Consider the following 981,829-nt stretch of genomic DNA (forward strand, 5'->3'; position numbering starts at 1 on the left):
TTCACTGTATTACATGCCCATTTGCTCCTATTCATTGCTGAAGAGATTTGTTATTTTATTTGACAGAAAAAAATATTAGCGTGGGCCCCAATCCTGCAAACAATTACTAACAGGAACTACTCAAGGTAGTAAAGTTAAGCATGTGTCCAAGAGTTTGCAGAATCAATGTTCTAATGAACAGTGTAACTTAATTTCCTGAGATTTTTGCTGAAATATATTAATGGTAACAGACTAAGCCAGGGAGTGGAAGTTCACTCTCATATTCCATAAATGGAGATGTTTTGAAATTTATGAAGAGCTTTTCTGATTTTCAACTATTGTATTTTTAGAGAACAACAACATCAACAACAAAAAATAGCCTGTTGTGTTTAGTTCTTAAGAGAGGATATTTTGACCAGAGAACATGAGCAATGAAGTTTTTCTGTGAATGATGGTGGAGTGAAATCAGAGATCCAAATGTCCATCTACCTGACTGATAAGACAAGAAGTACTGTGAGCCTCTCACACAAATCATGGATAGATCTACTAAGCAACAGATAGTCAACTTAGATCATCAGGTAGGAAAATGTTCTTCTGTCTTAAAGGTGTTGCTAAGGCAAATGGCTTTAAGAAACAACTGCTTCTGAAGATGTACAATAGATCCCCTATTTTACAAACAAATTGGGGACTGAAGAGTTCATAAAATCAAAAGGTTTATAAAACTGAACATCTCAAGATTACAAAAAGTATGGTGCATAAGCTGCAGTGTGGTGCATGCCTTGCTTTCTTCTTGTCCTTCAAACCATGGCAAAATGATGTTTAATGCATTGAGGGCATGGGAACGTGAAGGGATGTTGTCTTATTCTTCATCAACATAATTTTTGTTTTGCAAAATTTTTTTCCTGTCTGGAAAATTGTTTATATAACTGTCCGTTCAAATGATTGGTATTCATAAAATTGAGGTTCTTCTGTATTTGTTGAAGAAAACCTATTATCTCAAAAAAGAAATATTCCCTATTCTCAATAAGATACCTCTAGGATCAGACACCATTTCTGCACCCTTTCAAAGATTCTTTCAGAGTAGGGACCAAATGTGCAATGACCCTGGGACAAGATGTAAACTATCAGTCTTGTTCTGCCCTGTGTCTAGAAACAATCTTCCCAAAAGGCCTCCTATAGAAAGTACATTAAACAACGTGAAAAATAGGGCTGATTCTTGGGGAATGCCATATTTCTAATCTATCAGTGGTGATATGGAAGAATTTGGTCTATGGGATTTGATGTACAGCTTGGGAATTGTGTCACATAATGATTTAGTGACTAGAGAATATAGATGGAGGGCAGTTCTAGACATACCAACAATATCCCCTACTGACCAACTCAATATATGCTGCAATCCCTAAGCAACAGGCCAAATTCTGCCCTGCAACACATGTGCCGCTCCCATCTACATCAGTGAGACTCCTGCATGCACATTCAAGGGCATAATTTGACTTTATGGGATACATGAGATGAGAGTCAGCCTTAGATTTGAATTTCGTATGATTATAGTTGCAATCATTTTCTGCCCTTTCTCATTTTGTATCACTACATCTGCCATAATTTAACCACTGCTAGTGGAATTATGTTCTGTTGATATGTCTTCTTGAAGTGTCTTTTGCATAAGCAATTTTTTTTTTAAATTAGTCCTTCAACCGGCCCAGGGTGCTATGATCTGATCAACCAACTAGTCAACTGACTTTCGTAACAGGCATTGGAACCTAGAACCCCAAAAATGAATAGGATTAATCAGGAGCAGCGCCAGGCTTTTTGGTGCCCTAGGCGGGGCTTCTTCTGCGCTCCCGGTCATTGGCTGCAATTCTGCGGCGGGGGGGGTCCTTCCGTGGCTCCCAGTCTTTGGGGCACTTTGGCGGCGGGTCCCGGAGTGAGTGAAGGACCCGCTGCAGAATTGCTGCCAAAGACCCGGAGCGCGGAAGGACCACCTGCCGCCGAATTGCCGCTGAGGATGGCAAAATGCCACCCTCCCAAATCCTGGCACCCAGTTGCCTAAATGGAAGCGCCGGCCCTGGGATTAATACAATGAGATTAAAAAGAATAGTGCAGGGGAAGTTTAGAGGAAAGGGGAAGATTACAGCATCACTACTCCAGCTTTCATTGTAATATCTGTCAATCCAGAGTCTCTCAGTGGCACTGTAATTGATTTTTAACTTCACGCCAGTGTGTCACTTAATTCTCTTGCTATGGATTAAAGAGTTTCCTCTATTGCAGAACCATATAATCCAGCCATTTAACAAAAACGAGTGAAATTCACCACAAAATTATTTTTTGCAGCAAATGTGATTTTTATTTACAGTTGTTTGTACAATTGTAAAAACAAATATTTTTTCACTCTGTTCCCACAAACATTGACATGTTGCAGTGACATGCGCAGGCAGAATGTTAGTTGATTTTCATTTAAGTCATTTTTGATCTTTAAAGTTGATTTCTAACATTAAAAAAAGCTATACTTGTTATAACTACCTTGTACCCTGTGATCTAAGGAATGACAATCCTTTTTTGTTTTCTCTTCTCTAAGTGAAATGGAGCTTTGTAATGAGTTCTCTATGGAGTCCTTCTGAGCTCTCTTTTCATCCTGGTTGATGAATGTCTAAAATAGATTTTGACATGAGCACATGGATGCGACAAGTTGGGCAGGTTGGTTTCTTTAGCAGCCACTTTTCGATACACTGTTGGAGGAAAAGAATATGGGAAAAAGAAAGTTAGCAATCCATACTTGCTGCACTGACAGTCAACTACCAGGATTTTTGAGAGGGATGATTGGTAAATTCCCATATATGACCAAAGCTTTGATCTAACCTTTTTAAAAATGCATCATAAAACCCCCATGTATTCAGTGAATCATAGAATGTAGGGCTGGATGGGACCTCAAGAGTTTATCAAGTCCAGCCTCTGCAATAAGGCAGGACCAACTAAACCTAGACCATCCCTGACAGGTGTTTGTCCAACCTGTTCTTAAAAACCTCCAGTGATGGGGATTCCACAGTCTCTTTCGGAAACCTTTTCCAGAGCTTAACTATCCATATAGTTAGAAAGATTTCCTAATATCTATCTCTTTTGCTGCAGATTAAGTCCTACCTTTAGTGGACCTGGAGAACAATTTAGCACTGTCCTCTTTACAACAGCATTTACATATTTGAAGACTGCTATCAGGATCCCCTCTTAGTTTTCTTTTCTCAAAACTAAACATGCCCAGTTTTTTTAACCTTCCCTCAGAAGTGAGGTTTTTTAAATCTTTTAACATTTTTCTTGCTCTCCACTGGATTCTCTTCAATTTATGCACATCTTTTCTGAAGTGTGACAGACAGACTTGGACACAATACTCCAGCTGAGAGCCCACCAGTGCCTAGTAGAATGAGACAATGATTTTCTATATCTTACATATGACACTCCTCTCAGTACACCCCAGAATGATATTAGCCTTTTTTGCAACTGCATCACATTGTTGACCCATGTTCAGTTTGACATCTGCTATAACCCCCAACAGCACTATCATCTATCCAGTTATTCCACATTTTGTAGTTGTGCATTTGATTTTTCCTTCCTAAGTGCAGTACTTTACACTTAACTTTGTTGAATTTTGTCTATGTGATTTGAGACCAATTCTCCAATTTCTCAAGATCATTTTGAATTCTAATCTTGCCCTCCAAAGTGCATGCAACTCCTCCTAACTTGATGTCATCTCTCACATTTTATAAGCATATTATCCACTCCATTATCCAAGTCATTCACAAAAATACTGAATAGCATTGGACCCAGGACTCACCCCTGCAGGACCCTACTAGATACATCCTCCCTGCTTGACCGTGAACCATCAATAACTACTTTTTGAGTATGGTCTTTCAACCAGTTGTTCACCCACCTTATAGTAATTTCATCTAGCTCACATTTCCATAGTTTACTTACGAGAATGTCAGGTGGGATTATATCAAAAGCATTACGAAAATCAAGATATATTCTGGCTACTGCTTCCCCCCATCCACTAGGCCAGTAACCCTATCAAAGAAGGAAATTAGGTTTGTTTGGCATGATTTATTCTTGACAAATCCATGTTGGCTATCCCTTGCAACCATATTATCCTCTAGGTGTTTACAAATGGTTTGTTTAATAATTTTTTCCAGTATCTTTCCACGTATCGAAGTTATACTGACTGGTCTATAATTCCCCGGCTCCCCTTCTCTGGTCCTCCACGATTTCACCCATTCTCCGTGAGTTCCTCCATGAATGCTGTCATTGGACTCAATTCTGCTTTCATTGAAATGACTTCAATAGGATCAGGATCAGACCCAATTTTAATTTTTCAGGAGTCTAAGATATCTCTCTCTCTCTCTCTCTTTAGTTAGTTAGTTAGTTAATTTAGTGCTAGATGGACAGTTCTTGAGACTAAGGTCCTGTGTTTATCCACAGAAGAGGTATAATATAAGCAGCAGTATCAAGCATCCCAACCATTATGCCTAAAGCATCACCTTGGGAGATCATTTCTAGGGACATGATACATTTTCTATGGCTAATTTGATCCTTGGTCACTTTACTGAGTGTACCAATAAGGGTGCCATTTATGCTACTGGTTGTTGCCATGTGATCAGCTGTCCACTGAAGATTGTACCAAACCCACTAACCTCATTCACACCAAGCATCCAACATTTATAGCAATGCTTGGCCACTTCTGTCCTGGGTCAGATTTGAACTAGAGCGAGAAGTTAAACCGTCTTATCCCTATTCCGGTATCAATTCTGCAGAGACATCCAGATTCCATTATTTTGCTATAATTATTTTTCAGCCAATTGATATCAGGAACAAATACACACTGGATACAGAGGTTCTGATCCGGCCCCGCATTAGAGCAGTTTTTGTTATTCTCCTCTAGTACAAAGCTGTCATGGAGGCAGCTTAGCTGGGCACTGAGGAATTCATCCCATGTAAGAGGAGCATCAAGAAGTGCAGCAGCTTCTATACCCCCGCCCCCCATCTCAACCACCAGCATAATGAGCTCAGTCAAAGTCTAGCTGGAGTCATGGAAGGTCATATATGGAATCCTTCCTCTTCCAAGTAAACTGTAAGTGATGTGAAATAGGGCCCCTTGAGTTTCTTGCAGTACCTCTTTGTGAAAGCTGTGCATGCAGTGAAGTTCTATTATACTGCCAGTCTCAAGATCATCATGACAAATAACACATGGATCCGAATCTTCATCCTTCAAAGGAACATAAATCACTGTCAGTCATAGGATGACTCCAACCCAGAACTACTTGTGGTTGAGTAACCAGATTGTATTGGATAAGTTAGCAGACCAAAAAGTGGCTTTACATCTGATGGTTACTTGACAACATAGCTTAGTGTGGACCCTGCGGTAAGTAAATCTAAGTACGTTGACTTCAGCTACTTTATTCATGTAACTGAAGCTGTGTAACTTAGATCGATCTCCCCCCGTAGTGTAGACAAGACCACAGTGTTACAGAAAGGGAACTGATTCTCTGTGAAGGTTCCTTGACTCTGGAATTCATTTCTCAGCTTAGTCCACCCAACTCGGGATGTATATTCTTCTGGACATGCTACAAGGCCTATCTGTTTTCCAGGGCTTTGGTGGATGATGAGATCATTGCATATCCTGTGATTATGACTGGTTTTCTTAGTGGATAATTTTAGGCAGTCTATATGAATATATCTAGAGACTGTATGCAATATGTGTGCATTGAGAGCACCCAAAGCCTGACATGGGCGTCCATCAGTATTATTTCATACATCTGAGAACAAATGCAAAATGTATTCATTTGTATGTTTGCATATTTACTATTAGCTTTTTCTTTTGCTGTGTTTATTTCATATTCTATTTTTATGTATATAGTGGCTCGGAGTTGTTTGGTTTTGAATTTCTATTACAGATTTCCCCCTTTTTCTTAGAATGTTTTACTAGTATATAAATAAATGTATCAATGGTTTCATGCTGTCCTTGTCAACTGTTACATATATATATGTAGCTGAACTTTGATCCATCCTCAAAATCATGCTTTGATTAAACAATACATCAGAAGCGTCACAGTATTTTTACTCTGCTGTGACGCTGAACATTCACAAACCTAAAAGCGTGGGTAGTGACACTGTAAGCTGTTTTGATAGTCCTCTTAGAAATCATCTTATTATGGATGGACCCTGCTATTGAGATGCCTATTCCAGAAGAATTTCTCTGTGTATCCCTGGATTCACTTCCCAGAGGAGAGTATACCAGTCAGTCTCAGGTGTCAGGAAACACAGCAGAGGAGATTATTTTAACAGAGCATTACCAATCCCCAGTCAGTCGGGGAGGTGTCAGGCTTTAAAATGTGCACAGACACGTGTGATGTCACCCTTCAGTGACTGCCCCAAAGAGAAGCTAAAACACCTACTCCTGCAGCTAGCTAGTTCTCCTTTAACTGAAGTGATAGAGACCTTTGCTTTAAAACTAGCTCAGTTCATCACTATCAGTTGTTTATGGGCATTTTGAGGGAACATATGACCTGTTTTTTTCCAGATCAGCTTCCCACATCTACTTCAATTTGCAATTCATAATTAAGCTTTGGGGCCTGACATATAGGCCTTTAACCTTTTTTCTGATTGCCATTTGCCTTTGGCCAAATAAACAATACATTGGTTTGGAAGAAGAAGCTGTTTTGAATAATTTCAATCAGTCACTGGTCTCATGCTCCTGGAGGGAATTTTCTTGCAAGCCCAACTAGAGCTGGCCTTGTCACATTAACATGGTTGGGAAACACGGGGGACTGCAACCCAGAGAACCAGTCTAAGAATGGCTGAATTGCAGATTTCCACCCTTGAGAGAGGTGAAGCCTGCCACCTGAGGGGTACACTCAAGAGCAGGGGTTCTCAAACTGGGGGTCAGGACCCCTCAGGGGGTTGCAAGGTTATTACAGGGGGAGTCATGACATGTCAGCCTCCACCCCAAACCCCACTTTGCCTCCAGCATTTATAATGATGTTAAGTATATAAAAAGTGTTTTAAATGTATAAGGGGGGGTCGCACTCAGAGGCTTGCTATGTGAGAAGCATCACCGGTACAAAAGTTTGAGAACCACTTCTCAAGAGGGACTGCAAAGGGGTCCAAAGCGTAGCTCATCCAGTAGCTGTTACAGCTTCTAGCCTAAATTGTTGTGTAATGTAATTTTTAAATTTAGTTAAAGAAAATTGCATCAGCATGGCAGTTTTGTATGAAAGAAGGACTGTGTGAAATTCCAGTTTGAACCTGAAATGAACCAACTAATGACAACTGTAAATGAGCACATCTTTAGTTTTTTCATTTGTGTTTATTAATTTTATAACATTTGATACAAAGGAAAAACATTTAACAGACACTAACCACAGGTCAATCACCTTTTTTATACTCAGAAACAAACACGAAATTAAGATGGAGCTAAGTTTTTGAAAAGTTTTACAGACAACCTAAACTTTTAAAAGGTTGGAAATTCAAAATTAAGGCTCTACTTTGGTTTAAAGTGACAAGATTTTTGCTAATCATGGAAAATCACAGGACAACCAAAAAAAATTTGAGTCTTGCCGGTAGTGTTATTAGCCTTCCATCTTCCCTAATAGTGTTATACTGTCCCTATTTTCTATAGGCAAAGCCTAGGAAAGCCCTTCCCACAAAAGGGAGGGTTACATAAGAACAGCCATACTGGATCAGACCAAAGGTCCATCTAGCCTTGTATCCTGTCTTCCGACAGTGGCCAATGCCAGGTGCCCCAGAAGAAATGAACAGAACACGTAACCATCAAGTGATTCATCCCTTGTTGCCCATTCCCAGCTTCTGGCAAACAGAGGCTAAGGACTCCAATCCCTGGCCATCCTGGCTAATAGCCATTGGTCGACCTATCCTTCAAGAACTTATCTAGTTCTTTTTTTCCTCTGCTGAGGTAAGTCCCATCACCTGGGCAGATTTTTCCTGTGCTGTCATAAACAGATAGCTAAGGGTTAACGTCTCTTTCACCTGGAGCACCTGACCTGAGGACCAATCAGGAAACCGGATTTTTTCAACTTTGGGTGGAGGGCATTGTGTGTCTGAGGTCTTTGTTTTCTGGCTGCCTGCTTTCTCTGAGCTTTGGAGAAGTAGTTCTGCTTTCTAATCTTTTGTTTCTAAGTGTAAGGACAAAGAGATCAGATAGTAAGTTATATGGTTTCTTTTCTTTGGTATTTGCATGAATATAAGTGCTGGAGTGCTTTGATTTGTATTCTTTTTGAATAAGGCTGTTTATTCAATATTCTTTTAAGAAATTGCCCTGTATTGTGTCATCTTAATACAGAGAGACCATTTGTATTTTTTCTTTCTTTTTATATAAAGCTTTCTTTTAAGACCTGTTGGAGTTTTTTTTTTACTTCAGGGAAATTGAGTATGTACTCACCAGGGAATTGGTGGGAGGAAGAAATCAGGGGAGATCTGTGTGCGTTGAAGTGGCTAGCCTGATTTTGCATTCCCTCTGGGTGAAGAGGAAAGTACTTTTTGTTCCAGGACTGGGAACAGAGAGGGGGAGTCACTCTGTTGGGATTCACAGAGCTTGTGTCTGTGTATCTCTCCAGGAGCACCTGGAGGGGGGAAGGGAAAAAGGATTATTTCCCTTTGTTGTGAGACTCAAGGGATTTGGGTCTTGGGGTCCCCAGGGAAGGTTTTTCGGGGGGACCAGAGTGCCCCAAAACACTCTAATTTTTTGGGTGGTGGCAGCAAGTACCAGGTCCAAGCTGGTGACTAAGCTTGGAGGTTTTCATGCTAACCCCCATATTTTGGACGCTAAGGTCCAAATCTGGGACTAAGGTTATGATATGGTGTAGCAGTGGTGGGATATAGACAGAATCCAGAAGCCAGTAGGAATATTATATTTTTCTTTTCTCTGCTAAGGGCTTTTTAGCAGAGAGAAGCAGTTTGGTTTTAAAAGGGAACCAGAGAGAATTTTTTTTCTGCTCTCTCTGGCAGTTTGTGGCTTGCATGTTAAGCAAGAAGTCGTTAAGGGCTATCACGAGTCTTTTGTCACACAATAGCACTCCCATTGAGAGTCATACCAGCACTATATAAATGCAAATAAAGTGGTTTTTCAGGTTTACTTAACATTGAAGATTAGCTAAAGGCACTGTTGCTAGGCAGACTTCAGGAGGCAACAGAGAGCCTGCAGTTCAGAAGAGAAACACCGGAGGGCACCCCAACACAAGAAAACAGGAACCATGTCTACCAAGGCAAAAATTGAGGCCGAAGACCAATTCAGAGAAGCTGAACACAGGCGACAACTGGAAATAAAAGAAAAGGAAGAAAGCATCAAACTGGCAGCCTTCCAAAGAGAACAGGCAGCCCAAGAGGCAGCACACAAAAGAAAACTAGAAGAAGAAGAGGTGGCCTACCGAAGGAAACAAGCAGAAGAAGAGTTGGCCCACCGCCGAGACATGGAAAAACACCAAAAAGAAATGGAAAAACACCAAAAAGAAATGGAAAAACAACAAAAAGAGTATGAAGAGAGGGAAAAACAGAGAAAACATGAACTGGAGTTGGCAAAAGCTGGGCTGCATGTGCCAGCCAACCCTAACAACCCGGCGCCAATTATTGCTCCACAGCACAGGAAATTTCCCACCTACAAGGCAGGTGATGACACCGAGGCCTTCTTGGAAAATTTTGAAAGAGCCTGTCTTGGGTACAGCATCCCCGAAGACCAGTACATGGTAGAATTAAGGCCACAACTCAGTGGACCTTTAGCAGAGGTGGCAGCTGAAATGCCTAAGCAGCAAATGAATGACTATAAACTTTTTCAAACCAAGGCCAGATACAGGATTGGGATAACCCCAGATCATGCCCGTCGGCGCTTCAGAACCCAAAAGTGGAAACCAGAGGTGTCATTTCCCAAACACGCCTACTACATTGCAAAAAACTATGAGGCCTGGATAACAGGAAACAACATTCAAACCTTGGAAGAACTGAATCTCCTCATACAAATGGAGCAGTTCTTGGATGGTGTTCCTGAAGACATCACACGGTACATACAAGATGGAAAACCCAAAGATATCGCTGAGGCGGGGGAGATTGGAGCCAAATGGATGGAACTGGCAGAAAGCAAGAAAGCTACTGTCAAGGGGAACGATTACCCCAGGGGGCACACAGACCATAAACCCTACAACCGAGGACAGCCAAAGACCCCACATACCACCCAAGTAAAGCCACAGACACCCTACCCTTCCACCTCACCAGTCTCCAGTAACTCACCTCGGCCCAGTGACCCATCAGATGGAAGATGCTTTAAGTGTAATGAACTGGGACATATCAAGGCCAACTGTCCCAAGAACACCATGCGAGTGCAATTCATTACACCACCATCACACCAAAGATCCCCAGGCCCAGATGCCTCTCAAATACCCTTGGAGCGAAGGGAAAATTTGAGAGTGGGCGGAAAGAAGGTTACTGCGTGGAAAGACACGGGGGCACAAGTGTCAGCTATCCACCAATCCTTCGTTGACCCCAAATTCATCAACCCAAAGGCCAAAGTTACAATTTACCCCTTCATGTCACAAGCTGTAGACTTGCCTACAGCTGAACTGCCTGTCCAGTACAAAGGCTGGTCAGGAATGTGGACTTTTGCAGTCTATGACAATTATCCTATCCCCATGCTACTGGGGGAAGACTTGGCCAACCAGGTGAGGCGGGCCAAGAGAGTGGTAATGGTTACCCGTAGCCAAACCAGGCAAGCTTCCAGACCCATTCCTGTTCCTGAACCGTCCACAGACGCCCCGTCTGTGTTACCAGAGACCCAGACAGAGGTAGTGGACCCGGATTCCATGCCTACAACTGAAACAGCCACAGCATCTCCAGCCCCAGGCCCGGAACTGGAACAGCAACCAGCACCAGCAAGTGCAACCACATCTTCAAACTCAACGCCAGAGGGCGCCAGCGAGCCCAAACTGGCAGAAGCAACAGACAGCCATACCCAAAAGGCTCAGCCAGAGCCTGAAATACCCTCAGGTGCACCAGCGGAGAGCGGTTCACCAGCAACGGAAACAACCCCATCACCTACATCGCTTCCAGAGGGACCAAGCCCAAGTCCACAGTCTGAGGAAGAACTGGTGACCCCAGCCTCAAGGGAACCGTTCCAGGCTGAGCAGGAAGCGGATGACAGCCTTCAGAAAGCTTGGGCGGCGGCACGGAGCACCCCACCGCCTCTCAGCTCTTCTAATCGATCCCGGTTTGTTATAGACCAAGGACTTTTATACAAGGAAATTCTTTCTGGTGGACACCGGGAAGAATGGCAGCCGCAAAAACAGTTGGTGGTTCCAACTAAGTACCATGGGAAACTCTTAAGCTTAGCCCATGATCATCCCAGTGGCCATGCTGGGGTGAACAGAACCAAGGACCGGTTGGGGAAGTCCTTCCACTGGGAGGGGATGGGCAAGGATGTTGCCAAGTATGTCCGGTCTAAGGTTATGATATGTGTCCAGAAGAAAATCTGGCCCATATTTCTTGGGACTTTCCCCTGAGTACAGGGAAACTTCATTCTTTGGGAGATGGGGCTTCTCTAAGACCTACTTACAAAAGGCAGACCAGGAGCCCAGCTCCCTTCATTTGGCAAAGACCCTAATCATGGAAGTGGAACAAGTGGAAAAGCTAAAGGGCTGGCACACTTCCACTGAACATTCCTGCTTTGTTGGATTGTGGGAGCAATGTTCTCTCTTTGCAATCTCCCTGAAGCACACAGTTAGTCTGGTTTCATTGGGGAAGTCTTTGGATTACAGAGGCATAAGAGAGATAAGGTCAGAAATGAGACAATGAGGGTTTACAGGAACTGTGGAGTGGATAAGTGAGACAATAAATGGAGTGGGGAGGACCAGCACAAGCGAGATTGAAGTAGATGGTGAGTGAGGCATGGGGGTAGAAGTGTGAGGGTGCATTAGTTCACGGGTGGGGAAATTGACATTGGGGGCATGGTGGGGAGAGATGAGGTGAAGGGTAACATGGAGGGATAGCAAAGGGCAAGGAAACGTGGTGGGATGAAGCAATGAGGTATAGCAGGGACGGGTGGGGCAGCAACAAGATCTTGGATTTAAACAGAGCCAATGATATGTTCAGTGAAAACTGTGTATTCCCTTTTGTTTTATTGCTTCAATAAATGTTTGGAGGGTGGTTAAAATAAGAAAATTTTAATTTACAGACAAACCAAACCAACTGCCAGAGCTGTGCAGCACTTGGCAGTTTGTGTGACGTTTTTCTTTCTCAAACCTCTTGATAAGTCTGGGCTGTATTTCCAGTTTTTAACAAAAATTTAAATGAAGTGGGTTACATGTGATTTTGCAAGGGTCTTCAACCTGTGTGCATTCTTCTCTTAAGTGAGCATGTCCACTGCTGTGCGAAATCTAAATCTGACTGAAATCCAGATTAAAATGATGCAGGGCTCACTTAAACCTTGATCCAACTAGGCACACACTCTCCTTAGAGCAAGTGTCATGCTTCTAATGGAGAAAGTAAAAAGAGGACAATAGAAACACAGCCTCAAAGGTATCACTGCAATAATTTTATTTTAAAAATTAGGGTTTACTTTACTTTAGCTAACTGGCCTCTTCCATCTAATCAAAACAAAACTCACTTTACTCTTTCAGTAAATGGCTCCAATACACTGTAACCTTTAATATATAAATCTCTCTTTTTAATGCCTACTTAGGATGGAAGCTATTAGCTTTGTTTTCCAGCAGAAATCTCTGGTCTTTCTTCTTCCTTCTGCTCTGTCTTGGGCTCCCTCTTCCCTCCCTCTTTCTTGTGAGATCTGCTCTTGGACATGCACATTCTTGCTCGCTCTCTCCTCTCCTTCATCCCCTCAGGTTGCTGAAAAGAAAATAGAATGGAGAAAATTAGAAATAAATCCCCAAAAGAGTGACAAAAAGTCATAATTTATTTCATCAAAAAGATATTATAAAAATGCTGGTCACCTACCTGTGCCAAATCAGCATTAACATGACTGTCTCAAACTCATGGCCCCAGAGTAGACACCCTAAAACCCAGCAGGATGCAACATGTGTTCCCCTATAACCTTGATATGCTGCACACCTACAGGTGGGATCACCCACCTGAAAAGCCCTGAGGGAGGAGGAACCCTGGGATTTCAGACCAGCCTCTGTCTTGCTACTCTCTCACTTGATCCAGATTGTAATGAAGCCACCACGTGCCTTGATAATGTTCTCTGTTGGTTCTGAAGACCTCCCCAAACACAGGTGCTGAAGGTTATTAGCTGTCATCAATGCAACTTTCAAGAGGAAAGCGATACACTAAGAATGAAGTTGAATAGGATTGCCTCTTCCCCATGTATCTTTCCTGTGTTGCAGTGTAAGGGATGCATTGAATGCCACCTCAAGGACTTTTATAGTGTTCAAAGAAATAGGAATTCTCATGGCTAAATTTGAAATCCAAGTTCAAGTGCACTCTCAAATTCTCTCTCATATTTTTGACAGCTAACGTCCAATACTGGAAGGTGCTGAACTCCTTCAACTTGCACTGGCTTCAAGGGGCTTTGAACGTACACAGCACCTTGAAGGATCAGGCTGCTTGAAAGCTGAACCAAAGTATACTCCAGTTATACTCCATGGAAACACTACTGTTATGTACACACATTCTGGTTTCCTTCCAAAGTACAGTCAGAAGTGAGAACTTTGTGTATTATATAAAGTACATTTATCCAAACCGTATTGTGCACTTACAGACTATCTAGCCATAGACAACTCTTACAAACAATAAATAAACCAGAATAGTTATGTGGAGAAAAGCAAAAGGGACAGTGCAAGGTCCTAAATGAAATAAATTCTGAGCTCAGCAGTCCCTAAAGAGGAAAAAGAGGTTAGAAAGGTGTGCATAAAGTTATAACAATAGTCTTATACGCTGTAATTATCATCCTCATGATAATTGTCATCTTTGTGAGCCTGGAGCAGTCCTTGTGTTCAGGGAGCTGAAGGACTGTGATTTTGTGGCTGGTTTCTGCCCGGGAGCACAAGCAAAGTGAAGGACATTTATGACATATCTCTCCTCTCTGTCCCACCACTCAAAGCCAGTCAAAATCTGTTCCCAACTGCCAGCCCTTTCTTCTCCATGTACCATACTCCACTTTATATTAAATCATCAAATTAAAGGATATTTTACAAATTTTTAAAACTACAGAGTAGCTGATATAAACCAGCGTGGCCAAATTTACTTTAAATTTATGCCAGATGAGGATCTGACCCTAAGAGTTCACAACTTGAAAATGTAATCAGTGCTTTTAAAATAGCTTTTGTCTACTAAAGAGATGGGGTAGCCAGTCTCGTCTCTTTGGGGCTGAATTCAGCAACTTATATAAGGTGCCTAACTCTGAAGTATGTGAGTGGGCCCACTGAATGTAATGGATGAGAGTAGTCCTATTGAAGTCTCATGCTTGAGACACCTGCTTAAATGCTGGACCAGAATCAACTTGAAATCTAGCAAAACAAAAAATAACAAGAGTTAAAAGTCATTTCAGGTTTTGGATCTGCTCCAGAGTCCATCTACTGATTTTTTTGTGGTTTTACAATCACATCTCCTTTTTGTAAAGAAGATTTTCTCTCCCATGCTGCTATATGAAAGACTCGCACAGACAGCTGAAAATGACTACACACAAAGTATTGTTAAATGCAAAGAAAACAAATTGGAAAATGAGGGAGAAATATTTCTCCCTCTGTTTATTCAGTTCTAGTAATCTTAAGTGTCACTTGCAACAATAAGTAAAACTTTTCAGGCAGCATGATTCGAGTTGACTGTGTTCCTGTTATGAAAGGCTTTGAAATAAAAATATGCTAAAATGTATTATTCTCTCTCCATTTTTATGAATAGTTAAGGCGGGAGAATATGTATTAAATCCTAGGAAACTGAACTACAAAAGATGGAAACTATTGTAACTGGCTGTGTCATCAAGGCAAATAGAAAATATAGTAAAATGCCTATGCTTCAGGGGCCATCTTACGAGCAACACTTTATATGATTAAACAGGTCAGCAGCAATGGAAAAGAGGGCAGAGTTTCATAGCTAAGGTGAGCAGCTACCTGTCCAGCTATAAAAAGCAGCAGGATTTAAATATTGTAACACTTCATTGGCACAGCTGGAGAATCCATTTAAAACATCTTACCACCATGGTCAGTCCAGGCCAGCTAGTTGCCTTATTTTGGAATCCCACCAGCAACTGGTATAGAGAATTGCACTACATTAAGGGTGTTCAGGCTAATAATATATTATCAAACTAAATCTGTGTGTGCTACTGTACAAACTGCCTCATTTAAGAGACTAATCCAAATGCATCCTTGGTATATCCCCATTGAAGTCAATGGGATGAATTTGGCTCATTGTTTCTTATGTGGAATAAGCACCCATAATGGTGGTTACCTACCAAAGAAACTGAGCGCTTGATTTTGAAATGCAGTTGCTTCTCAAAGGATTCTGAAAATTCCTGGATCGCGTTTGATCTACTTGTTGATCCCGAGCCATCTGGTGAGGATATTTTGCATGCCTTTGTGTGACAATGGCATTTAACATCTTGGCCCTCTTGAAATTCCTTGCAGCCCCTCAAGTGGCCTGAAGATGGGGTTTTAGTAGATGCATGAAGTCTTGTCATATGGATGGACGAAAGCTTGGCCTGCAATAGAAGAGGTCAATGTTCAATACTACATATAAAAGCAGAGCAGCCTTTATGTACATTAAGCAGTGCTACAGAATGAATGAAAGACGCTGTATTGCCTCTTGTAGCCTGCCCGTCCTGTGCCATGAACCACCCTGCCAAGAGACCCTCCACAGAGACCAAAGCAGAATTTGCCCCTTAGTCCAATTTTTCAATTGTGGATACCTAACCTTAAGCATTCAAATAAGTAGCCTAATTATTAGAGGTGCTGAGCACTCTCCGCTTCCATGGATTCCAGCTGCAATTGTGGCTGCTCAGCACCTCTAAAAATTAGGGCACTGTGGCTACATTTATCCGCGAGCTAGGGAAGTGATTCCCAGCTCGTGCAGGCAACTCATGCTAGCTCTCATTGTGCTAGCACGCTAAAAACAATAGTATAGCCATGGTAGCACGGGCAGTGAGGGTGGCATAGGCTGGCTGCCATGTGCACAAACCTGCCTGAACCTGTGCTACCGCGGCTACACTAGTATTTTTAGTTCGCCAACTTGATGGGAGCTTGCACGAGCATGTCTGTGTGAACTGGGAATCAAACTGCTAGCTTGTAGTCTTAGTTCAGATGCCTTACCTTTAGGCACCCAAGTTTGAAAAATTTGGACTCTCTGTAGCTGTTTCCTCAGCTGTCCAAAGAAGATAACATTTACTGATCTGCCTCATAAGGATGTTGTGAAGATTAATTCAATGTTTGTAAAGGAGATTGAAGTGATACATAAGTACTAAGTATTATATAGCCTTCGAAATAGTCAACAGTGTCTTTCTGAAGTTGGAGCCAGATCCTCAACTGCTGTAAATCAGAGTAGCTCCATTGATTTCAAGGAAGCTACACCTGACAGCAACAAAAACAATTAAAGGTCTTGCAAACATGACCTACAAGGAAAAAATTGAGTTTGTTTACTCTGGAAAAGACTGAAGGGAGACATAAGAGTCTTCAAATATGTAAAATGTTACAAATTGGAGGAAGATAAATTGTTTTCCTTACTCACTAAGGACAGGACAAGAAGTAACAGGCTTAAATTGGAGCAAGGGAAATTTAGGTTAAAACTTCGTAAGTGTAAGGGTAGTTGAGCACTGGAACAAATTACCTAGGGAGGGTGTGGAATCTCTGTCATGGGAGGTTTTTAAGAAAGTCCTGCCTCACTGCAGGGAACTGGACTAGATGACTAGACTAGATGATCTATCGAGGTCCCTTCCAGTCCTACATTTCTATAATTCTATACCAGCTGAGGATCTGTCCCACAGTCTAGAAATATATTCTAAGAAAAGATGGGAAAGAGCATTAAATATGAGGTATATTTTCTGAATGGGGCTTATGCATTAGCCACAGGCTTAATGCACAGTCTTCCTTTCCCACACAGTGATCCCATGCAGCACCCAGCAGAAGGGGACACCAGTGAGGCTGGAAGCACTGTCTGCCCCAGAGGAGGCATGACTGAGGCTTTGGCCATAGCCTGATTTTCCCACTCCTCTGTGTACTCGTAAGCAGCTGCAGAGCTATGGTCTAGCAAGGACCACTGTGGAGCTCACTCTCCCCTATTCCCCATATACACAAAGGCATTCGGAGCCTGATTTTCTTATACGCTGAGCACCTGCAGCTCCCATTGACTACATCTGGTGTTCTGAGTGTTCTGCACCTCTTAAAATTAGGCCCTACATCTGATGTCTGCTGCCTCTGGCTAATACTACTCCAGTGATTTATCTCCTTCTACTGTCCATAACATGACTCTAGCTCTTGGAGTCATGATGGAACCTATGAGCCTCACTTCTCTGATTTCTTACACCCACCCAGTTTTTGAATTGTGCATTCTGGGTCTGATGCACTAATAATGGTACTGTTATTTGCAAAGGACTTCAGGTCTCTCTTATTAGCAGTAGTAGCACGAAGCTAAACCTACTGGGAGCAGCCACACTGACATCCAATACAAAAATGGTCCCAAATATGAGACCCTGAAAATATCCATAAAACCCACAAATGTTGGTGTGGTCTATCAGAACACAGGAAGAGTCTGTGAAAAGCCAAACTATAATGCCCTGTATCCTAGACAAATAGCACACCTTACTACAGAAAGCCCATTGCACATTATGGCTGTTCTTGGGAGCAGTAACTGTCTGCCTGCAGAAATCAGTGTATCAGCATGACATGAAACAGTTTCAGTGGATTTTTAACAATACAGAGAGTGGGTGGACTTGGCTCAGACTCCAAGGGACTAAAAATAAATAAATAAATAAATAAATAATCTCACTGACATTCACATTTGTGCAGGCCCAGATACTGCCATATTTGCAGCAAGACAGAGCTATGCATTTTTCATCAAGATATGACAGTCCCATATACGTGGATTTTGACTTTTTAATTGGCTGTTTTGATTTACATGCACTGGCAGTAATTATAATCCCATGCTGCAGCCCAGGTGTAATTAGTAAAGTCAGTGTATCAAACTCAAAAGGGCTGAGACCTTAAAAATTGGAGAGTAACAGACCGTGAATCCCAGTGATGATAGAACCTGGTGATATTCTCAACCATGTGTAGTTCTTTCCATAGTTTCACACTGACAAAACACATTTTAGGCTTCAGAGTGATGTTTGGGGTTATTGTGTGTGCTGATCGTGTTGCTGTGCAGGGAAAGTTGTGTAGATTTGTGCAGGTGGCAAATGAGGTATATATGCTGCAGTGAGGGGCTATGTGTGTTTGGGGTTATTGTGTATGCTGGTTGTGTTGTGTGAGTGATTGCATTGATTTGTGTCTGGCAGAAGGTTGTGTGGGGAGATTTGTGTTGGATTGTGCGCATGGCAGTTGGATACAGAGGTGTGGCTTTCAGACCATGTAATCCACCATCTGTGCAGTCTCCCTCATACAACCAATGAAACTGTTGCATGCAAATAAACTGTAGAGGAAGGATGGTGATTGGTTGAGTTACCTCTGATATCACAATGGTCTAAGACTCTTGGCATGTCATAGATTCATGCCTACCTGGAGCTGTACACCACAAGGGTGTAATTTGTTAAGTCAAAATGGCTGAGAACTTGAAAATTTGATGCTAACAGACCATGAATCCTGGTGATGATTGAACCTGGTGATATTGTGAACAAAAATGCTGGTAGCTGCTTCCATCATTTCACACTGACTTGATAGACATAACAGGTTTCAGAGCGACACACAGAGTGACATTCTTGGAATCTTGTTATGTAGATTTTTCTTGTCACTTTATGTCCTGATAATTGTTAACTTGTACATCCCACTTTTGCAGTAGAATTCTGCAAATCTTTACCTTTTCCACACATTTTTACTACAGATGGAACCATCTTGCTCCCAGGGCTGTTCATCTTGTACTGTATTCTCTCAGTTCTCATTTCCAAACATAACTTCCTTCAGTAAGCGCCAGTACAATCACTTTTGAGAAAAGCTGTAATGATTCTGGTCAAACTGTTTTTACTTTGAAGCATAACTGTTTCAAACTGGTCAATACGGCTGTATTTACTGTTAAGTCATATTGTATTATGGTTTAAAAGTACATCAAAGCTATCAATTATGTTTTGGGGGAAAGTAACCATACTATGTTAAACTGAACAAAACTATAGCTTTCAAGTCTATTTCCTGGGTCGATATGTGCATCAATTACTGGAAAAATCTCTTAGAGTCTATTCTTCGGAGATTTGGGCAAAAACAGGAGAACTTTTGAGATCCAGGATTATATTCTATCATTCTTTCTGTGTAGTATTTGAAAATATTCTATTCTAACACATTTTTTAAATTCGCATTCACAGTGTGGAATTATAGAACAAGGTCTGAAGTAAAAGCCAGACTGAAAAGCACATTCTAGACATGACAATTGCTCCAGCTAAGGAACAGGTCTTCCTCAAAAATCCTGAGAGCAAATCACTGAATAAGCCACATTAAAGATCACTGAGTAGGCCTAGGTGCAGATCACTGAGACAAGGCCATATTAAATACCAATCTGTATAATCATATTGCTGTGACTCCAGGGTCAATTGCATCCCAAACAAAGAGAAGACAGATTGACACCAGGCATGGAGGTGGTATGGGGGAAAGAGTACAGATGTAGCAACTAAAGGTCTGACCGCCTATCCATTAGGTGATGCCTCCAGTGAGCTCCAGCCATCACAAGCAGGATTTATGCTGACTGCATAGCTCAGAATATAAAATGTTTTCCCTTTTATAAGCCACAGATTTTTGTTGAAGAAAACTATTCATGCTCTGAAGCATTAAGCTCCCTCAGCTCCCATAGACAGAGTTGCTCTTTCACTGTACCAACGTTACTGTTGATTGTTGGGGCCTACTCAAGAATCACAGTAGATTTGGAGCATGTAGGCCCCAGCACATCAGACATTCAGAATCCAAAACTATCTGTCCATTCCTTTCTTTCCCTTGAAGAACCTCATAACCAAGGATTCTGTGCCTGAAAATGGTTTGAACCTAGAATCAGGTTTGTCTTCTTTAATAGAGTAATGATAGGCAAACCTTCATTCTAACTTGGTTTTGCTTCTCCATAGATCAGTGGTTCTCAGCCTATTTTCCATTATGGGCTGCATATGTAGCTCTCCATGTGTTATGTGGGCCGCATCCACACACTATTTATACTACCTGTGTGGCCCTGAGGATGTCATATGGGCCACAACTATGTGGTGACTGGAGTGCAAGTGGCCCACAGCCTGCAGGCTGAGAACCACTGCCATAGATAGTGTCAGTCTACCCAGCAAACCTGACCTGTAAGAAAATGTTAAATAAACTGGACATGTTTAGTCTTGAGAAAACAAGAACCACCTGATAACATTTTCAAATATGTTAAGGGCTGTTATAAAAAAGATGATGATCCATTGTTCTCTGTGTCCACTGAAGATAGGACAAGAAATAATTGGCTTAATCTGCACCAAGGCAATTTTTGTTAAATACTAGGAAAAAATGTCTAGCTATAATAATAGTTAAGTACTGGAATAATCTTCTAAGGGAGGTTGTGGGTGTCCACCATTGGAGGATTTTAAGAATAGGGTATGATCAGGGATGGTCTAGAATTACTTGGTCCTGCCTTGGTGCAGGGATGTGGAGTTGTCATAAATATAACAGGAGGGGTAACGACCTTTCTGTATACAGTACTATAAAATCCCTCCTGGCCAGAGGCACAAAATCCTTTTACCTGTAAAGGGGTAAGATGCTCAGGTGACCTAGTTGGCACCTGACCAAAAGGACCAATAAGGGAACAAGATACTTTCAAATCTGGGGAGGGGGAAAAGGCTTTGTTTTGTCTGTTCTTGGTCTGTCTGTTCTGTGTGCTTGCCGGAGACAGCTCAAGAAAGCAAGCAATCCAACTCAATTAGAATTAGTAAGTAATAATAAGTGAATGTGTTAGCTTACTTTTATTTTGGCTTGTGACTTTCCTTGTCTAAAGGGAAGTTTATCCCTGGATTTGTAACTTTAAGGTTTTGCCTAGAGGGGAGATCCTCTGTGTTCTTGAGTCTTTTGTTATTCTGTAAAGTACTTACCATCTCGATTTTACAGAGGTGATTCTTTTACCCTTTCTTTAATTAAAATTCTTCTTTTAAGAACCTGATTGTTTTTTCATCATTTTAAGATCCAAGGGTTTGGGTCTGTGTTCACCTGTACCAATTTGTGAGGATATTATTCTCAAGCCTCCCCAGGAAAGGGGATGTAGGAGCTTGGGGGGATATTTGGGGAAGGAAGGGCTCCAAATGGCTCTCCCTAAATGTTTGTTTAAATCATTTGGTGGTGGCAGTGTTACCTAATCCAAGGTACAAGGAAGGATTTGTGCCTTGGGGAGTTTTTAACCTAAGCTGGCAGAAAAAAGCTTAAGGGGTCTTTCATGCAGGTCCCCACATCTGTATCCTAGAGTTCAGAGTGGGGAGGGAACCCTGACAGGAGTGGATGACCTCTTGAAGTCCTTTTCAGCCCTACATTTCTGTGATTTCTACCGTTACATTTATGTTGCTTGCTTATCAAATTCATCACTGAGAGTAACAATGTCTATTGGAAAGTGGAGATGTTTAGATAGAAATAAACTCTCTTTCCTATTCTGCCTTCCACCTAACTCAGTTTTCCACTCAGAGAACCTGAGGAGATAAAGTTTTATAATTTTCAAATGCTCAGAACAGGGAACATGTTTCATTTGTGTTTGGCACTGAGGGGACTAATTCTCTTTGCATATGTGACACACATGCATAAAATGCTTTGGCAAAAAGAATTTGGCCTGAGCTGGATTATATTTAATGATGGATGATAAATGATGGCAAAATGTATAAAAAAAGATCGCAGCTGTTGATTTCAGGAACTTCAGCAAGGCATTATAAGTCACAGTATGTAAAGTTTGCAGTGGTCACTGAGTTAAGCAAAGGATTTGAAACAGATCTCTAGAATTTCCAATGTCAGTTCTCATGTATACCACTGTCTCATGTGTACAGGCAAGAGTATGCCATGGTATCCAACTAAGATTTTTTGAGAAGGAGTGGCAGCATAGATTTTAGTCAGATAGTAATGTCTAATAGTTAGAGCAGGGCGTGGGAGCCAGGATTCCTGAGTTCTGTTCCCAGATCTGCTAATAATCCACTGAGTGACACCGAATACTTAAGCCCTATGTGCTCATAAGAACATAAGAATGGCCATACTGGGTCAGACCAAAGGTCCATCTAGCCTTGTATCCTGTCTTCCAACAGTGGCCAATGCCAGGTGCCCCAGAGGGAATGAACAGAACAGGTAATCATCAAGTGATCCATCCCCTGTTGCCCATTCCCAGCTTCTGGCATACAGAGGCTAGGGACACCATCCTGACCATCCTGGCTAATAGCCATTGATGGAGCTATCTGTCATGAATTTATCTAGATCTTTTTTGAACCCTATTATAGTCTTGGCCTTCACAGCATCCTCTGGCAAGGAGTTCCGCAGTTTAACTGTGTGCTGTGTGAAAAAATACTTCTTTTTGCTTGTTTTAAATCTGCTGCCTATTAATTTCATTTGGTGACCCCTAGTTCTTGTGCCATGAGGTGTAAATAACACTTCCTATTACTTTCTCCACACCAGTCATTTTATAGATCTCTATCATATCCCTGCTTAGTCGTCTCTTATCCAAGCTGAAAAGTCCCAGTCTTATTAATCTCTCCTCATACAGAAACTGTTCCATACTCCTAATAATTTTTGTTGCCTTTTTCTGGAACTTTTCCAATTCCAATATATCTTTTTTGAGATGTGGCAGTCACATCTGCAGTGCAATATTCAAGACCCCATCATTTTATAAGTATAGTTGGGATTATGTTTTCCAATGTGCATTACTTTGCATTTATCAACATTGAATTTCATCTGCCATTTTGTTGCCCAGTAACCCAGTTTTGAGAGATCTTTTTGTAGCTCTTTGCAGTCTGCCTGGGACTTAACTATCTTGAGTAGTTTTGTATCATCCGCAAATTTTGCCACCGCACTGTTTAGCCCTTTTTCCAGATCATTTATGAATATATTGAATAGACTGGTCTCAGTACAGACCCCTGGGGGACATCACTATTTATCTCTCTCCATTCTGAAAACTGACCATTTATTCCTACCCTTTGTTTCCTATCTTTTAACCAGTTACCAATCCATGAGAGGAACTTCCCTCTTATCCCATGCCTCAACTTCCTCACTGCAAAATGGGAATGATAATACATCAGAGACATGTTGTGAGGTTCATCTCATTAATGTCTATAAATTATACTAGGATCCTGAAATTAAAAGTGAAAATTATTATTAATTTTCTTATAGCAGTTAGCAAGGGAGTTGTTTTACAAATCTCTGTCCATACATGGCTAGACCTAGATATATTGTATTGCCAATTGCATAAGTGACCATGCGCACGTAACAGCAGGTCTGCCATGGGAGATTATGGCACACGGTGAATGCATGAAATGACTAACGGAGAGGATTCTAAGAAACCACAAGTGCCACTGTTTGGATCATTTTTAGAAACAGCTCAGAGGCTTCATTTTTCAACCCAGTTCATTGCAAATTGGTCAGGTTTCTAGGTCAGAAATTTCTGGTCTCAAATTATGTGTGTGTATATATATATACATTGTCCTGAGACTGAGAAACAAAACAGGTGAAATGTATCCCTGGTGTAACTCCACAGAAGTAAAATGAATTTGTCCAAGGACACTAATAAAAGTGGCTACTCCTAGTCCCATTGAAGTTAACAGCAAAACTCTCATTGATTAGTTACAGTGGCCTCTGGGGAAAACCCCAGTCTTCCCTCTCTTTACTGCAAAAGCACAGAGATTTAGAAAATACTCCAGGCACCTCTGATTCAGGAAACCATCTCTATTCAGCAAAGTACTTAAGGACATGTTTAACTCTAAGTATGATGTGTGACTCCTATGCCCAAATAAATTTGTTAGTCTCTAAGGTGCCGTAAGGACTCCTCATTGTTTTTGCTGATACAGACCAACATAGCTAGCACTCTGAAACCTGTTCTGAGAAAGACATTACCCATAGTCAGCAAAACTGATTAACTTTTTTTATGTACTAGGAAAGGGTGTGTTAAACCTATGGCTCTATAAATACATTCTGGGTCACACCCTAAGGTGAAGAAGTCACTCAGCATAGATCCATCCCAGGATCTGGCCCAAGAATGAACTTAACTGGACAGTTCAAAACCAGTGAATCTGGGTTGCAGCTTCAACCTGTCTCCTGAACTTGACTAAAGTACCAAGGTAGAATGTTTTTAAAAAAGAAACCTATTCTAACAATGAAAAAACCCACAGCATAATATATGTCAGAGAAAAGGAACCAAGGGTTCAGCATGGGTAGATTAAATATGGTCTCCACAAGGAGTAAATGCAGAAAATTTCTTGCAAAAATAGCTGGATCTCCACAATACAATAGCAAGCTTAGTTATATATAGCATCTATCATTACAATGATTCATAGATTTTAAGACCAGAAGGTACTATTATGATCATCTAGTCTGACCTCAAGGAGAAGTTATGCATGTGGTGCCAAGGACAGCCTGCTCAGATTTGTCTGATTCAGAATAGTTACAGAATTAGACCCTGATCCTGCAAAGACATAGGCACCTATATCACTTTACATATGAGAGTAGTCTCTTTGAATTCAATGAGACTGTTAATATGTGCAAAGTTACTCCGGTGCTTAAGGCTTTGCAGGATCAGGGCCTTAAATTGAGAACACATTTTACATAATTATACTACAGATTTGTGTACCACATAATTATGCTGACTCACCCTTATAAAAAGGTGCGTCAGCCTCCACTAGCGATACTACAGTGGTTTAGGAGATTACTGTCTTCTTTTTTTTTTTTTTTTTCTAAACACAATTCTGCAAGACTCCCATTGAAGTCAGTAGGAGTTTTGCCCAAGCAAGGAGCGCAGGTTTGGTCCCTACAAGAAAAAGAACGTGAGATGGCTAAGCAAAAGCAGTGAAGTAGGGAGTCCGGAACAGAAATGTTTCTGGAATACTCCTTCCACGTGGGCTTAATCCTTGGCTGCGTTCCTGTCATGCATTTTCTAACAATTAGTCATTTTATTTCTACATAAAAAGTTACATTAAAAATAACTCTTCAACAACAAAGGATCTATACAATAGCTCACTCACCGAAGCTGGAGCAGAATCTGAGATAACCTAAAAACAACAAGGAATCCTTGTGGCACCTTAGAGACTTCAACAAGAAACTGCAGAACTGGAATTAATTTGAAAACTTGACACTATCAAATTAGGCCTGAATAAAGACTGGGAGTGGCTGGGTCATTACAAAAAGTAATTTTCCCTCTGCTGATACTCACCCCTTCTTGTCAACTGTTGGGAATGGGCGACATCCAATCTGATTGAATTGGGTGCGTTAGCACTACACAAAGTAATTTTTCCTCTGCTGATATTCACCCCTTTTTGTCAACTGTTGGGAACAGGCCACTTCCACGTTGATTGAATTGGCCTCGTTAGCACTGACCCCCCACTTGGTAAGGCAACTCCCATCTTTTCATGTGCTGTAATATATATACCTCCATGCATCTGATGAAGTGGGTTTTAGCCCATGAAAATTTAAGTCCAAATAAATTTGTTAGTCTCTGAGGTGTCACAAGGACTCCTCGTTGTTTTTGCTGATACAGACTAACACCGCTACTCCTCTGAAACCTGAGATAACCAAATCCTTCCTTCCAGAACCAAACCTGTCAGGGAATAACCCTAAACCCCTCTCACTCTCCCTTCATCATCTTTTACAGAACTCATCCTCATTCAATAAATAATTAAAGCACATCCATTCCCTTACGCTGTGAGCACAGCCCATATACACCTCCTGACTTCCCGTATGGCTTAAACTCTTAAGGAGAGAAAACATTTTGCTCATCCAGTTGAGATACCTTAATTATTTTTCTGGCATGGAACTAACTTTCTTTTTTTCATTATAAAAGTTCCAGGAGCCTGATGCTGAGAGATATTGACCACTCACACCTCCCAATGTAGCCAACAGGAATTGCATTTACTCAGTAATGTGTATCACACTCATCACCACAGTATCTCAAGATCAGACCCTTGATGAAGCAATTATCCCCACCCTCCCCCCAACACACACACACACACTTCTTACTGGAAGGGAGGCTCTCCTTTCACTCAAGGCTTGTGTCTGGCGTTTCCTGTAGCTTCTACCCTCTTTCTCATTCTCATCAATCAAGCTGTGACCCCAGAAACTGCTCATCCATTTTGCAAAGGAAATGTCATCATCCTCTTCATATTCCATGTACAGACACTCCAAACTGGGGGGAGCACCCAACAAGACAGGACAGATGTACGTTAAAGCAGACTGTCAAGCAGATAGTCCTACAGTGATCTGTCAACAAGAGGCAAAAGGGGCTGTAGTTTCAAACATTCCCTGCCAAATTAACCAAAAAAAAACAAAAAACAATCCAACCCAATGCAGCCCTAGGCACTGCTTATATATAAGCCAATCCTTAGTAATCTATTTTAAATGAGGTTTCTTTTAATCTTTCCATTACAGAGATGCCCAATGTCACACAGCCTGGAAGGAGGCAAGGAAAATGTGTGTCCTAATTCATATTCATTGCTGCTGAGTGCATCAACTGTCAATAACAATGGAGAGTTGCCCACAAAAACATGCCTGGAAGGTGCACACTCTGATATGAAACAGGCTTGTAATTTAGAGAAGGAGAATGGATATATTGACAGTGGTCAGAAACTGGCACAGCTGTTTACTGAGGCTTAACTGACTTTATGAAATAACTTTTGGCTCTGTTCTTCCAGCTGGTATTAAAAAATATGCCCTGCCTGGCAGGAAGCAGGGCTCTCCTGAGAAATCTTTTTATCATCTCTTGTGGGTGAGCAACGTCAGACAACATGGAGTGACATTGGTTCACAGAATCTTAGCATCTAAGGCCAGATCACTTGTCTTTCACCAAGGTCACTTCATCTCCCACAATCAGGGCTAGACTGGGCCTAGCACAGCTCCAGTGCACAAAGAAATGAAGGGCAAGGGCACAAAAAGCATAAAGCTGAGGAGAAGGATAGCTCAGTGGTTTGAGCATTAGCCTGCTAAACCCAGGGTTGTGAGTTCTCCCCTTGAGGGAGTCACTTAGGGATCTGGGGCAAAATCAGCACTCAGTGCTGTTAGTGAAGGCAGGGGGCTGGACTTGATGACCTTTCAGGGTCCCTTCCAGTTCTATGGTACATCTCCATATATATATATTATATTATAACCTGCCCACTTGAGCCCGGGGCCAAGCACAGTCCTGATGTTCATTGCACACCTAGCAAGCAGGGACTAAGCCTACTGAGCACAAACAGTAGCCCTGCATCTTCCATTCTAAATGGCTCCTGCTCAAGTGGTGCAAGGACCATGTGTGGTCCTTCTGCTCTGGGGTGAGTTTCTCCTTCTATGAAGAGATCAGCCCAAAACCAGAGTCTCACTCTACCTTGGAGTGTAGCAAGCTGTCTTCAACTACTGACTACCAGTCACTGGCGGACATGTTTGCTGTAGGCAAATCTGCCATGGGATGCTGTTGTCCTAGAGGAATAAAGGAATTGCAAGGAGCTCTGAGGCAACAGCACTGTCTGAAGGCCAAAACTGCCTCCCCACATAGGGCAGAACAATTGCTGGGCCCTGTGGGCAGGATTCTGTGTTGGCCTGGGCCTTGTGTAGTCATTTACAGCAGTTCAAACTGAGCACAAGGTGGGTTTAAAACACAAGCTACCATTCTGATTTGGTAGCATTTTATACTCCCTTTGCACTGTGTAAAAGGCTGCACAAGATGCAGGACAATGGAGAATCAGGCCCTAGAGACTCCCTGTGGAATTGTCCAATGGGAATTAGGGGCAGAGACTGCTGTGGGACTCTGAGTCAGAGTGGCTAGATGGTCCACTGCTTAGGGCATTAGCCTAGGACTTGGGAGACCTAGATTTGATTCACTGTTCCATCACAGACATCTGGTGTGACCTTGCACAAGTTACTCATCCTGTCTGTGTCTCATTTCCCTGTATGTACAAGGGGGATAATTGCACTTCCCTACCTCACGGGAGTGTTGTGAGGATGAATACATTAAAGAGGTGCTCAGATACTTTGGTGATGGGGGCCTTAAATAGAAAGACAAGGCACTGTATTTTGAGATACAATTTGAAGGAACAGAGGAGTTAATGTATATGCAACATCTGTGCCTTTCCACCTACATGTGGGTTATAGATTACACTGGTTCATTGCGTGGATGCAAAGCCTTCCAAAGGCATCACAAGTGTGAGTGATGGCAACCAAGAGCTGGCTGCGGTGCCTTTTGGCCTATTATTGATGGGGCCTATGGGTTACTGGAAAATAAATATCAAACTACCTCAAACCTCCTGAATTGGACTTTTAGTGTGAGTCGTTCAAACTCAAGAGCTATATACCATTAGAGTATTTATTCGCCTACTTGGATCTCCCAGCAGACATGTCAAGTCTCATTCATTAGCATGCTATCTCAATCTCACATCCATCCCTAAGCTTATCTCACTCATTTTGAGTAAATATATAAAGATTTAAAATATTTTTACTCAGGCACTGAAAGAGACAACAATACATCCGGGGCCTCAGGCACAGAGTTTAGTGCTTGGAAAGCCGCTTTCCAAGCTTGTGTACTGTGGTAACCATGGAGACTACTGGCCTTTGTTCTACCGGAGAGGAGGCTATACAGAGAGGTGGCAGGGTTGTGTGTGTGAATACTTGACAGTCAAAAAAATATGAGTTCACTCAAAAAACAAGCAGAACTTAATCGAAAGTTTTCAGGTTCTCAAAATACAGTTCAAAATTTAAACCACACTGGACGAATTCATGGCCCTTCATTGTCCTAGTTCTTTTTAAATGTGCGCTGTGTCACCCCAGAGCTGTCCTGTGGCCATCAAGGAGAAAAAGATGTAACTCATCAGCTGGAAAATGAAATACGCAAATAGCAGAGCAATGTCTCCACAACCACAAATTCCTTTTGTACCTGTGGCGAATCCCCTCATTGTAAAAGTAAGTCAAATATGTTGAATAATTATGGTTTGCTGTTATTAATTATTTCAATTTATTATTAATTATTGTTCTTGTTATTATTAATCATAATAATCCTCTTCAGGGCACTTGGGTTCCCCAGAAGTAATTTGCTTGCTGATGGGGCGGGGGCTGGTGGTAGTACAGTAGTTTATTCCTAGTACTTTGTCAGAAACTCTGTTTGCAATGTTCTTTCAGAAAGATTTGATTGTTTTTATGAATTAATTTTTATTGAGTCCAAGATTTTTGGTTTTCTGTACAGTTTTCAATGTGTTCTGATGAGGGTTAAATATTCATTAATTCATTGAGCCACTGCCTTGATCCAAGGCAACAGGATTATTAAAATACTGTATGTTACACAGACACAAACTTGCAATCTTTATATCACATAAAAAGTCCACTCACTATGTGTATCATATTATTAACATATATGCTTGTGAAAATCTGGTTATACTGTTTAGATGTATTTTGTCTATTAATTTCCCATTTTTTTAATTTAACTTTGGTAAAATATTCAATTATTTTTTTATTACACCTTGTTTATGTACGAAATAGAAATGTTTTTTCCCGAGGTGATGTGCAAAAATGAAAGTTACAACTCTGTTTGCGCAGCACAATATTCCTTTCGCAACTGCAGCCAACCTGAGCCCCCTGTTTAAAGATATCTTCTCTGACAGTCAGATTGCCCAATATTATGCATCTGTAAGACCAGAGTCAACATGTATGTTGAATGGTGCCATTACTCCCTATTTCCAAGTGTCTTGTGAGGCAAATAAAGACTGAAGCCTTTTCTCTTTCTGTTGATGGCTCTAATATGACACAAGCTTAGAAAAAATGAATCCACTGACAGAGATCCAGAAATACCTTGTGACAACACAGTTACTTGACTTACACGTCACTACTGGCCTTCATACAGTCACTGCAAAAGAAATCTTTTCCAAAATTGATGGGAGAATGACATTGCATGAGATACCATGGGATAACTGTGTTGAGTTTTCTGTAGGCAATGCCAGTGTAAACCTGGGTATGAATAATTCAGTTAAGACACTGCTTCAAAGTAAGAACGCATGTGTGTATTTCATGGGATGTCCATGCCACATCATACACCATAACGCTGTGCTGGTGCTACACAGTTTTCTAAAGTGTTAGAATTTGATGTTAAAGATGTATGTATTGATTGCTACTATTCCTTTGACAAAAGAACAAAATGAAAGTCATTCTTGGAGGAGTTCTGTCACTTCTGTGATGTTGAAAACAGTGTCTGAAGCATGTTCAGAGTCAATGGCTTAACCTGGACTTAGCTAGTAACGGATGGTTACAGCAGTATGCAGCTCTTAAAAGCTACTTTTTGTCTGTTGATGATAGCTGTGCAAGGTTCAAGAGATTTAAGTTTTGCTTTCAGGCAGGGGCAGCGAGTTATATGGGCTCGTAATGCCTGGGCTCCAGCAAATTCAGGGCCTGGGGGGCCTGGCTCCACCAATGTTCAGGGCCAGGTCTCTCCCGCGAGCCTCCCCCAGAGCGCCCCCATCCCCACATGCCATACCCGCGCACCTCCCCTGAGTGTCCATGCCTGCCCTGGGCAGCAAGCGGCTGCACCCTGCAGCTCTGCGCTGTGCTCCCTCACCAGCTGCTGCTGGCTACAAGGGAGCGGTGCTAGGGACAGACTGAGACAGCTGCTGCGCCTGTGGAGGGAGGAAGGGAGTAGGCGCATGGCAGCCACCCTCCTGGCAGGCAACTCCGAGTCAACTCTGAGGTGCAGGGAGGGGAGGGCCTTTTCCTGGCTAGACCTCCTGAGCAACAGCCTGGGCATGGCGGGGGGGCAGGGAGCTTGGGTGAGTGTCGTGCCAGGAGGGCCGGGGGAGCTCACTGCTGACAGTGGGGAGAGGGCTGGGGGGAGTCTTCCTCTCTGGCCCCAGCCCCGGGCAGCCTGTCTACTGCATCCGAAACTCCTCATCCCCAGCCCAGCCCCAGGCCCCACACTCCCTCCCACACTGCAACCCCATGTCCCAACCCAGAGCCCACACCCAGCACCCAATCCCCTTCCCAGAGCCCGCACCTATCCCGCATCCAAACTCCCTCCCAAAACCCACACCCCCATTCCCTCCCGCACCCAAACTCCCTGACCCAGCCCAGAGCCTGCATCTAGCACCCAAACTCCCTCCCAGAGCCCGCATCCAGCACCCCAAACCGCCTCTTGCACCCCAACCCCCTGCTCCAGCCCAGAGCCTGCACCCAGCACCCAAACTCTGTCCCAGAGCCTGCATTCCTCCTGCACCCAAACTTCCTCCCAGAGCCTGCACCCCCTCCCACACCAAAACTCGCTCCCAGAGCCTTAGGCAGGTGTGTGTGTGGAAGCAGGACTTGGACCCATTCTGGGCACTGTGACGGGTTCGGTCACAGAGACCCCCTTGGGACTGTCACCTGACATGGAATTACCTTTGAGCCCGTTTTCCTTGCTAGCTTGGGACTCCATAACCCTGCCTTGTTGAGCCAGACATGCTAGCCTGCTGCAACGCAGACCCAGGTCTGGTCCACGCCCCCAAAGCTGCAGACTTTAACCAAAAAACTGCTCAACCTGTCACCTATCTGCAGCACTCAGACACCCAGCTCCAAATGGGGTCCAAACTCCAAATAAATCCGTTTTACTCTGTATAAAGCTTATACAGAGTAAACTCATAAATTGTCCACCCTCTATAACACTGATAGAAAGATATGCACAGCTGTTTGCTCCCCAGGTATTAATCACTTACTCTGGGTTTAATAATAAACAAAAGTGATTTTATTAAGTATAAAAAGTAGGATTTAAGTGATTTCAAGTAAGACAGAAAAAAGTAATTCACCAAGCAAAATAAAGGAAAAACACGCAAGACTAAGCCCAATACATTAAGAAACTGTTTACAGGTAAAATCTCCCCCTCAGAGATATTCCAATAAGCTTCTTTCACAGACTAGACTCCTTCCTAGTCTGAAACCAATTCTTTCCCCTGGTACAGTCATTGTTAGTTCCAGCTCAGGTGATAACTAGGGGATTTCTCATGACTGGCAGCCTCCTTTGTTCTTTTCCACACCTTTTTATATCTTTGGCACAAGGCAGGAATCTTTTGTCTCTCTCTGGGTCCCCACCCCTCTTTCTAAATGGAAAAGCACCTGTTTTAAGATGGATTCCAGTATAATGTGGCATGGTTACGTGTCCTATGAGACCCCAGCCTCCATTCTTCCAGGGCTGGCCTACACGTCCCCAGGAAGGTTTGTAAGTAAACAGAGCCATTCACAACCAATTGTCCTAGTCAATAGGAGCCATCAAGATTCCAAGCCACCATTAATGGTCCACACTTCGCATAATTACAATAGGACTTCAGAGTAGTACTTCATATTTCTAGCTTCAAATACAAGAATGATACATTCATACAAATAGGTTGAACACACTCAGTAGATTATAAGCTTTGTAATGATACCTTACAAAGACCTTTTGCATAAAGCATATTCCAATTACATTATATTCACAGTCATAAGAATATTTCCATAAACATATGGAGTGCAACATCACAGGCACCACCAAAAATTATACAAACCTGCCATCCCTGCTTTCAGGTATCCTATGACAGAGATTTATTTGTTGTTTTCCCAGGGTTCTACCGTCCTCCAAGTGTTTAGCACCACTAACAAGTTTCTGCAGAGGGAAAATCCTTGTATATACATGGTAGATGGGGTGCTTTCTACTTCTGTGAGAAAACTTCTAAGAAAGCTTATTCAGGCACAAGTAGTCAAAAATTCTGCCTCATTTATAGATGCAGGCTTTGCTAATTCTGACAATCAGCTTCCAGACACATGTCTGTTTGTAGATTTGGTCACAAAACAGAAGTCGGAAGATAGTAGTCCTCTTGCAAACAGGGGTGCCGTTTGCGGGGCAGGAGAGGCTCTAGCCCCCCACCTGGGTTTGTACTTGAGTTCTGCTCACAGCGCATACCCTAGCCCCAGACGGCACTCGTAACTGCAACACAGCTTGAGTGTGATAAGTGATGAGTTCTGTGCTGCTCCCAGCTTCCACCTTTGGGGCAGGGAGTTTGTTTACAAACAGAGGCCAGGTGATTAAGATAACAAAAGGCTTGTCATTAAATTAAATTAAGGATCCTTAGATGATCCTGAAAACATTGCCAGGCACTCCAGTTAAAAGATAAGAAATGAAGGGTAGGAATAAATTATGAGAATGGAGAGATGTAAGTAGTGGTATCCATCTGGAGTCTGTACTGGGAACAGTGCTGTCCAACATATTCATAAATGATCTGAGAAAAGCGGTAAAAAGTGAGGTGGCAAAATTTGAAGATGATACAAAATTACTCAAGACAGTTAAGTCCAAAGCAGACTGTGAAAAGTTACAACGGTATCTCACGAAACTGCGAGACTAGCCAAAAAATGGCAGATGAAATTCAATGCTGATAAATACAAAATAATGCACATGGCAAAACATAATTCCAACTACACAAACAAAATGATGGGGTCTAAATTAGCTGTTACACGTCAAGAAAGAGATCTTGGAATCACTGTGGATAGTTCTCTGAAAACATCTGCTCAATGTGCAGCAGCAGTCAAAAAGCTAACAGACTGTTGGGAATCATTAAGAAAGGTTAGATAATAAGACAGAAAATATCATATAGCCTCTATATAAATCCATGGTACACCCACATCCTGAATACTGCATGCAGATCTGGTAGCCCCTGCTCAAAAAAGATATATTGGACTTGGAAAAGGTACAGAGGAGGCCACAGAAATGATTAAGGGTATGGAACACCTTCTGTATGAGGAGAGATTAGAAAGACTGGGACTTTGGAAAAAAGACAACTAAGGGGTGATATGGTTGAGGTCTATAAAATCATGATTGGTGTGGAGAAAGTAAATAAAAAAGTGTTATTTACTTCTCCACATAACACAAGAGTTAGAGGCCACCCAATGAAATTAATAGGCAGCAGATTTAAAACAAATAAAAGAAAGTATTTCTTCACAGTCAACCTGTGAGACTCTTTGCCAGGGGATGTTGTGAACGCCAAAAATATAACAGGGTTCCAATAAGAACTAGATAAGTTCACTGAGGATAGGTCTATCAATGACTATTAACTAGGGTGAGCAGGGATCCAACAACATGTCCCTAGCCTCTGTTTGCCAGAAGCTGGGAATGAGCAACAGGGGATGAATCACTTGATGATTACCTGTTCTGTTCATTCCCTGTGAAGCACCTGGTATTGGCCACTGTTGGAAGAAAGAATACTGGGCCAGTATGGACATTCTGATGTTCTTATATAGAACCTAGCTGTATCTTCCCCCCTACTGTACCCCACTAGACCCCACTCCCCTCCCAAAGCTGGGATAGAACCCAGGAGTCCTGACGGGATCTCTCTCTCTGCAGAATTAGTAACAAAGTAAGAAAATACATTAAAATTTTAAACCTAACCAGTGTCCCTTAAGTGACTTACCACAAGATGTCAGAACATGTTAGTATTAGAGCTGAGTGGGTCTAATATTTATTTAATTTTCTTTCTTGTATATAGGAATTAGATACAATGTTCCTGTCAGCTAATTGCTAAGTTATATGCCAAAAATATAGAGTTTTCAAGTGTCTAAGTAGCCTCACGAATCACAAAGTTGTGCCCCCCCCAATCTGAAATGGCACCCCTGATTGCAAAACAGAAGTTCTTTTGTGCAGCCAGAGCATTCTGAGCCTATGCCAAGTATGCACGGGAGAAGCTATTTTGAATGATGAAATGTTAAACATGGTAGCATTTCTGAACTTTGGTATGAAAGAAAACTGCACTTCTAAATACGTTGAGCACTTTGTTGGTAGATATCAGCACATGTTCAATCTCTCTCCGCCTGAGATAGAGAAGTTATAACAGGAGTTTATTGATTACCAGTTACTGCAGAAATCAGATATCCCTTAGCTTGTATGGCAGTGACCATCAGCTGGTAGACTGCGATCAACTGGTTCATCCTGGAGCCTCTTCCAGTTGATCCTAATCTCTGGCTGCTAAAAGTCCAGTGGCGCAGTGGGGCTATGGCAGGCACCCTGCCTGCCCTGGCCCCATGCCACTCTCAGAAGTGGCTGGCATGTCTTTGTGGCCTGGGGGGGAGGGGGAGGTGGCTGCACACGCTGCTGCTGCCCCTCTTTCCCCCGACTTCGAAACTCCCTTTGTTCCAGGAACTGTGGCCAATGCGGGGGCAGCACTTGTGGTCCCCAGGGGGAGGTCTCCGTGTTTGCAGCCCTGGGGAAAGGTCTCCGCGCGCTGCCCATGCCCACAAGTGCTGCCCCCTCACCTCCCATTGGCCACAGTTCCCAGCCAATGGGAGCTGCAGAGTAGGTGCTGGTGGGAGAGGCAAGGGGCCAGGGCAGGCAGGGCGCCTGCCATAGTCCCGCTGCACCACCACCCAGGAGTTCCCTGTGGTAAGTGCCTCCCAGCCAGAGCCTACACCTCACATCCCCTCCTGCACCCCAGTCCAGAGCCCCTCCTGCACCCAAACTCCCTCCCAGAGCCCACACCCCAATCCCCTGCCCCAGCCTGGAGCCCCCTCCTGCACCCAAACTCCCTCCCAGAGCCCACACCCTCACCTCCTCCCACACCCCAATCCCTTGTCCCAGCTCGGAGCCCCTTCCTGCACCCAAACTCCTTCCCAGAGCCTGCACCCTTCCTGCACCCCTGCCCCAGGCTCAGCCCGGACCCCCTTTCCATACTCTGAACCCTTTGGCCTCAGCCCAGAGCCTGCACTCCTCCCACACCCCAACTCCCTGCCCTAGCCCGGTGAAAGTGTGTGAGGGTGGGGGAAAGTGAGCAACAGAGGGAGTAGGGAATGGAGTTAGCGGGGCAGGTCCTTGGGGAAGGGACAGGATAGATCCTGGGTTGATCTTAAATTCAAAAAGTGATCTTATGCATAAGATCATAAGATGGGATGAGGCAGAACTCCAGACTGACCCAGATAACACTAATGTGCAATACAGGATGGACACTGTATGGGCCTATCTTAGAAATGTCAAAAACACTAGTGATCTTCTCAATTTCCCAATATTGTCCAGGGTTGCTAGACATCTTAATTTTACCCCACTCAAATGCGGGAGTGGGGAATGTGTTCAGTGTTGTTCAAAAGAATAAGTTTCAGAGTAGTGGCCGTGTTATCCGCAAAAAGAACAGGAGTACTTGTGGCACCACGAAAGCTTATGCTCAAATAAATGTGTTAGTTTCTAAGGTGCAAATCCTGAGCCATGTTTCAAGTTTGAGCTACCAAAAGAAGTTATGAAAATAGCAAAGGAGGCCACATGCAATATAACAAAGCACATGAATAAAACGCAAAACCAAATTAGATATTAAAAGAAATGTGGAATTTTTTGATGGTTTGTTAGCTTCAAATTAATTAAATTCAATTTAATTGTTTTATTTATTTTTACATTAATTTAATGTATTGTTTGGTCATGTTTCATTTTCATTAATTTATTTTGGAATCTAATTATTTGAGTTTCCTATGGTTATAATATGAGCAATAGTATATAAACCAAATAATATTTATACTGTAAAGTGTTTTCCAAATGGATGATCACTAAGACAAGATGATATGCAAAATAATGTTTGCTTTTTTGTTAGGTTTATATAAAAACAGTTAATTTTTTAATATCTCTCTTGTTCTGTCCACTGACTTTGTGCCTAAACCAGAGCTTATTAATTCTGGTCCGCAGGGATCTCCAACCATCCAGGTTTTTGCTCCAACCAGCAAATAATTGTTTTTACTAAAATCCACTGGTTTGCATTGAATTCTCATGTGCTCTAGACTAATATGAACTAGGATATTTAAGTGTTTTATATGCAATATTAAGCAGTGTACATTTTAAAACAAACTATTAAGTGCTGGTTGGATTAAAAACCTGGACTATTGGATGTCACCAAGGACCAAAGATGAGAGTCCCTGTCTTAAGCAATGACCTAACACACCACTTGGAAAGTCCCAGTCTTTGGCCTTGAATCTCACTCTTTGGGGCTGTAAACCTCTCTCATAAGGACAGCCAACCCTTGGCATCTCTGTCTCAGGCATAAGCTTTTCTCATTATGAGGAGGGAGAAATCAGTCTAAATTCTTCTCTGCCTACCACAGGGATGTCTCTGCATGTACTGGGAAGCGGGGAGGTAAGGGGCAAATTCTGTGCTGCTCAAGCACGCCATGAGTTGGCAACTAGTATTGTTTTTATGTCTATATGCCAGTGCATACTTGGTTCAAGGTGTTTAGTGCCAGCTTCTAATGAGGAACCTACTCCTTTTCAGTGAGAGTCCAGCCAGTTTTCTTGTCTATAGAATCACGAAGGGAAAGACAAAGCATGAGTATGTTGGCCAATGTTTTAGTAGGAAAGAAAAGAATGGAGAAGAAAAGAAACAGTGGTTAATGCCTGGTCAGGGAAAAATGGAGAGGGGTAATACCCTATCATGGTGATCCTGTCAATAAGTGTCATAAAGCATCAGCACATGGGGGAAGAATAACGGTTGCATGTGCAACCTTCATTTTGGTATCACCAGACTTTCAAGTGTTTCACTTTGCAACCTTAACATTCTTTGATCTTTGTAATCGTTGGCACTTTTATTTGGAATAATGATCAAAGTTCTGTAAATATCTCATTTCTTTCCCACCTATAAAGAAAGCCAACAAGTTACTGCGGGGTGCAAAATGCTTAGTACAGCTGAGCAAAAAATAATAACAGACCAAACTTTCCTATTTGCCCTTAGGTGAGTGCTCCAGGTGAGCAAACAGAGGCAGCAATGGCAAACTCTCCACTCCCACCAGTCAGACCTCCAAGCAGGCAAGTACCATCATCATCCATGACTAATGGTCATCTCTCACCCCTGAGAGAGTCAAGCAAGCAATCACCAGTTTCATTATCATCTATGGCATCTGCTCCCCTCCCACCATTAAGAACTCCAGACAAGGAAACTTCTTCCTCCTTTTCCTCGTCCTCCTCGACCACAAAGGTTTTTCTTCCTCCACTGAATGTTTTAGACAAGAAAGAAGCAGTAACAATCAAACCCCCTTTTCTCCCTCGACTGAGTTCTTTCATCAAACATGCAGAATCAACAGCATCAGCAGCAAACTTTTCTTTTCAGGTGAGTGCTCCTTTCAAGTCAGTGACCGCACCAATGGCACCTTTCTCAGGGGAAGGTGTGACATGCCCCGGAGTACAATTCAGACTGTAGAACCCGTGTCCCCTTTAACTCTCCTGCCCACACTGCCTCTTACACTGCTATGCCAGTGAACTGCAAACCCCTCCAGGCTCTGTTCACTCAGCCATCAGCGTGCAGAGGCACACCCAGCTAAGTTGCATGAAGGCTCTCCCAAGCCACATAAACTGTATATAGGGAGACACCGGCAAATTTCCCAACCCCACCCAGCCTTACACCCCAGAAATGTGCATCTTGATCAATGTAAGCCCATTTATTAGTTTGCCACTCCTTCAAGGGTACTGGACATGCCCTAGCCTCTGTAATCTGGGCAGAGCCCCCAAGCTCTTTAAACCACTGATTCTCAAACTTCTGTACTGGTGACCCCTTTCACATAGCAAGCCTTTTAGTGCGACCCCCTCCCCTTATAAATTAAAACACCTTTTTATATATTTAACACCATTATAAATACTGGAGGCAAAGCAGGCTTTGGGGTGGAGGCTGACAGCTCGCAAACCCCCACATGATAACCTCATGACCCCCTCAGGAGTCCTGACCCCCAGTTTGAGAACCCCTGCTTTAAACCAACTCGTTAGTTTAGATTAAACCTCAAAATAAGTTTATTAACTAAATAAAGATAGATGTTAAGCGATTATAAGTGGTAGGCATAAAGGTCAGACTTGGTTACATAAGAAATAAAAAATGAACATGCATTCTAAATCCTAAACTTTATCAGGCTAAGCAAGATTTCAATCAAACAATTTTTCTCTGGATGTTGCAGGCAGTTTTCAGTTCACCGTTCATATTAACTAGAGACAGCTTTCTAGTTAGGTTTATCCCTTCCCCCCAGTTCAAGGAGACTTCTCTTTGTCTTCCAAACAATCTTACTTCCAGGTGTAGAGATGGGGGACGAGAAAGCAGCTCTGTGGTGATATCACTGTGCCTCATTTATACTTTTCTCCAGGTGCTAGAAAAATCTATTCTGTGTCATGGGATTAGGCCACCCTGATAGTGTACATGCTCGAGCAACTGTCTTGTTTAAACTCCCCTGCTCAAAAATAGCTGGTGATGGTCACTTAACACCTAGTTGCGTGCTGGTCACTCTTTTGTTATCTCTGAGTTGCTAATCTGTGGGCATTTCCCAGACTCTCAACCTATTTCAGTAACCAAAATATATAGCAAAATCTCATAACTTCATATATGAAGAGGATACATGCATTTCAACAGGATAGTAATGCTCAACAGATTATAACTTTCCAAATGATACCTCACAAGGCATATTTTGTACAAAATGTATCATAATCATATAACAGTGTTGAATAGGTGGGTACGGGGGGTAACATGGCGTACAGTATGTTACAGAAGGTGCCATGCAAAAAAATAGCTGCAGCTATCTCTTTCTGTTGTTTGAAGATAGGAAATAGTTGAGGGAGAGGCTGCTGAAAAGCTAGGAACAATTTTTGTAAGCGATTTCTCTGAGCACTGGCCATCTTCTCCAGTTTGCTAAAACGTCTTAGTGCTAAGTAAGCAGTGCAAAGTTGCCATAAAATGGCTGGCAAAGCCAGTGGAGAATTCCCTTATGAACTAGGGAACTCTCTGCTATTGTAAAGCTGGTGGAGATGCCAAAACTGTCTCCTATGTCAGCCATGGCCCAGCCATAAGAAGAAGGAGGGGTGTGACAGGGCTGGTTGTAATTGGGGCTGGGGAGAGGGCATGGCAGAGTAGAGCTCTCAGACATCTGATCCTTCAGTGGTGTCTGGCCCCTGATGGACCTCACACCAGTGACGTAAATTAGGGATGAACCTCTGAGTTATATAATATTATATAAATACAGGAGAATCACAGCTTTTATTTAAGGAAAAGCTCAGTTTCCATGCTCCACAGTTGTAGAGAATAGTTTGAAAATGCGATCAGAGTGTACTTAAAGGCTCAAAAGCCAGAAGGCAAATAACATCCTCCCCCCACACACACCCCAATTTATTGTTGTTTAAGACAATTCTATAATTTTGATGACTGAAGCATTATTTTTTAAATATTTGGGGTTACCTCATACTCTTAACTTTTATCATTTAAACAGCCCCATTGATCTCATATGAATTAAAATTAAAGATGTGAAAAATGCCCCCTTTGACTTCAATAGGAGTGGGAATCGCTCAGCACCTTTCAGGATCTATCTCAATACAACTGAAGTCTCATTGCACAAGGTTGCCAATTTTTGTGATTTTATCACACATCTTGTGCTATTTGGGATTTGCCTGAAAGCCCCAGCTCCTGGTGTCATGTGATTTAAAGAGACCCTCTGCTTTCATTTATAAACAACAACAATGCAGTACATTTCTAGTGTTCAGGGCTGCGCAGAGTAGCTTGAAAAGGCTCACAAGACAGAAGGCAAATAAACAGGACCCAGCACCCTTTGTTTTTAAGGAAACCTCCTGAGCTTGGAGGCCAGATTCCGATGTTGAACGCTTGGGGCTGGCACACTGCGTTAGCATCCACGCCCTGCAGGACGCACTCATGCTAGTAGCAGCCGGGTGCTCCCTGCTCTCCCTGCTTAGCTCCTAGGAAGGAACCACTGCACTTACCTCTCTCCGCCGGCAGGTGGCGCCGCCGCTTCTGTGGCTGAGCCCCGGGGGAGGGGCTGGCACTGCACTTACCCAGCTCCGCCGGCAGTTGGCGCTGCCGCTCCTTGTCTGCGACGAGCCCGGCCGCGCGGCGCATGGAAGTGCTTCCCCTTGACCCCTTCCCGGCATGCGGCGGGTTTCCGGTGACCCCTCTCTCGCTCCCTCCGCCCTGCCCCCGGCTGGCGCTGCGAGCGGAGCGGGGATCATGGCCGCCTCGAAGCCCGTGGAGGCCGCTGCTGCGGTGGGGGGAGGCGGCGGCGGCTCCGGCTCGGGGCTGCCGCGCTGGCAGGTGGCCCTGGCGCTGGGGGCGCCGCTGCTGCTCGGGGCCGGCGCGCTCTACCTGTGGGCCCGGCGGCGGCGCCCGGCGCGCGGGAAGGGGCCGAGCGAGAGGAAGACGCCGGAGGGAAGGGCTAGCCCGGGCCCCGCCGCCCCCGGGGGCACCCAGCCCGACAGGCCCGGGCACGAGGAGATGGTGAGGGGGCGGGGCGTGTCTCGGGTCATCGGGGCCGGGACGGGGTCGCAGCCCCGGTTCCCCCTCCCCCAGCCCCGTGCTGAGTCCCGCTCTCCGCCGGGCAGCCCGGGCGGGGCGAGGAGCCGCCCTGGGAGTTGGCCACACTCCCGGGACCGGTTTTTGCGCTCGTGGTTTTTGGCAGGGCAAAGCGCGTGGCCCGAGGGGGCGAATGGACGAGTCCGCGTGTCTGTCGGTAGCTGCCCAGCCTGACACCTGCCCCGGGGTGGGGGAGCGACTTTGCTCTGCAGCAGCGCTTAAGGTGAAGGCCTCTGAGCTCAGGAGCCTTGCCATCGGTTTAGACCTTGTCTTCAGCAAAGGTTACTTCGGTATAATTTACATGGCTCAGGGGTGTGAATAATCCACACCCTTGAGTGATGTAAGGCCTTGTCCTCTCTTACCGATGCTTCGGTGGGCAATTTAGCGGGTCTAAGGAAGACCCACTAAATCGACCGCTGATTGTTCTCCCCTCGACTCCTGTCTTCCGCCTGAAGTGCAAGGGGAGTCAAGAGGAGAGCATCCCCAGTCAACATCACATAATGTGGACCCCATGGTAAGTAGATATAAGTATGTTGACTTCAGCTACGTTATTCATATAGCTGAAATTGTGTAACTTAGATCAATCTCCTCTTCTCCCCTGTAGCATAGACAAGGCCTAAGTTACATGACCTAAGTGATGGTGTAGATAGACAGCACTATAGCTATCGCAGAGGCAGGCATTATTAAGCCCTCTCCCATCGGCCCTTAAAGCATCTCCACAAGTGTTACAGTGTCACAGCTGAATCAGGCAGCTGTGCTGGTATAAGTGCTGCAGTGTACATGTAGCCACAGTAATTCCCGCCTCTGTGAGAGGCGGTAGTTTTGTCGGTGGGAGAAGCTCTCTCACTGACATAGCACTGTCCACACTGGCTCTTAGGGCAGTATAATTTACATTGCTCGGGGCTGTGGATTATTCACAATCTTTAGTGACGTAATTAATACTGAAGTAATTTGTAGTGTGGACTTAGTCTCGCTCCTGCTGATGTCAGTGTGGAGTAGCACGCTGAAAGCGGTGGGTTTACACTGGTATGAGAAGAGAATCGGCACCTTATTATGGGGATTTGGCAGTCTTTATGTTCTTGGTGGGGGCGGCTGGGGGGGGAGAGTGTGAATGTCTGCATCATCCTGCCTTAACTTGGTAGTGTTACCTAGTATTAGTGTACAGCTAGCTTTCATGTTTAGATTATTAACTTAAATGGTCAACTTTTAGTTTTCAGGACCCCTTTGCTTGTTTAGTTCATGTTTCCTTTATTTATTTTGTCTTTTCAGTGGCTTGTTATGAAACACTAATTTGGCTGCCTCCCAGTGCTAATAAATCAGTTTTGAGAAGGAATATGAGTGTGATTGAGAGAATCCCATCATGCAGTATGAATTATCTACAAGTATTTGGATCTGGAAATACATTATTGCTCCATAAATGTATCTTGTTTCTAAAACAATAAATATGTACGTGCAAATTGCTTCTGAGACTAAAATGCAAAGGGAAATTGTAGCTGTTGGCTCTGGTTTGGGGACACATCTTATTCTGAAGTACTGGGTAGAATAGAATAGAAATGAGCATAGGATCAGGAGCAAAATCTTAGTTTCTTTAAATATGAAGCCAGCATATCTGATCCATAGTCAGTTATTGAGATTTGCATTCAAAGCAAAGATTAAATCTATATGTATGAGTAGGTAGGATCTCCAAACTTACACTGACTGTATGCAGAATAAACATTGAGAATTTTCAAGTAAATCAGTGAGTTGGTTGGTTGTGATCTTTTTTTCTCTAGCAAATTCCTGAATTTTGACATTTGAAAATTGACTTCTAAATTATAGCAAAATGTAAGATGTGGACTACTTTGTAAGTTTCTTAGTGTTAAATTTTGATTTATTTACATTAACCATAACTGTTTTTGTTTACTTTGAGATAGTTGTAGAATATTTTCATCATCGAAAGGACTCTCCAGCATCTGAAAATAGATCTGCACTAGAAAGCTTTGCCATGATAGCTATGTTGGGTGATAATGTGGGGTTTTCTCCAACATAGTTATGCTGGTAAAAGCACTAGTGTAGATGCAGTTATATCGGTATAAAAGTTCCCCTAGTGTAGATCTTAAGCCTGCATTTAAAAATAAACTCTTTCTAGCTTGTTGTTATGAAAAAAATATATAGATGTTCAAACCGACACTATTGCTCTCCCAAGTGTGCAGACAGTGGAAAAACATTTTTGAGTTGTCCCATTATCTCAATGGGTGGTTTAAACCCATTCTTAGATTTTAGTTAAATGACAACTATTTCACTGATGACCACTTTAGGAGAAATGTCAATCTAATTGACAAATGCATTTGGTGCAGTGTTTGTCATAGATCCTTTTGATTACTGATCTAATGATATAATTGACAAATATATTTAGTCATTTAAAGTCTTAGATGTCAAAACTTTAAGTGGCAAACCCACTTGTTGATGAATGCAGATAACATGAATCCAGGGATTAAACAAAGACTGTGAATGGCTAGCCAACTACAAAAGCAGTTTCTCCTCCCTTGGTGTTCACACCTCTACTGCTAGAAAAGTGCCTCACCCTCCCTGATTGAACTAACCTAGTTATCTCTAGCCTGATTCTTGCCTGCATATTTATAGCTGGCTCTGGAAATTTCCACTGCATGCATCCGACGAAGTGGGTATTCACCCATGAAAGCTCCTGCTCCTGCTCCAATACGTCTGTTAGTCTGTAACGTGCCACAGGACTCTTTGGTGCTTTTACAGATCCAGACTAACACGGCTACCCCTCTGATACATGAATCTAAGTGTTGATGTCTAAAACTGTTTTCAAATCCACTTGTTATCTTAATATAGAGGGCCTACAATGGCTCTGCTGCTATTGTTGTGTTGACTCTTTTACTTGAAGTAGGAGTTAAATCTTTTATATATGGAAAACGTGGGGATTATGGGTGTTAGACTAGATGACCCTTGTGGTGTCTTCTAACCCTATGATGATTCTATGAAAATACTGAGCACCTCCCAATTTGCAACTGTTAGATTCTCTTTAGAATCTCAAACTTTTTTTCAGATACCTCTGCTAAAGAAATTTCTTACTGCTAGAGCTGTACACGTTTTTTTATGTATGTTTTGATCATCTACATGATCCATAGTTCCTTGAAGGGTGTCCTTGCAAAGTAATTGGAAAAGATTCTGAAACTGAAACCATTTGGTAAATTTGCAGAAGAGGTAGAGCAAAGGTAATCAGATTTGCCGTACCCAGGTACGTACATAGTCCATCAACACACAACATGGTGCCAGCAGTAGACTGGCCGTACTGCTGCTTTTCTGGAATTTCTTCTGAGATCCTGGTGGAAAAATAGCTTATGAAGCATAAGATTTTGCTACATTTAACCTGACAGCTATACATATTTTTGTCATAAAATTAACAATATCACTTTTACCTGCAGCCACCACAGTATTTTACGAACTAGCTTCTTGCAGCATTGAATTGTACAGGTTGACTATCACCCATGTGAAGCAGCATAACCTTTTACAAAGCTTTAAATGTACAAGCCTTTAATTTGACTGAAAAATTAGTGATTATTGGAATTACTGTAATGCAGGGGTTCTCAAACGGGGAGTTGGGACCCCTCAGAGGGTCATGAGGTTATTACGTGGGGGGTCATGAGCTGTCAACCGCCACCCCAAACCCCGCTTTGCCTCCAGCATTTATGATGGAGTTAAATATATTAAAAAGTGTTTTTAATTTATTAGAGGGGGTCACACTCAGAGGCTTGCTATGTGAAAGGGATCACAAAAGTTTGAGAACCACTGCTGTAATGCCTTGTTCTTGTATCATAGATTTGTCTTTGAAATCAGTCCAGATTTAATCCCAAATGTACAAATTAGAATCTGTAGTATATTTATACAGTCGAAATGGGCAATGTATGTTTATGGGTGGCAGAAGCTTGTTGTGTAACTTTGTGTAATCTAGATCAGTGGTTCTCAACCAGTCCAGACTACTGTACCCCATTCAAGAGTCTGATTCGTCTTGCATACCCTAAATTTCACCTTTCTTAAAAACTACTTGCTTACAAAATCAGACATAAAAATAGAAGTGTGTCACAGCACACTATTACTGAGAAATTGCTTATTTTATAATTATATGGTAAAAATATAATCATAAAATAAATCAATTGGAATAAAAAATTGTACTCTCATTTCAGTGTATAGTATATAGAGCAGTATAAACAAGTCATTGTCTGTATGAAATTTTAGTTGGTACTGACTTCGCTAGTGCTTTTTATGCAGCCTGTTGTAAAACTAGGCAAATCATAGAATATCAGGGTTGGAAGGGACCTCAGGAGGTCATCTAGTCCAACCCCCTGCTCAAAATAGGACAAATTCCCAACTAAATCATCCCAACCAGGGCTTTCTCAAGCCTGACCGTAAACCTCTAAGGAAGGGGATTCCACCACCTCCCTAGGTAACACATTCCAGTGCTTCACCACTCTCTGAGTGAAAAAGCTTTTCCTAATATCCAACCTAAACCTTCCCCACTGCAACTTGAGACCATTACTCCTTGCCCTGTCATCTGGTACCACTGAGAACAGTCTAGATCCATTCTCTTTGGAACCCCCTTTCAGGTAGTTGAAAGCAGCTATCAAATCCCCCCATCCCCTTTCTTCTCTTCTTCAGACTAAATAATCCCAGTTCCCTCAGCCTCTCCTCATAAATCATGTGCTCCAGCCCCCTAATCATTTTTTTTGCCCTCCTAGATGAGTTCATGTACCACCTCTGCATCTTGAGAACCACTGATCTAGATCTCATACATTCTTGCATGTTGCATTCTTCTATATTGCTTTTTTGTTCATTTGAAAACCCAGTTATTTTCTGAAGTGCCATCTCATTTTCTTGTAAACCCCTTTACAAGGGCCTGGTGTCTGCCCTGTTTTAGGGGAGGTCTACCCTGGGACTTAAATTGGCGTAGGTACAGTTCTCAGGAGTGTGAAAAGTCCACCCCCGAGAGACATAGCTTTGGTGACCTCTGGCATAGACAGTGCTAGGTCGATGGAAGAATTCTTCAGTCAACCTAGCTACCGCCTCCCAGCGAGGTGGAGTACCTGTGCCGAGAGAATCCCTCTTGTCAGAATAGGTAGAGTCTACACTAAAGTGCTACAGCAGTGCAGCTGCAGTGGTTGATGTATCCTTATTTAAGCTTAATACTCTTTTGACTTCAGGACAAGCCTTTTTAGGGCTTGTCTACACTTAAAACTGCAGCTGCACCATAGTAGTGCTTCAGTGAAGATGCTGCCTACACAGACAGGAGGGTTCTCCTGCTGGTGTACGTAAATCCACCTTCCTGAGAAGCAGTAGCTAGGTTGGCAGGAGGATTTTTCACACCCCTGAGCAACATAGTTATACCAGCTTAATTTCCTAGCATAGACCAGGCTTAGTCTGCCCTGCTGCTTGGCAGTTCCCATTTTTCCTCGGACACGTTACTTTGAAGATCAGCTAGTTAAGGCTCATACATGAGGAGTTCCGTGTACTAATGCAGTTGTCATTATTTCTCTTTTAGAATCTGTGGTAAATTGGGATGCAGATTAATCAGTAACATAATTGGTCACAGAGTTCAAGATTGCTTTGATTTGGTGCATATTTGGACCATAACGTTGAAATAGTTAAATTATTTTGTTGCATCAGAACAGCTTAATTCTAGATTCAGTTCTTCTGTTGAACCAATAGTAACTCCAGTCCATCTGGCCCACCACAGCTGGGGTCCCTCTGACTGGCCGACCCAACATGGCTGGGGCTGTTCCAGCCGGCTAGCCGCTGGGGTTAACAGTTAAGGTCCGGTTAACAGTAAGCCTAATGCTAACCGATTAACCGTTTACATCCCTAGTCTGCACTCTGTCAGTGTGTTGAAAATAATCCTATAGTTCAAACAACCCTCCTGAATATTTTTGTTGTGAAGGTGGTGCTATGCTGTGATTCCAGTGCTTGGCTCAAGAATCTTCCTTTTTTATTACTGTTAATACCCAGTAAGTATTTTACCTATGTACTGCCTTTTCATATTCAGGCAGTATAACTATTTTTTGCTTTAGGTTTGTAGAGACCTCTAGAAAAGCTGATCATAATGCTAATTGGGTTGGGGAAAGGGAGAGGAAGGCTTAGTAGTAAGAAGCAACTGTAAAGCTAATCTTTCTAGTGGGACAGCAGGTAAAACTAATTTCTGTTTAAACGTAGCGTAAATTATTGTGTTCCACAAAGTTATTCATCAGTGGGAGTGTAATAGCACAGATCACTCGTGGTTCTCTTGCAGCGTTTATGTGCTCTGCTAAACCTATCCATGGACAAGTAAACCAAATGAAAACTAAAAATAAAAAGACTTAGATAAACTGTTTAAATAATAACAACAAAACCCTAAATTACACTCTGCAAAAATCAGATCTTTGAAATATCTAGTTCTTCATGCAAGGAAAGCGGTTATTTGCCAAAATGAAAGAACACCCTTTAAAGATGTTTAAAGAAGCTGTGATGCACTTTAAGTTTTGAATTTTGGGATTTTGCATCTGTTTCCCTTCCTTCACCTGCAAATTACTGCATAAAAGTTTATGGCATAGTACAGACACTGGATCTTTCTATAACATATATTGGTAGTACATGGATTATGAACTTCATTTAGTCTTGTTAGAACGGCAGCCTAACTGCTCCATAGTTAAGGTTGTGTTAAGATTTGCACATAGAGCAGAGAATAAAAATCTTTGCCATATGTAAATAACAATGTACCCTTCAACTTACTGCACTTAGTTTATGAGTAAAGAATTAATTTTCAAGTAAATCTGTGTCACAATTTGAGTTGCTAACATTTTAAAACAAGTCCTCAGAGCAATTTTTCATTTAATAGACCCTGTCTTGGCTTCCTATATGGAATACATGCATCATAGATTTTATCCTGGCTTTAAGTGCATATGTTCTTGTTTGTTGTCATGTCTGTTTATTACATTTGCTGGATGTACTTATATGTCATTATGAACTATTTCACCAGTCATTTCAATTGACTTCTTTAAGTTTCAGAGTTAATACCCATGTGGGCCAGTTCACATTTCTGAGAAGAAAAATTGTCTCTTCTGGCACTATTGATTTTAATTCTGAATTCCTAGTTATATTCTTCTTGCCTACCCAGTCCCAGCCTCCTCTCCTCAGGTTTCCCATCTCAGTCTCCTTGTACAGCCAGTCCAAGTCTCTCTCCTTCCCACAGTTCAACATTCTAGTCTCCTTGTTCAACCAATTTCAGCCTCCCCGTCTCCCTTTAGTTCTCTATCTCCCTCCCCTCTGAAGTCCCAGGCTCACCATATGCCACGTCCCAATCTATTCCTTTCTCTTCCCCATGGTCTGCCTCGAGTCCCCTCTACATTCAAATCAGGTGGCTGAACTGTTTTGGCTGAAATTTCAAAATTTAATCCTGAAGCAGACACCTGAAATGTAAAATAGATAGTTATAAGCAACTGAAAACAGGGTTTTTATAAGAGGAGATGGGCAACCTGAATAGGAAGGCAGTGTATCCTAGTAGCTAGAGCACCAGACTGGGACTTGGGAGACCTGGTTTCTGTTTCCAGCTCAGCCACTGGCCTGTTGGATAACCTTGAGCAAGTCATTTCACCTCCCAGTACCTCAGTTTCTCTATCTGTAAAATGAGAGTAATAATACTGACTTCATTTGTTAAAGCACTTTAAGATTTACTGATCAAAAGCACTGTATGAGTTAGGTAGGATTATTATAGGCAATACTACCAGCCATGCACGTAGCATAGGACGGATTTGGAGATGAAATACTATTAATGTGTAAGCTATCCTTCCGGTAGTATATGCACATAATTCATTAAAATATGCACTTCTTGGCAAATGTTTCAAATGTTAAGTTGTAACAATCTAGCTTCTGTTTATTTTGTTATAAATTTGTAAACTCAGTAGACAAATGTAAAGGTGCTCTTAAAGTAGGTTTTTGTCCTAGTAGTTCTGTTGACCCATTTTTATCGACTTAATCTCTATAACTTTTTGAGTTTTGCAGTGTGTGTGTGTCAGGGAGGACTGCATGCAGAATAAAGTGCAATTTTTAATATTTCTCTTTAGTTTCCCAAAAGTATACAATAGATTTTATGGTTAAAATTTACAAAACAATTCCTATCACAATTTGTAATAGTAGTACAAAGAGGTATTTTGGACCCTTTACTATTTGTATTGTAGAAGAAATTGTCCACATGCCAGAGTTTGGCTCAGAGTCAATTTTTATGGGAGTTATAAACCCTATGGAAATAAAAGTTTGTAACAGGTGCTGTCACAAGTCCATATTACCTCAAATGTTACTTCTATAATTATGAAGAAAATGGAGTTCTGCTTTTTCAAACAGTTATTTAGGAATCCCAGCCAACGTAAAACATCAGACAAGTCATTATTTGGGATCCAGAGATATAACACTGGCATTTTACAGAATGCAGGCTAAATGACTGTTTAGTCCAATGTATTGTATGTCTACTATCACCAAAGAGTTTGAACAGTGTCTACTCTTTTTATTTTCAAGTTTAAAATAGATTGGTATTTTCTTTTGAATGTAATTTTAATAAAATATAAGCTGTGCAGAATGGGAATGCTGTCAAGGTGATTGAATAATGCTGCCTGTTTTACTGGAAATAACTCATTGGGGAGAAAAAAAATCTTCTGTAGAACTGCAGACTTTTTCTTTATATACTATCAAATATATCATGGCAATTGGAGAGACTTAATCAGAAATCAATACAGAAATGTCCTGCACATTGTTAATGGATTTAAGAGAGAAATAATGATCTCTACAGAGACTAAGTGAATTACATTGTTCTGTTTTTGTTACTTTCTTAAGTTTTCTGTGTACTTACAGTAATATTTTTCTATGCCTTGTCAGTATGAACCATGGTAAAACCTAAAAACAGTTAGTGGGAGTTGCATCTGAAAGGAAATTCACACTTATATATCAATAAAAGATTAGTCTGAGGTTCAGTTTAACTTTCAAACTAATCAAACGTGATCATTTTGATATGATGAGATAGAACTAGTTTTTTTTACTCTAGCAGAAGCATGCTTTCATGTATCCATGTGCCTATAATTAAATATTTACAAAGGTACATCAAAACAGGATTATGCTGAGACATAAATCTTACTTTCAAAAACAAAATCAGGAAATTCAAAGTGCTCTTCTTGCAGTATGAAGGTAAATGAAGGTGACTTGTCAAAGGATCTCAAACCTCATATATCTAGCCAAAAGGATAGGTTTTAAATAAATTGTGATAGTCTTTGTGTCTTAACTTGTGTTTTTGATTTCACTTATTAATCATTGTGCTCTATCAGTTTGAGATCTAGTCAATTTTAAAAAAAGTTTATAGCAGCATCAGGTGCTACAGTTACCCCAAGGCCTCTGTGCCAATTTTTGCAGTTTTACAAATATTTTTTTCCATTACTGAAAATATTTTCATATTGTTGTGAAAGATGCACACAAACAACAAGGGGAACTGACTAGCTTAGACTGTTGCCGTGCATTAAAATGGAAGACGTTTTTCATTTTAGCCTATTAAAGTTGTCTAAGGCCATGTCTACACTGTGGGTGCTATAGCGGCATAGCGAAGCTGTTGTAACCCTATATGGTTGACACAGACTGTAGCAACCGAAGAGTTTTTTCTGCTGTTGTAGGAACTCCACCGCCACATGCAACAGTAGTTAGGTTGAGAGAAGCATTCTTCCATCAACCTAGCTGTGTCTACTCCAGGGGTTAGGTTGGCCTAGCTAGGTGCTCAGGGTTTTTCACACCCTTTAATGCTGTAACTGTCAACTTATATTTAAGTGTAGACCAGATCTAAGTATTAATTGTAACAACAGTAGTAGGACGGGAAAGTCAGCAGTATGAGTTGTTGACTCTGTCCTTCTAACTGTTTCTGTCTGGCATATGGGATCTGAGACTGAAAACAGACTGGCCTCCAACTCAGGCTCCTTATGAACACAGAATGGCAGGGACACCTTATTCTGTATTTTGGAGAGATCACATACCTAACTGGCCATGTGGCGTTCTCTCAAAATATGTGTGATTCAACTGGCAGAGCAGAGCCAGAGGGGGAATATAATGAGGAAGCAGGCCATCTTGGGAAGGCCGTATCTCTTTCTTCTGCCATAAACAACAGAGGGTGGTAGGCCAGTTCTCATTTTCAGCCTGAGGTTAGATGAACAGGTCACTTAAAGCTCTCAAGAGTTAACAGCTTGCCCGGTGTATAAAGCGATTAAACTTTGCTTTCCTAAACAGGTTTTGCTTCTCCTGATTAATAGGACTTTTCACAGCATATTCTTTGTCAACGTGTGTTTCACATAGCACTGATTCAGCACAGGTGAATGAAATGTATGCACTTTAGTAAGGGACAGATTTCCTTCTTCAGCTGTTCTGTTTTTTACACATTGATGCTATCATTTAAACTACAGAAATAGCTTTTACAAACCAGTCTCCTTGTTTTTCTGTTGCTCATAAGTCATGTGACCTAAACCCCTTCTCCCTCCCCCCCACCCAAAAAACAAACTCACTCACCAACTGTCTAGCTTTATAAAGAAGAAACATGCTGTTTGTTGATGGTTTGTCAGGAAGTCCATTTAGAAGCTGTTCTGCCATGTTATATACTTGCAAAAAGTGGCTGCATTGCGTCTTGCCTGAAAACCACGAAGAAGGATGTTCAGAGACACAACTGGGAGTCAGCTCCCCACATTTATTTATTACTCACTCTGTAGCTCTTCTTCTTTGTACTTTGCAGGCTAAGTGTGGCTGACCAGTCACTTGTTTTTTTTCTTTTTCAGAGCCCTCTTGACAGAGCCCAAGCAGCAAAGAACAAAGGCAACAAGTATTTTAAAGCAGGAAAATATGAGCAAGCCATTCAGTGCTACACAGAGGCCATCAGTTTATGCCCCCCCGAGAAAAACATTGACCTTTCTACTTTCTACCAGAACAGAGCTGCTGCACATGAACAACTGGTATGACGCTTGAACTTTAAAATGTGTTTGTACTCCGAAAAGTGCTATGTCTTCTTCCTCTAGCCTCACCAACTCCAGCACATGCCTGCTGCCTTCCTTCTTGCATGTAGAAAGCAGAATCCCATCACCTGTACCTTCAATATTCACTAGCCCCCGACTCATAGACTCTAAGGTCAGAAGGGACCACTGTGATCAACTAGTCTGACCTCCTGCACATTGCAGGCCACAGAACCTCACCCACCCCCTCCTGTAATAGACTCATAGCCTCTAGCTGAGATAGTGAAGTTCTCAAATCATGATTTAAAGACTTCAAGTTAAAGAGAATCCACCATTTACTTTAGTTTAAACCAGCAAGTGACCCGTGCCGCATGCTGCAGAGGAAAAGACACAAAAAACTCAACCTAAAAACAACAAATCTGGGGTCTTAGGCAATCTGACCTGAGGGGAAATTCCTTCCCGACTCCAAATATTCAAGATCTGATTAAAAGTTAATTTCTATTGACTTGCTTTAGTCTGTCTTGTAGGCCTTGGGAGAGGAAGACAAACACTAGTCTTGCTGCTTAAACACTGGCTTTCTGTATGTGGAGGTCAGCTTTGTGTTTTAAAGTACCAGGTAGAGACTTGGGCTCTGGCAGTTACAAAAATCTCGTGTTGAAAACTGAGTGAGTTTGGTGTGAAAGCTAGCAAAGGAATAAATATGGATTTTTTTCTTAACACCACTTGTTTGACTCTGTAATTATAAAGCAGTTTCATTTGAGAAACATTTTTATTAACCGTTCTACCCCAGTGACTGGTTATGGTTGAGTTTCCCTTTTCTGATTATTTTAAAGCACCAGTCTTGGTTTAATACTGATTTTACAGGTGGCAAAGAATGAGATCTCATTTGGGGGTTCTAATTTTTTATAGTGTAGACTATACCTTAATAGAGATTCTTGAGGACCACCTCTACTCCTGTGCGCTATTGCATAACATCCCTGTGAAGCAACTCCTTCAAAAAATTAATCTCATGGTTTGCTTTTGCTCGTGATTTCATCTTTCCGTCTCATCTGTTGTGTCCCTGTGTTCTAGTCCTCTGCTCCATTGCACATGCTTTCCTGCCATTTCATTGTCTTCTCCTACATGTGCTGCCTAACTGCCTGGTTCCCTGGAAATTCCTTTCCTATCCCAGAGCTTCTGATCCTACATGACTAACTGAAAAACATGCAGGAGGAGGAACCAGTGTCATAAGAATTACAGCTATAATCACTTGGCTGGGGCTCTGAAATTCAGATAAATTAGCTATTATTATAATGTCCTTTGAATGAGTAGTACCTTTTTAACTAGGCTGTTCTTATACTTGCAGCAAAAATGGAAAGAAGTGGCACAAGATTGCACAAAGGCAGTTGAGCTTAATCCTAAATATGTGAAAGCTCTCTTCAGACGTGCAAAGGCGTATGAGAAACTAGATAATAAGAAGGAATGTTTAGAAGGTGGGTACTTTTCTGTGTATGTACTTGAAATTAAGTTAAGTTAATATTTAAGGGAGTGAAACTTTGGAGCACATGATAGAACTCTTTGTTCTATTTCTGCAAATGTGGTAGAATACACAGTAACGCTTTTAAAACTATTAAATCAAAGCTACTATATGTAATTTTTTTTCTTCAGTTAAATTTCTCTAACCATAGGTGCATCTTTCAATCTGTGAGCAATTAATTGGTTTAGATCTGAGAAATTAGTTGCTCTTACTGTAGCTGTTTGTTATGCTCATATTTCAGTAAACACCCTATGCTTTAAAGAAAGATCCAGCTAAATAAGGGAATATGCACTGTTAATTAAGATGTTAGTCATTCTAATTTCATGCCCTAACAAAAAAATGTTCCTTCCTGTCCATTCTGGAGGAGCAGAATTAGTCTAGAAACCTATATTCTTTTTGCGGGGTGGGAGACAAGTGCATTATAATGGTAGGGAAAACATCCCCAAAATAGCTATTAAATTCCCTTAAATCTTGTGGTCTATTGTTCAAAGGGACACCAACTTAAGAAACCAGAACTCTTACAAAACTTTGTCTACCATTACCTATAACAACTAAGATGACAAGAAAAGGAAGATAGGAAAGTTTGTTTTTCATTCAAGGTCTCTGCCTCAAAACCCTATTGAGAACCCCAACCCTTCCTATTGGGGGTATGTTTAAGACATTGGAAGAGGAGAAGGTTAACTATACACATTCACCCTGAATCTATCAGACATTGTATTACATACTTGCGTTGATTTTGTATATTTGCTTATCCCTGCATCCCTCTGAAACGGCTATATTTGCACCCGCCTCTTTGGTACACTCCTGAAAATATGCTTGCATATATAAAATTGTATAAGTAATTGCAGCAAGTGCCCTTTGTACAAGTTTATTTGGCAAGTGGAGTCACCCTTCCAAACTGGATGGTGTTATGAGCATTTTCCAGAACTCCCACCTTACTCTAAGCAGAGATTCAAATTGTCTTCAGTTTCAAATAAGGGGCAAGTCCACTATCATCTTTTAATGAGAATACAGTGTTAATTGTCTTCCTCCATGCCATTTAATCAAACCACAATATAAGTTTGCAAGTCTGTTGAAATGTATTTCCTGAAACTATCTTTTCACTAATTGATAATATTTCAAGTTGTCCCTTTAACACCATTGCTTAGGTCATATCTGCACTTCATTCCTACTGATGTGTGTTCATGAAAAATGAAATTGTTCTCAATCTTACTGATGTTCATCCCCAAAGAGGGGATGAAAAACAATGCTATAAATTACTTGGTGGGTGTAGTAAGGAAATCATCATTTGGTTTCATTAGAGGGTCCTTAAACTGAGGAAAAAAGGACCGTTAGTTGTTTGTTGCTTTCTTTACTGAGTGAGATGCCTTTCTATTACTTGGGGATAACTATACAAATAATGGGTTAGTGGAGGACACTTTCCTTGTAACCATGCAGGATTACAGAAAGTGCAGTAGACTGGTGCTGTGACAATCGATGCAGCAGGTGTCGATTAAGTGGGTCTTCTCTGCTAAATCGATCGCAGAGTTAATGGGTATCACTACGAGAATAGTAATGGAAGTCGACAGGAGAGCGCAGCATGGTGTAGACATGTAACTGGAGTAGCGTAACTTAGGTTGACTTACACAATAGTATAGACAAGCCCTGAGAAAGGCAAGGATGGAAAGCTTGGTTTTTACTAGGAGTCAAATTGACCCCTACTTTTGAAATAGAAGTCCCATTCATTTCAAATTTAGTAATCTTGCATGCTGAGTCAATGGGAATTATATTCCAGACTTGTGCTGGTTTGTGGTAGGCATCTTTCCAATATTTCACCGTCTCCCTTCCTCCTCATCTGCCCCCCCTCCCCCAAATATATCTATTTGCATGAGGGAGCACTTGAGTAGAAGTATATGGGAAAACCTGTGTCACTATTGCATGCATATATTGAGGTGTGTGTGTGTTTGTTTTTTTTAATTGTCCCCTCAATTTGTCTCCCATTTCTTGAGGAACTGTGGGAAAAGATTCTTTTACATCCAGTTAGTCCTTGTGACTGTATGGGTCCATGCAGGTGTATTAACCTGTCTGCAGAGCAGCATTAGAACAACTGTTCTCTTGTCACACAGCTCGTAGTGTTGTGGAAGCATCATGCATGGGTGGAAATGGATACAACCTGGACTTAACGCTGGCGAGGAGGTAGCACAGTGTTGGGATTTCCTTTTAAACTTGTCCTCTTCCCCAGGCATAGATGAAGGCTGTGCAGTTTGAGTTGGAGCTTGTAAAGAACACTGATGAGATGAAAAGATGCAGGATACAGGGCAAGAAAGGATAGGAACTTGAAGAGGTAGAAAATTAGAGATCTTAGAGAGCAATAAGAGACCTAGTAACCAAACAGGAGTTCCACATTAGCACACTTGTTTCCATGAACATAGCGGATTACTCTCCCAGGTTAGTTTCAAAGTGTTCATACAAACAATGAAAGTTCAGACCTCTAGATACATTGGTTTGAGCCTGTTTGACTGTAGATACCACAAAATTATTTACATCCATCTTCTTCATTAAAGTTCTTTGCAACAAGGAGACATAGCCTCATGTCTTTTAAAAACAACTTGATATTCTGGAGAACGTAGCAAACTTCATGTGAAGACTTTCAGCCTGTGAATGGGTGATTTTGTTTCCTCGGTAATGATTCATTACGTTAGCTGTTTGTGTAGTACTTTAAAGACCACTGCTTTGGTAATTACTAACAATCCTGCCTTTGTGTTGTTTTTCCCAGATGTCACTGCGGTCTGTATTTTAGAAGGTTTCCAAAACCAGCAAAGCATGTTGTTAGCTGATAAAGTTCTTAAACTTCTTGGAAAAGAAAAGGCCAAAGAGAAATATAAGGTATGACTGTAATACAAATTTAAAGATTCTGCTTCCATCTGATACGTTGCTTGGATTACAAAAGCACTGATGATGGTTCAGATTCTTTGTCAATGATTATTAATTAGCTACTGTTTTAACCAGCTAAAATTGAGATAAGCACTCTGTCATCCTGAGCTGCGGTTTTACTGATGCTGTTCTCCACTGAGCTCTGTTACGGCCTTTTATTAAAAAAACAAAACAACAACCTGTAAGAAATGGGGATGGATGCTTTTTAACTTTGTGGATTTGAGCAAAACAGTTTGGTGGTTTCATCTCAGACAGTAACCCATACAATTCAGCCTAATTTATTATTATGCACAGGCGACACCTCTGACTAAGCTGGTGTGCAGTCTTAATCAGGGCTTTACTAGAATTAAGGTATAATGGGAACTACTTTAGGGGCTGTCAGTAAGTGTCACCAGAGGCTATTTCTCTGCTGCTGTTCTGTCAACCAAATGTGCAGTTAAATGGCAGGCTATCGGTTTAATTATGGTGCTTGTCAAGTTAGGCGAGGCAGACAACGGTAATTGGAAAGATGAAGAGTGGTTGTGATCAATTGTTCTGTTCTTGATGTAATAATGGACTTAAAATGTAAAAGGGCATTGGCAAGGTGTTTTGTGTGTTCTTGGGTTTTTTTTTGTTTTTTAAACAAACATAGAAAGGTAGAAACTGAAATCTTTCCATACTGCTAGGGCAAAATAAGCAGAAGGAGATGGATCAAGGAAGAGTTTTTGGTTTTAAGGTATAAAGAAATGATAGTTTGTTTAAAAACTGAGGAGCAGCAGCATGAGGAAAAGGGATGCAGCAGGAAGTATGGCTTTATTATTAAGGTTCTGGACTCTGTGTCAGGAGATCTGGGATTGGTTCTCAGCTCTATCACAGATTACCTGCATCACTTTGGGCTAGTCTGTCACTTATGCTTGGCTTCTCTTCCCCATCTGTAAATGGGGGGTGGTAATATCTCAGAAGGGGATTGTGAGTATCACTGTATTCATTATTATAGTAATGATTGTGAGATGTTTAGATACAAACTGTGATTGTGGAACCATGCCTGTAACCCAGAGCAAGGGAGTCTGGGAGATGGGGTAGAGGCCCTAGGTAGAGGAGCGAAGACACATCTAAGTCAGATTGCATATTTTGTGGTGTGTTTCAGTGTTGAACACTGGATGAAAGACATATGTCTACAATTTATTTTGGTTAAAGGTTCAGATTTTCCATGAGTTTCTGTGACTGGGAAGCCAGTAAGTGAATAATCTTGAACAGGGTTATCAGTCTTAGTTCAGAGCTGTTTGAAATGGACAAAACTATCTTGGAAGCTAATTAGGACTTGGGAAATTAAGACGAGTGCATTGGAATTGTTATATCAGGAATGAGTAAATTATAACCCTTATGTATTACCCTCACTTTGAACAAGATACTATATATTGACATACAAAGGAGCTCACCCCTGGTAATTGTCAGATCAAAGGTGAAATGAGCCATGTCTGGGCAGAGTGAATATGTTCTCTAGCAAGAGAGAGCCTCCATAGGGATCAACAAATTTCTCTTGTGGGAGGGACAAGGAGGAGATGTATGTCTACCCAAATGTGTTAAGAGCAAGCAGGATTAAAGGGATTCCCCATTTCCTACCTTATGTTTCTTCCTTCATTTAATTTTGCTTTCATTTTCCTTTTTGATGGGGAAATGCATCTGCCTTTTTAAGGCAGAGTGTTCTAGTATGTGAGTACTGATCCAGGCTTACAGGAAATACTCAGTGCAAAATATATATTCTTTCACCCTTAAAAGGAATGGAATAGTCAAGAAAGGATTTTTTTCACTAGTAACTGATCCACGTCTTCATTTACCAGCTGCTCTCAGTATTTAATACATGAACATTACATTTTCTGTCCCTTTTCAGAACCGTGAACCTTTGATGCCCTCTCCACAGTTCATCAAATCTTACTTCAGCTCTTTCACAGATGACATCATCTCTCAACCTCTGCTTAAGGGTGAGAAATCTGATGAAGATAAGGACAAGGAGGGGGAGGCTTCAGAAGTTAAAGAAAAGTGAGTATGGGGTTTGTTGGTAAAACTTGTCGCAGCCTCAGATACTGTACATTGTTTTATTTTATATGTATATTATATACGTTATATAATACAGTGTCAGAGTAGGGAATTTTAGAATAATAAATGTACCTACTAAATAGGAACTTTTAAAAATAAAAATAAAATTTTAATTAGATCTGACATATTAGTTCCAGACTTAGAGTAGCTTTGACTCCGTCCTAAATACTAGCGCTCTTAGCATTGTATTTCCATAGGGAACAGCAGTAATGGTGTGGGTAGCTGGCTCAGTGAGAAGGGACACTGAACATCGGCAGTGCTGCAGTAAGGTTTGGTGGATGAGAGGAAGTGGATAGCTGTTGGAGAAAGGGAGACTGGATTGGAGAAGTGTTTTCCTTCCTTCTTTTGGTGCTGTCTGTAATAATGGTGGGGGGAGATGGGGAAGAGTGTGCTGTACAAACTAGCACCTTTCATAGCAGCAGCTTTGAACTAAAGGAGTGGAGGCCGAAAACCCTAAAGTTTTTAACAAGATAATAAACACCATCTGATATTGTACAGAATGGTAATATCTAAAATGTATCTAAATGAAATGCTTGTTTACCAAGAAAGACAAATGCTGGGCACTCCTATTTTTGCATATTGAATGTAATGAGGGGTGCTTGCTTACTTTACTGTTTTGCATTAGAGTTATTGTTGGATCACATCTTCACCCTCAGTAAGGAAACTATTGCAAGTAGCTTCCTAGAGCAAGCTGGGGGAAACTGGTTAATGGTTTTTTTTAGTTCTGTGAAAATGTTTTGATTCAGAGGCACACAGTTGAGCAGACACCACTGCTTAAAGTATGATTTTTTTTTCCCACCAAATCCTCTTCAAAATATAAAAATTGATATGTTAATTTAGCTGAGGTTATAAAAATGTTAGTTAAAAAGTACTACTGTTAATATTTTATTTTCTGATCTATATCCCCTGCCTACTCTCCCAGGTTTCAAGCAGAGGTTATGATTGCCTGATGATGCAAGCAGAAGACTTCATAATAGCACTAGGGCCAAACAGTGTCCTGGTGTAAGGACAGTTGTTCCTTGACCAAAGATCATTCCCTGCCAAACTTACATTTCTAAAGAAGTGGATTTTGAGGGCTGGAGTGAATTATCTTTCCCCCACAGATGTAACTTGTGCATTTTCCTCCAAACTAATTTGTTTACAATGGCCCTCCTCCAGGAAACCTTTTAAGCATGTTTGTAACTTTACTCACGGTGCCAATATCTCTAATTGTTAGAAGTGATAGTGTAGCAAACTTGCTATCTGTTGTGATCAAGAAATCTGAATTCCTAGTGAAATATTCACATTGATTTTTTTTTAATGTATTTTAACTATTCTACACTTCATTTGCAGATCTGGCTATTTAAAGGCAAAGCAGTATATGGAAGAAGAAAACTATGATAAAATCATCAGCGAGAGCACAAAAGAAATTGATGTTAAAGGCAAATATATGGCAGAAGCTTTGCTGCTGCGAGCCACTTTCTATCTGCTTATTGGCAATGCAAATGCTGCCAAACCTGATCTAGATCAGGTCATCAGTATGGAAGATGCTAATGTAAAGGTAACAAATCTTAACAGTCAGATTTTACTTTGCATAGATTCTACTGAAAAAGTGTGAATGCTTGCAAAACAGTTCAGTATTTTCAAATTCTTGGCAATGTGTAATGGAAGATGTTTTAGCTTTTTTCTAGGGCTGTCGATTAATCGCAGTTAACTCATGCAATTAACTCAAAAAATTAATCACGATTTAAAAAAAATCGTGATTAATCGCAGTTTTAATTGCATTGTTAAACAATAGAATACCAGTTGAAATTTATTAAATATTTTTGGCTGTTTTCCTACATTTTAAAATATATTGATTTCAATTACAACAGAATATAAAGAGTACAGTGTTCACTGTATATTATTTTTATTACAAATATTTGCACTGTAAAAATAATAAACAAAAGAAATAGTACTTTTCAATTCACCTCATAGAAAGAAATACTATAGTGCAACCTCTTTTTTGTGAAAGTGCAATTTATAAATGTAGATTTTTTTTTTTGGCTGTATAACTGCATTCAGAAACAAAATGGTTTAAAACTTGCGAGCCTACAAGTTGACTCAGTTCTACTTCTTTTTCAGCCAATTGCTAAGACAAACAAGTTTGTTTACATTTATGGGAGATAATGGTACATGCTTCTTATTTACAGTGTCACCTGAAAGTGAGAACAGGCATTTGCATGGCACTTTTGTAGCCGGCATTGCAAGGTAATTACATGCCCGATATGCTAAACATTCGTATGCCCCTTTATACTTCAGCCACTGTTCTAGAGGACATGCTTTCATGCTGATGAAACTCGTTAAAAAAAGTGTTAATTACATTTGTGACTGGACTCCTTGGGGGAGAGTTGTATGTCTCCTGCTCTGTGTTTTACCCACATTCTGCCATATATTTCATGTTATAGCAGTCTCCGATGATGACCCATCAAATGTTGTTCGTTTTAAGAACACTTTCACTGAAGATTTGACAAAACACAAAGAAAGTACCAGTGTGAGATTTCTAAAGATAGCTGCAGTACTCGACCCAAGGTTTAAGAATCTGAGGTTCCTTCCAGAATCTGAGAGGGACGAGGTGTGGAGCATGCTTTAAGAATTCTTAAAAGAACAACACTCCCATGCGGAAACAACAGAATCCAAACCACTAAAAAAAGGAAAATCAGCCTTCTGCATTTTTGTCATCTGAGTCAGATGCCACAGCAGAAGGCTGATATTCTTTTTTTAGTGGTTTGGATTCTGTTGTTTCTGCATGGGAGTGTTGTTGGTCTGTACTGCTTTGGATAGTTATTGAGTAGAACCCATCATCGCTATGGATGCATGTCTCCTGGAATGGTGGTTGAAGCATGAAGGGACATATGAATCTTTAGCTCATGTGACACACAAATACCTTGCAGCACCGGCTACAACAGTGTCATGCAAACACTTGTTCTCACTTTCATTGTAAACAAGAAGCAGGCAGATTATCTCCTCCACATGTAAACAAACTTATTTGTCTGAGCAATTGGCTGAACAAATAGTAGGACTGATTGGACTTGTAGGCTCTAAAATATTACATTGTTTTGTTTTTGAATACAGTTATTTTTTGTGAATAATTATACACTTGTTAAGTTCAACTTTCATGATAAAGAGATTGTACTACAGTACTTTTGAGGTGAATTTGAAAAATTGTTTTTTGTTTTTTACAGTGCAAATATTCGTAAAAAAAATACAAAATGAGCACTGTGCACTTTGTATTCTGTGTTGTAACTGAAATCAATACATGTGAAAATGTGGAAAACATCCAGAAATATTTAAAATATATTATTGTTTAACAGCACGATTCATTGCTATTAATATTTTAAATCGTGCAATGAATTGCTTTTTTTTTTAAATCGCTTGACAGCCCTACTTTTTTCACCACTTTGCGTAATTATTTGTAGTGTGCTTATTATCAATGGTTGGATATTTTCCTTGCAATGTGATTGGTATGCTTAAGGGTATGTCCACACTGCACACTTTTTTCGGCAGCTTGTAGATTAATATTCGGGTAGCCTCCCAAGCACAGGTATAAACAGCAGTGTTCAAAGTGAGGCCTGGCTTAGGCAAGTAGAGTAAAGACATGGCTGAAGGGTGTGGGGCTATACCAGACTACATACTCTTACACAGCTCTCTACTCACCCAAGCTGGGCCTCCCTGTCTGCCCTATTTTTAGCAGTGTATCGTCCCGGTGCTGAATCCCTTCCCCACTGCAGGTAAAGACTCTGGCAGCGGAGAAAGGCGCTGCATGCTCCCCGTTGCTGGAGCCCTTCTCTATCGCAGTGAAAGGCTCTAGCAGTGGAGAGCTGCTGACGCCTTTTGCCATTGCCTCCCCTCTGCCAGAACTTTTCAGTGACGTGTAGCTACACACCACCATATGGATGCAGCTTGCTTTTCACTGCAGCATGTAGCTTCAGATACACTACTTGCCACTGCCAGTGATATGGAGTGAAGACGTTACCCGAGAAAGCTAAGTATCAGCTAGCTTTACAGCAGTTTGGAAAGGTCTTTTTCGTCACATGTGTACCATGTATTAATACCACAGGTGGAATAACTTATGAAATAGTCATGCTGGGCTCTCTAACTAAAAGCAGATCATGGGATCATGTTCACTGCCACATCTTATTTGTATTTGTGGTTATCTTAGTTTCTTTGTAAACTGTAGGAAACATTAAAATATAAATACAGAAAAATAATTGACACGATTATTAAATCACCTCCTAATTGTCGACCTGTTTACATATGAGAAGGAAAAAAAAGTGACCTTAGAATAAGAAGCTGAGATTGGTAAATTCCTAATACCCTATGCAGAATGACTAAGGGACAGAATCTCCATTTAGAAAATAAAGAAGAAACAAGAAGGGTTTGCCTGGGCTGAATGATGAAAATTAGAGAACAGATAGGATTTGAAGTAAGTGAGGTAAGGTACTTGTTAGGTGTGACCAACTTAATTCATAAGTAAGACAGTAGCTTAGCTGGTTTTTGCACACTAAACTGCTGTGAAAATGGCTGCTGATTTTGGTAGATATGTCCCTTACAGTTTCAAGACATATATCAAGTAAATTAAGTCAAGGAGGAAGCATAGGTTGACTTGGTATGAAATGACCCTTGCACGTAATTGTATTAATGCTTTTAAACTTTATGTAGCACAATTTACTACTGCTTAGAATGAATGAGAAACCAATTTCTGTTATGTCATGGGAGTGACCGATTAAATGAAAAGTTGTCCATTAACATCATTGTAACTAAAAATCTTAAGACCAGCATCTGATATTTAAAAATAAAAATGTTTGACCTTTTTTATAGCTCCGTGCTAATGCCCTGATCAAACGAGGTAGTATGTATATGCAGCAGCAACAGCCTATGCTGTCCACTCAAGATTTTAATATGGCTGCTGATATTGATCCTCAGAATGCAGATGTTTACCACCACAGAGGACAGGTAAGAGCTGTATTGCAGAGTTCTATCTAATTTTTTAAGTTTAAATATCTGATTAGCTTGAACTAAAGGAAAAATACAGAACAAAGATTAATAAATTGTTATACACACCTGATATAGTGCATGGCAAAAACTGTGAATTCTGACAATAATAAGCTTATATCATAACATTAAATCCACTAGAATAGAAGGGAGTAAGTGCATACGTATATGGTAATAGTTAAATACATAGGCAAAACTCCTTCCAGCTATCTTCGAGACACCACTAACTTCCTGAGGAAACTACAATCCATCAGTGATTTTCCAGAAAACACCATCCTGGCCACTATGGATGTAGAAGCCCTCTGCACCTACATTCCACACAAAGATGGACTACAAGTCGTCAGGAACAGTATTCCCGATAATATCACAGCTAACCTGGTGGCTGATCTTTGTGACTTTGTCCTCACCCACAACTATTTCACATTTGTGGACAATATATACCTTCAAGTCAGCGGCACTGCTATGGGTACCCACATGGCCCCACAGTATGCCAACATCTTTATGGACTGACTTAGAACAGCGCTTCCTTAGATCTTGTCCCCCAACGCCCCTACTCTACTTGTGCTACATTGATGACATCTTCATCATCTGGACCCATGGAAAAGAAGCCCTCGAGGAATTCCACTATGATTTTAACAGTTCCCATCCCTCAACCTCAGCCTAGACCAATCCACACAAGCAGTCCATTTCGTTGACACTACTGTGCTAATAAGCGATGGTCACATAAACACCACCCTGTATCGGAAACCCACTGACCGCTATACTTACCTACATGCCTCTAGCTTCCATCCAGGACACACCACACAATCCATTGTCTACAGCCAAGCTCTAAGATACAACTGCATTTGCTCCAATCCCTCAGACAGAGATAAACACCTACAAGATCTTTATCAAGCATTCTTAAAACTACAGTACCCACCGGCTGAAGTGAAAAAACTGATTGACAGAGCCAGAAGAGTACCCAGAAGCCACCTACTACAGGACAGGCCCAACAAAGAAAATAACAGAACGCCACTAGCCATCACCTACAGCCCCCAACTAAAACCTCTCCAGCGCATCATCTACGATCTGCAACCTATCCTGAAAGATGATCCCTCACTCTCACAGAGATCTTGGGAGACAGGCCAGTCCTCGCTTACAGATAGCCTCCCAACCTGAAACAAATACTGCCCAGCAACCGCACACCATACAACATAAACACTAACCCAGGAACTTATCCTTGCAACAAAGCCCGATGCCCGCTCTGTCCACATATCTATTCAAGTGACACCATCATAGGACCTAATCACATCAGCCACGCCATCAGGGGCTTGTTCACCTGCACATCTACCAACGTGATATATGCCATCATGTGCCAGCAATGCCCCTCTGCCATGTACATTGGCAAAACCGGACAGTTTCTACGCAAAAGAATAAATGGACACACATCTGACATCAGGAATCATAACATTCACAAACCAGTGGGAGAACACTTCAACCTCTCTAACCACTCAGTGACAGGCTTGAAGGTGGCAATTTTGCAACAAAAAAACTTCAGAAACAGACTCCAAAGAGAAACTGCTGAACTCAAATTAATATGCAAATTAGATACAATTAACTTAGGTTTAAACAGAGAGTGGGAATGGTTGGGTCATTACACTGATTGAATCTGTTTCCCCATGTTAAGTTCTCACACCTTCTATGGGTCATCTCGATTATCACTTCAAAGGTTTTTTTTTCCTGCTGATGATAGCTCATCTCAATTGATTGGCCTCTGACAGTTGGTATGGGTACTTCCACCTTTTCATGTTTTCTGTATAAATATCTTCTGTCTGTGTGTTCCATTCTATGCATCTGAAGAAGTGAGCTGTAGCTCACGAAAGCTCATGCTGAAATAAATTTGTTAATCTCTAAGGTGCCACAAGTACTCCTGTTCTTTTTGTGGATACAGACTAACACAGCTGCTACTCTGAAACCTGAAATAAGACTAAATGATTCTGTTCACGAGTCAGATCTCATTTTGTTTGTTTAATACAGAATGTGGATCTGAACTGTTGAAATAATTTAGCACTGCTTACCTTGATCATGCTAAACAAGAAACCCAGCTCTTTATTATTTATGAGAGGAATGAAACTTCTGCGCAACTTAACTTAGGAAATATAAAATAAATGCCTGGAGTGAATGAAAAGGAAGAATTTGAACTTGGTTAATTTTGTGTTAGAAGATACTTTAAAACACAAGTTTTAGAGAACTAAGATTATATTGTTAACCTCCAGATAATCCATTAGTATCAAATGAAGTGAAGTCAAGTGGTTTTGGAAAACAAAGCAGAGAGCATGTGCAACATGAAAACCCATAAAATCTGTGCTAAAGGATTAATGCAGATAACCAGCATCAGAGATAAGAAAAAGGAGGTGCAGACCTATAGGTTATATGCTTATATTTGAACAGTTATGAATGAAGCCAAAGTTCAATTCTTTGACAGCTGTTTGTTACATTCAGTGCCAGGGACTTTCCTGAAGATCATGTAGGGTTTACGCTACAATTGTAAGACTGAACAAACAACCTCCTCATATCACTAACTAGTACAACATAGAAATCCTGTTTAAGCATATAAAACACAGATTAAACGCAGAATCAAGATTTATTTTCTCTCTTTAGCTGAAAATCCTTCTTGATCAAGTTGAAGAGGCTGTGGAAGACTTTGATGAATGTATTCGATTACGACCAGATTCTGCCTTGGCACAAGCACAGAAATGTTTTGCACTGGTAAGTGTGGTCCTATAATTTTTGTCTGTGTTTTTGCTGTTTTCACTGAACTTATCCAGGTTTATTTTGATGTTTCGGTTTCCTGTTTTCATTGTACATTAATTGAAAAAACATGCATCAATATATCTTGCAATCCTTTGACATCAAATTCAAGAACTAATACAGAAAACGTTTTAGTCAGCCTGGGAGTATTTGTTTGGCCAGTTTTTATCAATTTTTCTGTATTTGGGCAAGTACTTCATATCATATCACTATTTTTAAAAGTATCCATTTATTAACATTCTGTAATAAAGCAATACAATTGTTTTTTCATTAATCACATCAAATACAGCTGTTCTTTACTAATGCAATTGGAAAAAACAAGACAGTCTTCTAGAAGGGGAAAGTATCTATTTCAAGCAAGTGGATATTCCACCCATATTTGAGAATTTGCAGGGGAGAGCTGGCATAATGGGAGTAGGAAGGGATCCAAACCTTCTGGAGAGAGAGAGGCTGCTGGTGACTACCATGCCTCCCCATCTTACGCAAGGTCCTTGCCACTGGATGGTTGGAAGTGTGGCCAACTCCTACAGACACTGAGTTAGCCGAATGCAGGCATGCATACCACTTTGTGTAATTTGTTTGTAATGGTATTAGATTTAATTTAACACACACTCTCTGTCTCTCTCAGGAGGCTGATTTCCTGTCCTGGCTATTTATTTTGTTTTCTTATGTTTTTACTGTTCTTTAATAGTATCGCCAAGCCTATACCGGAAATAATCCTTTACAAGTTCAGGCAGCCATGAAAGGCTTTGAGGATGTCATTAAAATATTTCCAAGGTGTGCTGAAGGTTATGCACTCTATGCTCAGGTCTGTTATAAACTAATTCTGTTTTACTCATATAAAAATAACGTGCACTAAGCAAATAGAATTTGGCACAGTTGTGTTAAGTACACTTGTTTATGTGGTTTCCACTGTAAGAAAGTATGACTAGAATGAATAGTCAGTTGGCTTTAAGTTATCTGAATGCATTCACTGGTACTCTGACTCCAGATGGGTAATGCAGGTAGGGACCAGAATAGAGTTCCTATTATGTTTGTGTGTTTTCAGCAGCAGAAGTTACTGAGGACAAGAATTCTTAAGGATGGGGTATAGCTCACCACCTGAGACTTGTGCTCCCTGGTTTATTGTTCCTCACTCGCAGTATAATTAGAACAGGTCATTGTGGACCTGCCATTATGCACATTCTGATCACTAATCTGTGCAGTTAAAGCTCTATGGCATGTTTCTGAAAGAGCTGATGAACACTAAGACCAAAAATAATGATTTTTTGGAAATTAACAATCGTGATTAACTTGTGCATGTGCCTGCCCATACCCGTAATGAGACATCCAAGTTGGGAGGGAATGGCACAGACACAGTTTTCAATAGTTCTAGATTCGCTCAGTGTGTTGGTTGTTCGTTTTTTTAAAAGTATCTCTTCTCATGCAGGCATTAACAGATCAGCAGCAATTTGGTAAGGCTGATGAAATGTACGATAAATGTATTGACCTTGAGCCAGACAATGCTACTACCTATGTTCATAAAGGGTATGTATTATTGAGTCACTGTTCTCTGTTACAGTTAAGGGACTATCTGCATTTCTGAATAAGTCACTGTTTTCAGGCCTCATCACCTGATTACGTATATTTGCCTTAAAAGTTCAACCCGAGACTAGTAGCTCTTCCCCTGAAAATACTTGAGTAATTTCAAAGTTGGAAAAATAGTATTATAATTTGCTTTTTTTCAACTAAAATGTAAATTGAACAGAAATTTTAGTATGTTTTCCATTAACATGCATTCCGAAAGGCACATCTACTTGATATCAGTGTAAGAATGTTAGTTTACAGATCTTAAAACTTCTATACGCTGTCAATAACCATTCTAAATTGGAGCTTTATGCTCCAAATTTTCATATCGACAAAAACAATTTGTGGTTGATCCTCCTAATGGAAAGAGTTATGTACACATGAAGAGATAATTTCTCTTTGTTGTCCTTAAACTGCTGATAGTCTGTTATTTAAATGACTTTTGAAAGTGTCTTCATTTCGTATATGAAGTGAAAATTATTGCCCACTCTGCATAAGGAATTTAACTATGTTTTTTATATGGCATATTCACTTTCCCTAAGATAGGCAAGACTATGTATGGAATATATAGAAATAAGTCTGGTCTGTAATTGTTGTCTTTTTGCAGTTTACTTCAGCTTCAGTGGAAGCAGGATCTAGACAAAGGCTTGGAGCTCATAAGCAAGGCCATCGAAATTGATAACAAATGTGATTTTGCATATGAAACTATGGGAACGATTGAAGTGCAACGGTAACTTTTTAAAATATAACACTTTCATTTGAAGACACTAAAGCTGTCAAGTTACCTTTGGAATTATAGAAAACCAGTAGGTTTCCCTACCACTCTTGAAAATTTCTTTGTATTGGAGAGTAGCTCTGAATAATGGGAAGCCATGGGGCAGGACCCAGGAGTCCTGACTTGCCTAGTGTAACGTTTGGGGAAAATCTGCCTTTCTCCCTGGCATTTCACCATCCAGTGGCCCCATAAACTCCCCCAGTTCACAAGGAGTTTGTGCTAATGAGATAAGAATAGTGTCTGGAGTAACCCCTTTTCTGTAATTGGCATAGTGCAGGTTTCATGCACTGCATTCAAGGAATTGCTTTCCAGTCACAATTGAGCCATTAACACTTACATACCGAGTGTGGGAGGAGTTAAATACAAGGGTCATCTTTTATATAATTTTTGGTGGGCAGCTAGATCAGCCGAAGTTCAAGTGATAGGATTGTGTCAATTAGGATGTAGTAATGTGGTGATGAAAGTTGTTTCTTAAAAATAACCTCTCCACACCCAAGCCTATGAAAAGTAAAAAAGACTGCTCTGATTAGTGAACTAAATACCCATCTGCATGTCCCTTCTTGCTTTTTAAAACTCATTTCACATCCATGACTAATAGGCATTCCCTGTATTTCTGTTAAACCATAGTTCTGCAAGTAGTATCTCTTGATGGGAGAGGACTCCTTAATCCATGCCCTTTTCCGTGAGAAGTTTGAGCACACTAGGCTCCAGACACTCTGGCCCCAACTAACTCTTCTTAGAGGTTGAGGTTTGTTTCACCTCTGTGGGACTATTTGCATGAAATTCCAAAATAGTCTGTCTAAAAACTGAGCACACAGATTGAAACCACTTGCAGAATATCTAGTCATAAACTTGGCAGCTAAGCTAGATACTCATGGCTTTGGCTGAGTTTCAGTAAAGAGTCCTTGTCTCCCCTCTGACCAAGCCTATCAGTCTCATCCTCTGCCGTTTTTTTTCTGTCTTCCCTTTTAAGCCTTGTCTAAGAAACAGTGTGTCTTAGTGGTAAGGGCACTTTACTGAGAGTCAGGAGATCCATGTTCTAGTCTCAGCTGATCTATTGGCCTGCTGGGTGACACTGGCAAGTCACACTGGCTGACCGTGCTTCCGTTTCCCCCATCTGTAAAATGGGGATAATGATACTGACCTCCTCTGTAGTACTTTGAGATGTACTGATAGAAAGTGCTCTATAACAACTAGTATTACAACTGTGGAAATTCATTATGCTGGAAAAATGTGAAAGTTTTGCTCATAGTATGGACAAGGACAGTTAGCTGGCAACTGGCTAGGACCTCTTACTGTATTTTACCTGTTATCCCTTCCTCCAGCTATTTGAGTCTGTATCCCCTTTGCAGTTCTTCCAAGTTCACAAACTGACTTGGTAAAGACAAAATAATAGCATGTTGGAGTTAGTGTTTTGAGCAGTGTACGTTCTGACAAAGTCCCTGATATACCTGGCATCAAAAAAGCAGACAGTTGTATTTTTTTGCAGGGAATAATTTGCGAGCAATTTTGTTCAGAATAATTAATCTGCATTACTTGAGCTGCTATCTTGACTAGAAGGCCACTACTAGGCTACTTCATTACAACATCAATACATTTGCTTTTATGGGCAACAGAGCCCATTTCTTCAAGAACATGTATTGAAAATTTCTCCCTGGCATCCCCCTGTTGCCTGTGTAATCTCTGAACATCCCCCTTTTTGGCATGTCATAGAGTCCACTGAAAGCTGTTCCTCCAGATGATGTTGTTGAGTGATAACAAAGCTAGTTAAATCTGTGCTCTCTTGCATCAGTCATGGAAAGTTCTTATCTGAAAACTTCAAACTGTGACCTGTAAGACAAGTGTTTCCCTCCCCTGTGTTGCCTTTGGTTACCAAACTTGCTGCTGTGTTTCACTGGTGCAATACCTATGGGTTGGTAAACTCTCTGGGAATAAAGGTTCTATAGAAATGTAAAATGTTACTTAGTGTCTTAATTTGATGATCTGGTTTATTTCAGAGGCAATCTGGATAAAGCCATTGAAATGTTCAACAAAGCTATTAACCTGGCCAAATCTGAAATGGAGATGGCCCACCTCTACTCACTCTGTGATGCTGCTTATGCCCAGACAGAAGTTGCAAAGAAATATGGACTGAAACCGCCAACATTGTAAAGAAACAATGAGGGGGAGGGAGAGAATGACCTTTTAAAAGTAAAGTTGCCCACGTCAACCTAGCCTTGAAGACACTGTTGCAAACGATGTTGAATGGTGGAACTTAGTTTTTTCCCGTTTGTGGTGGTGTCATTTGTTACATCTGTTAAATGTTTAGGTGTTGTGGGAGTGGCTGTTGAAGGAAGTATGCTGTGCTGCGACTTGTTCCCTATGCAGGAAACCTTACCAGCTGTTAAGGAAAATAAAACAAAGTTGCAAGGGAACAAAGGATATTTTGGCCATGCAAATAAAAACTTTAATTTTTGGGTGATGATGATGTGGATGATTTTTGCTTTATCAAAATAGAATTTTACAGCATGTTTTCCTGTTGATTTTATAGTTGTTAATGCTGTAAAATAGGTTTCTTTCATATGCAGTTAATTTCTATGGGTTGACTTTAGTTTTGCAAAAACAAAACTTAATTTACTAAACTATTTAATTGTAGGGATTTTTTAAAAGCCAATAGATGTGAAGACAAACCCTGTAAATACATCCAAGCATGCACAATCTTCCCTTACCTCTTCCACCCTCTGCATAACTACTTAAAATGGTCCTGTGGCAGCTATTAAGAGGTTCCTTTGGTAGTCATTTTTCTTCTCCCCAAAAAGCACTTGTGTACTATATTTGAGAGCTATTTAAAAAAGCTTTCGTTATGCTAAAAAGGAAAATGCCCTTTCCTTCTACAGTTGTCCTCACTCTAACGCCAGCAGAAATTCTTAAAGCTTCCCAGTGCTTCTGAGAATTTTTTAAGAAACTGAATGTTGTGCTGAGACGAACTGCCAAGGTATGGTCGTGCCTGAGTTCAAACTTGGGACAGTTCAGAGTTTTGGCCTAGATGTAACAGATAATATGATGTTTACATTTAAACTCAAGAAATGCATAGATCCTTGTTCTAGCCAAGTGTTTGTAAATTCCCACGAGAGGATTGGATGAGAAAATGAACAAAGCTGTCTGAACTGCCCAGGAATGGATTTGGAATCTTAATTTTGTTACTTAGAGCCCATATTTGCTAAAATTACAAATGTTCAGTAGAAATAACACAGTTGTTCAGTGAACAGCATGTTCCTTCTGATTGACTTTTTCTTAGAACACTAGTATAAAGTCTTCCTAGGGCTAGGAACTGTAAAGGGCACTGTAGATGCTGCTCATTACTCTTTGGAACCAAAGTCAGTCCATGCTTGCCTCCCACTAGCTTCATGGGAGGTAGGGAGCTCTTCTTACCTTGCATCTCATCAAATTGCATACCCTTAATTTTGGGTCTTATCTCCACCCCCAAACTATATGCAAATCTATGGTGACTTTCTAATCTATGTCACTTAAAGGAATGAGCTAAGCAAGTGCAAAACGATCTGCTAGCTCTGGCATTAATGGGGCAAGCTGTTTTTTTTTTGTTTTTACCTTAGCCTCCCTTCTTTCCCCTTCCCTCCCAGCAATTGCTCTGAATAATGGGGTGGAGGAGGACCTGGAGACATATTGGCTTAATCCTTCCATTTACACGATTCAGGAACCAGTGGTATTGGTATGGAATGAAAAATGATTGAACAAGCAGGCTCAAAGGACACTTCATTAAAGAAGAGCATGGGGCTGCTTATGAAATTTTCAACGTGTGTTTCTATTAATTGAAAACAGAAACATGCCAAATCCTCAGAAACTACGTATAAGCTTCACTGTATCCTGTTCTTCAGCAGGGTTTTTATTTGCATGGCCTTATCTACAACAGACAGTTATTTTTCCTCCTCCTCCTCCAAAAGATTAAGGGGAAAAAAGCATGTGCTGCCTAATACTAGCATTCCACATCACGGACTGTTGCCTGCTCTTCAGATAGTTGAAACTGCACTGAAAGATGCATTTGTCTGTAATTTTTTTTTGTAAATGACTTATCACCTGTAAAGTCACCAAATAAATATTACATTTAGATTTCTCTCTTTTATATAAGGCCAGGTTTTGGTGGGAAATTACTTACCTGCTAAGTGGAAGTTGTACCAATCTAGAATTGTGTTTTATGTAAACAAGGTTTCTGTGAATCTAGGAGGAACTGATTCTAACTAATGAATATTCAAAACTGCCTTTCGTTTTCTCCCTCAAAAAAGAGTGGGATGAATAAAAAACAAGTGGGAGAACACTTCAACCTCTCTAACCACTCAGTGACAGACTTGAAGGTGGCAATTTTGCAACAAAAAATCTTCAAAAACAGACTTGAAGAGAGACTGCAGAACTCGAAGTAATATGCAAATTAGATACAATTAACTCAGGCCTAAACAGAGACCGGGAATGGTTGGGTCATTACACTAATTGAATCTATTTCCCTATGTTAAGTTCTCACACCTTCCATGGGTCATCTCGATTATCACTTCAAAAGTTTTTTTCCTTCCTGCTGCTGATAGCTCATCTCAATTGATTAGACTCTTCCTGTTGGTATGCATACTTCCACCTTTTCATGTTCTCTGTATGTATAAATAGCTCCTGTCTGTGTTCCATTCTATGCATCCGAAGAAGTGAGCTGTAGCTCATGAAAGCTCATGCTGAAATAAATTTGTTAGTCTCTAAGGTGCCACAAGTACTCCTGTTCTTTTAACCCAAGCTGTGACTCCTGCCCTTTGCTAAGGCACAGTGTTAAGAAATTAACATGAGGAAAGGCTATCCAATCTGTAGTGAGGAAACAGCAGTCTGCATTCCACTTACATGTATGCAGTCACATCCTTCACTGTGCAGTTTCTGCTCAGAGTCCCAGTAATAGCATGCTGTAGGGATGGCCATTAAGGATTGCCTTCAAGCCAGGAATGTAAACCAGCTTTTAAAAATTCCTGTGTTTTCCATGGTTTATTTAAAAACAATCTAGGGAAAGTGAGCCATGGATACAGCAGACTTGGTGCACCAGGCACTGTGAGAAGCAGCTTCCCCACACTTCTGCCACCTAGCTTAATCCTAATCTTGTAAAATCCCTGGTATTCTAGTTCTTGCATGAAGAGTTTTAGAGAGGCATGCCAGATAGTTCACAAGGTGCATAAATGGAGATTAGGAAGAGATCATGCTTCATTTGGGATTTAAATCATCAGGATTTGAACCCAGATTCCAAAGATGAAAAACTAAGGCAGGCTTCCAAAACTAAATTGTAACGATCAACAACTGGTCTATATAGTCTATTAGACTGGGGAGTGAGAGCAGCTGAATCAGTAAGGATAGCTCAGCCCAGACCTCCCAACAGCGCTCATACCAGCTTTCCTGCCTTCTATCTAAATGCAAGCTATTGCCCTCTTTTCTGTCATTCCTAAAACTACTTTTTCCTGGCAGCTGAACTTTGGGGAATATGCTGATACTGGTGCAGTGCTGGTGATATTCTATATTTATAGAATTCTGATGCATATGTATATAATACAGTGCCTTAATAAAGTATCTGTCTTTCATCAGCACAAAAAACATTAGTGACTGTTTTAACTATTAAATAGTGTAAGAATGGTTTGGGAAGTTTTGTTGTTTTTTTTTGATTGTATGAAAAAACAAAAATCCCCACACCTGGCAATGCACCCATTTCAAAAGGATATCAATGAGCCACATCAAGAGCTGATGTAAGGTTGCCACCTGCTCATAACAGTGCTATATATGTGAGCCTCAGCTGTGATCATTTTCTGACCTCTTCTCAAACTGAGAAATGTTATTCCAGTTTGGCTCTCTAGGAAAATTGTCCCTGTCTAGATGTGAATTTTCTCTTTATCCTACCACCAGATGTAGACTGCAGTTTACATTTGCAAAATTAAGAATCAGGCGATGTAGAATCTTGCTTTTTTTTAAATCCTCCAAACATGAAAAATAAACTTTAATTTATATTCTGCTGCACAGGAAACAAAAACAAGAAAACCCAAACCGTATCCTTCTATCAGACACTGTAGTTTAAAAATGAAACAAATAGCTGATGTTTTTATAAGTCATATATGCTGACCTGGGTTATCGTGCTGAGGGTGGCAGACAGGAGGGGCTCAGAGGATGGCTCCTTGCAGAAATTTATATTAAACTAGACTCAAAATGGTACATTGTTTGCTAAATCTTTTATATTTTTCAACTAATAAATCTTCATTTTATAGTCTGGTTTGGGAAATTCTTATGCAGTGTGTCTACTTAATGAAAACAAGGTGCTGAAACTATTTTTGTATTTGAGAAGCAAGCTGCTGAGATTAGAAGGGCCTTTTACAGTGCAGCTACTGTTTGGTGCTTTTTTTGAGAGGCTACTGTAAACCCTGGAAATTGGAAAACAATGTCTCTTAGGCTCAGAGTTGGAGGCAGAAAAGACATTGTTTTATTGCAAAGGTATTTTAGCCACTTAAATTGCCAGTTTGTCATGATGAAGCATGTTACCAAAATTTGTCCCTCATTTCAGTGAGAGGAACAGTGAAGAAATGAAGGATCCTCTACAGCTGATAGGCCTCATCTCTACCCAGATGGCTAGTACAGCAAACACCTGTGCAGTAATCGTCAGTGGGAGCTACAGGTGCTCAGTATGTCTCAGATGTAGGCCCACATTGCTCAAGAGTAGTAATTCCCCTCTCCCCCCGACTCCTTCTTTAGAAAACAAATTCCAGCAATAGGCCTGTTTCCAAAAGCTCCTCAGCAAAAGGTACCTTTCTAACCACCTCTTCTGCTTGCAAATTATTCAGTTCAAAATAGCAGGAGGCATAATTAACAATTAGAAAAAGCCACTTTAGGTAGTACTGTACCTCAAAGTCTGTGTACATAGAGTCCTGACACACAAAGAAAAGGAATTCCACATCACTAAAGTTGCAGCACCAGCTGCCAAAGCCAGGAATTGCACCATAATTAGCTTAGACTCTACATGCAAGACATAATGGTCTAAAACCTTTCTAGCACTACTCTCCATCTGGAATTATTCCATTGCAGATAGTCTAGCTGTTCCAGGGCAGAATTTGGCCCCTCACTTTTAATATGTTTACACAGGCTGGAGTCTGGCTTGAATCAGAAATTAAACGGAATGACTGGTGTAAATGCTAAGAGTGAGTTAAATGTTTACAGCAGTGAGAGGAAGAGTCGCTTGTTAGATGAGCTAATGGTGACAAACTATTGATCTACATTTTAAAAAACTTTTACATAAAAGAGTTTGGGCATTTGCTTACAAACTTGAGAATTAGCCATTAAAGTGACAAGGGAATGAGTCTAGATTGTCCAGAGAACTCCAGAAGTCAGGGAGATACAAGGGGGAATGTGTGTGATGGCCTCCTCTCTCGGCCTTGGTATCCCACATTCTTGAGAGGAGTTATTACAGATTTTCCACTAACTAGCTTTACCAGAATTGCTACCATGACACTTGTTTACACAGTAGTTTTGCTTTAAGGATCTGCAATTTAAAATAAGCCCAATCATCCCCTCCATGAGAGGGGGAATTCCACACCCAGATGGGTGGCAGGATCACAGCCTTTATTAGGGCCAGTGATTGGTGCTTTATTTGTACATTGCAAGGTGGCAAAATATTCCAGGAGCTATCTCAAGCCACAGTCTTGTTTAACTGGATTTTCTTATAGCCTGTCAAAAGGATGCTGTACCACCACCACTAGGTTAGAGCTTGCAGAAGAATCCATGCCAGCTCCTCTTGTTGCATTAAACATAAGCACCAAACTAAGAATAATAGTGTGTTTAATATAAAGAACAGTGTAAAAATTAACTTGGTAGATACTGATGCTGAACACAGTTGCAAGGATCTTGCATAAAATGGCAGCCTTAGCCCAGTTTCCCCTCCTCCGCAGCCAGTTAAGGGTTGACAGCAATAGGCTCCAGAGGGAACCTGAGGCAGGAAGACAGGCAAGTGCTAGAGAACTGCGAGCAGCAGCAAATGGGAGTAGGAATTCATCCTCTATGCCCGGGCTGGGATGCATAGGGCAGAAAGGCAGGAGAAGAAAAGTCATCATTAATTTGATGCCTAGATATGACAGTGACAGCCACAGTAGAAAGACCTTTGATTTTACATCACTGCATACAGAAAATATAACTTCGGTGTATGTCAGTGGGGTGGTGTCAGCTGTACCTCTGGACCCACAGCAGTGGGTTCAAGTCTCACGGCAGGACTCACTCTATCCAATACAGTTGAGATACTAGACCTTCAATAATTGTTTGGGTAGAAACTACAAAGTCTCATGGCACTTTTCAGAAAGTGCAGGGTCCTGGCCAGCATTCCTCCTCAGCTAGACAAGGTTCAGTGTTCAAAAGCTGCAGGCAAAACTCTATCCCAGCACTTAAGTCATGGCTTTGTAAAGTACCATGAAATAGCTAAAGTATGAAAGGAGATAAAAGCCAGCTCACAAGCCACCTCCATTCAGCTTCACTTATGCTGGTATAATTCTGAAATGAACCCTGTGCTCTTGTGCTTAACTGTATGGTTATCGGATGCAAGGTCAGCAATAGCTTGTGAAAATGATTATTTTACTGTCTTTTTCTGTCTGATGATACAAGCAAATGTCAAAAGAGCGGCTCTTGATCTGAGTTTTGAAGAGCATGGAGCTGTACGCATGAAGCCTCACTCTCTCTTTGCCTCTACGCTGTACAGATCTGAGCGCTTTTGAGTAAGAATGGGGATTTGTTGGCGGATGTCTTCAAGCTTCTTCAGGTCTGTAAAAAGTGAAAAGTTAAATAGTTAGACAAACTCCAGCTGATGCTTGGAAAAAAGCATGTGCACCACTTTGTATGCAAAGATCCATGAGAAAGACACTGTACAGAGCTGGAGAAACTGAAAAAGGATTAGTGAGATTTGCAAACCTGCACACATTTGTGTGTACCTGACTTGCGTGCATGAACACAGAGCCTGATGCTTATGCAAGGCAGGAGATACGTACGTGATCTGACTTGTACAAGTCATGTGAAGAGGAACTTGTCTTGAATGGGTTTGACCAATCTGGGCCTATGCATTTCTGTGGCTGGTCAATGGCTAGATCACAAAAACTATTGCCACAAGTGACGCTGTGACCCAAAATATCTCTTGGTGCCAACTGGCGGATGGCACAGGATACAGAGAGTTTCACAGTGGTCCCCCGATCAGATATATGCAGCATAATTCACTAAGGTTTTCACTCAGAGCCAGTAGCCATCATAATCATTGCAAAAGGCATGGACAGATGATAATTTTTAATATAGACACAACTCCTTAAGTATGTTCGGAAGGCAGGTAACCAGGTGGTGGGTAACGGATGATTGTTCCTCTTGCTGGTGAAGTATGTATTGAGCAACATATGTCTCTCACTGGATGCCTGTTTGCATACTGAGCCAAATGCTAATCGCGAGACTGAAATCTTCAAGGGAGGAAATTTACAAAAATCGGTCAGGGGGAAGGGGGAGGGAATCCAATTTACCAGTAAGGGCAATGATACGTCTGGGGTGCAAACAGACATGCTGGATCCTTCTCCGAGGCGGCAAATGGACAGCGTGATTTCTATCACGAATGGAAGATCACAACCAACCCAGGCTGTAAAATGCTGGAAGGACTTTGGGTGAGCTTTGCTCTCTCAAAGACAGGAAAGTCTCCAGTTAAGTAAGTCTAGGTTCTAGAATCTGTGTTATTTTTTATGCAGCCATTTGTTTCCAATACTTTTAACTTGCCACTTGAACCGCAGTGCTCCACACTATACTTCATTAAATAAACTTTTACTTGTTTTCACTATAAACACAAGTGCTGTGTGTTCAGCAGAGCGGTGAGCAGAGGCGTAACTGATAAGTTGGGGTGCACTGCTTCTTTGGAAGTAGCAAAGCTGAACACTGCGAGTGTCCAGTGGAATAGGGCTGGACACTCCAGGGAGACAGTCAGATGGCCTGAGGGTGCCTATCCCCAACTTGCAGAAAAATAGCAGGGCCTACTTAGGTCTAGTGGGGAATGCTTGTATTGCCTGTCGAGTTGCGGAGCAGGCACAGAGAAGGCTAGGCACCATAGGTGGCAGTGTTGGCAGAGAGGCTAAGGACTGAATAGTTCACGGAGACTGAACTCCCTATGCCCATAGAGGCGAGCCTTCCAGGTCGGTGTGGCAGATCCGCAGGGTCTGGCATTGCTGCTACCCGTGTTATATTGGTTTCTGTGAATGACTAGAAGCCTTCAGTTTCTGAAGCTGAGGGCTGGCCATGAGGCTCTCACCTTTCACTAGAATGTCTTTAAAAACAGGAAAATAAAACTTGCCCAGCTTATAGAGGGTTTTGGTCTGCTTAGCCCAATGGTCCCCAGATTTTTTACCTCATGTCTCCCATGTCCACACACACTCCTGCATTCTGTGGGGCCACTGCTCGGGGGGGGGGGGAGATGCAGACAGGAGTAAGAGGGCTGAGGCTGGGATCCTGGGTGCAGGGTCAGCAGCAGAGGTCAGGAGCTGAGCAGGGTGGCACTCCCTGCCCCCCATGGCAGCTGGCCCGGGCCCCCTCACTGCCCCCCAGGGGGCACACCCCACCGTTTGGGGACCTGGGGTTTAGCCTCATTGACTCCAGTTTCTCTTTTTTTGGTGGGAAAGAAAGAACAAAACAAAGAAACAAAAAACTACTAGCTTACCTATATCTGTGTAGATAATGGTTTCCTCAGTGCCAGCTTTGGCTATGACTTCCCCCCTGCAAAACGAAACGATATTTGTTTAGTATTTGTACTGCAGGAGCACCTAGGAGCCTGCCGGGGACTCAGACCCCATTGTGCTGGGTGTTGTACAAACACAGAACAAAAAGATGGTCGCTGCCCCCACTAATATACAATCTAACACTTAATCTAAGCGCAAGGTCATGGTCACACCCACAAGTTCTCTTGGGACTTAGGGAGCCTGAAAAGTAGAACGTTTCCCATAGCGTACGCAGTTTCAGATTCGAGCATACCACGGGCACTTGGTTTTAACAGAGAAACGTGTAAAATGAATCTAAGTAATAAGATTGAGAAATTGAATCAGAAGATTTGTTTAAAAATCAGCAAGCATAATACACACATTGGAAGTCATTCTGGAATTGCACTGCTTTATGAAGATTACACCTCATTAGAGTCCCCTCCATAATTGTATCAGCATTTTGGTGATTAACACTTGCCCTGAGTAGGTCTCAGCACTTCTGCATTCATCACTATGTCATTCACCATTACAGTGCCAGAGCAGACAGCAGGTTTTTTATCTCTCTCTCCCAGAAGCCTCCTGGACATGGCACAATACCCTAAGCAATCTTCCACAATCAGGGGCGGCTCTAGGCATTTTGCCGCCCCAAGCACAGCAGGCAGGATGCCTTCAGCCGCTTGCCTGCGGAGGGTCCGCTGGTCCCGCGGCTTCGGCAGACCTCCCGCAGGCGTATAGTTCTTGTTAAGAAGTGATCCTCTGTAGACAAACCAGCATTGAATCTATAAATCTAAAAGTACTTTATATGGAGAAAAATTGTCTTTGTGGCACAGGCAAAGTTTATCTGTAGGATCAGTTTAGCATCAGATACTCTCCAGCATACGGCCCATCCTGGGGGTTGACTAGCTAGTAAGTCCTTCCCATCTCAGATTCTACTCGTGTGTTATTTCAAGGAATCAGGCAGGCATAGAGGGGTGTATTTTAAAGTCAGAATTAACAAACAAACATTATTGAGCCTGCACACTTCTTTTTCACCATCTCTGTTGTTCGCTGCAACGGCATTACTATTTGCTAAGTGAAAGGGCTAAGGCACCAACAATCAAATAAACAGGTTTGAGCTTTACATGAGAACTTCGAACGCAGTTTTCTAGCTGATGAGTAACATGAATGGAGTTAATTATTTGGAAGAAAAAAGGTAATTATTGCCTAGAAAGGATCTTGGTTACATATTTTTCCTGATTTATCCAAAGCTACTCAGGCTCATCGATGAAAATTACTGCTGCTCATGGAATACACTGACCTATTTGGTCTATGCCCCGCTAATTCTGTCTCAAAGATCAAGTTAATTTTATTCTTCGATTATGATGCCAAAGCCTGTAAAGCTCTAGTTAACGAGTTTCTAGCAGACAGCTCCCAAGGTGATTCAGCTTTGCAATTAACCACATAATACACTGACTTTTCTGAATGGTGGTTTGGTTTTTAATACTCTCTCTCATGCAGATAATTCTGGTAAGTGTCATGTAAATGACTAGATATCTTGCGGAATGTGATGAGATACTCAGCATGAATATATTGTTTTATCCATCCCAAGACTATAGTGTATACTCAACTGTTTTTTAACTGGATCTTTATCTCTGATCTTTAAACAAAATGAAAAATATCAAGCTAAAGAGTGGACAATGCAGAGTTCAATACACTGGGATTAGTTTTTAATCCAGGTAAAAAGCTTTCAAAGTGTCAACTTGAACTCCAATTATATTCAGAGAAAAACTTTAAACCGATTTGTTATTTGGACATTGGTCATTCACCCAAACCCAGTTAGTTTGGTCCAAGCATCCCTGACCACATTGCAGTAAAGGTTTGCTTCTCTTTAGCTTTAAATATTTCTACCAAGCAGTAATTTTTTTTTTAGTCTTTTTGTTGAACTTTAACTGACAGCCAAGTAATATTTGCCCTTTGTTAGAAAGGGGATGCACAAGCCCACAGGAAGCTAAATATTCTTATGTTCCTCCTTTAATGGCTATTTCACAATTCTGCTGGGTATTAGCTTAAGGAACTAAGCTAATGAAAGGAGATTTTCTTAGATGGACACTATAACAACTTGAAATCCAGCCTTTTTTTTTTTTAAGTAGTGAAGTAATCCCAGTTGCTACACTTACCTCTGAATTCTTCAGACAATTTCTGTGTCTTTAGAACCACATTTTATCTAAGGTTTTCTGTTTCTTTTTGCTATGTGAAAAACCCACAAAAAGAACAAAGTGGCTATACATAAGGTGCTGTCAGATGCATAAAGTTAATTGTAAAAATCGAGTAGAGAACTGTATGTCATTTTCAGTTAAAGGAATCTTAGGTGATACTTTTAAGAGTAGGTAGAAACGTTTTCAGACAGAAGTGTGATAGTGTCCCTTGAAGTTTGGTTAGCAGAAAAATTCAGTTATTCTTCTCCATTTACCATGGGTTTACTACAGTGCTGTGTGCCCAGGCAACATAAGATGCTTTCTCGTCCCTAGCAGGAGATGCAGTAGCCACATAGACTTGGTTATCAACCGCTCTGTATTCAAAGAAGGACAAGAAAAAAATTATCTTCCAAATCTTTGTACACCACAGATTAGTTGCATTTGAGAAAAACAACAAACAGAAGGGAAGGAAAAATTATGTCAAAGAGGTGATCTGGATTTTCCATCTTGCTGCATTTTAGGAGATTCAAAATAGCCAAAACCATAAATAATGTGAAGGTCAGCAAGGCAAAAATCCAGAGACTCAGGAAAGGAGAAATCTCTATATGCCAAGTGGACCAGATTTAATGGTCCAAAGCATTTAAGCTCCCATTAATGCCAAGTTAAGTCCTTTGCTCAATAGGGATGACTGGTTGAATCACTCTCAGTCTGACTCCCAACCACTGCCTACATTTCAGGATCTAGACAGTAACACAGGAGCCAACATGCCAACTAAGTGACTAAGCAGTGCTGGGATTCAGGAGATCTGGGTTCTGTTCTTGACTTTCACTGACTCAGCTTGATCTTGGGAAAAATCACAGCGAGGAACTCTTAGAATTAACCCCCTTCTCCCTCTCAGTGCCTCAAGCTTCCCCATCTGTGTTACCTCTCTGCGTAAAGCACCCGAAGGTGTACAGATGAAAAGTGCTTTCTCGGAGCTTGGGATCAGAGAGATTGGCACAAAGGTGTTTATATCACGACTGAAGTATTAGAGTTTTCCTAATGATGGCGGGAATTATTTGGTGTTGTGTATGGCCTATAACATATAAGGGAGTTACATGATTCTTTCTATCCTGACACCAAAGCCCAGTTGTTTATTAAATAATATAGTTTAAAAACAAAATTCTGAGTCAGTTCAACAAGCTAAAATCCCTATCAGGGGGAGGAGGGAAAGGCTGTTGCTTAGTTCTTACCGTCCCCTTTGCAGCAGTTCCCAGTGGGCTGGTCCAGTTGTCATATTAAAAGCCCCTGGATACACTAGCAGCTGGCAACCTTGGTTAAAAAAGAAATGCCTCGGTATTATAAGATAACAGAAGAAGTTGTCATGGGGGAAGCATGGTTATTGCAGTTCAGAGCTGCAGTATCCCTGTACTGCTGAATACACCCAGTCAATCAGGTAGGTTGTGTCAAAGAGCGTGGTGGCTTTAGGAGACAGCCAGCACAGGCTACCTGAACACTTTGATCACCACGAAGCTGACTTGTACTTAGCTGCTAAAACTTGGCCCACCCTCCAATAAAAGAGGGCAGCTGGTGTTTAGACACTCAAAACCAATGCTGCTCAGTGCCTGGGAATCAATCCTGGCACAGAGCCGGGGAGGAAAACTGTGTGGCTGGGATTAAGGGAAGGGGGGAGAGGAAGTTCCTTTGAATGTATTTACTTAAAGACATCAGTATCCGTAACTGGTTAGAATATGCAGAATGTCCACAAAGGGTATGTATACACACTTCTGCCAAGTAAACCACAGGGAATACTTTTGTGCACTGGCTCACAGGAACAGGTGCATGCATCAGTCTTTGATATTCTGATGTAGTCATGTAGGACCAGCACCTCAATGAGAGGTGCTGCTTCTTTGACTAGCCAAGCAGATAGCTGTATTTTTGGACCAGAAGCTCATGAGCTCTATTCTTGATGCTATTTATGCAGTTTGTGGATAATCATGGGGTCTGACCACATGTATGCAGCCGTGGATTGAAAAGCAAGAAACCCTTTTTCTGAAGCAGTTCCGTATGGATGGGTCACCTCTCAATTAATGTCTGCACAAGTTTACTTAGCAACACATCCTCACCTTTCTGTGTGTAGATTTGAGCAAGCTCAGCAAATCGGATGTCATAGCAGATCCCCAGTCCCACTTTACAGTATGCTGTTCCCAAAACAGAAGAGACACAAAGCAGAAGTCACTGTCATGCTGAATGCAGGAAGGGAATCTCAAGTCTCCATCCACCAATCGAGAAAGCTCTTGTACAATACTTTCCACCACAAGAAACAAGCACTGATTTTAGACATGTGCTTTCTTATCTGCAACCACTGTGCCTTCAGTGAATTTCAGCAAGCATTACCAAGAAAGTGCACCAGTCTGAGAATTTTCTTTTTTTAAATGTGGATATTGTTAGTTATTTTATGGAGTAGAAAGAGGTCCCTGTCACAACTGCCTTATCAAGCAGCTATATCCTCTAAAAGCTTGTCATGTTATGTCTTTGGTTTTATAGGTATCTTCTCAAAAATTATTGATCAACTTCTCAATGAAGCACACAGATGGGAAAGAAAAACCACAAACTACATGCACTGAAATAATAGTGGTTGCTAAGAGATTTCTCCCATACACAACCATAGTGTTGCAAGAAGGAGATGACCACAGCCCAACGGATATTTGATAATTTGGAGACAGCTCAGTTCATGGGACATGGAAATTTTGGTGGGGATTATAGCAAGTGCAAGCGTCACTTAAGGGAGCAAGTCGTCTAGGGTGTGGATATAAAACAAATCACATAGGACATTCTCCTATGTTAGCTGAAAATCTGAAATCTCCTCTACTATACCATCCTAATAGGATATAATTTCTCAGGTTTAGTTCAACACTTTGTTCATTCTTTTCCAAGCCAACTTTCAGGTGTAAGGAGGCCCACATAAATGACCTAAATAAAATGATTCCATTGTTCAAATGAATTTTGTAAACTGCCAGTATGTGCTATGGGAATACTGAACCCTCACAAAAAAGCTGCTTCAATAATTGCTTTCCCCATTCTTTCCATTCTAGTTTGAGAGGAAACTCAAACTAGGCACAATCTGAACAGGCAACTGGGAATTCTGGAACCAGAACTCCAAACCACAAGACCAAAGCCAGGGCTCCACAAAATCAACAGCACTCCTGCGAGATAACACTGCTATTTATAAATACAGATCATGGAATGTGTAACACTCCAAACCAGGCCCTATAAAAATAGAATTCACCCTTTTATTCGACTAAAGTATAAGACTCCTAGTTATACAAACTTACAACCATCATCTTAATGAATGGAACCAACATGATACATGTCTATCGCTGCCCAGACCATTTTGTTTGGACGTTGCATCTCTTTCCACCACCCTCTGTCTTTGTCTTTTCAAATCACAGATTTGACTATGGGTAAACTTTTCAAGAAGCATATGGGAGATTTAGGAGCCATTGACTCCCAATGAGATAGGCTCCTTCACTTGATAAAAGGACTTTGGTGCTTTTGAAAAATGCACTAACTTCCTCCGTTTGTCAAATGCATAGCACACTTTGACATAAATACTACTACTATCGTGGAAAAAACAATGTCAAGATGGTGGTTGCTGTCATTTTATTAGAGCTCATTAGAAATGTAACTGATTCTCTTATACTCACGAGTATCAAAGATGGAGAAACTGTCCCCTGGGCTCAGAGTTTCTGACTCCTGGAACCGGATTTTCCCAGGAACATTAATGTCAAATAAATGAATCTGTTTAAAAAATAACCCAAGACATTCCTTACAAATTATTCAGCACAATGATATTAACAAAGATTTCTCCCTACTGTGTATGAGCCTATGTTAAACTTATGGATCCTCTAGCCCAGTAGCTCTTAAACTTTCCAGACGACTGTACCTCTTTCAGGATTCTGATTTCTCTTGTGTACCCCCATGCTTCACCTCCCTTAAAATCTACTTGCTTACAAAAGTGTCATAGCACTCTGTTACTGAAAAATGCTTATTTTCTCATGTTTACCATATAATTATAAAATAAATCAATTGGAATATAAATATTATACTTACATTTCAGCATATAGTGTAAACAAGTCATTGTGTGAAATTGTAGTTTGTATTGACTTTGCTAGTGCTTTTTATGTAGCCTGTTGTAAAAATAGGCAAATATCTAGAGGAGTTGAAGTATTCCCTGGAAGACCTCTGTGTACTTCTAGGGGTACACGTACCCCTGGTTGAGAACCACTGCTCTGGCCTATTTTATTATCCTAAACCAGTGCCTTATCAGAATCACAATCAAATATTCTTTTAGATGTAATTAGTATTTGGGAACTGTGACAAGATTTTTTAGCTCAAAAGCCTGTCTTGGATTTGTGTATAAGTTTCCTAAACTATTTGAAAAAATGTCTGTGCCTTTTAAATAATGTGCACCAGTTAATCAATATGCCCATTTTTTATACTGCTTACTAGATAAAATGAAAAGTCTTTGGTGTGATGCAGTAAAAGAAACTATGTAAAACTAGCTAAAGACGTAACGAATAATAAAGAACTCTCTAACTTGTTCATGAAAAGAGTCAGTCAGAAATAGCATGAGGATTTTAAATACTCTGTTCATCCTAGAAATGCAGGGCTAAAAGGGACATCAACAGGCCATTCAGTCTATTCCTCCATGCTGAAGCAGGATTAATTATACTTAGGCCAGAGGTTCTCAAACTTCATTGCACCATGACCTCCTTCTCACAACAAAAATTACTACACGAACCCAGGAGCCCCATTGCCACGGGTGCGGAATGGGGAGGGAAGCCTGAGCCCCACCGCTCCAGAAACGGGGGCCAAAGCTGAAACTCAAGGGCTTCAGCCCCAAGCCGAGGGCCTGCAACCTGAGCCCCACCACCCAGGGCTTTGGCTTTGGCCCCGGGCAGTGGGGCTCGGGCTTCAGCCCTGGACCCCAGCAAGTCTAAGCCAGTCCTGGTGATCTCATTCAAAGGTGGTCGGGACCCACTTTGGGGTCCCGACCCACAGTTTGAGAACCGCTGACCTAGGCCATCCCTGACAAGTGTATGTCTAACTTATTCTTAAAAATCTTCAAAGATGGGGATTCCATCACCTCCCTAGGCAACTTGTTCCTCTGTTTAACTATCCTTACTAGTTTCTGTCCTCACTCATTTTTACTAGATTAGATTAGATGAGCTACCTTCCAGAGGAATATGTACATATTAAGAGACACTTAAATTACCCTGACATTAAAGTTGTAAGTAAAATCGGAGACTTTAGTTCAATGAGAAGGATAATTATCTTTCTGATAACATGGTGTTAACTCCAATCATGCAAAACTTACCCAGGCAAGTAACTTTCCACAGTCAAGAAGTTTCACCAAATACTCATTCTGACTAGTCACATGCACAAGTGATTGCAGGACTGGGGATTCTGCCCCAAAAAACTTAGATTAGCTCTGCCTCTACCTAGCAAAAGTAGGGGTGGCGGGCTTCTTGGTGCTATGCTACACAAGTATTAAAAAAAAAAAAAAAAATGGCCCAGTACAAGCTTCAACTCCCAGGACAAATCCAACTGTACAAACATTCCCAACACCTGCAAAAAATAATGACGATAAGAAAATAACTTTAAAGTGACTTCATCTAACAGGGTAGCCCAAGTGCAGCAGTTATGTTGTACTGGGTTACAAAACAGGTGAGCAGCTGAACACTAGACCTAGCTGAATAGTGCCTAATTCAATCATGTTCTGAATTACTGTTCAGTGTGACAACGTTTGTGTGCCTCGTTATTCACTATTCACAAGAAAATAATATTCTTCACACAAGTGTTTGGTCATTGGGTGTTTTTCAGACAAACACGTGTATTCTCACGGGAGCTGGGGTGTCTGTGTGCAAGCAAGGGGATCTATTATTTGCTATTGTCCTGTATAGAAAGTTTCTACCATCCAGTCAGGGAGCAGACAATACACAAGTATGACTTGGATAACCCATCGCTCACCACAGACAGCAGAGAGCGGAAACAAATAGCTTGCGAACAACCCAGCAGATCAAATTTGTTGATTTGTAATTGTTCACCAAATAGTGAATAAGAACATAAAAATCCAAACATCTATGAACACAAAAAAGCAAAATTAATCAAAAAATGTATTTATAACAAATTGTTATAATAACAGCAAAAATAGTAACAACATGGGTTTGTAGACAGAGCAATGGAATGAGAGGCAGGAGACATAGGGTAAAATCCTGACTCAGTTGAAATCAATGGAAATTTTGCCACTGACTTCAGTGTGAACCCCAGTTCTAACACTGATTTGCCATGGCACACTGGGCAAGCTAATTAACCTTTCCGCCCCTCACTTACCTCATCTTTAAAACAAATATATTACATCCCTCCTTTAAAGTTCTTTTAGGTCCTACATTATATATAATAGCGAAACTATAGCACAAGATAGTCTCATAACTACCATCTCTTTTGTTCCTCATATTCAATGTTGAAGTCTGTGGATGTTGGGTTCCTATTAGAAACCTAGATGTAGACTTAAAAAGAAAGCAGCTATCACTTCTGCACAACACAGCCAAATATCAGTCACAGCCACATCAAGAGAAACCCATGGATAACAAAATGCCTCTATCTTTTCTCACCTTTCTGTGCTTAGCCAACGTAGCACCATCAGGTCCAAAAACAGTACACGTGTTATACAACTTCCCAGCATCCTCTTCTGGAATGGATCCTTTATCAGGAAGAGAAGACAGATTTCCAACAATTACATACAGTGATGATCCAGCTACATAAATAAGGAAACAATGCTTGTGCTGCTCTCAAACTAAGACCTGAATTTAAATTCAGAAGACAAACACTAACAAAAAAAAGCTACCTCCAATGAGATAGATGCCACACTCTTTTGCAACTTCTGAGAGCTTCTGTGTGGATTCTCCAGGGATTTTCTCTGCATATTCACGAAAATATTTAGTACCATAGGGAGAGTTAAAGCATTCCTAGAAGTGGAAAACAAAGAAACAAAATTAAAATCTGAAAGCACCACTGGAAGGTGTGGTCTTTGAAACCTCTCTATCTAGGTACTTAAATGGCCCTCACCAACATAATATCAGAGAATCTACGAGGTTACTCATAAGCTAATAGAAAGGCCAGAGGAAGACTAATAATTGGCACCAACTCTGATAGTCGTTTAATGTGAAGAATTTTGCACTGGAAACTGAGGAGATACCACCTGCTCATTTAACAAAGGCCAAACAGATGGTAACAATTTCTGCTTATTTATCAATCTGGTAACAATTTGAATCAGCAACCTTGAGTTGAAATATCCATCTCCTGTTACTGTTACTCTGAGTTATCTGGTCCCCCCAAAAGCTGGTTTGAAAAGTTATGGTTGAAGACTCCATCAGCATTGTGGAATTTGTGGCTATGCATTACCCATGATCGAAAGACTGCTTTTTCAAACACAAGTTATTTTCTAAGGTGTTTTTCCTTCCTCTAGGCCTTCCAAAGCAATCTGTTAAATATTATTTGCTCAGCAGGCTGTGTCTTCTATCCCTAGTCCATCGCTAAGATTTACTGTCAACCAGAGGGAGAGAGGTATGTACCCTTTGGTTAGTTGGATCAAGTTTCTGCTCTCCTTTGACCTCCAATGACTGGAAATTGAAATTAGAAAAATTCAAATTGGAAACAAGTACAAATTCTTAACACTTAGGGTAAATTAATCACTGGCAAAGCTTCCCAAGGATTGTGCTAGATTCTCCAGCACTTGAGTTCTTCAAGTCAAGACTGGAATGTCCTTCTAAAATTTTGTCACTTATATGAATGCTGAAGTCACCAACCTAGAAAATCCACACATTACGTAGCTTGAGGCAGGAATCACTGTGTGAAGTTTTATGTCTATGTCGGTGGTCAGACTAGATGAAGATAATGGTCTCTTCTGGCCTTAACAATCTGTGACTCTAGTGATTAACTTTTTTTTAAAAAAGCTGAGACTGTGGAGAACAATTCAAATGTTTGTTCATGCTCCACTCCTGATCGGAGTTTCCCAAATTGGGTGACTAGATCATCACAGTGGTCACTTCCAGCCATATAACCCATGAGTCAACACTGGACTAATTGTTGTACAACCTAACTCCTTTTTTCCTCATTGCGGACTCCTCTTTGGATAGCAGGTCTTTTCTATTATATTAATATCATCAACCCAACTAGCGTTGCTAGGGCAACAAGAATCAAAGCACCAGCATGAGGAGCTGAATTAACAGGAACGACATACCACTGAGAATGGGAAAAATTATACCAAGTACTATGGCATAGGTTTATGGAGTTAAACAATAAATCAATGCTGTAACAAAACTGCAACAGCTGCAGCTGTATTTAATTTTTTAATATTTATTTACAAATATTACTTGATTTTGGCCTTGACATTTCTCTGTTCAGGACTGAAAGGGAAAAAAGTTAACAAGTAGTAAATGTGTAATGAGAACAGTGTCCCTCTCCCCTCAAAGTCAAACATTGTATGCCATGGCAAACACCCCAATGCAGCACTAAAGTCCACTAGAAGGGGTGTGGGACTGATGAAAGTGGTCTGTGTGTGCAAGCACGAGCCTAGGAGACAGCAATCAGTTCCCTGCCCAGCTCTGCACAGAATTACTATGTGAACCTGAGACAGTCCCTTCAGCTCTCTGTGTACCATTTTCCCCACTTGTTTAAAAAAAAATGGTGAGGGAGTAATACATCTTGCCTACTTCCCAGTGGTACTGTGAGGCTTAATTCAATTACATTAGTACAGTGCTTTGAGGTGTCAGACACAACCAATGAGCAATTAAGACCAGGTCTACACTACAGATCTATAATCGGTATTACTATGTTGCTCAGGAGTGTAAAAAATCCACACTCTTGAGCGACAGAGGGTACGTCTACACAACAGGATTATTCCGATTTTACATAAACTGGTTTTGTAAAACAGATTGTATAAAGTCGAGTGCACGCAGCCACACAAAGCACAATAATTCGGTGGTGTGCATCCATGTACCGAGGCTAGCGTCGATTTCTGGAGCGTTGCACTGTGGGTAGCTATCCCGTAGCTATCCCATAGTTCCCGCAGTTGCCCCCACCCATTGGAATTCTGGGTTGAGATCCCAATGCCTGATGGTGCAAAAACAGTGTCGCGGGTGATACTGGGTAAATGTCATCACGCATTCCTTCCTCCGTGAAAGCAAAGGCAATCATTTCGCGCCCTTTTTCCCTGGATTGCACTGGCAGACGCCATAGCATGGCAACCATGAAGCCCGTTTTGCCTTTTGTCACTATCACCGTATGTGCACTGGATGCTGCTGACAGAGGCGGTACTGCAGCGCTACACAGCAGCATTCATTTGCCTTTGCAAGGTAGCAGAGACGGTTACCAGTCGTTCAGTACCGTCTACTATGCCATTGTAAATTGACGATGAGATGACGGTTATCAGTCATTCTGTACCGTCTGCTGCTGTCATGGGTGCTCCTGGCTGACCTTCACTCTTCAGGTCATTCCCTCCTTTATGTTGTATCTAAAAATAGAGTCAGTCCTGTCTAGAATATGGGGCAAGTGTACTAGAGAGCCAGTGTATCAGAGAACCAGAGAGCACAGCTGTTCCGTGTCAGATCCCACAGAAATGATGAGCTGCATGCCATTCTAGGGGGTGTCCCTGAAACAACCCCACCCATTGCTTCCCTCCTCCCCCAACCCTTCTGGGCTACCGTTGCAGGGTCCCCCCATTTGTGTGATGAAGTAATAAAGAATGCATGAATAAGAAACACTGACTTTTTAGTGAGATAAAATGAGGAGGAGGCAGCCTCCAGCTGCTATGATAGTCCAGGCAGTACAGAATCTTTTCTTTAGACATGAAAGTGCGGGGGAGCTGATGGAGTTCAGCCCCCAGTTGCTATGATGAGGATGGTTACCAGCCGTTCTGTACCATCTGCCGGGAATAACTGGGAGTCATTCCTATTTTTACTGAGGCCAGCCAGGAGCACTCACGGGATGACAACAAGGACAGCTACCAGTCCTACTGCACTGTACCGTCTGCCACTGAGGAAGGGAGAGGAGAGGATGCTGCTGTTCATTGCCCCAGCACCGTGTCTACCAGCACTATGCAGTAGACATACAGTGACACTGAAAAAAGTCAAGAAACGATTTTTTTCCCTTTTCTTTCACGGGGGGTGGAGGGGGAGTAAATTGACGAGATATACCCTGAACCACCCCAGACAATGTGTTTGACTCTACAGGAATAGGGAGTTCAGCCACAGATTCAAATGCTTTTCGGAGCCTGCGGAGACTGTGGGATAGCTGAAGTCCTCAGTCCCCTCCATGAGTGTCCATTTGATTCTTTGGCTTTCCGTTACGCTTGTCATACAGCACTGTGCTGTGGACTTTGTATCATAGCCTGGAGATTTTTTTTCAAATGCTTTGGCATTTCGTCTTCTGTAACGGAACTCTGGTAGAACAGATTTGTCTCCCCATATAGCGATCAGAGCCAGTATCTCCCATACAATCCATGCTGGAGCTCTTTTTGGATTTGGGACTGCATCGGCACCCGTGCTGATCAGAGCTCCACGCTGGGCAAACAGGAAATGAAATTAAAATGTTCGTGGGGCTTTTCCTGTTTACCTGGCCAGTGCATCCGAGTTCAGATTGCTTTCCAGAGCGGTCACAATGGTGCACTGTGGGATACCGCCTGGAGGCCAATACTGTCAATTTGTGGCCACACTAACTCTAATCCGATATGGTAATACAGATTTCAGCGCTACTCCTCTCGTCGGGGAGTAATATAGAAACCGGTTTAAAGAGCCCTTTATATCGATATAAAGGGCCTCGTTGTGTGGACGGGTGCAGCGTTAAATCAGTTTAACGCTGCTAAAATCGGTATAAACGTGTAGTGTAGACCAGGCCATAGTGATATTGACCTAACCCCCGCTCAGAGACTGTGGTATGTGGACAGGAGAGCTTCTCCCATCGACACAGCTACTGCCTTTCGGGGACGTGGATTAACTATGTTGTTAGAAGATGCTCTCCCGTCGACATAGTAGCATTTTCACATACAGTGCTATAGCAGTTCAGCTGTACCAATGCAGCTACACTGCTATAGCGCTGTACGGGAAGACAAACCCACAGAGAGCTATGGTCTCTTACATATTCATTTTAAAGAAGTTCGTCCGGTGGTCCTGGCATTTGCACATATGTAGGAGGCCAAACACAGCAAAATCAAAGGTCATATTTGTTATGAGACAGCTGCTTTGGTACAACAGAGCAGGGAAGTTTGCCTGTAACACTTACTCTCCCAATAATTAAAAAGTTAGATTTAGAGTCCACTCTGCCAAGAACTTGGTACTGTTGACTCATGCATTGCACAGCAGAGGATTACCAAATAGGCCTTGTAAGAGAAAAAAAGCTCGTAGGTGCATTAGAAAAGCCACCTCTGCAAGTGCAGTCACTTAGGCTATATCCATACTACAGCCTACGTGGGCATAACTTATGTCGATCAGGGGTGGGAATAAACCCCCCCCCCCGAGCAACGTAAGTTACACTGATGTAAACATTTGTGCAAACAGCGCTATGTCAACGGGAGAGCTTCTCCTACTGACATAGCTTCCGCCGCTCAAAGAGACAGGTTTTTTTATGCCGACAGAAGAGCTCTCCCCCATCGGCACCGAGCATCTTCACCAGGCGTGCTGCAGCGGCGCAGCTGTACACATACAGTGCTGAACATATAGACATGACCTTAGGAGGAGAACAAAAGAACAGGTAAGAAGATACAAATTAGAAAGATCAGAAGCCATTAGATCAATAAGAAAAAAAAAAGTTCAAGCATAGGAAGGTGAAATATCTGGATCAGAACAAATTTCACTAGCTAGATGCAAGTCTCAAAACCTATTTTCAACTGTATATTCTTCCTGGGAGCAAACACAGCTTTCATGTTTTAAAAGGCATTTTTTGTACAAATGTTAGGGCCAGGAAATTCTGCAAGCAAGGAGCCACAGGAAAGATCTGAATCCATTTGGTTTCAGTTCTTCATTCTGAGCGTGCACCAGGAGAAGTAACAGAGTGACAAAAAGAAAAACAGAAGAGAAAAAGGACAATAAGGCCCAGGTTCTCATCTTGACTACACCATTATTCATCCATAGAAAACTGATTTAAGGGTTTGGCTACACTTGCAACTGTACAGCGCTGGGAGTTAAAGTTGTCTTAGTACAGCTGTGTAGGGAAAGCGCTGCAGTGTGGCCACACTGACAGCTACCAGCGCTGCAGAGTGGCCACATTTGCAGCAGTGTTGGGAGTGGTGCATTATGGGTAGCTATCCCAGCGTTCAAGTGGCTGTAACGTGCTTTTCAAAAGAGGGGGATGGGGTGGAGTGTGACAGGGAGTGTGGAGGAGAGAGAGAGTGTAGATTTTTGGAGCTGACACTGTGTCAGTTCCTTGCCTTGCAAATTCCGACCACTTCCCCCACCCCTCTCTCATTCACTCTTAAATGCAAATAGCCTTCAGACCAGATAAGCAGCTGCTCCGACTGACTCCATCCCCACCCAAGCCGTGCTGTTTCTCTCCTCAAGCAAACACTAGCTGTGGACATTCCCTGCCTGCCTCTGCTCGAGCAAACAATTGCTGTGTTTGTTTTTCAGATAAGCCGCTCCGGGAGCCCCAAGTTCACAACAAAACAAAGAGAGTTCTTTAGTTAAAAGCATTATGGGAAAATTCCGGAGGTCAGTTACAGCGTACTAAGATTGATCACTGTTACACTGGCACTCCAGCGCTGCAGCACCAGCGCTGTTCTCTTTATTCCTCTCGTCCATGTGGAGTATAACCAGCGCTGTAGCCAGGGAGATACAGCGCTGTATGTGCCTTGCCAGTATGGACGGGGAGTAAGTTACAGCACTGTAAAGCCACCACCAGTGCTGTAACTCTCAAGTGTAGCCAAGCCCTAAGTTAATGGAGTCACTCTGGATTTAAATCAGTTTAAGAGAGATCAGAATCTGGCCCCATGTAAAGAAGACCTGCTAGTTCCAGCCAACTCTCGTTGTACACTTTAGGGTACGGCTACACTGGAGAGTTGCAGCGCTGGTGGTGGGTTTACAGCGCTGCAACTTACCGTCCACACTTGCAAGGCACATACAGCGCTGCAGCTCCCTGGCTACAGCGCTGGCTGTACTCTTGCTCTGCCTGGGGAGTAACGATTGCAGCGCTGGTGATGCAGCGCTGCTCCGCCAGTGTGGCCACCAAAAGTGCTGTAATTGGCCTCCAGAGTATTTGGAGGTATCCCAGAATGCCTGTTCAGCCACACTGCTCATCAGTTCGCACTCTACTGCCCTGGCCTCAGGTGACCCGCCCTTTAAATGCCCCGGGAATTTTAAAATTCAGCCAGGTGTGGAGCACAATCAGAATCTTTGCAGGTGACCATGCCTCCACGCGCCAAACGAGCCCCAGCATGGAGCAATGGTGAGTTGCTGGACCTCATCAGTGTTTGGGGGGAGGAAGCTGTGCAGCCCCAGCTGCACTCCAGCCATAGGAATTACGATACCTTTGGGCAGATCTCAAGGGCCATGCTGGAAAGGGGCCATGACCGGGACGCGCTGCAGTGCAGGGTTAAAGTGAAGGAGCTGTGGAGTGCCTATTGCAAAGCCCGTGAGGGAAACTGCCGCTCCGGTGCTGTCCCCACGACCTGCCATTTTTACAAGGAGCTGGACGCGATACTTGGGGGTGACCCACTGCCAATCCGACGACCACAATAGACACCTCAGAGCGGGGAGGGGTGGAGGAGGAGGAGGGAGAGGAAACCGAGAGTTAGGGTACTGGGGTGGAGGGAGACACCTCGGAGTCCCACGAGGCATGCAGCCAGGAGCTCTTCTCAAGCCAGGAGGAAGGTAGCCAGTCGCAGCAGCTGGTACTTGGTGAAGGACAAGCAGAGGAGCGGGTTCCCGGCAAGCGGCTTTTATTTTCAGCATGGAAATGTTTCGGGAGAGGAGGAGGGGGTTAGGGCTGCATGCATGCATGCCTGCCTAGATGTGGACTGCCCATTGATGTGGTCTATCACATCGTGGTAATCAGCCTCGGTAATCTCTTCAAAAGTTTCAGCCAGAGCGTGGGCAATGCGCTTGCGCAAGTTTATAGGGAGAGCCACTGTGGTCCTTGTCCCAATCAGGCTAATGCGTCAGTGCCACTGTGCTGCAAGGGGGGGAGGGGCCATTGCTGCACACAGGCAAGCTGCATGGGGGCCAGGGCGGAATCCGCATTGCTGTAGAAGACCCTCCTGCTCTTCCCAGGTGACCCACAGCAGCGAGATATCTTTCAGGATTAACTCCTGAGGAAAATGTTGGGAGACTGTTTAGTGTAGATGCCCCCTGAAACAGTTTGCTTTCCCCAACGCACAGAAACCCCTGCACATCCCTGAAGCAATCAGTCCCCCTTACTCACCATTTTGTGGCTCCTGTGGGTTACGTGCGCTCTGTTTGGTATGGGAAAAGTATGCTAAAGTGAAGACTGTAAACTCCTTCACTGTGTGGGAATAACTGTCTGGGGGAGATTATAAACAATACAGCCTCTGTTAACGGTGGCCATTTTTGCCTTTCGAAAAGCGTCCTTGACTACTCAACTGCCCGTATCATCCACTGCTCAGAGGCTACAAAACCTCAGGAAGAAGCCGCGAAAAAGCAAAGAGGACATGCTGAAAGCAGTTATGGATCACTCTGCCAGAGAGAATAAAAAACTGCAGGACTGGAGGGAAAGGGAAAGCAGGATCTGCCAGAGAAACGCAGCGGCAAAGCAGAAAAGCACAAAACAGCTGATAAGCATCCTGGCACGCCAAGCGGACTCTATCCAGTCACTCGTAGTCATGCAGGCAGAGCACTACCGTGCCGGCCCCCGCCATCTCAAAGCTCTTTCTCCTGTGCCCCAATGTCAGCTCCAAACCCCCTTCCCCAGCATCCAGGTTCTTATCACCACCAGCTGCCCCCAACACCTGTACCTTCACCAACCAGCCCTGAGAACTACGACCCTTACCCTCTGCACTCAATCCCCAACATCATGCAGTATTTTCATCCTGAAGTGCAGCAGTCATTGCACAGCACTCCAGACAGGACATATTCAAACCTGTGACTGCACAGTTCGCCATCCCACCCCCCTGCACTTTTAGGTTCCCAAAATGTTGTGTGTCTGTCAAGAACATTATTTTCTTTTCAATAAATGAATTCTTGGCTTTGAAAACAGTCTTTATTTTTGCAGAAAGTGAAAGATACCATAGCCCAGGAAAGAAACATGCACTGCAAATCATTTCAGGAAAAACAGATTCCTACTAACATTGTAACCACTGCACTTCACTCCCGTGCAAAGCACCAAACATTACTGTTGGTCTTCAGCCTCAAATTCCTCCCTCAAGGCATCCCTAATCCTTGTAGCCCTGTGCTGGGCCTTTCTAGTAGCTCTGCTCTCTGGCTGTGCAAATTCAGCCTCCAGACATTGAACCTCGGAGGTCCATTCCTGACTGAATGTTTCACCCTTCCCTTTACAAATATTATGGAGGGTACAGCATGCGGATATAACCACAGGGATGCTGCTTTCCCCCAAGTCTAGCTTCCCATACAGAGATCTCCAGCGCCCTTTTAAACGGCCAAAAGCACACTCCACAGTCATTCAGCACCGGCTCAGCCTGTAGTTGAACTGGTCCTTGCTCCTGTCAAGCTCCCCTGTATACGGTTTCATGAGCCATGGCATTAACGGGTAAGTGGGGTCTCCAAGGATCACAATGGGCATTTCGACGTCCCCTACTGTGATCTTCTGATCTGGGAAAAAAGTTCCGGCCTACATGTTCCTGAACAGGCCACTGTTCTGAAAGATGCATGCATCATGCACCTTTCCAGGCCAGCCTGTGTTAGTGTCGATGAAACGCCCACGGTGATCCACAAGCACCTGGAGAACCATAGAGTAATATGCCTTCCGATTAATGTACTCGGATGCTAGGTGGGGTGGTGCCAGAATAGGAATATGCGTCCCATCTATCGCCCCTCCACAGTTAGGGAAACCCATTTGTGCAAAGCCATCCAGAATGTCCTGCATGTTACTCAGAGTCACGATTCTTCTTAGCAGGATGCGATTAATGGCCCTGCAAACTTGCATTAACACGATTCCAACGGTCGACTTTCCCACTCCAAACTGGTTCGCGACCGATCGGTGGCTGTCTGGAGTTGCCAGCTTGCAGATTGCAATAGCCAACCGCTTCTCCACTGGCAGGGCAGCTCTCAATCTCGTGTCCTTGCGCTGCAGGGTGGGGGCGACCTCAGCACATTGCCCCATGAAAGTGGCTTTTCTCATCCGAAAGTTCTGCAGCCACTGCTCGTCATCCCAGACTTCCATGACAGTGTGATCCCACCTCTCAGTGCTTGTTTCCCGAGCCCAAAAGAGGCGTTCCACGGTGCTGAGCATTTCCGTGAATGTCACAAGCAATTTAGTGTCTACGCGTCAGGTGACTCGATATCATCGTCGGACTCCTCACTGTCACTTTGGAGCTGAAGGAATAGCTCAACTGCCAAACGTGATGTGCTGGCGACACTCATCAGCGAAGTCCTCAGCAGCTCGGGCTCCATTTCCCACAGAAATGACGCTGCACAGAAAGCGTTGGGAGACTCACAATGGCGCCAAACATGGACGGAAAAACAGTGACTGCTGGGATGTGAAGCGATGCATCACGAGGCGTTGAGACAGGAAGAGGAATGACCTGCACCCTTCCGTCCCCTTCCCACAACCCACGGCGCCAAAATGGGATGAGGTGCTCTGTGGGATAGCTGCCCACAATGCACCACTCCCAACAGCACTGCAAATGCGGCCACACTGCAGCACTGGTAGCTGTCAGTGTGGCCACACTGCAGCGCTTTCCCTACACAGCTGTAGGAAGACAGCTGTAACTCCCAGCGCTGCACAGCTGTAAGTGTAGCCATACCCTAAGTTTCTTACAAGTGACATTAACCCCTAACAAGGCTCATTATTATTTAACTCTATTATGTCAGAGAACCTTAGCATACCAGAAATGAGACAGAAATTAGTACTCGACCAATACAAGGCTATGTTTACACTTAAACCACTGCAGCTGCACCACTACAGTGCTTAAGCGTGGACACTACAGTGACAGGTGGGGTTCTCCTATTGCTGAAGTTAATCCATCTCCCCGACAGGCTGCAGCTACAACGATGGGAAAATTCTTCTGTCTACACTGGGGATTAGGTCACTTTAATTACGTTGCTCAAGGGGACAGATTTTTCACATCCCATAGCAATATAGGTGGGTGCAGGGTTGGCCCAAGAAAAACAGATTTTTGTAGGTGTGTGCCGCATAGTAGTTTGAGGAGATTTGGTCAATACTCACAGGCAGAGCCACAACATTTGCTCCTTGTGCTGTTGCTTTTCTTATCAATCCACAAGCTTTGTTCAGATTATCTGACTTCACAGCAGATACATGAAGCTGGATTAGTGCTAGACGGAAGTCTAAAGACAGAGAAGACAAATAATTAGTCAATGCAGCTTTGCTAAAAAACTTCTAAATTAGAGCTTTTTAAAAGTTGAACAAATAATAAAATTTGCACCTATGCTGATGTACTTAATTACTACACAGACCACTACCAAATAAGTGCAGGGAGGATCCTGCATCTGCCTCTGGAGAACCACTGTACCAAGAGGAGTACATGCATGTGAGTGATAGCCAATTCTTCCAATAGGTAGGAGCTGCACAGCACCAAGACTTCTGTCAGTTTAACAACCATAAACTAAAATGCTAATTCAAAGTGGACAGACCTGTAGGAAAGAAACCCACTCAACACTGTATCACTCTGTCCAAGTTCTCCAGCAAAATCCTGTATAAGGAATGGGGAGCTTTTAACTGCATGAGTCCAAAAATGACAGTTTAATAGTATTTGCGGTGTTGCTATAGCTGGGTCAGTCCCAGGATGAGAGAGACAAGGGAGTGAGGAAATATCTTTTATTGGACCAACTTCTGCTGGTGAAAGAGACAAGCTTTCAAGCTCCACAGAGCTCTTCTTCAGGTACAGCAAAGTTACACATATCGCAATAAATCATTCAGAATGAAATGGGCAATTGTTTCTTGCAACATGTGTTAACTCCTCATGCGTAACAATCTGTTCCTACCTTGTATTTAGCTCTGACACACAGAGTATCTTTCCCAGACCTGAAGAAAAGCTCAGTGGAGTCTGAAACCTTGTCTCTCTCACCAATAGAAGTTGGTCCAATAAAAGATATTACCTCATCTGCTTTGTCTATTTCAATTTAACAGTGGCCAGACACCAGTCCTAATGGTGTTTTTCCTGTCTTTTCTATCCATTTCACAATCATTGGTCTCTTCTGAGTTTGCTTCTTCCCCCTCAACCTACCTCCTACCTTCTCTGCTTAAGAATTACCTTTTGGGAACACATCAGCTAAAGTGGCATTGCATACCACAGGACAGTGATAGTGAACCACTGTTTTGGGTTAAACACCAAGTCTTACACAAAATTAATAGCTCTCTTTCCCCCTCTCATCTCTGGCAAAATTAATGCAAACATATCTAACAGTAAAGATAACACATTTACAATTCAGTTATACCCCTATCAAGCCAGAAGATTGATCCAGGAGTTACATAGACTCATAGACTCATAGGTCAGAAGGGACCAATCTGATCATCTAGTCTGACCTCCTGCACAAGGCAGGCCACAGAACCCCACCCATCCAATTTTATAACAACCCCTATCCCAGGATTGAGTTATTGAAATCTTCAAAATTGGTTTGAAGACCTCAAGCTGCAGAGAAACCACCAGCAAGCGACCCGTGCCCCACGCTGCAGGGGAAGGCGAAAAACCTCCAGGGCCCCTGCCAATCCGCCCTGGAGGAAAATTCCTTCCCGACCCCAAATATGGCGATCAGCTAAACCCTGAGAATGTGGGCAAGACTCACCAGCCAGCACCCAAGAAGGAATTCTCTGCAGTAACTCAGTTCCCATGCCATCCAACATCTCCCCGCAGATCACTGAGCAGACCTATCTGGTGGTAATCCAAGATCAATTGTCCAAATTAACAATCCTATCATAACATCCCCTCCATATACTTATCAAGCTTTGTCTTAAAGCCAGGAAAGTCTTGTGCCCCCACTACTTCCCTCGGAAGGCTGTTCCAGAACTTCACTCCCCTAATGGTTAGAAACCTTCGTCTAATTTCAAGTCTAAACTTCCTAATATCCAGTTTATACCCATTCGTCCTCGTGCTTACATTAGTACTAAACTTAAATAATTCCTCTCCCTCCCTAACGTTAACCCCCCTGATATATTTATATAGAACAAGCATATCCCCCCGCAGCCTTCTTTTGGCCAGGCTAAACAAGCCAAGCTCTTTGAGTCTCCTTTCATAAGGCAGTTTTTCCATTCCTCGGATCATCCTTGTAGCCCGTCTCTGAACCTGTTCCAGTTTGAATTCATCCTTCTTGAACATGGGACACCAGAACTGCACACAGTATTCCAGATGGGGTCTCACCAACGCCTTGTATAACGGTACTAACACCTCCTTATCCTTGCAGGAAATACCCCGCCTGATCCATCCCAAAATCGCATTTGCTTTTTTAACAGCCGTATCACATTGGCGACTCATAGTCATCCTGCTATCAACCAGCACCCCAAGGTTGAAAGCAATGTGTAGCGAGCAAGCAGTACTGTGCTTGTTTGAACTCCTATAGATGATTCAGAGGACTCTGCCAAGGTATTATGTGAGCTAATACACTTTACTGTGCTTTTTTCTGGTCCAGCAGACACTCTGCAAAGCCAGTCTGTAATCACGTGTTATGCAGAGTTCATTAGATTCCTTTAGAACTCCTTCCACCATTAGCTTGAGTGTCAGAACAACCCAGGCTTCAGAAAAATGTTTGTCCAGACTACCAACAATAAAAATGCCCAAAAACATTGCAAGGAAACAGACCTGAACCAAGAGAAGAAAAATACTCCCTCCATAGTGGAAGAATGTCCCCAACCTTCTCCATAGTGGGAGATAAGTACAGGGTCAGGAAAGAGCAATGATAAACCTCACTTCACAAAGGTGAGAGAGAGAGAGAGCGCGCAAAAACTGGTCCCAGAGAAGAGAAGACTGGGCCAAGAAGAGTCAGGCCTGGCCTACACCTAAAACTTAGGTCACCCTAGCTACGTTGCTCAGAAGTGCGAAAAATTCACACCCCGGAAAGACACAGTTAAGCTGATCTGAGCCCTGGTATAAATACTGGCCTGGTCTACAGCTAAAACTTTAGGCTGACCTAGCTAAAACACTCTGGTCCCTGTACCACATAGGCCATGTCTACACAAGCGCTTATGTCAGCAAAACTTTTGTCGCCCAGGGCTGAAAAACACTCCCATAAGTGACATAAGTTTTGCAAGAATAAGCATGTGTGCACAGTGCTATGTTGGCGGGAGACACTCTCGTTGAGCTGGTGTTATGTCATGTCAATGGGAGAGCTCTCTCTCATCAGCCTAACATGGCTACTTAAGTGCTCTTACCACAGCACAGCTATAACGGTACCGCTGTAAGTGTAGACATGGCCTTACTTAGAATCACAGAATATCTGGGTTGGAAGGGACCTCAGGAGGTCATCTAGTCCAACCCCCTGCTCAAAGCAGGACCAATCCCCAACTAAATCTTAGGTCAAACAAGTCACCACTGTAGATGCAGCAAGGCTGACCAAAGAACTCTTCCATTGACCTAATTGCTGTCTCTTGGAGAGCGGGATTTGTTACAGAAATGGAAAAGCCTCTTTTGTTGCTATACTAAGTGTCTATGCTACCGTGGCAGAGCTCAGGCAGTGCTGCTGCTGAAGCGCTTGTAGTATAGACATACCCACTCACTGACCTCACTACCAGTTCTTCAGGGGGTGGATTTACTACAGCAACAGAAAAAACACATCATTGCAGAAAGTGTCTATGCTACCATGGCAGAGCTGCAGCTGTGCTGCTTGGAATTTAACATACTTTCAATCAAAGACCTTCTTCCACCTTTAGTCACCCATTAGTAGACAAGCTCATGAGTACTAAAGGTCAAGCAAATGATAAAATCCTCACAATGCCACAGTCACTCTGGAGACTGTTTTAATATTTGGTTTACTGAGTAAATAAAACTTCACTGAAATTTTAAACAGACATGAAAGCATCCGATCTCAGAGTCTGTTTAACAATGGCAAGAACTTGTGGTGTTCTAAACTCTCCCTTCCTCTGAAAATTCAGAGAACAATTTTAGAAAATGTGCTCACTGAAATAAAAACAGACTTTATACCTGAACATAATCTCAATTATTCAGACAGAATAACAGAGAGAGCAAGAGCATGCGTGCACAGTGCAGAATTGAGTAGCCTGGCATGGTGTTTAAATGCCAAACTGTGAAATGGGGATAATAAAGCTTACCCACATCACTAAGAGTTATGAGACTTAATAAATTAATGTTCTTAAACATACTAAGCTCTTTAGATGGTAAACTAATAGAAGGACAGAGAATTATATTAATTTTCTAGGTCTGCTTTTAGTATGTCCTGGCATTTACAGAAAATACACTGCAAGATGGATTCAGGTCTCCTGGCATGCAGACTGCTCAGCTGATGGCAAAAGCCAACACTGCTTCATCTTTGCATCACTACAAAGCATCCTTGAGCTTTATGAAAGATCAGAAGCTAAACAAATTTGAGATCATGTTCAGAACTACCAATATATAGCCCAATAACCTTCTACCGCTGTGGCTAAGAGCAGAATGCACAAGCCTGCTTAATCCTGTGTGCCTTTAATATTTCACAAACCTTAGTTTAACAGTCTGTGAAATGGTTTGAAGGCTTAAAATTATCAACATCTAACACACCTGATCAGATTATCAGACGATTTAGGTCGGGATCCTGCCTTTTGCAGCATCCAACATCCCATACAACTGAAAGTAAAGTATAAGAACTTGGTGTGAAAAGAAGAGAACACAATAAGCCTCAGGTAGACTATAGACTCACAGACCCATTTTCCCCTTCTCACCACATAGCTGACTGTGGTCTACCAGGGGAGAGGAGAGGAAAAAGTACCAAAGATGGCAAGCTGGAGACAGAGGGGGCAGCTGCTGGAGTAGGAAAACAGGAGCCCCATGGCCGCGGGGGGGGGGAAGAAGGGAGAGAAATTAGGTTGGGGGCAGTAGGCTAGGGGTGGGGAGTGCTGTGGGGGAGCAGGAAGCCAGGAGCCCCCCAGGGAAAGGAGGTTGGGTGGCAGCAGGCAGAGGTGCTGTGGCGGGAGCAGGAAGCCAGGAGCCCCATGGGGGGAAGGTGGTTGGGGGGCAGCAGGCTGTGGGGGAGGTACTGTGGCGGGAGCAGGAAGCCAGGAGCCCCATGGGGGGAAGGTGGTTGGGGGGCAGCAGGCTGGGGGAGGAGGTGCTGTAGGGGGAGCAGGCAGCCAGGAGCCCCATGGGGGGAAGGAGGTTGGGGGGCAGCAGGCTGTGGGGGAGGTACTGTGGCGGGAGCAGGAAGCCAGGAGCCCCATGGGGGGAAGGTGGTTGGGGGGCAGCAGGCTGGGGGAGGAGGTGCTGTAGGGGGAGCAGGCAGCCAGGAGCCCCATGGGGGGAAGGAGGTTGGGGGGCAGCAGGCAGATTTACATGCATCCCCCTCCAGAGGCAACCCAGCCCCTGGGGCGTGGGGGGAGGGCAGTGGATATTACAGGCACACGCTGGAAGCCCCCAGACACCTCCGGGATACGAGCTGCTCTGGAAGACCCCCTCTCCCCGCCCACGCGCACTCAGATGCGGCGCAGCCCGCCCCCCAGGCCGCACGAGGCAGAGTCACTCACTGGCCATGGCTCCTCGCGCGGGCAGCATCTCAGTCCTAGGCCAACGCGGCATCAGCTGATAGACGCACGGGGGGACGCATGCGCAATGGAAGCGATCGCACATGGGACTGCTGGGAGTTGTAGTTCTGTTGAGCGCAGCCACACGCTCGGCTCTGGAAACGAGGAGTTGCGGGCGAAGAAGTGGGGTATGAGGCTGCCCTGTTATGTGCGCCTAGGGCCGTCCTTAGGATTTATGGGGCCCTGGGCAATATTATTAAACTGGTGCCCCTATGCTGGATGGCAGCCCAAGCTCACAGCCTGGTGGGGGAGGGGGAGAAGGGACTTGACGGCAAAGGATAATGAGATGCCCAGCCTGCCTCATGGTGGCGGAGAGTCACAGTTCCCCGCAGAGACTTCCATGCACTCTCCCTCATGCAGAATGGACATGAAGAAAGTACCTAATTAAAAGCACTAAAATTTGAGAATAAAAAATGTCAGTCACAGGTTTTTTGATATGCCCTGAACTTTGTCAGAGATTTATTTGCAAAAACTTCATAGTAAGGGTGAGTCAGCTGTCCTGCTGAATAAAACATTACATATAATGATGCAGCTCTTCTCTGTTTTACATTTTCTTCATCAGTATTTCTAAGTTGAATTTATATTTTAAATGTACTCAAATCTGAAGCCAGCATTCCAGATTACTACATATTTAACTCACTGAAACAAAGACATTCTTTTAAATTAATCAGAGATTTAGTGTGTTCATAACAATGTTCATTGCTTTTAGAAAAAGGGAACAGTAATTTACTTTGTGTGATCTCCATAACAAGAGACATGGTTATGAAATTTCACCAACTTTAAAAAAATGTTTCCAAAGATTTTAGGTATAACAAGGATTTTGTCTTACTAAGGCCTGGTCCACACTACAGCGTTAAATCGATTTAAATAGCGTTAAATTGATTTAACACTGTACCCGTCTACACTACAAGGCACTTTAAATCAATTTTAAGGGCTCTTAAAATCGATTTCTGTACTCCTCCCCAACGAGAGGAGTAACCCTAAAATCGATATTACTATATCGATTTAGGGTTAGTGTGGACGGAAATTGAAGTTATTGGTCTCATTCTTTTACTGAGCTACCCAGAGTGCACTGCTCTGGAAATCGATGGTAGCCTAGGACCATGGACGCACACCACTGAATTAATGTGCCCTAGTGTGGACGCGTAAAATTGATTTTATAAAACCAGTTTTATAAAACCGGTTTTAATAATTTCAATTTTATGCTGTAGTGTAGACGTGGCCTAAGGCACTGATTTTGCTGGAGGGTTCTTTTAAAACTAGTTTGTCGGATAGTCAGAAGTAAAGAAAGGGAACTCTTTGTCCAGCTATCTGGAAGGGAAGGACTGTTGTCCCTTTAAGGGCTCTCTTCAGTGGGGAGTGGGGGGAGAGATGGTGAAGGGATGGACAGAAAGGACAGGAAGACTTGGAAGCACTTTTTTTTAACTATAGTAATTAAAATGTGTATTTTAAATAAGGAAGGTCTTTTGAAGGATTTATTTACAAAACTATGTGTGAAGATCCACACATTTAAGGCTAAAGATGATTGTGCATCTAAAACTCTATGCAAGCATTTTTTAGAAATGTGATTTTATAATCTTCACCAGCTCACTAATGAAATATTTTTAAAGCAAATTTTAAACTAAGGTCCTGTAGACTGACACGTTCTGTGTAAATATTACATTAATGCACAACTGTTTTTGTCAGTAAAGTCAGAAACTGACAGTATAAAAATTTATTTGGGCATAAGCTTTCGTGGACATCTGATGAAATGGGTTCTAGTCCACAAAAGCTTACGCCCAAATAATTTGTTAGTCTTTGAGGTGACACAAGGACTCGTCCTTGTTTTTGCTGATACAGACTAACAGGACTACCACTCTGAAACCTGTCAGTATATACCTTGGGGTTGGCAAATGCCTGTTAAATGGCTTTATTACCCCTTGAATGTCTCTTTAACCGTTTCAATGTTGTGCTAATAGGTCTGGCAGGCTGGAGGTTTTTTCACTTTTAACTACTAGATTCCCTCCCAAGGAAGACTCACCAGGCTAGAGTAGCCATCTGTGGGAGCCTGCAGGAAGGGTCAGAACAGGGATAGGAAAACAAGAGGGTGGACACTAAGACCCAGTGGTGCCCCAAATTTTCAGGTGCCCTATGCAGCTGCCTATGTTGCCTATGCCTAAGGACGGCCCTGTGTGCGCCTCATAGGGATGGGGAGTTGGTGCAGGGCAGGACACCTGTGAGCGCAGGCACATCCTTTCGTGAGGGCAAGGACAACAGCAACATGCTCTCCCACAACCCGCCGACCTCCTGGAAGCTACCTCACTTCACTCCCCTAGCCTGCAACCAGCCTGGACTGCTGCCCACTCCCACCTTCAAATATGAAATCGACCACATGGGAAGTAGCCATAGAAGAAGCACTGTAGAGTAACAAGCACTTTGAAACGTTCCAGACAAGAGTATAGAGAACTGTCCCAGCCCACTTGGGACTAAGGCAGAGAGAGATTAGTTCAGACCCTCAGAGCACTGCTATGATAGAGCCAAGCACGGGAAAACCGGGGTAGGGTGACCAGACGTCCTGATAAAATCAGGACTGTCCCGATATTAAGCAGTTTGTCTTGTGTCCCGATCGAAGCACGATCAGGATGCCATTTGTCCTGATATTTTGTTTCAGGCACAGCGGCCTGTTTTTATTTTTTCTGCTTAGGCAGCGGAGAGAGGCAGGGGAGCGCCTTTTCAATTGTTACACTCACGTGGCACATCCATGCCTTCGGCAGGCGGGTCCTTCAGTCACTGACGGTCTTCAGCTGCATTTTGGCAGTGGGTACTTCTTTCTTTGGCAGCAAGATTTATTATCCACTGCCAAAATGCTGCCGAAGACCCAGACGCAGTGAGTATAACAATTGAAAAGGCGCTCCCCTGCAGCGTTCCCGCTATTTTGAAGTTATCATCTTGTCACTCTAAAACTGAGAAAACAGCACTGGCCACCACCAGGGTGTCTACGTGACCATCTTTGATATTTTAAGCTTTCCATTCTCTTAAATACTATTTTCTTATATAATGCAGTTTGGCTTTCAGTTTATTTTAATATAATTTAACAAATGTGCACCTAAACGATTGAACTCCTTGATTTACTTGTTCTTCGTATTTAAAATACATCAATGAGGCAGATGAGGATCTGAGAAAACAACTCAGGCCAAAGTCACCTCACACATGGTAGCTGTGAATCTGGGCCCTTAGCTCTCTGCTGTGATAGTCTGTGTATTGTGACTTTACATTTGCAGCTCCAGGTACCCACCATGGAATGCTTAAGGCCCAAGGCTTATTCACTGGAGATCAGGTTTTATATAGCCAGGTTCTCGTGAACAGTGATGGCTAGTGATGTCCATAAACATCACCATATCCCATTCTTCCTTTACAAAGGAGGACTTCCCCTAAATATAGTTTTCGAATGATCTGGTTCTACAGACTGCCAACTAGATTACTTTTGGTTGACCTTCACACTCAGAGTTCTACTTTGCATGTCTAATGCCCCTTCACCTTCATTTCCTATTCTTAATATTTTTTGGAAGTTTTTCTTCCATCTGGATAATTTCAGTCAAGGTTCCAATTATAGCGAACAGTTAAAAGGATGGTGTCTGTTACCTACCATTTCTTTAACGAACAAACTATTAGGGACACATGGAGCACTGTTCTGTGCAATAAGCTTGGCCTACACCAACTAAGAAGTATGCAACACCCTTGTTTAGATATTTAGACGCACTACAGTTATTTTGCATAAATAATGAATTACTTAACTCTCATACTTATCACTTTTTCTAAAAATTACAAACCTACTAAAGATGCATTTGAACAGGGGGCATTTATGGTGCAGTATGTTAAAGTACAAATATGCCTTTAACTCCTGCTAACCTAGACATGGTGTAAATGGAAAAGATGTTTGATTTTCATCCTAATGACATTTATTCAGCTCACAAAAGCACCTCATAATTCAGCACAGTTGACAACCTGATATGAAACAGAGATGGTGCCACAGCTCAGACTTGAAGTAGAAATATTGGAGAGACAGCCTTAGCAAAGAGAATTGGGAGGCTCGGTGGCATGGGAAACATACCTGTTAGGAAGACTCCTAGGAAAAACACTAAAAATAGTCAAATCTATAGATCAAAAATTCAGTAAGTTTTGGACGTTATAGTTTTGTAATACTGCAATGCCAGAAAAACTGAAAATAGTCTCTTAAAAGTTGAACTCACAAGGCTTGAAGGCTGTTTTTTGGGTACTGTTTTCCACAACAGCACAAGTTAGTCGTACACAGAAGGTATATTTTTAAAGGGCAAATTCTCTATGCAATTTAATAGAATCTCTACACTAAAACAGGTAAGTTACATGTGTGTCTCAGTACTTCGGAAAATAAATTTTAAAATCATATTTGGTAAAAATCAATACTGTTGAGGAGCAGGTTACAGTAGTGGAATGGTATTTGCTTATAACAGAAGCTAAACTGAAAGAGCAGGAAATAACTTATTAAATCTAAAGAGGACAATGCAATTAAGAAGGTATTATCTCCACAGATATTAGAAATAAGAATGAGCAATAAAGGCCCTCTGCAAATCCTTATGAACATGCTTCAATTTACATATAATTAGTCGCATTGGTTTATTAATTAAGAAATGGAAACATGTGCTTACAACGTCTACTCTACAACTGAAATCCCACAGCTGGCCCATGTCAGTTGACTCTGGCTCATGGGGCTTGGGATAAGAGGCTATTTAACTGCAGTGTAGACATTCAGGATTGGGCTGGAGACCTTAGACCATTATCCAAAGAGAGTTAAATGAAAAAGAATTCCTCAAAAATGGCAGTAGCAGCTTCCATTTTACATCCAGAAACGCTGAGGACAACACACAAACATTTTTCCAGTAATTCAGGATCCTGCAACCTTCTAGTGAATAATAAAAAGAAATAAGAGGAAGACAGAGAGGGAAGATAAAATGGGTAACATGCTGAATCTTCTAATATATCCTTCCTATTTATATTACACTCTACACTGTAATTGGATTAGTTGTTTAGCAAAAAACTGCTGTGTAGCTACTTTATATTAAAAAAATGCAGGCTAGTAATATGAATTACAAAGTCTCCTCCTCCAATTGTGGATAATTACTTTGTGAGATACAAAAAAAAAAAAAAAAAAAAAAAAAAAAGATACTGAAAATCTTTTTCATAGATTGTCTTATATAATTCTGTAGGATAAGAGGCCTGCAAGCAATCTATGAATTATCTCAGAAATGGTTAGTTTTTTTATCATCCCTTTTGGTGGCATGAATTATGAATTCCATAATATTGGTGATGTTTGACCTACAGAGATAAACGTAAGTTTTAATGCAGAGTTACTGTACTAGTTAGCTAAAAGAATGTACATTGCTGCTAATTAAGCAGTGTATATTACCTTCCTCCTATGTTTGAGATAAGCATGGCTAAGTGTTATTTTAAAATAGAATGTGATTTTCACTATGAATAGCTGGATTCTTCAAGATATTAGAAATACTTCAGCTGCTTGTGAAACAATTATACCCTGACTTCCCAAGTCAGTAATATAATGCAAAATTATTTTTTCTCTCCTCCCACTAATAGTGAGCAAAAATTGTCATATATTAATATGCTGTCAATATTTTTCATAACAAAAATATGATAGAATTAGGAATGCTTTGTAATCAGCTTTTGAATTATTCTACCATTTGTTCATTTATAAAACAGCAAAGTTCAAAATATAAGCTCTGATCCCTGCAGTGTTGACCACGGTCAGCCAATAAAATTAACAGAATGGATTTTAATGATAGGTGAACCATATATTTGTACATATATTACTGACAAAATGTAGCTTTGTCTATTTTCTACTGTTATATTTCATTTGACCTATGAAAGTGTTTCAAAAGCAAACATAAGTACCTAAAAAAAAAATTCATACCAGCTGCCTGTGAACTGTAGCCAACTACTTTTCTCACTTTAAATATCTATTTCACACCCCTCCCCTCCCCCCACACACACACACTAAAACATGTTACTTTTAGAAAAACTATAGTTAGGCCAACAGAAATCAAACAGTGCAAAATTAAATGCCTTCTGTTAGAACAAGTTATGTTCAAATTGTACTGGTTTATTTACAACTGTAGTTATAAACAGTAACACAAACATCTTTACATTAACATTATGAAAAAAAATCTCATTGCTGAAGTAGACACAGAGTCAGAGGCTCTTCAGAGAATAGGAAGGGGGGACTGTAATACAACAGCTGCAGGGCAGAACTATAAATACAGGAGCATTGGGCCAGGTGCAATTTCATGCAAATACTTTCAATAGTTCAAGTTCTATTGGTGTTTATTCAGATATTTTAAAAAAGGGAATTTGTTCCAGAATTAAGGTGCCTTAGCTTGATTCCTACTAAAATAACTTAAAATAGCTGGTTTTTATAAAGGTCGGTTTCATTTATTTCTTTATGATACATCCATTTTACTTTTTATTAACTGTAAATACTAAGCGGTTTCCACACAGTACAGCTGATTCCCATAATCATCATTCCAAAGTTTTTGTTAATTTCAGCATCAGCATGCACAGAAACTACTCCATGGCCATAAATGCATTCCAGGATTGGCTTGCTAACTTGAGAACCAAATTTAGATCAAATCCGAAAGCTACAGATTAGCGAAAGCTATTTCAGATCAAATCTGAAAGCTGCCAGAATAGTTGTCTGTTCTCTGGCATTAAAGAATTTAAAATGTTATTCAAAGGAAAAATCCATATGGCCTTGAAAGTACCAAATAGTTATCATAGATATTCAGTGCTTTGACCACTTTGCTTTATTTGCGTGCGTTAGTCTTGAGGCAGAACACACCTTCAAGTTAGTACAAATCCATCTGTGCTGAACTGAAGGGCTTTGAAATGACAGACCAAATAACATATTTTATTAGATATTTCACTTTTGATGGAGGCAGACAAATCACTTTCACCTGGTAATATGTCACGTGAAGCATGAATTCCAATTTCAGTTGCTCAAAAGCACTCATGCATTTGTACTACAATAGTAACACTGCCTCAACCCAGGAAACATTTAATTTGCATAATTACAAACTGGTAATTTTTTTCTTATTGTATACAGTTCAGTCTAGTATTTAAAAACAGTCATTTAACCATTCAAATTATTTTACCTGATAGTGTATACTAGGTTTTAAAAAAAACAAACAAAAAACAATAACTTTTTTTCCCTCCTCCACAGTATGGTTTGCATTTTTCAATCCCCTGGAGTTGAAGATTGATTGAATTGGGTTCCAATCATTTTGAGAGGAGTAAGTTGTATTACTGAGCTTTTGTCTCTTCTGTTTTCAAACCTAAGGATTGATAACAATACTTGATACTACCAGTAGGCAAAATCAAATTTACAGGCATTAGGCTTTAGACATTTTTTAATTCTAATTCTCAAGTTTACTTACGACACTTCAACTATTTTTCCATACCTGAAAGAGCTGCATTCCCTTCATATAGTTCTACACAACTGAACTGCTACATTAAAGCTGCTTTTAAAAAAACCTGACCTTTATAATAAACAACCTTTGCAAAAAACAAAATTATTAAACAAAAAAAAATTCAAATCCTGCTGAGAAATTAATAATTTACCCTATTTTAAGCCTGCTACTCAGGCATTCCCATCAGCAAACGGAGATGTTCTCTTAGGTTAGTATTCAGTTGGAAAGCAGTCATTTTGTGTCCACATACAGTATCTTGGCTGCCTCTTTTTTTTTTTAAATCATTATCTTAAAAGTTTTTTGTTATTAGTTCTCCAACGCGTCCAGAACTTTCATGATCTGTTGTTTTATGGCTTTGGTAGCATCACCTGCATTTGGAATCAAATACCTTTAAAAGAAAAAGGACCATCATTAATACATTGTGCCAACTTTCCATGCCACTCATAAAAACTGATGTCTGAATTCATCCTCTAGCTTTGTCTCAGTAACATTTGGGAAAAATCCCCTTTTAAAATGTAAAACTATTGGGTAAACAGTAATATCCTTCATAGTTGGAATAAAGGAAAATTTTCTTCATGTGAATTCAATGCTGATGAAAAGTATTTGGTTGAGAACCCTGGAGACCTTGATTTATTCATAGAAAGGTACAGAATGGGCAACAGCAGGGCAAGATTTCTCCATACATTACTCCATCAATGCATATCAATCCTAATCTGGAGAGACTTTTATGGACAAGAGAATAGTTCATTTTCCATGCTTACCATTCAGTTCTTGCTCACTGTACGGAAGCTGCCAATGAACTAGTGAATTAGTGCCATGTGTGGTGGCGTTTTTTGTGGTATGGACAACTTACTGCTGGGAACTTGACCAATACCACCAAACGCATTTCACACAGGATACCCAAACAGGCATCAGATGATAGTAACTTTTAGACACTACTGATCTGGGTATAAAACCCTTCCAAAACAAGATGCTTCACTGTACATGCTTCTCTCCCAGGGAGAGGATGAGAGAACAACTAACCTGTGACATATGTTAGTCAAGTTACTTAATGCACTATTGGAAGATGCTTTGTATTTAAGTGATGAGTCCACTATAAAAATTGATATAGAACAGATTTTCACCAGCAATCTTCAGGTTAAAGGCTCTATATCATATTACTTAATTCTCAGCTGTCCAATCCCCTAGGGACCAGTTTTTTAAATATATTTATAACTCTCAAGTGAATGTCTTGTAGAACACAGACTTTACAGATATCCTTAGGTTAATTTTATTCTGAAGACAATTATTTTGGGTCTGATCCCAAGTCCACTGAAGTCAACAGACTTTGGATCGGACTCTTTATGGTTGGGAAAATCAGACTTTCAAGAATCTGGAATCCATTATTTACAATCACCAGGTAACATCTGTTTGTTAATCATGAGCCTTCTTTATTAAAACAAAAAAAAAATCCTTCACTTTAATGCTTTTAAATACTAGCACTTCACACACATACACACGCACAGAAATCTAAGAGAAACTATACATTGTAGTGAAAAAAAGAAGCAAGCCCAAAGCCCAAAATACTTCTCTTGCTTTGGAGGCTATGTATGCCCTCCCTGCCCTCTCTCAAAATGATAAACCAACATCAACATCTTAGTGATGAAGAATGTCTGGTGCTTTTCCAGATGATAGATTTGGGGCTCTTGTAGCAGGATAGAAACTTGAATATAACCTCTTACATAGACCCATTATTAAGAGGACACTTTCCAGTAAAATGGTTACCAAAAGGAGTACTCAAAAATAAAAAGCTAACTTAAAAACTATTTCAGAGGCATTTACACAGAGGTACGGGTGGAGGAGACATTTCTCTACATGAATGATCTTACAAATTATTAGACCAATCAGGGTACAATAAGTACTTTTTTTCCCTCTAAAATCCACAAACTCAGTATTCCTTGAGAGACACTGCAGATCTGCTGCGTATCCTGATTCATGTCAGGACATTACAGCTATTAAAAACAAAGTGTTAGCATTGGGCCTGTTTCTGGAAGTGCTAAGTGCCTCTGATATCAACTGATATCAAAGGAAGTAATATCTCACACTACTTTGCAGGATGAGGTCCTTTGTTTTGTGATCAGTTCGTATTTGAGAAACATTCTTACCTTTCAACTGCCAAAATTTCTATGCCCGAAGTACTGCTGTTTCCATATTTAAAAGTGATTAGTTCTGGGTGTTTCTTCTTGGATGTAATTTTAACTACAGAGTTTAGGGCCTGACGAGACTGTATGTAAGCCAATCCCCTTCGTGATGGAATCTCCCTCAAACAGTACATGTGTGTTGCAGTTACTAAGAGATGACTTTAAAAAAAGAAAATTTAGCAACAAATGAAGTAAGGGTCAAATATATAGAAAGTTCAATATTAAAGATAACTCTCACTCTGAGCTAGCTAACACACAGTTTTAAATTCCAACAGTTTTATATTTATGTAGCATATTTAATTCAGAACTCCTAAACACTTTACAAACTTCTCTCAGAACTGAAATGCAAGCACTTCCAAAGTCAAACACGGCAGCTGTTTAATAGCACATAGCAAAACCATATAGCTTGTCAAGAACACTGACACTGCACAGGAACTAATAGCTAACATGTATATCTCACAGGGAGCCAACCCAAAGGTCCTGATCCAGCATCCTACGTACATGCACAAGTATTTGCAGCTTTTGGGCTTTATCATCCTAGGTAAAATTTTTAGAAAAGCGTGTTTTTTTTTTTTTCCTGGATGAGCTTTTCCAGTGATGTAAATGTTTAGTTCTTTGGAACTATGATAAAATGCAACAGTGAAACACTGATTGCAGTCTCTGGTCAAATTCTAAAGTTTTATCTTCCACCAGATTCTTTTTAATAAAAATATAAAATAGTTTTCTGTCTCTCTAAATAAGAGCAAAACACAACTTTAAGCAACTTAGTGTTTTGAGCAAAGGACACCATGCTTTACACTACAGCCCAAGTTTGTTAGGTCTCTACAGTCACACGCTTCGGGTCAACTACGGGAAGATGCACTATGCATCATGCTCCAGTACCTCCTACCGATCAGATAAAAAGGTCACTGAAATTGTGTCCTGATTTAGAGGTAGAAGTACCTCTGCAATACATTCTTGCGCAGATATTGACAAGGAAAGAGTGGAGCCACACTTTGGACATTTGGGGCCCTGATGCTGAAAATAAACCCAAACTTATTGAGAGTAGTTTCTGAAACAACTTGTTTTGCCAAGGAGTTAGTACTATTCTTTTAGCAGTAAAATTCTGTACACATGCTGTAGAAATAGTCAAGGAGCATATTTGTACAGCACCTAGCACAATGACAAGGGCTCCTAGGCACTGTGACAATACAAATAATAAATACTACAGCTCTTAGTTACTTAGTGGCTCAGACGCTTATTGTTCATTATAGACATTATCCAGACACAATATAACACCACCACTAGCTTTTTCATATAGCTTTTCATACTCAAGAACAAACAATTCTTTAGTACCTAGGAAACATGTGTCCATTTTCTTTCACTTCATTACAGGGGAAATGATGCTTCACATCTGGTTTATTTATCCATGTGTGAATGTTGACTACCTCTTTTCGATCATCATCTGACATCGAGGAACTATCAATTTCATCTATATAGAAGAGGAAAAAATAACTTTTACACAGACAGAACATCTGTCAACTCTTTAATGTTTACGTTACTGCTTATTAAAAATAAAAATAATTAAGTTTCATATCCCAATTAGAACACTGAAGAATTCCAAACAATACATTTGATGTAAACCACAAAAGTGTCAGGAACCCATTATCTACTAAATCCAACCATCTTGCATCCACATTTGAGTTCTCACCTCCATTTTTTTAATTACTCCCTTTTCAAAGCTATTTTTGCACGCCCTAGTTTAAATTGCTTTGAAATAAACATTCTGAGTTGTAGCTATGCACATCCACATCTAAAAAGGCAGTATTTTAAGAAGGGGCATTGAAGTTAGAAGCCATGGGACAAATTCTGCTCTCAATTACACCGTTGTAAATCCAGTGTAACTGCACTGAAAATAGTTTCACTTTTCTTGTTCTTCTGCACTAGCACAATATATTTGTGCAATGTTGGTTTTGCTCATACTGCAGTATTTGTTTTAAAAAAAGAATGTTAAATTTTAAAAAATCCAAAAAGCTAATTGTTACTTTTTATTAAAAATATATATAAGTACTATAGACAAAGCCTTATTGTGGACCTAAATTACCTGATCATATCCATTGTATACACTCTAGTCGGTAACATCGCATCCTCAAATGGAAATGGCAGAAATATTTGCAAACAACTTGTGAAAGTTAAGTGTGGAAAGAGGTTTTTCTGGGGGACAAGAACACACTGACAGAATTTACTGAACTGACAGTGGAAAAGCTTGTGCCCGTCCTGGTGGCAGGTATGTGATTACAGCACTCAATGATAATCAATCAGTGATACAGTCGGTATGCATCTAAGGAACATGTAGTTCTGTTGAATATCCATTAATGTGAACTATAAACCTTTTAGTTTGTGACTGCAGTGTCCACGCAGAGGAGTTACAGCACAGCACTCCGGTGTGCACTGCTATTCACACCCTCCTTGTCCAAACTGCAGAGCAGTATACACACAGCCTAACTGCCAGCCAAATAGACAACCTAGGATCTGACAATCAAATTGGATTTTTTTCTTCTTGCTCATTATCACCAGTAATACAAGGTACTGCAGGCCAAAGTGTTTAACCTCAGTGGAGGTTAACAGTGTTGCATGGGTGTAAGTGATGACAGATGTTGGCTTGCAAGACCTTTAGAACAATGAGTGAAAAAGAGAATGCAGTTTGACTGTCAGATCCCCTAGGTGAATTTGCAGAGTTGGCAGTTAAAGGGGGATGGGGGAAACCACTCTTCAGGGTAGAGATTGTCTACTATTCTGTGTTTGTACAATGCCCAGCACAATAGGGCCCTGTTCCTGCTTGATCATTAAGCCCCTCTAATCTGATCAATAGTAAGAATAATTATTTTAAAATATTTTTGTAAATAGAAAATATTTAATTTGTAGTTCATGATAGACAACAATGGTACCCTGTGACAGTCAAATAGAAAAGAGGTCATGGCATGTGTCTAAATTAAGGGGACTTCAAATAAGAATAGAGAGTTTCCTACTGTACCAGTATCATATTCTTCTTCGTCTCCAATGCTGAATACCGGTTTTACACCACGGTAGGGTTTTCCCAATCGGTCACTGCTGCTAACATGTCTGTTGGCATGGGAAGAGGGCGGGAGGGGGAAAAATATTTTCAGAGCTAATGGTACAACATTTCCGATAGCAGCATGCAATAGCGAAATGTGACCATATCTGTGCAATCAGAGAGGAATCCACAGGCTCAAAGTCTACTACAAGAAAGCTGGGAGTGGCCCAGAAAGCACCAGATTAGTAAAAGCAGATCATGGGGTTATTTGCCAGATTGAACACTTTTAAGCACTGTAACTGAAAACCAGGTAGTCCTGCATCTTTCTTACAACTTCTAACCATTCTCTCGAACAGCAAATACATACTAAAATTCCAAAACATTTAAGGAGGTGCTTTGAAATACCCAGCAGAGCACTCTAGTGTTTGTCTGAATTACATTATAACATTATGTGTGGCTCTGAAAGGACTGTAAATTGGGGTGGAGGGAAAAGATGGAGAATATAAATAAGTACATTTGACAGTTCGCTGGACTGGCAACAGGGTCACTCTGGGAGAGATTTTCCCAAAAGGATAACACTGCGTAGACACAAAAAGGAAACAAATCTGCTTCATCTATAAAGCTCTGTTCCTGTTTTGAGCCAATATATTGAGGCACACTAATTTATGCACATCTATTGAACTGGGTCCAAGACGGTACCTGTGCCTTTAGCAGGGCCGGCTCTAGCCATTTCGCCGCCTCAAGCACGGCAGCACCTTGTGGGAACACTCTGCTGCTCGCCGGTCCCGTGGCTCCGGTGGACCTCCTGCAGGCGTCTCTGCGGACGGTCTGCTGGTCCCGCGGCTCCGGTGGACCTCCTGCAGGCGTGCCTGTGGATGCTCCACCGAAGCCGCGGGACCAGCAGACCCTCCGCAGGCACGCCTGCAGGAGGTCCACCGGAGCCACTTGCCGCCCTCACGGCAACCAGCAGAGCGCCCCCTGTGGCATGCTGCCCCAAGCATGCGCTTGGCATGCTGGGGCCTGGAGTCGGCCCTGGCCTTTAGGACTATCTTGAAGAAAGACGATATTTATCTATCTGTGAAAGTCTAACAAGTTGCTACATCTTCTAGGACTATTTGATTAGAAGTTACCGAATGAGAAAGAACATGGAAAAACGAATTGTTAATTGAGAAAAAACAAATATGCTATACAAAAAAAGCAATATAAAAATGTGCTCATTAGTGACTTAAGACAATAAGCATCAATGACACTGACAATCCAAGAGGGCAGTGATTCTATTTTATTATTTAGCTAGACTTTTGTGCATATAGAATTTTAAGAAACAAGAATGAGGAAGAATAGTATAGATTACTGATTTGGTAAGAGGAGGCTATGTTTAATAAGATTATATATTTATAGTGTTAATTGAAATTCACAGCTAGGGTTTAAAAGAGGCCATATTTGCATTAACAGAGTAAGATTAGCCAAAGCAAAAAAGAAAGGCCTACTATATAAAATTTTGCACCTTATTAAACTAGAAATGGAGAATTCTACAGGAATTACTGTTAAACAGTGCCAAATGAGACCAGTTTGTGGTACAGGTATCTCATTTAATCTAATTCCATTCAGTTGGTAACTTGCAAAATCAGACTGTTTTTGCTAGTAAAGATACAATTGTCACGACTGAATCAATGAGACAAAAAGGTTTCTTTCCACTTTACCAGCTGGAATTTTAAGAAAAGCTTAGTCTTAGTACATTAATTTATCCTGGGTTCTAACTAGTTAATATTGTCTGTACAACTTTCCAGTGGAAAAAAAGATGATTCGACTGTAGGGGAGTAGTATTCCTTTAAGGGACATGTGCAAACTCAATGCAGCTATATTTCTTCATAACAAACAAAAGGTAAGATGGTCTGTCAGATATAAATCACCTTAAGTACAACATTAAAAAGCTCCAAAGAAACAATTTTATAGTTTAATGTTAATGTTTCCTAAGGGGTTTTTATTTTTTTTTTTTTAAAGTAGCTTTATAAATCCTGAAATAACCATATGTCTCAGTTTTACTGGGACATTTCTGTTTCTTTCCAAGGACTACAAGGGCAACCTTAACATTAACTATTATTTTTGCTCACCCTATACTATCTCCCTTCTCTAGTAACGTTGGATGACCTAGCATAGCCAGCATGATGTTCCTGCATTCTCAAAGAATGGGCAAATCTATTAGAAAAAAGTAATCGAAAATCCTGAAAAACAGAACTGATTTTTTTTTTTAAATCTATGACTTTTTCAGCACCCACTTCCATACAGCACAACCTGCCAAGACTCAAATATGGGATGCACTGTGTGACAAAGACCCAAAAATTAGGGAGACCAAAGTATTTTTTGGGCAGGAAATACTGTGGATTCCTTCGTTTCACATAAGTAACTTTTTATAACCGCAGTTTCATGATTATTTCTGATGTAAATAATTTAAACATTAAAAGTGAAAGGATATTAAATTTGTGTGGAACACAGTTAACTCTAGGAATGAAACAAGGGACAGTTGAGAGGTATGCCCGTTTTTCTGGCTCTGTTTGCTGGTCCCCCCAGAGTGAGCATCTCCATTCTGATTAGCATATTCCATCACCACATGCTAAGAATGTGCTTGGAGTATGCAGTATTGTTGTAGACATGTCAGTCCCCAGACATTAGAGAGAGAAGGTGGGGTGAGGTAATATTTTTTATTGGACCAATTTCTGTTGGTGAGAGAGATAAGATTTCCAGCTAACCTGAAGTTCTGTGAAAGCTCAAAAGCTCGTCTCGCTGACCAACAGAAGTTGGTGCAATAAGATATTACCTCACCCACCATGCAGTACTTTTAAATTTGCTCACAAAATTCCAAGAGAACTTTAAACAGTCTTAGACCATCCTGAGCTCTAAAGACACTTTTTGAACAGCTTGTAATAGGCCTCCTTTGAAGTTGAAGTCTCTCCTTCTGAAACTCAAAATTGAAGCCTGCTAAATAAAGGCTTCTGCCACTTTTCCCTACAACAAATAATTAATAAAAACTGAAGTGACTTGATCTTAAAAAAAAAAAGGTTTAAAATAAAAAGGAAGGAAACTTAAAGACTGAATAAAAGCCAAGAGAATAAGCAAGCACTGCAAATATCGCCCGTTTCTTCCCCTACCTGCAGAATAGCACTTGAAAAAGTTAACACTTTGATGCGAAGCATAGCTTTTTAAAGTTGATATATAGAATTTCAGAGATGTCAGTGTGACCAATGCTTACATTGTGAAGTCATGCCAAAAAGGACAAAAAAGTGTTTTTAGTCAGATTGGTCAACTCTTTGGCTTACCGCTCCATGCTTGTTCTGTCTGGCCAGGGAAGATTGAAAGACATTCTATAGCAAATTGGGGCAGAGGACAGAACAAAATAATTACAAAAAATAAAAAACCTAGTATAAAAAAATGAGTGCTCTGTATCAGCAATTTTCCCCTATATATCCTCAAACCCAACAATATTTCAGCAGACCTAGCCAGGGACCACAGGAAGCTTAGAAGAAATTCTTTTGAAGAGGCATTTCTACATTAGATGTGATTTACATATGAACCTTATTTGAATGCTTGGTGCAACAGAAACAAAAGGGTATTTTTATTACAAGATACAGCATAGTTTAGGGCAGAAGTAAGTGGTAATTGCATCATTGCAACAGAGAAACCAAGCTGTAAACAACCCTTTTAGTTGAACTAAAAATTAAATAGGTAAGGATTTGAGAACCATTGTTCACTATAACAGCCATCCTGAGCCCCACTAACAAGTAAATATATCTCAGTGCTGTAAAGGGTACTCAGTAGCATCCATCTTTCACAACCTTGCAACTATTAAGACTTCTAGTAATTTTTAAGAAGAGTTGTAAAATAGGCTACCAAATTTAGACTTAGTTACAATAAATATTTACAAAACAGATCTTCTACTTTAAAACTAAAACTGTCACAGGAATATTGATTTCACAACAGGTTCTGTTTTATTGTTGGGAAAACAAGACTCTTAAAATGTCTCTAGCTGAAAGGGGAAGTCTATGTCAGAACTGTGCTTAGAATCCAGGAGTTCATGGATCTCAGTTCTGAGTTCAAGCCACGAAGTCAGGACAAGCACTTTTTATATTTCTCTTTGTTTCAGCTCCTCCCCTTTAAGCAAATGCATGTGAAATGAGCAAAACTCTTTAAGATAGAGATTTAGGGTGGGATTTTCAAGAGTATTCAGTGTTGATTTAACTCTGCTCATACTGAAGTCAATGGGAGTCTAACAAACACCTTTGAAAAACCCATTCTAAATGCCTTTAATAAGTTTACAACAAAGAAACCTGTCTAGTAATATAGTGGCAGTTTGCTGAAATATCATCCAGAGATGAGGGTGCAGATACTGGCCTTGGAATTATGAGCAAGCAACCTAGTCAAGTTTTAAGACAATGATATATTGCAAATGCTGGTGAAGGAAATTCCAAAAAAAAGGGGGGTGGGGGGGGGGGGAGAGAAGACAAAACACACTCAAAGGGTGATAAACTGAAAGCTATCATCTCTTGATGCTTATTATTTAGTCTAATCTTCATACTTGCAAAAACATCCAGTTGAAATGGGGAGGCATTCATCACTGACAATCACAATCACATATAAATAACCCACCTGTCCACAGGAGTTGATGTATTTTCAATAAAACTAATAACTTTTTCTTTCACATTCACAGATTTAGTCTTCAAAGCAACAGTCATTTTATTTACCAAGGACTTGACTCCTTTTCCATCACTTGAACCATTAGGAGAATCACCCTGTAAAAGTAAGTGCTCTAAGAATTAATTGTAACACAACACTTTTACTATCAGTAATTTGTTAAGAATGGAAAGCTACCACATACTGAGCACGATCACATGCTACTGTTTACAGGAAAGTTCTATAGACAATTAATATTGTTTATCGTGGAAATAGGATTTTAAAAGAACGGCAGACATACAGGACTAAAGTAAAGACCGTTTAAAAAATAAGCTATCGAGCCCCATTACTTAGAACCATGCTCTGAAAATCTACTGAGAGGAAACAGTTCTAACCATGTAAAAATGTAAATATATATAAAAATTAAAAGCCATATTCTACCTACCACTAGAAGGGGCACAGAAGATTCAGGGAAGTTTCTTGGAATATTCCAAGGAAGGAAGGAATTAGAGGTGCCATGAAAGTAGCTTCCATACCCTATGGATCCCTCAGATGCATATATAAAGGGGAATTTACCCTCCCAGTGCACCATTTCTTGGAGATGGCTGGTTAACCTCATGCTGAAGTCATGTTGCTACTGGCTTTCACTAACTCATTAGACCTGAACAACTTCTCTTTCTGAAAGAAGTGGCATTAGATATGTAATAGACCTGATGTAGGATTATGAAACAGTTTTGGAAGGACCAGCCACTGACTTGGTAAATAACTGGTTGAGTTCTTCTACATCTTTGGGAAGATTTCTTGAAATTCCAAAAGGATCTCTTATCATCCCATGTTCAGCCTTATGTATTGTATATACCCCAAAATGAGGAAGATCTAAGAATGGTATCTATTCCATATATTTTATTGAAATGCAAACAATGTGAGATTTCCTGTCAAGATTCTCTCTTCTAAGACAAGATGACTTCTGGCTACTTCCAGCAGGATATAAGAGAGTTATCTGCAATTAAATATACAGCTAAGAACAATTATAATCTGTAGCAATACATTCTGCAGGGTAGACTTGAGGTAAGAGAAGGGTAGATTTAGGCCATCTAGGACCCATCTTATCTACATCTATTGGACAGAGCAATAAATTATGGCTCGGATCCTTCTATCAGATATATACAGGTGCCACACAAGTGCAACAATCTCCACACAGATCCAATTGTAAGACTGGGGCCTAAATTAATAAAAACATGCACTTTGAGTTGATAGAATAGAAAGGCACTACGGAATACGCACACACACAAAAAACACTACTTCTTGTCATTTTCAAATGTACAGCCTGATCTATAAATACACTTACATCAACAGAGGAGTTTATGCTACTTCTCGAGCCTGAGGTACTAGCAATCCAGTGGCCATATCCATTTTCAGGTCCTTCCACATTGATGTCTGCTAAGTGCTGCTGGAGTGCTGTTAGAAAGGGCATTTTTAAAAGAAGTTCGGAGCCACATTTGAATGAGTCATTTGATCATGTCTCACTTCAGACTGCTGATGTCAACATTTACTCTAGATGATTTACAAAAACGCAGATAAGTTCAAATGCTACTCCTGCTACTGCTTTCTCCTTTCAATACTACAGAGCCTCTACACAAGCTTATTGTAATGAAATAAAAGACAGAAAAAAACATTATGTAAAACATAGAAGCACCAGGAAATAATTGGCAGCTTCGTTTTTGAACAGATGGAGAGCGTGTCAAAATAGTGCTATTAGTCAAAGTAGAAGCTATTAGTTTCTGATCCTATAATTTAGCACGAGTGGATCCCTACACTCACGCAGAGCCTCACTGACTTCAATTGTGGTCTGCCCATGCACTGTAAATTGCTGCATTGGGAACCTAGTTACTGATGTTTAAGAAAACAAAGTAGTGAAAAACTACAGCACTGTTAACAAGTATTAGGAAACATTGTAGTTGTTTTAACATACATAGAAACAACACTAGGGAGGATAAAGGTATTGGGAGGGAAGCTTCCCAGCCATTCATGAATAATTCAGAATTCAGGATACACTGACAATCGTAAAGCTAATTAAGAATGAGCATGCAATTGCACAGTGTTCAAACAGCACATGACAAAAAGCTAGTGAATAAACTGTTTGCCATCCATTTAACTGATTGCCAAACAACTACCAACAGTAATCCTAACAGCATTAAAAAACACATTCAAAGCTTTGTCAGGCCAAGAGTGAATGTGAAAAGGCATTATTAAATCAAAAGCTTACCCATGAATCCGCCTTTGGCAATGCTTACATATTCCTTGTTTTTCTGCAACAAAAAAAACACTGGAAATCATATTTGTGACACTCATGGATTTTCAGACTTAAGGCAGAAAAACAGGTCCCTACTCTAAGGGTGTGACATATGCGTAGCATACTTAACTTGATAAATTTGGAGTTTCTTTGAACCAAGGAAGTCTTATTTTTAAAAATGAGAGTGATAAAGTTATGGTCTAATGCCTTATTCCCGCACAAGCTTGTACATGGGCTTACCTTTAATCACTGGAATACTCTTACTGAAACCAATGGGACTACTCATGGAGTAAAGTTAAGCATGTGTGGGTGTTTACTATTTGGGATACTCAGGCCCTGATTCTGCAGAGAAGCATGCTGCAAGTACCAGATTATACATATTTTTGTTGCTTGTCTTTTGACTTTCCTCCACATCACAAAGTTGCAGTCAGCTCCCTGTTTTTCATTGTAATGCCCCAGTATGTACCATATATGGTTTTCACAGCTATTACAATGCATAACTGACTCCATGAAGGCCAATCATTATTTTATTTTTAGCTAATGGCATGGTTCTGAAAAGCTTTTTAAAAATATATTTATTACATCTCAGCTTGTGTAAATTCCATCTTCAAGAATCTAAGTCATTCTACAAATTAAAACAATACCTACATTAAAAAAAGGGATGGCCTAGAAAAGTCAGACACACTCACCAACAACGGGGGATGAGGTGGAGGAAAAATCCAAAAAGAAAAGCTGGTATAAAGAGAAGTAAAAATTGGTAAAGTGAACTGATGAGTGGAAAAACCTTCCATTTGGCACTCCTCTAAGACACCAAAAGAAATTAAGATCAGTATGTATTCAGTTGTGATAGTTTTGGAGAGATGTAGGAGAGAGAAGTCATTTCCCTTGGAATTTGATTTCTGAAGATGCCATCAGCTACACTTTGAATTGAATTCATGGCAGACTGCAAAAGGCTAGCATTACAAACGTTCTTTACAGGAGCAAAATTTTGTAATTGTGGCAGCTTCTGAATCAATTAAAAAGAAAATTAAGTATGAGTTAATTACAATAATTCTAGCCAGGATGTAATGAAAGTATGAATGACCATAGTGGGGCCCATGATGCACAGCTTTTACAGAGGACTGGAGATGGTACAGTTACAGCCATTCTGAAGCAATATTGCAACACGAATTTATAATCCCTAAATGCTATTCCAAACCATATCATTATATAAAAAACCCCAATCGCGTATCTGAATCTCTACAGATTGGCTCCATGGTAGCTGTGAAATCACAGAACTGGTGGCAATAGCTCTGGAGGATTTCTATGGGGAATGCTCGGGTAAGATACTTCAACTTCAGACTGCATTAAACTTTCCTCCAGAGCTTCTTGAGATATGAGACTAATCCTTATAAGAGACTAGAAGCAGACGGTAGAGAAGGGACTCTGAGCCTACGTCCACACTACAGCTTTAAATCGATATTAGTAAAATCGATTTTATAAAACAGGTTTTATAAAATTGATTTTACGCGTCCACACTAGGGCACATTACTTCGGTGGTGTGCGTCCATGGTCCCAGGGTACCATCGATTTCCGGAGCAGTGCACTCTGGGTAGCTCAGTAAAAGAATAGAACCAATAACTTCGATATCCGTCCACACTAACCCTAAATCGATTTAGTAATATCGATTTTAGGGTTACTCCTTTCATTTAGCTGGAGTACAGAAATCGATTTTAAGACCCCTTAAAATCGATTTTAAGTGCCTTGTAGTGTGGACGGTTACAGCGTTAAATCGATTTAACGCTGTAGTGTGGACCTGGCCTGACAGTGTGGTTCCAGTTAAGCCAGGGATCCTGGAGGGATAAGTCAAACCAGGTGAAGGCATAACACCTCCATATCTATGTCCCTAGCTCTCTGATGGATCCCAGGTATCTGGAGGCCTGATCCCTGCATCTTCTCAGGGGAGGAGGAGAAACAGCAGGAGGGAAGTGCAAGAATGAATCTTACCGTGCCATAGAATAATATGGAGAGAACTATGCAAGTGCACCCCTGCAGAATTTTCCTGATGCCAAGATCCTCTACTGTGTATTTGTTTAAAGGAAGGCAAGATCTGGGTTGAAGTGAACAACTAATTCTGGTTGTCATTAAATAACTGCTCAAAACATGTGTAGTTATAAGAACAGTTAATGTGTAAAGAAAGTCTATTTTGTCACTTTTTACTGATGTGTGAAAGAACGTAATTCTTCAGTTGTTCAAACAATAATTCCAATATCCCAGTTGTACCTGTAAAAAGTGTGCCAACACCATGTTCATATACATGTCCTCCTCTTCCCTGCCACTTCCCATGAAACAGAGGTGCTCCCCACTAGCTATAGAGCCAGACTCAATCGATTGCTTCTGTGCTTCTAACAAGGATTTTACAGACTGTGCAAACTCTGATGGGTTCTGAAGCATCTACAGAATAAAATAAACAATGTTAACTATTTACTTTGCATACAACTTGTAAGCACACACACACAAAAAGACATCAGGGCTCTCATTTATTTGTTATTCGCTAAGCACTGTGTGCTCAGCACTTTACAAAGGAAATTAAAGACAGTGTGTCCCAGAGGTCATATTAGCTAACAAAGACACACACAGAAGACTTTTTGAGAAAAAAACCTCAGAATACTCTTGACTTTTAACAACTCAATTCTTATTGACACAGTAGAAAAAATGAGTCTTCGGCCTGGTCTATCCTGGGAGGGGGAAATTGATCTAAGATATGCAACTTCAGCTACGAGAATAGCATTGCTAAAGTTGACGTATCTTAGATCGACTTAGATTGACTTACTTTGCGTCCTTGCAGCAAGGGATCGACAGCCGCAGCTCCCCCATTGACTCCACTTCCACCTCTCACGCTGGTGGAGTACCGGAGTTGACGGGGAGCGCGTTCGGGGATCGATTTATCACGTCTAGACGAGACGCGATACATTGATCCCAGATAGATCAATCACTACCCGCCAATCTGGCGGGTAATGTAGACATACTCTTCTTTTTTAAAGGAGGACTTGAATGAAAAGGTGGTAAGGTAGCAAGCTGGAATCAGGAGGATTTTCCATGCCTGTGGGATGATGTACAAAAAGACACAAAAAATAGGAGTTTGAGAAGGACACAAATTGGACAGCGAGGCTGAGCTCTATTTTAGGCATTTCTGAGTTGCTTTTACATTGGTACCTGAAGAGCAGAGAGGGGCGAGGGAGATGTGACAAGAGGAGATGAGAGATGTAGGGAAGGACTACTTGTGTAACACCTCATAACTGTCTGAGCTCCTGAAACAAACTGGCAGGTTTAAGATATCCAGATGGATGAAAGGGTTCTCAGTACACTTGAAAAGCTAAAAAACTGTGTTAGCCTCTAGACAACAGACCAGAATACCTTACAGGCCAGATTTATCATACCAACAACAACATGAGCAGCCTGTCAAAAAGGGAAAGAAAAGTGGACTTCCCAAACCCAATGACACTTTTCTCCCCCGCTCAAGGGGCAGGGGCTTAAGAAGGGAAACTTAATTAAGACCATTAGAAAAATTCAGCCTACACAACAGATTTTAAGATATTTTATTTTTTTTAAAGTCCAGTTTTCTAGTTGGACTGAATAATGAAGCACAAAGATCTAACTTCTTGCCCAAGGTGACACAGCAAGTCAATAGTTCAACCCAAATTAGAACCAGGATCCTCTTACTGCCAAATGCTGTAATTATTAATTACTGGTTAAACCCCACTACTTCCTGCCATTGAAGCCATTACATAGAGTCAAATGCTTACTCCCTTGGTGCAAGTACTGTACTTGGTACATGTCAATAAAATGCATTAAGGTTACCTGAATAGCTTTTTTTTTCAATCTGCAATTGTTTGAACATACTGCTTCTTATATTAAATCCTCCACAATGTACCCCCCACACACAAATAAAACTGCAACAGGTTATTTTTATTAATTGAACGTGTTTTCATCAGTTATATGACAGTTTGTCTTATTTATTCAAGTAAGGGCAATTATAGCCAGTCAACTGTCAAACTGCAGCAATTAATCCCAGTTTATATCTAATTTAAATGCCTGACAATTTTAATATGTCCAGTACATTGAAAAGGGAGGACAGCAGTTTGAAGAACATAATTTTGATTAATAAAACATATTATTCTATAACATTAAGCAATTAAAGGGGCCTATTTCTACCTCAATGAACAGAAACATTCCATTGAGGCTAATGGAGTTATTATCCACAAGCATCAAGAGGAAAATATGTAAATTTCTTTCCTACATTAATATTGGTTTACTTGCAAAAATAACTTAACTATACAGACAATAATTGTATTTAAATATTCAGTATTAACTGTCTTCTGATTATTAAAACAATATTACAGAAACATGAAAACTAGTGATATAAATGAAAGACATTAAAACTTTCACTCATAACAACATAAGAACAGCCATACAGGGGTCAGACCAGTGGGCCATCTAGTATCCTGTCTTCCTAAAGTGGCCAGTGCCAGAAGCTTTAAAGAGAATGAACAGAACAGAACAGAACAGAATTATTGAATGATGCATCTTCTGTCATTCAGTCCCAGCTTCTGGCAGTCAGAGGTTTAGGGACATTCAGAGCATGGGGTTGTGTCCCTGACCCTCTTGGCTAATAGCCCCTGATAGACCTATCTTCCATGAATTTATCTAATTCTTTTTTGAACCCATTCATAATTTTGGCCTTCACAACATCCCAAAAGTTCCACAGATTGACTGTGCACTGAATGAAGAAGTATTTCCTTATGTTTGTTTTAAACCTGCGGCCTATAAATATAATTGGGTGAGTCCTGATTCTTGTGCTATGCAAAAGGGTAAACACCTCCCTATGCGCTTTCTCCACAGCCTTCACGATTTTAGAGGCCACTATCATATGCCCACTGAGTCGTCTCTTTTCTAAGCTAAACAGTATCAGTCTTTTTAATCTCTCCTTGTTTGGATGCTGTTCCATACCCCTAATCATTTTTGCTGCTCTTCCCTGTACTTTTTCCAATGCTAACATATCTTTTTTGAGATGGGGTGACCAGAACTGCACACAGTATTCAAGGTGTGGGCATATCATGGATTTATATAGTGGCATTATGATATTTTCTGTTTCATTATCTATCGTTTTCCTAATGGTTCCTAACATTGTTAGCTTTTTTGACTCTTGCTGCATATTGAGCAAATGTTTTTGAAGAACTATCCGTGATCACTCTAAGATCTCTTTCTTGAGTGGTAACACTAGTTCAGATCCTATCATTTTGTATGTATAGTTGGGATAGTTTGCCAATGTACGTTACTTTGCACATAGCAACATTACATTTCATCTACCATTTCGTTGCCTAGTCACCCACTTCTGTGATCAGAATGAACAATGATCAAAAAGCACTTTTTGAGCTACATTTATGGTATTCACTTCACTGAGCAACAAAAAACAGCCATCGCTGAGGTGAAAAAGCTGCACTTCAAGACAGTTTAAGACAATAAGCGAATAATGTTATGGCACCCAACTGAAATGGCAGACACAATTTCAAGAAGGCAAAAATGTGTTAAGAGAGTTCACATCCATACTTGAACAGTAATTCCAGTGGGATCTGTAATGAAGTTAACAGGATCTCAGTTTAACATTTCAGCTTCCCTCATAGCGCCACGAGAGCCAGCAGCACAGTGCCCCATAAAGCCACAATGTGGTCTTGCTTTTGTACTGACAAAGAAGAGTGACATCTACTCAATTATTTTGAGTTCTCATCCAAGCATGATGAAATTTTGTGACACCAGGATTTTACTTATGTTGGCTTTCTCCTGGTGTCACAAAAGATTAAATTTGTCAGCAAGATGGCTGACACCAGCAGTAAACTCAACAATGCAAATACACATTTAATTTTAAATAAAATATATAGTAAGTTTTAAAGAATACTATTTGCCAACATAACATTTCAGGGGAAAATATCTGGGGCAAAATGGGTGGAAACTTAAAAAACAAAACAAAACAAAAAACAAAAACAAAAAAACTCTAGGACTTTTAGAAAAAGCTCACTTCTGAAACATGAGAGTATAAACTGAAGACCACCACCAAGTGCTCCACTGACAAGAATTTGAGAACCAGTGGTTTGTGAAACTAGACACATCTCTCTCAGTTTTGGTTTAACTAAGGAAGTTAAAGAATAGCTTTTGTTGAAAACATAAAGCATACTAACCAAGTCTGAGTCAAGGTGAAATGCTGTTGATAAATGCCCAGCATTGTATTGTTCCGCAGGACGACAATCCACTACAAAGAACCTTACTCCTTCCTGAAAGAAAAACATTTTACTTGTTGCGATTTACTAATTTAAAGTTTAAAATATTTAAATGTGAAAGTCATACCATTCAAATGGACTTGTTATGCAAACACGTTTTAGTAACAACGCCTATGCTATAAGGATGGGTCTCCTTATGTGACTTACTAGTTATCAAAAAAACTATGTTCAGTGTGGGAGCGCCCAGCTAGAGCAGTATAGCAATAACACCAAGAATGCCCCAACAGTGATCTTACATTAATATAGCAGTTTTCATTTCCAACAGACTCCAAGTGCTATATGCACAATGAAATCATTTTACCTATCACTGGGAAGAAATGCAGCCCCTACTTAATAGCACACAACAATGCACAGTGAGAACCAACATTAAATTAAAGCTAAGCATGTGATTAAGTGCTTAGTTCAAAAGGGATAAATGTAAGCATATGTTCAATGCTTTACTGAATTGAGGCCAGAAAGCTTTTATTAAAAAGATAGGTACCTTTTAAAAGACAAAACACTGGGCTTACATCAAGCTACAACATTATCCATGTATTATACTAAAATATTGAGAATAAAGTCTCTGCATGCTAGTATATTTGTCTTACAAACTATTACACAAATACTTAGATCCTTAGCACAAATTAACACTTCACAACCCAAAGGCAGGATTCTCTTTTAGCAGTATTTTAGTCACAGTTGATCTTCCACAGGAATATCATGTATGCACACAAGTGTGTGTTTTGTTTGGTTGTTTTTAAGTCTGCATCCCTATTTCAGGAAATCAAATTAAGGGAATGTCACACTAGGCTCCTCACTTCCCATGAAAGGCTTGCTATTTTTGGGAGGGGAAAATATCATTGCCTCTCATTGCAAGGCTGCACTGTGACCAGGAAAGCCTTTACAAAGAAGCTAGAATCTCAAGGCCTGAAATTATTTCTAAATTAGCAAACAGTAACTTGTATTTTCAGCTCCTGGAAAAGATTTCACCTAGATGGGGAAATAAAAGATTTTGCCTCTCCTTTTGGAAAACGGTAACATAGTACATCTAGTTACTGACCCCTTGTTGCTGATTTGCTTGAAGAATCTCAGATACTGAAACTGCTAGACAGAGAGCTTGGCTCAAGTCTGTGTCATCATCCTTGAGTCCCAACAAGCTGCTGCCAAAGAGACTGTGGTTGTTCTATTATGGTAAGACACAAAATACCTTGAACATTAATTGCAGTTATTTTTACTTTAAAAAAAATATCAGACTCCAATCTAAGATTGTTACTTCTACAATGTTACAGGTGTACGTTGGACTCTATAGACAAGTTAAAAGTAAGAGTCAACCATATCTTGATCACATAAGTTTTTCTATCAGAGAATATCTGAAAACCAATAAAACAGCCAGACTTCCCTTTCATTCAAGTTTGTCAAAATAATAGTTTGACAGACCAATATCTCTACGGTTCTGTCAACATGGTTTAAAAACAAATTTTTTTTCCATCTCAGCAAACAGAAGTTGGTGTTGGGGATAATCAAAGGGGCAGGATTTCCTCATTACTTGTCTACCACAAAACATCTGTACACCATGCTCAGAAGAAAGCACAAGTAAGCCACAAGTCATGAATACTAGTTACAAGTTATTAGTTGCACTAGAGTCAGTGGGACTACTTGTGACAGTAGGAAGTGCAGGACTATTCACTATACTAAGAGTCCTATTTATCCTTCATCTCAATAGCTTTTTCTGCTCACTTTCTCAAAATCCCATCCAAGATTGCGATCTGATCCCTGCCAGAGAACCACTGTCTCAGTTTGGCCTGTCTGAATTGCTCAGTGTTCAAAAAAATCACCAAGTTATAAAGTAATTTCCTCAACTGCTTGGCTATTACCTTTCTGAAAGAAGCTGGAGTTTTACTATAATAATATTGTGCCAAAGAGAAAAGGTCTTCTATATCTTCTATATCCAAACTGGCTGGGGAAGTTTCTAGGAATCCTGTAACATGCAACATATGGAAATTAATACTTAAAACATGTAAATAAAACATTGCATGTGGCCTTTTCAAACAGTAAAATATACTTTCTTTAATAGAGCACAACACAATTTTTTCAACTAACTTGCATATTAATTTACCCTCTCATTCAAGAACATAGTTGTTTTGGAAGTTACATATTCAAAATATGTGGTATTTTCCAGTAGATTTGTGAATATAGCGCTGGCTTCTTAAGCTGCCTCTATTGTTGAGTGATGGAATGGGACTTCTAGTCAAATCTCATTAGTTACAGACTGGTGGAGCCAGAAAATGCAGGAAATATTTGTTACCCCCTTAAATGTTTCTGAATCTCAGAAACACACCACACACATGCATGTTATTTGTTAGGTGTTTGAGTTTCAACTCAGAATTGCTCATGTTGAGTGCATTTCTATCTAAATTTAGAGTTTAACCCTCATTCAATACTTCATCTAGTAAAAAGAGAGCTCAGGAAGATCCAGGGAAAGCACCAAAAACTCTGAGTGACTATTGGACACTTATCCATCCATCATGATGAAAGGGTGCAACTCACACAGTGTACGCCAATATGGCAAAAAACCCAAAACAACTTTATTGTGTATTACTGCATTTATTAAACAAACAGTGTTGTTTTTTTTTTAAGATTGAATAGTTTATGGACCAGCATTTTCATTGATGTGAACCCAACTTCAGAAATATAATAGATGAGATCCCTACACAAGGAGCCTACAGTCTAATTCATATACATGAAGACAAGAGGGAAAGAACAAACACAAAAATGGGTACATACAGCATCTGAGAGAAAAAGTTAGTGAGGGGACTGGATCATGTATAGAGAGAGGTTGTTTCAAGCACATGAAAAAGGCACGCTGCCAAGTGTGGGAGAAGGAAAGGGTAATGCAAGAAAAGAATGGGTAGGATGCAAACGGTGATGGGGGAGCGAAGGAAGAAATGAAAGCACAATACGGGCAGAAGCAGTGTTGCAATGCAGAGATTTGAAGGTGACAATCAGGAATGTTATGAAAAGAAACAGCTAGTGAGGGGATTTGCTGAGAGAGTGGTGGAATCAGACTGGCACATGGGGAAGATTATTTTCGCAGCAGCATTACAAGAGCAGTACGTACTTATCATTTCTTCTCTGCTGTCTGATTCTTGTTGTAAAATAACATCTCTGAAAATAGTAGAAACACAAGCATGGATTAAGTCAGTAAAAAATAAACACCAAATATGGACAAAGCTGTGAGACCAACAAATTCATATTAACAACTATGTACTCACTTTGCATTGACAAGGATGATTAACATTAAGAAATAAATAAAAAATGGATCTGCTTGTTGTAGGTATCCATCCCATATTGCCTGAGTGACTTCAGCTGAGCAGTAATATGAAAAGAGGCTTCCAAGCTGAAAAGTTGGGGAATAGCGTGAAAGAAAGCAAAGAGTCAGAAACAACTTTAGCAGGACTACAATACTGCAAACAGATAGACAAGCTAGCTAAAAGAAAAACACTGAAGTCACTTGAAATTGTACATTTGCACTGAAGGGTAATTCTACCCTTAAAAAATTACTTTAGAAAAAGTTGCATAGTGGGGATCCAGATGGTTTCTCTATTTTTACATATGCTCACTTCACAGCTGAAGGGTTTTTGTTTGTTTGTTTGCTTTTTTTACTGCCAGCCCTGCAAACTTAACTTGTGATCTGAAAGTTTGGCTGGGCTTATTTCTGGCTCATCTGCCTCAGCAATACAGGTTTTGAAATTTAACTTAGTTAATAATTCAGATGAAGCGTAAGCCATAACAGAATTAATTCCCTACTATTTTGTTGGCTCTGCAGGGCTAATCTTAACAAAAAGTAGTGATAGAACTTATTCTAGTCAGTAATGCAAGCAGACGTGACTTTGAATACACACTGTGAAACAGTGAATACTTACTAAGGTGGTGCCATTTTTTCATGGCCACTTTTCCACAGTTGAACCAGACTTCAACTTAAAGAGGGTCACACATTAGTTTGGCAGTGAGACACACCTCCTAAGTTTTAAATCATTAGGCTGACAACTGAGTCTGCCAGGAATGGAGTGTTTTATCACCATTATAAAAAAAGCCATGCGACAACATTTGTAATGATACTTAACTGAACGGCATAGTACATGGCTGATTTAGGGGCTTGCTGAGCCTTCTGTTGTGCCCCAGATGGGATGGCTGTCATGGCTTTCAATAGCACTTCACCTACTTTTAAAAGCTATCTTGAGAGCATTTAACACCTCCCAATTTGCTATTGTAATAAGGGCCAGAAGGTTTGAACAATTTTCAGTCAGCTCTGCTGAAAACGGTCTTTCTTTGAAGGACAATGGTGCACTGACAGAGATAAATGGTATTTCTTACAAACTTTTGTGTGTTTGAATCCTGACTCCTAATCCCTCAAAATATAGTAACCTTAGAAAGAGAAGTCATCCTAGTTTAGCCTCTAAAATAAAGTGAAAATCTAAGAGTAGCCTCTTAGCTAGTACAGCTACAAGTAGGATATTGAGTGCAACAACAATTCTGAAGGAGTCAAGGAAAAAACACTGAGCTAAAATATGTTTTCCCCCTAACATTTGATTTTGACAGCTTTTATATAATAGTTATTGAAACATACTTTCACTAGGGAGTAATATACAGATATACTAGACAGACTACAGCCAAACATGACTGCTGCTTTAGATGTTGACTGGCCAAAGCTAAATTTTATTTATTTGTGTGTATATGAATATCAGATTTTACCTGCTGCAGTTTAGTATTAAATTGGTAGCAGCACAGAAAGCTCTAATTAAAAGAGGAGCTATTTTATACCCAGTTTTATGGCTTTTTATTCCTCTAGCTTGAAGTGACTAACCTTTGAAAAACTTGGTAGAGCCCAAGAATGCGAAAATAAATCCTAGCAGTCAGGGTGTATGTTTCATGGTTTACCACCAGTGTCTTTACTATACATACATTTTACAGACTTCTCTTGCAAAATATAATTTAAGAAAATTTTCCCAGAAACAAAGTTTTGGATTTCCTACACTACTCTCGAGTTTGATCTTGCAGTCTTTTGATGCACATTCACGTTGACTTCAATATGATGTGTGACTACAAAACAAGTGCCAGGTCATATTAATTAACAAATTAAAGGTGGAGGGGAAAAGCCAATTCTTTAAGAGACAGTAATACACAGTCTTGGGCTGCAATCCTGTAAAGAATTATTTTAGTATTAGTTCTGTCAATTCAAATATTTTAGTTACGTGAGGGAGGAATTTAAAAAAAACAGACAACAATAACTTGAATTTATAAACGGAGTTAGCCCTATTGTAATCCATAATCTCTGAACTGATGCGCATACGCAAAACAACTGAATATGTGGGGCAGGGTCGGACGAACATTTTGTGGGCCCGGCACCAAACATATTTGTGGGCCCCCCTAAGGAATGATTGTAAAAGGGGCCAGGGGTAAAAGCACAGTGGGGCAGAAGCTAGGGTTGATCTCTAGACCAAGGGAGGGGTCAGGGTAAACTGCAAGCACAGCAGCGCAGGGGAGCGGGTAAACAGGATCCCCCCGCCCCTGTCCACACAGAGCAGGTACCTACCAGGTTCTAGTCCATTCTCTTTGTCTCTCTCTGCACTGAGCTGCCGCTCCTCCCACAGCAGCAGGACAGGTTCTCTTCCAGCCCTCTGGTATGGGTGTTGGGAGTGGAAGGAGCGGAAACTAATGTGGTTACTCCTATAACTGGACATTTAGTTTCCAGTCAGCACTGCTAACCGGACACTCAGGTCCCGTTTTCTACTGGAGTTTCCAGTCTAAAACTGGATACCTGGCAACAGGGCTGCCAGGAAAACCTGAGGGAGGGAGAGGGGCAAGCAATCATTTTTAAAAATAAGGGCTAAGCCTTAAGGGTGTGGGGGGGGGGGAAGGCAAGTGGTGAGTGGGCTAGGGAGTGGAGAGGAGCTAGTGGGCAGGGCCATGTCTCCTGTACTGCCCAGGTAGGGTGAAGACTGTGGGGATCAGCTGACACAGTATCCAGGGCCAATGCAAGGATATTTTGCACTCTAGATGAAACTTCCGCCTTGTGCCACCCCCCGCCCGAGCATCGCTTATTATAAATTTTCAAAAATGAATACAGTGGAGTCACATCTTACGCAGGGGTTAGGTTCTAAGGTCAACGCATAAGAGGAAAATTGCGTATTTGGAAAATTACCATAAACTACAGTATACACTAGAACAGGGGTCCTCAACCTACGGCACACGTGCCAAAGGTGGCACACGAGCTGAGCCTGCTGCTGGCCTGGGATTCCTGCCAGCTGGGGTCTCAGCCGGCGACTCCGCTCAGCCTCCTTCCATTCACCCAGGCCGGCAGGAGGCTGAGCGGGGCCGGCAGTTGGAACCCCAGATCATCAGTGGGCTGAACAGGGATGGGGGCCGGGATCCTGACCAGAAGGAGCTGGCCCACTGCTGGCCTTGCTCAGCCCGCTGCCGGCTGAGTGAACAGAATCCCAAGTCGGCAGCAGGCTCATCAGCAACCGGGACCTGCAGCCTGCCATTTAAAAAAAAAAAAAAAATTGGGAACATAGCATGCGGGAGAGGAGCCAGGCTGCTGCCAACAGAGGCTGCCATAGAGCGGCAGCAGCCGGCAGCATAAAGCTTCTGATCCCACAGGAGAGATTGGGGAGAGGAGTGGGGGGTGGAAAGAGCGGGCCGAGGCACCTTTCGACCGTGGGCCTGGCGCCAGTGGTGCCATTGTAAATCCGGTATTGATGTGGGGAAGTGGTATGCAGTACTATTTAATCACCTCTTGGAAGTAGCAGTCAATTCAGACATTACCACTCATTCTTAATATGAACCACTTCCAATCCCTAGTATCCATAGCTTAGATTTTATTTCTACAGTAAGGATCTAATGTTTACAAGATCTCACCTTCTATTTGGAATGGAAAGGCTAGAGACTATAAAAGTGACATACTAAAAAACATAGCATGTGTCCTTCCTCTATTTCAGAACACTTTGGAAGTGATTTTAAAAACCTCCAAATTCCTTTTACACAACTATTCCATAGCTCAGCAGTCTGTACTTAAAAGTTTCTACAGAAATTTATTTTTCATTATGTTTCCCTACTTTCACTTTATTACCCAGTTGAGTGCATACGAGTCCGGTGTCATCTTCTTAGTATCAAGAAAGGAGCAGAGTTCAGGCTCATGATACTGGAGGAGAAGTCTAAATAGATGAAATGGTCTCCCCTTCTGGAAACAATCCCTAAAAAGCAAGTAGCAAGACAATGTTTATGAAAACACCCTAATACTCCAGTCATTAGGCTTATATTGGCAATTTTTAGCTAAGAAGAAAATATAACTTCATGTGTATTAAGAGGAAACATGTAATCCCTTCACTCATACAAGTGGCCACATCAAAGCTGATCAGACGGTGTGGAGAATTAACAAATACTTTAACATTTTTAAATAATTTAAGCCACTACATTTAAATATCAAAATAAAGTTTAAACATTCTTTTGTGAAAGGCACTTTGGGCAGGAGTGTGCCTTAATCTAAACAGAGAAAATTGTTAACTATTCTAATAGAACTGACCAAAGTGATTTTAAAACATCTCCATGTACACCTGAATAAAAATTTCACATTAAGCAACTAGTGGGAAGGGAAGAGAGGCAAATTATGGTATGGAGTAGGACAAAATAAATTTGGAAGACAGTGAAGGCAGATCTTTCTTGTAAGTTAAATCCCAATCAATGTAGTTCACTTGAGTGTGTCTTATGTGGGCAATTCTATTACTGTATGTTGAAGTTTCAAGTGAAACATTCCACCAATTTAACGTGTTATTTTAGTTATTAAAATATTTCTGCTTTCCCATTCAATTAACAGGGTAACGGTAACAAACTGAAGACAGACATTCCATTGTCTTATTTTTTGCAAAACAATTTAGTCTCAAAAATTAATTTCAATCTGAATGGTTAATAGAAGAGTTCAGGTCACTCACACTTTACCAACTACCAATATTCAAAATGGACTCAAAACTTTCAGAATTTAGAGAACTAGTTTGTCTGAGTTTCAGCTTATGATTGTAATAAAACCTCCATTTCAGACATAGTAGGATTTTTCTTAAATTGCTCTGCTGAATAAATTACTCCCTACTACTTACCAGCTCAATCAATCCTGTAGTGGCCTGTCCAGATGTCTAGTTCAAGGGTTTTCAAACTGGGGGTGGCCCCTCCACAGGAGGTCACAAGGTTATTACATGGTGGGGGTTGTGAGCTGTCAACTTCCACCCCAAACCCCGCTTTGCCTCCAGCATTTATAATATAGTGTTAAATATATTAAAAAGTATTTTTAATTTATAAGGGGGGGATCGCACTCAGAGGTTTGCTATATGAAAGGGGTCACTAGCACAAAAGTTTGAGAACCACTGCTCTAATTGAAATGCAACTCACTGCCTCTCAAGAGCAGTGAGTTCAAATACCTACCTCCTCACTCATTGGAGGGGTGAAAAGGCAGAATGATACAAAAAGAAAAAAAAGTGTTCGAGATGCTGATTTAAGTATCACTCTCTAGCCAAAGAAAGAAGAGAGCTGACCACCTGAAGAGGAAACTGGTTTTCACCCCTCACAAGAGGGAATGTTAGCATGGGAAAACAGAATTCTCAACCTAACACCTGCCAGCATTATCAAATGAAGATGGGAAATCTGTAGACTCTACTATCAACCATTCACCAACTTTCTAGGTTGTTTATCACTATTTCAGATCATATACTAACACACATTTTGTGCTAATTCCTATCTTTGCATGATGTGATAAATGTGTGCTCATCTGTTTTCATTTTCTCCTGGTGAGGGGTAAAGAAATAACCCTTTATTAAAAACAGATGTGTCAATATTAATTGCTTGAAATTTTCATGCAAGCAGTTAATTTACTCTGTCCAGCTACTCAAATCATTATTACTCTACAGGATAAGGAGGGAAATATAGCTTGCTGCGGGGAGAAGAGAACTTCCTTACGGGAATCACATGTAACAAAGGTTTGAAAATCATTCTCTCTTTAAGAACTATTCTATTAATTTTATACATTGTGTCTTTCTTCCCTTGCTTTGTTAAATAAGCTCTTTTCAAGAGAAACTTGCTATGGTTTAAGAGTTCATCTGCTCTTTCTGCACATATCCCCACCTGATGTCAATGTTCTCTTAAAACAACCTGCCTACAATTAGGATTTCAGGTAAGTATCAGCAACAGGTAAATTATTAACAAGAAATCCTATTGTCTTGGAGAGGAGAGAAGAGTGAGGCCTGGTCTACACTACGCATTTAAACCAATTTTAGCAGCGTTAAACTGATTTAACGGCGCACCCGTCCACACTACGAGGCCCTTTATATCGATATAGAGGGCTCTTTACATCGGTTTCTGTACTCCTCCCCAATGAGAGGAGTAGCACTAAAATTGGTATTACCATATCGGATTAGGGTTAGTGTGGCCGCAAATCGACGGTATTGGCCTCCGGGCGGTATCCACAGTGCACCACTGTGACCGCTCTGGACATCGATCTGAACTCGGATGCAGTGGCCAGGTAAAAAGGAAAAGCCCCGCGAACTTTTGAATTACATTTCCTGTTTGCCCAGTGTGGAGCTCTGATCAGCACGGGTGGTGATGCAGTCCCAAATCCAAAAAGAGCTCCAGCATGGACCGTACGGTAGATACTGGATCTGACTGCTGTATGGGGAGACAAATCTGTTCTATCAGAGATCCGTTACAGAAGACAAAATGCCAAAGCGTTTGAAAAAAATCTCCAGGCTACACAGTGCTGCGTGACAAGTGTAACGGGAAGCCAGAGACTCAAATGGATGTTCATGGAGGGAGGGAGGGGGTACTGAGGACTCCAGCTATCCCACAGTCCACAGCAGTCTCCGAAAAGTATTTGCATTCTTGGCTGAGCTCCCAGTGCCTGTAGGTTCAAACACATTGTCCAGCGTGGTTCAGGGAATAGCTCGTCAATTTACTCCCTCCCCCCATCACGTGAAAGAAAAGGGAAAGAAATCGTTTCTTGACTTTTTTCAATGTCACCCTATGTCTACTGAATGCTGGTGGTAGATGCGATGCTGCAGCAATGAACAGCAGTATCCACTCTTCTCCCCTCCCCGATGGCAGATGGTACAATATGACTGATATCTGTCGTCACCATCAGCCCGTGAGTGCTCCTAGCTGGCCTCAGGTGAAGCTGGCCGGGGGCGCCTGGGTAAAAATAGGAATGATTCCCGGTCACTCCCAGTAGATGGTACAGAACGGTGGGTAACCATTCTCATCATAGCAACTGGTGGCTGAGCTCCGTCAGCCCCCTCCCTTTCCTGTGTAAAGAAACGATTCTGTACTGCCTGGACTATCATAGCAGCGGGATGATAAAGGAGGGATTGACTCAGGGAGTCATTCCCATTTTTGCCTTTACGCCCCTAGCCGACCTCAGCCAGGGGCACCCATGACAGCAGCAAACAGCACAGAACGACAGATAACCGTCATCTTACTGCCAATTTACAATGGCAGTAGACGGTACAGAACGACTGACAACCGTCTCTGCTATCATGCAAAAGCAAATGAATGCTGCTGTGTAGCGCTGCAGTAACACCTCTGTTAACGGCATCCAGTACACATATGGTGACAATAAAAAAAAGCTGAACGGGCTCCATGGTTGCCATGCTATGACGTCTGCCAGGGCAATCCAGGGAAAAAGGGCGCGAAATGATTGTCCGCTGTTGCTTTCCCGGAGGAAGGAATGAGTGACGACATTTACCCAGAACCACCCGCAACAATGATTTTTGCCCCATCAGGCACTGGGATCTCAACCCAGAATTCCAAGGGGCGGGGGAGACTGCGGGAACTATGGGATAGCTAGAGATTATCTACCCACAGTGCAATGCTTCGGAAATCGACGCTAGCCTCGGACCATGGACGCACACCACTGAATTAATGTGCTTAGCGTGGCCGTGTGCACTCGACTTTATACAATCTGTTTTACAAAACCGGTTTATGTAAAATCGGACTAATCCCGTAGTGTAGACGGGAGAGAGAGAGAGAGAGTGTAAAAAGTATAAGGATAGTCCTATGGTTAAGACACTGGACTTGAACACAAAAGATCTGGGTTCCGCTCCCAACTGCTACAGACTGCCTGTGAAATTGTGGCCAAATTATTTAAATCTCTTCATTTCTCATTTGTAAAATGGAGACAATACTTCTTCTCACACCCTTTGTCTCATCTAGACTAAGATCTTTGAACCGAGACTGTCCATTAGTATGTGTATGTACAGCACTTTGCACATTTGGAGTCTACAGGCACTACTGTAGTACAAATAATAATAATATTAATATGAGGGAGTAAATGTAGTGGTTAAAGCAGCAGGTGCTGCTTCAGGATTCCTGAGTTTTATTTCCAAATTGCTGATTACCTACTGTGTAGCTTGGGAAATCAGACCTTTCTATGCCTCAGTTTACCCACCCATAACATGGGGACAATAGTATTTACCTCCTTTATGGGGATGTTGAGAAACTTAGTGTTTGTGAAGTGCTTTGACGTCACTGGAAGGTAGGCATCATAGATATGCAAAATGCTAATAAGGGAAGAGAAAGTTCAGCTTACAGAACATATAGGCAGAACAGTTTCTAAACAAGTACTTCTGATATTGCATGAGGTGATGTGTTTTTTAAAAGGTTTAGGGAATGTGTGCCAGTTACATGTGAATTAGTTAAATCATGAAAACTTTGGCAGTCATTTTCTGGAATCATATCTAACGTCTGTAGCATTTAGATTAGTTACATTTTCATGAACACCTCCAATTTTATAATAATCTGAGGGAATGTGGTAATTTTGCTATAAATAATGTTACTCCTTTATTACTGCAGAAATCTCTATACCAATTGCCAAAAACACCATAATGTGTCTGTTGAGAAACTAGTTCTGAAAAATGTACACATTCGATGCCAGCAACAGTAGTTCGTTTTCTCTCTCTCTCTCACATACACGTGCGCACACACATTTTACCTAGGAATGTACTTGTTCATGATAGCATAAAAGCAGTTATATAAATCACTGCGTGGAATTCGAAGATGCACCAGTGGCTTCAGTAGATGTATCCAACTGAGGCAGGAACTGTATTTAACATTACGCGATTTACAGTAAAAGGTAGTAACGGATTCAATATCCAAAAGTAATACTGACTTCTCTTCTTCTGGCACTGACAGCTGTTCTGGAAATAGAAAAGTATAACAAATACTTCAGAGGCAGTTACGGAATAGTTTCCTATGGCAGTTACACTCACATACAGAACTGTAACTGACTGCAGATACATTAGTTTGAATCAGGTTTTTAAGTGATGGTTTGAAAACAGGTTTTAAGTAGGGTTGTCAAGCGATTAAAAAAAATTAATTGCAATTAATCATGCTGTTACACAATAATAGAATACCATTTATTCAAATATTTTTGGATGTTTTCTACATTTTCAAATATACTGATTTCAATTACAACACAGAATACAAAGTGTACAGTGCTTACTTTGTTTTTTATTACAAATATTTGCACTGTAAAATACAAAAGAAATAGGTGAATTGAAAAATACTAACACAAGTACTGTAGTGCAATTTCTTTATTATGAAAGTTTAACTTACAAAATGTATAATTATGTATAAAAAATAACTGCATTCGAACATAAAACAATGTAAAACTTTAGAGCCTACAAGTCCAATAAGTCCTACTTCTTGTTCACCCAACTGCTCAGACAAACAAGTTTGTTTACATTTGCAGAAGATAATGCTGCCTGCTTCTTTTTTACAATGTCACCTGAAAGTGAGAACAGGCATTTGCATGGCACTGTTGTAGCCAGTGTCGCAAGATATTTACATGCCAGATGCACTAAAGATTCATATGGCCCTTCATGCTTCAACCACCATTCCAGAGGACATGCGCCCATGCTGATGATGGGTTCTGCTTGATAACCATCCAATGCAGTGTAGACCAATGCATGTTCATTTTCATCATAACGAGTTGTCAGATGCCATCAGCAGGAGGTTGATTTTCTTTTTTGGTGGTTCGGGTTCTGTAGTTTCCGCATCAGAGCGTTGCTCTTGTAAGACTTCTGGAAGCATGTTCCACACCTCATTCCTTGTAGATTTTGGAAGAAACTTCAGATTCTTAAATCATGGGTTGAGAGCAGTAGCTATCTTTAAAAATTTCACATTGGTATCTTTGCATTTTGTCAAATTTGCAACAAAAGTGTTCTTAAAAGTAATAAGATGTGCTGGGTCATTGTCTGAGACTACTATAACATGAAATATATGGCATAATGTGGGTAAAACAGAGCAGGAGACATACAATTCTCTCCTAAGGAATTCAGTCACAAATTTAATTAATGCCTTATTTTTTTAACAAGAGTCATAAGCATGGAACATGTCCTCTAGAATGATGGCCGAAGCACGAACAGGCACATGAATCTTCAGCGCATCTGCACATAAATAAATATCTTGTGTCGCCAGTTACAACAGTGCCATGCGAATGCCTGTTCTCACTTTCAGGTGACATTGTAATTAAGAAGCAGGTAGCATTATCTCCCGTAAAGTAAACAAACTTATTTCTTTAATGATTAGCTGAACAAGACTACAGTGGACTACAATTGTAGACTCTAAAGTTTTATGCTGTTTCGTTTTTTTCAGTGCAGTTATGTAACAAAAAACCCTACACTTGTAAGTGGCACTTTCATGATAAAGAGATTGCACTTCAGCACTTGTATGAGGTGAATTGAAAAATACTATTTCTTTTGTTTATCATTTTACAGTGCAAATATTTGTAATAAAAATAATATAAAATGAGCACTGTATACTTTGAATTCTGTGTTGTAATTGAAATAGCTATATGTGAAAATGTAAAAAAAACATTCAAAATATTTAATAAATTTCAGTTGGTATTCTATTGCCTAACAGTGCGATCAATATTTTTGAGTTAATTGGGTGAGTTACCTGTGATTAATCGACAGCCCTAGTTTTAAGAAAAAGGCATTGGCCTAAATGTTCAAAGCAAGCTGGGATGTCACAATGAAGTGGGAACAGATGAGACTGGATTTTCTAGCCTACATGAAACACAGAGGTAGATTTAAAATGTGCTAAATGCCTCTCTTTTATTCCAATTTGGCCAGTATATCCCTCGGCCTGCGCCGCTTTCAGCAGTTCCTATTGGCCCAGAGCAGTGATCTGCGGCCAGTGGACGCTGCGATCGGCCAGACCTGCGGACGGGGCAGGTAAACACACCGGGGCCTGGCCCACCAGGGGCTTTCCCTACAGAAGCAGCAACCCCTGTTTGAGAAACCCTGGTATAACCATTAAAACATATTGATTTGATTATTTACAACTAAATAAAGCTTTTAAACTAGATGTGGTAATTTTTGCTAACCAGGAGGGATATATTACAACTATACCCATTTATTTCAGCAAATATGTAGCTTAGCATATTTATTGAGATTTTCACGTTTTCTTTGTTAGAAAATGTATTTCTTATTTACAAGGTAATTAAATTTTTATTCATGATTTGTGTTAAGATGCATTTGAATGGAAATTCAAATCAGGGCTTTGGAGTGGAGCCCGGAGCTGTAGCGCGGAGCCGCTCTGGAGCAGTGGAGTTGCAGATTTTTGCCTGGAACTGGAGCAGAGTCAGAGCACAGCTCCAAAGCCTGATTCAAATTCAATTAAAAATGTGAAAAAACAGCATTTTAAAATAATTTTTTATTGAACATTACCTGAAATGAGTTTCATACATAAAGTGAAAAAGTATTTCTGCAAAGCTCTCCTGCAGAGACTGAAAGTACTGACATTTGGAAAAAAATACCAGCATTCACTCCACTGTGAAGAGTGAAAATGATACTTAAAGAACTTGACATCACAACCTATTTGTAAAGCATGACCTCTAAATGTTTTTACATTTATTCTGTGTAAAAAAGCAGCCTTTAACTCAACATTTACAATTTATAAGGACAGCTCATTGATTCAGTATATTTTTAATTTTAAATATTTTACTTGCTTATAGTAAGTCTAGATCTTAACATAGGTTGTCACAAATAAAAGTTAAATTTTGAACAGGCTTATTTTATAAAAAAAGTGAATAAAAATCCATTTTAAATAAAAATCTTATTTTTACTTAAAAAAGATTTTTCACATTCCTCTTCTCCTCAACACCACCCCAGTTCAGTCATCTCTCTTTATGTAGCTGAAATGGGTAATGACAAAAAAGGGGGAATGACTGACTGTGTTTAATTTAAAAAAATTGAAAGGCAACCTATACTTAAGATGTTATATTATAAGTGTGTCCAGATGAAGTTTGTAGTGACAACTTATTGTGCCACAGGGACCCCAACACCCATAACCGATGGTAAAAATTATCTACAAACGAAGCATTTAAAAAAGGGTTCCTTCGTCAAAGTTGATAAATATTTTTATAATATATAAAAGAAAATGCAAGTGTCATCTGAAGTGTTGTATAAATTTGCAGATGCAATACCTTCACTAAAGTGTGAAACAGAGGATTTTTAATCCTGCTTTAAAAGCAAGTCTTAGATAGAACCTTAACACTGTTACATTAATTAGATTACCTTGGCACAGTCACAAAACTAGTTGTATAAAAGTTTTATTTTGGCCTGACTGAGAAAAAGGGGGGGGGGGGAATCACAAGGAGTAGTGACTTTACAGATATAACGTGCCACAGTCCAATACAACATTAAAATTGATTGTGCCATTTACTGTACTCCTGAAAAGCAAGGTAACTTAATATTATTAATAGTGGGGTTTTAGATTTTTTTTTCTATTTACTTAAGTGATTTTTTTTTCAGAAGTGAAACAGGGAAGAGGAATTCACATAGGGAACAGCTTTTTCTTCTCAATAGCTACTATATAAATACAAAAACAGTTTAAAAACTATTATTGGATAGTAGGAAGTGGTATTGATGATTAAATGAACCTCAGAGTCAGCAGTGAATCAATGTTTTATCATGGTGTTAGGAGGTACTGTGTCGCTCTTTGGCATAAACTGGCAACTCATCCAAAAGTTCAAAACATGAAGGGCATTATATAATAAACAGCAAATGCAATAGACCAACTTTTCTGAAAGTGGTCATTTATATTTTTCAACAGTCTCAATCACAGCCCTTTTTCCTTTGGATTATGCTGTTTATTACATAATAGATATACTTTGCACTTCCTTCGTGTCTTCCTTTCAAAGATTAAGTTCTGCTTGCACATCGGAGATATTCAGTTATTATTCTGTGCTAAGCTTTTACCTTCCCCACCTAAAATCCCCTTCACAGTTTAAATACTAGTGAAGGTAATTATGTTAAACAACATGACGCTAAGAGAGCAGGCATTACAGAAATGTAGTTATCAAACTTACCAATTAGCTCTTGGCAATCCTTGTGAATTATGCTTTGTTCTGGTAGATCTAAACAACCATCCCAGGATGCCAGACTGTCCCCTTTTCCTACAACATTCAGTGCAATCTGAAAACAAACAGTTCTTCAACGCATTACTAGCTGTACTTCTGCAGAGATCTAGTTACTGCACTCAATGAACTCTACAGATTTAAGCTCAAAGGAGAGTAAACATTTCAAAACTGAATTAACACACATTTCAGAGTTCTGCATGGCACACATGCCCCCACAAATGGGGGGAGGGTAATCATTTTATAATTATTCATGATACTGAAGCCATTAGCTTCAAATAAAAATATGTCTGCAAGTATATATTTCTTTCTTTAAAGTCATAGTTACCTTCCAGACTTTGGCTCTCAAATCAGCAGGCAGTGGTCTCCCTTGAATGATGTTTCTTACTGTTTCAAGGTCACAACCTCCTTCTTCTAGAGCTTCTTCAAGGTCTTTTTCCCTACAGAATTTTTTAAAAAAATACATTAAAAAGTACTTTAAACAGAAAAAATGTTTTGATTATTCAGCATGTGATATCTGCTAAAGATCCCTCCAAGCTGGAGGAGCCATCAACCTCCTGCCTCCCCCCCAAAAAATTAAAAATAAAAGTTTCCTGACCTATTTTTATAAATAAACTTAGATTACTTGAAACCAAATACTGTAAAACCTAATTTATTTTTCACAGTGTGTGTGGTCTGCTTGACTTCAAATTCCACTCAGTTTAAATAATGAAAATGAATTATTTAATTTTCTGATTCTCATGAAGTGGCACATTTACTACAAAATTGGTCTAACATTGTAGAAGAATGTTTAAACCTAAGGAGCTGCACTATTTTCATTGATATGTTAGAGAGTCTAAGGAAGCATTTTTTTCACCCACACATTACACATTCAAATGCAAATTCGGGACCTAAATTAGGTGGCAATGTCTCATTAAATAAATCATTAGACGACCTAGATACTGGAAAATATTTTTTCAGCGGTTTATCAATAGTTATCTCTTCACCCATATTTCCTTTTTCAGATGCATTCATGTCATGGGATGCTAGCCAAGTAATTAACCGAGTCTTCAGTTTTATCTGGCATAATTAATGTGATAAACGTAAAAGAAAACAAAAAGAAAAAACCCAACAAAATCAATGGATTGAAAAGATATCAAAAAGCTTTTAACACTAATCCCGCAATCTAACAAGTTAGCATATAACGGAATACTCAAGACATTCTAGTTGTAAGAATTTTTTTTAATGTCTCATCAAAAATGTTTAAATGTAGACATAACGCGATTATTCAGAAAGTGAAAACTTTGCACGTATTTTCAACAGATAAAAATCTTCTTGATGGCTGCAGTTGAATATTTCACACACTTGCAGACTGAATGCACCTGCTGAGCTACCTCCTACAATTTCATGTTGTCATAAACAGATAGCTAAGGGTTAATGTTATTTTACCTGTAAAGGGTTAACAAAGGGAACCAAACCCCTGACCAGAGGACCAATCAGGAAACAAGATTTTTTCAAATCTGGGTGGAGGGAAGTTTTGGGTGTGAGTTTTTTGTTCTTTGTCTTGGTTCAGTGACCCTCTCGGCTCTGAGAGTGATCTTTCTATCTCCAGGCTTTCTAATCTTCTGTTTCCAAGTTGTAAGTACAAGGATAGTAAGACAATAGGTTTATATTGGTTTTTTTTGTATTTACATGGGTGTAGTTGCTGGAATGTGTTAAATTGTATTCTTTTTGGATACGGCTGTTTATTCATTTTTTCCTTTAAGCAATTGACCCTGTATATTGTCACCTTGATACAGAGACCATTTTATGTCCTTTTTCTTTCTTTTTATATAAAGCTTTCTTTTTAAGACCGGTTTGAGTGTTTTTCACTGGTTAAGGCTAAGAAACGAAGGGAGGGGGAAAATCTCTTTGTGTTAGATTTACTAAGCCTGACTTTGCATACCCTCTGGGTGAGGGGGGGAGAGAGATTAGATCTCTCGGTACTTGTGTTTCAAGGACTTGAAGCAGGGAATCTCCCAGAGTACCCAGGGCGGGGAAATCTGGGAGGAGGTAAAGAGGGTGGAATCCCTTTGTTTAGATTCACGGAGCTTGAATCTGTATCTCTCTCCAGGAACCCAGGGAGGAAACACCTGGAGGGGAAGAGGGAGAAGGGAAGTGGGTTATTTCCCTTTGTGGTGAGACTCAGGGCATCTGAGTCTTGGGGGTTCCCCAGGGAAGGTTTTGGGGAGACCAGAGTGAGCCAGACACTGGAATTCTGGCTGGTGTCAGCGATATCAGATCCAAGCTGGTAATTAAGTTTGGAGGTTTCATGCTAGCTTCTCATCTTCTGAACTCTAAGTTTCAGATCTGGGTAAGAGAGTTATGACACATGTAAAGTTACAGTGATGGCAAAACAGCAGGTGCAAGAGGGTAGCAGAAATAACAGTTAAACAGTTTGTCTACAGAGTGAGTGGAGCATGACACACTTGCCATACATTAAGTACAGAATGATTTTACCCCAAAATACAGAGAAGTATATCTTGTGAATCAATGTATATACTTGCACATGTGGGTACTAAAGGGTTATCAGTTAAAGACCTCTGTTAGTAACTACTGATGCCACACCATGTTCTACTTAATGAACTTCACTGTCCTTTAAAAAGGTATGTTTCATAAGGAAGAATTGTGATACTGGCTGACATTAAATTAGAACATTCTATAGCAGACCTAATAAAATGCCTCATATTTGGGCACTTTTTTTATGGTACGTATCTGCCCATGGTCTTCAGTAGCTACAGTTCATATTCCTGTAATGGATATAGCAAGTCAGATGCTGAGTTTAGTATGCTAATTTTAATGTTCAACTACCCACTCCCAATGGAATTCCTTGATCAAGACATATGAACTCTAGTCTCTTAAAAGACACACACACACACACACCTGTTTTCTAAAGATTAATCTCTATATTTCAAAAAAAGGCAAAGACCCAAATCTGTAAACATTTATGCACACGTTTAACTTTAAGCATCCATGTGTTCCACTGAAAACTACACAGGATGTTAGATGTTAAAGTTAAATACCTGCACAATTGTTTGTGTCTTTTTCCAATAGGCTTATAAGCATAAGTGCTTCAAATCAGATTTTATATGTAGATTGTGTGAAAGCCAACATATTCACATCCAGTTTGGATGAAAATGTAGTAAGACTTTGTAAGAAGAGATTTACTTTTCTAGTTTTTTTTTTTTATTAATCTATTATTTGTATAGCGGAAGTGCTTAGAATCGCCCCAACCTAGATCAGGACCTCATTGTTCCAGGCACTGTACACATACAAAGAGTTTACACTCTAAGGCTTTGTCAGGCAAGATACCTGCCTTTACATGTTACTCTGTAATTAAAAGTTATTAGAGTTTAATAAGCAGCTCTCCAGAACCCTTGAAATTGATTACAGGTACATATCTGTTGGAGAGGAACACCTCCCACACCTTCCCAAAGCTATTATGCATGTTCCTGTTAGAGCAGTTGCTGATTTTAGATGAGAGACAGCAAAGTTGTCTTCACAGCTGTGCAACAAATGGCCATCCTAGCAGTACAGTTCTGTCAAGATGGTTATGATTCTAAATTGGGGAGTCTAAAGGACCAGCACTAGTTGTAAAGCTTAATGTTTTATCTATTGTAGTATAATGCTTCCTACCTACACCCTTAATAAATAGCTCATAACAACATAATTCATTAGAGCAATTCAGTTATAACTTTTCACTCCCATCTAACAGAGACATGAGGAAAGCCAAGCTGCTCACTTGAATAATCTCCCAAATAGAAGAGATCTTCACTGATGAATACAAACCAAATGAGAAAATAGAACAGCCAAAATATTTGCAAACCTGAATTCATTTGAGTGGTGAACAAATCCTTTCTGTGTCTTAAGACTTTAGAAAGCCAGATCCATATAGAACTAGAGATAAAATAAAAATACAACTAAAAAATTTAGTGAGGGCTGTGTTTTGCGGTTCTCATGTATTTATAAAATGGCCACACTAGCCACTTGATTTCTTTTTCATATGCTTCCTCTTGTGCAATCTGTTATTAGCACAGTAATGTAACCTGTACCTAGCTGAAATTAATGTTCTGTTCAGAAATCAAGTCTGACAGGTGGCAAACACCGGGTCAAACTTCATTTGACAAACACCAGACATTACATACAGCAGCACTACCCAGTGTTTATCATCAGCATAATATGCGCTACAGTTTTAATGCCTGCAATTTAGGCATATAACCCAGCAAGGCAAAATAAATTAGCATTCCTTAACACATAGGACAAACATGGTTGAGTGGTGTCCACATACTGACACACAGTTGGGCAAAAATATGCAACTCTGTTTGTTCAGACACCCCTAAACTGTCTAACTATATTTGTACCAGTGCATTCTGGAAAATGTGGGCAGTGAACCCATTCTTCCATATTAGAAGATAAAGCACCTGGAGGACATACACACAGATCAGAACCAGCAGCATGTGGGCAATCCACTCTGGGCACAGAGGAGCAAGATGAAGGAGAAGCCACCAATCCTGTTAAGCAGGCACAATTAGGAGGTCCCATGGTATTGTAAAGCTTTGAACTCAGTTTGTCCAACTGATTAGAGAGAGAATCCAGTGCCAGATTAGACCTATAGCATGGGTAAAATATGGTTAGCAGCTACAGTTTACTATCCAAGTATTACCACCAGCTGCATAATTAACTGGTTAAAAGTCATAGTCTAGCTAGAGCCTCAGGCTGTAATATATAAACCATGTTTCAACATGTATTGGAGAGAATGTAATTAAAGACAAACATACCTATGGAACAACTATTCTGGAAATAATTACAAACGCATCTGGAAGAGAATTTCTAATGGACCTGACAGTTTTAAATCTGCAGCTACCAATACCTGGTATTTACAGATTAAAGAGCTGTGTATTTGTACTTGTATCAAAATTAGCTTTTGCCATAATGTAAATGGAAACAATCACACAAGGGGAAAATACCCAACAGTATGATACCAGCTTAAAACAGTCATTCCCCAGAAATTCCATCATCAGTACTTGGTACCCTGCAGACCAAAAAGAGGGATGGCACTGGTCTACTGCCTGACCTTGAAGAGTACTGAACTGATAGCATGGTTTGTCACTACAGAGGTGTTATCACCTTACATTAGATGGACTGCAACACAGAAGTTGTTTATATTACTCTGCTGTGGCTATGACAATCAGACATTCTTTTCTTCCATCACACCTACAAAAACTGTTCAGAATGGTGCGTGATGTAATCAACTGAGTTTATCATGGCTTGCTAAGAGAGCAGAGTCTCAATTGCTAATAGGAGCTTTCAGTTTGGTTTTTTTATTTGGAGGAAAATCAAAACAAATCAGATTCAGACTGATTTTAATGTTACTTAAGAAAGTGATATTACAGCAGGAAACTACAGGAGCAAACTTCAGACGAGCTGGGCTCTTGTCCTTCATATGACTGGTGAAGACCTGCACAAAAGTCAGTCCATTACTAACTACATTTATTATTCCTCCTACAGCATCTCATCTCTTGAACAAGGCAAGCTAAGAGCCCTTAACAGCTTTGGTTTACATTCTGTGCTGGCTTCTCTGTTTTCATCTGGGTACAATTCAAAGTTCTGGTTACAGTTTACAAAGTCCTGATTGGTGGCTGGACCATTTATCTGAAAAACCAATTCTCTTACACAAGGCATACCATTGTTGATGCCTGGAATTAGCCTCTTTACACCTAACAGCAGGTCTCTCTCAGTAGAGGGCCCTTGCCTCTGAAATACACTTCCCCATCAATCTATTAGAATCCAAGGCCACGTCCAGACTAGGAATTAAAATCGATTTTAGATACGCAACTTCAGCTACGAGAATAACGTAGCTGAAGTCGAATTTCTAAAATCGAGGTACTCACCAGTCTGGACGGCGCCGCATCGATGTCCGCGGCTCTCCGTGTCGATTCCGGAACTCCGTTCGGATTGATGGAGTTCCGGAATCAATGTAAGCGCGCTCGGGGATCGATACACCGCGTCCAGACTAGACGCGATATATCGATCCCCGAGCAATCGATTTTAACCCGCCGATGCCGCGGGTTAGTCTGGACGAGGGCCAAGTTAAGCAAACTTCAGGATATATAGCAAGACTTGCTTGACTAAGGCTTTTAAAACTTGGGGAGGAGGTTGGGATCAAGAGAAGTTGGTCTCTTGTTGGTCCTTTTATGTTTAAAGACTTGTACTTTTTATGTAATGTTTATTTTATATATGTAAGGCACCCAGGTGCTTGGTAATGACAAACAATAAATATTACTAAATGAATAATCACAAAAGCAGAACTTTCCTACCTACCAGTACTACCTTCGATGGAATTGGGAAGCAATTACAGAACACTGCTTTTCATGAGATACATAAGTCATTACTTTGCAGTAGTTTCTTTTCCTGAACTTTTCCAATTAGAATAAACAAACGAAGCTGAGGTTTTATCTTCAATCTCTAAAAACCACCAGAAACTAGTCTGAAACATTCTCAAAATTTCTAGTCCAATTTGAATTCAATGTTCACAAACACTCACTTTTATTAAGGACTTATTTTAGCAACTACCATGGGTGGCTAATTGGTTACGTAAGGCAGGTTTCACTGTAGTGACATTTCATCAAGTCTGTGGTTGAAAATTATTTTCTTAGCAAATTAGTTATGCAAATTTTGCATGTCTAAGTTTGTAAATATTATAACAATACATTGAAAGTATCTGGTAATCATGTGGTTTACTGAATTAGTTTGTAATGCTGAATATAAACCATTCAGGAAACTTTGACCAAACAACACATTACTTCTGATAAATAAGCTGGGTTTTTTTGGTCATCGTAAATAAAACTAAGCTAAAAGTCTAAACAAAAGGAATCCACATGCTTCTCGCAATACATATGAGTCTATATACCTAGAGAGAGAAAGAGAGCACGCGAGAGCGCACTTTTTCCTAGCCTTTTATACAAGATCAAGCATAACATCAATATGATCTCTAACTAAGTGCATCTGGGACTATATCTTGCTCTTGTAGTGGGATAAATTCAAGCATCTAGTAGGCATTTCCCATTTCTAACTACCTCTAATCCTGACTCCTGTTAGTCTTTATGGAATTTCACATAAATTACTGAGTGTGTTGAGTTCCTGGAAAGTTCTTACTAAGAAGACAGTCACCAAATTAGGCTACAATTAAAATGTAAAAGCCAAATTAAGGTATTTCATTCTTAACCCTTCAATTTCAATGGGGTGCATAGAGTTAAAATGAGCACTTTCAAATAATGTTGATAGGACCTGCATGGTAAAACCAGACTTAATATTTCTGTATAGGATTGCAGTCAGCTCCTTCCACACCTGTGAAGCAGCTCCATAACCTTGTCATACACATAACAAGGCTGCCAAATCAGACTGGAAGCTGTTGTGAGGTAAACAAGCAGGAAAGAGAGACAGCAGAAAAATATTTCTGGAACCAGATCACAGACAGAGGAGAGGCTGAACGAGAGACAAAACTACTGATGAACTATTACTTTCATACATTTGGCAGTACAGCAACCCTTTATGCAGCTGCACAGCTAGCGTAGATCAAAGACCATCACTTGGACGATGCTTTGAAAACGTACCCCTTACATTTTTTGTTCTGAGAAAGACACTTGAATATCTTGCAATAAGAAATTATACCTCTACCCTGATTTAACGCTGCCCTTGGGAGCCAAAAAATCTTACCGTGTTATAGGTGAAACAGCATTATATTGAACTTGCTTTGATCTGCCAGAGTGCGCAGCCCCACCTCCCACCCTGAAGCACTGCTTTACTGCGTTATATCCGAATGTGTGTTATATCGGGGGTAGATCTGTACTATGTTACTTTTCTCCCCTATTTAGCTTAAATCCATGTGGCATCCACAGGCTAACCCAAAATTAGATTCTTTCATCTATTCTTGTTTATAGTCAATCAGCAATACATATCCTTCTGGTAAATGATCACACTCATTCATTAGTTTGTACAAACCTTAAAAACAATTATCTCAACTCAGATTGCTACACTGATTAGCCATATGCTGTTCGTAGATCCGTTTGTGCTACTATACTTGAAAAGATGCTCTCATTACTTGTATCCACTCTCCTTAGACGACAGCCTAGTATCATACCACTCATTATTTGCTTTAATATACTGCCCATCTTCACGGTAGCAAGCAGTACTGTAAGCATGTATTTGTTAGGTATTGATCTACATACATGTTCCCTGTAGTTCCAGGGACAGAAACAAGGCTGCCATCAGTACACTCTGTCACATTCCCATCCTATCCATGCACACACCTAGCTCCCACTACCTTATTGGTCACTTTTAATTTAACCTTGAAGCAGTTAATAAAAAAAAAAACCAAGTTGATAAATGTAACAAGTCTAAACAGGACCTGAATTCTGAGTCCCTACCAATGTTTCATCTGCTGGCACCATGGCATTGGAGCCTGCCCCTTTAAATGCCTTACATCTTGGCATTATCAGGAACATGGGCAGAGAAAGGAGAAAGCAGGAGCATATATGGCATTGCTGTTGTCACAGGAGTTATGGGGAATATGCATGGAGATCCATGCTAGCACAAGCAGGGCTGCTAGCAGAGATCTATTAGGAAAATAGTACTCTCTCATTCAGAACAGAAAACAGATACAGTTCAAATTTACTTTCACCAAAGAAGTTCTTCTGTGGAGTCCTATGAAGACATGTACAGAACCAGATAACCACCTTGTGCGTCTCTGGCTCTTTTATTTCAGTCTCATCACACTACTTCAAATTAAGGAGGAAAAGTTAAATCAGCAATGCTGGATTTATGAAATGTTTCTTGCAGAAACCACTTCTAGCTATAGCAATTGGCTGAAAAGAGTACACACTTAAGGTCATGTTTTGTATCAGTTATAAAAATATTTGATAAAATACACATCATAAACTAACATATAGTAAATAAAAAACAAAACAAAACCTGCTGGCTGAGTGATCAACAGTAGAACAAACTATCAGAGGCAATAGGGTTCAGATCATTATATCTTGCAAATATTTTTTAAATAAAAGCTTTCCACTATAAAAACTTCAATCTACATATATTTTTCTACTCCCCAGAAATCTCTCTCCTCCCCACCACCTCCAAATGTTTTGTAACCTCAGTTACCCTCTGGTTCCTATTTTTAATTAACGATCCTCTTACTGGAATGCAAAAGTTCCAGCAACAGCTATTTTGTATTGATGTAAATAAAAAAAAGTTCTTCAACTTAAAAAAAAAAAAAAAAAAAAAGGTGCAGTGAAACAGGCCCCAAATGTGGCACCCCCTTGAGGTTTCTCAGATTTAGGAAGTAGTGTCATGAGCATCAAAAACTATTTACCATTGCAACACTATTTTATGTCACATTACACTGTCCCAAACAGTTTAATTATGGTTCAGGAACCCAATGGTGAAATTTGGAAGCATAAGTAGTGATTACATCCACAATGAAAGCACCAGTTTTCCAGTTAAAGTAGGTCTTGAGACAGTTGAACTGCTGACGTTGTTTTAAAAAAAATGCTGTTGCATCCACTTGTGTGAGACTTGAAAACTAAATAAGTGGGTAAATATATTAAGCACCTGCCAATAGATTTTCTCAACTTTTATAGATTCATAACCATGTTTTCATCATATCACTATCGTTTTAAATGTAATCCTGATGTAAGGGAAACTAAACAGGATGTATTTTATCTCCTTCTCAACTGATGTTTCAAACTTTTAAATTACACTTAATTTCAATGAGAAAATGTGTGTATGCACAAGTAGAGACATACCAAAAATATGCTAAAAAAAAGGAACACAAACTATTTGTTTCATTTAAGTGTTTCCACCAATTGTCTATTTCACAATGCATTTAGGGTTAGATGTTGATAACATTTCTTGCCTCAAACAAAAGTAATGATATTGCTGAATTCGCACATTATGTTTACCCAAAAGTGGCAAATTGGCTAAAATGACTTATTTTGCAACCATGTATTAAATAAATACTTCCTACTAAAAAAAAAAAAAAGGTCAAAACAAATAAAACTCCCATGAAGTGGATCATAGCAATGTAGCACATTGTTTCAAAGTATATCCCCATATCAAACCAAAAACTTCTGGTTATCATCTGTTGACTATATACCCGAAACATCAAAATTTACGATTTGTTTCTTTTAAAGTCAGAAAACAATTTTATTGTTTTCCTCAATTTATGAGCTAAAATAAAGTTCTCTTACCCAACATGCCTCAAATTTTCATAAATCTGCTCTTCAAGAAATAAGGAAGAACTGTGGATTCCAACAGGTATTTACAATTAACCACTAAAGAAAAAATAAACTGACTATTACACCACAGAAGACTGTAGGTTTCCTACAGAATTTCTTCAGTAAATAGGTTTAAGGTACTTTTTCTACTATGTTCTCCTCTGACAAAAGTGTAATTTTCCTTGTGCTTGGATCCAAATGACACTGAGTTTCTCTGTATTTGTAGAAATCAAGTATTTTGTCCTTAAGCTTTGCTGGACCTAGTTAGACACAATGACCCGCCTCTCCCCCAGTGTCTCTCCACAACATGTTGATATTTTTAAAGCATACTCTGGTGACAGGTGATTTTCTTCATTTTTATTTTAAAAAAAGCATATCAAGCATTCAGTCTGGGATCTTTGGGATCTACAACTTTTTGCTGGCTTTAAACTGATCCAGGTCATTTGTCCAAAGAGCCATGCCTCATCACTGATCTATATTCACAAACCTATATGTTTTGTGAAAGGATTAAGGGTAGTATTGATATAACCTTATTCCCAGATTCTGGACCTTAGCGTCCAAAATTTGGGGGTTAGCATGAAAACCTCCAAGCTTAGTTACCAGCTTGGACCTGGTACTGCTGCCACCACCCAAAAAATTAGAGTGTTTTGGGGCACTCTGGTCCCCCTGAAAAACCTTCCCTGGGGACCACAAGACCCAAATCCCTTGAGTCTCACAACAAAGGGAAATAATCCTGATTCCCTTCCCCCCTCCAGGTGCTCCTGGAGAGATACACAGACACAAGCTCTGTGAAACTACGCAGAGTGAGTCCCCCTCTCCGTTCCCAATCCTGGAACAAAAGCACTTTCCTCTTCACCCAGAGGAAATGCAAAATCAGGCTAGCAATCCAACCCACAGCTCTCCCCTTGATTTCTTCCTCCCACCAATTCCCTGGTGAGTACAGACTTAATTTCCCTGAAGTAAAGAAAAACTCCAACAGGTCTTAAAAGAAAACTTTATATAAAAAAGAAAGAAAAAATACAAATGTTCTCTCTGTATTAAGATGATACAACACAGGGTCAATTGCTTAAAAGAATATTGAATAAACAGCCTTATTCAAAAAGAATACAAATCAAAGCACCCAGCACTCATATTCATGCAAATACCAAAGAAAAGAAACCATAGAACTTACTATCTGATCTCTTTGTCCTTACACTTAGAAACAGAAGACTAGAAAGTAGAAAGTACTTCTCCAAAGCTCAGAGACAGCAGGCAGACAGACAAAAGACTCAGACACCCACTTCCCTCCACCCAAAGTTGAAAAAATCCGGTTTCCTGATTGGTTCTCTGGTCAGGTGTTTCAGGTGAAAGAGACATTAACCCTTAGCTATCTGTTTATGACACGCCCCCCAAATTGCAGACAGTGGGGAAGCTCACTGGCGGCAATTTCCTTCTAGAACTTGAAAATAAACAGATTAATACAACACATGCACCTTTACATATACTACTAAGTATATAACTAACAGACTTTTACATTTTAAGAACACTTTTTAACTACTGGACTCTGGGAAACTCTCACGGGAGAGTGCATCAGCAACTTTGTTAGAAGCTCCTGTGATGTGTTGAATTTCAAAATCAAAATCTTGGAGAGCTAAACTCCACCGAAGAAGTTTCTTGTTGTTACCCTTGGCAGTATGAAGCCACTTTAGTGCAGCATGGTCAGTTTGTAGTTGGAACCGCCGTCCCCAAACATATGGGCGTAGCTTTTCCAGGGCGTACACAATGGCATAGCATTCCTTTTCACTGACTGACCAGTGACTTTCCCTCTCAGACAGTTTCTTGCTGAGAAACACGACAGGATGGAAGTTGTGATCTGTTGCTTCCTGCATGAGCACTGCTCCTATACCACGCTCAGATGCATCTGTGGTTACTAGGAATGGCTTGTCAAAATCCGGGGCCCTGAGCACAGGGTCCGACATGAGCGTTGCCTTAAGCTGGGTAAAGGCTTTTTGACACTCATCAGTCCACTTAACGGCATTTGGCTGGGTCTTTTTGGTTAGGTCGGTCAATGGGGCAGCGATTTGGCTGTAGTGTGGTACAAATCGCCTGTAGTATCCGGCCAAGCCTAAGAAGGATTGGACCTGTTTTTTTGACCTTGGGACAGGCCACTTTTGGATAGCATCCACCTTGGCCTGTAGGGGGTTTATGGTTCCTCGACCCACCTGGTGCCCCAGGTAAGTCACTCTGTTTTGGCCTATTTGACACTTTTTGGCCTTAACAGTTAGTCCTGCCTGCCTGATGCGCTCAAAGACCTTTTCCAGGTGTAGTAGGTGTTCTGGCCAGGAGTCTGAAAAAATGGCCACATCATCGAGGTAGGCAACTGCGAATTCTCCCAGTCCAGCTAGTAGACCATCTACCAGCCTCTGGAAGGTGGCGGGCGCATTTCGAAGGCCAAAAGGAAGGACATTGAATTCATACACCCCCGCATGGGTGACGAATGCTGACCTCTCCTTGGCGGGTTCATCTAGCGGTACTTGCCAGTACCCCTTGGTTAAGTCTATTGTAGAGATGAACTGGGCACGTCCCAACTTTTCCAATAGCTCATCAGTGCGTGGCATTGGATAGTTGTCCGGACGAGTTACCGCATTTAGCTTACGGTAGTCCACGCAAAAGCGTATTTCCCCATCTGGTTTGGGTACCAGAACCACTGGAGATGCCCATGCACTGGTAGATGAGCGGATTATACCCATCTGTAGCATGTTCTGGATCTCCCGTTCTATAGCAGCTTGGGCATGAGGAGACACCCGGTAGGGTGGGGTTCTGATTGGGTGAGCATTACCTGTATCAATGGAGTGGTATGCCCGTTCAGTCCGTCCTGGGGTGGCTGAGAACAATGGGGCGAAGCTAGTGCACAGCTCCTTGATTTGTTGCCGCTGTAGACGTTTCAGGGTGGTTGAGAGGTTCACCTCTTCCACGCCACCGTCTTTTTTTCCGTCGTAGTAGACACCGTCAGGCCACTCAGCATCATCTCCCTGGACTGTAAACTGACAAACCTGTAAGTCTCTGGAATAGAAAGGCTTGAGAGAATTAACATGGTACACTTTAGGCTTTAGGGAGGAATTGGGAAATGCTATGAGGTAGTTTACAGCTCCCAGGCGCTCTTGGACCGTGAATGGCCCTTCCCATGATGCTTCCATCTTATGGGCCTGTTGCGCCTTCAAGACCATAACCTGGTCTCCTACCTTGAAGGAACGTTCTCTGGCATGTCTGTCATACCAGGCCTTTTGCTCTTCTTGAGCATCCTTTAGGTTCTCTTTAGCAAGGGCTAAAGAGTGTCGGAGGGTGCTTTGTAGGTTGCTTACAAAGTCCAGAATGTTAGTTCCTGGAGAAGGCGTAAACCCCTCCCATTGCTGCTTCACCAACTGTAATGGCCCCTTAACCTCGTGACCATACACAAGTTCAAATGGTGAAAACCCTAAACTGGGATGTGGTACAGCCCTGTAGGCAAACAGCAACTGCTGCAACACTAGGTCCCAATTATTGGCGAATTCGTTGATGAATTTTCTTATCATGGCCCCCAAAGTTCCATTGAACCTTTCCACCAGGCCATTGGTTTGATGGTGGTACGGGGTGGCAACCAAGTGATTCACCCCATGCGTTTCCCACAGTTTTTCCATGGTCCCTGCCAGGAAATTAGACCCTGAATCTGTAAGGATGTCAGAGGGCCAACCTACCCTGGCAAAGATGTCTGTTAGGGCCAGGCACACAGTGTTAGCCCTGGTGTTGCCTAGAGCTACTGCTTCTGGCCATCGGGTAGCAAAGTCCACTAAAGTCAGTACGTACTGCTTTCCTCTGGGCGTCTTTTTTGGGAAAGGGCCCAGAATATCCACAGCTACTCGCTGAAATGGGACCTCAATTATGGGGAGTGGCTGGAGAGGGGCCTTGACCTGGTCTTGAGGCTTACCCACTCTTTGGCATACCTCACAAGACCGGACATACTTGGCAACATCCTTGCCCATCCCCTCCCAGTGGAAGGACTTCCCCAACCGGTCCTTGGTTCGGTTCACCCCAGCATGGCCACTGGGATGATCATGGGCTAAGCTTAAGAGCTTCTCCCGGTACTTAGTTGGGACCACCAACTGTTTTTGCGGCTGCCATTCTTCCCGGTGTCCACCAGAAAGAATTTCCTTGTATAAAAGTCCTTGGTCTATAACAAACCGGGATCGATTTGAAGAGCTGAGAGGCGGTGGGGTGCTCCGTGCCGCCGCCCACGCTTTCTGAAGGCTGTCATCTGCTTCCTGCTCAGCCTGGAACTGTTCCCTTGAGGCTGGGGTCACCAGTTTTTCCTCAGACTGTGGACTTGGGCTTGGTCCCTCTGGAAGCGATGTAGGTGATGGGGTTGTTTCCGTTGCTGGTGAACCGCTCTCCGCTGGTGCACCTGAGGGTATTTCAGGCTCTGGCTGAGCCTTTTGGGTATGGCTGTCTTTTGCTTCTGCCAGTTCTGGCTTGCTGGCGCCCTCTGGCGTTGAGTTTGAAGATGTGGTTGCACTTGCTGGTGCTGGTTGCTGTTCCAGTTCCGGGCCTGGGACTGGAGATGCTGTGGCTGTTTCAGTGGTAGGCATGGAATCCGGGTCCACTGCCTCTGTCTGGGTCTCTGGTAACACAGACGGGGCTTCTGTGGACGGCTCAGGAACAGGAATGGGTCTGGAAGCTTGCCTGGTTTGGCTACGGGTAACCATTCCCACTCTCTTGGCCCGCCTCACCTGGTTGGCCAAGTCTTCCCCCAGTAGCATGGGGATAGGATAATTGTCATAGACTGCAAAAGTCCACATTCCTGACCAGCCTTTGTACTGGACAGGCAGTTGAGCTGTAAGCAAGTCTACAGCTTGTGACATGAAGGGGTAAATTGTAACTTTGGCCTTTGGGTTGATGAATTTGGGGTCAACGAAGGATTGGTGGATAGCTGACACTTGTGCCCCCGTGTCTCTCCACGCAGTAACCTTCTTTCCGCCCACTCTCAAATTTTCCCTTCGCTTCAAGGGTATTTGAGAGGCATCCGGGCCTGGGGATCTTTGGTGTGATGGTGGTGTAATGAATTGCACTCGCATGGTGTTCTTGGGACAGTTGGCCTTGATATGTCCCGGTTCATTACACTTAAAGCATCTTCCATCTGATGGGTCACTGGGCCGAGGTGAGTTACTGGAGACTGGTGAGGTTGAAGAGTAGGGTATCTGTGGCTTTACTTGGGTGGTATGTAGGGTCTTTGGCTGTCCTCGGTTGTAGGGTTTATGGTCTGTGTGCCCCCTGGGGTAATCGTTCCCCTTGACAGTAGCTTTTTTGCTTTCTGCCAGTTCCATCCATTTGGCTCCAATCTCCCCCGCCTCAGCGATAGTTTTGGGATTTCTATCTTGTATGTACCGTGTGATGTCTTCAGGAACACCATCCAAGAACTGCTCCATTTGTATGAGGAGGTTCACTTCTTCCAAGGTTTGAATGTTGTTTCCTGTTAACCAGGCCTCATAGTTTTTTGCAATGTAGTAGGCGTGTTTGGGAAATGACACCTCTGGTTTCCATTTTTGGGTTCTGAAGCGCCGACGGGCATGATCTGGGGTTATCCCCATCCTGTATCTGGCCTTGGTTTGAAAAAGTTTATAGTCATTCATTTGCGGCTTGGGCATTTCAGCTGCCACCTCTGCTAAAGGTCCACTGAGGTATGGCCTTAATTCTACCATGTACTGGTCTTCGGGGATGCTGTACCCAAGACAGGCTCTTTCAAAATTTTCCAAGAAGGCCTCGGTGTCATCACCTGCCTTGTAGGTGGGAAATTTCCTGTGCTGGGGAGCAATAATTGGCGCCGGGTTGTTAGGGTTGGCTGGCACATGCAGCCCAGCTTTTGCCATCTCCAGTTCATGTTTTCTCTGTTTTTCCTTCTCTTCATTCTCTTTTTGGTGCTTTTCCATTTCTTTTTGGTGCTTTTCCATTTCTTTTTGGTGCTTTTCCATTTCTTTTTGGTGCTTTTCCATTTCTTTTTGGTGCTTTTCCATTTCTCGGCGGTGGGCTGCCTCATCTTCTGCTTGTTTCCTTCGGTAGGCCACCTCTTCTTCTTCTAGTTTTCTTTTGTGTGCTGCCTCTTGGGCTGCCTGTTCTCTTTGGAAGGCTGCCAGTTTGAGGCTTTCTTCCTTTTCTTTCATCTCCATCTGTCGCCTGTGTTCAGCGTCTTTGATTTGTTCTTCGGCGTCAATCCTTGCCTTAGAAGTCATGGTTCCTGTTTTCTTGTGTTGGAGTGCCCTCCGATGTTTATCTTCTGAACTGCAGGCTCTCTGTTGCCTCCTGAAGTCTGCCTAGCAACAGTGCTTTTTTCCTTTTCTCTCTCTAGCTAATGTTCAATGAAGGGAAACCAGAAAAACCACTTTATTTGCATGCATATAGAGTGCTGGTATGACTCTCAATGGGAGTGCTATTGTGTGACAATAGACTGTCAATAGTCTGCTAATGGCTTCTCGCTTAACATGCAAACCACAAACTGCTAGAGAGAGCAGAAAAAAAAAAATTCTCTCTGGTTCCCTTTTAAAACCAAACTGTTTCTCTCTGCTAAAAAACCCTTAGCAGAGAAAAGAAAAATATAATATTCCTACTGGCTTCTGGATTCTGTCTATCTCCCACCGCTGCCACCATGATATAACCTTATTCCCAGATTCTGGACCTTAGCGTCCAAAATTTGGGGGTTAGCATGAAAACCTCCAAGCTTAGTTACCAGCTTGGACCTGGTACTGCTGCCACCACCCAAAAAATTAGAGTGTTTTGGGGCACTCTGGTCCCCCTGAAAAACCTTCCCTGGGGACCACAAGACCCAAATCCCTTGAGTCTCACAACAAAGGGAAATAATCCTGATTCCCTTCCCCCCTCCAGGTGCTCCTGGAGAGATACACAGACACAAGCTCTGTGAAACTACGCAGAGTGAGTCCCCCTCTCCGTTCCCAATCCTGGAACAAAAGCACTTTCCTCTTCACCCAGAGGAAATGCAAAATCAGGCTAGCAATCCAACCCACAGCTCTCCCCTTGATTTCTTCCTCCCACCAATTCCCTGGTGAGTACAGACTTAATTTCCCTGAAGTAAAGAAAAACTCCAACAGGTCTTAAAAGAAAACTTTATATAAAAAAGAAAGAAAAAATACAAATGTTCTCTCTGTATTAAGATGATACAACACAGGGTCAATTGCTTAAAAGAATATTGAATAAACAGCCTTATTCAAAAAGAATACAAATCAAAGCACCCAGCACTCATATTCATGCAAATACCAAAGAAAAGAAACCATAGAACTTACTATCTGATCTCTTTGTCCTTACACTTAGAAACAGAAGACTAGAAAGTAGAAAGTACTTCTCCAAAGCTCAGAGACAGCAGGCAGACAGACAAAAGACTCAGACACCCACTTCCCTCCACCCAAAGTTGAAAAAATCCGGTTTCCTGATTGGTTCTCTGGTCAGGTGTTTCAGGTGAAAGAGACATTAACCCTTAGCTATCTGTTTATGACAAGTATGTGTCATTAAATGTTGCTAGAGCCTACAAATTAAGGATATTATCACAAGCTCTGATCCTGTAATCAGATCTGTATAGGTGAATCCTTGCATCAACATGGAGCCTCTGACTCCAGTGGAGTTCTACCCATGAGATCTGAATCCAGGACCAGCTGGGATGAAGAGGAAAACAAAACGGTGTCTAGACCTTGATATGAATGTTTCAACCAGCAATGCCAAATACAGTGTTATGCTCTCAAATCTTACATTTACATGGAGTTTTACATCAAGAAATATACCGAATTTCTTTGCATACTATCCAGAGATAACACTTCATTCACCCCTTAAATTACAACTACCTCTTGAGCAAAGCAGGTACTTAACAGCACATTGAAACATTATATACAAAACACAATAAATTAAATTAAAAAGCAGATGGAATGTAGTGGGGACATGCAAAAGGGTAATTACAAAGATTGAAATTTGGGCCAGATCATTAATTCTTGAAAGAGAAAAAAACAACAACATGACATCTGTAGTCAGACAATCAGGATCTCAGTTTTACATCTCACCCAAAAGATACACTGCTAGCAACACGGTGACACTTGACATCATAATGTAGTTAGTTTTTGATTCTGAAAGAAAAATCATTCCCACAACTTCCTACAATGGTAAAGTTTTCACTCGGAAGCTCTCCCATTCAAATAATACCATCCCTGTTTAGTTTATTCCAATTACAACTGAACATTACTATTCAGCATGGTATAAATACAGGCCACACATGGTAAAATCTTCACATTTTTGCAGTGAATTTGTATGGAACCAACATTGCTCATGCAGAACTCACTATTTAGTTTTTTCAAAAGCGTTTTAGCAGTGTTTTGAGATCTTGAAGGTTGCATGTACTCTCAGCAATTAATATTGGAACTGGTAGGACTGGAGTATTTTTTCGAAGATTCTTTAACATGATTCAGATTTCATCTCAAGGATTATGCTGCAATGTTCCAAGACCCAACAGTTTTACAAGTGGGTGCTCTAGTGCACGGGTCCTCAACCTTTTTCTTTCTAAGCCTCTCCCCCCAACATGCTATAAAAACTCCACAGCCCACCTGTGCCACAACAACTGTTTTTCTGCATATAAAAGCCAGGACCAGTCTTAGGGGATAGCAAGCAGGGCAACTGCCCGGGTCCCCATGCCACAGGGGGCCCTGTGAAGCTAAATTGCTACGGCTTTGGCTTCATAGAACAGCCATACTGGGTCAGACCAAAGGTCCACCTAGCCCAGTATCCTGTCTTCTGACAGTAGCCAATGCTTGGTGCCCTAGGTCAAATGAATAGAACAGGTAATCACAAAGTGATCCATCCCTTGTCACCCATGCCCAGCTTCTGACAAACAGAGGCTAGGGACAGCATCCCCATCCATCTTGGCTGAAAGCCATTGATGGACCTTCTTCAACTGCAGGTGACAGGACTTGGGGCCATGGGCTTCAGTCCCAAGCTGTGGCGGTTTGGCTTTCTACCTGGGCCCCAGCAAGTCTAATCTCAGCCCTGCTTGGCAGACCCCTGAAACAGCTGAGAACTACTGCTCTACAGCATAATTATATATCCATATGAGTAGATCTTTATTTAGAATTGACAACACTTATCATTTATACAGAGCTTTTCCTGTAAAATGTGCTTCATAAATCTTAATTAATGAACACTGTACTTTATTAACTTTTCTGTAATCAGAAGAATGCAGTCAGTTTACAATTGCAAATTAACAAAACTGAGTAGTTAGATGTCTATACTACAGATGGCACAGCTGCAGTAGCACAGACACTTCCTATAGCTATGGCAGGGTTTCTTTTGTCAGTATAGTAAATCCACCCCCAGGGGAAGTGGAGCTTCCCTTCACTTGAGGTGGGCAGGAGTGGGCAAACTACAGCCCGTGGGCCACATCCAGACTGCCACCCCTGTGGCGCCGTGGGGCTAAGGCAGGCTCCCTGCCTGCCCTGGCCCCGTGCTGCTCCCAGAAGTAACTAGCATCACGTCCCTGTGGCCTCTGGGGGAAAAGGGGGAGGCAAAGGAATCTGTGCACTGCCCTCGCCTGCTGGTACTTCCCCTGAAGCTCCCATTGGCTGCGGTTCCCCGCTGTGCACTCCTGCCACCCTGGAGCCGCTTCAGGTAAGCGGCGCTGGGCTGGAGCCCACACCCCAAACTCCTCCTGCATCCTGCACCCCAACCCCCGCCACACTCCTCCTGCATCCCAACCCCCTGCCCTGAGCCCCCTGCCACACCCCAGCCCTGAGCCCCCTTCCAGCACCTCAACCCCCTGCCCTGAGTCCCATGCCACACTCCGCACCCCTCCCTGCACCCCAACCCCCTGCCCTGAGCCCCCTCATACACCACACTCCCCTCCTGCACCCCAACCCTTTCCCCTGAGTTCCTTCCTGCACACCACACCCACTCCCACATCCTGCACTCCCTCCCACACCCCAACCCCATGCCCCAGCCCTACATTCATGGCTCTGCATGCAATTTTCCCACCCAGATGTGGTCCTCAGGCCAAAAAGTTTGTCCACACCGACCTAGCTGCATCTACAGTGGGAGTCAGGTTGACCTTACTACGTTGTTCATGTTTTAGATCATGTAGACCAGTTACACCAACATTCACATCAAATAGAGTTCCTTTACGTTAGAGCTAGGCTGATCACTAGAAAGCACACCTAGTACTGTACTAAATGTAGACTCTAAATACACAGATGGTAAGACAAGTGGGCCAAAACAGGTGATTGGGAATTGGAAGATCATAATGAGTGAGGCAACTGCATAGGTGGCTGCACACAAGGAAACCAAAGGAAGTTTGTAGGTGTGTACGTGGAAGGGACAAAGAGCAAGGAGCCAGCAGAGGAGAGGGGTCACATACAGGAGAGAGATACAAGGAGAGAAATACAAAGGAAGGGAAATAGTTTAAATGTTTAACCTTGGTATTCAACACCGCATGGAGCAAGATTTAGTCTCAAATGACCGTAAGAAGCCAGGTAGGCAGCAAAAATGGCATGTAGAGTAGCTACGGGGCGCACACAGACCAAAATCCCATCACTAAGGCCATTGAAGGAGACAGTCTCTCAAGGCACGGCGGGGCTTTCCCTCTCTCTGTGCTTCTCCAGGGGCACGGCCCTGTCTAGGGGTGTACGGTAAAGCCCGTTAGATGGGACCCAGCTCAGAGGAGGAGACGGAACTAAACCAAAGGAAGCGCCGGAGGCAGCTGGCGGCTCTCGGCGGGCAAAGCCTTTTCACCGGGCAACACCAGCTCCCGGGAGCCGGCCAGACCCGCTGCCGCTGCCCCGGGCCGGCCCAGACAAGAGCCCCTCCCCCGAGGCTGCCCCGGGCCGGCTCCCCCCGTCCCTCCCCAGAGAGGCGCAGCCGGGGGGGTTCCCCTGGCCCACCCGAGGGCAAGTCCCCCCGGGCCGGCCGCGAGCGGGGAAGGGGATCGGGGCCCAGGCTTGCGAGAGGGGGTGACGGGCGCTCGCTCACCAGCTACTGGGCAGCGCCCCTTCCCCTTCCGCCATAGCTGTTGACGTGCCCTCGCTGTGCCGTAAATCGCGGTCTATTTCCGACAGCCGGAGAAAACATCCCCCTCCCGGCCCGCGGCGCTGTCGTAAAGACCAGGCTGGCCGTAAAGCGCAGATACGGCGGCCGGTGACGTCGGGCACTTGGGAGTCGTCGGGCTGCTGCTGTTGCTATGGGTTCTGGGGGATGTGACGTATGCGAGGTTCGTTCAGCCCCGCCCCTTTGGAACGTTGTGGAGGGCGCCGCGCGGTTCGGGTTACGGTCTCTCCCGGGCGCCCAGGAGGCATCTGCTGGCGGCCAGGCGCCGCCTCAGCTTTAGTGCTGTGTGCGGGCAGCGTCTGCTCCGGGACTGGGGCAGCTCGGGGCAACCACCATAAACATAACTAATAGTAATGGAGCTGGGGAGGGGCCCAGTGTGGGATCTGTTGCGGGGGCGGGGGGCTGAACCGAAGAGCTGACTGAGACTGTGTGTTGATTACCTTGTTTTCTTCGGAAAGGCGAAGTGTTGCTCTAAACGCACTTACAAACATATTTTCGGGAGTCAATGATGTAGCTGTCACGGGGCTCTGTTATACGAGTGGGAGAGAGGGGGAGTTGATTCACAAGAATAATCTGCTAAATTTTCCACGTTATGGAAAGATGTGAGAATCCCTGAGTAGTGTTATCAAGAGGATTCAGAGAGGTGGAAGCAGCAAAAGTTACTTGAAGTCAACACAGGACTGCATCTACCGCATGTGCATAGCAGAGATCAGCAACTGCTACAGCTGGTAATTTGGCAGCTTGGAGGCTTTGAAAAACCGGTCCCAAGAACAACAGGTGTGCATGTGTGATATGGAAGTGTGAAATAAAAGCACAGTAACTGAATGGGCCACTTTGCTTTACTTAAAACACACAACAGCTTACAAAGGAGCACCAGCAAAAAAACCAACAACTCTTGTTCAGGTGTTACAGAGAAACTTCAGGTTCCCCATAACGTCTTGTAAAGTTGCCACGTACAAACAAGGAGGCCAGATAAAACCTTTCCCCGAGAAAGAATCTGGAAACCTGGGTAGGGGCTGGAAAGGAGTATTCCTCCTCTAGTGAGTGAGGTGGAGGCTGTGTAGAGGAAAATGCTACAAGAAACCACTGCACTGAGCTACCCATGATCCCATCATAATTTTATTCAAAATGACCGATTGCCATTTGATCTGCTGCCAGGTTCAGAACTTTTTCTCCACTATTTAAGGGTAAGAGGTATAGGTCACCCATGCTGAGAGTAGAGGGGCTACAGAGACCACTCTGATCTCTCTTCTTCCTCTTGGTTGTATATCTAAAAGTGTCATAAGCAGATAGTTAAGGGTTAATAGAACAGGAGTACTTCATGTCTCATTTGCCTGTAAAGGGTTAACAAGTTCAGTGAGCCTGTCTGTTACCTGACCGGAGGACCAATCAGGGGACAGGATACTTTCAAATCGAGGGAGGGAAGTTTTTGTGTGTGCTTTTAGTTTTTGGTGGTTGTTCACTTTGGGGGCTCAGAGGGACCAGACGTGCAACCAGGTTTCTCTCCAATCTCTCAGATACAGGCTCTTATAAGTTCAGAATAGTGAGTACTAGGTAGATAAAGCGAGTTAGGCTTATGTTTGTTTTCTTTAGTTGCAAATGTGTATTTGGCTGGAAGGAGTTCAAATTTGTATTTTGCTGAAAGGATTTTAATTTGTACTTGAATACTTAGGCTGGGAGGGTATTCCCAGTGTCTATAGCAGAAAGACCCTGTACCTATTCCATTTTAAATTTACAAAGATATTTTTTACTGTTTTTCTCTCTTTAATTAAAAGTTTCTTGTTTAAGAACCTGATTGTTTTTTTATTCTGGTGAGAACCCAGGGGACTGGGTCTGGTTCCACCAGGGAATTGGTGGGGAGAAAGGAGGGAAGGGGGAGAGAGAGGTTAATTTTCACTTTCTGTGTTAGGATTACTTTCTCTCTCAGGGAGAGTCTTGGAGGGGGAGAGAGAAGGAGGGGGGGAAGGTGAATTTTCCTCTCTGTTTTAAGATTCGAGGAGTTTGAATCACAGTGATCTTCCAGGGTAACCCAGGGAGGGGAAGCCTGGGAGAGGCAACGGTGAGGGAAAGGGTTTACTTTCCTTGTGTTAAGATCCAGAGAGACTGGGTTTTGGGGGTCCCTGGACAAGGTTTTGAGGGGACCAGAGTGTACCAGGCCCTGGAATTCCTGGTTGGTGGCAGCGCTACAAGTACTAAGCTGGTAATTGAGCTTAGAGGAATTCATGCTGGTACCCCATCTTTTGGATGCTAAGGTTCAGAGTGGGGGTTTATACCGTAACAAAAGGCCACTCAGCTGTAGGACAGCAACCAGAGGGAGTGGTGAGGAGCAGTGGAGCATTGCCCCCACCCCCTTTTTTTTTTTTTTTTTTTTTTTTTTTGAAGGAGGGAAGGAATCATGTTACTTCCCAATACATACAACACCCCTCCCTCCAGGCTGCCAGGTGCTTTCTGCAAGGGAGGGCATAAATCCTCCTCCAGTCTCCCCCTACAGCATGGACATCTGTCTCTCTTAAGGAAGTAGTTTCCTCCTGGTTCTCCAGGCTGTCAGGTTTTGAGAGCGTCAAAGATGCTCTTGACCCCCACCTGTATGATTTAGTTGGGGATTGGCCCTGCTTTGAGCAGGGGCTTGGACTGCATGACCTCCCAAGGTCCCTTCCAACCTTGATGTTCTATGATTCTGTACATTTAAGCAGTTGTCTTATCAAGTAGCCTTGACCCCTGAGCTGCTCCTTGGAAGGTATCCATGCTTGCTAGTAGCATGGACCAATTTTTAAGCTAGAGGACCTAGTGTGGACACTGTCTCTTCCAATCCTGATCTTCTATCTTCCCTGCCTCAACCACAGGGCTTCATTGCATGAAAATGATGGAATAAATTAACTTTAATATTATATTATTGTGCAGCTGTTTGGTGTTAAAATCTTTTTGTATCTGTGCTATTTATTTCTTCTTCTTGTGTAGACTTTACATTTATTTGAATCAAATAGCCACTTGTTCCCCGCCACCCCTGCTATTTAATCTCTCTAGGTTACATGTTCTTCTGCTTTGTGGTTTGCTTCTGTGTCATCTGCTTATTTAATTATTTGAACATATACCAAAGAAATACATTAAGTAGTCACACTGATTGAAAGAGTTGTGTAGTTTGTTTATCTAGTTAGGTTTTGTTAGATCAGTTAATTGCCTTGCTAAACAAAAAAAAAAAAAAAAGGAGGGGGGCCTGTTCCAAATGTAAGGGAGAAGAAATATAGTAAGAGCCACAAAGCCAAGAGTGTCAAAGGAGCAGTAAAGCAGAAGAATTAGAAAAAGCATGGAAGAATAGAGGGATATGAGAGTAGAGATGCAAGCGGGGCCAAGAATATGTGGTGCCTCAAAAGGTAAAGACTCAGAGCTCAGATTTGATGTGATTACTTGCAAAAAGTAATTTACAGAACTCAGAGGTCAGTGGTAGTGATGGAAAGAACAGAATGGCAGGAGAGAAATAAAAGTAAAAGAACAAAGGAGGAAAAAACACTCTATAAATAACATGTAAACAAATAGTTCCAAAGAAATTCCCCTCCAAAAGATGTAGGAAGACAAAATGGGTCTGAATTTAGGAAGATATAGTTTCCCAGGTAACTTTTACTTAAGTGAAAGATGACTTTATTTGTATCTTCTAATCTAATGGACTGATTTATTATTTATATTTACTTCTATTAAGTGCCTATCTTCATCTATAGTCATTTTTACATAACTCCAATACACAGTGCAGAGGTTAAAATTGCAACTTACATAATGAGCTACTTATATTATATCATAATACTTGTCCTCCATAATAATAATTATTAAGCCTACATGTAATTCCCCTGTAGCCTTGAAATGCAAACACTCTCCTCTCCCCAAAAATAGTTTGGTAACAGGCCCCGAGTGTTAACAAACAGGATTAGATTAATTTCTTTGGAGCAATTGTGCCATCCCATGATTATTTAAGGTAAGTACACATGTATAATCTTTCACACTATTGCCTTGGGCCAGTGGTTCTCAACCACAGGCCCAAGGCCCCCTGAGGGGCATGAGCAGGTTTCAGGGGATTCGCCAAGCTGGCATTAGATTTGCTGGGGCTGAGGCAGAAAGCTGAAGCCCTATCACCTGGGGCTGAACCCTGAGTAACAGCTTCACTGGGGCCCCAGGCAATTCCCCTGCTTGCTACCTCCTAACACCGGCCCTGTCTTTTATATGCAGAAAAACAATTTTTGTGGCACAGGTGGGCCATGGAGTTTTTACAGCATGTGCGTGGGGGGTGGGAGGGAGGGAATCTCAGAAAGAAAAAGGTTGAGAACCCCTGCCTTAGGCTATATTTCATGTATTCCATGTATATAAATGTATTATAGATCTGATGATAAGTGTGTGGCTTCTTTTTACAGCATATTCATTTGTTGCATCTGATCATTGTATTTATCTGCTCTGTTGTTATTTGTGTACTTTAATTGCTTTTGCAAACAATAGATTATACATATATTATTTAAAATGAAGGGTCTGCTTATAAACACTGTGCTTCACTTAGACTAAGTGAACAATGTTTCCTTGAGTTTTAGCGTGATCTTTGGTCACAGACTTGAAAACCCACATGTACTTAACTTTACTACTGTGAATAGTTCCACTGATATCAACAAGACTACTTGCAGTAGTAAAGTTAAGCCCATACATAAGTGTTTGCTGGACCAGGCCTTTAATTCTCATTAATATGTTAATTAATACCTGTTACTAATATTTCACTGCCTTAAAGTAGAATTCTTAAATCTTAAGACTGAGGCCACTTTTCCTTTACTAACAATGAGGCTTTGAATTGATTCCAGAGATCGTAAATACATTGCAAGATTATGCTGTTCTGTATACTTCCAAGGATATTTGAAGATTTACACTCAAATAAAGGACCAAATAGTATTACATATCATGAGAGAAGAAAATAGTTTCAAAGCAATTGCTACTGAATTATTGCATAACTATGATTTTTATCTTTATAAAGTATTTATTACAGGCAATACATATATTTGTAACATTTTGTGTAAATGTACATGTCTCAAAATACTTTTCATAGCCAGTTACATTGTATAGCCTTGATACTGTACATTTTTAGGAAACTGCATAATTTCATTTAGTTGGTTGAGTAGTCCCATTGACTTCAGTGGAACTACAGTTGTGACTAAAATTACACAATTCCTTAACTGTTTGCAGGATCCATGTTATATATGTGAAGGGGTGAAAAAGTTACAGGGTTACAATATATTTTCACATATGTATAGTCCTCTCTCAGGCAAGAGGTTACGAAGCATCACAATAAAGAAAGTAGATACACCGCTACCCCGAAATAACGTGGTCGAGGGGAGCCAAAAATCCCTACTGTGTTATAAGTGAAACATCCTTATATCGGGGTAGCGGTGGCAGGGCTGCAGTGGAGATTTAAAGAGGTTGGGGCTCCAGCTGCGAGGAGCCCCAGAGCCTTTAAGTTGCCAGCAGAGCCCCGCTGCCACAGCCCCAGGGAAGTGGTGGCAGGGCTCCGGCTGCTGCGGGGAGCCCGGGCCCTTTAAATTGCCAGCCCAGACCTGCTGCCACAAGTCCGGGGTAGCGGCAGCAGGGCTCCAGTGGTGACATAAAGGGCCTGGGGCTCCCTGCAGCAGCTGGGGCCCTGGACCCTTTAAAATGCTCCCTGAGCCCTGCTGCTGGAGCCCCTGATTAGTGGTGGCAGGGCTCCAGCGGTGATTTAAAAGGCCCTGGGCTCCCTGCAGCAGCTGGAGCCCTGGACCCTTTAAGTCACCACTGAAGCCCCGCTGCTGCATGCGAACCTGTGTTATATCAGGTCATTTTATAGCAGGGTAGCGGTGTATCTCCACTCCCAGGGCCAAACAAGACAGATGCAGTCTGACTTAAATAAACATGAATGGTTGAGTTCTGTCTGCAGCTCCTTTTTCCCCATTGCAATCTTTAATTAACTTGATTGCAGCACTTGGAACACCTATTTTTTCTTACTACTTACTAATAAAAGAGTTGTAAAATATGCGTGGTGAACTAAGGATAATAAATAATTTCAATATTACATGATGTAAAGCATCCTTAAACCTGCCAGACACATGCATATGTGCACAGATATGTAAGTACACTACAGCCACCTCACCTACCCATACTACACATGCTATTTGTACCCTGCCCTCTCCCCTTTTTTAAATGCGGGTCTTTTTCCCAAGCTGTCCATCCGAAAAGTTCTGCTTCACTGCTAGGTTTCAAAGAGAGTTAAAATACATTTCCTTGTTTTTCTCCCCACCAAACGGTCTTACGTCTGCATGCACATGTGCATATGCACACATCACATTCCCCTGTGTACACACGTGCGGACACACTAGGTGCACGGGCTTAGACCCACCACGCGGACTCCACACATGTGGGCGCCTACACCACGTGTGCACAGGACTCCCGTGCACGCCGCGCGCAGACAACCCGAGTGCTGAGCCCTAGGCCACACGGCCGCTCCGCTGGGCCAGGCTCCGTAGCGAGGGGGGCGGGGGCGTGTCTCTAGCGGAGGGGGCGGTGTCAGCAGGCGGCAGCCGCGTCCCCTGGAACTGGTCCTGGCTTCCTCGTGGACGGTGTAGGGTAGCGGCGGCGTGGCCTGCGGTGCGGCTGGTGGGACACATGGGGGACGCGCTGGACGAGCCTTGGTGGGAGCCCCAGCCCGGAACACAGCGTAGCAGCGACAGCAATAACCCAGGTACCGGCTCGCCACGTGGGGCGCTTGCTCCTCCCTTTGCTGGGCTCACAGCAGCAGCCCCTTCACTGGACTCCCCTTCCCCCTTTCATTTCTTCCCTCTCCTCGTCTCCCTCACCGCCCTTCCTCTGTCACATAGACCCACTCCTCATTTCCTCTCAGCGTGCTCCCTGGCTCCTTCCTTCTCTCCAGCGGCCCTTCCTTCCTTCCTCCCATCTCCCCTCCCCTCTTCTCCAGAGTTGGGTGCAAACATTTCAAGTTTGCCTGTAAACAAAATGTCCAGTCTACATTCCTCTTCCGTAGGAGGCGTTATAAACATGAAACAGAAATTGTCACCGAAATAGACAATTTATATTTAAATAAAGATGAGGGAGAGCAACGGGATGCTTTGAGGTTAGAGCTTAACTGGTCCCTGGCTTTATTAAGCTTATAAAGTGTATTCTCTACTGATTTGGGACTTCTGGTCTTCAGGGTATTGGCTGGGCTGTGTACTGTACGTTGATGATACTTAGGTTTCTAAAAAGGCTTTGGAGGTAAACAAGTGCAGCAGCTGGTGGGACTGGTCACAGTTTATCACTAGTGTCATCACTAGATCTCACAAGGATAGGAACTGTTTATCACTAGTTTATCACTAGATCTCACAAGGATAGGAACTGAATTCTCAACTCTTCCGTCAACCACGTTATTTGGCTGAGGCTCTGCAACTGCTTTGCCTGATGATGATAATTATTATTAATATATAGCTCTAATAGTGCTTTTTCATCAGTAGATCTCAAAGCACTTTAGAAAGGATATCTATTAAGGTATTAGGCTGCTGCCAAACTGTTACAGTTAACATTGGTGAATTTAAAAAAAAAAGGTCTACACTGCATAGTAAATCTGGGTCTGATAAACGAGTGGGCTTGGACCTGTCCCATAGTGGGACTCAGACCCATGCATCTTGATAGGTTTGCAGGCCTGAGTCCTAAGAGGTTTCTGGCATGAGCCAGAAGGATTTGTGTGTGAAGAGTGTGGGGTTTGGTCCTAAACCTGAGTATGAGCCTGGTCTAGTTATGGTACAAATAGAAGTGAATTGGAGGACCTACCTAAAATATGGTTAAATTCTGTCTACGACTGGTTCTCAACCAGAGGTATGAGTACCCTTGCGGGTACGCAGAGGTCTTCCAGGGAGAACATCAGCTCATCTCGATATGTCTAGGTTTACAACAGGCTGCATAAAAAGCACTAGCAAAGTCAGTACAAACTAAAATTTCATACAACGACTTGTTTATACTGCTCTATATACTGCATGCTGAAATGCAAGTACAACATTTATGTTCCAATTGATTTATTTTATTATTATAAGGTAAAAATGAGAAAGTAAGCAATTTTTTCACTGATGGTGTGCTGTAACACTTTTGTATTTTTATATCTGATTTTGTGAGCAAGTAATTTTTCAATGAGATGTAATTTGGGGGTATGCAAGAGAAATCAGACTCCTGAAAGGGGTACAGTAGTTTGGAAAGGTTGAGAGCCACTGGTCTATGCTACAAACTTTAACTGTGTTGCAACTGTTTTAGGTGACAACTATGTCATAGCAGGGTCCTCTGAGTTGGTTGTACTGAGGGAACATTAGGAGTTCATAGGTAGGGCTTAGAAATTGAGAGTGTTAAGTGAAATCCTGTGATATGATATCTATATGGTTGGATGGAGTGCTTTGTTTTTGTGAGAGCATCTTGTAATTATTTTATTGTGACATTTTAGATTTTACAATGATTTATTTTTAAACTTTGAGGGCATACCTGTGGTTCGAGGCACCAGAGAAATACTTTGTGAAATCCTCTAGGGACTTCAGTTTCGCTATCTATTTTATGTGGAAGGTGCTCGATACTATGGTGATGGGCAGAAGTATAAAACCCTAAAATAAATAAAAAATAGAATACATTTATGTCACGGCCCTGTCCCCATGTTGGATGCACAGTAGTGTTTGGACCCACATGCTGGGTTCATGTGCATTAAGTTCTCCTGGGCATTAGGAGGCTCTTTCTTTGGCCCCTAGGCTCACTGCTAGGGCATTGATTCTCTGTCTGGTACCCTCTTCTTAAATTGGACTGTGCAGCCTAGCTGCCTTAGCCCTGGGACCAGTGCTTCTCTCCCCTGTAGATAAAGCACATCCTTTTCAGAGCTCCACTCTAGTGTGTGTCATGGTATCATAACCTTAGTCCCAGATTTGGACCTTAGCGTCCAAAATATGGGGGTTAGCATGAAAACCTCCAAGCTTAGTCACCAGCTTGGACCTGGTACCTGCTGCCACCACCCAAAAAATTAGTGTGTTTTGGGGCACTCTGGTCCCACTGAAAAACCTTCCCTGGGGACCCCAAGACCCAAATCCCTTGAGTCTCACAACAAAGGGAAATAATCCTTTTTCCCTTCCCCCCTCCAGGTGCTCCTGGAGAGATACACAGACACAAGCTCTGTGAATCCAAACAGAGTGACTCTTCCTCTCCGTTTCCAGTCCTGGAAACAAAAGCACTTTCCTCTTCACCCAGAGGGAATGCAAAATCAGGCTAGCCACTTCAACACACACAGATCTCCCCTGATTTCTTCCTCCCCACCAATTCCCTGGTGAGTACAGACTCAATTTCCCTGAAGTAAAGAAAAACTCCAACAGGTCTTAAAAGAAAGCTTTATATAAAAAGAAAGAAAAAATACAAATGGTCTCTCTGTATTAAGATGACACAATACAGGGCAATTTCTTAAAAGAATATTGAATAAACAGCCTTATTCAAAAAGAATACAAATCAAAGCACTCCAGCACTTATATTCATGCAAATACCAAAGAAAAGAAACCATATAACTTACTATCTGATCTCTTTGTCCTTACACTTAGAAACAGAAGATTAGAAAACAGAACTACTTCTCCAAAGCTCAGAGAAAGCAGGCAGCCAGAAAACAAAGACCTCAGACACACAATTCCCTCCACCCAAAGTTGAAAAAATCCGGTTTCCTGATTGGTCCTCTGGTCAGGTGCTCCAGGTGAAAGAGACATTAACCCTTAGCTATCTGGTCATGACATGCCCCCCAAATTGCAGACAGTGGGGAAGCTCACTGGCGGCGATTTCCTTCTAGAACTTGAAAATAAACAGATTAATACAACACATGCACCTTTACATATACCCATAAGTATATAACTAACAGACTGTTACATTTTAAGAACACTTTTTAACTACTGGATTCTGGGAAACTCTCACGGGAGAGTGCAACAGCAACTTTGTTAGAAGCTCCTGTGATGTGTTGAATTTCAAAATCAAAATTTTGGAGAGCTAAACTCCAACGAAGAAGTTTCTTGTTGTTCCCCTTGGCAGTATGAAGCCACTTTAGTGCAGCATGGTCAGTTTGTAGTTTGAACCGCCGTCCCCAAACATATGGGCGTAGCTTTTCCAGGGCGTACACAATGGCATAGCATTCCTTTTCACTGACTGACCAGTGACTTTCCCTCTCGGACAGTTTCTTGCTGAGAAACACGACAGGATGGAAGTTGTGATCTGTTGCTTCCTGCATGAGCACTGCTCCTATACCACGCTTAGATGCATCCGTGGTTACTAGGAATGGCTTGTCAAAGTCCGGGGCCCTGAGCACAGGGTCATACATGAGCATCGCCTTAAACTGGGTAAAGGCCTTTTGACACTCATCAGTCCACTTAACGGCATTTGGCTGGGTCTTTTTGGTCAGGTCGGTCAATGGGGCAGCGATTTGGCTGTAGTGTGGTACAAATCGCCTGTAGTATCCGGCCAAGCCTAAGAAGGATTGGACCTGTTTCTTTGACCTTGGGACAGGCCACTTTTGGATAGCATCCACCTTGGCCTGTAGGGGGTTTATGGTTCCTCGACCCACCTGGTGCCCCAGGTAAGTCACTCTGTTTTGGCCTATTTGACACTTTTTGGCCTTAACAGTTAGTCGTGCCTGCCTGATGTGCTGAAAGACCTTTTCCAGGTGTAGTAGGTGTTCGGGCCAGGAGTCTGAAAAAATGGCCACATCATCGAGGTAGGCAACTGCAAATTCTCCCAGTCCAGCTAGTAGACCATCTACCAGCCTCTGGAAGGTGGCGGGTGCATTTTGAAGGCCGAAAGGAAGGACATTGAATTCATACACCCCCGCATGGGTGACGAATGCGGACCTCTCCTTGGCAGGTTCATCTAGCGGTACTTGCCAGTACCCCTTGGTTAAGTGTATTGTAGAGATGAACTGGGCACGTCCCAACTTCTCCAATAGTTCATCAGTGCGTGGCATTGGATAGTTGTCCGGACGAGTTACCGCATTTAGCTTACGGTAGTCCACGCAAAAGCGTATTTCCCCATCTGGTTTGGGTACCAGAACCACTGGAGATGCCCATGCACTGGTAGATGAGCGGATTATACCCATCTGTAGCATGTTCTGGATCTCCCGTTCTATAGCAGCTTGGGCATGAGGAGACACCCGGTAGGGTGGGGTTGTGATTGGGTGAGCATTACCTATATCAATGGAGTGGTATGCCCGTTCAGTCCGTCCTGGGGTGGCTGAGAACAATGGGGCGAAGCTAGTGCACAGCTCCTTAATTTGTTGCCGCTGCAGACGTTCCAGGGTGGTTGAGAGGTTCACCTCTTCCACGCCACCGTCTTTTTTCCCGTCGTAGTAGACACCGTCAGGCCACTCAGCATCATCTCCCTGGACTGTAAACTGACAAACCTGTAAATCTCTGGAATAGAAAGGCTTGAGAGAATTAACATGGTACACTTTAGGCTTTAGTGAGGAATTGGGAAATGCTATGAGGTAGTTTACAGTTCCCAGGCGCTCTTGGACCGTGAATGGCCCTTCCCATGATGCTTCCATCTTATGGGCCTGTTGCGCCTTCAAGACCATAACCTGGTCTCCTACCCTGAAAGAACGTTCTCTGGCATGTCTGTCATACCAGGCCTTTTGCTCTTCCTGAGCATCCTTTAGGTTCTCTCTAGCAAGGGCTAAAGAGTGTTGGAGGGTGCTTTGTAGGTTGCTTACAAAGTCCAGAATGTTAGTTCCTGGAGAAGGCGTAAACCCCTCCCATTGCTGCTTCACCAACTGTAATGGCCCCTTAACCTCGTGACCATACACAAGTTCAAATGGTGAAAACCCTAAACTGGGATGTGGTACAGCCCTGTAGGCAAACAGCAACTGCTGCAACACTAGGTCCCAATTATTGGAGAATTCGTTGATGAATTTTCGTATCATGGCCCCCAAAGTTCCATTGAACCTTTCCACCAGGCCATTGGTTTGATGGTGGTACGGGGTGGCAACCAAGTGATTCACCCCATGAGTTTCCCACAGTTTTCCATGGTCCCTGCCAGGAAATTAGACCCTGAATCTGTAAGGATGTCAGAGGGCCAACCTACCCTGGCAAAGATGTCTGTTAGGGCCAGGCACACAGTGTTAGCCCTGGTGTTGCCTAGAGCTATTGCTTCTGGCCATCGGGTAGCAAGGTCCACTAAAGTCAGTACGTACTGCTTTCCTCTGGGCGTCTTTTTTGGGAAAGGGCCCAGAATATCCACAGCTACTCGCTGAAATGGGACCTCAATTATGGGGAGTGGCTGGAGAGGGGCCTTGACCTGGTCTTGAGGTTTTCCCACTCTTTGGCATACCTCACAAGACCGGACATACTTGGCAACATCCTTGCCCATCCCCTCCCAGTGGAAGGACTTCCCCAACCGGTCCTTGGTTCTGTTCACCCCAGCATGGCCACTGGGATGATCATGGGCTAAGCTTAAGAGCTTTTCCCGGTACTTAGTTGAAACCACCAACTGTTTTTGCGGCTGCCATTCTTCCCGGTGTCCACCAGAAAGAATTTCCTTGTATAAAAGTCCTTGGTCTATAACAAACCGGGATCGATTAGAAGAGCTGAGAGGCGGTGGGGTGCTCCGTGCCGCCGCCCAAGCTTTCTGAAGGCTGTCATCCGCTTCCTGCTCAGCCTGGAACTGTTCCCTTGAGGCTGGGGTCACCAGTTCTTTCTCAGACTGTGGACTTGGGCTTGGTCCCTCTGGAAGCGATGTAGGTGATGGGGTTGTTTCCGTTGCTGGTGAACCGCTCTCTGCTGGTGCACCTGAGGTTATTTCAGGCTCTGGCTGAGCCTTTTGGGTATGGCTGTCTGTTGCTTCTGCCAGTTCTGGCTCTCTGTCGCCCTCTGGCGTTGAGTTTGAAGATGTGGTTGCACTTGCTGGTGCTGGTTGCTGTTCCAGTTCCGGGCCTGGGACTGGAGATGCTGTGGCTGTTTCAGTGATAGGCATGGAATCCGAGTCCACTACCTCTGTCTGGGTCTCTGGTAACACAGACGGGGCCTCTGTGGACGGCTCAGGAACAGGAATGGGTCTGGAAGCTTGCCTGGTTTGGCTACGGGTAACCATTCCCACTCTCTTGGCCCGCCTCACCTGGTTGGCCAAGTCTTCCCCCAGTAGCATGGGGATAGGATAATTGTCATAGACTGCAAAAGTCCCCATTCCTGACCAGCCTTTGTACTGGACAGGCAGTTGAGCTGTAGGCAAGTCTACAGCTTGTGACATGAAGGGGTAAATTGTAACTTTGGCCTTTGGGTTGATGAATTTGGGGTCTACGAAGGATTGGTGGATAGCTGACACTTGTGCCCCCGTGTCTCTCCACGCAGTAACCTTCTTTCCGCCCACTCTCAACTTTTCCCTTCGCTCCAAGGGTATTTGAGAGGCATCTGGGCCTGGGGATCTTTGGGGTGATGGTGGTGTAATGAATTGCACTCGCATGGTGTTCTTGGGACAGTTGGCCTTGATATGTCCCAGTTCATTACACTTAAAGCATCTTCCATCTGATGGGTCACTGGGCCGAGGTGAGTTACTGGAGACTGGTGAGGTTGAAGGGTAGGGTATCTGTGGCTTTACTTGGGTGGTATGTGGGGTCTTTGGCTGTCCTCGGTTGTAGGGTTTATGGTCTGTGTGCCCCCTGGGGTAATCGTTCACCTTGACAGTAGCTTTCTTGCTTTGTGCCAGTTCCATCCATTTGGCTCCAATCTCCCCCGCCTCAGCGATATCTTTGGGATTTCCATCTTGTATGTACCGTGTGATGTCTTCAGGAACACCATCCAAGAACTGCTCCATTTGTATGAGGAGGTTCAGTTCTTCCAAGGTTTGAATGTTGTTTCCTGTTATCCAGGCCTCATAGTTTTTTGCAATGTAGTAGGCGTGTTTGGGAAATGACACCTCTGGTTTCCACTTTTGGGTTCTGAAACGCCGACGGGCATGATCTGGGGTTATCCCCATTCTGTATCTGGCCTTGGTTTGAAAAAGTTTATAGTCATTCATTTGCTGCTTAGGCATTTCAGCTGCCACCTCTGCTAAAGGTCCACTGAGTTGTGGCCTTAATTCTACCATGTACTGGTCTTCGGGGATGCTGTACCCAAGACAGGCTCTTTCAAAATTTTCCAAGAAGGCCTCGGTGTCATCACCTGCCTTGTAGGTGGGAAATTTCCTGTGCTGTGGAGCAATAATGGGCGATGGGTTGTTAGGATTGGCTGGAGTCTGTTGCTTAGCCTTTTCTAATTCCATGGCCTGTTGGTGGGCTTCCCTCTGGAGTTCTATCTGTCTTCTGTGGGCTGCCTCTTCTTCTTCGTGCTTCCTTCTGTGGGCCAACTCTTCTTCTGCTTGTTTCCTTCGGTGGGCCACCTCTTCTTCTTCTAGTTTTCTTTTGTGTGCTGCCTCTTTGATTTGTTCTTCTCTTTCTTTCATCTCCGTCTCTTTTTGTTTTATTTCTAGTTCCTGTTTGTGTTTTTCCATCTCTCGCCTGTGTTCAGCTTCTTTGAAGTGCTCTTCAGCCTCCATTTTTGTCTTGGTAGACATGGTTCCTGTTTTCTTGTGTTGGGGTGCCCTCCGGTGTTTCTCTTCTGAACTGCAGGCTCTGTTGCCTCCTGAAGTCTGCCTAGCAACAGTGCCTTTAGCTAATCTTCAATGTTAAGTAAACCTGAAAAACCACTTTATTTGCATTTATATAGTGCTGGTATGACTCTCAATGGGAGTGCTATTGTGTGACAAAAGACTCGTGATAGCCCTTAACGACGTCTTGCTTAACATGCAAGCCACAAACTGCCAGAGAGAGCAGAAAAAAAAATTCTCTCTGGTTCCCTTTTAAAACCAAACTGTTTCTCTCTGCTAAAAAGCCCTTAGCAGAGAAAAGAAAAATATAATCTTCCTACTGGCTTCTGGATTCTGTCTAGATCCCACCCGCTGCTACACCATATCATAACCTTAGTCCCAGATTTGGACCTTAGCGTCCAAAATATGGGGGTTAGCATGAAAACCTCCAAGCTTAGTCACCAGCTTGGACCTGGTACCTGCTGCCACCACCCAAAAAATTAGAGTGTTTTGGGGCACTCTGGTCCCACTGAAAAACCTTCCCTGGGGACCCCAAGACCCAAATCCCTTGAGTCTCACAACAAAGGGAAATAATCCTTTTTCCCTTCCCCCCTCCAGGTGCTCCTGGAGAGATACACAGACACAAGCTCTGTGAATCCAAACAGAGGGCTTGTCTACATCAGAAAGTTGCAGCGCCGGTGAGGGAGTTACAGCGCTGCAACTTTGAAGGTGTACACATCTGCAGGGCATCACCAGCGCTGCAACTCCCTGTTTGCAGCGCTGGCCGTACTCCCGTTTTGTCTCGGGTGTAGAGGATCCAGCGCTGGTGATCCAGCGCTGGTAATCCAATGTAAACACTTACCAGCGCTTTTCTTGACCTCCGTGGAAGGAGGAAGCCTCTGGTAATCAAGCTGGTCTCCTTCCCCAGCTTGCTCTCGCGTTCCCGGAACCCCGAGCAAGCAGGTCTCCTTCCCTGCGGTTTGCAGGGGGGTTCGGGAACGCGAGAGCAAACCGGGAAAGGAGACCAGCTTCCCCGCGGTTTGCTCTCGCGTTCCCCGAGCAAGCAGGTCTCCTTCCCTGCGGTTTGCAGGGGGGTTCGGGAACGCGAGAGCAAACCGCAGCGAAGCTGGTCTCCTTTCCCGGTTTGCTCTCGCGTTCCCCGAACCCCGAGCAAGCAGGTCTCCTTCCCTGCGGTTTGCAGAGGGGTTCGGGAACGCGAGAGCAAACCGCGGCGAAGCTGGTCTCCTTCCCCGGTTTGCTCTCGCGTTCCCCGAACCCCGAGCAAGCAGGTCTCCTTCCCTGCGGTTTGCAGGGGGGTTCGGGAACGCGAGAGCAAACCGCGGCGAAGCTGGTCTCCTTTCCCGGTTTGCTCTCACGTTCCCCGAACCCCGAGCAAGCAGGTCTCCTTCCCTGCGGTTTGCAGAGGGATTCGGGGAACGCGAGAGCAAACCGCGGCGAAGCTGGTCTCCTTCCCCGGTTTGCTCTCGCGTTCCCCGAACCCCGAGCAAGCAGGTCTCCTTCCCTGCGGTTTGCAGGGGGGTTCGGGAACGCGAGAGCAAACCGCGGCGAAGCTGGTCTCCTTTCCCGGTTTGCTCTCGCGTTCCCCGAACCTCGAGCAAGCAGGTCTCCTTCCCTGCGGTTTGCAGAGGGGTTCGGGGAACGCGAGAGCAAACCGCGGCGAAGCTGGTCTCCTTCCCCGGTTTGCTCTCGCGTTCCCCGAACCCCGAGCAAGCAGGTCTCCTTCCCTGCGGTTTGCAGAGGGGTTCAGGGAACGCGAGAGCAAACCGCGGCGAAGCTGGTCTCCTTCCCCGGTTTGCTCTCGCGTTCCCCGAACCCCGAGCAAGCAGGTCTCCTTCCCTGCGGTTTGCAGAGGGGTTCGGGGAACGCGAGAGCAAACCGTGGCGAAGCTGGTCTCCTTTCCCGGTTTGCTCTCGCGTTCCCCGAACCCCGAGCAAGCAGGTCTCCTTCCCTGCGGTTTGCAGAGGGGTTCGGGGAACGCGAGAGCAAACCGCGGCGAAGCTGGTCTCCTTCCCCGGTTTGCTCTCGCGTTCCCCGAACCCCGAGCAAGCAGGTCTCCTTCCCTGCGGTTTGCAGAGGGGTTCGGGGAACGCGAGAGCAAACCGCGGCGAAGCTGGTCTCCTTTCCCGGTTTGCTCTCGCATTCCCCGAACCCCCCCTTGAAGCCGCCCAACAGCGCTGCAGTGTGGCCACATCTAACACCACTTGCAGCGCTGGTTGATGTAAGTGTGGCCACTCTGCAGCGCTGGCCCTATACAGCTGTACTAATACAGCTGTAACAACCAGCGCTGCAAAATTTTAGATGTAGACATGGCCAGAGTGACTCTTCCTCTCCGTTTCCAGTCCTGGAAACAAAAGCACTTTCCTCTTCACCCAGAGGGAATGCAAAATCAGGCTAGCCACTTCAGCACACACAGATCTCCCCTGATTTCTTCCTCCCCACCAATTCCCTGGTGAGTACAGACTCAATTTCCCTGAAGTAAAGAAAAACTCCAACAGGTCTTAAAAGAAAGCTTTATATAAAAAGAAAGAAAAAATACAAATGGTCTCTCTGTATTAAGATGACACAATACAGGGCAATTTCTTAAAAGAATATTGAATAAACAGCCTTATTCAAAAAGAATACAAATCAAAGCACTCCAGCACTTATATTCATGCAAATACCAAAGAAAAGAAACCATATAACTTACTATCTGATCTCTTTGTCCTTACACTTAGAAACAGAAGATTAGAAAACAGAACTACTTCTCCAAAGCTCAGAGAAAGCAGGCAGCCAGAAAACAAAGACCTCAGACACACAATTCCCTCCACCCAAAGTTGAAAAAATCCGGTTTCCTGATTGGTCCTCTGGTCAGGTGCTCCAGGTGAAAGAGACATTAACCCTTAGCTATCTGTTTATGACACATGGTTACTGGGTTAGCTGCACTACTGTCCCTTCTTGGGGGTCTCTCTGAGTGCATCCCACAGATATCAGGCTGGAGTGGAATTCCACAACTCATCCACTCTCAGACCCCAGGACCTGGGTTACACCCCCCTGGTAACTAACCCTGACCAAGTGAGCAGATCCAACTGCTGATGGACCCTGCCAGAGTTTCCCTTTGGGAGCTGCTGACAGCAGTTGACGAAGTGACTCAAAACTGCCGCTTCAAAACAAAGTTTTGTTCATTCATTTCTCAAAAGCACAAAGTATTTAGACCAAAGTGTAACAACAGTAAAAGTGCTACCTGCAAAGGTGGTGTTTATACTTTTATAAGTTCCCCTCAGCTCAGTTAACTTCATCTCTTGCCATGAGTATCAGCTTGTCTTGCTCACAGCATCTGTATCTCTGGGTATGTCTACACTACGGGATTATTCCGACTTTACCGGTTTTGTAAAACAGATTGTATAAAGTCGAGTGCACACAGCCACACTAAGCACATTAATTTGGCGGTGTGCGTCCATGTACCGAGGCTAGCGTCGATTTCCGGAGCGTTGCACTGTGGGTAGCTATCCCATAGTTCCCGCAGTCTCCCCTGCCCATTGGAATTCTGGGTTGAGATCCCAATGCAGAAACAGTGTCGCAGGTGATTCTGGGTAAATGTCATCACTCAGTCCTTCCTCCGTGAAAGCAATGGCAGACAATCATTTTGCGCCCTTTTTCCCTGGATTGCCCTGGCAGATGCCATAGCATGGCAACCATGGAGCCCGTTTTGCCTTGTCACTGTCACCATGTGTGTACTGGATGCTGCTGACAGACGCGGTACTGCAGTGCTACACAGCAGCATTCATTTGCCTTTGTAAGGTAGCAGAGACGGTTACCATCCCTATTGCATCATCTGCCATTGTAAATCGGTGATGAGATGACGGTTATCAGTCGTTTTGTACTGTTTGCTGCTGTCATGGGTGCTCGTGGCTGGCCTCGCTGAGGTCGGCCGGGGGCTCATTGACAAAAATGGGAATGACTCTCCGGGTCATTCCCTTCTTTATGTTTTGTCTAAAATAGAGTCAGTCCTGCCTAGAGTATGGGGCAAGTGTACTAGAGAACCAGAGAGCACAGCCGCTCCGTGTCAGAGCCCCACAGATCCCACAGAAATGATGAGCTGCATGCCATTCTAGGGGGTGCCACTGCAACAACCCCACCCGTTGCTTCCCTCCTCCCCCAACCCTCCTAGGCTACCGTGGCAGTGTCCCCCCATTTGTCTGGTAAAGTAATAAAGAATGCAGGAAGAAGAAACACTGACTTTTTAGTGAGATAAAATGAGGGGGAGGCAGCCTCCAGCTGCTATGATAGTCCAGGCAGGACATTAAAGGGTGGTAGGGGGGAAAGGAGCGCAGCCTCCCGCTGCTATGATAGTCCAGGCAGTACGGAATCTTTTCTTTAGACATGAAAGAGGGGGGCTGATAGAGCTCAGCCTCCAGTTGCTATGATGAGGACGGTTACCAGCCGTTCTGTACCATCTGCTGGGAATGACCGGGAGTCATTCCCATCTTTACCCAGGCGCCCCCAGCCGACCTCACCGAGGCCAGCCAGGAGCACTCATGGGCTGATGATGATGATGGCTAGCAGTCATATTGTACCGTCTGCCACTGGGAAGGGGATGCTGGTGTTCAGCATTGCAGAACCCCGTCTATTAGCAGCATGCAGTAAACCTAGGGTGACATTGAAAAAAGGCGAGAAACGTTTTTTCCCCCTTTTCTTTTGGGGTGGGGGAAGGGTGTAAATTGACGACATATACCCTGAAACACCCGGGAAAATGTTTTTGACCCTTCAGGCATTGGGAGCTCAGCCAAGAATGCAAATGCTTTTTGGAGACTGCGGGGACTGTGGGATAGCTGGAGTCCTCAGTACCCCCTCCCTTCCTCCATGAGCGTCCATTTGATTCTTTGGCTTTCCGTTACGCTTGTCACACAGCACTGTGCTGTGAACTCTTATCATAGCCTGGAGATTTTTTCAAATGCTTTGTCATTTTGTCTTCTGTAACGGAACTCTGGTAGAACAGATTTGTCTCCTCATACAGCGATCAGATCCAGTATCTCCCGTACGGTCCATGCTGGAGCTCTTTTTGGATTTGGGACTGCATCGCCACCCATGCTGATCAGAGCTCCAAGCTGGGCAAACAGGAAATGAAATTCAAAAGTTCACGGGGCTTTTCCTGTCTACCTGGCCAGTGCATCCGAGTTCAGATTGCTTTCCAGAGCGGTCACAATGGTGCACTGTGGGATACTGCCCGGAGGCCAATACCGTTGATTTGCGGCCACACTAACCCTAATCCGACATGGCAATACCGATTTCAGCGCTACTCCCCTCATCAGGGAGGAGTACAGAAATCGGTTTAAAGAGCCCTTTATATCGATATAAAGGGCTTCGTTGTGTGGATAGGTGCAGGGTTAAATCAGTTTAAGGCTGCTAAATTCAGTTTAAATGCATAGTGTAGACCAAGCCTCAGTGTGTCTCAGTCACACTGTCAGTCTTTTCACTGAGGCCATGTCTACATCTAAAATTTTGCAGCGCTGGTTGTTACAGCTGTATTAGTACAGCTGTATAGGGCCAGCGCTGCAGAGTGGCCACACTTACAGCAACCAGCGCTGCAAGTGGTGTTAGATGTGGCCACACTGCAGCGCTGTTGGGCGGCTTCAAGGGGGGTTCCGGGACGAGAGAGCAAACCGGGAAAGGAAACCAGCTTCCCCGCGGTTTGCTCTCTCGGTCCCGGAGCCACCCAGCAAACCGCAGGGAAGGAGACCTGCTTGCTCGGGGTTCCGGGACCGAGAGAGCAAACCGGGAACGCCGCGGTTTGCTCTCTCGGTCCCGGAGCCAGCCAGCAAACCGCAGGGAAGGAGACCTGCTTGCTCGGGGTTCCGGGACCGAGAGAGCAAACCGGGAACGCCGCGGTTTGCTCTCTCGGTCCCGGAGCCACCCAGCAAACCGCAGGGAAGGAGACCTGCTTGCTCGGGGTTCCGGGACCGAGAGAGCAAACCAGCTTCCCCGCGGTTTGCTCTCTTGGTCCCGGAGCCACCCAGCAAACCGCAGGGAAGGAGACCTGCTTGCTCGGGGTTCCGGGACTGAGAGAGCAAACCGGGAACGCCGCGGTTTGCTCTCTCGGTCCCGGAGCCACCCAGCAAACCGCAGGGAAGGAGACCTGCTTGCTCGGGGTTCCGGGACTGAGAGAGCAAACCGGGAACGCCGCGGTTTGCTCTCGCGTTCCCGGAGCCACCCAGCAAACCGCAGGGAAGGAGACCTGCTTGCTCGGGGTTCCGGGACCGAGAGAGCAAACCGCGGCGAAGCTGGTTTCCTTTCCCGGTTTGCTCTCTCGGTCCCGGAACCCCGAGCAAGCAGGTCTCCTTCCCTGCGGTTTGCTGGGTGGCTCCGGGACCGAGAGAGCAAACCGTGGCGTTCCCGGTTTGCTCTCTCGGTCCCGGAACCCCGAGCAAGCAGGTCTCCTTCCCTGCGGTTTGCTGGGTGGCTCCGGGACCGAGAGAGCAAACCGGGAAAGGAAACCAGCTTGATTACCAGAGGCTTCCTCCTTCCACGGAGGTCAAGAAAAGCGCTGCTAACTGTCTACATTGGATTACCAGCGCTGGATCACCAGCGCTGGATCCTCTACACCCGAGACAAAACGGGAGTACGGCCAGCGCTGCAAACAGGGAGTTGCAGCGCTGGTGGTGCCCTGCAGATGTGTACACCTTCAAAGTTGCAGCGCTGTAACTCCCTCACCAGCGCTGCAACTTTCTGATGTAGACAAGCCCTGACTCATCCTGGCCAGCCTCTCAGCTTACCCTCTAAGCTGCCTCCCTTTTCTAGAGTCTTCAGTTTTTTTGCCTCCTTTTAGCCTGGATGGAGGCAACCATTGTTATCTTACCTCCTTTGAAGTTGGGTACATCAGAGTTATCTTGTCTGTGTCATTGTTTTACCTTTCCTGGATTTCTTAACAATCCTCCTTTTCCAGCCTCCTTTGATTCAACTGTGTGCATCCAGGAAGTGTTAATAATGCTAAACTGAACAGGGAAACAGAGTCACGTTTAATATTTATAAAAATATAATACAGACATTTTCTCATTTTGTCACAGTGAGTACTGTTTATAGTTTAATTGTTCAGGGACACGTGGTTGAAGCCAGTAGGACACAGACTTTGCAGAGGGATTTCTTAAATTAGTCACTCTTTATTTGAGACAGTACAAGAGATATACAGATCCATGTAAAATAAGAAACGCCTCTATGCCATTCCCTGCCTAAGTTTACTCACTACTGTTTAACATTCTTTGGGATTTGGTCATTGCTCTTTCAGGCTTCCAAATCCCCTCTCCTGGGCTTCTCTCCTCCTGTACACATTTCTCTTGGTGAGAGAGAGAGCTGGTCCTTTTATAACTTCTTGTCTTCTTTCCATGAGAACCTCCTGGTCAGCCTCCAGGTCCCCCTCATGTGATCTGATGCTTGGTTACCACCCCCAACTGGAGTCCAGATTTGAAAAACTAGTTTATTGCAGCTTTGGCCACATTCTGTGGCATAACCATTGCTCAGCTAGGATAGGGGCAGGACCTATTCAGTTGTTTGTGGTTCTTAAAGACCATATCTATCAGAGGCAGGCACTCAGGCGCTGCTCCCTCTCTCCTTAACATAAGAAGTGTGATGTACGAGTATGTACAAAAGGCAGTCAGCCTAAATATACAGAGCGTTCATAACATGAAATTGGAATTCATAAGCTATACATAGATAAGTCCCCCAAATTGTCTTCTAAAAATGATAGGCCATAAATCTTATTGGAATAAGTCATAAAATCTTTTCTTGCAAGAGTGAGGTGTGGTATAAACTGATGTCAAGTGGATGATGTTTCAAAAATTGCCAATTTGGTTCCACTGTGTGGATGGTAATATCCTGAATTATTGGTGCAGGGCCACATATACTTGTAATGGATTGCATTACTGGAGTAAAAGAGTGTTCCACTCTAATAACACTCTCAGTGCTCTTATCCTGTAAGGCTTTGAATTCCAAGTGCTGAATTTCAGACTGTTTTTCACTTCTGTGTATCTTTCAGTAATAAAATGTTCTGTTAACATTAAAGCTGCCTTGTATCCAGCTCTCTGTGACTTGCTGAATACAAATTATAGTTTTTTTTAATACTTCTACGTGTTCATGTTTGGCAAAGTAAAGTGAGGTGGATTCTCGTTGACTTGATATTTGATGTTGGAAGCGAGCAGCAAAAATGAAACAGAACATGGTGAATGCACAGGCTTGTGAAAAGGGCTGTAAGCACTGACCCACAGTGCATGCTCTTCCCCTTACCCACTCCATAGCAATACATTAAGCTTGTGCCTATTGTTTTTAGCCCTGAGACTAATTGCTCCATGCTGTGCCAGTAGGTACTGCAGAATATTCATCCAAAAATAAAATGTGTTTGGTCCAACTGGAAGTGTAAGTGTAATGACATACAATGTGGAGCTCAAGAAGCAGTCTTCTTTTTTTGCTGAGAACATTACATAAAAGAGCACTGAAGGGTCTGAGTACCTAAGCATCTTTTTCCATCATTTAATCCACATAATATGAAAGTGGCATACAGACAGTTACAGTAATTTATTTTACAGTCCATTAAATAATTACATTTTCAGATAGCATGTTTGAGTATTACATGGCAAGATGCTATTGGGCACAGAATATAAGCCGCTTTCTGGGTTGTGCAAGTCCTGGAAGATGGTGGATCTGGGCTCCATGGCAGTCTGACCTAATTAGAGCCCAGTAATGTTACGTGGTAACAAAAACTTGCAGTGAACAAATTGGCATGTGGTATATAGTTGCATCATCATTCTTAGCTCCATATATGTTGAATTCGACATCAGTTTTCCTGTGGATAGGACTCTGAAGTAAGAATTTTTTGAAACCTGCCAACCATAAACACATAAGTACTTGGTTTGTAGAACACACAGGATAATAATCTATCATGATGGTTACTGAAGTAAAGTCCCAAAATGTGCTCTAGCAAATGGAATTTAAAGCATGAGTATGGAGGAAATTATATGGCAGATACATATGAGCCCCTTTCCTCTCAAAATCTGTGATATTATTGTGGTATTGTACTTTATTCCCTCTTTATTTGGAGATCTCTTTATAATTTTGATCTCTGGGGTGTGCGTTAGTAGCAGTGGGAACAGGTGATTACTGTACAGATCACATAATCTGCAGTCTACATCCTGTATCTGTGCTCCTGTCGTCAGGGTCCCTCTATGGAGCCAGTTGCTGCCACATGCAAGTACTTAGTTTGATACAAGTGACCATTAAGTTAAGAAGCTGTTACAGAATTTTCCCTTAGTTTAATTCACTTCTTTATTCTCTGCATAGGATGGATGAAAAGTCTAGCGTTCAGTTTAGACTGCATAAGATGGACAATATAGAATGCTTTTACATTGTTTGACATGTAGGAGGAAATCAGTCAGAATTTACAGTGTGAGATGCATACATTTAAAACAGGGGTCGGCAACCTATGGCACGCGTGCCAAACACGGCACGCGAGCCAATTTTTAATGGCACACTGGAGCCTGCCAGGACTCCAACATGCCACTAAAAATCATGCCCCCCTCAAGCAGAGTGCGCTCTCCTCTGCCGGCTCCCCCCCCGCCTCTCCCCTCCCCTGGAGCCCTGCCACCGCGTGCAGCGCTCTGGGGGTCGGGGCTGTGCGCTTCCGCGGGGAGACAGACATGCTCCCCGCTCAGCTGGAGGGGCAGGGCTGTTTGCTCCCGTGGAGCAGCATCTCTAGCTCTGTGTGGAGCCTCATGGTAAGGGGCCCAGGGCTGGGGGGGTTGGATAAGGAGTGGGGGCAGTTAGGGGACAGGGAGCAGGGTGGGTTAGAGGTGGGGGGTTGGAAGGGGCATGGGAGTCCCGGGATTTGTGAGGGGGCAAGGGGTGAATAGGGGTCAGGGCAGTCAGGGGACCGGGAGCAAGGAGTGTCCTGGGGTGGAAGTTGGGGAGGGGCTCTGAAGGGGGTGGTCAGGGGACAAGGAGCTGGGGAAGTGTATGAGTTGGGATTTCTGGGGGTCCTGTCAGGAGGCAGGGGTGTGGAAAGGGGTTGGGGCAGCCAGGGAGTTGGGGGGCAGGGTGTGGTTGGATAGGCATGGGAGTCCTGGGCGTCTGGCTGGGGACAGGGGTGTAGATAAGGGTCAGGGCAGTCAGGGGACAGGTAGGAGGTAGAGTCCAATCTGGGGACAAGGAACAGGGAGGCTTAGATAGGGGGTGGGGTCCCAGGAAGGGGTAGTCAGGGGAGAAGGAGCAGCTGTGTTGAGAGTTATTAGGGGGCCAGTCACCTAGCACTCTCCCCTGAGCCCTGACCCCTCCCCCCCACACTACTCCCTCTGCCCTGAGCCCCACACTCCCCCCCAGGCCCCTGCCCTGAGCCCTATGCCTTCCTCATACATACCCAGCCCTCTGCTTGACTCCTTCATCCCCCCCCCCGCCCGCAACCCTAGCCCTAACTCTGGCATCCCCACCCATACCCAGCGCCCACTCTGCCCTGACACCTACACCCGCTCACATACCCAGCCCCCAGCCCTGACTCCAGCCCTCTGCCCCCAGCCCTCTGGGTCCTGGCCGCCAGCCCCGCACAGCCCGCTGCTGGTCTGGGTTCTGGCTAACGGACCCTTGCCAGCCGGGGTCCTGGCCACAGGCCCCGCTCAGCCCGCTGCCGGCCTAGGTGAACAGAACCTCAGACCAGCAGCGGGCTGAGCGGGCCAGCAGCTTAAGATCAACATTTTAATTTCATTTTAAATGAAGCTTCTTAGACATTTTGAAAACCCTGTTTATTTTACAATACAACACTAGTTTTGTTATATAATATATCGACTTACAGAGAGAGACCTTCTAAAAAATATTAAAATGTATTACCGGCACGCGAAACCTTAAATTAGAGTGAATAAATGAAGACTTGGCACACTGCTTCTGAAAGGTTGCCGACCCCTGATTTAAAATATCCTGCCAACTTTGGGATTAAAAAAATAAAATGCTATTTTCTTGTCTAACTTTTTATTTATTTGTTCAGATTTTTTAAAAAGCACTTTTCCTAAAGCTGAAGGTGCTTATCAGAATAATATTTAAGATTCTCAACTAAAGGACCAGTATACATTGACAAGCACATCTAAACCAACTCCAGTGCAAAAAATATAAACTAACCAATGGGATAAGCTTCTTTTTCCAACCAATGCATTCCCTGACAACCTCCCCCCTGCGGCGTGTTCTGTACCTTAGCAAAATTTAAAGTTGGAAGAAAACACCCATTAAAACAAAGTGTTTGTTTGAAACAGATTTTCAAATTCACCTAAGAGGGATAAAAATCACAGAATATATATCCAAGCAGGTAATATGGGAGTGGTCATTTGTGTATTTTTGGCCACACCATTAGAATGATTTATTATGTCAGCTTCTCTTTCATGATTATATCCTCACAACTGTTGAAGAAAAAACACAAATTTATTATTTTGGTAATAGTTCTCACTTTTTTTGCGGTGTGAATGTATATACTGTTTGTAAGTGATTAATTATGCAATGATTTTTAAGTCTGGAAGGGACCATTATAATAAACTAACCTGAAGAACCACACCCAATAGTTTCTGCATCAAGCCCATAACTTCTGTAATCGGAAATAGGGGTTCTAACTTAAAGCAGTGAGTTGGTGTGCTTGCTTCACAGTCAATTACTACATTGTGGAATATCAAAAAGAGTGTTCAGTGTAATATCTCCTCTCCCACATCATCATGATGTAAATTTAAAACATCATGTTACTAACACTTTAAAAAATGTGATAGTGATATTGCATGGAGTTGATAAGGGACATTCAACAGGCTTTTGAGGTTAAATTAGTGCAAGTGAGAGATGCTGGCTTGACAGCTATGGAGATTGAAGTCCTTTTTCTGTACAGCAGGAGGAGCACCGGCAGCAATGATACAAACTTCATTGCCTACAACCAATGTGCCACAACCCTCTGACTTGAAGGGACCACCTCCAGGAGCAGTGGTGGTCCTATGTTGTTCAGAGATTGTTTCTGTCCCCTTCCTGTCTGTGACCAGGTCTCTCCATATTTATTCTTCATACTTTCCTTGTCCCCCTCAACTCCATCAGGTTGCGGTGACTGACTCTACCAGTTGCTTGTTTGCTTCCTTTGGTCAATGCTACATGGACCAGGATGCCGGGGGTGGAGATTAATTGCAGTATTCCAAGAAGGGAGCAAGACCAGGAAGTTTAATTTCTGTAGTGGCTCACCAGCACTAGAATTGTGTGGAGAGCTGGAAGTGGTACTGTAGCTGGTGGGTTTGGGGCCTATTTTCATAACGTAAGGTACAGACTAGCATTGTCAGATTAGAAGTTAGTTCAATTGGAATTTTCATTTGCCAAGCCTGTTCAGTCTTTGGCCTCTCAATGGAGACTGGCAATGATGGTGCTAAATAGCGTCAGTCATAAGAATGGCCATACTGGGTCAGACCAATGGTCCATCTAGCCCAGTATCCTGTCTTCTGACAGCAGCCAGTACCAGATGCTTCAAAGGGAATGAACAGAACAGGGCAACACCAAGTGATCACTCCTCTGGTCATTCAGTCTCAGCATCTGAGAGTCAGAAGCTTAGGGACAGCTAGTGCATGAGGTTGCATCCTGGGCCATCTTGGCTAATAGCCATTAATGGACGTATCCTTCATGAATTTATCTAATTCTTTTCGATCCATTTATAGTTTTTACTTTCACAACATCCCCTTCAACAAGTGCTGCAGCCAGTCAGCACTCACTGGGAGTGGAATCTAGCTGATGACCTAGATGTGAAAGACAGGCTGATCTTATGACTTACCAGTCTCCTTCTGATAGGTTTCTAATGAGTTAGGAGGTCTACTGAAAATGAAGCCTGACTGGAGACATTTCTCCAGAATTGCTCTGATGAAATTTATAACATAATATGGAATCAAATTGATAACTTTTTTTATAAGTTGTCTCTAATGTGTTTCTTGGTGTTGTAATTATTTTGAAACCATTATTTATAATGCACACTAAGGCCCAGTTCTGCAAGGTGCTGAGTGTCTCGTGGGGGATGATGAGCAGCCTTTTCTCCCAAAGACTTCTTTGGGATGTGAGAGTTCAACATCTTGCAGACTCTGGCCCTAATAGCCTACACTTTATCTTTCAGATAGATGTAAGTTTGGTAAATGAAATAATTAGAAGAAAGCCTACAGGTTTCTTCTTACATCTGAGGAAACTAGTTCTTGACTACTTCCTGTAAGTTTATCACAAAATACACCTTGTAGGGAGAATTCTGAAAACATTTCTCATTAGATTGACTCTTTAATGTTTAAGTACTGAGGGGGAATTTCTTATCAGTTGTTTAGAGCCATACGTATTGCAGTCATACCTTTGCAGAGATTGCCGCAACTGTGCTTGTATGATGTGTTGCCATAATGTCTTTGATTAAAGCAATTTAAAGTTCTAGCTGTGAAGTTAAAAAATAGTGTTGGTTGGGTGCCAGGATATTGGTTTGCCTGGAGCAGAACAATCCTGAGTCTGGTTGCCGTGGTCACCACTGACTCACTTTATTTGGGAATTAGAAATTCACTCTCGCTGCAAAAAGATCCATGTTAGCCTAATTTCAAAACTGCAGCTGCCCCACAAATCACATTTAGTGAGACCATTGGAATAAGTTATCTGGAGGGGAAAAGGATGGGGGAGATAATGACAAGAGGAAGTCAAAGCCATCTTGTAACACAATACCCCATGAATTAGTCAGTGTTACAGGTACACAACATACTCTGCAATAGCAGCGTTTTGTTTTTCACTTTAGACAAATAGCATCAATATTTTCAATGAACTCTTCTATAGAATTTGTTCACCTTTTCATAAAGACAGTTTTGACAATTCATAATGACAATTATCCTTCAAGAAATAAAAAAGTGGTGTTGTATTCTTACACAACTTGTTTATGTGTAATAGTTTTCAGTATCCTTATAGTAACATTCCCTTTGTTGGAGAACACAAAGCTTTTTTTTTTTTTAATTTATACAAAAGCTGAGCAGAGATTCAAGTAGAAATGATTCTTTTAGCTAAAGGCATAAATTCAATAAGAACAGGCAGTTGCTATGTGTTGCATGGACTAAAAGTGCCCTTGCAAAAGATCTGTAATAGGTATCAAGTAGACTGATCAAAAACTTCACAAAGATGGAGTTACAGTTGCAGGTACATATTTATGTGTGAATGTTTGAGTTTGGTGTGGGGGGGGAAATCCCCCAGGATATTAAGAACTAAGATTGCACTTCTCAAAGTAATACATGTTAATCTTAATAAAATAACCACAACTTTAACCCTGCTCCATGAGAGACAGCATGCACAAATGAGATCTAAATACCATAATTCCAGTAAAACTGCAAAGGTTAATACAGCTAATAAAAAAAAATAAAGTAAGGTCTCAGTTCTTGCATACACTTTCATAATGCAGTGTTTGCTCACAAACAAGTGTAGTGACATCACATTAGTTTAATATGTTAGGGGATTGACCCTTTTCAAATTCCATTTTAAAAATTAATGGTGTGCACATCCAAAGGCTCTGCATTTATTTAAGCTCTAGAAATCACATAATCAATGGCAGGTTTCATTCATTCCTCCATTCATAGAATCATAGACATACAAGGCTGGAAAGAACCTGGAGAGGTTATCTAGTTCTAGTCCATCCTCCCCTGTGCTGAATCAGGACAAGTATACCTAGACCATCTGACAGAGAGGTTTGTCTCACCTGTTCTTAAAAACCTCCAATGACAAGGATTCCACAACCTCCCTGCATAACCTCTTCTGGTACTTGCTTATCCTTATAGTTAGAAAATGTTTCCTAATATCTAACCTAAATCTCCCTTGCTGCAGATTTTCAATTGCTTCTTGTCCTATGGTCAGTGGACATGAAGATCAGTTGATCATTGTCCTCTCAGTCTTCAAATATGTTAAGGGTTGTTACAATCAGTTCACCTCTTAGGCTTCTTTTCTCAAGACTAAACATGCCCAGTTTTTTAACTCTTTCCTCATAGGTCATGTTTTCTAAACACTTTATAATTTTTGTTGCTCTCCTGTGGACTCTCTCCAATTTGTCCACGTGGAAGTGGGGCATCCAAAACAGGACACAGTACTCCAGCTGAGAACTCACTAATGCTGAGCAGAGTGGAACATTACTTCCAGTGTCTTAAATCTGACACTTCTCTTGTTATACCCCAGAATACTAGCATTTTTTGCAGTTGGATCTGGGGGTTATACTGGATCACAAATTGAAGGAGTAAACAAGGTGATACTTTTCAGCAGTACTACCACCTAGCCAGTTATTCCCCATTTTGTAGTTGTGAGTTTGATTTTTCCTTCTGGAGTGTAGTACTTTGCACTAGTCTTTGTTTTATTTCATCTTGTTGATTTCAGACCAATTCTCCAATTTGTCAATTTTGAATTCTAATCATGTCCTCCAAAATGCCTGCAACCCCTCCCAGCTTGGTGTCACCTGCAGGGATTTTATAAGTATATTCATTCCGTTATGCGACTCATTAATAAAAATATTGAATAGTACTGGACCCAGGACAGATCCCTGTGGCACCCCTCTAGATACACACTCCCAGTTTGAAAGCAAACTGTTGAGAACTACTCTTTGAGTAGTCTTTCAAGCAGTTGTGCACCCATCTTATAGTAACTTCATCTAGACTACATTTCTTTTTTTTGGCTTATGACAGTGTCATGTAGGACTGTGTGAAAAGTCTTACTAAAATCAAGATATATAATGTCAACTGCTCCCCCCACCCCCACACAGTAGGCTAGCAGCCCTCTCAAAGAATGAAATTGGATTGGTTTGGCATGATTTCTTCTTGACAGATCCACATGGCTTATCATTTATCACCCTGTTATCCTCTAGGTACAAATAGATTATTCAGTAAATTGTTCCAGTATCTTTCCAGGAATCAACAGCACGCTGACAAGTCTAAAATTCCCTGTGTCCTCTTTGTTCCCCTTTTTAAAATATATAGATACATTTGTCCTTGTCGAGCCCTCTGAGCGTCACCCGACCTCCAAGGATTCTCAAAGATAATTGCTAGTAGTTCTGAGATTGTTTCAGATAGTTCTTTAAGTATCATAGGGTACGTCTGCACTACCAGCCGATTGGCAGGTAGCAATCGATTCACCAAGGATCTATCGTGATCACTCTCCCTTTGACTGCTGAACTCCAGCAGTGCGAGAAGGGGAAGCAAAGTCGACAGGGGAGCCGTGGCCGTTGATCCAGTGCTGCGAGGACGCGAAGTAAGGAATTTTAATTTAATCTAAAATATGTTGACTTCAGCTACAATTCCCGCCCTCCAGTGTAGACCAGGCCCTAGAGTGAAACTCTTCAGGCCCTGCAAACTTAAATGCATCTCACTTAACTAAGTTTTTTGTAACTTGTTCTGTCTTCCTTCCTCCGTGTTGTTAATATTCATTGTGTTAAGCATCTGATCACAATTTAATCTTTTTAATGAGGACTGAAGCGAAATAGGTATTAAACAGCTCAGTCTTCAGGGTGTTGTTGGTTATTAGTTTTCTCTTCTCCCACGCCCCCCTCAAGCAGAATGTGGCGGGGCGATACTCACTGGTGCAGCTCCTCCTGCTGGTCGTCCTGGGAATTACTCTGTAGCTCCAGAGTGCACTCTGCTGGCTGATGTCCTGCTTGCCTCAGGCTCCAGTGTCCCACCCCTTTATCTTGGGTGCTGCCCCCTGGCAGTACCCCCACTCTCCAGGTTTCCCTTGCCCAGGAAACCCTCAACCCTCTATCCCCATCTCACTTCAGTGGCTACTGCCAGTCACCATCCAGCTCCCACTCACGGGGGCAGACTGCAGTCTATGAACCACTCATCATCAGCAAGGGGGGTTTGGACCTGCTGCCTTTACCTACTCCTGGGCTCCCCCTCTGCAACCCCAGTACCTACTTTAGGCCTTCAGCAAGGCCTGCAGGCTGTGGGGGTTTCCAGCCTGGAGTTCTCCAGCTCCTCTGGCCATTCCCCCAGCCCTGCTCCACTCCAGGTACCCTTCTTAGCTCATAGGCACCCCAGTCTTTCTCTCTCTAGCCAGAGAGAGACTACCTGAACTACTGCCTCACAGCCCTTTTATAGGGCCAGTGGTGGCTTGAATGGGGCGTGGCCCAAGCTGTGGCTGCTTCTTCCTTTCTTTCATTTGTATCAGGATAGTTTGCCAAGTATTATATTCTCTCACTTAAATTTTAACCTAAAAATATCCACATTAAAACACAATTTCATAAGACCAACTGAAATGAAAATCCTTGTGTGTTAACTTGTCATGACTGTAATCATTGTAAATCTACTAGGGTGGAATTAAGGTTGTGGTTATTAGTTGCAGAGGTGTGTGTGCCAAATTTTGGTTTATAATAGAAACTCATTTAGCAATTTAATTTGTCACTTCATGGTAAGGGCCAAATTCTGTTGTCATTTAACTTGCAGTAAATCAGGATTTACACTGGAGCACTGAGAGCACAGTTTGGTCCAGAGAGTGTTACTGATGTGTTGTGGTTCTAGCCTGAGTGTTGCAGTCTTTTTTTACAGATCTGTGAATAGTTTTATCTCACTATTTGTGGAAACATTACCTTTTTCTGAAACAGCCCTTTGAAGTAATTGCTACGATGATTCACATTACTCAACAAATATATTTTACTCCTGGACATTGCAGAGAGTTGTTTACCTTTTCCCTCCATTTTGAAGGTAAGTGTTAGATACAGTTCTCATGATGTGTCGTTTTCCAGCATTGCTTTCTTGGAGTGGTTTGTTGAAATGCCCAGTAGGTATTTTCACAGGTAATTTAGTTGCGCTCATGGACTTTGGTTTGGGAATCCGAGTGGGAATTGTACGATGGAAAACATCAGCAATCTTGAAATAAACCAAGAAAAAATGTAAGCAGTTAGGGTGGGTGGTTTGTATAGTTCTTTAGTGCTCTTTCTCAGAAAAGAACATATAAATTGATCTAATTAAGAACTGTTGTCGTAGTTTTCCTTGATTTTCTGTTTTGTTTTATTTTTAATGATACACTGAGGCACATGAAACTATAGTTTTTGAATACAAAAATGTTGGGGGAAGAATGAGTGCCTTGTTACTCTTTGGAGACTGTTGGAGGTTTCTTGTCTCTACGTGGGTAGCAAAGTCTGTGTAATTCAAGAAAAGTCTCAGAAGAGTTTATGGGGTTTTGCAGCAACACAAGTATTTTATTCTTGACTGAGCGATAACAGTCTACAACAAAATGCACCTTTTGGCTAAATCAACTGAATACTGAGTGGAAAAAAATGTATTTTAGAGATGGTCATGTTAGATGGGGTGGGATCTGAGTTACTACAGAGAATTCTTTCCTAGGTGTCTAGCTGGTGAGTCTTGCCCACATGCTCAGGGTTTAGCTGATTGCCATATTTGGGGTCAGGAGGGAAATTTCCTCCAGGGCAGATTGGCAGAGACCCTGGAGATTTTTCACCTTCCTCTGCAGCATGGGGCATGGGTCACTTGCTGGAGGATTCTCTGCACCTTGAGGTCTTTAAACCATGATTTGAGGACTTCAGTAACTCAGATATAGGTTAGGGGTTTTTTACAGGAACGGGCGGGTGAGATTCTGTGGCCTGCATTGTGCAGGAGGTCAGACTAGATGATCATAATGGTCCCTTCTGACCTTAAAGTGCATGAGTCTATTTCTATGCCATGTGATTAGGGAAAAAATGCCAATGTACATCAAGATGTGTAACCTAAGGCACCATATCATGAAGGACGGATGTGATATTGATAGCACTTCCCTGTACAGCTTCTGTGAGACCTGCCTCAAGTATTGATTTCGGTGCACCCTCCCTTCCAGGGATGCATCATGACACAGCACAGGACTGAGAGTGAAGATACCTGGGATCTTTTCCCAGCTCTGCTATGGGCTTGTTGTGTGATTTTGGACAAATCATTTAATGTCTCTGTGCTCTAGTTTCCCCACTTGTAAAATGGGGATGATATTAATCTTCCTTCATAATTTCAAAGTATGTTGATGTCTATTGATGTAAGTGACTGTATGAGTACTTACTGTTGTTCTGGGCACCTCCTTAGTGTTAATCTCGTGTGTGTGTGTGTGTAAAACTCTAGACCAGGGGTCAGCAACCTTTCAGAAGTGGTGTGCCAAGTCTTCATTTATTCTAATTTAAGGTTTTGCCTGTCAGTAATACATTTTAATGTTTTTAGAAGGTCTCTTTCTATAAGTCTATAATGTATAACAAAACTATTGTTGTATGTTGAGTAAATAAGGTTTTAAAAATGTTTAAGAAGTGTCATTTAAAATTAAATTAAAATGCAGAGCCCCCCCAGACTGGTGTCCAGGACCCGGGCAGTGTGAGTGCCACTGAAAATCGGGTCGCCTGCTGCCTTCGGCCTCCTTGCCCTTTGGAAAAAAAAAAAAAAGGAGATATACCAATCTCCTAGAACTGGAAGAGACCTTGAAAGGTCATCAAGTCCAGTCCCCTGCCTTCACTAGCAGGACCAATTTTTGCCCTGATCACTAAGTGGCCCCCTCAAGAATTGAACTCACAACCCTGGGTTTAGCAGGTCAATGCTCAAACCACTGAGCTATCCCTCCCACTTAAACAAACTGGAGAGCACCAAAAAGAACTGGAGCTGCCTTATTAGCAAAGATTTAAAGAAATACTTAGGCATAGCTTGGCCAGATGGCCATTCCATGGGGATGCATAGGTTTAATTGTTTGAAGAATGTGAACAGTAAAGAGAGAGTAGAACTGTTCTTTTTAGGGGCGCCATTGTACTGGGCTTTGTACAAACCAATAAAACAAAGGTTCCAGAGAGCTCACAGTCCAGGATTCAGTCTATATGCAGCTGGTGACTGAACTAACAAATGAAGGGGTGACAAGGTAACAGTACAATTGTTTAGGATGTTCAAGGAGTTGAGTGTATCATAATGAAATTAAGAAAAAGAAAAATTTAAACTGACTTTCCAGGATTAGAGTGTCTCAGTACTGTCATTTAACTTCCTTCAGCAATAGAGTAATATATTTATTTTTGTACTGGAGGCAGAACTTGCTTTGAATACAATGTTTATTGTATTCATCTTCACTGTATTAAGAAATCAGAGAAAGAATTAAGGAAGAAAAGTAACTTTTTTTTTCTTTATTACGTGTGGATATATGTGGGTGGATGGGTGAGATGTTGCTTTATAAGCATAAGGCAAAACAACATTTGATTTAAACAGAAATATTTTGAGAAAAAATGGTAAACATTCCATTAATGCTGGTGAGGTTGCTGAGGATTAGTAGTTTCGAGGTTAATTATAAGAACAATTGTGATAAGTGGATAAATAGTTAAGTAATGTTTTTCCTCTTTCCTTGAATTGTTGCTGGAGGTTTAACGGCATTTTACAATACAGTGTTTTCCTTTGGGGAGATATTCCAGTGTAGGTAAACAGTTTAAAATAAATCTGTTGAAGTGCTCGTGCAATAAGTGGCTGATCACCTTTGTTAGCCTTCTTAAAACAATAATTTATTTGTTAACAATTTCCAGCTGATGTTAATTTTTTGTTTGTGTATTTTGCAGGAATCAGATTTCCCATTGCAGAAAAAGGTTTATTTGGTGTTTTTAAATTATGATTTAATGTGGCTTTGCAGTTTCTCACTGATGTTTCAGGTTCATTTGATATTGTTACTGATATGTGTATTAGAGAAATGGTTCATTTGATAAGGCCTGGTCTACATAGTTTTTGTATCTGTAAAACTGTTTTGGTTAAGGTGTGATTTTTTTTTTGTTTAATTTTTTCAAATTTTAATTGTGTGAACGAAAATAGTTATGCCATTACAATCCCGAGTGTGGATGCAGTTACACTGGCTGTAAAGGTTCTCTATACTGGTATAAGACTTATCCATGTGTGAGTAAGCGGTCCATGTGTTTCGAAGCCAGTATAACTGCATCCACACCTAGGGTAGTAGTAGCACTTTGACTATACCAGCATTGTTTAAGGGGTGAAACTTTTATGTGTAGACAAGGCCTTAAACCGGTAAACTGTTTTTATAGTTCTTTTCCTCCTCTTTCAACACCTGAAAGTAGTTTTCTTTTTCACCAGCCCTGTCTCACAGTTGTTCAAGAATGGATGCTCAAAGAGAGAGAGAGGAATGAATATAGTAAAAAACACGAACGTTCAGTTTTCAGAACTAAAGGCTGAATCCAGTTTAAGCATGTGCTTAGGTGCTTTACTTTGTCTGACAGTCTCCTATTGACACACGTAAAGTTAAGCACCTACTTAAGTGTTTGCAGTGTTAGGGACTAAAAGATTGATTGAAAAATGTGAATCTCGGATATGAGGGTTGAAAACAACATTTTTGGGTTACCTTACCTAGATTGTCCCCTTGCGTCATGGTGAGAATTATTGTCTGTAACGCATGTTTAGATTCTTGAGTGTGAAGTACCACAGTTGTTATGGTTATATGGTGAGAGTTCTATAGAATGAATCCTCAATTAGTTCCTTGTCTAGTCTTGAATGTACAGCATGGCAATGGTTATGTTCTAGTTATTACCTTTACTGCATCTGATGAAGTGGGTTCTAGCCCATGAAAGCTTATGCCCAAATAAATTTGTTAGTCTCTAAGGTGCTGCAAGGACTCTTCGTTGTTATTACTTTATAGTTATTACCGCTGCATTACTTGGAAGGTGTCAACCATTAGAATATTGTGTGTGCTGGTTTTTGTTTCTTCAGTGTGATATTAGTTCTGGGTCAGTGAAGGAAAGTAAGTATTCCCATCGAGAATAATGTCTGCAAATACACACCACCCTGTTGCATACTGATTCCCTCTTCTCTGTGCCCCTTCCCTGGGAAGATGAAAGGTTCTGTCAGCTTTCCAGTCTTCTTTCTGACAACCAGAAGAAGCATTCCCTGAGCTGATACACCTGCCTGCTCCCTCTGTCCCTCAATACTGCTATTGGTCTCCCTGACCTCCCCTATGTAAATGCCCTCCCCTCTCTGCTCCCTGTTCAGAGAGTTGGGAGGGGGTGTGGAATTCAATTAAATCATCCTTTAAGTAGCAACTGATGCTTCCCAGCACCCAGCGTCCCTTTTTCATCACAGTTCCCACTTCTGCTCTCCAAACAACCCTAGAAACTAGCCCATTCCAAGATACTATCTATCTGGGACATAGCCATTTCCAAAGTTTTCCATTGTGTAATAATACATACAGGTCTACTAACTAAGGGGAAGTATAAAAAAAGACATTCTTGCTGTTTAGACTTTAAAAGTAGGCCTTGTTTGAGATGTGCAAAGCAAGCAATGGGTCTCAGTCTATAAGCACGATAGTAAAACATTAGATTCAGATATTAATTTTGCAGAATTAGATTAGCTTGTAAAATATGTTAAGGTTTGTTGGCAGTAATGTCAGCAGTCATTAAAATGATATGGAATTGTAATGATGGCCCTTTTTTAAATGAAACACTGTCAGATATTTTAACAAATTAGAATTTTTCTCCTTTTTTGTTTTCCGAGTCATCTGTGTAAATTAACCCTTTTTTGGGGTACAGAAGAGTGAGTGTGTGTGTGTGTGTGTGTGTGTGTGTGTGTGTGTGTGTGTGTGTGTGTGTGTGTGTGTGTGTAAAGCAGGAGGGGTGTGGGGGGGACAAGATGGGCATGTTGAAAGGTACCAGTTCTAGCTATCTGATGGCTGTCTCCATCTGCTTGAACCCTAACTCTCCATTCTGTGGTACACCTAGCATGACATGTGGCTGCATGTTTTCCTGTTTTAGGGATTTATGCCTTTCATTAACGGACAAAGGGGAGGGTGCAGTGCTCATGGCTAGCTTTCCTCATATATCTTTCTGCCTGAATTATAGAAATGCATCAAGGAAAGATAACATTAAATTCGGTTCTTTTTCAGCACTTTGGTTTGAAAGGTTTGAACAGCAGAGGGAGTCCTCTCTTAATTTTTGTTTTGCTCAAACTCTGTGTTGGCTGTGGGACAGCTCTGAACAGACCTGTTATGCAAACAACCATATGCATATCTTGACATATCTTAGTTTGTCCTTAGATTGCTGAGGGAAGTTGAAGTCTGAGCCTGATCTAGAAAGGGCATATGAATGAGGCTGCCAAAAAGAAATGTGGTGATTGCTTACCCCTTGTTTTAAAACATTTCTCTGTGTGCTTCCTGAAGTCATTAACAGCTCAGTCCTGCTGTCCTTTTCAAGAGTGAGTTAGGTCTAAGTAAGGAGGGCAGGATTGGGCCCAAAGTAGCATTCTCTTTTAAGTTGCCAAATGATAAATTGTTGATTTGTATAGTTCTCTCCAGCCTCCCCCACCCCAACGCCCTTCCAGTTAGTCCAGGGGGTCTCAAACTGGGGGTCGGGACAACTGAGGGGGTTACAAGGTTATTACATGGGGGGTCGTCAGCTGTCAGCCTCCACCCCAAACCCTGCTTTGCCTCCAGCATTTATAATGGTGTTAAATATATTAGAAAGTGCTCTTCATTTATCGGGGGGTGTCACACTCGGAGGCTTGCTATGTGAAAGGGGTCACCAGTACAAAAGTTTGAGAATCACCGAGTTAGTCCTGTTTTATTGAGGTATACTATTCTGCAACAAAGGTCCCAAATGCTGCATCTTGTTGCTGTAGGGGTTTACGTAACTGCTGTACTATTTTGTTTTTTACAATTGCTAATGTACTCTCTTCTGTCTTTGCCTTATGGAACCCTGGTCAACACTCTGAGGCCAAGAATTCCCAACTTGATGCTTAACTTCAGACAGCCTACGTACCCTCCGAAGATACCAAAATAAGTAGTCTGACTTTTAAGAGGGACCTTAGCTGAGGGACAAAAAGACATTTTGGAGCTGAAATTTGAATAAAAAGAAGCAAGTTGATAGGGTAGAGATGCTTGCAGGAGCTGCAGAGGAGAAGGCCTTTGTGCAGACACTTGGAAGATAGTGGGATGTACGTAGAACACAGTAGGTGTGACCAGAGGGAAGCTGGTCCATGGAGGATTTTCAGGTCTGAAATGAACAGGAATCCAGTAATGCTGAATAGCTTCACTTAAATCGTGCTGTAGTAGTTCATATACCAAACTGGCACTAGATTGGTTATTCTTCTTCAGAGGTATTAATGTTAAACAAAACCAGTTTAGTTACAGAAGCGCAAACAAAGCATCTGCAACCACGTTTCTCTGTAGTTTCTATCTTCTGATTTAAAGGGATGCTGTCATGGCTGGCTGACTTTTTCAAAATATGGCCTGTCTTTTTCATATATCTGTAAGTAGTCAGTTTACACAGTGCCTTTCCTCTCAAAAATTTCTTCTTCTATGCTTTTTTATTTTCTTTATTCAAACTGCAGAGGCAGGGCCCATGAACAAACCCTACAGTAACTGACTGTAGTGCATGGTTAGGGTGCAGAATGGAGAATCTAGACACCTGTGTTTTAATCCTGGCTATGCCACTGACTCACTTTTTGACTGTGGGCAAGTCACTTCACATTTCTGAACCTGTTTCCTCATTTGTGAAGTGGGGTTAATGATTCTTGTCCTCCTTTGTAAAATGCTTTGTGTCCGATTGTGATACCCATTTCAATGTGACTATTTGTGGTACAAGGTACCATCGAACATGTATAACACAGGCTGGCCTTTTGTGATCTGTGCCTGAGACATATCATTATTACTTTATTATTAAAATTTATTCATTTGTTGTTACAATTAGTAACGGGGGGGGAAGATATCAATAAAACTGTTTCAGCTGTACGATGGTGGCTATTGCACCTAAAGTGCACACTGCCATTTCAAAACCTTTAGGAGAAATTTAAAAAATTCTGGCACTGCGTTTAATTAAAAAAAAAAGGCTAGTTGACGTTGAATTGCATATAGAACTTAAAAAAAAAAAGGGGGAGGGCGGGCCAGGGCGGGGAAATGCTCCTGGGTATTCAAGCCTGAATGCCAAGCGTTAAACTGGATCGTATTTTTATGGTTGAATTGTAAACGCCTTAAGAACTGGTGTCTCTGTAAAAATACTGACAGGTCCTTAACTGTAGCAGTGTGAATGGCTCACTATTACCATATTGTAAAGTACCAAGGGTGTTGAGCCAGTTGGCTCACTGGATAATCCTAACCCTATAATTTTGCATATAATGGACAGCTCATGCTGTGGAACGAAGGACTCTTGGATTTTGCCATTTTTAACTGTTAGTCTCTTTAAAATGGAAGTTAGAGGAAGAAAGTATTTAAAAAAGGTTAATTATAATAACTTGTGGTGTTGATTTTTGCGTTACAATGCATATGATGCCCCAAGGGTATCTTGATTTTTATTGTAGAGTCTTTTATTTGCAGCGAGAGCAGAATAGAGCTGCTTAGTTTCACAAACTTGAACTATTCAGAAGGAAAATTCATATTAGAAGTAGATGCAATTTCTGCACCTGTGACATGATTGTTGTCAAAAGCTCAACCACACAGGGGAGGTCTGGTGCATAAAGATATTATTTTTTAGACTTTTCTGTGGATCTCATCTCCACAATATCTGAGCACCGTATAAAAACGGCAAGTCTTAATATCCCCATTTTGATGGTGGGGAACTGAGGCACAGATAGGTCGCACAGGGAATCAGGCAGAGTTGGGAATAGAAGCCAAAATATCCAGAGTCCCTTTCAAAAAACCTTAACTACCAAAATTTTATCATATACCCTTCTTCTCTTCAGGATTGTCTTAACTAGGAGATTTTATCATCTTTAAACTTGGCTTTTAATAATTGAGATAGCTGACACAGTGCTGAATGGTCAGCATAAACAAAGACATTTTGTGCCCATCATCAGGTCATCATCAGTGAGCTGTGGGTAATGTCTATCAGGGCCCGGGTTGACCAAGGAGTAGCTGATGTGATGATGAACGCAATTTGTTCTTGTCTGCAGTGACTAGTCATCCATGGTCAGTGTTGTGTCACCTAACTCAGTAGTTAAAAATTGTGTTTAAATGCAATTAAATTGTCTAGTGAAGACAAGCCTGTGCTCCAAAAGCAAGGTACTGCTTGAGTTTAAAGGGAAATCTCCATTTTCTGTTAGTAGTTTAATTAGAGGATTTATTCACTCTGTAGGCTGGCCCCTAGAAGTGCCAGTACTTGAGTAGGATTGATTCTATCCAGTAGAGGGCAGTGTTTACACTTGTATGTTAGCCCATTACCTCCATGTACATTGGTAATGTTTTCAATAAACTCATTTCCTCTTGGTTTAAATCTGTTTATCTATTCCTTGCATAAGATTGTTGGCAGCAGAGATTCTTTTGTACAGATTCTGGGCAACTAAGGATTGCTGTGATAACTTTTTTTATAGTGTTTTGTTTTCAAAATGATTAGGGTGACCAGATGTCCCGATATTAGGAGCTTTGTCTTATTTAGCCAACTCTACCTTCCTACCCCTCAAAAAAAGTCCAGATTTTTCACACTTGCTCTCTGGTCACCCAAAAAAAGATGCATTTGAAGCTGTAGGACTAGACGTAAATGCATTTTAAAACAGAAATTTCTTCAATACTGGGATTGATTGTGCAAAAATGTAAATACATATCCTCCCCCATCCTTTATTATTTAACATACTTTGCGGGAGCACACAAAGGTCAACCATTTTGGGGCCCCATTGTGTTGGTTAGTGCACAAACATTTGGAAAAGAATAGTCTCTGCCCCAAAGGGCTCACGAATGGGGTCCACATTTGGATTCTTGGGAACTGCTGTAGATTTCAGGGTAAGTTTTTTCTTCTGTGAAATCCACATTTTAAAAGAGTTTTAACCAGGCTCACCTTCTAGTCTGTGGTGGGATGTTTCGGTTTTTTGTGGTGTTCACTTCTAAAAGAGAAACACGGTCTGTGATAACCTGAGTATGAGTTTAAGAACTTATAAGTTTTAATCTTGTCCAGGACTCACTCACTCTGTGGCTTTGAAGAAGTCACTTAACCCCTCTATCTCAATTTATCCAGCTATAAAATGAAGACATTGTTTCTTTCCTTCTTCACAGGGGTTCTGTGAACATTAATTAAAGTTAGTATTGTACTTTGAAGATGAGAGTGTTACGTACTGTATGGGCTAAGTATTTTTGAGGGTAGTGCCAATATCTAAGTGAACACACACTTTTTCCCTTTTCAGAGAAACCATCAACAAAGTGAAAGCCTTTTCTCGTATATTTAAAACCTCTTTATATGTGAATCCCACTCTGTGCCCTGTTATGAATCATGTTTGGTCATAACAGTTGACTAAACTGATGATTTCGAGTATGTGTCTCTATGTTTGAGTCCCCTCAGCATGTTGGACAGGAGGTTATGTTCTCGTGCAGAGAATGCAATAATACTCTGTGGCTGATTGATTGTAGGATTTGTCCTTGTAATAACATTTCACAGTCAGATTATATTTGTCAAAACCTTCCTGTTACTGGGATGGTTTTAGCATTTGATTTTAGCATTAAAATGTCTCTCTCACACCCACCTGTGAACTCTTAAGATCTTCTTTTCTTGTTACATTGGTAACGTAATGTTTGTTCTACCCATTGCTTAAGTCTGGAGATTTGGGAGTTGAGTCAGCTTTTGTTTAGCCTATCTCAATATCTAATATTTCCTAGTCACCAGGCACATGGTTCTTCCATCTGCATGCCCCAGCCCAGCAGCATCAGAATCATTTTAATTCTTCTGCCATACAATTATTTCCCAATTTTTTTCTATGTGAGGAAGGATGCATTTTAAAACCTTGTAAAAGATTTAAGGAGTCCAAGGTTTTGTTTTTTTCCCCCCCAGCTTTACTTGTCTATTCTCCTTCTGGATAAGGAGGATTTAGCTGGCTGTATCTTCAATTTTCATCAATTCATCTCCTTAACTAGCTATCAGGGATTGCTATTGAACAAAGTCAGGCGCTGTCTCTCATTAATCTGATGAGCACGTTACTTCTGTAGTATTTTAACCTGTGAATTTTCCAAACAGCAGAAGACTAGGACCAAAAGTCAAAAGTATGTCTCTTGCAAGAAGGTAGAGAGCAGTGCCGTGCTACTAGGCTGGCCCTCCTCCCAGTGGGCAAGATTTTCAAACCTGTGTGCCTAAAATTAATCTCCTTTTTCCATATTTAGACACCTAAATAAATGGCCTGACTTCCAAATGTGGTGAGCACCCAGCAGCTCCCATCGAGCTTATCTTAAAAGTGAAAATCCAGTACATCTGTCATGGGAGGATGCGGTTGAGGACACACAGGGAACAGTCATGTTGAGCATCAAAGAAGTGTGCCGAAAAGGGTGCTAGCTCCCTCCTTTCCATAACCAGTTAACCCCCGTTCTCTTTCCCTGAGGATTTGACTCCATATCCAGGGGAAGGGTTTGTTCAAAGGCTTGTTAGGAGAAGGGCTCACTGATGGGTCTGGGAAGGGGTTGGTGTCAATGCATGATGAGACTTGCAAGAGTGGCCTTTGAAATGCTGGCAGCTTCTCAAGTTGATCATTCTGCAGGGGTTTACAAAGAACAGGGCAAAATATTGGTTTTGGACATTCTTGTTTTTCAAGGGCATATAGTGACCCTTACTGTTTGTCTTATGAGAATGACGGAAGAGAGGCCTTAGTTGAACTTGCTTTCTAGGGAAATCTTGTGTACACCTGATCTAGAAATGTTTAATTTAATAATCAAGTATCTTTTTTCTATCCTTTTTTCGCCATCGTGTGCTAATTTCTTAAAGTCAAAAGGGGAGAAAATATTTTTTCCCTGTAGAAGTGAACCGTGAAGCAGGACAGAGCAACTTGTCTTGTTTTTTTTGTCCTTTACTGCTTCCGTGTGACATATAAGAATAGCTTCAAGCTTGCTTCCGCCTTCTGGCACGCGCACACGCTCATGCAGTTTGTTTTTAACATTAGAAATGGCAGAGTCTCTTTTTTGGTAGAGAATGCTAGCAAGATCTTCTGAAAGTCTGAATTGTGAGATGCTGTTTGAGGCTGTAAACCTGAGTTGTAGTTTTCTCTCTTTCTCCAACTGAGACAATAAGAACGGCCGTATTGGATCAGACCAAAGGTCCATCTAGCCCAGTATTCTATCTTCCGATAGTGGCCAATGCAAGGTACCCCAGAGGGAGTGAACAGAACAGGTAATCGTCAAGTGATCCATCCTGTCACCCATTCACAGCTTCTGACAAACAGAGGCTTGGGACATCATCCCTGCCCATCCTGGCTAATAGCCATTGATGGAACTATTCTCCATGAACTTGTCTAGTTCTTTTCTGAACCCTGTTATAGTCTTGGCCTTTACAACATCCTCTGGCAAGGAGTTCCACAGGTAGACTGAGAGTTGTATGGAAAAAAAACCTTCCTTTTGTTTGTTTTAAATCTGCCTATTAACAATCTAACAACAGTTTACCTGTGGCAAGGTGGATGGCGGTATGGGCTAGCTGCCCGAGTGCAGTCCTGTCTGTGACCCTCAGTAAGTACTCGAGCGGTTAATCTGTGTCAGTGCCTGCACCACTGCAGCTACACTGTGGTTTTTAGCACACTAGCTTCATCAAAGGTTGCGTGTGTACACCTACGCAACCTGGAAGTATACCTCCCAGCTACAGTGTAGATGTACCCTAAGACTAGGCAACCCCTATACTCTTCGCCTTTCAAGACCAAAAATATTCCCCTCCCCTCAGCTGTGTAGAGGGAGAGCTGCACTTCAGGTTACAACCTTATGAGATATCGTACTTCCAGAAATCTTGCTGAAATCTTCCAACAAAAAGATCTGCACTTTCTATTGTAATTATGTAGAACAAAATATTTAAAAAGCTCTTTGATACTCTTCATACACAATAATGAAGCACAGTAAGAGACTTAAACTTTTTTTGCACTTTTCTGGTAATCTTTAAATACAAGAACCCCAAGATTCAGATATGTCCTACTCTTATTTTTGTTCTGACTTCTCACAACAAAGGTACAGTTAAAAATGGAAAGAGAAGTAAGAATAGAATGGAAGAGAGTCAGTGACAATCTCAAGGAATCTGTACATGGTACAAGGAAGAAGATCACCAAATCTACCCACGTCTTCTTTCACTCTAGAGATTATTCCATTTCTTGTGATGCTAGTATGGTTTAATATTATGCTAACAATATACCCAAAGCAATGTCCATTTTTAACATCTGCACCCAATTTAATTATTTTTACTTACTTTATAAATAAAAGAACAGAAAATTTTCTTCAAAACCTTGGGTCAGTGGCTGTTACGCAAAATCTGAAGTCTTTCATTTTCTCTTTCTCTGTCTAACACACATGCAGGACATGCAAGTCTGTGTTTTGATTAGCAAAATATTCAGTTGATGTGATCTACTTGTTTTTTTTTTTTTTCCCCTTCAAAACAGTCTGTATTTTGAGCATGGCATGGTGTTCTGTTCCAGAGATTCAATTCATCTGATCCAGCCTGATTAAGATTCTCTGTATCCGTACTTCCACTATTATTATTATTAATTTGCATTATTACAGTAGTGCTTAAAGGCCCTTCTCAGGTTTGGGGCTTAGTTGTGCTAGCTGCTGGAAAAACACAAAAGGTAGTTTCCCTTGCAAAATGAAATAGCTATACTGACCCTATTTTTATAAAGTATTTTGAGATCTTCTCATGAAAAATGCTTTATATTTGCTAAATTGTTGTTCATTATTATATTTTAATATTATAATACTTTGACCTTTTAATATAGCACCTTTCATCAAGGGCTCATAAAGCAATTTATAGATAAATTAACTGAGCTTCATCCTCCACCCCACAGAGGTAAATATTATCATGCCTGTTTTAGAGATGGGAAAATTGAGAGCTGGAGAGGTGAAGTGACTTGCCCAAGATGACATAGGGAAGTAGTAGCCGTGCCTTCAACCACTAGACAATGATTCCTTTCTTTTTGACAACCTTAAAGCTACCTTCTTTTATTTAAGGATGTTATGTAAAATTAATTATGCTACAGTCTGTAAATATATCCAGAAATGCATTTGCTCCCTTGCACACTGCTGATCAGCTCTTTGGAATAAGAGAAAAGTGAACAGTTTGTCTTCTGAAAGCCTGACTTGTAATTAAAGTTGTTGCTCCATCTTGCTCCCGTGGAAGTCAATGGCAAAAATAAATACATCACGGAGTCCATGACCCTGCAAGTATGATATGTTTAGTCTCTTTGGCAGAGGGCATATCTGTTGATCTTAATCAAAAGATATACTGTTATGGGAAGTGTGACAAAGAGGCTCACAGGCAAGTTTGATACAACTTTTCTGTGAATAGTAATATCCTATGGCTGTTTCCTTTGCCTTTTGTTAATTAAAAATTATTTTCCTGTAGTGAAAATGGTCTGTTAGTAAAAAATAAATAAGGAAGAATAAGCACTATCCGGCTGAATAATTAAACTTTTTAATGGTGTGATTTCTGGTCTAGGTCTTTTAATTCACTTAACATAGAACTCTTGTTCAGAAGAACAGGGCAACTGTCCAAAGGTCAGGAAATGACTAAATCTAATTCTTGCTGTATAGTTAATTTTTTGAAAGACATTGTAACAGATTACTGCCTAGTTGTTAATCAACTAATTTCTGTGCATCTGGTTAGCCTGCAAATACATACCAGAATATTTTGTTTTCTACAAAATTTTAAAATAAAAACAAAATGTAACGCTAAATGTATGAGGACAGTAATAGGATTTTTTTTTTAAAGGACTCTGGCATTTTCAGTATTTTCAAATGTCTGCTAACAGAATATTGGTGATTACTGCAGAGTTATGCACTGTTGAAAAATGTGCACACCTACAGGATCTTACCAGTGTATGTTGAAAATTAGTTATGTAGAGATCTATTGTCCATTTTGGATTGGCACTGCAGAAAAGAATGCTAAAGCCAAATGTAATAGAGTGTATGTTATTACCATCATGTAAGATTATGCTGCTTTCGGTTTTGATTCTACAAGATGCTGAACACGTAGTGATAAGTAACTCCCATTAAAGTCGGTGGATGCTGAAGTCAATAAGCCCATTGCAGGATAAGAGCCTTAAGGAACATCACATGCTGAGCCTGATTCTGGTTCCACTCAGTTCAGCTTTTGAAGTAGTTGGAGTTAAATGGATGTAAAACAGGAGCAAAGGGCTTGATGCAAAGCCCACTTTGGATCAGGCTGTAAGTGAGACTGGGTTGGGCTCACCCTATCTTGTGTAGTTTAAATCTTTTAAAAAATGCTGTTGCAATACTCTGGTGAACTTCTTAAAAAATTTATTTAATTGAAACTCCTGTGGACCTTACTTTTATTTCTTTTTCCATCATTGCTGATTATTAAGATTCATTTTTGTGTTTTCTAAATAGAAACTTTTCCTTATACATAGAATTGTAGAATATCAGGGTTGGAAGGGACCTCAGGAGGTCATCTAGTCCAACCTGCAGCTCAAGGTAGGACCAATCCCCAGATTTTTACCCCAGTTCCCCAAATGGCCCCCTCATGGATTGAATTCACAACCCTGGGTTTAGCAGGCCAATGCTCAAACCACTCAGCTGTCCCTCCCCCCTCCGTTGTCATTCTTTGTCTTCTGTCATAATCATTAAGCACATGCTAAAGCTGAATGGGGAGCTAAAGTCCTTTGCTGAATCAGTGTTGAAGGACAATTAATATCACAGTTCATAATCATGGAAAAGATTATCTTTATTCTGATCAGTTCATCTTGAGCTGTGATATATGAAATAGAGAGCTTCTATTTCTGCACAAATGTCTTTATGATGATTAGCAAAGTGGTGAAAAGATTTGTTTTCTAAATGCATAATTAAAATTGATGTTTAACTTTTTAAAAAGCTGTTTTTAAAAGAGTGAATTTCAGTAGTAGCTCTTTATTCAGAGAAAGAGAGGTGTTGGGGAAGTGAATTCAGGACCTTCCGGCCTTATAAATAATTCAAAATGAAGCTCTGGTGTCACTGTCTGTAATGTTCTCCAAGAGGTTAGCACTGATTGCTTCTTACTCTTGGTATACAGACAAATTGAGGCCTGCATTGCTTATACTATTGTCATTATTTATTATTATATGCACTAATATAGTGTCCATCACTGTGGTGCGTAACGCAGTTTTGTCTAAATAGCGGCATTGTATTATTAGTGTCTGTACTATGTCTGGAGGGATGTATAAATTCAAATAGCTGGACTATAGTATTCTCTTTTTTTGTAACCAACTCATTTTATCATTTCAGAAACTATAATGGGTCCTATCATTCATTTTGCTTTCTCTTCTTCACTGTGCCTAACTAATATGTAGAATGTTGGACTGTAATCTAGGTTCCAACCCTGTTGCATCCTTCCCTTCTACTTTGAATAATAAAATCATGTTGTGGAGCCATTCTTCTGGTTAGTCTTTTTAAAATGTAAATGTTGCTGTTAACATTCTTAAAAGGTCTTCAAACGTTAGTATTTTTAATGTAGGCTAAGAGCTTACCGTATGGAAAAAGAAAATATTTCTGTGATATAAACTTCTCAGCTTAACCCAATTACAAAGGAAAGATTTGAAGGAGCAAACAGACTGAGTTTTAACAGAATGACAAAGTGTTTTAAAAAATCCACATTCTCAAAATCCCCAGTGATTGACATGCCCCAAAACATGTGATTTCTGCATCATGCACTTAAAATTGGTACTGTACATGTGATTTTGTGTGTATTTGATCTAAAAATAACAATTTGAGTAATAAGGCTAGGAAAAATTGGGGAATAGAAGGAAGATAATGAAACCGTTCTTATCGGTATTTAGCAGGCATTTCAGGGATTAAAATAAAAGTCTGTCATACATGCAAAAATACAAAAGGCGCGCGCACACGCACACACCAGAAGAACAAATAATTCTGCAAGCAGTGGTAAAAACAACCAATTATTTACTGTTTTGAAATGTTAAAATATTTCACCAATATACCTTGCAGTCAAAAGTAATGTAAGTTATGGAAAATGAAAATACATAAAGATGCATTTATACAAGTGGAAGACTAATTATTTTACATAAAGATATTTCAGTGAAAAGATATACAGTAAGTGCACACTTGATACGACTAAGCAGGCAAAACTTAACGTTAGTTCCAAGTAGCATTGTACAGTTCATGCACAGATCTCTCCCAAAATAAAGAGGGTGTTCCAAATTATTCTTGCTGGGATGAAAAATAAGATGGGTTGCTGGTAAGGGAGTCAGCATGGATGGGGATCAGTTATAGACATTACTTACTGTAATTTGTGATTGCCGTGGGAGAGGAGTGGCTGTTGGTGTGATTGTGATACTGCTTGTGATTTTACTAGTAGGCTTACTGGGTGTTCCATTAGTTAGTGCTGGAGTTCTGTTATCCTGAATTGGAGTACAAGGTTTTGATGAATTAGCAAGAGCCTGAACATAAGGACTTCCTAAATGAATATGGATTTTATTATCCTCAGTAGTTATTACACTTGAACCAGTGCTGTTAGATCTTTGAAAGTGCCATGATGATTGCCTGTCTGGGGATACTCTAAAAAGAGTATGCTTGGCACCAATTTCCAAAGGCTCTGGAGAAAGCATTTGTTCTGGAGAACTTGAAGAACCTATCAGAGCCAATGGAGACATTGTCCTTTCTGGAGTTATTGAGCCACATGATTCAGGAGTTTGAGATCTTGCAAAAGTAGCCAATGTGATAGGTGGCACGGCTTGCTCTGGACTCATGTAACCATCAGCTATTTTTGATTTTAAAGGCATTAAAGAGGTATTTTGAATAATGGTTATTCTTTGCTTTGGTGTGCCACAGTTGGGTATAACTGCTGTACTAGTGTAAGAGTGAGGACTGTCTGTAGTAGGGCTTGTTATTTCAAGGGTAGCTGTGTTTTGTCCATGGTCTGGTGTAACCTTTATATGAAGAGGTTGACCAGGTGTATGACTTAGAACTAAGTCTCGTGGCTGTGCACAATTTCCATTCTGTTTGTCATGAATTTTTCCATTTTGAGAATGGCTTTCTTTGGACTTCATCCATGGGATCCATAATTTTTTGTTTACTGCATTTGCAATGGATGAATTGCATTTGAAAGACACTGTTTGCTCCTCATCGTTTTCATCTTCATTATCACTCTCTTCGTACAATTGCCCATTTATGACTGCTCGTTCTAAAGGAACAAGGCTCTTGTAATCAGGTGGTTCATTGTCTGCTGGATCTGTCTGGACTTCTTTAGAGAAAACCTGCAGGTCAGAAATTCTCCTTCCATTAAGACTCGGTCTAAGGCTCTTGCTGAAACGTCTGTATCTCTCTAATTCTTTGGTAAGGCTATCAATTTCTCTTGCTAACTCCCTGTTTTTCTTTTCTTGCTGGTTGAGTTTCTTCTGTAGGACCATATGATCACCCCGTAGATGACATATTAGGTCTTCTGTTGCCATGTACTCATGAATTTTCTCTTTCAGTGCATCTACCTCTCTAGACAGGTGCTCTGACTTTGCTTCTTCTTCTTTAAGTTTTTTGAAAAGCCACTGTTCTTGGTTGGACTCGGTCTTTTCTACTAATTTATACCTAGCCAGTTCCATTTTCACAACCTCCAGTTCTTCTGATAGAAATTTAGTTTTGTCTTGTTCATTGATGTATCTTCGCTCTAGAGACTCAAACTCATCTTCAGTTTTCATGAGATCATCCTCTATGGCCTTCATTTCTTTCAGCTTATTTTTCAGCCTCTCAACTTCTTGAGCAAGTTCTTTAATCTTGTTGTTCTCCTGCTGTAAGGATGTGCTTGATTTAGTTGTCTCTTTGAGTTTAATTTTAAGAAACTCTTTTTCAGTGGCTTCTAGTGACTGAAGCCTTTTCCTTAGAATATTTACCTTGGAAAAGAGATCATTTCCTTTCTCTTCCTCTGCTTTAAGTTTGTTTTTCAGTTCATCTCGTTCCTTTGTTACACTGGACATTTTTTCCTCTGCATCAGATTTTGATTTCAGTGCCTTTTTACTTTCCTCAATTAGTTTTTCTGTAACTGACATCACTTTCTTTTGCTCCACCTGAAGCTGGGAAGTTGCAGATTGTAACTTTTCTTCTGTTTGCTTTATTTTTTCACTCATTGTCTTTCTTTCATCCACAAGCATGACCGTTAATGTTTTCAGTTTAGTTAAATCTTCCTTGAGTGTGAATTCTGTTTTTTCTAACTTGGTTTCAGTGGCTTCAAGCTCTCCAATTCTAGCTTTTAAGCCCTCCAACTCCTGAGACAATTGCTTTATTAACATTTTTTCTTTTTCTAGATTGCATTTCAGAGTGTAACATTCTTGTTTGCTCTTATTGAAAGCATCTTCTAATTTCTCCAGCTCCATAATTCTTTTGTTGAGTTTGTCAGCTTCTGCTTTAAAGTTCTTGTTTTGTGCTGCTTCTTTTTCTAATTTTTTATTAAGCTCTCTACACTGATCTTCCATTTTTATGAGCTCTTCATCTTTACCTTCCATTTCCAGGACACGTTTCCGTAATTCTTCTACTTCAGACATAAGGGTGGAATTTCCACATTCTCCTTTATTTATTTTTTCCCTTATGTCTTGAAGTTCTTCCTCTGCTTTTCGTAAAGACTTATTAGTCTCCTCTAATTCATCAATTTGTCGCGTGAGTGCTGTTAATTTTATCCGGAGCTGGCGATTCTGGCTGTCTTCATTGGTTAGTTTGGCCATCATTGTTTCTTGTTCTTGGGAAATGTTATTGGTTTGCGCTTGCAATTCTGCTTCCAGCCTGATGGCTTTCTGCTTCTCTTCTTCTGCTTTTGCTTCCGCAATGGTGAGTTTCTCCTGTACTTGCTCTGCAATAGTGATGAGCTCTTGGATTTTTTGACTTTGTTGGTTCAACTGTTCTGTAAGTCTTTGCTGTTCATCTACCACCATTAAAGCAAATGATTTCAGTTTTGTCAGTTCTTCTTTCAATTTCGTTATTTTCTTGTTGTTTTCCTTCTCTTTTTTTGCCTGATAGGCTGTTTCTTGGTCAATCAGCTTTTTCAATCTGAAAAAACACAAAGTATGTTTGTTTTATTTTGTAGTAGGTTTTGTAGTGGAGTTTTTCAAAATACATGTGTTTAGAATTATGATACCATTTAGAGTAGAGGTGAACAAAGTGCAATCTATGATGTAACCTGAGGCTGCCTGACTTTGTTGTGCAGCGGAAAAGGCCACAGAGACTAGAAGTCCTCACATTAAGTGCTTCGTTTTAACCGAAGGTGCCAGTCCATGTTGCTTATTCAGATCTGTGGGCTCTACAACTGTTTCTGCAATAAAGGTACACTGCAGCCTTCAGGCTTCTGCATTTGCCAATGCAATTCCATCAGTTGGGCAAGCTTCAGACACCCACTGTAGAAAAAACAGATTGTCTGGTTCCTAAGGTCTGGTCTGCACACACTGTTTTTATAGCTATTTAGCTGTATTGGTTATTTAGAAATTGATGTAGGTAAATCAATACTACAGTCTAGTGTGGATGTCCATAGTAAGGGGTTGCATTGATTTAAGTATGTCACTGTAACAATTGATACGGCTAAATTAATACAGAAACAGTGTGTCAGCCACTTCTAAATGAAAAGGGATCCTTACCATCTTGTAGCAGTCTAATTCTGCTGTAAACAGGTAAATGCATAGGTTGGTAGTTGTTGTTTTGCACCTTAAAAATCCCAAATTCCTTGTTGTCCAAAACTCAGGTCTGATGGTGTATTTGAAAATCATAGTTTGAAACCTTGCCTTTTCGTGAAGGCTTGAGGTGTTCCTTGAGATTTTCCTAAAATCAGGTTTTACCTGTAACTGTTGTAGCTGAAGTACATCGCTACCTTAATGTAACGCCACCCGATATAACACAAATTTGGATATAACGCGGTAAAGCAGTGCTCCGAGGGGGCGGGGCTGTGCACTCTGGTGGATCAAAGCAAGTTCGATATCACACGGTTTCATCTATAATGCGGTAAGATTTTTTGTCTCCCAAGGACAGCGTTATATCGAGGTAGAGATGTATAGTTTCATAATCTTTCCTTGTTTATGAGATGCAGGATATTTCAGTGGTAAAAGGTGTATGTTAAGACTGTGCATTTGTGTCCTGCAGGACCTGGAATAAACCCAAATATCTTAGTATTTGGATCTTTTCATGGACCTTTCTTTTTTGTCTCTGAGACATTGATGGGGCTGAAATAAAATGTAACCTGACTTTTTCACTATTTCTGCCTCCTTTCCATCAGCTCTTTTTACTTCTTTCTGACCAACAAAGTAAGCTCCTTGAAGTGTTAAAAAAGCATGTGAAAAATATAAGTAGAAACAAAAAACATAATAGAAACACAAATAGTAGAACCTCTGCACACCAAGTGTCTGTGCGTGTAATATCTATATTAAATAACATTCATTAGGAAAAAAGAGATTATGCGGCAGGACTCTTTCTAAAAGCTCATGTTACCACCATCATCATCTTGTTCAGGAAGAACTAGGTGGTACTCCCATCCATGCTGCTCCTTAATAAGCTGTTCAGTGACTTGAGGGACATAGTCCTGAGGGCTTAGCATGCAGTCTCAGCAACACCTACCCATTTGGCAGTAACAGAGCCTGGATTCTTACATGGTAGTAGAAAGCTGCTGACACTATTTAGGTTGATCTGGTACTTGTCCCTTTCTAATGGTGGCAGTGAGCAGAGGTTTCCGACATTGGCTATACAAAATCTCTCACAGCACATTCACTGTACCCAAGGTATTTACTCTGTTAAAGCAAATTCACCCACGAAAGCTCATGCTCCAAAACGTCTGTTAGTCTATAAGGTGCCACAGGATTCTTTGCTGCTTTTACAGATCCAGACTAACATGGCTACCCCTCTGATACTTGCTCCTGCAGTGAAGTTCTTTTTGTGCAAAATTGACAGCATGAACAATAATAATCAAATATAGTAAGCTTAACTTATATGGAATCATTCTTACAAACATTGTTAAATTATTTATAGAGCTTTCAATAATATAATTGGGAAATGGACATGAAAAGATGTAAGCAAGGGGAGAATTTTTTTAAATGAACTTTGAGAAATGACAGTGGGTTGATAAGGCAGATGAATACAGGAAGCTGATGATTTGGTGTTGCCATAGACACAAAACCATAACAGAAGCATAACTAGCAGTTTCACTTGGACTTGTTCAGCTTTTGTGTGTGCCTGAGGTCAGCCATCTTATTATAATGCTGATTGAATTTATTCCAACTTGTTAGTCTTGGTTTTACTTTATCAAATTATTTCCTTATCTTGATCATTCTTTTTAAAAGGGATACTATCTGGACAAGGACCAAATGAGTAATGCCTAAATTAGCTGTTGAATATATTACTGATTATCTTTTAATTAGGTGATATCTACTTTGTCCAAAAACAAAAATGTGTGAATTCTTGCTATGCCTTAAAGTTTCATTTCTAGAGGATGTGGTTGTCCACAAAACCTTAAACAGTTCTAACTTTTCCATGGTTGTTTTATAGTGATTTTATAATGCAATTTAGTTAACAGATTTTTCTTTAATTTAAATGTTTCAGTTGACTGATGTCTGAGTAAGTAGTCACAGAAATCTTTTAATATATGTACTGTATATGCATTCCAGTTTGTATCTTCATTCTCTTCTATAGCATTATCTCACTAGTTACTGGGACTGCTTGTTAAAGTAAGGGACTACCTGAGTCTTACTAAAGTCTTTGCTGAATTAGGGCCTGAGACTCAAGTGAGGTACACAAATTGAACTTTGATCAAGTCTGTTCTGCGTCTGTAAGCTAATTATATTACTAGAACCTGTCCTGGCTCAATGTCTAATCTGGGTGAATTCTCTGGGGCCCAGTCTGTTTGGTCTTTCTGAAGTCCTAGTCAGGCATCTGGAAGGGATGTCTGCAGTATATTGAAAACATCATCCTTCACTTAACCTTTTTTTTAATGGAATTTTGAAAACCTATTGGGAATAAAAAGCAAGTGTTTCTGTACTCTGTACCCTCAAATTCATCTCTTCCCCAGCCTGCAAAAAACAAACAAAAAAAAAACAACCGCCCAGCCCAAGTAAACAATAGCTATCATCACTTTGCTTCTATGTTGTATCCTATTCCCATTCCCACTCCCTTTCCCACATCTGTCTTTGTAAAATGTATGCTTTTGGGGGCATGGATTATATCCTCCCTGGGTTTAGAAAACACCAAATGCATAGAGGACATCAAAATACTCTAAATAATGTATCTACCTTACCTTAAAATCCTGTTGCATATACATATAATGTTTGTCAAAAAATGGAAATGCATATAAACAGTGCAAAAATAAAAATATAAAACACATTGGTTTCATGTTTGTTTTCCTAAAATTTCTTACCAAAATTAGAGGAAAACAAAAAACCACCAACAGCAACAAAACACATACCTCTTACATTTAGGACAGTGTAGAAATTACAATAAAATTTCCAAAATATTTCAACTGTATTTGTATTTTTATCTAGGTTTCTTAAAAATACTGTTAGCTAGAGAAAATCAAATACAAAATTGATTATTTTGATAATGCTCATAATTTCTTCACATCCATAATTGTAAGATAGTTGTCTGGTTTTTGGAAAAGAATTTTAGGAAGATGACGACTGTGAAACTAATATGTATGTTAAACTTTAGTTTTTGTTTCTGTATTTTAGACATACAATATGCGATGACAAAAATAAAATAAATTGCCTTAATATCATAAATATTTTCATTGTCTTTTTTTGATTGGATGTGAACATTTCTCTGTAGTGTTTGCAATTCAGGCATCACACTACAGTACTAGCCAACCAGAAAGTGAAATTGATAAGAAAAACATGAAATTGACTAGTTAGTTTTCATTGACCAGATTGAGAATCCCTTCCTGCAAATACTTAAGACCTTGATCCTGCAATGTGCTCAGTGTGGGTGGACCTTGAGGAACTCTCTCTAGGAGTCTTTCTGTGTGGAGCTCATTGCAGGATCAGGACTTGACTACCTAGAGGGTGTTGTGGGACTTTTCACAGTAGCAGGCAATACACCTGGTGGGAAATGTGCACTTACTTTTTGTGCTTCACTGAGTCAGTGCTGAAACAGCATAAAAGATTACAAGAAAATTTGATTTTGTTTTGAGGTTTAATACTTTAAGTTGTATCTATAATATAGCTAATTCCCCCCCTCCCCTGTTTTTTTGTAATGTGAGTTTTAATCTGCCAAATCTCCTCTAAAGGACACTAATACATTTTACTGGAGAGTGATCAGGAAGGACAGGAAATCATCAATAAATCATCAGGCTGTCCAATTAGGTTAAATATTTGAATTATTTTCATTTTGAGTTGTATTTCATAAGAATGTAGTTACATTTTAGACAAAGATATATACATCATTTAGACAAAGCATTCATAGACAATTCCAAGTACTTGATCCCATGGGACCACAGGAGCACTTACAGAATCCAGTCCAGCAAAAACAGGTCTTGGAAGCTGTTTTTATAGACATGAATGTTAGGTAGTTAAACAGAGTCAAAGCAGTGTCTTATTACTGCTTATCTTCAGAGCTTCTGTTATAGTTATATAAGTTATTAACCTTATTCTGGTTTATTATGACACATATATGAAATGCCAATTGCCTGTTCTTTAAAAAAAATCATATTTATCATCCTTGAAACTCTCATTTTTCATCATAATTAACTTTTTTCAATGCACATATTATAGCCTGTTAAAGTCGCCATATGTATTAAACTCTTCTCCATACCTAACTGCTGGGTTAGATTGCACAGGGTTAGATTGCACTGATTATATTTAGTATCATATGACTCTCTGCCTCTTACAAAACATATCTAACAGCACCTTGTTTTACGGTGTCATGTGATATGTTTTATAAGTGGGGTTTTCTAGTATCTTCGTGTATTATATTACGTTAGTGTAGTTTAACTTGAATTTTTGTGGGACAGTAGGGGAAGTGCTCTCTTAAAGTTCGTGTTGTGAGCAAACTAAAGAGATTGCGGCAGGAATGAGATCATAAGATCCTTGTTTTTGTAATCTTTTGCGTCTCACTCTGTTTCTCATAGTTAGTCTGTTCAAGAATGAAATATATATTTTTAAGTACCAAGAGTAAAACAGACCAACATTTCTGCACAGTGAACCCTTGAAAAGGACAAATTCTGAAGGATTTAACAGAAAGGGACCTCGGCCTATAAAATTTGGACCTTGACAAGTCTCCCTTCAAATAGTGAAGAAGCTGCTGTAGCTAGAGTTTGGGTTCAGGGCATGGAAATGACGGATATTTTAAGTGCCTGAGACACACAGAGACTTTTATAAAGCTTCAGATTCATATTTTTGAAGAGAATTCTAGTGTCTATCTTGGAAGCTGTGTGTAAACCTAAAATATTTTCTGTGTTTGTAAAGCTTACGGATGTGTTTATAGTTAATTTTAAGATGTCATTCAGCAAATATTCTACACATGTCAATTTGAGGAGACTTGCTAACATGTTTTTGGACATGTATTTGAAATTCCTTTGTATAATGTAAACAAAAATTTTAAGCTGAAAGTTTGAAATGTAAATGATATCATGATTATTACTCTATCTGAGGCATTCTTCCCAGTAACTAGAAAAGCCAAAGCCTGGCCATTAACAAGAAAAGAAACATGCTTTATCACTTCTGGTAAGTCCTACAAATTGGTGTGAGTTTTGACACCAGTAGAGTTAAGTATTTCTTTCCGGAAGAAAGTCAGTCTTGCATTCCCTTATAGTTTATGGCAGTAAAGCTTGGCTTTACTAATTATTTTCCAATCTTGGGATGTGTATGCATATATTTTTCCTCCCGTACAATCCTACTTATTGATGTATAATGTTTATGAGTACCTATGTTATGGCTATTTTTATGTCCTATGTATTTTCTTTATTGGTGCTTACTTTTGTTCCTTTTATAAAGAAAATCAAAGGCTTCTAAAATCATAGCAGCAACAGCATTCCACAGGTATTATATAATGTATTGGCTTTATCTGGATCTATTAGCACTGCCCAACAGAATGGCAACACTTTATTTTAAAATTGTGCATCTCAGTATTTGACATTATTTTTAAATGATTTTTTAAGAATTAAGTCCAAGTTTGAACTAAAGGAAAATTAAACGCACATCAGATACAAGATCCAAAAGCATTTTCAGACAAATGTCTTGATATGAAAGTTGAATTTACAATGGGAACTCTTACATTAAGGTATGTTTTCCACTGGGCAGTTAATCACATCTTGATATCATCCTTATAATCCCAAATTGTTTTATAAACTTAACATTCCTAGACAAATAACTATACAGGGACCTGTGCTGCCACCTCTGGGATGGAACTCAACAGAACCAGTTTAGGAAAGAAGTGAGGCATACCTTCTCCATTTGTGATTGCAGAGAATAGGTAACCAGAATATATTTACCTGAGTTGGAAGTTAGTCATGATGCTGGATGTGTACACAGACACACACAGATGAATTCAGGAGGGGAAGAAAAAGTAATAGGGTCTCTATAACAACCAATAGTGATTGGGGCCTTGGTTTTAGTCTTACTCTAAAATGCAGTGCTCCTTTAATATCCTCCCAAAGGCACCAGTTCAGTATTGACTGCTAAGAAAGTGTATTAGCTCTTGAGTTATCCACCACAGTTCTTTTTTATCTAAATGTACCTTGGTGATTATCAACCCTAATCAGATGGAGATCTGTTGGGATCGTAAACAGAAGGCATTGTGGTCTGGATGCACGAGTAACTTCATTTATGGAAATTAAAATGAAACACGCACAGAGAAAATAATATACCCCACTAAGTATATCAAGATATAATTTATCTGCCAGGCTGCCATGTATGTCTTTAAAGGGGACATGTAACTTGACTCTTTTGATTGACTAATTTTAGAAAATTTTAATATTTTGTTAGAACACATACTTTGACAGTACCGCAGAATCATTAAAAAGAGAGAGAGAGAGAGAGAGAGTAGTATGCACAGCCTCTCAACATTCCTTGAAAAACACTTATAACAGTTTGCTCTCCTTTTGATGTTTATTAAGTCTTTTGGGCAGTCCTGAGAATAGCAGCAAAAAACATACTAGAATTTATTGTCTTCCCACATTATCCTTCTTATATATGACTGCCTCCTTGATTTCAGTTCAAACTTAGCTATTATTGCTAACTGTTCTCATGCAGGGCTTTGGGAAGTGTGTTCCCAGAAACTCTTCCCCATCAGAAGTGCACAGTATCACACTAGTGCATAAGACAGAAGTTGAACTGACCAATAAAAAAAAATCTCTGAAAATGACTATACACAACAACTGCTGTCAATGCCAAAAATCAAAGGTGAATATAGCTCAACTACTTGATAATAGTTGAATGTAACATAATAAAATTTAACATCCCGGGGGTGGGATGGGGTGGAGTGGAAGGGGAGGAGAGAAATACCAAAGCACAGCCCTCCACAGTAGCATTTAAGTTCAGAGAGGAACTAGACAAAAATCAGGAAGCTAGTTAAAAAGAAATTAAAAGGTACAGTGCCAAAAGTGAAATTCCTGCAGGCTGCATGGAAACTTTTTTATAGACACCATACTAGAGGCTCATTTTAAATGTATACCCCAAATTTAAAAACGTAGTAGGAGAACCAAAGAAGTGTCACCGTGGCTAAACAACAAAGTAAAAGACGCAGTTAGAGGCAGCAAGGCATCCTTTACAAAGTGGAAGTTAAATCCTAGTGAGGAAAATAGAAAGGAGCATAAACTTGCAAATGAAGTGTATAAGCATAATTAGGAAGGCCAAAAAAGAATTTAAGAACAGCTAGCCAAAGAGTCATAAAGTAACAGCAAAAATTTTTAAAGTACATCAGAAGCAGGAAGTCTGCTAAACAGCCCATGGGATCAATGGACGATCAAGATGGTAAAGGAGCCCTGAAGGACAATAAGACCGTTGCGGAGAAACTAAATGAATTCTTTGCATTGGTCTTCACGGCTGAGGATGTGAGGGAGATTCCCCAACCTGAGCCGTTCTTTTTAAGTGACAAATCTGAGGAGCAGGAGGTTTTGGAACAAATTGATAAATTAAACAGTAATAAGTCACCAGAACCGGATTGTATTCATCCAAGAGTTCTGAAGGAACCCAAATGTGAAATTGCAGAACTGCTAACTGTGGTATGTAGCCTATCATTTAAATCAGCTTCTGTACCAGATGACTGGAGGATGGCTAATGTAATGCCAATTTTTTTAAAAGGCTCCAGAGGTGATCCCAGCAATAACAGGCTGGTAAGTCTAAATGCAGTACCAGACAAACTGTTTGAAACTATAGGAAAACACAGAATTATCAGACACATAGATTAACACGATTTGTTGGGGAAGAGTCAACATAATTTTCGTAAAAGGAAATTGTGCCTCACCAATCTACTAGAATTCTCTGAGGGGGTCAACAAGCATGTGGACAAGGGGGATCTGGATATACTGTACTTAGATGTTCAGAAAGCCTTTGACAAGGTCCCTCACCAAAGGCTCTTCAGCAAAGTAAGCTGTCATGGGATAAGAGAGAAGGTTCTCTAATGGATCAGTAACTGGTTAAAAGATAGGAAACAAAGAGTAGGAATAAATGGTCAGTTTTCAGAATGGAGAGAGGTAAATAGTGGTGTCCCCAGGGGTATGTACTGGGGCCAGTGCTGTTCAACATATTCATAGTGAGGTAAGCAATATTTGCTGATGATAAACTACTCAAGATAGGTAAATCCAAAGCAGACTGCAAAGAGTTACAAAGTGATGTCACAGAACTGGGGGAGTGGGCAACAAAATGGCAAAAGAAATTCAAAATTGATAAATGCAAAGTACAGCACATTGGAAAACATAATCCAAGCTATACATAAAAAATGATGGAGTCTAAATTAGCTGTTACCACTCAAGAAAGAGACCTTGGAGTCATTGTGGATAATTCTCTGCAAACATTAATTCAGTGTGCAGCGGCAATCAAAAAAGCCAACAGTGTTGGGAATCATAGGACAGAAAATATCATATTGCCTCTATATAAATCCATGGTACACCCACATCGTGAATATTGCATTCAGATCTAGTTGCCCCATCTCAAAAAAGATATATTAGAATTAGAAAAGGTAAAGAAAAGGATGATAAAAATTATTAGGGGTATGGAACAGCTTCCATAGAGGAGAGATTAAGAAGACAGGGACTTTTCAGCTCTGAAAAGAGACGACTAAGAGGAGATATGATAGAAGTCTATAAAATCATGACTAGTGTGGAGAAAGTAAATAAGGAGGTGTTATTTACTTCTCATAATACAAGAACCAGGAGTCACCAAATGAAATCAATAGGCAGCAGGTTTAAAACAAACAAAAGGAAGTATTTCTTCACACAACGCACAGTCATCTGTGGAAGCCTTTGCCAGAGGATGTTGTGAAGGCCAAGTCTATAACAGGGTTTAAAAAAAAACACCAGATAAGTTCATGGAGGATTGGTCCATCAATGGCTATTAGCCAGGATTTGCAGGGTTGCAAAACCATGCTCTGAAGTGTCCCTGGCCTTTGTTTGCCAGAAGATGGAAACGGGCAGCAGGGGATGGATTATTTGATGATTACCCGTTCTTTCTTTCCCTCTGAAGCACCTGGCATTGGCCACTGTTGGAAGACAGGATACTGGGCTGGGCAGATGGTTGGTTTGACCCTGTATGGTCGTTCTTATGTTCTAAATGGTTTTGGCTTACTCCCAGCAGTTCGTATGCTGAAAATTTTTTTTGTCTAATTTCTTATAGTTCTCATAATCTCTGGTGTTACAAGTAACAGTAGGTAAAATTTTTCCCATGGAAATCTGGTTTTCAAGTTATTGATGTGTCTCTGTAATTATTATTATTATTATTATTATTTTTTTTTTTTTGGTCTCAAAAATTTGAGTGCGAGTTCTTTTGAAAATACATAGTTACAAGTGAACTCTGTACTGACCAGACTACGGTAATGAGCTTTACTTGGGGTTATCCTTGAAAAACTCCCACAGAAGAGGGACAGCTTTTGGAGGACATGGAAGTATGAGTGCTGAGCTGTACTGTTCTGATGTTACATTTTGAGATACAGCTTTCTACTCCACCCCCCCTGGATTTAACTGCTATTTGAATAATTTCTGTTTGATGTTAGAATTGACATCTATTATTGTTAGTATGACAATTGCATGTAATTGTGCATGCAAGATCAACGTTAATCTTTTTCTGTCCTGAAGACATGGTTCTTGTTTGACTGTCAATTTTAAATGAAACTATGAACTATTAATGTGTGGTCACACCTACATGATGCTTTTATTTTCTTGGCTAATGGTTTGTTGTTGTTTTTAATATTACCATAGTGCATCCTTTTTCCATCTTCTTTTCTGCAAAGCAAATTGCCTGTGAAACCAGAAATAAAAAAAATAACTTCAGATGCAACACCAGAATTTGGAACTCCTTGAATTTACGTCAGCCAGGAAATTATAGTTTTGCAGATGGAAAGCTTACAGGAGGAAATGGAAAGATTAGTCTTGAGAGATGTGGTATAGTGGTCAGAGAAACAGGACTATGAGGCAATAAATCCTGAGGTTTAATCCAGACAGTGCCTCTACCTTCCTCTTTGGCTTGAAAAAGTTAAATTCTATACCTCAACTTCTGCATCTATAAAATGGGGATAATAAGGTTGACCTATCTGACAGTATATTTTCAGAATCAAATGGTTAACGTTGAAAATGCTTTAAAAGGGCTAAGTATTGCCATTTCTCACAAATCAAGACAGATCCAATGAAATCCATTACTAATTTTTGTATTCACAGATTACAAATCCATTACATTTTTAATAAATTGAATTTATGGGGGAAATCTGTGTTCTACAGCCTCCATTTTTTAAAAAGTGCATACTGTACAATTTATTGCTGGAAAACTCTACCCTGATATTAAATCAGCCTGATATTAAATCCTTTCAAATAGCTCCTGTTATAAAATACGGAAAGCCTTGAAGATAGCAACTACTGTGTTTGCCTTGGAATTCTTGTTGTTAAATTTTCTCTATGGCCAAGTATATATGGAGGTGCGTTTTGTTATTTCTGCAGAATATAAGTATCAGCCAGCATGCTGCTGCTGTAACACAGCAAGTGAAAACTATGTGCAAGAATTTAACTGTGGTTACAATAGAAAATCTTTTTATAATTCTTCCATAGCATCTTGAGCATCTCAAAACGCTACCAAAATTAATGCTTTAATCTTCCCCACTCCACTGTGCGGTAGGAAAGTATTCTTCCTCTCTCTTCACAGGTGGGGAAATTAAGGCAAAGACAGATTAAGTGACTTGCCCAATATAAAACAGGAAGTCTTTGGCAGGGCTGGAAATAAAATTAATATTTCCCAGTCTGTGACTAAGCATTGCATTACTGCAGTAAATGCTACCTACTGTGAAATGTGAAATTTCTAAGTAAATTTGATCTATTATGCATAGAATTGCAGCAGTGCTTGTGCAATAACATTTTCTGCCCCAGTTCTGAAGTCCCAAGGGGAAAATAAATTGGCTTGGATTTCAGATCTTAGAGCTAAGCATGCGTAATTACTTCTAAGTAACATACATACTACAATATTCTTAAATTTTAAGGAGTGACAATAAAAATACTATGTAGGGGAGCCTGTCTACATTCTGTTTCAATGTAGTCCATACACCAGGATTAAAACTGTGTTTTTTGGCCCTTCTATATTGAGTGGGTAAATGGAAGACCTGGTCTTACACAACCAAAGGCTGTGAGTGGTGCTGCTGACTTCAATGACTACAGGACAGAGCCCTCTATTTTAAAGCTGTTTAGCTGGAACTATGTTTGAACACTTTTTAAAACATGATGGAAAATGCCAGAGCAGAAGAAGAATGAAGTTGGTCTTTGGTTTCCAGTCAGAATTATTTAAAAAAAATGAGTGAAATGATTGAATTGCCTAGGCCCTATTCAGCTGAATGTAAGTCCTGTTGATGAAGCCTGTCATAAAACTTGCAACTTCAAGTCCCTATCAGAAGCGCAACCCCTTTAAGTGACCCATGCCCCACGCTGCAGAGGAAGGCAGAAAAGGCAAAAAACCTCCAGGGCCTCTGCCAATCTGCCCCGGAGGAAAATTCCTTCCCGACCCCAAATATGGCGATCAGCTAAACCCTGAGCATATGGGCAAGACTTACCAGCCAGCACCCAGGAAAGAATTCTCTGCAGTAACTCAGATCCCATCCCATATAACATCCCATCACAGACCAGTGGGCATACTTACCTGCTGATAATCAAAGAACAATTGCCAAAATTAATTGCCAAAATTAGGCTATCCCATCATACCATCCCTTTCATAAGCTTATCAAGCTTAGTCTTAAAGCCAGATGTATCTTTTGCCCCCATTACTCCCCTTGGAAGGCTGTTCCAGAACTTCACTCCTCTATGGTTAGAAACCTTTGTCTAATTTCGAGTCTAAACTTCCTATTGTCCAGTTTATACCCATTTGTTCTTGTTTCCACATTGGAACTAAGCTTAAATAATTCCTCTTCCTCTCTAATATTAATCCCTCTGATATATTTATAAAGAGCAAGCATATCCCCCCTCAACCTTCTTTTGGTTAGGCTAAACAAGCCAAGCTCTTTGAGTCTCCTTTCATAGGACAGGTTTTCCATTCCTCGGATCATTCTCATAGCCCGTCTCTGAACCTGTTCCAGTTTGAATTCATCCTTCTTAAACATGGGAGACCAGAACTGCACACAGTATTCCAGGTGGGGTCTCACCAGTGCCTTATATAACGGTACTAACACCTCCTTATCTTTGCTGGAAATACCTTGCCTGATGCATCCTAAAACTGCATTAGCTTTTTTAATGGCCATATCACATTGGTGGCTCATAGTCATCCTGTGATCAACCAATACTCCAAGGTCCTTCTCCTCCTCTGTTACTTCCACACGTCCCCAATTTATAACTAAAATTCTTATTATTAATCCCTAAATGCATGACCTTGCACTTTTCATTATTAAATTTCATGCTATTACTATTACTCCAGTTTACAAGGTCATCCAGATCTTCCTGTATGATATCCTGGTCCTTCTCTGTGTTAGCAATACCTCCCAGCTTTGTGTCATCCACAAACTTTATGACATGTAGATCCATAGTTGTGTATTACATGATGCTTTTGTTACTCTTTTGTCTTTATGGTACGTGATCCACCAGGAACTGTGCCGATATCTTAACCAGCACTGAGTATAGTTAAACGAGTACCCTGATACAAAAAAAATTGTACTTAAATTTAGCTAATATTTTTAGGATGACTTTGAGAATGGCTGTTTTCCAACAATAACTCATCACGTTACTCAGAGGAGACTGGCCATAAATGTCATTTTCCCACAGCATTTCCAGGAACTAGATGTTCTCTGAAATAATTTTAACATGTATTATATAGAAATAAATATCTGAGCCAAATTCTCAGCCAGGGTCAGAATGGGTGGCATGACTGCATATTTATTGTATACTGCTGGATTATGAACTATGACCCTATTCATATACACTTTCAGCAGGCCTGGAAGTACTATGAAGCTAAAGCAGAAAGCCTTTAGTTAATAGCAGCCTGCTATAGTTGCCAGAGTCAGCCTCTAGATCACATGGTGGTCACTTGCATTATACAGTCATGCTAATCTGGTTATAATTTCATTGTGTGCAATTACTTTATTTGATGTAGTTTTGTGGGGAAATCCATTGTATTTGTAGCAGAAAAAGTGAACCTTAATTGATACCATAAATTTTTGTTGTTGCTAAATTTTCTGAAGTGTTACAGTCAAGCCTTTATAAACAAAGACCCTAGTAAATTTGGTTTACATAAATGGCCTTTATTTGTTTAAGAACAAAATCAAAAATAAATGGAAACTATATTGCAGTGAAAAAACACTTATACATAACTTTCATTTATGATCTAAATATGAATCTTTTCATCTACACCTGGTAAGGTGAATCCATCCATTTCTTGCTAATGTGGCAATCTGAATTGATGGCAGTGTGCTGTACCTGAGGTTATTAGTCAAGACCACTTTAAAGCTATCACTGGTGCAGACTGCCACCACTTAGGCCTTCTGTAGAGTGTTAATTTCAGAAAATATGTTATCAATTCTCCAAAGATTGCTTTTTTGCTTCCAAGTACAATTCAAAGTGTGATGGGATCTTTGGATATCTGGGGGACAGCCTGTCTGTCTATGATCTTCACCAGCCTTTTGAGGTCAGCTGAATCATTCCTGCTAAACATCTTTAGATCTGAACAAGTTGAGGTTGGAAGTGCGGAAATTGCATCATATTCTGGTTCACTAGAATCTGAGTCTGTTGACCATAAGCCTTGAACATGTCAATAAGAATATTTCCTATCCCAGGCTCTTGCCTGAGGGGCTGATTGTAAGGTAGTTGCAGGTTGGTTGTTTTAAGAGTAGATTGTAGGATGGGAGTCTACAGTCAAAAACTAATGTTGATATTACTCAGTGAATCATGTGTGTTCTTTTAAGGACCATATTGTAAATGTGACTAAGGGCTATTTGATAGATACATTTGATAAATTTAAATAAGTCCTTTAATACATGATGGGACAAAAATAGCCCCATTGAAGCAACTGTTCTTAATCTTTTAATTAAAGCAGGGGTTAGGGGTTCTCAAATGGGAGGTCATGACCTCTTGGGGGTTGCGAGGTTATTATGTGGGGGTCGTGAGCTGTCAGCCTCTATCCCCAACCCCCGTTTTCTCCTCTAGCATTTATACTAGTGTTAAATTAAAAAACTATTTTTTAATATTTTTAAGCAAGGGCCGCACTCAGAGACTTGCGATGTAAAAGTGGTCACCAGTACAGAAGTTTGAGAACCACTGATCTACTGTTGACTATCAAGACCAAAGATCAGTTGTTTCTTGTGTATCAAAATAGGGTTTTCTGTTTTCCTGTTATTTGATGTTTTACTGCATTCACGTTCAAATTCTCTGCTTTAACATGAAGGCCACAGTTGGAGATCCTTTTAGTCATATACCCACTTCAAATGTGAACAGTAGTTTGTTTCCAGAATCTGCTTCTGTTGTCGAACTGTTTAAACACAGGCAGTAGCTAACATGCTTGCTTTGGAAACCAAATGTTGCTTTCTTTCATGGTGGGGAAATTAAAATTGGTAGGGGGGAAAAAAGTAGATTTACTGGGTGTAGCGACGCTCACTGTGGCCAAAAGTTTCTTAATGTAGTTTATAACTGGTCTATCCCTTTAAAGCCAAGAGAGAGACTTATTTTTCCATAACTGCGCCATAGGAATGTGGTTTTTAAAGTGCACTAACATGTTGTGAATTAATGAGTCCATGTAGACTTTGCTGGTGCACCCTAAAGGTTCCCTAATGCATTTCAACGTACATCTCTGTTAAAGTGCATGAGGGCGTCTACATGGACCCATTAATGCACAGCATGTTAGTGCGTTTTAGAAATCACACCCAAGCCCAAAGATAGAATCATAGAATGTCAGGGTTGGAAAGGACCTCAGGAGGTCATCTAGTCCAACTCCCTGCTCAGACAGGACCAGTTCCCAACTAAAATCATCCCAGCCAGGGCTTTGTCAAGCCTGACCTTAAAAACCTCTAAGATAGGCTCTTGGGAAAGCAAGTGGTTGTTTTCCTTGTAAAAATCTATATACTGCATACAGTTTTCATGGAACATAGGAACTGCAAAATTATTCTGGATGTTCTGTCTGATTTTTTCCTATCCCAATATCATTCCTGCCTTTGCTGATGATCTGTAGTGTTTAGGATATATTTCCGTATTTTCAGCTGTCACTTTTATTCATTATATAATAAAACTTTTTTTCATTAATTTAAAAGTGAGTTCAAATGCAGAATGTGAAAAGAAAACCTTATCTCTAGAAGTTCTTGCAGTTGATTTGTTACCAAACCTTGTTAGCCTGAGTATATCTAAGGGTCAATGACAGGACCTAAATTGGACCCTCCCTAAAACCTGCAATTTTTTAACGACTCCTCGTCAAAGTAGAAAAAATCTGTCTTCAAAAGGATGGTGGAAACAGTTTAAACCTCTAGGCTGAGGAGACCAGTCAAAGCAAGAGCAAACCCAGCCTGTCTGGGCCAGAAATTTCCAAAGTGGCCACTGATTTTAGGGTGCCCACCTCAAGGAATATTGAATCTTATTTTTCAGAGATGCTGAGCACACACAATTCCAATTAAAGTGAATAGGCATTCAGCATCTCTGAAAATCAAGCTTGAAGGTGTCTCAGTTTGGACACCAAGAAATGGAGGTATCTAAAATCAGTGGCCACTTTGGATAATGTTGCCCTTAGTGTATTAACATGGATGTAGTTGTGTAATGTATACTGTGTTGCCTTTTGTTCTCCTGCTATCTCCCTTTTATGAGTGAGCAAGGGATTTAAATTGGAGAGCTTTGTCACTTTTAGTCTACGGCCAACCCAGAGAGGAGCAGAAGGACAGTGAGTGCATGTGCATATTTATTCTCCAGTCACAAGAACATCTGCCTCTGATCCCCAACAAATTAAGTCTCCCTGGTTTTCTTTGTTTGTATTTTACTGTTTACTAGATGCAATATTAAGATTGTTGCAGAGCTTGTTTTGGAGGGTTGATAATTTTCTTCCTTGTGTCAAGGAGACCTGTTTAGAAAAAAATTTGAAATTTAGGAGAAAAATAGTTTGGGCCTCTCAATATTAGCGATTTCACTGTCCAGGATGCAAGTCATTGTAGTTGGGAATTTAATTTTTGTTGCTGGTGACAGGCTTTATCTCATTATGTAAAAGAGTGCATGGTGCTACTTTGCAAATCAAGAATATTTTTGTAATATGGAGAGATCTTTTCACACAGATTAACTGAACACTTGTTTTGTTCACATGCAAAATCATTAGCAGCACTTGGAGATCCTAAATTTTCAAAACTGTGCACCCAAGTGAGGGTGCTCAGTGGTGGATTTCAGGTGTTCCGCTGTGGAGTTGGATGTCCTATTTAGGCGACCATCCTTACAAATTAGGCCTACTTTATTCATGCAGCGGTTTCACAGAGATCTGAAACAAAAATGTTCTACCTGAAAGTTCTGCTAAACCTGAAAAAACGTATTACACTGAGAGGAATATTTTAAAGTTGAAAACTAAGCTCTTAAGGGGGTTACTAGGCATCCCCTCATGTAGTCTATGTGTAGCTAATTATAATACACATAAGGTTCAGGAGTTTGTTTTCCCTGATATGATGGATGACATCAGGTATATAGTTCCAGGTGATTTATAGGCAAGTCTGATATTGTTAAAATCTCCTTATTTCTTATAGTTTGGATATGATGACTGCATCTCATGTAAGTTTTATACCAGAAAATGGATAGAGACAACTATTTTAAAGAAACACCTAGGTTAAAAATAATTTGAACATAACACGAGAGATTGTTAAAAAGAAAAGAATTTTAAAGGTATAATCTACTTTTTTTCTGTTTATGCAGTTTACCTTTTCTCAGGGCAGCAACAATATGCTACTGAGGGCTTTATGTGGCCCTGAGTTTGGACTATGGGGGGTGTGAATTGTAGCGCACAATAACATGCTGCGGTCTAACTGTCTTGTGTGGACGCTGCTTGCGTGAGCTAAAGGGTACCTAATTTGCATTAACATTGTCCTTACTAAGTTAATGCGAACTATGTATCTTTTAGTTTTCACCAACACAATATACTCCAGGCAGTTGGAGCATAACAATTCAGTGTGGGCTGCAATTCGCACCACGGTAGACCACACTGTGGCACAGTGTAGACCCTAGTCTTAGTTTCAGTTGTGTTTCTAGTTTTCTCTTTTAGTTTGTCATGCACAAGCTGCAATATTTGCTTTGCAAACACTGAAGGAGAAATTAATTAATTAACAAAAAATCCAGCTGTTTACACTGCATTCTAAAGACAATTCATTGAAATGCTAGGCTTAAGACATATCTTTATAACATGTAAATTGTTGCCAAATTTGCCTTGACATTAGAGGATTATGTCTATGGCCTTGGCTACACTGGCACTTTACAGCGCTGCAACTTTCTCGCTCAGGGGTGTGAAAAAGCACACCCCTGAGCGCAGCAAATTACAGCTCTGCAAAGCGCCAGTGTAAACACTGCCCCAGCGCTGAGAGCGCAACTCCCAGCGCTGTAAGCTAATCCCCTCGGGGAGATGGAGTAGCAGCACTGCGAGAGCTCTCTCCCAGCGCTGGTGCTGTGACTACACTCGCACTTCAAAGCGCTGCCGCGGGAGCGCTACCGTGGCAGTGCTGTACGGCTGTAAGCGTAGCCATACACTATGCTGCTGTTTTTTGGCAGCTCTGTGGGAGCCTGCAAAGGAAAATGCAATTGGACTTGTGTTGTCTTTGTAGAATTTTGAAATATTAAAAAAAGCTCTGAACATTTTTTGTCCAAAAACATTTTTTTTCTTTAAGTTTTTAAAAGTTGAAGTAGCACTTAAATATCCCAATTTGGATTGAGACCCATTGTTCTGGGTGCTGCGCAAACATAGAAATGGACATTCAGTTCTGGTCTATTCTGGCAGAGATGAACGATGTCCTTGTAGGATCAATGAGGGTGTGCTTTATTTTTTGTTTTTAATGAAAACCCACCTAACTGTTCACAAAGGCTTCTAAAGGTCCAGAAAACCCTGATTCTGATGGTGGTAAATCAAGTTTTACTTTTCAGGACAGAAAGTACTGCCCTCTTAAAACCAAAATTTCCAAAGTAGTCATGTATTTTGGGTGCCCAACCTGATATACATAGCATCTAGTTTTCTGAATGGTTGAGCACCCACAATTCTAATTCATGCCATTAGGGACTGCCATTGCTCAGCAACCCTGAACATTAATCTGTAAGGTGACTGTGTTCTGCTCAGATGGCTCAGTATCTGTATACTCTGTTCTGGGGAAGTCAACTGGCTGTGGGCTCTGCCTGAAGCTGAACTAAAAAGTGGCTACACATGTTGCCAGCATGTGCATGATGGGACGTGCACAGAGGGTGGCCTTTGCGGCAGTAAAGGGCATGGTGCATTGTATACCTGAATGAGCAGGATAAAAGGAATTTTTTTTATATGTTTGTTTCTGAAATGCCCTGTAGTCAAATTGGTTTGAACATTCAGCAGTTTTTAATGAGATTCATCCACTTCATTTACTTTTTAAAAAAAAGAATAATATTATGACATTATTTTGTCATGTATGCCTTAATTTTGCATTCACAGAATTTGATCTATTTCTACCTGTTGCTTAAAGTTTTCTCTTCCCTTATCATTTCCCTCTTCCTCCTCCTCCTCCTTTTCCTCTCCTACTTAAGCTGCCCTAATGTGGAGACAGCACTGAGAATGAGTTTGACTTTGGATTGTTTGCAAATTCGAGGTTACTCATCGCTATTAATAACACTTTAAAGACTTTTTCTCCTGAGTCTATGAACGCTTGAGAGAGACAGCTCTAAAGGCCTGATCCTGCACCATTGGTCAGTCAATGAGAGTTTTATTATTGACTTCAATAGGAGCAATCTGGACCCTGAAAACTCAAACAACACTGGCTCTTGTCTCAGGCCTGGTCTACACTGTGGGTGGGGGGAATCGATCTAAGTTACACAACTTCAGCTATCTGAATAATGTAACTGAAGTCAATGTACTTAGATCTACTTGTCAGGTGTCTTCACTGTGCTAAGTCGACTGCTGCTGCTCTCCTGTCAACTCCGCCTGCATCTCTTGCTTCAGTGGAGTACCGAAGTCGACGGGAGAGTGCTCGGTGTTCGATTTATCACATCTTCAGTAGACATGATAAATCAACCCCTGTTGGATCGATCACTCTGGAGGTAAGTGTAGACATGCCCTCATTAAGAGAAAACAGTGTTAGGCTTCAAACTAAGGGCCTAATCCTGAAAGGTTCTGAGTGCCTCAGCTCCCATTGACCTAATTTACCTGAAAGGGCGTTAAGTTTATAATTTTTTGGCAGTACCTTATCCCCACCTGGAGATGAATACTAAATGGTTTTTGAAGAGTCAGTGGTTGAACTGACCAGCCTATCAGCCGCGTCAAACTAGCTCAGAGTTGTTTCAGGAGTTCCACTCAATAAGAGACATACAGACATAAACAATTCAAAATATTTCACATTAGCAGTAATGTATAGTTATGTTCTTAACAGTGAGATGAAAGGTGAAAAGCATTAGACTGAACTCGTAGTCAGAACTTAAAAACTTACTTAATGGTCTTAAAGATTTTAACTACTTCTACAGTATAAAATATTTAGGATACTATCTTGCAGATACCAGTTTTTAATTGTAAATGCATCAGTATTATTTAGTTACGACCACACCAAGGAGTTGACAAAGTTGCTTGCAGAACAGTTCCAACAGAATGTACACCATTAGTAATCTTTCACTTTCCCATCTCTAAGTACGTTTGGCACAGATCTTTTTTAAAAAAGGCATGAACCTTTTGAGAATTTGTACATAATAGGAATTTCGGTTGGGAGTGAAATTAAGAAGGGCTTTTTGGATCTTTTTGAAGAATCCGTCCCAGCATTATATAAATCATATGAAAGTGCCTGTAATTAGCAGATTCATGCAGTGACCTGATTTATCTAGAATTGATTGAGAAGGCAGGAGATTTAAAGTACTGTTATTTAGAGATGGAAAGCTAGTTAGATATTATTTATTTTGTTGCGGGAGAGGAAATAGGGTCATCATGCAGTTTTTCTTAGAAATTATATTTCACACAACTAATGGACTAGTCTTAGTTATCATGGACTATTACCTTTTCACCCTGAGTGTTGTAATGTTTTCTACCATAATACTACGTTTAAATAAAGAGCTATACCTTTGAAGACTGTTAATCAAATGTCCTCAATACATTCCTCAGGCAATTAATCAAAATAACCAATATTGATTTTGGAAAGTGGGAAAAAAAGATAAAGACGACACTTCTGACTTCATCATAATGAGATCTTTCCCTAAAATAGGCTGTACTCAATTTAAATACATTTGTATTAAATTAAAAGTCAGTACAGGTAGGGAGAAATAATTCACACTAGCAATAAATGATAAAATGGGGGAAGGAGCAGAGCAAAGAGCTGTAGATGTATACATTCAGTGGGCCAACTTCTTCAGTCTAAATTCAGTGAAGTTTTTCCAGTTTTATGCTAGTGTAAATGAGAACAGAATTGGCTTAAGAAAGTGCAAAATAAAGTGTTTCCCCTTAAAATTAAAAAAAGACTGACTACAGGGAACACAGGTGTTAAGGCATTGATTGATGCTATGATTTGAATCAGGCTTACTGCAGTTTATAGTACAGATGGTACTATGGGTATTGCTGAAACAGTAATTCATGGTTTCTGTTTCCCTCCTTCTCTATTAGATTCAAAAGATCTGAATAATCTAAGGGTGGAATTTTTCCATTTCCAATTACAGCCTTTATCAAATAAACAGTTTTCCATTGCATATGAAATATTTCCATATAACTGAGTTATCTGTGGTTGTTTCCTTGTCAAATTGTTGTGAACTCTCTTGTTCTTCGACTAAATGAGCAGTTTCTGAGACTCTGTTACTAGACTCTGCATTAAGCAGTCTGGTCTATTTTTTTACTTCAGTGAATATTTCTGCTTTGTACATTTGGTAATTACATTGTTTAACTTACTAAATCATGCATTAATTAAATCTGTTGGACATAATGATTAGGGAACACCGTTACCTCTGTGTTTTCTTAAATGATCATTTGGCGAAGGGATGGGGGGCAGAGGATAGAAGGCCACAGGTATGGCGAAAAAGTCGTAGGGATTACGGCAGTGGAATCCAAAGTTTTATTTAAAAAAATTAAACTTCCAATTATTTTGGTTGCTAGGATTCTTTTCACTCTGCAAATCAATATTGCATTTTCTTGTCAGCTGTGCAGCCAGCCAGACTGAACGCATCAACCGAGGTGTGAATGCTGCCTGTTGATGATAATAGGGATTATCTTGGAAGCAAGGATGAGAGAGGTTATTACTTAAATGCCAATGCTAATAATACAGGAGTACCCAATTTACCATTGAAATTAAATTCCAATTTATAAATTAAGTTGTTGGAGCTATCTGGAAAATGCCTACTGAGCCATTTTTTGGCCAAAAAGCAGAACATTTTATAATGAAAATATTAAGACAATGTTTTACTTTCCCAGTCAGCCCTAGTTCTTAGTCTATTGTGGGAAAAAGATCTTCTTAAAAAAAATTCATAACAGTAAATTTTGTAGTTTGTCTTTAAAGCCACATATAGGTGACAGTGTATTAGTGGTCAAGAATGCAATAGTTTTCATTCTTCCATGTATACTGCCAAACTAGAATATTGCAGGTTCTTTAACATTTCATAAAATAAAAACAAACCTTCGCCAACTGTTTGTGCAGACTCCTTTTGATCTTGTGGACAGTAAATAATAGTGCTTTTTTGTTTTGTTTTTTGTTTACTTGGTGGGTTAATGTATAGGATGTGTTAGTCTAACTTTATGTGTTTTAGAACTTAATTTGCGTATTTAATTTATTGACTGTGGAATAACAAAAATGTGATGTACACTTGGGACTTGATCCTGCAAATCTTTGTGCTTGAGTCTGTGCTTGCCTGCATAGTTCAGTTGCCTGCACTTGGATTATGCCTATGAGTAAGGATTACTCCTGTGAGTAACAGTTTACAGGTTTGGGTCTATAGTCATATAAGAGAATGGAGTGTTTCTGCAGGATGCAGACATAAAACACAATATCATATTAGAGTCTGATTTTGCAACATTCAGAGCATCTCCTAAAAAGTGCTGAGTACTCTCAACTACTGGGAGTTTAGGACCTTGCAGAATCAGCCCTAGAAGGTAATGAATTACCTCTAATTTTTAAAGCATTGTCACTTGCTAATGGCCAATAATTAACAGTCTTGAAACTAAGATCTGACAGTTCTTTCCTTTTTATTTGACATTTGCACACAAGACGCAGGAGTGCCTAGGACTTGAATAGTTTGTATAAGTTAAATTAGTTTTATGGTTTTAAACAATGTGTAACCTTATTAAAATGTGCTCCCAGCAATATTTCAACACTCTGAGTACAATTTAAATGCCTCTTTGTAAACTACAATAAAAGATGTTCAAAAGTACAAATAAATTCTAGCATGCACGTGTGTACACATTTTCTAATATATCACATACACATATAAACACACCATATAAAGAGAAATGCAGTAGCTCTATTTCATGTATTACAATACAGCTGGATTCTTTCCACAGTTTTAAATGCAGTCATTATTCTATCCAGCCCATTTGGAAAGTGTGTGTAATTCATAGCTCTCCCACTACCCCTTTAACATTAAAGAAATGCCTCATCTGCAGGATTTTTTATTTTTATTTTTTTAAAAAGAAAAGTTTAGAAATTGTTTCGATAGTTATGCTAGCTTTGAGCAACAAGACACATCTTCTGAATCCAGTGTTTTTGGAAATAATTATTGATGCTGATGATTTTTTAACCAGAAATAGCCATTGGTTGCTAAAAGAAGCTTTCCTCCCACTTCTCTCTTACCTTATATGCATGGACTGTAGAATTCCCTGGTTTAGCTATTGCTCTATGGTGTTGGGATTTCAGTTCTCCTAAGCATCAGAGATGTGAGCATTCCGGCAGTTACACCAAACAATGAGAGAGAGACTCCTTGCATGCCCCAAGCCTATGGAGCATTACGTCATTGCGTTGCCATATAAGGAACTCCGTGTTGTGCAGACTCGTCGTGTCTGACTAGTGTACTTTAGTGATAGCCAGAACTTAGAAAGCTTATTAATGTGTTCTGGCTCCAGCTGACGCTCAGGACTGTGAGAAATATTTCATTTGTCTACTCAGTTCATGGCCAAAAAGAATGTGCGGAAGGCATGGGTAACAGCAGTTCCTCTTTATTATTGATAATAAAGTCATGGAAAGTCGTTAGCTGATTATTTTATAATGCTTTCCTCTTCGTTTCTTAGCCCAGCATTAGAAAAAACATGGGCATCTGACTTAATAAAGTTGCCTGGAAGGGGTTTGTAATTTTTTTGTTTTTAAGATGACTAAAAATGTGAGGTTAGCTGAACCCCTCTGAGAGTGATATGAGCTTCAAGCCTTTTTTTTTTTTTTTACTTTCTGTAAAAAGTCAGGGTCCACAAAGGATAGTATTTTATTTCCTGATGATGTAACTACAAAACAATTCTTCAAGTGATGATGGGAATGCCAGATGAAATCCTATTTTATTTTCTTCAATGTTTTTCCTACAAAATCCTTTTTTTCTTTTCACATGTTTGTGTTTCAGCTAAGGCAATTAGGAGTTTGACCAACTATTTTTAGTGAGAAGGTTTTAAAAGAAACAAATCATTTGGTTAAGGGACTGAGGAGACAAACAGGAAGATATAACCGTAGGACTTAAAATATCTCCCTGATTTCCTCTCCTCCAGCCCCACCACCACCCCCTAAAAACATTGAGGGACTATCTGCAATATGTAGGGGATTTGCTTGTTGAAGCCCCATTTAGGGTTAATGAGAGTTAACTGAATAAACCTCTACATATTGATATGAGAATTAGTCCATTAAGTACTTTCTAAACTTATGTTCTGCTCTGCTAAATGGATTATGGATGCATCTGCTTCATTTGCACCCCCTGAAATTTTAGTCTTCAGATGAGTTGGTGTGTGTGTTTACTTGAATCTGTTAAAAAGCTCATAATAGAACATTTTTATTTAAATGCAAATAAGAAGGCCAATGTGATGGACAGTACTTGTGTTTAGATAGGGATATCGTTTCCAGGTGCTAGAACAAATAAATACCAAAAATACATGTTTTATGGAAAAGACAGTGTAAGCATAATAAACACATGGGGTGAAACTTCTGTCCATTAAAAGATGTTCAGGCTTTACTCAGAAATTTCAGTGGATCTCTTTGTACCACTACTGCAGCGGAACATATTCCAAATTCTGTTGTGTGTGTGTTTGTGTGTGTGGATGTGGGTATGTATGAGTGTGATGGGTGTATACATACGTGTGTGTGTGTGTATTGCTTGAGAAGGGATCAGACCTGTACATCTTTCAAACCTAGTTGGCATTATAATTGTCCATATATAAATCCCTCCCAAACTATATCTGGGAGACTGATATGCCTTATTATGAGAGAGACAAAGTGAGTGAGGTAATATCTTGTATTTTGTTGGTGAGAGAGACAAGTGTTTGAGCCTTGTTATGGTTTGCTAGTCCTAAAGACAGAACAACATAATTTATTTAGCACTATGTGTAGATAACTGTCCATTGGCTGAAATTGGTGTTCAGATCCCTTAGCTAACATATGTTTGACCAGGAAATAATATTTTACACTTGTATAAGTACCTTTCATCGGAGTGCTTTACAAATGTTAATTATCCGTCACAATACCACATTGAGGTGCTGTAGCTCACTTCACTTTCCACTGAAAAGTCACCTCCTTAATGTGTGTCTTGGCATCTGTTTAACAGAGCATAGCAGCACTACATAACATTTTAAGATAGGAAATGTAAGCATTTCTTTCCCTCGTCCTTCCCCATTCTGTTTTCTTCCATGTCGCAGTCTCCACACTTCATGCCTGCTCTCCATTGATTGATCCTATCTCCATGTTAAGTTTACCTAAGTTCCAAGTGCCCTTCTACATCATATGGTCTGTTAGAATTGTGTGTACAAAACTTTGAGGAGCAGAACGGTCCCAGCATTCCTATAAAACAAAAGGACCATCCTTCCCAATCTGGCTCTGTTTTGATGCTGCTACAGGAACACCCTGTTGTTAAGGAACAAAGCCCAGATAGTGCTTATTGTAAGCTTGTGACATTCTCCTGCCTGTGTGGGGGTATGGAGGGAAATGCAAATCCCCCTGTTTATAAATCCGTGTTTACAGCAGGGATGGTCAAAGTGTGACCTAGTAGTGTTCCTGATTAATCCTGCTCTGCAATAAAAATGTTCGCCTCTGTAGCCTGTTGCAAAGCAGCTTTGCCACAGTGCATCTGCCAAGCATGTAATTACCTGTTTCCACTTGCTTCTTCTATAATGTCACAGTTTAATAATGGCGGGGATAGACGACTATTCCAAGTACTAGGTTGAAATACACCTCTACTCCGATAGAACGCGACCTGATATAACATGAATTCGGATATAACGCGGTAAAGCGGCGGGGAGCCCCTGGCCCTTTAGAGTGCCACCCAAGCCCTGCTGCTTTACCATTATGTCCGAATTCGTGTGGAGCCCCGGGCCCTTTAAATCACTGCCTGAGCCTGGCTTGGGCAGTGATTTAAAGGTCCAGAGGCTCTGGCTGCTGCGGGGAGTCCAGGCCCTTTAAATACCCACCCGAGCCCCACTGTTGGAGCTCTGGCGGTGATTTAAAGGGACCGGGGTTCCCTGCAGCGGCTGGAGCACCAGGCCCTTTAAATCACCGCTGGGGAAGCCTGTCCAGTCCGGTGCGGCATACCGGCCCGAACCTGATATAATGCGGTCTCACCTATAAGGCAGTGAGATTTTTTGGCTCCCAAGGACCGTGTTATATCGGGGTAGAGGTGTGGTGAAGAATTTTGTGTCAGGAAATATGTTATGAGAATTTCAACCCACTGATTAAAAAAATTAGTCTCAGTGTAATAGGTTGCCCAAGAGCCTTCCTTGTTGCTTGTTATACCTCTAGCCCAGAGTCTTTGGATGAAATCCTGCTCTTACTGAATTCAGTGGCAAAATTCCCTTTGACTTCAATAGAGCCAGGAATTCACCCTCAGTCGGGATATGTTTACACTGCAGCATGGGTTGACTGACCTCACATGCTAAAAACAGTAGCATGGACATTGCAGCATGAGTGGGAACACAGGCTACCCACCCTCGTACTGACCCTGGGGGTGAAGTGGGTTTGTACTTGTTGGCTAGCCCATGCTGTAATAGTAACACTGCTATTTTTAGTGCAATAGCGTGAGCAGAGCTAGCACTTCTCTGCCTACCTGGGCTGGGAGTCACAGTCTCAGCTACAATGTAGCCCTACCCTCAATGACAACCGTGCACCTTGTACAGGTCAGTACTCATTTGTTTACCCCAATCAATCAATGAATCCGTTTTGTCGTTATACTGATTTGCAGTGTTTCTTTCATAACGAATGCACATACCTAACATTGTACGCTGCCCATGAGCCTTCAGTTTTGTAGCTCAGAGTTGCCTAAACCCAAACTGTGGCCACTTCAAAGACTCCATAGACCCCACTGCTGAAGCTGAGGTTTTCTGGTTTCAGTGAAGATGCTGAAGTTGTCAGGATGCTGGAGTGTCCTGTTCTTTTAAATTAATTTTATATACAAACCAATGGAAACACTTTAAAAAAATTATATTTTAAAACTCTTATGTGCATCCTCCAGAAATGATTGATTATGCTCACATGTTTCTGTGGTATCAGGGCACAATCCTGCAAGATGCTGTCTATCATATATGTATCAAGTATCAGGGTGTAGCCAAATTAGTCTGTATCCACAAAAACAACAAGGAGTCTGGTGGCACCTTAAAGACTAACAGATTTATTTGGGCATAAGCTTTCGTGGGTAAAAAACCTTATGCCCAAATAAATCTGTTAGTCTTTAAGGTGCCACGGGACTCCTTGTAATCATATATGTATGTTAGTACTGAATACAGAGATAGTTCTCTTAGCGTTAATGAGTATTTTAGTCATGCATCAGCTTCCAGGAGCTTCTTATAGGTTTGTGTCCTTACAGAGGCCATGTCTACATCTAAAATTTTGCAGCGCTGGTTGTTACAGCTGTATTAGTACAGCTGTATAGGGCCAGCGCTGCAGAGTGGCCACACTTACAGCAACCAGCGCTGCAAGTGGTGTTAGATGTGGCCACACTGCAGCGCTGTTGGGCGGCTTCAAGGGGGGTTCCGGGAACGGGAGAGCAAACCGGGGAAGGAGACCAGCTTCGCCGCGGTTTGCTCTCTCGTTCCCGGAACCCCGAGCAAGCAGGTCTCCTTCCCTGCGGTTTGCAGGGTGGCTCCGGGAACGCGAGAGCAAACCGCGGCGAAGCTGGTCTCCTTCCCCGGTTTGCTCTCTAGTTCCCGGAACCCCGAGCAAGCAGGTAAGGAGAACCGCTTGCTCGGCGGTTCGGGGAACGAGAGAGCAAACCGGGAAAGGAGACCAGCTTTGCCGCGGTTTGCTCTCTCGTTCCCGGAGCCACCCTGCAAACCGCAGGGAAGGAGAACCGCTTGCTCGGCGGTTCGGGGAACGAGAGAGCAAACCGGGAAAGGAGACCAGCTTTGCCGCGGTTTGCTCTCTCGTTCCCGGAGCCACCCTGCAAACCGCAGGGAAGGAGAACCGCTTGCTCGGCGGTTCGGGGAACGAGAGAGCAAACCGGGAAAGGAGACCAGCTTCGCCGCGGTTTGCTCTCGCGTTCCCGGAGCCACCCTGCAAACCGCAGGGAAGGAGACCTGCTTGCTCGGGGTTCCGGGAACGAGAGAGCAAACCGCGGCGAAGCTGGTCTCCTTTCCCGGTTTGCTCTCTCGTTCCCCAAACCGCCGAGCAAGCGGTTCTCCTTCCCTGCGGTTTGCAGGGTGGCTCCGGGAACGAGAGAGCAAACCGCGGCAAAGCTGGTCTCCTTTCCCGGTTTGCTCTCTCGTTCCCCGAACCGCCGAGCAAGCGGTTCTCCTTACCTGCTTGCTCGGGGTTCCGGGAACGAGAGAGCAAACCGGGAAAGGAGATCAGCTTGATTACCAGAGGCTTCCTCCTTCCACGGAGGTCAAGAAAAGCGCTGGTAAGTGTTTACATTGGATTACCAGCGCTGGATCACCAGCGCTGGATCCTCTACACCCGAGACAAAACGGGAGTACGGCCAGCGCTGCAAACAGGGAGTTGCAGCGCTGGTGATGCCCTGCAGATGTGTACACCTTCAAAGTTGCAGCGCTGTAACTCCCTCACCAGCGCTGCAACTTTCTGATGTAGACAAGCCCAGAGTTTACTGATATTTCAGTACCCAACACCTTGTTTTATGCTAATCATTTGCTATTTTAAGGTTGCTAAGTGACTTTAGTGTTACTGTTATTTATTACTTGTACTCCAGTAGCACGTAGGAGCCCCAATCATGAGCAGGACCCTATTGTGCTAGGCAGTGTATCAACAGAGCAAAAAGATAGTAGTCCCTGCCCCAAAGAATGTACAATCTACATAAATTCCTACATTGCTGCCAGTTCAGATTTTAACAGGAGGAGTGAAGCGATCTTCATTCTACAAGGTGATTGATCCAACTTTGTACTCGCAGTGTGTAAAAAGATGCAGTCCTTGTGAGTGAAACTCACTGCATCATTGGGAGAACTGCAGAACATTAAGGTCTGACCACCATTCTCTACCATAAAAGAATTAGATAAGAGGGGAAAGCCTATTATTTAGGTCATGTTGCTTCTCTGTCTCCCTGAAAACAAGCTGTGTTTCCTTAGTGACTAATCATAGTTTTCAAAATTGTTGTTGCACTCGCAAGTATTACGGCAGGATAGAAAAACCAAAGAATCACAGAAATTAGAGACAAAAAGAAAACCCTATTAAGTCATCTAGCCTGTCTTATGCCAGAGCAGGACTGCTCCCTGTAGTGTGTTATCGAATGCATTTTGTTTTTGGCTGATTACTGTTTACATTAATGTTACTATTTAAACTGTGATAGTGTCCACTCTGTGGAAGAGCTTACTTGAAGAGAAGGTCCCTACTTTAAAGAGCTAAAAAGGCACAAGCACATGAAGGATAGGTGAAGAAATATATAATGTGCAAGGAAATTGATTGGGGTGATGACGGGTATGTGTGTTAGTTACATGTTTTAACTTTAAAATTAAGTTAATTAAATTCTTCCCCTTCTGTCCATAATTAAATCTCTTGTCCCCCCTCCCTCATCACCCAGCCTTTCCTAGCTACAGTTTCATAATCCTAACCATTCTAGCATTTGATTCTGTTTCCTTTGCGATTCACATCAAAGATAAAAAAAAGGACCTCAGTTCAGCAAATTATTTAAACATATGCTTTGTGTTTTGCTGAATAGGATGGACTTAAGCATCTACTTAAGTTTTATCATGTGTTTTAATGCTTGGCCAAAATAGGTCCTCAGTCAGCTAGTTCATGTTGATGTTGCCTGAATAATTCTTTTTTTACTTTTGAAAGGATACTACCAAGTAGTTTAGGTCCAAAATTTGGATTATACCAAATAGCCACAGAAATTGAAAAATTGTCAATTTTTCAATTAAAATTGTAAATACTTTTGAGACCATTTGTTCTTCTGGAGAACAGTGGTTGTGTAATTGGATATAAACATTTGCACACAGTGCTGGAAAATCAGAGGTAACAGAAAGCAGTGTTGATTTCAGGAATGAGAACCAAAGTGAAGTTGACCAGTCTAGTTTCATTGCCTAACATACATGATGAACAGGTGAACTGATGTCCAAATATTTGTTCTAATAACCTTGTATTTTTTTTCTGAATACATGTCTAACCTTGTTCTGTTGAAGTCTGTGGGAATTTTGCCATTAATTTAAATGGGAGCAAGATCAGGCTATCCATTTATTTTATAATTTGATAGTATCCCTTTTAAATGATTAAAGCAGTTTAATTTGATTTTCCCCTGCCCTTAACATCTTATTTCATAGACTACTAGATCTCACCATTAATTTTTTTTCTGGTTTTCAGACTAACTTTTTCTTCACTTTAGTTTCTGCACTGTAGTGAGATAAATGTTGAGGCTTTTATGGCTAAATAAGAGTCTGAACCCCACTGATGTCCAATAGATTGTATATGTGGGGGGAAGCAGTGGAAAGTTCTTAAAGGTAACATTCTCTTGTATCATCTGGCTTTCACTGTGGGCCATGGACAGAAGCAGATTCAGATCTTCATTCCTTTGGCAGAGGGAGAGAACTGGGTATCCAAACTCTTGTATTACCTAGTGCAGGGGTTCTCAAACTTTCGTATGGTGAACCCTTTCACATAGCAAGCCTCTGAGTGCGACCCCCCCCCCATAAATTAAAAACACTTTTAAATATATTTAACACCATTATAAATGCTGGATGCAAAGCAGGGTTTGGGGTGGAGGCTGACAGCTTGTGACCCCCATTAATAACCGCACGACCCTCTGGTCCTGACCTCCAGTTTGAGAACCCCTGATGTAGTGTTCCTTGTCTCCTGTTTGGTAGATGCTACCAACTTCTAAGCCAGTTCTTATGAGAACTAGTTAGGTCCTTTTTCCTCAAGGCACAGCCTCAAGACATATAGTGACTGCATCTCTTCACTTAACCACTGATTCCTTTTCTCTTGACAGAGTCAGAAGACATTCCCTACCGGGTAGTGCATTTAGTTTCTTATTGTGTATATGTGTCCTTGAGAAAATTTTAGAGAAATGCACTGTAGGACAAATAAGTACAAAGTTTTCCCAAAAGCAATATAAAAACATTTAATATACATTCTTCTTCCTAACCTAAACTAATGCTCATTTAAAAGGGGTGTTAGAAGACATGATACATAAAGAAGAAAATTTGGGATAGCTGAGATTTTGTCTTTAGGTGGTGAGTTGACCAGTCAACTGAATGTTATTTGGCTAGTGAATTGGCAGGTTTTCTAAGCATATAAACAGGGCATTAAAGAATCTCTCTCTTTGTTTAGTCGTGCTCCAGCAGAAAAGGCTGATGATCTAACACAGACAAGGGCAAACTACAGCCTGCGGGCCGACCGTCTTGCCCTGCCCCTGAGCTCCCGGCTGGGGAGCCTAGCCCCCGGCCCCTCCTCTGCTGTTCCCCTTCCCCCATCGCTCCCACTGGGCAGTGTGTGGAGCGCAGCTGGCTCTGGCCGGGTGTCGCGGCTGCGAGCTCCTGCTGCTGGTAAGGGGGCAGGGAATGGGGGGGTTGGGTAAGGGAGCAGAGGATCCCAGGGGGCCTGTCAGGGGGTGTGGATGTGGATACGGCTCGAGAGGACAGTCAGGGGACAGGGAGCGGGGGGTGGATAAGGGGGTGGGATCCCGGGGGGCAGTTAGGGGCGGGGGGGGTCCCTGGAGGTGGGGGTATGGACAGGGGACAGGGCAGTTGGGGGACAGGGAGCAGGGGGTTTGGATAGGGCGTGAGGGTCCTGAGAGGGGATGGTCAAGCGACATGGAGCAGGGGGTTGATGGTTCTGAGGGGGGCAGTCAGGGGGCAATAAGTAGGAGGGGGCGGATGGGGGCGGGGGCCAGGCAGTTTAGGGAGGCACAGCCTTCCCTACCCGGCCCTCCATACACTTGCACAACCCCGATGTGGCTCTTGAGCCAAAAAGTTTGCCCACCCCTGATCGAACATCTATGTTTAATCAGGACAAGATTAACCCTAACCTAACAGGTCAGGTTTAGAGTTTTCCCTACTGCTCTTCAACTTCAGATCTGCCTCACCGTGAATCCTGGTCCCTCTTACGATTTGTCTTTGTGAGACAGTAGCACTGGCTTAACCTAAGAAGTGAAGCAATTAGTTATACCTGTATAAACTCTTCTATGAACATTCTTGCATTGGTTTAACTGAAACAACTTTAAAACACAATATAAGTTAAACCAGTACAACTTTTCCATGTAGACAAGGCTTCAGGTAGTGTCAGCAGAGGGTTTCGCCTATCAAGGCCTTGAAACAGATAGGCCAGGGTAGTATTTCATGGTGTCTTAATTCCCTTCAGCGTCTTAGCACAGTTTTATCTCCTCCCATCTGACTTTTCACATGCATGACTGAGACCTCCAGTCACCCTTCTTGTTATTCAGTACACCTGTTCTAGAGATACCTATGTGAAGCCCACCATGCAGGCTGAAGTGATCTGTCATTAAGTGTGTTGCTTCTGGTATCCCAAATGCTACAAGATTCATTAAGGGCCATGGCCTATCAAAAGTTTTACTGATCACTGATTAGGGCCAGTCCAGGACTAAAATATACTCAAATCTTTTGTTTTGTTATTATAGGTTGTTTTTTCTTTTTCTTCTCAATTGTGGCTTCCCATCTCCCCCTGCCTGCAGCTTTAGCCAGTGAAAGTGTAACCATTACAGAAAGTTTCTGCTGAAGGTAGTTGGGTTATGTTAGTTGTGATTCTGAGCACTGCTGCTTACTGTATATGCATATAAATGTATATAAAAATATATTCCTCAAATGATATTTTTTGTTAGGATTCACTGTCACCAAAAAAATCTTTTTTTATCTCCTAAGTAAACTCAGCTCTGCTTCTTACTATCCAAATGGCCAGACACTAATCACTGTATAACAATACAATGGCTGTTAACGGTATTTAAGGATACTGATTATTTTGGTATCTGCTTAAGAAATCTGTGCTGAACTAACACAGTGGTTAATACATCCCAGATGAGCTGTTTTGAATTGTGGATTTCTAGGGATGTAACACAACTTGAAAAAATTTGGTCCATTTGGGATTCAGAAATGCTGTGCTATTTGATGAGTTAATGATTTAGGAATTTGTCTTGGTTGTGTGGTTCAGTTCTCTAGTCTGGAAAAGTATTTAGGGAATTTCTTGATCTCCTAGTGTGTAGTACATACTTAGTTTTTTTGTATGAGCGTTGCCCGTAGCTCGTACTGTTCAAGGGAGTCTCTTGGATTTTGGGGATGTTTTTTTGCGGGCTTCAGATACTAGTTGGCTCCTGAGGTCTGCAACAAAAATTCCCCAATATCCTTGAGGTAGGAGGAGAGCGACTATATTCAAAAGGATATTGGTCAGGGGCTACTCTGTGGTTTTTGCAGCCCCAAGCACAGCAGTCAGGTGGCTTTCGGCGGGCTGTCCGCTGGTCACATAGATTAATCGGCGTGCCTGCGGGAGGTCTGATGGTGCTGCACATTCAGCATCCCCGCCGCCAAATTACGGCTGAAGCCGCAGGACTGGTGGACCTCCCGCAGGCATGCTGCCTAATCTCCGTGACCTGCCCGCAGGCGAGCCGCCCTCACAGCAACCGGCAGGCTGCTCCCCCTCCCCCCCGGCTTGCCGCCCTAGGCACACACTTGCTGCACTGGTGCCTGGAGCCACCCCTGGTATTAGTTAATCTCTCATTATGTGGAAGCTTCTGAAGGACAAGTCAGCAGAGATGTTTTCATCTTAAATTCAGCAATAATGAGGATACACTGGTATTTGGGAATGCTTTCATTAATCTGATAGTTTCAGGTACACTGCGTGCAGACTGGACTGTTGCTACGAAAACCATACAGAGGATGATCTGAATGCTTGAATAAATTGTAAAGTGTTTCATACTAGAAAACTTTTCAGGGGCTCAAAGGAGTGACTTTAAAGCAATTCATATTCAGAGCTTAAAAAAAAACAAACCACCAAATCTTCTGTTCCCTGAAATTTCACTTTTCTCATACACTCTTTTCAAAATGGTTTGCCATATTGTTGAGTGTTTGTTTGTTTGTTTCTTTTTTTTTCTTTTTTGATACCTCAGTTAGTTCCAGTTAACTTTATTCAGCTCTATTATCCATTTTTTAATTAAATGGATGAATAAAATTTCTGTTCTATTCCTTGTAATGTTATTTCCCACAATAACGTCTTCCAAACTAAAGGAATTCCAGTAGAACCTCACTTTTGGTTTACATTGGCTCCAGCCTTCAAGCTCATATGTTCATTTTTCTAGTCTGCTGCTTTGATCACGTCACCCTTTGTCTTTGCATCTTTCCACTGACTCCGCATCTTTATCGCATCAAACATAAGCTTCGCAGCAAATTCTCCAGCCTACCTAACACTTCTAATTCCATATTGAGCTGTCAGTGCTCCAGTCAGCTCAGATGCCAGCTTGTTAAATTGCTTAACAGGCACCTTTGTGTTTTCTTCTATGCTTCCCCTCACACTTGGAAGGTGTTTCTTGTAAACATCTACTAAGCTACATCATTCATTGTCCGCCTTCAGATCCCTCCTTAAAGCTCTCCTTTGTCATGACGCCTACAAAAAACTTGACAACATTAGGCTGTTGGTGTGCTGAGACCACTGCCGATCATGCTGACCAATATTGCCCCATTGTTTCCTTGTACTCCCTCATCTGTCTGTATCCATCTCTAGTTTCATGTCTTATAATTGGATTGTAAGCTCCTTAGGGTAGGAACCATCTTTTTGTTCTATGTTTGTACAGTGCCTAGCACAAAGGGGTCCTGGTTCATGGCTGGCCTTCCTCGTACTACAATAATATAAATAAATAATGTAAAGTTTAATGCTCTTTAGATGAAGGATAATTTCAGTCCATAAACAAAGTTGGTTTGTAATCATAGCGCATATGTTTGTGTTTGATTTGTTTTTGTGTAGGACCAAGTGTATGCTAAGAGATGCATTGGTTTGTTTAATATAGTGGTAGAACTTTAGATTTTTAAAAAAAATCTAATGTGGAATAAAGTTTTAAATGTAGGGTCTTAATGACTTACTCTCTGAGAGATATTATGTTGTTACTTAACAGAAAAGATAAACAGAGTCGATCAGCTCCCTGAACTGGCATAGCATAAGTCATATTCCATATAATATTATTCTGTTTCTCTTATGTGACTGTTTTTCCTAACAGTGACATTGCAACAGAAGAATCACAAGAATGTAAAACTTCTCTGCTCTTGGGTGATCCCGTAGGTAAAAAGATTTGGGCACTGTTTCTTTTTCCCATAGAAAATGCAAATATTTGTTCATAGTAGCTCAGTGGTTTGAGCACTGGCCTGCTAAACCCAGGGTTGTGAATTCAATCCTTGAGGGGGCGATTTGGGGATTGGTTCTGCTTTGAGCAGGGGGTTGGATTAGATGATTTCCTGAGGTCCCTTCCAACCCTAATAATCTATGATTCTATATCAGAGGGGTAGCCGTGTTAGTCTGGATCTGTAAAAGCAGCAAAGAGTCATGTGGCACCTTATAGACTAACAGACGTATTGGAGCATGAGCTTTCTTGGGTGAATACCCACTTCGTCGGATCCATGTGCATGCATCCGCCGAAGTGGGTATTCACCCATGAAAGCTCATGCTCCAATATGTCTGTTAGTCTATAAGATGCCACAGGACTCTTTGCTGCTTTTATGATTCTATAGTTTTCCTCCTTCTGCCCCCTTCTGCCTACTCCTGGCTGTACCTATCTTAGTTACTCTTCTGCAATACAGTCAACAGCACTTATAGAATCTTTCCTATACAGTGATAAATTTATTTTTTTTGCTAATTGAAATATATATATATATTAAAGAGTTGTTTAAGATCAACGTATGATAAAGAACTACAGGCACAGATTACACTAGATATCCATTCTCAATCCCTAAACCTTTTTGTGCTGGTCAGTAAGACCCAATCATGACTTATTGGACCAAGATTAGTATTTGCATGCCACAGATGGTTTACAAGTTTTTGAATACTTTAAATTTTTTATGAAGCCTGATATATCCTCATTATGCCTTTTTTGTTTGTTTATTTCATGGTATTCTTAGTAGATATACAGAGAGCGGGTAGCACATATGACGGGTTAGTACTTTATATACCTGGTGTGAAAAGGAAGAAGGGGAAGTGGACACAATTATACTAAATTAGCAGACAATATCCTGGTACAGGAAAGCCTTATTGTATATGTGAAATGACTGAGATTTATAGCAAATGTAATAGGAATCAACATTTTATTTATTTATTGAAAATTGAACTTGGCACCTTTAACTTGTAATATTAATTCTGAGTCTAAACCAGTTTCAGTAGTGTCTGAAAGTTATTGCTGCATATTGTTTGTTACATGGTCATTGTGGGGTGAATTAGAATTTTCTATACAGTTCATAGTGGACAGATATCCACATTATACCGCCACCACTGCAAGTAGGACCAACGGACATCCTAGTTGTTAGTTTTGGCTGAGAGGCCAAGATTTAAATGGGCAAGTAGGCAAAACTCATTTCTAACCCTTAGAATAAGAGAGCAGGGGACACACACACAACATATATATACACGTATATGTATATAAATATTATAGGATCTAATGAATACTTTGGAATTGGACATGAAAAATCAAGTGACATGCGGTATTTTGTCACACATTAAAATCTTTTGTAGCTGTTTCTGTTAGGAGACTTTTATATCTGAAAGTGTATCCAAGAAGTTTATGCTTCAGGACATGATAGCATTTCCTTTATCGGCTAGTTTAAACATTGTTTGACTCAGGGTGAAGTAATGGGGTCTGTTTAAGCTCTTATGGTTGATAGCCCTGAGGTTCCTGATTTCTTCAGTTCCTGTGGCTTTTGAGATGTCTTGGTTATACTTTGGAAGGAGTGATTTATCAGCAGTGTTTCTCAAGACCTTGCTTTAAATACAGCACTGAAATTTGTTTTGGTCACAACACATACTTGTAATAGTGCTATCAACACAGGTGCTGTACACATATTGATGTCAGAGTCTGGGTTGCTTAAACATACTTTTGACTCATTGTTATTGCTCCATTGTTACCAGAAATGAATTCTTGTCGGCATCTTTTAAGGATATATTGTAAGCAATAGAGCTGGCCCTCTAGGAAATGAATTCCCAGATGTTTCAGAGGATGGTTTGGGCTTTTTATGCTTAAGGTGTTTAGAAAGGAGCTTGGTATCATGTCTGAACATCTTTTTCTAATAAGGATTAATTATGTCTTTTTGGAAGATGCAAGGATGTCAAAATGGAGGTGGCTGAGTTTCTGAAATCCAATTTCAGTTAGAACAAGATGGTAGCTCCATCTACTCTATACTGAAGCATTAAGGCAAGAGAAATCTAATTTTCTCTCTCTCTCTCAGCTGTTAACTCAGAGGCCTTGTGTGCACTACTGGGGTGAGTTAACATAAGTTATGCTGCTCCAGCTTCTTACTCTTACCCTTCTTGGGGAGCTGGAGTACCAGAGTCGACCGGAGAGTGCCCTGCTGTTGATTGCAGCAGCATTGATCTCCTCGGTAGTGAAGACAAGCCCAGACTCTAGAAGTAGTCTGAATTGAGGAATGAAGCTGGTCTTTGTCCTATGCATGGGACTGGCTTCCATGCACCTTGAGAGGCCCTTCCATCAGATGAGGCTGAGTTCTGCTGTGGTCTGCATGCTGTCAGGGCTAATGAAAGTGATCCACTGTTTTGGCATGTTTTGGTGGTTTCTGTGACATTGGAGAAGAATGATCTCTTAGCTGCCAGGCTTCTAAACATTTTTCATTTCAAACAATCTTCATTTGCTGCCACTGTCACTCAAGTTTCTGTCTCTTTCCACCTGTTTATCTTTCTTTGCCACTCTTTGCTACTAATCCTCTTCATGGAAGAATGAAAATTGAGATAATAATGGCAAGGACAGTCTGTTTTTAAAGTTCTTTAGTCCTTTTGGAGATTATCTTCTAAGATTCTAAAGAAGTAAAAAGGTTTGCCTTGTGTCTTCATGAATAAATCCTAGTTTGTAGTCCTGATGTTATGGAACTGACATAGGCCACATGAGAGGACCACTTATTTATTGAGAATGTATCTACAAATGTTGCAAGACACTTCCTGCATAAATGGAAGGAGTTTTTCCGTCACGATAGTAAATTCATCCACTTGAAAGATGGTAGTTTGGCCGAAAGAAGGATCCTTCTGTTGACCTAGCTGTGTCCACTGTGGGGGTTAGGTCGATCTAATTACATTGTGCAAGATGCAAAAAAATGTTTACAGCCCTGAGCGGTGCAGCTACGTTAACCTAAGTTTTAGGTGTAGACCAGGCTTAAGTCAGGTGTGTATGAAAAATTTAAACAGTCGCTGGACATTCAAATATTACTGTTTCCACTTTATATAACAGTGAGGTTTGTAGAAATGTGTTCCTTGTTGTAAAGATTATGTCTAAATCTGAAGGAGATTCTGATTAGTAAAAATCCTTCACATCTTTGAGTTACAGATTACATTTATGAAATATTTTCCAATGTATCTGGTATCTATTAAGAAATGCACAATTCATACATATATTCCTTTGACATGATGCTGCTGGGAGAAAAAAAGTTCTCCTTTGCCTGAATGCATTTCTCATGATTAGCATGGTCTTAATACACTGCCAGAAAACTCATTTTTCATATTACTGGCATTCCTAGGCATAATCACAAATGCAGGTTTTTGAGACTGATTCCATTTGGACTAAGATTTAGTGTAAATCTGACCACATAATCTGCCATCTCCCAGCAAGCTACCAGCTAGTGCTCCATAAACCACGTGTGATTCATTGATCACAGTTTGAGAACTGCTAGGTTAAACTGAAACCATTTTTTATGGGTGACTTCTTTGGAAAATGCAGTGAATTTTTAAGTAATTGTTCTTTCTTTGATTTGAGATAACATTATGTGTTAGAAATTTAGTGAGAACTCATAAGAGAGGTTGATCAGGAGAGTAGGTGCAGCACTTTAACAGTTCCATTAGAAATCAGCTCAAACTGAAAATGCTCAGACTTCTGGTTCACATCAGGTATGCTCAGAAGCTTGAAACCTATACAGCCAGGTCACTTCCATGGTGACACTACATTATCACAATTGGAGAATCACTTCAGTATTTGTCTTTGCATGCACAAAAGCTTCCGGGTGGGATATAAAATTTAAAAACATTACACCATCAGAGCAAAAGCTTATTTGGTTGATAAATGATACTGTAGCTGCTTGTGGAAGAAGTAACCTTATGAAATCAGTCTTTTCAGAGGCATAGCATTGTAGGTTGTAAGTATACCAGTGTATTGGTCCAAGCAGGCAGAATTACGTGGAAAAAGTATACCTCAAACAGATGATGATTATTTTATTATTTTATTTTGGTACCAGTTCATTTTCATTTCCTTTTTTTTGTGGTTAAGTTTTTTTTTCTTTGTTTGTTTTTTCCGTTCAAACTTTTACAGCTAGGTTTACAGACCATTTTGTTAAAATTTCAAATGTCGTAATTGCTGCTGTAATGAATTCAAACAGGGCAGAGCAATTTCCACAGTCATTGGTTTAATTTATTGGAGAGTGATCCACTTACAAACATTGTAAAGAAATCTCTTCAGTCATGGAATATTAAACTTGTCTTATTATGCTAATTTAAGCCCCGTTTAGTGTTGATCACTTGTTAAATACCATATGTGTAAAATTGTTTGCCAGGCCACTTCAAGTATCCAAACTCAAAACTGATCTAATGTTGAGCAAGAATTTTATAGAAGATATGGTATTGGGTTTATACTCCTCAGTTTGTGTTGAAGTTATATAAAAATTTCATTGTTATTGAGTGTTCTGATATTTTTCCTTATATTCTAATCTTAATGAAGTATATTGTTTTACAAACTGATCTTCTAAAAATAATAAGTCTCTCGTGTTTGAAATGAAATCTCTTTAAAAAAAAATCACAATTAAAAACACAACCAACCTCCTGAGTTTAAGGATATGATAATCATATTGTTGACTTTTTAATTTTTCTGTGGATTGAGTTTTCATTTTGAGGATCATAGTTAAATCTTACTCATAGACTCATAGACTCTAGGACTGGAAGGGACCTCGAGAGGTCATAGAGTCCAGTCCCCTGCCCTCATGACAGGACCAAATACTGTCTAGACCATCCCTAATAGACATTTATCTAACCTACTCTTAAATATCTCTAGAGATGGAGATTCCACAACTTCCCTAGGCAATCTGTTCCAGTGTTTAACTACCCTGACAGTTAGGAACTTTTTCCTAATGTCCAACCTAAATCTCCCTTGCTGCAGTTTAAGCGCATTGCTTCTTGTTCTATCATTGGAGGCTAAAGTGAACAAGTTTTCTCCCTCCTCCTGATGACACCCTTTTAGATACCTGAAAACTGCTATCATGTCCCCTCTCAGTCTTCTCTTTTCCAAACTAAACAAACCCAATTCCTTCAGCCTTCCTTCATAGGTCATGTTCTCAAGACCTTTAATCATTCTTGTTGCTCTTCTCTGGATCCTCTCCAGTTTCTCCACATCTTTCTTGAAATGCGGTGCCCAGAACTGGACACAATACTCCAGTTGAGGCCTGAATAACTTTAGAATTAGGTCTGTGTTAGTAGCTCCCTAAGGCTGTCTTTTTATTTTGAGATTTGCATGTCAAGAGGTGGGAATTTAAGTACCATAACAAAATACTACTGCCTTCATGTTTGTGTTAGAATCCCACATTTGGGTTAGTCCTTCCACAGAGCACCCAAATTTCAACTGAAGTCTTTTTTGGGCACCCAAAATCAGAGACTGCTTCTGAAAATGTTGGCCTTAACTTCTAGGCCTCAGTTTTCTCTTCTATAAATTGTGGACAATATCTCAAAGATAGTTGGATTATAAATGTTTGTAACATTTGAGATCCTTTGATGAAAGGGGCCAAAGAAGTGTGAAGTCTTTTTATTTCAGATGCTACTAGTTGTACCAGTCCACAACTGGCAGCAGAGTATTTGTACTTTTACTTATTTAATACTTCTGCCCTTATGCCCTCACAGGGAGAACAAGGCCAGCACTATTTACACTGATAATTAGTTAGTAAATAATGTCCATAAGGCGTTTTGAAGATATAAAGTGCTATACAAGTTGCAATTACTATCAGCCAGAGGGGGATAGGTACCCTGCCATTTGTTTTTTTGCTTGTTTCCTCTCACTAACCATCCAGCTTAGCAAACAGTCTGTTCCTCTCTGTGTGGCATTCCCTCCCTTGGGAGGGTCTTCTTGTTGCTCATTAAGGTGGGGCAGACATCCTTATTTTCCAAATTTCCCAATAATCTTTGCACCAACTGTAGCAGTATTCCAAAGCAGATGCTAGCACAAAGTATTATGGTTATGTTTTGAGCACTAAATGTGCCTTTTGTTCATCTGTGTTTACAAACAAGGATTCCATTTTGGATGGCTGTCCAGACTGTTACAACCCCCTGAGGGATTTGGGACTTACCTGTTTGTAACAGATCATATAGTACAGTTTTAGTTCCCCTTTCCTCATTATAATAATATATAATTAATGGAGATATCCTATTTCCTAGAACTGGAAGGGACCTTGAAAGGTCATTGAGTCCCGCCCCCTGCTTCACTAACAAGACCAAGTACTGAATTTGCCCTAAATCTCTAAGTGGCCCCCTCAAGGATTGAACTCACAACCCTGGGTTTAGCAGGCCAATGCTCACACTACTGAGCTATCCCTCTCCTCATTGCCTGCTTAGCTAATACCAAAAGCCCTTCCTGGGGGATTGTTCAAAGCACAGAGCTTTCTTGTCTATTGTATTCCGTCAGTGAAGGCAGGTGACTCAAGGCACACAATATCTGCTGATAGGTCCCATTAACAAATTCTTTTCTCATTACTACTGTCTGAAGATCATTTTGGTAAAAACTACTTCAAGTACAGTTCTCTAAAAAGTTGTGTGAAAATAGCACCACCTTACATAAGAGAATGCTTGGGTCACATTAAATGACAAAAGTCAGTTACTGCTGCATTTTACTTCTGTTATCGTTGCACAGTTAGCCCCATGAGGAGATTGTGAACTGGATTTTTTTCCCTTCTTTCTTGCATGCCAAGAGTTTTGCTTACTAAATTCCATCACTGAGATGGCACAAGTGTCAATGACAGCAGCAACTTTAGTATTGATGATGATGAGCAAGAAGAAAGAACACTCATCTTGACACTCAGATTACAGGCTCAGTTTGCAGGACTGGCACTTTAGTAAAAACATAATTTCCCTTGTAAATGGAGCATGTTTAATTTGAAGTTGTTTAGAGGTAATCAGTATGGACCACTTTGATGTAATTTTTACAGTCACTTTTTCAGAGTAGAACTACACTTTCAACCATTTAACTATCTTCTTATAAAATTAATAGCTTATACCCTGACTTTCATCTCACGCAGCGTAGAGCAAAACATATTCCGTTGGCAATACTTAGCCTCTCTAGTCCTCTGTACCTAATTGCCTGTTATTTAAAAGCAATAATTTTTAAGAACACAGGTTATGTGTAGTTTCAGTTTGTCCACTGAACGATTTAATGTATGTTAAATCAAATAAAATTTATAATTGCATACTGAATAGTAAAAGAATATAAGAGTTCCAGAGAAGTGAGTAGCTGTTAGGATACGCATTATCTTTAGTAATTTCATTTTCGCTTATTTTTAACAAACTTTTTTTGAATTATTTTATAATCTATAAAAAGGGAAATAAGGACAACCTGGGGAATTACAGACCGGTCAGCTTAACTTCTGTACCCGAAAAGATAATGGAGCAAATAATTAAGCAATCAAAAAGATAATAAGGTAATAAGTAACAGTCAGCATAGATTTGTCAAAAACAAATCGTGTCAAACTAACCCGATAGCTTTTTTTGACAGGGTAACAAGCCTTGTGAATAGGGGGGAAACGGTAGATGTGGTATGTCTTGATTTTAGTAGAGCTTTTGATACTGTCCCACATTAACTTTTCATAAAGCGACTAGGTTAAATGCAACCTAGATGGAGCTACTAAAAGGTGGGTGCAAAACTGGTTGGAAAACCATTCCAAGAGAGTAGTTATCAGTGGATCACAGTCATACTGGAAGGCCATAATGAGTGGGGTCCCGCAGGGATCAGTTCTGGGTCTGATTCTGTTCAATATCTTCATCAATGATTTAGATAATGGCATACAGAGTACACGTCTAAAGTTTGTGGACGGTACCAAAGTGGGAGGGGTTGCAAGTACTTTGAAGGATAGGATTATTATTCAAAATGATCTGGACAAACTGGAGAAATGATCTGAAGTAAATAGGATGAAATTCAACAAGGACAAATGCCAAGTACTCCACTTAGGAAGGAACAATCAGTTGCACACATACAAAATGGGAAATGACTGCCTAGGAAGGAGTGCTGCGGAAAGGGATCTAGAGGTCATAGTGTACCACAAGCTAAAGTTGAGTCAACAATGTAACGCTGTTGCAAAAGACCTAAACATCATTCTGGGATGTATTAGCAGGAGTTGTTGTAAGCAAGACATGACAAGTAATTCTTCCGCTCTGCTACGGGCTGAATAAGCCTCAACTGGAGTACTGTGTCCAGTTCTGGACGCCACATTTCAGGAAGGATGTGGACAAACTGGAGAGTCCAAAGAAGAGCAACAAAAATTATTAAAGGTCTAGAAAACATGTCCTCTGAGGGAACATTTTAAAAATTGGGTTTGTTTAGTCTGAAAAAGAGAAGAGTGAGAGGGGACATGATAGCAGTTTTCGAGTATGTAAAAGGTTGTTACAAGGAGAAGGAGAAAAATTGTTTTTCTTAACCTCTGATGATAGGAAAAGAGGCAATGGACTTAAATTGCAGCAAGAGAGGTTCAGGTTGTACATTAAGAAAAACTTCTTACCTGTCAGCGTGGTTAAGCACTGGAATAATTTGCCTAGGGAGGCTGGGGAATCTCCATCACTGGAGATTTTTAAGAGCAGGTTGGACAAACACCTGTCAGGGATAGTCTAGATAATTAGTCCTGCCACGAGTGCAGGGGACTGGACTAGATAAACTCTCGAGGTCCCTTCCACTTCTCTGATTCTATAAATATGAACATAATAGTAAAACAGTTTTGATTTTATGCAATTATTTTTTAAACAATTAAATTGGTCACATTAGTTTTACCTTACCAGGAATGTGTGCGTAGAAACCACCATTCAATTCTGCACACGATTAATGCTGGATAAGTACCTGCCACCTACAGTTGGTATAGTCTTGATGCGGTCCCATAAAGTCAAACATTTTGTGCAGATAATTAATATATAGCTATATATGGTTGTAAAACCACACACCTCCTGTTGCATTTATATTTGAGTTGAAATCTACTTAACTCTTACGATTTTAAGATTCAGTTGTACTTTAACTAGTGTTTTTTTCCAATATCTTTTAGTTTTGAAAGATTTATTATGACTATTACTGAATGTTATTTTATCTCTCTAAAGCTATTCAACACATTTTGTTTTTACACTAGATTTTGTCCTTATGCTGTCTGACTAGAATGACTCAGTCTGGGAATGTTTGGTTATTTTTGTCCCGTATTTTAACATATGTTCTGATGGGTTAACTTCCTGTTACCACTCTCCACTGCTAGGATGCCTAATATGTAACAGCTATCATCCATTTCAGTGTATGACTCATAATTCAACAACTGACTTTGCTCTACGAGCTAGCACAGAACTTAGATAACCTGCTCTACTGGGCTCTCGCTCAGCTGGATTTCCAACTTTTGCCCATGTAGCAATAGTAGTAATCCTCAGGAGACCTGATGGAGTTATAGGCCATCACAGTGGCTCAAAATTTTTTTTTTTTTAATGTTAGTTTCTTACTGAAAGTTTCTTTCTGTGTTCTGTGAAGAAATGTGTACATGGGTTTCCCCCTTCACCATTTTGTTTGGGAGAAAAATGCTGCTTTTCATTGTTTTGTGCTGTCCACTGCTTTTGAAAAACCGAAAAATGCTAGTCTGCTGCTGAAAGAAGCGATCCATAAAAAGATAGGGTTCTAAACACTGGTAAACTGTAGCAATGAGTTTACAAGAAAAGAATGTTGGATTACCAGTGTTTGATGCTTGGGTAAGCGATTCACAAAAGAATCCGCCATCTGGAAACCTAAAGGAGAAAAAGTTTATTTAAGGTGGCCTTTTTAAAAAAAAAAAGCTTGGTTTTGCAATACATGGCTAAAGTTATATATTTTGCAGCATGAGTCATTGATGTCTTTAGAGTTACACATCCTTGCATAGAAGGAATAAACTTTAAAGAAAAGGAAGTTAAGAGAAAACAGAAGTGTGAATAACTGCTAATGGTGCTCTCTCTCTGGCTCCATTCAGTCTGCCATTTCATCATACATAAAGGGGGTAGTTCAGAGATTCCTTTCTTGGCACATAAGTGGCAACACATGTTTGAAACAGTGAATGGAAACTGTAGGAAAAAAATGACAGGCATATGGCAATAGGAAGGCAAGGGAAAATTTGTTGCCCTAATGTTAGCCACATAATTGGTACACTTAACTACTGAAGGATGATTTATTTAAAGAAAAAACTGTATGCCCCACTTAGGCAGGTTTTCTGTATATAGTCTGTATCTTTCCAGTTCCTTAATAACTTGCCTTGCATACAAGTTAAACCCAGGGGCATGCGGCTTCCAGAGTGGATGGCAGACAAGGGGGTGGCAGACAAGGGGTCTGCATATGTGAGATGTAGGTGATCTTTGTTGAGGAGTAGAAGGAGGGAAACCTGGATATAAAAACAGTCCCTTCCTCATACACAAAAAATTAGTATATTTTAAGGGGGTGGGGAGGCAAGTAAAGTTGAAAATTGGTTTTTAATTCATGTTATATTCACAATGTTTATGGCTTTACACAACTTAATGTATTCACTCATTGTAGGAATGTAGGGCTGGCCAGAAATAAGTAATTAAATATGAGGGAGGCCTCATTTCTTGGAAGACAGAAGTAGGGAACTAAACTAATTAGCAGGCTGAAAACAGAATATTTGTGTAACTTAAATAGCAAATGAGTCAGTAAGTGAGAAAGACTGGATGTTTGAGCCAGCTAAGATAAGAGGGAGAACACCCAGGGAGCCATTTACTCCAAACAATATAACAATGGACCAAAAGTAAGTTAGGAATGTAAATATGGGGTAAAAAGTAGGTTGAACATGGATAATATGTGGACACAGTATGCTGCAAAGGGATTGGTTCCTGCCAGGTAACCCAGCCAATCCAGAAATGTGTAATGCAACATATAGTAAATGCAGTGAGATATGTAAATTTATATGAGGGAAAAGGTTTGCTTCATAACCTTTTGATCAACTCAGCCCAGCTTTCCTATAAGCCAAATAAAGAAACCTTAGTGACAAAACTGGAATTGAACTAAGTTCTTGGGAAGCCAAATAGAAAAGATCTCAGGGGAACCAGAACACTCAGTGTTTGACCAATATTTTCAAGGCTAAATACACACAGATTTAGTACTTTAATATGAGGGTGTTGTATTTTTAGGGTGTTGGAACAATTACTACCACCATCTCTCTCTAATATCCTGGGACCGGCATGCCTACAACTATGCTGCATAATTAGTACCCTAACATTTGGGTCTAATTCATGTCTCTCCATTCATGGGTGTGCTACTGGGAGACAGGTCAGGAGAAACTCTGATTCCCAACACTCTATCCAGGAAGAAGGCATAATCTGTCTCCAGGAGAGCCGGTGCTTGAGTGAGAGAATCAGAATTAAAACTGGTTGAAAATGGCTTTTTTGCTGCTAAAAATATTTACTTCTTGTTTAAAAAAAAAAATGAAAAAGGTTTGGCCAGAACCATGACATTTTCAGCCAAATGTAGACCTCAAAAAAAAGAAGAAGAAGAAGAAGAAGAAAAGTGTTCAGATGAAAACTCAATATTCCATTGAAAAAACAGTTTTGACAGAATTTTCAATCAGTCCTCATTAGAGTGTCTCCAGCTATTTGTTCTCCTCTTGCTTGGCGGAGTGATAGAGTCCCTGGAGAGTTACAGTTGGGTGGTCAGAGTGTAAGCTGATCCCATAGGAGCTTACATGCTGAGGAATTCTTTGCCCATCTATAGCATGGCACAATTGAACAGGTGCATCATCTTCCTCTGAAGCCTCAGGTATTTGCCACCTCTGGCTGCAGGACTTGATGGGCCAGTAATGTGGCAAGCGCCATATTGCTGCTACAAGAAATGATAGACAGTGCACCCAGCATTACAAAGAAATATCTGTTTATAAGTTGGGTGCGTTATACCTTCCAACAGCACTTATCTTAAAGGTAACAAGTACCAAGACTTTGCCAACTTTATTTTAAAGAGGAGAGGAGTTTAAGGTTCCAAAAAAGGCAAAATGTCTCTGGTTCTTTTTAAAAAATGCAATGAGTGCTGTATTTGGACAAAACTAACTCCCTAAAATCTTGAGAAATCTGAGCTACATATTCCCTGATTTCTTGATCAGAGTGAATGGCGTCACAAATACTGTAGACAAAAGGAATGAAAACAAGAGTTTCAAATGGAAACCTGTTTATGGTATTTGAGGTGTCACTCATTCTAGCAAGAAGCCAGGAAATATTCAGTTCAGAATCAGCAGGCTTGTAAAAGAGATGGTGACTGTCTGAAATTTTGTTAAAATACAGAATTATATATTTTTAAATAATGACCCTATTACTATCTCTCTCAAAATCAAACAAGAATCTTGGGAATTATAAACAAAATATCACCTTTCCAATTATTTTAATATTTATTAACCTACTAAAGTGTGTCTGCTCAGTTGTCCTACAGAGTTCTCTGAAGTAACTAATCGACTTCAGTTGGATCACTTGAGGTTGCAGGACTGAGGAGGGAGACTGATGGCAGTGCTTTAACGTGGCTTTACTATCACAGCACAGCGCTGGGAGAGCTCTCCCAGTGCTGTAAAAAACCCACCCCCACGAGGGGAGTAGCTCCCAGTGCTGGGAACGTGGCTACCAGCACTGGTGCATTGTTTACACTGCCACTTTACAGTGCTGAAACTTGCAGCGCTCAGGGTTTTTTTTTTTCAAACCCTTGAGCGAGGAAGTTACAGCGCTGTAAAGTGGCAGTATAGACAAGAGAGCATGCATGTGTATGCATGCTCCTGGACCCTGAGAACACCTAGTCTCAATAAACAACAGGTTTAGGGCTTGATAATGCCATCTTTACTCACATGAGTAACTCGCATCAGTTTCAACTACCCCCATACTTCCTCACCAGTATTCCTCCACCCACGGGAACAACTGTAGGGGGAAGAGGCTAGTTTTGTCTCCATGGAACATTCAGTCTTTGCCATCTCTTCTGAGACTGAGAACAAGAGAGGAGCCAAATAGCAACAATTGTGTAGGCGAAATATGAATCGAGGTATGCATATATATTATAAGAGGACTAGCACACTGACATAATAGGCTGCCAAGTAGTCATTAGTTGGAAACAAATGTCAGTTACTGTCAACCTGTACTGCATTTGAAATAGTGATCTAGAAATGGTATTTATATCCTATTACCAGTCATCTGAGTCAACTCAGTCCCTTCTTGTTAGATAGATTTCATTTTGACTGATATGGATTTAAGAGGAGAATATGATTCTTATTAACCAACAAGTGCTTAGAAATTATCAAGGGGTGTAATACATTTATGGAGCAGATACTGAGTAAACAACTTTTCTTTTTTTTTTAAAGCCTGGAATGCGTTTTGATTTTCTTTATATATAAATCTAAACTGTTTGCATGTTTTTAAATTATGTAAACACTGAGAATACTGGCTAGTTGAGGCGGTTAAAAATAAAATACATTTAAAATAGCTTACTTGCAGACAAATAAATGAAATGTTAGAACATATACACAGAAAGGATATTACACAGGTTACTGTGAGTTGTACGCTGTACGCATACACGTTGAAATATTATGGTCACCATGTTAGGATTTTCCCAAGTACTTAAATTTTTTTGATTTAAGACATTAATAAGTGTTTCTTGTCTTTCACAGAATAAACATCACAAAAATATATTTTAACCTTGAATTTTAAGACCCTTTTTGTGTGTGTATGTATGTTTGGGTTACCAACTAGTACAGTCAACTTCATTTATAACAGCATGGTTATAGGGAATAAAAATACTTCCCAAACCAAACAAATTCACTACATTTTTTCTTGTCATTTCTGGTAATTATGGATATTTTCCAGCCTTTTTATAGGCATTACTAAAGCAACAAATGAAAATGGATTTGGCAAATATAAAACAAAATCAGAGCAGATACATAGGTTTTTGCTAATAACTAATTGTACATAGACCTTACACTTATTTGACAAATACTTTTGGAGGCAAAAGTTTTTTTTTTTGATAAGGGTATTTGTCACAGTATTCTGCACTAGCTGAATTCTTGGTGATCTTCAAAAGGAGCCACAATTACAGCAGATTGAACTAGTCCTGTAATCTCAAACTGTGGTCTTCCTGGTGGTCCGAAGAATAATGTACTTGGAGAACCACGAGTGAGGTTTCGTGAAAGGAGGTAGATCCATGACAGGACCATACTGTCATACTCTACCTAATGGAAAGGTTAGAGAACCACTGTAGTTTTCTAGTCTTGAGGATAACCGAGGTGAAGTCTGCAACTGAGGTGAACATCTGCAACTTCTTAACCAGATATAAATGGAGTAAAGCACTCAAAGCTACTGCTGTTGTCAGATAATTCAGGTGCAAACAAGTACCAAAGAACACACGCACAACCCCACTCCATGATGGCCAAACCACAATAACAATAGACAAATTCCCTCAACAGAGTAAGCAAATATTATTCTTGTCAGAGTCTCCAAATGGGTCCCCAGCTCACCTGGATCACCTCAGTCTATTCTAGCGGGAGCCTCAGACAGCTTGTTCTCCTTCAAGTTCCTGTCTTACTCACACAGTAGGGAAAATAAGGTCACTGTGCTGTTTGGGTCCAGCTGCAGATACAAGTACATTATGAACCTCTAGGAGCAAAATTGCCGCAAAGACTACAATGTGTTTGCGATTTGTGGTATGTCTCTTCTGTGGAAAACCTCATCTGAATTTGATCTTGTCCGCTAAGCCGGTGGAAATCTGGAATGTTATTAGCACCCTGAGAAGTGTGCATACCCTTTTTCATAATTTTTATGTCTTGTGTTTTTTATAGAGCTGATGGATCACAAAAGATTAACTATTTAAAGATACTAACCCTTTAACAGTTTGTGTAATAGGTGGTTCCTACAGGCTGAGATGACTCTGGACAAGTTGTTTTACTGGAAAAAGGAGGACTTTTGATTGCATGGAAACAATGCTGAGTCTCTTGTCTTCACTGAGGACCTACTGGCTCTTCCCTTTTTCTCAGAATGTATTCCTCCTTGTCTCCTGCCTGCACTCCCAGTTCCTGAGGTGGTCCTTTTAAGAACCAGAAGGAGGTGGCAGTGCAGTGAGCAGCAGGCAGTTATTCCAGCATCAAGGGAGAGAGAGGCAGTAGCTCAGGTAAAGTGAGATGGATGCATGAAATTCTCCACTTTTGGGAAATGGATGTGAGGAATCTCCTCCAGCATTCATGCTGTGGGAGCTGAAGGAACAGAGGGAGGCGGAGTTGCAACTGAGTACAGGGGATGGGAAGAGAGAAAGGGGAAGGGGCTGAATTCACTTGTCCTGGAAAGGTTGTAGGAGTTAAACAAGTTAACTTTAAGAAATAAAAATCAGACACTCTGTGTATCCGTGGCATGCAGGTATGCGTCTGTTTGAAATTTGCCATTGGAAAGGTTAGCAACCCTGTTGATTAAAGAAGGCTGTGCAAATTGTTTGGAGTTTCTCACATGATTAAAATATCATATTTTGTGACCACAGTTTCAAAGCTGTGAAATATACCACTGCTTCCTGAAATTAGACTGATATATTTAACCAGTATACTGAAGCAAAATTCTTAACAAGAGCCAAGGCAAGTCCCCAAAGCATTTAAAAGGCAATTTTAAGCCTATATGATAGCACTATGCAGATCAGCTAAAGTCAGCTGACAAACTACTTCTTATGTAATAATGCTACCACCACCTAATCATTGTTGGTTCATAAAATAAAATTTAAAACAAAACACTACAAGAACAACTTTTCTTAAACATGCTACTTGTAACACTAAATATTACAAGGGAGACGAGGGAACCACAATGAGGGCTTAACATGTCTCTCAACCAATTCATGTCCTTTTCATGTCAACTAATTGCTGGAGTATGGGGAATTTACTTACTGAGACAATGGATAACAAAGCACGTGGCTGCCACATCTGTCACCATCTCCAGCCCACTTCCCTCTTACAAGAGCTCCTCTTCCCACATTTCTAGTCTGTGGGGTTTACATACAAATTTCATTCTCCTCTTGGTTTGTATTTAGCACTGGTCTTTCTTGGAAGACAGAACAGGAGGCACTGCAGAGACACATGATCAGTACAGCTGCCAGCAAGGGAGCAAAAAATGTTTGGAGCCTTGCAGAAACAGAATTTACTTACATGAGAAAGAAGGTGTAGAAGACAGTGAACACATACGCTGTGTCAGTAGAACTATGAGGCTGATACAGAATCTTTGGTGTCAAAGATGGAAAAAAATCTGCTAGATCCTCTACTCCATCTCTCCCTGTTAAGGAAGCATTGTTCCCTACAATATAACCTCCAGTGATTTTGTTAAGTCTAATTTAAAGAGCCTCAAGTAAAGGAGTTTTCACTGCAAGTGGGTGAAGATTACACATCCTACAGGCCTGATCCTGAAAATTCTTACTCATGTAGGAAGTCCCATAGACTTGAATGGGTCATAGGTTGCAGGATTGTCCTTTGTTTGTTTATTTTATGGTGGATAAAAAAGGCACGAGAGAATTTTTTTCCCCAATTTTTTCTCTTAATTTTTTAATCTAAGAATTATTAGGAATGCCATATGTAGTCTTCCCTCTTCTCTTGCTGGACTTCTACCTTGGCAGATCCAGAGATGTAACTCCTTAGGGGAATTGATACTTTAACAAAAGAGCTTTTCCTCCCAGTTTGTAAAATGAGAAATAGGAGCTAACAAAGTCAAATCCGACACTCCTCCCTGTTGCCACCACCATGACCTACACAGAAACCTTTCAAATGTTGTGTATAAAGTACACTATCCTTTTCAATGAAGCAGGTTTTATTTTTTGGTTACACACATCTTTGATACCCAGTGCCTTGGTATCTGGTGTCATAGACCAACTAATCATCCAAAGGGGATCTGAATTTCTAAAGCAAAAACATGTAGAAATAAAAAGAACCACCGATAAGCCTTACAGTCCTTCCTCCTGAAGAATCATCTTTCTTTATACATCACAAATAAATAAATTAAAATTTTAAAACAGCGCCCTCCCCCCCATTTTTCACCTTCTTGGCCCAATTTAATATAATAGTTTGAAAAGGAAGGAGGCATAATCATTCATTAATCAGTTTAAATTAGAACAATTCTGCTGCCCTCATGGCAGTGATACTTCTCCCTGCGTTCTTATATGAAGGGTTTTTCCAGTATTTATCATCAAAGTCCAAGAAAATCCATTGCACCTCATTCCTTTCTTGCCCTCTACCTGGTCTATTACCTTATCTGGAAGGGCTTCCTGTTTCTACTGAACCACATGCAGCATTTTCAGATCCCAGATGTAATCTGGAATTTTTTGTACCCATATTCAGATGGTTTAAAATGAGGTAACTTGTCAGCCAGCACAAAGAATTTCAGTATAGATTTACAATTGGAAAACATTGAACTGGACACAGCACAACTAGTTTTGGAAGCCCTGTCTTCTGGACTGGTGCAGATAGGAAATTGCATTATTGCTCTCCCTTTGGATTGTCACCCTAACCCTAATGGCAAAAAACAGTGATGCCAGCTGCTGACTGTAACAGAGGACTAGCCATATTGGATGAGTCCTAAGGTTCATCTAATCCAGTATGTTGTCTCCAATACTGGTCTGCACTAGCTGCTTCAGAGGGATGTGTAACAACCTCACAGAGGGAGGTAATCTGTCCCCCACATTAGGTCTCATTCTGATCTCTAATAGATATTGGCCAAAGCCATGAAGAATCAATTTTTTCCCAAACTTTTCAAATTTTTTTGTTAACTGCTGTAACTGTGGGTATTCTTGTTATCCTATAGCTGTCAGGTCCATTTTTTTTAATCTTACTAAATTCTTGGCCTCAACAATCTTCTGTGACTATGAGTTTCACAGTCGAAATATGCATGAAATTGTGTGAAAATATTTTTTGTTTTGAATTTGCCACCTTTTAATTTAATTTAATGTCTTGTGTTATGAGACAGGAAGAACAGAAGCTACTTATCTACCTTCTGTATATATTCATTATTTATATGCTTTTATCATGTCCCCTCTTATAAAACTGTATAAAGTATCAAGATGGTATAGAGAAGGTAGATAAAATGTCTATATAAAGCCTCCTACCGAGATTCTAGTTTAAAGCTGCAATGAAATAAAGAACATTTTCTCTGCAAAATATTTAGCAAAATGCATTTTGTGTGTAACGTGTGTATGTGTGTATATATAAATGTGCATGAATATAAAATATTTTACTATAATATAATTTTAAGTTCATCTCAAAATTAATATTAAATCCTCAAAAATGTAGTGACGAGCGATGACTCATTTTAGCTCATGTCAGAACAATGGACTTTAATAATTTCCCTGTCCCTTGAGAAGCTATTAAACACTAACCAATGCCTCAAAATGGAAGTGATGGAGTGTTTTAAATTATGCACTTTTGTTTGGCTTTTTGCCAGCATCTCATTGAATAGGATTAAGGCAATGCGAGACCTGTAATTTACACTGACAAAGATAATACACAGTTTACTAGCATCTTGGCCATAGGTATTTTTAAACTAAACATTCAAACAAAACTCAGGTTCTTAATGTAAACAATTTTTGTAACTCTATACTTAGCCAAGTGATTGAAAAAATACAGCCACCTTGAGACTGGATATGTTTCAATATTTTCCCTTGTTGATAAATAAAAATATTGACCTTGAATACGGAGAACAGCAAGTAGTCATTTTGAGAAGATATTTTTCTTTTACTCTTAATTTAAATAGTTTTGGCTTTAACCCCAATTTCCTAACTGTTTTCAATCTTTTACTGCCAAGTGGAACCTTGTGAGAAATAATTCAACCTCCCTTCACAGAGTGTTGGCCAACCCAGCTCCATTTAAAAAGAACAGGAGTACTTGTGGCACTGACAACAGAATAGTGAATGAAAGTTAGTAGGCGTGCATAAACTGTGTAGGTTCAAGTTACTTTTAGGGTTTTGCTTTTTCAAATGTGTGACCTTTCCAAAAGGTATATTTATTCCATGTGAAAAGAACTAACATGAGAGCTATCTGCTACATGGGCACAATGATCTGCTGTGCAGTAATAATACTTTAGAGATGGAGTGAGGGAGAGCACCTTTCATCTGAAGATATCATAGCTCTTCAAAAAGTATTAAAATCCAAACATTATTTAGGTTGTAATCTTATGTCAGGGACCTTATTATAAATGTTATTAAGTAAGTGCCAGTAACATGCACTTGGGGCTGCATAAGAGACACGAAAGACAAAGCTTACATTTTAAAAGAGACACACAGAAAATGAGGTGCACTGGGAGACCTAGAGGATGGTGATAACCTCTGTTCCACATCCTCCTTGATACTTTTGCAGCATCCAGTCCTCCCTGTTATTTCTCTCTCAAGGCCCTTTTGCTTTCCCTCTACATCTTATCCCTGGACAACCTAATCCACTTGCACAAATTCAACTAACTTCTCCACGCTGATGATTCACAAGTCTCTCTCCAAACAGGATCACTCCATCCTGTTCCATATGGAACTCTCTCTCCGATCTGTTTACCTGTGTGGCCCTTATCACCAACTCAGGCTCAATATGAACAACAACTCAATCTTTTTATTTTTCCTGCCATGGTTCTCTCTGTCCTTTCCCCCTACCTTATTATGGACATCACCACCATTATCCCCAACACCTCTGTTCTCAGACTCAGAGTCATCTTTTGATTTTCCTCCCTTTTATTTTTTCCACAGACATCCAGGCTGTTAATGTGTCGTCTTGGTGCTTCCTTTGCAATATATTTATTGGAAAAGGGCTGTGTGGGCAGGTAGGACTTGAGAAGGGAGTCGGAGAATCCAGTGGGCACCAGGGTCTTAGGTGTAGACCTCAGTGGGGGAAGAAAGGCAGAAGTGTTTTATAAGATGATAGCACTGACGTTGAGGAAGACCATGAGACCCCTGAAATGAGAGAAGGAAGCAAAGATGGGATGTCATCCAAGGCTGGATGGGGTGGGGTGGGTGTCAGAGGGATGAGCAGTGTGTTGTGAGCATGTGTATTGAAGGCAGAGGTGTTGGAGAGAGTGGAGTTGAGGATTTGACTGTGGAATCAACTATAGTGAAGGAAAAGACAGGAACCTCAGGGTGTAGAGGTGCAGGGAGGATGGGGATGTTATAGAGTGGAACATTATAATTGCCATAATGGATCAGACAGGTAGTCCCACCTAGTTTAGTATCTTGTCACCGGGTTTGGTCACTACCAGATGCTTCAGAGAAAGGTGCAAGAAATCCCATAACAGAAAAATGTGTAATAACCAGACCATAGAGGAAGTTTCTTCCTCATCCCCTAGGCAGTTAGAAGTCATGTTTGTCTATTCTGTAAAGTACCTCACAGACTTCTGTGTGTAAATAATAATGAGGCTCAAATTCTGCTCTTGAATGGGATGTGTAACTCCCACTGAAGCCAAAGGGAGGTGCACATATGCCACAGCACAATTTGCTCCTAATTAGTTAAGCATAATATCACCTTTGAGGTAAGTATTATACCTATCATAAAGATGGAGAAACTGAGACAGAGAGAGGTTAAATAAGTTGCTGCCAAGGTCACTGACAAAGCATGAAATAGAGCCCGGGACTCATGAGGCCCAGTTGTGCCTCTACCCATTAGACCAGAAACATCCAAGTAAGCACATCTGAGAAGATTTTTAGGATTAAAATCATGGACCTTTTATGAGAAAGCGTCCATTTTGTTTCTGATTAGTTGTGATGTGCATGAATCCCTGCTGTGCCGTTTCCTGTTAGCTTTGAGGTTTTTGTCACATAAATCCTATTAACAACCTGTTACCACAAGACCTAGGGAGAAGATTCTGGGATTTTCCTAGATTGAAAGGCCTATGATAGAAAATTGATTCAGGAGTCATTTCAGTTAATTTACTCCCCCCAATCCCTGTTGTTGTGGTGTCAGAGAAGTGGCCTGATTTACTTAAATGCAGCAGAGATAAGTGTTTAGAATTATTGTGACAGTAGGCAATAAATGTATTTCATCAGTTACAAAACATGTATAGAACATGTATAGAAATGATGACAAGAATAAAAGAATTAAGAGAACTAGAATGATTAATGTATTATTTAACAGCTGAAGTATATGAGGAAAGATAGACCAAGAGGAATAAACTGGTTAAAATATAATTTTTTTAACAGTATTGTGTATGCTAATTGTACCTCATACTCTGTACTGCCTATACTTCTGTGTACACCTTTATCTTGTGTGTTTGTCATATTAAAATCCTGGTGCATTTTGTGAATGGTAATAGAATATTCCAATGCTGATATTTTAGTTATTTATCATTATCCCCATTTAATATGTGGAGAAACTGAGGCATAAAGACGAGTGATGACTTGCAGCCACGCAGCAAGTTATTTCCTGATCCCTGTTTCCATGGCCTAATTAAAGAAGATTTTCTTACTGAATAGGAAAGTGGTGCGGCTTTCCACATTGGCATAAATTTACTTTGCAAAAGCAATTTTAGGGTCTGTGTACCCTGCAATTGGAGTTGTAATTTCTGGTTTGGGTAGATGTATGCACACTCGCATTCAGTGAGTGTGCTAAAGATATCAGTGTAGCTTTGGCACCACTGGCTAGCTGCCTGAGTACAGTCCCGTTTGAGATTATAGGTAAGCACTTCTGTGGCTTGTCTGCCACCCATGCCATTGTAGCTACACTGCTATTTTTAGCATGCTTACTTAATCAAAGTTAATGTGTTTGTCTACTTGGGCTGGAAATTAAACCTCCTGCTGCAAGGTAGACTGCCCCGTGTGTTCACCAGTATTCTGGCTCTGAGCATCCCCACCCACATTATCTATATTGCTATTAAGCATAGGAGTGATCTGCATGGAAAGGATGTACACAGCAGCCCTTATTGCAGGTTTTGGGAGTTTATACATGTCAACATATGTCTCTTGCCTGGTTACACACATTGATGATTCTTGTTGCAGAGGGCCTGTGAAGCAATCTCTTCCACTTTCAGATGACTCTGCCACAATTATGACGACTACCTTTTTTTTTTTTTTTTTTTTTTTAAACCACCTCTCCTATATTGTGGCTTTACCAGAAATAATCTTTAATGGCCCAATTTTCAAAAGAGCGCAGCACCCATTTAGGCACCTAAAATGTGGAGCCAGATTTTCCAGTGAGCTTTGCACTCAGCAGCTCCTATTGCTCCTAATAGGACCTGCTGGTGCTGAGCCCTTTTGTAAGTCTGGCCCCACTTCATTTAGTTCGTAGATGGGAGATGAGCTTTAAAATACAACCCTGGTTGTAGATGCTGAATGCTTAAAAATCTGGTGTTAAATATTTTTTTAAAGTATAGATTTTTTTAAAGGCACACCTACCCTTAGTTCTCTCACTGCACTTTTCTATTTATTGATTTAAAAAAAAAAAGTAAAACAGTTCATTATGTAGATGTTGCCACAACTTTCCACATCTCAATCCCTCAGAAGCAGGGAGGTTGGTATATTTGATGCTATCTCTTTTACTCTATGTGGTCAGGCAGGCTCTTGAATGTTAACCTCTGTGAAAATAGCATTACTTAATGCAGAACTGCAGCTTACAACAAGAAGTAGGTTTTCTGACTTTTTGGTTTCATTTGGATGGGCTCATATTACTTACGGGTGGGATATTCAAAAGTGCCTAAGCGATTCAACAGTACAAGCTCCATTGAAAACAGTGTGACTTGTGCCAAGTCACATAGGTGTTTTTGAAAATCCCATCCTACTTTTCTGTGCAGTTAGATACTGTGGCAGAGTTCTGATCTTGCTCCCGTGGGTCCTGCGCTTCTAGGCGGTTTATGCTAGCCTCAGTGGCTCACTGTGACCCTCCACATAGCCCTTCTCTCTCTAGGGCCAGGGTTACAGTCTACTGAGCCCTTTTCATCATAGGCCTGCAAGGAGGTTGGTGAGAGAACTCCCACAGTCTCTGTTCAGCCTCCTGTCCTGACAGGGGCCTTACTTCCCCTCCCAGGAGATGTTCCTATAGCGGTGGGTTGGGGGGAACCCAGGCCCGCCCTCTGCTCCGAGTTCCGGCCCAGGGACCCTAATGGTAGCAGTTGTTGGCAGCCAACCTTTCACTGCCAGAGTTGCTAAATTTCACTGGGCCACTTCCTCACAGCTCTCCTGCTTCTCCCTTCTTCACCCTTACCTTAGGGCTCCTTTAACGATAGTCTGAGAGTGTCTTCAGTAACCAGCTCTTCAGCCGCACTTCCTCACCTCTGGCTCCCTTGCTCTTCCCTATCTGACTGGAGTGAGCCCTTTTTATAGTATCAGTAGGGTCTTAATTAGAGTCAGGTGGTCACATTAACTGAATGGCCTCACCTGACTTTTTGCAGGTCAGTTAGAGTCAGATGTTCTCATTAGCCTGGAGCAGCCACTGCTCTGGTCAGTCAGGGAACAGAAAACTGTTAATCCAGTGGTCAGTATATCTGCCTTCTGCTATTCTGCTGTACCCAACTGGCCTGGGTCTATCAAAATACATTATATGCCTTCAAATAGTTTGTGTAGTTCTCCTTGAAAACCAATTCTTATGTGAAAGGAAATTCCATCCATACTGCCCCTGAATGATTTTCATCGAGTCACTATTGATGGGTTATTTGCTAACTTCAAGACTGTAAAAAGTCTGCCTGGGATCTGAGAGTTAAGGTGGGTCTCTCCTTGTTCATCATCATAAAAATAAAAGAGTCTGCTCTATTACACTTGTACAGCCTCATTGAGTTTGCACAGGTGTAGCTGACTGGAACTGAGTAAACAATTTTGTTGGTGCTCAAATCCAGCTGTGTTTCTTTTTTAGCTGTACTAATTCTGCATTAAGGCTTACAGAAATTAAAAGCACTAAAAACTTATTTTTTGTCTCTGTGTCGGCAGATATAGATGAATGCACACAATGATCAGAGTAAGGAGATGCCACAGTAAGTAGTGTTGAGTTAGGAGATGCCATTTTTATGTAGTAACCTTTCAGAGTAGAACTGCACTATCTTAGAACTAAATATTTAAAATAGGCAAGGTTTTTTCCCCTTTGTTAGAAAAATAACTATTATGATATACATCTTATTCTTTTTTAGAGTAACTATCTTTCTCTGGGTGATGCTGCAATGCAGATAACATAGCTAGTCTAAATACAAGTACTAATTTATAATGCTGATATATGTTGAGGTAGACTGTAGCTCTGTTCTGAAATCTCTGCTACAGGATTGCGTGCTTCATTTAAGAAAACCAAGATCTCTAAGGGCTTGTCTAAACTTACCGAGAGATCGAAGAGCGGCAATTGATGCATCGGTGGTCGATTTAGCAGGTCTAGTGAGGGCCTGCTAAATCAACCGCAGATCACTCTCCCATCTACTCCTGTACTCCACTGGATCAAGATGAGTAGGGAGACATTGCATAGTGTGGATCCTGCAGTAAATAGATCTAAGCTACATTGATTTGAGTTACAAACATGAAATTCAGACCAGGTTGATTCTAATGATTTGTTAAGTTTGAGAGCCTATCTGGCAGACCTGGGATGATTTGTGATTTCAAACTGAATTCATGTAAAATTTATAGGGTCACATGGTTTAGACATAAAAACTGATGAAACATGACTGTTTGGAGTTTTGTTTTCAGTTTCTTCATACCTGAAATTAAAGCAAAACTTGGAGTGGGAACCCGTGCAAATGATTACTAGAACTCTGCAAAATATTCTCCTCAACAAGTGGGACAGTGAGTGTATGATGTTTGATGCCAACAATGGCAAAGAGTGATGAAGATCCTGTTTTTCACTCTCTTTTGGAGCAAGGTCTTTCAAATGAGTCACTCTTTCTTGGGCCACATTCTTGAGGATATAAATTAGCGCAGTGTTTGCCCTTGTATGTGGAGCTGAAATAGGATATTTCAACCATCACTTGTTCCCAGGCCAGGCTGTCACATTAAAAAAAGTTCTTGAAGTATGTACAGGTGACTGTATCCAGTCTCCTTTCATTGGGGGTGAACCTTCAAAACTCTGTCAGAGTTACAGTGTTGTGTGTTAATGTGTATTCATAGATCAGGAGAAAATTTAGTTCTAATATGAAGATGATCTACACAGGCATGATGCTTCAGTAAGAAGTGTGATTGACTAGTCATTAACTCAGATTTTATGTCTGTAGCACTGTATTCCAATAGTGAGCCTTTGACAAGCATGTTTACAAGGTCCTTTTGAGTTTTCATTAAGTTTATTTAGCTTGTATTGGCTAAAGTTAGCTTACATCCCGTCTATAAGGATTTCAGAGGTTTATGGAAAACTGAAGAGAGAAAGAAGCTAAACTAACTTTATTCAGTGAGCATGTTTATCCAAATATGCCATCAAACTTCAGTTTTCTTGGTAGAACGCCAGTTAGAGATGAACTGGCTCACTCTTCCATCTGATAGAATGCAAATAAATTCAGAATTCTGCTGACAAGACTATTGAAACAAACAAAAAAGGCTTTTCAGGATTTCAGTTGTGGAGAGTTCTTCTCTGATAGTCCCCTAAATTAAATATAGGCTCAATTTTCACATGAGCGCCTCATTCTCTATCTGAGCATCTAAATAAATGACTTGTTTTTTCAGAACTACTGAGCACTCACTGACTAGAAAGGGAGTTGCAGGTGCTGTGCATTTCTGAAAATCAGGCCATTTGACTTCAAAACAAATTCACTAGTCATGAGTTTAGATTTCAGATTACTGTACATTGCTAACAGTTTTCCAGTCTCATGACATCCTAAGTATTTGTTGTATGCAAATTGAAATGGGGCAGCGGGGGCATTTGTAAGATAAGTTGGAAGAATTTTCCTATTCGTAGTGGATTTTATTCCACTATCTGGATGCTGGAATGTCTGTTTTTCCAGCCTTTAAAGAAAGGAGCAGTTAGATTTGGATGTAATGGGATTTCAGTAGGGTCGTATTCATCATTTTCGACAGCTTGAAGGGAGAGGAGACCTGGTAACTTATCACTTGTCTCTTAAGTTTTGTTGTTGTCTTTAGTGCACCTACACTAAGAACATCAGATGGGTGCACCTTTCCCAAAACCAAATAAATATTTGTGTTGCAGTAGTGCTCAGAGGCCTCCAGCTGAATCAGCACCCTGTTGTGATAGGTTCTGGGAAAACACAGAGGAAGACAGAAATAAAATATTCCTCCCTACCACATCATGCTTTTAGCCATGCTTCATAAAGGTGACTGAAGAACAAATATTTGTATCCATTGAATGTGCTAGCTTGCACCAAATTATCAAAAACTTCTTTCTAGAGGTGGCTACTCTGCAGAACATCCCTTGCAGGGCTTACATCTCTGCAAATGACTCAATTAAAGCAATGTTCTTTAGAATGCCAGCCTTAGGTCCTCATTCACAGTTCACTCATCTTTGCATAGGCAAGGTCTCATTGACTTCAGGTGGCATTTTGACTGTGTAGATATTTGGTAAGTACTTCAGGATTTGGCCCAGGAAGATGTGAATTGATACACCAAGACGAGTGTGGTATCCTGCTGGTGATCAATGCTGGGTGCGTCAGAGGAAAGTGTAAAAGCTCCATAATGCCTCTCATTGCTATTTCATGTGCAAAGATGGCTTGGCTAATGGTAGCTTAACATGTATTAAAAAGTCTTTCTGTTAATACCATTATATTTTTCTTGGAAATAAATAATTGTTTTGTTTTTCCATTAGCTTTAATTGAAGCTGCTTCTGATGTGTTCCATTAGCTCACATCTGACCTTTAAAGAAGCTGTGAACAGAAAGCAACCTGGTGCTCTGTTTTCCTGAGTGCCAATGGGAAGGTGATGTTAGAAATGCCAAACTGAACTGCCCCAGTTCTATTGAAGAATCTTGTTTTTTACTTAAAGATCCAATTCCTTATTGCTGAGCATTTGTAGGAAACTTGTTAACCAAACTGCTACAGAGCAAAGAAAGTGCTGATTCACAGTGCTCTCCATGGGACAAATCATGAAGTCCTGTCTTAGTTCTTACTAATGTAAAAGTCCTGTTTACCTCAGTGGGAGTTGGTTAAGAGTGAGGGACTGATCCTGAGAGGTGCCAAGCACCTCCTGCAAGGTGCTGGATGACCTCAACTGTTGGTTTTAGTGGTGTTTGAGCATACTCAGCACCTTACAGGGTAAGGCCTTGTGTAAAGATTTCATGATTCGGCCCAATGTGTTGCTGAATCAAAATACTGTAGCTGAGTAATTTTATCATGTTAGGTAATGGACCAAACACTGAGAGATGTTGAATAACAGCAACTCCTGTTGACTTCAGTATGAGTACAGGCGTTCTGCAGCTTTCAGGATTTGGCCCAAGATATGTATGTTCAGAGCCATCCCCATGACAGAAACAAAGTGTTACTGTTCTGAAGAGCAGTCTCACTGATGGCCTTTTATAATAACTTAACTCAACTAGACAGTCTCGAAGCTGACGCTATCAATACTCTTCTGTGTTGCACAGAATATCCTGGATACAAGAATGCAAGTACAAGCTGTCAAAGGCAATCCTGTGATCAAAGCTCATGGTGATATGCCATCTAGTCCATTACTTTTCTGGAGTCCATGAGTTCGCCCTTTTGCCAAACATAGAAGGGGAGAAGGGTGGACTGACAATAGTACTGTGTGACTGATATGAGCCTGGAAGTTAGATATGGTGTGTAATGGTACAATCAGTCTATACAAAAAATGATTTTTTTTTTTGCCTGTAACAAAGAAGGGCATTTTGAGAACCTGTTGTTTGCACTCTCCCAGTTTCTGCTGTTTGCTATTTTTATTTTCAGTCCAGCTGACTGGGTAGTTATTTGGACATTTTCAACATAGCTGTATTTCCAGCTAATTTTTTGAAAGTTTCCCTTGTGGGAATAAAAATGTGCTTTCCTTATGGAGAAATATTTTTATTTCTTTTCTATATTTGTCAGCCTATCGCACTCAAACTAGCACAGCAATTTTTCTTCTACACTTTAAAGTGAATTTTATTGTTACTGAAAGATGCTGGATAGACAACTGTGAACACTAAAGCCTTCTGTCCACAGAACTGTCACATGAGGATCAGCAGTTCAAGCTTTGACATGCCTCTCCCTCTCTCTATCTGCCCATGTCCCTCAACATGTGTTCAGGGTGAAAGGAATGGTACAGTCTCCCTGTCTTTTCATTCCTGGGCTTTGATTTTCTTAGACTGCCAACAAAGGTGTGTCAGTTTTAAACCTTGATTCTGCAAGGTACTGAGAGCCTGAGTTCCCAAGTGAGGTGGACTTTTGGAACTGTACTGAGACAGCAAACTCATTGCATGCAGGTTATTGCCTTTTATTCCCTACTGATTTCAGCTGATGACCAAAACATATAAATTAGCTTAGTAATGACTAAATTGGAGACATTACTGGCCACAAATATTTGGAGAGTACAAAGGCTCTAACTAGGATTAATGGGATGAAAGAGAGGAAAAGGAAAATTTAGGATGAATAATAGAGGAGAAAAACCTTCTACATAACTTACATGGTGAGAAACACTTGTCCAGGGGAATGAGTGAAAGAGCTTAGGACATTTGAAACAAGACTGGGCAAAGCTAGAAACTAGACAGTCTATTGTGGAGACCAATCCTGCATTGTCAGGGATGAGACCAAGTGATGTAATAGGTATTCCAGTACCAGTTCCTATTCCGTGAGCCATCCATTCCCCTAATATAGTATTTTGAAATGGAACATCCTGACCTTTTTACCTACCTACCTATTTATTTATTTTTGTAACTCCCAAGAGGCTATTTCTTCATGTACACATGTACTAAGTCTTTATGCCTTTACTTTGAAAAGATGGGACAGGCTATGGTTCAAGTATAATGCACTGCTATTTCAGCTTAGTCGCTCTGCTTGGTCTTCACACTTTCCAGTACGTTCATGTATTACCTTGTCTGAGTGTGCATCATTCTTTTGGATGTCATCCACAGTATACGTTACAGACTCAAGGAACAAAATGTTTGTGGACACATGAAAAGTTGCATTTTCATGTAAGGGGATTTTGGGGTTATTTTAAAAAGACTTGACTGTAATCTTTGTTCTTAGCAGATTTGGAGCTAATAATTCACTTTACCTTTTCCTGTTTGTGTTTATTATTTCTGTGTTTCAAACTGCTGTTTTAAGCACAGGTTACAAACATTGTGGCATTCATTTTCCTACAGAGCTTCAATCATAATCCATTAGAACATTTGTGTGTGTGGGTATATAATATACACTTCTACCCCGATGTAACGCTGTCCTCGGGAGCCAAAAAATCTTACCGCGTTATCGGTGAAACTGCATTATATCAGACTTGCTTTGATCCACCGGAGTGCGCAGCCCTGCCCCCCTGGAGCACTGCTTTACCGCATTATATCCGAATTCATGTTATATCGGGTTGCATTATATCGGGGTAGAGGTATATGTAAAAATCTCCAGTGATTTTGTAGCCAAGACATAAATAAAGTTCATATTATGTCATGGGAAACTTAATTATGAGTTTAGACTGAATGCCTGGATGACTGATGATTGGCCTGTGCTATCTATTCTCATGTCATTTTTCTCTTGTCTGCTTGTTCAGTTATAAGACTAATTATAGCACTGTGAAGTAGTTCAACATTTCTGTTACAAGGAAGAGATCTTAACTGCATTAATTTTTGTCCTTCTCAGACAGGCATATAACCTTTCCCTGGACAACATCTTATTCTGGAAAATCATGGTAATGCTTTCTCACCCTCTTCTTCTATCTCAGGAAATGAACTAGAGATTTTCTGTACATCAAACATTTTTTCAAATGCCTATTTGGAAATTTTAGTGCCACATTTTGTCACTTAGCCAGAAATGCATGGCATCGTCTTTCAGTCGCAGACCTTATTGCAGCCATCCATGCCTTAGTCACTTCAAGATTAGAATGTACTGTACATGGAACAATGCTCCCAGTTTTATTCAACGACAAAACAGAGATATTGCAGAGCTGAAGATTGTTTGGTGGTATGTTGTCCCCATGCAGAGATTTGAGTTGAAGAAAACTCAAAATTCTGAAAACCTGGAAGTGCACAAATAAGGTTGCCCTTGCAAACCTAACTCTGCTCTCTTTCAACAGTTCCTCTATATGCCCCAGTAACACGCATACCTTTACTCTGCAAGCACCAGAATTTCTGAAATGTACAAATTCTTCACTTCCTTTCACACCCCATTCACTCTCACCCACAGGATTCCATCTAACACTATTAAAGAACAAAAAAAATCCCAACCCAACCTATCCACGCTATCTGTTTCAAACATCCTCTACAATGTATCTTTGTAAGCACCACATTAATCTGCCCTTAGATCAGGAATTAGCCATTTGCACACCCTCCCCCTCCCCGATCATCCAGGAACTAGTAAAATACACGTTTTCTCAAACAACCAGTCCCAAGGCTTGCCTACCACCCATCCTCATTGCCCAACACCTCGGCAGCTGCATCACCCTGTCTCGCTCCTCCCCCTCCCCACTCAGTATAACAAAAATTGTTTTTAGGCCGGCTGCTGACTATTCTGCTGTGTTCATAGTAAACCACTCCAGAAAATAAAAATGTTGTAACAGAGACAACTTGCAGCAAGCCACGTGAGTTATTATATCTGTACTGCACAAATATGCAAAGGTTCAGACTTGAAATGTCAGTGGTGGGTTGTTCACTAGGGCAGTGGCATCAGCCCGTTCCCTCAAACCAGCAGGGGCAAATACCAGGGGGGGTAAAGATCTATTTAAGCTAAAGGACAATGTTGGCATGAGAACAAATGGCTGTAAACTAGGCATGAAGAAATTCAGCCTGAAAATTAGAAGATTTATAACCAACCGAATGGTGAGGTTCTGGAGCAGCTTCCTGATAGGAGTTGTGGGGCTTAATCAGTTTTAAAAGAGAGATTAACAAATTTAGGAGTGCAATTGTATGATGGGGTTGCTTGTGATGCTGGAGTGAGGGGGCAGGCATCAATGCCGTGGGGCTCACTTCCCATTTGTCTTGTTCCTAAAAGCTAATGCTTCAAGGTTTCAGCCAGCCACCTGCAGAGGTTAGGAAGGGATTCCCCCCTCAGCCTCTCCCTCAGAAAAAGTATTCTGTGTTTTTAAAGTATTCTGTGTTTTTAATTTTTAAACTCCCTCCTCTGAAGCATCAGGGATGGCTATGGTTGAAGATGGGACATTCAGTGGGATGGACCCAGGCTCTGTGGTGGTACCCAGCATTCTCTCTTTTAGGTGCTTGGTTGGCTAGTTCTTGCCCACATGCTCTGGGTCTGATGGCCATATTCGGGGTCGGGAAGGAATTTTCCTCCAGGTTGGCAATGATACTGGGAGGGCTTTTTTTGCCTTCCTTGGAGGTGTGGGTCACTTGCCAGGATCATCTGGGTGTACATCACTTAGTCATTTCCCTGCCTTTGCAGGAACCTCAGTCACTGCTGCACTTTAGTCCCTTCCATGCCTGTGGCACATAATAGTAAAAGTTCATGTGGGCTGTAATACTTTGGTCTAATTTTGGTTGGGGCGGGGGGGGGGCCTGGGTGGTGGTGGCGGCGTTGGCTTGTGATGGGGTAAGACTAGATGATCTGGTGGTCCATTTTGGCCTCAAACTCTGTCACTCTACACTGGCAACCTTAAAGTGACTTCACAGAAACCCTCTTGTGTTTGTTTTTTTTCTTTATTGGTGTGCCGTAATCCTTCCAGCCTGTACATCTATGTGAGCGAAGAAGTGACCATTTTCTTTGAAGCTATTCACAATTTGGGCCCCCCAAAGACTTAGTGGCATGCAGGGCCGGTGCAACCATTTAGGTGACCTAGGCAGTTGCCTGGGGCACTAGGATTTGGGAAGCGGCATTTTCTTCAACAGCGACCGCGGGGGTCAGATCTTTGGTCGCCCTGGTTGCCGCCGGCATTCAGGTGGAGAGAGCTATGGCAGGGGAGTGCAGGGAGGGCCGCCTGCAGCAAGTGCGGGGGGGGGCAGCATGCAAGGGAACTCTCCGCCCCAGCTCACCCCTGCCACGCCGCCTCCTTGAACATGCTGTCGCTGCTTCACTTCTCCCACCTCCCAGGCTTGTGGCACCTAAGCTGATTGGCGCCGTAAGCCTGGGAGGTGGGAGAAGTAAAGCAGCAACGGCGTGCTCAGGGAGGAGGTGGAGCAGGAGTGAGCTGGGGTGAGGGGGTGCCTCAGGGCAGAGGGTAGGGGGTGTGGAGCTGCCGCGGGGGGGGCACCTCAGGGCAGGGGCTCAGGGATGGGGGAGGATGCAAGGTGGAAGTTTCACTTCAGGCGCAAAACATCCTTGCGTCGGCCCTGGTGGCATGCACTACCTTACCTGACTGAGTGAGACCAATTTGGCCCTCATCACAGTGAGAGTTGGTTCTCTAGCTCTTAGCAAAACAAAAAAACAAAACCCTGCCTAGAAACTTTTTGAAAAATGGCTGTTGGGGAGCGGTGGGGGATGTTTATATCTCCACAACCAATAGCTCAAATAGACCCATATTTGGTTCATTAACCCTACCCTGCACCCTCCTGAGGTGCACACCAAATTTCAAAGGAAACCAGTTAAACGTCAATTTTAGAGGACTCAGGGTATGTCTACACTACGAAATTGGGTCGATTTTATAGAATTCAATTTTTAGAAATCGATTTTATAGAGTCGATTGTGTATCCACACTAAGCGCATTAAGTTGGCGGAGTGCATCCTCACTACTGTGGCTAGCATCGACTTATGGAGTGGTGCACTGTGGGTAGCTATCCCACAGTTCCCACAGTCTCCGTCACCCATTGGAATTCTGGGTTAAGCTCCCAGTGCCTGGTGAGACAAGCACTTTTTCACAGGTGGTTTTGGGTACATGTCGTCAGTTGCCCCTCCTTGAAAGCAATGGCAGACAATGGTTTCTCGCCTTTTTTCCTGGGTTACCCATGGAGACGCCCACTCAGCTCACCGTCACCGCTGCTGTTGTGGGCAAGTCTACTGTGGGGGCTGCTGTGATCCAAGTAGCCAATGCAATCATTGATGTTCTGTTATCAAGGGTAGTGACTCTGGGAAATGTGTGGGCCTTTTTAGATTTTAGGTGCATCATATTCCTATCCTTTGTCGCTATTGAAGAAGTCTTGCAGCCATACATTCCAGTCCGGTCGGCGCTGTAACACCCAATAGTACTTCTGTGGTTGATACACGTAACAGCCCCAGGGCTTTTGCTCTTTTGCCTTGGCCGAGGTATCTTGCCCTACCCAGACCTCCAAGCATTCAACGAAGAAGCACCTTCAGCAGCTAGCATTGCTACACAGCAGCAAACCTCAGTGCAACCAACATTCCCATTGTTATTGCTGCTTGCCATGTGCTCCATAACATCTGTGAGAGTAAGGGGGAGATGTTTATGGAAGGGTGGGAGGTTGAGGCAAATCGCCTGGCGTCTGATTTTGAGCAGCCAGACACCAGGGCAATTAGAAGAGCACAGCAAGGCGTGCTGTGCATCAGAGAGGCTTTGAAAACCAGTTTCATGACTGGCCAGGCTATGGTGTGACAGTTGTGTGTGTTTCTCCTTGATGCAAACCTGCCCCCTTTGGTGATTTTAATTTCCTGTAAGCCAACTACCTTCCCCCCTTCGAATAAAGTAACTATTGTTTTGAAACCATGCACTTTCTTTATTCATTAAAAAAAAATGAGATAACGGTCAAGGTAGCCTGGGTGGGGTGGGGGAGGAGGAAAGGACAAGGCCACATTGCTTATTGTAGCCACACTAAAAATCAAACTGTTTGAATGGCAGCCTTCTGTTGCTTGAGCCATCCTCTGGAGTGGAGTGGTTGGGTGCCCAGAGCCTCCCTTGGGCGTCCGGGTGAGGAGGCTTTGGAACATGGGGAGGAGGGTAGGCAGTTATACAGTGGATGCAGCAGGGGTCTATGCTCTTGTTGGCTTTCCTGCAGCTCCATCAGACACTTCATCATGTCTGTTTGCACTCCCAACAGATGCTTCATCATGTCCGTTTGCTTCCCCATTAGCTTCAGCATCATGTCCTGCCTCCGCTCTTTGCGTTCACTTAATTCATTCCTGGTCTCTGCCACTGAATGCCTCCATGCATTAAGCTGTGCCCTATCAGTGCGGGAGGACTGAATGAGCTTGGAAAACATGTCATCGTGAGTGTGGTTTTTTTGCCTTCTAATCTGCAAAAACCTCAGGGATGGAGATGATATGGGGAGCATAGAAACATTCTACGCTCTACGATTCTGGGGGACTGCCTGGTCACCTGTGCTGCTGAATGTTGCTGAGTTCGCCACACTGACCAAACAGGAAATGAAATTCAAAAGTTTCCAGGACTTTTCCTGTGTAGCTGGCTAGTGCATCGGAGCTCAAAGTGCTGTCCAGAGCGGTCACAATGGAGCACTCTGGGATAGCTCCAAGAGGCCAAAACTATCGATTTGCATCCGCACTATCCCAAATTTGACCCAGCAAAGTCAATTTTACTCCTCGTCAGGGAGGAGTATAGGAGTTGATTTTAAGAGCCCTTTAGGTTGATGGAACAGGGTTGGTTGTGTGGACGCAGTCATTTTTAAATCGACCTAACGCGGCTGAATTCGACCTAACCCCGTAGTACGGACCAGGCCTCAGAAATGTTGACCTTTAAGAAGCAGTATTGAGGCAACCTTAACTGTAGTGACAGCATTGCACCTCTGTAATTTAGCAGCTTAAAGTGATGTAGAATGTGAATACCTGATTGGTGAAGATAGCATCTTGCGAGAAATGCATTATACCAGTGCTCAGTGATCTGCGCTGGTTGCTGGTTCAGTTCCAGGTAGAGTGTGTGTAGTTGTTGGTGTTTTATGAAGCCCTAAACATTCTGGTGCCTGCCAACTACAAAGACCGTCTTTCTCCTTGGACAGTTACTGCTATGGTTGCAATCATTGGTTGGAGCTATCAGCAAGGCATTCTTTGTGAGGGCCACATGACTTACAAATTCACTCCCCTTCCTTGGTCTGAAACAGTCTAAACCGATTGACCTTTAGGGCGTGCAACAAGGCTTGTCTGTTTTCCCAGCCATGTAGGGAGGGTAGACTTTGGGTCTGAGGTGAAATGAGGTTTTGGTTTGTTTATTTTGTTAAGATTTTAAGTGGATGGAGGTAGTTCCTTGTATTGTGCAATGTTGTCTATGATTTTAATTGATTTCAGGATGTCTAGGACTGTAGACAAGCATCTTTTTAATTATTCAAAAATCTACATAAATAAATAGTAATATCAGTCTAATTCCTGTCTCTAACTTCATTGGCGTCAGCGAGGTACTCCAGAAATGAGCTTGGCTTACAGTCCTTGGACCTGTCTCCAAATTTGTAATAGGTAGAACATTTTAAAATAACATTGAATTAATAAATGCTTTTCTGTTGCTTTAATACTGATTATGTGTGTTTGTGTTTTGAAGAAATTGGTTTAATTATTTTAATCTAACATACAGAAAAATGAGTTCTTAATGCATATCAAAAAGCTCTTCTGCCTCTGCTTTTTTTACTTTCTTTGTTTTACTTTCACTTAAAAAAAGATAAAGTATTTATATCGTTATTTTAACCCTGCATTATGCTCAAGGAACTTTGTGAAAACCTTTGAATCATGTGGATTTTGACAAGGCTTTAGCTTCACAACATCTGTTGAAAGTTATGCTATGTAATGGTACACAGTTTTTCATATACTAGCATGAGGTAATTAATCTGGGTGCATCACTTCCCGGAACTGGTCTTTATGCCTCAATGGTATTAGTAGTAGGCCTATCCCATGGGGGTGTTGTATAGAATTACAGTGCTAAAGTTGTATTTGTGGTGGGTCTCAATCATTCACCTACAAACACTAGATACCCATGAAAAAGGTCAAATGAATAGAGATCTGGCATCCATTTCACAACTTGCAAGACATAGTCTCAGGCATATGTAATATATAACCCATTGCCAGAAAACCGAAAGGAAATGATTGCATTTGAGTACAATTCAATCTACAACAATAGTTTAGTGTGCATGAAATTAAAAACTGCTGGTTACACATGTAGAATAAATAAGTCAAAAGTGTTTACTTTAGCTGTAACATTTTATATAGACAGTGTCATGCTTCTTAGAATACTTAAGAAGATTAATTTGTTTAAAATGAAAATATGAATTGTGGCAACTGTTGTAGGATAGTGGATTCCCCACTGTAAGAGATACAGTGTGGTATTTTTATACCATATAAAGTGTCTCTTGAATATGTCAAAATTAAAGACAATAAACCTGATCTTACATTTACATATATAGTACCTTTTTGTCTAAATGGATTCCGAATGGCTTTGCAAGCTGTATTGAATAACTGTGTCAGTATAGTCTGATAGTCAATCACTTCACCTGTTACTTAAATACAGATACTAACTAATAGTGCACAATTATATAAAACATTTCTATAACTTTGCTGGAATTGAATATTGTTTCATACTGTAATGTGTGTGATACTTTGTAAAGTAATTGCCTTTATCATTTTTTAATTTAATTATAAATATGCCGTGTGTAGTTAAATGTATTTAGACAACTGGATATTTCTTCTTGGACTTCTATAGCTTATATTATCTGCTACTTAATCTAAATGTTATAAAGCATTGTGCTTTGCTGATTTTATTGCAACTCTCGTCTTCTACTATATTTGCTGACACAAGTGGTATGTTTCCACCTACAAGGAAGCAAAGGAGGTATAAGGACTGTCAGTCAGAGTGGATGTCTGTCGCATTCCTTGCTGTTTTTTCCCTTCCCTCTTTCAATATGGAAGTATGGAATGCACATCTGTGCCTTCCTGCTCTTTCCTCCCCACTACCCTCACCTTCGCAAAAGATCCACTTCATATGAGAGGAAAATGAAGAAGAAGGCTTTTTTTTAAGACTATAAGCTTTTCTAGACTAGAACGTCTTTTTCAGCCTTGTACATCCCTGAGCACATTGTAGATGTGAAGTAAAATATTGTAGCAATTGGGAATGGGAAAAAGGAGAAATGAAATATGAAGATAAGACGTAAAATGGGGAGGGAGGACGGTCAGGAGAAAAAGACGCCTATGCTGCCAAACCGTCAGTCTAATCCCAGACACTTAGGTTTTAGAGGCGCAAAGTAGCAATCCTTCTTAATGCTTAATCTTATGTTTTGCCTGCAGTGGCCTGTAAACAAGCCCCATAGCTCTTGTGCTGCGGTTGTGCAGGTGCTGCCCTTCTAAATAGTAATAACTGCAGCTGCATGTCTCATTACTGCCTTCAACATTGGGCCTGCTTCCAATCTCCATACAGACAACTTTCAGCAGAGATCTTGTGGTGGCAGAATGGACTCTACCCGGGGTGGATAAAAATCAATTATTTAAAAAAAAATTTTTTTTATTTAAATCAGATTTTTTGATAAAATGCTTTTTGAGGGGAAAAACCTATCTAAAGATAGCTTTAATTAAGATACATTATAGCTCAAAGAGATCTCATCATGGAATAGGGATTATAAATTCTAATTCTAGAGTATGAGAAGATGTATTCATGTAATGGTTAAGAAAAGTTTTGTAAATGAGTTCCAATTGTTCATGGATTAGGGACCCAATCTTATGGGGTTCCAGGGGCTTCTGTATAGATTATTTTGGTTAATCTTTCTATCTACCCAATGGGACTCAGTGCTCAGTCTACAACAGGGTTCTCAAACTCAAATCACCACGAGGGCCGCAGGAGAACTAGTACATTGGCCCAAGGGTGGCATCACTGAAACCTCGATGAGGCCCCGCCCCTTCTTTGCCTCATCCCACCCCTTTCCCACCCCCATTCCAACCCCTTCCCCAAAGTTCCCACCCCAACTGCACCCCCTCTCTTCCCCTATTCCAACCCCTTCTCCAAATCCTGGCCCTGGCCCCACCTCTTCTCCACCTCTTTCCCCCTCCCTCCTGGAAAGTCCTAAGCCTGCCAAACAGCTGTTTGGTGGTGGGAAAGCGCTGGGAGATAGGCAAAGGAGTGGGGATGCAGCGCACTGCGTGGGAGAGGAGGGGAGCTTGGGGGGTCGCAGGAAATAACTCCGGAGTAAGGGGAACTTGGCAGGCCGCAGGAAGGAACTCCAGGGGGTGGGGTAGGAGGTGGGGCATGGGAGCTTGGCAGGCCGCAGGATGTGTCCTGCGGGCTGCGTGTTTGAGACCCCTGGTCTAGAAGATACCGTCAGAGATGCTTAGTTTTGCAGTTCTCAAACTGTAGATTTGTGTCTCCAGAGATAACATGCTTGTTAACAGCAAACATGTTTTAATATAAATAAATAATATTCAGAGGTGAGAAATAACAGACCTATTGTCCCTCTGCAAATTTGGGTACACAGAGTCAATCCCTTACCTCTCTCTAAAAGTGCAAAGTTTCAAAAAGTTCAATTAATAGAATGTTGGGGGTGGAATAGATCTGGACAAGGAGAAGTCTGGAGATAAATGTGAGAAGGGAGGGACAGGCAGTAGAAACAAAAGTGAAACTGTTTGAGCAGCATATTCCAGAAGTCTTGATGTCTTTCTGAGTGTAGCCTTCATTGATTTGAGATCTACCATACCAGTCTCTCACTAGAAGGGAAAACCTATAATGGCAGCAGGCCCTAAAAGAGACCCAGTTTGGGAATAAGAACCATTGAAGAAATATATGTTTGCTGATGATGTTTTAAAGAAAGTCACACCAGTGAGTTGGTGGAAGTCACTTAAGGACTTGGATTCAGAGACTGTTGAAGTTAAGGTGACCAGATGTCCCGATTTTATAGGGACAGTCCTGATATTTGGGGCTTTTTCTTATATAGCTTCCTATTACCCCCACCCCCGTCCCGATTGACCACTTGCTGTGGTCACCCTGGTTGAAGTGATAATCTCACTTTTAACAGCAGTAGCTTCTTCTGACGGTGTGGAAAGAACATTTTCTTCCTTTGGACTAATTCATTCCAAATTGAGAAATCATTTGGGACCTGAAAAAGCAGGAAAGTTTGTTTTTCTTTTCCAGATTCTTAACAAACAGGAAAATGAAGGTGAAGACGACTGAGTTAGCTGCAGAAGCCAGTATTATAAGTTTCTCATGTTGACCTGGCTGACATAGTCAATTTAATGTTTTTTAAATATTTCATTTAACTATTTTAGTTAAAAACAATTTTAACAAAAACAAACCTGACTTTTAAAAACTTGAATCTTTAACTGAATTAAAAAAATCAATTTGCTTGTTTTATTAAAACATTATATGTTTACTGTTGAAGAAAAAAATCCAGAATACATAATGTTGTTGTTTTAGTTAAATAAAACAATTTAAATGTCTGTCTGGTGAAGTTCTCCTAATTCAGCATGGCAAGAAAATCCTCCAAATATTAGTGATTGACCTGTTGAATTGGAGATAGTTCACCTCCCAGTGACTTCATAAATATCTACTTCGATTACCTTTGGTAAATGAAATAACCAATCATTCATTTTCTGATATAGCTGTAGAACTAATCTGAAGTTTTCAAAATAAATCACTTTAAAATGTATAGTTTGTACTTTCTAAAAATGAAACCTACATCTATCTATGAGTTGTGAAGTATATGTATTAAGGTTATAACAACCAACAAGAAGGCACTTTTATGTAGAAATGCATGAATAAATCGAGTCTTCCTGACTAGTGATTTAGATCATGATTTAAATCAATTTGATTTAAACCAAATCCACCCTAACTCTACATATTCTGAAGGCGCCTGTAGAAAAAAACAGCACCCTTCCTCTGCAGGCATAAGACAATGACTTACTGTAGGATTCATGCCAATCCGTGCTTAATTCGTGCCAGGGCTTGCCGGGGCTGAGCCCCGGCATCTTTAGGCTTGGCAGTTCATAGCCCCAGTGCCTCTGGGCTTACCGCATCAGTTATGAAAGTAAAAAACGCTTGAGCCCGGGCACCGAATTGCTTTAGTGCCGGTACCTCTTTCATGACAAATGCCAATTCATTCCTATTTGGCCAGGGCACATACAGGTTATATTTTGTGCTTATATGTGGGAAAGACATTTTCAGTTATTATCCATTGTCCCCACCCTGTTGCCCAGTGGCCCCTATAGTCGTCACAAAACTCTGCTTGTGTTTTTGGCTGGTAAGAATTGCAAAGAGCAATGTGTTATACAGTGGGCTCTGTTTTAAAAAATAAGGAAACAAAGAACAGCATTTACTCCAGGGTCTACAACCTTTCAGAAGTGGTGTGCCAAGTCTTCATTTATTCACTCTAATTTAAGGTTTTGCATGCCAGTAATACATTTTAACATTTTAGACGGTCTCTTTCTATAAGTCTATAATATATAACTAAACTATTGTTGTATGTAAAGTAAATAAGGTTTTAAAAATGTTTAATATGATTCATTTAAAATTAAATTAAAATGCAGAGCCCCCCCGCAGACCAGTGGCCAGGACGCAGGCAGTGTGAGTGCCACTGAAAATCAGCTCGCGTGCCACCTTTGGCACACGAGCCATAGGTTGCCTAACCCTGATTTACTCATTGCAATAGTTAAATTTATTGCAGCATTTGCAATAATTCCTGTTCCTTTATTAATTTTATTATGTTTTTGATAAGTAAAATAAGTTTAATATAAAATTGGCACATGTGACTGTGAATGAATAAAGGCAATGAAAGTATTAATTTTTCCTCCTGCCACTAACAAACTAGCAGCAGTTAAAAAAAAAACAAAAAGCAAAACAATCCTGGAAAAATAAATTCATTGTGTGTCTACAGATACTTACAGTTAATCCCAGAAAGGGGATGTTAACCATCAAGATGCAATTTGGAAACCATTTTGTATTTCTTAATGAGAGAAGGCCATGGAGTGGCTGTCATAGGATGGCAACAAGAAAGGAGATTTTAAAAATAACAGCAAAAAATTAAAGATTTTAGCAGCCAATCTCTCGTTGAAAGTCCATCCAACATGGGTTTCCACATCTAGAGAGCTAGCGTTAGTCTTCTTGCAAGCCTAAACTTCTGATGGTGGCAATTTACAAATAGTCTTGTTGCCATCCCATGAAATCAGTCAAACTACTCCTATGATGATTAAAGTTAAACATATGCTTAAGTGCTTTGTTGGCTCAGGGCCAGCGTGCTCAGCATTTTGCAAGATCAAACCATAAGCTCTGTTTGCTTGCAAAAGAAAAGCAATGTCTGAGGAAACTACCTCAGTGGAAAGATGGAGCCTGTTTTTGTTTTTTTTAATAATTTTTTGATAAATAAGTGTTTCATCACCAAGAATGTCACTGAAAACTCATCATTTCAGCTCTTGGCTCTTGTGCACCTTGAAATAGGAGACAGTTGCTTTCTGTTGAGATTGGAAGATGATAAAAGGCACACAGTGATAAATCAGAGCTGCAGCTGACTGATAGTTCCTCTAGTCTCACAACCATTTCAGTGACAATTTCTAGTGCTCCAGCATAATTGGAGTCTGTTCTAAAAGATCCAAGTATTATTTTGGATGTATAATCCCGTATTATTCATAATCCCATTTGGCTTTCATGCACGCTACCCTTCCAAAATTAAACCTTCTTCCTGTAGTTTAATTATTTCATGAGACAAAGTTAGTGAAACAAAAGTTCTGGATTTTTCTTTGAAATGGAAATAATAATATTAGAAATGTTACATAACTTTCCACGTTTAAAGGCGAAGGCTGCCTCTTACCTATGTGGAAAATTTGTTAAACTGCATTGATGAATAACTGGCTGCTTTTTGAAAAACAGAATAAAAAATAAAGCCCAAAATCACTGGCATTGCTTTTCATGTGAAGCTTTTCACATAACTCTGCTTGTTCATAAGCCAAATGCAAAATTCGGGAAATCAGAATATTGGTAATTGGTAATGTTTTGAAGTGGAGTTTTGAAAAAATGTTGTGTGTGTGTGTGCGTGTGTGTGTTTCAAACATCAAGCTGTAGAACATAACATTAAGGGAGCTTCGCCTTAATTTATTTGAGATTTCCCCCCCTACTATGGCAAGCAATTGCTTAGAGATCTTGATGGCAACATCACTTGGCAAACATTTTGGACTGTGCTCAACATTTGACATCACACTCCTTTAGAGTTTTCCACATAAAATGAGTTCTCCAAAGAAAACAAAGAAATAGGGATTTAATCTGAAATCTAGTAATATATCCTCTAATGTGTTATTAGTCACCTCAATAATTCCCTCCTCCTCCCTTGACAGATATTACTAAATGCTACAGATAATAGTAGTAAACCTTTTACAGTCTTTTTATTATTATTATTATTTATTATTCCTAAAGGTTCTTAATCCTACATTTATTCCCCCCCCCTTTTTTTTTAACAAGGATTGTGTAGTTTAGCTTGCTGTCTGTGCACACTTCCACTGATTTGGGTATAGCTGATGACAGTTTGTTTCATTTAGTATCTTGGGTTATTGTGCCCAGGCCCTTGGAAGTGAATTTCTCTTGATTTTTGAGAGAGGTGTGCGTGTTTGGGAAGAAGGGTGTAGACCAAAACATTGTACGTTTTGTGTGTTGGCTCTTGATATATCAACATTTTACAATATGTTGGTTGGAGAGAAAGCCCACTGTGTGTCTCTTGGGGACCTTGTTCTTTCTTCTTTGCCTCCTGTGTCCATGTCCCTCTACATCTGTTTATATTTATCTATGAATAATATAATTTTTCTTCTATTATGTGTATAGCATTTATTTGTAACCGCAGTTCCATACATATGGCTTTGTCCTTGGTAAAAAGCCTGGATGCTGTCTGTGATAGACCTGAACGAGAGAGGTGCAGCAGCAGGAAGGGTGAAAGTAGTGAACGGTGCCAAAATACATGCAACATGATGTTATACAGGCGAAGCAGAGGAAGAATTATCTATGCATCATGTGAGTTTAGAATAGGCTTGACGTTCTCACACCCAAACATTTCCATCTGGAAGCTGTTCCTAAGCAAAAGGAAATAGAGACGATATTCTCATATATTCTGGAGTAGCTGTCCAGGGAATAGGATACGTTACACAATTATTTTTTCATGTATCTTTTGGGGATATGTTCGGGTTAATTTCTGTTTCAAAGAGGCGAGACATTTTAAAAGTTATTTTTTAAAGACAGTAAATGACATCAAACTCTTTTAATCCTTCCTTTGTGAGAGTCAAGGCAAAATCTTCATACTGTGCTTATGCAGGATGTTTGTGGCAATTCAGGGTTGCATTTTAGAAAGAAAGTTTTGTTTTGATACCATTGCAGGTCTGAAAGTGTTTAAGGGCTTTCTCCTAATTTTCAAAGCTCTTAATAATTTCCTCTCTGCCTTTTTCAACCTGTCTCTGTTCCTTTCAGTCTGTCCATATCTCTTCTGGATACTTCCTTTGTCTCCTTCCCCTACTCCAGACTGCATGCCTGCTTTCAAATTCATACTATTCCTGACACTGAACTCCTTCAAAAAACTTTGAAAGATGCACCAGTTCTATGCTGCATATAGCTTATAATGTGCTCACGCTTTTCTGTGATTTGTAGTATAATGGCCTTGTTATAATATTAAACTGTAAGTTGCTTGGGATGAGAATCTGTTAACTTATTGGCACACTTCACCTGCTGTACAGAGTTGTGTACACTGGTGGTTTGTATATACATTATTTTCAAAGCATTTTGGTTTGGAGATATTTTCTGATCTAGACTTAATGCAGAACAAGAAAGTAGAAAGCTACTTAGAAGTAATTTTCGAATTAAGTAACATTTTGTTATCAAATGTAAAGCAACCTTACCTTTCTCGTTCTTGTTCCAGTAAATTTGTAAATTCATCACTTTTTTCCATATACTCTATATGCTTCCTTTTCTCATCCTCTAGCTCATACAGAGTCTGTCTGTGTGATTTTTCTGCTATTAAAAGCTGCTCCAGCATACGTTTGTGAGTTTCTTTCTGTTTCTTAACAAGTTTGTCAATCTGCAAAAGAAACAAAAACTCTTGCAGTGCTGTAAAATTTTTACTTGCTTTATTTGTTCACCCCAAATTATGCTAAATTCTTGCTTAGTCATCAATATTATCTTTAGAGAGACATTTTAAAGTACTACAGGCCCAAAGTTTAACCTAATAGAAAATAGAATTCATAACCTGATGGCCAAAATCTTTGGAATCTACTTGGAAAGCATTATTTAACTCCCCTTCATTGTTGAGAAATTTTAAAATAAATTAAGGTTTTATTCTGTGAGACTCTCAACTATGTTGTGTTCAACAACTAGCTCCTTAGCAGCTATTAACATTTACTGTTCCCAGAGCTGTGCTCATATTGTCGATAATTCGGCGGAGAAACAGATGTCTTGGCATAAGGTGCTCTCTGCTTTAGGTAGGAGCTGGGTTTTTTTTGTTAAGTAAAAATAGCCATCTTAATTTCAGCTCCAATTTAAATATTACTAAGCACCAATACAGTGTTTTCCATTGGACCCTTTACAAACAATAACTAATTATTTTTCACAACATCCTTGTGAGGTAGGTGCCTATATCAAAAAGTGACTTCTGTCATGGTCCTCTAGCAAATGTATGGTAAAGCCAGGATTGGAACTCCATTTCTGGCTCTGTCCTACATTCATTCCACTTAGCTGCACTTCCTCCTGGGTGTGGAATTTACAAAATTTGTTGTTTATCTAACAAAAAAACCTGATGGACGAATGCTACTTTTAAACAACGAGGAGTTATTTTCATTATGTGACAGGATTGTTTGAAAGTAAAGTGTATGCTTTTTAGAAACATAAGCCTACATTTTCACAAGTTATTAGTGATTTGGCTTGCATCAATCTGTAAGTGCCCAACTTGAGACACCTTAAATGGGTATGACTTCCAGAGGGTAGGCATGCAGCACTTTCTGTAAATCAGGCCCCTTTTAAAGGTGTCTTATTCTTAAACCTCAATAGTCATTTTTTAAAAATGTAGGCCACATATTTTAATTTTCCTAAACAGCTTAAAAATTTATTTTGCCACTGGCATAACTAGAGTGTTATTTTATTAAGTGATACTTTATTAAGCTGAATGTTGTTTCTCAAAAATACCTGCGAATGCTTGATAGCTTTTAAAATTCAGTTCCCTTAAAAATGTGCACGAATATGTGTGCAAAACTGGGAATAAAGGGTTGGATTTTGCACTTATGAGCCATTGATCTCATTAGTGACGGTATGAGGAGGGATTGTTCAGCAGCCAGAGAAACTAGGAGGAATTATGAATCTTTGTCCCATTGTCTTTCTTCTCAGAAGGTTGTCATTGTTCTTGTGTTGACTCAGTCATGTTAATTTCCTTTTTTTGGACAGGTAAGTCTGCGGTATAAGGCTAGGGTCTTCTTTTAACCACATTCAGTTTTAGTAGGTCATGACTGTTTTGTAGTATTTTACTCTGTTAACAGGAAAAAAATTCAGAAATCGTCAATGTCGGTAAAGCAAGCCCAGTTCTAGCTTTCAGTTGCTTCATCTTTCTGCATCTTTTCCCCATAAGGCACTTCATTGGCCCATAGAAATGCTGGAGGCCTCAGATTCTCCTTGCTGCCACTCATTACAAAGAATTTAATACCAAAGAGCATTATGGGTCATTGTCAGTTAATGCTCATTCAAGGTTCTCCCAAGATGAGAGATGATGGAAAATGGAAGGACTATACCTCTACACTTCTGTTTAGAGTATAACATGAGTTCCTTGGATAAGCAAATGTTCTTTGTTCTTCCCCTTTGGTCCCAGTATCTTCCCTAGTACCTGATCCAGATTCTTTGTAAGCTTTCTGCAGGCTGTCTTTCCTCCTCTTTAATCGTTGTTGACTTATTTGGTGATGCTGACAGTGACAAACTCAGAAGCATTTATTTATTAATATTGCCGACCCAAGCAATAGCGTTATTAGTGGCCAAGTGGAGCTTCCGGCTTTTGGTTAGTGGACACTCCTTGACAATGTGTATCATTGTTTGATCTGCATGGCAGCTGCAGCTTGTTTTGAAGACCCCAGTGGTGCTGATTGGCTGCACAGAGGCCTTACTCCGTCCGGAATCAGTTCAGAAAGAGCCCCTGATGACACGGCAGGTCGAAGCCAGGCGGGCGAGCAGTAGAGTCTGTGATGAGGAACTGATTGGTGGTTGGTGTTAAAGCACCAGTCTTCCTGCCACAGGAACTCCGCTGTCATGTCCTGGCTTGGCAGCCTCAGTCACAGTGGGTGTCATGATGAAAGATGTGTGGCTTCTGGGCTAAAAGGGTCATTGAACAAGGGCAAGTGTGGGTTGGCATGTACCTTCTGAAGCAGCTTGCCAGCTGCAATCTCCCCCCGATGTAAGGGGGAGCAACGTGGCTCAGAACTGGAAGCCATGGCAGATGAGTCAGTCAGAGAGTTCCTGTGATGATACACATTGTTGAGCTGAGTTGCATATCAAGTTTGGTGTGTGCTGACCAACTCCTTACTGATGCACAGTACTCTGCTATTGAGTATGAGATGGCAAGGACTGAGGTCCTTAGGATTGAAGCATCTGTTCCCCAAAAAGAGCCTGCTAATTTGCTGAGAAGGTTGTTGCATGTCTTGACCTTTGTTCAGGTGGCTATTGTATGTCAGTGTTTGGTCGAGGGTCACACCCTCGATATGCGGGGTATGCTTCATGCTTCAACCTCTGGCCATTCATTATGATGTTTAGTTCTCTTTTAGCATTGGCATGGTGGAAGTGGAATGTGCTAGGGATTGTCTTGCTGGTGCTAGGCTGAAGGCACCAAGTCTTGCAGTAGTCGAACAGCTTTGTAGCATCGTCACTCAGGGTCTTCTCGAGCTCGGAGAAAGTCTGAGCCTGTAGCCTGCAGCAAATGTTGTCGGCATAAATGAACTTCCATGACTGGGTGGATGATAGATCATTGATGTATAGCTAGAACATGATTGGAGCTGAAACAGACCCCTGGGATAACCCATTCATCTGTTTTTTCCAAGCACTTGTTTTCTCACCTGCATGCACTCTGGACCATCTGTCTCGGAGTAGCAGTTCAATGGCATCAGTAACCCATGGAGGGAGGACTCTTGATCTTTTAACAAGTAAACCCGTGTGCCACACCATGTGGTATGTTGCAGTGAGGTCAAGGAAAATAGTGCCTGTTTTCAAGGTTTCTTTGAAAACTGTTTTGAATGAATGTGGTTAGGGAAGTACTTACTCACATGTGCTTCGACCTTATCGAAAGCCTGCTTGCTTGAGATTCAAGGTGTTTTGTACCTCTGGTGGTGGTTGCTGTAAAATTAGATGCTCTAGAACCTTGAGCCACATAGAAAGCAGCGCGTAGAGTGATGTCTGGGTTTTACTAGGTGGTGGTTTTGGGAGGCCAATTACTTTTAACATGCGCCAGGTTTTTGTCCATCTTTCTTCATTGGTGACCCTTGTGAAGAATTGAGCCAGATAACAGCAGGCACGTGGGCCAAGATTTTTTAGGAACTCTGGAAGGACATTGTCATCGCCAGCAGCAATGCCAGACTTGAAGTTATCTAGAATTCTGTCCAGCTCTGGAACTGTGAATGGTTCAGGGTAAGCTCTGGATTTGTGTTGCCTTGGGAATACTCTCCACTTGCTCTGGACTCAAATCCTCACTTCTTTTTCCAAGGGTTTCTTTCCCATGTAAAGCAGGTTCCTGGCTACTTGGTTAGCACTCACAGATGATCAGCTTGGTGTTGGTGGTTGCTGGGCAACTCCAAGGTAACAAAATAAACTCCAGTATTGCTGGCTGGAATGAATAAAGTCCAGGTTCTTCGTTTTTTTTCTCTCATCTGGCTTGGTGAGCATAGCTCAAAACTTTGATTAAGTGGTTGGCCATGTCCGGGTGACCAGGTGACTCACACTGCTTGAGTAGAGCAGCACATGCCTCTTCAAGGCAGGGGATGTACACAGGGCAATATCCGTGTGGAATAGCTCTGGTGGCTGCTTTGTAGATGGCTCTACAGAAATGCCCATAAAACTGCTCTGTTGGGATATGGAGGAGTGGTATTGTTACAGTATCTGTCCCAGTGCCCGGCTGTATGTCTCTCAGCTGGCTTTGTGCAGGTTCCATTGGTGAGGCTTTGTGCTTGTGATGATTGGTAGCAGTATGATGGCTACTGAAGTCTCCAACATAAACAGCTGTAAGCTTGGAAGGATCTGTTGACCCCAACTAATGCTAGGAGGCTCATAGATGTTTGCTGCCTGAAATGTGCTGATCTTGATGCCATCGCAGTATTCGGAGGATGACACATGGACCATATCTGCAATGGTAGCCCAAACGTATGTGGCAATCTGAAGCATTGGCAGGACTGTGAACTTCAAGTTGATGACATTCCAAACAGAAAAGATTATTTTTCATATGGGTTTTTTCATATGTGTCGTCTTCCTTCTTATTTTGGAAATATCCCTTCCTGTCTTTTCTTGACACGCTTTATTGGTTGAGGGAAAGTTCTCTGTGTAGTCACGATGCAAATAAATTCAAGTTCCATTTCAATCAAAACTAAGAATGAGAAGAACTCATCCAGTTCCATAAATGTCAGTTTCAGCTCTTCTCTGAAGTGGCAAAAGACCTTTTATTATTACAGTGGCTTGGATTTGTGTCTGATTAAGGGAAACATAAAATGGAACAGCTCCTCCCTGGCCTGCATCATTCAGTCAGGATTGGAAGTCCTTTGACCAAGAAAGTCTTGACTTGCTGGGCTGAAAGAGAGTCTCTCCGAGCTGGGGAAAATGTTTTCTTATTTGAAACCTAGATATGGTGGTTCTCCCAATAACCAAGACTTCATCTTTTGCAGCACGTTTGGCTGGATTCTGCCATGAGTTCCAGGGACTGAAGTGAGTTGGATTGAAAGATCAGCCTACAGCCCTTATTTTGTCCTCTTTCCGATTTACTGTGGTGCTTTTTCTGATCTGAGTGACACTCTTCTTTGTATGTAGCTTATTATCTATGATTTGTATGGTACTTTGGAGCTAGATGACAAGCATGGTAACTTTTTTTTTAACTTGGGGTTGATGGTTCCAAGCAGGCCATTAGGATGTTCTTGAGATCTCCCTCTTACTTACACAAAAATGTATCGGAGGAGTATAAAGTAGAGGACTCTCTTATCCAAGTATTTACTTTCTAAAGAATTTAGTTAGAGAAGACTTGTAAATAAAAAGAATTCTCAGTCCCTTTATATGTGGGGAGGGTTCTGAGTTATTACAGAGAGTTCTTTCCCATGTGTCTGGCGGGTGGGTCTTGCCGACATGCTCAGTGTCTAACTGTTCTGCATATTTGAGGTTGGGAAGGACATTTCCCCCAGGTCTGATTGGCAGAAGCCCTGGTGGTTTTATGTCTTCCTCTGTAGCATAGGGCACAGGTCACTTGCTGGTTTGAACTAGAGTAAAATGTTAGAATCTCTGTAACTTGAAGTCTTTAAATCAAGATTGGAGGGCTTTTGTAACTCAGCCAGAAGTTAGGAGTCTATTGAAGGAATGGAAGATGAGTTTTGTGGCCTGCAATGTGCAGGAGATCAGAGTAGACGATCATGATGTTCCTTTTGGGCCTTCAGGTCTATATATGTCAGAGAGAGCATGGAGACAGTCTGCTATGGCCCTCTTGTTTATTAGTCAGGATATAAGAATGTTTTAGTGCTAAACTTTATCCAAAACCCATAAAAATACTCTCTTCCTGGATTAGTTTGCCCAGCCATAGTGGATGGGTGGTAGATTGCCCCAGTCAGCATGGTCTCTTCTTTGTTGAATAATTCAACTTAATCAGAAAACTCCCCAACCTCTGGGGTCCAACCCATTCCTGTTTATCTATTGTGCACAGTCCAGCCTTCTCAGTGCTCTCTTCTGCTTTGCAAACAGCTACAGTTATAGCCCTTCCCCAAAACCCATGTGCAAAATTATAGCAAGACTGAGCTGAAGTTAACCCCTTGTTCACTGGGGAGCAAGCAGAACTGGTGGGGGAAAAGAAGAAAGTTCAATTATTTTTAAACCTCCCCCTTTTAAGTAAAAAGATAGGAATTCCAAAAACGGAAATATTTTGACCAGCTCTCTTGTTGTTCAAAAAACAGAGGAAAATTTTTCTGAACATTGATTTGAAATATTTCACAATTTTTTTAGATATTTTAATATTTCAAAATTTGTAAAAAATAAAATAAAAATCTAACCAGCTCTAGAAGCAAGTGTTCTATGTCCCATTACACAGTGTCTGCATCAAACTGCTATAACTTTGCTCCACATATTGTTAAAGTTCATGCAGTCGCCTGCTCTCAGATGAGATGGCTCTGAGGTGGCTTTCAGGCAGATAATATAAAAGTTGGCTATAAATAAGCATGGACGAGACCCGCACTTTGGCTCAGCTGACAATTTAGTGGACTTGCTGAGTTTCTCCTGATGACATTAGTGGAGTCACTGACAGTGATATAAGGGAATGCACGAAAATAGGCCATGATAGGAAGTGTGAGGCTTGAGATGTGTTGGGGGTGTGTATCTGTGGGGACAGGGAGGAAGGAAGCCAGAAGCTAAGAGATCCATATGGCCATTGCTTCAAAAATGTGTATATGATTCCAATAGGGTGGAAATTGCTATCTTAGAAAACTTAATGAAACTTCTTGGCTTACATTTCATTAAAACCAAACATAAAGGAATGGCTGGTTTCCCAGCATATAAATAACTGTTGGAGGTGCATGCCCAGGGTAGTCACTCTGATATAAATAAATGGTATTAACAAGCAGAAAATATTCCTGTTTGTGATTCTTGGTGTGACGGACCTGGGAGCTCCCTATAGTATTTTATCAATATTATATGTTCTATCTGTTTGGAATTCCATTGTGGTGTTTGCTGTAATTACAGGAAGTTTATTAAAACAGTGATTACTTGTATGTATGCAGGGAAGTGGACAAAAATTTCGCATTGTTCCATTCACTGATACTTAATGGACAATGCAGATGTCATTCACTTGGAAGTTTTGCCTCTGGCCTTACTGAGATCAACAGCCTGGCTGTAACCTGGCGGGAGAGGGGGCAGCAGCACGCAGGAAACTGGAACAAAGAATTTGGTGTGGATAAAAGGACAATTCCTGTAGAAGAGGGGAGAGTGAGGCAGGGACTCTGGGGAGCAGACTGAACCTCAGTCCCCAGAAGGTAAAGGTGATAACTAGCCTTGCCTAAGCCTCTAGATAGGACAGATAGATGTACAGACTGTTTAGGAGTTTTTTTTTAACAAAATACTCTCTTGTTATGCTTTGATTGTACTGTTGAGAGCAAACAGTACTCTGTTCTGAAAAGGCCTTTAGGGTCACTGTGTTCACAGCTTGTAACAGCTTCTGAAAGGAAGTTTTGTAGGTAGCTGAGCCCAGAGTGACTGGGCAATCATGGTTAGTACATGGAGTGCTGTAGCCAGAGGACAAGGTCTCAGAGTGGGAGAATTGTGGAATTCTGTTCAATGGAGCAGCCAGGAGTGGAAATTTGGGTGGGTCTGACTTTCAGGTGGATGAGCAATGACAGATTGTACTAGCTCAGCTATTCCCTCGATGTCATGCCCTCTCCCTATCCCTGGTGCCGCAGATACAAGGCTTCACCTGCCAAGTGGGGCACATGCATGGGGCGGCTCAGAAGATGGCCAGGCAGAGCTGCTGGAGCATAACTTTCTGAAGGGCAGGTGCAAAGCTCCACCCTGGATCTCAGGTGCCTCAGTGACGCTCTGGGCTGCTGTGGCAGTATCACACCCTGCTAAGATCAGGGTGAGCCTGGAAGCTAAGTGGGTGAGCCGTGGCCATGCCTCTGATTCCGCTTTGAAAGAGGTATAGGCACAGGGCTTGTCACCTGATGGGGTGCACTCTAAGACACTAAGGGAGGAAGAGTGAAAGGTAAAGATATCCCTAAACTATCATACTTGGAAGCTACAACTCTAGGATTGGACGGATGTGAACTGCAATCCCAGTAAAAACACTGGATGTGAGAATTCTAAATAGGCATGCTTGCTCCCCAAACTCTCTGGCCAAATGTTGCATCTGCAAAAAATAGGCTTTATATACAGTCTCTAACTAAAGACCCAGAGAGTGCTAACAAGCAGCCCTGTAATGTCCACTAAAAATATAATTACAAAGTCTTAATTAAATGATCTGTTGTTCTCTAATTTGTTCTTGCTAGCTGTGTTTTTTTGCTAGATCTAACACTTGGACATACTGTACAATACAATGGAAAATGTGAGAGGCTAGTTCTTGCATAACAATGAATAGTTTCACAAGCTAGAAGGTCACAAGAATTTAATCATTTAGAAATATTTTACCACCCACTGGTATCTAAAATCAAAACAGAATAGCATGCCTCATATCTGTTGTGCTGGAGCTGGATTCCTAAACTTTTTCTCTAGGCTGTTTTGTGTGTAGTGGCACTATGCCAGTATAAAATCTGAGAGAGTTGCTTTTCTTTATATAAATCCAATGTTCAGAGAATGAATGAATTAATTAATAATGCCACTATTAGAGTATGTGTGTGTGAATAATCTTTGGTTTAAAATTCTATATGATGAAGCACTGTGCAGAGAGAGATTTGGGTCTTTCTGAATACATATTGGCATTTTCCCCCTCCTTTTCAACAGTTTGAGCCAAATATTTATTTAGACAAAATATACTTGTCCCAGCTGCCAAGTTTCCAGCACTGATGTTACTTTTTGCCCCCATGACTGTAATCCATCGGCACTGCCTGCCTTCTCCTATGGGCATTTGAAATTTGTAGCCAAAATGTGCAACGTGATAGAGATGCCATTGAATGTGCTCTGTTTAATAGGTGATAAGAGTGCATTCTTCTCTCAGCTGATTGGCATTGGACTTGAACAGATGGATTAAAACTTGATTGGGGCTAGATTTATGCAAGACATTAGCCGCTCCCCCACCCCACCTCACTCCACCCCACCCCACCCCACCCCACCCCACCCAGCGTGATGGACAAATCTCAGTTTAGGACCCTTTGGAGTCTGACCAGAAAGGAAGGTGATGGCAAATATCTGAGCTTCAGAGAATGAGGTCCAAAACAGCTGATCTATAGGTAATTTACCAGTGGCCATTGGGAGTTCTAAGTCTGAAGTGGCTTGTTAATGATAGGGATATTAAAATAGAAAAAGAGAGGAGATCGTTAATCCTCCTATCCCTGTCTTTAAAAAAATAAATTCAAAGTTAGGAAAAGGGATTCCATCTGGCAGTTGCCTCCAGTATGTTTGGTGCATTTCCTCTCATCTGTCAGACATGTGGCAACCAATCTGAAGTCAGGTTTATCCGTGGCCCTATAGCAGGCAAAGTAGACAGACATGGCAGGCAAATGAATCACATGTGACAGGTGTTATTCACATTTCTTAAAGCACTACTGGAAGACACTCCGATACTACGGTGATAAGGGAAGTACAAAAAACGAATATAGAGTAGAATAGAGTTATCCCCAAATTGTTCTCTTGCCTCTCAGAGGCAGCTGCAGTTGGTACAGTCTCTTCAAGGTGTCACCCCCTCCCTCAAGCCTTTAAGGCTCCAGAGCCCTAATGGAGCAGAAGAAAGAAGAGGCTCTCTGAGGGAAGGAGGACAGAAAATACCACTCCTCATAGACTCATAGGTCAGAGGGAACCAATATGATCATCTAGTCTGACCTCCTGCACAAGGCAGGCCACAGAACCCTACCCATCCACTTTTATAACAACCCCTAACCCAGGATTGAGTTATTGAAATCCTCAAAATTGGTTTGAAGACCTCAAGCTGCAGAGAATCCACCAGCAAGCGACCCATGCCCCACGCTGCAGGGGAAGGCGAAAAACCTCCAGGGCCCCTGCCAATCCGCCCTGGAGGAAAATTCCTTCCCGACCCCAAATATGACGATCAGCTAAACCCTGAGCATGTGGGCAAGACTCACCAGCCAGCACCCAAGAAGGAATTCTCTGCAGTAACTCAGTTCCCATCCCATCCAACATCTCCCCACAGACCATTGAGCAGACTTATCTGGTGATAATCATAACATCCCCTCCATATACTTATCAAGCTTAGTCTTAAAGCCAGAAAAGTCTTTTGCCCCCACTACTTCCCTCGGAAGGCTGTTCCAGAACTTCACTCCCCTAATGGTTAGAAACCTTCGTCTAATTTCAAGTCTAAACTTCCTAATATCCAGTTTGTACCCATTCGTCCTCGTGCCTACATTAGTACTAAACTTAAATAATTCCCCTCCCTCCCTAACGTTAACCCCCCTGATATATTTATATAGAGCAAGCATATCCCCCCGCAGCCTTCTTTTGGCCAGGCTAAACAAGCCAAGCTCTTTGAGTCTCCTTTCATAAGGCAGGTTTTCCATTCCTCGGATCATCCTAGTAGCCCGTCTCTGGACCTGTTCCAGTTTGAATTCATCCTTCTTGAACATTGGACACCAGAACCTGTATGAGCATGTTCTGTGTAGTGTCCCCCGCCTCTCCCTGCCGTCCTGTTGCAGTAATAGCAAGTTCAGATGGGATCAGGCTTGCTCCTGGCTCCTAATGTATGCAGCTCCTTGCCACTACCAGAGATAGAAGGAGAATGTACCATCCAGTAAAACCTAGCAAATTCAGACTCACAGGGGGAGTCCTGGGATAGGCAACACTCAGCTACTCCCTGTCCTAATTTGATTTATCTGGAGAGGGCTTCCACCCAAGGTCAGAGACTGGATCAGCCAATTGTTCATGGCTTCCCTACTGTCCCCAGTAGGGTATTTCTTCTCTCTCCCTAACCCGAGACTCTCCCAAAGGAGACCCTCTTTCTGCATATTCTTAAGCCACCACCTCAGTAATTGCGCAGGACTTCTTTTCTGGCTGTGAGCCAAAATAGCCACCTGCTCACTTTTTATCTCATATTGGGAGTCTCTGGAGGAAGAAGAGTTGGACCTGTACTCTGAGCCTTCAGCTCTCTTCTGAGAATCCTGGAGTCTCTGTGGAGGAATGGGTTTAGTTATTCTCCCATCCCACTAAAAACCTGAAGATTTCTGCAATAGAGTCTAATGACCAAGAGGATGAGGCTTCTTTGCCCATCTTTTCTGTAGGGGTAATCATCGGACCAGGCTCTTCCTTGTTCATGGTAGGTTGCTAGGCCCCTGGTTCCCTTACTTCTTGCCCCAAGAACCTGCAAAGAATCTTGTGACTGAATCATGCCTTTCATGATCTGTGACTGGCCCACACAAATGTGGGCTCAGCAGTAGCATTTCATTCCAAACCCTCAGACCAGTTCCTGGAGTCTATCATTTCCTTCTGTGATCATCTTGATCATAAAGTGGATAATATAGTCAGGAAAACCTGCCAGCTAGCAGACTGTGACCACTTCCATCTGCAGCTTATACACCTCCAGGGTAGCTATTTCATATGTAAGACAACATTCCTTGATCAATAGAAATCTTCCATGTGCCTTGCTGAGGTTTTTCAGCCTCGTCAGCATTGATCTGAGGTCCATCCATCTTGGAACTTACATCCTCAGTTCATGGGCTGTGTTTCACAGTTTTTCTAGATTCACCCTCTGGGGAACAGTCTCATCATAGCTTAATTTCTTCGCTTTCCTCTAACATCCTGGACTTCATTCTGAAAGAGGTCTCCAAGAAGAGAATCTCTCTGCCTGACATGAGAGAGTTGTTTGAGAAGTGCAGCTCCAGCCAGGGCAAGTAACATTCCTTTTGTGAGCTGGAACTGAAGTCCGAAATCTTTTCTGGCCAGTTCAAGACCAATCCTTTCTGATTACTCCTATCCTGCCTCTTCCACCTTTGTCTCTCCCTCCTCACCCGTGCAAAAACCATCTCCCTGTTCTTTCCTCCAATGTTTACCTCAGCCTACCCTCACCAGAAAGTACATAGGAGTCTCTCACACCTATCCTTTGTCCCTCCTAAACATCACCCCTCTCTCCTTTCATCCCAATGAAAATAAGCTACAACCTGTATATAAACTACATCCTGTGTAAAAATTACAACATGTTCTTGATCATGGATCAGTGTTGTAGCATGTCTGGTGAAGACGTGCTATGGCGACAGGAAAGCACTCTCTCATCAGCATAATTACTCCACCTCAATGAGAGGCAGAAACTATGTCAGTGAGAGAGCTTCTTCTGCTGACTTAGCATGGTATAGACACAACATTAAGTCAATGTAACTTACATTGCTCAGGTGGGTTGCTTTTTAACACCCCTGAGCAATATAAGTTACATCAACTTGAGCGGTAGTCTAGACAAGCCCTAAGATGCTCTGAGATCAATCAGATTGCATGAGAATCCTCAAACTCTTCCTGGTTAAAAGGCCAAGTTCCCTGCCCCTACAGTCTCTCTTGAAATCTGTTCAAGGAGGGAGAAAGCAGTGTATTTTTCTTGCCCTTAGGTGTACTCTTAATTGGACTTAACATTTGAGTCAGGTCACAGTTTAACCTGAATTTGGGCATTCTGCACTTGGCCCCTTGAAGGTGTTGATCCACATCATAAAACTGTGTCATAGTTGTCAAGATTGGGAGAAAATGCTCAAGAGAAGCCAGAACAGCAGGCATTTTGCAGGTCAGGGCTGAGGTACATTGCTACATGAGGAAGTTCATAGAGCCCTTTTCCCCACAGTGTGGTTGTTCCTCACTTCTCATACATATGTACAAAAAGCAAGCAAAAATACTATATTTATCCCTAAAACATAAAATGAACACCGTTTGTCAGTCCTTTGGTTTATTGAAATGTATGGTGTACCAGGGATCTGTATCATTTTTGCCATGCTCAGAATGTTTACCTCTGTCTTTGTAATTGCTAAGTCCAGTGATGTTAAAAGATCTTTTTAGTGCCATTAAGTGTTAGAAGGAAAAAACTGTGCCTAACTGCACTTAGTTTTTAAACTTCTTTTGACTGTTTTTCAAATAATTTCTATGCATACTCAAAGTATCTATGACATAATACCACGGTGTTCTAAAATAAATTAACCTCTGCAAATTAACTTTCTGTTTTAAATTATAGCTAGAGATTTTAACCTTTGAGCTCCTGAAATGAGTCCTGACCTTTTGGCTGACACTATTTTCTGTGAAACGAACTTTGTATCCTGGGGTATGTTCCTGTTACAGAGCCTGGAAAACATTTGTTGGAAGAAGTCTTGTTCATTACTTTTTTTTAAAAAATAACAGTAATCTATAATAAGCACTAAAATCATCTTTATCGGAATGAAAGGGGAGACATTCAAGAATTTATTTGGATTAACTGATATAAAGAGATTTTTATGTAAGTGATATACACTGGGGGTCACAATTTAAAATCAGAGAAATGTAGTTCAGAAAGGACAACTTCTGTTGCTTAATTATCAGTTTTGCATTTCTGCCTTGATGAAGTCTGTAACCTTCAGTAATTTTAATAAACAGTAAAAAGCCAGATCCTACAGTTCTTGTGCACCCATAACTTCCATTGGGAGCATAGAACATGCAAGGACTCAGGGTTGAGCCCTTAGAACCAAAATCACACCTAGCACAAGCAGAGAAATTCCCATGAAGCTAATGGAGATGTCTGCTTGCACCAGATGTTAATTTGGTCCTCCACAAAGCAAACTGATGCATTAAACAACATATCAGAGGGGTAGCCGTGTTAGTCTGGATCTGTAAAAGCAGCAAAGAATCCTGTGGCACCTTATAGACTAACAGACGTTTTGGAGCATGAGCTTTCGTGGGTGAATACATGCATCTGAGGAAGTGGGTATTCACCCACGAAAGCTCATGCTCCAAAACGTCTGTTAGTCTATAAGGTGCCACAGGATTCTTTGCTGCTTAAACAACATAGTTATTAGGCTAATTTTTAAAGGTAGACATTAACAATACTTACTACAACTTCCCTCCTCTCTCCCGGTGAAGTAAATAAGTATAGAATCATAGGACTGGAAAGGACCTTGGGAGGTCATCTGGTCAGTCCCCTGCAGTCATGGCAGGACTAAGTAATATCTAGACCATTCCTGACAGGTGTTTGTCTAACCTGCTCTTAAAAATCTCCAATGATGGAGATTCCACAACCTTCCCCTACAGAATTTATTCCAGTGCTTAGCCACCGAGACAGTTAGGCAGTTTTTCCTAATGTCCAATTTAACCCTCCCTTGCTGCATTTTAAGGTCGTTGCTTCTTGTCCTCTCCTCAGAGGTTAAGAAGAAAAATTCTTCTCCCTCCTCCTGGTAACAACCCTTTATGTACTGTGACAAAGTTCCTCCTCTACCTTAGTTGGTCCTGCACTTATTGGCAGATTTGCTCACCTCAGTGATCTCCCCCACAGTCTGGATCAGCTCCTCCTGTGTCTGATCAGGAGTTGGGAGGTTTGGGGGGGAACCTGGGCCTGCCCTCTACTCCGGGTTCCAGCCCAGGGCACTATGGATTTGCAGCTGTCTGTAGTGCCTCTTAGAACAGCTGTGTGACAGCTACACCTCCCTGGGCTACTTCCCCAAGGCCTTCTCCAAACACCTTCTTTATCCTCACCACAGGACCTTCCTCCTGGTGTCTGATAACGCTTGTACTCCTTAGTCCTCTAGCAGCACACTCTCTCAGGCCTGGTCCACACTACACAGTTAAATCGATTTAAACAGCGTTAAATCGATTTAACTCTGTACCCGTCCACACTACAAGGCACTTTAAATCGATTTTAATGGCTCTTAAAATCGATTTCTGTACTCCTCCCCAACGAGAGGAGTAACCCTAAAATTGATATTACTATATCGATTTAGGGTTAGTGTGGACGGAAATCGAAGTTATTGGTCTCATTCCTTTAATGTAGCTACCCAGAGTGCACCGCTCCGGAAATCGATGGCAGCCTAGGACCATGGACGCACACCACCGAATTAATGTGCCCTAGTGTGGACGCATAAAATCGATTTTATAATATCGGTTTTATAAAACCGGTTTTAGTAATTTCGATTTTATGCACACGCACTTCCTCTCCTCTGGGTCCTCCCCATCTGACTGGAGAGAGCTCCTTTTAAAACCCAGGAGCCCTGATTAGCCTGCCTTGAGTGGCTGCAGGTGTTCTAATCAGCCTGTCTGCCTTAATTGGTTCTAGCAAGTTCCTGACTACTCTAGTGCAGACCCTGCTCTGGTCACTCAGGGAACAGAAAACTACTCACCCAGTGACCAGTATATTTGCCCTCTACCAGACTTCTGCACCCCAGTGGCCTGGGTCTGTCACAGTATTTGAAAACTGTTATCATGTCCCCTCTCAGTCTTCTCTTTTCTAGACTAAACAAACCCAATTTTTTCCATCTTCCCTTGTAGGTCATGTTTTCTTGACCTTTAATCATTTTTGTTGCTCTTCTCTGGACTCTCGCCAGTTTGTCCACATCCTTCCTGAAACATGGCTCCCAGAACTGAACACAATACTCCAGTTGAGGCCTAATCAGCTCACAGTAGAGCAGAAGAAAAGCTTCTCGTGTCTTGCTTACAACAGTCCTGCTAATACATCCCAGAATGATGTTTGGTTTTTTTGCAACAGCGTTACACTGTTGACTTGTATTTAGCTTGTGGTCCACTATGACCCCCAGGTACCTTTCCGCAGTACTCCTTCCTAGGCAGTCATTTCTCATTTTGTATGTGTGCGACTGATTGTTCCTTCCGAAATGAAATACTTTGCATTTGTCTGTATTGAATTTCATCCTATTTACTGCCTAACATTTCTCCAGTTTGTCCAGATCATTTTGAATTTTAATCCTATCCTCCAAAGCACTTGCAACCCCTCCCACTTTGGTATCATCTGCAAGCTTTATAAGTGTATGCTATTATCTAAATCATTGATGAAGATATTGAATAGAAGCAGACCTAGAACTGATCCCTGTGAGACCCCACTCGTATGCCCTTCCAGCAGGAGGAGTATGAGGAAAACAAACTTTGTGGGCTAAATGTATTGACTGCAATGGAGTTTCACCTGTTAAATTTTGCCCAGAGAGATTGAATTACTTCTCCAGGGTCATGTACTGAATTGGTGTGGGAGCCAGGATTAGAATGTCTTGGGTCTTTGCTGCTTGCTAAATCAATTAGATCATGATGCCTTGTAATTTACAGCAAAGTGTATTCTGTACTTTGGTCTACTACCTGGTAGTCCATATGGAATGTGCAGTCTGAGAGCAATATCCTTCTCCCACTGAAGTCAATGGGATTTCTGCTATTCAATTTGAATGCAATATGGTTTGTCCCTGTGTGTGTATTGAATAATACTATGCATACCTCTCCCATAGGCTTTTCATATATATCCTCTTGCCATTGTGCAGCCTTGGTTTGTATAGCATCTCGCTGGAGCGCCTCTAATACCTTTTTTGGAGTAACAAAGCCATATTGTGCTTCAAGCAAAGCCAGGTCAATTTTTTCAGCCTTAAGAACTCCTATGACTTCATCTTGAGCCTGCAGAAACACACAGAATTCCAGTGAACTAGTTTTATGTATTGGTACACTCAGTGAGTAGCTTCTACATTAACATTTGGCTATAGTTGTTAAAGTGCTTTAAATTATATGTTAAGTACCCTTGAGATAATTGGTAAAGTGAACACTTTAAAATTGTAAGAGAAATATTGGTCTTTGTATTTTCAAAATCCTATGCTATATATATATATATACATATGTGAGCTTTTTAGGTACACTTTCTCTGATACTCAATATTTTGTTAAAAGTAGATTATGTAACTCAATTTTTGTATGAACACATACTTTTCATTGTACAAGAATTTAGAACAAAATGTCATTTCAGGTATTGGCATCTATTTTTAGATTTTCATGTAATTTTTAATGTATTTTGGGAAGCCAAGAAGCTTAGCATTCTCTGTTCACACAGGGTACAAAGGCAGCTTTTGTTGTTTAAACTGACTTAGAGGTAGTCAGCTTCTATTGTTACATGTACATGTTTGTGCATTGAAGCTAGTGAGGTACATGGTGCAGAGGATGTGACCTTTTACAACATGCATTCCAAAAGCGTGCAATAATGGCAGCTCTTTAAAACAAGATTAATTGTCCTTAAAGCTGGCAGAAGTGTGTGTGTGTGTATGTGTGTGAGAGAGAGAGAGAAATATTATGTATAGGGGAGTGTTTGTGTGTGAAATATATCAGGCCAAGATTTTCAAAAGCAACTTATAATATTAGGGTCCTCAATCCTGGGTGCCCCCTCAAGGCACTTTAAAGGATGTTGAGTTACAGAAAGTGCAGAGCCCGGCTTTGTGAAAACCAGGCCTCTTTAAGATCCCTCAGGTTGCCCACCCAAAAATCTACTCATTTTTTAAAATCTTGGCTACATATATGTACATTATACACTTTGTATATGTAATTGTATGTATTTTTCTTTATATATAGCATAATTGCCAACATTATCTTTAAGAGTAGAGTGTTAATTTGCTTACGTAGTAGTGTGTTTGCATATGTTCTGGGACAAAACAGCAGGCACATGTGCCTTTTATAAAGTTACTGTGTAACAAAGTCTATTGTGGAAACACATTGCTTTTATTTCTGGGGAGCCTACAGTATTTGATAGGTACCAAGATATAGGTATCTAAAACAAATAAAAGCAAATACCATGTAATTTTTAAAAATAAGTTCCTACTCCTTCGTGGTGACAAATGTTAAGAAGCTGGAGGGGAGTGAATGCCTGTTAATACTAACTCTGAAAATGTCAAAAGGAAACGAAGATAGTCAAGTCACTTAAAATAATTCTATACTAGGATTTATAGAAAAAATTGGCAATGACCTTTTCAGGCTGTACCCTCAATATTGCTAACTCTCATGACTTTATCATGAGTGTCATACTATTTGCTTTTATTAAAGCTCCAGCCCCTGGAGTCATGAGAGTCTAAAGAAGTAACAGTTTAAAAAAAAAGTGTCTAACTCTTTTGGAGGTGGAGAAAAGCTGAAAAAGTGACTCAAGTAATCTCTTCTTGGAAAACAGAAGGTAAATAAAAGACACAAGATTTATCATTTTTAAAAATCTAATTTTTAAGATAATCTCATGATTTTGGGGGATTGAATCATAATTTTGGAAGGCTTGGAATTGGTAGTACCATGTATTGGCAAATCAGGAATCTAAAAAATTGCATTCCTACTTTTTTTCAGCAAAAATATTTTCTCTGATCTACAGGAACAACATACAAATTATGCAGTGGCCCCAGTATGTTCATATTTTTAATAGCAGCAAAGAGTCCTGTGACACATTATAGACTAACAGACATATTGGAGCATGAGCTTTCGTGGGTGAATACCCACTTAGTCGGATGCATGCACGAAGTGGGTATTCACCCACAAAAGCTCATGCTCCAATACTGTAACAGTCTGTTAGTCTGTAAGTGCCACAGGACTCTTTGCTGCTTTTACAGATCCAGACTAACACGGCTCCCCCTCTGATACATATTTTTAATGTAAACCATTTCAATTTTAAATATACTGAGAAAGTTGGACTCTTTTTTTAACTAGACAGAGATGTATTTGCTTAGAACTGTGTTTTCAGAGAGAGTGTTTGGGAAATTTGGGTCTTGATCTAAATCTAGAGAGAAGGCAGGGAAACAGGTGATGACTTTGAAAAAGTTTAACACCACAGCGTTTTTCTTAACACACACATCACTCTTGTGTTTTGGGCCTAGTATTGGCAGAGGGGGGGAAGGGTTGCTAGGAATTTCCCTGTGGAAAGGGCCAAAATAACATATTCTACAATTAACAGTAGATTTGGGAGCGTGCGCATGTGTGTCTATGTTCAACTGGTCACTTATGTGTGTGAATGACCAGTTGAATAAACACACATGCAGAATATATATAATATTAATGTGTGTCTACATATACATATATTAATAATAAAAGTACTCACACAGGTAATGTCCAGATGTTAAACTGTGAAGCCATGTGATAAATCCATTTATCATGAACCTTTGACCAGTTCACCTGACCTCTGCTCACAAACATTCCAAACTCATGAGCAGTTTCAAACAACTCTCATTACTTTTATTAAATCACCTTGCTCGCCTCCATTTTTCTGCAAATACAGACTTCCATTCTCACTCCCAAATTATATTTGCCTAGAGTGGGCAGCATTCAGCCTTGGGCCACTGAGAGCTTTTACATATAGAAAAAGTCACGATTTTGAAATCCAATATCTCATGGCCATGGTGGGAGCCAGCACTCATTCCTAGCCCTGTAAGGCTTGATATAATAGACCTTTTGAGCTATTGTAAACCTATGTTAAAGGTGGGGGTTTGCTCCCTCTGAATCCTGTTGGACTCCAAGTAAATAATGCAGCTGGCTTTACAGGAGGTCACAAGAAATGGCCCCAATAAAAGTTTTTTTCTAATTTCTAAAACATTCCTAAAATAGTTATGTAACAAATATATTATATTCTGAATGCATGATGGGATTGTGTGATATTAAAGTTTTACCAGTTGTGCGTAGGGATGAATTCACATGTAGTTGCACACTTTGAGAGTAATGGACCATTGAGCCAGTAAGACGTTTCCATGATGACACCTACGTATTTCAAATATGTTATATACTGGGATGAGTAGGGAAAGTCTGGTGTTTGTTTTGGGTTGGGATTTCTTGTCTGTGATGTATGGATGAAAATTTTATGTACTCTTACATTTTGCATTTGTACACCTGCACCAATTATAATAGGTGTACTATCTAAAATGGGGTGGCGGGGGGGAGAGCATATATTTAGAGTAGATTAAGCAATGAGCCTACAATCTGGAACATAAAACAAAAGAAGACTGCACCTGTAATTCACCCTCAAGCACACTGAGAAGAAATAGCAGGTCATCTCGAGAGAGGTCCTCTCCTTTCTTGGAATATCTTTTTTGTTTTTTCTCATGTTCAGAACTTCTTTGGATGGTGCAGGTTTCTTTCTCCTTTTGTCCCCTTTTCATGTTTACTCTCCCAGCATAAGGAGTATCTTCCTTATGGTGGCCTCTTATCTTTTGCTGGCACTGTTTGGATTTGGTTGGACTTTCTGTGCTGTTACTTCTGGAGCGCATGTGTATGTCCCTGGAGCTGGAAGGAGTGGGAAAAAAGTGAAATATTTTAACCATCATTGAACATAGAGAATTACCAGTGGTGGCATTTACCTCAGAACAAAGGGTCCACAAAAGTCTGCATATGCCACTTAAGTGGAACAGAATATTAATGGTATAAATGGTTCATAAGCAGACTGACCAAGTCTCCTGGTGTGTCAGGAAGATTCTCATTTACAAGCAAAAAGCTTCCAACTCCTGATTTTTTAATGTTATATCCTGCAACAGCAATGCTCCTTCTCCTGCTTGGTCCCAGCCATTCCAATCCCTTTCTCAGGTGTCTTACAGTGGGCCCTGAGGGAGAATTGGAGGGTTCAGTGCACTTCTTGCTCTCTGTGTTGGTGTGCATGCAGCTAGTCCCGCCGCCGGCAATAGGAAGCAGGCGCTCACATGCGCTCACACACACTGGCCATTCGGTCTATCCTGCTTGCGCTTTGCAGCAGACAGGTGTGGTGGGGGGGATGTTCACTGGTTGCAATGTAGTGCTGGGTATCTCTGTGTCCATACTGCTCTTGCCAGAACTGTGACCACTGTGCACATTCAGCAGAGATGCATCAAGGAGGCATGTGTCATGTGCCCCTGGCCTGCCGCTGATCTCTGAAACTAGTTTGAAAATGTTGGTCAGTATGTCCCTAGGAGTTTGTGTGAACCCACTGCATTGGGATGAACTTTGCCCTAAGGATCTAAATGGATCTTAACTAGGGCATTGTGCCTTGCTGAAATACTGTCTGTCTGCATCACAGGAAACCCAAATTCCAGTGTGAAATATAGACTATGGGAATTTCACTTGATTAAGAGTGTTTTCACTGAGAATAAATTTATAATGTACCATTCTCTGTCTGCTGTTATTGGATATCTTTATGGAGTAAAGCTCTCTTCCTTTTTGGTAGTAAGCTTTTAGATTTGCCAGTCCTCCAGGATTTTCCTGGAGTCTCCAGGAATTAAAGATTAATCTTTAATTAAAGATTATGTCATGTGATGAAACCTCCAGGAAAACATCCAGCCAAAATTGGCAATCCTGTTTTGAGATAAGGCGCAAATGACAGTGCTTAGCCTAACGGAGCCCCAATCCTGACTAGGCCTTCTGAGTGCTATTATTTATATAACTATTACATCCTAAACATTGTTGTCAATAAATTAATACTCTTACAAACATTAAATAACTCAAGAAGCTCAATCTACTCAGCTTCTCAAAAAGAAGGTGATTGGATGACTGTATCACAGTCTATAAATGCCTGTAGGAGGATCAGAAACATGATAATAGAGGTCCTTTCAATCTAGCAAGCAAAGGTATAATTGGGTCCAGTGGCCAGAAATTGAAGCTAGATAAATTCAGACTTGAAAAAAGGTGAAAATATTTATAGTGAAGGTAATTAGCCACTGGAATAATTTACCAAGGCTTGGATTGGAATCTCCACCACTGGAAAATTTTAAATCAAGACTGGACATTTTTCTAAAAGATCTGCTCGAGTTCAATCACATCTATCAGATTTGAAATAGTAATTCAGGGAAGTTCTATGGCCTGTATTATGCAGGAGGTCTGACTAGATGGTCACAGTGGTCCCTTCTGGTCAGAATCTGTGAATAAGAATACTCCAGCAGAGTTTTTCCTTTTGTCTGATCCTGAATGAAAATCCTAATCCTAGGTTTATATCTTTAAATAAAGTTGGCTCCTATGATCATAACATAACAAATATAGTAGCATTTTTGGTTTCACTGCAGGAGGAGGATTCAAAGAGTAGAAAAGGGGAGAGAGCTTTTATTTCAACATAAATATGGGATGATTAGTTAAAAGTGACTAAGAACATTTTGGAAAGGTAGGTGGAGTTATGTATCGCTGGAAATTTTCTATGGTGGTAAAGTCCCATTTTAATAGACACATAATAATTTTAAAGTATCCTTAAAGTCATCCACCACAGGAGGAAATTTATGGTATTCCTTCTGGTCTCCCAGAGCCAGAATATAGCAGTTTTGAGGCAAAGTGCTTGGGATACCTATTTGATCAGGTTTTGCATTTGTTAGTATAAAGTTGGGTTAGGAGCTCATTGTAAGGCCAGCATCACCTACAGCATCAAGTCTCTCCTCAAAACTTATCTTTTCTGTAATATATTCAGAAGACTGCAACCTAATAAGGGGTAGACAGGTGGCATGTTGTGATTACTGCTTCATTGGTTAAGAATTGTGCTTATCCTAATATTTCTGTTACCCTGTTTCTTATCCCACTACCCCACCCCACCCCACCCAACATGCTTGTTTGTATTATCTGCCTGTTATGTCTTGTCTTTTTTAGATTGTAACCTCTTTAGTACCGGGATTGTTGTTTACTATATGTGTACAATGCCTATCACAATAGGGCCCTGGCCTGGCCCTCTACAGTCTAGGCATTACCACAGTAAAAGTGGTCAATAAGAATCATATCAACAAATACAGAGGTGATGTAGTAAATCCATTATCTGATCACCTATACACCATTATTCTGCAAGTGTAGAATGCCATGAAATGCATAAATGATGCACAAAGCCCTTCTTTATTTTTCTTGTAGTGGATTCTGCATGTTCTTTATGCAGCACCCTGAACTGCAGCTCCTGCTATATTTAAGCTGATCATTCCAGGACTCAAGAAGGCATTTCCTCCCCCAGGTATAGAATTGTCCTGTAGGCCAGGTACATTACAGGGAGTTTTCACCTTCTTCTGAAACATTAGGTTTTGCTACAACCAGAAGCAGGATTCTGGACTTGATAGAGCAATGGTCTGACCAGGAATGGCAAGTTCTGTGCTTCCCCTCCCTTTCCCCCTGCTTTTACACACAAATGCTCATATCCTTGAGGACCCATGCCATGCACCTTCTTCACAACCAAAGAGGGCTGGCTGAGACCCACTTTGGAGTCTGTTAAGGCAACTCCTTAATCACCAAGACATGTCATTAGTTTACTAATACAAGGTGCTTTTAGGGTGCCTAGATAGCAAGTATGTAAAATAGGGACAGAGTGTGTGTGTGGGGGTTAATACGCACCTATATAAGAAAAAGTCTGAATATCAGAACTGTCTCTATAAAATCGGGACATCTGGTCACCCTACTGCCAAGTTGCAAACACACCATCAGAGAGCCTTATGTGTTTGCAGTGGAGACTGACCAGAAGAAACCTTTGCAAAGTGTGCTGTTTCATGGTCATGGGAGCACAGCCAGATTTTTTGTAATTCTCTGCTGCAAGGCCAGCAAAACAGTGGATTTCAGTAAGAGTACAGGAAGACCATGCCTACCAGCAAACAATGAAGACTGGCAGCACTGGAAATTTACCAGACTGGTGACCAGCTCAGGGAGCGGATTAGGAAAACCAGGGAGCAGAATCGCAACTCACTGACATCATGTCTGTTTTAGGAGGAGTTTGACTGGATGCTGGGCATTGTGCTGAGCCTGGAGCCAGTGGTGGTGCATGATGACCTTGTCAGCCAGGATGGTGCCCTCCTGGCCCCAGAACCCAGCATGGGAACTAATGGGAGCCAGCAGCCACTGCCAAGTGAGGGCAGTTAAGTGACTTTGTTGCCGAAACTGGTCCCCCAGGTGGCTGTGTTACAGAAGCAGCAGCAGCACATCTTGGGACCATACTTTGAGGAGCTGATTGTTGGCCCCCGGAGGACAAGCCTGCTTTGGAGCCTGCAGCAGACAAAGGAAGCAAGGGAAGCTGCTGTAGAGCCTGCTAAGTTCCATTTTAATGTTTATTAATATAGGAATGGGAGGGATTTCTGCTCTATGAACCAGTCAAAAGTTATGAGAAGCCCCAGCGAGCTGCATGTATCCATTGATGGTGGATTGTATCCCAACGCCTTCACTTCACACACCCCGGCCCACCCCACCATGTGGAGTTCAAAATGACAACAGGGAAATGCAAGCAGTAAAAACGCCTTGAAAGTGAATTTTTACTGGAAAGGTGCAGAGTTTTGCTAGGGCTGTTCCTGTTTCCTAAAATTAATAACCTCACATTGCCACACTTGTAAGTACACCATTCTCAAACATTTAACAGTGGAATGAGCCACTTGGAAACAGTGAACTCTTGACACTGTGTGTGTGTGTGTGTGTGTGTGTGTGTGTGTGTGTGTGTGTGTGTTCCATTCACAAATCTAGTCCATTTTAGTTAAAGGCAGTCCATAGGTGACAAAATAATTTCTCCCAAATTTGACTGGGGTTTGAAATTTTAGTTCAGAAATACGCCTGGTGGGGTGGGGGGCTAGGAGGGAGGCTGCGGAGGTGTATATGTTTCCATGCAACCATAACTGGCTAAGCTATTTGGAAGCTAATGGAGCAAGCATGCTGTTGATTCCCTTATGAATTCTGACCCAATCCCTGGTGCTGATAGATGCAGGCTTTTCCTGAAGCAGGAACTCCAGACAGATAGTCACATTTTGGGAAAGGATGTATTTTCCAGGGACACCTCAGCAGCTGACCAGCCTACTCCACTCATAGATGTGCTGTTCAGTCACTATCCATTTGAATACTTCTGTTGCATACACTTCAGGTGTCCCACTGGTAGCTTGGAATAGCATCTCCCCATGCCATTTGGGCACCACCAAAATATGTCCTCTAAAATAATGAAGGCCTGAAATGATCGGGGAAAAAAAGCTTTTTTAGCATGGTCATTGATGTCCCCGCACCCAAAATCCAAGTAGTTCTGCAATTTTTAGAAAACCATAAACAGCTTTGAATTTTTAACTTACCTTTGTCTCTGCTCTTCTTTCATTGTGATTAACCAGGCAGTATCCAGGGAGCTTCTGTGATCTGAAGCATCCTTCTCACAATATACAGTAACTCCTCACTTAAAGTTGTCCCGGTTAATGTTGTTTCGTTGTTATGTTGCTGATCAATTAGGGAACATGGTCATTTAAAGTTGTGCGGTGCTCCACTATTACATTGTTTGGCTGCCTGTTCCCCCTGCCACCAGTGCCTGCCGGCAGCCCCCACAGATCAGCGCCTTTCCCCTCCTCCCCCTGCCCACAGCAATCAGCTGGCTTGCGGTGTTTAGGAGGCAGGAGGGAGGGGGGGGAGCGAGGACTCGGCACACAGGCTCCCCCTCCCTCCCCTGTCTCCTGAACACTGTAAACCAGTTGATTGCTCTGGGTGGGAGGGGGAGCCTGCGTGCCAAGTCCTCGTGCCTCCCTACTCCCTTCCGTGCCTCCTGCCTGCAGCAATCAGCTGTCTTGCAGCTTTCAGAAGGGAGGGGAGGGAGGAGCGAGGATGCAGCGTGCAAAGTAAAGAGTGAAGAAGAGGAGGGGATAGAAGAGACAGGTCAAGGGTGGGAGCTTGGAAGGGGTGGAGTGGATGGGCTGAGGGTTGAACCCCCTACCCCTGGCAAAGCCAGTGCCTGTGCTTGCAAGAACAGCAAAAGGAGCAGCCGGACAATCCATCCTCTTCCACTCTGTGACTCCACCACCTCAACCAAGCTTCATACTTGGCAGTGATGACTGTAGTATTAAATTGTTTCCTTAAAATGGTTTAAAACTTATACCTGTTTAAAATGTATATAATGCCTTTTGTCTGGCAAAAAAAATATTTCCCTGGAACCTACCCCCCGCCCCTTTACATTAATTCTTATGGGGAAATTGGATTTGCTTAACATCCTTTCACTTAAAGTCGCATTTTCAGGAACATAACTACAACATTAAGTGAGGAGTTACTGTACTGAAGTTTAGTTTGGAAAAGTAACATTTTATGTCCTTGGAATTCCACAAGGAGTTTTCTTGTTCTCCTTCACTGAGCTATTTGAGATAATAACCCTCTGCCTTGTCCTAGTCCAGCCCCTCGACGTCTACAGGCTACGGAACCTCCACAGCTCTCCTACACTGTTGTAGAAGCCTGGGCCAATGTACTTTCATGGACCATTCCAAGAGGAAGCATTTCCATGATAAACTTATGGTTTAAGTTCTGGACAGGGCCAACAAGCAGGTCCAGCACCAAAGACAAGAGGACTTGTGGCTAGAGAAAAGGCATGAGGAGAGGCAAGAGGAAAGGGAGAGGCTGGCTGCACAGCTTGAATATAGGGTTTCAGCACAGGAGCAGGTATTTCCTTCACAGTTCCTGAAACAGAAATGGTGGCAAAGGGAGAAGAACAGAGCTCAGCAGAAAGAGATCTGTTTGAGCAGCTGGTATCACTAATGATCACAAGGGTACCAGCTCCTGCTGCATCACCCACACCATGGCCTTAGTCCCATGTGATGCTGTCCCGAAACAACTTGGAAATGTCTATGACTGGGTGGCCCATGCAAGCAGGCCCCATGAGCAGCTGGGCAGAGCAACTTTGCCCCATGCAGTCCTCTGTATTGCTCCCTCCCCTGTGGATGCCTCCACCCCCTCCCTGGCACCAAGTGCATAGCAATTGGGAAGGGAAAACAGGGAACATGCCATAGCAAGGAGTTTCTGTCTTGCACATGGTTTACTTGGCTGCACTTGTTCATGTACCTTTTTCTTTTTTTTTAAAGTTCTGTTGTTACTGTTGTTTTGATGTGGTAATGGCAGCTGGCCTGCCTGGCAGTGGGTAAATGTTGTACTTTCCCAATATATGTTTATAAATTAAGCTTTTTATTTATCAAGCAAGTTCATTGTTATCAATGCATCACATCATACAATGTATATTTCAAATAATAAAGTTAAACACAGGATCAGGGACAATTAGGAATTAGTATGCAAAGACTATTCCAGTTAGTTACATCAATCTGTACTGTGACTCGCCCTCCCTCCCACATTGTTTGTGAAGATAAGGTTAAAAAAAACACACCTTATTGTGCTGGCTTACTGTTCAGTCTGTAGTGGATGTTCTGGGCTACTTTGGGTCCCTGTCCATGTTACAGCTGTATGAGATGTCAGATGAATAATTGTACACACAAATTATTAGGTTGCACATTGAGTGAGTGATTTCTTTCTACTTTCAGATTTGGTGATCATGCTGTCAGTTGATTTGATATTTTGGGAAACCTCCAACAGTGACTGAAGAACCACTAATGAAAATCTTCCTGTTTTCAGCAGACACTGTCCCTTTTTGTGCAGCAAACAAAGAACTACTGCAGGAGTGAAAAACATAGACTTCATCCACACATCTTGAAATTCTTCCCTTTCTCTTCCAAAGTGTCAGATCCCTCCATCCCATCTCAATTCCAGTTGCAACATGGCGTATTGGTTGACCTTCTCAGTGCTCTTGTTAGTTTAGACAGACCAGTGACTGCATTGTACTATACTGTGGCCACTGCGGAGAGATAATCCATTGGGTGGGATAATCCATTGTAGTGCAGATTAGGCTGGTTTTCTGCAAGGTTAGTCAGCTTTTGAATGGTTCCAGTGTAACTTACAAACTGGAACAAAGTCATTTTTAACTTTCCATGACCCCTCTAAGAACTCCTCCCACCACCCCTCTACCAATCAGGAGGGGTTTCCTCCCGAAAGGACCACCCCAAGAGGAGATTTGACCAATCAGGGCAACTTGTGTTTTTACCTTTTTACATTGAGCAACATTTTCCACCCAGTTTTTTTTTTAAATAGGACCTGAAGTACCATGAAAATCTTCCTCTCTGTGTGCCTGTCTCTTAGTGTACGCTATAATAACCACATCAAGAGGACCTACTTATACCAGAGATGTCTTGCAACGTGGTTAAAACACTCTTCCCTCTTGTAGCAGAGATGGTAGTTCACCACTGAGGCAATGTTAACTTCCCCTATAATCCCCATTGGAGGACAGAGCTCTCAGCTGTACCGTGTTTCATGGTATTTTCTTTCTTTGAGCTAAATCAGGATCCTCATTACTCTGTACCAACAACTAGGGTGGTACTAGAGCACAGAATGACAGCTGGTAGCAGCTGGCTAAGGAGAGGAGGAGGAGACCTGACTCAAAGCACACCATCTTGCATCTCTGTGTGTTAATATTTATCTTTTGTAAAACAGTCTCTAGAGAGCAATGGTACTTGTACATTCTAGCTACAACATTATAAGGAGATCAGGTGCTTGCTACCTATTAAGCTTGTCATTATTCCCATGTGGAACTCTTGCTAGCCAGCTAGGTGACCTTTGCCCGTTTACTTGCTTTTGGATGATGCATTGTCTGCCTCCTTGGTAGTGTTTGCAGAGGCATCTTGGTGTACATGGCAGGGTGATAATATCCCTGCTTACCAGTGCAGTGCAGCTCTCTAGACCCTGTCACAGTCACATTGTCAGACCTGAATTGAGTGGGTGTTAAATTGCAGCATTTCCCTCTTTCTCTCTAGTTGGAAAACCAGTTGAGGGAAGTAATTTCTTCAAATAGGTTTGAGACCTTAGGATCTGCTCTCATTGTGTGGGTCTTTAAAATTGTTTTTTTAATCTCCTAACATGAATGTTCTTTTACATTTAAGAAAGAAATCTTAGTGATGGGCTAATCTATAGGATCAGAATATGCTGTCCTTAAGAGCCACAATAACAAATGATTGAATGTTTCTATGACATTAATTTGGTCTCCACCCTCTCAATCATATTGTGAGAGAGATGAAATTGCATTTGTCTCTTTGGCAGCAGTGAACAAGCAGGTGGCTTAGAAATCCCCACTGTTTTTGTGGGAAAGACAGAAATATCCTGTAGAGATGACTTCACCACAGATACCGGAGGGTTTTAAGAAACATCCATCTTTTTTTTTTCCTTTTCCCATCAGTATTTTCTCTCTTTAGCCAGTGATTGACTTATGAGCTAACAAAATCGCTTACAGGAGCAAGTATTCTATTAATCCCATGGTAAGGATCCTGGATTGTTGAGAACTTGATATTCCTTCCAAGAGTCCATGACTAAGCAAGGAATTATGTGTTTCTTTTTCTAAACCTCTCTTATTTAAAGGGATATAGTTAAAATAAGGGAGCTCTTTTCTTCAACAGCTAACTCACCTAGGAGCTCTCAAGGATTCAGCGAGCACTTCTGTTCCTCCACAGGGTCTGTAAGATGGAACTAAGTATCCAGGAGATCCAAGGGTAGGACAGGTCCCCTGCTTGCTCCCCAGTGAGTCTCTTGGCATGGTATCACAGGAGAGTCAAACTGCTGTCACAGGGAGAATAAACAAGCAGCCTGCGTTTCTCTCTGTAATAGGTTCTTGTTAAAACTTGGGACCCCTGGTCTTAGCTTCTCAAGGATCCTGCAGCAGCAGTTTTACATAATTCAGGAGAGTAGTTATTCAAACTGGGCAAGAATCTGGCTCCAAAAGATCACGTCAAATGTTTCCAAAATAAGAAAGAGAGCACCTTGAAAGCCATTTCTGTGGTGGAGCCTGGTAAGTTCTTTCAACTGACCCATGTTCAGTTTACCATATTTTTGGCTGAGGGAGTCCTTTTGGGTCAAAGGATGACACTGGGTCTTTGAAATACATCAGAGAGAATTCTTCCGTAGCAACGTGCTCAGGCTAAAAGTGGTGTGATATACCCTGCTTCCATATAAACTAGGTTCCTTCGTCACTATGCCTTGCTGAGATCTGGCCCTGGAAGCCAATGTAAGCCAGCAGAAGAGCACTTAAAGCACGTCTCCAAAAAACCTCTCCTAGGCTGATGGGCAGACTTGAGTCTTTGCATCATTCATGCCGTTCATGTCCCAAAGAACCAGGCAGTGAGCTGTCAGTGCCACCGAAGTTCAGTCTAGCTTGTGCCTTTCTTCCCTTGTTTAAAGCTATGGAGAGCCTGGGAAAGGTCTGGAAGGATCACTTGAAGGTCAAACTGATTGATTGTGCTGAATTGGCCTAGGAAGTCTTTTCTTGTTTTAACCAGAATTCTGCAGATATTGTACATACCCTGTAACTACTTGGCAATAAGATGTCTCGCTGTCAGTTTTAAATTTTTGAGCCTTAATCTTCAGATCAGGGATCTCCAAATCTTTCATAGTGTGGATTACATCTTAATAGAAAGATCATCTTGTGGATTATGATTACACCAGCTGCCTTTCTTTGTATTGACATAAATCTGAGCCCATATGACCATGACTGGGAGGGGAAATCTCTTTTATTCTCATTGGCAGAATTGATATTAGGAGATAATTGTGATGTATTTTTAGCTTTATATAATTAAAATTAACAGTTGGAAACAGGGAGAAAGAGCAAATACCATGCGTCCAGTCAGCCCTAATCATATGAATAGTGAGTACTCTGTGGCTCGCCAGTGGCTTACAGACACAGTTTCAGAGTCACTGATTTAGAAGCAATTTTATGTTAATATTGTCATTTGAGAACTCGAGAACTGGTATTCACGGTATACAGCACTTAGAATGCATGCTACAGTTACCCAAAACACGCGTTAAAGTTTATTCACATTATCAGAAATGTTAAGTGCTATTAAGCATTCATGTTTAATTGTTTCTGATCTTTTTAAAGAGGCATGTTTCCATTCAGAGACTACAAACCTCTTGATGCATTAGATCAAAGTTCACTATCAAAAATGTTCACCCATTCCCAATCTAGAGAACCCATATAGGGCCCAATCTTTGTCCTCTTGAAGTCAATGGCCAAATTCAGAGATGAGTCTAAGGGTACGTCTACAGTACGAAATTAATATGAAGTTATTTTATACGAATTTTCTCTATCGAGTTCATACATTCGATGTTATTTGTCCCCACTAAAGCGCATGAATTTGGCAGAGTGCGTCCACAGTACTGAGGCTAGCATCAAATGGCAGAGCATTGCACTGTGGTAGCTATCCCACAGTTCCTGCAGTCTCTGCTGCCCATTAGAATTGTGCGTTAAGCTCCCAGTGCATGATGGGGCAGAAACATTCTAGCGGGTTTTTCTGGGTGTGTGCCATCACTTGCACCTCCCTCCGTGAAAGCTACGGCAGACACCATGCTACCAGCAGACGGTGCAGCACGGGGCACTGCCTGTTTCCTGGTATGTTGAATCCACTTCGAATGTCCTCTCGTCTTTCTATGTACTCTTTCATCTAACCATTTCCCGCCGTTTCCCAACCATCGTGAACAGAGCCGCACAGCTTCTGCCGCTTTTTCCATGTTGTCTGTCCTGGGCTCCCATGGAAGCTACAGAAGGCAACAATTCCCCGCCATTTCTTGGTCACCGTGAACAGAGCCACACAGCTTCCGCCGCAAACTCTTCTTACGTTTCTACCGCAAACTCTGCTCTCACCACTTTTTCCATGTTGTTGGTCCTGGACTCCTGTGGAAGCTACAGAAGGCAACAATTCCCTAATGTTTCTCGGCCATCGTGAACAGAGCCACCCAGACAATCTGGAGAAAGCGGCAGAAGCTGTCCTGGGCTCCTGTGGAAGCTACAGAAGACAACCATTTACTGCCTTTTATTGGCCACCTTGAACCAAACAACTCATTTCGTGCCCTTTTTAAAGGATTACCCGTGCAGGCACAATTGTGTGCCAAACATGCTGCAGTTTTGACCTTTGTAAATACCTCGTGCATTATCCAGCAGTATGTTCAGTACTTGCAAAACCGGGAGAGGAAGCGACAACAGTGTGATTACTATACTGATGAGGACATGGACACAGACATTCCTAGATGCACGGCATGTGGCGATTGGGAGATCATGGTGGCATTGAGACAGGTTCATGCCGTGGAATGCCAATTCTGGGCCCGAGAAACAAGCACAGAGTGATGGGACCGCATAGTGTTGCAGGACTGGGATGATTCCCAGTGGCTGCGAAACTTTCGTATGTGTAGGGCCACTTTCATGGAACTTTGTGACTTGCTGTCCCCTGCCCTGAAGTGCAAAGACACCAGAATGAGAGCAGCCCTGGCCGTTGAGAAGTGAGTGGCTATAGCACTGTGGAAGCTTAAAATGCCCAACTGCTATCGGTCAGTCGGGAATTAGTTTGGAGTGGGCAAATCTACTGTAGGGGCTGCTGTGCTGCAAGTAGTTAATGCAATCACTGAGCAGCTGCTATCAAGGGTAGTGACTTTGGGAAATGTACAGACCACTGTGGATGACTTTAATGTGCTGCGGTTCCCTAATTGCGGTCGGGCGATAGACAGAACACATATCCCTACCTTGGCCCCAGCACACCGGGGCGGCCAGTACATAAACCGCAAGGGGTACTTTTCCATGGTGCTGCAAGCACTGGTGGATCACAAGGAACATTTCACCGACATCAACATGGGATGGTTGAGAAAGGTGCATCTTCAGGAACTCTGGTCTTTTTGAACAGCTACAGGAAGGGACTTGCGTCCCAGACCAGAAAATTACTGTTGGGGATGTTGAAATGCCTATAGTTATCCTTGGGGACCCAGCCTACCCCTTAATGCCGTGGCTCATGAAGCCGTACACAGGCACCCTGGACGGTAGTAAGGAGCAGTTCAACTATAGGCTGAGCAAGTGCAGAATGGTGGTGGAGTGTGCTTTTGGATGTTTGAAAGGCGCTGGCACAGTTTACTGACTTGGTTAGTTCTCAGCACAACCAGTATTCCAATTGTAATTGCTGCTTGTTGTGTGCTCCACAATATCTGTGAGACTTTTATGGCAGGGTGGGAGGTTGAGGCAACTCGCCTGGCTGCCAATTTCGCACAGCCAGACAACAGGTCGATTAGAAGAACGCAGCAGGGGGCTCCGCGCATCAGAGAAGCTTTGAAAGCCAGTTTCATGACTGGCCAGTCTACGATATGACAGTTGTGTTTGTTTCTCTTGAAGTTATGCACATCCTATATATATCTGAAAGGAAATAAAGTCAAAATCATTATAAAACTGTTCTTTATTATTTTATGCACAACACATTGAGAGCAATTATAAGGTAGACTGGGGGAGGGGGGAGTTAGGGGAGTGGTGGAGGAGGGAAGGACAAGTCCAAAAACCAAATCAAAAGTTCACATATCCCAGCTTTCCGGTGCTTGGGCGATCCTCTGTGGTTGAGTGTGTGGGTCCCTGTAGCCTCCCCCTTCATGTTCTTGGGCATCTGGTTGAGGAGGCTGTGGAACTGCGGGAGGAAGGAGTTTGATTATACAGGGGCTGCAGTGGAAGTCTGTGGTCTTGCTGCCTTTCCTGCATTAGATCCACCATACAGCAGAGCATGTCAGTTTGCTCCCTCATGAGCTTGACTATAGTGTCCTGCCCCTTTCCCATAGCAAGCAATCCCTGGTGGGTTTGCCATATAAAAGGAGGGCCTGCGGGCTCTCTGGGATGATCACTGCACACAACAACAACACCCCCCACCCCCCACCAAGCGCATGTCTCTGGTCAGGCTCAGAGCAGGGATGAGCCATTTACTCTAAACGTGAACAACCCAGCGCGGCTGGGTTCCCACCCCCAACACGTGGCTCTGATCAGGCTCTCACTCACGAGAAATACCTTCTCCAGGGTCATGGAACCCGCCTTGGGAGTGAGGGGAGGGTATTGGATTCAGCATTAAGATTAGTTCCTGGCTAGGGGGGAAAATGGGTTCCCCACTTGCCGCCTGTATACCGTCGTCGTCCTCCTCCTCCTCCTCCTCCTCCTCCTCACTCTGTGCAACTCCCCCCTTGCAGGTGTCCATGGACAGTGGTGAGGTAGTGGTGGCATCACCCCCTCCCTAATTGAATGGAGCTCGCGGTAAAAGCAGAGTGTATGGGGCTGTGACCCAGAGCGCCTTTTTGCCTCCCTGGCTTTTTAGTATGCTTGTCTGAGCTCCTTGATTTTTGTACGACACTGCTCTGTGTCCCTGGAGTAGCCTCTTTCCGTCATGGCCCTGGAGACTTTAGCATAGATATTTGCATTCCTTTTTTGGGAACGTAGTTCTGCCATAACAGACTCATCTCCCCAGCATGCGATGAGATCCAGTACCTCCCGTTTGGATCATGCTGGGGCTCGTCTGTGAATCCGGGACTGCGTGATTTCCTGTGATAGTGGACTCTGCATGGTCGCCTGTGATGGTGGACTGTGCTGATGGTCACCTGTGCTGCTGGTGACCAAACAGGAAATGAAATTCAAAGGTTCCCGGGGCTTTTCCTGCCCAGCTGGCTAGTGCATTGGAGTTGAGAGTGTTGACCAGAGCAGTCACAAGGGAGCATCCTGGAATAGCTCCCGAAGGCCAATAATGTCGATTTGCATCCACAATACCTTTAACCCAAGATTGTGATCTCGATTTAAGCGCTACTCCACTTGCCTAGGTGAAGTACAGAAATCGAATTAAAGAGCCCTTTAAATTGAAAAAAAAGTTTGGTCATGTGGATGGAATCATTTTTCTTTGAAATAACTCGGCTAATTTCGAAATAACAGGCTAGTGTAGACCAGGCCTACGATTGTGTAATTTAGACCTTCTAGCCCCCCTTACACAATTCCCAACTGCTGTATAGATATACCCTAAGAGTTGGACCATCACCCAAACACATTATGTTGCACCTTCCTGTTAGTTGCTTTTCTTGCTAAACCAGTCTTTTTCGCACACCTATTTGTTACACCAGCTGTACCTCCTCTTGATTAAGTAAAGGCGTTTCAGCTTTTGTATGTGGGTGGTAGTCTGAGGGATGAGAATGTACACCAGTATAATTTACATGCTGAAGATGCTGGAAGGAAGTAGACTTACTTAGATTCCCCTCTGAATTTGGCCCATTTGAGGATTTTGCCATTGATTTCAGTGCAAGGAAGATTAGAATCAGTGCTTCTGAAGTTAAAACATTTGATACCTGTGTATTATAGCTTGGCTGTGAAGTAGTGATGAGTGACAAGGCTCTGTCATTATATGGCTCTGTTTTCAGGAGTTTATAACTTTTGGGGAGAGAGAGATAGGTTGCTCTTAGCTGAAATTTCTATTGCTTATTCTCCCAAAAGTGGGTTGAAGGGAGGGTTGTTTAACTACATTCAATTGCTTATGAGATCTCAATGTGTGAAGGGAATATTTTTTCACTATTTAAATGATTCATATGCTTATTTTATATTCAAACACTTTTAAAATAGGTTCTTTCTAATACTTTGAACTTACCCTGGAACTTGGTCCTCAGTGAGGACAAGTGATTTTGATGTGATTTGAAGAAATTTGGTTAGAAAATACAGTTCTAAGCATTTAAAATGATGGGCTGCATTATCTTTTACTCCCTTTTTAACAGAGATGAGATGCTCACCTGGCATCTTCAATACCACCCATTGAAATAAAATGCAGCTTTCTTATATTTCAGTTATTATGCCAGGTTGCATTCCAAGTATATGTATTTTTGCCTTTTTTATGAGCTTAAGACATAGTTCACATTATTTAATATAGATTTTGTGGTTTAATATTTATTCTGCAGCTGCTGTAATTTAGCGTTCAGTATATAATTATTCTGTAATTATAGGACTATTCAAAGCAAAAGCTGGAAATCATAGAATATCAAGGTTGGAAGGGACCTCAGGAGGTCATGTAGTCCAACCCCCTGCTCAAAGCAGGACCAATCCGTAGACAGATTTTCACCCCAGATCCCTAAATGGTCCCCTGAAGGACTGAATTCACAACCCTGGATTTAGCAATCTAGTACTCAAACCACTGAGCTATCCCTCCGCCTACTGCTACATGAAAAGAAAATGTTGTTACTTTACGAATTGTGTACCTAAATGCAGCCTTTATCATTGTACCCTAAAATTAACTGGACAACAGACAACTGTGTAGCAGATAGACTCAGATCTTATATTTTTACAATACTTGAAGATAAATATGACCCATGTATGGTTGGGGTGTTTTGTTTTGTTTTGTTTTTTAAAGGAGAAAAGAGAATGGTGTAGAGAAGGTAGACTGGAAACTTGTGTTTTCTCTTTTTCAGAATACGAGATCAAATATTCAGCAGAATTGGAAGATGGCAAATTCAAAGCTGATTAAACAAATACTTTTTTCAAATGGGTCTCATTAATCTGTGGTGCTTTCATTACCACAGGATATCACTGAGGCAGAGAGTTTAGCAGAATTCAAGAAGGAATTAGACATTAAGGGGCAGGTGGCAAACGTCCCCAGCTAAGTATAAAAAAAAGGTGACTTTGCCAGAGGGCTGGAAGTTGTGGAGGAATGGAAAATTATATTAGGGACATAGGAGCAACGAGAGGGAAAGCAATGAGCAGACTCCCCCAACATCTTAGATATCTATACAAGAGGAATGACATAATTGGCATCACAGAGACTTGACGGGATAAATTTCATGATTGGCATACTGGAATAAAGGGTGATAGTTTGTTCAGGAAGGACAGGCAGGGAAAAATGGGAGGAGATGCATTGCAAATCAAGAATGTATACACTTGTCCTGAGGTCCAGAAGGAGGTGAGGAGCAAACCAGTTGGAAGTTTCACGGTGAAGATGAAAGGGGGAAAAACAGGGGTGATGTTATGGTAGAGGTCTACTGCAGACCACCAAATCAGGAAGAGGAGGTGGATGAGGCATTTCTAGAACAAATATCAGAAATATTCAGAACACAAGACCTGGACCTGGTAGTGATGGGGGACTATACCTACCCAGACATATTTTAGAAAAGTAATGGCAAAATACAAAATGTTCACTAAGTTCTTGGAATATGTTGAGGATAACTTCTTGCTTCAGAACATGGAGGAAGTAACTGGCAGGGGGGAGCTATTTTAGATTTTATTTTGACTAAGGGAGGAATTGCTTGTGAAACTTAGGGCTTGTCTGCACTACTGGCCATATCGAAGGGCAATGATCAATCTGGCAGGGGTTGATTTATCATGTCTAGTATAGATGTGATTTATTGACCGCCGATCCCTCTAGCGTTGACTTCGGTACTCCACCTCAATGAAAAGCGCAAGGGGAATCGACAGGAGAGCGTTTCTTGTTGACACACCACAGTGAAGACACCACGGTAAGTAGATCTAAGTATGTCGACTTCGGCTACATTATTCACATAGCTGAAATTGCCTAACTTAGATCGATTCCTCCCTACCCATCTCCGGAGTGTAGACCAGCCCTGAAGGTGGAATGTAACTTAGGTGAATGTGATCATAAGTTCATAGGCTTCATGATTCTAATGAAAGGAAGGACTGAGAGCAGCTGAATAAAGACAAAGGTAAAAAAAAAATAGCAGACTTTAACAAATTCAGAGAACTAGTAGATAATGTCCCCTGGGGAAGAAAATCTAAGGGAATAAGGAGTTCAGGAGAACTGGCATTTCACAGAGACAATATGAAGGGCACAACAGCAAACTATCCCAATGCAAAGGAAAATTAGGAAGAATACTAAGAGACTGATATGGCTCCATCAGGAATTCTTTAATGATCTGCAAATCAAAAAGGACTCCTACCAAAAGTGGAAAAGTGGACAGATTTAAGAATGAATGCAAAAGAATAGCACAAGCATATAGGGTCAAAATGAGAGGCTAAGGCACAAAATGAGTTTCACCGAGCAAGAGACATAAAAGGCATTAAGTAGAGGTTCTAGAGATACATTAGGAGCAAGAGAAAGGTGAAAGAAGGTGTAGGACCATTACTTAATGAGGAAGCAGAGCTAATAACACAGGGGTAGGCAACCTATGGCACGTTTGCCGAAGGCAGCACGTGAGCTGATTTTCAGTGGCACTCACACTGCCCAGGTCCTGACCACCAGTCGGGGGGGCTTTGCATTTTAGTTTAATTTTAAATGAAGCTTCTTAAACATTTTAAAAGCCTTATTTACTTTACATACAACAATAGTTTAGTTACATATTATAGACTTGTAGAAAGAGACCTTCTAAAAATGTTAAAATATATTATTGGCACATGAAACCTTAAATTAAAGTAAATAAATGAAGATTCGGCACACCAGTTCTGAAAGGTTGCTGACCCCGTAATAACACATGACACTCACCAAGACTGAGGTGTTTAATGCCTATTTTGCATCAGTTTTCTCTAAGAAATTTAATTGTGAATGTATGCTTAACACAATATTAACAACAAGAGGGAAGAACTCAAGCCAGAATAGGAAAGGACTGATTAAAAAGTATCTAGATAATTTGGATGTATTTAAGTTGACAGGGCCTGATAAAAATTTATCCCAGGAAAAAGGAACTAACTGAGACAATCTCAGAACTATTAGCAGTTATCTTTGAGAACTCATGGAGGCTGGGGGAGATCCCAGAGGGCTGGAAAAGAGAAAATGGAATACCTGTCTTTAAAAGGGGGAGTGAAGGGGATGCAGGAAATTACAGCTTAACTTTGATACCTGGAAAGATACTGGAACAAATTATTAAACAATCAGTTTGTAAGCACCAGAGGATATTAGGTTGATAAATAACAACTAACATGGATTTGTCAAGAACAAATCATGCCAAATCAACCTAATTTCCTTCTTAGTGGTGTAGTGGATGCAGGGAAGCAGTAGACATAAGCTTGTTTGCATAAGACTTTGGACACAGTCCCACATTTACATTCACATAAGTAAACTAGGGAAATGTGGTCTAGATGAAGTTATTATAAAGTGGGTGCATATAACTGGTTGAAAAACCATGCCCTGAGTAATTATCAAAGGTTTTCTGTCAAATTGGGAGGACGTCTCTAGTGGGGTCCCACAGGAGTCAGTCCAGGGTTTGGTACTATTCAATATTTTCATTAACGACTTTGATAAAGAAGTGAAGAGTGTGCTTTTAAAGTTTGTGAATGACACCAACATGGGAGAAGTCACAAGAACTTCAGAGGACTGATTTAGAATTTAAAATGACCTTGAAAAATTGGAGAATTGATCTGAAGTCAACTAGATGAAATTCAATAAAGACAAGTGCAAAGTCCATCACTTAGGAAGGAAAAATCAAATATACAACTATAAAATGAGGAATAACTGGGTGGGGGGTAGTACTGCTCAGGGGTTATAGTGGATCACAAATTGAATATGAGCCAAAAATATGAAGGAATTGTGGGAAAATAAAAGCTAATATCGTTCTGGGGTGTATTAACAGTAGTGTCATAAGTAAGACCTGAGAGGTAATTGTTCCACTCAACGTGATGCTAGTGAAGCTCATCTAGAATATTGTGTGCAGGTTTGGGTGCTAATCTTTAAGACAGATGTGGACAAATTGGAGAGCATCTAGGGGAGAGCAACAAAAAATGATAAAGGGCTTAGAAACATGAGTAGGCCCTACAAAATTCGCAGTCCATTTTGGTCAATTTCATGGACATAGGATTTTTAAAATTGTAAATTTCATGATTTCAGCTGTTTAAATCTGAAATTTCATGGTGTTGTAATTGTTGGGATCCTGGCCCAAAAAAGAATTGCAAAGTTATTGTAAGCATGGGGTTGGGCTACTGCTACCCTTACTTCTGCTCTGCTGCTGATGGCGGTGCTGCCTTCAGAGCTGGGCAGCTGAAGAATGATGGCTCCTGACTGGGAGCCCAGTGCTGAAGGCAGAGCCGCTGCCAGCAGCGGCACAGAAGTAAGGATGGCCTGATATAGTATTGCCACCCTTACTTCTGTGCTGCTGCTGGCGGGGTGGGGCCTTCAGAGCTGGGCGCCTGGCCAGCAGCTGCCGCTGTCCAGCCACCCAGTTCTGAAGGCAGCACAGAAGTAAGTGTGGCAATACCACAACCCTTCTAAAATAACCCTGTGACCGCCCTGCAACTCCCTTTTGAGTTAGGACTCCCAATTTGAGAAACACAGGTCTCCCCTGTGAAATCAGTATAGTATAATGTAAAAGCACACAAATATCAGATTTCATGGGAGGAGACCAGATTTCACGGTCCGTGACGTATTTTTCATGGCCGTGAATTTGGTAGAGCCCTACCTATGAGGAAAGACCTATTTGGCATATTTCGTTTTGAGAAAGGAAGAGTGATGAGGGATCTGATAATGTCTTCAAATACATTCAGGGCTGTTATAAAGAGGACAGTGATCAATTGTTCTCCATGTCCACTGAATGTACGAGAAGTAGTAATGGGCTTAATCTTCTGCAACAGAGATTTAGCTTAGATATTAGGAAAAACTTTATAACTACAAGGCAATTTAAATGCTGGCATAGACTTCCAAGGGCGGTTATGGAATGTCCACCTTTCGCAGTTTTTAAGGACAGGATAGACAAACACCTGTCAGGGATGGTCTAGGTCAGGGTAGGCAACCTATGGCACAGGTGCCAAAGGAGACACGCGAGCTGATTTTCAGTGGCACTCACACTGCCTGGGTCCTGGCCACCAGTCCAGGGAGCTCTGCATTTTAATTTAATTTTAAATGAAGCTTCTTAAACATTCTGAAACCTTATTTACTTTACATGCAACCATAGTTTAGTTATATATTATAGACTTATAGCAAGAGACCTTCTAAAAAGGTTAAAATGTATTATTGGCATGTGAAATCTTAAGTTAGAGTGAATAAATGAAGACTTGGCACACTACTTCTGAAAGGTTGCTGACCCCTGTTCTAGGTTTATGGCCAGAACAGGTAGATGGACTTGATGACCTCTGTTTCTTCTTCCAACCCTATATTTCTATAATTTGTATGGATAACAAGAATGTCCAGGATAGTATATTAAATATTTTTTAAAAAGTTTTGGAAGGGATATACGCTTCCTTGCTTCAGGGCATAAACCAGACTCTTACTTGTCAGGGTTAGGCTTAAGCAGAATCTTTCCCTGTGGACAGGTCATTCCATAACTGCCTAATGAAGGGTTTCTTATGCTTTCTTCTGAAACAGCTGGTACAGGCTACTGTCTTTGACAGGCTATTGGTGTTAGTGCTACATTATAATTATTTATACAAAATTATATCCACTGGATAGTTTCTTGCAGTGCTACTTAACTGGGCAAAATGTATTCATGTTTAAAACATCTTTTCAAAGCTGCCATATACAAAACGCTGTAATAGAGTATAGAGAACAATTCTGTAGAGAGAGGTGGACAAAAATGAGCTGATACGCTCTAATGTGACTTTTCCATCTCTGACTTCTGTGATTAAATCTACCTCCCCAATCTCCTTTTTACCTGCCAGCGTGCTACTCACAATATGCGGATTATCCCCATGTAATGGTAGGTGGAATTGCTCTATTAAAGCAGAGTTTGTGATAAATTATGTGGTGATATCTTTGTGCTCTCCAGTAATGTGGCCTAAAGTATTCTGAGAACTTCTTGCTAATCTGATCTCTCCCACGATAATCCAATTTAAGAAACAGATGGTTTTATAATGTCAGATTTATAGTTCTAGATGAAATAAGAGGAAGGAACAACCAGGTTTTTGGATTTTACTGTTTTTATTTTTAAAAAATATTTTTTTTTCTTAAAGAAAAAAGTCATTGTGACCTCTAAAGTGCCCATTAGCTTCCTAACTACTTTTGTCCATCTCTGGTCCCAGCTTCATTCACTTTTGCTGTGGAGTTGGAGATAAGGCTGTGGTCAAAACACCAAAACAGCCTTCCAAGAGGAGTAGTGGGGGCAAAAGACATATCTGGCTTTAAGATTAAGCTTGATACATTTATGGAAGGGATGGTATGATGGGAGAGCCAAATCTTGGCAGTTGATCTCTGATTATCGCCAGATAAGTATGCCCAGTGGTTTGTGATGGGATGTTGGATGGGATGGGATCTGAGTTATGCAGAGAATTCTTTTCTGAGTGCTGACTGATGAGTCTTGCCCACATGCTCAGGGTTTAGCTGATCGCCATATTTGGGGTCGGGAAGGAATTTTCCTCTAGGGCAGATTGACAGAGGCCCTGGAGGTTTTTCGCCTTCCCCTGCAGCGTGGGGCATGGGTCACTTGCTGGTGGATTCTCTGCAGCCTGAGGTCTTCAAACCACAATTTGAAGACTTCAATAACTCAGGCATAGGTTAGGGGTTTGTTATAGAACTGGATGGGTAGGGTTCTGTGGCCTGCTTTGTGCAGGGGGTCGGACTAATGATCACACTGGTCCTTCTGACCCTAGAATCTATGAATCTATGAAAAAGACTGCAATGAGAGCTCTACGCATGTAGAAGAAATGTAGAATGGGCAACTGAGATTGCAGTGTGGATTGAAGAATAAAACTGTACCCTTAGTACAGCTCAGTAAGTGTTTCCTAATTTGCTGCTCTTTTTCTTCAGGGATAGTTTAACGAGCATAGCTTCGCTGAGTGTGGGAGTGTTCTCTTCAGTATTGCTCTCCTGCACACATGAAAATAAACCACAGGCTTCTGAATATCCTGAGAATAGTTTCTTCAAAGGAAGATCAAAAGTGTTTACTAATGTCTGATGAGGCCGCATGCCTGTCTCGCTCATGAACTCATGTCTATGGTGAGCGTGTTAAAGGACAATCAGGATCATTATTCCACTTGTTTGATCATTAGCTATTTAGTTTGAGGGTAAATGACTCTTATTTGGAGGGGGGGAAGAGAAAAAAAGCTGCACAGATGTCCCATAATTTTATCAAGACATGAATAATACAGCTATGCACAAGCCCAAACCTCTGTTGTGCTTCCCTTGCATTGTGTGGGATGATCTACTTGAACTTCAAACAAAAATACTTGGAGTTTTTCATGTTCAAAAGTTCTGTAGAGACATTTTAAAAATTCAGTTGTATCCATTTTTATGGATTTTACAAATGATGTAAAATATTCAATTTTAGTTTGCAAGAGTTCATCAAAACTGATTTTGGCTTGCATGGGTGTCTGGATTCACCTGTTTTTTCACGTAAACCATAGAAAACTAAGGATCACCGAAGTTTGCTCTAAAAGTTTTATCAACTTCACTCAAATCCAGAATTCTCAAACTTTTGAAAGCTTGTGCTCTACTTTCAGAAAGTGGATCAATCTGTATTCTTCCCCCCATCCATTCTGCAACTTTGCCCTGGTTTTTAAAGGCCTACCCATCGTAATTTATGCATCTTTTGTGCCCTTTCGTCTCTCCTTTGTACTTCCTAGGAGAATGCACCTCACTTTTAAGACAGCTTAGAGCAGCATTTCTCATTCCAGACATTTTAAAGCATACTCATCACCATGGTATCTAAACATCTGGATTTCAACAAAACTAGGTTGAGATTCAAGTTTGTAATTAATCCTAGGGTGTTGGATTTCATAACTGATTTCACACAGCCCTCATAAATGACCTTATTCTGCAGCCACTCAGAAATCTGAAAGTAAGCCTCAAAGTTCATTCAATCAGAAATTAAACCATGTACATTTTCTTTTGTACTGTCACTTTAGAGCATTCTCTAATTCATAATCTGGATTTTCCTTTTTCATTGTGAAGCTCCAATTCAGATGTAGTTTGTTCAGTGAACCACTACATTGTGCTGCAGTAATTAGAGGAATATTGTATTATCACAATTATTCCCTTCTGTATATACCGTAATACAGAAGGTGTGATCTCACATGTTATTGTTCTCTGGTTTGTTTATTAAACATTAGTAATAATGAGTTTATAATTGTAAGTTAACACCTAGTCATGATTATGCCAGACACAAATAACCTGCCTGAACTGGAAAACAGAGGTCTTTTGTATTGTATAAGAAATATGCTGAAAAGCTGCTTTCTTGGATCTGTAAACTAACACAAAATAGAAATGTTAAAAGCATTGCAGGGTTTTTCCCACCCTTTCACCTGCCCTCATGGAAGGTCATCCAGTATTTTCCATTTTTTTTCCAGATTTAGGGCCCAGTATGCTTAAAGGTGCTGATCACCAACAACACCTTTTGAACTGAGACTAATGGGAATTGAATCTGTCAAGATCAGATCTTCAGTCCTCTTGATGACCTCCCTCCCAGAGAGTGCCAGATCAGTGACTCTCAAACTTTTTTACTGGTGACCCCTTTCATATAGCAAGCCTCTGAATGCACCCCCCCCCAAATATATATAAAAAAGGTGTTTTTAATTTATAACACCATTATAAATGCTGGAGGCAAAGCGGGGTTTGGGAAGGAGGTTGACAGCTCACGACCCCCCATGTAATAACCTCATGACCCCCTGAGGGGTCCCGACCCCCAGTTTGAGAACCCGTGTGCTAGATCCTGCTTCCTGTGGCACTGCCTAGGTTAGTCAGAGGAAGGAAATGTTGGAGAGTGACAAGAGCTTATTCCCTATCCTCTGAGGAAAGAATGCTGCTCCATTGTGCACCCAGTTCTTGCCAGTTTGTGACACAAACACTGATCCTCTGCCAAAGATCCACTCGGACCAGGTCATCCTTTGACTTGCCAGCACTCACAGTGATAATACACTGCACTGTATCTGTTTTTACTAGGAGTCCCCAGACATGCAAGGTACAAACATCATCTATGAAGTTGTGAACGTTCTAATTTTTCTAATTCAATTAGAGTTAAAGTGCTCTCTACTTCTGCATAATTGGGACTTCAGATTGTAATCTCTTTGAGGGCATGGACTCGTTTTGTTTTGTTTTCTTTTCTTTTGTTTTAAAACCTTATTGTGCAAACTGTCTGTTGATTTCATTGACTGCAGGACTATGCCCTTTGTTTGCTACTTTCTACCTGTTGTAAAGTGCGCGAGGCCCTTGGCAAATAAATAATAATGTGAAGAATATAGACATCTCCGTGTAGCTTATCACTTCAGCGCCATGGTTGCTTGCTACTTTTTTTGCAAGAGATATTTTCATGGAGATTAATTTTCTCTTATTGCCTGAAATGAGCCTAAAATGCCTTTGGCTCTGAGTGATGGTTTATATATTTTATATGGTTAATATTATTAATTGGTAGCCGTAGCTCTACATATTTGGCAGGCAAATGAAGGGGAGAATGACAAGTACAGATTTTGAAAGGTAACAATATAAGGTGAAAATTCTTTTTTGTCTGTGTTCAGATTACAGGTTTTATAAGCCACGATATTCATTATTATTTATTGTAGTAGTTTACAGTTTTAGACCCTTCAGCTCTCTTGGGAATATACCCAGCTCCAATGATGTAATTTTGGAAAATGCAATAAAAATCCATTGGAAACGACAGCTTTCTAATAGGAAGTTTCTTGAAAGCAGAAAAATTAAATTGCCTCCACACTGAAAAAGGAAGTGGAATGGATGGCTGTACGCTGGGTAGAACTGATTCTCTTGTATGTCCCCAATTTTCGTGGTTGAAATTTTGTGTATCTAGGTTGTCATGTGTGGTTGGCGGGGCAAGGGGTGGAACTTGTAAATTTCTTCTGTCACTAGATAGCAGACTTCACAATTCCACTACATAGGCTTCGTACTTAAGGAAGTATGTTCCTGATTTGCAGCCACAGCTGTGATTTCATCCTGTTTTTGATTATGTTTTAATTCAGTCTTCTGAGGGTAACATGTATTTCAGAGGCGGTTTTGAACACATTGTCATTTGTTCCTTTCTTTGGTTTTCTACTTGTTCAGATAAAGATGGTTGTGGACAATTCCTATGGCTGCTGGCTGCTGGGAGTCAAGGATAGGGGGAAAACACAGAAAGACACATGGCTATGTAGTGATACTGAGCTACAGGAGTGGCATGGTGTGGGGAGATCTCTGATTTCTCAGGGGATGTCCACACTACCTGCTGGATCAGCAGGTAGCAATGATCTATCGGGGATTGATTTATCGTGTCTCATCTAGATGTGATAAATCGATCCCCAAACGCGCTCCTTGTCGACTCCAGAACTCCACCAGGGCGAGAGGCAGAAGCGGAGTCCCACACTTTGAGGACGGGAGGTAAGTAGATCTAAGATACGTTGACTTCAGCTACGCTATTCTCGTAGCTGAAGTTGCATATCATATCAATTTCCTTCCCCCCCTCCTCACCCAGTGTAAACCAGGAAATACATGGTATAAGAAGATTCTATGGGAGTTTATGGACTGATCTTCAACAAGAAGTCAAAGATGGTTTTGCCACTGACTTCAGTGGGAACAAGATTGGGCCTTTATTGGCTGTGGTGAGTGGCATTTTGATGGTGGTGGGACAGACTTGGGCTTTGTGCAGTTGTTTGACTGGAGGTGAGACAATGGAGACAGAAACATCACATGTGGTTAATACTTGCATTCATGCACAAATCTTCGACCCTCCAAAAAGTTAAACAGACACTGAACCCCACCCTAAAAGCTAGTGGGAACTGTTGAGCACCCTCATCACATATATTACTTTAGTAGGAGTTGAGGTTGCTTAGCGCTTCACAGGGGCACTCTAGCATTTTGTAGGATTGGGCCCTTTATCTTCCATGCATAGTCCTTGGTGTTGCCCTTTATATATTCAGAAGTGGCTCAGCTCAGGTGCTAATACGCCCACTTCCTTATGAATCTCGTCCATCACATCCCCCATGTTTGATGGCATAGTGCACTTTTCCCATTCGGTCTAGATACATAGGCTCAACCCTCCAGTGTGAGACAATATTCATATCAGAAGAAAAAATTCACTTCCAACATCTAGGAGATTAATTTGTGAACATTTGCTTAATTTTTTTTAGAGGTGTTTTTGTTGATGTTTTATTCCTGAATGGTTAGAAATGAGTAATCTAACAGGCAAAAGGTGCATATTTAGTATTAAGACACACTAGCAGATTAAAAGTATATATTCTTTCTGTAAGAGAATACATTTTCTTAACACTCTGTTCTGATCAATTCACTTTTTGTTGCATGAATAAGTATTTAAAACATGTTGATAGTGGAATGGTTTTACCTTGATTAAGAGAATATCCAGACCTGAACAACCTCTGGTTTCAGTACATGCCATTTAGAATGGAAGGCATGGTCACAGGTAATAAATTGGAATATTTCTCTGACAAGAGAACATTACTTTTTTTCTGCACTCTGATTATGTGTAGTTAGAAAAAACAGAATTACTCTTATTTAAAAAAAAAAAGGTTCCTTCCTCCACTCTTGCTACTTAGCAAAGCACTGTAAAAATCAGGGTATACCTGGTAGAATCCTTTGACCTTTACTCACACAAGTAATCCTATTGAAGTCTGTGGGACTATTCACATGAACTAGGATTACTTATGCAAATAGGGCTTGTCTATCTGGTGATACCCAGATCTAATAAATAGTGGGTTATTTGATAATTCCAAAGACTGTTGTACATTTAGGGACCAATCCTGCAAACCCTATTAGGTATTAGTGCTCTCTCTTGGGAATGCTCCTATCGATGACAACTGACAGCAGTGAGCACTACACGTAATAATAAGTTGTGTTGAAGTCATTAGGACTACTTACAGTAGTAAGTAGAAAGAACAGGAGTACTTGTGGCACCTTAGAGACTAACAAATTTATTTGAGCATAAGCTTGAACCCCCAGTGCATTTTTGTAGGATTAGACCCTTTGTTTGCATAATTTTATTTGCATGCAGATAAAATGTTCTTTTAACGTAGGCCTCAGTTTATAAAGGTACTTCAGCACTTGCCTAAAATTACAGTATGTGAGGCATTCCACTAACAAACTAACTGTTCATATGCTTAAGTTAGGCACATGATTAAATAGTTTGAATCAGGGTCACAATGAGGCACCTTGTGGAGTGCTCTCTATATACAGCAAAGAGTGTAGCAGGAAAGTTCATTGTTTGAGTAGACTTTCTTTTTTTAAAAAGTTAATCATCTCCCACAAGGGCAGCCATGTAAAGCTTCTGGTCTGTTTTGGCTAGGATGGAATGTTGTTCTTTTCTCTTCCTGCAGTCTGGGTATATGTTCTTATTTAAATGGCATGCTATATGGTTATTGGCTCACCTGCATTTGAAAGGTGACATGGAAACCTTTCCATGGTTCTATATATACCACCTTGGGTGCTGTAGATCATCCTTGTTTTCACTTCAAAAAGTTGAAAAGGATGCTTGTGCTATCACTGAAAAATGTAAGCATTTGTGCCGGGATTTAAAGTGCAAATTGTGAATAAAAAGGACATCCAAACAGATTTGCTTCCCATTAGGGCATGATTAATAAATGTTTAATATAGACAAATCCTTATCTTGATGGCATTGTCCCTACATTTATTAAACCAGCAATGTCCCATTCAGTACCAGGCCCGTGTTCTCCCTGATAATTGGGACTTGGTGGGATGAAAGGGCCAAGGTTTTGTACTGGATATAATTCAATTTAACAAGTTTAACTTGACCCTAAATTATTATTGTTCAGGGCCTCATAAAAATAGTTTGAAGGCTTAGGCAAGACTATAGTAATAAATGTAGTGTGCAGACTTTGAAAAATATTAACAGAATCCTTGTAAAGTTATACAGACCACCTGGGCAATACGTAACTGCTGAGAATTAGACCCCCTTATGGACATGTACTGTACTTGTAAGAAATAGCTTTGTCAAATTTGCAGTTGCCTGGTTAAGCATTGAGTCTGGGTTCTCTGCTCCCTCGGCTTGTAGACATGACAATGGAATTATGGGCATTTTCTAGATGCATGAGTGCCAGTTGTACCTAGGACTGCTGTTGTGAGTGGGGAAGCACTTAGGAACTTTGTCCCCATCCTGGCCCCTGCTCCTGACTATCTCAGAGCTTTGATTAGCAGCTACAGACTGAGTCAGATCATCAGCTCCTTCCCTCTGCTAATAAACTCTCCTGTGGGAGTAGAATTCAGTTTGCCTCCTAGCTGCACAGCAGAGGGGCAAAGGGATAGGAGAATCTGCAAGTGGAAATGGGAAGGAAACAAGCTCTACCAAAACATATCTCTACGCATGCACTTTATCGTGAGGGAAAAGACGAAGGAGAAAATAAACCACACGGAATGTGTTAGTTGCTTAATGCACTTCTGGCAGGTGTGCAGATACTTCTGTCATAAGTGTAGTATAAGAAGCTGTGTACAACAGAGCATAACAGAGAGACTGCGAGTGCAGCTGCCACATGGGCCCAGGCAACAATCACTCCCTTGGGCTTTTGCGGATGAGGACTGAAAGGTGCATCCCTCTGTCATGCATTAGAGGCCCGAAAGTGAGAAAGCCTAGGGTGAGGGGAGGGCAGGCCAGGGAAAGGAGAAGGGAGACCACTTGCGGGCCTGCTCCCATAGCTCATACTGGTGCTGAACCTTAGACTAAGGGTATGTCTACAGCGGCAGAGTTACAGCGCCAGCAGTTACAGTGCCATTCAGAGAACGCTGATGGGAAACCGCTGTTGTGTGTTCACACTGTCAGCTGCCTGCACAACAGCGTGTTCACACTTGCGGCAGTATTTGGAGCGGTGCACTCTGGGCAGCTACCCCACAGAGCATCTCTTCCTCTTCTGCCGCTAAGAGTTGTGGGAAGGCAGAGGGGGGTCACACGGCATCCTGGGTCCTGTCCCAGTGCCCTGTGATGCATTGCTTCGCATCCCAGCAATCCCTGTACTTCTGTCCGCATTTGGTGCCATCTTTCAACGGTTTGTGTACCTGGCTCTTGGGGCTGCAGGAATGAATCCCACCCTGTTGACCAGAGTGCTGCTCACTCTGACCAACATGTCATGACTGGCAGCGGAGTTATTCCTTAAACTACAAAGGCAAGAGGAGTGCAACATTGATTTTGCCACGCGTAGTAACTGTGATACGAGACTTCTTGTGGCATTCATGGAGGTGCTGACCACAGTGGAACATCGCTTTTGGGTTCAGGAAACAAGCACTGAGTGATGGGATCACATTGTGATTCACGTTTGGAATGACAAGCAGTGGCTGCAGAACTTTGGCATGAAGAAAGCCACATTAATGGGACTGTGTGAGGAGCTCTCTCCAGCCCTGTAGTGCAAGGACATGAGAATGAGAGCTGCCCTGTCATTGGAGAAATGTGTGGCAATTGCACTGTGGAACCTGGCTACTCCAGACTGCTACCGATGGGTCGCTAACCAGTTCAGAGTGGGAAAGGCGACCGTTGGACTCGTGTTGACGGAAGTGTGCAGGGCTGTTAATCGCATCCTGCTCCAAAAGACCATGACTCTGGGCAGGGTGCATGACATTGTGGATTGCTCTGCACAAATGAGCTTCTCTAACTAGGAGGGGTGATAGGTGGCACGGACCTTCCAATTCTGGCGCCAGACCACCTAGCCACTGAGTACATTAATCTGAAGGGGTATTTCTCTGTGGTTCTCCAGGTGCTTGTGGATCACCGTGGGCATTTCATGGACATTAACGCAGGCTGGTGTGGAAAAGTGCACGACACATGCATCTTTCGGAACACTGGCCTGTTGAGGAAGCCGCAAGCAGGGACTTTCTTCCCGGACCAGAAGATCATCGCAGGGGAAGTCGAAATGCCCATTGTGATCCTGGGAGACCCCGCCTACGCCTTAATGCTGTGGCTTATGAAGCTGTACATGGGGCACCTTGACAGCAGCAAGAAGCAGTTCAACAACAGGGTGTCTACACTGGCACCGCGGCACTGTACCCCTGGTGCAGAAAGCTGTATGCTTCTCGTTGGGATGGTATTTACAGTCCTGCAACTGCACTGTTTCTACGCACTAAGTGGCTTGACAGCGTGTACACCTCGGGAGTTACACCGCAGAAAGCTGCTCTGCTGCACAGAAACTTGCCAGTGTAGACAAGGCCTAAGTAGTTTTTCCTCTTCCCCCATGTTTGGCAGGGCTCAGGATAGGACAAGACATAGGAGCCTAGTCCCAGGTGGAAGGGAGACTGCAGAGGTAGAATAAACAGACATACAGATAAAGTTCTAATTCCTCGTCATTGTCGAGGAAATGAGACCAGGAAAGTTTGGGTTTAAGGGTGAATGTCAGGCAATATTGTACTTTCAGCTTTGTTGAACAACACAGTTAATCTTATGCATACTTTGGAATCTCTTCTGAGGAGCACCTCCGGGGTGGGGAGGTGGGGGGGGGAAAGGTCCAATGAGCAGGACAGAGAGGCAGAAACTTCCTTCATTGACACAGACATTGTGCGTGGCATTAAGCAAGCTGCTTCTCCATACCTTGCTTTTTTCTGAAAGATGAGGATAATATTTAATGACTTATTTCACAGGGCTGTTGTGAGGACTGAGTGGTTTTGACAGCTCTTTGAAGAAGGAAAGTATGATGTAAAGTGCTATGTCCAAAATTGGATGTCTAAAGTTAAACATCTACATACCAGATATAATCTCCCCAAATAAATGAATGGTTTCATTTTTTTTCAGAGGTGCTAAACACCATCGACACCCAGTAGGTAGTTCTGAAGATTTTTACTTTAGTTGGGGGTTGCAGCTGTCAAACACATCTGAAAATCAGGCCATTTTCATTTAGGGCTTGGCTACACTGGAGAGTTGCAGCGCTGGTGAGGGGGTTACAGCGCTGCAACTCAGGATGTGGCCACACTTGCAAAGCACAGCCAGCGCTGCAACTCCCTGGTTGCAGCGCTGGCTGTACACCTGGTCTGCCTCGGGTGTAGCGATTCCAGCGCTGGTGATGCAGCGCTGGTCAGCAAGTGTGGACTCCACCAGTGCTTTTATTGGCCTCTGGGGTATAAGGAGGTATCCCAGAATTCCTGTCCACAACAAACCAGAAGAATGGCTGAAATCCGATCTCCCTGTAGCTACTTGCTAAAAAACAAACACAGCTGCTCTGTGCTCCAGCGAGCGAGCCAGCGAAGGCAGGACAATTGCTTTGGAATGTTCAAAGCTGTTTGCTTGAGGAGAGAGGGGGGAGGGGTAATGTTGAGCAACTGTTTATGTGGTCTGACGGCTATTTAGGAGTGCATAATTAGCATTTAGTGAATAAGAGACAGGTGGGGGAAAGGTCAAAACTTTTAAAATGATTGAAGGTAGGCACTGTGTATCTTCCAGTCCTTAGAACTTGCAAGGCAAGGAACTGAGAACAGTGTCAGCTCCAAAAATCCACTCTCTCTGTCTCCCCCACGCTCCCTGTCACATTCCACCCCACCCCCTTCTTTTGAAAAGCACGTTGCAGCCACTTGAATGCTGGGATAGCTGCCCACAATGCACCACTCCCAACAGCGCTGCAAATGCTGCAAATGTGGCCACACTGCAGCGCTGGTAGCTGTCAGTGTGGCCACACTGCAGCACTGGCCCTACACAGCTGTACGAACACAGCTGTAACTACCAGCGCTGCAAAACTGTAAGTGTAGCCATGGCCTGAGATGCCTAAATGTGGATTCAGGAGCCTGACTTTAGGCATCCAAAATTAATGATTTTGGCCTGTATATCATGTATTTTATTTTACTTTGTTATTTAGTTATCCATGATTTTGAAGTTTGATGTTCATTCTCATGGAAGTTTGGAGAGTGAAAAATAATTTGCTTAGTATAAGAAGATGCTCTATACAAAGCAAATTTAGGCACTGGAAGGAAACAGCTTATAATAAAGCACTGTGCTTTGAGAGAAACCAATCTTGCCAAGGTAAAATGACATTTTAAAAACAAAATCTAGCCCTTGCTGGTATAATAAAAATGAATTTGAGTCCAGTGTGATGCACTGAAATTCAGTTGCTGAAGCATTAGAGAATGAATTGGGTTTCAGATATAATAAATGCTCTAGATGGAGTACTAGCCCATAAATTCGTCAGGGGCTTCTGATGATATCCTAAATGTAAAGGTGTATGATGTAGGATTTCAGTATCAACTTACAGTTCTTGAAAGTTGATGCTGTAACACATTTTTTTCCATCCATCAATTAACACAGTGGCAAGGCAGAATAACTTCATGTCTGATGCTTTACATTGCTAATTGCAGCTGCTATGAGTAATTATTTCCATTGAAAACTATTCATGTTTCTGTATATAGTAACAAGTTCTTATAACAGATATGAAATTAAATTGCTACCCTTCTCTAAGAGGAATATTGAAGTTATGTATGGAGCTGAGACATTTCATTTGAATACACATTTTTCAGTAGATTTGTTGGAGACTTTAAGATCTTCTGTTTGCCTCTGAAGCTTTCCATGTGAAATTAGTACTGTTGAAAGGTGCTGGATTGTAGTCCTGAAGAATGAAAGTCTCTCGTTAAAGATCAGATAATTCGTGGGCAGTGGCAATGGGTGAGCTTGGCAGACAGCATGGCAGACATGACTCAACCCTGATCTAGAGAAACCATCTTCAGGAGTGAGAGGCAGATCATTTTTCAGGTCTATTCAATCCTTACCCTGTCTGCTGAGAGTGCCAATATTTATGGTGCTTTTCAGGATGTTATTACAACCAAAGTTGTAACTGATGTATTTATTTTTGATGTTTTTAATATTATAGTAATATTAAGATTTGTCTCGCTATAACTGAGCGCTCTCAGACTCCGTGCAATAGAAGTACTGTAAAACTGAATGACCAATGGGAGATGTTACTTAACTTAGAAAGGCATTTTGGGCCAGAACTGACCGGGCCAGAACTGACCAAACAGTCCTACATCATGGGCTATCTTAACTTCCCTCCCAACGCTCCAAATGGAGTTAATAGTCCTTGAGATGAGGATTTTAGGAACTAATCTATATTAAACCCTGAGCCATTGCCAGTTGCTTCAGACTGGAATTTTAAATACTGTGGTTTTCTTTTCTGTACTCATTATACAAATTCTGTAGGGGAGAGAGAATGGAGTTTGGAAATGTCCGATGTCCAACGTCCTTGTTTAAAAAAAGACTTATGTTAATGAACAGCATCTGTATAAGTTTGGGATAGCCTCCTGCATATTCCTAAGGATTTGGCTTTATTGTGAAGGGATGTGTCTTACGAGAATGACAATTATCAGAGGGGTAGCCTTGTTAGTCTGGATCTGTAAAAGCAGCAAAGAGTCCTGTGGCTGTATGTTAAATCATAGGATCTCTTTATGTATTACTATATTTTGAGGGCAGCATAGAACATGTTTATCAAGCTGTGGCTCAGGACTTCTATTGGATAAGAAACAGATACCTCCATTAGAGCACCAGTTGTGAGTTAGTATTTTTTCCATGGTTCCTAGCCTCAAAAAACAAATATCTTCATTACAAGGTATTCTATTAAAAAAAAGATGACAGTGTAATCCCCATTGTAGAAGAACATCTTTTGAGATTTTAATGCCATTGACATTGTGAAACAACTGCAAGCTGATTATTGCGTTTAACAAAAAAGCAGTATGGGAACTGCTTCAGGCTCCTTTATCTTTCAGCACCTCCCACAGCCCAAGGAGGTTTACACAAGGGCTGCTGGGGAGAGAGTTGATTAAATTGATGCATGAAGCCAACCTGATCTGACAAGGTAAAAAAGAAAAAAAGAAGAAAAAAAAAGGTTATCAAAACTTAAATTTGTATTGGCTGAAATAATCTGGGCTTCTGTTGAGGTAGTTTATAATAGAGTGGGAGTGACTCAGTGTCAGAAATCTGCATGTATTTTGAGCATATTAACTGACATTTTAACGTGGAACTGTAACTGCTTCAGGCTTGCATTTATGCAGCACCAAACTGAAGTGTCTACCTTTCTTTCTCAAGATCCTAGAGAATTTTAATAGCAATTAGAGATGCAAAGAAAAAAAACCATTTGTCCTAGAATTGATCGACTCACTGATGCAGGACTGTTCTCTTTAGTTATTTTCTGCTGCTTTTCCAGTCTAGTTTTAGGTATTTCTAGGGATGAGCCTTTCACCATTTTTCCTTGGGAAATTATTTTATAGTCTTCTTAAGGCTTAGGGAAGCTCTCCTGATATTTAGTCTAAATCATGTTGGTCTTTATAGACTTCCGTCACTGAACTTGCACCCGAACATGCAGGGATTGGCTTGCTGATAACCAGGGCCGGCTCCAGGCACCAGCTTATCAAGCAGATGCTTGGGGCGCCCACTCCGAAGCGGGGCAGCACTTTCAAGGATTCGGCGACAATTCAGCGGAGGGTCCCTCACTCCTGCTCAGAGCGAAGGACCTCCCGCTGAATTGCTGCAGATCGCAATCGCGGCTTTATTTATTTATTTTTGGCTGCTTGGGGCGGCAAAACCCCTGGAGCCGACCCTGCTGATAACCCCAGCAAATTGATTCCTGTTTTGTTTCTGATGCTGCCTTTTTCCTTTATAGATAGATATAATGATACCCATTTCTCAAGGGTGTTGTGAAGTTTGTAAAACTCCTTGAGTTCCTCAGATGAAAGGCAGGTGGGTGATATATTCATGTTCTTTCAAAACAGATGTAGTTGCTAGACTCTCTTAGGCTATTTTTTCCTTTCCTCAGAAAGGGTTTCAAAATAAAGCTGGTCACTTTGAAATCTTGATATTTAAATTTTCATCTAAATCTTGTATATGCCCCAGATAAGCAGGATAGTTCAGCAGGTGCCTAACATTAAGTACATGAATAGTTCCATTAATGTCAATAGTACTACTCACATTCTTAAAATTAGGCTCATATTGCTGAATCAAGGCCTTAATTCAAAAATTAAACTTTATCCCTTAAACTTTTCTTATTGAACAACTTTTCTATTCCAACAAAGGTAATTTATCCCTAAAGAATTTGCTGCTTTTATATCAACAGAATTAGGTGCCAATTTATACATACCACACATTCAAGACAAGATTAATATGTTTTGTTTTTGAATCCTGAAGGAATGATGGAATTTTAAAATTGTTTTCACAAACTGGAATATTTCTGGGAAGTTGTTGTTCAGACTCTCATATATCTTGTTAGTGAGGATGTACTGTTTGGTCACTAGGCAGTATGTAACAACTGCCACAAGTCTTAAAGTTTGTTTCTTCCTTTTTTTGCATTGACACTAACTTGGATCCTGGTGTCTTGCAAGGCCATTGTTCTCCCACATCAAATCCAATGTGGTCTTAACAGATGAGGCAGTAAGAGAGTTTTAATGCCATGCTGCAAAAGGAAGCATCAACATTCCTCTGAGAAAATGAATCAAAATGGCTTCTGCTAATCCTCCTGATCTCATGGAGATTCGGTCAGATAACCAGTGATCCAGCCTGAAAACTCAAGCAAAGTTTGTGGTAATAGTAGGAGAGGGAAATACTGGTGCCATCTTATGGTAGAGTCTATACAAATTCCATTTAGTTTCTGCTGCTTGCTCAGCCTTAGGCTTTGTCTACACTGGAACTTTGTTGGCAAAACTTTTGTTGTTCGGTGTGTTAAAAAACCACACCCCTGAATGGCAAAAGTTTTACTGATGAAAAGCACCGGTGTGAACAGTGCTTTGTCGGCAAGAGCGCTCTCCTGCCAACAAAGCTGCTGCCTCTCATTGGGGGTAGAAGATTTTGTCAGAAGGAGAACTTTCTCCTGCCGACAAACAGCAGCTACACTGCATGCCTTTTAGCCAAGTCGCTAAAAGGTGCATAGTGTAGTCAAAGCCTTAGGCATGCTTCTTTGGTTCCATTTAGTAAATATTTTTTGTTTTACGGTCAATGAAACAGCCAAGTGGGACTTGGCAGAACAACGCTGATAAGCCTTATAATGTGCTTTAAAACCTGGCTATTGTTCAGCAAGCATGCTGGAAAAGTTTTTATAGTGGGGCTGCTGAGAGCCATAGAACCAAACGATAAACCCTCTATAAGATGGGAACCACTCCTAGTTCCAGCACAGATGTTGTTCAGTGCTCTGCCCCACGCGTTCTCTCGCCTTCCTGCACACAGATGATGTAAAGCTGGGCTGCCTGGATTGCAACTGGTGGACTCTGTATCATCAGCCTTAACTATACAGGCACTCAGAAGATTGGCCTATTGGTTAGAGTGCAAGCCTGGAACTCTGAGGACCTGGGTTCAATTTCCTGCTCTGCCACAGACATTCTTTGTGACTTCAGGCAAGTCACTTAGGGCCAGGATTTTTAAACATAGGCCTAATTCCCTTGATTTCAGTAGGAGTTAAGCCCCTAAATTTTAAAAACTGATCCTTAGTCTCTCAGTGCCTCAGGCTTCCTTCTGTAAAATGGGAATGATAGTACTTCCATAGCTCCTGGGGGATAAATATATTGATGATTGTGAGGTGCTCATCATATGATGGTAATGGAGCCATATAAGTATCTTAGATAGGAGGATGAGCCATGTGAGTGAAAGCATCCGTCTACTTTGTGATTTAAGTAATCAGCTATCCAAATTAGTTCATTTTCTGAATCAGGCTCAGTGGTCTTCAGGATCATCCCAATTTATAAAATAATTCTGCAGCCCACTGGCTATATCAGCTAGATAGTTAAGATGGCACTGTGATTATTTGTACGTATATTAGACATTATGTTACTCAAACACAATCTTGTAAAACTGCTTGTCATCAACACCCAAGGGATTGCTCATAACATATTTAGAAAGTTCCCTACTGTGAAAGAGTCCTGTATGATGACTTTATTTTATAGTGAAGTCAATGGGAGTTATGCCCAAATAAGGATGGAACATTGAATAATGACCTGAATTTAGGATTTGCTTGTTATTTGTATTGTAGTAGTGCCCAGTAGGGTGCCAGGATTAGGATGCCACTGTGCTGGATGCTGCACTAATACATAGTAAGAGAATCCCTGCCTTAGCACTTACAATCTAATAAAACAAAAACAGATGAAGAGTGGGGGAGTGGAACACAAGCCAGTCTGTCTGGGTGGTGATAGTTACGTATCATCTTAATTAGTTTTGTCATTCTTTCTGTCACATGAAGATGGAGGCAGGACAGCCACTGAAATATGTCCCATATTTATACTAATTATATATATTACTTCAGTGATACCCAGCCGCTCCTCAGCCTTGCCAATATTAGTTGGCTAGCTTATTGTAGTCCTTACAGGAGAAATGGATATCGGAGGAATATATTAGTGGCCTTAAGGATCAATTGAAGGAGGATGTTTCATGCTGAAATCGCAGTGTGGAAGAGAGCTAGAGACATTCTTGAGGGGAGGAGCAGTTTGATAACTGTTGTTATGTATATTTAACCTGAATTTTAACAAATCCTGGGATGCCACAATGAAAGCTTTCAGAGACCAAATTCCCAAGGTGTAATTAAGGCCTGGTCCACACTACAGCATTAAATCTATTTAAACAGCGTTAAATCGATTTAACACTGTACCCGTCCACACTACAAGGCACTTTAAATCGATTTTAAGGGCTCTTAAAATCGATTTCTGTACTCCTCCCCAACGAGAGGCGTAACCCTAAAATCGATATTACTATATCGATTTAGGGTTAGTGTGGACGGAAATCGAAGTTATTGCTCTCATTCTTTTAATGAGCTACCCAGAGTGCACTGCTCCGGAAATCGATGGTAGTCTAGGACCATGGACGCACACCACCGAATTAATGTGCCCTAGTGTGGACGTGTAAAATCGATTTTATGAAACCAATTTTATAAAACCGGTTTTAATAATTTCGATTTTATGCTGTAGTGTAGACGTGGCCTGAGAAGGAGACCTGAATAACTTCTGTGTAAGAGCAGTTTTAAATGACACAGAACTAGTTGAGGAACCTGGACAGAAAGAGAATAGTGATGGCTTGGGGGAAGAAATTGTACAGATTAGGCAGCCTACAATGTTTCAGAGGTTTCCTTCCCTCTTCCTCTGTGTACTACAGAAAATCATGCAATTTGGGATATCAGATCAGCCCTGGAAGAGTAGAACTGAACTGGGAGTATGTTCTCTTATGAGAGCAAGGAACTAATAGAGACAAGGCCTTGATAGGCCTGACTATACTACAGTTCCTTCTCACAGGCAGTTTCTTCTGGCTTTTGTATTACATTAGGGCTTGTCTACATAACTCACAAGTGCAGACCACACGGGTGTGAATTGCAGTGTGCACTAAAGCATTGGGCTGTAACTGCCCCAATGTAGACATTGCTAGCGCAAATTAAAAGATACCTAGTTAGCATTAACGTAGCTCTGTTTCAATCAGGGATATGTTAATGCAAACAAGGCACCTTTTGGCAAAGGCCAGTTACAGCCCAATTCTTCAGTGCATATAAGTGGTGCAGTTCACACCCCCCTGTATTCCACACTGTGGGTCTGGGTAGAAAAGTCCCCAGTCAAAACTGCTGAGAAGTCTTGTCTTCACTAGTTTGCCTGCATTTACTTACATCAGTTCATCTGAACAAATGATAGGGAATTAGGTGACTAGCAAGTTAGCCAAACACTTGAGACTATGGGTACGTCCAGATTACCTGCCGAGTCGGCGGATAGCGATCGATCTATCAGGGATCGATATATCGCATCTCGTCTAGACACGATATATCGATCCCGAAATGCTCTCTTCTCGACTCCGGAACTCCACCAAGGCGAGCAGCGGTAGCGGAGTTGACGGGGGAGCCACAGCCATCGATCCCACGCCGTGAGGATGGGAGGTAAGTCAAAATAAGATACTTCGACTTCAGCTATGCTATTCCCATAGCTGAAGTTGCGTCTCTTACATCGAATCCCCCACCCCCCAGTGTAGACCAGGCCTCTGTTTACAATTAAACTCATGCTTAAGTCCATCTCTCTTCAACAAAGCACTTAAGCACGTGCTTAAACCTCACTTGAGTCTATGGGACTTTCACTTAAAAATATGTATTTAGGTGCTTTTTTTTTGCACAGGGATAGACTTAAGCAGATGTTTAAATGTTTTCCTAAACTGGGGCCTTATTTCTTAAAATGACCTATGTCAATAAGTTTCACTTCCCGTCAGTGCTGCTGATTACAATCTCTGTGACCTTGGGCAAGTCACTTAAACTCTCTCTGCCTTCCTTTACCTAAGCATAAAGTTTAATCCATTCTTTTAAAACAAACATTTGAAATCATTAAATGGAAGTGCCATTATTTCTGTGGTGTTCACGTCAGGCTGAAAAAATTTATTTTTGTGAGGCAAATAAGGAGTTAAAGGCTCTTGTAGTTTCAAAGAAATGTCTAACAGCTGCTATAAACTATCTGTAGAATCCTAGATGACCTCATTCTTGTTATACAATAGTGATAATAGCCAAAACAGGTTTAAAAAAAGAAAAAAAAAAAGGATATGTTTTAGAAATGTACACATGGTATGCAAAATGATCAGAAATATGTTCTCTCAAAGGGCTACATACTACAAGAATACAGTTAATTTAAATTAGATGGTGAAATTAAATTTATACAAAAATGTATTTACAGCAACAGTATTTCTGTCCAAAAGACTGTTCTTAGTTACTTAGTGTACAAATGGTAAATAAAAACTCATTTTGATACATGCTGTAAGCTAATAGCCACCATTCAGATGTAATTTAATTACAGATTGCTATCTCCATGAAGCTGCTTTTTAGTGGCAATAATATATAGGAATCTATATAGGAATCAGATGTGGTTTTGACAATTTTTGTATGAGTTTGGAGAGATTATTAAGCTCGCAAAAGAGTGGAGTTGAGTATTGGATTTTTGTTGCTTAAATAAATTTTTCATCCTTTAGGTATGAAGCTGAATTAGAGATAAGTTAACATGTTAACTTATTAGCTAAATATGAGCTACATTTCTGAACTGAGTGGAAATGGAACTTTTTCGCTTTACATTCTGTACTGAATGCTTTAAAATAAAAAGGATTCTCAGAATGGTGCCAGTTCAGTTCAGGAGATATAAGGACCTCTTCCAAATCTTCTGTCCAAGAAACCACGGACCCTAATAAACTAAGAGTGTTTGAAAAACGTTGACATGTTTGATTAACAGTCACTCCACAAGACACTTTTATATAGATAATTTGAAAATGTGACAGGTTCGGATGATTTTTTTGGTTTTGTTTAACACATATCTTTTAAAATAAAAACGAAGTGCTATTTCTTTTGTATTATTGGTTGTTTACTAAATTCTTAAAACATGAAAATAAAATCTTTCCTACCAGTTTTGTACTTTTCTGTTTGCAAACAGTGAGTTTTCCTCTTGGTCACATACCGTAATAGTGTTCAGAATTGTCTCTTGTAGTATGAATCTGGAATAAAAAAGAGAAGTTCATAACATAGTTTTATAACAAGCATAGGCAGGCATTTCTTAAAGGTGTGATCCAAAGCCTTTTGAAGTCAATGCAAAGATGTCCGTTGATTTAAATAGGCTTTAGTAAATTTGGTATATTTCTGCAAAACAGTTTATTTAGCGGAAGCCTGTGGTTCTGTTTAGGATTTCTACCCTCTGAATTGTGAAGCATACAGACCATACTCATCATTTGTAATTGGTCAGATTGGTCTGTGTCCATGAAAGAGGTACATAAATTGTATGTATTTGTTCCATTTCTTCTACCTGTAACACAGTAAAAATGTCATTTTCCTTCTTAATGAAAAATAGAAAAATGCAGCAAACTTTATGCTGGGATTTTTTATACTAAAAATCCATGTTTACGAGTTAATAGGTGCAAGCTATGTCAAGCATGCCCCTTGGTCTGTTTCATGGTGCAGTGCCTATTGCATGGCAGATTTGGGAGTATGACTGGGAAATGGCATTGCACTGATATTGACTATTATAAGGCGAGGAACTGTTTGTCTTTTTAATCTGAGTTACAGTGCTTGAGCTGACATTGAGTTGATGTTTTAGAGAGACTAAGGCTGGTCACTAAAATAAAGTGCTAGGCAAAAATCAAAAGCCTACTGTATGCTGAGGCATAAAATAAGTGGTCTGTATGTTTAAAAAATCCAAAAATGTAACAAAGAACAAAAAGGGACAGCTGAATGTGACTCTTTGGAATCACAAAAACAATTTTTATTCTGACCTTACTGGGCAACTCATTTATTGAATACACACAGAGAGCCTTTTCAAACTAAATTACATTTCATATTTGCCCACTCCATCTGGAATCTAGTGCCAAAGTGAAAACCACATAGTATATTTTTAGGATTAAACCAGCTATTACTGATAGATAATGACAGTGCAGGAGGAGAAGGCACCAGTTAGTCTGCGTTAGCTCATGAATTCTGGATAACTCTTCAGTGAACTCTTAAGATTTGTGAAATTCTACCAGTCTATGCTGATGTCTCACTGCATTTTTGACATGATGAATTATCTCTTTTCCCAGGTCACTGACAGGTCACTTCATATACCACCAAAATAGTACTCCCTCTGCGTTTTGAGGTACTGTACCATGTAGTCCTTATTATTAAATTGAATAAAACAGATGATTTAACGTCGTCTTAGCTAGAATAATATCTCCCCTTACAATAAAACACACTTTGGGGTTTACAAACCTAGTGACCCCATTCATCTCAATTATGTAGTCTGATTTTAAGTTTTATTTATTCCAATATTTTGAACAGGTAGATGCTAGACTTTGGATCTGTAGTGACTTTCGGTGAGGTTGTTGTTCCTAAATGCCTAAGTCACTTTTGCAAATACTTATATGTGTGTTTGAAAATGTTAAATCTAATCTTTAATTACAAAGAGATCTCACTTAACTGTGAGACTGGGCAACAAAATGGCAGGTGAAATTCAATGCTGATAAGTGCAAAGTAATGCACATGGAAAACATATTCCCAACTGTACATACAAAATAATGAGGTCTAAATTAGCTGTTACCACTAGGGTTGCCAACTTTCTAACCACAGAAAACTGTATGCCCTTAACCCAAGGCCCTGCCCCTGCCCTACCCCTTTTCCGAGGCCCCACTCTCCACTCACCCCATTCTCTCTCCCTCCGTCACTCACTCTCCCCCACACTCTCTCATTTTCACCAGTCTGGCACAGGGAGTTGGGGTACGGGAGTGAGTGAGTGCTCCGTCAGGGGGTGCAGGCTCTGGGGTGGGGCCAGGGATGTGGGCCTTGGAGTGCAGAAGCGGGCTTTGGGTTGGGGGAGGGGGTTAGGGTGTGGGAGAGGGTGAGGGCTCCAGTTGGGGGTGCAGGTTCTGGGGTGGGGCTGGGGATGAGGGGTTTACGGTGCAGGAGAGGACTCTGGGCTTGGGCCGAGGAGGCTGAGGTTCAGGGGGAGTGAGGGTTCCAGCTGAGTGTGTTGGAGGGGGCTCAGGGCTGGGGCAGGGGGGTGGGGTGCAGGAGGGGGCTCGGGAGGTGGGCTTCAGCTGGGTGGTGCTTACTTCAGGAGCTCCCAGAAGCGGCTGGCATGTCCAGCTCCTAGGCAAAGGAGCAGCCCTGGAGACTCCACATGCTGCCCCTGCCCCAAGCGCTGGATCCACAGCTTCCATTGGCTGTGGTTCACGGCCAATGAGAGCTGCATAGGTGGCACCTGTGGGTGGGAGAAGCATGCAGCAGAGCCCCGCAGCCACTCCTTTGCCTAGGAGCTTGACATGCTGGCTGCTTCCAGGAGCTATGCGGAACCTGCCAGCCCCATTGAGCCAGCAGTGCCACCAACTAGACTTTTAATGGAATTGCCAGGGTCCCTTTTTGCCCAGGTGTTCCAGTCGAAAACTGGACACCTGGCAACCCTAGTTACCACTCAAGAAAGGGATCTTGAAGTCATCATGGTTACTTCTATGAAAACATCTGCTCAATGTGCAGTAGCAGTTAAAAAAGCAAAGAGAAGGTTAGAAACCTTTAGGAAAGAGGTAGATAATAAGAAAGAAAATATCCTAATGCCACTATACAACTCCATGGTATGCCCACACCTTGAGTACTACATGCAGTTCTGATTGCCCCATCTCAAAAAAGATATATTAGAAATGGAAAAGGTTATAGAAAAGGGCAACAAAAATGATTGAGGGTATAGAACAGTTTCCGTAGGAGGAGAGAGAAAAAAGACTGAGACTGTTCGTCTTAGAAAAGAGATGACTGAGGAGAATTATAATAGAGGTCTATAAAATCATGAATTGTGTGTGGAGAAAGTAAATAAGGAAGTGTTATTTACCACTTCACATAAAACATGAACCAGGATCACCCAATGAAATTAATGAACAACAGGTTTAAAAGCAACAGAAGGATTTACTTCCTCTCACAACACATAGTCAGCCTGTGGAACTCATTGCCAGAGGATGTTGTGAAGGCCAAAACTATAGCAGGATTCAAAAAAGTACTCGATAAGGTCATGGCTATTAGCCAAGATGTTGAGATAACAGCCAGAAGCTGGAGTTGGATGGCAGGGGATAGATCACTCAATAAATTGCCCTGTTCTGTTTATTTCCTCTGAAGCATCTAGCACTGGGCTAGATGGACCATTGGTCTGATCCAGTCTGACTGTTTTTCTGTTCTTATGTAGATCTTATAGAGGGCATATTCCTGATGAAATAGTGTGAAATATAAAAATCACTCTAGAATCCAGTTGACTATCATGTTTATTTTTTACAGGAAAAAGGAATTTGCAAGAATATTCCACTCACAGATGAATTAAGTTAATATGCAAAGTGCCACCTTTCCAGCAAAAAGAAAATAACAAATTGTAAATGTTAGAGATGAGCAAAGATATGTAAAACCAATCACCCTGTCTTCCTTCCTTTGCAGGACTGAATTGTAGATCTACTTTGTCACACCTGCATATAGTTAGCCTGTTGAATTTTTGGCTGCAAGAAAGCCATTGAGTTTTTACAGTCGGGATTGAAAACAAAAAACACCAGATATCTTTATGACCAATGATGATCTAATGTAAGGAGAATTGAAACTTATGCTTCAGGGTTAGGGAAGAACTTTTTGCCTAATGTGCAATATTACATAATCAGCTATGTTTTGGTTATGTATTCTCACCTTTCTCAGAAGCATCAATTATTGGACAGTCTTTGAAGCAGATTAGACTTGGATTGGATAGACCAGTGGGCTGACTATGTGGCAAATCCCATCTCATTGCAGTACTTAATAGAACAACCATCCAAAGGGAAAAAGTAAATTCACACAAATTTCACAGCTGGTTATGTCACCTTATGACAATATCTCTCAATATTAATATCTCTTAACTCATTGTAACAGAACTATTTTTTTAAGAACCAAACAGCTGTTTTCTTTCTTTAATCCCTCTTTGAGTCATAGATTGCAGCAAACTTTGTGTTGGTTTAGTTTTTGTTTTTCTAATAACCCTGGAGAGTTCTATTATTTTCCTTGTCATACTTCTGTCCTTAGTGCTCTGCTCTTGTTAATATAAGCTATTCATATGGTCATTCAGCATTCCAACTAAATCAACAAAGGGCAGTTGGGTACCCAACTTCTTTTGAAAGTCGCGTGTTTTGAAAATCTTTCCATTGTCAAAATGCCATAAATACTTTTATCTAATTTATTCTGTATTTCAGGCAAGTTCTAGTTACATTTTTTAATTTCTCAAGATTATGCCATGTTTGCCAGTATAACCTTCCATTCTTCCATCATCGTCAGAAAGGTGTTACATCAGCCGTGTGTCAGGACATATTAGAAAAGTGCTTCTTCATGTTATACATCTGTGATCTAAACTATACTATTCACATTTAAAGTTATGTTCACAGTCTGAAGAAAACTTCAAATGCTGTTCTTCAAAATTCTACATTTTTTCCCTTTAAGTAATATATATGCAAGACATATGCTTTTAAAATATTAAAATATAACTTCTAAATAAACTAATCCTCCACTCTGCTCCACCAAACTGTTATATTGCATGTTTCTACTTACATGGATTATATGTATGTTTCTATGACCTACCTCTCATAATATTGTTTATTAATATTTTTAAAGCCAAAGGATATATTGAAGGAATTTGGAATGAAAATACTATTTTAATCTCTGAAATCATTATAATTAGGGCTGTCAATTAATCGCAGTTAACTCATGCAATTAACTCAAAAAAGTTATTGTGATTTATTTTTGTTTTAATCGCACTATTAAAATAATAGAATACCAACTGAACTTTATTAAATATTTTGGATGTTTTTCTACATTTCAAATATATTAATTTCAATTACAACACAGAATATAAAGTGTACAGTGCTTACTTTATATTATTATTTCTGTTACAAATATCTGCACTGTAAAAATGATACACAAAAGAAATAGTATTTTTCAATTCACCTCATACAAGTACTATAGTGCAATCTCTTTGTCGTGAAAGTGCAATTTATAAATTTAGATTTTTTGTTGTTGGTTACATAACTGCATTCAGAAACAAAACAGTGTAAAACTTTAGACCCAAAAGTCAACTCAGGCCTAATTCTTGCTCAGCCAATCACTAAGACAAACAACTTTATTTACATTTAGGGGAGATAATGCTACCAGCTTCTTATTTACAATGTCACCTGAAAGTGAGAACAGGTGTCCCCATGGCACTTTTGTAGCTGGCATTGCAAGGTATTTATATACCAGATATGTTTAACATTCGTATGCCCGTTCATGCTTTGTTCCAGAGGACATGCTTCCATGCTAATGACACTCGTTAAAAAATAATGTGTTACTTAAATTCATGACTGAACACCTTGGGGGAGAACTGTATGTCTCCTGCTCTGTGTTTTACCTGCATTCTGCTATATCCGAGACTGCTATCACATGAAATATGATGACCGAGCATGTTGTTGGTTTTAAGAACACATTCCCTGCAGATCTGACAAAACTCAAAGAAGGTACCAATGTGAGATTTCTAAAGATAGCTACAGCACTGGACTCAAGGTTTAAGAATCTGAAGTGCCTTCCAAAACCTGAAAGGGACGAGGTGTGAAGCATGCTTAAAAGAGCAACACCCAATGCAGAAATTACAGAACCCAAACCACCAAAAAAGAAAATCAACCATCTTCTGGTGGCATTTGACTCAGACGATGAAAATGAACATGCGTCGGTCTGCATTGCTTTGGATTGTTATCGAGCAGAACCCATCATCAGCATGGATGCATGTTCTATGGAATGGTGATTGAAGCATGAAGGGACATATGAATCTGTAGCGCATCTGACAAATATCTTGCAATCGTGGCTACAACAGTGCCACGAGAATGCCTATTCTTACTTTCAGGAGACATTGTAAACAGGAAGCGGGCAGCATTATATCTTGCACATGTAAACAAACTTGTTTGTCTGAGCAATTGGCTGAACAAGAAGTAGGACTGTGTGGCCTCGTAGGCTCTAAAGTTTGACATTGTTTTATTTTTTAATGCAATTATTTTTTGTGCATAATTCTACATTTGCAAGTTCAACTTTCATGATAAAGAGATTGCATTACAGTACTTGTATAAGGTGAATTGAAATACTATAATTTAATTTAGGTGCAAATATTTATAATAAATATAAAGTGAGCACTGTGTACTTTATATTCTGTGTTGAAATTTCAATCAATATATTTGAAAATGTGGAAGACATCCAAAATATTTAAACAAGTGGTATTTTATAGTTTAGCAGCGCAATTAATCACACAATCATGATTAATTTTTTTAATTGCGTGATTAATCATGATTAATTTTTCAATCGCTTGACAGCCTTAATTATAATAAAATGACTTTCATGTGTTTTACAGAGTTGACAAACCAATCAGATACCATTCCACATTGACCATTTTTAGCAAGGGACTATCTAAAAACATTGTTGGAAAGCTCCCAGGCAAACATCCTTGAGTTTTTTTATTAAAAAGAATTAGGCAAAAATCAAGTGTCTCAAGAATTATACATGTACAAAGCAGCAACAAATTCTGATATTTCCTACAATGTGATATATTTCTTTCCAAATGTCATCTGCATATGGACTCCTTGACATTCTATATGGAATTTAGGGCCCTTGTTTCATGACGTTAACTGACTAATGCAGTTCCTTGAAAGAGTGAAATTGAATTTCCTCTTAGGACATGTTCCGGACACCCTTGAATTGTTCTGACAGAATGCTTAAGTCCTTCCCCTCGTGGCCCCTTCCTCCATACACTGTATATTTGGACTGTACTGCAAATCAATTACAACCAGTAAAAAACGTTACATAAAGTATACTATAAGCCATTAGCCGCTCACCATTTTAGCTTCATAATCACTGTAAAACATTCTGGTAAGTTTCATGAGTGTCAGCTTGGTGAGAGTCAGTAGACTTGGGTTCTGTGCTGTGCCACTGACCCACTGTGTGTGTTTGTCCTTGAGCAAGTCAGTTCACAATCTGTGCTTCAGTTTTCCAATCTGCAAAATGGGGATAATGACACTTACCCCTCCCACATTGTAAACTACTTTTGAAATCTGTAGATGGGAAAGCAGACGGAACCTTGTTTTTAAAGATCTCCTCCTCCAGAAGTATCATACGCATCAAACTAAATTAAATTCAGTTTATCTACCGCAAAAGAATGAAGGGTTAAGTTGGCCCTACTGGGATTTGAGTTTGTTGCTCTTGAGCAGGGGTGGTCTTATGAGCCACATGCAGCTCATTTACCATTAAAGAGTAGCTCGCAGAACCCCCTCCCCGCCCACCTCCCCATTCTCCACCTACCAAACTGGAGGGGCAGGCTCGGGATCTCTGTCTTGCAGCGTTGTGGTGGGGTAGGGACTACTGCCTAGCAGGAAGGGGGTGTCTCGGGGCTTCAGCCCTGTGGGGGCGCACCTGCCAGGTTTCAGGGCTTAAGCAAGAGTGGGCTTGAATCCCCGAGCCCCATCAGGTGCCTCCTGAGGGGCTGACACCTCCAGCCCCAGCCCCTAGTAGGTGTGCCTGAGCTCTCAAACTTCTGAACATTGTTGGCCATGGCTTTTATATGCAGAAAACCAGCTATTGTAGCACAGGTGGGCCGCAGAGTTTTTATAGCATGTTGGGGGTCTGGAGGGACTCAGAAATATAAAGGTGGAGAACCCCTGTGTTGGAGAACACCCACATATGTAGGAAAAATATATATTGCCCCTTGGGAGGATGCAGCATGTGTTCCCATTCACAAATAACCAGCTATGTTGGTCTGTCTGTCTGTCTGTGTGTGTGTGTATATATATATATTTGTAAGTGGGGCATGGCAATGCATCCTTTTGCCCTTCCTGGGCCTCCTTTGGGGTGGCTAAACTCTCCAGGGGTGTGAGAAGTCAGTGGCCTCTTCAGTCAGGAGAGGGGAGAGTCTGCAACTGTGAATAGTCCTTGCATAGGGGCATACAGGGTGGAGAAGCCTCCTTTTACCCTTGTGTATCTGGGTATCAGTCTGGCCCTTAATGTGTATAAGGTAGATAACAAATATGTTCTAAATAAATTCTGGTAGCACAGGCCTCATTGGTGGAGACAGGACAGAGTTCATCTAAACTTCTTTTGTATGTGACATAGTGCTAAGTGGGTACGTCTAGACAGCCTGTGGCAGCAAGCCTCCCATCCCAAGTTGACAGACTCAGACTTGCAGAGCTTGCACTAGTGGGCTAAAAATAGTGGGTAGGCAGTGTTTTGAAGTTGTATCTAGGCTTCAGAGTCCAATCTCCAGCCCAAGTCACGACTTCAAAGTGATGTCTACAAAGCTATGTTTAGAGCACTAGCATGAGCCCTGCAAGCTCGTCTTGTCAACCGGGGCTGGGAGGCTCACCTGGCAGGGGCTGCGTAGACATAGCCATTATGGGCAAACTGCTGAGATATCCCCTAATCAATGTTTTAAAGACATAACTCACTTTATACAGATCAAGGCTATGGATGCACAGAATAAATTGTGGTATTTGATAGATATTCTTTGAAGTCTGAATGTAATTGTTCTAAGAGCATACTCAAGGTAGGCTTCATACATTTTGTTCATGGTTTCTAACGCTGGAATAATTTTGAAAGTGAAATCTGTTTTCTCACAGAATTCCTTCCTTTGCCTGCACTCTCTGGACACTGAACATTCTTTTTCAGTTTTGTTTTTTCGTTTACAATTTTTTCAAGTGTTTAAAAAAAACATCTAAGTGAACTTAATGCTTTGAAAAGGGTTGGATTGAGAGATCTGGGCACTGAAAAGTGTGAAATACATTCCCAGGGCATGGACATGGACGGGCAAGCTTCCCTGACACTGGCCTGACAGTTTGCCTCAACTCTGTTTTCAGAAGGGCCATTTCTGGAGGCTAGTTCAGTCTCTGTGGCCCATTCAGCCCTCAACCAGTCTGCTGAGACTTCCAGCTTGGATGCATTTGCAGATGAGGCAGATGCATGCTTGTTACAAATTTAGACCAACAAATTATTTTACATAGGTCACTGAACCTCTGCCAGGAGAAAATGGCTTTCAGTTACGGATCTGGCTAGGTTTTAAATTGGTGAACTGGAGGTGGAAAGTGCTCATTTACGTAAGCCTCTGAATCATCTCAACTCTCTAGTTTCAGTTTTAATAAAATAGCTTTAATCATTTAAAAAAAACAGATACATATAACACACTAGGGAAACTATCCAAACTGATGTAAAAAAAGTTATATTTTCTTTATGGTTAATTTTTATTCTGTGTATTATTCTGTTTAAAACTGACACATCACATATATGAGTGAGGTAATATTCCACCTGTAGGTAAACACTTTTCACAAAGTGATCACTCTATATGTGACCTATCGGTCTACATCTTCAAAGGAAACCTGTGCAACACTTCCAAAAGACGAGCTTGGGAGCTTAAGTTCATAACTTTGCTAGACACTGAAAATCATGGTTTTAATAAAGACACTGGATTTAAGGTTTATTACAACAACTGTAATCCATTAACTCCGCTTTTTGTCCAGTAACTACACGGCTGTTAATGGGCCACTTCACCTTGAATGGTCCCTTAGAATATGTGCTAACTATTTATGTTAAACTATCTGTTCAATCTTGTATATAGCTGTGACCCTGTGGGTATGTCTACACTACAATTAGACACCCACAGCTGGCCCATGCCAACTGACCTGGGCTCACAAGGCTTGGGCTAAGGGCTGTTTAATTGCGGTGTAGATGTTCGGGCTTAGGCTGTGGCCCGAGTTTTGGAACCCTCCCACCTCGCAGGCTCCTAAAGTCCAGGCTGCAGCTCCAACTCGAATGTCAACACTGCAGTTAAACAGCCCATTAGCCTGAGACCTCTGAACTTGAGTCAGCTGGCCCCGGCTAGCCACAGGTTTTTAATTGCAATTTTGACATACCTTCTGAGTACCTTTTCCAGACCTGTAGAAGAGCTCTGTGTAGCTTGAGAACTTGTCTTGCTCACCAACAGAAGTTGGTCCAATAAAAGATATTACCTCACCCACCTTGTCTCTCTAATATCTTGGGATCAACACAGCTACAACAACACTGCATATATCACCTATGTGACAGATTATGTTACGTTACACTAGCATGAATACTGGGAAGACCAAGATTATGATAGCTGAGGGAGGAGGACTCACTGTAAAAGATATCAGTCAGATAAGTTAGACGAGTGAAAGAATTTCAATACTTAGGATAAATGGTTGCTGATGATAGTGCTCTCCTGAATGATACTCAGATCATACTGAAGCTACGTGATGCGAATGGCAGGAGCTCACCCCAGTTCTTTATGACAAAAATGCCCATAGGGTAAAAAGTATAAAACTATAATTTGACTTGGCCAGTCACAAGAAGGGAAATCAGTACGCTTGCCGCCACGGAAATGAAGATGTTGAGCTGGTCAGATGTTTAAACTCTCTGTGATAGGAAATAAAACAAGTTTGTAAGGGGCCTAATGCCATTTGCTCCAGTTGAAGACAAGCTGAAGGAGGCTAGGCCATGTTGGTGTGGGCATATCCAGCAGAGACTGGAGAGCTCTATTGATTGGTAGGATGGCTCTTGCAGTGACTGTGGACAGAAGACAACCAAGAGGGAGTCCAAAGACACAGTCCGTGGACCAGATATCAGTGGACCTCAGATAGACCAATCTGCGTTATAGCTTGGATGGTTGTGAGTTTTGGAAGAATGCTGCAGAAGTTGCCAACCTAGAATAGGGAAGTGGCAGCGAAGAAGAAATAATATATATTGCAATACATTTAAGTTACAAATGTATTTATTTTGTATAATACTTAAATGCTGAGTAAGTATTTAATCAAAGGAAACAGAAGCAGCAACAAAATGAATACAAATAATCAACAGGAACAGTAAAGCCGACAGCTGACAATGTAGATGTGACAGTGGGCTATGGAAGTGGGAAAGATGAGGAGATTGAAGGGCTAGAGTAGGGAGTGTTTGGAGGGGAGATAACCTGGTTTTGAGATGGAAAATTAAGCCACAGTCCTATGATTTGAAGTCATGAAGTTGAGACTGCTCAGCAGTTCACAGGGTTGATCCCTAAGATGACAAAATGAGAGAAGAAGAGTTCCAGAAAACTGGAGCTAAGAAAGAAACACGCAGTGTGTTTAGCATCACAACTTGCTTATCCATTACACTTGTTAAAGTTGCAAGAACCTGAATGAAGGGTACAGGCACTGGGATATTGAATAATGCTATGAGGATATTTACATACACATATGGAGACTCCAGTAAGCTCTTGTATAGTGGACACTCCAATAATACTGCAAGTATGAACCCGCTCCTGCTGAAATCAATGACACAGCTCCCCCAGATAAGGCCCTGCCTGGTTTGCAGTGCATCTAATAAACAATACTCCTACCTTCCTATGAAAGTTTTCTTGAAATGTACTGAAGTGCAGTAGTTGAAGGATAATTTCCCTCTGCTTTAAAGTAAAATGTATAACCTTTAATTACCTGTAGGATGCATGCAAATTATTGGCAATTCTTCCAAATAACTATTCCATCCTTCTATGAAAGGGTACAGTAGCCCTGCATTCTAATTTAAACAACCTTTGTATATCCCACAAAACATTTTTACTTAACCAAGTTATATTGCAATCTTTAACACAAAATATTCTAAACACACTTTACATTTAGATTTGTTTTCATAATTGTTCCCTTAATGAATTAATTAAAATCTGTCTTGGATACTAAGTGATGTGTCCTATATAACCTTATGTACATACTGCAATTCTGTGTTAATCATATACGGTATTTAAGGATCTAGCTGAAGCAATCTTGGAACTGTTAGCAATTATCTTGGAGAACTTGGAGGATGGGTTTGGTCCCAGAGGACTGGAGAAGGAAAACATAGTGTCTGTCTTTTAAAAGGGAAACAACAAGGACCAGGGGAATTATAGACCAGTCAGCCTAACTTTAATACCAGGAAAGATACTGGAACAAATTATTGAACAATCCATTTGTTAGAGGATAATAAGGTTATAAGGAATAGCCAGCATGGATTTGTCAAGAACAAATCATGCCAAACCAAACTGATTTCCTTTGTTGACAAGGTTACTGGCCTAGTGGATGGGGGGAAGCAGTAAATATGATAAATCTTGATTTCTGTATGGCTTTTGACACAGTCCCACTTCACAGTCTCAAAAGCAATCTAGGGAAATGTAGTGCACATTAAATTACCATTAGGTGGGTGTACAACTTACTGAAAGACCGTACTCAAAGAATAATTATCAGTGGTTTGCTGTCAGACTGACAAGATATATCTAGTTGAGTCCTGTAGGGGTCTGCCCTTGATCTGGTACTAGTCAATGTTTCATTAATGACTTGGATAATAGAGTAGATAATATGCTTATCAAATGTATGGATGACACCAAGCTGGGAGGGGTTGTAGGCATTTTGGAGGACAGGATTAGAATTCAAAACAGCCCTTGACAAATTGGAGAATTGGTCTGAAATCAGAAATTCAGAAAAGACAAAAGCAAAATACTACACTTAGGAAGGAAAAATCAAAGGCGCAGCTACAAAATGGGGACTAACTGGCTAGTTGGTAGGACTGCTGAAAGGGATCTGGGGGTTATAGTGGATCACAAATTAAATGAGAGATAGCAATGTGATGCAGTTGTGAAAAAGGCTATTGTTATTCTGGGGTGTGTTAAAAGAAGCATCACGGAAGGTAATTGTCCCTCTCTATTCGGCACTAGTAAGGCCTCCGTTGGACTACTGTGTCCATTTGTGGGTGCTACAGTTTAGGAAAGATGTGGACACTTTGGAGAAAGTCCAGAGGAGAGCAACAAAAAAGGTAAAAGGTTTAGAAAACCTGATATGAGGAAAGGTTAAAAAATTTGGGCGTGCTTAATCTTGAGAAAAGAAGACTTAGGCCACGTCCAGACTAGGTATTAAAATCGATTTTAAATACGCAACTTCAGCTACGGGAATAACGTAGCTGAAGTCAAATTTCTAAAATCGAGGTACTCAGCAGTCTGGACGGCGCGGCATCGATGTCCGCGGCTCTCCGTGTCGATTCCGGAACTCCGTTCGGGTTGATGGAGTTCCGGAATCGATGTAAGCGCGCTCGGGGATCGATACATCGCGTCCAGACTAGACGCGATATATCGATCCCCGAGCAATCGATTTTAACCCGCCGATGCCGCGGGTTAGTCTGGACGTGGGCTTAGGGGGGAATAGTTTTCAAATCAGGGCTGTTATAAAGATAGGGATCTGTTGTTCTCCATGTCCACTGAAGGCAGGACAAGAAGTAATGGACTTAATTGCAGCACGGGAGACTTAGGTTAGGTATTAGGAAAAACTTTCTATCTATAAGGGTAATTAAGCGCTGGAATATACTTCAGTGGGAGGTTGTGGAATCCCAGTCATTGGAGATTTGTAAGAACAAGATGGACAAACACCTGTTAGGAGTGGTCTGGGTTTCTGCCTCAGTGCTGAGGGCTGGAGTTGATGAGCTCTCAAGGTCCATTTGCACAATCAGAGACATCACTTAGGGACTGAACAGGGCTCTGACATCCCTGTTCACCCTGGACCACACTTTTGTATGTCCTCTGTGTGAAGTCCCAGAAGTTTTCTCTCTCTGAGTAGTGTTCAACAGAGGGATTATTTTGTTTGGCTCATTTGTGTGTTCCTTCAGCTGTTCAGTGGCCTGCCTGCCATGAAAGACACTTTGTCCTCTTTCTTAACAAGCTGCAAAACAAAGTTTTGGTTTGAGTTTTTGAGTTACAGGTTTGGGCAGGCTTTTATTTTTTACTCAGCCCTGTGTGCACATCTTTATTTATTGTATTCTGAATAACTGATTAATCAGTAATCCATGAACTAGCAATTTTCCTTTGGAATGGAAAGGGTTTATTTTCTTGTGGGGTGTGTTAAGGAGTTGAAATGAAATTCAGGTTTGTCTTGAGTTTCTTGACATGCCAAAGTGTTTGTTCTGTTAGCATTGCCTTTCTCCCTGTAAATCAGACATTCTTCTTGGCTTGCATAAGGTTACTCGTGACATGATTAATGCAGGAAGGTTAGAGAGGAATGACGTAGTGGCTCATGCAAAGTTTACCTGAGAATTATCTCTAGCTCTTTACTGTTTAGTGTCTGTGTGAGTCATGTGCTGACGCCTTGCCATCTCCTGTTCTTCAGCTGGGTCAGATCACACTTACCTCACTTTATGCATTTCTTCTTTTCATGCCAGATCTGATTAGAAGCACTTTTGTTTTAAGCCCTATATTTATGAAACATTAAATTTAATTTTTACAGATAAGTGACCTCTCTTTTAAGCAAAAAGAGCCATTTGATATTTGTGGTTCAAGCAACTGTGGAAACTTGGTGGGGATATGGCCGTCCTTAGATGGATTCTGTTTCTATCAACTTTAGCTCCTTTAAAATGCCTGATGATTTAATGATGATAGCTTGACAGCAGGAATGAGCTTCGCAGTAGGACCATAAGTCCTCAGATGTTGGCGCTCACAAGCCATCCTGATATGGGTGTGTGTGCACATGTGCAAACTTTATGCTGTAAAAATATAGGCAAGTTTGTAGCAAAGCCACTGGTGTTTAAACCCTGCTGTTGCTTTACAGCTATCTCAGCTGAGACCCTGCCTGTAACTATAACTGTTTTAGGGAAGCTCATTATAAAAGTCGATTCCTTAACAGGGTTACAGCAAGGTTCCAGTTATTGGTGAAGATGGAACATGAATTTTGTCCCTGATGCATGTTAAAGCCTTAGACCTTGTCCAGTAGTCTGGGGTCAGGCTTCTGATTAGTTTGTAGCTCTCTGGCACATGGGGTGGGGTTCAAGATATAACTGAGTGGTGTCTCACAGTTTCCCAAGTCTGGCCTACTTCAATCTCCTTTTTCTATTATTCTATTATTTTTCTTTAAGACATAGATTTCTTACAGGCTCTTTGAAGTGCCTACCGTGGAGTTAGCCACCAGGCTTGTTAGAACTAGGGCATAATTCTAAGAGATGCCAAGTGGTCTCAAGTCCCGTTTAAAGAGATCACTGTGGGCATGAGGACAATGAACACCATGCAGAAGGCTCTCAGACTTTTGCAAGCTTAGCGCGTTTCCTTTGTCAGACTATCATGAAGTCTTTGGCACACTCATACACCCGAGTTTAGCATATGGTAGCACTGTGTCTGCTACTATGTGTATAAACTATATAAACAGTAAGCATTTTTTACAGAACATAATACAAACAGCAATAGAGGCTAATAATGAAAATTTGTTGTCATTTTTCAGCCAGCTCCTATTGTTCAACATGTCGAAGCCCTAATGTGGGACACAATGTGTGGAAAAAGATCTAAACTGGTTGACATAGAAAAAGAATATATGGAAATTTAAAATGCCCTGGGATTCATTCTTTTAGTGAAAAACTCTTTCTATAACCTCAGTTTCATAATTCTTAATTTGTGGTATTTTAACAATAAAAGAAAGGGAACACAAAGTTTGTTCGGAGCACAGATAATATTGGGACCGAAATGAATGACATCCCTCTAAATGATATTCACTTGAAAAGTATGGGTAAGGGGAAGTATGCTTTGTAGTAAACTGGGTAATTCCCTGAATAGTACCTGACACAAACTGTACTGATGGTTGAAAATAAATGGTATAATACATAGTTGCTGATTGCATTATTGAAATGCATATTTTAACGAGATGAGAATTTATCTAGTTACACATTTAAGGTAAAGTTATACTGGACAATTCATTTTAATGAAAATAATGTAAATCTATAAGAGTATGGTTTTTAAATTTAAGATATTCTAAAGTCATGGAACAACTTCTGCCGTATTATTTGTGAAATATGTGATCATGAAGTTAAAGATTGTCATAATGCATATACACAAAGGAACAGTGTTAAAATTGCACTTGCAACCTTAACATTGTTTGCACTTTTTTCCTATTAAAAAATCGTATGAAATCTGCATTGGTTTCACTGATTTACAAATAAAACTGTGAATGGATTAATGTTGAAAGAATTTGAAAATCTAACTTACTCTTCACCACTTAATTGTGTGTGAGTTTTTTAAATAATTTACAGCTTGAGCAGTGAAAAAGGTCTGCTGTGTTTAACTTTCTTGTTCTTATGCTAACAATACGTGGGTTGCAAAAGTTTCAGAAATGTATAAGTAGCTTTTCATTGAAATATTTTAAACTTGTTCAAAAAATTCTAAGATTTTGCTTTTTTGTTAACCAAAACCAAATGTGTAGTACAAACTCTTTAATAAAGTAAAAATCAAAAATAAATTTTAGATATTTTCTCTATGCTATGTAAAAACCCTTCCCCTAAAATCTTGAGGAAGGACTTCATCTGCAGTCCAGTTAATGCTGAACTGAAATTTCGCTTAGCTACTTAAGTTAAGTAGCAAACCTTATGCAAATAACCCCATTCAGTGTTCCTTGCGCAGTGAAAACTCCTGAGTTTGATGGGAGTTCTGAGTAAGGAAGGGCCCAAAAGCAGGAAAAAGATTTACTAAAGACTGTCCTGGCTCAGGTAACCTAGTAACAAGTGTAACAAGCCAAACCAACCAAGTTACTTTCTTGGTCAGAACTATAGTGCATTGTCTGCAATTATTTGATTACCTAATTCTTGCTTTCTGTAAGGGATTTATTTACTGTTTACACATGACATGCCCCACTCAGAACAAAAATAACTTGCTTTGTTCAGTGTTTTCATAGTGTCTTGCCTTCACATGTAGTTTGTCTACGAGTCAATGCTGTTCACCATCGCTATTTTTACCTTAATCACCAGGTTTGTTAATGTGTGTAGTTAGACAGTTTTTTTCCAGTGAGGCTTGCACCATCTTTTAGTGTTTCATTTTCCCCAGAGCTTTTCATTTTACAGATTTTCTTGTGTTATCTTTGGCAAGTGTTTAAAATGCAACAGCAGCCAACAACATTACAGTATCCCTTTCTTTGTCTCTAATGGAAACCCTGTGATGTCTCTTCAAAAAAAGTAGAAAAAAAATCCATCTTTTATTAATAAGTGCAAGTATTATTGTATTTCTATTGCCAATTGCAATGTATAAATCACAGTGATATAATAATAAGACCAAAGGAAGCATGCAGATGACATACGTAGCTTTACATTAGATGGTGCTACTTTATGTTCTGTAGAGAATCCGTGAAACCTCTGGCTCCCACTCTTCTGATTGTTAGCCTAGAGTCTGCACACTCAGTATGTAAATTAATCATATGATCAAAAAAACAACAAAAATGAAACCAACACAAGTACAGAATAGCTGTTATACATCAAAATGACCAGGGGAAACTCAAAAGTAAAAAAAGAAAGGACAGTCTCAAGCAGATAGAAACAGAGCAACCAAAACCAGGAAACAGATGGTGTTGGCAGTCATGTGCATGCCAGTCAATGGAAGTGCCATGTGTAAGCACAGGTGTAATGTAGTTGAAAGATACAAAGAGAAGCAGTGCGGTAACCTAGAGTCAGGATCCAACATTCAAAGCTCAGTATTTTACTGAGGAGAGTTGTGTCTTGGGTCAGATTGCTCCCTTCTGAACTGTGCAATTAAGGTCTTGACTCAAAGTCCCAATAGAAAATGCTGTATTAACTACAGTAACTTTATTTGACTATTGTTTGTATGGGGGAAGCCAGATGATACCTCCTTATTTGCTTTCTTTTTAAGACTGTTTTGGCTTCCCCTTCTTGTGAAAGGGAGCATTAACCATGTCCGAACAGCATGGCTGTTGAGAAAGATATCGTCTAGTGACCTGAGCATGGGACTAAGAGCCAGGAATTACTTGCAACAATGACATTTTAAAAGTCTTTGGACTGTCTGGTTTAGTGGCGATAAGATAGATTGCACATTTTTGTTATGTTCGAGGATTCTGTATTTTTTCATAACAAGCATGTCCCATATTTAATTGAACCAACATCCCTGTGTGAATATATATGATGTTTGCTAACCTGGAACCTGTTGTTTTTTCTTCTACGAGACTTTTATCCTGGGATAGCCCCTTTCTGTATGTGTGAAGCCTCAGTAGAGGTCTGTGTCTATTTATGGTTACTGCTTGAAGAAACTGCTTCAGAGAACAGGAAAACCCCTTTCATAACTTAGGAAAACCCCTTTCATAACTTAAATACTACTTGATTTGTAAAACAATGAAACTAAATTAGAAAACAAAAATACCTCACCAGCAGAACTGGATGAATTTGGGTATATAGAATAGCATGTTCATGACTGATACTACAATTTTAAGGATGCCTCACAGCAGGGAGGGACTCCTCCCAAGCCAGTTGTTTACGTGAAGCTAACTATAAGCACCAATCCATTGGCCAGCCAGGAAAAGACAATGGCGGACCGTTAGAGTTAATGGGAAAACATTGGAACAATATGAAACTGAAAAGAAAACCCCAGTCTTGGGCCATGTCTGCACTACCACTTATGCTGGGAAAACTTATGTTGCTCAGGGGTGTGAAAAAACACCCCAAGCGACGTATGTTTGGCTGGCATAAGCGCTCATGTGGGCAATGCTATGTCAGTGGGAGAGTTTCTCCCACCGACATAGCTACTGCCGCTCATGGAGGTGGTTTTATTATGTCAACAGGAGAGCTTTTTCCCATTGGCATAGAGCGGTTGCATGAGCAATCTTACAGGGATGCAGCTGCATCGATACAGCTGTGCCCTGCAAGTTTGCTTGTGCAGACATGGCCTTAGGCTATCGCTACACTACAGAGCTTACGCTGATAGTGCTAACATAGCTACCGCCCCTTGCAGAGGTGGAATTATTAAGCCGACAGGAGAGCTCTCTCCTGTTGGCTTAGAGCATCTTCACCAGATGTGCTATAGCAGTGCAGCTGTGCCAGTGTTAATTTGTAGTGTAGACCTGCCCTAAGAGGGGAGGGAATTTTTCATACTATGAATCACCATAGTCTGAGAGAGAGAAAAAAAATAACTGCAAACCTTTAAAAGAAATGGAATTTGAAATGAAGGCTATCCAGAAACTGAGGGCGATCGTCAAGGTGGGTGTTGTCTGTGAAATGCTCGATCCCCTTTGTGATGGAAGTACCCTGGAAAACTGTTTAGAGGAAATAGGGAATCTAGTTACTAGAGAAGTGTAAAACGTGAGGTTCTGTCTTTGTTTATTTTTTGTGTAACTTGTCAGTATTTGCTTTTCCCTGACTATTTCATCTTTGATTTTTCTATCAAATAAAGCTTTTATTTATTTTTATCCCAAGCAGGTCACTGTTGTGCAGAGTGTGTGTGTCAAAGTGAACTGATAATTGGGGTCAGGTGTCACTCTTTTGGGGGGTTATGAACCAGAGGGGGAAAGTCTGAGTGTCTGGTAATTAAGAACGGGGGATAAATAGATTTGGGGAAACCCAGAACTGGAAGGTCTGTTGGGGTCACTCTACAAAGAGTAACTAGGGTGATGGAAACTGGGGTGAGACTTTTATGCTTATAGGTTAGCTATGGTGTCAAGGCTTAGGTTTGTAGCAGCATAGCATTAAGGCATCTTAAGTAACAAGGCAGATGGGGACAGAGAACCCCTTATTGGTCTGGATGATCCCCACAATGTCATAGCGAAGCTTGTCAATTGTGCTGGTAAGGGACCTGCTCCAATCCATATGTTATTTCCCATTTTGGGAAAGGAGTGAACAGCAAAGACCAAAACACCTGTATCAAGTGATCTAGTTACTATGGGTCCTTTGTCACCAAGAGATCCAAAAACCATCCTTGTGTCCACTTCTTGAGTTCTGAGCAAGGCTTGGGCTTTTTCAACACATCTAATGATGATGGGCTTTGCTACTTCACCACTGGAAAAGCCTCCAGTAAGGAGGAGGGTTTGTGTTGTGTATGCTTCTGCACTCTAAGGTGTGTTATGAACCATATCCAAAGAGGAATTTTACAAGAGTCTTCCTATTGGATGCCTTGTTTAGAAATGGATTCTTTCAGTTTGAGCTTCCATTTGATGCCTTAATTCAACTTTGTCTGTTTGTTTCGTTGTTCCATCAGCATGGAAGAGGGATAGAGATACAGGTTGTGTTGCATGATTAAGAATAGTTGCAACTGAAACATCATCTTGGTAAGGACAGGACTTAGCAGAAAACAATTTCTGAACTGATAGCTGCTGTGATTGTCTCCCTTGCTAGGCTTACATTTGGTCATTTTAGCCATGTCAGCAAATGTTTGAATGCCAGAATTGGTGACTGGGCTGAAGAATCTGTAATGTCCCCTCTGGATCAAATACACCTCTCACAAATCTCTCCATTTGTTCTTCACCAACATCTGCTATTTTCAGTAGAGACCCTTGTATATATGATGTTACTCGCAGTCCAGTAGACATGTCGATAATTACCTCTGGAAGTGATTCAAGGTCAAATGGGTTTGTCATATTGTTGATGACATGGTTGGTAAGAGCTGTAAAATGCTTTTCATCCCTCTTCAGTGCAGAGACAAGGGCCTGTTTGTGGACTTTGTCCTCACAACTACTTTTTAGGCCACTTCTTTCTCTCATAACTTTTTCTCGTTCATAATATGAAATGGTTCAGTGTCATTTCTAACACTGATACTGATCTGTGCATGAGTATCACTGAATTAAAAAGCTAGTTTCTAGAATATTTCAAAGGATAGTGCTACATGCATAGGCAGTTACAAACTGGAATCTTCTATCAGGCAGACTAGATGCTACATCGTATGTACAAAAGCTTACAAAAGGAATAGCATTGCATTAGGAATTCACATACATCTATAGCTACCCACTAAGCAATACAAACTGAGGGTATGCAATCTACCACTACTAACGAACAGCCTTCGGTGTGAGACTGATCTGGTCATCAAAGTTTAGTTGAAAATATAGAAAACTTGTGAGATACTCTAAGAATTAAGAATATGTGAAAAATTTTCATGTTAATATATTGCAAAATATTGGTATTCACCATTTTTGCCACGTGCTAAACAGCATCATTATTTTTGGGGAAAAAAAAAACCTTGCCCATGCAAAACCAATAAAAGTCTTTTAATATATTGTCTTTTGGTAGCTTTGACCAATAAATATCACATTAAGGTATTGAAATTAACTTAAATAGTAAAAACTGTAGTCAGTCATGTTGCAGTATTTCTTGCAATAACTAAAAAAGGACACTTCCTTATTTTGGGTACCATAGTTTCACCTCTCCTACAGGCTTATGGCATCACTTGATAGCTCTGCATCATATCTCTTCAAAAAGGATGTAAAAATAAGCTTTCAAATAATATACGATGTGGGTGTGAGTAGTGTGAGTACATTAAACTCCAAAAAAAATATGGCCCTTTTTGGAGACTTGCCGCACGCCTACTATATCAATGAGGAACAAATAAACAAAGCTTCCAAAACGTCCTTGTTTATGGAGACTTTAATTTCAAATCACGTATAGGAACAATCCTGTTCAGATTTTACTGTGGATTTAGCCGTAAACAGGGCCAGCTCCAGGCACCAGCCGACCAAGCGCATGCTTGGGGCGGCATCTTGTAAGGGGCGGCCAATCTTCGGGTGTTGTGGCGGTACTCGGGTTTTTTTTTTGGTTTGGCGGGGCGGCGCTCGAGGGGGGTGTTTCGGTGGGGCAGGGCAGTGCTCCGGGAGGTGTTTCAGTGGAGCAGGGCGGTGCTCGGGTGTGTGTGTTTCGACAGGGCAGGGCGGCGCTCCGGGGGGTTGTTTCGGCAGGGCAGAGCGGCGCTCGGCGGGGGTTGTTACAGCAGGGCAGCACTTGGGGGTGTGTGTTGTGGGGCAGTTTTTTTTTTGCTTGGGGAGACAAACAAGTTAGAGCCAGCCTTGTTCATAAAACATTTTCCTTTCACTAGAGACCACTTGTTGCAGGATAACTAATGCCCACTATACGTATTTAGGAACTGCAAAGAGTTTTCAAAAGTAAAAAGAAGCAAAGATTAATAAACACAATTAAAAAAATTATTTTTAAAGAAAAAAACTGATTTTTCTTAACTTGTAATAACTAGAGCTGGTTGACATTTTTCATTTTGAAACTTTTTAAAGAAATATTTTTGGAAAAAGAACACTTTTGTGAAAAAAATCAGTTTTTAAAAAATTGATTTTTTTTCAACAAAATATGAAAGCTACTTGTTTATGTGTGGTTTTTGGTCCCCAGGCCATTTTCACACTTTGCCACTGTAAATGGAAAAGAAGGGAATGGTGCAGTGAAAATTTAATTAGCTACACAATAAATTCCTTTGATCACAGTTGTTTACAAAAGTTAACAATTATTTGGAATCAAACTTCAAAATTCAGCATGACAAGGACAAGCAAAGACCCATCCCTAATGATTGTGCATAAGAGCCCATGCACACACATCTGAATTTGAATAAATATATAATATTGCTCATTTTTTAAACACCGTGAAATGTGAATGAAAGACCTTCGTCTCCAGCAAGCAAGCTTCTCTCTCAAGTGACCACCTTGCAGTCTCCACATGTGGTTCTCAGTAGTTTTGTTTGAATTTTAGATGAAATCTCACCTTTATTAAGTAACCCTGTTTTTTTAACTGGTCTCTTGGGTTTCACTGTACTAATACAAAATTTCCTTTATTGCTTCTTTGTATATATTAGCAGTCTGTTAATGTTAATTACTGGGTCAAAGAAATGGCAATTTCCTGTTCTGATGTTAGCGTCTTGTTTTCTTTGGGTTGTTCCATGGTTGTCATGATATCCACAATTCATTATTTTGGAATTACTGGTGTTTTTAAAGTGTGATATACTTAGTGATGATTTTTACTTTTCTTAATTGTAGGTAAGAACATTTCTTGCAGTGCTTTTGCCCTTGGTGGAATTTCATGTTTGGTAAAGTATTAAGCTATCTTTATTAAAAGCTTTGAAATTTTACCCTTCTGCTTTTCAAAGTGGGACTTGCCTTAGTAACGGTGCATGGTTCTCTGAATCATAGCAAAAACCATGAAGGCAAGATGATTACCAAGTAATTATGCGTGTTCTTAAATGCTTGTTATAAGAGCGCTTGAAGTTTCATATAAATGCTTTGTTGGTTTTCATCCCCATTTTCTATGTTAAAAATGTAGGCATATTAAAGGAGTTTGTAATTAGCAGGTACAGATGAGGCTGTAACTTGTTTAGGCCCTAATTAAATGCTATTTTTAAGCACATGGGTAGTATGGGATTACTCTTCCGTTTAAAGTTAAGCATGTGCTTAAGTACCTCACTGAATCATGGTTTTAATGATGAGACAAGGGTTGCAAAAGCAGGATTTCAAACTCTTGCTCTTTTGAGTAGAGAAGTCTGATAGGTCTTTATTTTACAGATTGTTTAGCAATGGAAGGGACCTCTCTGCTATATTTCGCCTCCCCACCCCTCAAGTATTGACTCTAGAATTAGCTATTGTATGTTGTGATGATAGAATTCTAGGGACAAGACCATTCATTTAGAAGTTGCCATTGGTTCTCCTAGTGAGAGGAGAATTGGTACATTGTGGAGAGTATAACTATAAATATGATTTCCTGTGTATTGGACACAGTTTGCCAGTTGCTGGAAACTTTTTAGAAAAGAGATCTTGTCTGGTTACAATTCACAATTAACTTATGGAAATTGACTTTTGGTTGAGAACAGCAGGCCATTTCTTTTTGCCAAGGATACTGTACATTGATACATAGTATTGCAGCGCTGATGTTTGCTTTTTCTATATCTATATAGTTTTAATTAGCGAGAGGCCCATGCATGAGGTAATGCTGGAAAGAGACATTTAAAATCCTGTAATTCTTTATAAAGAATTATTAAAACACTGATACTGCTATCTCCTTGGTCAAAACTATGTGTCACTTGGACAGTATGTAGCTGTTTGCATCTGAGGCAAGTGAGAGCATATTTTCTGCGCTTCCGTATACTGTGTATTCCTCTGAGTTTTGTATGTTTATAGAGGACTAAAAATAAAATAAAGAAGTAATGTAATACATGCTGGAAAATGAGATCTCCTTGTCTTTAAACTATATCATCTGAATTTTCACAGATTTTAGAGCTAGAAGAGACCATTATGATTATATAGTTTGGCCTCCTGCATAGTGCAGGCTAAAGAACTTCATCCAACAATCAAATGGTTATTGGAAAAGACTTACGGGTACTTGGAATTTAGCCATAGCACTCCATTAAAATCAATGCAAGTTGTGTGGCTAAGTCCTCTAATGCACTGAAGATATAGGTGTGCTTCTTTGCTATCCCTCCATCTGTTAGATGATTTGAAGGTTTTCTCAGGTTAACACTGTGGAGGCTATGAGACAAATTCTGGGAGCACATTGTTCATCGTTGCACACAGAAGCACATGCACAGCAGGAAGAGGAGCAAAGAGCAGGAGATTTTTATGCTGATCTTTGCTGGTGCCAAAATCCTCAAGCCCCACCTCACCTAAGGAACATAGTCTTTCCATTTGGCTTTTGTACATACATACATCCTTGATTCTCAGCTTCCCTCCTCTGCAGATTATTACTGCTTCTATCAAAACTATCTGGATGAGTTTGTGGTAGGGATGGTGGAATGTTCCTCCTATGACAGGGCCCCCATAACCCTGTAATATTGGTAAGCGTCTGTTCTGGGTTGTGTAAGTGTAGAGGCAGCATTTGGCCGCAGATGCACATATAGTTTGTATACATATGCTGTGTACAGAATACAGATATATATGGTAGGCATGTGTGTAATTTTCTCTAACCTATATTCCAAGGCTGGCCAAACTGCGGCTTGCGAGCCAAATGCGGCTCTTTTACAATTAAAGTGTGGCTCGCGGAGCCTCCCCACCTCTACTCTCCACCTAACAGACTGGGGGAGAAACTCAGGGCTTCTTCTCTGTGGTGGGATGATGGGGGTAGGGGCTTTTGCCAGAGACCACTGGTGCATGCTCTGGTGGGGCATAATTTAAAGGTTCAGGCCCCCCCAACAGCTTGACTCATTCCCCCAAGCACACCCTCCCTTTTACCCTTAGCAGCCCCTCCCTGCAGCTCCCAGGTGTTAGCCGCTGCCTCTCCCTAGGGCCGCAGCTCCCAGCTTGCCGGCTCCAGCAGCTGCCAAACAGGGAGGGGGCCAGGTAGCACCATGTGACCGAGTGGGGTGAGCAAACCCTGGCAAAAATCGGGTGGGAGGTGGGGGGGAGGTGACCTCACATGCCCCCCATGTGTCACCTCTGGTTTCAGCCCAGTAGGGAAGGGGTGTCTCTGCTCTTCAGCCACACAAGAGATAGCTGCCAGGGCACAGAGCTTAAACCCCAAGCCCCAGCACGTGCGCCCTGGCTCTCAAACTTCTGAAGATTGTCCTGTGTGGATTGGAGGGTCAACTGGAAATCCAGCAGCCTGAATACAGCGGCCTGATTAAGCTGTAATCCTTCTCTCTCAGTGATACCCTAGACTGAAGCAACCATTTTCCCTTTAAAAAAAAGCCTTAGTAGGAGCGTATTATGTAGCTCATAACCTTAAAAAAAAAAAATTAATGAGTATAATCCAAATCCTTCACATTAAAATGTGATCTTTTAAATGTAACTTTTAAATATTTTGGTTCCTTGTTTTCAGTATGCATGTGTTTTTGGTTGAGAACAGCAGGCCATTTCTTTTTGTTTTTGGATATCCTTATTTTGTACAGACAGTATCTCTTGCTGAGTTGTAAGAGTTAAATACAAACTTAAATTACTAATACATTACATCACTTGTTCTCTAGCACTTATATTTTCTAGTAGGATACCCATTTACTGCCAGAAACATGACTCAGAAGATCAATAGCAAGCAATCCGTACAAGTTTACACAAGAGAATGAAAATATTTCATTTTTATAAGCATCGAGCTTCAAAAGCATGGGGTTTGCTCTAGGGAGGTCACCTCTTTTAATTTTTACTATTGCTTACAGAAGTAATGTTGGGAAATCCTGGGGTTTTGTTAGAAGATCACTGGTCACTTACTGGTGATGAGAGGAATTTTTTGTGGTCTTGATCCAAATGCTATCCTTTAACAACGATTATTCATTATGTTTCTGTCCAGACAGGTAGTCATTTCAAAGCAAATTTACTTTACAAACTAGTTTATGGCACACAGTAACATAACTGAGGCTTTAGGTTTGTGTCCTTGATTCTTTTGATTACAAATCACACTAACAGGAGCAATAGTTCCCAGATTAGATGTTGGTCATGGTTTAAAAACTGGTTTATATCAGGAAGCCAGGTGTTTGAGGGATAGCTCAGTGGTTTGAGCATTGGCCTGTGAAACCCAGGGTTGTGAGTTCAGTCCTTGAGGGGGCCACCCAGGGATCTGGGGCAAAATCAGTACTTGGTCCTGCTAGTGAAGGCAGGGGCTGGACTCGATGACCCTTGGGGGTTCCTTCCAGTTCTATGAGAGAGGCATATATCCTAATATAAAAAATGGTGGAAGAGCTTGAGAGAAGATCTTGATTCAATAATTATAGGCCAAAACATATCCCTGGTTGTGTTATTCCCACATAGGGGCAGAGAAACTTAATGAGATCGTACATGCAATGGAAATCATCTCTAGAAGTGTGTGGGGTTTGCTCCCCTCATGGAACTAGCCTGGAATTCCACTCTCATAAACCAGCAAAAACCTATAGATCCACAAGTCGTTTGCCTTCAAACTGGCTCCCAGCTTCCCTGAGGCGCTCAGACTGTATGAATCCCTGACCATCCTAAAACTTGCCCGTAAGAAAGAAAGGTGTTCCTAGCTGCAGAAAGGAAATCCTGCAAAGCTAATGCTCACAGGGTCAACTTGAGTTTGCTCTCTTTTTTCTCTTGAAGGGGAAGGGGAATGCAATGTAATGGAGAACAGCCGTTCCAGCCTCTCCCGTACATGGATCCCAAGACCTGCACCATTTCTCCAAAAAGGGTTTTGTGGGATTGTGGAATTAGATTAATGTTGTAATGGAAGTCTCTTCATCCCACCCTTATGCCACCTGCTCATATAAGGAGTTCTACAGTGCATCCCTGCAGTATGGTTTTTAACAGGAACTCTGACCCACATTGTTTTCTGAAAACTCTTATAACGTTGTTTATTTGCTGTTTGAATAAGGCTAAGTGGAAAAGGATAAGGAAAGTGCGAATATTGGGTTTGGAGATCCGTTTTTCTTCAGCAGATCTTGATAGAATGAGTTGCAGTTCTGTGTTTGCTGCCTGTTGAAACTAATCATGTAAATTCCAATTGATGGGGATTCAGGGCGTGATTGTGTACAGTGCAGGTGTGGTGCACAAAATAAAAAACAATGAGCAGAACCCAATCCTGCATTAAAGAGTGCTCGTGTGAAGCCACCAAACTACTTGTGATTGGTAGGAAGAATAAGGCCTCAGAGTGAAGCACATAGCTAACCACCTCATTAGCTATTGAGGACTATACGTAACTCCATGTCTCCTCGGATGCTGTCAAGGGGCTTGAGACTTACTGCTGCTTAAATTGTAGGACTATGCCTAACACTTGCCATTAATTGTTCTAGTACGTAGCCTGCATAAACACCTGAGCTGAAGTGCAATAGATTTGTGCTTCCTGCTGTGCCCCATCAGGGATGTGTGGGAGCAAGGCTTGCGAAGGAGAACAAAAAGGAAGAAAATTGAGTAATGTTGTGCTTTTCAAGTAGCTCGTAGCCCTGTTAATTTAGCTGTTGGTTTGTAGGCACTGTAATACCTGTGCACCTGACTCTAGATGAGAACTAGTAAGAAAATATGACTTGGATTATTTCTAGAGTCAGATCCTTTAGAACATTCTGTGCAGGTGACTCCAGATGCCTTAGATGCCTATATACAAATGCAAGAAGTATGGGTAATAAGCAGAAAGAACTGGAATTGCTAATAAATAAATACAACTATGACATTGTTGGCAGTACTGAAACTTGGTGGGATAATGCACACGACTGGAATGTTGGTGTGGATGGGTATAGTTTGCTCAGGAAGGATAGACAGGGGAAAAAGGGAGGAGGTATTGCCTTATATATTAAAAATGTACACACTTGGACTGAGGTGGAGATGGACATAGGAGATGGAAGTGTTGAGAGTCTCTGGGTTAGGCTAAAAGGGGTAAAAAACACGGGTGATGTCGTGCTGGGAGTCTACTACAGGCCACCTAATCAGGTGGAAGAGGTGGATGAGGCTTTTTTCAAACAACTAACAAAATCATCCAAAGCCCAAGATTTGGTGGTGATGGGGGACTTCAACTATCCAGATATATGTTGGGAAAATAACACCGCGGGGCACAGACTATCCAATAAGTTCCTGGACTGCATTGCAGACAACTTTTTATTTCAGAAAGTTGAAAAAGCTGTTAGAGGGGGAGCTGTTCTAGACTTGATTTTAACAAATAGGGAGGAACTTGTTGAGAATTTGAAGGTAGAAGGAAGCTTGGGTGAAAGTGATCATGAAATCATAGAGTTTGCAATTCTAAGGAAGGGCAGAAGGGAGTACAGCAAAATAGAGACAATGAATTTCAGGAAGGCGGATTTTGGTAAGCTCAGAGAGCTGATAGGTAAGGTCCCATGGGAATCAAGACTGAGGGGAAAAACAACTGAGGAGAGTTGGCAGTTTTTCAAAGGGACGCTATTAAGGGCCCAAAAGCAAGCTATTCCGATGGTTAGGAAAGATAGAAAATGTGGCAAAAGACCATCATGGCTTAACCACGAGATCTTGCAGGACCTACAAAATACAAAGGCGTCATATAAAAAATGGAAACTAGGTCAGATTACAAAGGACGAGTATAGGCAAATAACACAGGAATGCAGAGGCAAAATTAGAAAGGCAAAGGCACAAAATGAGCTCAAACTAGCTATGGGAATAAAGGGAAACAAGAAGACTTTTTATCAATACATTAGAAGCAAGAGGAAGACCAAGGACAGGGTAGGCCCACTGCTCAGTGAGGAGGGGGAAACAGTAACGGGAGACTTGGAAATGGCAGAGATGCTTAATGATTTCTTTGTTTCGGTCTTTACTAAGAAGTCTGAAGGAATGTCTAATATAGTGAATGCCTACGGGAAGAGGGTAGGTTTAGAAGACAAAATAAAAAAAGAGCAAGTAAAAAATCACTTAGAAAAGTTAGATGCCTGCAAGTCACCAGGGCCTGATGAAATGCATCCTAGAATACTCAAGGAGTTAATAGAGGAGGTGTCTGAGCCTCTAGCTATTATCTTTGGGAAAACATGGGAGACGAGGGAGATTCCAGAAGACTGGAAAAGGGCAAATATAGTGCCCATCTATAAAAAGGGAAATAAAAACAACCCAGGAAACTACAGACCAATTAGTTTAACTTCTGTGCCAGGGAAGATAATGGAGCAAGTAATTAAAGAAATCATCTGCAAACACTTGGAAGGTGGTAAGGTGATAGGGAATAGCCAGCATGGATTTGTAAAGAACAAATCGTGTCAAACTAATCTGATAGCATTCTTTGATAGGATAACGAGCCTTGTGGATAAGGGAGAAGCGGTGGATGTGATATACCTAGACTTTAGTAAGGCATTTGATACGGTCTCGCATGATATTCTTATAGATAAACTAGGAAAGTACAATTTAGATGGGGCTACTATAAGGTGTGTGCATAACTGGCTGGATAACCGTACTCAGAGAGTAGTTATTAATGGCTCCCAATCCTGCTGGAAAGGTATAACAAGTGGGGTTCCGCAGTGGTCTGTTTTGGGACCAGCTCTGTTCAATATCTTCATCAACGATTTAGATGTTGGCATAGAAAGTACGCTTATTAAGTTTGCAGACGATACCAAACTGGGAGGGATTGCAACTGCTTTGGAGGATAGGGTCAAAATTCAAAATGATCTGGACAAATTGGAGAAATGGTCTGAGGTAAACAGGATGAAGTTCAATAAAGATAAATGCAAAGTGCTCCACTTAGGAAGGAACAATCAGTTTCACACATACAGAATGGGAAGAGACTGTCTAGGAAGCAGTATGGCACAAAGAGATCTAGGGGTCATAGTGGACCACAAGCTTAATATGAGTCAACAGTGTGATACTGTTGCAAAAAAAGCAAACGTGATTCTGGGATGCATTAACAGGTGTGTTGTAAACAAGACACGAGAAGTCATTCTTCCGCTTTACTCTGCGCTGGTTAGGCCTCAACTGGAGTATTGTGTCCAGTTCTGGGCACCGCATTTCAAGAAAGATGTGGAGAAATTGGAGAGGGTCCAGAGAAGAGCAACAAGAATGATTAAAGGTCTTGAGAACATGACCTATGAAGGAAGGCTGAAACAATTGGGTTTGTTTAGTTTGGAAAAGGAGAAGACTGAGAGGGGACATGATAGCAGTTTTCAGGTATCTAAAAGGATGTCATCAGGAGGAGGGAGAAAACTTGTTCACCTTAGCCTCCAATGATAGAACAAGAAGCAATGGGCTTAAACTGCAGCAAGGGAGATTTAGGTTGGGCATTAGGAAAAAGTTCTTAACTGTCAGGGTAGTTAAACACTGGAATAGATTGCCTAGGGAAGTTGTGGAATCTCCATCTCTGGAGATATTTAAAAGTAGGTTAGATAAATGTCTATTAGGGATGGTCTAGACAGTATTTGGTCCTGCCGTGAGGGCAGGGGACTGGATTCGATGACCTCTCGAGGTCCTTTCCAGTCCTAGAGTCTATGAGTCTATGAGATTCACTATTGGCCTTAACACTGTACCTTGCCAATATTCCTCCAATTCTGTTTGTCATGACTAGTGCATGTGGCTGTAATGTTATCTTGAACTAAAATATGTCCAGCAACAGTTTGGAAGGATTATTTTGTCCACCTGCTTACTCTGCATGTGCTTGCAGGAAGTCCATTTGCCATATCATTGTAAACATATTTATGCACTACATTAGTTAGTCTTGGAGTGTGGTTTGGTTAATTTTGACACCTAATAAATTACAATATTACAGTAAATTAAAACTCGTCCATGAGTTTCACTGGTTAACATTTGTCACAAAAGATGTCAGAATTGAACTGAACTAATATAGATATGTGCCTCCTTTTCTGTGTATTCCCATTTCTTCTTGGTTGCTGTATTATGCTTTTTATAGAAAGCTAGCTCTTGGATTAATGGCTTAATATTTCAAACACTGCATTTGTTGGTGCAATTGATGAGTAAAATATGTGTGTGTGTATATATATGTGTATGTGTGTGTGTGTGTGTGTATTTTAAAAAACAGTTAGTAAAAATAATGAACAAAACTCAACGTTTAAGGGGAAAGCCTTTATTGCTTAGCAAAGAAACCTATCTCTAAACTCATGCTTTTTATGAAATTATTATTGGCTTTTGATTCGACATCTTGTACTTAGTCAATGATTGTTGCATGAGCAGCAGGATATCTAGCCATTCAAAAAGCTTCTTGCATTTCCACTGATGGTGCCCTTAGCTGGATAGCATCCTTCTGTTGGACTTAAAATGTTTTGACATTTCATAAACTTCTGCTTTCAAACAAAACCCGCAATTAAAAAATAAAAGAGAGTGGGTCACAGATGATCAGTAAATGCAGAGAAGATTTGGTAACAACCTAACTAATAAGGGCTTTTCACTTTGAGTTGATTGCTCTGGTTTGACCAAGTTTTTGCTATAATCTGTTCAAAAAGTGACAGTAAACCTAATTATTCCTACTAATTTACCCATCACAAAGTATTGTTCCTTTTTAAAATTTTTAATTTTTTTTAAAATATTGCTTGTCAAAATGCTGTGACAACTAGTTGGTTTTAAGCAAACAGAGCCTGGCTCTGAAAAGACAGTATATCTGAAAGTTGAACATGGATGGCAGCCATTGGCGTTGGAAGGAGTTAGAAACCACAGATTGTTTTCTCATTGGACGAAGAGCTTAAAGCAGCGTAAAGTTAATTGAAGAATTCCTTGAAAGTGAAGTCAGACTAAAATAAAAGCTTCAGGTCTATAATTTAGTAAATGTGAAAGCTCTGTAAGCAGCAGTGAAGCTAAAAAAGATTGAAAAGAACATATTTTAGTAAACATATCTGGCTTGTGTTATGGGTTGTCCTGTTCTTATTATTTGTCTGAATAATGTAGATATGCAGTAGGATCTCTAATTAGGTGAAGTTTGATTTATTGAGCTGGCCCTATATAAACGATGATGTCATGCTGAACTGCACAAAATTACAGCTCGGCTCTTGCAGTTTAAAATCATTATTTTTAAACTTTGGAATGCTTCAGTTTTGTGCAGCTTGGTTTTTAGCTTCATAAACTTAAGACATTTTTTCCCTGACCAAAATGTTTTGTAGCAGTTTAATTAGCATGAAAGAACTATTGCAGTGGACTTTGGTGCACTTCTTTACAATAAATATTGTTGGTAATTAAGGAGGAAGGAGCAGGAAGGTGCATGTTAGCTGTCTGAGTGATTAAGGAATAGGAACAATAGGTACTGACTCAAATTTTGCCAAGTATCTAGATGCTGATTGTATCTGTAAGTATAGGAAGGAAATCCAGGATCTACAAAGCATGAAGTAATGCACAGATTTGCCATGGGAATTTAAATGTGTACTCAGGATTGTCCAAGGTGTTGATAACCTTATGACAGTTGCTAAGCACTCTCAGCTTTTACGTCGGAGATGAGGCGGTTAGTATGTTGCAGTACTGGGAACCAAGTTATGAATTTTCATTCTGAACATTAAACTTATGGTAAACCAGAAATTCCTTGTGCTGCTGCTTAAAACTTACACTCTCTGTTTCTATCTTTAAGAGTCTTAGGATACTTTTGTGCTATCCATGAAAATAAAAATATTCAAGATTTGGATGCCTTGTCATCTCATGTAATACTGCTGAGTATACGTAGAAACTTTTATGCAGTGGGGGCTAATCCTGAAGCCCCCTTACTCAGATGTTATTTGGTGCCTTCTTATTTCCCATTGGGCTCCATGGTAGCTTAGCCTTTGTAACCACTGAGTCAGAACTAGATTACCCCACCCACATCAATATCCAGGAAGAGAGGAGAGGGCCTTCCACACTTGGATCTTCCCACTTTTTTATGGAAAGGGGGAATCAGTCATGTCTATGATATTGTTCTTTCCCCTCTCTGGGTCTTGCAGGGGTCTCTCTGGAGGTGTGGGGTTGGGGCTGGATAGATGAGTGAAGATGGGGCCAAAGGGTACACACAATGTTTCCCTTCCAGCCCCATGAAACTTAGTCAGCAAAGACATTGCAGCCTAGGACTTGCTAATCTTTTCTTTGGAGATGCTAGGGGCAGCTGTGGCCAAGGAGAGAACTTGGTAGCATGAGTGTAATGGAGATGCAATGCCAAGAAGACAGGAATAAGATCCAGAGCTGATAATGGAAATGTGGCTCCATATGCCCCAGGATATGCCATGTTACGGGGCAGGCCCTGCAGTCTTTCTTCAGAGTGGGGGAGGCAAACTCTACTTCTCCAGTGAGATGTGAGGGGGATTTCCAAGAGAGGAACCTCACTGAAATTTCTTCCCATGGGTTTTACTTGTGGGAGGTGGTAATCTGACCCTGAAAAATCACTTCAGGACAGGACCTTGCTTAAGTGAATGCAAAACTGTAATGTGATGAGGATACTTAATTATACAACAGCTTACTCTATTTATGTCATATAAATTATATATAAGCTGTATATCAAAAAGGTTCATAAACAGCCATAGGACTTCTTGGTGCAGTTTTTAAAAGGTCTTTTACAATCAATGTCACTGTTTACAGTTGGTTATAGACCAACATATTGTTTTTAAATGTATGACCACTTGTTAGCCCTTCCACTACTTTGTTTCAGTTTAGCTAATAAGGTTTAGAGGAGATGCTGTGTAGGAGAAGAAAGGAGCATGTAGTATAGATGGTGCCAGTGAACATAAATAGATGGAAAATATGCACCAGTTTACTAACAAATGGTATGTACAGACAGTGGAAAGAAAGTGTGTTCGTCTCTGAGTTCAGTTTAGGAAAACATATATGCCATGTTTGTTTTGACTTCCAGAAGTTGCCAGGCAAACAACAAACTGAACCATTTAGAATAGGATTACTATTTAATCCTTTGAGTGCCTTCAGATATCCAATGTACAGTCAGCAATATGGCAGCTGTAATTCCTTTATGTCGTTCTACCATAATATTGACAGAAATTGGAGAATTGTAACATCATGCTGAAGAGTTTCTATTTCTTTTATTGCAATTCCAAAATAGATTTGCACAGAGGCTGAAATATTCCCAAAGAATGACCAGCTTTCTACCAAACAGCTTCTGGTTTAGAGACAATCGGGTTAAAGATCAGTGATAGATTTCAAATAATTCCATTATTAGATGCATGTGCTCTGTTGTGAGGAACACAAAAAACTAGTTAAATGTGAACCATTATCTAATTAAGAGATTGTGTGACTGGAACCTTGTCCTAGGGTAGTGGAGTCCAGCGACTGGACATCGATCATGTGGTGCTGCTCAATTACCGTGACTTTATCATTCGTGTGTTTGTTTGGATTTTTTATAATACTGACATTGGGCTTGGACCCAGAGTTTGCTGTTGATCCTGTACCACAGCCTGCTCTGGACCTGGTTTCAGAAACAGAGTCATTTCATGCTCCTCACTTGGAGCCTGTTACTGGCTCCCAGCAGTCCCCATGTTGGATTCAGGAGACAGCAGGGCACCGTTCCGGCTGGCCGGGTTGTCATGATTGGCTCCGTGCTGAGCTCAGTGCCCAGCCCCCTGTCAAAATCATAAAATGTGCATGAGATTGGTGAGTTGCCAGAGGTGCAGTTCTGGTCCCTGGTCTTCTGGTACTCGCTCTTGAGCTACTTAATCCACTGCCAGCACTAGTCAATGTTTAGGTAAATTTGCAAAGCTGTCAGCTTTTTAGCTATCTGCTGATACTTATGGTCATCCCTGGTACCCTGGGTTAGCATGATTTGTGTATAGACGAAAGGCAGGTTAGGCTTGAGCTTGAGTCTGAGCCTGGGCTTACACTGCAGTGTAGACATACCCCAAGAGAGGTAGAAGAGAAGGCTGGTCCGTGCCTTGAGGAGTTTTCAGTCTAAATCAATGTAGTTCTTTATTATAGACCAAATGACTGATATAGATGTACTCATTTTGTCTGACATTTGACTGCTGTGTTGTTGTTGTGTATTTGTTCATTTTGTATTACCATAGCATCTAGGAGCCCTAGTTGTGAACCAGGACCTCATTGTACCAAATGCTGTGAAAACATTGACTAAAGCACTTACTCTAAGATGGTCAGTTTATTGTATATTGGAACAAGTTACCTAGGAACATGGTGGATTCTCCATCAGTCAAAGTATTAAGGCTGGATATCTTTCTAAAAGGTATGTTATAGCCCATCAGGCATTATGGGCTTGATGCGGAAATTACTGGGTGAGGTTCTGTGCCCTGTGTTTATACAGAAAATCATATTAGCTGGTCGTAGTTCCTCCTGGCCTTAAAATTTTGGAATCTGGTTGCTGGATCAGACATGTTCTTCTAAAACCATCGCGTATGTGAAATAAGACCACACAGCAGTATCACACCTGTGAAATTCTGCTTCCTGCTATAAAACCAGTGGAGATGGCATGGTGATGACTGACAGCGTAAGAGCCTACATTGGTAGGAATTAAACACACTGTTAGATAGCTTGGAAATTTTTGAAAGATCGTCAGCTGTATGCACTTAAATTACAGTGTTTTCAGTAGTTTCCCATTCATTACATTTCACAATTTAAGGCAGTCTAGTAGCACATGGGGGGAAAAAAAGACTCTCTTCTAATGTGCGAATGAAGCTATTTGGTTAGCATATAGGCAAACAAACAACACTGATGGTAGTGCATGAGGCCGCTCCAAGGAAGTTGAGAGAAAAACTTTAGCTAAGGGAGCTCTTTGAATGTGAAATCACCATGGGTATGTCTACACTGCAATTAAAAACCTGCAGCTGGCCTGTGCCAGCTGACTCAAGCTCACTGGGCTCAGGCTTAGGGGCTGTTTATTTGTGATGTAGACATTTGGGCTCAGGCTGCAGCCCAAACTCTGGCACCCTCCCACAGCATGGGGTCCTAGAGCCCAGGCTCCAGCTGCAGTGTAGACATACCCTAAAGCAGCAATCAGTGAAGTGCAGGGGAAGGAGTGGGTCTAACAGCAACATAACATCAGTGGGCCTCTTGATGTTCATAACTCTCGTCATTGTCCAGTGGAGGAGATGAAGACATACTTTGCCTCTGCTGGTATCCCCTCAAACTCTGCTAGCTCTGCAGCTTAAAGTTGAGGTTCTGTACTTCACCTAGGGATCCTCTGTCTTCAACTAGCGTTTTGCCTGAGGAAGGACTGCAGGATTTGGGCCAGTCATAATATCTGAGTTTAGATGGCAATATTAAATGCTTCACATGCATTCATTTAACCAAACAATACCTCCTGTAAGAGAGAGGTTTTACAGGTGCAGAAACGGACAGAGAGATGTTGTGACTTGCTCAGAGCGACAAAGGGAGCATATTTCAGGATAAACTCCTGTGGCCCTGGCTCCAGACACCATGCCACTAGAAATTCATAAAGTACTCAAACTTCATGTTGACTTTGCCCAGTTAGAACAGTGTAATTTAGAATAGTTTCTAAGCAGAGCAGACATTTCTAGGTATCTTTGCATAATCCACATCTGTTAAATATAAAAGAACTACAGTTAAGCAGTCATGGAAATAAAGGATATAATGCCCTTCTGAGGTTCGGTAACTTCATGACCCATGTGAGAGCTGCTATAGGTCATTTATTGCCAATCTCCCAAAATGCAATTTCTTGTTGCATTTTTTCCTATTTCAAGTACCAGAAAAGTTGTGTATCAATGTGACACATATTGACAGTAATCTGTGTCCTCACATGAATAGTGCGACTTTAAGTGCACTCAACTGCTTTGCTTGACTTTTTTTAGTCATTATCCCTTTATTGTAGTTGTATAACATGCTGCGGTATGCAATTATATCACATATTTATTACACAAAAAGATAAGGATTTCAGTCAACTGCCACTCAGGAAATTCAGCACAATGATATCCTTACGAACCCTACATGAGCATAATTACATCACTTCTTTTCTGCTCCACAGAACAATTAGTCATTTTTGTCCCACACCCTTAAATAGTTACCACGCTTAAACTCTCCTTCAGGCAGTTGTTACCCTGTGCCCCATCCTCAGAGATTTGACAGAATGTTCAGGGAGGCAGGAGTGGAGAATTCCCAGCCCTTATGATGTGTGAGAGATGTTGAATGTTTACATGCAGTGTTGTGTAGGAGCTTCTGTTGCCTTGCCCTGGTTTAGGCCTATATTTACGTTCACAGAATGGTATGCTCACAGTAAACAGCCTATGCACTGATCAAAGGCTTCGGATTCACTTCAGTTAATCACCCACAAAAGCAAACCATTAATGGTCCTTGTCTGCTGTGAACATTATCCTCTAAGAAAGAGAGCATTCTAAAATGGGTTTATTGAAAATGACAAAAATGGATAATTTAATTGAACACATTTATTTTTATGAGATTTTAAAAGGATGCTTTTATTTTTAGTAAATAGGTTTTAGTGTCTCTGCTTTAAGTTTTAAATGTTGATGGAAAGGTGTGCGTGGGTGGGGGTGGGTGGAGGAGAAATCAGTAAAACACGTCCTCCTGATTTTAATTTTGGGGCACACAGATTAAACACCTAATATTTTGCTCTCAAAGGAGAAATCTTGTTATGGGCATATGATGTACATGCAGAGCAAATGCTGGCTGTTTTACGACTGAACGGTACTAAAATTCTGTTTGTCAGCCTTTTCACTTATGAATCATGTTATTTAATCCAGATTTCTTTGAAACCACAGCCAGACGTGCAGTACGGATGAACACTCAGAGAAACCGATTGGTGTTATGCACTCTGTCGTTTTTAATTTTGTTTAGCTTAATCATGAATTGACGCACAGAGGGAGAAATGTTTATTTCCATTATCCATATATTAAGAGTTACAAGTTGAGGTAATGCTGATTAAAGGGTCACAGTCAACTCAGAAATCATACGTCTGTCAGAAAAATATTTCCGTTGTATTGTTACAAGAAACAGCTAAGTTTATTGTAACCAAAATATATTGAAGCAGGGACTTTGTGTGTTCATACAGCACCTAGCACAATGGGGCTCCTAGGTACTGCAGTAATACTACTACTAATTACAGAAACATGTCTTTTTGTTTTTTTTAGTCCATGATGTGTGCTTGGCAGTTGTTGGTGGGGGGAAGGTCCTATTTCACTGTTTCCCTTGTGTAGTCAGGAAGGATGAGTAAGTTTCTCCCTTTTTTTTATATGGGTCTTTCACACAGTGATAGAGGAGAAGAAAAAGATCAACAAAAATTAGGAATATTGTGAAACCATAGAAATTGGCATGGAGATACCTGAAAACTCATTTAATTTCCTACTTTAAGTGAACTAGATTTGAAGTAGATGGCATCCCTTTAAAAATACAAATATCTTTGATCTTTTCTGTTGGCGGAAGCCTTTTAAACCAAGTTCCTGTCTGCTCTGTGTGGATGTTAAGGACTAGATTGTGACTAAACCTGGACAGAGGGTGGAGAGAGAGGATACTGAACACCTTCCCTATCCATTCACCTCTTTCTTACCCTGCAAAGGACCAGTCATACTCTCAGATCTTTTTCACCCTGCCTCAGCAAGCTTCATAGTCAAAATTTATCATGGGTGCATCTCCTCTAGTGGTAGCAACACTGGAAACTGTAGTGTAGAGCAAAATTGGGTGTTTTAATCATTGACTTGTCAAACCCTAAATACATCTGCATTACAGCTTCCATTGTCGTTACCAGAGCAGAACTGTTCTTATACACTCAGCTCCTGAACACAAGGTTTTCTCTGGGTTGCTGCAAAGTGTGGTGCTGGCCTCTGTAGAGGAAGCAGCAAGGTAAGTGTGACAATAGGCTTGCTCTCTCCCCCTCCTCAGTAGCCAGCTGACCTGGGCTAGCAAGGAGATGCGCACCTGCTGTGTTCTTTCCAAGGGAGGATCACTTTTTCCTGCTGACGTCTGATAGTCCTTGAGGCATTATCCCTGATTCACACACAATGCCTCCACTCCCCTTCTGCAAGATTTTGGGCATACATGCGCACTCTAGCTCTAACAAACTCTTATAAGCAGTGCCATGGGATTTTCTCAGTATCCTGGAAAAGAATGTCCCTTCCCCACACTATTGTGCAGAGGATGCCACCCTATACTGAAGAGTTGGCTGTTTTTCACTGTTGCAGTATGAAGCCCTTGGTCAGCTTTCAGCCTGAAAGGAGCTAAATGTAAACCACACCTAGGTATGAACATCTAACTTACTGTATTTTCTTTTTTCTTTACCCATTCTCTAACCATCCTACACAAGTCATGAAAATCAGAGTACCGTAGATAGGAAATAAGTATTCCGATGCATTTATTCTTGTTGGGAATGTATGTTCATGGTAATGCTTGTGAAGTTGTCGTCTTATGCTCAGACCGTACTGCATACACGGTAATGCTTTCCACTTCAGTAACACCTACAGTCTGATGGTCCCAAACTGCTTTTCAATCATTAATTAAGACTGCTATTGCTTCTGTGGTTATTAAGTATATATTCCCATTTTTTCTGACACAGAAATGACAGCACAGTGACGCTAAGTGACTTTTTCAGTCTTACTGAGCAAGTGAGCAGCAGCGCCACTAGAATGCACAATTCTTGTCTGTCAGTCATCTGCTGAACCTCTAGACTGTGCTTTCTCCTGATTATATAGTTAGTATGCTACATATAGTAAATAACTAGAAATGTTTCTTCGGAGCTGATTGCTACAGCATGACAGTTTACTAACATATTTGGAACAGTCAGTAAACTGAGAGAGGTCAGTTGGGAGTAATCAATTAGAACTTTGTTAATAAACCTAATAATGTCATCTAAGTGGGACTGAATCCTTAAAGGTAATATGCTGGTGCACTGTGTCATAGTCTTATGAGCAGATTTCCTTGTCAGTCAAAACTTAAGCAGAAACATTTTTTTAAAATTGTTGATAGAAAATGTCTTCTATTTAAGTGCAGCCAATGAGCTCTGGGTTAAGGACAGGTAAGTTCTAATATTCCACAGTATATAATGTTGAGGGGAAGAGGTTGATAAGGAAATGTAGGTTTTAGGGTCTCAGTTTTGTGTGCAAATGCGAAAATTTCCACTAATGTACAAAGGAGTCAAATCTTGTTTACAGCAGTAGGGTGCTGTTCAAATAAATAAGACTTAGTTATGTGAGTAAAACAAGCAGGATACAGTAGTAAGTTTATAGTGAAGACCAATATGCGGGAATGTTACGTTCTTAAGTCTTGTAGTAAACGAGCTATAATTAACTGCTAGTATTCTTGTTTTTCTTCTTTTTTATGTCTGATTGTTCATTAATTCTGGTATTTTTCTTATATCATATGTGGCTAGAAGAAAAATTGTGCTCATCAAATAGGAAATCAAAAATATTTCCCTCATTTGTTTTTGCAGTAATGATTTTGGATGGATGCTACCTATTTCTTTATATTTTTAAATTGTAAATGATTTTCAGATAGTCCTATCACATAATCACACTTTTTTAAAATTTCTTTTTGCCGCTAATTTAATTGTCCTTTTTTGTATCTTGAGAATGCTGTAGAACAGGCCTGCTGAACTTCTAAAGCAACGTGGGCCATATTACTTCAAAGAAAACAGCTGAGGGCCGAACCGCCCCCCCCCCCCGGCCCTGCCGAACCACCCGCCCCGCAGCGCCGCCAGAACGCCACCCCTCAGTGCCACCCAACCCTCCTGAAACACAACTCCCCCAGCGCTACCCGACCCATGGAAACACCTCCCCCAGCGCCGCCCAGCCCCCCTGAAACACCGCCCCCGGTGCCACCCGCCCTGTGGAAACAAACCCTCCTTCCCCAGCGCTGCCCCACCGAAACAGCGGTATTGAACCTTGGTAATATGTTATAGCGGGCCCCTAAGGTAGTATAATTAAGGTAAAAGAAAACTGTCTTTTTGCTAGAAGTAGAATAACATCTTCTCCCCACTTTGTAATCAATTGCCCTGTTGAATGAATGAGGTGTGACTGAGGAAAAGGCATGGAAGGCAGGCACCTCCAGACAGCTGCAACCCTTGGAGAGGGGCTGGGAGCCAGACCAGATCAATAGAACAGGTCAGCCACTGACTCCTCGCTCGCCTCATCAGCCCCCCTCCGCTGCCACTGGCTCACCTGCCCCCCCCCAACACCACTGCCTACCCGCTCGCCTCCTCAGCTCCCCCTCCAGCTCACCTCCTCAGCCGCCTCCTCCCCCGCCGCCATCTCACCTACCCCCTGCCACTGCCTGCCCGCTCACCTCCTCAGCCGCCGGCTCACCGGCCCCCCTGCCACTGCCTGCCTGCTCACGTCCTCAGCCGCCGGCTCACCGGCCTCCCTGCCACTGTCTGCCCACTCACCTCCTCAGCCCGCCCCCACTTGCCTACTCACCCCCAGCCACTGCCCTCCTGCTCGCCTCCTCAGCCCCTCTCCCTCACCAGCCGCTGCTTGCCTACTCACCCCCCGCGGGCCGCACAGTGAGCCCAAGCTGGCTGCATGCGGCCCCCGGGCTGCATGTTGTGCAGGCCTGCTTTAGAAAAATAATTACCTGTAGCAGGAGTTCAAAAGTTATTTCTTATTTGGGGAGTGAAGAACAGTTTTCAAACAGCAAATGTCAAATTTAGCATTGCTCAGACAGATCTGTGCATTTTAAATTTAATTTTTAAATAATCTAAAACTTAAATCTGGAATAATCATAATAGTAAAATAATCTGTGGCTCAGTCGTGTAGTATGCTGGGTACCCACATGACTTCAGTGGGAGTTGAGAGCACTAGCTGCTGGACACAGTTGAGCCCAAGATGAAAAGAGAGGCAACTTTCCCTTCTCTGTCTTTTTCCTGACAATATTGATTAACAACTTTTGTAAATGTTTACTCTTGGTTTTGTTTTAGGGATTTAGATGGGTTGCAGAAGAAGATGTTGATTTAAATTGTTAGTGCTTTCCTCCTTATTCATCATCAGTCAATTTAATGTATAAAACCTATTATGCTATCTCTTTCCCTTCTGAAATAAGGGAATGTTTTACATTCACATTCTCAATATGATGTTGCTACAGAACAGTCCTGATAATGTTTCCTTGCTCAATCAAAACAGAAGAGACTTTGCTAAGCTTGTTTTTTGTTTGCTTAAAAATGAAAAAAAAAAAAAGATTTCATCAAAAATTTTCAAGTAGGTAGGGCTCAGATATTTGCCAATAGTGTAGGGTCATAAATGGTTGTGAAGTGTTTTTTTTTTTTAAGTCCGTTAAGAAATCTGAACTGCATTTCAAGTAAGTTGTTTTGCCCAATGTTTTAAGGATTTATTTCCAGGAATTTTATACAGTGTCTTTGTCTGTTGGTGCAACAAATCCTGACATGTTTTCGATACTGTATGCGTGGGACGTTTGGTGGTAAAGCTGGTTTGTTGTGTTATGATTCTCTGTTCCAAATGTTAGCTGATGTTGAAACTGAAGAGCAAAAGATTTATCTGGGAAACAGCAGAAAAAAGGGACTTGAAAATACAAAATAATTATGAATGGATTAAATGAAATATGTGATGCTTCTCTTTGAAATTAGTAGCTTGTTGAAGGGGTAATACCTCTTGTGTGAGTTATTTCCATATAGCGCATTAGGAACCATGTCAGATTAGATTCACTGACATTCTGTCCGTTTACCTTGGAGGTGGATTTTGCCCTCTTCCTTCAGCATTCACTTTATTAACAACTACAAAAACTAGAATACCATGCTGTTAATTATATTATGTTTGTTACTGCCTTTTATGTGGGTCATACATAGTATGCAGAAAGAAAGAAATTTACAGAGTCCTGATTAGTCAAATAACATACTGAAGGTAATCATCCGCCACTCTTCATTAAGGCTGTGATTCAGGAAGGTACATATGCAGGTGCCTGACCTTAAGCAAATGAATAGTCTCACTGACTTCTGTTTGATGTGTTTAAGTACCCTGCTGATCAGGGGCCTACAGGCCATTTAGCACCTCTCAGGTTTAGACCTCTAATTCAGTGTAGCAGCCAATTATCTAAAGGCTTGGTCGACACAAAATACTTACTTCAGTATAACACGCTGAGCAATATACTTATACAGACCTTAACATCGCCCCTCCCTGTAGACAGTGCTATGCCTGCAGGAGAGCGTCTCCCGCTGACATAGCTACCACCTCTTACAGAGGTGGAGTTATTAAGCTGACGGGAAAGCTCTCTCCCACCAGCTTAGAGCGTCTTCACCAGACATGCTCAAGCAGCACAGCTATACATATACTGCGCTGGTGTAAATTTGTAGTGTAGACCTGCCTTAAATGTATTGTATTAAGGTAAAATATACTGATCAGCTCGGCTGTATATCTCTAATTGTTGTTAAACTACTGTAATGCTTCAATGCTCTGGTTCATGCTTTTTTTCTTTACCAGTGATTGGTTACTTTCCTTCAGCTTCAGACTATGCTACTGTGGTTCCAGGTTGACCTATCTTAAAAGATCACTGCTTTGGTAGAAATTTCCCCACTAAATTAAGGCAACAAGCCAAAGGGACTAGAAATAGGCTTGTTCACCATGGAAAGTTCTTTTCATTATGTTTCTAATCTAGGCTCCTTCTGTATCCACAGTTTCTTTAACCTGCGTCACTGAGTTTGTTTCAGTTCCTTTCTACCCACTCTCACTCCATGTGTGTATCTTTTTTTGCTATCCTTTTAATCATGCTGAAAAGAAGAACATGACTAGCGTGATAACCAGACAATCTCCACACCATTCACAAGAGAGGAATTTATGCTGAGAAAGGCAGATTCCTAGTGGTGGAACAATTTGTATAGTGGGAATGCTGAGAACCATTGAACCAAACTGTAAACTCTGTATATAATAGAAATCACTTCAAGCCAGGGGGTACAGCAGCACCCGCAGTTCCAGCACCTATGGCAGACTCATGGGCCTACAAATGCCACGGGGGTGGCATTTATGTCTGTGATTAGTTAGCTGATACTACAACAGTTTCTGTGTATCCCGTGAACATAGCAGTTACTCATTTTCACCTGTGTATCTTAGGTTCTCCTATGGTCTCAACTATGGTAGTATCTGAACATCTCCTACTTTTTAATATATTTATCCTTACAGCACCATCGGATGAGGAAGTGGTATTACCCCAGTTTTACAGATGAAATAGATAGGTGCACAGTGAATTGCTTGAAGTCTCACAGTAAGTCTGTGGCAAAACAGGGAATTGAACCTGGGTCTTCCCAATCTCAGGCTAGTATAGCACTTGACATTGTTTCTTTAAATCTGATATGAAATGGCTGGCAAAGCTGTAATTTTTATGTTGTGTTTGTTGTAATTCACTTTTAATACATCCCCTCTCGTGGTTCTTTGGTGTTGTGGTAATGACTGTGGTACATTTGCCCAGACTTGCAAATGTAATTCGTAGTGGGGGAAGAATCTAAAATGTAGCTTTTCTTATTAACAATTAACAGGAAAGTTCTGCCTGTGTGCAAAAATGACCCTGCATATGTTACATGTATTTTCCAGCATGGGGGAAATATTTATTTGCTTTTTCATTTGCATATTATATATTATTAAATATAGTAATTGCTACTGAGTTTTGACATGTTACACTTTTTGTGCTTTTTAGTTTCTAATAAAGATATGGTTCTCAGCAAGCCTATAAATGATATATTAAAGGTTTTCCCAGGAGAAACGTATTCATGGTTTCAATTAATAACATTGGTGTTTTAATAAGGAAGAGCACAGACGTGATAGTGGTTTGGGAGGCAGCTGAGGTAACATCTAACAACATCTGGTGCAAGTTTCTTCAGGAGCTCAAATAACTGCATAGATGTTAACTTGGGTAATCTTTTTTTCCCTATATTCTATCCAATTTAATTATTTCAATTATGGACATTTGCATGTTCATCATTACAATGGCTGGGCCCCCTCAACTCTACTTACGTGTCCTGAGCTTGAAACAATGAGTATTTATAGGGTTGTAAAGAATGATTTGTAAAAATGACTGCTTTACTTTCAAAGGAAACACAGTAAATGCATCATTTGATTTTTCGTGTAAATTAATAAGTTTTTTGACATTTCCATTCCTATGTTCAGTGATTGTTTGCGCATGGGGGACTCTTTGGGATGTGTTGTACTAAAGGTGTCTATATATCATCTTAGATCACAGGTGGACTGAGTTTTATTTCTACCCCGTCACCCTCCATTTGCATGTGTATATAAACAGGTTCAACCTGGTTCTCCCTTTCTGTCGTGTTTTCCAATTACAGATGAAGAAATTTTTCCTCATAGACCTTCTTGGCCTAAGAATATTTCAGGGACACTTACACAGGAGATTTGATATTTCTACTTGCTGGTTTGGTATCTCTGGTTACACTGCTGGGTAGTCGTCAAGAATAAAATGAAAAATATTCCAGATTCTCTGATAAACTGTCTTTTCTGTGAATTCTGATAAGTTATTTCTTGGGAAGTTCGCTGAGAAGCTTGTTGTAGGCCAACTTCAGCAATATCTTACCATCTCAAATGTTTTAGATCCTTGTCAATCAGGCTTCACACCAATAGTAACTGATTTCCTCATGGCAATGGACACAGGACAAGCATCTTAGTTAATACCATTAGACCTGTCACCAGCCCTTGACGTGTTTGATTGTGAGGTGCTCTCAACGCAATTGCAGGTCCCGGCATGTGTGGATAGAGTTGCTTTAACAGTGGGGATATGCTTATTGCTTTCAGAGGGCAATTGCTCCTCTTCAAGGCCTCTTACTTGTGGAATTCTAGAGGGCTCGGTTTTGGGGTCTTACTTGTCCAGCATCTAAATGAAGTCTTGGGGGAAGACTGAGGCACTGTGGGCTGCAGCATCATCAGTCTAGTGAGGTGGTGTGGCCTCCTCCAACACAGAGGGGGAGGAACCACCCTTTGTGCCTGCAGGGGTGGAGTCAGACCTGTCTTGCCCCTCCCACCGGAAGTGGGTTCCAGGAACAGGAAGTATAAAAGGCAGAGCCTCTGGCTCCGTTGCACCCAGGATGCCGAGGGAGACAGACATGTCCTGCTTGCTCCAGCCTGCTGACTCTGCTGCTGAACCCAGTAACACCCTGCCTGCTTGGGAACCTATTTCTACCTTGGACCCACCAGAGCTGCTGCTTGCCACCTACCCGGAGGAGATGGAAGATGCCCTGTGGTTCCAGGTACATCCTGAGGGGAGCGGAGGAAGTGGCCCAGGGACAGCTGACTTCATTCTGCCTGTAGAGTTGTCTGAAGCACGGTCTGCATGTTGTGGCTGGAATCCTCACTGACCCAGTAGAGGACCATTCTACCACTGTTAGGGCCCGGGGTTGGGGCCTGGTGGAGTAGGGTTGGTCTGGGCCCCCCCTGCCATCCCACTCATGGGGTGGCAGCCTCCTCTCACCAGGTCAAGAGACCTGCATTTGTCAGTTGTCAGCCATAGCTAGGGCACCTGACTTCTGGGTTTTTGCTCTGTCCCTGACTAACAGGCTCAGAGCTTAATTGACTCCAGGACTTTTGCTCTGTCCCTGCATTCAGGGCTCAGAGCTTAATTGACTGCTGTGTTTGCCCTATCCCTGGCTAGAGGGCTCAGAAGTGACAGATTATTGTGTTGGCCCTTCCTCTGCTTGAAGGGGCCCAGCGTTTGTAGACTCTGGCTGCTGCTTAAAGGGCCCAGGGACTATAGCTGCCCAACCCCAGCCTAAGGGTCACAACCTGTTGCCCATTCGGGAGCTCAGTCCTGTTAAACTGGTCAGGACGCCAGCGCCTGGTATACCAATTCCCCTCTAATACTAGCTGGCAATCTCGACAACGTAGTGAGGTGGTGTGGCCACGCGATGAAGGGAGGGATGACTGCCACACCACTCCACTAGTATGTTGATGGAACACAGTTCTCTGTCTCCTTCTCACTAAGCATGGGCACAGCAGTCCTACGGCGTAATGAGGGTGTAGTGGACCTGAATGTCAACTGGTTAGCTTAACCTAAACCTGGACAGGATCAGGGGATGCTGGCTGTTGGAGGCATCACTTTGAAGAAGTGCCAGGGACCATGATGTTAAGGGTCCACAATTTCAATCATACTATAATGTCTCTTTAGATGAAGTGCCTAGATAGCAGAGGGAGCTGGGAAAGAAGCCCTCATTCATTGTCCTAACCACAGAGAATCATGCATTTGTCACCTCCTAAATATAATTAGAGTAACATGATCTATCTAGTGCTGACCATGGGAACTACTCAGAGGCTTCATCTGATGCAGATGTATCTCCCTGTCTTCTAAGTGGGACAGGTTCTACTTGTTGCATATGGATGATATGTCTTGAGAAGTTACTTCTTTAATTAGAAACTGACCTATTCCAATTTCTTATGTAAAACAAGCAGTTTTATATATATTCACTATATGATCATCCAGAAAATCCATTGTAATCTCTCACTTGATGTTATTGCAGTATTATTGTTACAAAGTAGATTATTGCAGTACCAGATTTTGATATCTGGGCCACATGTTCTCAGATTGCAGGTCTGATCCCTTTGGGAGAAGGGGGCTTAACCAACCAACCAACCAATGTCAAATGGGAGGGAGAGGTTGAGACCCATTAATCTTAAAGATGATTAAAATAACAAAAACATTCATAATACCCAAAGGGATAACACCATATTGTAGATGACTTGCTTATTATGTTAGATGTCTTCCTAGTTATATGAATGCATAACTCTAGTCTTATATCGCTAATCTTTCTTTTTGTCCACTAATTACATTTTTAGAATCTATAATCTGTCCTGTTTTAAAAGAACATATTGCTTCCAGGCTGAGTCCTTGTATGCCAAGTTTAATTTGAGAATGACTTTTTATAGGCAAATGATAAACTCCTGAAAAAACAAACATATCCTTAATTGTAACAAATGAGTTGCCATATTATTATGAATGCAACCTAATGTCAATAGAGCTAAATATTTATTTTCTAGCTTATTTAGTTCAGCATTGTTCCTTTCTAAACTACACATTTCTCCGCTGCATCCCTTCATCAACTGGCTAGTCTTCCCAAACTCATAATCTCGGTATCTGTGATGTTAAAGAAACCAGAGTGTGAGGTCAAAATTTCCATTACATAGCTGGATAGGAATTTCAAGGAACAATGCCAAAATCATTGAAAAAATAAATTTACAGGAAAGATGACTCATCAATCAACAATTGCAGTGCTAGAAAATAGAATTAGTTGTATACAGTCTGGTAATAAAAAGAGGCATGACAGGCAGGGGTGAAACAGGGTGAATGTTTTGTGCTTCCACAGTTTTTTTTTTTTTTTACCTTGACCCTCATTTCCTGCCCTTCTCAGACAAGAGGAGATTTTGCAACTCTCAGTTCAGTGCAAGGATTAGCCATTGCAAATCTTAACTTTTCTCATGCCTCCCCCACGTTAAAGCTACCTAGTAAGAAAAGTTAGCTGGCTTGTAGTGGCTTGCACTACCATAGAATAAACACATGTACTATAGCATAGCAGGGATTCGAGAGGGCAGGGTAAGGGGCAATGTCCCTTTTTCCAAAATACTGAAATAATATAGTAAGAGAAATTTTCTGACTGTGAGATACATTGGGCTGTAGAATAGTCTCTCAGGGAAGTGGTGGAAGCTCCATAAATGTAACATTTAAAACTATATTGGACAAAGCACTACAAAGTGTACGGTATCCAGGTAATATCCTGCATTGGCTCTTCACCACCTCTCCCTTTAATTCCACCCCCCCCACACACACACTCCAGCAGGTTGGACTGGATGATCTGATAGGTCACGTCTGTTATTTTTTTTAACCCAGCTGTGTCTCAGAATGTTGAACTTGTTAGCCAGGCCAGCCTTAAGCATGAGCAAAATAAATGGCTGCTTGGAGCTTCACACACTGGGGCCCCCACCTCTCCTGCAAGCTTTGCTTTTCACAACCCAGCCCCGCTTCTTTGTCTGTTAGGGGGATTGGAGTGGGTAAGAAATAACACATCATCTTGCTGTCTCCTGCAAGCTGGAACAGAATGGAGGCCATTCATAACCTGAAACTTATTTAAGGCAACCCCGATCATTAGATGCTTCTGTAGAATAACTGCTGCTAATGGTAATAACTGTATCCTGGGCATCTAACAGTTTTGCTTTTTAGCCTCAGAGTTCATTAGCCCAGGATACAATTATTAGTTTATAAATAGGAAGCACCCTCATGCAGCTGCCAAACTATATGCTGTTGTTCTGTATTTCCTTTTATTGCCAGGCTCTCTTCCCTGGAACAACAGTATGGAAATAATGGGACATGGGCAACTGGTTTAAAGGATGTGTAGGTTACAGGCAATTTGCCTGCAAATTTTCCTGTAATGAAGCTTGATGCTTCAACACCTTTCTGCCCAGACCATGCTATAACATTTTGATCTTGCTTGTGTACACTAGACCAGACCACTTTACAAGCATGTGTAATGAGCCATGTTACCTAGCTGTTGGCAAAGACTAGGATGGATTCTTCCCTCTGTGCATTGATATGGAGGAAGTTTTCCCTTTGCATACATGGAATGACCAAGAGGGCTGGCCCCTGAAGCTCAAGGATGTTGAAAGAGCTGCCAGAGGCCAGAGCCATCTGCAGGAGGAGGCCTGGCTTTGCACTAGCTCCGGGCTTTCCCAACTTCATCTGTCTCCTGGGTAGCATGGCTTCTCTGGGAGTCAGTCAGCCAGAGGATTGCCTGCCCTCTGCTGACCCTAGAAACTGCCCCCTCTCCAACATGGGGAGAAGTTCAATTTGTGTAGATGGAGCCCACCACCCAAGTTCATACTGACTGGGTCACTACTGAACTTGAATGAGGAGTCTCTTAGGCTTCAGAGGTAAGTATGCCAAGAAAGCAGCACATCTCACCATCGGCTTCCCCTTCACCTGAGTTCTTGTCCCCTCAGTTCTTTTTTTCATATGCTCTTATGAAGAGATTCCCTCCCCGCCCACCCCCTGCTGGGCTTGAATGAAAGGCTGGAGGGATAGACACAAAACTCTCACCACCCGTTTCTGTGCCTTAGTGTTCCCTCAGTAATAATTAATGAAATAAGATCAAACCTCTACTCCCTTCTCACTCAACCAATGTAAAATACCCCCTCTGTCTTTAAGAGTGGAAAGGACTTAGCATGTATCTATTTTCTTTTCTTTTAAGGCATTATGATACCATGGTGATAAACGAGGAGTCAATAAAACCCTTGATACAGAGAGAGAGACTTTACTGAGAAAGTTCTTGGTTTTTTTCCCATCTATCCAACCATAACCTTATATGAACACATTTTTCTTTTTGTTTGTTTTATGGGAGGGATTATACTTTGTAACTCTTTACATAACTAGTCAGTACAACAAATTAAAAATACAATTTAATCACCAAATGAATCAGAATAGCTTTATTGCATAAATGTTGTACAGGAATTAATTAGTATAAACCACTTCTAACATGCATTACTGTGAGTGTAAATACATACTGAATCATCACCTTGTTTTGGGTGTTTTTCTATTATACTTTTGATAGCATTGTCAACTCTTGTTTTAGCAGTGGAGGAGAGTTTTCTGTACTGCATGCTGTTCCATTTCAGTTGCAGTGTCTCTGTTATCATTTTTATTACGTATAGAATCACTCGAAGTCCCATGATCCTTTAGCCTAATGTGCCATAATCTCTCTGTAAGCTTGACGGTATCTCCTAATAGGGAGCTTGAAATTAAAAACCTAAGAAACATCAGTATACGCTCAAAAGCAGCTTTTCAGAGTCAATAGCTGGCAGCACCTCTCGTTTTTCCATCATTAAAAACTGAGTTTTTTATTGTTGACTCATTAGTAAATGAAACAAAGGTGGGTCAAATTTTAGTAAAAGCGGAAAAACATAAATTTTTTAGACGTATGAATCAAGTTAATTGACATGGAGAACTGTGTATAGTACCATTGCCTTTTAGTGTCTTTAATATTTAAATACCAATCTGATGTGTGTGGATAGTTGGGCTGGTGCAGAGATACCCACAATTTAGGAAAATCAAAGGTCAGATCTCCAGTGGTGTAAAATTGTTGTTGCACTGTGCTCATCACTGTATGTATCCGCCTTCTTGTCCCATCAGCATACAGGGCTCAGTAACAGTCTGTTTATTATGTGATATTTTAGCTACAGTAAAATGACTGGTATTTAGGCACCTCGGTCACGTAAACGCTGCTGAAAGTGTTACCCAATAGCAATAATGTTATTTCCTCTTTATTTTCCTGGGTGATAATCCCTTTCCTTTAGTGTTGTAAAGTAGGAAACTGAAATCTAATGCACTCAATAACCAGGTTATGAAATTTAGGAAGCAGACTAAAAATCATAGGAGGAATGATAGTCCCATTTAAGTAAAATGTTACCTACATTGTGTGAGTTCTAAGTATAACATTTAAATATATATAGGTTAACTATCAAGAACTGCTGTGATATTTCAATCCAAATGGTATGCAAGTGGTTTTATAAAGCATTCCAACAGAGTGAAACAATTGGTGATGGTCCTGCTATAGGCTTTTTTTTTTCCTGACAAGAGAGCTTCTCCCATATGGAACTTTTTTTCCTGTGTTGTTTTTGGTTTATTAAACAGAAAAAAAAAACAAAAAAACAAAGAAAAAAAGCAAAACAAGATGTTATATTGGGAAAGTGTATTATTTTTATAAGAAGCATGTAAAAAAGAATGATGTTGAAAAGGGATATCCTTGATTAACCAAGCAGTGCTGGAATAGGCTGTCTTTACTTAAAAAATATTTTCCTTCCTTCAGAACAATATTTCTCCTTGGCCTTTAGTGAGGCTTTACCAGAACACACTGGAAAATTTTCAAAAGTCCGTAAGTAAGCCCAAGGCCCCTATTCAAAAGTGACATGGATGTTTAAGTCTCATGTGACATAGGGCTTTATGTGCCGAAGTCACTTTTGAAAATGGAAATTGGGCTCCCAAACCACTGAGGTGCTTTGGGTAAATTTTTCAAAAGTCACTCTCTTTCCAAACTTCAGTCTTCATTGGCCATCCGAAAGCACAGGCCTCTAGTTTTAAAATAAAGTTAGTTTGACTTTTTTTAGCCTATGTGAGTTCTTGCTCTATCCATTACTGCAGTTATAGCTATTTAGAGCTCCCACGTTCTCTTTGTCCTAGTGTCATCCCAGCCATGATCTTACTTCTTCTGGATTCAATAGTGGTCTGATAACGAAACGGGCTAGGGGAGCATGCAGTTGGCTTGCCTATATTTCGTATAGACTCCCTGATAACTCTATATTGGATATAAGACTCCCTCATAATTCATAAGCTGGGCTCCACTCCCTGCGGAGAGCCCCCTGCAGAAGTATATTCTCTGTATTTCCTTCATACAGTGTATTTAATTTTAAAATAAACAGTGCCCCAGACTAGAAGAAGAGCTCTGTGGAGCTCGAAAGGTTATCTCTTTCACCAACAGAAGTTGGTCCAATAAAAGATACTACTTCACTCACCTTGCCTCACTCATATTCTGGGACCAACATGGCTACAGCAACACAGCAAAGAACCCTGCAAACACCAGGCAGTTTTATACAAAGAGGAAAACAGGCCATCTCAACAGCCAGACACATTTGCCTGAGGTTCTCAGCTTGGGTTCTCAGAGCTGCACAAGATGAATCTGTTAGCAAAGTAAGTCTGTGGGCTGGTCTACACTGGGGAGAGGGGATCGATCTAAGATACGCAACTTCAGCTACGTGAATAGCGTAGCTGAAGTTGAAGTATCTTAGATCAATTTGCTTCAGGTCCTCACGGTGCAGGATCAATGGCTGCGTCTCTCCCGTCAACTCCGCTACCGCCCTTCGTTCTGGTGCAGTTCCGGAGTCGATAGGGCACGTGTTCGGTGATCGATTTATCACGTCTAGATGAGACACGATAAATCAATCCCCGATAGATCAATTACTACCCGCTGATCCAGTGGGTAGTGAAGACGTACTCTGTGATAGGATTGAGGGGCACTACCTGGTTCCTTATGAACTCAAGCTTCCTTTTCCCCTTTCCCTTGAAAAAGTGGTTATGGAAGGAGCTATAAGAGTGGTTGCATGGCAAGCGGAGTTGTAGAGACTGCCTGTGGGAAGGTTGAGCATCACATCCACAAGTCAGAGGACAGAGCTGAACCTCATGCTGGGGAGTTTTTCTGTTTACTTTTTAGTTAGGTAAACTTAAATGCATTGGTAAAAACAGTCACCCTTTAGGAGAAGACTTTGCTGCCTGTGACTAGGGTTTTTTCCTGTGCAGTGTCGTTCTACCAGCTTACAAAGTGCTTCAGCATATCTGGGATCCTGGATATTGATTGCTTGGTGAGGGAGAAGAGGACACTGTTTATAACTTCATGAGTTGGGTTAATTAAACATCTATGATTTTTATCTTTACTTTTATAAGAAGGAGCTTAAGTCTGAATATAATGTACAGTGGAAACCTGAGAGATGCAATGTACAAGCGTCCTTGACATACAGTTTTTTGAACTAACTGTGTTAAAATACCACCCACGCAACTAGCAATAATCGGTTGTCTAGTAAAGGGGGTCTCTCTTAATTAAAGCATGAACAGGATTATACTGGAAAGCAAGAGAACTTAGCAGGGCATTACCTATTTGAAGTGACCATTAATTCAGGTGTCAGGGTGTTTATGAAAATACACAGTGGAACTATGAAAATACATAGAGAAACTGTTTAAGAGGAGGAGCATGATACTCACTACGTTGAGGGGTACTTTAGGGCAATTTTTTTAGATAGATATTTACACCATATTGCCATCCCGTGGATCCCAAATTCAAAACCCTTACATTTCTCAAACATGACATGAATGGATGTTGCACTTAAACGGATGAGTCATTACATATGTCTCATGGTACAAAGAAAATTGCTGTAACAGAATTGCCTTGGTCATAAATTTCTATGAATTGTAGCCTTGTGTCTTTAAATTCCTCCTGTTTCACATTCAAATTAAATGTTACTCTATCAATACTTACCACATCTCTCTCACTTTCATGTCTCTGTTATATTTTAGCCCCTTTGATGCTCTGCCATTTTTGAAGTAGCAGTATCAGTTTTAACAGTTTAAATTAGCTAATAATATTTTTATTTATCTAATCCATGCACACAGCGTACCCCTTGTCACCATTATACCTAAGCATATAATAAAACAAATAGATTTAAATTGTGTATTTGAGCATAATAAAAATAATTAGCATCTTTACAAGTTCTATTGAAAAACTGAAACTTCCTAATTGACTGGGATTTTACAGAAGTGGCTGAAAGGGGATAAGCAAGAACCTCTTGAACAACTCAGAAAACTAGGAGCTGAAGCTTTTTACCAGTGAGTCACTAGTTCAAATCTATTACCAGCTGATGACTGTTCAGTACCTCACATGAAATGAGGTGATTCTAGGTTAGTTCCCAAGGGACAGATTCCAATCACAGAAGCCACCACCGCAGTGGCCACTTATTGTCAACTTTGCTAACAGTCTCTGTGGAGAGGCCATAAACTACTCCCTCAACCCTAGGGCTGGTCTTCCCAAGAAACAGGGTTGAGTTAGTGGTGGGGAGAAGGTTGAGCTGGAAAAGAACAATAGATTGCATCCTCCTCCCTTCAGGTGCAAGTTATAGGGTCAGGTTAACTATTGTCAGTGCAGTGACAGGTAAATTATGTTTCTCTCAACCCACAAAGCCCATCTGCACCTTGGTGAGGGCTTCATCCTGAGCAAGGGGGAAGTGGTGTTTCTCTCATCACCTTGACCTGAGATTTCTGCTGTGGTGGGAGCAAATTTCACTTGCTGCCAAGGCTCCTGTCAGAAGCTGCTAAGGGACACAGTGAATCAGTGCATCTCCCAGCTGACCTGGCAATAGCCTTTACCAGCCATCAGTGCCTGGTTACTTGTCTCTCCCCTCCATCCCCAAAACAACAAAAACAAAAAACTCAGAACCACCTCTTGTATATTTTCTACCTCAGAGACCCTCCATTAGCTTTTACGCCAAGCAGCGGGTGAATCAGACCAGTTTTTGTCTCCAGACAAGACATGTATTAGTAGTTAGTAAACTGATAATGGATTTTATCTTGTTTCTCTTTATTTCACAGTGAACAACCCTCTCTAAAACAAAGCCTGTCTGTGCACTCCACATTCACGAGTAAGAAAAAAAATCTATTAAAAGCCCCAGACATTTTTCTTTTAATTCTTGCTGGAGTCATGTAATCTTTTGAAATGGTCTTGAAACTATTCTGATGTTGGCAGCTAGCATGAAAACATTGACCGATTCTCATCTCCGATACGCAGCATGCATCTCTGTGTAGCTATTTTTGAGTCACATTCCAATGTGCAGACAAAGGAAGGTCTGCTTTGCTTTTGTGGCCATAAGGTTTTTTATTTCTGAGCTGAACGCTATTGTTGCAATGTTTTTTTCCCCTCAAATTTTAGAATTAGGTCTGGCATCTCTGTGGTTCAGCATATTTGCTGGCCTTTTGACATTTGCAGTAGTCATCATAATGGGAGAACATGTATTTATCATTTTACGCAAAAGCTATTTCATTCCTGTCTACCCTGATACAGCATGCAGAGTTGAATGTTCATCTATATAAGTGGTTGATTTTTCATAACATGTTTTTAAAAAAGAAAAGGAGGTAATTCTGATAGCATCCATAGGATCTTACACTATCCCAGTTCAAAGCCTGTACAGTTTGTAGATTGATGCTGCTAGAAATAGCCATGCAGCCATTAAATATTAAATCCAGTTTGTTAGATAAAACACATTTTTACACAGATTATTAAAAACCACTGCCTTATTTTTCCTCTTTTTCTCTCCACTTTTACTTTTATATTTCAGTGTGGTTTTTGCGGGGGAGGAGGAGGAGGATCAGAGTTGGTTAACTTTTTGACTCCTCTCCATGTTGCCATTTCTCTATCTGCCTTTTTTCTGCTCGCAGATTTCAGATTTGGCCGGTCAGCCTTTCCTCTGTTTTTTTCTTCAGAGTTTTCTCTTTCTCCTCCTAACTTCCCTTCTCCATTATTCCTTTCCCCCCTTCCCTGCCCTGGTGAGTTTGTGATGGGAGCCAGAGCTTGGGTCCTGCTTACCCTCCAAGTGCTGGTGAATAGACAGTCAGTTTCATATTTCTTTCTTAAGAAAAGAATCTCAGATTCCTGAATGGAAGCCCAAACTATCCCTTTTGCTCCAGAGGTTCTCCCAGTTTTTCTCCACTGGACCAGTCTTCCTGTGACTCCAAGCCCGAAGGACTGTTTCAAGTCTTTTTTCTCTACAGTTTTGTCATTATAATGTGTTGTGTCATGCACACTCTCCCCTCCATCTCTGAAGCAGGTGATACACGGAGTCATAGATTTTTTTCAAGACCAGATGGGTCCATTATCATTTGTTCTGACCTAGTAAATAGGACTTGGAGGCACAGTAGGTTAGAAGCTCCTACTCTTCTCCCCCTTCAGAAGCTCCATTTTTAGGGATCTGTAAACAAAAAAACCCCACAACAACGTGGTGGGTTGTTATTCTGCTACTATAACTATACTTGGGATTTTTTTTTAAATTGTCAGTGAACTGTGTGAGAATCAACTTAATATACTGGTCTAATGATTTAAATATGTATGTATGTAGACAATTGTTCAAATGCATGTTATTTGTGCTGTGCAATAAAATTTACTGCAAATGCACAAAAATCAATTTTCTAACTTAAATAACAAGCTATTTTTACAAAAAGACAAAAGGTCCAGTTTTGTGGAATTGACTAAAAACTGGCACAAATTTATTCAAAAATGTCATTTCTGGGTCGTATTATAGGAGTTCAAAAATTGTCCGTCCGTGCATCTTCTGCCCTTTAAAATTGTTTATAATGTCTGAAAAGATTTTGTCATGGGGTGTCTCTTAAGCCAACTTCATCCATGAATGAATCCTCATGTGCCACCCATAAACCGAGATGCCACTCTCCTAGCATGAATGTAATCATAGAATTGTAGGACTGGAAGGGACCTCAGGAGGTCATCTAGTCCAGTCCCCTGCACTCAAGGCAGGACTAAGCATTATCTAATGCAGAATCACCAAAAAGCGAAATACTGCAGAAGTGTTCTGATGCTTCCTGAGTCTCCTTAAATTGAAGAGTATAAAATGTCTCTTTTATGAATGATAGGTTTCTCTCTCTGACGTATTTAGGCATGGCTTCAGCCTTGTGCAGTCTAGGATTTTCTATTCCATCAATGCACTTCATGTTCTAACAGTTACCTATCAGACACAGTGTATGTTAGTTTGGGTTAAGTTTAATGCAATATTAGAGTTGTATATTAAAAAACAAAGAGCCAGAGGGGCCAATTTCCCCAAGGTGAGACACCAGTGACTTCCTTTTTAGTCAATGGAAGTTAATTGTGTCCTGCAGTGGGAGAATCAGGAGCAGGAAATGCAAAAGTTAAGCTTCCCATAGTAATATTGTCTCACCTACATTACACTATACATTTAATACAGTCGAACCTGAGAGTTACAGACACTTCGGGAAGGGAGGTTGTTTGTAACTCTGAAGTGTTTGTAACTCTGAACAAAATGTTATGGCTGTTCTTTCAAAAGTTTACAACTGAACATTGAATTAATACAGCTTTGAAACTTTACTATGCTGAAGAAAAATGCTGCTTTCCCTTTATTGTGTGTGTGTGTGTACTTCCAGTTCCAAGTGAGATGTATGGTTGACTGTTCAGTTTGGAACTTCGGTGTTCGTAACTCTGAGGTTCTCCTTTAGTCTAAATAGCGGATGCTAAGGCGGGATGGGGGTTAACTGATTGAAACCTTCTTGTACTGCCTGCTTTTGAGTAGGAACATGCAGCATTGCTTTCAGATGAAACCCTCAATCCTTCTCCAAAAACTATGGAGAAGAAGGGTGTTCATTCTAAACTTGGGCCCAGATTTTTGGTTTTGAAACAGATTGCAAAACCAGGCAAGTTTCTTATGCTTTCAGGTGTCATGGCAAAAGGGTTTTCATAGTGGTAGGTTTCAGTATCTTGTAACATACAATGGAGGAGAATATCTTCTGCTTACTTAGCGGATTGCGGAAGATTGTCGTTTTCTGTTTGCGCAGAGTTCAGGTAAATTGTCCATCCTTCTATTTTCTTATGCAAACTGTCATAGGGAGCCCTGCTCCTGACCTTTGTGCTGCTCTTGCGCCTTTGGCTGCCCCTTCCTCATAATGAGAGATGTAGAAGCCGACTGCCTCCTTCCTTTCCTCACTCTCTGTCTTGCAGATTGCACAAGCTTTGGAAAATTTAATACAGCATTTGTCATAGCATGCCTTGCATTCTGGCATGGTTTTAAATAAATGTGTGTTGGAGGGGAATCATGTTACGCTGCTCGTTTTGAGGGGAATTTGGGGTCATGGTTTAGCATTCTATTGGTCTTGTCATCCAAAAGCGGTGGGGATGTCTCTGTAATCACTTAGGGCATGGACATAGTTTTTATTGAAATATATTCCATGCCATGGAAGCCTGTGCAAAACCACAGAAAGCCTGACTAATCAATTCTTTCTGGGTTGCAATGGTGTACATTGTGTCCATATCTCTTGCTCTATCTAACCTGTTAGCTCCCCAGTCTAGGTTTTACATACTTGTCTCCAAACCTTTCAACGGTATTTGATCTTTTTTCTATTATAATGTGGATGAGTTGACAGTACTACAAACACAGCGGAATCAGAGGACCTGGTTACAGCACAATCCCAGTTTCTAGCATGGATGGGATATTAACTGCATTTTGCCAACAGATGCATCTTGTCTGGTTACAGGAGGTTAACAAATTGTCATTTGCATCATAGCAATATGAAACAACAAGGATGGGAATTAGTAAAGTAGTGGTGAATATATATGCCATTTACTTCCAGATTGCCAGTTCAAATACACCCTAGGCCAGTAGTAACCGAAAGAAGGTACAATTGGATAACTGTTCAGTGGCTTGTGTGAAATGAATTTGGTAGTTTCAGTTCGATTTCCACTGGACAACTGTCTATGTTACAACCCCCCCCCCATATTTGGCATTACTCAGATTGCAAGCTCCTTGGGGCAGAGACCATCTTTTTTCTGTGTCTGTGCAGCACTTAGCACAATGGACTCCTGCTCTGTAATTAGGGCTCCTAGGTGCAACAGTAATACATAGAATTAATAATAATTGGGGTCTTGGTTTACGATTGAATGGGCATAGAAAGTGATCTACCTTCTTGCTAGCATGTTTGAATTCTCCACATTAGAACTGAGGCAGATTAATCTAACGCTAAGATGTGAGTCTCAGTTTTAGTTTATTGGTGATGGCAGGGTGAGTGCCCTTTCTGTTCTGGAAAAAAACGATGGCCAAAAGTAAAAGTTGAGATTAGAGGATGTACATGTGTACCTCAGGTCAGACTGGCTCCAAAATGAAGGATGTTCCTTTGTTATTAAGGCCAGCTCCAGTGATATGAGAGATTAATGGAATATTCTTTGTGGGTCCAGTTTTAAAATTTGGTTGCCACAGTTTTGCATTTGGCTGCTCAGATCACTTAGGACCAGAATTTCCCATCTTCATGTGCCTAAAAGTTAGATACCTAAATTCATATCTAGTTGCATATATCTGAAATATGGCTCTTGTCTACACTGCCACTTTAGAACCCTAAAACTTTCTCATACTGCCATGAGTAATGCAAATTCCAGTGCTGTGAAGTGGCAGTGTAGACAGTGCACCAGCACTGGTAGCTATTCCCTCACGTGGGGGTGGTTTTTTTACAGCCGTGACCACCACTTGTGCTGCGACCACCCAGCCACATTAAAGCGCTGCTGCAGCAACGCTTTAACCTTGGTAGTGAAGACATACCCATGGTGTTTAACTTCAGTTGGAAAATTTAGTCCTTAGTGTCTGATCTTATAAGGTACTGGGCATCCTGGTCTCTCACTGAAAGTCAGTACAAGTTGAAGGCACTCCACAGGATTAGCTTTCTTATACTTTTAGAGAGTCATGGTAGGTGCCTATGTGCAAACTGATCTCCATGTTCTTATCACCTAAACCCACAACCTCAAGGTCATCTTCAGCTCCCTTCTCCTTTCTCCCTCTACATACAGACCATAACAAAGTCTTATCACTTCTCTGACTACCTTCTTTAATATTTGACCCCTCCTTCCTGCCCTGCTGGATCCTGCTCCTCTGAGATCTTTGTTGTGATAATCTTCCTCCTCTAGCATGTTCAAACTGCTGCTTGCCAAAATTGTCTTTCCTATTCATTCCTTCATGTCACTTAGCCCTGTTCCTTCTGACTCACTGGTTCTCCATTGCACAGCACAGCAAATGTCAACTTTCTGTCATTTCTTTCAAGGCTCAACACAGTGCTGATCTGCATACATCTATATTTTATCCTCAAGTTTTGATTCCCCTCCCTTCTCACTCTACTCTGATAGTGACTCCAGGCTCTTCCTCTTCCATTTCTCCTGCTCGTAGTTGTGGCTGTGTCTTCTCCCCTGCTGCCTTTGGAAAGACCTCATTGAAATCTTTTCTTAAAATCTCATCTTTCCACATAGGCCTGCAAAATGTAAAAAATCCCCAAACAAACAAAAGAAGCATCTGGAACTAATGAACTTACATACCTGCCATTGCCCTGATCACTTTGCTTGTATGTTGTATTCCTTTATCACTCCCTCTCCATCTACTTTTGCATATTTGGAAATTGGGAGTTCCTTGAAGTGGGGATTGTATTTTTCTAAGAGTTTAGTGCCTAGCACATTTTGAGTCCTGCTGGAGTACAAATAACTATTAATAACTGGGTACCATCAGTTAAAAGTTTGAAAACTGATCCTTGCTGTTGAATGTTTCTTCTGGTATTCAGACCCCCTTAATCAAACAACCAAATGATTATTTAGTTTTATCAGGTATGTGATGACAATCCTTCAAAAAACAAATTCCTCATCCTTTCCAACCCTCCTTCCTTCTATAAGGTACAAACATTTTGCTTCCAAAATACAAGATACACCTCTACCCTGATAGAACGCGACCTGATATAACACGAATTCAGATATAATATGGTAAAGCAGTGGGGAGTCCCGGGCCCTTTAAAGCACCACCCGAACCCTGCTGCTTTACCGCATTATATCCGAATTCATTTGAAGCCCTGGGCCCTTTTAAATCCCCACCCGAGCCCCGCTGCCAGAGCTCCAGCGGTGATTTAAAGGGCCCGGGGCTCCCCATAGCAGCTGGAGCACCAGGCCCTTTAAATCCCCGCCACGGCTCTGGTAGCCTGGCTCGGGTGGTGATTTAAAGGGCGCAGGGTTCTGGCCACTGCGGGGAGCCCAGGGCCCTTTAAATCCAGGCCCAAGCCTCGCTGCCAGAGCTCCGGTGGTGATTTAAAGGGCCCAGGGCTCCCCACAGTAGCTGGAGCTCCGGGCCCTTTAAATCACCGCCAGGGAAGCCGGTCCAGTCTGGCACGGCGTACTGGACCAAACCTGATATAACGCGGTCTCACCTATAAGACGATGAGATTTTTTTGCTCTTGAGGACCGCGTTATATCAGGGTAGAGGTGTATCAAAAATAATTTCAGAAGAGTTGTAGAGATTTAATTTCAAAATTTTTTAGCTTTCAAAATTACATTTCACCTAACTACATTCTTCCGCCAACATAGCTACCACCACTCATTGCAGGTGGTTTAATGATGTTGACAGAAGAGCTCTCTCCCGTCAACATAGAGCAGCTACATGGGAGATCTTACAATGGTGCAGCTGCATCTGTACAGCTGTGCCACTGTAAGGTCTCTAGTGTAGACATGGCCTAAGTTAAAAGGAGGATCTGCTCCTTGTAGTAGCTGGAAGAAGTGGTAGGCAGGTTTTTATTGCAGCTCAGCAGCAGTTCATAATAACATTGTATGGACCTCAGACTATTTGGAAAGGGGAACAGGCATGTGAACAAACTGTTAAATATCCTCTTTCTTTGAAGTGGTTTCCCATTTATTTAATTTTACTTTAATTTTTAATAATAAACTAAACATGTTTAGTCTCAAAATTTCACTTTGAGCAGTTTCTTAAACCTTTGTGTGACATTAAAATAGTTTATTTTATGGGGTCTCATTTGCACTACTCCGCTCTTTTAATAATTAAATGATAATTTAATTAAAAAATTAAAATAGCCTTTAAAATATCTCTGAGATTGAGTCTGGGAATATTTCATTTTCATCTGTTTCTCATAGTCAGCACAGTAATGTAACATTTAAGCACACAGAAGTTTCTCAAAAGAAAAGAAACAAGATCTAAATAGCCTGAACTCTCCACATTCATGAGTTTTTCTCAGTGACAAATAGCCACCTGGAAAGTATCAGTTAATTCATTCTTACTCATTCTTGAGTCTTTTAAGAGGTAGCTTTGGCAAGATTTTGTAAATGTAGAAATCTAAACAGAGAAACTAGAGAAAGATAGCTAATGCAAGCAGCCCAACCGTTGTTGGTGGCCTGTGGTGTGGTGTGAGGCGTGGATTGGCAGGCACAGAGTTGGAGCGCTACGATGGAGGCGGAGGTAGCAGGTGCAGACACACGAGGATGACCGGATGCGGTAGCTGCGGCATGTACATGGTCCTAGAGGGAGCACCTGAAAGGAGTTTCATCTGCATGAAGTGCCGCCTGATAGAGCTGCTGGAGGAAAAGGTAAGGGGACTGGAGATGCAAGTGGAAACTCTGGCTGAGTTTAGAAAGGGATTTGAGCAGTTGATGGAACACAGACATGATGAGGCGCAGGGGACAAGCTCAGACGAGCGGATAGAAGCAGGACCAAAGGACTCTGAGGAGGGGCTGCTGGGTGAGGAAAGTGGACGGTGGAAGCATGTGACTAGGAGAACCAGGCAGAGGAAAAGACGGGCCAGCGATGGAGAAATAGAACTCAGGAACAGGTTTGCTGAGTTGGGAAATGAAGATGGAGCACAGCAGGCTGCTGAAGGACAAAGGGCGAGGAAGAAGAGGCGAGCAGCTAGTCCTGCAGGAGGGGAGGAGTCGATGGAGGCGACACCAAGTATGAGCCCTAGGAGGACTGTAAGGGCGAATACAAATCGAAAGGAATTGCGACCACCTGCTGTGGGGGATAGACCGCAGAATCGCACTGCCGCCAGGAAAAGGCAAGTCTACGTGATTGGAGACTCTTTACCGAGAAGAGTAGATAGGCCTGTAACTAGACCTGATCGGGAGAACAGAAAGGTGTGCTGTCTGCCAGGGGCTAAGATACAGCATGTGGACCTGAGGCTGAATACGATCTTAGCGGGAGCGGGAAAGAATCCGTTGATTATCCTTCATGTGGGAACGAATGATACGGCTAGTTACTCGCTGGACTGTATCAAGGAGGACTATGCCAGACTGGGGAAGAGGCTCAAAGACATCGAGGCTCAGGTGATCTTCAGTGGGATTCTGCCGGTTCCTAGAGCGGGGCGACGAAGGAGTGACAAGATTATGGCGATAAACAGATGGCTTAGGGAGTGGTGTTATAAGGAGGGCTTTGGGATGTACGGTCACTGGGAAGCGTTTACGGATAGACGACTGTTCGCTCAGGATGGACTTCATCTAAGCAAGGAGGGAAATAGAATTCTAGGATGGAGGCTCGCCGACCTCATCAAGAGAGCTTTAAACTAGGAAGTTGGGGGAGATGGTTGGGAGATGTTCGGGAGATCTCCACGCCGGAATGTAACCTGGAGAGGAAAGTAAACAAAGTGAGAGGGGATACCCTTGTGGTCCCAAGATTTGATCCAAGGAGGAATAGTGGAGAAACCAGAGTAACGGGTGATGCTGGTGGTAAAAGGTCTCTGCACGACGGGGGAAAGAATGTCACTGACGCCAAACACCGAAAATTAAAAGGTCTGTACACTAATGCGAGGAGTCTAGGTAACAAGATGGAGGAACTGGAGTTACTGGTGCAGGAAGTGAAACCGGATATTATAGGGATAACTGAAACCTGGTGGAATAGTACTCATGACTGGAGCACGGTTATTGAAGGCTATGTGCTGTTTAGAAAAGACAGGAAGAAAGGCAAAGGTGGTGGAGTAGCCTTGTACATCAATGATGACATTAACTGTAGCGAAATAAGAAGCGATGGAATGGATAAGACAAAGTCTGTCTGGGCAAAAATCACACTGGGTAAAAAAGCAACTAGAGCTTCCCCTGAGATAGTGCTTGGAGTGTGCTGCAGACCGCCAGGATCTGATTGGGATATGGATAGAGACCTGTTTAATGTCTTTAATGAAGTAAACACAAAGGGGAAATGTGTGATCATGGGGGACTTTGACTTCCCGGATATAGACTGGAGGACGAGTACTTGCAAGAATAATAGGGGTCAGATTTTTCTGGATGTGATAGCGGATGGATTTCTTCATCAAGTAGTTGAAGTACCTACGAGAGGAGATGCCATTTTAGATTTGGTGTTGGTGAGCAGTGAGGACCTCGTAGAAGAAATGGTGGTAGGGGACAACCTTGGTTCGAGTGATCATGAGCTGATTCAGTTCAAACTAGATGGAAGGATAAACAAATGTAGATCTGGGATTAGGGTTTTTGACTTCTCGAGGGCTAATTTTAAAGAGTTAAGGAAATTAGTTAGGGAAGTGGATTGGACGGAGGAATTAGTGGATTTGAATGCGGAGGAGGCCTGGAATTACTTTAAGTCGCAGCTGCGGAGACTGTCGGAAGCCTGCATCCCGAGAAAGGGGAAAAAAAAACATGGGCAGGAGTTGTAGGCCAAACTGGATGAGCAAACAACTCAGAGAGGGGATTAGACAAAAGCAGAAAGCTTACAGGGAGTGGAAGAAAGGCAGGATCAATAAGGAAAGCTGCCTTGGTGATGTCAGAACGTGTAGGGATAAAGTGAGGAAGGCTAAAAGCCGCATTGAACAGGACCTTGCAAAGGGAATCAAAACCAATAGTAAAAGGTTCTACAGCCACATAAATAAGAAGAAAACAAAGAAAGAAGAAGTGGGGCCGCTATACACTGACGATGGAATGGAGATTAAGGATAACCTAGGCATGGCCCAACATCTAAACAAGTACTTTGCTTCAGTTTTTAATAAGACTAGTGAGGAACCTTGCGATGATGGAGGGATGATAAACGGGAATGTGGATATGGAGGTGGATATTACCGCAACTGAGGTAGAGGCCGTACTTGAACAGCTCGATGGGACGAAGTCGGAGGGCCCGGACAATCTCCATCCGAGGATATTAAAGGAACTGGCGCGTGAAATTGCGAGCCCGTTAGCGAAAATTTTTAAGCAATCGGTAAACTCGGGGGTTGTGCCATATGATTGGAGGATTGCTAATGTAGTTCCTATTTTTAAGAAAGGGAATAAAAGTGATCCGGGTAATTATAGGCCTGTTAGCTTGACGTCTGTAGTATGCAAGGTCTTGGAAAAAATTTTAAGGGAGAAAGTAGTTAAGGACATAGAGGTCAACGGTAATTGGGACGAATTGCAACACGGATTTACTAAAGGTAGATCGTGTCAAACCAATCTGATCTCCTTCTTTGAGAAGAGGACGGATTACTTAGATAAAGGAAATGCGGTAGATATAATTTACCTAGATTTCAGTAAGGCGTTCGACACGGTTCCGCACGGGGAACTGTTAGTCAAATTGGAAAAGATGGGAATGAATATGAAAGTTGTAAGTTGGATAAGGAACTGGTTAAAGGGGAGACTCCAGAGGGTCGTATTGAAAGGTGAATTGTCAGGCTGGAAGGAGGTCACTAGTGGAGTCCCTCAAGGATCGGTTTTGGGACCGATCTTATTTAACCTTTTTATTACTGACCTTGGCACAAAGAGCGGGAATGTGCTAATAAAGTTTGCGGATGACACGAAGCTGGGGGGTATTGCTAACACGGAGAAGGACAGGGATACTATTCAGGAAGATCTGAACCACCTTGTAAACTGGAGTAATAGAAATAGGATGAAATACAATAGTGAAAAGTGCAAGGTTATGCATTTAGGAATTAATAATAAGAATTTTGGATATACGTTGGGGGCGCATCAGTTGGAAGCGACGGAGGAGGAGAAGGACCTTGGGGTACTGGTTGATAGCAGGATGACTATGAGTCGCCAATGTGATACGGCTGTTAAAAAAGCAAATGCGATTTTGGGATGCATCAGGCGGGGTATTTCCTGCAAGGATAAGGAGGTGTTAGTACCGTTATACAAGGCGTTGGTGAGACCCCATCTGGAATACTGTGTGCAGTTCTGGTGTCCCATGTTCAAGAAGGATGAATTCAAACTGGAACAGGTTCAGAGACGGGCTACAAGGATGATCCGAGGAATGGAAAAACTGCCTTATGAAAGGAGACTCAAAGAGCTTGGCTTGTTTAGCCTGGCCAAAAGAAGGCTGCGGGGGGATATGCTTGCTCTATATAAATATATCAGGGGGGTTAACGTTAGGGAGGGAGAGGAATTATTTAAGTTTAGTACTAATGTAGGCACAAGGACGAATGGGTATAAACTGGATATTAGGAAGTTTAGACTTGAAATTAGACAAAGGTTTCTAACCATTAGGGGAGTGAAGTTCTGGAACAGCCTTCCGTGGGAAGTAGTGGGGGCAAAAGACTTTCCTGGCTTTAAGACAAAGCTTGATAAGTATATGGAGGGGATGTTATGATAGGATTGTTAATTTGGGCAATTGATCTTGGATTACCACCAGATAGGTCTGCTCAATGGTCTGCGGGGAGATGTTGGATGGCATGGGAACTGAGTTACTGCAGAGAATTCCTTCTTGGGTGCTGGCTGGTGACTCTTGCCCACATGCTCAGGGTTTAGCTGATCGCCATATTTGGGGTCGGGAAGGAATTTTCCTCCAGGGCGGATTGGCAGGGGCCCTGGAGGTTTTTTGCCTTTCGCTGCAGCGTGGGGCACGGGTCGCTTGCTGGTGGTTTCTCTGCAGCTTGAGGTCTTCAAACCAATTTTGAAGATTTCAATAACTCGATCCTGGGATAGGGGGTGTTATAAAATTGGATGGGTGGGGTTCTGTGGCCTGCCTTGTGCAGGAGGTCAGACTAGATGATCAGATTGGTCCCTTCTGACCTATGAGTCTATGAAAGACTTGGCTTTGGTGATGAAAATGCCTTACAAGTTCTATTAAAAGCTTGGTTGCACCTGGATTCATGAGGATTTCCACAGATCTGCCCTGATGACATCTACAGTTAAATTAGGACTGTTCTATGAAAGACAACCTAATATGGTCTTAGATTTCATTGGTCTTCCCACCGCCCTATTCTCCCCTCGTCAGTTCCTCTGGAATCAGCATATGCGGGAAAGAAACCATTTTATAAAAGAGGGCACTTGGTGTGTATGGTGTGGAATGATATTGTAAAATCAGCCAAGACTTGAGGCGGTGGGGTCTGTCTTTGTGTAGTGACCCTCAGTCACTTCTATAGCAAACCCAACTCTTCTCTTCACAGGAACCGAAATCAAAATCAAAATCTGAGCTGACAAATGGCTTCATAAAGACAGTGGGAGAGGTTAGACCAGTGGTTCTCAACCAGGGTACTTCTACCCCTGAGGGTACGCAGAGGTCTTCCAGGGGGTATATGGATGTATCTAGATATTTGCCTAGTTTTACAACAGGCTACATAAAAAGCACTAGCGAAGTCAGTGCAGACTAAAATTTCATACAGAAAATGACTTGTATACTATACTGCTCTATGTACAATACACTGAAATGTAAGCACAATATATATATTCCAGTTGATTTATTTTAGAATTATATGGTAAAAATGAGCAACTTTTCAGTATTAGTTTTGCTTTTGTATTTTTATGTCTGATTTTGTAAGCAAGTAGTTTTTAAGTGAAGTGAAACTTGGGGAGAAATCAGACTCCTGAAAGGGGTACAGTAATTTGGAAAGGTTGAGAGCCGCTGGGTTAGAAGATCTGATCAGAAGATTTTGATTTAAGAACCATCAAAGATTACAAAAGGGGAAAGGAAAAACAATCAGAAATGCTGTCTTTTTATCGGTGTATCAATTTCCCCTCATGACTACTTGTGAAAGCTTTATTGATAGCTTTCAGCTATGTATCATTATAATACATACAATAAGTATTACGTAATACGAAAAATATGCCGTGGTGAGCTAGAAAACAAGTGTTAGATAGTCCTATGGACAATATCAAAATGCTCTCCCTGTTATTAAATGTAGCAACACTTCATCAGATATAATAAAGGCACATCATCAACTTAACATTCATACACCAGCCATAGCATTTTTCAAGTAATACCTAAAGTTGCTGTAACTGAAATTGATTAGAGCAAAAAATGTTTCTCTCAGTTGTTTTCAATTGTACATTTGGCACCCTTTAATTATATTTAGTTTCACTGTTCCGCTTGTTTAGCCAGCTAGCCAAGTGAGTTTCCCCCCATTATTTGTGGGGGTTTCTGACAGCAAGGAAGGAGAGAAAAGCATTTCCCAAAAGCTATGAAAATGTGATTGGAAAACCATAAGAATCAACAGGACAACTTGGGGAGGTGTAATCTCTTTTAATTATTTTTAAATGATTAGATTTAAAGTTGACTGTTTCCTTTTATTCAATGACTATTTTCTGTGACAAAAGCGACTTGCAAAAAGCACCTGTGGCCTGCAGCACCATCTTTCAAAGATTTATAATCCCCACCGCAAACGAAATAAGGAGGTGGGGAGCCTAAGTGCAGATTCTTTCCTTTCATGTGGAAATACAGCTCCTATTGAAGTCAGTGAGAGCCACATGTGTGCAGCTGAGATCAGACTTTAAGCCCCAGTTCAGTCCTACTGAAGTCAATGGAGTTACCTTGCTGAATCAGGGCATTAGCCCTTAAATTTTCTCTCATTCCAAGATTCCAGAGAGTAAAATATAGTTTTCTTTAAAGTGATAACAGAAGAGGATGCCCTCCTGTGAGGAACCACTTCCTCTAAACCAGGAGTTACCTACCACATTAGGGCATAAAGCTGTTTCTGTGAGGAATGGGGGAATGACATTTTCTGCAGAATATAAATTTTCGTTGGGAAAAAATTCTATTTTTCTTGTCATTAGTAGGATCAGAAGAAACCCATTCCAAATGTAAACAGATGCAGTAATTAGGTTTATAGCAGCTTTGGGAATGAGCTGTTTATGCCATTTTCAATGGCAAGTATTCATTTTTACAGTTTTTTTAATGTGAAGTTATCAAAAGTACATGCCTTTAAATGTAAAGAGGAGCTGTGGCCAAACCTGGCACAATGAACTTAAAAAGTATCAAATTGTTATTATTTGCAGAATGTGGGTTTGTTTGGTTGGTTTTGGCTGAAATAATCCACTGGATTCTGGGATATGAGGGCTATTGGGGAAAAAATAGGTGGTTTGGTGTTGTGGAATGGGAAAGTGGATAATGTTAGGTATGTGGTGAGGGAGAGGGAGAGGAAATTGAGAACCCTTGCTTGAAACTAAATAATCTGGCCAATAATTTCCAAATATCTCCCTTTCAAGTCATTGGTTGTTTCATTTCAACAGACAGAGCTCCTATCTGAGGGTATGTCTACATCTACAATTTTGCAGCGCTGGTTGTTACAGCTGTATTAGTACAGCTGTATAGGGCCAGCGCTGCAGAGTGGCCACACTTACAGCAACCAGCGCTGCAAGTGGTGTTAGATGTGGCCACGCTGCAGCGCTGTTGCACACCGCGGGGAAGGAGACCTGCTTGGAGGGGGGGTCGGGGAACGCCAGAGCACACCGCGGGGAAGGAGACCTGCTTGGAGTGGGGGTCGGGGAACACCAGAGCACACCGCAGGGAAGGAGACTTGCTTGGAGAGGGGGTCGGGGAACGCCAGAGCACACCGCAGGGAAGGAGACCTGCTTGGAGGGGGGGTCGGGGAACGCCAGAGCACACCGCGGGGAAGGAGACCTGCTTGGAGCGGGGGTCGGGGAACGCCAGAGCACACCGCGGGGAAGGAGACCTGCTTGGAGGGCAGTGGAGTTTGCTTAATTACCAGAGAGGCTTCCTCAGGTATTCTGGGATACCTGCTTATTCCACGGAGGTCAACAAAAACGCTGGTGAGTGTCTATACCTGATGACCAGCGCTGGTGATCCAGCGCTGGATCCTCTACACCCGAGGCACGACCGGGTGTACGGCCAGTGCTGCAAACAGGGAGTTGCAGCGCTGGTAATGCCCTGCAGGTGTGTACACATCCTAAGTTGCAGCACTGTAACCCCCTCACCAGCGCTGCAACTTTGTAGTGTAGACAAGGCCTGAGAAACTATTGTAGGCCATAAAGGATTCAAAGAAGCTAAGGGCAACACCTTAATCAAAATAGGGTATGTCTAAGGTATATATTAATACCAGAAGAATACAAAGAAAAGATGTAGCTATACACAGTGCCTCATATATAGTGGGTTACCCCTTTTCAACCACAGCGGTTAGTCAAAATTCGAGGCCTTGTATGTTGTTTCTGTTGAAAATATTAATTGTCAATGGAGGTATTTTCTTTTATGCAGTCTTATTTATTTACAAGTAATGTACAAAGTTCTGCTCCTTGGAACTCGGGGGGTACCAAATGCATGGGATAGCCTCTTTGTTTATAGCCCCAAGCCTTTTTAGCCAGCACCAGACCAAGAACCTGCCTCTGTTTTTCTTGTCTGCACTCTAGCTTGTCTTTTCCACATACCTGATCAGAACCATGTGCAATAGAACCCTTCACACACATAGTCCTAGTTTTTGGGAAGACTCTATTATGCCTTGTTTTAGGTGAGGTCTCCCCAACCCATCCCACACATTTACTGAAAGAAAAAAATATATTTTATTTCAGAAATGGCGTAGCTAGACCGTATCATTTTACAGCTTTACTTTTTTGTCCTTTTTCGTTGCAGAATCACAAAGGACCTCACTAAAGTAATTTTTCTTATGAGTTCACACCCATTAGACAAAACAGGAAGATGACTTAAGCGTTCTTGTACCATAGCAGATTGTCTGCAGGTTTTGATATGGGCGCCAGCTTGCTGAAACTTGTTTCTACTTCTGCTATAGTTACTGGCAATGTGCAAAAAGTGGGTAGGGCTGTGCACACTTCACTGAAAACTAGTTGTAGTTTTTTGTTTTAAATCTCACTAAGTAAGATAAGTGGTGGAAGTTCAAGTCGTTTTCCAAAAGTAGACCTGAAGAGTTTTTTGTTTTTTTTCCTCAGATGCAACATTTCATGTGGAAAGTTCTCCAAAAGATCCATAGGATATTTGAGAACTAGGCATGTGGATGTTTGTTCCAGTTCCTCAAACTGGAGTGTGACATATTTTAGAACTGAACGTAAAACAAATGTAATTGGTTACTTCAAATCATTGCTCCAACTCACAGATAACATTGTTCAAAGCTGCATAGAACATGTTCCTTCTGAATAAAGACTTTGGGTATGTATGTTCGATATATTGGGGATCGATTTATCAGGTCTCGTCTAGACGCGATAAATCGATCCTCAAATCAACGCCCGTACTCCACCTCAGCAGGAGGAGTAAGCAGAGTTGATGGGGGAGCCGCGGCGGTCGACTTGCCACCGTGAGGACGGCCAGGTAAATCGAACTAAGATACTTTAACTTCAGCTAAGCTATTCTGGGCCTGGGTTTTAAGCCCACCCCTCAGGAAGAACTTTCCAGAATGCTCTGCCTCAGGTGGCACATATGGCAGACTCCAGGTTTCCCTCCGGAGCAAAGGTTTCAAAGGATTTGTATAGGATTTTTAACTAAATATCTGTTTCTTCTATGGCTCCTTAGAGCTGCTAAAAACTGCTAGATCTCGGCGCTCTCATAAAGTCCATAAAGAGATCAATACACCCAAGTGGAAATGTTGAAATATATTGTTCTAGCACTAGCTTTCCAAAACTTCAGATAATATGAAAATAAGCTTCCTGGGGAGCTACTGTGGAAGAGTCACTCAGAAATGCTTTAGCTTCTGCTACAGCAAGAAGTATTATCAATACAAAATACTCCCTTTTTGGACGTGTAACCTCTACACTGGTATTCACAAAAGCCATATTGTCCTTCCTCTTCAAGTGAAAGGGGTACATGTCTAGATGGTACAAAGGGGTACATGCTGCACAAGGCCCAGCAGTCATCTTTGAAAGCCTTCAGAAACATGGCATTTTAGTGAACAAGTGAAAGGGTCAATTACAGCCCTCACAAAACTCCAGAATCAAAATTATCATCCAAGACCATCTTTATATCAAAAGAGAGATGGAAAAAGATAGTGTCTGATTTGCCAAACATTAGCACACCTCTTCTAAGAGAAAATCTCTGACTCCGCTCCTGGGTTAGTTTGGTCTTGTGTGGAAACCTGCCTGGCAAATTCTTTGTTTGCTTCTACAGCAATTGCAGCAAATCAGTTCTATAAGGATCTTAATCCAAATTTGGTAGAAACATCTCTTGATAAATTCATTCTTTATATTTGATATTGTGTCCAGAGTAGCTGGTCATGAGCACAGACACCAGTTCCTATGTAAGGGAAACATATCAGTACTCCTGTATGACTTGGGGGAGGTAGGGAAAGGAGTGTGTGCGGATGTGGCCCAGGCAGAATATAACTTGTCTCATGCTATGGGCCATCTAGCTCACTTCTGCTGAAAATGGAGAAAATTCTTCAGAAACATGGTGTGTATATCCTATCTAAGATGGCGAAAATCTTTCATTGCTGATTGCAAAAGTAGCTTCGTTTATGTCATGGGGTGAGGGAAGCTCTTGCTCTGTTCCTCAGGGTTCTACAACAAGAAGGAAAGTAAGGGTCAGCTGGCTCAGCAAGACTTACCTAGAACCAAGGGAACACAGTCTAGATATGCTAGTCTTTTGGTGCTTCACCAGCCAGGTTGGAAGCTTATTGATGAATTTGTGTGCATGCAAATCCAGTTGGAAAACCAAGAGGTTACATGAGGAAGAGACACCAGAAAGCAGAGGCGGTGGTCCCCTTGTCTCAGAAGTAGGCTAAAAGACTTTCTTTATGCCTTTCCTCCCTCTTCCACTGACAGTAAAGATGGTAAAGAAGATTGTGAAGGATCAGGCAACAAAGGTTATAATCACTTTCTCATTATCCTTCAGGTCTTGGTTCTCAGACCTGATTTAGATGTAACTGGAATCTCCTCTCAAACTTCTACAACAAACACATATACCTTCAGTATGGACCTACCTGAACTCTCTTGACCCCTCAGATGGGAATCTTAGAGGAAGGAACTACAGTCATTATGAAGATGATAAACAGCCTCTGACTATCGCAGAGGAAATTGACAAATGATGTATTACTGGAAGTTTAGATGTTACTGTTACAGGGGACACACATCAGAGCAACAGATGAAACAAAAGCAGCAAAGAGTCCTGTGGCACCTTATAGACTAACAGATGTATTGGAGCATGAGCTTTCATGAGTGAATACCCACTTCATCGGATGCATGTAGTGGAAATTTCCAGGGGTACGTGTATATATATGCAAGCAAGAAGCAGGCTAGAGATAACGAAGTTAGTTCAATCAGGGAGGATAAGGCCCTCTTCTAGTAGCTGAGGTGTGAAAAACAAGGGAGGAGAAACTGCTTTTGTAGTTGGCAAGCCATTCACAGTCTTTGTTTAATCCTGAGCTGATGGTGTCAAATTTGCAGATGAACTGAAGCTCAGCAATTTCTCTTTGAAGTCTGGTCCTGAAGTATTTTTGCTGCAGGATGGCCACCTTTAGATCTGCTATTGTATGTCCAGGGAGATTGAAGTGTTCTTCTACAGATTTTTGTATATTGCCATTCCTAATATCTGGTTTGTGTCCGTTTATCCTTTTCCATAGGGACTGTCCAGTTTGGCCGATGTACATAGCAGAGGGGCGTTGCTGGCATATGATGGCGTATATTACATTGGTGGACGTGCAGGTGAATGAACCAGTGATGGTGTGGCTGATCTGGTTAGGTCCTGTGATGGTGTCACTGGTGTAGATATGTGGGCAGAGTTGGCATCGAGGTTTGTTGCATGGATTGGTTCCTGAGTTAGAGTTAGATGTTAGATGAAGGAAAAGACATTATAGTACTTTTACAAGATGGGCTGACCATGGAGCTTAAACCCAAGACCCTTTGGAAAGACAAGTCAGCAACTGCAGGCATACTGCATTGTAAGAAACCCATGAAAGTCTCTCATCACTGTCACACAACAGATCCCTGGGACTGTCACACTTATCAGTACTTTGGCAATATGCAGATTCCTGTCGTGGTCTTGCTGCGTGGGTTAAATAACCTAATAAAACCACAGTTGGTAGGTCTCTTCCTCTTTTCATTGAAGGTATCTTGCTTGTATACTCACCACTTCCTTGTCCAGGGATTTTCCTGGATATGCTGTACTCTCAGAGAAATCTATCTTATGTGTTCTATCAAACAGGGTAGTTCTGTGAACTAACCAGCTGTCCATCCTCAAGATCGCCACAATCTTCATCACAGAATAAGAAGTGATAGTGTTGCCCTTCTGGTTGAATCCAGATATCCTCAAGGAGTAGAAATGTATAAGTTAGATGTGAACAGAGCCTACAGAGGAATAAAGGTGTATACAGCAGAGGTAGTCAAAGTCTTAGGTACAACTCTTCTCATGGCTATGCACTCTGTGAAAACAGCAGCGATTTTGTGGGATGAAGAGATTACATAAATGTTATGAGGAGGTTTGTAAGGCTATTACATGATCGTCCATCCACACTTTCTCCAACATAATAAAGTTGACATACTCACCTCTGCTGAAGCAGCATTTGATAGAAGGGTATTACGGAACATGGTGTCCCAGTAACCCTTATGTTCCTTTTCAGTTCTACATGGATCAATTGAATTTTCCCTCCTTTTGGATAATTTACTGCTTTTACACCCCATAGTGAAGACTGTGTAATATGGAGGGGACCAAGAAAGGGAAAATTCTTTCTCATTTGTGAATTTTCATTCTGGGATCATCCATGTCAGATAGTCTGACCCTCCCTTGGGAGGACTGCACTATGTCAAAGGTTGTTTTTCCTGGCTATTGGTCTCCTGGTAAGAGTTTGAAAGGTAAGAGGGAATTCCTCCAGGAAATCCCTAAATTTCATGTCAGTGTTGTTCTGTGAATAGTTTGAGTTGAATAGCACATTTACACTTTTATATAGCTAGTATTTTTCAGCTTTGGAATCTTTCAATGATCTGGTTTGCCTCCAGTTGCCACAGAAATGGGGAATACCCACTGCGAAGACTGACTGAGATGGAGGGTCCTAAAAAGAAAAGTAGTGGGAAAATTCTTTCTTACCCTTTTTGTCTCACAGAGCAGCAGCATGAAGATCCATGTTAAGGTCCACATCTCCAGTCATGTATTACAACAAATCTGTGAGCTAAATAGGACTTTATAGTTGAGTGCTGGTTGATGCTGCAAACCAAGGCCATTTGGCACTTTACAATTGCAGCAGAGCTATATCTCAGATCCTCCTGGCTCCAGCCACTCAAGCTAAAGAAGAATCCCCTCTGGCTGTTACCCGTACAGAGCATTCTTCTGAGCAGTTCTAATTCCATCCTGTAGAAGCCCATGGTACACAGCCAGTTTAATGCAATATATGGTAATCAGCTGAATGTAATTCTATCTTTGCTCCTGCCCGCTGGATTTAATGGGGTTGCACAACATGCTTGAGGGCAGAAACTTTTATTTTCAAATTTATTTGACATTTTAGGGCCTGTTGCTTTTGGCAAAGGACTTCAGAGAAATTGCTTTTGGCATTATGGGAGGCCAATCCCCCAAAGTCTAAATCGGTTTCCACTCCATTTTTGACATGTGATTGGTTGCTAGTTAAAGAGGTATGTTTATCCCCACAGCTAGGCAAACAAAAGAAGCTGTTCTGTTCACTCCATGCATGTTTCTGTTCTCCGTATTCTGTCCTCCTGCTCCTAGCTGCTCCTCATATCCCATACCATCTTTTCAAGTGTCCCTAGTCTGTCTTTCTATTGCTCTTGCTGGGGTTCCTCTCTCTGGACTTTTCACTCTATTTTCTTAATTAGTCTGTGCTCTGCTACTCTTCTGCTTCATTAATCTATCTTTTGTCCTTAATCAACTAATTTTCTGCACCAAACAATCCGTGAACATTTGATTCTCTGTTTCTTTCCTCTTGCTCCCCAATCAAGTCTTCTAGCCATCTTCTGCTCCCCAGGAGTATCAGTCAATTAGACAGTCTGTCCCTCATCTGTTCTGCTATCTTCATGTTCTTCCAGCTCACCTGCAAGGTTTCTTTGTTCCTCCTCCTGCCCCACGGGAGATCCTGAGGTAGAGGGAGAGCATGTGGTCCCATCAGGTCCTTTCCTCCTCTTCCCAAACCAATGTGATCGTTTTGAATGGAGAAGGAAACGCTCTGCTCAGAGACAGCACAGCACCAATGCTACATGCCCACCCACATTTCTACCTGTGCTTTCCTCACCCCTGCAGATTCACTGGCAAAGAGGGAAAGTCAATAAAGTTGCTTTTATTCCTATTCCTCTCCCTGCTCATTTGCACTGTGACCTGGTAGCCACTGGAGTATGATGCAGCTGCAGAGTGAGGTTTGGGACCTTGGGGAGGGAGCGGAGAGGGCCAGGGTATATAAAAAAAATAAAATTGGAGATATACCAATCTCCTAGAACTAGAAGGGACCTTGAAAGGTCATCGAGTCCAGCCCCCTGCCTTCACTAGCAGGACCAAGTACTGATTTTTGCCTCAGATCCCCCACTCAGGGTTTGAGCCCACAACCCTTGGTCTAGCAGGCCAATGCTCAAACCACTGAGCTATCCCTCCCCAATGGTATGGCTGGCTCTCTTGCTTCCTGGTCTGATGCCACCAGAGGTAAAGCACTCTAGGGAGTGACTGAAAAGTAATCTCTGTGCCTGATCTCAGATGTGTACTGAGTAGCTCCAAAGGACCCATTCCTCTTCAGCTTATAGGACAGTGGTCTTAATTGTTGAGGATGGCATATGATCCTACACTGTAAACCACAGCAGAAGGTTCTCCAGTAACTGATGTGAAGCTTATGGTCTGCAGTGCTGAGTGAAACATACATCTCTTTAAAACACGTGGCTTGAGTTTAAGGAGAAAGATGAAATGTTGGAAGCTGAGCAGACAACGCGTTTGGCTTTAAATAAGTTTAAAGAAGACTTGTTATTGAAATGGCTCATGTGAATTAGTTAACATGCAAGAATTTATTGTGCTTTCACTTCCTGTGCTCCTATTTCCTGTCTGGGTGTTAAAAGGAAACCCTAATCAGTACATTGTGATTAACCACCAATACAGTAGTAAATTCAGTGTTTTAGGTTTACTTGCCTGTGAACATTGTTGTTGTCAAGAGCAGAATTGCTCAGTCCACAATTCACAATGGGAATCATGAACACTGAACTCTGCGTTCACTGAGTTCATTGCTTGTGTATTGAAAACAGAGTAACTTTTGACCTGACAGCTACAAAGTACACTTTGAAGCTGAGGAGCTGACATGGGTTTATTTCAATCTTTCCTCACCCAGCAGATGGCACTATGCAATAATGGGATTTTTACCTAGCATTCATGTGATGTAATTGGATCATAATTGTTTAAAATGTAAAAGACTTCTTAGATTGTTGAGTCCATCTCACTGCTAGCACACAATATAGTCCCTGGAGAGAGGGGTTAGATACTTATTTTCTTTTAGACTATTGTAGTATTCTCTTGTCACATTGGGTCTGATTCTGTTTAGGACACTTTTACAACTATTTAGCACTGTTGATTTTGAGTGAGTTGCCCTGAACCATTTTAATCAAGATCAAAATCAGGCTCACAATATTTTGCATATGAAATGAGTCCTATTGTTATTTAAAAATCTCAGGTGCCTTTTAAACATGTTTAATTTGATGTAACATACAAAAGATAGATTTCCTATATAATCAGATGACCCCTATTCTTGCTTAACCCTTTTGGATCTGTACTATTCTCTTATTGACAAGGTTTTGTAGAACGTGGTGTAGTACAGTGGTTCTCAAACTAGGGCCGCCGCTTGATCAAGGAAAGCCCCTGGTGGGCCGGGCCGGTTGGTTCAGCCTATCGCGGATCCCACTGGCCGCAGTTCGCCGCTCCAGGCCAATGGGGGCTGCAGGAAGGGCAGCCAGCATGTCCCTCGCCCGCAGTGCTTCCTGCAGCCCCCATTGGCCTGGAGCGGCGAACCGTGGCCAGCGGGAACTGTGATTGGCTGAACCTGCGGACACGGCAGGTAAACAAACTGGCCCGGCCCACAAGGGGCTTTCACTGAAGAAGTGGCGGCCCTAGTTTGAGAACCACTGCTGTAGTGTTCTGATGTGTTATCTTCTGGATCTTGTGTAGGATCTTTTCACCTGCTCTCCATTCAGTAATGCACTATCACTGAAAAGCTCAACTGTTTGATCAATGCATAACATTTCAACTGACTTTCATCAGGAATCTTTAGCTTCACCTGTCACTTGGTCTTGCAGACATCTGAAGCATGTGTGCCTCTTGCCAGTTCTGTGAGCTTTTCTTTTCAAAGACCTGGTTGGCAAATGCCGCAAACTCCAGGCAACAAAGCTGAAGTAAATTTAGATGATGATCCTTCTAGTTTTTTAGACTGATAGCTTCAGACCATTTTCTTCTCTGCTGCTGAAAGCAGCACAATCAAGATTTGAAAAGCCATTATTTACTACTGGGGCAAAAGAAGACCTGGGTTCTAATTCTGGCTCCAGCATGGATCTCTGTATGGCATCTAGGTCAAGCCACTTAACCTGTCTAAGTGGTTTCTAATATCTAAAATGGGGATAATACTTCCTTACCACACAGGTGTTATGAAGCAAACTTGTAAAGTACTTTGAAGCTGGAAAGTGCTAGGTAATGTTAAATATTATTGTTATTTTTAATTGAATCATAAGTAGCCTGTACAGCTACAAGGAAGCCTTCTGAGCCACCGTATACTGAATGGGCCCTTCAAAGTAGCCTGATCCTTTTCAATTTTTCAGAGACATTAATAGTTTCCTGGCTCAGTGTTTTAGGAAATATCATCATAGTCTGGAGGAACCAGTAAAAACATAAGTCACCTATTTTGTTTGATCGTTTTATGCCAGGATATTTGATTCTGGGAGCAGGAGAAGGGGAAAAACTATTCCATTTATATGGGTGTAAGATGTAAAGTTTTAAGTCTACTTCCATGAAGTATGCAAAATTCAGAAACTAGAATCTGAACTCCATGTGAAAAACAGAATGTTTCTGAGTTGTTAGGCAGAGGCTCAAGATCGTTTTAGCAAACAGTTTCACAATAGAAGCAACCAAACTGGATAGACTAAATCAATAATCCTCTTAATTACCTAAGTGCAGTGTTATTTTTCTTCCTGAAATGGTCACTGCTTCTGCACTAGCTAGGAGGGAAATAATTTTTGGAGAGGAGCATTTGGCTTTAATCATACTTTGTCCTCCTAAAATGGCAAGGGCTTAAAACAAGTTAAGGTATGAAACTTTATAAAAATGTAGGAAATATTGTATAAGAGCAGCAGCATTTTACTGGGTGTGGCCGGTTTGTTTACCTGCCGCGTCCGCAGATTTGGCCAATCGCAGATCCCATTGGCCATGGTTCACCACTGCAGGCCAGTGGGGGCTTCAGGAAGCAGCGCGGGCTGAGGGACTTGCTGGCCACCCTTCCAGCAGCCCTGTAATGATGCTGGACTCACCCCTGTGGTGCCTCCTGCTGGTTGTCTACGGAATTAGCGCTTCCAGCCTATGGGGCGCCCTCTGCAAGCCGGTGTCCCACTGCCGCTGGCCTCTGTGTCCCTCCCAGGACCCAGTGCCTCTTGTGTTTGGAGTGCTGCCCCCTGGCAGTACCCCCACAGTCTCAGGGTCTCCCCACCTAGGGGAACCCCCATCCCCCAATCTCTACCTCACCACAGTTGTAGGCTACTGCCAGTCACCAACTCGCCCCCACGCCCTGGGGCAAAGTGCAGTGTCAGCCACTCATCATGGGCAAGGCTGAGTCTGGACCTGCTGCCTCTCTCTGCAACCCAGTACCTCTGTGGGGCCTTGGACAAGGCCCTGCAGCCTGGGGAGTTGCCAGCCTGGAGCTCCCCAGCCCCTCTGGCCTTTCCCTAGCCCTGCCTCACTATAGACACTCTGAACTTCCCAGCAGCCAGGCCCCCTCTCTCTGAAGGCAGAGAGAGACTCCTTCTGGGCCTCTGGCTCACAGCCTTTTTATACAGGCCAGTTGTGGCCTGATTGGGGCGTGGCCCAGCTGCGGCAGCTGTGCCAATCAGCCCAGCTTCTCCGCTGCCCCAGCCCTCTGCCAGGGCTGCTTTAAGCCCTTCCGGGCAGGAGCGGGGGATCACCCTGCTACAAGCCCCCATTGGCCTGGAGCGGCGAACTGCAGCCAGTAGGAGCCGCAATCGGCTGAACCTGAGGACATCGCAGGTAAAGAAACCAGCTCGGCCCACCACAAGGCTTTTCCTGAACAAGTGGCGGCCCTAGTTTGAGAACCACTGCTCTAAAATACAGCCTTTCCCACCCGTCCACACAGGTAAAACTCTCCTCCAGGCACTCTTCATCTCCCATCTTGATTATTCTCTTGGCCTTGAAAAATGTCATCTTGCCCTGCTCATATCCATTCACAATGATGCTTCAAAGATCATTTTCCTAGCCAGTCACTCTGACCATGTCATCCTTTTCTCTGCATCCCTTCTTCTCTGTTGTGTCAAATGTCAACAGCTTGTATTCACTTTCAAGGCCTTCAGTCCCTTCCCAACCTATCATCTCTCAGTTGCTACTGAGCTGTTGATGCTTGCCTTCAATCAGCCCATGATGCCAGCCTCTATGTGACACTTGTTAAATTTTCAGTCATCTTTGTGTCTTCTCTTTTGCCAATGCTAATGCTTGGGAGGCGTTCCTTGTAAATATCTGCAGAGATACCTCATTATCCACCTTCCAATCCCTCCTTAAAACTCTCTTCTCTTGTGATGACTACAAAAAACTTGACAACAGTTGAATTGTTGGTGTGCAGAGACAGCTGCCTATCATGATGAACAATAGAGAGACGAGGTAGGTGATAATCTAATTGTTCACTTGTACTCCCTCGTAAGTACTTCCCTGTCAGTATCCATCTGCATAGATTGTAAGCTCCTTGGGGCTATCTCTTTGTTCTGTGTTTGTACAGCACCTAGCACAATGGGGTCCTGGTTTGTGACTAGGGCAGATACTACGATAATACAAATAATAATAATCATCATCATCAATGAAAATATTTGATTTGAAATAATGGAAAGCAAACCGTAAAATGTCTTTAATAGACATCAGGCCACGTTCTGATCTCAGTTACACCAGTGTAAATCCAGAATACTGAATACTGAAAAATGCTACATGACACAAAGCTGACCTAAGATATCTGGAAGACTTACGAGTGTATTTTGTTTTAGGGCTGAGGAATAACCTACCTAAAATTTTGGTCATAGCTAAATTCCAGGTTATTGAGTGTGCTGAATGGGATTCTTCATACTGTCTTGTTTTTAGAACCATATATTTTAATAATATTAATTTACCTGATGGTTCCTTAACCTGAAAGTGCCTTTCCTACAGTATGTTTTAATATTTTATTTCCATGATGTTCCAGCATCCGAAGATTGCCTGCCTGCACCACAGTGACCCAACAGCATATCTATATTATAGAAGAGAATAAGAATGGCCATACTAGGCTAGGTGGAGCATTGGTCTGACTTAGTATGGCTATTCTTATGTTCTAAAGAAAAAGCCAAGCCAGTTATTAAAATATGTATCTTTTACCTTTGTATACGGTTATAGAAATAACCTAATATTTTTAATGTCTTTAGAAGCATTTATTTATATATTTTGGTGAATGCTTTATTTTTTATCTGAAATGTTCTGTATTTTCCTTAAGAAAAGCAAAGGACCATATTTAGGATGGGTCATATCTCAAAGACCTTACCTGATATTAATTGTATTCTTACTGAGGCAGAGTTCCCAGTAAGCATGTGGATGAAGTCCTGGTCACAACCTCCCCAGTCTGCTGTGCCTGTAGAGTGCAGCCAGTCATATTAACTAACCCAGCTCTGCCACCCCAACTCCTCAGTAGCATTCAAGAGATCGTTAGGTCTACCTTGTGACTAACTTCTGCCTGGGTGAGTTATGTGCAGCAGGAAGTCTCCAGTGCACTTTCCCCATCTCCCCCTAGCACATGCTCCGGGGCGAGGAAGGATGGTACCTCCCTCTAGCGCACCCTGCAGGGAGCAGTCGGAATTTGTCCCAATGCTTGGAAGGTCGTGCACTGTGTTCTCTCATTTAATCTTCTGTCTTCCTGCAGTATTAGAGACCAAGTGTAATATTTGTCAGTAATCTGGAGAAACTGAAGTGTAACACTTACTTCATCCTACACAGCTATGTTTTGGAAATGAAGTGTAGCACTGACAGAGAACGCCACCACCGTAGCACATTGCACCATACCACGTTACACAAACTTTTTTCCACAACGGGGAAAAAGTAAACACAGATCCTTTCAACATTCACTGTAACCTCAGAAGGAGCTGATATGCTGTTGTCATTCACTAAGAATCCAAAATTTGTTTAGACAGCAGTTCATGTGCCACAGATTCACATCAAAAAGCTGTTGAGGATTTCAGAAAGAGGGTACAATTCCTCAGTTGCCTCGTGAAAACACAGTCTGGACTGCAGGAAGTATAGCTACTGAATATAGCTGCTGTTGCATTTTATGAATCAAACAAATTGTTAATGTTATGACTGCACAAGTAGGCAACATCCCTTGAGAGCATTTAACATTAACTCCTGCCAGAAATCTGTCCCTTATGTTTTTCAGAGAATTTCCTCTCTGCCTCTTTACAGCTAATGAGCCCAATTCTGGTTCTTTGTACTTTTTTCCACTCATACAGGTTTAAATTAATCAGCCCCTCAGACTGCACTCCACTGCTTGTTACTGGAGTAGACAATTTGGAGATCTTATTAGCTCACCAGATGTTGTCAGGTGATTATCCAGCTAGCTGCAGTTACCCGAATTGTCTTTTGTTTTTCCTGCCTGTGTCTGGCTAGAAAGTTGGCAAACCTTTTGTTTTTGATATGGACCATTGTCCCCTTGAGATGAGGTGGCTACACTGTACTCTGCCTGGGGCTACACCTTCAATCTGCTAATAAACTGAAGCTGGTCCTGAATGTGTTTGCCACTTGGCAGTATCTTTCTGGGAGTTCATGACTCCAGTTGCTGCATAGTAGTTCCAGAGTGGAGTTGAAAGGTGTTGGTTTCCATCTGTAAAGCTTTTAAATTGGCTTGGAAACTGTCTCCCTAAGAAACCATTTCTTTCTTTGTGTGATATTGCTGCTGTTCTAGCAAGCAAGGTGCTCAGAGTAGATGCCTACCTGCCAAGGCCTACCTGGGGTGGCACATTTGGCCCTGCTGTCACTTTCCCTCAAACTTTCCCTCAAACTTGCTGAAATGACCCTCATAATCATAGCTGCAGAGAATGAGCAGTGTTCCCCCAGCAGTCCTACCTTCCAGGAAATACGAGTTGCTTTCAGGACTGATGAGATCCCAAAACTCCCTTGGCCTGTTGTGCCTCTTCGGTGCAGTAGAGTCAGACATCAGGGAGTAGGAGGAGGAAGTCAATGCTGGCTGCTTCATACCTGCCTGCCTCCTGCACTAATGGGATATTTGGGAAGGATGCACTTTTCTCAGATTTCTGGCTAATTGACTAGTGCTTTCAAGTTGCTCAGCTGATAGTACTGGACTTGTTATGTAGTTGAGCTTTGAAATATGTGAGCATTGTCTGTGTGTGTGTATGTATATATACATACACCTACGTGTGTGTGGGGACATGCCTTCAAAATAAATAAATAATATACATATTATATATTTGACACTGACATGTCAACCAGCAATTAAGACATATGTCCTAAACAACTAGAACCAGATTCAATAATAAAAATTCCACCATCTTTCACACCAGACAAGTCCAGTCCTTGCTGCAAAAGGGTTCTTCAAGCACTGAAGCTAAATTTAAAAAACCTCAACAAGTTATATCCCACTGTAAGCTAGCATACCAAAACAGAAGAGAAAAAAAGAGAGTCCAAATATTGCTTACATTGTATTTGTGTTCTTGTGTCATAACGTGTGTCTTGGCTATAGTTATTTTGTGAAAATAAATCTGATGTATTCAGTTAGGTTGACTATCTTATGGACACTGTGTATAGAGCAGATACAAGGCAGAAACATTATCTTCAGACTTGTCTGTAAAGGGCCTAGCACACTTTTGGCTCTGTATTAGTAATAATAATAAGGCCAAAACCTCACTGCTAGCTAGTGAACAAAAAAAACCCTATACTTTGAAGCTGTGTCATCTGAGAGTTATATTTCATTAGAGCTAATATTAAAAACTCCAATGTCAGGCAAGAAATATAGCTGAGTTCAAGTGTACAAAACATACAGGAAATTTTTTCCTAATATGTTGTCACTTTAGAAGTCTGGCAGTCATTTAGCTTCACTCATAGAACTCCTAGCATCCATCTTCGTTTTTAAGTCCTCAAAAGGGGAAGTCCTCATGGCCATTTTCTCTAAACGTTAAAAGCTTTGTTTCCAGTGGTAAATACCATTTCTATTAAAGCACACGACAGCATGCTGAGTGCTCTGAAAGCTTCAAAAACCAGTTATGAGGACACTCTGAGAACTACAGACCAGATGGCCACCAGGATCGCCATGAATTGGCCTGAGGAGAATGCCAAATATTTGAAGTGACAGTGTTTTAAACATCGATTCAGAGAAAAGCAAACGGCACTTAAAGGAGTCGTGGATATTACAGGCTTAAAAACAAAAATTGTCAAATCCTCTTTTCCCACTAGGGGGCTTATAGGCAGTCTTGCTTTAGTGCAGACTTTTTTCATTTGTGGATCCCTAAACATTTTGAATGGAGGTGTGGACCCCTTTGGAAATCTTACATGTGGTCTGCAGCCCCTCAGTGGTCATCAGACCACAGGTTGAAAACCACTGTTCTATGGTAGCGACCAACCTTTCACAGACCCCTTACGCATAGTCTGTGGACCCCCTGTTGAAAACCACTGCTTTAGTGGAAATGCAAATGTGCACAATAAGCTGGTTGCCATCACTATAATTAAAAGCTGCAAAAGAGTTTATACTCAAATCCCCTGTTTTCACAACCTTCTGAAACATTTACTGATCAGGCTGATATTTTCCATGCAGGGACACAGTAAAAATGTGAAGGCTTTTTTTTTTTAATGCTTTGAGAAGTTTAGCAATTAAAAGAGGGTTAAAAAATATGTAAAAATGAAATCCTGACCACCTTTATTTCTGTGGGATGAACTTCAATACATTTGAACTTTGAAATGTCAAATGTGGTATGTAAGTGTGCTTAACTAGCTAAATGTGAGGATTACTGTGGTGGCAGGAGAGAATACTTCATAAAAGGTAATGGTACATGTTGGAGTTGGAGAGTTTATGCAAAGAAATACGTAGTCATCATTTTTTTTTTCCCACTGTCTGAAAAGTTTGACTGGGTTTTCAAAGTGGAAAAACTGGGACACCTGTATTCCTGTAGAATTTAATAGAAACTTATAATCTTGCCTAGACTTTTTGACCAGCCAGATGGAATTTAATAGAAAAATTATACAATTGTTCAGCAAAACTTACAGAAGCAGTCTTGTGGTCTATTATTTTCTGTAGTACCCTATTTATGTGATGCCTGTCAGGGGCTGCTCTAGACATTTCGCTGCCCCAAGCATGGCGTCATGCCACGGGGGGCGCTCTGCTGGTCGCCAGTCCCACGGCTCCGGTGGGCCTCCTGCAGGCGTGCCTGCGGAGGGTCCGCTGGTCCCGTGGCTCCGGTGGACCTCCTGCAGGTGCCTGTGGGAGGTCCACTGGAGCCGCGAAACCAGCGGACCCTCCACAGTCATGCTGCTGAAGGCACCCTGCCTGCCGCCCTCCCAGCGACCAGCAGAGCGCCCCCTGCGGCTTGCCGCCCCAAGCACACTCTTGGCGTGCTGGGTCCTGGAGCCGCCCCTGATGCCTGTTAAACTCTAGAGTTCTCCTTATGGAAAAGTCCTATAGAGATGTGGAGGAAGCACAGGGTATAATAGTGGTGGGGTGTTGGTGAGTCTGAACAGGTGGTTTTGGCCCTTTGGCCTTGATCTTGCACACTGATCCCTGTGAACAGATCCCTGCATTTCCATGGAGCCTCATTGACTTCTCTGTGGCTCCGTGCAAGAACGGGTGTCCAGCAGTGTGGATCAGTTTGTGGTATCAGGGCCTGCATATGAGTGATTTCATATTAGGGTTATCAGAGGGTTCACTGAGAGGCCACAAGGGGAGGGCAGTGTGGAAACATGCAACAGGCCTGGTTAGGAGAGATCCTTGAAGTGTACCTCTGTTAAGCCAACCTATCAGTTTCATTTGCTCAGGAGGACAGTTTGCAGGAATTGTAAAAACTGGATAAACCAACCTTATTTTGCTCAAAACAGTAGTAACACAGACAGACCCTGAAAACAGGAACATTCCCAGCTTTCAGGACACATGATTATCCTGTACTTGGCTATTCCCATAATAAGTGATGTGATTGCTACTATTTCAGGGTGATGTGTGTTTTCTCTTCATGGTTACCATGGTACCAGTGAAACAGATACATACAGTATGTATAGATGAACTATAAAAAGATATAAGTCCATAACACAGATTTGCTTTCAGCACTATATTTATGGCATAATGGTGTTAACTACAATAACCTTTTACCTCTCACTAAAGCTGTATGCACTTAGTGCTCTCTGTTTTAGGTCACATGTATATTTGTTGTAAGTACTCAATCATGCTCTGTTCCTATTGAGGTCAATAGGCCTACTAACCTTAATTTGCAATTATGAAATTGCAGAACTACTGATTTTAATATGTAGCCTCTCACTGAAATCAGCCTGTGTGCCGGATGTCTGGCAGGTAGCTAATGTAACAGTGACTTATAAGAGGGCTTCAGATGACATCCTTGCAATTACAGGGAAACTGGTAGAAACTCTAGTGAAAGAACAGAATTACCGGACACATATATAATTCAGATTTGGTAGGGAAGAGTCAACATGACTTTTGTAAAGGGAGTCACGCCTCACCAACCTGTTAGAATTTTTTGAAGGAGTCAACAAGCACATGGATAAGGGTGATCCAGTGGATATTTGAATTTTCAGAAAGCTTTTGACAATGTCTCTCACCAAAGGTTCATAAGCAAACTAAACAGTCATGAGATAAGTGGGAAGGTCCTCTCATGGATCAGTAACTGGCTGAAAGATAGGAAATAAAGAGTAGGAAAATATGTTCCTAATGGAGAGAGGCAAATAGCGGAGCCACCAATGAATCTGTACTGGGACATGTGGTGTTCAACATATTAATTAATGATCTGGAAAAGGTGGCAAACAGTGAAGTGACAAAGTTTGCAGATAATACAAAGTTATTCGAGATAGTTAAGTCCAAAGCATACCGTGAGAAGTTACAAAGGGATCTCACAAAACTGGGTGACTGGATGACAAAATGACAGATGAAATTCTACATTGCTGAGTGAAAAGTAATGGAAAAAAATAATCCCAACTTTACATACGCAATGATATGTTTTAAAAGAGCTGTTACCACCCAAGAAAGATTTTGGACACTGTGGATAGTTCTCTGAAAACTTCCTCTCCATGCACAGCAGCTGTCAAAAAGGCTGTATCCAGTTTAGGTGGTGGTGTTTTATTAAAGTGTGGATCTGGTCACCACCTCTCATCTGTTGTGGTTGAGAGCAGTGGAAAGGAGTAGATAATTGGTATAGTAACTATTAGTGTCTGCAGTAATGGATTTCAGCTGTCCCCATTTGTGAGAAATGCAGTGACTGAATGGCAGAGAGAAGCAAATGGAAGCTAGCTAGCTACTTGAACAGAGCCGCTGTACTGGAAATGTGGAGATATGAATCAGCTTTGAAGGAGATAATGATGTGTTTGAGCTGCTGGTGAGAATAGAGTCCCTGAAAAGCTAAAAAAAGATTGACTGTGGTTGAGTGTGTCAGCAAAGAACCATAGAGACATCATCTACTTGTGGTGATAGCTATTATAAGAATGCATTGAAAGAAGGAGTATCGATAGCTCATGAACAGTGACTGCTGGTGCAGAATGTCACAGGAGTTCAAATTTTCTCATTGTCCTGAAGTGTTTCAGGAGCTGAACTCTTCTAACCTCACGTCGTCCCTCAGTAATCTTGTGTTCTATATGATTTCTGCAGTACCTCTTGGGCCAGTAGCGTTGTGTGCTAACTGTGTGCAGGCTCATGTTGTCAAATATTATTTCTGTTTTCCATATTAGAATGTGAGCGGAATCCATCGGAGGATAGTGAATTAGTGTGCTTCCCTCATTTCTGTTCACAGCAGGATATATTTCTGTTTTGCCTTAGTGTAGGGAACTAGAAGGGCTCTTGTATGTATGTTAATTATACACTGTGTTTCTAAGCTGATTTCTATTCTTCAGCCTAAGAGCATATGGCCTTGGCATCTCAAGTCTTTCAGTATTGTTGGTTTATTGCTGATGGAAAGGATTTCAGCACAGCCTTCCCTGAGTTGGATTTTTACATTTGTTTTATGTTTGTTTAGTGATATTTGCAGTATTACCATCCCCAAGCATTCAAAAATCATCAGGTCCCCAAAATCATGACACTGGCTTAAAAATAATTAGATTCAAAACCGAAGCTGGGTTCTTTCAATTTGCTTTCTGGGATTTGAGCCTTTAGGGGGTCAACTTTTTCAAACTTTCATCTAGATAACTAGGAAGGCTAGAAACTTTTTTGTTTAAATTAAAGCTGAGTGTTTCACAAAATCATTGACTCCAGGAGCTGGGGATAAAGGAAAACACCAAACAGTACGAGACTTGTAATAAAATCATGAGAGTTGGAAATGCTGGGTGCCAGTCATAAGTACATTTGAAACTTCAATTAGGCGCCACATGGGCACCAGAGTTTGTCTTAGTGAATTCAGTTGCTAGATTAGAGGCATAATTACTTGGGCTTGGGAGTTCTTTTTAGTGGTCTTTTGATATGTTAATTTAATTTTGTATGTATTTTTTTTAACATCTAGTAGTATTTGCGTATTGAGTGTATTCATGGTTGACGTCCCATAGCCAGAAAATCCCAGTGATTGCAGGATTGGGGCCTTATATTGTAATTTAAATAATAAAAAATAGACAACTCTTTTTAGAACCATGTAGAAGTTCACATGCCTAAACTCAGTAAACACATCAGCTTGCTGCTGTAAACCTCTTTCCTTGCCGCATCTCCCCATTACTGTTTGTTACCATCATCCCCACCACAACACACATTTCATCATGTCCAAATTAGAGAGTAATCCCTGTGCACCCACTGCATCTCATTCTTCTGTTTGTACTGTAAAGCAGCCAGCATATTTTTGGGTGCTGTGAAAATAACTTTACATCAGTGAAGAAGAAAACAAAGAACCTCCTAGCTGGGTTTACCTCTTTGAAGAAAGCTTGAGTGAACAGGCTTTGCAGCATGGCCAGAAAGTCAACAAGCTGTCTGCAAAGTTGGGAAACAAATTCTCTAAGGTCAGATGTGAAATGGAGGACTGAGAATCCACTGCTTCCATCCCCACAGATACAAATGTAGGGGCTGTCATCTTAAGTGCCCCATCTGATCTCAGCTATAAGGGTAAACCACAAATAGATATGAGATCTTGGAGATATACAGGACCCGAACCCTGAAGGGCTTAATGCAGAATGCTGCTATTTGCTTACTGGCGACGTTACTGTATGGAGTATATTATACCTGTGCTCCGGAAACCTGGCTTCCAGATTGTTTATGGGTGCAATTCCAGGTTCTATTTTTGATCTCTAAAGTGGCCCTGATCATGTAGTTCAAATGCTGGTTAGAATTCAGAGGTTATTATTCTCAGAGTCTGTGGTGTACACTGGAAGAATTTGTATTGTAAACTCTGAAATATTTTAACTATAATAAACTATATTAATTTTGATACTTGTTGCGTAAAGAGACAATATCAGCTGAATTTTTGACCTCATATTCACATTTTGAAAAACAGAAATGCCTTCGTGACATTTTAAAAAAATCTGCTGAAACAATGTTTTTGTTTGGCTTTAAAATTCCTCTGCACTGTAACAGGATGCTCATTACTGATTTGAGAATTAGAAACTAAAACTAGCTATGAACAGAAGTGAATCTGATCAGCCTAGTTTTCATTATTCAAGCTGTGTGAAATCTGTATAAAGTAATCGCACAACATTAAAATGGGCAATAGGAAATTAGAGTTTTGAAATTTGTTCAGTGCTAATAATACAAAATGTTATTAGTGACATAGGTACAGAATTACCCGCTTAAGCACCGTCTACCAACAGTGGGGAATTAGACTCCCTAATAAGTCAACTTTCCTTTGCATTTAGCCAAAGTTTATTTTCAAGCTTGTCTGTTGATTATTTGGTCTGTTCGTGCGCCGTCAATGTGTGTTTCTAGTATACAGTAAATGCCTTTCTTTCCCTAAATTGTACCAAATGCTCAGGGGTGAGTGAAGGTACCCACAAATTATAAAAGAAATGGAGGACATTTAGGTTGGCGTTCCATATCAAATATGGATAGTACAACTGAAATCATATAAATTTATAAACATTCTGCATGTTAGATTCTTGAGATATGAATCATCTATATTTTGTGTCATGTACAACGTCAAGTCCACTGTCGGAGCTTAACAAATTAATAATAATGCCGTGAAAAAGGCCATGTCTAGTAATGCTTCTCTCTATTGATCATTAGTAAATAAGTATCGTCACTTTATGCTTCCTTAAGGCATTGGCAGCTTTCTCATCCCCTCTATGTTTCCACATTTTGATTGTGATAGTTCTACACAGAGCTGCAATCAGTTTCTGTGAGTGACAAGATTAGTAACATTAGAACATAACTTCCATCTTTTGATGGATATGATTGTGAGAATTCACTCCTGCAGAAAATGTGAATAACATCTGTCCATGTGCTCCTAAGATTGCTAAGGAAGTTCTGTCAGTTATTCTGCAGCTGCGTGCAAGTATCTCTTCCATTGATCCTTGGCCAACTTAGCTTGTTAAAACTTTCCTAGCGGCTCTGTTTTCATTCATCACTGCAGTTGTAAACGCATCTGTTAATAGCAGTTACTTTCCTTGAAATGTTACTAGCTTCCTTGACCTATATACTGCTCATTTAAAAAAAAAAATCAATGTCTGTTTTTTTCAAAAGGAAAAGCTTTCAAGATATCAACAAGTCTTGAACTTGACTTTTCCTCCATATCTACTGAAAAAATGCACTGGCAGCTCAGCCCTAGGAACATTCAACAAACAGAGACATATAGAGGAAATGCAGCCATCTCTGGGATGAAACATGGCTGTAACAGTGCACTACTGTAGCAGTTTTGGACAGGAATTGAAGGATCTTTTATCCAACTAAAACTGTAAGGAAAATCTTGGGAGATGGAATTAAATCATTCAGGTTGGAATTTGGCCAGAGCATGGGAGAGTGGGGATGGAGATTAACATCTTTAATGAGCACAAGTGGCCAAGACTTCCGTTTTAGATAGACTCCCCAGAATAGTAACCTGAACAGAATGCTGTAGTAGGGTTTTCATACTGACTGGGGAGGAAATAAAGTCCATAGTGAAGTACTGACTCTACAAAGTGATTTCTGGAACACCTTATCCCCCTCTCAAAGTACTGGCTGCATCCATCGCAGCTTAGCTTATGAGATCAGGCAAAGTGATAGAATGAGGTTGAGTGGCTAATACTGTCATTTTGCGTTTTTCCCCAGATTGTAAAGTACATTGAGTAAGACACTGCCAGGTTTACAGCATTATTCTTCTGAATAGAACCTCACTTCAAGGAGCGTCAGTTTTTAAGGTCTAAACACTTTGGTTTTGGGAAAAATTTCAATCATTACACTCAGCCCAGCGGTGTAAAAAATCAAACTATAGGTAACTTGTTCATGTTTTTCTACTTTTTGCTCCTGTCAGTCCTGAGGGGCTTTAGTGGGATGGGTCAGATTTTGATGTCATTTACTTCTTCATGCTTGCGAAATTGCTTTAAGACAATGTAGGACTGCACAAGTAAGTCTACAGAATCTTTATTACTGGTAATGATGCACAGACTGAAAAGGCCATGGGTGGGGGACCCCATCTTGACTCTCAAATTCCAGATTGAATTAGGAGAGCTACAGTTGGAAAAGATCCTCATATTACATGCAAGCTGTGCATCTTTCATGTGGAATCGCTGGGACCCGATGAATATTGACTTCATCACTTTTTGTGGAATAACTACATTATGGGGGAGAGGCAGAGTAGGCTGTGATACAGCAAAGCACCACCTTGCTGAAGCCATTACTTATTCTCCAACATTTCTGCTTTAGCTTTAAGAAAGAAAGTTTCTAGGCATTATGGTTGAGAGAAAACTCTTTACACGCCATGGGCAGTTTGACCAGTGCAGTAATGACTACCTGAGTCTGTAGACAGCCTGAAACTAAAGCTCTGACAGATGTGAACTGCCAGTGAGTATTAACTCAGATGTCTGGGACTTAAAAATATCAGTGTTTAAATCATGGACATTAAACTTTTATTGCTCATGAAAACATGGAAGAAAGGAAAGGGATGTCATATTTTGAAGAGCTGCACAATCTCCTGTGATTAACATTGTATTTCGGTGACAGGAGAGTGGGTGCCATTCGCGAGATACTAGCCCGTTAAAGAAGTAGCCAAGACCAGTGAGCCTAGCAGAATGCACATAATCATGTTTTGAACATTCTGCAGTCTATTGTAAGCAGTATCTCAGGTAGATGGAGGTGATTGTGTGGATTGGACCTAGGAAGAGGACCATTACCTTCGTTCCTCTCCACCCCCACCAGTTCAAACCCTGTTTATAGATCTTTAACTTCAAGCTTGCCTCAGCATGAAACTCCTTAGAAGCAGTCTGTTCAGCAACTGTAAGAAGCCACATTGTACCTGGATTTACCAAGACTGACAATGTGCTGGAGGCAGATTTTTATTTCAAAATTTGTGGGTTTGTTTCCAAAGGAGGACTTCAAAGAAGAAATGTGTGGTGGGAATCCCAAGACCTACCATATACAATAAGAGCTCCTTGCAAGGTAGATCATATTTTGTTGTTACCATATCCTTATATTGTCTTAAGGATATCCTGCAGTTTGTTGGTCGTACTGACTTGGCTACAGTGTGGACACAGAACTTCTGGACATGTCCACGAGTCAGTGCATTCTAGGTTGGACTGGTTGCTGGTCTTTCCTTTAGATCTTTGCCTCCAGTTTCTCCAGTATCTTACAGATGGAGTCGTTTCTATACTGGTCTAGTAAATCTCTTCTGTTGTGTTTCCCTCTCTCTCCTTTTTCAGGATCCACCGCTTTCATGTTCATTAAAAAAGCTCACAAGGCATATTTCTTTGTTCATCTCCATTCCATTTAGTAAGTGTTTTGGGAAATCTGCATTCATGGAGTGATGGAGAGGAACCAAGTTACTTGCAGAATATCCATTTCCATTATCTGACATACTGAACTCCTCACTGTACACTCTCCTTTAACTAGGCTACCTACAGTACTTTATTTTGTACAGTGCTGTCTCTTTTACAGTCAGGCTCAGGTGCATTCTAAGTATCTTACATTTATTAGCTGGAATGCGATGACATGAGTATGGGTATGGCTAGTTACATTCTTCTTGACCTGGGGAGCGTGAATATCCTGCTGTGCTGAGGAAGAGCTGTGTGTGCTCGGAAAGAAAAACAGGAACTCCTCCAAGAAGTGAGTAATTCTGTTTTTATTATGCCCATCATAAGTGAGTGCAGATAGACAAGATACCAGTTATACCAATATGCAATGCTTCTCCCGTTTTGCTTACTCTGAAAACCTCAGTTCCCTGCTTCTCGTCCTCTCTCACCGAGTTACGTAAAACCTGCCCTACCCCAAGTGCATGCAAAGAGTACACTTTGTGTCAGGCTCAAAGAAGAAGGCTTTTGTGCTGCTTTTCCGGGATGGAAAAGCATAATAAGCTTTTAAACAGAGTATTGTGTGTAATATACCATTTAACAGTGAAATGGTCCTTTGTTAATGCTTCAGCAAGTCAACCATTTTCTTAGTCAATAAGTTACTGTATGTGCCTAAAACTAACTGTTCATGAGATTAAGCAAAACTTTCATGTCTGTCAATGACATGCCAATGGATATGGCTTGTTCATAGTTTTTCATTTTTTATTTCTTCAGCTGTCCTCCGAGACTTTGAAAACCTTTCTAACAATTCTTATTGACTGCAATGACACACGTTAATGGAAATACGGCAAATAACTGCAGGCTATAAAATTCAGTGAGTAAGATGCTCATGACTGTAGCAGATGTGTAAGTGTTTAATTTTTACATCAGCAGAAGCTTTTCATGGAGAAATCCTCTTTTCTTCTAAAAACAAATGCCAGCAAGTTTTTCTCTTAAAAGGTTGTTCAGCATTACTGTTTGCTTTGCCAGGACTTGATGCTACTTATTTTTGTGACGCTCAGTAAATAATATTCTAATTTGTTGCACAATATCTTTCCTCTCTTAGTGGAAAAAGTTGACACAGCTATTGGATTTGTAAAAAAAGACTCATATTTAAAAAAATACTCAAGTGTCAATAGCCTTTGTGTCTTTTTCCTATTCATGAAGGAGTACATGAAGTCTGTTATGTTTGATTTATTGTTTTGTAGAGTTAAAATGCATTATTTGATTTTATTTATATAGCACTGCAAGGGAGTATGGTGGTTTACAGGAGAACATAAACCTGATGGGATTTTAATTTGGTATGGGTATTTGTGAGATGTAGCAAAGTACTTTGCCTCCATGTATATGTTGAGTGAGTGAGTGAGTAAGTTTTGGCTCCCTAAGTGCTTTTTATAAATGTTAAATTAGAAACATTGAAACTAAATGCTATTCCACTAAAATCAATGGGACCAGGGTTTGGCTTATGGCAATTAAATATAGACTAGATTCTGCTCTGTTAGACTGAATAATTCACTTATTCTGTCCCAGTGTACCTGCTAGGTGAATACTCTAGAGTAGGTGGGTAATGTAAATAAATGTTCTACAAAGATGCTTAGTTTTCAACTAGGATGTCTTTAGATGGATTATCTCAGTTGATTGCAACTCCCACAGTATCCTATGAGGAGAGGGGCATTTTCTAAGGTAGCTAGGACTTGAAACAAAAGAGCTTTATAGATCGAAGCCAAAACCTTAATCTTTACCCAGGAATCATCTGGCAGCAAGTACAAAATATATCACCTTTCTCTCATTTTCCCTTTTGTGTGAACTAGCACAGAAATGCTAGCTAAGATCCTTCTTGTAAGACAAACTTTGTCCTCAGCTACACCCCTGCAACCCAACTGCCCATTTAACTCCAGTCTTACGGGTGGAACTGAAGGCAGAATCTGGCTTCTAATTATGTTGAAATGTTAGGAATCAATTTCCCATCCTATAAATGTGACAGCCAAAGCAAACAAGATGTTAATAACTCAGCCCTGCTGGCTATTTTGTCATTAATTAACATACACATACATAACAAAGAAGCAAAAGCATAATTGATGGTCATTTTATTGACTCCATGTCAGTGCTTTTAAAAGCAAATGCCTATCTGTGGGGGGAATGCATGACATACCACCAGCATAAAAAAAATATCCATAATAGGAATTTTGTTTTGTAGTCCTTTGAATATGAAGCCAGCAGACCTTACAATCCTCTTACAAAACATACTAAGTTTTGATAACTAGACACCCTGCGGAATTAAAAAAAAACCAACCTGATCTTGAGCGCCTTCCAAACTACCAACAGCTCTCTTGACATTTTATGGTTTAGGGAGCAAAATATAAAAACTGTCTGTAAGGGCACAGGATGCCAACTATTCTGAAAAGATAAAAAATTTTGATTATTTTACAGGTCATGAACTGCCTGACTATAAATCAGTGTTAGGGGCTGTAAAATTTGCGCTTCAGCATTTTGGAACAGATTTTCAGACAGTGTTCAGTGGAATACTTTTTAAAGTATTCTTTACCTAGAGTCATAAGTAAATCTCACCAGGCTTTAAATAACCTGTACTGTAATGTCACTGTGGTTACACATGAGAACAATTAGTAGGGCCTGCCTTGTTTTATCTACTACATTACTGGCAGTATGTCAGAAATGCCATACTTCGGAAATGTCATGTTAAGAAGTGTTTTCCATCGTCCACTTGAGTGTGGGCCTTGTTATGAATTTGACTTCAAAAAATTACACTGGCTGTGAAAATGTGAAAGATGGTGTTTTATTTCTGTATTGCATCAGTTTTTAAACTAATTTCATTTACTAATAAAACATGTATCTGGGTCCTATTTGGAGACTCAGTTACATTTTCTTTGCACTTGCACACAAAAAAAATGTGTAATTAAAAAAAATCAGTTAAAGGTGAAAAACATCTTAAAGTAATATACCTGAAATTAAGGACAGTTGAGTGGATTTCATCTTTAGTTCCACTAGTCATTCTCAGTGTGTTGATTTTTTAAAAATTATTTTGGTATATTGCTTTGGAAGAATAGTACATCTGTTTTGTCTCTTTCTTTCCTCTTAACAAATTGCTTTGTCGTCTATACTCTCTGAAGGTATAGTTTAAAATATATATAATGTGTGGGTACTTGTGTGCATGTGCCCATGCGATATCCTAGTTACTGACAAGTCCAGCATAAGCTGTCTTCATCTAAACTTCTGGAACATCTTCTGAACAGCCTTCAGAGCTCAACTTCTAACCTACTAACATCTTGGACTGAACAACCGTTGTGTGGATCAAAATTCTTTGACCACTCTCTCTCTCCCCCTGGCCCCCATAGAGAGCTCCATTACAATTCACCCCTCTCTGTTCACATCCCCCTGTGAAGACCACCTCTGAACAAGGACCTCAAGATGGTAGCCTCAAAACCCACAGCTTCAGGCTTTCCCCCATCCTGTGGTGGACTTCTGCTTAAAGACAGGAACAGGAAGTGCCTCTTCTGCTTGGATTAATCCCACATCCCAAGTAAATGCTTGGTTTACTTTTTGTTCTCTACTCAAACCTGAAAATCATGGGATGCGAGATCCTAACTCCAATTCTTAGAATAATCCGAGAGATGTGTTGGACCCAGAAGTTCCAGGCTCTAAGACCCCTCTACCTGGCAAACCTGTATCTTCCATCAAGCAAACAGGTGATACCCAAGGCTCTCAGCAAAGACGTGGCACCAAGTAAAGAAACAGCACGAATGGTGGCATTGACACCAGCCCAGAACAATGTGAATTTGGTTGGAGCCCTAATTTGAAAGATTTGGGACTATATACTGCTCCTGAAACTGTTACGGCTGGCATTTAGCAATCTGAGTCCATCTGGGAGCAATATCAGCCCATCATGCTTAAATTCAGTCACATTCAGTTTTCTGACACCCTGTGGCATCAAGAGTCATCAGGGGCCTTCTTCACGCCTGCCCTCCAGTTAAAGATCTAGCTCACACCTGAACCTTAATGTGGTTCTCCTGAAGCTCATGGACCCTCCCTTCAAACCTCTGTCAGGATGTTTGCTTGTTATGCCACCTTACCTTCGAGATGGTCATCTTAGTTGCCATCATGTCGGCATGGCAAGTCAGTGAAATCCAAGCCTAATGGCTGAACTACCATATATGTTATTTCACAGGGACAAAGTGTTAATGAGACCACATACCAAATTCATTCCCAAGGTGATCTCAGAATTTCATTTGAATCAGTCTCATTGCTGGTCTTCTTTCTAAAACCTCACTCTTCTCCTACAGAAAGAAACTCTGCACTCTGGACATCTCAGAAGCTCAGACAAGACTAAGTCCTTCCAGCCTTCTCGCCATCTCTTTGTGGCCTTTTTAGATGTATCAAAGGGCCAGACAGTCTTCCCAGAGACTCACCAAGTGGATTACACTGAACATTTCCACTGGTTGCCTGCTGGCTGGTGAGCTTCTCCCTCCTAACGTCAAGATGCATTCCCCCAGAGCATAGCCTGCTTCAGAAATGCGTCAGCCTCAGAGATTTGCAAGGCAACTACTTGGAGTAAGCTGCTGACGAGGGACGGCTCCAGGCACCAACGAAGGAAGCAGGTGCCTGGGTCGGCCAATAGAAAGGAGTGGCAGTCCATCCTTTTTTGAGGCAGCATGTCCGAGTCTGCAGCGGCAATTCGGCAGCGGGTCCTTCAGTGCCTTGCTTCCTCTTCGGCAGCACTTCGGCAGCAGCTTAATCGCCCCGCTTCAGTCTTCGGCGGCGGGTTCTTCAATCGGATTTTTCTTTTCTTCTTCTTTTTTTTTTCACCGCTTGGGGTGACAAAAAAGCTGGAGCCAGCCCTGCTGCTGACCTTCAATGAATGTTACACCATTGACATGGCAGCCAGGGCAGAAGCCAAGTTTGAAATGGCAATACTGCAAAATTTGTTTGATGAGTTGCGACTCCTCAGTCCTACCATCCAAGGAGGTTACTGCTTGCTCATCACCTACAGTGGGATCCACCCTGACACATACTCTAAGAAAAGTTAATTACCATGCAGTAATTGTGGTTCTTCAAGATATTGTAGTCAGTGTGGATCCTATGACCTGCCCTCTGTCCTGCTTTCAGAATTCTCACGAAAACACAGGCTTTCAGTTACAAGGAAACTGAGGGAGTGGTGTGGCTGCTCCACCCTTTATGCCCTTTTATGGGACCATGAGGAGGCTCAGGGTGCATGAATGGCTTCAAGTGATAGTGTTGGCTAAAAGAATCCAGTGTTGTGTACATGGGGCATATGGGAACTTTCAGTAGGTTCTGCACTGACTGCAACATTTTGAAAAACCACAGACACCATAATGTAAATAACTGTTCTTTTCCCCACCTCACAGAGGTGCTGCAAGGAGAACAGTAAAAAGTTTGTGAGGTGATCAGATACTGTGATAATGGAGGCTATTTAAGCACCTTAGACACAAGTCTCACATGTCCTAGTTAATTCTTAAGTATCGGGCAAAACAAGTTTTGCTCATAAAGCTTAGGGGCAAATTCTGGCTTTAATGGAAAAATGGTGCATTTCAACTGGTTAAGCTGTCACATAGTTAAAGTGTTTTTGAAATATCACATTTTTTGTGTGAATGAAGCACAAACAAGATGTGTTTTACCCAGTTCTATTCCAGTTCTTTTACTTTCAAGACATAAAACTCCTGGCATGCTGATAAAAGATGTTGCCAACATACCAGCTCTTTTCTTTTTGTGGTTGCAGCATTCTCAAGTATGCAACACACTACACTTAGTTTTGTTTTGGTTACTTTGTTGTAGTTATGCCAATATAACATAACACGCAAATTCTAAACACATCAAAGCAACTTTGTCAGAGATGTTATCTTTCATGTGATGATTTATGTGTCCTTGTCATCTTTGAATTCAACACAGGTTACTTACATATTGATTCTACATGCTTTCCTTCCCCAAATTGCTAAGTCTGGGATGCACATGGCTTATATCCATGTGATATGTCTCTAGGGCTGTCATTCAGGAGCCAGCTATAAGTGTTAACGTAACCAAACTTCTAGAGAGTTTTAATTTACAGTTCTGTGGGAAATGTATCCAAGACTGTTCAATTCCAGTTCAGTTCATGGGCTGCTCCATTGTTTTTAGTGTTTGTTAGGTTTTCAAATACTATGGTGATGGGGCCAGGTATTATTTATATTATCGGTAGCACCTAGGATCTTCAGTCATGGATCAGGACCTGATTGCACTAAGCACTGTACAAACACAAAACAAAAAGACAGCCCATCCCCCCACGAATTTACAATCCAAGTAAGTTAGGTAGATGGGTCATAGAGCATGCCCTGAAAGTTCACAGATATGGGCAGTTCTGCATCAGGAGGGAAGAAAATTCCAAATGTGAGGTCTTTGCATAACTTGCAATTTATTTTTAGTTCTCAGCATGAAAGACAGGTTTGGCTGGCTGGGGTGGTAAATATGCTAACTGACACTTCATTACAAAATGAAATGTTGTGTTACACATTATTTGTGCAGCTGGCATAGTGAAAAACTGCCACTTCGTGTGCTTGGCTGCAACTATGACTTTGCTCAAATGCAGTGGTTGTCTATCAATAGCGACACGGTACTTTGGAAAAGTTGGTGAGATGATGAAAATGATGAAAAAATATGTTCTTCTCTATGTGTGGATACATTAGTGCAGATGTTTGCTATTGTTCCATAAAGAATTAAATTTAATTGGTCTGTCCTACTATGACTTTAAGATAGTCAAGAGAACATTATCTCACAATTTAAAAAATAACTGAAATCTCCTTTTAGGCTAGTGCATATGTGGCTAATATGGACATTGGCCACAGATGCTGTAACTATGGTTTTAAGATTTGAGATAATTCTGAAGGGAACCTGATTCTGATCTCATATACATTAGTGTAACTGCATAGACTTCAGTTGAGTTGTTCCTCATTCACACTGGTGTGAGATCAGAATCAGACCCTAAATCTTTATTACTGATACATTTGCGTGCATGATGTGTCTCCCACAGTATATCAGAGGACTCCACCTTTTTTAAACTGCATTTTCAGTAGCATATTTAAAGATGGATTTACCCAGGTTCTGTGTTAAATTACAAAGCAGGGAGGACAGAACAAACCTTTTGGTTTACAGCAACTTTCCGTGATTTGTGCTTCCTTTGTGTGCTATGACAGAAGTGAATGCACAGGCACTTGAGTTTTGTAAGCATTTGACCTTCAGCCTTGAGCTTCATAACATGCTTGAGATATATTTGCATATGCTATTTAAAATCTGTACAGTTGTTCATTGGACCTTATATAGAAATTCATATTATCCTGTTTCACTGTATCTGGGCGATGGAATTATGTACAAACCTGGGCTTTCTAAATGTTCCTAATGTTCCACCACTTCCCTCCCCCAGAAAACATTGACTTTTTGTCAGAAAACTCAAAATCACCCAAGTTTTCACTCACAAATAGAAATTTATTTTGGCCAAAAGTGGACACTTTCTGCAGAAAATGTGTAGTTGAAAATCCAATTTTCCATTGAAAAACAGCCCTTTTGATGGAAAATTTTCAACCAACACTAGCAAGAGAATGTGAACGTTTGAGGTCACAGATGGACATTAACGAGCAGTTGGAGGAACTATTCTTTCCCCAAAACTCGATGTTTTGCACTCAGCAGAGCACTTCCCCAGAGTTAACCTTTTGCAAAATAGCTTTGATTTATGTAGTCATGTGACATGAGAAGACCTAGTTTTTGCTAACGCATGTTGGCTTTGATGAGTTTGGGGCTGAACTAAAATAGAATTGAGGCTGGGATTTTCAAAGTCTCTAGGGCCTCTGTTGTCCAAATCTTATTGAGAATCAATAGGATTTTGCCACCAAATTCCCTTAAACTGCAGGCAATTCAGCACCTGTGAAAAATTTGACCATGGGTTTCTAGGGTGCAACATCATTTTAATTAATAGGACATTGAATATTTTTTGTACAGACAATCAGTTTACAATAGGAATTTTCTTCACTGGTTTATCAAGACCTTAGAATGGATTTCCATAAGTGTTTCATATAGGTTGCTTTCGAGGGTAAGCATGTCTGCTACAGAGTAATTTTTTTTCTTTCTTCCAAAACATTTTAGTGATGATTGAGTTGGGAAAAAATGTGAGCTGTTATCAGTAAATATTTGAGGGGAAGCAAAAATCTGAAAGATTGTTCATCCTAGTAGATGTGATTATCTCTCAAAGCAGAAAATAAGAATATACCCCAGCTGTGTGCTGCTGGACAGTTTTGAATGGTTTGTCATTTAAAGAAAAGAGGATTTTTTGGGGGAAGGGTGTCAATCTTAATTCTTTGCTTATTCCAAGAGAATAAAAAAGCACTAAAAATTCCCCCAAGTGTTTACCCTGCAACATTCTAGCTACTGATTCAGTGTCATTAATCTGGTTCTCATGAGATTCCATTATTATGGCAGTTAAAAATCAATTGACAGAGTCCATTCTTATCACCAAGAAACTTTATATGCATCTGTATGAGTGACAGATTGCCAGAGTCAAGTACTCAGAAATGCTTAGACTGATAAAGGACTCATTTAGAATCAGGCATCATCAATTTTGCAGCTGCAATGAATTGTTAGTGTAACCCACCTTAACCCTTTTAGGTCTTTGTCCCCTACTACTGACTGGATCGCATGGGAGATTTGAGTCTGCCCATTGTCGCCTGCCACAGGACCTAGTCCTTTAACTCAGTCAGCAGAGGCTCATGCTTTTAGATCCAGAGATCTCATGTTAATTCCCCACAAACCACCCATCCAGGAGGTTATCACAGTAGGAAAAAGCATGAATGAACTGCGGGCACAAGACTGTGATTTATTTCACTGTGGGCACAAAATTGTTTAAAAATCAGGGCTGCAATATTTACCTTTTCCCTTTCTTTAAAAATACTAATATTTCTCGAGTGCCCTTGTAATGGTGCGGTTCATATGAATTTTTCAACATATCACACTGGAAGAATAATCTTCAGCATTAAGGAAAACTTGGAACAACTCATCGAATACAGGTTAGGTTTTCTTAACATACGCAGGAAGAAATCCAGGCCCTCGATGCTTTAATGCCTTCTTAAATAAAAACACATAACGATTTACATGGACTGTGCACCTTGTCCTCACCCAAGCACAAAGGACATTTAGGTTGGGATATTCAAAATGTTCAGCATTGGCTTAATTCTCTTCCCACTGACATGAACTGGAGCTTTTACTACTGACTTCAATGGGATCAGAGCTGAGCGAACTCTGAGTGCTTTTGAAGATTTCACCCATGGAGTGTACAAGCCACAGGATTTAGGGGATGTTCGAAAACTTGTGGTCTGCAGTTCTTTCTGTATAGATGTGCACATATGCAGGGCTAGCTCTAGGTTTTTTGCTGCCCCAAGCAAAAAAAATTTTGGCTGCCCCCCGTCCCAGCTCTGGGCCCCCTCCCCACACCCTTGTGCTGCCCCAGCCCTGGGCTCTTTCCTCCCCCCCACCCATACCCCCTGCTGCCCCAGCCCTGGGCTCTGCCCTTACCCCTCACCATTGCCCCCCCCCACACCTCTTGCTGCCCCATCCCTGAGCTCTTCCCTCCCCGTCCACCTGCACCCTCCTTCCGCCGCAGCCCTGGGTCACTGGGTAACTTCCTCTCAGGGTGGGTCATTCAGCAGAAATTTTGGATGTGCACAAAACACAGACAGGATTGGTTCCCATATGGTTACAGAGCTGCAGTAAAGTGGAACAAATTTTCAGCTTGTGTGATTGTAGGATATCTGGATGCATCTAGTAAGACTGTCCTCCATAAATGAGGAAAAGTTGAGGTGCCTTTATTATTCTTTTGTTCCACTCTTTCTATGGGGAATTTGCCAATGCAATATCACTCTCTTCCCTTTAAACAAACAAACAAACAAAAAAAGGCAATGGCTGTTGAAAATAGCAATTCCAGTTCTAATAACCACTGGGAAGCATTTCTTGCTCAGTTTTATCCTACTTTTTCTATAGCAAGTTACAGTGGATCAGTATATTTGATTTGGGAGAAATGAAGTAACAGCTGCCCAAACTGAGCTTGAGCACTCCTGAATTTTGAGGTGTTCAAATCTGGAACGCAGGTGCTGGGTGTGGGGGGTGCGCTGCGGGCTCCGCGGGGGAGCACGGCAGCATGTATGCAGCAGCGTGTCTGGCGCTGCGTGGAGCCAGACAAGCTGGTCTGAGTGGCACAGTAAGGGGGTTGGGGGGTTGGAGAAGGGGTAGAGGGTTCCGGGGGGGCAGTCAAGGGACAGGGAGCAGGGGGGGTTGGATGGGGTGGAGGTTGGGGGGGCAGTCAGGGCAGGGAAGGGGGGTTAGATGGGTCAGGGGTTCAAGGAGGCAATCAGGGGACAGGCAGCGGTTGGATAGGCATGGGAGTCCCAGAGGTTTGTCAGGGGACAGGTAGGGGGTTAGGTCCTGGGGGGCAGTTAGGGGCAGGGGTCCCAGGAGGGGGCAATCAGGGGACAAAGAGCAGTGGCACTTAAGACAGGGGGTGGGGTTCCGGGAGGGGGTGATCAGGCGACAGGGAGCAGGGGGGATTGGATGGGTTGGGGTTTCTGTGGGGGGCAGTTAGAGGGAGTGGATGGTAGCAGGGTGGGACTTCCCTCCCTCCCCGTGGAGTGTCCTGTTTTTTTAATGTTAAAATATGGTTCCCTACCATTCACAGCACTCACAGCACGCTGCCACATGAAGTCCCCCTCCTTCCTTTCCAGTTGGTAGTGGCCAAGGGAATGCTGGGAAATGTAGTTCTTTTCCTGCTCCAGGGCTGGCTCTATAGGCAGGGAGCTAACCAAGGAACTATAGCTCCCAGGGCCTCTGTTGGTTCTGCCGCCCCTGCAAATGGGCTGCCCCAAGCAGGTGCTTGCTTTGCTGATGCCTAGAGCCACCCCTGCACAATCTGCAGGTTTAAATTTTGCCACTCCTTGGTACCATAGCTACATATCCTTATTATATGTTAGTACCTTTGTAACCCAGGCACACTCTTCACTAATTTTTGTGTTTTAAATTTCTTTGACTAACGTGTATTTAATTACCACCAAACACTGTTTACTTCTTGCTGACGGATGGTAAAACCTTAAAGCCAGTTTTTCATAAACATTTCCAGGAACCTGGTGCAATCTTGACGGTATGAGAACAGCTAATGAGGTCAGCCCTAATTCTTACTTATCTTGAGATTCAACCCTTCCGCAGTTGTTCTTCAATAGTGAAATTCTTGGTTCAGAGCCAGTATTGAGAGATGGAACCAGCAGGGAGAAATTGTGTAGTTCGCCGGTAGCTGATGGCAGTGTAATTTGGGAAAGTCAAAATTCTGAAAGCTTCACAAAGCAGTAATCTGGGATGCAGCCATTTTATCAAGAGGTAGTTGTGAAGCTTTTGACACTATATGATGTCAAGACATAACGGAGGAGTAAGTCACAGACAAGTTTTGAAGACCTGCAAACATTCTGATAGTGGTGCTGGAACAATTTGTATAGTGGGGATGCTGGAACCATTGAAGCAAACTGTAAACCCTGTATACAATGGAAACAACTTCAAAGCTAGGGGGTGCAGCAGCATCACCAGCACTCCTCGTTCCAGCACCCGTGAGAGTGTGAAAGGACTTGTCTAAACTGGCAATTTACAGTGCTGAAACTTTCTAACTTGGGTGTGAAAAAACATCCGCCTGAGCTCAGGAAGTTTCAGTGCTGTAAAGCACCAGTGTAGACAGTGCACCAGCACTGGTAGCTACGCTCCTCGTGGAGGTGGGTTTTTTTAGAGCGCTGGTGGAGCTCTCTCCCAGCGCTGCGCTGTGACCACCCAAACCATGTTAAAGCGCTGCTGCAGTAGCATTTTAGCATTGCCAGTTTAGACTAGCCCAAAGAAAATGCATAGTGAGCAATTCGTGGATGAATTAGATGTTTAGTCACTCATCTTTTAGAATCCTTACAAATTTGCTAATGCTTTCATAAAGGGTCTGCCTAGTCCTGTTTGTTAGATACCTTCTTTAGTTTTCTTCAGTTTGCTTTCCTGGTTGTTCCATATTATTGCATATTTTAAAGTAGATTTTAAGAGAACTTGAACCAGTGCCCAGAGCTACATGTTTGCAAAGCAGCTTTGAAGTACAGGTAACTTTAAACTTGAGGTCGTTTGAAAAATGTTGCTCCAGGGACTCAACCATTAAATATTATCCCAGCATTTCCTTAGATATTTTACGTGAACTGTGCAGTTCCCTATAGTGAAGTGCCAAAGCATTTGTATTGTCTATTTAATAAACTGCAGGATTATATGTAGAGGTTTTTTGGAAAGACCTAGTGTTTTACAGGAGGAGGAAAGTCCAAATTTGAAGCTAATGTTTAGCAGAACATTGATTCCTACTATATGATCAAGTAATAGGCTTCATAAATTATATTGTCACTGAGAATAAACATGTTCTGGCTACAATTTAAAAAAATTACTGGCTATCTTATTCTTCAGTTAATCCCTCCATTTGAACTCTTTGATGTTTCTTGAGTACATTTTTTGTCATAGCTGAAAGAGATGAGTTGGAAGGGAATAACTGACTTTTCTACAAGCAGCATGGGACAGTTTCTTAACTTCATTTAGCTAGGTCCTTAAATGTTGATGAGGCATCTAGTTCACAAGCCTTTCAGACCAAGAACAATTATCCCTCTAACTCAACCTCCTCTTTTCTTAATCCAGGGCTGCTGGAACAATTTGTATAGTGGGGATGCTGAAAGCTATTGAACCAAACTGTAAACTCTGTATATCAGCGGTGGGCAACCTGCAGCCCGTCAGGGTAATCCACTGGCGGGCCACGAGTCAGTTTGTTTACATTGTCCGTCGGCAGGCATGGCCGCCTGCAGCTCCAGTGGCCGGGAATGGCAAAATGTAGCCACTGGAAGCTGTGGGTGGCCGTGTCTGTGGACGGTTAGTGTAAACAAACTGTCTCTCAGATCGCCAGCAGATTACCCTGACGGGCTGCAGGTTGCCCACCACTGCTGTACATAATGGAAACCACTTCAATCCAGGGGATGCGGCAGCACCCCTAGTTCCAGCACCTATGATCCCCTTACCCTTATCTACCCAGGAAAGCCTGTTTGAGTATGGAAAACTGGACATAGTATTTTTTTTAACACCACAAATGTGCTAGGTGCATTGTTTTTTTTCATTTTTGTTCCACTCTAGACTTGAATTAGTGTTGCTTAATCTACAGTATCACTATGCAGTGCTGAGAGAAATGTTCGTTGTAAATATAATTGTTGCAGTTCTGATTTGTCAATAGGGCTGTTTCTTTTATTGTGCTTTAGACTGAGGAGACAAGATGCTGGCCAGAAATACATCAAGGATAATACTTACCTTTTCCCTGAATACATAAGGAACATTTATCTCAGTGGGGTACTGGGACAATTTGAATGGATTTTGGAAAGTTTCTTTATTTTAATGGCTCAGGTAACTCTCAATAATATTCCACCTCATTGCAAGAAAGCTCCTGAAAGCCTGAGCACCAGTAGAAACTACTGGAAAGGTGCGGTTTTTTTTGGTGGTCTGGACTTAGTGCTTCAGGATGGGGGCATCTCTTCCAGCAACAACCAGTTGCATGTACAGTATATTCCCCATCAGATGTGTTGCTAACACACCACTTATACTTGTTACTGTGCATGCTGAACATTATGAAAATGCATAGGGGGTTGTGTTGGATTAACCGTGCTAATGAATAATGTACTGAAATGATTCTTTATTTAGAGTACTGTTATGTTCTCTTTCTATAACTGTCAAGGTCACTCTTCAGAGTTGGCTAATGTACATTACATCAATTTCTTAACTGTTTTTCCTCATGGAACTTCAAATGTTTAAAGTATTTTTAGTGGAGACAATCTTGACCTCTCTTTAGCTGTTGTAAAGCACAATCTGACCGATGGTGACATACTACCGGGGAAAGTTGTCATGCCATTTAGATATAGCCAATAAACATCTCCTTACTCCAAAAGCACTAGAAAAGCCAAATTGTTAAACTGAAGTGAATTGCTCTCTGTGCTACTTTACAATAGGAGCTGACATGAAATGTCAGTGGGGGATTAGTACATGCAGCCTGCTGCTATCAAGGATTGCGGTTAAGTACTCGTGCCACTTGGTCAAACCACGATGTCAAGCTGCGGTGAGTGCTGAATTGCTAAAGTCGCATCAGGTTACTTGACTTGGGTTTGTACGCAAGCGGGGGAAGGTGATTGACTGGCAGAGTTACTCAATCAACACTGATCTTAGAACAAAGTCAAAGAACAGGCTCATTTGAAATAATATTTCTTCTTCCCAATGGTTCTTCAATGGCAACAGCATCGCGGGGGGTGGGGAAGGTGTTACAGTGAAAAGTAATTCCCACAGCATTGCCCCAAGGAGGAATAAATCTGTTAAACTGCCATATTTAAATTATGTTAATTCTTCTTGCCACCTGATTTGGATAGATCCATGGTTTCTCAGCCATACTCAGAGTTGATAGAAGTGCTTCTCTAGACATCCATCAGTGGTTCCCTTACTGTCATCCAGGAACATGTGAACAGATTTTTACTATTGCAAGAATCTGTTTGTACCACACTTCTTCCCCTGAACCAAACCTGAACCTATTAAAGGACCTGGATCTGTACAGCAAAGGAGCTCCCTCCCACTGACCTCAAACAGGTCCCCAGCTCTCTGATGGCCACTCTTCCCAGCCCTGTTCCTCCCTCATGGCCCTGTCTGCTTGCTCTCTCTCCTCAACAGCCTCCCCATGCTGCTGCATTACCTACCCAGGCACAACTTTTTCCAGTGAAGGATCCTTCTACCTCTCTTTTAAGGGAAGAGTAAGCAACTTGTGTCTTGGGCTCTGTGGCATTAGTAATAATAATGCAGTGAATATTGGTTAAGCAGCATTGCTGCTACTAAGTTTGGACAAAGGTGCAAGACTAGCCAGGGATCCTCTTAAACCAACCACACCTTATCCTTTTATTTCTCAAGTGCAACAATAAGGCTTAGTTCTGTAGTGGCAGCACAGTTACAGGAGTGAGGTGGAGAAAGACCCATATCCTTGTTTACAACAGGGCTGAGCTCCCATTGAAGTGAAAGTCAGTACACAGCTGGCTGGCCTTTTTCTCATTTGACAGTCTTCCTCTCCCTAACGTAATGATCAATACGGGGTTCAATCTTTGTCCTGTGCCTTGGCTGCATCTCCAGGACATATCTGTAATTCATTTTCATGATGTTCATTTAACTTGTTCTCTGACTCGGGGGGTACACAAGACATCTGTATGGAGCAGCTAAAACTCCACAGCAAATTAACACATGCATAACTGAACAGAAGGTGTGCACTAAGTATTGAAAAATAAGGATACTAATCCCAAACTGGTCATTAAGGTAAGGCGGGGAAGTGGTTGCTGGCCATTGGTGGAAGTCAGATGGTTTGAGTGAAAACGGGAAGGATGCTGAAGTGAGGTAAGCTGCTACAGAGTCCCCAAAATTGTAGGAACGATTGTATTGGGTCACCTAGTCCATACCCTTGTGCTGCCATGTAAGGATTCCAGGCATCAGCTCTGTTATCCTGATCATGGGCTTTTGGGGAAGGAAGGTGAGCACTCAATGAAATTTTCTAGCAACCACTTGAAACAGTTGGGAAAGTTACAGGTAAGGAGCAGCTTCCAAACCCTCCTCATACTCAGGAGGCTGTTGTGACACTAGAGCCTTTGAGGAGGAAAAAACACATTAATGATAACAATCTATCAGCAGGTCTCTGAGTATCCCCTCCCCTCAGCTGGCTCTAAGGCAGTTTGTTTTTGCCAAGTCAGTGACCTCTCCTACACTGGTTACAGAGGAGCAAGCTGGAGGTCTGTCATGTCATGAGAGAATAAATAAGAGAACAAATAAATGAGAGAATAAACTGAGTGGATCAATTAAAAAGATAGATTGATTCATGGTGGGTTGGAATGTTTAGGGATATTTTTAATGATATCCTTATATTGAAACTGTCAGTTTATCCCTTTGCACCTGTGGCATATTTCACTGCTGGCATTAGGCCACAAGGGTTATTCATTCAAAGAAAGTATGCTTAAAAAAAGAAAAGAAAAAAGTAAATAGAATGTTCTTAATGTGATAATCACTAGTTATGAAAAATGGCATTCCTGAGTTTAAAAGAGAGAGGATGTCTTCTGGAAGGAAAAGTCCTGCATTTCAAGAGTTAGGGTCAGATAGATTTTCTGCCAACCCTTCTTCCTACCCCCAACTGTGTGCTCATGCTCAGATTTGGCTTCTTTCAGATGATATAAAAGAAAAAGAAGTTTTTACCCTACATTCTTTGAATTCTTGAATTCAACATTGGGTCAGTTATGTGCATCCCAAGTTGCTGTCTGTGTTTGTTCATCAGATTATATTTATATTTAAATATATAAATATGTTTGTTTATATTTAAATTCTGTGAGTTTATCTATGAGCTGGAGTTCTATGAATTAGCTAATCTGAGAAGGCAAGCTTTTTTAAAAAAGACATAATGTGTGTAACTCCACTTATGTTTATATTTGTAGATGCACAGACACTGAAGCAGTGTCTTAAGTGCTGTTGAACTGCTGTTGAACATAAAAAAAATATTTTTCTGTCCTTAATAAGCTTTGTTATATTTTCCTTATATTTGTTATGAGTGAGGAGGCACTTCTCATATAAGCTTGTATCTCCAGGTGCTCCTGCTACACTGAAAAAAAATTACCCTTTGCGTTGGTATTTTTCTTGTTCTGAGCTAACAGATGTTTATTAAAATTTATTTAAATGTTATTTACTCGCTCTGTGGTTAATGCATAAAGGCAAGGGAATAAAGCAAACTGTTCATGCCCTTTGAAATGTAAGGCTAGATCTGATTACATTTACACCAGCATAGATTAAATTGGAATTTGGCCGGTTGCCTAATGGTGGAAGTGGCTGTATGCAGCTTGGTGTATGAAAGGCAGGCGAAGAGTGAGGATGGGGAACGGGACTTGTAAGATCGGCAGTACACTCTTGCTATTCTTTCTGTGTATTTTTTAGCCTTTCTAAATAATTATGGGTGATAGTCAGTGTTGGCATAATTCTGCTCCAATTGATGTTCACTGACTTCAGTGAAAAGTGTTAGGCCAATGCTGGCTGCTTTTGAAAATCTCACCCTATAACTACAACACTCTCCCTATTCAGAGTGTGGTACAGACTTTAAGGGCCTGATTTTGCATCTCTTGCTTCTGTTGGCGAGCCCTTATCAATGTGAGCAGTGCTACTGAAGTCAAGGGGATACTGCTTTTCTGAATAAATGCTTACGAACTTGATATGGATTGCACAACTAGGCCCTAATACTTTGAATAAACGTGCTAATGGCTGAGCACAGTGTGCCCCTGCAGTTGGTAGCGCCACAAACGTACTATAAAAAAACAAAACCAAACCAACAACCAGGGAAATTAAATGCAGAACTACATATTCTAATTGCATCATTAATGGTGGGATTTTAATTGCATTAAAGTCATCTTATTTGAATGTATTGTTCCCTCTGCAGCAATAGTGACATTACACATATGTAATAAACATTAGGGATCATTAGTACTTGTATATAGCATGCTACATTTTTAAATTACTGGACAAAAATTAATCCTCACATCTCCTATATGAGATAATTAATAAAATTCGTGTGATTTAGTGAATGGGGAGCTGAAACTGGGAAATGGAAGATCTGGGTTCTTTTCCTAGCATTGCCACTTACCAGATATGTGACTTTAGGCAAGTCACTTCACCATTCTGCACTTCATCCTCTATTATGGGGATAACTTACTCTCCTTTGTAAAGCATTTTGCACGTCTGTAACCACTTTCATTTGTAGATTTCAAAGTATTGTTATTTATCACATTTACCTAAGTTCAAGAATGCACAATTGGACTTGCTGTTTGAACCATAAGTTTGAATGCCCTGATTTTTGCAGGATTAGAATTTCAGTCTTAACATTGCACAGTATTGTCGCTTGTTTTAACATTGCTTTTGCATTTAGTGCAAACTGCGGTTGAGTTGGAATGGCAAACTAACATTACAGCTAAAGATAATTCTGAGAAGGGGGGAAAGAGCCAAGCTTACAGATGTGGAACTTGGAATGGTACTTGCTCATAAATAGGTGTCACTCCATGAAGAAACAGGATACAAGTTCTAAAACAGTTATAATGTCTACAGTCAGGGGTTTATATTACACTCACCTTCAGCATGGGTTCTGTTTTCACTGCTGATATCCAGATATATGACTATTCTAAGAAAAGTGGCTCATGGTTTTTCAAGATTTGTCACCAACCTGTTTATTGACAGATCAATCCCTTCCCATGCAAGCCAGCTTTAAAGGCAGATATATTATAGTAATAATGGCAGCAACTGCTTTAATTAAGGTTGCATAATAGTTTCATATCTGACTGCTGTGTTTTCAGTTGCTCATAATTTTTTGGCTGAAATTTTCCTGGCCTTGTCTGTGGCTGAAGATGTGTGTTTTTTTTTGTTTTGTTTTTTTTTTTTTTAAGTTTGAGCAAAAATGGTTCAGCCATGTTTTGAGTACTAACAGACTATAAAAATATACTTTTTGTATTATCAATAATCACTGATTTTTTAAACAAACACCCTCTTTCAGCTGAAGCATCTTGGGTTTGAAAATTTGGATGTGACAGAAATAGCCAGACTGATAAACCGAATGCTCCAGCGGCCATTGTTTTTGACTTAATCACTTGATGTGATTTTTCAAGGCTGAAATTGAGCATGGGAAGTAGACAGTTCCAAGTCCATTCATAAAGAGAACTAAGGAATTAATGCATGTTCATCTCCAGCTAATTTAGCTGAGTAGTACATTGAAGTATATTGCTGAATATTGGTAGGGAGACCTGGACTGGGGAAAGTCTCCTGAATGCTTTGCAATGTTCAGAGGCTTGGTGGGACGTCTCCTGCATAACCTGGTAAAGTGTGAATGTTTGATGGCAGAATGTGTACAGAAAAATAACGGGGACGATTGCATCTTTCCAGTCCACACAATGCCTGGCCCTTAGACATGGTTTTAGTTTCGTACTTCCATAATCTGTAACTCTTTATTTTTGAAACAGGCTTATAACATAGCTTTGCTTGATTAAAATGTTCCTGGAAAATGTGGATTGCACCAGTAATGTGATCACATTTTTTTAAATATTTGATAAACCTGTTTTATTTTAAATTAATTGTTAGTAACTCTCAACTTTTATGAAAATATCTATAATAAATTAGAAGTTGTTTTGTCCTTTAACTATTGTGACTGACACCTTAACAGCCTGTAATCCAGGCTGACAATAACCTTGACAGTAACTAAGAACTCTTCTGTCAATAGACACAACCATAATTTTCTTCAGCATGCCAAAGCTCCTTTGCTCTCCCAATATTTTTGCTTGAAGAAATACATTTACTGTGGCCAATGTAAACAAAATTCCATTCTCCGCTCAGTGTCCATTTGAGCTGCTCTGCATTCTGCATCGTTGCGCAGATCTTGGCTCTAAACCTATGTCCATTAGCTAACAGCCTGTCAAAATGATTGTTTAGTGGGCAAACAGATAATAGGGAAATAAAGTGTTGATGTCATGTGGTGGATATGGCTTCAAAGAAAATGGTAGTTTATTCTGTGACCCAGATTCAGAGGAGTCTGAGTGATTCTATAGAGAATCTTAATTTGGTGCAACATACATATTTATCTGGCCTTCCTTCAATGTGATGACGACTTAGATTCCCTCAGACCTGGGTAGGCTCCCTTAAACTTGCATAACAGTGAGTGTAATTAGGTCCAATGGAGTTTGGGTATGAAGATTCTAACATCTTCCACCATGTACATGTGACACCCGATGATCAGGATTGAACCTGGGACCTCAAGATATAAAACATGAAACTACAGCTAGAGCTAAAAGACCCCAGAGGTGGTAGGGGACTGATAAACCTCTTTGTATGGTACAGCTACTGCAGGAGGCAAAGACCCACTTGGCTAGTATAGGACCTACATCACCTCTGAATTTGGCCCTCACTTTAGGAATCTCCTTTGAACTATTTTAGTAAACAGACTAATCTAGCTAGATAGCAAAATGATTGCATATAACTCCTTGTTCTCCCCAAATCGCATAAAGAACTGATTCCTTGGAAGTGCAAACTGATTTTCAAAGGTTCGAATACCCAGAGCTCCAGCTTAAGTGAGTGGGAGCCACAGAAGCTCAGCACCTCTGAAAATCAGGGCTAAGGTGTTGCAAGTTGAGAACACAAAAGTGGAGAAATTTAAAAGTAGTGACCTCTTTTGATGTTTTTAGCTTTAGCATTTGAGAGTTGTTATGCATGGCAACAAATACCTGTATGTGCATGTACTCTCATACACAGGGGAATGTTGGCTGCCGACCACAGTCTTGTGCAAGGTATAAATACATGGATAGACTTTAGGTGGATGAGTGTCTACAAAACTTCGGAGCGTTTAGTTTACTGTGGATGACACAAGCTTGAAGCCATGTGATAATACGATAATGAGTGTGGTATAAATGCTTAGGTAGGCAGGTATATAAATCCAATCATTTTGATGTGGGCAGAATACCTCAGAAAATAGGTAATTCATCTTGTCAAAATATGTTTTTAAAAGGTAATATTAACTATGACATCTTTATCAACTTGTTCTGATGATGAAATGTGGGTGGAGTGACACTATTCATCTATACTGTTTCTGTATAATTACCCATTAAAAACCTTCCTTTGACTCTAAGATTATCATGCTAACATGTTCTAAATCCAATCTTTACTGAAGAAAATAACTGTAAAATTAACTGACTTCTGCTCACTGGTAGCAACTTATGTAAGCTCCTCCTCCTTGGGAGATGATGGGAAAAAAGCAGAAGAGAAGGAAGGATCTCGGGGATCATTAGAGAAAACAGCCTCCAGAGAAGCCTATGAAAGCTTGGGGGACGGGCTGTGTACAATGGCTAGGCTGGAGGTAGCTGTGGAGAGACAGATTAGGGGAGACAGTCAGAATTAATGGTGATAGGTGGCAGTATAAAACCCACAGATAAATGAAGTAGAGCTGGGTGAAATTTTTCACCTGAAACTCGTTAGTTGGAAAAATGCAGATTCAATGACATTGAAACATTTTGCAAATATGTTTCCATTTCATTAAATTGTTCAGTTTGAAATACAATTATGAACAATTCAAAAAGTTTCAATCACCTTTTCATAACGAAACAGTTAGAATTTTCTGTTCAAAGCAAATTTTCAGTTTATAAAGTTCCCTCAATTTTATTTAATAAAAAAATCAAAAACTTTTGAAAATGGTCAAAATGGAAAGGAAACAAAATAATGTTTTTTCAACTTTTTCAATTTGCCAGAAATCCCAAAATTTCATTTTTGGGGTTGACCCAAACCAAAATATTTTAAAAAAATTTTTTGAATTGCCAGTGAACCAAAAAATCCATTATTCCACAGCTCTAAGATGAAGGGAAATACAGGTCTGTCGCATCTTCCGTGCATTTAACATGAGTGATTCCAGCTTTGCACAGTCGGGAGAAAGGAAAAACAAACAAATGGGCAATTCCACCAGCGTGAGACGCGAATCTGCTGTTCCCAATAAAATATTTGGGGGGGGGGACTTGACAGCAACAGCATGTCTTTAGGCCTGTGATAAGGGTCTCCCACTACAGTACTCAGTCCCCCTGTGCCTCTCATACTGTGTGCATCTCACTGCACTGAGTGAGATTCTGTGCCTGTACTGTTTAAAGAGACAGTACGTATTTTTCGTACTGTATAATATGGCCCCTAAACGCAAGGCACCTACTTCATCTGATGCTCAACCGAAGAAACAGTGATGTTTTCCAACTATGGAGGAAAAACTGGCCATTTGGACTTATTGAGAGACGGTATGTCCATCGCCAATGTGACGCGTAAATAGATTCGAGAGACAGAAATTCATCAAGCCGTGGCATCAAGTGCTCCAGTAATTGCTAAGATGACGAGTCAAGTGCATGATAAGACTTTAGCGAAGAGTGAAAAGACATTAAACTTATGGCTGGAAAACATGAACCGTAAACATGTGACTATCAATGGCAACACATTGCGAGAAAAGGCTCTTAGCATTTATGCGCTGTTCAAACCTCCCGCCAAAGAGGGACAGCCTTCTGATAAGAAGGAATTCAAACCCAGTCAAGGTTGGCTTAACAGTTTTAGGAACCGCTTCAACCTCAAAAATGTGCAGACTACTGGTGAAGCTGCATCTGCCAATGAGGACGCAGCAAAAGCCTACCCCGAACAATTAAAGAAAATCATAGAGGAACAAGTTATTAATGCTAAGGAGACTGGGCTCTTCTGGAAAGAAAAAACAATCTCCAGCAGCAGAGCCTACACAATCAACTTCTTGAGCTGAACCAGAGCCAACCACTTCGTCTACGACTCGCTGTCCGTCACCCAAGCCTGGCCCATCGTCTCCTGGATCGACATCAAGCCCTGACGACTCAATAATAGTGTTGTCAGGGGAAGAGGAAGACTAATCATTGGAGTGCGTACAGTACAAGACTAGCAAGAATATCCAGGATGACTGGTGACTGTTCAGGTTTGCAGTACTGCACTGTACTGTACTGTTTTCATTTTTTATTCTTTTATTCTTTTGTCCCTCTGTTATGTTATTAAAATACTGTAAAATTATATTTTGCATATGTAGTCTTTATTATATACTGTACTGTACGTTGCTATATATAATACATAGTACTGTACAGGGTTGTATACCCAAAATTGTACTTTATGGGTGATTTAAGAGATTTTCAAGGGTCATTTTGACTATATGCGGTTTTTGCTTTACGCGCTGACCACAGAACATAACCCCAGCATAAGATGTGACAGACCTGAAATATCAAACCCTTAGCATTTTTGTTTGCAAATCCATGACAAAGAAATAAGTAAAGTCACATTTGCAAATGTGGACCATTTTCTGTGGTCTAGACGTACAAATATATGCATGTATAGCCCCTCCCCATATCCCCCAGCAAAAAAATAAAAATAAAAATAAATCAATGCTATGAACTGGAGATCTCCACTGTATACTTGGTGTTTAAGAGACAGAGAGGTCTTCAGTCTATTGTGGGGGAGAAGGAGGGCTCTTTTGTGCATTTAAGGCACTGGGCTGCATCACGGTTGGTGTGGAACCTAAGTAGCTCCAAGGTGCATGAAGCTCAGAGCTCCTCTGCATGTTCAAGGAAGGTGATTGGTTGCCAATACACCTCTTAAAGGAGTACAACATGCATGCTTCTCCATGTTCTCTGTTGCCTGCTTCCTTTGAGGAGGGACAAGTTCTAGCGCAAGAGACGGTATATGTGGGGGGCAGATCTCCTTCCGTCCACCCTTCCCTTTGTGCATCTGCATGACTGGTACACATAAAAAAAAAATAAAAGAAAATGTGAGATGAATATTCGAGGATGAAACGTACTTTAGGCAAAAAAGGCTGGGACATTTCAGTTTAAAAGCAATAAAGCACACGCATAACTGACGGTGATGATAATGGATTTCCTTTACCAGAGGAAGCGATAAAGACTGTCTGGGAAAAATTATCCCTTGCCAAGCACCTATTTCTGTAATCCTTTAAATTTTTTTTAACTTGACAGTACTTACAGACATGCTATTTTATAGTGGGTTTTTCAGCAGATATCACAGTAGTAATTTATAGCAGAAAACAACCACAATTACAATTACGTTCTTAGGCCCATGTAGATTATTTCCAGACTGGAAAACAAAGATTTGTGTCTAGCAATAATTGCTTGTGGAACCAAGGCTTAGGGAGAGTTTAGACTGAAAAGCCAAAAGGGTAAAGCATCAAATTACTGCATTAGAATAAGGCCCAAGCCCAGCTTTTCTAGTTGGAGAGGCAGTTTCTGTACAGACTTGCAAGTTCCAAGCACTGAGATATTTTGCATACTGTGCTACCAGCCGAGTGCTTAGCTCAGGTTTCAAAAGAGCTTAGGTGATGCATTTAACACCTGCTCTGTATGCTGAAGGTTAAAACTATGTTCAAATGAGAACAACATGAACAGAAACTACTGATCTAACTGCCCCGGCAAGCAACGGGAATGGGAAATCCCCGACCAGGAAAGGTTGAAAGCAGCAACACACACACAGCGCTGCCTTAAATTATCTAGAATTTCCCTAATTTTCCATTTTTCCTCCCTGCTCCAACAGTAAGCAAATGCAACATGCTTCACTTGGGGCTCACCCCCTAAAACGCATAGCTGGGGCATAACATAGCAGTGTATCACCCCCGTGCTCTGAGTTCTACATTGGCTAATATCAAAGTCCTCATTCCCCACCTTCCAATTCCTAAATAGGCTCAGCACATAGATGTCTCAGTGCTCACTCCTCTCTGCTCCCCATACACTTAGCAGGGATGTATCAGCTGACGGAGCTCTGTTTGAACCCATGATGTCAGAAATAAGGCATTCTCCACCAAGAGTTTGCAGTTGTAGACTTGCATCTGTCATGGATCCAGCATCTCCAGCTCTTGAAATTTTATCTTACATCTCATGATATTTTGTGGTTTTCTTAAAGCCACAACTCCTGGAATCATGGTCACTGGAGAATCTAAGCTTTTATTTAAAATTAAAAGAAAAAAAAAGAGCTTTCTAGCCTTTATGTTTGCAAAGAAAACCTTGAAAACATGAACCCTAAAGGTTCGGAAACCAGAAAGCAAATTAAAAAAACCTCATTTTTTAAAAAATCATGTGATTTTAAGCCAGTCTCATTATTTTTACGGGGCCTGACTCATGATTTGTGAACAATTGAGGTTGGCAATACTATATCAGGATTTATCATCTTTACATCATTTTGCTAAGTGCATGTATACAAGCAAGAGTTTCTTCCTAACAATCGTGTTGTGAGATACTCGACAGCTATCTCCTAAATCATCCACCAATGTCTGAGCAACAGAGCAACTTCTCAGGAGAAAGGAGGAGGACTCTTCCAACTAGAACTAATCTGTCTTTAATTTTGCAAAATACTCGCATGCTATAGTGATGAGTGCTTTAGAAACACAAATAACAACAACCCAGTGATGGCTTCCCTGCAGAATTCATTAGATCTAATATAGGAGCTCTCAACATACACAGCTCAAAAAGAGTCAATATCACCTTGGCATAACGAGTTTCTTTACGGGGGAATTTGTATGTCTCCCTTCTGTAAAACTCATCCCTCTATATTGTGAAGAAATTAGTTTTGCTCCAGAAATGTGTGAAATGCAGTAATGTCTGCCAAATAAACTTTCGGGAAAGAGCTTGAAGAGTGATTGTTACATATTCAAAGTATTCAAGCTGTTTAAATGGAATAACTATCTAGAACGCCATCCTGCAGTATCTGAGGGATAATCTCCACCATTTATAGTGCCCACCTTTTCATGAGACATTTTCCTATTGAGGAATTATGATACTTTTTAGGCACAACAAAATATGTGAATTTCTGCCCTTTTAAAAGAACCAACATGCCAAAAGAAAAAAACTCCAGACAAGGATGAAGCAGATCGTTCTTGGCAATGCTTAAGCAGTTCTTGCCTATTTTACAGTTTGGTGAGATCAGTAACTGCTACCCTCTTATAAATGAGAACCTTATTTTTATCTCAGCCATTTTAGGGTACTGAATATCATGACTTCATTCTTTTTGATTCAGCTGCACCAAGCCACCATTAATTGGAGGAAAGAGAGCAACACACTTCAAACCCCATTAGATGGGGAAAGTAGTCGGTAGTCCCACTGATTTTCTTGTTTAACTCTGATTCTGACTGATACTAGAGATAATTTAAAAGAACAAGAGTACTTGTGGCACCTTAGAGACTAACAAATTTATTTCAGAATGAGCTTTCGTGAGCTACAGCTCACTTCTTCAGATTCAGTATTCTCACTCAAGAACAGCTCATATACCAGCTCCTTACTCAAATCTTTCTTTAGGGTCTGTTTCCAAGCATCTCATACTCAAGGCTGCTCTGGAGTCAGTCAAGCAGGGTGGTTGCTTTGGGCACCAGCTTTTTGAATTCCGTCTGCTGATTGGCTGGCTGTGTGTTGTGGTGTGTTTTGCTCAAGTGCTCAGAGTTGAGCACTGAAAACGTTTTCTACCCTGGCTGGCAAGCATATAGAAATTCTATACAGACCTATGCACAAGTTACAAATAGAGTTATACTCCCATCCTTAACAACAGTGTTAGGGTCTAATGGGTCTCTCATGGCTTGATCATCAGTTTTCCCATTCTGGGCATATCCTTTTTATAATGTAATTCTGTCTATACTTACATTCTGCGCATGTTCATAAAAGTGTCAATCCTCTTTTCTCTTATTGGTCTGTATCCCCTGGAAACTTTAGGGACCCCAATTTTCTATAGGCTATGTGAGTTCCCTTTGTTCTCATTAATATTGATGCACAACCTGTATCCTGTGGGTAAGACACATATTGGAGACAGATGCACCTTTACAGTATTTTTATGATTTAATATTAATCTTCTGGATAATTTTGAACAGTATTGCCATGTAGCACCTCTTTTCCCATAATCTTGGGACATCAGGTCATTTTCCAGTCATTGGCTTATGTCATCATTTCTTGTTTCCAAGGCCTAAAATAGCTAAACTAAACTCTTTCAGGCTTCATCCTACAGGTTATTGCATTTCAGCTTGTCTTACTCCTGGCTAATACTTGATTCTATGAAATACTGATCGGTGTTATACTTTTATAATTCTATAATTCATTCTCATTAACATACAATGAATATATATGATATAACATATTGATTAATCATAGCATCACACAATAAATTGTTAATAAACTAAAATCATTGGCTACATTTCGGCTACACAAGTAAAATCAGGAAGTTCTTCTTGCTCTGGCCTTGAATAATGGGGGTAGTTTCTCAAAGAACTGGAAAGTGCACACGGCTGACAAATGAAGTCTCCAGGGATTCCGGACTTATCTGCTGCTTTCAACACAGGCATCTGCAACAGACTGCTAACTTGCCTGCTGAACAAAACATGAGTCAGTGGAAACGGTCTCAGATGGTTAATCTCGTTCCTATCAGAGGGCTGAAATGGGCAGCTGCTCCTCCTCACCATGAGTGCTCTCCATGGCTTTCCGAAAGGCTAGAAACCTTCCCCTCTGAAGCTCTACATTATTCTTCTTGTCTGAGGCAGAGTGCTGTAATCCAGCTTCTTTGTTGTGCAGAAGAACACCAGCTGTCTCAAACTGAGCCCAAGTAAAATGGATGTGATGCTTGTATCAAGGAGAAGCATTTCTTAAGATCTTGTAGGAGTCATCTTTTCTATTGATTATCAAAGAGGTGCATGGTCTCGGAATTCTACTGCACTTTGGGCTATGCCTGTTTACTCACAGTTGTTGGAAGTGCCTTTTTCTACCATCTAGTTGTAAAATAGTCACACCTCCTCCTCTCTCAGATAAAGACCCAGACACAATGGCTCTCGCCTTTGTTAGTTTAGATGGGCTACTGCTACTTTCTCTACATGGGGCTAACAAAGAAAGGTGCACAGAATACAACAGCATATCCCCTGAGCAAAGCAGATATTCCCCACCTCCCCCGCAAAAAAATCACAGGAGTGCGTCACATTCTTCACTGCTGTCCCAGTCATGGTCCTCACCCTGAAAGTCTTCAGTAGGCTAGGATCCATCTGTCTAAAAGAGCTCCTTCTCCCTGTTCACCACTCTGAGGTCTTGTGAGCAGTAGTTGCAACGTAGCTGTTGTTACTGAGGTCAACACTCATTCTTAGTAAAAAACATCCAGCCAAGAAACCCTTCTATCATAAGAGATCAGGATAAACTTATGAACTGTGCTCTAAAGCAGGAAGAAAAGACTTATTTGTTCACTAGCCCTTCTTATAAGTGGTCACACTGACAAATTAAACAAACAGTAGCCACTTAGGGTAGGTCTATACTGCAATTCAACACACAAAGCTGCCCCCTACCAGCTGACTCAAGTTTGCAAGGCTCGGGCTACGGGGCTGTTTAACTGCAGATGCCTGCTGGGGCACCAGCCCAAGCCTGAATGTCTACACCACAAATAAACAGTCCCATAGCTTCAGCCTTACGAGCTCAAGTCAGTTGGCTCGGGCCAGCCATGGATGTTTAATTGCAGTGTAGACCTACTCTTAGCAACTTCTAGTGTAAAATTCCTGTACTTAGCACGTCGACACTACAATGACTGGCACAATGTAAGTATATGGATGGACGGACGGATGGATAGATAGAATACATGGATAGAGATCAAAGAGCACTGGGGACGATATCTATCTTTGAACCAGAATCCTGTATCTTGGACCCATACAAAGCTACAGGATCAAGCACAGCTGTGCTTTTGAGAAATGTTCACACCATCATGTTACAGTTATTTTCACATGCACTGTCCTTCAAGGAGAGTGAAGTCCTTGAAATTCTGTGAGTGAAGTTCAATTCTTTAAAAGCATAGTAAAGAAACAAGTTGTAAATGCAGTTTCGCTCCAAGGTAAGATGAATTCCAGACTGATTTCAAGCGTAAGAAATCAAGGGCCTGGAACAGGTGATCAGAAAAGTATATTACAGTTTGATATGTTATAAATCAAATTGACTCTTAAGATATCATTCAAGCAATCTGCGTGGCTATTGTACAGTGCATTCATATTGTATATATGTAAATACCCAATGCAGACCAACTGAAACTGCACTTCCCACTATAAAAGAAAATAAGATTAATTCCTCCCCTCCTCCCCCCGTTTACAACAGTAATAAATGTAGGTTCAGGGCATTTCCTGGGGATTAGCAACTGGACAATATTAACTATGATTAATCCTCAGGAAATGTCCCATGTCTTGGTCATTATTGCCTGTGTGGGGAAGTACTGTGTTGTAGGCAAATGTTAACCGAGAAGATATAGTTTTAATCACCACAGATACGGAGCAGAAATGTAATCAGGTTTCCCATGTAATGAAAAGTACTTGAGAGGCCTGATTGTAGGCATTCAGTATGTAAGAACTTGAAAATGTTGAAAGGAAACACTATTAGGTTAAAATAAATCCATGTATTTAAAGACAAGCTGCCTCCCTCCCTCCATTACTGCTAAAAACTAGACTTTCTAGAAAGTTTCAATTTCTGATTCTGGTTCTCATAAGTTTGGGCTGCAAATGAGAAAATAAAACAAACTTGTGTTTATTGTAAATTTTAAAATGTGCATGAGGTCATTTTTATTGGGTTTCATAATGATTTTACACAAAACCTAAATGTTGGGCCCAAACTACTTGATGGTTTGTCATTCACCATGTATGGATATATAAGAAGGATATATAATTGGTTAAGCTTAAATAGATACATCATAACTTTGGGGGTTATTCTGGAAACTGTGCTAGATTTCAGCTTGCATAACTTGTTACTTATCTGTAGTCACTATTGATTTTGAATGTATGTTATCTAATGAATGGTTATAAAATGGTAAGTAATACTGTTTTTCTAACTTCCGACTAAGTGTTTTAACTACATATAATGGTGGAATGTCTTTGTAGTACTAATACTTTGATATCCAGGCCTCATGACATCAGAGTTAATAATATTCCAGATAATGGCGCTCTAAGTATTTTTAAAATGTTCAGCAGTTATGAAAAATCATTTTTAACTGGGAAATTAACGAGCCTAAAGATTAAGAAATGTATTGAAAAAGGATTTGGCACTGGAATTTATACGCAGTATATAGCAACTATGTCACCATACAGCTTTATAGGACGAGAGAGTATTTAAAGTCTCCATCACAGGAATGAGAAAACATCAACAATAAATTGTTACCTCTGAGGCTTGCAAGAAAGAGTAAAGAGTTTATTAAAACAAAGTTAAAAGATATTCTAAAACCAGTATTTCAGTCTGCAGACTGAGATGAGGTAAATGGGAATTAAGAATCCAGCCCTGATTGATTAAACCTTACTCAACTGAAACTTCCATTCAACCGGTGTTTGTTTATGTCCTCCAAGGCTTTATGTTCAACACAGCCTGATGACACCTCTCTGCTGACCTCCATTCCACCCCTCCTCTCCCCCGCCTACCCACTCCAGCAGAGCTAGCTGGCCCAATATATAGGACTAATTCTTCTCTCACTACTTTGGTCTGGCTGTTTGATGAAGTAACTTATGGCTAGATGTTCCTTCCCAGCAACACGCAACCAATAAAACATCACATTGATCCTGACTTGAACTCATTTATTACTTCTGTAGTTTAACCCTTTGATTCTTTTGAATGTTGCTAGTTCTGGTAACTGGCGAACAACTCTGAAAGCTATTACATCTATATGTTGCTGTCCTCTTCACTAATAGTGATGCCTATCCAGACTCCTTTGTATCAATGATAAAGTTCCACCTTCGTGTGTTGTCCTGGCATTGATTTTGCTATAAAGGAAACAAGAGAAGGAAACCACAGTTCCTCACGGGGCCTAGAGTGAGAAATTCATAGTGTGTGAAATTGTGCAGGGAATCGGAGGATATCTGCATTATGAGGCATTCTCTCCTGCACTGAGGGCAGGGCCTAGAGAAAATACCGCTTCTGTGTCCTTTGTACAATGTATTCCGACCCTAGCTTTACAAAATCTTTCTCCAGTAATTCCTTGGGTTGTGTGCAACAGTCAAACCCTATGGATAGGTCTGATCCATCTCCATCTTTTGTTCGATGCCAACACATTCTCCAAGGCAGTTTTGGTCTAATAGAGCTATGAGAAAGTGACACTTTAAATATTTCTTATTACTATGCAGAATTTTCAGAACTGTAATTTCAGGGTTAAATTCTGTCTCATTCAGCCAGAGCTGTGGCTTTGATAGAGCCAGCCTCAGGTTAGTTTTTCATCTTGACATTTTGAAGACAGGTACATGGAGCTCATTACAAAGCACTACTTCTTTTTCAGTGAATCACGCAGAGACTCTGTGTTCCTTCTGTCCTTATTGTACAAGGGAAAAATGAAGGTAGTAAATTAACTAATTATTCTTTATGCTTCTACAGCACTTTCCTCCAAGGATCCCATAGCCCTTTACAAATATTAATTAAGCTTCAGACCACCTCAGTAAGGTAGGTGTCAGGAGCCCAAGTGCCGGCAGACCTGTTCAGTGGTTAGAACCATACTGGGGGTGGCCAGGAACCAGAGCTGGAGCCAGAGGCCAGTGGTCAGAGCCAGGAACCAGAGCCAAGGGTCAGAGCAGGAGTCAGGAAAGGGACACAGGGCTGAGGTAGGGCAGGAACAAGTCAGGAGCAAGGCTGGAGCATGAGCAATCACAGCAGCAGGCAAAGCATTGAGCAAGCAGCAACCTGCTACTGCTGCTGGCTCCCTTCAGCCAATCAGGCGAGTTGCCAGTCAGGCAGTCCTACCACAACCCATCCATAGGTACTGGAGTAGGGATGCCTGATGTGTGGCTGCACCCCCTGGCTTGAAGTGGTTTCCATCAAATACATTATATCCATTCCAGGCTATACGGTTTGGTTCAATGTCTCTCAGCACCCACACCATACAAATTGTTCCAGTTCCCCTGAACCCAGCTGAGCTCATTTATCTGCCTGGAGGCAGGGCTGACTAGTCCCCAGGTTCAGCTGACGATGCTCTGTCCTGACAATAGAAAGTGTTACTGGGTCCTTTTTTCAAACAGGCAAACTGAGGCAGAAAGAGGTTTAGTGACTTGCCAAAAATCCCAGCATGTCAATATTAGAGCTAGGAGTAAAATCTAGGAATCTTTACCCCCGACACGGAACTAGACAGCCCTTCCCACAGATCTGCATATAGCTGCACTACAAGTGTACTGTCTGGAGCCACCTCCTCTGAATGTATGTAAGAGGTATTTATGCAGAATGCAAAGAATATGTGCAACATAAATTAATGCCTTTAATATACCTTCAACAATTGTAAAATCTGATACTGCCAAGCAGTTAGTATTTTACCTTCTCTAAAATAATGTAAATCTTATAGATAGATAGATTGTCTTCGATTATGAAGGCACACTTTAGAAGATGACAGAGAAGGAGCCAGCCCTGATTGCTCCAATGGCCTGATAATAATGCTCTGCATTACTTAGTGAGACCTGCTGTTGATTTCTTGTGTCGTGTTCCACTGCCTGGAGGGGGTATCTCTTACAACTTAACAGGAGCAAACTGGGTGGGATTTATAAAATGGGAGAGAATTGGGATTCATGAGGTTAACCCCCGGGAAAATTTTTAAAGACTGTTCCCTCTATAATTAGGCTACGTGTCCTTCTACATAGACTGACTAGCGATCAGGTGAAAGTAGTTATAATGGGAGATTAATGCTCTAGTTTAAGCCTAGAGATGTAGGCTCAACTTCTGTGTTACAAACTGACAGAGTTGAGTCATCTCAGTCTGAACTTGAAATATCTGCTTGTCCACATCAAAAAAACTATTAAATAATTTTGCTGACTCTGCTCCTGAGCTGTCAAACAGCTTGGAGTGTTGCTGCTGAGGCTTGATGTGCACTAGCACAGCTATGTAGGAAGACCTGCAGAGCAACTGACTGCGCTACTTTTGTGTCCATCCAATTGGTTTTAATCTGTCACTTTTCACGAATACAAATAAATTACATATTCACTCCCATTTCCCCTCCTAATTATTGATATAGTTAATGGGAGAGTTTAATTTTGAAAACTAAAGACATATTGCGTTTTGTTTATTTTTGGGATAGCAGTAGGGTGACTTTTGCAGTAACTGACTGAAACTGAAGTGGTAGCTAGTTCTGTTCCATTCAGAGTCTAATTCCACTCTCATCAGCAGGATATCTGAGCCCCACTTTACTTGCATAAGCAGTACAGCACATGTTTATGTTCCAAACTGGGAATTCAAACAGCTGATCTTGGCATCGCACTCCTGCAGACCCAACAAAAGGTACCAAACCTTAAAATGATTTCACAAGGTGACACCAACACCAGTGGAGTCCCCTGTGTAGTGAGTGACTCTGATTAACAATTTACAAGCCAAATGCTTGTTCCTCTTTCATTTGGGGATCACCACTCATAATGGCTCTCTGCAAAAGAGCAAGCACTGCCCTTTTCATCCCTTAATTCAACTCCACCAAACAAGGGATGTGAAAATAAGGGTACGTCCAGACTATGCGCCGTATCAGCGGGTAGCGATCGATTTTTCGGGGATCGATATATCGCGTCTCATCTAGATGCGATATATCAATCCCCGAATGCGCTCCTGTCGACTCTGGAACTTCACCGGAGTGAGCGGCGGTAGCAGAGTCAACACGGGGAGCCGCGGACGTCGATCCCGCGCTGTGAGGTCTCATGGTAAATCAATCTAAAATACTTCTTCTTCAGCTACACTATTCACATAGCTGAAGTTGCATATCTTAGATCGATACCTTCCCCCCAGTGTAGACGAGCCCTAAGTAACATTTTCTGCCTGTTTTACTTTCATAAGTTATCTTATTGAATGGGACTACTCTCATAACTAAGACAAACACATGTGGCCAAACATTTCCAGTTTTCATTGTACTATGCACATTATTTTTCAAGCTGTTGAACTTCCTAGAGAGATCTTCCCAAATATTTATCATCCAAAGGTCTATTGTTGGGAGTGTCCTGCATTTTTTCCTCTCTTGGTTATGCATTCTCTCTCATGCAGCATTGTTTGTGGTATAGGAAATTCCACAAATACTGCGGTAAAGTAAAATGTAATGGCACACTAAATATTGATTTTTTTTGAATAGTGTTCATTGTGTGCATAAGAGAGTTTTCACACTGTTCTTACTTTCCATGTAAATGACCAGCCATAGGGCCAGCAATAAACAACTCTTAGAAAAGGTGTCTTTGAATAAAAGTTGGAGAAAATGAATTAGAAAGGTTACTTTAAAATATTTGCTTAAAGCAGGGGACTGTCTGTTGGACTTGGTCTTCAATCCATATTTCTCTGTATATATAAAGTGCATAGGTATGCACAAATACATCTTTTCTTTGCAGTAGGACAGAGAGTGAAATTCAGTACAGTCATTACACTTAGATTTAATTTGTTAGTCCTGGTGCAGGTGACGGAAGCCAGTGACATTTAGTATATATAACTGAAGATGAAATATTTTCCTGAGGAATGAATGAAAAAAATATATAATATAAAATGAATTTTATCTGCCTTTTCCTGTATAATTATGGCCATATCATGCAAATGGGAATGTTATTGAAAAATATTTTTAATAAAACAATGTAATCTTAGAATGAAATGTACTGTTAAATCAGCACTGCATGTACAGTATTACACTCCCTCGGCAACTGGCATTGAAGTCTGCAGCTACACTGTTCTTAGAAAGTTACACTGTTCAGCGAAGTTTTGGCATTTCTGCCAATGCTTTTGTAGGCTTTTGAGCTCCTCTATTTAACTTGTGGACTTTACTTAGCGTACTGAGAGATTAAATGTACATTCTGAACGCATGTCAGATAGGGCTTCAGAGCACAAACCCAAGTTTCAGGCCACGGTGGAGATGTTATAGTAATTTCCCCTTACTGTCTTCCTTCTGGACTTTTCTGAGCTAATCCCTTGTAGGAGCAAGGATCTATCTGTGAACCTGCTATAGAACATCTGTTGTCATGGAAAGAAATAGATCTCCAACCTTAATGCTCATTTTCAGTTTACTCATCTAATTTGTCAGTAGCCTGGAAGCTGTAAACAGCTATGTTTCATTTTGAATATAATACAAGACTCAGTCCAGTAAAAGTCATCACTTTTCATATACAACTGAAAGTGGATATGTAAGGTAGAGATAATCATCTTTATCCTGAAAATGTATAAACTAATGCACACAAAACTGGGATGTTTCTTTGCATGGCAAATCAAATGGTTCAAATACTGTGATTTGTTCATTTTAATTCTCTTGTCATCTTTTTTTTCTTTTCTTAAATAAAGATTTCATTGTTATTCTCCCTCCTCACCCAACAAAGCATAAGGGCCATTTTAAAAAATACTCTCCTCTAAGAGAATCAAAGGGGAAAATCATGACATGCCTTCCCTGCAGCCGGTCCCAAACATCACCTTTGTGTTGTGTGAGTGGCTGGACAATGGGCATCCATGTAGTAGAACTCCCTAATTTGCCTGTAGGTGAGGGTTAGGGGTAGGATGGGAGCATGGCCAGAGTATCTGCATATGGGGCAACAGTGGGGCTGCATCTGAGGTACCATGTGGTACCTGAAAAGCTCAGGTGGGCACTGGCTACTACATGTGGTGGTTACGGATTACAGTTTCATTCTTGTGCTTTTTGCATGCTGTAGTCTGAGCACAAGGTCCATTTACTCATGTTGTGCCATTTTCCCCAGGAGTTGGCTCTAAGGGCAAAATTCATCCCGCACGGGAGACTCTCTGTTCTCTTTCTGCCACAGCAGTAGGTTCTTCGCCAATTCTGAATAGTCTGGTTACAGAAGTGAGTATTGGGGCATATGTTGATGGAGGGACCACTAGACCCAGGTCTAAGTGGATACAGTGTCCAGGAATCTGTGCTTGGAGGACAGAGGAATAGCCCATAAACTGTAATAGCAGTCACAAAGAGGCTGTGTTAGCCCCTGTAGCCTGCCCATGAATGCAGGTGGCTGTCCCCAGGCTCCCCTTGGATAGAAACACAAAGCCAGGTGCTTTGGGGAGAGTAAGAGTGAATTACCCCATATGGGGATGATAATTTCAGTTGAAATGCAGAGTCGGAGATGTTTGTGTTCACTCCAGCAATGTCCCAGACTGAGAAAAAGCACACAGGCTGTGGACTCCATTGTTTTTCTCAGAGCAAAATATCTGTTGTTCTACAGTGAGATGTCACTAAGATGTTATTTGTCTGGTGCACAGAGGGAGAAATCCAGCGGGCAACCCCATAGACAAGTTTTTTCTTTTTTTTCTGTCGCATTGTGAGAGATGGATTTGTAAAAATAGGTCAGACGCAGCTTGGGGCTGTGTGGCTTGTTGGATCAACTCTGATTTTTCTTCTTCCCTGTCACTAGTAAAATGAGCTGGGAAAATAGATTCTTCAGCAGAAAATGAAATGATGTGGTGAATTCTTTGCTTAACTCCAGTTTTGAAATTTTTTGTTGTCCGTGTTGGCTATCTAATAGCCAACCCATCATCCTTCTTTTGCATATGTGAGAGCACCATCTCCATTGTCATTCCCCATAATAGTGCATGCTGAGAGTCACGATAATCAGCATGAAACAGTGTTGAAATGAGTTAATTTGCAAGCACAGCATGCCTGCATAAAACATGAAATGCAGCATGATTATTCCATGGGAAATCTGTGTTCAGCTCTTGGGATGACCTAATGAAGAATCCTAGGCCTGGTCTACACTGGGGGGTGGGGTCGATGTAAGACACGCAACTTCAGCTACGGGAATAGTGTAGCTGAAGTTGAAGTATCTTATTTCGACTTACCTCTTGTCCTCACAGCGCGAATCGACGGCCACGGCTCCCCCTGTCGACTCCACTACTGCCACTCGCCTTGGCGGAGTTCAGGAATCGACAGGAGCGCGTTTGGGGATCGATATATCGCATCTAGATGAGAAGCAATATATCGATCCCTGATAAACCGATCGCTACCTGCCGATCCGGCGGGTAGTGTAGGCATACCCATAGACTGTAAGCTGGATGAGGGCAAGGACTGCCATTTTCTATATACTGAGGCTAGCACAATGGGGCTCCAACCTGGTTCCCCTCAAGTTGCTGCCACAGAATAAATGCTTATTCATGAGAGCAACTGAATTGCAGCTAATTAGACAGCGATTTAGTTTTGAATATATTTGGCCACTTTCTCCCTTTCTTCCCTCTTCCATTGCAGCCCTCTCCTCTCCCATCACATTACTTTTCCTTTGACTGAGGGATGCTGGGCACAGTGCCCTCTTCATCCTGATCAACAGCCAAAGGGAGTCACTTGGGAAAATTGTCACTTATTCTGGCCCCACCTTAGAGCCTGAGTAGTGATTCCATTCCCTTTTGGCTCAGGGACAGCAGGAGTGAGCAGAATACCCCAGTTCCAGTTGTTGTTTGGTTGCATTGGGAGGTGCTCGGTGTAGGGGAGCATATTAGCATCAGTACTGGCTATCTGAATATGGTTGAATAATTCCAGCTGATATGTGTGGTGTTTGGATTTGGTCACCCATGTGTTTACTCTGTTGACACCGGAATTATTATTTTACCTCAGTTTTTAGCACTGGTGTGATGGCCACTGAATACTGTGTCCGGTTCTGCTGCTCACAATTCAAGAAGGATGTTGATAAATTGGAGAGTATTCATAGAAGAGCCGCAAGAATGACTAAAGGATTAGAAAACAAGTTGTATAGGGATAGACTCAAGGAGCTTGATCTAGTTAGTTTTATACAGTGGTTCTCAACCTTTCCAGACTACTGCATCCCTTTCAGGAATCGGATTTGTCTTGTGTACCCACAAGATTCACCTCACTTAAAAACTACTTGCTTACAAAATCAGACATAAAAATACAAAAGTTTCACAGCGCACTGTTACTGACAAATTGCTTATGTTCTCATTTTGTCTGTGTGAAATTTTAGTTTGTATTGCTTTTGCTAGTGCTTTTTAAGTAGCCTGTTGTAAAACTAGGCAAATCTGTAAATGAGTTGATGTATCCTCTGGAAGACCTCTGCATACCTCCACAGGTATATGTACCCCTGGTTTAGAACCACTGGCTTAATAAAGAGAAGGTTAAGTGGTGACTTGATTACTGTTTATATGTACCTACATGGGGAACAAATATTTAAATCAGGCTCTTCAATCTAGCAGAGAAAGGTATAATATGATCCAATGGCTGGAAGTTGAAGCTAGACAAATTAAAACTGAAAATGAGACATAAATTTCTAATGTTGAGAGTATTTAGCCATTGGAATGATTTACCAGGGGTTGTGGTGGATTCTCCATTACTGGCAGTTTTAAAATCAAGATTGGATGTTTTTCTAAAAGATCTGCACTACAAATTATTTTGGGGAAGTTGTCTGGCCTGCGTTATACAGAAGATCAGACTAAATGGTCACATTGGTTCACAATGGTTCCTTCTGGCCTTGGAATCTATGACTTGATGAATGTGCCCTTGGAGCTCTGCCTGGACAGCTGGCAGCATATGAGTAATCAACAGACAGGCACTCCTCATATATTTCTCTCATCTCTCATCCAGGTAAAAACAATTCTGTCTACAAAGACTTGTTACTATTTTTAGTTTATGTTGGTAACTGCTGAATACTATTAAGTCCTTACCTGGTAATGAACTTTAGAAACACATTAGCATTTCTACAGCCCAACATACAGTATGTTGTCCTTCAGTTTCCTCACATTAAAAAATCCTCCAGAAAATCTCTGAATGATCACTTCCTACTTAGCCCAAATCTACACAATGACAGATTCCTTTAACAGTTATTCGTTAAGATCCATGAACTCTTAGGAAACACTTTTTTGGAAATAGATGTCAGCCATTATATCTTTCGTTGTGCCAAAAATCAGTCAAATACTCAGGTCTTGCAAGTACGTTGCTAAATGAAATTGGAAAGAAGGAAACATCAGAGGGTGATTTTATATAAGCTAAGAGAAGTGATCAAGATAAATGATCAAGATAAATTCCTTCAGCATGTGAGACTCTGACAGAATGTAAGCATTATACTTTTATAGCCTAATGTAATATACTATACAAAAAAGTTTAATAGCAGATATATTAGAAAAAAGAGACAGGAATTAATTACAGAAATTGAATTGGACAGCATTGCATAGATGAACTAATTCCATATGAGTGGTAGTGCTCTCCTGTTGCCTTATTATTCTTCCTAAAAGAAAGGCTACTAGCTTTCAATTGCATCAACTGAGGTATAGGCTTTTGCAACAAGTTTGCACTGGGGACAGAAAGGAGAACTTCTAGTGGTACAACATCAAAAATGTCTGGAGCTTTTGTTCACAATGAAACTTATTGGCTGAGTGTTTTCTAGAATTGACGCCTATTTGCATTTGCTTTTCAGAAAGCCATTGTGGTGTTGCATTGGTGTATACGTCCATCTTCCATTAACACATTGTGACATATCCTCATCACATAGCATCACAACCTCCTCATGTTGACTCATGACATTGGATGGTGATGTCATGTGATCTGAAATGTGTTAGGGGCTCATTTATTTGTTCTGCCATCCAGCAGAACAAGGGATGGACCCAGACCATGTCACACATTTGGGGGCTAGTAACAGCCTTATCAGTCATCCGTATAACATTCATTAGCACCAATGGGTGATACATGAGCAAATCAAAAGCAAAAATAAACTCTAAAGTTTTACATTTGAGAATCCTAGCACATTAGCATTGAATGAGTGAGACTTGTAGAGGTGTTTATTAAGGCTAAGGACATAAATAACCATGCACGAGGCTATTGCATTAAATTGCTCTTACACCTTAGTTCTATTGGTGTATCTCCACTAAGATGACTCCATAAGGCCATCAGGACCAACGAAAGGTCTGGCAGTAACAACATATTGATTTTATTATGTGTACTGTACTTATAAGGTTTGTAATACTTCAGGTGTGCTAATATTATTGTTTGAGTATCATTTCACAGTTTCCATTAAAACGAGAACTTAATGTGACTGGAGAATACTCAGGAAAGCCATTTTTTCACCCTACAGAAGTGTTTAACTCTAATTAGAAATTCATTGTAATGCTAAGAATTGCAAGGTGCATGCCTTGATGCACTGAAACAATTCAGGATTCTTTACTTCATTATGAACAGAGATTCATTTATATCAGACATCACTATAAACAGGTTCCTTTGTTCCTCACATTCCTGTGGAAAGGAAATTAGCATTGCATGATTCCGTAAAGTTTAAGTAATAAACATGTCACCCCTCTAGTTGGATAGATTTCTTCCTAACCCTTACTACATATGGCATGTGGTATTCTGTCCATGTTTTTCTTGTGAACATCATAACAGATTAAAGTAGATAAGGAAAACAATTAAACTACTTTTGCTTCTAAGTTTTATAAGGAAACAATGTGCTACCAGTCTGAAGCATTCTGTTGTAAAGAAAACACCTCTATCATATGACCCCTGTATCCTGCCTATAGCTGCCCTGAAGCTGTGCAACTTCTTTGGAAATGTGAGAGAGCTGAGCACCTTTTTGAGTGACCTTTGTTTAAAATGATCCTTGCTGCTTGCAGTGAACCCTATTTTACATGCTTACTGTCAATGGAATGCATATTTTCGGAACCTGCATATACTTAATGCATGTAAATATAATATAATCAGTAACTACGCACACATGCATACATTCACATATATTCTCACATACACACGCTTTTTGCTTACTTTCAGAATGTAACAGTTTCTTTTCTTGGAGTGCACTTTCTAATACTAAATCTGTAATATTTACTGTGATGTTCATAAATCTGATTTAATCAGACATGGATACTGTATTGCACATGCTGATGTATTCTTAATTATTTTCCTGATTTCTTCCCATATTAATAATGCGAATTGATATTTTATACATCATCAGTCAAATAGCTGAGAATTTCTCCAGACCCATATTCAGGTCATTAACCCAAAAAACATTCATGTTAAGGGTAAATAGAGTACAAGTCTAGCAGAAGAATCATGTCTGGTGCATTAAACAAACGAGTCAATTTCTCAATGATGATGATATTATCAAGGAAAAAAAAACTTACGTTAGTGCAGGAAATCTTCCTCTGCTGTATTCTGGAGAATTTCCTTCCTCTCATTCACTCCAAAGGGGCAAATTCACTTTCATAAAGAAAATTGTCTATTTAAAGATACAGAATGAGGGAAGTTGATGATTCCTCCTCTGAGCTCCCAATTCACTTGTTTTAGCAAGTTGAGAAACCTAGTCACAACAGTAATTCAGAATGATTTTTCTGTTTGTATACTGTAGGCTGAGTAGCAGCAGCAGAGAGTTATACCCAGAGACATGAGACAGTGCTGCAAGGGAGAGACAGTAGGGAACCATGGCACTGACTTGGACCAAACTCTAAATATAACCCAACCCACTTTCTGTGCCGTTCTCTTCATACTCTGAAGGCAGATGACCTTGTCAGAAAACTGACCTCACAGGCTGTCACTCTCCACGAAGAGGATCTAATGGGAGAGAGCTGCAGTGTAATGGGACAAAAAAGCAAGCAGCCATTTGTTTGTAGCAAACAAGTGTAGGTATGAACTCTATTTTTATGGTAATTACGGTCTAGATCAAGAGATACAGCTCTTTATTTGGACATTTCAGACACACTCTGCATATAAGTTTAGAACAGGGATAACAAATGGGATATTGCTTTTGAATCATTTTGTACCTTCCAGCCTTAAACATTACAGAGCCTTGAAGGAAGATGAGTAGGAAGGGCATGACATTTCCCCTTCTAAAAGCTTCCCTTTATAACATTTTAACATTAAGATCTATATATCTAGTCTCTCTCTCTCCCTACTTTTGTTGCTGGTTTTCCTGAGATTTTGGGAAAGGTTTGGGGTAAACCATGAAATTTATGTATGAAAGGGTTACAAATTAGCGTATGTAGGGTGAGGAATGTAACTTGCTTTGAGACCAATTTACAGGGAAGAGTGAGTATATGCAGAAGGGAGAAGTTTTACAGAAGGAAATATGTGAGTTATAGGAATAAAACCTTTAGCCCTTTAGCCTTTGATGGGGAACTGTGCTTTTAAACAGATATTGATATTTATAATCCCGTTAGTTTTCCACCAGCCCTAAGTGGTAATATATCACGATATTTCTTCTTAAGCTGACGGAGAATTAACTTGATATATACTATAAAACTATGTTACAGTGTCACTCAGTGACTCGTGTGAAAAACAACTTTTATACCCACATTTGCTATTCTATGGAGGAAGTCAGGACATAGGCTTGTTTGCAATAGTATTCTCTATTTCAACGTGATTGTTGTTGGCAATATCCTACTGGCTCCTATGTATTGAATGCCACTCACAGAATCATAGAAATGTAAGGCTGGAAGGGACCTCTAGAGGTCATCACACCCAGCCTCCTGCGCTAACGCAGGACCGTGTAAACCTGAACTATCCCTGACATCCCTGTTCTTAAAAAGCTCCATCAATGGGGATTCCATAACCTCCCTTGGAAGCCAATTCCAGAGTTTAACTATCCTTATTGTTAGAAAGTTTTCCCTAATATCTAACCTAAATTTCATTTGCTGCAGATTAAGTTCATTACTCCTTGTCCTACCTTCAGTGGACATGGAGAACAATTGATCTCCTTCCTCTTTATAACAGCTCTTAACGTATTTGAAGACTGTTATCCAGGGCAGCCCAGAGAATTCAAGGGGCCTGGGGTCTTCAGGAGTGGGAGTCCTTCTGCTTCGGGTCTTTGGGCACTTCGGCAGCGGGTCCCAGAGCAAGTGAAGGATCCACCTCCGAAGACTCGGAGTGGAAGGAGCCCCTGCCACCGAAGACCTGGAGCAGAAGGAGCCACTGCCACCGAAGAAGAAGCAGCTCTGGGTCTTCGGCAGCGGGTCCTTCACTCGATCCGAGTGTGTTTGGCGGCACTGAAGGACCTGCTGTCGAAGACTCACCGAAAACTCTCATGGGGGCCCCTGAAAACTCTTGTGGGGGCCCCTGTGGGGCCCGGGGCCAGGGACAAAATGCCTCACTTGCCACCCCCTCCCGGGCAGCCCTGCTGTTGTCAACACAGTCCCTCCCCCTAGGTCTTTCTTTCTCCAGATTAAACATGCCCATTTTTTTTAAACTTTTCCTCATAGGTCAGGTTTTCTAAACCTTTTATCATTTTTGTTGCTGCCCTCTGTACTCTCTCTAATTCATCCACATCTTTCCTAAAATGTGGCTCCCAGTACTGGACATAGTTCTCCAACTAAGACCTCACCAATGCCAAGTATAGCAGGACAGTTACCTCCTATATCTTACATACGACAGTCCTGTAAATATGCCCCAGAATTATATTAGCCTTTTTTTTAACTTCATCACATTATTAACATATATCACATCTACTGCTTCCTCCTTATCCACTAAGTCAGTAAACTTGTCAAAGGAGGAAATGAAGTTGGTTTGGCATGATTTGTTCTTGACAAATCCTTGCTGTCTATTTCTTATAACTCTGCTATACTCTAGGCGCTTACAAATGGATTGTGTAATAATTTGTTCCTGTATCAAAGTTAGGCTGACTGGTATATAATCCCTCTGGTCCTCTTTGTTCCCCTTTTTAAAGATAGGTATTATTTTTGCCCTTCTTCAGTTTGAGATTGCTTCAGATAGTTCATATGCATGCCACACTATTCTTAATGGTAAAACAAGCCTCAGAAAGGAAACCGGGGCAGTATAGCCATGAATGATACTATATGCCTACAAATAAAATAAAATAAAATCAAAGAGATTGAATAGCAGTAGAGGCAAGCAAAACAGCAATATTCTAACTTTGAACAGCAATGCTAGAGTCAAAGATATCATAAAAAACGAAACCTGTTATTAATTAAATGGAATATGTATTAGTACCGTATGTCATAACATCTTTATGGATGGCTCCTGTAGGCCGAAAAGCTAGCTGTAATAAAGGAAGTTGGTGTTTGACTTTGAGAAAATATGAAAAATGAATTAGACTGCCTCCAGACAACTTCTGTTTTCTTCATATACATTCTCAGGGCTGTAGGCTGACTCTCTGATACCTTTATGATGTTATGGTAGCATGTTTCCTTATTCTGATGCCAGATGATATCAGGACTAGCATAGAAAATAATCTATAATCTAGTTTATGGAATGGATTAGCAGGGTTTCTGATTTCTGGTACTGCATTCCTGTGGCATCTTGAGCATGTTTTTAATAAAGAGGCCTGTGCTTGTGGTATATCTCTGCCAGTTGCTTTACCTAGCCTAGTGCAGGCTGTTATATATTAGAACTGAATGGGCTGTTAAGACCAACTCCTCTGTTGAATTGTTGGGAGGAGCTCCTCTAGGTCAGATTTGAGGTGCATTGGTGGGGCTATGTGAGGGACGCTTGCACTACCACTGCCTATGTATCATGACTTCTGTGTATGTAGAACTTTAGGTTCTAGAGCTGTCAATCCACTACATTTCACCAGCATTACTATCAGACTTCTCTCCCCTTGCCATCCCTCGCATCATCATAAAATATTGGAAGGATCATGATTTCAGAAAGTCAGTCATTTCTTCGTTCCCAAACAAACCGAGTAAGAAAAAATCCATTCTAAAGTGAATATCGTTAATTCTTTTGGCATTTATTACCAATGCCCTTTTCTGCAGATAAATTCTGGGGTAGATGCAAGGTGACTGTGTAAGTTCTGGAGGTTCCTAAACTTCATAGTCTGAGGCAACCCCTTTAACTATAGAGTTAAATATTAATTCATGCCTATTCAAAGTTCTCTATGGATATTTTGCATTGGTTGTCCACATATTAATCTTTCTAAAAGACCCATTTCTGCCTTGCTCCTTATAGTGAATTAAATTGACTTGTATATAAATTGACTGTAGCTGTTTCCTTTCACCTAACTTTTTCTCGTTGTCTGTCTGTAACTGGGGCTCCTTGAAATGTTTGGAAAGTACTTATAATGTAGTATATTCACTGTTAAGGGAAATGCCCCATACGGAGGTTATTTAAAAGTACTAAGGGCTTGGTTACACTCGAAACTTCAAAGCGCTACCGCGGGAGTTCTGCCGCAGCAGCGCTTTGAAGTGTGAGTGTGGTTGCAGCGCCAGCGCTGGGAGAGAGCTCTCCCAGCGCTGCACATACGCCATCTCCTCATGGGGATTAGCTTGCAGTGCTGGGAGCCACGCTCCCAGCGCTGCGGCACTGTTTACACTGGTGCTTTACAGCACTGTATCTTGCAGCTCTCAGGGGGGTGTTTTTTTCACACCCCTGAGCGAGAAAGTTGCAGCGCTGTAAAGCACCAGTGTAGCCAAGGCCTAAGTAAATAGAGTATGTGAGTGTGGTTTAATATTTCCACAAAGAGGCATTTTTGAAGCAGAGCGCTGTTGTTCAGTTAGATGATTCTTTTCAATTGATTCATTTTCTGAGTAAAATCATAGTCCCTGGACAGTTGTTGTCACTAAAATTCCATGGCACTTTTTACAAGACTAGAGGTATTAACCACTGTGCCCTGTCCAAATTTTAAGATGATTATTACATTTGGACTCTCAATTCCCTTGTAATTTCAGTTGGATACAGAGTTCCCTTGCTGTTTTAAATGGTGGGTAGTGTTGCGTGCAGTGTTAAATCCAACATTGGCAGCATTTGAGTTGTTTGTGAAGTGGTTCTTGTATATGCAAGAATTGAAGCATCTTGTAATCCATCAGAAAGAAAGGCCCTAAATAAGTGTGAAATATTTATTTTATTATTGTTTTAATAAGCATCCGAAACACTTTTAAACAGCTGAGATCCTCATTTTCCATGTTACCTCAATAAAGCCAAAGTGACTTTCTGGAAATATTTTTTTTAATTACTTATGAGCTGAAAGAACATGCAAAATTTCAGCATAAAAGATAATTTTTGAGAAATTTAAGCAGCTGGGAGATTTGTAAGAGACGAAAGTGTATCTGAACTTTCACTATAATATTATACATCATGTTAAAATATAAAGGCATCTTGAAGCACCAGTTGTTCCAGTGAGGTGCTAGTTATGAGGAAGTTAGCTAGAATGGGAAACAGTAAAATGGCCTGTCAGATCCTTAACAGTATATTTGTTGGTTTGTACTTTCAAAACCAGGTAAATAGATACCTTTTCTAAAATCATTTGCCTTCTGTTCTAGTAAAAGAGCATTGCGGTCCCACTTGCCTCATTATCTCAGAAAGCAAAAGTGAACAACATCAGACCCCTCAGTTATAGGGGAACACAATCATTCTGATTAGCATTAGAAGGTACTGTTAGTTAAAAAGAGAGAACCAGCTATTTTTATCAGTAGCCGCTCTTCTTCTGTCATGTTTGTACATTTCCTCCTTCTTGTAGTAATATCTTTTGATGCAATATTTCTTTTAAATGTTAAGTAATCCGGACACTGAATTGTAGTCATTCTGCAACCTGAGCCTAATTTAGAGCGTTGTAGAGCTAATCTCATATGACATAGTTCCATATAAGTTATTTTAATGTGCTAGGTTAGACAGGTCTACCTGTCTGTCACTTGCAGACATATTCCTTTTTCTGTTCTGGTTCACTTCCAGTTAGTGAATCAAGGTGAACTCAGGACTGGTTTGGAAGCATCAGCTCTGGTTGGGGGTGGAGGGTGTTGAAAGAAGAAGCTGGAAAGGGGAGTTGCAGGGGAGGTAATTCTTAGAAATGCTCCACGAAGAATTTTTTTTTCAGATACAGAGTATGACAGATATTAATGTCTGCATACTAAGCGTGTTGGACCATGGCCGAGCAAATCTAAAAATAACATGAAACTTCACCATCAAGGACTGTTCTCGTCAGCTGAAATGGTAGGGTTTTTAGTTCAACTTGCCCCTAAACAAAGGAAGAAGGAAACTATGTTGAGTACTGTACCAGTAGACGTGTCCGGCAATTCAGCATCAGTAATTTTTTTGTATGAATTGACCAAGAATATTTACATTCTGTGAGAAATTTTTCTTTATGGAGCAAAGTCGTGCCTTTATTTGGAACCAATAAGTATAAATCTTTACAGATTGTTTGTACAGCCACAGTTTAGGGATAGGTTAAATAAAATATCCTGGGAAGGCATTAGGATCATCTTCATCATTCCTGAACAGGACAGGCTTTCTGCCAGTTTGGTTGGTCAGTCCCCTAATAAGATTGTGCCTATTTCTGCTCAGTCACATATGGCAGGTGCCCATGAGTCTCAGATATGCACTACAATGCTTTCTTTGGCTACAGACGCACCCTTTCAGAAGCCTCATTGCAGTTAAAGTAAGGGATTCTGGAGTCCATTTGGTATCTCAGGAGGCACACTGCCCTGAATAAATGGAGAAGCCTGTTCTGGAAAAGGAAGGCCCAGGGCATATGACTGAGGGAAAGAAGAGATGACTGAATGGATTGCTGTGGTTGGTGAGAGGAGTGGAGTGTGAAACATAGGCAAGAATCAAAAGTAATCACCTGATGTAACCATTGGGCCAGGTTGCCACCTCTGCCGCCAAGGACAGACTAAGCAAAGGTTGACATAGGAGCTAGAGCTAAGTGTGACACAGTTATTGTAAGGCAAAGCTTCATGTGCCACTGTGAACTGTGCCTACTAGTAATTATTCTGGTAGTTCCCAGCTACTTGCTTTGTTGCTTTTAGAACCCAAGTGCTAAGATATCTGAGTATCTGAATGTATTCTATGTGAGGGGCCTGTCCTGGACCCATGACCAGAAAGGCCCTGAAGAAGTAACTTCCACAAGTTTTACTAAGTTTGAAAATCTTTCTCAGTGCAATAAATTGGAAAGGAAAGATCTGTATTAATTTTTAAAGAAGAGAGGCACTTTGCTGAGTCAGTCAGTCTTTCCATGTAGTATCAAAGATTTCCAGTGAGCTATAATTATTCTGCCCTTTTATGTGATTGAATATTAATTTTTCATTTCCTGTCATTACACTTGCTATCTTAAGGCTTTCTAATATTTAATCTTGTTTTATTGTCTGAACTTCAACATGTTTTGCTAATCTGTAGCCAAGCGGGACACATTTTGGGTTTTTTTCAGTCTTCTTGATTTTTCAGTAGTGCTTCAGTACGCTGCTTACTGGGAGGAGGAAGGGCGGGGGAGAAGGAATACAGTCAATGGTGTTGGAACAGTTTGTATAGTGTGGGGTGCTGAGAGCCATTGAACCAAACTGTAAACCCTGGATACAATGGAAACCACTGCAAGCCAGGTGGTGCTGTCACACCCCAGCACCTCTGGTTCCAGCACCTATGATTATAGTCTTTTTGGGAGGGAGGGCAGAAAGGAGGCAGAAATATTTTGCCATTTGAATCTTTTCTCTGTCCAATTTACCAGAGATGCTTTGGAAGTGAGGGGAGGAACCACTTTTCTTGTAGCTGATTTTGATGATGTGTTGATCTCTCCTATGATTATTATTATTATTACTACTACTACTGTAGAAGACCTAGTCAGAGACCAGGACCCCATTGTGCCTAGGGCTGTACACACACAGAACAAAAGGATGGTAAAGTGTAGTTTTTGTTTTGTAATAAATCTGCTTGGCAACCATTTGACCATCTGCTAGGATATCACACCATGGAAATTAAGGACTTCATGTTAGATGAAGGGAAGAACTCAGATATTCCATCACCAAAAGCCAAGGACTCTACTATGTGAACTGAAGGATAACCTGCTTTAGATATTAGCAGTATAGGCCTTTAGCACATATCTGAGTAATTCTGATTCCATCCAGTAGGTAGTTCCAACTGCTGCTTCCCCCTTCCTTCAGTGCTTCCTCTCTCTCTACTAGACCAGATATTTTTCTACATCCAAGATTCCTCTTTCGTTAATCTGCCCGTGACAGCTGCTATTCAGCTCCCAGTTCAGCCTAGTTCAGTTAAAAACAGCTTATCTGTTCCCCAGACATTAATGAGCATCATAGCTAGGCTGGGAAGGAAAGTGGGAGTTTATCTCTCTCATGCTGCCTTGGGGAATAGTAGTGGGATAGTACTTCAGAGGGGAAATGCAGCTTTCTCTTCTCCTAAGCCCACTTTAAGACCAACCATGCTGGTCAGCACCACTGTGGAGGTAGTGGGGCAACTTCTAACTGAGCTAGGATGAGCTGAAAGGTGGTTTTGTTCCGCAGCAGTTTAATTTAAAGGAGGACTTGACTGAAGCAGTCTACAATGTATGCTTGAAGTAATTTATGGAGAACGGGAAAAGACAGAATATCAAAGAACTGCATTAAGATTAATTATCCAGTTCACTGAAGAATTAGGTAATTTTAAATGACAGAGGTAAGAAAAAGATGTGAAATTGTTTGCCTGATTTTTATTTTTTTATTTTTTTCTCCCCAAGTAATCTGAGATTTCAAGCCAGAGCATATAATTTGGGAGTTTCCCCCAGCTGAAACTTTACACAGAGCTAAATATTTCTCTTTGTGCTTGCAGCTCTGGGAAATAGAATTCTTCCTAAGTTAGTGGGTAGGTTGCAGATCAAGAGTGTTGTGGGTTTTGTTTGTTTGTTGGTTTAAACAACAAAATCCTACTATTTCTCTGACTGATGTTAGCTAGTGTTGTTTGAGTGCCCTATGGAGGGAGTGATTTGAATGATGGAAAAAGAAAGGAACTGGTTGCAAGTGTGTTCCATGCAGAGAGAGCTACATGATAGATGGCACAAATGTGGGAGTGGGAGGAGAATATAGGAATACTAGGGTGGTTGTTATCCATGGTTCATCTAGTCCAGTATCATATCTCTGACAGTGGCAAGAACTGGATGCTTCAGAGATAGGTGAAAGAAACCCCAGAGTGCACAATTATGAACTAGTCTGCCCACAGGAGAAGTTTTTTCATAAATCCATGACAACAGCTGCCTTATATCATAAAACAGGAGCGTTACATCCGTTCTAAAAATGGTTTTGTCGTAATGCACCTGTGAATAGTTTTAGTTATCCAGATAAAAATCTGATTGTTTTCTTAATCCAGCTGAGATCTTGGCCTCAGTAATGTCTACAGAAGTGACTCACACAGGCCAAGAACATGTTGTGTATCCAAAACCAAACAAATTTCATCTTTTAGAAAGTTGTTGCTTTTCTTTTTAATTGAATGTTCCCCTGTTCCTATGTTATGAAAGAAGGTAAATAGATGTGTCTGATTTACCTCATCTGTGCCATCCATTATTTTGTATTCCTCTCATTTTTCTGTTTATCTCCTCTGTAAAGTAAACAGTTAACGATCCCTTCAGTCTCTCTTCCTGCCTGTTACCATTTTGTCATCCAGCTCTGAGCCTGCTTTATTTTATTCTAACCTTTTTTGTGATGAGTGAGATCAGAACTGAACCCAATATTTTAGGTGAGAGGATACTACTGACTTACATAATGGCATTATAACATATTCAGAATTATTCCCTTTCTTTGAATCCTAACATTTTCTTTGCATTTTTGACTGTTGTGGCACATTATGCATTGGATCACAGGACTAAGTTGTCCTGGGAGAGTTTACATTTTATTTCATTAATTGTTCTTAGTCATTAAAACAGTTAAATATTTATGTTAAAGTTATTTTGACTCCTTTACCAGACACATTAGCGCAAAGGAGTGGCATGAAGAGAACAAAGGGCTTAATAATGAGAAATTATGCCAGCAAACACAAATCCACACCTATTAACTAATACGAACAAACTTGCGTCCTACTTCAAGACATGTTATTTAATTTTCACAACCAGGAGTCATTAAATAGTACAATCTGGAGAAAGTTACCTGGCAAATGTCCCTGCTAAGCAGATGTAATGTTTAATAAGAGAAACAATAAAGGGGAATCTGCTATGTGCGGATTGAAAAAAAAAAGTTTGAAATTATAGCACTGGATGTGTTTGAAGAAATGTGATAAATTTGTGATAAATATATATGAAAGTTTACATGTGCATGGTAAAGCTTTCATGGTTACCATACTTAGAGAGTGAGAGAGTGTGTGTGTGTATTTCTATATTTAGCTGTCTAGTGCCTGGGGGAGTATAATATACTGCTGGGAATACAGAGAGCTGTGAGACACTGTACTATCCCTCTGCCTCAGCAATAGTGGGTTTTGCTGGTAATTAGACTGTATGTCAGCTCCCTGCTGCACCAGCCAGTCTTCCTCACCAACAAACTGCTCAAGGCTCTCCTGGCCCAAACTTCACCTGGCAAGGAACAGTCAGTGAAGTTCAGCCCCACATTCTTATTTGTTTCTTTGCAATGCACAGCTCCTACCACTGTGTATTCACTGAAAATACTAAGTATCAGAGGGTAAGCCGTGTTAGTCTGGGTCTGTAAAAGCAGCAAAGAATCCTGTGGCACCTTATAGACTAACAGACGTTTTGGAGCATGAGCTTTCGTGGGTGAATACCCACTTCCTCAGATGCATGTAATGGAAATATCCAGGGGCAGGTATATATATGTGTGCTAGCAAGCAAGCTAGAGATAACGAGGTCAGTTCAATCAGGGAGGATGAGGCCCTGTTCTAGCAGTTGAGGTGTGAAAACCAAGAGAGGAGAAACTGGTTCTGTAACTGGCAAGCCATTCACAGTCTTTGTTCAATCCTGAGCTGATGGTGTCAAATTTGCAGATGAACTGAAGCTCAGCAGTTTCTCTTTGAAGTCTGGTCCTGAAGTTTTTTTGCTGCAGGATGGCCACCTTAAGGTCTGCTATAGTGTGGCCAGGGAGGTTGAAGTGCTCTCCTACAGGTTTTTGTATATTGCCATTCCTAATGTCTGATTTGTGTCCATTTATCCTTTTCCGTAGAGACTGTCCAGTTTGGCCGATGTACATAGCAGAGGGGCATTGCTGGCATATGATGGCGTATATTACATTGGTGGATGTGCAGGTGAATGAACCAGTGATGGTGTGGCTGATCTGGTTAGGTCCTGTGATGGTGTCGCTGGTGTAGATATGTGGGCAGAGTTGGCATCGAGGTTTGTTGCATGGATTGGTTCCTGAGCTAGAGTTATTATGGTGTGGTGTGCAGTTACTGGTGAGAATATGTTTCAGGTTGGCAGGTTGTCTGTGGGCAAGGATTGGCCTGCCACCCAAGGCCTGTGAAAGTGTGGGATCATTGTCCAGGATGGGTTGTAGATCCTTGATGATGCGTTGGAGGGGTTTTAGCTGGGGGTTGTATGTGATGGCCAGTGGAGTCCTGTTGGTTTCTTTCTTGGGTTTGTCTTGCAGTAGGAGGCTTCTGGGTACACGTCTGGCTCTGTTGATCTGTTTCCTTATTTCCTCATGCGGGTATTGTAGTTTTGAGAATGCTTGGTGGAGATTTTGTAGGTGTTGGTCTCTGTCTGAGGGGTTAGAGCAGATGCGGTTGTACCTCAGTGCTTGGCTGTAGACAATGGATCGTGTGATGTGCCCGGGATGGAAGCTGGAGGCATGAAGGTAGGCATAGCGGTCGGTGGGTTTTCGATATAGGGTGGTGTTAATGTGACCATCACTTATTTGCACCGTGGTGTCAAGAAAGTGGACCTCCCGTGTAGATTGGTCCAGGCTGAGGTTGATGGTGGGGTGGAAGCTGTTGAAATCATGGTGGAATTTTTCCAGAGTCTCCTTCCCATGGGTCCAGATGATGAAGATGTCATCAATGTAGCGTAGATAGAGAAGGGGTGTGAGTGGACGAGAGCTGAGGAAGCGTTGTTCCAGGTCGGCCATGAAGATATTGGCATATTGTGGGGCCATGCGGGTGCCCATAGCAGTGCCACTGATCTGGAGATATATATTGTCATCAAATTTGAAATAGTTGTGTGTAAGTATAAAGGCACAGAGCTCAGCAGCCAGTTGTGCTGTGGCATCATCAGGGATGGTGTTCCTGACAGCTTGTATTCCATCTGTGTGTGGGATGTTTGTGTAGAGAGCCTCTACATCCATGGTGGCTAGGATGGTGTTTTCTGGGAGGTCACCAATGCATTGTAGTTTCCTCAGTTTAACTAAGTTTGCTACTTTGTTAAAGAGTCAATACATCATAACTTATTAATTTAATTGGGGTAAATATACCCTTCCCTTCAAACACAGCACTGAAATGGTTTATAGTAAAAGTAAAACAAATTTATTAACAAAAAGACCATGGATTAAATGATATCAAATGAAGGAGAGAAAGGTAGAGCAAGTAAAAGGGAAAACGTGTATCTAAAAAGTCTAAATCTTTATCTTTAGTTACCAGTCTTTGTTCAAGATGGTTTTTTTAATCCACAGTCTCCTTTCCAGCTGTTTCCTGGCCAGGAGCCATCACTGAGATCAAATTGCTTAAGATCGTCTTATCAGATGCAGAGCTTGCCAAGCCAATGTGCAGCAGCCTTATCAGCAAAATGCAGAGCCCTCAGACTACCATTAAATCTGGTCAGAAGTCAGTCAGCCAGTGATGTGTAACATTATCTGTCTCTGGTCACAGCTGCATGTGGGAACCTCTTGTTGGCTCCAGGTGTGAAGGCTGGCCAGGGCCGGTGCAAGGATGTTTCATGCCCTAGGCGAAACTTCCATCTTGCTCCCTCTCCCGTCCCCGAGCCCCCGTCCTGAGCCCTTCCCCGACGGCAGCTCCCCCCCTCCACACTGAGGCACCCCCCCCAGCTCACCCCTGCTCTGCCTCCTCCCCGAGCATGCCGTCACCTCTTCACTTCTCCCACCTCCCAGGCTTGCGGCGCCAATCAGCTTAGGTGCCGCAAGCCTGGGAGGCGGGAGAAGTGAAGCGGCCACGGTGTGCTCAGGGAGGAGGCGGGGCAGGGGTGAGCTGGGGTGGGGAGTTCCCCTGCATCCCATCCCCCCTTACTTGCTGCAGGTGGCCCTCCCCGTGCTCTCCTGCCCCAGCTCCCTCCGTCTAAATGCTGGCAGTGACCAGGGTGGCCAAAGAGCCAGCCGCCGCGGTCACTGCCGAAGAAAATGCGGCCCCCCAAATCCTAGCGCCCTAGGTGACCGCCTAGGTCACCTAAATGGTTGCACCAGCCCTGAGGCTGGTTATACATTGACTCTGGACCATTCACAATTGGGTCAGGAAGGCCCATGAACAGCATGGGAAGTCAAAACTGGATACACCGAGTCATTTATAAGAGACTTGTATCTAATGTCAGCTGCAGACCATTCTTCAAGCCAAGTAGTCATCATAGAGAAATCTGGGCAGGCAAGAGGGCCCACAGTGGATGCTTCGACAGCAAGCGTACTTACCCTTGGATGATCAAAAAGGTGTGTGTATTTGATCTTCTTAACCATTCTGGCTGTAGCATCCTCACAATGGATATGCTTAATGGATGTGTGCTTATGGTACTGATGTGAGTTGAATCATACCAGCTGCGATGCACATGGTTGAGTATAGTTGTGTGTCAGTCAACTTGATGTGAAATGAATGGAGTCAGTATTCCGCTGCGGAGTAGCACAGGGTTAACTCAGATAATAGGAGTTTGCTCCCCTAGAAGTGCCAACCAATTTGCTTAGATGGTTGTTCTGCCTCCTTACCTTAGCTGCAGTGTCCTCAGGTGATTAAGATATGGGGAAGACCTCTCTAAAGTGACTCTGAGGTAGACTGTGTGGGATTTATGTTTCAAGCAATGAAATTAGGATAAATCACTGTTAATGCTTCAGTCAGCTGCTGGCAATCCCTCGGCATTGAGCTGCAGTATTCTCAGGACTAGTCTGATGGCTTGAACGTTGTGGGAGGGGAGTGGAATTGCATCAGGAATGTTGGCTGACAAGTGACTGAGATTTAGCCCTAGAAAGGACTTTGAATGCAGTCTGCTGGTTGGATAATCACCTTCTCCAGTATGAACTGGGTTACATGATGAGAACACTGATCCATTGCTCCCGTCTCTTAAGATGGATTCTCTCTCTGTATGTGTATCGTTGTGATGGGGTGGTCATCCCACACTAGCCCTGAAGGGGTTAAGGTGGCTCAGAAGGAGCCAATTAACCATATTGGCCACGTGAGGGAGAGAGCTAGGGACTGAAAAAAGCTAATTAATGATGAAGCGGGCAGGAACCATCTGAGCTTATATAAAGCCAGGAAGTTTGCAGCAGAAGGGGGATGCAGGGAGAGAGTCTGAGGTCACACTCTGGACATAGAGATGTGGAGCAGGAAAAAACCCAAGGGGAGCAAAAGCCCCACGATCCTTGCCATATGAGAAGGGCTTACCCAGAGGCATTTTGGGGAAGAAAGTCTGGGGAAGGTAGAATAGGAAGAAGCCCAGGGAAAGAGCCATGAGAATTGAGGCTGTTTAGACTTTGGCTGCTGATGATAGGGTCCCTTGAGCTGGATCCTGGAGTCGTGAGCAGGTCTGGGTTCCCCTAGCAGCCACTCGGAAGTAGCTCAGGACTGGTGAAGGCTGCACCTGGACAGTTGATCCAATGTGATGTCAGTGCCCCAGAAGGGGAGGACTGAATAGTGACCTGGTCAGAGGGCTGAGTCATGAAGAGGGACCGAAGACCCAGAGAGAGGCCAGAGTGCAAGAACCAATGGAAGGAGGTGCCAGATCAGGTGTGAGCTATCTCCAGATCCAGCCACAAGAAGGTGCTCCAGGAGTGAGGTTATCCCATTACAATCCCACAAGGATTTCATCATCTTACAAGTCAGAAGGGCTTCCTGGGGATTCAGTCTCCTGTGTTTCTCTGGAGTGCAAGAACCATTGTTAATTCTCTGTCTCTTGAGTTCAGGAAAAAGATACCTTCTACTGGTTTAGCTTGATAGCTTTATTTACTGCTCATATGTAAATTGAGGTAAACCTACATTCCACTGTCTAAGACAGATGTGTTTATCACCTGGGCTAGGCTGTCTTGTCTGACTTAAACATCATGCTGAGGGAAGTCATAACGTCACATAAAAGTTAACACATGCATTTTACAACAATATTAGTAACCAGTGTGTTATGGGCTTTCATATGATACCGAACAAGGCATATTTTGTATATTATTATTGAAGTGGTGCGTACAGTGAGAATATAGGGGTGCTTCAGGTCACGAGTCTGTCACTTCTGGCAGATATGAGATACAGCTGATGGTGGTGTGGTACTGAAGGAAAAAGTGAAACAGCACCAAAGCCCTTACCAGCACTTCTATTTAGTTATCCACATCAAAAGCATTAAGTGAAAATGCAATAACCTTATATGGGAATAAACACCAGTATAGGTGTTATCCTGTATCAATAGGAAAATTGATACAGACAACTGTTCCTTTAAATAACAGCATCCGTGCAGTAAACTATTCCATCGGTGCATGGACATCAAGTCACTATGTCAATAAAGGTATGAGTCAACAGTTTATTAATAAACCAGATTCTGGAACATTGAAAGGGACACTTAGGAAACACAACAGATAATATGAAGGAGGAACTTGTTTTGTCTTTAATTCTGTGGGAGAGGTGCTGCCACATTTACTCACATTGAGCAGTACTTTACTCCATGAGCAAACCATTCACTTTAAGGTAACTATCCACAGAGCAAGGTACTGCTTAATCTGAGTAAGAGTGGCAGAACCTAGCCTTGTGGCATTTGAGCACACACAACAAAACATTTCTAGTATTCCTAGAACTGGAGTTGACGTGGTGTCACAAACAATGATAGTTTGAAGCCATCTGCTGTATTGCTGGGATATGAATGACTGTTCAGAATAGGTGCCAAGTCCAGATGTCATGTAGAATAAGAAATAGTTCATTAAAACGTACTCAAACTGGAGACATGTGCATATAGGACCTTTGTTATTGTCTTCAGAGCCTGCTCTTATTTTCATTCCAAGCTGAAAGAGGACAAGGATCTTGCATCGTAGTGTGGTCCAAAACTCAGACAGGCAGTGAACAGCTGGTGCATTGTTTGTGAGGTTATATCATGGACACCATTTGTCCGCTCTTAGATTTATGTAACCAGCAGAGTACCCGGCTAGATACAAGAGAAGGGGTATTTATGACTTACTGTTTAAGACTCTCATACTTCCCTTTCTGGATATGCGAGATTAGGATTCATAAAGAAATATTTAAAGATAGCTGTCAGGTTTCCTTGTTCCCCGTGCAGTGCCTGTTAGTTACAGTATGCAACAAGTATCCTGAGAAGCAACTGATGCATCATTTGCACAGATACACAAATATATTCCAGTACGGACTTGGATGGATTGGGTTGTGGGGTTGAACCGTTGGATGGACTGCATTAAGGGTGACCAGAGTCCTGATTTTATAGGGACAGCCCTGATTTTGGGGTCTTTTTCTTATATAGGTTCCTATTACCTCCCACTCCCTGTGCCAATTTTTCACACTTGCTGACTGGTCACCCTAACTGCATTCAAATAACCAGGCCATAGATGACGCTGCAGGGTTACAGCAGGTTGTGTAGAAGTTGGTAACCCTGTTGGGTGGTGGAACAGAGAGTGAACCTATCCCTTGCAAAAGCAGGATGCCTTATGTGGCTTGTCACTAATGCCTTCTCACTACAGCCAGGGAAGTTGCTTTCTCAGGCCTCCATCCAGGCACCCATGTCAAATATGATGAAAAGTTCTGTAAATCTTATTTCATCATATAAAAGAAAAGATTCTGCCAATCCCAAAGGGTCAGACACGTTCTCTCCCAGGATAATGAATGTTTCAGATCTTACTCAAATATGCGCTACAGCCAATTCTTATTAAGTAAATTAAAATTTATTAAAAAACAATAGAGAGAGAGAGTATGTTAGCAGATCAATATACATACAGGCATGACTTCAATTTGTTTAGGTGCAGATTCATAACAGAGATAGTGAGCTTTGTAGTTGCAAAGGGTTCTTTCAGAAATAGTTAATAGTTTGTAGTCCAATGTCCAAATATCATATTCAGGGCGTACCAGCATAACTGGGACCTCAGTCTTGCAACTCAAAATATCCTCTGATGAAACCTAAGCACATCTGAGAGGACAGAATCAGGACCCAAGGATCTTTTATACAATTTCATGTCTTTTGACAAGTTGTTGTACCTCAGAGAAGAAAAGGTAATTAGAATGACTTCGAAGGAAGTGCGGCACTGGTACTTAGCTATATGAATTAACATAAGGCTATTTGCTTGTTCCTCCATCATTCACAGAGAGATGAATACCGAGATATCTCGTGTTTACAATTCATTTAAATGATATCAGAATACAGCATAGACAGGGACTGTTGATTTCATTGTCAACTCTACTCATACATATGTAAATACACAAAAACACAAACATTATCTCCCCACATGTCTTTTTGGGGTTATTTATTTTGCAGGATGTTTAACCCTCTTTAGCCACGTGTCACAGTGCTAATGATCCATACCTATGTGACTGAAGACCATAATCCACAGGCACTTTGGAAGGAATTGAGGTTGATGGCACAGAGAAGGAAACACTCGCTCCCAGGTGGGGCTCTAAGAGGATATTATATTAGCAGGAGAACAAAGAGAGTGAGAAGTTGATGGACCGACACAGACACCTGAACTGTAAGATCTAAATGAACTTGCTTAACCTGATGAATCTACAAAATTGTACATTATCAGACTTGGCTGTTGTCCAGGGCTAGATTATATAGGACTTTATACCCTTCATTGAATTGAAATGTCTATTTTTGAGCAAACGTGTTCTATTTAAGAGTTTTTAAAATGTATCCTGTGGCTCCTTATTCTGGTCACTCCTCGTGGCCACTAAGGTTTCTCTGAGTTGTGCTATAGGAGAATAAGTCCTCCAACAAGTGTAGAGATGCCACACTTCCTGTAGACTCTAGATGCAGGCATAGGTGATGGAATTAGGGGGTGTGGCGTCACCCACTGGCTTGAAGTGGTTTCCATCATATACATTTGATTCAATGGCTCTCATCACCCCCACTATATAAATTGTTCCAGCACCAAGGGATGCAGGCTGTGGTTTCCTAGGACACTTCATACTGAGACAGAAACCCTCACTTCAGAGCACAAGGAAGCATAGGGCACAGACACAGACCAGTGGACACTGCTACTGAAAATCTGATGGTCTCAGATGCATGGAGCGCATGCACACCCCAGTGGATAGCCCAAAGGGACGATGCATCTTGAGGAACTACAATTTCTAGAAGGTAAGTAACATTAATTACATATTGCATGAAAAGTTCCACAAGCCTTAAGAAAAAGGTTAAAAGAACAGCTCTGAAACATGACAGTAAATGGTATCATTTGGAGAATAGAACCACCAACCAATTGGGTTCACTCCTTAATGAAAAAGTAGGGGGACAATGGCTGTGTATGGACCCTAAGGAGTGAACAAAAACATAAAAAGAGAACTTCCACTTGGCTTCAAAAAAGTGAACCGTTGTCTGAGATAGCAGGAGCCAAATTATTCAGCAAATTAGTTGCTTCATTTGGATTTTGGCATATCCCCTCAGATACTCAAAGCTCCAAGATCTGCACTTTCAACCCACCATTTGGCACAAACTACTTCCCAAGACACTATATTCGGCTCCAGAAGTATTTCCCCATACAGTGAGCCAGATGTGAGAGGAATTAGCAAGTGTGAAAGTGTACATTAATGATGTAATCATTTTGGGGCAGCACTGCCATTGAACATCAGGAACAACTGAAGAAAGTATTTGGAAATTGTGAGAGCTAATAACCTTAAGGTGAATAAGGCCAATTTCAAGCAATAGAAATAACATACTTGGGAGAGAGACTGACCTCCAAGGGAATCTTGCCCCGTGAATCAAAGATTGAAGCAATACTGAACATACTGAGACCTGAAGATAGAAAGATAATTCAAAGGCTGCTAGGTGTGTTGAATTATGTCAGCAAATACATGCCTACCTGTACTGCACACACAGTTCATCTAAGACATCTCATAAGGTCACCAAATGAGTGTAGATGCCTAATGTGATTTAAAGCACATTCTGATACCAGCTCCAGTGCTGCAATTTTATGACTGATTGAAAGACATTAAACTCTCCACAGACACCTTAAAAGGAGAGCTGGGAATAGTAATATTTCACTATCATGGAACTGATTGGTTGCCAGCCTCAAATGCATCTAGGGCTGTGACAGCTGCAGAGAATATATAGGTACAAATTGAAAGAGAGACATTAGATCTGGTGTATGGATGTACAAATTTTCATTACTTTCTCTGTGGTCTTATCTTCAAAGCAGAAATTGGTCACAATCCATTGATTGCAGTACACAAAAAGGGACTTGGAGAAGCATAACCAAGAATACAGTGACTTTTTGAAATTACAAAAGCATGATGTGATCCTGGAGTTCTAATCTGGATGCCACTTAGTAAGGGTAGATACATTATCAAGATCATATGTTCCATCTGACAATATACAGCCTGATGATCTGGAACAAGCAGTTAACATACATGTGAATATGATAAGTGTCACATCGTGTATTTTTAGATTAAAGATAAAATGATATAAGCAGAGATACAAGTGATAAGTAAAGGATGGAAAAAAGATTTCCCACCTGCCTATTCTCTATCAGTGATCTCAGAAGTGCTCTTGAAGGGAACACAGATCGTGGTTCCCACAGAGGTGAGAAGGGAAATATTGGAACAGATACATGAAGGGCACCTGAGAATGACCAAATCAAAAAGGGAGAAGGTTTATTGTTGCCAGAGATGAACAATGACGTTGAAGAAATGGTAAGCAGGAGTAGAACATGTCAGAAGTATAAAGATTCCCAGCTGAAAAAAACAATGGTACCGTATGAACAACTTGAGATTCTATGAGACAAAGTTGGAATTCACATGTTCATCTTGAGAAGACATGATCACATATTTATAATGGAGTACTTACCCAATTTCCCAGAAGTAAACACACTTGAAGATACCACAGCAGCACCAATAGTCAGGCATCGTAAAAATGATTTGCACATCATGGAATTTCAAGAACAATAACTGGCAATGGACCACAGTTCAAGAATAGGGATTTCCTGGACTTTGGTAAAAAGTATGGCTTTCATCATGAGACATCTAGTCCGACATATTGTAAGATCAATGGATTATCTGAATATGGACTATGTATACTGAAGAAGTTGCTCAAAAAAGCAGTGGATGCAAGAGAAGATCCATACTTAGCACTGCTCAGCTATAGCACTACATTGCTGCAACGTGGAAAGTCATCCACTGAACTCTTCTGCAACAGACATATAAATACTTGGTTATCAGGTATGGGACAATGAAAAGGATTATTAGGAAGTATTTGATAGTGAGGGGGAAAACTGGGAAAGTGCAACCAGATGAATACAATAAAGGAGCAAGACCCCCACTCCACAGTTAAAAAACAAAGTGAGAATTTGGCAAGATGGCCAGTCCAAGCTCCAGTGATCAAAGAGGAGTCACCCAACTTGTACTCAGTGATCACAGAGGAAAGCAAAATCTTACAAAGGAATTGTATGCATCTGCTCAAGATACCTGAAAACTTGGCCGAGACAAATGAAGTGAGAGAAGACATACTGGCTGGAAACAATTCACAAACTGTGATCCTGTTGTTGAGCATGAGACTGAATAGCTTGTTACAGGCAAGAACTTGCCTAAAGAGAGTTTGCAATATGGCAGATTGAGATGTGTTAGGGTTGTGTTTAAGCAACCTTAAGATTTAAGTCAGTTCAGGGGGCAGGAGCGGGCATTGGGTGCTGGCTCTGGGAAAGGGCTCAGGGCTGGGGATTGGGGTGCGGGCTTCAGCCAGGTGGCACTTACCTCGGGCGGCTCCCGGTCGTCAGCGCAGTGGGGCTAAGGCAGGCTCCCTGCCTGCTCTGGCCCCGCGCTGCTCTCAGAAGGGGCCAACACACCCCTGTGGCCCCTGGGGGGTGGCACGTGGCTCCACGCGCTGCCCCTCTCTGCAGGCACTGCCCCCGTAGCTCCCATTGGCCTCAGTTCCCCATTCCAGGCCAAAAGGAGCTGCAGGAGTGGTGCTTGCAGGCAGGAGCATCATGCAGAGTGAGACCCCTGCTATCCCCTTCCCCGAGGTGTAAGTGGCAAGCTGGCCAGTTCCGGGAGCTGTATGGGGCCGGGAAGGCAGGGTGCAAACCTGCTTTAGCAGCAGCCCCACTACACCATTGGACTTTTAGCAGCCAGAGATCATGATTGACTGGGAGTGTCTCCAGGATCAAGCAGTCAATCGCGATGGACCGGTTGGTGACCGCTGTTTTATAGTGTGTTTTTTTTAGTTCAGTCAGGAAATTTAAAACAGGGAAGATGTGCTGTAGACTAAGTCCTCCAGGGAATGGAGAGATGCCAGACTTCCTGCAGACTGTAGATACTACCTTCAATTTCCTGTGACACGCTTTTTGTTGGGGCAGAAACAGAGAAACCCAGAACAGGGCAGTTGCAGGCTGCAGCTACACAGAATAGTAGAAACTTTTCTTACTTCATTTTTGGTACATAGTTCTGCTCATAATAAAGTGTTTATCTTAACACCACTTTGGGACAAGCAGATCATTCCCGTAGGCCTTTGACTCAGTGCTCCGGGCAAGAGATGTTTTTCACCATCACTCTAGATCTGCAATATTAGGGTTTGGTTTTGTTCACTTTCCTCTTGGGATTTCAAAATCTCTTGTGATCCTTCATAGGTGGCAAATGAATGCCTGTTTTTTCTTGGCCCACATTTCTGATCTGAATAAAGTTCATTAGCATGTTGATAGGTCTCTCTCAGTGAGGGGGCCGTTGCATGTGTGGGAGAGAAAACAAATTTCCTTTTCAGTCCCCATCCTGCTTCTAGAGTGATTACAGTTTTCCATAATCAAATCTGTGTCCAATATGATTTCATGACAAATGATATCCAGTCTATTACAGTGTTTACTGATTTTTTTTCTTCCATTACTAGCTATCAAGCTCACAAACTTTAAACTCAGCAGCTTGCAAAGGATACTTACTGTAATTCAAATTCTCCAAAATGTGAGAAAGCATGGAACTTAGACTGTAATAATCTCCAGGGATAAATATGTAAAATCATTGATAACCATTATGTTATGTTAGGATTTTCCCATGTAATTCCAAATTATTGTGTTGATGTGTAGAAATCTGTTTATAAAAATCTCCAACTTCCATTGCAAAACTTTAATGTGCATTGTTGCATCTCTGGAGGAGTGAGGACTATATAGACTTTTTCATTCCAATGCTTCATTTTTCAATAAATAAATCACAGTGTGTTAGTAAGTGCCAGATACAGTTCATTGTCTCTCTCTTTTGTCTCACTTTATTAATCTCTTGAGCCTGTAAGTACTTACTGCTGGTGGTCACGCAGATTTTACATAATAGTGAATGGGCATGTCTTCTGTAGTTTAATGCTTAAAATAGCATATTGTTCACATTTTTCAAATAAAGAGAAAAATCTTTAGATGAGCTACTGCTAAGCTCAAAATGCAGGAGAGTTCAACTACTGTCAATACATATTAGGAACAGAAAAAATAAGATCCCCCAAATTATTGGATACAGAAATTGAATTTAGTCAGTTTTAATAATTAAAATTGATAGGATGAAGATTCTGATGATTAGCAGTGGAGTAACTATCGATAGTAATTTAGTCTATATCAGAAATTTTTTTGCAGTTGAATAAAAGCCCCTAAACTGCTTTCCTAGGTTAACTTGACATCTGCTTGAAATGGGAGGCTAATGTTACCTCTTTGAATGGTCTTTCTTCCCAATGCTTCCCTTAAAAAAATTTCAGAATGTTCCTTGATCCATATTGTTTTTCTCAAAACATCAGCGTTTTTTAGCTTTCTGGTCACTCTGTTTTAAGTGTGGGAATGATGACATTCCCTAACCATCACTACTAAGAATCCCATGGCCTAAAATTCTACACACAGAATTGAATATGTATATCTTTATGGAATAGAACATGTCACCAAGTTTCACATTCTTGCTTTTATAAGTAATTAATACTAACAAAGCAGTCTGGACTTTCAGCCTGAGCTGTTTTTTTCTCAAAGTGCAAATCTTGTGTCTTGGGGGAGAGGGAGGGAGTAGCTGACTTCTTCCAAGAGAAATGCCAACAAATCTACCAAGAAAGGGATGTTTTCCCAGCAGTCCTGTGGTCTAAAAATTATTATTTTCTAGCAGTAGTATTGTTGCTGGTTTGTTGATCTAGCTGTGATTTATTAGGATTGGTCCACAACTGAACGTAGGGAATCTTGGGCCATGGATCAGGGTCATGCATTTACTTGTCTTGAAATAAATCTGAGCAATGTAACTAAACTTATAGAACTGTAGTTAATAAACAGTGAATGAATATGTTTTTGGCATTTTGCTGAATGAGACTGAGATTTCTTGGAGAGATTGTAAATTACTATTAATAATACTGCAGGTAGCAGGTTATTCACTGAATTCCACAAAGACAGGAAAACAGATTGTTTTATAGAGCAGAGGATTGAAAATATTAAGAGTGACTATGGAAGTAATCCTCAGTCACTTGTATTTTGGAACTATGTTACTTGCTGGTGAAGTTGTTTCTTGTAAATAAACTGGGCATGATGTTACAATGACCCCCTCCCCAATAGAAGTTATTATCACTATTGTTGTACATTTTTCTAACGGAAAGTTTAGAGGTGTGTTTAAAAAAAAACTGCATTTTTTTTCTCAGATCCTTCTGATGATGAAGAAATGGAAAAATCAACCAACACAAGTAAACCAGTACAGCCTGACTCAGACTCCGGGTCCAAACCTGCTACAGCAAAGAAAAGAAAACAGGTTGGTAAGATTTGTGACTGTATTGATCCTAGAGATAATAATACATAATGAAATCAGGCTTTTCACCCTAAATAAATGGTGCATTTCTCCACTTACTGTCCTGATCTCTTGCTTAGTACTGCTGTGTTGCCTGCATTATTTGGAAACGATTAGGTTCCAGTCTTAAGAGATTTCAGTCATAACTTTAGTCTCATTTTATATAGGTACAATAGGGCGCAGAGCCCATCTCTTTCTCCAGGCTTGAGTAAGGTGACTGTGCAGTGGTGAAGGGCTAAGTGATGTGCCAGTCTTTTAATGTTGACATTGCCTGAAGATTCTTATATTTTATTATTTAAATACTGTACAGCACCGAGAGAGACAACCAGAACCTTCCCTCATTGAAATGGCCCTTAGACTGGAGTGAGGAATGATTGGGTTCCAGATGATGGACATTGTTAGAGCCTAGTTTTGCAAAATGTAAAGCACCTTCAACTCCCACCGAAACCAGTAGGAACTGAGGACGCTCAGCACCTCACCAGATGTGCGTAATAATAAACAATGCAGCAAGCTCACTGACTAAACTGGCAAGTAGGCAGCAAGAAGATTCATCCATAACACACTATGGAGTTTAAAAGGTTTCTTAGTATTGTTGCCTTCAAGGTATCATACACTGGAGTGACCTGGATGGATATAAGGGATTAGGAATGAGATAAGAATCTTTCTGCTTTAGGTCATCGATTTTCAATGTGGCCCAGGTCAGTAGTAGCTAGAAGTTCTAGCTGTATGATGGCTACCAGTAAAATAGGTGAAATAAGCTTGTAGTATCATTCCAGCTTGTGATGGACAAGTGTCAGAAACACCATTGGCATTTATTGCCACCATTTTTTATGGTCTCTGCAGAGTCACCAAGGACTGAATGGGCCATGGACAGTGAACTTCTGTCCACCTCCTGGTCATGATGGGGGCTCTGTGGCTGAGTAATGTGTGGGAGGCTTATGCTACCAGTGCCCATCCAGTGCCCATAAACAGAGGAGTTCAAGGCTGTTAGTACAGCAAATTTTGCCACCACCAACTACAGTTCAACATTTAAAATGAAAGAACAGTCATTGCAAAGAATAAGCTTCTGTACATGTAACACTGCCTCCTAGTGGAGGGAATTAGACTGCTTAACTGTAGCTTAGGACAAGGGTTCGTAACGGGGCCTGTGAACCCTTTTGGGGGGCCAGGGGCCCCTGAGGCTAAAACCCAGAGCCCAAGCCCTATCCCGCAGGACTGAAGCGAGGACCACAGTTGAAGCCTTGATCCCTGGCGCCCCCCTCACCCCCCCGGGGCTGAAGCCAGGAGCAGCAGGGCTGAATCCCTGAGTCCTGGTGTTCCCCACGGGGCAGCAGCCCTGAGCAAATGGGCAGAGTTGGGAGGCACAGGGTTGTTGCCCTCCCCCTCAACTACGCTGCAAGAGCAGGGCAGTCCCAGGGCAGCTCCACTCACCCCTCTCCACCTCCTAAGGAGCGCTTAAAGACGATAAATTAATTGCGGAGAAACTAAATAGATTCTTTGCTTCAGTCTTCACGGCTGAGGATGTTAGGGAAATTGGCAAACCTGAGCCGGCTTTTGTAGCTGACAAATCTGAGGAACTGTCATAGACTGAAGTGTCACTAGAGGAGGTTTTGGAATTAATTGATAAACTCAACATTAACAAGTCACCGGGACCAGATGGCATTCACCCAAGAGTTCTGAAAGAACTCAAATGTGAAGTTGCGGAACTATTAACTAAGGTTTGTAACCTGTCCTTTAAATTGGATTCGGTACCCAGTGACTGGAAGTTAGTTAATGTAACGCCAATATTTAAAAAGGGCTCTAAAGGTGATCCTGGCAATTACAGAGCGGTAAGTCTAACGTCGGTACCAGGCAAATTAGTCGAAACAATAGTTAAGAATAAAATTGTCAGACACGTAGAAAAACATAAACTGTTGAGCGATAGTCAACATGGTTTCTGTAAAGGAAAATCGTGTCTTACTAATCTATTAGAGTTCTTTGAAGGGGTCAACAAACATGTGGACAAGGGGGATCCAGTGGACATAGTGTACTTAGATTTCCAGAAAGCCTTTGACAAGGTCCCTCACCAAAGGGTCCTACGTAAATTAAGCTGTCATGGGATAAAAGGGAAGGTCCTTTCATGGATTGAGAACTGGTTAAAAGATAGGGAACAAAGGGTAGGAATTAATGGTAAATTCTCAGAATGGAGAGGGGTAACTAGTGATGTTCCCCAATGGTCATCCTAGGACCAATTCTATTCAATTTATTCATAAATGACCTGGAGAAAGGGGTAAAAAGTGAGTTGGCAAAGTTTGCAGATGATACTAAACTACTCAAGATAGTTAAGACCAAGGCAGATTGTGAAGAACTTCAAAAAGATCTCACAAAACTAAGTGATTGGGCAACAAAATGGCAAATGAAATTGAATGCGGATAAATGTAAAGTAATGCACATTGGAAAAAATAACCCCAACTATACATACAATATGATGGGGGCTAATTTAGCTACAACGAGTCAGGAAAAAGATCTTGACGTCATCGTGGATAGTTCTCTGAAGATGTCCACGCAGCCTGCAGAGGCAGTCAAAACAGCAAACAGGATGTTAGGAATCATTAAAAAGGGGATAGAGAATAAGACTGAGAATATATTATTGCCCTTATATAAATCCATGGTATGCCCATATCTCAAATACTATGTACAGATGTGATCTCCTCACCTCAAAAAAGATATTCTAGCACTAGAAAAGGTTCAGAAAAGGGCAACTAAAATGATTAGGGTTTTGGAGAGGGTCCCATATGAGAAAAGATTAAAGAGGCTAGGCCTCTTCAGCTTGGAAAAGAGGAGACTAAGAGGGGATATGATAGAAGTATATAAAATCATGAGTGATGTGGAGAAAGTGGATAAGGAAAAGTTATTTACTTATTCCCATAATACAAGAACTAGGGGTCACCAAATGAAATTAATAGGTAGCAGGTTTAAAACAAATAAAACGAAGTTCTTCACACAGTGCACAGTCAGCTTGTGTATCTCCTTACCTGAGGAGGTTGTGAAGGCTGGGACTATAACAATGTTTAAAAGGGAACTGGATAAATTCATGGTGGCCAAGTCCATTAATGGCTGTTAGCCAGGAAGGGTAAAGAATGGTGTCCCTAGCCTCTGTTCATCAGAGGATGGAGATGGATGGCAGGAGAGAGATCACTTGATCATTGCCTATTAGGTTCACTCCCTCTGGGGCACCTGGCATTGGCCACTATCGGTAGACAGATACTGGGCTAGATGGACCTTTGGTCTGACCCAGTACGGCCATTCTTATGTTCTTATGTTCCTCTCCCTGCCCCCTGGCCAGTCGGAGGCGGGAAGCCGGAACCGGGCATGGGCAGTGCAAGGCAGCTCTTGCTCTCACTGGTGCCATGGAGCAGGCAGCTACAGCATTCCCTCGTCTCCTGCTGCTGCAGGGGGTTGAAGCTCGCAGCTCCCTTTGTTCACGCAGCCGGTAGGAGCCGCCTAGGCAGGAGGACCCGGTTCCGCGACTAGCAGAGCCCTTGAGGAACAGGAACCGCAGGGGAGTTTTCTCAGCACATAGCCCCTAGCTACCTCCTCCCCGCACCCTGAGCTACCCCCCCACCTGCACACAGCCCCAAGCTACACCCCCCATCTGCACATAGCCCCAAGCTACACCCTCCCATCTGCACACAGCCGCTAGCTACCTCCTCCCTGCACCCTGAGCTACCCCCAACCTGCACACAGCCCCTAGCTACCCCCTCTCTGCACCCCGAGCTACCCCCCTGGCTGCACACAGCCCCTAGCTAACCTTCTCCCTCACCCCCCCGACCTGCACACAGTCCCTAGCTACCTCCCGTCTGCACCCCGAGCTAATCTCCGGGCCTGCACACAGCCTCTAGTTACCCCCCTCTCTGCACCCCGAGCTACCCCCCCCCCACCCACACACAGCCCCTAGCTACCCCTCTTCCGGCCCCTTGAACTGTTTTCAAACTTTTTGAGCAGAGCCCCCCTACTTTTGAGTTATAATTTTTGGTTGCCCCCTCCCCCAACCCAGTTGCCCCCCTTCCCCAACTAATAGGTGGCCTGCTGAGGTGAGTCGAGGTGGAGGTGGCACTCCCTCCAGGGACCCTGCCGTGCAGAGTTGGCTTGAGCCCCGATGGCCCCTGTCCATCCAAAACAGAAGTCAAATTACACTCGTGCCTGAGCTCCCGCCCCCTGTCCCCCCCATCCCCTGCTGCACCCTGGAGTTTTTATAGCATGTTGTAGGGGGCCTCGGAAAGAAAAAGATTGAGAACCCCTGGCCCAGGACATGTGCTGCTAACAGAGATCTTTGTTTAGTTTAAGGAGTAGAAGCCTGGATTTTGGAGCAGGAGGGCTCTGAGTTTTAGCCCCACAACAGCTGTGACGCTCCATGTGGCAATGGTGTGCGGCATCATGAGGCCACAAATTCATTACAGTATCACACAGCTCTTTTCTTGCAAAAAGGTTTGCTAATCAATATTTTTACAGAGGTGCCTATAATTTTAATGTTTGTATTTCACTTGAATCTGGCATTTCTGGTGCATATTAAATTGCAGATTTAATCCACTTCACTCCTGTCTAATCCACAGTCCAGAAGCTATTTTGTTGTGGCCTTGGTGTATGGAAACCAGTCAGGAGAGAAATGAATGGAATTAACAACATATATATTTTCAGTCCACAGACGATTTTGATAGTTTAATTAATTCTTAGACTGCAGACCCACAATGAAAAGAACAATTTGTCTCCATTTTAAAGCAGTTGGTTGAAATGTTTATTTTGTCAGTAACTCCCAAATTCAGTGGATGGCCTAATTGGAATGTAAACTTTCACTCTCTCTCTCTCTCAGACACAAGAATGTTTTCACTTTACATTTTGGTTTTTCAGTAACTTGGCGACATGCGAAGAGCTGTTGCATTAGAAACATAACACAGGAAACATTTTATGTTCTGTCTGTGATTAACAAACATGGAATTCATGGCAATTTATTTCATAAATCAAAGGTCTCAGCACAAATTTCCTGTTTTTCTGCATTTTTTAAACTTCTGTGTAAAAATAGCACAAAAATATGCAGAGTACATGGAGCTAGGTCAAAATCAGTGGGTAGTCTGCACAGTACAATTCAGAAGAAAAAATGCAAATAATTTTTTTTAAAGGCGATTTGCAAAAAGCTGCTGAATGAGCAAGAGTAGGAGAAAACTTGCAGAAGGATCTGAAGCTCGGTCTAGATAAGATGCTTAAACTACTGAAGTTTCCAAACCATCAACAAAGGACACACACAAACTTACAACCATTCACTGTACAGTAATTAGATTTATCCAAACATCTCAGTTATTTGTGGTGTGGAGTTGTTGTGTTGGAATAAATTATACTTGTATTCCTGGGCTCATCAGCTCACCAAGCCTACACTGCTCCTCTAGCAAAGGAGTCTTGTGCATCTAAGTGGAACAAAATAGTCAATGAGTCTAGGCTATTTTCAGTGGAAAATCATTAAAAATAGTGGTTCTGTGCACATGTTACAGGGAAGACTAGCAATGGAGAGAGAAGCTATTGTCCATACTGTGACAGATATGGCCATTTCCTGCAATATCCTGGACAAACCTTACTGAATTAAGTTTACGTATCTTGGGAGTCGTATTAAAAATGCAAATGTTTATGTATCACTGTGGGATTGTATATACCGTATATACTCATTCATAAGCCGAATTTTTTTTAGTAAAAAAGGGAAGCACCAGAGAAGGGGGTCGGCTTATGAACAAGTATAGAGAGGGAGAGGTGGGACGCAGCCCCTCCCCCCAACAGAGGGAGCAAGGAGAGGCAGCGCAGCCAGAAGGGAAGAGGCAGGGCCAGAGTCTCTCTGCTTCTAGCCACGCTGCTCTCTCCCAGCCTCTGAAGCAGCTGCAGCTCTGAGACTGGCAGGCTTCAGCTGTGCTGCTCGGCCCCGTCCCCCAGAGCAGGCTGTGGCCACGCTGCCCAGCCCATCGGAGCAGCTCCAGCCAGGCCAGAGACATCCTCCTCTGGCCCTCCCCAGATAAGGTGGGAAGGAGTGGGATGGGGAGAGTGTGGGGGTCCTGGGCTAGGGGTGGGGTCATGTGGGGAGGTGGTCAGGGGTTACTCCCCTGACTTCCAGCTTCTCCCCCCCAAAAAAATTTCCCCACCAGTTGCTGTCCCGGCCCATCAGGGTAAGCAGCTGATGCCCTGAGACACTTTGTTTACTTAGGTTTACCTCCGTGCCTGCGGACACTCAAGGTAAACAAACCATCTTGGCTCACCAGTGGCTTATCCTCATGGTCCGGTAGCCAAAGTTTGTTGACCCTGAATTATAGTGTCGGCTTATGAACGGGTTATAAAATTTTTCCATTTTTACTTATCCATCTTGGGGGGATCGGCTTATAAACGAACCGGCTTATGATCGAGTCTATACGGCACATCTCTAAAGAGGAGGCGTGACTTAATGTCAATGCTGGGAAATTGTTATGAGAGCTTCAAAGGGCTCTGAACAATGGGCCAAAAAGAATGAATTTTTAGTTGAGTGGGTTTTGTAGGAAATACTGCGGAGAAGGGAAATGCAAATTCCCACCTTCGGATACAACCTTTTGAAGCTACGACCCTAGGAGAAACTCCTCGTCTGCTGATTAACTGTTCCCATGGTCCCAATATGAAAGACCCAAAGTGTATAATGGAGTGACTCACAGATTCATGGGTGTTCTTGTTCTGAGCAAAAGGTGTTATGAACCTGTTACTACAGGAAAACTTGTGTGTTTTTGAAGGACTGACTCCTACCAGAACCCTTCTGGAGTTAGGGCAATCCATAGGCACCAACTTCCCCACTGCCTAGTGGGTGCTCGCTCCTCCTCTCCCCGGCTCTGCTCCATCCCAACTCTTCCCGCCCCTGCACCACCCTTGCCCCACTCCCATTTCACCCCTTCCCCAAAGTCCCCACCCCATCCCGCTTTTCCCCACCACACCATGCCTCTTTCCTGTCCCCATTCCACCCTCTTCCCCCAAGTCCCTGCCCCTGTCCTTCCTCTTCTCATCCTCCTCCCCTGAGCACACCGTATCTCCGCTCCTCCCGCTCCTTCCCGGAAAGTCCTAAGTGCTGCCAAACAGCGGTTAGGTGACAGGGGGGTGGAAAGCACTGGGAGGGAGGAGTAAGAGTGGGGACACGGCGCGCTCGGGGGGGAGAAGGAGGCGAGGAGGGGGGAGCTTGGCTGCCGATGGGTGCGGAGCACCTGCTTATTTTTCCCCAAGGGTGCTCTAGCCCCGGAGCACCCATGGAGTCGGCACCTATGGAGTGATCTCTGGTAAGCTTATTAGCATGTGTGTAGGTTCTTTTATTGTTTTAATATGTTTTTTCTCTAATGTTTTCAATAAGACTAGCTTAAGAATAAATGTGCTTGCTCATGAAGAGCTTTGTGGTATCTTCTACCTGTGGACAATTACATTCCTCTAAGGAGAAGGCAAAGCAGGCTGCTTAGTCAGTCTGACTTGCTGGAGAATTCACAGTGTGGGCAAGGAACTGTGCAGCCTGGAAAACCCCCAGTCAGAAGGGAAAGAGACTGGAACTGAGAAGCTGGGAGCCTAAAATTGGTGCTCTTGCTTCATCACAAGGGGAAATACAGGTGCACTTACCCTGAGCTATGACACATACATCTTGAGGGAGGAGAGAAAAACAAGAAACTTATCACACTGGTTTGGGCCAGCAAGGTAGAATCAGTCTTGTGGGTGGGGTGTATATGGGAGTCTGGACAAGAAGAGAAAAACTTACACAGGGAGGTGAGTTGCCTGGGCATTATATTTGTACAGAATCTAGCACAATGGTCCCCTGATCCTGGAGGTGCTACCACAATAGAAGTAACTTATAGCAATAACTGTTTGCAATGTTGTTGTAGCGCAGTTGGTCCCAGGATATGAGAGAGATGAAGTAGGTGATGTAATAGCTGTTATTGGACCAACTTCTGTTGGTGGAAGTTACAAGCTTTTGAGATACACAGAGCTTCCACCAACAGAACTTGTTCCAATAAAAGATATTATCTCACCTACCTTGTCTCTCTTACAACAGTGATAACAGCACAGACAATGGATCCAAAACTTTGTGACCTGCTGGATTGAGATGAAAGAGGTGGGGAATGGACGAGACAGAGATTTCCATTTGCTGGCTCCATTTATAATCTCAGTCAGAGTTAGGAAAATGGTTTGACTTTAATTTAGTAGTTTAAAACATGCTGCCCATGCAGGGAGGGATAGCTCAGTGCTTTGAGCATTAGCCTGCTAAACCCAGGGTTGAGTTCAATCCTTGAGGATGCCATTTAGGGATCTGGGGATTAGCCCTGCTTTGAGCAGGGGGTTGGACTAGATGACCTCCTGAGGTCCCTTCCAACCCTGATATTCTATGAAATGAGAGTCATACTCATGGTGGCAGGTTTTAGGGGCTGTTAGAACTAAGCCCCATTAATAATACCCAGCTAGCAGGTACACCTGCAGTTCTCAAACTGTTGTATATGTACCACTAATGGTACATGAGCTGTCCCTATATTTAATTTTCCTGTGACCTCTGGACATGATCTCTCTAGTTTGCCACCTTTACAAACTGAATGCTCATATACTGATCATCCTAAATACATACAAGTGGGGAGAAATGAACCAAAGAGACATTTCATGGACTAAAAAGCCAATCTTCATGGTATTAAATGAAGAACAGCATAGAACAAAATTTGAAAACATCTCTTGAAAGATGTTACATTATAAACATAAAAGAAAGGAAATCAGACATATAGAAGAATCATTATTTCCAGTTATTTTCTCCTATCTGTATGATATAGGTCACCAGCTGGTTGGTTAGGTTGTACCCAATTATTACAAAGTCCTGTTTGGCAAAGTTAGAATGAGTTCTTTTTGCGGATACAGACTAACACGGCTGCTACTCTGAAACCTGTTAGAATGATTATCTCACACAATAATAGAGATTCGCTTTTTCCTTCTGATTTTTTGTTGTTGTATTAAACATGCTGTATATTGGATGATAAAGATGTGCCTATGACTCGTATATTTCAGGTTTCTGTACTTTTTTTCTGTTCTCTGTTACACCAGTGTGAATATGAAGTAGTTCCAGAAGTTACTTCAGATTTACACAGCTGTAACAGAGTAGAGTTTTACCCCAGACCTGTACATATTATTTTTTTCCTCTATCAGTATCTGAATCTTTGTACCTAACTTCTTCCCCCATACCATCATGTTCTGTGGTGTTTTGGGGTAATAATATCTCTCATGATGAATCTCTTCTTACATCATCTGCTTTGCAGCCTGCAGAATGTTTTCTAACGCGTCCTGAGGAAAAAGAAGAACACACTGTGAAGGTGAAAAGGAGAAGGAAGGTATTGGAAACTCCCCCTCCACCCTCTGCCCAACTAAAAGTTCAACACAAATGGTTTTTGGGGCTGGATGGGTGCAGTTGCTTTTATAAGACATGTCAGCTTCAGGATAGCACAATGCCAGTGGTGTCCTTTAAAGGGTTTTAGAAGCTTGTTTCCCTTGGTGTAGTGTATTGGGACCATAACATTGCAGCCAGTTTTATGAAAAAGAGTAAATCAACTCTGTCTTAGAAGAGAAACCTTTCTCAACTCCAGTCAAGTACCTGCTTCATACCTATGTACCCAACTGCAACCTGGTGTCCAGAGCTGATTAGAAGAGCTTAATGCAGGGATTGAAAGAGTATTAGGGGGAGATAGAATCACCCCATCCCATCCTTTCAGCCAGGCCACAACAGTTACTGCATTTCATGGGCAGTAGTGATTTGGTCTCTTTTCTACCCACAGTTTAGCTACTGGGGTCCTTGTTCTGTATTGATCTTCTGACCATGACTATGCCTGCCCCCAGAGGCACCCTTCACAGTCCTGGTGGAGATTATATTGCACAAAGTGTGTTGTCTTTCTGAACAGACAAAAATGCTTAGCTTTCTCACAGAGCAGGTACGCAGGGTTTTAATTTCATGTTAGATCTTGTACACACCCCAGTGGATGGGAGGATTTTGCCTTAGATGCAGGTCTGGCGTTAATAACCATCTCACTTTCTTTGCAGCCAAAACAGATGCATCCCATGATGAAAATGGGTGACTAGACCTAAAATAAACCTCCAGTTTTCATGCAAACAGTAGAGGCTTAGTTAGATCTTTTTTTTCCAGTGGTAATATGCCATTAAGTCTGTGCACATAACCTGTCAAGTAATTATCATGAAGAATTTATTATACTGTACTACCATATAGGTCCCAAACTAATTACTCTCTTTTATAAATAAATAAATAAAATAAAACCCTTTGCTCCTTAAGCATCTGGAATGAATTGGAAGAAAAATAATAAAACTTCCTATGTGAAGAACATTTTCCCATAGGTCTCCTCGAAGAAAAAGAGTATGATCAGGTGTCCTTGCACTGACTGTTATGGAATTTCTCATTAACATCAGCATCTTCCTCAAGAGAACCATAATTTTCCAGAAGGAATTGAGTGAGTCAGTGAATGATGCAATGAGCCAGTGAAACGGCAATTATCTTGTGATACTAAGCAGAATGAGTCTTGTTGATCTTGGGTTATTATCTGTTCGATAATTACTCTCTATAAAACATCTCCAGAAAGTGGCCCAGCTTGCAGTCATTACACAGCAGGAAAATTTGACTGAATCAGGATGGAACTTGGTACTGCTGTTCACTGAGTGAAATAGACACTGTAAGGGCGTGCGCCAAAGTCCGCTGCAAATGCTCCCAGTGCTTTCTAAAGGTTCTGGTTCAGGGCCTAAATGTTTTGGGACTGGGCAAAAAATTTTCAAGACCTTTCATAGGGCCAGGTTATGATCTCTGTAGTCCCATTGGGGAGCAGTTAGCTGGGCTCGCTTAAGCAAGTAACATGTTACTAACAGGAAAAAGGAGTTCACAGTCTGGCTTTTAGAGTTGTCCATATTTTAATACCCTCTGTCATGCCAAGCTGCCTTCTCCGCTTGAAAAGCTCTTGTTTTTAAAAGAAGTAAGGTCATTTAAATAAAGAGGGACCCATGTTCTCTTCCCTTGTCATTCATTTAATTAATCAATTTAGAAAGTCCAATTATGACTTAAAAGCATGGCAAAACTCTGACTCATTTCAGTGGGATTAAGATCAAGCCCTAAATGAGGGCTTCATTTATAAAATATCATTTCCATGATTGCTGGTTAAAAGTAGGCTGCTCAGAATTTTTTTTAAAAAGTTTGTCACTCTCCTTTATGATGTATGAAAATGGTCTCAAAGTGACTATGTATAATATTGCTTTTGAAATGTCAGCTGCTGATATTCCTTGTGCTGTACAATCCAGCATCCCTGCTCCTGTCTCCCAGTTGGAGACTGAAAACTATACCTCAGGTTTCAGTCTCCTGAGATATCACCATCCAAGTCCTAGAAAGATCTTGCCAAAATCCTCCAACAAACAGATGGAAATGAGGACCTGGTATTCTTGATGTGGTGGCCAACCCTCCAGGATTGGCCCAGAGTCTCCAGGAATTAAAGATTAATTTTTAATTACAGATTATGTCATGTGATGAAATTCCAGAAATACACCCAACCAAAACTGGCAACCTTAATTCTTGATATTTTTACAGCAGTATTGTCAACCCCAATCATTCAAAAATCATGAACTAGCCCCCCCAGAATCATGATCAGTTTAAAAGCAGGAACATTTCAAATAAATCTTGGGGTTTTTTTTCTTTGCCTGTTGATTTTTAGCTGCTAGGGTGTTCTCTAGTCATGTTTCCAAACTGTTCTATGCAATCAAGAAGGCTGCAAGCTTACCTTTTAAAATTTAAACAAGAGCTGAGATTCTTCAGTAATATCTTGACTCCTGTAGCTAGAACTTTAAGAAAAACACACATTATTGTAATATTTGTAATAGATTTGAGAGACTTGGCAACACTGCTAAAGTTATAATTTAAAAAACCTATCACCCAACTCCTCCTCCAATACAACCTTTGAGAAAATGCCAGTATTGCCGAGTGCATAACAGAGGTACACAGTAAAGATGTTTTGGTTTTTACTTCACAGTGCATTTTCACAGGCTGCGGACCCAGTTCTGAAATTTTCACTCCCAATGAAGCAACTGGAGTTTTGCCCACTTATATGGACTTTAGGACTGAGTTTCAGCTGTATAAGATTATGAAGCAACATACTCTTACAGATTGTCATTGGATTGTCAAATAGCAAACACCATACTGAAAATGCCTTACATCTCCTTTTTTTACTTTTGTTTGTAGAAGAAAATGTCTGATATTCTTGCAAAATCATCTCCAAAACCAGGTGTCCCTGAAGACCTACAAAAGCTACTTAATCAACACTTCAGTACTAACCGTTCAGTGATTGAACTAGAAGAGTTAAAACTGCCAGGTAAAATGTGCTGTATCAGAGAGATGTCTTGTGCATTTCCTTCTGCATGGGGGATGGGGATTCATCTGTTTTAGGAACTAAAAGATTTCTTAATCCAGATCTCCTGAGTTTTGTGGGGTTTTATGAGAATTTTTTCTTGTAGTGTATTGCTGTGCTGTTTGAGTTGTGAATTCTTTTGAAATAAGTAAGTGGGTTTGTTTTCTGAATGGTGCAGTTAAGGAAACGAAAGGAAGCATTGTTTCAACGTATCCAGTCATTGCAGAACATTAATTTCAGGAAGTTTTTTTTTTTGATAGAAGTGTGGGGATTTCTAAGTAATGGTTTCCAAGTTACTGAGAGCCAGGAAAATTGGTCTTATTCCTGTGGTTAGTGTAGCTGTACTCAGACATTTAAGATAAGGCTTCACCTGAGCTGAAATGAATTCTAAAGACGGAAGAATAGTCAGACACCATTCTGAATTAGTTACAGAATGCTGTCTACACTGCTCTTATCACCTGTTGGCTTTTTGGTGAGCTGTATGAAATGAGCTGTCAGCTTTAGTCCAGACCTAGTGGACAGATTTTGTACCAAAACTGGCTGCTTGTTGGCAGTCTGACTGTAGAGAGACTGGTGAGCCCAGTGATAAAATGAGCAGGGCATGGAGACTGAACTCCCATCTCACCCCATTAAAGGTTTGAGGGGAAGAGGAAACTGCACTGCTGTGCATTCTGTTCTATGAATAAAGTGGAATTAGTTTTCCAGTGCTGTCAATGTGAAGGGGAAAAGGGGGGGTTGTAATAAAAATCCACTTTTCCATGCTGTCAAAGTGGAGGGAGAGGGGGCTTATAATAAAAATCATTACAATTTTATTTTTGGTTTAGACAGAGAGGCCTTTCCCCCCCTGTAGCTTACCTTAACCCCTAAAAACTTTATCCTAAAAAATTTAATGATTCCTTATTTTGAGCTCAAGTTGTAGCATTAATTCTTCTTGTTGGGTTATATAAGAAGATACTCTGAGCTCCTATTTATTGATATTGGATACTTAGAGTCAAAAGGGCCGCAACAAGTCTGTTGGCTCTTGTTTTACTCATTGATACTCACTGAACTCTTTGTGCCCTGAGCCCCCACTACGATCCTTTCAGCCAAGCTGCACTCTGTTTTTGACTGTTCAAAGCTTGTCTTTCTAGATAACTGCACTCTCTTCCCAGCTTCATGCAGACATGTGATCCTAGACTGACCCTCCTTTCTTTCTCTAGGGTTTGCTTAGCTTTCTTCTTGAATCAAGGGAGAGTTTTGCCATCCTGCCGCGTTGCATCCTAAAAACCAGAGAAGTCTCTTCCATTCTCTGTATTGCTATGAAGCACTTAAATTTTATACTTCTGAACCCATAAGGTTTTGTGCAAATAACAATAGTCTGTTGCTTTCCTATTAAGAAAGGCCTTTAGGCTAGTGAAGCGACCCATTTCCATATGGATTGGGTCTTGGGTTGTTTTTTTCTTTCTTTTCTTGAAGGGGGAATTGGAAGCCTACAAATCCAAAGGGATTGGTAGCTTCTGTAGCTGTCAAGTCATTCATATCAACTTACTGGGCAGAATAGAGGGCAACGACTTGAAGTTGTTTAGTCGTGTTAGCAAAATACTAAACATAGATGTTCGGGTTTGAGCCAACTTGGTTTCTGGCTGCTGCAAGCTGTAGTTACATGGTTTTAATCCTTTCTGGGTTTTTTGAGGTTTTGTTAATGTCCCAGTTCTGCAGGTTTGGTGAAAATAGTCATTGACCCACGACATGTATTTAGTTTCCGTTTGAAATTGGAAAATTAAGAACTCTGTCCTTCAACATCTTGCTCTGAATTATTTAACATTATTTAATCATTAATATGAGTTACTGTATTCAGGCTGGCTAGGCCCTCATTAGCACAAATAATGGCAAAGATTGATTACACAACTACCCTGAAGGACTGAAAATGGGCAGCACCAAAAATAGACATTTAGAGCTGTGAAATTACTCCTTCTAAAGTCTTTTCTACGCTGCCCTTTGGACTCATTTAGTATTGATAGCTTCACCTTTGGAATTAAAACCGCAGTTGAAACCTTAGTGTTTTATCCTACAGTGCGGAGGAGGTGCATCTTGTAAATAAAAAAACCAAATGTATAAATCAAAGACTGATCCTGCAAGGTATTGAGTACCCTCACCTCCTCTTAGACACAGCCCCTAAGTAAACAATTAGGAAGTGATTTTAATACCAGGGGTCAGATTCTGAATTCTGGTGGTATAATCCTAAAACTGCAGCAATAGAAAATCCACCACATGGAGGGTGCAATGATGGAAAGCAGCTTCCTTCAGTAATTTTAGCTGGCAGGGCTTCCGCTGTGCTCCAGCAATAAATTAAGTCTGCCTTCACATCCACCCTGTCAGAAATGGTGAAGTGAGGTTGGCAGCAATAACATAGCCTCTGCTTTGTTTGAATCTGAGTGCTTCCCCCCTCGGGTGCCTGGTGATCAGTTGACAAGAGATAGCTTCTGGGGTTAATTTGGTCCAAAACACGCTAGTGGATAGACTGAGGTGTTAAGTCGTGGGAGCCCTGGGTGCGTGGGACCCTCAGAATGTGCCGGTACTGAGAGCATGTGGAGTTGGTCGACGCTACGCCCGGCTCATGCGACAGGTCATGGTGTCCGACACCATCAGGTGATCCGGAGACATCTATATGGAACACATCACAGGACACCGTCAATACCAGGTTGAGTAATTGAGACCGCTGACCAGGGAAATAACCCACTTCCTTCCCTGATGAACCAAGGAACTCACCCCACCCATGGACTTATTCACTACACTGATACTGACTTGGACTTTTAATACATTCCATGGGTAGCGTACCAGAGCCCACTTATCCACTGACGCTTTAAAAACTCCCGCACCCCAATCTGGGTCTGTGCTGGTTATGCGATATGTATGTATATTGTGATCCTTGTAACCAATAAACTCCACCAGAGAGGTCCTTTGGGGCCACCTGCCTGTCCCAAGTCAGGATAAAGGAGGAGGGTTGGGCGTGGGGCTAGCACTCCACCTCGTAAAAAAAATCAACCAGCTACAGAAACGCCAACAATAGAGACAACAGAGACTTTTACCCTGGAAAAAGAACGGTCTTCAACTCGAAGATGCATGATGCTGGGTGGTAAAAGCCATGAGGAAGCCACTAAGCCGATTACCCTTCTTGCAGCCAGGAGGATTACCATAGGCACATGGAACGTGAGGACCATGTACGAGTCAGGAAAGACGGCGCAGGTTGCAGCTGAGATGAGGAGCAACAACCTGACCCTATTAGGCATTAGCGAGACAAGATGGACGCAAGTGGGACAGAGACGACTGTTGACAGGAGAGCTGTTGCTGTATTCAGGACATGAAGAGAGTGACACATCCCACACACAGGGAGTAGGCTTCATGTTGTCCAAGCAGGCAGAGAGAGCACTGATTGGTTGGGAGGCACATGGTCCCAGGATCATCACAGAACTAAAATGAAGAGGATTAATATGAATGTTGTTCAGTGCTACGCTCCAACGAATGACAGCGAAGAGGAGGACAAAGATTATTTTTACAACAGACTTCAGAAAATATTAGAGATTCTCTCAGACAAAGACATCATCATCCTTATGGGAGACTTTAATGCCAAAATTGGACCTGACAACACAGGATACGAACAAGTCATGGGAACCCATGCTCTGGGAGAGATGAGTGAGAATGGAGAGAGATTTGTGGATCTGTGTGCACTTAACAACCTGGTCATAGGAGGTAGCATCTTTCCTCACAAGCGAAACCACAAGAGTACCTGGGTATCACCAGCAAGCATGACAGAAAATCAGATCGATCATATCTGCATTAGCAAGAAGTTCAGAAGATCCTTGCAGGACGTTAGAGTTAGAAGAGGAGAAGATGCGGCGTCCGACCATCACTTAGTGGTGGCCAGATTGAAGCTGAAGCTGAAAAAGAACTGGATAGATGCGTCAGACAGAAGAGTGAAGTACAATGTCAGCCTTCTGAAGGACCATAAGACCAAGGAAAATTTTGGACTGATGCTGAAGAATAAGTTTTCAGTATTACAGGATCAGTCTGAGGAAGAGGAAGACAGTGTACTAAACAGATGGCAGAAAGTGAGAGAGACACTTAGGTCAGTATGCCAGGAAGTGCTTGGAATTAAGAAACACCAGCAGAAAGAGTGGATCACAGCAGAGACCTTGATCAAGATAGAAGACAGAAAGAAGAAGAAGGCATCAGTCAATAACAGCAGGACTAGAGCAGCAAAGGCCAAAGCTCAAGAAGAGTATGCTGAAGCCCATAGAGCAGTAAAGAGGAATATCAGGAAGGACAAGAGAGAGTATGTGGATGAACTGGCAGCAGAAGCGGAGCAGGCAGCATACAGCGGTAATATGAAACAGCTGTATGATACTACCAAGCGACTGTCTGGAAAGTTCAGCAAGCCAGAACTTTAAGCCGTTAAAGACAAGCAGGGAAAGTCTATAACAGGAATAGAACAACAGATGAACAGATGGGCGGAGCACTTTGAGGAACTTCTGAACAGACCAGCACCACCAAATCCACCAGATATCAACCCAGCCAACGAGGACCTCCCAATTAATTGCGATAAACCAACCAGAGATGAGATCAGAAAAGCCATCACCATGGTGAAGAATAGGAAGGCGGCTGGACCTGATGACATCCCAGCAGAGGCCCTGAAAGCAGACCTGGATGCTTCAGTGGAAATGCTGTATCCCCTCTTTGAGAAGATATGGGAAGAAGAAGTGATTCCAGTAGACTGGAAAGAGGGATATCTCATCAAAATCCCCAAGAAAGGAGATCTTACCAACTGTGCCAGTTATAGAGGAATCAGACTACTGTCGGTGCCAGGGAAGGTCTTCAACCTTGTCCTCTTAGAGGGAATGAAGGATGCCGTCGATCCACAGCTACAAGATGAACAGGCAGGTTTCCGGCAGAATAGATCATGCACGGACCAGATGGCAACGCTTCGCATCATAGTCGAGCAGTCTGTGGAGTGGAACTCCTCGTTGTACATCAACTTTGTTGATTATGAGAAAGCGTTCGATAGCGTGGATCGAGAGACCCTCTGGAAGCTCCTTCGGCACTACGGCATCCCAGCAAAGGTGGTCAACCTGATCAAGAACTCATATGACGGTATACACTGTAGAGTGATCCATGGAGGGCAGCTTAGTAACAGCTTCCAGGTTCAAACTGGAGTCAGGCAAGGATGCTTATTGTCACCACTTCTCTTTCTCCTCGTCATCGATTGGATTATGAAGACATCCACCTACGAGCGTAGGAACAGAATCCAGTGGACATTGTGGACCCAGCTTGATGACCTGGACTTTGCTGACGACCTGGCACTCCTTTCGCACAGTAAACAGCAGATGCAAGAGAAGATCGACGTAGTGGCAGCCACGTCATCACAGGTTGGCCTCAACATCCACAAGGACAAGACCAAGATCCTTAGGATTAACTCCATCAGCAATGACCCAGTCACACTGAATGGAAGCCCCCTGGAAGAAGTGCAGTCCTTCACCTACCTAGGTAGCATCATTGACCAGCAGGGTGGCACAGACGCAGACATCAAAGTAAGGATTGGTAAGGCAAGAGCAGCCTTTTTACAGCTCAAGAACATCTGGAGCTCCAGAGAGCTGTCTTTGGCAATAAAAATTCGACTGTTCAACTCCAATGTGAAATCAGTCCTACTGTATGAAGCTGAAACCTGGAGGACAACCAAAACAACCATAAGGAAGATCCAGACCTTCATTAATAGCTGCCTCAGAAGGATTCTCCAGATCTGCTGGCCAGACACCATCAGTAACATCCACCTCTTGGAGAGGACCTGTCAACTCCCAGCAGAGGAAGAAATCAGAAGGAGAAAGTGGGGTTGGATAGGACATACACTACGTAAGCAGCCAACTAACATCACCAAACAGGCACTGCGGTGGAACCCCCAAGGCAAGCGGAAAAGAGGCCGTCCAAGAAACACCTGGTGACGCGACCTTCAGTCTGATAGCAAAAAAATGGGCTATACCTGGAACCAGCTAGAGCGAATGGCCCAGATAGAGGACTCTGGAGATCTGTGGTTGGCAGCCCATACCCCGATTGGGGTGATGGGCATGAGTGAGTGAGTGTAACCAATACCTGTAATCCCTCATAACTCAAGCCTGGTCCCAGATGTATAGTACCTTCCCTCTTAACTTGTCTATGTTTAATCTTAAACATTAACTTTAATAAAAATTTTAAATCTGTTCTGTTCAATGTTTAAACAAGAAACATGCTGATAATTACATGTACATCCACAATCAAAATGCTTTCTCATGATCACATAATACTAATTATTTAAAACTAGGGGAGAGAAACAGAAGGATAGCTGTTAAACTGGCAAGTGAAGCTCTGGTCTGTGATTCAGCGCAAGTTGTTCTGTATTTGCCACTTTGGAATACCTCGGGCTAGAATTTTATGCCATCCTACTTTAAACCAAATTCTTAGAGGGGCACCACAGTTACAGTATCAGAAACAAACTGCCCATCCTTGATATTTTGCACAAATCATGTGCAGCCATGTACCTTTTGTGTCCTCTCATTGAGGTTTTCAGATTGACACCAAATTGCCTTTAACTAACACGTAAGGTATTTTACAACAAGTGATCAGAGAGATTTTTTAATCCAATAGTTTTATCATTGTCAGAATAAAAAAATATTTAATCTACATGATTACGGACACATTACCAAACATACCCCTCCTAAAGATATGCTTCCTAGAGCGCCAGGTTTCATGCAGCATAATGATGGTGCAGTAGGGTGTATCTGGAAGTCTGTGTTAAAACTCAGAGTTTGTGCGTTCTCGCAAAAAGGAGGAGACCAATGGTCATTGACATCTATTAGTTTAACTGAATGAGGATTAGCGGCTGGGTAAAATTTGGCAGATTTATATCTGAGATGGAGAGAGTGTCATCGAGAGAGTCTCCTAGTGAGGATGGGGAATTAAAGTGCATGTCAATACCGTAACTCCTCACTTAACGTTGTAGTTATGTTCCTGAAAAATGCAACTTTACGTGAAACGATGTTAAGTGAATCCAATTTCCCCATAAGAATTAATATAAATGGGGGGGTTAGGTTCCAGGGAAATTTTTTTCACCAGACAAAAAACTGTATATTATATAGATATACACACAGTATACATTTTAAACAAACAATTTAATACTGTTCACAGCTATGATTATTGTGAAGCTTGGTTGAGGTGGTGAAGTTAGAGGGTGGAAGAGAGAGAGATATTTCCCAGGGAATGCCTTGCTGCTAAATGATGAACTAGCACTCGGCTGATCCCTCAAGGGTTAACACGTTGTTAATGTAGCCTCTCACACAAGGCAGCATGAATACGAGGGAAGGGAGACAGCATAGCAGACAGAGACAGACACACACCTTGTGTGTGGGAGAAAGAGAGAGAGATGCACACTGCCCCTTTAAGTAAGCTGCTGCCCCAAGCTCTCTCTGTCTCTCTCCGTCAGTGTCCCCTCCCTGCTCTATATGGAGAAAGGGTAAGTGGGGTGCAGGAGCAGGAGGGAGGGAAACACCTTGACATTAGCCCCCTCCTTCCTTCCCTGCACAGCAAGCAGGAGTCTCTGGAAGTAGCTCCAAGGTAGAGAGCAGGAGCAGCACATGGCAGTGGGGGGAGGGACAGCTGAACTGCTGATTGCTAGCCTCCTGGGCGGCTACACACAGGGAATTTAGGGAACCGGGGAGCTGATGGGCGGGTGCCAGTCCACCCCGGTTACAAGCCCCCACCGGCTAGCTGCAACAGGCTGCTGTTTCTGCAAGCAATGGACAAAGCAGGCGGCTGCCAAACAACATTGGAAGGGAGCATTGCGCAACTTTAAACGAGCATGTTCCCTAATTGATTAGCAACGAAACAATGTTAACCGGAACGACTTTAAGTGAGGAGTTACTGTATTTATATAACTGTGATTGAGCATAATTTACAGAGTTGTGCAACGTGAAAGTCCAGAGAGAAAAGTAACTCCACTGATAAGAGGATGACCCACATCTTACTTTTATTCTATCCCATCCTGATTGTTTTAGTGACTCCTGAATGTAGGATTTGCTGTGTTAGATTGGACCACTGGTCCAGCCAGTCATAATGGTTCTGGCTGTGGCTTCTGATTGATGCCACAAAGGCATGTGAAAACCCTCCATTATCTATGTGGTCAGTTGTGTAATGCTATATTTACCGGGGGTGAGGAGAGAAAAACATTCAGATAATTGAGGAGGGAATTAAAATTGTGTTGATAGATTTTACCATGATTCGGTTAACCAGTTCACAAACTCATTGCTGTTGCGTAGTGGGGACCACGAAACTCTGCCTTTCCAAAGGGCAATCCACATAGTTTTCAAAAAATAAGCATTACTTGTAGATTTAATCCAAGAAGGATTTAATAGATATACCTAGTGCTGTACTGTAAACTTATGAATATACTCAATTGTTCTGTTGCAAATCTGTCAACAAAAACATTTTGTCTCTTATGGTTTCAGATTCCTGTTTCCTGCCATCCAATGACCTCACCCACAGTTTTTCTTCATACCTGAAGGAAAGTGAGTAAAATATTGGTCGCAAAGAGAGTGAAGTTTGTTTATAAACAAATTTTTAGTGCAGTATTCAAGAGAAAATAGAATCCTCATGCTACACACAAGATAGTATGCATATCTGCCCATTTAAGAACATAAGAACGGCCATACTGGGACAGACCAAAGGTCCATCTAGCCTAGTATCTTGTCTTCCAACAGTGGACAATACCAGGTGCTCTGGAGGGAATGAACAGAACAGATAATCATCAAGTGATCCATCCTCTGTCGCCCATTCCCAGCTTCTGGCAAACAGAGGCTAGGGAAACCATCCCTGCCCATCCTGGCTAATAGCCATTGATGTACCTATCCTCTGTGAATTTATCTAGTTCTTTTTTTGAACCCTGTTATAGTCTTGGCCTTCACAACATCCTCTGGCCTGGAGTTCCAGAGCTTGACTGCATTGTGTGAAAAAATACTTCCTTTTGTTTGTTTTAAACCTGCTGCCTATTAATTTCATTGGGCAAGACCAGTGATGAGCTGCCAAAATATTAACAACTGGTTCCCTCCTGCTCACCCCATAAGGGGGTTATGCCCCCCCCAGAACTCCTGCCCCATCCAACCCCCCACGTTCCTTGACAGCCCCCCCCGGACCACTGCCCCATCCACCCCCCTTCCCTGTCCCCTGACTGCCCCCTGCCACCCCATCCAACCCCTGCACCTTCCTGACTGTCCCCCCCCGGGACCCTTGCCCCCATTCAATCCTCCTGTTCCCTGCCTTCTGACCACCCCGACACTAATCCACCTCCCCAACTCCCCTGCCCTCTATCCAACACCCCCTCCATGGTCCCTGACCCCTTACCGCACTGCCTAGAGATGGGGGCCAGGCCGGGCCACTCAGCTGGGGTTGGGACTGGAGCCGGGATGCTCCACCAGGGCCGGAGTCGGGGCACTCAGCTGGCCAGAGCTGAGTTGGAGCCGCGACGCCCGGGGATGGGGTCGGGGGCCAGGCTGGAGTCGTGCGGCGCCTGGAGCCCTCCTTGCACCCCCACCTCCCCTGCCCCAGCTCACCTGCGGGAAGCCGCTGCTTCCTCCTCAGCTCTCCCAGGCTTCCTGCGTGAACAGCTGATTCGTGGGAAACTGGGGAGGGGGAGGAGAAGCCTCGGGAGCGTTCAGGGGAGGAGGCAGAGGCGGAGTGAGGTGAGCTGGGGCTGCGGGAAGGGCAGGGAGCTGCTGGGGCTTTTGTTAAATTTAAAAGCCCTTTTCGAACCACTTGTCCCTCGTGGGACAACCGGTTCTAAAAGGGCTTCTAAATTTAACAACCGGTTCCTGCAAACAGGTGGGAACCAGCTCCAGCTTACCACTGGGTGAGACCCCTAGTTCTTGTATAATTAGAAGGAGTAAATAACACTTTCTTATTTACTTTCTCCACACCAATCATGATTTTATAGATCTCAATCATATCCCCCCTTAGTTGTCTCTTTTCCAAGCTGAAAAGTCCCAGTCTTATTAATCTCTTCACATACGGCAGCCTTTCCATACCCCTAATAATTTTTGTTGCCCTTTTTTAAACGTTTTTCCAAGTCCAATATATATTTTTTGAGATAGGGTGACCACATCTGCATGCAGTATTCAAGATGTAGGCGTACCATGTATTTATATAGAGGCAATATGATATTTTCTGTCCTATTTTCTGTCCCTTTCTTAATGATTCCCAACATTCTGTTCACTTTTTTGACTGCTGCTGCACATTTGAGTGGATGTTTTCAGAGAACTATCCGTCATTTTATACATATAGTTGGGATTATGCTTTCCAATGTGCATTACATTGCATTTATCAACACTGAATTTCATCTGCCATTTTGTTGTCCAGTCACTCAGTTTTCAGAGATCCTTTTGTAGTCTTCCACAGTCTGCCTGGGACTTAACTATCTTGAGTTTTGTATCATCTGCAAATTTGCCACCTCACTGTTTATCCTTTTCTAGATCATTTATGAATATATTGAATAGACTGGGCCCAGTACAGACCGCTCTATTTACCTCTCTCCATTCTGAAAACTGACCATTTATTCCTACTCTGTTTCCTATATTTTAACCAGTTACTAATCCATGAGAGAACCTTCCCTCATATCCCATGACTGCTTACTTTGGTGAGGGACCTTGTCAAAGGCTTTCTGAAAATCTAAATACACTATATCCACTGGATCTCCCTTGTCCACATGCTTGTTGACCCCCTCCAAGAATTCTAGTATATTGGTGAGGCATGATTTCCCATTACAAAAATCATGTTGACTCTTCCCCAACAAATTATGTTCATCTATATGTCTGACAATTTTGTTCTTTACTATAGTTTCAACCAGTTTGCCCAGTACTGAAGTCAGGCTTACTGGCCTTTAATTGTGAGGATCACCTCTGGAGCCCTTTTTTAAAAATTGGCGTCACATTAGCTATCCTCCAGTCATTTGGGACAGAAGCTGATTTAAATGATAGGTTACGGATGACAGTTTGTAGTTCTGTAATTTCACATTTGGGTGCTTTCAGAACTCTTGGGTGAATACCATCCTGGTCTTGGTGATTTATTACTGTAGTTTGTTCCAAAACCTCCTCTAATGGTGCCTCAATCTGGGTCAGTTCCTCAGATTTGTCACCTAAAAAGAATGGCTCAGGTTGGGGAATCTCCCTCACATCCTCAGCCGTGAAGACCTATGAAAAGAATTCATTTAGTTTCTCCGCAATGGCCTTATCGTCCTTGACTGCTCCTTTAGCATCTTGAGTGTCCAGTGACCCCACTGGTTGGTTAGCAGGCTTCCTGCTTCTGATGTACTTAAAAACATTTTGCTATCGCTTTTTGAGTCTTTGGCTAGCTGTTCTTCAAATTCTTTTATGGCCTTCCTAATTATGTTTTTGCACTTCATTAGCCAGATTTTGTGCTCCTTTCTATTTTCATCATTAGGATTTAACTTCTACTTTTTAAAGGATTAAAATTAATCTTGACCTTGAAATATTCATAAATTCAGTTATATTACATCTTTTATGTTTCTGCATGTGTGTATTCTGCAAGATTATTATTTTGCATCAACATATTTTAGTTTTTCTTTTAAATAATATTTGGGAAAATATTTCTTAATATTTGACCACACTTGGTTAAATATGTAAGGCTATGTCTATGCTTACGGTAGTGTGTAGAGTACATACAATGCACGCCCCCCTTAGCATGGGTATAAATAGCAGTGTAGATGGTGAGGTTTACGTTAATAAAGACATGCCAGAACCTTATGGCATATGCCCTACATGGATCTCTACATGCCCAAGCAGTGCCTCCCTATCTACACTGCTGTCTTTAGCAGTGCAGTGTTCCGCTGCCTCCTTGCTGATGGAGACTTTCCCCACCATAAGGAAAGACTCTGGCAGTGGTGAAAGGCTGGGAGAGAAGGGGGCAAGGGAGCAGAGAGAGGCTCTGGCAGCTCCCCGCTGCTGGGGCCTTTCCCTGCAGCAGTGAAAGACTCCTGGCAGCGTGGGAAGGCTCTGGCAGTAGGGAGGCAGCAGGAAAAGGCTCTGGAAACTTTGTGTAGCTGGAGTCTTTCCCCACTCCCTCCCCCCTATCAGAACCTTTTGCTGCTTTGTATAGCTACACATCTCAGTGTGGACTCAGTTGCGTTTTTCACTGTGTGGTGTAGCTATGCATACCCTATATATCGCCACCTGTGTAGACAAGGCCTAATTATGTTGTCTTAATTTTATTGTACCATTTCTACCTGTCCCTGTCTACTAGTAATGGGAATTTTTATTCTCTCCTGTCCTGGTTAAGCAGATCTACTTTCACATCCTTGTGGTACAGTTGCAATAAATGTATTCCATTTAACAATTGTTCTATTAAAGCACTACTATAAATCAAATTGCACGGCAAATTTCAGGTCAAATGAAGTCGATGGATTTGTGCGTGTTTATACAATGGCTGCATTTTGAGCCTTTTGTAACCTGTTTTCTAATGTAACCTATTTGATAATCATATTTCATTCTTTGGTACATGAGACATTTTGTTTGTTAATTTTTTGGAAATATCTTAATTTACATATTTTACAAACTGAGATTGTGAAGTAGTGTGTTGTAAGTATATGCTTTCGGCAGGCAGCTATTCATCATGTACTTGTGTAATTTAACATTGCAATATGTATTTAAGTCATAGCTTTCTCTGTGTATTTTGTATTTCTTGTTGCAGTCTGTCCCAAATGGGCTAAACTTCGAAAAAACCACAAGGAGAAGTCGTCTGTGCTGATGCTGATTATCTGCAGTTCTGCTCTCCGTTGTTTGGAGCTCATTAAGTATGTTGAAAGCAAATGTTATGTTGAGACTGGCACCCGGTCAGAGGTTTTGCCTGGAACCCTAGACATAAAGGCAAAACTGAGACAATATCCTTTGCTAGCCAACAAAATTACTGACTCAACTGATGCAATATCCTTCACTCCTCCAAAGTGTGGTACTGTGGTATTTGGTTTAGACTAAAGTAGAACTTAATAACTCAGCTGCATAGATCTACTGTTTTTGTTACAAACCAAAAGTAAAGTATAGTTGCTCTTAGAAAGACATTCAGCCTATTACACTTAAGAACAGATTAAGTGCATAAAAATGCATAGCTCAACACTATCATTTTGAGTACGCTGTCAGGACATTTCTATGACAAACTTCAGTAGAAACACAGGGCTCTGGGACCTCTATGGAGATCAGTGTGTCTGGCCTGTATTATTGTTTCTCGTTCTTTTCAGGTTGGCAACCCCTTCTTCACTATAAAAGTAAGAGTAAAGAAAATGTATCGGTGATAATAGATGGTAATAAAATTTTCAGTGCCTCACATCCCCCACCCTGCTTGGATTTTGTGACTCTGCTTCCCAGGGTCACTTTTCACTGGTTGAGAAACACTGGTCTGTGTAATGGCCTGTTTTCGCCTGCTTGGAATACTAGGCCTGCTCTGGAGGGTGTGATTCTGTCACTCGTTTTACACCGATTTACAGAGAATAAGCTTTATTTTGAATTCTGTCTTCTGTGTTTTTGAGTCTTTAGGCTGCACTATGGTTACATGTACAATCTTTTCTCTGCAACCATGAGGGCTAGAATCCTTTTTTTTTTTTTTTTTTTTCCTGTTGAAAGCTGAGAGTTTCCTAACTTCATTAGCTTGGCCTTAAAGAAAAATACTAACTACTGTGACACTGGTGATAAAATATTGGCTGCTCCATGAAGCCAGGGTCTTCACAAATCCAGCTCTGTTTGCAAGACTGGCACAAGGAACATTTTTTCCCCTCCCATAGCTTAGACACTCTGGATGTACTTGCAGTTTTTCTAGGTGACCGCGCCCTAATGCCTGTTTCCCTAGCTCCTGAAGCCATAGGGTGGAAATCTGGACGGGAGCAAGGAGCTATTTCAGTCCCCCCAGAGTTGCTGATGTCTGTGCACTGTGTTGTTGGTAGGCTAAAGGGCAGGTTGCGGGAGGGAAGTGTGTGACATGCACTGACTGGAGTGTGTATCTTCTGCCCCGTATTCTCTCTGTTAGTTGTAATTTGCATCATATTTGTGAGGGCCAGGGGGAAATGTTTGCTGGTGACTGAGAGGGAGATGTGTGGAGGTTTCTGCCAGCTTTGAGCTGCCTGATTACTGGCAATGTTGCCAATATCAGAGATGCCAACGTCACGAATGTATGTATTTGAGAACAAATTGTACCTTTTTGCTTTTTAGCGGGATAAGTGCTGTTTAACAAATCAATGTTGTTCTTCGAGTGCTTGCTCATGTTGATTCTATTTTAGGTGTGCACGCACCAACGTGTGCTCCCATTGGAGATTTTTGCCTTAGCTGTATCCATAGGGTTGGCAGTGGTGCCCTCTTAGTGCCATGTTCATGCATCGATATATTAGGCGTCGCTAGCCCTACACCCTCTCAGTTCCTTCTTACTGCCTGTGGTGGTTAGTTGGAGCACCTTTCCTTCGCCTGATAGGGGTTAGCAGTTCTTCTACTTCAGTTTTCGAGCCTTAAGGCCTTGTAAATAGTTTGTTTACCATAGTTAGTAAGTCGTTAGTTAGAGATAGCGTCCCAGCGGGGACTTTGCCCCAGGTGGGGCATGCCTCAGTCTCTGGGTTTTAAGCCCTGCTCTGACTGTAGCAGGCCTATGCCTGTTAGTGACCTCCATAGCGGCTGCCTCAAGTGCTTGGGGGAATTGCCTGGGAAGAATCAAGTGTCGCATCTGTGAGAACTTTTGTCCCAGGACTCAGAAAGAGCGAGACATCCATTTGAGAGCTCTTCTCATGGAGGCTGCTCTCTGCCCAGCATCTGAGCCTTCCCAGCCAGACTCTGCCCCGATCACCTTGGCGTCAGTGTGCAGCACACCCCTGGCACCAGGCTCTGCCCGGCACCGCTCCCCGTTGCCGATACCTAAGAAATGGTCGAAGAAGAGCGACTCCCTGTCACCAAGCAAGAAGGGCAAAGGACCCAGTTCAGACCGTCAGCCCACACCAGAGCCACCTGGGGACACTTGCCCGATTGGGGCCCTGTAGCCCTCCTAGGGATCTGCCACTGACTCCAGGGAGCGGTAGGGGACCCAGACTAGTGGCAGGGCTGACACCTTCCCAGGCTCTCCTGGGAGAGCAGAGGCCTCTACCAGTGCTGCCAGCACCACACGTGTCATGGGACATGGCAAAGGCTCTCGGTGAGTGCAAGCCAGCTGTATAGACCCCCCCAAAGGGCAGGCGAACGATGCCAGTCTCTAGAGACAAGACAGCGCTCTCAGTTTCCACGCCCCAGGTCACTGTCTTCTGCGGGACATACTACATCGCCAGCACCATGCTCACAGTCTCCACCCTCTTGATGCAGGTCGCCTAGGACATAGATTCTCAAACTAGGGGTCGGGATCCCTTAAGGGGGTTGCGAGGTTGTTACATGGTGGGTCACGAGCTGTCAGCCTCCACCCCAAACCCCACTTTGCCTCTAGCATTTATAATGGTGTTAAATATATAAAAAAGTGTTTTTAATTTATAAGGGGAGGTCGCACTCAGAGGTTTGCTATGTGAAAGAGGTCACCAGTACAAAAGTTTGAGAACCACTGGCCTAGAGGAATGCACTGGTCACTGTATCGCTGGCACCAATCATCCTGCTGCCAGCTGTCTCCTCAGCGCAGATCCACATCTCCCAGAGAGTCGGAGTGGTCTCTGTTACGGTACTAATCCCCCAGGTCCCGGCACTGATCCTTCTACTTGAGGCACCGGTCTCCTGCGGCGATGGTTAGCCACCAGACACTAGCTTTGACAGCACCTCCGTGTTCACCTGAAGGTGATTCCTCGGGTACAGAAAGAGAATTCAGCCCCTCACTGCGACAGCACCGGCGCGATTGTGCACTTGAGGCTGTGTCGACCCCCATGATGCCATGGTGGCAGCAAGGCCAATGGCCCTACTGGAGCATGTTGGGCATACCTGTGATGCTGATGCCTCCATCTCTCCATCCCTCAGCCGCCACCTCGGAGCAGCAACCAACAGCACCAGCGACGCAAGGCCGCTGGTCGTGGGACGATCTGTCCCTCCACATAAATGTCAGGGAGCTCAAAGCAGTTCACTTGGCCTGCCAGCTTCCCTGTCCCACATGAAGGGCAAGGTGGTGCATGTCCTGACAGACAATACTGCTGCTATGTATTACATCAACAGGTAGTGCAGAGCCAGGTCATTGGCCCTTTGCCAAGAAGCTCTCCGCCTTTGGGACTTCTCTGTACAGCATGTCATTCATCTGGTAGCTGTGCATCTACCTGGGGCAGGAACGAGTTATCAGATCACCTCAGCAGGACTTTCTCATCTCAGCACGAGTGATCGTTCCATCTGGAGGCGCTCAATGGGATCTTCCGGAGGTGGGCGACTCCCCAAGTGGACCTGTTCGTGTCCTGTCAGAATCGGAAATGCCACGTGTTCTGCTCGTTCCGGAGATTGGAAAGGGGCCCCCTGTCCAGACACCTTTCTGCTCCCATGGTCAGGGGTTCTGATGTCCGCCTTCCCACCGGTGCCACTAATTTACAAGGTCCTTATGAAGATTAAACAGGATACAGCAAAGGTGATCCAGATAGCCTCTATGTGGCCTTGGCAGCACTGGTTCGGCACGCTGCTGGACCTTCTGGTAGCTGCCCCGATGCAACTTCCTCTCTGGCCAGACCTGCTGTCCCAGAACCAGGTCTTCTGCATCAGAACCTGGCGTTGCTGCACTTGACAGTGTGGCTTCTGTATGGCTAAATGCAGAGGAACAGGAATGCTCAGCCCATGTCCAACAGGTCTTGTTGGGTAGCAGAAATCCCTCCACCAGAGCGACCTGCCTGGCTAAGTGGAAGCGGTTCAAATGCTGGACCTCAGCCTGGGATATCCGTGCTGAGCAGGCTTTGCTGCAGGTAATCCTGGACTATCTTCTGCACCTCAGGCTCCAAGGGCTGGCCTTGTCATCAATGGAAGTCCACTTGGCCACTATTTTGGCCTTCCACCCTCTGCCCCAGGCAGGTTGGTCTTTGCTCATGACATGACAGTTTGGTTTTTGAAAGGTCTGGAGAGTCTCTACCCTCATTTCAGGGATCCTGTCCCTTCCTGGGACCTCTACCTTATGCTGTCATGGCTCAGGGGTCCTTCCTTCGAGCCTCTGGCTCTCTGCTCCCTTCTCCTCCTCTCTTGGAAAGTTTCTTTCCTGGTCACAATAACGTCTGCCTGTAGGGTGTCTGAGATCAGGGTGTTTACTTCAGAGCTGACCTATATGATGTTTTACAAGGACAAGGTCCACATCTTCATAGCCTCACTGCTGTAGGATTTTCTCTGAACTTTCCTCCTGTTTGCACACAGATCCCTGTCAGCACACACACTCATTCTTCATACACAGAACTTATTTGTTCATAAGGACTTCTCTGAGCCACCAGGTGGTGCATCCAGTCACTCTGCTCCTGCTGTGCTGAAGTCTCTAGTCCCTTCTGGGAAGGGAGCCCAAGCTTCGTCTTTCACTCAGGTTCTGTGCTAAGCTCACTGCTGACTTCACAAGGCTGGACTTTGTGCTGGTAGGGTGACATCACAGTGCAGAACTGAGATGTTGTCTCTGCTATCTCTTTCCATTGTCCCCGATGTGCACAGGAGTGTTACTCCCTTACTTCGGCATGGAAAGTCTTTCAGTAACTCACAATGCACGGAAGTCTCATTCCACACTCCCTGTTGTTGAGAGAGTGGAGCAGAAAAAGTCTGAGTTTCCCTCTCTCTTCTGTCATATTAGCTGCACAGTTATTTATCTCTGGTTCCTCATGTGCTTTTCTTTCTCCTGCTTTCTTTCCCTTTGCCATCACTGATTCTAGATTTTGTGGGCTCTGTTTTTGTTTTCCATGTTTTGCTGGCATATAGGTTGTGTCCCAGCTTCTATTCCATCCCATCCTGCTGTCTGTCCCAGTAACCATTCCTGTGTCTGATCCACCCCGTTGTATGGTCACTTTCCTTTCTCATTTCTCTGAGAGTGATGTGGTGTCTGCAGGACCCTTCTCCGTATTTGGTTCCTGTCCAGCAATTGTTGTCAATTTTATGCTGAGGTGCTGCTTCTACCCCTGATGCTCCCTGGGCCTTGTAACTTGTGAAAAACAGGGTGAGGATACTGTGGGAACAGGCTCTGGTGTATCCACATAAAGGGGGGAGGAATAGCTTAGTGGTTTGAGCATTGGTCTGCTAAACCTAGGGTTGTGAGTTCAATCCTTGAGGGGGCCATTTAGGGATCTGGTGCAAAAATCTGTCTGGGGATTGGTCTTGCTTTGAGCAGGGGGTTGGACTAGATGACCTCCTGAGGTTCCTTCCAACCCTGATATTCTATGAATTGATGGAGTATAAAAAAAGCACATTAGCTCCATTTGATTCCACAGGTATAGGGTTGATGAGATTTGTATATTGATTCAGGAGATTTGAAAGGCTTCCTGCCCAAACCTGACTTCCCCAACAGAAGGTATGGAAATCAGGATTTGTTTCTCTTTCTCCAGTCTCTTGATAAGAAGTGTGGTAGTTTCTGCAACACATATTGCTAGATAAGTGGTTTGCATTCTCCACTCTATACTCTTGATCCAAATATCCAGGCTCCTCTGCTCCCAGCTTTCCCAATAGCAGGTTCAGATCTTGCTATCCCACAACACATCATGGAATGAAGAGCAGAGAAGTGCAAGGCTGGGTTGAAGGCATGAAAACTGTGGCCATGTCTCCTCTCTTAGGTCCAGAACTCACATGATGACAGTTGAATCTCAGTATTGTTTAAAAAAAAAGTTTCTAGACTTCATGGTTGTAAAGGAAGGCTTTAACATGTGACTCGCATGTCAATGGTGCATTAATTTCTTCCTGAGTGCAGGAAAAAGCCTATTTCAACTGGAGTTTTGTAAACTCCATACTCATTTTCTCCTGCTGAGTTCATTATATAGATCATGACATTTTCTATATATAGAACTATGTCCCAAATCAAAGGCTTAGGATGCAATTCTGGTCTTCTGATAAAAAGAGTTGAGGTCTGCACAGGTGTGGATATCAAGGTTCCTTTCTGTAGTAAGGGTTATGACAGCCCAGAAGGGATAATTTTCCTAATAATTGCATAAACAAATTGTAATAACTTAAATTTCCGGTTCAGAATGCTTTCTGGTGTGCCTATAATTCAATAGTGAAATCATTCTTTTATTTAAATTTGGCAATTGATTAGTCAATAGTCTTGAAATAAGTCAATTGTAAAAGTACATGTTCTTTAAATATTACATAAATATCTGTCAAAAAGATATACGTAAATTACTCCTAAATTGTGCCTTCTAGTGTGCAAGTCTGGTTGTAGATCATTACAAGTATCGAATATAGATTTAAATAATAATTTATTGGGATGTTTTCAAAGCACAAATAGGAGTCAATGGGAATTGGGCACCTAACTCATTCAGACAGCCCATTCTAAAGCACTAGTTTTAACTATTTTTGGTTTCCTCTTATGCCTGTTATACGCTCAGAATCCGAGTTCTGATGTTTGAGTTTATTTTTAATTTATCCTCTACTAGGTCATTGACGGCATTCAAAGGAGACTGCAGAGTTATTAAATTGTTTGCAAAGCACATAAAGGTAAGCAAGTTCAGCACTAGTTTTGGTGAAATAGCTAACCAATCACATGCCATTGTCTTTGTTGTGATATTGTAATGATACTTTTCATGGTCATAGCACCTTCCTTTAGATAAGGGCTTCCTTTCTGTACCCCAACAGCACAGTTCTGGGCATTCAACCAAGCACTTCCTCTGATCGCTCCTCAAACTCTCCTCATGCCCCTGTGGTTTTTGGGGCAGCATGGGCACTTATGTTAAGATCAGAACATCCATCAGTAACCTGTGTGGTATCCAGTCAAACATTCCGTGCCTCAAACCAGCCTCTGATTTTGTGCCTGCTTAAAAACCAAAACCAAAAAGCATGTACATGTGTTCCCATCCACAAGACTCCCCCTTCAACCACATTGATGGGTGCAAATCAGGTAGTCAGATCCTCAGCTACCCAATGCAAATGCCTGTTTGTGTGTACAAATGGTAGGAAAGGAAGCAGAGACAGTGGGTGAAAATTTGGCCTTCTATATAAATACTGTCAAACAGGCAAATGTCACACACAGTTTATTTCATCCTTCTCCAGTCTTGGGCAGATTAGTGTGAATCCAGTTTTGCATTAACTTTCCCCAGGTTGTTTGCTCTCCATTTATTCAGACCTCAGAAAAAGTATTCAGGGTCAGATTTTGAAAAGCACAATCGAGTGAATTTCAGTTATTGACTTTCAGAGGGAGTTGGACACCTCAGTGCCCTTTGTGCCTTTCCTCCATATGTATCAGTTTTACAGTCTGAGAGATGAACAGTGTGTCTCTTGCTGTCTGAATGTACCGTGCTTTAGCTTCCACACGCTAACTGCCCATGTGGACCCCAGTACCACATACTAAAAGTTCCTTAATGTGCTTATGGAACTCTTAATGCATGGTAGCAGGGCTCACTGGGACAGTTACGCGCAGCAGGCCAGAATACTGTAGATTATACCCCATCTTGCTGTGCACTACTTCTCCATATGGGCCTGGCTTTAGATGGTGTTTTAAGAGGAGTTATTGTGCTACTTGGAATTTACCTCCAATGTGGAATAAAATGTTCTTTAAGAGGGAATCCTAAACACTTGTGGGTTTACTGATGCAACATCTTCTCTTTCTGTCCTTGAATTAGATAAAAGAACAGTTGAACATGCTGGAGAATAGGGTCATCCACCTGGGTGTAGGAACACCTGGAAGAATAAAAGCGCTAGTAAAACAAGGTAGGAGAGAGGCTGGAATGGGCTCTGGTAATGGACATGTTGCACATGGCAGAATAAGTGAAACTTCAATAGAGTTTGAAGGTTCTGGACTAACCTGAGTCAGTGAATTTGGCGATCTACTCTCAAATGCAGGTCAAGAATATAAAGTTAAAAATCCAGGAAGCTGAACACAGTGGCTTAGACAAAAGGAACTATGCTATGCACAATTCTGAGTTCAATTTCAGCTTTTATTGAAAAACCCTCCCAAAAAATCTGGATTTGCTTGGTCTTTCAATTTATTATTCACAATCTCCTGCCAGGCATGTAGTTCTTGAACAGGAAGTTAGTTTATCTGTTTAACCCTCCTTCTCCTTCTCAAATCTAAGTTTTTTTCCTGCCATATATTTTGCTTCCTAAATAGATATTTGCAATAAAAACAAAATGTAGTGTAGATATCACAGGATACTAACCATGGTCCTGTCATAGTTAGTTCCTTCTTCAGATCATTTGGCCAAGCTATACTCTGCTCAAGGGTAGTAGCTAGCTCTGGCATGGGACTCCACTGTTTCTCCCTCCAGGAAGCACAGGAACAGTGAGATGTTTCATTGTTGCTGTCCTTTACAACAGTGTTAAGATATCCCAATTCAACAGCACGTCATAGAGCTGATGTTGCTGCATCAGCCCAAAGATATATCAAGAGGAGAGACAGTGGGCTAGGACCAGAAGCTGACTATGTGTTCTTCATGTTTAGAGCTGTTTGACAGTTCAGTGCTGCCACAAGAGGTTACTGAGAAAAAGCTAGCAGAAAAAATTGTGGACATCACCCACTAGATATGGAAGAGTTAGCAGGGCTGGCAGAAGGTCATTTCCCAAAGAACCATCTGCCTCCTTGTTTCCTTCCATTCAAATGGAAGATGACCAAAGCCCTTCGCAGTGCTGCTGATCTGAAGCTTATTTAGGGCCTGATTGTGCAAGTTTCTGACCATCCTCAATTCCCACTGATAGGCTCTTGTTGGCTCAAGTCCTTATAATTTACCAAGTCGTCGTCAGCCATGGAAACTCAGCTCCTGTGGTTTCATGAAGAGGAAGTCTGGGGAATTCTTTGCAGGCAGGATATTGGCTCTTGACAAGCCTGGCAACAGCAGTTGCTCTGCTTTTGTGTTTATCTTCTTGAAAAGGCATGGGATTATGTGGTAAAGACGTTTACAGTGTCATTGCGTTAGTTTTCCAACCAGCAAATGTAGTGCTTAATGTTTAATGCCCTGGGAACAGACTGCAAAGGATGCAAAAGTCAAAAATCATTTTGATAAGCACATGTCATTTTACCTTTTTTATAGTAAGACTTGCACTGTCTTTTCAGATGGCCTTAGCTTGAACTCCTTGAAGTATCTGATTTTGGATTGGAACTGGAGAGATCAGAAGTTAAGGAGAATGATTGATATCCCTGAGGTACAGTACAGTATGGTCACCTTTTTAAACAATGATGTAATTATATGAACCTTTCTGTCTAGACGTAGTTAACACTTGAAATGCTGGGAAGTCAGGATTTTCTTCTATGAGACTGACTTTTGGTATCAGTACTCAAGGAACACAAAGGAATTAGCATTTTACCTATAATTCTGCACGCTGGGTTCTCCAACTCTGAACTAAGACACTTCTTCATCTCTCATCTCATGAGCTGCAGCAAACAGTACCAATGTGTTCCAGCGCCCTCTACCAATTTTTCCTGCTCAGATGTCTGTGAGCTAGTAGTTCTGCCCCTCCCAGAGACTCTCAGCAACCAGCTCCTCGGAGGAAAGTTTTCCTCAGAAATTGAAGAAAAGGAAATAAGATTCAGCAGCTTTTGAGGACACATTTACTGACTCCGAGATGGAAGGAGCACATTGGCCTGTTGAGTCGCACTACAGCCTTGTTTAGAACAATATGACACCACAGAACAGCAAATCTCATGGGTCTGTAAGCCACTGGTAGAGCCTTCTCATCCTGACAATTCCATGTGGTTTTCAGTGGCATGTTGCAGCACTCGCATTGTTAGGTGTGCAGCGTTGTGCTGTGGTATTGTGCTATTTGATATGTAGTAGGCTATATAGATAACCAGTGTTCAGCCCAGAGAGATAACTGACCACAAGTCTCTCCAATCAGTATGAAAAGGCTACCTCTCTCCCGTGCATGCATGGGTAACGTCTAAACGGTCAGTGTCTGGAGCCTCCAGAGGACAATCCCTTTCACAGGCAGCACAGACCTCTTTCACAAGGAAGAAAATTGTCATCCACCTTGCTATGTATTTTAACATATTTTTGAGTGTGTTGTATCACACTCCACCACGTGCACAAGGTTGTATTTCTCATGCTCCAGGATGAACTACAGTGTTTGCTAAAATACCTTGAAGAAATCAAGCAGCAAAAAGAGCAGCTTCACTTAATGAAGCAAAGAGGCTCCCCCTTGTGGTAAATCATCAATAGACATCTCAAGGTGTGAGTTTGATAGGGTACTTGCATTAAAACGGATATGTCAGCCGTGTGGACACTGATGAACGGACCACAGAAATATGAGCAAAGGACACTGGCACAAAGCTTTACTATTACGAAAAGTGCTCTGGGCTCATGTGGAGTACAGACGGACCTGGGTTTCTGTGAGTCAGCCAGAGGCAGCAAACTGCAGCCTCTGGCTGATCTACCTGGATTTGAACCTGTGCTATTGCAAAGCTGAGACTGAGGCCTCCTAGCCATTTCTTACTGCTTAATAAAACATTTGTTCTGCAGGGAACATGCCAAACTTCTTGAATAGAATCTAGCCATGGGGAGTAGTCCTACAACTGGGATGTTGCCTGGATAATAAATTTGTGACTCAAACTGTATTTAACTAGAAAAAAATAATGTAACATTACAAATACAAAATTAAAAGCCTAGGAATTGTGCAAGTTAAGGATGAATGTGTAACACCAGCTTTGCCCTTTTGTGCATCTTCTGCATTATGGAACAGCCTTCAATCATATGCTGTGTCTCTGATAACACAACATACGGGGTTTTCCCCCAACAATCTTTAATACATATGTGAAGCATCTTGTAGTACAATACTTTGTACTACTTCATATGCCAGAAAGAGTTCAGGAAAATCATTTATATGAAAGGTATATACTAAACTATACTCAGATAGCATATTACAAATAAAATGTCATAACAGGGCAATAGTGAATCCCAACAGGTACTGGCAAAGGCAAGATTTTACATTTGAAGTCAAATCTCATTGAGCCAGCACCTTGTTCTCCTACTTGGGTGTAAAATGCCAAGAACACTATAAATAGTAATAAATAATAACATGATAGTGCCAGATTTTCAGAAATGACTTCCAGTTTGTGGACCTGCAAAAATCACACAACTAATTGGTATCCACAGTTAAGTGAAGGTGGGAGTGATGATAGGGTGTAACTGCTAGCAACTCAATTAGCAGACTCAGTCAGATGATGTACTCATTCTTTTGTATCTATAATTATTCATGGATGCAAAATTGCACCAGTAGGGGACCAGGTGGAGTCACTTTTACAAGATGGCCCTGATTTCTTCAATAACTTCTATCTGCAGAATAACTTTTGGTCATGTAGAATTAACAGGATTCATTACTGCATCTTACTGTAAATATGGCAGTATTATTTGTTTAAATACATGGAAGCCAAGGAGCACTGGAAACACAAGCATATTTTTATATTAGCATATGGAAAAACTCATAGCCTGATTTTTTGGAGGTGTGAAGTGCCCACAGCTCCCTCTAAATGCACACTTACCTCATTTTCGGGGGGAGGGGGCCTGGAGAAGGCAGCAGAGAGGACTGAGGTTGTGGGCTAAGAACAACGCAGAGAGCAGCCCTTCTTGGACACGTTGGTGTGCAGAGTTAATTTTTTACCTGGTGGAGTTCTAATAAACACACAAGTTTAAAAACAAAAACCAAAGCCCTCCCATGCCTTGGTTCTAGACTCCACCACATCTGGAGAGAACAGGGACATCCTGATGCCAGGCTGTTGCAGTGTCACAGGCAGAGTTATGTATTCTTCCATATTTCCTAACTTAACACTAGGCAGATGGTGTAACCCTAACATCACATTAGGGAAAGTTGTTGTATGTTCATGTCCCTGTTTGCCCCTCCCTGCACCCTAAATAGAAGAGAGAGAAAAGGAGACATTCAGAATAATCAGGCTAGAGGAGCTTCCAAGGCTCTCTCCTGAAGAACTTCTAAACTCTGCCAAAGCATAACGAGCCCAATATAGGCTGGCTTCACAGTTTAAACTGCCTATAGACAAAGTTTTCTCACTAGAACGTACTACATAGATATTGGCTGCAATACAAAGTACTAGCCTAGCTCCCAAGGTTGACAAAAGTCCCTAATATGCAAGCATCCCACTGAGCTTTTCAAACCCTTTTGTGACCCCATTACGCTTGTTCTTTTTGTAAACAGTATAGGGGCTGAGCCTTCAGGTAGTCTGAAAATATCAGCTTGTGAAGTTCAGTTAGTCAAATTGCGTGAGCGAAAAAGCTTTTCAAATGTACTTCAAATGGAGAGATTATTATCCCCCCACCACCACCCTTTATATAACTCAAAAAGGGCAGAACAGAAATTTGCCAGGCTTTTCCCACAGCCTTCATGTCTGGGCTGAGCTGAAGCCTGGAAACATTCAGCCCAAAAGGTGAACTTCTCTGTAAGGTAGTCAGAACTGACAATGGGGTTATAATGAAAGCCCTGGTGTAACCATAACTGCAGTGGAGCTCCTGGCCTTGCTATGCTGTTAGTCTGGGGGTCTTAAAAGTAGATAAGCTAAGAGACATTCATCTAAATAGGTAGTTTCTAGAGTTTATTATATTTCTTTTGTAAAACTTGCATTTGTGTGTGAGGGTCTCTCCTTTACTCAGCCTCTAATAAAACTCGTGTAGCTAAGCAGAATAACGGGGTGTGTGCAGAACATTTTCAGTAATATTCCTACTTCATGTCTTGTTTAATTTTTGTTTCCTTCAGATAAGGAGAGAAGCAATTGACCTTCTGGAAATGGGAATTATAAAGCTGTGCAGAGAGGATTCTGTGAAGCTGGGACTCTTTTAATGGTGTAACAAACATGGATGCAATTTACAGCTGTATTTCACTTATCATTGTCTGTAGTAGGCAACTGTTCAGTGGCTGACTGGATTCAGTTCTTCCGTTTCTGAGATGCTTAGCAGAAATGCGTATTACAATGTTTGTCAGCTTCTGGCCGTCTTATAATAAAGCAAAATTTTGTATGTAGATTCCGTACCAGGGATTGTTACTGCCTGAACAGTATGATACTGAAATTAGATGTATGTTGCATGTAAAACAGTAGGTGTGGGTTCTCTATTACCCTTAGGACACTGAGGATGAGTGCACTTGTCCTGAGTGAATCCCACAGCCACTCTTCTTCTGTCCCCTCCTTCCACTCTTCCAAAAGGACCACCTTCACTCCCCCTCTAGGAGTGATAGAAGACAGCCCGTGCCAGTTCTGGGCCCAGAAATTCCCAGCCCTCACTGTTGCTGCTTCCTAGCATGCAGAAGGCATCTGGCCATTACAGAGACCGGTCCAGAGTTGGCCGAGATGTTTTAGCCATATCGCTCCTTTACTACCTCATGTAGCTACCCCCACAGCGTGTTGATGAGTTAGACCTCTCTTGTCCTCCACAAACCCTGTCACTACATTATATCATAAAGATGCATGCTGGAAAATAACAGTGGCTCTTGCACCCTCACCACTGTTCATGCTAGGGCAGGAAACTTTGAAGGCTAAGTGCTTCTTAAGATAGAAAATTATCATGATACCTACAGCATAAAAACAGTCTAATCTTGCAACTCTTATTCATGTGAGTGATCCCACCAACCAGTGTTGCTATTGTCATGAGATAGAAACTGTAGAATCATGACCATATCTGCCGCTGGCAAATCATGTGATATGTAATGACGACTGGCAACCTTTGCTGAATACTATTCAACCACGCTGCATATCAAAGTTAGTGCCTGTTAGTGGGTACTGTGTTGCTGTAGGGACCATCTTTCAAATAGACACAAAACTGAAGCCCTGACCACTTGTGGTGAGTAAAAATCCTATAGCCCTTTTCATGAGATTTGTCTGGTTTCCATATTATCAGCAAATAAAGAATTTGTTACTAGAATTTTAGTTAATTTTGATTACTATGATGTCAGAATACAATTTGCTGTTCCTTGGCTGTGTTGGCTCTATAGAGCATATAGAGTAAAACATATTCATTGGACTAGTTAGCAAAATATGGATATCTGTAGTAGGGAACACTCAAATTGATTGAAAAAATGACACAAAGTTTTTAGTAAACATTTCTGGGTGCTTTTGGCTAAAAGTCAAAACTGCCTGTACGTGGATGATTTAATAGGAATTTATTTAATCAAACATTGGTGTGATCTGTCAACAAATTCCATTTATAATGCATGTCAGCCAGTGAGTACGAGGGAATATACCTTGGGATGCAGTCTGAACTATTTAGCTCTTGTTCTGTCAAGCCACTTACTACATTGTTAGATCTCTCCCTTGACCTGCAGCTTCTGTGTTGGTTACATTGTTGACTAGATTGTGGTCGGGCCTAAAGTGAGGTGATGAGAAGAGGATACAATGATCGTTCCTTTTGGGATCTTGTGCTCCCAGTGCAAAAGGGGGAAGGGTGCACAGTACCAAAACTAGCACTTGAGAACTCAAAGGGGGCCATACCAAGTCTCCAAACGCTGTGCCCTTACAAAGGGCATTGCAGTTCCTACCTTGGTAAGTTCTCCAGCAGGGCCACTCACTGGGTAGGAGCCTTTTGCATTGTTATCCAACACAGCATTCTCTTGTAAAAGCCATTTTTGCTTTTGATAGCACTGCTCTGTTTAGGGTGACTATGGAAATAAAGGGAAGAGAGGGAGTAAGGGATCAGACTGTGTACAGACCTTTCAAGTAGCAGGCCGTGCCCCTGCAAGTGATCAATAGCTCAGAACGTAGTGAAACCTAATAAACTCTTTACAGAAGAACCTCAGAGTTATGAACCCCAGAGTTACGAACTGACCGGTCAATCAAATTCCTCACTTGGAACTGAAAGTACGCAATCAGACAGCAGCAGAGACCAAAAAAAAGAAAACAGTACAGTACAGTCAATGCTCTGCTGTAAACTTCTGAAAGAACCATATCATTTTGTTCAGTTACAAACAGTCTCCATTCCCGAGGTGTTCGTCACTCTGAGGTTCTACTGTACTAAGTGGTGCAGCAGAAAAAGACTCTCAGTGACTTTCCCAGAGTGTCCGGAGTGTCTAGGATGCAGTTCCTGTGACTCTGACTAAAGTACACCGTGGCCGATAGCACCAACTGATTAAGGTGATTGAGGTCACCAACGGACAAGATGAGCCTGTACTGAGGAAGAGAAGTCTAGTTAATGAGTAATTACAGGAAGTAACAAAGGTTTATAGAAACAACACAGCCTCCAACATCAGAGAGAGTTTTTAAGTTGAGACCAAGTCTAACGCAGACATCCTTACCCCATCCCCACCCCCCAAAACACACACCCTTCTCCAACGGCAACAGCATGAAAAATAAGAACAGCCAAGGAGCACAAGAATGTCCCTCCAGATGTCCAGATAACAGCGCATTTAAACAACAGAAACTGCCAGCCTGGAAGCCCAAGCTCGCAGCTCCGACTGTCCTCTCCAGCTTCTTTACCATTGGACTCTTCTGCCTCCTCATGGGAATCTGCCTAATATTGTATGCAAGAAGTGTCAAAGAAATCCAGGTTTGTTTGAGGTGGTTTTCTTGATGAGTGTTATTAGAGAGTGGCTCAAAGAGGGGTAGTAATTCTATCATGGAAGTACTCCCTTTACCCAATACCCCAGGTGAAAGTGGTCACCATTAAAAAGTCAGCATTTGCTAATTTACCAGCTGGCAATATCTGGGACGTTGTCATTTGTCCCTGTGCTTAGGGGAGGAAATAAACTGTGGTAACTTTGGTATTTTTAGGCACTAAAAAATGTCAATAAATATTTCCAGCCAGAATCCTAAAACACAAAGAGATTCCTCATGTGTTACTGATGGCTGCTGCAGGTAGAGCACGTTGAATATTAAGGTCAATTTCAAAATCAGAGTATTAAATTCAATCCACTGACTTGTTACCTCCTGTTATTTTGTTCTTTATGAGGGTTTAGACAGCTAGTATTTGTGTAAATGATCATGAATCTTGAAAGTTTCACAATTCTGGTAAAAATTATTACTAGGCTGATAAATTGTTTTTGAAGTGCGTTATGTGGTTTTCTCTAGTTTTGGAAATTTGTCATCCAGTTGGGAAGCAGTACAATACTATGTGTACCAATCACACACCCTGGATAATGAATAGACCACCAAAAAAAACCCCAAACAAACCAGGATTGGTTTGTGTCTGACTTGTGAGCAGAAAAGAGGAATAAATCTCCAACTCATAGTATTCACAATGAATAATTCAACCTGTTTTAGCTGTAATTAGGTAATTTAATATCAGTTTTACAGTAGGGGGGCGGGGAATGTTAAAACACAGAATGATTTACACTAGGTCTCATAGCAAGTCAGTTGGCTAGCACACTAGGCTCCCAGTTCTCTCTTCAAACCGCTAAACCACATTGCCATCTGTGATGTACATACTGTATACAGCACCCACTAGAATTGATAAGGACAGCAAGATTATTTCTTTGTTTGGCTTGTGGGGTGAAAAAACCAAACAAAATAGTACATGGTGATTTGCGTGGGCCGGTTACCTTACAGGAAAAAAAATTGGCTTGTTTATCCATTAAGATGGTCTCACAACCCAAACTTTGCCTCTTATATTTTGTAGTCTGAGAGTACACTGTAATGGATAAAAATATAAAAAGACAAAGAAATTGTCAGTCCTTATTATAAATTTTTGCTAAATGTGATAGTAGGATGGTATTATTTTTCACATATTAAGTGCACTTGTTTTGGATGAAAGGTGCTAAATAAATGCAAAATATTAAATAGAGTGAGAAAATAATGCTATTTTCAATATAGTGTTTGCCACAGTTACTGTGGACCTGACTCTCACCCCTACTCTGCTCTCTTTGTGCTGCTCAGGTGGCACAAAAAGAGCAGAAACTGGTTTCATCCCCCACACTCCAACTGGGGAGTCCCTTGTTTGTTGTTCGTTTATTTGCCAAGGGTGCCTGGTGGTGAGTGCAGCGCCAGCATAACTGGCTCCTATAGCAATCCCCCTGCAATTCGGGATTAGAGGGTAGAATCCAGAGCACTCCAGGTATTGTCATCTGGCAGACAGCCCCTAGGGATTGTTACCAGCTGATGGAATTCGGGTCAGTCCTCAGGGCAACTGAAACTCCTCCCATGCTGGCAGAGAGCCAGCTGGAGAATTGGGGTGCCCTAAGAATGGCACCCCAAGGGGAATATTAAGCATAGCAGAGAATCTGGATCTGTATGCTTACCCCCTGAGGTGGTAGTGGTTGAATCCCTGTTGCAGCCGTCACTGTGAGACCACCATGTTTCTGGCTGAGAAGGGCAGGCCACAAGTTACTTGAGAGTCTGTTGGATTTATCGCTTCATCAGCCAGTTGGAGAGCTGTTGAGCAGTGCAAGACACTTACTTTGTGTGTGGGGGGGCACTGGCTCCTCAGCAAGAACAGGATTTAAGTTAGGGATCGAGTTTTCAAAAGTGTCTTTGGGACTTAGAAGCCTAAATCTTACTGACATCCAATGAGATTAAGGCTTCTAAGTGTTGAAGTCACTTTGGAAAATAGGACTTAGGTTCCTGAGTCTCTTAGATGCTTTTGAAAATTTTATCTCCTGTCGTGCGCATGCCCACATTGAGCAAACCTGAAGAGAGAGGGTCATTCGTAGACCCTGGCAGCTGAGAGTCTAGTTTTTCCCAGAGGGGGTTTTACAGCATATAATCTGAGGTGGACAAAACTTTTTAGCCTGAGGGCCACATCTGAGTGGGGAAATTGCATGCAGAACCATGAATATAGGGTTTTGGGAGGGAGTGCAGGGTGTGGGAGGCGGTGTGATGTGCAGGAAGGGGCTCAGGGAAAGGGGTTGGGGGCACAGGAGGGATGTGGGGTGTACAAGGAGACTCAGGGCAGGAGGTTGGGGTGCAGGAGGGGGTGTGGAGTGTGGGAGGGGGCTCAAAAAGGGGGTTAGGGTGCAAGGTATGGCAGGGGGCTCAGGGCAGGGGATTTGGGTGCAGGAGGGATGCATCAGGGGGTTAGGGTGCAGGAGTGGTGCTGCAGGGGGTTGGGATGTGGAATGTAGGAGGGGCTTGGGGTGTGGGCTCCGGCCCAGCGCCACTTACCTGGAGCAGCTCCGAGGTGGCAGCAGTGCGCAGTGGGGCTAAGACAGGCTCCACACCTGCCCTGGCCCCACGCTGCTCCTGGAAGCGGCTGGCACTATGGCCCCTGGGGGAGGGGAGGCAGAGGGCTTCGTGCACTGCCCTTGCCTACAGGTAACCTCCCCCAAAGCTCCCATTGACCTTGGTTCCCCATTCCTGGCAAATGGGAGCTGCAGGGGACAGTGCCTGTAGGCGAGAGCAGCACACTGAGCCCTCTGCCCCCCGACCTCCCTCAGGGGCCGCAGGGACATGGTGCCAGCCGCTTCCAAGAGCAGTGCAGAGCCCGTGGCGCCACCGGGGTGGCAATTCCACGGGCCAGATCCAAAGCCCTGACAGGGCTTCTGCCGTACTTTGCATACCCCAATATAATCTTTGCTTGCTTATTTCTTTGACAGATTAACTATTCAGACATATGTTTGAATTGTTCAAAACTGCGTGAAAACTCCTCTAACTGGGATAAAGAATGTAACTGTACTGTGCACTTCACACTGCAGGAAAATATGCTGGTAGGTAAATGTGTGAAACCAACCATGGACTAGAGTTCCTATATTTCTGTATGTGTAAGAAGTAGAAAGTTTATCCTATAAATGACACTAAGCCAGTTTCTGAAGGGCTTTATATCAATACCTGTCACAAACCTAAAGCCCCTTACATCCAAAATATGTGCCTTTACCATTGTTGTTATTCATTTTGGCAAATCCCATAAATTAAGCAAGATCAGGCTGCATAATATTTAAATTGGAGACCTCCCAGGTGAAAACAGATGCTGCAAGAAGTGCTGTAGATTCAAGAGGTGACTTCTCTTTCTTCTGAATCAGTAGTGAGTCAATGCCCTAGTAGAGACCCAGTGCCACACCCTGGTGTTAGTTGGTACTGTGCAGCTGGGGTAGGATCTTTTTTCGGATGAGACATAAAATTGAAGCCCTGGCCACTTTTGGTAAGTAAAACTCCTGTAGCTCTTTCCACAACTTTAGGGTTCTTCAGAGTGAAAGGAGCTGTAAAAGCAGTAGACATGAAAATCCTCCAGCCAGAAGAATGTGTCAAAGTTTGAAGAACATTTAAAATTAAAAGTAAAAATGTCAGTTTTCCATATTACATGTACAAACTGGTACTTCTGCTGCTTGTATTAGATCTGGTCTGTAGATTCAAGACTCAAAATTTTCAAAAGGGCTAATGGGCTTGTCTACACTGCACTAAAGACAGGCCTATGGGGGTGTGAACTGCAGAATACTCTAGCATGTTGCTCTCTGCCTGGCCTATGTAGATGCTGGTGGTGCAAACTAAATGGTACCTAGCGTGCATTAACATAATCCTGTAGACTACATCAGTGCAAGGTGTACAGTACTGAAGGGTGTTCCTGGGGCCCTTACATCACTCTGCAGTTCACACCCCCATTAACGGGTCTGTGGCACCATGCAGACAAGCCCCAAGTCTCTTTTCAAAAGGGATTTAGGAGCCAAAAGTGCCTAAATCTCTTGAAAATAGGACTTAAGCTCCTAAGTATTTTTGAAAATTTTACCCTTAATCTACAGCACTCTCCGTGCAGCACCTTTCGCAAGTGCTAAATTCACTTTACATTTCTTTTTTTAAAAAAGCTGATAATTGAATTTAATAATCTTAACATATTTAGAAAACTGTGGGTCCAATCCTGCAACCTTTCCAGATAAAAAGACTGTGACCTCAGTGGAACGATTCATGTTGTTTCATAGCACCTTCCATTCAGCGATGCCAAAGCAATGGGTGGGGGAAATGATGGTATGCTGTCCATGCTCCACCCACAAGCCCAAGATAAGTGAATGTTTCTGCTAAAATAATCAGCTGAAATGTAGTTAACACCACATCCATTAGGCTGTCCGCCCCCATGTTCCCCCAGTATTTTTTTTCAACAGTTTGTAACAATGACCTCTTTTGTTTATGCTCTCCTCATCCTGTGTTATTCTCTTTTGAATTCTAGGGTAATGTTTTTATGTACTATCGGCTGCAAAACTTTTATCAGAACCACCGTCGGTATGTCCTCTCCAGAAGTGATGCACAATTGCTGGGTCAAGATGTAAACGTAAGTGTATTTCTTATTGTTACATCATCAATATTTTCATCAGGTGAGGAGGCTCTTAGTGTGTGATTCTCTAGTTAAAAAGTAGTTTCTAGTACTACACTTGCCTCTGGGTCCTTCTGCCAGTTTTTGTGGTTTTACAACATGTACCTTTTTTATTTTTTTACTGTTTCTCCTCTGTTGCTGTGTAACCTTAGATCACCAGAGCTCCTCCTGGGGTCTCCTGTTGCAACATGGCCCCTCTATTTCCCCTCCAGGGTAGGCTGTGATTATAAACCATAGCTGGGCACAAAAGTGCATAAAAAAAGCCAGAGCTCAATATTTTTATTCCTCTGTTCCTTTGAATTCAGAGCACTAGACCTGGCCATCTCATTTGTGGGGAATAGAAAATGTGGTCAGCTGCAAGGGGTTGAGCTCCCTTTCTTAACTCCTTGAGGTTAGAAGGCACTGTAAACTTTTCTACTAGCATTTCCCACTTGTAACAGTTCAGAGGTGTTGCAAAGCTTCAGTATTAAACACAGAAGCAACAGTCACAAATTGTAACTCTGATAAACAATTTGGTTGTCTTAGAAGCTGTAGCCTGCGTGTGCAAACTGACTTCAATGCCTGGAAAAGGAGTGTTTATAAGAATGTGCTGTGAGGTCTACAGATCACAAGTGCTGAGAATTATCAGCAATATCATCAGTAATTGGATTTTACTGAAGGTTTGCTAGCAGTTTTAGACCCAATCTACACGAATTGGGGACACTGCTACAAGACGGCTCTCCCAGGGAACAGATGGCACCTAGCCATTTTTTTACACGTCTTCAAGCCATGGTAAAAGCTTAAATAAGTCCAACGTTTTAGTAGAGTTTAGGGATGCAGTTAAATGTCCTGTCTGTACTGAAAAATGGAACCATATTGTAACTAGGTCGGGGAATATGTTGTTGTAACTGGTTGTAATTATTAGTTGTTATTTTAGTCTAGGTGGGCCCTAAGATCCTCTTTGTGTGACCGCCTTTATTTTAAAAAGTGACGAAGTGCTGAGTACTCACCCTTCGAATGCCAGGCCCCTTTAAGAGGACTCAAATGGAGTACCAACAGACTGAGGCAACCAAAACCATTTGTTTGAACAGATCAGCCTGCAGTTACAGCAGTGTTAAGGCACACGGTTATAACATCATTGCAGCCCGGCTGTGTTATAGCATGGACTCGCATTCCAGTGCAGATGGGACAAAACTCTGTTATAACCCTGTTAACAGACCTAAGCTGGTCTTTCAGTGTTGCAACCACTCTCTTATATGTAAACTATGACTATAACAGAAAGAAAGAGATTAGAGAAAACAGATCTCTGTTGTTTTCAGTATGTTTAGTTTCCGCATAAACAGTTTCACAGTTTTCCCTGTATAGTTAGTTGGTTTTCCCTGCTTGTGTGGATCTGTCACACAGCAACAGTCTGTCTGTGCTGGGAAGTGTGCTACCAGCAGCTGTGTAGACATTAGACCTCGGCAGATATGCCTCACCCCAGTCTCATTCTATTTGAGCCCATCTCTAATGTGACAGGAGAGCATTGGCAACTCCTAGCACTCTTAGGTTGTTTGGTGGTTTTCTTTTTGGGGTTTTGTTTTTTTTCCAGTTTTTTTTTTAAAGAGGGAAATAAGAGTAAAAGATTGACCAAACAAATGTTGATCAGGAAAAGACATTTCTAATTGTCCTTTGACCTTGGGTTCAGATTCAGAACAGCAGTTGTGAGCCTTTCACAACCTATCCAAACGGAACTCCAGTGGCTCCATGCGGCGCCATCGCCAACAGTATGTTCAATGGTAAGTACCCTCCTCATCTGATTTATTCACCTGCACAGATGTAAGCAATTTAAAAATCTCTGTGCCCCTGAGACCTCACAGAGCCTCATCTAAGTGCTGATCCTTGCATGTTCTCTGCATGTCTGATTCTTGCATCTCTATCTGTCTGTCTCTCTCATATATGGATGTTAAACCATTTGACAGTGTGGCCAAAGTGGATATGGCTCCCTACAAGCTGCACTGCAATGACTCTACTTACATTACTAAACTCAGTGAGACTCCATGTGAGTGCAGGGGTCCACCCCCATGATCCAGTTACAGGATTGGGGAACTGAGTATCCTAGAAAAAGAGGAAGACTGTAATCTACAGACTTGATCGTAGCTTTACAACAGGCTATTGGGTGGGCCTGGAAAACTCAGCTTCCGCTGTCTTAGGGAGACTGGCTTAAAAGTGTGTGGCACATTCTTGAAATGGAAAATCTGATCTAGGCTTGGTCTACACATACAGTTGCACTGTCTTAACTAAAGTTGTGTTTCTAAACTGATGCAAACCCCTCTATGGATGTACTTATATTGGCTTAATAATCCTGACTTATAGTGATTTAACTTGTCAGTCAATTTACATGTGCAAGCTAAACTGCTATAACCAGTTTTAAACCAACATAAGGCCAGGTCTGCACATCAATGGCTTTGGTACAAGCACAACTACATTGATTAGAGAATCTAATCTTTTTTTAACCATATAGTTATACTGATACAGCAACTCTAGCATGGATGCAGCTATGCCAATATAGCTTCTCCGCTTCTCACAACTTCAGTGTGTAGACACAGCCTCACTCTCATGAAGACAAATCAAAATGTTTCTTCAAGACATTGACTCCCTGGGTTATAACTTTACTGCAAAAAAAAGGGGGGGGAGGCATTTATACAGCAAGATAACTTTCTCCCTGTAAAATCCGGGTGGAGACAAGGCAGAGGTAGTTTTTAGCTCGATGTTGCTACCTGAGGTCAACACTAAACCCCACACCGGGAGTTTTCCTCAAAAAATACAGTGAGGTAAAAACTACCTGTCCCTTGTCTCCCCCAGGGTTTTACAGGGAGAAAGCTATCCTGACATTGTTCTCAGAAGCTGACAAGCTAATTAATAAAGAACAGTTTTCAGGTTTAAAAAAAAGAAACCAGTTTAAGGTTGTAGCTACTTGTCACATTATTTCTTTCCATATTTTCTCAGTGTAGACAAAGATGCACATTCTGTTCCATGAAAATGAAGGGATGGTGCATGACTCTAGTACACTTTCCCTTAGTTTCTTTTTGGATGTTGGAAAAGATGATTAACGGAAATTGCTGGTAATAAGTTACAAAGGCTCTTCAGCCTATAGCAGCTTCAGTTAACGAATCTTCTTCATATATCTTTGACATTTGATTTTTGCATATTATAGAATCTGCTTCAGAAATGCAAGTGGAGACTTCAAAGCCCAGCAAGTAGGATCACATCACTTCATTTATACTACCTAACAAAATGCAAGGCAGGGGTAAATAGAAGAGTAAGCCTTCTCAGAGATTGTAACTAGCATTCCTTCTCTAGCTTCTCAAAAAAAAAAAAAAAAACAACCCCACCAGCTTCAGGTCACACAGTCCAAAGAATTTGATCACAGAGGAGTCAAGGGATGTCAATGAAATACAGCTGTGGATATTCTGTCTTGGTGACGCAAAGAGAATTTCTAGTAGGGATATGGTCAGTTTTTAAAACTTCCAAGGGTGCTTTTACTCAGGAAATGTAAATGGTCCTTTACTTGTGAGGCACACAGAATATTTACATCAGGGGTAAACAACCTATGGCATGGGTGCCAAAGGCGGCACATGAGCTGATTTTCAGTGGCACTTACACTGCCTGGGTCCTGGCCACGGGTCCGGGGGGGCTCTGCCTTTTAATTTCATTTTAAATGACGCTTCTTAAACATTTAAAAAACCTTATTTACTTTACATACAACAACAGTTTAGTTATTTGTTATAGACGTATAGAAAGAGACCTTCTAAAAACATTAAAATGTATTACCAGCACGCGAAACCTTAAATTAGAGTGAATAAATTAAGACTCGGCATCCCACTTCTGAAAGGTTTCTTACCTCTGGTGTACATAATGCAGTAATGATAAAACCCTCTCCTGGTCTTTTCTTTGTTTGTTCCCAGGACTCACACTCTCTCTCTCTCTCTCTCTCTCTCTCTCTCTCTCTCTCTGGGTACATCTACATTACAGGATTATTCCAATTTTACATAAACCGGTTTTGTAAAACAGATTGTATAAAGTCGAGTGCACGCAGCCACATAAAGCACAAAAAATTTGGCGGTGTGCGTCCATGTACTGAGGCTAGCATCGATTTCTGGAGCATTGCACTGTGAGTAGCTATCCTGTAGCTATCCCATAGTTCCCACAGTCTCCCCCATCCATTGGAATTCTGGGTTGAGATCTCAATGCATGATGGTGCAAAAACAGAGTCGCGGGTGATTCTGGGTAAATGTCATCACTCATTCCTTCCTCCGTGAAAGCAACGGCAGACAATCATTTTGCGCCCTTTTTCCCTGGATTGCCCTGGCAGACGCCATAGCATGGCAACCACGGAGCCCGTTTTGCCTTTTGTCACTGTCACTGTATGTATACTGGATGCCGCTGACAGAGGCGGTACTGCAGCGCTACACAGCAGCATTCATTTGCCTTTGCAAGGTAGCAGAGATGGTTACCAGTCGTTCTGTACTGTCTGTCATGCCATCGTAAATTGGCGATGGGATGACGGTTATCAGTCGTTTTGTACCGTCTGCTGCTGTCATGGGTGCTCCTGGCTGGCCTTCGCTGAGGTCGGCCGGGGGCGCAAAGACAAAAATGACAAAAAAAGACAAAGACCCGGTGGGTCATTCCCTCCTTATGTTTTATCTAAAAATAGAGTCAGTCCTGCCTAGAATATGGGGCAAGTGTACTAGAGAACCAGCGTACCAGAGAGCACAGCCGCTCCGTGTCAGATCCCACAGAAATGATGAGCTGCATGCCATTCTAGGGGGTGCCCCTGCAATAACCCCACCCATTGCTTCCCTCCTCCCCCAACCCTCCTGGGCTACCCTTGCAGTCTCCCCCCATTTGTGTGATGAAGTAATAAAGAATGCAGGAATAAGAAACACTGACTTTTCAGTGAGATAAAATGAGGGGGAGGCAGCCTCCAGCTGCTATGATAGTCCAGGCAGGACATTAAAGGGTGGGGGGGAGAGGAGCCCAGCATCCCGCTGCTATGATAGTCCAGGCAGTACAGAATCTTTTCTTTAGACATGAAAGGGGCGGGGGGGCTGATGGAGCTCAGCCCCCAGTTGCTATGATGAAGACGGTTACCACCCGTTCTGTACCATCTGCCGGGAATGACTGGGAGTCATTCCTATTTTTACCCAGGCGCCCCCGGCTGACCTCACCTGAGGCCAGCCAGGAGCACTCACGGGGCGATGACGAGGACAGCTACCAGTCCTACTGCACTGTACCGTCTGCCACTGGGGAAGGGAGGGGAGAGGATGCTGCTGTTCAATGCCGCAGCACCGCGTCTACCAGCAGCATGCTGTAGACATACGGTGACATTGAAAAAAGTCAAGAAACGATCTTTTTCCCTTTTCTTTCATGGGGGGGGAGGAGAAAGGGGGGGTAAATTGACGAGACATACCCTGAACCACCCCGGACAATGTGTTGACCCTACAGGCATTGGGAGCTCAGCCAAGAATGCAAATGCTTTTCGGAGACTGCGGGGACTGTGGGATTCTATGATTCTATAGCTGGAGTCCTCAGTCCCCCATCCCTTCCTCCATGAGCGTCCATTTGATTCTTTGGCTTTCCGTTACGCTTGTCACACAGCACTGTGCTGTGGACTCTGTATCATAGCTTGGAGATTTTTTCAAATGCTTTGGCATTTTGTCTTCTGTAACAGAGCTCTGATAGAACAGATTTGTCTCCCCATATAGTGATCAGATCCAATATCTCCTGTACGGTCCATGCTAGAGCTCTTTTTGGATTTGAGATTGCATCGTCACCTGTGCTGATCAGAGCTCCGTGCTGGGCAAACAGAAAATGAAATTCAAAAGTTTGCAGGGCTTTTCCTGTCTACCTGGCCAGTGCATCCAAGTTCAGATTACTTTCCAGATCGGTCACAATGGTGCACTGTGGGATACCGCCCGGAGGCCAATACTGGCGATTTGCGGTCACACTAACCCTAATCCGACATGGCAGTACCAATTTCAGCGCTACTCCTCTCGTGAGGGAGGAGTACAGAAACCGGTTTAAAGAGCCCTTTATATCGATATAAAGGGCCTCATTGTGTGGACGGGTGCAGGGTTAAATCAGTTTAATGCTGCTAAATTCGGTTTAAATGCATAGTGTAGACCAGGCCTCTCTCTCTCTTTAAGGTTTCACTTGGTCGGAGTGACTGCTGGAAGTTGTAGACAGTTGATAACATATTAATTTGGATCTCCCTGCAGATTCTATTCAACTTTTTTACTATCTTAACTCATCCACTGCTATCGAAGTCCCATTGCTGAAGAGTGGAAATAGTTGGTGGTCAGATAAAAATGTGAAATTTCGGAATCCAACATCATATAATCTCTCTTCTGCATTTGCAGGTAAGAATGATTCCACTGCCATGCCTTACTATAAAAGTCTTTCTTCTGTTTGTGGAAGTCTCCTGAGACAGGTACAATCTCCAGGAGATAGGTCTATGTGTTCTTCTTGATGACAGGTAACTTTTCCAGGGGAAGCACTGTGAGAGCAACCTCACGAGACCACCTCCAACTTTTCAATGGGGCAATATGCCACATGTAGAGAGGAGACTATGATGTTATGAAGAGAAAAAGATGTTCTAGAAGGTCAGGAAAGTGAAGCCCCAGTACTTTACTCACCATCCTCACCTACTAAAGGTCTTGGGCAAAAGGAGTTAGCCAAGTGGAATCACCTACTTGTTCCATCTTTAAATATATATTCATTAGCGCTGTTTTGTTATTACTATTAGTTTGTATTGTAGTAGACTATAGTAGCCCCAGTCATGGACCCAGGACTCCATGGTGCTAGGTCCTGTGCAAACACAGAGCAACAAAACAGTCCCTGTCGCTTAAGAAGTAACAATCTAAGTAGTATGAATATTCTTCTAAATATTGTAGAAAGATTTTCAAATGAACGACAAATAGGATGCATATGTTTACTGCTCTTTTAGTGCATTTTGTTGGTATACAGAAAGGAATCGATGCATAAAAATGAAAAATAAAGGTGAACAATTACATGCAGAGGGAAAGTTGTCTTATAATTAGAGTGAGGTACTATTCCTGTACAAGTCACTTTGCCTCTCCTGCACTGGCTTCCCCATCTATAAAATGAGGATAATACTTTTTGCCACAGGGATGTTGTGAGGTTCAGTTCGTTAATGTCAGAGAGGAGATCTGAGATCTTTGGATGGAAAGTGTGATTTGCTCTGTGTCTTGTGAATATTGGACAGAACCTCTGTCTGACCTGTATTCTTGGTTAAACATCAGAAACCCAGAAGGATTAAATAATTTAACTACCTGTCTTAGCAGCGTTCTAAACATTGATAGCTTGTCTCTATTCTCCATCTTCCTCCCCAGGAACAACAAGGCCTCCTTACTGGCAGAAACCAGCTTATTTACTGGATGAGGAGGATGAAAGGAACAATGGTTATATAAACGATGATTTTATCATCTGGATGCGGGTGTCAGCCTTTCCCACATTCAGAAACCTTTACCGTCGTCTCAGCCACACCAACCAGTTTGCTGATGGTCTCCCAGCAGGGAATTACACCTTCCACATTACCTACAGTATCCTTTCATCATGTCCAAGGTACTCCTTAATTTTTAAGCAGGTAAAAAAAAAAAAGATGCCTGCTAGTATGGTGGCTTGCCAGTAATACAGCAAAAAACCTGAGGGAGATCTAGTTTGTGGGGAATCCCTGGATTTCCTGGAGCCAGTGCTGGTGCAGTTAAGACATGTCTCTTAAATGCCCTATATCAGGCCATGTGACACTAGATCTAACTTCTGAGGCAACTGCTTGCCTGAACTTTGGCTGGAAGCAAAGCCTGGCAGTGCCAGCTTTGGTACAGCTGCTGGGGAATTAAAAAGGCTTAGACTGTATCCACACAGCATAACCTGAGGGGTGAATTTATACTGATATAGTTATACTACTATCCCCTCCTGTGTGGACACACTTAGTGCATGTCTACACTGGAGTCAAGGGTGTGAATGGCAGCTTGTGTAGACGTATCTGCATTAGTGGCACTATAGCTAGCTCACTGAAAACAGAAGCGAGGAGGCTGTGGGGCAGGCTTCAGCATGGGCTACATTAGCGAGTACATATCCTGGGAGGCAGGCAGGCTTGTGGAGCCCATGCTGAAGACTGTACCACGGCATCTTCCCTTTTGTTTTTAGTGAGCTAGCTAGAGTACAGCTAGCACAGGGACAATTATACGAGCTGCCATTAACATCCCTGGCTGCAATGTAGATGTTCCTTATTCTACTACAAGATGGGTATTTTCTAGCTCAGGAAATAACGGTGGCTGTCAGTCTTTCCAGATGACTATGCCCCTTTCAGGAGTCTGATTTGTCTTGTGTACCCCCACGTTTCACTTTACTGAAAAACTATGTGCTTACAAAATCAGACATAAACATACAAAAATGTCAGAGCACACTATTACTGCAAAATTGCTTCCTTTCTCATATTTACCATATAATTCTAAACTAAATCAATTGTAATATAAATATTGTACTTACATTTCAGTGTAGAGTATATAGAGCAGTATAAACAAGTCATCGTCTATATGAAAATTGAGTTGGTACTGACTTCGCTAGTGCTTTTTATGCAGCCTGTTGTAAGACTAGGAAAATATCTAGATGAGTTGATGTATCTCCTGGAAGACCTCTGCGTACCCCCAGGGATACATGTACCTCTGGTTGAGAACCACTGGGTTAGATGTTTAAGAGCCACTGGCTTATGTTGCTTGTGAAGGGTTTTAAATTAAACTGAATAAAAATATCCACACATGGGGTTCTATCTGAATAACTAATTTGGTATAAATGGTAAAACTCTCCCATGTAGACAAGGCCTTAGATGAATACACGTGACTCAGAATTGAGAGGTGGTGATGCAACAAGAACATTATGTGGCGTGTCCTCATGTCAGAGACTGGATTGTCAAGGAAAGTGCTAAAAGGTTCTTCAGTACAATAACACCCAAAAAGCTAATTTTCCAGTAATTTTTGCAGGCTGCCTTTAAATATTATGATGCAGCTTCAGTGCAGTACATAGCTATATGAGGATGAACCTGACATCATATTGATAAAGAATCGAATGTATTTCAATAATTTTGCTAAGACTGTAGATGCACATGATGTGTGTGAGTTTCTTACCCTCACCCAGCCATTTTGGGGGTTGTGCAGCCACTGGTAACAAGAGGCAAGGGGATACAGAATAGTTAAAAGCACCATAAAAGACTTTTACAACAAATGCAAAAATCACCCCCTTGTGTACTTTGAAGAGTATTTTCTGAACACACCTTACTGTACATTTCATCCTGATTGTTAATTAAACTTTAACATCGCCTAATCAGATTTCCCTGTTACCAAATTCAAAGGGCAAAAGCAGGTGGTTCTCTCAACCATCACATGGAGTGGAGGGAGTAACCTCTTCCTGGGAATTGCCTACACGGTTTCTGGTGCGGTGATAGTGTTGGCAGGTTTTATCATAACTGCAATTCACTTAAAACTCAGAAAAAAGAAAACGTACTTTCAGAGATAACCCAAATTACATAGCTTTCTGAATAAACATAAAGGTGCACCTTTGAGCAAGGGATGTGGGGAGAATGGACCTTTCACACTGTCCTCCTAGCGGTGGAGACATGTCAGTCATGGTATGGATTTGAAAAGTGTTATGAGCAGGGTGATGCTTTTTCATAACCCGAAACATATACAATCTGATCAGCTTGGGTTGGTTTATGGTCTTATTAGCATATGAATTACATAGAAGTAAATTTTCCCCTAGTGACTACCCATCAAGGTCTGAGATGAGCATCAGAAAGAGAAATCTTAATAATTTTAGAACTACAAACTAGATGGTATTGAACACAATTACTGGGCCAAACCTCAAGGTCCTTATTCAGTTTTTACTAAGTCCTTACTCAGGCAGAACTCCTGTTGTCTTCACTGAGAGCTTTCCACGAGTAACAACTGATGCCCTTAGGCACTTAGGCATCGGCTATTCTCACTGAAATCAGTGGGACTATTCATGTGCTTGAAGTTACATGCAAGCTGAAGGGTCAAATTTTAAAGGTATTTAGGTGCTTAACTCACATTGATTTCAGTGGGAGTTAGGTGCCTTTAAAAATCTGGTCCTAAGAGCTTTACTGCATCAGTGGCTGAGTAAAGACCTTGAGATTTGTTTCCCTGAGAGCATACCCTGGATATTAGGGGTGGGAGAGTCTCTCACTTAAGTGAATGGGGTTGGGTAGAGTTCAATCCTCATTGAATGCATTTAAACCTTCTTTGCTGCTGTTTAGCTGAAGACCGTTTTCTGCAAGGCTGGAGTAAGAGGACAGCAGTGCGGTGATTTACATTTTACAGGTTAACCTTGTGATAGAAAAGCTAAAGTTTAGACTGTGAAGAAAAGAAGAAATAAGACTAAAACGTAAACATGACCATTTAAATGTCAGCATTAACTATTTCACTGCTGATCACTTCAGCAGAAACAGTTAGCTAACATGATTAGGCCACAATCCCAAATTGTCTCCTACTCTACCCCTGTGCCAAAAGCTCCAGCTGTCTCTCCTAGACCGTCGTCAAGACCTCCAACTTCTTACCAGACAACTTCTATGGCATTGTCAATAGAAAAGCAGACAATTTGAAAATATGGGGCAGGATAAACTCAATTTAATGTAATCTACAAATAAATACTGAGACTGCTTAATTGTATCATTTTCATGGTTAGTTAACTTATAAACCTCAGTTTTTTAAAATGTAAATAGAATTTCCAGTCTGTCGCAGAATCTAGGGAACTTTGCTGCATAATTTAGATCAAGTTTGCTGTGGAGTACATGATGATTATGGGGGTGGGGTGGGGGATTCATTGTGAAAGTGCATATGAAATTAAAACTAATATTCCTTTACTTAAAATGAGTTTCTGTGCTCACTATTTTATACTGATTTATAAATGCCCCAAAATTAAAAAAAAAAAAAAAAAGAAATTAACATTGATCTTCAGAGCCCTTTACATACATTAACTAATCCTCCCAGCACCTTGTGAAATAGCCGTTAGCCTTATTGTAGAAATGGGGAAGTTGAGGCAAAGAGAGATTTAGGGTACAATTTTTGAGAGCATCTAAGTCGCATTTTCAAAAGTGATTTAGGCATTTAGGAGCTTACGGATGGGTCAACGCTTAAAACGCTGTAGTGGCGCAGCTGCACCAGTGCAGATGAGCCATTGTAGATGGTCAGGGAAGATGCTTCTATGCCAACAGGAGATCGTCTCCTTTCAGGGCATGTCTACATTATGAAATTAGGTCGATTTGATAGAAGTCGATCTTTAGCAACCGATTTTATACAGTCGATTGTGCATGTGCCCACTAAGCACAGTAGGTCAGCGGAGTGCGTCTTCAATACTGTGGCTAGCATCGACTCACGAAGTGGTGCACTGTGGGTAGCTATCCCACAGTCTCTTCTGCCCATTGGAATTCTGGGTTAAGTTCCCAATGCCTGATGGGGCAAAAGCATTGTCACATGTGGTTTTGGGTACATGTCGTCAGTCTCCTCTCCCTCCTTGGAAACAACGGCAAACAATCATTTCACACCGTTTTTCCTGGGTTATCCATCAGATGCCATAGCACAGCAAGCATGGAGCCCCCTCAGCTGTACACTACTTTTGTGAGCATTGCAAGCACCTTGGCATTATCCTGCAGTATGTTTAGAGCCTAGCTAGGAGCCGCCAGCACGAGGACGTGGACATGTGATGAGGACATGGACACAGACGTTCCTGAAAGCATGGGATGTGGCAATTGGGACATCATGGCAGCAGTGGGGCATGTTGAAACAGTGGAATGCCGATTCTGGGCCCAGCAAACAAGCACAGACTGGTGGGACCGCATAGTGTTGCAGGTATGGGATGATTCCCAGTGGCTGCGAAACTTTCACATGCATAAGGCCACTTTCGTGGAACTTTGTGAGTTGCTTTCCCCCGCCCTGAAGCGCAGGAATACCAAGATGAGACCTGCCCTGACAGTTGAGAAGTGAGTGGCTATAGCCCTGTGGAAGCTTGCAACGCCTAGCTGCTACTGGTCAATTGGGATTCAATTCAGAGTGGGCAAATCTGCCATGGAGGCTGCTGTGATCCAAGTAGCCAGGGCAATCAATACCCTTCTGTTAAAAAGGGTAGTGACTCTGGGAAATGTGGAGGGCATAGTGGATGGCTTTGCTGCAATGTGGTTCCCTAACTGTGGTGGGGCAATAGATAGAACGCATATCCCTATCTTGGCACCGGACCACCTTGCCAACCAGTACATAAACCGCAAGGGGTACTTCTCAGTGGATCACAAGGGACTTTTCACCAACATCAACGTGGGATGGCCAGGAAAGGTGCATGATGCTCGCATCTTTTGGAACTCTGGGCTGTTCGGAAAGCTGCAAGCAGGGACTTTCTTTCCAGTCCGCAAAATTGCCATTGGGGATGTTGAAATGCCAGTAGTTATCCTTGGGAACCCAGCCTACCCCTTTCTCCCATGGCTCATGAATCCATACGCAGGCAGCCTGGACAGCGCTAAGGAGCAGTTCAACTATAGCCTGAGCAAGTGCAGAATGGTGATAGAATGTGCTTTTGGGCGTTTAAAAGGGCATTGGCGCAGTTTGCTGAGTAGGTTAGAGCTCGGCGAAAACAATATTCCCATTGTTATTGCTGCTTGCTGTGTGCTCCATAATATCTATGGGAGTAAGCGGGAGACCTTTATGATGGGGTGGGAGGTTGAGGAAGATCGCCTGGTGGCCAGTTTTGAACACCCAGATAATAGGGCAATTAGAAGAGCACACCGAGGCATGCTGTGCATCAGAGAGGCTTTTAAAAACAGTTTCATGACTGGCCAGGCTACGGTGTGACTGTTGTGTGTGTTTGTCCTTGATGCAAAGCTGCCCTCTTTGGTGACTGTACTTCCTTGTAAGTCAGTCCCCCTCCCCCGTTGGACCACAGCTTGCACAGGAAATAAAGTCTCTATTGTTCTGAATCCATGCATTCTTTATTTATTAAAAAAAAAACTTGAGATCACTGGCAACGCTGACGAAAAGGAAGCTCATGTGTACAAAGGGTTTGTTAACAGGGTGGGATGGGGGAGGTGGGAAGGACAAGGCCACATTGCTTATTGTAGCCACACTACAAATCAAAGCTGTTTGAATGATAACCTTCTGTTGCTTGGGCCATCCTCTGGAGTTAAGTGGCAGGGTGCCCGGAGCCTACCCCCCACCCCTGCGTTCTTGGGTGTCTGGGTGAGGCAGATATGGAACTTGGCGAGGAGAGTAGGCAGTTATACAATGGATGCAGTGGCGGTCTGTGCTCTTGTTGGCTTGCCTGCAATTCCACCAGATGCCTGATCATGTCCGTTTTCATCCCCATTAGCCTCAGCATCTCCTCCTATGTGTTCTGATCACACTCACTATATCCTTTCCTGGCCTCTGCCACTGAAGGCCTCCATGCATTCAGCTGTGCCCTATGAGTGTGGCAGGATTGCACGAGCTTGGAAAACGTCATTGTGAATGCGCTTTTTTTGCCTTCTAATCTGCAATAACTTCAGGAACGGAGATGATACAGGGAGCATAGAAACATTTGCAGCTGCAGTAGGAGAAAAGGGAGAGTTCACTTTACAGAAGATACATTTCTAAGAATAAAAGGGAGACTCTTTCACAGTGAATCAAGCAATTCACAGCAGACAGCACATGTGTTTTAGGTACAAAGTCGCATGTTGCCTTTTATATTGAGCGCCCGCCAGTATGGTGACACAGCACACACGGCTAGGCAACAGAATTTGGTTTGCAGACAGCCATGGTAAGTCAAAGGCTTCTTCCACGTTCATAACATGTGGAAATGGTTTCAAACTGCAGCACCCTCCTTTCACATAGTAACCAATGCTGGTTGTGTTTGCCATTTAAAAGGAGGTGCTGGGGTTGCTTTTTAAAAGGAAAGGCTAGGGTTTTGGGGTGGATGTGCAGCACACCCCTTCCCCACAGTGTGGCTATTCTCTGGGATGATCCCTTTTAGCTAAGTGCAAACAGCCCAGCATGCCCGGTGTCTAATGTGTTGGGAATCACCAAACAGAGGGGATTACTGTTCCCTTACAAAACTTCCCCTATTTCAAGCAGGTGGCCATGAATGATAACACTCTCCTGAGGCTGACACAGAAAGATAAAGACTGAATGTTGCATAAATGCGACCAAAACCCAGGACCATTCACTGCCATGCTTTATGCTGCAATGATTCCAGACCACTTGCTACTGGCTTGGCGTGGTAAAGTGTCCCACCATGGAGGATGAAATAAGGAGCCCTCCCCAGAAACCTTCTGCAAAATACCTGTCAGAGTATGTCCAGGAGAACTTCATAGAGATATCCTGGAGAATTCCCGCTCCTTCCCCAGATACATTAACAGACTTCTCCAGTAGCTGTACTGGCCGCAAATGCATCCCAATTGTTCAGGGAAAATCAAACATTAAACATAATTGCTTTAAACCTCTGAAGCGTCGTTACAAATGTGCACTCACCAGAGGTGCCTTCCCCACCATCAGGGTCTGGGAACAATTCGCCCTGGGAGGGTATTAGTGAGGAAAAGATCCTGGCTGCTGGGGAGAATGGATTCTCCGCTTGCTTGCTGTGCGTTCTCCTCCTCCTCTTCCTCATCCACAAAATTCTCATCTGTGTTGCGTTAGGCTCCCCCGTTCCAGCTGTCCATGGACAGTGGTGGGATAGTGATAGGGTCCCCCGCTAGAATGGCATGCAGCTGATCATAGAAGCGGCATGCCTGGGGCTCTGACCTGGCACTGCCGTTTGCCTCCTTTGTCTTTTGGTAGGTTTGCCTAAGCTCCTTAAGTTTCACATGGCACTGCTGTGCATCACTGGTGTAGTGTCTCTCCACCATGCCCTGTGAGATTTTGGCATATATATTAGCATTTCTTCTGCTGGATCGGAGTTCTGCCTGCACAGATTCTTTTTCCCATACAGCAGTCAGATCCAGGGTCTCCCGGTCACTCCATGCTGGAGCTTGTTTGCAATTCTGGGACTGTATGGTCACCTGTTCTGCTGAGCTCGCCATGCTGACCAAACAGGAAAAGAAAGTCAAAAATTCCCCGGGGCTTTTCCTGTGTACCTGGCTAGAGCATCAGAGTTGAAAGTGCTGTCCAGAGCAGTCACACTGGAGCATTTTGGGATAGCTCCCAGAGACCAATACAATCGAATTGCACAGTGCTGCATCTACACTACCCTAAATTTGACCCAGGAAGGTCAATTTTTAATGCTACTCCCCTTGTCAGGGAAGAGTACAGCAGTTGATTTTAAGGGCCCTTTAGGTCAGCAGAACATTTTGGGTGTGTAGACAAATTCATTATAAAATTGACCTAACATGGCTAAATTCAACCTAACCTCATAGTGTAGACCAGGCCTCAGCATAGTTAATCCACCTCCATGAGAGGCAGTAGCTACGTTAACATAGTGCTATCTACACCACGGGTTAGGTCAGTATAACTGCATCACTCAGGGGTGTGGATTTTTCACACCTCTGAGTGACATAGTTACACCAGCGTAAGTTTATAGTGCAGACCTGGTTCTTTTCTGCCAGGCAGGATGCACAGTTTCACAGACAGACTTTTGAGCTGAAGTAGTATGTCATTTATTTGCTGCTTCAGTGAGTGATCAGTCCACCGAAATGGCACAGTATAGGGTTAAATGCAAGTGTTTCTCCACATTCATTCAGGTGCTCGCCTTAAATACAATGTTGCAAAGTTATTAATTATATATTGCCATAAACACTTTTTCGGCCTAGCAGTAAGATTAGTTTGCTGACCCAGTTGTTTACCTGATCAGGTTGCTGGCTCAGTTTTTTACCTGGCTGTTCTCTTTCCTTGCCAGACAAGCTGGCATCTTTTCACATATCCCAGCACTTAAAATATACATTCTACATATTACATCCTACATATCCCCTCCTTTTCTTGTTTTACATGCACCCATATTTCCACCCTCTATTAGGTACTTCTCCCTTTCTTCTGATTCAGGGTGTCTTCCGAAAAACACCCTCTGCTTGGTGCATATTAATATTCCTGCAAAATCTGTGGGCTTTGTGGTACAAGATGCCATCTGTGTACTACCATTCTTGTCCAATACTTCCATACAGAATGTCCATTATTACAGTAGCACCACCAACTGTCTTGTTCCTCTATCCAGGGCCGGCTCCAGGCTTTTTGCCACCCCAAGCAATGGAGGAAAAAAAACAGTGATTGGCGGTACTTCGGTGACAGCTCCACCGTGCCACTGTCTTCTTCGGCGGCAGGTCCTTCCCTCTGAGAGGGACCGAAGGACCCGCCACCAAATTGCCACCGAAGAGCCCGACGTGCCATCCCAAGCACCTGCTTGCTGAGCTGGTGCCTGGAGCCGGCCCTGTCTCTGTCATGCCTGAATAAGTCCATGGGGAGAGTCCTTTGATCCAGATGACCATCAGTTCGATGACTATTCCTAGCTCTCTCCTTACATTGTTCTGTGTTAGTGGTTGCGGCATGCCTACATAAGTAATACTAGAAATGGTTTCTGAACTCAATTAACTTTTATGTGGTGGGCCCCCTACCAGCCATCTGGGGAAAACATGACTTGGGCCCGTAAGATGTCAAACAGCTGGGCTAGGCTGCACTTTGTGGCCTCTGTATACACAACCCAAATCCATGCCCTATGTATCTCAAGAATGCCTGCACATCCCTTGCACAGCATGAAAGATTGTTGCCAATTAAAGTGCCATACACGGGCCTGGGGATGTTAGGCCCAGAACACACAATGTCATGCTGAACATTTTGCATTGATATACACATAACCACCCTATCAAGCAAAACATACAGATTATAATTAAGCCTTGCATAAGACATATGATTATCACTGGCTGCAGGATCAGGTGTTGTATTCCAGTTTCCATGTTAGAATGCATTAAGTCATTCCACTAGTTTTTGGCTCCTGCTGTTCTTATGCCTTTTCCCAATTTTGTGACAGTGTTCACATCTTCACCCATACTTCACCTGAGGATATGTGACTTCTTGCTTGTTTCTTGAGCAGTGCCCCATACAACCTCTGCTGACTTCAGCAACGCTCTCCAATGCACTGATAGCGGAATCTCTAATTTTATATTATGAAACAAATCTCCCCCAACCAGGCTATATTTTGAGCGATAACGTGGGGCACAATTTGCCAGTTTTCATTTCCAAATTTTATACTCTTTAATCATAGAATCATAGACTTTAAGGTCAGAAGGGATCATTATGATCATCTAGTCTGACTCCTGCACAACACAGGCCTCAGAATCTCACCCACCCACTCCTGTATGAAACCTGTGTCTGAGCCATTGAAGCCCTCAAATCATGGTTTAAAGGCTTCAAGGTGCAGAGAATCCTCCAGCAAGTGACCCGTGCCGCATCCTGCAGGGGAAGGCGAAAAACCCCCAGGGCCTCTGCCAATCTGCCCTGGAAGAAAATTCCTTCCAGACCCCAAATATGGCAATCAGCTAAACCCTGAGCATGTGGGCAAGACTCACCAGCCAGACACCCAGGAAAGAATTCTCTGTAGTAACTCAGATCCCAACCCATCTAATATCCCATCACAAGCCACTGGGCATTTTTACCACTAATAATCAAAGACCAATTAATTGCCAAAATTAGGCTATCCCATTATACCATCCGCTCCATAAACTTAATCAAGCTTAGTCTTGAAGCCAGATATGTCTTTTGCCCCCACTAATCCCCTTGGAAGGCTGTTCCAGAACTTCACTCCTCTGATGGTTAGAAACCTTCATCTAATTTCAAGTCTAAACTTCCTAGTGTCCAGTTTATATCCATTTGTTCTTGTGTCCACATTGGTACTGAGCTTAAATAATTCCTCTCCCTCCCTGGTATTTATTCCTCTGATATATTTGTAGAGAGCAATCATATCTCCCCTCAGCCTTCTTTTGATTAGGCTAAACAAGCCAAGCTCTTTGAGTCTCCTTTCATAAGACAGGTTTTCCATTCCTTGGATCATCCTAGTAGCCTTTCTCTGTACCTGTTCCAGTTTGAATTCATCCTTCTTAAAAATGGGAGACTAGAATTGCACACAATATTCCAGATGAGGTCTCACCAGTGCCTTGTATAATGGTACTAACACCTCCTTATCTCTTCTGGAAATACCTCGCCTGATGCATCCCAAGACTGCATTAGCTTTTTTCACAGCCATATCACATTGGCGGCTCATAGTCATCCTGTGATCGACCAATACTCCGAGGTCCTTCTCCTCCTCTGTTACTTCCAACTGATGCCTCCCCAGCTTATAACAATAATTCTTGTTATTAATCCCTAAATGCATGACCTTGCACTTTTCACTATTAAATTTCATCCTATTACTATTACTCCAGTTTACAAGGTAATCCAGATCTTCCTGTATAATATCCTGGTCTTTCTCTGTATTGGCAATACCTCCCAGCTTTGAGTCATCCACAAACTTTATTAGCACATTCCCACTTTTTGTGCCAAGGTCAGTAATGAAAAGATTAATGACATGTTGCTGCATTGTGTGCCTTCTGAGACCTTTACACCATTTCTGTGCCCTACCAAGGTGACACCTGACACATTATTAGTATTATTTAGATCAGTGTTTCCCAAACTTGGGATGCCTTTTGTGTAGGGAAAGCCCTGGCAGGCCGGGCCAGTTTGTTTACCTGTCATGTCCGCAGGTTCAGCCAATCGCGGCTCCCACTGGCTGCGGTTCGCTGCTTCAGGCCAATGGGAGCTGCGGGAAGTGGCGGCTAGTAGGTCCCTCGGCCTGTGCCGCTTCCAGCAGCTCCCATTGGCCCGGAGCAGCAATCTGCGGCCAGTGGGAGCCACAATTGGCCGAACCTGCGGACGGGGCAGGAAACCGACCCAGCCCGCCAAGGGCTTTCCCTACACACGCGGTGTCCCAAGTTTGGGAAACACTGGTTTAGATGATACCAGACCTTTCCATTCCCTAAGTGTGTAATATGGTTTTGGGCCCGACAGATGGCAGTGCTTACTCGTGTTCCCACACCAACCTTTTACCAATTGTAATTACCCTGGCTGATAAACCCACCCCTCCTGAATATCCTCGACACATCCAGAGAAATCTGCATTACCAAGCCTTCCTGCCTTGTCCTTTACAGTATTGCCCATTTATTACCTTTCATAGGGTACGTGAGCGACTCATTATGTAAAATACCAATATTAATGATTGGATAGGTATTTATGAAAGTTCCATTCAAGGGACTGAAGGCCAGCACATTGGGTCCATTCACAATTTAAAATTGTAACGTTCCACCACCTGGGATCTATTCAGGAACAAATGTTCACTTTTACAGAATAGAAAGGATTGCATTCTACTGACCAGTGTCCATGTAATAAGCTCCTAATTATACCTTGAACATCGCTTAACAAATTTAATTCAACCATAGCACATTGTCTGGCCCATGTCTCATTAAGCACAGCCTTTTCCCCAATTAGGATTGCAGATTAGATTAAGGAGAGCAATTTTTAAATGTTCCGTGAGGGCTGTGCTGGTTTTTAGGAATTATACCTGCCTTTGGTGCACCTCCCATAGATTGTGTCCTATATTTGAGGCATAACCTAATTTCCTTTGCAGGTTTTCTATATCACCTGCATTTAGTAGTATTGCAACTCCCATACCTATTCTGCCTATCCAGTCCCCCCACACAGACCTTTTCTTTCTCCAAAATACCTTCCTCATCCATAATTTCTCCATTCTTGGGATTGTTTGTAGTGCGTTTGAGCAGTTTGGGTAGGTCTGAGTAATACTTATTATTGCAAGGGCTCCAGATAATCTGTACAACAGCCCAGGATGCATTTGTAGTTCTTTGTGCCTTTCCCAATTTACCTCCCAAGGACCACCCTTCCTATATATGGATCTGGCTTCCTTGCCCACCACCCATGGGGTATTACAATGGTCTGTACAGATATTATATCCTTTTCTGCACAGTGTCACCTTACATTCATGGAGGCCTGTAGTCAACTTGTTTACTAGGAGAACTGATCATGTTTTGAATCGTTTCCTTAAAGATGCTGGCACCACTCAATAAATGGCATAATGCTCCAAAAGAATTCCACTCATAATTCTTGCTTGCAAAGGAAAGTGCTGCACAGCCATCACCAGGACTGCTTAAAACCCGATCTTGTAATGTTAAACTATAGCCAGCACTTGGAAGCATGTGGATCTATATATTTTTATTACACACAGAGAAAGGAGGGACACCTGCCAAAAGCTGAATGCAAGCTTCTAAATTTGCCTTGCCAGAGTTGATGACATCATAGCTGCTTAAAGCAGTGCAGGGCATCTGGTTTCCTTGTCATCAACTGTTTACAGAGCAGGTAAATAACGGAGAACATTATTGTAAATGAAATCTCGTTTCATCTGAATGTTATGGGGATAATAAAATAATTGGAGGGATGAGTAATTGTGGCAGTTGCTGGTAAATGATTCACATCGAGTGACATAATCTAGATTTCTATAACGGAATTTTGGGCTAATGTGGTTGAAGTAAATAGGGTTTTTCTGTATTTTGTTTATGTATCTGTGTATATGTTTTAATGAATGTACTTGTAATTTTGAAGTCCATTATTAATTTAGATTCTGACATATTTACCTTTTAAAGCGACGTAGTTGACCTTTAACACTACATCCAGAAAAATGAAAATCCTACTATTATAAAAATCTTATTTTGAATTGAAATCTAGCTTCTAAATTAGAGTGCAGCATACAAGGGATTTATATTTTAATGTCAAAAACTCATGTACTACTTATATGTTGTTGCCAGCTCCCATCAGGATTGAATTTCATTAATAGGAAATATATATTAACTGAAGCATGAATTACAGGACATTTCAATAGCACTTGGGTTATAGTATTTGCCAAGTCCCTTTCAGGCTTTTTAGTTTCATTGCTAATGCAGATATGTCCAACATCTGTCTGTCTTGGTTAGTTTTTCTCTGTTGCAAACAGACACATTTGCTTAAATCATCAGGGCCAAAAATAAAAGAAGGATGGACTCTTGGATGATTGTGATAGGTCTATGATCTGTAGTAACTGAAATAACTAATTATACACTGTAGCTATTTTATACAAATAGCTCTGTAGCATGGAGATTATTATTAATAATACATATAATGCCCTAAATTGTAATGATGCATTGCAGTGTAAACCACATTTCTTCCCTCTGAAAAATCAAAGTAAAACCACCGTGTTGTCAGCCTAGCAAGAACTGTTTGAACCGCTCTATATTTAACAGGATTTTCAAACAAGTTCCATTACTTGCAATTGGGGCATCAGTGGCATGTTTCCTTTTGAGTCAATATTAACTCCCTACCTTGGCATAGTGTTAGAGACACAGTGCTGTTGGGACCAATTCTGGACCTCCACAGTCATTAAAAATCTCATGGCACATTTTCCAAGACTAGGTGACTGCAGTGTCCTGCACTGTCCTGGCCAAATTCAAATTCAGTTGGATATGTATTTGTCTTCACTCACTGTCCTAAGATGTTGTGTAATGTTACTGTGTGTTGGGAAATAACTGTCTCATTTTGCCTCAGAGGTGGCTGCCTTTGGTGAGTAAAGTGGTTCAGTCTGTAAAAGGTGTTCGGTATGAAAGATATTCTACAAATGTTAGTCATCATAACAATCTGGGTAATTATAATGTTAGATATTGATAGTTCCTTTCCTTCTTGACTCTGTTTCTTGTTAACATGTCATTCTCCCTATGATGCTTTCACAATACACAGTCACTAGCACAAGGATAGTACCAGGGATTCACATTGCTGTTACTTGAGAACTGCCATGAATTTTTAATCTAATCCCAAACACTTGATGCACTGATTATAATAGTAGAGTTAACAAAGCAGTTTCTTCATACATGGAGGAGGCATCAATAGAACAAGTGACTTTGGATAGTTCAGTTTGACAGATGGTTTCAATGCAAGCCTCTGATTTTTCACATAACTTTTAATTGTTTTCAGTCTGAAAGCCATAAAAGTCTAACCGATGCTGAAAATTTGATTGTTATAGATTTTTATTCAGAGGTTTGATTGTTGAAATATTGTGTATAATAAAATGGCAATTTTTCACTCAATTATGGTTTTTATGTTTTTGTTTGTGTAGATAGGGAGGGCTATTCAGAGGAGTAACTGGGTGTACAGGCATTTTGAGGCTTATGAGGGGAACTCCCCTAAGCCAATTTTGCTTAGGTTTGTTCCAGGTTTGCCTGTTAAGAATCCCAGTGTGAAAAGGGACACTGTCACTGAGGGGAAGAAAGTGGTCTTGAAGTAGTCATCTGTGGTTGATCAAGAAGCCCATTCTGCACAGAGTGTTTAGGGCCTGAGGCCATGGAGAGATGAGCTGTATCTCCTGTCTTCTTTCAGTGGCAGATTAGGCTGGCTCCTAGCAGTTCTAGCTAGTCTCTCTCAGAGGAACAGGAGACATAGGGCAGGCTGGGAACATAAAACTATCATGGCAAACCTACTTGTAGTCTTCACTTCTGGTAATGACTTATAGGAAATAGGTGGTGAATGTAGTACTGAAACAATACCTCAAATTGGCCCTAGAAGGTGCTGTGCTCCTGCAAGTGCCCTCTTTCATGGGGAAGTACAAATGGAAAGTCTGAGTACTTGTCACATGGTGTGTCAATAAAACTAGATTTGTATTTCCTACATTTTCCCCATCATCCGGATCCTTTGCCATCCTCCTGCACATTTGAGGAAAGTCATGTGTGCTTTCTTTTTGTTTGGTCATTTGTCACTTATATTGTACTCCTCACTTTCTGAATGCTTTAAGGAGTGTTTGGAAAGATTTCAGCTCTAAAAATCTGCTAATGATCCTGCAGAGCAAATCCTGCAGTGATTTTTTGACTCAGCTAATTTTTTATTATTCTTAAGGCTAAGTACATGACACAAAAAATGAAATAATGTTTTATTGCAGTGTAGACATACACTTAGGTGCCCTCTGATCAGTCAGTGCTAGAAAGGGTGTTACTACTGTTTTTCAGAGGTTATGATTTGAGAATGGAGGGGGACTGATCCATCAGAGCTGATAAAGTATGGCAGGTGTCGGAAGTGGAACTGAAATAGTTTTTGCATTTTGTTAGCATTGTGTATCTTCTATTGGAATGAAGAGATTGTATTGACACTATACCTTATTAACCTGGGCTTGTTTTGGCCCGCATTTACATTGGTGTAATTCAGTTCACTTGTTTCAGATTTACACTTGTGGATTAGATCCGAATTGACTCCATTTCATCCCTTACAGTTTATCAGTATTTGAGTGTTAATGATTCTCTAGTTACAGTGACTGTCACTGAAAATAAAGAGCAGGGAATTCTCTCATCCCCCTCCTCAAGTAACTGGGCTGCAACGACTACAAGATGGTTTGTGTGACCCAGGTACCAGGGAGGGGGGGTTACAAGGAGCCCTGTTTGTACAAGGGCCCCAGTAGCTTTCCCCTCCCCTCCGCCCCCTCCTTTCTGAGCCGGGCGCCAAGCACCAGCCAGCAGCGCTCAACGTTGAGAACGCGCCGCGCGCGCCCGCAACCAAGCAAGTCCGGCGGCGGTCGAATGGCTGCTTTCCTCTGATTGGCTGGAGTGGTAGCCAGTCAAGGGGCTGAGAGCAGTAGGCCAATCGGCAGGCGCTGGTCATTCAGCCCAATGAGAACCCGAGCAGCGGCGGTTGGAAAGAGCGGCGGGTGCTGCGGCGCGGATACAAGGCTCGCGCCGCCTGCAGTGGGTAAGGTGGGTTTGCCCCTCCTCCCTCTGGGGCGCCGCGCAGCCGTTTCTCCGAGTTACCTGAATTCGCATTGGGCGCCTCCGTGTAGACGCGCGCTGGGGTGGAACTGGTTCTGTCGGCTCAGCAGGTGCTCGCGGGTGGGCTGCAGGAGCGGCGCTGGTGCAGGCGGGGCGGCCCCTGTGGGAGCTCGGGCCTGGCAGCGAGCACGTCCCCCCGGTTACAGAACCCGAGGCAGGAGGTGCCTGGAAGGCCCTGGCTGGGAGGGACACCCCGCTGCTGCAGCAGCAAGCAGGGGAGGGGCGGCGCCGCTCGGGTGTGTGGCGAGCCCCCTTGGGGACTTGCTGTCCACATGGCTCCTTATACCCGCGCTAGGCCGGCGTTGCTGGGTATGTGCGCTAGGCACCACTGCAAGGTAGAGGTCACTAGGGAGAGGCAGGGGCAAGGCCCAGCAGAGCCAGGAGCAGACCCCAGGTCTCCTGAGGCCCAGTCCTGTGTTCAAGCCACCAGGCTGCACTGCTTCTCAGCTTTAACTAAATCGGTGCAGCTCTGTGTGTAGACAAGCCCCAGGTTTAGCTAAATCAGTTCAAAGCAGACCTAAGCCAGTGCTAAACTGGTTGAGGTTCACCTTTGCTGTGGGCTTGCAGTGGTTTAACAGGACTGATTTAAAATTAATTTTGTTAAACCAGTGCAATTTCTTTCCTATAAAGAAGACCAGGGATGAGCTGGAGTTTGCACCAAACTAATATACAATTTACTCCTATTTCAAACACAGCTGGTGCAAACCCTGGGTTGCCCCCCTTGTCTGTTGTTTCAGGATCAGTGCTGGAGCAGCTACAGTGATGGCTGCGTCAGGGCTATTCCTAAACAGACAAGGCCTGCAGACTTGTGGTGTCTCCACTAGTGAGTTTAGGTAATGGCTATACTGTAAGAAACTTACGCTGGAAGCTGCACTCCTTGTAGTCTCCTATTTCTCTGCCTCCCAACTTTCTCTACATCTTTGCCCTGTGGCCTGAAACTCTTATTCACAGTTTAAGCCCAAAGATATGTGGGTTTGATTTCTTTTTTTAACTTTCCTTTAAGTTTGGAGGAGGCAGAAATTTTATAGAACGGTGGGAGTGGAGGGAAGGACACACAATGTTTGTTTTTAATATTTTTAACCCTCAAAGATGTGCTCTGGCGCTCAGAATTCAAACTTGTCCTGGAGAGTCCTCAGTGGTGATTACAGCCTTTGACATGTCTAAAGTAAAATGTTGATTAGTCATGGCAGTTGCCTGTTGTTATTCTTTAGGATGCTACTTGCTGTGGCAGACAATCCAGGAAGTCTGCAGCTCAGATTTTCTCAGGATCTTTCAAGTGCAATTCTGCTTTGAAAATTGACTGTAAAAATGGCATCATGAGGTTTCATGTTTAATGACTCAAGATAAAATGCTCATTTTATAAGCAACACCTTGATATTTCTAATTACAAGTCCTGCAAATTTATATTGGGGATTTAAAAACAGAGATGGGTTCTTCCTGATTATCTCAGAGCCAAAATGTTCTTCAGTCAGAATTTTGTCAATTTTAAGTTTAGTATCCTTGATCAAAGCCACAAATCTGTTAATCAGTGAACCAGAAGACAAGCCAGCTTTTCCACTATTATACTGGCTTTCCAGGGCTAACAACGCAATACACTTCAGTCAGTTAAGTAACTAGATTTGATTCTGAATACACAAGTAGAGCAGATCTGTTGAATAAGTAGGTGGCATTTTTACAGTATTTTTACTGAGTAGAACAGTATTTCAGATGGAGCTTTGTCTCAAATTATTTGAAAATAATTATACTTTTAAAAGTTATTTTTTTTCTTTCTTAGGATATTGTAACAAAGTACTGAAAAGTTTTCTTTAATCTTTTGTGTTATGGGGGTTAAAGAAAGTTAATTTTTTTCTTCACGTTTTCCTTTGACTATGTGTGACGCTTTTTACGACTGGGAGAAGACATGGAGACAAGGAAATTAGATGGAAGTTTCTTTAAAACTGCCCTGAATAAAGATGAAGTTGAAAATATTCTCAGTGAAATTAGTAATCTTAAAATGACTGAGAGAGAGAATGGCAAATACAATAAAAATAATGAAGTCAAATGTGAAAGCCTTTGTCCAGCTCCTCAGAACATTTGGTGTCTTGGTCTGCAAACTCCAAGAACTGCCCCAGGGATCCTACAACTGTTGCCATCTCAATCATCTGATTTTGTGGGAGAAGAAGATTACTCTTCAAAAAAAATTCCCAAATTAGGAGAATGGAGTATAACAACTTTTAAAGACAATATTATTCCAACAGGGAGAGAACTTCCTCGTACCCCATTATGCACAAATCAACAAGGGAAATTGTTACTAAAAGCTTTAAAGGATGATACAGTACTGAATGAGAGACATTCAACAGGTGTAGCTGGACCTAGTCATTCAGAATGTGAAACACTTAAGTTACAGATTGATGCTGACCTGCTGGAGAAACTTTTGAGGGAGGAGACTTCTGTAAAGACTTGTGCCTCAAATGCATGGGTTCACACTAGGAAAAAAGATTCCATTTGCCAATGTAAGCAGCAGCCTGATGACAACCACATCATCTCTGGCAATACAGAAAATGGCAAGGAGGTGGCACCACCTCTAGTTGAGGATGAGGTAGGATGTTTTCTTGCAGTTGCTTTAGAGATGTTATTGTGTCTTGTGCAATTAATGGTCTTATAAAATTATTTACCTGCAGTTTTAACTCTGTCATAAACATGCAACCTGGGGGAGGGGGAGGAATCCAGTAGTTCTGCAGACATGTGGGCATGTCTGTTGAAAACACTATTAAAGAGTTCGCTTTCCGGTGACCTATGAAATTTGACAATGTAACACTGAAACCCTACCAGTAATCTTAGTCTTTGCAAATCAACTCTATCAGTGCCAGCGGTCAGTTGTTTTCCTTTGTCTATAAATAAAAACCTGGTGGGAGAAGATGATCTGCTACTTCTAAAATCTTGAAGCACATGGGGCCAGATTATCTAAATGGGCACCTAGTGAGATTTTCTGAAGCTTCTAAGTGCATTAGTTGTCTAACTCCCACTGATTTGTTAAGCAACCTGCTTAAGAACTTTTGAAAATATCACATAAAATACCTTTGAAAATCTGGTCCATAGTGACTGGAAACAATCTATCAATTGATTTAACTTTGTTTAGTAAATCAATTTTAAATGAAAATGTATAAGCAAGTAAGTTTAACACACACAAGGTAGTTTTTATTTAACAAAACCAATTTTAAAATGCTGTTTACTTGCATTTAACTGAATTTTAATTGAATTCCAATTTCTAGTCTACAAGCAGTTTGACAGAAACCACTAGTAAAAAAAAACAAAAAAAAAAACTACAAAGGAAATGCATTATTCACCATTTTTAATGTTAAAGATTGTAAATTAATCTGAATAAATGAATGTTGTGCTATAATTGTTTAAATAGAATGTGTATATAAATGTAAAGTATCTTCCTGGTTAGCAGTAAGTGACAAATTTAGAGAGCTATATTTAGTTGCAAATCAATATCTTTTAATGGTTACCATACAATGAGAATGAACTTTTTCTTCAAGAAAACAACCAAAAAGTACAAATGCACAACTAAATTAAAATTTCATTATTTGAACCACTGTAATTTAAATCTGTCCAGTCTGATGATTTCAGTCTCGTGGTGGTGGTTTTGTTTTAGTACTTGTACCATCCAGTCTCTGGTGGAAGTTCTTCTCTGCTGAGAGGTGGAACCACTATGCAGTACACATCTTCTGGATTTGTGAGATGTTTTACTATTAATACTCAGTATTGTTGAATATCACTAAAATCTTTAGCACCATACTTGAAAATAAGGTTATTTTGATTATCTTCCTTACTCCAGTTCTAACATCCAGTATTTCTAGAGCAGTTTATATTTTGTCAAATGCCTAGACTAAATGATCAGTGCCGTATACCATTTTAAAGGTGGGATTACATGATCTCAGGTGAGATACACTGTGTTTACCAAGCTCAAGATTCTGAACACTAAAATCAGGCCAGACTTAAAGAGGGACTGAGTGGTATTTGAATATTAAAATTTTCCTCTGCTGTCTCATAAATTTAAAGGGATAATGGCAACTTGAAAACTGTGTCCAAAAATATTGTACTACTAGAGTAATAAATGACACACTTAGCTTATTAATGAAAAGCTGGCAACAGTGTTTGTACATCTGACAGCACGTTGTATAGTTTCACTTTTCTTTTGTAGTCATTTTTAAACCCTTGTTGAAAATATACTTAAACATAAATATGGAAGCTGAAAAAACCTTTTAAAAAAGTAAAAATCAAAATAAGATTTAAAAAAAAAATCTCAGCATATATCCTATGTTAGGAACTAGATTGTGTGTGTTGGTTTTTTTTTTCTTTTTTTTTAATTAGTTTTTGAAAGCAGTCAGGTTGATAGTATTCCTTTTATAAAAGCAAGACTTGGATCTTGACCAAGTTTAACTTTCAATTCATAGTATTAAAGTGTGCTTATCAGAAATTTAATCCAAAAGCAAGTTGGTTTCAGTAGGAAACCGGCATATTTGAATTTAAAGTTCTGAAGGTTTGTAGGATTGAAATAGAGTTGTAAACATCTCATAGTCTATTGTAACCAAGTATTACGCTCTTAAATTACTAGATTTATCCTTTTAGTACAAACTATGCGAGTTAACAGGCTAGTAACTGTAAAGTGACTGTTAGGATTTGTCACTCTCTCTCTCATAGTCTTATAGCTAGGAAGAGACTTATTTTATTTTAAATAAAATACCGTACATACTCGTTCATAAGCCAAATATTGTTGGTAAAAAAGTGATGCATCAAAGAGTGAGGGTCGGCTTATAAACGGGTCTACACCAAAATTTGATGATTTTAAACTCTATGGAATCATTGAATTGAATATCTAATACATTGTCGTTTTGTTTACCTGGAGTGTCTGCAGGCATGGAGCCCCTCAGCTCCCTGTGGAGGCAGTTCCCTGTTCCCAGCCAATGGGAGCTAAGGGGTTCCATGCCTGCAGACGCTCCAAATAAACAAAGCATCCCAACCCACCAGCGGCTTACCCTGGCGGGCCGGGAGCCACAGTTTACCAACCCCTGAAATATAGGGTCGGTTGATGAAAGGGTCATACAATTTTTGCTATTTTTACCTAACCATCTTGGGGGGGATCGGCTTATAAATGAATGGGCTAATGAAAGAGTATAAACGGTACATTAAATTGTTTGAAGTCCACACCACAGTTCTTCAGGAGTTTGTTGCATGTTTAGATTCTGATCCTGCATTTAGCTTGCGCAGGCAGATCTTTGTGCCCATGCAGAGGTATAATTACTTAAATAGGGCTTTTTTTGGGGCAATCCTTACTTCTGCATGGTGCCCCATTGAAATCAGTAGGGTGTAGTTGTTTAGAAAGTGCATGTTATTTTACAAATGATCTAAAACTGTTTGCAAAGCCCATGGCAACTTCCCAGATTGTCTTTAGATAGGAACTCTGCCATCTTTTGAAAACAAAAATTAAGAATGGTAAACCTCCTAAAGAGAATAATTCACTAGGAAAAAGTGATGTTTCCCAGGAATAAACATACTACTAAGGCAGAGGTGGGCAAACTACGGCTCGCAGGCTGCATCCGGCCTGCCAGCCATTTTAATTCAGTCCTTGAGCTCCCACTGGGGAGCAGGGTCTGGGGCTTGCCCTGCTCCGGCACTCCAGAAGGGAAGCAAGGTTGGGGGTGCTCCATGTGGGTCCTGGAAGCAGCAGCATGGTCCCGCTCCAGCACCCCAGAAGAGGAATAGGGTCAGGGGCCACACCATACAGCTCCTGGAAGCAGTGGCCTGGCCCTTTTGGTGCTCCAGCTGGAAAATAGGGTCGGGGCTGTGCCACAAGGCTCCCAGAAGCAGCAGCATGGTCTCCCCTTCGGCTCCTATGTGTAGGGGCTTCCGCTCTGCACACTGCTCCCACCCCAACCCCTGCAGCTCCCTTTAGCAGGGAACTGCAGCCAAGGGGAGCTGGAGGGGTGGTGTGTGCGGACGGGGCAGCTTGTAGAGCCACCTGGTTGTGCTGCCACTTAGGAGCTGGAGAAGGGACATGCCTCTGCTTCTGGGAGCTGCTTAAAGTACGCACCACCTGGAGTCTGCACCTCTGAGCCTCTCCCCGCACCCTTCCCCCAGCCCTGATCCACCTCCTGCTCTCCGAATCCCTCAGTCCCAGCCCAGAGCATGCTTCTACATGCCAAACTACCTCATCTACACCCTTAGCCCTCCCCCCACACTCCGCTCCACAGCCCGGAGCCCCCTCCCGCACCCTGAACTCATTTCTGGCCCCACCCCAAGCCCACACCACAACCTCAATTTTTTGAGCATTCATGGTCCATCATACAATTTTTATTCCCAGATGTGACCCTTGGGTTAAAAATCTGCCCACCCCTGTACTAAGGCATTTATAGCCATTATCTGCTTTCCACAGCCCATTTTGACTAATCTAAGGGCTTGTCTACTCGTAAACCGCTGAGCTGCACTGCTGTAGCACTTCAATGAAAGTAATACCTACGTCAGTGGGAGGGGTTCTCCAATTGGCATAGGCCCTCCTCTCCACCTCCCAGAGAGGCGTTAGTTAGGTTGATAGGCGAATTCTCCCATCAACCTAGTGCTGTCTCTTCCGGGGTAAGGTTGGTTTAACTGCATCGCTTAGGGATACACCAGCCTAATTTCTTAGTATAGACCAACCCTTAGGTAGACAGGATGGAGCATTCAGTGTGATAAAACACCTTTATGTTGGATCCCTGTATATTAAGAACCTGTTCCTGAATTCTAGCTATCTGTTCAACAGCGATGCAAAGAAGCTTATATTCTTTATGTATTCTATGAAGATTTTGTTTATGATTTACTAATGGTAAACATCTCTGGGTGTGCCCTTTACAGCAAGAATTACAAGAAATAGTTGAACCTCTGCAAGGTTCTCCAGTATCAAAGTGTTTCACTACTACAACAAACAGGAGAAGACTAAGTCAGATACCAGTTCAAGGCAAGTACTGGTTTTATTGTATGCATAGTTCTTTCTGTTTAGACATGCTTGTCCATTGTTTGCTAATGCGTGTGTTCCTAAATTGTATCACAATTCTCATGCAAATTTAGGATGTGTGTGAAGACCTCAGACTTTAGTAGCGCGATAACTTTCATTTAATCTTTAATATGCTTATTTTTATAGCTACAAGCTAACTTTAGACTATTTTAAAACGCAGGTTACATATGCAACTCTGGGTGAATGAGAGCACTAAAATTGCCTTTCTTGTTACTGTCATCAGCATACCTTGTTAGAACAAATATTAATACAAAACAACTAGAACCAGAACAAACTCAAAACAAAACTAAGCTAAATCAAATCAGTTGACCAAGTGCTGGACTAAGTAAATTACCTTCATTCTCCTTTGCCATTCAGAGGCGTTGTATCTGAATCTCTGTGAGGCAAAATGCTAACACGCAGTCTCTATTTTCTGATTTAAGCTTTTTTTATTTATGAACCATGCTTCCACAGAAGAGATGCCAACTGTGCAGTGTCCCACCAAATCTAATGGGGATATATGCAAACCCATGTATTTCCACATCCTTGTAACACTCTATATAATGGAAGTTGGAGAATAGATAACAGGAATTCTGTCTTCTCTTCTTTCCTCACCCTTTCTTGCCAGTTTCTTCACAATATATTTTATTGCTGTCCAGCCTTGTTTCAAATGATTTACAGGTCTTCAAACGCTTCCCAAGGAGACGCATCCACAGTTTAATAGATCTTTATTAGAAGCATTTTCCTTTTTGCAGTCTTTCTACCTATCCTTCATTCCATTTATCACACTAGAGTACAGCTAACTGTTAAAACTTGAAGTTCTGCTTTCTCTCACCCTCAAAAAGTTATGACAGACTGAAAATATTTCTGGCCTTGTGGCTTATTGGCCTAAAGCTCTTTAGTGATTATTCTTTGCAGTTTCTAAAAGAGGTGTCTGAGACAGGCAACACACTTTTGATTGTGGTTCTAAAGATAGATTAGCAGAATATCTTCACTTGAAATTCCCATTGCTTTAGTTTTCCCCCGAGTGCCATCCTCTGTTGCACCTGATAAGTGATTGGGAAGGAAGGCTTTGCTTTGCTTTGAAATAGTGTATTATGGAATACAAAGTAGACAGCTCCCTTCCTGTTTTTACCATGCTAATAAGTGACTTTTTGCTCACCTACTAATTGTCAGAGCCATTTAAGAGCTAAATCTTATTCCTACTGAAGTTGATGTTACTAACTTCCAGTCAAGACAGTGGCACCGCATCTGACCTGAAATTTGAGGCATATGCAGATATTTGGCAGTAGTGAGCCTCCATGTCAACTTCTGATTCTTTGAGAACTGTTTTTTTTGTATGTGACTAGGGCTGAGTGAGATGAATATATCAATGATGATTAACAGAATAAAAGGCTACCAATGCACTAAAGAAGATATGGAATTTCTTCGACACATGAAAAACCAAGAAAAAGTACAGAAATTGAAGGTAAGATTGTCTGTCTGTATTTTGGTCTCCATCTTAGAATGTAAGGATCATAAGGATCTGTTTAGTTGTCATTTTTTTTCTAAATAAACTAGGTAGAGAGCACATGGAACTATTGGTCACTTTGTAATAGTACACGTTTTTTAATCAGAAACCAGATTCTAAACCTGTGGTATCACTTTGCTGCCACACAGTTGTGCTCTTTGAGTGATTGCACATATGCATTCCACTCTTGGTGTGCTCCCCTGCCCAGTAACCGGGAATTTTTCCCTTAGGGTAGCTCAAGTGCCATCTGCTGCCCCTGCGTTGTTTTTGTTGTTGTTTTTTTGTAGGGAGAGGTGAATACAGTTTTAAAAATAAAGCAGTAGTGAGAGTCAGATTAGAGGATTGAATTAGAATATGGGGCCTTCCCATGGTTCAAAACCAGTCCAAGTTGTTACCATCTAATAGCAGTTTGTAATTTGTGTGAAATAAGTTTTTGGTCTCTAGCCAGTGGACAGGTAGCTCACAAGACCATGTGTCCTGGTACTAATTTTACTCCTGGGGGAATTCTGCGCCACTGTGCAATGCAGAATTTGTGCAAAATTTCATGGTTTTTCCCACAGAATTGGGGCTGCAGTGCTACTGGCCGGCCCGGTGGGGATGGAGCCTCTGCATGCTCTGGCTGACCGGCTTGATCCTTGTGGGCCTGGGAGACCTGGCTCTGGCAAAGAGTGAAGAAGGCCAGGGCCAAACCCTGTCTCCTAGTGGGACAGAGTTTACAGAGCAGAACCTGTACCTGGGCTCTGGGAGGGAGGAGAGTATGTGTCTGGGCCGGCAGCCCCACACAGCTCTCTCCAGCACCCCTCAATGGGGATTGGATTTGTGACGGGCTGGATCACAGAAACCCCCTTGGGGTTGCCAACTAATATGTCAAGACTACTTCTGCCCTTGCTTTCCCTGCCCTCCCAGCTTGGGACTTCAGTGCCCTGCCTGGTTTGAGCCAGACCCGCTGGCCTGATATAAACCCAGACCCAGGTCTGAACCACGTCCCCTAACAGCTGTAGGTTTAATTGGAGCAGGTTAAGAAGTATTCCTGTGTTTAACACTCAGAGTAGTTATTAATAGTTCCCAATCCTGCTGGAAAGGTATAACAGGTGGGGTTCCACAGGGGATCTGTTTTGGCAACAACTTAGATATTGGCATAGAAAGTACACTTACTAAGTTTTCAGATGATACTAAACTGAGAGGGATTGCAACTGCTTTGGAGGATAGGGTCATAATTCAAAATGATCTGGACAAATTGGAGAAATGGTCTGAGGTAAACAGGATGAAGTTTAACAAAGACAAATGCAAAGTGCTCCACTTAGGAAGGAACAATCAGTTTCACACATACAGAATGGGAAGAGACCGTCTAGGAAGGAGTACGGCAGAAAGGGATCTAGGGGTTATAGTGGACCACAAGCTAAATATGAATCAACAGTGTGATGCTGTTGCAAAAAAAGCAAACATGATTCTGGGATGCATTAACAGGTGTGTTGTGAGCAAGACACGAGAAGTCATTCTTCCGCTCTTCTCTGTGTTGGTTAGACCTCAACTGGAGTATTGTGTCCAGTTCTCAGCACCGCATTTCAAGAAAGATGTGGAGAAATTGGAGAGGACCCAGAGAAGAGCAACAAGAATGATTAAAGTTTTAGAGAATGTGACCTGTGAAGGAAGGCTGAAATAATTGGGTTTGTTTAATTTGGAAAAGAGAAGACTGAGAGGGGACACGATAGCAGTTTTCAGGTATCTAAAAGGGTGTCATAAGGAGGAGGGAGAAAACTTGTTCACCTTAGCCTCTAAGGATAGAACAAGAAGCAATGGGCTTAAACTGCAGCAAGGGCGGTTTAAGTTGGACATTAGGAAAAAGTTCCTGTCAGGGTGGTTAAACTCTGGAATAAATTGCCTAGGGAGGTTGTGGAATCTCCATCTCTGGAGATATTTAAAAGTAGGTTAGATAAATGTCTATCAGGGATGGTCTAGACAATATTTGGTCTTGCCACAAGGGCAGGGGACTGGACTCGATGACCTCTCGAGGTCCATTCCAGTCCTAGAATCTATGAATCTATGCTTTACTAAGGCTTCTTAGAAATCAAGCAAGTATATAGCCAATATTCATAACTTCGAACACAACAATGACACATGCATACAAACAGGATGAATAGATTCAGTAGATCATAACCTTTCCAGAGATACATTACATGGCATACGTAGCATAAAACATATTCCAGTTATGTCATTTATACATTCATAAGCATATTTCCATAAAGTCACAGGGTTGTCATAGGAGTTTCATTAAGTCTCTACTCCTGAGGGAATCATTTTTGTCGTCTGCATTGTTGACATACTTGCTGACAGGCATTTGAAATACATGACAAAAATAATTGAAACTGGTGTGATTATATTGTGTTACTTTGATGAATAAAATTTGCAGAATTTTAAAATATTGTGCACAGAATTTTTAAGTTTTTGGCCCATAATTCTCTTAGGAGTATGATTTGCACCCTTGTTAGTAGCCTCGGAAAAGAGGCTAAAGATTAAATGTGCACCCTTTTATCCTACATGCTGATCCCTGTGTGTCAGAACTGAAGCAAATTAGGGTAATTGGGAAAGCTTGCACTGCTCGTGCTCCATCTGTAATGGAGGTCTCCAGGGCTGTCAGTCTGGTGAGAGAATAAACTTTGTGAAAGAGCATAAACAACTAACTGGTTATAAACTGCTTGATCAATGTCTGCAGGATTGAGGTTATAGTAAGAGTGAGAACCTATTGACTTAGTATGGTTGTAAATAGGGACCGTGTTTTCTGGAAGTAGCTACTATTGCTGCATTTTTTCCAAAATAACTGTTCATTTCTATAATCAGTGATCAGAGGGAGGTGGGGAATGCAGGGTCACCACTCCACCACCTTCCAGATTTCTTCTTGGAGACACCTGGCTCATCCCCAAGGCACAGGGCCAAGCCTGGGGTAGAACTGACACATGGGTGGGCATACAGGGTCATGTGCCCACCCTCCAATTTCTGCCTAGAGACACCTAACGCATCCCCAGGGCAGAGGCTCGGGGCTGGCTGCTGTTGAGCCTTCTTACTGCCAACTTTTCCCCCTCCTCCCAGCATAGAGCTGGCTCTAAGTTTTCAGTGCCCAGTATCTGTCCACCACCTCTCCTGCACAGCTGACTTCTGCTCCCTTCCCCCAGCACACAGCTGGTCTGGCTCCAGTGCTCAGTGTCTGTCTCCCACCTCCCCTGCATACAGCTGGCCTGGCTCTAGCGCTCAGTGCTCAGAATCTGTCCCCCACTTCCCCTGCACAGCTGGCTATAGCCTTTCATATTGCAACACAAAACAATATTTTTTTGTATGAATATAATGCATATCCAAAATTTCCAGAACATACATCATATTTTAATTGCTGGAAAACCCTGGCTCTTGTCATAACTCTGCTAATAGTGAGCTTTTTGCACACAATCACACAGACTATTCACTGTAACTTTGGGTTTAAATAATTTAAAATATTATGGAATACCTTGCCAACTAATTTTCTGTTGAAATCACTTGAGAAACTAATGCCCTGAAAAGCTGCAAGGCTGGAATAGAATTCAAAGGGTCATTTTGTCTGTAACCAAATATATAGTGTTTGTACAGTAACACAAAAATAAAGCTTGTAATTTACATGACTTAATAAAAATGGATATTGGTCATACTAGGGTGAGAGAGGCTGATGAAGAATAACTATAAATGTGTATAACAGAATAAGCAAAGTCATGTGCAATACCGACTAGTGAGGAACCAGCTCCAGTAGTTTATCTGATTTTAATTTCACATGGTAGTTTGGGTTTTGGTTTTTTTAATGAATCACAATGTTCCTAGAAAGAGTGCTCTATTTTTGCATGCTCCAGATTTTTTAAAAATTAATTTTTCATGAACTGGAAATGCTTTGTACTTTTATGTAGTACTAAAAGACATAATGTGTGTGATACTAAGATGAAAACTTCTTTTACAGGCAAAATATTTACATCTACAAAAGGAACTAACCAGCATGGTTCAGACAAAGGAGCTGCTATTAGCACAGCGAGAGAAAGTGCAAGAAGAGACTGTACAAATGGTAACTGGCCCACAACGTATAAACTACAATGCAAGATTAATGCTGCCAATTTTTTTGTTTCCTTTCTTCAGTTCAAGTAATAGTTTTTTATATCAACTCATTTAAAGTCGTCCCTGTTTCGTTATGTTGCTGATCAATTAGGGAACATGCTTGTTTAAAGTTGCGCAATGCTCTCTTAGAACCTTGTTTGGCAGCCACCTGCTTTGTCCACTGCTTGCAGGAAGAACAGCCCATTGCAGCTAGCTGGTGGGGGCTTGGAACCAGGGTGGACCAGCAGCCCCCCTATCAGCTCCTAGCTCCCCTAAATTCCCTGTGCTGCAGCCACCCAGCAGGCTATCAATCGGCATTTCAACTGTCCCTCCCCCCCACTGCCATGTGCTGCTCCTGCCCTCTGCCTGGAGCTGCTCCCAGGAATCTAAGCTTGCTGTGTAGGGGAGGGGGAAAAAGGGGGGGCTAACGTCAGGGTGTCCCCCTACTCCTGCATAGAGCAGGATGGGGACAGGACATGGCTCAGGACGAAGAGAGCTTGCTGGCCATACTTGCTGTGTCTACTTCCTGATTTATTTTTTTTTTTAAGACAGTGTACTTAGAGTGAGGTACTTAGAGGTGCATTGCCTCTTTTTCTTTCTCTCTGCCATGCTGTCTTTCCTCCCTCCATTCGTGCTGCCTTGGAGAGTATGAGGCTACATTAACAAAAATGTGTTAACTCTTGAGGGCTCAGCCGAGTGCTAGTTCATCATTTAGCAGTAAGGCATTCCCTGGGAAATATCCCACCTTCTGACTCCACCACCTCAACCAAGCTTCACAATCATTTCTGTGTACAGTATTAAATTGTTTAAAACGTGTGTGTGTGTGTGTGTGTGTGTGTGTGTGTGTAAACTACAGCTTTTTGTCTGGTGAAAAACATTTCCCTGAAACCTCCTCCTCTTTCTCTGCGCCCCCCCCCCCCCTTTTTACATTAATTCTTTATGGGGAAATACCATTGTTTCACTTAGTCGCACATTTCAGGAACATAATTACAACGTTAAGTGAGGAGTTACTATAGATAAGCCTTGTGGTTTAATGTTGTGTATTCCCAGGGTATCTTCCTATGTCTGCAGAGGGTGGGAGTTTCTTGTGGTACTGAACAGCAACCTATAGAAAACAAGCAACAGCACTGACAGTTCTCTAAAGAGTGGTTATGATTCAGGGACCCTAAAAGGAGTTGTGGCTACGAGTGCGGGTCGCTTAAAGGATATGAAAAACTTTTGGGTAGGTGTGTTGTGATCTTTGTATTTCATAAGTTATGCAGCATCATGCTGGATCAGAACTTAGATATGGGAGGTCTTCTAGAAATACCTGGATGATGCAGGAAGTAGTGTTTCTGATTCAGAAGTGACCCTCTTCATCTGAATTGGTTGCTATTGAACCAATGAAAAAGCATGGTGCTAGTGACCTTTATGCTGGTGGAGATGCTGCTTTTCAGATAAGACATAACAAAACCTGACCGTTTTGTGGTCATTAAAAATCTCCTGACTCTCTTTACACCAGTAGGAGTATTAGCTTAGTATCCTGACCAAATTCTAAATTTAGTAACTTTTTCTGAAGTTCCTCTAAACAGTTAAGGAGCGCTGCTGTTAAACTGGTGCTATGTTCCACTCCAGAGGTAGTCAAGGAGATATACAGCCTTCGCTTATAAGCTTTAGCCAATTAACATCTATAAAGCATTTTGTGTAAAAAGTGTTAATTCCTTGGTCTTAATGCATCTTTGTAAATCAGGTAAGATTGTGTGTAGTAATACAAAACATCTGTTTGAGTTTACCTAAGCGGTTATGAAACAAGCCTACATAATGGCTTGGATTAGACCTATTAGTATGAGTTTTCATGGAGTGTTTTACTGTACCAGTATCTTTTAACCAAGAATATATATCTGTATTCTAACATGAAACCTGTTGACTTGTGCAATAACTTTTTCATTTTTTTTTTTTTTTTTGCTGTTCATGAAACACTGGCTTTCTGCCTTCACTTCAGAAAACATCTTGTAATAGAACAGTCCAACTTGGAAGAGCCTTCCTGGGTAAGAAAATGGATCCTGCCGCTCTCGAAGCATTGCCACCAAAAGCTGTGCTTGGGCAGCTGAATCCTGTGAAACTGCAGCATGTTCAACAGCAAGAGAAGGCTGAACTTCAGGCACTTACAAAAGAGCTAAAGAAGTTAAAACATTCCATTGCCCAACTGCCTCAGAAACAGGGAATAAGGTAGAGGAAACCAACAGGTTTAGAGAATTTGGGGGGGGGGGGGGATCTTTTTCTAATTTATACGCTTAACTGCAACTTCGTGCTGTAAAAACACACCATGACTAGCGTAGAACTGTGGTATAATGGTAGGCTGAAACTTAAGCTTAAGCTTCCCTTTCCTGTGGGGGACAGCCCCCCCCCACCCAGTTTGAGGACTGGGAACCTTAAGAATCATAAGAACGGCCATAGTAGGTTAGAGCAAAGGTCCATCTAGTCCAGTGTCCAGTCTTCTGACAGTGGCCAATGCCAGGTGTCCCAGAGGGAACAAACAGAACAGGTAATGATCAAGTGATCCATCCCCTGTTGCTCATTCCCAGCTTCTGGCAAAACAGAGGCTAGGGACACCATTCCTGCCCATTCTGGCTAATAGCCATTGATGGACCTATCCTCCATGAACTTATCTAGTTCTTTATTGAACTCTGTTGGTCGTGGCCTTCACAAAATCCTGTCAGAGAGTGCCACAGATTGACTGTGCATTGTGTGCAGAAATAGACAAATTATGCAAAAGGAACTATCTCCATATTGAATTGATGTCTGAACGCTGCATTCCAGTCCTAACATGGTGTCTGTTCAGTGGTTGGGAGTGGAGTTTAGCAGCTGTTAGTGTATGCTTTATACTGGAAGATAGGAAATGTCACAAGGCTATATTTGTTTGTTTGGTTTTTTTAAGTTTCTTTTTCTGTCACAAAAACGTTAGGGGCCAAACTGTAGTGCAAGGAAGTTGCTGCATAAATTCCCATTGATTTCACCGTGCCTGTCTCAGAAGAGGTTGCCCAGTTCTGGAGCTCTAATTTCACATAACTGCATGCTCAGTTAATGTGCATATTCAAGCACTCCTCCCAAGGCTCTGCTCAAGAGTTGAATGGCATTGCATTTACTTAAACTTTTGCCAGTAACTCAAGTAACCATTGGTTGGACTGATCTGAGTTCCATGCCCAGGGCTAAGTGGAATTACACCTGCTACCTAAAAGTGAACATGATCTTTAACTCCCGTTGACAGTGGTGGCAAGCATGCTGAGGGGCAAGCATGCAGAGTGTGGTTGAGCATACTGACTGCGCTAAATGGCCTTTGAACCTTATCTAAGAAGCAGTTTGCCTGTTCTTATAGCTGCTGGTTAAGCTGCATTGATTTTATTGTGGCTTACAACCACTAATATTTTTTGATCAACCCAAAAAAACTCATTCACTTCTTTAAAGGGTTTAGCCGTAAGCTCATGTACAATACAAATTCTTAAATGAACTAAATCATTCCCTTTTCATCCTTGTCCTCCTGCATGTCAAGACCAATTAATTTAGAAGGCTGTAATTCCATAAAGGGGTTCTGATGATCAGAAATAGGGAGCATAGTAGGAAATATTAATATGTTTGTCTTCCAGGCTGGAAAGAGAGTCTTATAAACAACAGATACAGGAAGCGAAACACAGAGTACAGAAAGCACAAGTAAGCTGTTATCTTACTGCCTATAGCCCATCTTCCTAGTAAGTCCCTTGTTTTTCTAGATCACTGTGTGCAGAACTTTAAAAAAATAGAAACTGGGATACAAGTCCAGCCTATGGAACAGTTTTGGGTGCAAGATGATGAGGAGGCAGTGGGTTTATGAAGAAAAGATGAGGCTTGGTCCACAGAAAGTGGGTGACTGTACTTAGTGGGGGCAAGGATTGAAGACCCGTTTATGCACTCACTTTTTCAAAGCTTGCAGGTTAAGACTACAGTTTTTTGTAAGGGATGAGGGTAAAACTGCTTACTACAGGTAGAGGCTGTGCAAGTCTTCTACACAGCTTTCAAGAATGTTCTGGTTAAAAAATAAATCTGATCCTATTTGGGTAGCTCAGACCAAGCTGCAGCACCTACAGTTGCTAGTTTGTGGGGGAGCCTCAACCTAGAATTGTAGAGGAAAGCTTTGAGGCTGACAGTGGTGACAAGAACAACTAAGTTATGGATTGTTCTGGATTGGTAACAAATTTGGTTGAAATTTTTCTTCTGCATGGAAAAACCTTTTCACTCTTCTCTACAGTGGGAGTCATCTAGTGGTGCAGATCATTTGTGATCTGTGACTACACAAAGTGCTCACAATTTGCTTTCCAGTGACTGCAGAAGATACCAAGAAAACTGTCTACACATGGATATTTGAAATTCCAATAATAGCTGGGTGCTCCTTTTGGTATTTAATCTGTAGAAATGCTGATACATTTCTGCCCCACTCCATTCCCACGAGCTGCTGTAGTCTGTCAATGGGATTATCTGCCTAGAGTGTACTTAAACTGTTATGTTTTTTTTTAATTTATTTTCTACCAGGAAGATGTGGAGAATCTGAAGTGCAAAGTTAAAGCAGCACAGTCGAAACTAGCAGCAGTTCAGGTCAGTCAGGCATAAGGGTGCAATGGTGTGGTGGAGTAGAAACAGACATAGCATGCTATAACGATTGGAAGTCAAAAATCTGTTCTAATGGGTCAGTGGCCTATACTGCTAGGTGAATGCTATGCACATACATTTCTTTAGGGTGAACTCACCCTAAGTATGGGTGCTCAGATATCAGTGTGATGGGTGAAGTAATAGTAACTATAGCCTGCGTTTTTCTATTATTCTGCTGCACACACACCCTCCCCCCCATCACTTGGCAGGCTATTCCCTTGGGACTCTCTCACTGATCCTAAACCAGATGTATATTGATAAACCTTAGCTTGACAATGTAGTGTGATGTTAACTTTCAGGATGATTGCTTTGGAGTGGCAGCAGGCTCACCATCCTTCTACCTACACTCCCCATCTGGCTCATTAAGTATGGGATGGAGGCTAGGTTGAAAGCACTGAAGTGCACGTACAATTACTAACATAAGCATCCTGGACCAGTTTGCATGATGTTATGATAGAGAAGTCTCACTTCACAAAGAAAACCCTCCAATCAACTGTCAAATTATCTCAGTTACCAGTGCTTAACTATGAGTCTCATCTGCTGCCCCAGAGAAGGCTCTGAAATACCCAAAGAGGGCAAATATGAACAATATAGACTCTACATCTGCTAGTCTTTATTTGTATTATAGCTAATCTGTATGTATTCTCCTTTTTAGGCACACCTGTGTGATACAAGAGTTGAAATAGAGAAGTGGCACACTTTGAAAGAGAAGACAACTGTTTCTCAGCCACTAGAGAATGCCCAAGATTCTGTCAATGATTATCTTAAAAGAAGACTTAACAGAATCTTGCGAAGAACAGATCTCTTTTTAGAAAGGGAAAAAATAATTGAAAGACTTAGTCTTTTGCAATGAGACCCCCCCCTTGCAAAAATCTGATTGCTAGGTCAAAGAGGCTTTTAGGGCTGCCACTGTACATACAGATCTCTCCCTGTTGGGCACCTGAGTTTTCCAAATTCTGTAACCTGTCTGTGTTGAAAGTGTGAACAAATCTGCAGTATTAAGAGATTAAGATACAGCCAGAATCATGAAGATAAAATTTGGGGTTAATGGCTATTGGGAGTCCTGTATGTGAAAGTTGAGTTTTAAATGACACTGTAAATACAGGTTTTTTTCTGTTACTGTTTTCAAGTAAGGAAACTAAGGTGTTCAAACCACTGGGTCTGAAACAGTTAATCATAGTCACCTAGGAGAAGGAATTAAAGGCTTTAGGAATTTTGCACACTGGAAAGAGTTAAGCTGAGTTAAATTATTCTTTAATAATCCTGGTGTCACTTTGTATCTAAAATTAATTCCTAGGTAAGATGGGTAGTGCTTTGTAATCAATCCCCCCTTGTGTACAATGGTGGGGTGGGGAATCAAAACAGTTTAGGGAAAGGCTACTTGTTTTAAAGCAGGTGCTAATAAGTTACTAATGCCTCAGAGCAGGATTTCTAGTTACATTCAGCATATTAAAATAAGTTTTTACAAAATGCACAGCTAATGGAAATAGTTTCTATTACTGAGTTTGTCTTAATTCTGTATCAGGGAACATGTTTGTACATTTATCTAAACTGGCATCAGCCCCCTCTTGTTAAATGTATCATGGAAGAACTAGATTCACCAAAAAGTAAATACATGTTGTCACATGAGTAGATGCTACACTAGCATCCTACAAAGAATGGAGGAAAGAGCAACTTAGAGGCATAGGCCAGAAATAGTGTAATGGACTCCCAGCTTTGGGTTAACAGAGCTAAAAATGACTCCACCTTACACAAGCAGTATGCAAGCCATTCAAGTATTAGAGTCAAGAAAGACAAGGGTACACGCTACTCATCAGTTCTACATAATCATTCCTGAGCATGAGACATATGTACAATTTATTCAAAATACATAAAAATCTCACTGTTTATACAATCTAAAGTCTAGCAATATATACAAATACAGAGTAACTACAGTACAGGCTGAGGTAAAGTACATTCTGGGAGAACAGAACAGCCATTTTCATAGTCATTACAGTGATTTTTTGCTATAGAATAAAGAACTCCTCAATGTACCTCTGGTTTTACTGTACAGGGGACAATGCCACATGTAGTTATGCATCTTACATTCAGTTAAAATCTACAATACAGGCCATTAGCTCAAGTTTGATGCTGAATTGTATGTTAGGCACATAATCCTGGCATGGTAAAAATGACTAAAATAAACATGTTTAATTTGAGCAGATGTACAAAGATATTTCATGCAAGAGGCAGAGAGTAAAAGTGGCAAAATCAACTTAAACTGAGCTTTTGTAAACCTGGAAAGAGAAGTATAAAATATTTTGGGTGGTTTGTTTTTTTTTAAGACAAACAGTAACAGCTTCATCAACTATTTTATAAACAAACTTACTGGACGGGAGGGATTTTGTTTCTATATGTTTTTCTACTGAAATTCTGATCTGCCTTAAGAAATTAGTGCCTTTGAATAAATTCCCTTGTATTTATGTGCTATGGCTGGGGTAAAGACATGTTAAACCCCACTTTCCTATGGCAGCTGGTTAAAGCACATCTTTACCTTTTTCCCTGCACCACTCTGAAGTTACTGTGAAATAAGCTCTGCTAAGCTTTTTCTTTAAAAAAGGGTCATAATTTCTTTTGGCTAAAGCTTTGATCTCAATTTTGACAATTCACTTGTTAAATTTATTTCAAAGCACTGATGTGCGCAGATTGTCCATAGGTAGCACTACAATATTTTTTTTATCCAGAATAAGTTTGTCAGATGCATTTAAGAGCTAGAGTCTCCAAACTTTAAAAACAAATACATTTAGGAAAATACCAGATAGAACAATCACCAGCTGTGGGAATTTTAACAAATATTTATGTAATCCTTTCATTAAATAATGGACTAGTACAAATAAGTAATAGGGCCAGTAACTGAAACTTTTATTGGAAGGCAGAGGCTTGTAGGCCACTGAGACTTAAAATATTCACATTTAGAGGCCAATCCTACAAAACTTTATTCTCATCAGTAGAACCAGTCACATGAGTAAGAGTTTGCAGGATCAGGCCTTAAAACACAGTGCACATAATTCCAAATGGTTACTATCACAAATGTGATTACCTCAGTAACGGTAGAAAAATAACTTATGTATCACATTTTTGTAAAAACTCAGTATCAAGGGAAAAGGCAGAGTAAAGCTTTCCAATTTGCAGCAAGAATGAAGACAGATACTACTAAATACAATTGTCTAACATTTGAGTTTGGCAGTCACCTTTACCAGCATTAGTTTATATCTATATTTAGTAGTTGTACGTCCAATTATACAGGCCTTGGGTAAAAAACAAGGCTCTTTGAATCAAAAGAAAAGTCCATAAAACTGGGCTACTGTGTATGTAAGGATGTCACCTTTATAAACCTTTTCAGTAGCCTCCCAACAGTACCATTATACTATTAAAATAAAGCTATTTAAAGAAGATTTTCACTAGTCACCATTATTTGTTTAATCAAAACAAGGTATGCGATGTTTCTACAAGATAAATGTCTAAGTGATTAAAACAATTTGGTGGTGGTATATTTTTTTAAACAGCATCCAGACAAGTTTTAATTTTCATTTGGCAAGATTAAACTAAGCTATGGAGTATTCTATCTCATCGACATGTAGGTAGAAGTAGACTAATCGCTTTCAGAAGACCATTTCTCTTAATATGAAATTCAGCACAGCTTTAATTCTAAAATAAAAATACTGCATGGTCAGTTGAAACAATCAAGTATATGATGAATCCAATGGGTTACGTAGTAGCTTTGAAACTGGTGCACGCTTCAAAATAAATCTCAATTTGTTAAGACTTGGTAATTTTCACCCTTCCATTCTAGAGATGAGCAGTCACATTTACAAGTCCAGAGGACCAAATTTTCAAATGCACCTGTGCCAAAATGTACCCACAACTACCCTGAAGTGTAGTGTTTGTGTAAATAAACTGATGACTGCATGAAAGTTGGAGTTTGTGCATAGACATTTTATTCATGTGATTATGCTGGCCATTTTTGTGCACAAGCTTGAAAACCTATCCCTTAATATTAAAAGCTCTCAGCAGTACTTGCGTACTGATTTAAACCAGTACAAGTTCTTTTAAAACAAGAGAGTCACTCTTTTAGACCTGCAGTTTCCTCAAAGAATGACCAAGTTTTCAGTCTCATTGCAGAGGTAATTGGGAACCTCAGAGGATTCAAATTAGGATAATTCAGTAGTCTCACTTACTAGGGATAAATTCCCAAGTAACAATTGTTAAGGACACTGATCACACTGTAGTCCGTTTAGAAGAGAGTCTGACCACCCAATGAATTAATACAGAGAAATTATCCCTAGAAAAGAGAAGGGTGAAGTTCTGTGGCCTGCAATGTGCAGGAGGTCAGACTAGGTGATCCTGATGGTCCCTTCTGACCTTAAGGTCCACGAGACTTGAGAAGATGTGGCAAAGGTAACTTACATTACAAAGCTAACAGATGTTGGGGTTTAGTTTTTTTAAAGGAAGTTAAGAACAGTAGAAAAATTGTTTCCTCCAAAGTAGCTTGCCGTACAGATTTCCAGCAACTCTGCATTGCCGATCCCACAAAGAAAAGGTGGAACACTTGTACTCATTCAAGCTTGATCCTGCTTCCGATGAAGTCAGTGGGAGTTTGTCCTAAAGTTCAGTTACAGCAGGAGCAGGAGCGGTCCCAGGAATATCAAGAGTTTGTGAAGTTCTCTTTGGGGAAGCTAGATGTTGGGTACAATCCCTCAGCTGCATCTCTTATACATGGATTTCAGAAATGTTAAAGCTTGGTATTTCAGGAACAGTACCTTCAGCAAGGTCTAAATTATTGGCTCTCAGGCTATAGCAATGTATCATTCCTCTCCATGCAGCGTGACTATCAATCGCTGAAGTTCATCTTAGGGAACTCCTCTCATGTACAGTAGTAAACTGGGTGTCCATGGTTTCTGAACAGCAACAAATAAATCATATGTATAGACCCTCAAAGAAATGGCAGGATTGTTAGTTTCCTAGACCTCCGATATCACATCACATTTTTGTTCAACTCCATGTTACTACAACTTACAATACAAAAAAAATTCAATGTGATTCAAAAGTGACATTTTAATATAGTCACCTTCAAAGAATTTTGTTTTAAGAATTCACATTTGCCACCCCCTAGCTCATTCATAACTTACCTCAGTTCTCCTCAACTTCCTGTAAAATGTGGCATGCTCTGTGGTACCTGGTACACCAATTCAGCTGAGGAACCCAGTCCAGGCATCCCTTTTGGTGTATCATACAGTGCATGTGCAGATGATGAGCTATCTGTCCTAGCTAAGAGTTTATTGCAAGTTCCCACTATGGGAGGGGCTTGGTTCCCTGTAGCTTTGAAAGTAGAAATAGAAGAGACACCAAGAGGTGCGGTGGAATGACCTGACATGTCCATGATTATTGGGGTTGCATATTCTGGTCCAGTGACAGGCAATGGTTCAGCGTAAGCATGATAAACTTCTTGTACAGGTGAGTTGTAAGGATCCACATCAGCATAGCTTGCTTCTTTTCCCTCTTCTGGTTTAAAGGTTGATCTCTGATGAAGTGTGCCAACGATTCCCCCTACCAGTGGCTGAGCATACTCTGTGCAATGTCCCAAAAAAAAAACATTTTACAGACAGGAAAATTTTACACTCTAATATGGTGGCATTGTATTAAAATAAGAAGCCCTCATTAGGAACATTGCAATTATCACACTGCATCAAGCCAATGGTCCATCTGGCCAATATCTTGTCTTTACCAGTCCTAGATATTTCAGAGGAAGGTGCAAGAAACCCTACAGTAGACAATTATTACAGTCTGAGCCGATACCACCTACAGTTAAGCTTGACAGACACTTCATATTATAAGAGTCCGATTTTATTTGCTTTGTAACTGCCAAACTTCAATTGCTTGGGCTGAAAATTTCTCATGCTGGGTATCTGCCCAGCAGGTCTAAGATTTAGTGAAAACTGTTCAGCTGATTCCAATACCCAGATGTCAAGGATGTGGTTTTTGCTCTCCCATGAAAAATCAGAGTTTATACACGCTCAGTAGAGTTATGTTAGTTTGACAGGTTACTTGAAGTGTAGACAAGGAGCCTCGGGGTGAGAGAGACTGGCATGAGAAGCCCTGGGACTGGCCAGGGGAGAAGCCAACAGGTGGAGAAGAGACTAAGATCAGGAGATGGCAAGACAGGACAGGGACAAATTGGAGGGGACACAGGCAGAAGGGTCTGTGCCCACTAGAGCACATTCTACAGAACCTGGAATTAAACCCAGGATTCCCAGATCTCTACATTGCTCTGAAGTCAGCAAATAGCTGTGAAAGCCACTGGAAAAGTGTCTCACTCATTCTCCTCCAGGGCTGGTCTACGAAGAGAAGGAAACCTACTACTGCTCCCAGTCACTCTTAGCTCAAGTAGCAGAGGTCTGTGATGTGGAGGTAGGGGTTCCAACCCTGCTGTTAAAGGGGTCAATAGGATTCCATAAGATGGAATTTGTTTTTTCAGTTTGCCTATTTAAAAATGTAGAGCAGGTCGACACTTAACACTGCAGTACCATGGTGCTGCTTTAGTCAAGATGCTACTACTCTGACAGGAGGGCTTCTCCCATCAGTGTAGTTAATCCACTTCCACAAGAGGCAGTAGCTATGTTGAGGAGAGAAGCCCTCCCATCAACAGCATTGTCTATGCCAGCAATTAGGTTGGTATAACTGCATTGCACAGGGGTGTGTATTTTTCACAGCTCTAAGTGACACAGTTATACTGATATAAGTTTATAGTGTAGACCTGGCCTTAGGAAGTTACACACAAAACTAAGTTGAGAGAGAACATTAAGGTTGCAAAATCAAATACTCAAAAATTAGGATATGCCAGAATTAAGGCTGCTTCTCATAACTATGAGAAGACAGAACAGGAAGGGAGGAAAGCAGGAATATACCAAAGTAAAGCCTTGTACTCTCTCCAGCACAAGCAATAGGAGATGAGGGGTAAAACCAGATTTCAGCTATAGAAAATGCATGCAATATAAATCATTTCACACACAAAGCCAAAATACACAGTCCACAACAAAAAACAGGTACCTGCAGACTCAGTCTGTAAGATAGTTGGGACTTCTCTTGGTCTCACGTGACTAACTTCACTGTTGCTATAGCGAACAGGGGTTTCTTCATGCTCTGCTGACTTGGCAGGAAGAAACTGCTTCATGCCTTTCCACCACCCTTCAAGATTTTAGAAATAAAAGAAGTAAGAACTTACAACAATGCATAATAAAAAGTCAGTGGTAATTCATTCACGTAAGTTACTAAAGATGCTAAAAGTATCACATACCTTTCTTAGCCTCTGTGAAAACGGTTTGCCTTTCCTCCCTCCTCCCCCAGCCAGAAATGACAGGTCACGAAATTAGTTATCACTATTCACAGAACACCTGGAACTTATAGGATATTTTACCAGATAACCATAAAATTACATTTAATACGTTATTGATGTCCAACAAATCTGTCTGACAAAAGGCTGGAGGCTCAGTTATAAGGCTTCCACTCAATTTTTGACTGATACCATTTCCAAAGCAACAGGGACAGAATGAAGAATCTAGCCCTGAATTTCTGTGTTACCACCTGTTGCTGGTCCTACTTTACAGATGTAAGCAGTTCAGTAAATGAATTATTTTTAGGCTCAAAATACAGCATGGAAAATACTCCAGAGGCCATCTGGACAGTTTTAAACACAAACTTCTTGTGTTGAACAACAGTGAGCATTCTTGTGAATAAGAAGCCCCATGTATTAGCACTTCTAGGCTATAGATTTTAACTCCACCCTCCATCTTTCCCCCGCCCCTCAAAACAAGGTGGGTGTTTGTGTGTCACAGGAGTGTGTGTTAAACTGCGGATTTTCACAATGTGAAAAATCACAAGAAGCTAATCAGATATAGTATTATAGGCATGGAAGCTTGAGAAAAATCTCACACACTTAGAAGAGCAATGGGGAAATAGAAAAGAAAGTTGACAAGCACACTAAAGTGCTTTCAATACTAAAAAATCCTACAAAAGTTCATCAATATTCAGAACTCACAGGATATCTGATTACTATATATGCAAAATTATTGCTCAAAATGAGATTTCATGTTTGTTTAAATGGAAAGATTCCAACCTTTCCTGTATAGAATTTCAAGGGAGTATTACATGATTCTGAGTGGAGATCTAATAGCATACTTTGGAAAAAATGAGTCTTCCTATTTTTGAAGCCAACATACAGAAAGAAAAGTTACAATCTGAATGGAAAAGGAATTCAGTACCACTGTGTTACAACAAGCTGGTAGAGATGAAGTTACAGATATCATTGTTTAAAACACATGCTTTAAAACACCAATGCTCATTAAGGCTGGCACTAAGTGCAGAGATTTTGCCACCATTTTGTTACCTGCGCGATCCCAGTAAGGTAAGTCATATGTTCCTTCAGCTTTTTTCTTTCTGGAAAAAAAAATAAAAAGTTGGACACATTTAACTACCATATTCAAATGCAAAAACACATGAATACTGATTTAGCAAACATTTTCCTTCAGAAGAAAAATCCTGACAAGGTATAGCACTGAAATGTTTACAGACTAGTAATGATTTCTATTATAAATCCTGATAGCTGGTGGTAGTTGGAGGATGTGAAGCTGCAGCTTTCCAATTTCAGCCTCCTGCAAGCTCCTTCTAACCTGGACAACATGAATGGAGACTGCTGGATCATGTACTAGGGTGGATCCCTCTGAGTTGACTGGGGAGTGAATGCCTTGACTATGCCCTTGGCTGTAGTTGGTGCTCAAGTTTCAAAATATAATTCCCAACCAACTAGCGTCTCCCAAAATTTCAGGAAAAGAACTCAATAGAATAGAGCAAACCTTCATAATGCTAGCCAATAAAATATGGAATCTTCAGAATGCAGAACATTTCCTCTTCGTACATGAATAAATTTCAGAACCAATAAATCCATTCTGGAAACGGTTTAACTACAGTTTCCATACTTACATATGCCATGTATTTCATATCTACATGCTAAATTAAAATACTTTACATGAGCGCTGCTCATCCATTCATTTACCTGTTTCTCCAGTGCCATGCACACACTAAGATCAGAATGAGAGTAGTGAAGACCATCACCAGAACTGGAACTAGGACTGCTGCCAGTGCCACATCTGAAATCCATTAAACAAAAGCGGTGTCGGACAGAATAACTTTCTGCACATCCATTTTTAGTTCACAAGTTCTTTAGGGAAGACACCACAATTTTCTATATGTTTGTACAGTGCCTAGCACAATGGGGTCCTGGCCTCTAGGCGCTATCTTAAATGTAAATGTTAAATAATAATAGATTTAACACCCAATTTTTCCACATATCTGTACTATCAGTAGTTTTTCCAATCTAGTGTATCAATCAGAACATTTCTTATTATTTGTATATATAAAAACAGTTCAAATTACAATTTGCCTGAGTATCAACCTAAAGAAATAAGAATAGCACAGGAACACACACTTCTGAACTTACAATACTTATATTGACTTGAAGGTGTTAATGACATTTAAACAGTGTTCATATACCATTTGGTAGCAGCCTACTCTTTGGACTACTGTCCCAAACACCCTTCATCACTGCCTGCACAGGTTGCCTGTGTGTTGTGTGAAGAAGTACTTGCTTTTAGTTTAAACCTGATGCCTATTAATTTCATTGGGTGACCGCTAGTTCTTGTGTTATGTGAAAGAATAAATACTTCCCTATTCATTTTCTCCACACCAGTCATGATTTTATAGACCTCTATCATATCCTCCTGGATCATCTCTTTTCTAAGCTGAACTGTCCCAGTCTTTTTAAGTATCAGAGGGGTAGCTGTGTTAGTCTGGATCCACAAAAACAACAAGGAGTCTGGTAGCACCTTAAAGACGAACAGATTTATTTGGGCATAAGCTTTCATGGGTAAAAAACCAACTTCTTCAGATCCAGTCTTTTTAATCTTTCACAAAGAAGCTGTTCTGAAGGATTTGCATATCTGAGGCCAGAATGTAGCTATAAATTGTTACCCATCATATGGGTCTCTACTATAGTAAAATAAATATTTAAAAGGAAAAAGTTAGAGTGATAGGATTTGTTACAGCAGGTGCAAGTTCAGAGGGCCATAAAGGGCAGGGAATAAATCCAAAATAATTTACATTTAGATAAACTATGTTGGCGTAAGAGAGACAAGGTAGGAGAGGTAATATCTTTTACTGGACCAACTTCTGTTGAGACAAGCTTGTGAGCTACACAGAGAAGGAGCTCTGTGATGCTTGAAAGCTTGTCTCTCACCAAAAGAAGTTGGCCCCCCAAAAAGGTAACACTTCACACACCTTGTCTCTAATATCCTGGGACCAACAACACTGCAAACAACAGTGAAAGATATGTTAACATAAGACCTATTACTACAGTTCTCAAACACTACCACCACTTAAGCGTTGATACCTTTGGTTACAGTTGGAGTTACAGTGGTGTTTTTGATCTCAGGAGTGGAGGTTGTTTTATCAGTTTGCAGGGAGAAGTCGTTGTTACTTTGTGGTGGTGGGGGTGGGGGTGGCGGCGGCGGCATGGTAAGTTTTGGAGCCCGACCTGTAGAAACATATTTAGGAAAAACGTTTACCCAATCCTGATGCTGGTTTAAGTTTAACAAGCTCCCTACATAGGAAAGAGAAATGTGGCCAGTTTACCAAAGAACGTGTTCATTTTGTTGAGTCAGAAAAGGACATGAGCCCATGAAAAGAAAAAGCCAGTTGTTAGTATCATTGATACAAGGAGCTTACCCGTGGACCTCAAGCAGGTATTTTCCAAGTCATATAAGTCCCAGAATATTTTGAGTGTCAATTAAACTAGAAAATATTAGTCCAGTGGACGTTACAGGAAGATGAGATTTTCTGATCCCAAAAATATTATTTTAGAGAAAAGCTTTGTCATGATTTCTTATGGAAAACAAGGCCAAAAGTTAAATTAAGTGATAGCTACAAACGTATTCCAGTGTTTCACAGTGACTGAGGCATTTTTAATGGTCTTACCTATACTAAACTGACATCCTAGCAGTTCCACTTTCATTGCAATTTTCTGATGCCATTTTAACGGGTTAACCCTAACAAAACGTGCAATAATAGGTGGAATGAAGTTATTGCGAACTTCCTGGTAATATTCAGTGTTTCCTTGAAATATCTAGGGAAAAAAAACAAAAAACATTCAAACTGAATTATTAGCTCCTACAATGTATGCTATACCAATTCATTGCTAACTATGCCCTATAACTTCAATTAACCAAATAAGCAGTACCAAGGCATTGTGTAATTAGGACTGATTACCTGTTTCCCAGAACAGTGCTGCTGACCAAGCTTCTCAAAGAGAAAGGGAGACTAACTGTAGTGAAGTATGAACCAAAACCTCAACATCTTACCTCCAGATTAGACAAGTAGAAAAAAGGGTACGTCCAGACTACCTGCCGTATAGGCAGGTAGCAACTTATTTATCCTGGATCGATATTTTGCGTCTCATCTAGATGCGATATATCGATCCCCGAATGCGCTCCCCGTCCACTCCGGAACTCCACTGGAGCGAGCGGTGGTAGCGGAGTCGATAGGGGAGCCATGGACGTCGAACCTCCACCGTGAGGACGGGAGGTAAATCGGAATAAGATACTTCGACCTCAGCAACGGTATTCCCCCGTAGCTGTGTGTAGACCAGGCCTAAAACTTTAGTGCCCGTCATCTACCTCCTTTCCAGTACCTTTGTCTCAGAATAAAATCTGCCAACTATCATGACATTACTCCATTGTCATCTTACATATAATGCCTATGGCAAGAGTCTAATCTTACTGATAGATAACTATGCATCTTATATCCATCAGTCTTGTACTTATACCTCAAATATAGCAGGCAGATGCATCAACAGAATGCCAAAAAACTGTTGATGCCTTTATATTTTAGGTTGTCATGCGTATTGATAAAACCTCTATTAAATGGAATTCAAAACCCACTCAAATATGTAATCAACATTACACTCTAGTGCTTGTATGGCTGCAGTCTATAGAGGTTGTAAATCTTGATATGAAAACAAAAGGGACTCTGGAATTTTGAAAAACCCACAAAAAGACCTTTAGCAACAATTCCTTATATTTGTTCAAGGTAAAAATTGTGGGCTGTGCACTTCAGCGGATCAAAGCAAGTTCGATATAATGCAGTTTCACCTAAAACTCAGTAAGATTTTTTGGCTCCTGTGGACAGCGTTATATCAAGGTCGAGGTGTAGTTACTATCTGACCACCATCACTTAGCCTGACACACACTAATGACTTAGAAAGACTACTTTGAATGTGTGATGGAAAAAGAGAAACCAAATTCAGTGTCTCTGAAGGTACTGAACATGATCAGACAACTTTGACCGGAAACTCGGGCATGGGTTGGTTGGTCCAAACTACAAGGGGGGATGAGATCCCAATAGAAAGTTACTTCCCTCCTTCCTTTGCAGTGTAAGCAGAAGGAGGCCTTGAAAAACACTAGTAACTAGACCCTCTTTGGCGGGGGGAGACGGGGGAATCAAATACCTGGGAGCCAAGGTCTATTTGAGCCTGCACTTCCCTGTTGGTATATTAATGGGATACTTCCCTCATATATGGCAATTTCAACTGAAGCAGCCTATCATAAGCAACCCTGAGAGAGCAAGCTTGATGAGTAGTGTTGACAACACAGCTACTGAGTAATCCTGGGAATGGAGGCAACTTCTTCATATTGTCCAGAAGTATCTAAAAGAAAGACATGGAAACAATACTTTCCATAAGCCCGCTAGGGTCCCCACAGACACACTTTGTCCTATTCTTTTTAGAGGATCTACTGACCCAGCTTGTTAGATCGTTTAGATCAAGGGTAGAGTTTCAAACTTGATCTGCTATTAGATTGGCAGCCAGCAGAGTTATCTGGACACAAACATACTGTGTTCTTATCAACCCGGGTTAGCCAGAAGGTGCACCCTGCACCAGCTGTGCTTTCTTTTGTGCCCGAATGAAGAGTGAATTACAACAATCTGCTCTAAGTTTATCAGTGTGGCCAAGTCTGCGTCTGGCAGGATAGGATGTATTCTGATCAGCTGACAGTGGAAGAAAGTTTTTCTAGATGCTCTTTCTAGGATCAGTCCAGAACAACTACATGGAGTGTTATTTTAATGGAGTAGGGCAAGTGTCCCCTATAGCTCTTCAAAGTGTATTCTATCCACAAGCATAATCTCTGCCTTTCCCAGAAGCCAATCTCATCAAGGTTCTGAGATAGCTAGAGGATGACATGGTTTGCATTTGAATCAAGGGAAATGTATCTATGTATTATTTGCATTTTCTTTCTGCCAGAATTAGAGACAGGTGTTAGATAAGGCCAACCTGAGAACCTCAATGCACAAGGGCTTTGGTTACTGCCCTTCTAGATGCAGCCCCAAGCTCATGACTGGTATTTTTCATAATCCTCTATTAACGCAAAGAGTGGAAAGGAAAAGATAATGCTAGATCATCACACGGACTTTTAGCTCCATCTACAGGAAAAAGGCAGCAAAGACAGCTAATTTCCTATTGAAAGTCAAAACACCTACCCTTTTACCATCCATACATCAAGAAAGAAAACAAATTTCTACTCGTTCCTCCATTCTTACTTTAATTAAGATTAGTTATACAGTATCACAAGTTTATCTACTGTAAATTGGATATGATTAACATAAGATCTCTAGTTCAGGAACTTGTATGTCACTGAATATTAATGTAAAGAATGGAGAGCAATTTGCAGTGGATTAAAAAGTGTTTGAATAGAAGTCATTGCCAGCCTCCTACCGCAAGAGCACTTACCCCAAACGTCCTCATTCACGCATTGCTCAGATATGCATATGCTGATACAATCTTTGCTTTCATACAAAAATCTAATTCCAGAGAAAAAATTATGGTACTGGTACAGTCATCTTATAATGCACAATAGAGTCTTGTACACATATTCTGGTCTGCAAGTTTTGCACTTCTTTACATACGATGGAATAGAGTCTAGGTAAAGCCAAATCCCCTATAAAGTGTAGCATTGTATTCTCTGCCAGACTATGGCTCAATGCAAGCTCTTTGAGACAGGGACAGTCTTTTTGTTGTGTACCTAATAGGATGAGGTCCTGGTCTGTGGAGGGAACTCCTCTGCCAGTGGTTCTCAAATGAGTTTTTACTGTGGCCAAATGTGTGGCCAAAGCATATTACCAGTGGCCACAGTTTTGAACGTTAAAATATTATACTAGTGATAATCTAGTCATGAGGTTATTTGAAAGTGTCATGTAAATAAACAATGCATCTTTTCAGTGTAAAAACTAATATGTACTATTAATAATACCACAAAAGTTACATAGTTTTTATTAACTACATTACTGTCAATTACTAACAAATTTTGTTAAAAACTTTTTTAAAAAAATCTCATTTTTTTGTAGCCAAATAGTTGTAAATATGAACTTGTTTTAATTTCAAACGGTTCTTGAAAGGGAACTGATCATGACTCCTCTCTTCCGGTACAAGTCAGAGTACAGCCTCCGGGTTTTTGTCAGTAAGTTGTTTCTGTATTTCCTCTTCACAAAGTGAAGTGCCCTGAAAGTACACTTATGTATAACAATTGTTGGAAACATGGTTCACACCACTACAGCCACATGCACAGGTTCTTTGAAGTGATCTGAATGCTTTGCACACCAAAACTTCTCAGCTGTGTCACACAGGGATCACAGAGAGGGCACTTCAGTTGTTCATTCACAGAGGCAGCAGCCCTACTACACTACAGTGAAATACTGCTGGGCCCAGCGTGGGCTTTGATGGCTGCTGCAGGGAGTAGAGTAGGTGGCCGCAGCAGGGAGTTTGGGAAAAGGGCTCCAAGACCTAAATGTTGTGCTGGCCATATTTGAGAATCACTGTCCTAGGCACTACAGGAATACAGATAGTACATGAACAATGATGGAGGGAACATAAACAATGATGTAGTGAACAACAGTGAGAGACCAGTGCAGGTTTATTTTTAAATGCACACTGTGACGTATGCGATGGTGGAGTTATGACTGCACACTGTGATAGCACCTAGATGATATTATAGGCATAGGCAATATCAGAAATGTTTAAGATGCTTCCCTGGCAGAAAAGTAATGTGTTAAAAAACATACAATGAATTCCTCCTACTTCAGTAGATTCAGACCAATATCAGTGATTGTTACAGCACCATAAAGGAAGTGCAGCTACAAACACTGTGTAGAACACTTCTAGTTTTGGGTCCAAACAAGCAAGAATCTGAGCTGAAATTCTAATTTCACAATTTACTTCATATATAAGATTATAGATATCACTTACCTCCATAACTCACATTACATTAAAACTAGGGCAGTTGATTAATCTCAGTTACCGTATATACTCGATCGTAAACTGGTTCGTTTATAAGCCGACCGCCCTCCTCCCTCCCAAGATGGATAAGTAAAAATGGAAAATTTTTTATAACTCGTTCATAAGCTGACCCTGTAATTCAGGGGTCAGCAAACTTTGGCTCCCGGGTCATGAAGATAAGCTGCTGGTGGGCCAAGATGGTTTGTTTACCTCGAGCGTTCGCAGGCACGGAGGTAAACCTAAGTAAACAAAATGTCCCTGCCCACCAGCTGCTTACCCTGACAGGCCAGGACAGCAACTGGTGGGGAATTTTTTTTTTTGTGGGGCGAGAAGCTGGGAGTCAGGGGAGTAACCCCAGTGACCCCCCCTCAAAACCCCACGCCTAGCCTGGGACCCCCACACTCTGCTCATCCCATCTCTTCCCAGCTTATCTGGGGAGGGCAAGGGGAGGAAGTCTCCGGCCTGGCTGGAGCTGCTCCAGCAGGCTGGGCAGTGCAGACGCAGCCTGGTCCGGCGGGCCAGACCCGGTGGAGCAGGCCGGGGGTCACGGCCGCAATGTGCTCCAGCAGGCTGGGCAGCGTGGCCACAGCCTGCTCTGGGGGGCGGGGCCAAGTGGCACGGCTGCAGACTGCCAGCCCCGGAGCTGCAGCTGCTTCGGAGGCTGGGGGAAAGCAGCGTGGCCAGAAGCGGAGAGACTCTGGCCCTGCCTCTTCCCTTCTGGCTGTGCTGCCTCTCCTTGCTCCCTCTGTTGGGGCGATGGGCTGTGTCCCACCTCTCTCTCTCTATACCCGTTCATAAGCCGACCTCCGTCTCTGGTGCTTCCCTTTTTTACTAAAAAAAATTCAGCTTATGAAAGAGTATATACGGCAACTCATGATTAACTCAAGAAAATTAATCATGATTAATTGCAGTTTTAATCTCACTGTTAAACAACAGAATACCAATTGAAATGTTTTAAATATTTTTGGATGATCAATATACTGATTTCAATTACAGCACAGAATACAAAGTGTACAGTGCTCACTTTATATTATTTTTATTACAAATATATGCATTGTAAAAATGATAAACAATATAAATAGTATTTTTCAGTTCACCTCATACAATACCGTAATGCAATTTCTTTATTGTGCAAGTGCAACTTACAAATGCAGGGTTTTTTTTTTAATGTAACTGCACTCAAAAACAAAATAATGTAAAACTTTAGAGCCTACAAGTCTACTCAATCCTACTTCTTGTTCAGCCAATCGCTCAGACAAACAAGTTTGTTTACATTTATGGGAGACAATGCTGCCAACTTCTTACGTACAATGTCATCTGAAAGTGAGAACAGGCATTTGCATGGCACTTTTGTAGCCGGCATTGCAAGGTATTTACGTACCAGATATGCTAAACATTTGCATGCCCCTTCATGTTTTGGCCACCATTCCAGAAGACCTACTTTCATGCTGATGACACTCATTAAAAAAATATGTTAATTAAATTTGTGACTGCACTCCTTGGGGGAGAATAGTATGTCTCCTGCTCTGTTTTACCCGCATTTTGCCATATACTTCATGTTATAGCAGTCTTGGAACACTTTTACAGTAGATTTGACAAAACGCAAAGAAGGTACCAATGTAAAATTTTTAAAGATGGCTACAGCACTTCACCCAAGGTTTAAGAATCAGAAGTGCCTTCCAAAATCTGAGCAAGACGAGGTGTGGAGCATGCTTTCAGAAGTCTTAAAAGAGCAACATTCCAATGCAGATACTAGAGAACTCGAACCACCAAAAAAGAAAATCAACCATCTGCTGGTGTGTAAGCGAGTGGACTCACCCTTGCAGGGCCTCCTGCTGGTCTCTGTTGGGAATTAGCTCTCCAACTGTCAGAGTGCCCTCTACAGGTCAGTGATCCACCTTGCTGCTGGCACTCTGTCCCTCCCAGGACCCCGGTGCCCCTTTTTCTGGGGTGCTGCCCCTCTGGCAGTAACCCCTAATCTCAGGATCTCCCCTCCCAGGGGAACCTCCACCCCCTATCCCCACCTTGCCTCAGTCTTGGCTACTGCCAGTCATCACTTAGCCCCCATTCACTGGGGCAGACTGCAGTGTATCAGCCACTCATCACAGGCAAAGGGATTTGGACCTGCTGCTTTTGCCTACTCGTGGGCTGCCCCTTTGAAATCCAGTACCCAGTTGGCCTTACCCTAGGCCTGTAACCTTGGGGGTTTCCAGGCCAGAGCTCCCCAGCTCCTCTTGCCTTCCCCCAGCCCTGCTCCACCTTAGGTACCCAGGTATGCTCTCTAGCAGCCAGGCCCTTCTCCCTCTAAAGGCAGAGAGAGAGTATTTGCTCCTGGCTTCCCTGGCCTTTATAAGGCCAGCTGGGTCTGTTTAGGGCATGGCCACAGCTGAGGCTGGTTTCCCCCAATCAGCCCAGCTTTTCCCCTGCCACAGCCCTCTCAAAGGGCTGTTTTAAGCCCTTCCAGGCAGGAGCGGGTGACCACCCTGCTACACGGTGGCATCTGACTCAGATGATGAAAATTAACATGCACCGATCGATTCTCCTCTGGATTGTTATTGAGCAGAACCCGTCATCAGCGTGGATGCATGTCCTCTGGAATGGTGACTGAAGCATGAAGGGCAGCGGCGGCTCCAGGCACCCGCGCTCCAAGCGGGTGCCTGGGGCAGCAAGCTGCGGGGGGGGCGCCCTGCTGGTCCCTGCAAGGGCAGCAGTCAGGCAGCCTTAGGTGGCTTGCCTGCGGAAGGTCCGCCGGTCCCACAGATTCGGTGACAATTCAGTGGCTGGTACGCCAAAGCTGCAGAACCGGTGGACCTCCCACAGGCAAGCCACCGAAGGCTGCCTGACTGCCATGATTGGGGCGGCAAAAAAGCTAGAGCCGCCCCTGATGAAGGGATGTATGAATCTTTACCGCATTTGGCACGTAAATAACTTGTGACACAGGCTACAACAGTGCTGTGCAAACCCCTGTTTTCATTTTCGGGTGACACTGTAAATAAGAAGTGGGCAGCCTTATCTCCCGTAAATGTAAACATATTTGTTTGTCTTAACAATTGGATGAACAAGAAGTAGGACTGACTGGACTTGTAGGCTCTATGCTCTCTACAATTACTGTTATTTATTATTTGTATTATCATAGCATCTAGTCCAGTCATGGCAAGGACCCCATTGTGTAAGGTGCTGTACAAAAAACAAAAAAATACACTGTCTGCCTCCACTCTTGTTTTAGAACTACATCCATGCAATTATGATGTGTGTGTTATGCTTTTAGTTTAGCAGTACATACTTGGGGATTAAAGTATATTTTTTCAAATTTGAAAATACTGATCAACTTTCTTTCTAATTTGTACTTTTACTTTCTGAAGGGACAGAAAGTAGTTTCATTCACTAAAATAAACAACATTAGTACATGGATAGCATACCGTAACAGAGTTGTGTGTGTGTTAAGACAAAGTTAAAGACGTTCTCAGTATACTACACACCAGGCTCCAGAGTTTTATCATTCTGAAGACTGTTTTTATAAGTGCATGAACTAGACACTGAAGCCTGCAAATATATTATGGGCCTCATTTGCTCAGAGAGTATGTTGATAAAGGGAGTCTATTCTGTTTATTTTAAAATAATTGAACAGTAGGGTATTTAACTTCTGACAGTGTACTCTGTGCTGTACAATTCAGAGGAAGTCCCCATCCCAAAATGCTTAATCTAATCTAATCTAAACAGATAGATCACAAGAACAGACAGACATCGAAGATGGCTTTAATTTAGGACGATTTTCTTTTTTAATTGTGTGCTGACAGTTCTTACTGACATAAGGTAGCATTTATGGGCCCCACAGAAGGAGAGCACTTTCAGGAGAGAGATATATGAGTGGGCTGATGCCTAATGCACAAAGATCTGTTTTCCTAATTGCTCACTTGTATTCTTGTTTGTGCTATATGCCGGTTTCTATTGCTAGGATAATGTGATAGCAGCAATAGAAAGGAATGCTTTCTTCAATTTTCTAGACTGTTTAATATCGTAATGCTAATCAATAAACACTACTGAATGGCACAAAATTGGTCTGCAACTGGCTAAACAGCTCTTTGCTCTTGGATTAAGAGACCCAATTGCAAAATGTGGTTTGTTTGTTTTTTTAAATATGCCAAACAGTGGCCAAAATTTCCTAATGTGTATAGGAGTTCTGTGAACTCAATTTAACATCTTATTAGGCACAGATTTTTCAGGCATGTGCTCAGCATTTTCTGAAAATTAATCTCCTTTAAGCTCTCTCAAACTGGGCACCCAAGAATGGAAGCAACTAAAATCATTAGTTGCTTTTGATAATGTTAGCCAGCGTCTTCACTAAGATCAACAATGAACAGTATTGCTGCTCATTCACTGCTTCTTTCTATTTAGGTCAAATTTATGGTACCAAGCACTGAAGCAGTCTCTCAATCAGATTTGTCTTACTTTTTCATCACAACTGGCAGGTTTTGGTTAAGTACATTTCTACAAATGTATTTTTAAATATTTCTTCCTTTATTTAAGACTTTATTTTATTAACTACAATGGACTTTCAAGCTACACATTGCATTCCACTTCAGGAATTTGCAGGTGGTCACTATACTAGAGACAAAAACACACAGTTCAAATATACTACAGAAGAGGCTTATACCTAAGTATAAAAATAGAAAACCTTTCTATTCTCAGGCAGGAGAATGATCCAACTAAACATCTTTGACAATAATCATGAAGTCTAATTATCAGGCTAAAGAGAGAAGATTTTACCTTAAAGGCCAGAAGAGGGCAGTCAAAGCCAGAATTAAAAGCAATGGCTGATTATGTTTCTTCTCAGACTGCCCAAAGCTAACTCATAGTTCCTAGTCAGTTTCCCTGTGTAGCTTCAGCAGGCAGGACCAGTCCTGTCAGTCATGAGGGAGTGTCTTACTCCCCTCTCCAGAAGACTTCCCAATGTGACTGTTTCCAAGGCTTAGAGGTATCTAAGAATTCTGACACACAAAATAATGAAAGTAATGAAGACACCTTTTCCTATGTTTCAACTGTCAACAGAAGACTTCCCATCAAAATATGGGTTAGAATTGCAAGATGAAAGGTAACAAGATTGCAAATACTTATGTGATGGGCTATCCGGTCCAGTTTCTCAACCAGGTGTCCCAATTTGAATCCATTCCTGGTTTACGTCCAGGCTAATGATAAGAGCTCTTCTTGGAAACAATTTGTGATAGCGTGAAGGTGAACATGGGAGAGAAGGAATAAGAATCTTTGAAGTGGGTGCACATTCACGCTCTTCAAATGCAGGATAACACTGATCCCTTGTGACTGCATAGGATGAAGAAGAATGTGGAACTGGTCTCTGAGTATCCTCTCCAGTCTTGTACTGGTTCAATGACCGGCAAGTGGGACAGCAACCTCCCAAATCATCTGAACATACTTTATCAGACATTGAAAAGAAGAAAAGGGAGTTGGAGGAGGCAGGAATCAGCTTCAAGGGACTTGAATTCTATTACAGAACCTTTACCAAATACTTCTGTCACCCATTGATCCAAGGAGGTGGCAGGCTACTGGCTGACACTGGAGAAGCATGACTCCATCGGGCTCCCCCCTCGGATGGGTACAAGAGAGAAGGGAAGCGAAGTATTTTTGTTGTTCAGGGTGGATATCTGGAGAAAATACTTCTGGGACTTTTAGTGCAGGATCTGTTCCAACACCCTTTCCATCAAGTTACTGTCTCATCAGCAGAAGTTACATGAGGAAAAACCTCAAAAGGCTGTTTGTTCCTAACTGGAGGTTTGTAAATCTTTCTTCTGGTATCTTGCCAATGGCAGGATTTTCTCATCCTAATCTTTGACTTCTAGGATTGCTTTGTCTAAGCATTCAAATCACTCAAAAATAAAATGCTCAGTAAAGAAACTATCAGGTCTTCGGATGTCTGCGTTCCATTGTACAGTCCCCAAATGCCTTATTATTGTGCTCCTGGGTAGCCACAAAGCAAATGGAAGAAGGCACAAATCTGATACTCAAGCTGCTCCGAGAGAGCCATTTTATTTAGTAGTTGATTTCAGGTCCTTTGGCCCAGCCAGGTATTTTCTGAGAGAAAACGCTTACAGGCCCAAATGGCACAAGCAAAGTATGTAGCAGAGGAAGAAGAGAAGACGCTTAAGTCCTGCAGATGTGGCCACAGCACCAGCAGGACTCTTGCCTGTGATCACTGAGCAATTTAGGTAGAACACTGCCTTCTAAAAGGATGACTGATTCTCATAGTTAGTGATGGCTGAGTAAACACTTTGTGAGGGTAGCAGTCTGACTTCAACCCTGAGGCTGTGTTAAATTTGAGCTATTTTAGAGTGCTGATTAAACCCGTTCGGTAGGCCTCACTCTGTTTTTAAATATTTTCCAGGACTGGATCAAGAGCTCTACTTTGCAATCTTAAAGAAAGAACATCTCTGTTGACTGTCCTGTGTTTAACCCTGAAACCACGTGAGTATCAATACACAGGGTGGAGATTTGGCAGGAGAGAAAACGAAGAGAGAAGAGGAGCCATTCCTGGGATTCTTCCTTTGAATCCAAACCTGAGGCAGGCAAGTTGTCTGGAAGAAGAAATTCTCAGATGAGTGAGTCCTTAGGTGAACTCAGTACATGGCTCTTTCTTGTCTTTGGCTTCTCACCACCAGAGCTATAGATTTAATCCTTTATAGAGAAGGATCAGTGAGATTGGTTAGCTCCAAGAGGTTCAGACCTACATCCAGTTTCTCTCAGTCATATTCTGGTGGAGGCTAGGCAGGGTAGGACGAAGAATTCCTTTGCTTCCTCTCCTAGGTTGCAGGAACACTTTCACCTCCTCCAAGAGAAAGGAGTCCAAAGCAGGAGTCAATGTCACCTTATTTGAAATTCCCTCTGAGTGATATAGTTGACCTTTGTTGGCCTTCTCCTGAAAAAAAAGGTCCATTTGGTGTCCAGCGGGGAAGAGGAGGCTCTTAGGACCAGCTCAGACGGTAGGCTATCCTACACTAGTCATACTGATGATTGAGGTGGAGGATGACGACAAAATGGTTTGGTTGTCTGAGACTGGCAGCAACCATTGGATAAATTCTGCAGAAGGGTATCTCTAGGATAACTCGGGAATTTAGCAATGGTGAGCTATTTACCCCAGGGCTGGCTGAAAGCACTGGTGGCTGTTTGGGTATGACTGGTCAGTGATGGGCAGGGTTTTCTGCTCTGGAGCAGAGTTCAGCTAAGCAGCCCCTAATCTGCCAGTGGCATCCAGGAGACTGTCTGAAGAAGCCTTAGGTTCAGGAAGAGACATCTGGAGCAGCACTGGAGCTGGTTACTGGCATGTCTGTAGATGTATAACTAACCCTGGTAACTAGGACACCCTTATTTATTGTGGTGCTGCTCTCACAACTGTTGAACCCTCTTGATTGGGCCTTCCTGTTTGGCTACTGCTGGGAACTCAGGCTGCTAGGTTCCTCATTTCAGTTGAGCAACTGGAATGTCACTTCTGGTGGTACCGGAAGGAAGGGCTACAAAACTGCACTCCCTGGGAAGGGCTCCTCCTGGATATGGAAAGAACAGGATCTCTCTGCCGAGAATGTCTGCAGGGGATCTGCCCATCTAAGGCCTCTATCTCTGGCTCCGCTTGAAGCCAGGGGGGTTAGGGAGACCACAAGATACTGAACACTGAAACAGAGATGTTCCCAGGTAGGAGAAACAAAGGAATTCTAGCGTGGCTTCTTAGTTATTCCTCTAAGTGCTTGCTATGTTCTCATGTTAGGAGGCAGAGGGAACCAGGACATTTTCTAGAAGGGTGAACCAAGCTCCTTTCGGCTGATTGACAAGTCTGGTCCTACCTTCTGAAGCTGCAGATCCCAGAAGAAGCAAGTGTTGGAATGGTAAGCCTGGATATGAGAAAAAACAATTAAATATTTCTAACTTTTGGTTTTAAAAAGTTTGGCCACCGTCTCCTCTAACATTTCTTGGAATCTTATTTAATTACATGAACATTTTGGGAAAGACAAAAAAAGAGCAATTCCACTCAAAGTATAATACCAGCAATACAAAGAGACAAAGTAGGACAATCTCATTATGAAATACTCCTAAGCCTGATATTAAAGTTATTAGTGTAATTTTAAAGAGTATTCTTAACAGAGTAGAAATGTGACAGTCTGTTGGTTGTTCAATTGCATAAGATAGCATCTTTTTTCCAAGGAAAGTATTGGCATGTTCAGCCAAATGATCAGACTTCCCACACATAGCTGGATTCTTTATAATTTTGTCTGTGTATGGAAACAAGCACAGCAAATTAACATAATTTAAAAATTTAAAAAAAAACTGTACTCACATTAGGGTCTATCCTAGGGTCTAGAAAAGGCACTTCATTGGATTCTAGACACTGCATGAAACCCATCAGGTAACATATATTGTGCCTACAAATTTGCAGCAAAATAAACCCAACACTCGTTTCAGACAGGTCAGCAGGAATTTTGCCATTATTTTAACAGAATCTGAATTTAGACCACTGGGAAGAATTAAGGAGATTATTAGTTTTATCTAATTTTTGTTACCTACAGCCATTCAAGTGATACCTTTAAAGTTTTTTTAGTGCAGGATATACCATGTGTTTAATAATCTTACATTTTTAATATGGATTTATTTTGAAATTACATATCACAATAACTCATTCTCAGTGAGAACTTTTAAAAATGAAATGTTTACTATGGAATTTAATTGGTTAAATGCCATGAAGGAAAAAAGATTATGTGCTAATATTTTTGTGAAAATAGTGGAAGATGAACAGAAACAGCATAGAGAAAGGTGAAATCAAATACTACACTATGTTCACAGGGGAAAGAAAATCTCTCTGGTCTATGTTATTAAATATGAAGAAAAATGTATTTTGGGAAAAGTCTAGATATTCTGAAGGGAATACAATTATAGGAAGGCAATCTAAAGCTGATAATGGGAATTTTCTAATAGAGATCTTTTCTCCCTATATCACTTCTGTAATTCTAATCTTTACTCGATATTTGTATATTTTCCACATCTCATGAATGTTGATATTTGTATGAATTCAGATTTAATTTTGCTTATATGCTATTCTTGGGCCAAGGATCAAAACTGTAATTTATCATGCTGTGAAGAAAAATCACTTGGTAATTTTCCTCATTATGCCTGGTCATATATACATTATCTAAACACTCATCTATGACTATATCTAGAAAGTCTGTACTAATTTTACCTTATCCTGATCAACACCAGGGTCTCTGTATACTGTCCATTTCTGTGCATCATCACTGTATAGAATTCGGTAGGCAGAGATGTAATAGTAGTACTCTGCTATGGTGGATCCAGTAGTTATAATGCCTGTGAATATGAAGGTTTCCATTTACATAGATGCCAAATGTCTCTCTTTGAAAATGTTTATGTCAATGTTTTCATGCAATGATTTATAATACGAAGCATATACCCAGGATATGACAACTTTAAGTAGAGGAATCAAGCATATGTTCTCCTCTGTGTCAGTTAAGAGGAAACCCTTTAAAATATTAAACCATCAGGATCTATAACTTCCACATCTGGTGACTGTCTCCTTATCATTATTTTAAGTTACTTTTCTGAAAACGTCCTTAACATTTTTTTCTTTGCATTTCTTGATGGGGCGTCAGGCTGCTGCATTTGACCTTGTGTTCTGGATTTACAAAGACAAAACCAAAGCCACCCTGGTTCTGGATTCCCAGGCTATATATAAGCAGCACTGAAAGACCACAAGCTTTCTTAGGCAGGTACTTATAGTATTATAATAGTCTAAGAAAGGTTTTTTTATAGAAAGCATTAATACAGGCATGAAATTAAAGGAAAAGTATAAGATCAAAACAGTGAATCACAGCCAGAGAGAAGATGGAAAGAAGAACAAAAGTTTGTTGTATGGAACTTGATGAACCAGTACTGCCACTGGCGCTGAGACTATTAGCCGGGATTACAAAGACCATCTCTGAGAGGGCTGTGGGATTGAACTGATCACTTAAAAGAGGATGGTTTAGGATTGTCCTCTTGAAGTATAGGTGTTAGAGAACATAACCATTCCACCTAAAACTAAGTCATTTTTGGCATGAGGCAGATTGCAAACACACACAATAAGGAAAAGGTGAAACAACTTTGAAGAATTAATGCAGAAGAGGAAATAGAAGTGAATGCAACCTGTCATGCAATGGTTGCCCTACAGTTGGGTTTACATGAGAGGGAGATCCCCAGACTCTGACAAAGACAGACACCACAAGCCAGTATTCCAGCTCTCTGCTACTTCACACAGAACACATGCTGCCATCCACTGAAGCACATGGCCATGATTTGACCTAAAGTTCTTAGCTTGTGTGTTCTGGACAGAGCAAATGCAGTGTATCTCCGAAGTACCCTGTCCTCTACTTTCTGAGGAACACACCCACTTCCACAAATAGAAAGCAGTGTGTCCATGGTGGAATTGAGAAAAATAGCAGATACAACTCTCCCTCTAGATTAATATTTACTACAGGTACTAAGGTACAAGCAGCCTCTCTGAACAAAATTAGGGAAGAGCTCTTCTCAGAGATGGGTGGCTGATTTAATCAACATGAATTAATCCTTTTTCTCCCAGGAAATACTAAGAACAGATGGAACAACAGCAACAGAAAAAAAGCCAGCTATATTATATACACAAGGGGAGGCCCCGTGATCACAACAGCAAAGTCATGAGAAACCTCTGAATTAAGGCACAATGAGTGTCAGGGGTTCCATTTCCCAGCACACACTAATTGTTATCCCAATGTAAGATTGTTTGATAGTTATCAATCTCTTCATGCAACGGTTCCCACCTGACTGCTCCAAACTCCACTGCTGTTCAATATGCGGTGAAACTGCAAAAACTTATTGTATTACTGAATGAATAATTATTGAGCACCAGCTGTGACACACATCCCACTCATCAAAGCTTCAATCCAGGAAAGCACTATGCACTTGCTTAACTTTATGACACAAGTAGTCCACCTGACTATTCATAAAAGTTAAGCTTGCACATATCTGCTGTGTTAGATCACAGCCCAAATATCTTAGTGAAAATATGGAGGAAATTTCTGACGTTTTTTTCCTGCTTTGTAAACAGATTAAAAATAAGTTAAATTAGTGTTGCCATTCCTGTCATCTATATTAAAAAATTAAATATTTTTGAAGCACACAGAGATGAATTTGATGAGTCATGTGAATGTTGAAAGAGCACATGCACAGACATTAGTAACATGCACAGAACATGCAAGAATAAAAGATGGTTACTTTCTCCTTCTGTGGTCACATGTCCAAAGAAAGGGCAGCTTGCCTTCTAAACAATGTACACAGTGTGGGGAATGCACTCAAAACCATGCAGTCATAAATGGGTGTACAACATGAGGACGTTATACTTTTGTGATTCATGGACCTTACAGCTCTACTCAGCACATGGCTGCCTGTGGACTGAGAAGATTATCTAAGCCTACGGATGCATATATTCAACCAGGATCAGACTTGGAATATCTATCACAGTCTGTTCTCTATCAGTGATAAGGAAAACTGAGAAGAAATCTACCAGATTGGATTACACTTAATGATAGGCTGATTGTACACAAATGTAGCATTTATACTGAAGTATACCTTACTTGTATCAATAATTATTACAAAATACATCTGCTTTCTTTAAGATCACACATAGGCACTGGAACAAGACAGGCTTTCACATCTCTTCACAAGAAATGAACCACTTAGGGAAAAATTCCCTGAAAGCATATGGAGTTTGAAATGCAAATGTGTATCAGAATGTGAGATGCAGGTACAGACATATATTAAGCCCTAGCTACTTAATGGAAATGAAAAAACCTTTTAAGTGCTGTGTCTTCCATACATGAGTAGCGATGGATCATATAAATAATGAATATAAAATAACATGTACAAAGATCCCCAAATGCACAGGGCAAAAATACACAAAGTGGATTTAGTAGAGTTACTGATATTTCAGTGTTCTAAAAAGCTCCTCCCAAGATGTCAAGGCTACCATAAAAAAGATGGAGAAAATTTGTCCTCTCTTGGCCATGGAGGGTTCAAACTACAGTATAGCAGAGTTAGATTAATCTCAGGAAAAAAATTTCCTAACGGTAAGAACAGCGGACAATGGAACAAACTTCTTAGGGAAGTCATGGAATCTCCTTCACTGGAGGTTTTCCAAAAAGAGGCTGGATTACCACTTGTTCAGATGGTTTAGACACGCAAATCCTGCATTTTGGCAAGGGGTTACAGTTGATGACCCTTGTGGTCCCTTCTAACTCTATGGTTCTATGATTCTGTCTCTTTTATTTTGTATGCAAGATGAAGTGGGCACAAGAGTGGTGGGAAACGGAATCAGAGTTAATGCTGTTTAACTATGCATTGCCTTTTATTTCTCTTTTTTATTTATCTTTAAAGATAGAAAACTGCAACACCGACAAGAGAATTCCCTTAAGGAGAGCATATGAACATACTAAAATCCAACTTGGCTGGTTTTGGTAGCTCAAAAAAATAAAAAGTGAATTTATCGTCTGAGTAATCAAATGAGGTAACTCTGGTCTGCAACACTGATATGAGTTCCAAGGTATGAAACAATAAAAAGGCATCATAATGCAAATGGGATAGAAAATGTTTTTAGAACATAACTATTTCTATAGTGCCATAATAGCAGGAATTTGGCAAGGTCCTCATCTCAACATCTTCTAATCTTAATACAACAATTAGGGAAAAGTGACAAAGGGCCACATGGTATGAAACAAAAGGGAAATAGTTGTTGGAGAAACAGTTAAAAAGGACAATGATTCAGTGTGGTGATTTTCCTTGGTTTTATACTTTTAATATAATGAGGCATGAGTGACAGCAGCTAGAGTTCAGGTTAATGAGAGATGGCAAGGTGACACCCGTCAGTTTTGTACTAGAAGGATATCACTTTATGCACAGGAAAATGGAAGAGATGATGAGATGACAGATGGGAATGCACAAGGCCAGTAAAGGGCTTTCAACACACACACAAGAAAGCATCAGAACAACATGAGGCATGAGTCTTGGAATCATCATTGTAAAATTAACAACAATTATAAGCAGAAGCATGACCCTCAGTTTTTGTAGTTACAGTGTCCAGGAAAAACCTTATCACAGGAAGGTCCTTGATATAAAATCTAACTACATAATCAGAAAAGGGGACTAGGAAAAGAATGCAGACTAACAGATACAACTTAGATATTGGTTACACAAACAAAAAAACGAAGATTAAGATATGGCTACCACTAAAAGACTGAAGTCAGCAGTCAAAAATTAGTTTGTAAGTATTATGTAAAATTGGAACGCCTCCTTTGGGTGATCCTCTTCAAAGAATGCAAACTGCTGCATTAAAGAGAATTAACTGAGAATTGACATGGATAAAAGAAAGCCAGAAAAGCCTTGTGGATCCAAAAGGACAATCAGCAGAAACAGGACAAGGCTGAAAAAACAATATAAAGGTGGGAATCAGTTACACAAAACTTGTTGGAAAGATCCTATGCAAAACCACCCCCTAGAGTAAAACCTAACTTGTCCACCTGTAATTCTAGAATTTCTTGGGTATGCTAACTGTAGGGACCATGGAAACATCATTGCTCCGATTACAGTCAGAAGCCAACTGAACTTCATATATAACCCCAAATTAAAACTGCATCAGTTATTAAACTACCCTATTCCTACCTTTCCCAATACAATTTAAAAGCCATCTCAGATCTGCTTACCTGTTATTCTCTTTTCTTTATTCAGGTCTATTTGTAACCACTGATACACATCAGTGGTAAAAGCAGCCCAAGGAGGTCCAGGCCTTTTCAATCTGGCTCTTTCAGGAGTCCAGATGTGTGCCTGGCCTGTTTGGTCAGGCCACTCTAGATTTGATGACGCAGTAATCTGAGAATCAGGGATTACTCCAGATTCCATTCCCAGTGTCCCATAGCAACCTGAACAACATAAGAGATGAGGACTCAGGTGCAAAATCCAGTTACACAATCAAATTTTCTTGCTCTGAATTCTCCCTTATTAAATTAAAGTATATTGTGTAGTATATTGTTTTTTGCAAGTCGATATTTAATTTTATACCCATGGCAAAACTATTCTCCTCAGTGTCTAAAAATTCACAAAGTAAATTCTAATTGGAAAACTATAAACAATAAGATAATGATAAAAGCAACCTAATTCGTTACAGATTGAGTTGTCGTGCAAAGGGTCTCAAACTGTGGCCTGCGAGTTCCATTCAGGTGGTCCACGGATAGTTCCCTCTAAGGTGCGCACCTGGGCAGCTGCACACAAGAGAATGAAGGGCCATTCACCTAATCAGTGGAGCCGTGCAGGTGTAGCTCCACTAATTAGATGCCTGGACCCTAGAGAAGATGCACATACAAGGTGATGTGGTGGCCTTGAGGGGGAACAGGAGGTAGATGGGACGGGGCAGTGGGGTAAGAAGAGGGGGTGGGGGGAATTTGGGATGTGCAGGGCTGTGGATGCCAGAGAAAGAGGCGACTTCCCCCAGCTTCAGGGCTGTGGCTGCCAGGGAGAGATGGCCCTCCTTCCCAGCCCCATCTCTGTGGCTGGGGAGACCCCCTTCCTTCCCATCCCTAGCTCGGGGGCTGTCACAGCAGGGGAGAGAGGGCACATCCATCACATTATAAAGGTAAGACTACTGATATTAAAATATGAGTTTTGTGCTTTTATTTGTAGAACAAAAAAGTTTATTATTAAGGTTTTTTTTTAATATAATGCTTTTATCCAAAGCACTTTACGGTACAAACAACATTTGGAAAGATCATTACGTGGTCTGCTAAGAACCTCAGCAATTTTCAAGTGGTCCACGAAAAAAAAGTTTGAGAACCACTGGTCTACTTGGCTGCTGAGTAACATTAGTCTGACATTAATCACTTAATTAATGGAGTTAGATCGGGGGTAAATAGTACACCAATAAAATTTACAGAGGAAACTAAAGTTGGAGGTGTTACAAATATCAATAAAGAGAAAGAAATAATAAAAAAGTGACCTACAGAAAAGTTATATTTAGTTTGGAAAACATCAGCTAATGTATCTTGGAGAAAATAATCTGGAGGAGATATTGGAAGGAAGGGTAAAACATGGAAAACAGTAATGGTCTGAAAGGTACAAGACTGATTATACTGGACAGCAATTGAATGAGAGTTTTCAATGCAATGCACCAACAAAAAGGATCAGTGGAATTTGTGGCTTTATGTGCAGAGGCATACGCATTGGCATAGCAAGGATATGACAGTTTCTTAGTAAGGCTCTGGCAAGAAAGAATCTGGATTGGCATGTTACATTCAGTTCTGGGCATCAAAATACCAGAAAGACAAGAACAAAAAAGAATAGAAATTAAGGGGCTTGAGAATTATATATTTTTTAAAACTCAGTTAACACTCAGCAAGAGGCTGAGCTTTAAGCTTAAATTAGTTTTTAAGGATGAAGTAAAACAGAAAAGAGAATAGAATGTAAAAAACTGCTATAAAATTATGAATGACTGAGCAAATACTGACGTTTCCACTTTCAGAATACACTTAGATAATTTTATTCTTATATTGTAAACTATATTAAGAAAGCAACAAAAAGGTAAAAGAATGTCTCTTTTTGTAACAGGACAGATAAACCTTCTTGAATAGCGGCATATGGGGAAAGATTTAAAGGGCCAAATAATTATAACTTGGCTAAAGTATAACTTTGGAGGCTGGAGGGAACACATTTTTAAATGCCTCAAACCTAGAAATGGAGAGGTTTCCATTTAGGAATGTGTAAGTTGAAATATGACTCAGGGCAACTGAATTAAATTAAAGGGTCTCATTAAATTAGACAAAGCATCGATACCACCATACGCATCACTTATTTGTATACTCAAAGTCCTCAAACTCTGACCAATCCTCACAATAATCCAAAGACCTAAATGGTACTATTTGATTAACACAATAAAAATAAAAAAGTAAATTGCAAGCACATCAGGCTTATTTTTTAAAAAATGTGTCCCACTCTAAGTTTATATCAAAAATCAATATGCGGTTCATAGATAATATGCTTACCACTAGTCTTAAACGTGAAGAGACTTGCAGATAACAGTCCTCTGCAAAAAACAAAAAGAAAGCTATTTTTGTGGCTGTCACGGAAACATTTAAGGCAAATTGTTCTCAATTTTATTTTCCCCCTGCTACTGCATCCCGTCAGGAACCTATTCATGGCCAAATACTTTTACTTATTGAAGTAGCATCTGTTACCACCACTATGGATAATGGCTTCAGCACTGTATGAAACACTTTGCTTCAGGCTGAAACCTGGCTTAGAAGGTACCACTTACTTTAAAAGATTTCAGATGTAAACTAGAAATATAAAGTGCAGCCTAATGATATATCTAGAAGAAGAGCAAATTAAAAATGTTTGCTATCTAAATGATGAAGCTGAATAAGAAAACCATGGTCAGCTTCTCCAAACCCAAACCCTCTCTCATTTACTGGGGTTTTGTAAGACCAGAAGGCTTTAAATCAAGAGGACCACCACGTTACTCACAATCTGCATTGTGCAATATCCTTGTTCTAAGTACCAGATGCCCAGGCATGGCTACACTTGAAACATCAACAGATCAAACTAAACTAAGCTCTGTTCTACGAGTTCTGATATTTCAAAGAGCACTGCAGCACTGATGCTTCAAATTTAGACAAGGTACCAGCAACCCAGTTCAGTTTGTGATCTTCTAACAATATATAATCCTTTAATACTCAAAGTCCTGCAGACTCCGTAACACAGTATGTTGATGCTTCAGAAGAAAACATGACTATGAATCCATTAAAAAAAAATCTATTTCACTGCTCATTCAGGTCCTGTCTAAACTAAATTTTTCTAAAAAATTCCCACTGTGACCAACACTGGTTCAGCTCCACTGCTATTTGTGATGTTGGGAGCCCTAGAGTATAACAGACACTGGCATTTACACCATACCAATTGGACCTGCTCTGAAGACGTTTACATGATGCAGTATTCAAAATGCCAGGAGCAGCCAAGCAGTCTTTCTACATTAGGGCTCCCAACACTGCTGCCATCAACAGGACTGAACAGCGGGTTAGCAATGGCAGAAAATTTTCAGAAAATTTCCCAAATGTAGATGGGGGTCTCAAAACGGACAATAATCTACTAGTCCAAACACACACCACAATGGGTTTCAGGTTGGTCTGGGCAGTCAGCTTTAAAAACAGGTTTCAAATAACCAAAAAGGGCAGCCACCTGCTCTTTCCTCAATGTATCAATCAGCCATAGGACGTGCTATATGATCAGCTGTTAAGATTCAAACTGAAGTTTTACACTGCAATAGGTAAGAATTTTTTAAAAAAATCCTTCCCTGGCTATTTATTTTTTTAAAATGGAAGAAGAAAAAAAAAAGTTACGCCACTGTAAGAAAACTGAACAAAGAATTACAAAAATGATATTGTTTCATTATATACATGAATGACAACAAACTACAAAATAGCAGTCCAGACTCGCATATATTCAATCAAATTATTATTTAAAAGAAAAACTATTAGGAGTTTATGGCCGTTCCATATATTTTTGAAGGTAGATTCCCTAGTTTTGCAATGAAGTCTTAATTTTCACTTATGGCCTAGATGTTACAATAATTTGGACAGGAAATCATATACCACAAAAATGAGTACAGCATAAGAACCTACTTAGAACAGAATCTACCATTCCTATGGATGGGTAACTCCACTAGTTTAAAGTTTTCCCTTGATACAATTGATGATCACAGATAGATTTACATCTCCTATTACCAAGAGGTAAGCATTAAATATATGAAAACAACAGAGCAAATATACTTACACTTTTGAGGTGACATTGTTAGCCAAAGAGCTTTCATAATATGGAATGCCTTTGCTGATTACAACATTGATTTGGCCACCCAGAATATTGGACACCACTCCTGCATGCACACCAGCCATGCAAAGTGACGAGGACTTTGAAGAAAATAGAAAATAATGTTCACATTCTTTTTTTCAAAAGTGTTTCAGAATTTTTATGCCATAAAGAAACTGCTATTATTTAATTGTCTCCCCACTACCCACAGGCACCATTCATTTTTGAATGTATAAGACATGAAATGCATTTTTCTGTTTTCTGAAAGAGAAGTGTAATGGAAGTGTATGGAATACAACATTATGCTCGAATAAGGTCTTCAGCTGGAACTTACATACTAAGGTGATGCAAGTGACTTTCAGTTTATTTTCCTGAGAATCTTTTAGGTTAGACTAGGTAAGGAGAATAGACATATGTACATATGCTAAAAGCCAAGTAGGAAAAAACTGGTTACTGTAACCTGCTTCTCTTAACAGAAAGTGCAGGAAGGGTATAGTTGCTCATTATACAATTCTGAGGAGCTACATACTTATTTGTTGACAGAGTACCACTCATCACATTATCTAATCTCTGACAGACAGCACACAATACACTTTTTAGCACTTAAACACACACAACTTAGATGTTTTTATACACATTACTAGAGGAAACACTAGATAATCAGCTATTTTTGTTGCCAGAGTACAATGTAGTCCACACAATCAATCTCCATTCTGTGAGGAAGAGCTAAAATATGGCTGCTGTTTATTGAGATCCATTACAGTGTCATGAAATCAGAGGACACCATTAAGAAGACAGATTCCTCTCTAGGAAGCTGAATATTACAGACTTGAGACAGCCAGCCAACAGAAATAAAATGGGAAGTAATGAAGATTATTCTAGTGATCCACATTTCTCAACAGATATCAAAATGTAAGAGCGTCGAGTGCTTAACCACTTCTTAGAGAGAGCAACATCTGGAGCTCCAGCCATGAAGCAGCTGAGCAAAATCAGCAGCATGTCACATTAGTAAGTATCTACTCCCAGAGTTAAGGAAATAGAGCTGACAGAAAAACATATGCAGCAGATTTTTATCAAAAAGTGCAGAGTTTAATCAAACTTAAAATGAATATACTGTACTGTCTAAATTTACTTACATCGCTATATCCATGAGGAATAGTGCCAGAAATATCAGCAAAAGGAATCACACATCCAGCTGGACAATACTTACTGGAAGAAAAGGAGATATGAAGTCAATATATGCATGCCATTACACTTCACTTTAAAAAGAGCAAGCAGCATATCGTAATTTAAAGTTTTTCATCTCAAACCATGAACAGACAATTTACCATTTGGTAGGACTGTAATACTGTACCATAATGTGGTCTAAAACTACCGCCTATCAATATGTCATAATTTGAGACAGCCATCAAATAGATAGATTTGAGACTCTATCAAGTCTGAAATAGAGACAAGGTGGATGAGGTAATATTGTTTATTGGACCAACTTCTGTTGGTGAGAGAGAGACAAGGATTTGAGCTTACATAGAGCTCTTCTTCACATCTGGGAAATGTACTCAGAGCATCACAGCTAAATACAAGGTAGAACAGATTGTTTAGCATAAGAAGAGAACATATTTCAAGGGGCCTTTCAAGGTGAAGTGGTCCCTTAAAAATGGCCCCTTGAAAAATGTTAACTACTTATGCTAAGCAATCTGTTCTACTTTGTATTTAAACTGTGACACTCAGTATGTTTCCCATACCTGAAGTGAAGCTCTGTATAAGCTCGAAAGCTTCTCTCTCTCACCAACTGAAGTTGGTCCAATAAAAGATATAACCTCACCCACTGTCTCTCTCTAATATCCTGGGACTAAAATGGCTACAACACCACTGCATATAAATCAGAAATATATATTCAAGAAAATATTTAGAACAGTAACAGTAAATATTTAGAACAGTAAAAAACAGGCATTTGAGAGGAATGTCATGAAAGTATGTGCTTTAACTGCATTTTTAATAAGTAAATATCCCTATGTCTGGTATCATGGCTGGTGTGCACACATAAATCATCTGTAAAAGCAGCAAAGAATCCTGTGGCACCTTATAGACTAACAGACGTTTTGGAGCATGAGCTTTCGTGGGTGAATACCCACTTCCTCAGATGCATGTAATGGAAATATCCAGGGGCAGGTATATATATGTGTGCTAGCAAGCAAGCTAGAGATAACGAGGTCAGTTCAATCAGGGAGGATGAGGCCCTGTTCTAGCAGTTGAGGTGTGAAAACCAAGAGAGGAGAAACTGGTTCTGTAATTGGCAAGCCATTCACAGTCTTTGTTCAATCTGAGCTGATGGTGTCAAATTTGCAGATGAACTGAAGCTCAGCAGTTTCTCTTTGAAGTCTGGTCCTGAAGTTTTTTTGCTGCAGGATGGCCACCTTAAGGTCTGCTATAGTGTGGCCAGGGAGGTTGAAGTGCTCTCCTACAGGTTTTGTATATTGCCATTCCTAATGTCTGATTTGTGTCCATTTATCCTTTTCCGTAGAGACTGTCCAGTTTGGCCGATGTACATAGCGAGGGGCATTGCTGGCATATGATAGCGTATATTACATTGGTGGACGTGCAGGTGAATGAACCAGTGATGGTGTGGCTGATCTGGTTAGGTCCTGTGATGGTGTCGCTGGTGTAGATATGTGGGCAGAGTTGGCATCGAGGTTTGTTGCATGGATTGGTTCCTGAGCTAGAGTTATTATGGTGTGGTGTGCAGTTACTGGTGAGAATATGTTTCAGGTTGGCAGGTTGTCTGTGGGCAAGGATTGGCCTGCCACCCAAGGCCTGTGAAAGTGTGGGATCATGTCCAGGATGGGTGTAGATCCTTGATGATGCGTTGGAGGGGTTTAGCTGGGGGCTGTATGTGATGGCCAGTGGAGTCCTGTTGGTTTCTCTCTTGGGTTTGTCTTGCAGTAGGAGGCTTCTGGGTACACGTCTGCTCTGTTGATCTGTTTCTTTATTTCCTCATGCGGGTATTGTAGTTTGAGAATGCTTGGTGGAGATTTTGTAGGTGTTGGTCTCTGTCTGAGGGGTTAGAGCAGATGCGGTTGTACCTCAGTGCTTGGCTGTAGACAATGGATCGTGTGATGTGCCCGGGATGGAAGCTGGAGGCATGAAGGTAGGCATAGCGGTCGGTGGGTTTTCGATATAGGGTAGTGTTAATGTGACCCATCACTTATTTGCACCGTGGTGTCAAGAAAGTGGACCTCCCGTGTAGATTGGTCCAGGCTGAGGTTGATGGTGGGGTGGAAGCTGTTGAAATCATGGTGGAATTTTTCCAGAGTCTCCTTCCCATGGGTCCAGATAATGAAGATGTCATCAATGTAGCGCAGATAGAGAAGGGGTGTGAGTGGACGAGAGCTGAGGAAGCGTTGTTCCAGGTCGGCCATGAAGATATTGGCATATTGTGGGGCCATGCGGGTGCCCATAGCAGTGCCACTGATCTGGAGATATATATTGTCATCAAATTTGAAATAGTTGTGTGTAAGTATAAAGGCACAGAGCTCAGCAGCCAGTTGTGCTGTGGCATCATCAGGGATGGTGTTCCTGACAGCTTGTATTCCATCTGTGTGTGGGATGTTTGTGTAGAGAGCCTCTACATCCATGGTGGCTAGGATGGTGTTTTCTGGGAGGTCACCAATGCATTGTAGTTTCCTCAGGAAATCAGTGGTGTCGCGGAGATAGCTGGGAGTGCTGGTGGTATAGGGTCTGAGTAGAGAGTCCATATATCCAGACAGTCCTTCAGTGAGAGTGCCAATGCCCGAGATGATGGGGCGTCCAGGATTTCCGGGTTTGTGGATCTTGGGTAGTAGATAGAATAACCCTGGTCGGGGCTCTAGGGGTATGTTGATTTCTTCTGGTGTTAGTGTAGGGAGTGTCCTGAGTAGATGCTGTAGTTTCTAGTGGTATTCCTCCAGTGGGATCTGAGGGAAGTGGCCTGTAGAATTTGGTATTGGAGAGTTGTCTGGCTGCCTCCTTTTTGATAGTCAGACCTGTTCATGATGACTACGGCACCTCCTTTATCAGCCTCTTTGATGATAATGTCAGGGTGGTTTCTGAGGCTGTGGATGGCATTGCGTTCTTTCACAGGCCTTGGGTGGCAGGCCAATCCTTGCCCACAGACAACCTGCCAACCTGAAACATATTCTCACCAGTAACTGCACACCACCCATAATAACTCTAGCTCAGGAACCAATTCCATGCAACAAACCTCGATGCCAACTCTGCCCACATATCTACACCAGCGACACCATCACAGGACCTAACCAGATCAGCCACACCATCACTGGTTCATTCACCTGCACGTCCACCAATGTAATATACGCTATCATATGCCAGCAATGCCCCTCTGCTATGTACATCGGCCAACTGGACAGTCTCTACGGAAAAGGATAAATGGACACAAATCAGACATTAGGAATGGCAATATACAAAAACCTGTAGGAGAGCACTTCAACCTCCCTGGCCACACTATAGCAGACCTTAAGGTGGCCATCCTGCAGCAAAAAAACTTCAGGACCAGACTTCAAAGAGAAACTGCTGAGCTTCAGTTCATCTGCAAATTTGACACCATCAGCTCAGGATTGAACAAAGACTGTGAATGGCTTGCCAATTACAGAACCAGTTTCTCCTCTCTTGGTTTTTCACACCTCAACTGCTAGAACAGGGCCTCATCCTCCCTGATTGAACTGACCTCGTTATCTCTAGCTTGCTTGCTAGCACAACTATATATACTGCCCCTGGATATTTCCATTACATGCATCTGAGGAAGTGGGTATTCACCCACGAAAGCTCATGCTCCAAACGTCTGTTAGTCTATAAGGTGCCACAGGATTCTTTGCTGCTTTTACAGATCCAGACTAACACGGCTACCCTCTGATAAATCATCTGTAAATTCTGAAGTTTTCAAATCAGAATCCAGAACTCTAGATTAGTGTTTTTTTATTTTATAAACTTTTAAACTGTGTGGGTATGTGTATGTATGTGTGTGTGTATATATAATATTATAACTTTTAAACTGTGTGTATGTTATATATATAACACACACAGTTTAAAAGTTTATAATATTAATATATATAAGTGAATAAATATGTTTATTTTAAATTGTATCTCTGAAAAGTGTACATTACAGAATATCTCATACAGTGCTTTAATCATAAGAAACTTGTTGACTTCAGCTAATGCTTTTAGAGCATAGAAGGCAGGAGGCACGATAGTTGAATTGCTTATGAAAGCACATGTTCAGCTTCTAGTGCCAGTTTCTATCACAAAATAAGAAAAAGCAAATACTTGAGGAAGAAAGTTGGAATAAATAGGGGCAAACTATTGATTTGGATTGCACAGGCCAAACCTTGAAAGAGTGGTGGTGCCATGAGTTTATAGGCCCTCCAAAATGTAACCCAATTCATTTATTGGCTTTACAATACTTTATAGCTTTAAATGATGCACGTATTTGGGAAAAACATGTCTCCTGATGTCCAGCCTTGTCTATCATTTACCTGAAAAAACACAACTGTCTATTACGTCCAGTAGAACCTCATTAATTCACACTAATTGTGAGACCAATGGCAAATTAATTTTACAAATTAGTAAGTGAATAAATAATAAGAAAAGCAAGGGCTAATGCATCACAAAATATGCTTTTATCATCTGACAAGTGTATGTTAGATTTAAGTTGTGACAGATACGGCAACCACACACAGTATCTTTAGGCATCTGTATTCTATTCCAGGGGGGGAGTTACCACAGTTTCTCCAGGAACTAAAAAGAGAGAGAGAGAGTGGGGGAGGGGGGGAGTGATTATGGTGGTCATTGAGACTGTAAACAGTGACATGAGTATTAAGGTAATACTTCTGCACATTTTGTAATTTATTTGTAAAAAGCAATGAATTCTTAGTAACATGAGCCCTCATTAGCACTATTAATTTTGGCTGGAAAGTGAGGACACTGCTGGTTTTTCTGTGTGTTCATTTAGTGCAAATTAGAGAGGTTCTACTGCATACTAAAATGATTATCTTCATTTTTGGAAACTACAAGGTCAGAACTTACGATGTTGCATTTAATCATTTAAATTTCACCATCCAAAGGACTCTGTTTGAAACGAAGTGGCAAAGTGGAAGATGATGCGTGTAACAGTATGAATAAAACCACAGTAAAACAACCATAGTGACGGGGGGAAAAAACAAACAAAGCAGTCTTACTTGAATTCTGGTTCAGAAAAGTGACTTGCATTGTCTAAACAGGTTATTAGGTCTGGAAAGAAAAAAAATATTAAGTCAAGAAGAAGATAGAGACAACCAATTTTAGCCAACTTTTAAAAAAGTGCCTGAAGCCCATGAAATTGAATCTCTCAGGACTCATCAGCTATGTGTGGTTCAAACAAAAAGTCTTTGAATGAAAAATGAGGTATTTGTTAAACAACATACTAATTTGTGAATCTTTTATGGTACAGTAGAACCTTGATAATTTGTACTAATGACTTGGAAATCCATTGAGAATTTAGCATGTAAACATTACAAAATTGATCTTGTTAATTTATTTTGCATAGTTTAATTTTAATTATTCCTGGTAATGCTTCACAGAATGCCTATAAGTGCACTGTAGTATATTTTAAAAAGTCAGAAATTCTTATACGCTGCTTACAAGAGGAAACTGAATAGAGAGGATGAAATTAGTACTGGGTTCTGGGTTTTAACATATGACAGTTTTGCACAAGTGGAGCAGGATAAAGTACTGAACACATAATGTGGGAGGGCCTTTCCCACATTATCAGAGTGACAACTAAAATCTGACATGTTTGTCCACTATGTCAATCTGAACTGTCAAGTTTAAATACACATACATTTACGCAAGTCAAATTAGAAAACACACAATAAAATTTCAGAACGAAAAGAAGACCGCATCCACTTTTTTGTAGTATTAACTCTAACAACAAGGCTCTCAAACTGTGGCCTGCAGAACACTTGCAAGTGGTTCACAGAGAACTGGAGATCATGTGTAGCTCTACCTCCACTTCTATTGGTGTCTAGGCTGAACACAAGTAGAAGCAAATGTAAAGAAAGAGGAAGAACATGTATAGCCGCCTCCATTGCAGGTCATGGCACCATAAGAGCATGGAAGGGGAACAAAGATGCTGTTTGTACAAAAACTGACAAGAAGCCACCAGCTGGGCCCTAGCCATAAGATTCCTTGGAGAGAGCAAGGAAACAGGATATGATGCAGGGGTAAGGTAAGGAGCAGCAGATCAGACAGAAAGATTACTGTGACACCTTATAGACTAACAGATGTATTGGAGCATAAGCCATGCGTCTGACAAACTGGATATTCACCTACGAAAGCTTATGCTCCAATACGTCTGTTAGTCTATAAGGTGCTACAGGACTCTTTGTTGCTTTTTACAGATCCTGCCCAACATGGCTACCCCTCTGATACTTGACAAAAGACTGGAACTGATAGATGTGTGTGAAAACAGAAAGGTAGAAAAATGCAACAGTTACCACAGGGATTATAGGAGACTGAGAATGGGATCAGAATTCCATGGTACTGCCACTCTATCAAGAGGTGATCTACACTAAAAATCTTTCAGGACCCTTCATCCAGCATCTTGGTTGTTATTCTCCAAACAAACGTATTTAGTCTTATCTAAAACAGCTGTTTCACTTGTTTCATTGCTTAACCCACTCTGAACAGTATCTTAATGTATCCAGGGGGAAGGACAGTTGAGAAGTGTTACGATGACACCTAAAAGAGTGTGCATTTTTAGATATCCACTGCTCATGTTGAGAACACAGAAAAATAAGTTTGTACTTCTTATAAAGCTTTAATTTTAATCACTAGACAGAATAATTAACTGAATCTGACAAATACCTGATTTGTCGGTGGTTGAATAAGAGGCAAGAAATCCACGCCCAGAAAGGTGTGTCCCGCTCATGAACTGTACTGTGACTTCATTACTTTTTGACTCAATTAAACTGTCCATCTGAAAGCCCAGGCCACAGTATTTACCTAGGAAGAAAAAAAAAAAAACTTATTAAAAAAATCTGTTTATGTTCAATGTAAGCTCACATTAAGTTTTCTAATTATATTGAGGCTAAAGTGAACTGATTGTAAGTGAAGAACATGCTCAGTATTTGAGATGAACAGAGAGTACAGACATCATATGCATTTCAATTCTTGATTCAATCAGGGATACCTATGAACATGAGCTTAAACAGCATAACAATTAAATTGGGCTATTAGAGAACCCTAGAGATATATGGGTAGAAGGGACCTCAAGAGATCATCCAGCCCCCTGCACTGAGGCAGGACTAAGTAAACCTAGGCCATCTCTGACAGGTGTTTCTCCCACCTCTTCTTAAAAACCTTCAATGATGAGTATTCCACAACTTCCCTTGGTAACGTATTCCAGGACTTAACTATCGTCGTAGCTAGAAAGTTTTTTCTAATATCTAGCCGACATCTCCATTGCTGCAGATTAAGCCCATTACTACTTGTCTACCTTCAGTGGACATGGAGAACAACCCATCACCATCTTCTTTATAACAGCCCTTCAGACATGAAGAACTATCATATCCCCCTCAGTCTTCTCTTCTCACAACTAAACATATCCAGGTTTTTTTTTAACCTTTCCTCAGGTCACATTTTCTAAACCTTTTACCACTGTTAAATGGGAAACAACAACAACAACGTGACAGATTGCATGAGAATGACGTCCCAGTAGCAGTAAGACTAAAACAACAGGTTTCTATACTATTAAGACCTGGAGAGCACATAACAGGTTTAAATATTGTCTGGTTTTAGCCCTGGGAAAGCATTTATTGGAAGCAAAGTCCAACATTTACTATAGACACAGACTCCTGGTTAACACTGTATACCCTCGGCTTGGAAGGATTAGACTTTTATTAGTAAAATGTCAGTAAAAGTCAAATTACCAAACATACACAAAGTGATGACAAAATATTTCCATCAATCATCAAAATGTACAGATAGGCAAAGCAAGAAAAATACTTCATAAACACTTATTAGAATTTAATTTAAGGATATTTACTTTGTATATTTTGACATGTGATGTTGACAATTTGTGTTTCAACAGTTATATAGCTTTTAACTTTTTGAATCTAAACATCTATGGTAATTAAATAATTATTGTCTGACACCCTCCTCCCCCTATAGTTTCCCACAAGTGTGAAAATTTAAATAGATAAAAATAAAAAATGCTTAAAATAGATAGATAGATATCTAGCAAAATTATAAAAAATAAAATAAAAACTGAATTCTGCCAAGCCTATGTATACTGCAAGACCAGCCATGGACCTAGAAAAAGGGCTTGAAAAATTTCCACAGTACCTACTAGCTCAAATTCTGCCAAGCCTAAAAGACAGGATGAAAAATACATGTGCTTGCGTGATTCCATCTCCAAACTTTCTCAGAAATGATTTTATATGTTTTTTCCAAGTGATTTATATCAATATTCAACAGAACTGGGCTGAGAACTAATCTCTTTAGGGCTCCACTAGAAACTCTTCTTCCCCCATTCTGAGGATGAATCCATGAAATACTGCATTTTGAGATGATAAGTTATCCAGTTTTTAATTCATTTAATGTTCACTAAAATCATCTTGAACAGTATCTGAAGCATTCAGATATTATCTTCCAACATTTTTTATTTAAAGGACATAAAGCAGACACCAGGGATATAACATCCCACTCACATTACATCATACTAGTTATATTAAATGCACAGAGCCCTGAAGTTAGAACAAGTCCAGAAGAAAGTTTCTTTTCAGCAAGTTTTTATATTTAACAGCAAGAGCCACCTGATCCATATCTGGGTACTAACTCATAGTCGGAATGAGCTGATGTCCCACATTGAGCATCTCGGGCTATCAGATCTTCCTAATGGACCATTAACCCCCAGATAATGCCCCCTCTGTAGTTTGGCTTAATATACACTTTACATTACATCTCCAAAATCTACTCCTAAGGGAATTCTGTGCCTAAAAATTCAGAGGAAAAAAAAAGTCACACATAATATTTTAAAATGCTGCAAAATTCTTCACATTTTATCAATCAATAAATACATGTGGAAGCTCCAGCATGGCTGCACGGAGATGGGAGATCACCCTGCAGCCTTCCCCACACTCCCGGACAGGGACTTGGCGGTGAGACTGCACCTGAACCTGACACAGTGCAAGGGCTAGCCCTGTCCCAGAAACACCCCAGGGCCCTGCCCCTCCGCATCAGACGCACAAGACATGGTTATACAGGCTCAGCCCAATAGGATCCAAATGTGGAGGGGCTTAGTGGGGGTTGGGGATCCAGGTGTGGGGTGAGAGATTTCTGTGTGGGACAATCTGCATGCAGGCAGCTCAGTGAGGGATCTGGATGCACAGGAACTCGTTGAGGGTTTTGGGTGCAGGGACAATGGGACTCTTCAAGAGGGTCCAAGGTGAAGGTGGTGGGGCTCATTGGGGTGGTCTGGGTGTGAGGTCTGGATGCTGGGGAGTGGGACTTGGTGGGTTGAAGTCCGGATGCAGCTAGTTCGGGCTCAGTGGGGTGGGAGGCTCAGGGAGGATTCTCTCCATTTAAAGTATGCCACAAGTTTTGTGGAGATCTTTGGCTGCAAGGCGAAGATGTTCTGCAAAATGATCACAGATCCACAAATTCTAGTAGAGAAATGGAATTTCTGACTGGAATTTCCACTGTGGTTTGAGTTTGAAGACTTTTGTAAAAATAACTTTCTTTCAGGTAATGCAAGCCCCCAGTATTCGCTGACCAGCTGCAATTTTACCTTGTTAATGGAAAGATCCACAGGATAAGTTTATTGTCATTGAGATTAAGTAACAGCTCATCACAATAAACAGTATTGTATATCTTTTAATAATTACAAAATAAGAATGCACGTGGGACTCATATGGGCCTAATTTGCAGGAAGATGTATTTGTAAAACATTTATTTTCATTTAGTAGTATACAGCACTCATATACTGGATTGAACACTATTATGAAGAAGTGCTAACAAAGCTAACTTCCCATGATAAGTATGATTTTCAAACAGTCCCACCCACCCCTACATCCACCAAAAATAAATCAACACACCTGACATTTCACATTCCATATCTCATTATAGGATAGAATATTTTTGGAGCAAGATAAATGAAGAGTCTTCTGAGATATGCAGTTTTTAAAGTTTCCCTCTGATTCACTTTTCTAAGGCTTTCCTGTTACATTTTGGCTTGTCACGTTTCTGACCATATATAAACTTAAGAATTGCCTCTCCCCTTGTGGGCTCCAGGATTAGTTGCTCCAAGGAGCAATCATTAATAGTGTCCAGAAATTTTATTTCTGCATCCCATCCTGAGGTGACATGTATCCAGTCAATATGGGAATAGTTGAAATCCCCCATTATTATTGGGTTTGCTGTTTTTGTAGCCCCTCTACTATCCCTGAGCGTTTTATGATCACAGGCACCATTGCGGTCAGGAGTATATTCTTACTGCTATAGTCTTATTATCCAAGCATGGAGTTTTTGTCCATAGAAATTGTATGGTAAAGTTTGATTGTATGCTTTCTTTCACATATTGTGCACAATCCTACCACCGCAACTTACTCTGTCATTCTTATATATTTTGTACCCTGGTATTATCGTGTCCCATTGATTATCATTGTTTCACCAAGTTTCTGTTATGCCAATTATATCAATATCCTGATTTAACACCAGGCACTTGAGTTCACCCATCTTACCATTTAGAGTTCTAGCATTTGTATACATACACTTACACAGATATGAACAGAGTTATGAGAATGCAAAGACTATTGCATTAAACATATACACACTTAAAACCATATTATATACACGTCCATATTTCAAAATGTGTGCATCTTTTAAAATATGTATAATACATGCAAAGTGTGAATGGCCCTGATATAGATTGCTGGGAGCAACCCAAACTTAAAGGGGTGAAAAAAGGAAAGGCATAGGAGGCTAAATGGCAATAGGAGATATCAAGCCACATGAAGATTAAAGGTTGTCTAGGAAGAATGAAAGGCTTGTAAGGTTCACCAAGTCCCTCTTGAGCTTCCAAATTGTGCAGGGACTCCTTTCATTGAATAGTGCTATTTTTTTTTAATATAAAAGAGAATTCCCTAGCAAATAGATTGTTAACTGAAAGTTAAGTTTGAAAAACTAACACCTCCGCTAAACAACACTTGAGAATTTTGTAGTTTTCCAAAGAGACATAAACACTGAAAGCCTGGAAATTCCAAATGAATGATTCAATTTACCAAAAAAATCCCAAACCAAAACAAACAAAATACCTGGAAGTACACAAAATACATTCAGGGTCACAAACATCCATAAATCTGATCCCATAGTTCCTTACGACAACTTTATCCATCTTCATCTCTTTCATGACCCCAAAAAAGTTATTAAGAGGTAAGGGTATTCAACACACACACACGGATGGAGAAAATTGCCTCAGAGTTTAGGGTTGTTCTCAGATGACACTTCAGAGTTAAGATTCTTTGACTGATCTTAATTGTGCAATAAATAAATAAAACCCAAAATCCAAAGCTTGCAAAGCTGAAATTTAACTTGAAATTTCCTGAATGTTTTTTAGGGGATAGTGGGGAAGAGGAAAAATCTTGAACATTCTCCTGTGAGTTTTTTGGCAGAATGGAGATTCCTTCCACCTTAACTCTATATTATTTTTTTTTACCTGAGATAATTGCCTAGAGACAACATCAAGAGACAGGATCAAAATGGGAGTCAGTTGTCTAATATCTCCCCTATCTGTTGTTTCAAATATGTAAATTCAAGAAATTGTGTTAGCCATAGCTGCAATTTTTAGCATCCTTATTAGTTCCATAAATTAATCTGCTAGTAACAGAAAAAGACACATACTGCTGAACGTATTATACTCACACCAGCTGGATACAGCTGAAAGACGAAAGAAAAGAAACAAATAAAGAACATTTACTTAAGTCACTTAACTCTCTTTTACAAGTGAGTAACAGGACTGATCAGGACTGGACGTTTCTTGCCATTTAAGGACCTCAGTGCTTTGTTATTTTAGAGTGAGTCTGGCTCAAGGGCTCAGAGCGCATACTTATTCTCACACAGTCATCTAGGTAACAACAGTAAGACAAGTCAGCTTGAAAAAAGCCAGCATTCCACAAGTGCCTTTACAGCAAGATTTGGTTCAGCCACTTCAATATTCTTGGATTATACAAAAACAAAAACACTATTGCTGAAAGAAATATCTGTAGAATACAGTGTAAAACAGCCAAAATGCATCTGCATAGAAAATCCGGAGACTCCTTTTCTTTGGCTTATTACTCTTAAATTTTATACGGTTAGATTTTTACTTCTACCCTCCCTTTCCTCCTAACAGAAAACCATACAGTACAGTGACAAGTTAAGGCTTCCATAACAGTGCTTTTAGGACAGTGCTATCATTAGCAAATTGACTGCATTCTAGTCCATTTTCTTCTGATATTGTGAAGAGCAGATGACATCACAGTAAGAAAAATTTTGCATGATTTTCTTGCTCTGGGAATAGGAGAAAATATACCATAGCTCTATTACACTAAATTCACTCCTTCCCCCTATTTGAGATCCTTGTATACAGTACACATCTCATTCCTTTTCATCAATTTATTACATGATGGCCTTCACTGTACTAGGCACTGCAAACATACACACAGGTAGACAAGGTCCCAGCCTGCTTAGAACTCAATGTAATTGTAACAATTCTCTGGCGTTTTGGGAAGAATTATTGTATTACATTAAATACACATTAGTTCATGGTCAGTACAGTGTATTAAGAAGTATTTCTGAAAGCAAACAAATAGTAGGGAATGAATATTTTTCAAGTTCTACCCCACACAACAGTATTCAAACATTAAAAAACAAAGGGACATAAAAGCTCCTACCTATCTCTGACCTGGTGGGTCCAATTCCATTGTAAACTCGCAAGTAATTAAAATGGCAAGCATCTGAATCTTCAATATCAAAATCACCAAATTTGAGCTGCACTCTCTGTCCGGATTTTACACGAATCTCCCACTCACACACCGTGCTGTTGGGATATGTCTGTGGGTAGTTTATTGAAGTAAGAGTTCCACTTTCCGGGCCCAGAACAGTGTGTCCACAACCATCACCTTAAAAAGAGAAAAGCTTTATCACAAATAAATTATTCATGTAGCATGTGCCTTTAAAGGGTCATTAGTAGTCAACCTGGTCTTTAGGAATGGCAGAAGATTTTTGAAAGGAAAGTTTTACTAACTACATTGTGGTAAGGCTCAAAAGAAAAATAGGCAATGGTGAAACTATAATTGCAACAAAATAGGATTTAACCAACTTTACCCAGTGGCTAAGTTCCTGAGCATATCTGACTGGGGAGCTGCAACAACTTTCCCCAATAGGGAAGATTACTCTGTGGTGGTTTTATTTATTTATTTTTAAAAGCACATAGCACAAACAGTGGGATAAGTGTTTCTTCAGGTTTATGGACACACACACAAAAATGATTTTAACAAAAAGGGGAGAGGATATCCAACCCTATTGTAATTGTGATCTTAAATAGGAAGACATCAGTTTAATTGCTGATTCTGAATTCTTAGCATTTTGGCAATAGGAGCAGAAGCACAACATGATCTTTTGGGGGAGTGGAGAGCAAAACAAATCCCTGGAAATAGCTGAAGAGAAGTGTGATCATAAACTGTTTAATTTTAAGATGGTGACAGTATTTGGTTGCCAGTAAAATATATTTGTATTAATCCTACTGGCTCTTTAGGGCAATTTCTATGTTTGTGTAATGCCTAGGGGGCCTCTGAAGCACCATCTCTGTATAAATGGAAAAAAAATACTATCATTTACTACATAATAAATAAATAATACAATGATAAGGAAGATCTATGAATCTGTGAGTAGAAAAATCAAATGTGATTATAAATTTACAAGCATAAATGTGATTATAAATTTACAAGTATTAGCATAACATCCATAACAAGGGCAAACTAACTAATAAGTCTAAGAGTATTTAGTCAATAGCAGAATATTAACTGCAGTCAATTTAAGATGCAATTAGCATTTATAAACTGCTTTGAACATGAGAGTGCCACATAAGTAGCAATAAGGACTCAATGAACATTGTTCCCAAGATGGAAGGAAGTAGTTTTGACTGTAAGACTTCAATCCAGCTAAATTGTAACATTTGGAATAAAACCACCTCCTGCAAACTGGAATCTGTGTTAGCATTTGAAGCCAACCCATTGAAGTAAGCTGTATCAAATTACTGTGTTAGGGTTTGCACTACTCTTGTAGAGCATGACCCTGTGAGACGTAGAGCACTTCCAGAGGGGCCCTTTGGAAGTGTTCAGCAGCTCACAAGATCACACTCAAAGTACAAGTATTAGCCTTCAACATTCTGTTTAAAAGCATTCTTCCCCCACCCCCCCCACACACACTATATTCCTCATCAAGAGATTCATTTAACCTCTCACTTTTTTCTTAACAGAAGACATCATCATTATTAGAAAGTATGTTCAGGTACCAAATTCTAGCACTCCATAACAATCAACATTACCCTTGGAGAGAGCTTTTTGATACAACAGCTATCAGTTTTCACGGTATGCCATTGTTTTATATACTAACCTTCTACTCTGTGTTCTAAGGTTAAAAAACAATCCATGCTAAAAAGTCTAAGACCTATGTAATGACTACACAAATGAAAAAAAGATTCATGCTAAGACGGACAGTGCCTTTTCCTAGAATGATTGTAGCAGCAAGTTGACTGCACTGAAAAGACTGCAAAAAACTAATAATATTTGGTGACTTAAACCCACAGAGACCCTTCATTTAAAAAAAACTGTTTTCTTTGCACTCCCAAGGACATCAAAAAGGCAAGATAAGTGTATGTTTTAAAATCCCAGCTGCTGGTGGAGCTAGTATACAGATTAGCATTCCAAACAGAAAGTAGTTATAAGTCGCCTCTGCTAGTAGTCTTAAAACAATAGTGTATATTTTCTTTTGGAAAAAAAGTTAACATGTTCAAAACTGATTTCAGTGTAGTCACAGGTTCTGTAATAAAAGCACTCATTTGACAATGCTTTGCTTTATCTTATTTTTAGCATTTTGTTTGAAAATTGTTTGTTGCATCATTAGTTGACACTATATACCATAAACACTGTTGTTTCCATTTTGGTAATGGGTCAGTAATTACATTGTCTCTAACTAAATTCCCCCTTGACAAAGTCTTTATTTACTACCCTAACAGGCATTGCTGTATACTAGTAAATGGTTGCCTCATTTTACCATGGAGGGGGTCAGTATGTATACTTTGTATATCGTTTGTTTGTAAAAGGATTTTTCAGGATCTCAATAAAAGTAAGACCGTGAATGCAAGATTTACTATTAAGAAACTTTACAGCAAATAGACTAAAGACAGCCCTTAATTGTCAAAATCTTGGCTGTTAAGAATATTTTAGAAACTCAGGGAAAAAATATTCCAATTCCTTTGCTAGTAATGAGTAAAGTCATAAGATTTCCTGGTTTTCTGCTGAGAAGTGAAGACAAAATGTTTATCGTTCAAAAGCATGAAACTCAGTGGGTTAAAATAACTATAATAATAAATACCTAGCTCTTTAGCCAATCCATATTGATCATATTTCAGACCTATAGCCAACATTTCAAAATCCTGGACATTAAAAAAAAAAATAATTTTCAACATAATGGCAGCTGATTTCAGGTTGTTTTCTAATTAAGGTAATGAACAATTCAGCTGATCCTCTATACTTCCTACCTGCATTTTTCCTGTTCTGTCATGTGGACTGGTGATTGCTTAGTTATTTATATATTCAAAATAGTAATAGATATGTCACCATAATTACCCTAACACCCAGCACCAGCTTTGAACAGGGAGGCCAAAATTATTAGGTTGACCTTTAAAATATATCAGTTAAAACATGTTAACATGCATTTTTTAAACACAATCTTTTTAAAAAATGCAGGTTAAAATGTTTTAGCAGTTTTACCCTGTCAAAGTATGGAAAGTTCAGCCTTGTTTCACAGTGGCCTGAAGTAACGTCTTCCTATTTACTGGTAGAGGACCTGCTGGGAATATAGGATTATGAACTTAAGTCTACGTTTTGCTTCAGAGTTTCTGAAAATTAAGTGAACCAAAACCATTCTCAGGCATTGCATACTCTACTAAGTTGTACCACTTTAACTATGCTGGTATAAAGCGCTACAATGCCACTAGTGTGGATGCAGTTATACTGATATGAAGGTGCTTTATACCGTACAAATATTGCCACATGGGAAAGGGAATAACTATATCAGTATAAGGCACCTTCATACCAGTATAATTGAGTCCACCTAAGGGCTTGTACCAGTATAATTATGTTGGTTAGGGGGTGGAAAATTTTTATTTTTTTAAGCTGTACCACTCTAACCAGTGTAGACAAGGCCTTAGTTGCTTTACAGATTCTAGACAGGAGTGGAAATAGTAGGAGATCTTCAAGGTATTCTTGGAAGGTCTAAATGATGCCACCTGGCACGTGCAGCCCAAACTAGGATCATTGTGTCAAAGTCAAATTTCTCTAGTGGCTCACACTGGTCACATATTTTATGTCTGTCTTTTTGTTAGGTGTCTCATTTGGGATAGCAATATGGGAATGTCAGATTTTTATGCCTGAAGAATTTACAGATTACTGCTGCATGTCTAGCACCCAATGCACAGTTTGCCAAGGACAGCATCATCATTCAGGAACTAGTTGGATTATTTGTATTTGCTTCCACTGAGATTTGCGAAACAAGGGAATCGTTTTGCTTTATTGGTTCTGAGAGTACTTGAACCTCACCTGCATAAGAAGTGTGTCATTGTTTCTAAGTTATATAACATTGTCTGCAGATGATCAGACGGACAGACAGACATCTCTGATCAAGGGAAAAAGTTCTACAGCCATCAGCCACTTCTTCAAGAAAGAGGAAACACTCATTGCAAATGTTCTTTGCATTCCAGGCACATATCTATGATGACATCTGTTTTATTTTTCTGAAGGTCATTATCAAATTCAATTATCATAGGATCGAGCTTCTGGTGAGCTGGACACACAGACATTACATTGGATTACTAGAGTTCAGACAGGGAATCTTAACGTCTAGTCCTACATAACACATTTTTCTTGAATGAGCTGACAAGTTCTATTGTCTTTAATAAGTGGCATCTCTGACATTTGAAAAGATCTTCCAGAAAATTTGCACAGGCCAAGTGATTGAACAAGTAATCTGCAATACAATTAAACTTTTCAACTTCTCAAAGAAATTTGTGAAATCAATACAAAGTAATTGTAAAACCATAACCACCACATGGTGCATGGGGCCCAACACAAAATATGAAAAGCCTGCTAAGTCCCTTGTAGCAAATTAGAGGAGTGTACTCATGTGGAATAGGGCGTTTAATTAAAGACCACCCTTGAAAGCAATCTCCGTTACACAGTTAACCTACTCTAATTTTCTTCTGAGACCTTTTTTGGAGAACAAAGTGAACTGCTATCAAAATCCTTTTAAAAATCTGAAACTTAATACAAGAAAAAACTCTTCCCATTCCTAACATGGAGAAGGGAACAGCATGAGACCAGGTCTATAGACACTTTGATTACTGTCTGCAAAGTACACAGGATGCAAAATGTAAAAATTCACATTCATATTTTGATATGCATTTTAAATATATGCAGTGTATTTTTGGAGAAAGAATTTAACTGTTAGGCTTCTTGATGAGATTTTGTGTGCATAAAATACTATATTCTGAAAGCAAATAATGGGAATTCAAGGGAGAATATGAAAAATTAACTCTCTCTTAACTGAATGGAATGACAGCAGCACCAGAGTTCTTAGATGAATCTAAGCAAAGAAAGGAATTTCAAGCTGCTCATTTTAACTCTGAATATGCAACCCTCTACTTTGATGGGCTACCATAATCCCTTTTGCTCTGATAAGATGCTCTGTAAAGAATTTTTCTGCTGTTTACATGCAGCAAAGATGCTGTGTCAGCTTCTCATTCCTTTCATCTGAAGCAAATATGTCTCCAAATATGTGGGGATGATAAGGGACACGCGACTGGGGGTCCAGCTATGAAGTCAGCCAGAACATATCTGAGACTCTACCACAGTCCACTCAGTCCCAGCAACCAAGTACGGACAAGCCTGATGCAGGGGAAGGAACCTCAGATCAGTATGGGGTAGTTTTTCCAGAGGTGGTTCACAGCAGAGGCAACGCGTGGGGAGAATGTAGGGTCAGTGTGTAAATGTATTTCCCATTACTGTGCTGTCACCTCTGACTTAACAGGATACAGTTACTGACTATTCATTAGTTTACTCATACTAGAAGACGTAGCAGTAGAACAAAGAGAGGTAGAATTATCATCTGCTTTTCACTGTCCTGTAAAGTTAGGCAAAGGGGTCACACGGAGCAGGGGTGGCACCTGAATCCTCCTGAGAGCTCTTGATGAAACTTGCATGGGGGTACTCCACAATCCTCTCCCGAAGCTTTCTAGGGATGTCAGACTTCTAACTTCCTCTGAAGTCGGACACTTTCCCATGCCACTCTCTCTGCCTTTGTTACCCTCAGGAGCGAGATACGAGCTAAAATCACCACCTCCTTTGGAAAATTTTGCCAATATTCAGTACCATTGCCCTATACTCATAGTTTCATGCAACAATGCAATTCCCTCCACATTACCCTCATACCTGGCAGGTCACACTCACCCTGGCTGGTGCTTAGTGGCGCTATGCACAAGCACTCCGAAGCAGACGTGTCAATGAGCAGGTCATTTAAAACTTTAGGGGAGCAAGGAAAGGGAGCTATGAATCTTAACTTCCACTTTCCGTTGTGTATATAGTGACAATGGTACCTGTGTGTGTTTTATCTGCCACTGCTGCCTTAAGGGGTTCCTGCGCCACATCCACTAAATGTCTGAGTCAGAAAAGGAAGAGAAAGAAGAGGACCTGAGATGACATATTCAATGAAATCCTGCAAGCCAGTGCTACATCAACCATAAGCAAAGGGTCTGGAGGGTGAACACTGCAGACAGCCTGGAGAAGGAAAGAGTGGAAAGGAGAAAGTCCAAGAAGTCCCAGCAGGAAAAGGAGAGGGAGATGCACCAGGACTTAATGGGGCTTCTCCAGCAGCAAAAAAATGCTGCAGACTCTTATGGACCTATGTTATAAACAGATAGTTAAGGGTTAATGTCTCTTATCTGTAAAGGGATAACAAATAGGGATCCAAACACCTGACCAGGGGACCAATCAGGAGACAAGATACTTTCAAATCTCAGTGGAGGGAAGCCTTTGTTTGTGTTTTTTGGGTTTTGCTTTGTTCTCTCTGGGCTCTGAGAGTGACCACACGTACCTACAGGCTCTCTAATCTTCTATTCCAATTCTGTAAGTACAAAGGCGGTATAGTCTTTTTATTTGTTTTTCTTTATTTGCAAATGTGTATTTGGCTGGAAGTATTTTAAATTGTATTTCTGCTGGAGGAGACTTTTTCTCCAGTTTCTAGAAGCTGACAGACCCTGTAATATTCCATCTTGAATTTACAGTGATTTTCTTTATTCTTGTTTTTCTTTTATTAAAAGTTTTGCTTTTAAGACCTGTCTGATTTTTCCCCTTGTTGAGGCTCAAGGGAATTGAGTCTGTACTTAACAGGGAAGGAGAAGGGAGGGGGAGAGAAAGGGCGGGGGGAACCCACCTGATTTCTCTGTGTTGTGATTCAAGGAGTTTGAATCACGGTGATCTCCTAGTGTACCCAGGGCGGGAAAGATCTGGGAGGAAGAAAGGAGAAGGGGGAATCCCTTTGTTTAGATTCATGGAGCTTGAATCTGTATATTTCTCCAGGAGCCCAGGGAGGGAACATCTGGAGGAGAGGAGAAGGGGAGGGAAATGCTTTATTCCCCTTTGTTGTGAGACTCAAGGACTTTGGGTCTTGGGGGTCCCCAGGGAAGGTTTTGGGGGAGACCAGAGTTTATCAGGCACTCTACTCTAAGTCCTGATTGGTGGCAGCACTACAAGATCTAAGCTGGTAATTAAGCTTAGGGGAATTCATGCTAGTACCCACATTTTGGACGCTAAGATTCAGAATTGGGAATTATACTATGACAAACTACAGGTTCAACAATCCCAGACTCGCCTCTTTTTGCAGTCTATGGAGAACTCACTGCAGCACTCCCTATACCTCTTCACACAATATTCCATGTGGTATCAAGGACCGCTGCACTACCCCTCCCACTTCACCCAGGGGTCATTAAGGACAACCACAGCTTCACATGCACTGACCTGTGAGAGCCATGCCTGGTGTATGTGTAGTTAAAATGGACATGAATGTTCTTTCCCCTTAATAAATTAAAAGAATGAGATTTTTGAAGTTTTTGATGTATTTGCTTTAAAATTGTACAGATTTTTCTTTTCACTGATTTTGTTACAGAATAAAATTATAATACTTGCAAAATAATTCACCTTTATTAGCTCGCACCATATGCTACAGAATGCCAACCATTTCTGAAAGCAACCAATTACTTGTTACTGTACAATATGACAACTCGCAGGATCAGTGACACACAAAATTAATAGGTGCACTGATAGATGTTCACCAAACACGACCAATTCCTAACAGCCAGCGAAACAGGGAGGCCAAGTACAGCACAGTACACCACAATATGTTACTATGGCTCACTGTTAAAATGCTCTTTCAAAGTACCCATACCTCCGCATTGAATTTGTTTAATAGCCCTGGTGTCTAGCTGTTCAAACTCAGCAGACAGATGTCCCACCTATGCCCTAGCAGAAACTTCTCCCTCTTTACTTCACAGATGTTATGCAGAACAGAGCAGGCATCTATAACTATTAGGACAGTTTTCTCACTGAGATCCAATCTTGTACGTAAACAATACCAGTGTCCCTTCAATCCAACAAAAGTGCATTCAACTGTCATTCTGCACCAGCCAAGTCAGTAGCTGAATCACTCCATGATGCTGTCAAGTTGGTGAGTCTACAGCTTCATAAGCTAGGGGAGCAAGGGGTAGGCTGGGTCCCCCAGGATCCCGATTGGCATTTCTACATCACCAATGAGAAATAAAATCCCTGTTCGTAGCTTTCTTAAGTCTTGAGTTCTTAAAGATGCAAGCGTTATGCACCTTCCCTGACCAGCCCACATTGATACTGGTGGATGCTATCACAGATGCCAATGATACTTTAAATGTCACCATTGTTAGCTATTTCATATTTAAAACGCGTAACAAATGAGTAGTGATCATATTACGAAGATCTACACAAGCATTATCCCAAGTGGTGGGGTTGCAAAGGATGGGTGATTATTTCCATTTTCCCAAAGGGGAGGACTCAGCTTTCAAAATCTGGGAAATGTTGATTCATGTTATTAGTATAAAGAAGGCTGCAAAAGTCAGCCCAGGCAATGCCACTAACAGACTGGAGGGAAATTATGTTTTCAAAGGCCAAATGACTTAGGTGATATATGACAACAGTGACCAAAAAAAATTAAGAATGTTTTCACTTACTTCATTTGAGCATAACTCAACAGTTTGATTTTAACATTTTGAGTTGTGGATGTGAAGTATACATTTGCTATATCATTTATATTGACCGTAAAATGCATCCTGGGATTAATTAGGAGAATCGCAAGAAGTTATAAATGAAGTAGTAGTTGATGAATATTTCAAAGAGGACTGTGCTAAGCTAGTGAGGCCTGATCTCATCTGGCCTCAAAAGATGAGTAGAGCTGGGTTGGATCACTACTTGGAGGAGGGATCTCCTAGACAAAAGGGACCTATAGAACACATACATTTTCTATCCACCACCTCAGAAATCTCCAATAGGGTTACCACTAACTGGAAAAGGAAAAGGAAAACTACCCAATTATAATTCCAGCTCTTAAAAGGCACCTCTTCTGAAATTTCTAGCATCAGTGGGTAAAGCGCGCCCATAGAGCTGCTGCTTCAGCATGCCAGAGACAGACCAGAAGTACCAGGGGAGCCCTTCAAGTGCCATTAACCCACAAAAGGAGAACTGGGATCCTCTTCCATAGTCCATTCTACCATAGCCTCCAAATACAAACTTGTTTCTCCCCAGGACTCTTGCACGGCCTTGCTAACCACACTATTACCCTACTTCCTCGAAGCTCCATCCCTCCCCCTCATCCCACAATCCTGCTATCCAGCATGTCTCACCAGAGTATGTACAAGACACAGATGGTGAGTAAGACAGGCAGAGTCAAAACAGAATTAGCTGATGGATATCAGCAGATCTGTCAGTTAACCTAATGCAGTTCTGCCAAGTTTATGACCAGGACTTGAAAAATTCACTCAATACCTCCAAGAACAAGGATAAGGCTACTTGCCAAGCCGAATATCTGAGCTACACTCCATCCTGATTAGATATCCCCAAAATCTTGGGCCCAAAGAGCAGACACTCCTGACGGCTGAAGTTTGTACTCCTAATTATTGCCAGAGGCGCCATACAAATATCAAATACATTAGTGTTGTCCTCTCACCCACAAAAAGAATGTATGCTCCCCAACACCACACATACAGACAAACAGATTAATACTGGACAAGCCCCTGCTCCCTTCAATAAATTTTATTCTGTCCAAACACACAGTACTTTGTTGGTATAATAGAAGATGAAGGTTTTGCTCCTGGACCAGATCCTAGACCAACCAGGGAGAAAGCAATGGTGTGAAGAGCAGGGAAGCCCCAACCAACCTGAGGACTAGCAACAGCAAGGGCCCTGCCTTCCACCTTACCAGAGGGTTCTTTGCATGGGTGTGGCCCCTTGCCACTGCCACTCACCCAAGCAAAAGGCTCTATAGAAGTCCCTTCTGTCACCCTAGTAGATCTCTACTGGGTAGCCGCAGGAAGTAGCCACACACAGTCTGCTACCGGGCTTGTTGGGAACCCTACAGAGTAGATACAAATCAAGTATTTAAATTTTGTTTACCCCCCCCGACTTTATTTAAATTGAATACAGATTTATTTTAAAAAATGATATAATTAAGTCTGAAATGGCCACAATTTATGTTAAGGCTTAAACTTACTATAATCTATTACAATCATTTAAATTAAAAAATTAATATTAAGCAGTACATTTGCTAACCATTTTAAAGAAGTCAAACCAATGAACTAGTGTAAGTAGCTGATTAAGCACCTGGAGTCAGAGTTTACTAAAATGCTAAACCAGCTTTTGACAACAGTAGCCTCTTCTGCAGATGCAGACAGGATATTGTCTTCATTTGAGGTTATTCAACTAGTTCAGTCCAATGCCTAGTTCATTCAAAGTTGAGAAACCAATTGAAAAAGCAGGAAAGTTTGTTTCTCTCTTTCATGATATGAATAAAAACTGGGCGTGAGAGGATGAGATCTACTAATTCTGAAATCTTGAAGGATGTGGTGAGCAGAAACAACCAGTTTCAATTCACTGACTACTGATAATACTTTCTTTGTTTAATAAATCAGTTAGTTTTAAATATAAAATGTTTTGATCAACCTTATTTATCTAGCACATGTAAGGTAGTTTTCTTCAGCTAATAATAATTTTTAAAATGCTGTTTTTGCAAATTTTTTATTCAATTAAAATTTTTATCCAAATTCCACTTCACACAAATTACAACTAAAACATTTATGGTCTAGTAAATAAGAAATGCATCATTCTCTACTTTTTAACATAACAACAATGAAAAATTAAGAATTTGAATAAACGTATGCGAAGCTAAGCAAGTGTTTAAATGTATAGGTATAATGTATCCTCTTTGTCAGCAAAAAGTAGTACCAAATTTAGTAGAAAGGCTATATTCAGTTGCAAATCAACATTTTGTAATGTTTACCAAACAACAAGAATCAATCTTTCTTCATAAAAACAAAGAAGTACAAATGCAAAACAAGATTAAAAATCTGACTATTATTTAAATCAATCTACACTGGACACATACATTACTCTTCTCCAAGGGGAAGTACTCCTCTACTGCCCCCTTCTCCAGGAAGCTTGAGGGTATCCCCCAGTGGCAGCCAGCCCACTCTCACTGGCTGATTAACAGCAGCAGCAGCCACAGGAGCTCCTCTGTAACACAACACCAGTAGTGTCAGTTGAGCTGTCTCTCTGCAGGCTTGGGATGACATTGCTGCATTGCTTTTAACTTAAGTGCTCAAATTTGGATGGTTATCTTTTCAACCATAGGGGCTAGAATCTTATTTTTTCTTTTAAATACAAGATTAGACCATTCTGAAGTCAATGGCACACATCCTGAAGATTCATACTCATCATGGATATCTGAATAAGTGGATTTTTCACGCCCTGGTTATAAGAAGTAAAGGGAAATAATTCTTCATGTGTTTCATTTTGAAATTTCAAAATAGCTTATATCCAAATATGTATTTTTGAAGTTTGGTATTTTGGTGGTTATGATAATTTAGAAGAAAATATAACGGGGGGGGAGGGGAGAGCTAAATTTCAAAGAGGTACATTTTAAGATGTTTCATCTCCAAGAGTTAAAGATTTTATTGAAAAAAAAAGAAAGAAAATTCAATTATCCTCAACCATTTTTATGTCAAATTTGGAGTCTAAATTCAAAGAAAAAAACCAATAGGAGTTTATTCCTGCTTAAAGTGTAAATTACAACACAACCTTAAGTATGGAGTCACTACAGATACCTCCATTACACATCAGCCGAACTGTACGAGTTGCTTTATTAATAAAAAGCAGAGAAGGCCCTTACCCTAACAATCTAAATAAATTCCAAGCTACTGAAACACTTTTGAATTTCTATGTTGAAAAAAACGTAAGCATCGTCCTTTTCTCACTTGGTTGTTTTGTTACCGGACAGCCAAAATAACTTAGGTTTAACTGATGAATAGGCCACACTGAGTACAAGACAATAGCTGAACATCTGTTAAGTGCAAAAGTTCCCAAGATGAGGTCCACGGAGAGCTGGCTGATTACGTGATGCTGGTGCTCTCTCTCTCATTTCCAGCCGCTAAATGGTATTAAAAGCAGCTAAAAAATACATTAGATACTTTCCCAATATTACTTTTCCATGTAAGCAACTGCTATCATTGACCCAAGGATGTTATATAATCACAAGAGCAAAGGGAGTTGCTCTGCACAACTGTGAATAGAATAAGTGGTGATCCAAGAGACATTCTGTATTAAAATATGGTCCTCACTTCAAAGCAGTTTGAGAAACTGTGTGTTAGATAATGAGGAATTAGTGAGGAATCCATCGCTATTACGTTTATAACATGTCAAACAGCAGACTGTTTTACAAATGTATGATAGCTGACCAGAATGTCCATAAAACACAAAAAATGGTATGTTAATTTTTGATTGTTACTGAGAATGTGGAAGAAACCGTTAAGTGAGAGCAGAACTCAAACACAGCCAAGAACACACAAGAGCTTTCTAGCAATTGGTAATATTTCTTATTTGTGGAATGAGATTATTATGCTCTTGAGTATTTTATAACTGCTTTCATACTGATTAAAACGTGGGCAATCTATAATGTACATTCTTTCATGTTGAATGAAAAACATTACAAGATGGCATGCATATTTTACCTTTTGTTTCTTCGTATACAATTATATTGCAAAACACATTGGGAAACTATCAAATCTTGTTCAAATTATTATAGGTGGGACTGGCAGCACAACCCATTATTAAGGTTGCCCAGCACTTCTCACTATAAAACTCTGTTTTCAGTTGCTTATAACTTTACCAAATGGTAACTCTTTAAGCTGAAATATTTTGTTCTGGGTATCTGCCTCAGGCTGAATTTTTTTGGAAGACTTCAGACAAAACTTTTTTGCCATTTCTGAGAATGAGACTAGGGGGTTGGACTAGATGACTTCCCAGGGTCCCTTCCAACCCCGATATTCTATGATTGTATGATATGTTGTTTTGCTCATGTTAAACAATTCTTGAGACATTTCCTTCGAGAAGTTCTACCACCCCATACTTTGGAGCAGCAACTTGAAATTTGCCAAGGGGCGACCTCTCTGTCCAGAATGTATCTTTTGCCATCCCCATGAAAATCCACCCAAAGGTGGATAAGTTGTTGTCTTTGAAAAATCCCAGTTTTCATATGGTCAGTCAAGACTTGCTAGAGCTTCATAGCTAAATTCCTTGAAGCTTCCATCTGCCTTCGGTATGCCCCAGCCTCGGCCTAAGCAGGACTTTCCCTGCAACTCCACCTTTGGACTGCTGGGAGCTGAGCCAAAGCCATGCATCAGAACTCAAGAGCAGGGGAACCTGTGTCTCCTGTGCTCTCAATGACTCCCTTGCTAGGCCTAGGCAGCAGGGAAGAGGAAGCTGCCTGATTCAACTGTAGATAGGACGAGAGCCAGACCTTGGGGAGTAAACTGGGCCTAGGAGCTGGAGGGGGAGGACGGGAAGAATGGGGATACAGGGACTAGAGTTTGGCCGGGAGAAAAGGAGGAAACTGGGAACAGCTAGGCAAAGAGAGCTAGGGTAGGAAACAAGGTATGGGAAAGGAAAGATAGACATGATGAGAGGCCAGGTGTATGGGAAGAACTGGGAGAAGAAACTGGTGGGGGTACGAGGGGGGAAAACAAGACACTAAGATTAGATAAGGGAGACTGGGACCCAGTGGGGTTGGGGGCACCAGAGGAGAAGGAGAGGCACAGATAGGCAGAGGAGCCACAAAATACCAGGCGGTAGTGGAGACTGGGCTCAGGGAGGGAATGGGAGACTGAGACTGTGATGGGGAGTTCAGACTAAGGGGCTAGGATTGGCTAGGCAATGAGACTGCAATGGGGAGGCAAAGCCTGAGGAGTGAGACTGATTATGCGAGGAGAATGGAACTGGGGAGAAGGGAGATGAAACAGGAATGGAATGGGGGGAGGCACAGAAAACGTCAAGTTTGGAGGGAATGGCAGAAGATTCTGTACCCAATAGAACACACTTCTCTCCACAGCTGTAATGGAACTAAAAATTACTGATTCTCACCATTCTTCTGCTTCAGCAAATATCCATGAAACTCAATGGCAAAGTGTCTCATTCTGGTCTAGAAGATGACAAATTACTATTGCTATCTGCTCAAGTAGCAGAGGGCCATTAGTGGATCTAAAGATTCAGGACATGTGAGTGTCAATATGATGGCACATGATGGAATTTGTTTTTTCAGGGTTAGTTTTATTTTTAACCTAGGAAATTACAGGTACAAAAAATGTTAAAAGAACATTACTAAGCTTGCAAAGTCAAGCACTCAGAAGTTAAGTGAGTAACCTGTGCAACCTTAAATCAGTCCCCTTGTGCATATGCATAACGATAGTCTTTAACAACATGATCACGTACTATTTTTTCTACAGGACCCCTGCCTCATTGAGTGCACAGGATGTACCTGCACTGGGGATGAATCAGGACTGTGTAATGAAGAAGGCTGTTGTCTGTAGGACTCCTGCCCCTTTGTTGAATGAGTCAGAAGGTATGTAGTGAATAAGGCAGAGGACTGCAGGGACAGAAAGGATGGTCTCATGGTTAAGGCAGTGGGTCACTGTTTGTGTGTTCTTCATTTTATGCATGCCTGACTTGAGACCCTGGGGCCTGATTAGCAGAAGCATTCACATCTGCAAATGAAGTCAATGGAAGCTGTGCTCTGAATGTATAAAATGCTATATAACACTAAGTACTCTGAAAAATCAGATCCTAGTGTCTCAAATTGGGGAAACTTTTAATCTTACTCCTCTGGGCCATCATAGCACCCACTCACCTCACAGGGATGCTGTGAAGATAATTAATATTTTTCAAGCACTTTGATATTATAGTTATGACCACCATAGAAAAGCCCTTGAGGAAATTAATCATGCTATCTTCAGAGCAGGGTTTGTGCAGATTAGAAAATCTAGGGTCACATATTGAACAATGACACAAAAAAACAGTGAACAGTTTCTCATGAAGTGAGCACTGTCCATTCTGAACAATGAATGAGGCACAACTCCTCGGAAAAAAATAGTAAGAGCATGTAATTAAAGACTGCATCATAATGCATATGCACAAGGGGGCTGAATTAAGATTACATAGGCATTTCCTGACTTTTTTGTGCTAGTCTTTGCAATCTCAATAATGTTCTTTTAAACATTTTGTGCGTTTTGCATATAATAGTTTCTCATGTGTTTTGCATAGAATTTTTCATGGATTACATACGAAGGAAGTGTTTTATCTTACTCTGAGACTCTTTAATAAAATAGGACTACTATAGCTTTTAATAAAACAGGCTCTCCACCCTCCACCCCTGGAAACAGACTGATGTTAATCTTTGCCCAAAAAACCTGAAGAATATTTTTCGCAAAGAAACAATATAACACATATCTCACTGTTCTACAATCACTCATATTGAACAGCACTGAATTCAGCAACGCTGGGGTCACAAAACTTTAGAACAATCTTCCTTTTTACTGCCCTTTTAAACAAAATTTGCCATTTAATCTAGTTCTCTCCTCACAGAAATGTCTGAATTTAGGAGAAATGTTTGATTTCAAAGGACACCGTCAACTTGAAAGCTAGTGTACCTTTTCATGGATGGATATCTTAAAGAGTTTGTCTTGTGGATCAACAGCTTTCCCATTCACAATGTGGCATTCCTGTGGCTACTATGGCAATTGCTTTCTACTAGTGTTACTTTTACACGGGAAGTACCGTATTTTTAATTTCTTTTCATGCAGTTAGCTGGAAACAAGGTGGAAAGGCTGAACTGTGTGGTTACTATGTTCTGTAGACTACTGTTTGATACAGGTCAAAAAATGAGTTAAATGTACATTAACACTACTACTGTCTTTGAGTCCCCCTGTAGTTTACACTTTTAAAAAATGTTTTCTTCTCCTGTGTTACCATCTGAAAGACACGCAAAAACAGAGAAAATTGTGTACAGTCAGCATCATTATTTCTAATGTACAGTCAGAAGCAGAATAAACTGAAAAATATTTTTTTCTCAAATCTCTTATTTACAATCTTAGGTACAGAATGGAGATTTTTAAGATGGTAATGATTCCCTTCAGCAATTTTTTTCTGGCATAGAATCAAAGTGATAGTTAATTTTACACTCCTGGTTCTTTCACCATTGTCAAAAGACCAAATGTTGCCTTGTAAATTAGGGTTGCCTTGTAAATTTCAGCATACATAAGTGTGCAGTGAGTTATTTCAGGAAAAAAGGAGACATCTCATCAACTTTCCTAAAAGAATTGTGCATTTTATGGCTATTCTGCCAAAGATGTCCCTTTTACCCCTGTACACATTATCTTACATATCTCTAGCGTCTAACTCTGGTTTTATAAATTAATCACACATTGTGGAAAGAGAAAAACCTGCAAGTCGTTGTCAATATACTGAAGATCCCACAGAAACCACATTTCAAATATACACACCACCCCAACATTAGTATTGCCCTTTTACCCACCAGCTCCTGAACTTGCATTTTTCAATGTTTCTTGAAATCACCTCACAAATACAGTAACATACAATTCAGAAAAAGAACATACCAGGAAATCACACACAACAATATGATGCAAACACAGGAGCCAACAAATTCCTGCTCCCCAAACCCTGGAAGGCATCTCCCTATACTTTCATTTACCATTCTCCTACATGCATCCCGCTTGTGTGAAAGCCTCCCACTTCAACTTTTAATTTGGGCTGAAGCAACATTAAAAGTGTTTAATTTGGGCTGAAGCAACATTAAAACCAAAGCCAAATTCCTCCCACATTAGGACAAGTCTGGAGGCATTTCCCCACCTTCCTCCCTAATCTTGGGGGAACAACTCAGTGACTGATGGTAATGGGGGGGGGGCGCTACATCTCCTCCCATAGCGATGATCACTACTCTCATGGAACCTGAGATTAGGAAGAGGGAGCACCAGGCATCCCCTCTTCTCCATCCCCACAACACAGGGCTGTGTGGGGTGACAAATCTCTAGGACTTGAGGCTGAGGACCCCAGAGCGGGGGTTACAGACACTGGACACCTCTTTCCCCCTTTATTTGCAGAGGTGGGGATGGGGGCAGCCCTGGGGTTTGGGACAGGGCGGGCACGTCAAACACGGGGCGGGCGGGCGAGGGGGGCACAAGCTGTCGGCTGGTCAGTTACCCCGCCAGATGCCCGGGGATTTGCGGGCTGCCCACAAGACACCGCCCCTGGTTCACCCGTTACCCCGGGGGCGGAGGGTAAACACCCGGCTCCGGGCGCTGAGGACTCCTGGAGCAGCGGGGCGGGGGGGCCTGCCTCTCACCCCCCCGACAAACCCATCCCCCAGCGGGGGGGGAGGCGGGGAGTCTGTCAGTCCCGCGCTCACACGCACCTTTCTGCGCCCCGGCGCCCCGCAGCTGCAGCAGGAGCAGCAGCAGGAGCAGCGCGGCGGCCGCCGGCCGGGTCCCCGCGGGGAGCGGGTGCTCCGGGCTCACCATGCCCCGCGGCGTCTCCAGCGCGCCCGCCCGCCAGCCCCGTGCATCCCGCGGGCCGCGCCGCTCCCCTGCCCCGCGGCCGGTGATGGGACCAGCCAGCGGCACCGCCCCCGGGCTCAGCCCCTCCTGCCGCCGCCGAGCCCGCGCACCGCCCCCTGCCAGGGGCGCAACCGCTTCCGGGTCTGCGGCTCCGACCCCGGCCGCCCCCTCCTGCCCGCCTCTGAGTCTGGGGCTGCGGCGCTCCCCAGTCCCCCCTCCACACACACACACACACGCAGCGGGGGCGGGGAGGCGCCACGGAAAAGTAAACACCCTTTACCCCCCCTCCAACGTGGTGTTCATTAAAAAAACCCCTAACCTAAACCACAAAACACACACACACCAGGAATCCCCCCAGACAGACCCGCAACCTTCCACCCTGCAAACATTAACAGAGACCAGAAAGATACTAACGCGTGTCCCCCCCGCCAACACACCCCAATGCAGAAATACATCACAGACGGAAGGCAACGTAGGAAAGGAAACCCAGACAATATGCCAGCAAAAGAGACTTGGCTTCAGTCAATTTGTCACTGTGAACCCCATTAAAGTAGCTGCACTCCTATAGTTGCTGCTTTTGCTGCTCCTGCTCTCTCCCTATGCTCCCTTGAGAAGTCCCAAAACATCTACTTGGGTCACAAAACCTCAAATCACCATCTGATCGGATTTCCACCAGACCTAGACAGGCAAAGGTACACACGTTACTGCTCCAAGAGCTCATAATACATGCCCTAAATTTAAAAATGTGCATGTCTCAAGGTAGCCCGATTCAAAGGCCCCTGAGGCCAAACACTCCTATGGAATAAAAAGTCTCCTCCGTCCACACTCATATATATTCTCTGTGCCTTACACATGCCCTTTAAATTTCCTATATTGTGACAAAGAATATTTCTAAATTTTTTCCCAGAAAAATATGAATGTGCGGCCACATAAACATCTGCATGAGAAGAGAACTGGACTCAGCATTGCAAATCCCAAGTGTTCAAAAATGACGAGTCATGATTCAAAAATTGTGATTGGCTTAGGAATCATGCTGTATTAAATTGTCCATTCTTGTTATTTGCCTTCTGGGTTTTGAGCTTTTAGGGTTCATGTTTATAAGCACTGTTCTGCAACCACAAGGGCTACAAACTTACCTTTAAAAAAAATGGAAGCTGAAAGTTTAACTTAATCATGTGACTCCAGGAGCTGGGCTTTAGGGAAAACACAAAAGATCATGAGAAATGTAATAGTTGGCAACACACTGGACTTCATTCCCCAAAATGGGGAAAAAACATTTGGAGAAAATGCACCCTCAAAGTACTCCATGGGATTAAAAAATATCATGATTGATAAGAAACTGCTCAACATGTGCACTTTGATTTGCATATCCCTCAATGAAAGAAAAAATTAATTTGATGTTTTTGACACCGCTGTTTTTGTTTTGCCTTATAGGCAACACCTCTGCATCCAAGAAATTCATCCAGTTAGAGAGTGTCAGGGAGTGAACCAACTTCTACTGGTAATGCTCAGCTTTCAAAAAGAAGTATATCAAAACTATCAGTACAGCATTTTTTTCCAAGATATAACTGCTTACATGTTCCATTACACATAGTCTTACTAGATCTGATTAATATAGCTTAGACAAACCTGCCATAAGGTGGGTGCACAACTGGTTGGAAAAGCATACTCAAAAAGTAGTTATCAATGGATCATAATAAAGCTATTGAGTGGGGTCCCGCAGGTTCAGTTCTGGGTCTGATTCTGTTCAATATCATCATAAATGATTTGGATAATGGCACAGAATGTACACTGATACAATTTGCAGATGATAGGAAGCTGGGAGAGGTTGCAAGCACTTTGGAGGACAGGATTAGAATTCAAAATGGTATTGACAAACTAGAGAAATAGTCTAAAATAAATAGGATGAAATTCAATATTGAAAAATGCAAAGTACTATTCTTAGGAAGGAATAATCACTGCACAAATACAAAATGAGAAATGACTGCCTAGGAAGAAGTATTGCAGAAAAGGATCTGGGGGTTATAGATGATCACAAACTAAATAGGAGTCAACAATGTAATATGATCATTCTGGGATGTATTAGCAGGAGTGTTGTAAGCAAATCACAAGAAGTAATTCTTCCACTCTATTCAGTCAGCGCTAAGGCCTCAGCTGGAGTACTGTGTCCAGTTCTAGGCAGCACACTTCGGGAAATATGTGTACAAATTGGAGAAAGTCCAGAAGAGAGCAACAAAAATGATTAAAGGTCTAGAAAACACAACCTATGAGGAAAGATTGAAAAAACTGGGTTTGTTTAGTCTGGAGAAGAGAAGATGGGGTAGAGGGGACATGATAACAGTCTTCAAGCATGTAAAATGCCTGTTACAGTATAAAGAGGAGGGTGATAAATTGTTCTCCTTAACCACCGAGGACAGGACAAGAAGTAATGGGCTTAAATTGCATCACGGGAGATTTAAGTTAGAGATTATGAAAAATGTCCTGGCAGGGTAGTTAAGCACAGGAACAAATTTCCCAGGGAGATTGTGGAATCTCCATCATTGGAGTTAGACAATTACCTGTTAGGGATGGTCTAGATCAGTGGTTCTCAAAGCCGGTCCGACGTTTGTTCAGGGAAAGCCCCTGGCAGGCCAGGCCGGTTTGTTTGCCTGCCGCGTCCACGGGTTCAGCCAATTGCGCTGGCTGCGGTTCGTTGCTCCAGGCCAACGTGGGCTGCGGGAAGGGGGACAGAGACAGAGTTTGCAGACAGAGGATGGAGGAAAGCAAGCTTTGGACTCAATCTGATACTGTGGGTATACTTTAAACTCTGACAAATGAAACTGAGACAAAACACATGACCCAGCCAGATCCAGGTGCCAATCACCTGGGTATCAGTCTAGGGTAAACTACAAACTTTTGTGGCCCTGAAGCAAAGGTGTGGGGAGTATCCAGAGTAGACTAGCCTTTACAATCGTGTTAAGTGCCTTGTATTAATTAGAAATATCTAGTGTAGATATGTCCTATGTTGCCTCCAAGTTTCAGTTTCAAGTTCACATGTTGTGCATGGCTTGGAAAACTGCATTTGTCTCCTCCCAGAGCAACTTGCTGAGTCATCATGTCTTGTGCTAAAGCTGACTGCAAATGCTATATAGAAGCATCTTGGCACATAATAGTCATTCCAGAGCTGGCTATGATCTATCTGTAAGGATAGCATCCAGGATTGGGTGTAGAGTGCCAGAGCTTCTGGAGGCAGGCATGAAGATGCTGCAGGAAAGCTGTTCAGGAGCATCGTCCTAGACTGACTTCTGTACTTGTGCTGTCTGTTTCATTCTCTTCCCTTCCTATCAGGGTCTGGGGAGAGAGAGAGGAAATAAGAATCATCCTTAAATTCCTCAGTTCAGAACCTTTCCCTCCTCAGAGCCCCATTAGCCAAGATTTCTGCCCCTCTCTCCTCCCATCCATCAACCTCCTCAAATGGGGCTTCTGGAGCCCAACATTCTAAAGAGTGGCCATTCTACTGCCATAGAACCTTCTGATTCCATGTTTCCTCTCTCCTCCTGTTAAAGGATCAATGCAGGTACTGGCCATAGTGTCCTGGCCAAACTCCAACTCATATGGTTCCATTCTTACTCCCTACGTTTTAATTTGAAAAGTATTCTTATGCATTTCCTGTCAAACTGTTATAGTTACTGCATTCCAGCCAAAGGGTAGCTACTGGCTACATTACAGTGGTAGATGAAGCAATTCCACAGATGCTTTGTAGGATGAGCAGACAACAAATGTGAAAAATTGGGACAGGGGTGGGGGATAATAGCCTATATAAGAAAAAGACCCAAAAAGCATGGCTGTCTCTATAAAATTGGGACATCTGATCACCCTAATGCTTTATCTTACCTATCTCACAGAGTTGTTTTGAGAATTAGCTCGCTAATGTTTGTTAAGGGTTTGCTAAGGCAGACTGCATCACATTCACTGGGACACAGTTCCCTTCAGGTGAGTTGCAGTAGTTCAAATCATTGCATTACATTTGTCCATGCAACCTGTGGTTTTCCTTAACTCTCGCTTTTATTATTTGGACAGTATTGTAAATCTGAAGTCTTGGCTTGGCAAGAGACCAAAACAGCTTCAGATATGGTTTACAAAAACAAGTTTTATCTGGGCCATAAACTGCCCAATGCAAAGCCACCATGAGATTCTCTCTGGAAACATGGCTGCATAAAGTCTATTACCCACCAGTGGAAGAAGAAACTACAGGGTCTTTTCTTCCATTGATGTATGAGAGATTTTATATACCACAAAAGTCCAATTAATAAGGCTGTGTTACCTGCATACATTTGGTCTAGTTATTACGAAGTCCTACCTTGAGTGCAGGGGACTGGACTAGATGATCTCTCAAGGTCCCTTTCAATCCTACACTTCTATGATTCTATGTAACTGTATCAAGGTATTCAGAGCTTAGTTTGGCTCCCTCTCCACCCTCTAGGACACCGTGGGCATGCCTGTAACACCACATATACACCAAATCTTGCAAGATTTCAACATGGACTCAAGCTAAGTACAAAAAACTGGTGGTGCACACTCGAGCTATTTGGCTTCACAAATAGTCGGTGAATGGTGGCAGAGGGTCTTTTTGTGTGTGTGCAGAAAACTAAATTTGAGATTAAGTATTTGTTTTCATAGTATTTTGATTATATTTAGAGCTGTCGATTAATCACAGTTAACTCACATGATTAATTGAAAAAATCAACAGCAATTAAAAAAATTAATCACAATTAACTGCACTGTAAAACAATAGAATAAGAATTGAAATGTATTAAATATTTTTGGATCTTTTTCTACATTATCAAATATATTGATTTCTATTACAAAACAGAATACAAAGTATACAGTGCTCACTTTATATTATTTTTATTACAAATATTTGCACTGTAAAAATTATATGCAAACTATAGTATTTTTCAATTCACCTCATATAAGTACTGTAGTGCAATCTTTTTACTGTGAACGTGTAATTTACAAATGTAGCAGAGGGGTATCCATGTTAGTCTGAATCTGTAAAAAGCGACAAAGAGTCCTGTGGCACCTTATAGACTAACGGACGTATTGGAGCATAAGCTTTTGTTGCTTTTTACAAATGTAGATTATTTTTTGTTACATAACTGCACTCAAAAACAAAACAATGTAAAACTTTAGAGCCTACAAGTGCATTCAGTCCTACTTCTTGTTCAGCCAATTGCTAAGACAAACAAATTTGTTTGCATTTACAGGAGATACTGCTGACTGCTTCTTATTTACAATGTCATCTGAAAGTCAGAACAGGCATTTGCAAGGCATTTTTGTAGCTGGTGTTGCAAGGTATTTATGTGCCAGATATGCTAAACATTCATATGTTCCTTCACACTTTGGCTCCCATTCCAGAGGACATGCTTCCATGTTGATGATGCTCATTAAAAAAATAAAATTCATTAATTAAATTTGTGACTGAACTCCTCAGGGGAGAATTGTATATCTCCTGTTCTGTTTTACCCACATTCTGCCATATATTTCATGTAATAGAAGTCTCGGATGATGACCCAGCACATGTTCGTTTTAAGAACACTTTCACAGCAGATTTGACAAAACGCGAAGAAGATACCAATGTGAGATTTCTAAGGATAGATACAGTACTCAGCCCAAGGTTTAAGAATCTGAAGTGCCTTCCAAAATCTGAGAGGGATGAGGTGTGAAGAATGCTTTCAGATGTCTTAAAAGAGCAAAAGCAGCAAAGAATCCTGTGGCACCTTATAGACTAACAGACGTTTTGGAGCATGAGCTTTCGTGGGTGAATACCCACTTCCTCAGACATGCATCTGAGGAAGTGGGTATTCACCCACGAAAGCTCATGCTCCAAAACGTCTGTTAGTCTATAAGGTGCCACAGGATTCTTTGCTGCTTTTACAGATCCAGACTAACACGGCTACCCTCTGATACTTAAAAGAGCAACACTCTGATGCGGAAACTACAGAACCTGAACCACCAAAAAAGAAAATCAACCTTCTGCTGGTGGCATCTAACTCAGATGATAAAAATGAACATGCATCAGTCCGCTCTGGTTTGGGTCATTATTGAGCAGAACTCGGCATTAGTATGGACGCATGTCTTCTGGAATGGTGGTTGAAGCATGAAGGGACATATGAATCTTTAGCACATCTGGCACATAAATATCTTGTGATGCTGGCTATAACAGTGCCATGTGAATACCTGTTCTCACTTTCAGGTGACATTGTAAACAAGATGTGGGCAGCATTATCTCCTGTAAATTGTAACCAAACTTGTTTGTCTGAGTGATTGACTGAAGTAGGACTGAGTGGACTTGTAGGTTCTAAAGTTTTACACTGTTTTATTTTTGAATGCAGTTATTTTTTGTACATAATTCTACATTTGTAAGGTCAACTTTCATTATAAAGAGATTGCACTACAGTACTTGTATTAGATGAATTAAAAAATGCTATTTCTTTTGTTTTTGTACAGTGCAAATATTTGTAATAAAAATAAATAGAAAGTGAGCACTGTACACTTTGTATTCTGTGTTGTAATTGAAATCAATATATTTGAAAATGTAGAAAACATCCAAAATATTTAAATAAATGGTATTCTATTATTGTTTAACAGTGCGATTAATCGCGATTAATTTTTTTAATCGCTTGACAGCCCTAATTATATTCCTTATTGCGAAGGAAACAGAACAGCAGATGAAATAATGCATGTAAAAGCAGGGACAAAGGAAAGATGTACCCCGAAGGCTGTTTTATAAAAGTTTGTGGGATGCAGCGATTACCAAGAAGTTCTGCAACGTATGATGAAACATGAATCAGAAGTCATCTGTTTACGCATTCCTTTGAGCTTCATTCACCAGACATAGAAATTCTGCTTACCCTAGGGCACATAAAGCAGTTACATAATTGTAATAATATCCTTTCTGAATTACAGTGTATTCTCCATGATTAGTGGTAACTACTGAATACTGAAAAATCACAAAGCACCTACTTGGATATATCTATGATTTTATACTGCCACCCATCACCATAGTATCTGAGCATCTTCCACAATCAATATACAATCAATAGCAAAGTCCCTAATGGACTTTATGTAGTCTCTAACACATCTCCCTTTTTAGAGCTAAAATCTCTGCTTGGGGTATTTTTCAGGGTCATTAGGTTAGGGTTATTTTTTACATTACAGTTTTTTCATTACTTTATTTTAATTTTAGTGTGTTCTTTTGATAGACTGGAGTGTCACTCTCTAAAAGGAAGGGTTTTGCAGGGTTTCCCAAAGACAGTTAAATACTGGTTTCTCTTAATCTCTGCTGGAAGTTTGTTCCATAGCCAGATCCCCTTGACTGAGAATGTTTTGTCCACAGATCTCATGTGCTTGTTCTGGGTTTTGTGTTCTGCACTGTCCCACAGGAGCACAACTATCTTGGGTGATTACCTCAGTAAATGTTTACCTTTTATTTAAACACAGCAAAATCATTCCAAGGAATTAGAGATAAATCCAGTCTCCTGCTGGCTTCTAGAAGTCTCCTTCTTTAAGTAGATTTAAACACAAACCAGATTTAATTAGAACAACTGCAGAATACCATAAATTGTAACCTTTGAGTGTTGTTCTCAGTAGGAACACTGGTGCTCACATGGACCCCAGCTTAGTCTATATCTACACATCCTATAGCTAATTAGCCCTACAGTTAGATACCATGGTGACAGACGCTTTAGAAAAAACAAAGACCAATAGACAGATACTGGATTAAAATATTATGCAAAATGTATATAAACTATCAGTATTATGAGGCTAGTTCCCAATAAATATTAAGAAACAAACACAAAGAATGTAACCTTTCCAGAGGTTAAAGAAAAACCCATTTTTACCATACATAGTATAAGGATGCTAGCCCATTAAAGAAAAAGAATCAGTGAACTTATCTCTGATGGTTCTTTTCCATCACTAATAATTTCCAGAAGTAAATGGAATGATTACCTCTGTATATGGTTCATTTTGTCTGTCTCTTTCTTTTCCCTGGAGAGGATTCTGATGCATAATGCTTCCTCCCCATCACTGACCCTTTAGTTTTCATGGTTCTTTTACTGTATTTCAGATGCACTTCTCAATGGCTAAATCACTAGGTAATATACTATATGGAACAGACCTTTATTGGCCGGGAATGCTCTAGATGAGTTGTTAAGATTTTTCTATCTCTAACTTCTATGATTTACTTGGCTCTTTTACTTGCTTCTGCTTTTCTAGCTGAATGAGAATTTATTTAATGGGAATTCCTTCAACTTCTGTGAAAGGAAAGAAGTGACAATTTTCACATGGTTGGTTGTGTCTGACGAAGTGGGTATTCACCCACGAAAGCTTATGCTTCAATACATCTGTTAGTCTATAAGGTGCCACAGGAGTCTTTGTCGCTTTTTACAGATCCAGACTAATGGCTACCCCTCTGATGATCTTCAAATGGACAAATAATAATAATTAAAGTATTGATTTTTTCAACAACATTTAAGCTTCATGTCCTTACAAACACCCTCACCTTCTCTTTCCCAAGCCTGACACTTCGTATTTTGGACCAGCTGTGGTCTGTGGCAGTGTGGAAGTGACTCCCCTTCAAAGCTAATGGTAGCTCTGCATGCCCACTCGAGGGCACAATTTCTCCCTTTGGGTATTAACAGCATGCTTGGTAGATTATTACAAGAATTGTTCCCAAATGCAATCACTCTGTTACACCCCTAAAATGTTTTGTTCTATACTCAGGTTTCACATAGTATCTCTTATATACATGTAATAATTAGTCCATTCACTTTGTTCCTCTTTTTCCAAGATGCACTCCCAGGCTTAGTTGGGCTTTCAGTCAAGAGAATTATGTTATCTACATAATAAGCATATCACATGGTGTCCTAATGTTTAGATTACATCTGCTGCTTCAGAGCAATCAATTTGGGCTAATGGCTTTAGAGCTCTTGACACCAAACCAAATGGCTCACTGTTGCACATGCAGTGTGGTTGTAGCAGTGTTGGTCCCAGGATGTTAGAGAGACAAGGTGGGTGAGGTAATATCTTATATTGGACCAACTTCTGTTGGTGAGAGAGACAAGCTATAACCCACTAACAACCCCCCTCAGCTGCCTTCACCACAATTCATTTCCTCCCTATAACTGGAGGGGTGCTAAAGGATCACTTCATCTTGACTAGTCCCTTGAAATCTGTGTTAACTACTTACGCTAAACAATCTGTTCCACCTTGTATTTGGCTGTGACACTCTGAGTACCTTTCTCAGACCTTTAGAAGAGCTCTGTGTAAGCTCAAAAGCTTGTCAGTCTCACCAGCAGTCTAGCTGGTCCAATAAAAGATATTACCTCACTGACCTTGTCTCACTATTGCATATTAACTTTACAGTAGAGCCTTTCAGAGACATCTTCTATAAGAATCTGATCCTGCAAGGTATTGAGAACTCTGTCTATGAGCCAGCAAAGACTTAAGTACTGTATGTGCTTAATTTTAAGCATGTGAGTAAACCATTGACTTCAATGGAATTGCTCATGTGTCTAACTGCAACAAACCATAGCATACTCTAAGCATTTAATAGTATAGTTCAAAGTAGCTACTTTTAGAGCTAATTTTAAATGTTGGATTTAGTTTAATCAAAATGAGTTTTAAAGAGTTACTCATTAAGAGTGAAATTCATTTCAGTGCAGACAGCCTGAACAAGCCTCATGTTATTCTTGCAAGGGGATGGAGACACTGATGGAGTGGATAAACAGCTCTGGGAACTGTTATCCACAGACAAGGCACACACATTGTGGCATTGCGTGCTTCTCTACCACTCTAATGATGTTCCTTAATCCCACTCTTGAAGGACCATTTAAAGATGAAAGAGTTGTTTAATATCCATGTCCTGTTCAATTAATAGTCCTTCTGATGAGAATTACCGAGTGATAAATATATTGGTGCTTTTTGTCAAGTTAACACGTGTCCACTAAGAACTGAATTCAGACCACCAAATTTATTTGATACAAGCCATTGAAAAGCCATGTTACTATTAGAACTGGCCAAAATTTTTGGAATGAAAAATATTTTTAATCAAAAATGGCCCTTTGATTTTAAAACATTTTTTGTAAAAGTAAATTGACTTTTAAAAACTATGGATCATTTTATTACAATTATTAAAGAAGCCTCTATAGAAATGGTTATCAATATTTTGTGTTTACCATAATCCCTAGTTTTAAGAAACAAAATATTTTGCTACAGGTTTCAAGAACACTTTCAATAAAATTTGAATTACAAATATCATGAAGAACTTTGAAAAAATGAAATATGGATCTACTATGAGCCCTGTGAAATGGAAACATTAAAAAAAAAATCAGCTAGCTGTAGACTCTACAAGTCTGGGCTAGACCTGAGTAATTAGTGCCTGATTTTGCAAACACTTATTTCCAGGCTTAGTAGTTATAGCTGTTCCAGCTGAAGTACTAAGGGTTTATGGTTCAAGATTGAAGTCTGGTAGTAAGTGTTTGCAGGACCAGGGCTTAGAGCTGAAAGACTCTAATATCCCGTAACCAGTCACCTGAGTGTCATTTGATCTTTCCACTTTTTGTTATGATTTTCAGTAAGGGCTTCCTCTTAATTTTTTTCTTTGTTCTGTATTTTCTGCGTATTGTGTTGATATTTTTTTAAAAGAAAAGAAATCCCAAGTGCAAAGCTGGCTCTGATTAAAAGCCTTTTGAAATGGAAAATTGGTATTGATTGTAAATTACTCACATCAGTAGGTACAATTAATTTCATCATCAGAAACTCATTTACCAGATCTCGAGAACTTTTGCAAATATGAATTCTTAATTAATTTTAGATAGGAGTTTCACAATTATATAACATGCATATTTATTTTAGCATCTGGAGATACTTGGTTCATAATATTTGAGTTTGCTGAATACAGAATGAGTGATTTTAAATTTAGTTTTGGTTTAGTTTGGCAACATCTGTTAAGTTTACTTTACCTTACAATTATGATCAGGGAAAAACTTGTGGCATAAATCCCAAGAACAATTTCTTTTTATATGCAGAAAATATTTTCTACTGCACTGCAAATGTGACATGTAAAGAAAATGCTGGAAAATGACACGTAAAAATATGGGTTGTGTTTATGTAAGCAGTGTAACCTAACTTGGAGAAGGAAAACACTCAGGAGGATTTCAGACAGTCCTTCCGCCCTTGAACCAGCTCATGTTTGTTGGATCAGTGCCCAGCACTACAGAGATGCTTCTATGTCAGTAGGTTACAGCAAAGTTCAAGTGGAGGTATATGTTGTTACTGTGGGCCTGATGCGCCAAAGAGCAAAACGTATGTTTGGAGGTGAGCACCCTACACTCCCATGGGTGAGGTGAATCCTCTGTTTCAATCAGAGTTGCAGGAACAAAGTGGCATTACTATAGTCCCAATGCAACAAGGCACTTAAACACATGCTTAATTTTAACACATTCTTTAGTGTCATTGAAATCAATGGGACTAAAAACATGGTTATATTTCAGCACATGCTTAAGTACTTTGTTGAATCGGGGCCTCGGAGTCTACTGCCTTGATTCTATCCTCACTTACATCTCTTATCTCCTTTCTTGCTACTCTTTCTCTTTCTCATTCCCTACATTCTTTTTAGTTCTTGACTGTACCTTCATTTCCTTTCCCCCCTCCCTTAGATTTTCACCTTCTTTCATGCTATTCTTCTGCTTGGAACGGTCTCCCACTTCTTGTGCACCAAGAGTCTCTCGCACTTTCAAAACCCATTTGTTACATATACCTTTGCAACGTTGATTCCTTTGCTCTCCCCACCCAGGATCATATCTTCACCCTGTTCTTGCCCTTGAATTGTTATCTCACCCATTGTATTAGTCTGAATTTGCCTCTGATCTGACAAACACTTATTCCTTGGTGAAGTCCCATTGACTCCAATAGAACTACGCATAGGAACTACACATTCAGACTTTAGCTAATAATCTCTCCAGGACAGAGACCACTTTAATTTTTTTTTTAACATGCTTGTAAAGTGCTGATCACATTTGCCAATGTTATAGAAATAATCAACCTAGCTGGTTCTATGTGCTTGATTTTTTTTTAAACTTAAGTGCTTAATATTATCAGCCATTGTTTTCAAAATTTGAAAAAATCCTGTAAATACATCAAGGACATATGACCAGTTATGCCAAGCTGTGTAATTTGAATGCAATGCTTGTCTATAGCTTTAACAAGGAGCCAGAGATGAAGGTGCAAACTTGAGGTGAGATAGGGTTTGAGAATCCAAAAAACTGGCAATTTGCTGCATAAAATACAGTACCTAAAATCTAGGTACTGATCCAATAGACATAGCTCCAAATAGAATTTTGTATTTGATAAATACAGATATTCTCTAACAATATCAGTTTTTGCACATGAGGTAAGGAATCTCTGTAGCAAAGAAGTTCCACTCTACAAAAGATTATGTTTTGTCTGTCCTTAAACTGTGACTCAGACCATGAAAAATACTGGTATTAACATTGTCTGTTCCAGATAAAGAACTTGGGCAGGAGCCTAAATGTTTTGTATGGTTGAATGCAATCCTATCATAGCAATGGTCAGAGCTAAGTGGCAAGCACATCACTTAAATGGAAGGCAAAACGGGTTTTCAGTGAAGAGAGAAAATCAATATGTGAAAATTAACTCAAGGAACACCAGGTCCCTGATGGAAACTGTATGCATCTTTTGCACAGGTTTAAATAATGCACAGTTGCTGAATGGCACTCACAGCTTGATGGCTATTTGGAATTGAAATAGCAGGAATTGTAGGTGAAAATTGCACGGTTCCTTATAATTTAATGTAGTCTTCAATTGCAACAACAAAGAATTGGAATTAAAGAAGGAAAATAGACTGACGAAAATCACATATTTTAGAAGAAATTTTGTGCTACGTGAATAATTCTGTATACAAAAATGAAAGAATATGGTAAATTTTACAGACAACTAGAGAACTAACTGGACTGTTTTTCATAAATTCCTAGCTGTATACTTTAGGTCAAACTGTGACAGCATCCCTCTGTGGAGTGCAGTGTTGCCAATGCTCATGATTTTATCATGAATCTCATGATATATGTCCCCAGCTACTGGAGACAAGTGATTGAGTGAGAATCTCAGCTTTCATTAAAAACAAACAAAAACAAAAAAACAAACCTAAGTTTCTAGCCCTCATGGTTGTGGAAAGAAGCTTGAACGTATGACCTGAGTGCACCTGAACATCTGAAAACTCCAAAGATAAACAAAAAGATCCACAATTCATTGTTTTTTTAAATCACAAGATTTTTGAACCAGTCTCATGATTATTAAGAGCCCGACTCATGATTTTTAAGCTTGTTATTGGCAGTACTGGGAGTGCTCTATGTCGTGCGGATGGGTTATACAGCGCTGGATCATTTGAGCAGAGACGATTGGAGGGTGGTCAGGTGCCTGGTTTCTGACTGGAAAGTTCAGTCAAAAAGGGGACCTGACAATGTCCAGTCAGATCTACTCACCAGACACCCAAAGTCCAGTTTCTGCGGGTGGAGGAGGCACTGGGTCATCCCCTGCGCCAGCCCCAACTCAGTGACCCAGGCGGGGGACTGGGAGGGGAAAAGCAATGTTTGACAGAGGGGAGAGAGGAAGAGGAGTGGATGGGAGGCGAGGCCTCGGGGGGACGAGGGGTGGGGCGAGGCCTGGGGGAAAAGGCAGGGAAGGGGCAGAGAAGGGGCAGGCCTTTGGGGGAATAGGCGGGGCAGGGGTGCAACTTCAGTGGAAAGAGGTGGGAGGTTATGGCACTCCTGCTGGAATGTCCGGTTTTTAACTATTACCCAGTTGGCAACCATAATCCAGAGCCTCTGCAGGGCAGGCACCAACAAAGCAATTAGGGAGCAGTGGGGCAATTCACCATACAATAGCTCTTCTGACACTTGCTGGGGCACTCCCTCATCACCTGCTGTCAGAGCTAACATTGTTAGGCACACTGAATCCCACTATACAGGCACACTAGGAGAGAACAGGACCCAGGCCATGCCCCTGAACTGGCTGTCCACAGCTTTTTGGGGCTGAAGAATGCTGTTGAATATGTATGTGTATGTCTACACTGCATTCAGAAGTGTGACTGCAGCATGTGTAGACATACCTGATCTAGCTTTGATGTAGATCAGGGGTAGGCAACCTATGGCACGAGTGCCGAAGGTGGCATGCGAGCTGATTTTTACTGGCACTCATGCTGCCCAGGTCCTGGCCACTGGTCCTAGGGGGCCTGCATTTTAATTTAATTTTAAATGAAGTTTCTTAAACATTTTAAAAACCTTATTTACTTTACATACAACAATAGTTTAGTTACATATTAGAGACTTATAGAAAGAGAGCTTCTAAAAACATTAAAATATATTACTGGCACACGAAACCTTAAATCAGAGTGAATAAATGAAGACTCAGCACAGCACTTCTGAAAGGTTGCCAACTCTTGATCTAGATAGCTTGAATAAAAATAGTAGGGATGTCAAGCAATTAAAAAAATTAATCGTGATTAACCGCACTGATAAACAATAACAGAGTACCATTTATTTAAATATTTTGGATGTTTTCTACATTTTCAAATATATTGATTTCAATTATAATACAGAATGCAAAGTATACAGCACTCGCTTTATATTTGTTTTTAATTACAAGTATTTGCACTGTAAAAAAACCAAAAGAAATCGTATTTTTCAACTCACCTAATACAAGTACTGTAGTGCAATCTCTTTATCATGAAAGTTGAATTTACAAATGTAGAATTAATTATGTACAAAAGAACTGCATTCAAAAATAAAACAATGTAACATTTTAGAGCCTGTAATTCCATTCAGTCCTACTTCTTGTTCAGCCAATCGTTCAGACAAACAAGTTTGTTTATATTTCCAGGAGATAATGCAGGGAACAAAGAGTAGGAATTAATGGTAAATTCTCAGAATGAAGAGGGGTAACTAGTGGTGTTCCCCAAGGGTCAGTCCTAGGACCAATCCTATTCAACTTATTCAGAAATGATCTGGAGAAAGCGGTAAACAGTGAGGTGGCAAAGTTTGCAGATGATACTAAACTGCTCAAGATAGTTAAGACCAAAGCAGACCGTGAAGAACTTCAGAAAGACCTCACAAAACTAAGTGATTGGGCAACAAAATGGCAAATGAAATTGAATGTGGATAAATGTAAAGTAATGCACACTGGAAAAAATAACCCCAGCTATACATACAATATGATGGGGGCTAATTTAGCTACAAGGAGTCAGGAAAAAGATCTTGGAGTCATCATGGATAGTTCTCAGAAGATGTCCATGCAGTGTGCAGAGGCAGTCCAAAAAGCAAACAGGATGTTAGGAATCATTAAAAAGGGGATAGAGAATAAGACTGAGATTATATTATTGCCCTTATATAAATCCATGGTATGCCCACATCTCGAATACTGTGTACAGATGTGGTCTCCTCACCTTAAAAAAGATATTCTAGCACTAGAAAAGGTTCAGAAAAGGGCAACTAAAATGATTAGGGGTTTGGAGAGGGTCCCATATGAGGAAAGAGTAAAGAGGCTAGGACTCTTCAGCTTGGAAAAGAGGAGACTAAGGAGGGATATGATAGAAGTATATAAAATCATGACTGATGTGGAGAAAGTGGATAAGAAAAAGTTATTTACTTATTCCCATAATACAAGAACTAGGGGTCACCAAATGAAATTAATAGGCAGCATGTTTAAAACAAATCAAAGGAAGTTCTTCTTCACACAGCGCACAGTGAACCTGTGGAACTCCTTCCCTGAGGAGGTTGTGAAGGCTAGGACTAAAACAGCGTTTAAAAGAGAACTGGATAAATTCATGGTGGCTAAGTCCATTAATGGCTATTAGCCAGGATGGGTAAGGAGTGGTGTCCCTAGCCTCTGTTTGTCAGAGGATGGAGATGGATAGCAGGAGAGAGATCACTTGATCATTGCCTGTTAGGTTCACTCCCTCTGGGGCACCTGGCATTGGTCACTGTTGGTAGACAGATACTTGGCTAGATGGACCTTTGGTTCGGCCGTTCTTATGCTGCCTGCTTCTTATTTACAATGTCACCTGAAAGTGAGAACAGGCATTCTCATGACACTATTGTAGCCGGCGTTGCAAGATCTATATTTTCGAGATGCACTAAAGATTCATATGGTTCTTCATGCTTCAACCACCCATTCCAGGGGACATGCATCCATGCTGATGACGAGTTCTGCTCAATAACTATTCAAAGCAGTGCAGACTGATGCATGTTCATTTTCATTATCTAGGTCAGATGCCACCAGCAGAAGGTTGATTTTCTATTTTGGTGGTTTGGGTTCTGTAGTTTCTGCATTGGCGTGTTGCTCTTTTAAGACTTCTGAAAGCATGCTCCACAGCTCGTCCCTCACAGATTTTGGAAGGCACTTCAGATTCTTAAACTCTTGGTCAAGTGCTGTAGCTATCTTTAGAAATCTCACATTGGTACCTTTGCGTTCTGTGAAATCTGCAGTGAAGATGTTCTTAAAATGAACAACATGTGCTGGGTCATCATCCGAGAATGCTATAACATGAAATATATATCAGAGCAGAGGATATACAATTCTCATAGACTCATAGACTCATAGACTGATAGGTCAGAAGGGACCAATCTGATCATCTAGTCTGACCTCCTGCACAAGGCAGGCCACAGAACCCCACCCATCCAATTCTATAGCAACCCCTGTCCCAGGACCGAGTTATTGAAATCCTCAAAATAGGTTTGAAGACCTCAAGTTGCAGAGAAACCACCAGCAAGCGGCCCATGCCCCACGCTGCAGGGGAAGGCGAAAAACCTCCAGGGCCCCTGCCAATCCGCCCTGGAGGAAAATTCCTTCCCGACCCCAAATATGGCAATCAGCTAAAACCTGAGCATGTGGGCAAGAGTCACCAGCCAGCACCCAAGAAGGAATTCTCTGCAGTAACTCAGTTCCCATTCCATCCAACATCTCCCCGCAGACCATTGAGCAGACCTATCTGGTGGTAATCCAAGATCAATTGCCCAAATTAACAATCCTATCATAACATCCCCTCCATATACTTATCAAGCTTTGTCTTAAAGCCAGGAAAGTCTTTTGCCCCCACTACTTCCCTCGGAAGGCTGTTCCAGAACTTCACTCCCCTAATGGTTAGAAACCTTCGTCTAATTTCAAGTCTAAACTTCCTAATATCCAGTTTATACCCATTCGTCCTCGTGCCTACATTAGTACTAAACTTAAATAATTCCTCTCCCTCCCTAACGTTAACCCCCACTGATATATTTATATAGAGCAAGCATATCCCCCCGCAGCCTTCTTTTGGCCAGGCTAAACAAGCCAAGCTCTTTGAGTCTCCTTTCATAAGGCAGTTTTTCCATTCCTCGGATCATCCTTGTAGCCCGTCTCTGAACCTGTTCAAGTTTGAATTCATCCTTCTTGAACATGGGACACCAGAACTGCCCACAGTATTCCAGATGGGGTCTCACCAACGCCTTGTATAACGGTACTAACACCTCCTTATCCTTGCAGGAAATACCCCGCCTGATGCATCCCAAAATCGCATTTGCTTTTTTAACAGCCGTATCACATTGGTGACTCATAGTCATCCTGCTATCAACCAGTACCCCAAGGTCCGTCTCCTCCTCCGTTGCCTCCAACTGATGCGCCCCCAACGTATATCCAAAATTCTTATTATTAATTCCTAAATGCATAACCTTGCACTTTTCACTATTGTATTTCATCCTATTTCTATTACTCCAGTTTACAAGGTGGTTCAGATCTTCCTGAATAGTATCCCTGTCCTTCTCCGTGTTAGCAATACCCCCCAGCTTTGTGTCATCCGCAAACTTTATTAGCACATTCCCGCTCTTTGTGCCAAGGTCAGTAATAAAAAGGTTAAATAAGATCGGTCCCAAAACCGATCCTTGAGGGACTCCACTAGTGACCTCCTTCCAGCCTGACAATTCACCTTTCAATACGACCCTCTGGAGTCTCCCCTTTAACCAGTTCCTTATCCACCTTACAACTTTCATATTCATTCCCATCTTTTCCAATTTGACTAACAGTTCCCCATGCGGAACCGTGTCGAACGCCTTACTGAAATCTAGGTAAATTATATCTACCGCATTTCCTTTATCTAAGTAATCTGTCATCTTCTCAAAGAAGGAGATCAGATTGTTTTGACACGATCTACCTTTAGTAAATCCGTGTTGCAATTCGTCCCAATTACCATTGACCTCTATGTCCTTAATTACTTTCTCCCTTAACATTTTTTCCAAGACCTTGCATACTACAGACGTCAAGCTAACAGGCCTATAATTACCCGGATCACTTTTATTCCCTTTCTTAAAAATAGGAACTACATTAGCAATCCTCCAGTCATACGGCACAACCCCCGAGTTTATCGAATGCTTAAAAATTCTCGCTAACGGGCTCACAATTTCACGCGCCAGTTCCTTTAATATCCTCGGATAGAGATTGTCCGGGCCCTCCGACTTCGTCCCGTCGAGCTGTTCAAGTACGGCCTCTACCTCAGTTGCGGTAATATCCACTTCCATATCCACATTCCCGTTTATCATCCCTCCATCATCGCAAGGTTCCTCACTAGTCTTATTAAAAACTGAAGCAAAGTATTTGTTTAGATGTTGGGCCATGCCTAGGTTATCCTTAACCTCCATTCCATCCTCAGTGTATAGCGGCCCCACTTCTTCTTTCTTTGTTTTCTTCTTATTTATGTGGCTGTAGAACCTTTTACTATTGGTTTTGATTCCCTTTGCAAGGTCCTGTTCAATGCGGCTTTTAGCCTTCCTCACTTTATCCCTACATGTTCTGACCTCACCAAGGTAGCTTTCCTTACTGATCTTGCCTTTCTTCCACTCCCTGTAAGCTTTCTGCTTTTGTCTAATCCCCTCTCTGAGTTGCTTGCTCATCCAGTTTGGCCTACAACTCCTGCCCATGGTTTTTTTCCCCTTTCTCGGGATGCAGGCTTCCGACAGTCTCCGCAGCTGCGACTTAAAGTAATTCCAGGCCTCCTCCGCATTTAAATCCACTAATTCCTCCGTCCAATCCACTTCCCTAACTAATTTCCTTAACTCTTTAAAATTAGCCCTCGAGAAGTCAAAAACCCTAATCCCAGATCTACATTTGTTTATCCTTCCATCTAGTTTGAACTGAATCAGCTCATGATCACTCGAACCAAGGTTGTCCCCTACCACCATTTCTTCTACGAGGTCCTCACTGCTCACCAACACCAAATCTAAAATGGCATCTCCTCTCGTAGGTACTTCAACTACTTGATGAAGAAATCCATCCGCTATCACATCCAGGAAAATCTGACCCCTATTATTCTTGCAAGTACTCGTCCTCCAGTCTATATCCGGGAAGTCGAAGTCCCCCATGATCACACATTTCCCCTTTGTGTTTACTTCATTAAAGACATTAAACAGGTCTCTATCCATATCCCAATCAGATCCCGGCGGTCTGTAGCACACGCCAAGCACTATCTCAGGGGAAGCTCTAGTTGCTTTTTTACCCAGTGTGATTTTTGCCCAGACAGACTCTGTCTTATCCATTCCATCGCTTCTTATTTCGCTACAGTTAATTTCATCATTGATGTACAAGGCTACTCCACCACCTTTGCCTTTCTTCCTGTCTTTTCTAAACAGCACATAGCCTTCAATAACCGTGCTCCAGTCATGAGTACTATTCCACCAGGTTTCAGTTATCCCTATAATATCCGGTTTCACTTCCTGCACCAGTAACTCCAGTTCCTCCATCTTGTTACCTAGGCTCCTCGCATTAGTGTACAGACCTTTTAATTTTCGGCGTTTGGCGTCAGTGATATTCTTTCCCCCGTCGTGCAGAGACCTTTTACCACCAGCATCACCCGTTACTCTGGTTTCTACTCCACTATTCCTCCTTGGATCAAATCTTGGGACCGCAAGGGTATCCCCTCTCACTTTGTTTACTTTCCTCTCCAGGTTATATTCCGGCATGGAGATCTCCCGAACATCTCCCAACCATCTCCCCCAACTTCCTAGTTTAAAGCTCTCTTGATGAGGTCGGCGAGCCTCCATCCTAGAATTCTATTTCCCTCCTTGCTTAGATGAAGTCCATCCTGAGCGAACAGTCGTCTATCCGTAAACGCTTCCCAGTGACCGTACATCCCAAAGCCCTCCTTATAACACCACTCCCTAAGCCATCTATTGATCGCCATAATCTTGTCACTCCTTCGTCGCCCCGCTCTAGGAACCGGCAGAATCCCACTGAAGATCACCTGAGCCTCGATGTCTTTGAGCCTCTTCCCCAGTCTGGCATAGTCCTCCTTGATACAGTCCAGCGAGTAACTAGCCGTATCATTCGTTCCCACATGAAGGATAATCAACGGATTCTTTCCCGCTCCCGCTAAGATCGTATTCAGCCTCAGGTCCACATCCTGTATCTTAGCCCCTGGCAGACAGCACACCCTTCTGTTCTCCCGATGAGGTCTAGTTACAGGCCTATCTACTCTTCTCAGTAAGAGTCTCCAATCACGTAGACTTGTCTTTTCCTGGTGACAGTGCGATTCTGCAGTCTATCCCCCACAGCAGGTGGTCGCAATTCCTTTCGATTTGTATTCGCCCTTACAGTCCTCCTAGGGCTCATACTTGGTGTTGCCTCCATCGACTCCTCCCCTCCTTCTGCAGGACTAGCTGCTCGCCTCTTCTTCCTCGCCCTTTGTCCTTCAGCAGCCTGCTGTGCTCCATCTTCATTTCCCAACTCAGCAAACCTGTTCCTGAGTTCTATTTCTCCATCGCTGGCCCATCTTTTCCTCTGCCTGGTTCTCCTAGTCACATGCTTCCACCGTCCACTTTCCTCACCCAGAAGCCCCTCCTCAGAGTCCTTTGGTCCTGCTTCTATCCGCTCGTCTGAGCTTGTCCCCTGTGCCTCATCATGTCTGTGTTCCATCATCTGCTCAAATCCCCTTCTAAACTCAGCCAGAGTTTCCACTTGCATCTCCAGTCCCCTTACCTTTTCCTCCAGCAGCTCTATCAAGCGGCACTTCATGCAGATGAAACTCCTTTCAGGTGAAAGCAGCAAAGAATCCTGTGGCACCTTATAGACTAACAGACGTTTTGGAGCATGAGCTTTCGTGGGTGAATACCCACTTCCTCAGATGCATGTAATGGAAATATCCAGGGGCAGGTATATATATGTGTGCTAGCAAGCAAGCTAGAGATAACGAGGTCAGTTCAATCAGGGAGGATGAGGCCCTGTTCTAGCAGTTGAGGTGTGAAAACCAAGAGAGGAGAAACTGGTTCTGTAATTGGCAAGCCATTCACAGTCTTTGTTCAATCCTGAGCTGATGGTGTCAAATTTGCAGATGAACTGAAGCTCAGCAGTTTCTCTTTGAAGTCTGGTCCTGAAGTTTTTTTGCTGCAGGATGGCCACCTTAAGGTCTGCTATAGTGTGGCCAGGGAGGTTGAAGTGCTCTCCTACAGGTTTTTGTATATTGCCATTCCTAATGTCTGATTTGTGTCCATTTATCCTTTTCCGTAGAGACTGTCCAGTTTGGCCGATGTACATAGCAGAGGGGCATTGCTGGCATATGATGGCATATATTACATTGGTGGATGTGCAGGTGAATGAACCAGTGATGGTGTGGCTGATCTGGTTAGGTCCTGTGATGGTGTCGCTGGTGTAGATATGTGGGCAGAGTTGGCATCGAGGTTTGTTGCATGGATTGGTTCCTGAGCTAGAGTTATTATGGTGTGGTGTGCAGTTACTGGTGAGAATATGTTTCAGGTTGGCAGGTTGTCTGTGGGCAAGGATTGGCCTGCCACCCAAGGCCTGTGAAAGTGTGGGATCATTGTCCAGGATGGGTTGTAGATCCTTGATGATGCGTTGGAGGGGTTTTAGCTGGGGGCTGTATGTGATGGCCAGTGGAGTCCTGTTGGTTTCTCTCTTGGGTTTGTCTTGCAGTAGGAGGCTTCTGGGTACACGTCTGGCTCTGTTGATCTGTTTCCTTATTTCCTCATGCGGGTATTGTAGTTTTGAGAATGCTTGGTGGAGATTTTGTAGGTGTTGGTCTCTGTCTGAGGGGTTAGAGCAGATGCGGTTGTACCTCAGTGCTTGGCTGTAGACAATGGATCGTGTGATGTGCCCGGGATGGAAGCTGGAGGCATGAAGGTAGGCATAGCGGTCGGTGGGTTTTCGATATAGGGTGGTGTTAATGTGACCATCACTTATTTGCACCGTGGTGTCAAGAAAGTGGACCTCCCGTGTAGATTGGTCCAGGCTGAGGTTGATGGTGGGGTGGAAGCTGTTGAAATCATGGTGGAATTTTTCCAGAGTCTCCTTCCCATGGGTCCAGATGATGAAGATGTCATCAATGTAGCGTAGATAGAGAAGGGGTGTGAGTGGACGAGAGCTGAGGAAGCGTTGTTCCAGGTCGGCCATGAAGATATTGGCATATTGTGGGGCCATGCGGGTGCCCATAGCAGTGCCACTGATCTGGAGATATATATTGTCATCAAATTTGAAATAGTTGTGTGTAAGTATAAAGGCACAGAGCTCAGCAGCCAGTTGTGCTGTGGCATCATCAGGGATGGTGTTCCTGACAGCTTGTATTCCATCTGTGTGTGGGATGTTTGTGTAGAGAGCCTCTACATCCATGGTGGCTAGGATGGTGTTTTCTGGGAGGTCACCAATGCATTGTAGTTTCCTCAGGAAATCAGTGGTGTCGCGGAGATAGCTGGGAGTGCTGGTGGCATAGGGTCTGAGTAGAGAGTCCATATATCCAGACAGTCCTTCAGTGAGAGTGCCAATGCCCGAGATGATGGGGCGTCCAGGATTTCCGGGTTTGTGGATCTTGGGTAGTAGATAGAATAACCCTGGTCGGGGCTCTAGGGGTATGTTGATTTCTTCTGGTGTTAGTGTAGGGAGTGTCCTGAGTAGATGCTGTAGTTTCTTAGTGTATTCCTCAGTGGGATCTGAGGGAAGTGGCCTGTAGAATTTGGTATTGGAGAGTTGTCTGGCTGCCTCCTTTTGATAGTCAGACCTGTTCATGATGACAACGGCACCTCCTTTATCAGCCTCTTTGATGATAATGTCAGGGTGGTTTCTGAGGCTGTGGATGGCATTGCGTTCTGCACGGCTTAGGTTGTGAGGCAAGCGATGTTGTTGTTCCACGATTTCTGCCTGTGCACGCCGGCGGAAGCATTCAATGTATAGGTCCAGGCTGTCATTTCGACCCTCAGGAGGAGTCCATGTGGAGTTCTTTTTCTTGTGCTGTTGGTGGGAGGGCACCCGTGTATCAGTGCACTGTTCAGTGTTGTCCTGGAAGTATTCTTTGAGTCGGAGACGGCGAAAGTAGGCTTCCAGATCGCCACAGAACTGTATCATGTTGGTGGGGGTGGCAGGGCAGAAAGAGAGTCCCCGAGATAGGACAGACTTTTCTTCTGGGCTGAGTGTGTAGTTGGATAGATTGACGATATTGCTGGGTGGGTTAGGGGTACCACTATTGTGGCCCCATGTGGCAGGTAGGAGTTTAGACAGCTTACAGTCCTTTTTCCTTTGAAGAGAGGTGAAGTGAGTAATGTAGATCTCCTGTCTTATTCTAGTGAAGTCCGTTTGTATAGAAGTTTGGTTATTAATGAGAGTCTCCAGGTTGGAGAGCTCTTTTTTGATGTTTTCCTGTTTGCTGTATAGGATGCTGATCAGGTGGTTCCTCAGTTTTTTTGATAGAGTATGACATAATCTCTCACTGTGGTCCGTGTAGTATGTAGATAGCAGTGGATTTTTTACCTTTAGTCCATTTGGTATGATGTCCATCCGTTTGCATTTGGAAAGGAAGATGATATCTGTCTGTATTTGTGCAAGTTTCTTCATGAGGTTGATGGATTTCCATTCCATACGGCTAAATGCAGTGCCTTGCATGGTGTCAAGTATCAGAGGGTAGCCGTGTTAGTCTGGATCTGTAAAAGCAGCAAAGAATCCTGTGGCACCTTATAGACTAACAGACGTTTTGGAGCATGAGCTTTCGTGGGTGAATACCCACTTCCTCAGATGCATGTAATGGAAATATCCAGGGGCAGGTATATATATGTGCCACATATATCTATATATCTTATATATCTATAAGGTGCCACAGGATTCTTTGCTGCTTTTACAGATCCAGACTAACACGGCTACCCTCTGATCCTTTCAGGTGCTCCCTCTAGGACCATGTACATGCCGCAGCTACCGCATCCGGTCATCCTCAGTGTGTCTGCACCTGCTACCTCCGCCTCCATCGTAGCGCTCCAACTCTGTGCCTGGTAATCCACGCCTCACACCACACCGCAGGTCACCAACAAGGGTTGGGCTGCTGGCAGACCCCTGCCTCTTCCCTAGTCTGCCTTCCTGGTTCCTCCCCAAAGGAGTTCAGTCACAAATTTAATTAACGCATTATTTTTTAACGAGCATCATCAGCATGAAAGCAGGTCCTCTGGAATGGTGGCCAAAGTATGAATGGGCATACGAATGTTTAGTATATCTGGCATGTAAATACCTTGCAATGCTGGCTACAAAAGTGCCATGCAAATGCCTGTTCTCACTTTCTGGTGGCATTGTAAATAAGAAGTGGGCAGCATTATCTCCTGTAAATGTAAACAAACTTCTTTGTCTTAGCAATTGGCTGAACAAAAAGTAGGACTGAGTGGACTTGTTGGCTCTGAAGTTTTACATTGTTTTGTTTTGAGTGCAGTTATGTAACAAAACAAAAATCTACAATCTAGCATGGAGGATAGGTCCATCAATGGCTATTAGCCAGGATGGACAGGGATGGTGTCCCTTGTTCTGTTTGCCAGAAGCTGGGAATGGGCAACAGAGCAACAATCATTTGATGATTACCTGTTTTGTTCGTTCCCTAAGGGGTACCTGGCATCAGAAGACAGGATACTGGGCTAGATGGGTCTTTGGTCTGACCCAGTATGGCCCTTCTTATTATCTTATTTGTAAGTTACACTTGTAACTTAAATTTGTAAGTTAGAGATTGCACTACAGTACTTGTATGAGGTGAACTGAAAAATACTTTTTCTTTTGTTTATCATTTTTACAGTGCAAATATTTGTAATAAAAAATAATACACGCTTTGATTTCAATTACAACACAATACATTATATATGAAAACGTAGAAAAACTTCCAAAATATGTAATAAGCAATAAAATACCAATTGAAATTTAACAGTGAGATTAAAACTGCAATAAAATTTTTTAATTGCAATTAATATTTTTGAGTTAATCGCATGAGTTAACTGTGATTAATCAACAGCCCTAAAAAATAGCAGTGAAGCCACAGCAGCGCAAGCTGCAGCATTGGGTCCCAGGTGGGCTTGTACATCTACACATGCTGCAGCCATATCTCTGATTACTCTGTACACATACCCAAAGTCAACCCCCACTAGTGCTCTGGGAAGCTAATGCAAGAATTATGTTGGGGGCCTGCATGGGTATGCAGTAAAGGTGAAGAGACTTCTTGTGCCCTCTTCCATCATAAGAATGGCCATACTGCATCAGACCAAAGGTCCATCTAGCCCAGTACCTGTCTACCGACAGTGGCCAATGCCAGGTGTCCCAGAGAGAGTGAACCTAACAGGTAACGATCAAGTGATCTCTCTCCTGCCATCCATCTCCACCCTCTGGCAAACAGAGGCTAGGGACACCATTCCTTACCCATCCTGGCTAAGAGCCATTAATGGACTTAACTTCCAGGAAATTATCTAGTTCTCTTTTAAACCCTGTTATAGTCCTAGCCTTCACAACCTCCTCAGGGAAGGAGTTCCACAGGTTCACTGTGCGCGGTGTGAAGAAGAACTTCCTTTGATTTGTTTTAAACCTGCAGCTTATTAATTTCATTTGGTGGCCCTAGTTCTTATATTATGGAAACATGTAAATAACTTATCCTTATTCACTTTCTCCACACCACTCATGATTTTATTTACCTCTATCCTATCCCCCCTTAGTCTTCCCTTTTCCAAGCTAAAGAGTCCTAGCCTCTTTAATCTCTCCTCATATGGGACCCGTTCCAAACCCCTAATCATTTTAGTTGTCCTTTTCTGAACCTTTTCTAGTTCTAGAATATCTTTTTTGAGATGAGGAGACCACATCTGTATGCAGTATTTGAGATGTGGGCGTACCATGGATTTATGTAAGGGCAATAAGATATTCTCAGTCTTATTCTCTATCCCGTTTTTAATGATTCCTAACATCTTGTTTGCTTTTTTGACTGCCGCTGCACATTGCGTGGACATCTTCAGAGAACTAGCCACGATGAGTCCAAGATCTTTTTCCAGATTAGTTGTTGCTAAATTTGCCCCCATCATATTGTATGTATAGTTGGGGTTATTTTTTCCAATGTGCATTACTTTACATTTATCCACATTCAATTTCATTTGCCATTTTGTTGCCCAATCACTTAGTTTTGTGAGATCTTTTTGAAGTTCTTCACAGTCTGCTTTAGTCTTAACTATCTTGAGCAGTTTAGTATCATCTGCAAACTTTGCCACCTCACTGTTTACCCCTTTCTCCAGATCATTTCTGAATAAGTTGAATAAATTGGTCCTAGGACTGACCTTTGGTGAACACCACTAGTTACCTCTCTCCATTCTGAAAATTTACCATTTGTTCCTACCCTTTGTTCCCTGTCTTTTAACCAGTTCTCAATCCATGAAAGGATCTTCTCTCTTATCCCATGACAACTTAATTTACATAAGAGCCTTTGGTGAGGGACTTTGTCAAAGGCGTTCTGGAAATCTAAGTACACTATGTCCACTGGATCCCCCTTGTCCACATGTTTTTTGACCCCTTCAAAGAACTTGAATAGATTAGTAAGACTTGAATTCCCTTTACAGAAACCATGTTGACTTTTGCCCAACAATTTATGTTCTATGTGTCTGACAATTTTATTCTTTACTATTTTTTCAACTTATTTGCCCCCTACTAATGTTATAGTTACTGGTCTGTAATTGCTGGGATCACCTCTAGACCCCTTTTTAAATATTCGCGTTACATTAGCTATCTTCCAGTCATTGGGTACAGATGCTGATTTAAAGGACAGGTTACAAACCAATAGTTCTGCAATTTCACATTTGAGTTCTTTCAGAACTCTTGGGTGAATGACATCTGGTCCCAGTTACTTGTTACCATTAAGTTTATCAATTAATTCCAAAACCTCCTCTAGCGACATGTCAATCTGCGACAATTCCTCAGATTTGTCACCTACAAAGGACAGCTCTGGTTTGAGAATCCCCCTAACATCCTCAGCCGTGAAGACTGAAGCAAATAATTAATTTAGTTCCTCCGCAATGAATTTATTGTCTTTAAGCGCTCCTTTTGTATCTTGATCGTCCAGGGGGCCCACTGGCTGTTCAGCAGGCTTCCTGATTCTGATGTACTTAAAAAACATTTTGTTATTACCTTTTGAGTTTTTGGCTAACTGTTCTTCAAACTCCTTTTTGGCTTTTCTTATTACATTTTTACACTTAATTTGGCAGTGTTTGTGCTCCTTTCTATTTACCTCACTAGGATTTGATTTCCACTCTTTAAAAGATGCCTTTTTATCTTTCACTGCTTCTTTTACATGGTTGTTAAGCCACAGTGGCTCTTTTTTAGTTCTTTTACTGTGTTTTTTAATTTGAGGTATACATTTAAATTGGGCCTCTATTATGGTGTCTTTGAAAAGTGTCCATGCAGCTTGCAGGAATTTCACTCTCGTCACTGTACCTTTTAATTTCTGTTTAACTAACCTCGTTTTAGCATAGCTCCCCTTTCTGAAATGAAATGCTGTTGAGGTGTTCTTCCCACTACAGGAATGTTGAATGTTATTATATTATGGTCACTATTTCCAAGTGGTCCTGTAATAGTTACCTCTTGGACCAGATCCTGTGCTCCACTCAGGACTACATCAAGAATTGCCTCTCCCCTTGTGGGTTCCTGTACCAGCTGCTCCAAGAAGCAGTCATTTAAAGTATCGAGAAATTTTGTCTCTGCATTTCGTCCTGAGGTGACGTATCTAGTCAATATGGGGATAATTGAAATCCCCTACTAATACTGAGTTATTTATTTTGATAGCCTCTCTAATCTCCCTTAGAATTTCATCGTCACTATCACTGTCCTGGTCAGGTGGTTGATAATAGATCCCTGCTGTTATATCCTTATTAAAGCATGGAATTACTATCCATAGAGATGCTATGGAACATATGGATTCATTTAAAATTTTTACTTCATTTGATTCTACATTTTCTTTCACATATAGTGCCACCCCCCCACCAAACCTCTGCACAACGTGTTCTGTCCTTCCAATATATTTTGTAACCCGGAATGATTGTGTCCCATTGATTGTCCCCACTCCACCAGGTTTCTGTGATGCCTATTATATCAATATCCTCCTTTAACACAAGGCACTCTAGTTCACCCATCTTATTATTTAGACTTCTAGCATTTGTGTACAAGCACTTTAAAAACTTGTCACTGTTTATTTGTCTGCCCTTTTTTGATGTGTCAGATTCTTTTTTATGTGAATGTTTCTCTTCTGATCTGGCCCATACTTTATCCTCTTCCATCCTCTCCTCCTGACTAGAACCTAGAGAATCTCTATGAATAGACTCTCTTCTAAGTCTACGTCCACACTACAGCTTTAAATTGATATTAGTAAAATCGATTTTATAAAACAGGTTTTATAAAATTGATTTTATGCGTCCACACTAGGGCACATTACTTCGGTGGTGTGCGTCCATGGTCCCAGGGTACCATCGATTTCCGGAGCGGTGCACTCTGGGTAGCTCAGTAAAAGAATAGGACCAATAACTTCGATATCCGTCCACACTGAGCCCACGTCCAGACTAACCCGCGGCATCGGCGGGTTAAAATCGGTTGCTCGGGGATCGATATATCGCGTCTAGTCTGGACGCGATGTATCGATCCCCGAGCACGCTTACATCGATTCCGGAACTCCGTCAACCCGAACAGAGTTCCGGAATCGACACGGAGAGCCGCGGACACCGATGCCGCACCGTCCAGACTGGTGAGTACCTCGATTTTAGAAATTCGACTTCAGCTACGTTATTCACGTAGCTGAAGTTGCGTATCTAAAATCGATTTTAATACCGTAGTCTGGACGTGGCCTAACCCTAAATTGATTTAGTAATATCGATTTTAGGGTTACTCTTTTCGTTTAGCTGGAGTACAGAAATCGATTTTAAGACCCCTTAAAATCGATTTTAAGTGCCTTGTAGTGTGGACGGTTACAGCGTTAAATCGATTTAACGCTGTTTAAATCGATTTAACGCTGTAGTGTGGACCTGGCCTAAGAGAAGTCTCTGTCCGATCCATGTGCTTTTCTGCAGCAATCGGCTTCCCCCCCATCTTTTAGTTTAAAAACTTCTCTGCAACCTTTTTAATGTTAAGTGCCAGCAGTAAGGATCCACTTTGGTTTAGGTGGAGCCCATCCTTCCTGTATAGGGTCCCCATCCCAAAAGTTTCCCCAGTTCCTAATAAATCTAACCCACTCCCCTCTACACCATCGTCTCATCCACGCATTGAGACTCTGAAGCTCTGCCTGCCTACCTGGCCCTGCATGTGGAACTGGGAGCATTTCTGAGAATGCCACCATAGAGGTCCTGGATTTCAGCCTCTTTCCTAGTAGCCTGAATTTGGCCTCCAGGACATTTATCCTACTCTTCCCTATATCATTGGTACCTACATGTACCACGACCACCAGCTCCTCCCAGCACTACACATAAGTTTACCTAGATGCCTCGAGAGATCTGCAACCTTTGCACCAGGCAGGCAAGTCACCATACGGTTCTCCCAGTCATCACAAACCCAGCTATCGATGTTTCTAATGATCGAATCTCCCATTACTAATGCCTGCCTCTTCCTAATGACTGGAGTTCCCTCCCCCAGAGACGTAACCTCAGTGTGAGAGGATTCCCCAACACCATCTGGAAGGAGGGTCCCAACTATGGGAAGTATCAGAGGGGTAGCCATGTTAGTCTGGATCTGTAACAGCAGCAAAGAGTCCTGTGGCACCTCATAGACTAACAGATGTATTAGAGCATGAGCTTTTGTGCATCCGACGAAGTGGGTATTCACCCATGAAAGCTCATGCTCCGTACACCTGTCTATAAGGTGCCACAGGACTCTTTGCAACTATGGGAAGGTTTCCCTTTGCTCCCATTGACTGCTCTGCTTCCCTGGGCCTTCTCTGAGCCTTTCATCCCCACCAGGCCTGACCATACAGTAACTTTATCTTTAGTGAATGATACTACAACACTACACATGGCCACAGGAAAAGGGCCAGAAGATTTCCAGATTTACAGTTAGGAAAACAACAGTCCTATATGACAATTACAAACATTGTTCTCCATTATTCACAAAATCCATAATCAGTGCAGATGAGACGACTGCATTTGGTCCAAGTCATCAGCTCTTTAACAGAAAAGCAGACTTCTTAGGAAATTGTCAGTTTATGTAAGATAGCTTTTAGATATGATTAGTCTCTCTGGATTGGCAGATACATAGGCCGAGATTCTAATCTTGCCAAGAGATGGTCCAGAAGTCACAGATGTGATTAAAACCTTTGGAAAGAAAAATGTAACCTGGAGTGGATGGTAATTAGAATGAGTTCACTCTGACCACCAAACCAAGTTTCAGTGGTTGTCTCAAATATTTCACATATTACACAATCCAGCATCTCACTAAGATCTTGGCAGGGTTCCACTGTTCCAGTTAGACTCAAGTTGGAAAAGAGCTTACAGATCAATACCTCTTGTTACATACTGATAATAGGCTCTTAACTAAATTTCGGACTAAGATGAGACCAGAACAATCATTTATTAAATTTTGGATCTCACAAAGATCGAACTGGATTTATATAGATCTATATAGCTAATAGATGGAAGATAACAAAGTGTGTAGTTCTGAATGAAATATTTCACACTAAAAATAATGGGGAAATAGCTTACTGTTTACTGCATGCTTTCTGACAGTAAAAGTGCTAGTTATGTACAAAAAAATTTCAGTGCATGGGATTTTCATAATCAAAACAATTTTCTTTAATAGAGCAGGTTTCTTTTTCTAAGCACTTTACAAACATTAATTATTTCTCACAATATCCAGTGAAGGAAAGAAAGTAACGTTATCCCCATTTGACAGGTGATGACACTGAATTACAGTGTAAATGGCATGCCCAAATCAGTGGCCAAGTTGGGATTAGAAGTCAGGAGTACCTGGTGCTCAGACTTGTGCTTCAGACCACAGTTCTCTCCCATTTTCATTGGAAATGTGTAGATTGTCTCAAAGCTCTGTGGTCTTCCTTTTTCTCACAGATTAGTTTACTGAGATACAATCACATTAGGTACTTGCATAGCCCCCCATCATCATAGCATAAGAATGTCACCCAAATATTTATGGACTATGAGGAGTTACAAAGTGATCTCACAAAACTGAGTGACTGGGCCACAAAATGACAGATGAAATTCAGTATTGCTAAATGCAAAGTAGTGCACATTGGAAAACATAATCCCTACTATACATGCAAAATGCTGGGGTCTAAATTAGCTGTTACCCCTCAAGGAAGATCTTGGAGTCATTGTGGATCATTCTCTGAAAACATCCACTCAATATGCAGCAGCAATCAAAAAAGCTAACAGACTGTTAGAAACCATTAGGAAAGGGATAGATAATAAGACAGAAAATATCATAATACCACTATATAAATCCATGGCATGCCCACACTTTGAATACTGTGAGCAGTTTTGGTCATCCCATCTGAAAAAAGATATATTGGAATTGGAAAAGGTTCAGAGAAGGGCAACAAAAATGATTAAGGGTTTGGAACAGCTTCCATATGAGGAGAGATTGACGGGGATTGTTTATTTTAGAAAAGAGATGACTAAGAGTGAAAGATATGATAGATATCTATAAAATCATGACTGGTGTGGAGAAAGGGAATAAGGAAGTATTATTTACCCCTTTATGTAGCACAAGAACTATAAGTTAGCAATGAAATTAATAGGCAACCGATTTAGAACAAATACAAGGAAGTACTTCCTCACACAACACACAATCAAGCTGTGGAACTAATTGCCAGGGGATGTTGTGAAGGCTAAAAGTATAACTGGGTTAAAAAAAGAATGAGATAAATTTCTGGAGGATAGGACCATCACTGGCTATTACCCAAGATAGTCAGGGATGCAACTCCATGCTCTGAGTGTCCCTAAATCTCTGACTGCCAGAGATTGGGACTGGATGATAGGGGATGGATAATTGCCGTGTTCTGTTAATTTTCTCTGAAGTTTCTAGCACTGGCCACTGTCAGTAGACAGACTCCTGGGCTAGATGGACCATTGCTCTGACTCATTCATGGCTGTTCTTATGCCCTTACGACACAAAATCTCTGTAAGATTTGAAAATATCATGGTCCTCATTTTACAGATAGGGAAGTGAGGCACAGGGATACTGTGGCACACAGGAAGTTTGTGGCAAAGCCAGGAATTGAACCAGATCTGCTGAGTCCCAGTTCAGCGTCTTAACCCCAAATCCATTCTTTTTAACTCATAAAAATGCACAGGACCAAATTCCTGCCTCCGAGACTTCATAACCCAAGTTAGGAAAGAAAATACAGAAAGATCAGAAAGTATATTTCTAACTCAAAGTTAGCTCTGCGATAACAGAATATCCTTAAGTTGTTTTTTTTGCCTTCACTTAAGTCATACCAGAGAGAGAGAGAGAGAGAGAGAGAGAGAGAGAGAGAGAGAGAGAGAGAGAGAGAGAGTGTCTAATGGAGACATTTTCCAGACCTAGTTCTGCTTCTCTCTTCACTCCTTCTCTTCTTCAAGATGTCTCTCAGGATAACTCAGCATCACCTGAATAGATGATATTGGGTAAGACAGACCATATGAGTCACATGCATATGTTTTAAATGGTTGTGAAATCTTAATATTAGGCAAAAACACATGGCTCCCTTAGGTCGGCTTCTCAGGCTACCTTGGAAAGGAAGCTGTTTTGAAAGCATTGTCTCTTTAAAACATGTAAATAAACTTGACTAGATCAGTTGTGCAGAGAAATATTTTTATATCCTCTGCTCCCCTCCCCTCTGTATACAAGCTGATCCTGTTAATTAGCCCTGACTCCAATGGAAACAGAAATGTGCTGATTAAGTGATTGTTTCTGTTATCAGCGTTTCATGCTGAGCTGGGAGTTATTTGCTTTTATTTCAGGAACTGCCTCAGAATTTCGACACAGTGCAAAGTATCAAAACATTTTTTGAAACAAAATCTGTATTAAGGTAAACATAATCCTTTAGCAGCTAGGTAAGTGGGATGAAATGAACAAAGGGCTGCATAATTGAACACTGATGAGAGTGAGCACCAATTCAAATCTGTTTCACTACTGTAAATTGATTTGCAGACAACTCCAAATATACCACTAGATTGCCATTCATTCCCCTTTGAAAGTCGGGGAAGTGCACATTCCCTGGAAATCATCCCAGTGAAGCAGAAAAGACGGTTACTCACCTTTGTAACTGTTGTTCTTCGAGATGTGTTGCTCATATCCATTCCAGTTAGGTGTGCGCGCCGCGTGCACGTTCATCGGAGAAACTTTTACCCTAGCAACCCAGACGGGTCGGCTGGGCGCCCCCTGGAGTGGCACCGCCATGGCGCCCAATATATACCCCAGCCGACCCGGCCACCCTTCAGTTCCTTCTTGCCGGCTACTCCGACAGTGGGGAAGGAGGGTGGGTTTGGAATGGATATGAGCAACACATCTCGAAGAACAACAGTTACAAAGGTGAGTAACCGTCTTTTCTTCTTCGAGTGATTGCTCATATCCATTCCAGTTAGGTGATTCCCAAGCCTTACCTAGGTGGTGGGGTCGGAGTGAGATGTGGCGGTATTTAGAACTGCTACACCAAAGGCCGCATCATCTCTTGATTGTCTGACTAGCGCATAGTGTGCGGTGAATGTGTGGACCGATGACCAGGTCGCTGCACGGCATATCTCCTGGATAGGCACGTGCGCCAGGAAGGCTGCCGACAACGCCTGAGCCCTCGTGGAATGTGCCGTGAGATGGCCAGAGGGGACACGAGCTAGGTCGTAGCATGCGCGAATGCATGCAGTCACCCAGGAGGAAATCCTCTGAGAGGAGATTGGTTGACCCCTCATTCGTTCTGCGACCGCCACAAACAGCTGAGGAGACTTCCGGAATGGCTTTGTTCGCTCCATGTAGAAAGCGAGCGCTCTGCGTACATCTAAGGAGTGTAGCTGCCGTTCTCTCCGAGAAGAGTGTGGCTTCGGGAAGAAGACCGGGAGGAAGATGTCCTGGTTGGTATGGAAGGCAGACACAACCTTAGGGAGGAATGCCGGGTGGGGTCGTAGGTGCACTTTGTCCTTATGGAAGATAGTGTAGGGTGGGTCCACTGTGAGAGCTCTCAGCTCGGAGACCTGTCTGGCCGATGTAATGGCCACCAAGAAGGCCATCTTCCAAGACAGGTACGTGAGCGAGCAAGTCGCTAGTGGTTCAAACGGCGGGAGCGTGAGCCTGTTTAGGACCAAGTTCAGGTCCCAGGTAGGGGCAGGGTGATGTGCGGGGGGGTAGAGATGCTCCAGGCCCTTAACGAATCTGGCGACTACGGGGTGGGAGAATACGGAGCGGCCACTCTCTCCTGGTCGAAAGGCGGATATGGCCGCCAAGTGCACCTTTAAGGAGGATGACGCCACGCCCTGCTGCTTAAGGTACCAGAGGTAGTCCAGGACCGTGGGAATCGGGGTCTGCGTGGGGTTCACCCCCTGAGTAGCACACCAGCAGGAGAAGCGCTTCCACTTGGCCCTGTACGTTGAGCGAGTGGAAGGTTCCTTGCTGTTAAGGAGGATATGCTGGACCGGTGCGGAGCAGTTGAGCTCCGCCGCATTCAGCCATGCAGGAGCCACGCCGTGAGGTGTAGGGCTCGTAGGTCCGGGTGACAGTCTGCCGTGATCCTGCGTGATCAGGTCTGGGTGGAGAGGAAGGGGGATTGGAGGATCCACAGACAGGTCCAGCAAGGTGGTGAACCAGTGCTGTCTGGGCCACACGGGTGCGATCAGGATTAGATGCGCTTTGTCCCTGCATAGTTTCAACAGGACCTTGTGCACCAAAGGGAATGGAGGGAAGGCATACAGTAGGTTGTGGGACAATGGCAGGAGGAATGCGTCCGAGATTGACCCGGGAGAGAGGCCCTGAAAGGAGCAAAACTCCTGGCACTTCCTGTTGGACTTGGTCGCAAAGAGGTCTATGCAGGGAAATCCCCACCTCTGGAAGATGGAATGGATGACATCCGGTCTGATCGACCATTCGTGGCATAGGAAGGATCGGCTGAGTCTGTCGGCCAGTGTGTTCTTGAACCCTGGGAGGAAGGATGCCACCAGATCTATCGACTGGGCTATACAGAAGTCCCAGAGTCGAATGGCTTCCTGACATAGGGGAGACGAATGGGTTCCCCCCTGTTTGTTGATATAGTACATGGCCGTTGTGTTGTCCGTGAGTACGGAAACACAATGGCCGTGCAGACGTCGTTGAAACGCCTGGCAGGCGAGGCGGACTGCCCTCAACTCCCGGACATTTATGTGGAGTGACAGCTCTTGGGACGACCAGAGGCCCTGGGTATGCAGGCGCCCTAGGTGGGCCCCCCACCCCAGGGATGATGCATCGGTTGTTAGAGTCATCGACGGTGGCTGTGGATGGAATGGCATCCCCGTGCATACTAGGGATGGGGTCATCCACCAGTCGAGGGAGCAGAGAGGGTCGGGGGGGACTGTCACCAATACATCTAGGTGGTCCCTGCCCGGGCGGAATACGGAATGAAGCCACGTTTGGAAGGGCCTCATTCGGAGCCTGGCATACTTCGTCACGTAAGTGCATGCGGCCATATGTCCTAGTAGTGTGAGGCACGTGTGAGCCGAGGTGATTGGGGAGGCCTGCAAGCTCCGTATGATCAAGACGATAGTCTGGAAGCGGGGCTGAGGTAAGTAAGCCCTGGCCTGAGTCGAGTCCAGGGTTGCGCCTCTGAAGTCCAACCTCTATGTGGGGACCAGGCTGGATTTTTCGGCATTGAGAAGCAGGCCTAGCTGGGGAAAGAGGTCCGTAACTACCTCGACATGTTGCTGTACCTGCGACTGGGAGGACCCCTTTAGCAGCCAGTCGTCGAGGTACGGGAATACGTGGATTTTCCGCCGACGGAGGTGGGCGGCCACAATGGCCATGCACTTGGTAAACACCCTCAGGGCCGTGGAGAGGCCGAAGGGTAGGACTGCGAACTGGAAGTGCTGAAGTCTGACCGTGAAGCGAAGGTACTTCCTGTGCGGTGGAAAGATGGCGATATGGAAGTACGCATCCTTCATGTCGAGGGCGGCATACCAGTCTCCAGGATCCAGGGATGGGATAATGGTTCCCAGGGAGATCATGCGGAACTTCAACTTGAGCATCCATCTGTTCAGGCCCCGCAGGTCTAGGATGGGCCTGAGACCTCCCTTGGACTTGGGGATCAGAAAATATCGGGAGTAGAACCCCTTGCCTCTCTCGCCTAGAGGTACCTCCTCTATCGCTCCTGCTGTGAGGAGAGAACGAACCTCTTGCAGAAGGGTTTGCTCGTGAGAGGGGTCCCTGAAGAGGGACCGAGAAGGGGGGCGGGAAGGGGATGAGGAAGCAAATTGCAGGTGGTATCCTTGCTTCACTGTACGCAGCACCCAATGGTTTGAAGTTAACCGGGACCATGCCGGGAGGAAGTGGGAGAGGCGATTGGAGAAGGTAGGGGAAGGATCCTGTCTTGCGTCTCGTACGCCGTCCCCGGGTGCACCTTCAAAAGCCGGACTTGGAGCCCAGTGGTGCCTTGGAGGGCCCTTGGCTTTGGCCTCCCTGGGAGCCGGATTGGTGTCTGCGGCCCCCCCGACCATGCCGTCTACTGAGGTCCTGCCTCTGACGGGGTGGGAAGTATGGGCGTCGTGCTTGGGGCCTGAAGGGTCTACGCTGGGTGGAAGGTATACGCATCCCCAGCGAGCATATGATGACTCGATTGTCCTTCAGGTTTTGCAATTTGGAGTCTGTCTTGTCCGAGAACAACCCTTTCCCGTCAAAGGGTAAGTCCTGGACGGTATATTGGAGTTCTGGAGGCAGGGTGGAGGCCTGAAGCCAGGAGATGCGCCTCATGGTTATTCCCGAGGCCAAGGTTCTGGCTGCCGAGTCAGCCGCATCGAGGGAGGCCTGGAGAGAGGTCCTGGCCACCTTCTTACCCTCCTCCAGGAATGCATTAAACTCCGGGCGGGAGTCCTGGGGTAGAAGCTCGGAGAACTTACCCACCTCCGCCCAGATATTATAGTTATAACGGCCCAGTAGGGCCTGTTGGTTGGCCACACGGAGTTGCAAGGCCCCAGCTGAATACACCTTGCGCCCCATGAGGTCCATTCATCTAGCTTCCTTGGCCTTGGGGGCCGGAGCCTGTTGGCCGTGCCGTTCCCTGTCGTTAACAGATTGGACAACTAGGGAGGAAGGAGGAGGGTGAACGTATAGGTACTCGTACCCCCGAGAGGGTACCATGTACTTCCTCTCCACTCCCTTAGCTGTCGGCGGGATGGAGGCTGGTGACTGCCACAGGTTATCGGCGGTGGACTGGATAGTCTTTATGAATGGGAGGGCTACCTGGGTAGGTGCATCGGCAGAGAGGATGCTCACTACCGGGTCCTCAACCTCTGGGACCTCCTCTACCGGTAGGTTGATATTAAGGGCCACTCTACGGAGGAGGTCCTGGTGGGCCCTGAGGTCTATCGGTGGGGGTCCTGACGCTGAAGACCCAGCCACAGCCTCATCTGGTGAGGAGGAGGAGGAGGATACTCCGGGAACGAGGGCATCCTGTACGGTCTCCTGCTCCTGGACTGGTTCCTGCTCGAGTTGACCCGGGGAGTCTGGTGGCTGCTGTTTTTCCGACTCAACCATGGGGGGGGCGGGAAACACTGGCCTCTGGCACCCGATGTTCTGAGGCGGTAGAACGTGTCTGGGGCATGGGGCCGCCCTGGGTCTGATGACATGCTCAGGGTGTCCAAAAACCCCACTGTTGGGCACCTGCGTCCTGCGGGCGGGGGTCCTGGAATACTCCCAGCAGTACTTCGGGATCCTGGTCCCGTTCATAGTAGCTACCCGCCTGGGAGGATGCCGACGTGCCTCTAGACGGCCAAGGTGGAGCGGCAAAAACTGGCACCGAGGTACCGACAGACCTTACACCTCTGGGTTGTGGTGACTGGTGTCTGTATTGGTGACGGTGTTGAGAGCGAGACTGGGACCTGCGACCGGCTCGGTGCCGGGAGGTCGACCAGGATCTCGAGTCCCTCTGTCTCGATCTGCTCCTGGAGGCGCAGCGCCCACCGCGGTGCCGTGAGCTGGAGCGGTACCGCGAGTACCGGGTTTACGCTCGAGACGTCGACCGGTGCCGGGATCCTGACCGGTGCCGGGATCTTGACCGGTACCGAGGTGATCGGTGCCAGGAGCCTGACCGGTGCCGAGGTGATCGGTGCCGGGAAGGTGATCAGTGCCGGGAGTCTGACCAGTGCCGAGACTGAGATCGACGTCGAGAGCCTGAGCGATGCCTCGATGCCGAACGTCCGCGGGACCGCGATGTGGAGTGGTGCCGGTCTGCTATGCTGACCGAAGCTGGTCTGGTCAGGGTTGGTTTGCCCATGGAGTGTAGTACCCGCACCGGCGGTGCCGGGGGTAAGGGCAGCGGTGCCTCTGTGATCGCAAGGAGACCCCTCGCTGCGGCAAACGTCTCCAGGGTAGAAGGCGAAGCAGGCTCTACCACGGTGTGCACCGGGGAGTCGCCAGGTGCCTCACTCGACGGCCCTCGTGGGGTCGGAGTCAACGGTACTGGCTTAGACGGTGCCGCGGCAGGTATCGGTGCCGGGCAGTCCGTCTTTGGCGCAGGCTCTAACTGCGAGGCAGTTGATGTTGGGGTGATCTGCACCTTCGCCGCCTTGGGCCTCGGGGAGAGGGAGCGGCTCGGAGTCGGTTTCGGTGCCAGCGGCGGCCGGTGCCGTGAGTCTTTGCTGGCAGCACTCGGTGCGGTGGCGGTGCCCTTGCTTACCGGCTGACTTGTGCTCGGTGCCGAGGGGGAAGGTGTCAGGGCCGCTTCCATAAGGAGCTGCCTTAATCTAATGTCCCGCTCCTTCTTGGTTCTCGGTTTGAAGGACTTGCAAATCGAGCACTTAGCCGATAAGTGCGACTCCCCGAGGCACTTCAAGCAGGAGTCATGCAGGTCTCCAACTGGCATGGGCTTGTGACAAGCCAAGCACTGCTTGAAACCCGATGAGCTGGGCATGAGCTCCGGCTCCCGGTGCAGGGAAGGGGTGGGGGTCCCCGATCCCCTCAAACTACAACTAATAACTACACTAATAACACTAGTTAACTAACGGACTAATAATTATATATATATATGTACAATAATAAACTATAACTACTATATACAACGATAGTGAAATGAGCTGCTAGGGAAGTGGAGGTCAGCAAAGCTGCGCTCCACAGTTCCAACGACCGACACGGGCGGTAAGAAGGAACTGAAGGGTGGCCGGGTCGGCTGGGGTATATATTGGGCGCCATGGCGGCGCCACTCCAGGGTGCGCCCAGCCGACCCGTCTGGGTTGCTAGGGTAAAAGTTTCTCCGACGAACGTGCGCGTGGCGCGCGCACACCTAACTGGAATGGATATGAGCAATCACTCGAAGAAGAAGTGGCACACATTTATCAAGGGCTTAACTAGAGACCTGTTTTTGAAACTTCAGCTAGGAGTTGAGGGTTCTCAGCATCTTCCAGAAGATTCCCAGCACCTTGGCCCTAGGTAGAATTCACTTCACTTAATACAAGAAAATATATTAAAAAAATCCTTTTAGCTATTCTGAAGATTTAGGATTAGCAGCAAGACTGATATTTATACCATAAGAATGGCTCTTTCGTAATTCATCCAGATAGGACCTCATTAAGACTTGAATATATCCTTAGGGGCCAAACTTCCACAGTCAATACAGTGAATGTTCACTTGAGCATTATTTACCTTTTTCCCCTCTTGAAGAGTTTATTTTCTTGTAGACATTCACTAACATCTCAAATTTTACAGGAAATTTGACTGCCTTACATATCCCAGTCTAAGAGGGTTTTGACTCTGCATACTGAAAAGTACAAAGTTCAAACATACTCAGCTGCAGATGAGATCATCCTCACCAGTTCTCTGCAGCTGATCATAATAAAAACATCACCTCCCATGTGACAAGCCCTTGCCAGTTAGGAGCAATGATGTCATCTCTTGTGGGATACTGAGAGATATGTAGCTAGTATTAAAATGCAAATATTTCTCCTGGTCTCCTTGTAACCTTTAATTTCCTTTAGCGGAAGGACTGGAAGATTGGCCAGAGTTTAAAGAGTTTAAGGAAATAAACACTGTTCTAATATTAGATTTTAAAATGGCAATCACCTTAATATCACAGACAGTAATTTGCCACTTGAGATGAACTTGTCTGACCAATGTGATAATGAAGGTTGATTTTTACTATTTAGGAGAGTATGTGCCTTTAAATTCGGGGTGGGGGGTGGGAAGTTACTATTAGCATCTGTTTCTCTGAGTTGCAAATGTTCTGATCCAATGCCCACAGAAGGCAATGGAAAAACTTCATTTACTTTAATGGGCAGTAGATCAAGCCCTTAATGGTTAGGCAGGACATCTGCAAAGCAAGAATTTTATCCTCCCAGGCAGGAATGCAGTTTCTGAGGAATATCACAGGCTGCTGTGGTGGCCGCAGGCAAGAACAGAAAATAAGTTTCTATAATAAGAATAAAAGGAGACGGGGGTTAAAAGTATACAGAACATCACATTTAAAAAAAGGACGACGACTTGCCCAGAATTTAGTTTTGTTACAGTCTTCCCTATCCAAGAATAAAAGCACCATTACATTATATGACTGTCCACCATGATCCAGGAGGTAAGAAAAGCTATTATTCACAAAATAATGAATTCAGCTACCTCAAGGAACATCAGATAATCATTAATATACCTGATCAGGCCTCAGCATTTGCTTGAGAGAGTGTACAGTGGGGGATGTTACACAATCTGATCTCACTCAGCAGGACTTCACAACTGAGCATAAAGAGGCAGATACCTCAGGCCTCAAGTTTGCTAAGGAAAAGGCAGTGACTGATGCCTAAACTAACAAGCCGTCACTACCAGAATGGAATCAGTGCCACTGAAAACAAGACTTCCAGCCCTGTCCTAGAAAAGAAGTCTTCTTTGCTTTAGAAACCTTCAAGGAAATTATGCTGTCTCTCTGAATGTGCAGGATTACTTTAGAGACGAGATCCAAGAAAGAAGCCTTTTGAAGATACCCCAGTCAAATCCAGAGATCCTCTGTGGCAAGTGTTTATGTTAAATGACTTTCTTGTTATACATAGTCAAGTGAGCTTCAACGAAAAGACATTTGTCTATTTTAACAGCCGGAGAGGAACTGCTAGTATTTTAGAATAATTAGTTCAATTGGAAATGATTGCTCAGGAGCAGCCTGAGTTCACACAAAAATATCCAGTAGACCTAAGATGTGCATTAGCAACTGGCATTTTGAATAACTTCCATAAAGACACCTGAGAACCACAATGGTTAGGGTGACCAGATGTCCCGATTTTATAGGGACAGTCCCAATTTTTGGGTCTTTTTCTTATACAGGCTCCTATTACTCCCGACCCCCATCCCGATTTTTCACATTTGCTGTCTGGTCACCCTAGCAATGGTTCTGTTGTGTTCCACTGGGGAGACAGAGCTGGAGGAAGTGGGCTTCAGGATCCAACTAACATATGTCTGGGTTGCACCATACATATGACAGAAAGAGCAAATTGGACCTACTTTTTAAGATAAAAAGGCCTCAGTCCTCAGCTGTGGCTGAGACATGTACAACTCAACATCAGGAGAAAGGGATAGATGTGTGTGTAAAGTGTCCTTTAAGGCACCTTTGCACTCCCCTGATCATGTATACAGGGGCAGTTCCATGGGGTGTGACAGACTGACTGGAGGGCTGTGCTAACTTGTGCTCACTGCTGGAGCCAATATGGCAGCCAGAGAGTGTCAGGGCCTGGGCATACTTCTCACATAAATAGCCAAGAAGTGGCCATATTGGGGTGACCCTGCCATGGCTGGCTATGTTGGCCTCAGCCTCACTTTGTGTTAGTGGTGCAGCATACACCAGCAACAGCACAAGAATATAAAATGATTGCTGCCACAGTTCTTCCCCATAGGAAATATATTTCAGCAGAAATAGAGGCTTTCCTTTTATACATAGACAAGGTAAGTAAGTAAACTGTATTTCTGTTAATACTTTTAATTGTTTTTATGTAATGATAATTTGCTTTAGAGTTACTCTATGGCTCTGATTGCTTCTGTATACTGATAATTTGCCTTCAGTTGCCTTGGTATATGCCAATTTGTCTTACAGTACCTATATGCCTTGGACTGCTTTGTGTACCAATAACTTGCTATACATAATTCTGATAGAAAATGGCTTACTTGAGTTTTGTCTTTGTTCACTGTTGTTATTATCTGAGTGTTTGCTTAAACTAGAATCAAACTTATGTATCACTGAATAGTGGGACTAATTCCCTGAGCTGTTATACTTTTAATAGTTGGGTCTATCAGACCCTTGTGGTTCCTTACAGTTTTTTTTCTTATTGCAAGTCTCTCTTTCCCCCATTCACTGTCCTTAAGGTATCCAAAGAAGAACCCATCAAACTAAAGATCAATTCCACTAAGAGACCACAGACCAAGTGCTGGGTGTTCACAAGAAAAGCGTTGCATGGAGCAAGTTGAGGAGGGCAGCCTGCTGGAAATAACATACCAGTCTTAAAATAAGTTATAATAACTTACACAACTGGTAACACATGATATTTCCAAGGTGAATCCTTCAGAGACCATCTGGATTCTTTCACTGTCCAGGCTGAGAAGAGGCTAAGCTGGATTTTTTGAAAGATACAAGGTCTGGGGACAGGAGGTCTGGGTAATTCCATCTGTCTCTGGGAAGGATAGGTGGCTAGGCTCATTGATATAAAACCCAATGCCAGAAAGACTCTTCTGGAATGACCACAGCTGCCCAGAAAGATAGGTAAAGACGCTACTGTCTATAGTAGCAGCAAAGAATCCTGTGGCACCTAGTCTATAAGGTGCCACAGGATTCTTTGCTGCTTTTACAGATCCAGACTAACACAGCTACCCCTCTGATACTGTCTATAGTGTTCAGTTCTGTGCAAGTTCTGAGGAAGACCTCAGTTCTAGTCCTCATTTTAATCTCTTGCTCTCTTGGCCAATAAGGGATACTTTGTCTTTTTGAGCAATGCCTTCTCTATCTGATAATGCAGTGGTACTAGCAGGCTGTGCAAAGAGGGTCTTTGTTCCCCCCTGATCTCTTCCTTGGGTAAAAGGATGTTGGCTATGATGCTGAACTTCTTGGGTGGGAGTAGAACCCTTCAGTATATAGCATAGGGATCGGTGACCCTCTCCCCTTAGGGGGTAATAATAAAATAACAACAACAACAACAAATAAATAAATAATAATAATTAATAAATGTTTTAATAAAAAGAGCCAGACTTGGCAAACAGCATTAGGTTCCTTTTATTTATTTATTTTTGGTAAATTCTGAAATAAAAAGGGCTTTAAAATATTTTCTCACAGATAAGGCTTTAATCAAGTTACTCTGGTGAAACTGTAGGCAGAGAAAAAGCGCACGGATGAAAATGGTTGGTTTCCACAGTCAGCCTTAGACCTGGTCTACACTATGAGTTTAGGTCGAATTTAGCAGTGTTAGGTCGATTTAACCCTGCACCCGTCCACACGACCAGGCCTGTTTTGTCAACTAAAGGGCTCTTAAAATTGATTTCTGTACTCCTCTCCGACCAGGGGATTCGCGCTGAAATTGACCTTGCTGGTAGAATTTGGGGTAGTGTGGACACAATTTGATGGTATTGGCCTCCGGGAGCTATCCCAGAATGCTCCATTGTGGCCGCTCTGGACAGCACTCTCAACTCAGATGCACTGGCCAGGTAGACAGGAAAAGCCCCATGAACTTTTGAATTTCATTTCTTGTTTGACCAGCGTGGCGAGCTGATCAGCACAGATGACCACGCAGAGTTCATCAGCACAGGTGATCATGAAGTCCCAGAATCGCAAAAGAGCTCCAGCACGGACTGAACGGGAGGTACAGGATCTGATCGCTGTATAGGGAGATGAATCTGTGCTATCCAAACTCCATTACAAAAGATGAATGCCAATATATTTGCCAAAATCTCCAAGAGCATGATGGACAGGGGCTACAACAGGGACACACAGCAGTGCCGTGTGAAAATTAAGGAGCACGGGCAAGCCTATCAAAAAACAAAGGAGGCAAATGGTCACTCTGGGTCAGAGCCCCATAAATGCCACTTCTATGATGAGCTGCATGCAATTCTGGGGTGGGCTCTACCACTACCCCACCACTGTCCATGGACATCTGCAAGGGGGTAGTCTCATGCAACACGGATGAGGATTTTGTGGATGAGGAAGATGATGATGATGATGAGGTTGAGGATAGCACACAGCAGGCAAGTGGAGAATCCCTTCTCCCTGGCAGCCAGGAACTGTTCATCACCTTGGAGCCAATATCTTCCCTACCCTCCCAGGGTGGACTCCCAGACCATGAGGCCAGAGAAGGCATCTCTGGTGAGTGTACCTTTGTAAATATAATACAGGGTTTAAAAGCAAGTGTGTTTAATGATTAATTTGCCCTGAAGACTTGGGATGCATTCGTGGCCACTACTGGAAAAGTCTGTTAACATGTCTGGAGAAGAAACAGAAAACCTCCAGGAACAGCTTCATGAAGCTCTCCTGGAGCTACTCTAAAAGCCTTTGCAGAAGGTTTCTGTGGAGAGCAGCCTTATTCTGTCCTTCATGGTAGGACACTTTACCATGCCAAGCCAGTAGCAAGTAGTCTGGAATCATTGCAGAACAAAACATTGCAGCGAATGGACCTGGGCTTTGGTGGCATTCAAGTAACATCTGTTCTTTATTTCTCTCTGTTAGCCTCAGGAGAGTGTTATTATTCATGGTCACCTGATTGAAATATGGGAAATTTGTTTAAGGGGACATTCAGAGGTGCCCGTTCCTGCTGGGCTGTTTGCCTTTGGCTGAAAAGAAATCATCCCTGCTGTTAGCCACGCGGTCGGGGGAGGCCCGTTCATACTGAGCTGTTTATATTTGGCTGACAGGGATCTTCCCTGATACTAGCCATGTGGTAGTGGGGGTAGGGGGATGAAGCGATCATCCCAGAGAATTTGGGTGGGGGGGGGTGGGTTGTGCTGCACATTCACCCTAAATCTGCAGCCCCTCCTTTTAAATGGCCAACCCAATGGGCTTTGCTTGGTATGGGAAAGGAGGGTGCTGCTGTTTGAAACCATTCCTACATGTTATGAAGGTTGAAGAAGCTGAAACCCTTTACCTTACCATGGCTGCTCCAAGCCGAATTCTGTTGCCCAACTGAGCATATGTGATGTCTCATGCCAAACTGGCAGGCACTCAATATAAGAGGCTAAATGCAACCTTGTACCAAAAGCACATGTGCTATGTAATGTGAATCACTTAATTTCTTCCCTTTGTTCTCTAAAACGTATCTTTTGAAATCCTACTCTCCCTTTTTTGGCTCCCGCAGCTGCAAATATTTCTGTGCTCCCCCTATCATCTCCGTCCCAGAGGCTAGCACAGATTAGAAGATGAAAAAAATGCACTGGCGATGACGTTCTCAGAACTCACACAGTCCTTCCGCACTGAAAAAGCTCAGCAGAATTCGTGGAGGCAAACAATGGCAGAGTCCAGGAAAGCGTTAAATGAACGCAATGAGAGGAGGGAGGAGCATGATGAAACGAGGCAGGATGCAATGCTGAGGCTAATGGGGGAGCAAACTGACATGCTCAGGCATCTGGTGGAGCTGCAGGAAAGGCAGCAGGAGCACAGACCACCACTGCAGCCCCTGTATACCACCTGCCCTCCTCCCCATCCTCCATATCCTCCTCACCCAGATGCCTAAGAACCTGGTGCTTCCCTCCTCACCCACCCCTCCCGGGCTACCTTGCGAGTTTTTCCCCTATTTGTGTGATGAATTAATAAAGAATGCATAGTTTTGAAACAATAATGACTTTATTGCCTCTGAAAGCAGTGATCAAAGGGGGAAGGTTGGTTGGCTTACAGGGAAGTAGAGTCAACCAAGGGGGCAGGTTCTCATCAAGGAGAAACAAAGAGAACTGTCACACCGTAGCCTGGCCAGTCATGAATCTAGTTTTCAAAGCTTCTCTGATGCGCAGGACGCCCAGATGTACTCATCTAATCACCCTGGTGTCTGGCTGCACGTAATCAGCTGCCAGATGATTTGCCTCAACCTCCCACCCCACCATAAATGTCTCCCCCTTACTCTCACAGATATTGTGGAGCACACAACAAGCAGCAATAACAATGGGAATATTGGTTTTGCTGAGGACTAACCTAGTCAGTAAACTGCGCCGGCGAGCTTTTAAACATCCAAATGCACACTGGACCACCATTCTGCACTTGCTCAGCCTATAGTTGAAGTGCTCCTTATTACTGTCCAGGGTGCCTGTGTATGGCTTCATAAGCCATGGCATTAAGGGGGAGACTGGGTCCCCAAGGATAACTATAGGCATTTCAGCATCCTCAATGGTAATTTTCTGGTCTGGGAAGTAAGTTCCTTCTTGCAGCTGTTCAAAAAGACCAGAGTTCCTAAAGATGTGAGTGTCATGCACCTTTTCTGGCTATCTCACTTTGATGTCGGTGAAATGTCCCTTGTGATCCACCAGTGCTTTCAGCACCATTGAAAAGTACCCCTTTCGGTTTACGTAGTTGTTGGCTTGGTGCTCTGGTGCCAAGATAGGGATATGGGTTCCATCTATAGCCCCCCCACAGTTAGGGAATGCCATTGCAGCAAAGCCATCCACTATGACCTGCACATTTCCCAGAGTCACTACCCTTGATAGAAACAGCTCAGTGATTGTGTTGGCTACTTGGATCACAGCAGCCCCCACAGTAGATTTACCCATTCTAAATTGATTCCTGAGTGACTGGTAGCTGTCTGGCATTGCAAGCTTCCACAGGGCTATTGCCACTCGCTTCCCAGCTGTGAGGGCTGCTCTCATCTTGGTATTCTTGTGCTTCAGAGCAGGGAAAAGCGAGTCACAAAATTCCATGAAAGTGCCCTTATGCATGCGAAAGTTTCGCAGCCACTGGGAATCATCCCAGACCTGCAACACTGTGTGGTCCCACCAGTCTGTGCTTGTTTTCCAGGCCCAGAATCGGTGTTCCATGGCATGAACTTGCCCCATTACCACCATGATGTCCAAACTGCCAGGGTTGGTGCTTTGAGAGAATTCTGTGTCCATGTCCTCATCACTGTCGTGATCTTGCTGTCATTGCCTCCTTGCCTGCTTTATAGGTTCTGCACATACTGCAGGATAATGCGCGAGGTGTTTACAATGCTCACAACAGCAGTGGTGACGGTGAGCTGAGTGGGTTCCATGTTTGCTGTAGTATGGCGTCTGTAGGAGAGCAGACTTGCAGCGGAAGTGGTGGATGACAACAGATGCCACAAGAATAGATATTTATACAGAATGACGAGAGGACCTGCAAGGTGGATTCATGGCACCAGAAGAGCAGGTGAGCAGAGTTGCAGCAGAAGCAGTGGAGGACAACTGTTAGCACCGCGCACATACTCGGGAGCACATGACAGACAACATGGAGAAATTCGCTATTGAGACAAGAGCAGCAGAGCAGAGTTGCAGTGGAATTGGTGTATGACAACAGTTAACAATCCTACTGCACCGTCTGCTGACAGAAGCACCCAGGACACAACAGCGATGGTGTCGGTGAGCTGAGCTGAGCGGGCTGCATGTTTGCCATGGTATGGCATCTGCATGGAAAAAAGGCATGAAATGATTGTCTGACGTTGCTTTCATGGAGGGAGGGGCAAATGATGACATGTACCTAAAACCACCCACAGCAATGTTTTTGTCCCATCAGGCATTGGGAGCTTACCCCAGAATTCCAATGGGCAGCGGAGACTGCGGGAACTGTGGGATAGCTACCCACAGCGCATGCTTCTTAAGTCGATGCTAGCCATGGTAGCGAGGATGCACTCTGCCGACTTAATGTGCTTAGTGTGGACATACGCAATTGGCTGTATAAAATTGATTTCTAAAAATCGACTTCTATAAAATCAACCTAATTTCGTAGTGTAGACATTCCCTTAGTGAACAGTCATTCAGACTAGGTAATAAAATGCCACATAGAAAACTTGGAGCCTTTCTGTGTTTACAGGCTCACCAGTATTGTTTCTGTCTCTTACTGCAGCTGCTATATAATGTATCATATTTGTCTGAGTTCCGCTGTAAATTCTTCTGGTGCGAGGAACCTGTCCTCATGTGTTTTCTAAGACTGTGGACATTATTGGCTTTATAAGAAACAATAATAATTGAAGACTTTTGCTAGTGAAAAACAAGTACTTGAATTTAAGTGCACTGAAAAATATTTAGTAGAGAAATGACGGAGAGCAGATAAATGTAAAAGATAGAAAGGGATCTTCACTTGGTTAGCCAGTTAGCAAATGTAAGAAAAAAAATAATGTAACATTTTTGTTGAGAGGATATCCTAGGGCAATGCTGCCCTCAACTGGTGGAAAACCCACAATGCTCCAATGGTAAATTAATACCTGGAAATCCTCTGTGAGCCATGATAAATGAACAAAAGTTCTAATAGTTACAAGAACTTTAATCTTTTATTCTTATTTTGATTTAGATGTGCATATACACACACCAAAATCAAAATAAGAATAAAAGATTAAAGTTCTTGTAACGCTTTCCCTCTCTCTCTCTCTCTAATTTTTTCCCTGAAAGCCCTTATTCTTCAACTTAAGATTGTGGTAATCAGCTATGTTCCTCAGGCACAATAAAAGTCACACCAATAAGAGAAAAACTTGTCTGTGTGGGAGACAGAACTCTCTCTGGTCTGAAACTGTGCAATGAACTTCCCAAGGAGCTAAGAACCATCACAAACCTCTACTTTCCACTCCAAGTGCAAGGCAACATTTCTATGACCCTGCCTTATCTTACATAAATACGTAACATTTATATTTACATTAAAAATACCAAAAAAGGACACTTCATGATACACAGTTCTCCTTTTGGGGAGAGGATGAGAGAACAAACAAGATATGATGTGTAGTCTTGTTGCTTTATGCACTAATGGAAGGCATTCAGATACCACAGTGATGAGAGCTAAATAAAAACCTATATGGAATGGAATAGAACAATTGCTTCAAGCAAATCAGGTAGTTAGATGAATACATTCTGCTTTCACTATATATACAAGGAAATAACTTACACTGTCAATCATTCTGTTTCTTTTTTAAAAAAAGTTTGAAACCAAATTATATTAATTTTTACCCACAAAGTAATTTGCATTTTCTAAATTGTAATTTTTAGAGGCCAAGTTGAAGCCTACTCAAAAATTTGTTCCAAAAGGTTAATTTGTGGGTCTGGGAAACTCCTACATGTGGGTTTGTTCTTAGCATTCTGCGTTACATTACTTACAGCATAAAGTCAAAAGTCAATATTCCCCCACCCAATGGCTCATTGGGCTGATGCAGTTAAGACATGTCAGTTTCACACTCAATAGAATGATGTGGCCAGCATGACACCCATCTGCCTTTGACTGTCCCAACCTGACAAAGCGGGTACCCAGTCTGCAGCTAGGTGAAGTGGAGGTAGCTTTTCAGCATGAGACTCAAACCCAAGATGTTAAGGATTGTAGCAGAGTGCCTTAACTACTTGGCCACCACATTTTGTCTCATTAGGGGACAAGGGCATCACCACTTAAACACTTGTCCTAAAGAGTTTACAGTTTAAAGGGCTTAAAGCTACAGCTCTGACTCACCCCTGAGATCAAGAGGAAACTCAATGAAGTTTGCTTCAATACGAACCTCAGGATTTCATCTTGGATAAATTAACCCCTTCACTTCTGGGTCACATACCCAGGATGCTGGGCAAAAAGTGAACCAGCCAGGCTATTCAATGTGCAAAATATTTCTGCTTGGACATGCTAGTGATCCAGTGGAGCACTGGTACTTCAGAAGAACTCTGCCTCACTCTTTTGCATCATGGAAGCTACAGCAAAGTGGTTAATCACTATTCCTAATCTCCTGCCCCATAAATACTGACATTTGTAAAATGTCTGTCTAACCGTTCTGACAGGTGGAGTCAGCAGCAACAAGGGGCAGGTTCAATATTCAGGGGTCCCTCTGAACAATACAACAGAGAACCAGCTTGAGACTCCATCAGTAATCTGGGAAAGTTAAACACCACCCCAGGGTGCCTTTCAGAGGTGATACTTCCCTACTCACAAGCACTGAGTCTCAGTGTAGAAAATAAACTTTTAATAAAATGAAGGGAAATAACCCGGCATTAACTTGCAAGCCTGAAATGCTTCATAAACATAACACTATGATCATAACACCACCCCAAAGTACGTTGGGCAGTGTCTTTTGCCTCAGGTTCTTAAGTCGAACAACCAAAAGTTCCTTTAACATGCCTCTTCCTTCTCGCACCCCCACACCTCACTCACAGTTCTGGTCAATAATGACCCACAGTTGAGAGGTGCCTTTGTGTGAGTTCACCTCCCACCTGCGGGGGGGGGGGGAGGCGGAGGGGGAGGGGGAGGGAAAGGGAAGAAGGCACCCGGCTCACTACTCCAGCTATCCCACTTGCTGCTCTGTCAGCCACTCACCCGCTGCACCCTCTGGGATGTCTTGAGTTCTCACCACTTAACACAGCTCTCAGTGATTTCAGTTGTTAGCGGGGGATCCTCACTACTAGTGCAGGCTTGGCAGTGTCACTGTCCCATATCAATTATTTCAGCTCTAGCGATCACTTAACCAACGAACAAACAAACAAACAAAAAAAGACTCTCAATGGAACTTTATCTTTAGACGGGGGCAGGTCAAATAGCGCCTATGATTCTTGGGCAGAGCCCACACCACTAGATATAAACATCTCTATGGAATCTGGCATCTCCAGTGAGAGCTGGCATCCAAACCCCCTGCTCAGCGAGGTCAGTTCAGGGGAGGGTGACCCCCTCAGTCAGGAGAGGCAAAGCGCAATTCTGCTGTCCTTTACTCATACAGTAAGGATAACAACTTTTCATTACTCCTGCATTCAATACTAAAATGATTTGTAACCCAACACCAGCCAAAATCGACCACTTTGTCAACACAGCTCTGTCTGTTGGATACCTACGCCGAGTAGGTGTGTTCATTTAAATACAATCTGGTCCTGAAACACTTCCCCCACCCCCTGCACACCCCAAGCTCCTTGCTAGCTATCCGGGGAGAGCTCATTGCTTACATTTGAAAATGCATTACACGCTTGGGTGCTTTAAAAAGTGGTAAGAGTAGGATGGTAGCAAAATAAAGTTTGCACTATCATGAGATACACTGAGCAACTCTCAAGCCACACAAAGGAAAAAGGACTCGGGCTCTTCCATCTTTAGCCAAGATTTTATTTAAAGGAGAGCAATCTGATTAGGCATGGTCCTGAATCAGAACACAGAACCCAAATCCCCCACACTCAACTTCAAGGGATGTTCAGATATAGTGGTTCAAACCCCATGGGGCCCATGAAGGAGGTAGAGGGAAGGAAATACATGAAGGGTGTGTGTGTGTATGTGTTGGGGGTGTGTGTGGCAGATATCTACCTACTTAGAGATCATTTCATTCACTACTGATACACAGACACGCCAATAACATCTGATCCCTAGCTAGTCCTGCAACACCCAATTTGGTGAATCCTTTAATTAAAGGATACAATAGTGTGAGATTTTGCTACCATTATACTAACCATTATTTTAAGTATTTTAAATTCTCTGGGGCTGAGAATCTCCTGGAATCCCTATTAAGCAGCACATTGAGATTACTAACAAAGGCAGGAACTACTCAATGTGCATGAAGGTGGCGGAATCTGGCTTTCTTCCAGGACACTGCCTGCAGACTGAAAAAACTCATTTTTCCTTCCAAACCTTTCCCTTCTCAGTCATTCACCAATGGCAATTTTACCATTTTTCCTGTCCTCAGGTTTACACCCTATCTGTTCTAACTTCTCTCCCCTCACATCAGGGTTATTACTAAACCTTTGCCTTTTTCCTCTACAACTTCCCCTGTTTTCAACAGCCTGAATTTGCCAACCTTCAAGGTGCACTGCTAGGCCCCCTTTTTCTCCTTGGCTATCAGGAGATGGGGTGTGGGGTGGCGCTGGGTAGTGGTGATGTGGACCTCTGGGGGTTGTGTGCCAAGATGATTTATTTCAATTGTATTTATGTATTGATAGGTTATTTAATTTGAGCTGGGGAAAACATATTTTTGAGAGATTTTCATGGGTGCTCAGAAGCGGCTCTTCTATTATCATTTGTCACAATCCTACGAAATAAAATAAAATAAAAACACTATCCTCCTGTTCTAGTCAGTGCTCATGCCAAATCCATTGCTGAGACCCTGATCACCTTTTGCCTTAAATACTCCAACCTCTCAGTCTCTACCCTCCACTTTGTACCTGCTTTATTTCCCCCATCTTTCTCCATCCGAAAGGCTGCTGCAGACATCTGCCTCCCTCCCCACTCTCACCATATCCAGTGCATTGTCAGGCCCCTGCATTGGCTTCCCTGCTTCTTCCACAGCAAATGTAAGATCCTTGTCCTGTAGGCCTGGTCTACACTGGGGGCTAGGGGTGGGTAAGGAATTGATCTAAGTTATGCAACTTCAGCTATGTGAATAATGTAGCTGAAGTTGGTTTATTTAGATCTACTTCCCACAGTGTCTTCATTGTGGTAGGTCGATGGCTGATGCTCTCCCGTTGACTCCGCCTGCGCCTCTCACCCTTGTGGAGTACCACAGTCAACAGGAGAGTGCTAGGCGGTCGATTTATTGTGTCTAGACTAGTGTACTCAGATTGGTTCTAACATATGATTCACACTGGGCATGCTCAGAGGCTTACCACATCACATCACTTCATATGCATAGTCATTCCCACATAGTACATTCTGACAATGGCACCACAATGACCCACATTCCCCTTACAACCTCTTCTTCACAGGGCTCCCTATGCCTGCAACCCAGGCCTCCATGTCTCCACCATTTTCTTTCCTAAGTCCCACCTTAAAACACACTCATTCCACACAAAGAATTCAAGTAAAAGAGACAAATTTAATTTTTTTTTAAAGTTAATGTTTAAAATTAAACACATACAAGTTAAGAGGGAAGGTACTGTACATCTGGGATCAGGCTTGATTTATGAGGAATTACAGGTATTGGTTACAAGGATGAAGAAATACATACATATCACATAACCAGCATAGACCCAGATTGAGGTGTGGGAGTTTTTAGAGCATCAGTGGATAAGTGGGCTCGGGTACGTCACCCATGGAATGTATTAAATGTCCAAGTCAGTATCAGTGTAGTGAATAAGTCCATGGGTGGGGTGCATCCCTTGGTTCGTCAGGGAAAGAAGTGGGTTATTTCCCCAGTCAGAGGTCTCGATTACTCAACCTGGTATTGATGGTGTCCCATGATGCGTTCCGTATAGATGTCTCTGTAGTAAAGTTTAACCTCCCCATACAAGCATAAAATACAAATAAATCATGGACCAGGATGAGTGCTAAACTTTGGCATTCTATCACTCTGTTGTGTTGTTGAAGCCCTTCCTCATTCTTGACTCTTAGACTGCAGTCTCCTTGGGACAAGGACCTCATCTTCATATTTGTTTGTAAAGTGCCTAGAACACTGTTGTCACTATATACATTATTATTTATTAGTGGACCAAATCCTGAAGTCCTCATTTTCTTTTTCCTTAGTCCTAACTCCAGCAGACTTCCGTTGAAGTCAATGGCAGCTTTGCTTGTGCATAGGCTGAATTAAACATGTATAAGGAGATCTCTGAGGGTTCATCTACACTAGATAAATGGATTGAGGTTAGATTAGGGTGTGTTAATTAACTTTGACCTAAACATGATCTCTTCCCTAGAATGAACTCAGTGAAATGCTTTTGAACCTTGATTGAGGTTAGTTAACACACCCCAACTTAACCTTCGTCCAACTCTAAGAGGATCCAGCGTTGTGTTGGACAATTGAACATAAGCCCCAAGGGCCCTGCCACCTACTTTTCTATTCTCTCACCTTTACTGTTCAGTGTGTGTATAGGGTCAGGAGGGGAGAAATTACTTGGGAAACAGTGCCATCAGTTGCCTGATGACATTCATCTTTTGTTTACAGTCTATCCAAGACTTCAAGCATAGAACTGAGAACTCCCCTCTGATTCCTCTAGGCCTAGGGCTGAACCATGTTGCTCCTGTGGCATCAGATAGCTCGCATTGTTAGAGCCCATGCTGCACTTGTTCAGTGAAGAGAAGACTTCAGTTTGCAGGAGAATTAAGCTGGCACGTTTAACAACATCACAATTACCTTAAAAGAAATAAAGAGTGTTCCATTGTGCTGAAAGATAAACCAGGTTTTGTATCTTCAGATTTGTGTTGCTCACATAATCAGGGCTACAAAAGGAGATTGGTTTTCACAGACTTACTACACAGAGATTCAACAGCTGTTTCAGATTGCTGGCACTATGCTATCCAGTTCCTATTTTCCTCCATCAACATGGCTAGGGTGGAAGAACTGGGATGGAGAGAGAGAGTCTCTCTCTCTCTCTCTCTTTAGGCTGCTCCTGGACACGTGCTTTCCATATGGCAATGCAAAGTGGCTACTGCTACAACAGCTAGCCAGCTGGGCACCATTTGTTTTGAGAGGTGATGCTTACTTGAGAAGAACTCCTGAAAAATGCTGATGGTTGCTCTTGGATAGGTAAGTATTGTATTTGTGTGGTCCCTTCTCCCATGCTGCTCAAGGAACTAAATAAATAGTAGATCACAAGTTCAAACAGCTTTTGTCTAGCACAGCATGGTAACACTGGTTAGTGGCTCTGGTCATAGGAGGTCAGATATACTCATGCAGAGCGACAAATGAGTCTCCAAAATGTCCCGTTGCTCCTTGTTTGACTGCAAGAGTAAATTGGTGACAAACAGAACTCCACGGCACACAGGGACCATTCATCACACACAGGCTGCTCATTGTTTTTGCATAAAATGAAATTTGAAATGTTTTGAAAGTCTCCTCTTTCCTGGAAGATCAGAGTCATGCAAATTGCCAAGGGAAAGTGCAGGGAGTGTAAAGATGGAATGTTAGAAGTCTGAAGCAGGGTAGCACTCTTCAGCCTGGGATCTCAAACTTGGTGTAGTGAGAGGGCCTAATCTCATTTTTAATTTTGGCTTGTGGGTGGAATATAAATGTAGGACTCCACACTACCCTCAATCTATGGTGGATCTGCCACTTATGTCATTTGGGAGGTTTGCACAACAATCAAGGGTAGAATATATAGTCTATACTGCGATGTAAACCATGGGTTAGTGGGACTTGAGTCAGCTGACCCATGTTAAACCCTGGGCTTGAGCATTTACAGTGTATTTTAACCCTATGTTAAGACTTTTCTAGCCTATGCTAGAATCTAGGGCTCTGGCATCCACACTGCAGTGTGCACACCAAAGTCAAAGTAACCACATCCCAGAGTCTCTAGTACCCCCCACCCCCAAAATGTGGCTGCTGTAAGTTAGGACCATGGTGCACAGTGGGAAAATTTTACTGCCCCCCTGAATGTTACTAGGAAGCCACTTGCTTTGCAAAAGTCTTGATTAATTTGCTCTCCATTGCAAACCCAGGAGGCTCTCTGATAGTGGGCTGGCAGATCAGTGATCAGAAGAGAATGGGTTAATGCTGACCTGAGCTACTGCCATCTGCAAAGGGGTGGAGGGACTTTCATTTTCAATAGAGTGGATTGCGGATAGTTGGGACACAGAGGACTAAGGAATTTGTCCTATGAAATTGTGTGATACTTCCAGCTGACTCCTGGAGCCTGAGTCAAGCGGGGCTGCATCCACACTGCAAAGCAATAGGGCTTGGTTGCTGGGTCCCGGCTTCCCTTGAGCTCAGACCCTCCAGCCCTGCAAGATCCTGGGACCCTGGGTCTGAGCCCACAGTTAGTGCAATTGCAGTGTGGACACAAGGGGGTTAGGTTTGAGCCTGGGATTTAGCCTGGGTATACATTGCAGTGTAGACATATCCTGTGTGGTAACCCTGACAGCATAGAGGAGCCATAAAGGAATGGCAAGTGGCCAGGAAAGGGTTTCTCCAGCATAGGCCTGGTGTAAAGGAAGCACATGGTGCTACAGGGATTCCAGGATGAGTTGCAGTCCTTAGGCAGCCATGAACTAGAGCAGCTGGGGGACATTTTAGACCCTGGCCACCTTTGTCCCTCTTTCTGCTTGGCTCTGCCTACACAGCAGAGAATTGGACCCTGAGGGTATCAGTGGAATTGGTGTCAATTTCATCTTTGTTGTGCACTCCTACAAATCTTGTGTTTATGGTTAAAAAAAGTTCCAAGAGGTTATCAGAGGGACAATTTTTTTTTTAGGGTAATCTTGGTCCTGTGAAAGCAGAGACATTTTATTATTGACTAGAATGGGAACAGAACTTGGTCCTTGGGGACTAACTTCTTACATTGCAAAAAAGGAAATATGATTACAAAAATGAATGAGTTTTCGCTAATTAATTTTTCCAACAGAATAATCCAAAGAATTATTTATGTAGAAGTGTCCATGTTAATTCTGAAACAATCTTTTGCCATGATGTTACTTTTATAGCGTGTTATTTGGAACATGATCCAATGTCCACTGAAGTTATTGGGAATCTCTCCATTGACTTCAGTCAGCGTTGGAGTCAAATCCTCTGTGATCTCAGCAGAGCGTTATGGGCAAAAGCAAATAAAAATGTGTCACTTTATTTGTTTATTTTAAACTTTGGTGGATGAATTAAAAGCAACTTCCAGGAAATACAGATCTAGAGACAGATTAAATAAAAACTCTGTCCAATTTCGCTCAATACTGCACAGGCTGTGGAAAAGCATTTGTTTATTTGCAGGAGATTTTGTATTTGGCCTTGCATTGCATTCCATGTCATTGATGAGTCTGTTGTAGTCTGCCCATCATTTTTTCCCCCTGCATTAGCAAAATGCAAGATAATGGTGTCTGCTAGCACACAGGCTGGTTTGAAAAACTGACACAAGCCTTCAGGTAAAAGTAGAACACAACAACATTTAAAACATGGAGGTTCAGAAAATATATATTTTTTAAAAGTGTGTGTGTTTTGTTCTCCATCCATGACTGCAAAGCAGAAAATGCCATAAGGGGTTACTTTCACCATACTTCAGTCCAGCTGTGAAGTACTGGGAATCTTTTGGGACTTCCAGGCCAATGAGTCTCAGACAAGCTTGGAAGCTTATCCCAGTTTGGGAGGACTAGATGTTCAGGGAATATAAAACCTTTCATTGCTATATCTCCAGTCTGAATACAGCTGAAGAAATTGCCTGATTGATAATCTATGCAAAATGAGCTAGTGGTAAAATCTCCATCCCACAAAAACCACCACCATCATAAGCTGCACTGACCAAATGGAGCTGATGACTGAATGGCCAGGGAAACTGATCTATTCAAACAGCCTTAGAAGCAGTCACTACAGAACAAGTTTGAGGCACATTAGCAGGGCACCATGGGGAAGTCTGCACTGCTTCCACCCTCACTGTCCCAGTTCTGCAGAAGAATGCAGGATTTTAGATTTCAGAGCCATAATTCTGGCACCTTCAACAAGTATTACAATCACACACTCAGTTCATTCAAACCAAACCTTGGCCTTTTTTTTTCGGTTCACCTATCTCAGATTAAAGGTTGCGTAAATTCAAGCTCCTAACCACCTGAGTAGCCTGAGTACAGACAGAAACCTGCAACATCTCATATCTATAGTTTAATTTTCCAATCAATACTTGTCTGTACACTTCCTGGGGGTCTGTGCAAATACTTCCCAAGGTACCTGCTTATTCCAACCAGGATTGCATGCACCTAATTTACGGCTCCTACTTCCCAATGAGAATTTCAGCTAAGATTTACATTCAGTTGAAATTAACTCTCCCCATATCGGAAATAATACCTTCAGACAGAAACTTTTATTTATGGTCTATATATGTCACTTGCCTGCTGCAGGTTTTATGGGGCTTGGCCATGCTCCAGGCTCAAAAGCTTGATTGAAATAAAGTTGTATTGAATGAAGTCCCATGAGCATCTGAGATGTACTGTACACGCAAATATAACAGCATGTGATTAGATGGCAGAAAAATGTTGAGACCCACTTAACCCACCCAAGAGAAGGACTAACATGGCTGGCACAAGAGGATATTTGGGCCAGCTCTCCCAGGGAAGTGTTTTTTGGTTTACATTTGGATTTAATTTCAGAGGATTGAGCTCTCCCTTACCTTTGAACATGTCAGCAAAAGGAAAGGAAGGGTTTGAAGAGCTGAAAAGGCACTTTAATGCTTTTTATCCTGGCAAAACAAAGTGGAAATTTCTGCCAAAAGTAGGACATTTGGGTTTATTTCCTCTGGTTTTCCGTTCCTCATCTGATAGAGACTGGCTTTCTCAGCTTTCTTCCTCCCACCACAAAGAGCAACCAGATACTTCAAATCTGAATGTCTTTAAGGTTAGATTAAGTGGAAAAGCAACAACAACAAAAGCAATCTCTTCAATAGCAACCTGCATTAACAAAATAGCTGCTGACTCTGACCACAGGCAGAGTTCTTAGAGATTTCAAGGTGCATACATCACAGGATCATACAGCAAAATTCAGATGCAGATATTCAAACACCATGAATACTGGGATAGGTAGGTTCAGTGTTTGGTTTAGCTCCTTACAGAAACGAAGGTCCATTTGCAAAATCTGGATCCTGGTTTGGATTTCAAATAGCTCCAATGTTCAGGGTTGTTTAGACGTGTGGTGTTGGTTTAGATACATCAGCAGCATTCAGCTATTCTAAACCTCTAGTAATGTTTTTAAGTATAGAATAAGGAGGAAATCAGTTCAGATGATTTGCATTATGTCTTGCTGTGAAAGAGTAAACTAATTCCTTCCTCTCTGAATTGTGTTGCACATCAAGACACTTTCTACACTTAAGACCTTCCGACCATCTATCCTGTGGCATTTCAAATGGCTGGAAACAGTTACAGGTCCAGTTTGCTTGTTCTGTATTCAGCACCACCTACTCCAGTTCTTGGCAGGCTGAATACATGTACAGCAGGTAAATATTTCTTTTCAGCCTCTTCTAAATTCAAATGGCTTCATTTTTGGTAACATGATAAAATATATATTGTACATCTCTGCTTGTCTACATACTGGCAAACCTTTCGGAGTCTTCAAACACAGGCTTGATATATAATCCATTGTAGTTTAAGCATTTTACTCTATATGTATCCAAATCTCTATCAAAAGTGTAGAGATTAAAGGGAATATCATTATACAAAGATATTTAGCTGGCTAGTCATTGCCTGTTATTCCTTTTGCTATTATACACCTATTTGTTCTTGGATAACATTTTATTCCCTTATAATCCAGCTACTACTTCTGCAAGATGATTCTGAGAAGCCAATAAGCTTATTTTTGTGACATCAGTCTATTGCTGAAGTCACAGCCCTCCTGGTTCCTCCTATACAGCTAAATATTAGGGAGATTCCAGGCAGATAGAGGAAGGTTCTGGTCTGGAAAAGATTGAGAACCACCAGTCTAATGACTAAGTAATGGATGTGGTGCTACAAATCCAACATGCGAGCTTTACTGAAGGATCAAACAGAAAAAGAATGTGTGCTGGAATGGAGCAGACCTTTCTCCAAAGCCAAAAGGTTCAATAAGTAGCAAAGGCAGCAAAAAATGAAAATTTCACACAGCACTAGAGTAAGCCTATCTATGCTAACAGAGAACAAGGCACAAAACCGAGTGAGGCCATATTTCTCAAAGAGATAACAGATGCCAGACAAGGATTAGCCAGTAGTAATGTGTCCAAACTGACTTGTACAAGCCAGTGGTGATTAAAATAGCTCCCATCATCATCTTTTGATAAAATGGGTGTTGTAGATAAAATGATCCCAACAGAAAGGATCTGACAGCAAGTCTTGAAAATGGCCAGAGAGAGGTTCCAAGAGATATTTTTGGGAAAGGAATTCCCCAGGTGAGGCCTCACCACTGAGCAGCTCCTGCCTCAGACCAGGATAACCTTCAGGGCAGTGAGCAAGTAGAACCAATTTGAGATCCAAACATTATCCCAGTGATGTCATTGGGAGCAGGCCCAGGCCCTTGATCTCACTTGCCTTAGAGGGACTGAGGCGGAAATCTGTTGTATTTATTAGGAGGGTGGTTTGAGCCAAACAAGGGATAAGATGTCAATAAAACCCTTGTTTACTATTAAACAGTAAAGTGCAGCCTGGGGTTTTGTGACAAGTCATGCTGGTGACTTCCACTGTAACAACCCCCATTAAAAACCTTTGAGCAAAGGTACAGGAAAAGATGGAAAAACAGTCAAAGCATTTCAAATGTAAACTGTTAAGTAAGCTGTGTTGGTCCCAGGATATTAGAGAGACAAGGTGGGTGAGGTAATATCTTTTACTGGACCAACTTTTTTGAAAGCTTGGCTCTCTCACCAACAGAAGTTGAGCCAATAAAATATATTACCTCACCCACCTTGTCTCAAGTATTAAGTAAGGCTTTCATTTTAACAATATCCCTTATTCCTTTTCCTTTTAGCTGTAGAGAGCTTTTATAGCAAAGAACCCCATCTGACAGTCTGGTTGGTATTTTACGAGAGTATTCACTGTCTTTTCTGGGGAAAAGAGAAGTCATTTGAGATGGTGTGGAGCTGTTATTGTTGTTGTTAATTCAGACCAAGTTTCCTGGAAGACAAAACAAGATAAACACACTCAAAAGGGGACAGAAAAGACAGAAAATGAAGCTTCTCTCTCTTTCCCTTGAAACCTCTCTTATGGAGAAACACAGGCACAGCACACGGTCTTATATGCCAACCTGAGATCTGGCAAACTTGTACTAGCGTTGAGCTCTTTTTGGGGCATTGCTTTTAGCCACCTTACTGGTCACTGGCTCACAGGAGTAAGTGAAAGAGACAGTCTTGTCTGGCTAAGCCAGACTCTCATTAAACAGAAGGCAAAAGTATATATAGAGAGAAAAAAGAGATATAAGGTGGGGAAAACAAATCACACACAAAGTGGGGTGATGGGCTGACAGCCAGAACTCAAGTCTCATATTCTCGGTGTTCAGGGTTTAGTTGAAGCTGGTGGCAATGTCATCTGGTTCCTTGAATCTGGCCCAGTCTCATCAGGATGCTTTTCAGGATTAGGATGATGAAAGCCCTACAGTGTCATAGTGGATCCCAGGGGAGTGTAGAGGTGGCAATAATGATGGTGAAGCTTGCTCCTTTCAGTCTGTGTGTCGCTCTGCTCCCAGTTAGTGATTCCCCAGATCAATGACATTGAGGAAGGGGCGCCAGCTTCTGGACATTAACATTAACCAATCAAAACACATTTTGATTATTTCAACTATAATCATTCCTCCCATTTCTAGACTCTTTCAGCTCATTCTCATACCAACCTGTGACTTTTCCAGGAGCCCTGAAGACCCCTTATCAGTGTTGTTTTTACCTAAACAATCCAGTTTTTACCAGTCTATTTGTCTCCAACCTTTTCTGACTTTTATAAACAATTTTATTTAATAGGCTGATTTGGACTTTTTTGTAAGCTTGAACAATTTAAAGTACTGGCCTCTGCACAACTAATCTAATCCTCCAAGTACCTCACTCACTTCTAGATTATTAATCTGTTTATTTATCAATAAATAAAACCTTGGAGTGATATTACTATTCAAAATACATGACATGAAATGTGCTAGGCTGAACTGTATTTAAGAAGTGGGCGCAGGGTAACACTAAGGGGAAAAAATAAGAAAGGGTGCATTGAATACTTGGAGTTTTTTATATTGTTACACCAAGAAAAAGAGTGATTCCAACTGAAAAGGATTTACATTAATAATTTTTGAAGTAATTGTAAATAAAAGTCCAATATTAATAGATTTTCTTTATCAGGATTTCCGCTTATCTGGCCCTGCCCTCCCCACTTCCAATTTGGCCCTGGCCTCACTGTAATTGAAATGCATCTGGGTGATGGCTGCTTTACTGAGTGAGGCAGCTGCTTCCAATTTTAAACCTATTTCTTTTTCTTCTTAGAGGTACCATTTGCTCACCCATTTATACCAGCTGTGGCCCTTCTGAAGCTACCAAACAGCCTTTACTCCTACAGCATCCAATCTAATTTCTTTTCATTTGACCAGTCATTACACACATTACTGGACCAATATGATTGTCTTTTAGCCTTTATTCAGTTCCTATTAAGTTCTATGTTCTCTTATTCTCTCTGGATGCCTCTGCAGAGCAGTGCAGGCTCCAGGTTTTTTGCCGCCCTAAGCAGAAAAAAAAGGGGAGGAGGGGGTGGAGTGCCGCCTCCAAAGCAAAATAAAACTGGAGTGCCGCTCCTTGAAAAGTGCCACCCCAAGCACATGCTTGGAACGCTGGTGCCTAGAGCTGACCCTGCTGAAGAGAAATAGTCTTTTCATCTTCATTTTCTCCATTACTAAATCCAGAAATCCTGTCAATAGCTCTTTCAAAAAAATGTGATGGGTAATATGAATGCCAGGCTTTAAAAAGTTTAATGTAGCTCTAGAGCTTTGGCTCAATAAGTTCTTAGTAAGGACTTCAAGACTTGGTTCAAAATTTGTAATGGAACTGGGTTCGATCTATAGTGTTGTGTTAGGATATTGCCATGCCTGTGACTAATCTGTTTTTTGCGTTAGCTTGAGGGATGAATATTCTGAATAGCTGCACTTGTAACCAACTTGTGACCACATATATTCAGACACCATTTTTATGAGTGTATTTCGAGCTTTGGACTTTCAGCAACAAAAGTGCAGTTCCCTAAAGCTTGAGCTAAAGCAGTAACTTCACCTGCAACAAGTAAGTAGCAGGCATGAATCTGGTTATTAGATACTATCTCAGTTTTACAGATGAGGAACAGACACAGAAAGGCTTGCCTAAGATCCCACAGCCAGCCAGTAGCACAGCTAGCATTTACTTCGAGGTGATCCTACCCTCCAGTGCTGTGGATACTTGGGCTACGTAAGTCACAAAACATCACGAAAGGGGAAAGAGCCAGCATGAAATCTGCATATTTCAACTCACAATTCCAATATTTCCCATGTAAATCTGTATTTTGATAGATTACGTGACATTACTTTCAATCACAGACAAAATGTACCAATGGCACCAAAATTGGCACAGCATGGCACAACGCAGGGTTTCCCCCACCATAAATAAATTGAGCTTGCTTTTGCCCATTTTCTTCTCCATTTTTACAAATTAAATGACTAAAGGAAACCCCAGGGGTGCCGAGCTGTGTGAACGCATGAACGCATCTTTGGCCACTTTGTAATGAAACAAGAGAAAATTGTGCACACCAGACATCTCCGGCTGCAGAGGTGACTGATGCTGAGATAACAAACAGAGCTAAGGTAAATGGTACATCTCAGAGCTGATTTCCTTCTCTCTCCCAGCTAAAGATTATTTTCATTTCTCACTAGAAGCCTCAAACTATCATGTATATTTGCAGAGTCTTGCCATAAGTACAGGGGCACTTATAAATGTTCTTTTCCTAGATTTAAAAAGAGATTCTATATGATGCGAGTAAATGAAATAACATCTCTTCACTTTATTACTTTTATATTTCCATCTGAAGCATAGACCTACTTACATAAGGGTGTTCACTAGAGAGAGAATGAGAGAGAGAGAGGAGAGGACTCAAGCTACATTAATGTTCAAAGAGGTTAACGATAAACACATGTTCCAGTTTGTTGTCTAAGGCTAAGGATTACCACAGCAGACTTTTGGGCTTAATTATGTCCTATATATGTACAGTAGAGTGAAGTGTTGGTGTCAGGGTGTTTCCTGTGTGTGTAAGGGTAACCCACTAGTCAGTATGTTTTATGTGTCCACCACAGAGCATGCAAGTCTGTTACAGACATCACCTACCAAGTCTGTCTCTTTAGATCAAGCAGTAGAGGGGTAAGCAATTATTTTTTGTCAAGATCCAAATTTCTTGGTCAAGATATAGTCAAGGTCCAGACTACAGAGAAAATAAATAATAATAATAATAATAATAATAATAATAATAATAATAATAATAATAATATGTAAATAAAAAGATTTCAGGGTCTATTCAAAAGTGTCTGGTGGTCCAGATTTGGACTGCAGGTCACCTATTGACTACCTGTGAAAGAGACTCATATCTTTATCTCTGGAGGTTCCCTAATTCAATCCCTGGTGTGTGTGTGTGTTGGGTGGGGTGAGTAAGGTGTCACTTCAAATCTTCAACAAAATTTACACATAGATTTAAACTGCTAAATTTTCATAGGGCCTCAACTTACTCTCCGTTTTTGCACATGTAGCTTTGTGCACATACCTTGTAAGTGCTACCAGCTGTGTGTTAGTGTCACTGCTTGTACTGGTATTTGTGTTCAAAGCAGCAATTTTAGCCTCCTTCTCCGTAGCCACGGAGGTTCCCCCAGGTAGCAGAACCAATGTGGTTCCATTGCCTAAGCGAGGGCTGAATTTGCAGAGAGGATGGCCCTGGGGATGCTTAACCTCAGCATAGTGTAGAGCTAAGCTTTGCAGGGATGCCTTGCATAGCAGTGTGCAGGGTGGGGGAATGGTAGAGCCAGAAGATCTGTCAAGACATGGAGCCTCTGATCTTCCCACTTGCAGGTGAACGAGCATTAATGGCTCAATGGATTCATTCAGCCATGAGGCTAGTTTAAGTTGCATTGAATGGCTCTGCATTCACGCCATGACCTGGGTTTCCACCCACCCTTCTACTCGAGGGCTGAGAACTGGGAGTGGGTTTAACCCAAAGCATGGAGGCATGAGTTTCCATGTAAACAAATGGAGGACACTTTATCATTTGGTCCAGAAGATACAAGCATCTTAAACAAAACATTGGAAAAACAGCTTCTTGTTCAGTTCTAATTCCCCTGCAGCTCTTGAGGATGTCATTAAAACTTGGAGCAGAGAAGGGAACTCTGATTTTTTTCCTGACTCACCCGCTATGACAGACCAAATGTGATAGCGTGCATTCAAGCCTTTGCAGGTCGGCAATTTTCTAATATTTTGTTTTAACCTTTTATTCATTTTTGGGTGGGAAATTTTAACAACAAAATCCTGGTATTAATTCAGGAATGTATATGGTTATGTTTGCTTTAAAGGCCTTTAATGACAGGAAACCAGTAAGTCAGTTAAATACGGTAAAACATGAGCTGAAGACCCAGGAAAAGACAGTTACTCTGTTTCCCAAACCCAGGGAAAAGGAAAACCTCCTCTAAAAAGGAAGAGCTAGTAAAATGAGGAAGCTAAAATAGCAAAGGTGAACTGACCCCATTATTACTACTGTTTCTTACTTGTGTTATAGAAGCACATAGAGGCCTTGTGATGGTTCTCACGCCAGAACAGTGAGTTACCTTGTTACCCCTTGCCTCCAGCATGAGCGAGTCTTTGCTTGTGTCAGCCTTTCAGCCACCCTAAGTCACTCTCCTCTGGGCTATGCCAGCTCTATCTTTACCTTGTAGGTTAACAATAGGTGCACCCCAGTCCCTGAGTGAGTCCCGTTGAAGGGTTCCCTTGTGATATCCAGCCCGACAGTGGCTACTCACAGATATCCCAGATCCTCCACACCCAAAGGCAGTCTGCCAGTTTTACCTTAAGCCACCTTAAACCACACAGCATTTGTGTTCACTTGTAATACAACAAAAGTAGGTTTAATAAAGAAAGACTAAAGATTTAACTAGAAATGAGAGAAAGTGGTGGAAACAAGTGGTTTCAATACAAAACCAAATAATCAGATGTAAGTCTGTATCTACACTTATTAATAGTTATCTTTACTATCTAATAAAATAGGTCCTCCTCACGTCGCCAGAGTTCAGTTTGTTGTAAAGCTGGCTGATTTTGCAAGAACCAGGATCCAAATATTAATGAACCCTCAACCCCTGCTCCACAAGGGGTTTTCTCAATGAGTGGATACTGAGTGCTTCTCCCTCCTCTGTGTTTTTACTGAAAACAGCCTTTCGTTTCTGTTCACAGACAAGGCAAACCCATGTCTTGTTGCAAAGTTCCTTTTTTACCTTCAAGTGGCTTTGATTGTTTGAAGTTTCCTTTGATAGTTTCCAAGTGAAAGTCTTAGGGCTTGGTTACACTCAAAACCCCAAAGTGCTGCCGTGGCAGCGCTCCCGCGGCAGCGCTTTGAAGTGCGAGTGTGGTCGCGGCACCAGCGCTGCAGGTACTCCACCTCCTGGGGCATTGTTTACACTGGCACTTTACAGTGCTGTAACTTACTGCGCTCGGGGAGGGGGGTGTTTTTTCACACCCCTGAGCGAGAAGGTTGCAGCGTTGTAAAGCGCTAGTGTAGCCAAGGCCTTAGTATTGTTCGGGGCTAAACAAGTGAGCCTTGCATTGCATCACCAGCTAAAAAGGGCAGGGTGACAACTTTTCACTGCTTGAATGGGACATAGCTAAGGCACATTATCCCCTGACTAAAGCCATGTCTACACATACAGTGCTGCAGTAGCGCAGCTGTACCAATACAGCTGCACTGCTGCAGTGCATTTGGAGAAGACTCTATGCCGACGTGAGTGGCAGAAGCTATGCCAGCTTCTCCTGCTGACTAGAAAATTGCACTTCACGCTATTACACACAGACCTGGCCATGTACATCCATGTATTTGGTAAGCCTGATTATTGCTACTCATTATATCCAAGAGTTGAGTCATATGCCCTGAAAAACTCCAACTGGTACAAGACACAACAACCCATCTGCTTAGCAACACAACCCAGTTTGAACGTATCATCTCAGTGATCCATTGCCGGCACTAGCTCCCCACAGAATGCAGAGCCCAGTCATGTCCTATCCTGATATTCAAAGTCCTCCATTGGATTGGCTCTGCTACCTCAGAGACTGCCTCTCCCTCAGTGACCTTCCAGAACAGCTTCTTCCATCAGAACAATGAGAGTGTCAGTCAATAAGGAGAGGCTTGTGAATGAGGAGACAGAAATTTTAGAGGAGCTGAACCTACACTATAGAATTCACTCTTGCAAGGGAGAATGATCACCACTATTGAAACTAAAGGCAAAAGTCATTTCTTCTACTTAGCTTTCTCCCAATAAATTCTTCTCGCAGGTGTAACACATCTACTCATACATATAAAGAAAAATACAACCTCTCCTCTCCATTGTAAACCTGTCAAGTTATTTCTCCTACAGGCTGGGAAGGGAGAGAGATTGGTATTTCTATTTCTATTTCTTAAAACTTGGGAGCTTATTGGAGACTGTGGAGATGGTGACAAATGTAAAATGGAACAAGTGCTTCCTAAGATGTCTAGCACTACCTGGCTCTCTGCTCCCCCAACAATAGTATATGTTCTATCCTGGGTTGCTTTAGATAGTGTGAGTATGGAGGCAGTATCTGTTAAAAAGCCCGCACTGTCACTCTTTCATTTCTTGTCGTTACTCTTTTGTATCAGTGGCAGAGATGCGACTGACTGGTAATTACTGAAACAACAATATTACTACAGTAGAACCTCAGAGTTATGAACACCAGAGTTACAAACCGAACAGTCAATCATACACCTCATTTGGAACCAGAAGTACTCAATCAGGCAACAGCAGAGACCAAAAAACAAAACAAAACAAAAAAAGCAACTACAGTACAAGACTGTGTTAAACATAAACTACTAAACAAATAAAGGGAAAGTAGCATTTTTCTTCTGCATAGTAATATGCAAAGCTGTATTAAGTCACTGTTCAGTTATAAACTTTTGAAAGAACAACCATAACATTTTGTTCAAAGTTACAAACATTTCAGAGTTATGAACAACCTCCATTCCCACTAAGTTCTACTGCACTTTGGACTTCAGGAGAACCTCCCAGTCTGGCATCTTAAACATGAATGAACCTCTTTTGCGTTTGCTATTATCTCCATTTTACAGAAGGGGAAACTGAAGCTAAGAAGTAAAGTGACTCATCCCAGGCTATGTGGCAAATCTGCAGTTGATCCAAAACACAATCATAGGACTGGAAGGGACCTAGAGAGGTCATCTAGTCCAGTCCCTGCACTTGTGGCACGACTAAGTATTATCTAGACCATCCCTGACAGGTGTTTGTCTAAATTGCTTTTAAAAATCTCCAATGATGGAGATTCCCCAACCTCCCTAGGCAATTTATTTCAGTGTTTAACTACCCTTACAGTTAAGAAGTTTTTCCTAATGTCCAACCTAAACCTCCCTTGCTGCAGTTTAAGCCCATTGCTTCTTGTTCTATCCTTAGAGGTTAAGAAGAACAATTTTTATCTCTTTTCCTTGTAAAATCCTTTTATGTACTTGAAAACTCTTATTGTGTCCCCTCTCAGTCTTCTCTTTTTCAGACTAAACAAACCCAGTTTTTTCAATCTTCCTTTATAGGGCATGTTTCCTAGACCTTTAATCATTTTTGTTGTTCTTCTCTGGACTCTCTCCAATGTGACTACATCTTTCTTGAAATGTGGCGCCCAGAACTGGACACAATACTCCAGCTGAGGGCCTAATCAGCGCAGAGTAGAGTGGAAGAATTACTTTTCATTTCCTGCTTCCAATACCCCTACTAATCCATCCCAGAATGACGTTTGCTTTTTTTTTTACAACGGCATTACACTGTTGACTCATATTTAGCTTATGGTCCACTATGACCCCCAGATCCCTTTCTGCAGTACTCTTTCCTAGACAGTCATTTTGTATGTGTGCAACTGATTGTTCCTTCCTAAGTGGAGTACTTTGCATGTCCTTATTGAATTTCATCCTATTTACTTCAGACCATTTACCCAGTTTGTCCAGATCATTTTGAATTATAATCCTATCCTCCAAAGCACTTGAACCCCTCTCAGCTTGGTATTGTCCACAAACTTTATAAGTGTACTCTCTATGCCATTATCTAAATCATTGATGAGGATATTGAACAGACCCAGATCCAGAACCGATCCCGGTGGGACCCCATTCGTTATTCCGTTCCACTATGACTGTGAACCACTGATAACTACATTCTGGGAACGGTTTTTGAACCAGAACTGAAATATCCGGGTGCCCAGTTAGCTGAACTAATCGCTACTTGACATTCTTTCCACCAGTACATCCAGCCCTAGCTAGCCATTTTTAAATGATTAATTTGATTACTGGATACATAACTCATTTTGTGGGCAGCCACTAGACAATTTGACTTACCCACTTACACAAAACAATACTCCCTTTAGAAAGTACTGTAAATAAAACTATTTTTTAAGCAGCTCGAATCATTTGAAAACTATGAGAAATGGTTGTTAGCATTGACACAGGATAGGTCTCATGCTGAAAACTGGAAGGATGGGATTAGGGTCCTTTTACATTCACTTGTCTTGGACCAAAAGGATTAATAATATCTGAGCCAGAAAATGAGAGAAGTTATGTGTACTAATTGACTTGTGAGGTAAAATAAGTCTTTAGGTGAAAACACCAATGCATTTAAAAATGTTTCAGTCTCCATCCATATATTTTGGAACTGATGCATGAAAGAATCACAAGCTGTACCAGAAACTAGGGATATTTTCTCTCTCTCACTAATGGCAATGGAAATTCTGCTTAATGTATTATGCACAAATATGGACATGAAGTTGGGAAGCTGCACTGCTACCAACTCTTACAGATACAAACAAGCATGCATACAGAGGCCAAAGTAATACTCAGTGATGTTTTGACTGCATTGCAACAGGTTCCCATGATAAGAAGTGGCTGGTTCCCAACCAATTAGTCCATCAAGCCAAGAAAGATTTCCATTTGGTGATCCTGAATGATTGCAGCCTGGTTGCCATTATCACAGCAATACATTATTCTGTTTCTCTAAAAAAACTACCAGGACTTGCCACTGTTAGGAAGGGAACCATACCTTCTTAGTACAAGTCTAGACTAGTTTACTGCTTTTCAGTGTGACTTCTTGTCACAGGATCAAAGCCAGGGTGAGGTTTTTTGACTGCTGCTGACCAAGGCAGTCTCTGTGTAGTCTTCAAAGACAATAGAATTTGCCAACAACTGAGTCAGTTTAGACAGCCTGCCAGGAATTTGCTGCATGCCACAGGATATAGTTTTGAGTCACATTCTAAAAACAGCCTTGATACAGAAGCACTTAAAAAGACAAAGTCTGCAACTCCCAGCCAGTCTAAACCCAGTGCTTGCTACTCCTTTCTTTAAGGAGAAATGCTGTCAGATTTCAAAGCATTTAACCTGCTTCCTATATGCACTGATGTTTTTTTAAGCACAGTGTCACATTTGTTAGGAAGTGTGATAGTGGACTACATACTGTGTTTTAATGAATGTGCCCTTATGTGGAGAGACAATAGTCTGATGCAGCATGATTGACACACCATGCATTGTAGGGGTTTTTAATAGAAAATAGTGGCTGATTGGATGTTTAGAGGTGCATGGTGATGATGCCCACACATCTCACATTACAATCGGACTAAGATTTCTGTTGAAAATAATATGGAAGAATTAATTCCCTATTAAATAAGAAATTATTTTGTCTGATTCACCACTAGGTGTCACCACTTCTTCATTTTTAAAGAAGCTGTTGAGTTTTTCTATGCCTGGGAGAAAAAAAAAGCGTTCAAGGTGAAGGCAGGAAGCCAGTGGGCTATCTAGATCCCTGTATATCGCCAATCAAAAATCTTTTTATTAAATGCAGGTTGCTAGATAGCATAGTCAGAGAAAAATGAGGAATCGCTCCCAGTCACTTCTGTGGGTTCTTGCCATCTAAGATCATATTGAAGCACTAAAAACTTCATAAACATAGGTAGTTGGAAAGTCTTAGTATGGCTGGCACACAAAGGAGTTCTGCCTATATCAGTGTGCTCCACTGTAGCTTAAATAAGCCCAAATATGAGTAGGGTTACAGCTATGCTAAGTCAAAGGATTACTTCCTATACTTATGAACAGCTGAGTCTTATTTTTAAATGCCTCTCAGAGTAGCTGGCTTTGTTACATTAAATACATTTGAATGCTGATTACGCCTGTCATTTTGGTAGCTTTGGGGGTTGGTTTTTACATATCCACAGAACAAGTCCAGGCCAGACAGTGGCAATGCAAGCTTCCACCATGCTGCCCCAACCCAGACCTAGTGGAATCACCTCCAGGGATCGGAGCACAGGTCGAGTACCCTGGACCAATCATTTCCTCGGTCTTTCTCCTGAGACTGTCAAAAAAGGCTGACAATTCGTGCCAGGGGAGTGGTGGTTTTAAGAGGTGAGCTGGACTGAGATCTCCAACTCATTTCACACAGATCCCCAAACAGCCACTAGACAGTAACATTTTTGGTCACTAGTACTATGGTCCATATATAAGCCAACAAGATAGAGAAGAAAGATGCTGAAGTATGGAGCCTCTTCCCTGAGCTTTCTAATACCCCTTAAAGCATAGGAATTAAAAAACTAACACAAACTATGTGGCCTTATCAAGACCGGACAAGCATGGGCGCACTCTTCCTTTTTTTTATCTGACTCTTCCTCCTCTGTAAAGCAGGTGCTGCCTCAGGTAGAGAGAATCCTGGGAAGTGGAGGGAGAACTGCATTGGCAGAATGGCTGCTTCTGGGCAGTTTGGAAGAGCTTGGCAGCAAAAAGAGATTGAACTGGCTGCCCAGCAGGGAAATTTTTTTTGCTCTGATCCCCTAGTGGAGCACACGGTTGCTGGATGATTTAGCGCTTATTCTGCGAGCTAGAGGAAAAAAAACAATCATCCCTGGCAGCAGTCAGCTTTTAGCTACCTCCTAAATAGTTAAACTTGGTACCAGCTCTTCTTCCCATTTTAGGCCTTCCCCTCCCGGAACTATAGAGGGACTCAGGGTGTCAGCTCCTGAGTCACCTGTACTATATCTTAGAGCTGTAGGGTTATCACAATTCCCATAAAGGCCAGCACTTTTTCCTAATAACCCCCCTTGTCAGGTCATCCCACAAAGGCTTTGGGAGGCCCCAAAGGCAGGCTCACAAGTCCTTTTTCTCTTATAGAACAGATATAAAGGGTGTTTTTATTGTAATGAGTCCTGAGTTTCCATTTTCATATTCTATAAGTCTGAAATTTGAGAACCAGGGTTTGTATAAGAGTTAAAGCCTATAGTTTCCTCTATTATACGTGCTACAGCCATATCATTGGGGTGGTCCTGGCATAACGCTTCCAGACAAAGAATATAAAGATGATTTTTGTAAGTACAGAACCTGACTGATTTGATTCACATCACATATATGTAATTAAACCACTGCAAAAATTATGAATGATTACTACTCCAGAGAGTCGAGGCAGGACAGAGAAACTCCACTCCATTAAGACTCAAACATAGAAGTTTGTTTTAAAGGACACCTTCAACTTTTAAAATTAAAAACTCTCAGACTTTTTAACCTACTATAACAAATATATTAAAAATATATTTCTTTATATTTTCCAGTTTATTTGCTTTGTGCATTTGATAGCACTTTATGTCTAGTCTGTTCCACTGTTTCTGCTATACAGTCAATTTCTTCTCTTGTTTGTGTGGGTCTTTCACATAGCACCATGGGAGATACTTTTTTTTAAAGCTGGAAAATGTAACTGTAAAACCACAAAAAATAACAGGAGGATTTATTGGTAATTTTTGGACTTAAAATAATTTTAACTAATTTTAAAAATTGACTTAAATCAACTTCTGTACCAGATGGCTGGATGATAGCTAAAAGACTCCACAGGTGATCTTGGAAATTACAGGTCAGTAAGCCTAATGTCAGTACCAGGCACACTGGTTGACACTATAGTAAAGCCCAGAATGATCAGAGACATAGATAAACATGATTTGTTGGGGAAGAGGCAACCTGGCTTTTGTAAAGATAAATCATGCCTCACCAATCTACTAGAATTCTTTGAGGGGGTCAAAACATATAGACAAGGGTGATCCAATGGATATAATAGCCTTTGACAAGGTCCTTCACCAAAGGCTGTTAAGCACAGTAAGCAGTCATGGGACAACAGAGAAGGTCCTCTCATGGATCAGCAACTGGTTAAAAGATAGGAAACAAAGGGTAGGAATAAATGGTCAGTTTTCAGAATTGAGAGAGGTAAATAGCAGTGTCCCCCAGGATCTGTACTTGGACCAGTGCTGTTCAACATATTCATAAATGGCCTGGAAAAAGGGGTAAACAGTGAGGTGCCAAAATTTGAAGATGATACAAAACTACTCAAGATAGGTCCAAAGTAGTCTGTGAAGAGTTACAAAGGGATCTTACAAAACTGGGTGACTAGGCAACAAAATGGCAGATGAAATTCAATGTTGATAAATGCAAAGTAATGCACATTAGAAAAAAATAATCTCAACTATACATACAATATGATGGGTTTTAAATTAGCTGTTACCACTCAAGAAAGAGATCTTGGCGTCATCATAGATAGTTCTCTGGAAACAACCGCTCAATATTTAGTGGCAGTCAAAAAAGCTAACAGAATGTTAGGAATCATTAGGAAAAGTAAAGATAATACGATAGAAAAATATCATAATGCCACTATTTAAATCCAGGGTATGCCCACACCTTGAATAGTGTCTGCAGTTCTTGTTGCCTCATTTCAAAAAAAAGTACAGAGAAGGGCAACAAAAATGATTACCGGTATGGAACAGCTTCCATATAAGAAGAGATTAAAAAGACTGGGACTGTTGATTTTAGAAAAGAGACAACTAAGGGTGGATATGATAGAGATTTATAAAATCATGAATCATGAGAAGGTGAATAAGAAAGTGTTATTTACCCCTTCATGTAACATAAGAACCAGGGATCACCCAATGAAATTAATAGGAAGCAGGTTTAAAACAAAGAAAAGGAAATACTTCTTCACACAATGCACAGTGGAACAGCCTGTGGAACTCATTGTTGCCAAGATATGTTGTGAAGATTAAAAGTATAACTGGATTAAAAAAAGAATTAGTTAAATTCATGTAGGATAGGTCCATCAATGGCTATTAGTCAAGATGGCCAGGAATGCAACCCCAAGCTCTGAGGTTCCCTAAGGGCTGGTCTACACTAAGGGAGGGGGTATCGATCTAAGTTACACAACTTCAGCTACGTGAATAGTATAGCTGAAGTTGAAGTATCTTAGATCGATTTACCTCGGGTCCTCACAGTGTGGGATCGACATCCGTGGCTCCCTGTGCCGACTTCACTACCTCCGCTCGCTCTGGTGGAGTTCCGGAGTCGACGGGAGCGCGTTCGGGGATCAATATATCACGTCTAGATGAGACACGATATATTGATCACCGAAAAATCGATCGCTACCCGCCGATACGGCGGGTAGTCTGGACGTACCCTGTGCCTCTGACTGTCAGATGCTGGGACTGGACAACAGGGAATGGATCTCTTGATAATTGCTCACAACACCTAACTTTTAGGCATCTAGAAAATCACAGGAACACACTGATCCACAAAGCCTGAGTTAGGTGCCTAGACTCCCGGTATGATGAATGGGGAGAGAGAAGGGCCTTAGCATGCTAGATGGTTCTCCAGTGGAGCTAGCCAATGGGAGATGTCAATGACAGGGATGTGTCCTAAGCCCTGGCCCTCTCACTGAGATAGGTGTGTATGTCCAGGCTGCAAAGCAGCACCTACCTCTGCTACAGATCCATATCCTGGAACTCCTCGCCTGGAGTCAGGGTGTCTAGGTGCCAGCAGTACTTAAAACAATGAGCTAGACAGATGCCTAATTCCACACAAATTGGCTGAAGGAGGAGAAGGAGGTGGGGTGCACGCACTATAAATTTTAGCTTAGCAGTTGGCATATTAACCTGGGATGTGGGGGACCCCAGTTTAATTCCCACCCTGTGCCCAAGGAGAGAAAGGATTTGAACAAGAGTCTCCCACCGCTCAGGAAAGTGCTTTAACTTCTGAGCTCTGGGATACTATGATGTTAGGGGCTCCCTCAGTTTCTCCATTGAAGCTGTTCTCCTGTGGATAAATCTTTAAAGAGTCATTGGACCAGAAAGAAAATGAGAGAAAGAAAGTGAGTTTAGACACCTACAGGGTTTGAGGGGAGTTTTGTGGATCACAGTGGAGCTTAAAACTGAGACTAAGTTGCCTAAGCCTCAGACTTAGGCACCTAAATACCTTTGTGAATCCCACCCTAAGTGACTTGCCCAGAGTCACACAGGTTGTCTGCAGCTCAGTAGCAATTGAACCTGGGTTCTAATATCAGAGAAAAAGAGCAAAATCTGTTAACTCCTCCCATTGAGGGGTGTTTAGCCAGAGACCTGTGAGGCAGTAAAATACACATGCTGGCATGACCAATATTCAAGTTTTTACTGGGCACACCAGCCAGTCACTGGCCCACTGATCAGGAAGGAAAGACCATCTCAGTGACACACCACTAATTACTTTAAGTAGTTCATTATGGCTATTATGTGTTGGCCACATGTCAGGAGTCAGGGAGGAAATCAGAGGCTGTCACTCCACAATCAAATGGATCAATATATTTAAAAGAAACAGCAAAGTAACATCAAAGAATAGCATTCCTTTAAAAATGTAGTTAGTTTAGAAAAATAGTTAAGCACAATTCTTCATGTAGGTTCTCAAAACCATTCCCCTCAAACCTTGATGCAGTGTGAATTTTCAAACTTGCGTACCTAAAGCATGCACCTAAATAAGTTATTTGATTTTCATAAGTGCTGTTCCTATTGATTTCCACTGAAATTGCATGTTTTCAGTGCTTCTGATATCCATTACATGTATTTAGGTGCTTAAATATGGCTATAGGTACCTAACTTTAGGCACCCAGGTCTGAAGCTCTTGGGCTAAGATGTGCATGTTACAGTACATCTCATTCAGCTATCAGCCCCTGTCACAAACAGTGGACTCTGTACACTTAGCATATTTTATAAACCAGAAATTGGGTCTGGGCTAGGCACAGTCACAGTCAGTCAAAAATATAGCTCGAAGTGAACCCTGCAAGCAGCACTGACAGCATTTTTTTTTAAATGGTAAGTCTCCAGCCAGCTGCACCAGAGATGTTGGGCAGCCCTAGTGTAAGCAGGTGGAAGTCCACTAACGATCATGAGAGCTTCAGCTACTTAGGCCAAAGCAGAATATGGCCCATTGTATTTGCATATATAAATGATCTTCCAAACTTTACACTTCTGATCAATGCAAGGATTGAGTGACTCCCCTTTACTACATTGCTCATGAGCGTGTATTGACAGATCAAAAATGAATTCTGACTCACCTTGGGTATAGATTTTCCTTTCCATTTGGCTTAGTCTCTAGATGTGCAGAGATCATCCTAGATGGCAAGGGGGAATCAGGTTGGAGATACATTACTTTGGCTTGACTCCTGGATAGCCATAAATCCTGACCTGTTAGTCTTGCTTCTTTATCCAGGCATGGAAAGTTTTCCAGGTACAATTGTGCCCATTCAGCTTTCTGCTTCCCTTTTCCTCCTCTTGCCAGTTAGTGTAGAGCAGGGAAGATGGGTTGGTAATTGCCTTTCATGATACAGTAGCTGACTGTATCTGATTGTTCTTAAGTGGATCAATTTGCCAATAATGGACTGGTTGAGGGATGTCCATTCAGTAATAGGTAGTGCTCAGTTTGTTTCAGGCCCTTTTCCGAAGCATGTGTTAGTGGAGACATGGCAGCATGCTGCACATTGAGTTTATTATACGATGAATAACTTCTAGCAGCTGGCTGAGGGAATGACATTCTGTTAACATCATTTTCAAGTTGTCATCATGTCATAAAAGAAAACCCTCACACATACAGATTTCATGCAGATTTCAAGGAGAAAAATCTCATGTGACTGCCAATCAGTCAGTATTTGAAAAGATCTGCCTGCGTCTTTTAGCTCCATCCAATAACAGTGTAGGTGAAAGCCATTTGCTATTTCACTGTTTACTGTGGAAGAGCAACTATTGGTGCTCATATTATACAAAGCATCTAGTAGCACAGTTTCCCTTGTCTCTCAAGGACTGGAGGGGCAGGTAATGTTGCTATTTATTTGATGGATATCACACATTTTCACCCTCAAGTGAATACATATATTGCAAGAAATCGTTTGCAATTGCTTGCCCACGGCTATACTTACCTCCTTAAGGAGATGGAAGGGGCACAGACTGCCAAACATAAACTATATTGTGAATATTTACAATATACATATACATGTAGGAGATGGAGTGCTCAGTGGTTTGAGCATTGGCCTGCTAAACCCAGGGTTGTGAGTTCAGCCCTCAAGGGGGTCATTTAGGGATCTGGGGCAAAAAACGGTCTGGGAATTAGGCCTTCTTTGAGCAAGGGATTGGACTAGATGAGGTCCCTGATATTCTATAACAGATGTGGAATATCAGTGGCATTTGCATTCATATGCCATTTTTGATCTGTGTGACCTACTGAATTGACCTGATATTGAGCCGTGCAGTTAAGTTATCAGGTTTACAAAACCCCTAGATTACTTATCTGGAACTGGAATTTTTTCTGGGAGTGACTAGAGATGTAACTAGCATGTCCCAGCATTCTGTATCCTGATGTCTGAAAGCCATACAGATGCAGCAGCAGCTTGATGACCAGCTATGCTTCTCCATAGACTTGGTTTTGCTAAGCAGGATTACCTACTCAAATCAGGTTGGTTTGCATTGACACACTTCCAAGTGGTGAACACTTGGGAGAAAAAAAACTGGAGATATACCTATCTCCTAGAACTGGAAGGGACCTTGAAGGTCATCAAGTCCAGCCCCCGCTTCACTAGCAAGACCAAGTATTGATTTTTGCCCCAGATCCCTTAGTGGCCCCCTGAAGGATTGAACTCATAACCCTGAGTTTAACAGGCCAATGCTCAAACCACTGAGCTATCCCTCCCCTCAATCTAGGATGTTCTGCCACACTTCTCCCCCCTTATATATATGTCAACCACTAACCAATATTTCCTCTATCCTTTCATTTGTGCATATCATTGGCTGAAGTCAATCATGGAGGGTTATGGGCAGGGACATGGCCACAGTATGATACATGTGTACCCTTCACTGCATTTTTTCCCTTTTCATTCTTCCAACAGGGGAATATTGGCACAAGTATGTGCATAGCTTTTGGGCACATTTTGCTCCTCTAAGGAGGCTACTTAAACCATTTTTTCCTTCCAAGGCAAGAATCTTCACCTTTGTGTGTGGGCTTGGGGCAATAAGAAGAGATCAACATTGAAATGTATCAATTTGAAGTCTGTGGGATTGAAATCACAGTCTGGAGAAAGAATGCCTTGGAGCAGGTACTGTATTTGGAAGTAGGGAACACAGAGGGAGGAAATTGCATTCTTTTATTTCACAGCATTATGAAAGTTTTGCAATATCCCTTTTTACCCCTATCAGAAGGGAAGGGGAGTAGAATGAAATCTGTGAGGTACACTTGTATGTGAGAGACAGGAGAGTCTGAGTCTTACTGAACTCATTCAAACTCTGCTCTCATTAACATTGGTTCAAATCCCAAGTAGCTCCATGACCTTTGGTGGAGTTTCATTGGTGTAACAGAGCAAAATGTCTCTTGTAAATCTGTCTGGTTATGGAGAAGTCATTTTATTTTAACCCAGATTACAAATAGAATAGAGAGAGTTAATATTATGGAAGGAACAGGAGGTATGGACAGTCCTACATGCATTTCTTATATTTTACCTACATGACTTCACTGATGCTCAGGAATCCTTGCTGTTACAGATGAGTGCCAAATGGGTTAACTGAGGTCAATTGTCTATTGAGCAGATTTTTCTCGCCAGATGCTGGCAGAAAGAGTTGATTCTGACATCTTTTACTAGACATTAGTTCCTAGCTTTTTGGCTCTGGCTCACAAATGTGGCAGCCAGACTGCTTTGGCATTCTTTTATCAAGAGCATTATTCAGTGTTGTAATTTATTTAAGCTCCTGTGCTCTTCATGTCTTGACTGGAATAAAATAAAATCCCACCGATGTCACAGCTCTGAAAACCACCAGAAAAAATTTCTGTGTGAAGCATGTGGGGGAGGGAGGAGTAAGATGGAAAGTGTTAAGGAAATTTAGTGGATGAAAGAATTCAGGGAAGATAATTTCACAGTCCAATTTTGCAAGGGGGAAAATGCCTGTCTGGCCTGAGAATGTCACTGTGTAATTAGGTGTTACACATTCCAGAGAGAAAGCGTGACAAACAGTGTATCAAGTATAGTAACAGCTCTGAATAACAAATAAAATAAAATAATAAAAAACAGCTTGTTTTCAAGATGGGTGGGTAGATTGGTTCAATGACCAGTCAGTGTTATTGTTATGGGATTGAGCACGTATACTGCAGGGTGAAGGATGGAGGTAGAACGTGCATTCCTGCAAAAATTTGCCTTGTGTAGATCAAAAATTGCACCTCTGGATTAGGCTGTAGCTCCTTTTATTTTTACATTTTCTCCAGCATCACATGGAACTGGTCTGCACTTGGGACCTAGTCCTACAGCAGTGAAGTCAATGGAGTTTTATCACTGATTTCAATAGGCACAGGACTGAACCCTAGAGAATATCAATGTTCTACTTGCTGGGCTCTTAGTACGAGATTATCATTTGACTGTCCCTAGGGCCCACCCAAAAAGTTCATCAGGAAAGCAACCTCAAGGTCCCCCTTAAATGCTTCTTTTTCTGCTGAGAGGAGTGTTCCTTAAGCATGAGCAAGGTAAGCAAGATCCTGGGGCTGTAAACCTGGGGCTTGCTCCTGCAAGATGCTGAAGACTCTAGCCCAATCCAGTGAAACACTTAGACATGTGCTTAAGCATGTGAATGGTCTCACTGAAGCCTGGGACTCTTTTCATAGTTAAAGTTAAGCACAAGCTTAAGTGCTTCACTGGACTGGGGAACAGCATTCAGCACCCTGCAGAATCAAGCCCTGCCAGGGTCCTTGTAGTAACCTCAGCAGCCTTTGGGCTGGCACCAAGATTTGAAGATGAGTCCCTGAAGTAGCTTCATTACTTGAGATCCCACAAATTATAAGGCTGTTCTTCATCTCCCTTTCTCCAGATCGCCTCATTTACAAAAGGATTCACCCCTTCGAAGCAGGGCATTGCTCCATCCTACCACTTTTGCACATTGGTATCAATGTGACCATGATTGGTCTATGGTTAATTAATACGTCCTGCTGGTCATTCTGGAGTTGATGGCTTCCACTGACTGGGGGAGACGTTGAGTAGAAGCAGAGGAGAACTGAAATAAAACAGCAATAAAAGTAGCAAGAATCACTACCATCTTTGCACCCGGCCTTTACATAGTCTAAATATTATTAATTTGTGGTACACACAAGATGTGGCTATTTGCATTCTGGTTTCTGTTTTGCAGTTAAAAAAAATATTTTTGAGAAGCAGCTTTTAAATAATTAGAAGATCTGGAAATCACAAAAGATAGTTCTTATATTTTCCAGGATTTTATGTGTAAATGAGAGACCTGAATCCTAAACTTTGGAGGATTCTGATCCTGTTTTAAACTTGAACTTTGTGCAACTCAGACCCATCTCCAATATTTACAAGGGCAGACTGGGTTGGTCACAGGTCAGGATATTATTCTACCAGCACAGGTCACAGAGGATATACAAAAGTATAACCTGAATAATGTGATTTTTAAGGTCCAGGATCTTGCGATCTGTCATTGCTAGAAAATATTGCTATATAGGATTCACAGCTTGATAGCTTTAGTTTCTATCCTTGGTGATTCATGCATGCAATATCATACCCTGAAAACATCAGTCCCCTAAACAAAGCAGAATAGGTCATTTACCAGACAAGCCAGGATACTTTCAACATGCCAAGCACCTTGCACCAGAGTACCTATGAATATTTAAAAGCAGATGTTTTATATATATCTATTCAGTTACAGAAGAAATTCACTAGCTAAGAAAATACTCAAGATGTTATTAAAAAAGAAACTGTTATACGGCCTGGCAATGTAGAATTTTGCCAGGCAAAATCACTGAGAATCAACATCAGAATGAATTATGCCTAAGGAAGGCAGAATACGGACGCTAATCAACTCCTTTTACAGACTTACATAAGAATGGCTATACTGGATCAGAGCAATGGTCCATCTAGCCCATTATCCTGCCTTCTGACAGTAGTTAGTGCCTGATGCTCTAGAAGGAGCAAACAGAATAAGGCAATTATTGTGAGCTTCCCCTGTTGTCCAGTCCGAGCTTCTGGCAGTCAGAGGTTTAGGGACACCCTTACTGAGCTTGGCTAATAGCAACTGATGGACCTACCCTCCATGAATTTATCTCCTTCTTTTTTTGAACCTAGTAATAGTTTTGGCTTTCACAACATCCTCTCATAACAAGTTCCATAGGTTAACTGTGCTTTGTGTGAAGAAGTACTTCCTTTTGTTTGTTTTAAACCTGCTGCCTATTCATTTCATTTGGTGACCCCTACTTCTTGGGTTATAAGAAGGAGTAAATAACACTTCCTTATTTACTTTCTCCAGATCAGCCATGATTTTATAGACCTCTATCATATCCCCACTTAGTCGTCTCTTTTCCAAGCTGAAAAGTCCTAATATTAATCTCTCCTCATATGGAAGCTGTTCCACACCCATAATCATTTTTTCTGCCCTTTTCTGTATCTTTTCCAAATCCAATATCTCTTTTTAGAGACGGGGCTACCAGATCTGCATGCAATATTCAAGATGTGGGAGTACCATGGATTTATACAGAGACAATATGGTATTTTCTGTCTTATTATTAAGGCTATGTTTTAGTCACAGGTATTTTTTGTAAAAGTCATGGATGGGTCATGGGCAGTAAACAAAACTTCACAGCCCATAACCTGTCCATGACTTTTACAAAAAATATCTGTGAGTAAATCTTGGGTGGGGGGCTGCGGATGCTCTGGGAGGGGGGCAGTCAGGGGTGCCGCGAGTGTTAGGAAGGTGGCCCGGGACCCCACTGGTGCTGTGAGGGAAGGGCCAGGCTCCCTACCTGACTTCATGTCCCTGCAGCTCCTAGGCAGCAGAGGGGCACAAGTGCTGGCTGCTGCAGCTCCCATTGGCCTGGAATGACAGCCAATCGGAGCTGCAGGGGCAGGGCCTGCAGGCGTGGGCAGCGCACAGCCTGAAACGGTCTCTCTGCCACCTAGGAGCTGCAGAGCCATGCCAGTGGGAGCCCCCAACCCCCATATAAGTGCCCCCTCACACCTCCCAACCCCCTATCCCTAGCCCTGAGCCTCCTCCCACACACCCAAACTGCCCTTGCTGGCCAAAGGGCTGCCTGACTCAGGCAGCCCCTGAGCCAGCACCAGCCACTGCAGAAATCATGGAGGTCACAGAAAGTCATAGAATCTGTGACTTCCGTCACCTCCATGACAGACTCGCAGCCTTACTTATTATCTATCCCTTTCCTAATGGTTCCCAACATTCTGTTAGCTTTTTTGACTCCAAGATCTCTTTCTTCAGTAGGTAACAGCTAATTTAGACTCCCTCATTTTGTATATGTAGTTGAGATCATTTTTTCAAATGTGCATTAATTTGCATTTATCAACATTGAATTTCATCTGTCATTTTGTTGCCCCGTCAGCCAGTTTAGTGAGATCGGTTTATAAATCTCTGCAGATTGCTTTGGACTTAACTATCTTGAGTAATTTTGTATCATCTGCAAACTTTGTCACCTTACTGTTTATCCCCCTTTCCAGATAATTTATGAACATGTTGAATAGCACACATCCCACTACAGATTTTTGCGAGATCCCACTATTTACATCTTTCCATTTTGAAAACTGACCCATATATTCCTACCCTTTGTTTCCTATCTTTTAATCGCTACTGATCCATAAGAGGCCCTTCCCTGTTATCCCGTGACTGCTTAGTTTGCTTATGGGTCTTTGGTGTGGGACCTCGTCAAAAGCTTTCTGAAAGTCCAAGTACACTACATCAACTGAATCGCCCTTGTCCACATGCTTGTTGACTCCCTCAAAGAATTCTAGTAGATTGGTGAGACATGATTTCCCTTTACAAAGCTTATTTACTTATTTGCATTTGGAATAATAGAACAATAAGTTATCCACCAGTGGCAGTGAGAGTGGGAGTGCTAGTGAACACCAGGTGCAGGCATGAGATATAAGTTTAGGATTAGAAGGCATTGTTGTTAAAAATGCTTGTGACCTGACTGTAAGACGGCTTTCACTGTATCTACCACAGAGCAATAATTTTACATCTGAATTTTCCCATTGTATTGCAAAGCATGGGATTTAGTATGCTATGGATCTGATCCTACATCAGTATGCATCCAGAGAAACTCTTCTGAAGTCACTGGTGTGAGATTTGATTAAATGTGGTGCAACTTCAGAATTTGGCCCTATATCTTTTAAAATAAAGGGGGGACAAAAGGGGAGATGGTTGGGAGATGTCCAGGTAATCTCCCTGCTGGAATTTAACATTGAGAGGAAAGAAAACAAAGTAAGAGAGAATACAACCGTGGGCAGAAGAATGGACATAAAGAGGAAGGGTAGTGTAGATACCAGTCTAATTGGTGATATTGGTGGTAGAATCTCTGTGCCTAACTGAGTAAAGAATGTCAGTGAAGCCAAACAGCAAAAATTAAGATATCTATACACTAATGCGAGGAGCCTAGGTAACAAAATGGAGGAACTAGAGCTACTGGTGCAGCATGTGAAACTGGATATTATAGGGATAACAGAAACATGGTGGAATAGTGGTCATGACTGGAGTACAGGTATTGAAGGCTATGTGCTTTTTAGGAAAGACAGAAATAAAGGCAAAGGTGGTGGAGTAGCATTGTATATCAATGTCGAGGTTAAATGTAAAAAAAATAAGAAGTGATGGAACAGATAAGACAGAGTCTATCTGGGCAAAAATCACATTGAGAAAGAAAGCTACAAGAGCCTCCCCTGAGATAGTGCTTGGGGTGTGCTACAGAACGCCGGGATCTGATTTGGATATGGATAGAGACCTCTTTAATGTTTTTAATGAAGTAAACACTAATGGAAATTGTGTGATTATTGGAGACTTTATCTTCCCAGATATAGACCGGAGGACAAGTGCTAGTAGTAATAATAGGACTCAGATTTTTCTGGATGTGATAGCTGATGGATTTCTTCACCAAGTAGTTGAAGAACCAACAAGAGGGGATGTCATTTTAGATTTGGTTTTGGTGAGTAGTGAGGATCTCATAGAAGAAATTGTTGTAGGGGACAACCTTGGTTTGAGTGATCATGAGCTAATTCAGTTCAAACTAGATGGAAGGATAAACAAAAATAGATCTGGGACTAGGGTTTTTTATTTCAAAAGGGCTAACTTTAAAGAATTAAGGAAATTAGTTAAGGAAGTGGATTGGACTGAAGAACTTGTGGATCTAAAGGTGGAGGAGGCCTGGAATTACTTCAAGTCAAAGTTGCAGAAACTATCAGAAGCCTGCATCCCAAGAAAGGGGAAAAAAATCATAGGTAGGCGTTGTAGACCAAACTGGAAGAGCAAGCATCTCAGAGAGGTGATTAAGAAAAAGCAGAAAGCCTACAAAGAGTGGAAGATAGGAGGGATTAGCAAGGAAAGCTACCTTAGTGAGGTCAGAACATGCAGGGATAAAGTGAGAAAGGCCAAAAGCCATGAAGAGTTGGACCTTGCAAAGGCAATTAAAATCAATAGTAAAAGGTTCTATAGCCATATAAATATGAAGAAAACAAAGAAAGAAGTGGGACCGCTAAACACTGAGGATGGAATGGAGGTTAAGGATAATCTAGGCATGGCCCAATATCTAAACAAATACTTTGCCTCAGTCTTTAATGAGGCTAATGAGGCACTTAGGGATAATGGTAGGATGGCAAATGGGAATGAGGATATGGAGGTAGATATTACCACATCCGAGATAGAAGCCAAACTTGAACAGCTTAATGGGATAAAATTGGAGGGCCCAGATAATCTTCATCTGAGAATATTAAAGGAACTGACACATGAAATTGCAAGCCCATTAGCAAGAATTTTTAGTGAATCAGTAAACTCAGGAGTTGTACCGTACGACTGGAGAACTACTAACATAGTTCCTATTTTTAAGAAAGGGGAAAAAAGTGATCTGAGTAATTATAGGCCTGTTAGTTTGACATCTGTAGTATGTAAGGTCTTGGAAAAAATTTTGAAGGAGAAAGTAGTTAAGGACAATGGTAATTGGGACAAAATACAACACAGTTTTACAAAAGGTAGATCGTGCCAAACCAACCTGACCTCCTTCTTTGAGACGGTAACAGATTTTTTAGACAAAGGAAATGTAGTGGATCTAATTTACCTTGATTTCAGTAAGGCATTTGATACGGTTCCACATGGGGAATTATTAGCTAAATTGGAAAAGATGGGGATCAATATGAAAATTGAAAGGTGGATAAGGAACTGGTTAAAAGGGAGACTACAACGGGTTGTACTGAAAGGTGAACTGGAAGGAGGTTACTAGTGGAGTTCCTCAGGGATTGGTTTTGGGACCAATCTTATTTAATCTTTTTATTACTGACCTTGGCACAAAAAGTGGGAATGTGCTAATAAAGTTTACAGATGACACAAAGCTGGGAGGTATTGCTAACACAGAAAAGGACCTGGATATCATACAGGAAGATCTGGATGACCTTGTAAACTGGAGTAATAGTAATAGGATGAAATTTAATAGTGAAAAGTGCAAGGTCATACATTTAGGGATTAATAACAAGAACTATTGTTATAAGCTGAGGAGGCATCAGCTGGAAGTAACAGAGGAGGAGAAAGACCTCGGAGTATTGGTTGATCAGGATGACTTTGAGCCGCCAATGTGATTTGGCTGTGAAAAAAGCTAATGCGGGCTTGGGATGCATCAGGCGAGGTATTTCCAGTAGAGATAAGGAGGTATTAGTACCGTTATACAAGGCACTGGTGAGGCCTCATCTGGAATACTGTGTGCAGCTCTGGTCTCCCATGTTTAAGAAAGATGAATTCAAACTGGAACAGGTACAGAGAAGGGCTACTAGCATGATCCGAGGAATGGAAAACCTATCTTGTGAAAGGAAACTCAAAGAGCTTGGCTTGTTTAGCCAAATCAAAAGAAGGCTGAGAGGGGATATGATTGCTCTTTATAAATATATAAGAGTCTCATATCTCTCAGCAACCATCATTTTACTGTGTAGCTGAAAACTATCTCAATTAGGAGTTTTGCCATTACTCAGCAGCTGGGATATGATGTTGTTTGCTGTGACGAGCTATTCTCTCTTATCCAGGCTAAAATCTCTACTTAGTGTCTTAATAGTTTACTATGCTTTGCCACTGGAATGCATGAAGTTTAATTTGGAAACAGTTCAATTCCCATTGTTCTTGCCTGGCTTGATGCAGAAGGTGAAAAAGATCTCTACTTTTGTCAAAACCTCCTGTTAATTCTTGGTGGATTTAAATTCCTGAGATAGTCTGGTTCCATCAGAAGACTATCCAGGAAATTTTTTTAAATTAAATGTGGAAATATACCTATCTCTGGAAGGGACCTTGAAAGGTCACTGAGTCCAGCCTCCTGCCTTCACAGCAGGACCAAGTACTATTGCTGACAGATTTTTTTTGTTGTCCCAGATCCCTAAATGGCTCCCTCAAGGATTAAACTGACAACCCTGGGGTTAGCAAGCCAATGCTCAAACCACTGAGCTATCCCTCCCCCCAGTGAATTGTTGACAAAATCTCCAAGGTATAGATTTCTTTCCAGTGGCCAGAGCTTTATCACAAAAGCTTGGTAAGCAACACTTGGTAGGCAGATATCGTTCCAAATATCTGATTCTGAGTCTTTACCCATAAGAGACTCCAATTTAGATCGGAACAACTTGGATTCCTCCTTGCCTCCCAGAAATTCCACCAAGGTTTCTGGAGGCCACTAGTAGTGAGAATTTACCTGTCTACTGTGATCAGGCTTGGCTGATGTTGGGACTGAGGAAACACATCAGGCACTTTATGCTGCGTGACCACTGGAAGATATTGTCCAGTTGCAGAAAAGGTGAGGTCAGGAGAAGAACTTGAAGACCATCTTTCGCTATGGAAAGTGGGTGGCTGCTTAGGATCATCTAAAAGCTGAGGTCAATCACTGATTTCCACTCTTCTACCCTTACTTCATCCACATCCTCATCAGGGTACACCAGTGGAAATGGTGGGAATTAAAATTGTCACTGTTGATTAAAGGTCCTGAGATGATGGGTAAGATAGGAGTTGTCCAGTTGGCAGAATGAGGTTTGTAGATATTGATAAGAGTTAGATCTTTCACTTTTATAGCCTGCCATTCAATAACATCATTTGGACCCAATGATGAGACTGGAGTTACTGGAATACCTTCCCTGACACAGGATGCCATCCCGTATTGCCTATGATGCTTGCGTGACATAAGATCAAAGCCAGGAATTGACAGTAGAGTGTGTTTCCTGAAGCAAGATAAGGTGTGCTTCATGTTCTACAGCCAAATGGAGGTAGATATCCCACTTGGCCACTGAAATTAGCTTGATACTGATGTGCAGCACTTTGACTCCAGTGCTAGGTGCCCTAATAAGGGCCCTAGTGGATAGTGACTCGTTTGGGCTGTAACCATCTTTCACTTTTTGGAATGAAAACTTGGTCTCCAATTTTGCATAGTGTCTACTTCAGCTTCTCTTTTTGCTATTGACAGGGAGTACCATGGAAAGGTTGTAGACTTGCTCCCTGGGAGTATAATCCTCCCCTAGATATCTCAAAGGATGCTAGCTGTGAATCCTAATAACAGCTTAAATGTCAACACTGTTAACTTTTCACTGCTAATCAGAGCACACAAGGAAAGAGATGATCATATGAAAGTCTGCAGAATTTAACGTTAGTGGCACTTCATTTTGGCATCATGAATCGTCATATATTGGGTTTTGGGTGGAGCGTAGAACAGTACCATCAGTCTCCCTCCCCTCCATATCTGATCCCTGCACTTAACATGGAGCAGAAGTTATGGTAAAGATTCAAATAACACCCCCTGCAAGACATTTGAGTCCACAAAACCCTCCTTTATTAAAAAAGAATAACCCCCACACTATACTATTCTACAGTAATTGTTCTGTCAAATTCTGCTCTCATTTGCAGAGGTGTAACTCTGGAGTAATTCCATTTACTTCAATGGAGTCCTTTCAGATGTATTCCTCCATATGTCTGAGCAGAATTTGGCTCTAAATGCACATACGTCTACATTACAAGTGCCACTTAATTGCCTCTTTAAACAAACACACACTACACAATATCTGGAGTGAAATTATTCAATTGCATCAATGTTCTTGGAAAGTATTATTAAACATTCATTTCAGTGTTACTGGAGGTTTTTTTAGAATGATCTAAGAAGGTTTGGAAAATATTCAAATTTATTCATATCGGCTTTATCATTACACATAAAATAGTTTGCATTTTTCTACTTTCAGTCACAGAAGGAAAGGAAACTAGTTCAATTCACACATATTTTGGGTTCAAGAGTCAAATTAATATTATATTTTTTTTGACAAAACTATCAGCTTTCTCCTGCAGAGACTCTAATTTTTTAGAAAATAACTGATGTGCAGCATCCTGAATAATTCAGTGCTATTTTAAAACTGGATGAATTGGAAAAAAATATCACAACACACCATGCTTCTGGTTGTATGTGTCAAGCTGCCTTCAGTGACTCAACCATGAGCACAAACCTCAGGGCAGATTGTTGGGAACCAGGGCACAAACCCCAAATTGGTTATGAGTTCTATACTTAGTTATGAGTTATACTTATACTTAAGGTATGAGTTCTACACTATATTGCTAAGAAAACGGGACCGCGAACAGGGGAGTTTGAGGAGGGGAGAAGGAGATCCCCCTACACCACTACAGGCTGGGGACCGACTGGCTAAGCAGCAGTTCTGCAGAAAAGGACCTGGGGATTCCAGTGGATGAGAAGCTGGATATGAATCAGCAGTGTGCCCTCGTTGTCAAGAAGGCCAATGGCATATTGGGCTGTAATAGTAGGAGCATTGCCAGTAGATTGAGGGAAGTGATTGTTCCCCTCTGTTCAGCACTGGTGAGGCCACATGTGGCATACTGTGTCCAGTTGCGGTCCCCCCACTACAGAAGGGATGAGGACAAATTGGAGAGTGTCCAGCAGAGGGCAATGAAAGTGATTAGGGGGCTGGGGCACATGACTTATGAGGAGAGTCTGAGGGAATTGAGGTTATTTAGTCTGCAGAAGAGAAGAGTGAGAGGAGATTTGACAGCAGCCTTCAACTACCTGAAGGGAGTTTGCAAAGAAGATGGAGCTCAGCTGTTCTTAATCATAGAATATTAGGTTGCAAGGGACCTCAGGAGGTCATCTAGTCCAACTCCTGCTCAAAGCAGGACCAATCCCTAGACAGATTTTTTGCCCCAGTTCCCCAAATGGCCCCCTCAAGGGTTGAGCTCACAACCCTGCATTTAGCAGGCCAATTGCTCAAACCACTGAGCTGTCCCTCCCCCCAAAACACATTCCCTGACTGGGAATTGTGGCAGATGACAGAACAAGGAGCAGTGGGGGAGGTTTAGGATGGATATTAAGAAAAACTTTTTCACTAGGAAGGTGGTGAAGCACTGGAATGGGTTACCTAGGAAGGTGGTGGAATCTCCATCCTTAGAGGTTTTTATGGTCTGGCTTGACAAAGCCTTGGCTGGGATGATTTAGTTGGTGTTGGTCCTGCTTTGAGCAGGGGATTGGACTAGATGACCTCCTGCTATCTCTTCCAACCCTAATATTCTATGATTCTATGATACTACTAACCTTGGGGTGAGTGAGTTTTTTTTGCTGTTTGTGGTTTCTCTTTCTCTTTCAGGTTAATTCCGTTACAGGGTCAGTTGGGATTATATTTCTGGGGACTGTTGGAGCCTTTGTTCCCTGGATCATCCCTTTGATCAGCCTCAATCAGTCTTGTGATCACTCTCACCGCCTCCCCTGTGTGATTAACAAGGAGGTAGGGCTGACCTAAGAGAGAAGGCCTGATAAGCCAGAGGCTAAGCAAGCAAGGGAAGCTAATGAACAGGAGAGTTTGAGTTTGAGAGGGGGTTTGTGGGACGGAGTCATGGTATAGTCGCTATGGATTTGTAAGCAGAGTCAGGATAAGCTCTATCCTGACATCTGGTAGAAAGAATTTCAGAGAATGTATTTGCATAGGCACGCCTACCCTATCCCAGACTGCCGAGCTGTGGGACTGCTTGGTGACAAATGACTCACCCTCAGTTGGGTGGTACTTGCTAGACAAGGGACATGGGTTCCAAAACCCAGTGAATTGAGAGAGGCTGGGGACAGGTATCTGTGCCTGGTGGTGCAGGCTCCTTGTGGAGCCAGAAGCACCAGTTCCACCCTCTCCTCTCTCCACTGTGGAATGTCAGAGTTGATTTTTTTATTCCCTCAAGAATCTAAATATAGGTTACTGAGCTGAACTCACTTTGGGCTAATGGTGCACTAGCACTGGGGCTCCCCTACTAAGAGCTGAGATCACTGAGAGTTGAAATCACTAAAGAGCTGAAATTACTGAGCTGAGAGCACTGAGTACTGTGCTAACTAGTAGGGGAGCCTGAAGCTATACTGTGGAACCGAGCAGCTGGCGGAGTGGAGCAGTTGTGGGGATGGCTGGAGCGGATCATGGGACAGCTGGTGGCAGCGGAGCAGCTGGCAGAGCGGAGCAGCTGTGGGACGGGTGGAGCGGCCCACAGAGCGAACGGAGCTGAGCAGTTTGCAGGGAGAACTAGAGCAGCTGGTGGAGCGGAGCAGTTTCTGAGGACGGCTGGAGGAGCAGAGTGGAGCGGCTGGTAAAGCGGAGCAGTTTGTGGAGAAGGCGGAAGCAGAACCCATGGAGAGGCAGGGCAGTTGGCCCCAGACCACGTAAGGTGCCCCTTTCTACCCAGGCTGGGGGGAGGGACCTCTACAGATAAACTCTCGAACTCTGGGGTGGCATTGACCAGAGACTTTTGGGTTGTTGGACTTCAGGGTGATTGGACTTAAAACCCTAAGGGGAAAAAGAACAGTGCCAAACATACTTGGAGGTGGGTTTTTGTTTATGGTTTGTGTTATAACCCTGTTTGTGGTGTTTCTCCAATGGGATGCCGCATTGATTCCTTCCTTTATTAAAAAGATTTTGCTACACTCAGACTCCGTGCTTGCGAGAGGGGAAGTATTGCCTCCTAGAGGCGGCCAGGGGGGTGTGGTATGTGAGTGTCCTAGGTCACTGGGTGGGGGCTCGAGCCAGTTATGCATTGTGTTACTGAAACGGAACCCCTGGATACTGAACCCGGCCCTTGTTGCTGCCAACTTAGAGGGGTAGAAGGGTTACAGATAGGAAGGGCCGCATGGCCACTGCCAATGGTGCTCCTGTCCCCTCCTCCTCCTGCACTTGTATCCAGACAGACAACCTAACCATGGATGCCTCTACTCATGACTTGCAGAGACTGTGCCCTGCATTTACCACTCACGGAAAGCCAGGCTGAGGAGACCATATAGTGTGAAAGGTGCCTGCTGGTGAAATCTCTCCAGAAGCAGGTGGGAGAGCTAGAAGAGGAGGTGGCTAGGCTGCGGAGCATCCGTACCCATGAGGAATTCCTCTAAAGTGTTCTCATGGAGACATCTAAGGCTGAGGACTCTACCCAGCTACAGAGGACTGCTGTCACACCACCAGGGGAGGAGGATATGGCTATGTCACAGGGAGGACACTGGCTGCTGGTTACTTCTGGCAGCAGGCAGTGCTCCACCCCTACTCTCAACCTACCCACCATGGTGGTGGAAAACTGATATGCTGCCCTGGCAACGAGCGATGAGAAATCACCCCCAGAGAAGGAGAAGCCATGTACCCCCAAGTCTATAAGGATCACAGCCACCATTCCTAGGAGGAAATGTAGGGTAGTGGTGATTGGTGACTCTCTTCTGAGGGGGATGGAGGCACCAATCTGTCACCCTGACATGGCTTCCTGGGAGGTATGCTGCCTGCCTGGGGCCCATATCCAAGATGTTACCGAGGGATTGTCGAGGATCATCCAGCCCTCTGACTACTACCCCATTCTATTTATCTATGTGGGCATTAATGATACTGTGAGGTATGACCCTCAACAGATCAAAGTGACTACACGGCTCTGGGAGTCAGGGTGAAGGAATTGGGAGCACAGGTGCTGTTTTCTTCGTGGCCCAGGCAGAGGCAGATACATCCTGAAGGTGCATGCCTGGCTGTGAGGATGGTGTCACCAGGAGGCCTTCAGCTTCCTTGACTACAGTTTCAGGAAGAAGGACTGTTAAGCAGAGATGAGGTCCACTATTTAAGAAGGGGAAGAGCATATTTGGATACAGACTGGCTAACCTAGTGAGAAGGGCTTTAAACTAGGTTTGAAGGGGGCAGGTGACCAAAGCTCACAGGTAAGTCAAAAATATGGAAACCTGAGCAAAGGGGAGAGCATGGGCTGAGCATGGGCTGCTATAGCAGAGATAAGGGAGAGACAAGACAGAACTGGGGAGTGGGAAATCAAATCAGTATATTAGATGTCTGTATACTAATGAGAGAAGTATGGGGAATAAGCAGGAAGAACTCGAAATGCTAGTAAATAAACAGAACTATGGTATAGTTGGCATCACATATGATGGAATAATATGCCTGACTGGAATACTGGTATAGAAGGATACAGCTTGCTCAGGAAGGACAAACAGGGAAAAAAGGAAGGAAATGTTGCCTTATATATTAATATATATATAAACTTGGACTGACGCTGAGATGGAAATAGGAGACAGACTTGTTGAAAGTCTCTGGGTAAGAATAAAAGTGGTAAAAAACAAGGGTGATGTCATGGTAGGGGTCTACTACAGACCACCTAACCAGGAAGAAGAGGTGGTTGAGGCTTTTTTTAAGGCACTAACAAAATCATCCAAAGCATGGGAGTTGGTGGTAATGGGGGACTCCAACTACCCAGACATCTGTTGGGAAAATAACACAGCAGGCACAGATTATCCAGCCAGTTCTTGGAATGTATTAGAGAGAATTTTTTATTTCAGAAGGTGGAGAAAGCAATTAGGGGACAGGCTGTTTTAGACTTGATTTTGACAAATAGGGAGGAACTGGTTGAGAATTTGAAAGTGAAATGCAGTTTGGGTGAAAGTGATCATGAAATGATGGAGTTCATGATTCTAAGACAGGGGTTGGCAACCTTTCAGAAGTGGTGTGCCAAGTCTTCATTTATTCACTCTAATTTAAGGTTTCGCATGCCAGTAATACATGTTAATGTTTTTAGAAGGTCTCTTTCTATAAGTCTATAATATATAACTAAACTATTGTTGTATGTAAAGTAAATAAGGTTTTTAAAATGTTTAAGAAGCTTCTTTTAAAATTAAATTAAAATGCAGGGCCCCCAGACTGGTGGCCAGGACCTGGGAAGTGTGAGTGCCACTGAAAATCAGCTCATGTGCCACCTTTGGCACGTGTGCCATAGATTGCCTACCCCTGTTCTAAGGAATAGTAGGAGGGAGAACAGCAAAATAAAGACAATGGATTTCAAGAAGGGAGACTTCAGCAAACTCAGGGAGTTGGTAGGTAAAATCCCATGGAAAGCAAGTCTAAGGGGAAAAACAATAGAAGACAGTTGGCAATTTGTCAAAGAGACATTATTAAAGGCACAAAAGCAAGCTATCCCACTGTGTAGGAAAGATAGGAAGTGTGGCAAGAGACCATATTCAATAATCTAAAACTCAAAAAAGAGTCCTATAAAAAGTGAAACTAGGTCAAATTACAAAAGATGAATATAAACAAATAACACAAGTATGTAGGGACAAAATTAGAAAGGCCAAGGCACAAAACAATATCAAACTAGCTGGAGACATAAAGGGTAACAAGAAAACATTCTACAAATACATTAGAAGCAAGAGGAAGACCAAGGACAGGGTAGGCCTATTCCTCAATGATGCGGGGAAAACAATAACAGAAAATGTGTAAATGATAGAGGTGCTTAATGACTTATTTGTTTCGGTTTTCACCAAGCAGGTTGGCGGTGATTGGACACGTAACAGTGAATACCAGTGAAAATGAGGTAGGATCGTAAGAGGCTAAAATAGGGAAAGAACAAGTTAAAAATTACTTAGACAAGTTAGATGTCTTCAAGTCAGCAGAGCCTGATGAAATGCACCCTAGAATACTCAAGGAGCTGACTGAGGAGCTATCTGAGCCATTAGCGATTATCTTTGAAGAGTCATAGAAGATGGGAGAGATTCTAGAAGACTGGAAAAGGGCAAATATAGTGCCTATCTATAAAAATGGAAATAAGGACAATCCAGGGAATTACAGACCAATCAGCTTAACTTCTGTACCCAGAAAGATAATGGAGAAATGAATTCGCAAACATCTAAAAGATAATAAGGTGATAAGTAACAGTCAGCATGAATTTGTCAAGAGCAAATCATGTCAAACCAACCTTCTTTGACAAGGTAACAATTCTTGTGGATGCAGGGGGAGGGAAGTGAAGTGGTAGATGTGGTATAGCTTGACTTTAATAAAGCATGATCTTCTCATAAACAAAATAGGGAAATGCAAACTAGATGGAGATACTATAAGGTGGGCACATAACTGGTTGGAAAACTGTCACGGAGTGTGGGGGATTCCGGCCCTGCACCCCTCTTCCTGGGACCCACAGTGACTCTTAGCCAGCCAGTAAAACAGAAGGTTTATTGGACAACAGGAACACAGGTTACAGCAGAGCTTGCAGGCACAGTCATTACCCCTCCACCGAGTCCTTCTGGGCTTTCAGGGTGCTTGGATCCTAGCTAGGATACCCTGAATTCCGCCCACACAGCCCCAAGCCCAAACTCAAACTGCTTCCCTCCTGCCACTCCCTTCCTTTGTCTCCTTCCCGGGCAAAGGTGTTGACCTTTTCCCTCCCTTACCTAGCTCAGGTTACAGGCCCTGGCATCGTCCATCCCCTAAAGTCCTCCCCTGCTCTCCCACTCCCCACACAGACAGTCCCTACTGCATCACATCTCTCCCCTCTTCGAGACTGAACTGAGCGGAGTCACTCTGCCCAGTGACCTGGGGAAGTTCAGGGTCCCCTCTCCGGGACAACGCATCCACTGTCAGGTTGGCACTTCCGTTCACATGGACCACGTCCATGTCATAGTCCTGCAGGAGCAGGTTCCACCTCAGGAGCTTAGCGTTGGCTCCTTTCATCTGGTGCAGCCAGATCAGGGGAGAGTGGTCGGTGTACACGGTGAAGTGTCGCCCAAAGAGATATGGCTCTAGCTTCTTAAGGGCCCACACCATGGCCAGGCATTCCTCCTCGATGGCCGCGTAGCTTTGTTCCCGGGGTAGCAGCTTCTTACTCAGGTACACGATGGGGTGTCTCTCCCCGTTTTCATCCTCCTGCATTAACGCTGCCTCCAGTCCCGTGTCTGAGGCATCGGTGAACACCATAAAGGGTTTGTCAAAATCTGGGTTTGCCAGAACTGGGTCGCTAACCAGAGCCTCCTTCAGCGCCCGGAAAGCCTCCTGGCACTGCTCAGTCCAGATCACCTTGTCTGGCTTCCCCTTTTTGCACAGTTCAGTGATGGGGCCGGCTATGGCACTGAAGTGGGGCACGAACCTTCGATAGTACCCCGCCATCCCAATAAAGGCCTGGACCTGCTTTTTGGTTTGGGGAGCAGGCCAGTCTCTGATCACCTCCACCTTGGCTGGTTCCGGCTTCAGGCAGCCGCTCCCCACCCGATGGCCCAGGTAAGATACTTCAGCCATCCCCACCTTGCACTTCTCAGCCTTTACTGTTAACCCAGCCTTTCGGAGTCGGTCCAGGACTTGTTTAACCTGGGACATGTGGTCCTCCCAGGTCTGGCTGAAGACACAGATGTCGTCAATATACGCCACGGCAAAACTCTCCATCCCCCTCAGTAGCTGATCCACCAGGCGCTGGAAGGTGGCCGGTGCTCCCCTGAGGCCGAAGGGCAGGGTCAGAAACTCATAGAGCCCCAGAGGGGTGATAAAGGCCGATTTCAGCCTGGCATCTGCGTCCAGTGGCACTTGCCAGTAGCCTTTGGTAAGATCCATAGTGGTGAGGTACCGAGCACCTCCCAGCTTGTCTAGGAGCTTGTCAGGCCTGGGCATAGGGTAGGCATCAGATACGGTGATGGCATTGAGCTTTCGATAGTCCACACAGAACCGGATTGACCCATCCTTCTTGGGAACCAGCACCACTGGCGAGGCCCAAGTGCTGGAAGACGGCTGGATCACCCCCAAAGCCAGCATGTCCCTGACCTCTCTTTCAAGATCCTGGGCAGTTTTACCAGTGACCCGAAAAGGGGAGCATCTTATAGGGGGATGTGACCCGGTCTCCACCTGGTGGACAGTCAAATTAGTGCGTCCAGGCTGGTTGGAAAACAGCTGTCGGTATAGATGCAGCACCCCTCTGATCTCAGCGTGCTGGCCCGGGGTCAGCTGATCAGAGAGGGGAATCGCCTCCAGGGGGGAACCAACTTTGGTCCCAGGGAATAGATCTACTAAGGGGTCATCTCCCTGCCCCTCCCAATGTCCACACACGGCCAACACCACATTCCCCCTGTCATAGTATGGTTTCATCATGTTCACATGGTACACCCGACGGTGATGTGCCCGGTTTGACAGCTCCACCACATAGTTTACCTCATTCAGTTGCTTGATAACCTTGAAGGGCCCTTCCCAGGTGGCCTGGAGTTTGTTTCTCCTCACGGGGATGAGAACCATCACCTGATCTCCGGTGGCGAAGGCACGGGCCCGTGCCGTGCGGTCATACCAGACCTTCTGCCTCCTCTGGGCTCGGGTCAGATTCTCCCTGGCCAGGCCCATGATCTCGGCCAGTCTTTCCCAGAAGGTCAGGACATACTCCACCACTGACTCTCCCTCGGGAGCGGCCTTCCCCTCCCATTCGTCCCTCATCAGGTCTAGGGGCCCCCTTACCCGCCTTCCATACAACAGTTCGAAAGGTGAAAACCCGGTAGATTCCTGGGGCACCTCCCTGTACGCGAACAGCAGGTGAGGTAAGTACTTGTCCCAGTCCTGCAGGTGCTGTTTCATAAATGTTTTTAGCATCATCTTCAGCGTCCCGTTGAACCTTTCTACCAGCCCGTTGGACAGGGGGTGATACGCTGAGGCCCAGTTGTGCTGGACCCCACATTTCTGCCATAAGGACCGGAGCAGGGCCGACATGAAGTTGGACCCCTGGTCCGTTAAGACCTCCTTGGGGAACCCCACCCGGCTGAAAATTGTCAGCAGCGCATCTGCCACTGTGTCGGCTTCGACAGAGGACAAGGCCACCGCCTCGGGGTAGCAAGTGGCAAAATCCACCACCACCAGGATGTATTTCTTCCCTGACCGGGTCATCTTGCTGAGGGGTCCTACTATGTCCATGGCCACCTTCTGGAAAGGTTCTTCTATGATGGGTAAAGGCCTCAAAGCCGCTTTCCCCTTGTCCTGGGCCTTCCCCACCCTCTGGCAGGGGTCACAGGATTGGCAGTACTGTCGGACATGGGTAAAGACCCCAGGCCAGTAAAAGTTCTGTAGCAGCCTCTGCCTGGTGCGTCGGATTCCCTGGTGCCCTGCTAGAGGGATGTCATGGGCGAGGTACAGCAGCTTGTGACGAAACTTCTGGGGAACCACCAGCTGCCTCCTGATCCCCCATGACTCTACTTCCCCTGGGGGAGCCCATTCTCGGTACAGGAACCCCTTCTCCCACAGGAACCTCTCCTTGAAACCTCTCCTCATGGTCTGTACCGCACTAAGGTCAGCCCGGTCCCAGTGCTTCCGCAAGGAGGGATCTTTCTGCAACTCGGCCTGGAACTCAGCAGCTGGGACAGGGATGGGGACCGGCTCTCTCTTGCTGGCTGGGTCTGAGGCCGCAGCCTCTCTGCACCATGCCCCTGGGCGTTCCCACTCCCTGGGTTAGGGTCCTGCACCTCGGGTCGAGTACCTTCCCCGTGTCGGGGTGCAGTGCCCTTTGCCGACTCTGACTACGAGTCACTACCAGGGCACTCTGGGTGTTACTAGGCCAGTCCTCGAGGTCCCCTCCCATTAACACGTCAGTGGGCAAATATCGGTGTACCCCCACATCCTTGGGGCCCTCCTTGGCCCCCCATTTCAGGTGTACCCTTGCATGGGCCACCTGAATGGGGTCCCGCCCACGCCCATCAGGGTCAGGTAGGTGTCGGGCACCATCCGATATGAGGCCACCACCTCGGGCCGGGCCAGCGTCACCTCTGCACCCGTGTCTCAGTACCCAGTGACCTTCCTCCCATCTACCTCCAGGGAAACAATGCACTCCTTCCGGAGGGGCAGCCCCGCGCCCACCCGGTAAACCACAAACCCGGAGCCTGGCGCATCCACAGGTGGTATGTTGCCAGCCTCCCTTTCCTGGGAATGTAGCCCCGCCTCCGATTGGGTTTTTACCCAGTCCACCCTCTGCGGGTTGGGTCTGCTTGGTCTATCCCTGAGCTTGGGGCACTGGGCCCGTATGTGACCTCGTTGGCCACAGCGATAGCAGCCCAATGTCTCGTGGGTCCCCTTGAGTGGGTCGGATGGGACCTGCCTCTGGATGTTCTCTCTGTTGGGGGGGGTATCCATAGGACCCCGCTGGGAGGTCCCATGATGACTCTCTCTCTGCGTTGAGGCAGGCTTGCTCCTTCGAGACTCCTCCCTGCCATCCCTTGCCCGACTGTCACAAATTGGTCGGCCAGCTGGCCTGCGTGCTGTGGGTTCTCCGGCTTCTGGTCCATCAAACCACAGCCTCAAGTCGGACGGGCACTGCTCGTACAGGTGCTCCAGTATGAATAGGTCAAGCAGGTCCTCTTTAGTTTGGGCCCCAGCTGTCCACTTGCGGGCATACCCCTGCGCCCGGTTGACCAGTTGTAGGTATGTGACTTCATGGGTTTTACGCTGGCTCCGGAACTTTTTCCGGTACATCTCAGGAGTCAGCCCAAACTGCAGAGCAGGGCCTGTTTGAACAGTTCGTAGTCCCCTGCCTCCGCCCCTTTCAGTGGGCTGTACACCTCCACGGCTGTGGAGTCCAGTAAGGGGGTGAGAACTGCGATCCTGTCTGCAGGGTCAACCCTGTGCAGCTCGCAGGCATTCTCAAAGGCCGTCAGGAAGGTATCTATGTCCTCCCCCTCCTTACGCCGGGGCAGCAAGTGCTTATCAAAGCTCTTTGTAGGCGTGGGTCCCCCCTCACTCACCACAGCCGGGGCCCCACTGCTCGCCAGCCGGGCCAGCTCCAGCTCATGTTTACGCTGTTTCTCCTTCTCCTCCCACTCATGTTTACGCTGGTTCTCCTCATGTTCACGCTGTTTCGCCTTCTCCTCCAGCTTTTGGCCTCTTTAACTCGAGCTTCTCCCTTTCATATTCCAGCCGTGTCCGCTCCACAGATTGCCGAGCGTTGACGGGAGGATCCCCTGCTGGGGGGTGGGCTTCGCGGGCAGATCCCCTGCTGGCCGGGGGTGTCACGGTGCCCTCAGTATACACTGGGCTCCTCCCGCCCTTCCCCTAGGCCTAGGAAGGGGGGGTCTCGGGAAGCCCTCGTCCGCCGGCTGACCACTCCCAGCGGGGACAGACACTGTTGCCTGCGCTGCATCTGCCCGGCTGCTTCCCTCAGAGACAGGGCTCCGTTCATTCATGCAGTCTCCCTGCTCCAGCTGGGCAATCAGCTGGTCCTTGCTGAGCCTTCCTGGGTGCAGCCCCCTCTGCTTGCACAGCTCCACCAGGTCACACTTGCGCCGCTTGGCATACATCTTCCTGCTGACCACTCACAGGCCGGGGTGCTCGCCGCTCCCCACGGTTTCCAGGGGGACCCCTAGTGCACCAGCCCTTCTTGAGGTCACCACCTCTCTGCCAGGGTTGAGCTGTAGACTCCTCCGCCCCTGGGACCGCTCGCTGCAATCCCCCGGGGGACCCTGTTACTGCAAAGTCCTTCTCACTGGGCACACACTCCCAGGGGTTAATCACCCCTTCGTTTTACTGCTCCCCAGTCACTTACTGCAGGAAGCGCCGTCCACGGGGTGCAGTATAATCCCACCTTTGCCACCAGTTGTCACGGAGTGTGGGGGAGTCTGGCCCTGCACCCCTCTTCCTGGGGACCCACAGTGACTCTTAGCCAGCCAGTAAAACAGAGTGTTTATTGGACAACAGGCACACAGGTTACAGCAGAGCTTGCAGGCACAGTCAGGACCCCTCCACCGAGTCCTTCTGGGCTTTCAGGGTGGCTTGGATCCTAGCTAGGATACCCTGACTTCCGCCCACACAGCCCCAAGCCCAAACTCAAACTGCTTCCCTCCTGCCACTCCCTTCCTTTGTCTCCTTCCTGGGCAAAGGTGTTGACCTTTTCCCTCCCTTACCCTAGCTCAGGTTACAGGCCCTGGCATCGTCCATCCCCTAAAGTCCTCCCCTGCTCTCCCACTCCCCACCACAGACATTCCCTACTGCATCACAAAAAACCATCCCTAGAGAGTAGTTATCAATGGTTCACAGTCATACTGGAAGGGCACAATAAGTGGGGTTCCGCAGGGATCAGTTCTGGATCTGGTTCTGTTCAGTATCTTCATCAATCATTAGATAATGACATAGAGAGTACATTTAAAAGTTTCCGGATTTGGGGGCGGGAGGGGGGGGGAAGACACAATAACATTTTTCAAATACATAAAAGGCTATTCAAAGAAAGAGGGATAAAAAATTTTCTTCTTAACCTTTGAGGATAAGACAAGAAGTAATGAGTTTTAAACCTGCAGCAAGGGAGGTTTAGGTTGGACATCAGGAAAAACTTTCTATCTGTCAGGGTGGTTAAGCACTGGAATAAATTGCCTAAGGAGGTTGTGGAATCTCCATTATTGGAGATTTTTAAGAGCAGGTTAGACAAACACCTGTCAGGAATGGTCTAGATAATACTTAGTCCTGCCATGAGTGCAGGGGACTGGACTTGATGATCACTCAAAGTCCCTTCCAGTCCTATGATTCTGTGATTTCATCAATAATTATCATCAGGTACTTAACAGCCTAACCACGGAGTCACAGACAGTCGCCTTGCCTACCCTGATTTATCTTGCCATTGAGGTGAACATATCTTTGTAATAGATGGTCCTTATGCCAAGAATCACAGCAATATTCAGGTTACTCCCAGTTCCAAATGACCTGTCACTCACCCCAGGTTAATTATGTCTTATACTAACGATAATTAGAAAAGGCCTTTCTGTTTGTCCCTACATACTGTAGCCAATCCTACAATAAACTATCTAGAGATTTATAAAATAGGAAAAGGAAATGAAAAAGTTATTTACAAGGTTAAAGCAGGTAAACATATGCACAGAAATGAGTTACAATTGTGTGATTCAAAAAGTTATAGAAGCTTCTAAAATAAGTAAGATTTATGTATCCTATAGGGCTAATCCAGGCTAAGCAACTGGGGATCTCCTGCTTATGCCTAGAAAACCCTGCCCCGCAAAGTCAAAGCAGCATAGAGATTCAGTTCTTTCTGTTAAGGGGTTTTACTCTCATCTTTACTTGTGCTCTGAGCTTCAAACTCAGCTGACGGGTGAATCCATTTGCTTGATTCATCTCCACAGGAGGGAGGGGGAGCAAAATACCAAACATCTTTTGTCTTCTTTATCATCCCACAATAGTCCATCTGGTGTTGATGCACCTTCCATGATGGGTAGGACATAAACCTATGTTGGAGATCAGCACTTCACACTAGTTAATATCTCTCTCGTCTGGCTATTTACACAGTCATAGTGGCGTACAATACAACCACTCGAAGATTACCTTACAATATAGGATATGGATGCTATAAGTGAGAGTACTACATGCAGCAACTCACAAGCATTCAATAAAGTCTAAACACTAACCACATTACTATAATTCTAATACCTATGTTAACAATACTAACCACACAGGTGAGCTATCCTGATTCCAGCTATGTATTTGTCAGTATTTCATTAGGTCTGGGGATTTTGGCATGAAGTCGTGACACCTTGTCTCCCAGCATCACAGCATGTATGTGGCAAAGACACATGGGCCTCATTTTCATTACACTAAAGCCCCTTTATAGTGCTTTGGCAATGTTAAAGTGTCCGTGAAGTGGGGATACATTACATTTACGTGCACTTTAAGGCTCCTTTACATTGCCCCGAGTGGCCTAAAGGGACCTCAGAATGAGAAATGGGCCCTTGAAATTTCTGATTTTATAACTGCTATAAAAACTATACTAACAAAAATATGGATAAGCAACCTAAGATTGTAAGCTGTTTGGAAAGGAACATCTTTTTTGTTTTGTGTTTGTCCAGCACCTAGTACAATGGGGTTGTGATCTGTGACTGAGGCTCCCATACTGCAATACAAATAATAATAATAAATAATGAGCAAGTAAACATTTTCCTTAAAAGAGAATTCTGGACTAGTGCACTACCTCAGATCCACACCTCTTTAGTGAGCTCAGTTGAACATCTCTGTTTTTTAGTTTAGATATGAGTTAAGTTCTTCTCCATCACATGAAATTCTTCATTTTTGTCTTTGTTAATGTAGTTTTATTTTTTAATGGGAGAACAAGAAAGAAGCCTCAGTGTCCTACTGACATCATAAACTGCTTTGTGCTTCATGAGGTCAGCAGATACCTTCAACTGAATTATGTTCCTGTTGCTCAACATATCCCGTATCATTGGTTCCAGTGGGATGCTGAAGGATGAGGGCAGCCTAGCAGGAGCAGTGGAAATCCAGCAACAACAGGATAAAGACACATTTTATTCACTATAGTTCATACAACCATAGAAATGTGTCAGCTTGTTCACTTCTAATGGCTTTTTTCATACTTCATCTTCTGACATACTGTACAATTCCTAGGAATATTTTGTTTCATTAACTGTTTTAATAGTTCAGCTATATTGAAACTCTGTGATCCAAATCACATTTCTCTCCCTGTTTTGCTGTCCAAGGTTTGGCACAATTCTTTCAAAAGTCCTCTGCTTTCAGACTATTCATTCCCAGACTGTGAGGCAGCCTGATTGTGAGATGGAAAATATTAGGGGTAGTCTTACTCTGATATGTTAATAGTGTGTGTCTCACCACAGGAAGGAAAAATTCAAGGCAATTCTTCAAGGCCCTGAATAACTTTCATTCTCTGTACTTATGCACACCTATTTGTTATTGCATCGTTTTTGATTACCACTCTCTCCACCAACAGTGCCAGGTTTATTGCTCCATGGATCTGCCATTTTTGCACTTTGTTCCACTCCTCTTGAAGACGCACTTCTTTCAACAAAGCCTACCAGAAACCAGATAAATCATCTACTTATCTATTTAACTGACTTATGAATGAACCACTCCTCTGTATCTATGGGGGTGGGTGTATGTCAAATGTAAGAAGGGAATGGTGTGACAGCACTGGAACAGAAGCTGAGAATTTGTGTGGGAGAAAGCTGATAGCTTTGAATTGTAGTGGGAGGCTCAGGAAAGGGATATTTAGTGTGTTTAAAAACAAAAACCCACCATCAGCCAACCTAACATGCAATTAACAGCACACCACTCTTATCACTTTGCCTATATATTACATCTCACTCTCTCACCCATTGTTTTTGTTTTCCTAGATGTAAGCCATTCAGGACAATGACTGTCTCTTCAACTGGGTTTGGAAAGTGTCTACCACAAGATGGATGCTTCTGCAATCTAAATAAATACATTCTGGGGTATGTTAGCAGAAGTTTTATATGTCAGACACGGGAGGTAATTGCTTCACTCTACTCAGCACTGGTGAGGTCTCAGCCGGAACACTGTGTCCATTTCTGGGCACCACACTTTGGGAGAGATGTGGACACATTGGAGAGGGTCCAGAACAGAGTAACAAAAATGATAAAAGGTTTCAAAAACCTGACCTGTGAGGAAAGGTTAAAAAAACTGGGCATGCTTGAGAAAAGAAGACTGAGGGGGAACCCAATACCCGTCTTCAAATACATTAAGGGCTGTTATACAAGAGGATGGGGATTGAATTGTTCTCTCTGTCCACTGAAGTCAGGACAAGAAGTAACAGGCTTAATCTGTAGCAAGGGAGACATAGGTTAGATACCAAGAAAAACTTTCCAACTATAAGAGTAGTTAAACTCTGGAGTAAGCTTACAAAAGTGGTTTTGGATCCCCATCTGTCATAAACAGATAGTTAAGGGTTAATGCCTCTTTTACCTGTAAAGGGTTAAGAAGTTCACCTAGCCTAGCTGATACCTGACCAGAAGAACCAATGGAGGAACAAAATGTTTCAAAAGGAAGGAGGGAAGTTTCCTTGTTTAGTTAGTTTTCAGTTTCAGCCGGAGTGAAAAGATCAAGGAACCAGCCTCTTATCAGAATAGTAAGTTTTAGAAAGGAATAAATAGGGTTATGTTTATTTTCCTTTGTGACTTGTCTTGGTACCATTAAGGGAATTATCAAATTGGGTATTGTGTGTATTAAGATTTCTGCCCAAGGGAACATTCTGTATTTTCAGTCTATGGTCTGTGAGATACGCTGGTATGCTGTCTCCCAGAGGGTTTATATTTTTCCTTCTTTTACCTTTCTTTTCTTTAATTAAAAGCCTTCTTTTTAAGAACCTGATTGATTTTTTCCCTTTTTTTTTTTAGATCCAAGGGAATTGGATCTGGACTCACCAGGGAATTGGTGGAGGAGTCTCTCAAGGCAACCCAGGGAGGGGAAGGTTTTGGGGAGAAAGGGAGTGAACCAGGTACTCAGAAATTCTGGATGGTGGCAGCGAGACCAGATCTAAGCTGGTAATTAAGCTTAGAAGTGTCCATGCAGGTCCCCACATCTGTACCCTAAAGTTCAGAGTGGGGGTGAGACCTATGACACCATCTCTGGAGGTTTTTAAGAATAGGTTGGACAAACGTCTGTCAGGGATGGTCTAGGTTTAATTGGTCATGTCTCACCACAGGTTGCTGGGCTTGATGACTTCTCAAGATCCCTTCTAGCCTTACATTTATATGATTTTATAAATAATCCATACAATTCTGGGGGTATGGGTGGGGATGAGGGAGGTTGTTCACCACCACTTTATTCTCATTTCAAGTTTAAATGTATCCAAATGTTTGTTGGAAATTGATTAGTGATTCTTAAGGGAAACTGTTCTTTTCTGACTGAACCCGACTGGATAGCTTATCCCTGTGTAAAGCTATTCTACTCCATTAGAAATTTAGGGCCAATTTCTGTAGCCCCTATATCAGGTCCAATCTAAAAACTTACGCTGATATAGTAATGTTGGTTAGGGGTGTGAATTGTTTTTCTTGTGACATTTCTATACCTGCAAAATGTAGATGCAGTTATGTCAGTATAAAAGCGTGTTTGTTGGTAGGTCTTATTTCACTTGGGGAACTGATATAAGCTAAACTTGCAAAGGCACATTTTTTCTGGTATATGCTGCATCTACACTAGAAGAGTTTGCCAATATAGATATAAGGCCTTACTCAGGGCAAACTCCCTTTAGCTTCAGTGGAAGTTTTGACTGAGTGAAGAAAAACTGAAGAATTTGGCCCTTATTAACATAAGCATGAATCTTTGATTGGGTACAAAATAACTTTATCCAAGTAGAAGCATTTCCCTTTAGCTAAAACAGGTTCACCTGAATATGCCAAGACATCCAGGAAGATAGTTTTACCAAACAGTTTTCCATTGTGGTCTTGGCGCGCACCCTTACCTGTCCATTGAGAGCTTTGCCCTTTAATTTGTGTGTTGCTGTCGTTGTCAGAACTAAATAGAATTGCCCATTCCATTTCCTTTCTGATAGAAGAGAGTATGCTAATCTCTGTCCCCTTAGCCTGCTATTCTTTGTACTTGTTTATGGAGCCCATAATGAGCGACAGCTTGCTAGGTACTGCATACTAATCTACATCATCATTCCTCTGCTTCTGTTGGGAATCATAAGTAGAGAGCTAAATGAATGTCAGTGGAGAACATTAGATCTTTTCCTCGGTATGTATTTCAGTGGGTTGGTTCTACAACAGATAGAAATACCTGGTAACACAGAGACAAGGTAGGCAAGGTAATATCTTTATTGGACCAACTTCTGTCGGTGAGAGAGACAAGCTTTCGAGCTTACATGGAGCTCTTCTTCAGGTCTGGGAAACTGACTCACAGTGTCACAGCTAAACATAAGGTTGAACAGATCATTTAGCATAATTAGTTTACACAAATTTCAAGGGATCATTCAAGGTGCGATGAATAACACCATTTCTTGGAGCTAACTCAGATACCACAGTGATATTCATTTAGTCTCTTTGCGTGTGAGAGCCATCTGAAGACTGCCAGAGGTTGTTTGAAGCTCTTGTTTTTTAGGCATTCAAGTGAGAGTCTTTTTTCAAAGCTTTACAAACAGTGTTTTATAAACTATATTCAGAAATGGCAGAAGAAATGAAATTGTCTCATTGGGAGAAAACAAAACCACTTCAAGCAAGCTTTTACCAAATGCTCAAAGGTTTCATGATCATCTAGCATTGCTAAGTTGCACATTGAATGATTGTGGCTGCTACTAGAGGGCATTAAACGAACACATGACCAGAACTAAGGAGAAGTAAGTCATGAATGGTGAATTTGCACAAGGTTCAGTGAAACATGAAGACCCAGATTCTGCTCATAGCGTGTAGATTGGGGGTAACTCTACTCAATAGGTTTATATTCTGTAAATACAGTGACAGAGCAGAATGAGGCCTAAAGAACCAACTCCTGTCAGGGCCAGCTCTAGCTTTTTCACCGCCACAAGCCAAAAAAAAGGGGTAGCCAGACTGCCACAGGGAAAAAAACAAAACAAAACAAAAAAACCCAAACAACCTCCTACTGCCTGCTGGACTGATGAAGAAAAAATAAAAATAAAAAGGCAGCAGCAGGAGTGCGTGGAGAGCGGTGAAGGCAGCTCGCAGGGGGTGAAGGGCGGCACTGCAGCCCACTCGCAGCTGGGGTGCTTCTCCCGGCCAGGCAGGCGGAGGACCTGTGGGCTGCAGGAGGTGCTGGCTCAGCCGCTCCTTTAAAGGGGCTCGGCCGGGCCAGGCTCAGAGCGGCGTGGGAGGCGGAGGCCGGTGCAGACAGTGGGGAGTGGTGCGTTCCGGGGAGCCCGGCGGCACAGTAAGCAGTGGGGATCGCTAGTTCCTATCCCCTGGCAGGGCAGCCGGAATGTGCTGCTCCAAGATAAGGGCGGCATTTTGGCCTAACAATGTGCCTCCCCAGGCACGTGCTTTCTCATCTGGTGCCTGGAGCCGGCCCTGACTCCTGCACACATTTACACCTTAAAACAATAAGGAAGCTGTGAGGAGAGAGGTTCCCAGGTGAAGGTAGAGTTTGGGTTGAAGCTGACATTATGTCTTTCAAACTTTTCCATTATCTGAAAATAATAGGTTAGTTTTCCAACCTTTTCATACAGAGGCCAAGATTTTAAAAAATGGGCACCTAAAGTTGGGCTTCTAAATGAGAAAGCTAGAGACCAATGTGATGTTTAGCACTCACAGCTTCCATTGACTTCATACTGAACAATATCTTACTCCACAAGAGCAGCAAAGAATCCTGTGGCACCTTATAGACTAACAGACGTTTTGGAGCATGAGCTTTCGTGGGTGAATACCCACTTCCTCAGCATGTAATGGAAAAATCCAGGGGCAGGTTATATATGTGTGCTAGCAAGCAAGCTAGAGATAACGAGGTCAGTTCAATCAGGGAGGATGAGGCCCTGTTCTAGCAGTTGAGGTGTGAAAACCAAGAGAGAAACTGGTTCTGTAATTGGCAAGCCATTCACAGTCTTTGTTCAATCCTGAGCTGATGGTGTCAAATTTGCAGATGAACTGAAGCTCAGCAGTTTCTCTTTGAAGTCTGGTCCTGAAGTTTTTTTGCTGCAGGATGGCCACCTTAAGGTCTGCTATAGTGTGGCCAGGGAGGTTGAAGTGCTCTCCTACAGGTTTTTGTATATTGCCATTCCTAATGTCTGATTTGTGTCCATTTATCCTTTTCCGTAGAGACTGTCCAGTTTGGCCGATGTACATAGCAGAGGGGCATTGCTGGCATATGATGGCGTATATTACATTGGTGGATGTGCAGGTGAATGAACCAGTGATGGTGTGGCTGATCTGGTTAGGTCCTGTGATGGTGTCGCTGGTGTAGATATGTGGGCAGAGTTGGCATCGAGGTTTGTTGCATGGATTGGTTCCTGAGCTAGAGTTATTATGGTGTGGTGTGCAGTTACTGGTGAGAATATGTTTCAGGTTGGCAGGTTGTCTGTGGGCAAGGATTGGCCTGCCACCCAAGGCCTGTGAAAGTGTGGGATCATTGTCCAGGATGGGTTGTAGATCCTTGATGATGCGTTGGAGGGGTTTTAGCTGGGGCAGTATGTGATGGCCAGTGGAGTCCTGTTGGTTTCTCTCTTGGGTTTGTCTTGCAGTAGGAGGCTTCTGGGTACACGTCTGGCTCTGTTGATCTGTTTCCTTATTTCCTCATGTGGGTATTGTAGTTTTGAGAATGCTTGGTGGAGATTTTGTAGGTGTTGGTCTCTGTCTGAGGGGTTAGAGCAGATGCGGTTGTACCTCAGTGCTTGCTGTAGACAATGGGATCGTGTGATGTGCCCGGGATGGAAGCTGGAGGCATGAAGGTAGGCATAGCGGTCTGGTGGGTTTTTCGATATTAGGGTGGTGTTAATGTGGACATCATTATTTGCCCGTGGTGTCAAGAAAGTGGACCTCCCGTGTAGATTGGTCCAGGCTGAGGTTGATGGTGGGGTGGAGCTGTTGAAATCATGGTGGAATTTTTACAGAGTCTCCGTCCCATGGGTCCAGATGATGAAGATGTCATCAATGTAGCGTAGATAGAGAAGGGTGTGAGTGGACGAGAGCTGAGGAAGCGTTGTTCCAGGTCGGCCATGAAGATATTGGCATATTGTGGGGCCATGCGGGTGCCCATAGCAGTGCCACTGATCTGGAGATATATTGTCATCAAATTTGAAATAGTTGTGTAAGTATAAAGGCACAGAGCTCAGCAGCCAGTTGTGCTGTGGCATCATCAGGGATGGTGTTCCTGACAGCTTGTATTCCATCTGTGTGTGGGATGTTTGTGTAGAGAGCCTCTACATCCATGGTGGCTAGGATGGTGTTTTCTGGGAGGTCACCAATGCATTGTAGTTTCCTCAGGAAATCAGTGGTGTCGCGGAGATAGCTGGGAGTGCTGGTGGCATAGGGTCTGAGTAGAGAGTCCATATATCCAGACAGTCCTTCAGTGAGAATGCCAATGCCCGAGATGATGGGGCGTCCAGGATTTCCGGGTTTGTGGATCTTGGGTAGTAGATAGAATAACCCTGGTCAGGGCTATGGGGTATGTTGATTTCTTCTGGTGTTAGTGTAGGGAGTGTCCTGAGTAGATGCTGTAGTTTCTTAGTGTATTCCTCAGTGGGATCTGAGGGAAGTGGCCTGTAGAATTTGGTATTGGAGAGTTGTCTGGCTGCCTCCTTTTGATAGTCAGACCTGTTCATGATGACAACGGCACCTCCTTTATCAGCCTCTTTGATGATGATGTCAGGGTGGTTTCTGAGGCTGTGGATGGCATTGCGTTCTGCACGGCTTAGGTTGTGAGGCAAGCGGTGTTGTTGTTCCACGATTTCTGCCTGTGCACGCCGGCGGAAGCATTCAATGTATAGGTCCAGGCTGTCATTTCAACCCTCAGGAGGAGTCCATGTGGAGTTCTTCTTCTTGTGCTGTTGGTGGGAGGGCACCTGTGTATCAGTGCACTGTTCAGTGTTGTCCTGGAAGTATTCTTTGAGTCGGAGACGGCGAAAGTAGGCTTCCAGATCGCCACAGAACTGTATCATGTTGGTGGGGGGCAGGGCAGAAAGAGAGTCCCGGAGATAGGACAGACTTTTCTTCTGGGCTGAGTGTGTAGTTGGATAGATTGACGATATTGCTGGGTGGGTTAGGGGTACCACTGTTGTGGCCCCATGTGGCAGGTAGGAGTTTAGACAGCTTACAGTCCTTTTTCCTTTGAAGAGAGGAAGTGAGTAATGTAGATCTCCTGTCTTATTCTAGTGAAGTCCGTTTGTATAGAAGTTTGGTTATTAATGAGAGTCTCCAGGTTGGAGAGCTCTTTTTTGATGTTTTCCTGTTAGCTCATGCTCCAAAACGTCTGTTAGTCTATAAGGTGCCACAGGATTCTTTGCTGCTTTTACAGATCCAGACTAACACGGCTACCCCCTGATACTTTACTCCACAAGAAGTTTTATTGACTTCGGTGGGACTATTCCTGGTGTAAGGCACTATTCAATAGCACGGGCATCAGGAGTTAAACTTCAAGCACCTATTTTTGAAAATGTTCACCACAATACATTGATGCATTTGATTTCTCCAGCTTGGCTGTCTTAATAATAACAAAAGTGTAACAGAAGAGATATTGTAAGGCGACCTAAGAGATTAAACCAAGCCATGAAATACTTTGTTAAGCCATAACACATAATCCACTGGCACCGATATGTTTTTCTGGACTAGCTTCAACTACGAATTATGCTGTCTTTGCGCAACACACAGACCCTCCACTGCATGGAAAGAGGAAATGGGACTGCATGTTCTGCCTTTGGCAGTGCTTTGGGCTCAAAGGCAACCTTATCAGTGAAGGAAATGCTTCAGAGCTGATACTTGATGGATAGAATTAGCAGCTGATGTGATTCAACATGCTGAACATAAAAGCTACCAATAAAAACAAGGAGTCAAAGAACGTTTTCTCCAGGTCATCATTATTGAGTATGCACTGTCAGCAGGAATGGAAACAGCCAAGTGAGTACATTTGTCCAGAATTAGAGATGGTGCCATTTTTCTGAACTGAATTTTGGTGGGTTGACTAGAATGAGACCTGAAGTCAAACAACCACTGCTTTTGCTTTTGCTAAAAATAAAAATCTATCTAACTAGGTTTGTAAAACTAAAGCCACCCACATGTTTTCTCAGATCTACTCAAAAGAGTGTAGCTGATAATGACTACAGCACCTCTCCCTGGAAAACCTCCTTTGACAAGGTGGTTTTGCATTGCTAAATAGTTTTAGTGCCCAACTTCTATTCTCGTGGGGCTAGATCAGAGGCAGAGAAAAGACTATGTTTTGAGTTAGGGCCAGATTGTGATACCCTTACTCAGGTTGGCTCCACACGTAGTCCCATTCACTTCAGTGTGCTACTGTAATGTAAAAAATAAAGAAAAATTGGGCAATGAAGATTGACTAGTCATTTTCCCACTAAGGTTCTCATGTGCTAGCACATTGTGGCAAGGTCTGGGTTCCAAACACTGAAGTGGAATGTTTCTTTATTAGCATTTAAAAAAAAATGAATTAAAATGGGATACATTTCGATTGTCCTTCAATTTCTGAAAAAATTATTTTTACCAAAACTACATTTTAAGCCAAAGTGGTTTGCTTTAAAATTAGCCAGTGTAAAGTGGAAAGCACTGGAACAATATACGAACATTTATGGCCATGGTTTTCAAACAGGTATGTCAGAAATGAGGCTCCTAAATCCATACATAAATAAGTGGCCTGATTTTCAAAAGTTCTGAGGGCCCAGCAGCTCCAATTTTGTATATGCTCAGCCCTTCTAAAAATCAAGCGACCAAGTTAGATGCCTAAATCCAGACACCCAGATTTGAAAATGTTGGCCAATAATAACTTTCCCAGCTCCCAGCTGTGAGATCTCAGAGAGGGAATTTCGACTACGAGTACTTCCACAGGGAAATAAGCAGTCTGAGGAGAGGGACTAGCTTGATATAACTTTGTTGTCATTAGGTTTTCCCTGAAACAGATAGAGGACTATGTGTTCAGTGAATCGGAGCTGCCATCCCCAAACTTGAGAAAACATCCTTCAGGAAAACTATTATGGAAATTTCATGGCTAAGGGATCTGGTCCTTTCAATCAATATTTGATATAGCCAACATCATTTTGCAGAAATATCAAGTAAAAGATCCTTTGAACTAAGGGGCCTTTCAAACAATTCCGTGTGCCATGTACTATATTTCTCTAAAGAACACAGGATTAACTCACTCCTTAGCAACACACCTATCTGTTGGAACAAAAGAAAAGTAGGAAGTTTCTCTTAAAAAAAAACACAAAGAAGTTTTAATCAAATACAGAAACCACAGCTTTGGTTGGTTTTGGAAAAGATCCAAATTGTAGGCCTGATGCCAGCGTTGTCCTTTCACTGGCTAAATTTGACTTCAGTGAGAATTAGCCTCAGTTGGAGTATTTGGGTGCCACATATTATGAAAGATGTGGACAAATTGGATTGAGCACAGAGGAGAACAAAAAAGATGATAAAAAGTTTAGAAAACCTGACTTGTGAGAAAACGTTAAAAAAAACCCTGATCATGTTTAGTCTTAAGAAAATAAAACTGATGGGAGACCTGATAGTCTTCAAATGGGTTAATGAGTGTTATAAAGAGGATGGTGATCAATTGTTCTCCATGACTATTGAAGATAGGACAAGGAGCAATGGGCTTAATCTGCAGCATGGGAGATTTAGGTTAGATATTAGGGAAACGTTCTAACTATAGGGATAGCTAAGCACTGGAACAGGTTACCAATGAAAGTTCTGGAATCACCGTTTTTAAGCACAGGTGGGACAAACACCTGTCAGGGGTGGTCTAGGTTCATTTGTCCTGCCTCAGCGTGGGGGGCATGGTCTAGATGACCTCTCAAGGTCCCTTCAGTCATACATTTCTATGATTCTATGATTGAGGGATTGCTGCAGATAGATTTGTTGTGTGTACAAAACTAAGACTATATCCCTTTCTTGGGGATGGGGGAAAGAAAGTGACTTCCAAATAAACCTTCTTATGTATCTTTGATTGACTGGGTTCTCCCCTTATGCCTAGGTGATACACAATTAAATGTATTATGCTGCAGGTTAGAAAACATTCCATTTAAAAAGCAGAACCTGGCAGAATTTGCACAGTACTCTTTATTTGAAAGTTATTTCAGTGAAAAAAATTAGTAAAGATCAAAATTGACAGCGGTTAAAAACCTGTTCAGTTTAAAAAAAAAAGACGACTTCCAAGAAAAATAACAAACACATTTCTAATTTTGTACTTATGGCATTATTCCATTGGAAAAAATTATGTGAAGCCCTAGAACAGGTATCCAACAACATCTGGAATCCAGAGCACCATAGCAGGCATTTAACTGAGCGGCTTGTGTCTGCAGAATTCGTGTTGCTTGAATTTTATTTGAATTGAATGTTGTCAGTGAAAGATGTGCCAGCATTCTCCTTGCCTTCTCTTTACAGTTTTACCTTGAAATGTTATTTTATCAGTGGATTTAATTAAAAAAAAGGTTGAGATGGGTGTGTTCTCATAAGCAGTGTGCAGTCATAATTGCTGTGATAAACGGGTTGCATCTTGGGAGGCCGAGGAGTGGGTTTTCAAAGATAAATAGTAACATTACTAATTAGCTCTTGCATAGAGCTTTGCATGTTATTAGGTTTTGGGCAAACACTAAGTGATCCTCAGTAAGTATTCTTCTTCTTCTTCCCCCATTTTACAAAGGGGGGAACTGGTATGCAGAGGAGCTAAACAATTTGTGCAAGATCATGCTGCAAGTCAATGGCAAAGTGGACGTTAGAATGTGAGGAGTTGGTGACACCTGGCCCAAACCACTGGTCTATACTGCCTATCACAGTGAAAACACTTCATCTTAAATACAGAGGTATCATGAAAGCAACCAGAAAAGTCAAGAATAATATTAAAAATGCAGTTAGGAAAATAATATTTTTTAAAGGACACCTGGATGAGGGTTTGAAAGAAAAATATCATTTCTGTGTGTGTGATGTTTTTAATATTCAGAAAGGCGTTAACTCATAGAATAGCAACAGGGAGATTTTTGATGAGAGGGGAGTATTCCACTCCGCACTGGGTCAAATGGCTCTACAACCTGGAAATATCACCAGTGCTTGGGAGGAAGCATTTCCTAAAGCAGACAGATGAGGGAAACTTAAGGAAGAACCTGACTGACTGGGGAAGGGGCTTAGCTAGGAGGGTTGTGAATTCAAGAGATGGGAACAAGGAAACAGCAGAACAGACCCTAAGAGAGTCTGACCTCTGGGAAGGGGCTGGGATATTACCAGCACATGAGACTTATGAGCAACATGGTGTCAACAAAGGTTGATAGTCCTGCTGAGAAAAGTGAACTGAACAAGAATTTGGCAACAGTGATTTATCCTTAATGCTTGAATACTTATATTGCCTTTGGAGTCAAAGATAAAGGGGCCAATTCTGGCCCTGCCCTGGCCCCTAGATGCTGCACTGGTGGCATATGGAGGTTATAATGGTCTTGTAATAGACCAATAAAGAATCAGTGTGCCACAGCAGTGGCGTATAGGACAAATGTAAGTGGCTGTGTGTTACCCATCCTCACAGGTGAGAGTGTGCCCATAGCAGTTCTTACAGCAGCACAGAATCTAGGTCCTGCCACCAGATGGGCTGCATCTTCTGAGATGTGCCTCACAGGAGGCATAACGTAGACTCTGCCTCCTGATCTATGAGACCTTAAATTGCCCTGAAAGGAACTTCCATTCAGACATGCCAGTAAGACTTGCAGATGAGGAAGGTGGATGTAGGATTCTTCAGATGGTTTAAAACTTCCCTGGGGGGAGGTGATTTAGGAGTGAAAGGGATCAGTTAATTATATCATCTGACTATATTGGTGAGTTTAATCAGTTCGGACCTGTGGCAGTATAGAGGAAATATATCAAATAATATTTTGAACTAGATAGCATCTCCTATGCATTAGTGGAAACAAAATTCCTGGTTTAGCTATCCTGAAATACGAGTATACTTAGCCCAATCTTTGTGTGCAGTTCCCATCAATAATTAGCTTCTTATGCTCTGCCAAATACACTCTTTCCCCTTCCTTAAAACCTGCCTCTTCAAGTCATCTCTTCCTGCATCTCCTCTGTAATAATTTCCCACACACTCCCTTCTCTATTCTGTTGTCCAGCGTCTTGTCATTTTTTTGGGTCTTATTTAGGCTTTGATCCTTCAAAGACTTACAGATGTGTTTAAGTTTACATCTGGGTGCAGTTCCATGGGAAACAATGGGCCCAAATAGAATCAACTGGATTCTTCACAGGATTGGGGCATTAGACTGTAAACTCTCTGAGGCAAGGAAGCAGGCCACTAATCTATGGTACTAAGAATGCCCAGTCATTGAGAGTAAGTAGAGGAAGATGTTATCAATTAAGGGTCAAAAGATAATCATCTTGCCCAACAACAAAATTATGACTTCTAGATTTTATATCTTTATTTTAACATTTGGCTTCTCTGTGTTTTCGTATTTCTTTCCCACAGCTCTTTGACATCTACAGCTCTAGAATTCCTGTGTCACAATTATCAGTGCTGTGGACTGCATGGTGATACCATTTGAAGTAACATTGCTTCTTGATTGACTAATGGGTCTGTTCAGCCGTGGCAAATACTCCCTTCCCACCAGACCGAACCTCTGTTGGTAAAGCAAATGGCAGACCTACAGAGCAGATTTAATACCACTGGCCTTTAGGTACTGAGCAAGCATTAATGGGTTAGAAATCCAACAATTTGCAGAAGCAGCTGCAGGATTTGTATTCCAAATTATAGTACATAATTGGCAGAACATACTAGTTTCCTTCTGAAAAAGTATCCAGGAACATATGGATAAGTAATTACAACCAAAGAAAGATATTTGTTTCCCATTACTAATTGGCCTTCTTCAAGAGATGTTTGATAATGGTTTAAAAATGAAATGTACATAATTTGATTTGGGCATTTTATGGAAACAGTCCTTTTGGTTAGACATGTATTGTTTCTATAATTGGCTTCTGGTGTCTCTGATGAGAGAGCATATGCTTTTGAGTATGGTGACATTGATTCGATCTAACTCATCATGTTCTAATAAAAATTTTCGCATGCCCCTGAATATTTAGAGTGTGCTTTCTGAAAAGCAAATTATAAATGTATCTATGTATTAAATCTCAGCATTGAAGACAGTAATACAACAAATTGGTAGAAAGTAATACAGTTTTCAAATAGATGAAAGTGAGACCATGAACACATGGGAATGCACTAAACCTATATACAAGTCTACACCACAGATATATACAATAGCTCATAAGAAACATATACAATAACTCATAAGAAAAGTCATTCTTTATTCCAGATTGCTGAATTTTAGCCAAATGCCAAGCTGAACTTTTGCTCTTTCATAATCCCATAATGGGAAGTGCCGGAGTATGCAGATAACTAAAGAATGGGTGTCATGGAGTATGAAATCATACCTGCAACTGCCAGTGGTTCTCAACCCATGGTCCGTGGGCCGCTTGCTGCCCAATCAGCACCCAGCTATGGCCCATGTGGCATCCTCAGGGCCATGCAGGTGGTATGTATATTGTGTGGATGCAGCCCACTTAACACATAGAGAGTTGCATACGTGGCCCACAATGGTAAATAGACTGAGAACCACTGGCTGAATTAACATAATCCCTGTTCAACAAGTAATTCTCACTACTAAGGATGTCTTTGGCTCTCTATATGTCTAAGGATGAGGTGAGAAACCCTGTGTTTTAGCACTGAGAGCAGGGAACATAGGCTTTAGTGTATGATTGGTCAGTGGGAGAGGAAATCTTAACAAATTGCCTGATAATTTATCATTATAAATAATGGGGTTTCTCTTTTTTCTTGTTCCCTTCTGAAGAGGCTGGCTGGAATTCCATTGGGAGTATAAGCCTTCCCATTGTCAAGAAATTTCTTGTTACTTTGCTGATAAAAATCAATAAGATTTGGACCAAATTATCTGCTTTTCTGAAGGTGGAGCAGTAACTGGAGGGGAGAAATGCTTAATCTCCTCAGCTTGGGTATGGGATTGTGTCACTTTCTTAGGTACTGGAAGTGTTGGGAATATTTTGTGCCACAACCTGTACTTGGACCACATCCTCCATAGCTAGAGAAAGGCAGTGAGGAAGACCTGGGTGCATCGAGGGTGGATGCTGTTAACATCTCTTAGAGAGGTCAGTTTACCAGTTCCTATTAAGGAACCTGTTGTGTGGCCACTGCTCAAGAAACTGTTATGCGATGCAGAAAAAAACTGCCCAAATATCCAGTAATCTTCCAGTCTCGGCAGAGTACTGAGAGACCTTCAATGAGACAGCTCTCTCAGAGTATCTGGCTGCCTCAGATCTCCCTGATCTTTGTCAATTTGAGTCCAGGCCTGAGTGAGGCACAGAGAGGGCACTGGTTGTATTGACGTATAATCACCTCCTGGTCATGGATTAAGATCAGGTGTCCAGACTGATATTTTAGATCTATCAATACCACTGATCATGAGATGTTGTTGGCTTTCTTGCAAACCATAACAGAGACAGACAGGGCAGTCTTTTGGTAGGTTCATTCATATTGCTTGGAAGGATGCCAGGGCTAGTTCTGGGTGCTTGCTTTTCTGCTCTGAGCGCTCATATCTCTGAGGGTCCAGAGGCTTCCATCTTGTCACCACTCTTGTTCAACAGGTCTATGAGCCTACTGGTGGGCTAGTAGGGAAGCATTCATTAGTGTGGCTTCAGTATGCTGATAACATCCAACTTTGCTTCACTATCTCAGCCGGCCCACCCATGGTTCACACACTTTACCCTGAATTTAGTAGAGATCGGGGCACACATGAGGGCTATGTGGTAGAATTGCAATCCAGACTGATGTGATGCTGTTAGGTTTTGGGAAACAACCAGAAGACTGGCTGAGGATTATATCTGACCCTTTGATGAGAGGTGCTTGTTACAAGATAAATGGTGTTCATCCCCAGATACTGTTAGACATACAGGGAGTAGCAGTGACCAGTTTGACGCTGCCAGATCAAGTGCCAGCTCATGCCAGAGCCCGAGGCCAATTGACTTGTGTATTAGTATAGATCAAAGTGATTGTTAAATGTAGAAGAGTGTATCTGGTGTTTAAACTTCATGAAAACTAGTGGGATGTTAAAGACTTTTGGGAAACTAGCAGTTTATTAAATCACTGCCGCCATTTGGAATTACAAACTATGAGTCACCTGTACACATAGTTTATCTGCTTTAACCTCTCAATAGCTCTTACTTCTTTTTCTTAGCTAATAAACCTTTAGTTAGTTTACCATAGAATTAGCTATCAGCATTGTCTTTGCTGTAAGATCTGGAGTTCCAATTGTTCTGCTGTAAGTGACTGTTCTCTTGGGACTGGGAGCAATGTGACGTGGTGTGATTTTTGTTTTAAGTATCACAAAGTCCAGTTTGTCTGGGTGGCAAGATACACTGGACAGTCTAAGGGGACGGTCTGTGACTCCATGGTAAGATTGGGATAGTGATCCAGGAGTTCACATTTGTCATTGACTTGGTGAAATCTAACTTTAGAACACATCACCAGTTTGGGGAGTCTGCCCTGTTTTCTGACAGTCTGCCTTAAGGTAGGCACTCACAGTTGTGAGCCACTCGAGACAGAGTGACAACCAGAACTGCTTTTTTCCATGTGTTGAGCCAGAAGGATGCAATGATTTTTTTAGATGTGGATCTGGGTTACTATTATCCACACATTTCTTGCCCTGAGATGAGGCAGTTACAAGGTGCATTCTATGGGAATACACATTAAATTCACCCAGAAACCAAACCAAGGCTTCACTGGTGCCTATTACTTGCAGGATAGAATGTAAAGGTGTTATTTTCCACCTATAAATCCCTAGTGGGCATAGGACCTGCTCACGCTGAACTGAGTAAAGCACTCAGATGCCACAGTGATGGCTGCTGTTACGTACAATACTGGAATACTTGTTTATAGAAATCAAAGGATTTGTTGCAACAACTGGAAGTAACAACAAAAGCATGCACAGGCATGACTAAAATGTCCTACCAACCCCCCTCGATCAGATACAACATCATGCTGTCAAAACAAGGCAAAACTTAGTGTCACTGTTCAGGGCAACTGCATCAGATTTCCCCTTCTGTAGTCCAGCAAAGCATGCTTAGGCTTCCAGCTCTCCAGCTGTTGCCTTTCTTAGGCGGAGACCTGCATCTCTCTCTCCCTCTTGAGTGAGGTATTTCTGGGTTGCACAGCTCCCTGCTCTCTCTGTGTTATTCCCAGCAGAGACAGGCTCCCACAACCGCACCTGCTTTCTTTGTCTTCAGAGACTGTTAACTGAGGGATTGTCAACAGTTATAAGTTACCACACGGTTCATTCTATGCAAGCCTATTTTATTAAAATAAAAGCACTACAGAGATTACATATTGCAAACAATGAAAGGACCTACACATATGCTAATAACCTCACCAGAGATCACTGGGCTAAGCTCATGGGCTTTGGAAGCCATGTGGTTTCAAGTTCATCACAGATTCAGCTAAGAACAAGTCCCCAGTGTTAGGGCATCAGTAGGCCAAGTCCTTGCAACCTTACCCTAAGCATTGGACTAGAGGTCCTGTCTGTTTGCTGGAGCAGAAAGAAGGCCCTGAGCCAGTTTAAAACTGGGCTATTTATCCAGAAACCCTTTATTTGGCTGTTAGTCACTAGTGGATCCACTTTGAACCAGGTATATACACCCCACTCCATGGGGTTGGCTTTGAAGGGCATCCCCCTCGTACTAGAGAAGGTACATACAATTACACAACATATGCAGAATTTCATTTTTAATACAATGGACTCCAAACGTATTAAGCCCAATTCAATAAGGTTTAACTTAATTCAGTAAAGCATACGTTAATTCCATAAGGTATATCCAGAGTGTTATCAGTCTGCAACACTTAGCTTTAAGATAAAGCACCACTTATTGTCAACAGTTCCACTCATTACAATATTAAGGGTGAGATTTTCAAAAGTGCTTAGTGATGGCCTAACTCTGCTTCCTTTGAAGTCAGTGATAAAACTCTCATTGACTTAAATGGGAACAGAGTTAGCCCCACTCTGGATGCTTCTGCAAATCCCACACTGAATCAACATTCATTATTTTATATTTCTCTGTCAGATCTTCTCTCAGTCTTCTGCTTTCCAAAACAAATAGTCAATAATCCCAATTCCTTTTAATCTCTTCTCACATGGACGACCTCTGTGCCCCTAAGATTACCTACCAAGCTATAAAGTATCACTAATTTCTGTAATAAAGTAGCAAGCCCTATGCAGAAAAAGTCATAGCATAATTAGCACTTCTCTTTTTTTCTTTAAGGACGTTACAGACTGAGGGCTCGGTAGGCCAGTGAAATTTCCAGAGATTCTGCTCTACTGATAACACTCAATGTAAAAGTCTATGTAAAATATTTTCACTGCCATTTCTCCTTATCAATTCACAAAGAGATTTGAGGGGAATGTCAATTTCTTGAGCTGATCAAGTCAAGAGAAATTGTTTTTCCCCCAGCCTAAAATCAGACTTCACACAAGAGGTCAGTGTTGTGCACAGGAGACAGCTTTAAAACAATTATTTGAGTTTCTAGGAAAAGGTTTGCAATAGGAAAAAGTGAGACAACACTATTAGAGGACGAGCTGGGCTAGTTCTCCTATGCACGCAGAATAGGTGGTCGGCTAGGACAGTGCCAGGGTTTTAGGGAGTGTTCAATGTGCGAGTGACGGTGGCGCTGGTAATGGTGGACACTTGCTGGCTTGTTTAGGACAGCAAAGAGTCAAGTGCTGGCACAGTTGATAAGTTAGTACATATTCTGAATGCCTGCAGATGTTCCTTATCCTTTCACTCTAGTATCTGGATTTTTAAAAAGCAGCTATTCACTCCCACTAAAATGCCAGCCCTGTCACGGTCACACACCCTGTCTGCTGTCACTTCACCCTGTTCTATTCCTCAGGAGCCTGGCTGAAATCTATGTGGGGCCGCTCAGAACAGTTAAGTCAAATTTGAGTTTATGTTTTTCAGAGAGGATGGCAGGAAACGAAATACTTTGGCACTCATCCTAAAGTTTCCATTGAATTCACTGGCAATTCTTTGCACAGAGCAAGAGAAGAATATGGCTCTCTGTAGCCAAAGTGCTACACAGAAGTTGTCAGGTTAGGTTAAGGCGTGATTTCTAGATTCTTCATTGTGGTCAATACAGAATAGATTTGTAGATGAGGCATCAACAGGCCGTCTGTCAAGACTCTTTCCCCTACCCCCTAAGTATATTTTCCAAAGAAAAATATATGAAATTCAAATCCACCGAGGGAGGGAAAATGATTATAGTAATTCCAGGACAACATAAACTTTGCATTCGGTGCCTACATATCACGTATGCTTGTCAGTGATGTGCTGGTGGTGACTGTGGGGAATTCTTGGGATCCTTTTGTTAAAATTCTGCTGCCCAAATGAAAAGAAGGTTGTGATGATTTCCCAGCCTCTAATGGAGTTCACTTCCTCTATGGATCCCTGCCAGAGATGATTTCTCTTTGGTGCTTTTAGAAATATTTCTGAAGAGCAAATATTTTGCTTTTTCAAGTGAGTCAGGCTGCACCAAAAGAGCAGGTATTATTTTTAAAAATGCCCTTGAGATAGATCCTACCTTAACTGCTGTTAACAAATTCTCTGCCTTCAGATAATGTCCATTTTAATCAAAATGTTTGGCAGGGGACCAAAAAAGAAACCATTTCCTGACCTGATCTAATCAATCTAGTCAGGTTAAAAATTTCAGAAACAAAGTCTAAACATTTCCAGTGATATCCATTTCAGTAGGAGAGCGCCCACTTCTGGGTCACAGGGTTTCCCACAGGCTAAGAGGGAAAATGTGAAGGAAGCCCCCTGTTCAACTATTGGCAGCACCCCACTAAAATTTTTCATTTAGTGTCAAGATATGGTGATTGGTTCAGTAAAATACATAGCTAGATAAAAATAAGGATAGTTAGGACAGGCAGATAAGATCAACATACGAGGAGAGAGCGAGAGAGACAGAGAGGCCAAAATTTTAAAACGTGGCTCATGATTATGGCTATGTTGCCATTATAAGCTATGGGTGTGATTCCCCTGCTTGTGTACACAAACACTAGCTCTGACTGAGCTAGCACAAGTATAAATAGCAGTGAGTAGTGTTGGTAGCAGCAGTGAAGGCAGAGTGTCATTTCACCATAATATAGAACATCATATTTTCAAAGGCACTAGAAAAACGTTAACTGATTACTCTTCAGGGCAGCCCTGTGAGTTCTTCTGGCCATTTTACAGATGGGGCAAACAGAGTCACAGAGAGGCTAAATGATTTGCCTGGAGACTCCTCTTGGAGTCTCATTCTATCTGTTGGTAAAATTGCATTAATGATACTCACCATGCATGAAATCCAGAAACTGAAAGCATTTAAAGTATCCATAGCTACACTTGCATAGTTAAGTATCCTTACCCCTGTTACACAGAGGTATAAATGAGACATCAAGGGGTTCTGATCTGCAAGGAAGGCACCAAGGTCTAGTGGCTTGGACATCTACCTACCTGGTAGGAACCCTGGGCTCCAGTACTGATTATCCCCCTAACTTGCCATATGAGCTGAGGCAAATGTCTTACCTTGTCTCAGCCTCAATTTCCCTAACTCCTCAAATGAGAAAGTATTGTGAGATTTGCCTACTTCACAGAGGTGTTGTGAGGCCTAAAAAAATAATGTTTGTAAAGTACAACACAAATGAAAACGAGTTCAAAGGCTAGTTTGTAGTATAAATGAAGTAGAACTCAAGATGTCTGGGTTTGAAGCCATGAGCATACTCATCTTACCCATGTAACTTTTTGGTAGAAGACAACAGCAGTTAGGGCACTGACGCAGAGCTGATGAAGTGTACATCAAGCAGGCGCCTGTTTCTTAAAGCATGCACAAGCAAGCCTAGGGGGGTATTTAGGACACCACAATACTCATATGAATGTGAAAATAGCATCTAATTATTTTTAATTACCCTATAAGCCCTCTAGATCATTCAAAGGCACCAGCAATTCAAAATTCAAAAGCAATTTGTGACTCTATGCGGCTATTAGGTCAATCTGTTTTAGAGTATGCCAGACAAACAAACAATAACTTAGTAAAATGTGGAAAAAGATACGTCTCCTCAATGGAATTTGTATCCAGCAAAAACTGTTGTTGCATCTGATATATGTATGCTTCATATTTATCAAAAAAATTTCTGTACCTTAGCACTCTCTTTCTTTGACTGCGTAACACAGAGTATTAAGTCTCTGCTTTCCTTTCATCAATATACTGCAGTAGAATACCTGCACTTTCTTTAAAATTTTGCTTTCAAGAGAACATGAGCTCAACAAGGTCTTGGAATTTCCCACCCTTGTTTCTGGAAAATTGCCATTATGGGTGCAGGAAAGCCAGTAATATTCTTTGTGGTGCAGATAGTAGTGGATTTAGTCTATTCTAACACTGAAATATTTTGTGTCACAAAGAAAGATGGTAGAAGGACACAGTTTATTACTGGAATTTTATTTCATCTGTTCATACTGACTGCGCAAATCTAAGCCTGAATAATCACACAGAGTAAAAAGTGGGACTAAAGGGAACAGCGTGAACAAGCTAATAAGATGATAGTAGCACAGTGTTTTACTCCTTTGTTGATACACTACCCCATGACATGACAACACAACAATCAAGAAGTGAGATATAAATGTCATAACACTATTGCGTCACCTTTGTCAAGATGACAAAGTTCAAAAATTAGTAAGTCTTTAGGAGGAACTGCCTTTTTTCATGAGAAAATAAATAATTCGGCCAAGCTAAGAGTAGAAAGAATGTTCTCCTCTACCTTCTATATAGCTGTAGATCTGCTCTTCTTATAAGCTTAAAAAAATCTCTCCTTGTAACAGCTGTGTTGGAGAGACAACTAAAAACAATGAACTGAGTGAATTAAAACCCTGGAGTACCAAAAGATCAGACCTTGTATGTTACCTGTCTGAGAACACACACACACACACACACACACAACACACACACACACACACACCACACACAACACACACACACACACACCACACACACACCACACACACACCACACGAAAAGAAAAGGAATACTGAAGGTTATTGTGAATGAATGCAGACTGTATGTCACTTTATGAGATTCACAGTAGAAAATGTAATAGGGTGTGTAGCTTTTCAAATTAAATTGATTTATTGCAATTTCCAAACAAAATGTAAGTTAGACAAAAAATGTATACAGAAGCGTGGCCTTGATTATGAAACTTCCAACAAAGACAAATTCTATTTCTTGGCAACCAAGCTTAAGTTAAATTGGTCTGTGGACAACATAAACAGCAAGAGTCACCCAGACAAATGTCAATATTTGAAGTGAGAGAACAACAGGCATTTTGGACACTAAACACATTTTCTTTGGATCATCCCCTTTTTTTAGGCTAACGCTGACTTTGAACAAAATTCAGAAATGTATATTTTATGTGTCTGTGCATGTCAGCATAAGAGCACCAGTCTGCGTGAAGCATCATCCTGGAGCTTAGAATGAGACCTGAACCTTTCTGGAGGTTTCAAACAAACATTCAAAAACACATTAAAAATAGAGACTTTTAAAATTACTTTTGTACTTTCTTATAAACTGGGCTACCCAATTTGTGCTGAAACACTGAGAGTGATTCCTTTTTATAAAAAGGTCTCCTGTGAATTTCAATATTCATGAGAGGTACCTAATTGAAAGCCTTGGAGAATGAGGGCCTGGCTGCTGTTCACATTCCCATTACCATATAAATGGCTCTTATGGTGTAAAGAGACCTTAATATAACCAAGACCTGAAAATCTCAATTTAGCCTTACTCTGGGAAGCAGCAGTATAAATTTTCCCCAAACTGTCCCATCTATGTGCCTAAATCCTTTGTTGGATAAGCCTCAAATATTACTCATTAAAAACAGTAAAACGCTTTGGTCTAAAATAAAACAAACATAGTAGTTGAGGTCAGAGACTTTTCTTGGATATTACAGAGGTGCTCAGATACTGCAGTGGATGGATGGCTAAATAGATGATCATGCTAGAGAATTACCTTTTTCACTCAAATAAGGCAAAAGCAATGCACAGATAAATCTGTGGGTCATGTTTCCCAGCATTTTTTAAGAAACTTGAAATAACTATATTCAGTAGCCAAATTCAACGTTTATTATTGTTTGTCTACACGTTAACTAAAATGTTCACCATCTAATGATGCTGCATGTTATCTTACATGCCAATAATATGCTATATAGAGTTCCTCATTTCATTTTCTGTTGGTTATTATTACCATCTTCTCTGCTGTCAATCTGCATACTGACTGTTTGCAGAAACAGCTTCCAGTTTTTGACATCTGAATGCAATCTGGAAAATTATAATCATGCATCACTCAGAGACATAGTCAAAGCATCATAATTTCCTTGTTTAGTCTCCTGTTAATATTATCAATACCAAGATCTTGTTGAATACTGTAAAAAAAATTCCAGATAATCTATAGTTATATTCTTCATTAATGTTATTGAGAGTTTCAACTTCTCATCAAGGGGAGAATCTACTCAAAAGCAGACATTTTGCATGATTAAGGTGTGGCCCAGACTGGCTCTATAGGTAATTCTGTCCTAATTTCCTTGTCCAGAAAGAGACTGGATGTCTTATGTTTGAGAGACCATGCATATACAGAGTGAGTATGAGCCAGAGGGAATATATTGAGGAGTTCAGAGCTCTGACAGAAACAAGGAGGACCCTATTCTTCATGTCAAACAACTTCATTTAACAATTTGACTAAATACTCAGAAGCTATTCTACAGTATTCTCCCAGCTCTACCTGAAAAATATCAGAGCTGTTATTTCAGGGGACAGAAGATTTCTCCAAAGTTTTAATTTAACAAATTTCACAACCGTTTTAAATAAATAATATTATTCAGGTGAAGACCATTTCCACATTAAAGGCCTGAACTAAACCCTGTTTAAGTCAATAGAAAGACCCCCATTCATTTGAGCGGGCTTTGGATCAGGCCCTAAATAAGAAGACTGAAATGGTGTCGTCTATCTTGCTAGCAACATGTGTGTTAAGCAGGAACTTTTTTATACTATCTACAAAGTATCTCTGTGGCAAGAAGGCTGCTTGTTCCTGCTGAAATAAGGAAGGGAGATATTTCCTTTACTTATTTCAGCAACAAGCCGGCTTCATGCCACAGAGATACTCTGAAGACAGGACAAGAGAGCTCCTACTGAACACACATGTGGCTAGCAAGATGGACGTTCCATATGATATCAGGCATGAAGAACTGGGTAAAGGACACTGAGACACTCTACTGGATGTTACATTAATGTATCCATTTATTTCTCTCTGTAACAGTGATAAAGGATATATCACACTGTTATGTCGAATGCTCTTTCAGAGTGAATTCAATCCTCAGATAATTCACATATGCCTTCAGGGATTCAGGAATGTAGAATCTCTCACTGCAACTCAAGTAGTCTAAAACTATTGGCCTGGCTACTGCCAAATTTCCCCTCATCTCATGGGGTTAATAATCATATCCATATAAATATATATCTCCATCCATGTTTGCAGACATGGCTCAGATATTAAGTGTACTAGATAAAACTGGCACATTTGCAGTGACTATCAAAGTAAAAGCTCTAAGTGTTACAGTGTTGGGATAGTCTGCAAACTGAAGAAATATCTCATCTCATCTGACGTTTAAAAACTTTTGATAACACCTTGTTAGTATGGCTACTGTGGTGGTATGAATAGACTATTGGATCAGAGTTTGTGAATGTACATTTCTTCACAGCTTTAGGGCCACATTCTAATACAGGTACAGCACACAGGAAGTTAATGGAGATGCACCAGTTTACACTAGCAGAGATTTTGGCCTTGAGTCATTAATGATATATAAGAATCTGGGTGTGGGAGTAGTGTCATCAAGAGACTATTTCTAAGGGGACTATTGCTGTAGCAAGTAGTTCAGTAGCCTGTTTCCGGTAAAGGACAATACCTCAGAGCACCTTTCAACAGATGATCTATGGCAAGGTAGATACTGTAAATAACAGGCATATGCAAAACTAATGAAAACATGTTTATGAGATTTTGCACATTTCTATCCATTTTGTTTTATGCTGTTTTCAGGGTCTCATCATTAATTTCTTCTAGATCCAGTGTTGGATCTTGGAGGCTACTTAAATACATACTTGAAAAAAATGAAGAACTCATAAAATCTTGTGAGGCTGTCCCATTAGCACTCCCAAGTAAAGCAAGGTGAAAGGGTCAGTTCTGGGATGGGTGATCTCTAAGGAAAACCAAAGTGCATAAGGAACTGGTCCTGGTAATTCAGAGGCTGACCCTTCTCTCACTAAGTCAGTACTGTATAAAAACCCAGCAATGGTCAGATTGTGCCAGGCAGCTAGAGTGCAATTGTTCCATTGACCCCACTCTGGGCAGCCAGTCAAAAGATGGAGACCCCCAACAAGGAAGCCTGAAAGTTAAAGTCAGAAAGGCAAAGGCTCCAGCTAGAGGCTAGAGCTTGGACAGGCCTGAAAAGGAGGTACTACTGTGCCTGGGACAAACAACTCAGCTGTCTGCCCATGGCAGTGGTCACATTAATTGTTAAAGACAATTAGTGCATCATGACTGAAGCTGTACAAAATAGAGCCCAGTTTTCAAACCTGGACTCCCAGGTCTGCAAATAGGCTCTCAAATCCATGCCTAGGCACTCAAATGTTCAGCTGAGTCACCCAAGTGATTATTTGAATATCCCAAAGTGCAACTGGATATCCCAACAAGCTTAGTGCTTGAAAATTCTGCTCTCTCAGACAAATTGAACCCTGATGTAATTCCAATGAATTTAAAAGAATTAGTTAATCAAGGAGCAGTTTAATTTAAGGGTTTCAGCCAGATGCAATCTGATGTGGTTATGATATTGAGTCAAAAAATAATGATTTTAAATGTATTTAATTTTTATGCACACGGCTATATCACAAGGGAACATGAGACATAAAAAACAGTAGTCATACATAGGATTAAACTCCTTGCAATAAGCAATATAAACAGCCCCTTTTACATAATACTCAATTCCATCGGACTGTAAGAAAAACTGCTTTAGCCATCAAAAACAGTCATACAAATGTTGGACCAAAAGGAAGTGCCTTGCACATTGGCGGCCTCCCCTCTAGTGGAGTGAATTCCATGGCCAAAGAAATTCCACTACTCAAGTGAACATCTAAGCATTGTCAGCAAAAGCGTCAGCAATAGCAAAGCCAACTCATTCTGTGCTGTAATTATCCTCTGTAACCACAAAGAAATACCAAGGATTAAACACAGAAGGTCTTAATCTGACCCATAACACTACCCAGCTGAACTGTACATGGAACATCTCCAATATTTCATGAAAGGGATGCTCTTTTGACAGTTTTAAATAAGATGTTTGACATTTTTTGATTTACATCAAAACATTCTGCCTAAGTAACATTTTCCTTATATGAACCAGGGATTCTCCAGAAGCAGAGTCTATAACAACAATTTCCCACCCCCACCAATGACCCAGAGAGGTTCTTGTGATTTCAGCAAAGTCAGAAAGATGGATGCTCAAGAAAATCTGACTTGAACATATTTTTCAAAGACAGCATTTAAAAAACAAACCAAAACAAAAAAAAACCACAACAACAAACAAAAAAAAAACCCCAGCAGGAGAAACACGTTATAGTTGGTTGCCAAATCAAAAGAAATAAGATAACATACCTCAGACTAAACATTTACTCACTGTCTGCTTGGGATGCAGTCTATGAGTTTAAGTTTTTTTGAATTCTGGTGGAGCGGCAAACTATAGCACAAGTGTTTGGCTTGGCTGCCAACAGCACCAGTTCACCCAGGAAGCTGCAGGTATCCTTCCATCATTTCAAGATTCAGGTTGTCTGAACCAACAGAAAAATGTGGAAAAGAACTTAAAGAATGTCAATGCAGCAAACAAAGCACCATTTCTGAAGACTGTCACTGTAAATGGAAGCGTATAATGTCTGTCAAGGGGCTGTATGTCTTCCCAAAATTATAACATGAATGGCAATGAAATATTTCAGTGGGATGGGGGAACCCCGCCGAGTTCCAGGCTATAGACTAGTTAAAATCTGCCTTCTTTTTCATAAGCTGAAAACAAAGCCAAAAACTTTAAAACAAAACAAACAAAAAAAAACTTTTGGGAGCAACCTGGCAGCCCTTACGCATGTGAGCAGACCCACTGAAATCAATGGAACCTATAAGCTCTTTGGGGCAGGAACTATCCTTTACTATACGTTTGTAGAGTGTCTAGCTCAATGGGCCCTGGCCTGGTTGGCTTTAGGTATAAAAGTTAACAATACTAATAAGAACAGTACAAATAAGAACTACTTGACAAAGCACAACCGAACTGAACTCTTTTTTCTCTTAGGTTTTCTTCCCATGGGACCTTACCTACCAGTTCTCTGAGTTTGTTAGTCTGCTTTTTTGAAGTTCATTATCCTTATTCTGCTGCTCTTCCTCCTTCCTTTCCTTAGAACCAGAACCAGAAGCAGAACCCAGAACTGTAATATGACATACCCAAATCTTATCCATGCTTCCTCAGACTGGATATGAAAAATCTATGCACCTGTAGCCACTGCTTTAACCACTAGATAATGTTGCCCTTCCAGGGACAGGAACAGAAACCAGGAATCCTGATCCCCAACAGTCTATTGCTGTTGAGAGCCATCAATTGTGTAACTCGCTGGCAAAAAAAAATGTCACATTTCTCATTAGTGGCTGGAAAACAGTAAATAACATTAAGTCCTCTAGTTTAAGTGGTCAAGGTCTATGCTGGGGATTTGACGGCCCTAGGTTCAAATCTCACCATTGAGCCATGCATGGGGTTCCTTACAGTTACATGTGAGGGAAATTCTATTTGTCTAGTTTTCTTATGTAAATAGTTATTTTGTTTGCATAGTGAGACCCCATTCTTAAAACAGGTTTTACAGTTAAAAATCATAATCCATTATTTATGGTGCAATGTATAACAGAACAAAGGTATTTCTTATTTTGATCATATGTCACACGTCAGTTGCTTCTATCTCACACGGCCAAGCTTGAAGATAAGGCAGTATGGGAACATAACACTCTCCACTCTCCTAACCACTCTTGGTCACCAAAGATCCTACAGCACTTTTGATACAAATTAAGGTGCCCTGGCTAGCTTCCAGTTCTGCATTGCTAAGTTCCCCCTGAAAGTTTCACTTGGATAAAGTATTGTTCTTGTGTCCTTTCCTAAATTACTGTGTAGTGTTGCTATGTACTGTTAAACAGCTGCTGTATTTCACCTTGGAGCTGACTGCATTTCAGTTGTGGGTGATGCCTGTATATAATTACCAGTCTCTAAAGCACTTTGGGATGAAAAGTGCTAAAGAAATATAAGATACTATTACTATTTTGGTGAATGGACCTTCCGTTCATTTGAACAAGAATCACTGTATGAACAGATGGGAAGACTTAAACAAATAACAAGGCTCCATTTCTCTCCACTCTGAAATGAACAGTTCCATTAATTTGATTAGAATATTTCCTGACCATGTACAATAGGCCTAGGAGATGAGCAGTCATGACTAAGAAGGTTGCTGCCCACTGAAGAATAAGTCAGATCTCTAAGATCTCACATCTACTCTGAATTAGCATTTGAACAGCTGCTATAATTGCTTGAGAGGTCTCAACTGTAGTGGCTCAAAAATATGCACTAGGCAATCCCAAAAGAAAAGTTTAAAGATTAAAATGTCAGAAAAACTACCTCAGTATAGAAGAGAGGCTAAAACTGCTGGGCAAAGACTCATACATTTCCCAGCATTCTGCTGTGCAAATGCTCATGTATAGGCCCCATATTCTGCTACTGAGACCACTTCCTACTTGCTCTGGAGAGTACAGCACTAGGGGAGGCATGTTGAGGAAGGTTTAGGCTGCACAGGGATCAGTGAATGGTTTGATATTCTGAAGAGTGTGAAGCTGTACTCCTGAGAGCGGTAGCATGCTATATCCCCTGCAAAACCACCAAATGTAGTTGACAGTGTAGATCAGTTGGAGGCCTGAATCACATATGGTAGTTAAAACAATGCCATTTTCTGGTACAAACTGAGGGCAGGCTGCATCTCTTAGCTGTCTGATTTACAACCCCTCCCCAGCCAGCACTAAGCCCATCTGGGGCTGTGATGGCCTATATATGACCCTTGTTGGAGGTGATGTTGCAGCCACTTTTCTTTCCCCACCATGAATTTTCTGCCTCTGCTTTCCACCCATGTATTCCTTGCATTACATCTAAGCATTTGCTACATATGTGTACTCTAATACTTTCAAAAGTTGCACTTTGTTACCTATGCCTACTAGAGTTTGTTAAGACTGCTGCCTTGAATCAGTCACCATGTTTTCTACTGCTGAATAATTACTGGGAGAATCGTATTTAATGTTAGTTTGAATTTTGCTCTTTATTGTGCATACAAAAAACCAGAAACAACCTTATCTGTTCACAGGCAATAAACTTTGATATGATAATCTCATTGGACATTTATAGAGTGTTTTACTAGAGTTGGTTGGTCCAAAGCAGTCGGTAAGAAGAGCTAGTGAATGACGGCAGTATGATGAATGAATTCCAGGTCGCACACTAGCAGATTCTGGGCTGTTAATATGTGATTATATTGCTGTGCTCTAATTTAGGCTCCCACACTCATTAGAGGACTTGCCGCTAAGCCTCTAAGTCTCAATTATGGCTGCCTGAAAATTCCCTTTGCATCTTGGGTAAATGTTTTCCCCTTAATTTAATCTCTTATAATATTTTAAAGCCTACTCAGATACAATATGAGAGAGAGAATTACACAGAGGCTATAAATGTATATTATATTATTGTCTCCAGTTTTCATTTTACAAAGTATCTGACTGGATTGATCACATGCTTTCAGTTTATTGAGGGCATATTTACTTGAGTAAGTGTGACTATTACTCACTAAGGGCACTATCAGATAGGAAGGGAGACCCTATTATGCATTAAATGTCTCTATAATCAGAAGGATACACTCCCCAGAACTGCTAATTCACCCATTGTTACAAGCCCCACTATTTTAGGAACAAAATGCAAAGAGATTTCCATCTCTGTACTATTAATTTCTCAGCTGTCACTTTGGCTCTCAGCCACCACCCATTTATATTGCTATAGTTCCATGAATTGGGGAGTTGGAAGGTAAAAAGAGGGGGTTGTGGACTGTGAAAAGACCATTTTTGAGTGTTTCATTTGCAAAGAGTGAAGCTGAATGCAGGTTAAGTTGAGCAAACTGGAACTTCATTAAACCCTGTGTGCTGCTCTGTCCGTGCAGCTGGGCTGCTTCCTGTCTAACTGCTCATGTTCCCTGTTTTCTTGATGTCTTGTCAATAACAGTTCCTGCAGGGAAGATGGGGCCTCTGACTCCAGTTCCACTGATCAAGATATATTTGTAAAGGAGAAAAGATGTTTTAACATAAACCTTAAAAACAAATAATTGAAACCCTCTTTCCCCCACCCCTGATCTCCTGTAGCTGTGGATGGTGCTTTTCAGCCTGACCACCTCTCTGGGTAGACTTCAGGACACGGAGACTGAGGTTAGGTGCAGGAAGGAGAGCTCAGAGCTGGATGCAGAGGCAGTGAGGGAAGGGGAGACTATGCAAGGCAAGATTCTGGAGGAGAGAACTTGAGGCTGGGTGCATGGCAGGGGAGGGAGAGCTCTGGGCTCTGTCCTTGGGAAAATTCTGGTTGCAACTCTGCTTTAAAATATGACTCTGGTACTTGGCTTTTTTCTTTTGGCCACCTTGTAATGTCGCTCTCTTGACAGACTGTAGTTGGATGTCCTTCTCCATAGCCTCTTTGATTTCCATCAGCTTTGCTGTTGAACCTGGGAGATTGGACACTGAATCCATTAGCATGCTGCACTAATACCCTTCCTCCAACTTGCTGATGCTGGGTATCTATGCCCTGCTCACATGTCAGCTAACACAAGTAATTGTCCTGGACAGTATCCTATCTCTACCTGGTAGCACTGGAGGTGCATCAGCATGCACTGCAGTCTCTTTGGAGCACTTAGAAGGAACTTTGCCATGATTGTCTCTAGGGTCTGTGGTCTGATTGACTCTTACTGGGTGGTCACGGGTATACTGATGTAATTGTTCCACTCCAAATACCACAGCCAGCAGCTCATTTCCTATTTGGGTGTACCCCTGTTCAGTCTCTGGCAGGACTCTGTTGGCATAAGCGACTGGCTGCTCCTGCAAAAAAGCTACACCCAATCCCGGTTCTCCCAGATGGTACTACTGCAGGACAGTCGTATCACCAGTTTGTTTTGGCATGTCAAATGCTTGCTCTTGGGGACCTGCTTGGCCCCACTCAACATGCTGCCTTGTGTGCTGATGTAGGGGCAGGGCCAGCTCCAGGCCACAGCGCTCCAAGCGCATGCTTGGGGCGGCATGCCGCAGGGGGCGCTCTGCCGGTTGCTGGGAGGGCGGCAGACTGCTCCGATGGAGCTGCCGCAGGCATGGCTGTGGATGGTCCACTGCTCCCGCGGCTCTGGTGGACCTCCCGCAGACACGCCTGCGGCAGCTCCACCGGAGCCATGGGACCATCGGACTCTCCGCAGAAATGCCTGCGGCAGCTCCACCGGAGCTGCAGGACCAGCTAACCCTCCGCAGAAACGTCTGCAGCAGGTCAACTGGAGCCGCGGCACCAGCTGACTGTCTGCAGAAACGCCTGCGGGAGGTCCATGGGAGCCGCGGGATGGGCGAGTTGCAGAGCGCCCCCCGCGGCATGCCACCATGCTTGGGGTGGTGAAATTGCTACAGCTGGCCCTGCGTATGGGTTCTGTGACTGCAGCCAAGTCTGGACAGAACTTGGACAGAAAATTGATTGTCCGTGTAAAGTGCTGACCTCTTTCATATCCACTGGTGTTTCCAGTCTCTGACCACCTTGATCTTGTTGGGATCTGCTTACAATCTGCTCTCAATGAGCAGATGTCCTTCAGTGCAGCTAAAAAATTCTTATGCTGAACGCTGATCCATGGCTTATATGGCTGTATTCCCCAAGAGGAGTCTGTGGGGCTTACTATGCACCACCACAAACTTCAGTTCGTACTGTTGGTTATTTTCTGGGTGAGTTACTCTGAGGTCATATTTTTGTAAGGGCTGCATTATGCTATCATGGTACAGTACTAGATTGTTCCCTGCTGTTGGTAATGGCTGTTTTTCAGTCCAATTCAGCTCAAGGAATCACATTGCAGGAGGCCCCGCTATCCAGCTGAAATCACACAGGGTGTTTTCCCTATTAACATTGTTGCATGGAGTTTGGTATTGTCCCTTGTTGCTTTCCTGTTCCGACAGCCTGATCTGAAATGCTTTTGGATTCAAGGAGTCACAATGGCATCACTAATGCCTAATATGCCATCTCCCTCTTTTCCAAGTCTGACTGAATCTTTCTTGTACATTCCTTTGCTCTTCCAAACACTGCTAAAATGGTTCAACTTGCCACCGCATTCCTTGCAATGCCGTGCTGGTGCGGAGCACTTCTCCTTTACCTGCTCATGCTGCCTCCCACAATAAATGCATCTAAATGAGGGTATGGAACCCTGGTCACCTGCTCCCCTTTGCTGATGTCTCACTATATAGGTACTTCTGGGGATGTTGTTCCTCCGAAGGCTTTCATCCTCTCTCTTGAGGCTTCTGCTACATGCCCCATGTTTAAGCATCTGTCTCATGTGAGATTGCCTTCCAGGAGCAGCTGCTTCCATAGATGGTGTTCCCCAGGGCTGCAGACTATCCTGTCCAGAATCAAGGAATCTGTCAAATCCCAAAATTGCATGGAGCAGCCAGGGTGTGTAAGGCAGTAAAATGGAGTCTATCCCATCTCCTTTGGATGGTTTCTAGCAAAAAAACCTGCGTCACTCTAGAGTTTTGTTCTGCTTTGGGGATCAGTAGGGTCCCAGGGCTCCAAGGACTGCTGAGAGACTCGAAGCAGTACTGAGCTTTGCTTTGTTCTCCAGTATGATAAAGTAACCGCTTTACTTTCCTGATGCTGTTGTTGTTGTCCTGCCTGGTCAGGTCTGTGCTTAGCTCGAACAGCACTCCCCCCATCCCTCCGGGCTACGTTTATGACTGCAACATTCAAGGCTCAGGATGGGACTTCACACCCAGTTCCATGGCTCATGCTACCAGCTGCTGCACTGCAGAGAACTCACAGCTCTGATGCTGCCAGCACATTTCATTCACAAAGAGTGAAGCTGAATGCACATTAAGTTGAACAACTTTATTAAAGCCTACCCACTGCTCTGTCCACAGGGTCATGTGTTTCTTCCGTTCCAGCCTAACTCCCCACGTTCTCCGTTTTCCTGGTACCTCATCAATAATAGTCCCTCCAGAGAACATGGGCCCTCTGACTCCAGCGCCACTAATCATGATACAATGGGGTTAGTGTCACAACTTTCTAGCCCGTCATAAGTAACTCCATATTCACTACGTAGGTTGCAGACTAGTCACTCATACAGCTGGAACTTATATGGAACTTTAATTTTGTTTTCTTCTAGCAAGCCCAGCAGTTCACGGTGTGATCCATATAGCTATTTACCACAGAAGGTATAGTTCAGAGGAAAAAGTTTAGTAGCCAAAGGCAGGCCCAATGCACTTTTTCTTCTCACCTTCTTCTCTCTTCCAATTTTGAGACACTAAAGGGCTTGTCTACATCACAAAGTTGCAGCGCTGGTGAGGGGGTTACAGCGCTGCAACTTAGGAGGTGTACACATCTGCAGGGCATCACCAGCGCTGCAACTCCCTGTTTGCAGCGCTGGCCGTACTCCCGTTTTGTCTCGGGTGTAGAGGATCCAGCGCTGGTGATCCAGCGCTGGTAATCAAGTGTAGACACTTACCAGCGCTTTTCTTGACCTCCGTGGAATAAGCAGGTATCCCAGCATACCTGAGGAAGCCTCTGGTAATCAAGCTGGTCTCCTTTCCCGGTTTGCTCTCGCGTTCCCCGAACCTCCGTGCAAGCAGGTCTCCTTCCCTGCGGTTTGCAGGGTGGTTCGGGGAACGCGAGAGCAAACCGCGGCAAAGCTGGTCTCCTTCCTCGGTTTGCTCTCGCGTTCCCCGAGCCCCCCATGAAGCCGCCCAACAGCGCTGCAGTGTGGCCACATCTAACACCACTTGCAGCGCTGGTTGCTGTAAAGTGTGGCCACTCTGCAGCGCTGGCCCTATACAGCTGTACTAATACAGCTGTAACAACCAGTGCTGCAAAATTTTAGATGTAGACATACCCTGAGTTCTCTACCTTATTAGAGAATGAGGTGGTAAGAGGTTGAGTTGGCTGGAATTAGATAAGCACAGGTGGAATTGTAATGCACTGAGCCTTCAGGCAAAACACCTGCTGCAAATTCTCCATTTCTATTCCTTACTGTTACTCTTGGAGCTTTTAATCATTAAATCTGTGTGGGAAAGAGAAAGGAACAGCAGGGCCTCTGTATTATTCCAGGCTCACTGGCTTTTGTAGGTTTATGTGAGCCTTTGTGTATGAGACATAAAACCAAGAGCCCCACCACTTACTAAGATAGCCTATAACGAATACCTAAAGTAGATAGATTAAAAACCACGACACTTCATGTGCTAAAGGGTGTTACAGCCTTGGTGTGCTGGGCAGATGCCAGCAAGGGTAATTACATTCTGCCACCTCAAATTCACCAGTAGTCTAAAATTAATTCTTCACTTTCTGGCCTGAACTGTTGTGTACCGTTACTATGCACTGTTAATCAATGGTTGCATTTTAGTCATGAGTGAAGTGATCCTATATATAATATCACTTGCACATCAGTACATATGTAGAAATGAGATATATCCATACAACCTGGTGATAGCTGGGTAATAAATTCCAGAGCCTTCACACCTCACCTGTGCTCTGCCCACTGATTTGAACATTCCCAACCTTCAAGCAGCAACCAAAGAGCCACCATTTAAAACCAAACAATCTGCCACAGAAATGCTTCTTTCTTCACTCCCAATGTGGAGTTCCTCCTCCTATGCCTCCCAGTAAAAAAGAAATACATTCAAATGAGGAGATGAATAATATTCACTCCTAGACAAGTGATTGGTTTAAGGTCCAACATCTTGTGAACCCTCCAACCTAGTCATAAGGATTAGTTCATGAAACAGTAGGGAATCTCCCCCTTCCTAATGGGTATAACTTGTTTCTATTCCCTGAAATATATCAGACTTCAATATCATGACTTTATAATTTATAGAAAAGAAAAAATATTTTAATGAGATTTCTAAACATGTTAGTTATTTTCTACTGTGTCTGAGACGTACACAAGTTGGACTCGTTATTCTAGAACAGCTTAGGGTTTCAGGTGGCAGGATATTAAAAAAAAAAAAAAAAAAAAAAAAGAGTACCAATAGTAATGTTTAGGGCCCTACCAAATTCACGGTCCATTTTGGTCAATTTCACGGTCATAGGATTTTAAAAATAGTAAATTTCATAATTTCAGCTATTTGAATCTGAAATTTCACAGTGTTGTAATTGTAGGAGTCCTGACCTTAAAAGGAGTTGTGTGTGTGTGTGTGGTGGGGGGGGGGTCACAAGGTTATTGTAGTGGGGGTTGCAGTACTGCTCCCCCTACATCTGTGCTGCTGCTGGTAGCAGTGCTGTCTTCAGAGCTGGGCAGCTGGAAAGCAGCAGCTGCCACCTGAGAGCCCAACTCTGAAGGCAGAGCTGCCGCCAGCAGCAGTGCAGAAGTAAGGATGGCATAGTATGGTATTGCCACCCTTACTTCTGCACTGCTGCCTGCAGAGCTGGGTCCTCAGTCAGCAGCCACCACTCTCTGGCCACCGAGCTCTGAAGGCATCAATGCAGAAGAAAGAGAGACATGGTATGGTATTGCCATCCTCACTTCTGTGCTGATGCTGGCAGGGCACTGCCTTCAGACCTGGGCACCTGGCCAACAGCCACCGCTCTCCAGCCACCCAGCTCTGAAGGCAGCACAGAAGTATGGGTGGCAATACCACAGTCCCCCCTAAAATAACCTTGTGACCCTCCTGCAACTCCCTTTTTCTGGTCAGGACTCCCAATTTGAGAAACTCTAGTCTCCCCCATGAAATTGGTATAGTATAAGGTAAATGCACACAAAAGGCCAGATTTCACAGGGGGAGACCAAATGTCAAGGTTCATGACACGTTTTTCATGGCTGTGAATTTGGTAGGGCCCTAGCAATGTTCAAAGCTCTGCCTAACATTTCTAAACATTTTTCTATTAACTATTTGGAACAAACAAAGGAGCAAACAAAACAAACACAACAGTTCCTTGTGGCAGAACAGCCTTCATTTAAGATCACTTGCATAAACCTAACTTGAGTTCCAGGACACTGTCACAGGTCTGAATCCTTTCAGTACAGGATCAGTACAAGTTGTGCGTATGAAGTGAAGATTTTAGACTCAGACTTTAGGGTCAGAAGGGACCAATATGATCATCTAGTCTGACCTCCTGCACAAAGCAGGCCACAGAACCCTACCCATCCACTTCTATAACAAAACCCTTACCTATGTCCGAGTTATTGAAGTCTTCAAATTGTGGTTTGAAGACCTCAAGCTGCAGAGAATCCACCAGCAAATGACCCATGCCCCACACTGCAGAGGAAGGCGAAAAACCTCCAGGACCTCTGCCAATCTGCCCCGGAGGAAAATTCCTTCCCGACCCCAAATATGGCGATCAGCTAAACCCTGAGCAGGTGGGCAAGACTCACCGGCCAGCACTCAGGAAAGAATTCTCTGCAGTAACTCAGATTCCATCCCATCCAACATCCCATCACAGACCACTAGGCATACTTATCTGCTGATAATCAAAGATCAATTGCCAAAATTAAGCTATCCCATCATACCATCCCTTCCATAAACTTATCGAGCTTAGTCTTAAGGTCAGATGTGTCTTTTGCCCCCCTTACTCCCCTTGAAAGGCTGTTCCAGAACTTCACTCCTCTAATGGTTAGAAACTTTCGTCTAATTTCAAGTCTAAACTTCCTAGTGTCCAGTTTATACCCATTTGTTCTTGTGTCTACATTGGTACTAAGCTTAAATAATTCCTCTCCCTCCCTAATATTAATCCCTCTGATATATTGATAAAGAGCAAGCATATCCCCCCTCAGCCTTCTTTTGGCTAGGCTAAACAAGCCAAGCTCTTTGAGTCTCCTTTCATAAGGCAGGTTTTCCATTCCTCGGATCATCCTAGTAGCCCATCTCTGAACCTGTTCCAGTTTGAATTCATCCTTTTTAAACATGGGAGACCAGAACTGCACACAGTATTCCAGATGAGGTCTCACCAGTGCCTTATATAACGGGACTAACACCTCCTTATCTTTGCTGGAAATACCTTGCCTGATGCATCCTAAAACCGCATTAGCTTTTTTAATGGACATATCACATTGGCGGCTCATAGTCATCCTGTGATCAACCAATACTCCAAAGTCCTTCTCCTCATCTGCTGCTTCCAACTGATGTGTCCCCAATGTATATCTAAAATTCTTATTATTAATCCCTAAGTGCATGATCTTGCACTTTTCACTATTAAATTTCATCCTATTACTATTACTCCAGTTTACAAGGTTATCCAGGCCTTCCTGTATGATATCCCAGTCCTTCTCTGTCTTAGCAATACCCCCCAGCTTTGTATCATCCACAAACTTTATTAGCACATTCCCGCTTTTTGTGCCAAGGTCAGTAATAAAAAGGTTAAATAAGATTGATCCCAAAACTGATCCTTGAGGAAGTCCACTAGTAACCTCCTTCCAGCCTGACAGTTCACCCTTCAGTACAACCCGTTGGAGTCTCCCTTTTAACCAGTTCCTTATCCGCCTTTCAATTTCCATATTGATCCCCATCTTCTCCAATATAACTAATAATTCCCCATGTGGAACCATGTCAAATGCCTTACTGAAATCGAGGTAGATTAGATCTACTGCACTTCGTTTGTCTAAATAATCTGTCACCTTCTCAAAGAAGGAGATAAGGTTGGTTTGACACAATCTATCTTTAGTAAAACCATGTTGTAACTTGTCCCAGTTACCATTGACCTCAATGTCCTTAACTACTTTCTACTTCAAAATTTTTTCCAAGACCTTACATATTACAGATGTCAAACTAACAGGCCTATAGTTACTCAGATCACTTTTTTCCCCTTTCTTAAAGATAGGAACTATGTTAGCAATTCTCCAGTTGTACGGTACAACCCCTGAGTTTACCGATTCATTAAAAATTCTTGCTAACGGGCTTACAATTTCATGTGCCAGTTCCTTTAATATTCTTGGATGAAGATTATCTGGGCCCTCCGATTTTGTCCCATTAAGCTGTTCAAGTTTGGCTTCTACCTCGGATGTGGTAATATCCACCTCCATATCCTCATTCCCGTTTGTCATCCTTCCATTATCCCTAAGCTCCTCATTAGCCTTATTAAAGACTGAGGCAAAGTACTTATTTAGATATTGGGCCATGCCTAGGTTATTCTTACCCTCCATTCCATCCTTAGTTTAGCGGTCCCACTTCTTTCTTTGTTTTCTTCTTATTTATATGGCTATAGAACCTTTTACTATTGATTTTAATTCCCTTTGCAAGGTCCAACTCTACATGGCTTTTAGCCTCTCTCGCTTTATCCCTACATGTTCTGACCTCACTAAGGTAGCTTTCCTTGCTAATCCCACCCTTCTTCCACTCCTTGTAGGCTTTCTGTTTTTTTTTTAATCACCTCTCTGAGATGCTTGCGCATCCAGCTTGGTCTACAACTCCTGCCTATGGTTTTTTCCCCCCTATTTTCCTAGATATATTTACAGCATGTGTGAACAACAGTAGTCAAGAAAGAAACATATAGAAGCTAGGTTACATCTTTCTCTAGTGGTCAACTTCATTTTGTGAGCTCTTAAAAAAATATGGCCTCCAGGCCACATCTACAATAGAGGTGTATGCAGAATTCTTAACGGATAATTTCACTGGCAAATTTTACCTACTTTTCTGTTTGTGAGTTGCCTGAAGTCAGAATTAGGGCTGACCAGAAAAAGAGAATCCGTTTTCCAAAAATGTTTGCATTCCATTCTGAAATCAAGAATTTTCAAAAAATTTCACAGAAAAAGCCAGAGAAGGATATACAACCCCAAACAGCCAATCTCTCCACTGTTAGGGCACACACTTGGACGGTGGGAGATATAGGCACAGCAGGGACTTGAACCGGAGTCTTCCACATACCAGTTATAGCTGCCCTAACTACTGGGATATTGGTTATTCTGGGGTAGGCTTTTCTCTGGCTCTGACCAGAAATTCCATCCTGGACCCAAGAAACCTTCCCAAAACCAATGGTGCATGTGTGTTCTGCTTGAATTGGAGCAGACACTTGAAGTTAGGGCTCCCACAGTTCAAGTGAGAGCTCTAACCCTTAGGCTATTGGCTATTATTCAGTAGAGCTCTTGTGTTTTGACCACAGATTGCACCCTGGACCCAAGACACCATCCTAATGAAAGTGTCATAAAAACTGATGTGTTTCCATGAAAAGCTTTGGTTTCAACTAATTGACATTTTTCAACCAAAAAATGTTGTCAGAAAGCTCCCGACCAGCTCTAGTCAGAATTTACTCTTGATTTGTCTAATAATTCTTGGCTTGTCATTTATTTGCAAGCAGTTTATTGCATATATTCTAGCTGTTTTGATTTAGCTCTTCGGTCACTTGGTATGTTTCTGTTCCCTGATTTATAAGCATAACTCTTAGGATCAGGTTTTCAGTTTCAAATTCTAAGTTGAATATTCTATAAAACATTTTTTTTAAGTTTGTTCTTTTGACAAACATGCCTTCCACTTTACTCACTCATTAGAATAGTCATGGAAAATTAAACACAAAAGGGACTAAACACACTTAAAGCCAATTAGTTGAAAAATTCAATGAATATTTGCAGACTTTTTTGATAGTATTTATCCAGACATATTCCACAATCAACTTGGTTATTTGTGCTTACTTTGTGACCTTAAACTGGCAGATTTTGTTTAATTCTTCACATCTTTGTAACAGCTGTAAAGTAGTGGTTAATCCATCTACAAGTGAAGAATCTTTCCTCTCACTCCAAAGCCTTTGGAGACAGAAAAATCTAAATAAGTTGTGCAGTGAGTTAAATTACTGTTCTGTTGGTACAGATACCTGTTGAGGTCACTTGAGAAATGCTGTGCAGGCTGTGGAAATTCCTAGCTGAAACACAGAAACATGTGGAGAAGTCACATTTCATTTTACCTGCTGCTTCTTACGCATCTGGCCCCATGGATCAAACAAAACCCCCACAGTGAACTTCACACTTCAGCTTGTCAAGTTATTGAGCCTTTACCCAGATTTGGGAGAACAGCAGGTGTGTATATTTGATGATAGTTTGAGTAACTCCTCTTGAAAGAACATTTTTAAAGTTAAAAAAAATATATATTAAGGAAGTCCTCTGAGACCACCTCATTATCCACAACCCACAGAGGCAGCTATGCTGTACTGAGATGATACCCAGAAAGAACAGCATATTTTGACTCAGCCATTGGAGGGAGAACACTAAGTGCCAAGACCTTGGCCATGGAATTCCTCCTTGGAAGAGGTCAGACTGAGCTCCAGCCTGGATGCATTTAGATCAAGTATAAAGCCTATTTCTGCAGTAAAACTTTCTATGAGTAATAATGCCTTTTTGCGCACTCACAAACAGAAAGGGGGAAAATATCACTTATCTTGTAAGTAAGCTCATCATTTAGATACCATAATGGTAACCACCTAAGGTATCCATACAAAAAAGGACAATTTAACAGCACTGTTCACCCTAAAACACATGGTTAAAAATCAGTCTCTTAAAAGGTACACTAGTTATGGCAGCCCTCCTAATTTTTTTCTCTCCCTTTCTCTCTTTTTTTTTTTAAATGTTAGACAGTTTCTGTGAAGAATTATGAGTACATTTTGTGATGTCCTAATATACTTAAAATGTGTTTCTGTCCTCATTTATTAACATATGTCAGGGGAAAAAACCCAGAAAAGTCAGAACTCATGAAAAATCAAACTAAAAGAAAAGCAAAAATATTTGTTTGGAAAAACATCTCTGTTATTTATAGTAAAAAGTTCTGCATGCATCTGGGCATTCTAGGAGTGTGTTGGTGGTCTAAGATCCCCTTAACCTCCTCAAAGTATAAATAATAACAAGGGAAACTGATAAGTGCCCTATTCACAATGAAATGGTTTATGTATGAGCTCAAAACAAACAAACAGACTCATGACAGATGGCTTGCACATTTCACAAAAACCCAATGTGCAAGTAGAACTTGTAATAAGAAGCACAGAGCAGGATGAGCATTGAAATGTGTACAAGTGAGAGTGAGGGGAAGGGATTCAGTCACATCCTAGCATTTCTGACCACACAGGAGGTGGCTGTGTGTGTGTGTGTGTGGTATTGAGAAGGGAATCACTTAGCAGACAGCACCACCATGCTTTTTGATATGCCCTAAGCAACGCTTTGCGAAATTAGCCAAAATATCATGAGGGAGACCTCATGGCACATCTGTTCATGGCTCTCACAAGGAGTTAGGTATTCTGGCAGGATCTGGGGATAGCAGTCATTTTTAATCTAGTCCATTTCTTGCACAGATGTGAACGAAACCCTTGTTATGGTACAGGATGATGTTTTAGAAAGCATTTCCCATTCTGAAATGTTACATCCAAAACACGTACTTTCCTCATGTTTCGATTTCTTTGCCTCTGCTTTCAGTGTTGGAACTTTACCAGGAAAATTAGTTTAGGACAGGGCATTCGTAAATACTGGTTTAAACCTGGGAAAAATAACTGCATCAGTGTCCAGCCAGCATAGACAAGTCTTTTCAAAATTTGGATACATCCTTTCAAAACTGAAGAATAGGCTTTGTCTATCCCCTACATGAAAGTTGGCCTTCTGCTGCTGTAGAATGCTGCATGGCCCAATGGACCTGGACTTGTAGTCCGAAACTCTGCATTCTTCTGATTGCTTAAAGCGTCAAATCTACACCTCTGCATTATTATCATTTTCATTTAATCAAATATTTTTTACTTTTCTTATAATATTGAAAACTGATATATGAATTGTGGTATATATAACTTCCTTGAGAAAATATTGAACCTAAATACATATACAGACATTCCGAGATTCATTTTTATAATGACATATATTAGTTTTACACCCACTGCCATTTTTTTATTTGTACAATCCTAACTTAATCTATGACTCTATTGCCTTCTGGAACCATAATTTGAATATGTAACTAAAACTAAGTGTAATGTGGTGTGCATTAATAAAACAGTTTTTAAAAACAGAAAGTGCCTTACACTGGGACTAATTAGGTTTTCCCAGGGTGATAAAAAAACATGATGTTAACTGGTAAAAATCACCTCTGCTAAATACCATGAGATCCCTGCCTGCTTTAGATAAGGACCATTTCAAGATAAGGTCTATAAGTCCTCTTTATGGGCTCAAAAATCATTACCATAGAAACAGAGATGTCACAGATGGCTGAAGTTTATGTTTTGGAATAAATATTAGGGACAGATGAACTAAGACACAAAACCTATTTTTTCCATGCAAAACATGCTATCTCATTATTTTAATTAAGAGGGAAGAAAAGCAGTACGTGATTATGGCAAATTGCTGGCACTACTATGATGGGTCTCACGCTTTCTCTTCTTTGGGGGGGGAGGGTTCAGGGCACTGTTTCTTGCCTCTGAACTGGGATATTAACTGCCCCACTAATGTCCTAGAGGAGGGGAGTGGAGAGGGAAGGATCCAGGCCTGCCCTCTACTCTGGATCCCAGCCCAAGGGCCCTAGGGATAGCGGTAAACCACTTGAACTAGCAGTTCCTTTCCCTGGGCTACTTCCCTCTCCTGCTCTTCAGCTTGTGGGGGCTTCCTGCCCTCCCTCTGCACAAGCCAGGTGTCCCTTTACCTAGGGTCTTGGTCTTCTTGGCTCACCGCAGCACTTCTCCAAACTTTCCTCTGCTTCCCTCCAAACTGTTCTCTGCTCCAATGCCAATTCACTCTGCTCCAATTCCTCCAAACTGCTCTTTGCTTCAACACCTCTACTTATCTGATCGAAGCAGGGGTTTTTTATCAGGTGACTGGCTTCAGGTGCTCTAATTGGCTTCAGGTGCTTTAATTGGCTTCAGGTGCTTTAATTAATCTATATGTCAGTGGGGGGGCGGGAAATGGTCCCACTATTGTGGGGAACTTTCCTGGCTTCTGCACTACCCTGGTGAAGTGGGCTAGAGAAAGATCTAAGTCCTCGCTCCCACTTCCTTTACCTGGAGGCCTCCCTGCCCTTGAGGACTCCCCTTCCACCCTCCTGTCTGGCAGAGTCCTGTAACCCCAACAAGGCTGGGCCCAGGATTTCTGGGGGGGCTCAACCCCCAACCCTGCTGTGTTCACCCAGGACAGGGGCTAGGGTGTCCCCACTCTGGGGTACTCTCTTTGCACTGCGCACCTCCCTGACCCACTGATCACATCATACAATTTAAAGCAAATACAAGTTATTTAATTCACAATTAATTTTAAAAAATAAGGAAAAATGGGAAAGGTTAAAGGAGAACACATCACCCCACTTGTGGCAGTGACCATCACAACAGTGTCCTCGGACTCAGGGCACTTCACAGTCTGTCCTTGTAGTCCCAGCCTCCTTCTCAGGCCCTGGCTGTGCTGCAGGGACGCTGCGGGTCAGACAGTTGCTCTGGTGGTGGCCACATGCTCTCAGGCTCTGAGTGGCAGGACCCTTCTCCCCAGTGTCACCCCTGCTCTGTCAGGGTTATGATCCTTCTCCAAGTCTGGCCTGTATATCCTCCTGGCTGACGCGTCTCCCTATTCTGGGCCCACTGCCCAGGGTCCCCCTCGCTCTCCCCAGCTGCTTACTGCACCCAGCTCCGGACTGCTCCAGCCCCAGGTCCATACTGCCTCAGCACAGCTGCTGCTGCTGCTCTGCCTTCAGCTCCCCGGGCCGCTTCTCTGGCCTCCCTGGCTCCAGTTGCTACAGCTCTGCTCCCAGGGCAGGTCTGCTCTGCAGGCTGCTTCTGTGACTCTCTCTCAGCTCTCACCTGCTTCCAGGGCTGCTTGTCTGGCCCCTCTGGCTCTGATTGCTGCAGCTCCCCTCCCAGGGCAGGTCTGCTCTCTCTGTGCTCTGCTCTGGCTTTTTGGGTTGCAGCTCTGCTCCCAGCAGCTTAGCTTGGGCTGCTACTCTTGCCTTAGCTCGGCCCCACTCTGTCTGACCCAGGCAATTTCAGCTCACACGGAGGACGGGACCCACCCCGGCCTTCTGTCTCTTAGATTAGCCTGCCCACCCTGTCAATCAGGCTGACCTGGAGCACTGGCCTCTTGCCATTGTTCCTGGGGACTGTCAGTCTCAGGGTCCTGATTTGCCATCGATCCCTCCCCTTTTAGTGCTGGGAGCTAGCAACAAAAACACCCCCACTGAATGTTAGTAAGGGGATAACAGTCCCGTTACATATAGCAAATTTTCATCCCTCTACAGGGAATAAGGCTTCCTTCTAACCCTCTCCTGCTGCCCTCTGGCCATGCTGTATCACATATTTGCCTCCCCTCCCCGCTCAACACCATGGGGTTGGGCTACTTGGGACGAGAGGCAGTGCTGTCATGACAGGCCATCAGCATTGCCATATTGGCTTCCAGCCCTACACTGTACCCAGAAATGGAAGGGCTGCAGGGATAGTCCAGGGGTCCCCAATGCGCCCGCGTCCTGGCCGGCGGTCGAGCATCTGCCGAAATGCTGCCAAAATGCAGCACCATTTCGGCATCACCGCCTCTCGATGATGCTGCTTGTCAGCAGCAAACAGTGTCATTGAGAGGTGTCGCTGCCGAATTCGGCGGCATTTTGGTGGATGCTCAACTGCCGCCATGATCCTTCGTCTGGCGCCTGCCAGATGAAAAGGTTGGGGACCACTGACCTAGTCACTCTTGCATTCCTCTCCTTGTTTCTGTGGATCTACTGAAGCGGGGCATGGTCTGTCACGAGGGTAAACTGTTGCAGAGAGTCTCCACAGCCCATTTTACTGCAAACATTCTTTTTCAACGATGGTGTACTTTTGTTCCCTGGGGAGGAGTTTCCAGCGGAGGTACAAGATTGGGTGTTCCTCCTCCCCTACCATCTGCGAAAGGACAGCTGCTAGCCCTACCTCCGAGGCATCTGTTTGTAGGATAAATTCCTTCTCAAAGTCTGGGGCTATAAGCACTGGATGACAGCAAAGGGCTGTCCTTAAATCTGCAAATGCTTCTTCTGCTGCAACAGTCCACTTTACTATCTCGGGGCTCCGAGCCTTTATCAGATCAGTCAATGGCCCTGCTCTTGTGGCAAAATGAGGAATGAATCTCCGATAATATCCTACTATCCCTAGAAATGCTCTGACCTGCTTTTTGCGGACTGGTCGAGGCCAACCTTGTATTGCCTCCACTTTATTCCATTGGGGTTTCACCAAACCTCTCCCTACAACATACCCGAGGTATCTGGCCTCAGCTAGTCCTATCAAGCACTTGAGAGGGTTGGCAGTGAGGTTGACCTTCCGCAGGGCATCTAGCACTGCTTCTACTTTTCCTAGGTGCATTTCCCAGTCAGGGCTATGGATGACTATGTCGTCTAGATAGGCGGCGGCATACTTGGCATGGGTCTCTAATGGGCTATCTGTTTGTTCTTCCACAATAAATGACATCACATTTTCCTCTTTGAAGGTTTGTCTTATAGCAACTAGCAAGCTGAATAATGTGCAAAACAACATGAGATGGTGGTTTAGCATGGTCCTGATCCCACTGAAGTCAATCATAATTTTGCCACTGACTTCAATGGGAAGGAAACTGGTCAATTGATTGGCAATAGAAACCATATGATTGTTATTGTAAAATATAAATACCAATTTTGTGGATGTAGCACATTTTGTATACAGTATGTCAAAATACTTACAAAAATATTTGGATGAAATAATTAAAATCTTGTAATTGGGTTGTACTCAGTATTTACATAAAAGCCAGATGAAAAATGATGGGATTTCAGTTTTATTAATGAATTCCTTCACTATAAACCTGCTTCTGAAGTCAGTGAAAATCTGAAGTAACACCACTGTGTTCAGTGGAATTATTCTGGATTTACTTCTGTGTAAGCGAGATCAGAATCAGCCCTAAATTTGCATTTCTAATAGCACTAGGTAGTGAATACAATAGATGGAGTTGACAGCTGGCAACAAGCACATTTTCAAAAGATTTCAATATGGATCACAGGGATTATCTGCAAATCCTTGTGCTGAGAATCAGACTGTATGAGACTGAACCTCAGGATCAGCTGAGTGAATGATTGGGTGAATGGCCCAGTGAGTGACCATACACTCCTGCAGGCACTCATTTTGTTTTAGAAAGGAAAGATGGTTTTGTGATTAAGGCATTGACATGCAACTCAAGAGATGTGGGTTCATTTCCTGATGCTGACTCAGACTTCCTGTGAAACCTCAGATGAATTATTTGGGCCTTATCTAGGAAAAAAGGTGTTTTTGACATGTGGTAACTAACTAATGTGCTACAAGGCAGTAGTAGTTTTCACATGTGTTATCTGGTTGCCGTAAGCCCTTGGCTTCACCCTAATATTTACCTCTACCTGCTAACGCACATGAAAACTACAAACTGCTTTGTCCATCCTAGGATTTTATCATAAGTTAGCTACCAAGTGGTAAAAAACTAGAACTTTTTACTTAGTGTAGATACACCCTTTAAGCCTGATACCCATTTACAACAAAGTCACGTTGACAGTATAGATGAGCCTTAAAGTGATATACAGTCATTTTAAGGCCACTTGATACTCCCAGACCATGTAAAGGTGCCTAGGGGCTTGTCTACACTGCTGCTTGAGTCAATGTGACTTATGTTGCTCAGGAGTGTAAAAAGCTCTCCCGCTGACATAGCTTCCACCTCTCATTGAGGAGTAATTACGTCGATGGGAGAGAGTACAAAAGAGCCTAGAATGGATGGGAAAGCCCTTAAAAATGATCTTACAGTTCATAGTCTGAATCTCTCCTGGATTCAGGCCTGCAGCACCTATTTACTGCTGGGAGACATCACCTTCTGCTGCATCTCCTCATCACAGGCAATGAGTGAGGCAGGAATCTGGCTGGGAAAGACATCTCCACTCCCTCTTCTCTTCTTCAGTCCTTTGGAGGATCGGGGGAAATGAGGAGAATGAGGTTATAAGGGGTCCCTCATTTTACTTTTTGGAGGCAGACGAGAGAATGGTCCTACCTGAAAGAGATACATTATGATGGTGTAGCCAATTTGGTCCCAGGATAATAGAGAGACAAGGTAGGTGAAGTAAAATCACCAAGAGAAGTTAGTCCACTAAAAGATTTTACCTCACCCACCTTGTCTTTCTAAATGAAAGAGTCCACCTCCACATTTGATGGGGAAGGGAGTGTAGGATTATGGACTGCAAGGTGTCCATAATCAGTGAATGGGAAAGCGGTGTAAGCAGGTGTTCACTCCACATGAGGCTTGAACAGGTAAAATAGGCCAATTATCTGGAGGAGAACCAGGGACTGTTAAAGCCTAATGGCTGATGAAGCCCAGCTGGGGGAGGAGCTGGGGTAGGCTCATAAGGAGAGGAAGTTGGTGATAGGAGAAAGGCTACAGGGAAGACTTTGCAGTCACCCTCTAGAGAGGGGAGAAGTTTACTAGGTACAAAGAGGAGCTCTAGGGGAAGAGTAAGTCCTAGGAGCCTACCTTGGCAAGAAGTCAAGAGGGGTAAAGTAGTCACAGGGAGTGGAAGAAGCTCCACTTGTAACCTAGTGGGCCAGAAGAGAGGTAGGAAAGAGCCCAGGGAAACAGCATAGGGTCAATATTTGAGCAGGCTGTGATTGGCAGGTATTGGGTCCCTGGGCTGGAACCTGGAACAGGCGCAGGCCTGGATTCCTCCATTGGCCACTGAGAAAGTGGCACAGACTTGGAAGTGGGTCAGAAGACTGCTTGAGACTGGAGATAGACAGTTTGTCCAGTGGGACGTTGATACCTCCAGAAGGGCAGAACTATAGTGATGTGGCTCAAGGACCAAGTCACAAAGAGGAAACACCTCGAGTCTGCAGAGAGAGAGAGCGAGCATGAGGTGAAAGACTGATGGAAGAGCAAGAGCTAATGCCCACATGTAGCCACAAGGAGGTACCTCAGTGGTGAATGTAACCTATTACAAATGGATGTTTCAGTGTGTGGAGTGGGAGTCCCACAGAGAAGAGGGGTGTGTGTATGAGAGGGAGAGATTGAGAACACAAGGATGAGTGCTAATGTGTCTCAGGGTATGTCTACACTGCATTAGTGCTGTGATTGCAGCACAGGCTGTACAAGTCTGCTTGGGATCCTGGGTATGTACTCAAGCAGCTAGCCTGTGCTTCACTGCTATAGCTAGATAAGGTATGTCTACGTGTGCTGCAGTCACATATCAGAATGCAATGTAGGCATGCCCTCAGAGGAAATGCACAGAAGAAAGGGGCATGCTTGGAAAGGAGAGGACTCCAGTGTGGGGCCTCACATGAAGGAGACAGCACAGGGGTGAACTGAATGAGGGACCGCAAACCACTAGCAGTGTCTCTAGAACAGAGATTCGTGAGGTGTACATTTCCTCAGGTATGCATCTTGTACATTTGAAGCAATGCCAAATTAATTCATACTGAAATGCTGTTCAGTGGGCATGATTTTTGCCCAGTGCGGCTCTCATACAGAGATCATCAAGGATATCTGGTACATTTCTGAGAGAATTAAAAAGATTGTAAAGGAAAATGGATACAATAAACTGCCCACTACACTGTGTGCACAAAGAAAATAAAAAGATTGTTTGAACAGCTGGAATTTAAAACTTATATCCTTAGTTATTATTTTAATAAATGAACAGCTATAATTAAAGTTAAAGTGATCACACAAGCGCGAATAAAAACAACCCAGCTGTTACTGCTTCCAAGAACTTGTACCCTGAGATAATATGGTAAAGGGCCCTGTGTTATTGACAGTAACTTAAACCAGAAATAAAGACATATGAAAGCCATAACCACTTAAAGCATGTGAACCGCTGTCCCAGTTAGTGGGGATCATGGGAATGAAAGGCTGTGGTGGACACATGTCTGCATTTTCATTTAGCACCTTAACAAAATTTTGTACGAGGTGCAGCTTTGTTGACAATTGTTGGAATGGACACATAAGTGGTGGGAGTTTAGTACTTATGTTTGTTTAAACTGCTGTTTATATTTGTTTGTAATTTTTGTTGTTGATTAAGTATTTTTTATTTTAAACAAAAAGTTGGAAGAGTACCACCTCACAAAGCAGTCGTTAGGCCAGTCACAAAATAATCAGTTCCTCTGAGAAAAATATCCAGGCTTTATAGCCAGAAAAAGTCACTTGCTATTATAGCACCTTTCACAGACATCAATGTATTCTTCTGAATTACAAATGAGGGGCCTTGTCCTGCACTGTGTAACAGACAGGGGGTGGCTTTGCACAGAGCCCCACTGAGGCACAAATGCAGGTTATTCTGCGGTGGGCTGAAATGTAGATGAATTCCACAGCTGCAGGTCAACTTGAGTAGGAGGGATATAGTTATCCATTAGTGCTGGACAAAACATTTTCATCAAATGTGTTGGATCAAAAACTGTTGTTATCAAAATTGCTTAGGTTTTGTTTGGTCCACAAAATGTCATTCAAATGTGAATGGGACAAGGACATTCAGACAAGAAGCCATATTTTTTGAGGGAGGTAAATGCCATGGGATCTTTAATGACCAGAAATAGGATCTCTCATTTATATGAGATCTGAAAGCACCTCCAGCATCTGTGCAATATTTCCTCCAAGGGAAGTGCATCAGCTGTATTACCAATACCAATTCCTGCAAAAACTGGTATTTTTCTCATGGATGTCTCCCATCCAAGTATGAAGAGAATCCAGTCTTGTTTGGGAGCTTTAAGTTCAAAGCCTCAATGTGCTACTGCTGTTGTTCAAATCTGCAGATGGGCTAGGTGATGCAATGACTTCAGTGAGGCCAGGATTTCACCCATAGGGTTTTAACTAAAGCCCATTGAAGTCAACAGAAATTCTATTGACTTTCATGGACTTGTAATGCATTTGCTTTTCACCTCTGAAACTTGGGTTTAAATCTAATGAATATTAAGAAAAATAGTTATCTCCTTTGTAGACATTTGACCACATCACAAAACCATAATAGAGTTTGCCAAATTTCAGTAAAATTGGCAGTCTGTATTCATGATAGTCCCGTATCTGGAAAGAAGGGCCAACCAGTAAAAAATCAAGCCAGGAAAGCAGGCTATGCATCTTGCAGTTATATTCCTTCATTTTCATGTCACAAGATGCAAGTTATTTAGTTATTAAAAAATATATTTATTTGCAGTCTGCTAAAAACATCCTTTAAAACCATGTTTTCTTAATTAACGCCAGAAGTGTTTATGTCCTGATTCACACACAATCTGATTTCAAATGATTTTTGATAAAATAAATTTATGCATTTCAGTATGTAAACTAAAATGAAGACCGTCAAGATCTGAGAAAAATTACCATTTCTTTCAGTCAAACTACACATCTGTTTTTTTAATTCTTTGTAAACTAGTCATAAAACCCCCAAATTCAAAGGGAGATGAATATGATACAGCCTGCACACATGCTTAATAATTATAAGAGCCCCAAAGAAGATGTAAATATTTTGGAAACTTCCCCCTTTTCTAAGCCTCCCAAACAGCAATCTTGGGAGAGCATGGGGACAGCAAGTCTAGCATGGACTTGGACAGCAAGAATTAATAAACATAATCATCTGCATTGTTTCTGTCTCTGCCTATTCTCCTACCTCTTTCCAGTCATCATTCTTCTATGTAATTCTTCTACTTTAAGTTTTTTTCATTTTTCACACTAATGGTATCTCCCCACTTGACTTTATTCAATTTTTTCATTAAGCTTTATTTCCTTTTCACACTCTGTCATCACTGATCCTGACACTTCCAAAAGTGAAAGGAAAAGGAAGAATGCAGGCATTATTTACAGTATCACCATACCTGCCCCTGGATATTTCCATTACATGCATCTGAGGAAGTGGGTATTCACCCACGAAAGCTCATGCTCCAAAACATCTGTTAGTCTATAAGGTGCCACAGGATTCTTTGCTGCTTTTACAGTATCACCATACCTCCTGCTAAAATAGTAACATTGACTTAAAAATCATGACATTAAAAAAAAGTAATAATTTTGGGGTCTTTTTATTTGCCTGCTGCTTTTTCAATTTTTATTCATGTTTTCTAGCTTTTCTCTGCAAACATGAAAGCAAGCAACTTACTTTAAAAAAGAGAGTCTCATGCAATCACATGATTCCAGGAGCTGAGGCTATAAAGAAAACACCACTTATGCAAGACTCATGATAAAATCTTTGATGCCATCCTTGCCATCATACAGATTAGTTGTGTTTTCCTTCTAATTTGTTTCTGAAGCTCCTTTGCACCAGCAATAGCTACTTGTGTGAACTCGGTCCTGGTCTTCTGGCAGCACAATGAGACCCTAATGAGTTGGTCACAAATTTCTTATCATTGTTATAAGGAACTGATTTTCTCAGAAGCATATTGGATTTCCTCTTGCACTGCTCACCCTCTCCTTCTTAGTGGCGTTGACCAGAACTGGTCGGCTCAGAGGCACGTTAATGCCCTCATGTGCTGCTCACACAAAGAATGGCCCAAAGCTGACTGACTTCAGTGAGTCTTGGGTCAAGCCCACTTGCCTTACCAGCAATGCTGCACAGCATTGGTTAGCCATGTAGATGATGGAAATCAATAGTGCACTCCTGCAGCACAGAGACTCTTGCAATTCCCTGTAATCTGGTAATATCCTCCTCAAGTGACACTTGACCTTCAAATGAAACTTTGACAGCACCACGGTTGCTAAGGGGTGAGTATGTGGCCCAGGGAGTGCTGCAGATGCACAGGGAGGGAGTGGCCCAGGACCCCCGCTGGTGCTGGGGGTGGGGGTTGACTAGGTTGGGAGGCTCCATACCTGGCTCCTTGTGGCTCCCCAGAAGCAGGGATGTGTCCATCCCTCAGCTCTTAGCTTTGCGTGCTGCCCCAAGCACTGGATCCGGCTCCCCAGAAGCAGGGATGTGTCCATCCCTCAGCTCTTAGCTTTGCGTGCTGCCCCAAGCACTGGATCCACAGCTCCCATCGGCTGGGAACTGCAGCCAATGGGAGCTGCGGGGACGGTGCCTGTGAGCAGAGGCAGTGCGCTGAGCTAGGAGCTGAGGGAGGGACAGACATGTCGCCATTTCCGGGGAGCCCCCCGAGATAAGTGTTGCCTAGAGCCCTCACCCCCTCCCATGCACCAACCCTCAGCCCTGAGCCCTCCCCCTCCACACACCCAAACTCCTCCTGCTGCTGCTGTGGGGAGGAGGTGGTGGCCCAAGACTGTCCCAGCAGTGGCCAGTGCTGCTGGCCTAGGGACTGCCCAAGCTGCTCAGGCAGCCCCCGAGCCAGCCATGCCAGCCGCTGCAGAAGTCCCAGAAAGTCATGGAATCTATGACTTCCGTGACCTCCATGACATACTTGCAGCCTTAATGATCTGTGAATTGACAAAACTCTAATCCAGAGCAGAGACAGAAAATACAGGCTACATACAGTGTCTTTACTACAGTACTTTCCTGTTTGCTCTGTGGTACTCAGTGTATACAGACACATTGCTGCTCAGCTCAGGAGCAGCCAGAAATCACCAAGCAGGTATCTGCTTATCTCTTCCAGCTTCAGATCTAAATGATGACATGTAGGTCACTACTATTTCACTCATTCTGCTAAATAAATCTTTGGCACAGACTGTAAAAAAAAAACAACAGATGAACCTCTGAAGGGTACATTTTTGTTACAGTGAGCCAGGAACTGGGCCCACCCTGTCCATTAACAATAATGGAAGCGGCATGGCTAATATTCCATGCGGTCAGCTGAAAGTGTACCTCAACCTATACAGGTAAACCCAAACAAAAACCCTATAGAAACCGCTAGTGAAAGCGAATTTTATACATTTACGTGCACACACATGCATTTAATAGCTGTCGCTAAAAGGAAATACACGAAACAGCACCAGCGTGAAGAGTTTATACAACCCTGTTTGCAAGTAAAACATGATCAGGATAAGTGTCTGAAGGGTTCTTGGTATAATTTAAGCCTGATAGCAATCTGATCTACAGAGTAGAATTCAAACATTGGATTTTGGATAATGAAATATTTGGTCAGTGATCAGAGAGATCTACCTCTGTTTCTTTAGCAAATACTTTATCCAATGCGAGTACAAGCTCTGCACACTCTCTTCCTCTGAGCTTGTAAGAGATGTACATGTAGAGAATAATTATGTGTAGATTTTGAGTTCCCTCACTAGAATATTCACACCCGCAAAAGTATATGTTGCTCGAACCTAACAGCTTCCAAAGTGGTTCTCTATATGGAGCTGCACATCACTACTTCACTCCCTGAACAGTTCTGTAGAAGGCAGGATTGGGAAAATAGAACACCAGTACTTTTTCCAGCTCTCCATCCTTGCTCTCATAACACTTTCACCTTTTTGCCTTAAGTGTAATAATTTGAAGATAGGTGCCAGTCACAATCAGTATACAGCAGGTGTCTTTTTGCTCTTTCAACTTATTTATATATAGTGTGTTAGATCCACAATTGGGTATTTTTCATTCCATGCATCTGACGAAGTGGGTTTTAGCCCACAAAAGCTTATGCCCAAATAAATTTGTTATTCTGGAAGGTGCCACAAGGGCTCCTTGTTTTTGCTGATACAGACTAACATGGCTACAACGCCTAGACAAACAAGTTTGTTTACATTTACAGGAAATAATGCTGCTCTTCTTATTTACAATGTCATCTGAAAGTGAGAACAGTAATTTGCATGGCACTTTTGTAGATGGCTCTGCAAGGTATTTACACTCCAGATATGCTAAACATTCGCATGCCACTTCATGCTTTGGCTACCATTCCTGAGGACATGCTTCCATGTTGATGATGCTCATTAAAAAATAATGCTCTAATTACATTTGTGACTGAACTCCTTGAGGTGAATTGTATGTCTCCTGATCTGTTTTACCCACATTCTGCCATATATTTGATGTTACAATCTTGGATGATGACCCAGTACATGTTGTTTGTTTTAAGAACACTTTCACTTCAGATTTGACAAAATGCAAAGAAGGTACCAATGTGAGATTTCTAAAGATAGCTACAGCACTCAACCCCAGGTTTAAGAATCTGAAGTGCCTTCTAAAATCTGAAAGGGACGATGTGTGGAGCATGCTTTCAGAAGTCTTAAAAGAGCAACACTCTAATGCGGAAACTATAGAACCTGAACCACCAAAAACAAAAAAGAAAATGAACCTTTTGCTGGTGGCATCTGACTAAGATGATGAAAATGATCATGCGTCGGTACACACTTCTTTGGATTGTTATGAGAAGAACCCATCATCGGCATGAACGCATGTCCTCTGGAATGATGGTTGAAGCATGAAGGGGCATCAAAATGTTTAGCAAGTCTGGCATGTAAATACCTTGCAAAATGCTGACTACAACAGTCCCATGTGAATGTCTGTTCTCACTTTCAGATGACATTGTAAATAAGAAGTGGGCAGCATTATCTCCTGTAAATATAAACAAACTTGTTTGAGCGATTAGCTGAACAAGAAGTAGAACTGAGTGGACTTGTAGGCTCTAAAGTTTTGCATTGTTTTGTTTTTGAGTGCTGTTATTTCTTGTACCTAATTCTACATTTGTAAGTTCAACTTTCATGATAAAGAACTTGCACTTGTATTAGGTGAATTGAAAAATACAATTTCTTTTGTTTTTACTGTGCAAATATTTGTAATAAAAATAAAGTGAGCACTGTACACTTTGCATGCTGTGGGGTAACTGAAATCAGTATATTTGAAAATGTAAAAAAATCCAAAATATTTAAATAAATGGTATTCTATTATTCTGTAACAGTGCAATTAATTGCGATTTTTTAAATTGCATGATTAATCACGATTAATTTTTTTAATTGCTTGACAGCACTACTCAAAAGTCATCTAAGACACAGCTGAAAAAAATAAAATAGAAAACTCATTTCAAGCTCACTACAGCATCTGTGGCATTCCTGAACTCTCTCAAAAGTCTGCAGATACAGCCAATTTCTCAAAAGTGGGCTCTAATATTGATTTCTCAGCTTGAGACATCCTGGGCCTAATTGTCAGAGACGTCAGACACTCACAACTTCCATGGGCTTCAGCTGGAGATGTGGGTTCTCAGCACCTCTGAAAGTCAGTCACATGGTGTCTGAAGCTCAGAGGTCAAAATTAGAGCTCAGCCTCAAGAACACATGAGTGAGTTACTGCTGCTTTACAGCAATGAAGCTCAAAGCAGAATTAAGGCTTCAAGGCCAGATTCACCGATCCATTCCAGCTGCTTTGCACCATTCCAGTGATGCTAAGCAGCTGTAAACCCAGCTTAACTGACCAGTTAAACTGGATTTATGTCCTGCTTTCTGTTGCTTTATCATACTGGTGAATCTGATCCATAAAATGTAGATACAAGTTTCTTTAAATTAGTTGTAAAACCAGTGAAAGTGAGATCAAAAGCAGGCACTTGGGGACTTTAAGTACAGAGCTCTAAAACTGAGGAGTACATGAAAGAGTTCTGTTATAAGAATCCTTTCTTTCATTACAGATGGACAAACAAAAAAGTCAATAACTTGACTAGCTTATTAGAACCAAAATCCATTTTTGCCAGCATTAAATTTCCCAGTTAAAGGCATATTAGGGCTGGTCTATACTACAGGGGAAAATCGATCTTAGATACGCAACTTCAGCTACGTGAATAACGTAGCTGAAGTCAAAGTATCTAAGATCGAATTACTCACCGTCCTCACGGTGCGGGATCGATGTCCGCAGCTCCCCCTGTCGATTCTGCAACTCCGTTCGGGTTGGTGGCATTCCGGAATCAATAGAAGCACGTTCAGGGATCGATATATCGCATCTAGATGAGATGTGATATATTGATCCCCGAGCAATCGATTGCTACCCGCTGATACGGCGGGTAGTGAAGACGTACCCCTAGCTATCTAATGTGCTCCTTACCTTTTTCTACTTTGGATAGTATCTTTATTGCATATTTTTGTACTATCTTTTTGTTTTGCACTTCCCCTCTAGTCTCCCTCCCCCCACAAAAAAGAAAAGAAGAGATCAGATTGAATACACGACACTAAAGTAGCTACTTTCCAGTTCAAGGAGAAAATACTTATACAGTATGTATCAAGTATCAGAGGGGTAGCCGTGTTAGTCTGGATCTGTAAAAGCAGCAAAGAATCCTGTGGCACCTTACAGACTAACAGATGTTTTGGAGCTCATGCTCCAAAATGTCTGTTAGTCTATAAGGTGCCACAGGATTCTTTGCTACTTTTACAGTATATATCAGGTTTTCTGTTGAACAGATATCTAATTGTAAAAAATCCAAACAACCCCACCCTGGTATTTAATCAGCATATCTTTAATATTACATGGCTGGAGTGCTGGTGAAATATATCTTGTCAGCTCTGGTTAGGTCAGTAGCACGATCAATAATATGATGTTGAAAGCTACCTAGTGACTAGTTTTTAGAAAGTTCTATTCAGTCAATACATTCCTTAGAGTCTTATTGTCTTCTCCAGTCTTTCGGAGGTGAAAAGGTTGAGTGCGTGCAATTCAGAGGGTCTGAACTGTTTGGCAAAGCTTTTCTGAAAAATCTAAAGACACATTTGCTGCTTTTGCTGCCCAAATGGAAAGTAATGATATAGATCCTGTCCAATAAATGTGCATATTTGGAGAAAGACATCTTGGCTAATATGGAAATGTTGGGGGTGCATTCCATTGTTTCATGTTAAAGGGATAACATCAAATTAGGTTAGGGCCTCAGGTTAAAGCTCTATTTTTTTTCCAAAGGCTTTATGAAAACCCAGACATGAAGAAATAGTCTCATGGAATTAAAAATAAATTAAATTCCTTGGCTTGGAACTTGCTTCCCACTCATTGTCAGAAATCTCCCAAATTTGTTGACCCTCATGGCACGCTGCAAAGGCTAAGATTTTTACAGCAGCTTTTGGAAAGGGGATGTTGCTTACCAGATAACATTTAGGGAGGACGGGGTCATTTTCTTCATTCTTTATGGCTGTGTGGTGTAAGCAGCCTTTCTGCTGTATATGTTGAAGGTTGCAGCAGGATTTATTTCTATGTTTGGCTGCATTTTTAGCTGATTGTTATAATAAAATGGGAACCTTTTCTGTCTGTTTTTATTAATCTAAATAAACAAATGTCCAGGATCTATGGGATGGGAGGTAAAGGAAAAGGACAGTTCCCACTCTATCTGACAGAATAAGATGGCATGAGGGAATCTTGGAGATGCTGTCAGATTGTGTTTGCCTGCTGAATAATGGTGGTATAATCCAGTCCTGTCTGCCACACCCTTCCATATCCTCAACCCGCCCTCCCCTCACCACACAAAGGTAAGACATCAGTTTGGTGGAGAGCTGTTCATGCTGGTTTATACCAACCAGCAATTCTCCAGCCTCCAGGGAATGCCTAGCCACCCCCTAAGCATTGCAAAGCAACTGGAATAAAGACAAGGATCTGAGTTCTGCCCCAATGCTAAAAGACAGTGAGACAGGCCATTGCAGTATTTTGGGTGCAGCCAGAAACAGGAAGTTTTCACCAGGTTGACCCTGTCCAATTCAAATAAATAAATAGAGCATGGGAATGCAGTGCTGGTAAAAGGTGCTGGAGCTAAAATCCGTTATTTATCCATAGAACTGGATGAGCGGCAATAACAGATTACCCACACTGCGCCTCACTCCTGACACAGACAGAACAGCTGTAAGGATTAGAGAAAATTGTTCAGTTCACGTCCATCCAGTCCTTCCCTTTTGAATGGTATTTATCTTCACTGTGTATGATGCAGCTGCTCTTGGAGTGAGGGGAAGGATTTTGGACCTGTTGTTTTGGGTGAGCAAGGAGGCTGTAACTATGGTGGATGATATAAATTGGAAAAGAGAGTATAAGATGGGATTTAAAAACGCTTTGCTTGGACCCAGGGCCGGTGCGAGGATGTTTCGCACCCTAGGTGAAACTTCCACCCTGCGCCCTCCGCCCCCCTGTGGCAGCTCCCCCACTCCACCCTGAGGCGCCCCCCCACGGCAGCTCCTCCTCTGCCCTGAGGCACCCCCCTTGTGGGAGCTCCCCACCCCCACCTGACACCCTGAGGTACCCTCACCGCCCCAGCTCACCCTGCTCACCCCTGCTCCGCATACGAGCACGAGCACCCCAAGACACTCCATCGCTGCTTCACTTCCTCGCGTCCTCCCAGGCTTGTGGCACTAAGCTGATTGGCGCCGCAAAGCTTGGGAGGCGGGAGAAGTGAAGCAGCTCACCCCTGCCCCGCCTCTTCCCCGAGTACGCCGTCCACCTCTTCACTTCTCCCGCTCCCAGGCTTGGGGCACCAATCAGCTTAGGTGCTGCAAGCCTGGGAGGTGAGAGAAGTGAAGCGGCCACGGTGTGCTCAGGCAGGAGGCGGGCAGGGGTGAGCTGGGGCGGGGAGTTCCCCTGTGTTGCCGCCCCCCCCCCACTTGCTGCAGGCGGCCCTCCCCGTGCTCCCTTGCCCAGCTCCCTCTGCCTAACTGCTGGCGGCAACCGGGACGGCCGAAGATCCAGCTGTCACGGTCTCTGCCAAAGAAAATGGCGGACCCCCAAAATGCCAGCACCTAGGCGACTGCCTAGGTCACCTAAATGGTTGCACCAGCCCTGCTAGGAACATACCCCTGTTAGACTCCTATTTGTTTGGCCTATATACCATAACCTGTACAATGTAATAAACCACAAAGACTGGATTGCAGATTTTTCTGCTTCTTAGGTACGTCTTCACTCCCACCGTATTGGCGGGTAGCAATCGATTGCTCGGGGATCGATATATTGCGTCTCATCTAGACGCGATATCTCGATCCCCGAACGCGCTTATATCGATTCCAGAACTCCATCAACCGGAACGAAGTTGCAGAATAGACAGGAGGAGCCACGAACATCGATCCCACGCCATGAGGACAGTGAGTAATTCGATCTTAGATACTTCGACTTCAGCTATGTTATTCACGTAGCTGAAGTTTGTGTATCTAAGATCGATTTTCTCCCGTAGTGTAGACCAGCCCTTACAGTAAATTGCTTTCCTGACATAGGATGGGAAAACTTCAACCACATGAAAGCTGACACAAAGGCAATGCCTGTTGTCAGATCTAATTACAAAAATATAAGCTGTGTCTCAATCAAGAGATCACTCAGGATGTTATGCCCCGCTCTTGAATTGTTCCATGTTTGAAAGAATTCCTCACTTGAATCATCATTCTGATAACATTCCAATATGTTTAAATTATTTTTCTTACTGTTGTACAGATGAGATTAAACTAAATTTCTTATGATTAGATCTGCTTTCCTCATGAGTTCATTCCTAAAGTGCATCGCGACAGCCCCTTGTATCTTGGGTATTACCACTGTTGCTAATAAAGCCAGGCCCCTTTATGTAATTGTGCTCACATTTATCTTCCTGCACTATTATATTCTTCAGGCCTAATCAGCTCTGCATGGGCAAAGAGACTGGGAGCCAATGAGGAAATGGAGACCTCTGAGATCAGATGAAGAGCTAGTAGAATGGGGGGGAGATTGGACTGGCTGGACAAAAAGACTGGGGCTAGGAACCAGGGAGGAGGAGAATGAGATTGGACGAGGAGCCCATGGAGGGAGATTAGGACTGGGAGCCGGTGGCAGATGAGAAAGAGAAACAGTTGGGAAGAAGAAGCTGGGAGGGGGGATGTGGACCTGACTGGGCAGACTGGGCTGGCAAGGCTAATGGGTCAGGTACAGGTGGGAGGGGACAGGACAGAAGGGGTCAAACTTGCATGGAAATGGGCAGAAAAGACTGTACCTACAAGACCACACTCTCCTCCAGCATCTGGAATGGAAACCAAGATCCTGAGTCTCACCATCCAGTGGCATAGCCAGGTGGAGGGAAGAGGGGGAGTGGAAAAAAAAAGGCACCACCCGCTGTGGAGCTTTTACTGAGGGTGCAGCGCTCCTGGGTAAGTAAAATTAAAAGGTGCCACTTGTGCTAGGTGGGGGAGTGACTGCTCCCCTGCTCCTCCCCTACTGTCACCATCCCCCTTCTGTCATCAAATATCTGTGAAACCCACTGTCTCATCCCTTCTGGTGCTGGTCCACATACAAGATGACAAGCAAATACTGCTATCTGTTACTCTGACCCTTGCCTCATTTGTTGCAGAAGCTGGAAGGTGTGTAGTGAAGGAGGCAAGGGCTTGCAGGAACAGAAGGGAGAGTCTGATGGTTAAGACAGTAGAATGCTGCCCTGGAGAACTGGATTCTATCCCTGCCTGTGCCACAGAGTGTATGTGTATTGCCAGGCAAGTACCTTAAACCAACTTTTCACAGGTGGTCACCAGCTGTGGTGCTCCTCATTTTTGTGTGCCATGATACCTTGGGGTCTGATTTGTCAATGTGCTGAGTGCTCACAGCTGCAAACTAAAATCAATGGGAGCTATGCTTGAACATATCAAGTACTATAAAATGATAAGTAATCTGTAAAATCAGCTCTTTGCTGTCTCTGTTGGGTACTCATATTTACTGGGGATAATACCATCTCCTCATCTCACAGGGGGCTGTGAAGATAAATTAATTAGTGTTTGTGAAGCACTGAGATACTTCCTCATGGCTTTGTTCACCTTTACAGGAGCATTTTAATAGTGTGCAGTAGATAATTCTGAATAGAATACTGAATAGCTGCTCATTAAGGTGAGCACCATTCATTCTGTGCACCAAATAAGCAGGTCCTGTGGAAAAAATAGCATGTGATGACGTAATTAAAGGACTGTATCACAATGAATACCCATAGAGGGTGCAGAATAAAGGTTGCATGGGCAACTTTAATCTGGCATTTTCAAACTTGAGTGCTTGACTTTGAAACCTTATTTTCCTTATCTGATATTCTATGTAGTTTCTTATACCGATTTACTCCAGTTAGCTGTGAGTCTAACTTCATTGATTTCAATAAAGTCACATCAGCATAAAACTGGAGTAATGCAGTAGTGAATCATGCCCAGAAGGTATAAACAAATCCCTCTTTTCATATTGGAAGGTAATAAAATGATGCTAGGAGTTGGTTTTAAAAATCAGCTGGCTAGCTGTATACAATATCCGTGTCCACATAACCTCTGTTGTTAAGTATAGAGGTTAACAGATATATCAATTACGGAAAGCACTCTCTATTTAGGAAAGCACATAAGCATATAAGTTCCATTTAAGATAAATCACATGCTTAAGTGCTTTCCTGAATCAGGGCCAGGGAGACAGTTTCATGGTCTCCTATCCTCCCATTCAATATCTCTTAACATCTTTGCGGCCACTACAAATGTAGCAGACATGGGAAAAACATGTGTATTACATTAGACAATTAAGAATAAGTGAATCATGATGTCTCCTTTCGTGCTTTGTTTCATCTGCTCATTCCATCTGTTCTCTTCCTCTCTCTCCTCAGCTGCCTTGATTTGAGTGGAGTTGAGATCAGAAGTTGGCCCAGTGTGGATTTATAAGTTTCACTGCACACATCTCTGCATGTTTTTTAGGTCTTCCCCTCAGAATGATGGAGGTCCCCATCATGGCAGACTCACTTCTGTGGGAGGGCATCTGGTCATCATCTCATGGGGGTGTCTATCAGGGATGGCAGCTTTGATTAGAATCCACACTGATGGAGTCTGCCTTGGCATGAGCTGTATCAATTCATCTTTCAGTTGCTCTGGCCAGACCCCCTTCTTAGCAAGCACAACCTACTTCTGGGGCTGCACAGACTACATGCAGGGTCCTTGGTAGAGAAGAAGCTGCAGGCATGTTGCCCCATCATGTCCCTTCCCTCCAGGTAACCCTTCCATCACTGAATGAACTTTCTATCACATCAAGCCCCATGTGCATGTCTTGAGATTATGGCTAGCTGTGGCAGATTTATTTGCTTTACTTATATGTGTGTTACTCTGTTCGTGTAACTCAATAAAAACACTTAGTCCAAAAAGATTAAAACAATAGGCAAAATCCTCCACAAGGAAACAAACTTCTAATGAGTGTTTTTATGGGATTTCAAACACTTCTACCACAGGCACCAACTTTTTTTCTGCGCCAGTGGGTGCTTGCACCCCTGGCATTGCCCCCACCCTGACTCCACCCAGCCCCAAAGTCCCAGCCCTAACTCCACTCTTCACTGCCCCATTGGACCCCTCCCCAAATCCTCACTCCAGTCCCACCTCCTCCCCCCAAGAGTGCTGGTTCCCCCTCCCTCCTTCCCAGGCTTGCGACACAAAACAGCTGTTTTGCAGTGCAAGTGCTGGGGGGGGAGGGAGGAAAAGCAGGATGCAGCGGTGCTCTCAGGGGAGGAGGCACAGTGGAGGCAGAGGTGAGCTGGGTTGGGGCGAGGGAGCTGCCAGTGGGTGCAGAGCACCCACCAATTTTTTCCCCATGGGTGCTCCGGCCCTGGAGCACCCATGGAGTCGGTGCCTATGACTTCTACATCATTTAAATACTGGAATAAGAAGTTAAGCCGGTCCCCCCCTCTACAATATAGAGAAAAAGCTAGTTTAAAGGAGCAAACCAAATACGCCTTTAGACACTTGGAACTGATTGAAGGCATTTGGATGGTCATACATTCCTGCACTGTTTGATTGTTCCTGCTAAAAAGCCACAGTTTGCTGCACATGCGTCACATGTTTTAGAATCACTTTCGATTTGTGGAACAACTTGTCTCCTTCCACAGCCAAGAATACATATCATAATCAGACACACTGCAGATAACAAGCCAAAAGCTTCACAATGCAACCTGAGGCCCTGATTCTCCTCTGCATTACACCCAGCGTAAATTGTGAAAAGCTCAGTTGAAGTTTAGTGGAGTTACATGGCTATAAAACCGGAGTGATCTCAGTATCAGGACTGGATTTGTAAAGCTAACAGTATTTCACTTAAGTGAAACATGACATCTTTCCCCCATATATGTAAATAACTGTAAACAAACAGTATCAGAAAAACTGGTTAAAGTCCATTTTTCATTTACAGTTTGTCAGTTTGAAACATACTTATAAAAAATCCTTATAAATCACTTCTGAAGTGAATTAAGTGTGTGTGAAACTAGTTGTGGACATTAGTTCAGCTCCTGTGGCCTCTTCAATCCTTGATCTCTTTGCTGAAATTGCCAGTCAGGGTTCTGCTAATTATTGCCATTTTTTTTTATGTGGGCACCTGCCCATTGAGAAACACATTTCACATAGATCATAATAGATGGTAATGACATTCATTATCTTTTGTCTTGGCTGACATTTGAAGTCACCCAAGTGAATGGCTCTGCATCCTATTATCTATCTGCTGAGCCATCTAATGCCCCAAGAATCAGATCTGTAAAACAGGACCCTATTATCATTTTGGTGGCTTTAACGTTCCAGGGTGTTGATGTTAGGCCAGTTAAGATTCATTATATTGTTCCTCATTGTTAGGCAGTTCCTCCATCTAGGTAAGTAGTGGGACAGTGAACGTAGCATGGGCGACTAGAGGCCTGAGTGGTGAAAGGATGAGTGGAGCACTGGGGGTTAAAATAAATGAGGACTCAGCAAAGACAAAGTTGCTGTAAAAGGAAAGAGACTCTGCCGAGCAGAAGAGAAAGAACACAAGGGTGCAAGGGGAATGGAAGGAAGTGGAGAAAGGAGACTGGCAGAGCAGAGGCTGGAATCAGAGAATTAGAAGCCACATGGGAGCAAGAGGGAAGGGTAGAATGAAGACTGGTTTTCTTTTTCTGTCCTCTGTTATGTGTTTTGTGACCGCTGCCCATGTGGGGCACTGACTCGGGTGTGTCCATTGCATGTTTTCCTTACCGAGCACAATGAGCTGATCTGGGCAGGTTTCCAGCTTCTCCCTCTGCACTGTCCTTTCCATTCCTTGGGCTGGCTTGTTAGTCTGTGTCATATCACAGGAGATGCCACCATTCAGCTCTGACTGATCTATCTGCTGCTGGCTTGGGGGGGCTCCCTTATTAAACAATGGCCCTGGCAACCAAGCTTTGTTTTGTGTCCCTAACATGTTGCTGGAGTTGCTGCCTTCTGCTATATGTCAAGAGCTTTAAATAATACCATTCTCTTGTCTGGACATGGATCTGATCCAAAAGTGACTGAACTCAATAGTAGACTTTCCATTTACTTCAATGGGCTTTGGACCAGGTCCACAGCACAAACAATGTGACTCCACTGTTTAGATGGCCGGGCACCCATCTTTTTCCCTTCCTGAAGGATGATTGTCACGAGTTAAGAACATAAGAAAGGCCATACAGGGTAAGACCAAAGGTCTATCTAGCCCATTATCCTGTTTTCTGACAGTGGCCAATGCCAGACGCTTCAAAGGGAATGAATAGAACAGGTAAGCACAAAGTGATCCATCTTCTGTCCTCTACTCCCAGCTTCTGGCAATCAGAGGCTAGGGACACCCAGAGCAGGGTGCTACATCCCTGACCATTTTGGCTAATTGTCATTGATAGACCTATCTTCCATGACTAAAGGACTAATGGATGTACTAATGGACTTTTTCTGTACCCCAACAGCCACCTAATAAACACTGGCTTCCAAATGTTACAAATGAGGGGAGAAAGAAAAGAAAGTAGCAGAAACACCTCACTGTTTTAGCACTTTAGTCCACCTCAGTTTCCCCAGCTGTAAAATAGTGATAAAGATACTGACCTCCTGTGTAAAGCACTTTAAGATCTACTGATGAAATGCACTGTATAAGAGCTTGGTATTACACAAATACACCTCTACCCCACTATAAAACGGTAGCAGGGAGCCAGAAATTCCTACTGCATTATAGCTGAAACCCTGTTATATCTGGGTAGGGGCGGCAGGGCTCCAGCTGTGATTTAAAGGGCTCTAGGCTCTCTGTAGCAGCCGGAGTCTCAGGCCCTTTAAATCACTGGCGAGCCCCGCTGCCGCTAACCCGGGGTAGGAGTGGCAGGACTCCAGCAGGATTTAAGAGACCCGGGGCTCCCTGCAGCAGCTGGAGCCCTGAACTCTTTAAAGCACTGCCTGAGTCCTGCTGCTGCAGACCCGGGGTAGCGGCAGCAGGGCTCCAGTGGGATTTAAAGGGCCCGGGGCTCCCCGCAGCAGCCGGAGCCCCGGACCCTTTAGAGCACTGCCCGAGTCCTGCTGCTACCACACTATAGGCGAACCCGTGTTATATCGGGTCGTGTTATAGTGGGGTAGAGGTTATTAGCAAAAATATATAGAAAATGATCAAAGCTCCTTTCCACAGTGAATTTTAAAATAATACATCAATGATCAAATATAGCACTATATAAGAGCTAGGTATTATTATTACAGTCACAAAGTGCTATAGCAGAATAATACAGATCATGGGCCAGATTTTAGCATCTGCTTAGAGTGGCACAAAGGAATTAAACTCTCACTTTTGCAAGATTTCTGAGCAGCTCTATTCCTGGGTGGTCACTCTCAGGCTTACAGACATCTTCCATGTGAAATAATAATAATAATAAAGACAATGCCTGCTGTAATCAAAATCATTAAAAAAATCATCTGGTCTTTTCAGATGAAGTGAGGGTCAGCTGGAAATAACATTGCTGAATCTGCCCCCATTTCAACCAAGTCAGATTTCAAGGATAAGGGTTGTTGCCAGCTGGCTTGTGTAGCATGGGCAACATCTGGGAAGATGTGAATTCTTTGATAACTGGATATCTGCACTTTTGTTTTCTATGCCACCTCAAAGCACATTCCCTGAGACCTATTCTTGCAAAAGTGACATTTAAAGAGTGAGAGGATTTATTTTTTTTTTGGAGAGCCTTCAGAGACAGTTTGAGAACTTAGATACTTCACAGGAACAAGGGAAGCTTTCAAAATCCCCAGGTGAAGATTCGTTCACTCAGAATTGATTTAAGTAAAGGGAGAAAATATCAATGTTGTTGTCATTCTCACTCCTTTTAACAGGCCCTGATACTGTCAAACTGAAAATCAGCTGCTTTTCTAAAATCGTAATATGTTTGGGGCAAAGAATTCCTTACCAGTTTCTCCTGGCAGAATTCTTCAGTGCCCAGCCCAGTTACTCTGATGGGATACTTCAGAGAGGTTTTAACCTTTGCATTCCTAATAGTAAGAAGAGAGGAGGGAAGTTAAGTTAAACTGGGTCTTATGCGTTTTGCTTTCTATACCTGACTCTGTCACAGACTTTCTGTATGATCTTGCACAAGTCAGTTAGCCCTGGATCCTCCAATGAACTCCACATGGAGCTCATTACATGGCTACAGTTTAAATTTTCTCAATGCTTTAATTCCCTGTCTGTAAAATGGGGATGATAATACTTCCTCCAATCCTTTGTCTGTCTGGTCTATTTATATTGTAAATAGAGAGAGACTCATGTACATAGAACACCTAGTATTATGGCAGATCTTGGTTGTGTTCCCTAGGGCCTCCCATCCTACTAATAATAAATCATGACAATAAGTGATAGTGGTTTGGTTCAGGCTTCCTTCGCATCCACTTTATCTTCTCACCCACTACAATTTAAAAGCCATTCATTGCAGAGCTTCTTGATCATCTAGTGTGAAAAGGCTGCATCCAAATGTCATGCACACAGGCTTGTGAGATATAAAAACTAACTTGACCGATGAGTATGCAGAGTACAGATGTGGAATTTATTTCCTAGAAGAACTTCCGCTTGGTGGGATTAAAAGTGTTTGCTTGATTATGAGATTATTTGGCATTGGCTATAGGATGGCGGATTTCTAGTCTTGGGGCCTGATTTCGATCTCACTCACATTGGTGTAAATCAGAATAACTCCAATGAGGTCAATGGAGTTACACAAAGGTGTACGTGTGGTCAGAATCAGTCCTAAGCCTTGGGGGTTCTGTCAAAGTGGAGCAGCTTTGACTTACAGCCAAGGCTCCAGAGGAGCCCTACCAGCAGAACTGAATCAACATCCTCCTCAGTGTTTTGGCCATGCCTCCTCCCCATCTAGTCCATTTGCTGAATCAAGTTACATGCATTAGGCTTATTAGATTTTGCCCTGTATCATGTTTTAAAAGGCCTTTTAAAAATCAATTGAGGGAGGCTTCTTTTTTATTGTCGCATCACACAAGCGTGCACATTCTCTTTGCAGGGCTATAGCTCCACAGAGTTGTTTATTAGTCTCCTTTTTTTAGGGCTGTAATAAATTTGTAAGCAAATGTGGAGTTGGAGGATTATAGAAGTTCAAGGCAGCACTTCCTGGAGAATGAAGTTTGCAAAAGAGCAATAATTCACAGTGACAGCTTAAAATGTCAGCTGGGTGAGCGTCAAGCACTGCAGAGAACTCTGCAACACTGTTTTCTCCAAAAATATTTCAGGTTCTTTCCATGTTTGGCGAAATGTCTGCAGTGATTTACATTTTGTCTTGAAGGAATGAGTGGAATTATTTGCTTTGTCTGACTCTCAAGCCCTTTTGGCCCATTTCTGCAGGATGCTTTTCATGTGCTGATCGATAAATTTATGAATTTCCATGTTATCTTATCTGTCCACTTGTGACCCCATTTCTCACGGTAAAAGGGCCATTTGTGATCCCATAACCTAACTGGTGGGAAAGTTCACTCCATTTGCTGACATGGAGAACTGTTTTGAAAAGCATTTATAAATCTGAATGCTGCTGACATTGCTGCTCATCTCAATATTGCACTTTATAAAAAAGGCTGAGGGGGAAAATTCCCGCTACTGGCAAGAGAAATGTTTTCATAGATTCAGAAAGTGTCTAATTATTGGCAGATTTGTCTCAATTTTTTGATTTTGGGAAAAAATGAAAGTCATTGGGTCAGATTCACAGTGGGGCCCAATATTCCCATATCTGGGCGCAGCTGAGGTGGAAGGACGTACAGGGCAGGAGGCACAAGTTAACAGCTATGGCTCCCTGAATCTAGAGCCAATGATATGCCAGTCCCAGTGCAGACTAGAGCAGTGGTTCTCAAACTTTTGTACTGGTGACCCCTTTCATACAGCAAGCCTCTGAGTGCAACCCTCCTTATACATTAAAAACAGTTTTTTATATATATAACACCATTATAAATGTAGGAGGCAAAGCAGGGTTTGGGGTGGAGGCTGACAGCTGGTGACTCGCTCATATAACCACCTTGCAACCCTCTGAGGGGTCCTGACCCCCAGTTTGAGAACCCCTGGACTAGAGCATCTTGGAGTTTGCTTTAATCTGCAGTGGCTGGTTATGGCCATTGAGGGGCCTTGCGCCAGCCAGGAGTTATTAGAGTGCAGAGTTGCCATCATCCCTGCCCCATCTCCTGCAGAGGAGGCTGCAGGGGAGTAGGGAGGGCAGGAATGGTACTGGAGCAGGGCAAAGGGACTGCAGGTCATTCAAGAATTAGGGCTCTGTATTTCTAGAAAATGATTACAATGAAAAGCTTGAGACTATAGTCTATGGTGATGTAAAGAGGGGCACAAGTTACTTGAGCATGCAGGGACCAAAATAATCTAAATTTCAACAATATGGTATTAATTGGTTGTCTAAAAAGAGATAAAGGTTAGTTACCCCAGAGATGGAGATACCTAGATTGTGCATAGTGTGGGGGCAAGGACTGTCTTTTTCTCCTGTGTTTGTACAGTGCCTAGCACAATGGGGTCCTGGTCCATGACTCGGGCTCCGCAGTGCTACAATAATACAGATAATAAAATACAATACATAGGTGTGAATAGGAGGGGCAAGTGGAAAGCTAGAAAAGGAGATGTGGCCAGTGGAGAAGATATTACAGGGACATGTCAAGGGGAAGCTGCAACAGCAGCACAGGCAATGGCCTCTTGAATATATGCCTAGGCTCATGTGCTGGTGGATGGGGCTAGCCCGTGCAGCCACCTGTGCTGCCACAGCTATCACTGTTACTGATCTAGCTAGACCACAGCTAGCTCTAGCATGCCTACATGTGCTGCAATAAGACATGCCTTTGGGATAACCCAATAGTTGGTACAAACTGTGGGGAAAGTGAGGAGGAAGTTACACAAAGCAGCACCCACCTACACTTCAATTTACAGCAAATTTCTGAACACAGATTTTTCTGCTCTTGCAGGAAAGTTTTCTTTGAAACCAAACAACATTTCATTATTGAAAACATGTTGTATATAACATGAACCTGGTATCTTTTATATGGGGGATATAGTGAAATATGGAATTTTTTGTTCATCATCAGACTTTGATATAGTATACTGTTAGTATATGATCCATACGTACACTCCATGTAGTAATATAACATTTTGATATTTTTCTTTTCTTAATTTTATTAAATAATTATATTAGTATTATGCCTTTATCAATAATTATATTTTTGTATGAGGGTTATCTGTGCATTTAATTGATATTTAATAAAAGATACTATATAGTTATATATTAATATTTTTTGCCATACAGCTCTTATTTTCTAAATGATTATAAAAGTGCTCTGAATTAACAACATTGGAAATATATTTTCAGTGTTAAAACATTTTTAATATGATGATATATGGAAGAATCCCATCTTTCAATCTATACTGTACAGGGTCCATACAGTGAGCCTGGGTAATGGGCCCAATTCAATGCTGCTCTACACCTTGTGCTGTCATTTGTACCAGTGCAAAGGGCAGGCAAATCCAGTCTGAAAAAACTGCTAAATTAGAACATCTTTCATCCACTCTGCACTTTGCACAAGTGTTAGTAACTACAAAGTGAAGGCAATGGGTTCCTTGATCTGCAGACTGAGCAGTTATGAAAGCAACTTTTTCTCTCTCTGCCTCTGGGTTAGCTGCTAGCCTGTCACTCTTGCTGCTTGCTCTGTAATCACACAGCTGTCCTATTGGCCTCAGGAAGTCAGAGCCAGCACACCAACACTCCCACAGTCAGTCATCACCTTATTCTGCTCTCCCACCCACAGTGCCTGCTCTGCAGCATCTAATCCCACCTTGAATTATATGCTTAAAAACAAAATGTGTGCAGGTGGGTTTGAGTAGCACACTTCTTACACCTCCACTTCTCATGGAGTACTGTGTAGAGAACACTTATTGGGTCAAGTTCTGTCCTCACTGTAAGTAATGCCACTGATTTCCCTGCAGTTACTCTGGATTTACATTGGTTTAACATAGACAGCTGAATGTGGCCCAGGATTTGAAATTTAAAGCAACTGTTTTTAATTAATAAAAAATAATCCAACCCCCCCCCACCTGGTAGGGGTTTGATAACTTTCAGGACAAATTTACAGGACAGTGTGAGTCTAAGTTAATGTAACTTACACCTTGTTGCTAGCCTCCTCAGCCCACAATTTACACCAATTTAGTCTGATTGATTTCCTTAGTCTTTCAAACATTTTTGACTATGTAACTAACTATACAAATCCTCAGAAAGTGGCCTACAGGATCACACACTGAGGGGGTGGAAGAAAAGGGTGTAACAGGAACAGCAGTAAGAAGGTGTAAGCTAAAGCATATACATTGGCACATTGGCATGTAAGCTGCACCAACCCTAACTCCCTCACATCCACTTACTGCCTGTGTAACTTGCACCATCTTACTCATTGCCTCTGAATTTGGCTGTGTCTTTGGAAATTCCAGTCCGCTGGTGACATGTTATGTTTGACAGCACTGGCCAAACTATTTTGGATACAAACAGGTGGCTATTTGGAATTCAAGATGTATAATGGCTAACTGTTTGGGTTCCTATGGTATCCAGAGTAAATGGGGAAATGAAAGACCACCAGTGATGCCAGATCCACAAATACCAAGAATAGGGACCTCCTGTTACATGTACAAAATTACTTTTGAAAATAGTTTTCTCATTTCTGAGCTATTTTAAGCATATTATATGCTGGGAAAAATTCTATTGTCCAGCAGCTCCACAATATGTATTGAGGTGTCAAAGAGAACTCTTAGATTTACCTGGCAAAATAATTATCTTCCAGGTAACCACAAGAAAATGTTCTGAAGGAACATTAGTGATCAGCTCAGAATTCTACCCAACACAGAAATTATTACACCTCTCGTTACCAGCTCTTGAGCTGCTCTTCTGCTCTGGGTCCAGATGAATTAATTATTAATTAAATACACATGCAAGTTTGAACTTTGTTGCTACCTTTTGCTATTTCAAGACTTTCCTAGACAAGAAGAAAACATCAGGCATGCCAGAGGGGTCAGGATTACAAAAGATTAATCTCCTTGTCATATGACAGAGGTCAATAGCCATTGACTCCAATGACTACCTTAAGAGCAGATTTTTCTGCAAGTGGTAAACTCCACCATCTCTCCAAGAGAAGAATCTTGGTGAATTGCTATGAGGAGATTCTTGCAGACCTTTCCACCACTATAGCTCCCTTTCCCGTTAGTTTTCATGTGGGGGGAATGATCTGGCCCAGAATGGGTAACACTCAGTTTTGTATGAAAAGGATAGATTTGAGATATCTGTTCTATATCAGTAAGAGGGAACAAACATGGAAGGCCAACATTTTCAATAGTGAGGGCCCAAAGTTATGCCTGGATTCATAAAGGCACTTAGGCATCACAGCGCCTAACTTTTACGATCCTAGAAAAATCACAGGAACACACTGCAATTCACAAATCCTGAGTTAGGCCCAAGGCTCCCCATACAAGCAATGGGAGTAGATAGGCATCTCAGACCGCAATTCACAAAACTAGGCAGGGAGCTGCCTAAGGTAGCCAGTGGAAGAAACTGATGGGTGAGTGCTAAGGCCCACCCCTTTGACAGAGACAAGCACCCATGTCCAGGCTACAGGGAGGGCCTATCTCTGCTACTGATTCATAGTCATGAACTTTGTTTGGAGATAGGTGCCTAAGGCATTTTTTGTGAGGAGGAAGACCTTCCTTTTAACTTTTAGTGCAGTGGTTCAGTTACTCACCTGGGGTGTGGGAGACCCCTGGTTCAAGTTTCCCCTCTGCCTTATGAGTGCCCAAACCATTGGGCTATGGTATATTCTCATGTGGGGCTCCTGTCTCCTGCTGCAGCTGCTGCATTCTGGTTAAATAATTTCAGTCATTAGGGAAGTGGGATTGGGTCTTGGGTCAGTGCCTGACTACTAAGCTATAGAGTCATTCTCATGCTTGTGCGCTTGCATGCATGCTCTCTCTCTTATTATTTATCTAGAGTGTGACAGCTGCAACAAGAGAGATTGAAGGAGCCCCACAATAGAATATCTAAAAAACTAATTATTAGGGCACTCACCTGAGAGATGGCAGATTCTTTTTCAAATCTCTTCTCCTCATCAGGGGAGGAGGGACTTGAACTGGGGGATCTTCCACATCCCAGGTTAGTACCCAAACTACTGGGCTAAGATATATAATGGAGGGTCCCCTCCCTCACTGCTTTGTGTGATCTTGCCAGGAGACCTGATCCGGTAGGTTGCCTCTCAATACATCTACCAGATTGTGTCCTACATGCAAGTGAGGTATCCCAATGCCTATCTTTTCCCAGTTTGTGACTCACTTTGGGGCTTAGACGGGAGATTAGCATCCATACACGCAGAGAGAGGCAGCACTGTGCCTGGCCAGAGGCAGAAACGTAGGCATCTAGGGAACTTTTTACTCCAAAAACGTAGGCATCGAGTGAGTCTAAGGGTATGTCTACACAGCAAAGAAAACCCCATGGCTAGCCTGTGTCAGCTCAGGCTCCGGGGACATTTCATTGCTATGTAGATTTCTGGGCTTGGGCGGAGCCCAAGCTCCAGGTCCTTGCAGGGTGGGAGGGTCCCAGAACTCAGGTTCCAGCCTGAGCCCAGAAGTCTACATAGCAATGAAACAGCCCCAAAGCCTAAGCCCTGTGAGCCCAAGTCAGCTGGCATGGGCCAACTGTGAGTGTCTAATTGTTGTGTAGCTGTACCCTCAGTGCCTACAAGGCTCAGTGGGAGTTTTGTGAAATGTAGTAAAGCCTAAAATGGGACTTAGAGCCTAAACCCAGACTTAGGTTCTGATGTTTGAGGTTTAGGCACTTAAGTACTTTAGTGAATCTAGGCCTAAGTCCCTGATTCAGCAAAGCACTTAAATATATGCTCAAGTCTCACTGGTTTCAATTGTTAAATCAAGGCCTTAATTACATATTTATATATCTTAACAAGTTGCCACATTTTCTGGGTGATGAACAACGCACAACTTTCAGCGAATTCAGTGGGAGTTGTAGATTGCTCACCTTTGAAAATCACGCCACTTTTATTCTGGTGCCTAGCTTTTGGCTACAAGTTTAAATAATTTGGCTTTAAACAAAATCCTCAATAGCCTTTGCAGGGTTGTTTAGGTCACTCGTTCAGTCACTCCTGAACCTCATAAAATCTATAATTTGCCACTTTGTGGTTAACAAACAGCAGGATTCTAAGTCAACTAAAGGACTGACAGCTGCGACAGTGACACCAGTTTTAATTGCAACCAAATGGAGGTCACAAAGAGCCTTCCATGTGGTGCTCTGTAGTAATTTCATCACTACCAGACTTTCTTGGATATACTCTGCGTATTGCTGTCAGCTGGAAAGCTCAGATGTCAGTGCTGTATTTCTGGGAAGAAATTAGCAGTGATGAAGAAAAGTCAAGGTTTCCGGAGGTTAAGGCAGTCACTTAGGTGCTGAATGTTACACCAAGTCTCCACCAAAGGAATCTGTGTGTATTTACCCTCCCGTAAATTATGGTCTAATAATTAATGATCTGGGGGCCTCTTTTCCTGACTTGTGACCCACAATACATGCCTATAGAAAACTCAAGGGATATTTGTAATACCTTGGAAGGAATAAAACTATAATCCACCATTTATGTGATCCTTTAATGCCAGATTTGTAAAAATTATATGCATATTTTTGAGATCTTAATTATTTTGATTTATGAAATATTTTCATAGCACAAGCCTCCTGAGATATATTAACTCCTGCAAGCAGCTGCAAACCAGCAGCCAGGGCAAGGCTGAGGTTCCCAGAATATTTTGATTTTTTGGGGGCATTCTTATCCTGCATTAACCAGTTAAAATGAGAAGAAAAGAGTCTCATCATAGGAAGCTCGCTGGGCTAGGAGGGTAGGCCTGATCCTCAGCACTGGGCCGTCATGTACATCTGTTCAAAGAGGGTTAATTCAAAATGGTAGAGCCAGACCATTGTCCACATAGCTCCATTGACTTCAAAAGAGCTATACAGTACTAATTTACACCAGGGAAGCATCTGGACCACAGAGCTTTACATCCACTTTCCAGTCACTTTGAACAAGAGTTAACGACTGCACAAGGAAGGAGAAAGTCAGGCACAGAGTTCTGTGAAAGGCGCCATATTGCTAGTCTGGAGTCTGAAGTCCTCTTTACCCACACAAGAAGTAGGAATAGCACAGAGAGGGGCAATGGAAGCTTCCCCACTGTATGGAGATGTGAGTAGTGTAAGATGCAGATGTAGGGGTCTTCAAACCCAAATCTGAATCAAATTATTGCACTTCTACCACTCCTGCCCCAGGAATCGACCTACCATCTGCTCCTTGCCAGTTCTAGAACTCTCTTTCTTTTAGGGTTTATCTACATCCAATTTCTGTACCACTAAAACTATATCAGTTTGTAAGATGATAGAGGTACAAAAATGTGTCTAGATCAGTCTTTTATGTCATCAGGATGACTGCCTGGTGGCTTGCAACCCTCTCACTCGCTACTTCTTTGTCCCTTTTTGGGGCACAGTGGCCACTACTTAATCCTTCTTATCTTCAGGAGATAAACCAACAAGCTGCCTTGGTGTGTTTTTTGGTATGGCTGCTGTATTGTGAGGAGTGGGACTAGAGAAAGAGGCTCAGGTTTGAGGAGGGACCTAATTTGCTGTGACAGCTATAGCTCAAGAGTTCAAGCTGTTAGCCAAGCTGCTACTGGACACACATACCATTACACATGTAATCCCCACTCAATAAAGATTTTTTCCTGCAGCTCTGCTTGCCTGACCTTTTTTTGCTAATAAAACTTGAATCACCTACTCAGGGCCTGACTTTCAGAGGTGCTTCTTGTGACACAGAAACCTCTTGGTGCCAACTGGCAGAGGGCACAGCAATCCAGGGATCCCCTGGATTCACTAAAAGGGGTCATGTAGGGTCTCTACTGAAAGCATGTGTCACACTGCTTGTCATGATCATTGTGAAGTGTATATGCAGATAATGTGTAAGGAGTTCTGTATGTATAATGGAAATTATGTTCTAAGTTCACACAGGTCAGCAGAAGGTGATAAACAGTTTCTAGGAAGGAAAGGAGGACTAAACACTTCTCTCTCTGGCAGACCATTGTATACTGTGTACCTCCAGGCCAACTCAGTCAGTTTAAAAAGCCCAAAGCAATGGACACACTTGGACACCGGCTATGTTTGCTCTCTGGGCCAGGTGTAGGACAGAGGATTTACAATGACAAAGGAACCTCAAAGGGGACTTCCTGGGGTAAGGGACATTGTAACAGAGTGCTGAGCAGGAACTGCTAAGCCAGCTTCTGCCACTCCAGCTCCAATTAAGTAAGGAAGGTGAATTGGAGCTGGTTAGACTACCTTGCCCTAATTGGGGAAGAAGAGAGAGCTGCTGCCTAATTAGGCCGGAGCTGTATAAAAGCTTCAGGGGAAGGAAGCAGGGATGGAAAGAAAGGGAAAAGGCAGGGAATGGAAGCAAGGAGGTAGCTCTCCCTCAATAAAGGGCTACTTGTATGGTGAAAAGGTGGTGGGAGCACAATCTGTAAATAAATTGCACCAGTGGTTACTGAGCCCAGGGTCTCGGAGTGACTTTATCAGCCCAACAGGGGCAGGAGCCAAGAGGGCCCTGCAGCACCTTGTTCTGTAACTTCACAAAAGAAGTGGAAAGGGGATGAGATTTCATCCTTCAATCTGGGAAGACAAGCTGCCTGCGGGCTTGATTTGATGAAAGGAGTGTCTCAGCCAACCTGTCTGAAAACGTTAGGAAAAGGTCATGGTGGAAGCTACCCTATAGGAGACGGGGAATGTCTTGTGAGCTAAGCTTAGGCTCTAGAAAGCATGTTCTGATTTTGTTTTATGTGTAACCATTATTTTCCAAAGTCATTTGATCTCTGTTATTTGATAATAAACTTGTTCCAGTTTTCACTACAGATATATTTAAGTACTGTCTTTCAGGGGAGTGGTGGCCCTGAGTTGAAACTAGTAAACTGGGGTGTGCTATTCCTTTGGAAGTAGATAATCCAGTAATTTTGTAAAAGCAGCAAAGAATCCTGTGGCACCTTATAGACTAATAGAGGTTTTGGAGCATGAGCTTTCGTAGGTGAATACCTACTTCGTCAGATGCATGTACTGGAAATTTCCAGGGGCAGGTATATATATGCAAGCAAGCTAGAGATAATGAGGTTAGTTCAATTAGGATAAAGGCACAGAGCTCAGCAGCCAGTTGTGCTGTGGCATCATCAGGGATACTGTTCCTGACAGCTTGTATTCCATCTGTGTGTGGGATGTTTGTGTAGAGAGCCTCTACATCCATAGTGGCTAGGACGGTGTTTTCTGGAAGGTCACCAATGCATTGTAGTTTCCTCAGGAAATCAGTGGTGTCACGGAGATAGCTGGGAGTGCTGGTGGCATAGGGTCCGAGTAGAGAGTCCACATATCCAGACAGTCCTTCAGTGAGAGTGCCAATGCCCGAAATGATGGGGCGTCCACGATTTCTGGGTTTGTGGATCTTGGGTAGTAGGTAGAATAACCCTGGTCAGGGCTCTAAGGGTATGTTGATTTGTTCCGGTGTTAGTGTAGGGAGTGTCCTGAGTAGACAGTGCAGTTTCTTAGTGTATTCCAGTGGGATCTGAGGGAAGTGGTCTGTAGAATTTGGTACTGGACAGTTGTCTGGCGGCCTCCTTTTGGTAGTCAGACCTGTTCACGATGACAACAGCACCTCCTTTATTAGCCTCTTTGATGATAATGTCAGGGTGGTTTCTGAGGCTGTGGATAGCATTGCGTTCTGCACAACTTAGGTTATGAGGCAAGCGATGTTGTTTTTCCACAATTTCTGCCTGTGCACGTCGGTGGAAGCATTCAATGTATAGGTCCAGACTGTCATTTCAACCCTCAGGAAGAGTCCATGTGGAGTTCTTCTTCTTGTGCTGTGTCTCAGACAGAGACCAACACTTACAAAATCTCCACCAAGCATTCTCAAAACTACAATACCTGCACAAGGAAATAAGGAAACAGATCAACAGAGCCAGATGTGTACCCAGAAGCCTCCTACTGCAAGCCAAACCCAAGAAAGAAACCAACAGGACTCCACTGGCCATCACATACAGTCCCCAGCTAAAACGCATCATCAGGGATCTACAAACCATCCTGGACAGTGATCCCACACTTTCACAGGCCTTGGGTGGCAGGTCAGTCCTCACCCACAGAAAACCTGCCAACCTGAAACATATTTTCACCAGTAACTGCACACTGCACCGTAATAACTCTAGCTCAGGAACCAATCCATGCAATAAACCTCGATGCCAACTCTGCCCACATATCTACACCAGCGACACCATCACAGGACCTAACCAGATCAGCTACACCATGGTTCATTCACCTGCATGTCCACCAATGTAATATAAGCCATCATATGCCAGCAATGCCCCTCTGCTATGTACATCGGCCAAACTGGACAGTCTCTACGGAAAAGGATAAATGGACACAAATCAGATATTAGGAATGGCAATATACAGAAACCTGTAGGAGAACACTTCAACCTCCCTGGCCACACTATAGCAGACCTTTAGGTGGCCATCCTGCAGCAAAAGAACTTCTGGACCAGACTTCAAAGAGAAACTGCTGAGCTTCAGTTCATCTACAAATTTGACACCATCAGCTCAGGATTAAACAAAGACTGTGAATGGCTGGCCAACTACAAAACCAGTTTCTCCTCCCTTGGTTTTCACATCTCAACTGCTAGAAGAGGGCCTCATCCTCCCTGATTGAACTAACCTCATTATCTCTAGCTTGCTTGCATATATATACCTGCCCCTGGAAATTTCCAGTACATGCATCTGACGAAGTAAGTATTCACCTACGAAAGCTCATGCTCCAAAACCTCTATTAGTCTATAACGTGCCACAGGATTCTTTGCTGCTTTTACAGATCCAGACTAACACGGCTACCTCTCTGATACTTGACGGTAATTTTGTGAGTGTTCATCGGGGGCTGGGCACTCCAAAGGGATGCTCAGAGGACTCAGGAGTTGGTGTGTGCCTATTGCTAACCTATAAAAAGAGAGCAAAGACTGCAAGGCAGTGCTTGCATTGCCAGAAGTGGTGGAGTCAGGGGACTGACCCATGGCAGGCAGAGACAAAACTTCCTCACACGAAGGGAAGGTGGTAGCAGGATGCTGCCCTGGGAAGTTCCACTCTCTTCACCCACTCTGTCTAGATCAGCCATGGCCAAACTGTGGCCATGGTTACAGCATAGCTCACGGAGTTGCTCACGCGCACGCACACACCCATTCTCCACCTACCAGACTGGGGTAAGGGGGTGGGGGGAGAGCTCGGGGCTTCTGCCGTGGGGCAGTGGGACTAGGGGATCGTGCCCTGCAGGGAGGGAGGGAGGGGTCTAAGGGCTTTAGCCCCATGCCCTAGCAGGCACTGCCCCATGGCGCAGGTTGTGCGCGTCCTGCAGCTCTCAAACTGCTGAAGATTATTGCATGTGGCTCAGAGCGTCAGTAAGTTTGGCCAGTCCTGGTCTAGATTCTTATACCACACTCATCACTTACTTACTTCAGCTCCCACTGATTTCAGCTGCAGAGTGGGTGCTCCGTGTAAGCCTGTCTTGACAGGAGTAATTAAATATGGGGAAGACCTAATTTCTGGGAGGACAGGATTAGGGAGGTAACTAGATCAGCAGGCTGAAAAGGGAATGTTTGTGATAAGACAAGTAAATGGGTCAGTAATCTAAAAGACAAAATGTCTGAGCTAGCTAAGAAAAGAGGGGGAACATTGGGGACCCATTTACTAAGAGCAAGACAACAATGGATAAGATAAATCGGGAATGTAAAGTTGAGGTAAGGACTAAGTCATACTTGGACAGCTCATGGACAGAACATACTGTACAGGAATTGGTTCCTACAAAGTAACCAAACCAATCCTGAAACGTGTGATCCACTGTATAGTAAATGCATAGAAATGAGTAAATGTTTATAAAGGAAGAGGTGTGCTATGTAACTTTAGATCCATGATGCACCCTGCTTCTAAGCCCTGCATTTTAGTCTGATCAACTGAGCAGAGCATTGCTACATGCCAAATGATTAAGGCTGGCAGTGAACTGAGCTCTTGGGAAGCTGAGTGGAAAGAGGTCTCGGAGGGTATCCCAGCACTCAGAAAAATCAACCCTCAGGTATCACTTTTGAAAATTCTGGTCTAAGTCTGTGGCTGGGGAAACCCTGGCATCCCCTCAGCATTCATCCATAATACCTATCACTTGACTTCCTGGTGTTATGGATCTGAAACGGCCCCTCTTGTGTTCAAGTCATGCAGTCCACATCTCCAGGTATGAACATGCCCACAATTCAGAGGTGTTTGGATCTGGAGTTCTGGACTTGGTTCATCACTAATATTTGTTGAGTTTATAGGAGCCCACCTAGCAATCCCACAATTTCTGGAGCCAGATTATCACTGTTATCATATATCCCCTGGGAGCCACTAGGTAAGGCCAAAACTCTCTGCCTCCCCTCCCTCCTCTAGTCCAAAAAGCTTTCTGTAGGGAGAGGAAGTGGCCTGAACATGCACCCAGAGAGTAATGGGAGAGGAAATATGGGTTTTGTAGAGGCCATGCACTAGGGATCACAATGGGGCAATATTTCCTTTGCCCCAGTCTGCCTGGCAATTGAAACTGAAAAGTGTTTCTTACTTCTGCTCCACTCTGGGAGTATGGGTGTCCATATGGGTTAAACTGCAAGAATCAATCATGCATTGAAGTAGGCATAATCCTTGTATTATATTTTGAATAAGCAATTGATCCTTGTATACCTTGCTGAGATGAGTTGGGAGAAGAGGAAATAAGGCCATTTAATTGACCCACAAAAGATCTTTTAGATGGTAAAGGTCAGAGGCCTTAACTGGCCATTGATTTTTAAGATAAGGAGTGGCAATTAGGCATCCAATTAAGTCTACAGGGAACAGATAACCCATGCAAAGAGACAGCAGGCATTCAAGCCATTAGCCACCTCTCCGAACAGAATAGTCAATTGCGAGAGTGAAGAGAGTATCCAGAGAGTGCTTTGGGAATAGAAGGATGAAGAATTGGTTCATGCTAATCTCCTGAGTATTGAACCCTTACATAGCTGGGTTCATGGAACAGGTCATATAGCTCTACTTTAATGAAGTTCTGCCTAGACTGCCAGGCCTACTGAAATGATATTGCTTAAGCTCTCTTAGCACTGGTTAGAGAACAAAACAGACTGGACGATGTTATCATCTGTAATATTATAACAAGCGTTTCTCATTTTTTGGCAGTTTTGACCACATGTGAACCAGAATTCTGCCTGCTGTAAAGTCCAAGGAAATCAGAATATGAAACCTTTGTTGATAAATTTTCTTTTGACATATACATTTCTCGAAAAAGTGCTGACTTGGAGCTCAGAAAATTGAGATAATTGAAAATTATACAGTACAAAGACATTGAGGGTTTTTATTATTTTTTTCCTTTCCAACTTATGCAGGTTCAGGGAAATGTCATCCCAGCTGTGTGGTTACATTTTCAATCAAATGTATATGGATTGTTAATGATCTGCACATCACTGATGGTTTAAAAGCACCCCTCCCAGCAAGAAATACCCCAGAGTTTGCATCTCTGCTGAATAAGTTGTCATTCTAGGTACAAATAAAATCATTTTTTGTTTCTCTAGGCCATTTCGAGTCAGGGAGCATTGATGTTATTTTCACAATCAATATCAATACAATATTTTGTCCCAGTAAGCTAAAGTTTGGACATTGAGCATATCTGCCATACTCGGCTTTGGAGAAATCACCAATGCTCATGACCAGTAATTTTCAGTTTTGTAGAAAAGATACATGAAATGGAAATTGGCAAACCTGTGATTTCACTCAAAGGTGTCTGGTGAAATTATTTTGGATCGGTAACATATATGAACGAAGTCCGGATAACTGGCCAGACGTTCTGCATGTTACATGCCAGAAGAGCCAAAGCAGCACTCACCACAATTCAAATGCCTTTCAAAGCTTTAGAAAGGCTTAATTAGTGGAGTAGTCATTGTTCACAAAGTATAGATTATGAAATGGGCTATACGGGAGAGCTGAAATCATGATTAATTGACAGGTCGGATCTATCCTGAGGACATTTTCCCTTCAACATAAACATTTGTCTTCAGCATTTTTTAAAAATTACAGTAGACTAGAAGCTGGCCAAATATTTAGTGGTTTTGTGAAATTGTTTGGTATTCGTGTCAACTACAGTTCTACAGAAAAAAGTTCTACGTGTTGTTTCTTTTGCCATATGGTGTCCCAGAGTGGAGTGCAGGATTACAAACTTAAAGATTTGGCAAAGAAGAATGCAATCTGTAGCTGTTTTCATACTTTCTAAAATCTTCACAGAGAGATTCATGTCTTGCCAATATTTAGTACAATACCTACCATTAGAACTAGTTTTTCACATATTGGGTAAATACAATGGGCCTTGCTGTGATGCCTTCAGCTCCCATGCTTCTCATCATTCCGAAATCTGACTCGCTGACGTTGGAAATTCTTCCCCTCACCGCCCTTGTCTACATCTTCACTGTCCTGAACAGCAGATATTCAAACAGCAAAATTATGGAGAGCCCCAAGTTCTTTTTAGGCATGTATCCTACAGAACAAAGGTCAGACTGTGCCTGGCCCTAGAAGGAGTGAGCACGTAGGAGAGAGTGCAAGGACCCTTTTTTTACTTAATCTCTATTCACAAACTGGCCACAGTTGTAGTCTCCATGAGCTCCCTTGTAGCTTTAAAGACCAATAAGGAAGCAGGGTAGAAACAAGGCCATGCCCCCTTCCTCATCACCTAGCATACCTAGATGGCCACGCAGGGCAGCACATGCTGCAGTCTCTTACAGTGCATCTGCACATGTGGGATTTCTGAGCAGCTGAGTTTCCTGGCTATTTTGCTGGAGTAGTGTGTTGTCATACTGTTTCTAGTGCCTTAAAGATACTGGGACCAGACCCCTCAGCTGGTGTAAACTGGCATAGTTTCAGTTTGACCTCAATGAAGCCATGCCAATTTACACCAGCTGAGGATCTGGGTCACAAGTTGACTCTTCATTTAGATATCAAGAGTAATAATGGATTTAGTACAAGTTTGGCTTGTTGGTGCAGACAGCATAGGGCCCTCAGTTTAACCACTCAATTCTTAATCAGCAGATAATAGTCTCATTGGTGGATGTCTTTTGCTGAAATTCTTCCTCTATGGACCTGTACATAATATGAAGACAACTCCCTACAACCGTTTGTTACATGGAAGTCATTTTGAACAGATAACATGGTAAGGGTTAATTACACATGCACAGAGAACACATACATATGGGATGGCCTTCAGAGATTGAGCGACATCACTGTGAGATGAGAGCCCTTACAGGGCAATACAGTACTTGATAGTCAGTCTTGTTTGTTGAGTTACCTAGAGGGCTTGAATGAATGAGTCCATTATGGTTTTTCCAAGCAGCTCATTGGAGATTCTTCAATAAATGCTTTCAGATAGGTGTGAACATAAATATGGAAGCATATTTACTGTTATCTGGGTCTCAAAACTGGGTCCTCACTAACCTTACAAATATATGCAATATAAAATCAGACACTTGAAAGATGCCCACAAGCCTTTTCCAACAAGAATTATGGGACAATATGCATTGTCTATCATCATTATCTGACTGCTGATGACATGTTTATATAGCTTTTATTTTGTACTTTAGAAAAATCTTGCTGATTTGGCCTGGCCTGGCCTGGCCTCTGGTTCTTCCAAATTATCTGGGAATTAGAAGAGACGCCATATTTTGGTCCAACAGCGACATTCCTTCCTTAGTACTCTACTGTTTCACAAAGGAATAATCAATCCACCTTCCATTTTCTCCATCCTGTGTTCTCATACAAATGTTTGTGTCTATTCAGTTGGCTGCAAGGGAACATTCATGAAATCAACCCCACACCCCCAACATCTGCTCCCTATGCTCCTGTTGTCTGATTTCACTTTTTGCTGCACCACCACTCAACCTCCATTGTGTCCTTCTCCTCCTCTGCCCACCGGCTTCACTATAGAGCTGACATGAAATCAAACACTTCCAGCTTGGCTTACACAATTTAACAGGTTGATCAAGACCATCTGTGGCCCCCCCATCCACTTCCCATCCCCATTAAATTTAATCCTTTAAGTATAATTTAGGGGTTTCTTGCTGATATGTATCACTTAATTTAAACAATGCTTCTACATACATAGCAATTGCTAAATGAAATACAGAAATATGTATTTATCTTGCCAGTTTGAGAATTCTGAGCTTTCTGCCCTGTACAGCTTGTCCAACTGTATAGTTCAAACCATGTGAAACTTGCTTCCTGAAAGCCACTCCTATGGGAATGCTAGCAACTAATAAGGCCTGCTTGGTTCCATTGAAAAGAACACTCTAAAATTATTGGCAGACTAACTTATACCCTAGCGAAGACCACAACCGCAGTTCAGCCCATCTTTCAAATTTTAAACATGCCTGATGGTCTCAGAGTCTAATGGCTGATAATCAGTGCCCACACCAGGACCCTGCTACTAGCTTTCTGATACTTGGTACATGAGATTTTACTCCTCAAGCCTGGCACCTGATTCTTGCTATCGGATAGATGACTCTTGAGGATGGATGAACTGATTCTGAAAAAAATTAGCAATATTTTGAGTTTTTGCCCATTCTACAAACAAGACAAATAAGTGGCTCCTGTCCTAGAAAATTCAACCTTGAAATTGGACACAGCAGGCCTGATTTTATACCTGTTTTTACACTGGTGCAATTCCATATATTTCCATAGAAACAGGATAACAACAACAACAACAACAACAACATGTCTAAAAGTTGCTGAGGCTTCTTCACTGGCGGTGTTTAAAAGAAAACAAGCAGTGACGCTTAGGGCAACAGAGCAGAGGAACTCCTGCATGGGGCAATAAGAACAGAACTCAGGAATTTCTGCTTAGCAGCCAAATGTCTCTACTCTTGAGCTAAAAAGGATTATTAAAATGTAGCAATATTAGGGCCTCTGTCTTCTGAAGGCTGCAGCCACTAGAGGGAACATTTTCATGCACCCAAGTTGGTCGGACATCCCATCCTCCCCAAAATGTCCCTTCCAGTCTTAAACATCAATGAATCTGTGAAGTTCCATGACCTGAAATGCAGCATGTAGTACCTTCTGACTGACAATTAAAGGCTAAATTGAGGAGGTTAGATTCTGCCATCCCTTCTTGTTTAAGAAAAACTGATAGAGTACAGTACATCTATTAAAAGGAATAATTGACACCTGTCTGTGGGAGCTTACAGGGACAAGAGGATACCCTAATTCAGACACAATAATACAGATAAATCAAATATTTCTGATTTAGGTCTCGGTAACAAATATACCATCATAAGGATTCATCAATGGGACAGTGGACTCCTTTTTTGAATTTCAACAAATAAATGGCATTGCCATGCATTGTATCACTAGTAGGGCTGAGGAAAAAATTTTCAGCTGAATTTTTTTTGGGTGAAAAATTCAGATTTGGGGATACTGATTTTTTTTTTAAAACTTTTCAGTTTGCTGAAAATTTAGAAACATTTTGGATTTTAGTTTAATGGGAAATGTTCCCCCCTCTCCAATCTTTCAGAATTGCCAGTGAATCAAAAAATACAAAATTTACACAGCCATTTGCTCGTAATTACTTGTCACATTTTAATTCAATTTATTCTTTTAACATTTTAAAAATTAACATTTTGCTCTTCACCTAAAAACATTAAACACCTCCTTGTTCACCTTGCAGAATTTGACTCATGTTTGAAACATGCTCCCTTATTTCCTTCCAAGACCTGATTCCTGGGCGTAGTTCCACCAGGTACAGTGTGCCTTCAGCTTCCATTGAGTCCAATGGGAAGGAAGTGAGGTTGCTCAGCACCTTTTGGATCCTGTCTTCTAAGAGTTTTATTTTAGAGGTTAGCATTTGCTTTGTATTGAGGAAATTTTAAACAATTTCCTTGAGTCAACTTTCCTTAAAATGGATGAAGATGTAGGCACTCAAAGAGCAAAGATTATTTGTGAGTGAGCCTTTGCGTGTACATTTGCAATGATGCTAAGGTCACTCAAACTCCAATCCTTACATCTTTGAAAAGGACTGAGACCACGATTGCCCAAACAAATAGGTACATTAAATTTCTTCTTCAGGCTAAATATAGGAAATATTTTCTCCCTCTTATTGTAGTTTTTTCCTTATGTAACTTTAATGCAGTGTTTTTTTTCCCCTCAGTCCTACATTGTTGCTGATAAATCTGCTTCCCAGCCCATGCAGCATGAGCGTGGGAAAAGCGCTGTCATCCTACATTCTTTGCGCATCATTTCATATTTTCAGATAACTAGAATTACAACAAATAAATCTAGAATGACACTGATTACTTGTGAAAACTGGATAATATGCTGAAATACCCAAAGGAGATCTGAGTGTCTTTAAACATCATCATTATATTAGTTACTAGTGTTGGGCAAACCTTTAAAGTTTCAGAATTTGGATTTATTTGGATGATAATTTAAAAGTACACATGTATGACTTATGGAGTTATGTTGGGAATTGGCTAGATGATGCTAGAGTATAATTGTTAGAGTTGGACTTTTGCAGTTGTGGTTTGTTCTTGGAAAAATCTCAGTTGTTGTGTTTTGCCTTTGCAATGACAAACCCCAAAACAACCATAGTTTTGATCATGGACTCTGAGGGAGTATTTGATGCTTTCCAAGTTTACTCTGCTTACTCATGATACTAGCAAGCTAAAATAATAATTGCCTTTTGCCCTTTCAAAAAATTCTTGTCTTGTTTTTAGGATTATGATGTATATTAAAATTAAAAAGATGCAAGCTGCATGTGCATTGCTAGTATGCATGGAGGAGCATGCCAATCAAAGGTGATGGACCTAGGAGTGATGGGGGTGTGGCAGAAACCCCTGGCTAGAAGTGCTCTCTGTCATATCCAAGGTTTACAGTTTGGTTCAGTGGCTCTCAGCACCCCCCCCCCCATACAAATTGTTCCAGCACCCCTGTTGCCAATATAAACGTGCATATAAACAAGCCCTATCATTGCCCAAACATACATAGGAACACAAAATGAACCAGTACTCAGCAAGCCTGCAACCCCCTCCGACATCTTCCCCTCCTAAGGTCCTTTCCAGGCCTCACACCATTCCTGGAACTCATCTTCTCCCACTCTAACCTCAGCATTTCTCATTTTTTCTTTCCACCCAGTCTGTACTTTTCCATCACCTTCCCCTCACCAGGTCTGTACATTCCAAAGGACCTCTGTGAAATCATAGCATCTGAAGGGCAGTAGAGGGAGAACTTAACCAAATGGTATTTCCTGTACAGACACCTTCATACCTCGTGACTCGCTTCCCCCCTTTCCTCTGGGAAAATACATCCAAGACAGGTGACCCTCCTCTGTCAGTTTCTTTAGATGGGAGAAGTAATTTCAGACTAACCAATTTTAGCCTAAGAGATGTAACTGGATTCCAGTTCTTCTGGGTCATGTTCAGTCTATAGACTACAAATGCAGCTTCTCTTTTGTGGCTTTGGGAATCTACAGATGTTTTCTCCTTTTTGTTTGTGGACTGCAAACTTAATTGTCCTGCAGTAGAGTCCGGCTCTGAGTAATTAACAAACCTGCTACCACTTCACTTGCATTCAAATGGCTCATATGCAATAGGCTGAGACTTGATTCCTTGGGGCAGTTAAAACCTCTTCCCACAGCACATGGAGTTGCCAATATATTTTTAAAATAACACCATACACTCTATTACAATTACAACTACGGACAAAACCAAAAAACAACAGAGCCTATCCTGTCATAGCTACAATTAGCTGCTTTCCAGCTCATTTATATCCTTGGGAGAATTTCACCTTAAGGCTCTGCCTACAGCCCTTTATACCACTGTGGTAGGACTATCTGTTGGGTATGGATTTCAGTGGAGTGACCATGCAGTGGGGCTTCTGCAGCTTAGTGCTCAGAGTCATGGAGGTGCAGCTCTATGCTGGCTCTGAATCAGGTGGCATGGTGTGGATAGGGCTACAAATGGAAAAGCAGCTTGCATGTTGATTGGTGTGGAAGTAACTTACATTTCCAATCACTGCTGAGTTCCTCACACAGAACCTGATTACTTTGGCTTCACCCTGGGAAGGGGGAAATTCACCCATAGGGTCTTCTTTCCCTGCATTATTAGGCATAGCTGTATGTACTTAGACAAGTCCGGGCCTGTCTTTTGGCCAGAATGCTGTCTATGGTTTACAGAGTGCTGAGCAGATCAGCGCTGTCTACATTTCATACCACCTCATCTGTGCAACTGTCAGCCCAAGTGCCAGTTGTTAGAGCACTGACTGAAAACAATTGTAAAAGTCACTGCACTGTCATACTCACTGTTTCTGTGCATTGTGACGATTTTCTCTCCTTTCCTTACTGGTAGGTTAGAGCAGCTTTTATCTGGCTATCAGACAAAATATGATGGGTATAATGGGGCATGTCTACACACTGTAATATGAGGGTTAAAATGTAAATTTTGTTTGAGATTGTAGCCATAGTGCATATACTGATACACGCTATCTTCTGCATTGTCTTAAAGGGATATCTTAAATCATCTTGTCTGCTTGGAGAATAGTACAACGAGACATAAGTAAGAAAAAAGCACTGGATGGCTCAGGGGATAGTAATAGGGAATGATAATATTTTGGACCAAAAGTTTCAAGTTTGGGTGTTGAAATTTAGGTAACTAAGGGTGAGATTTTTCAAAGCTGTCTAATGGATTTATATGCCCAGTTGCTGTTAATATTAAGGAGAACTGAATGTCCACATCCCCTTGCAGCCTTGAAAAATCCCACCTTAAATTTGCACTTAGGTATCTAAGTACAAGTGGCTCAATTTTCATAGATGCTGACATTTCACAAGTCCCAGTGAAGTCCATGAAATCTCTGCAGGTGATCAGAACCTTTGAAAATCAGCCCACTTATATAGGTGCCTAAATATATTTGCAGCTGGTTAATTTTGGGCACCTACATTTGAAAATGTTGACCCTAACCTGTAGGTCAGCAATTCAAATCTTGTCCATGTCAGTGGCCAAAAATCAGCATTACTGGGACTGGTTGAAATTTTTTTAAATTCCCAATTTCAGCAAAAATGTCCATCAAAATCTCAGTGAGTAGAAGGCGGCAAAAATGTTATGTGAAACTGTCATCCTGTTTTTCTACCAGCTGTAATATATACTACCAGACAGTTGTTCATCTGACTATGTAAAAGGACATGGTGGCCTCAGATTAGTTTTATGTCATAAAAAACGGTCACCACAATTGAAATAAATTAGCCCCTCTGGTTGAATCCTTTAGAACTGCACTGGTCATTCCATTGACTTCAATGAGCTTGGATCAGTCCCTATTGGGGTGTCAGCAACCTTTCAGAAGTGGTGTGCCAAGTCTTCATTTATTCACTCTAATTTAAGGTTTTGCATGCCAGTCATACATGTTAATATTTTTAGGAGGTCTCTTGCTAATTAAACTATTGTATGTAAAGTAAATAAGATTTTTAAAATGTCTAAGAAGCTTCATTTAAAATTAGATTAAAATGCAGAGCCCCTCGGACCGGTGGCCAGGACCCAGGCGTATGAGTGCTACTGGAAATCAGCTCGTATGCAGCCTTTGGCATGGGTGCCATAGGTTGCCTATCCCTGCCCTATAGCTTGGGGAATAATCCTGCACTGCCAAGGGATTAAATAAAAGGTCCTGACCATGTCCAGTTTCTATATATTTATGCAAGATAGTAAAGAAATACTGGATCTGAGAGACATGACATATAAATACAGACTCCATAATGCAAATGAGAGAATAAAGAAACAAATTAAGAAAGAGGACAATAAATAATGCAAGGACGAGGAAAAGTGAAGAAATATAGAATATAAAAAAGAAAAGGAAAAGGAACAGAATGACACTAACTAGATGAAAAGAACATAGAGGTATGCAGGAGAAAGTCTGGGAAAATCTGGAGAAAAACAAGCAGGACAAAGCCTCAGAGAACCGGAAAATGAGATTGCGAAGAGTGGGAGAGTCAGGAATAAATAGCTAAAGTTAGAAAATAAATTCTGTAATTGAATTGGCATTGGTAAAAGACATTGACTACAAATATGGCCAAAATATTTAATGCCTGTAAAATGCCAATTTCATGCAAACAACAGTGCAGGCTGGTGTTCAGTATTTTTCTAGCTCCAGGACTCAGTTGACATTATGAATTACTGGCAATATAGACCAGAGTACTACTTTTCCTTATTCAACTGTTTCCTGAAAATGCTAGTAATGGCAGTTTGCCTTTTCCTTGCAGATTTCAATGGGCTGCATCAATTTAAACCACCCATCATGAACAGTGTTTCTTTCATTTCCAAATATGCTGCAGAAACCAAGAGGTCCAGAACCTAGGATGAGTTGTCTAATTAAACACAGATGATTTCATTCTGGTACTTCTGCTCCAGTAAGCGATGACATCGAGGAAAGGGTACTGACTTTATACAAGAAACATCATACAAGAAGCATCCGAGCCTCCTTTATGTCATATGGAATCTCAAAGTGAGATAATACATGGAGACTTTCAAACAGGCAGAATTAAAAGAGGAGATGGCAGTGATGGCTTCATTTGCCTCTAGGTTACTGACCTGAGTTCTACCCATTTTGCAGGATCAAAACTTAATACTACTTGGTGGTCTGTATGAAATCAGTTACTAGTCTCAATCCAGTTCCCAGTGGACTAGTGTTCACATTGCAAAATTCAGTAGTATAATGGGCACTCATTGACAATTTCCTTGGCAGAACCAGGAGAAAGGCCAATGAGTGACTTTAATTATGCTTCCTGGTTGTAGACAGTCATCCCGGGAGGGCATGGAGTAGGCATGCTGGCTCTGAGAAAGCTCCACTGTAAAGCAACCAGCATATTAAATAATATCTACAGGAATTGCTTCTCTACTATCATTGCAGTTGATTAACATTTATATTGCAGTACCGTTTAATTTGGGGGGTCACATGCCCCTCCAGATTTGCTGCTTGGATTACACTCAGCATGATCATATGAACTGAGCATACTCGATAACATCTGCTGAAGCCACTGCCCTCACTCTATGCCCCCACTATAAGGTCTGTGGCATCTCTGATATGCTCCCATTCCTCTCTGCATTGATGCACAACAGAGTTTATGACTGAGCCCTAAGATTTTTTTGTGCTTTCATTCTAGATTTTGTTTAGATTTGGTTTCCTTTTCTGTGTGTGTGTTTTTTAAGCTCATGTTTGTTAAGGTGCCCAGTGGCTGTCAGACACTGGACACCAAATTCAATGCTTTATTATTTTGTTTTTATCCAGGGGCGGCTCCAGGCACCAGGGCACCAAGCGCGTGCCTGGGGCGGCAAGCCACAGGAGGCAGGCTGCCAGTCGCCATGAGGGCGGCAGTCAGGCTGCCTTTGGCAGCATGCCTGTGGGAGGTCCATTGGTCCTGCAGCTTCAGCGGAAATTTGGCGGCTGGTACGCCGAAGGTGTGGGACCGGTGGACCTCCCACAAGCATGCCATCAAATCCGCATTACCAACGGACCTCCCACAGGCATGCTGTCGAATCCGCATTACCAGTGGATGTCCCACAGGCATGCTGCTGAAAGAAGCCTGACTGCCGTGCTTGGGGCAGCAAAATACATAGAGTCGCCCCTGTTTTTATCATACCTGTTCACAGCAAACCATAGAACATTGCGTGCCACTGAGGAAGCCATTTATTTCCAAGGAGACTTAGTCCAAAAGCAATGGAATGGGAGTTAAATGCACTCAAGGGAAGTACATACTAGCCAGTTTGCAAGGTACCAATTTGTCTGGTCACACACTGTCAGGCTGTTTCTATGTCAAATCTCCCTAGGACCTGCATACATTCTTCACACAGATGCTGCGTATTTTGATTTCCACCCTGCAAAAATTCTCAACATAAACTAAAAGAGCCATGCACATACATTACCCAAATTCTTATACAATGTTTCATTTCTTGGAAAAACAACTAAGTTCAAAAGGGGGATTTTTGTCCCTCTTTCTCAGTGGCTTCTGTTGGAGTGAACAAAAATAGCAGGTCTTAGGAGATCAAGATTATATATTAATCATAATCATACAAGGTGCACATCATGTAAATGTTTTTCCACCCAGCTCCTTCAGAAGTTGTTAATTCCAATAATGTCAGTGTTTGAGCCCAGTTTTGTACTTACAGATTGCCTATAGCCAAGAGTTCATGGGAAACACAGACCAAAAGAACAGCTAGATGGCTGCTAGCACAGTGCTGCTTATTTCAAAACAGAATTAGGAGCCAACAGGTTGATGGTATGTATTCTTGACTTAAGACAAGTTTATTATTTCAAGTTCCCTTAGAGAATTACACTGGGGTTGGTTGATAAAAATAGCATACAATGTGAAGACAAAATATGAGTAACAATACATAATCCTTTTTTTATGATTACCTTTGTTCAGTAATAATCCTAAACCCCGAACAGGAATCTATTTTGGGGTCAGTTATGTTCACACTAATATTCAAAATGTTAATAAAATAACCAGATGTGTGTGTTTGTGTGTCCGAGTAACTTATATTCAATGTGAAAAACTAGCCTTATTGGCATAAGTTATAGGAGAAAAGAATTTACAAAGTAAAGTCAAAGCCAAAAACTTTCATCTAACAAATGCCATCTCAAGCAATGAAAGTCTCAGGTAACAGCAAGGCCTCTGTTTTATAAAAGTGTATTTTTCATTTCATTATCAGTTCATAAGAGATGCTTAGCACATTCATTGATAGGAATTATGGTATGTGCTTGCACCATTAGAAGCAGACCTCACAGTAGATGTGGTACCATCAACAGAATTGTACAACTAACTCAGACAAACCATGGGCTCTTCAAAGCGCCGGGCAAAGTGCTGGTGTAGTTTTTATAGAATATCTCCCATAAACCTCACACAAAAAAATTCTTTGGTATACAGCAAGATCCTGAAAAAACTCACAATCCCCATTGTTATTCTATGTCCACTAGCTGTGTAAGACAGGGATGTTAGCATCCTGTGCAGCAATGCAGAGCTTTTCTTGGCCACCAGATGACCTGGATCCTATTAGATCTAACATGGGCACATAAAAGATTTTTGAAGGTTTCTCTGAGGTAGAGAAAACTAGGGGCAAAGACAGAAGGAAAACACTCTTGGAAAATTGGCATCCAGGAGAAAATTTAGTCTGTGTGAACACTCCTTGTGTGGTGTGAAGTCTAGCCCTGTGGGACTCCCTTGTTTTAGAAAGATGGGATTGCAAATGGGGCAAGAATGGGCTATGTGAGGGAGCTAAAGGATCCACTTCTGAATGGAGTCCTTGGTCCTTATTCCCATAAGGAGACAAGGTTGGGACATAACACAAAAGCCACAGATGCTAATCTTCTCTTTTGGCGGAGCAACAGGTATGGAGAGGCTCCACTTCTGCTCCATGTCTTGTGGATGGAATGTGGGGGACTTACTCCTAATGCACCAGTGGCTACATCAGGTACTCACACTGAGCACTGGGGAGGGAATTTGCCCATGATGCATCTTGCTCTCCTCAAGGAAGATCACATGACTTGGTGACTGACCTGAAGGAATGGGCATGGGGACAGGCAAAAGCTGACAGCTGTGTACTGGCCGAGGCACAAGGAATCTGTCTATCAGGGGCTTCCATACACGGACACTCACAGCAGCATCTCTCTCATGCCTGGAGAGAGGGGATAAAAGTAATGTTCCTTCTAAGGGGTATAGGGTGTGCTAGAGTTAATGGATCTCATTTTGATTCATACTAAAGCTCCTCTACATAGTTCTGGCAGTGTAAACAGGCCTTAAAATGGATGTAACTTGACACTAGCACTCACTTTACAGTCCCAGTACAATCCCAGAGCAGAGTCAAGGTGTCCTAGTGTAAGTGCGAATCAGGCCCAATATGTGTAGGGCAAGTGTGGCTCTAGACTATTTTGGGAGGGTGTGCGCTCTTACCCCTGCTGGCAGGGTAAATGAGTGCTCCAGACCCAACAGGGAGAGTGGACAAAATAGTATGTACTGGGCAGCACAATCTAAGTGAGATGGTAGATCAGAGTGGGTTTTATCCTTAGATTATACATGCAAGGTAAGAGGCAACTCTCTGGCCTGTAATTGAATTGCTGTCCTATGTCACAAGTGTGGCGTGTAGCTGGTTCCATCACCCTGAATAATATGGTGGAAGTTAGTGGTGATCTGTGGCCCTATTGAAAAGGCAGGCAAGATAAGAGGGATTCTCCTGTATAGGTAGAGGATTGGCAAGAGTACAGGGGCAGAGTTAATATTGGTACAGTATTAGAACTTTAAACACAGACTTCCTACATTAACAGGAATTGGGGCTTCTTAGTTTTTTTCTTAACTTTTTAAAAGAGCCACATTCTCAACTTTCCCAGTAACTCTATCCTATTGGTTTCTGTCTGGGAACGTCTTTAAAGTAGAAAATAGATGTGTTTAAATATCCTTATAAAAGTCAGAAATGGTTGAATGGATTTGTGCTTGTGACTTTAGTGAGACCTGTGTTTCATCAGTGATGCTTGTGAGAATTGTACTGGGTGGAGTTAATTTCTGTTAAACCATAGATGTAGTTACAAGCTTATATTGGGCATGAACAGACCCAGAATTTGAGCCTTTATGGAAGTTAAAAACTTTGCCGGTGTCCAAAGTTGTGACACGCTGAAGTGTTAGCAGGGGGTGTATCCCCCTTGTAACTATGACTCTGGTCATGTGACTGGGACCATGAAATAAAGAGCATCTTACCAGCATGCCTCTGTCACATCTTTAATACATGATGATAGAAAAAAACAGGGATGAGATTTTCAAAAGCAAAGGGAGTTGGGTGCATTTTTGAAAATCCCACCCTAAATCTTTGACCAAAAGGGAGGAAGTCAAGCCACTTGAATCCATCATTCTAGAAGAGGACCTGGCAGTGAATTTTAAAAGATAGTTGCAGCCCTTCTACTATTTTATGGAAGCAAATTGTACTGAACAGAAATCCTCTATATTCCTCCATGACCTAGAGGTTTTGGAGACAGACAATACTTCGCAGTGGGAGCATGAAGAGACTACATACTGCTAGGCAAAGCCATCCAAAACTTTCTGGTATACAGTACCATTATTCTGGAGGGTGGCTGACTGCCAGTAAGCATGTCTTCAATCTATGGGCAATTTCTCAAGTCAAACCTCTCTGAAACTGAGGGGTGTGCTAACCACCTTCCATTCAGGCTGAAACAACAGAAGCCACCACCCAAAGGCTAGACCCACTAGGATTGCATGGGCCAGGAACTGATTTGTAAATAAATAGGAATGCATCAAAGAAATACCTTTGATCCAGGAGTGGGTGGGTGAGATTCTGTGGCCTGCATTGTGCAGGAGGTCAGACTAGAATAGATGATCATAATGGTCCCTTCTGACCTTAAAGTCTATGATTCTCTGATACCTGACTCTCATCAATCTCTCCTCTCCTTTAGGAATCTGCAAGACCATGAATATTGGCTAGCTGCTTGAGTCAAAAGGAGTAATAATACTTTGACCTATGCAAGGAAGTCACTTTGGTTAAGCACATTTTCTTTACAAGAATGTAGTCTGGTAGTCTTGATCACCAGCCTGGGACAAACACTTGACTCTGCTCAGTTCAGTCTGTAGCCCTTTCCTCAGGGCTCTGTTTATTAGAAAGGAAACTGGAACAAGAATGAAAAGCAACAGTCCTGTTCTTCAGCTGAGATTGTGGGGACCTCAGATCCAAGAGCTTAACATGCTGGATCTTCCCTCAGCCTAAGGAGGTCCACAGGGATTTCCTGTCCTCTCACAGCCTTGTGCTGCAGCCATAGGAGAGTGCCCTTCCAGACCTCTCCTGGTCCTAGTCTCCTTCATGGGGCCAGGGTTCTCCTTGATATTCCTGGACTGAGAATCATCATCCCCAATCACTACATATTCTCCAGCTGGGTTGGATGATTTCCAGCACCTGCCTGCTAGACTCCTTGCCAGAACAGGGCCAGCTACTTCCTGGCTCTTAAAGTGGCAGATCAGCCTGTCACAAAGACTAGCTGCCAAGTGAGACAATTAACCATTAGGTTACTGACCTATGTAATAAAACAAAGGCAGGTGAATTTGGACCGTTAACAGAAAGATTAGTCAGAGACCATATTGTGGCCTAACTTATAACCAGGTCAAAGCAATGTTATTGCAAGAAATGGATATGCTTTTGCAAAGAAGAGTGTATATCTGCAGGGCTAGTGAAAAGTGTTCTTCCCAAATGAAAATGTTAGCAAGCAACAAAAGAACTGAAGTGTGCCTGATTAAAAATGCATAATCAAGCACATGGCGGGGCAATGGCTCACTAATGCGGTGCTTCCTGCTGATTGTCCAGAGAATTTTCCCCTTTCCAGCTACAGAGCACCCTCTGCTGGCTGATGTCTCACCTGCCGCTGGCCCCCATATCCCTCCTGGACCTCAGTGCCATTTGCCCATGGATTCTGCCAACTGCAGCAACCCACAATCTGGGTCTCCCCACACAGGAGAACCCCCAACCCTCTATCCCCATCTTGCCTCAGTATAAGGCTACTGTCAGTCACCAACTAGCCCCAGTTCACTGGGGCAGACTGCAGTGTACAAGCCACTCATCGCAGGCAAGGAGGGTTTGAACCTACTGCCTCTGCCTACCCTTGGGCTGCCCCCTGCAATCCCAGTACCTATTTGACCTTGCACAAAGCCAGCAGCCTGGGGAGTTGCCAGGCAGGAGCACCCTAGCTCCTCTCACCTTTCCCCAGCCCTGCTCCACCTCAAGAACCTTAGTACAATCCCCAGCAGCCAATCCCATCTCCCTCCATAACTAAAGGAGATGCTGAATGAGCTCCTGGCCCACAGCCTTTTATAGAGCCAGCTGTGGCCTGATTGGGACATGGCCCCAGCTAAGACTGCTTCCCCAATCAGCCTAGATTTTCTCTTCCTGGAGTAGCCCTCTCCCCAAGCTGTTTTAACCCCTCCGGGAAAGAGTGGGGTGAATACCCTGCTACAAGGCATAAATGCAGAACAGGATGATAAATGCCAAAGGTCAGATTTGGTCACAATAACTTTTGAGGCATTCACACCACACCATAAGTGTCTCTAACAACAGAGATAATGTAATGCATAAAATAAAAGCAGCCATTGTGAAATAAATCCTAAATGCTATAAATTCAAGAAATCCACATTTGAGATTCTATTATGTCTGGAAATCAGTGAGATACAAATATGAATGCCTACTGTCATTTTCACAGTCACTTTTCAGAGGAGAAGCCTTTAACTCTTATTCTACAAATGAAAAAATGTCACAGGCAAATGCAGGGTTTGGAATGTCAGGTAAAAAAATGGGATTTTACAAATTATGACAATTTTTCCAAGATGTTTACGAAGGTAAAATGTGGAATGTTTGAAAACTTTAATAGCTCCTGCTGCATTTAAAAATAACAATACCTTCTGCACATGGGCGGCAACCTCTGTCTCATTAATTTAATGGTAAACATGTCTAAGGGAAGGATGGAGATATGGGAGGAAATGTGTCAGCAGCCAACTCTAGAGAACCAGCTGAAGTTATTCAAACATGAAACATTAACTCTGAAAATGACTCCAACTGCTACTTCTTCCTTTTTCCCATGTTGCTCTGGGATGTGTTGCCACCATTCCTGTCCAGGCAGCTCTCCGTAGGGCCCATTTGTGTGGGGTTTCCACAGTTTTTGTTTGCCTGTTTTCCATGGGACAAACAGAAAAGTAGAGCTTATTGTACAGTGCAAATGGTTCCGCTTGGTTTTAACTGATTAAACTGCTGAATTAATGAGAGATGTTACCACTTCCTGATTCCTTCAGTGAACTAAAGGGTTAGACCATCCTGACTAGATTTGACTTTTCTATGCTTTTGAACTTTCCCTAAGCCTTGCTCCTGTGTAAATAAAATAATAATAATAATAATGATAAGAAAAGCATGTGGCGGGTTCATTAACTCATTTTTAGCTATACCAATATTGTGTTTGGCTGAATGATTAAGACACATATATGTGACATTTGGGGCACATTATTTTCTAGCCTGTCATGTGTTGATGGATTGTAAAAGAAACCTGGATGTGAAAATTTATGGATTGTTGGGAGATGATCAGAGTATAATGGGGATTACCCGGACTAGAAGGGTGAGGAATATGGGGCTGAGCCAGTGATGTTCTCCTGACTGGGTAAAAGGTACTTGGAAAATATCTGACCAGAACTAATCTGTTACTATACTGCACTGAAACCCTCTATCAGTCAAGATGAATACATTGTTTTAGAACTTTATAGTATCTCTTAAGGGTTATAGATTTCTTTGTATATAAAAATTGAGGGTGGAATTTTCAAACAGGCCTGTAGCAGGGTAGTCACCCGCTCCAGCCCTGAGAGGCTTAAAACAGCCCAGGAGCAGGGCCGGTGCAACCCATTAGGCAACCTAGGCAGTCGCCTAGGGCACTAGCATTTAAGGGGTGGCATTTCAGGTCCTTCGGCAGTGACCGCGGCACCCGGATCTTTGGCCACTCCATTCATTGTCAGCATTTAGACGGAGGGAGCTGGGTAAGGAGGAGGGCTACCTGCAGCAAGTAAGGCGGGGAGCGGCATGCAGGGGAATTCCCCACCCCAGTTCACCTCTGCTCCGTCTCCTCCCCTGAGCACGCTGCCCCGCTCTGCTTCTCGCCCTCCCAGGCTTGTGGCACTAAACAGCTGATTGGCACCACAAGTCTGGGAGGTGGGAGAAATGGAGTGGCGACGGTGTGCTTGGGGAGGAGGCAGAGCTCAGTTGGGTTGGGATGGGGAGCTGCTGCATGGCTTCCTGGGCCAGGGGGAGCTGCCGTGGTGTGCCACAAGGTGGAGCTGCTGCAGGGAGGGGCACATCAGGGCGGGGGGGTGCACCTTAGGGCGGAGAGCTGCTATAGGGCTCGGGGAGGAGGGGGCAGAGCACGGCACAAGGTGGAAGTTTTGCCTAGGTCACGAAACATCCCTGCACCCACCCTGCCCAGGAGAGGGTGGTGACTGCAGCAAGTACCTCTCAGGCTGATTGGGGAAGCAGCCTCAGCTGTGGCCACACCCCAATCAAGGTCCAGCTGGCCCTTGTAAGTGGGCCTGGAGGGAAAGACTCTCTCTAGCCTTTGGAGAGAGGAAGCCCAGGCTACCTGGGGAGGTGAGGAAGGTACTGAGAGTGGAGCAGTGCTGGGGAGCTCCAGCCTAGCTGAGTTCCAGTCTGCTGGCTGAAGTAAGGGTCCACTAGAGGATACTAGGGCTGCAGAGGGGCAGCCCTGCTATAGGTAGAGGCAGCAGGTCCAAACCCAACCTTGCCTGTGATGAGTGGCTTATATTGCAGTCTGCCCCAGGAAGTAGGGGCTCATTGGTGACTGGCAGTAGCCTATGACTGAGGCAAGGTGGGGAGACCCAGAGAAACTGGGGTGGTACTGCTTAGGGGCAGCACCTAGTGAAAAGGGTCACCTGTGGTCTGGGAGGGCATAGGGGCCAGTAGAGCAGGACACTGGCCTGCAGAGGGTGCTCTGGAGGCTGGAAACACTGATTCCTTGAGATGACCAGCAGGAGGTACCACAGTGGAGAGTCCCACATGGCTACAGGGTCTAAGAGGTTTCAGGTGGTCAACTCCCACTGAAAATTAGAGGGAGTTTGGCACCTAACTCTCTTCTTTGAAAATTCAGCCTTAGTGCGTTCAGTCACATTTGTTCCTGATCACTAAAAGGTGTTAAATCAAAATGGTGCACTATAGAAAAATACAGTGTACATTTACTTTTATGAATCTTCCATAAAAATAGCCATACTGGGTCAGACCAATGGTCCATTTAGCACAGTATTGTCTCTCAACCATGGCCATTGCCAGGTGCTTCAGAGGGAATGAACAGAGCACTCAGTAACAAGCTAGGGACAAGATTTAAAGTTTTAAATGTACATTGCTTACCATTTTACAGGAAACTCACTATGTGTGACAAAGTTCCTCCTCTATCTTGGTGGGTCCTGCACTTATTGGCAAATTTGTTCACTTCAGATTCACCATGTGGGTCAGGAAACAGCCCAGAGACCTTCCCCTCTGGTAGAACCCATAGTCCAAGTCAATTCCTCTTGTGTCTGATCAGGAGTTCAGAGGTTTGGGGGGAACCCAGGCTTGTCCTCTACTCTGGGTTCCAGCCCAGGGCCCTGTGGATTACAGCTGTCTATAGTGCCTCCTGGTACAACTGCGAGACAGCTACAACTCCCTAGGCTACTTCCCCATGGCCTCCTCCCAACACCTTTCTCCTGGTGTCTGATAATGCTTGGACTCTTCAATCCTCCAGCAATATGCCTTCCCACTCTCCATTCCTTGCAGGCACACTACAAACTGAAGAGAGGTCCTTTTTTAACTCAGGTGCCCTGATTAGCCAGCCTGTCCTAATTGATTCTAGCAGTTTCTTCTCAATTGGCTCCAGGTGTCCTATTAGCCTGCCTGCCTGCCTTAATTGGTTCCAGCAAGTTCCTGCTTGTTCTGGAACTGCCCCTGTTACCTTAAACAGGGAAAAGGATCTACTTAATCTGGGACTAATATACATGCCTTCGAACACTCTCCTGTACCATCTGGCCTGATCTTGTCACATATGATACAGTGAATGAGCATATTCCAAATATGACACCATAGACAGTGCATGATATTTGGAATATATTCATTCACTATATCATAGTGAGTTTCCTGTAAGGCAGCCCTGGGTCACCAAGGCTCTGAGAACATCTTCTCCCACAGTGACCTACAGGAAGCTCTGTCCCTCTGCCAGGAGATATTATTTGGTGTTTCCTTTAGGAAGGGAGCATGCTTGGTATGTTAAAGGTGATTTGCAAAGACAAGAAAGGACTTGTGCTCTACTTTTCTTTATAATGGATAAAGGAGTTCCCCTCCAACCCACTGTTTTATTTTACATCAGAAATTCAGGTACTATATAGCTTGGAGGGCTATGGCCTTCTCTACATTATGACAATGTGGACTAGGGCTGTTGATTGATCAGTTAACTCGTGATTAACTCAAAAAAGTAGTCATTGTTCAGTCTGTTGGTTCAGGCCTGATTTACTGCTTACTATGCCAAACCTGCTCTAAAGATGGAATTATTACATTTCTTCATGAGCTTTTCTATGGCCCTCATCCTTATAGTACCTGAGTGCTTCACAAATATGAATCAATTTATTTTCACAATACTGCCATGAGATGAACAGGGTGGTATTCCCTCATTTTACAGATGGGGAGTTAAGGCACAGAGATATTAAGGTAAAAAATATCCAGTAATTCTGGGTGCCAAATTTAAGGCACTTAGAATATATTTTTCAAAATATTTAGCATTACACAGCAAGTGCTTTTTAAAGAAAGGTCACGAGAATTTTTTTACTTGAGCAAAACAACCAATTTTTCTCTAGCTCATTCTTGGAAACTGCTGGACCATTTTGGCTGAAATTTTCCAAAGAATATCTTTTGCCAGGCATGGGAAATGTCAGCCCAAACAGTTAAAGTTTGGCAAAGTTATAACCAAGTGAAAAGGGGTCTTTAATAATTGGAAGTGTCAGTCCAACTTACTATTAAATAGTGTTACCAGCTGCACCTAGAATATTGACTAGAACTGGTTAGCTTAACAGGATGCAAGTCCTGCTATTGTAGCAGACTGACTAAACTGTGTCTTGTGTAGGCAGACTCTAGATTTCATTTGGTACTGAATTTATTCCAGACCCAGCGATCTTTCTCACAGGAAATGTAAGTATAAAGTTTTAGTACTATTCAACTATGCTTTGTGGGAACACAGACCTGTGAACTATGCCGGACTACATGAAGGGGAAATGTTTCTTAAATCATCAATTTTTTTCCCTGTAGTCATGAGGAACTTTGTGAGCCAAGGATCTTGAGAGTGGTTAGCAGACATGTGCAACAAAAATACAGTTGCTGGCCTTTTAAGAAAAATTGTGCACTTAAGTCTAGTCTGTTTTAAGCATGCTAGGCTAAATAGGTGGACTTTATTTAATGGTTATAAAATCTGAGAGACAATTTTCTTTATAATGTTTCTTTTTAATTACATCTGTTATTTTCCCTAGTATTTGAACTGATGTAACAGATTTTTTTTTTCCATATTCACTATCTTCATTTTTTTCCCTAGTGACTGTCTTACATTTTGTTTTGGAAGAAAGACTAATTACTGAAGAGGTCAGGACTGAGTTGGCCATGCACAAATGTCTCTCAAACCTTACCAGGAAGAAATATTGCACTTTGCAAAATGTGGTGATATTTCATTGACACTACATAATGTACTGCACAGCATATTCTAAAGTTCATCACAAAAAGCCTCTGTCCTGCAGTGGAGATAAAAGGATTTTAGTGTTCTATTATTCTGTACAGACTATCAAGACAACCTGAAAAAATGACAACTAGGAATCACACCAGGTATTAACTGTTTTCATCATTTTTTTTAGAAATCACTAGAATTTTTTGTATAGAAAATCTTTTGACTAGAAATGGTTCAACCAGAAAAAAAAAAGTTCAGGTACACTCAGATCTGGTGTTTAATTTCTCTCATACAGCCACATATGCAAGCTCTTTGGGATAGTGAGTGTATTTTCCTATATGTCTGTACAGCACCTAGTGCATTTTGGACTCTACTGCAATATACATTGCATGCAAAAAACATCTTCAAAGAATGCTAAGGTTGCCAAGTGAAGCAGTTAAAGAGAGGAAATGCCAGAGTTAAGTTAAAGAGAGGAAATGGGCTCACATAGTCTGTGAGCATTGCCCATGCACATTTTTCTGTCAGGAACAGATTCTAGAGGGGAGTGTGTGTGTGTGAAACTAATTTTGCCATTTGTCTTATGTCCTGTTCCCTGTTGCAATCCTTGCCTCTGTTCCCTATTCCCTTCTGCCCTACTCCTTACTCTCCTACATTCAAGTCAGGCTGGTTCTTCCTTCTCCTTCAATCTGTTTTGATAGTCACCCTGCTCTCAATTCTAAAATTTTTAAATTAATGGAGATATCCTAACTCCTAGAACTAGAAGGGACCTTGAAAGGTCATTGAATCCAGCCACCTACCTTCACTAGCAGGACCAAGTACTGATTTTGCACCAGATCCCTCAGTGGTCCCCTCAAGGATTGAGCTCACAACCCTGGGTTTTAGCAGGCCAATGCTCAAACCACTGAGCTATCCCTCCCCACACAAGGAAAACTTGCTAGTGGATCTACTGGCCCTGCCACTCTGCACTTCAACTTCCCTTTGTGTGGCAGCATGCAGGGAGCTACTGAGGTGCCTGGCTCTATGGCACACAGTACATTTCCCCTGTTGACTTCCCAGATGCTGCTTTCCCACCCTAGCAGAGCAGAAAATCACAGGGCCCACTCCTCTTGTGGAGAAGGGACCAGGATTTTTTCTCAAAATAATGTATTTCCAACTTTTAGTACTGGCAGCTGCTGTAGCCTTTAGGAGCAATGGTTTCTCCCTCCAATGTGATACAAAGGATGGAGGGAATAATTTAATCAATGAACTTAAGCTTCTTTTTCTGTTTATGAAGTGCCTGCGAGCAGCTTCCAATTTTCCTGAATGTATTTACTATTTGATATTATTTGTTGAATGTGTTCTACAAATAATTGCAGTCCCTAGATTTTTACTACCATTTAGACCTACATAGGATGGAGAATCTTACTGACATTCATCCAAAAGAAAAACAAAAACTTTGTTAAAAAAAGAGTTTTGGTCCAAAGTGTGCTTCAGCGGCGTTGAAGTAAGAACCAAAACCAACATTATACTGTCATTACAAAAATTCAACACCTTTTAAGAAACCCAAATGTTAGAATGTCTGGAAATGAACAGGTTAAGGGACCCTGCCATGAAATCTTTCCTTAATCATTATCACTCCCACTGGCTGTACATCTCCCAATCAGCATTAACTTGGTCCTTTTGTTTCATTCCATAATGGAAATGCTCCCTTAAGCCAGAGTGAAGAGAGAGGAGTTCTGCTTCTGATGTTAACAGGACAGCGGGAGCTACAGCCTCTCCTATCTGTAAGCCCTGGACATACAGAATTTTTGCTCCCTGATTGGGTGAGCAAAACATTTAGAATCAGGTTTCCTGTGTCAATATTTGCCATTATAAGAACCTAGATAGACTAAATACACAAGTTTACAGTTCTCCTGCCACAAATATTCACTAGTATTTGCTTAAAATTTGCTGTTTCCATTAACTTTCCTGCCATCAAAGTGATTGGCTAGAGTGTCCACAGAAAGAGAACATAAAAGGAGAGTAAACAATAGCCTAAGCAAGTTGAGTTTTGTTATTTGTGCTAGTATTCAGGTATTTGCCCAGCTCTCATAGTTAAGCGCTGTATGTTCTAAAGTGCAGTATACTGGAATGACCACCATAAGTGGTGCTATAATTTATCAAACAAATGCTGGCATAGATAAGAGTATAAATACTATAAATCCAACGGAATACGCTTTCATGCTTTCTTGAACGTCTGTTTTTGTCATAAGTATCTGGGAACACAGCTTGGAAAATCCAAATCAAATTTCCTCTACTTAGTTCATTACAAGGGCAAAATCAAAAGTCATTACAAAGTCCACTAGGACAGCTTTTTTAATTCCATTTCAGTGACAGGTTTTTTCATTACCTTATCATGCCTGTAACATTCTTGTGTTATGAAATCCGTTTTTACCCTCATGAAACATAGTGTCTGGGTCTTGACCTTATTAGTCATCATACGGCATGGTACTTATTTTGAAATAAGGTCATATACAGTGTATATAAATTTACATCTCCTGGTGAACAATGGTGCTGTAAAGTGAAGACTGAAAAGGTATTAATGCCTGGTTCTCACCAAGATTGTAATTTATTCCATTCTTACCTAAACCCTGGGTGACTTGCTTGGCATAACTCTCCTAGTACTATTAATGCTTATTATTATTAATATTAAAAATAAACAGTGAATGTAAGACTATTAAATCTTGATAACTGGGACCACAGTTAATAGGCTTGACATCTGAGCAAGTAGTATAGGCGAAAGCTAATTTTCAAACCTGACCACTGATTTTGGATCTCTCCATTTTTTAAGACCTGAACTTGAGTCACCTTGGGCATGATTGTCAGTAGTGCTTGGGCCCCCCACCTCCCACTGGCTTCAATGGGACTACTCATATGCTTCAAATTAGGCATGTGCTTGCTAATCTGAGGCCTGTTCTTTTGTATTATGGCCTCCTAAGTACCTGTACATCACAGCTGTCACTAACTTTGTATCAGTAATTGCACCTCTCTACCTCCACAGAACAATGTCTCACAATTTACCTAAACGAATCAATCTAGCTGTGACAATCAGTGTCCAGATATCTCAAGGGGAGAACAGGGGTGGGGGAGAGGTCTGAACCCCAAAGAATAAGTGATTGAATGAACTGATTGTATACAGTTATTGTGCTATAAAATATGTTGAGTAAGGTGTTTTATTAATGCTTGTAATGTTCTAAACTTAATAATCATTATGATAGGTATTCAGACTCTAGTTATGAATTTATGTATTTATCCATAAAACTTCAGTTCCACCTCACAGCAGGTCAGTGAGCAATCAGCCAGGCAGGGGCACCTCCCAACCAGGTTTTTACCTGAAACCGCTCCAAGGACTCCATCCCAGGAAAAGACAATAGTGGAGCATTAAAGTTAATGGAAAGAGATTGAGACAAGATGGCATTCCCCCACTCTGAATACCCATGAATCACCATGGGGGGGGGGAGAGGGGAAGGGGAAAGCTTTTTAAAACAGGAGGCTTGAAATTTAATTTTTAAACCAGAACCTGAGTGATGGTCTTGAAAGTGGGAGGCTGTCTGTGAATGCTGGATCCCTACTATGGTACGCCAGGAAACTGTTCAGAGGCACTAGGTAACTTGTATTAGGCAAAATAGAGTCCTGTGGCACCTTATAGACTAAGAGACGTATTGGAGCATAAGCTTTCATGGGTGAATACCCACATGCATCTGAAGTGGGTATTCACCCACGAAAGCTCATCCTCCAATACGTCTGTTAGTCTGTAAGGTGCCACAGGACTCTTTGTTGCTTTTTACAGATCCAGACTAACACAGTTACCCCTCTGATACTTGTATTAGACAAAGGATTTAATTTAATATGGAAATGTAAAGCCTGAGGTAGCATCTTTCTGTTTGTTTTTCTGTGTAACTTGTCTATGTTTGCCTTCCTATTTCATCTCTGAATCTGTGGTTTTTCTTTTAAATAAACTTTTTGTTTATTTTTGCCCACAAGCAGGTCTCTGTTGTGCAAGCTGTGTGGAATGTATATCCCCAACTTCATGCCTTTGGGGGGGGGACCCAGAGAAGAAAAGTCCCAGTGCCTGGTAGTTAAGAGCTTGTGAAGACAGAGTCTCAGTACTGGAAGGACTGTTTGTGTCACTGTGCAAGAAGTGACTAGGCTGGTGGAAGTCAGGGTGAGACCTTGTGCTTGAGGGCAGGTGACTGGTGTCAGGGGTCTGAGCCATAGCAGTTCTCCATTGAGGTACCCCAAATTACAGAGCAGAGTGGTGACAAAACAAATTACTGGTCTGGCTGATCCCCAGAATGTCACACTAGCTTTTTAAATTGTGGATTTGAGTCAAATGACACTTCTCCTTTGCAATTTATCTGTGTATAAGCGGTATGCCACAACACAAGATTTATACCAGAACATCTCAATGAATGACAAACAATTTCAGTGACAACCAAATGCAGCTGTTAAACTGAAAGAATCTACTCTTTGGAGGGTAATGGGTGAGGTTTCAGCTAAAAGAGTGGAGCAGCATGTGGGACATATTGAGTCTACAAATGCAGCCAATAATCCTTTGGCTATGAGCTTTGGTTAAATGGAATTGTACTGTAAGTTAAACTACTGTCATATTAGTGACATGATCTAATTTACAAACCCAGCACTATCATCACCAATTTTTCAAAGCCAATCTTGATGGAGACTCTAGAGCACTGCTCAGACTATACTCAACACTGGAATATTACTCATCTAGGGTGATATTTCTTATGGTGATAAAAGGTTGGTCAAGGCCATATGCCCGCATGTAAACCATTAATATTGGGCTTACCTGGTGAGTAAGGTCCTACGTGGGCCCTCTACACTAGGATGAAGTTAATGATTTATGTACTTTCCTAGATCATATCATTCTAGCATTTCATTTAAAAAATCACAAACAAGTTCCCTGAAAAATATCTGATTTTCTTCTGTCATGTTGTTCATTTTCTCACTCTCCCTGTTTTTTAAAGGAAAAAAACCCCAAATAGAGAGTAGATGAAGTTTGATTTGCATTCAATTTTGCATGCACTCTGATCTAGGCAAGGACAGGCTTTGAATCATAGACTTTAAGGTCAGAAGGGACCATTATGATCATCTAGTCTGACCTCCTGCACAATACAGGCCACAGAATCTCACTCACCCACTCCTGTATCAAACCTGTTTCTGAGCCTCTAAAGTCTTCAAATCATGATTTAAAGACTTCAAGGTGCAGAGAACCTTCCAGCAACTGACCCGTGCCCCATGCTACAGAGGAAGGCACCTCCCTGCCCTCCCAGGGCTTTTGCCAATCTGCCCTGGAGGAAAATTCCTTCTCAACCCCAAATATGGCAATCAGCTAAACCTTGAGCATATGGGCAAGACTCACCAGCCAGACACCCAGGAAAGAATTCTTTGTAGTAACTCAGATCCCATCCCATCACAAGCCATTGCCATATTTACCGCTAGTAGACAAAGACGAATTAATTGCCAAAATTAGGTTATCCCATTATACCATCCTCTCCATAAACTTATCAAGCTTAGTCTTGAAGCCAGATATGTCTTTTGCCCCCACTGCTCCCCTTGGAAGGCTGTTCCAGAACTTCACTCCTCTGACGGTTAGAAACCTTCATCTAATTTCAAGTCTAAACTTCCTGATAGCCAGTTTATATCCATTTGTTCTTGTGTCCACATTGGTACTGAGCTTAAATAATTCCCCTCCCTTCATGGTATTTATTCCTCTGATATATCTCCCCTCAGCCTTCTTTTGGTTAGGTTAAACAAGCCAAGGTCTTTGAGTCTCCTTTCATAAGACAGGTTTTCCATTCCTCAGATCATCCTAGTAGCCCCTCTCTGAACCTGTTCCAGTTTGGATTCATCCTTCTTAAACGTGGGAGACCAGAACTACACATAGTATTCCAGATGAGGACTCACCAGTGCCTTGTATAACAGTACTAACACCTCCTTATCTCTACTGGAAATACCTCGCCTGATGCATCCCAAGCCCGCGTTAGCTTTTTTCACGGCCAAATCACATTGGCGGCTCATAGTCATCCTAATCAACCAATGGTCTGAGGTCCTTCTCCTCCTCTGTTACTTCCAACTGATGCCTCCCCAGCTTATAACAATAGTTCTTGTTGTTAATCCCTAAATGTATAACCTTGCACTTTTCATTATTAAATTTCATCCTATTACTATTACTTCAGTTTACAAAGTCATCCAGATCTTCCTGTATGATATCCTGGTCCTTCTCAGTATTGACGATACCTCCCAGCTTTGTGTCATCCACAAACTTTATTAGTACATTCCCACTTTTTTTGCCAAGGTCAGTAATAAAAAGATTAAATAAGATTGGTCCCAAAACCGATCCCTGACGAACTCCACTAGTAACCTTCCTCCAGTCTGCCAATTTACCTTTCAGTACGACCCATTGTAGTCTCCCCTTTAACCAGTTCCTTATCCACCTTTCATTTTTCATATTGATCCCCTTCTTTTCCAATTTAGCTAATAATTCCCCATGTGGAACCGTATCAAATGCCTTACAGAAACTGAGGTAAATTAGATCCACTGCATCTCCTTTGTCTACAAAAATCTATTACTTTCTCAAAGGAGGAGATCAGGTTGATTTGGCATGATCTACCTTTAGTAAAACCATGTTGTATTTTGTCCCAATTACCATTGACATCAATGTCCTTGACTACTTTTTCCCTCAAAATTTTTTCCAAGACCTTGCATACTACAGATGTCAAACTGACAGGCCTGTAGTTGCCTGGATCACTTTTTCCCCTTTTTTAAAGATAGGAACTATGTTAGCAATTCTCCAGTCATATGGTACAAGCCTTGAGTTTACAGATTCATTAAAAATTCTTGCTAATGAGCTTGTAATTTCATGTGCCAGTTCCTTTAATATTCTTGGATGAAGAATGTCTGGGCCCTCTGATTTCATCCCATTAAGCTGTTCGAGTTTGGCTTCTACCTCAGATGTGGTAATATCTACCTCCATATCCTCATTCCCATTTGCCATCCTACCATTATCCCTAAGTGCCTCATTAGCCTCATTAAAGACTGAGGCAAAGTATTTGTTTAGATATTGGGACATGCCTATATAGATTATGCTTATTCTCTACTCCACCCTCAGTGTTTAGCGGTCCCACTTCTTCTTTCTTTGTTTTCTTATTTATGTGGCTATAGAACCTTTTACTATTGGTTTTAATTCCCTTTGCAAGGGAAAATTCTACATGGCTTTTGGCCTTTCTAACTTTATCCCTACATGTTCTGACCTCAATAAAGTAGCTTTCCTTGCTGATCACTCCCATATTCCATTCCTTGTAGGTTTTCTGCTTTTTCTTAATCACCTCTCTGAGATGCTTGGTCTACTATGAATTTTTTCCCCTTTCTTGAGATGCAGGTTTCTGATAGTTTCTGCAACTTTGACTTGAAGTAATTCCAGGCTTCCTCCACCTTTAGATCCCCAAGTTCTTCAATCCAATCCACTTCCCTAACTAATTTCCTTAATTCTTTAAAGTTAGCCCTTTGGAAATCAAATCAAAAGCCCTACTCTCAGACCTATTTTTGTTTATTCTTCCATTTAGTCTGAACTGAATTAGCTCATGATCGCTCGAACCAAGGTTGTCCTCTACAACGATTTCTTCTATGAGGTCCTCACTACCCATCAAAATCAAATCTAAAATGGCATCCTCTCTTGTTGGTTCAGCAACTACTTGGTGAAGGAATCCATCAGCTATCACATCTAGGAAAATCTGAGCCCTATTATTATTACTAGCATTTGTCCTCCAGTCTATATCTGGGAAATTAGTATCTATCCATATCCAAATCGGATCCTGGCGGCCTATAGTGCATCCCAAGCACTATCTCAGGGGAGGCTCAAGTAGCTTTCTTCCCCAATGCAATTTTTGCCCAGACAGACTCTGTCTTATCCATTCCATCCCTTCTCATTTCTTTACAGTTAACCTCATCATTGCCTTTATTTCTGTCTTTCCTAAACAGCACATACCCTTCAGTACCTGTACTCCAGTCATGACTACTATTCCACCATGTTTCTGTTATCCCTATAATATCCGGTTTCACTTACTGCACCAGTAACTCTACTACCTCCATTTTGTTTCCTAGGCTCCTCGCATTGGTGTACAAACATCTTAATTCTTGCTGTTTGGCTTCACTCACATTCTTTACCCGATTAGGCCCAGACGTTCTACCACCAGTATCACCTACTAGAACTATATCTACAGTACCCTTCCTCCGTATGTCCATTCTCCTACCCATGACAGTATCCTTTCTTGCTTCATTTTCTTCCCTCTCAATGTTAAAATCTAGTGTGGAGATTACCTGGACATCTCCCAACCATCTCCCCACAATTCCTAGTTTAAAACTCTCTTAATCAGTTGTGCCAGCCTCCACCCTAGAAGTCTATTTCCCTTCTTACTCAGGTGAAGTCCATCCCAAGAGAACAGTCCTCTGTCCATGAATACCTCCCAGTGGCTATAGATCCCAAAGCCCTCCTTGTAGCACCACTGCCTGAGCCATCTGTTGATCACCATAATCTTGTCACACCTTTGTTGCCCTTCTCTAGGAACAGGCAGAATCTGACTGAAGATCACCTGAGCCTTGATTTCCTTGAGTGTCTTCCCTTGATATGTTCCAGCAAGAATCTAGCCGTATCATTCGTTCCCACATCAAGGACAATCAGTGGATTCTTTCCCGCTCCCAGTAGGATCCTCTTCAGCCTCAGGTCCACATCCCGTATCTTAGCTCCCAGCAGACAGCACACCCTTCTGTTCTCTGGATCAGCTCTGGTTACAGGCCTGTCTATTCTTCTCAGTAAGGAGTCCCCAATCACATAGACCTGCCTTTCTTAATGATGGTGCGATTCTCCAGTCTATCCCCTGTTCCCTCTGGCTGCAAGTCCTCTCGATTCCTATTCACCCTTGCAGTCCTCTGCAAACCATCCCATATCCTCCTGGGGCTCATGCTTGGTGTCATCTCCATTGACTCGTCCCCTCTCCTTATAGGGCTAGCTGCTCTTCTCTTCTTCCTTGCTCTCTCACCTTCAGCGACTACCTGCTGTGCCCCTTTCTTCATTTTCCAACTCTGCAAACCTGTTCCTGAGCTCTATTGCTCCTTCACTAGCCCGTCTTTTACTCTGCCTGGTTCGCTTAGTCACATGCTTCCACCATCCACTTTCCTCACCCAGCAGTCTCCCCTCAGAGTTCTTTGGTCCTGCTTCCATCTGCAAGTCTGAGCTTTTCTCTTCAGCCTCATCATGTCCTTGCTCCATCATCCACTTGATCCTCCTTCTAAACTTGACCAGAGTTTCCACTGCATCTCCAATCCTCGGATCTTTTCTTCCATCAGCTCTATCAGGCGGCACTTCATGCAGACAAAACTGTTTTCAGGTACCCCTTCCAGGATCATGTACATGCCACAGCTTCCACATCAGTCATCTTCATTGTCTTCCACTGCTTGGGTCACTATGACTGCTGCCTCTGTATCTGTCATAGGTTTCCCACCTACATCCTGTGAATCTGGGAAACACAAACCAACCCAAAATACCACCACCCAGAGCAAAACAAACCCCCAACAAGCACCAAGACCCTGCTGGAGCACTGCATGCTCCTTTCAGGAGCTTGTGTGTTCCTCTGCCTGCCTCTTAGTCTTTCCCCTGTAAACTCCCACTCAAACTTCACTGTTTACAGCTCTGTTTGGCTCCTGTGCTGCTGCTTGAATACTGTAGCCATTATTATTAATTTTAAATTAATTAATAGTGTGGTTGTATTCTGAAGAGGGGACTATATGAAAATACCTTCTTACTCAATAATCCTGCCCCTAGTGTGCATTGGTGTCAGTGGCTCCTTAGTCACTTATCTGTAGGGGATGGTATGGAGGTGCGCACTGTCCCAGAAAGAGCTCTGAGATCAATATTCACTTCTGGAGGTCTCAAATACAGAAGTGCATGGTGTCCCTCTCCACTATTTGGGATGGTGCCTAGGTCCTGATTACAACCTAGGAAAACCATGCTGTTATACGCCATTCTTTCAGATAAGTATCAATGGAAGAAGCCATTACAAAGTCAGCATTTGCCAAATACTGACACTAGAACATGAATGTATATTAGTGCATCCCTGTGTATCTATTCTGGGGGAAATCTGGTGCAATACTAGAATGTACAACATTTAAAATATTTTTGTGAAGGCCCTGAGAGGGCAAATAAAAGCTATGAGGTGTGATTCATTACTGATTTACTTCAGATTTCCACTGGTGTAACTCCACTGAATAGTTACATTAGTGGAAACTAGGGATGGCTGGAAAACAAGAGTTCCATGTTGTGAATGTTGAGGTTTAGATATTTGTTTTCATTCCTCATTAGAACAAAAATGAGAACGTTCAAAATATTCTGTGGAAAAACAGTGAAAGAGAGACTGACCCCAACCCTGAATGGCCAGTAACCTGGTCGTTAGGTCACTCACCTTGGGGGGTGTGAAACCTGGATCAGAGTCACGGCTCTGCCTGATTCAGAGCAAGGATTCAAACAAGAGTCTTCCACATCCCTCACGGACTACTAGTTATTCTGGGGTTTCTCTCTTTGTACCTGTCCAGAAATTCTATCCTGGAACTGAGAAACCTTCCCAACAAAAATTGTCAAAACCAATACATCTTCATGACAAATTTTGGTTTTGAGAAATCAGCATTTTTTTTAAGATGAAAAAAAATGTTGTTGAAAAATTCCCAACCCGCTCTCCTACAAACCTGAGGAAATGACCTCTACTAAATTAGTACCCTTGGGTCTAGTTCTGTTCTCATTTACACTAGTGTAAATCAGAAGAAACTCCATTAAAGTAGGTCTTGATGTACACTGGTTTATGGTAACTGAGTGTAAAGTTTGGTTCATACTTGCATTGATTCTAGACACTCCTTACTGGCATAAAATTAATGCAAACAAAATAACTGTTCATCTTCTCTAAAGCAAATGGCTTAGAGAAAGAGGTAACAGCATTTCTCATGCAACAGATAGCCTTAACTGTGTGTCCAGGTGGGTGTGTAAATCTTGACACACAACAGTTTTCACGGCAAAAGCACTTCCTAGCAAGAATGCATTTGCACATGGGGAAAAATAGGTTCATACATTTTCTGACAACATGAAGCATACAAGCTGGCACTATTTTAACAAACTGCACATGACTATTACATTTTTAGTGTTAACACAGCATGAACATCTGACTTAGCCAGGGCAAATTGGAAAAGACATGAAGCAATGTAAAATGGCCGCTGTAACTTGAAAAGGGTCTTAATAACAAAAAAAGACAAAACATACTCAATTAGCAGATTGTGAAAGAGTCAGAGGGATATGAACACCATAGCAGCTGCCATAGTTTCAAAGAATGCAGGTGTACAGAAGTGATTATTTGCTGGGAAAGTCCCAAGAGTAGATAGCTGGAGAGCAGAAGTTGTTCTCAACATATTTGTTTTATGTTTATCGATCCACAACTTGTAGATAAGATGCACATCAGAGGCCATTGTTGTTAAATATATATCAGCAAATGTATCTCAGTGTACATAGTCTCCAAATAACTTTATATATTTACCCTCACTACATCTCTGTGAAGTAGGTCAATGTTATTGTCCCCATTTTACAGATGGAGAAACAGTGGGGGGGGGGAAAGAGAGCGAGAGAGATTAAGTGACTTCCCCAGGGACACAGAAGGAGACAGTGGCAGAACGAGGATTAATACTCAGGAGTTCCTGGCTATTAGGGTATGTCTACACTATGAAATTAGGTCAAATTTATAAAAGTCAGTTTTTCAGAAATCATTTTTATACAGCCGATTGTGTGTCCCCACACAAAATGCTCTAAGTGCATTAACTCAGTGGACTGCGTCCACAGTACTGAGGTTAGCGACAACTTCCAGAGCATTGCATTGTGGATAGCTGTGAGTAGCTATCCCACAGTTCCAGCAGACTCCGCTACCCATTGGGATTCTGGGTTGAGATCCCAATGTCTGATGGGGCAAAAACAGTGTCACGGTTGGTTCTGGGTACATGCTGTCAGGCCCCCCGCTCCCTCCCTCCCTCTGTGAAAGCAACAATTGTTTTGTGCCTTTTTTCCTGTGCAGACGCCATACTACGGCAAGCATGGAGCCCGCTCAGCTCACCGTTACCGTATGTCTCTTGGGTGCTGGCAGACGTGGGACTGCATTGCTACACAGCAGCAGCTCATTGCCTTTTGGCAGCAGACGGTGCATTACGACTGGTAGCCATTATTGTCGTAATCTTGGGTGCTCTTTTAGCTGACCTCAGTGAGATCAGTCAGGGGCGCCTGGGCAGACTTGGGAGTGACTCAGCCAGGTCATTCCCCAGTTGTATTGCACTGTATTCTGGCAAGCACCCAGGAGATGACAATGGCTAGCAATCATAATGCAGCATCTGCTGCCAGCCTAAGATGTATAAGATAGATGGAGTGGATCAAAAGAAGAAATAGACCATTGTTTTGTATTCATTTGCTCCCCCATCTCTCCGTGAAATCAACAGCCAGCTAAACCCAGGGTTTTGAATTCAGTCCTTGAGGGGGGCATTCTGTGTGACAGTTGTGTTTCTTCTTGATGCAAAGCCACCCCTTTGTTGATTTTAATTCCCTGGAAGCCATGTCATCAGTCACCTCTCCCTCCATCAGAGCAACGGCAGACAATCATTTTGCGCCTTTTTTCAGCCCAGATGCCATAGCGCTGGGAACATAGAGCCCGCTCAGATCACAGCGGCAATTATGAGCACTGTAAACACCACGCGCATTATTCTGGAGTATATGTAGAACCAGAACCTGCAAAAGCGAAACCAGGTGAGGAGGCAATGGCAGCGCGATGACTAGAGTGATGAGGACAGAGACACGGACATAGAGTTCTTACAAAGTATGGGCCCCTGCAATGTGCACATCATGGTGTTAATGGGGCAGGTTCATGATGTGGAACACCGATTCTGGGCCTGGGAAACAAGCACAGACTGGTGGGTCCGCATAGTGTTGCAGGTCTGGGACGATTCCCAGTGGCTGTGAAACTTTCGCATGTGTAAGGGCACTTTCATGGAACTTTGTGACTTGCTTTCACCTGCCCTGAAGCACCAGAATACCAAGATGAGAGCAGCCCTCACAGTTGAGAAGCGAGTGGTGATAGCCCTGGGGAAGCTTGCTGTCATGGTATAATCCCCACTCTGAACCTTAGCGTCCAAAAAGATGGGGTACCAGCATGAATTCCTCTAAGCTTAATTACCAGCTTAGAACCTGCAGCGCTGCCACCAACCAGAAAGTCCAGTGCCTACACTGGCATAAGTGGTACACTCTGGTCCCCCCAAAACCTGGATCTTAACACAAGGAAAGTAAACCCTTTCCTTCACCGTTGCCTCTCCCAGATTTCCCCTCCCTGGGTTACCCTGGAAGATCACTGTGATTCAAACCCCTTGAATCCTGAAACAAAGAGGAAAATGCACCTTCCCCCCTCCTTCTCTCTTCCCCTCCCAGATTCTCCATGAGAGAGAAAGTAATCCTAGCACGGAGAGAAATTAGCCTCTCTCTCCCCCTTCCCTCCTTTCTCCGCACCAATTCCCTGGTGAATCCAGACCCAGTCCCCTGGGGTCTCACCAGAATAAAAAAACAATCAGGTTCTTAAACAAGAAAAGCTTTTAATTAAAGAAAGAAAAAACAGTAAAAATTATCTTTGTAAATTTAAAAAAAATGGAATAGGTACAGGGCCTTTCAGCTATAGACACTGGGAACACCCTCCCAGCCTAAGTATACAAGTACAAATTAAAATCTTTTCAGCAAAATACCAATTTGAACTCCTTTCAGCCAAATACACAGTTGCAAATAAAGAAAACAAACAGAAGCCTAACTCGCTTTATCTACCTAGTACTCACTAGTCTGAACTTATAAGAGCCTGTATCGGAGAGATTGGAGAGAAACCTGGTTGCACGTCTGGTCCCTCTGAGCCCCCAGAGTGAACAACAACCAAAATCTAACAGCACAGCACAGAAACTTCCCTCCCTCAAGATTTGAAAGTATCCTGTCCTCTGATTGGTCCTCTGGTCGGGTGACAGCCAGGCTTAGTGAACTTGTTAACCCTTTACAGTTAAAGAGATATAAAGTACTTCTGTGCTATTAACTTTTCTTATCGGTTTATGACACTTGCAATGCCAGACAGCTACCAATCAGTGGGGTATCAATTTGGGGTGGGCAAATCTACTGTGGGGGCTGCTGTGATCCAAGTAGTCAAAGCAATCACTGAGCTGCTGCTACCAAAGGTAGTGACTCTGGAAAATGTGCAGGCCATACTGGATGGCTTTGCTGCAATGGGATTCCCTAACTGTGGTGGGGTGATAGACGGAACCCGTATCCCTGTCTTGGCACCGGACCACCAATCCAGCAAGTACATAAACCGAAAGGGGTACTTTTCAATGGTGCTGCAAGCGCTGGTGGATCACAAGAGATGTTTCACCAAAATCAATGTGGGATGGCTGGGAAAGGCACATGACACTCGCATCTTCAGGAACTCTGGTCTGTTTCAAAAGCTGCAGGAAGAGACTTTCTTCCCAGATCAGAAAATAACTGTTGGGGATGTTGAAATGCCAATAGTTATCCTTGGGGACACAGCCTACCCCTTAATGCCATGGCTCATGAAGCCATACACAGGCAGCCTGGACAGTAGTCAGGAGGTGTTCAACTATAGACTGAGCAAGTGCAGAATGGTGGAAGAATGTGCATTTGGATGTTTAAAGGGACGCTGGAGCACTTTACTGACTCGCTCAGACCTCAGCCAAACCAATATTCTCATTGTTACTGCTGCTTGCTGTGTGCTTCACAATCTCTGTGAGAGTAAGGGGGAGATGTTTATGGTGGGTGGGAGGTTGATTTAAGAGCCCTTTAAGTAAAAAAAAAAAAGGGGGGGCAGAGTTAAATCGAGGTAATGCTGCTAAATTCAACCTAAAATCCTAGTGTAGACCAGGCCTATGTCACAGTCAGCCCACTGGGTCATGCTGCTACCAATTTCATGCTTCTGCCTTCTTCAAGCCTGTCTCTGTCATTCTCTCCTTCTTCAGGAGAAAGCCTCTTGTGCATGACTCAAGTGCTCCAGGAGCTTCCTCTGTCTGTATCTATTTATATTTGTATATCATACTCATTATCTTGGTGCATAGGTGATTGGCCAGTTTTATCAGGCAGTACGAAAGGCATTAAAATAGTATGCAACCAAATTGCGCCGTTCCTCCTTCGGCATCTAAAGTGCATTTATCCAACCTGGCAGCATGGGCCTCAGGAACACTCTTGAGAGTTTTAGCTGATGACACTAATGTTGCAACAACTAGACTGATTCAGGTCTTTCAGGCCCCCTAGCCTGGTCTAGCCAATACGTGAACCCTTGCAAACTATGGTATGTCTGTCTAGTCAACGTACCCTAGTTTTGCTGATGTTCTTAAAGACAGCATGGAGAAGAACAACAAAACATTGCCTAACCCTTATAAAATTGCTGAGCTGTACACATCCTTCTTAGGCAACCCTGAATTCCATGCAGGAAAGATGTATCCTAAATTGAATCACAATTCCTGATGTCCTTCTGCAGGCCTGCCAACAGCAATTCCAGGTCCCAGGACCAGAGCCACCCTGGGAGGGAAGGGGCAGGGTGGAAGTGACAGATCCATCACTTCTGGAACTGCCTGTTACTTCCGGACCGCCCATCACTTTCAGGATCAACCATGCTGGGCAATCATGCCCGCCCGCGGTGCCACCCAAAGCATGGGGCAGGGGCAGAGTGGTCGCGTGCACCTCCTGGGCGATTTAAAAGGGCTTGGGGCTCCTGGCTGCCACCACTACCACAGCAGCAGCGGCAGCGGCCGGGGTCCCCTTGTTCCTTTTAAATCACCTGGGCCCTTTGGCAATTGCCCCCTTTGCCACCGAGCCTGTCCTTCTGGCTTCAAGCCATACACCAGATACCACTGGAGGATGATTCTATGACAAAATCATGTTTATCCTTCAGCCTGCAGATACTACAGAGGCATGCTCAACTCCTGTTCTCCTAGGTGGACTCCTCATACTTATCCCAATCCCAGACTGCACACCTTTTTTGAGATGACAGGTAAAGTGTCACAGATTACTTTCCATTCAGGGAGAATGAAAAAAGTGCCAACACACCAATCCACTCTCACCATCTCTACAACAGGGGAATAAGAATCTTCATGAGGAGACTGTTTCAGCAATTTATCAATGCAGAGGCAGAAAATATGAATGTTCACACGACCGTTTGACACTCATTTGCAACCCTCCTGGAGGATTTTGCTGAGCGGACAATGGAAAACATCAACCAGGCAAACACTCTACTGGGTTAGGAGTCACCTTTCTGGGTGCATCTACACAGCAGGTGGGAGGGTGCTTCCCAGGCTGGGTAGCCACACATGTGCTAGTTCTACTTGAGCAAGCACACTAAAAATAGCAGTGTGGCTGTTGCAGCATGGGTCATGTCGCACCAGAGTACACAAACAAGGGGTCGAGCAGGACTCTACTTGAGTGGCTAGCGCAAGCCACAGCCATGCCGCAATGTCCACACTGGTATTGTTGGCACTCTAGTTCAAGCAGGGCTAAGCATAGCTGTCTGTCTGTGCAGGAAATCACCTCTCAGCTGCTGCCTAGATGTATCCTAAATTAAAGAATTGGCTGTGATGCAAAGGGCTTCATCCTTCTGTTCCTTCCATACCCTCACTTCAGCTGTGGTTCTCTTTGTGCAGATAGCCATCAGCATGCAGAAGGCCATATAACTCTCTCCTCCCCTTCCCCTGTCCCTCTGATATCACCACTTCTTGAGACTACAGACTCAGAAAGCAAACCATGCTTTGCTATTAATTTTATGTGAAAAGGCTCAGATACTATGGTGATGGGCAGCAGTATAAAATCATAAGATAGAAAGAACATACATATCCTACTCCTAGGATATGTATGTGCCACTATGCACATGCAGAATTCATGTCCTCGGCAGATATTTTTTTCTCCGCAGAAAATACATTCTGACAGAGAGGTGCTTCAGTTATGTCTTTTTCCAACCAGGGGCTGTTGTGGAGCCAGCAGTGGGCAACTGCTCACTGCCTATAGCAGCCAGCAGCCAATAGGGAGGAGGAAAGGCTGCATTCCTCAGAGCACTCTGCCCGTGGGGCCAGGTGAGGAGGCATGGGTTATGGGGGGGGATAGAGAGTGGGCATATGACACTGCTGGCGTGTCACATGGACTGGGGTTCAGAAGGGCTAGTGAGGGGACAGATTGGGGCAGGGGCTGAATGGGAATGGGAGTGCAGGGACACCTGGGGCTATGGGGAGGAGGGTTGGCTGAGTGGGGGTGCAAAGGAGTGGGAAGGGTACAGGAGAATGGGGCAGATGTTCCTGAGTGAATGTGAGAGGCTAAGGGTCATTCAGGTCTTCATGAGGGAGGCTCCCCAACTCCGTAACAATCCCTCCCCCCCAAAAAAATACCCTGTTCCACGTGTCCTACCCACACCCAACAAACCTCCAGGTTCACTCCCAGATTCCTTCCCAACAATTACTTCCCTCTCCCGCAGCTCCTCCATTACTCCTGACTCCCCCAAGCCTTTGCATTGCTTCTGAGAGGTGTGGGAAATACGGTTCTATACTGTAGTTTAAATGGATTATTACTCAGAGTTCTGTATTAATATGCCTAGAAAGGAATCTACTTAAAACATTTCTGGACCTTCTTTGTTGTCTGAATTGTTACAGACATACTTGCTAACAGGTATTTTGAAATACATTACCAAAATAATTAAAAAGGGGATGATTATATTGTGTTATTTTGACAAATAAAATATGCAGAATTTTAAAATAGTATGTACAGAATTTTATTTTTTTTGGCACAGAATTCCCCCAGGAGTAATACCCGAATTCCACAAGTCACTCAAGAGCACAACTTCCCTAAAAGAGCCCTTATCCATGCTCATCTGCATCCAATGAGACACCTCCTTCACTGATCCTATCATTTCAGCCCAGCCTGTACAATACCTTGATTACAATTTGTCAAGGATTGATTCTTTTCCTGACTATCCTTCCAAGTCCTGATCCTGCAATGATTGAAGTCATGGGCGAAAATCTCTGACTTCAAATGACTACAGACTCAGTGAATTTGGTGCTCCATCCACCAAACCACTACAGCAAATACAGAGTCATGGAGTTGGTATCTGTGACATTGGTTAGTTATTTTCTTCATCATGTTAAAAGAATACAGCAACAAAAGTATTGTAACTGTATCATGCTGTACGTGTCTCCAGCACTATTTTTTGAGTCTTACATGCAGTACTTGGCTTCTTTGATTTTCTTTCTTTCGGAGTCAACTCTACTTGCCAACAACAACTTGCAAAAAATCAATTCCCTGGGCCAAATGAAAAGTACATCCTGATATGGCATCCAGCTGAGAATTTGAATAGGATGCAGTACACCCTACCAGCATTCTCTCCTTCCTCCAACTCATCAGCCGACCAAGTTTCCTTTCAACATCTCAAAGACTTCAAATCAGCACTTTCTTGATAGGGTAAACCTGCTCCAGGACCATAAATCTTTGTTTGGGTAACCATTTGTTTATATCTGTAGGTTGCATTGGTATCACAGCATCTAGCTAGCTAGCTAGCTCTATAGGAGATATAGATATGCTCTAGTAATGCATAGAAATAAATATAGCTATGACAGATTAATGGAATCAGTTTGAATAAAATAAGAACCAACCTGAATGTCAGTCTAGGATTTATACCAAACCTAAATCTTTTTCGAGGTATGAAATTATTAGGAGACTCTGCACCATTCTGGTTCTTTCATGTGGCTCTGTCTCTTTCTTTCTTTTCCTCACCTCCTCATGTTCAGTTAATGTCACACGCTAGTACTCCTCACTACAATTCTTCTTCCCTAGTGACAAACCTCCCCAACTTCCTTCTCCAAACTTCTTCTGATTCAAGACTGAATTCAGGAACCCTGAAAGGGTGCAGGTTTGAGATGTGTCTACAACCTCTATTAGGGCTACCAGTACATGACTCAGTCCTTACTATTATAATCTGTTTATTCAAACTATTATTTTGCCAGTATCAACAACCTTTGCTTAACAAGGGCAGATATGAGTACCACCAAGTATATTCATTTAGAACCAGAATCCTCTAGCTCAGCAGTTCTCAAACTGTGGGTCGGGACACAATGGGTCCCAATCTCATTTTAATAGGGTCATCAGGTCACCAGACATGCTGTGACCTGGGGATGAAGCCCAATGGCTTCAGCCCTGGACAGCAGGGCTCAGGCTTTGGTTTCAGCCCTGGACAGGGGGGCTCGGGTTAGAGGCCCCCCAGCTTGCAGTGGCGGGGCTTGGGTGGGCTCAGGCTTTGGTCCCCCCTCCTGGGGTCGTGTAGTAATTTTTGTTGTCAGAAGGAGGTTGCGGTGCAACGAAGTTTCAGATCTCCGATCTAGCTCAATATTAGCAAGAGGGCAGTCAAAGTAAGATATAGATGTGGGCCTAAAATATAATAGTTGATCTGTATTGTAAACATCTCCCAAAGTACAAACAAAGGGTTTGAATCTGGGATTTTAGTTCAGCCTGTTGTAAAGAAAGGACCCAGTTACAAAATTTGGAGTTTGGGCATTTGTGATTGGTTGTTTGAGATTGGTGGGTTTTGTTGTGCCTTTAACAATTCCAGAGTGCATTATTTATTTGATATGAGAAAAAGTAATTTGTTTCTTTTCAAAACAGGTCTCATTGCCAAAATGTCATTATGGAAGATGGGAAAATTATGACTTTGTGACAATTCAGATCCAGATTCATATTTTGCAGTTCAGATCCATTTCTATTTTTGATAATACTGCAGTGGGGGAGCTGGTGGGTCTGAGTGTTATGCTCCTGGGTGCTCAGTAATGCCACATGGTATAGTTCAAAATACCATGTATCTAAGATTATAACTTGATCTCTAGACTTCAAATTGGCAATTCTAATATTAGGAGTAAAGGAAAATTTCTGGGGCTACAATACACACCTCTGATAGCTTCTTGCTAGGTCAGTTGCCAAAGGGTGAGACCATTACATAACAGAGATAATCAAAAGCAGGCACACTTTAAGAGGGTCCCCTCCTCTTACATGGGGTGAAATCCTGGCCTGCTGAAGTTGATGGGACTTTTGCCAAAAACTAGCATTAACAACCTAGTCTTCACAGGAATTTGTGAAGAGCCAGAGAGAGGCATAAGAAGAATACTTAGACCACTGAGAGAGATTGTATGACGTTTGGGACTGGGACTGTCTTCCTTTTGATTGGAAAACATCAAGCACATGTTGGGCAATATGAACAATGATGTAAAAGGGTAAGTGATAATGAGAAAAAACAATCCCTGTGTAACTTGTTAACCTGAATAATAAGCAACCTGCTGGAGCTGGATCTTTAGCACTCATTTCAGTACAAGCTGTCAGCATTTTTTGTTGTTTCTTTTATATATTAATGAAAAACTAAATTAAGTTGCTTAAAATTTTCACTGGAATTAGACAACTAGCTTAATATCACTGACTCCATGACCCAGCAGTGGTCAGTGCCTGAGGAGCTGTGACCAGGGCCGATGAGGGGCGGGGGAAGCCAGTACAAATTACCATGGTCCGGAAGGGGGTTTGGGGCCTGGCTTCCCTGGCTTTGTCGGCTCTGTTTAGCCGGTCCGCCCTTGCTGGGGGGGGCCCCGCAAATTTTTCACCGGGGCCCAAACCCGCTCTTGGTGGCCCTGGCTGTGACAACAAAATCTGCCACAAATCCTCACAAACTCTGAGGCAATCAAAAAATCATGATGACCTGAATATGAGTCCTTTTTATTTTAAACTAATCAGAGTCGCTCCTTTTCTCTCTCATCTCCAGCAAACCAGAGAAAATGACTGAGATTATTATTGAAACAGAAAGGCAAAGATGACAAGAAATGAGACAATTAGTAATTATAATACCATGCTCCTATCTAGTGCTTTTCATCAGTAGATCTCAAAGTGGTTTACAAAGGAGGCAAGTGTCATTATCCCCATTTTACAGCAGGGGAAACTGAGGCACAGAGAGCTGTAGTGACTTTCCCAAGGTCACCCAGTAGGTTAGTGGCAAAGTTGGGAATAGCACACAGGTATCCTGGTCTCTTTACATCTCTGTAATATTTTTGAAAGTATTTCTCAAGCATTTTACAGTGAGGTTGTGTGTGATCATTTTGCATATCCAAGCCAGCAGTTTAGAGCTCTGTAACGAACTTTTGAAGATAAAGAAAATTGGTATATGCACACACATATGTACATTAAATACACACACACACATATATAAGATATATGTATATGCACAGATACATATACACATATATATATATTATATATATATTTATATACACAGATGAAAATTCATGATTTGCCGGTGCAAGGGTCATGCAATTGCACCATGGGGAGGGCTGGGTGAAGAATGGTGCTTGTAAATGACTGTCTAGGAAGAAAAGTCAGCTCAAGGTCAGTGGAAGAGATGTAAAATGCTGGAGAATGTTAAGTCCTTTCAACAGGAACAGTAGACCCAACACTGACATCCCCTTCTATGCCCAGTGCCCAGCCCCACCTTCAAAAGAGGAAATAATGCAATTACTGAAAAAAAATCTAAACAAAAAATCATAACCCAAGAAGAATTTTGACCCTCAAAGTGCCAGAAGCACCACAAAATCCAGCAAGGACTTTGCTATTGATGTTGCTGTGACATATGAAGCTATATCAGAGATCAAAAAAGAAATAGATAAATTCATGGAGGATAGGTCCATAAATGGCTATTAGCCAGGAAGGGCAGGGTTGGTATCCCTAGGCTCTGTTTGCCAGAAGCTGGGAATGGGTGACAGGGGATGGATCACTTGAAGATTGACCGGTTCTGTTCATTCCCTCTGGGACACCTGGCTTTGGCCACTATCAGAATACAGGATACTGGGTTTGGTGGGCCTTTGGTCTGTCCCAGTATGGCTGTTCTTATGACATGGAAAATGTTCAGATACTACAGAGATGGGCAGCAGAATAAAATCCTAAAATAGACAGCGAGATAGATAGATAGTAGCACTAAGTGTGAGATCTTCGGAGAAGGATAGAAATTATTCGATATTAAATCTTACCAGAATGGTTCATCAGTGTCGGAGCTCTTTTTTGGAGCTTCAGTAGTTCACAAAGTAGCCTCAGTACCTCTCACAGTAGGTGTGTGTGTGGGAGAGCATCAGATCAAAATCATAGCTACACCAGCTAAAAATATAAAATAAAATAAAAAGTTAAAAACAGTGCTTCAGCAGTTGTAGCTAAACTGGGTTCTACCATGATTTGATCAGCCAGTGTGAATGGAGCAAAGCATTGTTCTTAAGCCAGCCAAAATAAGTATTCACTGCAAATGACATATTTGACAAATTTAACATTTTTTTCTGTTCACAAATTATATAAAGCTCTAGTTCCGTGAACTTGCTCATCATTCAGAATTATTCCATGAATGGTTTAAGCAAACAAATGTAAGCCTATGAACTGGTCACAAACAATTTGCTGCGACTATTGCTTTGCATAAGCATCATGCAAAGCATTCACACTGATTAGTTATCTCTGTCACATGGTTTAATTTCTACTTCCTGAGTGGATGAGTCTTTCAAAAATGCAAAAAGCTATCAGGAGAGCAATATGAAAACTTGGCCAAACCGTGTTAAAGTCTCATTTCCCAAAACTATTTATGCACTAGCTAACTCCATCCTTCTCTAAATACTACCACTCAGAGTTACTGAGAAACTTGTTGGTAACAAAGTCCACAAATACACGCTTCTGCAGACAGATATTGCCCTACGAATTTGGGCTCCCTCATCTTCCCACAGTATAACTCACAGGAATTGTTGCCAAGTAAGACAAGAATAGTTGCTCAGAAAGAAGAACTTACAGTCTTTATTTATTTATTTATTTGCTTAATGATGTAGCGGAGTGACACTTGCATCAGCAGAACATGATATATTTCACATTTAAATAAAACCCAGTTTTCTTTATTTGTAAAGCTCTCTATATAGCTCTAACCTGGTAGTTATGGATGCTTAACTTCCTCTGAGAGTCCTCCGGGGAAAAAGAAACTATTCTCTTATTGAAAAAAAAACAACAGTATTCTACTGTAATGTTACAAATCATTGCAAGTGTCAAGAGCAATATTGCAGTGGTCTGGATTATTTATGTAAAATATAGTTTTCTACAACAGGCTGGCAGGATCTAGGATTCTATGCAGGAACTCTGTGCTACTGCAGGTTACCCTAAACTCAGATATTAGCACCATGCAGGTAGCTGCAGAATAATTATTACTGACTCATGCAGGGAAATGGATCTTGTTAGCTCCAACCAGGATACTTTTAGCATCTCTTTAGAGTCAGTGGGAACTAGGGGCTGCAACAGTTGAGGTCCTGAAGAGAAGCCCTAGGAATAGCAAAATGGAGGGGGGGAGATTTAGGCTGAGGTTTGTGTTTTGGTGGTGTTATTTGAGTTACCAGTAAAGCCTAACCACAGGAAGGGGGTAAATTGGGACAATCTCCTGCACAAACAAACTGTATTTGGAGAAAGGTGAGAACTCTATCTCCAAACAAAGAATAACAAGAATGTTTTAGTTTTCAGGCAACACTAAAATGAGTTTATTCATATACTTGAATACTAATCTAAGAGAAAGGGTGGATTTCCCATTAAAAAAAATTTAATGCTTTTAAAATGATAAGAAAAATGTTGATCCGCTGAGTAACCAAGACTGAACGTCCCGCTGGAGTTTTCAAAGGCTTTCTTTCCTTTTAGTTTAATTTTATAGGATCACAGGTTATAAATCATCATTAATTTGACAGCCTGGCTCTTTATAGCTTCAGTTTAATAATTTGGCCTGTTGTAGCTGACACAGGAGTTAAAATAAATTACAGCAAAGCTCTAGGTTCAAACAAATTCCCTCAAGATTGTTAAATCTTGCATATTTTAAAAAATGTGCTTACCAACTTTAAAAGGTCAGCTGACTTGACTTCCCCTCTAATTGTTTCCTCTAGAGTATACTTGATTCACACTATTGGCCTAAGTATTAGCAAGGTAAAATGTAAAGATTTAATGCTTATAAACTTATTAAGTTTTTGTGAAGGGCAAATAATTTCCATGTTTTAGGACTGAAACTTGGTGAAGAGTTCAGGGGAGAAAATCAAAGTGAGCTCACGATGGCTCATCCAAGACTGCAGAAGTAAACATGAATGTTTCCACTTCATATTTGGCTTCCTCCTGATGGCAGCTTCTATATTCTGCAATGCAGTCTCTCATTTGCATTCTTCTTTCCCCACTGAATGCTCATCAGCACTTAGACACTCTCTGTCTTGGAACAGATTTGTTCTCCATCTCTCCTTCTAAACTAGCTCCAATCTCCTGCCACCCAGCTGCTCTTGCCTATTCCTCTTATTGGCTCCAAAAATTCTAACCTGAGAAATGAAAAACTCCTGACCCGATTCTCCCTCCGATTCCCACTTATCTAGAGTTTCTCTTCTCCAGAAAAGATGTTTTCCTGGCCTCATCTCTTTTTTTCCAGGTTCTTGATATTTAACTCCACATACGCTGCCAGCACAGATGAGGCCACATAGAATAGAATTTCCACCTATCAGATCCATCTAGTAACCAAGCAGTTCAGCCAACTTCCTCTCTCACCAAGTTGATCCTACCCTTTGCAGATCCCCTATCTTGAATTACTTGTCTCTCAAGCTCAGACACTGTTCCAACTGAAGTCACTTTACTGCCTAGGCTCCTTGTGGTTTTCAGTGCCTCTTCCCTGTAGCATCCATCCCATCAAATCCTGTTTCAGATGATGACTAGGCTAGGAAATATGAAAAGATTAAGTATACGGGTGTATGAAAAGTGAAAGCAGCATACGACATGTGTAAAGAAGGAAAGAGGAGTCCAGAAATGAAGATGGGGACGTAAGAGATGCAGGATGAATGGAAGACAATGTAAATTAGGAGACTAAAGATGGAAGGAAGGAGATAAAAAGAGAAACAGATCAGAGGAAATAGGATTTCCTAGCTTGATGAGTATGTTGGTTTGGATCCCCCAATATTTCTTCTTCTCACTGTGCTTCTTCCAGCACCTCAGAATGACAGATCACAGGGATAGATATAAGAAAATCAGCAGGACATTTCTCAAGCTACCGAGTCACTGGCGGTTGAAATAACCAAATACTAGCCAGATGCTAAAGAACATGGGGATGAATTTATTATCCTTACATCTACTTCTAGAAATCTGAAAGAGTGGCCAAATTCCAGCACAGGGAAATCTGCATGATGCTTGAGGGAGATTTGGATATTGCTCTTACCTGCTTTATCGTGTTTGACTCTGCCCATCCTTCCTCCTTTTCTCACTTCCCTCTAAGTCTACTGATGGCATAGGAGTGCCCAGATCCAAACCACCAGCCTGCTTCTCTCTCCCACATCAGTAATCTCTGCTCTCCCCAGAGTTTGTTAACCAAGCTCTAACAAGAGAAATGGTAGCATGTAATTCAGAATGAGGAACAATCCCCTGAGCGACACTCAGTGACTCACTCACTCTGACCACGTTTTAATAGGGAGGGAGGGAGGGAGAGGTACAGTCTGCTACAGAAGCACAGAGAGGCCTATGCAGGGAGCTGAGGTAGATGGGACAGGTTGCCAAGGAGTTAGAGAAAGCTGGTAAAGGAGCAGGACATAAATCCCCAATGCCAGACAATCCTACTTCTGTTGAGACCCTCCTCTTAAGTTACAAGTTAGATGAAGATTGTTTGGTCTCATTCTAGTCTCCCAGTGGATATTTGTTTAATTCAGAAAACTGCCACATGGCGAAGATTTCCATTTTCTGCTCTTGCACATTGTTGCAGGCAGGGATCGAGGAGGGGTGCCGGAACAGTTAGTATAGTGGGGGTGCTGAGAGCCACTGAACCAAACTGTGAACTCTGTATGTAATGGAAACCACTTCAAGGCAGGGAGTGTGGTAGCACCCCCAGCACTCATGAGGCCTGGAAGAGAAGAGTGAAGTACCTGCCTGGGTGAAGCTACTGTTGTTATCCTTACACTTCCAGAAGCACTAAAGTGCAGTCAGCATTTAAAAAAATATCAGAGTAATAATAGAGGTTGTGTGAGTGATTTGCATGTTTAGTGACTTCTGTAAGGTCAGATGACAACCTGAAGCATGATATTTGAATATTCTGACCATAAAACTCTCTAGACCTCTCTTAAACATAACTATATTCCCTTTTACTGATCTCTTGTGGCGATCAGAAATGTAAGTAATGTGCATACATTCTAGTAATAAATACACCCTTATAACCACAGATCCTGACTTAAAGTATGTGATTCTTTACATACTGAGTGCCCAGTTGTTAAACAATTAAAATCTAACTGGCACATAAACTTGCAGAAAATGGTTATACTTGAGCAATGACCTGATGTTTCATAAACTACATCTCATCTGCAGCTATAATACTTAGCATTAGTGTCACTAACCCCAATTAACAGACGGGGAAATGAGACAGAAAGCTTTTAAATTGACTCATTCACCTAAAGCCACATAGCAAGCCTGGTCAGAGGTCTCCTGCCCAGGGCCAGCTCTAGCCATTTCGCCGCCCCAAGGATGGCGGCACGCCGTGGGGGGCGCTCTGCAGCTCGCCGGTCCCACGGCTCCGGTGGACCTCCCGCAGGCGTGCCTGCAGATGCTCCACCGGAGCTGCCTGCCGCCCTCCCGGCAACCAGCAGAGCGCCCCCTGCGGCATGCAGCCCCAAGCACGCGCTTGGCGTGCTGGGGCCTGGAGCCGGCCCTGCTCCTGCCTCCCACTCTTACACCCTAATCAGTCCCTCCCTCGCCTCCATGTTCCTTGGCTGCATAAACCTGCTAACTTCCCTGTGTATGTTGTCTAGTACCACTCAGGCTTTTTATACTTTCAGTGGGTTAATTAACACTAAAGAATTTTTTCCCTCTGTGGTCTAGACATAGAAATATCCAGATTTTGTTTCCCTTGAAAGGCAGCCATCCTGGAAAATGTACTTGATCACCCGTTTCCATGTTTTTCTAAGGCCAGATGGGGCTAAATATGATTTGAAGATTTTTTTTCCTTTTCCTTTCTTTAATGTTCCTTTTCCTTTCTTTCACTGACTTGCAGCTTGTTTATTTTCTTTTGAGGATGATGCCAACTATAAAATAAAAAAAACAATGTCCAAGATGGGGAAACTAGAGAATGATGGATTTACTGTTGCCAAAAAGAAATAATAATCTCTGAACCTAAAAAATAAGGCTGAAAATGCAGAAAGCATTATTAAATGTTATATAATTTCAGCCAGTTTGCATTTACAAGCAGTGAGCATTTTCAGGAGATGGCCCATGATTTTCTTTAACACTCCGGAGACTACAGACTGCATTATATCCTTAATTATGATGCTGTAAATATATAGTTACTCCAGTTTGATTTGAATTACTCCAGATTAGCACTAGTGTAACAGAGAAGAATTTGGCTGTCTTCACGTTTATATGTGCACATGTGTTCACACACACATACATTACTGAATAACAAGCATCAACCTAAGCCATGCAATTTGGATCCAGATCTGAATCTGAACATTCTTGAAATGTATTGGCATCAGATTTGAGCCCTTTTTGCACCCAGGATATGTGGTTCAGATCTAAACACTCCAAAAAAAGCTCGGAAAATGTGGATTCCAATCTCATTCTGAATTCAAATTTCATGGCTATATCTATCCATTTAGAAAGATTAGAAAATAGTCCAAAATATGTTAAAAACATTTCTAAAATAGCTTTTGTAATATGAGGTATATACAGAGTGCACTTCAATAGGGTGTGATGTGAAGGTTTTATAGGCACTTGTGGGATTATCTGTGTGATTCATTCATGCGGTTGCCACTTGAGTAACATGATTATTCCAAACACATGGTTATAAAATCTTTGTGTCACACCACAGCACAGCACAGTGTATACTCGTCTGTCTACAGTCTCTGGGTCAGATCTTCAGCTGGTGTATATCTGTGTAGCTCCACTATTTGTATCTGTTTTGTTCACATACACATCCAGACATATTGATCCCACCCTCCTAATCAGTCATTTCTTCAGCATTCAGAAAAACACTAGCCTTCTAAATGCTGAAACCTGCCAGTTAATATGGCAGCAGATAGTGTATTTTTTTAAAATCACCAATGCACTTGCCTTACATAGACTGCATAAATGTAATATAACTGTGTGTACTGGATTTACTAACAAGACGTCGCCTTCTCATGTTGTTTCCATGTTTCTGGGTCACAGGACTCTCCCCACATAATTACATAGAACAATTACCATATTGACTGCCAATAACAATGGTCTTTTTCTCACTAAAATATGAATGTACAGTACTAAAAGTAAATCCAAAGACTAATGGTTTGGGCACTCAGCTAATATTTATTGGACAAACTGTTTTACTCCCAACTTCCCTATCAAAGCCAAGTGTTTGAATGTTGACATACAGTAGTGACATTTACATTCCTAATCAGGACATTGAAAGCAATAAAAAGTGCCAGCACGATTAATTTATATAAAAACATCACTATTTTACCCTCAACATGTTATGTTAAAGGTTTAGAAATGCAGCTATTTTAGTTATTTTATAACACTTTGGACCTTATTCACTAATGCGTTACTCTAGTTTTATGTCAGTGTTAACTGCCAGGATTACACTGGTGTAAAACTAGAATAGCAGTGCCAAATCAGGCCCAGAGTTTTCTCTAGTGGTGATGAAGGTATAGTCTTTATATTTATGCCATCTCTGAACTAATTAGCAAAGACTATTATTCTCTCTTCATTCAAATCCCTACTGAAGCCACTTTTACTGTGAGGGTTACCTGAAATTAGGCAACTAACAAGGTCTCGGGCCACCTGGATTAGGTGATATTTTAGGGGCAGCTGGGATACTCTGACAGTACATTTTTGTATGTCGTTGAGTATATGAGATTGCAGACAGCATGGTCTGGTGGACTGCATACTGGATGAGGATTCTAATCCTGGCTCTGCCACTTACCCACTATGTGACCTTTGACAAATCACTTCACCTCCCTGTGCCTCTGTTTTCCCTCCCATCCCTTGTCTTCTCAGTTCAGATGGCAAGTTCTTTAGGAGAGGAACAATCTCTCATTATATATTTTCACTGAAATAGGACAAAATTCTTTGGATAAAACTTTTTTTTCCTTTAAAAAATGCAGATTTGGGTCATTCAAAACATTGTGTGAATTTGTGTCATATTTGCTCAATTCAGTCAAAAAAACAAAATACAAATTCAGAAAAAGTCAAAAAGTTTTGACTTTTTGATTCAAAACAACTTTGCTAAACTTTGTTAAATGCCAAAGTTAAATTTAACTTTGTTAAATGCCAAATTATATATATAGATATATTTACTTTTCAATCTGTCCACCAAACTATCAAACCAGTTATTTGCATAGCTCTAGTCTGCACAGCACCTAGCACAATGGGCCCCTGATTTCACCTGGGGTCTTTAGGCATTACTGCGATACAAATAATACCAGTTTGACCTCCGTGCCCCCTCCCCGCCAGCACTGCAGGGGCATGGACCTTTACAAGAGGCTTCACAAATATTTGCTGACGGCACAGCAGGTGAGACTCAGGAATGTGAAGTTCCTTTCCAGCCTCTGGAGGATAATGTGCACTAGTGATCTCATGCTCTTCTGCCAACTCCCCACAAGCGTGATCTCTTCTGCCCTGTCCCCTCTAAACTGTTCCTGTCCTAGTCATGTCTCCTTCCTATCCCTAACTCCTTTTCCCAGTACCAGTATCCAATTCTCAGGCGTCACAGCCCTAGTCTCCTCGCCCAACCAGTTCTACTTTCTTTCTTCCCAATCCCCTACCTCAGTCCCAGTGTCCCACTCCTCTGTTCCCAGTCCCAATCTCCTTGATCAGCCAGTTCCCCCATTCCTGGCTCCTCATCTGATCAGTTTCTTGCGACCCACAGCCTCCAATCACCCACACCTCTGCTCACATTCCCCCACCTCACTAGCTCGCTGTCCACGCCCTGGCTTTTTTATCCCAGTCTCTTCATCCAGCCAATCCCAATTCTATGCCTGCACTATGGTTCCTCTTCAGATCTGTCTCCCTTCACCACTTACTTCTTTTTCCCCCATTACACTAGTTCTCAGTTCCCTTGCCCACATTCCCTCCAGTTCCTCCTGTGATCGCGGTCTCCCTACCACCTACTGGCTCACGGTCTGCCCCGATTTCCCTCCCTAATGTCCAGTCCCAGTTTTCTTGCCGAGTTAGTCAGAGTCTCCACCTCAGCTCCTAGTGCCAGTTCCCCTCCCCTACTGCCTAGCCTCCAGTCCCAGTTCTCTCCCTCAGGTTCCTTGTTCCAATCTACTCCCCTTTGCTGCCCCCTGCAGGTCTGGCTCTTGTCTTCTCTGCATGGGAATCAGGCAGCTTCCACTTCCATGCTGTCTGCACCCATTGGGGTGGGGCAAGGAGTAAGAGGAAAAAGTGTCATTGAGAGCACAGCAGAGACCATCTTCCTGCTCTCCATCCAGTGTCTGGACCTGACACCTGGACCCAGCAGCCCAGAGCTTCTCAGCCCTGGACAGATGTATGCTCTGCAGAAATAGAGTCTATAGGAATTTTATCTGTTAAGCTCTAACAAATCTCTACGGAGCATGTGTGAACTGCAATTTTTCAAAGTCTTAGAACTGGCCAAATTTGGGCAGATTTTCTTGGGGCAACAACAGTCAAATCCCAGACACAAAGTCCACTCCTCTGCCAAAGCATACGGACGGTAGAGTTTTCAAAGGAAAGGTTGCCAGAAAGGGGCAAAACAATGTATTTTCCCCTCATCTTGGTCTCATAATGGCTGAACTGTTTTGACTGAAATTTTCCAAGAAATACTCAGCCTGAGGCAGGTATCTGATAAAGGAAATTCCAGCCCAAATGGTTTGTCAAAATTATAAGCATCTGAAAACAGGGTCCTAAAACTATAAGTGTTGGGCAACCTTAATAATAGGTTGTGCTCCTGGTTCCGTCTATATTGTGTAGACATGTAAATTTCAGTTGGTGCTATTTCATGCCTGTTATAGGCAAGATTGCAAACTTCCATAATAAACTCTTGTATTCATTTGCTCATAACTTTGTAAAACATTTGGGGTTTTGGCTGAAAATGTCCATGCTTGGTATCCAACCAAAGGTGAATTTTTCTGAAAGTTTAAGCAATGAACTGTTAAACTATTTCTTAGTTATGTGAGAACAAGAAACATACTGAATATTTTGTCCACTGTAAAAAAAATTGTTCTCAGGTTTATTTCCAGAGCAATTATTCAAAGATGGCTAAACACTGAAACATGAAACGTGGCATTTAAATAGTCCGTGCCTGGAGAGGTTGCAAAAAACTGGGTTGCCAAATAACACAAGAATGGAAAACTGTGGAGGGAGACTAAGAGTGAGGGAGGTTGCCACAAGGATCCCTTAGTGAAACTCCTCTGCAACTGTTCTGCTGAGGGACAGGGTTAGTCTCCTCTTGCCCATGTAATGAGCCAGGAGACTCTCCTTCAGGACTGAAGGATCTCCCGTGATCTGCATGGATCACACGGGATCCACAGGAGGTTGGGTCCTTTCAAGCACAGGCACTGTGACTCTGCGTTGGTTTTTCCTCCCCAGTGATCTCCAGCTGTTGTGACAGCGTGGCTCCTCTATATTTCTTGTTTGGCCATTCTACTGAACTGAGATAATCCTGGGATGGTCATTAATCAAATGCCCCCTATTTATCAGTCCTGTGGAACGTTAGGTTCACTAATGGGACACGGTCACTCTCTAGGTGCCTTGGGGTACTATGACCATATACTGCTTTTAGTCTGGCAATCACTGAACTGGAAGTCTTATCCAGGAGCCATAGCACCCACAGACTAAGAAATAATCAACCAGCAATAAGAATGGGCAAGATTGATATTCAAAAAAATCAGTGCCCAGCTTCTTCTATGGCAAATCAGGGTCCTTGAATGACCACAATGTGTCTCTCAGATTGTTGTGTGCACATAATGAGCATCCTTCTCTCAGCGTCTCACTATCCCTGGACATATTAGGCCAGTATATTACTGCTCTTGCTCTGGCCTTGATTCTTGTACTAAGCATGCCCCAAAGTCATCTTTTAAGGTATCAGCTCACATAGCTACTGATTTGGTCACATGTAATCTCTTCTCTACTGTACTGGCCCTCATCATGGCCTGGAGATGGGCTTTTGTGGTTCCTGCTGTATGGCATATATCCATCCCTTTTTGAAGTGTGAGTTCGGGATCACTTTGGATATGTGTACCCTACAATTAAAAACCTGCAGCTGGCCTGTGCCACCTGACTTGGGCTAAGGGGCTCGGGCTAAGGGGCTATTTAATTGCAGTGTAGACATTCAGGCTTGAGCTGCAGACTGAGCTCTGGGACCCTCCCACCTTGCAGGGTCCTAGAGCCCAGGGTCCAGCCCAAGCCCTAACATCTACACTGCAATTAAACAGGTCCTTAGCCTGAGCCCTGCAAGCCTGAGTCAACTGGTACAGGCCAGCTATGGGTTTTTAATTGCAGTGTGAACATACTCTAAGAGGCCTGACTTAATTACTCCTCTGTAATACTGAAGTTTATTTTGACCTGGATCATTTCATTTGGGGCCAAATTCATAGCTACTTGATTTTTTTTTAAGCTCAGAAAGAGACTGTTCCATAGTTTCTCTCTTTAGTTTAATAAACAATCCCAGAATTTCTCTCTTTCAGACACCATGCTTCTAGATTGGAAATGGAATTCTCTAAACTTTGCACTTACTTCATCTATGTGCTAGGCTTTACCAGTAGTGAAGACAAAAATATTTAACATCTCAAAGGCATCTTCCCTAGCACCATGAAGAGGATAATTATTTGCATTTTCTGGGGCTTTTTCTCTGTTCAAAGTGCTGCTCGATTGCTCCTGTAGCAACCGGCATGGAATTTGAAGGAAAAAGCTATGGTTGCAGGAGGGAAGAGGTTGTGGGAGGAGGTTAGTCTGTGTACATATAGCTGGAATGCCAGCTGCAGTTGAGGTACTTCTAAATAGTTCTCTCAATAAAGAGTTTAGCTTTACATGAACGGAGTCTTTTCATTATGTTATTCAGCAAGTGGTATGTGAAATGAGGTTGCAGCAGTCAGCCTTATGAAACCCACAGCAAAGAAAAGAACATGATTAACTGACAAACAAAGCAGCACCTAGAAAGAGAACAAACAGACAGCACAGAGGGGTTCAGCCCACTTGGAATGCTGGATTTCCAGACAAAAATCCTTGCACAAACATGGAAGCAAGAATTGGGTCTGTATACAGAGCTGACCATGAGGGATAAAGATGAGAAAATTAAGGCAAAGCTTTTTTTACCATCTCACAGGGAAAAAAGAATGGGAGGTGAGACACTGTTGCCAGGAGTAATGCATGAAACACTGGAACAGCTGATAAAGATGTTTGATTAGTACTGTGACCCCAGACAGAATGAGACTGTAGAGAGAGCTATTGGGTTTGTTTGTTTGATTTTTATCCAAAACCAAGAAGCAGAAGATGGAATAGATATATACGTTACAGAGACAAGAACTCTGGTATTCACATGTAACTCTGGAGACACTGAAGATTCCCTAAATTAGAGATAGGATCATTTGTGGGATGTGCAATTCCAGCTTACAGAAGAGATTGTTGAGAGCAAGAGATCTAACCTTTGATAAATCCCTCCAAATAGCAAGGGAAGCTGAACTTCCAGAGAATGGATTGAAACAATAACAGCTACTAGTGCTGAACAAGGTCACAGGCTCAAGCTAAAGGGACCCAGGAAGCAAGACAAATTCAGACCGATTGAGAATGCAGGCATCACAGTTAGTGTATATACTGTGGAAAGCAGCACATAAAGCAGAGAACAAAAATGTCCAGCTTATGGGCAGCTGTGGGAAACAGAACCATTTGATGTCCCAATGCCTCAGCTACTTCAAGAAGAAAAAACCAGTTGTACATTCAGTGATTACGGATATCGACTTCCAGTGAGGAAGTGTGCAGTGTGACTTTAGCAGATTCAAAACCTCTTAGTATTCATGGACTGGTGAAGAAGGCTGTCGGCCATTCAACTGCCAAATTTGCAACTATGTTCTTAGATTAGCAACCAATTCGATTCCAGCTGGACTGTGGGGCCCGCTACAATATAATCCCATCAGCACTGATAAGCTGCAATACTAGACTGGAGAAATGTGTCCAAGTGCTGGTGATATACAATGATATCATTCTGAGGCCAGCTCCGGCTGTCAATAAAGAACCCATGAAACAAGAGATGCTATTGCCTGGAGTTTATAATAGCTCATATACAAGAGTACCTCCCATTGCTGGGCAGCAGAGCCATGCAAGTCATAGATTTTATCACAGTACAACACTAGGATATCCTCAACAAGAGAGAGAAGAGGGAGAACAGTCACCATGGGCCCTGTCCAGCATTCTAAAAGTATATAAGGACACATTTCAAGGAGAAGGACACATAGAAGGCAAACTGAAGATAGCAATAATCCTCCATTTAGAGCCCATGAGACTACAAAACCACCAAGTTCCAAGAGCCACTGAAGGAGGAGTGGGCAAGTCTGCAAAGAAGAGGCATCACTACACTCAACAAAACTAGCATAAAGTGGAGCAATGATGAGAAAACCTTTAGGCAAACTGAGGCTCTACATTGACCCCAAACCACTTAGTAAAGCATTGAAAAGAAGTCACTATCCATTACAAAGAAAATAATAATAAAAGTTTACTGTTAAGAATGGGTTCTGGCATAGGGAGCTAGATGAGCTGTGCAGCCACCTGACAACCTTTGCCACTCCTTTTGGCAGGTACTTTTGGGTATGCATGCCTATGAGTTTCATCCCTGCCTCAGGGGAGTTCCAGTGTAAACTGAACCAGGCATTAGAATGACTTCCCGGCATCAAGACTGTAGCTGATTATATTCTTATTGTAGGGGAAGGAGATGTCAGGAAGAGGCAATCCAGGACCATACCACCAAGCTGAGACAACTTCTAAACAGGGTCTGGGAGCAGAATACTAGGATGAATGCCAACAAGCCATGGTCCCCTACATTAGACACCTGTTGATTTCTGAGGCACTCTGACCAGAAACTGAGAAACTAGATACATTAAGAAAATGCCCAGACCAAAGGATGCAAAGGGAATTCAATTTATAAAGACAGTCAACTACCTTTCCCAATTCTGTGCACACTTATCAGAAGCCTGTGAACTCTTGAAACAGTTAACATACAATGATGCAGCGCAGGAATTGTCAGAGATCCAAGAACAAGCATTTACAAGAGAAAGGAAATCATAAGCAAGGCACCAATTCTGAAGTATTACTAACTCTGCAGAGCAGCTACAGTTTTATGCATCAGAAGGAGGCCTAGGAGCAGCACTGATGCAAAGCCAGCAGTCCATAGCATTTGCTAGTAGAGCTCTGACGGACACAGAAAGATGATGTGGCCAAATAGAAAAGGAGCTACTGGCTGTGGTCTTTGGAATGAAGCAATTCCATCAGTTCACCTTTGGGAGCAAGGTGGACGTGCAGTCTGAACACAAAAATTAGAAAGCTTCATGAAGAAGCCACTGGTGAGTGCATCCAAGTGATGACAACACGCATTACTGAGACTCCATCCCTAAAAAGTGAGAATAAGGTACTGCCCAGGGTAGCCACTACTGGTGGCAGATACACAGAGCAGGGCAGAGTACAACACTGATGGCTCTGTGGAACAGGAGATATAGTTTATCAAAATGCTGCAACTCCTTCATATCTCTGAAGGGGGCTCCAAATAATCTAATGAAACACTGAACGGGCTGGGGTGCTACATGCAGGAGAACAATTCATACTCCAGGGCTGGCCAGATGGCAAGGAACAAGTGCCACAGGAGGTCATCCCTTACTACCAGGTGAGAGCTGAGCTGTGCATTCAAGAAAAATGAATTAAAGGTGCTATTAGGATGATCAGGAGAATGAGGGCCCTATTTTATTAGAGGAGATTAAAAAAGCTTGGTCCTTTTAGTCTGGGGGGGGGAAAGGCTGAAAGGTGATGTGATTGCGCTCCATAAATACATCAGGAAGGGAGGTTAACACTAGGATGGTGAAGAATTATTTAAGTTAAAAGACAGTGTTGGACAGAACAACTCGATATAAACTGGCTATGAATAAATCAGCTTGGCCTCAGAATGATTTCATTGTATATCACCAGCACTTGGACACACTTCTCCAATCTAGTATTGCTGTTTACCAGTGCTGATGGGATTATATTGTAGTTGGCTCCACAGTCCAGCTGGAATTGAATTGGTTGCTGATCCGATAACATAGTTGTAAATTTGGCAGTTGAATGGCTGACAGCCTTCTTCACCAGTTCAAGAATACTAAGGCCATGTCTACACTTACAGTTTTGCAGCGCTGGTAGTTACAGCTGTGTTCGTACAGCTGTGTAGGGCCAGCGCTGCAGTGTGGCCACACTGACAGCTACCAGCGCTGCAGCGTGGCCACATTTGCAGCACTTGCAGCGCTGTTGGGAGTGGTGCATTGTGGGCAGCTATCCCAGCATTCAAGTGGCTGCAACGTGCTTTTCAAAAGAGGGAGGTGGGGTGGAATGTGACAGGGAGCGTGGAGGAGACAGACAGAATGGATTTTTGGAGTTGACACTGTTCTCAGCTCCCTGCCTTGCAAGTTCTAAGGACTAGAAGACACACAGTGCCTACCTTCAATCATTTTAAAAGTTCTAACTCCCTTCCCCCACTCCTCTCTCATTCACTAAATGCAAATTATGTACTTCTAAATACCCGTCAGACCAGATAAGCATCTGCTCAACACGGACTTCCCCCTCCCCCTCTGCCGTGTGAGAGTGCTGCTTCTCTCTTCAAGCAAACAGCTGTGAACATTCCAAAGTAATTCCCCTGCCTGCCTCCACTCGCTCAGCAAACAGGAGCTGTGTTTGTTTTTTAAATAAGCAGTTTGGCTGAACTCCGAGCTCTCCCTTTCTTCCGGTTTGTTGTGGACAGGAATTCTGGGATACCTCCTTATACCCCAGAGGTCAATAAAAGCGCTGGTGGGCATCCACACTTGCTGACCAGCACTGGATCACCAGCACTGGAATCCCTACACCCGAGGCTTGACCGGGTGTACAGCCAGCGCTGCAACCAGGGAGTTGCAGCGCTGGCCGTGCTTTGCAAGTGTGGCCACATCCTAAGTTGCAGCGCTGTAACCCCCTCACCAGCGCTGCAACTCTCTAGTGTAGCCATGGCCTAAGAGTCTTTGAATCTGCTAAAGTCACACTGCAGAGTCTTCCTCACTGGAAGTCAACATCCTTAATCACTGAATGTACTGCTGCTTTTTTCTTCTTGAGGTAGCTGAGGCATTGAGACATAAAATAGTTCTGGTTTCCCACACTCCTTGCACAGCTGCCCATAAGCTGGACATTTCTGCTCTCTGCTTTACGTGCTGCTTTCCACATTATATACGCTGACCGTGATGCCTGCATTCTCAATCGATCTATATCTGTCTTGCTTCCTGGGTTTCTTTAGCTTGAAGAGTGAGGTTCTGGAACAGACTCCCAATAGGAGTTGTGGGGACAAATTCCAGCTTAGTTTTGCTCCAATGCAACATCCTTCTCAAGAACATTTATGCAGGTGATGGCATGTGTCAATCACTCAGTACTAAATGTGGGCCTGCCCCTGACTCCTCTTTGTTTCTGAGCAATAACTTCTTAGGATGTGTTGCCTTTTTGGCCATTCCACTGAACTGGGATTATCCCAGGATGGTCATTGATCAAATCCTTTTATTAGCAGTCATTTGGAGCTTGACAAATTTATGAGTGGGGTTGTCTGATGGGCTTGCTTGTAGTGCTGGGGAGTTTGGCTCAGCAGCTCTGAGGGTGACTTGGTGCATGTCTTATGTTCCTAAAATCTCATGCTTCAGGATGTGAGCTGATAGGGATCAGCAGGAGAGCTTTCCCCCAGAGTAACCTGGACTTTTTTTGCCTCCTTCCTCTGAAGCCTCTGAGATAGCAAGGGCTGGAGATGGAACAGGGATGGGGTGGACAGCTGCTCCGAGGTGGCACTGAGCATTCTTTTTCTCAGGGGTGTGCGTGGTTAGTTCTTGCTCATATGTTCAGGGTCAACAGGGTTGCCCAGAGGATTCAGGGGGCCTGGGGTTCTTGGCGGCAGGGGTCCCCCACTTCAACGGTAGTTCGGCAGCGGGGGGGTCCTTCTGCTCCTGGACCGCTGCTGAAGTGCCCCGAAGACCTGCAGCAGGGGGCCTCCGCTGTTAAATTACTGCAGAAGACCCAGCTCTTCGGTGACGGGTCCCGGAGCGGAAGGACCCCCCACTGCTGAATTACCACCAAAGATCCAGAGCGGAAGAAGCTCTGGGGGCCCCAGGCCCCCGTGAGAGTTTTCCGGGGCCCCTGGAACAAGTGAAAGACCCCACTCCAGGGGCCCCGCAAAACTCTTGTGGGAGCCCCTGCGGGGTCTGGGGCCTGGGGCAAATTTCCCAGGGTTTTTGCTGTGATTGTGAACTTCGGTGGCAGCTCCACAGCACCGTTTTCTTCTTTGGCGGCACTTTGGCGGCAGGTCCTTCCCTTCAAGAGGGACTGAGGAACCCACCGAATTGCTGCCGAAGAGCCTGACGTGCCGCCCCTTCCACTTGGCTGCCCCAAGCACCTGCTTGCTGAGCTGGTGCCTGGAGCGAGCCCTGACCATATGTGGGGCTGGGAAGGAATATTCCTCAAAGGTCAGATTGGCAGTGACTTTGGGGGCTTTCATCTACCAGCATAGCGAGGGTCACTGGCCACGATCATATGGGTATGTATCACTTAATCAATTCCCTGTCATTGCAGGGAACTTGGGTACCGATGCACATTGGTACCCCTATTCTCTGCCTGTAGCACACAATAGTTTAGTTTCCTGTGGGCTGTAACACCTTGAGGTCCAATTCTGGTTGGTGGATTTAGTGTGAGAGATCTGGGTGGTGTTGGTGGCCTGTGATATAAAGGAGGTCAGACTAGATGATCTGGTGGTCCCTTCTGGCCTTACAGTTTGGCTCTATTTTGTTTAGAAGGGACTGAGCAGTAATCCCAGCAGATTTAAGATCTGACATCCTGGGATAGATGCAAGCTTCTCAGGTGGGAGACAAGCCAGAGAAATATCTACAGGCCAGGCATGAATGCCCAAGTAAAAGCATAAATGGAATAGTGCAAGGTGTATTGAAGAATACAGTGACAGGCAAGAGAAAGAGACTTGATTGCCTCATGAAATCCCAACCAGGACCTTGGGAAAAGGACAGAACAGATCTGTTCACTTCTAATGACCCAAACTACATTAGACTACTACTCCAATTTGGAGTTTGGAGGAGGCAGTAGGAAGTCAGTCTGTGTGCACATGGCAGAATGCTAGCTGTTGTTGAAGCACATCTATAAAAATAGTTCTCTTAATAAAAAACCAGTTAGTTTTACAAGCATGGAATCTTTTCCTATTGTTACCCATGCATGGTACATGAAACAACTCCCACCATCTCTGGTTTTCATCATGATTTTTATGTAGGGCTAGTGGGTACAGGGGGTCTCATAGAATCGATTTTCTCTCTCAGTTGCTGCCTTCCTTTTTTTTCTTTTCTACCACCACTGGATGTACAGGCTCACTTCTTTGACACCATGTAACATCCCTACTTCGGCATGGGGCATGGAGATAGTCAACGCAAAGCTAAAATACAGGAGTTTCCAGCAAACAGACCTTTACTGTAGCTTGGTTAGACATCATTCTGTCTGCCAGATCCAGCCAGTTCTTTTCCTAGCATATGCTGCCATCAGATTTCTTAAAGGCACAGGGCATCCAATGGGATCCAACACTTGCTTGGATCTAAAAAAAAAAAGCCCATGACATTTTTACACATAGAAAGTCTATTTCAGGTAATTTTTGGAGGCGTTTTACTTTTATTAGCGTTAGTTTTCCTCTCCTTCTGATCCCTGAACAGCTGGACTCATGGCAACTAAAGCACCTGATATAACAGGTTGAGGGTTACAGGAAATAATTCCAACACAATGCTCTAAAATATTCCTAAAATGCATTTTCCAAAGCAGATGTGGCATATGGAAAGCTCATAGTGGTGTGGTACAAAAGATTTATTAGCATGAGTTTGGGATGACCTGTAATGTCCAAACTCCTGCTGATAAAGTTTTTATACCACACGTCGGAAGCAGCTGCCATTGTTGTGTAAGGATGTGGTTTGTGGCTGCAGAGAGTAAAGGACGGTGGGGTCTGGATACAGAAGGCTGAACATACTAAGTCATGCTGAAGCTTGCATCGCTGTATATGTAATGATCAAATACAAATAATTTAGTTATTACCCACAAGCTCCCTTTCTATGCATATTTAGAGCATATATCCTTGCTGACCAAAATGTGTCCAGCTCCTTAATACATTCTGGATGAGGACCATTAGTCAATTATTTCTTTTTCAAGGTGCATCATTACTGTAGCTTAGACTGGAAGCAGACTAACCCTCAGCAGTAATTGGCAAAAATATTTACTTTGGCTCTTAAATAAGAAATTTAGCTCATTTAGCATTCAGGGATGTTGGCAGTGGGAATAGCATGGGAAATACTTGGATGAACTATTCCTATAATTTCTAACAGCATCTGCAGCACCTGAAACAATGGAAAATATTAAGGATTTTCCTTGTGCCTATGTGAGCTTAGAACAAGAACAAAAAAATCTAAACAAAACTAAATGTTCAAAAGTGATTTAACAGAAACTCACATCATTTGAACACTATAAATACGTAGCTTTAAAATATTTACCACGGGCAGAAGGGAGTAAGGATTATAACAAGGAGTAAACGTAAAGATTTGTTTTTGCATTAGGGAATATATTATAAAGGACACTTAATATAATGCCTGTTGATCTTTCAACATAGCTACTGAATCTTAAGCAGCAACTTGAGTGACGCTGTTGCAGATGTGAGTGAAGTGAGCAAGTTTTTTCTGATTCACCAGTATCTAATAAATACTACATTAATGCTAATACTTCCATGCAAGGATCTTACAGTGCTTTCACCTCCTTGTGAGATACAACAGTATTATTCTCCCCATTTTATGGATGGGTAACTGTGGCGCAAGAAGATTACATGGTTTTCCCAAGGTCACACAGCCAATGACAGTGTCCCAGCTCTATGCATTAACCACAAGACTCTCTTTCCTCTCTTGGTCCCTGCAGCTTTTCCCTTCCTCCTGCTCTCTCTCTCTCTCAGCCCAGTCTCTCTCTTTCACCAGTTTTTCTTCATCATTATACCTCTTTCCTATTCCCCAACCTTTTCTCCTCCTCCCTTGCCCCTGGTTCTTTTCCCAGTATGGCCCAGCCTCCTCTTCTTCACTCCTTCCCTCAGACCTCTCTCTAGGGGTATGTCTACACTATGAAATTAGGTCAAATTTATAGAAGTTGATTTTTTTAGAAATCATTTTTATACAGTCAATTGTGTGTGTCCCCACACAAAATTCTCTAAGTGCATTAACTCGGTGGACTGCGTCCACAATACCGAGGCTAGCGTCGACTTCCGGAGTGTTGTACTGTGGGTAGCTGTGAGTAGCTATCCCACAGTTCCAGCAGTCTCCGCTGCCCATTGAGATTTTAGGTTGAGATCCCAATGCTTGATGGGGCAAAAATAGTGTTGCGGGTGGTTCTGGGTACATGTTGTCAGGCCCCTCTCTCCCTCCCTCCGTCAAAGCAACGGCAATTGTTTCGTGCCTTTTTTCCTGGGTTACCTGAGAAGATGCCATACCATGGCAAGCATGGAGCCTACTCAGCTCATCGTCACCATATGTCTCTTGGGTGCTGGCAGACATTGGACTGCATTATTAAACAGCAGCAGCTCATTGCCTTTTGGCAGCAGATGGTGCATTACGATTGGTAGCCATTGTTGTCATATTCCTGGGTGCTCTTTTAGCTGACCTTGGTGAGAATGGTCAGGGGCGCTTGGGCAGACATGGGAGTGACTCAGCCAGGTCATTCCCATCTTTCTGGTGAGCACCCAGGAGATGACGGTGGCTAGCACTCGTACTGCACCATCTTCTGCTGAGCACCCAGAAGATGATAATGGCTTGCAGTCATACTGCACCATCTGCTGCCAGCCTAAGATGTAAAAGATCAAAACAAGAAATTGACCCGATTTGTTTTGTGAAATCAGTGGCCTGCTAAGCCCAGCGTTTTGAGTTCAGTCCTTGAGGGGGCCATTCAGTGTGACAGTTGTTTGTGTTTTTCATTGACGCAAAGCCACTCCTTTTGTTAATTTTAATTCCCTGTAAGCCATGTCATCAGTTGCCCCTACCTCCGTCAGAGCAACGGCGGACAATTGTTTCACGCAAAACCAGGCGAGGAGGGAACGGCAGCGAAGTGATGAGAGGGACATGGTCATAGACTTCTCACAAAGTACAGGCTGGGCAATGTGCCCCGGCAATGTGCACATCATGTTGATGAGCTCTGCATGAGCTCTGCAAACACGCTGGCCAAACAGGAAATGAAATTCAAAAGTTCGCGGACCTTTTCCTGTCTACCAGGCCAGTGCATCTGAGTTGAGAGCGCTGTCCAGAGCGGTCACAATGGAGCACTCTGGGATAGCTCCCACAGGCCAATACCATCGAATTGCATCCACACTATCCCAAATTTGACTCAGAAAGGCCAATTTCAGTGCTAATCCCCTCATCAGAGGTGGAGTAAAGAAATCGATTTAAACAGCCCTTTAAGTCGGAAAAAAGGGCTTCATTGTGTGGACGGGTTCAGGCTTAAATTGAGGTAATGCTGCTAAATTCAAACTAAAGTCGTAGTGTAGACCAGGCCTAGCTTTACCTCCCTTACTCCATAGCCACCTCCTGGCAGCTACATTTGCTGCTGCTCAGGGCCAGACAGTAGCTGTGCTGGCCTCAAAGTAATACAATAAGCTACCACACAGGGGACTCCAGGTTAAGTTTTGAACTCAATCTCTGTCCCTTAGAAAGGTCAACAAAAGTGATGGCTGTTCCCAAAAGGTGGCGGCTCTTTAGCCTTCTGGGAGCCTTGTATCAAAATTCTGCCACCAAACTCAGGGAAAAGCTAGGATGATTTCACGGACTCTGATGAATTTCATCCTCTCTCTGGATACTGTTAAACCACCTCTGCCAGAGACAATTCATCCTCCGGGGGCTCATAAAGTCACAAAGGTATTTTTAAGAGCAAATATTTTGCCTTTGAAATGCAGCAGGTTCTGCCAAGTCAAGGGTCAGGAACAGTATTTTTAAAAGGAATGATACCCTCCCCGGCATTCCTGTACATGATCTACAGTACTTTGCACACACACACCCTGGCTCAGATTACACAAAGAGTGCATTGAGCTATGCTATCAATATATTTGTCAGGAACAAAGTCTAAACGATGTCCAGCAAATTGGCTCTTCATATATGTTTATTTGCCAAATGGTGCTGCTTCTCTCCTAGGTTATGAGGGATATTTTAATGGGAAAACCAATCAGATTTTCAAATCCTTTACTCCCCTTCTACCACAGAGGGTCAAACATATAATAAAGGGGACTTATTTGTTAAAATATTGGAAGCATCCCATTGGCCAGGAGAGTTGTGGAGGAGGAAGTATAGACCATCTAGTAGGAAGAGGAGGCCAAACGTGCTTTATACTGACCACTTTGCCTGACTCAATAGCAGTGCAGAAAAGCCCTGATGGGGATCACATCCAGTGCTTTTTGACCAGAAGGGGTGGTTTACATAGTGCCTGTGACAGAAAATATGGGGCATATGGAGAGAGATAGAGAGGGGAAAAATCAGACCCTTAAAGAATTTCACCAAATACTGAGCACAGGTCTATACTTTGCTGAAGTGGTGTAGCTGTACCACTGCAGCACTTTAGTGAAAACACTGCCTATGCTGACAGGAGAGCTCCTCCCATTGGCATAGGTATTTCACCTCCACAAGAAGTGGTAGCTATTTCGATGCTGTGTACACAGGGGGTCAGGTTGGTATAATTCCATTGCTCTGGGGCATGGAGTTTTCACACCTCTCAGTGACATAGTTATACCTCTGTAGGTTTGTAGTGTAGACTTGGCCTCGGCCTGTGAAAGGTGCCAAGGGGTAATCAGGCTAACATGTCCCACTTTGGATCAAACCACATCCTATTATCAGGATCACTGAGCTCAAATGCATTGGGCCACATGTATCTGGCCTGAAATGCTTTTCTGAGAACAGCAGAATCACTGCAGAGCTACAGTATAGCACAGAGGCTACCACATTCCAGTTCTGCAGTGTTGTCAGATTTGGAGCTGCCAGTAGTAATGTCTGACCTGGTTACTGCGATGTTTGCTGTATGCATATATTGAGTTAATTCAGTAACGCGATTGTCAGGAAACAAACCCAAGAAGAGGGAGGTGAACCCAGATATACACTTCTCAGAGAACATTGGAGAGACAAAGCAAGAGCCTCTTCCATTGAAGCTGGGCTTGCCAGACAGGTTTCCCCAGATATGAATCAGTCCCCTTCAGGAGTGGGGGGAGGTCAATGCAGCCCGTTGGGACTAAATAGACATATATTCCCTCAAGAGAGGGGCAGGATTTTGAGACTGAGAACCCAGAGCATGCTGTGCGGTGGTCTGGGGTAAGTTAGACCTATCAGGGTCCCATTGGGAGGATGGTAAGACTCTAGGTAAGATAAACATATGTAGAGCTTTTGTTGTTTTAAAATGCCTTTTCTCTTATTACTATGTTCCTATGGGTTAGGTTGAGAAGGCTGCCTGATTACTGTTTTCCCTGCTGATCACAAGCTCTCAGAGGGAATAACTGCAGGTACCCAAACCTACTCAGGCCTGCTGGATAAACGCGGTTGATACACAGGGTACTCTAACCCAGGGCCTGGCTTCTGAGTGGTAGAACTGCAGCATTCCAACCCAGGAGAGGTAAAGACCTGAGGGAGTGCACTCAGAGTCCAAAGAGGGGACAGAGGTGCAGTGAGCCTTGTACCTGTGACACTCACTCAGGATCCTGCACATGTAAGTGCAGAGTAATCTCTCATGAAGAGGGTAGGGAGAACAGGAGAAACTGCTATGTGGCCACCAAATTATTACTGCCTATTAGCATTAGGAAAGCCTAATAGGGAAGAATATGTTTAAATACAGACCCGTGTCTTCTCATAAACACTCATTCTCTGACCATTCTCCCTGTCTTGTTCACTCTGTAAAGGAGCTGGCATAACCAGGGCTTGATACATCACTTTTACTCAGTTTGAAGAACTATATACTTATGCTGGGGTACCATGTTCCCGGTTTCTCACTAAGAAAAGACTGGCAGAATCAAGATCTCAATGGGCCTTTCTAGTACATCCTAGTTCCAATTTAAATTTTCATACCTCTGTATAGGCACCATCGGTCCACATTTATTGCATCTCAGTGACTCTCATTTAAATTAGATGAGTTTACAAGTAAAAGGATGTTTTTTCTAACAGCTAGCCTGAGCTCTGAAAGTCAAGCTGGGTACTCTTTTTCTGATGCATTGTCATCAATAACAAAGTGATTACAAAGCAAATTAAGCCCTCAGGGACAGCTGTTCAGTCCTTTTGCCTTCAATGGGCAATTGATTAGATTTTAATAGATAACTCTGTTGATGTTACACATAATGAGAGACTCCAATTCCCCCTCTCAGAGCTATTGGCTCTGTGAGGTTAATAGGGGTTACTGCTTTTTACTTTTTTTTGTCTGTATGACTTTGACATACACAAGCAGCAGCTTTGTAAAATGGTGCCATTTTTGCTTGTGAAAGTAGAACCACAATTTAAAGATTTTTAAGAAAATGAAAGAAAAGGCCAGAAATAAATTAGGGCTTTTTCCAAATAGACAACTTTTGAAGTGGTTATATAATATTTTGGTACAGAATAGTGAATGCTACTCTATTCAAGAATAAATGACTCACATGCACAAGGAATCAGCTAAGTATGTGTTCTATGAATAAATGTTTATGAAATTATATATACAGCATAAAGTGAAAAGAAGCAGGGGCAGGTTACGACAGCTATCTTGGGGCACATATTATTTTGAATCTTGCAATGAGGTATTGTGCTTGCATATACTTATTCAATAGATAGGTGATTTCATAAGAAACATACGGATGCATCAGAGAGCAATTTCTGACAACCATGCTCCAGCACTCCTGCTTCATCTAAACACCAAACTGACCTGCAGAGATGGAGCTCTGGAGAGAGGATTTAGGAACCACTGAATTGATAGCAGATGACAAGAGAAAATCATGATGTTCTAACAACAGCGTGATCTAATGGCTGAGCAATGTTTTTGCAGAGCAGGCTTTGAGATGATGCAGTATTATAAAACACACTGACTTTGAACAGAATGAATGAATAATGCCCATAACATAAATACTACAAGTGAAATCCACTCAAAGCTAAAAACTTCACAGTCAACTTTCTAAATGGCTCTAAAAATCCAAATGAAAAAGTTTCTGTTTACTGACTTTAATTATTTTTAACTTTAAAAACTCTGAACAAATTTCTTTAAACTTGGCTCATTGGTAGATCTCACTGAAACTTAAGAATAAAGCCATGTATAAACATAGCATGTACTGTATTGAAATTTACTGCATTTAAATTTTACTTGAGAAATTCCTGTTTGTATTATATTGTGTAGTGTATTATTTGTGTAGTGTATAATTTATAAAGCTATGAAGAGAAAACAGAGGCACAGAGGGGTTAAACTTAGGGGTGGGCAAACTTTTTGGCCTGAGGACCACATCTGGGAATAGAAATTGTAGGGTGGGCCATGAATTCTCAGGAAGTTGGGGTTGGGGTGTGGAGGGGGTGAGGGCTCTGGTTGTGGGTACAGGCTCCAGAGTGAAACTGCAGATGAAGGGTTTGTGGTGCAGGAGGGTGCTCTGGCCTAGGATCGAAGGGTTTGGAGGGTGGGAGGGGGATCAGGGCTGGGGCAGAGGGGAGAGGCTCAGTGGTGCAGGCTCCAAGAGGCACTTACCTCATGCGGCTCCTGGAAGCAGGGGCATGTCCCTTCTCCAGCTCCGGTGTGGCCAGGTGGCTCTGCACGCAGCACTGTCCGCAGGCACCACCCCTGCAGCTCCCATTGGAGTGGGGCCAGTGGAGCGCATAGAAGCCGGAGGGGGGCCATGTGGCTGCTTCCGGGAGCCACACAGAGCACCCCCCCCGACCCTGCTCCTTGGCTGGAGCGGGGCAAGCCCCAGATCCCACTCCCCAGCTGGGGCTTGAGGGCCGGCTTAAAATGACTCGCAGGCCAGATCCAACCCAGGGGCTGTAGTTTGCCCACCCCTGGGTTAACTGATCACACAATGCATCAGTGTAGGAATCAAGGTCAGAACCATGACAATCTGACTCTCAATCCCTGAAAAGAAACAGTCAAATGAACAAAAGTTTCATTCAATTACAACACATGAAGGCACACAACTAAAAGTGGTACAAGAATTTTAAAAATGTATACAAAATGCTGTAAGTCTAAATATTAAAATGTATAAACTTGAGCACCAGATATTAAAGGAGGATATTGATATAATAAGCAATCACAGAAATTTGGTGGAATGATGATAATCAATGGGGCATGTAATACCAGGGTACAAAATATATAGGAATGACAGAATAGGTCATACTGGTAGGGGAGTGGAACTATATGTGAATGAAAACATGGAGTCAAATATAGCAAAAATCTTAAATGAATTAAACTGTACCATAGACTCTCTATGGATAAAGAACAAGAGTACTTGTGGCACCTTAGAGACTAACAAATTTATCTGAGCATAAGCTTTCGTGGGCCACAGCCCACTTCTTCAGATGCATGTAGTGGAAAATACAGTAGGAAGATATACACACACACACACACACACACACACACACGCACACACACAGAGAACATGACACAGTAGGTGTTACCATACACATTGTAAGAAGAGTGATTAGTTAAGGTGAGCTACTATCAGCAGGAGAGAAAAAGAACTGTTTGTAGTGGTAATAAAAATGGTCCATTTCCAGCAATTGACAAGGAGATGCAAGGAAGTGTGTGTGTGGGGGGGTAATAAACATGGGGAAATAGTTTTACTTTGTGTAGTGGCCCATCCACTCTCAGTCTTTATTCAAGCCTAATTTGATGGCGTCCAATTTGCAAATTGATTCCAATTCAGCAGTCTCTCGTTGGAGTCTGTTTTTGGAGTTTTTTTATTGTAATATTGCAACTTTTAGATCTGTAATCGAGTGGCCAGGGAGATTGAAGTGTTCTCCAACTGGTTTTTGAATGTTATATTTCTTGACGTCTGATTTGTGTCCATTTATTCTTTTACGTAGAGACTGTCCGGTTTGGCCAATGTACATGGCAGAGGGGCATTGCTGGCACATGGCTGGACCTAGTCACATCAGCCACGCCATCAGAGGCTTGTTCACCTGCACATCTACCAACGTGATATATGCCATCATGTGCCAGCAATGCCCCTCTGCCATGTACATTGGCCAAACCGGACATTCCATGCTTGAATAGTAAGAGTATAGGAGTAGAAATATACTATCAACCATCTGACCAGAATGATGATCGTGATTGTAAAATGCTCAGGGAGATTAGAGAGGCTATAAAAATAGAAAACTCAATAATAATGGGAGATTTCAACTATCCCCATATTGACTGGGTACATGTCACCTCAGGACAGGATGCAAAAATAAAGTTTCTACACTCTGTTAATGACTGCTTCTTTGAGTAGCTAGTCCTGGAACCCAGAAGGGGAGAGGTAATTCTTGATTTAGTGGAGCACAGGGTCTGGTCCAAGAGGTGAATATAGCTGAACTGCTCAGTAATAGCAACAATATAATTAAGTTTAACATCCTCGTGTGGTGAGGAAATACCAAAACCGCTCACACAGTGGAACAACACAAAAATGAGGAAGATAGTTAAATGAAAATTAAAAGGAACAGAAAATTAAAAAGAATAGTTAAAGGACCAAAAAAATGCCACCACAGACACGGTTAGGGGCAAAAAGGCATTCTGTAAAAATTGGAAGTCAAATTCTACCGAAGAAAATAGAAAGTATAATAAACTCAGGCAAGTCAAGTATAAAATTATTATTAGGCAGCCTAAAAAAGAATGAAGAATTTATTAGCAAAAGACTCAAAACTAACAGCAAGTACATCAGAAGCAGGATGCCTTCCAACCAATCAGTGGGGTCAATAGACGATCGAGATGATAAAGGAACACTTACGGGGGGATAAGGCTATTGCGGAGAAACTAAATGAATTCTCTGCATTGGTCTTCATGGCTGAGGATGTGAGGGAGATTCCCGTCCCTGTGCCATTCTTTTTGGGTGACAAACCTGAGGACCTGTCCCAGGTTGAGGTATCATTAAAGGAAGTTTGGGAACAAATTGATAAATTAAACAGTAATAAGTCATCAGGACCAGATGGTATTCACCCAAGAGTTCTGAAGGAACTCAAATGTGAAATTGCAGAACTATTGATCATGGTATGTAACCTATTATTTAAATCAGGGGTCAGCAACCTTTCAGAAGTGGTGTGCCAAGTTTTCATTTATTCACTCTAATTTAAGGTTTTGTGTGCCGATAATACATTTTAACGTTTTTAAAAGGTCTCTTTCTATAAGTCTATAACATATAACTAAACTATTGTTGTATGTAAAGTAAATAAGGTTTTTAAAATGTTTAAGAAGCTTCATTTAAAATTAAATTAAAATGCAGAGCCCCCCAGATCGGTGGCTAGGACCCGGACAGTGTGAGTGCCACTGAAAAAATCAGCTCATGTGCTGCCTTTGGCATATGTGCCATAGGTTGCCTACCCCGATTTAAATCAACTTCTGTACCAGATGACTGGAGAATAGCTAATGTGACGCCAATTTTTAAAAAAGGCTCCAGAGGCAATTCCGGCAATTGCAGGCCGGTAAGCCTAACTTCAGTAAGATTAAAACTAGGTCTGAGACTATTAAAAAGACTGGGACTATTAGAACTTGGAAAAGAGACAGCTATAAAATCTATAAAAAAGACAGTCTATAAAATCATGACTGGTGTGGAGAAGGTAAATAAGGAAGTGTTATTTACCCCTTCACATAACACAAGAAGCAGGAGTCACCTAATGAAATTAATAGGAAGCAGTTTTAAAACTAACAAAAGGAAGTATTTCTTCATACAGTGCACAGCCAGCCTGTGGAACTCATTGCCAAGGGATGTTGTGAAGGCCAAAATTATAACTGGATTCAAAAAAGAATTAGATAAGATCATGGAGGTTAGATCCATCACTTATATTAGCCAAGATGGTCTATGATGCAACATTCTGCTCTGGATGTCCCTTAGCCTCTGTATGCCACATGCTCGGACTGGACAACAGGGGATGGATCACCTAATGATTGCTCTTTTCTGTTCATTCCCTCTGAAGCACCTGGCAGTGGCCATTGTCAGAGGACAGGATACTGGGCTAGCTGGACCATTGGTCTGACCCAGTGTGGCCATTCTCATGTTCTTATGTTTACTGTTAATCCACTAAACTCCAGTGAGCCTGATTCTCCATTGCACTTTGGGTAGTCATTATGATTGTGCAAAATGAGTGTAATTCACTACCACTGATGTGAGGAAGTGGAGAATGTTGATTTCATAGCCATTTATACCTATTTATACTCATTTTCCATGGTTCTAAATAACTGTACAAGGTGCAAGGCAGTGGAGAATCAACCTCCAATGTTTTCATGATAAATTACTTAATACCTTTATGTCTCAGTTTTCCTAAGCTAAACCTACACCTGACATACACAATATTGGTCCAGTTGTCCAAAGCCACAAACCCAGAACAGAGAAAAAAGCTGTCAGCTACATGTCTATTGTCTCCCTCAGTTTGTGCAGCAGTTTATAGGCAGCATAGGATTTTTGGAAACTACACATGCCTCGCCCTTTGTCAAAGTTTTCTCTTCAAATAGAATCCAGTGGGTGTCCTGCAGTGGCCTGAAATCTGGTCCAAGCGAGAGCTTTATATTATAAAAAAGGGTATTATCATCTTCCTCTTCATACAATTTTTTCCATTTTACATGTGAGAAAACAGACAGAGAGTTTAAAAGTGATTCACCTGGAGTTGTGGGGTTGGGGTGGGGGGTAACTGGGATTTGGTGATTAGGCATGGACCTTGCAAAAAGTGGTGATTAATACTGATACTAATTGATAGTACAACCTTGAACAAGTCACTGAACTTCTCCGAACTTCAGTTTCCCCATCTGTGAATTGAGGGTTATACCCTAACTCATAGTAGGGCTGTGAGGCCTCCCTAATTAACATTTATATGGTACAAAGTATTATTAAGACTAATCAGTAGCAGAGCTGGAAGGAAAACTCAGGGGTGTTTGTTCTTAGCCCTGTGCTCATGCCTCTAGGCCATGTGGATTTTAGCAGGGCACATTTCCACTAGTAGCTGTCACCATGGTCTTCCTAAAGTGTTGGTAGAGGCAATCGTAAAGTCTTTGCACATTTCCATTATACTAAAGCCCTTCTCAGCACCCTCAATCAAAACTGTAGATTGAGTAAAGAAATCTAACAGCAAAATATATGTTTGAAAAAACAGAAAATGAGCTTAATTGTCTCATTTGTGCCGGGTATTATCATTTCTGCTCATGCAAAGTAAGTACAAAATACAACCAAAATCACACAGGGTTAGGGTGACCAGATGTTCCAATTTTATAGGGACAGTCCCGATATTTGGGGCTTTTTCTTATATAAGTGTCAAATACCCCCCACTCTCTCTCCTGATTTTTCACACTTACTATCTGCTCACCCTAGACAGGGTGCAAGGGAATAAAGAATCAAGTTCACTGTTCATAATTTCAAAAACATTCCTTCAAAGGGTGGGCTTGATCGTCAAGTCTCAGCAAGGTCTACAAAACAAGCCAAGTTTCAACACATTTGGTTAAATTATCATTGAATTATGCATGTGCACATCTTTTGATTATTTTGATTATGGTTTTTAATACATAGCACCACTACTCAAAAATGGATGGATACATTTTGCTGAAAAATTCCAGAAAATTCTCCTGCCTCTAACCAAGAATGGAATATTTTCGTTTGAAAGGAATCTATTTGTTAAAGTTATGAAGACTTGAAATAGGAGACAAGATAGGTTATAAAGGAAGTTTAAACTACCAGCACAGTCATCATTCCTGTTAAAATAATCCTGCAGCCAAAAGGTCCATCCATTTAATCCATTGTCTGTCTGATCAAGGAAATTAGCTTTAGCCAGTTAATATGGTCACAATCAGTTACACTCTAACACCGGATTTTGATTAGAAAATGTTTACAGTGGTCAAGTCAGATACTCAAACTATATAAGCTAGTATATAAAATTGATTTCTTTTTTAAAAAGGAGGAGGTGAATCATATATATAAACCGCATGTTCTAAAAACTTTAATGTGTACACATTTTCTTATGTGAGGATATCAAATTGTAATGTTGCCAGTGAATAAGTGTTCCAAAGTGTTTTTGTATCTTGTAAATATTTAGCATATTGGCCCATCTAACAGTTAATAAGCTTGAGAGCCTTTTTTTAGATCTCTGTGTGTGTGAAATACTATTGTATTCTAAAGGCAGCAGAGTGAGAGGACTGGTCACCACAAAAGGGAAGAGTTTTTGTTCTGTTTCCCTTGGCTGATTAACTCCACAGGAAAAACCTAATAATAATCATACTTAGCACTTACAATAGTCCTTTTCCCCTACATATATCAATGTGCTTTACAAAGGCAAGTAAGTGTCACCACCCCCATTTTACAGATAGGAAACTCAGTCAGAGAGATCTGAAGTGACTTGCTCAAGGCCAGACAATGAATCAGTGGCAGAGACTGGAATAGCCCCCAGGGCTCCTGACTCTCAAACGTGTATTCAAGCCAATCCACCTAGAAGAAATGAATTAAGCAAATGTTGATGCTGCAAAGTCCTGGCAAAACTCAGATACAAATAGATTACAGGAAAGCAAAAAAGATGCTGCCAACTCTACAGGCTACTTTCCAAAAATACATCAGAGAAAAACATATCAGGGAGATTCATTGGATATCGCATCACATGCACTTCAACATCTGTTCATTTTCAGTGTGCAAAACTGAGTTGTTCTGTCACCATAAGGACTCCTGAGGCCATACTTCTGAGAGGTCAGAGGCAGAAATCCTTCCAGGATTCCTTGGGTTATAAATCCTTCCATTTTGAAATAAACTCCTTTTTTATTATTACAATTTATATCAAAGCTTTATAACAAAAGTACACATGATCCACTTATCAAACATACTAGAATTCCCTTAGCCCAATGCAGATAGAAACATGAGTCGGAAGCTTGAGATACAATAATGTTATGTCTTAGAGCCTTAGATTTAAACAGTAAAGTGAAACCCAATATTTTCCTTCAGTGTTCAATGAATGCAACATATAATGGTCAAAATTATAAAACAAACATCATTGCAGATGATGGACAGTTCGTCAGTCATTTATTGCTTCAATTTTTATTGTAGCAGGTAACTAGAAACCACACCATTACACACACCATAATATACACCATTTTGTCAGGAGACCTGGGTAATCACCACTATTCTTGCAAAAAATGTTATTGGATCCTTAATGATCATGATTAGAGCTGGTTGGAGGACAATTCCATTTTGTGGCAACTTTCAAGATTTCAAAATGCATTTTCAATCTGCACTGAAACGAAAACATATCAAAACCTGAGCATGCGTGCGCTTTGGTGGTTAGGGCAGTGGCCTAGTATGTGGGAATCAGCCTTGTTCAGAGTAGAGGATTTCAGCCCAGATCACTATGAATCAGGTAGAGCATGGACTTAAACTGGGTCTCCTGTTCCAGGCCAGGCCTTAACCATCAGGCTGTAGGTTGAGAACCCCCACAAGCACTCTCTCTATGAAACTTCCCAATGAAAACTTCATTGAAACAATCATGTCTCCATGAAACATTTTGGCGTTGATGAACTTTCGTTTTGGTGAAAATGTTCCAATCCGCTCTAATCATCAGCCATCACTGATTTTACAGCTCATCTGAGTGAAAGGCACCTCAGAGAGCAGGGACGGATTTAGGGGCAGGTGACCCAGCTGACTGCCTGGGGTGCTGGGCTTGCGGAGGGCCAGGTTTGGGGTGCTGTTTTCTTGTCTGATGATATATGGCATGAATAACTCTACTGGGAAAATTTATCCTCTTATATGACAAGGATAAATCACACATGCAAATCATGAATCAAAGTCGTGAAATGGGTTACAAATGCAATAAAAAATAATGTATTCAAAAGTTTAACAAATGGGGGGGCTGCTGAAGACACTCCTCACCTGCGGTGCCATTTGGTCTAGGGCTGGCCCTGTCAGAGAAGACGCTGCCCCCGAGACCGTCCTAGAGAACTGCCAGCCAGCACTAGAGCTTATAGACTAGACAAAGACGTATTGTTTTATTAAAATTTTAATAATTTCCTCCCAGTTCTTTTTTACTAGCTCTATTCAGCACTAAATCAGAGAGGAACACTGCCACCTACTGCACTACATCAGCAGCACTACTTCCTGCAGAGCAGTAGAATTCCCATAGATGTTTCCCAGCCAGACAATGACCAGACCATACACTGCTTACTGGATAAGACATGATCTCAGACCACAGTGGTGGGAAGGTATTTGGAACCAATAGTTGTTGATAAGCTACTAACACCAGAATGAAAAGAAGTTAAATTAAGTGCTGGGTGTCACAGTTCAGGGCAACTGCACCTGTATTTCACCCTCATAGTCCAACAAGGGCATCCACTCTAGGTTTCTGACTTCTCAGCTGCCACCTCTCTTGGGTAGACATCCTCATCCCTGTACCTCCTGACCCATTTTTTTCCAGGCTGCACAGTTCCTTAAACTATGTTATTCCCAGCAAGCCAGACAGCCTAAACAGCTAGGCTCTATGCATTGCTTTCTCTCTGATGGCTTATGAATAGCATAAATGGTATGCAGCCCCTACCAAGAGGTGAACTTGTAACCACAGAAAAACAACAATGTTTTTTCAGAACAGGAACACCCCTGAAATGGTCAGTCCTTTCTTTATACAGTTTGAGCTTTCAAACTTCATAGTCTGGGAATAGGTAATCAGCAGACAATAGTTCTCTCCTCAGGGCACAGCTTCAAAAGATTGGATCTGGAGGTGGGAATTTGCATTCGCCTTCCTCTAGTTACTGCCTAAGAAGCCCATTCAATTTTACTTGTCCCAAAAGTTCCTTCTTGCCTGGCATATTGTTCTTTGAGATTCATAATACTTCCCAAGATTTACCTTGGCCATGTTTCCCCACTAGAGAAGTTACATACAATCCCACAATAATACGCATACTTTGCATTTAATACAAAGGACTCCAAAGATACTTAAACTTAATTCAATAAGTCTTTTCAAGGATATTGTGGGAAATTGCCCCATCAGTCACACTGAGAACAGTTAGTTAGAGGCTCCCAAACAGGAGAACAAAGTTCTGTTCCATTATATGATCATTTTCTCAGGTTTATAAATCAGGCACATGTTATCCAACTAAAACATAGCTGACTTGGGAGCTCTCCTTCCATTGCAGTCATAGCTCTTATTAGTAAGATTGTATGTGACAGATTGTACAGTGGAAGCTGTTAAGTGAGTAATATCACAGAGCTTGGAATCCCTAATGCCAGGGAGGATGAAGAGCTGGTGGTTTCTGAGATGAAGTCCAGGATCAGAGTCTGAGGGGCCATTAGGAATTATATGAGAAATAAAGAAGACAAATGTACAGACCTATCTATATATTCTTGAAAGAGTCAACAATTGCCTGACACAGATTGGCCAGAGCAAATAAAAACAGCTGAGTACAAATTACACAATGTGAGATGGAATACAACTTCGGTATAATGGTACAAAAGCTGGTAGCAGTTCTGGCATGTTGTCTACTGCACAACATTAATGTCCTGTACAGTTCAGTCATGTGAACTGGGGTTTTCATATGTAAAAATATTTTTCATAACAACATGGGAAGGTACTGATCATAACTGTGTGGTTTTATGTAATTCCTCTTATTTTTGAGCAGGGTTTCTGGAAAGAGAAAAAACTCCACTGATGGCACCCATTGGTTTATACACCTATCCTTCAGACTGCACACTCTATTGATAACGTTTGTATCTGGAGATGGCTGAGCAATTCACAGCAATATATTAGACAAATTTAGCCTTTTCCTTTGTGTGAATCATCTCCCCCACTACATCACAGTATAATGTAACAGAAATGTTCTGTTGCTCCTCCTACATGAATGAAGAGTTCTTACATGATTTGTACACAAGTGGAATAATTAAATCATTATATTGTCTTGATACTCCACAGACCTCCAAATTAATTTCCTATATTACCTTCTCCTTTGTGTGTCATGATCTTACAAAATTTGTAGTTTTGCTTTTGGTTAATGCCTAGAGAAAACTATGGAAAACATGATTGTGTTACAAAAGCAATTGAAAACTTTTTTGAGTGACCTCTGCAGTGAAGCTTCAAAACTCCAAAACAATTAAAGAAATACTGTAGCCTACTGGTGTTTTTAAAAAGTTAAACAATAATATATGTATTTGCATTAAAAACTAGGAGACTGTCTCTTGCTAATTGACACTGCTGCTAGCACTTCGCAGCATACCCAGCACAGTTCCCCCACATGTCCATAACAACAGATCTGATTTCCCTCTCACTTACACCAATTTTATGCCAGGGGAAGTCAATTGACTTACTCAGGATTTGCACCAGTGAGAGGAGGAGCAGACCCCAAAAGTCTGACTCTTCAGGAATCCACAGGTTTGCTAACACGGCTTATTGCATAGTTTAACTCCTCTCACCTCCTCCGATGCCCCCAAATTCCACTTAGTCTAGACCCAGTAACATTCCAATCCTTTGAAAATGAGTTTAAGCCTCTTTAAAAAAAAATTCTTAAAATGTACAAACCAGTCATATCAACTGCCACTAGAGTTAAATCCTCATCAGTGAGCTTTGGATCAGGTCCAGTGAATGAGGATCTTTCCACTGACTTCAATGGGTTTGGACCAAATCCTCTTCTGTTTTCCAGTAGGAGATGAAAACAATGTTTTTGGGCTTAATCGTGCTCTGTCCAGTTGCTAGAGGAGGGGGATGGAAATGGTAGATACAAATTAGGCCTCTGACCTTTTCTGGGGTTTGATTTTTACCTTTGGGAAGTTCTCAGATGGGCACAGTTATAAACATTTGACAGGGGAGGGAAGGAGAAGAAAGAGAGAGAAAATTTTTGCACACTAAATCCTGATGCCCAAGGCATGAATTCTTGACAGGCGACAGGAGTTTGTGGGGAGGCGGGGAGGAGAATGGTGTGTTAAAATGTTCCTTTTAAGGAGCATGCATTCCCTGGCTTCACACCACAGCATATGTAGTAGCTGTCTGAGAGGGGTTGCTCAGTCCTCTAGCCAGCAGACAGCATCCCTTGAAGAGGGAGGGGGACAGACAACATGGTGCACAGGCCAGCATGGGAACCAGGCATTGCTCTTAGCACTCTCCTGAGGGCTAGGGAGAGATTCTGCTTTGCTGCTGGTGCAGGGTGAGAATTGGCTTCCTCTTCCAGTGCTCCTGCACAGTACAGGGCAGGATCTTCCTCTCACCCTGACTGGACAATATAAACTATAATTAGACATTAATCTACCTTTTTTTGAAGTGGGACATCAGGTTAAAATAAAATTGTTTAAAACTATTAAAACATACACAACACTCCTCAGTCCTAAAGAATACTCTTACCTTCCCTACAAAAGTTAGATGGTTATTTCACACAGTATATTTTAAAAGTGAATTAGATAATACAGGGCATAAGAATTAAGGAGATAGAGAAAAATTTCAGGAGCAGAACAGGAATTTCAAACACTTGTTTACACTTGTATATTTACTTCAAAGTAATGGTCCCAGTGAACTCACTGCCTTATGAAGTATCAAATTAACCTAAGTTTTCTCACTGGAGTGTCAACTTTGGGCAGAGCAGCCCTCTGTCCATCTTCCCTTTTCTCAATGACACAGCAGCTTGTAACATTCCAGAGATCTCTCATTTTTGGTCTCTCTAAACTGAACGTGCTTGCCAGATGTGATGGCTGGGAATGAAAAAACCTGAAGAAGGTTCTAAGCAGAAACACACCAATTCCCAGCAGCAAGGTTTCTAGTGTATTATCTTTGTTGAAATGAGTATCTAACAAACTCTGCTAAATAGTAAATTTCCAAAGATATATTTGTGACACTGAAATTCAGTTTTGTGTGTTTCTGGATGAATACCATGCAAAAGCGAACACTGATTTGAGTAAAACTATTAATTTGATTACATGGTATTTTTGTCTCATTATATTCATTATCCATGGACTTTCATATAAGTAGGTTTTTGTTCATGAGGATGTTCATGTAAATGGGAAGGTTTCGTGAATAGCTGTGAAAATGTGTATTAGCTCTGGAAGTGTTCACATGGCTGTCTTGAAAACTCTTTGGAGATTTGGGAGTCATCCAGTTTGGGTATAGAAACAATACCACGCAACTAGATGACTAATAATACAACTCAAGCACCAAACATTCAAAGTCGTCATAGCAAATAGTTTGCAAATGACTCAGAGGGTGGGATTAATTCACTTAAACCATTCATTGGATAACTTTGAATAACCATATTCATAAAAATCTACATCTCTTCATGGCTCAGCTGGAGCAACACTGGCTCTGAGCTCTGAAATCCACCTGCTGGTGTAAGTTAGTCTCCTGTGGGGAGGTTGCCACAGCACCTCAACCTCACCTCTGATGGGAGGTCTGTACAGGGCCCATGATGCTGCCCGTGGAAGGGATATGGTCAGTTCAGTCAGACAATATGCTGATTAAGCACATCTTCTCAGGCGCCTCTGCAGTCAGGACTCCATGGCAGAAGCAGAAGTTGTGCTCCACAAGTGTGACATAATGGAACTGTAACCAAAATGTGAGATCTTCACTCATCTGAGACCCCAATGTACCTTAGTGATGTATTTAACACTAGCTCATTTCCATCAGAAATGCTGAGTCATGAGATGAGGTTACGGAAATACGAGTATAAGAAAATAAATCTCACATCATTTCAAGCTCCTTCCCCTGCTGTTTTTTTCAGTGTGTGCTGCTCTGGGAATAACTGTTTCACGTTATATTCCATTATACAAAGGATGGTGTTTCATTAGCAATTGCTTAAAAAAGTTATTTAAATATGTTATTCATCGCCCCCACCCTCCTTCACCCTCAGACAAAGCTTTCTGTTCCCATTGAGGCCAAAAAAATTCCATTGTATGCATAATTTTTTATGAGTGCATTTTTAGAATACTTTATTTCTTAGAACTGTAACAGTTCCATTTATAAAAAGGAATGATACCGAGAGCAATGTTAGGAACTTCCAGAGGGGAATCACTCAGACCTTTAAATTTCCATATTAGTCCTGTTCCAAGAAGAAGAAGAAAAAAGCCTCGATCACATAGTTTAAATTCTTTCAAAAAAACAACTTCACATGCCAAGCTAAGAGGATAGGAAAATTGGGTTTCACTTCCTCCATCAAATCTCACAGTTTTCCAAAGACAGCTTCAGTTCAAGCTCCTAATCAGGCTCATTTGCAACCTGATTTATAACTAAAAAATCAGATGTTCCCAACTAGTTCTGCAGCTGATAAGATACCAGGCTGATGTGGTTTGGTGTTCTGAGAAAGTTTAGGGCCAGATTGTGGCTGCATGTTGTGTGAATGTGCAAAGGATAGGGGTGTCTCAGGGAGCCCCTTTTCACTCTTATGGGATAATCAGCCTCAGTGCTTATATTCCTTGATCCCCAGAAGCCATAGCTAGATCTATTCCATGAAGAGAAAGTATATTCTTTTAAAGTGTGTAGCAACTACTGCTTCTTTGCTTTCTCCTCAAGAGGCCCCTGGTGATATTCTTTCCATGTCAGCACTTTGCAGGCAGGCAAAGGCCTCCTTTTGCACTCCTCCCCCAAACACCATGGCTGCAAAAGTCTAGTCCACAAACAATAGACTTGGTTTTTGTGATATTTTTAAAATGAGAAACCACATTCCTGTTTCTAAATAACCTGCAGTGGCTCAGTTTAACAAACACACTGAGCACCATGTTAACATAAACTGGTTTAGCAACTACAGTCACTGACTAATCAGTCTCACAGCAAATAAAATCATATTCCCAATGGGAATTCCTCCACATTAATAGCACCATCTTATGGGGCCACCTGTTAGAAATGCCAGACAAATAGCAGTCCCTAGGGCAACCCATATTAACCCATTTCACCGCATTTTTGTCATGATTTTTGGTTTTCTATAAATCAACTGAGATAGCTAGCACATATTGTAGCTCATACATAGTATTCTGCTCTGGTATTTCTGCTGTGACAGTTACTCATGGATAGAGAAAGATCATGTCACTGGAACTGTTGACAAAAAAAAAGTTTAAAATTCAATAACTAGGTAATAAGAGCATAAAATAAATATATCAGCCTGTCATTCCATACAAGAATCATCTCACACACCTCAATACAAGTTGTCTTATCTTTCATGTGTTCCCTTCACTGCTGGTATTTATCAGTTCACTGATCCTTCTGGCCTCTCATTATCCCTTTGTTAAGAATACTTTCTTGAAAGATCTGCTCACCCTTGTCTCCATATGCTCAGCTTTTAACTGTTGGACCATAGCATGCTATCAGTACTTTTTTCAAAGGGCAGTTTGTTGATGCTATATTCTCTCCAGTTTCTAAAGAATCCAAGCATATTTTAAACATTACCAGTAGCCTTCCTGATCATAAAGAAAGAACAAGTATAGATGTTAAATAGACTACAAATAAAAAACTTAATCTGCTGTTCACTAAAATTGCAAAATTACAATGTTTTCATGTATGCAGTGTTGTTGTAGCCGTGTCAGTCCCCAGATAATAGAAAAACAAAGTGGGTGATACCTTTTATCTCTCACTAACAGAAGTCGGTCCAATAAAAGATATTACCTCATCCACCGTGCCTCTCTAATAATGTTTTCATGGCTTTCCAGAAGTCCTAAGGAATTGAATCATTCCATTTGTGTTATCTAGTCATTACAGCAGACGAAAGGGAGCCAGTAGTCCTACATTTTAGTCCTGACACTGCTATAGAATCTCAGCGTGTGACCTAGATCAAGTGTCTTAATGTGCCTCAAAGATACCCTTATGTAAAATGGGCATAACAACACTTTATAACTTACAGGAGTATTCATTTACTGTTTATAAGTTTTTGAGATTTTCAATACACTTGCAACTTCATAGTTTCATTATTTATTATAAAACTTGCATATTTTCCAAGCAATAGTTTGGAAAAGTTACTAAAAGAAGAGAAAGAAAAGGAATTAGAGATAGTAGTAGTTGTAAGATTATGTGGGAGCTTCAGGGGAAGGATAAGTAACTTGAATTTGTTGGTATTAGAGATAGGAACCCAATTAGGAAATTCAGAGTTGGAGGTGATGAGCAGAAATAATTTAACGTGGCAGTATTTTGGATAGACTGGAGGATGGAAGGTGAGAAGTGTGGAAAAGAGAATGTTACAGTAATCAAATTCAGAATTGGTATGGGCTGCATGCATGCATTATAGGGTAGAATTTGGCTCAAGTTATATGTTACCACATTAGTATTTTGTCATATATTATACAGTAGACTAACATGCAGGTATACGTAGGCAAAACATGCAGGTACACATATGCAGTATTTAAAAGGGTTTATAAAAATAGAATGTTTTGCTAGTCTTCTTCAGAATACTCATAACTTAGCAAATATTTAGGAAGGAATAAAAATAAAAGCTATTGAAGGTACTCAAGTAGAGTTTAGGAATCCCTTAATTTATTTTCACTTTCAAAGTTTCAAATATATCAAAGAGATATATGGCCACATTTATCTCTATAGAAATTACTGTACCATCCAAAATTAGTCTACCAGAAAGCTCATAGTAATATCTCCCTGTGCTGTCACTCTGGTAGATCTAACAAGCTAAGCGAGGGCATACTGGATCAGTATAGTGTAGTCATCAAATATTGTAAGGAATTCCTCATAAAAGTCAAAATGTTAACTCCTCTATCTGGGCCATATTCCAACTCAGTACACAGGGGTGGGAAGAAGGAACCCCATCTCGCCTGCGGCCCATATGAGGGCAGAGCAGAATTGCACTACCTGAACTTAGGGGAGTGCAGTGACTGTTCCCTCATTACTCCCCTGTGTGCAGAATAGGCACTTGTATTAGGTAGAAATAATATGCTGCAACCCTTAAAGGGGTGTAGAAATTTGTGCAGCATTCCCTTAAGCACCAGGGAGCTCCAGAAGGCATTGTGAGTCTTTTAAGACAGAATGCTTCCATTGCTTACCCTGAGTGGCTGTGGCTTTATGTTGTTTCCAATGCAGGACTGTGCTGACACAGCACTATCTAGCCCTTTGGGGAAAAGAACTTGTTCAGAATGTTCTGCACATGCAAAAGGGGTAATAGCTCGATCAAAACCAATTTTCACCAAGATCATTTAAGGATGTTGTACCATATGCTCAAAAAGCCAAGATAACACAGACACAGAAAGGTTAAGCCAGGGAAGAAGCCATTCTGTTTAAAAGGAGATGTGGAAGTGGCAATAAAACATAAAATGATAATATACAAAGGATGGAAAAAGGGGGAAATTAATGACAATGGCTATAAATTACAAGTTTAAAAATTTAGATGAATGATAAGGGAAGCTAAAGGAATCAATGATGCATCAACGCCCAGTAGCGTTAAAGACAATAAGTAAGCATGTTAAATACATATTAGGGGGGAAAACTAGGTAATGTATAGATGAATGTGGTAAAATTGTAAATAGTGATGTAGAAAGGGCAGACATATTCAATAGATAGTTCTATTTGTAGTTGAAGTGAAGCAGGAGAATATATCCATCCCATATGATGATGTTGATGGACTAGAAAGTTTACCACCTATAACAAAGGAGGATGTGAGGAAGCATCTGCTAAAATTAAACATTTTCAAATCAACAGACCTGGATAACTTATATCCAAGAGTTTTAAAGAAACAAGCTGAGAAGCTCTCTGAATCATTAAAAGTTAGTTTTTAATAAATACAGGAAAACTAAGGAAATTTTAAAGGACTGGAGAACTGCCAATGTTGTTTCAATATGTAAAAAAGATAAAAGAGAGGACCCAGGGAAGAACAGACCAATTAGCCTGACATCAATCCTGGGTAAAATAATTGAATGGTTAATCTGGGAATCTATCAACAAATAATGCCAGTCAGCATGGTTTCATGGAATGTAGGTCTTGTCAAACTAATATGTTGTATTTTGACGAGGTTATAGGTGTGGCTGATAAAGGCAAGTGTACTGACAATATATACTTGGATTTCTCCATGGCATTTGACTTAGGGTATGGCTACACTTAGAGCTGCACAGCGCTGCCGTGGGAGTGCTCCTGTGACAGCGCTTTGAAGTGCGGGTGTGGTCGCAGTCCCAGTGCTGCACGTACTCCACTTCCCCGAGGGGATTAGCTTGCAGTGCTGGGAGCCGCGGTCCCAGCGCTGGGGCAATGTTTACACTGGCGCTTTGCAGCGCTGTAACTTGCTGTGCTCAGGGGGGTGTTTTTTCACACTCCGAGCGAGAAAGTTGCAGCGCTGTAAAGTGCCAGTGTAGCCAAGCCCTTAGTACAGTAACTCCTTGCTTAACATTGTAGTTATGTTCCAAAAAATGTGAGTTTAAGCAAAACAATGTTAAGCAAATCCAATTTCCCCATAAAAATTAATGTAAATAGTGTGGGTTAGGTTCCAGGGACATGTTTTTCACCAGACAAAAGACTATATTGTGTATATATATTTATACACACACACATACACACACAGAGTATAAGTTTTAAACAAAATTTAATACTGTACACAGCCATGATAATCGTGAAGCTTGGTTGAGGTGGTGAAGTTAGAGGGTGGGATATTTCCCAGGGAATGCCTTACTGCTAAATGATGAACTAGCACTTGGCTGAGCCCTCAAGGGTTAACACGTTGTTAATGTAGCCTCTCACTCTACAGGGTAGCATGAATGGAGGGAGCGGAGACAACATGGCAGACAGAGACACACACCCTGTGTGGGAGAATGAGAGAGAGGCGCATTGCCCCGTTAAGTACGCTCACAGCACTCTAAGAACATTGCCTTTTTAAGTAGATCAGGAAGTTGAGACAGCAGCTGCAGCCAGCAAGCTCTCTCCATCCTGAGTGTTGTCGTGTCCCCACCCTGCTCCATATGGAGAAGGGGCAAGCGGGGGGCAGGATCAAGGGGGAGTGGGAACACCCTGACATTCCCCCCATGACAAAAAGTGCAAATGAGCTCTTTAGATATATGAAAAGGGGAGGATCGAGAAGAAATAGGAAAATGATCTTGTCCCTGTACACAGCATTGGTAACACTGCTACTAGAGTACTGTGTCCAGTTCTGGTGTCCACTCTTTGAGAAGGATGTGGAAACACTAAAGAGAATTCAAAGGAGGGCCACAAAATGATCAATGGGTCAATCAAAAATGATCCAGGGGCTGGAAAACAAAAGTATGATACTAGGCTTAAGGAGCTCAATTTATTCAGTTTATCAAAAGAGAAGGCTGTGAGGTGGTTTGGTCATTGTGTATAGGTACTAATGTGGAAAAGAAATCTGATAGTGGGGACTTTTCAATCTTGTTAGCAAAGGCAAAAACAAGATCCAATGTTTGGAAGCTGAAGTTAAACAAGTTTAGCCTGGAATTAAGATATAATTCCCTAGCAATGAGGGTAAATAAACATTGGAGCAGCTTACCAGAGGAGGTGGTGGTAGTCTCACCATAGCTTGGAGTCTTTACAACAAGATTAGATGTCTTTCTAAAACATATGCTTAAATCCAGCTTTGGGCTGGATAGTCTTGGGGGTCCCTTCTGGCCTGGGAATTTATAGATCTATGAGTCACACTGTTCATCCCCTTCCGTCTTGGGCCATGGGGAGAACAGGGTTGCCTGCATTGCCCTCAACATGCTCATAAGACTTGCAGCTCTATGACTATAATCAAATCCCATGCTCCAGGGATTCAGTCAATCACCTGCCGGGGGTTAGGAAGGAATATTTTTTTCTGATACACAGTTGGCCAGATGTATTCTGGGTTTTTTTCCCTCCTTCCTGTGAAGCATCAGAGATTGGTCATAATTGGACTAAGACACCAAACAATGTTGACCAGGGCTCTGAGGTGGTGCAGAGAACTCACTTTCTTAGTTGCCTAGCTGGTGTGTCTTGCCCACATACTCAAGCTCTAACTGATTGACACATATGGAGTTGGGAAAGAATTTTCTCTGGGTCAGATTGGCAGGCACCTTGGGTTGGGTTTTTTTTTGTTTTTGTTTTCGCTTTCCTTTGTTGCATGAGGTATGAATTGCCTCCTATGGTCATAGAATTTAAGGCCCAAAGGGACCACCAAGTCATTTTATCTGATCTCCTCTTCATATCAGGTCATCAACACCACCCAGCATACTAAACTCAAAAACAAAAATTAAACCAAAGAATTACAGCCCAGAAAAGACTAAACTATTATCTAGGTATATCTCACCTAGAATATCTTGGAATATCAGGGTTGGAAGGGACCTCAGGAGGTCATCTAGTCCAACCCCCTGCTCAAAGCAGGACCAATCCCCAACTAAATCATCCCAGCCAGGAATTTGTCAAGCCTGACCTTAAAAACCTCTATGGAAGGAGATTCCACCATCTCCCTAGGCAATTCATTCCAGTGCTTCACCACTCTCTTGAGTGAAAAAGTTTTTCCTAATATCCAACCTAAACCTCCCCCACTGCAACTTGAGACCATTACTCCTTGTTCTGTCATCAGGTATGACTGAGAACAGTCTAGATCCATCCTTTTTGGAACCTCCTTTCAGATAGTTGAAAGCAGCTATCAAATCCCACCTCATTCTTCTCTTCTGCAGACTAAACAATCCCAGTTCCCTCAGCCTCTCCTCATAAGTCATGTGTTCCAGCCCTCTAATCATTTTTGTTGCCCTCTGCTGGACTCTTTCCAATTTTTCCACATCCTTCTTGCCATTCCAGGGGCTGGGGCATTGGTGGCACCTGTCTCCCCCCTGGTCTTTGTCTGTGGCACACAACAGTTAGAGCCAGTAGCGTGGCTGTGGGGGGGGGGTGCAGGGGAAGCAGCCGCTTTCCCTCAGCACATTTTCCAAAAGTGGCACCTTCCTGTACAGCCAGCACTGGGCTCTGGATTTGGAGTCCAGAGCAGAGTTTTGCATGTGGCCACCTGCTTGCTCTCCACTCTGCACTGGCACTGCCCCCCTTGTTCCCAGCCCTGCTTGCTCACTGGCTTCAGGGCTGCAGACAGCTTCGCTGCTTGCCTGGCTCCCCAGGGATGAGAGGAGGCGGTGGCTCCCGGCAGACCTACCTCCCCTTAAGCAGGTCAGGGCTGGAGGAGTCAGGGGAGGTTGCTGGGTAGAGCAGGTATGATGAGTGCAAACAGAACTGCATTCAGATATGGCTGGGAAGCTGGTGCATAGGAGATTGGACGGGAGTGGGGAACGATTCGGAAGCAGCAGTGCTGACTTTGTACTAGGACTCACCCGGATACAGTACCCACCAGGAGCAGATCTGAGACTCCAGAGCGCCAGCAGTGCTCTGGCAGCCTCGTCCCCAGCACAGCAATCAGAGCTGTGATGGTCAGCCTCTGGGTGCAGCCTAGCCACCCTCCCTCTGCCACCTTCGCTATGGCACCTGCATGTGGGCTGAGACCTTAGACAGATTGGAGGGTGGGGGAAGTGGCATGCTGCCCAACGTCCCCCTGAGCTGGCGAGAGATGCAGCTAGCAGCACAGGAGCCTGAGAAGGACAATGGCCCAGGAGATTTTCACTGCATCTTCTCTCTTGGCCCCAGCTACTGTTCTCCCTTCTTATTGTATTGACAGTGGATGGGTGTCTCTCGTCTTTTTTTAAAAATCATATATGCTAGGAACAGTCTTGTCCTCTTCTCCTCTCCTGATGTCAGTATAGATGCAGGTAGTGCAAAATGTACTACAGTTATATAGTATCTCAAATGCAAAGCTTCATTTCTCTGATCTGAGGTTTGAAGAACAATGTGGAACTAGCTATTTTACAGGGTGTCTCGATTTCATTCCTGTAGTAACAGAACTGGTGATAGGAAAGCAGGAAGAGGGTTTTTTTTGTTGTTGGTTGGTTGGTTGGTTGGTGTGTGTGTGTGTGTGCGTGCGTGCGTGCGTGCACGCGCGCAGCTTAAATTGTTAAAAAACTTAACTTTCAGTACTCAATGTTTCAAAAATGTTAGACAGACAACCAGTGTCGTAGAGATGTCTTTTGTTTAAAAAAACCCTCATGAATAAAGCTACTTTAAGGGAAATTACTGCTTTGTCCAACCCCGAAGAGCTATGAGATCTCTGCTCACCAATTCTCATAAAACTTGTATTTGTCATTCGTTTTTGGTGGCTTTAGTATTATGATCTATTGTAAATAAAGTGCATTTCATCGACTGATTTTAAAATGAAATTAGTAACTGAATATTAGCTGAATATTAGCTGCCTGCTTCAAGTGGTGTTATATACAAATCCAAGTATCTCAGAATCACCACATCTTTTCAAATAATCAATGGGTAAGCAGTTCTGGGTTAAAGCTGTGTGAACTCTGCTAGAACTGAGCTCGAAGGCTACAAGAGTATGTAAACTTAACAGTGCATTCCAAGATAACTGATTTTATGTCTCTGATGAATGGTTAAGCCTTCCCACTCTGGGTTTGTGTGCTTGCTTAGTTAAATAGACTGGAATTCATCTAAAGTTCACTTTAATCAATACATGCAATAAAATCTAGATGGGGGAAAACCACTCCAAAACTTTGGGGTTTGGAACATTATTCAAGCACAGAACATTGGCTACCTTCAAAGGTGGGGAAACAAAACATGAAATTATTCAGTGGAGGACAGCACAATCCTTTATTTGAATCTGGCACCCAGACCAATGCAGAGCTACTGTATAGGAACAAGGATGAAAAATAAAATGAGAGCAATGAATTGACCAGAGCATCAACTGCAAATAGTGACAGCTAGCAACAATATTTAATACTGATATAGCACTTGTCATCCTCAATGCAATTTACAAAGATTAACTGTTTAAACCTCATAAAAAAGGTATGATTATCACCTCGGTGACTGAAGGAAAGCTTGGTTTTGAAGATCCAGAGAGAGTGCTCCCATTCCAAGCAATTTTATGGGAGCTCCATGGGCTTTAAAATCCAGAAACAAGGATTAGGAGCTAGGGCAGAAATGGGCAGGATTGGAGGATGGATGTCATGTCACTGTCAGGTACTTTCCACCAAACCTGTGTGGGAAGCTAATGTCAGTTACTACAAACAGAATCTTCAATAATTTGTGTTGCTTCCCCTTTTGTGTTGGGGAAATCACAGACCCTCTGGGTAATCATAGATAAGATAGCTTCTGATTCCAGGAAGACAGCAGTAATATGCAGACAAGGGTCTCCATGCAGAATCTCATTTAAGATGTGGACCCCTGACTTATTCTGTGATCTCTGAGGCATAAACATGTAAACCAACTCCCCATGTGATTTGTGGAGATTCACGTATGAAGTCAGTAGTAAATCTGGGAATATATGTATGTTGCTAAGAAAATACACTGACAATAAAAACTGTGTAGAAAAGCTGGATCCCAAGTTATGTGCAAAATGATTAATTATATATGTATATACATCTAAGCCAGAAAGATACATTAGCTCAAAACATGATGGTGACACATTTTAAATGCCTGGGATGCTATTACAATCTATGTAACATTTTGGCTTGATATTTTTACCGGGTGTGCAATTAACTCTTTGGAGGTTATGCACCTATATAGTATAAACTGAAGTCTCAGGGGGTAGCAGTCTCGAAACTGCTAGTGTTCTAAAGGGTTAATGGAAGTGGATTGATTTTTGCGAGGTGACTTCTTTTTCTAGTTAGTGGAAAATGAAAGTTTTTATTTAGAAAATTAAAAACAAATCTGAATTCAATCCACACACACCTGATATTATCTGTGCTATAACTGAGAAGCTAGTGGCAGATGGATTTATATATAATACTGAAGATGTGATCTAAGTAGAAGAGCAGCACAGAAAGTGAAACATGAGAAGAAAGGACAATGTCTATCATCATTCAGTCTTTGCACTATAAAAGGCAGGAGGAACTGAATGCTAACTCACTTTGGGTGAAAACTACACCAACCTCCTTCCCCATTCATTGTCTGTACCAGTCTAAAGTAAATGGGACTATGATGAAGTTTGGGTTGGAAATCCTCTTCCCTTGGCCAGAGCAACTCCTTAACCTGAGCTTGAAAAGGGGCTGAACCCCTTTCATACCAGAGACAAGGGGGTTCCTGGCCAGTGGAATCTTGATTACCTAGAATTGGTCATCACACCTTTACCCTCTAGAGACCAGGGACTCAGCCTCTCTTCTATGCATGGATGGGTAGCTAGTTTCTCTGCACAGTGGAACGGTGGTAGATCTGTTGTGCTGCGGGCTTTCTGGGGGCTGAAGAGCTGTGGATGAATTTCACCCTTTGAACACTGGATATTATATGGCAAAGTGAGAGGTTGCTGCAAAGGGCTGTTTTTAAAAACATATCCACTTTGGGGAAAAAATCAATAGTTATAGGAGCTACTATTAAAGTGTCAAACAAAGAAATTTTCACCAAAAAATGATTATTTTATACCACATGGAGTTTCAGATCTTTTCTCCCTGACATCAGTGGCTCTACTTGTGTGAGTAAAGCAAGCAGGATTTGGCCCATAATAATGAAAGGGCATCAGCATGAATATAATTAATGTGACTACTAAGGGCCTGATTCTGGAAGGTACTGCACACTTCTAACTCACACTGACTTCACTGGAAGTTGAGGGTGCTCAGCTGTTTGGATCAGGCACTCTACATTTAAAGGCCTTTCTTACTGCAAAGACCTTACTCCTAAAAGTAAGTGCTTCATTGCCACTTAAATTCTTTTTGCACAAGGGAAAAAAATAGTATTACTTTTAAAAAGAAAGTGAAATAATGAACAGTGCTCCCTGGGCACAACAGGGATCTTTCTGGATGAAAACAAGACTTACACACAGAACTAAGGACAAGTTCAGAAGCCACTTTAGTCTATTTTGTGACTAAGACCCTATCTTGCAACTTGATCCACGTGGATGGTTCCTTGAAAGCAATGGGTTTCTGCACAAGTGCTGGGATCTGCCCACCTGGCACCCCACTGGTTTCAATGGACCTTCACATGAGAATAAGGTCCACCTGCATGGATCAGACTGCAGATTACAAGACTAGAAGAGCACTCATTGTACTTACCTTACTATTTAAGTCGCAACAGTTATGACAATGACTCTGGTAGAAGTCACTGGCAAAACACCCGTTGGTTTCCGCGGAAGCAGACTTGGTCCTCTGTTACTGAAAGCCCATTCTTCAGTAATATGTCTTGGAGCACCACGTTTCCCAAGAATTCGGAACTGGCATGATAATTAAATCTGGCAACAGTTATTTGCAAATACTTATTAAATGAAAAATGACAATATTTACAAACAATATTATCCACAGAATACTATCTGACCATCTAATGAGGTGGCTGAATACAGATAAATAGTATTTGCAAATTATTTGAGAGAAAAATGGCCCATACTAGAAGAAATGATTTGACCTCTCTAATAATAATACACCTAGACAATTTAACACAAACAATCATAAAAAAAAATCCATTGTAGCTCACATAAAAGAGATTAGATCTCTCTCCTCCCTGCACACATTATTTGGCATGAAGTCTATACTTGCAACAAGGCAGAGGGTTAGATCAAAAGGTCCAGAGAATGTATGCGGTTAATTGAAGCCAATCTTTCTGGCAATGCATACAGATAAAGTTTACATTATGTTTCCTTGGTGTTTTGGAAATATATCAAAAGATTGTTTTCTACACATTACACCAACAGCAGGAAGAAATAGAAAGATATACACTGTGGGAAGAACAACTCAATGAAGATAAGAAGATTTGAGTACATAAAAGCTCATTTCTAGTGCATCAAAGCACAATTCTCAAATTAAAAAAAATGTTTCAAGTTATTCACTGGCTAATCTTTACAAAAGTGACTAGAGATTTTGGGTGCCCAACTTGACATATCTTCAAGGGACCTGGTTTTCAGTAGTTGTAGAGGTGTCTTCTGATGACTACTCAACTCAAAACCCTAACCACTTTTGAAAAAGTTGGTGACTGGGATTAAAATGTTCATAAAATAGGGAGCAATTATCAATCAAACACAGACTCCAAGTCAAGACTCTGATAGCATGCAAAACAATCATGGGAAGTCAGACACTGTGGACCAGGTTGTCATTTACACTAAGGCCCTTTTATACCATTGGCAGTACAAAGGGGCCTGAAAGTGGAAGTAAATTGCATTTGTATCCACTTTGCACTGACAGAGTGATATAAAAAAGAGTCTTACTATAATGAGAATCTGTCCCGGTATTTATTAGAAAATGTTTGTAAAGCACTTTGGAGATAAAAAGCCCAGGGACTTAAGACTGAGGTCCTTACACATTTTCTACTCAGGAGATCATCCTTTGAGTAGGAGTTATTGATCTTATAATACTCCCCTACTACAGTGACCATTTCTAAACTAATGACATTTTCCAAAAGGGAAAGGAAAATGTAGATGCAGACATACAATCACTAACAAAAACATTAAAATACATATACAGAGAAACCTGTCTTAAGCAATTAGTCAAGGAAACAGCAAAAGTTAGTTGCTTAATAGAGGTTGTCTTCTTAAAGGGCAAAATGGTACTGGAAACCTTGGAATACTTTACAGGTGTCTTGTTATGAGAGGGAATTGTATGTTGGACTACTGCTCTTATTCTACACTGTCTGTAATTGATATATAGGCCAACAGTAGAGATAATGAAATATTAGACATTACAGTTAAAGTAATAATGATACAAATCAAGGAAGAAAAAATAGCCTTTATTCAAAGGTATTTAATTTTCTTTGAAACATAGATCTGTAAAATATGTAGGATTGAATTGAGTGCACCAATCAACTATTGCTACATTTCAAGCTGATTCCCACTTTAGGACTATGAAGGAACCCCCTTTAGGAGGATTCATTTGGCGAACTCCCTGTGTTGACCGCTGTATCCAGATCATCACTGTGACCCATCGCTCCCCAAATCAGACACAAGCACAGAGGCAAAGATCCTGTCTTCATTGCCACTTAAATTTAAAGTGAGTTTGCTGAACTAGCAAATAACTCAGTTCAAGCATGGTTTAATTAATTAATGTTGCTGACCATTTTAGAAACCTTGTTCTGGCCTTCTGTCTAGGATTGTCTGACAGATTTTACATTTTAAGTGAATACAGAGGAGGCAAAGTTAGTGTAACATATCCTAAGGGCCATGGAAGAGAGCTGTGATAGAAAAAGCAGCTAACAATGGGTGTAAGTTATCTATCCCTTACTTCAGCTTGTAAGCAATGGATAATCAGAAGGGAGCACAGAGCTCCAGTTAGTGCTTATGCAGGGAGGCAAGAACAAGTGATTTATATGTCATTAGTGAAAACTGTTTCATTCATAGATTCTAGGACTGGAAGGGACCTCAAGAGGTCATTGAGTCCAGTCCCCTGCCCTCGTGGCAGGACCAAATACTGTCTAGACCATTCTGGATAGACATTTATCTAACCTACTCTTAAATATCTCCAGAGATGGAGATTTCACAACCTCCCATAAGTTTCCATTTATCCTTGTCTATATTTGATTGCAAACTTATATGTACATGGCTGATATATACTTACTATGCATTGTGCTATCGGTACAGTGACCTTCATTCTAGTAGTATCTAACTGGACATGCTTTAGGGCCTGATCCAAAACCTTTCAATGGGAGTCAAAACTTGGGGGTGTCTGAAATGGGAATTTATTGCCATGGGCCTCTCTCTGCTTAGTAAACTCTAAGGAAATGTGGGTAAATTACTCCTATAATAGAAAGGCTGGCCTATACCTCAGCCTTTTCTCAAAATAGGCTAGAAGGTTGGAACTTTCAAGCATGCATAGTGCTCTACATCAGTTTAATTTGTTTCCCTAAAAGTGTTGTTTGACTGAAGCAAAATTTTCTTGTAAATCCTTTTCTTTCTGTTTATATAACTTTACCATGTTGTGGGTTGAGTGAGTAGCATTGACAGAGAACTAAATTATTCTCAGACCAAGTATAATGTATTTGGGCTTCCTTTTTAATAACACGATCTGTTGCAACCAAATACTTCACATCTGAAATAATGGTTTTAAATCTTGGCGACATTTAGAAGATAAGCCTTAACTTCATCAGACAGTATATTCAATCAATCTTTTCCCATATTAAAAAACCCAAACATTTGTGAGCCCAACTATTTGAAATTGGGATACATACAAACTGGAGAAAGACCAGAGCCACAACATTCAACTCTGATTCCAGATGTTCTAAAGTTCAGGGTGTGTATCTGGATTTGGAGTTTTGGTTTGGCCCCTCTTACTTTTTTTTAGTACAACATAAATTGTCTTGCCTGGTCTGTTTTATATATGCTTTGCTCCTTTTATTTTTGTAGGTACTGGGTAAGCAACAGAGGAACTGAAACATTGTCAGAAATAATGAGGGATGCAATCAGACACTGTCATGCAAAAGAACGAACAAAATATGTTTTATCATAAGAAAGCTAGAACGTATCTAGAAGTTAATTCAAACACAACAGGTTTGTTGATTATTTAAATAATTTGTTCATATCAATTTAGGGTGACCAGATGTCCCGATTTTATAGGAACAGTCCCGATTTTGGGGTCTTTTTCTTATATAGGCTCCTATTACGTCCCACTCCCTGTCCTGATTTTTCACATTTGCTGTCTGGTCACCCTATATCAATTACCAAAAGGCAGTTGGGTGCTGTACATAAAAAAGAATTCACAAAGGATGAAATTCACTTCTGTGTAGAGGGACAGATAAGGCCTATAAATAAGGCTACAAATCTGTCATGGAGAGGACGCTGATTCATGATTTTATGAGCCCTTTATGAGCCCTCCATGGCTTCTTGAAAATACCAATAATTCAGCTCCGTGGTGAAACAGCTTTGGGGTAGCCCTCTGACCAGATGTGAATTTCATCCTTATTAAAAAAAAACAGACTAGTGTCGGAGGTATAGGTTCCCCAACACTAGTGCTACTCTCCCACTGAACCAATCTGTGCAAAAAGAATGTGTTATGAGACAGTGATTAGAACACTGGACTGGGCCTCAGGAGAGATGGGTTCTATTCCCAACTGATCGTGTTTCTCTGTGCCTCAGTTTACACACTTATATAAGGATAATTTTACTTTGTAAAGCACTTTGAGATCCACTGATGAAAAGTACTATAAAAGAGCTAGGTCTTATTATCTAAAACGAGGGAAAGAAATAATGAACCTAATAGTGTAAATCAGAAATAGTTCCACTGAAATCAATGGAGTTACACAAATGTAAAGCCAGTGTCAGAGGAGAATTAGGCCTGAAGACTGTGCATATTTATATATTCTTGCAACTAAGATTAGGACTCAGCACTGGAAATTTTATAGACCATTTTAGGTCTCTATCCTGCAAACATTTTGCGGGGGGGAGGGGTACTTAACCCTGAGTATGTGAATTTTCCCATTGAACTCACTAGGCTACTCATGCTTAAAGTTAAGTATGTATATGCAGGATCAGGGCCTAAGAATAACAACTGCTGTAATGGTTCCCCTTCACTGGAAAATATTTTTACCACTAATTCATTTTAATGTATATCCAATTTCATTTCTTTTCTTGTTCAGAGTAACTCTGAAATTCATTATTCATTTTCTACAGAAATCCAAACATCCCACGAAATGGCAGTTTACCAGTTTTTAGATTCCCCATAACTCTCTTGTTTCAGCCTAATGTTTAGAGATATACAGCTAGAATAGAGGGAGCAGTTGTAGCAAGATTCCAGTAACAGGCATTTTCCTGTGGGAGATGTAATCTGAGCTCAGGGTTCTCAATACAAGCTAGGATCTTCTGAGTTCACTAGCTCCTCTCTGCAATAGAGAGGTAGCCAGGCTGCCATGCTCATGTCCAAAAATGGACATCCTAGAACACTGAGGTGCTAGGATCTGGGGTTTCTGTTTGGAGCTCTCTCTATTGCTTGGCAAGTCCCTTTCCTCTCTCAGTAAAAGCTTCTGTAAAATGGGGCTAATATTTATTTTCCTACCTCACACAGGAAATTATGATGATCAGTTAGTATTTGTGGCTTCAGGCTAAGATTTGCAAAACTGCCTAAGGGATTTGGATGCTCTGCCTTAATAACTAAGTATTAATCCAAGTAACATACACCATAGAGGAGATTTTGAAAATCAAGCGAAGTGGCCTAATTGCCACTTGTGCCTTTAAAAATTCCCCCTATAAAAATAACTCTTAAGTTAGCTGGGGAATTAATTCTACAGTATAGTTATTCTCCAACTTTAATCATCGCACTGCATAAATGAAAAGTGTAGTCAATCTCACCATCACCATCAAACTATTTTGTCCAATAAAAAACACCAAGTCTTTTTTTTTTCTGTTTTAATTAGCTGCAGTATGTCTCCATGACTACCAATGTTTAGATGAGCAGAGGTCTCTGCTTTAACTTAGGTTTAATTGATTCATCAACCACTAATTAAAAAAGTAAAACCAACTACTTTTGCTAAAACTGGAATGGTTGATTTTTAACTAGGCTTCTTAAACCATTCCGGCCCCCCTTAGTGAACATACTGGTGATTTTTTGAATTCTTAAACGCTGCACAGTAAAATTAGGAGGCTAAATAATATTGTTATGGGTCAGAATTTTCAAAAAAGCTTAAGCGACTTAAGAGCACAAGTCCCACTGACTTTCTAGTTAAGTCATTTAGGCTCTTTTGGAAATTCTATTCATAATGAATTCTGTGATCTGTCATAATGTTATAATAAAAGGCTGATGACCAAATTTGCAAATATACAGGTACCTTAATTAGGAGATTTTGTGGGAAGAAAACTGTATTTAGATCGGATAGTATGCTACCAGCTCTAATTCTGTACAATTAGCTCCATATTTGGTGTTTACTGAATAATGAATACAGAATACTGGTGCGTCTCAGTCCAGTTCCAAGACGACAAATGTTCACATCAGAAAACCCCAGCACAACTGGCATCTTTATTGATAGACTCAGTGGAGATGCCAAGGATTGAATGAACCACAGATATTTTCCTCTTCTCTAGAGACTGTACCTCCAGGGTTGTAGAAACTACTCTTAAGTGCACTTTCTCCACTCCCAGAGTCATTCTATCTGCTTCCATTCTCTGTGACCAGAATGCCTCCAGGTACCGCAGCTAAAGCCACAACAACGCCCTTAATATTTGTAAAGTACGTAGTGATCCCATGCGAAAAGCACTAGATCACTGCAAAATAATATCACCAAACTTACTTTAATCTGTGACATACTTTAAGACAGGTAACACACTAAAGCATTAATCCACTGCATTATTTCCTTCTGTTTTTCACCTATTTGAAATTCATCCCATTGGTGCCACTTGCCTTCCTTGTTTTTTTTTTTTGTTTTTTTTATATTTTTGCTTTTCTTTGCAACTTCTCCCAGTTATGTGGCTGCTCAAGCACGGCAAAAATTCAGGTCTGGCTTGCTTTGCATTTGTAATTTCTTTGTTAAAAAGGGAAAAGATACCCATGCCTAAATTAGGACATTGCTGAGTCTAAGATAGCATCTGTGAGAAATTTGTGCAGATTTATTATGGCGTATGTCTATCTGAAAATGAGTGATTCATAAATTTTGTTGGCAGGAACTCAGACGAACACACATGATATTTTTAATAGAATCCTTACTAAACATGGAATACATTAATCCAAGTCACAGCATATATACACTCTACTTTTTCATTAATAGCATTTGCTGTGTGATTGATGGTGCTTCCCCACTTCTCACTGTAAACTGCATGTTAATTCTATCAGTGGTAATTACTAGGGTCAAATTGTCCCCTGGTTTAGGTTAGTCTTACATAGGAAAGTTGCTGAACTTCATGTTTCAACTCGTGCAGTTTCTTTGAACTTCTTTCATTGAAAGAGGATGGGATTTTGGCCTTCTTTTCCTTCGTAAATGCAAAAAGTCAAGGTTTCCAAGCCTAAATCCACAGATTTCAGGGGATCCCCCTCCTCAAAGGCAAGAAGCATCAAGGAAAGATACCCCTTTGCCCCACTTGTCCATTCCTGGCTCTCTCTAGGCCCTGGACAGAATGGCTCCTGCATGAGGTAGGGCTACTCAAATGCAGAATTTCCAGAGGCAAGGGCAGAGCCAGCTATTGAATTCCAGTCAGCTGTAGTTTGTTGGGGGTAGGGGGAAGCGGAGGGAAGTATCCAGGGAAAGGGGCTGCAGAAGCTTCTACAGACCATCTAAGCACCTTAGAAAAATGATAAGTAACCTCTTGATATTGGTTCTCTCCCTTCTTTCCATGGGCCTATAGTGAGAGGGGAAGTGTTTGTTCTTTTAGGGGTTGGGATGTTTATTTTTTTAATTCTGAGAAAGCAAGGCCAAGAAGTAGGTGTTCAGTCAGATACATTGTCATTCTTCACTCTTCTGGAGGAGAGCACAATAGCCTGGGGCTTAGATATTTGGATTATAAAATCAATTTAGATTGTAAAATTCTTCAGGGGCAGGGACTGACTCTTTCTGTGTATTTGTGCTGTGCCTAGCACAATGGGGCCCTGAAATAGCTAAGGCCCACTGAGTTCTTTGAATGTGATCTAGTATTTGATAGAGAGCACAGTGATCAAAACACTAGGATGATTTTTTGCATTACCTTGTGTTGGTTAGCACATAGAATCATAGACTTTAAGGTCAGAAGGGACCATTATGATCATCTAGTCTGATCTCCTGCACAATGCAGGCCACAGAATCTCACCTACCCACTCTTGTATCAAACATGTGTCTGAGCCACTGAAGTCCTTAAATCATGGTTTAAAGAGGTCCAGGTGCAGAGAATCTTCCAGCAAGTGACCTGTGCCCCATACTGCAGAGGAAGGCAAAAAAAACCCCAGGGCCTCTGCCATTCTGCCCTGGAGGAAAATTCCTTCCCAACCCCAAACATGGCAATCAGCTAAACCATGAGCATGTGGGCAAGACTCACCAGCCAGACATCCAGGAAAGAATTATTGTAGTAACTCAGATCCCACCCCATCTAACATTCCATCACAAGCCATTGGGCACATTTACTGCTAATAGCAAAGACCAATCTCATTATACCAGCCCCTCCATAAGCTTATCAAGCTTAGTCTTGAAGCCAGAAGTGTCATTTGCCCACACTACTCCCATTGGAAAGCTGTTCCAGAACTTCACTCCTCTGATGGTTAGAAACCTTCATCTAATTTCAAGTCTAAACTTCCTGATAGCCAGTTTATATCCATTTGTTCTTGTGTCCACATTGGTACTGAGCTTAAATAATTCCTCTCCCTCCCTGGGAGCTGCTGCATACTGAACCAGCCACTGCATCTTACAGGGACCCATGTTCCTTCCCAGACAGCACATAGGAGATCACAAATGCATGGAGCTGCATCTGCCAGGATGTGTCAAAGTCTCCTGGCCAATTTAAGATGGAACATGGAATTTCTAGCAGCTGTTCCAATTTGGGTGTTCGGCAGCAGTGAGGAGGCCAGCCGAACCCCAATCCCAAGGCTGCATACCACTGTAATAGCTGGAAAACAGATGCCTTTGATGGAGGATGGTGCAATGGTATTGACCAGCTTTTTTAAATGTTTCCCCTCTTCCAGCAAGCATCATCTCTGACCTGCCCTTGTTCAACTTCAACTAGCTGCTCTTCGCTCAGGTACTGATGTTGCTTTAGTGCAAGGGATGGTGCTAGCATTTGACTGGAAGGAAATCTATAGTGTCATTGAAGTTCTGCTTTGTTTAAATCTACTGAATGACTCCTTGTGATATTTCCTAGTGCTTTTAAATATATGATGACTAGGACAGGGAGTGGACAGATCAATGGCAGCAGCTCCATAGTTTGGCTTGTAACTCATAATTGTTAGCCCTGAGCAGAAGTCACAAGATAAGTATTATCATATTTTTATTAGTTCCCTTTCCAAGTCTGAGAATCATTACCCTCTCCCAACACACCCAGAGCCCGCTAACTTTTCTTGCCTGAAATTGTCATATGTTTGGTCTGTAGCCAGAGGAGCATATTTTGGGAAAGTGTGAGGTTACTTGGACAAGTGGTTCCTGGAAAACCGGACTTTGTAAGAGGTGTTGTCACATGTCAAAATCTGCTAGTTTTTTACCTTGGTTGTATCTTCAAAATATGGCTTAATTTAGAAACTACATAAGTGATTTGTTCATTAGCTTAACAAAAGGAAGGTTAAGGGGTGACTTGATTACAGTCTATGAGTGCCTACATGAGGAAGAAATATTTAATAATGGACCCTTCAATCCAGCAGAGAGAGGTATAACAGAATCCAGTGGCTGAAGTTGAAGCTAGACAAATTCAGACTGGAAATAAGAGGTCGTTTTTTAACAGTGTGAGCAATTAACAATTGGAACAAGTTATCAAGGGTTGTGGTAGATTCTCCATTACCCACAATTTTTAAATAAAGATGGGATCTTTTGCTAAAACTTCTGCTCTAAGAATTATTTTCAGGAACTTCTATGGCCTGTATTTTACAGGAGGTCCCTTCTGGCCTTGGAATCTCTGAATTAATTTACCCAACATTTTGGAGTTATTCACCATGGGAATATGAGCCTTTGTGCAATGAAATAGACTCTAATGGAGAGAGATGAAGAAGCAACTTCCCCTATGGGCAGATTGGGCAAGAGCTGTCCATTGTGGAGATTCTAGCACCTGCCTCCGAACTAGATATACATACAAAAACTCTTTCTCATCCTACTGCAGTGTTCTCAACCTTCTTCATAGCTCCATATCACAGTCCTGGGTTGCAATAGAAAAAGTTTCAGGATCTGACCTCTCATCCAGTCACAGAAAGGTAGGGAGGTTACTACCCACTGAAACCTATTTGTGACCCCTAGATCACAAACTTGTCCCCAGCACACACAGCCTAGCTCTTCTACATATTTAGCCTGAAACCCATAACTCCCTTCTACCATCCCACTCACACACTACACAAGCTATGTTCCACTGCAGATCCTGAGATTTATTAAAAAACACACCTATTTTAAGTTATAAATGCATCAGATACATATGATATAAACTGTTGATCAAAATTATGACTACCCAAATGATACCAGCGTTTGAGCACAATTAAAATAATTCACCCAGATGAAAATGAATTCAAGGTGATCACACCATAAACCTCAACCACATCTCCACCAAATGGTCAAAATCAACTCCTGAAAGTCCGCCAAGAAACAGACGATGAAAAAATGTTTAAGGCATGAGAACAGAATATTTATAACCATATCCCTATACTAACAATGTTTTCTGATTGAGAAATTTAGAAATAGCATATACATTGACTCATGTAGAGAGAGATTCTGAGGCCCTCACACTGAGTTACTTCACAATTAGTCCCATCACTTATTTATTTAGTTAGTTTTAAAATAATAACTATGCCCATCCCAGGCCAGATTTTCAAAGGTACTTAGGCGCCTCAACATGCAGATGGGCACCTGGTGGGATTTACAAAAGCACTTAAACAGGTTAGGTGCCCAACTGCCATTGATTTTAATCATGCTTAGGCACTTTTGAAAATCCCACTTGGTATCTAGCTGCAACTTTAGCTGGCTAAATATCTTTGAAAATCTGGCCCAGTGCCCTAACCTAAATAATTACAAAATAAACACAATTACATTAAACCTCAGCAGCATTTGAATCATCAGCGCCAAAGGGACTCAGACAGTCAACCAGTTAGCTACCTTCCTCAGCATTTAGGAAGTCTTCCCCGAAAACTCTCTCAAACAGATGTCTTATGCAGCAAGTCTGGAAAGTTACCAAATTCAGGTTAATTTGGACTGGGAAAGTGGGGGACATGTTCCAGAATTCCAGAACCCTCAGAGGAAACCCTGACAGTTGCCTCCTTTCTTTGATAACAACGGGATCAGCTCAAGATCCTCTGCTGACCATAGCTGTAGCAGAATGACACAGGGAGAGGCAATCCTTTAGATAGGCTGGTCCCATGCTGTGTAGGACTATTGGTTTCAATGGGATTACTCGCAAAGTAAGATACCACTAAACATGAGTAAGGGTATTAGAATTTGGCCCATAATTAGCATTATTCCATCCATACTAACATTACATCTTCTCGTTAGCAGGTCACTCCTATACGAATACCACAATGTTGTATCTATAGTTCTTTCCCCTCATAGAATCTTTATAGTTCAGATGGACCTCAAACTTTATACAGGAGCAGCACACATCAGTATCTAGATACTACTCTGATAGGTGCTGTATAAATGTCTAAAACGGACAGACAGAAGCATGTGTGTTTGTTTCTCTTTTAGTTCATCATTGGCTTGACTGTATTTCCAGTGACATTTTCATTGCTTCAGCACTTTCCCATAAAACACATATTTATGATTCTTGCCAGGTCTTTATTTAAACTTGAACACTGGTATATGTGAATATTTCTGCAAAAAAAAATTCTAATAAACTTTATACAAGTTATGTCATCTGACTGCCTGATGTTCAGAATGATTGTCTCCCCACCTTCACCCCGAGTGTTAGCTTCTTTACCGGCCTTCCCAGTTAAATACACAACCAATTTCTGGATCACTTCATTGATTCAGTACTTGTTTTGCCAACTTTCAAAACATCACTATATATCAGGCTTGAACATCAGTATATATCAGGATATATAAATGGGGCTATTCAGGCTGAGATCAGAACACAACGCATGGTCCATTTCACACACTCACTACCCTTGCCACAGTCAGACACTATCCAGTTTGTGCAAACTGATCCAAAGTCCGGTGAAAGCAATGGATTTCATTGGGCTTCCATAGGTTTCAGTGGGCTTTAGATAAGCCCTATAGTTTCTGTTAAAGAGATCCTCTCAACGACAAAGGATTTTTCTGATTCCCCAAAGAAAAGTATCCCTCATTATTGTTAAGCATCATGGGGATTTCATTCTAGAGCAGTTGCGCTGTATCTCATATTGCTATTAACAACTGTAATTATGAAGAGCATTATCTTTATAAACACACACAGTGATACATTCTGCTCTCATTGACACTGATGCAACACCATTACTTTGAATGGGACCCAGAATTTGTACTATTTGAAATAAAATACCTGGTAGATATTAAAGTCGGGGGAGTTGCACCAGTGTAAGCAGTGACTGATTTGGCCCACTGTATTTATTAAATACTATGAAAAACTACAAAACATCCCAAAGAAGTGCTGAACATAAGACCGTAAGAGCGGCCATACTGGGACCAGAGATTCATCTAGCCCAGTATCCTGTCTTCCAACAATGGCCAATGCCTGGTGCCCCACAGGGTATGAACATAACAACAGGTAATTATCAAGTGATCCATCCCCTGTCGCCCATTCCCAGCTTCTGGCAAACAGAGACTAGAGACACCAACCCTGCCCGTACTGGCTATTAGCCATTGATGGACCCATCCTCCATAAACTTATCTAGTTCTTTTTTGAACCCTGTTATAGTCTTGGCTTCACAACATCCTCTGGCCAGGAGTTCCACAGGTTGAATGTGCACTGTGTGAAAAATACTTCCTTTTGTTTGTTTTAAATCTGCTGCCTATTAATTTCATTTGGTGACCCCTAGTTTTTGTCTTATGAGAAGGAGTTAATAACACTTCCTTATTTACTTTCTCACACCAATCATGATTTTATAGACCTCAATCATATCCCAGCCTTAGTCATCTGTTTTCCAAGCTGAAAAGTCCCAGTCGTATTAATCTCTCCTCATACGGAAGCCGTTCCATACCCCTAATCATTTTCATTGCCCTTTTCTGAACCTTTTCCAATTCCAATATATCTTTTTTGAGATGGGGCAACCACATTTGCATGCAGTATTCAAGATGTGGGCATACCATGGATTTATATAAGGGCAATATGATATTTGATGTCTTATTAGCTATTCCTTTCTTAACGATTCCCAACATTCTGTTTGCTTTTTTGACTGCTGCTGCACAGTCATGGATCTTTTCAGAGAACTACCCACAATGACTCCAAGATCTCTTTCTTGAGTGGTAACAGCTAATTTAGACCCCATCATTTTATGTGTATAGTTGGGATTATGTTTTCCAATGCACGTTATTTTGCATTATCAAAATTGAATTTCATCTGCCATTTTGTTGCCCAGTAACCCAGTTTTGAGAGACCCTTTTGTAGTTCTTTGCAGTCTGCCTGGGACTTTATCTTGAGAAATTTTGTATCATCTACAGATTTTGCCACCTCACTGTTTACTCCTTTTCCCACATCATTTATGAATATGTTGAATAGCACTGGTCCCAATACAGATCCCTGGGTGACACCACTATTTACCTCTCTCCATTCTGAAAACTGGCCATTTAGTCCTACCCTTTGTTTCCTATATTTTAACCAGTTACTGATCCATGAGAGAACCTTCCCTCTTATCCCATAACAGCTGAAATATTCCTACTTATTGGCACATTTTTTTAATAAAACTCAAGATGGTACAGCTATAAATCTTCTCAAAAATTATCCTTCATATTATTGTACTTAAATATATGTTTAAGATCATTGGGCATATTGGAATTGCCAGAGGATGAGCTATTTATCAATTTCATATCATGTTGCTCAAACTCATATTCCTAGAGAAGCTCCAGTGGTGACCAGGAAGAGTGCACTCAAAGGGCAGATTTTTTTCTCCTCTTCCCTTTTTTGGATGTCCTTTACTCAATGTATATACTTAGGGCCAGATTCTCAGTTGGTTTTAAACTGATATACCTCCAGTGAAATCAGTGGAGCTCCTGCCAGTTCATAACAGCCTGGAATCTGGTTCACAGATTTATTAATTTACTTTGACGTGTGCAACTCCCATCAGTTGTACAAAAGTACAGCCATGCAAAACTAGACTCAGCTCTGAACAAGAAAAAATAGGCGCCTATAGGACCAGATGTAAGAGAAATAGACAAAAGGAGCAGTCAGGTTAGAGGACTAGGAGGATATTCGTGTGGTGGGAGAGGAAGATGACTTTAGCAGCAGCATATTGGATTGATTAAAGGTAGGGAGAAGCAAGAAGTGGCAGACCATATATTTGAGAAATACATTGCAACAGTGTGGTCATACTACATAGTGAAAACTGATGAATAAAATGTATCAGATTGCAATGGACAGGTGTCCGGGAGCCTCATCAGAAAGCCCATCATCTCAGTTGACTGACTTGTTGGCAGCTACAGCAGAGAGACCAACAAGGCAACTGGCAAGCACAAGAGGGTCTCTAGCAGGGACATGTGTAGCTCCTTAGCATGGGGGCTAAGTCACCCAACCTACTTGTGCACCTGTGCCTAGTCAGAGGAATATCTAGACCCAAATAGGTGTGACATCAGCTATTCAGTATCAGAGGGGTAGCCGTGTTAGTCAGGATCTGTAAAAGCAGCAAAGAGTCCTTCGGTACCTTATAGACTAACAGACGTATATATGCAAATTGCATATATATATACATACATACATACACACACACACACACACACACACCTGCCCTAGAAATTTTCACTACATGCATCCGACGAAGTGAGTATTCACCCACGACAGCTCATGCTCCAATACGTCTGTTAAGTCTATAAGGTGCAACAGCTCTTCACATTTTAGAAGGAAAAGAACAATTAATAATCTTTAACTCTATATTGTATACATTTTACTAACCCTTTAGACACCTCAGAAATCTAGCTTCTATTTGGTTGTCCAAAAATACCTGAAATAGTTATTGCCTTGTATTAAATATAAAAACTCTGAGCACTTACAACAAAATCATTGAAAAAGAGCACTCTTAAAGTAGTTGAAACTAAACTGTTTTAGGACAGATTTATGGCAGACTTAGAACTAAGCAATGTTTGCTTGGTGTGTTCTGATATATTAAACATGACACGGTCTTGCTTATGCTATGGGAAGAAAAAACATTACCAGTGGAAAGTATGTGGGGACAGTCTCTTTGCTGTCTTGAGATAATTTATTCTGCTATGAAAGTAGCCATTTCTCAGTTACAGATCTAGACATAACATTGCTGCCGTTGGCTTCTCCTTGTTTTTTTTTTCCCTTTTGTATTTTTACTGAAGAATTTTGCCTACTGACTGCCACAAGAAATAAAGAATAATTAATCAAACTCACTATCTTAACAAGCTCTTTACAGTAACAGAATAGATATCACCTTGTCTTTCCCCTGCTATATCTCTATGATTAAAGGCCACTTTACTACAACTGTGAAGGGGTTCCTGGTTATAGCACAGATGTCACCTACCGCAGTTAAAGCAGATTTCCATCAGACAGTGTAGGAAGGTGTTTAACTATATCCCTGAACTATGCTAATGGTTTGGACAGCCTATTGCTTTACACTTTGTGACACTTCATGATGGAATTATGCAGCATCTGTAGTGTAGATGGGCCTTAGACATAATGATGCATCAACATTTCTGTCAGATGCATGAGATTCATTCGCAGCATCAAGGTTTCTGTCAGACAAGGGGCTCACTAGTAATATAGTGTCTGATTCCTCACTCGCTTACCACCATTTTACCATCAGTGTAACTCCATTGAAACAAATTGTCTTTATTTTGTCTTGCATTTAGTGGGTGAATTCTTCAGAAAACCAAAGGCAGGGCAAGGGGAAACAAAACAGGGAAAAGTCATCGAACACTACATTTATGGCTAGGATCTCTACTTGAGAAATTAAGTCAGTAGAGTTAAGCTGGTGTAAAACAGATATGACAGAATAGAGATTCAGGGCCACAGAAATTAACAAATATAGGTTAAATACATATGTGAAGTTGCAGAAATAGGCCCTGGATGTTGAAGAAGGGACATTACAAAATGGAATTAAATAGAAACATGAGCACTTGTTTAAAGATTATCAAATTCTGAACATTCCATGCAGTGCCAAGTGTTCTGCACTGAAGCATCACAAGGCACTCACTTGGATATCTCTACCTTGGACCTGCATTAACCTGCAATTTTGGCTCCTATCTTAATCCAGCAGAACCCTATTTTACAAACTAACAGGGGACTGAGAATTGCATCAAACTGAAAAGTTCATAAAATTGAACATCAAAATCTCAGCAGGTATGTTGCATAAGCAGCAGTACAGTGCACTGTATCACTTTCTTCTTGTCCTTCAAACCACTGCAAAACAATTTCCAATGCACTGAAAACATTGAAATGTGAAGGGATGTCCATTGGCTCTTCATCCTCATTGTTTTTGTCATGTGATCTTTGTCATCCTTTGGGAAAGGTGGCTCATAAAACTGCTTATTCATAAGATTGGACTTTGTAAAATCAAGGTTCTACTTTACTATAAATTACAGAGTTTGCCCATCTATAAACTGGATACAACACCACCTGCAGTTCCTATATCATAGGGATTTTGCAAGAATTATTTAACATTGTAGAAAGGTTGGAGATCCTAGGAGGAAGGCAAAGTGTTATTGCTCACTATGCATCAATCCTAAGCTGGTGACTTCAGTGGAACTATGCTGATATATAGCAGCTAAGGATCTGGCCCAAATTGTAATCATTATTTTTGTGAACAAAGCTAAATCTAGATCATTTCACACTTTCACTTCTGCTACTTGGGATTTTGCCTCTCAGCTTACATCTCTGTCACACATTCAGAAAAGAGCTGGTTTCCCTATTTGGACCTTAGCTGTTAGACAACTATGGAACAAATTGTTCTCTACTAGGTTTGAGGGGCTTTTGAGGCCTGCAAAGTTGACCACATAGATTTTGCACCATTTTTCTCCTCTCACTGGCCCTCTTATGGGCTGTGGAGGAGGCAGGGTGTTCAGCCTCCCAAAATCACATATACAGGATCCATGAAATAAGGAATTTTGGGGGAGTCATCCCCTCTGTACTGCTGCTCTGCTCCCCTTCACCCATGATAGCACAGAGCTCTTTACTTGCACTGATGCAAAATCACTCCCCTCAAAGAAGAGGAAAACCTGCTAGCCCCACCACACACTGACTTTCTAAGTTGCTTGCTTAATTACATTTGTACAGATTTCATTTGCTCTCCTTCTGGTCAGTGGGTATTCTCTCTCCCTCTCCAATACAGAAATATAGGATTTGTTATAAAGGCCAATAAAAAGTTCTGGATCAAAGTTCTGGATCCTTGTTCAGATTTCAAATATCCCCCAAATTTGATATCCAGGGTATATTTTGAGTCCTCTCCAATATTATTGTCTTCCACTTCACTTTTGAGAGCTAACAAACATCAACCTTTTCTCCCAAACTTGTTTTGACTTGGATCTGATTTTTCTCATAAAACATTAAACTTCAAAACAAACGGAATGCAATAAAAACAAATAATTAACTATATGAGTCTGCTGCATTATATCAAATGATTCCTCTCCATTTTGGAGCACAAGCACATTTCATCTCTATATGGACCTTAGGATATGCCAGAAATCATCCAAAAAGTTAGGTGTTCTGCCAGCAATAACCTGTCCGTGATGTTTCAGGGGAAGGCAGAAAGCCCTCTTGATGCATGCTTTGAGGGTATAGCATTAGGATGGAAGAATGTGGCACTTCCTGAGAAACAGAAGAAGGGAAGAGCAGAGCTATAAATACTCACTAACTTGGAAGAGGAAGATAGATACAGCAAGCAGAAAGACACAAAATGGCCACTTTTAGGGCTTCAGTTGCTTGTCTCTCTCAAACTGAATGGACCTGCTGCCAGACAGGCCTTCTGGGAAAGGCTCCTACTCTATATGAGGGTGAACCTAAATTGGGGAGTTTCATTAGTGACAAAGAATGGTGCTCCCTGTAAAGGGGCTGAACTCCTACCTTTCTGAGGGCCCAGGGAAGAAAGGGTGACCACCCATCCCTAATTTGGTGGGACAGTCTTGAAACGTACATTTCAAGTCCCAGACTCCCTGCAGTGCTGCTCCCCACCTGCCTGAGCTCAGGGGCGACACCAGCCTCTTCCTGGTGGGGGGGAGGGGCTGAGGTGGGCCTTAGGCCTCCCTCGCCATGAGGCCCTGCCCCCTCTTCTTCTCCCTGAGGCCCCACCCCTGGCCAGGCCAGAAACCAAAGCTGGACTGGGCAGTAGTAAGAGCTGCTCAGGGAGCCCAGGATACTGTGGGGACATGAGCCGGAGGCTGCTTTTGGGCACCGCAGCCCCCCACCGAGGGAAGGTGGAGGGTCTGGGGCTCCCCATAGTGGCCTGGGCTTCCTCGGCAGCTGTTATCATGGCCCAGCTCTGGCTTCCAGCCTGGCCAGGGGGCCTGGCCTCAGGCGGAAAAGGAGGGCAGGGCCACGAAGGGGGCAGAGCTCCTGCATGTATCCCATTTTTGCATTTTGAAGGGGGGGGTCACCCTAGCAAGAAACCTCCCAAGTGTTTTCAAATGTGAGTCACTCTTACCTCCAACTAGTTTGGCCTTCCCCCCTCCTTCCATAGTATGTTTCTATGAAAAAAAATTAGATGTCTTTTTAGACCTCAACTGCTTCCTGTGACTAAAGTGCATTACCACTGCATCACCTCTGGTGTGGGGGGAAATTTCTCCTTGGTCCTACCAAGTAAACACTATGATCTGAAACCATGAGTATTGATAGCCCTTTTAATCTCTATCATAACATATGTAACTGCAGATATTGTTTTTATTCACCTAAGTGCCTGATTCTCCAATTCCCCAAACTTTGTACAGTCAGTTATACCAGTGAGTGTCAGATGGTCATAAAACACCACCAGTCTGATTGGATAGCATTTTACACCCATTTTACAGTGGTGAAAATGGATACATAAGGTGCAAGACAAATGGAGAATCGGGTCATTAAGTGCTTAATGTATTAGTTCATCTGGTAATTCCAAGAAATAAGAGGAGAGGAAGGATGATCTTGTGGTGAAGACACTGACTGCTACCCAACCGATTTGGATTCTCTCTCTTTCTCTGCCAGATTTCCTATGTGACTCTGAGGAAGTCACTTAACTTCTCTGTGCTTCAGTTCCCCATCTCTAAAATGAGGATATTAGTACTTCCTATCTCATATGGGTGTTAAGATAAATTCATTAAGGTTTGAGAGGTGCTCAGATTCTATGAGGATGAATGCCATAGGAAAGCTTATAAATAAATGAATGAATGTACCTAAAACTAGACACTGCCCTGTTGTTGTACACTAGCTTTCTTCTGGTGACTGAGAACGTTCAGCTCATGGATATAGCATGGAGAAATAAGACTTATTCCTAGGGACAGAGTTTTTATTTTGTCCAGACTTGCTATATATAGAACTGTACCCAGAAAAGGGAAAAAAATTTGGTCTCCCCAAGAACACTCTGGAAAAGTACTGAGGCAGATATGTCTCTTCTTTATCCTGCAAAATTAAGGGTGATATATTTGGAAATAAAATGTACTTCTTGTAATTCTGATGTCCTGTTTTAAAAGCATATAAAATAATAGGACAGAAGCATTTTGATTGTTGAGTTCTGAAGCAGGTAGGACTCCTTCATAGGCTCTCAACAGAACATGCTTGGAAGTGTCTCTTAAAGCACTTCCTCAGAACCAGTCTTTAAACTTCTGTATGTAATGGTGGTATCTTAGGCCTGGTCTACACTACGCGTTTATACCGATTTTAGCAGAGTTAAACCGATTTAATGCTGCACCCGTCCACACAACGAGGCCCTTTATATCGATATAGAGGGCTCTTTAAACCAGTTTCTGTACTCCTCCCCGACAAGAGGAGTAGTGCTGAAATCAGTATTACCATATCGGATTAGGATTAGTGTGGCCGCAAATTGACGATATTGGCCTCCAGGCGGTATCCCACAGTGCAGCACTGTGACTGCTCTGGACAGCAATCTGAACTCGGATGCACTGGCCAGGTAGACAGGAAAAGCCCAGCGAACTTTTGAATTTCATTTCCTGTTTGGCCAGCGTGGAGAGCTCACCAGCACAGGTGACCACACAGAGCTCATCAGCACAGGTAACAATGCAGTCTCCTGAGAATCGAAAAAGAGCTACAGCATGGACCGCATGGGCGGTACTGAATCTGATCGCTATGTGGGGAGAGGATTCTGTGCTAACAGAACTCCGTTCCAAAAGATGAAATGAAAATACATTTGAAAAAATTTCTAAGGCTATGATGGAGAAAGGCCACACCAGGGACTCAGTGCAGTGCAGAGTGAAAGTTAAGGAGCTCAGACAAGCCTACCAGAAAACCAAGGAAGCAAACAGAAGGTCTGGGGCAGGGTCGAAAACATGCCACTTCTACGCTGAGCTGCATGCAATTCTAGGGGGGTCCGCCACCACTACCCCATCCCTGTCTGTGGATTCCGAGGTGGGGGTGGTAATCTCAGCCATGGCTGAGGATTCTGCGGATGGGAAGATGAGGAGGAGGAAGAAGAGGAGGACGAGCTTGCAGAGAGCACACAGCACTCCATTCTCCCCAACAGCCAGGAGCTTTTTCTCACCCAGACGAAATTACCCTCCCAGCCCTCCCAAGCCAGTAGCCCAGACAATGAAGCCATGGAAGCAACCTCTGGTGAGTGTACCTTTGTAGATATAAAACATGGTTTAAAAGCAAGCGTTTTTTAATGATTGGGATGCATTTGCGGCCAGTACAGTTATTGGAAAAGCTTGTTAACATGTCTGGGGATGGAGCGGAAATCCTCCATGGACATCTCCATGAAGCTCTCCTGGGGGTACTCCAAAAGCCTTTGCAGAAGGTTTCTGGGCAAGGCAGCCTTCTACCATGGTGGACAGAATGACACTTCACCACGCCATGCATGTAGCAAGTAATCTGGTATCATTGCATGACAAAGCCTAGCTGCGTATGGTCCCGGTGATTGCTGGCATTCAAGAAACATCCATTCCTTATCTCACTGTGTTATCCTCAGGACAGTGATATCGTTCATGGTAACCTGGTTGAAATTCAGGAATTTAATTAAGGGGACAGAGATCGTCACTCCTACTGGGCTGTTTGCCTGTTGCTTAAAAGAAATCCTTCCTTGCAGGTAGCCAAGCGGGGGGAGGGGAAGGTAATGGCGCTGAGCTTTTTCACATTTCGCTAGCAGGGAAGATCCCTGCTACCAGCCAAGCGTTGGGGGGGGGGGGGAAGGAGGGTGATTAGCAGTGATCTTCTATGATACCAGCCACACGGTGGGGGGAGGGGTAAAGCGATCATCCCAGAGAATTGGATGGGGGGGTGGTTTCTGCTGCTGCATGTTAACAGGAAAGAAGCAGTACTGAACGGGCTTTGCTTGGTATTTGGGAAAGGAGGGCACTGTGTATATGAAGGCTGCAGAAGCCGAAATACAATGGCTTACCATGGCCGCATGCAAGCTGAATTCTGCTGCCCGGACCTGCGTCTGTGAGATCTAACACCAGAGCTGCAGGCACTCAATATTAAGATGCAAAATGTGACCTTGTAGTGAAATCACATGTGCTATGTAAGGGGAATAGTGTTGTTCACTGTGAAAGAGTATAACCATTGTTCTGTAAAATGTATCTTTTTAAATACTTCTCTCCCTTTTTTACCTCTCTCATGCAGCTGCAAATTTTTCAAGCCTCCCTACTCCGTCCCAAAGGCTCTCTCAGATAAGGCAGAGGAAAAAAAAAGATACAAGACTAAATGTTCTCGGAAATCATGGAAGTAACTCGCAATGAAAGAGCTCATCTGAATGAGTGGAAGGACGTCGTATCAAATTACAGGAAAGATGCCAGTGAACGTGAAGACAGGAGGGACCAACATGAGGAGAGGAGAGACGCTCGAGATGAGAGGTGGCGGCAGGAAGATCAGAGGTGTAGGCAAGAAGATCAGCAGTGGCGGGATGCAACGCTAGGGCTGCTGCGTGATCAAACTGACATCCTCCGATGTCTGGTGGAGTTTCAGGAACAGCAGCAGGGTCACAGAGTGCTGCTACAGCCCCTGTGTAACCACCCTCACCATGTTCCATATCTTCCTCACCCAGACATGTAAGGAACACTTGGGGGAAGGCTTCGTGCACCCACCCACTCCACCCCTGTGGACAGCCCAACCAAAGACCGTCATTACTTTGAAATATTTTTAGTGGCCTTTTCCTTCCCTCCTATCCTCCTCCCAAACCACACCCGGGCTACATTGTCAGTTCTCTCTCTTTTTATAATGACTTTTTAATAAAGTCACATCATTTAAAAATCATGTATTCTTTATTTCCTTAAGCAAGCTGTAATCGAAAGGAGAGGGTGGATTGCTTACAGAGAATGAGTCAATCAAGGGGGGGGGGTTCATCAAGGGGAAACAAACACAGTCACACCGTACCCTGGCCTGTGATGAAACTCATTTTCAAAGCTTCTCTGATGCGCACCGCTTCGTGGCGTGCTCTTCTAATCGCCCTGGTGTCTGGCTGCGCGTAATCAGCGGCCAGGTGATTTGCCTCAGCCTCCCACCCTACCATAAAGGTCTCCCCCTTACTCTCTCAGAGATTGTGGAGCACACAGCAAGCAGCAATAACAATGGGGACATTGGTTTGGCTGAGGTCTGAGCGAGTCAGTAATGTGCACCAGCGCGCCTTTAAACGGCCAAATGCACATTCTACCACCATTCTGCACTTGCTCAGCCTGTAGTTGAACAGCTCCTGACTACTGTCTAGGCTGCCTGTGTATGGCTTCATGAGCCATGGCATCAAGGGGTAGGCTGGGTCACCCAGGATAACTACAGGCATTTCAACATCCCCAACTGTTATTTTCTGGTCTGGGAAGTAATTCCCTTGCTGCAGCTGTTTAAACAGAGCAGTGTTCCTGAAGACGTGAGCATCATGAACCCTTCCTGGTCATTCCACGTGGATGTTGGTGAAACGTCCCTTGTGATCCACCAGTGCTTTCAGCACCATTGAAAAGTACCCCTTCTGGTTTACGTACTGGGTGCCCTGGTGCTCCGGTGCCAAGATAGGGATATGGGTTCCATCTATCGCCCCCCCTACAGTTAGGGAATCCCATTGCAGCAAAGCCATCCACTATGACCTGCACGTTTCCCAGAGTCACCACCTTTCGTAGCAGCAGCTTAATGATTGCTTTGGCTACTTGCATCACAGCAGCCCCCACAGTAGATTTTCCCACTCCAAATTGATTCCCAACTGACCGGTAGCTGTCTGGCGTTGCAAGCTTCCAGAGGGCTATGCCACTCGCTTCTCAACTGTGAGGGCTGCTCTCATCTTGGTATTATGGCGTTTCAAGGCAGGGGAAAGCAAGTCACAAAGTTCCATGAAAGTGCCCTTACGCATGCGAAAGTTTCACAGCCACTGCGAATGGTCCCAAACCTGCAAAACTATGCGGTCCCACCAGTCTGGGCTTGTTTCCCAGGCCCAAAATCGGTGTTCAATGACTAGAACCTGCCCCATTACCAGCAAGATCTCCAAAGTGCAGGGGCCCACGGTTTGAGAGAATTGTGTCCATGTCCTCATCACTCTCGTCGCCACTCTGCCATAGCCGCCGCCTCCTCGCCTGGCTTTGCAGGTCCTGGTTCAGCATAGACTACACGAGAATGCGCGAGGTGTTTACAACGTCCATGATTGCGGTCTTGATCTGAGCAGGGTCCATGCTTGCTGTGCTATGGTGTTTGCACAGTTCACCCAGGAAAAAAGGCGCAAAACGGTTGTCTGCTGCTTTCACAGAGGGAGGGGTGAGGCTGTACCCAGAACCAACCGCGACAATTTTTTTTGCCATATCAGGCACTGGGATCTCAACCCAGAATTCCAAGGGGCGGAGGAGACTGCGGAAACTATGGGATAGCTACGGAATAGCTACCCACAGTGCAACGCTCTGGAAATCGATGCTAGCCTCGGTACATGGACGCACACCGCCAAATTAATGTGTTTAGTGTGGCTCCGTGCACTCGACTTTATACAATCTGTTTTACAAAAAACTGGTTTATGTAAAATCAGAATAATCCCGTAGTGTAGACATACCCTTAGTTACATGCTCATCCCACTCAGCCTATCATGCGACAGGGAGCAGAGTGCTGCTGGCCAGGCTAGCCAGTACTCTCTGAAGGGAGCTTATTAGTGAAAGTACCCTTTCCCATCTTGCAAATGATGGGGCAGCCAGAATCTAACCCTCGGCACTTTTGTGCACTATAAAGAGCTAAGGATAAGCGCAGAACCTGTAAGTTAAGTATCATTAATTATTGTGAACTGAGTAACACTCCCTACAGCGCTCCTGCTATGGCACTGCCCCTGTGCTGCAGTAACACAGTAATGCAGGTGCTTCCTACACCTACGAAAGGTTTTTTTCCATTGATGTAGTTAATCCACCCCTCCGAGATGTGGTAGCTAGGTTGACGAAAGAATTCTTCTGTTGACCTAGCTGTGTCTACACTGGGGGTTGGGTCAACCTAAGTATGTTGCGCAGGGTGCAAAATTTTTCACAACCTTCAGTGATGTAGCTAGGGCGATCTAATTTATAAATGTAGACCACTCCTAAGACATGTATTCTTCAAAGCCTATTGATTTCAAGTAGAACAGGATCAGACTCTCACTGTGGATTTTAATGAATGATTATTTCAATCTGGTTTTAGCAGCCCTCAGTTTGACTCCAGCACATTGTTGCCTTCTGGACTGTATCGATATCTGCTTCAGCTCAGGAACCCAGATTTGCAGCAGGCTACGGGGATCACTGCTCTCTGAACAGCAGTTACAGAAGAATGTCATAGTGTAGCAAAAATGTTTCTGCCTTTTCAGTTGACCACATACCTGACAACTCCAGAATAGAGGCTGACATGACCAGCCAAACAATACTGTCCATTGGTTTTATATACTCCTTTTTGCCCCATCAACAACCGACAAAGTGACATTCTGCTTGCCCAGCTGTATTACAGTTACTGGGTCAGCATGGTGAATAGAGCCCCGGTGGCCTTTACAGTGTGCACATCTTATATACATCAGGACCCATACTCTATAGAACCTAGCTTATTTTTACACCAAATCACTGATGGATCCCACCTATTCTTTGAACCTTCATGAGTGTGTCTCATTCACAAGGGGAGGTGCGTGTTAGTCACAGCTTGCATGCAAGGAATTGAATATGGGCACAGGTATTAGGAATTAAAAAAAACCCCACTGTACTGACGTTTGATAAACTCTTCTGCAGCTAGATAAGCAACAAATAAATACACTGGGTTTAAACAAACTGTGAAAAAAGTTGGTTCATTTACACTATTCTGCTAACACACTCTCCTATGGCAAATAATTGCTCTCTCTCAGTCTGACAGACACACACATACACATACACCCCTGGGCTGCTCTAGCCCATAATTTACTTTGTCCAAATATATATCAGGGGATCAACAGTTGCTGTTTCAATGACAGATGCAGTGATTTTACAGATTAGTCTATTACCTTCTGATTTCACTGCCCATTTCCCAATTTTCAGTAGGGTTTCTCCAAAATCGAGTATTGATCATATTGGTGGAACCCTTAGATCCCAATCTTCTGCTGAAAGAGTCCCACATATTAGTTACCAGATCAACATGGTTGTGCTCCTCTTCCTCCTCCTATTAGAGGTATCAATATGAATAATTTGAATCAGACCTGTTTTTTGGAAGTTTAGTGATTTTTTTCTTTAATATTGATTCCATTATTTACTAGGGATAACAGTTAGATTTAGCAGTCAGTACTTGCCAGGATTTTGGGGGGATGGGGCAAAGGAGGGAGGGTGCAATGATCAGCACTGCATTTATAACAGCACTTCACTTGTTTCCTCTAATTTTCTGGCACTGTCCCAGTTTCCGTGACATTCCAAAAATAATTTTCAGTGGTTCAGTAAATGTGTTTGTTAATTCCCTTAATATACATAATCTGGAAGGGATTATTTGTATCCATTTACGTTTTCCAAATAGTTCTTCACTCTTTATCAATAGCTATCTTTATAAAGTTTTTCTTCTTTACCTAAAAAATGAGTGTAGTCTCCCAGGCCCGAGTCAGGAAAGCATTTAAGCACAAGGGTAATGATGAATAGCAAAGTATCAGAATGAGTGAGGTATCTAGGGTAGTATGATATGGATTCATGCTAGAGTGAGTCTGATTTAGTATCTCCATTAATAAGGAGTGAACAGAATATTAATGATATTCATAGATGATCTAAAATTGGGACAGGTTGTCAATAGCAGCAAGAACAGAGAAATATATAAAGCCATTACAGAGAGAAAATAACAAGATAAGACTCAGTTTAAAAAAATACAACTAGGGAAAATAATCTGAAATACAAATATTTAATGGTAGGGAGAAACGTGGACTGCAATAATGCTGTAAGATTAAGGAGTGAAAGTGGACAACAAATTAGAGATGGGAAGAGATGGGCAGACTACATATTGGATAATTTGGCCCCTTTATTTGCTCAAAATTATCAGTGAATCCATTTTGATTTTTATGAACGTATTCCGGTTTAAAATTATTCAGTGAACGGTTTATATGAACATATAAGCTTATGGACTGCTCACAAATTAGTCACTGCCACTACTGCTTCAAGTATTTGCCATTGCGTGTCTGGTCAATTAAGTTGTCTGATATTGTTTCCCGTCATTAATTGGATGATCCCAATGCCACAAAGAGCTTTCAAGACGGCTGTGCAAACTCTCCCAGTGCAAACAGGCCTTTGAATATACATTCATGTGATTGTTTATGACTCTCTTTGTGAACATTCTTGCAGATAAAAAATTACTGACATGAATGTTCCTGGAAATCAAATAAAATGGGCAAAGAAGATGAGCACATACTTGCTTGTATTTACATGAACATTTGTGACTGATCTGTTAGCAGGATTTGTCCAGCTCTGGGCCTGAATTTGCCACATGATATGGCAGCAAAAGAAAAGCCAATGCCAGCTGAGAGGACAATCTAGTTAAACGGGAGTGGTGTATGAATATCAGAAGTCAATATTTCGCCTTTCAAATCTAAGCAGAAGAATTTCCTCTTCTCTGAATACAGTAGAACCTCAGAGTTACGAACACCAGAGTTACAAACTTACTGGTCAACCACACACCTCACTTGGAACCAGAAGTACACAATCAGGCAGCAGCAGAGGTCAAAGAAAGAAAGAAAAGCAAATATTGTACAATACAGTATTGTGTTAAACATAAAGTACTAAAAAAGGGAAAGTTAAAAAAAATTTGACAAGGTAAGGAAAGTGTTTCTGTGCTTGTTTCATTTAAATTAAGATGGTTAAAAGCAGCATTTTTCTTCTGCATAGTAAAGTTTCAAAGCTCTTTTAAGTTAATGTTCAGTTGTAAACTTTTGAAAGAACAACCATAATGTTTTGTTCAGAGTTATGAACAACCTTCATTCCCGAGGTGTTCATAACTCTGAGGTTCTACTACATTGGTAATTTATGTTTGTGGTTTGTTTGGCCTACATTTTTAAGAGCCAGGATACAGTTAATGGCAATGTATACATAAATAATACAATAAATCCATGGCCTCCCAGGCCACATCACTATCCTGTGCTTGATAGCCAACTGGAACTTCAAGGCAGTTGTGGAGCTAGACCTCAGATCCTCCAGCTCCAAAAGCCCAGACTCTTACCACTTGATCTAAAGCAGAATCTTCATTAGCTGGGAGCAATATGACCTATTACACACTACAAAGCAGCTCTGATTCAACCCAGTAGAGGGCAATTGTTCATGTACATTCTAGAAGTATCCAGTTCATTACATCAAATAATAAACATTCATTCTGAATAATAATCAAAAGCTAATACATACATTTAATCAAGTTATAGATTATTTTCCCATACATACAATGTTACTATTAATTCTAAATTTCTTTAAGGAATATGGAAAATATGATGCCATCAAAATATTGTTACTTTAGGAATTTAGAATGTTAAATGTTTGTGTTAAGTAAATTCCCTTAAGTCCCTTTCTATAGCTACTTGATGCAAAGAGTATATTTCAAACATGACAGGTCCAAAAATACCCACATTCCCTTTGCATCCACTATCCAAGCTGCAGAGAAAGGTCAATCCCAGCTCCTGTTTTAAAATAAATAATTAAAATGAATGCTGGATTAACCTGTTAAGACTCAATCTCAACAAGTCATCCCAACTCAAAAACAACCTTCAGAAGATCAAAAGTTCAGCTGGGAAAAAAAGATGTTAAATCATTTTTATTCTTGAGGACTTCTCCATTTCCTACTTCCCTCACATCTGGAAGGAAGTATGATTAAATAACATGAGACAGGTTATTCTCAAGGGGATTAATAGTTTGATTGGCATAAAAAATACAGGGATCTATCCATCTGAGGTTTTCCTACAGCAGTGGTTCTCAAACTGTGGGTTGGGACCCCATTTTAATGGGATTCTCAGGACTGGCATTAGAGTTGCCAAGGCCCCACTGCCCGGGGCTGAAACTGATGTCCAAGGCGGTGGGGCTTAGATGGGTTCAGGCTTCGGTCCCCACCTCGTGGGGTCGTGAAATAATTTGTTGTCACAAGGCAGTTGTGGTGCAATGAAGTTTGAGAACTGCTGTTGTAGAGTGCTCCTTACTATGGGACTTAAACACTAAATACAGTAATTTAGGGTTCCTTAAAAGTTGCCCATAGAGGATATTATAGTAAATTCTGCTCTTCACCTCTCCAAGCTTTGCTTTTACGTTTATTATTTTTAAAATTTGAGTGTCAAATTCTTTAGCTAAGACTTTCAAAAGTGTTAAGGAACATGGGGTGTCCAGCTTGAGCCCTGATTTTCAGAGAGTAGACACTTAACACTTTCTGAATAATCAGGCCCCTTTAAAGATGTTTGAAATTGAAGCACTCAAATCACTTGTCACTTTTGAAAATCCTGGCTTTTATATTAATTTATAATAGGAAGGCCAACACCAGCAGAGGTTTTGGAGTGTGATCTGAAAAGTCTGACTCTGGCTGAGTCTTCTCTCTTCCAATAGATCATTCCACACTCAGTACCCTTGACCAAATACATTTTATCTGCAATTCTCACAAACTCATTCTACAAATTACTAGCTGCATTGTCCTAGAAGTGTGCAGCAGCCTCAGTGAGTCATGACTGGAGAGCCTGTGTCTGATGCAGACCTGTCTTGACATTTTGCAAGGCCTTGAAGATTAAGGCCCAGGCTTAGACTGGTCACCATAATCAGGCAACACTTGCCAACAGTTACCACACATTGGTAGCTGTAATTATTGTATTCTCCACTATGCACATACACATGCACTTGTTTCAAGGATATATGAAAGGAAACAAGTTTTTGAGACAAGGATGTTTAAAAAACAACAATAAAAACAAACAAAAGGATTCTCTAGCCTGCAAATTCATGTTCAAAAATCCTTGTTCCCTTCAAAAAGGAGTTCTGCTTGAGCACAGATGAGCAAGACATGCAATGCCTCAGATCTTAAAACTCTAACCTCTCACTTGTCTCCAAAGTCCTTGCAATTTCTTTCCAGCCATGGCTATTTTATTTATTAGAATTATACAAATGCTATAAAGGCCCCTATCCATATGCTCTAGGCACCCTTGACCTAAACTAAAAATACATCCTTAATTTCTCCTGCATCCTGGGAGCATTGAGAGAAGAGCAGCACAGTTCAGACAGAGCATTTTCATGGCCGAAAGGCTTATTTCCCAAGATTCAAAACTCTGAACAGCTCAGTCAAGATCTACTTTAAAAAACATGGGTTACTATGATTTTCTTACTGTCATAAAATTAGCCTATGGACTATTCAGAGTAAATGATTTTTGGATTAATGGAAAATGCTTTAACTGAAATAAAACCCACCTAAGATTCCAAATCATTAACAGAATGCATGTATGCACATGTGAATGCATGCTCCCTCCAAATCACCCCATAAAAGAATGAGAAAGGCTGCATTTGTGGCATCATGTGTCCAACTTGAAATGGCAAGTACTAGGAATCTTATGAGAAAATCTGTTCTCACATTTCCAAACATTTTTTTCCTGGCCCACATAGTTCAAATAAACATCTATAATTACAGGTGGATATCCAATCTAAAAATGAACTCAGAACCTTTGGAGATTCACACTCATCCCTAGACTCTTGGGAGGAGTGATCAGCATTAGTAGTAGCCTCAGTTGCTTTGCCAGACAGAACTCATAAGGTGAATAACAATACATTCCTGAAGTGCTTTGGGAGGAATTGTTCAAGTGCTGTTCAGAAGTCTAGTAATCAGCTCACAGCAGTTCTACATATTCGAAAAATTAACAAACAAATAAAAAGAACCAGCTGCTGTAATTCTCTAATTGGCCAAAACTTAGTTTAAAGCCTGTGGGACAAAATGATCTTGGCTTAGTGTTTATTAAAATGTTAAAAGTAAAATACAGAAACATAAATATTAAACTGTTTTACAAAAAATAACAGTTGGCTCTCTTTTTCAATCCAACATAAATACAAATAAATGATTAAAAGATATGAAATTCTTTCAAATCTGGGCTGAGTAGCTAGGCTCACTCAGATAGCGGGCAAAATACCCACTACAAAACACATTGAGTTCACAAGAGAAGCTATAGTAGTTCATTTTGTCTTTTGTAATAGGAACTGGGGTATATGACAGATTCTTGTAGTAAGAGATCCTGTACTTTGTAAAACAAACAATCCAAAATCAAGTGCTGTTAGGACATACACTACACTAATTTTTTTAATACTAATACAAAATATTTTACTTCAAAATGGGAACTATAAGCACTTCCATAAACATATTGGGGTTATAAAACATTCTCTGTTTTCACAGTAAACTCTTAATGGGTATCCTGTGCAAACGTCTTACAGTAATACTCAGTGAATTAACACAGAAATCCCTCCATCTCCCACAGAAAGGGTATACTACTTTTATTTTTTTCTCTAGCAGTGGAAGAACAAGGTTGTCACAAAGTTGTGCTAAGTCTGGACATTTGACCTTTCCAGTCTAACAGTGAAACCAATGGGTCCTGCACTAAGAACAAAATTCTGATTAGTCAAGCGTATTCAGATCCTAGGTGCTGACTCCATGGGTGCTCTGGGGCTGGAGCACCCATGGGGAAAAATTGGCAGCTCCTCTCTCCGCTCCCATGCCCCAGCTCACCTCTGCCTCTGCTGCCTCCCCTGTGCATGCCACATTCCCGTTTCTCCTCCCAGCGCTGGCCGCCATGAAACAGCTGTTTTGCAGCGTAACAAGCTGTGGGAAGGAGGGGAGAGGAGCGGGAACATGGCGCGCTCAGGGGACGAGGCGGGAAAGAGGCGGGGCTGGGGTGGGGATTTGGGGAAGGGGTGCAATAGGAATAGGGAGGGGACAGAGTTGGGGCAGGGACTTTGGGGAAGGGATTGGAATGAGGGCGGGGCAGGGGTGGAGTCGGGGTAGGCTGGGGCCATGGCGGGAGGGGGGGTGTTGACCGCCCACTGGTACCAGGAGAAGTTGGTGCCTATGCTTCAGACTAATATTCTGCTCTCTTTACAGAAGCTCAATTTCTATCAAGAACAATGGAGGACTGAGATTGTAAGAGGAACAAACAGCAGAATTTGGCCCTTTAAATGGTGTTAGAACATAAGAACTGCCATACTCCGTCAGACCACTTGTCCATCTAGCCAGTATCCTTCCTCTGACAATGGCCAGTAACAGAGCTTCAGAGGGACTATACAGAACAAGGCAGAGGCAGTGACCTCCCACCCTCTCTTCCTCTCAAAGCTTCTAGCAGTCAGTTTAGAGTCACTGCGAGCATGAGGTTGCATCCCTGACCCTGTTGGCTCATAATCATTGATGAACCTACTCTCCATGAACTTATCTAGCTCTTTTTTTGAAACCAGTTATACCTTTGGCCTTCACAACATCCCTTGCTAATGAGTTCCGCAGGTTAGTTGTGGGTGGTGTGAAAAAGAATCTCCTCTTGTTTGTATTAAACCAGCTGCCTATTATCTTCATCAGGTGGCCCCTGGTTTTTGTTTTGATGGAAAGGGTAAACAACACTTCTCTATTCACTTTTTCCATATCATTCATGATTTTACAGACCTCTTTTGTATCCTCCTTGGTTGTCTCTTTTCTAAGTTGAACAGCCCTAATCTTTTTAGCGTCTCCTCATATGGAAGCCATTTCATTCCCTTGGTCATCCTCGTTGCTCTTCTGTGAACCTTTTTCAGTTCCACCACATCCTTTTTGATATGGGACAACCAGAACTGGGCACAGTCAAGGGGTGGGTACATGAGGTGGCGTTCTTTCAGTCCTCTTTTTGTCTTTTGGGGTATACACAGGGCCAGTGCTTCCATTAGGTGACCCTAGGCAGTTGCCTAGGACACCAGGATTCAGGGGGCAGCATTTTGTGCACTCCTCATGGGGCGCACAGGAGCTTCTGGTTCCGCTCCTGTTGCGCCGCCAAAGAAGGACCTTCTGCCGACGTGCCGTGGAAAACAGCAGCGGGCAATTGAGCAGTTCAATGACTGCCGCTGTCGCCTGTGGCATTTTGGTGGAGGGTCCTTCTTTGGTGGCGCGAAGGGAATGGAACCGGAAGCTCCCGCGCACCCCGTGGGGAGCGCACAAAATGCCGCCCCCCAAATTCTGCCTAGGGCACCAGAAACTCTGGTGCCGCTCCTGGGTATACATTTAGTCTGAACTTCTATTATGGTCTTTTTAAATAGTCCCCATGCTGCCTGCAGACACCGCAGGGGGACCAACCAGGTAAATAGCACCTAAAAGCAAATCTCACTCAGTAAGAACAGTTATTTTGTGAGTTATGTTGAGAATAAAAGGTGGAACCTGTGATATTAGGATATGCTACATTGCTGCCAATTCAGGGTGACTGTGACAGAAGTCTGGCTGAAGTGTATGATGTTTGCCCCTTAAGATTTCATCCACAGGAGTCACTGTGGAAGGCTTGCAGACATTAATAGGCTACAAAGTAGATAGTGTCTTAACAGAATTCAGGGGACTAAATGTTACTTGACCATCTGTAGAATGAGTCTGTGTATATCTAGAGTTTTGAACCTGCTCCCCATTGAAATCAATGGCAAAATCTCCATTGACGTGAGGAGGCCCTAAAATTGTTGTAATTTTATTATTGAGTATCTCTACTTTCCTTCCTGGAAACATACTGGAACAAATTATTTAAAATCAATTTGTAAACACCTAGGGGATAATAGGGTTACAAGGAATAGCCAGCATGGATTTGTCAAGAACCTAATTCCCTTCTTTGATAGGGTCACTGGACTAGTGGATTGGGGGGGAAGCAGTAGATATGATCTATCTTAATTTTAGTAAGGCTTTTGGCACAATCTTACATGACATTCTCATAAGTAAACTAAGGAAGTTTGATCTATATGAAATTACTACAAGGTGAGTGCACAACTGGTTGAAAGATCATACTCATGGCCCGTTGTCAAACTGGGAGGACGTATCTAGTGGGATCTCGCAGGGAATCAGTCCTGGGTCTGGTACTATTCACTGTTTTCACTAATGACATAAGAAGATAAGATCAGCCATACCAGGTCAGATCAAAGGTCTGTCTACCCCAGTATCTCATCTGCCATCAGTGGCCAATGACAGGTGCATGACAACTTAGAGACTTGGATAAATGAGTGGAGAATGTGTATAAAATGTGAAGATGACACCAAGTTGGGAAGGGTTGCAGGCACTTTGGAATCGAAAACAGCTTTGACAAACTAGAAAATTAGTCTGACATCAACAAGATGATATTCAATAAATTCAAGCATAAACTAATACATTCAGGTGGAAAAAAAATGCACAACAACAAAATGGGGAATAACTGGGTAGGTGACAGTACTGCTGAAAAGGATCTGGAGAATATAGTGGATCACAATTTGAATATGAGCCAACAATGTGGTGCAGTTGCAAAAAAGACTAATATTCTGGGGCATTGTAGCAGGGTGCTGGTGCAAAGGCACCTAATTAGCCCCTGCTCAGCCAGCCCTAATCAGGGGAAATAGATTGGGGCTGGGGAGAAGCCTGGTGCTTGGCCTTTAGAATTGGCTGCACCTGCAGGCCTGAGGATTCAAAAGGCTATAAAAGCTGGCTGGCAGCCAGAAGAAGGGGGAATGGCCAGGGGAAGGTCAGTCTCCAGGCTGAGGGCAGACTCTGTGTAGGAGAGATTATTAGGCCTGCAAGCTCTGTATATAGCATAACACTGGTGGTGGGAGAACATTGTGTAAATAAAGCCATGGGTGCTGCAGAACTAGAAGCCTCTCTGAGATTTATTGGGGCAGCCAGTGGGCCCCAAGAAGAGGGGCAGGCAAAGGACTTATGACACTCCTATAAATATGCCTGAGACATATAAGAGACAGAAGATAATTGTCCTGGCACTGGTGAGGACTCATCTGAAGTATTATGTCCAATTCTGAGTTCCACATTTTAGGAAAGATGTGGACAAATTGCAGAGTCCAGAGGAGAGCAACAAAAATGATAAAAAGTTTCAAAAACCTGGCCTTTGAGGAAAAGTTAAAAAACTGGTCATGTTTAGTCTAGAAAAAAGAATACTGAGGAGGGACTTGGTAATTGTCTACACATATGGTCAGGGATGTTATCAGGAGGATGGTGATCAATTGTTCTCCATGTCCACTAAAGGTAGGATAGGGAGCAATAGGCTTAATCTGCAGCAAGGGAGATTTAGGTTAGATATTAAGAAAAACGTTCTAACTATAAGGATAGTTAAATTCTGGAGTAGGCTGCCAAGGGAGGTTGTGGAATCCCCATCACTGGAGGTTTTTAAGAGCAATTTGGATAAACATCTCTCAGAGGTAGTCTAGATTTACTTGGTTCTGCCTCAGTGCAGGAGTCTGGGCTTGATGACATCTCCAGGTCTCTTCCAGCCCTTACTTCTCTGTGATTCCTGAGTCAGCCCTGGTCCCCTCACTCCATCCCCCTCATGTATTTTTTAGGACACTGAAAATTGTACATTTCACTTAAGAATTGGCAGTGTTAAATTCTGCACTGTCACTTTAAAACTGAATTTGACTACACAGAGGCTCACAAAAAACTATGCAGATCAGTGTCAATGTTTGTCTTTTTCCTTACAACTTCCCTGGGCCTTAATTTTCCCCATCTGCAAAATAGGATTAATACAGCCCTCTATCAAAGGGCCATTGTGAGGTGTAATTAATTCATATTACCACAGGAATGCCAATAAATATATATATAAATTAATAAATTAGAGAGATGCAGACATGAAATGAAATTAACCAACATCTTTTGAAATGCAAAAAAGGTTCAACGTCACCAAATAGTTGAGTTTGCCCTTACTTTATCTTGGCTAATTGCCTGTCACTATTCATCACATTACTATTGGTTTATAAAGGACAATAAAAAAGCCATAGGGTGAGATTTTCAAAAGTGCTCAGCATTGGCCTAACTTCACTGACTTTAACAGAAACAGTTAGGCCAGTGCTGAGCACTTTAGAAAATCCCATCCCTTATGCAAAAGATGGACAAGCTAATAACTTTAAGTGAAATCCTAATCAGACTGGTTGAAGAGCTTTAAGCCAATTGTATCAACTGAATTTCCAGCCTCATTTTGGAAAGGACTGTTGAACTTGTAGGGGAAAAATGAAGAGCAAAGTGATGGAGCCACCCCTATCCACTCCAGAATAAATAATTTTTTACACATTTGCTCAAGGTAATATTATGAATGTTCAAAAGAAAAAAAACTTTTTGACTGAGGAGAGAATAATACCTAAAAACTGTGAAGGAAAACTGCAAAATATTTCATTTTTCTGGAAATGGCACACAACATTATAAATATAAATATATTGTCAAGCAAGCATGAGTTCTATTTTCCTCTTTACTTGAAGAACAGTGCCAGGGCCGGCTCCAGGCCAAGCACATGCTTGGGGCGGCATGCCGCGGGGGGTGCTCTGCCGGTTGCCGGGAAGGTGGCAGGAGGTTCCGGTGGACCTCCCACAGGCGTGCCTGCAGATGCTCCACCGAAGCTGCGGGACCAGCGGACCCTCCGCAGCCACGCCTGTGGGAGGTCCACCGGAGCCACGAGACCGGAGAGAGGCAGAGCGCCCCCCGCGGCGTGCCGCCGTGCTTGGGGTGGCGAAATGGCTAGAGCTGGCCCTGAACAGTGCTGTATGGCAAGTAAAATCTTCATTTGTTAAATCAAAGTTTTTTAAATTTTAGGCACTTTAGGACTTCATTTCCTAAGTTGCAATGTAACCTCCAACAGCATGACAGTGAGGGAAATAAACTTTCCACCCATCTCAGAATTTCCTCCAGTCTGACGGCTGCCTCTTTACAATAGTATTAATGGCTGTCTATGTGAGACTTGAGAAACAGGTTGGACAGAATACTTTTTTTTTTCCACTACATGCATCTGACGAAGTGATTATTCACCCACGAAAGCTCATGTTCCAATACGTCTGTTAGTCTATAAGGTGCTACAGGACTCTTTGCTGCTCAAATACACTGTTAGTCATCATGCTAATGGGAACTCAGAGATCTTGTTTCCAGAGTTTCCAGCTCTTAGGAACAATTCATTAACAGGGCAGGGGACTGGACTTGATGACCTTGAGGTCCCTTCCAGTCCTAGAATCTATGAGTTTATTAAAGTTCTTCTTAAAAAATAAAACAGAAGCAGCCCATGAAAAAACTTCTGTAACTCCTAACAGACTTGAAGTTAGCCTACACAGCTCCTGGGACAAAGTCAGCAAAGTTTTTTGCTTGCATTAAAAACTGAGTAACAAAGAACATTAAACTGCATACCAAAAGCCATAGCTGAGTATTTCTCACAACTTAACTGAAATGAAAATAAATGGAAGCTATGAAATTTTTGCAAGTTGCATTGAGTTGGCAGGCTCTTAATGTGAAACACTCACCTGCCCATATTCTGATCTATTGTACCAGAATAAAGACAGTGAGTAAGGGCTGCAGGATTGGGCCTTAGCTCCATTGAAGTCATTGGGAATTTTGTCATTGATGTTCATGGGACCAGGATTTAGCCTTTAGTCTGGACTTAGACTGGTGTCACTAAGACTAGATTGAAGCTGGCCCACTAACTTCACTATGATATCAGCAGGTAAGCTGGATTCAAACTGAAATGTCAATGATATACTTTGAAGGAAGTGTTTGATTCTAACAATATGTAGGTTTTGTGTGTCCTCTGTGAAGTTTCTACTCATTTATATGGAGAATGGTTTATTTTTTGTTAAAATTTTAGTTTATTGAATTACCAGTTGTTTTTTTTAAAAAAAAGCTGTTGGAATCTGGAATCTCTGATGTTACATTTCCAACTGAAACACTTGAGACAGATGCCTAATGTTTACACATGTGAACTGTCCAATTGATTTGAACTTGGAGACAGTTAATCTAGTAGATAGGACACTGCAAGGGAGTCATGAGACCTAGGCATATGCTTTCATATTCATTTTAATTTAGGAAATTATCCAAAGGTACAAAAGGAATGTTTCTAACACTGTGGAAAAAATTCTGCTCTCAGTTCTGCCAGCTTCTAGTTGCTTTTGTTGAATGAAAGTGAGGGCAGAATTTATCCATTAGATAGCTGTAAGGAAGCAATGTTGCCCAGGATCAACATGCAATTAGGATGAGTTTTCCCCAATCCTGGAGAAAAATGTTAAATGATAGCTAGGATGAAATGTCTATAGGCTTTTTATTAATGGTTTATTAATTTTTGTAACACTGGATAATTTAAATTTAATCTTTATGGAAGTTCAATGTCAATTATGTCTGTCATTTTTTTGTTAATTGATAAAGATATGGGCAAGAATTTGATAAAGATAGGGGCCAGGAGCACCCTATTTTT

The 981,829-nt window shown here is 41.9% G+C and overlaps 8 protein-coding genes across 26 annotated transcripts; 3 read left to right on the forward strand and 5 right to left on the reverse strand.

Moving 5' to 3' along the window:
• Window positions 1–2,382: 2,382 nt before the first annotated feature.
• Window positions 2,383–41,227, reverse strand: LNP1 (leukemia NUP98 fusion partner 1). 3 transcript variants are annotated; one of them, XM_030582993.1, is made up of 4 exons: window positions 41,054–41,227; window positions 15,422–15,667; window positions 5,135–5,227; window positions 2,383–2,705 (listed from the first exon to the last, which is right to left on the reverse strand). In XM_030582993.1, exons 1-4 carry the CDS (start codon window positions 41,225–41,227, stop codon window positions 2,607–2,609), a joined length of 612 nt encoding a protein of 203 aa, XP_030438853.1. In that variant the 3' UTR covers window positions 2,383–2,606. The 3 variants fall into 3 exon arrangements, with proteins under 3 accessions (XP_030438853.1, XP_030438863.1, XP_030438842.1); XM_030583003.1 differs by lacking the exon at window positions 41,054–41,227 and adding an exon at window positions 26,298–26,447; XM_030582982.1 differs by lacking the exons at window positions 2,383–2,705; window positions 5,135–5,227 and adding an exon at window positions 12,259–12,861 and having other exon boundaries at window positions 40,982–41,227.
• Window positions 28,892–73,333, forward strand: TOMM70 (translocase of outer mitochondrial membrane 70). 2 transcript variants are annotated; one of them, XM_030582961.1, is made up of 13 exons: window positions 28,892–29,204; window positions 37,971–38,345; window positions 52,394–52,567; window positions 53,910–54,036; window positions 56,836–56,945; window positions 58,864–59,012; window positions 60,402–60,609; window positions 63,909–64,043; window positions 66,723–66,830; window positions 67,564–67,680; window positions 68,302–68,399; window positions 69,046–69,168; window positions 71,211–73,333. In XM_030582961.1, the coding sequence occupies exons 1-13, from the start codon at window positions 29,124–29,126 to the stop codon at window positions 71,362–71,364; spliced, it is 1,959 nt and encodes a 652-aa protein (XP_030438821.1). In that variant the 5' UTR covers window positions 28,892–29,123; the 3' UTR covers window positions 71,365–73,333. The 2 variants fall into 2 exon arrangements, with proteins under 2 accessions (XP_030438821.1, XP_030438831.1); XM_030582971.1 differs by lacking the exons at window positions 28,892–29,204; window positions 37,971–38,345 and adding an exon at window positions 41,211–41,492.
• A 1,869-nt stretch (window positions 73,334–75,202) lies between these two features.
• On the reverse strand, window positions 75,203–105,069 carry NIT2 (nitrilase family member 2). Its single transcript, XM_030583016.1, is given in 11 exon segments — window positions 75,203–78,012; window positions 79,928–79,983; window positions 82,414–82,512; window positions 83,371–83,449; window positions 84,244–84,318; window positions 85,825–85,918; window positions 88,795–88,883; window positions 89,028–89,148; window positions 99,533–99,651; window positions 104,990–105,026; window positions 105,028–105,069. Coding segments are annotated over 11 exon segments (903 nt in total). The 3' UTR covers window positions 75,203–77,920.
• A 6,086-nt stretch (window positions 105,070–111,155) lies between these two features.
• On the reverse strand, window positions 111,156–168,865 carry TBC1D23 (TBC1 domain family member 23). Of its 2 annotated transcripts, XM_030583031.1 has the most exons (19): window positions 168,766–168,865; window positions 147,789–147,900; window positions 147,413–147,518; window positions 143,030–143,234; window positions 138,134–138,257; window positions 134,277–134,401; window positions 134,123–134,169; window positions 132,879–132,982; window positions 132,065–132,187; window positions 130,927–131,019; window positions 126,974–127,144; window positions 124,685–124,727; window positions 123,767–123,876; window positions 122,395–122,537; window positions 121,068–121,112; window positions 117,733–117,821; window positions 116,055–116,190; window positions 114,684–114,878; window positions 111,156–112,927 (listed from the first exon to the last, which is right to left on the reverse strand). In XM_030583031.1, the coding sequence occupies exons 1-19, from the start codon at window positions 168,798–168,800 to the stop codon at window positions 112,846–112,848; spliced, it is 2,088 nt and encodes a 695-aa protein (XP_030438891.1). In that variant the 5' UTR covers window positions 168,801–168,865; the 3' UTR covers window positions 111,156–112,845. The 2 variants fall into 2 exon arrangements, with proteins under 2 accessions (XP_030438891.1, XP_030438900.1); XM_030583040.1 differs by lacking the exon at window positions 121,068–121,112.
• A 6,507-nt stretch (window positions 168,866–175,372) lies between these two features.
• On the forward strand, window positions 175,373–558,479 carry CMSS1 (cms1 ribosomal small subunit homolog). Of its 8 annotated transcripts, none has more exons than XM_030583094.1 (10): window positions 175,373–175,573; window positions 517,950–518,056; window positions 527,395–527,466; window positions 530,358–530,487; window positions 539,031–539,090; window positions 543,280–543,382; window positions 550,109–550,169; window positions 551,291–551,378; window positions 552,718–552,806; window positions 556,362–558,479. In XM_030583094.1, the coding sequence occupies exons 1-10, from the start codon at window positions 175,498–175,500 to the stop codon at window positions 556,443–556,445; spliced, it is 870 nt and encodes a 289-aa protein (XP_030438954.1). In that variant the 5' UTR covers window positions 175,373–175,497; the 3' UTR covers window positions 556,446–558,479. The 8 variants fall into 8 exon arrangements, with proteins under 8 accessions (XP_030438954.1, XP_030438981.1, XP_030439008.1 ...); XM_030583121.1 differs by lacking the exon at window positions 175,373–175,573 and adding an exon at window positions 383,181–383,204; XM_030583148.1 differs by lacking the exon at window positions 175,373–175,573 and adding an exon at window positions 494,943–495,024.
• FILIP1L (filamin A interacting protein 1 like) lies at window positions 190,467–494,788 on the reverse strand. 3 transcript variants are annotated; one of them, XM_030583056.1, is made up of 8 exons: window positions 494,530–494,788; window positions 360,277–360,366; window positions 319,605–319,878; window positions 316,094–316,267; window positions 299,716–299,894; window positions 217,593–220,338; window positions 201,124–201,308; window positions 191,943–192,296 (listed from the first exon to the last, which is right to left on the reverse strand). In XM_030583056.1, the coding sequence occupies exons 3-8, from the start codon at window positions 319,860–319,862 to the stop codon at window positions 192,251–192,253; spliced, it is 3,588 nt and encodes a 1,195-aa protein (XP_030438916.1). In that variant the 5' UTR covers window positions 319,863–319,878; window positions 360,277–360,366; window positions 494,530–494,788; the 3' UTR covers window positions 191,943–192,250. The 3 variants fall into 3 exon arrangements, with proteins under 3 accessions (XP_030438932.1, XP_030438921.1, XP_030438916.1); XM_030583061.1 differs by lacking the exons at window positions 360,277–360,366; window positions 494,530–494,788 and having other exon boundaries at window positions 191,942–192,296; window positions 319,605–319,877; XM_030583072.1 differs by lacking the exons at window positions 299,716–299,894; window positions 316,094–316,267; window positions 319,605–319,878; window positions 360,277–360,366; window positions 494,530–494,788 and adding an exon at window positions 243,850–243,967 and having other exon boundaries at window positions 190,467–192,296.
• A 96-nt stretch (window positions 558,480–558,575) lies between the features above and the next one.
• LOC115661032 lies at window positions 558,576–608,412 on the forward strand. 3 transcript variants are annotated; one of them, XM_030583165.1, is made up of 14 exons: window positions 558,576–559,138; window positions 562,119–562,229; window positions 563,678–563,779; window positions 565,488–565,578; window positions 570,061–570,201; window positions 571,195–571,404; window positions 589,592–590,271; window positions 594,567–594,669; window positions 596,055–596,173; window positions 600,189–600,290; window positions 602,301–602,346; window positions 603,943–604,006; window positions 604,862–604,924; window positions 605,634–605,717. In XM_030583165.1, exons 1-13 carry the CDS (start codon window positions 558,935–558,937, stop codon window positions 604,878–604,880), a joined length of 1,992 nt encoding a protein of 663 aa, XP_030439025.1. In that variant the 5' UTR covers window positions 558,576–558,934; the 3' UTR covers window positions 604,881–604,924; window positions 605,634–605,717. The 3 variants fall into 3 exon arrangements, with proteins under 3 accessions (XP_030439025.1, XP_030439033.1, XP_030439019.1); XM_030583159.1 differs by having other exon boundaries at window positions 558,579–559,138; window positions 602,301–602,527; window positions 605,634–608,412; XM_030583173.1 differs by lacking the exons at window positions 602,301–602,346; window positions 603,943–604,006; window positions 604,862–604,924; window positions 605,634–605,717 and adding an exon at window positions 601,370–601,541.
• A 99-nt stretch (window positions 608,413–608,511) lies between these two features.
• Window positions 608,512–669,816, reverse strand: DCBLD2 (discoidin, CUB and LCCL domain containing 2). 4 transcript variants are annotated; one of them, XM_030583193.1, is made up of 17 exons: window positions 669,711–669,816; window positions 652,274–652,501; window positions 646,209–646,346; window positions 644,543–644,594; window positions 639,452–639,524; window positions 638,283–638,416; window positions 636,497–636,537; window positions 634,169–634,384; window positions 629,626–629,750; window positions 628,238–628,285; window positions 616,043–616,190; window positions 615,459–615,602; window positions 614,067–614,160; window positions 613,401–613,450; window positions 612,065–612,202; window positions 610,147–610,585; window positions 608,512–609,915 (listed from the first exon to the last, which is right to left on the reverse strand). In XM_030583193.1, the coding sequence occupies exons 1-16, from the start codon at window positions 669,814–669,816 to the stop codon at window positions 610,158–610,160; spliced, it is 2,163 nt and encodes a 720-aa protein (XP_030439053.1). In that variant the 3' UTR covers window positions 608,512–609,915; window positions 610,147–610,157. The 4 variants fall into 4 exon arrangements, with proteins under 4 accessions (XP_030439053.1, XP_030439062.1, XP_030439043.1 ...); XM_030583202.1 differs by lacking the exon at window positions 610,147–610,585; XM_030583183.1 differs by having other exon boundaries at window positions 608,512–610,585.
• Between the last annotated feature and the right edge of the window lie 312,013 nt (window positions 669,817–981,829).

Source organism: Gopherus evgoodei, chromosome 1 (genome assembly GCF_007399415.2).
Source record: "Gopherus evgoodei ecotype Sinaloan lineage chromosome 1, rGopEvg1_v1.p, whole genome shotgun sequence".
NCBI classification, from domain to species: Eukaryota; Metazoa; Chordata; order Testudines; family Testudinidae; genus Gopherus; species Gopherus evgoodei.

What these genes read in the sequence shown, in the direction of transcription:
- TOMM70 (XM_030582961.1), top strand. Translation starts at nt 29,124, where the DNA reads ATGAAATACGCAAATAGCAGAGCAATGTCTCCACAACCACAAATTCCT. An exon ending in GCTTCAGAAGTTAAAGAAAA is followed by an intron (nt 59,013 to 60,401) that starts GTGAGTATGGGG and finishes CTTCATTTGCAG; the next exon opens with ATCTGGCTATTTAAAGGCAA. An exon ending in GGAACGATTGAAGTGCAACG is followed by an intron (nt 69,169 to 71,210) that starts GTAACTTTTTAA and finishes GGTTTATTTCAG; the next exon opens with AGGCAATCTGGATAAAGCCA.
- LNP1 (XM_030582982.1), bottom strand. Translation starts at nt 41,227, where the DNA reads ATGATCCCCGCTCCGCTCGCAGCGCCAGCCGGGGGCAGGGCGGAGGGA. An exon ending in CCACCTGCCGGCGGAGAGAG is followed by an intron (nt 15,668 to 40,981) that starts GTAAGTGCAGTG and finishes CTTCTATTGCAG; the next exon opens with GCCAAGCTTTCGTCCATCCA. An exon ending in TCAAGCGCTCAGTTTCTTTG is followed by an intron (nt 12,862 to 15,421) that starts GTAGGTAACCAC and finishes TTTTCTTTTCAG; the next exon opens with CAACCTGAGGGGATGAAGGA.
- TBC1D23 (XM_030583031.1), bottom strand. Translation starts at nt 168,800, where the DNA reads ATGGCGGAAGGGGAAGGGGCGCTGCCCAGTAGCTG. An exon ending in GGGGCGCTGCCCAGTAGCTG is followed by an intron (nt 147,901 to 168,765) that starts GTGAGCGAGCGC and finishes AAAATTCTGTAG; the next exon opens with GGAAAAAGACCTTGAAGAAG. An exon ending in ATCATCCTTGTCAATGCAAA is followed by an intron (nt 134,170 to 134,276) that starts GTGAGTACATAG and finishes TACTATTTTCAG; the next exon opens with AGATGTTATTTTACAACAAG.
- FILIP1L (XM_030583061.1), bottom strand. Translation starts at nt 319,862, where the DNA reads ATGCGCTCCAGAAGTAACAGCACAGAAAGTCCAACCAAATCCAAACAG. An exon ending in ATGAAAAGCCTATGGGAGAG is followed by an intron (nt 299,895 to 316,093) that starts GTATGCATAGTA and finishes TTTCTTTTGCAG; the next exon opens with ATTGACAAACTTGTTAAGAA. An exon ending in CTGGAACAAGAACGAGAAAG is followed by an intron (nt 220,339 to 299,715) that starts GTAAGGTTGCTT and finishes GTGTTTTTTCAG; the next exon opens with ATTGAAAAAGCTGATTGACC.
- CMSS1 (XM_030583084.1), top strand. Translation starts at nt 511,681, where the DNA reads ATGATCCATACCTATGTGACTGAAGACCATAATCCACAGGCACTTTGG. An exon ending in AAGGAAACACTCGCTCCCAG is followed by an intron (nt 511,775 to 517,949) that starts GTGGGGCTCTAA and finishes TTTTTTTCTCAG; the next exon opens with ATCCTTCTGATGATGAAGAA. An exon ending in AGGTGAAAAGGAGAAGGAAG is followed by an intron (nt 527,467 to 530,357) that starts GTATTGGAAACT and finishes TTTTGTTTGTAG; the next exon opens with AAGAAAATGTCTGATATTCT.
- LOC115661032 (XM_030583159.1), top strand. Translation starts at nt 558,935, where the DNA reads ATGAAAAATAAGAACAGCCAAGGAGCACAAGAATGTCCCTCCAGATGT. An exon ending in AAAAAGTACAGAAATTGAAG is followed by an intron (nt 596,174 to 600,188) that starts GTAAGATTGTCT and finishes CTTCTTTTACAG; the next exon opens with GCAAAATATTTACATCTACA. An exon ending in CGAAACTAGCAGCAGTTCAG is followed by an intron (nt 604,925 to 605,633) that starts GTCAGTCAGGCA and finishes TCTCCTTTTTAG; the next exon opens with GCACACCTGTGTGATACAAG.
- DCBLD2 (XM_030583193.1), bottom strand. Translation starts at nt 669,816, where the DNA reads ATGGTGAGCCCGGAGCACCCGCTCCCCGCGGGGACCCGGCCGGCGGCC. An exon ending in GGGATCTGCAGCTTCAGAAG is followed by an intron (nt 616,191 to 628,237) that starts GTAGGACCAGAC and finishes TTTTTTCCCTAG; the next exon opens with ATATTTCAAGGAAACACTGA. An exon ending in ACCTTACTGGGATCGCGCAG is followed by an intron (nt 612,203 to 613,400) that starts GTAACAAAATGG and finishes AAAATCTTGAAG; the next exon opens with GGTGGTGGAAAGGCATGAAG.